Below are 944,602 nucleotides of genomic sequence, written 5' to 3'. Positions count from 1 at the left end.
AAACCCACTGGGGACGCTCCTAGTGACCTGACGGACGCACCCTAGAAGTTTCAGAGCCCTCGGGCTACGTTTTGTGGAGTTACGGCCAGTTTAATGAGAGGCTAAAATACAGGCCTCATTTCCTATGAAAACATGCCGCGCAAAATCGCGATTTTCCGAAAATCGGACCCCGAACCCGATTCTGAGAAAACCCACTGGGGACGCTCCTAGTGACCTGACGGACGCACCCTAGAAGTTTCAGAGCCCTCGGGCTACGTTTTGTGGAGTTACGGCCAGTTTAATGAGAGGCTAAATACAGGCCTCATTTCCTATGAAAACATGCCCGCGCAAAATCGCGATTTTCCGAAAATCGGACCCCGAACCCGATTCTGAGAAAACCCACTGGGGACGCTCCTAGTGACCTGACGGACGCACCCTAGAAGTTTCAGAGCCCTCGGGCTACGTTTTGTGGAGTTACGGCCAGTTTAATGAGAGGCTAAATACAGGCCTCATTTCCTATGAAAACATGCCCGCGGCAAAATCGCGATTTTCCGAAAATCGGACCCCGAACCCGATTCTGAGAAAACCCACTGGGACGCTCCTAGTGACCTGACGGACGCACCCTAGAAGTTTCAGAGCCCTCGGGCTACGTTTTGTGGAGTTACGGCCAGTTTAATGAGAGGCTAAATACAGGCCTCATTTCCTATGAAAACATGCCCGCGCAAAATCGCGATTTTCCGAAAATCGGACCCCGAACCCGATTCTGAGAAAACCCACTGGGGACGCTCCTAGTGACCTGACGGACGCACCCTAGAAGTTTCAGAGCCCTCGGGCTACGTTTTGTGGAGTTACGGCCAGTTTAATGAGAGGCTAAATACAGGCCTCATTTCCTATGAAAACATGCCCGCGCAAAATCGCGATTTTCCGAAAATCGGACCCCGAACCCGATTCTGAGAAAACCCACTGGGGACGCTCCTAGTGACCTGACGGACGCACCCTAGAAGTTTCAGAGCCCTCGGGCTACGTTTTGTGGAGTTACGGCCAGTTTAATGAGAGGCTAAATACAGGCCTCATTTCCTATGAAAACATGCCCGCGCAAAATCGCGATTTTCCGAAAATCGGACCCCGAACCCGATTCTGAGAAAACCCACTGGGGACGCTCCTAGTGACCTGACGGACGCACCCTAGAAGTTTCAGAGCCCTCGGGCTACGTTTTGTGGAGTTACGGCCAGTTTAATGAGAGGCTAAATACAGGCCTCATTTCCTATGAAAACATGCCCGCGCAAAATCGCGATTTTCCGAAAATCGGACCCCGAACCCGATTCTGAGAAAACCCACTGGGGACGCTCCTAGTGACCTGACGGACGCACCCTAGAAGTTTCAGAGCCCTCGGGCTACGTTTTGTGGAGTTACGGCCAGTTTAATGAGAGGCTAAATACAGGCCTCATTTCCTATGAAAACATGCCCGGCAAAATCGCGATTTTCCGAAAATCGGACCCCGAACCCGATTCTGAGAAAACCCACTGGGGACGCTCCTAGTGACCTGACGGACGCACCCTAGAAGTTTCAGAGCCCTCGGGCTACGTTTTGTGGAGTTACGGCCAGTTTAATGAGAGGCTAAATACAGGCCTCATTTCCTATGAAAACATGCCCGGGCAAAATCGCGATTTTCCGAAAATCGGACCCCGAACCCGATTCTGAGAAAACCCACTGGGGACGCTCCTAGTGACCTGACGGACGCACCCTAGAAGTTTCAGAGCCCTCGGGCTACGTTTTGTGGAGTTACGGCCAGTTTAATGAGAGGCTAAATACAGGCCTCATTTCCTATGAAAACATGCCCGCGCAAAATCGCGATTTTCCGAAAATCGGACCCCGAACCCGATTCTGAGAAAACCCACTGGGGACGCTCCTAGTGACCTGACGGGACGCACCCTAGAAGTTTCAGAGCCCTCGGGCTACGTTTTGTGGAGTTACGGCCAGTTTAATGAGAGGCTAAATACAGGCCTCATTTCCTATGAAAACATGCCCGCGCAAAATCGCGATTTTCCGAAAATCGGACCCCGAACCCGATTCTGAGAAAACCCACTGGGGACGCTCCTAGTGACCTGACGGACGCACCCTAGAAGTTTCAGAGCCCTCGGCTACGTTTTGTGGAGTTACGGCCAGTTTAATGAGAGGCTAAATACAGGCCTCATTTCCTATGAAAACATGCCCGCGCAAAATCGCGATTTTCCGAAAATCGGACCCCGAACCCGATTCTGAGAAAACCCACTGGGGACGCTCCTAGTGACCTGACGGACGCACCCTAGAAGTTTCAGAGCCCTCGGGCTACGTTTTGTGGAGTTACGGCCAGTTTAATGAGAGGCTAAATACAGGCCTCATTTCCTATGAAAACATGCCCGCGCAAAATCGCGATTTTCCGAAAATCGGACCCCGAACCCGATTCTGAGAAAACCCACTGGGGACGCTCCTAGTGACCTGACGGACGCACCCTAGAAGTTTCAGAGCCCTCGGGCTACGTTTTGTGGAGTTACGGCCAGTTTAATGAGAGGCTAAATACAGGCCTCATTTCCTATGAAAACATGCCTGCGCAAAATCGCGATTTTCCGAAAATCGGACCCCGAACCCGATTCTGAGAAAACCCACTGGGGACGCTCCTAGTGACCTGACGGACGCACCCTAGAAGTTTCAGAGCCCTCGGGCTACGTTTTGTGGAGTTACGGCCAGTTTAATGAGAGGCTAAATACAGGCCTCATTTCCTATGAAAACATGCCCGCGCAAAATCGCGATTTTCCGAAAATCGGACCCCGAACCCGATTCTGAGAAAACCCACTGGGGACGCTCCTAGTGACCTGACGGACGCACCCTAGAAGTTTCAGAGCCCTCGGGCTACGTTTTGTGGAGTTACGGCCAGTTTAATGAGAGGCTAAATACAGGCCTCATTTCCTATGAAAACATGCCCGCGCAAAATCGCGATTTTCCGAAAATCGGACCCCGAACCCGATTCTGAGAAAACCCACTGGGGACGCTCCTAGTGACCTGACGGACGCACCCTAGAAGTTTCAGAGCCCTCGGGCTACGTTTTGTGGAGTTACGGCCAGTTTAATGAGAGGCTAAATACAGGCCTCATTTCCTATGAAAACATGCCCGCGCAAAATCGCGATTTTCCGAAAATCGGACCCCGAACCCGATTCTGAGAAAACCCACTGGGGACGCTCCTAGTGACCTGACGGACGCACCCTAGAAGTTTCAGAGCCCTCGGGCTACGTTTTGTGGAGTTACGGCCAGTTTAATGAGAGGCTAAATACAGGCCTCATTTCCTATGAAAACATGCCCGCGCAAAATCGCGATTTTCCGAAAATCGGACCCCGAACCCGATTCTGAGAAAACCCACTGGGGACGCTCCTAGTGACCTGACGGACGCACCCTAGAAGTTTCAGAGCCCTCGGGCTACGTTTTGTGGAGTTACGGCCAGTTTAATGAGAGGCTAAATACAGGCCTCATTTCCTATGAAAACATGCCCGCGCAAAATCGCGATTTTCCGAAAATCGGACCCCGAACCCGATTCTGAGAAAACCCACTGGGGACGCTCCTAGTGACCTGACGGACGCACCCTAGAAGTTTCAGAGCCCTCGGGCTACGTTTTGTGGAGTTACGGCCAGTTTAATGAGAGGCTAAATACAGGCCTCATTTCCTATGAAAACATGCCCGCGCAAAATCGCGATTTTCCGAAAATCGGACCCCGAACCCGATTCTGAGAAAACCCACTGGGACGCTCCTAGTGACCTGAGGGACGCACCCTAGAAGTTTCAGAGCCCTCGGGCTACGTTTTGTGGAGTTACTGCCGTTTAATGAGAGGCTAAATACAGGCCTCATTTCCTATGAAAACATGCCCGCGCAAAATCGCGATTTTCCGAAAATCGGACCCCGAACCCGATTCTGAGAAAACCCACTGGGGACGCTCCTAGTGACCTGACGGACGCACCCTAGAAGTTTCAGAGCCCTCGGGCTACGTTTTGTGGAGTTACGGCCAGTTTAATGAGAGGCTAAATACAAGCCTCATTTCCTATGAAAACATGCCCGCGCAAAATCGCGATTTTCCGAAAATCGGACCCGAACCCGATTCTGAGAAAACCCACTGGGGACGCTCCTAGTGACCTGACGGACGCACCCTAGAAGTTTCAGAGCCCTCGGGCTACGTTTTGTGGAGTTACGGCCAGTTTAATGAGAGGCTAAATACAGGCCTCATTTCCTATGAAAACATGCCCGCGCAAAATCGCGATTTTCCGAAAATCGGACCCCGAACCCGATTCTGAGAAAACCCACTGGGGACGCTCCTAGTGACCTGACGGACGCACCCTAGAAGTTTCAGAGCCCTCGGGCTACGTTTTGTGGAGTTACGGCCAGTTTAATGAGAGGCTAAATACAGGCCTCATTTCCTATGAAAACATGCCCGCGCAAAATCGCGATTTTCCGAAAATCGGACCCCGAACCCGATTCTGAGAAAACCCACTGGGGACGCTCCTAGTGACCTGACGGACGCACCCTAGAAGTTTCAGAGCCCTCGGGCTACGTTTTGTGGAGTTACGGCCAGTTTAATGAGAGGCTAAATACAGGCCTCATTTCCTATGAAAACATGCCCGCGCAAAATCGCGATTTTCCGAAAATCGGACCCCGAACCCGATTCTGAGAAAACCCACTGGGGACGCTCCTAGTGACCTGACGGACGCACCCTAGAAGTTTCAGAGCCCTCGGGCTACGTTTTGTGGAGTTACGGCCAGTTTAATGAGAGGCTAAATACAGGCCTCATTTCCTATGAAAACATGCCCGCGCAAAATCGCGATTTTCGAAAATCGGACCCCGAACCCGATTCTGAGAAAACCCACTGGGGACGCTCCTAGTGACCTGACGGACGCACCCTAGAAGTTTCAGAGCCCTCGGGCTACGTTTTGTGGAGTTACAGGCCAGTTTAATGAGAGGCTAAATACAGGCCTCATTTCCTATGAAAACATGCCCGCGCAAAATCGCGATTTTCCGAAAATCGGACCCCGAACCCGATTCTGAGAAAACCCACTGGGGACGCTCCTAGTGACCTGACGGACGCACCCTAGAAGTTTCAGAGCCCTCGGGCTACGTTTTGTGGAGTTACGGCCAGTTTAATGAGAGGCTAAATACAGGCCTCATTTCCTATGAAAACATGCCCGCGCAAAATCGCGATTTTCCGAAAATCGGACCCCGAACCCGATTCTGAGAAAACCCACTGGGGACGCTCCTAGTGACCTGACGGACGCACCCTAGAAGTTTCAGAGCCCTCGGGCTACGTTTTGTGGAGTTACGGCCAGTTTAATGAGAGGCTAAATACAGGCCTCATTTCCTATGAAAACATGCCCGCGCAAAATCGCGATTTTCCGAAAATCGGACCCCGAACCCGATTCTGAGAAAACCCACTGGGGACGCTCCTAGTGACCTGACGGACGCACCCTAGAAGTTTCAGAGCCCTCGGGCTACGTTTTGTGGAGTTACGGCCAGTTTAATGAGAGGCTAAATACAGGCCTCATTTCCTATGAAAACATGCCCGCGCAAAATCGCGATTTTCCGAAAATCGGACCCCGAACCCGATTCTGAGAAAACCCACTGGGGACGCTCCTAGTGACCTGACGGACGCACCCTAGAAGTTTCAGAGCCCTCGGGCTACGTTTTGTGGAGTTACGGCCAGTTTAATGAGAGGCTAAATACAGGCCTCATTTCCTATGAAAACATGCCCGCGCAAAATCGCGATTTTCCGAAAATCGGACCCCGAACCCGATTCTGAGAAAACCCACTGGGGACGCTCCTAGTGACCTGACGGACGCACCCTAGAAGTTTCAGAGCCCTCGGGCTACGTTTTGTGGAGTTACGGCCAGTTTAATGAGAGGCTAAATACAGGCCTCATTTCCTATGAAAACATGCCCGCGCAAAATCGCGATTTTCCGAAAATCGGACCCCGAACCCGATTCTGAGAAAACCCACTGGGGACGCTCCTAGTGACCTGACGGACGCACCCTAGAAGTTTCAGAGCCCTCGGGCTACGTTTTGTGGAGTTACGGCCAGTTTAATGAGAGGCTAAATACAGGCCTCATTTCCTATGAAAACATGCCCGCGCAAAATCGCGATTTTCCGAAAATCGGACCCCGAACCCGATTCTGAGAAAACCCACTGGGGACGCTCCTAGTGACCTGACGGACGCACCCTAGAAGTTTCAGAGCCCTCGGGCTACGTTTTGTGGAGTTACGGCCAGTTTAATGAGAGGCTAAATACAGGCCTCATTTCCTATGAAAACATGCCCGCGCAAAATCGCGATTTTCCGAAAATCGGACCCCGAACCCGATTCTGAGAAAACCCACTGGGGACGCTCCTAGTGACCTGACGGACGCACCCTAGAAGTTTCAGAGCCCTCGGGCTACGTTTTGTGGAGTTACGGCCAGTTTAATGAGAGGCTAAATACAGGCCTCATTTCCTATGAAAACATGCCCGCGCAAAATCGCGATTTTCCGAAAATCGGACCCCGAACCCGATTCTGAGAAAACCCACTGGGGACGCTCCTAGTGACCTGACGGACGCACCCTAGAAGTTTCAGAGCCCTCGGGCTACGTTTTGTGGAGTTACGGCCAGTTTAATGAGAGGCTAAATACAGGCCTCATTTCCTATGAAAACATGCCCGCGCAAAATCGCGATTTTCCGAAAATCGGACCCCGAACCCGATTCTGAGAAAACCCACTGGGACGCTCCTAGTGACCTGACGGACGCACCCTAGAAGTTTCAGAGCCCTCGGGCTACGTTTTGTGGAGTTACGGCCAGTTTAATGAGAGGCTAAATACAGGCCTCATTTCCTATGAAAACATGCCCGCGCAAAATCGCGATTTTCCGAAAATCGGACCCCGAACCCGATTCTGAGAAAACCCACTGGGGACGCTCCTAGTGACCTGACGGACGCACCCTAGAAGTTTCAGAGCCCTCGGGCTACGTTTTGTGGAGTTACGGCCAGTTTAATGAGAGGCTAAATACAGGCCTCATTTCCTATGAAAACATGCCCGCGCAAAATCGCGATTTTCCGAAAATCGGACCCCGAACCCGATTCTGAGAAAACCCACTGGGGACGCTCCTAGTGACCTGACGGACGCACCCTAGAAGTTTCAGAGCCCTCGGGCTACGTTTTGTGGAGTTACGGCCAGTTTAATGAGAGGCTAAATACAGGCCTCATTTCCTATGAAAACATGCCCGCGCAAAATCGCGATTTTCCGAAAATCGGACCCCGAACCCGATTCTGAGAAAACCCACTGGGGACGCTCCTAGTGACCTGACGGACGCACCCTAGAAGTTTCAGAGCCCTCGGGCTACGTTTTGTGGAGTTACGGCCAGTTTAATGAGAGGCTAAATACAGGCCTCATTTCCTATGAAAACATGCCCGCGCAAAATCGCGATTTTCCGAAAATCGGACCCCGAACCCGATTCTGAGAAAACCCACTGGGGACGCTCCTAGTGACCTGACGGACGCACCCTAGAAGTTTCAGAGCCCTCGGGCTACGTTTTGTGGAGTTACGGCCAGTTTAATGAGAGGCTAAATACAGGCCTCATTTCCTATGAAAACATGCCCGCGCAAAATCGCGATTTTCCGAAAATCGGACCCCGAACCCGATTCTGAGAAAACCCACTGGGGACGCTCCTAGTGACCTGACGGACGCACCCTAGAAGTTTCAGAGCCCTCGGGCTACGTTTTGTGGAGTTACGGCCAGTTTAATGAGAGGCTAAATACAGGCCTCATTTCCTATGAAAACATGCCCGCGCAAAATCGCGATTTTCCGAAAATCGGACCCCGAACCCGATTCTGAGAAAACCCACTGGGGACGCTCCTAGTGACCTGACGGACGCACCCTAGAAGTTTCAGAGCCCTCGGGCTACGTTTTGTGGAGTTACGGCCAGTTTAATGAGAGGCTAAATACAGGCCTCATTTCCTATGAAAACATGCCCGCGCAAAATCGCGATTTCCGAAAATCGGACCCCGAAACCCGATTCTGAGAAAACCCACTGGGGACGCTCCTAGTGACCTGACGGACGCACCCTAGAAGTTTCAGAGCCCTCGGGCTACGTTTTGTGGAGTTACGGCCAGTTTAATGAGAGGCTAAATACAGGCCTCATTTCCTATGAAAACATGCCCGCGCAAAATCGCGATTTCCGAAAATCGGACCCGAACCCGATTCTGAGAAAACCCACTGGGGACGCTCCTAGTGACCTGACGGACGCACCCTAGAAGTTTCAGAGCCCTCGGGCTACGTTTTGTGGAGTTACGGCCAGTTTAATGAGAGGCTAAATACAGGCCTCATTTCCTATGAAAACATGCCCGCGCAAAATCGCGATTTTCCGAAAATCGGACCCCGAACCCGATTCTGAGAAAACCCACTGGGGACGCTCCTAGTGACCTGACGGACGCACCCTAGAAGTTTCAGAGCCCTCGGGCTACGTTTTGTGGAGTTACGGCCAGTTTAATGAGAGGCTAAATACAGGCCTCATTTCCTATGAAAACATGCCCGCGCAAAATCGCGATTTTCCGAAAATCGGACCCCGAACCCGATTCTGAGAAAACCCACTGGGGACGCTCCTAGTGACCTGACGGACGCACCCTAGAAGTTTCAGAGCCCTCGGGCTACGTTTTGTGGAGTTACGGCCAGTTTAATGAGAGGCTAAATACAGGCCTCATTTCCTATGAAAACATGCCCGCGCAAAATCGCGATTTTCCGAAAATCGGACCCCGAACCCGATTCTGAGAAAACCCACTGGGGACGCTCCTAGTGACCTGACGGACGCACCCTAGAAGTTTCAGAGCCCTCGGGCTACGTTTTGTGGAGTTACGGCCAGTTTAATGAGAGGCTAAATACAGGCCTCATTTCCTATGAAAACATGCCCGCGCAAAATCGCGATTTTCCGAAAATCGGACCCCGAACCCGATTCTGAGAAAACCCACTGGGGACGCTCCTAGTGACCTGACGGACGCACCCTAGAAGTTTCAGAGCCCTCGGGCTACGTTTTGTGGAGTTACGGCCAGTTTAATGAGAGGCTAAATACAGGCCTCATTTCCTATGAAAACATGCCCGGGCAAAATCGCGATTTTCCGAAAATCGGACCCCGAACCCGATTCTGAGAAAACCCACTGGGGACGCTCCTAGTGACCTGAGGGACGCACCCTAGAAGTTTCAGAGCCCTCGGGCTACGTTTTGTGGAGTTACGGCCAGTTTAATGAGAGGCTAAATACAGGCCTCATTTCCTATGAAAACATGCCCGCGCAAAATCGCGATTTTCCGAAAATCGGACCCCGAACCCGATTCTGAGAAAACCCACTGGGGACGCTCCTAGTGACCTGACGGACGCACCCTAGAAGTTTCAGAGCCCTCGGGCTACGTTTTGTGGAGTTACAGCCGGTTAAATGAGAGGCTAAATACAGGCCTCATTTCCTATGAAAACATGCCCGCGCAAAATCGCGATTTTCCGAAAATCGGACCCCGAACCCGATTCTGAGAAAACCCACTGGGGACGCTCCTAGTGACCTGACGGACGCACCCTAGAAGTTTCAGAGCCCTCGGGCTACGTTTTGTGGAGTTACGGCCAGTTTAATGAGAGGCTAAATACAGGCCTCATTTCCTATGAAAACATGCCCGCGCAAAATCGCGATTTTCCGAAAATCGGACCCCGAACCCGATTCTGAGAAAACCCACTGGGGACGCTCCTAGTGACCTGAGGACGCACCCTAGAAGTTTCAGAGCCCTCGGGCTACGTTTTGTGGAGTTACGGCCAGTTTAATGAGAGGCTAAATACAGGCCTCATTTCCTATGAAAACATGCCCGCGCAAAATCGCGATTTTCCGAAAATCGGACCCCGAACCCGATTCTGAGAAAACCCACTGGGGACGCTCCTAGTGACCTGACGGACGCACCCTAGAAGTTTCAGAGCCCTCGGGCTACGTTTTGTGGAGTTACGGCCAGTTTAATGAGAGGCTAAATACAGGCCTCATTTCCTATGAAAACATGCCCGGGCAAAATCGCGATTTTCCGAAAATCGGACCCCGAACCCGATTCTGAGAAAACCCACTGGGGACGCTCCTGGTGACCTGACGGACGCACCCTAGAAGTTTCAGAGCCCTCGGGCTACGTTTTGTGGAGTTACGGCCAGTTTAATGAGAGGCTAAATACAAGCCTCATTTCCTATGAAAACATGCCCGCGCAAAATCGCGATTTTCCGAAAATCGGACCCCGAACCCGATTCTGAGAAAACCCACTGGGGACGCTCCTAGTGACCTGACGGACGCACCCTAGAAGTTTCAGAGCCCTCGGGCTACGTTTTGTGGAGTTACGGCCAGTTTAATGAGAGGCTAAATACAGGCCTCATTTCCTATGAAAACATGCCCGCGCAAAATCGCGATTTTCCGAAAATCGGACCCCGAACCCGATTCTGAGAAAACCCACTGGGACGCTCCTAGTGACCTGACGGACGCACCCTAGAAGTTTCAGAGCCCTCGGGCTACGTTTTGTGGAGTTACGGCCAGTTTAATGAGAGGCTAAATACAGGCCTCATTTCCTATGAAAACATGCCCGCGCAAAATCGCGATTTTCCGAAAATCGGACCCCGAACCCGATTCTGAGAAAACCCACTGGGGACGCTCCTAGTGACCTGACGGACGCACCCTAGAAGTTTCAGAGCCCTCGGGCTACGTTTTGTGGAGTTACGGCCAGTTTAATGAGAGGCTAAATACAGGCCTCATTTCCTATGAAAACATGCCCGCGCAAAATCGCGATTTTCCGAAAATCGGACCCCGAACCCGATTCTGAGAAAACCCACTGGGGACGCTCCTAGTGACCTGACGGACGCACCCTAGAAGTTTCAGAGCCCTCGGGCTACGTTTTGTGGAGTTACGGCCAGTTTAATGAGAGGCTAAATACAGGCCTCATTTCCTATGAAAACATGCCCGCGCAAAATCGCGATTTTCTGAAAATCGGACCCCGAACCCGATTCTGAGAAAACCCACTGGGGACGCTCCTAGTGACCTGACGGACGCACCCTAGAAGTTTCAGAGCCCTCGGGCTACGTTTTGTGGAGTTACAGCCGGTTAAATGAGAGGCTAAATACAGGCCTCATTTCCTATGAAAACATGCCCGCGCAAAATCGCGATTTTCCGAAAATCGGACCCCGAACCCGATTCTGAGAAAACCCACTGGGGACGCTCCTAGTGACCTGACGGACGCACCCTAGAAGTTTCAGAGCCCTCGGGCTACGTTTTGTGGAGTTACGGCCAGTTTAATGAGAGGCTAAATACAGGCCTCATTTCCTATGAAAACATGCCCGCGCAAAATCGCGATTTTCCGAAAATCGGACCCCGAACCCGATTCTGAGAAAACCCACTGGGGACGCTCCTAGTGACCTGAGGGACGCACCCTAGAAGTTTCAGAGCCCTCGGGCTACGTTTTGTGGAGTTACGGCCAGTTTAATGAGAGGCTAAATACAAGCCTCATTTCCTATGAAAACATGCCCGCGCAAAATCGCGATTTTCCGAAAATCGGACCCCGAACCCGATTCTGAGAAAACCCACTGGGGACGCTACTAGTGACCTGACGGACGCACCCTAGAAGTTTCAGAGCCCTCGGGCTACGTTTTGTGGAGTTACGGCCAGTTTAATGAGAGGCTAAATACAGGCCTCATTTCCTATGAAAACATGCCCGCGCAAATCGCGATTTTCCGAAAATCGGACCCCGAACCCGATTCTGAGAAAACCCACTGGGGACGCTCCTAGTGACCTGACGGACGCACCCTAGAAGTTTCAGAGCCCTCGGGCTACGTTTTGTGGAGTTACGGCCAGTTTAATGAGAGGCTAAATACAGGCCTCATTTCCTATGAAAACATGCCCGCGCAAAATCGCGATTTTCCGAAAATCGGACCCCGAACCCGATTCTGAGAAAACCCACTGGGACGCTCCTAGTGACCTGACGGACGCACCCTAGAAGTTTCAGAGCCCTCGGGCTACGTTTTGTGGAGTTACGGCCAGTTTAATGAGAGGCTAAATACAGGCCTCATTTCCTATGAAAACATGCCCGCGCAAAATCGCGATTTTCCGAAAATCGGACCCCGAACCCGATTCTGAGAAAACCCACTGGGACGCTCCTAGTGACCTGACGGACGCACCCTAGAAGTTTCAGAGCCCTCGGGCTACGTTTTGTGGAGTTACGGCCAGTTTAATGAGAGGCTAAATACAGGCCTCATTTCCTATGAAAACATGCCCGCGCAAAATCGCGATTTTCCGAAAATCGGACCCCGAACCCGATTCTGAGAAAACCCACTGGGGACGCTCCTAGTGACCTGACGGACGCACCCTAGAAGTTTCAGAGCCCTCGGGCTACGTTTTGTGGAGTTACAGCCGGTTAAATGAGAGGCTAAATACAGGCCTCATTTCCTATGAAAACATGCCCGCGCAAAATCGCGATTTTCCGAAAATCGGACCCCGAACCCGATTCTGAGAAAACCCACTGGGGACGCTCCTAGTGACCTGACGGACGCACCCTAGAAGTTTCAGAGCCCTCGGGCTACGTTTTGTGGAGTTACGGCCAGTTTAATGAGAGGCTAAATACAGGCCTCATTTCCTATGAAAACATGCCCGCGCAAAATCGCGATTTTCCGAAAATCGGACCCCGAACCCGATTCTGAGAAAACCCACTGGGACGCTCCTAGTGACCTGACGGACGCACCCTAGAAGTTTCAGAGCCCTCGGGCTACGTTTTGTGGAGTTACAGCCGGTTAAATGAGAGGCTAAATACAGGCCTCATTTCCTATGAAAACATGCCCGCGCAAAATCGCGATTTTCCGAAAATCGGACCCCGAACCCGATTCTGAGAAAACCCACTGGGGACGCTCCTAGTGACCTGAGGGACGCACCCTAGAAGTTTCAGAGCCCTCGGGCTACGTTTTGTGGAGTTACGGCCAGTTTAATGAGAGGCTAAATACAGGCCTCATTTCCTATGAAAACATGCCCGCGCAAAATCGCGATTTTCCGAAAATCGGACCCCGAACCCGATTCTGAGAAAACCCACTGGGGACGCTCCTTGTGACCTGACGGACGCACCCTAGAAGTTTCAGAGCCCTCGGGCTACGTTTTGTGGAGTTACGGCCAGTTTAATGAGAGGCTAAATACAGGCCTCATTTCCTATGAAAACATGCCCGCGCAAAATCGCGATTTTCCGAAAATCGGACCCCGAACCCGATTCTGAGAAAACCCACTGGGGACGCTCCTAGTGACCTGAGGGACGCACCCTAGAAGTTTCAGAGCCCTCGGGCTACGTTTTGTGGAGTTACGGCCAGTTTAATGAGAGGCTAAATACAAGCCTCATTTCCTATGAAAACATGCCCGCGCAAAATCGCGATTTTCCGAAAATCGGACCCCGAACCCGATTCTGAGAAAACCCACTGGGGACGCTCCTAGTGACCTGACGGACGCACCCTAGAAGTTTCAGAGCCCTCGGGCTACGTTTTGTGGAGTTACGGCCAGTTTAATGAGAGGCTAAATACAGGCCTCATTTCCTATGAAAACATGCCCGCGCAAAATCGCGATTTTCCGAAAATCGGACCCCGAACCCGATTCTGAGAAAACCCACTGGGGACGCTCCTAGTGACCTGACGGACGCACACTAGAAGTTTCAGAGCCCTCGGGCTACGTTTTGTGGAGTTACGGCCAGTTTAATGAGAGGCTAAATACAGGCCTCATTTCCTTTGAAGACATGCCCGCGCAAAATCGCAATTTTCCGAAAATCGGACCCCGAACCCGATTCTGAGAAAACCCACTGGGGACGCTCCTAGTGACCTGACGGACGCATCCTAGACGTTTCAGAGCCCTCGGGCTACGTTTTGTGGAGTTACGGCCAGTTTAATGAGAGGCTAAATACAGGCCTCATTTCCTATGAAAACATGCCCGCGCAAAATCGCGATTTTCCGAAAATCGGACCCCGAACCCGATTCTGAGAAAACCCACTGGGGACGCTCCTAGTGACCTGACGGACGCACCCTAGAAGTTTCAGAGCCCTCGGGCTACGTTTTGTGGAGTTACGGCCAGTTTAATGAGAGGCTAAATACAGGCCTCATTTCCTATGAAAACATGCCCGCGCAAAATCGCGATTTTCCGAAAATCGGACCCCGAACCCGATTCTGAGAAAACCCACTGGGGACGCTCCTAGTGACCTGACGGACGCACCCTAGAAGTTTCAGAGCCCTCGGGCTACGTTTTGTGGAGTTACGGCCAGTTTAATGAGAGGCTAAATACAGGCCTCATTTCCTATGAAAACATGCCCGCGCAAAATCGCGATTTTCCGAAAATCGGACCCCGAACCCGATTCTGAGAAAACCCACTGGGGACGCTCCTAGTGACCTGACGGACGCACCCTAGAAGTTTCAGAGCCCTCGGGCTACGTTTTGTGGAGTTACGGCCAGTTTAATGAGAGGCTAAATACAGGCCTCATTTCCTATGAAAACATGCCCGCGCAAAATCGCGATTTTCCGAAAATCGGACCCCGAACCCGATTCTGAGAAAACCCACTGGGGACGCTCCTAGTGACCTGACGGACGCACCCTAGAAGTTTCAGAGCCCTCGGGCTACGTTTTGTGGAGTTAGGGCCAGTTTAATGAGAGGCTAAATACAGGCCTCATCTCCTATGAAAACATGCCCGGGCAAAATCGCGATTTTCCGAAAATCGGACCCGAACCCGATTCTGAGAAAACCCACTGGGGACGCTCCTAGTGACCTGAGGGACGCACCCTAGAAGTTTCAGAGCCCTCGGGCTACGTTTTGTGGAGTTACGGCCAGTTTAATGAGAGGCTAAATACAGGCCTCATTTCCTATGAAAACATGCCCGCGCAAAATCGCGATTTTCCGAAAATCGGACCCCGAACCCGATTCTGAGAAAACCCACTGGGGACGCTCCTAGTGACCTGACGGACGCACCCTAGAAGTTTCAGAGCCCTCGGGCTACGTTTTGTGGAGTTACAGCCGTTAAATGAGAGGCTAAATACAAGCCTCATTTCCTATGAAAACATGCCCGCGCAAAATCGCGATTTTCCGAAAATCGGACCCCGAACCCGATTCTGAGAGAAAACCCACTGGGGACGCTCCTAGTGACCTGACGGACGCACCCTAGAAGTTTCAGAGCCCTCGGGCTACGTTTTGTGGAGTTACGGCCAGTTTAATGAGAGGCTAAATACAGGCCTCATTTCCTATGAAAACATGCCCGCGCAAAATCGCGATTTTCCGAAAATCGGACCCCGAACCCGATTCTGAGAAAACCCACTGGGGACGCTCCTAGTGACCTGACGGACGCACCCTAGAAGTTTCAGAGCCCTCGGGCTACGTTTTGTGGAGTTACGGCCAGTTTAATGAGAGGCTAAATACAGGCCTCATTTCCTATGAAAACATGCCCGCGCAAAATCGCGATTTTCCGAAAATCGGACCCCGAACCCGATTCTGAGAAAACCCACTGGGGACGCTCCTAGTGACCTGACGGACGCACCCTAGAAGTTTCAGAGCCCTCGGGCTACGTTTTGTGGAGTTACGGCCAGTTTAATGAGAGGCTAAATACAGGCCTCATTTCCTATGAAAACATGCCCGCGCAAAATCGCGATTTTTCCGAAAATCGGACCCCGAACCCGATTCTGAGAAAACCCACTGGGGACGCTCCTAGTGACCTGACGGACGCACCCTAGAAGTTTCAGAGCCCTCGGGCTACGTTTTGTGGAGTTACGGCCAGTTTAATGAGAGGCTAAATACAGGCCTCATTTCCTATGAAAACATGCCCGCGCAAAATCGCGATTTTCCGAAAATCGGACCCCGAACCCGATTCTGAGAAAACCCACTGGGGACGCTCCTAGTGACCTGAGGGACGCACCCGAGAAGTTTCAGAGCCCTCGGGCTACGTTTTGTGGAGTTACGGCCAGTTTAATGAGAGGCTAAATACAGGCCTCATTTCCTATGAAAACATGCCCGCGCAAAATCGCGATTTTCCGAAAATCGGACCCCGAACCCGATTCTGAGAAAACCCACTGGGGACGCTCCTAGTGACCTGACGGACGCACCCTAGAAGTTTCAGAGCCCTCGGGCTACGTTTTGTGGAGTTACGGCCAGTTTAATGAGAGGCTAAATACAGGCCTCATTTCCTATGAAAACATGCCCGCGCAAAATCGTGATTTTCCGAAAATCGGACCCCGAACCCGATTCTGAGAAAACCCACTGGGGACGCTCCTAGTGACCTGACGGACGCACCCTAGAAGTTTCAGAGCCCTCGGGCTACGTTTTGTGGAGTTACGGCCAGTTTAATGAGAGGCTAAATACAGGCCTCATTTCCTATGAAAACATGCCTGGGCAAAATCGCGATTTTCCGAAAATCGGACCCCGAACCCGATTCTGAGAAAACCCACTGGGGACGCTCCTAGTGACCTGAGGGACGCACCCTAGAAGTTTCAGAGCCCTCGGGCTACGTTTTGTGGAGTTACGGCCAGTTTAATGAGTGGCTAAATACAGGCCTCATTTCCTATGAAAACATGCCCGCGCAAAATCGCGATTTTCCGAAAATAGGACCCCGAACCCGACTCTGAGAAAACCCACTGGGGACGCTCCTAGTGACCTGACGGACGCACCCTAGAAGTTTCAGAGCCCTCGGGCTACGTTTCCTATGAAAACATGCCCGAGCAAAATCGCTGAATTCCCGAAAATCGGACTCCGAACCCGATTCTGAGAAAACCCACTGGGGACACTCCTTATGACCTGACGGACGCACCCTAGAAGTTTCAGAGCCCTCGGGCTACGTTTTGTGGAGTTACGGCCAGTTTAATGAGAGGCTAAATACAGGCCTCATTTCCTATGAAAACATGCCCGCGCAAAATCGCAATTTTCCGAAAATTGGACCCCGAACGCGGTTCTGAGAAAACCCACTGGGGACGCTCCTAGTGACCTGACGGACGCACCCTAGAAGTTTCAGAGCCCTCGGGCTACGTTTTGTGGAGTTACGGCCAGTGTAATGAGAGGCTAAATACAGGCCAAATTTTCTATGAAAAAATGCCCGTGCCAAATCACGATTTTCTGAAAAATCGGACCCCGAACCCGGTTCTGAGAAAACCCACTGGGGACGCTCCTAGTGACCTGACAGACTCACCCTAGAAGTTTCAGAGCCCTCGGGCTACATTTTGTGGAGATACGGCCAGTTTAATGAGAGGCTAAATACAGGCCTGATTTCCTGAGATAGAAAGCCCGCACAAAACGCTGAATTCCCGAAAATTGGACCCCGAACCCTGTTCTGAGAAAGCCCACTGGGGACGCTCCTAGTGACCTGACGGACGCACCCTAGAAGTTTCAGAGCCCTCGGGCTACGTTTTGTGGAGTTACGGCCAGTTTAATGAGAGGCTAAATACAGGCCTTATTTCCTATGAAAACATGCCCGCGCAAAATTGCGATTTTCTGAAAATTGGACCCCGAACCCGGTTCTGACAAAACCCACTGGGGACGCTCCTAGGGACCTGACGGACACACCCTAGAAGTTTCAGAGCCCTTGGGGGCGACGTTTGGTGGAGTTACGGCCAGTTGAATGAGAGGCGAAATACAGGCCTGATTTCCTGAGATAGACAGCCCGCACAAAACGCTGAATTCCCGAAAATTGGACCCCGAACCCGGTTCTGAGAAAACCCACTGGGGATGCTCCTAGGGACCTGACAGACTCACCCTAGAAGTTTCAGAGCCCTCGGGCTACGTTTGGTGGAGTTATGGCCAGTTGAATGAGAGGCGAAATACAGGCCTGATTTCCTGAGATAGACAGCGCACACAAAACGCATAACTTCCAAAAATTGGACCCCGAACCCGGTTCTGAGAAAACCCACTGGGGACGCTCCTAAGGACCTGACGGACGCACCCTAGAAGTTTCAGAGCCCTCGGGCTACGTTTGGTGGAGTTATGGCCAGTTGAGTGAGATGCGAAATACAGGCCTGATTTCCTGAGATAAACAGCCCGTACAAAACGCTGAATTTCTGAAAATTGGACCCCGAACCCGGTTCTGAGAAAAACCACTGGAGACGCTCCTAGGGACCTGACGGACGCACCCTAGAAGTTTCAGAGCCCTCGGGCTACGTTTGGTGGAGTTACGGCCAGTTGAATGAGAGGCAAAATACAGGCCTGATTTCCTGAGATAGACAGCCCGCACAAAACGCTGAATTCCCGAAAATTGGACCCCGAACCCTGTTCTGAGAAAGCCCACTGGGGACGCTCCTAGGGACCTGACGGAGGCACCCTAGAAGTTTCAGCGCCCTCGGGCTACGTTTTATGGAGTAACGGCCAGTTTAATGAGAGGCGAAATACAGGCCTGATTTCCTGAGATAGACAGTCCGCACAAAATCGCTGAATTCCCGAAAATTGGACCCCGAACCCGGTTCTGAGAAAACCCACTGGGGACGCTCCTAGGGACCTGACGGACGCACCCTAGAAGTTTCAGAGCCCTCGAGCTACGTTTGGTAGAGTTACGGCCAGTTGAGTGAGAGGCGAAATACAGGCCTGATTTCCTGAGATAGACAGTCCGCACAAAACGCTGAATTCCCAAAAATTGGACCCCAAACCCGGTTCTGAGAAAACCTACTGGGGATGCTCCTAGGGACCTGACAGACGCACCCTAGAAGTTTCAGAGCCCTAGGGCTACGTTCGGTGGAGTGACGGCCAGTTAAATGAGAGGCTTCATTGAGCCTAATTTCCTGAGATAAACTGCCCGCACAAAATGCTGAATTCCCGAAAATTTGACCCCAAACCCGGTTCTGAGAAAAACCTACTAGGGACGCTCCTAGGGACCTGACTGACACACCCTAGAAGTTTCAAAACCCTCAGGCTAAGTTTTGTGGAGTTACAGCCTGTTGAATGAGAGGCTTAATACAGGCCTAATTTCCTGAGATAAACTGCCCGCACAAAACGCTGAATTTCCGAAAATTGGACCCCGAACCTGGTTCTGAGAAAACCCACTGGTGACGCTTCTAGAGACCTGACAGACACACCCTAGAAGTTTCAGAGCCCTAGGGCTATGTTTTGTGGAGTTACGGCCAGTTTAATTAGAGGCTTAATACAGGCCTAATTTCCTGAGATAGACAGCCCGCACAAAACGCTGAATTTCCGAAAATTGGAAAGGCTAAATACAGGCCTAATATCCTTGGTAAAACAGCTTGCACAAAAGTCCGATTTTTACAAAAATTGGACCTGAAACCCGGTTCTGACGAAACCCACTGGGGAAACTCCTCGGGACCTCACTGATGCACCCTAGAAGTTTCGGAGCCATGGGGCTCATTTTGTGGAGTTACAGCCCATTTGATGATAGGCTTAAAGCAGGCCTAATGACCACCAAAAAAAAGTCCCAGAAAAATGCCTGCTCTTGAAAATTTGACCTTAAACTCAGTTCTAAAAAAACCCACTGGAGACGCTCCTAGAGACCTGACGGACGCACCCTAGAAGTTTGGTAACCCTGGGGCTTCATTTTATGGTGTTACGGCCCATTTGGTGAGAGGCTAAAAGCAGGCCAAATCAACAATGAAAAAAAGTCCCAGAAAACTGCCTTCTCTTGAAAATTGTACCGGAAACCCAGTTCTGAGAAAACCCAATGGAGACGCTCCTAGAGACCTCACGGATGCACCCTAGAAGTTTCCGAGTCCTGGGGCTACGTTTTGTGGATTTAAGGCCCATTTGATGAGAGGCTAAATACAGGCCTAATGACCCCCGAAAAAAAGCCCGCAAAAAAATGCCTTTTCTTGAGAATTGGACCCCGAACCCGGTTCTGAGAAAACCCACTGGGGGCACTTCTAGGGACCTTACGGACGCACCCTAGAAGTTTCGGAGCCCTTGGGCTATGTTTTGTGGAGTTATGGCCCATTCGGTGGAAGGCTTAAAGCAGGCCTAATTTCCCCCAAAAAACAGCTTGCAAAAAACTGCGTTTTTCCCAAAGTTGGACCCCTAACCTGGTTCTGAGAAAACCCACTGGGGGATGCTCCTTGGAACCTCATGGACCCACCCTAGAAGTTTTTGAGCCATCAGGCTACGTTTTGTGAAATTACGGCCCGTTTGGTGGAAGGCTAAAAACAGGCCTATTCAGCCCCTAAAAGTAGCCTTTAAAAAATTGAGTTATATAACGAAAGTTGGACCCGAACCCTGGTTTTGAGAAAACCCACTGGGGATGTTCCTTGGAACCGCTTGGATGCACCCTCGAAGTTATGGAGTCATCAGGCTATGTTTTGTGGTGTTGTGGGTCATTTGGTGGAAGGCAGGGGCGGAGCTAGAGGGGAAGCCGGGGAGCACTGGACCCCCTGGAATCTTATTGGACCCCCAGGTGACACCCCGGATGATTGATATGTCACAGCACCGCACATCTTGTTGTAAGGAGCTGTTTGCATCTTGTGACGCCTATGATTGCTTAGTCCCTCCTGTACAATGGTTGGCACTATGTACAACAAAGAGCTGTAATACATTTTACTAGGAGAAGAAGAATCACTTCAGAGAAAGAGGAAATTTTAAATGGAAACTAGATGCTTGAATGGCAAAATCAGATGGTTATCTGAAGTGTCTCGCAGTAAACTGAGCTAAGTAAGGATAAAAGGAGGAAGAAGATAATTATTGGCGTTGGACAGTGAAATCCATTTTCTCAAGTATTATGGTGCTTTCCTTACTTACCTAGTACTTTAAAGTCACTTTTGTGTTGACATAGAATAGAATAGAATAGAATAGAATAGAATAGAATAGAATAGAATAGAATAGAAAATACTTTATTCATCCCCGAGGGGAAATTCAGGAGTCACCGCAGCATTTCAGAAAACAAAAGTAAGAAAGAATATAGAAAGTGCAAAAGGATCCATAAGAAATTAGATGACGACATCCCATCCACCACTCGTCCACCACTCTCCAGCCCAGCCAGTCTGCACCTCCACAGGGTCCAGGACTGAGCCTCCCCAGCAGTCTGTTCAGTCTCTGTCTCCTGGATCCTGTCTGCTCACAGCAGGCGAAGCTCCTCCAATGTGGGGCCGGCGTCCGATGTCAGCTCTGTCAGCCACGTCCGTGAACAGCACGATGCCGCTGGGTTAGCACAGCTAGCTCGTCCATCCCACGGGGCGAGATCCCACGTTCCCAACAACGATGGATGGAAGGACAGGTCCACGTCGTCACCTCCCAGCTCACATCCGAGAACCAGCACGTCGTCCTCACCTCCTCCTCCTCAGCTCGAGGGAAATCATCAAGCCCTACACTAGTTAGCATTGACATGCTACAGGCTGCTAACAGCTAATTTCGCATGTAAACAATGCAGCCATGGTTACATGTAGGATCTCCAGTAAAATACAGGAGAAAAGTAGTAAAAAATACCGCCGAAGCCACAAAAAGTTTGGTGTCCGTGACCGACAATGAACCATACAAAGTGATGATCCACTCCAAATACAAAGATTACGAAAAAGAGACGAAAAAATTACAAGAAACGGACAAAGACGAGAGAGCTGCTGCAACAGGCAGCTACTTGGGTAGCGCCTGGACAGCGACATAGGAGATCATTTTGCTATAAGCTCCTGGTACCAAGTTAATTTTAACATTTTATATATTATGGTGTCTACAAATGACCAGCGTCAGCTTAAAATGGCTGCTTAACGTCTACATTTAATTCGAATTGTTGCATATATTTATGTATTTTATGAATGATGAAATAATCAAACAGCTGTTTCATGCTCTGTTGACTTAAATGACATGTAACGTGAAAAAGCTGGCTGTACAGTGTCAACTTGTTCAACAGTTTGGATATTAAACATAGTCTACAGTGGTCTGTTTCTATTCTTCCTCATAGTTCTAAAATAGAATGAATCAAATGAAAAGGCAAGGGGACAGGATACAATACTGCTTTGTAAAGAGAAGCAAATAAGGCAGTAAGACAGACAGGCAGGACTCTGCTTTGGCAGCAGCAGTTGTGGAAGCTCCCATCCTGGGACGAGTCAGGAGAGAGAATGTCAGGCAAAACCCGGCCCACCATGCCCAGGTCAGAGCACCAACAGGAGAAGTCTTATGCTCAGTTCATGATTTTAGGTTCAGTTTAGATATTTGGAATTGTATATTACTGATGGCGTGAGTTGTTTTTTAATAGGAGCCACAATTTTATTTTGTTTGTGTGGCAACTCGAGGGTGGATTTGAGATCAATTTTGCTTAATTTACAATTATCCCTTAATCTATAAACACGAGCAACGCCACCTAGGGAATTTCGCCCAATGAAATAGTTTTACCGACCCAAACAGTTAGGACACACAGGTTTGTTCTATTTCAATGAGGCATGAGACATGGTTCCAAATTCCACCACTTACTTTATTTGAGTCAGTATAGAAATAGACCGTTAAAAGTTTACCACACACACAGGGAGGGACAATCTTCTTCAGGTGCTGAGGCTCATCAATGGTGCAGTGGTTGTGGAACACAAAACAGGATTCCCAGGAAGAAAAGCACCCCAATCACTCGTGGCACACACACCAACACGCACTCGGTGAAACAACTCAAATCCGGGGATCACAGCACACCATAAGAGGGAACCACCACCAGGACACCAGGAACCACCACAATCTGCTCTCAGCAACTAAAAAGGTGAAAAAAAAGGGAATTAGTGGGTCACACACACCAAAAGGCAACCAAAATATCACTCGAACCAATAATAATTATACTAAGCAATAAGGGTGGCAGCCCCCCCAGATAACTAAAGCAAAGTAAACATACGCTGCCAAAATAACAGAATAACTCAATGATTAAACCCAAACCAATATTCAGTTAACCACTAAAGTTTCTTTCTTATCAAAACAAATGAATCAAACACAAAAACAATATTGAAGTACAGAGAGGAATGAAGGAATAAAGCAATGAGAAATGATGTAAGCTAACTCATAGAAACAAATTCAATCCAAAATATGTTTACCCATGAACTTAAATAAAAAAAAAACGAAATGTCACATTAAGGAACTAATTAGAAATGATATAAACCAAAAAGAAAAGAAAAAAGGAAAAGATGAATAAACTTCAAACCAAAATAACCCCACTAATCTCAGTCACTCATTAAGATTATCTACAATAAGCTGATAGACAGTCAGCTTTACGTTACTAAAATAGTTGCTCCAGTCCGCTGTACAGCTTCAACAGTTCAGTTTTTAATCTTTGAGGCTCATTGACAGCAACAGAGTCACAGGCCCGAGTGGGGTTAGCAGCAGGCCGCTAGCCGTAGCTTCGCCTGCACAGAGCACCTGAGAGTTTTATAGCCGCAGAAGGCCGAGGCGAAAAAGAAGCTGCCGATGCTGAGTCGGAATGGGTGCAGCAGACACTGAAGCCAGGGGAAAGCAGCAGCAAAGCGAGGCAAGGTAACACAGTCAAAGCAGCAAGGCTAGCAGAGACGAACAGGGCAAAGCAGCATCCACGCAGCAACAAGCTGCGATGTCCTTACATTAACTTTAGCGCCGCTGGAACTCCCCAGCAAAACACCCAGTTCACACAGCCCCGGGTACAAATAAAGAATTAACTTTAGTAATTCCGGAGGAGCAGTGGAGAAGCGGAGAAAGAGCACAGGCTTGTCATTAGCCATACATACCAGTCAGGCCCCGTGAGGGATCACCCACAAGGGAGAGAGAGAGACAGGAGACGAGCACGTCACAAAAGGCGCTGCTCGACGGCGACCTCGATAGCCGCAGACCGCAAAGGTGTCTAAAAACAAGCTCAACCAGGCAAATCAGTACGACAGAATAATGAATGAGCATTACTAGCAGCCACTGCTAACATACCTGGACCGGTAACAGCGAGAGGAAGGGAACGACGGGACCCGGAAGTGACGGGGACGGCCAGAACAAGAGGGAGGGGAAGCCGCCAACACTCCGTTTTATAGAGTGCCACCATGAGGTCATTGGCTGACATGGCAGCTCATAATGAAGTATGGATGATGCATCTTGTGGAGGTTTACAATTTTTTTCAAAATGTGATTTTGCGGTAAAAAATAAAATAAAAAATAAAAAATATTAAGCTGTCTAGTTTTCACCAGCAAGTACTGGTTTACTGGAAGATGATGTACAAACATAACTTCCACTACCACTTCGCTTTGGAACAACAGATACATTCTTCACAGAAATAAGTCTTTATATTACATGGACTGGATGGACAAAAATATTTGGTGTATTATGGACTTGATGGACTCAAATGGAAACATGCTTTCATATAATGACTTAAGCATGAAGTGGAACTTTTTCTGTCATCCAAAACTGTTTTTTTGTCTTGTTAATGCTATTCCAAAACCTTTCGTACTATGAGCTAAAGAGGTGATTATTCACTCCAACTCAATATGCAGATTACCAAGTTTCCTTATAGGTAATTTACTTTTTTTTGACAAAAAATGTAATAACAAGTTCATTAGACAAATAATAACTGATGAGCTTTATTCAAAACAGTACAGTAGAACCCAAGATCTTAAAGATTATGACTCGGTTAAGGTTAAAAAGTTAAGAACAGAATATGTAAAGTATCCCATACTTCCAAAATCCAAGGAAATTCATTTTATAGTTATCAACAGCATATATCCTTCAAGTGAATTTTTAAGACTAAGATTGAATTTTGACAGAAATGAATGTATCTTTTGTAAAAATGAAGTGGAAACCACGTCATATTTTTTATGAATGTAAATGTGTTCGAAACTTTTGGTCCCAGATCCAGCTATGGTTGGAGAAAAAGAATATACCAATTAAATTAGAATCACAAGTAGATATTTTATATGGAATGGTTTTGGAAAATGGATCAGACAACTTGCTGGTTAATGTAATCCTTATACTGGCGAAACATTACATACATAACTCTAAATTTTTCAAGTCCCCACCTGCATTTAAAGGTTTTGATAATGAGTTTAAAATGTATTATAAATCTACAAAACTTATGAAATCGACAAATGCAATAGAGCCTCTAAATCAAATACAAAATTATAATTTAATTGACCCTTGAACCTGAATTAAATAAATGTTTTTTTGTTTTTTTTTTCTTCCTCCTTAATTTATTTATTTCTTTATTGACTATACACTGTTCTGTATAATGTTTGTGTAATGTTACCTTTCCTACTCAACCGAATGTTCACAATGTGATTGGATATGATCTGTTATGTGCCTTACAGCTTGTAACTAAAAATATATCAATTTAAAAAAAAATGAAAAAAAAATGAAGCATGGATGAGACACATCATCCTGCCACAATCGTACTACTATTTTTTGTACAATGTTCCATCAAGGGAGGACACAGAGGCCTCTGCTCTTGATGAGGATGATTGTGAGCCAGGCCTACAGCTACTTTTCTTCAGCACTGTTTTTATTTTCTCCCAAGAAGACCCAGTGGTAGGTCTACTTACCTGAAACCTGCTAGGTAGCTGCAGTTATTGTCTAATAACCATCTGGATCTCTTAATTGTGTTTCCCTTACCAATTTTTTTGTATTCCAGATATTTTAAGATCCAAAGCAGAGGGTCCTGTTCAGCCATGTCTTAAAAAACTCCCCAGAACTCAGCATGGAACAAGTGAGAGGTCATTAAACAGCTCCTGGTATGGAGACAATTCTTGGCTCGAATACTCCATCCTTTAAAACTCTTCCTACTGTTTTGCCTGTAGACATTTTTCCCTGCTGAATGCACCAGACTCTGCCTTTGCATCAAAATCAGGCTTCTCCAATTGGAAAAAAGCATCATTGAAGGATGTGTGTGCATGTCCTATGTGAGTGAGTAACTGAGTGTGAGTAAGTAACTGTAACTATGTGAGTGAGTAACTGCAACTATGTGAGGGTGTAACTGAGCAAGATTGAGTAACTGGGAGGTACTGAGTAAGTACAGAAACTTTTCGCAGGTTTATGAGTGTGAGTAGCTATATGTGTGCATGTGCATTTTCATTTATGTAAAAGTTGTTGAAAAATTGTTGTGAAGTTATGCTGAACATTTTGTATGTTGTCAATAAAATACAAATTACATACACGGATTTCATCTCCTATGTGCTTTATCTAAACTTAAATATACTTCTATGTTGAACAACTATGCAAACATCCTCATCTTCTTCATCTTTGTCACCAACATCTTCATCTCCGTCTTCTTGGGATGGAGCGCAACAGCCTTTTTGCCAGGATGCATTTCTGACCTTATGATAGGGATTTTCTTCACTAATTTGGAAAAGAGGAACAAAAACAATTGATATTCGAGAAACAATTTATTGTCAGTCTGTGGACCCCCTGAAATGGCCATGGCCACCCTTTGGCCACCCCAAGAATGAAAGTGTAGCTCGGCCACTGCCAAACTGGTTTCTATTTCAACAGCAGAAGTTGCCACTTGGGATCCTATTATACAAGGCATGCATAAAGTGCCATTTTACACTGTCCTTTTTAATGTAAATCATATTTTCTTTTTCTTTAATGACATTATTAACAGATACACTGAAGAATACACTTTACTGTATTTTAATTGTACATAGATTTCAAAGGAAAATGTTAAAAATTATGCAGTAGGATGCTGACTGGTAATTAAATAATGGCAAAAGTGGATAAAATAAGTAAAAATACATTATATTTTTATCTGTTAGTTTGAGCAGTCTAAATGTGAATGTGTGTACATGTGTGTCAGTGAATGCGCATCATAAGCCAGGGGAAGTGTCCAGTGCGCTGCATGCCGAAGGTACTGATGAAGAAGTTGAGGCCGGTGGTGACGAAGACGATGGCAGTAGTCACATTGTTCAGGTAATCCAGACGATTCCGCAGGGTGGGGTTATTTAGATCCCGACGACCTAAGAGGCAAACACACACACACACACACACACACACACACACACACACACACACACACACACACACACACACACACACACACACACACACACACACACACACAGAAATACACAGTAGAAAAGGTTCACACATTTGTGGTATGAGGTAATTTTCATGTCAGTTCTTTGACTTGTAAAAAACACATCAAACATCACGGTCTCAACTCAAATTAATCCATTTATTCTGCTTTCATGTACACGTTAGATGGATGTCTTTTATTTGGACCCTAATTTTATGTCTGCTCTTGTTATCTCATATTAAACACATTTTTTTTACTTAAAACAAAAAAATTATAAAATTACAATTTAAAAGACAAAAAAGCGTTTGAAAAAACAATGAAACAGGTATAAATACAGACAAAGGAATGTGTCCACAATTTTGGTTTGGGCATGATATGAAAAGAAAGATTTGTTGTTACGTGGATTTTCAGAGGGTTAAAAGGAAATATTTTAGTTAAATTACATTTTCAAGGCCTGAATGGTAAAAGAAGATGTCATGTTTAGATAAAAAATAAAAATTGTACATGTGCGTCCTCTTTTTAAACTCAATATCAGTTTTAAATTGACGTCTTTCAGTGTGTGTATTATATAGTTTTCTGTGTTTCAGAAGTGAAGTCGAGCCAGAATCCAGCGGAAGAAGCCAGTCCTCTTGGAGCCGAAGAAGCTGACAAAGAAGTTGACCACTGTGGTGACGAAGATGACGCCTGTGGCCAGGTTGTTCAGGTAGTCGAGTCGTTTCTGATTGGACACCACGTTCAGGTCCCTGCGGGCTGCAACACACAGGCATACACACACGCAGACACATATACACACACAGACAGACACACAAACACACGGTTTCAAACATTTCAATCACACCCACACACAGGCACTCATTGACAGGTGATGCATGCATGCTCATACACTCATGAACTCACTGGTAACACAAAGAAACAAACAAAGAAACAAACTGTTGTTCATTCAGTCGCCCTCCAGCCTCCGTCTGGGCATTATGACTTTTTGACTGCACTTAGGATAAAGAAATTACCATTGAATTAGAAATAACAAATTCTGAACAACAGATAAAATCTCTTCATGCAGCAAAAAATTTTTACAACAGCCCCCGAGCAACAAGGAGCCACCATCTGCTGCAGTTTGACTTTAAAACTCTATTTTTTACATTACATTTCAAACCTATTTTGGTTTTCCTACTTACTCCCTTCAACAGTTTTGGTTGATGGAGCACAAGCAGGCAATGAGATTGTTAAAAGTGTGAAGAATTAAAATCAAAGAGCAATCTATTCAGAACTATTTAGAACTTCAATTTTCTTTATTTCAATGTTTTATTGACTCATTTATCAGAAATCTTCTTTTTGTTAATGAATAAAGCATTTTGGAATTGAAGTGCCTTTATAACAATGATCTTATCACTATTCTGACGCTTGAACCTATTGTCAACTTTTAAACCATTTGAATATACACATTTTATTGCTTTAGGTGTACATCAGTCTATTTTCTAAATTCTTTATTGACATTATTTCATTTTTTACATTTTTAAATGAATTCTTTTCAATCTCTGTAAAGCCCTTTGAACAGCATTTAATTTGTAGGAATGGTGTTTTATAAATAAAAGTTGGCTGAATGATTTAGAATGAAAAAGAGGAATAAATATGTTATAAATAAATAATTCAAATGAACTAAGCTTTGATTATTAGGCTTTAATGTGATTTGGTGTATTTGAATGTAGTGCAACAATAATTTACTAGAACATGAACTCACTTTGATATGTTTGTTGTCTTATATTTGTTATATAATATTAATAAATGTAATATTACTTGAATCTTTGTCTCTGTATCAATAATAACACTTATATTATATTATATTATATTATATTATATTATATTATATTATATTATATTATATTATATTATATTATATTATATTAAATAAAAATATAATATAGGCCTATGTATATATATTATGTTTGTTTTGTTTAGTATATTATGTTGTTTATTGTAATTAGTGTACTTTTTTAGTGCTCCTGCTTGAACACTGAGGACTGAAGACTCAATTTGAGCTATTGGACTGCGACTACAACACCAAGCTGCACAATTATCATGTAGGATTTGGCTGCCTCTGTTTGTATTTTTGATTTGCAGTTCTTGCAGCTTTTACCATTTATAGGGCTTTAAATAAACACAGTCATGTGTGTTAGTGTTGACTTTGTGAGTATAGATGTACCTTCAGTGTGAACCTTGCTCACTAAGTCTTTCATAGAATAAATCTCTGCAGCAACCAGCGAAGAAAGCAGCTGCGCTGTGTGCCGAACGCGGCTTTGATGAGATTGATGATGAAGGTGAGGAAGAAGAGGCCGGTGAGCAGATTGTTCAGGAAGTTTAACAAGCGCTGATAAGAGGGGAGGAGGGTCAGCTCACATCGAGCTGCACATGAACACACACACACACAAACACACACATACAAACACACACACACACACACACACACACACACACACACACACACACACACACACACACACACACACACACACACACACACACACACACAAGTCTAGTTGGTGCCTTATGCAGGTCCATTCATACTAAATAAAGTCATTTTGAGACATCAGAGAGCATGGGATCTGTAATGGATTAGTACTTTGAGTAAAACTTTAAAGTCACACTCTTCCGTGTGACATTGGTTTGTTTTTGTTCCTCTTCCAAATTAGTAAAGCAAATCCCTACGTCATAAGGTCAGAAATGCATCCTGGCAAAGAGGCCGGTGCGCTCCATCCCAAAGACGGAGATGAAGATGTTGGTGACAAAGATGAAGAAGATGAGGATGGTTGCGTAGTTGTTCAGGCTGTCCAGGCGCTTCTGATTGGCCTCTTCATTGAGGTCTCGCCGAGCTGCAACATGCACACACATACACACACACACACACACATACACACACACACACACACACACACACACACACACACACACACACATACCACAGACAACAACAAAACAAAAGTAACAAACTACAAGAATAGTTTTATTACATATTCCTGTATTTTTCTCAAGATCTATGAAATATCTGATTGCTTTCTCCAAAAATCGAAGTTGACAAAAGTGCAACTGAAATTAAGCCCATAGTACAACTACATTAGTGTATTAGTGTGTTAACTTGATCTGTTAGAATAAGGATGGATGTCTCACAGATCAATAATGCTGGGATGTGAATGGCTCACCAATGATGATGATAAGGACGCCGGCTACGATCTGGAGAACCAGAGAGAAGGAGATGAGTGTGAGGACAGCAGCGTAGTACCTGAGGAGGACGAAGAAAACGGTTCAGGAAACAATGAATGTGATAATTCAGGAGACATGAACACACACACACACACACACACACACACACACACACACATACACGTTTCATACCTGTATCCAGCCCCCTGTTCTATGACTGTCTTCATGTGTGTGATGTTTGCCAGAAACAGAGCGATGTCCAGCATGCCCTCAGCTGCTGTCTTCTTGGTGGCATAAAGGTTCATGTTCAGGTTTGAGGTTGAACCTCCCTGAAAGACAGAAAAACAGATTTAAAGTCCTGTCTCCAACACAGTTACACCAGTTGGTTTAACCTTATTTACATTTTTATTGCATTCACTAAACAGGAAAACTTTCTGTTGTTATTGATCAACAGTATTTATTCTTATATACATTTAAATGTATTTAAAGAGGGGGTATTCTGCTTTCTCATACTTTAAACATGGACTTAGAGCATCACTGCTGTGTGTTTATAATAAATGTGCAGATTTTCAAGTTGCTACATATTCATGTTGTAGAAATTTCTGAGTCTGTGAACTGATCTTTTCCAGAAGCGGCACAAGACTAGCTGAAATGATGACATCATCACATAAAGATTTCCACATTGGCGCATGACACGATGGAGGGATGAGCCGAAACACCAAGGTCTACAGATAGCTATGCCCACAACAAGCCTCCAGAAGGCTTGCCAATTAGAGTGAAGGGGGTTTGTGGAGCAGGAAGCCTTAAAGTGATACTCCAGGATGGAACAAGTAGGTTCCTATCACAAGGATGAGGGCAGAAATTACCCCTACAGCAGTGATTTTGTGCAGCAGAAGCCCAGGGCGCATCCACCAAACACCACCTTGCTGCTCGTCTGCCAGTTTCCTCTGCATTCAGACAGGGCCAATTTTTACTTGACCAAAAACAAATAAACGGACTCCCACCGAAAAAATCTGATATCGGTCAGTATTCACGCTTTATTAGTTTCACTTTCACACAAAAATACCGCTAAATAAGGCTCTAGTTCTCATCATGTCGTAAAACGGCGCTACCTCCACTGCAGCGCCACAGCTGGCTACGAGGCGCTCGCTGCTTAGTGTTAAGTCCGCATGCGGCGTGCCAGATATAAACAAACGCAGGTAGTCTGCCAGGACGAAGAGACACAATAAGAAATAGAGCCTTATTTAGCTGTGTTTTTGTGTGAATGTAACGCGCTGAAAATTCTCTAAATAAAGCGTGAATGCAGACCAATATCAGAGTTTTTCGGTGGGAGTCCGTTTATTTGTGTTTTTGGTCAAGTAAAATATGGCCTCGTCTGAGTGCAGAGGAAACCGGCTGACGAGCAGGGAGGGGGTGTTTGGTGCGAGCACCCTGGGCTTCTGCTGCACAAAAACACTGCTGTAGGGGTAATTTCAGCCCTAAACCTTGTGATAGGACCCAACTTGTTCCATCCCGGAGTATCACTTTAAAGAGACAGTAGCTACAACAATGCATTTTAAAAAGAGGCTGAAATAAGAGTTTTCCTAAACACTAGTGTGAGAATAATTGTTTTTCTTTTTTTTAATTTTATTCTAGCTGTAAATCATGTAAAGTGACTACGAGTGGTCTTGTCTTACAAGGAAGCCTAAATAATCACATTAGCCCCTCTTTAAAGCTTTTAAACTCCAAAACCTCAAAACTTAGAAAGGATTTTTTGTCTTATTCCTTGTCCAAAATATCTCATTAGAGTTAATGTAATCCAGGTGATAGGTCTGGTTTTCAGACATGACAAGCAAACTTTTAAAGAGTCTGAAAATCTACTTGAAAGGTCAATTTATTTGTTCATTTTCCATAAATCAGAATAAATGGATTGTGATGTGGTAGTGGAGGCCAATGTGAAATGTTTCATGAAGCTCAGAATTCCTGGCAGTTAAAGATCAATACCAAATACACTGATATAGTGTTGCCTCCCTGCACCAGCAACATCTGCCACCATACATGTGCAATGAATGTTTCTATGTCACAGAATGAAATCCCAACACGTGAGCCAATGATGAAAAGAAAACTTAATCACATGTGGTTCCTGACCACAGTAGTTTTCATGACTTGAAGTTGGGTGAAAAAGACCAGAAGAGGGCAGCAAAGATCAACATTTCCACTGCAGAACGCAGCAAAATCACGTGTTCATTGCTTTTTTCTGTTTTTATATTTCTACATCAAAATCCATGCCAACAGTCTGACTAAAGGGAGAGTTTTCATCCAAGTCAAGAACAAACAAATTTCATCTGACAGCTCAAAACATAAATCTAGCTTCAGTATTAGCTGAACATGACACACTAAACTGTGATTGTCTGTTTCATCAAACTAAATTGAGTCTCAGGAGCCATGCTGCTGTTTTCCATGAGGAATTAGGTGGTGCTCTAGCTTTGGCAGCTGGAAAACAGAGACTTTTGTCGTTTTGTGGCTCATTTATCATAACTGCAGCTGATTTCCCCATGGTTGGAAAGAGTCACACTTTGATGCATTTAATTAAGTCTGTCTACTTGTGTGTTGAGCCTGAATTATGACTCGTTCTTTGCAAAATCATGATAAAAAGGTTAAGATGAAAGGTTTAGAGGAAGGAAAAAATTATACTTTTGTTTGCGTGTGTGTGTGTGTGTGTGTGTGTGTGTGTGTGTGTGTGTGTGTGTGTGTGTGTGTGTGTGTGTGTGTGTGTGTATGTGTGCGTGTGCGTGCATGCACAACCTTTAACATCATTACATAAAGCCTTCATCTATGACTCATAGCACCTGTCAAAGCCTAACTTTCTCTTGATATAATTACTGTTCTTCTGCAGATTCACACACTGCATGACTTCATAATGAGCTATAGATCCAAGTATTCTCTCCACGAAAGGATCATTTTACTCAAGGCTGTTAGTTTGAATCTGTGCCGTCTGTTTTTCTTCAGGCTGCAAAGAAATAGAGATGTGTTTCAGGAAGACATAGATCACGTATATAAAGTCAGTCCAGTGCATATTATGTACACACTGTGCTGTATGACCTCAGCCTGCTGCAATGTGCTCTGCTGCTCCAAAACAAACAGAGCTCCAACAATGTGCATGTTACTGTAAGTTATCAACACTGCAGCATCTTAGCGGGCCAACACTGCTTTTATAAACATGTAACATTTCCTTTTTCCTTTCAGCTCACAGAAAGTTTTTTTTATTTTTATTTATTCATTTATTTAATGATTTTTTCATAATATGATCACAGTGTCTATCTAAAGTCATAATCTAACCATACTATTTTTGGTCTTCATAAGGTTCGGCTAAATAAGAGGTAGCCACCATGAGCAAGTGTAAGATAACACGCAAAGAGGTGGAAAGAGGATGGTTGTACTAACATTGCTAACGTTAACCCCAACCTGCAAATTAATTTGACCTTTATCAACCCACAAACTAATCCCTGTAATGTCGAACAAACTTTTTACATTTTTCTGAACATTTTCTTACTTACTTTTATTTTATTTAAATGGGAAATGAGTTGCTATACAGAACATTGCTTGTTTTAGGGGTTCCGCAGAAGCGGAAAAGGGGTATTTCTGAACCAGATAACTGTGAATGGGATTTTATATTCCCAGTTCTATCGAGTTTGGGTTGGCCACTGTGTTACCCTGTATATCTATTATGATACATAAAAATGACCGATGCATTATACCATTAGATGAGAAAAGTTTGCAAAATTAGAGAGAAATACTTTGTTTGCTCTTCATTATGTATTTACTTATCTAAAAACACAATGACAATACCACAAAAATGTTTAACATTAGTGCCAGAACTCTCTGCAAATAGAATTTGATTTGATTTATTAAATTATTAAATTAGCATGCTGACACATGCTCTGCTTTAAAACCACTTTGCACTATTATGCCTGACATTTGAGCATCTTAAAATATTTTGAAAATGAACCCTTAATAGTCAACTTTTTTAAAGCTGCTAAACATCGATAATAGAAGTAGTTTAGTAACTGAGGAGAATGAAAAACACAGAAGGGGAAGGAAACAGAACTTTGAGATGATGTCATCTCTTTTTGTAACAGTTTCATACTCAGACAGTGCTAACTTTTGCAAGTTTGTAACCAGCTAAAACCAACAGTGCCACAAAATTACAGGTCGGCTTGGTCTGTTTACATCCTTCTCTTCCTCTTCAGTCAGCGATTCAGCAGGTGCACTTTGTCTTCACTGACAGCATTCTTACGAACCTCTCATCATATCTGAAACAAGATGTTGATGATGACATTTTTTCACTGTTGTCTCTGGACTCTCAGGGTGGCCGCAAACCAAAAACCAAAACATGCTGGTACTCTGCGCAAGAGGACAAGTATGTTTTCAGTGGTATTTAAAGATAGAGTGCACCTCACAGTTTATCCAAATGTTTAATTCTAATTAAACATCACACTGTGGATAACATTGAGCTGCCGTGATGCTGTGATCCACATCAAAGCGCTACATGTGTGATATATATTTGTGCTGGAAATCTACAGGCCGCTCCGGTACAGCTCGATCCACACTGGGTTAATCTCCGAGAAAGTATGAAGCAATTCCTAGAAATCTAAGGCCGTCAGAACACTATGAACACATGTACCGCAGGTCTGTGTTTTTCTGAGTGTGTGTGTGTGTGAGAGAAAGATAGAGAGAACTGGCCAGAAAAAAAGGGGAGGAAGGAGAGAGAAAGGGAGGGAGGTGAGGAAGTTACAAAGAAAAAGCTGCCTCAGACGTCCAGAAAGCGGGAGAAAAGGTATGGACATAGAGTTCTCTGGCTTGTTTCCATCTTTCTCTTCACTGGGGACTCATGTGGCCACACTTTATCAACATTGGGCTTTGGCAGGCAGCCAAAACACACACATATACACAGTCAAACACACATACGCACAAAGCACAATCAAAACACTGGAAAGGCCTGTTCATGGTTTTATGAGCCATGTGTGTTCACTCTGTGTAATTTGACTTAAAATATACTGGCTATGCTCTTTACACACTTAATCTGCACTTAGCTTAATTTATAAAAATATTTGTATGGATGAATATTTGACCCTTTGTTGAACAGGACAGTTAGGTCAGTGTTGGAGCATTGTTTACATCATTAGACATTTAACCCTCAGAAGCTTGGAATTACAACCCCTGTATCATAAAAAGTGAATCTAAAAAATGTTAATAAAAACAGAATTTGAGCATTTCCAGGTCATCCAAAGTGTTCACTTACTTTAAAAGATTGCAACAGATAAATTACAAGTTAAAACGTAATGTAAATGTTTCATGAAAGGTATAAACTACCTTGTCATTTGCAACACATTTCACAACAACAGAAATTGCAAAGAGTTTGACTTTAATTTCATATATTACACTATATAGCTGTTTTTAGACCACAGGAACTTTCTCCCGGAACTATGTCAATTTCAACCCCAAAAACAAGGGTCTAAAATAGTTCTGGTCATAAACTTACTCCTGAAACTGGTCCTGTCTGGGGGGCAGTGTTTTCTAAAAGTCAACAAACTTATAGGGGCAGGGCCTGCAAGCTGAAGACTTCTGACTGGTTGAGCATGCACACTGTTTTTCTTTCCTCCGCTGTGATTGGCTTGGTTTAACAACTTCTTAACAATTGCCCTCTTTGAGCCTGATAGTGTGAATGTGTCTCTGTCAGCTCCCAGTGTTACAGTATAAAGAGTGACCCTGCAATCTTCTCCTTCTATGCGGAATGGCCTTCATTTTTGACTTACCACCCTCTACTGGTGTGAGTGTGTACTGCAACTACTTTTCTTTTTTTCTAAAACTGTCACTGGCCTGATTTACCCAATCATTCATTCATTTTATTAATTTGCCCCTTGAAGGGCAATTTGGTTTTCAGCAGATTCACACTTAGACACAAAAACATAGAAAACATGCATGATAATATGAGCAGTATATACATTGGTGCATAGTTAGTTCCATTACAGGAAAGTAGATTAACAGTGTGGACTAATCAAATCAAGCTGTGCTCCTGATCAAGGCGAGGGACGGGGAATGACAGACTACTGGTCAGCAAATAAACAGTAGCTGCATGGTAAAAGCACGGTTAACGTTAACAACAAGTGAAGAAGAAAAAGTAGTTTCAGGCAATCTTTTTATAGGAACTAAAAGTTTTGGACCCATTGGTGGAAAGACCACATTATCATATTGAAAAGATTTGGATAAGTCTCTGTAGAAAGAGTCAGTGCTGATAAATGAAACTGGTTGATATATGGTGATATATGGTTGGTCACACTGCTTTAAAATGGACACAACTCTAGAGTGGAAACCATCACAGGCTAAAAATCACATCCAAAAAATACTATGAGCACAGTTTATGGACCAATCCAATTTAGGTTAACATTTCACCAAGCAAAATAGAAAATATCCCAACTAATCCCAGCTCTTATGAACTTGTGTTTGTTTTTTTTAGTGGAGTAACTGGCTCAGTTTCCACATCTGGGGAATGAGAAAATGTTTCTTTTTTGTTTTCTCAGATCATCAGTCACATCGCTCTTACGTATTATTCATCTGTTGCCTTTTCTTTTAGAAGGTTAAAAACATAGCTACAACATTTGGTCTCTCACTTTCCAGGCATCTCGTCTCCAGCAGATTTAAGGGTTTGTTGCTGCAAACCGATACTTGGTAGCAGTCAATAAAAGTACCATAAAAGTTTATTTTCACGGCATGTTTCTGAGCCAAGGACAATGAAGTCTGCTTCATGTACAATAACAGACACATAAGTTATAGGAAACTGCTACTAAACACCTGCCAAGAACTTCAAGTTGCACATAGGTTTTATGATAAAGGAGGCCAGAAAGCTGGACTCTGTCTGAATATTGAGACCAGGATATACATCATGAGACTTTCAGCTGAATCTAGATCACTGCGTCAGGTAGACTTTCCATTATTGAAGTGTGTGAAGGAGACAACAACAGAACCATGCAGGAAAACCAGCGTCCCTCTGTGTTCAGGTCAATGAATGATTCGCATGTAGATCTGTGGCAGTAAAACACCTTTGTTTTAGAAACAGACTAAAGCAATACACAGATGACATGCTGTTATGAATATTAGTTTTTTGTAACAAAGATCATAAACATCATTTGTTTCAACTAGATTACTGATTTACTTCATTATTTCTGGGTTAAAAAAAATCATTTTAATCTTTGTTTTCAGCATTTAGAGAACAAATCTAACTTTTTTACAACTTTATTTGACAAAACATCAACAACAACAAAAAACGATTGGACATCGCTGATATTTAAAGCACGTCATCTTGTTAGAACGCCTTATGGGAATACAAGTGTTTGTTTAGGTTTCTTGTTGCAAATTTGGGAACTTTTTTTTTTTTTTAAGTAATGCAACCTAACCTTACTTAACCTTACCAAACGTGATGTAACCTACCCTAACTTAATTTAACATGATGTAACATAACATGACCTTATCTAATTTAGTGCAATTTATCCAACCTAACCTAACCCAACCCACCCTAACCTAACCTGACTTGTTGTAACATCACCTAACCAAATATGACTTAACCCAACATAGCCTACCCTAACCTAACTTAACATGATGTAAAATCACTAGCCATACCTAATCTATCTGAACTATCTTGACTTAACCTCACCAGTCGTTGCTTAACTTAAGCTAACCTAACTTACCCAAACCTGACTTAACTTAACGTGACTTAGCACCACCTGACTTTGCATAACTTAACAAAACCTAACCTGACCTAATTTAAAATAATGTAGCCTAACCTAATTTAATTTTAAAGGACTTAACTTTACCTAACCTTTCTTAACTTAACCTGAGTTCACTTAAAATAACCTTCCCTAACTTGGTGTATTATAACCTAATCTACACCAACATAACATGACTGCAGCTAACCTAACGTTGATTGATGTAACGTGACGTAACCTAGCCTAGCAAAATGTAATGTAATATAGCGTAACGTCACCAAGCATAACTTAACCTGACCTAACCTTGTGTAATAACAGGATGAAAAGTAAAGAGGAGAAGAGAAAGGCTGCTGAACGGAAGGCCCTGCAGAGAGCAGAGTAAAAACAGCTGAAGCTAGAAAGGGTTTGTTGTATAAGAGTGATGCAGGTGGAGTAGTAGTCAGGCAAAAGGCTCGGGCACATAACCTGTGCTCAGAAAGAAAGAGAGGCAGGAAAGGTCTGGGCCCTGGCCCCTGCTGTGTTGGAGGCAGAGCCTGCCAAGATCTCCTGACCTTGAACCTGAAGAGACCTGAACAGCAGGACAGGAAGAAGATGTATGCATCAAAAAGTGTGAGATAGTCCTGTCACAAATTTAAACATTTTGTTGTGAGGTTCAAGGATTACAGCCTTTGATAAACCTTCAGTTAAATGCAGGCCCAGTTGAGCTTTTGGCTAAAACGGTAATAACACACAGGACATATATAAACGTCATTCTTAATCATTGTTTCCAAATAAATGTAGTGAACAGCTGCGACCAACTAACCTCAGCACACTAAAGGAGCTCAAATAGCAGAAAAACTTTTTGCAGAAGTCTTCAAAACTTCAGCAAGACTTCATTCAGGGTTAAAAAATTCAGCAGTTAGTGGTCATAGTAAATTTAAACCATGGGATGAAGATTTCTTCAGGTTCTTACTGTGTCACAAATACCGTGAAAAAACAAAAGTTAAAACTGAAACTGTACAAGAAGAAGATGAATAGAATAGAATAGAATAGAATAGAATAGAATAGAATAGAATAGAATAGAATAGAATAGAAAATACTTTATTTATCCCCGAGGGGAAATTCAGGAGTCACCGCAGCATTTAAGAAAACAAAAGTAAGAAAGTGTATAGAAAGTGCAAAAAGGTCCATAAGAAATTAGATGACAACATCCTGTCCACCACTCGTCCACCACTCTCCAGCCCAGCCAGTCTCCACCTCCACAGGGTCCAGGACTGAGCCTCCCCAGCAGTCTGTTCAGTCTCTGTCTCCTGGATCCTGTCTGCCCACAGCAGGCGAAGCTCCTCCGATGTGGGGCCGGCGTCCGATGTCAGCTCCGTCAGCCACGTCCGTGAACAGCCCGATGCCGCTGGATTAGCACGGCTAGCTCGTCCATCCCCCGGGGCGAGATCCCTCATTCCAAACAACGATGGATGGAAGGACAGGTCCACGTCGTCACCTCCCAGCTCACATCCGAGAACCAGCACATCGTCCTCACCTCCTTCTCCTCAGCTCAAGGGAAATCATCAAGTCCTACACTAGTTAGCATTGACATGCTACAGGCTGCTAACAGCTAATTTCGCTTGTAAACAATGCAGCTATGGTTACATGTAGGATCTCCAGACAAACACAGGAGAAAAGTAGTAAAAAATATCGCCGAAGCCACAAAAAAATTTGTGTCCGTGACCGACAATGAACCATACAAAGTGATGATCCACTCCAAAAACAAAGATTACGAAAAAGAGACGAAAAAAATTACAAGAATCTGACGAAGACGAGAGAGCTGCTGCAACAGGCAGCTACTTGGGCAGCGCCTAGCAACGGAAAAAAAAAAAAAAAAAAAGAAGATAAAAATGAAAAACTTTTGACAAGGATCCGTAGGAAGACCCCAAAGCACGACTTTTAGGTTGTTCCAACATAAATTATTTATGTTTAAGAGAATTAAAACAAAGTGTCAAAACAAAATCACAGCCTGAATCCTGAAAACTAAAAACTACTAAACTAATTGAGCAAAGTGTCAACGAACAACAGGGAGAAACTGACTTTCATACAAGGTATGAAAGGGCCCATATTCAAGGTCGTGGGACACAGTTGGAAACATTGAGGGGTGGGGATCACAATCACCAAGGTGGGAAGTGAAGTGAAGAGAAACAAGTACACGTGATTATAAAATAAAAGCAGACATGACAAACAGGAAAGACAAGACTGAAGAAAAAAAATGCAAACTTAACTTGACTGACAAGACTTTTATCAGATAAATATGAAGAGGATTATTTGAGCACACAACATTCAGCTTAAAGCTCAAAAAATGTAGAAAAAAGACTGAAAGAAAAGTAATGGTTTAAAAGGAAAAGTCATGAAGTCACCAAAGTCTGTAAAGCACTTTTTTGGGTGTGTAGCATGTACGTACTTAATTTAAAAATCATGCAACTGATTACATAACTCTAAACGCTTTGTACATCTCAGATGTAGAGTTATCATCAGGACAAAGAAACCCCTTCTGTGCCCACTGTTTGGATGGGATCTACATATAAAACTCTTCCTAGAAAGTCAGAGCTCTTGTAAAGTCTGCATTCCTGCAATTCCCTGATCCACAACCATGCATGGGCAAAGGTCCAGGGTACAAAATGTACACATACCCACACACCAGCATAACACACAAAGAACACATACTATGTGTGTACCTGCACACGTACAGGTATGCACGTGTCTCCAATGTTTACAAAATACTGTTTGCAGAAAGCACACATAGAGCGCCAACTTAACATACACACTTTAACACACAAGCATGCAGCAAACCACATGGGAGGCCCCCCTGGAGCCCACAGGAAGTGCTCCTCCTCTGGACTCTGATAGGTTCACCCAACAGCCAATAGGAAAGGAAGCCTGACAAGGAGTGGGGCTGCTTTTCTCTGAATATCTTATTTTTAGTGACTGTCTGTCTGTCCATTGCTCTGGCCGTCCGTCTCACTGCTCGACTGGCTTCTTTTTCTGCATTTTTTCCATGGCTCTGTCTCTTTCTCTCTCTGTGCCTGAAGGCATCATCTTTCTCTTTGGCTTTTATATAACTGCCATTTGGGGCAAAGGAGTTGGAAGAAAGCAGAAAAGCAGATGAGGAGAAACAGATAGGGACACAAAGAAGAGGAGTCAGCATGACAGGGAAGAAAGGCAGTGACAAAGGTGGGGGTTGTGTTTCATCTCTCCGGCCTGCTGGCTGCAGAGGAGAGTCTGAGTTATTACCCTCTTAAAGATTTGAGCTCTGAAATTCTGCAAAGTTTGAGCCTCGGGCTGGCTTGGGAGAAAACTCCTCTCAAGAATCTTTGTTTCGGTCGCTAATACATTTTTCAAAATGTTTTTTTTTTGTCACACTGTGGCTCTTCCAAGGTAAAACACCATTTTGTCGTTGTGTGGACAGCAGAAATTAAAGTTTTACGAAACGCTGACACACCTGCACATGACGTTTGCTGTTTACATGTATTGCACAAGAAAATAGGGGCGTTGTAACAATAAGATGAGATAAAAGTGGAATAAATCACATGATAAAATGAGACTGAGGTATAAAAGTGAATAAGCAATGTTGGAAATTTGCCCTGTCTTGAAATTATCTAAAACTTTTCAAGACAATGTGTCCAGTCGCTCTAACATTTCATACCTGCTACATCAGACTCTGACAAAGTGGGAGATTCACCACCCAACCCCTATGCTTATGGACAAGCCTTTAGTATCAATCATTTCAGCTCAAAGTAAGGTTGCCACGAAAACTGCTCCTCCAGGTGGCTGGCTGCAGAATAGGTCAAAAAATCTGGCTCTCCAATCATTCCTGATGGGCTGTGGTTAAACTTTAAAAAATTAATACACCTCATAGAAATGTTTCTTGCGTCCAATTGTTGTGGTGATTTGAGTATATCATTTTCCTGCCTTGCATTCAAGTCCTCTTTTTTTTCTGAAAAGTTTCATTGTCATTAGTTGTAAGAGGTTAAAAACGAGGCTTTACGTTTTGTTTAACAGTGATAGGCAGATGCCGTTCTTGTGTATTTTTTCGGGGATTGTAAAATGTGTCAGGAGGCAGAGTCAAGAAGTGATTAGACTCTGGAAAGAAAAAAATATATAATTTTTGTCACCCGGCTCAACTACTACTTCAATGGCTGCCCCTGTGACGGGGTATTTTGGCTTCAAAACCGTACAATGGTAAATGGCGGGGCCACGCTGTCCACTCTACAGTCTGTGGTATCAACGTGAAAAATCAGGAGAAATTACAAAGTTCAATGGGAGAATGGGTTAAGAAACAGGAGACTCCCACAGAAATTGGGAGTGTTGCCTGGTGTGAATGTTGTACAGTTATAGACATATAAGTAGCCACTAAATCATTGGTTAAGAAGAAAAAGCAGAAGTGATTTCGAGTACATGCGGTGACTTCCACTACAGAGTCATGCTGTTTTTTTTTAATGCTGAGTCGTCTGAGCACAAAGATCTTAACTATCCAACGATGATTTTTTTGTACCAAAATTCTCTGAATCTTTTCATGATATTGTGTTTTGTAAATGGTTACATCCAAAGTCTTTGCATTTCTATCCCGAGGAGCATTATTCTGAAACTGCTCTGTACTCACTAGATGAATATCAAGATTTTTTTCCTCTCAGGCTTACCATGAAGGCATTTTTCTTTCATTTGTGCCATTAAATTTTCTATTTTCCCTTTAAATCTTAGTTTTCTAGTAGTTATTTTTCAAACCCCATCAGGAGCAACACATCTCATCCTGTGTTTGTGTTTTTCAGTTAACATGCTTTAGCTTCACATGTGCTGTGTGTGTGAGTGATAAGTGTGTGTTGGACATGTCAGTGAATGGACTCATTATATTTAATGGCAAACAAACAGTTAAAAAAAACTCAACCCGTGTTCACAACTAGACATGGTTGGTGTTTAGATATGCAGAAGGTGAACTTTGACATGGACGGAAACAGGGTCAAGGCTGTTATCACCACACAAACACATGCACACACACACATAAATACCCCTTCTGTTCTGCGCTTTTACAGCGCCTGACCTTTACCCTTTACCCTGTGGTGAGCTACTGACCTGTTCTGTTTGTGCTGTTATGTATAAATTCATAATCATTCTGCATGGTTCAAGTATGAGAATAAATGTGTTTCAATGTTTAATGTTTGTGAGTTAAACAAACCAAAATCTAGGATATTTGAAAAGTCACAAACAAACTTGCCCCCTCCTGTGTCCTTTATGTCACAACTGAATGAATCCACATGTTATTTTAAAACACCTCTTCCTCTTTTTTGATCCCTGCCTTCGTGCTGCTCATCCTCTCTTCCTCTCGTCTTTACTGTCACATAAAACATCCCTTTCTTCCTGACTCCATTGGCTTCATTGTACTTTTTGTGGACCTGTAAAAAAAAGTTTGAGGAGAGACACAAATCCAAAATATATACATCTGAACTGTCTCTAAACGAACATTTAATTGGTTAAAAAAATAGCTATTAAAATCATATCTACCAATAAAATGGGAACAAAAATAACGTTTTACTTCTTTACTATCTTTATTGTAACTTTAACGACCCTCCTGTTTTCTTTTCCCTTATTTCTCTATCTGCTGATGTTTTTTTCCTCTTTGTTGGGATCAAAGTGTCATCCTCCTTGTTATGGTATGGAGGGTGAGCTGTAACACAGCAGGACTGACGCCTCTGTAATTAGTCGGCAGGATGTTGAAGGAATCCAATTAGTGAGTGTGTGTGTGTGTGTGTGTGTGTGTGTGTGTGTGTGTGTGTGTGTGTGTTTGTGTGTGTGTGTGTGTGTGTGTGTGTGTGTGTGTGTGTGTGTGTGTGTGTGTGTGTGTGTGTGTGTGTGTGTGTGTGTGTGTGTGTGTGTTTTGTTAAAGCTACTTTAAGCTAAAGATTGAGGAGTTTTGTAAGATTTTTGAGTATAAGGTAAATACAGATGTCTTTGGACGGTATGAGTGCCACCAAAATAGCAGTGCTGGAGACAGGCGACTTTCTGACATGGGAAAACAACAAAAGGCCACATCGATAAGTGACAAAAATGAACATTAAAAAAAGCCCAAGATTCTTAATTTAGCTGATCTGTAGAAAATTAGACTACCTTTGTGCAAGTATCATTGTGTTTCTTAATCAATCTGTCTCTTCTGATACCGTCATTATCCTGAATTTTTCACCTCAAGGGTTTTTAACAAAGAAAAACAGGTAAAATTATTAGGTTTTTTCAAGGTTTTATATAAAATTTAAACCCTTATATTTGTTAATATTTTTACAATAGTGAGTGAAAACTGCAAGTGTCTCCAAATAAAATTTTTGCCATAAAAGTAAATATTGTAAAATCTGTGTTTATGATGTAACCTGTAATGAGGATTTTACTTGGTGTAACAGCACGTTTGGAGGGCTCAGCTGGCTGTTTGACTGATATGAGAGACTCTGTTACACCATGTGGTTATGGGCAGGAATGCAGAGAGTCAACTGATACCAGATCACTGCCACTCTGTCGCTCCTACACACTGGTGGCAGATGGCACACACACACACAGACATACTGACATGAACTGACACGCAGCCTTAGAGTGCACTCTCATGTGGCCAAATGTAGGAGTAACTTTGTTTCAGTGTGTCACACTCAGTGTGTGAGCCAGTATCTCAGCTCAAAGGTTGAGGGGTCAAAGGTCACCATTAATCTGCTTAACAAGGGCTAAAATGGGAGAGGTCATCTTTTGAGATCCACCGTGTAAAATTAAACTACTCCAAACTAATATGTTCAAATTTGCGTGAAGTTTCCCAAATCTAAACATCCGTCTGTTTTTGTTAGCTATAGTTGGAAATTAGATTTGGAAAATTTAGTGACATGTATGTCTTTGTTTTCAGTGAGTAGCTGCGCTAAACTTACCAGAATATACTGGAAGGTTGAAAAATGAAAACTACAGGAGAGAGGATGCTATTATGTGCACCAGAATTTGGATTGTTAGGTATTTATCTGACAAATCAAGAATCATACTCATCATGCATTGCAGGAGCTTCTTGTCCTTTTGGACCACCGTAGTGTCATTGCTAAAGGACAAGAGCGTGGCAGTGATTTGGCTTCGAATCTGACTTCTAGATTTCATGGAATATTTCAATTTCCTCACACTGTACCTTTAAGAAAAGATGCTGTTTTCTTGCATTTTAAACTTTTGGTTTGCATCCCAAACATGGAGGCAGTATAAGAATTAGCCAATCAGAGAAAGAGGAAGCTCCAAGTGTTTAGGGAGCTTTTTTAAAACAGTCCCTGAGGTGAACTGAAGAAGACACACACTGGAGTCTAATGCTACATCGTGCATCTGTCCATCTGATCATATTTCAAATGTTTGATGTTGTAATGACTGGATAAAATGATTACCAGCTCTATGAATGTAAAACCTACCATGTAATGTTGCGAAATGGCCCTTTAATGAAAAGTGGAAGAAAGTGTAAAATTGAAATTCAAGTTTATATACGATGCTCTGAAAAAGACAGCTGTGTTTAAACAATGGCCACAGGTGCAGGTCAGTAATTTAGTCTGTAGAGATCTGTGTGAGTGTGTGTGTGTAAAGCCCATAAACACCTGCTTCTCTCTGACGTCAGCCATCTTGGAAGTGTCAGTTGCATAAGAATTTGCATACTGTTGTAACACTTTAAAGAACGCCAAATACCATCGAAGGGATTCGTGCTATGTGTGTGTGTGTGTGTGTGTGTGTGTGTGTGTGTGTGTGTGTGTGTGTGTGTGTGTGTGTGTGTGTGTGTGTGTGTGTGTGTGTGCACCTGGTGGTTAGAAATCTAATTGACATGCCAATAGAGTGTGTGCAGCACTGGTGTGTTCGTTAACACTCTTCTCGATGTCATGGCAACGAGCAAACACTTATAAACAGGTATGTTCTGACTGATCGGGGGCCGAACTCGTATGAAGTGGTGACTTCAGTTAACTTTGCTGTTGACAGGTGGGAATGAAGAGAATGGACGGCGTTACCAGCTGCATCAGAGTGACTTTAAGTCTCTGACTCAGGTTTTAAAGATATTCATCTAATTATAGTAATGGTTATACAACCCTGCAGCTTCAGTTAATGTGTGTAAACGTGATGTTATCTGGACAAGACACAAAGATCCACCGATGATGCACAAAGCACAAAACAGCATTTGTATGGAGCTCTGTTCAACAATTATGACAGTTAACACGTTAACCTGAAATGCACATACCTGTACATTAACTTTGTGTCTGCATCACTGATCTGTCTGATCTTATATGATAATATTTGCATTGCAGAGCTGTGGACAGAAGCTTCACACACCATTAAACAAGGGTAAAATGGAATTGGAGTAGTTCTCGTCTGCAGCAAAAATAAAGTGATTTTTTTCACAATTTCACACATTTTTAATGATTTTTTTCACAGACTGTTGGTCCTATGTCAATCTTTACTTCGTAGAGACTCAGCCTCTCTAAGATGCTCTTTTTATACCCAGTCAGCTTGCTGATCTTTTGTCAGTCTACCCAATCAGCGGCAAAATGTTCCTCAAGATGTTTTCAATGAGAACAAATTACTCTTAATCCCTTTTATTGCCCTATCTAGACTTTTTCAAAAGGTGCCAAATTCAAAACAGGCAAATTTTCTGCATAAAATGGTAAAATATCTCAACATCTAATATACTGTACATCTTCTATTGTGAATAAGTGATGGGTTAATGAGTTTGCAGGTCATTGTGCTCTATTATTACTCTTTTTTTAAAGCTTTGTCCTGTTATTTATACAGATTTAGTCCTTCAAAATAAAGGTTTGGCTTATCAAAAATAAGCTTAAAATGAGTAAAAGAAAATGGGTGAAAAATGGTGGGTAAACTATTTTCTATCTTTAACCCTAAATTGCCAAATGTATCATATTTGATACATAGGTTTTAGAGACCTCTATCTTATCAACATTAGAATACCAGTTCTCAAAAAAATATATATATATTTATTTATTTATTTTGGGAGGGGGCAGGCTTTACAGAGTTAATCTGTTTAATACCTTTTGACTGATTTTATGCTTTCACCAATCTATATTGCTCTTAACGCCAATCCCCATCAAACTCCCCTGGCTCTATTTTGATTGGGGGTGCATGATATTTATTGGGCCTGCAGGTTAAAGTCAAATAAAGGTGACATTTTATTATAATTTATTAAACCAATAAAAACTGTTATCTCCAGATACGAGTAACAATGACATTACCTGTAAGTAGTTTTCCATTGTTTTTTCAAAAAACAAGTTGAGGAGCGCTGGAATGGCCCAGCTGTAGAGACAGAACTGGTCTTTGTTTTCTGTGTTAAAAAATGATTTCTGTCAAAATCAGTGAGTGGTGACTCGTCAAGAAAGTAATCCAAAAACTAGGGTCACAGTTATTAAAATTTGATCAACTTCATTGTATCTCAAATAAATAGCCTCAGTTTTCTTCTCATTCTTTCTAATTTAACATGAATTCCTTCAGCTTTGTTTGATTTCTGAACTTTTTTCTGAACACACAAACAAAGCCACAGTCAGACGCTCCCACACGCGCACACAAACTGAGTCATTTTCACAGTAATAACCGGAGGAAATACACTCGTACTTGGGCCCCTTTGGAATGATCTATGGAGCTGTAAAAATATACTACTCATTGTCAAGTGTTTGCTTGAAGTTTTATGACAGGGCAGGCATGTTTGAAAAGTGCACGATGTGATGTAAAAGAGGCTTTGTGAGGACAAAGACAGCAGCAGTAGGTGGGATTCCTCGACTTGTGTTGTGTTGCAGTGTTTAACCTGCTGTAAAAAGGAGCTATGGGTATGCAAGCTGTGTGAGCATTATTACCAATGAAGGAAATTGCTGAAAAAACACAGGAGTTATTTTGCAGTGATAAATGAGAGCTTGCCAGCAGCTCTCAGGGGGTCAGGAGTCACGGTGGAGCCTTCAGGGGTGCAGATGTTTGCTCTTGTGGGAACTGGTTGCTGACATTCCCTTTGAAGGAATGTCGTCTCAGACACCTCGCAGCCTGAGCGCTGAGCTCAGGGTAATTTTAAAGTAAAATACTCTGTGAAACAATGTTTACACTCTGAGACAGTTCACCTGGACCAAAAAATACCATAAATATTCTTGAAAACCCTGCAGCCTTACGGGGTAAAGGTTGAGTGATACTCACCTGCAGTCAACACCTCACTTACCTGACATCTGGGTTAAAAGTTGGAACAAGTTGACACTCCATGTCTAAGCTCTGTGTGTGGCTCTCACTGAGGTTTGACTTCTGAAATTTTGGAGCTTGAAAGTTTTTAAGAAGGGGTATTATGCTTTAAAGGCTTTTCTTTCCCTGTAGTGTGTTAAGAAAATCCCTATTTCTCTCACTGATGTTTTTAGAAAACCCTTATAGACACCTTGCTTCTCATTGGCCAGCCCTCTGGAGGCCTGTTGGGGTTGGAGCTATGGATAAACCTTGGTGTTTGAGGCCCGCTCCTTTGTTTGATAATCTGCACAATGAGTATGAATGTCCAGGATTTATATGCATTTTTAGAATATGGAAACCATTATACTCTCTCTTTAACCCTTGACTATGGATCTATCTGCACTAACACATTTGTGCAAGTGCACTTTGAATTACCGTTATTTCTGAACGGTTTGCACAATTGGAAAATATCCAATAGTTTTCTGAAAGCTAAGATGTTTCTCTTTGAGCCAATATGTAGTCATTGCTGGAATTTTACTCAGAAAAGCCCAGAGTGCAGAGCAGGTGAACAAAAGGAAAGCATAGAAAAACAGAGCTGAGTTTGTCCAAAAATGCCAAAAAGTAGATCCTCACGGGTTATATGGTTACAGCTCCACCCTGCCTTGTCCATTTCTTGTATTTTTTTTCTGTCTTTTTTTTCGTCATCTTTGCATTTGGGGTTGATCATTACTTTGTATGTCTCATTTGTTGGTCATGGACACCAAACTTTTTGTAGCTTCGGTGATATTTTTACTACTTTTTCTCCTGTGTTTGTCTGGAGATCCTACATGTAACCATGGCTGCATTGTTTACATGTGAACTCAGCTGTTTGCAGCCTGTAGCTTATCAATGTTAACTGGTGCAAGGCCTGATGTTTCCCCACAAGGTGAGGAGAAGGAGGTGAAGACGACGTGCTGGTTCTCAGGTGTGAGCTAAGAAGTGACAACATCAACCTGTTCTTCCATCCATCGTTAGTGGGAACGTAAGATCTATCTCCAATAAGATGGACAAGCTAACCGTTCTTACCCAGCAACAGAGGGAATACCAGAAGGCACAGTAGCATAGTGCTATTCACAGACATGGGTAACAGAGCTAACACCAGACACCAACGCCACATTGGAAGAGCTTCACCTGCTGTGAGCAGACAGGATCCAGGAGACAGAGACTGAACAGACTGCTGAAGAAGCTCAGTCCTGGACCCTGTGGAGGTGGAGGCTGGCTGAACTGGACAATGATGGACAAGCTGTCATCATCTATTTTCTTATGGACCTTTTTGCACTTTCTATACACTTTCTTACTTTTGTTTTCTTGATTGCTGCTGCAACCTCTGAATTTCCCCTCTGGGATAAATAAATTAATTTCTATTCTATTCTATTCTATTCTATTCTATTCTATTCTATTCTATAAAACCTCCACATGGTTCGCTTGTGGTTTTGAGACAGGCAGAAATTTTGAGGCTCAGGTGTTAAAGGATTAATATTGTGCATGAAATGGATTGAAAGATTTAATAAATTGCAAAATAATGGGTTGAGTTATACATTTTTTGAGTGTTATTTGAAATTTAAGACTTAATCCAGATTTCCAAAGAAAAACTAAGAAATCTCAAATCTATCTCCAGCTTGTGTTCACAATTTAAACAGTGTTTATGTCCAGATTGCAAATTGTAAACAAGTGTAACCTCCTGTCTAAATACATACGCTATTCATCAAAAACACGTGTGGGGCCAAAGCAGTCCATGAGGGTGAGGAGAAAGAGAAACAATGAGACAAAGAAAAACAGCAGGATGTAGAAGTTGAATGAAGCTGGTGAGCAGGAGACGAGCTTAATGTGAAGAGGAAGTTGTGCAGAAATCATCGACACCAAAAGGTGCTTGAATAACTTAACAATAACTGTCAATCTCATGATCTATTTTACAGTGTTGCTGTCTCCATCATCATAAAGCCAGATAGCATCAAACGCAACTTTCCACAGTGGAAATATCAAAAGTTAAACAGAAAAATAAATAACCTTCCCTGCTTATTTGACACAACAAAGCCACATTTCAGTCCAAACATTCATCAGAACAAAGAATAAAGACATGGACATATTTTGATCAGTGGTGGGAAAGTGTTATCCTTCCATTCTCTGCCACCACCCTTGTTTCATAGTATTTCCTTCTCAAGCTGGAATAATAAATGTGGCAGTTTTCGGAAAAGGCAACAAACAGCAGGTACTGAAATGCCCATGACTCATGCATTGTGAAGAAATCACTGTTTCTACTACAGCCGACACCTACAATAACCAATATTAACCCCTGGTGTTTCAATTATGCAACAGTTTTCATCCAAACTCCACTGTGTTTTTGCAATCAAGTGTGCAGCAAATGTGTGTGTGTGATCCAACATCAATAAAGCAACAAAACAGCAACAAACTGCCTTGAATTGCCTAATCCGACAGAATGAGTCACGTCAGCCTGAGAGTGGAATAACAACACTGGGATTACACAATGTGTGCAGATTGCATATGTGTTCTTGGTGTCATTACAAGTCAATGACCTCAGGAGTCAGTTTGCCACAACATGATCCTGACTGACCGTCAGATAAGCATAGGAGGTGCAGGATGTGTGTGTGTATATATTGTATACTCTGTGTATACAGTATCATGCATGTGGCAAACAGGCTTTCCATACATGTGTGACATCACAGGAAGTTCCTATCAGAGGCTTCCTGGCTCTAATGGCTCGGCCTTCATCACTGTCCACAGCACATGCTTCCTTCCTCTGTGTTTGTGTGCTGTGGACGGGCAGTCCCCACTTCCCGAGTTCCACGACGGCTGCTTTTCCTGCCAAAAGCTGTGTCCAAGAACTTCAGGCATTTAAAGGGACACGCAAACTTCTGATGGCACTCACATTCACAAAATACAGGATAGTAAAAACGTCACAAAAACTTTATTAAAGTAGCCCAAAACAAAGAGGTAAGTTTGGACTACTTTTTTAAGGTAGCGCAAAATGAAGAGGTATATTTGGGAAACCACATACAAGTAGCCGAAAACAAAGAGGTAAATTTGGGATGCCTTTAAAAATGGCCCAAAACAAAGAGGTAAATTTGGGCTACTTTTAAGGGTAGCCCCAAAAAGAGGAGGTAATTCTGGGCTACCTTAAAAAGTGACTTTTAAAGTAGCTAAACATGAATTCATATTTGTCTACTAGAGGTAACTTTGGGATACCTTTAAAAAATGAACCAAAATGAAGAGGTAAATTTGGGAAAACTGAAAAAAAAAGGAGCCCAAAATGAAGATGAAAATTTGGGATACCTTAAAAATTGGCCCAAAATGAAGAGGTAAATTTGAGCTGCTTTCAAAAATGTAGCTTAAGTAACAGTTGGTGTATGCCATATGTTGCCATATTGTATTTCATAAAAATATTTCTTGAACAAAGAAAACTAGTGCCAAAGGATCTGATCTCCAGTCACTACAGAACCAACATATGTCTTGTTAAGAGTCACGTCAGTACGACAATGTGCACATGAGTCTGACCAAAGGTGTCGCTGCAATCCACTTCAAACGAATAGTCCTTACAGCTACTGAAGTTTGCTGAAATCCGGAACACTGAATTAATTGTGTCACTTAAATTAATCATGTTTAAAATTATGTGTACATTTACATTTTCTGTCTAGTGCACAAACAAAACCGCACAGAACTACATTTGGACTGTGCACAAACTACCTGTATAAAGCTAAAGCTCTGTACATTCTTCAGAAACTCAAGAACTTTCACAGCTGACATCTCTAAACAAATGTACTTATTATAACGTGAAAATGTGCTTAATAAATATCCAGATTTTAAAACAAATTAGAGGACAAGAGCCTTTGCAATTTCATTATACTTTTTGCAATGACAACGTTTGATTCTATTCTATCTAGATTTAAGTTATGAAATGGGTCACCAAACAAAAAAAAGTACATAAAATGTTACTTTCACAGTTAATTAATTTGTCAAACTTCTGTGTAAAATCTAGTGGAAATTCACAGCAAAGAGCTTTATCAAGTCAGGCATATGTCAATTCCCACAAACTGTCACCTACACCTGTTCAACCAGTCAGACATGAGCAACCAAGCAGCAAGGTCAAAACCTCCCCGAGTCTCCCTGTGTGGACATAAACCTGAACCTTTGCATGACTTTGCTGTTCTCTATGTGTGTCTCACTAACAAAAAACAAGTTCATAAATGTTTGACAGAAAATAGTGAGGAGTAAAAAAAATAATGAATGTTTATGTCATGTTGTTTTGCAGATTTACATGTTGAGTGGACTTGTATGACAGAAGTAGGTCAAAGGTACGCATAGGAACATACCTGGAGGAGGTGAAATGTGACTGAGGGTGTGATCTCAGAGAGTGCTTTGAAACTCTGCAGAAGCGGATGCAAGACACAGAAACAAATATTTGCCCATGTTTTGTTGTGTACTTTTACATAACATGACCAAATGCTATGACGCAGCTTTGCACTTTGCTCAGTAAACATGCTATGAGCTCATCCTGTTAGCTCCCACAGCTGAAAGAAAGCTCATCTATAACCTTGTTTTAGAACCTTTTTCACAGCATGTGCCCACGTACAGGGCTGGTGATATACTATCGTAATAAAGCCCGTAATGATATTCTGTGACCACAGTGAAGAACTTCCTCCACTGATATTCTGACATGTATTAGCTCATGTTACCCCAGAGAAACCAGAGACAACAGTGGGGTTCCCTAGATACAATGTTTGTATTGCTGCAGCAATGTGGTAATAATCAACACAGATCTGAGACATCTCTGATCAAAGCTACTGCAACAACCACTCATGTAATTACAGATAACCACAAGACTGTGATGTACTACCACTGCTGGAAATGTAAGTGTTTAATCCTCATGATGGTAGTTTTCCACTGACACAGACCTCTGAAGAAAGTGCCACGAAAGCACAATCGTACCGAAGATGAACAACCACGCTTCAAATGAGGCACACATTCATATAAGTGAGGGTGGTGTATCAGTAGAATTAACCATGAAGCTAAAATAAAATATATGTAGGCTAATGATGATGATGTAAGATGTGTCCCAATTCATGAACTGCAGCCTTCAGAGGACCCAGCATTCTGTGTAGATCAACACCTGAAGCAACATGGAGGAGGACAGGAAATAAGGCAGTTGAACTACATTTAAACATCTGGTGACTAACAAAATAAATAATTAGAAAAAAAACACATCGACATCAGATAATATTCAACTTCACAATACCAACAAACTGACATTACGAGCGGATCCTGGCCAGGTGGTGGCGCTGCTGTCTGGCTAGTGTGGCTAACTACATAGCATCACTGGTGATTATTTTCAATATAATCTTAAGAATCAGGTTGCTTGTTTTTATAACATCTTTGTATCTTAAAAGTAAGTTTTGTCTTTTAAGAGCGTAATACCATTTTGTTTCAAAGAACTATGGGAGATGTTGGGCCACAAAGATGCTCCAGTTGTGTCTTCAGCAGCCTAGGAAGAGTAACAAACATTTTGAGGGGCCTTTGAGATACAGTGCTTAAAGAACACAAGTGTATGAATTTGCAAAAATACCCCTCCCCCACCCCTCAAAAAATGAAAAAAAAAAAAAAAATCCCCCAACCTTTTTTCTTATTGACATATTAAGGTGATGTGTTCAGAATTTTGAGGGGGGGGAAAAAATTTCCCATTGTGGAATGACGCTGTAACGCAACAAAATGCAGAAAAATTGAAGCGCTGTGAATACTTTCCAGATGCACTGTAGAAAAAAAAAAGTCTTTGATGTGCCGCATCCAGTCTTTCAATGCAGCGTGTGCAGGGGCAGATGTACACATCATGTTCTATTTATTTACATTCTTAGACTTGCTGCACATCAGCTTTACATTTCATCTATGATGTCGCCTCTTCCTCTGCTCTTGGAAGAGTTGCTGCATAACAACGTTTATCAGCTTCAGTGTGACGTAATCACAGAAAAGTAGATCAGAAACATCCAAACTGATGATTATACAGACAACACTTTCCCTTGTGTTCCAGATGACATGAACAAATCGAGAAAGAAATGTGTTAGCAGTGTGTACATCATAGGGTCAGTGCTGAAGTTATTAATCTGGCTTTGCTGACATCCCTTACCATTAGTGTTAGCACATCAATACAGTTGACAGTTGTAACTTAAGAATGTGATGCTAACATTTAGGCTGTTTTTAAAAGTTATTTTTGGGGCTTCTTTGTGTCTTTAACCAGGGAGGATAGGACAGTAGATAGAGCAGGAAACAGGGTAAGAGTGGGGTATGACATGTGGGAAATGGGCCCTGGTTGGATTCTAACCACTAACTCGAGGGCCAACATCATGGGACAAGACCTAGACCACTAGGCCATCTGTACATCTAAACATAAAGTTAAATGGAGCTTTGTAGGACCACAATAATGTTTTAGTTTGACAAGAACAAAGACTGACCCATTGTTACTGCTCAAGGGAAAGCAAAGAAATCAAGACATATCCTCAGGGCACCATGAATGTCTCTCCAGATTTCACAGCAATACTTCTCCCTCTGAACTTCTAACATCCATCGACAGGCGATACAAGAGGTTGAGGTCATGGGTTTACAAAAGTGGATAGGACTTGTCCTCTGGTCTTAACTTCGCAGAAGTTATTGCTGTTGATTTTCAAAGAGGTCAAAAGGGCAAAAGGATATTACTATATGAGCCCCGTCAACCAAACACACACACACATACACTCACTTTCACTCATGTATACAGGCTAAAGAAAGCTTAGTGAGGCTAAAGCTGAGTGGGAGCATATATTGAGGTCCTTAGAGACTCCTAAACATGATGTATATGTTTGCACAGAGCAGCCTTATGTATACAGACTTCTAAGAAAAACCGGCTGTCAGACATGTCACGTGTCCGGTCATGGGAAGGTTTTAACATACAACATTCTGCATGTTTTGAAGATAAAGATGGAGATGGCCGAGGCATATCATAGTTTGGTGGATACTGAAATGAAGATGTGATGGACTAGTTTGGAGAATCAAACGCCATTTCCCCCAGCGACATATCTACACTACACACTCTGCACTTACAGTTTAAACAAGTACTTTCATTTTCCTCATGTTGAGACACACAACAATTGTCAATGTCTTTCCTTACAGTGTACAAATGAAAACAGAGTGCCTTTGTTTTACTTTAAGTGTGATCTCATGGCACTGAAATCAATCAACAATAGTCCCATGAGCACTGCGGGCACTGGGGAACATCAGCGACAGAGACTGGATGATGTAAGACAGAGCCTCACCCACCTCCCCCTCTGTTTCTTTTCCTCCATCACTCCTCAGCTTTCTCATTCCCTTTAAACACATTACAAATCACCTATGACCTCATATAACTACGTTATTTTCTTGACTTTGATTAAATGTTATTGTTGTTTGTATTTAGCAACTGCAGTGACTATGATTTTGGCCACCAGGGTGCAGTGTAAGCAAGTTTCAGACCCAACACTTTCTTTTTGTCACTCTTGAGTTATTGTAGGTATTGTAGGTTTAGGCATCAAGATTTGAAGGTACAATGTAGTTAGTAAATATGAACCCAATATCTGAGCTTTAGACACCAGTTTTGGTCTAATGCTAACGGCTAACTCTGCTTTTTGTTGGTGTAATGTGAACGTTAGCAAACTCATAAAACAAACAACTCTGCTTTTTGTTGATGTAATGTGAACGTTAGCATACTCATAAAACAGCTGCAAGATTTCAGATCAGCAGACAAAAAGCAAATTAGTCATTTAAGAATGTTTTTTTTCAATAGTATTGATAGATTTTTTGAACCTGTGAATTAAATGGTTGTCTCTTAGGTGGCTAACTGCCCCTGCTAACATTATTTTTTGTAGTTTTTGATATAAACTGTCAGCTAACAAACCTTAGGGCAAGTCCAAATTGTTGTCATGTAGCAACGTTTACATGAATGAAGATCCAGCTTTGGATGTCCTCTAGCAGGTACCACTGTGTACACTATCTAATAATAGCTAATTCTGCTGTGTATTAATGCTTATTGATTGTTAAAAACTGGCATTGTTGCAGTTTCAGCAGCATGAGCTATGTGAGTTGACGACTTACATGTCTTATTTAAAATCCAGTTTTGGTCTCCAGGTCTGTAAAGAAACATCTGGCTGCTGCTAATAGCTAACTCTGCTAATTAAACGTGGAACTATTTAGCAGATTTTTTTTGAAGAGGTTTTTATGAAGGTAAGGGCTTCATCTGTTTTTTTTTTTTAAGCTCCAGTTTTGGTCCCCACCAGCTCCACAAGTAAATAGTTGGCTCTGTAAAAGATAAGTGCTCCTATACCTCCAATAGTACCGAAGCTAACTCTGCTTTTTGGTGACAGGCAGGTAGCTGTAAGAACATTATTTCTGACCTTCACACATGCTAGCAGCCGTACCGGCCACCTTTACTGTACACGTGTTGAATGGACAAGCTAACACAAACATGCCCCAACACCCACATCCAAGGCTGACAAGAAACATAAACGTCCTGGATCTTTCCTTCTCTTGCACACACACACACTCACTGCTTCACCCAATGACCTAACATTTGCACTGGAGAGAGGGAAAACACAGATATAGCGAGGCTTGTGTTTACCTTTAGATCACCCCTGAAACTGACGTATACACATAAAAATATGCACACTTTACACTGGCCAGAAGCCCGCTGCATGGCAACACATTTTATCAACAAATAAAAGAGGTCAGATTTAGTGCGTGTCTCCATTTGAAACCATTTCCATTTCTCCATCTTTATTATTCTACACTTTGTCTTAAAGGTACAGCTCACATTTCAGTCTTTTTATGAATCTTTTCCAGTATTTTATATCAATTGGATTGATACTTAATACCAACAGTAAATCTGCTACACTCACACCACACAGTCTCTGAGGCATCGTATACATTTATGACACTGTACATGTTTATGTCTGATTTAATGAGAGTACTTTTCCACAGATGTGTGGACACATGTGTGTGTCTGTGTCTCAATCTGTGCTTGGCTCTGATCCAGCACTCGTAGGAGTAAAACTGTAGCATGAGGCACCTCCACCCACAGCAGTTTAACATGTGCAGTTGATAAAAAATCACATTTTTTGATAATGAAATGAATCTTTGCGAATTCTTAGAAAACCATAACAGCAACATGTGTTTTCAATGAGGGGGGTGTGTTTAAGTCGACGAGAAGATGGACGTACAGTGGACTTGGAAATATAAGTGGTGTGTTTTTGTGATTTATGCAAATCTGTGTGTGTGTGTGTGTGTGTGTGTGTGTGTGTGTGTGTGTGTGTGTGTGTGTGTGTGTGTGTGTGTGTGTGTGTGTGTGTGTGTGTGTGTGTTCAAGCAGGGGGCCCAGTACTACAGATTAGGTTTCCTGTTCCTTTTTGGCAGATATAAATGGAGTAGGTGGACAAGGAACAAAAGTGTGACATAACACTTCAAAGCCACAGTAAGTGACTTCTTTCATGGTGTTTAAACAGCAAAAGTTTTTATTATTATTATTATTATTATTTTTATTTTTATTATTTTTCATTGATACATCATGACCTTGGACACAACAATTATCCCCCAGCTCAAGTAGAAATTAATGTGCAGATTTATTTGTCCATAATGAGTCTATTTGCGCTCTGTCTGCCGTGCAGAAGGCAGACAGACCACTCCGAGTGTGTGATAATCTAATTCTTTTTATCTGCAGGGATCCAATGTTACGTCTGGTATCATTCATCTGGGCTTTCTCCTCTCACACAGCCACTCTCTAAACATTTTTCTTTTTTCACTTCTCTGCCAGAAACACATGTATAGTGAATTGAACTCTTTTCCTGTGAAGCGTTTTTCTGATTCAAACCGAGTGGGTTGTCATTTCCTGCACAAAATGAAAAGAAAACAAAGATTTCTTAGACAGGGAAGGGGAAGAAAAGAGAGACAAGGAAAAGAGGATAAGGTTAGGAAGATGAAAGAGGGAAGGTGAAGAAGAAAGATGTCACAAGTTGAACGCTGGATGTGGATTTAAATAGAGAAAAAGTTAATGTGAGGACGAAAAGAAAAACATCTATCCACATTTTTCATCAATATTTCATAATAAAATTAGACTTACTATTAAAATAAGTTATACAACAAGCTTTTCTCCAGGGTTTTAAGATTCAGGGTATAAACTTAGCACAAAAGGTGAGGCAGATTGTGTTTGGTATATTATTTAGCTTAAAGATAACCTGTATCTGCACTGACAGAAAAGATTTGGCAAATTATTCATGGGCGCAACCTATGAAAGGCCCCAATATATTTACTTTAAAACACCACAATCTGAACATTGCCCCCTCCTGTTTCAGAAAGTGTTCAGAAAGTTAATAAAGATAATGTAATTCTGAAATGCAAAATAATTTAAATTATTTTCAATGATCATGAAGCTAGTTATTGCTAGGTGTAGCACTCTCTTCCTTGTCTTTTTCTTGTAATTCTCTCTTTGTCATCATCTTTGCATTTGGGGTGGACTATTACTTTGTATGGTTCATTTGTTGGTCATGGACACCAAACTAGTTTTGTCTTCAGTGATATGTTTTTACTTCTTTTGCTCCTGTGTTTGTCTGGAGATCCTACATGTAACCATGACCACATTCAGCTGTTAGAAGTCTGTAGCATATCAATGCTAACTGGTGCAAGGCCTGATGTTTCCCCACAAGGTGTGGAGAAGGAGGTGAGGACGATGTGCTGATTCTCAGGTGTGAGCTAAGAAGTGATGACATTGACCTGTCCTTCCATCCATCGTTATTGGGAACGTAAGCTCTATCTCCAATAAGATGAACAAGCTAGCTGTGCTAACCCAGCAACAGAGGGAATACCAGAAGGCACAGTAGCATCATGCTATTCACAGACAAGGCTAACAGAGCTAACACCAGACACCAACGCCACATTGGAAGAACTTCACCTGCTGTGAGCAGACAGGATCCAGGAGACAGAGACTGAACAGACTGCTGAAGAAGCTCAGTCCTGGACCCTGTGGAGGTGGAGGCTGGCTGAACTGGACAATGATGGACAAGCTGTCATCATCTATTTTCTTATGGACCTTTTTGCACTTTCTATACACTTTCTTACTTTTGTTTTCTTGATTGCTGCTGTGACTCCTCCTGAATTTCCACTTGGGAATAAATCAAGTATATTTTATCATATTCTGTTCTAGTCTTAATCTGCTCAAAAAATGTGTCCAATGAATGAATGAATGAATAATTACCATTTTACTAGAAACACATCCAAATCACTCATATTTGGCATGTTCACTATGTTCTGAGGCTAACATGTCTGTTTAGTAACTGATTGCAGAACACACTTGTTGACAGTGTCATATGTTTCTGATTCTGCATAAGACTGCCAGAGTCAAAGCAGAAGAAAACGATTTTCAAAGAAAGCCAGCAGGAATCCAAATATGTCACTGGGTGTGTTTTATTGAGTGCTTGGCCACTCTTATTGAAGATAAAATGATTCCTGGCTCAGTCATCATGTTTTGATGCTAAACTCTGAATATTTAAAGCTTAATTTCCAACTTTCAACCTTACATTATACTCTTATGTCCACTTTTTTGAGCTTTTTGGACCTCCAGGGCCATTACTGATTCAAGAAGGGGCAAGCTGGTGTAATTAGAGTTGTTATTGCTTTGTTAGACTACAAGACAGCAAGGACATCAAGTCCCAGAGGCACCACAACCTCAGATTACCAGCTGAAGCTGACTGTCAACACATCCATCCCCATAACAACAGAGGAAACGTACCAATAAACACTCAGGTAGTGAAAGACAATCTGAAAAAGACAGTCGGCTCAGCATGAAGGTATATGCACGGATTGTATGTCTGGTCATAAATACTACGCAGTAACACACTGAGTGTATGAAGTTTATGACACGCAAATAGCCCAGAACAAATCTGCCACAGTGTGAACATATAAATATAATATTACACATTCAGGACACAACATAACAGTCATTTAGACATCAGGGGCATCTGAGTCTCAGATGAAAGTTCTCGGAATCACACACTCACAAACACACACTCACACACACACTTTCTCGTACTTAACACCCACACTTAGAATGTGGCATTTACCATGTAGGGGCCAGGAAAGGGTTACTAACACACACACACAGGGACATGCACACACACATAATGTCAAAGAGGGACAGCAAAGTATTCTGGGAGGTGAGAGAAGTGGGAAGGAGATGAGAGGAACGGTAACCACTGAGGGACACAAAGCACCAAATGTGGAAACAAAAGAAAGGGGAATCCTGTCATCTCTGTGGAAACAGAAACGACAGAAGCTAACTTAGCATTGTTATGATACATGTCAGCATATTATCATTACTTTTTTTTTGTTGGTATGAGTGACATGTTAGACCAGCCCTGAGGTGACCCTGTCCTCCTGGTATCTACCAAAGTCACCCCGTGACCGGTTCAGGCTTGTTCACACACACCAAACAACTTTGCACATCCTTGAATAATAACTGTCATGCCTGTCAGGTCGCTGTGATTTCAATTTTCATATCATACCCCACGCCCTTTCACTGATACATGACCTCTGTGTTCCCATGATGTGAGATGATCATGGGGCTGCTAAGGTTAAGGTTCACTGATGTACATCAGGGGGCGCAAACAGAGCCACTGGTTCTGGATCAAGGTTCATGGAGTAAAAACATAATTATTTCCTCTGCTTTAAGTTAACAATATTTCAAATCTGTCTACAAAACAAGTATAAGAATTTCTTTTTGAGGCTGGGTGTCACTTTTATGCTGTTATTATCTGTTCTGAGGTACAGAAGATCATTCCTGCCTGCAGCAATCAGCCTCATGAACTAAGTCCAGAATTAATTTTTATTGTTATTATCCTTATTATTATTATTACTGAACACAATCTGAACTACTACAATCCTGAATTTTCTTTTGGGATAAATAAAGTATTATTGATTTCATTTTTTCATAATTAGGGTGATGGGATAATGGGAGCTCGGGGGAGAGTTAAAAAGACAAGCAGGTGAAAAGCCACAGAATCAAACCTGAACCCAAAGTATCGAGAGCTGGGGCCTCATCCTACTCATGCCAAATTCAGGATAAGATCAAAAACAGCTCAACTTAAACAAATATGCCACATCTGCTTGAAACTAGTCATAAACCTGACCTGTTCTGATTACAAATACAAAAGACACTGCAACAATAATGAACTTCTGTGCACAAAAACGTGTCACAGATCAGTTTTCTTTGTCTCTTAGTGTACCGCTCTATCACTGATAGTCCCCTCCTTTCCTCAGTGTCCACTGTCCATCTTTGAAATATGACGTCCATGCTTAGAAAGTCGGTGCGATTCCTCGGAGCCCTGTGACAGCGCTCCACGCCCTGCTGCCGTGCTCCAAACATAGAGGCTGACTTGGAGGTGTTAAGACTTCACACCATAGAAATAGATTCATCATGGCAGCTCCACACAGACGCTGCGTGAAAACATAAATCCAATCACAGCAATTTACACGCTCTCTTCTGGACTCCATGTGGAGCTCATATGACTCTAATAAGTCCAGATGTGGAGAGGATGACACATGAATTCAGAAACTAAGGCACAGTTTTGAAGATAAACCACAGGAAGTATAGGAATGAATTTAAAGACCAAACTTTAAGTTGAAAGAGACTTTGAAAACTCATCCTCATTTCCTGACTAAGTGCAAAATACTTCTTGACTTATACATTGTTTATTTAGGGTGAGTGGACCAGAGTCAGTGTTGGCCAGTTTGGCATCAAGGTGACTCACTGTGACTCTGAGAAAACCTCTGACAGGTTGAATAATAGACATAAAGGGGTCTGGAGGGATGGTTGTTTATCACATGACGTTGAGCTTTTGCTGGATTGTAGATAGCCTAACCCAAGCTAATTGGATATATTAAGCATAGACTGTATGGGTGTAGGTCTGAGACATCATCAGTTGTTTCAGATACCAAAGTTTAAAGCCCATTGTTATTGGTGTGTACCATACTGTAAATGCTGAAATCAAATTAGCTTTGTTCCATTTAGGATGAGGCAGAGAGGCAGGCTTTAAGCCTTCTTGGAGACAGTTACAGAGTGTCTGCCTATCAGTCAAGTCAATAATGCCTTTGTTTGGGGAAATTTCATAATTTAAAGTTTGAATGTTTTGGGAAAAATTCACCTGCGTACAAAGTGTGTCGATAAAAGAAAGGCCATTCAGAGCTTTAGCATTTTTTGAACCTGTAAAAATCTAATTTTTGGCTTTGTGTGTTTGTGGTTTCAGGTGTTTCCCATAGACAGTAAAAAGAAAAAATGGATGTCTGCTTGCTCGGCTGGGAGTGAGGTCTCCACAAAAACTGCTCCCCCTGGTGGCTGGCTGCAGTACAGGTAAAAAAAAATCTGTCTTTCCAGCCCATCCAGATGGGCTGTGGTCAAACTTTAAAAAAATAATACTCCTCCTAGAAATGTTTCTCACATCTGATTGTTGTGGTGATTTGACGATATTATTTGGCTGCCTTGTATTCAAGTCCTCTTTTTCTGAAAAGTTTAGTTTTCATTAGTTATAAGAGGTTAAGAACAAGGCTTTACGTAACGTTTAACATTGGTTCATAACTGCTGTTTTTTTTTTTTTTCGGGGATTGTACTATGTCAGGAGGTAGAGTCAAGAAGTGATTAGACTCTCGTAAGAAAAAAGAATAATTATTATTTTTGTCACCCAGCTCCACTCAGATTCTCCCAGAATCCCTCATTGTCTCTACTGTGCAGACTCTGGCTGCAAACTGCTACAATGGCTGCGCCTGTGATGGGGTAATTTTGGCTTCAAAACGGTACAATGGTAAATGGTGGAGCCACACTGTCCACTCTATATACAATCTATTGTGTTTCTGCAATCAGCCCCCAGTGGACATTGAAGGAACTGCAGTTTTTAGAACTTCCGTAGAGACTTCATAATTTTGGACCAGAGTTGCTGCTGATATCAACACTTTCTGTCTAATGCACCTTTTAAAAAGAAATGTGCTCTAAATGGGGCTAAAACACATCACTGACTCATGGCACAAACCTGTTTAAACGATGATGTGGAGGATGAAGATAGGTCGCTGACTGATAGCAATGTGTCAGTCGCGCATAATAAAACACTGCTGTGGTTTCAAATCAGCACTTTCATCAGTGCACTGAGGAGTCTCTGTGAGTCACAGTGTGAAGACACAACCCCTGCCCTCTGTTGTAGTTTCTACTTTTCTTTGAGTTTGTTTAAAAAATGGGTTTTGTGCAGTGGACTTGTGCTGTTTGTTGTTTTTATGTAATTGATTGTTCTTATTTTTAGACTCTTTATGTAAAGAGACCTTGAGTGTCATGAAAAGCGCCAAAAAATAAAATGTATTATTACTATTAATTTCAACATTATTATTGTTATTATCATTATTATTATTATTATTATTATTATTATTATTATTATTATTATTATTATTATTATTATTATTATTATTATTATTATAATTATTACTATTATTATTCTATAGACTTTAAGAAGACCTGATGCCTGTAAAATGTTACATGAGGTGCCTAAAAATAAATTGATGTCTGTTTCAGTTGTTCTATTCTGTATTTGTATAAAATAGATACTTTCATGCTTTTCTTAGTGTGTTTACATAAGTCTTTGTTTTAAATTTGTAACATTTACTTTTATTGGGTGGAAGCTTCAAAAAAGCTCTTCTGGCACTGTATCTAACTTTATTTATTCATCTGTTTATTTCTCTCTTGTATTATTTTCTGATTGTGCTAAAATTAAATACTAACATAAGTGAACTGGTTTAGCTAACAGGTTATTTTTCTCCAATATTTATCAAATTTTAACACTCAGTGAATCTGTGCTATGCAATTCTACCAAAGTGGGGTCATACAGGGTGTCTTTGGCACAGCAGATTTTAGCATGTACCCCATATACAGAGGCTTTCATCCTTTCCACAGTAGTTGCAACTCTTACCATGTGCTGCATGTCTTCCCCTTTTCTCTACACCCCACATTTCATGTCTCTCGAGACATATACACAGATAGACATATCCTGGTAAGTCTTAAGCACATATATTTGGATAAGTTACATGTAACAAGACGCTGTAAATCACTGATTAAGGATTAAGATTGCAAGGAAAACCACATCAAATATAGCAGGCATTCAAAACAGATGTATACATTACACCAAAGTGCTGCACCTGCTGCATCTCTGACTGTATATGCAGCAGCAATAAGCCATCCATCCATCCATCTGTTTATAGTGATAGCATCAGCCATACACAAACTAACATGAGCTGGTACATACAGGATATTCATCATGCTGAGAGAGCGATTTCTAGCACACACACACACACACACACACACACACACACACACACACACACACACACACACACACACACACACACACACACACACACACACACACACACACACACACACACACACACTTCCTCTGTCTCACCAATATCTCTCTTCCTTTCAGTTAGCATATGATGAAACCATTGGGGTTAAAGCGAATAGTTGCGGTGAGGACTTGGCATCTGTGAATGTAAACATTTGGACTTTGAGCCACATGATATAAGTAACTACTGCAGTAGCAGCTAGCAGCTGATGTTGGCCATGTGTTGCTGTACATTCTCAGCTTATCTGTGATTAAGGGAGCTACTGTGAGCTCTGCCTCTGCCAACAGCCAATAAAAACATGTATTTATGTGTGTTTAACATCCAGTGTACAGCAAATTCAGTTGCAATAAACAAAAGCACCATTCATAAAATCCCAAAAGAGAAGCTGGTATAAAAAGATTTTATATTTGGCATAAAAATGAAGAAGACACCACTGCAACTGTTTTTCTGCTGACAGCATCTCAAATGAAAGATTTATATTGGATTAAAATTGTGTGACTAATCAATAAGCACCACACTGTGCATAAAAGTGGATGAATGACCTCTTTCCTTCAAATGCAATGCCACAACAGAGGTGTCCTAAAGCTGCATTGTTTCTATGACAGTTTCTATAACTGAAGAAGTTTACAAGAAAATAAAACTTCTTCTTGCTTTATTATTAATCTCAGTTTATGTATTTCATGGTTTCAATCAATAGTTTGAAGTCTTCTTCAATGATAATACTTTGAAAAACTATGGTCACGATTAAATTGTTCAAGTTTCGTGTCCCTTTTATAATGATGGACATCTAAAATGACTTGCCACTTTACATCACATTAATTATAAAATGTGAGAAAAGTTGTTCCACTTAAGGGTTACAGATACGTCTGGCTGAAAAAAAAAATTCTTCCACACTTAAGTCACACGACAGATGAATACACACACACACACACACACATACTGATATAAATATAAATATATATATATATATATATATATATATATATATATATATATATATATATATATATATATATATATATATATATAGATATAGATATAGATATATAGATAGATAGATAGATAGATAGATAGATAGATAGATTGAGAGAGAGAGAGAGAGAGAGAGAGAGAGAGAGAGAGAGAGACAGAGAGAGAGACAGAGACAGAGACAGAGATTATCATTATTATTATTATTTTTTTTTTTATCTCTGTGATAAAGTGTTTTTTTCCACCACGTCAGACATCAAGGAGATGAAATATCTGGCCGATGAATGACGATGACAATGTGTATAATATATTGCGCCTCTGATTGGCTGAAAACTGGATATTAATACCTAGATATCTTGTAAGCTGCTGAGTTAGAAAAAATTAGGTCTGTGTAAGTCTGATTTTTTTGTTTGTTGTTATTTTTTTCCCTGTATGTTGTTTCCGGTCTTCCTGCAGCCAGCCTCAAGTGGATATTTGATGAACTGTGGCTTTTAGCACTTTCACATAGACTTCAATTTTTAAAACCGGATGTTGCCCAATGAGGATGACTCCAGGAATGCAGCACATACAGGAAAAATGATGCCTTCCTGTGGACCAGTCAGAGAGCTCAGGTTTCATGTGAAGGCCTCTGCATTGGAATAAGACTACATAGACCTACGTGTAGGATATGGTGTCAGTTTCATGCAGAAGTATTACCATCGTGCTTAAAATGGAACAACACCATCTTAACAACCAAAGCTTGATTTTGACTCACTGCTAGCTTTACATCTGTAAAACAGGTATGAATGTAAGGTTGGTTTTCTGTATCAAATGATGAGTCCGCTACTTTCAGAAGGCGAAATATGGCAGAGACGAGAGGCAGGGTACATTAATAAAAGGTTAGAAGCAATGCTAGCGCTACTTTCTCAAGTTACTAATACTTTCATAGCACAGGAACTCAGTTCGTCCTCCAGATCCTTTTTAAATCAGTCAATAGAAATCATAACTCTTCATTTATCGTTTTGCTAAACACTGTTGGTAAGTACAGCCACAGCCAGCTCACGAAGTACAACTGAACCAGAAAACGGAATATCTACAGTTTCTAACTGTTTATACTTCTGGCTCTGATAATAAGAAAAAAAAGTGTGATAGAGTTGACAAAATTGCCAAAATCAAAGCTTCAGAAAAAGTATGTTCAAAAGCCACAGGTCATATCATGCTTGCAGTGTCCACTCCTTAGATGCAGTATCATCTGTGTTTGCAACATTGTGTCCAATTGATCAAGTACTGGAACTAAATGTTAACGCATATGAGATTTAGTAAATAAAAAGCGAAACAGTCCTACAGAGAAAATCTCTGACCTTGTTAAAAAAGAATTTAAAAAGACATTCTTCTGTCTCTATATTAATCACTCACACAAACTCTCACATCTTTCCACACAGTCATGTGTCTTGAGTAATAGCACTTTGTCTGTGTGGCTATATTTATACGAGTAACTGATAGCCCTGCTGGTTTGATGGGCAGGAGCACTGCTGGCTTTGACACCGATACAGAAGAATCCTCCTTAGCAGACACCAGAGACTCTGTGTGTGTGTGTGTGTGTGTGTGTGTGTGTGTGTGTGTGTGTGTGTGTGTGTGTGTGTGTGTGTGTGTGTGTGTGTGTGTGTGTGTGTGTGTGTGTGTGTGTGTGTGTGGAAGAGGGTGTCTGTGGTACAGCTGACCACAGGTAGAAGGGAATGATCAAAAATATAAGATCAAAATAACATAAAACATACCCAAAAAAGCAGCTTTTTAACGATGAACATTCAGCGTCCCTCACCCTACCTTGACCCTGTTTCTTAGCATTGGTGAGGACCTGCTCTGTTGACCTGTCGCTGCATTAGCAGACTTTATTAGTCTTCGCACCAAGGCCCTAATTGATATTTGATGGATGTTGCGATCGTAACTTGGTCTCAGAATAGAGTACTGACTGAAAGACCCGGCCAAACAGAATCCCTCTGATCTTGCGTCCTCACGTAGGTCAGACATACCACAGCTCTGTGGCAAATTCAGGGCCACAGAAAGAGCAGAAAGAGTGATGAAAAAGGAAAGGGAGAGAAAGAAAACAGGACAGGCAAACACATTTTTTTCCTTGTTTGTTTCTCTCCATCTTAGTCTCGACATGCCTCTTTCAGTTTCCTGCTCTGTTTCATGCATTTTCTCCTTTTTTGTCAAGTTGCACTGACCTGCAAAGGGCCGCTGGCCGGCATGGTGGATCTCAGCGATGTCAGGTCGATGTCTCGGCCCTGATCCCCTCGCTCTGTCTTCCCGAGTCCCTGCATAATTCGGGCCGTAGCGAACAAGTAAGCACACACACACTAGCACACTTGAGTCTTGCCCCCGTGGTGGTGAAAATGCTAATGCAAGGATGGCAGTGGTGGTTATGAAAGGAAGTGACCCTGGACGCCAGGCACCAAGCACCAGGCAAGGCCAGGGAGGACAGCGTGGGGACAAACAAACAGCTTATTCACCCCCTCACACTCTGCATTTGCACTCTTTCAGCCTCTCTCTGTCTGTCCTCTTCATATAACCAATCTAGTTTGTAAGAAAACTGGAAAACTAAATGATGCCCCATGCTGAAATCTAGCAAATATTAGTCAAAGAGTAAAGTTAGTCTTTCTCCCCTGTCAATGACTGTTTGATTGACGAACCACTGGAAACCAAGACACACCAAGTTGTGTCTATTTGTGCTTGTTTGCTCGACAAAAACATTCTGTGGTGTTTCTGTGAAGTTAACTGAGGTCAGACGATTTCTTGTAAAAACTCTGAGGCTCCAGTGTTTGCAGTTTACAGCTCTGTGAACCGGAGGGGGGGACTCCAGGCTTCCTAACCAGGGCCTTAGGATACTAAGAGGACAGGAGGGAGTCTGAATGATGCCTGAAGTTTCAGAAAAGAACATCCAAATAGAATAGAATAGAATAGAATAGAAAATACTTTATTTATCCCTAAAGATAAATGTGAAAAAAAAAGTTCAAGAAATGGACAAAGGAGAGAGAACTGCTATAACAGGCAGCCACAATGGGGTGACGCCTAGCAAAAAAAACAAAACAAAAACCTAAAACCTAAAACCCTGCAGATTGCTAAAAGCTATAGCTAAATTATTTGCATGGCTACTTAGAGCTGTTTAACATCCATGAACGCAACAGTTTCTGTGTCAAATCTGCGAGTTATCTTCCATAAGCTAAGAGTCATTAGCATACATTAGCCCGCATAGGCTAAGGAGCCAATCAAAGCTTACATTAGTAGGTACATTAACTAACATCATGAGCAAGCAGCAACCTCTGGTCTAAGAATATGAGGCAATGCTAAAGTGCTAAAATCTGCTGTTTCTCGAGTGTCCGCTTGAGGCTGGCTCTGCAAGTACAGGCAGTGTCATACACATTAAGCCAAAAAAGCCATTTTTAAAGCAGAAATTAACCTATTTACAGCCTGGTTCCAAAAATGTCTCCTGTCTGAATCTCTAATTTCACTATCGGAACACACTATACGGGTTGGATTTTTTTTCTAACACCGCAGTTCAGAGGATATTAAGATCAAGGGCTCACCCAATCAGAGGCACAGCTCAGCTCACATGAATGACGGGTGCCCTATGGCTGTACTCGAAGCCCCTGCCATTTCCAATATGGCAGCAATAGCCAATCTGCTTCAAAAATCTGTTTCAGAAACAGATGGGGATATCGGGGAGACGAGGTCCACCAATCATACAGTCTATAACCATGATTTTGTATCAGCCTATTTTAGCTAACAGTAGTCCTCATAAGCTAATGGCTTAACAGTTGTAAAATGTTTTGAAGTCAAAGTAAGACAGTAGTAAACATGAAAATAGATATTAAATTTTCAGGGAATATAAATGTTTTCTGTGTCTTTCTGACTCTTTGTCTTACCACTGACTGACTTCATATTGCCAGTTATAGATGAGACTTCAAGTCCCACATGTAATGCTGTTTTGAATCTGGTGTAATCATACAAAAGCAGGGGCTCAACACTTTTGCAGACTGTGAAGTGTAAAAAAGCGCATCTTTCCAGGTGACCCTTTGTTCCCAACCTTAGGTTTTTTTCTAAAATTGAAGAACCTTAAGTGAAAATGTGGAGACAGGAATGTCTCCTGCTAACTTCAATGCTAACTTCAAGAAGAGAAAGACGGGGTAATGAGTTGACGGACAAACAGAGAGACAGACAGAAACTCTTCAGACCCTGAGTGAGCATGTCTGTGAGTGGAAAGTACAGTCACAAAAATAGGAAACCACAAACCTCTATTAAAATTACTAATTCAATTATGACTTTTTTTTTCTCCAGCAGGCTTTTTTTTCGCAGCACACACACTCAACAAACCACCAACAGTGTACGACAAGTTGAAAAATGTGCTTTCCAGCACGTCTCTTCTTCTCTCTTCTCTCTCAGATGCAGCATACACAGTGTCCTGAGGGGAAAGGTGGTTGTCAACTGTGATTAAACACTCTGCTGAAAGCTCATAATCCTCTAAAAAATGATCACCTCAATTGCAGGAATCTCATTAGTTTAAGTGTAGGTTCTGAACATAACATTATACATACTCATACAAACAGAAAACACGACTTGTCTCTTCTCAACATCTAATGCAGGTTAATCTACATTTCCATCAAGTTTCATCAGTTTTACTTTAGTTTTTCTAAGATAGGCAAAAATGCAAACCTGTCATGTGGATATGTGTGTTGTTTTCATAGTTGGGTACTTATTTAGTCAAGAGCTTAGAGGTCTAAGTTGACAGATTTCTCTCTGACAGTAAGTCTTCTGTTTTTTCTCCTCATGGTGTAAAAACAGAGAAATCTGCCCTTTCACTTCCTCTTTTTGCTCTGAATACATTTGCATGAACATGCTTCCAAGAACTCTCCAAACATCAGCTGACACAGCCAAAGACGTCCTTTTCCCTTTTTGTGGTTTTCAAGAATAACCATTCTGCTGTCTTTTAGGGATTTTGAGTCCGACCGTGTTTTTGCTCAGTGGCAAACTTGAGATGTGTGCAGACTGTTTGAGCAGTAAAATAAGCTAATCCCAAAATGAGAGGTTAAAAACAAACTTTCCTGCCCACAGATTTTTTTTTTTCAGTAATCATTCCCAGAATCCGAAGGTAACGTGAGATGACAAACCCCCCTCATTCTTTGGTTCCTAGAAGCACAGAGTCTTTGACAGATGCCAATTTGAGCTTTTCCTAGAAAGAAAAGCGGAGATAAAAGTTGTGAGTATACTTTCACTCCCTCTCCTGACTTGCAGAGCCTTAGCATGTGATGGTTTTGACAGTCTTGACTAATCCACCTCCAGAAAAGCTTTCTTTGTACGTGTCTGTAAACATGGCTCAGATGGACAGGCACTTTAAGGTGAAGGCTTTGGTTTTTAATGGGAGTTCATCAGGAGCATTCTTGGCTGTTTTGAACTTGTTTCTATTTGTGTTTGGATACGTGGAAGCCCAAGCTGGAGCTTTAAACACATACCTGTAATTTTCTGTAATCCTTGATGACATTTCTCTCTCTCTAAGTGAGGCCTTCAGGGGATTAGTGCAGCTCTGTCTCTTGATGTAACAGTTTGGATTGACTGTAAACAGAGTTGTGAGCGGGTATTGCGAAACACTGACGAAACCTGATACACAGGATTTTGGAGTGCACTTCTCCTTTCTTTAGAATGGGATAACTTTCTTTTGTTGGTTTAAGTTATTAATAGCGTGCTCTCAGAGGAAGCACGATAAATCGCCTGCGGTCATTTTGGTAAAGTTGAAGCATTTAATTTCCCACAAAGCTGCTGGGGAGAAATAAAGTGACATGATGTGGTTTTACATAATGAGCAGATTCTTCCAGGACATCAAAAACGTGTTCCTTGAATCCTCATGTGCTGTTCTGAATTTACTCACAAAACGACTCTAAGCATGGCCCTTCTTATGAGGTGATAATGAGGTGAAGATGTTTGTAGAACTGTGGTGGGAGAGTAGTGACATTTCAAAACACATTATTAACTTCCTGTATAAAAGGAATAAACACAACATCTTTTCTTGTAAACTTACATAGCTTTTTGATGAAGCAGTTAAAACCACAGTATACGCACATCTTTTTTTGTTTATCTTGCATGATTGAAGATCTATTGTTACTTTCCTTTACCACAAAGCATCTGCTTGCAGAATGGAGTGGCATTATGAAAAAAACTTACATAGACTTTCAAAAAACCTCAATGGTCCAATTATGATTCTGCTTTGAATTTTTCCAGAAACTTTTACATATTTGTTGGGCTCTAACAGAAGCACTATTTTTATATTGGTAAAATGAAGTGAAGTACATGAGATAAAAATTGTAGCATGTGGGGCTAACTTGCTTGTTAGCTTAAAGACAGCATTACTTTCTTGGTGGAAGCTAATGTGAATTTCAGTAACTAACTATTTAACTAACTAACTAACTAACTAACTAATTGATGAAGTAAACATATAAATAGGCTTGTGTTTCTATTGAACAGAACTGGAATGATGGTAAGCGTGATCGTCAAAGTTTTCAAAACTTGCAAAACCTGGACTCTGGTTTACTACTGTTTATCTTTATAGTTCTTACAAAAACGTGATGTTGCTATCATCCACTCCTCTGCTGTCACCAGGACTGCTGTAAAGGATCTAGTTTTAAAAATGTTTTTTTTTTTTTTTTTTTTTAGTCTCCTAAGTCAGCATGCTAAGGTTTCTACCAAATGTTTACCGATACAACGCTAATAGATTTACGTCACTTCATGGTCTGTGGTGTCAACAAGCAGAAACTTAATTCTTGAAATTCTTTTCCACAGACTGATTTGGCATGATTTCATTAGCGTGCACAGACTTTTTGAAGGGCATGAGGGGGGGTGAAAAATAAAAAGTTCTGTGTGTTTTCGAGAGCACTTAAGCAGTCATATTTGTCACCCAGGAGGGCAGTTTATCATGTTTCAGCCAGCCAAAAGGGCACTTTGGCGTGTGTTTTTCAACAATCTAGCCACGAGGGGGGCGCCTCCCCCCCCTGGCCCCCTCTGTGCACACCTCTGCATGATGTTTTTGGCTGAAGGGGTTTACACAAATTAGAATTACGCGTCCTACACACCTGAAAGATCAGTGAGAAAGTCAGGTAATAATGTTACTTTATTGCCTTGTATGCAATTCTGCACAGATGTTAACTTTCTGCTCAGAGCTGATGAGTTCAGTTATTTTCAGTTAGCACAATAATCTGACTATAAATGATGTGTTGAGAAGTTATGCTGGCATGACTTGGCAGCTATTTGGGGCTAATATGACCCAAAATTATCTATTTTAGTTTTTATGGGGGAAAAAAACTTTTCTTATCTTTTACATTCAGCAACTTTGGGGTTGAGGGGGCGGGGCTTAGCTAGCAGTCAAATTGGACCAGAGCTCTGAGACTTTTCTTCAATAATTTCCGAATGACTTAAGACTTGACTTGGTCTTTTTCCAGAGTTTTTTTTAATCAGCTGAGACAGCACATGACACGGCGTGATGATACTGACCATCAACATACACATAAACAATCCATCTATTGTTGTCAGTCTGTCTCTTTGTTGTGCTCTCAGTCTTTGTCTCTCTCATTCTGTCTCTCTAACACACACACACACACAAACTCACACACGGACACGCACAATGATAGGGCTTCATCTGTTGGGTACCAGGCTGTGCTGACCTCACGCTTTCTACCTCTGTCATACACACATGCTCATATAACACACACACTAACCAGATAGTGCCAGTCTCTCATTCTGGCAATGATGAAAGGAGCATTGTGTTCTATGTATTTTCATCATGGGGATACACACACACAAACACACAAACACACAAACACACACAAACACACAAACACACACAAACACACATGCTTATTCAACAGGTAACCTACTTTAAGGTAGTTTGATAATAGTGCACACACACACACACACACACACACACACACACACACACACACACACACACACACACACACACACACACACACACACTGGCAGATGTATAAACCCAAGTGGTGTGAAGACACCCACATTCACATGCAAACAGACACTGTGCAGGTCTGGGGCATCACGGGATACAGGTCTCTCTAACAGCACTGATCAAAGCGCTGGTTTGTACCTCTGATAGACGAGCAGGTGCACATGTGCTTTCATGTAGCTCATGTTGTGTGTGTGTGTGTGTGTGTGTGTGTGTATGTGTGTGTGTGTGTGTGTGTGTGTGTGTGTGTGTGTTGGGTTTTCAACATTTGTATTTGTAGATGTAAACACAGGATATCTAAAGACTACATTACAACATCACATTCTGCTGTTCGGTAAAAGTAGTAACCCCTCATATTCATATTCTCACATTCAAAAAAGAATGTGGGACTTTTTCTGAAACATATCCCTCGTTGCAATGGTAATTTTAGCAAACATATATATATATATATATATATATATATATATATATATATATATATATATATATATATATATATATATATATATATATATATATATATATATATTTATTATTTTTTTTTATTATTTTTTTTTATTTAACTCGCAACAACTGTACAGAAACAGAAAAAGTAGAGTCTTAATAGGGAGGCAAAACTGTGTGCCCTCACCTGTTATGCTAAAAATGGTGTCATATTACAGATCTATAACATTCAGAATAATCGATGTGCAATTTTCTGTTTCTGTTTGCAAGAAATACCCAGATGTAAACTCAGACTTTTTGTATAAGAGAGACAACTAGTCATACTCAACACCACCAAGAAGCAAAGAAAGTGTTGTTGCTATTCAAGCTACACAATAGTTGAGCTCACCAGGAAGCAAAAAGCAGCATATACATTATACTAATATGTAATGTAGGCGAACATGATATTTGGAATGCCGTTGAATTCTTCTTACAGCCTGTATACAGGCCCACTGGGTAGCCATTATAGCTCAAATCAAGTCTTATGATGCAACAGAGATTTACATGAAGTACTAACTGTTGAGCTGGTAGCAAGCAGCAACCTCTGGTCTAAGAATATAGAGCCCATACAGAAGCAAAATACAGCAGTTCTTTTACATACATACACAACAAGCCAAAAAAAAGTTGATTTTACAGAAAGAAAAAACAAACAAACAAGTCAGCCATGACCATATAAGGTCATGGCTGACTTAAATGACAGGTGAACACTGTAGAGGCTGAAGGCCCTGGCTTGTTACCTCATCCAAACTCAAACAAAGCTAGGTTGAGTTAAGCATTTCCAGGTACACTGTATTTTAAAACTCTGTATCAGGAACAGGAGGGTGATGTCACAGGTACTACACCCATATGTTTTCCAGTCTATGGTTAGCAGGCAGTAACTTTAACCCTTGTTGAAAAGCTCTTTACAAACAAGCTAAGAAAAAAATAGCATTTTCTCCACAAGTACAAATACAGCTGTTTTCTGGAAGCTGTGAGTGCTTACATGGAAACGGCAAAATGATAAGTTTTCATTATAGCAAAATCACTTACTTTTGTTTACCCCTGGTTTAAACTCAGATGTTTTTCAGTGCTGTGATACTCAGTGACATAAAAGAAGCAGCAGAGTGCTTATTTATGATTTTTACCCACGTTCCCACAGTACCTATGAAACTCTTTTACAAGATGAGGACTGTAAATGCACCAAGTTAATAAGAGTAGGGGTTGTCCAAAATGCTGTTCATAAAATATAAATGTTTCAGTTACTACAAGAAGGCTTTGAATAGAAGGAGCTCAAGCAGACTTAAGAAAAAAAATAATAATCAAAAATGCACATGCTTTTGTTTTACCTGAAATTGCATCAGCTTTAACATTAACAACAGAAAAACCTCCACTGAAATTGAGGACACCCATAAATTCTGGTACATCACATAGACTACCATTCATTTCTTGGACACCAACTTTGACCTCAACTAAACTCTAATTTTATCCACTGACTAAGAAAAACAGCTTTTTCTAAGTGGGGACACGGCTTTTGTCCCCAGTTGGAGAAGGCATCCCCAATTTTCTGGTCTTTAGTCTGAAATGGGTCCCCAAAGCGAGTTCCCACACTCTCACACAGACACAAACACACACAGAGGTTGAATGCTGTTGTTTTCTTTTGGTTTTAAAATTGTTACTTCCCACGAATACATCACTGACTTTCTTGGGAAACAGGAAATTTGATTTTGAAGTCAAAATGCAGATAATAAGGAAATGGTGAACTCTGATTTTTAACCATCATTCTTCAATAGTCATAAAATCAGACAGTGAAACTTTCTTACATTCTTACCTCTTGTTTTGTTTAACAGGATTTAGCTGCAAAGATCTCTGCTTAGCTGCTATTTTAGCATGAAAGGGACCTGAGAAAAACAGCTGCTGCTGCTAAGGAGTTTAGCCTATCTTGTTACACTAATAACTGCATTTCAAGGCCGTACAGTATAATGGTTTGAACAATGAGGCTTTGTATTGGAGCAAAATGTGGCTCGGAGTGTATGCACACTCTAAGCTCTGCACACACACACATGTGGGGAAAAGTCCAGGATCCTGCTGCATTTTTTACAGGACAGAAATCCCGGTAAACTCTGGGATTAGAAGCTTCAGCCTGAAAGTATTTGCAAACACTGTGGCATGATTTAGATAAAGCTTTTGTATTACCATTAACATAAACCATGTCACTTGGCTCCACCCACGAGGGATTTCCAAGAGGTTAAAACAAACAGGAACCGATAATGTGTGGTGAAAAGTGATTAAATTTAACTGATGTTAAATCAAATGTTGTTTTTCCTTTATTTTCTCACATTTCTCCTCTCTCCTTTCCTCCAATCTTTCTACAATTACAGTTTAGAACCAAACCACCGTGTCATATTTACTGTTCTCCAATCCCTGCAGGGAGAGATGCAGTGGGACCTCGTTTAAGTTAATTACCTCCAATTTGAGCTGCAACCAGAGGGAGTAAGAACATGTGTAGATACATTCTGTTTAGCCTGAGAAGAATAATGGGTTTCTAACAGCCTTGTGGGGAGACATATGGAACCACGGAGCAGAGGAGAAGGTGAAAAATGAAAGTTTAGAGTAAGATTAGGTGGAATCAGTCTTACCCCGTGGATAAACTGACAGAGAGGACTCTATAGTGACACTATCTGGAGGAAGGGGGTATTGCACAATGTTCTCAGGCTGGTTCTAATGCTGTACAAGGCTGCAATGGGTGAAACATGTTCTTAGATGATGAGTTAAGGTTCTTTTAGTTACTTTTAGGAGGATTTTTTCTCGCATAAAAATAATATGATTATATTATAAAATGTAACAACATACTCTTTGTGTTAGTGAGCAAAGTAGAGCAGAAAGATGGAATAAAGTGTATAAGGTCTGGATAAACAAAGCTTTGTTGCAATAGTCTGGTATTATGATGTAAGAGCAGAAGAGGGAGTAAAAAACTAGAGAAATAGAGAAACAGAGAGGTGTTTGCAGTGTCACGGAGAAGGGAAGTGACAGGTTCACTTTTGCAACATGAGATCTTTTAAAGCACATCCTCTAACACACACACACACACACACACACACACACACACACACACACACACACACACACACACACACACACACACACACACACACACACACACACACACACACACACACACACGATCGCCCGCATATGGGCAGCTCATATGCTGAGTTACTGGCATACCACTCATAATTCAGAACATGAAGCAAAGAGTAGGAAGTAGCATGACTTTTAAGAGAAAATTAGTCGTTTGAAAGCACAGGAGAGGTGAAACAATCAGGAACAAAAAAGTTGCATAGTTTTCCCTGTTACAAGAAAGTTTTTCTTCCTTTCCACAGCAGAAGGCAGTTTAAACAATCCTCTGGTTGATTTAAATTGTTAATTAACCATTTGTTGTTTTTGTTCCTAAAATGATGAAGATAATAATTCATTTCCTCCCACGACAGACACCCACAGACAGCAGCTGACTTTTTACTCATGGAAAAGTTATTGACTAAACTTAGCACAAAAGTAAAGAAATGTGTCTTTGGTTGATAATTTCTTTGATGTAATAAGGCTTCGAGCTAATAAATCTTATACTGTTGGAAAGTCTGTTTATTTCCATTTTATAAATGATGCCACTTAAGAAAGGAACATGTAGATTGAGCAGCAAAGCTAAGTTTTCAGGTTGCGCCCATGACATGTTTGCCAAATCTTCTCTGCCAATGCCAAACATCTCAACCTGCTGCTGCTGCTGCTGCTGCTGGCACCACAACTGCTTATGGTGCCTGACAGGCAGCATCTGTGAGCATGAGCCCTGCTGTAGATATCTGCTCCAAGAATCAGCCTGTCAAACACAAACTACCTCACTTTTTGTGCTAAGTTCATAACTCTTCCAACTCTTCAATACACATCTTGCTAAGGCATTTCGATGTTATCCGGCAAAGAATTCTTTACGTCTTACACATGACTGAATGTGATGAAAAGGGACATGACAGGCTGAGATCGATGACTGAAGCAGGAAGAAGGAAGAATAAAAGCCACAGAAGATAAATTGTACGCATGAAATTCCACAATCTGATTTCCAGCAAGATAACCAGTCTGAGCGCTCCTCCTTTGACACCTCAAAGAATTCTGTCTTTTCTTCAAGAAAAGCACCATTTTTTAACAGAGTGAGGGGTCTCAATTTGCATATTTGCACAGTTTCGGCAACTTGTTGTAACTTGCTCAGATGGACAGATTCCCACTGACGTTTTGTAAGCAGGGTCAGCATGGGTTGACTTAATTTGTCAGTTTAAACACACACACAGACACAAAAACACACACATCAACATGCACACTTAAACATACATTTCCAGAAACCATACAGTGCACGACATGTAGTGACATGTTTTTACATACACAGTCACAGAAGAATGGAGATAGCCTTTAGCAAAAGACTCGCCTATCTGACATTTATCAATCCACTTTTTTATGCAACATGGAAAGTCACTCACCCTGAACTGATTGGTGATTGCTGGAATTTGTCTTCCTGAAATGTAAGGAGAGGAAGAAACCCAGAGCTGATCCAAGCTGTGCTGTGGATCTTTAAATAACCTCAGCCTGTTAAAAGACAGTATTTATAAAGGAAACCATGTTTATTCACAGAAAGAAGGTCAACCATAAACAAATCTAAAAGAGCAAGTGCTCTCAAAATGTGTTATTTTTTCACTGAGGTATAAAGACAATGAAGTTTCAGCCAGTGGGGTCAGTGGGTCAGTATAGCCAAAGGGAGGAAAGCAGGGAGCAAATATGTAAACTAGAACTTTGGAGTATTCTCTCTGCTTTGATAAAACAGTGCTGTCTTCCTGATACTAAAACATTAACAATTGTGCTATTTAAGGAACTGACTGTATGAGGAGTTTGAATCAGAATAAGGGAGGATTACAGCTGATAATGTAAACGTAACTGCAGAGGAAGACTGGACATGACATCAGTATGACTTGTGCTCTAAAATATGTCAACATCATTCTTCAAAAAAAAAAAAAGAAAAGAAAAAAAGTGAATGCACAGTGGGTTTCAAAAACTTCTTAGGGGGAGGTTTCAGTGCCTCAAGGTTCATCTTACACAAGTTATTCCCAGACTTGGAGGCCAGACCCCCCGGGGGGGAGGGCTAGAATTATGACGAAGGGCACAGCAAGGCTTCATAAAACATAATGCACATTATCCTGCTCTGCTAGAAAAGCATGGTCAATTTGAGACTGACAGTTAAATGCCATGAAGAGTCAAAACTCGCAGAAGTCTTGAAATCATGACGAGTCATACTTTGCTTCACCTCGACCAACTGTTCACCCACATATAAAAAAATCTGTATCACTTGTTGCAATCACACGGTTAATTGCACCACCTGGGAAAGTACCTTGTTAGTTCAGTGCAATGTCACTCACTGGAGTTGCAATACATTATATTTTGCAACCTGTGTGTCTGATGGTGTGATTTAATCATGCAGATTCTGTGACGCCACAGTACATTTTTCCTCCAGTTACAATGATTCAAAGTGCCGAACCTTAAAACTCTTTGCCGACAGCAACAGGGTAATAACCTGTCAGTCAGGACAGCTTATAAAATACCCTGATGTTAGCAGCATATGTAAGTTTAATAACTTAAAAAATAACAAGTCATTAAATTATTTGTATTTTCTACCTGCATAAAGTGTGTGCTGGAAGAGAAAAGCAAAAACTGTTTTTGAGCTAAGCTGTCAATACCTTTAGTTATGCCGTAAATGTATTTATTTATCTATTCATTCGTTCATTTTTGTCTGTGGTTTCTGGTGTTTCTGCAGCCAGCCCCAAGTGGACAATAAAGGAACTGCTGTTTTTAGAACTTCTACACAGGCCTTGTGTTTTTAGACAGGGTGTTACCGTTTGATTTGTAAACGGAAAATAGATGTATGTTTATAAGTGGATTTGTTTGTAAAGGGAAATATCAGGGTTAAAAGGTATTTTCATTGACCTAAGGGAGCTTTGCAGGAAATGTTTAGCAACCAATGCTTTACATATGACACAAAGTTGTAAATTTGAATTAAGAAATTACATTTTAGAGCATTAGTTTGATTGTTACTCAACAGTTGCTTTTGTCTGGGTTAGCCAAAGAAGCATTTTTTTTAAATTGAGAAAGTGTTGCTCACTTTTTTTTATATTCCTTGGAAATGGAATCAACCATTGATGGAAGTGTGATGTCAAAAGACTGAAAAACAGGTTCTTCAGGTTTTGAAATTTTGATACCAACCAGTTTTCTCTTGCCCTGAGGATTGAGTAGGCTTAAGATTTGTATAAGGGTACAGCTAGAGGCTAATTATGTTAGCTTAGCAAAGTTAGCTGCAGAACCGTCCGGGTCTGACTCGGGGTCCAATACAAAAGGACGTATCCTACACTCTGCCATTTTATTAGTGCTATCAATGCCTTACGGTGAAGTTTTGGCCAACAGCAAACTCGCTCGGTCTGCTCCATTCAATGTGGCGATTTGTAAATACTGCCATGCTGCAAAAACCGCCCCCCTGGCTCTACCCCCTCCGCCCCTCTGATAGAACTGACCAATCAGAGCACAAAGGGCTGTGACATTGCAAGGTGACTGGAGGTCATTCTCGAAACGGAGCGTTTCAACGAGATCTTCAGAATGGCCTAAACTGAGGATATTGAGAACGCTATTGTGGGGAAATGAAGGAACTAAATAACTTGTTCTGAGGGCAGAAATGCTTTACAGGCATCCTAGTCTGGCATAGTGAAAAGGAGAAACAAGCATGATATGTCCCCTTTAATGATCTATTGATTAAAAACATTTAGTCGCCAAACTATGTTGTATTATTCACAGAGAGATAAAATGTTTCCTCTTTATCTTGAAAATTAATTATTTAGAAATGATTATCTTCCTTTCTTAGTATTACTTTGGATGAATAACTGTATGACATAACAAAGATAGATCCAGGAGGTTTCATAGACCGGCTGACATAGATGTGGATTGCTGATCATCAGTGCTCTTTGTTGGCTCACTGAGGTCTCACTTTTTGGTGTCACATTGATAGAAGTCCCCCTCAGGTGTTGTTTGGTCATATAGTTTCCCCTAAAAAAATTTCACAGAGCTAGCATTCCAGCTAGCATCCTGCTTACAGGTCACTCGCACTGAGCAGGTCAGAACACAGTCAAAGGGGTAGAATAAATCAATCGTTCTGACAGAGTAATTTTCAGGCTGGGGTGGTTTTACAGCTTCAAAAAGAGGCAAAGGTCTGTTTAGGTGTACGCAGTGAAGAATACAGGAAAAACTCTGGTTTTAAGGTGAAGTAAAACATCCATACTTGTATGTGTGCATGTTGCTGCCCACTGTTTTGGATAAAAAGAAAGAAAGTTGTTTCTTTATTGGTGGTCAATCTTTCGATGTAATATCAACCCTTTATCATTAGATTAAGGTGTTTTAACTTACATTTTAGACATTTTAATCTTTTTTTGTCTGCGTTTGTGCTTTAAGTACAACAAACTAAAGTATGTAAACCTCCTCTATCATTTCAAAGTATCAAAGAAGTTAAATTTAAGAAATTAAAAGCAGCTTCAAAGTAATGGAAATGTATGCCAAAAATGATACTTTTGGGTTAAAAAGAATAGGTACTATTATAATTTTTACAGGTTCTGTCCACAGGCACATTCTGCTGCTTACATTTTATCAGGTATGAACTTTGAATAGTTAAAGTTTTTTTTGTTTTGTTTTGTTTTTTAATACAAATGATGAAAAAAGTAAGAGGGCAGTTCATCTGACACCTTTTATGCCAACAACAAAACAACAAAATTAATTTTAAAAATGTACACAGCTTTGCAATAAATCACATTTGGAATATAATATTGAGTGGTCACGTGAAGATCCCAGTAGAAAAAAAACACCCTGACCTTCTGACTAGTGAGCGGACGCTGGATTATCTGACAGTGGCAGGTATAAACAGGCATACAGCAGCTCCTTATCATTCCAACACTGTTTGCCGATTACGCAGCAGCAATACTGATCCAATTATCCCACTATTAACTGCTGAAACTAAGATAACAGCTATATTTGATAAGATAAGGCAGTAACATTACAGGCTACATTAGCAAGGTTTACAATGCACTGGCATGTAGTGATTTTGTTTTGCATTTTCAAAGAGATTATTCAAATTAAATTGAATATTAACATTAATATTGTAAGGGACTACAAGAAAAAGATTAAGATTAGAGCTTAAATTGAATAAACATTCTGTTTGGTTTGGATTTTCAGTGTTTTAATGCAATGACAGACCTAAAAATGACTAATTCGTGAGATGTTCAGTACATGAAATCTGTAATCAGCAGCTCCATCTTTGGTGTGTGTTCATTCAAAGGGCCTTGTCGCTTCATAGTTTGGACCCCTGCTGCTGAATACAAACAGGAAGACCCACTGAGAAAAATGAACAATAGTGTTCGTGTGATGACCAGGGTTTGGAAATGGGCCTTTATTATGCTCTCGATCTGCAAAAGAGTGGGACTCTGGCGTAGGATTTAGAGTGTTAAGTATGCTTTAAAAAATAGTTGTACGGTTCTGTTTTTCCTGAGACTAAATATGCATTCAGTCTTGTCAAATGATCAGCAATCAGCATCTGGTTTTACAGAATATTTGCTTTGAAATTGCAGGTTTTCATTCTTATGTAAACTGCAACACACCCTGGATAAAAGATGCTTCAAGATAAGCCTTCAATTTCATATTTAGTTTAAATCCTATCACTGTGCACAAAAACATCTGGGACAGTGAGCAAGTGAAGTCCATGCACAACAAGAGGGATCCAACGGGTGCGCATGAGGTCAAAAACCATCTGTGACATTTCTAAACGATGTTGCGTTAAATATGACCGTGACATGAAATAAAAAGCATGCTTTACGACATGCGTTGGTTCACATTGCAGCTGTCGGCTGACTCTGGATGCCAGAGTTTACGTCTGCCTCTGTGTGGAAAGGTGAATGCTACAAATACGGGAACATCCGGTTAGACCTTTCACAATAAAACCATTTTGTATAAATAAAATACAGAGCTAGAGTGGATCCTTTTTTACTTTCACATGACTAAAGTGAAGGATTTTACTCGGATTATTTAGACCCACAGATAGTTTTTTGTTGGGTTTTTTTTTTTCTTTAAGTTTAATTTGAATGTAGCCTAATTGTATCTCTAATGCTATACAAAATATTTAAACTGCAAATTACAAAATATGTCCATTAAAACATTTCTAGCTTAAGGACAATGGGTTTAGGGTTTGGGGTTGGGGTTGTGTTGATGTGAAGTTTCATTTGCCACCCCAAAATTCTAAGCTAAGACTGATTGGCCAATTGTCTTGACAAAACCCTGACTCATATAAAAGCCAACAAGGCTGTGCTGTTTCATTTAACTTACTTTGTTGCACTTCATATTTTAATTTTGGGCATGCATTGACTTCCAAGCCTTGGTAATTAATTTTTGAAGTTTATATACTGCAATATTTTCAAACGTATAGAAATTATACAAAGGTATAAGTGTATGATAATAATTATGAAGATGCATATTTACTTTTATGTTTGACCCCAACAACTGCCTAAGCAACCCCCTCACATCTAAATGATACTGGGATGCTGCAGAATCCCAAATTCTCATTGGATTATGTTTTCAACAATAGCTCTCCTGACGAGATTGAACTCATTTCAGTGGGTTTAAATTTTGGGTGTTATGCAATAGTAAACAGTCACGCACGCCCAGACACAGCTCTCTATCATGGGTTTTGGGCTGGATAGGAACAATACTTTCTTTTATTTTGAAATGGTACCTGTTTCCACGTACCACCCGTGTTATCGGTTGTTGTCTTGACGCGGCATGTCTGTGTGAAAGCTGTACCGCCGCCTTGTCGAGTCATCGCCAGAGAAGAGCACGCAGCAGACAGAGCCGCCGTCCGGTGGCTCGAAGCGGGGAATAACTGTGGATTACTGTGAATTTAATGCGCCACACAAACCAAGGAGAGACAATTAGTGGATGCTGAAGCGGACTTGATATTGTCACGGATGTGTATACTGTATCTGTGACCGGGACTTGTACCGTTTAGTTGCTGTTGCAGACCCGGACACAGGCAACACTGAGACCGGAGAAGAAGTACCAGAGCCGCCGCGACACCAGCGAGCGAACTTGTCTTCTCTTCCCTGTGGGAGGTGTCTGTCTGTCGGCTTTGGCTCGCTGCATGTTCCGCTTCACGCTTCGCTCTTCGGACCCTTTTAACTGAAGCAAAGTTGTGTTTTTGTAAATAGCTTTTTTTTCTGTCGGATTTTACTTCAACCAACTGTGGCTTGAACGTGACGCACTATACTGACATTACTGCTGTGTCGGAGCAGACCCCCTCTGCAGAGGAGTTTAAGGCTTGTAAATCAAGTTTTTACATTCACATTTCTCCTGTGCCAACACAGCCCACACAGATGTAAGAGGTAACCATGCATTTCTCATTTTACTACAATGCGTTATACAAATCGTGACCGGTTGTTGCTTATGTCTTGTTTTGCCTGCAGGCAAAGTTAGCTGCATTGCTTGGTTTTTATATGAGTTCCTCAACAGGCAGCAGTGAACCCCTCTGCAACAGTTTTCCAAGAGGGTAACAATTGAGGGTATTTGGCGTTGTTTGCACACTTTGAAGCCCAGAACTTTGTCTTTACTTGTGCTTTAACATTTTTTCACATACAACTTTAGGTTGCCTCAATAATGAGCTTCTTACTCGGGAGTTTAACTGCTTTTTTGGTTAACTTTAACTGGGTGAACATCCCTTTCCCATGAAACTTAAACGAGCAATAATTTAATCGAACAAATTTGACTGATTTAATTGCCGGCATTGACTATCGGCTGTGTTATGGGGATATTGTTGACAGGGGGAAATGCAGCACATGCTAGAAACGTGTTATATTGTTTATATTGTGAAATGCTCAAAATTGGATGCCTTTTGTACAGATTTTAAGTCAGTTGCTATAGTTGTGGTTAATAAACCCTTATTCGACGCTACACACCTGTGATCGCGAGCTCACCGTCACGCGCCCATTACATTACATTGATTATAAATGCAAAGACAGGACAGGGGGTGTGGCGCACTTTAATTTGCACTTACAGTAGGCTGGTATATTGTCAGTATTCTTCGATAGGATTAATGTTTAAGTGTATTCCCCTATGACTTTTTTTTAATGCTGCTTCAATACACCCCTTACTGTGTTGAAATTGATTCTCAAATAAGTTATGTGGTTATTACAACGACAGAAAAAAGCACCACAAAACAAAACAAAAAAAGATAAGAAAAGCTTTCACAGTCACTTAAACTGACTGTAATACAGTGAACAATACAGCGCTCTGCCAAGGCTACTGAGATTGTAACTTTGAGATATGATTTGTGACTTGAATGAAACACACCCAGCACTCACTCAGGATATCTGCTTCATACTGAAATCATCAGTCCAGCCTCCTCCCCTGCTGTCTTCATCTGGCTCAATAAAACACCTACATGATCATATAAGGCCTGTATACACCTGGACTCTCACCTAAAACATCTGGTTGACTTCTCCTTCCTTAAGGCCAGGCGCTACTCAGTGAGCCCCAAATCCTCTCTATAATCCAGAGGATTATTTCAGGGTAACGTTTAAAACCAGTTTATCGTATGTAGCTCATAAAAGTAAGGAACAGCCTATGACATGGCACAGCGAGCACTTTTATATAATAAAAGTACAAAAAAGTTGTATTCCTTCCCTGAAGGCACATACCTCCTATGACCTCTCTGGTGCTGGCCTATCACCTACTTACTCTAATTGATGCAATAAACAGAAGCCCATAGGACTAAATGAGTGTCTGATTTTGGGTTTATGCATCTCTTGAACAAAACAGGGAAAGTTTGACTTGGAAAAATCATTTTTTGGCTTATTTTGCAGATTGTGTTGCTGCAGTGAGCAGGTCATCTGACAGTCCGTGTGGGTTGACATGTAATAGAAGTTGTGTGCAGTGTTCTGACTTATATGATCAAAGACGCCTACTGCATGTTTTATCATAGGTGGCAGATATTAAAAGAAACTCTAAAGATGACTCAGAAGAATTGAACCACAAGACAAGATTATATTCTAAATAGATCTCACAAGATAGTAAGAGTAGAAGTCAGAAAATATTCACACAGCAAACATGACAAAAATATACAACAGGGGGTACATAGATAACTGTTCATTTACCTGATGACCAAATTAAACACACCAAAACAGTCGGCTGCTTCTCTCTTCCACTTTAATGATATTAGAGTCAAAGTTATCTGAACAAGGAAAACTGCAAATTATGCATGTTTCCCACCACTAGGTTTTCTGTAATGAGTATGCAGAGTTAATTGCTCGTACAACATTCTCCCATTAAGTTAAAGTGCAGCATGTTTTTATCTGTATGTCCTTGGGGGGCTAGACCTCGAGGTCAGACAGGGGGTGGTGAGTTTGGACTAAATTTGGATCATAAAGCAATTATATATTCATTTTACTTCACACTCTTTTACTAAACAGCAATGTTTGGGAGTTAGGATGCAGATCTCTTTGCGTTTGCAGGCGTCTCAACTGTAGTCTGAAGATCACTGATAAGAATAAACCAAGAGTGCAGGAGGTTAAAAACGTCACGTTTTGGTGCATTATGCTTCACTTTTTTGCGCTGCTGACCTAGTTTTGCTGTTACCAACCACCATCTCAAAAAGAACATCCAAATGAAGCTTTGATCTCTGCTTAGTGGTTGGAGGGGCTGACAGATTTGTGAACTGCAACCAAAAATTACAACAGATGTTGGCTGGTGTTCATTTCCCACCCTGCCTGTGTCACACAAACAAATCATCACAGGTCAAACTGTGGTAGCATGTCGCAGAATATCTGGCAGCTTGTATGTTCTACCACCAGCCACTTTGGCAGGAAACCAAATATCATTTGGGGGTCCTGTGTATTGGTTGGGTTGGTTAAGTAAGAAGGAGAAAGTAGATGGTGACATTTGTGGTGTGTGGTAAAGGAAACATGGTTTCATCTTACAGATTTCTTTATTTTCTCTCCTCTCTTTAGTGAAAAGGGCCAAAGCAGATCCAGGCGGGCCAGGCGAGGCCTCCCCAGCCTCCCCAGCCTCCTGTCTGGCCTCACCAGACAGGTCAGTGACCTCCTCAGCAAGTCTCCAACCAGCATTTTTCTCCACAGGATCTCCAAGTGGAGCTGATTGGATACCAATCATAATTTGTGTCATCAGCCTTTGGGAGGCCGTACCGGTCTGTCGAATCTTCAATTCTTCCATGTCATGGTTGCTTCTCTCTGGATGTCGGCAGCAGGATGGATTCTGGTGTTAATTTGACGTTTATCAGCTCGCTGCAGTGCTTGCACCCCCCCTTCTTTGACTGCCTTTCGTCCAGCCCCTCCCCAGTCTTCAGGCGAAAGCCCCTTCCTCTCACTTGGGGCTTCCCTGAGCCCTGTACTGAAGGGCCTAGAATGAACTGTAGGTTGTTTTGAAACTGCTTACATTGCAAAGAGGAGGTTGAGTCAACAGATCCTTGCAAACGGTAAACAATGAAAATATCTCCAGTAGATAGATTCAATTGAGCTGTTTTCAAAAACTCACCGTTTGTCACTCCTGGAGTTTAATCAGAGTGCAGAGGGCTTTTCATTTGAGTTTCCTGCCGTAGGTGAATGCTCATTTATACAGGATTTTTCTCGTCTCTTGGTCGGAGCCTTAAGAAGGAATGTCTGAAAGCAGCAGCAGCAGCAAAGCGGTGAAATTTATTGCCCCGGCACCACCTTCTGCCTCTTCCTCTCCTTGTCCATCACCCCAGTCGGCCCACAAAAACGTGAACGGCGCTGCCAGTTCAGACTCCCACGTGGTGGAAAAGCTCAGTGGACAGCCTGTGGTCCAACGCCGGCGCCACACGATGGATAGAGACTCAAAAACAGCTGAGCACCGCTTCTTTCGCCGGAGTGTCATCTGTGACTCTAATGTCACAGCTTTGGACCTGCCTAGCAAAGCAGCGGTGATACTCACCTCACCTCCAGACTGCCAGGGGCCTCCTACCTTCTTCTCCTCTCAGCCCCCGGGCCGTGGACCTGAGGAAGGAGAAGTCAAAGATGAGCAGGTCCAAGCTTTGACCCTGCAGCCTGGTCTTGGAGGTGAAGAGGGGGACTTAAGAGGTGCTGAGGCAGATCTCGATGTGGGCAGTTCCACACTAGCTGTTCCCACCTGCAGCAGTGTTGAGCACGGTGCAGATGGGACAGTTACAGAGCCCAGCCCGTCAGCATTGGATGTTACAGACAAAACAGTTTGCAAACAACCTGAAGTCACATTGCATCCTGCAGATACACAACAGGTGGGAAAAGATGAAAAAGAGGCAGACTCAGGGAGCGTCAGCAGTCCAGTGGAGGAGAAAGACAAGGAGACAGAGGAGGAGAAGGAGCTGGCGAGAGCAAGGGCGGAGCAGAGAGAGGCCGAGAAACGGGTGCAAGAGGATATAGAGGAGGCTGAGACTAAAGCTGTGGGGACCTCACCGGATGGACGCTTCCTGAAATTTGACATCGAGATTGGAAGAGGATCCTTTAAAACGGTTTATAAAGGACTGGATACAGAGACCACAGTGGAGGTGGCGTGGTGTGAACTCCAGGTGAGTGCAGAACTGAAAATGTGTCACCTCTTCTGCAAGTGTGCTCTTCCTCTTCCTGTTTATTTGAGTCTTTAATTAAGTGTCATCCTGTGGTTGTGGTTGACTGAGGAGACGAAATTCAGTCCAGGTGCTGAGGTGAACTTTTCATTTATCCTTTAACCTCTTCTTACCTCAAGATAAAAATGATATTTCAGATTTTTGCTGCTTTTTGTCCAGAAAGGCTGTGGTCCTGAAAGCAGAGCATGTTTTACTCAGATGTCTCTGTTGCTTGTGTTTTGCTTCGGGGGATTTTTGTCTCTCAGGTTGTGTGTCTTGAGTTAAGGCTGCACTTCACTGTGAGTGCTTTGTTTCTCTGGCATCACTACAGCTGTCAAGCTGTTGTTTACCCCATGAAGGAGAGATTTTATCTCTAGGTCAGTCATTAAAATTGCACGATGAGCTGTCTCTCAGAGGAGGACACTGCTTGGAGGTATTTGGTCGGCTGGTTATTACCTTTGTTTGGCAAGCTGCTTGGAAAGTGTTGTGAGCCAAGCTAAGCTAACTGTTACTCTATACATGTAGCTGTTTTATGCTGGATCCTGTAGGAGCTTTACCCAGGTAATGAGACCATCCTGTTTAATTTGTGAAAATGCTGTAGCTTTAACTCTACTTAAATCACCATAAACTGTTATTTCATTTTTTTAAGAAACCTTCATTTTAATCTTATTCTTTTCTTTTACATTATTTTCCCCAAATTGGTTTTACACCTACCCTTAAAAAATTAGTTACTTATATTTCTTTAATTAAAAAATACAAAATTCACTTTTAGTTCCCACAATACAGATTCATGACCATTTAGTCATCTACGCCTGTGAGTAAAAGTAATCGAGCACAGATTCACAGAAATCCTCTTCATATCCCCGAAAACTTCAGTTTTAAACAAACTAGGGGTGTCCCAGTCCGATATCGATATCGGATATCGGTCCGATATCAGCAAAAAACAAATATCGGTATGGTATCGGAATGCATCTAAAATCTCTGATTTAAGCACTCCGATTTAAACAGTTTCCGTTACCCATTGGTTAATAATAAATGGGTCAGTTTTTCCTCATACCTACTGTTGCTGACTACTGTTCTTTGTTTGAATAATATCACTTAATCAAGCCTTTTCTAACATGACAGACATAATACAAAATAAGTAATAAAAGTATGCATGTTTAATGCTGATATTGTATCGGATCAATATCGGTATCGGCCAATACTCAATGCTACAGTATGGGTATTGTATCGGAAGTGAAAATGTAATATCGGGACATCCCTAAAGCAAACCTAATTATTCAGTTGCTGGCCTTCAGACATCATGGAAATGATGCTATTTCAGCTCGCTCTGCTCAAGTAAGGAGTGCAGTCACAGACACCACATGAGTTTTAACTGAAGTTTTATTGAATTATAAAACTGGATCACAAAGTCCTCATTCAATCTGAAATTTTTATTTTTCAATGAAAGGAACAAAGAGGGTTGAATTTTCAAGTAGGTTGGATGCGATTCCAGGGCAAATAAATTAAGTTTCACATCAGACTTCTCAAATTCAGTTTAAAAGTTCAAATTTAGTTTCTAGCAGCACAAATCTCAGCCCATACCACTGCAGCATTTGATGAATAACAGAGAAGAGCGTCTGCAAAGCCAGTGATGCTACGGACTGCTCCACATGTGGATCAAGTCTATAGTGAAGCACCACTGTAGACTAAAGCTGGTTACAGCATAGCAGAGAGAGAATTTGATAACTCACACAATGATGTGAGGAGATTTCTCCTACTTGATGAAAGCCTGAATATCGTGGTCATTCTTCTGTGTTCATGTCATGCTGTCAGATGAAGCTAAATGAGGCCATTAGCTTACCCTCTGATTATCTGGTGCATCTTAGTGTTGGAAAATAAAGTTTGGGATTTATTTTGGATGCAGGATAAAAAAAACGCAAACACAGGTGTTGTACATACACAGCATCAGATGGACAAAGAGACTGTGAGTCATAGACATATACTGTATGATAAATGGATGAAGCATCTGTGATGTCCATTTATGACAAGGACCATAATGGAAATGCTTAACTTAAACTAGTTTTGTTCCAGTTAGGATGAGGAAAAGAGATGGACTCAGTCTCAGACTCAGTGATGCCCTAATTTGAGCAAAACCCACAAGTTTGACATCTTTGAAAGGAACAAGTTCTGAAAAAATGTAACAGTGTGTGCCGATGGAGAGATAACCGACTCAGACTCTCAGACTCTAGTTGTTTTTCTAAACAGGCTGTTCACATGTTGAATTTGGTTTTATGGCTTGGTGTGTATGTGCTTTCTGGTGTTTCTGCTGCCAGCCTCAAGTGCTTGATGAACTTCCCCATCAGCTTCATTCGTTTGGACCAGAGGTTACTGTTTGGTCATAGCTAATATGGAGTTTGTTGTTTGAAGGATGTTTCAAAGCATCACAGTCTCACATAATGCAGGCCTAGTTTTGATCTTTACCTGAAGCAGCTCTTTGAGCCAACCACATATTTGCAGAATGCTGCTCCACGTGATTTAGATCCTTTACAAGATTTCTTTTACAATCTTCTTTGTTTCTTTGACTGATTAAAAGCTCTGACAAACTCAGGAAGTATGTAGCAAACCCTGAATTTCAATGCAGCTCAGGCTTTCGTTACTCTTGCTTTCTCATTGCTGCATTCTTGCACCGTCCCTTTTCTGAGTCTCTGATATCAACGAATGTCACCTCTGAATGTGTGTTAACGGATGTAGCGGCGAGTCAGATCACCACAAGGTTCATAGATGTGTGGAGAACAATAAAGAGGATGCTGAACAATCAACACATGAGTGAATGCATGTTTCAGTTTCCTGATGATGTGTCAGTTTGATGTTTTTAGGACGGCAAAGACATACCAAAGGTTAGACGAGTAAGCTCATGACTAAAAACTTCCTCTTCCAAATCCTCCTGACTGTCTGGCAAACTCAGGGTCCTTACTGTAACACAGACATACTCTTGCATCTCTCACCTACTTCTGATGCCATGGTGTTTCCTGTGTCTCGAGCTCAGTTGGAAACATGAGACACGATGGCATGGTTCGCCACAGGATGCTGTTGCTACATTACCTTGCACTTTTGCAACTTTTTGCAGCAAGTGTGTGCATCACAGAGACAGAGTGTAGACTGGAGAGGTGAGGCAGGCAGAGAGTGGAAAGAAAAACATATTTTTGCAGCTTGTGTTGTTGATAAGGAGGCACAGAGACACAGAGAGGTGTGTTTGGGAGTTAGAGATGGAGAACAACAGTCTCAGCTAGTCATATGACATTCAGGCCTCTGAGTGACTTAGCCAAAGGTTTAGCAGAGGGAGAAAACACAGACACAAAATCACGTGGATCAGCTTGATGAAAACAGTTATTTCTCTGAAATGACTTTTAATTCATGAATGTACCAAAGAAGTCAAACAAGGAGAGACTGTGTCATTAGATATTTCCTTTACAGATCCGCATGTGTTAAAATTCCTCACTTAACGTTGTTTTCCTGTGAGAGTTGGCACTGTTTTCCCTGTCATCTCCATCACAAGATGCTCCTCGAGGTTTCCTGAATCCCAGGAGCTAAAATCAGCTTCGCCTGATGCCCTGCGTCTTGGAAACGCTGGTTTGTTTATCGGAAAACAAACGCCGAAAGCCAGTCCTGAGCTTTCTCTCATTGTCACACGTGCTTCTTCTTTTCAGCCTCCGTCTCTCCTGGGACCTCCTGATTGGTTTGATATCTTATTCTTTAGGTTAGACCGAGGCAGCAGTTTGATGTTGTTGCGCGTCATCTCAAACACCCCGGATTACCGGATCCTTAAACATCATATAGTGTGTGTTATATAAGGAGATTGGAGGCCTGTGGTGACTAGACTTGGTGCATGCAGAGACAAGTACTTCTTTTCAGAGTCTGGCTATAATCTTGTGTGTGTATGTCAAACATGACCGAGCAACTGCTGACATGTGGCAGAATGGTGGGAGTAAAGTTACACACACACACTCGCACACATGCACACATGACAACCAATCACACTTACACACTGGGTGGGCATGGGAACTGGAGATCTGTGGGATCATCTGGAACTCCTCGGTTTGCCGTGCACATGTTCGTACGTTACTTTGTCCAGGAACTTTCATGAAGCATCCCTCCATCACTTTGACTCATATGCATATTTAACCCCAGCTGTTTAAATCCCGGTGTCTGCCTGTGTGTGTGTGTGAGGGTCTCAGGGATGGATATGAAGAGGTTGTGTCTTTAAATTCTTTGGCATGTGATCCAGAGAAAGGTCAGTGTGTGTTTCCAGGAATTAAAAGATGGATGAATGCAGAAGAAGAGATGGAGGGGATAGCTTGCTTAAGCCGTGGTGAGAAAATAGATTGATGAATAGACAAAGGAGGAGGAGGAAGGTTACTCAGGGGCTTATCTTAAGGTAGTCTGTTTGATTGAATGCTAGATGACAGATGAAGAAGAAGAGGCTGACGCAAATCTCCTGGAATGTCAGAATACATAGAAAAAGGTTCATTAGGTAGAAAAGTGTATATTTGGTAGGGTAAGAAGAATCTAAAATGTAATTCTTTGTTTTTAATCATTTTCACTTTGGTTTAAAATCTTTTAGGTTCATCTGATTAAAAAGCTGCTTCGTTAGCCTCACTTGGAGATTCATCCTCAGTCTGAAACAAAAAGCACTTTGAGGAGAGCACTCAGCTCTTAATAAAACAAAACAGCTACCTGTGATGATAAATCTCACATCCTTTATAGACAGCACACTTTGTGAACCTGAGACAAAAATAAAAAAGAGTCAATCTCAAGAAGTGTGAACCAAGTAGGTGAAAAGGAAAAAAGTGGGAAGAGAAAGAGAGGGAAATGAAGTCCCTCTAAGAGGGCAGGAATGGAGGGAGGAGAGACGTAGGTCAAAGTTCAGCCCCCCTGTGTCCTAAGCGATCACTAGGAGTCTGTTCAGTGTTTAGTTACCTCCAGAGGAGATGTTAGAGTGAGACGAAAAGAGCTGAAAGAGATTACAGTGAATAAACTGCAAAAACACAAATATTCAGATTTGGAGAAATGTTTTTAAAGAGAGGAAGGTGAGGACTGGGCCACAGGTCTGGAGTAGGAGTTTAGGAAAGCGGGATCTGATCGTGTATGTGTGTGTTGGGGGGCTCAACAGGAGAATAGAGAAATGGGGAGGAAGGGAGGGAGAAAAAAGTGGGGGAGAAAGACAAAGGAAATGAAAAGGGAATAGGAGGAGGAGGGAGGGAGCATAGAAACTGAGGACGCAAAAAAAGAGGGACCCCGCGTGTGTGTGTGTGTGTGTGTGTCTGTGAGTGTGTGTGTGTGCGCGCGTGTGTATGAGTGTGTGACCTTAGGCTCTTGGCTCCACTGGCAATCAAAGACCTTGAAATTTCTCCCTCACCAGAGGAGGATTAGCCCCCTCCTCACTCACACACACACACACACACACACACACACACACACACACACACACACACACACACACACACACACACACACACACACACACACAAACACACACACACACACACACACACACACACACACACACACACACACACACACACACACACACACTCTTTTTGGGACCAATCAGGGCTATGAGAGGGAAAATCGTCTCAGACATGTGCATGTATGACACAAACAGAGACCTCTTATAAGGGCGTTTTTGATAGTTTCATGTTGTCTTGTAACGACTCTCACGCATGTTAATTTTCAAGTTTCAGAGTCAGGTTTTGTCTCCTGACGTTGGAATAAACAAATTTAATTTATCAGGGCCTGTAGAAGTGGCTCACTGTGTCCAATTTTAGCATTGCGGCAATTTGTTTATAGCGATGACCCATTTTAACCTGCGACACGGCCTGAAATCTGTTCATGTGCTGGATAAAAGCCAGAGGGAGGGACAGCGAGGAGAGATCATTTTGAGGGGAGAGAGGCTGAAAGAAGATAGCGAGATGTTTGTGAAGTTTGTTTATCAGGTATTCAGAATGCCCCAAAACAATCTCACTGAACAACTTGTTCTCTGTTGCTCTTCAAATCTGTGCAGAGCAGAGATTTTACCTCCAAAACAGGCTCATGTTTTTATTAGATGTTGGCAGATTTACCTCATCAAAAATCAAAGTTGTGGTGCTCTGGCCTAAACCGACTTGCTCCTTCAAGTCTCGAGTGGTTGAAACAGTTAGAAATGGTGAAATATAACCTGTAGGACTTACAGCAGCATCCTGCTTTTTTTTTCTAAAAGATAAACGTCTCCAGGTTTCTGCGGCGCTGCAGAGCTGAGGTGAAACGTTTTGCCTCTCCAGAGGTTCAGATTTCCCTGACAAAACAACCCAAAGCAGCTGTGTCAAGCCTTCAGTCGGCAAAGGCCAGTCCTCACTGCTGATTGACTCTGATGTTGCTTTAAAGTAGTGACAGCCACCCCCACAAAACACACACACACACACATCCTGAAAAAAGGTATCTTTCCTTTTTAAAAGCAGCTAGGCTAATGTAAGATGTGTAATTGGGCTGATGTGTGTGTGTGTGTTCTGCAGCTAGCTGTGGGGATTGCTAACTTATTCAGAGGCGAGCTGCACATAACCTCAGCTGCTGAATAATAAAGCATCCTAAATCGGGTGTGTTTATTAAAACTTGCAGGATATTCCCTCTTTCTCTGTTTTAATCGGAGCACTTTAAGCTCTCAGCTGGAATCTGCCTCTCCTCGTCGGTTCATGCCTTGTAGGTGTGTGTGCAGATCAGCTTCTATCTTTCTGATAACATGTCTCATAAATCTGCTTCTGTTCTTTTTTACTCTGGTCGTAAAATGCGCGACGCTGCTCCCCAGCTTGGGATTGTAGCTGTCATTGTTGTCAAACAAGTTTGCTCCCTGCCATAAAGCTGCAGGTTTGAAGCGAATCCAAGAATATAAAGATGTGTAACTTGTTATGTAAAGAACCTTAAGCCCAGCCGGCTGGATTTATGAGCAATATAAAAATAAAGCGCTGCAGGGTTGAGGTCACACTGTGTTCAGCTCTGATGTCACATAATCAGGAGATGACAGGGGGATAGAGGAGGGCACAGTGGAAATCTCTTTTTTTCTCATTCACTTTAGTGCTTGTTCTTTTTACTGTAGCGCGCTCAGTTGACCTCTTGCTTTGTGCTCGTCCCGCTTCAGATCTCACTCACGCTCTGTCTCTTTCTCGCTGACTGTCATGTGTGTCAGTGACCAGCTGTGTGCAACAAAGGAAGGGAGACAGAGAGGCTGACACTTCCTCATATGCAAACCATCCTTCCGTGTAATGTGTGACTCTGACTTTCCCCTTATGTCGAGTCGTGAGGTCAGGCCACCCTGCTTTTAGAATTTCATCAGTATCCAGTGACCTGTCTCTCTTGACCTGTGTCACATGACCTGGGAGATGTTTCTCTAAGAATGTGAACTCTAAGAATATGTTTTCAAATCGCTTTGAGAGTTATTCGAATGGAGCTAAAAACTTGACATGCGCTGGTCGATCGGTGCCAATTTCCTTAATTTTGGGTGATCGGTGATCAGAGATCGGTGATTGGCCCATCCTTATTTATGAAAGGCCTTTGTTGCTTTTTGCTCTGAGATCTATAACTCGGGACACTTTATTGGTTGCTTAAGTTAAAACATAAAGTTTTTATTGTTTCACAGGTATTGTTCAATGATTTTCAATAAAATTAGATAGAAACATTGAAGGTATATGCTGTCAGTTATGAAAATTAGAAAATAAAAATTGGTATCGGCCCAAATCTGTATTGGCAGGTCAGGTTTTTTAAAGATCGGTGATAGGTGATTGACCAGAAAATTGTGATTGGTGCACCCCTACTAATACTGCATGTAGCCTAGACCTGCCACCAGTGAATGCGAGCATTTTATCACACACACATAAATCTCACTTGATAGCTGAGTGTACAGTACACCTCTGTGTGCGTGTGCAGAGTGAAAAATGACTGTCCTCTCTTCCTCCCATGTGGGGAAAACAAAACGAAATGTAAAGAAACTGAACTGCTGAAGTTTGATATAGAAGACTGAGATGAGGCTCAAACTGCTGACGGTTACATAACGTGTCAGTGTGTACTGTAAATTACCTTATTTTATGGTAATTACAGTGCAGTTTTATGACAAATAGGGTGTGTGTGTGTGTGTGTGTGCTGACTCAAGTAAAGGCGATATGTAGTGCAGGGATGTGTGAGTTAAGGGGTGAGTCTGGGACATTGAATGCATCACACAGATGTTAAAAACCTGCACAGTTACACATGAGGACAAAGCTAATGCCTCCACTTTTGCTCAGTCCCCGCTTTGTTGGTTCCTGCTTTTTTTTTCATCTTCTCTCCTCTGATCTGTTTCCTCTCTCTGTTTTAATCCTTCCCCCTGACATCAATCTATTTCTCCTTGATTTTCACACTCAGTCTTTCTGTTTCCTCCCAGATTTCTTCTGCTTTATTCTTTCCATCATTGATCTTTTTGTTGTTTCTACTACGCTTCTCTTTCCTCTGAGGTTTCACATTTCTGCGAGTGATTGAACAGACTATTTCAAGATCTCATAAAGTCCCCACACTGCCTGTAACCTTGGTTTAACCTTTAAAACACACGCACACACACCTCTGCAGCCAGACTTAATGCAAACTGTGTGCCTGATCAGGGAAAAAGGGGTTATTGTTTTTTTTCCAAGTTTTATGCATTTATTTTTGCCAGGAAACAGCAAAACAATACTGACATTGTGAAGACTAATCACTTCCTGGAAATTCCGATCCATGATTGGTCAGCAGCTGCAGCACACAGGCAGGAGACTGGGTCACGTGTTTTGAGCTCAATATGACAAATCTGGGATCAGATGGGCGGCTTTTTGTCCCCAGACAGACTGGAAATACAGTGGATTTAGAAAAACACGAGCTGAAACACCTTATTACACACAGAAATGTTACTATTTAACTCCAAACTGCTATCTTTCTTAGTTTAATTGATGGGAATTTCATGTTAATTATGTTTCTAACAGCAGCAGAACTTCGTACACCCAGTTTTTTGAGATGAGTTCAAAGACACACTCATTAAATTAAATCTCTGACTACTGCAAATTACACTTTTTTATTCACAAACATAAGACTCAATGACAGAGGGTGTTTGCTAGATGCATAATCACAAACAAAAGTGCAGCTCTTTATGATGCAAGTCATCACCACAACATCTGGGTGGCTGCTGACTGGCTCCTGGAGCTGCTGTAATGATGATGCATCAGCAGAGACGCAGAGAGCGACATTCAGATTCCATTTCCAAGCATCATACAACTTTGAGAAATAATGTCATCACTCCACATTACTGAGGATCCAGACGTATCTAATGTCTGGGTTTTTCAGTCTGTTGCCTCCGTTTCCGTTTCTCCGTTTTATGTCCCTGTCAGTTCATCCGTTTCTCCCTTTTTCTCTCAAACGCTTCGGTCCACTCAACAGATACAACATTTACGGCATGTCTGTCAATTCTGGGAGATGTTTCTTGTTTTTGTTCACATTTATGCTTGCTTCTTGTTTCTCCCTCGTCTAGTTTTGGGGTCTGACTGTGTACGGCCTTTAGCAGCAAACTTGTGATGCTAATCAAAAAGTGAATGACATTACCCTGACTCATGAGGACTGAGGGAAAAATGTTTGAACCAGTGCCTGCAGGGTTCAGAGAGTTTTCACTAGGCTGTAGCTGCCTCAGTGCCTCTGCATTAAAAAAGGTGTATAGGTGAGTGTGTGTGTATGAGTGTGTGTGTGTGTGGTCTGAAATAGATCTGGAGTCTGAACTGCAGGTCGTCTGAATCAGCGTAAAGTGACCTGAGCTGGACATCTAGTCAGCGTGCTTCACAATGCTGTGTGTGTGTGTTCACGTGTCTTTTCTTTCTGAGGGTGTTTAGTCTGTCCTTGCTTTTGTCTGACTCTGACCAGGCTGTTTTTCTGTGTGTTTATGTGTGAGTGTGTGTATGTGTTCTCAGTCCATCTACAGACTGTGTGTGCACGTGCGAGTGAGTTCCTGTTTCTTTCTTTGTGTCCACCTCTTATTCTTCTGTGTGTGAGTGTGTGTGTTGGAAGGGGGGGGGCAGCTCCCTGGTTTCATGGTATCCCACATTCCTGTGATAAGATGTCATCCTGGAATGAGGTGGGGCTCATCGGGATTTTACCCCCTGCTCATGATTAATGAGCGTGATTCAGAGAACAGTTTGTGTGTGAGTTGACCCTACACACCTCCCTTACTTTGATACTTTGCAAAACCTATGCAAACTAGCACAAGTTTAAGCACTGCCTAACCTACATTCGGCTCTGAGTTGACACATTCATTTGAGGCAGGATGAGGCTTCATCTGATTGAGCAAATTGTACGAATCCCTGACTCATGTTTGCAGGGCTTCATCTGAAAGGTCAAAAGTTCACCTGCTGAGTGGAACTGCATGGTCTGTGCACATTTATTCTTTCCCTCTAATAACCATCAGGATGGGTTTCGCCTGTGTTTTTTAACCATGCACATGAACATTTGGATGCAGGACACTCATTATGTTTTTTTTGTTAAGAAATATTTGATTAAATCAGTTTAAAACCAAACAATTGTCCTATTTTTCTGTGTGCTGAATCCCCCTGGAAGTAATGTGGACTTGAACTCTCATATCCCATCTGTCTGTCATCAAACTAACAAAACCTGTTTTCTGCATGCAGCTAAAAACACACCAGACGGTCTGGACAGCAGACTGATTGGATTTGTTCTCTCTTTTGTCTTTGATATGCTAAATTAGGAGTAAAAGTAAAAAAAAAATATATAAACATTTCACTCAGAGTTTTTTGTGTTCAACAGCTTCACTCGTGTCTGAAAATAGAACTGAAGAACAAAGTGTCATATTGATGCTCTCAGTCTGAGTACAGCTGTGAGTGTCTGTGTTTGTCCCTTTGTCTGTTTTCTCTCCCTGTCACTGGTCCCCCTCACATTTTCTCTCTGTTTTGGTCTGTGTGTCTGTTATACCCTCTCACCCTCTTGTTTTCCCTCCCCATCCACCATGACCTTAACAAAGCCTCTGGAGAGGAGAGGAGGAACTGACAGAGATGGAGGGAGAAAGAGCACAGAGGAAGAAGAGATGGGATTTTTCCCTCTCATTTTTTTCCTCCTTTCTGATCTATAAATAGCCGCAGACTGTCATCTGCTCAGCCATAACTGGAGCAGAATGAGTGGGGACTGTGTGTGGCTGTTTGTGTCAGAGTAGATGTGTGTCAGAGTCTGTTGTGTCTGAGCGTGAGGGGTGAGGGTCTGCTTTGTGCACGTTTCTTAAGATTTTACGGATTAAAGGTTGGAGACGTGAACACTGGGGGACATCGCTTACAATGAAGGATTACAAAGCTTAAATCTGCCTAATGAAATATTTAGTCTCAGCCTCCCTGAAATTATCATGCTTCCTAGGAGTTGTGATAGTGTTGTAAATCTTTTAGAGGCTATTAGTAAGATTTGGATGAAAGCGCTGGTTTTAAATTAATGGAATAATCCACTAAAACAACTCTTTCATTATGATAAATGAAACAGCTGTAATAACCAGTAGACAGTTATGTTCTTCCATGAGTATTCTGTTAATTCTCAATGCTTCAGTATTTTTTTTTTCACCCATGAAGTTGATGAAAAGAATGTAAGATGTCCAGAAGATGGGTGTTACAGTGTTCAGGTAGGCTTAGTTGGTACCAAGGTCTGAATAGTTGATACGAGGCAGGATGGATCCATGCTCTTATGTTGTTTCCTCCAAATTCTCAACTCAACAAATTCTGAGCCGACCATCTGAATGTGGAGCAGAAATCCAGACTCACCAGACCAGGCCACGTTTATCAGTCTTCTATTGTCCAGTTTTGGTGTTGCTGTGTGAATTGTAGCCTCAGTTTCCTGTTCTTATCTGACAGGAGGGTCACCCGGTGTAGTCTGCCCATCTGCCTCAAGATTGGATGTGTTGTTTGTTCAGATGTGGTTTTCTGCAGACCTGGATTGTCGCCAGGGATGGGCAATGATGTTCAAGTATTCTAAAACTTTTTACCACTAGAAAAGTTGAAAAGCCCATGCGACAATGGAATTGTATTTGACAAAACAAAAAAAGAGAAAGAAAACAAACCCCATGGGTTTTTTTTTTGGGGGGGGGGGGTACTACATCCAAAATACAACAGATACTGCTCCGTCACGGCACCACACCAGATCAAATAGAGGTCCATGCAAGTGAATGTGTCAACTTGCGCTGGATCCACTTCGTTGCAGCATAAAGCACTAGGGGTGTAACGGTACACAAAAATCACGGTTCGGTACATACCTTGGTTTTATGGTCACGGTTCGGTACATTTTCAGTACAGTATGGAACAACGCAAATCCATTTGCTTGTTTAGCATGTTTATTAAACCAAAAACGTGCCATTATACAGCGAGGGAGGAGGCTCTTCAAGCTCCTGTTGGTCGTTTGCAGCAGCCATGATGCACAATTCAGACACAAGCTCCTGTGGCTATGGAAGCTCTTTGATATTCATCTTCTGATTGGCTCACTGTGAGACGTCACGTCCACATGATATGCACATGATCGCAAAGCACGAATCACAGACCACTTTCCTCATGAATATTGAAACGCCTTCCCTGCTCAGCCAATCATAGACGAGTACTCACATGAATATTAAAGAGCCATGTGCAGCGGCTAACGTAAACTTACTGTACTCGTTCAAATACAGCACTGTACCGAACCGAACGGCCTTATGGAGCAGTTCGGCATGGATACATGTACCGTTACACCCATTTAAATTACCATTCTTTTTTTTGAGTGCTGGAGTTGTGAATTTAGCACGTCATTTTAACAAAAAGCAGATCAAGCATGACAGGACATTGTGCACAGAAAACCCTCTAAAACCATCCAGTGACCTTCAAAATAAAACAAACCATGTCCTGACCAGATCGCATTTAACTTGACTACAACAACGAACCAACTTAATGAGTGCAGTCCGGCCAGGGGTCAGCTCCTTAAAGAAAATAAACGCCAAGGAGGCACAGTGCAAACTCTGCAAAGTTATCGTAACATATCAAATAGCACTTTTGCTGGAAAGGCCCAGCCCCAGTTGTAATGAGTGGTAATGTGAGTTCCTGTCCTTTTTCTATCATCTCCAACCAGTCTGTCCACTCTCCTCTGACCTCTGGCATCAACGAGGCATTTTGCCCCAGAGAAATGCTGCTCACTGGGTATTTTCACTCTTTTGGATCATTCTCTGCGGTCTCTGTGGATTACAGCATGAGTAGTAATCTGAACGGTCACTGCCATAGTCAGTATGTGGAGGCAGTATCTGCATGACAGAGTGCTGAGTCAATGTAAGCATCAGCACACACACACACACAGTATCACTGAGTATCACACGCAGTGGGGTTGGTGAGGTAGAACTTCTCCACACCAGATTAGGAGTCAATCCCTCATAAGCCACAGTCTGAATGATGTAATCACCACAGAGCGAGGTCACATGGATGGTATGTAACGCTTTATGCTGTTTGGATCTGACGGGAAAGTCCCCTTTCTCCTCTTGATGGCGTGAGGATAAACAGCTGCATGATTTTCATCCCTCATCTGGCACAAATGGTTTTAACGTGTAACCAACCAGTGGATGTTGAAGGTGATGGATCAGACACTTTGAGAAGTTTTAAGCTTGAAGTAAGATGCTGATTCTGGATGCAGGAAGTGTTTGACCAGATTCCCCTGATAGTGGTATTTACTCCCCTGCAGAGATGTTGCATTTTATCAGAATGATTAGTTTCTGTGCCAAGATAAGACAGGATGAGGGAATATTGCCTGGTGTTATCTCATAGTGGAAAGGTCAGATCTTCGATCCTTGCAGCAGACGGTATGGCCTACAGAAGTTTCCTATTAAGGTAAATTCAGAGTCCTTCTAAACTGGCTCTGAATTTTTGGCAAATGTTGACTATTAGAGTTGAAAACGGAAAGCCAAACACTGACACTTCTTATGGCTGTGGAGTTTGAATAGATTGAGAGTGAGTGGGGGAAATTCAGGGTGGAATGTTTGAGCTCTTTAAAGCTCCTTTGAGGAGTTTTTGGCTGGTTGTGAAGCTGATCAAATTATTGTTAAGGCCATTTTATGACCTAAAAAAGAAGTGCAACTATTTATAAGAAGAGTGACGACTCATTGTATAGTAGTGTAGTTGTTAGAATGATTTACTCCTTGCTGCTGATCTGGCCTGATACACGCTCTGCGACAATAATCTCGATGTTTGATTTATTTTTAATAGAGCCAGGTGAAGGTTCTTATTTTGAATATTTTTTTTTAGATAAAAACTTATGCATAAGAAAGCCATTCAAAACGTATCACTTTATCTACATGGGGTGCCAAGTTTGATTTAGTATCAGAAATAAACACAAAATCCATCTAGAGGATCCATTTTGTTATTAGAGCTATATGTAAAGTAACCATCGGTCTGAGCCTGAACTTACTGTTTAACGTTGTCCAAAAACTGCAGTTCTTCTTGTGTCCACCTAAGGCTTGCTCAAAAGTACCAGATCACATACATACCTTTTTTAAGAAGGCTTAACTTTACCAAAAACAAACAAGTTTCAGCCTGTAATAAAAAAAAAAACACTGTAGTCTGAAGAGCTAATTCCTCTGACTGTTCACACTGAACAAGAAATTATTTTTTTGTAACTCAGCAGTTTACATGATAAAAGATTATAACTTTTGCATTGTGATAGTATAATATATAAGCTGAAAGCCCACCTCATTGTCACCTTTTTGCCTCTTGCTAGTTCAACCTTGCAAGTTTGGTTGAATCAGGATTTCTAATATGGCACCTGACATCAATCGACTTCAGAGCTCAGCTTCAGAAACTGATGGGTGACATCATGTAGGCTACGTCCATGTATTATACAGTAGTTGTCAGCCCTGCTAAATTTTCCCAAAGTATGACTGTGTGCGTGAATGGTTATCTGTCTCTGAGTCAGCCCTGTGATTGGCTGGCGACCAGTCCAGGGTGTACCCGGCCTCTCGCCCAATGACAGCTAGGATAGGCTCCAGCCACTCGAGACCCTGAACAGGATAAGCCGTTAAGAAAATGAATGGATGGATGGATGTCAGCCCTGCTAGCCTGTACCATAAAGTTGGTGAAGCACATTATTCAAATTTCATTTTCACAGGCTCAAAATGTGACTTATAATTTTTGCCTTAGCCATTTCCTGAAGCTTCCCTGAATCTTTAACTTTGGTTAATAGCTTTTGCTGTAACACTCATATTTAGCCCATAGACAGGTGAGTTTGTAAGCTGGGTCTGGTTCAACTGACATGAAACTTCTTCAGTATGTGCAACCAGCACCTGCATGTGGACATTAACCTGGTGCTAGCTCTGCTAATGTTAGCCACGCTCTGCAAAACCACTCAGTGTTTGGTTTTGTAATGTAAAGTGTGTTTTAAATTTCTGTTCAGACGTCTATGACATTTGTTGCTGCCAAACATTTTCGCATACAACAACTTTCTGTAGTTGTTTAACCAAATATTCCGCTAAAATGGTCTTCTAAGAACTCTTTAGTGCACACAAACTTTGCAGTGACATGTTCATACTCCAATATTATGTTGAAGTGAAGTGCTGTGTTACTTCAACCAGACCAGCCTCTTCACTATACATGAATATTCCAAAATGTAGATTTATGTTCTTGAAAGCTTGGAAATCTGCATCCAGGGGCACTAATTGTTGGACTTTTTTGTGCCAACGTATGACCAAATTTGGAACGTTGATGAATCAAAACACATAAAACGTAGTTTCAGTTCATCTGTATCCGAGGTCACTCTGTTCAGGATATGTTTTGTGAACGATTCAATGTTGTTGTGGCTCATTTGAACAGATTTTTTGATGACAAAAGCAGTGCACTACTTCAGTGAATCAGACTCACACAGTCAAGCTAAACAGCGTCCCACCTCTTTTTACTGCTCACACAAACATGTGAGTGTGTGTGTGGCCACACACACTCACAAATTATAGCAGAGCTGGGTTGACAGAGAGGTCAGCTCTGTCGTGTTTACTGTTGTCCTTCCTTTGTTTGCGCAAATGTGTGTGGGTTGTGTTGTGTTGTGGATTCATTGTGTTATGGGTGATAAACAGCTCACCTCTCTCACCCTGCTGTTGACTCTTGCTTAAGAGGGCGGCGCTGAGCATGGAAGACACAACTGGGAGGAATGGGAGAAATGGAGAAATTGCAGGAAGAAGAAGAAGGAAGGACACATGAGAGAGACTGACGGAAAATACACACCCTTTTTCCAATTTCTTACTGTTTGATCTTGAGTAGATGGAAGTGTGTGTGTGTGTGCGTTACTCTAGGTTTCATTTCAAAGCCTGCGTTCATTCTCACTCCATCAATATTTTATTGAAAAGGACTCCTGGTCTTTGTCTTGGACTAAGTGTGCATGTGTGTTTGCAGATTACTGCTAACGAAGCTATATTTAGCTGTAATGCATGAACACTTGCACATGCATGCATGGTTGTGTGTATGTATTTAAGTGAAGGCTGCAACAAATGCATGAACTAAATATCTGAATTTTGATTTAGTAATGCTTTTAAATGTGCAAAATGTTTGTGTGTCAGTTGAATCTGTTATTTTTATTCAAGTCATTCAAACAGGTAACCTTTATTAGGGTATACAGATTAGTGTCAGGAAAAGGTAATAAAGCAGCCTCCAGAAAATGAGACAAAAAAGAGCCACTGAAATGTGATAGGCTGTAGCAAATCGAAGAGAGAGAAGTCAGACTGTATCAAAACTTCAATAAAAAGGGTTCAGAGAGAGACAATAAAGGCTGCACACAGGAGAGAGATAAAGGCAGAGACAAAGACGGAGAGACAGCCAGACAATCCAGAGAGACAGAGATGTCTGATATAAAAACAAGCTGAACAGAGAGTGTGATAAATGCAGACAGACAGAAAGAGTGAGGGTGAGACTGGAGCAGACAGAGGCAGAGTAAAACAGGAGAACACAGACAGTTGGATCGAGGGTGAGACGGAAAGCTAATGGGGAGCTTTGGAAGGTAATGGACTGTGGATCCCCTGTGGTCTGATGGTCGTTCTATTCAAACCTGTGTACTTTAGGCATTGTCTGCTCCTTTGTATATTCAGTATCCAGATGCTGCCCAGCCCTGGGGCCTTTGCACAGAGCACAGAGCAGCTCACACAGACATCGAGTTCAGTTTAGTTTCTGTTGGGAGAGCAGCTACTTGAAACGTTGTGTTGAATTTGTATGTTTCTGCTAACAGGTTTAGTTCCAGGGCATGTGAAAGTAGCTTGGAAGTATTACTCTGCAAACCCACATCAGGATGTCATTGTGGCTTTATATCACATTAAATAAAGCCTCGCTGAGCTTCTCTGTGGATGTATGCGTGCATGCTGTTTGTGTGATAAGTGTGTGGGTGGCCATGCGTGCAAACATTTGTGCATAGCCATGTGGCTGTGTTTGTAGAAGAACAGGTTCGGGTGTTGATGTGTCTTTGAATGCTGACCAAGAGCAGCTTCTGTTTTTAAATATCCTGTCCTGAATCCTGGGGTCATTTGATCTGCCTGTGCTTTAATCAGCTATTAGTTATCTAAAACATTAAGTTAGTGAAGACACTAACAAATTTTTGCAAGGTGAGAAAATTGTGCATCATTGCAGCCTGTAAGGTGCAGATGGTTTAAAAACCACTGTTTGCAGCACATCTGCACACTGCGGTTGCTGCTTTGTGAACAGGATCTCTGCATTAAGCTATTTCTGAACATCAAGGAACGAAGATTTTGTGGTTATGCTACCCACAACCTGCTTCCTTCCTTTACTTTAACGCTGCTCTTTCCTGTGGTGGATTGATTGACACAGGGCTGTGGGACCTTAGTGGACCCTTTGCCAAATCCAGAGTCAGTAATTCAAATTTTAATTCCTGCTCTATTTTCAAACCTGCAACTGATCTGACAATAGATATTGTTTAAACCTGCTGCTCTTGCTAACAATTGTTGGCTTTGCCTGGTGTTGTTTAGTGACAGCAAATAGCCACGTATGTAAATCAACACTGCTGACAACTTGGTGTTTAAATAAGTTCATCTCTTGACAGCGTGATACTTGATGAATGAGTGCACCATAAAAACTGTGAAACCACCATCAAGTGTGGCTGATAAAAAATATGTCTGCTATGTTTGCTGAAGGTTTCTCTTCAATATTCATCACAAATGCCATCTAGTAGGTGTTTAAATTAGCTCATCTGTTTCCCTTCTTCTTGATGTTCAGTGGTAAAATGTTTTCCTCTTAAAAAACAGCATAAGACGATCACTCGCTGTTTTGTTTCACCGTCTTGTGTAACTACTTTGCAACAGAGAGCTGCTTTGTTTCAGGGGGTGGGTCCTGAGCCGAAAAGGCTAAGACCTGCTGGCATTTCTTGTAAGTATCTTCCAGCACATTTAAGGGGGGATTTCACTCTAAAGTCTTTAAAACACTTCCTTTTTGGTGAAACAGCATATCTGCTCTGCCTGCTGGTGGGGGAATGTCCTTAATTAGCCCAAACATTAGCTCGGTTTCAGCTCAGTAGCTTGAAGCGGGTAAATGAGGGGAGGATGAGAAGGAGGTTGAAGGGGGCAGGGGTAAAAAGGGGGCATCAGAGGAGACAGAGGAGAAGGAAGAGAGTTTCAAAAGTCATTTATGGCAAATCCATCAATCATGGTTTGGTAAAGTATTGAGCAACAGTTGTTTGTGTTTGTAATGCAGCCATCAGCTCATAAAGGGACTGGCCATCACCCAAGCCAAACAGTGTGACCATTAATCTCTCATCATTCACTGTGTCTTAACATGTCAGTAATCATACAACATTTTCATCTACCAATCCCAACTCTGGTCTTTGAGTTTTCATTCATCTTAAGATTCTTAGCTTTGTTTCTTTTCATCTAATCAGATTTCTTTTTGTTCCACAAATCTGTTTGTGGCCTCTTTCCCTTTTTTGTCTTGCTCATAAATCCAACACGTCTTTGTTAGAAGTTTCTTCTCAGACAGGTTCTGGCAGCAGGTTTATCTGCCTCGTTAACTGAATCTTTTATTTGATATGATTCAATAGTACACACTACCGTACACACACCTGTCTTTGTCAAGGAGGTTTGGCAGTCCATAAGCAGGTTGTTTGTCATTAAGGTTTCAACTAAAGGACTGATGCAGCTTTGGTGTATGAGTGTGTGGAAAAGTTGTTGTGGGTGTGTGTCACAGGTAAAGAGGTGTGCACGTATCTCGTGCCTTTGTGCTTGCTCATATCTCTTATAAACTGTTGAACTAGTTTGTTTATAGAATGACTGATAGTTGAATGTTGAGCATGCTCTGGATAATCAAGATTAAGAATATATTAGTAAATAGTCATAGCTTTACATGATATATAGTAAAAAAAAACAAAACACAAAGAATAATTTCTCTTACTGTTTTTTTTTTAGGAAACCGTAATTTTAGCCTCTGCCTGAAACACTTTGTTTAAGCTTCTGTCTCTTTAAGACTCCCTGCTCTTTTAACCCCTTTCCCTCTGATTGGTCAGCTCTCTCTGGAGGCCTGTTGGAGACAGAGCTATGGGCAGACCTTCTCCTCTCCAGCATCCTCATGAAATGACATCATCATTTCATCAAGTCCTGTCGAGACCTCATAAATACCTTGTGCTGTTGTTTTGAGCAGTTCAGGGACTGATTCAGGGACTTTTACAACCTATGACTATGTAGTGATTTCAAAATTAGCACACACTTCATATGGACATGCAGGATTTTGCTTTACATCCATGTTTAACATATGGCAAAGCATGATATCCCCTCTTTTAAGAAAAATCATGCCATCTAACCTCTTTGCTGAAAGACTGCGGGCTGTTATACGAACCCAACTCCCAAAAAGTTTGGACACTGATTAAAATGTTGATTTAAAAAAATCTCTTGTTTTGCAAAACTCTAAAGCTCTTGATTTAATTAAGATAATGCAACAACAATAAATCTAATCAAGTGTTTTAATTCGTGCTAGCTTGCCTTTGGCACTTATCCACAAACCATCAAGGATGCTGGCCTCTTAGCTGTGAGCTGATAACAAGCCAGGTGGTCCATTCAAAGTGGAAAACACACCATCCATTATGTCCCCAAACAATGTTATTTCATTCTGTTTTAAAATTATTTTCAAGCTTTTTTTGCCTTTACTTCTTAGGAAAGCTGAGGAGAGGCAGGAAGTGTGGGAAGTAGAGAGAGGGGGAAGACAGGCAGCAGATTGCTGTGGCTGCTGTGGCGAGGACTGTAGCCTCTTTACATGGGGCGTGCGCTTTAACAACTAGGTCAACGGTGTCCCAACAATATTCAATTTTGATTCGACAAACCGCAGTACAGTTTTCCACTTCCTCTGTGTTCATCTAAAATGAGCTCAGGCTTAGAAAAGTCACCTTTTAACCACCCAGAGAAAACCAAATAAGCAAGCCATTAACTTTAGGTTAAAAAAAGAAGAGATTTTATTTTCACTCTGGTGCGTTTTATTTGATCTGACAGGCTGATTCTTGACTCATGCAGTGACTGCTTCCCTTCCAAAATGACTTGTTATCTCATGTTTTGTGTTGGCCCTCTGCCTCCTCCTCCTGACTCAGCTCTGACTGAGATAGGTTCATACACCTGTCTGAGTGAGGAGAGACGTACAGTCTGTTCTGAAGGGGCTAACCTAACTTATTCCCTCACCTTATCCACCCTTTCTTTCCTCTTGTGCTTGTGGTTTGCCATTCTATTTATAGTCCAGACAGCTGCAGTTTGACCCTGCTATTCTCCAGTCTGGTGCACAATCATTCGTCCATCTCTTTTATGTTCTGTGTCCAACTTTCTCCATCATTCTGATTTGGCTTTTTTGCTTGTCTTTTTCCTCCATCTCTTCCTGGTGTCTGCTCTCTGTGTTATGCTAAATGCCTCTGATCTTCTCCTCCTCTGTGCTATCATTCTGCTCCCTCTCTCTTTCCGTCTATAAATAGCTGTCTCGTGGGCTAGAGGTGTTAGCAGCAGCCACAGCAGCTCATGATTCATATTTTAGTTCTTCCTTTTTATTTACCTTTGCTGGTCTCCTCACTAGACTTCCTCTCCTCCTCAGTTTTCTTCCTTTCCACTCTTCTCACATGAAAGCATCTGGATCATATTCAAATTACTTTCACCCCAATAAATTCTGTGCATGTGCGAGCGTGCTTTCTGAATCGAGGCCGTGAACAATCTCGGTCTCCATTCATCAGAAAGGTGTCCTCTCTACACTCCCACGTAACCTTCACCTGCTCTCACAACACGGACTGCCAAAGCACGGCATGAAGTGGCTGCAGGGAGGCTTGACTTGTGAATGTGAAGCATGGATCTCTGAGTTTTTCAAAGTTAGTTTTAGAGAAAGGAACAGAGAGACTTTTGTTGGCTGAGTAAAGTTTATTTCTTCTACCTCACTGACTGAAAACACACACACAGAGGTATATTGCAGAACAGTATGTCCAACTAAACCTTTTCGGAAGCTAAAGATTGCGCTCTCTCTTTGTGTCAGGTCCATTAGCATCAGTTGTAGCAACATTAAACCAGAGGAATCTGTACCATGTGGCTCAGGAGAACATGAATGTGTCTTGGAGTGGGCTGTGTGTCCTCCCAGTTTTGCATTTGTAACACTTTGTAGAAACTTGGCAGCATCAGCGTGATACTGAAGTGTGGAAGATAAGTGACAGACAATTGTACAAATTCTCCTAAGAGTGCAGAAGAGTTATGTAATGTTTGTTTCATGAATGGCCTGAACTTCCTGGGGGAAAATAGGCAGAGGAGCTTAGTGTTCGTGCTGGGCTGCATGTACAGGCTGCTTTAAGAGCGGTCACTGGTTTTTAAAAATAAATTTTAAATGTATAAACCAAAGAGCGTCTGCTGAACTCTGTTATGATAGTTAAAGGTGTCTGTGGAGTGTTCTTGTAAACAAGCTAAAGTTGTGTTTACACTGAGCCTTAGTCGCCAAAACATGTTAAGCTCCAACAAACGCTTTCTTTGGAATCAAATATTTAAAAAGAAATGCAAAGCAACTCATGATACCAGAGGTTTTAAGATGATGAGATTTTAAAGGTACAATAAGTGTTTGAGTTCTTACATTTAAAGTAGAGATATTCTGCTCGTGTCTTTAAAACATCAAAGGTCAAAGGTTTTTTTTTGTTGTCCACAGGGAAAATTGTTTGCAGCTAGAGACAGACAAATGCATAAACAAGACAAATAAAATCATCTAATAATCACATCACATCAAATACATGTAACACGAAACATGTATTCAGTGAATTTAATGTAACAATGCTGGACGTTCATACCAAACGTGCAGATTTTCAAACGGATTAGGGCTGGGATAATGTGCTATTCTCATGACTCTATTCTACAATGGTTTTTGGGGTGCTGACTCAATTCAAATTAAGATTCTTCAATATATACGATTTTTGTGATTTGAGTTTGTTTATTAACAGCAGACCATGTGAATAAGTTAAATTATATGCAGACTATATCAGTCATATTTTCCCATAAAATGCACATCACGTGAGTCAGAGAGAAACATTTCACCTGCTGGAGAAAAGTGGTAATTTTTTTCAAATCTAGTCAAAAAAAAACAAATAAAAAAGATGTTTTTTGACAAAGACTCTTGATTTTGATATTGTCAAACAAAAAATCCGATATGTTGATTGTCGATTATTTCTCCCACCCCTTGTAGAGATCTTTAAATCTGTTAGCAAGCTGTTGAGACATTTTGTTCATAAAACAATACGAGATCTTCACAAGACTTTCTGAAATATAAAGGTCATCCCATCAGATCTCCTAACTGGTCCAGGACAAAGTAGAGGGGCAGGCCTTAAACACCAAGGTCTGCCCATAGCTTTGCCAGCGACAGGTGTCCAGAAGGCTGGCCAATCAGAGAGAAGGAGCCCAGGGAGCCATATAACCACGTAGAGCTTCTTACGGGGGCACCAGAAAGACAGTATCAACCTTAAATAAAGAAAGTAACCTTTCTTTTAACAATAGCAACTAGTTCTGGCTTTTTAGGAATTGGTGAACTGAGTAGGTTTCCTTTCAGATCACTTTGTAGACCACGGGTCGCTTATTTATCCCATACTGTGCACACGACTCATTTCAGTTCAACTGTTGTTCAGTCTTACGTGTTTGCATTTCAGATTGCCTCTGCTGTTTAATAATCGCTCATAACAAAAGTTATAGACAAATACAGATGGCTTTAAGCGTGGCTGCTTGCACTGAAGGATGCCCACATGGTAAATGCAAATAGACATATGAATGCAGTTTAATCTGCATGCAAACATTTTAAAGCCTCATTCAACCACCAACATCCACTGACAGTTTGAATGATTGAGGCTTTGAAGGACAAGGTTCAGGGGGCAGATCTAGGGTTACTGAGGAAGTCCATTAGGAGAGACCTGCTGATAGATTAGAAAAGACAGAAAGAAGAAAGAGAAGAAAAGGAAAAAGAGAAAAACAGGGCGGAAAAGTCAGAAAACACATGAATCATATCTGATGTCCTGTGTGGACTCCACAGGACATAATCATTTCTGGTATGTGTGTGTATGTTAATGTGTGTGTGTGCATGCCAATCCGTCATTACTCTTCTTTATCTCTGTGCAGCCCTGTGAAGACCTGATGAGGTGAATGGTAGTTTGGTTTTCATTAAAAGAACATTAAAGCAGAGGTAAATTATGGAGACTTTCAAAAAGGAATGTGTCAAACTCCAAATATTTCACAGTGCTGAAGTTTTAAAGATGTATTATTATCTACAAAATATCTGTCTTCATAACTCATTAGATCTTTTAGGATAACTATGATAAGTAAAGTTTAATTTCTCTCTTTTTGATTCTAAATATTGCCAGCTTTTGCAGCAAACTCATCAGACTGAATACTTAATTTGGGATATTGAGTGTAACCATGACTGATTAGGTACTATTGAATGAAGCATGGCTAAAAATAAACACGTGGTTGATTTATTAGTTTTGAGGTTTTGTTCTGGCAGATATTTCTGGTTAATGCTGAATTTTTGGATCAAAGTATCCACGACTCTTTTCTTTCCATTGCCTTTTTTGTTACGTCCCTTTGTACGTTTGATTTATAATCTTCACTGTACGCTACACTTCACTTCCCTCATTTCATTGTTCCTTCTATTTCCTCTGTTTTGACAATACTATCACCACCATGGCAGCTATTGGCAGCTGTATTTGTTGTTTGTCACACTTGACATGATGTATCTATGCAGACGATCAAAAATATTCAAAAAATAAACAGTACATGCCTCTTGGTTTACGTTGAGACACGTGTCAGGTGTCTGATCACACCTGACGTCCCATGTCTGAGGAGAAGTTTTTATGACAGGCTTGTTTGTTGATAATAAACGTGGATAATGACAGCACTCGTTGATTTCCAGTAGTGCCTGTCAGTGAAGTATGCTGGTGCACAGTAGCAGCAATTTCACAGCACATCCGGACAAGATTTAAGACTGACAACACACCTTTTTACATTGTGTATCATCAATTTCTCACTCAACATATCACAGTTATGCCACACAAAGACACGTGACTCATGTTGTTTTCTGCATCAGGAAGTTAAGCTTGGCTCCTCTACCTCATGTTAAGGTGTTTGAGTCCCTCTTCAGTTGGAAAATTATTCCAAAAAAAGAGGATTAAAAATGATTGAAACACTCTCAAAGGTTGAGGATTTTCCACACTCTCAGCGAAAATATTCATTGTATAATCTCATCAGACAACATCTCACAAAATGAATGTTTTTTTCAGGTTTTTATCACAGAATTCATGTTTTAATTTGGACGGTTGAACACTGAGTTCATCCTCTCTGATGCTGCAGTACGTGTTGGCACAGCACTCAGTGTGGACAGGTGTGGAGTCTTTGAAGCTGAAGCTCTGATGAATCCTATCATAGCAAACACCAGCTCTCGTCTCTCTGAGGCTTTACACCTGAATGATTTTGTATCTCTGCCAGCCGCGGCATAAAATGTGTGCATTCAGAAGCAGTTTGAACATGCAGCCGCTTAGTCAGAGTGAAAGTAGAAGTCCTCACTCTCTGGAACTTTCTTACCTTCTTTCTTCCTCTCCAGGACTTCCTCCCTGTTTCTATGAGCTCTCATACACCCCCAGCAGGGTGATGTAACGTGTGTTTGTGTATGTGTCCACGTGCTTTTGTGTGTTTTGATTTCGGCCAGAAAGCCTTGTTGAGGCATTTCTGTTGACATTACCCACTCACGCCCCCCTCGGTCCCTCTCACTGGACAAGCTTTCCAGATTATTCCTCTGCTCTGTGTGTATGGATACCAGTTTCTGTTTGAATCATATGGCCCAGTTTGATGATTTATTTACATACATCTCATAGGGAAATGATCCATACTTTTGTTTTTTTTATAGTAATATTTAACACAAGCTACTTGCATCTTCAAAAGAAGTTATTGAAAACTGCACAGTAAAACAAAGCATTTTTGTAATGAATTTTAAATAGTCAGAATATATGAAGGTTTATATCTTGTACAATGTAATCATTTTGTCACAGTTGTCCTCAGTTTTTTGGGCAATTTCCATTTGAAGAGAACTTTGGAGATATTTTTATTTTTCTGTTTTGCCAATATTTAATGAAATTGTGAAAAAAAAAAAAAATAGAACATTTGTCCAGTCTTGTATTGTTTTGCTAATTGGTTGATAAAGGAACTTAAACTTATATTTATGTACATAGCAACTTTCAAACATTTAAACATATGCAGCCCAATGTCTTCCAGCAGAATGGCCAGATGATGAGTAACAGCAATCACTGAAAAAGTGATAAAATTTAATCATAGGATAAAACCAATGTAGTAAAATCTGATGACTATCATAAAATCAGTCAAATAAAAGAATTAAATAAAACAAATTTAATAAATTAGAAGGAATCATGGTCAAATGAAAAGACTCAAGACAGTATACTGGAAAAATCAAAATGACAGTTTTTGCCCTCAGCTCCCAACCACCAACAGTGTGTGCAACTCCAGTAATTGCTTTGCACGATTCACAGCACACAACTCACCATGTTAACAAAAGTTGCGTCCATAGCTAACATACTGTATACTGCTGGAAGGTTAGCTGAGCGTATAGTATTTGATACTTGAGTTTCAAAGACCTCTATCTCATCCACAGGATAGATAGTTTTCCTAAAAACAGTTTTATTTGACTTTGTGGATTATCATTCCACTACAGGCTGCTGGAGTTGTATTTTGACCCTTTTCAGAATGGTTGCTCTCATGAAATCATCCTCACACTGTTTTTCAGGAAAGTCATTGGTTATTTTTAAGAAGCCAATTTATCAAATATGGTGCAAAAAATATATAAGAAACATAATGATAGAGAATTTTTTGTGAGTTTTGTTGAGTCTTGGTTCTAAACAAAACAAAATAAAAATCTGGCTACTTTTTAAAGGGTAAGTGGATTTTTTGATCTAAGTTTAAGATACCCAAAGCCAAGTCCACACAATGTAGAAACCTTGGAGCTTACCTCAGTTGTCTTAATTGGGTGCCTTATTGAAAGCACTAACCCAAGCTAATTTCTGGCTAAACTGGAAATGTTAATGGCGCCTAGGTCGGAGCCTTTTGTGGACTTGCTAACAGCAGTGTGTCCAACTGTGAGTCAAACCAGCCTTTAAACTGCATGTAGCGGCTAAAGCTAAAGGTAGCCTGTTATTGCAGGATTGCTTGAACTTCTGCATTTGTAGGTAACATCAAACATCCTGAGGCAGAACATTCAGCAACCACTTGGGCCAATGACAACCTGGGAATATTGGGCATTTAATGACAAAGTGATGATTGATTTTGTAAAGAAACCGATTGGCTAAGTGAAAAAGTTAATACGATCTGGATGCAGCTGAACTGACATCAGTTTCATTCTTAGTACAGTTGTGTCTCTTAATAACAGCTTATAACAGCATAAACATGAGCTTTTGTTCAAGTAATTAAAAGGGGTAGGAACGGTTACACCCTCTCATACTGCTGAACATTCAATACAACCACAGTCTGTTGTGTGCCACTCAGAAACTCCCCATCAGCAGCTGCTTAAACTGTAGCTTAGATTTGGTATCTCTGCGTTTTCTCACTTCATCTATCAGAAATACAAAACCAGCTACAGTCACAGCCCTGCTCACTTTACAACGAGGCGTTTGCTGCTGTACCTTGAGGAATCTGACACATGAATAGAAAAGAAAATAATCTCTTGACTTGACCCTGATGGCACCGTCATTGAGTGGATATTTTAAGAAGTCATTGTCTTGCAGACTTAGAAGTTATGTTGTCATTGTTCCTAAGTTTTTATACCGCCCTCAGAGTGGGAAGTGTAAAGTAGGTTGTAAACTCAGTGAAAGTTTCTGGCATGGATGACATATGTGCACTCACCCTACGAGTTTCCTGGATTGCGTGTGTTCTGGAGATCTCTGCATTCATATGTGTCTGCTCTACTTGTGCGCCGTGACAGCGATAGGAGCCCAGCTATTGTACAGCTCTTTGTAAAGCTAATCGTAGCCAGATGTACTGTGTGATTAATTGCAGGCTTTCCTTTCAGAGGCGACAGAGCTGTACATTATTATAATTATCCAAAACCTCTCCCCATGACAGAGCCTGCCTCGCATTATTCTGAATCAGAGACAGATGAAAAAGTGAAATGCAAGTTTCTGGAGCTTTGGGTTGGGACAAAAACGGGTCAATGGTTCAACTTTCTGTTTAACTGCAGTTCTAATTTAAGAAGTGATATTTTGAGTATCTTCATGCAAAAGCATTTGTCTTATCATTGGATTGCTGAATGATTTTGCATTCAAACTTTTGAATGCTGTATCTCAGAAAAACAAAACAAAACAAAAAAAACGCTGTCTTTCTTAGTATATATATATATATATATATATATATTTATATATATATATATATTTTCCTGTGAAAGTAGCTTATGAATGCTCTATTTCATATCTACATCTTTTCAGTAATTTCTTGATAACATCAGTCACTAAGTAGCGTTTAACAGACTTGTGCCATCAGTACAGACTCATGAAATCAAACCTCTCCTGTCCCTCAAGTGTGACTTGATGCCAGATGATAAGTGGTCAGTTTTCTGCAGTGTTATGTGTTGTGTAGACACCAGCAAACTCTGCTTCTGACCCAGGAAATGTTTTCCATTGGGGGGGGGGGGGGTATAAAAAAATGTGTTAGGATATTTTCACGGCAGGATCAGGATCTGAATTTTATCAGGATGCCAGGCTATATTGACCTGTGAACAACATTTTTAGCCCCAAATATTTGTCATCAAGCTTTCTGAACTTTTTTTTTAACTTTCTTGAAGCATTCCATACCTTTAGTCTTGTGTCCTCTAATGTGTTTTTTGAACTCTCACATTTTCACATCGTAACAAAAATCATTCATTGAAGAGTTTTTTAGGTTCTGCATAATGTACAGAGCTTTAGTTTTATACAAGTATTCTATGCACTGTCCAAATGTAGTGTAGTAAGACGTTAGGAGATATACTTTGGTTTTGGAAAAAGTAAACAACTCCTAACATGATATATTTCAGCACAAAAACAAAAAGTTTTATCTTTCACCTGACATGTTCAGTAAGCGCAATTCAGCAACACTCTTTTTATACTTAAAGTAAACAGATTTTGTGACTTATTGAAGCTAGCCCCCTCAGCCCCATAAAAAGGAGCCCATTTCATACCTTCTTTCTGACCCTGACAGCCAAACTTCATGAAAAACCTTAATAAAGAAACCTTTCATCTCTTCCTTTGTGAGGAAGTTTTAGTCATGGCTGTTGCTCTTAATGGTTTAACTCTGCAAATCCGTTTGTGTTTGAATCCATTCTACACTCTCATTAGCAACCCCACAGTCATTAGTGCACTTAAACATACCCAGAACAGGACTCATTATGAAGTTATACAATCAGGCTTTTGTTTCAGTTGACGGCTCTTTATCTGAGCTGTCTTCCCTCCACCTCCTCCTTAAATCTGCTCCTCTTCTCCTCTACTTGTGCTCATTTGCCTTCTCCTGATCGGTCATTAACATCTGTCGCTCTGCTACATTTCCTCTCATCTTCCTCTCCTCTTCTGCTCTGCCTCCATCTGTCCCGCCTATTTATACTGTGGTAACATATTTCCCCTCATTTCTCACACTTTCATCCTGCTGCTTTTAAAACTCTCCTACCTCCTGCCACTTGCGCTCTTCCCTCCTCTCTTTCACCTAAAGGTTTGTGGAATATCTGTAAAGGATTTCTGCAGAGTTCCTAAAAATGAACTGTGATAAGTGTGTTTTCATCCAGCGTGTTAAATCCACTGCTCCAGTGTGTCTCCCTGACAAAGACAGCGTGTGTTTCCAGTTGATGTAAGTGTTGGGGTGACTCAGTCCTTGTGACATTGACATCTCTGTCTCTCAGCGAGGCATTGCTGAGACAGACAGGCACCTCTGCAGTAACCCTACACCATGTTAGTGTGTGTGTGTGTGTGTGTGTGTGTGAGTGTGTGCGCATGTGTCCGTGCATGATGTACTCAGTTATTGCATCACTGTGCCATATAATCTGACCTCCATTTATGCCTCCCTTGTCTTTTCTCCTTTGTTTCCATCTCAACGTGCTACAGACCTCTGGTCTTTCTCTTCCAAGAAAGTTGGACCAATCAAAATAAAGAACAATTCATGAAACTCAATTCATATTCCCAGAAATACTCTAATCTACATTGCTTCAAAATTTGAAGGATAATTTTTGTTGTGACTGTACTGATGCAGATTTGGTCCCCTCTGCTTCCAGTCTCTTCCACAGAAACTGGTTGATGACCTTGTTGGGTTTTACAGACATAAGTTTGTTGGCAATGATTTTCCTGATGTTTATCGGTTGGGTTCTTAGCATCTGCATAAAAGTTGTTGGCAGATTTGGAGATAAATGCAGGAAAAAATCTGCATAGTGATCTTTTTTTAGTGAAAGACTTGTTTTGGCTATTGTTGATTTCTGGGGTGCCAGCCAGGGTTGATCCTGCCAAAAGTCAGTTGTATGTGGTTTGTTCAACTCCTGGTGAAAAAATTGTCACCAAACTGTGAATCTTCCACCTTTAAGGGCTGAGGCGATATGCTATTCTTGCGATTAGATTCTCTTACGATATTTTGAGGTGCCAATTTGATTAAAACTGCAATTTTTACTTTGCTTTTTTAACATCAGACCATGTGAAAAAGTTAGATGATGATGACAATGTCTACAGACTATATCAGGAGTCATATTTTCCCATAAAATGCAGATCACGTGAGTCAGAGAGAAACATTTCACCCTCTGCTGGAGAAAAGTGGTAAGTTTTCCAATCCAGTTTATAAACAAAGACTGAAATGAAGAATTTGAATTTGAAAAAAAAAATGTTTTTTTTGACAAAGAATCCTAATTTTGACATGTCAAACAAAAAATCCTTCTTTTTTGTCTCCTACCATTCACTGACTTCTTTAAGTAAGATCCTACTGAGTTTTGGGGTTTTAAGCAGGAGGTGTCAGAAAAGTTTCCTATCAGACCTAAATGGATTGAACTTAATTTCATCACCAAAGTGATCTTAAGACCAGTTCACCTCTGTCCACACAACCTGCTCCTCGGCAAAGTCAAGCCGTTTTATTGTTTCTGCTAATGAGAGGATTTTCGGTCACTGCAGTCCAATTTCTGTCAAACCATGAGACACTGTCTGACTTGACAGATCCTTATACCCTGCTCTGTGCTGAACTGAAGAGCACGTCAAGCTACACTGTTGACCCCATTACCCAAAGATTCTCCACACCATCCTGCCCTCTCTTGCATTTGTCCTCCTCAGTTGACCAGCCTTCTTGGACTTGAATGAGTCTGCGATGTTGAAAGATGCTCTATTCAAAAAAATCACAGATTTGGAGCGACCATAAACTGTATATAGAGTGGACAGCGTGGCTCCGCCATTTATCATTGTACAGTTTTGAAGCCAAAATACCCCTGTCTCATGCCCAGCCATTGAAGCAGTTGTTCAGCCAGAGTCTGTGCAGTAGAGACTGTGAGGGATTCTGGGAGAATCTGAGTGGAGCTGGGTGACAAAAATAATAATTATTTATTTTCTTTCAAGAGTCTAATCACTTCTTGACTCTACCTCCCGACATATTTTACAATCCCCGAAAAAAATACACAAGAATGGCAGCTGTCAATCATAGTTGAATAAAAGCCTCATTTTTAACCTCTTATAACTTACAAAAATGAAACTCCTCAGAAAAAATAGAACCTGAATACAAGGCAGCTAAATTATATCTTCAAATCACCACAACAATCGGACGTGAGAAACATTTCTACGAGGTGTATTAATTTTTTAAAGTTTGACCACAGCCCATCTGGAATGGCTGGGAAGCCGGATTTTTTAACCTATACTGCAGCCAGCCACCAGGGGGAGCAGTTTTTTTGTGGAGACCTCACTTCTAGCCGAGCAAGGTGACGTCCATTTTTTTTTACAGTCTACGAGAGCAACCAACTTTTCCTGCTACGGCTGAAACTGTCTTTCATTTGGCCTTCATCTGAAAAAAACCTGCTGCTGGAGGGTTTCAGTCACTTGAGAACAGATCTATCTTGCAAAGTCAGTGAAAATTGAAGAGCTAGACTGCCAGTTAAGTAGGGTTTGTTAGGTTATCAGGAAATTAGCACTGGGTGTGAGAGATACCTGAAAGTCTTGTCTTATTTTGATCTGTCTTCTCTTTTGAATATCTCATGAAAGTTTTTTGAACTATGCTTCAGCTCTTGTAGTTTTGTTCAGAAAATTTCCAAGGACCAAGTAGTGACCTTGAATTTTTAAAATTTTGGTAGGTGTCTAATTTTTCATGGCTGTGAAAGAAAGTTTTTGTACGATATTTGCGTCTTTTTGTGTATTTGTGATAAATAGATTTGCCTCATTCCAGCAGAGAAAGACTTCAGAGGCTCGTTTCCTCTTCCCTCAAACTCACTTCCAGCCTCTCTTCCTCTCACCCCTCCTCTTTTCCTTCCACCCCTGAATCGTAGGATGTGTCCACAAATTGTCTGCATCTGTGAAAACTCCACATCATTTGCACTTCTTTGTGTTCTTGTACAGTGAGAAAGAAGAAAAAGATGTTGAAAACATGATTTTTGTGCAGTTCAGTGCTTGTAAATCAAATTTGGACACTGTTTACTAAAGACCAGATGTTAATGTATATTTTGAACTCATTTAGTTCATGTTTATCTGCTTCAAATCATCCGTGAGGGTCCGCGGAGAAAAAGTGAGAGAAAACTAGGCTAATGTCTTGTAACATTGTGCTCTTTGGCAGTAATGGATCCTCATCTGGAAGGAATTAACCCCAAAACCTGCTTGTAACAAACCCACAATCACTCTTCAGACAGACCCACAGCCAAACACACACAAGCACAACACACATAAAAAACACGTGTACATTTGGCTGCTGGACTGTCTTTGGAGCCCGTCCAGTCGTCTGCTGCACATTACTTCTATCGGTAGCCTGTATCAGTTTAACTTCTCTGGTTACTCCGTCAGAGCTGCAGCTTGAAGTCAGCTCCTCTCACTTGTCTCAACTAACCAGCTGCAGAGGAAAAATAGGGCAGTGTGAGGGGAGGGAAAGGGTAAAACACAGATTTGGAAAAGGAACTGGACTGAAGACTGAAAAAATGATATTTTCTTCTTATAATCTTTTTCCCTTGTTTCAGATTTAACCTCTTTTCCTTTTTGTCTCATTCCCTCTCATCTTTTCACATCCTGTCCTCCTCTCAGAATGAGCTAATCCCCTTTTTATGTTTACTATACAGATGAAACTTGTGTGTTTTGTCCAATTTGCATACATGTGTGTGTGTATCCCTCTTAATCCTTCAACAACCTCAGGGGGGCCTGTGTAGGAGTTAAAAAACCAGAGCAAAGCAAAAACCAGGAGCCAAAACACTGAAACGCAGTGCAGCACAGACATGAGTGCGTGTAATATTCTTAGTGTGTGTGTGTGTGTGCCAAAGCAACACTGTGTACCTGTAAACACACAGCTGGTTACTCTCACCAAAGTGGTTATCAGACAAAGTTTAAATGTGCAGTGCTTTAAGTATTCAACACAGAACTGTAATTTCTGACTTTATTCTTTGCTGTGTCCCTGACATGAAAATGTGGTATTGTGGCTCAGTGTTAAAGGGAGGATACACCCTTTTTTCCCACATAAGCCCTTTCACGTGTGTTTCTGTTGACGTCTATTCAAACAAAGGCACAGTGTACAGAAACCAAACAGTTTAAGTACAACAATGGAGCCTCAGAGCTGTCATTAAACTGTAACTACTAACTTAATCTGACAGGAGAATGTGACATCCTGGCTTCAGCCTCAAGTGGCCATTAGAGGAACTGCAGTTTTTGCACTTAAGTATTACCTTCATTTTAAGTTCCGGTGGTTTGGTGATTTTAGGGTCATGCTCCCTAACTCCAGTGTTTGAGTAAAGGTTAATGCTTGGTGCACAGGTGGTTGGATGATACCTCTTTTCTATCTCACCCTGTCAGGATTCTAATTTGCCAAAGTATGTGTTCCCTAAACTTTATCCTTCTTATGACCTGGTTACCAACCAAAGACATTAACAGCTTGACAAGACATATGTGGTTTAGAGATGTCTTAGAATTCAACTTTGCGAAAGATGTTCATTTATTGGTGATTTTTCAACAGTTATGCTCATTTTTAAATCCAACGCTAGCAGTAAGCAGCAAGCAGTGTTCTTCTAAGTCCTCCTGTAGCTGTAAATCTCTCTGAACCTGAACCTACCTTTTGGTTGACTGTTCATCCTCCTCTCATCAGAATATGATATTCTTTGTTACCTTATTCTGTCAGTCTTTTGAACTCAATGTGGAAATGTTTTCTTGCTGCTTCTGAGGAGAAAATTTGAATCCTGACAAGATTCAGGTGCTCCTCTGTGGATCAACAGATGAAGTAGGAAATGTGGCTTTTAGGTATAAGTGAAAATCTATATGTATGGTGGTTACTGTCCAAAATAGCTGACCCAACAATTAAGATCTCATTTTCTGCGCATTTTAATGAAAGAAGAAAAAAAACTTTATCAAAATCAATATTTTGATTTATATGTTTGTGGCCTTTGCCTGGGAAAAAAACAAGCCAGTACCCCGACAGTTTTAAAGTTGAACCAGCTCCGGACTAGTTCTAGCATCAGCCTGGAACTAGCACCAGGGCCCTTCAGCGGAAAAGGAGTAGATAATGCAAGACCAAGACTGTCAGATTAATCATCTCTTAGTCTATCTTGTAAAAAGTGTGTGTCCTTGGGATTTAAAGATCATTTAAGAACAGTGTAGAAATGAAGGAAAAGTTCCTCCTGTCATCTCTCCATCAGCGCTCTTTTATCTGTCCTTAATTACTTAATTCTGTCACTTTCTGGATGTTGATCAACAAATCTAGAGCGAATGAGCCACAACAACATCATTTCATCCCACAGACACAGAATGCTGCCATGTGATTGGATCCCAAAGGCTGTTGATGCTCTTTAAAGTGAAACATTAGAGGAGCTAAAGTTCATCCTGGGCGTTAACAGCGAAGGCCTACATTTAACGGAGTGTAAAGGGATAGTCCGCGCACATTATGTAATAGCTTTATCTGGAACAGCCCTCACCCTCTCTCCACACAGTCCTAACCCTCTGTTAGATCATCAGTTACTGTTACAGTGTCAGGACCCCTCTTTAAGACGTCATTTACACCCTGTGGAATCCAGAGCGACGTGCACACACACACACAGCAAACAGCAACAGGAATATGTAGGTATATAGTGTTTCTTGGTAGTAAAATCAGAGGCATCTGCCAGTATTTTGGCAGGGATTTGACATGATCCTTCCTTTTGCTGTTGCTTTTTGTGCTGTGTGACTGTGCACACTCCTTTTTTCTGCACATATAGAGTGGCTCCCTCTCATTTTTATGATTTGTTCATGCAGAGACATGTGCTCTAAATTAAGAAAGGAACTGTCTGCATGCAAATATTTAACACCCACCCTCTTGATGCACTTAAAAAGCCTTAAGTTCATATACTCTTGCACATAGACACTCTTCATTCACACTTGAGACACAAGCTGCATAAGCCCTGCATGGCCTCTTCTGCAGAGGGGGTCAAATCCTTAAAAGTTCAAAGACTTCTGTGTCCCTCCAGGCAGACAGGACTGCTGATATATTGCAGCCATTACTTCTGAATGTCTCATGTTTCAAATGAATCTTCAGTCAAGTTCAAAGAGCATTTTACCGCTCAATCAATCAATCAACACACAGAAATGAGCAAACAGAATGAAGGTGATGTAACTTGCTTTTCAAGACCTTAACTGTCATTTTTTTTTGTTTTGGCACACATTGTCATATTTTATCTGGCATACACACATAGAATAAGCACAAACACAGTTTTAAATACTTGAGTTGTTTTATTTTCCTCTAAAACAAGTGCCTCAAATCTAAACTGAGGCCTTTTATCCACTGAATCCTCAGCTCTTTGACATTACACCACTTCAACATCGTATCAAAGCTGATGTAAATCGTGAAAAAACATTTTAATGTGATCAGTGTCAACCTCTTGACCCGATACTTGGATCCTTGTTTTCTCCATGTGACTTTATTTGGATCTTTTCCCCCTGTTTGGGGAACAAAGGAGGCTTTTGTTTGTTGCTAATCATTTCAATCAAAACCACAATCAGTGAATGGAGCTTTATTAGAGACTTGGAAGCAGGTTCGCCTCAGCTGACTCAGGATTTGGGCTTCAGGTTGGGTGGTTATTAGCCTCAGAATAAAAGGTGATGATCTGTGAAAAAACATGCACTCAGTCCTCCAGTTCCTCTGTCTTTAAATGTTATGTTTCATCTTTTGCGGCAAGTTTTTTTCGTCCTGCAACTGTCTCTTAACTTTAAAAACTCTGGCATGTCATTGATTGTTCACCCTTGGCTCCAGATTTGGGGTAATTCTTTTCATAATGTGAGTCTTTGTGAATGGCTTGCTGTTCTGCAAAAGATTACAGTTTTAGGGAAAATTTAACACCAGAAGTTTGAGTCATTATCCTCAGATTTCCTCTAATTATCTGTGGATCAGAACGGCTGACTCAAGTAATGAGATGTGGGAGAGAAAAACATCCTGCTTGAATATTTAAAGAAATCTTATGACTGAAACCCAAGAGTTTTAAGAGAGCAGGGAGATGATATGTGTGTGTTGCACAGGCAGGCACAGAGCGATGAGACAGAGAGTGGCAGGCTGAGATGGCACCTATTGTTAACACACATGAGTATGCAGCATCTGTACACTCACACACACACATTGGGGTTGTTATTGAACTCATTCAGATGAATGAGTTTGTTTGTGGCGCCCTTTGAAGATCACAAGCGGAGAAAAATGATCATTAATCAAAGGCTGATACCAAATCATGATTCAAATCAATGACAATCAAAGGAAAAAATACTAAATTATTAAATTAGTATTATTAAGTTCTATAAATCCATGCCTACGCCCATGCTGATTTTGTACTGTAATTATTTGTCTTTGTGTAAATAGTAATATTTTTCTACTTTTTTATATTTCTTCAAATTTCTAATTTCATATTCTTATTCTTTTACTTTTCTGTTTTTTTATTGTTATTGCACTTTTTCAGTGAGCTGCTGTGGCAAAAAAATTCCCCTATGGGGTATCAATATGAGAATATTTTATTCTATTCTTTTCTACCTTAGCTAATCATGATAAAACCACAGTATGTTTATCTCTGCATTTTCCCGAGTAACAACACATGTAAACACACAATCCTGGTTACTGTAACATGTGGAGTCGTGAGTGACTGAAAACAAAAACCACCTCAACAGGAGGAATGAAGGAGAGAGGTGCGGAGGTAAAGGAATAAAAAGAAAAAGAAACAAAATGAAGGAAATTGGGATGAGGTGACATAAAACACACACACATAGGGATGGGTATTAATAAGATTTTACTGATATCAACGCCCTTATTGACTCTGCTTATCGATGCAATTCTTTATCGATACCCTTATCAATTCCTCCTAGGAATTTCCTCCGTACAAAAAATAGCTTTGCAGGTTTTCTGTGTCAACAGCATTAAATTGAGTTTATAAGTGAATAAATATATAACTAGCCACTGGATCTGGATATCTCTGGATGTAAATTTACAGAAATAAGAATAATCATGTGTCATGTGATGTTGATGCACTCTTTTGTAAATTATTATCGACTCAAGTAGGCCATCTAGTGCCTCAACGTGGTTCTAGCATGATTCTAAGTTGTTTGGAACCTTGCTGTTCGTTATGACGTCAGCCATGAGACTGCAAGTAACTTTTCTTTTATTTGCCTGTGAGTGTTTTAACATTTTGAGTTTTCAGTATTTTTTTACAAAGACTAACTGTGATATGTTTCTGTGATGAGAGTTAAAATCCTTTTCTGAAGTCAAAGTTATACAGATGTATCCTTACCACAAGCATATCAATGCAATTTCCCTTATACGTTAGCATCAAGCCAGTGCTATTTTGTTTTGGTTAATAAGGAGATTTATACCATGTTGAACGTATTGAATATGAATCTCCTGTGAGAATGATATTAATTTCTTTGGGAGTTCAGTTCTTCAGTAAAACCTCAAGCTGAAAACCCTGAATCAGAGTTTTCTTGGGAAATGTTATCTAACTGCTAAACTAAGATAGCTGCAGCTGTTGACCTAAGGTCTTGCAGCCCCTGCATAGTGGAAAGGATCGATAAAGGAATTGTTAAGCACAAAGGCTAATGATGTCGATGGATTGAAACATTTCTTATCGACTCAGCAGGAACCAGTTTTTCGATTCTCATCCCTACACACGTGCACACTCAGTGAAGCTGGTAGGGGGGAGGGTGTGAATAAGTGACCTTAAATTGCTCTCTTTTAAAAAATTTTGTTGCACATTTCTACCACATCACTTTAAATGATCAGATACGTCAATTTCTCTCTTCTCTCTGTAACTTATTCATCTTCTTTTAATCATTTTATTTCCAACAGATGCCTTCTCCCTCTTTCTCTCTCGCTAACCAGATCAAGCTGTGTTGGAGGTTTGGTATGGGGTTTGGTTTGTGAATCATGTGTGTAAATGTGTGTGTGTTTTGAGCCCTTGGATTTGTGTGTTTGCTGGGATTTGGGGTTCTTTGCAGGAGAGTGTTTCCAGACTGCAGGGGGTCTAAGGGATGAATTGGCCACAAACTTATGAAACACACCGGGCCCTTTTTCATGCACTCACACACACACAAACTCTCGAACACACACTTTAACCAGCCACATATGAGGCCCTATCCTGCTGCACTGGTCTTTAGGTCTTTTACAGCCTATAGGAACAAATCAGCTCTTTCAGTCAGCCGAGCCTAATGTAATAATGATTTACAGGTCCTGTTTTCTTCTCCCAGCTCACAGAGCATCATTCTTTAAAATTTGGGTCAGGGACTCAAAGGTTTATCAGTGAGAAATCGAAGTGGGTCAGCCCCACATTTTCAACAAACTGGGATGAAAAGTTTATGGGTCGTAGAGGTTTCCAAAAAGGGTTCTTACATATGGCATGAAAAAGGATGCAGAGAGTTATTTTGCTTGAGGGAATTAGGCAGATTTATCAGGTTATCTGAGGCTCGGAGGTAAAAAAGAATTTCTTAAAGTGTTTCTAGAAGTGTATTGTTATGTTGTTCTCCTAATGTGCACAGTCGATTTCAGGTTGCAGCTGCAGACCTTGGACGGTGTTGTAAAGCTTTCAGTTATAAAAGCTTTTCATAATCAGACTTTGAGATTTACTTTTCTTTTAACTGGTTTGTTTTATTTGATTTAGACTCAACATATGACTGACATTTGAGGCATTAAATTAATAATAAGTGTGACCGAGTTCTCAAATACCACTTGCTGGCCAACCATGAAAGGACTACAGAGAGATACAGTGTATGAGATAATTTTTTTAAGTGTGAAGTGTCCAGGGAATTACCCTTTTTTCTGACCAAAAGTACTTGTTGGACAATGCGTCTGTTGTTGTGATACGTGAGCTCTGTCAGTTTGTGTTGAGCTGTCTAAAAAACAGGCTGTTTGGTTTAAAAACTTGAAAATTATCCCTTTGAGGTACATTTGGAAAGGTTAAAAAATGCTAGATTAATTGCCAGTGAACTATGAGCAATCAAACAATTAATTTCGATTGAATATTTGATTTGATTGACAGCCATAGTTATTAGTGATACTGAATAGTAATTTATCTAGCGATGGTGACAATATTCAATCGTCTCGTCACCTGTGGATGAACTTCCCTGATCAGGACAGACCTGCAGCATTTGCTCAAAAGGACCTTTTTCACACTACATGTAATTTTGCCCACAGCCCAATTTTTTGTTTATTGTGTGGTATTTGTAGTACACCCAGAGACTCCCAAGAATATACCTTTAGAAAATCCAAAAGTCATCCAGGGCCTGTACTATGACCTGTTTTATGATCATTGCCATAGGTGTGAGCCAGGGTGCACACTTTACCCCAAAACTTACTCAAACACAAATAATAAATCATCAAATTGGGTCAAATTACCTTCACTGAAGTCTGGTGCATCTTTTGAAATCAAATGTAAAGCTAAGTATTACAATTGAAAGAAGTTATTGAATTTTAACTGGAAAAAAAAGTTTTTTTTTTCATGATTTTTTTCAACAAATTCAATTCTTTAGAGATGTGTCTGACCAACTTACAGTTGGTGTGCACCTGCAATACTTACAAATTATTTGGCCACATATATATTCTCAAAGTAGGAAAAAAATCATCAAATTCTGAGACCGGTAAAGTTGTTCAATTAACAGGTTGGGTTACTATGGTAGAATCAGGATACATATCTTGTATATCAGGGAACCTTTAAAGATTTGTTCAGAATTCATCCTTTAAGTATGATTTCTTTTAGAATTTGGATGCTAGATTAAAAAAAAAAACATTTCACATGAAGTGTTATTCATTTTAATATTGAACAGCCACAAAGGGCCTGTATATTATGCCTTTGTGATGAGATAATAATGAGCCATTGATAAAAGTAAAAACCGATGCATTTTAGGATTGTTGTAATCAGATTGTATATATCTACAATGACAGCAATACATAAACAGTACTTCTGTCAATTTCTGTTTCTAGTACTTCTAAATACATGTTATCTTTTTTATGGCCTTTGTGTCTTTTTGCATAGACATGGCTTGGACAATTTCAATTTGTAGACTGGAACTGTAGTAAGGGAAAGGGGATCTGAGAAATCCATAAGATGTATGATTGGCTGGTTTTGTGTTTTCTTATAACGCAGCACGATTGAAAGTGTGGAAACATGATGCTTACAACATCAGATCCATTTCGTCTGAGGTTATTGTTGTTTTTTCCTGATGAGGTCCATCTGAAGCTGACATCACTTTATTTCTGCTGAAGAAGGGAAATCTGTTGCATGTAGCTGTTTTTGTTTTTCATGTCAGTGGTTTTGAAACCTGGATTATTGTTGCTTATTCAGTTGTGTAATATGGGGTCAGCATCTGCTGTTCTGTTGCTTTATATTGCTAAACAATCAGCCCTGTTAATGAAATGTGAGATTTAAACAGTAGCTGAAAGTTAACTTCAGACTCTTTATTTCTTATTTTTCAAAGTGGAGAAGATCAAACCCAAGCATCCAACTTGTGTCTGCAGGTAACGTCAGGTAACATCAGGTCATTCTACTCTGAAACTTGGCGGCTAAATTTGTAAATGTCTTTAGATTATTTTATTTTCCCATCCACTGCCGCTTTTCTCTCCTCCTGTTGTGAAATACTTTCTCTTATATAAACAAATCTAATTCACTGTTATGTAATAAAAATCCTGAGGAACAGATAATGTTTGTCTCAGACAATCACATGCAGTCATTCCAGCTAAGTTTGTAGCTCCAGTTCACAAGTTTACAATCAAAAGAAACAACATGTTAAACCTTCAGGTACCATGTGAGAGAGTTTCTTGGTTTTCTGGCGCTGGCTGTGTTGTTTTCCGTTACACCCTCCATCCATCTGGTGCTGTTAGTGCCACTCACTTGCAGGGGGTGCAACAAACTAGAGAAGAAGACCAGAGCGGATGATCACTGAGCGTTCAGGCACAGCAGGGAGTCCAGACGAGACGAGTCGATCAGAGGGTATCAGCTTACAGCTTCTCTGCAGGAAGCTGCATAATGCTTTAACACTGCTGATTGGGTTTCTGCCTGCCTGTCTGGCTGCTGTGCTGTGTGCATGCACATACTGTGTGTGTGCGTGTATGGATGGTTGTACAGAAATAGGGCAGACATATTTAAAGGTGTCACTTGTACAGAGATGTATAGGTGGCTCGAGTCAGATAAATGAAAAGGAGATAGAGCTGAGCTCAGAGTCATGTCTAAGGGAAGCGTGTGCATGTGTGTGTGTGTGTGTGTGTCAGATAAGAGCCGTCAGATTTCAGTGTACAAACTCATCCTGCTTAGGTGTGTTTCTGGGTGTGTTTGTGTGTGAAAGAGAGAAATAGGCCTGGGAGTGTGAGGATATTTTTGAGCTGGACAAACTCAAGTCCCATGATGTTTTGAAGCTGAGAGGAGAAAAAGATGGAGGGAGTGATGGAAAGAAGGAAAGAAAGGAAGAAAAACAACCTCACACAACCAGAAGAATCATGCGTCACGGATCAAATAGGTCCTTAAATCTTCACCACAGATTTGTTATTCATGAAATTTCCTTCCAGATACACATTTAATGTCTCTAACAAAGCCTGGTCTGTATGAGCAAGATGTGCTCCCTTCCCATTTTGTACATAAGAATGAAGAAGGAAACATTAATAATGTATTAGGAAGCCCCTTTAGACCTGCTGTCTGCTTGCATCTTTGGAAACCCACACACACACACACTCACACACACACACACACACACACACACAGAAAGTGAGGTGGGCGGGGTAATCTTCTCGTGCCCTGAGGGAGGTGTCTAACAGGGAAACGGGTGGTCAGGGTCTCCTCTAAGTGCTGCTGGGAAATGAACTGTTTGCTTCCAGTCAGTCAGGTGACCTCCAGATAACGTCATGTGACCACAGTGTCATGTGATCATAATAAAAAAGGAGGCTGAGCACATGCGTGGACATTTTCTGTGTTGCTAATGGGCCATCATCAGTGGAGTGGTTTCTGCAGGATGAAGGGATAAGCTCTTACACACACACACACACACACACACACACACACACACACACACACACACACACAAACACACACACACACACACTCTTTCTCTCACACACACATTAATGCACTCAGAAACACACTGGGGCTTTTAGACTTTCTCTGCATGCATGTGTGTGTAGTCATATGATATAGATGAGGCCCGGGGTTATACAATATGACAATATGAGATCATCGTCATCCTAATCTCTGAAGCAGTTCACAAGGTTTCCTAATAGATTTATAACCTTTCAAAAGACTTACACACCGTGACCTGACATGGCAGAATCTTTGGGCTCTTAATGGGATAGGTCTGGATTAGTAAAGTAGAAATACCACCTAATGATTTACTCATCCTTCACTGTTAGAGCAGCATTAGAAAGTCCCACCATTTGCTGGGATTGTGGGATTTGGTGGCTCTGTATTTTTAAACACCATGAATCATTGATGCTGAGCTGGTGCTTTGTCTCAGACGCTCTACTCTAAAGCACTGGATGCTGTTTTTCCTCTTTTAATGTTTATTTCATCTTTAAACGAAGCACGTAAATAAAACAACCCAAGGCGGTGATTCACAAAGTTGATCTTTGGATGTAAAAGTTTGAAGAATATTACTTTATTTTTTTTTTTGTGAATGAAACATTTAAAAAAAAAAAAATTGGGAAAGATGCACATCATTGGCTCTAATTTTTGAGCACTGGTTGCCGTGGTGATAATCCTGGTAATATTCCTGAGTGTAGGAGTTTAACCTCCAACGTCTGATCTTACATCACCCTGTCAACCCAGTAGCTTTTTGTAATGCACCTTTATATTAAACCAGCATGTCTTGCTGCCTCTTACTGTCTTTCTCTGTTTTATCCCATTATTCCCCCATGACTTTCACACACACACTCTCAAACACACACAGTGTCTCTGTCAGTCCAGCTGTTCCCTCTGTGTGTGTCTGCAGACCAGACTGTAATTACATCCTCTAAAAGGGTCATCAAAACACTTAAAATGTGTGTCATGATTTGCTCTATAAATTCACCTCTATGAATCTGTCAAATTATTGTTTTCACTCCTCCTTTTCTATCTGCTGACATCTTCATGCACCTGCAGGTTATCCTGTGCAAACAGCGCTCTTTGTTGAAACAGTTTAATCCTTCAGAGCAGGGGTGGCCATTCCTTTTTCAAAGAGGGCCACCAAGAGCCTCTTACTGACATATTTATTAACCAACAAAGTAACATGTTTAAAGACGTCAGCTGTCAAAGTTGTTAAATTTCTGCAGGATGTACAGAGCTTTAGCCTTATACAAGTCGCCTATGCACAGTCCAAATTTAGTTTAGAGAGACGTTACGAGACTTTGAGGATTATTTTAGAACTTGTCGGAAAATGTAAATGTACACATAATTTCCAACCTGATTCATTTGTGAATGCTGTAATTGAAACACTGTAAGACGAAAGCTGGGGAGCATACAAAAATGGACCCCTGGCCTGACTTTAGACATGTCTTCTTTAGAGGAAGTGGAAGTTGCAACCATATATGGGATAAAAACCTTTGAGCATTGAGGTTTTGTCACTTGATTTTATTATTGCCAGGCAGCTCAGATTAAGTTATTTTTGGGTTAGTGATGTGCTGAATGTGTCAGCAGTGGTTAGACACAGAGCTGGTGAGGCAAACAGAAATGTTTCTGTTCAGACGATAAAGCCCATAAGCTCATATCTTACTCCTGTTTGCCTTTCTTACATTAGTATTAGCATTCAAATAACTGCTGACATGAAAACAAACACCGCTGACACATGGCTGACTGCATGACTCCTTTTACACACATGCACATGTAAAACTGCCCACACTACTTTACAAGATGTTGCCCGCCCACTCTGCCCTTTGCATGCCTGTTTATGAAAGTATCAGCAGTAGAGCTGGAATGCCAGTTAAACTTTATGCGGAGGACTTTTCTGAGACACTCGTCAGCCGCAGGATGGAAGAATGCTGATCGTAACTCTCACTGGGTGGCAGTGACCACAACTACTGTAAAAAGACTCAGTTAAAGCCTGGTGTCACTGTTACAGAGAGAAAACAACTTATCTGTTGAGGACATGTTGGATTCTTTTGTTTATCAGCGGGACGTCAGTGAAAGATTTTCTCAAATGGGATGAAGCCAATTTTATTTTCCCCTCTCTGCTCTCTTATTTGGATGATTAAAACTACCGAATATCTAAAGGAGGGGTATTCTTCTTGCCCATATTTTAAAATGGGTAGAAAGTAGCAATGCTGGAAGTCCATACTCGTGCAGATTTTCAAACCTCAACATGTTCATAAGTTTCAGAAATTCTTAAATCTGTAAATTGCTCAAAAAGGTCCGCTCTGAAAATAGCACCAGATCTTCACAAGACTTGTTGAAATGATGAGGTCATTACATAATGATCTTCTAACTGGTTCATGATCAGAATGGAGTGGGCCTTAAACATCAAGTTCTGCCCGTAGCTCTTCCCTTGACAGGCCTCCAAAGGACTGGCCAATCAGAGGGAAGGGGGTTTGTAGAGCAGGGGGCCTTAAAGAGACATCAGCTGAAAACTAAGCATTTCAGACAGAGGCTGAAAAGTTTTTTTCAGTAACACTTTATTTGAAGGAGTATGCATACGACTGACATGACACTGTCATGATCATGACATGACATCTGTCATTAAGCTGAAGGAGGTTTATGGTAATGTCTAAGGAGAACTTGACTTTGGGGATGTCTTTGTTATGACAACTTGACATTTACAAAGACAACCTAACCTACTACTGTCTTGTAAATATGAAGTTATCATAACAAAGAAATCCCCGAACAATGCTAACTTTCCTTAAAAATGGACATAATTGACGCGTAATTACAACATTCATGGACATGCATGAAGCCTCCTTCAAATTAATGACAGATGCCATGTCACGTTCATGACAGTGTCATGTCAGTCTTTTAAATAAAGTTTTACCATTTTTTCTTTAACAACAGTGTGAGAAAATAAGGATCTATAAACTGTAAATCATGTAATGCTGATTAAAGGGTACCAGTGGGACGGTGTAAAGCATTCAAACAGGTTCAGTGCCCTCTCTTTAATCACCCATGTTTAGTGTCACCAGAACTCTGACCTTAATGCTCTGCTCTCCTATCTGAACGTGCACAGATGGCACAGACAACAGTTTGTATCTTATAGCTAGTTGCTTTGTGGTATTATTTTGATCTAGGAAATGAGATAAAGTTGTTTTTCAGCTGTGTTTGGTTGAACTGGTGAATCACCACTTGACAGGAGCTGTGTGATAACAGCTCAGGCATGTGAACATTAACCTGCAAGGAGGGAAGCAGTGTTGCTAGCTTTGCTAATGGTTGCCACTAATAACTAAGTGATAAACAAAGGGTATCTTTGACACTTACTATAAAGTTTTTAACAGTAAGCCTCACACTTTGATATGAAAGACAAACAGTAAAACTCTGTGTAATATTCTCCAGTGCTGACAAATGGAGATCTCTTGCAAGGCATATTTATACTAGCAGAGAAACATAGCTGAACAAACAAGCTAGTGTCTAATTTTATTTTGACTCCTGAGTGAAGTCAAATCAGTTTATTTTTAAATCAGTTTGTCACAAGGTGAAGCTCAGAGAGATAAAGCATGCACTGTGCTGATAAAAAGGAACCACATCAAAATAGAGCCTCAGACTCGAATGGATGTTTGCGGGGTCTTTGAGCACAGATGAAAGGACAGTCTACAGTTTTATCCTCATCCTACTCCAGCGCTGTTTTATAATGTCACCTCGCATCACTTCATCAGAGTGACTTCTTTCATATTTCAGCTGCATTTGTATTTCAGTGGCATGATTCGAACTTGTCAGGAAATGGTTCTTGGAGTATTTCTTTGCTCCTCTGTCATCTCCTCTTCCTGTCTTGCTTTTGTTTCTCCTTTAATGAGCTTTCCTCTCCAGCCCCAAAAACATCTCCCACTTAATATGATTGCAATCACACTCACTGTTTAAGTGCTGTACTATTAAAAGAACATGCTTTGCTTCTGTTAAGGCTTTATCTCTGTGGACTGCAGAACAACTTCTTCTTAGATGATTAATTTTCTTCCTCTTCTGTCTTGGTTGCAGGATCGCAAGCTGTCCAAGTCAGAGCGTCAGCGCTTCAAAGAGGAAGCGGGGATGTTAAAAGGTCTCCAGCATCCTAACATTGTCCGCTTCTATGACTCCTGGGAGGGACCGTGCAAAGGAAAGAAATGTATTGTTCTGGTCACTGAGCTGATGACATCTGGCACTTTGAAAACGTAAGTAAAGGACAGATACGTGATTTTCAAAAATGTTGACACAGTGACGGGAGTGGAAAAAAACTATATTTAGCTGCCTTAAAGTTGTTGCATGTTTTTCCCCTTTTTTTGGCCAGTAGTTTCAGGTCAGCATGAATTTTGAAATTGATGTTTCAGCAGTCTGTCAGTGGAAAAGAAATTCAACAATTTGGGTGGGAATGGCTGGGTAACTTTTACCGTAAAATCTGGTGTGTAAGCCACCATTTAAAACCCATCATCTAAAAAGTGTGTTGTGTCTTATACGCTGGTTGCGACTTATAAACCAGTATTAAACAGCTTTGAGGTATTGAGTTGTGATGCGATATTTGGTGCAGTAATCTAGCTGAAACTTCTTCTTCTGGTGTTGTGCCGCCATGACAGTCAGTTTTGCAGCTACCCTCACAGTTATGCTACTCTGCCTAGCTAGTGCTGTACAAAGATGATTATTAATGTTGAGAACAAACACTGGTAAAACTAGAAAGAGCTTTACAGCTGGAAAAAATCGACTTTTTCAGAATCAGAAACAGAAATGTTTTATTGATTCCTGCAGGGAAATTACATTTCAGTTTCATCCTTTCCAAGAAACCTAAAGGAAATAACATTGAGAGGAAAGGATCTGGGAAACTATGAAGGCCCAGCATCCCTGTTTCAATAGATTTTCGATCTCACTGAACCATCTTTGAATTATTAATTCAACAGCTATTAAGTTGTGATGTGGAAAGTTAATTATTTGGCAAGGAAGCTATTTGGAGCACCTTATTTGTTTCACTAAAATTGGGCACTGTAAAGTCTCAGACATATGTCTCTGTTTGGATGATTTTTATTTTTTTTTAATGTGTAACAATCACAAATGCCACTTCAGCTTGTTTGTAGCCAGGTGGTAGCTCCCATATCGGACCAGAGTAGAAGTGCGATCCCTGGAAACAGAAGACCCTGTAAAGACTTCTGAATGAATGAACATTAAGATGAACAAAGCTTTGCTACCGAAGATGTTATCAGTTAATACATGTGAAAACACGTCAGAGTATTTTTACCCCGTCTGTGATGTCTGACACTTTTACAGAGCATAAACACGTGTACTTACTTGCAGTAGAGACTCTTAGGCACCTCTTTCCCCCTTTGCTGCTGAAGAGCACTGTGATTACACACCATGACTCACCTCCATTTGATTTTTTAAAATAAACACACAGTTACATAGCCCCCATTCATGTCAAGCCAATCTGCAGTTTTCCTTTATTTTCAGCTATTAAGATAACCACCCAGTGTTGTAAGCACCCATATCCCAGCTGGAGATCGGCGCTGAGTGCAGCTGCTTTTGGGTCAGCTTGTACAATGACTCATTGCATGTACAGTATGTGTGTTAGTGTTTGCTGCGTGCAGCATGTGACTGACTGACTGAGGACCTTCTTTTGTGGCTCTGATGTCTGTTCCATAATCTGGTGTTCAGGTGTCAAATACACAAGAAAAGTTTGTCAAGCCAAAGGTGTAACAGGCTGTACTGTACATGTGTGTGTTTCATAAGTAAATAACAGAGGCGTTTGTCAGCAGACCAAAGCGTCATTGTCCACGCTGTGACAGCATGACGGTCTTTACAGAATAGATGAGTGTCTGTGAATGTGATTGTGGGGCGACTGACACAATAAAAGGCTACAGTAGATGTGTGGCATGTGGCGGGCAGAGTGTCCCGTGCAGCATGTCCTGGGGACATCGGCCCACCTGCCAGCTGCTGCTTCTGCTGCAGATTCCTCTCATTCCTGACAGACAGACAGACAGAGGGGAGAGGGGCGAGGTGAGGTGATCAGGGAGCAGATGAATGACAAGACTGATGAATATGTTCATGGGGCTCTTGTGGAGATGGAGGAAGAATAAAAGAGAAAGCGGGGGTGTCAGTCACCGAAAGGGGCAGGCACACTCTGACAGATCATCAGACAAACCTATAACTAGATAATAAAGTCAAAAGAGGCCAAACAGAAGGGCTTAAATGCCCATGAACCACCTTTCATCAGAGAGATAGAGAACAAGTCCATCAGCACAACACTATTAAGTCCAGTAGCGCCCCCCACTGGACCAAACATGCTTTATGAATCTGTTTTGGAATGCAGAAATTGAGCAGGCGCTTTAATCCTGCGTCTCTTCTGGAGTTTTGGTTCATAATAAGCACAAAACATGCAATCTTTGTGTCCCTTTTCACTGTGGAAAGGAGGAATAATCAGGAGAGTAAGACAAAGCACTAGATGGCTGTAAGAAATGTGGCATGTGTGATTTATTTCTATTTAGATAGGACCTTGGACCAGATGTGTCACCCGAGTAAAGCCTGCAACAAAATGCCTCAGCAACATTTATGATAATGAAGGATGATACCTTCTTCTTGCACCTTGTTTTTTGTAATCAGAGTTTTTCTTAGCTAAAAATATGCACATAAAAAAAGAATAAGAGAAACAGCATTTTCTTTTGTTAAACCACCAAAACAAACCCTCCAAAAGTTGACTTTGTTAATTCTAAACAGTGTCTTCATGAACAAAGTTTCCTCCACACAGACCTGTTTTATTGTGCGTCTGATCCATGCATGGACATATATGAACAGGGTCAGCGCTCCAGGGATTTGGCTGTCCTCCAGATGTAGCCTGTAAAAGGAGAAGAGGCTGTTGTCCGCTGGAGAGGTGGAAAAATGAAAGGAGATGATGAGAGGGAGGACTGATAGTGGAGGAGGGAGACGGTGAGGATGGAAACACTGACCAGAGTGGTCTCAGGGTATGAGGGGCCCCTTATCTGTGTGTGTTAGCCAGACAAAGAGACACACAGACATGTGATTGTACTTTTCTTGTGTGTCTGTGTATAAATACTTGCCATTCATGCGTGAAAATGTACTGTATGTACTGTTCACATTCTGTGTATTCAGATATACCTACATGTGTACTTAGTCTGTGTTGAAAAGGGAGCACGGTTGAGCGGCTGCGTGTAGGAGAGGTGCTTTGTGCAGCGTCACCCCGACATGGCATGCCACAGGGTTTAACTTTTCTGTCAACGCTGTTCTGATTTCAGACACAGAGAGGGAGGAAGCAGAGGAGACAGGCGAGGGAGAGGAGGCAGGTGAGGTAAAGAGGAGGAAGATACAGAAGGAGGAAGAGGAGATGTGATTGCTGTTACTTGAGATGTGGAGTGTGAGGAACAGGGAGAGGATGTAGGTTAAACAGTTAGATTTTTTTTAGATATGCTGACTTATAAAGTCCTTCAGAGAGTTTTTACTGTAGGAACTTGTTCCAAATCCCGAAGAAAAACTTTTGGTTAAAGTGTGTAAATCCTCATGGATATTTCTGCCTGATGAATAATTCCTCATCACGCAGATCACACCACATCATCTCAGTTGAAATCAGTTGAGATTTTCTTCTGTTAGACCAAGAATTAAATAAATAAGGTGGTGGTTTCTCTTACACAGGACTTTGATTTGCTCACATTGACTTTTCTTCTTTGCAAACTATTGCAGCGACGGATCGATACCTTTGCGTGTCAGATAAAGCTCAACAACTTTTTAATATTATTTCAGTGATTTTATTCAGTAAATATTAGAGTTGGGAGAAAAAATCGGTGTTTTGAAGTATCCTGCTTTATCAGGATTTTTTGTTAATTTTTTTTATATTGTTTATTTATTTTTTATTTATTTATTTTTCAAATTTAAATCCTTCATTTTGGTCTTTGGTTAGGTTGGAAAAAAGTAGAGATGTCAGATCCCCTGAATAAATACTTTAACTAATTCCCATGTGATGCGCATTTTCTGAGGAAAATATGGCTCCTGATATAGTCTGTAGACATTATCATCATCATTCCACTTTTTCACATGGTCAGGTGTAATAAAAGCAAACTAAAAGTAAAAAAAACGTGAAATATTGGAGAATCGCAATTTAAATCCCAAAATCATGAAAGAATCGAATCGTAAGAAAAGCACACTGTCCCAGCCCTAGTAAATATGCTGAACATAACCCACTTTACCTCCCCTACTGTATTTGTCTTGTGTAATAATAGGAAGGACTAAAGCTCTGCTCCAGTGAAAATAGCAATTTGAGGACCTTAGTGTTCGGCAGTGTTTGTCTTTTGACAGGCTCTTCATTGTTTTTGTAACTACCTGTAGACCAAACATCTTTTTTGTTTCTTTCCTGAAAGCAATATTTAGCTTTTGTGCTGGCCACAGTTTTGTTTTTCAGCTTTTAAGAGAAAGTTGAACTTTGAGTCAGACTCGCTGCTTTAATTCATGAAGTCACACAGGTAAAGCTTAAGTTATATTTAAAAAAATATGATACCAGATTCGAAGCTACTTTTCTGAGCTTCCCACTAAGTGCAGACAGGTCTACAGTCCCTGCCCTGTTAGATCAGCTGTTCACACTCAGGATCTGTGCGTACGGTAAGTGGAGCTGCCACAATGCTGGAGCCTGACTCTCTGACGCTGCTCTGCACCAGGCGGCGGAGATAGCAGCATTCTTTGCAGGGTTTCAGGGCAGATTAGCCCGAGGCCTGTTTATCAGGAGCACCATGTTCATTTATGGTTTGACAAAATAAGAAAGTTTGCAAACACCATCTGAAAGTTTGGTGATGATGATGGAGCAGATGATCGCCTCTGAATCCTCCTCAACAGCAGCTGATTGAGAAATGCATTCTGAATATTCCAGGTTAAGTTTTGAATTGAAATTAGCTTGAAAGACATGATGGGAACTGATTCCAAAAATCAGGAAATGTTGTGCTGAGAATTTACACATTGATTTAAATGAACTTCTCAAGAATAATAAGAACAATTTGAAATGATTCTGATCTGTTTATTGATTTTGATTTAACCAATATTATTATCCAGCTCTCTTACCCATCTTCAGGCTGTACAGTTTTTTTTTTAATCTTCCATAACCACCTGGTCACCACCTGCTATCCATGCACTAACCATTTCATAACAAACTGTCCAACAGGTGATTAAAAGTGTGAGAACTGGTCACGGCACACTGGTATGCAGCTAGGTTCCACTCAGTGTCATGTTTCTGGGGTCGCTGAGTTTCTTCCAGCTTCCTCCTACATTCCAATGTGGTACAGACCAGGTGGACTGGAGACTCCACATCACCACAGGTGTGGGTCTGTAATGTGTGACCTGTCGAAAGGCTCTCACTGGTTTTCAAACTGTGTTTTGCTGGGAAATGGTCCAGACCCCGAACTCAGAAAATGAAGTGAATCAATTCATGAAAAACTCCAAAGAAAAATCATGCTAAGAAAAAGGTCTGTTGTCTGTTCTGTGTTGGTTTTTACGGCGCTCATTCTAATTTCTGGCAGTATTCATGATGCATCTATGAAAGGCGGTATTGTCTGACTGTAATCCGCTGACTTTGTTAGATTTCATTTGGATTTTATTAAAAGCATAGTCTTTGTCTGTTTGGCGCTTATCTTCCCATCGTCTGCCTTGTGTTGTTTTATCTTGGCAGAATTTATCCTATCTGCAATAATTGTTCAGTAGACAACTCTTAAGTCATCTTATCATCACATGAGTGCCCCTCAGTCTTTGTGAAGCTGTGTTTCTTAAGATCTACAAGATGCACAATGTGGAAGCTTTGCTTTTGTGCTTTTGTCGTCACTCCTGCAGAAGGAATCCAGAAATGGTTTTAAACAATAGAAACACTTAACCTGAATCTCTGGGTGTTGAAAAGCTCTCGTCAGGTTGAACCTTCAGCTCTCCTTACATTATTGTACATGTTATCCTGCTTGGACTGGCAGCTTGCTGTATGTGCATCTACCTTGTCTTGCAGCTACCTGAAGCGTTTCAAGGTGATGAAAATCAAGGTGCTGCGTTCATGGTGCAGACAGATCCTCAAAGGCCTCCACTTCCTCCACACCAGAGCTCCGCCCATCATTCACAGGGACCTGAAGTGTGACAACATTTTCATCACAGGGCCCACGGGCTCAGTGAAGATAGGGGACCTAGGTTTGGCCACACTGAAGAGAGCCTCGTTTGCAAAGAGTGTGATTGGTAAGAAGACTCATGACACAATTCAGTAACTCAGTGATGTTGTGTGTTTAGGCTGCATGTTGGAGCAGTGCTTGTTACAGAAATATGGTGGACTGTGCACTTATGGGTTCTCTCTGTGAACTCTGGCTTCCTACCACAGTCATTTCACAGGCTCTAAAGAAAATTAACAGGATGAACGTTTAAAAACATGATTTAGGTTTAAAAGTGAAGTAAAAAAAGTAGCTAGAGACTTTTTTAAAACAATTCATGAGATCAGCAAAAGATTTCAAACTGATAAAAACTAAAAGATCAAAATTCTAAAGAACCTAAACAGCACAATAACCAAAGAGTTAAAAAAAACTCAAATTCAGTTCAATTCAATTTAATTCAAAGAACTTTATTTATTCGTTGGGAACTTCATTGGTGCAGAGCATCAGTGCGTGTACAATACAACATGCATTCAGTCAACCCCCATACACACGAATACCCAACAATCGACCATCGAAAAGCATAATTAATGATTGGATGCTTAAAAAAGTACTGATAAAGGACAATTAATAAAAATCCAAACAACAAGGGGAACTAATCAATAAAAGAACTCTTACAAAAAAACTGAGGAAATTATCTGAAGGTACAAAATAACATCAGAGAACCTAAGCATCGATAGACCCTAAATAAAAAAGATTTTAAAGAACCTAGAAGAACAAAAGCAGTAGGAATGAAAAACCAAAAGAACATTACAGCAGACATTACTAGAACACAAAAACAAATCCTCAAAAACTCATAACCCCCCCCACACCCAAAAATAAAAAAAAACATGGAGGTTAATGAACCAAAATAGCAACCCCAAACAACTTAAGAAGCCAAATGTCAGAGGAACTGAAACAAAAAAGACCAATAAAGTTAAGAACTTAAACAACAAAGGAACCAAAATAATAATTAAAAAAAACTTAAAGTAAAGTAAGTAAATACAGGAACTTAAAAATGGAGAGAACACAGAAATAGATAGTACTCAAACTACAATGAAATCCAGTCACAAATACAATTCACACACACATTAAAAAAAACAGATAGAAACAAAACAATGGAAACACTAATGAGAAAAGAGCCCACACAACAAAGAGCAGTGGAACACAAACATTTAAAAAACCAGAACAAAAATGAAAGAACACAAATGATGAAGCAACCAAAACAACAAACCACCAAAACATGGTGAATCATAAACACTAGCTTAACAAAGCAAAATTAAATAGCACACAAATGCCCAGACAATTCTCATCTTATCAAGGTATTACAAAAACAAAGGAACCTGAACTAAAACCCAAACAGGAACAAAAAAGAAAAACATTAGAAATCAAAACAAAACCAAAAATCTCAACGAGTACAGAAACTTTGGATCTTCTGCCAAAACAATCACCTTTGGTCTGACGCCACCATATCCACGAGACAACATGAACCAGTATCTCCATCATTCACACGTATCCGCCTTCAGACCTCTGAAGGAGGAGACAGTAAAACAGCCGACATTATTTATGTGTTTGTCATCATAACAGCTTTGCACAAACATACAGGTCCATGCACGCTGTTTTACAGAAGCTAAGGCACAAACATTTTGAACGACTACACGCCTACTGTACATTAAATTTACTGCTCCTTAAATGTCTGGGAGTGAAAGCAAACCACAGGAATCTGTGCAGTGAAACGCATACTACCCAGTCGGCTAGTAAGCTAGGATTAAGCTGTCTAGAGATGTGATGGAGAGCATACACACCCTGTAAATGCAGAAATACACACTTAAGCTTTAGCCGCACTTCATATTTTAACTGAGCTGACACTCAGTCGTCTAGTTACAAAGCTGACCACAGATATTTTGGTATTCACACATTTTCTCACACTCAATTACATGAAAGTGCATTTTCTCATGCTCCGGGGGCCAGAACGAAATGCTTTGTTAATCTCACAGCTGCTTTGTAGTAATGAGGCGGACCTCAAATATTTGGAGCCTTTTAGATACTCACAAACAAACACACAGGCTTGAAAAGAAGTCATTAAAAAACAGCCAATGTGTCAGAGGACAACTCCAAAGAGAAACGCCTTCACAAGCTGAAATATATGGAGTTCTGTGGCTGAAATCACAAAATGTAATGGCTTGTTTTTGTGTCCTCTCTCTCCTATCAGGGACTCCTGAGTTTATGGCTCCAGAGATGTATGAGGAGAAGTACGATGAGTCTGTGGACGTCTACGCCTTTGGGATGTGCATGCTGGAGATGGCAACCTCGGAGTATCCTTACTCTGAGTGTCAGAACGCCGCCCAGATCTACAGGCGGGTCACCAGTGTAAGTATGACTTTCAAATCCAGAGTGAAAGTAAAATAGAGAGTGAACAAGTGAGACAGGATGTTTGTGAGTTGTACCTGGAGGAGTTTTTAGCTTCCAAATCTCCATCCTCATCCAAAAGCTTTCTCTTTCCCCTCCCTCTCACACTTGTTTACTGACTGCATTAATATGTTGGCATGAGCTGCAGGCGATCCAGTCATATGACTGTGTTTTTGAACTGGTTATTCCCTCCCATATGCTGTACTTCCTGACCAAGCTCCTCTTCTCTCTCCTCTTGAACACAAACGTTGTTTTTGGCTGAACCTTTTCTCCATTGCTAGAAAGCAAAATGTCATGTCAGGGCAAAATGATTCCTCAGACTTGTCATTGTGGTGCCTCAAACCCTGGAACTTCCAGAGTGAAATCAGGGAGATGTTTGGACGTGAAAAAAAAATATATATATGCTGCATTTCTTTTGTACTCCGGAGTTGAATTCAAGCTCCTGTTATATTCTTTTTATTTTACAATTCCTGACTAGTGTTTGTTGCAATAAAGCAGCTGTATATATAATAATTTTTGATGTTGATATACAGAAATATCACTGTTATGGCAAGTTTTTCCAACTTGGCAAGTGGAACACTGAACTCGGAGATGATGTCATTCCCACTAACTTCCCAGTTCCGAGGACAAATGGAACGCTGCACAAGTTTCTCTGCCTTGGAATTATGAAAAGAAAAATCTAATGACTCAACATTGGAAATGGGCCATTGCGCTACAAACTGTCTTATTTTTGACGGACAGAAAAACAAACCTTATTGGAGGTGTCTTAATCCACATCTGGTTTTTCTGACATATACAGCAATAAAGGCCCTGTAAGGACTTCATAAGTGATCTTAGAATAGTCTCATTTTTATATATTTGCCTTTCTGTAATCCAGGATTTCAGAGGAGATTTTCTGTACCAACATTGGTTATTTGTAAATGTTATTTCTCAGTATGCTTGGTTGGGTCGCATTTTCCCAGGAGAGGACAAATCCATTTCTAGCAAATAAAACGAAAGTCCCTGCTGACACCACACCACGACAAACGCAAAGCTTAGCAGTGCAAAGTAAGATCTGACCTTTTTCCCGTAAAAAGGTATTTGTTATATTTGTTTTGTCGTAATGGGAGAGTAATAAAGGACAAACTAAGCATGGGTTAAGCTATTTGCGCTAATGTCCATTCCAACCCACAGTCAGCAGTTATTCTGCAGTGGTCTGTTCAAACTTGAGAGTCTATCAATAAAATGAAGAGTGAGGATGGAGTTGGTAGATGAGCACTGATAGGACAGAATCACGAATCACTAACATAACATGCTACAGACATGACTCAGAGCACCGGGCTGTGACTAGCGCTAAAAGTAGCCAGCTACTCACTTACAAATAAACTGAGTTTACAAAGTGTGATTGCAATAACATTTGGAGCAATAGTCCAAAATTTTGTTAAATAAAGAAAAGTTGTGTTAGAAGATCTGCAAGAGTCTTGTCTTAACGTCAGTGGGTGATGGTGCTCATGGGAAATGATGTCTTCATCCTGGAAAAACACTACAGATTCTAGTTCACACGGCGCCTTTAAAGAAAACTTCTCCAGCACTGGAAACACTTTCAAGAAAGAAAAAAGAAAACAGACACCAAAACACAGACAGAGAAAGAGAGGGAGAGGATAACAGATGCAATCAGAGGCTGTTTTAAGTTGAGTGCTGCTGAGGTCATCACACACACACACACGCACGCACACACACGCGCAGCTACAGCCCTAAGAGGCAGATGAGAGCTTCCTCTCTTTTATCCCTCCTCAGACTGAGCTCAGCTTTTAAAGGCTGACAGTGATGCTCAATGGACTGAAGAATTTACTAGAAATCTCTTCTTCTGTCCCCGTCTATTCCCCTTACTATCCATCTCTTCTCTCTGCAACCGCCTCATGTTTTATTCAAATTCCAGCACAAGAAATGTAAAAATATCTGTTTTATTACTGTATGATTCCCCAAGTACATTCAATCTCATGAATAAAAAACTCATGTAGAAAATTGTTAGATACTCGTTTTTAATTTGCAGACTAGAATTAAAATGCTAAATTTCCCTTTCTTCGTTATGCTTTAGAGAAGTTTTTCCTGAGTTGTTTGGTTCCTCGTATTCACAGATAAGTGTAATTTTTTCTCACTGACAAACCAGCAAATTCAAATCGACATGATTTGGATGAAGATTTGTGCTCTGCCTCTGATCACCACTGTGAAGAGAGGATAAGTAGTCTTTCTGTCTGTCTGCTGTCATCTTTCCCAATCTCTTAATATCATTTAAAAAGCCTCATGTATAGAATTAATCCACACTCTCAATCCTTCTTTGCGTCTTTCACTCAGACAATACTGGACCCACATCCTCTGATACTTCCAGGAATATTTAATTACTGTTCTGTCCTCAGTCCTTGAGTTCACGTCTCTGTTTGTGTGTTTTTGAGTGGAACTTAATCGCATTAATCTTATATGCCGAAAACAAGCAGTCATTATGCCGCTATGCAGCAACTTCACTTGTCTCTGTTTGTTACTGTCACACACATCCACACGTACACACACAACCTTGTGACAACCCCAGGGTGCCCGAGTCACCTGCTCCTTTTTCATTTCACGGACTAATCCCCCCTCACGGCTTCTTCATTTGTCCCTCTGTGTCCTCACAAAGGCAGAAACCTCAGCTAACCCCTGATTTGTAAAAATACTTCAAATGAGAGGATTTATTATTTTACTGCTCCATGTTTCTGCTCTGTAATGACATGAACTTCTTCCTCTTTTGTGCCATTATTACCCTCTTACAGTCCTCACCTTTTTGTCTTGGACACATGAGGCTTTCCTCGGTTAAAGTCTGATTTAAAATCTGCAGTTGGATCAAAAAACTATTAGTATCAAAAAAAAAGGCTGATAACTATTGCATTAAACTACAGATATCATTAAAACTCTCATCTGTTGGTTGTTCTCAGAGGCTGCACAGACTTTTCAGGCCAGTAGAAGCTGTTAGAGATTAACATATGGCTGCTCTTATTCTACTTTGACATAACATACTGTTAACCTATAGTCTGTCTCCTTCTGGAACATTCCTAACCTCCAATCAGCCTTATTAAAACTGCAATCTCGAACTCTCTGTCTCTCCTTCTCCTTCATCCTCTGTTCCTCTGTCAGACCTAATACTATTACTTCCTTCATCAGTGCTAACTGTGTTTGGCCCTGGAATCTCTAGATGTGTGTGTGTGTGTGTGTGTGTGTGTGTGTGTGTGTGTGTGTGTGTGTGCGTGCACGCGCGCTTGTGCAGGTCTGAGTGTGTATTAGAGAGTGATGGGGGGCTGTTATGTAATTGTGAAGTCAGGGAGGCTGCAGGAGAGAAACCAGCCAAGAAAGTAAGGAAAGAAAAGAAAGACAGGAGGAAGAGAGGACAGAGCCGGAGGAAAGGAGCAGAAGGAGGAGGTTGTTTTCTGGAGCAAATAGCAAAGAAAACTTTTCTGTGTGTCGGTCGAGCAGTCAGTCAAATCTGAAAACTCCTCGAGTTATCTGGTGATGTCTGGGTAAGTGACTTTAACAAATCTTTGATGCTGGGTTCTATGTTAGTATGTGTTGTCTTTTAAGGAGATCAGTTTTGTTAAGTTGTCTCTTGATTTATTTTACCAGCTTTGCAGCAGCTGTTAGAAAAGTCTGACATCTTCCAAAGCATAAAGATTTCTATTGTTTCTGATATCAACGTTTAACAGTTTGACATGAAAATACACTGGGTTGTTTTCCTGCAAGTCTGGTACAATATAGCAAACGTGGGACTTTGTCTTTTATTCATTCATGATTCAGTTTTTGCTTCATTCAGACTCATCCAGGCTGTTCTGTGCCTCCACTAACAAAGTTTGAACCGCTCATTGAGATGCCTTCTGTCATGCTGTGCAGCTCAACTTCTGTTCACTTCTGAAAAACTGGGCTTAAAACTTTCCACAGACCTCTGGAAACTACTTGTTCTAAGTTACTCTAAAGTGCCAAAATGAATCTGTGACAGTGAATGTTTTATAAACATATTTGGCCCTCCAGCTGTCTTCAGTTGGTGATAAACTTCAGAACAGGTCCCTGCTGATGCGTTTAATGAGTTTTATTAATCAGATAAGTGTTTGATGTCTTATTGGCTACACAAGGCTCTAAATAGTGATTTATTCTAGACAGAGAATCTCAGTTTATGAAATTTAACCCTCGGCAGCAAATGATTGACCTTCACCCAACAATACTTAAAAAAAAAAAAACGGCTTTTGTTGTTGTTATTTCACTCCATATCACTTAATCCTGCTATAATTTTGTCTTGAGCACATACTTTTGTGTATTTAAAGATGTAAACAGGGAGTATGTAGACTGAAGCCACTTCAACAATCTCCTTTTGTGTTAGAGATGGGAACTGAATAAGGTACTTTTATAGGTACCAACCGAATTCTGCCAAAAGTACCGGATACCGTTTCACGTGAAAACATAGACTGTATAAAACATGGACGTGGCCACCGTTACGTCACTGGTCTGTTCCTTAAACCGTGAAATGAAGCCAATCCACAGACACAGACACATTTGCTATGACGCCGGCTGTGAGTTTTTCTTCAAACAGCTACAGGGTGCCCACAGGTCATGTGACCTGAGCTATGCCTCTGATTGGAAAATCAAACGATCCTAATGACTCCTAAACCACAGAGACAGAAAAAAAACACTCATCATACAGTGTATGCCGATTGTGAAATCAGCATTTTAGACCCAAGCTGTTTTTGAACCAGGTTGTATATTTGCTTTTTAATGCTGTAAAAGTCTGTTTTTATGTCTGGGTGTTTACGTGACTTCTGGTCTTTCTGCAGCCAGCCTCAAGCTGATTATGAACAGCAACTTTAAGCACTTCCACATAGGCTTCATTTTTACGAACCGGATGTTGCCCCTTGCGTAAAATCAAAAGTTACCATGTTCAGGTACCTAAATGCATCCTTGTGACTGAATGAGAATGGAAGAGTTGGTGATTTTCCATGCTGGTTAGTAAGGTTATATATTGAAGAATAAATACGTCAAATTGAAAAAAAAACCTTTTTTTTTGAAAGAAATTGATATTTTTACCACATAAACACAAAAAAAAGTACTGAAAATTGGTACTGTTGAGTACCGGAACCGATTGCCAGCTACCAGGGATCGGTACTTTATCATTTCAAATGTAAAAATGTAATTGACTTAAAAGAAAATTTCTGTCTTGTCTTTCTTCTTCTTGTATTCAGGGAGTGAAGCCTGGCAGTTTTGATAAGGTAGCCATTCCTGAGGTGAAGGAAATTATTGAAGGCTGCATCAGGACAAACAAGGATGAGAGGTAAGACTAAAACACGTGCACATTTAGATCCCACCTGTTAAGTTTGTGTCTTCATAGTCAGGTGATTAAACCTTATATGATATTACAAAAACAAACAGCACTAACTGTGTGAGTGACTTCTTCTAGTCCTGTTCTGGTTCACAGCCTCTTGGTCAGAAATAAGAAGTCCTCTGTTCTCTCTGTTCATGCTGTTAGAGAGCCAAAACATTCACTGTCCTCTCTCCTGCTGTAGAAATAAACCAAGGCTCTTGTTTTTTTCTCAATGTGCTTCTTTCTTTTTGGGCAAATTCCTCATCTCCTTGGTGAAGACAAGTTGTCTAATTCCTCAAGTCAGATCTGATTTGATCCAATCTAGAGACACGTGTAGTTCCCTTTAGCATTATTTTTTTATCTGTTTTATTATGAGAAAACAAGTGAAGTGCCCAAAACATGCCAGTGACGTCTGTGATTAATCTAAAAGTCAGCACCATGTTGACCCCTCACTTAAAATCCATGCCTGTCTTGTTATCCTATTATGTCCAGTCTCACAAGGCTGTTCTTGAACAAATTGGTATTAAATCTTTTGTGTCTATTTTTGTCTCTTGCTCTTGTAGGTATGCGATAAAAGTCCTGCTGAACCACGCGTTCTTCCAGGAGGACACGGGGGTCAGGGTTGAGCTGGCAGAGGAGGATGATGGGGAAATGATTGCCATCAAACTGTGGCTCAGGATAGAAGACGTCAAGAAGCTAAAAGGCAAAGAAAAACTGCATTTTTAACCTCACCTTTTAAATCTGCATGACTGTCCTCTTGCAGTGTAAACCACACAGCAAAAACTGAACTCCAAGCAAGTGTTGATATCTCTTTTACTAAGGATTGTCTTATTGGACTAATTATGAGCCACATTCACCTGACAAGTGTTTTATTTAATGATAGTAAAGACAAAAATGATGCCTAAATTGCTTAGTTTTCTTACCATGCTTGCAGGTTTTTAAGCATTTTAGGTGTATTACTTGTCTTTTAATATAAAAAAAGTACAATAAGTAATTTTCAATAAAAATAGACATAAACACTTGTTTGGATTTCAGTTTTTGCTGAGAATTTTACAAAAAGTTTGTCATCATTTGTAAATTTTATCTTTTTTACTGTGTAAATATCCAAGTCACCTGTTATAAAAATAAAGCATTTTGTGATATATGTTATACTTTCTCCGAAGATCATAACACTACAAAAAAAACAGATTTGCAGCTCTTTGATCAGCCACTTTTCACTGATTTGCAGGAAAATACAAAGACAACGAAGCCATCGAGTTCTCCTTTGACCTGAACAAGGACGTCCCTGAAGATGTGGCCCAGGAAATGGTACGTGCAGTTACAGAACATGTGTAGATTTTGGGGCATGTGATGGGAAAGTGTTGGGTTTTTTGGCAAGAGGAAGTGTGTTAAAGAGAATTTTGAGCTTTTTTAATCTATAAGACTTCTTCGTCACCACTCCAGGTTGAATCCGGTTATGTCGCAGAGGCTGACCACAAAACCATGGCCAAGGCGATCAAGGACCGTGCCTCTATGATCCGGAGGAAGAGGGAACAGAGGCAGCTGGTTCGAGAGGAGCAGGAGAAGAGGAGACTGGAGAGTGAACAACAACAGCTACAGCAGCAACACCAGGAGGCACTGAAATCAGCACACGTACAGGTTTGAGGAAAATTCTTACCAAGCAGCCAGAGTCCTCACAGTTTCTGTTTTCTGAAATTAGACAGTGTGGACCCATACACTGTGTAATCCTTAATTATCTTATATAAAAAAAAAGATTTAAGCTCCTGCCCTAGCTCATGTTTTGTTTGTTTGCAGGCTGAGACAGGAGAGGAGACTGAGGTGGAGCATCAGCAGCATCATTATCAGCAATCCGGCATCTCACACACATGTAAGAAAACATTGTTGAGAATGTAGTGTGCTGCACCATCATTAACAACCAGGACCTTGTTTATAAAAGTAAATGATCACCCTTGTGTCACTCAGGTAATGATGGCTCATTCATAAAATAAGGGATGGTCTCTAAAGGTCTCCATTATTTACAATCGTTAGAGGATAAAATCTCATTCCTGCACAACCTCCTCCTAATAAAAACACACATTACTGTACAGCTCTTACATAACACTTTCTGGGCAGACACCCATTAACATTATCTCGAGCCAGGAGGGTGATTCCAGGACCATATTGTCATTGTCTCAGTGCAAAGCAGCAGCAGCCATTGTTGAGTCAAACCGATCCTATTGTTCCCAAAAAGCTCTGCCCTGGAACTGTTAATTTTTCCTTCCTGTGATTGTGTGCCATCGAAGCTGCTCAGAAGTTGTCATGCTTTCATAAACAAAGTGTCCTCCCTGGTGGCTCCTGCACTGTCTAATGACTTATAAATAGTGCAAATCCCTGATTATATAAGATTATTCAAATGCCAAAGTATTTTTCGTAAACATTGATTTTACTCGAAGTCCAACCTTAGGGTGAAGTTTGATTCCTGGTCTTTTTTCCGTCTCTTAGCTGAAGGAGGTTTGGACAGCGGCCAGGGCTCCTCCGTTTTCTCTGCAGACTCCCCCCACCTGAATCAGCTGACCATGTCCTACAGCTGCCCCCCCTCCTCCCAGCCCCCTTCCCAGCCCCAAACCCCCTACCCTCCCACCCCTTCTGCAACCCCTCAGCAGCACCCAGGCTACGCCCAGGCACCGCAGCAAATGGTGAGTGATGATGTCATCCACATATCAAAATAAAAGAGGTTTTATTGCACGTGTGCGAGCACGGTCATGTTTAACACAGCTGTGAGCAGGGCTTTGCTCACAGGTGTGCTGAAAGTGGGCCCTCAGTGTGAAGTGAGCACTGCTTTGGAGTGACGTTTGCAGTGTTTCAGTGGGTTGGTATGAAACTTATTAGAGCAGAGCATGGTGTTGCGTTTTTGTGCGTTTTAGCAGGAGATGACTAAAGGTTTTTTTTTTTACGAACATTTAGGGGTAAAAACAACAAATCACTTAGTCAGTTAGAAACAATCTGTTTCAGTTGGCTAGCAAATCTGGTTATCATCAAACAACTTCCCCTTACAGTATGCAAGCTGAAAATCTTTTGTTTCTCATCCCCAATAAATTGGAATTCAGTCTATTGTGAGCCCGTCAGCTATCATGCAAACTACAGTTCTGTATTACCTTTTCTTCTTTCTCCATCCACATATTTAATTTATTGACATGTTTTTTTTGAATAAGTTTATTTGTAAGTTTTAATTTGGCTTCCACCCTCCTTGTTGGTTTTATTGTGTATATTTAGTAAATCCATTTTTTCTTTAATATACGTATTTAGAGACTTTAAAATGCATCAAAACCCAAACATTTTACTTTGCTCAACCTGAAACATAATAGTCAGGTAAGAATGCAAAACAGGTTCTAAAAAAATCAAATAGGAAATACCCTTCACATGTACTGTTTTGATTGTTGATCTTTCAGATACATTGTCTTTATTCAACTTATTTCCCCATACATGCCATTCTTTACACAAGGATGCACAATAAGCTCTGCCTTTCATTCTAATTCTGATTATAGGAGCACTCACAAAGCATAAGTACTTATAGGTATTTTTTGAATACCAATGTGTTTTATATCGTCATGCTTTGTTTCCTCTTCCCCATTTTGAACCCCAAGATGATTACGTTTTTATCAGCAGCTTTAGATCAGCAGATCTATGACAGTCAAGTCAAACTTTTCTTTTCTCATTTTTTCTACATCTGCAATCAAACTTCCAGTTCAGCAGAGTTTTCCTGACTATTTTGTTACTGAACTGGCTGGTCGTTAAGTTTGTCAGCTGATGTTCCTGATAATTCAATAATGGCTTTAGCTTAGTTTTAAGTGACTGTGACGTAACATAACATTTCCACATGTCCTCACTAAAGGTCATATAATTGAGCTCAGGGATGATGTTGTTGTATAGAAACCACTTTATGAATGAAGTTGTTGATATAAATGTTATTTTCATTCCTGGTTTGGTTTTATTTTTGCAGTTTTTGTTGTTTGTTATTTTGTGTTTCTATTTTCATCCTTCTCCATAAGTTTTGTTATTATTCTTAAGTTTTTCTGAACTTTTATTTCTGTATAATTTATTTTTCTGAGTTGTGCTGTTTGTTCTGTTATCCATTCTTAATTCATTGTTGGATGCTGTTATAAATACTGATTGATCTTCACAGAAACAATTTACTTGGTATTTCAACATCTTTTTAATGTTCAGTCGTGATTGTCAGCTTATGATTTGTTTGCTTTTTTTATTCAATCATTTATTGTTTGCTTTCCTTATCTATTCCACAACCTCTCTCACGTGTGTCCATGAGTTGTGTTTACATTTTGTTCTGTGTCCAGATTGTTTTTGTCTCTTTAATTTCTTTGTGTTTGTATTTCATGTCCCATCATCCTCCTCCTCGGCCCACAGCCTTCGTCACGCCGTCGTCGAAATCGTAGCATGTCTGTATGCGTCCCCCCCTCCTCCTACTCCTTCTCCCACACTCCCTCACCCATGGCTGTTCGTCCAAAGCCGCCCTCCACCCCTCCTCCAGACCTGTCCTTCTCCTCATCCTCCTACACCACCACCACCTCCTCCCCCTGCATGCCTCTCCCTGCTGAGAGGGACACATTCGCCGGGCGCCTCTCCAAAGCCCTGGAGACAGTCCTCCCCCTTCACTCTGCCTCCTCCGTACCCAGGGCCAGGCAGCGGAGAGCCAGCCTGCCCGCCCTGTTCTCCAGCCCCGTAGGTTCAAAAATCTTAATCTCAGAGACGTCACATTGGTGGGGAGAGTATGAAAGGAGGGAGGGAGAGAAAGATGAGCCACAATGGTGTCTGAAAGTTAAAAAAATTAATTATTTGTAGGAAAGTTTCCCCTTGTCATCTTGTTTTGAAAACTGTTAAAGTGATTATGCTGTCAATAAATCTGAGCTGCTGAATGAAACAGGGAGGACTGTTAATGAAACAGCTTGTATTACTCATGCTGATGCAGCAGGTTTTTCTTCATCGCAGCTTCTTACAAAGATTTAGAGCCAAGAAGAAAAGTGTAAACAACAACATGATTCAGAAAATCAGATTCACTTGTTGAAAGCTGAATTAGCAGTCTAAGTTTCATGGCTGTGCAGCGACATTTTTCCATAAAGAGCAATTCAATTTTCATAAAGAAAAGCGAGTTTCCAGTTAGTACAAAGTTTAAACAGCATGGGCCGGGTTAGTGCTGTAAATACCTATTAAATCTAATTTTATAATATTTAATTAATTTTAAAAAACTGCATAGAGTTTCAAATTTAAGTAGTTTTGTATGACTTAAGTCCTTGTCACACTTTGTTTAATTTCAGACACTGATGTGAGCTTTTCTTTCTTCTCTTCCACCTCATTTATCTCTCTTTTTCTCCGTCTGTGAGACCACCATGTGATTAACTGACTTGAGCTTTCATTCGCTCTGTGACACAAATGTTTAATATCATGTGCATCTGCCATCAGGAAATCTGCTCATTCGACAGCAAATATCAGCAAAGTGGTTTTATTTCATCGTTCTTAGTGCCCTTGATAGAGAGCTGAAAGAGAGGGCATGAAAAATAGGACAAAAAGCAGGAATTAAAGTTGGGCGTTATTCAAACACCATCCCTTATTGGTTTTTGAAGAGGTGGTTCTGAAGAGTCAAAAGGTTGTAGCTGCGCTGTCAGAAACGCTGACTCAGTTAACCTCTAATTACTCTGTAAACTGGCGAAGAGGTGAAGCTGAGGTGGACCTTAAACCGACCTGTGTGCACACTCAGCCGTACCTTCGTATGTAAATTTATGCATAAATTTGACCTTAATATAATAAAAACAGATGACTTTAGAATATTTGGCCACTTCATGTTTTTATTTTTGAAAGGACAGCTCGAAGGAGGCGGGACATTTGGGGACAGAGAAGGGGGATGACGTGCTTTACGAACTGAGATGAACCAGGGTACTTTCTGCAAATTAAAATGTGAATGATTAAGTCCAAGTATGATAGTTGTACCAGACTGTAAACATGTTTAATTCTAATGTAAAAAAAAATGTGTTTTAATATGTGCTTTAAAAGTATTTCTTTGACTTTTGAAGCTTTTGCTGCTTAGTTTAGTCTCTTACTCAAAGATCATTAGGGTTGCCTAAGTTTGATAGTTTTCTCTAAATTTGAGGACAGCATTGTGCTTAATTCTTCCTACCAAGTAAATCATCAGCTTCACATCATGAATCCCTCCTCTTTCACTCTAACAAACATTGTAAAAACATCCCACTCTACTTTAGTTTCTTTACTTGCAAACACAAACTGGAACAATGTCTTTTTCAGGATTTGTAACATTAGGAAACAAATGTCTTAAACATATTTCATCCAATGTACTATTTTTATTAAATCTTTTAATGATATAAAGTATGAAGTTGCATCTGCTTAGAAAATCAAACCCAGACCTGAAAGCCTCTCTTTGATTGAACAGATTTCCTGAGTGCAGTCATCAGGATATTACGGCGCCCTGAACCAGCGTTCAGCCTTTCTTCTCCTTGTGTTTACCCTCCCGTGTACCTTTGCTCTCCTGTCTCTCATTGTTGGCTTGTCTTTGTGCTGTGCCAGTCCGTCACTCCGTCTGTCTGCTTGTTAGTTTGGTATTTTTAGACTCCCCTCCTCACTGCAGCTCATCACTTCTTAACAAAGTTGGTTGTCTGATTTTGCTCCATGGTTTTGTTACGATGATATGTCTCTATGTTTTTATGTTATTGTCCTTACAGTTATACTCAGGAATGTACTATTTTCTCCATTTCATGTGGGGGCGTTGCTGTGTTTCTCTCTCTTCTTTTCTGAGTCTCATCCTTAAATTCATTGTATCTCATTGTCGCAGCAGCATTCAATGCCGCACCCTTACAGCGGTGGAGCAGCAGCAGCAGCAGGCAGCATCCCTCTGCCAAACCTCCCAGATCCCTCTACAATTTTCTTCCCTTCCATCCCTGAACGCCCCATTTCCTTCTCCCCTCCTCCCACTGGGCCTCCTAAGGGCTACAACACCCAGAGGCGCAAGAGCACGTCCATTCTAGAGGCACACACACGCCACTTCCAGCCTGCCTATACTCGCTATGGCAGCAGCTTGCATCCCTTCTCTGGGATGGAGGGAGTTGAAGCGCCCTCTCTTCTGATGGTGAACCCAAGTTTTGCAGCAGCTGCTCAAAGACTTGGTGTCGGGGAGCCGCTGCATCTCCCTGGACAATCTGACCCCAGTTTGTATGGCTACAAAGACATGAGGGCAGAGCATGAGGACGCAGTGAGGAGGTTAAGTCTGAATCAAGCTGCCTTGTTGGACCATTATGAAGCGATGGCGTACGGAGGGTACCCGATGACGGCACACCAGCTTTTCCATCAGCAGAGGCAAGCAGCTGCTGCAGCGGCTAGTTTGGGATATGAACCTGTTCCTCAGTCACAGCCAGCATTTTTGCACCCACACCTCATGCAGAGAATGAGTGCACACAGCCCTATTCCTCAACCTTTAACACCGATGAGTGCTCCTGCTGGTGGCGGTGCTCCTGCGTCTTCATCAGACGCATGTTACCCTCCACAACAACACGCTTCTTCATCCGCTTTCTCCATTTCTGCTCCGCCTGTAATGACAGACGCTCCACCCCAGAGTGGGAGTGTCTTTGAGTTCCATCTAGCTGCAGCTGCTGCCGCCGCTGCCGGTGACCCAAGCGTCCTCACGTCCAGACTGTACCGTCCCCGAAGGAGCTCCATGGACCTCCCCCTGGAGGACAACACTGGAACTGGATCCGGAGGTTCGGGCACATACAGCCGACTCCAACCTGTAACGGAGGAGCTGTACACGTACGTGAGTCCTGAACTCCCCCTCCCTCCAGGAAGTCTTCTCCTCCACCACATCAGCATAGCTGCAAAAGACAGGAGCCCTGAACCCTCCAGTGACTCTCTGGCCTCCTCTGATGCTGGGGAGTTCCAGTCCCCTCCTCCTCCTCCACCACTCCTCCCATCATTTGACTCCTCTGCTGCTCAATCCATCCCTCACTCCTCATCTGTCTCCCTCTATGACTCATCTGGAGGAGTTTACCCCATAGACCCCCAGGGACATCCCCCCTCCATGCAGGGCTTTCTCCCTCCCACTCTGTCCTCTGATCTCCCTCTGGGGGGAACGTCATCGACTCAGCTGGAGTCCCTCATGCAGAGCGCCTGGGCCCGGCATGGAGGAGTGGTACCGGCCCAGCCTGATATGACGTACCATGAGTCATTGCTGGCCATGCAGGCCGCTAACCCAACTCTGGTACTAAGTTAAACCTTAAATTCCCCCACTGACCTCTGGGTTGATTACTAGTTGAAACAATATCAGCTGCTTTTCTTGCAAAGATCCACGAACACCCGCTGAGTCTGTTTTAATATCTTTTGTGTTACACATCTGCCAATCTATTACAGTTAACTAGCATCAATAATACTTTGATAGAGATCATAGAAATGGTGGATTCTTATTTGAAAATCATCTGATTGGATTCATTTTAGTAACTCTTCCCAGAGGCTTTTAAATCCCTGTTTCTTTTCTTATTGTTTTATTTTGTTTACGTTGCCAACCCAGGAGCCCCCTGCTGAAGCTTCCTTGTTGTCATGTAGTCTTTGGTTGTGATTTTAATCCCTCCAGAGTGAGTCTCATGCTCCAGTCTTCAGAATGTCTCAGATTATTCATCCTCTGGCACTTCTCAAAAAGGAATCTGTCCTGAAAATACAATTTAAAAGTTTAACTCAAGTCCCAAGACGTGAAGATTTTTTTCCAGGCCCAGAACCCTTTGAATGAAACATTCAGAAGGCCATTTTTTGAGACACACTCTGGTGTTGAAGCTTTATCAGCAAACAGTCTGAGCCTCCTTCTTTCTGTGTTTACGTTGTGTATTTTTTTTTTCTTAAAGTATCAGTAAGTAGTATTTGTTTGTATGTTCATATATGAATGTATATGAGAAATGTGTGTTTGTGGGAGTATACTGTGAAGGTATACTTTCCTGATTACTCATACAAATCCAAAGTCCATTTAGTCTGAAGAATTTATCAAGTTCTTTAATCAAGCAGCACTCCACACATAAAAAAACTTTTTTTACACTAAAAAAATATGCAATGTGTCTGAAAACATCACTTATGGATGAAAAACTCAGACTCTGAGACTTTGTAGATTTGTATGGACAAACACCCAGAAACATACAACAAAACAAAGGGGGCTCAGACAATCCCAGCGAGGTAACCACGCAGGTAGACATTTTATTTGTTTATTGAGCCTCTCTGTTGTTTTCTGTTATAACTGCTAAAGATATTGACTCAAAGTCAGTTCTTTGTGATGATGTACAATGTTGTCATTTCCTGTCCAGACTGGAAATCAACTTCTTGCACAAGGTTCAAAGGTCACTGTCCAAAATCATTAAACCTTTAGAACACTGATACAATCAATGCCACTTTTACTTTCTTCATTTTTTACTTTGAACCGCTCACAATCACTGGTATCTTCACTTTTTTGTGTTTTTTTAAACCTGTAGATACCTGATTTTTTCTTTCACATTGAATTTTCTTTAAATTTCTATGCATTTTATTTATTTAAAACAAAGTGTTTTTAATTCTGTATGGTGCTGAAAAGAGAGCCTTTGATATAAGAAGGTAGGTATTAGTGTGTGTAGAGCAAAAACCCATCAAAGGGTTCACAGTAAGGGCAGTGTCAGTTTTCTGATAGTGCAGGTATTTCCAAACCCTTAAACCTTCATTTTTAGATAGGCTTCTAAGTAAATCTCAGAATTCAAAGGGAAAATATTTTACTTTACAAACATCTCTAATGATAAATTAGAGCATGTGCAAAGCTGCCAACAGGATCAGGAAGAGTTTGCCCCAATAATAAAGACTTCGTCACTACTTTATCTTGTTTCTACTGTTGAAGTGTGAGGACTTCAGGAGACGAACAGGAGAAGGATTTTTATCTCTTTGATATTTCATTGTAAGGGTCAGTTCCTCTAGCGTCTACTCTGTGCTTCATTGATGTTTTATCACTACCGATCACTTAGGACTTGCATGTGAAAAAACCCTGTACTTACACCCGGCCTAACCTCAGTATTGTGCCAGTGCTGTTATATGAGCTACACTACAAGCTGTGTGTATGCATATATCTGTGTGTGCGTGTGTGTTTTTTGTGTGCATGACTGTGAACACAAGATGAAAGACTCTTGATCAGTAGCACAGCAGACGTACCTTGTGTTTGCATCCATGTGCATTTTCCAACACGTGAGCTGTAAACATGTTCTGATTAGTTCTTGTTTTCTCCCTCTCTTGATTCCTCCTTCAACATCACATCTCTTTCTTCCTCTCTGCACACCTGTCTCTATGCACACCTGTCTCCCTGTCAATCTGTCTTCTAGCAGCAGGTTCAGGCTGCCACCTCTCAGCTCCCTCTGGGACCCCCTCTGGTTTCTGCTGCCACCCAGGCAGCTCCTCCTGGAGCCCCCCAACAGGTATGCCAACTAAAAAACAAGTACAACCACTTACACTCATTACTTTCCTTACATTTCATTAAGTCTATATCCCCTTGATACTTAAATATGCTATGAGGAGGATCTGTTTTAATTGCACCCCTTCGCCACCTTGTGGCCTGTAGTCTCTGCACACTGTCGTAAATTACTTTCGATGAGGTGTGTGTTTGTTTTGAGGTAAGGTATTTATCAGTACAGTTACGTAGCTCTACGGTATGAAACATGACATCAAGCAAATGTCGTAGCAGCCGGCTATATGTTGGCCCGTAGCTCTGACGTATCTGTAGGCTAAAGTGACAACAAGTAAACACTGTCAGTTTGTAAGTAGTTTAGTAGCCGTTTATATTTAGAGCAGCTGGTAGCCTGGTGCTCTAAGACATGTCTGTAACATGTAATGTTAGTAAATTCTGGAATAACTGCTGCATGTGGGTTGGAACGATCATTATCACAAACAGCTTAGCCCTTTTAGCTTTAGCTTGTGTCTTAGCCTTTAGCTCAGGCTGTATCACTCTCCCATTTAGCTCTCTCCTGTTCTTCTGTCCTTTTTCTGTCTGACAGTTAGGCTCCTGTGTCCACCATCACTACGAAATTAATAGCAGAAATCGATTTTAGCTGAGAAAAACACAGATCTCTCTTCTTTTTACTAAACTTCGTCAGCCGGCGTGGTGTTGTCATCAGAGACTTAGACGTGCTGAAGATCAATCCAGTCCTGGACGACCCGACCTAGAAGCTAAGAAGTAGCAATTTAAAATAACCTGTAATATTGGTGATGATAATCTCATTTTAAAGTGTGGATAACAATCCAGCATATAACTAGAAGGGAGAGTTTTTCAAGATCACTTTCAAACTCCTCACAGCATCTTCAAACTCTGTAAAGATAACACCAAAAATAACTCCATCTTTTTTGTTATACACAGAAATAATTCCTGTGTCGGCTTTTCCTCTTTGAAGTTGTTGCCTTTGCTTGAAGGTTGCCCCTCCCACAGAGTGGGCTCTGTGCCCACAGTAACACTACAGTATTTCTGTGTTTGCCCCCAGCACTATTATGAACTAATTGCTGTCTTGAACTGATTTGATTGAGCTTGAAATTGGTATTCGGAGATCAAATGTTTCTTGTCATAAAAAGAAGACATTTTCTCAGTTCCCTTATCTGAACCAGCCGTTCTCCCATAATTACACTCATCCTGTTTCAATAAGAGATGTATTCAACGCTTGAAACTGCATTCAGATTTTATGGATGATTTTTATGCTGAGTCATTTTGTAAGCATGCTAAGTCATGCTTTTGAACTTTCTGGAGGTTTGATAACCACTCGGGAAATTAACAATAAAGAAGATAATGTATTTATGGAATTTTATAAGGTAAATTTGATTTTCCCAGCTGGCATTTTCCTTATAATTCTAGTTCTCAGAAGAGGGATTTGAGTTGATCCAGGTTGTTAAAAGCAGACATGATGTTGAACTGTGTGTGCTAAAAACGTATCAACCCTTAAAAGGATCTCTGTGTGATCTTTGAAATACTTGTATTTATATATTCGGTAAAGTCACCATCTCCATCTCTTTCTCCTTCCAGGTCATTTCCAGTCAGAGCCCTGCTTCAGTGCAGAGCCCCACACACACATCTTTGCCCCAGGCGTCTGCACAGGTACAGAGAAGCAACAGAACAAAGTCTCATACATGTCACACAAAACTTTATAAATACCTATTTAATGCACACAACTGTCAGTGCTTCTCAAGTTTAATTTAAGCTCCCGCACACCTGGATTTAAATTCAGTAATTACACACATTTGAACTTTTGCACTCATCTCCATTGAAGCCATTTTAAACACACAAAAGCAGAATTATAATCATCTTTAAGAAAACCCCTCAGGGTTTCGTCAACCTTTACACAATCTGTCAGTCAGTGATGTTTTCCTTCTGCTCACCTGTAGATGATCTTCCTACACACATGAACGCACAATCACTGACACTCACTGACACTTACTGACATTTACACAAGAAGTCCTCAGTTAAACTGCAGCAATAATCCCCTCAGAGTATTTGAATTATTTAGCTTAATCCACTCCTGATGTCAAACTGTCAAATCTTTGTAAAGTATGAAGATCAAACGACTTGAATCTATAGTTCACAGTGTGGAGGGAAAACTTGAAACAAGTCTGATTACTTGTAAACCAAGCACTGCACATTTTCAGCTGCCTGATTTGATGTTTTTTGACTTTTCAATTCAGTTATCTGCTCAGCCATGTGACTGGCAGCCTGCTTTTAATCAGCATTATGGTAATTAATTAGATTTTTCCCTGAGTCAACAAGTCATGCCGATGAAAAACAACTTTTGACTGAATTGAAAAGGTTAAAGATGAAGTTTTGCTGAACTTGGAACTGTTTTTTATTACTCACTGTAAACTGAACCTCTTTGCCTGCTTAGCTTCACCTGTTTTCTTTTTCTCTCTTGTTTGCATGCTGCCTGTGTTCATCACCTGGTTTGGTTTCACGTGTGTCTCTTTACACTTTTGTATGTTCATTCATATATTTGTGTATAGTTTTGTGACCTCAGTCCATCTCCCAGCTTAGAGCATCTTTTCTTTCTGTACCAAGCTGCTCAGCTAGCTCTGGTCAAGGTAGCATTACTTTTAGCAGTGTGTGGGCGTGTGTGTCTGTCTGATTGTATTTCTCCTTATTTTTTACCCTGAATTCAATTTTATCTTAATCTGAAACATTAGTTTGACCACATATTGGAATATCTTTGGCATAGCATAACTTTAGGAAATGAAGTTCTGTGATATGAGATCTGAATCATTGATGAATATCAGTAACAGAAGAGGAACATGAAAGTTGTTTAGTGTCATTAACATCTTAGTAACAGAATAAAAATTAGGTTTTTGTTTAGGTTCTTTCCACCTGAGTATTTCTACACACTACAAACATTTTGTGAATGAATGTTTTTGTTACAAACGAAGCCGAGAGGCGTAAAACTGTCTTCAGTCCTTGTTTAATGATAATTGGATAAATAACATTTGAGTTTGATAAATGAAAGGAGCTTCAAGTGAATTTCGTTTCCACGCCTGTAACAAGCAGCTGACTGTGAATGTAAGAAATGATTGAAGGTTATTGAAACAGGATTCTGCAAATCTTTTAAAGGTCTTGTGTTTGTTTTTTTAATGTAACTTTTTAAGGCTTTAAGACAGCCAAAAATCAGAGTATTCTGTGTAAAAATGACAAAGTATACTTCAGGTGTTACCTCTTAAATGTCCTTGCTCCAAACCACTGTCGCCTTTCTGTCTGTACTTGGCCCCGTTTGTGGAGCTCTAATTTGTTTCTGGATGCATGATTTTACAGTTTTTACACAACCATCCTGTCATGGAGTTTGTGTTTTAATTTGTCGTCATTCATCCGACTGCTCAGTGTTTGGGTTTACTCGCTCAGGGAGTTGTTTGCTGAGGGTCTTGAAGTCGAGTAAACTTTAGTGTCTATTTATTAACATTTATTATGGGATGGATAATGATCAGGCTGGTTTCTCCTTTCCCACTCACGTTTATTCTTCATTTTGAAGTGAGGTTACTGAGGCAGTGCACATCACATCCAACCACCTGTCAGGTTTACCCAAGTCCTCATCCCACCTGAAACTCTGCCCCTCCACATGTCTCACCTTTTCTCACACTTTTTCTGCCTCACCCATCCTATTCTTCTTGGTTTTTCTTTCCTGCCCTGTCCTCCTCCTCCTCCTCTTCTCAGCCCAGTGTAACTCCGTCTGCCGCCTCCTTGGTGACCCTGCCCTCTCCGCCATCCCTCCCTGTTACCATGCCGTCAGTGGCTGTGGCCGCCCCTCCCTCTCCTCTTCCAGTCCCTGTTAGAGTGGTGCCTACTACCGTTGTTTCCCCTCCTCCTCCTCTTCCTCCTTCTCCTCCTGTGCCCACACCTGTGTCTCAGCCGTTGGCTACTGTGGTGCCAATCATCAGTGTAGTCACCGCCCCGCCTGATACCCCCATGGAAGCCCCTCCCCAGGTACTGGATGGTCAAACCAACCACGTGGATGCTGTGTCCAGTGGCTGAATGCTGCATGCTGTAGATTCAGCCGAGAGGTTCAGAATTGTTTGAGAAGTTTCAAGAGAAGTGAAGGAGAATCTGAAAGCATTCAGGGATTTCAAGTGAAATGAATCTTTGAAGCAGCTTTATGCTTTGATGAAAAGAGGTTCTGTGTGAATCAGAGAGTTTTTCATATTTAAAGACATCCAGGATTCAGAAGCACAGCTTGTGCACACACAGGAATAAAACAGTTGTGTTTCTGGAAAGAAAATGTTTTTTTCTACCCTTAAAAAGTATGGTGTAAAATTCCCATCACTTTGGTTAGAGTCTGGTTTGATTTTGTTGGTGATACAGAAACTTAACTTTTTAACATCATTCATTTTCTTCACCTGCTCAGAGCTACTCACAGAAGCTTTACCTTTGTTCCAGTTCATGATTTAATCAGGGAACTGAAGATCGAATGTGATCTTTTTGAATTCATTTATACCTAAGAGAGAATTTTCTGTTCACAGAAATAATGTTGCATAAGCTGTAATATCCTGCTGACCCTACAATTAGCTGTAACATTTACAGAACATTACTTCAGTATTAAACCTTGATGACTGAGGAGCTTTTAAGATCCTGCAACACTGACTGACCTTGAACTGTGTACCATAACAGTTTTGACATTGTTTTTGGATGTCATTGAGCCAGAGAAAGACTTAGGCTTAGGTTCTGTTTGTTGAAGTGTCGTGCATAGATAAAAATACATGCTTTATTTTAGATATAATGTGCTCACTATGAATAAAATCCATCCTCTATCTCCGACAATCTTCCATTGTTTCATGCACTAGTTTTCATTTGTGTCTGACCCAATTTGGATAATTTCCTCGAAAAATACTCCACTGACGCCTTGTTACTGAAAACACAAAGCTTCTCTTGCTCTTTAGTTATTTTAACTCCTACTTCTACTTCTTTCAGCTTTCCTGCTCTGTCATTTCAGTTTCCCTGCTGTTAAATTATGATAGCAATCACATCGATTGTCTGTGAATGTGTATTATTAACATGCCTGTGTGTGTTTCAGTCTGCCTCTCACTCTTCAGAGCTGTCTCAGTCCCAGCTACAGCCACCCCAAGTACTTTCATCAATCGAGAGGTAAAAAAATAAAAAAATAAAAAAAAAATATCAAAAGAAAAACTGCATTTACGGGATGATGCCACGTTACTTAAATTGTCTAGTTCCCGTTTTAAACTGATGAGATTGTCTCTCTGTATCTTCATCTGTTGTTAAGTTTGTCCTCTGTGTCTCCCTCCTCAGTGGCCACTCTGAGACTTCAGGTCTCAGCGACGGCAACGAGGGAGGGGGAGGTCGCCATGAAGGTCGCTCCACAAAACGGCACCAGAGACGCTCTGTGCGAAGTCGATCACGCCATGAGAAGATCTCAAAGGCCAAGCTCAATGTTCTCAATGTAATAAGTCATCCTCTAAATCTATGAAGTCGTAATTGAACTGTAAATCCTCCCACGTAGCGTTCAGCTGTTGGTATTTATTGGTTGTTACAGAGTTATGAGTTGCAGTAAAACTAATGAGAAACATCATATAGAGCTTGTCATCTGTTTGTTTTCTGGCGCCCTCTTCCTAATTGTGTTTTCTTCTCTGTCCTCCTCTTTGTCTTCTTCTGTTTGTGTAGATCTCAAACCGTGGAGACAGGGTGGCGGAGTGTCAGCTGGAGACGCACAACAGGAAGATGGTGACTTTCAGGTTCGACCTGGATGGAGACAACCCTGAGGAGATTGCACAGATTATGGTATACAAACTAATGTTGGGTTTATTTCCCCTGTAACTCCTTCTCTAGCTCCTTGCCATCATTCATGCATTCATTCAAAATCCATCACAATTATTAAAATTATCTTTTTTTTCTGACTTTGTGTTGACATGTAGGTCCAGAGTGAGTTTATCCTGGAAAGTGAGCGTGAATCGTTCATCGAGCAGGTCAGAGAGGTGATAGAAAACGCTGATGAGAAAGGTCTGGAGAGGGAGACAAACAGCAAGGTAACTTCAACCCTGACACTCTTTTATTTGTTTTTCTGCGTCTTTCTCATGTTGGCAGCTGGATAGTCCCTTATTTTGTTGTTTTGAGTGGGAGGTTTTTTAAATAGCTTCAGTTGTTAGGTTATACTTAATTGCTTTTATAAACTCTATGCTAATATGTGTCTCTTCAACCCACAGATGGGAGGTGATATGGAGCAGCAGATTCCTACTATTTCTGTCCCTATGCAAGGTAAATAAAGCAATGCAGAAAACAACAGAACCAAGCCAGACCTTTTCTCTCAGAGGAACACGTTTGATTTTGTGAAAATGACTGAGGGTCAGCAGCTATTACTCACATTTATTAATCCTGAAAGTAACATATGATTCCTCTATTTGTAATCTATATCTTTGACTGATTTCTGTAAAAATTAGCCACAAAGTGTGCTCCAAACATCCATCCTCTACAGCCAGAGTTCCAGTTTCTCTCGTCTAGGAGAAGGTTTACGTTCATCTGCAAGGCCAAATCAAATAGATACCTCAAATCATTCGTCTCAGTGGCCATCAGATTTTTAAACAGGTTGTAGGCGAGCCAGGTTAAAATCATGCGCCAGTGATACGCAGGGACTCTGTATTTATTTGTTTATTGTGCTGTACTTGTTCCTTCTTTAAATTCTTTTTTAATTGTGTTTGAGTTGTACAAATGCATGTTTTAACTCCTGTTGCAAATCAAATTGCCTCTGGGGGACATTAACTTGTACTATCATTATCAAAATTGTGCTATCATTACACATTGATGAAATCAAAAATCACCTTTCCCTCAGTAGACTGTTGATACCAGATGCTGTGCGAACATGAGAAAACTTCTTCTGAAGGAAAATGTTCCCCATTAGGGGGCAGTGTGAGGAAAATATATCAGGATTTCGTTAAGTCAGGATCAGGATCTGGATTTTATTGTTATTGTTTTGCCTATTTAGACTTTTTTGCCCTGTAAACAACATTTTTAGCCTCAAATATTTTTTATCCTGCATTATGGCCAGTTTGTCTGAACCATTTCATAACTTTAATCTAGTCTTGTGTCCTCTAATGTGTTTTTTTTTAACTCTAACATTTTCAGATTCTAACTAGAAAAACACTCAGAGAGCGCAGACCTTCACCAAGCATATTGTGATTGTCACCAACACTTTAGTCCTACTTTAACGTTATACTCCCTTTCAGCAGACTGTCTGCTACAATTTGGTGTTAGTTGCAGGTTTGTACGATATTTTTTTACCTGACAGTGTTGAAAATTATGATGACCCAGTACATATTTCATATTTTGGATCTTAGTATCCAGAATATTGGCAGGATCTGGATCGTACTTTTACATCCGTCAGAAACTATGGTGAACTTGTCTTGTATTGTTTTTCAAAGCAACCCGATCATTTATGGTGGAGTTATATACACATATGGTGCAAACAGCCCTATCTCACAATGATAACGAATCCTCAAAAAAAAATCCTGGATCCAGACGATGATCTGGATCACCTCCAGAATTTAATTACTTTTTCACTATCACTCCATTTTGAAGATTTCCTGAAAATTTCGTCAAGATCTGTTTGTTACTTTTTGAGTTATGTTGTTCACAGACAAACTCTCCCAAAAATAAAACCTGGAGGTTGTAAATATATTTGTTTAAAGATGTCAGCTGTAAGTTTTTGAGTTTCTGAAGAATGTATGGAGCTTTATAGAAATAGCCTCTACATGCACTGAACTATCTGTGCCATAAATAATACTCTGTAAGATGGGCGCTGATAGCTGTTAGCATGTTTTTTTATTTCTTTAAAATATCCATGCTGTGTGGTGTTTATCTCTGCACAGACATCCCTCCCAGTGCCACTGCACAGGTGGTCCATTCAGCCGGTCGCAGGTTCATCGTCAGCCCCGTACCTGAAGCCAGACTGAAGGAGCAAACGTTTCCTCCTTCTCCTTCTCCCTCTCCTGCTCCTGCTGCTGCTGCTCCTGCTGTTGAATCGGGTAAGGATGGAAATATCATTACAGTGATTGCCAGGCATAGGACAAACACAATTATTCCAAGGTTGTCGAAAAAATAGTGACTCCAAAGAGGCTAAAAGGAAGTGTACTCTGCCACACATACACACACACACACACACACAAACACACACACAAACACACACACACACACACACACACACACACACACACACACACACACACACAAATTATCAGATTAGACTGCCATGCTTTTAGTGGAAATTGCAGAAATGTTCTGTCTGAATGCAATAACACTCTGGCATTTATTTAATTTGATACCATCAGATCCTCTGGAATATGAAAGCTGTGTGGGGTCTTGATTTAGATAATGTGCAATTAAGATACAGCCTCACTGAGTAGATCAGAAAGCTTTTGTATTACACAGAGTTCAAATATTATAGCTTAATTTCATGCGCAAGTTAATGCAGTAGTTCAGCAGTCCTTCATTATTTCCAGAATAATGCAGAAAAAGACTCAGTGGTGTAATTATATTCATTGGATTAACATACCTTTGTGCTTCAAATCCAGCAGACTGCTTTAACAAAGGTAGCCAAAATCTTAAGTAGTGAACAATCCCCCTGTCACCTCAGTCTAACCTTGATACATGATGTAACTACTGAGGTAGTGAAGTAACCATCACAAGACAAGACAAAAAAAAGTTTTTAAAGGATCATTGTAGCCATGTAGTGGTCTGCAGTTGTTGAGTATCAGTGTAGATGCAGCAGAACGAAAGACAACGCTTTCTTCTTAAAAATCCACAATTTTCATTTAGAAATCTTTATTTTAAGCCTGAAAAAAGACCTGACGCTCCCCTGGATGTGAGGTAAATGAGATTAAAACTGTGTCTCTGTCTTTATTTCCTCCAGTTCCTCCAGCTTCAGCTCCACCTCACTCCCAGCCTCCAGTTCAGAGTTTGCAGCTGTCCCAGTCTGCCGGGCCCATTAGCCTTCAACAAGCCTTCTCTGAGCTCAGACAGAACCAGACCCAGTTTGAATCTGGACCCAGCACAGCCCCCGCTTCAATCCACTCCACCCATCCTCCTCTGCATCCTCCTGCGGCAGCTCCCATACCCCTGCAACCCAGCTCTGTCACCTCTCCTGTAGATGCTACTGCTGGATTTGTCTCCTCTAATTTATGCCAAACACAGGAGCAGGTCTCTGAATCCTCCTCTGTGCCCACTGTCTGTCTCAGTCCTCCTTGCTCCTCCTCCCCTCCTCCTTCCGTGGTAAATCAGTCCGTCCTTCAGTCCCAGATACTTTCACAGATGGGGATCCAGGCTGTATCTCAACCCCAGGGAGTGGTGCAGGTTCAGGCACAAACTCCCCAGCCTCCACCTCAGACGGGTCCTGTTGTCACTTCAGGACCTTCCACTTTGCCACCATCCAACATCCAGCCCCTTCCTCCGTCCCAGCCTGCTCCCCTTGTATCCTCCCCTCCCTCCACTTATATACCCAGTGAAGTCTCCTCTGATCACCCGTCAGGCTCCCCTGTCACCTCTTCCACCCCCTCACTTTCAACCACCGTCATCCCCACAACCGCCATCCCTGGTCCACAGCTCACTCCCTCTGCCACAGTGTCCTCTCCCCCTCCTTCCAACTCTTCCTCCTCTGCTGCGGGGCTCCAGCCGGTCACCACCAACGTCCCTTCAGTTCAACCAACGTTGGTGCACTCACAGCCACAGACTGCTGCACAACCCGGGCAGACTCACACACACTGTGGGGAATGTGATGCAAGGTGAGCGTGGTTCACGTCTCACTTTTTGTTTTTGTTTTTGTTTTTTTTCATTTTTGTGCGACGGATTTTCTAGAGTTCAAAGTAATTCATTAAGCATTTTACTTGTCAGAGTTGTTAAAAGTTTACAAATGTTTTATCCAAAAAGAAGTGCAGATCCTCATGGACAAAGACTTTGATTTCAACCTGATGCACGTGTGCAGAGCTCACTACACCTTGCATCATATTTAAAGATTACTAAATATGTAATAATACACTCGACTCTTGATTCGATACAATTTCTGATACCGGGTTGATGATGCGATTTTCTCACAGTTTTTTAACAGAATGAGCTTGCAGACAAAATATAACTGAAATGATTCTTTAGATTATTTCTGCAACTGCAAAACACAAACCATGCTGTGAATGCAAAATTTAAACACACACACTCACATATTGTTAAATATATAAGAACTACAAAATATATTTTCTCTTATTTTTAAGAAAATAAAGAGAACTCCCTTTTTAATTATCTGTGGTAAAAAAGTGCCAGTGAAATTATATTTTATCTTGAATTACAAAAAATAAATGAATGACATTTTTTTTAACAAAACTCGTGTCAAAATAACTAAATTAATTATACCAATAAACAGAATCTCTTCAAATAAACAATCTCAATTTTCAAGGAAAAGCAGCTCTCTGCTGTTTAGACAGGGAATCACAATTTATTCTTTTATCTGAGTACAATTGAATTGTCACACATTTGTATTGATTTTTAACTGGGATGGGATGCATCTTGACATCCCTAGAGATTACTGGTTCAATATTTTTCTGTTTAGACCTTGTACCATATTTAAAAGATAATTAGTAAAAAGATTGTTGGGATAATTTAGATATTTGGGTTTAATGTAGGGCTAAATTTCACCATCCATTGGTGTCTTCCTCAGGTGTGAATCATCCGCTGAGTCTCAGGGCAAACCTGATGACATCCAAGTCCTCGAGAAGAAGCTGCGCTCCCTCTTCATGGACCTTGGCGGTGGAGTGCCATCTGCAGACATCTTAGCCTCTGACCCTGCCTCTGGAGGTCATGCAGCAGGTACCTCCTCCCCAATAGGACCCCCGTCTACCTCCAGCACATCTGTCACCACACCTGGCTCCAGCCTGCCAGCCATCCCTCCTCAGCCCCCCTCCAGCTTAGTGCTCGGATCACCTGCTGCGACCCAGGGACCTGGAACTCCGGTCTCCACTCCTGCACAGATCGGTTTGTAGATTCATATTTTTGTCATCAACACACATTTCTATCAGCTAATATCTAATTATGCTGTTTGACTTTTTGATTTCAGCTTCTTCAGTCGTCCCTGCGTCATCTTTCAGCCAGACCACTCCATCCAAACCTCCTCTGACCAGGGTGCCGGTGAGTCCTCCAGAAGCTTTAGTTTGGAAACTTGTCATTTTATGTAGTTGTTGGTCTGGTAAACTAGCATACAAATGTTTATTTTTAAATGAAGCTGCTAGAAATTTTGGACCTCTTAGGCCCCAGATTATTTGACCCTTAGTGTTCTCAGTTGTCTCCTCACTTTCTTACATTTCATCTGGCATGAACATATCTTCTAACATTCCCCACAATGACCACCATTCTCACACCTCCCTGTTCAAATCTCCTCTGTCTCATTTTCCCCTCTCTCTCTTCTTATCACCTTCTTTTCTCTGGGATTAGGCCAGTTCTCCTACTTCAGAACTCCTGCCATCTTTCCCTGGATCCTGTCTGATACAGGTGTTTGTTTTTTCCTTGCTCCGGTTTATTCCCAGTTCATTGCTTCATTTAAACAGTGCCTTTGATGCTTTAGGATTACAGCTTTATGTTCTGTCTGTTGTGTATAAACTGTGCTTCTTGTTATTAAGAGAGTCGTGTCAAACCTAAGACGGTGACTAACACGGATTAAACTTGCACCTAGTGAAACTTCCTTTATGGTCTCGCCCAGATCCACCCCCTGTCACTTATATTCAGTCTAACTTATTTAGTCAGTTAGAGCTAAACCCAATCCCAGGATCAGATCAGTGCATCTCTACTTGAGAATAATGCCGAGGTCTTGGTGGCTACTGGGGCTCAGTGTTGCTCAAGCATGACCACTATATCAAAGAATATTTTCCTGTTAAGATTTATGTATTTTTACCAAACTCTTTATGTGAGAAAATCAAAAACTTTAATGAATAAATAAATAAATAGCTAAATATCTGTAAGAAAAAAAATCATGTTAGAGCCCTGGTAGCCACACTTGTGTGCTTTTAGCAAGTCTGTGCTTGTGTGTGTGTGCGCTGTGCTCATGAGTCTCCTGTCTTCTTGGTGTTTGTACCTGAAACTATATTTTTCTCCACACAGTCCCAGCAGCCTCTGGAGGACCTGGATGCTCAGTTAAGGCGAGCACTGAGCCCAGAGACAGTTCCTGTTAGCACACACACACAGGTAAACACACAAACACACACACAGCCTGATGTCTTACACACTGTTTTAATGCAAGGACACTGATCTATAGCTGATGTTCTTCTCTCTTTGTGCAAACCTCAGGCATCTCATGGTGGCGTAGCTTCAGTGGGGCCACCAAGTATGAACATTTATACATCTTTTCATAAATGTGTGTGTGTGAGTGTTTTATCCGTCTGACATTTATTTATATGATTTTTCAGTTCCTTTCTCTCTGGAGGAAGAAGCTGTGTTCTCCCCTGCTCCTCCTTCAGGTGGAGTTAAACTGGGAAGATTTCAGGTCAGATTTTACAAAACTACCCGCAAATTTCTGTTTTTTTTTTTTAGGCTAAGTGTGACTATTCTTATCTCTAAGCATTATTTTTTAAAACCGTCCCTCCTCCTCTTCTCTTAGGTCTCACTGGCTGCTGAGGAGCCCTCCGTCAAACGACCGGCCTGCACTGAATCCTCCTCCACCACCTCGTCCTCCTCATCGTCCTCGTCTTCATCCTCTTCCAGTCTGTCAAGCCCAGAGAACACCCTGCACAAAGACTCCTTGACTCCTCTGAGAGCAGGAGGAGGACAAGGAGGGGATGTTGTTGATGGGCTTCCCCAAAGGAGTCTGGGAGGGTCCCACCAGCCCTCTCCTGTCAACTCCCCGTGCCCTTCTCCAAAACCGCCCACCACCATCGGACGCTTCCAGGTATTTTTTTTCTCCCTTTTTTGTTTTTGTTTTGGTTTGTATGTCACTTTTATGACACATCAAATATTTCTCCTCTGATCTTAGGTTACCACCAGCACAGAGGCCCGTGTTGGTAGATTCTCAGTCAGTCGAGCCCAGGAGCAGGGCCCTGAGTCCAGTCAGACGCCTCCACCTGCTGCGAAAGCTGCAAACGGACCGAGTGATCCTGGTCAGCTTTTAAGTCCCGACTCCACTCACAAAGCCTCCCTGCCAAGTCTCAACAACAACTCCTTCAATAATTCCTACATGAGCAGCGACAATGACTCCGAATTCGAGGACGAAGACTTCAAACGGGAAGTCGGACGTCTTAGAGAAAAGTAAGTTATTACTTCCTTCTGTCTTCTTTTTCTTTTCTCACATGCTTGAGAAGAGGGTCGCCAACCAGTTTTCTTAGCTTTCTTCTTTCTCTTTCCCTGAAAAGAGATGCTTCTTAGAAAATTGGACACTCCTATTATTAGCTCTTTTTCTGTCAGTATTTGATTTTTTATGTTTCTTTTCCTTTTATCCACCAACAGGCACATGCGTGAGATCCAGGCACTTCACTCCCGCCAGAAGGAGGAAATAGAGAGTCTCTTTACAAAGCTGGGAAAGGTAACTCAACTTCCCGGTACCCACACAGGCTTTATAAACTGTAATACAGTTCAGAGTAAACATTGTCTTTCTTTGGTCTCGGTGCAGGTTCCTCCTGCTGCAGTCCTCCCTCCAGTTATCGCTCTGACTGGCAGGAGGAGACGACCTACCAAAAGCAAATCGTCCAAATCGTCCCGAACCAGTTCCACGCACGGCAGTAAGAGTCCCTTACAGCCAGGTATATGATTCAAACATCAGTGAAAAAAGAGTTAGTTTGACCCAAGTCTGAAGGAACAGTCATTCTTACTTGCAATAAAATTTGGCACCGCTTTTGTCTTCTAAAAAATGAGCTGCATCCTTTGTACTGGAACAAACAGTTACTAATATAAAATTGAGTGAGTGGCACAAAGCATTCTGGGTACACATTGGGGAAAACCAATGTAATACTATCATTTTTAATGTAGTTTTTCCTTATTACTGTGGTGTATTATTGTCCATGTCTTTTATGGCAGTTTCTACTGATTACTAGCCATGGTTGGTTTAATTCATCAAGGGCCTTAGATTTTGCTTTCCTAGATTTCTGCCTTTTCTTAAGAACGTGGGTGGGCTAAAACTCAAGTCTAGATCAGACGTTTCCAAACTTTTCAGATCCTGGCCCTGAAAATAGCGTTGCTGTAGACCATTGACCCCCCCTGCCTCGAGAATACAGTACTGGCCCAATCCAAAAACGGACAAAAAACACCCATAAGGTTCTTAATTGAGCTGATTAGTAGACTATCAATCAACAGATGTGCAAATAAAGCTGTGTTCCCCTGATTACAGATTTTGCAGCAACAAAGAAATGTGGAAAACATATCAAACATTTTTTGTTAGTATGGTTTATATTTTCAAACAAACACTTTAAAACCCGATGTGATCAGATCAGACCAAAGAGTCAGTAAAGCTAAAAGAAAAAAGGTGTTATTATGATGCAAGTTGAGCCCTGTAACTTTAAACCATAACTGTAAAATAATTTTCTCACTTATGGACACAAACCTGAACCCTAACATCACATCATCTCTGTGTTTATGCATTTGTGTTTATGCACATCTCTGTGTGTGCGTTTATGGCTTGGTTTCACGTGCATGTCGGTGTGTGCTGGAGCAGGCTCAGGGCTTCAACATTTCTGACCTCGCCTTCCCTGTTTGTCTCTTTCTGTGTGCTTTCTGCGTGTGTGTGCATCGGTGTGTCTGTAACGTCTGGGGTGTCCGTTATTTGTGTGTATCCGTGTTTTTGTGTCTCGGCCTGTGTGGTGTGCCCTTCCTGCCCTGTCCCCTCCTGCCTATGCCTTGTGCTATCTCCAGGCAGCACTTTATCCGCCCAGAGCGTCCCCACCATGTTCCCCGGCCAGCTGGCTCTGTTAACCCCGGGAGGATTAGCCGATTCAGGCGGCAGCACAATGCTCCAGCCTCTCAAACCCTCTCCCTCCAGCAACAACCTGTGCTCCGCCTACACCAGTGAGGGGGCGCTGTCTGTTCCCAGCCTGTGTGCTCCCACCCCAGGTAGGCATGTGACTGTGGGTCTCAGACTGCAGCAGGCCCCCCTTCAGCACCAGAAACACTTTGAATGCAGACAAACAAAAGCATGATGTCTGTTTGTCCCTCACAAAAAACACTTCTCACAACTTTTTCTATCTTTTTCCGTAACTCTCTGCACAAAGCAGCGTGATGACTAACTGTTACATTCTTCCTTTCCTGTACCTGTTCTGCCTTCCTCTTGTCTTGTCTGACTCTATTTCTGTCTTCTATGTCTCTGTTTCTTTCCTCTCCTCCTCCCTCTCTTCAGGCTGTGTAAAGTTCAGCTGGGGTTCGGAGCGTTTGGCCTTCAAGCCTGGCGGCAGGAGGACGCGCTTTCTGAGTACGCCCTGCTTGGCTCTTTGTGTGTAACGCTTTATTCCTTGGCTCTTCTCTTTTCACTCCTCATCCTTACTTTCTTTTGTTAACCCTTTTAAACTCTTTTATCTGTCAAGTCATGGTCGTCCTGTCCTCTACTGCGTTTCTTTTTGTGTGTAGAAGACCCTCTGATTCTGATTTTATGAATCTGGTGTCTTCAAACAGGGTCTTGTTTAAGGAATCATTAAAACACATTAATCCTGCTCAGACTGCTAAATTACTTTAATGATATGACTTTAAGATCTTTCCTAACCAGTAGTTTAGTCCAAACTTAATTTCTATGGCTATGGTCTTCAACTTTACAGACATCTTTATTATCAGAGAAATCAATTTTTTAAGGTATAGAAATAAGCAGAGATAATATTTAACTGCAGGACACAAAAATTTGACTTTCAGTTTTGAAATCACTCATATTCTCAGTTCTTTATCTTTGTGTTTAATCAGTCTATCCATCCATCCATCATTTGAATTAGCCCTACTTGGCGAATACCACATTAAATCTATAGTATGTCCATAATTCATTCTGTAATAACACGTTCACTATCAACCCCTCTGCTCTTGTGGAAGATGGATAACAGCATGGCCAAAAATATAAAACAGCAGCGTCATGAAGATGATAGAAAGAACACTTAACCTGTCCAAAGCTGCACTTTGAAAAGCTGTTAGCAGTAATTCCTCAGCCATTTGTCTCAACCTCTTCATGCACCATGTGGAGAGAAGTGACGGAAATCACCTGCTGTTTTTCTGTGACTTGAAATGTGTCTTTGGCGAGCAGTTAACTTACTTTATCTACAAGTAGATCGAATAAAACAGAGTAGTGAGTAGGTTTGGGTTTATAAAACTCTCAGTTATCATAGCTTTAATTTCTTATCCCCCATTCATTTGTTTATGAGGAACATTTTTACCTTTATCTTCTTTCTCTTTTGGACAAATGGTGCTCTTAGGAAACGTTATCTTTTTCCTCAAAAAGCTCTACGATTCCAGCTGAAGGTGTCACTACAACCAAAGCCCAACAGAGTCCTCACAGTGCCTTTAAATGCCCATAGATTTTCAGGATGCTGCATTTTTACTAGGGATGCACCTATATGAAAATATTTGCCGTTACCAATATCTGATATTAATATTGCCGGCCGATAATCAATGTTTAGCAATGTCAATATTGGTAAAAAAATAACAAAACAACCTGAGATGATGTGTCGAGGTAGTTCAGAGAGAAAGAGTGGGGAGAAAGTGAGAAAAGACGACCATGGAGAGGATCAAAGTATGTAGCGCAAGGGATGGGTACCTTTCACGTGGTACCTAGCAATCGGTACCGGTACTCAACGGTACCAGTTTATGATACTTTTTTGTGTTTATGTGGCAAAAAATACCAGTTTGTTTAATAATAAAACATAAAAAACGTTCAACTTAGCATATTTATTCTTCAATATATAACCTTGCAATGCTGTGTTCATGTCCAGTATGTAAAATCACCTACTCTTCCACTCCTTCAAAGTCACAAGAATGCATTAAGGTACCTTAACATGGAACCTTTAGGTTTTGCTGAATTTGGTACCCAGTACTTTTGTCAGAATTTGGTCGGTACCTTTAAAAGTACCTAATTCGGTACCCATCCCTATGTAGCGCCCAAGATGAATGTGATCAAAAAAGTATGTTTTTTCTATTTTTTTGATCAAAAACAGGAAGAGAGACATAAAAGAAAAGAGTCCACTGTTCTTAGGTAGTTTTGGTGTTTACATAATCATAGAAAACAATATTATTTGGGTCTTGAAAGATCGTTCAAGATGCTCTGAAAATGGCCGGCAGCTAATGAGTAAATATCAGCCCACTTTTACACATCGACCAATACTGATATTGATACTGATATTGATACCGATATATATATCGTGCATCCCTTAATATTTACCTCGTAAATATCCTGCTGGTTTTCCTGCTAACAGTCAATGACAGTCAAATAGCCCACGAGAACTAACACTGGGAGCAGGTAACTGCATTACAGGTGTTTCAACTTCAAAAACAGCCTCTCATACAGCAGATGATGCATTTTGTTTATATGAGTTTTCATGTCTAACTATTGTTTGAGTGAAATAACTGAGGGAGACGAGTGGAGACCTGATGACTTGAGATTCTTCCAGACATTTTTTTGTTTGTTTGATTTTTAAACCCACTAATTAATTTCACATGATTATCTGCATTTGAATCATTTGTTGGAGCACAGTTCTCTTCAGAAACTGTGCGTCCTGTTTTCTTTCTCCTCATATCTTTGATTTGTCTTTTCTTCAGATCACAGTATAACCATAACATGTAGTGTTGGTTAATGTCTGGTGCCTGATGATGTGATGTTTATGAAGCCTCTGAACCCTCTGCAGCTCGAAGCCTTTCTCTCCCTTCCTCCCCTCACCTCGTTTTCTCCTCACCTCCTCGTCTCTCTCTCACCTGTTTCCCCCAAACACTGCACAGCCAGGAGGGGAGAGAGACAGACCTGGGTCTCTTCGGTCAGAGGAGAAGTTTCTGACGTTTCCTTTTTTAAAGACTCTTTAACCTACAAGTTTGTTTCAATAAGCCACTGACCAAAGCACAGACTTGTGTTATAAATTAAAGATTTAGAAAATGTTTTCCAAACTGTAGTTGAATCCTTATCTGGACCCAGTTCTGGTGTGGCCCTGCGAGCTGTGGAGAGGACTCAGATTCAGGGGTTGGTTACCTAAAAGCATCTTAAAGTCACAGTACGCAGGAAAGACTGAAGCAGTCTGAAAGGAATCTGTTGAGTCTAAAACGAGTATTTTTCTCTTGCTTTAAGTTTGTCCTTCAGAATACTACATACGTTTGTTTTAATTATTAATATAATGTTGGAATTTTAATCTCTGTTTGGATGTTTTTGGGCGGCTCAACCCCAAAGTCTTCTTATTGTCTTCCTTAACTTGGAGTAGTGGTGCTCAGATGCCTTGTTTTGGTTGTCAGTTGTTTGTGGGCGGGGTTTAACTCTGACTCTCTCCCAATCCTCCAATCGTTGTCTTCCGGCCGCACAGGGAAGATGGTGAAAAAAGTCTGCCCCTGCAACCAGCTCTGTAGTAATTATCGCTCTTTTTGGTCCTTCCTCCCTCCTTCCCTTCATCCATCCTCCTCCCTCCATCCTAGCATTCGCTCTCCTTTCGCTTCCTTCTGCTCCTTGTTGAAAATCTTACCTTGATGTTTTATGTTTACATATTGATCCTCTGTCAGATTTCAGTTCAGTTCAGCTATTTCAGCTTACATAAACAGAGCAGTTTTTGGTATTTTTAAAATCATGTTATTCTTAATAATCAAAATAAAGTTAAAAAGACTGTACTTAAGGAATGAAATAACTGAACTGGGCTGTCATCACTGAGAGCATGCATCTTTAAAAACCACCCCCCTTCCTCACACACACATAGACACACTAACACAACTGAACCACCACAAACCACTCTGCCTTCTCCCGTTTTTATTTCATGTCATCTCATGACTCCATTTCCCAGAATCCCTTGCTGTTGCAGTCAGTCATGACTCAGCTCTCCTCATTCCTGCATTGTTATTTTCCTCCATTTTACTTGGCATGACACGACACTTTTATCAGCCTGACTGAGTGATTGTAGTCTACCACCTTCTCCTGCTGTCTTCTTTGTCATATGTGATGTGAAAAGATGTTTGCTGATGTTAGCTGATGTTAGATTGGATTTAGGGAAGGGAGACAAACACTGTATAGTTCATGATATTCAGATTTCAGTAACAGATTTCAGTAATGCTGGTATGTTATCTGTAAAATCTTCTATGCATATGAAAGCTGAGTCTTAGTCTGAGGAGCCAGGTTTGACTGAAATGAAACTTTTTATTTTGATTTTTCCAATACTGATGAAACCAGCAGAGCATGTTGCACAGATTTATGAAATATTATCTTCATCCTGCAGGGAAGAATAGATGTTGACACAACGAAAAGGCACAACAGCTGCAGAAAAACATCAAGATGACTGTAAATTGAGAAAAATTAACAACTAGAGAAATCACATCACAAAGAAGCAAACAAACAGAGACTGTAGAATAAAGACCACAAATGAAGAGAGAAAAACAAGCAATGAAAATACACCTTGGTATTGCAAAGGCTTCAGTTTGAGCAAGTACAACACTTAAAGCAAGTCAGTTTGGAGTGTCTGCCTCAAGCTGTGATCTATGGGATTTGCAGAAAGAAAATTGGAGCTTCAGTGCCATCTACTGGTCAAAAAACGCTTGCGTTGTAGAACAGCTGTAATTCACATCCTCCTTTTGGCCATCATCTCCTTTTTTAAATCTCAACACACTGTCCTCTGATCACATCAACATGCTAACCTACCTCTAAACTCTGCCCTGACCAGCTGCTGTTATCATGTCCTTTCTGTGGTTCAGAAAGGAAACATTACATTTCATTAATTCAGAAATCAACCCATCATTTACTTTTTATTACAGTCATATCTTAAATTCTTGCTGTTTCTCTTCTCTCTGCCTTCACAGGGACGAACAGCACCAATGCAGTGAGTGGTTCAGGCACGCTGGGTCAGAGTCAGGGTGGTTCCCAGTGCCTGCCCGCCAACATATCAGTCCCTCACCAGAGGAAAGGAACCTTTACTGATGACCTCCATAAACTGGTGGACAACTGGGCCAGAGACGCCATGAACCTCTCACAGGTTTGCTGCAGTTTGTTGTTTCCTGAAATCTTTGGATTCAGGCTCCTGTTTGTCGTAACGTACATGTAAGTGATTTCTCCTGCTTTTCAGGGGAAGAGGAGTGCCAAACAGCTGCAGCAGGCCCAAGCACAAGGACACAGCTATGAGGTTAGTGTAAAAATACACGCATCACCACATGGCCAGGTTAATCCATCAGGGCAAAAACTGCCTGTACATTCCTGGTCCCTCATAAACGCCCACCAAGCACAAATAAAGAGTCAGGCTTGAGGCTGTAATATAGACAGAGTACATATTCTTTTGTATTTGTCAAATAGTTTATAGTGATGTTAGGCATTAAAATCTATTTATAAATTTATCAGAAAATCTTTTGTTTATTCAGATTTTGGTATACAAATTCAAAATTAGTCAGAATTGTACAGTTTTTTTTTCATTATTTTAGGCTACATTTAGATCCCCAAAACAAAGACCAGAATCCAATCTACTAGCCTCTTGTTAAGGTCAGGATGGTGTTCTTTATGAATAAACAAAGGCCAGATTTAATTATTGGTCATGAAATGAGCTGTAAGCATTTCCACGCTCTGCTGTTCAGACCCGCACCTGTGCTCTCACCACACTGGCTTTTAATACTTTCCAAATATGAGCTAAATGCTGGTTGAAAGGCCTTACCATGTTTTTATAAGATGTGATATAATCCTCCCTGTTTTTATCAGTGTGGGGAAAAAATGTTGTGTAGCCTTAGACTGATTTATGTCATATGTCATTATTTACTGTCATATTAAAGCCCGGTACCTTTGGCTGTAATCATAAATTAAGGACTTGGTCTTTGATTAGGATCTACAGTATAAACATAGATTAAGAAGAAACAGAGAGGAACGCTGATGAAATATGTGTGTTTTTCATGAACTGAAGCGCTGGTCGAGTAATCATGAATGATGGTTTCTCTTTGTGTGAAATCTCCGGTCCAGGTCATCCAGTCTGCTAGTCTAGGAAGGAAGTACTCTGCCCCCAGCCAGCTGTGCCCCAGCAGCATCGGAGGCTCAGCTCACCTTCCCACAAACCCCACCACTGCTACCTCTATGGCTGCCCGCAAGGGCTCCCTGTGCCACCCGCCTGCCTCCTCCACTGCCCCTCAACCCCAGCCTCCCCAGTTCATCCACTACACCCCCACTGCCGCCTACAGCGCACAATGGTCCGGTCCTGCTCACGGTCTCACGGCCCCTGCACAGCCCGGACCCCTGCTGGTCAGCACTTCCCAGCCCCTTGGCCCCTACCCTGCTGTCCCTGTGGGAGGGCAGGGCCAGATCCCCGGGCAGGGTCCACTCCAGGCTTTCCATCTCGCCAACGCTCTGCAGAAGTCCGTCAGCAACCCAGGAGGACCCAACCTGAGGACCACGTAGGGCTGGAGGAGAGGGCTGGTTTGAACACAGCCCGACGGGACTGAAGTGGAACAGGAAGTGCTGCGCTTGATCTGCTGGAGAGGACGGAGGAGCTGGAGGAGAGGAGGACAGGAAACAGGAATGAAAGAAGAGAAATCAGGAACGAGCTCTGTTTCCATCCATGTGTGAGAAGCTTTCGTAAAGTAGTCACATGACCTCCCTTCTTACTGTCAGCTTGTGTGTCCGCCAAACGTTCAAAGCAAAGAGACTCATGGGTGCAATGTAAACTGGCCAAAGAGGTATTGACAGGGTGAAGGATTAGTGTTGCTAACTGTTGCGTTTTGGCACTTATCGCTCAGTCACACGTGTTTCCATTTGAGCTGCAAATCTTGCTCATAAGAAGTCTTTATGAGGCAGGTCAAAGAGTATCCTATTTGAGATGTTGCTTAGGAGCTGTTACATCATTTTGAGGTGGAGGAATGTGATGGTCAGCTTCCTAGAAACCAAATATAGTCTGAGTGTCCACACAGCAACTCTTAATAGCCTCACACGCTAGAGTTGAGTAAAATATTTGGATCTTCTTTGGTAAAATTCTCAATCCTGAAAGCAGAAAGACACATGCAGCAAAGAGAGGAGTGTGGATGGTTATCATATGAGGGATTTCTGTTTTGAGATTTAAAGTTCAAACAAATGGAGAGAAACAGAGAGAAGGAAAAAAAAGAGCAGAGTGTTTGTCAAGCATCTCATCTGTTTTGATGCGATTTGTGCGAACGCCTCTCCGCCATCACGACTCCACCTCTCCCTCCCTCCATCTCTCTCTCTTCGCCTCTCTGTTGCCATTCACAGCAATAACGGCAGCAACCTTTTAGAAAAACATGAGTGGACTCGGTGTGAAACAGTGGCCTTGTTATCAGATTAATATCGAGTCCCTGTACAGTTTGTGTCTCAGTTTATTTTTTTAGGATGTCGGCTATTATGATTCCATTTTGTTGTTCTGTTTCGTTCTGGGTTGTGTTTGGCTTGCTGCACGCACACACACACACACACACACACACACACACACACACACACACACACACACACAAACACACAAACACACATACATGTAAATACACGCACATTGAGGCGTAGCAGCAGTTTCATAGATGCACACATTAATGCCTCAGTTCTCATTATCATTAGTTTGCTCCAACATTTGAGTTGAAATGATGGCGATGTACATTAATGTCATAATTATTGTTGTGAATGATTATTATTGTATTTAAAAAAAGAAACAAAAACAAGAGCTTGTTCTGTCAATGGACCTGTTATATGAGCACATCGGTGTGCGATGTGGAAACACTGTGATTACTGTTCTTTATTCTTAGCCAATGTTGTCGGACGACATTAGTTTTAGGGTGAAATGTCGCAAATTAAACAAAAAGCAAAGGGGAGGAGGCTGAGGGGTGATTTCACTTTCAATTCACAGCAAAATCAAAACCAGCTGAAAATTCAGTTTAAAAAAAACTCATCACAGTAATCGTCCTTCGATCCAGTTCAGAGGACTTTATCCCAACAAAATGCCTTATATCAACTAATCATCTACTGCTTCAGTTTATTCAAATTTGACCGGATTGAAAGTGAAGACTGACCTCAAGGATGCCCCTGGTGGACAGCAGGATAGTCGATATTTAGTAATGCTAGCTATTTTTTTCTTAAAACAGTACTTATATATCAGACACTTTAAATAGCCCTCCTCTTCCCTTTCTCCCCTCGTTCTGTTAGATGAATGTGAATGTACAAACCAATGGTGTCCATTTTAATGTACTTGAAAACTGTTTCTTTTTTTTTTTTTTGTCGTTTTTTGGTCCCCGACACCACCTAGAGCCTCTGGTGAAAACTGGAGGTGCTCACTAGTGCCTTGCATCTTTGTTTTTGCCGGTTTCATGGGGGGGGTGGAGGAGTCAGGGTTACAGTAAGCACACTTGGCAGCATGTGTGGAGTGTTTTGGAGGTGTCCGTTTGAAGTCAGCACTGGTTGCTTTGGTTGCAGTAGATGAGGAGAGATGCAGTAATGTGTGTTCTTCAGCTGGTTCGTGGTTAGTTCTCTGTAAATTCAGCTAACATTGATTGTAAATGAGTCATGTTGGATTGAAGAAATCACTCATGTTAACTTTCTGCTGCCATGAAGCCAGGCAGATTGACCGCTGAAGAGGCCTGACGACGACATCACCGCGAGGAAGAGATTGAGGGAACATGAGAGTGAATCAGTGCCATTTTTTGTTTTCAGGGTTTTTAATGTAGATGTTGGAAGAGGGAAAGAGGTGAATATATTCTATTTTTTTTCAGGAGGGAGTTGTTGAAGATTGTATTTGAAGCTTGGACCACTCTGTACTTTAGAGGCCCACACAGGAGGAGCAGAGGACGAGTCAGGAAAGTGATCAGAAACACTCAAATTTTCACATTCGATGTTTCCTACATCGATATCACCAAACTGTGCAAGATGTGAGAGCAGATACACACTTTTTCTATTATTTCCCCCAAGAAATACCAAACAAAGAACTTCTGTGATGGTTATTTCACAACAAAGCAGCCAAAAAATGAACTTAAAGCCCCTGAAAATGTTGCTTTGCTAACTTGTGCATTGAAATAAGCAGCAATTGGGCAAAAATCAAACAAATAAAGACATTAAATAATTGGATTAACTTTGTTTCTAGAGGTTTGTCATTGTCATGTCTGACAGCTAAATGGTGCACCAGATTAATCCAGATCTGTATCTAAAAGCTGCTTCATTCTGATTGGTGCTTATGCTTCCCAAACCCTGCCAGATTTTTACAGTGTGTTTATTATTCCTTCGCAGTCTGACACTGATTGAGAAAGTATCAGAAGTTTTGGAGCTGAATTACTTTTGGAGCTATTCTGTGTCACCCTTTATCACCCTACTTTTTATCCCACAGTTGTCTTACATTTTATCAACAACGAAGCATTTAAAGGGCCAGCAGAGCCACTCCGACTCCTGAGTGTGACCTCACCTGAGACCTGCAGCTTTAGGGCAATCAGGGTGTCTTTAAAAAGGTATGAAACCTCTCCACAGCGCCACCTTTTGGGTTTTATTCACAGAATGAATTTGAGGGGGTATTGAGATCAGGGCATCACAGTGTGAGGCGTGGTGTTGGTGGTGGTTAAGATGATGGAACTGATATGGACGTGTCCATCCAAGGCCTTTAACGCCCTGCCCGTGTAAATGATATAAACCTGGTACACACTCTGACATTCACTTTTCTATTTTGTGTTGTTTTGTTGGGAATAGGTTTGTGCAAAGAAAAAAATCGCTTTTCCCTCTTTTCTTTCCTTTTCTCATGAATGATGCAAGATTTTACTACTAGTTCAGTTTGGTTAAAGCTGTGAATACCCATGTGAGCCACTTTGCTTTAGTTCTGGTTAAATTAAGCACTCTGTTTACTATGATCTGCCGAAGAAGTCAAACCTTTAATGCCACCAACTCAGTGCCATTTAACCTCAGTGGAGTGGAAACATCAGACGTGAAGAAGGAAAGACTTTAGTGGGTTTTATTTCTTATTTCTCACTGGAGCTGCTTCAGTTGCCGTTTATCAACCTGGTTTGTTCACCTTGCATCTGCTCAAACCTCAAATGATTTCCACAGTTTAAGTTTGATGTCATTTTGCAGTGTTAAGTTATACATATAGACAGAAAAAATAAAGCAATGCAATTTTATTTAAAGTTAGAGTTTGCTTTGGGTTCTGCACCTGCTGGAAGACTCTTATTTCTGAAGCTCTATCAGTCGTTGCAGTTGTGGTGAAGTTGCTATGGAGTTGTGATGTAGGGCTCTTACTGTGAAAGGGCTGGGAGTAATCCAGTTAGGGCACTCTTATTGTGAAGTATTCTGAAGTCTAAGTGAGTATGATTCTTTTTCTTTCTCTGATAAACACATGCAGCGTAGCAATAGTTCTTTTTAACTCACACACACATGACATTCAGTGTCTGTTTTTACAGTTTCTGCCTGCTCGAACACGTTCACATTTTCTGCTTTTTACTGTAAAGTGCCCACATGTACAATATGCCTTTCAGATCAACACACACAAACACACACACAGATTTATTCAGTGCACATCTCTGCTTGCTCCTTCAGACTGTTACTGAAAACATGTTGATTATGTTTCTGCTCTCACTGATGTTTTAATTTTTTATTGCTCACATGTTTTATCAGCAGTTTTAATGTCCCTAGCAGCACCTAACTTAATTCAATGGTTTCATATTTTTCTGTAATGTGTTTGACATTGTACAAAGTGGATGAATTAAAAAAAACACACATGGGTGAATGAATAACAAATCAAAAAAACTACATGTAGGGAGTCATTGGCAGCCTTTTAAGGTATGTTTTGCACTAAGTATAGAGTGTTCAAGCTTCATATTAAAAAAAAAAACCTTTGCGCTTTGCGCTACAATACAATGAAATTTGTTACTTTATTTGTAAAAACTTAATAAACAAAAGTTGTTTAAATGAACTTCAGTGAGATGACTTTCAATCAGTATGAGTGTCATTTTTTAACTGGCTCGTGTTTTTTCATCTTAGTGTGTTTGGATTTTCTAACAGGTCGCTGGCTGGTGGATGAGAACGGCTTTAACAAAAGACAGATGGACAGACAGGTACACAAGCATAACGTACCAGCAGTTTAACCTACAAGAGCACAGAACATAAAGTTTCATGTTTTTGTTTTAAATGCTCAGCCACGTTAACCATTTTATTTTGTTTACCTATGAAGAACACAGAAGTTTAGGCTCAGTTTTTAAGGAAAAAGAAGGAAAGATAAGCTTGGGAAATTTGTAACTATTTAAGTAGTTTTCTGAAAACTCAGTTCACTTGATGTCAGTGGTGATCAGAGTCAGGTGGTGCCTTTAATGATCTTGTGGGCATCATGCACAATGCATGAAGGGAGTGCGGCCTCAGCAGCCCCTGCAGTCAGCAAAGTGCTGATATGTGGTCAAGGAAAAGCATAGATAGTTATGTGAACTTGCATTAAATCTGGTTGTTTTTACCAAAATTGTTCTACAAAATACTTCCTGTAACTATGGTTAAGTTCCTCATTTCAAATTCCTTTTAACTCCCATGAATTCTTGTGGAAAGTGTCCAAATTTGGAAATCCCCAGAATTTTGCAACCTTGCTTTGTGTACAGCTGGTTATTATTCTTGTAAGTTTATTTGGCTTCCATGAAATGTTTATTTCAGGTGTTTAAGAAATTAGAGTGTTTTTAAAATCACTGATGCTGGGTTATAAAATTTTTAAAGATTTAAAAGAAGTATACCAACTCTTTTAATGTTAGTATTTGAAGTGCTTAAAGTAAGAATGAGATATGGTTCAGCTAGACAGACCGGATCCCCTAACTGATTCAGAACATGTTTGAGGGGCACCAAACACCAAGGTCTGCCCATAGCTCTGCCGAATAGGCCCCCAGAGAGGGAGGGATATGAAGCCTAAAAATATGTATGCCCCATTTTCTTCAACATGCTCACTTCCAAAGTTAGAGGAAAATGTGCCTCTCCAGTCTCCACTTCTGCTTTGCGTGGTCACATTACTGGTGAGATTTTATGAATTCAAATAATTGACGTAAATTTTAAGCTTAATAATCATACTCGGTGCCTTTTAAAGTAAATCAGATAATACCTCTGAGCATAAAGTATGTAAATACTGTAAATATTACTTCCAAATCCTTTAGAATGAATTAAGCATGTAAATTATTGTTTCAATAACCCCAGGCATTATGATTTGCTTTCTACACACATACAAGTTAAACTAAACTCCACAGATGGCCAATCAGTAGTACATTTTCTGTCCACATGGGGGCAGCACTGATCTGTGTTTTCTGTACATCAAGCAGGATTTATTATATTTATTCAACCCCTTCCTGCTATCCAGACCATGTCAAACAGTTTCTTGATTTGAGGCCAATCAGGAAACAGCTCGTTGTGAGGTGTGATCCTGGGCTTCCTGTCTGTCACTATGGAAACGTTGAAAACAACCAGGTCGGCCCAGAGAAAAAGAGGTCTGAGGAAGGAAGGGAGGAAGGAAAATGAGACTCACTGGTACATTACAACAATTAATTTCCATCGTGTAGTTTTCCTGCTGTGGTATGAAGGCTGCACTGCCAAAAGCTGCACATTTCTGGATTGATTGATATCAGATTAAACTGGGAATGATTAGGACTATTTTGATATTTTTAAATGTTTAATCATTTTTGTGTTATGATAACACTTTTTAAAATCAATATATGACAAATAACATACCTTATGATTTCATTTTTTACAGTATGGTTTATGATCCTCAGGGCAGGTTTTACAAGGGGAACAAACACTGTTACTTTTACATGGGGTGTAGCCAGGTCACATTTGGTGGGCCTGCTCTGTTCTCAGATTCAGAGGGTAAAGATAAAACAGGGCAAGGATTACTGTATATGTAATAACCATACAGTCAAACCAAACCCAAACTCAAAGGTCTCAGACACAACTCATGCTATTTTGCTAATTTTTTAAACTATTTTTACATTTTGATTTCAGAATACATTTCCTGTTTTGCTTCGAAACGCAACGGGAACCAAACTCTACTCCATGCTCCAGCTTTTGGAGCTTCTCATTACTGCAGCATGAGGACAAATGTGACCTCAGAGGTAAATGATGCCGAAACCAAGCACTGCATGAGCCACTGGCTGAGTAAAAATTATGATTAAGGCTTTAGTAAGAAAAAGTGGAGGATCCAACTCTTACCTGATTTAGACACAACAGCCTCTTTAGTTGGTACGCCTGTTCAACTGCTGGTTAACGAAAGTATCAAATCAGCCAATCACATGGCATGGATTCATTACATTTAGACATGATGAAGACAGCCTGCTGAGGTTCAAACTAAGCATCAAAATGAAGAAGAAAGGCCAAATAAGTAGATTCCATAGCATGGTTGTTGTTCTGAGTATTTCAGACACTGCTGATCTGTTGGGTTGGTTTCACACTTAACCATCTCCAGGGTTTACAATGGTGAATGGTCCCAAAAAGAGAAAATATCCAGTGAGCAGCAGTTCTGTGGGACAAGAGGGTGAGGGGAGAATGAACAGACTGGTTGGAGCTGATAAAAAGGCAACAGTAACTCGATTAACTACTCATTACAACTGCAGAAGACTATCTCTGAACACACAACACGTCCAACCTTGAGGCAGATGGGCTACAGCAGCAGAAGACCACACCAGGTGACCCTCCTGTCAGCTAAGAACAGGAAACTGAGGCTACAATTCACACAGCAACACCAAAACTGGATGACAGAAGATTGATTATGAGTTCTGACAACAGAGGGGGGTCCAACCCAGGATGAGCATGGTGTATTTATTAAAGTGGCTGGTGAATGTACTTACATCATGCAAATAATGAGTGAACTTGTGGAAAGCATGTTGCCCTCTTTGAGTCTCTCTGATCACTCAAAGCACTTTTAAACTGCAGGTCACATCCAGCCATTCACATCAGGGTTAGCTGATTTCATTCATTAACTTTCACTCACCACTAAAACATGGAATGACACTCAGCATTTCTGCAGATCCAGCCACAAAAACCTCCTCAGTTCAAAGAAGACCAGATGTGCGTGAATGTGGGAACAGAAAATGGAAAGTTCAACTATATCTAAAAAGAATAAGAAAGGAAATAAAGGCTAAAGAATAGTACACAAGCCAGGTTAGAAAAATCTATGTCGTGTGAACGGTGTTCTCATATTTGTTCACTTGTCGTGACCAATTAGTGGTCTTACATGACAATGGCCTTTTCTCTATGGCAGCACGAAATGAAAGGACACTCAGAGGGAGACGGAGTGAGAGTGAGAGGAGGCTGAGGGGGGTCTTGAGATGTCACATGTGTGGGAGATGGTACAAATGTACAGATTGCAGAATGAAAGAACAGCCAGTTCTTTAGACCAGTTTATGTTAATGATACAAGAATTCTGTCTGAGCAGAAAGCCTCTTCCTCTGGCCGAACAGAGCATTGAGAGTAAAGTCAGAAATTTACAAATTAAATGCTTGTAAAAAAATGCTTCTGGGCAATAGATCTAGTACCACTGTATCATTGGTTTACTTCCCTTTGAGGACATACCTTTGAAGAATGAGTAGCTGAACAGAGTATGTGAGTTGTGCCCATAAAAAAGAGCAAAATCTTCTCTGCCAATACCATACAGTACAGTACAATACAGTTTACTCTAACATTGACTCTCATTTGGTGGATTGGTTAATTGAAGTCAGAAGAATCATACAAATTGGCAACTGAAAAACTAGCTTTATAAGAAGAACCACATGACATTATTATTATTATTATTATTATTATTTTGATTTGGCCTCTTGCAACAAAGTCTGATTGATTGATTGATTGATTGATAAAGTGATTGAGCGATTGATTGATCAAAGTGGCACTGATAAAAAAAAAAAAAAACATCAAATACTGAAACAACAAAGAGGCATTTTTTGAATTATCTTCTACATTGTGACCTATCTGAACCACAGGAACCGCAGGTCGGCCTGACGATCTGAACTCTGTTACTTTTACATGGGGTGTAACCAGGTCACATTTGATGGGCCTGCTCTGTTGTCATAACAGGAAGTGGTGACCTTTCTGCTTTAACCTGAGATCAGTGTTGTCAGATTTTCTCACAAAAATCAGATGAGGCAGCAATTACAAAAAAAAAAAAAAACTTTTGAAAAATACCTTTTGTTTTAAAAGAAACAATAAATAGTGTTTATAATGTGCTTATAATATGTTGATATATCACAGATTGATTCCACTCATAGTATGTGTACAAAATCTAGTCTAGTAATAAATGGTGAGTAACATTTCAACGTCTCACCTGTTAGCTTCGTTGTTAGCCAAACAGAAATAGCAGAATTGATATTATCATAACAAAGCAGCCTCCAGCACATTGGTATCATGTGTCTAATCTGATTCTCATTACAGTGGCCGACTCGACCACTAACTTTTAAAATATAAACAAAGATAACTTCCTATTATGTAACCTGTTCAGCTAAGCAAGTGTTTCCATATGGGTCTTATGAAGGACTGTGTGTGTGTGTTTACTAAACACAGATCGCTGATCTCTGTTGATCCCTGCAAAAACACCTTTAGGGCCGAGGTTTAAGTATTTGGTGATGACAAAGAGCTAGTATTCAGCTTGAGCTAAATCAGTGTGCGTGCCTGTGATTTAAATCAAATTGCCTTATATGTATCTGAAATAACACTTTTTAATTCATTTAATGAACTTAATCATAACCTGCTTTGTCCCCTTGTTTTCTAGATACACTTCTGATTTGAACATTGTTTGCTCTCCAGGTGCTTTTTCAAGGTTAACATTTTTTCAAGTTAACCTTGACCAGCAGTTGGACTGTGACCAGGATACAGCTGAAGTGGAACACCTGTGCTGACTTGTGCTGATGGTAAATACAGGTGAGTACAGACTGACTGAGGCCCAATCCATATGTTTATGGTGATTTAAACACAGTGCTTTTTCTCCCTGACCTTTGGCTGTAAATCCATAAGGTCAGTGAAAACAGTGGTTTACAGAAACACAGTCCAATGTGGGGAGATTTCTAAAAAAATGTTTCATAGTTGTCCTGTAGACAGCTGAATTGAAAGTTTTTTGGAAACAGGCACAAACATCATTGATTGCTGTTGTTTGCATCCTTCGTTTACAGTCATTTTTTCTGTAACTTACTGAAGGTCTCTACTCACAGTGGGTTAAGATGAAGTCGGACTCCTTATCATGTCTTGATGTTGGTTCTCTGTTAATAATATAACATTATCAGCTCTTGGCCTGTTAAGGTTTATTTTGAACAGTGTCTTGAGATATCGTTTGATGTGATTGGGTGCTCTTTAGGTAAAGATTAATCAACTGATTTCAGAAAACTTCACTGTTCTTAAACATTGCCCTGCAGTGCAAAGATTGCTAAACACGAAACACTCAATAGTTTTTAATTTTAAACACTGCTTGCCCAGGAAGATGCTCAGCACACATGCACAAAATGTTCTAAATTTATGATGATATGTCTATGAGGTAACTTTAAATGCTTATAACTCATGCAATCTGATGAGTGTCCAGCAAGGTAAAGGCAGTCATTGATTACGTAGGGTAGGGTAGGGAAAAAGGGGTTGTCAAGCTATAAATAACGTCTTAATACAAGAAAAAAAATCTTACTCCACTGGCAAATATGTTTTACTTCTTTCAAGCAATTAAGACTTCATTTTTGTCTTTAAATGACTTGTAATAAGACATATTTCTGGACTTTTCAGGAGAATGTGGCTTATATCAAGTCTGAAGAATACATTTTTACTGAAAATAAGGCATAAGCATTTGATTAGAGTTCTTTCTTTTTTTTATTTTTTTTTTGCAGTGACGAACATAAAATATAACGTACCTTAGTCAAGGCAGTATGAGATTGTGGTGAATCTGAGTTACTAAAATGCAAATTAATCAAACCTTCATTAACATCAAGTGATTGAAAAAAATGTAAACTGAACTTTTATGGCAGATGTATCTGTGAAAGTCAGTACTCACTTTTTGATGGCTGCAAAAACCGTGAAGGAAAATCTGGTTTATTGATAAAACAGTTTGAGATTCAGCAAATCTGTTTTTCTTATTTTGAATATTTGGTGAAAATTAGATTGATTGTTGCAGATTACCTTAATTTTGGAGGATCGGTGTTGCTTTTTGCTCTGAGACCTAAAACTCAGGACACTTAATTGGTTGTTGAAGTTAAAACATAAAGATTTGATTTTTTCACGGGTATTGTTCAATGATTGTCAATAAGACAAGACTGGAACATTTAAGGTGTATGCTGTTGGTTATACGAAATAGAAAATAAAAATCGGTATCGGCCCAAATCAGTATCGGCAGGTCAGGCTTTTTAAAGATCGGTGATTGGTGATCGGCCAGAAAAATTGTGATCAGTGCACCCCTGGTTGAAATGTGAAACATTTGATTTCTGTTTCTGCTGAGACAAGGCTAGTTCATCTATAAACCAACATTCATACAAAAAAGCAATCCAAAGGTTTTTACCGTTAAAAACAAACTTTATAGCATTTAAAGAAATCTTTATTCTGTTTTGATATAAAACAGATAACTGAAACTCATGATCTGATTGTTTTTAGTGTTTGACATTTGTAGGAAAATCCCATCCTTCCCTCATGCTGCAGTGTCAGTGTTGTAACCTTGTCATATTTGCTGTAATCATGTAGCTGTGTAAGCAGAGGCTGCAGGTTTGTGTTAAGTGATGTGGGCTCCTGAGTCATTACTGGTTCCTGCTGGTGTTTCCTTTGACTGGACGGTGTCGTCTGTTTTACACAAATCTGTCTGCAGAGTGTTTGTGGCTACTTTATCAAGACCTCCTGATGTGTTTGAAGTATCTTTCCCGTCCACTTGCGGTCACGATAGGGTGTCTTCTTTCCTGTGTGCGTGTTTGTTTGCATCAGCATGAAGAGTTTGTGTGTATGTGTGTGTTTAAATAGACTGGAGGAGATGGAGTGTAGCTGAACACAAACAAACACTGTGTATCTCTACACACTACTTCTGTCCGCTCGACAGGTCAGGGTGTTCCTCTCTTCAGCTGACACTTTGTCCCCTGCTTGTTCCTACTGTTAGAAAATGTTTGCATGATGTCTTGAAAGTGAATCTGATGTGATTGGCAGTGAGTTCATGAGTGTCTTAAACTGAATTGTCATGGCAATCGTAACCAGGAAGGGGAAGCCCCCATGGTGTGAAACCTCAGTTTTAAGAGTGTGAATGTGTGAAGAGGAAATGAGCAGAAAAACAGGGAGAATTCAAGCTACCTTTCCTTATATGAGCTGAAACATGGGGAACCACTTGACATCTTGTACACTTGTTAACATTTAAAACCAACATCTTACTATACAAAGCTATTATAGGATATAAACAGCCTTGCATGCTTCGAAAGTGTGTTTTGGGGTGTGTAAGGCTGTAAAAAAAAAACGACCTCAAGGTGAGCTCGAAATGAGCAAATTGCAAACCATAAACCTTATCAGACTGAGGTTGTAAAGAGAAACAGGAAAGTGGTGCTGCTGCTGTGCAAAACCTGAGCACCCAAGAAGAAACTAAAAGTCTTTTGCTGCCAAATATACGTAAAGATAAATGTCACAGTCGCAACAAAATAACACGACGAGTTTTCTGTTACAGGAGGAATACAGGTTGATCCTGTATTTCCTGGAGACAAGATCCACACTTGGATACACACAAAAACACCTGAGTTGTGACAAGTTCTCTTCAAGTCACACAGTGAGAGAATGTCCCTAAACAAACATCCCAGAGGAAAAGTCACATTACTCATTGACTGCAGGTTTTTTAGTGATCACATGTGGTAGCTACACACACACACATCTACAACAGAGGCTACAAACTGATTGATAAGTGACTTTTTGTGTCAGAGTGCATGATTTCTCTGTTTGCATATCATTGGGGGTTAGTGAACTCTGAAGGAGCTGTATTTTTCCAGGTGTTCTTGTATGTGTGTGTTTATGTATGTGTGGTTTGTGTGTTCCTGTGTTTGGTTTATGACCCTGAGAATTTTTCAGATACGATCTAGCCTTGACCACCAGACTTTGCTATTATAAACCTGCTCCTTATGACAGAGGGCGGGGCCGAGTGTGAGCTGCACCGTCAGTCACAGTTGCATGCATGTGCAGTGTGTGCAGACAAGAGAGCAGTTTGTCTGGAGTGTGTGGTTCTGCAGTGATCTGTACATCACATTCAGCATGTGCAGTAAATGTTAGCTGGCTCTGCAGTGAACACCCACAAACACACACACACATGCACAGAAGCTGCTGAGTCGCTGGCTGTAAAAGCTCTCAGTTTATTGCCCAGTGTTGTGAGTGGGCTGCTGTTGCATTGGTTTGCTAATGATTTTTTTTTTAATCATGAATTAAACATACGGGAGTCCAATCTGCTGACGACGAAGACACCAAATGTTTTCAAGCTGCTGACAAAGACACAGATGATTGCAACAAAAAGTCGCTCTCAAGCAACAGGCAGTATTTCTTTTTCCTCTTCCCTTCTCTGTCTTACTTTCTCACAACATCTGAGAGGTTGTTGTTCCTTCGTGTGCCCTTCTGACTTTCTCTCTGAGATCCCTCAATTTCCTCTGCAGGTTAATCAGCAGGTTTTGGCTTCCAGTGAAATTGTTTTGAGAACTACTAGAGGATTTGTAACGTGATGAAAGGCTAAATACACGCTGTACCTCTTCAGGACACACTGTAATCTGTTTTCAGGAAGAAACAGGGACTTTTTTTTACAGTCACATTATACCTTGACATATTCACTGTTTTAGCTGATGACTTTTCCTAATATCATTAAACTGTAGAATAAACTATACCCACCCACCCTCTTTGACCCCCTTTGCCCAGAATCCCCTTAATTCTTGGTGTCATGGATTCAACAAGGTTGAATATTGTCTCAACAGCATCACACAGTTGCTGCAGATTTGTCATCTTCACATCCATGATGAGAATCTCCCGTTCCACCACATCCCAAAGGTGCTCTGTTGGATTGAGATCTGGGGACTGTGGAGGCTGTTGGGGTCCAGTGACCTCATCGTCATGTTCAAGAAACCAGTTTGAGATGATTTGATCTTTGTGACATGGAGGTGGCAAAGTGTGCAGAGAAAATATTCTCTATTTTGGCTCAGAGAGCCGGAACATTCTCTGTGAATCCTAGAGATGGTTGTATGTGAAAATCCCAGCTGATCAGTTTGTCAAATATACTCAGACCAGCAACCATGCCATGTTCAGAGTCCCTTTAATCATGTTTCTTTTCCATTCTGAGTCTCAGTTTGAACTTCAGAAGTTTGTCTTTGTTGTGTTCTCATAATTAAATGTACTGAGTCCCTGCCTTGTGATTGGCTGGTGAACAAGTGTAATAACAATAAAGTGGCTGGTGTGTGTAGCCCAGGGGTTTGGAAACTCTACTATGCCAAAGCCCCCCCAAACTGCATTTGCTACTGGAAACATACATTTCAAAATATGTGAAGAAATGTCAACTTTAAGAATATATTTTCAAACTTTTTACTCACTTTTCAATAATTATCACATTTGTTTAGAACAGGAAATTATTAACAAACAAAAGCCAGACTCACACAACCGGCTTGTTGCAAAAGGGAGAAGGCATTTCAGGGCTCTGTATGCCAAGGTAGGATGCTACTTTCTTTCATGTAGCCAGTAGCTGAAGAAGTCAGGGAAAGAGCCCTACAAGTTTAGTTCAGTTTTTTAAGATAGCTTTATAACAGGCGCAAACTGCCAGGTCATGACATCATCATGCCAAGGTTGCAGTTGTCTCACAATATGTGGTTAGGTTAAATTGGATACTTGAAAATCTGATGATTATGGCACTTTGAGTGTTGTATGTTCAGGAAAATTGTTATAAAAAATGAAAAAAAAAAAAAAAAATTAGATCTTTCCCCTTACCTCCAATTTTTCTGAGCCATGGTCCCTATTTTGAAAATCACTGGTGTAACCTTTTGTAATTCAGGATCCAAACCCACTCATTTATGTCTCATATAGCTTTGCCACCACACATACAAATTTTCTGCCCTGAGGTGGATGAAAACTATACTTAGTCCTGAAGTCACTGTAATTTGTTTTATCCCAAGCTTTGGTATTTAATGTACACAATAAACAACATCATATGCTTAGTTGCAGGCTAACAACTGTAATTGCCATTTAGAATAAAGGAAGCAAACATAAAAGAACTAGACTAAAATATGACCTCTCATTTCTTTCCTTTGTGTTACCCAACAAAAGACACACACACATAGGCTACTCAGCCACAACACTTTCCTAGCTGCATATGTCACCCACCGACCCTTACACACACACACACACACACACACACACACACACACACACACACACACACACACACACACACACACACACACACACACACACACACACACACACACAAACCACACGCAGCTTCGTGCGCACACCCCCACACACACCGTCATCTGTCAGACTCCCTCTCTACGTCCCTCTCTCACTTCCTCCTCTCTGTCTGTGACGCTCGCGGAGGTTCTAGAAAGCAGCTTTGACAGCTCGCGGCAGCTCACGCGGGCCGGGGGTCAGGTCCACGGATTGGATCATCTCAGGAGAACGTGCGCAGCTCCTCGCGCGTTGAGTCAGTTTTCCCTGCTTCGTGTAGAGCAGACGACCTGCCGGCGTTTGACGGAGATACTGGAGTTATTTCGGGATTTATTTAATCACCAAGAACGCTGGCTGTGATAGAGAGCGAGGAAGAAACTGAAAAAGTGAGTATTTTTTAAATTAAAGTGGTTGAATTCGGTCAAAACATGGGGAAAGTCCGTCTTTTCGACAGTATTACACTGCGAGCAGTAGAGTTTTAGATTATTAAATACGTTGAATGAAAAAAGAAAACTTGTTTTATCCCAAACTAGCACTTAACAAGAGTAACTCAATGTTTAATACGGTTTTAGTGAAGTCTGTATTTAAAATAAGTGTTATAAATGATTTAATTTTTTAAAAGGCTTTTCTGGACATTGCATACATGTAAAGTTAAATATTACACCCTGGGTGCCCACCCGTTACAAGGGCTCCTCTAGAGGAGTGGTATGGCCCCCCTTGACACCTGTATGGCCACCCCAGGTGCCCTGTCATAAAATCTAAGTTGATGTCAAGATGAGACAATTGAAGTCAGCTGTGTTTCTTTGCAAGTTCATTTCTTAGCATTTCAGTCATGGTCAACTTTTACTTTTGCATTTAAGTTGCATTCCTTAAATAACCAATCCTAAGTTATTTTTTGTTGCCATATGTTTGGGTTTTTTTTGCTTTGAAATTTAAAAATTATACACACAGGTATCACATCTTTGGAGGACTTACACATTACTATCAGATGTGATCAGTGGCCACAGTAAGGCTAATAAATGCTCTGTCTCTGTGCGGCCATTCATCCTTCATACTGCCTCTGCGTTATACTCCACAGTGGCCACCCCAGTAGAAAAAGTCCTCTGTCTGGTAGACATGTGGCAGACTTGAGACTGTTTTCAGAGTTGTATAGCCCTTAAAAACCGACACCAATGATTTATAAAGCAGCTGGTTTGCTTTTGTGCCAGTGGCTGGTAGAGGCAGAGCAGAAAAACCTGCTGCAAACACTTGTCTGGTGCAGGGTGGTAATTCCCCTGTTGCTCTGCCAGTCGTATGTGTGTGTGTGCTGTGTGTGTTGTGAGTTCCAGTTGAAGGAGATTATGGGTGTTAATTTTCAACTGTGGAGTCTCTGATATCCACTTACAATGTAAACTGTCTGCTGCTGAGAAAATGGCAGGGGGAGGAGGAGGAGGAGGCTTAAAACTCAGAGAAGTCATGATTTTCAAATGAGTGGGAGCTCAATGGTTTCATTTGTTTTGATCGCTCATGAATATCTGTCCAGAGGCTTAGTGAGACACTCTCAAGTTCTCATAACCACAAGTCGTGAAACTTCAGTCTAAAAGCTTTCAAACTAAAACAAAATGTGGCAAAAAAATGAGTTGTTCAATAGCTTTAATATCACTGACTTTGTCCCCATGCTGTTTCTTTTCTGATGCAGTGCCTTCCTGGATGAGAATTACAGAACCAGTGTCTTTCTGCAAGTTGAACAAAGAAAAAACAGTTTCTATTTTTGATATTCCTTTCCAGTCTCAAAAAATATGGACAGTTGCATATTTCATGTAATATTGTTAAACTAAAATGTAGGGATTGGATTTTGATTATTTTGGCCTACTCTTGTGTTCCCACAGCAGGGGGTCACTGGTCTCTGGCACTGCTATTTTGGAGTTTGCAGGTTTGGGAACCCCTAGTCTAGATAACAGATATTGCTTTTTTTTTTTGCTTTTTTTTTTTTAACTTGGATTACAAAGTTGAACACATGGCATGAATAGCATCCCTGTGTCCAGAGAAGCACCTTCCACCAACGTCACAGTGGGCTTTGTGCAGGGTTATTGAAGCAAAAGCTAAAACCTCCTGAGATCTGAGCTTTTTTTAAAACAGCATTTTTAATTTTCTCTACCTATTTGGGATCAGTCTGACCAAATAAGTTTAAAATCTGAACCTTGTCTTTGAACAAGAAGTGCTTCTCCTAAAAAAGATGATAACCTCATGGGGACATTCATTTTAGGTTACCATGGAACACATTAGACTGCTATTCCACAGCTCAATGTTTTTTGATCTATGTACACAGAAATAGCGGACTAGTCACTGAACAAAGTAGTTGTAGACATTAAATCTTTATTCAAATGCAATTCTTGGTGCTTAAAGTGATACTCCGGGATGGAACAAGTTGGGTCCTATCACAGGGTTTAGGGCAGAAATTACCCCTACAGCAGTGTTTTTGTGCAGCAGAAGCTCAGAGCGCTCGCACCAAACACCCCCTCCCTGCTCCTCAGCAGGTTTCCTCTGCACTCAGATGGGGCCATATTTTACTTGACCAAAAACACAAATAAATGGACTCCCACCGAAAAAATCTGATATCGGTCTGCATTCACGCTTTATTTAGAGAATTTTCAGCGCGTTACTTTCACACAAAAACACAGCTAAATAAGGCTCTAGTTCTCATTGTGTCGTAAAACGGTGCTACCTCTGCTGCAGAGCCGCAGCTGGCGCTTGCCGCTTAGTGTATCAGTCAGCACGCGTGGCGTGCCAGATATAAACAAACGCAGGTAGTCTGCCAGGACAAATTATGCAATAACAATGTAAAGATGAGTGATTATGAGAGCGAGGACGACCTGCCGTTCACTTTGAATAAAGCGTGAATGCAGACCGATATCAGATTTTTCAGTGGGAGTCCGTTTATTTGTGTTTTTGGTCAAGTAAAAAATGGCCCCGTCTGAGTGCAGAGGAAACCGGCAGAGGAGCAGGGAGGGGGTGTTTGGTGTGTGCGCTCTGGGCTTCTGCTGCACAAAAACACTGCTGTAGGGGTAATTTCTGCCCTAAACCTTGTGATAGGACCCAACTTGTTCCATCCCGGAGTATCACTTTAAGTTACTGGAACATAGACTGTAAAATAAATGGATGTAGTCTCCCTGATGTCACCCGTCTGTTTTGAAAGGGAATTTTTGAAGCAGATTGGCTATCGCAGCCATATTGGAAGTGGCTTTGTAGACAGCTATAGGGTTTTTTAAACCAGGCTGTAAATATGTTGATTTCTACTGTGAAAATATCTTTTTTTGGCTTGGTGTGTATTTGACTTGCGGTACTTCCGGAGCCAGCCTTGAGCAGACACTGGAGAAACAGCAGATTTCAGCACTTCTGTTTTGTCTTGTACTCTCAGACTGGAGGTTGCCGCTTGGAGTGGAACTAAAAACATTGACTAACACGTGGAAAAGAAGACTTTATCACCCGAGCTGTGAAAGAAACCCTGAAAATGTTCATAAAACATTAGCTGATTGGTTGGAGATTTAACTGAACAAAGTGACATGAAATTTCCAGGAAGTAAAGCTTGAGTCCATTTAGAGTCAGAGCTTGCCAAACAAACACACAGTTAACACCTCGAGACTGCTGTAGATCTGTACATGACCAAAACTTCACCAAAACAGTCACATTGCAAATCAAAATTCAAAATAACCAACCTTTCTTCACCCACGCTTTGTAGACAAACGCTCAAAACCCTCTCTATAGAAATACCATTCAGTGACACGGGGTTCTGCAGAATTTATAGACGTCATTACGGGGCTGTGGAGCAAAGAAAACAAACACCAGACATGTTGTTTTATTTATAAACAGTGAAAAAGGCCGTGAGGATCTCCTGCGTTACCCTCTTTGTCCCTCTTCGACAAACCTCCTCGATATGTATGCGTGGTACTCTCCCTCTGTGGGTGAGACAGTGGGTGAGGGGGCATTTGAGTTCAGGCCATATCAAATGTCTGTCTCCACTTTACTTTAATTAGATTATAATACTGCCTTGTTAGTTAGACGGGGAATAGAGACACCTGTCTGTCTGTTTGCTGTCTGTCTGTTAGTGTAAGTGAGGCTCCTGTTAATGCCTGACTCAGTGCAGTGCATCTTTTCACATTTGCTCCATATCTTTAAAGTATTTCTTTTTTTTTTTGCGTATCAAGTGTCTTTAATTGAACACAAAGTGAATGCATTAACAGCTGGTCTTTGAGTTCAGTGATATTAAGAGTTTGTCAATGAGAAGCAGTCCTGACACCCAAGCATTTGCAGAATGAAATGTCTACTTGTCTCTATATAAAAACCACCACATGAAAGTGTTTTGTGAATTTTCAGCCTCTTTCACATCATGTTTTCGTCAGAGCAAAATGAAACCACGTCTGTAAAAACAGAGCTTCCTTTATGTTGTTTTGAGCGTAACCACGTCAATGTCCCTGGGTGGGTTCTACAGACATGTAGGGTAAATTTCTCTCTGCCACAATGTCTTTTTGAGTCAACACGGGGAGGCCACTGAGGAGAGGCACATTCAGAAATCACTTTTAATGAGTAACACAACAAAGCTCTTCTTACACAAATCACTTTGTATTTTGTAGCCCGCTCATTTTGAGACATACTTTTGAGTAAGTTTGGGTTAGATATGGAAGTGTATAACAACTTTGAAAAGCCAGTTTTATTGTCTTACATAGCCTTAAAATAATACACCTGCTTTACATGTTGGTAGCAAGGTTTAGGTAGACTTTCTGAGAGTCTGTTTTCCTCATAATACATCCATCTCAGCCTGTAGTGCTCAAACTGAATATAGTCGTTGAGTTTAGATTAATGATTAATGTCCTCAAAGAGGCATTCAAACATAAAAAGCTCACCTGACGAAGATCACAATAATCACAGCAGCTGCTATCAATCCTGAAACACGACCACATCGACCGCCACAACAAATATTTACAGGGAACCACAGCAGCTTTTGTCAGCGTACTGATGGCAGGATAGATGTCATTTATTAAAAAGCTAAAACCACTTTAAGATAAATAAGATGAAATAATACTCCCTGACTTCTTAAAGCTGATTCATCTTATTTAACTGGTTGTGTTACAAATAAAAAAAAACTCAACCTCTGTAGATGTGTCATTAGTTGTTTAGGGAATAGTGCAAGGGTAAGCAACATTTTTCATGACTCCCGCCACTTTAAAATATATCCATTCCCAAAGTGCCAATACTTCTTTCATAAAATCATTGACAGTCGATAAGAAAGTCTCCTTGAATAGTTTTCCATGCTTAGCTACACAGCGAGAAATGCTATAACCTCCTCCTGTTGCCTGGTTTTTAACAATACAGAAAGATTTGAATGTGTTGCTCTGTTTCACATACTTTTCTGACACTGTTTTCACGTTTGGTCTGAAAAGACTGCCTATTTAATGTCCTACGTACCACACTTTCACAGCAAAGGGTGCATATCGCTCCATCTTTGGCCATCTTTGGCATTAGATCCATACTCCCTTGTCCAGCCATGTTCCAAAGGATGACTGGAGCTTGGTTTGTTTGCCTTAATAACACTGCGAAAAAGACACATCTGCGCACTTGTAACATCATGATTTGAATTTATTATTTAACGTTATTTGTTAAATTGTTATGAAAGAACATTAATAATGTGCTCAATTTCTTCTTAAGTGTTACATAGAATACAACACAAAAGTTTTTTTTCTACTTTATTTTATTTTGTCCTCTTCCTCACTGTGGTTATTCTTTGAGTGCCAACATAAATAGCCTCACGTGCCAGCTATGGCACCCGTGCCCTAGGTTGCCTACCCCTGGCATAGTGAGTCCATTATGAAAAATCATGTATGCTTCACACTACAGTTAGTGCATATGGAATATTCAAGAAAGCCCCGCTACTTTTGGGATGTTGAGTTTAGTAAATATGAAACACACTAAATCCTTTCTCAGCGTACTAAATACGACTCTATGTTTAAAGTAAATGTAATGAAGGTAAAGTGCAGAATTAACTAACTCCAACACATATTGGTATCAGAAAGTAGTCAAAGGCTTTTTTCAGCGAAGTCCCTGTTTTGATTAAAATAGGGGTTTTATTCTTTCCCATATTTTAAACATGGATAAAAAATTCCAACACTGGATGTGATGATTCAAACTTCAACATAATTATATATTGTAGAAATCCCTCGAACTGCCTGAAAACTGCTCAGAACAGCCAAGGTCGTCACAAGATCTCAAAGAGACTTGGATCTCCTAATTGTTTCATGACACATTGGAGGAACAGGCCTCAAGCACCAAGGTCTGCCCATAGTTCTGGCCATGAGAGGACTCCAGAGAGCTGGCCAATCAGAGGGAGTGGGTTTGTAGAGTGGGGAACCTTAAAGAGACAGACAAAGAGTTTTCCAAAACAGCCGTGTGAGAAAAAAACAACAGTTTTTTTTAGCTAAAAAATCATGTTACGCTGACGCTGACACTTAAACAAAGCACAATACCCTGTCTTCATGCGTTCCAGTCAGACACAACATTGCAGGGGTGAGCCAGAGTGCACCTGATTCTGAGTTATTATTCATTTTATTATTTACACCTGTGCTCTTCCTGCTGTGACATGTTAAACTTCCAGGAAACGTGGGTTGGGTCTAAACCAGAAAATCAGCTCAGCCTATTAACTGAGTAACATCAGGTCACCACTTTGATCCAAGTCTCTGTTTTTTATTTTTTTTTGCCTGTTTTCCCCTTCAGATGCTCACACATTTGAGATGGATACTGAGTGGTCGCTAGGTCGCAGCCGTCTGCCCAGGCAAGCATGGAACGAGAGGGTTCGTTCAGGAGGTAAAAACTTACACACACTCACACACACACACATGCACACACACACACACAGTTCAGAGTGCTGAGTCTCTACAGCTCCAACACTTTTCTCTTCCCCCTCATTTTCTCACTTTGTCCCTGCTCTCTGGGACACACAAGAAGGTAAATGAAAGTGGGAGCACACACACATCCCTCACTGACCTCATTCATTCTTTCATCCATGCAAACATCCCCCTTATCCTCCTTTGTTTGGTAATTAGACACCAGCTTTTTCCCTCCAAACTCTTCCTGTTGTTTCAGAGCCAGGAACAATAAGTGTCTTTCTTCTTGTCACGGGACTGTACAAACGTGCCCCTGTTTCCATCATCCAGGGTGTTGCTTCTGCTCTTTTTGATTTAGTTTCTGGTCCTTCACGGCGAGAGCTTGGAAACTCATCATCCCACTTTGACCCATGAACTGTGAACTCAGTGTGTGTGTGTGTGAGTTTATTTGTATGTGTGTCTCAGTGTCTCCTGTGTGCTTGCGCCCAGGGCTCCTGTTTCTCACACTGACCTATTTTTATATGGAGCTGAACTAAGATCCAGGTTGACAGACGGACCTTAAAAACACACACACACATCTTTCCCCTTTTGATATTTTTCTCTTTACCTCTGACTGTCCATCCTTAACCTTTTTCTTTCCCATTTCCCAATCATCTTCCTGACTTCTTCTTTCCCTTTTTTAAATGTTTGTCTAAATCCATTTCCATTACCAAAGATCAGCCCATGCAAACATTACTCATAGCATGAATCACTGCGAACAAATCAATGTGAAATGATAAACAAATTAGGTCAAAAGATATAAAGACCAAGAATGAAATAGCAATCTCCCAACAGCTCAAAAACAACTTATATCTGTCTTTGGCTTGAAACTAACAAAAAGAGAAGAAGAGGAAGTGAAATGTGTGTCACCTTTAAATTCTTCCCCTCCCTCTTGGCAGCCCTTGAACCTTCTTTTGTTCGCCTAGTACAAAAGCTCACTGGGTCACATGACCACCGGTTGGCACAGACTGGCAAAGAGAAGGAAAGAGAAAAGAGGGAAGTGAAGAATTGGAGCAGTTAAGGTAGAAGAAGAAGATGAAGTGATGGAAAAAAGGAGAAAAGAGCAGAGAAGCTTTATTTAAAGGGCATGTGAAAGTTTGAGGTGGAGACTTTTTTTTTCCTCCAGATCTTCATCCTGTCTTTCATTTTGCACACACACGCACAGATAGGCTTACAGTAACGGCTGTATATTGTAGTTGGGTAACTTGTTCCTAAACTGTACCAGACATTTTTATAGTAATACTTCTTTCTTTCTTGCTTTCTATTCTTCAATTTTGTCAATAAAATAAAAGTTGTCCTTTGTTCTGTAGTTTTTAGGTGCCTCGTTGAAGAAAAGAACTCAAACCTGTATCCATTTTTAGGATGAGAGCAACTTTCAAACAATAAAACAAGTTGCAAGCTACTTCTAGTCCCCATAATTATTTATTATTTTACCTATTACATGCTTAGCACCTTGTTACAGGCTTTACCGTTGATATGATATTTGACACTGTGGCTGTTGACCAGGGGGCTGTAGTTTGTCTGATTCCTCTTTTCTTTTCTTTTTTTTTTTTTGATGGACCAGGTTTCACTCATGCTCTATCTCCAAACGGTGCACTGGCTTTGCTAAAGATAGTTTTGTCCACATTCAGTTCAAAAACAATAGCTTTAAACTCCATGCACTAGCTACTGGTCATCAGGACAGGGGATGGCATCATAAACACAAATGTGATTGGCTGATTTTTTGTGGGGTAGGGGAGGAGGTTGAATGGATATAGAGTTGCAGTAAGTAGATTTTTTTAGTTCTTGTATTCTCAACCTTATTCTTTTATTTTATTTCCGTTTCTTTGGTGAGTTACTTACTGAGTCCCTGTGAGCTATTGCTGTTGAGGACACCTGCAGTACATAATGTCAAAATGTCCTCACTTTCCTCTTCTCTTAAGCTGTATGTTCTCATTTTTATTATTGAAATCAGGTGACTGGCAGCACCTTTGGGTACCAGAAGCTCAAAACAAGAGTCAACAGCAACAGTAGAATAAGTTATTTTGCATTGGCAGAGAAGATTTGGCAAATTTTTAATGGGCGCAACCCACTCAGCTCTGCTCCTAAATAGATAATATACCGAATCTAAATTTCATTCTGTGTTAAGTTTCTAAGAGCTCACAATGAAGACACGGGCACTTAAAAACATTATGATTGAATTGACAGTACATTTCAGTTGTATTGGTTTAAAAGTGGCTCATCTTTGATGTTCAGCCTTTAACGGCTCCATCTAAATATACTTTTGATCTTTCTTTTCTTCATCTCATCTGTCTGCCTCCATACGCCCATTCTCTGCCCTTTGTCACGTTTCTGAACTTTTTATCTCCATTCCTCTCTTCATCCACCCTCTATCCTTCTTTTTGTGTGTATGGAGCATTTATACCATCCTCTCTGTGTTCTCCTCTTTCTTTACTGTTGAGTTCATATTTTACTTGTTTCATTTTTCCTCCTCTCTTGTTCTCTAACCTTTAAGACGTTTCCCTTGAGGTAAACTGGCTTTTTCTCTTCTGCCCCTCCCTGTGCAGTGCAGCACATCAGCTTGTGTAAACATTAACAGATGGCTAATAAAACTTATCACCCATCAATAAACACTCAGTTCATTTGAACTGAAATCTCTGCAGCTTGTTCCTGGTATGGTGAGCTGGGTTTGACCTTCTGTAGGTGTGCAGTAGGTTTGAATGTGTGCATACTTATGTTATTTCTGTCTTTCTGCTGTTTTGGATTTCGAGGAGCCTCCACAGCAAGCTGAGGTTAGGAGGCGGCTCATCCTCCAGCCTCACTGACCTCTCGCAGGCGAAAAACCAAGGAGGTGGAGGAGGAGCTGGGGAAAAGGGAGGACTATCAGAGGAGAGCAGCAGGGACAAAGGGACCCAGCAGAGGAGGGCTGGAGCTAACGCCACCTGGAACAGGTCAGAGTGGAGGAGACTCAAACACGAGTCTGAAGCCTCGAGCTCCTTTTCTTTGGGGGTACATGTTTTGAATAAACATCCTGAGCAGAAGGCTCTGTTGGTGGTATTATTTGGTGATGAACACACATGCATGCACATCATCTCTTTTTGCCTTTTCCCCTCAGGCTCCATCACTGTCTCTTTCTTATTGCTGTCCTTCTCCTCTTTTCATCTCTTTCTGCATCACAGATCCCTTTCTTCTCCGCTCCTCTCTCCTGTTTCTCTAGATATTTTTACACAAGACACGCAGTGAGTGGAAAGTAAGGGCGGACATGGCAGCGAGTTAGTGCCCTTTCATGTCTTCCCCTGCCTTGTTTGCTTTTCTTTTACACTGTTTCAACTCTAGATTTCAGGACAATTTGTGTATAGTTTATGTTTTTGAGCATCTTGAAATCAAAAGACTCGACATCAGGTTGCCACAAATGCTCAAGCTGACAAATCTGGACATTCAAAAGAAAGAGGTGATCTGACATCTATCAGCCCAGCTTTTCCTGGATGGATGCTTCAGTCTGAGTCCGCTTTCTTAGCTTTGTCTCATGGGGAAAAGAGACACACCAATATTTTTTGTTTCCATTAAAAGCTTATGTTTGTGTTTGTTCCCAGCATCCAGAATGCAGTGATTTCAGTTTTCCAGAGGAAGGATCTCGGGGAAAATGAGCTCTACACTCTGAATGAAGGTGTCAGGTGAGCTGTCTCATTGTGTTTGTTTGTTTGTTTGTTTCTCTGTCCTTCTCGCAGACTTCTTTCCATACCAAACATTGTGCTTGTTGCAGTTTGTATACCGGGCTTAGACTTAATTAGGGTGTTTCTGCTGTAATTTCCCTCCTTCCCACATACAACGGCAGCTTTGGCTTCCTTAAATAAGCTTTTACCGACGCATTAATTCATGGCCTGTAACATTTCTTGACTGTTTGCTGAATTAGAAACAGCTTAAAGCTGTTAAAAAGGGGGAATGACAGGCTGGGGTTACTGAGGGGTCACAGTTGTTCGTGTTATTAAAGTGAAGCTGAGACAGCACTGTTAAACTGACCCCAGGCGTGTACTGTAAATATTAGACTGCACACACATGAATAAACCACACATGTATACACACCGTAAACAGTTTACACATACACTGATGCACATTACACGAATTTTCCCAGAGGATGTCAGTCTAATGTGGCCAGGATTGGTGTTTCCTGTATGTAGGGATGTAAAAATTTAATTAGGTGGAAAAAAGTTTTTTTTTTTTTAATCCCAGCAGTGTTTTCTATCCAGCAAAGATTTAAAGTTTCATGTCCTCTTATACTAACCTGAACCCTGGCTAACTGTTTGTTTTATTATTTAAATGCCCTGATGAAATACTTTAGTCTTATTTTCATTTTGATTAAAATCTTCTCTCATTTTCTGAGTCTGCTGCTGTTTAAACACTGCCCAGAACTCATTAGTTTGAGTTTATACGAGAGAGAGAGAGAGAGAGAGAGAGAGAGAGAGAGAGAGAGAGAGAGTGTGTGTGTGTGTGTGTGTGTGTGTGTGTGTGTGTGTGTGTGTGTGTGTGTGCTCACATACAGTCTGAATGCTCTCATATGTAAACATCCTCTTATTTGCAGGCAGCTGCTGAAGACAGAGTTGGGCTCCTTCTTCACTGAGTACCTTCAGAACCAGCTGCTCACTAAGGGCATGGTCATCCTGAGAGACAAGATCCGCTTTTATGAAGGTACACATATGGACACACTGCATGCACACACTCTGCATCACACATACTTTTTTTTGTTTGACTTTTAAATTAATGTTATTTATTTATTTATTTGTCACATTTCTTTTTCTAAAGTTTAAAAACCAATTTGACGTGCAGAAAAGAACCCACAAACGTACAAACCAAGCATAAATTAATTTTCAGTATTACCAGAAAAAGTTATACCCGAAAGCAGGGATCTCAAACTTGTGCCATGGAGGGCCAAGAAGCTGCAGGTTTTCTTTCCAACCAGAAACTCCACCAGCTGATTTAACTGATTACCTCACCTTCAAGCAGAGAGCAGGGACTAATCAGTGGCACAAGTTTGAGATCCCTGCCCTAAAGTAAAGTCCAGTAGCTTAATTGCCCTAATTCAATCACACAGCCCCAGATGCCTCAACCAGAACCAATAGCTTTAGAGAAATCCAAGTGAATAGGAGGCACAGTATGTTTGTTTTTGTTTTGTTTTTTAAGTTTGATTTCACAGAAAAAATGAGGTTCATGAGAAAGACATGAGTCAGTAAAATAGCATAAGAAATAACAGACTCTACTCACAACAGATGATCAATTGCTAGATGCTAGCTAGAATGTTTTTAGTCCTGCAGATTTTTGTTTAAAAAAAAAGTTATAACTGTATAAAATGAACACTGGATCAAAAATCTAAATCAATAAAGAGTCACTTTTTAGGCTCAAGTGGCTTTGGAAACGCATACAAGTTATATGTTGATCAAAAGGTAAAATCATCTGGAAAGAGCCTCAATAGCTGTGTTGTGCACCCCTTGTGGCCTAATTGTTGAAAAACAAGCGCTTAAGTGCTCGCCTTACTGGCAAAACACACTAAACTTCACCTGGGCTGGAAAAAAACGTGCTACACAAAGTGGGTATCTCTGTGTGTTCTTTACAGTCCAACATTAAATCAGTTTAGTTCTTGTGGATGCTGATCCCAACTACAAACTAACTTAGGATGTCTGTCTTTTTAGTGTGTTTTATGGCTTTATATGTTACATTTGTGTAACATATAAACGTGTCTAAAGTACCTTTGAGAACTTAGTTCCCTCTTCAGTAGCGAGAATGCTTTGTATGTGCTTTGTATGTGCCTTTCTTTCTTTGCACCCCTACACTTCAAAATATCTGTTAATGCAGCTGGTCAAGCAAAAATGATTTTTTATTCACTGCAAATAATTTTTCCTTTTTTATCTCTTATTGAGACACTGTTTAGTAAGCATCTTCTTAGAGTATGATAAATGTGATGTAAAGCTCTGAAGACATTTGATTCAGTGCACTAAAAAGGCGTTTGTAAGGAGTGTCTTCAAACTCAGTGACAATGTAAAGGGTAACAAATGTCTCAAGTCTGGGATCAGGAAAACCAATAATTGTCTAAAGTTTGAGATTTTAAGTTAATGTTTGAACGATGTAAACCTCTGAAGCCTGACTTACTCTTTTCAAAGTCAGTCAGAGGAAGCTATAAAGTGAGAAGAACACTCAGACATCTTAATGTTCTGTCAGTTGTGGTTTATATGTGACCTTTATTTAAGGCACCTTTGAAGTTAATAAGCGCAATCAGACGTTTGCACTAATGCGCACTCACACAGATTGATTGTGTTAGATTGTCAGTATTGTCGTCACTAAAACCAGACAGGAAGTGATACTTTGCACCTGTTCAAAGTGAGAAATTCAACTTGAGGAAAACCACTGCAGATGCATTTCGCTCTTGCAGAACTTGTTTTTTTTTTAATATGCAGATTCAAGATAAAAGATAAGATCTGAGCTCTATTTTTCTGGCAGTTGTAGCTCAAAACGTGGTCCGGTCGGCCTCAAACACCAGCAGCAGTAAAGACAATACTGATAGGATACAAGATTTAATGTTTGTCACTTGCTCTATTTTTTTCTGATTACTGTTTCTTGCTGACTTTGATCTTTTGAGACCCTGAAGATCTCACCTGATGTGTTTCTCTGCTCTCCGTTAAAGGTCAGAAACTGCTGGACTCACTTGCTGACACTTGGGATTTCTTCTTCTGTGATGTCTTGTCCATGCTGCAAGCCATTTTCTATCCTGTTCAGGTACACACACACACCAAGCAATACACACACACACAGGCCTGTTGGCTCATCAGAAAAGAGTGTGTTAACACGTCTGTAAACGTGCTGACAGGGGAAGGAGCCGTCAGTTCGTCAGCTGGCTTTGCTCCACTTCAGAAACATCATCACCCTCAACCTGAAACTGGACGAAGCTCTGTCCCGACCCAGAGCCAGAGTTCCTCCTTCAATCATTCAGATGCTGCTAATACTACAGGTAGGTATTAACACACAAGGCCTTTATTTGACTTTTTTTCCCCTCATCATCTCCTTTGACGCACAGACACTCTCTCAAACACACATCTTGCACAGACAAACAGCCATGACTGATGTGGGGTTGAGAGCAGAGGCTAAACGACAGCAGATGGGAGAGGAGAGGAGCAGAGGGTACAGGGAACTGTTTTTTTTTCTTGCAGAGATCTCACAGGAAGTAATCTCAGTGTGAACAGAGAGCACAGTAATCTTCCCATGACCACTCTGTGCCCCCTGTGTCCTGTCTATGTCTGAATATCTGTGTTAACGTTTGTGTGAAAAATATGTGTTTACACTGACTTTTTAGGGCTCTGTGCCCTTTAGAAAGCAGAAAATAAGAACACACTTATTGTGTATAACCTAGTATACAGCTCATAAAATTACGTTATCAATTTAATTGATTTAGTTTACTTTAATTAATTTAGAGAAGAAAAAAAATTACAGGTGACAAAATAAAAACTAGGACAGAAAATGTGACATTTTTTAGAGTTTTGATCTTTGAAGACTTCATGTAGAGCAACATGAACAGCCAGTCAGACAGAAAGACACCACACCAGATGGAAATGACTTTTGGAAATAAGGTTTATGAACTTACATTTAGTTTGTTCTTTAAACCTACACTAAGCTCTGCCCTGAAACAGAATGTTATTCAATGCGGTAGCTCCTTTATGTTATCACATAAAATAGTTGTAGTTGATCTTCATTTCATTAATGTTGTCATAAAATGTGTGTATATATATTTACAATATAAAGATAAAAAACTCAAATGAATGAAAAGGAGCAGAAAGAAGAACAGTCTTGTTATATCTGCACCTTCTCTCACAAAACTTTAACTAAACACATGATTGACAAAACAAAAATACTCCCGGACAGCATGTCTTTTGACCTTCCATTAAGTCTTGTCTGGAGCAAGATGAAAAAAACAATCACAAACATAAAAAAAAACTAAATTTCCACCAAACCAAAGGGAAAAAAAACAACAACAGAAAAGTAAAAAGAACACAAGTTCAGATTTTCTCTATTTCCCTATATTTGTCTAATATGCTGGTTTTGATGAGTTTTTTGAGGAAACCGAAAGATTTTGCTTCTTTGTAGTTCGATGTAGTTCTGACTCTTGTTTTTTTTTTAAATATTTCAAATCCTTTCAGGTGTAACTTTTTCATTTGACAAAATGGCACTAAATGTTGGGTGGTAAATCATAAGTGAAATGTCAGCATAATGTTCAGTTTACGTACAGTAGTCACACTTCCTCCTCCTCAGCCTCTCATTCCTGCTGCCATCTGGGCTCTGTGTTTTCCCAGGACACAGCTCTTGGCCCTTTGGCCTGAAGTTGGCTGGGTTTGAGGTTTACATCTTTACTTGTTACACTTCTTCCCTTTCACCTCTTTTACATGAAAGCTGCAATAAGAGACAAGACAAAGCGTTTGTTAACCTTATTGTGTTCAACAAAGTATTAGCTTTAAACCCTGTGATAGGCTGACCAGTATCAGTGTGTAGCTTACCTTGTACCCACTGACAGCTGGTAGACTCCAGCCCCCCATGAACCCAAAAGGAAAAAGCTTAAGATAAAACATTGCAAAAAACTGAAATCTCATCAAGTGTTTTTGTCTTATTTCAAGTAAAAATGTTCTTGTTATTCAGCTTATCAGTCCAGAAAAATGTCTTGTTTCAAGTTTTTAGAGACAAAATGAGGTCTGGATTGCTTGTAATGGGTAAAAAAAATCTGCCATTGGAATAAGAAAAAATGGTTGAAAAATGGTTGAAACTAGAATAATGTCTTAACTGAAGTAACGTTTCTTTTTTTTTCCATTGGTAGAATCTTTTAAACTTGTTGCAAGCAATTCAGACCCCTTTTTTTTCTTTAAATAACTTGGAAAAAAGACATTTTTCTGGACTGGTCAGGTGAATGTGGCTCATATTAAGTCTAGAAAGACATATCCTACTGAAAATAAGACGAATACCCTTAATAAGTTTTCAGTTTTTTTGCAGTGTAGAGGGAGGGCTGGATTTAAAAGTAAAATGTAAAACCAGATTGTTTTTTGTGAAGAAATTTCAGTGAACACAATAAGCTGGTGAACTCTGAGTCCCTGAAGAAGGGCTCTTACTGGTACAACAGTGTGGAAATATGTCTCCAAAATGCTGGTATCAGATAATATTGCTCCTGTGTATTAGAACAATCTTCTCCACCGTGCGATGAGCCTCACTCTTCCTTCATCAGCCTGTTTTATTAGAAAGCCAGAAATCTGTTGCATTTCTGCAGAGTCAGGTGTTCATTGCTCAGATGTAACTGGGATGAATGCAAGATGATTAAATCTGCTCTCATCTGTGTCTGGATTTTGTTCTGTAACTCTGGGCATCAATGTGGTAACTCAATGGCCTGCAAATGCTGCTACCAGACACTTATTGAGGCAGAGCGAGCCAGACAGAGCAAGGTACGGCGAGTTAAATATGACAAAGTAAAAGAAAACAAAATACTTTTCCATTTAAACCAAACAGTTTCAGAGGAGTGCCTTTTTTACAGCCCATTAACAGGGAGCAACGAACAAACAGGGTATGAAGTTTTAAAGAGATCACATCTCCTTCTTCTGTTTTTGCTACTTCTCGTTTCATCTGTTAGTAATTTCCCTCCCCTTCTGTGACGCCAGTTCAGTCAGGTCTGGTCTCTTAAGTGGTTTGTTTCCAGGCTGTGGTTTTGATGCATGGCTTCAATGATTCACAGAACTGAATTTCATTGATCTCTCTTTGTTATGAGGCCTATATGTATCACAGGCAGTGGGGAAATGTGCGTAGTAAGTGTGTCAGAGCTGTGAAATCAACTGAAACAGATTCCAGCTTTAAAAAGCACTTACAGGCTTATGTCGTGTCCTTACAGCATCTCAAGGCAAACAGATATGGCTCGCTAACAGAAAGGTCTTGTTTCCCCCTCTTTTGAAGCTCATTTCTTTATGACACATGACATAATTGATTTTGAGGGTAATTTTTTCCCCCCAGACCTTCACACCCTCATCGAGTGTATGGGGCTTTAACACCCCAAGGTTGTCTGGAGACGGTGCTGAAACAAGAAAACAAGTCTGCTGTAACCTGAGTGATGTGTGCCCCCCAAAACAACAGGCAAACACACCCCAAAACATCTTTTCCATCACAACCCCTTCCTCTAACCAAAATACAGACAGAGTCCATAGCAGAACAGACCCTGGAGTTGATTTGAGGCAAACACTCACAGTTATAAAGACTTCACTGTCTCTTTGTGTTAGTCTTCTCCATAGGCTGTGTATAAAATGAACAGTGTGGCTACGCCTTTTACCATTGTACAGTTTTGAAGCCAAAATACCCCCATTTGATGGGCCACCATCATGCAGCCAGAGTCTGCCTGGTAGAGAATGTGAGTGGGGCCTTTACTGTTTTATTATTTTGCTAACGTAGTTCATCACTGGTTTAGTCAGGGAGCCGAACCTGAAATAGCAACTGTATCTGGGTCCAGGTTGAGAGCCTATCAAGTATTAATATTTAACCTCTTAACATGTATTCTGGCCAGGTTGTCAACCCAGATACTAAAAATTTTGTCCTTTTATTCACTGTGTTCTAAAAAGTGGTAAAATCAGATTTTTTTTTCCCCTGAGTGCTTCCTCATTATTCAAAACTTCCACCAAAAATCTTACATTTTAAACATTTTATTTTATTAATGTGCAAACATGATGTTTAAGATAAGTAATTAATAAATACCAAGGAGTATGACACCAAGGGGGTGCTGTTGGGCCAGATTTGCCATGAGGAAGCACTCCATTGACGACAATCACAGCAGGTTTCAACTGCACAAACAAAAGTGAATTGTGTTAAGTAAATTTCATGTAACAGATCAACTTTGTCCATGATTACAAACAAAAACATTTACATCAAGATTTAACCACCAAAGTTTGTAAGAGAAAGGAACATTTTCCCAACTAGCTAAACTAGCTTAGCTAGTAGCTAGGTCGCAAGGCTACTGTACTGTATAATTGATAGCCTACTTTCAAGTTGTGCGTTTTTTGACTAGAAAAACATCAAGGTACGACAAAAACATGTTTTTAAAATTGAACAAAAAAAATAAACCATCACATCATCAAATTAATATCCAGTAGTCCTGCCATTAGCAGCAGTGGAGCGCTAATCCTAATTAGTCACATGCTAAAATAAACTCACTATACACTCAGTGTTTTCTTGTCTGCTGCCTGGCTTCACTCTTCACCCGAGGTACATGAAACTAAAAGTGAGAGATAAGAGAATGTTGAGGTATCAATTTGATAACTAAGTGAAAAACTTGAGCTATCAGCTTTATTCTTCCTATACACAACCCAAACTTTGAACAAACTGGAGTCCCTCTGAGGTCCAGTTAAGCTCCACAATTCTCTTCGGGTGACACTCATTGCACAGTAAAACCAGGGAGGATCATTAGTTTTGTTTGGCACAGTGATGTGAATTTTTGTTTACCACATGGTTCTGTTTTGAGAAAGTAATTTTAACCTTTTTTTTAATTTCCATTAGGCTTGTTAAACTGATCTCTAGTTTTCCATGCAAAACTCTGCTCTTGGAATCTGGAAGTGGAAAATGTGTTTGGATGAGTTTTTTAAACATTGTGCAGTATTAGAGGGAAGTCTCTCCCATTTGAAGGTTTAATGTTTTGATTAAATCACAGAAAACAACTCAACTCTTTTTTTCTTTGTTTCTCTTTGTGTTTTTATCATTGGAGATGATTTTGTTGTTGTTTTTTGTGCCCTTAAAGTTGGCTGACATATATTCATCCTCTGTGTGTGTGTGTGTGTGTGTGTGTGTGTGTGTGTGTGTGTGTGTGTGTGTGTGTGTGTGTGTGTGTGTGTGTGTGTGTGTGTGTGTGTGTGTGTGTTGCAGGGAGTCCATGAATCTAAAGGTGTAACAGACGACTACCTGCGACTGGAGTCTCTCATTCAGAAGGTGGTCTCTCCCTACCTCGGCACTGATGGTTTATATTCCAGAGATGGATCTTCCAACTTGCACTGCTCCTCCTGTGTTTTAGGTGAGTGTGTGTGTATTTGTGTGTGTGTTAGTGAAAATGTGTAAGCCCTGATCTCATGTTTCATGTGTTCCTGTGCACTTTTACCCTCTGCTGCCCTTTCCTCCCTCTTAGAGAAGCGTTTGCAGCGCTCCTGGCCTTCCAAACCAAGCAACTCAGCCGCTAAGAACCCAGTGGTACGTTCCAAGAGCTACAATGTTCCCATGCTGACCCCCGTGGTGGAGTACGATGTGGACTCCTCTGTGGGAGGCGGCACAGGTATTAGACGACACTCCGTCTCTGAGATGACTTCCTGCTTGGAGGAAACCAGCTCTGCAGCTGAACCCACAAACACTGCCAACAACAACACCGGCAACACCAGCACATCCAACCAAGCCAATCACTCCCCATCTTTTACTGCTTCTGCTGCACTTTCAGGTACAGAAACAGGAAATAAGACAAATTAAAAAGTTCATATTTATTTTCAATATAATGAGTAAAGAATTATGGAGGATTTACCCTGAAGTGATCAATGCTTCAGACACTTTTTGCACTTTTCTCTGTTGTTGAATTTTCTCATTCACACTGAATTCTCACTGCACTGACACTTCCTGAACAGTTTTTCATTTAAAGCTAAACTTACCAAGGCAATGTGCAGAAAAGAAGCTGTCCCTGCCCGTTAAGTCTAATTCACCATCCCTTTTGCCTCCTCTTAATCCAAGTCCTAAATTACTGTCTTGACTTGGAGGCAGGCCTTTCGTTTAAGTGCTTGTAGTTTTTGTAACATTTTTATGTAGCACATTAACTTTTGTTGGTACTTTGTACTCACTTAAAATTTTGCCACTTTGTTTTCAGCAGTAAATACTGGACTGTAACATCTTTGTGATGCATTTATACAAGAATTTAAAAAGTCAAACTGCAGCACAAGTTAGAGCCCTCGTTTCGACACAGCTCTTAAAAGTTTGGACACACTTCTTCTCATGCCCTATTCACACAAGGCCTCTGGTAATTGTAGAATTACCCCCTTACGTCAGTTTTTAAGGTGGCGCATTCTCTTGGGATTAACAAAACCTGTAAACAACTTGGTGTTTTTCATGTTTCTGACTTAAAACGCTGCACAGACCCACCATCCTTTGGCAGCAGCACCTCACTCTGCAGTCACCTGTAAATTCTGATAAAAGAAAACACTATCAATAAACTCAACTCAACTGAGACAAAGTGCTTTACATAAAAGGTGGTGCAGGAATAAATAAGTAAAGAAAACAAATAAATCAAAGAAACAAAGTTGCAGGTACTAAAATAATTGTTTCATGTTTCTTAAAACAATTCAAAACATTGAAACAATTAATAAAAAAAAAAAAAAAACCATAAAACACTAAATCATGAGCAGCGTCTCAAGCTGGGTTAAAAGCCAAAACATAAAAATGATTTTAAGACTTTTTTTTAAAAGTGTGTCTTTTTGTCTCAATCGCTCTTCTCCTCTGTTCAGACACTGTGACCTCCAGCCAGGACCCCCCACCCAGAGACTCTGACAGTCCAGCAGGTCCCCTCACTGTCCCATCCCAGAACCATTCCCCCTGCACCCTCCCTGAGCCGTCCCCAGCTGAGGACACTCACTGCACAGGCTCTCTGGTATCAGGCTCCTCTGCCTCCTCCAGAGTGCTGGCTCATGACACCAGCTCTGGTCCCAGTCCGGCCTCCAGCCCTGAGATCATGATGGACCACATCCTGGAGTCTTTGGACTCTGAGCCAGAGCACGACGGTATCTTCCTGGACTTCACACGGCGGTGCTCTGTAGGGTCAACGCACAGTCGAGACAGCAACAGGCAGAGTGTGGCCTAACACACACACACAAACACTCCTGCTGTTTTTTAGACTCATATCATCAGGGAATCTTTCAAACTCCAACATTTTTCTGTAAGATGTGAGAAATGTCGAACCTCTTCATGACCGCTAAAAAAATCAACTTGGATATTTTTACCTGTTTTATTCACGATAGATAGAAACATCAGCACTGACCTCTCTGGGAATCTACAATCACACAACTAACCTTCAAACTAGACAAAGACTCCTCATGGGTTAAATCTTAGCAATATATTTTTATGAACGGAAACTCTTCCACTAAGCCAGTGATGACGACACCCCGGGAGCTGTTGCACTTCCTGGAGAATAAAAATGTTTCAGTGACGTCAAGTTTCTCCCTCAGACGGATGCTAATGATCATGTTTAACAGTCAAACTTAGCTTTTAACATTTTACTGTACAACAAACAAACTCTGACCAGTGATACTTTGATATTGTTGGTCCAACTTTAACCTGTGTTGTTTTTGATGATTAAATATTCATTTGCACTTAGTCTGATGTATACTTTATGATGATGACATCAGTCTCTGTAGCTTGTTTGGGAAGTTGTTGAATCAACTGGGGCACTTTAATTTCCTGGTGAATCTAAATATTCTCTGCAGGACTCGTCTGCTTTATCTCAGAGTCAGAGATTCAGACTGAGATATTACAAGATCTAAAGAGTTAATTTGATTTCAGCCTGTCCTAAAGTTTGTAGACGTCCCTGTAACACTGAAGTCAGAGTGGTACCAAACAGCCAACTTTTTGGCTCTAGAATTAAAGCTGGTGTGGATATTTTGGTTAAGTACAGATTTGTCAGGCTAAAAGTTCCTTTGACTGATGTAATGTTAAACACTGTGTTATGAAAACCAAGACTTTTGCTCAAACTGAGCCCTGCAGGCAGTGTAAGGGCTACATCCAGACTTTTTCAGACACTGCCATCTTGTGTTGGTTCACTCAAAGTGAAAGGATCAGTGAAACATCTCTGGAGTAAAGATAAAGAAGGAGCTGTTGGGAGAGCTGATTGCTATGTGAGCATGCAGGTATGAACTTATTTATTTTCTGTTGTTTCTTGCTTTTTTTTCCTGTTTCCTATTAAAAAATCACAACTGGAACTACAGACAGATCAGGATCTTGTGTGTAGAAGGACAGTTAGATTAAGTTAAAATAGATAGCCAAGGATAATGAAGTTGATTAAATATATGTTAAACACACTATGAGCCCAACAGGGTGAGACAAGTCCCCGACATGAATTGTGCCCTGATTTTAATTTTTAACATCCAATAACTTCTATTTATTCACTCAACCCAGCTGGTGTCAAGTTCTGTCTCTTTGAAAGCACCACTAGAGGGCACCACAGTTTGCCAGCAGTTTTTACTGCTACTACTACTCCTGTTTATTATACAGTCCATGGTTTGGAAAAGTGATTAGAACTCAAAACTTTGACCCTATGACTTGGTGTTACCCTGAGGCACAGAATCACTAATTTTGTTATTACACTGTCTCTTTAAACACATTTAGTATTTTTTTTTAAATATATAAAACCATGTGATACTTCCGTAGCCAAAAAGTAAGGGGGTTCAGTGGGTGACATATGTCATCATGGCTGGGTTAGGGATCCTTTTCTGGACACAAAACTGCACAGGACTCAGCCCCATGAATTGGTACACTGAATACTGAGTTTAACCTGGTTAAAATAAAAAAAAATCTTTGCAATGAAAAATATATACATGTAGATGAATAAGTAGTGTAGTATTTTCTTTTTTTTTTTTTTGACAAATTTTGTTTTTGTAACTAAAACATTTTTTGTTCATTACCCAAGGACATCATGTCATGCTAAACCAGTGGTACTCAACTGTGTGGAAGAGACAAAGATAACCCATGATTAATGCTTCTCCAGTTCAGAGCAGTGGTTCCCAAACGCTGATCAAGGGGTCGTAAAATACTTTCCAAAAACAATTACATATTTCATCCATTATTTTTTTTAAAAAAATCCACATTTATGGGCGCTAAATTTTATGAAAATATTTTCCATGTTTCTTTGTTAAAGATCTCTGAGGTGAATAAACCAGGATAAAGAACTGTCAGAGGAGGCAGATTCATTGAAACAGAAATGTGTCCACATAGCCAGTCTAGCTTTAGCTAAATTAAGTATCTTAGGCTTTTTTGGTTGTAATTGTCTGTTTTTGTATTGGCCTTGGAGTGTAGTCTCATCATAGGGGTCTAAAAGTTTTGGAGACCTTTGGTATAGAGATGTTCTTCCCATCATCATAAAGTCTGCCATGAATATAAATAAAAGCAGATGTGGTTTATGTTGAATTAAAGAGGAAAGTTCAGAGGAGACAGTTAAAAGATAGAAATTTAAATCACCAGCTAAACAAATACTTGTTGAATGTTGTTGGGCAGTTTAATGATGGGTACAGTCAAAAATGTGCATTTTCTATAATAACACATCAGACAGTTTGGTACAATCTGGTATTTTTCTGCGTTGAGTTATTCATCGCGGTCAAACACAACAAACAAACACCTGAAATGTGATGTAATATTTAACGGCTAAGTCATAGAGATCAGGTGTGAACCACAGTTGGCACCGTTTGGCTTTGTAGCTATGACTATATAAAGTAAACACTTTGCTGATAGATGAACGTACATTCAAAGACAGAATAAGATGACTGAAACAGCTGGAGTAGAATTATATGGATTTCATATAAGCCTAAGGACAAATGTGTCGTCAAAAAAGTGATAAGCAAAGGAGTAAAATGTGTCTGTTGTATTTTCAGACTGTCAAACCAAAGCAGGAGGAAATGTACGGGAGTATTTACATGGCGTGAAGCTGAATCCAGCTCAGCTTCAGCTGTGCTTTAAAGTACAGGGGGATTGAGTTTGGGTTGGTACATTCAGCAAATAAAAACTTTTGTTACATTAGCTAGCACCAATCTCTAAAAACCAACGCTCTATGTAACTTTCAGATTATTGTCTTTCTCTTTTCTTTTACAGTTCACGATAGGAGACTGCTTCACTTTTTGGGGTCTCCGGTTTGTCTTTACACTGTGTTCACTCCTCACTCTTACACACAAACTCCATGAATATCCACGTCTTTACAACAAATGAAGGTTTGTAAAGAAGTGTGAGGACCACAAAGACTTGTTCGCACAACACCACAGGAACATGTAGCTGCAAATAAATCAGTAAATGTAATAAATTTGCGCTTTTTCCTTCTTCAGGCTACAATAGTACATACTTCTTTAACTCACTGGGTTTAATCCTCAGGTCACACATTCAGAGTACTTTGACTTAAAACATGGATGGTACACTCATTGTGTAGCTCATCACGGAGTCACAGCTCCTGGAGGGAGTATTGCTCGAGGATAAACTTTCAGCATGAGGAACATTCGTGTTTCTTCTTCCTGTGGGGATGAGCTGCAAACATTCATGCAATTTCAAACATAAACCACTGAGTCCATGTACACACACGAAAATGTTCTGCATTTTGTCACACACACACACACACACTCAGCATCAGTCAAAGACGTCTCCAGTCTTTGAGGATATAAGGCGAGACTCCCCGTGGTGCAGAGTGAAGAAGGATTCAGGCTTCAGTCCCTTCACCTCCAGGGCCTCTCTGAGACGGACCGGCGGCTCCAGGTAGTACTGACCGGAGAGAGCAGAGAACATGTGAAAACCTGTACTTGGTTTATTTTGGCTCAGCAGCATGTTTGAGAATGTGTAGCACTGTGTTAGCTTGTCTATAGCGTTCTCAGTGTGGCAGTGAGCCAGACGCTGCGCTGAAATGTGTGAGCTGCTAAAATAGTCACACAGCTTAGCAAACAATGACACCATTGTTATTCTGTGTTACCAGAACATCATAGAGTCACAGTCTTTACACCTCTGGAGCTCTCTGACCTTTGGACTCTCTTTGATAGCACTCACACTTAACAAATCATTGACGTAACAGTGAAAGAGCATGTTACAATACACATAAAGAGCTCAACTAATTTCCCAGTGCCATATATAGGAGTGTTTTTTAAATCTTGTAAAAACAGTTTTATGATTCAAGAAGTCAAATGTGTCTTATCCTAAGAGCATCTATATTTTCTCACCTCGTAAGCGAGAGCAAACGTCCCCCAGTGAATGGCCACTGACTGTTTGGCTTGAAGGTCTTGGTGAATCTGAACCGCCTCCTCTGGATCAACATGCTGCCCCTGCATCATATCCCTGAAAAACAAAACATGCATAGATTAAGTCTCCACAAAAATGGCTGCTCTCTGTTGATGTGAAGCTGAAAGTGTTTGAATTTTCAGAGGAATGAGAGGAGAAGTGCAATATACTGCAGCAGAACAAAGTCTGTTATCACCAAATCTGATTCTAGTTTGAGGATATGATTAAAAGTGTTTTTATGTTGCACTCCATTTTCCTTTTGCTATTTTTTGTCTAAACAGTCTTGTAAAACGAGACTGACTGTTAAGAATAGTGCTGTCAGACAATTAAAAAAATTAATTAAAATGATTTTTATAAAGTAGTTATTAATTTAATTAATCACATTTTAATCTCATATCTGCTGAAGGTCCCCAAATAAAGAATCCTTACTCTAAGACATTACAAAATTATAGTGCAGGACTAATCAAATGAATAAACGAAGAAGAGAAGATTTGGAAATCCACAAATTTTCAACTTCAAATGTCAGTGTTCGCTGCCATTGATGTCTATGACGTCAATTCGATTCCAACTGTTTTTTCTGCTTCTATATAAGTAAATTGTGTTTTTCAGCAGGGGGAGGCGGGGTCTGGCAGGTGAGAGCGGTGTGCTCTTTGGATGAGAGCTCAGCATGGATATGAGGAGAAGATGTGAGATTACAGAGACATAGCGAGACGCTGCAGAGAGAAAGAGCAGCGTGATTGTGAGAAAAGACGACAGAGATCATGGAGAGGATCAAAGGATGGAGCAACCGAGACTAGCACGAAATCAAAAAGGACTTTTTGTCTGTTTTTTGGATTAAAAACAGGAAGAGAGACTTGAAAGAAGAGAGACCACTCTTCTTAGGTAGTTTTGGTGTTTACATCATCATAGAAAACAATATTATTTGGATTTGAAAGATTGTTCAAGATACTCTGAAAATAGCTGGCCAGCCTATGAGTTAATCTTGCGTAAATTTTATAACGTGTTAATTTGTGGTGTAATTAATTAATCTTATTAAAGCATTAAAGTGACAGCTGTAGTTAAAAATGATTAATAGGATGTTTCAGAGTACAAAGTGGACACTTTCAGTGAGTGTGTTACTAACCTGGGCTGGTAGGCTCCAATTGGGATTGCTGCCAGGTCAAACGGTCCAAAGCGTCGTCCGATCTCCTGGAAGGATGAGCAGTAGCCGGTATCCCCAGCAAAGAAGAAGCGATGGTTGGGACCCAGGATAGACCAGCTGCCCCACAAAGACTGAGGAGGAGACGGGTTTGAGATGAAGAGCTGTTGTGTAGTGGTTTGGTGATGACTTTAAGTCAAAGTGAACTTATGTGCAATAAAAAGATTTTTAACAATATTAACCAACGACTGAATCATTAGTTACCTTGTTATCATCGATTGCTGTGCGTTTGCTCCAGTGCTGAGAGGGCGTACAGACAAATGTGACATCATCATGACCCGGGACACAGTTCTCCTCCCACCAGTCCAGCTCCATCACGTTCTCACAGCCTAGCTTTACCAGCCAGTCCATCAAACCCAGGGGCACGAACCTGCAGACACACACACAGCAGCGCTGGATGCATCAACGACGTCTATAAATCTTTGAAATCATTCATGTTGACAGAAAATCCACCACACGTACCAGCGTAGCTCCCCTCCAAAGCGCTCGTTCAGGCTGGAAACTGATCCAACATCCAGATGGTCGTAATGAGAGTGACTGATCACCACAGCGTCAATCCTCGGCAGCTGTTTGCAGAGAGGTTTCAGTTTCAAAGCAGCCAAAATGAACCAGTACTCAGAGGGGGGACATGTAGAAAACCAGAACTCACCTGTTCTACAGTACAAGGGGGCCCTCTGAACCTCTTGGGCCCCATGAACTGAAACGGTGAGGCCCTCTGGCTGAAAATGGGGTCAGTCAGAATGTTGAGCCCGTCCATTTCAACCAGAACTGTGGCGTGACCCAGCCAGGTGACCCTCAGACCTGGACCAGACTCTGAGAGATCAGGGTTCTGGACGAAGTACGGTTCCATTACAGGAAGCTCGTTGTCCAGAGCCTGTGTGGGTGGAACGGGTGAGGTAAAAAGAAGAAGAGGAGGGAGGAAAAGAAGGCAGAGAATAACCACATACTGATTATTCATTTGATTCATCTTATCATAATCCTCTCTGTCCTAACACAAATAGACTCTGCAGATCTGTCACAAGCTGCTCCTCCACCCTGATCTCTGGTTCTGTGTCTGCTGATCCCTTCCTATAGGTGTTATATAACAAGACCACACAGTCTGTCCAACAAAGGGTTAAAGTTTATATGGCTGTGTGAAAGCTGCTTTTAAATCATGAAAAGCTTCTACTGAACTCAGCGAGGTTTCTACCAGCAGCTCTAAGTTCTGTCTGTGAGTCAGCTACTGTCAATGTTTCTACCAGGAGAGGTGGAAAAAAATGGAGGTCAGCTGTAGCACTCAGTGCCATATGATAAATAATATTAATTTTACTTTATCATCACTCACTTCTTTACTAGTTGGCACATTGCTGTGATTTTTGTCCCACAACAGGAACCTGAGCAGGGTGACGTATGAAGGGAACTTCCATGTTGGCCAGGGGTTTGTCCAGCGACCATGTTTATCTCGACAAGACTTTGTCACTTCCTCCTAAAATCAAAAAATTACAACATTTTGTCTTTTTGTTCATACTTAATTAATAAAAAGGGACAAACATGAAGAAAGTAAAGCGCTAAAGAGGTTAGAAAAAGGAGAAAGAGGACGTTTCAGTAGCTTATTTTACCTCTAGTCGGTAGTCGAGACGAAAGCTTTTGCGTGAGGAGCGAGTGGAGCTGCTCTTCCTCGATGTCTGAATATCCACCTCTCCACCTTCAGCACCTCTCAGCACCTCACCATCCTGAGGGAACACACAGAGAAACACAGAGCCTGAACTGAGAGGTAATGAGGATGAGTTACCACAGGACAAAAAAAATCAACAGGACATCATTTTTTAACGTACTGTGAAAAGCTGAAAGTAAAATAAAGACTTTTTGTGGCACAAGCTATAGCTTTTGGGTCCACAATTTTTAACTTAACTGCTTCAACAAAGTCTCATAAGTTTTTAAATATAAATTATGTAGAAATGAGAATGTTTGGAATTATCTGACAGTAGGATTTAGGACTAAAAACACTCCTATATTCATCCAACTCACTCCTCCACAGTCCCAGCAGATAACCAGGCGTGTCATGCTGGCAGCAGCTAATGACAAAGGTTTGTTCATGAAGCTTTGAGCAGGGATGGGACACTTGTGACAAAGATGTGCTGATCATGCTTCTTTCCAGAGCAACAGAGCAACAGTGCTCTTTTTTAATTGGCCACAAAATACACAAAACAACTTTTTTCATTCATGTGGATACGAACAGGTTAACTGTGTTCCAACTTTTAGAGAGCATTTTTGGGACATTCTCAGTGACGACCTGACTGCTCTCTTCATGTGCTGATGTGTACGAGTCTAATTGATGAGAAAAGAAAAAGTTTCCTGTAAATAGCTCTCTCATTTTTAGAAACCATTACAAATCAATCCTCAGCAAACAAACAGATGTGTAATGTGTTACATGGACACAGCTCTCAGTGACATCACTTCATCTTCTGATCCATGAAACACTCTCTGTTTTTATATCTTTATTTTGGAAACTTCACGGTGGTGCATTTGAATAAATCTTATCACATCTGACATGTTCTCCTCTCACAGTTAACAGAGTACACAGATGTTTTCATAGCATTGATAATAACTCATTCCTTTGAGATTAGCAGTACTCACTACTTTGCATGCATGTTCACCTGAACGGCTCACTGCAACATGTGACCTTTGGTTCCACTTGGTTTCTTCCTGCTATGACTAATCAAAATATCTGCAACTACAAAAGTCACTTTTCAGACAAGACTGGGACAGAATATCACTCCTGACGTGAGATTTTTCATTTTTTCTTTTGTTATTAAAACATGTTTCTGTTGGAGGAGTCTAAATCAACATGTAATGAATTATGGGATAAGTGGACTCCTCACCTCCACCAGGCCTTTGCTCTCCTCCAGCGCTGCTCTGTCTGCTGCTGACGGCTTCTCCATGAGCTCACCGCCACACCTACACAAAGAGACACAGACACACAAACACACACTTAGGACTCTGACATGGTACGTCTAGTTTAAATGTGCGCCAGGAGCCATGTGCGAAGACTTCTCACTAACTGTAACTCTCCTAAAATGACACCAGCTGCCCGTTAGAGCCGTGGTTTGCATGAGACAAATGGCATTCAAATGACGCTATCAAGAGGCACCAAACACGCCTCAGTGTCTCGTAATCATTTTATCTCTTAACATCTTGTTTACAAGTATGATTATGACACAAGTTACCTAACTGTGGATAAAACGGCCGGTTTTACTCTTGCGAAATATTGGTTGTGAATCATATGAAAACAAAAGGAGCTACCACAGTTTAAATGGTTCACTTATAATATGAAGTTGTTACAAACAAACTCACACCAGGGTATATGCTGAAATCCTGAGGTTGATTTCAATACCTTTTTGAGACTTTTCAAAAAACTTTTAAAAAGTTTTAAGACTTTATCACAACTTTCAGTTGTTGTTGGCATCCACTTTTTAACAGTTGTAGTTTACATTTTTACAGAAATGATGTAAGCTAAGGAGGAATAAAGCTTGAAAGAACAAATGAAACTAAAAGCAGGTTTATGGACACTCCCACAACAAGAAACAGCAGTTATTCAAGGCCAACTTGCTGGAGAAAATGAGAAATTATTTAATCATTTTTAAAATTTAGGACATGTGCCGGAGATAGTGTGATTTTCTTTAATGTTGTATTTAATTTCCCTTTATGAAACTAGAAATGATGTTATTTATAGCTGGTGTTTATACCGCTCACAATCCTTATTGTTGTATTTTATTGTAACTAGAGTCTTTATGTATTTTTTTTTATTTTGTTCTTTTTTATTTTTGTATTTTTCTACTGACTCCATCGATTTCTGCTGTTAACATAACAATTTTCCAGTTTGGGATCAATAAAGTAACTCTATTCTTTTCTATTCTATTCTATTTTAGAACTTTTTCGACTGAATGTTTAACGTCCCAATCAGGGGACAGTTGCAAGGAGGAAAATAAATATTCATGGATATTTTTTGGGTCAAAGCTTGAATACCTATGAAACTCAATACCTCATAAAACCACAATTAAGACGTTCAAATACTTTTTAAGGCCCTTAATTTTCCCAATATTGATTTATCAACTTTTAATACTTTTTAAGACCCCGCGGACACCCTGCACACAGTCCCATGTCAATCGGCAAAAACGCTTTTCAACAACCTCAAACATGGTTTCTGTGTATTACTAAACTTTGATTTGGGTACAAATAAGTGTTGATATAACATTATAGTATATATAATTTTTTTTGTTTAAGTGCAAATAAATAATACCAACATTTAGCACAAAAATCAACACTGGCACCTGCAAGCCTAATCACAGCCCTCCTCCATCCTGCTATTATCTCTGGCTGTCTCAGTGCAGTCCACACCCTCACTAACTCCACTTCACTCATGAATGAGCCCTTCATGCACTTATCTATTTAACATACTGGTAGGATGTGGATCCATCCAGGCATTAGGTAAAAGATGGATCATCTTACTTGTCAGAATAAATTTAAGGCTATCAAAAGGTGCGTACATGGATGCAATTGTGCAGCTGAAGTCCCATAATGCACTTGCCCTCTCTGGGGAACTCCATACATTAAAGCTATGGCGTGCTGATGATGCACTTAGCCTCATGAATGGACTTAAACTGCACACTACAACACAGACACTGGGACAACAATGGAGCTCTGTGGACGCAGTCAAACAAAGATCTATGTAGCCAGCCAGCGTGCCTGATGTGGACATATAAACAACAAACGCAGCCTGACGTCAGGAGTTTCTTTCATGCTGTGCATTAAAAGTACAGGTTGTGTCTAAATGAAAAACACAGAATCTAAACAACCTGTGGAGGAAGACTGACGTGCATAGTTACATTTATCCAACCAAGAGTGCAAAAAAGAAAAGAAAGCATCATGACAACTGTGAATATTGAATAATCCAGCCTCTGTGATACAAACAGAAAGAACTCGTGATATCATCTGCTGACAGCCCAAACTATTTCCTGTTTAAAAAGGTGTGAACAGGTATTGACACAGACAGGAAACACTGTACAACAATATTGATAGAGCAGCAACAGCCTCAGACCAAACCCATGCAAGATTTTAACACAGTTTACTGAAAACTAGCTCAGGGACATGTGTACAACAGAGATTACACTGTCACAGTGATAGCATGCAATGGATTAAAATCCTCCGGTTTCTTTAAGGCCACCATACACTCACTGTCGAGTACCACACACGTCGTCACGCCACACGAATACACAATTTGTCACTATTTTGGTCAACTTACCTTACAACTTGAAAGCTACAGAATACCCCCACTTGTTATCTCAGCAAGGCGACATGTTTGTTGCAGAACGTTAGCCGTACACTGAGTTTTAATGCGAGCTGTGTATCATTATTAACAGCTATCCTGGATCATTAACAACCGAATTTTAAAGACAGCAAATGTGTCTTTTCTTTAAACATTAGCTAGTGCAAAGTGGAAGACAGCAGTTAAAATGCGCTAGGAAGATGTCTGTCAAAGGTATGACGCGGAGTTTTAAATGCAGCAGCACGGTGAGGATCATTTGGTCGGCACCACCAGCTCTGACGTCGGTGAAAATCCATCTAATCACATGACCTCTCGAGAAAGTCTCGACATGACTGCAGGCTAAACTTGCAGCTACTGAAAACTATGGAGAAACGTCTTTCACACACAATATACATTAAAAAAAGAAGAAGAAAAAAAAAAAAGATCGAAACTAAATTAAATTTAAAAAAATATTTTCAAAAATGGTGTCGTATTTCATATTTTGCAACTTGGTCTAAAAGCTCAAGTCTTAAATTTAATAGGCATTTACGCAAAATAAAAACAATAAAAAAACAAATATAACAATAATAAAAATAATAACAATAATAATAATAATAATAATAATAATAATAATAATAATAATAATAATAATAATAAAATGAAGAAGAAGAAAAAAAACGTAGTCTATATTAAGCATTCAAAATCTTTCGAAAAAATGTAGTCACTTAAACTAACAAGTATCCCTTTCTTTATCAGTATTACATACATTACTATCAGAAATTTGGTTCTTTGTGTGGGTCCAAGAACAAGTGCTACAGTGTATTTGACTATAGGAGCAGAAGTTTGACTTGATTCAGTGAGGTAAATGAAGGCAGCTTAAAAAACACACTTGAAAAATTCAATACATGAGTCAGGATGGATGTTGAACCTGCTCTTAAACATGTTTTTCATTCAATGACATAAAACGTTTCCGTCATCTTGAATATCAAAGCTAACTTTCACTTTTGTAACACGTAGCTCACACATTTCATAAGCACTTGTGTAAAGTCTTAGAAGAGGATCTGATTGAACTATTTTGAAAAAAACGCACTTACCCTGAATGCCTCGTCCTGATTAAGGGCACCTGGAGAACTTTAAGTCCGTGCAGACAAACTTCATTCAGTCTCCCAGCGTGTTGATTAAACCTAGAACTACACGGAGACAACAAATGGACAGAACTACACAACACCCTCTCCATACTTGTTCTTTGTACCGAAACATAACTGTCAGGGTGTTTCAGAAAGAAAAAAATACTTAAGTTACGAACAAGTCGAAAGAAGTAGCTTAGCGTCCATGGTGGTCAGGACGGATTAGTTTTTTTTATTGCGGCAGCGACAGTAGTTAGAACTTCCTGTACGATGCTTTCAGGGCCTTACGGAAATCTGAATATCACAGCTTATATGCAATTTAGCACTTTCATTTTCGGGTAAAAATATGAAAATAGAATTACATAGATAAATAAAAGAGTTGTCTGTAACTTGAAATGTTTCAACCCTGTCATATCGTTATAATATTTAGGATACTAAACAGAATATTTGCAGCTTCTTTCTTTCATGTTCTCCTGGGCAAACTTTAACTGGGGACAGTATTTCTCTGCCTTCACCTAAAGTTGACTGTTGGTGTAGAAAGGTTGACCCTGACATGATATGAACTGGAAAAACTAAATTTTTGGTGCTATGAATGTACAACTCTTCTACTGACATTGAAGTGAGCTGAGTATGGTGTATGAAATTATTGTAAACAATCTCTACAGTTTCTATCAAAATCTGACAAGAACACCTCCATGAAACAAAATGTAGACAATGATTTTCAATTATTTCTTTATGTAAAAAAAAAAAAAAAACATACAATCACAGAAAAAAAACAACATACTAAAAAAAACAACAACAAGAAATGAGCTTTCATACACAAAACTGTTACCAGAAACATTATTTCTGTGGTCGTGTTTGCTGTATACAAAGAACAAGGCATTGTGTTAGCAGTACTGATTACACCAAGGCCTCATTTTTGTAATTATGATCAGGAGCAACAAAACTAAGATTGTGCTCTGCTGGGCAATCCTGTCATATGGTGTTTTTGTCTGTTCTTCAGTGCTCCTTGTGGTCTCCATCCTCCTCCAGTTTCCTGATCTCTGCCTTGAGGTGGTTGATGTTTTCTCTGCTGGCCTTAAGTTTGTCTTTCAGCTCTGTGATCTCCTGGCTGGTTCTCTTCTTTGCTGCTTCCATTTTCTCCTTGGTCCTCTGCTCCTGCTCACTGACTGCAAACACACCAATAAGATGACAACAGCTCAGTATCGGGCGTGACTCTTGATACCTACGCGTGTAAGACTTTGATCATGAAGGTGTGTACATACACTCTGTCTCGTGCTTGTACGCGCCGAGTGTGAGTTGTCTTGATGTGGTCAGTAGCTGCTGCATCATGGCTGTAGGATCCTGGAAGATCTGAAAACGACAAAGACAAGGTCAGGTGAATCTCTCTTAACCACACACAGCTCTTGATTCAAACCCAAAGCTCACATTTAATCTAACAACTTCACGAGCCAATACTTTTAGTATTTTATCACAACAGTAGCTACATAAATATCAGTGCTTCAAAAAAATCTTATAGCAGAGAAAAACTGAACATGTCTCCATTAAGTAACTGTGGTTCTGATGTAGAGTATGAAAGCAGACAAACCATTTCATCATAGAATTCAGACACAACGGTCTTCTTAGGCATGGCACTGGAGTCTGACTGGAACAGCTTCAACAGGTGGTACAGAGTCACCTAAGACACACACAAGCCCCTTTAACAGACGTGTATTGTACATATAAACTGGTTTGACAAGTAGACGCTGACGATGAAGATAGACACATTATTTGTTACATTAACGTGTTTGCAACTGGTTGCTCTTACAGGTCTCTCATTAGGGTCAATGAAGAAGATCTTGATGATGATCTCAAACTCGCCCCACCCTGTTTCTGTAATCTCATAGGGAGGCTTGGTCACCACTAAAAGAAAGAAAACATTTTTTTTGAAACACAACAGGTTTTATTCTTTAAAGACATGCTAAGAAGGATTCTTATTGTTTCTTTACCTCTCAGTGGGTTACCGTAGCTCTCATGCAGCTTGAACTGGATTTTCTTCACATATGCGGACATATCCTGAAGGAAGAATCAATATTTTCAGAAACAAAAACATATTGTGAACACATGAGCTTTTTGCCAAGTTATTCCAAATGATATCAACTTCTCAGCTTTTCCATTCAAACCAACCAGCTCTCTCCCAGACTCTACTTTGAAACTTGGTCTGTCCTCCAAATTCTGCAACCTTTGGCTCTGTTTAAGAACTGGTAGGAAGAAGAACTGGGGACAAATTTTTCTGAAAGGCCTGGGAAGAGTATTTAGAAAAAAATACATTCTTCACCTATTTGTTTAAGACATCTTGTAATGCAGTAAAAGGTTTAGCATCGCCTGTACTGGTCCAAAGTCAGGTCATATGGGGCAATATTTGCTTTTGATTGGGCTCAGAGTTGGCAGTAGAGATCAGCAGGTATGAAGGTTTTTCCTGTAGATGTAGGATGCAGTGGACCTGTAACTTTTTTTTTTCTCTAGCTAGGAAGTTGGAAATTCATGGACAGAATTTATGAAAGACAGTAAAGGAAATGTTTGAGACAGTCAGGTCGAGTCAGAGGATCTGGATGAGGAGAAATATTTAGAAGTTGGGGCCAAAATAAAAGAAAGCATCTCTCTTCATGCTAAGTCCTTCCTTTTCTCCTCTCAGGTGGCAGAACGCAGCCTAGTCGAGGGTTATGTTTTGGTTTAGATTGTCTCCTTTTCCTAGCTCTGCCTTTTCCCTTACAACCGACTCTTCCTCTTTTCGCTGGTTTGGAGGCTGCCAAAGGCAGTGTAACGTGTGTGTGTTATCACTACACCCCAGTGAAATCCGGGTTACTATTCGAAGCAGATACGTCATCACTGATGTTTCTGTTTGCTTTTGCAGATTTGTTAAAAACCAATAAAAACACAGTGACTGACGTAAGTTAATTAAAATGTCTGACCTCATTTCTGTAAGGCTTCACATAAACGGACCACTGATGTGTGTGTCCATCCTCTTCTCTCTTTTTCCCAAAGTAGCGAGCGACGTTACCGAACACTATGGGCTTCACAATGGTTACTCCCTGCAGGAGGAATAAATCACACACATAATCACATTAGTGGAAATGGTAAGTTGTCACATTTAGAACAAAACGAAACTGTCACGGCAACCACGCAAATACTACCAAAATGTGTACGTTCATGTAAGCCCAGGGTGCAGAAGCGTAATGTTTTGTTACCTTTACTCTCCCCCCGGAATCTGGACCGAATTCAGTCATCTTTTTGAACATAGTCCGGTGGGAAAAGACAGAAAATATCCCGGTAGAACAACCTAGGAAACTCTACTTGTTCCACAGCATGTGCAAATATTTAATATACCTGCCATTGGATCATTTAAAGCTCTTTATATATATCCAGCTAAATCATTTGAAACCAGCGGAAGTGTTCCGGTGGTAACTGTCCGACGGAGTACTAGATGTTGGGATGAACGTTCCGGCTCTGGCACTTATCGTTGGTCATTGCTTTGAACGTGACATTTAGTTTTATTTCTTTGTTCTGTTGTTTGAAATTTCAAAATGATTTTTACTACACGCACATAAAAAAAAAAATCAATCTTATTTCATTCTTCCCCTTATTCAAATGTTCTATCTGTAACTGAGTGGGGTTTTTTTTAACCCAAAACTTTAGTTTCAATGTACAAAGCGTACCCTAGGTTTTGACATTTTATTCGAAATATGAGGATATCTCCCAATGGAGCCTTTCAAATAAATCAATAAGTAGTAAAGATAAACGACACAACAACAGATAAGCTGACTGAATATTAAATAAATAGATCTAAGTATGGGAATAGACTGGTTATGACTATATGGGGGATTATGTTAGGTAACTATATTTAAAGTGATAGTTTTTCATATTGTATAGTTAGAAATCACTTGGGAAAATAAACATATTTGGGGAGATATTCCCATTATCAATTAAATATACAAAGGCAAACAATTATGTCTTCTGTAGAGTTCATTTTACAAGTTTTTTTTTCTTTCTAATATTACACAAAAAGCTATGACTAATATTCAAAATCACCTGGAACTGTTTGAAGTTTTGTGTTGAACCATGAATAGACATCAATTCATAATGTCTCCAATGCTTCACATAAAAAAATAAATAAAACAATCCTGTAGTGGTTTGCTAACATGATATTTATTGCATGGTTTCTCATCCTCTAAATTATTAATTTCTTGTTATTCATAACATCCAAAAAAAATCAAAGCCAAAATCCCAAATTAAATTCAAAATACTTTATTCCTGTAGATCAAAGAGTGCTTTTGAGTTTTCATTTTTGATATAAAATGTAAAAAAATATAAAAAATTAACAGTACATGAAAGCAGTAGGCATTACTGAATACAAGCCAAAATCAGATGTACTTATAAATTATTTATTTAATAACTTGAGTGACTTTACTTTTACTTCAGCTTGATTTACACCTGAGGTGTGCACATGATTTTACGGTTCATGTACATAAACATTGCATCAAACATGTTAATACAGGATTGCAAGCTTTCAACATCAAATTATTGCCATTCATTTTGAGTGTAGCAGTAGAAAATTGTCTGATTTTCATCTTTCAAAATAGTACGATTTCAAATCACGTCATTAAAATACATTAAATACTTTCTAACTGCTTTTGTAATGTTACCAGTGGGTGTTGATCAGACTTCCTCTGGACTGTGCTGCTTCTTTGTCGCACTGAAGATCCGAAACACTTACCTTCAGAGTGCTGTGGAGAAAAGTCTGCCTGGGACAGCTACAACTTTGACCCCTGATAATATCTAACTGAAGCCCTACACATGATGCTAGCCCTGAAATGTGATCAGAGGTCTTAGAGATCAGTGATTTGGCTCTAAAATCAATTTGCATTTTGCAAAGAGTTTATCTGTATTCCTTACAAAAAAAACACTGATCAAGACACAATACTTCAAGGGATGTTCATGCGTTGGACTTAAGTGATGGATTTAGAAAACAGGACAAGACAAAACAAAACAGAAAATAAACCTTTAGAGTCACAAGAACTTCCAATCATCAAAAATAAATCAAAAATGGGTCATCAGATTGTAAACAAAAGCATATTGTGAATGACAGAGGATGTTTGAGTTTTCTTCAGCCTTTACCAGAGTATTCTTTTTAACATTTCTATAAAAGGTGTTAGTCTAAATCTTTTACGAATCTCCAGTCTTTGCAGGACTTCAAGCAATGCCCCTATCACAACCCTTGAGATACCTTCTTAATGTTTAAGAAATAAGTCATTACTATCTCAAAAGTCTCCAAAGACATGGTTAAAAACACATAAATCAGTGCTTACAGGCTGAACTGATGACCTCAACTGTTACAAAATACAAATTTGTATCAAAACTTGGACTTTCCCTGTTTAACACATGCAAGACATGAACATGACTGATGGACAGGTGAAAAAATGTATTGCATATGTACAGAGGATTTAGTGTTGTGCTCCAGACTGGGTGTGTAAATTGAATTTTCAGACATGGTGTTTAAACTCTTTGGTGTTACAAAAATATACAAAAACATGTAACGACTGAAAAAAGGAAACATTTGAGCCTTCAGCTTTTCAACAGATGAGATGAGAGTCTTACCAACAGCCTGAACAGTTAATACATCTGTGGCTGTGATGATTTCATCTCAGAATGAAACATTATACATTAAAACAAAGACATCACAGTTTGAATAGAATAAGTATCTGCTAATGGCGTTCTTTAGTGCAATAACGCACCACCATCAGACGATCTATCTGGATGTTTTGGCCCAATACACTTGAAATTAAAAGTTAAAAGTGCAGCATGAACATGAACACCTTCAGTAAAAGTAAACTGACAAATGATACAATCATATCTTCTGTTCCTACCCTGACAATATCCTATTTTCTGACATAAAATAAAAAATTATTTGTCTCTAAAACGAAACCATTTGCTAAAACAGCTCAAATATAACGTCAATGTAAGCTAACAAGGAAAGCAGTGTGCAGTCAAAAGTAAAAATTTCATACAAATGATGCAAATGTAAAGAGGCCAACAAATGCTTCAAATACATCAGTAAACATTTTTTATTACAACACCATCTAGTTTTTAATCAAAAGCATTGAAACATTTACAAACATACTAACCATGAAAAGAATAAATGAAAATGAGAGGGAGGGGTGGAGAGAAAACATCAAACATGTACCCTATAAAAACTGAGCTTTAACTGAATGTACACAGCACAGGAAGCAGAGGAGGAAATAAAATATGATGTAATGTTTGTGTCTTCTAGTTAGGGATCGTGTGGGCTGTTTTGTTGTACTTTGCAAAAAAAGCATCTCACAAGTAGTCATCTTCATGTCAAATAAAACATCATAAAAATAAAAGAGCTGTTTGGAAAGTTTCTTTTCTTTCATCTTTAGTTACCATGAGTATAGAGGTTTGGAAAACATAGCCTTACACAGGTCAGGGTCTCCCATCCACAGGCAGACAGGATTAACAGACAGAGAAGGATGGGTGGAGACGGAGAGGAGAGATGAAGGGGTGGAGGAAGAGGAGGTGGTGGTAATCCTGTTCGGTCATGCAGGGTGGGGAGGTGGTGGTGCACTGAAATCCTCCCTCCTTGTCCTTCCATCCATCCGTGATCCTTGTGAGCTGAAAGGTTTCAAAACGGGAGTGGAGTTTGGTTTCGAGGCAGCGCAACAGTGAACACTTTCCCCCCTCACTATCAGACCTCTACACTATACAGACAGTGCGCACCAGGGCTGGGTTCAATCCACCGTCACGTTGAGCCAGAGTTCACAGACTGCAAATCTTAGTTTGGAATGGATCTTTTTGTTAGAGGAATAATGAGAAAAAAACTTTCACAGAATGATGCTTTTGTTAATGCTCACTTGGCAGTGCATATCCCCCAACCCTGGCGTGAACACAGAGAAACATGCAACCTTGAACAGCAAATATCAAAAAGGCAAGTTTGATATCTATATGTACCAATACACATCAAAAAATAGAAGAATTCTCAGTTGACTTTTTAACTGAATGCAATTTATCACTTTTGCCGATACATGGAGTTTAAATAGGTTACATGCATGTTTATAATCAACTCGTAAATAGATGTTTTCACAATACATGTAGCTCTTGACAAAAGTTACAATCAAGTAGGAAAAACTGATTTTAAAAGTTAGAACTGCTAAGTTGACCATTTAGATACTTCAGTTTAACTGAGCTTAAATTAAAATTCAGGGAAAATTGATAAAAACAGGTGAAACAATGTAAGGCCAAACAATGGTCTATGTTTTTTTTTTAATGGTAGCTTTACAAAAGGGGGGTTAACATGCACTGCTCTTTGGCAATACAGGATTAGCTTTGGTATCTGTAGCACTACCTTATTTGATAAATCTAAAATTTCTGTTAAAAAGAAGCTTCCCATGAAGCTCTGTTAACAGGAACCAAAAGAGTAAGTCATAATGAAACAAAAGCCTGACTGTCAGTGAGCAGGAGATTCACAATTATCAAAAATCTACCAGTAAGAGTGAAATATATATTTTTTGTATTACCTAAAAATATATTTTCATTTTTAAGTCTTGCCTTGTTTAGTCAAGACTGTTTTTTTCTTATTCATATTCATTGCATCAGCAAAAACTACAAATTGGACTTTTTTATTCATCACCCAGAAACTAGAGTGTTTTGTTCAGAGGTATGAAGAACAGACCTGATACCACAAATCAAAAACTGTCAACTGTGACATAGAGGAAGTGATTAATCAGTTGAGATATTTCAGGAAATAAGGAAACACAAGAGTAAAAGACACAGAAAAGACAAAAAGGGCTGTGGATCAAAACACAAAACTATGAACTATGAAGTATATATGGGAAAAATGATATTTTCACAGCATTATATTTCCTTGTATCACTTTTCAAATTATTATTTGAACTCTTTTATGGTTTTCTGACATGACGCCATGGAAATGGATGGACTAATTTGTCAAGACTACCACCAAGGACACAGACAAGTCTACAAAGAATGGAAAACTGGAACCTCGATGACAATAATCAGCGGTAAAATAGATTCTTTAACCCTGTCAACAGTTACTATCTTTAAATCAAGTCTCAACAGATCTGTAACATATCTTTAAAACTTTTTTTTTTTTGCAATTCTGTTGAACCTGTTGCAATGACAAATAAAGTTCTATTCTATTCAATTCTATTATATTCTTATGTTGTAGAGTAATTATAAATGGTCAAACTTACTAAGCCTTGATCACATCAGATTTGGCTTTGATAAAGTTCATACTGGGCTGGTTTCTACTTGTTACCAGTCTGACTCACAGCTAGATTAAAGCTAGTACACAAGGTCAAATTGATTACATTTGAATTCATATTAAAATTTGATCTGTTTGGCTGTAGAATAATACTTTAACCAGTAACTGGCTGTTAGTATACACTGCTTTGACAACATCAATATTTGCACAACACAGTGATCCAACTCATTGACCACCACAAAAATATTTGGGGTTATAACAGTCAGGACAAGTTTTGTAGTGATCAAATAACACCTTTACATACACGACAAACACCTCTTTTTACAAATTGAAGAATTAATTGTTCTGTAACTTTTTTTCCATCAAAGTCATGCCACGGCTGTAATGTGTGATACAGTGTCAGCTAAAAGGGCATGAATGGGAAATTGTGTTCAGAGTCAAACCGGGGTCAAGCAGTTCATCTTCTCTAACCCACAGACTGTAACGTTACCTAACTAAGAACTCTACAAACTGCCTACCATAAGTTACTTACCATTCTATGTTTAAACGTTCCCCCTGGATTTTATAAAAAAAAATGAAAATGCAGGCAATTGAAATGTAAATGCAACTTCACACCATCTGTTAAACTACACAGCTGTCTTGTTGACTCATGACATTACATCTGGATGCAGCTCAGCTGAATTACTTAAATGCTTGTCTTTTATTTGCCTCTATCACACTCCCGTTTCAAATCCTACAAACCAGTTAATTTAACTTTGCTTGACCCTGGTTTGACATGAGAAAATGTCATGACTGTTTGAAAAGAAGAGATCTGTGATCCAACAAACAGACTGAGAAGCAGCACAAAATGTCATCTCAACCTCGTGCAAATACCTGCTGACACAAGCAGCCCAACTGCCGACAATAAAAGCATTTGGCTTCATTCAAGTACTTCCTGATAACGATGCTGTATGCTATCAGACTGTGTGAAAAACCTCAGTCATTTCATCCAAAGTGTTCAACACATTGTTGGGGAATCTACAAAAAACTGTATTTCTTGGATCGCTTATGTCACTGAATGTCAAACTTTGTGCCCACCGAGGATCTCTTCTCTTGTTTTCAGTGCAAATTGGTTTTGAAGCCAATGCAGAAACTGCAGTTGTATTGTTAAGTTTCTAACTCAAATAAAACCATAAAATTATTCACTTGAGCAGTTACCGCTTGGAATAATTAAAAATAACATCTGTAAATGAAAAAAAAAGTGTTTACATTTCTTTTCACAAATTAATAAGAAGTTATGTTTGACAAAGAGGTTCCCAGCAGACACAAAGTAGAATATCAAAATAAAATAAACAGGATCTCATTACTTCAGCTCTGGCTGTATTCGTTACACTACAAAAGACTGACAGAGATACGATTATGTGCATTGTTTTGCTATGGCCTGCATCAGAATTCAGCAACTCCAAATATAACATCACCCCACTTAATATTTCTCAGTGTAAGGGCACTAGACATGTTGAAATAATCTGATGTAGAGAATATACATTCCTACTCTGAAAAACAACTTTACTGTTTTAAACAAAATTCTTTCAAAATTTGAGGAAATACTATTTGGGGTGATGAGCAATTGTAAAGAGAAGCTGTTCGGCCCTTGTAGCCACCTAGACCCCTCTCTGCCTGGACCAGATAGCAAGAAACATGACAGATCCTGAAGCATTTTCACAGTAAATTACATCAGGACCACATGCAACATCGGTCAAACAACATATTTCAAGTGAATTTCCAAATCTTAACAGATAACCATGTTGCTCAACATGCAGATGCACGAGAATAAATGTTTTTTCTGAGCCCTACCAAGAGTATCCATAAAAACACCAGTAAAGTATATGCCTTAACACACGGGTACTAATGCAAGGTCAATATTACTTATTTACACGAAAGGATTTAACACTTTCAGATATGTTTGTCTACAGCTCATCAGTAAAATGACAGCCAAACAGCCAGCAAAACACATTTTCTTCTGGGCAAACACTGAAACACTTTCATTCTCTCTTGCAAACCTGGGATTATTCATCAATTTAAGTATCAACACTGCAACCTCAACTGAAAGTGTTTTTATGTACACTGAAGAGACACTAATACGTATTACAAAGGAAATTTCTTCTCTGCATCAGTCAGGATCAGATACAAAACAGCACAAAATTAACAATTGAAATCAAGATTGCTTAAAATTTTGATTCTGTTTATGCGTTAATAACAAGTTTCTCAGTGATAAAACCGTGTTTCCTTTTTTTTTTTTTAAAGTTCAAATGAACCAGGCAATAATTTTTAATGATGGCCTGGTGACATGAAACCTGAGAACAAAGATTTTCTTTTTTGAAATTTCCCATCAAATTATTGCATGCGTCACATTTAATTCGATTCTGCTGATAACACATTTGTATGAAATCATTACATATTAATTCTTACACTTAACATATTGGGTGAACAATGAATTATAGATCATTTAAAGGGGCTGTGAGGACTATCTGGAAAAGCTAGTGTTTTTCCAGGATAAAAACTCTGTTTCCCATGGGCACTTGCACCCTCTGACATGAGGACGTGCGGTGCTGATGTTTGAAATTTGTAAACTCAGTTCGTACAGTAGTTTACTAGCCGTCTATATTTAGCGCTACTTGGAGCTTGGTGCTTGATGTGTCGGTACTTGTGATGTTAGTGAATCCTCGTTATGTCCTACCTGCATGTGGGTTGGAATGAACACTATCAGAAAACAGTTTAACCCATGTTTTTGCTCTGGCTTTATTACTATCATGTTTTGTATTTTTTCTGCTTGGACCTCATTTTGTTGTCAGATAGTCCAGCTCCAGTGTCCGCCATGACTACAAAATCAATCAAAGAAATCATTTTCTGCGGGGAAAAGCACAGATCTCTCTTCTCATTGCCAAACTTTTCCAGTTGGCGTGGGATCGTCACAGGGACTTCTACATGCCATGAATCAATCCTGTCCTGATCACTCAGGAAGCAGAGAAAATGCATTAAGAAATAACCCCTTTTGCAGCTGATAATCTCATTTTTTCAAGATCACTTAGAAAGTTCTCATAGCCCCTTTAAATCGAGTGCCAAGACCTCCTTTGGAAATTTGTCTGCAAGTCATTAAGTGTACTTATTGCATCAACATTGTTAAATCACATCTCTGTTTTCACAACACATGTAATTTTTCACTGGACCTCAACATCTTAAATTGAGGTACAAAAGTTTCAAAACATTCAATTTGACAATAGAGAAATGTCAGGTGATAAATCTGACATGTAAACATGGCACCATCACATCTGTAAAGTTATGTTTTGAAATCAACAGACTTTATCTGATTGATAAATGTTCACCTCTATTATCATAATATAATGCAATTATTCCTCTCTGAACTATCAAACCAATACGTTCATGTTTACATCACAAATTTGAATGGAAAAGTTACAAAAACTGCAGCGATCTATAATGAATTTGTAAAACAGTGAGGTTGTTATTTTTCCCCCAATATTAAACTTGAATCCAAACCAGCAGGAGAAAGAGGTATGTGCTAAACCGTGTTATACATGTTTGAGACACACAAACTCTGCTGAAACATTACAATGAAGGAGTTTACACTCACATGTTAGGAAATAGAAGTATATACTGAACTTTGATAATCAAGCCAGAGGAAAGATCAACTTAAATTCAGGTCTAACAGCCAACTCTGCTGGTAAAAAAAAGTTTTTCCAATTTTTTTTTTTATTTCCACTTTTTATGGATGATAAACATTTGTGTTACTCTCAAAGAGTTTCTACCAATAAGCAGATATGAAACACATCCCCAGGTTGCTTAAAGTTGACTTTTTGCAATTAAAAAAAAAGATATCAAGTTTATTTGGTAAAATGGAAAAAAAAAGTGGAAGACAACTTTTGTAGTTTACCAGCCTCAGAGGCATGCAGACCAAGTAACTGAGCTTAAAAATGCAGTTTGAGTCAGACACACACAGGATTGATACAACTCTTGATAACCCCTACTTAAAGAGCAGCCAAGTCAATACATTTCATTTGTATTACACCATGACTCAAGGAACAAGTACACATCCAAACAAACTTGATAAAAAATTATATCTTATACTTACCTTAAGCTTACCTGTCCACAAAGGTTGAGTTATAAAAAATCTGTCTGTTGCTTTCCTCATCTCTCCGTGTTCTCTTTTCTTATATTCTTAAAGGGCACTTAAGTCATACTTAAGCTCACAAAAAAACACCCTGTGAAGATTTTCACAGCAAGCTATGTGGGCAGATAAATTTTAGATAACAACTAGATCTAAACTTTGATCTAATGAAGAAGAGAGGAGCTGAGCAAAAGAAACAGACTTTTCTAAACTCCGCCTGGGCCCTTTTTCTACTGCAAAGTGGTTTGAGTTATTTAAGACCAACAAGCTTAGTCGAAGTCCTGAAAAATAGAAGAAAACTTGTAACAGTGAGATACGTTAGGAAAAGTCTCACCCACCTTGTTTCCTCTCTAGCGATGCCGGTACTCCCTCTCCCTCTCCCGCTCACGGTCTCTGTCCCGATCCCTCTCACGATGGCGGTCCCGCTCCCGGCTGCGCTCTCTGTAATAGTCCTCGTGGCGGTCACGACTGCGGGACTTGTGGCGTCGGCTCTTTTCTCTGGAGCGGCTGTGGTCTCGTTCCCTGGAACGTTCTCGCCTGGCAGAAACACAGAGAGGAATCATGGACTGTGCACTAGATTTTTGTGTGTGACTCAAGAGTATTTTAGAAACATGTACATGTATACCTGAAATAGCAGATACTATAACAGAAAAAAAATAAATCAGTGATATTTCGAACCCACTCAAACAAAGCTTTACATTGCATCGGAATTGAAATCTTACCTGGAGGCAGAGCCATAACTTTTTGATTCGATGCCATGAAGACAGTCTTGCAGGGAACTGATGAGAACTTTACAGCGGTCGTCTGCCGACACTTTGGACTGTTTAATTAGACTGATGGCCGTCACCAAGGTCTCTATAGCACTGCCATAGTCAGCTGGAAAGAACACAGAGTAGTGTTAATCATAAATTGACATGGTGTATTTTTATGTGAGCTCATTTGTCTGGCGTGAATCACAAATGATTGTGTGTTACCTGCACTAGCATCAGACACTGCTCTGGAGATGGCGCTGGAGGAAATGGCTCTATTTCTGTTCATGATCTCCTCAAACTCTGCTTCACTCAGAGGAGTCCGTGACGCCTCCATATCTCTACACACACAAAAGGACAGAGGCAGAAATAGAGTTTAAGATTTAATGCAGACAGTGATTTTGCAGGATCAAAAAAAAAACTAGAAATAAGAAGAGTTGATGAGTTTAAAAAACAAAACATCTTACTGATACTACACTCAGTTAAAGTGCCTGTTTGCTCTTACCGGCCTCCTGGACCGTAGTCCCCTCTCTCATACGGTGGCGGGCGCCCGTACGGGTCATTTGGCCCTGGGGGGCCCCCTCTATCGTTGGGTGGCATGCTGTTGTTGCCGGGTGGAGGGAAGAACGCAGGGTTGACATGGGGTGCTGGTGGTGGTCCTCCAGGAGGGGGACCTGGCATGTGTGGAGGAGGCGCCAAAGCCATGGGGGGGCCAATTGGGCCTGGGGGACGAGGAGGAAAGGGTCCAGGGGGTGGTGGGCCTTGTTGGGGTGGTGGGGGACCAGGAGGGGGGCCGTAACCTGGGGGTGGTGGGCCTGGGGGCATGGGTCCCAAAGGAGGTTGACCGAATTGACCTGGAAAGAGAACAGGAGGAGGCGGTCTGTCGCCACGATTTGGGGGACCAGGTAGGGGAGGGGGGAGGCCCTGGCCAGGAGGTGGAGGGCCTGGAGGGCCTGGGGGACCTGGAGGACCAGGAGGGGGACGTGGGGGACCCTGCATCCCACCTGAAAAGAGCACAAGACACAAAAAAAGCTCATCAGGCAAAGAAATGTTCCTCCTGCTGGTGGGTAGAAGATTATAAGGGCTTACTTATAGATCTGTGTATGAAAACAAACCACAACCGTTAATTAAAATAATCTACTTTGTTTAAAACACAAAACAAAATCTAAAAACAAAGCTCTAATTTTGATCTCCTGCAGCAGTCTTTTTCTTTTCCCCGTCTAATGCAGATGCAGCATGTATTTAGGCAGTTCAGAGGAGGACAATGACACACACAGACACAGAAGAGTAAGCCATAGCTACAGAGAACAAAAACATCAACATAAAATAATACAGCATATTAAATCATGAGGCAACATAAAAAAGATGGGATTCAGACAGTAAAAACTGTTTTACGCTGGCTTTTTTCAAGCTGGCGCCTTATATTTGAAAGTGGATTCTTATCGCTAAATTCATACTTGAGTGGGTGTAGTGACATGAGCTGCCAAGAGCCTGAATTAGCTTGATGCACTCAGATACCTAATGAGAGACGCTTGTTAGTAGGCATTGGTTTTTGATTTGAATCCCCACTGATGCTGCATAAAAGAACCTTACAGAGACGTATTACAGGAAGTGATTCATGGCACTGAGCCGTTTCACATTCTTAAATCTAAATAAAGCTTTTTGTATGCAGTGTAGATTTGAGACACAAATAAAGTCACTTGTTAAACAATCTGGAGGGATGCTTTTGCGTAACTTCATGCTAACTTTGAGTGAGGCAGACAGCATGTTATGGATCTAACTTCACAGGGGTTTAGAGAGTTTAAAGTCCAGCTGTTTCTTGGGCAGTCAACCAGACAGAGTCAATGGTAAAACTACTTTTGGTAAACAGCTGAGAGTAAATATAAAAAGGCGATCAATCAAATCAATCGAGGTTTTTCACCTCTGCCACGCCAGCTCCCGTTCCTGCCCCCTGGCGGGAAGGGATTGAAATTGATATCCATCAGAGGGCCATCTTGGTGTCTAATCAGATCTGGTCTCATCCCCGAGCCTAATGGGGAAGAAAGCAAACCAATCATAAGTGTTCCCTTATAAACTCTCATCTATTAGTTAAAGGCCTTTCCCATCCCTGTACTCTGGGGGCACCAGCCACTAAGCGAAAGAGAAGAAGGTGGGATGGGGGGGTAAAAAAAGACGCAAAATGGAGAAAAAGACAAAAAGCTGGCAACTCCATTCTCTACTGCATGTAAAAGGCGGCCAATCCAAGATTTGCAAGGAGTTTAAGGCTGGCAGCTTGCCAACTAAAGCTTTGAGCAAACTGCTTTCCAAGCAACACGGTTTCCGTGAGTAGAAAATCACAGAGGATTATTTGTTGGAATGAAGGAAAAGGGGGTTGAGGAAAGTACAAACCAGAAGGAGAGGAAACATGCAAAGGAGAGAGTTAATGAGTGAAAGATCCCTGGCAGAAATCAACCATTCAATAGACCAGCCTAAGTTCCATGCTGGTGAGCAAAGTTGCAAAGCCTGATTTCCCAAAAAAGAGCTTTAAACCGTTTTCATGTTAAGTTTTCACATCTCAAATTAAAAGGCATCTTTAGTTCCAGGTCTGAAACAGGTATCCACCAATCCATTAACCTCGACTGGTGAGCCCACAACACATTCACCAACCAGTAGATATCAGCTGGTAAAGTTGGTTCAGATTTTCTTTGATATGAAGTGACCAATCCAAAACTACTATCTAGAGTCTATCTCATCCCCTGGATTTCTCCCTTATGGTACAGTGTGTTACATCAAATTGAACCATTCTGCCACAAATAGCTGATGCCAAACTAACCAGGGAAATGTGGTGGTGGCCCCCCAGGACCAACAGGTCCAGGAAAGCGGTCTCCTCCAGGACCGGGTGGTCCAGGGAACCGGCCTCTGCCTCGACCCATAGGAAAACCCCCACGAGGGCCAGCGCCAGGGGGGCCAGCTTTACCTTCCCCAGACATTTGGCCTGACTGAGTACCTGAAACGTCACAAGAGAATACTGACTCAGGTTGATTTTATGTGTGTGAGAGAGTGTGTTGTGTGCCAACTGAAGCCTCAGAAGACCTTGACACCTATACTCAAGTGTACATGTGGTTAAACCACTGCTACTTCTTGACAACCAAAGTTAAGTTTTTAAATAGTTGTGCCTATATCATGTGTGCACATGTTTGACTCACTTTTGCGTGACTGCATCTCAAACTGGCTGAGGGACTGTTTGTTGCATGGTGTGACGATAGGATTTTGCCCGTGGAGCTCACGCTTTGAGAGCAGTTCCATTAACTTCCTGGATGATGCCTCTGAGCCCACACACACCAAAGCAAACCTGGAAGAACAGCAGCGATAAGACAATAACAATCAGGCAAAAATATTAAACCTTCGAGGATATTTTGTTTTTAAATGGAAAATCCCTTAAATTTAGAAGGCATGGAGTAAGTACATATGCTGACCAGTGCTAGTCAGGAAATTTACACATTTATAGCTCTAATCTTAAAGGGGACATATCATGCTTGTTTCTCCTTTTCACTATGCCAGACTAGGATGCCTGTAAAGCATTTCTGCCCTCAGTACAAGTCATTTGGTTCCTTCATTGCCCCACAAGAGTGTTCTCAATATCATCATTTTATGCCATTCTGAAGATCTCGTTGAAACGCTCTGTTTCGAGAATGACCTCCAATAACCTCCCAACGTCACAGCCCTTTGTGCTCTGATTGGTCAGTTCTATCAGAGGGGCGGAGGGGGTAGAGCCAGGGGGCGTTTTTTTCAGCATGGCAGTATTTACAAAATCGCCATATTGGATGGGGCAGACTGAGCGAGTTTGCTGTTTGCCAAAACTTCACCGTAAGGCATTGATAGCACTAATAAAATGGCAGAGTGTAGGATACGGCCTTTTGTATTGGACCCCGTTCAGACCCGGACGGTTCTGACGCTAAGGAGGAAGACAATCCACCTGGACACAGATCATCTCAGGACGCTTCAGTGTGGTGAGTCAAACTGTAACATGTATAGTTTATACGTTTATAGTCAGCTCTTTGTGGGTGTGTCCCTCGGTGGCAGTTGTGTGACTAACTGACTTCACAGAGGAGGAGCTGCTTCATCAGATTACTCCAATAAAAAGAAAGGATCCTCGTGTCATCACGACATTTGAAATCTCGCGGCCAACTGGCAATGACATATTTTCAGAGGCATCAAATCTCATTCTAGGATATCAGAAAAAATACAATATCTAATTTTTTGAAAATTTAGGGGGTGAAAGGTGTTGTTTTCAACTTTATTATTTTATATGCAAGTATTAAATCAGGCATCAGCATGATATGTCCCCTTTAAGTAATATGTTTTCTCTTTGCCCAAATGTCTTGTCAGAAACCGAACAATCTTTGACCAAAAAAAACGTCTACAAAAATCAAGTCATGAAGAATTAATTATCAAAAGCACTGCAGATTAGTGAAAGTTCAAAGCCAAATATGCACAAAATGTCAACAAAAACTAAATGTTCCTATTAAAAGCTGTTATTTGGTCAGTTTATGCAGCATGTGATTAACAAAAGGACTCACCCTTTTGACTGTCCATTGGCTCTGTTTTCAAAGAACTTGATCTCCAGCACATCTGAGATCCCTATAGATCGTATGGCTTCTGTCAGGTCTTCGTCTGTTGTCCACTGCATCAAAGATATCAATTTAAAGTGCATTGAGACAGTGTGTAGCGGCACACAAAAACAGAAAGGTACATCTGCTGTTCAAACAGATACTCCCCCCCTCAAGTTATAAAGCCAATTCAGACTTATCTACCCACCCATGTGAGATTTCCTATGTACAGGGCAATCCTTTTGCCAGTGTAGGTGTACACCACATTTGGGGGGGCACTTTTCCCTCCATCTGAGCCACCTGGTGCAGGCAGTGTGTCCAGGTAGTCACGGTCTTCTGGAGCATCGCCGTTGTTGGCTGATGGTGATATTACATCATCATACAAGTCGATTTGTTCATGAACTGGATAGTCCGCTTCCTGTAAAGCACAACAACAAAAATTTGGTCCAACACGTCTTGACAAGTTCACACACGCACACAAAACACCACCAACTGTTACAATAAACTCAGTCAGTGTGTGAGGTTTATTGGTTTCTTGTTCATTTTGATCAGTTTACTGTTGAAAGAGACACGGGTCCTGTAGTCAACTATAAAGTATAGCTGAAATAGTTGTTACATCTGATGTAAGTGTTAGTGCTGCCAGTCAGTGCATGTGATAATGTTATAGGCATCTAACAGAGTATGACTTAGGTATGTGCAGTCCATGTTATCTGAGTACATGAATAAAATGTTGATGCTCTTGTCCAATTGATGTTATCAACCCTTGAGCATGGATGCATATTGATGTCAAGGTTGCATAACCCAGTCATAATCAGATCCAAGAGCAGGTTCAATGGACAAATATGGATCATTATCTAATATCTGATATTGCAGCAAGAAATGTTTTTAACATTATCTTTGTAAGCTGGTTGTTCCCTTTGGGACAAACGAGCATGGACCATCAAGACCTAGAGGGGACTTATCCCTAAACTGCCCTGACTCTATAAGAATCAACACCTAAAGTACGCAATGGCCTAGAAACACACAAATTGGAGCCATTCTCTCAAATGCCATGGAAAAGAACGTTACCTGTTATGTAAAACTTAATATACTTGTATACATCTGAGGGTTATAGCAAAGTAGGCGTGTGTGTGTGTAGAAACAACCTGTGCCTGACGCATGAATGCTCCGTATGCTAACAGCTATGAGCTAACAATGACCACTAGTACAACTAATAACTAATGCGTTTCTGTTGCGCAGACGTTTCATACACGGCGTGAACAACTTCATAGCAATAATTAAACACTATGTCCGCCACCAGTCCATTCGCTAGACTCAAATAACGTAACGAAACCACAGAAACGTTAAAAGGTGCAACTCGTTTACCGTAACTATTTCAGAAAGCAGCTAGCGCTTGCTAGCTTACTGAACGACGTTTGTTTTGCTCGGTAACCCGCCACAAGTAGCGTGGTTGAGGCCCGAAGCTGTAAATGTAAAACAAAACAACAAATACAGTTGTCTGTGGCTTACGAAAGAGACGGGTCTCAATTTGCAAATTACTTCATCATTTCTGCATGCAACACTTGTTCTTTTAAGCGTCGACGACACCACATAAGCGATAGTTTGAGGCGTTGATTGTAGCAGAGGTTGCAGGTTTGCAAGCATGCTGAAAGGAGGCCTATGTAGCGACGAGGCTTAGAATTTCAACAGAGTACGCAACCTCTTCTTCTGTGTTATGAACAAAGAAATTATGAACAAAATGCTTAACGTACCACCCGTCGAAATAAGAATGAAGCACTTAATTACCTGGCTAAATTCCTCCTCTACGTCGGCGTAAATATCGATGTGATCCACACCGTCCGCCATTTTCCACTGACCCGTCTCTGCTCCGCCTGGCGGTGGGACAATGAAAACCGCTGTGCCCCTACTGGTCAAATTCTGTTATTACAACACCTGCTGCAGACGATATTGACATCCTAATAAAACAACAAACCACACTAAAACACAAGGATTCCTTGAAAAGGGGGGCTAACATGTCACCGTAACACAGAAATATGAAAAGTATAATTGCTGATGCTGCAACTGACTCAGTCTTAAAATATTCATTGCCGCACCATTGTATGGTGGCCCTGAAGTGCAAAACACACTCATTAAGGAAACATGTCAAAAGCAAAAACAAAAGAGAGATGCAAAAGAGGAAAGCAACGACAGGAAATTGGTAACAGAAAATACAACACAGAAAAATACGTACGTAGGGCTTTGACATCTGAGGCAAAAAGTGGAGTGGATTGGAGTGCGGAGTAGAGGCCATGCCATTCTGCCCCTGGTTACATATTATTGCATGGTTTGTGAAATGAATCACCTTTTTTTTTTAAATTAAAGCAAAATAAAGAAATGCAAGAGTGCATCTTGATTTTTTGCCAGCATTACATTTTTAAACAAGAGTTGGAACACGTTTTCACAGTTCTCCCAGTGAACATAAAAGCTTTATTATTGATAAAACTGCCACTAGATTCAATACTGTATTGGCAAAATTAAGGTTAATATGTTCATTAGTCATCAGAAGTTGATGTTGAAAAATAAATAGTTGTATATTTGTTAAATGAATATAATCAAGGCAAATTGGCCAAACTATACCTCCAAGCTATCAAACTATGAGAAGAACTTGTTGAAACTTTGTCCTCTAAAGCATTCTTTTACTTTTAATTGTGTAAGGAAATAGCAAAAACATTATTTTAATGTGTGATTGATATGTGTTGGATATTTGATGTACATATCATTGATGCTTTTTGCTTAAAACAGACTTGTTTTGAGGAGTGATTATGGGGTGGTGGTCCCAGAACTAACTTAGAGTGTCTGTTCACAGCTGAGTCTAATTTTGATTGTTCACATGTCCAATAACTTATTGATCACATTGTTTAAAAATCATCTTGAATAAAGCTGAGAGAGACAGAGGATCGACCAAGCACTGGTTTGCTGTTTCCTTTTTTTCTCTCCCTTTGATTAAAAATTTGGGCTTGGCCTAACTTAGAAATTTGCACTGTTTTATTTGGGCTCGACTCCAACTTAAAGATTTTTATTATCATGTTGGAAGTGGCAACCCACACTGACACACCAGTAAACACACAGTGACGAAAAATACATACAAAAGGTGGGTAATTTAATTTACATTGTACAAATCATGGCTTCAGTCAACCAACATACATGTCAAAAATCCAAAAAACACTGATTACTGTGTGGCAGGGAATCAAAACAAAAGTGAAACAGCTGATTGAAAGTACTTTTCAAATATCAGTGAGGCTGAAAACACATGATGGATGGATGGATGGATGCAGTGACAACTTGAGAGTCCATCACACAAACAGGCAACATTTCAGGCAATTCTAGGTTTAAAGACAAGCTTCTTATGATAACTCAGAAATAATATGGAGTGCTTTCATTTTATTTTCTGAACAAAACACAAGAAACACTTTTTTTTTTCTCCAAGTAGTAGCAATAACATGGCCATGCTACCGAAGTTAAGGATCATTCGACCAAAAACCTGCAGAAATGCTTTAACAAATATTCTGATTTGAGTTGTAGTTCAGCATCATGTGATATTAGCATTCAAACCGTGTTGGTAACTGAAAGTGGAGTTCATCATCGTGATATCCATGCTGCTTGTAGGTTACTGTTTCTACAGTCCAGTCAAAGAGACAAACATGAGTAAACACAGAATACAAACACAGAGAAAGACACAGTTGATAAAGACAGAAAGGCAGACATTTTTGAAAAGATATGTCACAGAAACAAACAGTTTGAGGATTTTATCCACGCAAATAGCCCCAAAAAATCCTTAGATAACTTCTCCTTCTGATATTTTACCTCTTATGTGTTTTATAGCTCCATTGTGATCACTTTCTTGGCACTGAGCCATCGCCTCGAGATGAAGCTATTGCAAAATTAATTTGAGACATCACTTTAACAATAATATGACACAACACTGTAGCCCTTCTTTCATTTTTCTCATTCAGTGTTTGAAAAAGCAGGAAAAACAGTCTGCAGATGAATCATTCAGGATATGCAGCGTGCATGCTTGGAGCTGCATATATAATATGCATGTGTGCCTGCGATGTTCAGTTCAGTTCAGTGAGACTTGGGGAAACATGTTTTCCCTTCCTAGATTTTGTCGCATCTTGTGACTCACAATTCCCTTTTTTTTTTCGATGTACGTCATAGCACCACCTGCATCTCTACAGTCCCATTTCATTTTGAGATGCAAAGTGGTGTAAGAGCACGTAACTCAAGGAAAAGTATCCATGGCAACAACAGCCCCATTGACTTTGCGGTTCAGATGTAATAATTTCCAAGAGTTAACCAATCAATGCTCAAAAGCTCCAATAAAAGTCTGTCATTGGAGACTTGGTTTGTAGTCGTCATGAGTTAAAATGTGCAGGGTTAGATGAGTTCATGAAAAATAAAAGATCCACTTGAGGTGTCCACAGTCCAACACATCTTTTGATTCTCTTCTTTAACATGAGAACAGGCGAAATAGCTTTGAGTCTTTCATCAGGATATAAATTTGGAGAAGGAGAGACAGGTGAGGAAGAGTGAGGCAGAGAGGGATATAGCTGAAGCTCCTCCGCAGTCATTGGCGTTTTCCTGCAGGGGTAAGAAAAGAGTGATTTCCCATAGGGTTTCAGGCGTTCTGACATCAATTCAATGTGAAAAGTATTACAGCAGAAAGAAGCCTTGACTCATAAAAAGCAGTGCGTCTCTCCTTATTTTGACTCTATTATTTGGTGCAAAGAATTTGGTTTGTGTGGTAGGAAAGAGAGACAGGATCAGGCTTCTGAAAAAATAACTGCATTAGTCAAACACCTGATTTGCACTGGCTTCATTTTTATCCATCAGGAGAATCAACAAAAGGCTGACCTGCTCGTGGTAGGCATGGCAGGATTCAGGGCGTCTTCTAATCTTCTGGGACCTCATCCTGTCACATTTCACTGAGGCGTTATGTACAGCGAGGTCAAGGAGCAACAACAGGATCAACACAGTTTTCACTTCAAGTGTCTTTGAAATATTACTACAAAGGATTAGCAGTGAGTATCACACTGTTGATCGACAGCCTTTGTATTTTTTGCTATCATCTATTTTTTTTTCTAATTAGTAACTGATACAAAATAAAATACAGTGAAGTACACTTTACCTTTGGCTGCTGCTACACTATCCATGCATTCAATGAAAACTCTGGATAAGAAACCAAGGAGCTGCCAGCACTGTAACATCATTAAGAAATACAATTTAATGACCCTTGACAGTTTTCTTTTTTTATGCAGATATGTGTTTGATGTTTAAACTAATTCATGGTCAGGCCCCACCACCACTTTAACAATGTGTTTTACTCTAGACCAGGGCATCAGCAAAAGGAGACTGCTCAGTTAAACTTAGAAAAACTGCATTTGGACAGTCTGCATTTTCAGTCAGAGCAGCAGAAAAATGGAACTCAGTTCCTACCCAAATCAGAGACTGTACAAGCCTCAGTGTATTTAACCCTCTCACGGCAGACGTTGCAGATTTGCAACAGCTAATTGCTAGTTACCTAATTACTCCACATCTAGTACCACTGCAGAACTTAGTTGTGCATAAGCAACAAACAGTTTCCCACTGTCCCGCCAATTGGCAGAGCTGTGTCCCTTTAAACATGGCTGCCTCCTTGGTTTCACCAAAACAGATTTTCAAGGCATCAATTTCATGTAGATTTCACTACCAATCTCCCTTAATTTGAAACCAAAACTGCATTAGATGAATCCTAAATATTTATATACAGTACTTGCCAATTAGTAGATTTTATCTCCTCTGAGTTTTTCCCTGGGGGTAGCTTTGTTACAATGTTGCAACATCCCAGAATGCATTGCATGTGAAGTTCTCTCAAAACAGGTCAAGAGTTGTATATAACTACCTCATATGATGTTTTCCCTCAAATATCTGATTTTTTTCCATCACTAAAACTTAATTTGAGCCTGAAAGGGTTAAATTTAAACTGAAATTGTGACTCAAGGAAAAACAATCATGTGATCACTGATTTAATCCTCTGTATCAACTGCATCAAACTAGAGACAGTGAATTATGGTTTAAAATGTGTGATGGACTGTTGCTGAGTATATTTTGTTTAAATGATTGAATGTTTGTTTTACATCTGCCTGCCCAGGGACCACAGATGAAAACTAGCTCTGTAGCTAACTCTGGCTTGACAGCTTTCTTGTTTTGCACTGTCCCTGTCAAATAAACTAATTAAATAAAGTATATCCCACAAGTAAAAACACTGATTTTAAAAACTAGCACATTAAAAAGCTATGCAACCCCAGTAGCTTGTGTAAATCTAATACACGACTCCCCCTTGCACAAAAGAGCTCTAAATATGATTTAATGGGGTGAACGAGGTCGTGAGGAGATGAGACAATTACAGTGTCCTTGCTGCTGCATCAGCACAAAAGCACGCAACTTTTCAGCGACTCTGTACACACAGCGGCATAAAGGGAATTCATTTTGGAGAGTGCAGCCATGCAAGTGAGTTATGCACTGTAATATAAACTCTACTGCCAAATCCTAACTCCTGCCCAGACAGCACAAACATCTGCAGTGGGAAACCAAACAAAGCTACAGATGCCTGATCTTACATGTGTATGTTCAGGGGGGGATGATTTCTGGCAACGAAGAAGGAAACTGCAGGAACAACAAAGTGCCAAAGGATATATTTGACTTCTCTGGGCTCCAGAGTGATGGGTGAGTATTGTCTGCTGCAGTCACAGTCTGCCTGCACCACCAACATCAACAGGTTGGTCTCTGGTACTTGTTGCACAACAAACATCCTGAAACACACGTACACACACAGAATTGTAAATAAGCACACAAAAAAGGAAAACCTCCCACATGTTATGATACATTTACTATTTTGGGTGCTGAGCCAGTTTGATACAAGTTGGATGTACATCAACTAAAAAAAGGATAATGTTTAAAAAAAGAATGTAAAAGCAAGAAATCATAATTTTGAAAGATATTTGATGGACAGAAATATTAATTAGCAGTTTAAATTTGGAGTAAACACTCAATAAAGAACTTTGAACTGCTGGTTCTGTAAGAAATGTTTGTGCTGATACTCCTCTTTTGGCCTCTAGGGGGCACACAAACTCAACCAATGATCCCAAACTGACTGAAATAACACCAAAACCACCAAACCACAGATTTTCTCTCAATTTTGTTTCAAACTCAAACACACTGCGGCGATTCCTCTCCTTCTTTTTTTCCATCTCTCTAAGTTTTTACCATATTCTCTTTTAATACTTTCTCAGTTTTCTGCTTCTCTCAGTCTCAACATGCTCCCTTGTCTTTTTACATAACCTTCTGTGCCCTGATCTAATTCTGTTCCTTCCTACTTATTCCCCACTTCCTGATACTCTATAAAAACACACAGCTCTGAGAATGACGAGCAGAGCAGAGCTGTAGAAAATGGATTTCTGAAAGGACAATTTAATGTGACTGGTGGAGGGCTGAGAGAACGCCGCACTGTGCGCAGCGAGTGTGCTCACTTTTGGCAGCGTCCACACTTGATAATGCTGTTGGTCTCTTTGACTGACGGCTCGTAGACGAAGCTGGGGTACTCGGTGTCGCACGGCTGCAGGATGTCCCCTCTTTTCTTATGAGCTGAGGCTAATAGAGAAAAAGAAACAGGTCATTTATGAGGTTGGGGACATGAATGAGTGTTTAAGTGCAGCATGTGGCTGGTTAATGGCAGGAGAATACTGGCTTTTTATTAAATTCTTCTGGATATTTTTTCTAAAACTAAAAGAAATGCTTTTTCTTTCTGTGCACCCCTGATAAAACTGAATGTGCATAGATGAAATTATTTGTTAACAAGCAGAAAAAAGAGCAGTGATAACTAGTCTACGTTCTCCTGGTTTAGTACTCACACGCGCTGTAAGCTGGCTTGGCTGGGTGGAGGATGGTGATGATGATATGAAGTGGGTGGAGGAGATGATGATTGACAGGCAGAGTAATAAGGTGAATGAAAGTGTGATCGATGCAGAGATGGAGGCAGATGCGAGGCAAGGGGATCAGAGGACACAATGCTGTTATACTATAATGACCTGTGGTCAGGTCAGTGATACACACACATCACAGTAAACACAGCTACTGTAACATGTTTGTTGGGACTGGGAGCAGGCAGTGATGAAGGGGATGCAGTTTGAATGACTGAGTTAAAAGCTGGTGGTGATTCCTATCAGTTTAGATCCCCTGGAAATGTACTGGAAGGTAAGTATTACAGTTATCTAGATCTGCCTCAGAGGATTTACTGGATCAACATTTCGAAGCACATACTGTATAAAAGGACATTTCAGATTAAACTGACTGTGTTCGATCTGAACCATTTACACTTACCTTCAGCGAAATGCTCAGTGTGCCAGTAGCCACAGATATTAAACTCCAGAAGAAACCTTAAAGAAAGGAGTGGACAAAGGGAGAGGGAGTAAATTAGGTGGCTATCATTACAGGCCGTAGCAGATTGCAGGCAGATTGCACCCAGCTTTGAAAAACTGGGCCAGGACCCAAAGTTGTGTCATGGGAATATTAAAAATGGGTCCTTAAGTTATTCAGCAGTAATTGGTGGCTGTGGTATCTGATTTTTCCTGAGGATAGAAAAAAAATTCTTATTTGCCTAGTGGATGTAGCACATCACACCCTGCAGCAAAACAAATCTTAAACAGGTACAAATAAAGTAACCTACCAACCAACCTACACCCATATCGTAAAGGTTCCTATATAATCAAAGAAACTGCTGTGAACCTTAAGAAATGGTCAAAAACTTGCAGAAACAAAGCAGAGACCACTCTAAAATCTGTGGTAAATATCAAGCTGTTGTTGGCAGCTCATTAGCTTCAACAAAAAAAAAGACTGGAAAAGGGGAAATTGTGAGTCTGGATCAATTTAAACAGAAAAAAACAACCAGACTATTTATCTGAACTGAAGGCGTGCAAACACAAATTTCATGCCCTGCTTTTTTTAATCTTAAGAACAAGTGTTAAGACAGAAAAGGTGGCTGTTTTTCTGGGGCAGGATAGCTTCCAGGTTGCTATGGGCATGCCCAAGGACAGACCAAGTTCACAAACAACGCTCACAGGCAAAAGATTGTTCCATAAGAATTAAATGGGAGTTGTCTGAGGTGAGCAAAATAATTCAGACAGAAGCAGAAAATCACCAAAACAAACATGGTGGGTTCTCCAGAAGAAGTGGCCCAAGTATACTTCACATATGATCCAGAGTCTTAACTGTCGGGGAGAAGGCAGCTGTTGAAGTGTTGTAGCAGCAGCTACAATGTGTTCTTAAGAGGTAAGTTAAAATTACTTTTTTGCACACCTCTAACTGCATCACCTCAGGAGCAAATAGCTTTAAAGAAGCTTTGTATTCTTTTGGTGGGCTACAGAAACAATTCATAAGCTTTATTTCCTCACTCTCAGGGTTGCAAGGCTGGTAGATGATGACTATATTTAATGTAGGTTGGCAAGGAAATTTAACTCCTGACAAGATAGAAAATATTTGGTAACACTTTACTTTAGAGGTCCACAAATTTCATCACACTTAGGTAATAATCAGACAAAGCTTTTTCTCATTTCTTGATTTGGTGAAAACTAGCACATAACTTCTGGTCAGATTCTGTTTTGCAGTACGCCTGTACTCACAGTGTCTATCACAATCAGGTAAGGCCAGTTTACAACCCCACTCTTGGTGAATATCACATCTGAATCCTTCAGTTGTATCATGTAAAACATTACAGGCCTAATCATAAAGGTTTATCATTTCGCATGTGATCTCAATTATGGATATCAAAAAACTGGGTACTAAAGAACTTGGTGAAATTAAATGACAAATAGCTAACTATCAACTGCTTACTGGGAAACTGAATTATTCTCTTAACATTTCAAAGGTAATTGTTAGAGGAAGAAATGAACCTAACTTCTGTTTTCAAGAGCTAAGCTGCTATTTATCACCTGCTTCTCTGGAAATATCAGAAACACTGGGATACTTCTAAAAACATTTTGTGGTGGGTTGTGATTTAGTTTTAAATAAATTATTTGCTAATCGTCACCTTCTTACCTTGCAATTTGGAGTAAATTTCAAATAAACTGGAAAAAACAGTAACCTACCAATTGTGACTTGCAATAAATTTGGAAGTTATGTGCTAATTTTAAAGAAATTAGATCAAACTTTGTCTAATTATTACCTAAGTGTGATGAAATTTGCAGACCTCTAAAGTAAAATGTTACTAAATATTTCCAAAAATATCAATCGATTCCCCTAAATCATTATGTGGGGTCAGCCCAGAAAACTGTTTTTAAACAAACCAAAGAACAAACAACAAAAATACTTTTTTTAACTTAAAAGTAATAAGCTCAATATTGCCCCAAGCAACACTTACAGCAGGAAGTTGGAAAGGAACCACTTGAGAGCTGAAGCCAAACCATAGAAGGGCTGAAAACAAAGATATATAGATTATAGATACTTCAGAATGGTCTAATTATTGTTGTGTAACTGTGTGTGAGTAAACTGCACTGCACATACACTGAGGAGCGGACGGGCACTGCTCACAGAGTGATGGGTCATCTTACACATGGCCTGGTAATCGAACAAGGACACCCTGAGGGAACACACAGATACATGCTGTTGCTAAAGACAATATTGTATGGACTTAACTTCACTTTTGACCTCTTGTTATAGTTGCAGAGCTGAAATGATCCATCAATAACCTGGAAGAGTAAAGAACAACAAGAGAAAAGTGTTTCTCTGTTTTTTATTGCTGCACATATTCTTGATACACTTGGAAGCACAGAAACAAATAAATATGGATGCATCGCATGTATAGTGCCAGAACATGCACACATACACACACACACACACACACACACACACACACACACTCACTCACAGCGCCTGAAGTTAATGCATGCTCAAAACCCCGTTATGTAATATCCTGTGACAAATGAAGCATGACGAAATCTTTTAGCTGTTTAAAAATAGCACATCACTCATGAGATTTTCAAACATAAAAGACGGGCAAAAGTAAGAAGGAGGGGAAAAAATGCAAAGAAGCTCAAATGGAGGAAGAAAGAGGAAAACAGGGGAACCAGAACCACAGACACAAAGATGGTTGAACAGAGAACCCTCAGCACGTAGAGGGTATAAAACAGAAGAAACCGTACACATCACGTAGCAACAACACAAAGCTCCTCATCTCTGAAATGACTGTAAAGCACAGCCTTTAGGCGATGTGTTGGGTTTGCATACAGATGAAGGGCTTATGTGTGACAGAACAAAAAGCACACATAACGTTAACAAGCCAACCAGCTGGTTTAAACAACTTCTGTTTGTAGTACACCATTAGGAAAGTGGTAAATAAATGCAGCTGTCAGGATTCAAATCCATGTATTAGGAGAATTAGATGACACGATGCACGAGTAGACGTTACCTTTTGAACATCCCCATTCTGATTAGAGTCGTCATCACTGATCCGTCAATCTCGCCAAAGAACCTTCCAGCCTATCGGGCAAGAGAGAGGGCAAAGTAACTCTTGTGAAATGATGTGTAAGACTGAGCCACCATGAAACTGAGACACAACAGATATCCACGTCACTCTTCACTGGCGTTCTTCCTTTGCACTCTCAACTCAGTTTGAACTGTGTGATCAATTATTCATCCAGCTGTGCATGTTGTATGTTGTTTCAGAAGCAATGTTAGTCATCACGTGGGATTTTGTTGCCATGTCTCCTTTGTGCATCAATATCGTAATCCTAACTTTGATATTTTTGAGCACAAGCTTAAAGAGGGGGTATCCTGCTTGTCTTTATTTTAAACATGGACATAACAAAAAGTCTGGATGTCTGTTCTGAACACATGCAGATTTTCAGACAGTTACATATTCATACGTTGTAGATATCCTTGAATCTCTGAGTAAGCTGCTCAAATCAACAAGTTCAAAAACTAGCACAAGCTCTTCACAAGATCTTCATGAGACTAGCGGGGCAGGCCTCAAACACCAGGGTCTGTCCATATGCTGCATTACATTTGTACTCGGCACTGGGAAGTCAGGAGTGGGAATGACATCTTCCTGAGTTCAGCATTCCAGTTGCCAAGTCGGAAAACTTGCCAAAACAGCAGTATTTCTGTATATAAACATTGAATTACACTATATATACAGCTGATTTATTCTGAAAAACACTTGTCAGAAATTCTAAAATAAAAAGAATTTAACAGGAGCTTAATTACTGGGGGGGTTCCCAGCTGAGCGTTCCCACTCGGAACTCGGAAATTCCGACTTCTGAGTACAAATGGAATGCAACATTAGCTCTGCCCCCAACAGGCCTCCAGAGGGCTAGCCAATCAGAGGGCAGGGGGTTTGTGGAATGGGGAGCTTTAAAGAGACAGCAGCTTAAAATAAGCATTTCAGAGACTGAAAAAGGGGATTTCTAAAACACCAGTGAGAGAAATATAGGGAAATTTTTTTTTAGCTTTTAATTATGTAAAGCTACTGGGGGGATAACAGAGAGACAATAAAAACCTTAAAAAAATACCACCCCCTCTTTAAGCATGTTTGAACTAGAGTCAGATGAGTGTATTGAAACTTTCTAGTCTGGTTATAAAACAAAAATGAAACAAATAGTGAAGTCTATATATGACAGGGAAAGACTGATGGCATTGTATTGATTCAATATGCCTGTTATCCCAATAGAATTAATAGAATGGATTAATAAAATGCTGTGGAAACCTTTGCATTAGAAAATTATTTAGAACAAAATCAGCAAAGAAATTATTATAAAAATAAATCATAAAAGCATCCTGTCAAATATTTTTCAGCTTAAACATGCAACAGAATTTATTTTCATTGCGTCTTGCTATAGAACTTAAAAAAGACATTAGAAGAAAAAAAATATAAGATTTCTGAGCAAATTGCTGCATCCCTGATGTTTTGTTGTTGCACAATTGTGGCTGGGGTGTTGCTGTCTTTATATAGTGCTGTGCTCATTGTGATTCATGAGACACAGCCAATTTTACTGCCTAAACCTCAAGCTGATGGTTACTGAGGGAAAAGGATGTAATCTGAAAATGTCACTGCAAATGGGTAAAGAAAAGAAGCATTTTAAGATAAATTTAAAGTTTGAATTGGGCATGGCAGCAAGCAAAACAACTAATTAAGTGTAGGTTGAAGAAGAAAAAAAACAAAATAGTGTTGCTTCGACAGTGTGTTCACTCCTTTAGGAGGTAGTGAAGTATATAGATGTTTTATAAATAACAAACGAGTGATAAATATTGATCACCTGTATTTTATTTTGTTTCCTTCAGTGTTATGAATATTGACGTGAGAGGTGCAAGGGCTCTCAGATAATCAAGAGAAAAGCTAGAGGGTGAAACGATGCAAATTTTTCAGTGCCTGTGCCTGTTGCAGTGTGTGTGTTTGTGTGTGTGTGCGTGCACTCACATCATTGCGCTGTTTAGAAATTAGGACAAAGCCATTATTGTCAATCACGTAGCACTCGAGATCCTGAGATTAGGGAGCGAGATAGAAACAGAGGAAGTAATTATGCGTGTTAGGAAGAATTTGTGTCAAACACCACAGAGAAAATTACACTTAGAACAAACTTTAATTGGACTTTAAATCAAAGTTACATGAGTTAGTTCTTACGTCTCCGACTGCGTTTATCAGTAACAGATCATTCTTTGTCAAACTTTGGCAGCTTAAAGACTGAATAAAGTAAAGCTTGGGAATTTGAATGCAGGACGTATCAGATGATGGAGAGAATACTTACATAGCTGTCACAGCGCAGAGGACAAGCCCATTCTACATCAGAGCACTGAGGGAGGAACAGGAAAGCAAAGTGTGTGTGATGACAAAGTGACAGCAGAGGACTTGTCGCCGAGTAAATACAGGTCAAAGTGGTTGGACGTGCGTTCAGAAACTGGTATGTTGGTGTGTACTAGGAAGTGACAGGAACATATGTGCTGCTAGTAGAGGTGTGATGCTCAAACATGTGTCAGTGTTAACAAGTGCTTTTGTACGTGTGAGTGTGGAAAAAAAAACTTGTCCGTCTCAGTGAGAAGGTGTTAATTTTCGTGTGATATGTCTCATCTACCTGTGATTAGCTCCTAAGAGTCTTGTTTGCAAGCTTGTGCATTTGTCATTTCTGCATGTCAGGGATTGTGTGCATGTGTGTTTGTGTGTGTGTGATTTGTTTTAAGTAGGGTGTGAAGTTGATTTCACGGCGCTCGGCATGTGGTGAAGATGAGAGATTTCACTCAGGGCAAAAAGGAAGAGTGTTGGAGAAATTATTCATACTTACATCTGTGTCGTTTGGCTGAGAAGACGTGAAACGAAGAACAAAGAGGGATAAAAGGAGGGAATAAAGAAGAGAAGGAACATTACTTCAGTTAATGATGTGTAGGTCAGCCCATTCAATAGACTGTCTCACTCCATTGCTGATAGATTGCAGTTGACAAGTCATAAATCTTCTAGGTTTAAGCTACTCTCATGTGTCACAGTAATGGAGGAAAGATTACAAATATTTAGTTTTAGAGAACAGAGAACAGATTTTTCACCATGCTTAAAGGACGGCAATTAAGGAAGGACAGAAAAACCTATTCTGACTCCTAATTGCAACCTCCCAAGAGTCTGGAGGCAGACTGAGATAGAAAATTAAAGAGAGCATAGAGGAGGAAAGACGTAAACAAAACATCAAACCACAAATTTGATAACACACAAAAAAAAAAAAAACTTATCCCAAAGTTTCTGTCATGAGGTTTTCCTGTAACACTTGCACTGTTTTACACTAAAATCAATGTTTTTGTGTTTTGTTGAACTGAACAACTCATCTTGCAGCTTACATTACAAAAAAAAACAAAAAAAAAAAACAGTGAGTTGACTCTGAAACATTCGGAGAAGTTCTGGGTAGGTATCAAGGTTTGCTGAGAGTTAATGAGAGTTAACAAAAAACTGTTTGCAGCAGCAGGAGTTAGCAGTACCCGTAGCTGATGAAGCCAACATTCATCAACATTTAAAGGAATATTACAAATTAATTAAGCATGATTTCACAGGTGATAAACTTGTATGGTCTTGCAGAGGTGAAGCTTTTTGGGCAAGGAGAACAATTCACTTAATGTTAATCATTCCTTTACCTCCAGTCTCTTTTATTTAAGGGCATTTAGATAACAATATTGTGCAGATTTTTCCAGCCAATAATCAAAGTCTTGTGAGCGAATTTAAGTATTCATGGTTTTGTTTTTTTCTGACTGAGGACATTCATTCAAATCTGTGGGAGTTGAACTTCAAGCTACTTCATTTTGTGTGAATTTGCCCAACACTAGCTGACTATGGACACTGGATGACACACTTTCAACACTTCTTATTTTACAAAAGTGAAGCCAACAATAACCCCCCCTGAATATCCCAAGATTTCAGTTTTGGGTAGGCCAAACCAATTTTTGCTGGGCTTTAAATGAAAAAAGTTAGTTGATCACTGTTTAAATAAATAAATAATACAGATATACTACTGTTACTATGAGTGGTTTTAAAGCATATTATATTTTACATCTGACTGCATTTTTATGACATTTCATTGAATCCATACAGCTTACAGGTACGGGCCAAACAGAGCAGCTCCACCGTAAACCATGGTGGCATTGTTGCTGTCACTATATGTAGCTTTAGAGAGACAAGAAGAAGAAACAACAGTGGTGTCAATCTGAAGAAAACCTTGAGCCTCTGCTTTTGTATTTTATGCAAGAGGTACATTGGCAATACCTCCTCCACAGTCTCCATGTTTGTGTTTGAGTTTGTTGTCGTCATAAACTTTTGACTCTGGGCATGGAAGTATGTGAGCAGTGATGGACGTATACCTTTTCTTACATAATGGGACTGCAAATGGGCCTTAAAGCAGACAACTTTGTTTTTATAAAGTTTAATGACTCTGCCTCAGTGTGTGTTTCGTCTCATGCCATTTCTTCTCCAACAGCTTATCCAATGTTTTGGCTTCACTTTTGGTTGGCGGCCATGTCGCCCATCTTATTATGGAGTCTCTAGCAACAACCTGATTTCTTCATACCTTTACCAAATCCTTCTTTTTAACTCTCTCCCTCCACCTCTGTTTACATGTTTCATTCATATATTTCTTGCCTTTTTAGGGCTATTTTTTCAGGCCTTTCATGTCTCCAATCAGCATCAGGACAGTGGATGGAGCAGGGAACATGGTGAGATGAGGCGAGACATGGGAGAAAAAGGCAGCAGGTTGGAATCAGATCCAGTCCATGGGGCACTGGACCAAACAGTTAGGCCATACCGGCGCCCCGTCGAGTCATTTTTTGTCTTTGTCACTGTTGTTGTTGTCCTTGCTGTACTTGCTGTGATCATTTGTCATCATCTCCCTGCGTTACCCTGTCACATTTTATTCATCATTTCCTGACAGCACTGTCTTTGCACAGTAAAAAACTATTTGAATCATCAAATAACTTGAAGTACTCATCATTTTTCCAGCAGGCATGCAAGAATACAGCAAATAAAGGAACAGCCAAACGATTTTTTTTGTTAATTAACAGTACAAAATATGTAGCAAGGTGTGGGGCAATTCTTCCATACACAAGATCATCAGGAATGTATTTATTGTCTTATTTCCTCATCAGTGGAAAACTCATGGGTCATCATACCAACAGCTCCTCTAATGATGAAGGCCCCATCCTCTGTCTACTGTGTGCAGACTGGTGTCTGTGGACGATGTGTCTTTGAAATCATGGCCGGGCTATCTAGAGCGTGTCCAAGTGTGAATGAGATGATCTATCATCCTTTTCGATCCTATTACAGCAAAGTGTCAGTCTTTCTCTCTGCTTCCAACAGCTGTCGACTGAAATAAACTGCAATTCAGAGAGTGGACTGACAGGAAGGATGATCTTTTCTCCCCTGCTGTTAAAATATAGCAGGGTATGATGTGGAAGAGGAACCTGTCGGAAACCAGTTGGAAACTATGCTATCTGTTTATGGGAAATCTAACAAAGTCTAAAAATCTGCAGTAAAACATATTTCACAATCTTTATCAGACTTGTTAAACAGCGTGTGATAAATCTTTTATTAATGCTAAAATGTGCATGTTGAGATGAGAGGTGTTCATCTGTCAAGAAGATTAAGTGGAAAACTGGTAATTATATAATTAAAGGGGTGTTTCTGTATTGGTCCAAACCAAGCATGTCCAAATTCATCCCCCCCACCCCCACAAGCTTTCATCCTTCAGTATATTAATTATGGCACAAAAATAAATCATGTTCTAATTTTATGTGAACATTTACGTTTTCTGTTAATTACACAAGTATATCCTGTAACATCTTACTAAACTACATTTAAACTGTGCACAGGCTTGCTTGTATAAAGCCAAAGCTCAGTACAGTCTGTAGAAATTCAACCACTCTTACAGCTGACGTCTTCAAATGAATGTATTTATCATGATGTGAAAATGTGAGAGTTCAAATAACAGAATAGAAGACACAAGACTAGATTAAAGTTATGAATTGGTGAATAAAAACAGTTCAAATTGCAGGATAAGAAACATTTGGGGCTAAAAATGTGGTTTGCAGGTCAAAATAGTCTGATTATGAAAAACAATGCCTATAAAATCCAGATCTTGATCCTGCTTTTAAAAAAAATCCTGACATTCCTGTCCCACATCGCCCCCTGGTGAAGAACATTTTCCTTGCGAAGAAGCAGAGTTTGCTGGTGTTTACACAGCATGTAACACTGCAGAAAACTGACCTCCTGTCATGTGGTATCAAGAGACGATTGAGGGACAGGTGAGATTTGATTTTATAAGACTGAAAGAGAAAATAGAGTGTTGACATACTTTCATGGTTAATAAATGTGTCGGTAAGAGCTATTGGCCCTCGGTTATTTTCATAAAGTTAAATGAGGCCCTCTTCGAAAAAGTTTCCACACCCCTGGTCTAAAGAGTGTCCAAAGGGGTTAAGGTACACTGCATGGCCAAAAAAAGTCACCACCAAAAAAAGATGTCACACACACTATATTTTGATGGACCGCCTTTAGCTCACATTCACTGTGGCATTGTTTCATCAAGCTTCTGCAATGTCACAAGATTTATTTCCATCCAATGTTGCATTAATTTTTCACCAAGATCTTCTTTGATGATGGTAGAATCTGACCGCAGAGCAAAGCCTTCTCCAGCACATCCCAAAGATTCTCAGTGGGGTTAAGGTCTGGACTCTGTGGAGGCCAATCCATGTGTGAAAATGATGTCTCATGCTCCCTGATCCACTCCTTCACAATCTGAGCCCAATGAATCCTGGTGTTTTCATCTTGGAATATGGCCGTGTCATCAGGGAAGAAAAACTCCATTGATGGAATAACCTGGTCATTCAGTATCTTCAGGTAGTCAGCTGACCTCATTCTTTGAGCACAGACTGTTGCTGAACCTAGACCTGACCAACTGCAGCAACCCCAGATCATAGCACTGCCCTCACAGGCTTGGACAGTAGGCGCTAAGCATGATGGGTGATCACTTCATCTGCCTCTCTTCTTACCCTGATGGTCCATCACTCTGGAACAGGGTCAATCTGGACTCATCAGACCACATGACCTTCTTCCATTGCTCTAGAGTCCAATCTTTAAGCTCCCTAGCAATTCGAAGCCTTTTTTTTCCAGCTAGCCTCACTGATTGCTGACTGACAGCGGTCAGACTCTACCATCATCAATGGTTTTTGGTGGTGACTTTTGTTTTGGCTAGGCAGTGTATTATCATGTACATAGCGAATTTTCCTTATTTCCTGCTTATCCAACTGCCTGCTGAAAGCTTTCTTCAAGAGCAGTAGGAAAAAGTGGGGTAAAGAATAAATTCTCACATATGAACCTCACCTTGAAACTTGGGAAAAGTCTCAGCTTAGTGTGTGTGAAAATACAGTGTGAGCTTTTTTAATGACGGCAGCAAGTAACAGGCGGTTTATCCAGATCCTGTGTTGGCAGTGTCTCCTCGCTTCAGGAGGAGTCAAGGTGATGTGGCAGCCTTAATTATCACTCTCACTTCCTGAAACTCCACCCTGCAGGTTCTCACCCTGACTGATGATCCCACTGTCGCACAAACTCCAAGTACGCAGTGAATCTCAATATTATAACCAGACTTTTATTTATTTGCAATGCAATAAATGCCTGATATCATTACGCTCCATTACTGGAGATTAGAAAACTACAGTTATCTTGTTTGCAAAATGCCAAATGTAATTATTTCTGTGTTTGTGACTGCAGAAATAGCTTCGGATTACAGGGAAAGACAGAACAGCTGAGTGTTGTCAGTGAGATGAAGAGCATGTCAAAATCTGAATGGCAAAAAATCTATCATCTCCTAATTCTCATTACTATCACCTCACAGCTTCTTCATGCATCTGCCCTCGCTGTCAAATAAATAACTGCACTGAAGGAGTGTGAGAGGCATATGGCTCCTTCCACCGCAGGCTGCACACTGTTTGTTTTAACAGCACATGATTGTATGAAGCTGCAGATTTAAAGGCAGTAACGAGACGCGTCGGTAAAGTGTTTCTTTCCTTCATTCTTTCATATTTAAACACCCTGGAAGGAGACGCAGGCACACGCACTCACACACCGAGACAGTAGAAGAAGCAGAGCACGCTGTACAGTGATGTCAGAACATTTTCCTGATAACATCCTGACTGATTCCTATTAGTTGGCAGCTTCTGCTTTTTTCCTCCCCTCACTTATTCATAATTCATCTTCTAATAACATCTTATTTCAGGGCACTCGTCCTTATACCGTAGCTGTAAGGTCTGGGCTTTCCCTTTGCTTATATAACTCCTCCCTAGGGTCCAAGGGTCTCTGAGCAGAGTTTCTTAAAATAAAATTTCCCCTGCAATGAAGTTTGTCCAGTGTTGTAATTAAAAAATCAGAAGCTTTTATAAATGTATACATGATTACATTTTGATAAAAAGATTACAAAAAATAAATCAAAACTATTTTCTGATTAAATATAAATAAAGGATTTGACTTGGCTCTCCTGTACAACATTCTGTGTATTTTATTCAATATGACAACCTCATTTTATGAAGATGTTTCATCAAAACTTAAAAAAAATGGACCACTGAGAGGATTTCTTGCACACACATGAACACATCTTCACACACGTGATTGCACGGGCACACAAACACTATAAAATAAAGATGTCTGACAGTGAGTACATGACAGGAGGATAAGATGATTATGTAAGATATCTTGGGGGGGAAGAGGGAGGTATGACGAGAGGAGATGAGGGGAAAAGGAAAGAGTGCAGGAGATGAGAAGGGGTGGAAGATTGTACTGAGAGGGAGTTGATGGAGGGGACAGGAGGGAAGAAGCCGAGACTTAAGGAAGGAGAGGAGAGGAGAGGAGAGGGTCAGAAGTGTACATGGTAACAGGATTTAGCTCCTTTAATCTAGTGAGGAAGGAGATTGCAGTGAAGGATGCTAATGAGGTCTTAGTTGATGAACATGTGTGAACAGATGCATAAAACAGGCACAGTATACTCTTCTTTACACTTTCATAAACATAAACAACACACACACATGCTCACTTCAGAGCTGCTGATCCTTTCTGTGCTACCTATCCATCATTTAATGACTCGCCTGCAGCCCTAATGCTCTTTTAACTGCTGACATTTATAGACTTGGGAGTGGAGGGGAAGACCAAACACCCGCTATAGCAACAGCGTTACGCTAAATTAGTCAGGGTTTTTTTTTTCGTACTAAATATTGTCTTGAAAATGTAAACAAAACCTTTAGGATACTACTTTCACTCACAGGAAGACGCACAGCTTGAGCAGAAGCTGAAAACAACTCAAGTTCTGATGTTGAATTGTTTAAATTGATAGTCCAGGCAGGACAATCACTTCTTTAATGGTGTGTGTAGTTCAGCTTAGAATCCAACTTAGTGTAATTGCTGTAATTACAAACTACTAGAGTGAAAAAAGAAGCTGTAATAACCATTGACTTCTTGTCATAGAGAAATAAAAGGTGTCAGAACGGACAAGTGGTTAAAAGCCTGAAGCAGCCAGCGTATCATATAACGAAAGCTACTGACCTACAACCTGTTCTTTGTTTAGTTTGGATATCACTTGCAGTTGTAATGTTAAATTTTAATATCCCATCAGACAGAAAACCAATTATAGGATGGTGTTATTCTTTGGTAAATGAGGAACATCTTTATTGTGTTGTTTGTATTCTGAAAGCATTGTTCAATATTTGCCATAAACATAAATTTTGCAACATTTCTCATTAGTGCCAACACAGGGCTATAATAAATTTCTTTTATAGAGGACATTAAAAAATACAAACTAATTAGTATAAACCCCAATGTGAAAAATTAAAGCAATAATGCAATAATGACTGGGTTTAATTCCCAGACAGTGCTCAGCAGAGCCTGACATTTATCATTTCTCTGTATCATTTTAGCTCCGCTTGGAGAGCAGGAAGCTGTAAACAGCTGGTAACTGAGCTGGAGGCCAGCCCCAGGTTATATTCAAGACAGAGTTTTTCTTCCTCTATCAGTGTGAGGCGGCTGTGGATAAGAAGCAGAGTGGGTTGTTTCTTAATTGGAAGGTTGGGGGTTTGATGCCAAGTTGTGCTGACCACATGCTGAAGTGTCCTTAGGCAAGACACTTGACCTTGAAGTGTCCCTGGTGTCTGTGTCATAGCTCACTTTTGTGATGTGAGACTGCTCTGATTGGGCTAAAGGCTACAGGAATCACTTTATAAACATGGTCCTTTTACATTTTTACAACTCATCAATGCCACATTTTCAGTATAAGCTCAAAGAAGAATAGGAAGGGTTGATTTATCTTGTTGGAAAACAATTACAGTGGAGGACTCTTGATCCTTTATGTACTCACTTGTGCAGCGATGGCCCAGAACTTGGACTCAAGAACATCTAAAGTCATCTGGACACCGATGGCTGCAGAGACAGACAGAAGGAGAAACCAGGAAGGGATGTGATTAATCAAAGTGTAGTGAAAGTAATAATGCAAAAAAAGATAAAAAGAGGATGAATAGAGAGAAAAGAGGACAAGGTCGAGGAGGGAGGAACTTCAGATTGAGGATATTTCAGATTACTGGTTGACAGGTGGAGTATAAATACTGCAGGCTGAAGCTCTGACTTTCAAAGGACGTCTCTCCAATGCAAACACAATGAGCACATACTGAAAGTGTCATGGCAACACTGGTGGAGGAGAGGGAAACAATGTGCACCAGGCGTATCTGCACAGCACGATTTCCTCAATACAATCATCTCTTTCTTATTACACTCCCTGCCTTTGTTGCAGTCTCTTAGTTTTAATGGTGTCAAGATGAACAGAATTGCTTCTGATGCCGACATGCATATATAAAGAATCTGGTTTAATACTCTATTATTTTGCTAACTTTCATCTTTATTTATGACATTTTAAATGTTCTGAAAGTTCAGAGTAATACCATTTTGCTAAATTTTGGTTTTTGAAAAGTCCCTAACCTCATTCACATTTAAACTCCTGCACAGTTGTCTGGAAAATGAACAAACTTGAAAATTATATTTCCTCAAAGTTGTAATTCTGACCACGTGTAGCTGAGATAATTTTTTTTATACAAGCCTAGAACAGTCGGACAAAAGAAGTAAGACTCATTCTTGTTTCAATATTTTGTGGAAATTATGCTGAAATGTGAGTTGCATGCCGTATCTAAGTCTAAATTCACAATGACTGATCCAAGCCTGTTCCTATGGTTGTGTGATAGTTGATGTTCCTGGAGGAGCTAGTAGGTTAGGATTTACAGATACAGAGCTTAACAAACGCACAACTTAGGTCACTGAAACACAGGAGTTCCACAACTCTTTAAAAGTCAGAGATTCCTTAAAATGTAATCCTATTGTTGCAGAGCTCAGAGCAAAAAACCTGTGTGACAAATTTTATTAAATGTATGTTTCACACTTGCGTCAATGTGGTGGGCTACTAACTTGTTTATTAGTAACATATTAAGAGTAAATCATGCTGTTGTTTATCATGATATCGCATAGACTGTATACGAAGTGGACAGCGTGGCTCCACCATTTACCATTGTACGGTTTGGAAGCCAAAATATCCCCATCACATTGGTAGCAGTTTGCAGCCAGAGTCTGCGCAGTAAAGACTGTGAGGGATTCTGGGAGAATCTGAGTGGAGCCGGGGGACAAAAATAACAATTATTTTTTTCTTTGGAGAGTCTAATAACCTCTTGACTCTACCTTCCAACATATTTTACATTCCTTGAAAAAAATACACAAGAACGTCAGCTGTCAATCATCGATAAATTTAACGTAAAACCTCAGTTTTAACCTTTTATAACTAATGAAAACAAAACTTTTCAGAAAAAAGAGGACTTAGATACAAGATAGCCAAATGATATCTTCAAATCACCACAACAATTGGACGTAAGAAACATTCCTACAAGGTGTATGAATTTTATAAAGTTTGACCACAGCCCATCTGGAATGACTGGGGAGTCTGATTTTTTGACCTATACTGCAGCCAGCCACCAGAGGGAGCAGCTTTCGTGATGACCTCACTTCGAGCTGAGCAAGATGACGTCCATTTTTTTTAAAGTCTATGTGATATCGTGGCACCAGGGTGAATATGTATGTATCATGCTTCCATATCTTTTAATTCGCAGCTCTGCACATCGTGTGAATAACACTGACTATAATTGCAGCATACTCAAAAGATGTGTAATACACATTCGTACAACATATTTCTATGAAGTTTCACATGACAGACTGATTGCATGTTCTCACCACTCACTGACTTTGTAAAACCCTCAGCAAGATTTCTTTTCTAAATGGTAGACTATGCACTAACTGTATACCTGTGGATGTAGCTTTAATTTAAGTGACAGCAGCACATAATTGTTTAAGGGTTTAAAAATGTAATCTAGGGCTTTTATTAACTTTAATTTAGTTAAGTCATAAAGTGTCATGAATTTACAGCTGCATTTAAAATACTCAAGTTTGGATTTAAATCTGTTTGATTGCCTGTGAAGTAAGTCTCAAAGGAAAACCACAGTTTGACAGTAATGGCACTGGAATTTATAACACTCTTACAGTTCATGTCATTGGTCTTTCAGCCAAAGTGGTGCTTTCTTTAAAAGTAATGGTTACAGAAGCACTAGTGAACCATAAACGGAGAGGGAGAAATTAACTTCAGCAGTTGAGAAGAAGAAACACTGATGAGCCGATTAACATCCCTGACTGAGACTTTAACGCTCCCTAAACTCTCAGGCTGGAGGAGTGAAAGAGGACCCTCAGATCAGCTCTGCCTTCACAACTCAACTTAAATCCCTGAACAGTGCCCGGCCTTCGGAGGCTCAGAACCGCCGTGTGAACCGACTATTCTTAGACAGAGTGTGTCTGCGGAGGCATATGTGTGCGTCCGACCTCTGCCTGCATCGTAGCACTGTCAGCCTCAAAACATTAAGCCAAGAATTAGCCTTCGTTTGTACATGTATCACATAAACACACACAGACACACACACAGACAGACGGGGGCAGAGTGATTGCTTGTGTCAGCTTATGGCTGAACGTCCATCAGCATTTTAGTTAGCACGGTAATGCAGAAAGGGGGCTATAATTGCATAAGTTCTCCGTACACACCCACACTTACACAACAAACACACACAACTGCGAGGGAAGATATGACACTTCATATTAGCATCAAAGACTCAGCGTTTTTTCTCCCAGCATGGTTTGTGCAGCCTCCCAGGGAAAGCCTCCATGCCGCTCACAATACACAAAAGACGTCTAAACACACATGCCTGCACACACTCCGACCTCTCCCAACACAAGCTTGAATAAACACTCACAAACATCATCATGTTCTGTGATAAATACCCAGAGCGGGATAATTATTTTAATGGAGTCAGGTGAAAAAAGAGGCTTTTGTTATGAAAGAGATTAGTTTCTAGGTTGATCTTTTTAGGCCTGGTTACAGGGGGTAGAGGAAAAGGAGGACAAAAAAAGTAGAAAGAAGAGCCTGGAGATGGAATCATTAAATTTTTTAGTTCATGCCAGTTTTTCTAAATGTTTTACTCTACAGGCTATGATCCTTCAAGAACTTTTACCTCCTGATTCTGAGAGAGAAAATGTTTCCAGCAGTCAAAGTTTATACAACTCCCATTTAAATACATGACTGGATGTTGACCTTGTGGTGACCTAGAGGTCGTAGTTACACTTATACTAAGTACAGCAGCAACTCCAACATTGGGACAATGTGTAAAAGGATTTTGGTAATTGAAATCCTTCATCCAAGGACAACATGATTGTGTTTTGTGAAAGACAAACAACAACAAACAAACCAAAAAAAAAAACGAACAAAACAAAACAAAACAAAAAAACAATCCTTCAAAAATGTTACCACAAGACAAACAAAGCACAAAAAAAGTTGTGTGAAGACAAAAGAAAAAACCTGGTTGGCACAAAGAGGAAATCAATGTGAAGAGGTACAACCCTCTGAAAGAGACGACCTGAGAAAGAAGTTCAACTGTTTCAGAATCAGGTAAAAATTCCCAAAACATTGGAGATTTATCCCTATCTAGAGATGGGCAATGCTATTTGAATATTCGAAAAGTCATTAACCTTTAAAACAACTAATGGTTCATACAGCAATGGTTTTGTCTTAAGACAGCTGCAGTTGAATCTAACTGTAGACACTGCTCAAATGACTACTGAACTGAACGCATATGCACACTGATCTGGTGGAAAACCAAAACAAATATCCCCAATTGGCAAACTTACCCCGGGAACGCTTGTGTGTCCTGCATTTGTGTCCACAGAGAGGATATTGTTCAAGGCAGGACTCATTCTAAACAGATTACACACCCGTCTTCATCCATAAAAACAGACTTTTACAGCATTAAAAAGCATTTTTACTGCCTGGTTCAAAAAACAGCATGGGTCTGAAACATTGATTTCACTATCACACACTGTACAGTGAGTGAATTTTTTTCTAACTCTGTAGTTTAGAAAAATTTAAGGATCGTTTGATTGTCCAATCAGAGACACAACTCGGGTCATGTGACAGACATCCGCCCTGTAGCCGTTAGAAAGGAAACTCACAAGAGATGTCATAGTGAATGTGGCTGCGTCCACAGGTTGGCTTCATTTCAATTGTCAGGAACAGACGGGTGACGTCGCGGCACTTTGAATTGCCTTGTGTATGAATTGTGCTCTACAAATAAACTTGCCTTGCCTTGCCTTGCCTTGCCTTGCCTTGCCTTGCCTTGCGGAGGCTACGTCCATGTTTTAAACAGTCTATAGCTTCAACCAGCACCTGTCGAACTTCATTACTGAAACGTCTCAAGGAAGATGGCTTGAATTTTTTGTTTTATGAGAAGTAAAGCTTGAATGTTGTAAGCTTTTCTGTATCTTAAGAGACAAGCTCATGTTCCATTTAAAGTGAACTAAAACATCCTGATTCCCAGGTGTTCGACATTTAAACCGCTCATTAGACTGTTGTGGATTTCAGTTAAAGAATTTTGCTCAATTCTAAAGAAATTAAGACAAAGGTTGAACAGCATTGTGCTTTCTCTAAATGATGGGTGTGTGTGGGTGTGTCCAATAGTTACCAGAATATACTGAATCATGCTTTTGCTTGAAATATCCATCCCTATCCTCTGCCGTACATTAGGTCAATAAAAAGTTTGGAGAAACTGGGGAAATCTCTGGATGGCTGTGATCTTTAGGCCTTTGAGAAGAACTACACCAAAACTGACATTACTCTGTAGTGGAATCCACTGCATGGGCTTAGAATTACTCCCCAAACTACTGTTTGTAGCCGGTGTGACAAACGCAGTATGCTGCTGCAACATAAACATGGTCAAGAATGGCAGATTTGCGCTTGGCAGAAGGTCAGAAGGCAAAAGCTCCTTGATCTTGATTTTCAGTATGAATAAAGACCATCAAAGCCGGGTCTCACAATCCTCTTAACTTTTTGGGTTTTAAGGAGGAGGTGTCATAAAAGTTAGCACTGTGATGTAAAAACTAAAGAAAATGTGACATATTAAAAATAAATGAAATTTGACACTCTTTTTGGGAATCAGCATGTTTTACAGACATGCTACTGATTTAAAAACAGTAAACATTTCAACCTTGTATATGCATTGTTCATGTAGCAGTTACAGAAATCTGTATATTGCAGTTGGATTAAAAATGTAACACTGTGCTCCCTTGATCTTAGAATGAACAGCAGCATCTTGTAACGTTTGTTTATGGGTTTTTTTTCCCCCCAAATGAATGAAAAATCATATCCAAGATGACAAAATTATTCCCTTTCTTTGCTAAATTTATGCTGGACATTTTGGAGGTGATCTGAGGTTTACTGAGGAGCTCCAACACCCTCTCCCACACTCCTGCTCTCCTCAGCAGAACTAGTAACCTTGAAGTCATCTCCCTCTGCCATAATCTGAGATAAGTGTTAAAAAGGCCATTATGGAGGCCAGCAGTAATCTGCCTCCTTTCCCTCTCCGAGTTGGAGGCCAGATCTAATTAAAACCATCGCACTGATCCGTACGTGTGTGCGTGTGTGCTCTGTAATAGATGCCTTTCCCCCCATAATCTGTCTGCAAAACTAGCCAGCATTTCTCAGTTTGTGCAGAGAGTGCTATCAAGTGTGTACACAAGAATATGCATGACCCCACAGCACGCAGTGGAGAGTGAGAGCGTGCTTTTTCATGAGTAAGTTTGTGTACGTGTGTGCGTGCGTGTGTATCTTGAGCACACACAGTCTGGGCTGCAATTAGTGTGAGCTGCCAATCACAGTGGAGTGCGCTTTCAACAGGAAATGAATTAATGAGGAAATAAATAAAAAATTTAAGCAACCAAGAGCTGAAGTTAATTGGCTATTACACTAAAGAGATAGAGGGATGAGAGACGCTGCGGTGCAAACTGTGAACGGAGGGAAGAGAGGATGTGTTAGGAAGAAAAAAGACTGGAACAAGACAGTAAACAGACAGAAGGACAAATGAAAAATAAGAAAGGGCGGAGAGGGCTGAAAAAATCTGAAACATGAACATGAACTGACAGACACAGAGTCGAGAGGAGGCAAAGACTTAATTATACGTTTACATAAAGAGTTTAAATACTGCTCCTTTGACACGGCATAATTATAGCTCACTGAATTAAAGTTAATGCAATTTTACACATGATCTCTGCGCCTGCAGAAGTTCTCTATTGTTGTCAGAAATAATAATATTCTATTTAATAAAATGTTGATTTATAAACATTTAGATGTTGGTGTTTGGATTAAATACATACAGCATTAAACAGGATGAGGCCCTGTGTGATTTTTGCAGATTAAAACAGGAAACTTGCGACACTATGAGAAACTGGTAAACTTCTGTTAACATCATTTTAAAGAATTTTTTTTTAAGGAATGTGACCTCAAGCTTAGAAAGTGTTTTCTTTTCCTCGTAATTTTTTAAAGAGGGGGTATGATGGTGTTGGTGGTGTTGTTGTACATTTAAATGATTTACAGCTCAAGTAAAATTACTGTTTTTTTTCCCACACTGGTGGGTTTTTTTTTTATCTTTAAGTATTTCAGCATCTGTCTGAAACAACTTCATTTTAAGTACTGTCTCTTTAAAGCTCCCTGCTACACAATCCTGCTTTCTTCTAATTGGCCAGCCCTCTGGATACATATCAGGGGCAGAGGCATGGGCAGACCTTGGTGTTGGGAGTTTTACAATTTATGAACATTTACATGCTTGAGAATCTGTATACATTTAGTATGAACATCGATGTTTAAACTATGAGAAAGCAGAGTGACCCCTCTTTAAAATTGATGGATGATTTAAAGCTACTCTAAGGGGTTTAACGCAAATTACATAATTTTCCATTTGTCTGAGGTCGTTGTTGCAGGATAGATGTTAGACAATATGAAAAGCAAAAAACATGTAAAGCTACTACAGGTGTATCAGAGAGACAGTTAAAAGCCTAAATAAAAAACACAGTACCCCTCTTTAAGCTGCACCACTGTTGTTTGAAGTACCTGGTTTGCATATTTTAAAAATGTTTACTTGGTTGTGTGCTGGAATACAACTTTTCTGGTACATGTGACCAAATCTAATTTTGACTATCATTTCCACATGAATGTTTTTGTAGTTTTAGCCAAACCACCCATTGGCTTTAAAGCAGAATACCTGGCCTTCATGTATCCACTGCTTTAAACAACCACTGTCCTTCCTCACTTTGTGTTCTGTGGTTTGAAGGAATGTAGCACAGTGAACATAATAAATGCAGCTATTTCACTGAATATTTTAGGAACAAGTGCTGCATAGTGTTCCAGCCAAAGCTTACTATAATTGAACAGGGAGACAGAAAGAGAGAAGGAGAGGTGAACAGCTCGCTGGCCTTTTGCTAAATGGAGCGACGAGAGTGTCAAGTGTCTGACAGACTGTGAAGAAAGAGAGAAGGAGAGCTGGAAGAGAAGAAGAGTAGATCTATCTATCTATCTATCTATCTATCTATCTATCTATCTATCTATCTTTTATCTATCTATCTATCTATCTATCTATCTATCTATCTATCTATCTATCTATCTATCTATCTATCTATCTATCTATCTATCTATCTTTTATCTATCTATCTATCTATCTATCTATCTATCTATCTATCTATCTATCTATCTATCTATCTATCTATCTATCTATCTATCTACTGAGTGCAAGTTTTCACATTTTTTACATCATTTAACGTGTTGGTTCTTTGTATATTTGTGTATGCCTGTGTGTGTAAGTGTGGGGGAGACAGTGTGAGGGTCCATGTCTGAGTATTTTCCAAGGTAGCACAGGAGGTCATCCTGTGTTAAATGACCAGAGAGCAGAGCTGGTGTTGATGGTTCCTTTAGCAAGACCCTGAAGTCAAGTCTAAATATATAGCTAACACACACACACACACACACACACACACACACACACACACACACACACACACACACACACACACACACACACACACACACACACACACACACACACACACACACACACAACTCACACGGAGTCAATAAATTAAAGTGACACAATGGCCAAGTCTCTGGGCACAGCAAAATAAGGCCACTGTTGGGGAGGTCATTTCATTCTGCACTGTTTCTCTTTCACACACACACACTCTCACACACACACACACACACTGGACCTTTAATGGAAAAAGTGTAGCCAGCTGAAGAAAAAACACACGCACACACTCACAAAGGTCAGCATCAGGGCGAACGCTGCCTGTAATCAAAGGACGGATTAATTGATATAATGGAGTCAGCTGGCAGAGGTGGAGAGAGGATGATGGAGGGATGCAGGAGGACATTAAAGAAGAAGAGACAAAGATAAGACAAAAGGCTCATGGGGATAAGAGAGAGGATTAATTGATTTTTAATAATGTTATAACTTGGAAACCCTTTTCATTTCAGCCAAGTGTGGCTATTAATAATAAAGATAGCAAGATCAAAGTGTGTGTGAGCACGCACCAGACTGCTTCTCTTTCTTTTTTTAAAAAAATCTCTTTTACATCTGTGTGTTTATTTGTGGTTTTTGTGTGTCTGAGTTTAGAAACAACATAAAAATGTGAAGTGGGAGGTGAGGAGAATAAAAGTTAGAGAAGATGTTTGTTTTTTTTTTCAAATGTGTGAAAACAAGCTCCAAAAATAAAATCACACCAATTTTCCAGTATTACAACTTCAGTGTTGTTTTTTGGGGGTCTGGGCATTATTTTGTCGAACAGAGAGAATATTTGATACAATGCAATATGATGGGAAATGATTTGATCAATATCATATGATACAATGTGATATCATAACATACCCGCAAGATTCTTTCTTGTTAATTTTTGAGATAAGACTCGTAAATTATGACTTTGTTGTCTTGTAATTTTTTTTTTTCTTTAACGTGGCCCTACTCCTCCATCGTACAAAGTGTACGATACGCCTGTAACAGACCAAATATGTCTGCAGTGCAACTCCTGTGCTGCATCTTGACTGCGTTAACTCTCACCCCCTGCGTGCTCACTCCGGCAAGCTGCACCGACAGACAGCTGAAGTCACAGGCCGAGGCGTTCCCACGTTCCCTCTCCATTGATAAGTCTCTCTTCATTCATGTTGGGCTGTAAAACCTCAAACCTGTTGACTCCTCGTCTGGCTCTGCTCATTATGTCTGTTTATTATCGTGGTCAAGCTAAATCTTTACTCCATAAAAGCCTCCCATGGACTGGTGTTGAAAATTAGCACTGTGCTATAAACACTTACAGCAGTGCATCTGGGACCTGTGTATATTTGAATATCACAGCATCAATGTTACTGTGTGTCCATGTCAAATAAACAAAGAATTAAAAAATTAATAAATACAAAATAACTTTGACACGTCTGTTTTATTTTGAAAATCACTGAGTGTTTTTAGGTAGTTTCTGGTCACGACTTCCTGTCCCGCTCAATCTTCCCTATACTGAGTTTTTGCATCACAGCTTCATGTCCATCAAAATGGACACACTGCAACAGAATGGATCCAGTGTAAGTTGACACATTGATTTGAGTGAAACCTATTTGATTCATTTGCTGTAATGGAAAGGAGATGCACTGTGGATACATCTGGTGTATTTTAGCTGTTGTGCTCCAAAACAATACAAAACAAACTGATACCACATAAAGCTATATTTAATTATACAGTACAACATGAAAGCGTTTCTAATGAGGAACAATCTAGTAAGCTATAGTTTGATGATATATAATACAAAACCAGAGGATATGTAGGGATGGGTGCCTTTTACATTTGAAACGATATGGTACCGAAGCCCGGTACTTGGCAAACGGTACCGGTACTTAACAGTACCAATTTTTTAAACTTTTTTGTGTCTTTGCAGTTTAAACAATATCAATTCCTTCAATATATAACCTTGTGATGCTGTGTTCATGTCCAGCTTGGAAAATCACCAACTCTTCCACTCCCAAACAGTCACAAGGATGCATTTTTGACAGAATTCGGTCGATACCAATACAAGTACCTAATTCGGTACCCATCCCTAAGAATATGACATATTTAGCATGACACAGTACAATTTGATCATACATGATTCTATATAATTAGATTCAATGTTTGTAAACTGTGTGACTGCAAATTATATGATACGAAATACATCCTAGGGTGAAGTGCTGCATCTGCCTCCAGAGTAGTTTTACTGAATAGGAAAATAAGAGCATAAAAATCATGTTTACGTTGTGCTCATCCTACACTACCACCTGAAGGAAGGTTTTATGAACTCTAAAGCATCAGAGTGACATGAATGACATGAAGGCATCACTGTAGTGAAGCCAAAGAGTCCTGGTTGCTTGGTAATGATGAAGCTTTGACAGCCAAATGTTAAGTTCTTACTTTCCTGGTTTTATTCTTATCATCATGTTAGCTTGTTTTTCTCTAATGTTAGAGCTGGAGCTGCGCCTGTCAGCAGAATTAAATAACTTTGCTGATGTCTCATCGCTTTATCTCAGTACACTGCGAGGCTAACACTGTCAGTTGTGCAAAAGTGAGTGTTGTTGTTATCACAATGTCACAGTGACTCAGTCTGAACTCGGACATTTACTCTGAATAGGAGAGGTAGGCATTATGTAACAGAGGACCTGTGCTACAGTGAGCTTTTGTCAGTGCAAACATTCAAACCTTGTCCTTGAATCACAATATCTTTGCATTGATCACTGCATCTTCCTGAGCTGTTTTTATTTTTCTGCTAACGTCAGACCAAGAGAAAACATTTTATCAGATGTTTTTTTACATTGAGTGTTTTTGGAGTGGATTTTTATTTGTTTCTCTGTGCAAACATTTGAATCTCTCTGCTTTGAAGTGTTCACTATTAACAAGAGCAGCAACTCACCAAAGCTGAATTTTGTGCAGCACTTGACATCCTTTAAGTGTTTGCTTTTTGTCTTGGAAACAACTGTGAAAGACAAGATTACTGTTTATCTGCACAAATGTCAAAGCCTTATCATGTTCTCCTCTTTGTGCTCTCTGTCTTTTATGCCGCTGCACTCACAAACACTCTAATACTGACAAAGACAGAATCATACCAACACAAACACGCACGCAGATTACGGCTTTTCAAACTTAGAAATGTCACCGGTGTTCTCTTTCTCTTGGTCTCCCTCACAAACACATAATTACAGTTTTTATCGACAAATGTCAAACACACAACAGTAAGACACACTATAAAGGGAGGCAGTTTATCTTCTATTCTTTTTCTCAGTTATTTCTACACATACCTCTTTCTTTTTTCTTTAATGTCTGACATCTTTCAAAGATGAGATGTAGATATCAGGTATTAGATTCAGTAACATGATGACCTTAAAGCTAAACTCTGTGAGGATAAAAGAAAAGTGTGTGCTGTTAGTGTTGTTACCCTTTTTTCCAGGAACAACACAGCTGACATATTACTGAATTTGCAGCATTGTGACTGAAGCGTTTGGGACTGGCTATTTAGGAGACCTAATGAGACGAAAGTATTTGTCAAATGAATAAAATTTCCTTTCAAGTCTAACCCCGACAGTGCTCGGAGCCAAACTGGTAAACAAACCTTTTACTCTTTAACGCTTTAATTAACTGCACAGGTCCAGGAGGGAAAATGTGTTCAGAGTGGCAAATAAAACATTGATCCCTGTGGAGGAGACTCACAGTAATGTAAGCAATTACATGAGCACTTCTTTTCTTGAATCTTCAGTCTGGTCTGACGAGCCAGAGTCCTGCATTTTCCTGATGCTTTCAATTTTTTAATGCTCTGTTATTTCATCGGAATGCTGCACAGAAACATCATTTAATTCAAAGAATTCAGAGAAGCTGAGATCAGGTGCACATGTGAACTCTTTTCAGGTTTTCTGGAGACATAGAAATGACTGTACGCCTCTTCATGGGAGCATTTGATCCCTTTTGTTTTTCATCATGAAGCCAGACTTCCCTGAACATGCATTTCCCCATCTTCTCCACCCACTCTCTTCTGATCAGGTTTGTGAATGTGCACGAGGAAAAACAATCATGCAACACCTACTAAAAAACTTAGAGAAAGTGTAATCTAAAATGTGAGACCACCCTCGTGTTGAAATACATTTTTAAGACATCTTAAACCCCCCCCCCCTCAAAACAAATATTTTATCTAAGACTTTAAGACTCTTGATGAGACATGGGAACTCTGCTTTTTTAAATTCATGATAATAAGTCACATCTTTTGATTTTCAAGGTAGCAAAATTTGCTAAATAAAATGGTTTAAAAAGGGAGTTTTAAGCTTGTCAGAGGTTCAAACAATGCTGGATGTTCATACAGCGTAGAAATCCCCAAATCTGCCTGTAAACTGCTTAAAAACAGTCCATTCACGAAATAGTACCAGATCTTCATGAGACTTGCTGAAATGATGATGTAATCACATAAGGATCTCTCCTTACTGATACATGACACATTAAAGGCAGGGCCTCAAACATCAAGGTATGCCCATAGACCTGCTGGCCAATCAGAGGGAAGGGGGTTTGTTGAGTGGAGAGCCTAAAAGAGACAACAGCTAAAACAAAGCCTTTCAGACAGAGGCTAAAACAAGGGTTTACTAAAACAACAGTGTGAGAATAATAGGATATTTTTGAAATTTAAATCATATTAGGTTAATAGGGGGGGACCAGGTGAAAAGTACAAAGCCTTGTAAAAAGCCCAGAACCCCCTCTTTAATAAACTCTTGAAATAGACCAGATGCATCTCCACTCCATCAAGTCAGTGAGTTAACCCACTAGATCCGTTCTGCTGTGGTCTGGCTGAGTCCCTGCTCCGGCAGGTTGCAGCAGATAAACAAACAATCCTGTTTTTGCCAAAACTTTGATGCCTAAACTTAGAGTAGGGCAGTTGAGCAAGACAGGGAGTCATGCAAGGAATCTACTTAAAAAGAGCGGGTGACTTTCAAAATAAAGTGTATCAAAACAAGATTGTATTCTCCTTGACTATAACAACAAACCTTCATGATGCACGCAGCACTTCCCAAGTGGGAAGTGTGGGAACTCCTCGGTCTTGCAACTCCAGCTGTTTGTGGGATGCCGGACTGAACACACAGCCAGTGTGATTTGAATTATGCAGCCAACACACACTGGAGAGGAGCCGGACCAGAGACGCATCTGGTGTATTAGGACTGACACAATTTTTAAAAAAAAGTATCTCTGGAAATATGAGGGAAATTATTTAGAGAAATTATAAATATGTGACTCAAGTTCTTAGAACACTTTTCATTTTGGCCCACAGGGCTCTTAAAGTTTGATCAAAAAAAGAAGAAGTTTAAGTCATTAATCCCTCTTTTCAAGGCAACAGGTTTTCTACATTTTATTACAGACAAAAAATGATTAAAGTTTAATTTTTTTTTTTTATTTAGAGTGTGAAACTACCAAATTTGGTATTTCAAACAAACAAAAAAGCTTTTTATTGTTGTGATGGCCAGGGCCACACAGGGGTAACAGCTCCACTCAATTTATTCCTCAGTTAGTTAACCACATTTTTTCTCTGCAATAAACCACTAACACATAAGGTTGCTTTAACATTAGTTTATTTTAGAATTTAGCCTTACATTGTTTAAATTTAGCCCGCACATTTTTACAATGCAAGATAAGACTCATTTCTGTTGCACTAACCATCATATCTTTGTTTTGAGTTACCTGGCTGCTGGGGAAGGGCACTCCCTGGAGTGAGCAGAAGGTGGGGCAAAGGGCAGCCAATGCTTTTATACTGGAGGCCGTCAGATTGGAAGAATCCAACTGTTCCGATGTCAAGGGGGGATTTAGGGTTTCTTAGTTTAGTTTTGTATTAGGTTGCACATAGTCTTGTTTTGTTTTCCCCTTGTGTTTGAATTGGTTTGGCCAAACCACTATATAAGTTGTCCTATTGTTTCATTGTGTTAGGTCTGTTTGTTATGTTCACATCTTAAGTTCAGTATCATACTAAGTTGACCTCTTTTATAGGCCAAATTATTATCAGCATAATTTTAACAGTTCCTTTTCTTTTTGGGTGAAATAAAAAAGAACCCACTTTTTCAAACAAAGAAACTCCTTTGTTGTGTCCTTATTGCTTGGTCCCAGACTATTGTTCTCTAAAATGCACAGAATTGAACTATTCAACTGCAAATACAGGCTGTAAAAAAAGTGCTTTGTTTTCATACTAAAGAACAAGTTTGAGCACACCTCCTCTGGTAATTTTAGCCGTTTAGAAAATAAGAGAGAGGTTTTTCTAGAGTTGTGAGTCACTCTGCATGAGGACATCCTTTATCTGAGTAATATCTCCCATCCTACAAACATTTACAGGACCCTGAAAAGAATCAAATTCACTCCAGAGCTGAGTCACCTTTAGATTCAGAATACCAGAACTACTGTTTATATTTCCATAAAGGCAGCAGTCAGTGTTGTGCTCAACAAAGCCTGAGCAGGTCCAATGTTCAATAAAGTGATGTTGCCAGGCAACAAACACTAAAGCAGCCAGAAAAAAAGAGTTATGGTGAATTCTGGTCCAGTCCTCTGAGAGGAAACCCAAGTTGATTATAATGATCGGTTTGACAAGAAGTCCTTGAAACTCGCACACACTCCAACAATCAGACACGCAAGAGACGGAAATGATGCAAACACACACGCTTAAGTAAGGACATCTATTATTGGGCACGACTATTACAACTTTAATCAATTAAACCTGACCTTTGACCCCATCATTATGAAGTTGTAACAGTTTGTGTGACCCTATTGCACACACACATACACACACCTTTTTGCTGAAGCGCTCTAACCTCAGAGGAGTCGCCCTGGGCTGCACTGACATCACGTTACCAAAGCAACAGGCAGAGGGCTGGGATTGGATGAAAGGATGATGACTCAACCTCCTTCCTCCTCCACTCTTTCCCTTTCTCTCTTTAGAAGTGTCTCTCACTTTCTCATGCGCAACTTTTTGGAGCGTCAAGGATGCAGAGAAAGGCACACACACTCACACACAGGGGCAGAAAGAGTCACGTGATCAATTTTCATTTGAAGAATGAAAAAAGAAGCATGTGTCAAATTGTGTGCACATGACTGGCACTTATACAAATATTAAGAAGTAAAGTGAGGCTGCAGAAGAAAGGTGCCGTGTCATCCAGAGATAAGCGCAGACACTCAGAAATCCCATTCACACATCTAAAGGAAACTTCTCCTTTGAATCCACTGACACAGCGATAGATGGACAGCAGCCTCCATCACCCCCACTAGCTCCTAAAAGGTGACAGAACAGAAGTGACAGAGTGTTAAATGAGTAGCCTGTCTCTTTAAAATGTTGTTGACATTGGGTATAAGTGTGTGTGGACCTTCTAAGGCAGCCGAGCCTACCTTAAGTTAACCTAGTTTCACAGCAGAGTCGAGGAGGCCCGTCAGAGGCACGCTCACTAAATGATTCATCGTGGAGAGACAGGGAGAAACATGTTCCTGTGTGTAGGGGAAGAAGGAGTGAACGCTAAAAGCTCCCCTTCTTCTCCTGTTCTGGTTGTTTACACGACACTTTGTGATGGTAAAAAAAGGGCTATTTCACCACACATCAAAAAGGAATTAAAGAGGCAACATTTTGAGGCACTAATTTGGCGTGAAATTCAATTGCCTACTCAATCTTTTATAATGTAAAAGGAGCTCAACTAAACACTGGGCGTGTGCTTTGTGTGCATGATCAACCCTCTTCCATTACCTCGTTTAATGGCAGATGGAAGTGTTTGAATTTAAAGGGATAGTTCGACACATTTTTGCATCATGCCTGTTCTAAAAACTTCTGTCTTTTTGCAGGTTGCCAAATAAAAGCTGAGGTTATGAATCGTACTTTAACATACATTTTACACCTTTTATTTAAAACAGGATGACTTCTAACAAAGTCAGTGCATAGGCTAGTTGTATAAAGCTAAAGCTCTGTACAGCTGGCTTATTTAAATGAATATTAGAGGACACAGGACTAGATTAGAGTTATAAGATGGAGCAGAAAACTAGCTCAAAATGCAGGATACGAAATGTTTGGGGCTAAAAATGTTGTTTGCAGGTCAAAATACTCTGAATATGAAAAATAACCCTGATCAAATTTAGATCCTGATCCTGCCATAAAAAATCCTGAAATATTTTCCCTGTATCGCCCCCTAATGGAGAACATTTTCCTTGGTCAGACGCCAAGTTTGCTGATGTTTCCACAGCATGTAACACTGCAGAAAACTGGCAACTGATCATCTGATATCAAGAGACGATTGAGGGTTGATTTTTAATAATTGCCCAACTATGTTTGACCACACTTCATGACTGATTTCTACAGAAATCACTTTATGAAGTAGTTGCTAAAGTTGTACATAAGTTAATTTCATGGTTAATAAACATGTCAGTAAAAGCCCCTGGCCCTTGGTCATTTGCACAAATCTAACTGTGGCCCTCCTTGTAAAAAGTTTGGACACCCCCCTGTTTATCCCCTTTAAAGAAAGTTTTGGCCCCTTGAGAGAAGCAGAAATATCAAACAGCAACATTTTATATCTGCTCAAAGCTTCAAAGCTGATATATATTGGTTGTTTCGATCTCCACCTGCCATGAGACCTCTACAAAGGCGGATCCTTTTAAAGCTGTCCTCAGTGTACACTGTATTCCTCAATCTGCCAGAAGCTCCTCTGAGGAAATTTTACACTGTGCAGTATGTCTTATTTATTTGCTGAGCTGTACGTAGTTTTTACCTCAACAAAGGAGGTTATTTTTGGGGGAGAGTTTGTCTGTGAACAACATAACTCAAAAAGTAACAAACGGATCTTGATAAAATTGTCAGGAAATGTTTAAAATGAGATAAGGAAGAAGTGATTAAATTTTGGAGGTGATCTGGATCAGTGTCTGGATCTAGGACTTTTTTAAAGGATTCTTTATAATTGTGAGATAGGGACGTTTTCACCATATGTGTATATAACTCCACGATAAATGGTTGGATTGCTTTGTAAAACCATACAAGACAAGGTCCCCATAATTTCTGACTGATGTAAAAATATGATCCAGATCCTGGTGATATTCTGGATACTAAGATCTGGAATATGAAATATGTACTGGGTCATCATAATTTTCAACACTGTCAGGAAACAAATTATTGTACAAACCTGCAACTAACACCAAATTGTAGCAGACAGTCTGCTACAAATAAAAAAAATAGCAATAAAAAAACAAAAAATAGTCCAAAATTGTTCACTGCACTCCAAAAGTAACTCAATAACTCCACTGAATGCATATGCAGCCTGATTCAGTTGAGTCTGTTCTTTCTTTTTTCCATTTATCTGCTCTCTGTTTTTGGACTAAACTTGTCTGACTCTGGAAAAGCAGTTGGAGGAGATTTGTGGGCTGTTTTGCCGAAGTGGAATACCATACTTTTAACTTTAATTCCCAAAGCTGTTGCTGCAAGTGACTGTCTTGGCTTTGTTTACTCTCGTGCCCAGCTTGTAGCACTGACTCTAGGTCAGCTCATCGGCCAAACTGCTGGAGATTCCTGCAGAAATCTGCATATCTAAGACGCACTGGGATGCAGAGGTGGCAAAAACTTAAAGAGAAGGAGAGCTGCTGCAAGATGACGGAGACAAAAAGAAGTAAGATGCGTCTCTTCTCTCTGGCTGAGGTCAACGTGTCGTAGCCCAAATAAGACGGATGAGCCAACAGAGCTAGCCAGGAGTCTGGCAGGGTTTAGGGGATGCAGGGGATGTCTTTGAGAAATGGCTGCATCAGAATATCCCTGACTACACTGTCACCCCTTCTTGGAGATAACTTATTCAAACTTTTCTGCAATTCTGTGTTTAATACAGAAAATATTGTTTAGTCTTATCAAAACACTGAATTGTACAATTCTGTGAAGCCTGAGATTTTGTTAAGAATTTCTTCTTTTGTTGTATAATCCAAAACAACTATTTCTGCATTTTGTTCGAGGCCAGACAAACACTCCATGACTCAGGTTTTGACTCTAACTCAATGTTTTTATTGATCCTCTCATCTCATCCTCACAAAAGGAGGAGAGTGCATCTCTATTTGTTTTTTTTTCTGCAGTGAAAAAACATTTCTGTCTTTAGCTTCTGTTTCCTCTTCACTTCCCCCTCTCCTCTGTTCCCTCTCTCTGAAATGACAGATGGTGCTCCCTGACCTCTCCTCTATTTATTTCCCATCTTTCCATCCCTCCTCTCACTTCTTTTGCTCTCTTTTCTGTCTCTGTCCTTCGTTTTTTTCCATTTTAATCCACAAACTTTTGTTGTTCTCTGGTTCCTTCCTTCTTTCCTCCACACTTCCACTTTCTCTTGTTGTTTTCCTCTCCTTGCTTTCGTCTCCCGCCGGCCACTCTCCCCCTTTCTCTCCCTCTTCCTCTCCTCTAGGAAATCCCTCTCTACCATCTGTCTGGCTGTGATGAATTCCAAGCCTTTCAGAACAAATCAACTTGGCCAAATTAATGAGACTCTCTGAGGGGATAAACTTTGTGTGTGTGTTTGTCGGAGTGTTGGTGTGTGAGAGGGAGAGTGTGCACCTAAAATACTTCATAATCCGTGGACTTTACCACTTCATTTATCCTGCAGTGATGGATCGAGTATGAGAGGGGAAATACTACAGATGAAGCTGGCTGATCACTGAGTTTCTAAAAGAGCTGCAGGTCAGGACCCCAGACGGGACTGCTTTAGGTCATCCCCACCTGTTTGACTCTGTTTTTGTTTTGGTGAAGCTCTCAGGGCTTTCTGCATAAAGTCAAAACCACCACCAAGTGTTTTTGGGGTAAGTGATTCTGATTACCAAATGAATGATTTATCTGGAGCTAAAAGAACAGACCAAACCTTTGACTTTTTTTTTTACTTGCTCAGTAAGAGACGATCAAGTGATCAAGTGTTTATGCAATTAGATAAATTAGAATTCCAACAAGGTCAGAAAGAACAAGAGGTACAAAGGTTTTTAAGTTTGAAGTGTATTTTTGGGAGATTTCATGCAGCTGTTAAGAAGATAAACAGTGTTCAGAGCAGGAAACATGTAGAGAAAGAGGGGAAAGACTTGCAGTCAAGGGCCAAAGGCTGGAATCAATCCAAACTGGATGGAGTCTGAACCAAGAGCTAGAGGGGTTCTGTCTCAACCTGTATGGACTCTAAAGGCAAAATTACATCAGATCTATCTCAGCTCTGCAGGTCAGAACCCTCTGGTTCAGATCTGAAACATCTCCGTTTTTGGTGGATGCCAAAACACACATCAATTTAAAGAGAGCGGATTGAACAGGACAGGAAGTATGGCACTGAAACCATCAGGAGTCAACAGGTTGGAGAATTTATAGCCCAACAAGAAGCTTTTCTGTGGCTTGAGATTCTGTTTGATGTACTTTGGTGCTATATAATCAAATGTGGAAAAAACTCATAAATTTAAAGTCGCTCATCTTTTCCCCAGTTTTGTCAGACAAGCCTGAGATGAAAGCTAACAATTTACCACAGCAATCAGTGGTGAATTGTGCATAACTCTGATTAGCACCTTGTTTGATGTGGCTTGTGTGATCAAGTTATCCCCTGTGATACATCTGTTGAGAATTAAAAATTAATGACCTGTGTGATGAGGTTTTCACCAATCAGATTTAAGCATCTCACACAGCTGGGGAATAATTAAAAATAAACAGATTTCATATCAAGGAAAATACTGCTTAGTTTTAGTTTGTGATACCTGCATCTGTTATTATTATTTTAGTAATTGAAAAAAAAAAGTTTTGTTCCATAAGTTTTTTTTTGTTTTTTGTTTTTTTAATCAATATGCCTTAAGACTCTTTAGAATCACTATTCTATTCTATTCTATTCTATTCTATTCTATTCTATTCTATTCTATTCTATTCAGTTATACACGTTATGACGTCTATGATTAACAGTTTGTATCATGTCTGTATAAGCTGTAGGGATGGGCACTGAATTAGGTACTTTTATAGGTACCGACTAAAATCCATCTATAGTACCCAGTACTGATTCACATAAAATCAAACTGTACCATATTCCAATACCTAAACACATCCTTGTGACTGTGAAAGAGTAGGTGATTTTCCATGCTGGACATGAACACAGCATTGCCAGTTTATATTTTGAGAAAGGAATATGTTTAATTGGAAAACTTTGAGATTTTTTCATTTAAAAAATACTATTTATTACCATACTAACACTTAAAAGTATCAAAAACTGGTACCATTGAGTACCAATACCAACTGGTACTGGGCATTGGTACCGTGTCATTTCAAATGTGGAAGGTACCCATCCCTAATAAGCTCTCAAAAGTAAAAAAATATATATATAACTGTGATGACTGTTTTAGTTAAAGGATTTAAAATGAAGAGTTTCAAATAACAAGAATTTTTGTATAACCACTTCAAATACATTCAACACGATATTCTGCTTTAAATGGTTTCTTGCTCTGAAGCAAAGCAGCAAATTAAGAAAAAAAAAATAAAGTGGTTAATGTAAAGTAACAAAAGGGAACAAGCAATGGAAAAACAATCTGATATCTAATTAAAAACCGTCTGGAAAAATGTGCTTCAAGGCAAAAACTAAAACATGATTCATCCCTTAAGAAGCAATCCTCATTGACCACATTGACCAGGGAGCCATAAAAGTGTCCGGTCAATATGAGGCCGATTTACAGATGATAGAAAACTCTGATATATGACGACAGAGACACCATTGACTGCTGAGATGGCACCAGGACATATACAGTCTCTCCCTGGGTGTGGGAGCGTGTGTGAGTTAAGATGGATAGTGCCTTGGAGTCCCTCGCCTCGTGAAGGAACTGGTGGTTGTAGCGCTAAACGTGCCTGGCCAGACCTGGCGTTAATACAAAGACTAGAGCCAATTCATCTTCACTGACACGCGCCCAATAGCACAGTAAATTACAGAGCGAGGGAGAGGGCGGGGTGCGGAGGGATGGAGAGAGAAAGAAAGAGATAGAGATGAGGGAAGAGAGGAAGAGGAGAAATGAAGGAGGGAGTTGTTGCAGAAAAACGCGGTGCATCTTTAAAGTTCCCCTGGCAAATTTTAATGAAGGCAACAGAACGGGTTTAAATTCATACATCATCAATATTAGAGACAATGCACAGCGGGATGAGCAGGGATTTAATCGTGCCTCTTAGGTAATAAATAAAGCAATACTCCTGCAGCAGCTAGGGAATAAATAAATCTGATGTGTTAGGCTATAATAGCCAAGAAAAAACAGGGTTAAAATATACACTTTCTAGCTTCAAACCACTGCCAGAAATCATTTTTCATAACACGTATTTCTTGCATCATTGATGGAACAAAAACTGACCATAAAAGTGGCCCTGGCAGGAGGTGCTGGCACCAACAATAGATCCACAAGCCAGGAGGCCTCTTTGCCAGACACATAAACAGGCCAGAGAAGTGGACACATGCCTTAGAGCAGCAAATAAATCAAGCGCGCCTCAGGTTCTTATCTGGTGTTAAAAAGCGGCTTCCTTTCAATCAGTGAGCAAAGTCTCAGAGGAGAGGCCTGAGGTGAGAGTGAAGCAGTCACGGTCTAAACACTGCTGTTCGAAGAATTTAAATAATCCTCATTAAACTGTTAAGTTTACAGTCAATTTTAACATTTAAGACTGTAAGCACTTTATCATTTGGTTTCAGTGATGCTATACCATACCATACCAACTTTATTCATAAAGCACTTTTTAAAAACAACCACAGCTGTAAACAAAGGTCTGTACAGGTAAATAAAAATAAATTGATAAAAACAGATAAGAAAAAGAGACATACAAGAAAACATACTAAAAACAATTTAAGGCAAATAAAAGAAAATAAAAGGGAATAAGATCAGGCAAAGAAACTAAGTCTCACTGAGGTTAAATGCCAAAGATAAAAAAGGGTTTTAAGACACTTTTTAAAAGTGCACGTCCTCTGACATTTCTGATTTATAATTGCAAGAAATTTTCAGTCCCTCCCTCCATGATCGCTGGTTTTTATCTGCACTGAATGCAAAGAAGTAGACTGCACTGCTGATGCAAAGCAGAACAAGCCATGTCAAGATTGTGACTTTGTAATTTCAGTTTAATATCAAAGACAGCGGTCCTTTAAAGGAGATCCATGATTAACAGGAGATGCAGAAAACCTTTCACAGCCTCTTCATCCATCATGAGTTTCTGTTAGATTCCAGCTTCATCATTTCATCTGCCGTACAATGCAAGGCCACAGAGTGTCAGAGTCACAGATGAATGACTCTACAGATGACCCTGTATAGAAGCTGGAGTTGTTTCAGTACACTTAGCCTGCATACAGCCTTAACTGTACAACAGGTCCATGGCAAGAACTCCTGTAAGAACTGCACTGATTTGATTCCACCATCTGTTTTCACAAACTGTATTAGTTTCTTATTTTTTAGCAGATTTAATCTAAATCATGTGGAAATTTTAGCTGTACTGCTAAGAAAAGAAGTACAGGTCAAAAGGTGTTTAGCCAAATTCATCACAGCAGGGTTATTATTACCATGGAACATGAACTGGCACAAACAACAAGGCCAAAATGCCTTTCAAACACCAAGACATGAATAAATAACTTCACAAAATGACCATGATGGATAAAAATCGACAAAAATACAAACTAACTCTGGTAAAAAAAAAAAAAAAATCTTGTGCCAATCCATGTGTGTTATTTGTATGGTAAGATTTAAATCTGATCCACACACTCCATTTACAAATCTGTTTGTGCAGGTTATCAACTATGTTCACAGAGTTGAAGACCATGAGCTTGGATTTGATCTATAGTCTGTTTAATATATGGACATCGTATCTATGACATCATCCATTTGTTTCTGGTTCAGAGTTTTGAGGCCTGATGACAAAATGCTGAACTCGACCTAGCTTTGATCACGTTGAGGCTGCTAGGAGGACAACATACAAGCAACAGGTTATAGTGTCTTTCTTTTGACTTCTACGCTTTTATCAATGTTGAGTAATGTGCACAAGCATAAAGGGTTGTTTTTGTCAATTTTGTTCTACAATTTCATGCTGTTACCTTCTGACGTTGCTATCTGCTAAAATTTTGCTACAGTTAATGACTTTATGTGCTGTTGGTAGCTGCAGTGTTACTAACAATTACATCCATGATTAATAACTGTTTCTCAACCTCTTACTGCCTAAATTAATAAACAATTATAAAAATATATTGTTTTCAAGTGTTTTTGCATTCTAACAGATGTTAAATCAAGTGAAGATTGTAAATTTGATTTAAGTACACACAATAGTAATAACTAAGTTATATTCTATACATAGACATGAGGAGTTTATCCCCTGGTCAATATATTGTGACAAAGTGGATGTGATACAATCTTTGGTTTGTGTAGAATATGAATCAATGGGTAATAATGAAATACAAAGGTCATTTCAGCTGCATCAAGACCTGACAGGATATGTTGCAAATTTGCAGCAACAGGCATCAAGGGGTTAACTGGGGCCAAAGGTAAAGAGCTTCTATGTGGTGTTTTAGTTTGTAAGTAAGGTGACTCTCAAATTAAAGAATATTGAAAAAATGTTGGTTAAAATAAAAACCCAGTAGAATCAACTTAGTAATAAACTTACTCTGGAAATCAAAAGACATAATAATTAAATAAAATATATAATTAAATAAAACATTTAAAATGCCCATTACTTCAGTGAGATATTACTTTTCTTTGACATATTTTATTTTATTTATTCTTTTTTGTAGCACACTGCCATTGAAGGGTTTGAACAAAGACTAATACCAAAATAGAGAACTATATATCATCTCAATTTTGGTACCATGCACTCAGAACAGGAAAAAGGAGAAAAAAAAAAGCAGATTTATTGGAGACTATGAGGATGAAGCACAAAATACATTTTTCCTCGTGGATTTGTAAAAGGCATTGAGCGTCACAGATGCTGAAACAATAACCTTTGTTTACCAGGCGGTCTTTTAAAAAGAGCCTCTGACATTTATCAGCCTGAGATAAATGAGACACTAAAAAATAAAACCAAACAAATCAAAGATTTATTTACAATGGTACCACTAAGCACAATAAAGGTAACTTGATTTAAAAGGTAAATCACTGAGTCACCTCATGCAGGATCTTTCTTAAAGCTTTTTTAATGTGTTGGACTCATTCTATATTGAGTCTGGCATCTGACTCTCAGCAGCTGAAAGGCTCCATTACAGCGGCTCAGCCTGGTCACTGACCCCTGCCTCACCGAGAGAAAGGGGCTCCACTAATTAGAGGACTAATGACCCCTTTGGGATAACACACTCCAGCGAATACACACACACACAAACACACACACACACACTCTTTTACCGATGTATAACTGCTGCTCTTACCACGACAAGATGTCCTTGGACAATGACTGAGAGCTGAACAGAACCTTTACCTCCTGCACCTTCACTGCTGTTCCAGCCATTCAAGCTCATCATCTCTCATAATGACGGCTTCGAGTGTGTCCTATATAGCCAGCGCTGGCAGCAGCAGCAGCAGTGACTGGCAGATGAAACACATTTCTGTTTTCAGGGAAGTACATTTGAGACCAGTGAAGCCAGAACAGCACCCACGGTTGGACAGGAAGCCAGAGTGCTCATGTTCAAATTGTGCATGTGTTGGACGGTTTCCACTCCTGTTTTTTAATTGACCTGTGCAGAAGCAGGGAGCTGGAGACAGACATTGTGAAAGATTGGGGCCTACATTTAGTTCCTATTGAGGGCTGACATGGACGGATGACACAGCCTGGAGTAATTGTTACAGTGGTCATGGCTGGTATCTGATTTGTAAGTACATGAGACTTCCTGTCTCATACATTCACAGAATATTTTTGTCCTTGTTTATTACAACATGCCCGTGACCCTAGGTAGCAGGTTGATTGTAAGGACTATAACATGTCTCAGGGTTTTGTGCTTTGCTTCTTTTTATATGGGATTCTAACTGCTTCTTTACTAATGTAAAGATGTGATGTAATGTGTTACAGAATACCATGAGTTTATCCATTAAAACACTCAAGCTACAACTCTATTTACCTGGTAATATAATCACACATATAGAAATGGAGTAGTAGTGTTCTTCTTGAAAAACAAAGTTTCAAAAATCTCTTAAAAGGTCTAAATTTGATCAGCTCAGATCAGCTTGGCACAGTCTGTCAAAACAGCCTTGTCCAGACTTATGGTGATACTTTAAAAAACATTTTTTTCTCCACATTTTGGCTTCTGATCAAGTACAAATTAAGTTTTTGGTCACTAAAAACAGAAGTCTCAGAAAACACTGTCTGAGGGGAAGATTTTTTCAACACGTGTTAGTATTTGTGCAGCTGAAACAAAGATCTTTGGGAACCCTGACATTATCTTGTATGTGATAGTCTGATTTATGTCTGCTCTGTACCGTTATGTTTTGTTTTTTTTAATTGCATTTTTAAGAGGACAACTCATTATTCTTGGAGAAAATTTTGCACGCTCCCTCAGGATAAATATGTATGCACTAAGGATGGTTTGTGATTTTCTAAACAACAAGTAATAAAAAGTTTAATAAAAAAAAAAAAAGAAATGTGATTACAAATGTTATATTATTAGAAAAAAAATTGAGTACCTGGTTGTTATAAGGTCATCGCACCAGACTGTGACCGTCAGTGGTATGCACAGGGTGGGCGGTGCCAGCTTGTATTGTTAATGTTGAAAACAAAAGCAGGAAACTCAACAGGTCATCACACCCTGAAAAGTTCCTCTGGTCTAAAAGTTCACATCATAATGAGTATACCTTAATTTATAGCTCCAGGACTGCTCTATTCCTGTCAAAAGGAGGAAGCAAAAGCTTTCCCCTCACTACTTTTTTGTGTGATATGGTGACCTGAGCTGAAGTGCACTAACTGTCAAATAAGCAAATGCCTTCATGTGGCTGGGTAACAGAGTTTTTCTGTGCTTTGTGCTTAGCTTCTCCTGTACACTTTATCCAAGTAAGGGACAGTAAAGCACTCGAGAAGACAAAAAAAGCAAAGAAAAGTGTTTAAACAAACCGTTGTTGAGTTTTCACATTATTGACAGTATTTTGTGATTGGAGGGAAGTTATAAAAGAGCAGAACAGCCAGTTATAGACAGTATAACAAGTAAGTTCAGTCAGTGTTGCTTTATCAGAGTTAGTTCCCTAGTTCGGTTCTTCATTGATTAAGTGTATTAGAGCTCATGTGCCTCCTTTTCTCTTCACTCCTCTTTGTTGGCCGACAGACTGACACATCTGGAGGAACCAGACCAACTGCAGCTTCAAGCGTGGCTATACGGGGACAGCTATATTAGAGAGAATATCTAGGGAGTTTCTCTTGAACAAATGTCTAAAATGAGACCAGTATTCACAATCAGTGTTGTTAGGTAGCAAGTGGAAATGTCTGCAACCAAAAGAGACTTAAAAAATTCAACAGTATGTGTACCTCCAGTTCTGCTTCAATTTTGACATGAAGCGTATGTGATGAAAAGTTAACTTTGTGTTCGTTTTAATTCATTTCTCAAGATCAACGATTTCAGTTTGTGAAGATGAAGCTTTGGTCACGCAAAAAATTACCTGCAAGCTTTGTCCAGGGATTTAGAATCCAAGTCATTTGTCAACAGAATCAGCTTTATTTGCCCAGTATGTGTGCACACGCAAGGAATTCAATTCTGGTGAACTTAACTTACTAAACAGACCTTAATCACAAATTATTAGGGTGATATAAGCCAACACAAGACATTTAACATCTGTAGACAAGATGCAGAAGAGCATGTTGCTTAAGAGGACTATATATTATGATAAGAATAAATAGAGTTATTACCTCTGCCAAGGAGGTTATGAGTTAGGGAGAGTTTGTCTGTCTGTTTGTTTGTCTGTGAACAACATAACTCAAAAACTAACAAATGGATCTTTATGAAATTTTCAGGAAATGTTCAAAGTAGGATAAGGAAGAAGTGATTAAACTTTGGAGGTGATCCAGATCACGGTCTGGCTCCTGGATTTTTTTAAAGGATTCTTTATCATTGTGAGACATGGCCGTTGTCTTCACATGTGTATATAACTTCACCATAAGTGGTCGGATTACTTTGCAAAACATTACAAGACAAGGTCACCATCATTTCTGACAGATGTAATAGTACCATCCAGATCCTGGCAATATTCTGGGTACTAAGATCTGGAAAAAATAGACAGTCTGCTGAAAGGGAGTATAACATTAAAGTAGGACTAAAGTGTTGGTGACAATCACAATATGCTTGGTGGAGGTCTGTGTTCTCTGAGTGCTTTTCTAGTTTGAAATCATAATTGTAAAGAATATTATTCCAAATAGACACTTACAGTCCCAGGGAGTGGATTAAGTGAGGGATGAAGTTGGAAAGCATTAAGAAACTCTGTTCATGAACTCCAAAGCAGTCTGCTGTCTTGGCTGGTTGAAACATGGAAAACTGCCCTCTGTGGAGGCAAAGTATGAGTGCCCTCTCAGGTGGCAAGATAACACATGGCTGTGAAAATGTCTACCAACACAGTCCACTGCTGTGTCATGGGGTGGGTTGTAGACCAATCGCCAAATAGATTCCAGTGACTATCAAAGAGTATGTTAGCTTGAAATGCCTGGCGCGCATACAATGTTCGTCACACTGATAATACATTGATTGTTGCCCCTACTGGTCAGACATTTTTATAAGTGCTTTTTGACCTGTTCATGTGGTATGTGTACAGAAAATATATATAAACAACTCTGGTATCAAGGATTTTTTTTTAATACAGAGCGATAATAATCAATCATAAATGTGTATACACACGTGGATATAGCCTTCGCGGCACACCTGCTGGCCCAGGAAATTTTCATGCTCTAAAGTTCAATTGGCAAAAAAAGAGAAGTGAAACTGATGTACCAGTATCATCACAAAAAGGAAACGTTCTTTAGTTATTGTTGATGCTATGAGTTTCTTTAACACAAATGATCTTTGGCTGACAAAGGCAGCATCTGGGACGGGAGCATTTACTGCAGAACGAATGACTTTCAAATGAGTGTTTCAGTATGATGATCTACCAGTTATTCTAACCTTCTAAAGAGGCAGTAATATGAAGGAGAGAAAACAACTGAGAGGATATGAACATTGACATTGGAGATAAGTAAATGTGTGTATCTTGCCAATCTGTGTCTTAACTGGGAATCACTCACACAGGTGCAGCCAAATTTTCCACATTAGCGCACTCTTATATGAGGTGCTAAGCTGCACTCTGGAGCCAAGTGATTCACATGCTCATTAACAGCACAATGTGAGCTGTGTGTGTGTTTGTGTGTGTGTGTGTGTGTGTGTGTGTAGCCATGATTCAGTCCATGTAAGACTGCAGCCAAGTAATTATAATCTGTGTGCAAATAAACACACATCACTTTCTACCCCACATTTGCTCCACCATCCTCCCTCTTCCCGTTGAAATTAAATTCTCTATTTTTGTTCCATAATCGCTTCATCGAGGAAGAAATGCTTCATCAGTCTTTAATTTCTTTAGGAAATATGGTAATAGAGTTAAAGGAGGATTTTTCAACCCATATGTTGGGAGAAGCCAAATTGATAAAATCGATAGAAAAGTAAAAGCATCAACAACGTTTTGCTGTGCCATTGCTATATTAGTTTCTCTTCAGTTTTTTTGTCTTCTTACTTTTTGTTGGATTATTTAACGGTTGGCAGCTAGCTGAAGGTGCATTACTGCCACCTACTTGACTGGAGTGTAGGTTACCTGGGCTGCTGGGCTGTATGCGTCACATGTAAACAGACCAGTGTGTTGGAAGCGAAGCCGAGCCGGCAGGTGAGGGAAACAAGAAAAAACGCAAATAACAGCAGAGCCGGAGAAGCCGTTGGCCCAAAACATGCCAGAGTTTTGGAGAATTTCACGCTTAGTAAAGCACACGGCGTGTTAATTGCAACATTTGCAAAAATGGCCTCTCATGGCACAGCAGTACAACTGCAGTGATCCAGCACTCAAGACCATAGACAGTTTATAGAGTGGACAGTGTGGCTCCGCCATTCATCATTGTACGGATTTGAAGCCAAAATTCCCCCGTCACAAGGGCCGCCATAAGTAGCAGTTGTGCAGCCAGAGTCTGGGCAGTAGAGACAATAAGGGATTCTGGGAGTCTGAGTGGAGCCAGGTGACAAAAAAAAAAAAAATAAATATATATATATATATATATATATATATATATATATATATATATATATATATATATATTTTTTTTTTTTTTCCGAGAGTCTAATCACTTCTTGACTCAACCCCCTGAAATATTTCACAATCCTCGAAAAAACACAAGAACAGCAGCTGTCGGTCACTGTTAAATGTGACATAAAACCTTGTTTTTGACTTCTTATAACTAATAAAAATGAAACTTTTCAGAAAAAAAGAGGACCTGAATACAAGGCAGCCAAATGATATCTTCAAACCACCACAATAATTGGACACAAGAAACATTTCTACAAGGTGTCTTAATTTTTTAAAGTTTGACCACAGCCCATCTGGAATGACTGGGGAGACAGATTTTTTGACCTATACTGCAGCCAGCCACCAGAGGGAGCAGTTTTTGTGGGGACCTCACTTCAAGATGACGTCCATTTTTTTCAGTATATACTTACAACGCAAACGTGTTGGGCTCATCGATGATGAGCCGGGAGCTCAACAGCGAGGCGAGTAGCTACAAAATCCAACATACACTCCTTTGTATGTTGTAAAATGCATGGTACGTCTTTTAAGACTTGTTTTGTCTTATTAAATCGTCACCCCGTCAGAAAACTGTGAGAAGTTCATCGAACTAACGTTAGCATTAGCGTTAGCTGAGAGGAGGGGGTGAACTGTTTGACCTGCAGGTGAAAATGTATTGGTTTGCCTTTTGTCCCATTAAGTATTCATTTTGATGAAATAACAATATATGTTCTATTATTTTTCCCAAACTGTTGATTCTTTAAGTGACAATACATTCATGTCGTTTTTTACATTTATAAATATAGCATCTGATCAGCTTAAACTATGTTCATATATGTTGTTTTTTGTATATATATATTTCAGCAAACAATAGTCATCAACAATTATGCATTTCATCCTTTTTTACTCAATTCATTGATTAATCATAAATATAATGGTCAGAGTAATCGATTACTAAAATAATCGTTAGTTGCAGCCCTAATTTAAACACAGTCATATGCATTTACATACTCTCACAGACACACTTACACCAGCACATGCAACGCCAGCCGTTACGAGAGCTGCCAGAGGGAATGGGATGAAATGAAAGCCGAGCAAGGGAGCGAGACGTGAGGAGGAAAAAAAAAAGAAAAAGAAAGGAGGGAGGAGAAAAGCCCATGTGGCAGAGGGAGATTCTCATCTCTACTGAAATCAGCTGATCCCTCCCTCCCTGACTGTCTCCCTCCATCCTTCCCTGTCCTCTGCCTCCCTCTTTCTCTCCCTCCCTCCTACCTTTCTCTTTTTTCAACCAACCTCTTCTCCATGCCTCTTGCCAACTCTCCTCCTCTCTCCTCTACTCCTACTCCTCCTCTTTCCCTCTCTCCATCTCAGCTTTCACTCTTTTGTATCAGCGCTCGCTGTGTATTCCACCTCCCTCATCCTCTCCCTGTCACAGTGGGAGAGCTGCAGGCAGACAGAGGCTGCACACACTAATGTTACTATATTTGACACACACATACACACATTCTCCTGCCACATGCACGACTGCACACACATACTCAGAGGAGGGAGGGGGGAGGAGGGAGCGCACACACACACACTCACACATGCTCTCTCACACACACACCAGAAAGACAGCCCTCAAGTGAACATGTGTGGATAAACACACACTCCGACGCGTGCTGAGTGCAGGAATCACAAACATAGCGACACACACACATACACACACACAGAAGGGCTAACGCGTGACGCCAGCAACCGTTGTCTCTCTCCTTCCCTCACACACACTCTGTCTCTCGCGCCTCTCAGACACACACACACACATCAGTCGCTGGAGCCAGTGGAACAGGACGGCGCTGGACGTGTCATTCAAAGAGGGAATAGATCGGAAGAAAAGGATTAACTATCTCCATCCCTCTGCCTCCACGGACCTCATCCCCTCTTCCCTCCTCGTGTCTCTCTAAGCTTCTCTTCACCTCATTTTTCCCCCACAATCCTCTAATTTTTCCTGACACAATCCATCCTTCTGCACTATTCATCGCTGGGTTGAAGGGGAAGCTGGGGGGATTGTCGATACAAGAAAGGAGGATTATTCTTACATTTGGATCTTGAATGTATGGATTTCTTTTACTGAAGTCGCAACAAATTTTTCTTCCTTGATTCCCCTTATTTTTTATTTTATTTTTTCTGACATTTTTGTGGAGATGGCTGCTGTTAGAAATCTATAAACCTGCTGCTGCCTGACATACCCAGTCAAAGGTGAGTCTGTTCATGTGTGAGTGCCTCTCTCTTCTTCTTCTTCTTCTTCTTCTTCTTTTTTTTTTTTTTTTACTCCGTTTCACTGTTTCTCCTCTTATTTCACAACTGGAATTAAAGACGCACTGTGTCACACAAAGTACTGCAGACAGACACTGACCTGCCTGTTGTCCAACAAATTTAATCGGCATTTTTCACCAGGGGGAAAGTGCACGCTGCGAGGAGGTGGATGCTCAAAATGTCATCCTTTAACCTTTTTCTTGTGTACACGCACGTTCAGTGGGGTATTTGGGTTGTGTTTTTTTTTAGGGGGAAGCTTGATGAGGGGAGAGTTAGAGGCTCAGTGGTGTGCTGATGAAGCTCTGTGAGTGTAAGTGCAGAAATGTATGACGGGGATAATACCAGAGGTTTCTTGGAATTTAAGTTTTTATGTCTGAGGACAAAAAGGGGCTAAGATGAAGACAGACATGGTGAGACGAAACAGACTTAAAAAGACGTTATGACCCAGTGTGAGGCATTGCTGTTTTATTTCCTGATTCTTAAGCACTTCAACCTTTTAGTCTTTAAAAAAAACAAAACCTTTATCATCATGAAGCTTAGCTAACATAAATCTAACATTAAACAAACTATATTTTATTTCCTGGCCTTGCTAATGCTAATAAACCAGACGCACCTCCCACAGACACATCAAAATTGGATGAAGTATTCAAACATGGCAGCCCCGTCTATTCCAAAAAAAGCTGCTCACCCAGCAACAACAAAAAAGTTTTGCTTCCTGCTTCACAACCATGTCATGTTCAAAGTATTGGCAATATTGAGCTGTAAGTCTGCATGAACATATTGTGGGATTAAGCAGATTTACATCTTAATCCAAAAATATGTTTCATGTACTTTTGCTTTTTGACTGACGCACATATGTGGAAAAGTATCTTTGAACCATGAGGTGTCACGACCCACCAATCAGGTTTCATGGGAACTTATTTTAGCACGGTTCACTTCTTTATCGTGTCATTTATATCTTATCACTTTCACTTTATGGGCTTCACAGCTTCATAAAAAGGTCAGAGAGTAAAATATTTTACAGAATAAAGAAAACAGTAATTTAATCTCAACTGAATCACCGTTTTACCCATTTTTACTGGCCTGTTTATCTCTTACTGGCTTTCACTGTATCTTATGTAATATATCTATCTGATTACTTGATGCCCTGTTGATTCACAGTACGTGTCTCACCACGTAGCGTCTACCTCCTGTAAAACATTTTGTAGACTCTAATCTAGCTTTAAAAAAGTGTATTATCAGAGTGATTAACTGAGAGAAGCTGCACTGTGATTATATGGTAATGCAGTGAGCGTGAGGCTCTCCATCTTAATGTCTTCAAGGCTCCTGTGCCGCCCTGCATTAGGAAGCAATTAATGGGAATCGTCTGAATGTCCTCTCAGTGATGCAGGAGCATTGGAACAAACTAGGGGAGGATGATTATTCATGGTGAGGGCTGTATTTTACTACTAACTACTGCTGCTAACTCATTGAATGGTTGGACAAGCTTCGAAAAGTGTCCTGTAAGTCCACTCCGTCTGATTGGGTGATCACGGGAAAATTTATCGACTTTCAAAGAGTTAAGAAATAAAAGATTCTTCGATTTTGTCAATGGTAATAAAAGTGTGTTAAAAGTGTTGAAGCTTTCACGCTTGTCATGTGACCTCGATGTAATGCATGAACGTGTATTTTTGAACAACAATGTGTGAAACTGGACACATGCACAAAAACAATGTGCGCCTGCTCACGTACACGCATGTGTAAGGCGATATCTGTGCATATTTTTACACCACGTGCTTCTATTTGTCAAGTCATCACCATGTGCCCACGTGTGTGTGTGTGAATGTGTGAGTGTGTGTGTGTGTGTGTGTGTGTTGTTACATATCAGAGAGTTGTGTTGTTCCCAATCCCTCCCCTCGCCAAAGTAAGAAAGCCATTAAAAATTGATCCAGGGTAGCTTGGCTGCTTCTCTCTGCCTTTGTTAGCAACCTGCACTGTGACACACACACACACACACACACACATGCAGAGACATGCAGGAACTACAGCAGGCAGCTGTGCCGTCGTATTTCTTTCGAGCAACTTTTCCAAAATCAATCAGACCCTCACAATCAAACTAACACCAGCTGCTAAATGCTAATGTGTGTGTCAGCGCATGTTCCCGTGTGTTAAATCAGGGAGTGAAGGTTAGAGATGAAGGTGAATGATTGAGCTGTGTGTTTACAGCTGTGTTGTCACTCACACAGGATCCACACACACACAGACACATACACACACACACAGACACACACCTGCTTTCACACATGGGTAGATGTCCTTTTGTTGGCAGGTGGATTTCAATTTGGTGGCAAATTGGACAGAACTGCAGCCAGATTGATTAAAAACTATTAGTCAAAGCGAGCAGGCGTGTCACAAGAATGATGAAACACTCTGGAAACCGGGCTCAAGTGAGCAAATCAGGTTGGAGAGGACAGAAGTTTGAACACACTCACACACGCACACACACTCATGTCATTAATGTGGATGTTTCAAATATAAAAGAAGCGTAATTGATTGTTATTCAGGTCGTAGACTGTTGTAGCGCCAAAACAACTCTGTTTTCACATTTTCCAGGTGTTTAGCATTTCTTATGTGCCTTAGGTTATCTTGTTTACGCTTAGATGAGACGTGACAGGAGTGTTTGAACTCCAGAAGGCAAATTTGTCGAGCTGCTGCAGATTACTGAGTCATAAAATTAACATAAACCTACTGAATCATGTGTACAGTCTTATTTTCACTCTGGGACTCAGAGCCAGGATCACAGCAGGTATTTGCTTGCACCCGGATATGGATTTGCAGTATCAGAGAATAAACATTTGCAAAGCTTGAATCTGAAGTAAAAACATTGCTTAGCTTTGCTTCAGTATCAAAACATTCAGACAAGCAGCCTAAGTTGACCAAGCATGGTTGGAGGTCCCTGTTTGTTATCTTAGCCCCGAGGTGTGTGCTTAAATTTTTTGAGCTAATGCACGTCGGTGCTCTGCGAGAAGCCTCTGCATCACCACGAGGAGAATAAATCCGGCTTAAGTGTGGACAGGAAACAGTTAGAGGAATAAACAGGGGGAGAGAAATAGGACAGAGAGAGGAGAGGAGAGATGAGGAGGTAGGAGGTGTTACGTGACTCCTCCTAAACATTCAGGGAGCAAAGTATTTACACGTGTGTGGGCCTGGGAGCATGTGTGGACTTTGGCGGCCACCATGTCCAGGTCAAATATGTAGAGAAAATGTTTCTGAGAATAGCCTGACGGACTGGATACCAGCAGGGAGCTGGTTTAACGTGATGGGAGCTGATGAAACAGAAACATGTGGCTGCAGGTTTACATCATCCAGAAGAGAGCTCAACTGGAAGCACACGAAATGACACTTTGCAACAAAGCCGCCATCTTTCTTTATTGATATTTATAACTGTTATAATGGGGATGCACTGATCCAATCCTGGTATCGGGCATCAGTGCTGATCCAGCCCCTCAAAGCTGGATCAGGTACTGGTGGGAAAGGATCGGTCCAAACTTAACACTGAGGCTGAACTATGATTTAGTCTACAAGGTATAAAATTTTACAATCAAACAGTTATTTCTGTAAATTCTGAAGATTTTTAACCAAACTGCTGTTAAACATTTAAATTAGGGATGTTCGATACCACTTTTTATGCAGACCGATACCAGTACGAGTACTACCTCTTGATTGCTCACCAATACAGAGTACTGATACTACAAGTACTTTTGATACATAAAATTTGAATTAACAGGGACAGATTATTTTGATCAAAGACAGCACAGTCACTCTGACATTGAGTCCAAATAAAACAAAAACAACTCTCTGAGTTTATAATTTTTTTGATAAATATTTAAAAAGACTTGGACTTTAAAACACTCATGTTGGTTTACAAAGCTCTGAATGGACTAGGACCAATATATATCAATGATCTTTTGATCCCATATGAACCATCAAGACCACTCAGGCCACCTGGATCAGGTCTGCTATTTGTCCCCAGAGTCAGAACCAAACATGGAGAGGCAGTATTCAGCTTCTATGCTCCAAATATCTGGAACAAACTGCCAGAAAATACCAGGTCTGCTGAAACTCTGAGCTCATTTAAATCAAATATCCTCTCTTTAAAGGGATAGTTCAGTTTTTTTGAAGTGGGGTTGTATGAGCTCTATGTGACCACTAAGGACATTAGATACAGTAGAAAGTTGTCTCCTCTCCCTCAGTAAGACACAAATTGTAATCGATGGTGACGAGGAAATAGACACTAACAGGGAAAGACGGTACCAAATTCAAAGGCTATTTTCTCTGCTTACAAGAACTAAAATCAAAAAGTAATACCACAATTTAAGAGTACGCTACATAAAATATTTTTTAAGTGCATTAAGTCTTCGGAAATATAAACATTTATCCGGACCTAACTAACTGGTCATGTGTCCCCCCCTCCTCCTTTCATCTGTAGGGAATGTAAACAAGCTATGCTTCAGGCACCAGTTGTAGCCTCGTGTAAGTTTGATCAAGTATCGTAATTCTTTTGTTTGTACTCTAAGGATTGTGAGGCAGCGTAGGAAATTCAAAATGAGTGACATGACAGCAACGAAGAAGTTCCATTCACTTTGGAACCAAAAGGATACCTGCATGAACCGGAGCACACAGAAGACGAGCTGCTACAGATGGAGACTAAAAGGAATACAGAGGAGACATCTGCGGACACTAGTGCTGCGCGGAAGGACACATGACCAGTTAGTTAGGTCCGGATAAATTTTTATATTTCCGAAGACTTAATGCACTTAAAAAATATTTTATGTAGCGTACTCTTAAACTGTGGTATTACTTTTTGATTTTAGTTCTTGTAGGCAGAGAAAATAGCCTTTGAATTTGGTACCGTCTGTCCCTGTTAGCGTCTATTTCCTCGTCACCATCGATTACAGTCTGTGTCTTACTGAGGGAGAGGAGACAACTTTCTACTGTATCTAATGTCCTTAGTGGTCACATAGAGCTCATACAACCCCACTTCAAAAAAAACTGAACTATCCCTTTAACTCTGCACAGCCACTCTTATCTTAAAATCTGTTTTAGAATCTATTTTAACTTTTTTTTCATTTTAATCTTATTGTTTTACTGTATCTTACTAATTGTAATCTGTTTTTTAACTGAATTTTAATTGTTTTCTTTTAATTTGTTCTGTCTGTTAAGCACTTTGAATTGCCTTGCTGAAATGTGCTATATAAATAAACTTGCCTTGCCTTGCCAAAAAAATACTATTAAAAGTGCACAACAAAACTAGCAACTGTCAGAGTTTAAGTATTTTTTAAGTAAACTAAAGTGCAAAATAAAGCAGTTAAACTGTTAACTCTCCCTGGAGGAGGACTTACTTGACGCAAGATTTTCTTGCCTAGAGTATTTGCTGCTGGTATTAGCAGCAGATACTCTAGGCAAGCCTTCACGAGTACCGATACCTTGAAAAAAGGCTGGTATCGGCCCAATATAGATACCGGTATCGGTACTTGCTCATCTCTAATTTAAATAAATATCAACTTCCTCAAAACTTTACCAGTCTTATCCCACAGAAGGGTATGCAGGTTTGATTTAACACTGGTATTGGGACAGGATCAATATCAGTCAGATATCCAAAGCCCAGGTATCTGTATCAGTATCAGGATCAGAGAAGTTGGATCGGTGCATCCCTAGTTAAAACCCCTCTCGGTTTAAAGAAAGTGAAAACCAAGCAGTGAACACCGAGAGCAGCAGACGTGTACGTGCATTTGGTGCAAAAGTGTCATCAGACTGTTTAACGTCGAGGAAATATTCTGAACAAGTGAATGATATTCTGTTTGTGAAATAACACGCTTGTAACAGCTTCTCCGCCAAACGGTTGTCCTCCCCAAAATAATTCAAAATAAACACAAACACAAAGCCATGAATCATCTGACAAATGGCCAGTGTGCAACACCAAGGCAACACTTACAATCCCAGCGCTGAAGCAGGAATTAAACATTGATTTCACACAGCCTGAAATATTTAATTTAGAGAACAAGTACGCCAGGGTGAAAATAGCATTCATCTCAATGAGTGAAGAATGCTCTGGATGGCGTCTGACGGTGTGTACGTGGAATAATAAGCAGTGTGGAGGCACAGAAAGTCATAAATGGCACCACACGGGCGTGAGAAATTCACTTTTCAGCTCTCAGAAGAGGAAGGAGGAGAAACATACAGCTCAGATAGAAATCTTCCCTAATTCCTTAAGTTCTTCCCATTTCTCATCTTCGCTGCTGAATTTTTCAAAGTGAACCTCATTCGCTCATTTAAGGAAGAACAAGTGAAGTTTCCCAGCAGAGTCGGCCTAATGTGACTTTAATCACATGCAGGAAAATCCATCTGCTGAGTCTCCTCGCTACACGCCTGCGTCCCCTTGTCAAGGAGCGAATGAGAGACCACGAGAGAGACAGTGACAGAACAAGAGAGATGGCACGGATTGAGAGGGGCAGTTATTATAGAGGAATGAAGGTCATAAAGAAAGGGAAGATAGTGAGGAGAGGAAGAAGACGCCTGATATGCAGAGGGAATATTAAGAAGAAGAAGGGAGAGGCGAGCTGATGGATTAGACGAGTGTTTTATGTTTTGTTTAGTGTCTGGCAGGTACTAATCGCAATCATGATAACACAAATAGCACCACTGGGGCGCAGGAACACAATCTCACACTCTGCACACACCAGCATCAAAGCAGCGAGGTGGTTGTGGAGGAGAATTTTAATGTCCTGTTTGTTGCACTTCTTCCCCTCCCTTTCTAGTTTTCAACGCTTCGGCTGCATTTTCTTTATATTCTTTTATCATTTCTTTTTTTTAACTTCTCATTTCCTCGATATCACGCTCTCTTTTATTTCCATCTTGCCCCATTCTTCTTCCCTCTTCGTCTTCTTCTCCAGCTCCCACTTCCTGCTACATTAACAGATGTAAACAAACATGGGTATCATACCCACTATGTTTCTCCACAAAACACTTTCCATACCTGACATGCTTGTTTGAGGTAGAGCAGGTATAGCTATATAAAATCACTGCAGTTATCCAGAGTGCTGCTTAAACACACAAATGCACATTCACCTCCATTCAAATTCATAGCGAAATGAGCCCACTTCTGCGTTTTCCCCACAAACAACCAACCATCGAACAACAGCCTAATCTGATTAGTACCATATTTCACACACCACTGATTGCATTTTGATGATACTTTGCGAAAACACGCATGTCACAGCGGCACTCCAGCGTTTTCAAAATGACTCTGATTTGCTCATGGGGGTGCGAGTCAACAGCGTGAGCCAGTCATGTGGTGTGGCAGTATGAACGAGCGTTCTCCCGTGGTAATTTCCCACTTGTAAAAACACATTTTCAATCTAATGACTCAGCAGTGTAAAGAACACTCATCTTTTTTTCAGTCCATGTGGGATATGTTTCATTTCACTGCTGTGATTGGAGTGGGTCGTCCTTATCTCAACTTTGTTGTCAAGAGAAAATTGGTTTTGTGGTCATCGGCCCCGCATAATGTTCTGATATTAATCCAACAACACATCTGCAAACAGTGGGGATTACTTTGGTTATTCTGTACAATGGTGGCAAGGCTTTCCACATTCTACAACACATCAGTAACTTATGATAGAGAGAAGAGGTTTTCCACGGATCAGCTGTCTTTTTAAACCTGTAGTCCAACATCACAACTCTGCCCTTAACTACTGACAACCTTTTGTTGTTTTTTAAACAGATCTGCCAAAGTGGTGCACTCAAATACCCTCAAGGATTTTTGAGCAGATGTAATTCAAAGGCCCACTTTAATAGTCTCACTTTTAAATATTTGCCTGATTAAAATCCATGACTTAAAATGAGAGTATCGGCACTCAAATCAGTTATTTATAAATGCTGTTTCTTACTGTTTATGGTCGCGTCAACACAAATCCAAAATGTAGAAATGGAGACTCTGTCCTGTTCCTCGCAGAAGACTACAGGGCTGTTTACACAGCAATGGTTTTAGGATGGAACGCTTCAACATTTCAGACTACGCGTTTATACGGAAACAGCGTTTTAGCCGACCTAAAACGCAAACTTGTGAAAACAGCGTCCAGAGTGGACTTTTTCTGAAAGGCTTCCAACACCATTACTGTGTAAACTCGCAACAATGCTGGCATTTCAGTGGAAATGCTGATGTCGTACAGATTTGCGCAAGTGCATACAACAGTATTGTTGTTACGATTGTCGCGGACTACTGTGTTGCTCTTTGCGCTTGTGCTGCCCAATCTGCTGACTAGTGATGGTGTGATGAAGCCTCATGAGGCATTAAACCACTTGAAGCAAATGGTTCAAGAAAGGGTTCATCTCTTGAAGCTTCATTTGCACATGAAACCCCCTGCTGTTCAGGTGTATAATCACAGGCAGTTATATCGACCACATAGTGTATGATTCATTGAACTTTTTTGTCTGTTTATGCTCTTGGGAACGACTGTCAAATATTAAAAAAAAAAAAAAAATTGTAATGAAGCAAGCCTCGATACACGCTTTGCGGAAACGCCCCCTCTGTTACTCGGTACATGCTTCGAAGCCCCGGCACAGCTCATAAAAACACTACTGCTGACTGTCTTTCAACAAAATGTGCATCTGTTGCTCCACTTCTGCTCTTATCATTCATCAGTACACCAGATGATCAGTTCAACTCTATTTTGGTGGAGATCTACCAAAAGCTGCTTCTGGACAAGACAGTTATAGCGCCATCTACAGGCCTGGCATGCTTACTACAGCGTTTTCAGTCCCTCAGCGTTTCTGTTTGAATGCAGATTTTTCCACCACGCTTTCAGATTATATGTTGTCATGTAAAAGGGGTCGACATCAGTCTCCAATCATCCTCCTCTTACTGCCTCACTGTAGTGTAGTTTGATGATATCATCCACAGAAATGGACAGGTGACTGTCACTGTTATTCTTCACGTTTTAACCCTCTTTCCACTTAAACCCTGGTATTTGTTTCCTCTATTCATCTCTGTATTCCCCTCTTCCTGCCCTCTTCCACATGTCTCTTTCTATGTTTCGCCCTTCTCTTCCTCCTCTCTTCCTGTCTCATGCTTTCTGTGTCAGTCTCTGTGCCAGACAGGAGCAGCGGGGGGTCCGTCTGCGGGAAAGCCAAAATGACTTGTAGAAACTGCCAAAAACAGGGGCGTCCATACTTTATGCTTATCATAGCGTGGAATTTTCCTTTGGCACATGCGTGCTCACACACACACACACAGATGGGCATGCAAAGGCGTGAACCAATACGTATGCAATTACAGGGAGTGCAACCTTTTCATGTGCCTGAGAAGGTCTCTGCACGAGCACCCTGCTGCTCTTGCCTCCATTGCTGCAGGCGCAAACATATGTGTGTGCATGTGTGTTTCTGCATACAAGTTAGTTCTTGTGACGTAAAGTGGAGAAAAAACGCTTTTTTATTTAATTTTTTTAAATAATTATTTTTGTATCTACGATCTATTAATCCACCCGTGTGTGTTGATTTCTGTTTATAATCATGCACTCATTCTCTTCTTTTATGTTTCTTTTTCTTCCAGGTGTTTCGGTGTAGCATTCTGCAGTCGCCGCCCTAGTGGAGGCTGCAGGCATGGCGGCTTGACGCCCCCATAGCCCCCTCCAACAGAGGAAGGCTGCAGCAGAGCTCTGTGTCATGCCCCCTCACACCCACCCCCCAGGGGGCATCGGCCTGCCCCTGCCTGGCTCTACCACCCACCACCACCTGACCAGACCTGGTGAGTCGACAGAAATGAAGCACGAGATTAAAAGAAAGGAGAAGAAAATGTTTCTCTGTTCTTACTCAACCTCTGCTTTATTTTATAAGCGTCTATTGTGCTCACAACTACACATGAAAGGAGGAGCTCTGTCTGTTATGACAGCTGCTAATGTTAATGTGCCCACACACACACTGCACACACACACACACGCTAACAAAGGATAAGGGCACTGAGCATGCTGGGCTACGTGCCAGTTCCCCTTTCTGAAATGCCACATTACTGTATGTATTAATACAGCCAGCGGTCTGTGGACACAAAAGCATGCAGAGGGAATGATGGGAAAAGACCTGCAGGTTATTTGTCTGCCTCTCTGTTTTTTTTTTCCATCCAATTTGCCTTATCTCCTTTCCTCTTCCCCTCTCCTATTTTCTTCTCTCATTCCCCACTTCATTTTTCTCACCTGTCCTCCTTCCTCTGTCTTTTTTTTTTTTTTTTTGCTTAAGACCTCTCTTCTTTTGCTACACTGTGGGGAATCAAAACAAAAGTCCATCAGAAGTCAAGTAGCATAGCAACAGATTGAACGTCCGTGTGCATCCTCATGTATGTTGTGGATGGATTGTGCTCTTGACAAGATTCCAGACACTTCTTCGGCTAATAGGCAAACATGAAAGCCCGCCTCTGTCCTCCCCCCCGCCCTCCCTCATTTGCAGCACGTCGAACATGACATAGCGTCTGCACACGAAGACATGCTGCGATTTCTACAGGAAATAAATGGCTTAATAAAGAATGAGATCATAAAACAGGGATCTTTGTTTTCTGCCTGGAGAGGTATTATTGCTCCAGAGATGTCTGGCGAAAAACGCCCCCACATAGTGCTGTAACACCGGGGACACTAAATAACAAGGCAGCACTATCTGTCAGAACCTCCACACATGCTCACACCACCTCCAAGTCTTCAAAGGTGTACCTTTTTTTTCCTGAAATCATCTGTTTTTTCTGTTATTGCATTAATTTAAGGTGAATTTACTTCATTTTCTGTCTACGTTTTTGACTCATACCATAAATATTACATTAAAAGTATCACCCAAGCCTTTTAGGAGTAGATATATCAAATAATCCCCCTGTCAGCTATCAGAAATATTCCTCTTCAATTACAGTCTTTACCACGCAATTACATTCTTGGCAGAAACCAAACCCACTGTTGCCAAAGCAGCAGTCCCTCTCCGAGTTTGACTCAGTATTTTTTCACAACAGGTGTTCCGTCTTCCATGTTTCCTCACTGTCTTTTTGCATTCTCCCCTCACTGAGCAAATGCTTTCTGGTCCCTCTCATCCCGCTCCACACTGTCTCACACACACACACACACACTCACACGAACGCACGCCAAAGCTGTGAGTGATGCATGTCAAAAGACTAGAAAGAGGTTGAGACGTCCCATCGAATCAGAGCTGTTGAATATGTCAGGCGACGGCGCTGAGGATGACAGAGTTCAAACCGTCAAGGGTGTGCTTCTCTTCTAATGCTGATGAAGTTCGTTTAGAAATGGGGTTTGACAGACAGAGAGGACATAAAAGATGTGTTCCGATCCAATTTTCTGGTGATGTTGCGTGTGCAAACTGAAATCAAAGGTGCGCTTTGAACAGAAGAGCTGAAGCGAAATCTGACAGATCAATGAGAGAAACAGCGAAGACTTCAGTGTCAGCTTCAGTTGGATCCACATTGAGCTAATAGTGCAAATGTGATGAAATGTTTTAAACTGGAGGAGGAAGAAAGTGAAAAGAAATGTCTGAAATGTGAAGAATTTGAAGTTTTTTTTTCTTTCATCTGCTTGATATCAACCAAGATCCTCGAGGTGATGTTGACACGGTTTATAACAGCAAGAAAGTCGATCCATTTCACAAGCAGCAAACAAACCACATCAGCTAACTTTTGGACCACTCATCCAGCACTGTGTCCTAAGAGAATGCCACCAATGCAATCAAACGTGGATATACTCACATCCCACATCAAATTAAACAGGAGAAACTCAGCTACAAACACCATCAAGTCATACTTCAAACAAACTTTCTGTTTAATACTTGAGTTATTTCTCTGAGCCAGTGACATAAAAAACAATACTGACACCTCTGAACAAATTTCAAATTTCTCTTGTGTTCCGTTTTTTTCTGACACCAGAATAATTTAAATAGACCTTGTAGATGCAGACATACACTCTTTTTAATTTGGGAATGTCATTTTTCTAGCAGAGACCCAAAAAAGACGCCAGGGCTTAAAGGGTTAACTACAAAGTAGTTGCGGAATTGTTACCTCTGCCAAGGAGGTTGTGTTTTTGGGAGAGTTTGTTTCTCTGTGAACAACATAACTCAAAAAGTAACAAATGGATCTTGATGAAATTTTCAGGAAATGTTCAAAATGGGATAAGGAAGAAGTGATTAAATTTTGGAGGTGATCTGGATCACCGTCTGGATACAGGATTTTTTTTAAACGAATTTATTTAGCGTTGTGAGATAGGGCCGTTCTTACCATATGTGTATATGACTCCAGGATAAATGGTCAGAATGCTTTGCAAAACAATACAAGACAAGGTCACCATAAATTCTGACAGATGTAAAAGTACGATCCAGATCCTGGCAATATTCTGGATACTAAGATCCAGAATATGAAATATGTACTGGGTCATTATAATTTCCAACACCGTCAGGTAACAATTTATCATACAAACCTGCAACTAACACCAAATTGTAGCAGACAGTCTGCTGGAAGGGAGTATAACATTAAAGTAGGACTAAAGACACCTTCTTGTTTCACAACAAAAACCTAAATTCAGTTGTAGACTGTTAAGGTACTAAGAGTGTTCAGTAAAAAATCATTTGAATTTTTGTTGTCTTGCTTAAAAAAGCTTTTAAAATGGATCATATTCTGTGATTAAAAGAATCTGTCATGACCACAGAGTGTATGATAAATGAGCACATGTATGTGACTTCACCCATCAGTTCCTCAAACATAGTTTTGTAGCCTATTGTCGTTGGGAGCCATACTGGAAATGTATTTTCTTTCAGTTTACCCAACATAAAATGTATCCTTTGAATTCTTTCATAATCCAGAGGAGCTGTGTGTATCTGAGGAATGTGTGCTCTATGTCTGTATTATCTAATTCTCCAATTTGGTAACATTATGAGCACCAATCACTATGCAGTGCGGTGAAGCTCCCTGACAACAATCAGCAGGTTGGGACTTCAAGTGTCAGTACTCGCTGACCCGTGAATGAGGAGAGTTAGCAGTGTAGAGTCTGTGACAGAGGGTGGAGCAGTGTGACACACAGCAGACAGGATGATGCACGACTTCAGACTAACTGCAAACAAACATCATTCTTCACCTTCTCTGCACGTCTGCAGAGGTGTGAGAGGTCTGCATGACAATTTTTTAAAGAGAAGAATTGATGTGAATGATGGTTAAAAACTAACTTCATTTCTGATTTTCATAAACTTTGGTGGTTTTGATACTTATGAATATGGTAAGGGCCAATTATTTATACAATATGAGTGCACTGCATTTTGTTCAATAGTTTTTTTTTCCACATAAACTCTATTAGTCATAAAAGTAAAAAGAGGCAGGTGGAAAAAGAAACTTGTTTAAAAATCTTCACCAAAAGTCAGACTCATTTTTTTTTCACCATTCAAAGTCTCCTTTTAATGTTTGAATATACTCCTTTCAAGAAATAAATCATTGACTATATGGACAGTAAACTTATTAACGCACTTGAAGCTAACAGCATTCAATTCAGTCTTAAATATACATGAAATTCATCAAGACTCTTTGTAAGAATTTCTAGAAGTTCATTTGACATTGGTCTCATTTGATTTCCCCCATCATTTTGTAATTAATGAATTATAACAAATCCCTAAAACCTGAGTTATTTAAGTAGCATCCGTTAACTAGTTTAACTTGCAGGGTTTGTGATTATAATAAAAAGTGAAAAAAATAATTCCAAAACTAAAAAGGACAGAAATTACAGGGTTAAAGATGACAACAAAAGTTTAGAAAGTGCTAACTTTGGATGAGTGAGTTATCATGTGAAAAAGACAGAAAGAGTTAGCCAGGGGAAGTGAAAAAGACAGGAACAGTTGGAAGTGGAAAGAGGGAAGAGGAGGAGGAGGAGATCAAAGAGTTTCACTGAAAGAGAGAAGCTGCGGAAGAAAAGAAAAGGATGAAGGAGGAGAGGGGAAAGAGGAGAACAGAGAGGTCCGTGAGTGACACACACAGGGACCATATGGTGCCTCCAGGCCTTGGTGATCCCAGCAGACTGTGACACACACACATACACACATACAAGCACATACACACAACACATAACACACAAACAAACACACACTGCAGCTTATCTGATCATGCTGTGTGTGTTTATGCACTCTGTTGCAGTCTCAGAATAAGCCGGCAGATTAAGTGACCACATAGCTTCTAATCAAAAGAGTGACAGGGACTGAGACAGAGCGAGGGGATGAAGAACCAGAGGATTTGGGTCTAAACGGAAGAATAACACACTGACCGAGGCTTAAACCTGTGGTTTGGACTAGAGCCAGAATACACTCACTTTGGCCTCTTTGACGTATGCACTCCTGGAATTTACTAGAAATTTCCAGAAGCTCTGAGCCTGAACACCTATCATTTATAGCATGAGGTTTTTATGAATCTGAGGAGAAGAACATACTGTGGAAGCCATAATGCAAAGTCACTTGAGATGTACAGTCCTACAAATTTCTTACATTGAGTCACCTGTTTTGAACCGAAATTTTATTCTGAGATGTACAGGAAAAGTCCAAGATCACGTAATAAAATTGTTGAATTAAAATGCTTTCTGGTGACCAGATTTCTTTTTCTATTTTTTCCCTTAGTGTTTTAATGTTTTGCTAACTTTGCTACATAGGAAACTTGAAAAACTTGGCACATTTCAACACCAAATGTACTACTCAGTAAAAAATCCCTAACTAAATTTGCTACAATTAATGTCAAAGCAACTTTTTAGCAAGCTTTGAGGTAGGCTACTTGCAGTCAATGTTGAGCTTACTCTAAACAAACAATAAGAAACAAAACAAAAACCAATTTAGGTAAAGATGAGTCAATCTATCAGTCTAACAGACCCATAGAACAAATAATTGATTCCTAATAATTAATTAATTGTTGTTTTATTCTATTGGAAGGCTCAAAGTGAGGTCACCACAAAAACTGCTCCCCCTGGTGGCTGGCTGCAGTATAGGTCAAAAAATCCAACTGTCCAGTCATCCCAGATGGGCTGTGGTCAAAATTTAGAAAATAAATACATCTCATAGAAATGTTTCCCACGTCCCATTGTTGTGATGAATTGAAGATACAATTTGGCTGCCTTGTATACAAGTCCTCTTTTTTTGGAAGAGTTTCGTTTGCGTTAGTTATACGAGGTTAAAAACTAGGTTTTACGTCGTGTTTAATGATGATTGACAGCTGCCATTCTTGTGTATTTTTTTTCCGGGTACTGTAAAATATGTCCGGAGGTAGAGTCAAGAAGTGATTAGACTCTTGAAAGAAAAAAAAAGATTATTTTCATCCACTCAGATTCTCCCAGAATCCCTCACAGTCTCTACTGCGCAGACTCTGGCTGCACAACTACTACCAATGGCAGCGTCTGTGCTATGGGGTATTTTGGGTTCAAAACCGTACAATGGTAAATGACGAAGCTGTCCACTATACATACAGTCTATAACTGGAAGCTGTAACAGATTTTAGGTATCTCTATGTTCAGAAATCTAGCAAACCTTTAGAACAGAAGCTTGACATTGCCGTAGCATTCAGCTGTAAACTTTTAGCATGACTTCAAGTTACAGAGTGGTTACACTGTTTGTATTTCCTCTAGCCTTTGGTAAAGATTACTTGGTTCATGACTTAAACAATGTTTTTTTTTAATATAATGCATTCCCTTTTTGAAAAGCCGGTTGGTTTAACTGGTTAAGACCACCACTAGCTGTAAATCTGATCCAAACAAACCAATCCATCTCACTTTGTTGGGAGCAGGTGGCCCTCCCTGACATTGCGGTGATCGTTTGGCTTGGCATGAAGCCCCGGCAAGGTGACACAGTGTTTGTATAGCATTAGAGTTTGGAGTGGAGCCTGATCCCTTCGCCCTGTGTTATATGAGACTGTGAGTTCAATAGAAACTAGGACGACAGGTTGTTGGCAGACTACGCAAAGCATCTGGCAAACTGAACGCTGTAATCAATCACTATTTTAATGTCTTTGATGGTTAATTGAAAAAGTTAGGCAAAGAGTTGGTGCTTAAACAGATATATTTTCAAACTGGAGAAGGATGATTTTCTCACCATGGTACCAAAGCCTTATCGCGCTGATCTTTCCAGGAACACAGGAATATAATCCTCTGTTATGGCAACATGGATCTGACCCTTGACCTCTTTGGTGATGGCTTGTTATGTTTGCCATCTAGGAATTAATATCTGCTCTTGATACAACCTTGAACCCCAAGCTTCACCACCGCCCAAAGCATGCAGAAACCACATCCCTGAGAGAAAAGTACCCAATATTTATTTTAAAGAGGTTTAGTTTGGTGCAGGTGTAACTGTAGTCTGCCAAATACAGAGCTCTGTCCCACTTTCAAAGGACACTGGCAGAGATAAATCTGGATAATCCTCTGCACCACAAACAGCACCACTCCACTTCAGCACTTGCTGGAGATACTGATACAGTATTACACTCAAATAGACCCTGAATAGATCCAGATTGAACCTGTAGTGGTATGATGATCACAGCAAGGACTATTCCACTGGAATACAAGGACTTTATTTGCTCAGTAATGACAGAAAATAGCTGATAATGGTCTTGGATAATAAAGCCATTGGGGATGTGCTTGATTTTTCTTTGTTAACACTCCACAAGTCTTTGAAAAGGGCATCCAATTAGCAAGATAAGAGATCTACAAGCACATCTAACATCAGGTTTAGAGATATCACCTCACTATGTATCTTTAAAAATGATGTTTTCAATGCACTAAAGAGGAAAATAACCAAGACCACAGCCCTGTGACTCAGATCAATAAAATCTTTCCCTCCTTCCCCTTTCCAGAACAAGTGGGCCCATTATACGACCTGTCACACACCCAAGACACAATCTTATCTATTCTAGTCACACAAATAAGGATGTCATCAACGCCAAGTGTCCTTCATTTTCTCTCCAAATTCTGAAAGCCTTGGATGAAGGCCCAGCTGATTGGTCAGAGGAAGAACTGACACATCCATCAAATATACGGTGTCATGTTGCTTAACTGGTTTCATTTCACTCTTAACTCATCATTTGTCTCACTCAAATTATTCCCCCCTTGTTCCTGCTTCTTTATCTCCCCCACTCTGTCTAATCCGTCACTCCGGCTAATTAATAGCAGCTATCGTATAAAGAGATGTCGCTGTGTGTCATACCTACCCATAGGCGATGCTTTTATGTGTGTGTCCCGACAAATTGATGCAGATAGCATCAATTAGAGAGGCAGATCAGCCCACATGTTACCCACACACACACCTACAAGTTTACACGATGAGTCCGTCCAGGCAAAGCAGGATTCATCATGGGGGAAATGAAAAGGGGGAGACAGAGACAGAAAGAGGGAGAGGAAGGGAGACAAATGGAGAGGAAGACAAGAGTGACGAAAATAGGGGAGAGAGAGTCTGAAAAAAGTGATTTTCTACAAAAACTACTCCTCTCCTCATCAAACCGTCAGCAGGAGCAGAGCTTAAACCCCTCACACTCTGTCCCTACTTATCCACACATACTGCTGTGCGTGTGAGTGTGTGTGTGTGATGGGATTATTCATGCTCGAGCCTAGTAGCCGGGCAGCAAGGAATATGTATGTGTGTGTGTGTGTGAGAGAGAAAAAGAGATAATGTGGGTTAAATGATGGGATTTGATGTATAGCACAAACTTCTCTCCCTGTGTGCCTCCTACAGTCTCCTGAACACCGTCTACAGCACATGGTTGCTACGGTAACGCAGCATTACCACGTCACTGGAGGACTAGCTTGGTGGTACAGACGGGACCTTGATGTTAAATATGTGTGTTTTGTATCCTTTTAAGGCTCTTAACACTGAGCTCTGGAGAACGCATGCATAACGTGAGGTATAGTGAGTATAAGGACACACACACAGGCAGTCAAGGGCAAATGCTAACACACACACACACACACACACGCAGGTTGGCTGGCTATTTTCCATCTGCTGACTACATCAGGTCTCAGGTTACAGAGATCAGACGTCTAACAACCTCAGACAAATTAGCAAACACTGTTGCTTGAAGAACAGGTGATAAATCATAAACCTCAGCCCCCCATCGACACTTGACTCAAAATATAACATCTCCATTATTTCTTTTATCTTCCATTACCCTGATCTCTTCAAAATTTAATGGCGTTAAACCAAGATGAACCCTTGTAACCAGAATTGAGCTCTAATCACTTTACGTAAGATAAACAATCATGTATGATGACCTGGATATTGTGAATACAGTAAATACAGTCTTTCCTAGACTTTCTGTTTTTTTTTTTGTTTTCTGTGGTTTCAGAAGCTTAAAATTCAAAATTTGTTTTTTTTCCTCTCTCTTTTTTTTAAAGGTAACAGTCCATGCTTGAACTTTTTTTTCGCACTGCAAAAAAACTAAAACCTTATATAGTGTTTTTGTCTTATTTTCAGTAGAAACTGTCTTTTTAGACTTCATGTTACTTAAAGACAAAAATGAGGTCTGAATTGCTTGTAACAAGAAAAAAAATCTGCCAATGGATCAAGAGAAAAGTTACGTTTGTTAAGACATTATTCTAGTTCTAGGTAAACTTTCAAGTAAATTTTTCTTGTTCCGTTGGCAGATTTTTTTTTTTACTTGTTACTAGGGTTGGGTACCAAATTAGGTACTTTTATGGGTACCAACTGAATTCTGTCAAAAGTACCGAGTACTGGTTCACGTAAAATCAAAAGGTACCATGTTTAGGTGCCTTGTGACTGTGAGGGAGTGGAAGAGTAGGTGTTTTTCTATGCCGGACATGAACACAGCATTGCAAGGTTATATGTCGAAGAATAAACATTTTAAATTAAAAATAAAAAACCTTTTATTGTTAAATTATCTTAATTATTTTTTACCACATTAACACCAAAAGTACCAAAAATGGTAGCATTGAGTACCAGTACCGATTGGGTACTGGTGCCCAGGTACCAGGTACCAGGCATCGGGACTGTATTGTTTCAAATGTGAAAGGTAACCATCCTTACTTTTAACAAGCAATTCAGACCTCATTTTTGTCTTTACACAACTTGAAACAAGACAATTTTCTGGACCGATACGCTAAATGTGGCTCATATTGGGTATAACAAGACAATTTTTTCCCAAAATAAGACAAAAAAAACTTGATAAGGTTTCAGTTTTCTGCAGTGCTGGCTCTACATCAAACACAAGCTCAATGTGAAGACAGTCACCAAAAACAGAAAAAAACACAAGTCTAAAACCTTGATATTAAAGATACGATAAGAAGAAAACACCATCTACTGTTAATTAGAAAATATACAGATCCAAGAGGATCTGTGATTCATTTTGTGATGTCTTTAATATATGCACACAAATTAGTGAAATCTAAATGTACGATGCATCCGGTAAATAAACTAGAATCTGTCAAGACTGCTGATCAAGGCTGCAACTTATTCGATCTCAAAACTAGTCAAGACATAAGAATTCAGGGTGCAGATATGGCCTGGTTGATCACATTGCACCCTTTGAGGTTAGCCCCTGAGTGGGTGGCCCAGGTCTGAATCCAGCCTGTAGTCTCTTTGCCACGTCACTTCCCTCCCCTCTCCTGCCTGCTTGATCCACTGTCGTATCTCCTGACTGAAGGCATAAAAAAGCCCCTCAAAAAGAAAATGGTCACTCAAGACATATAAGTCCATGATATACAAAGACTATACTGTGTATTTTGCTTAACTTGGACAGACATTTCAAGCAGAAACACTAGTAAACAGTCTTTATTACTAAGATATAGTGTTTTTTTTTTTTTAACTAAGTTTTGATCTCAGCTGGTTGTCAGTGAAGAAGTTCGACATACTCTTTGACAACCGCAGAAATATCTGCAATTTTCACCATTTCCAAATCTCAAAGTGCCTCACCTGTTTGATCGACAACTGACACTTATGCTTCGTTTGTTATCATACAGCTTTTAATATGCTACAGCCACTGTTTAGTGTGTGTGCTGCATTACGATGAGATAACAATGGTATGATCTTTGGATATTTGAATATTTGAAAATCAGGATCCAGCCCTATTAAACAAACACAAAAATATGAGTAAAGGCATAAAATGAACTCATTTGTCAAACAAAAGCAGGTAAATGTGGCAAACTTATCTGTAATATTTGAGCAAACGACGATGTGGAACACTTTGAAGTCAGGAGACGGCGTCATGTGAGTTTTTCACAGACAGCTGGTGACTGCGGTAATGAGATAGCACTGAGTCTGTCTATGACATGGAAAACAGCTTGGCCTCTGGTAACATGCAGCTATGCTCGGTAACATTAGTGTCAGCCGTGATGACATCATAGCCGGGTCCAGTTTCACGCTTGGGCCGAAGGATCTAAACGTACACTTTACAGCTGAGGCCCCCTGTGTTTCTGAGTAGTGTCGTCTTGGAGATGTGTCAAACATCACCGTACTAACAGGACAAAACCAGTTTTATTTCCCTGTTAAGAATGGTTAAAAATAAGGACAACATATTAACATGGGTTTAAAAATAGATCCATGTCTGTGGGAGTTTGTGGGTGTAATACGATGACACTATAATCCTAAATTTTCATGCAGATTAAGGACTCAATATGCAGAAAGTTCTGCAAGCACACGCTGACAGTTAATTACTGTTGAATCAACCCATGTGTAATTGCATTTCTTACAGCTTCACACACACATGCATGAACCTTTGATGTGAGTGTGTGTCAGTCAACATGCTAGCAGGGATTTTAGACGTGCAGAAAAAAGATTACAGAAAGATATCAAAGACTGTAGGTTGAAAAATGCTACCTAAGGGAAATCTTCACCATTTATTGATATTTAAGTAATTTTTCTTTATTTAAGATGAAGACAAAATGACACTGTAGACTGCACTTCTGACAACCGGAGGGGTTCTTTAGGGGTCTGATGGTTTACATCCCTGTAAGAGCTGCCTCAGTCGTCTTGCTTCAATCAAACAGGAACATCTTGTTGCATTTTAATGCCGTGTCTTAGTTTGTTTCCTGCCTCTGAGAGCATTGCCAGCCTACATTTGCCAAAAATGTCAGCACTTTTACGCCGTGTGTTTGGGGATTCTTATAAAAGATTCAGTCCGGAGTCTGTTTGGACTGAATTAAACTGCACAGAACCACTTAAACTTATTTGGGCTGAACCTCACTCCCTTTCTTCCTCTTGACTGTGTGGCTGTGAGCCTTTTTTTCTCCTTCTGGTTTGGCTGTGTGGAGCGCTCCAGTGAGAGGGAGAGGGATAGAGAAAGAAAGAAGGAGTGAGAGAGGATTTGGAGCAGCTAAAATAAGCCAAAACAACAACCACCTCCTCCACGAGAGCAGCTAAAACCACTCATAAATGTTGGAAGATAGAATGCAGCACCGAGAGGAGGGAAGGAGGGAGGGAGGGGGGAGTGAGGGGGAGTTTTAGCGTACAGTAGGAGAAGGGCTGCGGTGAGGAGCAGAGGAAAGACAGATTGAAGGAAGAAAGGGAATATATTTTTGAAAATAAAACCCCTATTGCATGCTGAAAGAGATGAACTATGCACAAAGCCGACCACAGTTTGAAATTTGACATGATGTGAAGGAGAAGCGGAAAATATACAACATTTCTCACTCCATTTTCACTCCTTCTGGGTTGTATAACAGTGCTTATACCTCTGAGCTACGTTGTCCGTTCAAATCGCTTGCACTGCTGCACCTTTTCAATCCTGTAAGGGAGAAATTCACCGCCACAGTGCAACCAAATCCTTCCTGATTCCTTCTGAGCTGCTCCAGAGAAAGATTCAACTTCTGAAGAATTAAACCTCAAAAGTAAGATGACACAAAATGCTTCAGGATACTTCCGGATCTCTTTTCTTACATTTCATCAGGGAGTTCATTTTTCCTGGAGATTAGGATTATACCATAGGATGGAAAAGAGAGGGTAGCTTATACTTCCTCATGTTTTTCTACCACGGCCTCTTTTTGAACCTTTTTGGTCCAGAATTTGAGATGAAGCCGTGTCCTGTTTGGGGGGAGGTCATGCTCTGTCTGGCAGGTAAAAAGTGTCTGGAAAAGGTGCTATTTCTGGGCCCCTTGTCAGTGCTTCATTTCAGAGCTTTACAGTGTAGTTTTCAGGGTTTTTAACAACCTGAAACATAATTCACTCTATTTTCAACATGGCTCTCTTTGCTTTCATTGAAAAGGACAGCTGCACAGATAGGACATGTGTGGAGAGGGGATGACATTCACTAATGGTCACAGATCAGGAGTCAAGCCAGAAAATAGTGCATGGAGGACTCTGTCTCTGTATATTTGACGCTTACTCCACCAACTGAGCAAAAAAAGCAGCCCCTGAACACCATTTCTCATGAAAAAGTCTCAGTTTCAAGGATAAGTGAAATAAATCTTCAAATCTCTGGATATTAATAATTCAGTCAGAAGTTTTGCACTGTACCCTTGGGTGCTGAAATGCATTAAAAAGGAGCCTTTGATTTCAGTAGAAATTGCCTAACTTTAAGCATTCCAATGAAAATAAAATATTTTCAAACCAAACCTCAAAAGAATTCATATTCAGTGACAACTTAAGTTACATAAGAAATATGTGGGAACTGTGGAAAACAACCTCATGTCTAGAGTTAGACAAGATGATTGAGATACTACATGACAATGTATGGAGCCATTGTTAGCGTAGCATAGTTTAGCTTAGCATAAATGCCTAAAATTGAAAAAGGCTAAATGTAGTGAATTTATTTTCTGCCAATACAAAAAAATTAATAAATTAAAGGTGTCTACTTCAATTTTAAACTCAAGAACTTGGTCTGGGCTCACTGTGAGAAAACAACAGGCTAGCTAACTCTCACTGTAACCAGTTTGATAAACTAGGTTAGCCTCACTAGTTTTTCCTTCTTGAAAAACTTTGGTGATTTTGATATTAAACCGTGAAAAAAATGGTTTAAGGAAAAGTTGATTTGGCTAGCTTTCTACAATGTTAGTTGTTAGCTTTGGCTTTTTAGCTTTAGCTAACTGACATGGATGCAGTAACAAGGGCAAAGTTTCACTAAATTTCGGCTGAATGAATTGAATGAGTCTGTGATTGTGGTTGACTGAAATAGCATGAAAAATGCACAATTTTTAAAAAATAATTCTGAAAATTTGTGTTTGGTAGATTATTTGTTTGTTGTACCAATGCTTAGCATTAACTCGTACAGCACTCTGAGGCCTGTTTATTTAATTTTAAAATGATGCTACATTTGTCAGAAACATACATTTAAGCTGAGGAAGTTGGTTGCACCAGTAGAAAATTTGCTAAATTTTTCTGTCAATGCCGAACAACTTATTCTGCCCTTTATTGTTGTTTTTAAAATACAAACAGGTATAAGATTTATTGCAAAGGATCATTTTCATCGAGCAAACACAAACTGTCTTACATTTTGTGCTAAGTTTATTTCTTGAATTTATTGAGGAAGACACACACACAGGTGTGTGTTGCTTCAGTTTATCTCCTCTTATCATCTGTACTTGATCTCACCCTCTCATGGTACATTGGGACATCTGAATAGAACAGAGACGTGGTTAATATTATTTGTAACACCTGTTTCTTTTCTAGTACGACAACTAGGCTAAGTGTGTTAAATCATTCAGTTCCTCTTTTCATTCTAAATGCATTACTCATCATTTATCATTAATTAGGCATAAATCCACTGTCTAGCCACTGCTGAATCTGTAATTTCCTACAGTCTCTCCCCACTTAAAGTACATTTATGACTGCTTTAAAGGGAATAAAACATGATTTCAAAAGAGCTTCATATCAGATCAGCAGTGAGATACAGACACCCTGAGGAAAGCGAAGTTACTTCAGGAGGAATGATATGACTTTCATTATGCCATCACCGATATATCTTCTGATATTCATCACTTCTGTCACCTTTTTAAACATACTGCAATAAAGACTGGGCTGTAAAGGGCTATTTCACAGAATTTCATCACATTTAGTGCCAGACGGCCAATATGTGTGGAGAAAGGGAATTAATTCTTGACTGGGAGTGAGCGGAGTGTGCTGGAAAATGAGAAGGAAAGCAAATTCAGAGGATAACAGATGGACCATCAGAAGGAGAAAATACAACAACAGTGAGCTGGTGAGACATGGTGTGACAAAAGGCAATGGCACGCTGAGAAATAGATGCTAATAATATGCAGATGATTCAAGTGATGAAATCTGCTGGTGCAGCACACAGCCTTGACAGGAAGCTAGAAAGTGCTGTGTCTGTGTCTGGAGTTTAGACTGAGTAGTTTTGTTAATATCACGCTTTGTTGCTGCTTAACAAACACGCACGCGCAAGCATATGCCCACACACACATACTTACACCGAGAGATAAAGCATAAGTCCTGCTGATAAGCTATTGCATGGAAACAAAGTCAGCCACTGTAACAAGACACTGAGGGAATACAGAGCACCGCTGAGAGACTCGGAGTGAAAGAGAATGAGCAAGATAAAGAGAAACAAGTGGGAGAGCGATGGAGAGAATTACAGAGTGGAGAGAGGTACGGACAACGACTGGCAGAAAGAGAAACGAACAAATATGAAGAGGAATGAATGAAAAGACCTCAGCTGATCCAAATGAAGGAGCAAAAAAGGAGCCATGGATGAAAAATGTTTTCAAGAAACAGTGAAAAACAGTCAACTTGAAACAGAATGAAGAAAACAAAAACAGAAATAATGAGAGAAGATGATGACATGACTCCACAGTCTGCAGGAAAACAATGAGCTGGAAATGAAAGAAAACAGAGGGGATTTCCCTCATGAGTGTCTCTCAGCTACTGTGAGCTGCACACAAAGAAAAACAAAGAGAAAACAAATCCACAAACAATGTGAAAACACACGAGTGCGGCTTTGTTTTGAAAGAGTTGTGGTTCTCTGGGCCCGGCTGAAAACACACACAAATGAACGTTAAATAGGGAAAGTATGGTTTTGTTTTGCTTCTGTGGTGATCTAGTGATCTGTCAGGCAGAGCCCTTGGTTTCTCATGGTTTAAACAAGCATGCAGAAAAGTGGTGAGAATGGAAATTTCCTGTGTGATTCCAGTATTTCAGAAGCATATCGAAACCGCCAACTGCTGCTGTTTCCTCCTTGCCAAGTTTTATCCTATCGGTCTCTCACACTGCGAAGGTAAATCACCAGAAAATCTTAATGCTCTCGTCTCTGTCTTCTCTTTTAGTCTTCCTCTGCATCCTCTGCCTCCTGGCGTTGCTGCCGCCCTCAGCCTCCTCCTGCCCTCCACCCTGTCTCTGCTACTCAGACGGCCTGGTGGACTGCGGGGGCCGGGGTCTCTCTTCCCTGCCGCCACTTCACCTCCTGCCCTCGGGTAGCCGCTCCCTTTTGCTGGCCAACAACAAGCTGGCCTCCCTGGGAGCCTCTGCCTTGGCTAACCTCTCCTCTCTGGAGGTCTGCAGCTCATTGTTTCATTGTTTAAGTTTGTAAAGCAGTTTGAACCTGTTGTACATGCAGTTACAGAGTGATGAATTCCCACAAGAAGAATAAGTAAGAGTGTTTGCTGAGAAAGAAGAAGCTGCAGATAACCTCTGCTCTTGGAATAAAAAGTCAGAAAAGTTGGCAACTTGCGCATTAGCATTATGTGTGAAAGCAAAACCAAGTTGGTATTCAAAATATAAGCCCTGAGAAATCTTTCTGCAACCACCTTTCTGTATGTTATTTAGCATTAGACTCTCACTCTTAAATTTACAGACAGATGCTGGATTTCCAGTATTATCTAAAGTTACAGTTGTTGATGCTACTTGTTGTATGTATGCTTAAACAGGAACAAAGGTGACCTCTTTCCGACAGTTCACGACTCTGTTTACCTGTGTAGAATTGAGCCCTTATTCCAGCATATAGCTCACACTTAATAGGGCTGTCAGATTAAAGTATAAAATGTGCATTAAAAGCTTTGTAGCAGTTAATCCATTTTTAAGACTCCTCCAGACTTTATGCATGAAACCTCTCAGCAAGACTTCTTTGATTTAACTTTCCGTTTTTAGATCATTTTTTAATAAGAGCCTCGGCTAACTGTCTAAAATGCAAATGGGGGAAATGTTTGTGTGTGTGTGTGTGTGTGTGTGTGTGTGTGTGTGTGTGTGTGTGTGTGTGTGTGTGTGTGTGTGTGTGTGTGTGTGTATTCTAGGAACTGGACCTTTCTAATAACTACCTGGATAATTTACCAGCTGGATTATTCAGAGACATGTCCAACCTGACAAGACTGACTCTGCACAACAACTCCCTGACAGTCATGGACAGAGAGCTCTTCCAGGTAGGCTCCGTGGATTAAACCACATCGTATTTCAAACAGCTGGCAGTTTTACAGGATGGAATGTAGCATTACTCCTGCTACAGGCACTGTGCAAAATCTACTACAGTAAATCATAATACACTTTTATTTTTCTCAAAACGTGCTTTTGTTTGGACACATTTCTCCCACCACATCAAATCTGGTCAGTGGTCCAATATGCTTCAAATTAGTACGGTGCATTTATACCTCTTGTTACGTAAGCAACTAATGTGCAACATGAACGGACTGCTATCAAAAGAAAGCATGCAAGAGGCTAAAGCTGTGATTCAAACTTTGAACAGACTTTCAAAATAAAGCTTGAAAAGGTGCATGATTTATGACTCTTAAATAAGGTCTTAAATTAAATCTGCTTTGTCAGGTTTAGAGATATAGATGTAGTTTCTGTAGTTTCTTTTTCCTGCCGATATCAATTTTTATTTTTTATTTATTTATTTATTTCTGTAATTTCTTAATTGTAATATTATTATCAAAAATATTATTATTTTAAAATTATGATCATTATTATTATTATCATTTTAACTGACAGCATATGCCTTCAGTGTTCCAATCTTATTTTACTGAAAATCATTGAACAATACCTGTGAAACAATAAAATCTTTATGTTTTAGCTTAAATAACCAATTATGTATCCTGAGTTTAAGGTCTCAGAGCAAAAAGCAACAATGGCTGGCTGTCACACAGCCATTGTTGCTGGTATAAAAGATTAGTTTCATATGTAAGGATGGGCCAGTCACTGATCACCGATCCCCCAACATTAAGGAAATTGGCACCCTCTATATAAAGCCGCTGAAGTGCTACAAACTGCAGTTGTTCAAGATTCTGTTTGAGTCTGGCTGCAGAAACACAGGAAACCACAACACTCCTATTAAAAAGCAGGTTTTTAAAGTGGAAACCAACATGCTAACAGCCTGGTTAAAAAAAAACCCAAAACAAAACAAAACAAAAAATCATTTGGGTCTGAATAGTTTGCTTCTCTATTCCCACCCACTGAATGAGAGGTGCACCTTTGTATAGCTAATGTTTTCCAATTAAGGTAAAGGCTGTTTAGACAGGTGGGCACCTTGTTGTGTTTTTTTTGTGTGTGTCCTGCAAAAAGGCTAAAAGGCCTCTTTATGATATCTCAGCTTGAGCAAAGTTTGGTTTAGTACAGCATTTTGTATATGGCCCCAGTCAATGGTTTAAAATGCCATGGCAGAAACAAAAGATGGACATCATGTAGACAACATCTGTTTATAATAATACTAATTTAGCAAAATTGCCTTAATATCATGAAAACTATTGAGTTACATATCAACGCCTTAGCTGTACAGTGTGTGCAGAGAAGTTCTCCGTCTGTCTCTTGGAGCCAGCCTGGAGCAGACAGTTGAGAAACTGTACTTTTTAGCGCTGCCCGGTCATTTTCCACTTCATCTCTCAAGGCCGGAGGTTGCAGCTTGGTTAAGATGAGTATTCCTGCAAGTGTACTCTCAGTCTCCCATAAAAAAAAGTCTTTTGCTTGCTCCACATATTCATCACTTCCAAGAACACCCAAGCCCATCAGACATTCTGGCTCTCTGGCATCAAATAAAACAAAAACTACTGAGTGCAGCGAGAAGACATGACATGGAGAGAACTTGAAGCATATTTTGACGCAACGGGGGTGCACACACAGCTGCAACATTTGATTTGTGTGCGGGTAAACCAGTAAAATATTCCTTCTGCTAATCCAATCAGACAAATGTTATTTGACTGAAGGAAGACGCTGAGACCACATTTGATTCTCTGATCCTGGGTGATCCTCTTCCCTGCTTCTGTTTAGGATTGAAGCCAACCTGAGTAGATATACATGGCTGGGCTCCCGTCCAAGTGATAAATTAGTCATAAACCATTTGCTCAACACTTTTATCCACTTTTATCTGAACTGCAGCAGTCAGCAGGATAAGCTTCTGTCATGACATCGCTTGGGACCCTAAATTAAACAAGATTAGCCCATCAAGTGGTGCTTGCAGGAGAAATGTAAAAGAAGCCAATAAAACTGTAATATGAGTTTTGGGAGAGGGGGTAGAGCCCAGTCATTTACAGAGTAAGTAAAGATGCTTTAAAAGACGTTTGATTGTTTCTACAGGGTTTGGGGGGTCTCCAGAGTCTGGATTTGTCTCTAAATGGTCTTTCATCTGTACCTCTGGGGGTGCTGGATGAGCTGCAAAGCCTCAGGTAAATTTGAAGACTCACGCTATACACTGTAAGAACGGAGTGAATGAGGACACTGGGGTACCATCAGATTAACATCAAGAATACTACTACCATTCTGTAAAAGGAGGACAGAGTGCACTAGACAAATAACTTTTTTTTTTTAAAACATTAGCAACTATTTTTGCTGTTTTTAAATCACCATTTGCTCCAAGTTTTCCTTTTATGAACATAGTTTTATTAAATCAAACCTCAGGTTTTAAAAACACAGAAATCCAGTGTGATATTATAAAGCTACGAGCCTGGTAGAGGTAAAGTGGCTGCTCTTGTAAACCATTGAAATCAGTTGGAGTCAAAAGAATAAATGTATTGCACTCTTAATATTTCATAGGTGGCTGTCTCTAGCGGGTAACAGGCTTCACGGTTTGGAGAGGGCAGCGTTTGAGCCGCTCGCCAACCTGCAACACCTGGAACTGGGACACAACCCTTGGGAGTGCGACTGCAACCTTCGTGATTTCAAACACTGGATGGAGTGGCTGCTGTACAGAGGTAGGTGTTTAAATTATGTCATCAGCGCTTGAAACGGTGCGTTCACTTTGAATCAGAGGCCAAAGAGTCACGAAAGCCGGAGAAGCCAGAGAAGGAGAACGTAGGAGTACATCTTTATCAGTGTATCCCTGAGCTTGTAGTAGCCAATTAGAGCTGCATCAGCATGTGAATGCACATTACCACACTCATTGTGTGTACTATGTGTGACATCCACGTGTCTCTGCAGGCTGTTAATACATCAGATAACCACAGCTGCTCTCCACTCTCTTCATGTGTGAAAATCTACATTCACCTCAGCGCCCCAGGCCTCAGCTGCCTTGTTAATGATGCATCCCTTCTCTTTTCTGCATCGCTCTCCTGTTTGCTTCATTGTGCTCCCTTCTGCTTTGCTGGGCTCTAACTCTCCGGCTCGGTTCAGACAAGAGGATGACACTCAGGCGGACGTGATGATTTAATAATCATCAGAGCAGCAGAGAAAATTACACAGAGATGTCTCGAGGTTGAACATGAGAACATGGTGGGAGCTGTAAATAAGGGAGATGCACGATATGTGTTTAAGGAAGTAAAACAAAGCACCAAACAAGTGTGAAATGCTTGGTGACAGCAGCCTGGGCTGACTTCTGTCTTCTGCAAAGCACTTGAAGCACCCACAGCTGGGATATTTAGAGATATTTGAAGAGGGAGCTCTGTTTGCAGAGTGGGTTCTTTAGTCACACGCTGAGATAAAAGCATCCAGGGGCAACAGACCAGTTCCTCCAATCTGTCGCCGTATGATCCTTTTCTTAGTCCGTGCTTCACGTATTCAAGGGTGCAGATCAATGTCTCTGTGAAAGTCGACCTCGAGATGACTACGGTGTGATGGTAACAAAGTAGATCCTTCACCCCGCTGCCGCCTGTGGGAATTAGTGACTCAGATATTTTCCCTCTTCCACACATACACCGAAGCTGTGCTGAAGCTAGGCATGTCATCTCATGAATTATAGAAGAGCTTAGTTGAGGCTATCTCCAACTTAGTGTGGAGGGTACAGCAAACTCTGTGTGTGTGTTAAGTGATGTATGACTCATCCTGGTGTTGGTACAACCAACCCCCTCTCCGTCTTTTCCTCTATCAGTTAATTGAAAGCGCTTTACAGGCATAAGGCATTTCGTAATGACCTCTCACTGTCCTCCTGTGTCTGCATCTCTTCCTTTCTCCGTCAGGGGGGAAGGTGGACGCGGTGGAGTGCACGCTGCCCAAGGATCTGCGTGGGCGAGACATCCGTGGTGTTCCAGTGGAAATGTTCAACTACTGCCTCCAACTTGAAGATGAGAACGGCGCAGGAGGTGGTGACGGTACCCGTCCCGGACAAGGGGGCGTCCCCCCCTGCAGCAGAAACGCTCTCAGCCCGAGTGGGGCATCGCCAATTTCTGACAGCAACACTGCTGATGACTCCTCTTCAAACACAGGTGGTGGAGGAGGAGGAGGAGGCGGCGAGGCCCCGTCTGAATGTGTACGAGCTCGTTATCGGCCGGTGAGCGTTCGCCGCGCCATTGGCACGGTGGTGATTGCCGGTGTGGTGTGTGGAATTGTTTGCATCATGATGGTGGCAGCGGCGGCTTACGGCTGCATCTACGCCTCGCTGATGGCAAAGTACCAGAGAGAGCTGAAGAAGAGGCAGCCGCTCATGGGAGATGGAGAGGCTGATGGAGAGGACAGGGAGGAGAAACAGATCTCCTCTGTGGCTTAGAGGAGTAGTGGGACGCTGGAGGGTTGGCACACTGAGGGGTGAAGGTTGGAAGGGGCGAAATTTAAAAGGGCTCAAAGAGGAGAGAGATGGAATGGCTTGTTTTATGCACATGGACGGTTATTGTATCTCTCCCTCTGACTCTCAAAGTGACACCCACATTTTTGTCTTCCCCTCTTCCCCTTTCTATTTTTACCCTCTACACACACACACACACAAACACACACACACACACACACACACACAAACACACACCTTATCTGCTCACTGATTTTCCTTCAGGCTCACACAGCAGTGTTTGTTAGCAATCATCCCTCCAACTCGCCTACCAGCCACCTACTGCTGCTCTTGGCTGCTGCTGGACTTAATGTCATATCGACGTAGAAGAAATAACATTTGGTCCTCTCCTTAGTGTGATAACAAATATAATTTAGCTGTTATTGGACTCGTGTAGATCAGTCAATCATACTCTAAACAATAGATGGAAATTTCAGGGATTAGCATCGTGCAACATCCACAAAGATGAGAAGAGTTGTTGTTTGTGTAGTTCCCACTTCTGGTTTTATTTGCATCTTTTCACCTTCAACCACTCTAAAGCCAGTATTTCCTCCAAAAATCAAGGACCCAAGCCCTGATACCTTCACCCTCACCTGGCCTAATGCCTCTCTATTGTTCCCTTTGGACTGCAAGAAAACTACAAGTTCCAGACAGCGTGGGACAAACACAAAGTGATGTCATTTAAACAGTCAGAATGCTTGACATAAAAACAGTTTAAGACTTGTTAGGGACATGAATTATGGAGTTGAACCCGTTTGGATTGACATAAAGTCTCTGTTTGGATGTGTGGACCTTTTAAATACCAGAGGTCACAGTCAATAGTCGGCTGTTCCCAGTTATCTCAAACTGATCTGCTCCTCTTTGGACCTCCTCCAGAGCAGTAACATCCTCCTGACAGACTGGAGCCGTGTCTGAGATTCAACCATGGATATTACCAACTGTTGAAAAGGGGACAAACCATTTAAACTGGGAATAAAATCTGATGTCTGTCACTTTCCCTCTAAGCAAGGCTCTTGCTTACTTGATGCTTGTTAAACGTTTTCCATCAGTAATCTGGACGGATCAAAAGCCTCTTATCGCAGCGAAAAAGCAGACTCATTTTCTGGTATTACTCTGCTTCTCAGCTGGCTCAGAGAATTATTCACAACGATTTTAATTAAATGTTGCAATTTTGAAAAGGACCACAGACTCTGCTCTCTTTGTTCAGACTGAATTCACCCCTCAAAGGTGAATGTTTGCTACTTTGGCATGGAAGCACTATCTCAGAGAACCCTATCTCCTAGCAAGGACTACAAAACAAACATCTAAGGACTACAAACTCCAGACTCCTGCACTTTATTTCCCTTATCAGATCCCCTCTGGCCCCCCTGCTCTCTTCTTCTCCCCCCCTCTTTCTTTCTAAAATGGACAATTCGCCCAGAGGGATGATAAGAAACAAGGGATTAAAAAGAAAGACGCTGCTATTCCCCCTCCCGTCCTCCTCATCCCTTTATCTCTCCATCCATCTTTCCGTCTAGTGCTATTTATGGAACGTTTTTCACGCTTCCTTAAAGACTTACACCTCCTTTAGTTCTTTCCATCTGTCCCTTCTCCCATGATGATGTTTTTCCTGAACGGTCAGCAATATGCAATGGAAGCGGTGTCACCACAACATATGAATCGTGTCACTGCCAAAGAGTCTTTCTGTTATGAACCAAACTCATCACTTAAAGGAGAGGAATCTGTTTGTTTGGCACTCACTCTCACTCATCAAAGAGGATGTTTGCTTTTCTTACTTCTTCCATAAATACCCTTATTTATGCCTTGAAATGTGTATGTACACTTTACCAATTCACATATTTGTCCTCAGTGTTGAACAGTCTGAAAATACCAGGCTTTCATTGCATATTGCTCCCCTTTCCTCTGGAATCTGAATTGGCTGGAGATAAACTTATATAACTAGTGTGTTATCTTATACCCGGGTATGACGCAGATAATAATTAATATATTAGTCTCTAATATGGTGTGTTGGCCCAGAGATCCCAAAAATGTTTTTGAAGTATAACTGTTTTCATGATGTATGTCTTTTCTTGTGTTATGACTGTTTTTGTTTTAAAGATTTAAAATCTCTGTAATGTTTGTTTCTTTGTCGTGTTCATTATTTTGTGTTGAGTAGTTGGTAAAGTTTCTCTAAGAGGCGTAGACAGAGGTTAGCCATTGAGATTAAAAAACAAACAGCACAGCAGTCCCAAATGTGAAATCTATCAGGGTGAGAATATTTGGTGAGAGGTAAATGAGCATCTTAAAGTCTGTGAAGGGATTCCTTCATCATTTCATCTTGATGTACCTAAAGATATTTCTTATTATGCAACTTATTTGAATTAACATTCTTTTGAGAAACACTTTTCAACTGTTGAGATACAAGACAAGATATTTTCATCTCCAACATTTGAAATCTAAAATTATGCAATTGGTTATTATTCAAACAAGAAGAAGTGTTAGGGTAACATTGTGATTAAAGATGCACCAATCCGACTTTTTAGTTCAGATACTGATACCAAAACCTTGACTTTGAAAGTGGACCAAACCAAAATACCAATATGGATCCAATCTGAAACCAGTATTAATTTCAAAATCTCTAATCCTTAACATGAGGATGATCCTGAGAATGGTTTGACAATTTCCACTGTTATTTTATCTAGCTTTGTAAGTCTGTATGAAGCCAATACCTGGTACTGGGATCAGATTGGTGCATTCTAAATTGTAGTCCTGGTTGATTTAGAAAAAATGTCAAGGCTGAGTTTTGAGACCCCCATCATAAAAAAGATTCAAAGATTTATCTATTATTTTACCTCCAATGGCAAAAGACTAAATATTTAGAACATGAAGATACACCATTGAGCACGAACTATGGCTTCAACTTTGAAGTTTGGTTTAAGATCAGTTCTGAAGGCCAAAAAATCAAGTTCAACACTTCAAAATGCAATCCCAACAGTAACGCTACTAGAAAAGCACTCAGAGAGCACAGACCTCTTCCAAGCATATTGTGATTGTCACCAACACTTTAGTCCGACTTTAATGTTATATTCCCTTTCAGCAGACTGTCTGCTACAATTTGGTGTTAGTTGCAGGTTTGTACAATAATTTGTTTCCTGACAGTGTTGAAAATTATGATGACCCAGTACATATTTCATATTCCAGATCTTAGTATCCAGAATATTCCCAGGATCTGGATCGTACTTTCACATCTGTCAGAAATTATGGTGACCTTGTCTTGTAATGTTTTGCAAAGCACTCTGACCATTTATCATGGAGTTATATACGCATATGGTGCAAACAGCCCTATCTCACAATGATAAAGAATCCTTTAAAAAAAATCCCGGATCCAGAGAGTGATCCGGATCACCTCCAAAATTTAATCACTTCTTCCTTATCCCATTTTGAACATTTCCTGAAAATTTCATTAAGATCTGTTGTTTACTTTTTGAGTTATGTTGTTCACAGACAAACAAACTCTCCCAAAAAAAATAGCCTCCTCAGCGGAGGTAACAATCTCTTTTCCCTGATATGAGGATGAGACAAAGAATGATGCTTTGGAAACTTTAGTCTTTTCCATTTGATTTGAATAAATGAACTCAGTGGATTGATAAATTGCCACTGATATCCAATCTCAGCACTACACCCATTCATTTTGTGGCCTTTTTTAGGATTAATCTATGTTTATCACCAGAGAAGCTGCATTTCAGTAACAATGGAGACTGAACAATCGGAGCGGAAAGATATCCCAGTTAAAACAAAACAGAATTTTAATGTTAAAGTTTGTTTGGTAATCTAGTCTGGGTGCTGAAAAGAAAAATGGATCTCATCAGAAAGCTGTCATAATATCCAAAATACAGAAAACCCATTTCTGTTTCTAAAGTATTGAATAAGTTGTTAATTTTGGGGCTGGAAGAGAATCGGAAATAATTTTTTCCTGATGGGATTTATTCAAAGTTGTTGCACAGTAGTAGTTTAGGGTCCTTGAAAGAGTACTTAAACTATTTTAAGTTTTTTTTTTTTTATCACATTAAATTTGTTGATGATCATAAGGTAACCAAGCTGTGCAGCTTTGTCTATGACTGTAGAGTGACTCCATATGACTCCACTATATAAGATGCAACATAAAAATGGCTTTTAGTGTGTGTTTCAGTGTATGTTGAGCTGGGACCAGGCGCCCAGTGAAGAAATGTCTCAGCATAGACATTTAATTTACTCCTCTAGATAAAAAAATGTCAGTTTTGAACCAGTTTTGAGCGTCTTTCCAGTGTCGGCCATAGTTCACCCTACGCTCTCTGGGATATCAAAGTGGTCTTTGAGCAATTTGATCTTTCGGTCAGTGCTGCAAATTAACTGCACACTCACTAAAGCGACAGTATAACCTCACATATGTGGACAATTTTAAAGGTCTAGAAAGTCCAAACTGTTCTGAAATAAATTGAATTAATAGCTGACATCTTCAGGGCCCATGGGTGATACTGTGAAGTGGTGTGAAAAAGGAAAGTGTAAACACAGCCATGAACTTCACAGGGACACTGTCCCAGTCGCTGTAAGAAAGACCCAATGGCTAAACTCTGTCTACGACTCCAGAAGCTCTGTTCCCTCATCCCCCTGGTCTGCAGGTCTTGTGTTGTTGGTAGCTAAGTATCTTAGCTAGCTAAAACCTGTTCCTATAGCCTGTGTGTGTAAAGACTAATTATAAGAAGAAACTCTAGTTTGTTACGTAAAACTGCAGCAGCCATGATGACTGAAAGCCTCAAAGAGTAGACTGCCCAGAAATCTATGGTGTGTTGTGTTATCGGATTTGATGATTGTGACATTGACGATGATGATGATATGGTTATGATGATGTTGATGATGAAGCATTTCCTGGTCAATATGCATTGATTTGAATAAAAAACATATCACACTTCAGTTAAATTTGCCTCCTGACCTTTGACTGGTTTGGGAAACTCCACTTGGATTACAGTTAAGGGATGTTATGTTGCTTTTGTGTGGTTGAGGTTGACTCAAAACAGAGCAAAACAGAGCAAAGCAAACAGTTTACCAGTTTCTTTCTGGGTTAAAGAGAAAACCAGAAATAGGATTTTGTGAGACACAGGTAGAGGTGAAATGAAACCAGGGTCAAATGAGAGCATAAATCAGTCATGATAACAGCTCTTCTGATACCTTATCTCATTCTCTTTGTCCTCTGTCCTCCATCTCCTCTCACCTTTCTCTATTTTTCATCTTCTCCCCCTTATCTCGTCTCCATTTATCTCATTGTCGCCTCTGCTGCTGTCATTTTTTTACCCTTTTCACCTTCTTTTCTCTCCTCTCTGCCCTCTTTATCCTCTGCGTCTTTTTTCACTTGTCTTGCTCCTTATCTCGCCTCCTTTTCTCTCCACCCTCCTCTACGTTACGCACTTGCTCTATCATTTATTTCCCCTGCACTCTGTGTGTTTTATTTACCTTCTTATCTCTCTTTCTGCTCCTCTGTCAATTGCTGTGTATTAAGTATATTTACATACAGCCTGTCACTCCTGCCACGGGGATATACTAATCCATTGCTGAGCCCCAAGAGCAGTATAAACACAGTTTTTCTGTCGTCACTGTTGACTGACTCTGGATCAGCCTATGATATAACAAATCCTTGGCCTTCATCACAGGAGGAGAAATTAAATCTGCTACTAAATCAGCATGAAAGCTGAGAATAAACACTGAGCACGGGCAGACAAACACTGACACACTGTGGCGATACGTGGAACTACGCCTTTAGCTTTATGGGTATGCAATATTAAATATGGTTTGCATTTAAAATGAAGTCATTGAGTTTTACCTCTGCTATGAAGTGGATCATTAAATAACAGCTTTTTCATCCTCGCAAACTGAATGTTTGATAACTTAAAACATAAAACTTCTTTTTTTATTTCCTTCTTTTAATTCAGGGCACAACCCTCGACCTCCATTTACACAGATGCAGCAAGAATGAGATGTAAGGAGGATAAAAAGAAATAAGAGAGAGAATGGCTTGCCTAGGAAAGCAGAGCAGGAAAGAGATGGAGGGGGAAAAAAAGCACTGAGAGAGGAGTGAGACAGGTCTGACAGCCAGGCAGAGCCAGGCTGAGAGAAGAGAGATGTATGTGAGAGTTTAACAGGGTACGAAGGAGTGTCAAAGAGTGGAACACGATGTAGTGTGGGTGTGTGTGTGTGTGTGTGTGGGTGTGTGTCCTTATGAGAGTGTGTTAAAGAAAGTCAGACAAGGAGGAAGTCTATAAAATATTAATATCACCTTTTGCTCTGTGTTCTTGTGAATGCAAAAAGCAGGTAGCTCTTGCACTTCATACCCTGAAAGGCAGCAGTGAGACAAACTGTGCTGACCTTTGACCTTCAAAATTTTACATGGCAGTATACCTTAACGACACAAAAAACAGTCTACTTTTGCTTTTCTTTTCCAGAGATAGTCTCCATATTAATTACAAATCTACTATTTTTACTTTCATTTTCTTGATGTCATTTTCATGCATAGACTGTAGTCTCAGTGATGTCACACATTTGTGTCTGATACAGAGTTTTGAAGGCAATCGGCGGTGGCAACACAATCAAAAAGCTTGATATAACCACAGCCTCTTTGCAGACAGCTACAGGATGGGCTTCTCAGTCAAGTCAGTTACGCTCTTACTGGAAAAAACTAGGGATGGGCAAGTACTGATACCAGCCTTTTTTTTTTTAGGTAGCAGTGCTTGTGAACGCTGCCGATACTAGCAAGCACTACTCAAGGCAAGAAAATCTTACATCAAGCAAGTTCTCCTTGCCAGTAGTTGCCACTACCAATCATCTGCTGTGTCAGTTATAAAATCCTGCTCCTCACCTTCAAAGCCCTCCATAACGTCGCCCCACCGTAGCTCAGTGATCTCCTCCTCTTCAACAAAACCAAGCGGCACTCTCAGATCTTCATCCTCCCTCAGCTTCAACATTCCCCTAAGCCTGCTTGCCCACCATGGGATCCAGGGCCTTCAGTCGCTCTGCTCCCTGTCTCTGGAACCCCCTCCAACCAGACATCCGAGATACTGACTTTGACTGTTTTCAAATCCTGCCTTAAAACCCATCTATTCCGCCTGGCCTTCTCAACCTGACTGTTCCCCATCCATCTTATCTTTTAAATCATTTTTCTTTTTAAACTTTTATCCATTCTCTTGTTTTAACTCCTGTTGAAATGCTTTTAAACTATGTTTTGTACGGCATCCTTGGGTGTCTTTAAAGGCGCCTTGAAATAAAATGTATTATTATTATTATCATTATTACTTTCAGGGTTTGAAACCACGGTGTCAGGTCACTTTAACTTCTGCTGTACTAATCAGCTTTTTTAAACTGGTGTATTGTGGTTTCTGGTTTTCTGAACACTCATTGAAAAGTAGTTTTTAACACTTTGGCACAAGCTTTTGGCATGGTCACAAAAGATAGTGTTGGAAATGCTAACTCCAGCTAACTTCCACTTAAGCTGCAAACCAGCAAAGTGGAGATGAGCTAGGTTACTTACTGGAAAACATCAACAACAAACCCACCTGTCAGTCAAATCAGCCACACTTCTAATTATGTCTAATTATGCTTAACTCTTGAAGCACAAACAAACTTCAGCATGAAAATCAGCTTGATGAGATTATTATTGTTAAAGGTGTCCCAACCAGCCGACATGACACAATAAACAGCCTTGATACCTATACCCAACCATTTTCTTTCTTGTCTCATGAGCGAGGTGTGATTAACTCTGAAAGCTCAGACAATGACTTCAAACGTATTATTGCTCCTAGTGCCACTTTAAAAACTAAAATATTGACTGAGATTGGCAGTACTTTCTTCTGCTGGTCCCCAACCCAGAGCAGATAGCAACATGCTTTGTTTACATTTGGGCAAATGTCTCAGAAAGAGAAATTTGGTACATTTTAGACTTAAATGTGGTCTTTGTAAATATGTTTGATTCTGCTGTAAAATATAAATTTAATACAAGCTCCATTAGGGGTGCCCCTTGCTTTTGGGGGCTACCTCTACTGGACACTTCAGGAACTGCACTTTTGAGCATTTCTGCATTTTCCCCTCTTTCCAGTTTTATAGGCTGTTGCTTTCACGCTGCTTTGAAGTCACTTGTTATTTATCACTCCTTCTGTCTCTATAAGTTCCTTTAACAGAGTTTAAAAAACTGCTCTGGTACCTACAGTACCACATCTCAGACCTCTAGATTTAAAACACTTCTGTGTTTCCACACACGTAAAGAGAAACAGAGAAAGTGCTGAACTGTAGATAAAAAGACAGCAGCAGCCTTAGAAGGCAGACAGATTAAGAGGTTCACAGAAACACATCTATCCTGAACTCTTCTTCCTCCTGCTGCTGTTTCCTATTTCCAAATATAACAAGACTTTCACACCTGGGAGTATTTTCTACGAAAGCTGTGAAACACAGATAAGAGCGTGTGTTTGTGTGCCAGTGTGTACGGAGTGTTTTTCAGTCTGTCCTTCAGCGTAATGAGATACGAAGTGCAGAAAGATAAACAGTCAGAAATACACATAAAAACGCAAACAGACTCAGATGCTCTCAGGATGCAGCCTCAAAGAGCCTCGACTCAGTCAGATAATCGTGACTGGTGAGTGTGTCTGTCACAGATGGGCTCACACATCAGAATTCAGTGACACAAAACCAGAATTGATACACACTCATGTGGATGCTATCAGATACAGCTGCATAAACTTATGAATGCTTCAGAAATATATTTTAAAAATGAAACAATTCCCAACCACATTCTCCACAGCAGAAGCCATAAAAAAACTGATCACAATACAAGTTGTGTGATTCCTGAACATCTCTGCATCCATTACTTCAAGAGAGGAGTCATATTTTTCCATATTTTAAAATCATGGTAAGTAACAATGCTGAAATAAACATTTACAAATTTTCAAACCTATACTTATCCATATGTTGTGGAAATCTCTGAGTATGTCCGTGAATCACTCAAAACAAGAATTTCATGAGATAAGCTGAAATGATGATATCATCACATCAACAATTGTCTAATACACGACCTGTTGGAGAGGCAGGCCTCAAACAGTGAGGTCTGCCCATAGCTCTAACCCTGAAAGGCCTCTAGAGGGAAAGGGGGTTGTGAAGTGGGGAGCCTTAAAGAGACAGTAGCTATAGTAAAGTGTTTCAGACAGAGGCTGAAATAAACACCAATGTGAGAAAAATAGTTTTGTTTTGTTTTTTTCATGTAAAGCTATTATTGTTACTAGAGAGACAGCATAAGGCCTTAAAAAAGCACAATACCCCTTCTATATTGGCCTCTTTAATGAAGACAGGAGAGGAGGCATTTATTTAATAGTCCACAAATTCAACTGCAAACAAACATCAAAACTTTCAAGACTTAGAGACTTTTCTGGCTTTGAAACAATAATATCTCTGTGTTTATCAAAAAGCAATAAAACTTGTTTAAAAATGAATTTTAAGATGCATTTTTGTACCAAAGCTGCAAGAGTACAGAAGAGAGAGCAGTATCGATTTACCCCCATGAAGGAAAAGTAAAACGGGGAAAGTGCTGACAAAGCAGAGAAAAGAGCTGATATGAGGTTTTTCTCTGATTTACTCACAATTTTTCAAATATTGGTGTATCTTTATTGATGACTTCAGTTACAGCACGATGTGCAGGTTACAAAATAACTATTCCAACTGTTTTAGATGCCAAGAAGTAGAGGTGTCCCAGTCTGATATTGATATCAGGTATCGGTCCGATATCAGCAAAAAAACAAGTATCGGTATCGTATCGGAATGCATCTAAAATCTGCAATATAAGCAGTTTCTGTTACCCATTGGTTAATAATAAACGGGTCAGTTTTTGCTCATACCTACTGTTGCTGATTACTGTTCTTTGTTTGAATAATATCACGTAATCAAGTCTTTTCTAACATGACAGACATACTACAAAATAAGTAATAAAAGTATGCATGTTTAATGCTGATATTGTATCAGATTAATATCGGTATCGGCCAATACTCAATGCTGCAGTATCGGTATCGTATCGGAAGTGAAAATGAAATATCGGGACATCCCAACCAAGAAGTTCATTATTTTTTGCTGCAGTGGAATTGAAAATAGGTGCCAATGTTGTCTGATTTTCACTGATACAGCACTGAATGTCAAAACTTAAGTAACAGCTCCAGAGCCAATTAGGTTTGTCCTGGTGCAATTAAAATATTTGGTAACATTTTGCTTTAGAGGTCTGCAAATGTAATCACACTTAGTTAATGATTAGACAAAGTTTTTACTTATTGTTTTGAAATTACCCCTGAAATTTCATGATAATTTGGTGAAAATTAGCACATAACTTCTGGTCAGATTCTGTTTTGCAGTGCGCCTGTATCACAATTTGGTAAGGCCAATTTACAACCCCACTCTTGATGAATGTCACATCTGAGACCTTCAGTTGTATCATGTAAAACATTATAGGCCTAATCATAAAGGTATATCATTCATCATGTGATCTGAATTATGCATATCAACAAACTGGGTACAAAAAAATAGTTAACTATCAACTGCTAATTGGGAAATTGAATTATTCACTTAACATTTCAAAGGTAATGATCAGAGGAAACGATGAACCTAACTTCTCTATTCAAGAACTAAGCAGCTATTTATCACCTGCTTCTCTTGAAATAGCAGAAATGTTGGGATACTTCTAAAAACAATTTGTGCTGGGTTGGGATTTAATTTCAGATAAATTGTTTGCTAATCGTCACCTTCTTACCTTGAAATTTGGAGTAACTTTCAAAGAAACTGGGAAAACACTAACCTACCAATTGTGACTTGCGACATAAATTTGGACATTATTTTAAAGAAGTTATGTGCTAATTTCAAAGAAATAAGAAAAAAACTTTGTCTAATTATTACCTAAGTGTGATGAAATTTGCAGACCTCTAAAGTTTCAAACACTCTGTTCCATTGCAACAACAAAACAACCAAAATCACAAGTCTGTGTTTGTCTTGGAGAGAAATTCCTTTGCACATGATTAAAACTCAGCACTTCAGTCCAAAACTGCTGATTGGAAGGCCTCATTGCCAGCAATCAGTCACTTTTAATGCCACCAACAAATCAACCACAGTTAAACTTTGTGAAACAGCGAGAAGAGATGGATAGAGAAGAGAAAGGGGAAATAAAGAGATAAGAAGAAAAACTTGTCATCCTACCTCCAGCAATGGCCATTTTCTTTCCAACCGTAACTGTCACGGACGTTGTAGAAACCACAATCCTCCCAGCTGGTGGAGCAACACACATAAAATTAGCAAGAATGAAAAGTTCTTTATTGACTCATGCATGCATGCATGTATCAAACACGCTAATAGTTCTTCCAGACATGCAGACTGGAAGAACTGATGAGGAAAAATGTCCCTGAGAGTATTTTTTTCTTATTTGTGATACTGTGAAAACTCAGAGCTGAGATAGTAACAGCTGATACGCCAAGTTGTGTTCAAAAACATGTGGGCGACTTGGACTAATTTTTGGTACAGTCATGCATCTGTCTGTCTGTTCCCAGCCTTCATGCCAGCTGATGCCAACTGTCACCAAGCCACAGAATCCAGTCAGATTAGCAGTTTCCGCGTTATGTAACACAGAGTATGAAAGCTGAGCGGCTAATGCGCTCATAACTGAGGGACTCTGTGCGTGTATGTTTCAGTTATCTACTCCTCTGAGGCAAAATCCACCTGGGCCTTCCTAACAAGCATGCATCAGAAGTTTTTAGTAACTTTTAGCAGTTTAATGTGGTTAAATAAGGTTATAACAGAATGGCGGAGGTGATACAGACAACAAAGTCAGCGTAACAAGATTAACTTCTTAAAAGACTTCATCAAAGACAGACGAGATGCTGACTCAGAGCACTCCAAATGAACTGGTGACCTTCCTGACTCCCTAAAAGATGAGAGGAGGTTCCCATAATTTGATTGCATGCTCATGCAGAGAGAAAAAGAGAGGGATAGAAGAGGAGGAAGGAGACAGGAGGATACAGAGACGGAGCGGGGCTAAAAGTGGAGAAAACAGACGGTTCACAGAAGGGTGAAGTAACAGAAAAGGCAGACGCCAGCACTCGTCATGCTTTGTGAAAAAGGATGAAGAAGACAAGGATGGGGGTGTACGGAGAGAAGAGGAGGCATGCCAAGTAGAAGTAAACATTTTCCTCTACCCTCCTCCTCATCATCATTCGCTTCCCTTCGTTTTCTCCCCACTGTCTCATCTGCCTGGAGCTCCACCTCCTCTGCACTGAGGGCGGCGCTATAGTCGGCCTCATAGTCCCTGAATATGTCTGAACACAACAAACTAAATCTAACATCAGCCTCAAACATGTGAGACACTTTTTGTGCATTTGACATAAATTTTCTTTAGCTCAGGAGCGTTGTTTCAACACTGTCGGAAATAGAGCAGCACTCGAAGACTTTTGTTTCCCTGTGCACACTTCATGCTGTGTCAAACTACTTTTAATTCATACCTTAAAGTAATTACAGGCACGCACATCCAGTTTCCTGTCAGGGCGGATGTTATTATCAGCCTCATACATAATAAATATCATTTATTCCACTGGATACGAAATGAAGTCTGTGCTTTGAAGTAGGGATTTAATAAAAATTCCCGTTACTCATTCAGCCTGAAGTGCTCTCTCCAAATATCTTTTCTAAGACAACTAAACATCTTTTTTTTTTCATGAGCTGAATGTGAACATTTAATCCAGAGGCAGAGAAGGGCTGAGCTGGTGTTTATACAGACTACATTTAAAGATGGAGTTAGTATGATGTGATGCGACGGTGAAAATGTTAGCTGTTAACTCGTTCACGATGGAGCTGATGTATATTCTCCACAACAGTAAAATGAACTGTAACGAAGAGAAAGATCGAGACTTGTTAGACAACATTTATCAGCTTTTTGTATAAAATCATGCCTCAGACTCTCTGAAAAACATGAAAACACAAAGACTCTGCCTGTTAGCTCTTGCAGACAGTAGAAGGTTTTTGGCTCAGGCTGCTGATCGTGGCCTTGGAGGTTCTGGTGTGTATGTGTGTGGGTGTGTGATCAGTGTGGGTATGTCCTCTACCTCTTGTGTCCTGTCTGGGCAAGTAGTATAAAAACTTCCCAGCTGGGTATTCAGCTGCTCTGCGATACCACAACGGGAAATGGTCCAGGGTGAACATATTCTCCTTGTCTGTGGAGGTCAGGAAAGACCTGGGGAGAGACAAAAATAAACCTGAACTCAAAACCTACTATCAAACCTACTATCTTAAATCTGAACCGTGAAAAGCATCGAGGGATGAATGGAAAGAAGATCATGATAAGGAGAAGGGACCAGCAAGGCTTTGATGGCAAAGAGTTAAAGTGAAAGTATTTATTAAAAAGTGTTTCTAAGTCTGCAGATCTTCTTAACAGCTCTGTGTTTGCAGAGTTAGAAATTTTAAAATTCGCATCTTATATTTAACAGTTTCACATTTGGATCTATTTGACTCACTGCTGTTTCTCTCTTTCAACCACTAGAGGGCAAACTCTCACTTTTTGAACTGTCAGTCTATATTCAGACCCTTAATAGCCCTTAAATAAAACCTTTTAGCACCATTTAAACCTCAGGTTGTAACCTTTTGACTTACACAATGAAAATATAGCAGAAAAAACCTGAAGATGTATGGAAATGAAGGTATTCTTTGTACTCACTTTCCAGTTCTCTTCTCAATACCAGCGTATCTCTGGAATCTCATCAGTCCTGAACGGGTCCCCAAAAACGCTGTTTCTATCCCGTCATCCATACTGAGGGGAAAGGAAAGAGATTGTGACAGGTAAGTATCTAAAGATGTAAGATGTCTTAATCAAAATGTGGACGATCATGTAGGTTAGTGCTTACCCAGATGCATTGAGCATGAGAGCGGTCCAGTAAGCTTCCATAGGAGCCGTGACCACAGCATCAAATAGTGTTTGTTGTAATAACTGTGCATCACCTGTGAAGAGCAATCAAAGGAACAAAAAATGAGAAATAACTATAACTTCTTTCCCTACTTTCTGTCACTTGAAATCACAGTTTAGGTGCAGATGATCTATTTAACTTTAACTTTTAAATAAAGACTGAATTGAAAAAATCTAATATATAGCTAATCAATATCCAAATCTCTTAATTATCCAAAAACATCCAAATAACACTCTAAAAATCTTAAAATTTTGGCAGCAGTGTTGTGTATGCTATCACATTGAATCTATTTGACAAAAAAAAAATGAACAGGTGAAATGTGTTTCTTCTGAATATATTGTCCTCTTACAGTCCAGATCTGGTTCTTTGCCAGTGAGGTATTTCACCACAGCCTGGAGCTGGGTCAGCTTACGATGGTCTGGGTCGATGTCTATTTCACAGTAGGTCCTGCAAACACACACGTGTTGATTCATTATGTATTCATGTCATGACATCTAAGGTATTTTAATGATACAACACAGGCCTGGTATAATGAAATTACTTAGATGTGCTTAAAATAGACCCAATGTGAGAAGGGGGTTTCTTGTGTCAAGGTCCATCTTTTACATGACTTATCAAAATGTAATTCCCCACCACCATATACTCTGCACTACTTACAGCTGATGGTCTTAGAGGCTGTCTTTAAGGTCATAATTATGCTATCTTGTTTGTCACACTGTTTATATACCCTGTTAACCTGAATAAAGCTGAGAGTTTGAGGACTGAACCAAGCACTCGTTTGCTGTCTCCTTTCTTTTTCCCTTTGATCAAAGATTTGGGCTTGGCCCAACTGAGAAGCTTCTGTTTTACTTTTTGACTTGAGCAAGGCCCAACCTAGAGATCTCTACTGTTTAAAATCAATCAATCAATCAATCAATCATGTTTATTTATATAGCACATTTAAAAACAACTAAGGTTGACCAAAGTGCTGCACAGTCTTAGAACACAATCGAATAAAAGCAAGTGTTTAAGAAAATAAAAGATGTGTAAAAGAGAATAAAAATAAATAAAGAAATACAAAAAATAGACAATAAATAACAGAAGAGGACCCCATGATACATAGAAAAAGTAAAAATATGGATGTCTTGCTCAACTAGCATTAAAAGCCAATGCAAAGAGGTTTTCAGCAAGGACTGAAAGCTCTCAAGAGTCTGAGCTGACCTAATATTTAGAGGCAGATTGTTCCAGAGAGTAGGGGCAGCCACCGCAAAAGCTCTGTCCCGTCTTGTTTTAAGCCTCACTCTTGGTACCTCGAGAAGGACCTGGTGCGTCAACCTGAGTGCTCTGACTGGAGCATGCAGGTTCAGATACTCACTTAGGTATGAGGGTGCCAACCCATTAGGACTTTTAAAAAACAATAATACAATTTTATACTGGATTCTAAAGCTGACAGGAAGCCAGTAAAGGGAGACCAGAACAGGTCACATCGTCTCCCCTCAGTCAGCAGGCGTGCAGCCGCATTTTGAACCTGCTGGAGGCACCTGAGGGATGACTGGTCAACACCCACGTACAAAGAGTTACAGTAGTCCAGCCTAGATGTTATGAGCATATGCGCAACTCTTTCATGGAGCCTGGATGCAACCTAGGAATTTCTATTATAGCATGGCAGCCCCAAAGTGTCTTTGTTTCAGTAGTGGTAGAGAACTCACCACTCGCTGGCGATGGTCAGATCTGGAGTCAGTAAGTCATGGAGGCCTACAGAGAGAAAGAAAACACTGTTACAGAGAAAGTGCGAAAGGAAAACACAATTACAGAGAAGAAGAGGCTGAAGGGAACACCTACCCTCCTCTACAGAGACATTCCCAGAGAAGATATACTGTCCGTATCCTCGAGTCAGTACTATACCCAGGCTGTAAAACAAGGAGAGCACAAAGCCACTTTAATGCTTGTCATATGCAGGTTTGTGCTTCGAGACAATGGTGGAAATGATGTTTTGAAACCTGGCACTGCCAGCTATCCCTACAGGAGAGGAAACAAACAAGACAAACCTGAAAGGTGTCTCGTTGATGGTCGTGTAGAAGTAATCGTTCTTTAAGAACATCACCCTCCTCTGTGGTGACAGAGCAAGAAATACACGGTTTGTAAAGATGACAGTGAAAGCACAAAGAAAGAGACATCTTAAGATAAGACAATACAAAGCGGCTTGTACTCATGTTACCTCAGAGGAAATAAATACTGGATAAAACAAAGAATGACATCAAACCCACAGGAGGAAGGAAAAGGGAAGCTAATCTGATCTTATTTATAAAACAGCTCCTTCTGCTGCCTTGGCACACTTGTGAAAACAAAGCACTTACCCCTTTATCCACACTCGTCCTCACATCCAAAGACATGGTTCCAGTCTCTCCTTTTACCATGGCTGTCCTCAGCTGGAACAGAGACATTACACACTCAGCATTTCACTTTCCTGTATTCAAAACCAAAACTAATATGAAAGAAGAAAAACAAAGGAACATTAAAGCCATAAAAATGTGCATTTCTGTGTGTGTTACACTCACTTTCTCCTCGGTGTCCTCCCATTCTACCTCTGACAAGTCAACGCTGTTATAGTTGGGTTTTGGTTTTAGCTTCTTGCCCTCCTTGTACTGTCACACACATACAGACACAACAATAAACAGTGAGTTACTTTCCTGAGTTGCAATTAATGTGACATACAACATCACAATTTAATAATCTCAGTCTGTACCAGAGGCCTCAGGTCAGGATGAGACAAGATGTAGCCGTTGTTGGTGAGGAGGTAGGCATAACCATGGACGCCCAGCTGAAAAAAATGAGGACACATTAAAGTATGTACTTAAGTAAGTTCCTAATCCATGTTTGTAGTACGGTGTACGCACAAAGTTTGGGTTACCTTATATCTTGGAGCTAATCTCATCAGTTCTTTCAAGGCCACGTCAGTTCCTACCACTCCCAGCAGAATACCATGAGACAGCTACAGGAAACACAAAAACAGGTTCAGGTGAGCTTTAGTGAGGATAATGATATTAACAGAGATTACAATAAATACTTACAGTCTCTTTTTTCTTGCTGAACACAGGCATGGCCACCGAGGTCATCAAGAGAAGACTCTGGGCCTGGGTGGTGAACAGCTGTGGTGCACAGAGACACAGAATGAGCTCAGGTACAAGCTATGTTTGTTAAGAAGGTAAATGTGACTAGCTTAAATAAAAAAATGTTTGAATCCGAATGTAGTGTGATGAGGGAGGGGTGGAATACTATTCCTGTGCATTTCTAAAAATGGAGAGAACAAAGGAGATGGACAGAGTGATCAACCTTAAAATTAGAAGTGATAAACCTGTCTACACTGAAGAAAAATGATTAGCCTAGCCAAAAAAGGTAAGTGCTAATATAAGGATTTTAATAAGACACAACGTTATTTAAGTTAAAACAACAAACGAATCAATGAAAAGATCCGGAAAAATAAGGAAACCAGAGGAGAGCAGTTATAATCCAATGTTGTATTAATACTATAAATTAGTGCAATTGGTGATTCAACAGGTTTTTACTTTTTGCTGATTTCTTTTTGCCTGGGGGTCGTTTTCTTGCTTGTATAGTTAATCTATTAGTATATCTATTTTGACTGGCTGTTGTCTTCAGGTTGTTCTTTTCATTTTCATGTTTGAAATAAACTATTTCAATCCATCAGTTTTAGAGAAGCAAGATGTTGTTCCCAACTACAGAGTTTGAAAGCTAGTGTTTTGAAAATGAAACTGAACTTGTTAATTTAAAAACAAAAATCATTTTAACTTTGGATAATAACAGTATTTTAAGAGGCAGGCTCTTGTAAAAATGACTGTCAAGTCTAATTCAGGAGTGCTAAGGCGCTAAACCTATCTGCACCTTACACTGACTATGCTAGCATAAAAGTAATGTTAGCAGAAAACTATGAAGATTTATCTAAAACTTTAGCACAAATTGAAAAATGAGTTAAGCAAAGACTGATACTAGTTTAATAACTAACAGGTGAGGCAACATTTTAACCTTCGGTTTAAGGGAAACTACAATGACTAGGCAAGGTTAGCTAAAGAGAGGATATGCTAATCTAGCATGTATTAGCTAGCAAAACAGTTAACACTCTAGGTGTTATTACCTCTTCTGTGTTCGGGAACTGAAGATGAAGATGAAAGGAGGGAAAGACAGTAACATATATGAAATGAAAATGTAAAAATATGACGTGTATGACGCAGATGAAAAAGCACACTGATGAGAAAGAAACAAGAGAGAAAAATGGGGGAGAAAGTGTCTTATCTAGGTTAACATTAGGGCTTTAGGGTGAGGGGGTGGCCTAGCTGATGCCAGAAAACATAATGTCTGTTAGAGGATGAAGTAATTTGTTTAATATTAATAATTTAAAGCTGTAGAAGTAAAATCTGAAACATTTTCTTAATTTTCAAGCGCTTGTGTGAATATTCCCTTACGGAGGAAAAATATATGTACCAATTTATTTTTTGAAATGTATTGTAATATATTATTGATTTATTATACTATACATGGAATAATATATTGAGGGCACATATACAATATATTATATATTCATTAAATATATTGCAAAATATTGCAAAATATACAAATGATTGCCGCTTTCCATATATTGCAATATACTGGAAAATATAAATACTAAATCTCATATATGGGAATATATTACCTAATATATGACATGGTATTTTCCAATATGCTTCAATATATTTTTCTTTCGTAAGGGTCTAGCACTAACTAAATCAGCACTTGTGAGTGGCTGAATGAAGAACACCTGTAATGAATCAGAGATTTTAAAGTTTATATTGATGCATGATGGTGTATAATGATGTATGTATTATGGTGTATGTACGTGTTGGTATGTTTCCCATCAGGCAGACAACTATTAAGTAATGCAGACTGACCACACTGTCCATATAAGCCTCAGTCCAGATGATGTCATGGTCGTGGTTGATGACCATTGGTCGACTGAGAACATGAAGATACTCCATAACATTTTCCTGGACATCAGCCAGTGTAGAGACATGTGTGTAGTAACCTGGGGAGCAAAAACACATACATGTACTCCCATACCATTTATCATAATGAGTGCACTTAGATAGAGAAACCAGAGCGTCTAAATTAAAGACAGAACATTTTCTCCATATTATTTTTATCTTTCTGCTCATGGCTTTTGGGTATTACATTTAAAGATGCAAAATAATTCAACTGACTTCAAAAACCTTGCATTCCCCCAGAACACTTTTCTGTTTAAAGTGGAAAAACAGCTTGAATCTCTCATCAAAGCCAAGCTGCTTTTGATGTTCTTTGGAGCCCTGCTCAGTTAAAGGTTTTATGGCATTTCTACAAGTGGGAGATGATGACGTCAATGGGATACCTGCAGAGCAACTGGTCAGTGACAGCACGCCATTGAAGCACTGCCAGGTAAATCTACCTGAATTATGCAATTCCCAAAAGTGCTAAAATGAATATTACCATTAAAAATATTCATCAACTTAACCTTGAAGTGTATAAATAAGATTTTTGCTTAAGTGAAACAACAAGCTGTCTGTTTTGACAGATATTTTGTTTTTGGCAGAAGCGACTGCCAGTGTACTCAACAGAAGGGAGTGCACCTGTTACCCATTACACCCACAGACACACACAGCCAAGCAGATTTGATTTTTTTTGGCATGAGCTGTGTTTACAGTAGATCTGTTATAATAATCAGGTATTTAGTCAGAGGAATTAGATACGCTCAGAGCTGTATAATGTGATTATTATGGGCCTGTACTGCTGTGTGACCCTGTGTAATTCACAAGAGGGCAGCATCTGATACCCAGCTAAAAACAGCATCATCTGAAAACACTGCTGAAGGCAACTTTTCTTACTTTGCACAAGAAAATCAACATTCCAAAACAAAAACTGGAGTTGGCAAAAGATTCTTTGACCTTTAGGCTAATGAAATGATTCATCCTAATGTGTCTTATTCAATTACCCTTGTTGTTGCAAGCAATCCATTTCACATGTTCTGCAAATGTCATCTCTCGTCCAATCAGATAGGTGAACACTCGAACCTAAAGAGACAAAGGTGTAACTTTAATTCCAAGTCTGGTTTGTTATTCCAAACAAAAACACTTACTATGATTTGTGTTTTAATTGTACTGGTGCTTGTAGCTGACCATGTTTTTGTTTATTTGTGTAATAATGTACCCGCCGCTCCGGCCAGTTGAACTCTTCAAAAACATCCTTGTAGTCCTCCATGGCCCCGTCTGTGATCAGCATGATGGCCTGGTTACAAAGGCTGCCTTGCCCCAGTGCTGCAGCCTATAAATGAGCATGAAGGGTCCAGTTTAATTAATGTTACTGTTTCATTATTGAGTTTGGTGGATGTTTAAAGGGAGCACAAACCTCATTTAGGATCCTGAAAGATTCCTTCATTGCATTTTTCACTTTGCCCTCTCCTTTGACATGAAGCTCTTCAACCAGTAGCTTGAAGTGCTAAAAGAAGAGACACATTCACCAAAAAAACATCAATCAGACTTGGTATCTTAGAAGGAAATCTTGGTATACACAGGTGAATACGCTGTGGATCCCCACACGAAAAGAGGAAGCCAGAGAACATGACGGAGTGTAACAGCGTAGAGGAAGGATTATCTCCGGCTCCCTGGCACACTGACCAAAATCAGCAAAGTCACAACAACACAGGGAGGTAATCAGGATTAATCAACACACTGCGCACAGACGCCCGCACACACTCACACACTCATGATGAATGGCCACATGGCCGTGGGATTCACCACTCTGTTGACGAGCGTTACACCTGGCCCTGCATGGAGATTTTCACAGAATCAGATTGACCCTTCAAAATAAAAGCAGCGCAAATGACTGTTTTGTGTATTGCTTTCACATTAACCTGCAATTCAAATAGATTATGATTTAAAAAAAAACTAATTTAGAGCAATTTTCCTTGATATGTCTGAAGCTGGTGTGTGAAAAGGTGCAAAACAAAACTTTAATTAAAATCTCATTTAAACCAACTGAGAAATCTCAGCATCTCTGTTGTATCACCACACACAAAAAAATTCCTAATATATAAGAATAAATATACTAAAGACGCAAGAAAGTTGTATAATTTTGGCAAATATTTGATAGGACGGATTACAAAAATTATTTTTCAATGTTGCTTTTTCCTTTTCCTTGCTTGAAACAGGACGCAAACCACTAAAACACTCTGTGAATGTAGGACCTCTTGTATAACATCAGCCAAATAGAGGAATGTCATCCTGTACATGATTTTTCCCAACATGATTTTTCACATAAGTGTGTCAGCCAACATCTGTAAACCTATTCCGTAACAACCTTCTCCTCTAGGCAAGCGACCAATCAGATTCCTCGCTGACAGGTCATGTGACGTGCTTAAAATTGTCAGCGGCCAGTGACCTCACCTGATCTCTCATGATGTGGAGGGTAGTGAAAGTAGGGCATGCATCCAACACATAATGCACACACACAGACACACACACACTGAAAACAGAGCAGATTGGTGTATAAAAAAAACAACAGGGTGAAGAGGGGGAAAACAAAAGGAGGAGTTAAAAAAGATATGTTAATGTAGTTTTAAGTAAGCTTAACACAGAGAATCAGGTTGTAAAGGATAAAAGATGCCAAAAAAAAATGTTGTTTTGTTTTTTGTTAGTATAAAAAAAGTGGGAATGGTTCAAATGGGACAAAAGTGAAGTTGAAGATTTAACTTTACTTTTGTTACTTAAATGAAACAAAATCAAAAATCTCTGAGATGAAATGTGGTGTTAATAAGTTAAGGTGAAATGAATGAGGTTCTGCTTCCTTTGAGTGTGTGTGTATTTTTATTAGTGTATTACCTCCCGGTTGTCCAGATCAGCTTGCACGAGAGTCCCCTTGAAGCAAGGCTCCACGTAGCGAACGTAGTCGCTATACTGAAGAGTGAAAACAAATATATGATGAACAACAACATTCAGTTTGATGGAGGAGTGTAACTGATGATAATTAAGAGCTACTGAGCTTTAAACTAACATCAAATTAATCACTTACTCTATCCCTAAATAAGACCCTCAAGTGCTTTAATAATATTAAACTTATCTAACCTCTCTGACATTAGCTTCTGCTTGACACAGGGTCAAGACCTGGTTACACTGTCCCAGAAAGAAAGTGAGTTAAGATGTTTCCTTTTGGTTCATCCTGGGATAAAAGTATTGTTTTGCTGCCTGGTCGCTCAATTGAAAAGAGTGCAGCTTTAAATTCTGTGTAAAAACAGATTAAAGCCAGGGGATTTGCAGCGGGCGTATGATTACACACAGAGTAATACCAGGATAAACCAAGCTTATTACACCGATTTGTAGTTGTATGGCTGGGTGCAGCCAAAATCCTGAAAAACCTGTACGCAAAATGATTTCTGAAGCCTCGATGTCACTGTGGGATCTGATTATTTGGCGTGAGGATGTGTGTGTTTTTACATCTTACACTTCACCTGTGTGTCTGCTTATTAATTATAAAGTCATGAGCAGGTGCACCATGTCCACAAGTGTGTTTGTGGAAGTCATGCGTTCACTTACTGCTATTATGTTAACGAAGTCATTTTCCCCCAGTGTATCCAGTATTGTGTTGATTGTGTGTTTTGCTATGGTCAGTCGGAGCCCTTTCATACTGCCGCTGACATCCACCACGATTACAATGTCTTTCGGGGACGTGGCAGCCTGGATGTACCTGAAAAGACACAGCAGTAAACACAGTGTGAAGCCAGCCATAACAAGGCAGCCTGGATAATGTTATTTACAAGTACGGTAGCACACAGACCGACCTCACAAAAATCAAGCCTTATCCTTTTAACTGTCTCTCAGTTCCCCTTGTTATCATCCCCTGACGTCCCAAGCTCATTAGCATCAATGAGATTTCCCAACAGCAGCTGCGACCGGCAACTTTCCAACTCTACACGGTCTTGTTCTTGGATTTGTGCTTTTGAGGACACAGTGTCTGAGAGCCAGACAGACTGAAGAGGTGATCCAGCTCTAACTCTAATAGCCGGACCTGCTACATGAGAGACCTGACATGTCAGGGTAATACAAGCACAGGTGTGAATGAAGAGATTAAAGGAGGATGCTTTGTCATCGGGTTCCTGGCAACACAATCCTCTTCCTAGTACTACAGAGTTCACTAGGTCACTTAAACTGAACAGGGACACTTTTAGCTTTAAAATGTTTGGACTTAAACTTGAATAACAAAGAGTGTTAAATCTGCTGCCAAAGGTAAGGTCACTAAAACCAGAATGACTGACAGAGGGCTTATACTTTGCTGTAAACATGTGGGCTTTTGGAGGGCTCAGGTGAACCACCTATTACATATATCGGTGATAATAGAGAGGCGTCTTCCACTCTGAGGGTTGGTGATCATACTAGCTAAATAGCTGAGGAAAGATTCTTGTACTTTACTCTGCTGCACTTGTTTAAAATTTACACCTGGAGTACAAGTGGACTTTGGCAGGAGAGCAGATGGCCTTGTGGTCTAGGTCATACCCCATGAGGTTTGCCCTCTAGCGCAGGGGGCCTGGGTTCTACTTTGCTAAAACTGAAATCTTATCAAGTGTTTTTGTCTTATTTTCAGTAGAAAATTCCTTTTTAGACTCAATATGAGCCAAATTCACATGACCAATCCAGAAAAATGTTTTGTTTAAAGTTATTTAAGGACAAAAATGAGGTCTGAATTGCTCGTAACCAGTAAAAAAAAATCTGCCAATGGAACAGGAGAAAAGCTACTTGTATTAAGACATTGTTCTAGTCTCAAGGAAATTTTCAAGCATTTTTTTCTTGTTGCATTGGCTGATTTTTTTTTACTGGTTACAAGCAATTCAAACCTCATTTTTGTACTCTGATAACTTGAAACAAGACATTTTTCCGGATTGATAAGTTGAAAGTGGCTCATATCGAGTATAATTAGACAATTTTTACTTAAAAAAAGACAAAAACACTTGATAAGATTTCAGTTTTTTTGCAGTGTAATACAGCCTGTGGCTTGTTTCCTGCATGTCATTCCCCACTCTCACCCTGCTTCTTCTCTATCCACTGTCCTCTCCTTTCCTCTCTGATTAGAGGCACAAAAAGTCCAAAAAATAGCAAGCAGCAGATCCTCATTAACTGAAAATACCTGCAGCAGAGCTGTAATTAACCAGAACTCCATCTTTAACCTGAAGGATTTTTTACATATCCAACATGTTCAACTGCTCTTGCTTGCCATTACTGTTAATCTTTTTTGTGACCATAATGCATGAGTCGTGGTGTCTCTTAATCCCAGCAGTAATTATTGCTGAACAAGCAGGTACATGAACACATGTGCTCCCCCTTTTTAAACCGAATAGATAAAAATGAAAAACAGATTTATGAAAAATCTCAACAAAATATTGATTTTCAACATCTTGTAAATCAGGAGCTTTCAAGTCCTAGGCTGGAGTAAACTGGTCTAATTAGCAGAAATAAAATCAAAATGCTTGAGTAGACTTACAGTTGACCTAAGATATATAGCCTGTTGTGACTTTTAGATGACCAATCACAATATTTTTTAGACCACTAGGTCAAGCTGAAATAAAAAAAAATTAACAACAACAACAACAACAAAAAATGGTGTAAACAAAATTGCAAGAACTCAACCAAACATCACTATGTAACTTAAAGAGGGGGTATTCTGCTGTTGTGGAAATTCCAGAATCTGTCAGTAAATTAAAACAATCGTCTCTAAAAATAGCACGAGACCTGGGGACTCAAAATTAAGTCATCACATATTGATGTCCTAACTGGTTTATGTCAGGTTGTAGTGGCAGGCCTCAAACATTAAGGTCTGCCAATTGCTCTGCCCTTGACAGGCCTCCAGAAGGCTGGCCAATCAGATGGAAGGGGGTTTGTGGAGTCGGGAGACTTAAAGAGACAGCAGCTTAAAAGCAGGGTTTCAGACAGAGGCTGAAATAAGGGTTTTTCTAAAAAAAAATAATAATAAATTAAAAAAAACAGCATGCCAAATTGGGATTTTTTTGAGCTGTTAACCATACAAAGCTACCAAACAGTAAAGGCTAAAAAAAGTAGTGTACCCCTTCTTTGAATCAGAATTCAGTCTCCAAGGAAGTTAACAATAACTGCTTCAAATAGAAATGCACCCAAGTGTTTCTTTCACCCTGTAACTGATGATTAAATGCCTACCAAGAAAAGTAGACTTGTGCTTTTTTGATATTTAAAAAGACTTAAGCAGGACAGCATGACAATGAGCAAAAAGACAGTACCCAGATATGAAGTCACTAAAAGTATTGCATTTTGACACCTTCAGCTACTGCTGCAGCTGCTGAGTTCATGAGTTACGGGGATAAAGAAACTAATTAATCTCCAAGTCCTTACCCCGTCTGTTAAAAAGTTGCTCTCAGAGGCAAAAACAATTCGGTTTGGAAAGCTAGACAGAAAGACATCTAAAACTGACCGCCTCTGCAGCTGAATCAACCTGCTTAATCGTCCAAACAGCTCCTGATTGGAGCTGGCCTGTGCTGACACACTGAAAAAACACAGCCAAGGACACTCATTGAGTGTGTAAGTGCCCCCAATGACTGCTTGCTTGGAGTGTCAGGGCTCATAACTGAGGTCTGAGTTGTCATGGTTCCTTGCACCATTCAACAGCAGTGAAAGAACAGAAAGCTCTTTAACTTAGAAACAATTAGAAAGCTTTAAAATATTTCTAAAGTATGAAGAAGTGGAGGTGATGCGTAGTGAAATACAGCCTCACCAGTTTCTGTTTCTGCAGTCAAAGGTGACCACGCCATTTTCATCTGGAATCCACTGGATCCCTGGAGAGGGAAACAGAGAGTGAGCAAAGCTGGCACACTGGGCTGTCTGGTTAGATGGATAAACGAACAAATGGATTTATGGATGAATGGTGACAGCTTGTCAAATGAGGACATGATGGATGGAGTCGCAGATGAGGAAAACAAGCTGTGTCACAAATCCTCTGCTAATTACTCCTCTCACCCACACCCACACAGGAGAGAAACCACCCGCTGACATATTGTAGCAAAGACTGAGTCATCACGTTTGACAGACAGCTTCCTGCATCATCAGTTTCTCGTTTGTCTTGTGTGGAGTGTTTATCCACGGTTCATGTATGCATGTTGCCTAACACTCTGAGACTCATGAACGTACCAGGGTACAGTCTGAAGAAGCCGGTTGCACTGCCGAAGTACTGCCAGGTGAGAGTTGGATCTTTCTGGAAGTTATCCACGAACACATCATTCAGAGCTTCGGTCATGTAGGCTCCGTTTAGAATATCTGGATCTACAGGAGGAGAGAGAAAAAGAATGAAACTGATAATTTACAGGCTCCTGGATGTATGTACAGCGTGTTGAAAGCAGAATTACCTCTGTTGTAGACATTCGTGGGGACTTGTATGTTACTCATTTCTGTGCTGACCCGCAATTTGTTGAAGTGTTCGTTTTCCACTAAAGCGAAATCACCTCCCAGAGGCAGTGGGTTCCCGTCCTCATCCACGGTGTTTATTAGCAGGGAGTTATAGTACTCAAACTACAGGGAACAAAAATGGATAATAAGCTAATGCAGAACATTATTTGACAATGAGATATCAAGAAAAGAGGTGACTAAATACAGTCATAGCTGCAGGAGGGTGAGTTGAGTTGTCATACATCCCTGCAGATTGCTGCTTACCTCTAATGTTTCGTTGTACTCATGGTAAAGGTCAGCATCCTCTGCTGATTCAGCTAACCTCTGTAGGAAAAATAAAGCAGGTTAAAATCAGGCGGCAGCTTCAGCGCTGAAAAGTGAAGCCAAAATGGAAACATAACAAAATTCGGTTCCTTAAGGTTCCACTTGAGCTAAGGAAACCTGACTGGAGTCTTAATTTATATGCAGACATTTAGCAGAATAAAACAAGTTTAGAGCCTGCTGCTGAAAGGTTAAGCCTCAACACCCCATTTCTTTATCTTGACAGCTGTATTGGGTTAAAATTTCAAAACCCCTTGACTAAGATTACATAATGGCTATGGGTTTAGCATTATTTGTTGCTTAAGACCCCTTACAGCCTATGTCGTAATGCATTTGGCAACAGAAGCAGCATTTAGCTCCATTTATTTGGACAAGTTAGCATTGATTTAACTCTGAACTAAAATTTTAAGCAGCATAAAAATGTCTGGTTGGGTATCAAAATCAAAACACAACCTCCAACCTTAAATTTTATAGATTTATGACAGAATCACGACTGTTTCACGACTGAGTAACTAGTGTTTTGGTGAAAAGAGTAACCATGCTAACCCACAACCTTCAGTCAAATCTGTCGGCAAATGTCATGGCCACAACAAGTTGCGAAACATGAAAAGAATCCTCAAGAATACATCCTTATCTGTTTTTATTATACTGTAAAAGTCAACACATTACATACATCTTTAAGACAAACTAAAGGCATTTTCAGGGGCACACTCAACTGACAGTCATTCATTAGCAGGAACACTTGGGTCTAAGACACAGAGACATCTGTCAGGGTGAGCTATTGAATGTGATTCCTGAGTCTGAACCTTATTTCCATCAGGTTTAACTGTAAACAAGTTATGTTGAGACAGTCAGTTTAGGGCCGAGGTCGTGACCAAATAAGATGATCAGGCCTGTATAAAAAACATACGGTCTGTGGACAAGAAACAATCTAATGCTATGATTAGATCTGAAACACTTTTAGATTTGATTTTGTTTCCATAAGATGACATTGGATCTGTGTTTTCCTTAACTAAGCGGTCTTTAGGTTTTACCTTCACAGATTTCATCTTCCTCCCAAGCATCTCTTCCATCTCCTCTGCAAACTTTTTCACCAGCTCCTCTCCGTCCACCTCTTCTATTTTTATTACACCTTCCACTTCCTTGTATTTCTGCAAAACAGAAACAGTTAGTTCTAACAGGTACTGCTCACATGAGCCCTCTGATTGGTTTATAAACAAAGAGAGCAAGGATTGTTTTTTTTTATCATTAAAACTAGCTTCAAACAGCCGGCAAGCTACAGCTAATTATTCACACATGTTTGCTTTTGGTCAGAGATATTTAGTACACTGAGTAAGGTGACAGGGGGGAATATAACCCCTGGTCCTTTCACTGCTTTGTTTGGTGTGTGCCCTTCTCCACTCTCTATTTCCTCAGACACGGCAGATTTGGTTGCTTTTACAACTTTATTGGCCAGAAGGTTAATACTGGTAAAATGGAAATCATCATCCCCACCTACCTACTCAGCCTGGGTTAAGGAGGTCCTTTATTTTCTAAAATTAGAGAAGATTAGGCTAACTCTAAAAGGCAAAGATGTCTGTTTTGAGAGAATGTGGAATCCCTTCATGTCATATGTTAAAAGTACAGTCTGCCAGATTACTGTGAGTTGAATGTCCACATGAGTGTTTTTTATTTTTTTTATTTATTTAATTGTTCTTTTTTTAATTTATTTATTTATTATAATTTTTTAAAAAATTTCTAATGTAATGGTTTTTGCTACTATGAGTATGGTTGAAATTGTCTTTTTTTGTCTGTGTTCTTTTATTACTGTCTTTGTTTAACATGTTTTACTTTTGCTTTGAAAATCTACCACACACTATTTACAGATTATACGCTTTGGTAACGGGTGCCAGCCTGGGGGAGGGGGGAGTTTCAGGGTTCTTTTCCTTTTTTTTTTTTGTTTTCCTTCTGTTGTTGTTGTTTATGTTTAAATTTCAATCTGTGACTTCATATGTTTACTGTGAAGAAAACCAATAAAACAGATTGTTAAAAAAAAAAAAAAAAAACTAGCTTCAAACAATATACAGGTGGAAAAGCGCACATATATAACAGTAGACAGGATATGTCAGTGTAATGCAACAACACAGAGTCAGATATACACATACACATGCACACACATTTTTACAGTGTGGAGTCCAGATGGGGGCCAAGCCCTGACTTCATCCCTGCCTCTGACCCCCTCTTTAATCTGCAATATATGAGAGTGATGCTAGAAGATAGCACTCTACTGCCCACCACACCTCCTGAACGACAGCTGTACACGTTGAGACGATTGTGTTGAGCTTAAAGAATGAAATTACAATTATTCGCAGCAAAAGAAAATTAAAATGTTGGGACTTCCATAACTTGTGCTTCCAATTCAAAATAAGGAGCACAAACAATGATACGACTACATTTATTGCTTCAGAGAATCTATAACCAGGCGCGGTATCATCACTTCCTGCATACCTATTCAAACACCATGCTAATAAACATGTAATTAAAGAGAACCTATATGCTGTTGTAAATTGTAAACTAAATTGTTCATTTCCTGCATAGATGAGACAGCCTGTTTCCCCTTCCCCTGTGTAATGCTTTTAAATCTCCATTACATGGGGAAGGGGAGCCTCTGAAGCACAGATAAGATGAACTAACATAGATATAGAATGAGAAAAGCAGCTTTTTTTAAAGCCTGCTGTAAACGACCATTAAGTACACCTCCAACCTTTTATCATCCTCTGCGAGCACTCAATACCCCACTCAGTGTGCTGGGGCAAGAAGCAGAGTCACTAAACGTTCCACAGATAATGAGAAAGCCATCGATTAAAAAGGAGGTGTGTGATTAATGGCGTCTTGCTGTGATTAAACTACTGTACTCTGTACTTTTTACACATCAGTGACTAAATAAAAGATTAGGTGAGCAACTAGCTGCAATATACCTGCACTCCTGATACTGTTATTAAACCTTACTGCTGTGACAGGAAGTCCTGCTTTAATAAAATCATTCTGCAGCTTCTGTTTCAGGGGCTTCTTATGAAGTCTTTTTTTTTACATGCTGTGTTGAACTTAATCTGGAAAATTGTCTCTTGCAGCTAAACATTGATGCTATTTGAGGTTAATCCAGACTAAAAAAGCTAACAGGCAAAAACATAAAAAACAAATGTGCTCCATTTTTCCTTGTCTTCCCTTTGTAATCTCTGTGAGTTTGCTTTCTGTAGCCCTGATTCGTGGAGAAAATCAGAAATTTTGAGCTGGAACAAAATGAAGATAAATAGAGATAAATAAATGCTGGAGAGGGAGACGGACAGAAGGTGTGTGTATTTGTCAACACACAGCTTGTGTGTTTGTGTGTGTGTGTGGCAGATGGTGAAAGGGCCTTCTAGGTATTACAAAGAGTGGCATGCAGAGAAAGACTACATATCCATATCCTAATTACAAAAAGACACACCAACTCTCACACACACTCAGTCACACATGCACAAAAGTAAAACACGTTTTTAAGTCTCACAAACATGAGCTCATTTCAGTTAAATCATTTCTGCACAGTTATGGTTCAAAAAATTCTTTAAAAATAGAAAAAAAAAACTGAGCTGTGAGAGTGTATGTGTGTCAGTTCGTGTACTTGTGAATAAGTGTGTCAACGCTCTGGTCTCTAGGCCATGTGCAGATGTTGTTCAGTGACTGTTCGCTTGTCTGTTACATTTCCATTGGTGGGAGGAGCTAAGAGGGTGAAGACATGCAGACTCAGCTGGTCTTAACATAGTGATGATGCCATGTGTCCTATATCTCTTTTACTGTAGAGGACATGCATATACTCAGGTCTTACATTTCACTTTCCTGCCTTCTTCTCTGTTCAGACAGATGCTAATGTACTGAGACTAAATACCACACGGTATGATTTAAAAAAAAAAAAAAAAAAAAAAGTAAAAATGAGATTCCTTGAAAACATTTCAGGTTTTTGTTGACACATAATCATGTCTGCACCGTGCACATGTGTGATCTCTTACCTTCTGTAGCAGCTTGGAACCAGAGTATCTGGCGGACAGGGCCGATAACTCTTTGCCGAATGTTGCAGCCCACTGCTGCACCCTGAGCACAGAGAAAATATGATTACTAATCAAAGATTTATCAATAGGTATCACATGATTCAGTGTTGAAAGGTGAGGTAAGCTCAGGTGCAGAGGTATTTGTGTAAAATCAAGCCAATACAAGAGCCAAGTGTGTCAAAAAGACTTTCAAAACATGAATTATTGGTGAAGGAGAAATTCAGTTACAAGCCATTAAAACAACAAATATGGCTTAGTAGGTGAGACTTTTGTATTTGATATTCATGTTAAACTGAATATATCAACATATTATTCCCAAGTTTATCACAGACAAAAGGCTTTGAAGTCACTTGTCAATAACTTTTAATTATCCTATTCATCCTAAACAAAACAAAAGAACATATAAATAATAACAGATACAATAACAACACAATCCATACTAGCAAACCCAAATTGTTAGCTTACACACCAGCTCTTTAAAAGAACCAGAAATAGTTATTAAGCTGTTATTTGAAAATGATTTCATTTCATGGGAGTAGCAATACTGAAAGCATGTTTCCCCATTCACTTTCAAACTTTGGTGTTTTCAAGTAATCCATTTATTTGAGATCTGGATAAAAGGCTAGAAGTGTTGGGAGTAAAGACAAGTATAACAAACTCTGACTATCAAACAAATCTTGCCATTTACAGACTTGTAGGGATAGTAAAGCTATATCACTCAGGTAAAGATGTTTGATACCATTTTGTCTATTTGTCGGATAAAGGTATTTATACATACAAGAAAACCTCCAACAGTGCTATTCAATTACTGGCTCGAAAGCAGTTGCCAAGTGATCAGGATTCAGGTCTAATGTGAAAAGAAAAATCTTTTGCTACCACTGACAAATTCTTGCAAAAATTCCAACATTATTACAAATATTGACTGCAACACCCATTGTAATACAGCAACTAACCCACAATGCATTGTGTCATTGAGGAGGTGCGTTAGAAAAGTTAACATGAGCAGTCCTACGCAGGTGAAAATAGCATGTCTCTTTCTACCCTTAAACAAATAAGTCCAAAAACCAAACTAATGTGTTTGCTCAACAATGAGTGTGTTGCAGAGCTGAAGATTAAAACAGTCAAAGACACCACACCGAAAAACCCTAGAATTTACAAAATATGGACGTGGTCTCTCTGACGTCACCCATCTGTTTCTGATATAGAAAATTAAGCACATCGGCTATAGCGGCCATATTGTTAGTGGCAAGGGCTTTGCTTGCACCTATAGGGCGCCTGTCAGTCACGTGACCTGAGCTGCGCCTCTGATTGAGCGAGATTCCAATCTTAATATCCTCAGAACAGCCGAGTTACAAAAAAAATTCACCCCTGCACAGTGTGTGTTGATAGTAAAGTTAGCAATTCATACAGGAGACATGTTTTGAACCAGGCTGTAAATAGGTTAATTTCTGCTTTGAAAACAGCTTTTTTGGCTTGGTGTGTATGTGACTTCTGGTCCTTCCGGAGCTAGCCTATAGCAGACACTCGAGAAACAGCAGATTTTAGCACTTCCGCATTGTCTCATACTCTTAGACTGGAGGTTGCCACTTGTGAAAAACACAGTACGTATCAAGCAAGAGCTGTACTACAATGAAGCAGACTTGCATAGTTCAGTTTGCTGCAAAAAATGTGTGATCCAGCTCATGTCCTCTGTCTGAAAATCCGGCCTTATAGAATTTTTAATTAAATAGCCCTGACCTTTAATAATGCACGTGCTGGTACATCTACTGATACTAATCCTCAAGTGATGGAGAAGCAGATACTAATGCCACTACCAATGCTGTTATCTACACTGAATATGTTGATACCGGAAAAAAAAGTCAATCCTAAAAGTCAAGCCAAGTCAAGGTTTAAGTTTTTGCGTTGACCCTACACCGTAGTGGCTGACACAGCTGTGAGCTGTTCACACACCCGCTTCAAAGTGCCTGCGTCGCTCTGCAATACTCCTCTGAAATGCAGAAGGGCAATTTCAACCGTATCATCCTCAGATTGTCTGTTTCTGGTTCTTTTTTCATTTTCTGCTAGACATTTTACAGCGATTTTGAGCATATGGTGTGATATTGAAGAAACATGTTGTTGATTATCATGAAGCAGCTATTAGAAGAAGGATAGAGAGGAAACATAGGAAAAGATTAAATATATGACCCCTGTGTAACAGAAGTTTAGCCAATCTACAGTGATTCCAGACCTGCTGTAAATACAGGAAGCATGAGTCCATTAGGCAAACCAATCACAGAGCTTGCGGCTGTTTTGACGTGAAGTTACATTGTTGCTGTTCCTTCCTGAAAATAATGGGTAACAGGGGGAGTACTCAGAGTCATTCACCTCAGCTCAAGTTTGTTTTATTCCTGGAGCCAGAGTTGGATCTGGATCCACTCCAAACTGTAATTCTACCCATCCAGTTTCATGAAAATCCAGCAAACAGTATTCCTGTAATCCCACAGGCCAGCACCAAAACATCACCTCTTTGGCAAAGGTAAAAAAGTCAATCCCACTAGAGGTGACCATGAAAGAACCCAGCCAATCATGTTAAGAGGTTACTCTGCATTCACCAATAAAAAGATTAAAACGGATTACCGTTCAGGTGGCTGTAAAAGCTGACTATCTGCCAGCACGAGGGGTTACTCTGCGCTCAATAAACATGCTTTAACACCACAAATCCACCATGTGAATGCAGCAGAGGTGAGTCTAGAGAGGTTAGAGGAAAGACAGGAAGCGACAGATGGCTCAACCAATGGGGAGTCAGACAGCTCACTGCTAGTTCACAGGCAGGGATGTCATGGCTGCCCTAAAGAAGAGGTGTTGACAGACAAACATGGACGTGATTCACATAATGAAGATAAGAAAAGAATCTGTAGAAATGTCTTTGCAAACTCCCTGCAGGGCGGCTAAGCTGTCGCTGGGGCTAAACCACCACTGTGTCGTGCCAAGAAAGGTCAGATTAAGGCAGAGGCTCAGGAAGGCCAAACCTAGGTCAAATGTAGAACAAATACATCACAGTGAGTAACTCTCTTTGATACTGTGAGAGGGCAAAAGGCAGCACTTATCCACTGGGGAACCTTACAATGATACAACAAGAGGGCAGAGCTCTACAGTGTCATCCAGTTGAGTATAAAAGACTAAGTTTTAGCCTCATGTTTGGCATTCAGGCTGGAGTCATCTTTTCTGCAACCAGAGGTGACCATATTTAACCAGAGGAACTGTTACATCCATCACATGATAGACTGTTAGTGTCTTTAGCCCTTTTCATTAACACAATCCTGACATGTTTTTACTTTTTACATAGACTCAGAGTGTATGGTGTGGACCAAAAGACTATGTTTTTTTACTCTATTAGACTGTATTAGAGAGAGTGCTCAGATACTATGAGCAGTTTGTTCTTCAGCAAGCTCAGAGGATTGTGACTGACCCATCACACATCCTACACTTGGAGTATGAGCTTTTGCCCTCTGGCAGGCGTTACAGAGTCCCCCACTGTAAACTAAACAGATTTAAAAACTCATTTGTTCTTATTTCCATGAAGCTTTTAAATAGAGCTTTTTAAGGCTGCAGGGATTGTGAAATATTTACATGGTTTTCTTTCTTTAATAGCTGGGTATTTGGATTATGTATATAATGTGCAATTTCTGTAATGCGCAATGTGTGCCTGTGTGTGCAATACTGGTGATGTGCAATTTTGTGTTGTTTTTTAATCAGATTCCAGAGACTAGTAAGCAGCAGGCGAGTCCAAAACAAATTTCCATAAGAGGACAATAGAGTATATCGTATCGTATCATATGGTATTGTATGGTACTGTGTGGTATTGTATGTACAATTTCAAGCCTCAGGATCTTTGCTTTCACACATGGACCTCACAGCAGGAAATTATATGTGTGAGACATGCTCTATAACTGCAGTTGGTAGTGCATACAGGAGGAATGTCCTTCATAACATGAACACAAATGGTTGCTAGGCGCCACCCTGTTGGCTATGGCTGCCTTTTGCAGCAGCTCTCTCTTCTTTCTCTTCTTTTGTAATTTTTTTGTCTGTTTGTTTGGACACCAAACTTTTTGTGGCTTCAGTGATATTTTTACTACATTTTCTCCAGTGTTTGTCTGGAGATCCTACATGTAACGATAGCTGCATTGTTTACATATGAACTCAGCTGTTAGCAACCTTTAGCATGTCAGTGCTAACTGATGTAAGGCCTGATGTCTTCCCACAAGGTGAGAAAAAGGAGGTGAGGACAACATGCTGGCTCTCAGGTGTGAGCTAAGAAGTGACAAGATGGACCTGTCCTTCCATTCATCACTATTGGGAACATAAGATCTATCTCCAATAAGTTAGACAAGCTAGCCATGCTAACCCAGCAACAGAGGGAATACCAGAGGGCAGAGTAGCATCATGCTATTCACAGACATGGCTAACAGAGCTAACATCATCAGACACCAACGCCTCATTGGAAGAACTTCACCTGCTGTGAGCAGACAGGATCCAGGAGACAGAGACTGAACAGACTGCTGAAGAAGCTCAGTCCTGGACCCTGTGGAGGTGGAGGCTGGCTGAACTAGAGAATGATGGACAAGCTGTCATCATCTATTTTCTTATGGACCTTTTTGCACTTTCTATACACTTTCTTACTTTTGTTTTCTTGATTGCTGCTGTGACTTCAATTTCATTGTACTTGTTACCATGACAATCAAGTTCTATTCTATCCTATTCTATTCTATTCTATTCTATTCTATTCTATTCTATTCTATTCTATAACAGTTGTGTGTTAACATCTATATTAAAAACACAGTAGGAGAAAACATAATAGTGAAAACTGAAGGAAACAGTAAAGAGTATAAAGCATAGAAACAATGACTGTCCCAAACTACAACCTCCTGATCTCACATTACTTACAAAAATCTGTCTGGAAAAATTTAGACCAAGTCAGAGAAAACAGACCCAAATGTTTGCAAAACACAGTGGGACCTATTTGGATAGTTTTGGGAAACATTTAGTGATGAAGTCCATTTGTTACAGGGGTATCTGTTGGGAACATGACTGCACATCAAAACTTAATAATCTTTTTTTTTTTTTTTTTTCAAAGTTTGTTTCTTCTGCCTTTATTGACAGATAACAGGACAATGGTTAATGTAGGGAAGATGCTGCAGTTTGGATTCAAACCCAGGCTGACTGAAGGGCTCACCTCATAGGACGAAGAACCTAACTGCTATGCCATATTGGTCATACTGGTGTCCCAAGTTATAGCTTTTTTAGACAAAAAAATTTTGCCCCTGGACTCATAAGAAGAGTAAAAATTTAGTTTAGGACCACAGACTGAAATATTTTGTTACTAAGGTTACTGTTTCAGTAAGAAGTTCATACTTTTCTCACCCGGTTTCACACAACTGGCGTATTTCAGGATAAAGGGGACAAGAAAAGCCTCTGCATTGGCTTCACTTTTGAAATCAGGAGGCTATGAGTTTATTTGTATCCAGTCCATTTGTGATCACTTTGACACATTAAAGCTCCAGTGAGGATTTTTCTTATTTCTTAATTTCAGTTTCCAAACTAGTTGAAAACTCCACACAGGGATTTTAAGAAAGTTGTAAGTCTGTCAAATGAGCAATAAACAAAATGTCTCAGTTTCTTGAAATATTTCCCAAGGCATTGCAGGTTTGAGCGCCCTGGCCTTGTGTGTCCGGCCAAATCTTTCCCAGGCAGACTGAGGCATTTCGGGCTTGGTGACATGTGTTGACTAGCTGACCTCTGCTATCCCCAGAGCTTTAATCTCCCTCAGTCACACCAGCAGGCCAAGTGACAGCACAAAATCTCCCTCAAAATATAATCTAAGACAGCTTCAGTGATGTTGCTTTTGTGGATTTGTGTTGACGATATTATTACAGCATGTGTGACGCACACTTCGAAGGCATTTGAGTCAATGAGAGCATACCAACAAAATGCTGTGGATCTCTGTGTCCGAGTTGTTCTTACACACACACACACACACACACACTCACACACACACACACACACACACACACACACACACACACACACACACACACACACACACACACACACACACACACACACACACACACACACACCGTTAATAGGCTATTTTGGACTGACAGCACAATATTGATCTGTTGGTGTTTTTCAGTCAGCATGCGGTTGGAAAACTGTTCAGAGAAAAGAGCTTCGTGTGGTTTCTGGAGAGCAAACAAACGCAGCGTTTAAATCCCAGAAGAAATGTCCAGCTGAGAGAAATGTACCTCACATAAACCACGGTGGTGGTGGGAAAATAATACACAGGGCTTCGTGAGCTGTTTTAAATGCCTTGTTAGAACCTTTTTTTCTGTATGTGGAAAATGTAATTAATTTCTGTTAAGTAGAGTTTTTCCAACCCTAATCAGCTCTTTTTTTACAGTTTTACTTTAATCAGTTATTTCAGCTTTTAATGGAACCTAAAAACTGACTTAATGACACTGTGGTGTTAAAGACTTGAACAGCCAATAGAGTGAAAGAAAACTTAATGATGGTGAAATTGTGCTGTGTAGTGACAAACCAGAACCCAGTATTTACCACAGCTGTATAATAATCAACCAAGAGATTTGATCCATTACTTCACAACTCCTACAGTTAACTTTGGAACACTGTTAGCATATACACCTGTTAAACTGCTTATGACACTATCATGTCATAATGGTGCAGGGACAGAGACAAATAAGGATTTGTATCAAGCTTTAAACTCGTTAAGACTAAGGATGGGAATCAAAAACCGGTTCCTGTTGAGAATCAATAAGAAATCTTTCAATCCATTGATATTGTTAGCCTTTGTGCTTAACGATTTCCTTATCAATTCTATACATTGTGACGGAGCTGCTGGGTCTTATGTCGACTAGTCTGCTGCACCTATTTTAGCTTAGCAGTTAGATAACGTTTCCCAAGAAAACTCTGATTCAGGATTTTCAGCTTGAAGTTTTACTGAAGAACTGAACTCACAACGAAATCTTCATTACTCTCTCTCAGGAGATTCATATTCAGTACATTCAAAATGGTATAAGTCACCTTATTTACCAAAACAAAAAAATAGCGCAAGCTTGATGCTAACATACATGGGAAACTGCATTGATATGCTAGCAGTTAGCATACATCAGTATAACTTCAGCTTCAGAATAGAATTCCAACTTTTATCACAGAAACATATCACATCAACTCTTTGTAAAAAAAATACTGAGAATTTCAAATGTCAAAAGCTAACAGGCAATTGAAAGGCTCATGGCTGAGGTCATAACTAAGGAAAGCTTCCAAACAACTTAAACCATTGCTATAACCACTTTGAGACACTAGATGGCCTACTTGAATTATTAATATATTACAACACAGTACATCAATATCACATTGTGTGCAATTTTTACCTGTTTCTGCATAGTTATGCCCAGAAATATCCAGACTAAGGGACCAATTACATTTTATTCACTTACAGTATAAACTCAATTAAATTTTGTTGACACAGAAAACCTGTAATGCTGCTTTTTGCACCAATAAAATTCACAACAGAAATTGATATGAGAATTGATGAAAAATCAGATCGATAAGCGGAATCATTAAGGGCATCGGTATTGACAAAATCTTATCAATTCCCATCTCAAGTTAAGACAACATGTTAGATGATTGTTTCAATGTTAAGTTTGAATTTCTGTTGGTGTCATAGTATTTTATGACATTTCCATTTTTTTTTAGCCAATTACAGAATCAGTCCCATTAAATTGTCAAATGATGTAACCACAAAGCATTACAAGTGTTATATAATTCACCTTCCTAGAAGTTATGCAAGTGTACTGATGAATTAAGTTATTTGTTATGAAATATAATCTCAAAGTGCATTTGAAATATTTCATTTCTAAACTCCTCATAACAGGGTTTTGTTGCACCGGGCACGTCAGTATGCTGCATATATCAGTGTTTTCTCTTTATCTTTAGGTTATTAGATTTAAAATCATTTTGAATTTTATTTTTACAGTGAAGTACACTGCCTAAATGCTAGCTTTTATGTGCAATATCAGTTTTTTATGAGAAATATTGGTTACTCCAATTGATATTTAGTTCAGTTACACGTTCCAGCAAAATCACTGAGGATTGTTTCTAGCACCTTGTCGAATCTATGCCATGAAAAATTGAAGCAGTTCTGAAGGCAAAGGGAGTCCAACCCAGCACTAGCAAGGTGTACCTAATATAATGGCCAGTGCATGTAGATCTGGATGTCAAAAAAGGATAGAAACTCTGTCGGCTTAATGTGGGACAATGTAAAAATGATTTGATGGAAGATATTAAAAAGGGTATGAGATGTTTTAGGGATTAAACTGACAAAGGGACAAATAGAGCACCAAAAAGACAGAAATAAAAAAAGAGGTTGTCAGGCACAGGAAAACATAAAGAGAACATTGTGTTTTCGTGCTGAAAAGGACTCAATTGTTCAAAATGTTCACTGGATTAATGCTGATTCATTGTTGGCACATTTTTTTAAACTCAGCACCAGGGGTTCTTTTCTGGAGTAAAATTAATAGTTACTTGAGTCATGTAATTTGGTGACAAGGATCATCCAGAAAAGCTGTCTGAGTTTGCCAATAAAAAAAAAAAACAGTCTAGTGCTTGGTAGGGTGGGGTAAGGTGAGAAAAAGCAGCGCAAACAACAAGGCTCTGTGTTAAAATCTTCTCAGCTCACACAGATCATCAGATAAATGGAGAAAAGATCCCCCAAATATCTAAAAAAATATGTATAAACACAAGATCCCAAATGGCAGTGTCAGTATGGAGCTGCTCTAGCTTCAGATTGAGGAATCAGGAGTGCCAGCACCAAATTTCAAAGCAATCTGTTGCTTACATGTTCCAATGTTCCCCTCAAAACAAGAGGAATCAGCAAAGTCAATAAACATCACGATCTGGGGATCACTAATGCCTGTGTCATATTTCTTCAGCAATCCAAAACACACATGAAATAAGCTATAACAATAAGGTTTTCCATAAATGTAGCTTTTTTTAGTTTTAAGGATTTATTTATAACTATGGTTTTTTTTTGTAACTGTATTTGTGTAGAGATAAAACAGCCAAAAGTATACGTCATCTTAAGTTTCTCTGGCTGTGGCCTTGGGGAAGCTGTAGGATAGTTTGGCAGTGAGCTATAAACCACAGGTGACCATATGGTCAATATGTATCTGTGTTGAGTAATCAGCTAAAATAGAAAGAACACTATTGACTCATCCATCCGACACGTGGCCGCACAGATAAAGTAGACATGCCAGGGTATCCATTGGGAAATCACCTAAAAGAACTGTTGATGTAATGCATGTAATGTTTGCTGTCATTAAAGCTGTATTTACAGCTTGATTATAGAACACTGAACCTTACTGCAGTGAGCACGCTACTACAGCACAAAACTGAATAATAATCATAACCCTGAGAACCAAGTCCAAGAAAAGCTTTGAAATGAGAACAGGAAAGTGTACAGTTTTATTGAATGGTACATGTTGAATTAGTTTTGTATCAAGATGTGTTGGGTTATTTCAAATCACATTGAACTGTAATTAAAATGTATAAAAAGTAGAATCATATTAGATAATGTGACATTGTGCTTGGTATAAAATATCATCATATTTTGCTGTATTGTGTCCAATCATATCATCTCATATTGTTTAAGGTACGTAAATTGTATATTATGTCATATCACATCATGTAGTAGAACATTGTATCACATGGAACCCCACAAATCCATTAGCATTGTGTTGTATAGAACTTTATAGCATCTAATAGAGTTAGATAACGTAGAATCTTATTGTATCATTTCGGATAGTATTGAATTTTTTTTAAATCATAACCCGCTGTATCATACCATATTGTATCATACCATATTGTATCATATCCTATTGTAACGAAACATAACGTGACGTAACGAGACATAACTTAATGTAACGTAACTTAATGTGACATAATGTAACATAATGTAACATATTGTAACGTAATGTCATGTAAAGTAACATAACATAACATAATATAACGTAATGTTACGTAACGTTACGTAATGTAACATAACGTAATGTAACATAACGTAACGTAATGTAACGTAACGTAACATAACGTAACGTAACGTAACGTAACGTAACGTAAAGTAACGTAACGTAACGTAAAGTAACGTAACGTAAAGTAACGTAACGTAAAGTAACGTAACGTAAAGTAACATAACATAACATAACATATCATATTGTATCATGAGGTATTGTATCATACCGTATCATATTGTATCATTTTCTATCCCATGTTACTGATTCATTTTGTATTGAATTTCATGGTATCTTCTCTCATCCTAACATACTTTTTTGCATAATATCATTCAGCAATGCAATGTATCCTTCAGCATCCTATAGCACTGGATAGCATCATATCACATAGCATGGTATCTTATTGTATTGCATGGTAGTGTATTGTATTGTATCGTAATGCATCACGCCCTAAAACATTGTAACAACACATTTTATCTCAAATCATGGTGTTGTTTAATAGTGTATCACATGGCATTATAAAGCATCAAACTGAATCATATACTTACGAATTGCATGGTATTGCATCATTAAGCATCTGACTGCATCTCAGTGTATCATATTGAAACTTATCATTGTGAATATTATCATAACATTCATTCATTCATTCATTCATTTCCTGTGCTGCTTATCCTGTTCAGGGTTGCAGGTAGCTGGAGCCTGTATTGTATAATAAAGTGTCATAGGGTGGGGTACAGCGAAATGTTTAAATATTGTGTCTATGAACATCATGCCACTACGAACCATAAAAAAAAGAAACTAAAAGGTCATCACACCTAAAAATGTGTTATATTGGTAGTATAGTGGTGTATTTTGCTGTACCAAGTTGTAGCTTATTGTACCATATTGCATTTTATTAAAAGAGGATGATTGTACCAGGTTCATGTAAGCAGTTTATTTTTTAAGGTCAAATTTTATTGTAAACTACAGTTGGGTGTATGTTAGGCCCAACAGTGGATTAGGTTTTCTAGAATGGAAAGTTTCATTTTAGTCTCGGAACGGGTCAGTCTTTTGAAGTTAATAACTTTTGAACAGATGCTGTGAAAACCTGTGATATCTAACTTTAAAGTCAAGTTATAGCAGTGACAGTACATGGGTTTAAAATGTGGATTACAACTAAAGAAATACATTTCTTCTTGTGTAAATTTTGTGTAAGTTCTCTACTCTCACTCATTGTGGATCTGTCTCTTATGATGAATGACTGTGTGTTGCAGTCAGTGTCAGGGTCCTCTGTTGTGACTGTACTCACAATTCTGGTGAGATCTTCATCTGGCCCTCGACCATCAGGCACATGGAGTTGAAGAGGATAATCCACATCAGCATCATCAGCCTCCCCCTGCTCGGCCCACTTCTGTCTGATTTACTGGCATTCCCGGCGTTTCCCCGGCTCCAGCAGTTCATCCCTGCAGCTGCTGCAATCTGCATCAGCCCAGCAATTGTGGCATGCTGGCCCGGGAGAGAAAAGATGAAATTAGGACAGGGCAAAGTGAGATTACAAGTACTCAGGTTACAGCGCCAACACAGAAAGAGGGGTGTGTAAAAGGTATAATGACGTCGAGGGTGACTGCTATGTCATTGAGAGGAAACCCCGGATAACAGCTTTATTATAATCTGTGAAGTTTCATATCCACAACAACCTGAAAGGATTCCACTCGGCTTGCATAAGTTGATAGGATTTTACACAACTTTAGAAACTGTTAGAAAATATGTGTTCCTAAGGTCACAGAAAAGTTAAAGATGTCAAAGTCACAACAAATAAGAGCGCATCACTTTGAAAAGTTAAAGAAGTCTGTGAGGGTCAGTGTTCCCCACTGTTGGGGAGGTTTTCCAACCAGAATCAAAGGCCAGTGGGTGTTTTACGTTGTAACAAATATGATGTCCATTACACTGGCGCCCATGTATGAGTTTCTTCTATAAGAAATGTGTTTCTGGTAGATGCAAGATGAATATTCTTTCTCTCTTAGCTCCATATTTGGTCTCCACCGACATTTTTGGAAAATAGTAGGGTTTTCAGCCCTTCACACCGCACAGTGTGGCTTCAAAGCTTTATCATTGAAAAAAAACCTGACTGCTACACATAAAAAATGCTATACATGTAGTGAGTTTAAACAGGAAAGTAAAATTGCAGTCTTTAGGCCTTAGTACACCAACAGCAATGCAAATAAACAGCACAAAGTTGCAAAAAAATTTGGAGGCAAATTTTGACATCCCTGTCTACATCGGCACATCAGGAGCAAACTCCTCCAAAGGTTGTCTTTACAATTGTTGTCCTTGTAGTTTTTATGTACTTTGTCGTAAAGAACCCCATGCTGGGACATGAACACAATCAAGCAGTCCATTTTGTTGAACGTTTTGGAATGTGACATGTCAACAACAAGCACTTTAATTGGTCGGATGTGTACTTGTTGGGAACTAAACTTTGGAAAAATCAACCACCGTCTGAATAAATAGAAGCCGCAATTTTGCTCAACGAAAGAATGTTGCTGGTGTAAAAGCTTGCATTGAAAAAGAGAAGGTTTGAAAAAAAAATTGCGCAAAAAATATGTGCCTGGTGTGCAAAGGGCTTTTGAAACCAAAATGATAAGCTAAAAGTAGCTAAAAGGAGCTAAAATGCTCCATAGAGCTGAGCAGGACTGTCATATTATGATCTCAAAAAGTATGAGCGAATTGCGTTTAATTTAAAGGTCCTCTGAGGAACTATTCATTTATGTTGATTTTGGTGCCCCCTGGGGAAAAGTGGTGGTATTAGTCTGTGTATACATAAATAATTGTCTCTTGACAAAAAAAAAAAAAAAAAGTCATCCTCTGTCCTTTAACCATTAAATATATCACTAGTTACATCTTTGCAATGGTGCGTATAAAAAAGCGTGATGACCTGGTCCGTCATCTTCCTATTTTAATATCAGTGTGTTTCAGAACTGACTAAAAGACTCCTTACAGAAGCTTTAAGGTTCTCAATCAAGTTCACTCAAACTCCATGCATTGTGCTGTGTCGTGCTATAAGCACATTTTCAGTTCAGTAGCAATATTTGCACAACCTCCAAACTTTTTCTCAACTTGTTGCCTGGATGAGGTAATCTAACAGATGAGTGAAGCTCCACACTGCAGATTGGCAAAGATGGCTAAGGTAGAGTTTCAGTCTTGAGACTTTCTACAGATTTAAAGAGATGAAACGTTAACCTTGCTGTTTTAAGAATATAAGGATCCTTTGTGACATGTCCAGACTCTGTCACAGTGAGAGTCCAGCTTCAGAATAAAAAGAATGAAGTAGGGTCGGGTGCAGAACCCAGAACTTCAACAAGTGTGTTTCTTAAATTGTGATCAGATTTGGAACTCAATCTGGCTCTCTCATGGAGAAAAAAAATCCTGAGCTGCTTTTCCTGGAATTTGGAAACAATCCCATGTTGTCTAGGAATAAAGGATGTTTATATCGAACAAAAACAAGCTGGAGCCAAAAGTGTGTTAAAGAAGAATAATGTTTGCCAAACATTAACACACACAGAGTAAAAGTGAAGATTACTCACTGTGTCATGTTGTCAGAACTTTAAAACCATTCCTTTTGAGAAATGTGGAAAGAAAAAGTGAGAAAACAACAAAAGGTGTCTGATTGATGATTTGATGTCAGCTCTGCTGCTTGTCCCGGCAGGTAATAAAGCTCTTGTCTCTGGTGTCAAAGGTCACTTTTTCAGACCAGGAGACACAGTGGAGTCCAGCCATATTCCCACACCTCTTAATCCTGTTATTTCTCCTCCCATCACTCCCTTCTCTCCTCCATCCTGTCTTTTTTTACTTCCACATGATTCCAGGGAGAAATGGGACAGAGTTAGTCCTGGTTAACTTCTTTTTTCCTTCACAGAAGTGTTATCCTCGATATCAGACGAACAAGTAATCCAAAGCAAGGACAAGAGCAGGTGAGACTTCCCAGTTGTCTTTTCTTTTTTTTTCCCAGAATGATTCCTCTCTGCTGACCTCACATCCTGGTGGATCCAAACCAAAATCACGACTACGCTACCGGCTGCAGAATAAGAAGGATGGAGTGATGGATGAAGAGCTAGCGGGACATCCTCTCTATCTCTCTCTCTTTGGCCGGCGCATCTCTTCCTGCTCGCCAGCACCAGTTTACACCATAATCCTGGCAGGATTAAACCCCTCCTCCCTTCATCCTTCCATCTCTGTTCACTCTCTCTCACTACTACACACACATTAACACAAACACATCTCCATTGCCCTTATTTTTCTCTCATGCTCTTTGACCTACTGGCTTTCATGTCCTGTTTTTTCCCCATTTCCTTTTCTGAATTTCTCCCTTTTAGGCTGTCTTTATCTAGTTTATCATCTTCATCTCTCTATTTCTTTAAGTCGAAGCTTTCACTAATTCTTCATCTGTGTTATGCTTACTTAGAAACAAATGAAAGAAACATGGCAGCAGAACAATCAACTCATGTTATCTTTATAGGAAAAAGAAGGGGAAAATTAAGACAAAGCAAAGGGGAAAAAACAAACAGAAGAGAAATTTAGAAAAATGGAGGGTGTTACGCAGAAAAAGTGGACAGAGGTCCTTTAAGGTTGAATGAAACTGTACCAGTGGGAGGAACATGAGTTTTGGAGGAGGGTGAAGTTGACTGACATATGGTTATAATGTTAACACACTGAGACACCTAGTGGCCTCACAGGCATGCACATGTACACACACACACACACACACACACACACACACACACACACACACACACACACACACACACACACACACACACACACACACACACACACACACACACACAAACATATCTAATGTAAGTTGATGAAACTGTTTTGCAATGCCATGAAGAATTATTGATCCTCCTTTAAAAAAAAAATAATGCCATGTTCCGCTGGCATTGTCAACCCATTCATCCATTATGTGTTCCTCTTTTACCATTTTTAGCCGCCCAGCTGTTGTTAGGCAAGAGGTCAAATGGCAAAAATGCAGAGACAAACAACTGTTTATGCACACACTCACACCTACAGGTAATAGATAGTGAAGAAGCCACCTGATTGGCATGTTTTGGGGCTGTGGGAAAGAAGCCAGAGTGCTCAGAGAAATCACACACACAAACAACACATTCCACATTCACAGGAGAACATGTGAACTCTACCAAAAAAAAAGCAAAAAGGCTCTTGTCCAGCCAGAGTTTTGAGCCACATTCTTGTGTAGCAACAGTGTTAAGCATGTGTCATGCAGGACTCATTAATTAACCCCCCCCCCCCCCCCCCCCCCCCCCCCCCAAAAAAAAAAAAAAAAAAAAAAAAAAAAAAAAGATCTTTAAAGACGCCTTGAGGACTTTATGTTTGGGTTTAAGTAGAGTGACACCTTTGGATGGAATTAGCAGTGTTTTTTCCAGGACAAAGACTGTTTCCTGTGAGCACTATCCCCCAGTGTTGTTAGGACGTGACTCTTACCATGGTGAAGGGATAGGTACTGAACAGGTATTGACAAAATTCAGTCAAAAGTACCAGGTATCGATTCACATAAAACCAAAAGGTACCATGTTTGGGAACCTAAACTCATCCTTGTGACTGTGAGGGAGTGGAAGAGGAGGCAATTTTCCATGCTGGACATGAACACAGCATTACAAGGTTATATATTGAAGAATAAGTATGTTACATTTATTTTTTAAAATATTTTATTATTAAACAAATTGATACTTTTTACCACATAAACACAAAATATACCAAAAATTAGTACCGTTGAGTACCGATTGCCAGGTACCGGGCATCAATACCGTATTGTTTCAAATGTGAAAGGTACCCATCCCTACCAGGGTGTGCATTTGTTTTGGGAAAAAATGAATGGAGGCCACATCTGTTTTAAAACACTAAGCTTCCTTGTTCAAGAAAACTTTTTTCAGGATGTTAAGTGACAAGGTAATATGTATATTTAACTGTATACAGATAGTGGTATTGTTTAAAATGTGACAACAATCAAACTTTGTAAACACAGTTTGTAATTTAGTGCCCAGAAGGTGACTTTCTGTTAAGTGTAACTCAGAGCTCGGTAACAAAAAAATTCAATGAATTGTTTTCTTCTTGAAAAAGGACAGATCTAGCTTCTCTCTCGGTCAGCTAAATTCTCACTGCTCAACTATTACGGCCGGGATAGTTTCATCAAAGAGAATTTCAGTCTACCATCACTAAACTGATTTGTGCTCTCCTGGGAAAATGTCAGCCCAGAAATAGCATTTAGTAATAACCAATCTGGGCCCTGATGGTAATAATATTAAATTGTGGGTTATGAAGAGGGAAATATATAAAAGTGAGACTATTGCAACTTCACTGAGAAAGACCTCACTTGGACGTTAAAAGACATACTAAGGATTTTAGTACTTTTTCTTCACTTCTTGTTTAGTTACATTGAATAAATTCACAATACCAGACCCCCTCATTTCTTTCTCTTTTTTTCTAATAAAGGCAAAACTGTTTTCTTTTTGACCCACTTTGGATGTAATTTGGAGAAAAAAGACACTCCTTTTAACAATTTTAAAGCTCCTTCTGAAATATCTCTGTGATCTTTAGTCTACAGCTCAGTGCAAAATCCAAAAGTCAAAATGATATCTTCACTACATGAGACATGACGCTTAAGTGACGTGTGGTGCTTTAAAGGGTCTGTCTGCTGCCATTAAGCTGCATTAATCTAAATACCCAGGATACTCAATGATATACAGACATCCCTCACACACACACGCGCTCACGTTCACTGGATGCAAACACTGAAGTCTGAGGTAAATACATGCTTACACACTCATACTAACACACACATATGCACACATAGTAAAACTTCTGCCTAAGCTGTAACAGAAACTAAAGTGCTGTAAAATCAATCATAATGCAAAAATCTAATAAGTGAGATTAGTAACAAAAACAGGTCAGAGGCGAAGCAACAAACATGCAAACAATAGCAAATGGACATGGGTGTCCATATTTCATATATGTATATCTACGCACACACAACAGCAGTGTTTAACAGCTGTCAGACTCCTCCTCCCCCACTGACCTAGATTAATGATGATAGGGATGAACTCCTATTCTTTCCTCTACACTAACAACTACCAGAAAAAAAGATGGCTGCAACTCCAAATCCAAATGTTCCTTTTTAAGACAATAAGTCATGCCATCTGTAACTGAAACAAAGACAGGATCATGAAAGTAAAAGCCAATATCCGTCCTGTATTTAATTATGTCTGGTGAGTCACAAAGAGATGTCAGCTGGACAGAAACAAATAGAGAAGTTTGAGGGATGATAGTCTTTGGTCTCCTTATAAAACACTGTTAACAGATCAGTAGGATTGGGGGTTTCAGGCACCCTGCAGGTATTAATCTAAATACTTAAATGGTGCTGTGAGAGTGAGCTGTGACAAAAGGATACAGGGAGTATAAACCCCTGGATCTCTTTTCTTATGCATGTTGGGATAAGTTGTTGCATTAAAAATATATGATTCTTTTTTTAAAGATTCAGTTTAAAATAAGAACAAGAATGTCCAATTTTCTTACAAAACTTTCTTATTTCTCTTTTTTCAGATCACATTTTAGTCTCGCATCTACAAAGATCTGAAAATAACATTACATTTAAATGTGTCACTTACCTGTGTTTCTGTGCAGCGTAAGTTTGGTTCCGTCTCGCTTATCAAAGAGCAGTAAACTGTAAAATAAGATATAAAGGATGTTTCTTCAGTACAATTTGACTGCAGCTCATCTCACAACCTGCAGGATCATAAATAAAAGTAGTTTAAATGTGCAAAACATGCTGACACAAATTGTCTTTACTCTACAAATCACAGCAGTTACAGCAGGCGTTACTCTCCATCTGAGCGCTAAAATAAAGGTCCAGACCCACTGTAAAAACTGAGGAACCTACTGCTGTGTGCATGAACACACACACTCACACACACTCACACACTCACAGCAGAAGTCATTGATTAGTCTAAGCCGAGGCTAATAGTCAGCTTTTACTTTTTAGCACCATCAGCTAAACCAGTGGTCTGGAACCTTCTGGTCTCAGAGGACGGGTGTTGGTGTTAATGCGCACACATTAACCTATGAAAAAAAAAAAGAAAAAAAAAAATTAATCTCATTGACTTTTTTTTCATATCTCTCTTTGTTTTATATTTTAAATTTTTGATATTAAAACCCGATGGTGGCATTTACCTCAGCTCATCTCTTTTTTTATTTAATCTTTTATTGGAAAGTTTTTTGGGGCAGTAAATGCATCATGGAGAAAGGATAAGAGCAGATAGGGTCTTATAGATTGTTTTAGTTTATCTTTTATTTTTTTAAACCAACATTCAAGTGTTTTTCAAGTGAAGTCTAATGACTGGATGATTGAGATGTCCCAATGTTAAACTTCTAAAAAGTTGCGACAAAGTTTTCTTCTGAAAAGAAGAAAAGCAAGTTTGAACCTTGATTTTTCATTTTAATTTATTTATTTATATTATTATTATTATTATTATGAATATTATAATTAATTATTATTATTGTGAATATTATTATTATTATTGTGATTATTATCATTATTATTGTTATTGTGATTATTATTATTATTTGTATTTATTTATCTATGGGGGGGGGGGGGGGGGGGGGGGTTATCGGATAGTAAAATTAAGAAACACAAAGTGTTAATCTGATAAGTGTTATCAACCTTTTATTATTCTGTTAGTCCTCACTGATTTCAGTGGCGTTTGGCTCTGCAAGTGTAACTTAATTGAATGAGCTTTTAAAAGCCATAGTTACTTACCAGTAATACTCAAAGGCTGTTGGTAAACATGTATAAACAGACTAAAGAGATTAAAAATTAACACAGGATAAAAATGTTTGTTACCTCTTAAATCTATTGGAATGAGATCCCATGTGTAGTCCTTTTTTTTTATTAGATGTTTTGAGGTCACGCCTAATCTCTGGTTTTTGTCCTGAAAGGATTCATTACGTTTCTGTGCACAGGGAAACAGTGATTGACAGGTCGTTATCACGGCTGTCCAGGGAGTCTACAGTCAGAATAAGAGACCAGCTGAGGACTTCATCCGTGGGACCATTTAGTATGCATCAGTCAATGAGGCTGTCAATGAAACAGGAAGCTATTCTGTGTCATTTGGTAACTGTTCATTTACTCTGAGGCACTGGAATGAAGTGTTCTTCAGGGGGTTGTAGTATCTCTGGGTTACTTACATAGGCAGGAACTTTCTCAAGAGACTAGGAACCTTTTGAGGCCCTAGGTGCATGTCAATGGCAGGAACCAGGGTCAAAATTTTGTTCCAGGGTTTTTGATCTACCCTTTGAAACGTCTGTCATCAGGGGGATAGTACTTTCCAAAGGTCCAGGGACTCAGCTTGCTATGCTTAGGGTTTTCAATTTGCAATTCCAAAGCTTACTGTCTCCTACAATCAGTCTTTTGCTTTGCTTTAAGTCTCAGGACCTATGGAGGACATCCAGCAGGATTTGGAAACATAAACCCACAGTGATCATGTGTACATCCAGATATCCATCAGCAATAAAGCTCAATTAGCACAAATCACCTCCATGTCACAATGCTAACTTTGTCTTCTCTTTACTGCTGCTCACTGACTGTAAGTGAGCTGGGATTACTTCAGCTGAATTCATTTCTCTTGGGAAGAAGTTCTGTAACTGCAACTTGAACTGTATCAGGTCAAAAAGCAACTACCCATGCTGTAAATTAATCGGTCTTCATTAGCAACACCAAGTATTTCATTACAGTATGCTTATGTCTCCAGTTTCCAGCTTGATTCTATCATATTTCATTCTTCTCATGTTCAAGTGTGTGTATGCCTGTGTGTATTTTACCTGCTAAAAGGAAATTTCTCCCAACAATGGTGGTAAAAGCGTTGAACTGTTGGTAGTTTTCATCACTGACGCTGAAAGCAAGTAAAAGCAAAGTAAACAGTGTTTGCTCTTTCTCCTTGAATTAATTTTTATCCAAGATATAATGAGTCAGAGAGATTAAAGATAAAGTGTACAGACTAACACATAGGGTAGCAATTACACAGTATGCACTCATTCATTTAGGTGGTTATCTAAAATAATATAAAATAAAAAAACACATATATTCATGTTCATATATAGTCAACAGTCACTGTTGCTGCTGATCCAGTGATGATGTGTTGCTGTTCATCAGAAAGCTGAAATGACAAGGATATTAAGCAAAGGTAGACAATGATTCAAATATAAATGATCATCACTGGCTCATGGACTTTTCATATACTTTTTTTTTTGTGCTTCCAACACTTTTATTAGCTCAGCTCAAGCCTAACAGGGATGCACTTGATAGCTCTCAGGCATGTTTTGTGGTTCAAGGATGTGAACCTGGATCAAATGTGAAACTCCAGATGTCATTCTTGACTTCAGAGACAGGAACTGGAAAAAAAAAAAAGACAGTTATTAAAAAATTAGGACAGTAGTGCTCAACTAGTCTGGCTTCAACTTCTCAATTTTTTTTTAAAAAGAGAAGATGTTTTTTGTCCGAAATAGCAAGTAAACTTTGTATTACATAACATTACCTCCCCAGGCAAAGGCCCAAAGCCAACTGGAAACAGTCTATGACCCACTTTTGGGTTGCGACCCACCAGTTGAGAATCACTGTTTTAGGAAGCATTACACAATGTTGTACATGCAATCCAAAAACCATGAATAGGTACACTGTGGCCTTCTATAATTTGTTCACTTGGCGTGGCCAGTGCACCCATATCACGTGCAGCCTGAGTTTGCATCCAGCTAGAGGTCCACACGTTATTGCCCCCGCTCTCCCCCCTAGTTTCCAGTTGTCCTATCCTCCCCAGATATAAGGTTGTAAAAGCCCCAAAATATCTTTTTTTCTAAAACAAAGACAAGTTTGTTACACAAAGTTATTATTTCCATATGCATTAAAATCTGTAGTCAAGATAAGAACCCAAACAAAAAGCAACAGTCAGCACAGGCTTCTGTAACAGGTATTTAGTAGCTCTGCTGTATTGGTTCATACTGTGTTCTCAGTTAAGTGGGACAAACACTGCTAGTGACTTAATATTGGAAAAGCTTGTGTTGCATTAAGTCTATAGAGACACTAAGACACGGTCACTAAATACTGCTGGGTGTTTGAAAAGCAGTTGATTAATCAGTGTAGACATTATGTTACATTATTGATTTTGTGACATTGAAGAAACGAGTCTTGCCTACCTGTGGTCTGGATCAATGTAAAATAATAAAGACGTTGATACGGCTCAGTATGCAGATCAATAAAAACAACAAACTGGCAGAGAGAAAACAGCAGATGAGGTTTGAAAACATTTAATAACCAATTAAAATATATTCCAGTTTATTTCAGAGAAAACATCTGTGACAAATAAAGAAAAGTGTAAATATGCTTCTTTTAAAATTCCAATGTCTTTATAGTATTTTATCTGCGATGTTTGAAAATGTGGTTAAATCAAAATCAGTATAACTGTAGATATTCTAACAGATATTTTTGCTGAACATAACATGCTGGTTATTTGTACCATGAGAACAATACGCTTTGCTTCTTAAGTATAAAAATAGGAAAAAAATTATACTCTCGATAGAATGTAGCACTCAGGTTGAGCTGAGAACTCATCAAACTTTGAATCCTTTGTACAAATTCCTTTTTGTTGCTGCTGTTGTCTGTATTTGTGTATTTTTTGCAAGATATTATGAAGTCTGAGTTTAGCAAAGAAGCTAAACAAAAGCTAAAACCAATGACTGACTCAATGTAACATTTCTTTCATGTCTGACTTCACTTGAAATGGGTGACGACCTCCCACAACACATGGTGCAGGAGTATTTTTTACACATCTTCTTCTAAAGTATTGGTTTGAGCAGGCCCATAAACTCCAAAGAAGTAATATAAGTTATACATTAATAGAGCTTTTGATGGTTATATTAGCTTAAATTTTAAGTGGTCATTTCTTTATCAAGACTTCAAATTAATACACCAGCTGTTGTCGAGACAATCATAAAATTTCAAGTTATAGCTCTGGCAGAGAGAAAGCTTTTGTGCGTGATAACAAAAGAGCAAACAGCCATTCTGACTGGTTCATCTCTCCTTTTCCATCTGTTTGTGTAACTGTCTAAAAAAAAAGTCCACCTCAGAATGAGCTCTCTGTGAGGTAGTGCAGAGGAACTATTTCCTGTACTTCTCCTTTCCTTCATGTTTGACGGATACTGTGTCATTCTAAAGTCTTTCTGGGTTGATAATAAACTTGAGAGGATGAAAAATTAAACTAGGAGAAGAAAGGTTGAGGTGTCTGTTTGATAAAACTTTAAAAAGAATCTGGGTGGCGACTTAACTTCCAGAAGAAATGTCTTCAGAGAGAAAAATTGTAATTTAAAAGAATTTCAAATCCATGAATCAAATTCTACTTACATCAAAACTTACTTAATTTTCCAAATATACAGAAAAAACATGTTTAACATGTTTGACACTCTAATTTCTGAGTTAAGTCTGAGTGTTTTTTCTCAGTGCTGGTTGTTAGCCCAGGAAGACCAGGAGGTTGAGTAGAATAAAATCACTGGTTCAGACTTCAAGGGGCAAAAAAATTAAATAAATTATTGCTACACTTGGTGAAAAGAAAGCTGCAGACTACTGAAGTCCAACACCTCGGAAGTGCAAGGCTGCTGCATATTTGTCTTCACTGAGAGTGAACCTGTTACAGGCTACATTTCCTTTAACAACAGGTGAGGTCAGGACAGTACGGTTCTGCCACATTTGTGCCGATAATCTGTGCTTCAAAGAGCTTTGTTGTGGTTTTTTTTTAACATAAACTAATTCTGTTGCATCCAGAGAGTTGATATGAAGTTGAGAGAGGTGATAGTGCAGAGGAGACACATGGAGTATGTGTGATAGTCAGAGCAGGACCCAGGCCAAGTGTAAGGAGAAGCCTGCTTTAAACACGGTGTAGGTTTAGACCAAGCAGAGAGGGTGGAGAGTCATCAGAACTTGGTGCTGGAGTCGTTAACACAGCGGCTGATGTAGGTTTCGTAGATGGTGTCCAGGAATGAGCTGTCAGTCTGAAACACACAAGCAAACATTAGTGCCCTGCATGAATGCATGTTTGTTTGCCCTTATGACCTGGCTGTTTCACAAAACACTGGATTCTGTTTGGTCAAAAAAAGAGAAATGAGTCTGGTATATACTTAATATTACTTATGATTTACTTAAAGAACATGAAATCTGGTATTCAATGTTAATGGCTGACCAGTGACAAGGAAAGAGAAAGACAGGGGGTAAAACACAAGCAGGAGCGGAGAAGGAGGTTCAACAGAGCAGGGAGTAAGTAAAACAAAAAACTTAAATGAAACTGTGACAGGATTGTACTGTTGCAATGAAAGCGCTAAAACTATTGATTCATTTTTTAATGGAACAAATAAATAAGTAAAAATTTAAAAGCGTAACATAATGAGAGAAATAACACATAGTGAGCAGGTGGTTATGCAAATTATAATCCTAACAGGGTGAGCAAGACTCCAATGCAAAACCAAAAGCAACGTGTCCAGTGTCACGCCATTTGAGTCGTTTCCTCTTACTTGGATCAGGTGCAGAAGAGAAGCTTGAAGCTGGCTTTTGGACAGAACTCTGGAATCCCTGGAAGCTTCTGCTGACACCCCGCTGCTTGGCTTTGCCTGAGTGAACACGCTGGGAGACAGGAGCAGGACGGGGGCCACAGTGGCTGGTATCCTCTGAGGGAAGGTGACCTGTAAAAAAAAAAAGAAAAGAAAAAAAAAGGCAGTTATTGGAGGTTGTCTATATATTCTTCAATAAAGTTTTACTCAAACTTGAGGCAAAAATAACAATAAGTCAAAAAGAGCTTCTCACTGAGTTTAAATTGCACTCCTGAAACTGGGATGAAGCATTTTGACCGGCAGTGGCTGCACTTGGATTTACAATCGGGGCCACTATCGAGCCAGGGCCTTGACTCTGAGTGGGAGCCAGAAACCGAGGGGCCAGTCCAGGACCGAGCCGAGGAGCATTATGGGAGACCAAGTTTTGCTCTTGCTGGACCAGTTGGAGCTTTTGGAGGAGTTCATGGGGCGACACTACGCCGGGCATCTGGGCAAACAGAGCTAGCAGGAGAACAGAGATTGAACAATTAGAAAAAAATCCAAAAACAATAGCACAACTATTAAACAGTTACAATACATTTAATACACAACCTACAAGGGTTGTCAAGATTTTAAAAAATACCAGTTTTTCTTCACAAGAACCAAAACACTGAGTACATAACCCTTTTAATCAAGCTGTCCTTTACAGATGTTTCAGTTTGTGACGCCCAAAATTAGCTGGTCCAGAAACCAGTGACCCCCATGCTATAGAAATACACTACGCCAATTCAAAAACAGACAAAAACAAACAAAAAAGGCCTAAAATACTTAATTTAGCTGATCTGTGGAGTATCAGACCACCTGGATGCACAGATTGCTTTCTTTCCTAAACTAATGTGTTGGTACGGCAGCTTTCAAACCAAAGTCTTACCTTGAGGAGGTTGGAGGACTTGGTCATTGGTCACCTGAGTTGGCAGCAAACCTGGGTAAGCAACAAAACAGAGCTGTAACTTGTTTTTTTAAAATGTGGTTAATGCTTAAAGATTTAATCTTTTAATAATCTGTAAATATATGAGAGTGCGCATAGAAAAATGCCCCACCTGCTCCCTGGCTGCCATGCTGCACCTCTGCTAGAGGTTTATTCAAGCTAACAAAATGCTGCCTGCTTTGTTGCTCCTGGAGATGAGACCACGCCACAGGCTGTGAAGACAGATGAGGGTTTTGTTGCTGTAGAGGTGGAGGGTGGGAGCAACGTGGCTGTGGAGCAGCAGTCGTAAAGGAGGCGAAGGAGGGTGGGGGAGCGGGCTGAGTTTGGAAAAGTCTCTTGATAGGGTCAGGATGGAGCTGCTGCTGAGGAAGATGATGATGATGGTGGATCAGATGGTGATGGTGATGCCCAAGAGGCAACCCGTTGTCAAAGAGCCTGTTTTCAGGGGACTCGGGCACGGTTTGGAGCGCCACTCCGACTCCCCTGGGTCCCTGGATGAGCTTCTGAATGGCCGGGCAATGCTGGTGCTGATCCTGCTGCTGCTGCACAGCAACAATGCCACTGTCACCTCCGACTGTTTGTCCTGTAATCAGAGCCCCGACGCCTCGATCTGGGCCTTCAGGTGTGATCACAGTCCCTTCGTTGGAGGTGATAACTCTCCCAGAGTTCAGCGCCCCCTCATAGCTGAGAGCGCGGGCTACAGGTGGGTGAGTGGCTTTGGAGGGTGAACCTGTCCCGGCTCCAGGGGCAGCAAACGGAGAGACCGGGTGAGGTTTTTTGTGGGGCTGGTTGTGCTGCTGTTTGGTGCCAAAAAGAGTGGCAAGAGAGAGAGGCTTGGGTTCAGCGCCCTCGGTGTCCTAGAAAGAGAACAGAAACGGTAAAACTTAAAAAAGTAGAGGGAACGTCTAAATCTGATGCAGATTGTTCTGAAGAACTTTTAAATAAACGAGGTGGTCTTATTTGTAGTTTGTTTGTAACGGCAGCTGTTGTTCTACCTGAGTGTTGGGTTTGACAGGGATCGGTTTGATGAGGTTGGGGTTTCCACAAAGCATACTGCTGCCACTGATCTCCTTTGGCTCTGATGTGGACTGCCCCTGAGAAAAAGAAAAAATGATTGAAATATAAATGAAATAACACAAAATAAGCAGCAACCATCAGAGGAAGTGACATGAGTGATGACTTTTTTAGTTGATCGCAGAAAGGGAGCTGATACGCTTCGGATGAAAACCTGACCCAGAATCAGAATCTTAGGCATAAACATGACGTGTATCTAAGAGGTTAGATATTTAAAATGTTGGCAGATCTTTTGCTCAGCATCAATTCTTGTTGCTAGGCGCTGCCCCGATGTGTGTGCCTGTTGCAGCAGCTCTCTCTTTTTTGTCCGTTTCTTGTTATATTTTCGTCTCTTTTTCGTCATCTTTGCATTTGGAGTGGGTTATTGCTTTGTCTGGTTGTATGTTTACATGTGAAATCAGCTGTTAGCAGCCTGTAGCATGTCAAAGCTAACCGGTGCAAGGCCTGATGTTTTCCCACAAGGTGAGGAGAAGGAGGTGAGGATGACGTGCTGATTCTTGGTGTGAGCTAAGAAGTGACGACATCGACCTGTCCTTCCATCCATTGTTATGAGGAACGTAAGATCTATCTCCAATAAGATGGACAAGCTAGCTGTGCGAACTTAGCGACAGAGGGAATGCCAGAGGGCAGAGTAGCATCATGCTATTCACATAGTTAATGGAGCTAACACTGGACATGAATGCCACATTGCAGGAACTTCACCTGCTGTGAGCAGACAGGATCCAGGAGACAGAGACTGAACAGACTGCTGAAGAAGCTCAGTCCTGGACCCTGTGGAGGTGGAGGCTGGCTGAACTGGACAATGATGGACAAGCTGTCATCAACTATTTTCTTATGGACATTTTTGCACTTTCTATACACTTTACTTTTGTTTTCTTGATTGCTGCTGTTACTCCTCCTAAATTTCCCCTCGTGGATAAATGAAGTATTTTCTATTCTATTCTATTCTATTCTATTCTGTTTTGTTGTATTTTATTCTATCAGGAATGTGAATCATCAAATAAAGTCTGGAACACAAAAATAAACTCAGAGTGATCCATGTGTAACTTTTCCCACCTATTTCCTACCTTGTCAAATTCTGTCCTTGCTTTTGTCAACATCTTGATGATGTCCACTCCCTTCCCTTCACTCCCTCCTCCTCCTCCTCCGGCTTCTCCTCGCCCTCCTCCTGGGGACAGCCATCCACCCTGAGACTGAGCCAGGGCCTGCTCCTGCTGGGTCAGACTGCACAAAAACACACAAATGAGTCCATGTGGGGATAAAGAGAGGACCTAAAAGTGAACAGTAAAGTAGCAAACTTTCTACCACAACTTCCCCTCAACCCAAAATGCTTAAATGTGATTGAGTCAGAGTAAAAGGACATTAAAATTTACGATGCTTTTAAACTCTGACCGCTTGTTTGCTTCCATTCATGAACATGTTTATGTCTCTGCTGTGTGGAGACTGAAATTTGTAGCAAACCAAATCTTATTTTAGCTTTGTTTGTTTTGTAGATTTACTAATAGCGCTTACATCTTCATCTTCTGGGCAACACGCTCACAGTCCTCCTTATCGTAAAACCAAATCCCATGAATAACCACTGCGAGGAGAGGAAGAGAGAAAACAAAGGTCAGTAAAGGGAAAAAACAGTCATCTTTTATCCATATTTCCTCAAAGTGATCCTTGTGTTCAGTTATCCCCAAGTCTATGGTTTAAAAAAATAGCCTCAAAACGAATAAACCTGCCTGTTTAATTTTATGACGTACCAGCCAGGAGGATCAGATGAAACAATAGAATGAGTTTCTTACAATCATATTGATGCACAGACAGGCTGTCGTTCTGGTATGACATCAGTGCAGTCCCACTGGACCAGTAAACCGTTTATTATTAGACCTACTGGATTTAAACTGAGTCATTTCCCAATGGGTGCAGAAGCTACCGGAGCCATTACAAGTCCCAGGAGTCTCTTTAGTTACATAAACATGTTCAACAAAGGAGGGGAAAGTTAACAGTCACACTTATTTGTAACCGAACAGAAAGTAGGTTGCATTTAATGACACAATCAATCACATTTCTCTTTCCAAACTGGTCCCTAAAAGCAGAATGCAACCAGTAAATATGTTGAACAATTATAAATCATAGTCACGAGAGAGAAACTCCCCCAGGGACAGGTTTCAGGAATCAGAACGTATAACAGTCCCTCTTGTATTTTCACCTTCGTACGTCGGTACGTTTGGTTTATGACAGGGGTGGGCAAACTTTTTGATTCATTGGCCACAATGGGTTCTAACAATTGACAAAGGGGCCGGACCAGGAGCAGATGGATGGAGTGCTTTGGTAACTATCAGGGTATCATTCGTTCATTCCATATCTGTTTTAGAATCCAAAATCGGGAAATGGATAACGACTTGTTATTCAATTTTTTGTTTTCAAATCAAAAATCAGAAAACAAGTAACGGTCTAATTTTCGCTGTTTGATTTTGTTTTGAAATTAAAATTAGAATAGGAGAGAATGGAATTATAATGGGATTTTTAATCCGCGTATGGTTTGTTCTTTCGTTTTTCTGTTTCAAAACAAAATAAAACAAAAAAACAGACTTGTTCTTTTGTTTTTCTGTTTCAAAACAAAATAAAATAAAACAAAAAACAGACTTGTTTTTTTGTTTTTCTGTTTTAAAACCATAACAGAATTACAGAAAAACATGTTTTTCCTGTCCTGGTTTTAAAAATGAAAAACAAAAAATAATTAAAGATTGTGTCAAAATTGTTTGTGTGATATTTTGATATTAATTGTGAACTCTCTTTATAGAAAACATCAGAATTGCAGGGAAAATAAAACATTAGTTTATTCATTTTCAAGTTTGTGTGGGCCGTAGTTTGCCCATGCCTGGTTTATGATGTTCAGCAACACTGACAATGAAACAACATTTCCTCTTACTAAGGCAGTGCAGTGGTGAGCATAGCATGCAGCAGAAGGGAGTCAAAGGATTTCCAGATACAACAAGGACCGTAGCCCCTGTATAAGGGGCTCACTCCTCAGTTGCTAGGCCAAACCAGCGCCTCAGAAAATACAACTTAAAGAGGGGGTACTCTGCTTTTTCCTATTTAAAAAAATGAATGTAAAGTAAAAATGCTGGATGTTCATACAAAACGTGCAGATTATCAAACAGCTATCAATTCATATGCTGTAGAAGTCCCTGAATCTGTCTGTAAACCAATCAAAATGGTCTGTTAGAGAAAGATCTTCATGAAATCTCCGCAAGACTTGCTGAAATGAGGTTATCATATAAGGATCTCCTGACTGGTTTTTGATGCGTAGCATGGCCTCAAACACAAAGCTCTGCCCCAACAGGCCTCCAGAAGGCTGGCCAATCAGAAAGAAGGGGGCTTGTGAAGCGAAGAGCCTTAAAGTGACAGCATTTAAAACAAAGAATTTTAGACTGAAACTGAGTACAGGGTTTTCTAAAACACCAGTGTAGAAAAGAAAAGATTTTTATGAGCTGTAAATCATGTAAAGCTGAAACAGGGTCACAAGAAGGACAAAATAAAGACACAAAAAAGGAAAATACCCCCTCTTTCAACATCAAAATGTTTAACAATTAATTTATAATCAACAGCTGCTACTTTAAATAAAGTATCTTTTCTTCAGGAATTTATTATCCATATCTGTTTGTTATTCTCTTTTACAAATATTTCTGGACCTGAACCAGGACCAGTATACATGATGACATAACACATCTATACCTTGTACAAACTCAAAATGATTGAAAAGGTTAGAAAAGCTCTAATCTGAGTGAGCACTCCTTACCCACATTCACTGACTGGGAACTATTCTGGCAAGCACATGTACAAAAAAAGACTGTGAGGTTTGATACCAAGTCTTTATCAAGACAGCGTGACATCAACTCACACCTCAACACAGTGTGTCTAAAGTGGATATCTGAGAGAGATAACACTGATCCAAAAAGGAAAAGAGGTGAAGTGTTTAAGATAAGAAAAAAAGATAACAGGAAAGTGAAGGAGAAGAAATGTGAAGAGAAATAATAGGGGGGTCTACTTTAAGACAAACACGCATTTCCCACAAAGACAGACATGCAGAAAAATACACAAAACACAGTGCTGGCTTCAAAAAGGGCTGGACTAGTCACTGAGGTCAGTATAGATGAGGGCAACAGGCAGAAAGGGAGAGGCGCACTCACAAACACACACACACTGAGTTCAGTTGAGCCTGGGAAAATATCAGCCCCAGTACCAAATAAGTAACTGCAGTGGGAGCCTGTCTGGTGGGGCCAGAGCCACTTAGTGTTCACTGGGGATGAGACAGTTTGACAGAAATGGAGAGAGGCACGCGGTCAAAGCCAGAGAGCTGGAAAATCAAGAGGAAAAATAAGGGAGACAGGTAGAAAATGAGAGGAAGTGAGGTGTGTGAGGGAGAGGGATTATCGCTGTGTCCATCAAGGGGAAGAGATCTGGTGGGGAGAGCTGTTAAGCTGTCAAGACAACAGAAGCTGAGATGAGTCAATGGAAGAAAGACGGCAAAACAAAAAAAATGTTGAGTCAAAGAGAAAGTGATGGGTTCTCACACGTTTCATGCTGCTGTCGCCCTCCAAAAGCACAAAGCTGAGTGATATAAACCCTTCAGAGAGGAGAGACGCAGAGTGGGTGGGGGGAGTACTACGACCAGTGACACTGATAAAAGCAGGCACAAGTTTAAGCTATCAGGGTGAATGTTGGAGGGAGTGGGGTTCCAGTCAGCAGTCAGGACAGAGGATCTCTCTTCAGTCAGTTAAATACTGGCTAAAGGAACGAGGCTGTGACGCTGGGTCAAAGTTTCATGGGCAGATACCTTCAGGAGGAGGAGGAGGAAGAGTGTAAATCAAACCTGAGAGTTACAGTTTGAATGAGTTATTGGACAAGTTCGTTGTAACCTTGTTAATGAAGGTTACGAGTCACCGAGGACTGGAGCTCCTTCCAAAGCAAGCGCAGGACCACGTGGGATCATCTGCTGTCGACCTGCAGTCACTCTGACAGGACTACAGCTGGACTTGGATTCATATTTAATTTCAGAGGATAATTACTTCCTTCTTTTTTCCCCCCATAGTTTGGGAAGCATTAGCTTAATTCCTCTCTACTCTGCTGGGACTTCACTCCTGAAAAAGGCAAAATAAGACGGCTTTGTTCTCATAAGGCGACATTGCATTTTTCAGAGGGTTTAAAAGTAATTTAAAGACACAGTAAGTGTTTTGGCTGCGACCCAAACTGCACTACAGGGACTATTTAGAGGACAGTATATCGAGGATATTTCCAAGCAGAAGCTGGACCATAGATGGATTAGGTGTGCTGATCAGCTCTTACAGTAACACACATGCATGCTTGGGATAACTGTTGTCAGAGGATAAATATCACTTCTTTTGTTTGTAGGAATGGAATTCATGGCATCAAAGGAGGAGTAGGAACTCAGATTTACAGTTACAGAAACTTTCATCTAAGACAACATCGTAGCTATTGTCCAACAATTAAGTCTCCCCCTCAGGGTTGATCGCAGGTACGTTTCAACAGCGCTCTTCCTGCTAAAGCTCATTTCCAAAGAGGCTTTGCTACATCTGCTGCAACAGCACAAGAAAAATCTTCAAAGAAGAATCATCACACCACCTCAGGCTCTACTTTAATACATCTTTTTGCCAGATAAGGGATTTATGTGGCAGCAGTTCAGCGTCCAATTGGAGCAGTTTGGAGCCCTACAGAGATCTTAGAAAAGTCACCACTTGACTTTCAGACCTGCGGAGCCATGCTGAGAGGCCTGTTTCAGAGGAAACCCAAACATGAGAGACTGGAGGAGGAACCAGAGGTCAGATTTAAAGGATCACTGGTGTCTGAGAGAGACCTGGGATATACATACGTACAACCAGGAGGTAAGAGTGTATCTGATGTGCACAACACTTCCTAGGCAGAGAAGTCTACTAGTCTTTGGCTGATCCAGAATACTGTGCTGGGCTTGTGGGCTACAGTGCAATTCACCAATTCACATCAGCAAGAGCTGTAATAAAATATGAGCAGCGTAAGTAGTGTTTTTATTACAGATACATCAATTCTATCCTCCATTGAGAGTACGAAAAAATAACATAAATCCCATTTTCCAAAATGGCATTGTTCTATTTTTAATGGTTTCATGGTCTGAGGTATAGTTTTTATTAGACAGATTTCTGGTTTACAATAGGACTGTATAAAACTATCTAAAATCACAGATAGACTATCCATAAATAAGCCATAGAAGCTGTTGTTTGGCATTCATGACAAAGCATTTTTATTAAATCAGCTGATAAAATAATAAAAAGGTCAATAGTAAAACCTTCACACTGAGATCACAGTTTGATCTCAGTGGCACTAAAAGTCAGACATATGCAGGCTTAGGGAAGTTTTCCTCTCCTTGGGAATTTACATCATTATACCATTACAGCCTGTAATTCAAGCACTGATTTTTCCTTTAACATTTAAAAAACAAAAGAAAAAATCTGATATATCATTAAACTGAATGTATGTATTAGAGAAACAGTAGAATAAAACAATATGAAGTTAATATGAAGCAAGCATGGCTGTTGTAATGACCTTGTTTGGTATCTTTTTATAAACTTGTTTCCACAAGCAAAAATCTCAAATTAAGCTCAAACATAGGGATTACTCACTTTCTGTTATTAAATCAGTGGGATGGAGGCCCAAAAGATAAACATGGATGAACACCCTTGAAAAAATGAAGAAAACCACTGCATTCATATCATATACTTTTCCCCCAGTTCTATTATTTACAATTTTATGTTGGAGTGAAATTAGTATGTTTATGGAATTAACTATGATATTTCACACAATTTCAAATACACAAATATATGACACATGCAAATTCCCTCAATAAGGTGTCTCATTTACGGAAAATAACTAATGATTAATGAAAAGGTGCGGTATTTTCCTGATGCAAGTACTGGTATCAGTAACGGGTATTATGATACTGGCCTTATTTCAAGGTATCGGTACTAGGGAAGGCTGCCAATACCAGCAGCCGATACTCAAGGCAAAAAAAAAAAAAAAAATCATACGTCGAGTAAGTCCTCCTCACCAGTAGTTAGCGCTACATCCCTGCTTCAGGTCCTGTTTACAATATGAATGATCCAGGGAGAGTTAACAGTTTAACTGTTTTATTTTGCACTTCAGTTTGTTTTTTTTAAAAAATCACTAAAACTCTGACAGTCGTTAGTTTTACTTTGCACTTTTGTTAATTTATTGAAAACAAATCAGAGAGAGTTGTTTGTGTTTTATTTTGGACTTAATATCAGAGTGACTATGCTGTCTATTTTCAAAATAATCTGTCACTGATAATTGAAATTTTATACATCAAAAGTATTACTAGTATCGGTACTAGGTATCGGTGAGTATTCAAGAGGGAGTAATCGTACTGAAAAAAAATGGTATCAAACATCCTGAGTTTTAATTAACAAAGAGTGGAATAACCCTGATCTATACCACACTCTATGTGAAAATGAAAGCAGCTTACTTTTGTCTGATGACACATCAGGTACCTCAGGAAGGCGGTTGAGGTGTTCTATACTGAAATAAAATTTCTTCCATTGATGTAAAAACGCTGCTTTTTAGAATTTTTTAAATTTTCAAGAGCTATTCATCAGCTATTACGACAGGTGAATGACTAAGTTTTTGCTAACAGGCTGAGAATTCACTGGTAATGAACCTTAATAGCTTAATTTTTTGTTAAATTATTCAGCCACTGAAATCAGCACCAGTTCGAGTATCCTGTAAAGACCTTGTACAGACCAACTACAGCCAAACAACACACCGTCAAAGGCACAGTTAGTGGACTTCTTATGCAGAAAAGGGGGCAGCTACTGTTTGGAACTACAGCTGCTTAAAGGAAGGAATGTAAGAACCTTAGTTACTATCATCTTTGCACAGCGTAAGCAATCAGGACTCACTCCGACCACATTTCTCCTCCCTGAATCTTGCCCTCTTCTGTCGTATATCTCCAAAGCTTATTTTTAGCCCTGGGTGCCACTTTGTGCCAACTACCATTCCAGGAAGTAACGGCAGCGCTGAGAGCTAAATGTTTGTGTAATGATAAGATTCCACGACCCCTGCTCGCAAGGGTCGCGACACAGTGGGACTGGCAGCATTACACACAGCCTGGAGCCTACGTGTTCATGCAGATCAAAAGCTAGTCAGAAAAACAGCAACAACATGTTTTTTGTCTGAGATGTGTTCCTGTACTGAAGAAGTTTTGTGGAAAAGATACTTCTACATTAAAAAAATATTACCAAGTAAATGCTTGGTTTGGTTTTGTCATGCTGTACTTAGTAGACTTCCACAGATTCCACATGACTCCTGGATAAATAATGTACTTTGATGCATCAATGCCAGTAAATTACAGCAGCTGGTGATACAATCAGTATGAGTGTAACCTTCTGTATTTCTCCTTTTTGGGTGCCTCGTAAGCTGTCTTACATCAGTATACGCATCTGGAAGCAGTGACCATCAGGTTTGCTATGCAACCAATGCACATATTTCTTTTTTATCAGAGGGAACATTATTAAGATGAAGGGTAATTACTGACTGTACATGCAGTGAAATGTCTCTCCTTCTCAGAGAGGTGAATGTTAGCCTTCTGCTTGCAGTATATCTATTATTACTGACCATATCCAGAGGCTTCTTCTATCCCACAGAATCTTTAAAGTGTTTTCAGTGCAGTTAATCCTGGTGTAAAACATTTTAAGAGCTCACTTCTTGGTGTTTAATAGCAGCTAACTGTCAGTAAGAGCAGTGATGTCTAACAGTAAAGAGATCAAGGCAGGCATAAGGAATCTAAACCCAGTATTACCTTGACTCTAGCCCGATGGAGGCTGTGAGACCATGACACAGAAGAGAGGGGGGGTGGGGGGTCTGTGTGTGTCAGCGATTCCTGAGTGAGTGTGTGTTTGTATTATCGGTGACTGATGTGGTGTATCTAATCTCTGCTTTGTGGTGCTGTCAGGCTCTTCTCCCACAGGGACACTCTGCAACGTGTGTTTGTCTGCGTCTGTGTGTGTGTTAGTGCGAGCCAGATGTAGGTCCCAGAGAGAGAAAGAGAGAGGCTGGTAGAAAAGAGTCACCTCTGTACCTCTGCTCCTTATATGGTGTCAAGCACACATGAACAGTCGGCTGCACACTTTGGTCACTCTGCCAAGTTGTTTATCTTTTATCTAACTTCCTTCCTGTGGATAAAGATAGACCACGCAGGTCCTGAGGTCTCCGAATTTGAAGAGACATGCATCTCATTTGGAGTCTGAGCTGAAGCATAAACAACTTTCTTTACATGTACAGTAGCTTAGTGGCATGTGTGCAACGAAAGGGCTTCTCTTTTCATTCTTTTGTCACAGTTTGCTTCTTAATCACAGAGAAAGTTTGACATTTTCAAACAGCACTTTCTGGTGAAATGGTTCTCTCTGTGTCTTTTTCAGATTTGTTTTTGCGCCTCTCTGTATTAAAATGAATGTAACACATTGTTCCCCGTCTTTAAAACACACAGAGGTTTTCTTTATACTTTTAAGTGTTTGCAACTATTCCTGGTACTTTCAATAGATGTGCAAAAAATGTAAGCTACAAATGCCTCAAGGCATGGCTTGATATTAAGCAAAGTGAGAGAGCCCAAAGCAGGTCTTAAGTAAACAACTGCTTGAAAATACGTCAGGTATCAATTACTACAAAGAGTGTCTGTGTGAATGTGTCCTTACATCGAGCATTGCGGTAGAGCAAAAAAGGGTGCTGGAGTTGGAAGTCAAGGTCTTTGGTGATCGGCTCTGTCAAGTTCTCCATACTGAGTCTGTTCATGATGGTGAAACCATGCTTGGGAGACGCCAGTCTGAAATGTATATCATAGAAACAAGTCAGTCACATCACGATGTAAGAGACACTTTAATTAAGTTATGTCCACGTTTATTAATTACAGTATACACTCAACACTAAAACATGCTCAAGAAATATAACGGCAATACAGCTCACAGATTTAAGCTTGTTTCAACTTTGCACATTAAAGTTCTTAAAGACAGTTTTATAAAGAATGGTTTTTAAAAACTTGGCATGGAAAACCAAGGTACCAGAGATCATAAACGTTGTTACCTTGTGTAGATAAAAAGGGTGCCCTCCACCTCGGTCTTCTCCTACAAACACACACACACATATAAGAACAAGGTGATACACCCTGTTACCTAAATTTAGGGATTCATAGATGTCGCCGTGCTTGTGTGATATGAGTCAGACTCATCACTTAAACAAGAAAAACATAAACAATAAAGAAAACACTTGCTAAAACAATCATACACACACTTCATACTTTTTTTTACCTTTACATTATGGTTTGGGTCCATTTTGACCCAAGAAATACCCCACAGGAAGTGTCTATACCACATTATAAACTACAGATCTAAATGTCTTAAGAATGTTTCAAAAGCCTGGGTCACTTTAATAAATATGTGACTGATCCTTAAACAATGTTTTGGAGCGCAGAGTTCATTTAGAGAATAAAACATCTCAAACATAAAAAAACATTAAGCCGCAATGATTTAAACATGTTCTATTTAACTTGATAACAGCATGAACTTCTGTAACTGTCAGAATAAATAATGTTTAACTAATGAACCCATGAAACACTGTCCTGTAATTCAACATTTAGAACACAAACATTAGAAATGCTTATTAGACACTATTATGAACTGTTTGCATTTAAGCCAATTGCAGGAAAGTTTACTGTAGTCAGTTTTCTCCTTCATTGCCTTCCTGCTCTGACACATTCTCCTCTAGATCATGATCACCCTCTTTATCTCTGAAGATCAGGGGTTTGCTGTGCACCAAGTCTTCCTGCCATGATTTCAGTCACTTCAGGACGCAGTTCAGGACTCTTTATAATGTAATGAATCCCCAGCACCACCCTACCAAACCCAAATTGATTCTAATTTTTTATTTTATAGACTATATTTGGCACATTTAAGATGCAGATCTTGTGTCTGTATCAAGACACCCTCTGGATGATTTCTGTTCACTTTGTGCACCATGAATGATTAATCTCATGTTGTTGTACTATTTCACTATTTCAAGATAGCCCCATGCCTCTCCAAATGCCAGCAGGTGTCTGTCTCTGCAGAGACCTGGAAAAATGTGGGGGAACAGAGACGGTGACAGTGTCGAGCCCCATTCAACTTTGTCATCACTGTTCCATTAAAAATCCACACAAACATGGCCCGTACAGTTTCATACTTTAAGATACCCTTAAGTCAACCATAGTCCTTAAATTGAAACACAGTGGTAGAACTTAAATCAATCCCATCAGACAGGGAACAAATTTGGCCCGAACAGTGTGTACGGAGAAAAGAGTAGCGGGGATTGCAGGTGCAATAACTTGATTTGTGTGAAATCTGTGCCCGTCACAAAGCGCGCCTACAAAAACGCAGCTAAGCTACATTAGCATATCAAAGTTCAGACTTACCCACTCATTTTCCCGGTTGTTGTAAGTATACAGGGCAACTTGACTCGCCACATCCACGATGGTATTAATATATGGGTCTTGTCTTTTCAAGGCTGCAAGACTTATCTCCAGTCCTTTAGCGGTGAGGCAACCGCTGCTCCCTGCAGAAGTCTCTGTCATTGTTCCCTATGGAGAAGTTAGCTCGCTTCCTAGCTTCAGCGGCTAACAAGACAAAGACGGGCGAGAGAGAAAAACAAAAGTGACAGCTGAAGAAAATTAATATAACAGTTTCTCCGCGGAACCTTGTTCGGTAGATTAGGATTTATAAATCTGAAAAACAAATGAGTTATCAAGTTCTATCTGGCACGAGTGAGTTTGTTGGCGGCCATGTTTAACCGGAGAGATTGTAAACAACCAGACATGAGTAGTTGCTCTGCCGACTAGGAGATGTCAGGCTTATCAATCGATTCGGAAATTGTGATTAGGATGTTGAAATAGAAGTGGCCGTAGTACTATTATTTGGTCACATTCAGAACAGACATGTCAACAAGCCAACAGTCATACTAAGTGGTGACAGAAGCTTTAAAGGCAGAGGCAAAATACAAACTTTAAGATAGGGTCTGTAGGATTTCCTTACAAAACAAAATGTCAACCTTAACAGAAATGGTTTCTACAGGTCTCTGTACATGTGCAGTGTCTGTACCTGCTTCAATTTCCTCCTCAGCCTGTATGTTGATGATTTGGTTGTATGGGGACATTTCTTAGGGGAGAGTAGCGTAATTACATTAGCCAATCACAGCGCGCCAATAACGGAAGTAACTTGGCGGTTGATTTTCGCGAGTGTAAGCTAATCACAACAGCTACAGCAGTGGGCATAGCACGGGGAATAAAGACACAGCCAAAGTGAAAAAACACGGCAAACAGATAAAGCTTTTTTTCCTTTACGAAGGTAAAGCTTGACTGGACTTTTAGAAACTTTCTGGCACTTGGAGAGCAACACTGGACCAAGAGCAACGCAAGTTAGTCTTCTGGTAACCAGGTATGTGTCAAATACATGTGTCTAGCTTGTGCCAACTTGTCAAATGTGGTACAGGGCTCTCGAGTGTCTCTCACGTGAATAATCAACTCAACAGGTGATGTTTTTTTAAGTATCTATTTTTTATTTTATTTTATTATTACTTTTTTATGCTGCAGGTGGCCGATAAGCTAGCGAGTGTGTTCAGTAGCCACAGTCCGATGCAGTGGGAGTGCGCTGCCGCTGGCTCTGATCCAGGAGGAGGAGCCCAGTTCGAATGCTGTGTTTATGACAAGTAACAAGTAAGGAAAAATCTTGCAGACCCTACCTAAAAACCTAGCCTCTACATTTTTTAACAAAATATTTGAATTAAGCCACCAGCTTTCAAAGTGTAAACAAGGCAAATCATCAGATGAAATATCTTTGCATTTGCTAGCTAGCTTCAAAAACAGCTTTGCAAAAATTTATAATAAATAAATTAATAAATATAAGAAAATCAAACTCTCCAAAGGTTTATATGAGAATCATTCCAAAGTTTAACCCAAGGACTGTATTTAACCACAAAAAAATAAAACAAACAAACAAACAAACAGAAATTCATACCTTTTAGTGCAGTATAAAAACCTCTCCAATCACATTAAATCTTCTGATTAGAGAACTTTTTTGGTGTGGAAGCAAAATTAAATTTGCTTTGAACATTATTTGCCTTATTTTCAAACGGGATAATTCTTGAGTTGCATAATAGTAGAATTAATAAATAGTAGATCAGTATGAGCATAATAGTCTTATTAATAATATGTGTAGCTCGTTTTTGCAGAACCACTGTTGACTTAATGTCTGTTTTGTCCGTTTTGTGCACAGAGATAGTTTTTAGGTCTTTCGTGCCCATCCATTTTTTAGGGACGTATAAAAGTCTGTATACCTGGATTATGTGTTTAGTGATACATTTAGACAGATTGGCAAATTTCTTCATCTTTGAGATTGAAAAGCTACTCTGTGTAGTTGTGTGTTATTTTTCCCTTTTATTTCATAGGGGGTATGAAGACAAGGTGGATTACTTAAGTAAATGCTGAGACAGTCCCAATTTAATAAATCTATTTCCACCCAAATCCACTAGGGGGCATTAAAGGGACAGTTAAAACACAACCATTCAGTCTGTTATGGGCTGAAATTGATGAGTAAGGCACAAGACTATTTAGAAATATACCTTGAAATTTTGAAATACATACGGAAAAAAACATCACAACACACTTACCTGTTTATCTGTGGGGCCAATACCCATAAAAAAAGACTTATTGCCTTCTATGCACAGTTCAATAAATATTTGGGACTTATTTCTACAGAAAACCTTTTGTTTTACTCATTTAATGAGCATGTTTTATCTGTAACTATTTTATTATTTGCGAATTAAAAGAGGGTTGTTTTGTAGAAATTACCTAGACCAAATTATATTGCTCAATTTGAATGCTTAAATCTTGGCTAATGTATATTATAGTCTACCACTTAACAATTTTTCCACTCTTGTCCTTGTAGAATAGTTTTGCTAATGCCAAAGCTAATTTAGATGCAGTATTTTATCTCCAGTGTTCAAGAATCAGCTCTAGGGTTTCAAATAGTGAGTTATCCATCCTGAAATTAATACTCAAGGACAGAACAGAAACTGATACAGGACTTCGTGTTCCTGAAATCAATATCATCTGTATTCAAAAATCACATAATAACAGTTGCATAATTTACAGTCAGTGTCCTTATTCAGCTGCATGTTGTCTACCGTTGCAAGGGCACTTGAAGGAGCATCATATATGCATCCATTCTTTCTATAATGACCCAAGGATTCTTTACAAAATATGCACTCCCGCTATCCTCTGGAGAAATCTGTAATAGTTGTTTCAGAGCTCATACTGCCACAGACATGTTCAACAGCTGGTGGTAATCCATCAGCAGTCATAGAGAGCAGGAGTGTCCTTGAGAAACACAATGGCCATCTAACTTCTCAAGCAGCACTGGATGAAAACATCTGCTCTCAGCTCTTAGAGCAACTTCTCTTTGACGTGAAGCTCTTCCATGTCCCCTGTGACACTTTTTCCTCGATATTTACATAAAAGTATCCTCTTTGTAGTTGAAGTATGAGTTTGTTCCTCTTAGCAAGTGTGTCTATTTCTTTGTCAGGGTGGCGGTTCATACGAGGTGTGTATGTCTTTGTTTTTACATCAGGGTGGCATCTATCAATTTGTCAGAGGGTGTGTGTTTGTCAATGATGAGGATAATGAGTATCCATCAGTGGATCAATACTGTCTATAGGCATTCAGTCAAGATAGAGTGTTTGCTTCTGATTGGTGGGGATAGGCCAGGAGGGGCTGATGATTGGCTTGCAGGCAGCAAGGATAATGACCAGTAGGCCTTTTTAAACAAAAGAAGAATAGACATTGTTACAATGAATAAAAAGTGTAATCAATATTGTCAAAGAATGGTTAACTTAACACATGCAAGAATTTATACAACGGATATACTGTTTGGTAACAGATAATAGCAAGAGGCATTTTAATTGCACTGAAAATAGAAAATTTAAGGAAGAAATTACAGTTTTACAAATTATGAATCACTTTATTTTTTCTCCAACTGAAATCATGATTGTGTGCAAAGTATATTTTCAGATATCAAGTTATAAGATTTTGTGTTCTAGTCATCCATAAAGAATAGAAATGAGCCTAGAGATAAAATGCATAATCAATGGCTGACAAATGGCTGTCTGGAGTGTTCAATAGATGTCTGTCATAGCATCAGGTTAAGACATTATGCTCAGTATTCAACACTTACCTGAAAGACTGTCAGTGCAGTCTTCATTAACACTAGGAAAATGCAACCAAAAATCTTTTGTCACCTTTCTTTATACTTGATAATATTTTTATTATTGAGGAGCTGCCTCCCTTTCTTCTGTTTGGTTCTTTTCAACACCTATATGAAAACCATCTAAAGTGACTGCTACCTAGGGATGGGTACCTTTCACATTTGAAACAGTACAGTACCGATACCCGGTACAGGGCAATCGTTACTGGTACTCAACAATTCCGATTCTCTGTACTTTTTTTTATGCGGTAAAATTTTTCTTTATTTTTAAATAATTAAGTATATATCTTTTTCGATTTAACATATTTATTCTTCAATATGTAACCTTGCAGTGCTGTGTTCATGTTCAGCATGGAAAATCACCTACTCTTCCACTCCCTCACAGTCACAAGGATGCATTTAGGTACCTAAACATGGTAGCTTTTGATTGTATGTGAATCGGTACCGTATTGAATGTACCGAATTAGGTATTTTTATGGGTACTTTTGACAGAATTTCTGTCGGTACCTATAAAAATACCTAATTCGGTACCCATCCCTACTGCTAGCTCTAGTCATCTTATTTAGAGACTTTTCACAGATTTTCAGCCAAGTACATGTGGTGAACTGTCCTTAACAAGCAACCTTCATACAGTTTATTTTATGAGACAGTGGGATACATGGAGTGCAAGAAACATACGTTGTGCAACTTAGTGTTATAAAATACAAACGTAATGCACAAGGCCACAACATAAAAAAATAAACACAAAAAATACAAAAAAATAAGTTGTTGCTTTTACACCTACAGACTCTGTATGTTATAGTACAGAACAATAGAAAAATACATGCTGCTGTAAGATAGAGTACAATCCAATTCAGTATATTCAATACAATACGGTACAACAACACAAGATCATAGATACAATGCAGTATGTTATGATATGATACAAAAAAGTATAATACAGTATCATGAGCAGGAAAGGAAAGGAAGGAGAGATGAGGAATGAAAAGGAGAAAAGAAAGGGAAGGAGAGAAGAGGCAAGGGAACTGGATGAAAAGGACAGGGAAGGAAAACAAAAACAAAAGGAAAAGGAAGGACAGTTACAGAAAGACAAAACATGAAAAGGGATACAAAGGGAAAGAAAAAATATAAATGGAGAGGAAAGACAAGACTATAAGAAAAGGAAGCAGATGAAAAACACAGAATGAAGAGAAAAGAAGAGGAGAGGACAGAAAAGACAAGTTGAGGAAAAGTACAAAAGGAAGGTAGGGAAAAAAGGAAAGAAAATAAAAATAAATAAAAAACCAAAACAAAATAGAAAGGAAGGGAAAGGAAATGAAATAATATTACTTGTTTGTTCCAGAGGTTTTTTACTTTGGTGGCTACTGTTACATTAAATTCACCATTGCACCACACTTCATCCCTGCAATCAAACGCAACAGTTGGAAAGTTTTGCCCTTGTAATGTTTGATATGGAAGCGCTCCGTTGAGTAAGCTTTAAATGAAGTGCATGAATCTGTCAGAATTAGGATGTAAGAGGAAGCAGCAGTGAACCAATAAAGATCCTGAACCTGAGTTTTACTTTGAAGGCCGTGGCTAAAGCTGCTCCCTCTGTTCGGAGGGGATTCCCATTGGACTGACCATCAGATTGTTGTGTTCCCACATGGGATACATATGAGAGTGTTTTTGTCTGCAGAGATTCCCAGAGACCGACTGAGCTTCAGAGTCACACACACTCACGCTCACACACATACAAAGGGGTCGGGAACTGCAAATATAGAAGACTCATAAATAGAATTGATATTCCATGTGCAGGCTGGATTACAGAGAACATGTGTGTATGAGAGTGTGTGTGTGTTTGTGCATCCCCTGGGCACAAGTGTCTGTTCCCACGACCTGCCCTCCATCCGTTCTTCCTTCTTTCAATCCTTCCTTCCGTCCGTCTGTCCCTCCACTCACGGGCCAGTGTAATCAAACAGAGGCTGCTTTGGCAGGAAAGTAAACGGGAGAGTCGGAACGCTGCGATGCTGCTCCATGTCCATCTGTGTCACTATCTGAACGACTCCTTCAGCTCTGAGTCATCTGCTGTGGTTAATAGTTGCCAGGCTCTCACATATGAGTTTAATTAGAGCAATTATAAGACACTTGTGCTCATTTTTTAAAACCTTTTCTGACTTAAGAATCATCAGGCTTCTTCCATTGCAGAGAAGAAGAGATACAAAAAATACCCTGAACCAAAGCAAAATAAAACATAGGTAAAGTATCCAGTGTACCACAGCTTTTTCTCAATCAGGAAGTTTGGGTTTGATCCTAGTCATATGCCGAAGTATCCTTGAGCAAGATACGGAAATCCAAATAGCTTCTGCTGTAAAGTGCAGTTCATACCCAGCCACTAGGGGGCTCCAAACCAGTGTACTCATTAGTGTTGGACCCAAGCCTGGGTAAATAGAATAGAATAGAATAGAAAATATTTTATTTATCCCCGAGGCGAAATTCAGGAGTCACAGCAGCATTTAAGAAAACAAAAGTAAGAAAGTGTATAGAAAGTGCAAAAAGGTCCATAAGAAAATAGTTGATGACAGCTTGTCCATCATTCTCCAGTTCAGCCAGCCTCCACCTCCACAGGGTCCAGGACTGAGCTTCTTCAGCAGTCTGTTCAGTCTCTGTCTCCTGGATCCTGTCTGCTCACAGCAGGCGAAGCTCCTCCGATGTCAGCTCCGTCAGCCACGTCAGTGAACATCATGATGCCACTCTGTCCTCCGGCAGCCCCTCTGCCGCTGGGCTAGCACGGCTAGCTCGTCCATCTTATTGGAGATAGATCCCACGTTCCCAATAACAATGGATGGAAGGACAGGTCCACGTCGTCACCTCCCAGCGCACACCCGAGAACCAGCACGTCGTCCTCACCTCCTCCTCCTCACCTTGAGGGAAACCATCAAGCCTTACACTAGTTAGCATTGACATGCTACAGGCTGCTAACAGCTAATTTCACATGTAAACAATGAAGCCATGGTTACATGTAGGATCTCCAGACAAACACAGGAGAAAAGTAGTAAAAATATCGCTGAAGCCACAAAAAGTTTGGTGTCCATGACCAACAATGAGCCATACAAAGTGATGATCCACTCCAAATACAAAGATTACGAAAGAGAGACGAAAAAAATTACAAGAAACGGACAAAGAAGAGAGAGCTGAGAGCGTTGTGACAGGAAGTGCATCCAATTTAAAGACACAAATTGCAAACAAGTGATTTGCTGTGGCAACTGTGTAAAGGGAAAAGTCTGATTATGTAAATGTGTTGCAGCATTATGTTTTTGAAATAGGTATGACTGTTAAATTGCATGCAAACCAAATTTCTATCCTTGCAAATTCAAATTGAACTATAAAAACTTTGTCACCATGGAGCAGGTCAAGGGTCATAGTGCAGGGGTTTAAAGGAGAAAAAAAGTACCTTTGGCAAAACATTGCAGTACAAAATAAAAGGTTAGCAAGGACATAAGTAAATAAATCATCAAAGCAGTTAAAAAAAAACCCAAACTAATGAGACTGAATTAAAAATTGGAGTAAGTTTTAGAGTCAGTACAACTAGAAAACAGCACAGAAGCTCAGATAAACCGTGAAATGCCCGTTGGAAGCGAGAGGACTTTATCCCTCTTTAAAGGATTCAGTGGTCTGTGGTGCTCTCACATGGCCATGGGGAGGCTACTTTGCAGCAGAGTTGGGTATAGAGGCAATGGAAGTTTCTTGTGGTGGTCTGTGAGGGGGAACAGATCTTTGCACTGCAATGATGTGTCATCAGGGAGATTTCAGACTCAATCCAGAGTGAAACTAGAAGCCACCGAAGTGATTACAGGATGGGTGTGATGTTTTCATGTTTATACATTCTCTTCAGCTGAACTGTTTTGGGAGTCTTGCATCTTCTGGGATCTGTTGAAAAAGATCCTGATGAGAAGTTTGTTACAGTAATTTAGCCTGGAGGAGACAAAGGCATGGGACAGTTTTTCAGGGTCATGGAGAGTGAGTGAGGGCTGCAGTTTAGCAATGTAGCTTAGGTGGCAGAAAGTTCTTCAGATGTCATGCAATTTCAAAGTTATTTCTTGTTTATAGTTTTGTAGCATAGAAATAAACTGAATCATACAGTACTGTAGCAAACAGGGACACAGCAGCACCTATAGCCCCACAAACAGAGGCTGTAGCTCTTGGTTCATTTGTGCAGGCCTTTGCTGAATGATATACTCCTTATACACTTTCTCCTCCCAGTTTTCCACTCTGTCCTCTGTCCCACACGCTCAGTAAAGGTACAAGAATTAACCCCCCCCTCACCCCCAACCCCCTTCATAAATAAAAAACAGATAAATAAAAAAATGTCCAGCCTGTTGGGCTTATGGCCTCTTATGGACATACTGTCAGAGGATATGCTCTGTTTCTGTTGTCTTGAGCTGTTCCAGTGAAGACTGACGTGCCTAAGATAGCTTCATTCTCAATGCTGCTACAAACCCAAATAAGTTTTGTAGAAGAAGTTTAATAATCCAATGTTTCACCCAAAAAGAAATTAAAAAATAATAATAAAAATAAGAAATAAAAAGTTCAGAGGCATGTCAGTTTTGTCTTTCCAGGATAAAGACTCAATTTCCCATGAGGACTGTTGTCCCTGTCATAAACACCTCACTCTTTTCTATAGAAGTGTGTTTGTTTTGGAGAGCAGATCTTTTTAACACTACTTTTTTGGTTTAAGAGAATTTTTTTTCAGGACACAAAGTATTTCTTAGTAGCAAATTTGTTTGACAACAACCATACTCTCTAAACTCAGTTTGTAGTTTAGTTCAGTGCCCAGAAGTTGAGCAGACTTTCTGTTTAGTGATACTCACTAAACAGAGTGGTGCTCTAAGAAGTGTTCATAGTGGGGTAACACTTTCTCCAGAAAAAAAAAAAGGATGGATCTCTAAAGAAGATCTTGTCCACTAGTTGTAGATAGATTTATGCTTGACTCAACCACAGTTATGGAAAATAGCATTCAGAAATAACCAGTTTTGCTGCTTATAATCTCGTTTTAAATTGTGGATTATGGGGGATGGGGTCTGGCAAAGAGTAGTTCCAAAAGCACCTCCTTTATTTTGCATTCTTCATTCAGGATGGAAATAAAGTGATGGCTAAAAAACACCAGAAACATCTCTGGTCAAGCTCTGCTCTGTCACTCTACCCGATCAAATAGGTTTCCATTCAAATCAATGTGTCAACTTAAACGAGATCCGCTCCATTGCTGTCCAGCTGCCTGCCTGCACCAGCAGATCGAAGTTTTGGATGGAAACCACCTGAAAACACCCAGTGACCAACATAATAAGCACAGCCAGACCAGGGGTCAACAGGTTGGAGGTTGGATCGCTCAGGCAAGAACGAGGAGATGCTCATTGATGGATTGGGAAGTGCGAAGACTCCTCATTCTCTCAACTCCAACCGTCTGGTGTCCTGCGCTTTGCAGGAGCAGAAAACACAACCAGTGTGAGATGCCAAGTCAACATGCAATGAAGCAGAGCCGGAGTGGAGATCTGGTGTATTTGCAGTAGGTCGATCAGAAGTCAATTTCATCAACTGCAATCTGATCTTTGGGCTTGAGGAAGTCATCCTGATGGACAACACAACAGTTAGGCATGTTCTCGATCAGCTGGTTGGTGAGGGTGGTTTTCCCTCCATTGTTTCTCTTTGCCAATCCAAGGTTCACAGAGGGTTCATATAAGGCAGCATGCATGTTGAAAAAAAAAAGAAAAAGTTCCTACAAACTTCTAAAATTACCCTTACTCAAAAATACATCGTGCATAAGCATCAGAGAGTCCTTTTCATTCATTGACCAGCGCCAGTCTTCTTCACATACACTGTATATTAACATAACATTTGCATCACAAAACACTACATATTGTTCACAATAAGACAATCCATCCGTCAGATGACACAAACAGAATCATTAATGAGCCGTCTCTCTGTCTTTACTATGTCTGCACTGACACATGGAGACAAAAGCTTTCTTCTATTACAGGCTGGTGGGAGGTGATTTGGTGCTACGGCTCTGATCAAATGAATGCAGGCTCGGTTGAGTCATCGGATTCACCTCCTGATTATAGCCTGCAGTCAGATTGACATGAGGCCTGCACATTGTGAAGTTCTTATTCTGTGTCAAATACAATTAAATGGGACGGCCGCTGCTATAATAAGAGCGGGAAAAAAAGCTGCTCAGTGCCTTCAATGCGTCCTGATGGATTCTGGTGCCCAATTATCCTGTTTCCAGACATTTCTATACCCTTTCCAAACACGTTTGACATCTTAAATAGGACAGATTTATGTTTGCGAGTTTTTGCTTGAAAAGACAGGAAATGCTTTTCAAAATAAGGTCAGAATCCTGCTGCAGACTGAGTCTGCAACACAAAAAAAACATCCTTTCTATCTTTAACATCAAGCTGACTGTGGAGAGCTTTCAAGAAAACAGCTCAATTTAAGAGGAGACATGTTCTGCGTGCAGAAAGATCTTTCCATGAAGTGCAGTGCCAGGCAGAGTCAGTGTCACAAATCTGGGTCTGGAGATATTTAGATAAGAGCTGATAAGATTGATGCACCGACTGCAGCATTACAAATAAAACTGTCCAATTTCTGCAGAAAAAAAGGACTGTGATCCAGAAAAAATGGTCAGGGGCAGCTGTGGCCCAGGGGTAGAGTGGGTTGCCTCTCAATTGGGGGGTTCAGGGTTTGATTCAAAGTCCCTGTATCCACATGCCAGAGATGGGGACCTAAGTTTGCGAGAAACTCAAGTCCCACTTAAGTCGCACACACGGAGAATTTAGACTTGACTTGGACTCATGATCAAAAGACTTTAGACTCAATTGACTCGTGTTTTGGGACTCGTGACCAATCATGTTTTCTTTTTCGGCATATTAAGATTTAAGAAACTCTGGTGAGCTTAATGGGACTCCTTCCTTTTTTAATGGTAACCATGGTAACCACTTCATGCATCGGGTGTGTGCCTCGCATCACGTGGGATCACTTGTACATGGGTTACGACAATTTCGACTGGCAGCAGATCTGCAGCTGCTGCTCATAGACCAGACTGTATAAAACATGGACGTAGCCTCCGCGACGTCACCTGTCTGTGTCTGAAACCGTGAAATGAAGCCAATCCGCGGACGCAAGCACATTTAATTTGACGCCAGCTGTGAGTTTCATTTCGAGGAGCTACAGGGCGCCTGACAGTCACGTGACCTCAGCTGTGTCTCTGATTGGACAATCAAACAATCCTAATAACTTCTAAACCGCAGAGTTAGAAAAAAAACATTCGTCGATTGTGAAATCAGCGTTATAGACCCAAGCCTTTTTTTGAACCAGGCTTTAAACATGTTTCTTAATGCTCTTAAAGTCAGTTTTTATGGCTGAGTGTGTACGTGAGACCCGTCTTTCTGCAGCCAGGCTCAAGCTGATTCTCAATGAACTGCAACTTTTAGCACTTTCTCATAGGCTTTATTTTTACTAACCGGATGTTGCCTCTTGCTGCTGCTGCTGTATCATTTGTCATTAAATTTGGCTATAAAAACTTCAAACAGGCAAGCACCAACAAATGGAGTGTTGACTGCAATGAATCCGGATCAAAGATGCTGGATCCACCACATCAAATTTAATCAGGCACCTGAAATGCTGCATGCTAACAGGTAGGAGTGATAATAAAACAGTTGATGCTTTGAAAGCTTTTTGTAGATATAGCTTTGCATTACAGGAGGATTTTGACTTATGTTGTTTTTATTTACGACACCAGTAAATATATGTACGTAAGAAAATAGAGAGGCTTTTGAACTTACGCCGCTCTGTTTATAAGCTTCTACAAAGTGTACTAGTTTTTGACGTGTATGAATACACAGCTACACAGCTACACAGCTACAGGGTCATCAGCATGATTAACTTTGTTCCAAGACGCGTCATTGTGTAGATCAGGGGTCACCAACCTTTTTGAGACCGAGGGCTACCTCACAGGAAGTGAGGGGCGTGAAGGGCTACTTGTCTGATAGAAACATTCTCAACAAATTGCACAGATCACTTTTTAATAACATTAATCATAGTAGAAGTGGTAAAACTATGTGAAGAGACTACTCACAGGTCAATGGTAATTATTTTACAATTATAATTAATGATTTACTGAATAATGATGGTGGGAAGGAGCTCCATTGTGACCAGTGTTGTTTTTTGGAAATTGCCTTGCAGGCACAGTAAGTGGTTCTTGCGGGCAGCCAGGTGCCCACGAGCACCACGTTGGTGACCCCGGTGTAGATTGACTGTGTTTGTGCTCCGTAATTTTCTCGGTATCCTCACCTTTTTCTCATCATGGACACTAAAAAGAAAGCAGGATCTGTTTTCCTGTGAACTTGAAGTATGATACGTGTATTTGGATAGTTATTTAGAGATTTAGGGGGTATTTTGGGTAAAAATCCGACTTGCGGGGGGTTTCGGGTTTGTGTCATAGGAACGAAACTTGTTTGTAACTCGATAGCAGCAGATGAAAAAAATGTAGTAAGACTTAATTTTTAGGGACTTGAGACTTGACTTAAAGGATAAGTTCGGTTTACACAGCTTTTACATTGTTTATAGAATGAAGTAGATCACAATACTCACCCAGAAGGCTTTCCTGATCCAAGCAGTGCTTTGGGAGATATTTAGATCCAAAATCGTGCAGCGGACGTCCGTTTAATGGGATCCATCAGGGCATAGACAGCGCCGCTCCTGAAACTGCATTAATCATCCAAAAAACTTGTGTTTTTCACCAATATTCCATCATGGTCCGCTCCAGGTTAGTCCTCTGCTGCAGTCTGTGTCACTCCAGACAGCGCTGTGTGGCTGTAATGACCTCTGAACTGACGAAGACTTTGTTAACGTTTGCCCCTCAAAGAAAGGAGGAAGTGGAGTCAGCTCTCCAGAGAGTACTGCGCATGCGTGGAGGGGCAATCTTAAACAAAAGTCTTTGTCAGTTCAGAGGTCAGTACAGCCACACAGCGCTGTCTGGAGTGACACAGACTGCAGCAGAGGACTAACCCGGAGCGGACCATGATGGAATATTGGTGAAAAACGTGTTTTGGGACGATTAATGTAGTTTTAGGAGCGGCGCTGTCTATGCCCCCATGGATCCCATTATACGGACGTCCTCTGCACGATTTTGGATCTAAATATCTCCCAAAGCACTGCTTGGATCAGGAAAGCCTTCTGGGTGAGTATTTTGTTCTACTTCGTTCTATAAACAATGTAAAAGCTGTATAAACCGAACTTATCCTTTAAAGTCGAGAACTAAGATTTGAGACTTAACCAAGTCTCACCCCACTTGAGACTTGACTTGGACTTGTGACCAAAGACTTGAGAACATTTCTGCCACCTACCAAAGTGTCATTGGGCACTAAGTAGTCATAGGCGCTTTTATAAACATATGATCCATCTATCATTACCTTTCTGTCTGAGAGCAACTAATTAGCCATCCTGAATGTGTTATTCTCCCCAGTTTATGTTCAGTCTTGATCACAAGTTTAGGTCAGCATTCCCGCAGAATCCAAATCTCCAAGAATCGAATTCCTTGTGATGTCTCCCGGCCCAAAGAAAGCCCTGAAAAGATCAGAGCTTGAGTCATAAAAGAGCTGAAAAACCAGATCTTGAGTGTGTGTGTAAACACAGGCACAATGAAAAGAGGGGCTGAAAGAGTCCAGATGTGAAGGAAAGATTTAAAGTAGGTATAAAATACGTCCAATTTTTAAAATGAGACTTCTCAAGGCTTTTCTGATCTGCTTAGGATCATTTTCCCACTTCGACTTTTTATCACTCAGTGTTTCCATTTTCCTTTCATCCTTTTTTTGTCAACGTTACATTTATGTTTGGTTTGCACCTTTCTTCTTTTATGTCCCTTTGCAGACCATCGCTTTTCTTTTTTTATGATGCTGGAAGTTCCTTTACCTCCCACACACACACACTTCATCATCATCTTTGTCTTCATCACCCCCATCATCATCATCATCATCTGGAGACCAGCCGCCTGTTGCCTATACAGTCTCACTCCCTTCAGTCTTTTTCTACGGCACACACACACACACTCTCTGCTTCCCTCTCGTACGCACACACATACACACACATCTGGAAACAGTCAAAGCGTCTACATGCAGGAGGAGGGAGGGGGGCTACCTCTCTCGCTCCCTCTCTCGGTATCACTGCAGAGCTGAGCTGCAGGGGCAGCAGAGGCAGAGAGAAGAGAGAGCTCCAACTCCCGATCAGTGAGACACAGGCAGACAGACAGAGAGACAGGCTCGCTACAGACAGACAGGCTCACAGACTGACTGACAGACCGCCGGACCACCATGGACTGGATCAGGACAGAGAACCCGGTCTCCGGATGAGACAGGACGGCCTGGCTTCTGTGTTTTTTGTTCGGGGGGACTCTGCTTTAGATACGTGGAATAACCGACTACCTATTGGGAGATTTAACCCCGTGCTACCCGTGATGGAATATTTACTCTCTTCTCATCTCCTAATTTTTCTCCCCTTCTCTTCCTCCTCCTCCTCCTCCTCTTCTTCATCCACCACCACCACCTCCTCTTCTTCTTCATCCTCTCACATTTTGACACGCTGCTGAAGATGCGCACGAATGCGTCTTTTGCGCACTTCCATTGCGACCGCCACTGACAGCGCCCCGTGCTTTATAACCCTTTGAAACATATTTTTTTGATAGAGAAAAGGGGAGGAAGACAGAAAGAGAGTGAGAGAGCGAGGTGTGAATTGAATTGAACGCGGTGCTGGTCTCATGTTTCTCGCCTAGGGCCCGGATGTACCGAGAGATGCACCGGTGCGTTTTCCCAACCGGTTCCGCCGAAAGCTCTCTCTTTTTTCTCGCCTTCACCTCCATCATGGGGATTAGGTAATATTCACTCCATCCGAAGACACCCTCCCCGTAAATAAGAATAACGGAATACCCTAAAAACTGTCCGTGCCAGACAGTTCTTTCTTCTTTTCTCCCCCTTTTTTGATTTCTTTAATTTTGGGGGGCTTTTTTACCTCCTCGTGTTAGTTTCCCTCCTCCTTTTCTCTCTATCTCTTTCTTCCATTCACCCATAGGGATAACGCCGGACTACATTTATGGTAAATGAAAGCAAAAACATGTACATCCCGGAGGACACCCTTGAGAATCATCAAGGTATGTGGTTTTTGTTTTCAAACAGCAAACATGTTGTAAGTGTGCATGAGGAGAGGGGGGAAAGGAGGGAGGGAGGGAGTAAGAGAGGTATGATGATCTGGAAATGGGGATGGGATGGGGAAAGAGGAGGAGGAAGGAAGGAGGGAGGGAGGGGAAAGGGGTGTTAGCTCCTCTCCTGGTTTTCAACAGATGGACAGAATGCACCTCGACTTTCCCCCTCTGTGCTTTTTGATGCTCTTGAGCAGTTTGTGCAGCAGGTCAACTTGTGCCAGAATAACGCAACAAATGCTGAAGGGGAGACATGCACGATGAGGCCTTTTATCCGCTCGGTTAGGTCCACATTTGTGGTTTTGACAGGCCTGTGTATCGTAGAACTGTGGCATAATGGGTGGGCAGTGGTTGGATAGAGCCAACGGGCACTTGTAGGCGGGGATCTTTATTGTTTTAGACGGAAAATGACAGCAAACGCGTGTTTCTGTAAGTGATTTGGCAGATCTTGTCCTTCCCCTAGGCTTTCTGGGAATAACCTGCACACATATGAGCTGTTTTTTATTCTATCACACAGAAACACATTGTGGTCGTTAAGGAGCAGGAGATTGAGCAGCAAACACGGATACGCGCGCTCGATCAGCATCGATCTCCCCATCCTCTATAATCAATAGCCGTATTCGTCACGTTTTAATCCAAGTTTTCATGTCCGCGAGGGGCTCCTTAATAGCAGCGCGCGCGAGAGGGAATCTTACAGGGATGACAGGTGGCAGTAGGAGGGCCTGCAGGACTTATTTTCCTGCTGAGAATTGTGTTGATGATGTGCTATTTTAAGGTGGAAGTCAGCGGTTCATTGTGTTTTTTTTTCTGCACAATATACAACCAAACTTTCAAATGAAGACTTGTTCACGGGTTTGAAACGCAGAAAGTGAGCAGAAACCCGAGGCTGTGCTGTGTTCCACGGTGAGGAAAGGGTCTGTTTGCATTGCGCAGTATTACGCGTCGCTCCTTCCACCCACGTTGCAGAGAGCAAAGCCCAGCGATGCGTTCATCGCTTCATGCACGGCCCGGACATTGTAATACAACCCGAGGTTTATTTATCAAGTCACTCTTATCATTCACACGAGCCTTATCATCAGCACCGTCGCCGTCATCGCCTTCGTTTTCCACTTCTTCCATCACAACCACAAGCACACCTCTCCGCCTTGGCGACAGGTTCCATAGCAACAGGGGATGAGGAGAGGGGTGGCTGTGGATGTATGTGTGTTTAAATGTGTGTGTGTGGATGTAATTTGTGCGTGGATTTGTGTCGCAGCGAGGCACGTTCCCCAAACAGTTTGCTCACAGGAGCAACTAATCGTAGGTTGGATGTTACCTGCAGAGGCTGCATCATAGTTTGATGATGGCAGCACAGACAGAATGGCATCATCATGAAGGGCAGGTGTGTGCGCGCGAGAGAATCACACAAACCTTGATCACACACACATCTGCCTATTCTTTTCTTTCCTATAAAGACTCTTAGTTATAGTTTCCCACAGATGTAAGCTTTATTATTAATGGTGTCATAACCAGTATAATTAGAAATCAAGAGAAATTCTGTACAACCATTAAAGAAACAAGTTTATGGCTCATGAGTAGTTCTTTAACTTGCTGATTTAAAGTTAAATGTCACATTAAGAAGCGCTCAAAATGATCAGTGCCACCCCAGAGTTGTATTACTGTCTTCTTTTTGGTCATCACTGCCAAAGACTACAAAAAAGTCCCAAAACTGAACTCAAATGGAAGATGTTAGAATGTAAGTTCAAAGCACAGAGGTTTAAAGCAGCAGGATGTTAAAAGTGTAATTGAGTGATCCACCAGGCTTCCTCCAATCAGATCATTTAAAAAAAAAAATGTTATGACCATTTTTCAAACTGATGAAAAAGCTGTCTAAACATCTTTTTAGCCCCCTGCTGATTGCTGTGATCAAAGCTCCGTCCTACTTCTGCTGCATTTTGAAGCCTACTTGGGAGGTGGTTTCAGCACCGTGGACAGTTCATTCTTCATTGGTGTATTGACAGCTTGATGACAGCTGCTGAGGAGTCACAGAGACACAGTTACAAAGGTGCTGCTTTTATCACCGAGTTGTTGCCGTGTGTTACAGCTTGTGTCTGAAGTTCAACACAATCTTGAATCAGAGCCTGACAGGGAGGAAGAAGTTAAACCATGTGCTCTAAGGGAAGGCAGGATTTTTTAAACCTTATATATTAAATTTACCTGTACTCTTTTTCCTTTTTCAATGAGGTAGTAAATTGGCTATTAGGGAGTTGGAGTTTAATATAGGCAGCACATAATGAAGTTCCTGAAACTGACAGATAAAGGCACTCTGGTGGTGTGGTGCAGTTAGAAGAGGCTGTGTCTTCACCAAAACTTTCAGCAGTTTGAATTTAACAGTTCGAATAAAGTTCATAAGGATGAACAAGGGCAGCATTGGCCTCCGTTAAACACTGATTAGATATGGTATGCACTTATTGAATTAGCTACCATAACATTTTGTGTAAAAGACACACTTCTCTCTGTTATCCAAAAAGACAGCTTACCCCCTGATTAGCTCAAAGAAAAGGGTGGTAAAGCATGGAGTTATTAATACAGTGTGGAGTGCTGCTTTGATTGAAAAGGACTCTTATGAGTAAGGCTACAAGTGGCTGGTAACAGGAGGTGGCACGAGGGGTAGTGAATGAGTCATGGGAAGTGTTTCCATTCATACATCACAACTTTTTAACTGTACAGTAGGTCGGGCTGAACTGTGGTTAGCTACACAGCTGCATAGAAACTGCACATTGCTCCATGTGATGGAAGTCATTACAAAGGACAGTTTGAACCTTTTTTTCTTCGTTTGGGAGCCCTCTAATAATAATACTGATGCAGTTTTTATCCCAAAATTTACAGCATTTGCATTGATGCAAGTTTATTTGTTGTTGGTTCTTGAAATTGTGTCCTTAGATATATAGTACACCATCTTTTTGAGCATTGAAAGTTTAAAATTTGGCATTGAACTGTGCTTTTTTTGTTTAACACAGGAATGGAACATTTTAATGGAACTTGAACAATCAAATCACAGAAAAACAATATTGTAGATATCATCAGGGGAGACAGAAAGGGCAAATTAGTGTTTTTCACGCATGTGTGGACCACCCCAGTCAATTATTTCTTCTTCAATAAAGCTGGCCCTGACTTCTCTGTTCTCTGTCCACAGAGGCAGAATTCTGAAATTGTTAAAAGATTCAAAAACTACAAAATCACTGAGAGAGTGCAGTCCTCCACCAAGCATATTGTGATCATCACCAACTCTTTAGTCCTACTTTAATGTTATACTCCCTTCATCAGACTGTCTGCTACAATTTGGTGTTAGTTGCAGGTTTGTACAATAATTTGTTTCCTGACAGTGTTGAAAATTATGATGACCTAGTACATATTTCATATTCCAGATCTTAGTATCCAGAATCTTGCCAGGATCTGGGTCATACTTTAACATCTGTCAGAAATTATGGTGACCTTGTCTTGTATTGTTTTGCAAAGCAATCCGACCATTTATCATGGAGTTCTATACACAAATGGTGAAAACGGCCTTATCTCACAATTATAACAAAACCCTTTAAAAAAATCCTGGATCTAGTCAGTGATCTGGATCGCCTCCAAAATTTCATCACTTCTTCCTTATCCTATTTTAAACATTTCCTGAAAATTTCACGAGGATCCGTTAGTTACTTTTTGAGTTATGTGGTTCACAGACAATCGGACAAACTCCCCAAAACATAACCTCCTTGGTGGAGGTAATAAAAGCAGACATATGTTTTTATCGTAAGACTTTGTGTCACAATTCCTGCTCTGTAGTTGCATCCAATCTGGAAATCAGAAAGAATTAACCTAACAACAAACACAACCTCATACTGTTCATCCACATTGAAAGTGAGTACACACACTTGTTGCATTTAATGTCATTGTACATGAGAGCAAGTAAATGTTTTGCTTCACACACATGTAACTACACTCACACTCAGACTCATTAAAGCAGCGGTTTTCAGCAGAGTAATCAGAGAGTTAATTTTCCCTGTGGGCTTTGTGCCATCGGCAGGATACCTACGCTAAGGTTATTAATTGGTTTCTGATGGTAACACGAGGGTGCCGGCCAGGCCACCTGCCAATTCACTTCACTCAGTAATTTCACTCAATATGATCGCTGATTTCATCATCTCCAGAAAACACTTTGAACCAACAGGATCCGCTGTGTTTCTCATGTAAAGCAAAGTCTGCAGAGCACAAGAGAAGAGCGGTTCACATGAGTAACTTTTTAACAGAATATGAAAACCGTCTGGACGTTGAGGAAGCTTAAGTTTGTCAGAAATAAACTGATTTCATATGGTCACCAGAAACAGGCACAAAAACTGACTCCTACAAAAAAAGGAAACTACCGAAGCATTTCTTTCTAATGTGTATAAATTAGAATCCACAGGAGCAGAGAGGGTAGCTAAGCAAGCTGCACCATCCATTAGTATGCCTGACGTGGTTGGGAATCAGGGCAGTTAAGTCCAAATCCATAAGTCTATCCAGCTGTTGCTCGATATCAGGTGTTAAGGTGAAAAAGATAGGAAGTGAGAAGTGGGACACTTTTTTTTCAGGCTATGGAAGCAGCTTTGAAGGTTTCAAAATCCTGTTGCATAGCTCTTTTTATGTTGCATTCACGAGCTAATTTCCATCTATATGCTTTCTGACTAGACTCTTGTGAAAGGTTATACATATGAAATTTTCTTTCAAGCGTGTTAGAACGATAGAGTTTACTCAGAGACATTCATAATAACATATTATCAGTGTCCTTTCTGGAAGGTCGTTGAAGTGGAAGTACAAATCATCTGACCTCAATGACAGTTTCAAAATTGACATTTGGTGCCATGATTACAATCGCTGATAGTCTCTCTTTTATAACCAACAATAAAAACTCAGCTGCAATCAAATGTGACCCATTTTGATTTTACAATACCCTCCTTTGTCTCAATAATCTAACCACAAAAGAACATGTACGAGTGTGCACACAAGTAGTTCCACTTTTCATTGTCTTTAACTGTAAACAGCAAAGGCTTTGACATGCACCGTCTTCTTCAAGTGATCCTTCCAGTCCATGGTTTACGGAGAGAGTTACTTCCTTTAATAATTCAACGCTGAGGCAAAAAAGCTTGAGTAATAGGACAAAATTGTTGCATGTGAGTTTTAACCTTTGTACTCTTTCTCAACTTAACTGTGTCTCATACTCATTCAACCGCAGTCTGCTGCTGCTGCCGCCTGCTGAGCTGCTTCAGCAAACCAGTTGGGGTTTAGTGGTTGTTAATTCAGGAGTTGTTTTTAAGTGAGGTTACTCTGTGTTGCTTTGAAGACGCAAACACGCAAAGCTTGATTTCTTGTTTTTAAAAGATAAAAGTTGCTCATTTTGTAAGGGTCAACTTTAAATGTCTGGATTCCCATTATATAAAGGTCAATGACATGACTGTAAGTGAAAAAAGTTGAACTATCAACTGACATCTTTCAGCAACTTCTATCCGGTTGCTTAGTTTTCTCTTTTTGTTTCGTCTCACTGCTCCAGTTTGTATCTTTATGCAACAGCAAAGGAAACAGAAGCAGTATAAACCAACTGTACGTGCCCTGACCAGCACCAAACAGCAGGCAGACAAGCTGTGTCCCACTTCATGAGCTGCAGCCTCTGAAGGACCCAGGACTTTGTAACATGTGCAGACTAAACTGAACAGAGACAGAAGATTTCCAGTGGAGATCACCAGCTGCTCTCACTCTTACTTAACTTAACATCATCACCACTCTTGTTTACCAGTATGGCAGCTTGAGAGTCGGATTTCTTGAATTGCCCTGCAGAGAATTATGGGATATATTAAGCCATATAGATGCACCCAGTACGTACTCTGGGGAGGAGTAGGACCATAGACTGTATAAAACATGGACATAGTCTCCCTGACGTCACCTGTCTGTTTCTGAAACGGAAAATGAAGCACATCGGCTATAGCGGCCATATTGGTAGTGGCAAGGGCTTTGCATACAGCCATAGGGCGCCTGTCAGTCACGTGACCCTTAGTTGTACCTCTGATTGGGCGAACTCGCGATCCCAATATCCTCTGAGTGACCAGGTTAGAAAAAAAATTCACCCCACCCATACAGTGTGGGTCTATAGTGAAATTAGTGATTCAGACAGGAGACGTTTTTTGAAACCAGGCTGTAAATTGGTTAATTTCTGCTTTAAAAACGGCTGTTTTTGGCTCGTTGTGCTTGTGATATAGACTGTATAAAACATAGAGGTAGTCTTGCCGACGTCACCCGCCTGTTTCTGAAACGGAAAATGAAACACATTGGCTTTAGCGGCTATAGCGGCTATAGCGGCCATATTGGTAGTGGCAAGGGCTATGGCCTACAGCCATAGGGTGCCTGTCGGTCACATGACCCTCAGCTGTGCCTCTTATTGGGGGAGCTCGGGATCTTAATATCCTCGGCCGAGTTAGAAAAAAATTCACCCCCCGTACAGTGTGTATCGATAGTAAAATTAGGGATTCAGACAGGAGACGTTTTTTATGTGACTTCCAGTACTGCCAGAGCAGGCCTCAAGCGGACACTTGAGAAACAGCAGATTTTAGCACTTCAAGTAGGAGTAGGACACGTTTGTCAGCCACATTTGGAGGAGTCTTTCACACAGCTTCAAAGTCAGGGGCTAGCTTGATAAACTGCAGAAGACAGACTTTTACCCCAGAAGATGGTGGAGACCAAAACTGAGCAAAAAAAGTCGATTTCATTCAGCACGCTACCCAAACTTATCGTGCATCAAGCACTTTGAGGATGAGGGCTGTAGCTTCTGTGCTTTGCTTAACAACTGATCTGAACCAGCGCCCAGTGTAGCCATTAGCTCCTGCATGAATGCACTAAGCTTTTAACAAATGAAAAACCCACGCTTGGAAACATTAGACACTTAGAGGAGCTTCATATACTTAGGTTACAAAGAGGAAGACACAACAATCAGCACAACAATCAATTTCAACCTACTGCATAGTGATTCTCATTTCCCCAATTATGCCTGTTTTCAGTGCATGTCTGAACCTTAGAGGGTTTTCAGTGTACCACATTAAAACGTTAGAGAACAGACGTGCTTCTGCATGACTCATGAAAATGTTTGATTTCCAGCAGGATGTGTAAAAATCAACTGTTTGCCACATCAGCTCAGGTGGTGGTGATAAAAAAGTCAGGCATTATTACACCATGACTAGGGGGTCGATAATACTTAGTATCCAGAGTCTGCCTTTATGTATCTGTGATTTTGTATCTATGTGTGTAGGATCATCATACAGTCGCTCCTGTATGTGTGTTTAAGGACCTTTAAGTGCAGCCAGGTTGCAGCAGCTGCACTTCAGGAAGCATTAAAGAAGTTCAAATCAGGCCTTAGAGACTATCATGGCTTTAACTTAAGGAAGAGACCCAACAACAGCTGGTCTTTACCATCTGAGAAGTGAATGAGACACATAGGGGAGAGGGTAAAAAAGGGGAGGGGCCGACTGGAAAAGAGAGGATTGCATGTAAGAGGAGGGATGGAGAGAGCAGTGAAAACAGCAGTGTGGAAACAGAAAAGAGGACCAGAAATGAGCGCATTCAAGGCAGCCAAAGGAGAGACAAGAGGGACCTGTAAGAGACAGGAATAAAGGAATGAAATGAGTGTGAAACAGAGGCAGAGGGAGGGCCAGAGGGAGTGAGGGAGGACAGGAGGAGGAAGAGGAGGAGGGAGGATTATCCGTGACTGTGTCTTGCTTAAGCCTCTGGCTGCGTATTGGAAATCTATCCAGAGGCTGTCCTCTGCTCTTAGTGCTATCAGGGCCTCGGTCTTCATTTCTGGGGGGACAATACGCCATCACCGGCAGTCCCAAGTGTGTGTGTTTGTGTGTGTGTGTGAGAGAAACTGGCCGCTTGCCCATATGCATTGTGCCCGCTTGGCTGCCTCCGTCTGTGTGTGTGTCCTATCCTCACTCACTTCGGACATGTACTTATGTGTCCTCCCACCCCACACACACACACACACACACACACACACACACACACACACACACACACACACACACACACACACACACACACACACACACACACACACACACACACACACACCCTCCTCGTCTATTGATCTGGCTGAAGCCACTGGTGGAAATAATGACTCCAGACCTGTAGCATTTATTTAATACCTTTTCTGTTACTTTATTTCTCATCTTACTTTTTCATTCACACATTTTCTGTCACCTTGGGTATATTTCAAGTAACCCTCAAATTACGTATAGCTTTTTTTTTTTTTTTGAAAAGACTGTTCAAGTACAATTTCAGTCGTGGTTTTGCGCCCCAAAAAATCACATCAAAGTCTTTGAAGTGTCCCTTCACTGTCCTATAGATGGCTTTGATCCAGAGGCAGGAGGTTTAGAGGTGAGAAAAATATCAATACCGTTTTGAAGATTGCTTTCAGTTTGTACCATAAGCCTGCTTCATTGAGTTTAACAGGAAAAGAGAGTGTGGGTATTTTAGCCCGGGTTTCACCTAACCCTCTGTCCCTACACTTAGAGAAATTGAATTTAAATTCATTTAATCGTTTTGTTTTTGACACAATGCATGCCATTAAAATGGTTGCTGAAATCAAACCCCATGTCAGATACTAAAAATAAAACAAGTCACCTTCCTGTGTCATACTCATGAATCCAAGACAGAAACATCAGTCAGGGCCACGTTTATGTTTTTGTTTTGTTTTTTTACACCTGTATGAATGCCAGATTTTTTGGGTGATATATTTTGGACTATTTTTTTCTTGCACTTATATTGTTTGTGAGACGGTTACAAGACATTCATAAAGGATGTACAATACTGAAAATTGAGTAAGAATTAAGAAACGATGCTTTATCCTGAATCTGTTGAGAGTAATGAGATATACTGAACCAACAACAACAACAGGAAATGACAAAAAAGGGCAAAAAAAAAACATTAACCAAACAAATGAGTCACTGGTTATTATGGGGCTGGTTATAGCTCAATGAAAGGCCTATGAGGGGGCTTTATTGGATGTGGTCAGCAATTTATCCAAGAGGGGCTTCTGTATTTCTAAATAAGTACTTTCTGTATTAACCTTTTTTTTTTCAGTCTCTCTGAGTGTGAAATAGTTTCCACTTCTTTGAGTCAATGTACATTGAACGTACAATGAACATGTCTTAGAACATTTTGGGGATAATTTATTTTTAATGTCTCAAATTTTTATTTTTACTTGGGCTGTTAAATGAGTAACTTTAAGAATATGATTAATAACTTAATTTCAGAAGTTTGTTTTGGAGAAACCATGTCTGAAGCTGCAGGTTTAAAAAAAAATAGTTATATAAGCAACTCCTTTTAAGGATTTTGAAACTAAGCAAATATAGTCAAATTTAGCAAAAAGGTGGAGTTCACTTCTTCAGAGTTCTATCTTCCACAGTTTTGACACAATTTGTACACTACAAAGTATTATGCTAACAGCTTTTGTGTTGCGTTGCCTCTTGACGCTGCGCCTTCATGCTTAGCTCGTGACAGCTCAAACTTAAACTAAGATGTAGTGAGATGACATTGTAATTTATTTTTCTCACAAAGTTTGTGGTGCCTTTGATTTCTCAACTGAACTGACTGGGAGTCTTAAAAGTGACATGCACCAAATAAAGAAAATGCAGTGCAGCAGCCTTACCATGGTGTGCTGAAAGGGACAAAAGAGACCAGGATGAAAATAAGCACAGACTCTAATCCTCTTGCAGTTAACATTAACAGCTAGCTCAAATTGAACTTTGTTTTATTAGACATTACTTATTCCAGGGTTTCTTTCATTTTTATTCTGTAACCCATCCCTTCAGATTAAATCCAATCACTAGCCTAGAGCCTGTAAAATGTTTCATGAGCTAAACATGTTCCACATCAGCCTCAGCGCTCAAACCTGTGACCTTCTGTACGTGGTTTAAGGCTAATCAGTGTTAGCTATACCTATAAAATGGAGCTTCTGGCGTCTAAGTGCAGAAAAAAGACGAGTGTCCCCGAGTTACAGAAGAAGCTGAAGGATGAAGAGAGACACAAGTGGAAAGTGGTCTTTATTATTCATGCCCAGCCATCCATGTCCTTCCCTCTGTTTCCTTCTTGTCTGTCCTCTCATCCCTGATCTCACAGCGTCTGTACCCATCTTTCCCTGAAGATAATCTGCTTTTCCTTCTCTCCTTTTTCTTCTTTCACTCTCCATCAATCAACCAGCATACAGTGCTAGTTCATATTCAGGTTTATCGTTCAGCAAGACCACATTTTCCTCTCCTCTATAAATTAATCAGCCCATCCGCCTGCATTTACTGTAACATTCAGAGTAGATCTAACCACAGAGAGGCATGATACAAAACACCATTTACTGTCCCAACGGGGGATTCAGACTGTAAGCTCAACAAAAAGCTCTGCACAACACAAATTGGACTGCCCACAACTTTAGCTTGCGTGGTGTTCTATATGCAGAAAAGTTAAAATTATAAACTGCGAGCCTACACTGTGTGCAGGAGTGTTTTAATCCTGAAAATGTGTGGGCAACGGGGATGTGTGTTATAATGGCAAAAGTAAGTAAATCTAGGTTTATAGTCTTATATAAATCCTCTGCGTTTGAGTTTATTTTTAAGTGCTAAACCTTGTGAGCTTGATACTGTAGAAATGTAACCATGGTTTCTCTGTGTTCAAGTTTGATGCGTCTTTGTTACCAAACTAGGTCAGGGTCACATTTCGATTACATGCATGTTCTGCATGACCGTGTGTGTGAGAGGTGCTAGTTTTGCTTTGGGGTCTTGTGATTGGGGTATAATTTGGATAATTGCTGCTTTTGTGTGTCTGAGTGCTCTCGGCGCAATGCATACTATTCAAAATGGAAATAAAAGGGAAGAAAAGGTGCAGAAAATTAAAGAAGAAAACTTTGTCAACATTGAAAATGATTTGCATACTAACTGAATGAGCATCTGAATGATTATAATAAATATTATCATTGAATAACAGACAGAAACAGAAAGATTGTCTCACACTTGTAGTTTTTGCCTCTTGAGCGATGGATGTGTATGTTGTGGCTGCACAAAAAGTTCAGTATCTGAGCACTTTTCTTACATCAGTTATGTAACAGTGAATCTTAACAAGCTGCGTCTGAATAATTACACAGGGAGGACAGAAGGGATAAACATGCAACAAAGAGGATGGAGATATTTTAAACTCCAGTCCCCTGTCCGCCTGAGACACATCTTTTTAGTTTCGTTGACACACGTCAGTTTGATAAATGTTGCCACTCAGGCGTTTCCTCCCAACACACACCACAGAGGACACATCTTTCAATCATTTTCACCCAAAGACGTGAGATAAAACTGGTGTTCTTGAGTATTAAAATGGGTCTAATAGTCTCCAAGCCTGTGTTGAAATTCATACCCGGTTGTCTTCTGTCAAATTGAACATCTTGTTTGTGTTGTTCGTGATTTTAACTTTGACACATTTTACTTGTGTTTGGCATTGACTGTGCAGGGGTGTGTCCAAAGGGCAGACCAGAGGTGGCATGAGCCCCTTAATTGGCCACCTTAGGTTATATCCCTAAACTCCAAAAGTTTGATCTTTTATTTAGTTTTTCAAAGGCAGAATGTGTTAAAATCAGATATTTGGGCCATGTTGCTACAGGCTAACTGTAGCTTTCTTTGTGTTAGAATGTAATTTGGACTCTTCTGACTTTTTGGGTTGTAAGTAGGAGATTCAGAAAAGTTACCTCTAATGGGAAACGGGAAGTGATTTTTTTTTTTAATTAATTTATCCTTTCATTTGACTTGAAACATACATACAATGTGGCACAGGAACCGTCTTGTAGTTTTTAAAATGGCATCTGTGTGCGTTCACATGGCCTCGTAAATCAAATCGCCCCTATATGTCACTTGTGTCACCCTGGCCAAAAAGTCAGGACTTCTTTTTGTTGCTGTAATTTGTTGCCCAGACTACTTATGGATTTAAAAAAAAGTCATTCAGAGTTAACAAAGGAAAAAATTAGGGGTCGTCATTGGTCAACCAATGATGGTGTTTTAGGGCAAATATTAATCAAATCATCAATTTAAATTTGACTGGAAATTTTATTTTTGGAACTGATACCTGTTTACAGTAAAGATAAAAACCTTTCTCAAAATTGATTCCTGTCATATTAAACTCAAGCTACTTTGGTAGCATTTATCAGTTGCTAAACTACCATAGATTAAGTACTGCAGCTGCACAGAGCTGACATGTGCCATCACTGCCATTTACTATGGATGAATATTCATGATAAGGGTCAGTTTTTATCTCTAAAGGCTCTTAATTTTTACACTTCATGTTTGTTTGAACAACTTGTCCAAGTCCTCAGATCTTAACTGAAGTAAAGTAGCAGTAGTCATTGGTGAAACCAAGGTAAGACAGGGTTGTAAGTGAAAACAGCCCACTCTTTCTTTCATTTATTTCATTAGTGATTGGAAAAATGAAATGCAGATACAGGTACCACGATAACTACTGAATTTCTGTCCCATCCTAAAACACACCAGTATGAAATTCAATAGTTGCTTTAGGATGAGAAAGTTGACCTGATAGTAAAAAGTAAACTGATTATGGGGCAAAGCTTGCATTGCAGTGGTTGCTGGTTTCTGGCCATGGATCTTTGCTGCAGGAATTCCCCCACTTTCTACGCCCCACAGCAAAAAAGCACCCCAAAATCATTTAGAAAAGTGAACTGTTCCAGTATGGGCAGAAACTTGGTATTCATTCCCAATCGGGTCCAATTTGTAAACAGCTTTTCCATTCTTGTACCCAATGACAGCTTTAACCACTGCCTGCTAGGTCATGCCCAGCTTTGACCCATGTTCCACTTCACTGCACATGTTCAGACAGCGTGTCAATAGTTCACACTCGCTTGTGACAGGAAGTGTTAAAGTAATGGATGTTCAAGAGACCACCAAGCTCTTTGTTCTGGCTGGGTTTGTGCACCACTGATGAAACTGTTGGCTTTCACTGGTGGCGGTAATCCCAGACAAGCGCACACATGTAAATACGGTTAGCAAACACAGATCCTTTAGAAGCAACACAAATCATACCTGATTATTTAATTTTATTGAGGCTAAATAAAGAGAAGAGAGAAGTGTTTATGTTGCTGTTGGTGACCCATCTCTTTAAGTGGAAATGAGGTCTTACAGCCACACTTCGCATTTCCCGGTTTAGCAGCTAATTAAAAGAGAAAATGGAAGGAATCCTGTAGCTTTAAAAATGTCTTGTTTCAGATTTTAGCATCATAAATGAGTCTGTTTTGAACTCTGTGTATGTTGTAGCCCATTTCTGCAAAAAGCTGCAACATGGCAAACACGTCGTTTAGTGGCGTGGTGTATGTGAAGTGGTTAAGTTTCCCTGTGTGAAAAAACGCCACGACGATGGCCCTGAAGACACCAGGGTTTCCTTGTCAACCAATGAGACGACGCCTGTTCCTCAGTTTGACGTCTTTTTACTCCACTGAGTCACAGGAAGTGATGTTTGGAACCAAAGGCATGTAAAGTCATGTGTTTCCATCAGATCTCAGTAGCAGCACTTCTGTGAGTCGGGCCTCTGGTGGGCTTGTCATGGATGGATGGATAGCTGCACTACATAGAAGGAGGTCTGTCACCACAGGCTTATACACACTCACACACACTTACACACACCCTCTGTTGTGAGCGTCAACCTGCAGGGCAATAGCACCTGGGCAAGATGGATTAACCCAAGAGTAGAGTGATGCAGGTTGGTGTGTGTGTGTGTGTGTGTGTGTGTGTGTGTGTGTGTGTGTGTGTGTGTTTCTGTGCCTCTGGTTGTAAGTGGATGTGCGTTAGTTTGTGCACTTCTTCATCTGACTGTATGTGTGGGGCTGATGGCTGTCAAAACACCTCTTAAAGCTCATTATCAGGGGTACAAATGTGTGTTATTGCTGCCTGAGGCAGAAAGCATCTTGTGATAACTCTTTGTCACAGAAAATGTTAAAGTAACCCTTAAAGTATTTATTTTTCATTACATTTATGAAGCAAATGTGTTATTCTTTCTTATCAAGTTCCCAGGGGTATGTCCAGAGAGGGGCTAAGGTGGCACAGGCCCTCTTAAATTTGAAAGGTCCCCTTTCCAAATCCCATATTATGATAGTATTTTTGTCTTGTTGGAGGCAGGGCTTGTTTCTAAAAACTGAATGTATTACAGTTTTTTAAGTAATGAGATAATTATTGTGTTACTTGAACTCCTCTACCTGCGTAACTTGAAGACAGAGAAAGAACTCAAATGACCCTTTTCACATGTGCTTTTGTGACTTTCTGACCTCACTCACAGGATGTGTTTATGACTTTGGCCCAAGTTCATGGGAGAAGGCAAAAACCTCATAGCAGTCAGTGAAGTGTATTTCTTGAGGTTTTGAGGTATGTGAATGGATTTTAAGTTATTGCACAAAAGGATGGGAATGTGACGAAGTGAAAATTGTGACCTGGCCGGTAACAAATCGGTGTGCACAAAATGGACAGAAATCCTGGAGAAGCTGTCTGACTAAGACCTAGTTTTGTCCGACTTTGAGTCTCTGGGTGCGTCTCAATGCGTTGACTTCGTGCTTCCTCCGTACTTTCCCAGTCGCCATTTTGAAGACTGTCCCGAAGCGATAATTGCGCTCAGAGGAGAGAGGATGGAGGAGACTGATCGGAGGAGTGATGATCGAGGAGACACGAGAGCCTGCTTTGCGGAAGTCTTTTCACTGACAGACACGCCCCCATATGGAATATCACTCTCTGATTGGATGCTGCAGTAGCTCAGACTTCACATGAAACTTCACAAACACAACGGAGTTTAGTGAGAGAAAAGACGAGCTGAAGACGGGCACAGAGGATCGTTCAGGAACTGATCATAAATCTGGTAATAAAGTGTTTGTTGTGAGTTTAAAGCACAAAACACTGAACGCAACCATCATGAAATCAATATAACAGAGGAATAATACAGAAAACTGACTGATCAATAATATCTTCCTGAGACACAATAAGGTGGGCTATATTAATAAGCTTCAGAGGTCACGATCAGATGAGCTCTAGATAAAGGCTAAATAGTTCATAAATAATCACACAATTACGCATTTTACCGGAAAAGTGATCCATATGAGCTTCTAAACAGCACACAGAATAAACAGAGAGCAGGTTTTCTTCATGGTAACGTGTGTTTAACAGGTTAAAGGAACAGACAAATCTCTGTTACTGTTTCTGTTTGATCAGAGTTATTACAGCGAACATGCCCAGACACAAACAGCTGTTAGAGCTGACTGACAGATGATCCAGAGGTGATCAGCTGATGCTGTCATCAATGAAACACGTCGCTTCATGTGACGCTCCGAAGGACAGGATGTCCCATTGCTCTAAAAACAAATCTCCTCCATCCTCTCTCCTCTCTTCATTTCCTCGCGTCTCTCCCATGCATCTCTGGTGTGAGGGACTAAGACGCAAGTGAACGACACAAGTGGAGGAAGGAAGGATGGAACTTTGGAGCTTTGAGACACACCCTCTGTCTTTCACTGCAGCCTCTTCTTTTCCATCAACAGAACATCAGCATGGGTCCACCTGTTGCTGAGCAAAGTCACATGACAGAGTTGAGATGAGGTACTCACTGATAAGCAGGGCTGTGTCAGGACTTTGTTTTGTCTAGGGGGTAAAATAAGGAACTGACCTTTACAGGGATGGAATGAAGTGTTCGAATAAATCGCATCATAGTTTAATGTAACATTATTCCTATGACAAGAAAAATATCGAATAAGAATGATGTTATGAGTTCTTTTCTCTCAATGACATACACGGCTTAAAAAGATTATTAGACCACCTGCCATAAAAATGAGGGAACTTGGCAATCAAAAAAATAACCGTTTTTTTTTTTTCTGTTTTTTTGTGTAACAGTACATTTGAGAATTAATAGAAAAAAAAAAACTTATATTCTGGGATTGAATGTATCATTTTGATCAAATAGCTTGCACATCTTGGTGGATTAACCATTGCACAAACATTAAAACATATTTCAACTAGTAAGCTAAAATACTGAGTATTTCAACATATAGAAACCTGAGTCTATTATCAGTCATGAATTATTAATTTCAGGCAGCTATGGCAAAAACCTGGTAATCTTATAAATTTGTCTATCACTTTATTTTCACGCCCTTCGAGGCCTGGCCAATTATTAAAACAAACAAACAAACAAAAACAAAAAACCCATAGATATGTACCAAAAATGGATAACTCATCAAAGATAAACTGAAATCTAAAAGTTTTTGGACTGATTTTTACAACTTCATTGTTTCCTTCCTGTGAAGCCATGGAATTGTAGGTGAAAGTAGTTTCAATGGTGAGTAACTTTGTAGAGTAATGCAATACTTGTCTAGTAACTACAAACTAGTAATGTGCAAAATTTTACTGTTTTTAAGTCACGACCCTTACTCTATTTATTTGTTCTGAAGGGAAGGAATATAGAATGTTTAAGTTGCTGCTCAGTTGTGTAATTTTAACGGTGAAAATATATAAGCACAGGTGTCCACATCTGTAGGATGTATTTGTGTAGCTATTCAAACAAGGTATGATAAATAGAGACAGAACTGGTGAGAAAAATCTGCTTTTCAGACTCCTGCATGAGTCAGCGTCCCAGTAGAGCCATCCCAGTCAAAAAAGTCTGTACGCCTTCCTGCCAGTTTTAGGAGCACTGGCAGTGTTAGGCAAAGACTGTGTTGATGAAAAACAATAAGACACACATACAAATGACAAGGATTATTTTAATGTTCCTCTACAAACACAATTTAACTAATTTAATGAGTGTATGTCGCAGCAAAGCTCATCTTGGTGTGTTAAAATAGGTGTACTTTCCCTTTAAGGCCCCTGTAGCCGCTGGGTAATACTTCCCCACAGCTGAACACTTCAAGAACTGCCACAGTGAGATGTGATCGGTCATACTTGATAAATAGGCTTTGGTTGCTATGTTTTCTAGTATCCATGGCAAACAGCATCAGCTGAGCAGGTAGCCATGAAAACACAGTTCGATGATCTATGCAACTATTCTACATGAAAGTGTCTGACCTTTTCCTCTGTTTAGTTTTGGTCTGTTGCTGGATTCGGTGCCGTCCTGACCGGTCCATCATCTGCGTTTCTGTTGCACTCTGTTCTTTTCATCAGTCGTTACCATAGCGACCAGGGCTGGACTCAGGAGGATGAAACTAAGGTTAGGAGGCGGGTCTTCAAAATAAATCTGGATACGTTCCTGTCTCCCTCCTGTTCTCACTACAACAGCTCTTTTTTTTCTCTCTTTCTTGTTTTTCTGCTTTTGGAAGCTGTGTTTTCTGTTTCCTTTTCCTCCTCCCGTCTTTTTTCACCACCCCTCTTTTCTTGTTAAGACAAGGGGAAGGTGTTTCAGTCTGTAATGACCCGTCTATATAGGCCATGAGAGCGTCCTTGACTGTCTATGAGTGTAAAAGAGGCTGGTGTATGTGTGTGTATGTGTGTGTGTGTGTGTGTGTGTGTGTGTGTGTGTGTGTGTGCATGCATGTCCCCTGCCATCCCATCTATCTAGGCCAGTCGTGATGTGTGTGCTCCACAGACCACTTCCCTACAGACCAACTATATGTGTGTGTGCGTGTGTGTGCGTGTGTGTGCGTGTGTGTGCGGGATAGAAAGAGTTAGTCCGTATGTCTGTACGGAGCAGTCCACTTCCCAAAAGACCAGACTCACTTTCACACTCTGGAATCATAATGGCTAAAACAGGCTCGTTACAGGACTCCTGCTAAAGCACACGTGTGTGTGTGTGTGTGTGTGTGTGTGTGTGTGTGTGTGTGTGTGTGTGTGTGTATTTTTCCATTCCTATGCAGCCTAAAACCAGCTCTAGAAGAAGAGGAGGGTTTAAATTGCTGCTTTAACTATTACAGAGTGCCTCGTGTGTGTGTCTGTGAGCCTGATCAGTCCATCACTTTGGTCCAAACTAAAATATCTCAAAGCTCTCTTTTGAAACGCCAAGAAATTTGGTACAGCTTGTCTCTGGGGAGAATATGTCCCCAGGGTGTTATGATTCCCAGCTTGATATCCTCCTAAGACACATAAAAAAGATCTTTCAGAGGATTTTATGCTCTCAGCAATGTTTTTCCCCAAGTCACATGCTTAGTTTATGATTCTTTGGGCCAGCATGTTGAAATCTCACACCTACAGCTACTGGCCTGATGTTTTTCCCCTTCAAACCAAAGCCTTAAGTTTTATTGACTTCTGAAAATGATACCTCAAAAGTTGCTCTGCTTGCTTTTGTCATGAAAGTGCATTTTGGCAATGTGAATGACAGATAGTTTTAGCCGTGTTTGCATGGTCCTCTGTGCAGTTTTAGAAACAGAAGGCTATGCAAACATGCAGGGTAGTGTTGAGGGAGATCAACTGATTTTTACATCCTCTGAACTTCATTCTTGTCAGTGACTGAAAACAGAAATAACAGGCAGGTTATGGCCGAGTTTTCTTGCATGTACATTGTTATCCACATTGAAGTGTCTTCTCCTCATCGCAAAATGCATCAGATGATGCAGCAAAAAAAACAACAACAAAAAAAAAGATTAACATCCCACTTTGGTTTTTGACAAATGGTAATCTGCAAATGTGAAGGAGCAGATTCAGGGTACCCAGAACCTTACACTCTGCCAAATCTATCTTCAAGCAACCCTGTTAACCTCAGGAAAAAAGGAATCTGGAAAGCCACAAAAATTTTCAACATCCGAATTTTACCTAATTAGCATTGAACTATTTTTATTAGCGCTAATAAAAAAATGTTATTAAAAATGTTATAGCATGAACAAACTGAACTAGCGATAGTTTAGCCAGACGTTTAAGATTTAGTCTTCTAATGAAAATACCTGCTAGTTTTAGTCACATTTGAGTCTTTTTTGACTTTTATAATTTTAGTTTTGGTCAATAAAATTTTTCATCTTGGCTTTTAATCAAAATATCCCCCCTTTAAGTTTATTCATATAGCAGCTCAGAGATTGGTGTTAAGGTTGTGCCAAGTTTCCAAATCTGCACGATTTCACTCATTCACTTTTTTCTGCTGTAATATCTTAGATGTATGATTTTCCTTGACTCTCCTCCCAGTGTAAAGCTGCGCTGCTATCTCTGTTGATCTTAAAGGAAAGGTCATTTCATACAGATCAAAGTAGAGTCACAGAAAAGTGTTCCTCACCGTACATCAAATACAAAGACAAAACTGTTTCTATCACTGTGGCTCTTTTTTAATCTCTAGCTTCAAATGAAAGTGCTATAGATGCTGAATACAAGGACTGATCTGCACCTTTTCAATCATCTTTAGAAGTCAGTCTTACTAAATATGTTCAACAGGGATAAAATACTTGTATCTGGACTGTTAAGACTCACAGTGGGGAAAATATCATGGATTTTGAATCTTTGAAGGTTTACCACAAACGTTTTAGCTTGTCATCATCCCGTCCTTGTGGAAAAATGGGTCACTGACAAACATTTAGTGTCATAATTTTCAAGATTAACCCTGAGCTAAACCAAAATGAATAATCATGTGGTCATTGTCATCATAGCAGTGTCATCATTTTCATGTGTTAGCATGCCAATGCTAACATTTAACTGACAACTTAACACTGTTAAGTAAACATGCTAGCATAGCTATGCCTTTGTGTTTTTCTGTGCTTAAAAATAAGACCTGCCTGGTCGTACTGAGCTTTTGTGGCATGTACAGAAGGTCTTTGCTCATTTCTTATTCATGTATTTCATGTCACTCACACTAAACCAAGTCTCTCAGCCTCTCAGCCTTATTCAAACACAGACTCATGATGGTTTCATGCCAACCCTTCTCACTGCAAAAAATTGATCCAGCACATGTGTGTGTATGTGTTTGTGTGTGTGTGTGCGTGGTTTATACCAAAGTCACCCTACATGGAAATGAGAGTGACCACACACTCCTTTCTGAGAGACTGAAGGGAGAAGGTGGGCGTGGTGGTAGTTTGGATCTAACTGTGGCTATCCCTCACTCTCCCTCTGCCCTTTTCTTCTTCTTCTTTTCTTTTTTTTCTCCTCTCTCCACTCTCTTGACTCCTCACCGCATCTGTGATTTGTATTCTAGATCGATCCGTCGGAGGAAAAGAGAGGGAGAGACTGAGAGAGAGATTCAAGGGGAGGATGAGACGATGGGTTTTGGGGGGATTGGCTTGGCGCCTGTAGTCAGTGATGTCATCAGAACAGGAGGCGCGACAACGTCTGTTGTCATGTCAACCAAAGGGATCCAACACGCTCATAAAGGGAGCGATAAGGAGATAAAACAAGAGGATGAAGGGATGGAAAAATGAGAGCGCTGTGTTAATGTTAGCATATTAAACACACACCTCGGCCCATTTACTGTGGCTTTTTCACACCTTTGAACAGCACTTCCTTCAGTGTTTCCAGCAACAGGGCGCTAAATGTCATGGTTGGTCTTCTGGGTGCATGCTTCTGGGTTGCAGTGTGATAAAGTTGATGATTAACGACATTACCTCAACGTGGCAGACGGGTAACCATGGCAGTACCAGATTAAACAAACACCATGTTCCAAGAAGCGAAGAGAGAAAAATTAAAGGGGCAGAAAAGGAGAAGGGAGGGCGAAAAAGATGCTTTCACTGTGCTCGGTGTAATCTGCTGATAGCTTGTTGTCTGAGGGCAGAATACAGACTTATAAGGGTCACCTCAGGGACACATAATGAATTGCTACCAAGGAAAGAATGACATTGTTGCTTTTATATTTGTCGCTGCATCTGTTTGATGGCTGCGAACATACAAAGTGATTCTTTCCCTTTCCCTTTCCCACATTTTCTCCTGATTCCTTCTCCTTTCTTTGTCCCTCATTTTGCTTTTTTGCTTTTCCTCTCTCTGTTTTCTTCAAAAAAGGCTTCAGACTCTCCCGTTTCTGTCTCCCCCAGTCTTTGCTAATGAAGCGAAGCTATGCTTGGGGCCATTTTCCCCTCTATCAATATTCTATGTCAATTACCGGGGTTGGGTTATTAACACTGACACAGGGAATCATGTCTCACTTCTCAGCCCTCTTGTTACCCTGTGGGCACTGACACATGTATATTTATGTAGAATGAGAGGAAAAAAGTCATGGAAGTGTCGTTTTGAAACACTATTGAAAATAAAAAATTGCAAAAAGGACATTTGTTAAAGCTGGTGTCCACTAGCTGTCATCTTTACTGGCTACTTGTTGAGAAAAGAGTCAAGTTTAAACCATTTCCTGTTTTGTTTTTTTTAATCAGATTTCCAGTTTACTGAGTCTCGCCTACGTTTAGCCTGCTAGCAAAGCTGCTAAGATGTAGCCTAGCGTATTGGTGTCCAAGGCTTCTTATACAATCATGTGACTCAAATCCTTCTGTCAGTTGTTGTCAGTCATTGGGAACACGTTAAAGTACTGCTGTTGACACTTAACTTCTGAAAATAGTTTCAATAGCATCAATGCTAATGTTTTCCCCAAACAGCGCTCACTATTTATCATAATTTTGTCTCCATGCTGACAAAAGCCCAGTGTAGCAGTGGTATAATAATGTTAATTTCCCCACATTTAGCGTATGCTAATGCTAATTATGCCAGTGCTAACAGCTCAGCGTGACAGCAGGTTGCTGAGTGTTAATAATGCAGGCAGTTTTGTCACAGCACAGTAGGACTGATTGTAGCACAGATGTTGAGAAATGTGAGATCCTTTAAGATTTTCCAAGTGAGCCAACCTGAAAGAGGGGAAATGAATTATCATATCAAACTATTTTCTTTGCTGAAACTGTGTGGCAGACTTTTCTTTGAGACACCCCTTTGAAACGAGGCCATAGATTTTAAAGAACTAGCCACAGGAGAATTAAGCCATGTATTTGAAAGTTGACAATGTAGGTATCAATTTAGCATCATTTTGAATTTTATCTCTGCTTAAGTTAAGCATTACATCTCTTATGTGTTAACTATTGTCACCACAGCTATGTTTGTTGTGCTTTCTTCTTCAGTGTTTGTGCTTTCTGATTGGTCATTGTTTTGTTGCACATGGTGATCCACAGGGTGTGTGCTCAGCTGTCTTTGATATACCTCACACAAAGGCAATGTTGATCGTAAATAATGAACTGTTTACAATTTGAAGTTAGTGATCTTTAAGTTTGGGGGAGGTAGATGTACTCTTAACATACCGCTCACCCAAAGGAAATCTGGCAAGACAATTTTCAACACCATAAAATATGTAGACTTTAATGAGGGAATCAAGCCTAAAGCATATCTTGTAGTCTTACAACGTACCTGTGGTGCACGTTACCTCGTTTACATACTCGATCTTATACAATATGTTAGATGCATGACACAATAAATACTTGGTATAAAACTGTAAAAGATTTCATCTTATGATAATGAGTGTCTTTTCTCTTCCATATAATAAATCTTCTTTTATTTAACCATCAAGCCTTCAAACATGCCTGAGCGGTACATATACCAAATCTTCTAAATCAACAGCACATCACAAACAAAAAGCTTTAACATCTAATTATAATGCCAGAGTGTAATTAACCCTTTATGACCTATTGCAACAAGCCTTCCAGAGCATATCTTTACATATTTATACGCTACAGTGTCTTTTTTTGCATAAAACTTTTGCTATACATCAGTTTAAAGCTTATATCCCAAAGTAAAAAAAAAAATCTATAGACTTATGTCCAGACCAACTTTGTAAATTTGAAAAAAGTGCAAAAAAAAAAAAAAAAAAACATATGTTTTTCTTTAAAAAAAGCAATGGCCATTCCCCTCAAAAATGTAAAAGTTAAAAATGCAATGACTTGGATTTAATGTAGTAAGCGATGTGAACTAGCGTGGTCTGGACATTTTACAGCCTATGGTTCTTGATTGTAATGTTTTTGTTGTTGATGCTTTATACTGAATTTCTGCAACACATTAGTGGAAAGAAATCACACTCTAAGAAATTTTGAAAAAGCAACATGAAAGTTTGACCCCCAAAAAAACTGATCCATCTGTCTTATCTGGTTTCATATCTACCGACAAATAAAACTTAAAATCTAAATCATCTAAAGTAATCTAAATTCAAACAGATGGCAGTTTTTGTCAGTCTGGATACTTTCTTTTTCATTTATAAATTATTTTTCCCTTTTTATGCCTTTATCCAGGGAGGACAAGACAATGGATATAGTAGAAAATATAGAGTGGGGAGTGACATGTGGGAAAGAGGCCACAGATTGGATTCAAACCCAGGCCACCCAGGGCTGGCCTCATGGGGTGCGCGACCTAACCGCTAGGCCATGTCGGTGCACCAATCTAGATCCTTTTTATGGAACAGTCATGTTATCAGAGTGCCCTCCTCATGCCTCTGGTCAAAAAAACATTCAGATATTCATGACCTATGGAGAACAGCACCCAAAGCTTTGACCCAAGTAATAAACACTGCCTGAAATGACTTAAATAGCTCTGGATTTAGACTCCAGTTGGCGAAATTTGATATATTGGAATTCCAGCATTCAACCATGATATAATTGTGTGGAAATAGCCTTTTCTCTAAACCATAAATCTACTCTCGGGATGGAAATACTCTACTATCACTTAAATATAGACTACATTTCCCAGCTTGGTTGTCATTTTTGCTTTCTCGGACGAATATAGCTCAAAGCCAGAGCTGCAGAGGAAGTATATATAGTTGTTATGTTGAGATTTTCCTACAGTGGCTGTTGTGACAAGCCAGCGCAGGATTTTATTGTTTGGCAGTTCAGACAGGCAACATCAGCCAGTCCCACAGTCGGAGCCAGCTGCTTGTTGACTGCCCGATCTGATAGGCCTGACTGATAGAGGGCTTCCAGCAATCACACAAACACAGGCAAATGCAACCGGGCACACATGAACACACAAAAAAATACAGTCTGATAATCATTCCTCTCAGTCAAGGTAACTAATGTCAAGATTTCAATTGTCTTCTTTCTCTTTCTCTCATGAAAATATGCGCAAATACCAGAGAGGGGAAAACATCTGCTGCATCTGGCCAATCATGGCTTTGATCTGAGGTCACATCACAGCCACTCTGCAGAAACCTGACAGTCATCATGTGTTGTTTGTTCCACGAAATCAAGCTCAGGAGGAAAATGGAGCAAGATTTTTTTTTTATTCTTTGCAGAACAAAGCCAGAGCACACAGCACATTAGGAAACACACTTTACACATGTTTGACCTCCTGTGTATCTGTTTCATTCTTCTTTTTGAGCCTTCATTGAGATGCTGTTTGTTTATGAACATACTGTGTGTGTGTATATGTGTGTGTGTGCACGCATGCGCAACTGTACCTCAAAGTCAGGCATCTGGTGGCCATCAGAGTTAATCACCCAGGCTTCCTACGACTGCCCGTGACACACAAGCTCAGGCAAACACACACAAAGCATTTATTGGAACATGACAGCGCGTTAGACGACGCTGGAAAGAAACATGTAGATCTTTGTAATGGTGGGATGAAGAAAAAAAAAGGAGGGCAGGGAGAGGCCACAGGGGGGGAAAGGGAAAGAATGACGGATGAGAGCAGGGAGAAAATTAAGGTGGAAAAAGGGGATAGGAAGGTGGCAGGATGTGTGAAACAGGCAATCACACATTTAGGCATTCAAGAATAGAAGGACTCGATAATGGCACAGTTTAAATAGATGAGATCAGGAGGTGTGAAATGCCCGGACAGCGATGGCAGTGTTCGTTTAATGCGCTGGAGGCAGGAAAATGAGTCAGAGGAGAAACACATGAAAACACAAAGTCGACATTCCTCTTCTGTTGATGAAGAACGTCCAATTCAGCAAAAAAAAATGGTCAGCCAATCTTGTTATTTTCCCCTTTTTGTTTGTTGTTTGACTGAACATCAAACCCAGGGATAAAAATATCTTAATCCAGGTGTTCTCCTGGCGTCCCTTTTCTTCTTATCTCATGAGCCCTCCTGGTTGTCTGCTTTGGAGTGAAACTTTCCATTATTGATCGCTGAGGCTGTAATATAACTTGGTCCACGCTGCGAGCAGGGCTGAGCTGTGCAGCAGAGGAGTTGTTAGCTGCAGTAAAGCCCTGCTGTATTCTATCTTAACTGTTTACTGTCAAACAGACAAGGTCAAGACACCTGGTGTACTCTAAGTGTGTCTGCCCCCTTTTTAGGACTGTGTGTGTTTCTATTTACGACATTCTCCTTTCAATCCTTTCTGGACTTCATCCTTCTAACTGTCACTCTGTTTTTTCCTCTAATGTGGAAGTTTACAGATGGGAAAAGAGATTGAAAGGGCTATAGTTCAAAAATAACTTGTTTTTTATTTTATTGAACAAAAATATAGCAGAAAAGAAAGCTATGTTACACCAAATTTGATCATTCTTATTTTTTTTTAACAACATAAGCTTTTGAAGTCCAATTGGTGCTAGAACAATTAATTAACCACCAAAACCAATGAAATGTCATTGAGCTGTTTGGTGTTTGTGGCTCACATGAATTGGGATGGGTACCTTTCACATTTAAAACAATATGGTATCAATGCTCGGTACAAGACAATAGGTATCGGTACTCAAGGGTACCAATTTACTGTACTTTTTTTATGTTCATGTGGATAAAAATTATTGATTTGTTTAATTATAAGATCTCAAAGTTTTTTAATTTAACACATCTGTTCTTCAATATATAAACTTTCAATGCTGTAACCATGTCCTTCATGGAAAATCGTCCAGTCCTCCCCTCCCTCTCAGCCAAAAGGATGCATTTGGGTACCAAAACATGGTACCTTTCCATTTTATGTGAATTGGTACCTGGTACTTTTGACAGAATATGGTCGGTATCTATAGAAGTACCTAATTCGGTACACATCCCCATGTGTGAAGTTGTTTTTCTGAGACACATTGTTTCCACCTAACAGGTTCATAATTTGGAGGCAGGGATGGGTAACGATAAGCAGTTCCTGTTACGAAGCGATTAGAAATAGTTCAGTCAACCCACATCATTAGCCTTTATTCTTGACGATTTCTTTGTTAATTCTTTACATCACTCAGGAATAGACGTCATGTGACGTGCCACACATCAATCACGCTTGTCAGTAAGCAGCAGAATTTCCAAAACAATGGTGGAGAGATGAAAGCAATTAAACTTGTATTACTTTTTTTTACGTATTTATTTACTTATAAACTGAATGGATAGGGATAGGTACTGAATGACGTACTTTTATAGGTACCGACCAAATTCTCTCTGTAGTACCGATTCACTTGAAATCAAACAGTACAATGAAAGGCTCCTAACCCATCCTTGTGACTGTGAGAAAATGGAAGAGTAGGCAACTTTCCATGCTGGACATGAACACAATATTGCAAGTTTATGTATTGAAGAATGTTGTGTTAGATTAAAAAAAGGAAAAAACTTTGAGATTTTATTTTAAACAAATTAATATTTATTACCACATAAACACACAAAAGTACCAAAACTTGGTACCCTTAAGTACCGATACTGATTGCCAGGTACCGGGTATTGGTACCTTATCATTTCAAATGTGAAAGCATTATTAATTGATTCATAATGGCAGTTGTGTAAGCATGTGGCATTGGTATCAGTAAAGTCTTGTTAATCCCTACCTCTATTTGGAAGACACACATTATATTAGCAATGTAAGGTATGATTCCCTTGCGCCTTATTCCAGGATACAAATGACATTTTCTTGACCCATCTAAAAGAGTTATATCTCATAATGTGAATGGAGGCCTTAGAGAAAGTTATCTAAACACTTACTTACAAAGCTGCAGGGTTAAAGTTTGCATAATACATGCTTTGTTTGAATCACTTGTAATCATATGAACAGAGACTGAGAGCCTGTTGTATTCCTCTTAAGAGTGTGTAAATAACCCAAATTAAAGTGGACACAGGCCCTAACTGCTTCCTTTAAGCAGATGTTCAGCCCTTTGAAAGATTTGTGAGATTTTATTTGCGTGTGTATGCGTTGCGTTGTTGCATGTGATGCCTCTTCTTAAGGCTTCACTTCAATCAGAAAGGCAGACCCCGTCAGCTGTGTTGGCACCACCAAAGAGACCGTATGGTAACAGCAACATGAGCAGAAAACTGGTCCCACCACTCTCTGCTGCTTCCTGATACACAAACACAAACAAAGGCACACAAAGTAACACACAGCTTCCCTCAGCCGTACAGCTGCCTCCTGGGATCAGCGCGAGCAGCTGTGCGAGCAGTGCAGTCGTAGTAAATCAGAATTTCCCCCTAATTGACCTGCCTGCTTGAATAAGTGTAAAAATGAAAAAAGGAAAGTTTGGGGGAAGAAAGGAAAGAATTCACTTCCGTTTAATTTATTTAAATGTATTCTCCTGGTGATTTATGGTGCACTTCTAATTTAACCTCGATCTTTGAGAAATAGATTTAGGTTGAATTTATTCCAGTTCAGCTCAAGCACAGACGCTTTAATTTGATATATCATCAGTTCTTGGTCATAGCTTATTAAAAAAAATGAATAAAATTACTTCCTGTTTCTATTTACCTTCATTTTCATGGATTAATTACTCTTTTTTAGTATCTGTTGAATAATCCTTTTTTCATCCTTTCGATAATCGTACCACAGACCACAGTCAGACTTACATGATTCTCCTCCCTGGGTGTGCTCACATGCTTCACTTTCATTGGTTGGAAGGAGAAACACCATAGCAACAGCCAGCTGATGGATTAAAACAGTAATTGGGAGGAGAAAGTCACTGATTACACACACTCTCAAGCACACATATACACACTGAAGCACACAGGCAAGAGTTGACCGTGACACACAAGTTTAATTAAATGAAACCGAGGTCAGCTTACTCTCTCTTACTGTGCCACGAAGTCAGTGTTTACTGTATGTTTTACCACACAACTGCACAAACACACTCCGTCACAGTGTCACTGGCTCTGCCACAGTGTGGGAATCAAAGATGGCCGCCTCTTCCTTACAGCCTCCCCATGCCCCTCCATCAACTGTGTTAATCAGCATCGTGTGGAGCCACTCCACTCTCATTACAGCTTGATTAATCCATTAATTATGAGAAAACTGTCTTCGATTGTTGCAGAACAATAGAAGTGTGTGCATGTGTGTGTGTGGATGAGTTTGTGTGCATGTGTGTATTTTCTTATCATGTTAATGTATTAAAGTGTGCACACGGTTTTTTTTTGTTTGGTTGTGTGACACTGTGTTGTTACATTACACAACAAGGATGGCAGGGTTGTCCGCTACACACATTACACTTTTCTCATGTGTGTGAGGCGTGTGTTTGTGGTGTGTGTGCGTGTGCTCTGAATACATTATTAAGTAAGAGTGGATGTAATTTGCGGTGGGCTAATAGAAAGTGGTCATGCAGGCAGACCTAGCCGTGCATTACAAATCACTACAGCTGGCCTGCTCTTACCTCAAGGTGACATTCAGCGCTGCGTAGCCCACCTGAAGAGGTGAACTTAAGCCGCTGGATTTCAGCGTCCATTGTCTTTTCAATTCCATAGAGCTCAGACAGATTCTTGACATTTGCAGGTCCTAAAACTAGAGCTGCGGTTAATTTTCATTTTGTTTTCGACTGATGAATTGGTTGATTTGTCACAGTTATTTTGTGCCTGTATCTTCGGACTCCATTTTACCTCAGTCAACCTGTATGATTCAACCCATGGTGACGCATGCTGACATCGTTTCGTTTTCCTTTTAATGTGAAAAAACTGAACAGATGACTCAGCAAGTTGCATATTATATAATATGACTGAAGATAGTGTTGTACTAACAAGAACCAATTATAATGCTGCAACAGATAGGAAGTTTGTTAATTACCGCAAGGTGTCTAAAACGCATAGTGGTCAACTGCTGAATATAATAAAATCTATGAGGTATTAACCTAATTTAATTCACCTTAGTTAAAGTGTGTTTACAGTATTTCCAGAGATATTTTTTGCATATAACTTTGATCAGTAAGTATTTATAAATTAGGCAGTTTGATAATTTTTCTACTGCATCTGTGACCAACATCTGTTGAAAGTGCAACCTAGTTTTTATTGCATTTATCCAGATTAGGATATCCCCTCTGACTGGTCAGCTCAGTGTTATGTCCTCACTTTTTAACAGTTATGTGTGTTTTGACACTAGTTTGTGACTCGAATTCTGAAAAACTGTCTAAAACAACAATGGAAAGAAGACGCGAGTGTAATTTTATTTCGCCAAATCACGTTGTCAGGTGCTAAACAGAGAGATATTTCCTGATTCGTAGTCCTGATTTATTAATTTAGCATTTTTTTTCCATAAAAGTATGGAATAACACAGCACCTTGTAGAATAGATAGATAGATAGATAGATAGATAGATAGATAGATAGATAGATAGATAGATAGATAGATAGATAGATAGATTGATAAAATACTTCATTCATCCCCAAAGGGAAATTCATGTAGTTTGGGCTCATCTTCCATGGATTAAAGAATTATAAACTCTGATGGCTGCAGGGGGGAACGATCTTCTGTATCTCTGTCTTTCTCTGGTCAAGGATGATGTGAAGTGGGTGATCAGTGTGACGAATGATGGCCTCCACTTTCTTCTGTGTATACCTTTCCACCACAGCCACCAGTGAGTCCAAACTGGATCCAACCTCAGAATTAGCTCTCTTCACCAGTTTTTCCAGTCGCCTCTTGTCCTTCTGCTTTAAACTATTTCCCCAGCAGACTGCACCATAAAACCTAGAATAGAATAGAATAGAATAGAATAGAATAGAATAGAATAGAATAGAATAGAATATTCTTTATTGATTCCCTATGGGGGGGTTGCCACAGCAGCTCACAGACAAAGTGCAATAAATGCAATAACAATAATGCTGTGAACTGAAGTTACAGATGAGCATTTACTGCCTGGTATTTGATTTCACCATATGACGAAGAAAAAAAAAAAAAAAAAAGATAAAATGAAGTGTCGACTTTTAAAATTCTGCGTTAATGAATTTTACAGTCAAAATAATAGATTTACTTCAAACCAGGGACAAAACAGTCCAGCCTAGTAAACTTTGACCTTTGAACTTTGAGCTTGATGTAAAAAGAAGGAAGCCACCATAGGAATATGGTTGATTACATGATGCAAAGAAAAGATTTGGTGTCTTTACCTGGCTTCCTTATTGTTGACAACTTTATATGGGTCAGAGTTTTATATTTCAAACACTTCATGATAGTAAGGCAGCGATTTATTTATGCATAAAGGCAACCTCTGGCTGTGACAAGTGAAGCCCATGAGGAAGTATCGATAACTGCAGTTCTTCAAGATTGCACAGGAGGACGGCTGCATGGCTTACTTGTCTGACAGACAAAAAAACAGAAACAAATGGTTGACTTAACGTAAACACCAACCATCTATTATAGACTCAATGGTATGGCCTGACTCTTATCTGTTTGCTGGAGTCAGCATTTCCAATATGGTGACCTCCATTCTTAGGGCTTCATAACACATCATCGAAAACCAATGAGTAACATCACTGAGAACATGCTCATGTTTTATACAGTGGGTTTAATATTTTAATGCTTTCATGCCCCCTTAAGAGTTTTCAGTCATCAGTAGACGTCTGTTGGGATTAGAAACATGAAAAACATCCTTTGTTTCATTATCACACCCCCAGAGTAATCAATCTTCTCATGTTCTTCAGCATAGCAAAGCAGTCTTAGATCTTTCATGTTCTCCAGGTCTTGTGAAGGCTTCCTGAGGTCTCCCCAGGCTACATTGCCTATGAAGCATCTTAAAGATGTTCTGAGTCTGACCCCAGTGTCTCCCCTAGTTGAGCTTGGCCTGAAGAACTCCACAGAGCAGTGTTCAGGAAGCATTAAATATAGATGTAAAAGAGTAGATATTCTACCACAGCCAACACAAGGAACTTTTTACCACATGGTTCACCATGTTAACGTTGTTATCCTTGTTCTTGATCATTCTTGACCTGATGATATTCAGCCTTCTGTTTGTGGCAACAACTCTAAGGTTTTATTGAATAATCACCCAGCACAGAAGCCTTGACTTGATTTGACTTGATTTGACTTGATTCGACACGAAGCTGAGGGTATTGTCTTGACATAATTTGCAATGAATATTTGATTGTGTCTTGTCATCCTTGCTTGGAAATATCAGCTGACGAGCTTTAAAATGCAGCAAATGGAAACAGAACTTCTGATAAATTCACACAGAAGACAAAGATTTTGTGCTTTCCTCTTCTTTCCTCCTCGTCCTTCTCCTCTACCATCCAGTTTTTCCACACTTCCCTCCCTTTCCCTCTCCCCTTCTCGTCCAATCTTTCCCTCTCTCTTGCGGTGGATTATTTTTGGGCTGCCTGGTTAATTTCAGTAGGAAGTCAAGCTCAGTGCCAGGGAAAGTGGAACGCATATAAAGAAGCCAAAAGACAAACAGAGACATCAAAAAGCCTCTCGTCCTTTTTTTCAGCCGCTCAGCTAGACACCGCATTGAAGCCTCATTTCTGATGTCTCTGTGTGCATCTGTGTTTCAAAGTTTTCGCCTGTCGCAAAATAATGTCATCAAATTTTCATCTCCTCTTCTCTTTTTAGCCTCACCTTTGAAATGGTTCCTTTGTAGCAATCAAGCCCTTATGGCTTACATAAAAGCCTGCATCATGGGAACATGGACTATGCTGAAGGGGGAAATGGAGCCACCATGGTCTCACCCATTGATTTATGAATCCCTCTTTTGATGGCTGCTTTTGAAACCGCCTGCTACACTAGTCGTATGTTCTAATTTGGCAAAAAAAAGAGTGAAATCGGCAGTATACCAAAAATACCCAGATGTTTGACTTATTCTGGAAAATTTCTCAGTATGCAATGTACATATCTCCCTGAGGTACTGTTTTTCAAAATGCACGCTGTGATGCAATTCTTAGTTTTTAGGTGCATTACCACCAACTACTGTGAGTCACCTGAGTTACCAGTACTACTACGATACCACAGTGCTGACTTTTAAAACTGTTTAGAGTCAATACAAGCCACTTGTTCAATATTTTTCAAACCATGAGTTGATGCTGCTAATACAGTTTTGCTACCAGTCATACTACATTCAAAAGGAGTATGTAGTTTGTGCAACATTTGTACGTTGGGCGAGTCGGCAGTTTCAAAAGCACACAATGGCTACATTCACATGCATTCAATATCCAGGTAAGAGTCAATATCCTAGTTTCTGAAACATTCAGAATAACCCGTCTACATGCATGAGCGAACAAAGCTATTGCTGTTTACATAGTTTTTCAATCAAAATAATGACATATGGACAACACCTCAATGCACAGAGAAGATCATCACACAATGTGTGTCATTTCCGCTTCTTCTTACTGTATCCATAACAACAGCAACACCAACTGCAGCAGCAGCACGGTGGACTTCCTGTACTCAAAAGACCATGATTCCTTGCAAACAGAACATGAGCATAACAAAAATTAATGTTCCTTTTGATGGAGATATCCAGTTAGACATATACATGACCTAATATTAGGGTTAGAAAAGGAATAACCTAGGAATGAATCTGTTTTTTTTTTTTAACCAGAATATGAACATATTCCGGTTTTTTAAAAGGGTTATTGGTGTTTACATTGGCCTTGCGCCTTGCGGGTTATTACTAATATTCCGAATATGAAAAGGATAATGACTGCATGTAAACGTAACTAGTTGGGTTTTCAGAGCCATCAGTATGACATACAAGCTTTCCCTGTGAAGCTATGGTCAGAGCGAGGTTCAATGTCGGGGCAGCAGATCTGACATAATATTTATATTTATTATAAACTGGAAATGGAAAGTGGATCGTATCTCCTCAGCACTTTCTATAATCTTTTGATCACTTTAAGAAGTTCCCCATTGCATGTCACGTTCTTGCAATCACACTATGTCTATACATCCAGAGGCTGCTATGTGAAGCGCCTATCAGTGGTAATTTATCACATTTACACCACTGGCACAACTGCCAGGGCAAAGTTGGGGATAAGGGTGATCCCAAAGGACTCTTGTTAAGAGGTCAGCATGACGTGGGCTCAAACCATTCACTTGAGTGACTCCACCACCAAGCTGCAGCCTGTTCAACCTGAGTACAATCAAAGTACCTTTGTGGCCAACCAGGCAGGTTGTCATTTAAACTGTGGGAACTACTGACCAGAGGCAAAACATGTTTTTCTAAATTAGATAACCATATGTGAAAATTAATGTCAAGCTGTATTTCAGAAAACTAGAACCTATTTGAGACCACAGAGTGATAGGGAAGTTGCTTATTGGGGAATGAAATAGCCCTGAAGAGGGTCATTTCTTCACCAGTGTCCATTTATCTTGGCTTCTTTTTGCAGGCAGTAGTCTCTCGCTGCTGGACACTAAAATAATGTAGCCTTTGAGCAAGTGTGAAGGCACAAATTATAACTGGACTAACAGTATTATTAGTCTCAATATTTGGGAATGAATAGAGTTTCTTTGTAGCTTTAGGGTTTGCAGAATACACTTTGAGAACCTCCATTCTACATTTTTCAAAAGTGCATTTGACTCTAAATTGGCACATATTTTACTAATTTAACCTCAAGAAAATTACCCAGCTAATGAATTCACTGTGTTGGGTCATATTCTCATCAGCTAACAAACAACAAGACCGCAACCAGTGCACTCTCCCCCTGTTGGCCATTAAAAGAAAGCAGCCTTAAAGCACTCCCACATTAACGTCCCTTTGCATTTGAATGATGCGCTTCTAGCGGTAGCAGCAAAGTTTGGCAGCTCTCTGTTATTACTCTGCTTTTTTAGCTATATTTTTATCTTTAATTGTTTCTTTTGCTAATTTTTGCTCAATACTGGACTTTTTTGACAACAACTCATGGATATGTCTGCTGGAAGGAGAGTTTATTCAAGAGAGGAGCTTCTTGCATTACGATGGAGCAAATCTGGAGGACATCACCCTATTCCTGCTGAGATAAAGAAGCCTTTCCGAGGATGTCGTGCTGGTGCAAAGTTAAAGGCCAGGAGATGGAGATACAAGCCCTTTCTTCCTTCAGTCATCATGGGGAATGTCAACTCTCTGCCCAACAAAAAGGATGAACTAGAGATACTGGTGAAGACACAAAATGTATACCGTGAGTGCAGCCTCATGTGCTTTACTGAGACCTGGTTGAATCAAAACATCTCTGATTCCTGTGTGGATATCCCTGGCTTCACGCTGATACGTCTGGACAGAGACACCAAAGCTAGTGGCAAGTCAAAAGGTGGAGGACTGGTTTTATACATCAATCAGAGATGGTGTAATCCTGATCATACTACAGTCAAGGTGAAGATGTGTTCTCCGGACATTGAACTGTTGGCAGTTGGGATGAGGCCATATTACCTTCCCAGAGAATTCAGTCATATAATAACAATCCTCGTGTACATTCCACCCAAAGCAACTGCTGAAGTTCCATGTGATGTTATCCAAGAAACTGTTGCCAGGCTACAGACTCAACATCCTGAGGCTCTCATAATAATATCTGGAGACTTTAACCATGTTAGCCTCTCCTCTCATCTCACTGGATTTAAACAGTTTGTTAATTGCCCAACCAGAGTGAACAGAACACTTGATCTTCTATATGCCAACGTCAAAGATGCATACAGTGCCACTGCATTACCACCACTGGGCAGGTCGGATCACAATCTGGTTTCACTTCAGTCTTGTTACAGACCCTGCGTATTGAGGCAGCATGCAACTACTGTAACAGTTAGAAAATGGACACCTGAGGCCAGTGAGGCTCTGAGAGACTGCTTTGAGTGCACAGACTGGAATGTATTGTTAGAAACAGATGAAAATAGTATAGATATTGATAAACAGGTTGACTGTTTTACTGAATACATCAACTTCTGTAAAGACAATATCATACCATCAAAGACTGTACTCCGTTTCCCCAATAACAAACCCTGGATCACAAGTGACATCAAGGATATCCTCAATCAGAAAAAGGAAGCCTTTAGAGATGGCGACAAAGAACGGCTCAAACTGGTGCAAAAAGTGCTGAAGAGGAGATTAAGGGAGGCTAAGGTGAAATATAAAAAGAAAATTGAGAGACAACTACAAAATAATAACATGCGGGAGGTGTGGAGAGGAATCAACAACATCTCTGGATATAACACAAAGACAAGGCAGCCAATTGTGGGTGATGTTGAACGTGCTAATGAATTCAACCAGTTCTTCAACAAGTTTGACACAGCGACCACTTCCTCTTCTACTGCTGCTCCTTCTACACATCTGTGTCTCTCCACCACTCCTGCTACATCCCCTCTTACACCTGTGCCTCTTCAACCGTCACCGTCTGTCACAGCTTTAGGAGTGAGGTTAGAGTTAGGAAGACTGTGCTCAGGGAAGGCTGCTGGTCCAGATGGTGTGTGTCCAAGACTGCTTAAGGACTGTGCTGCCCAATTGTGTGAACCCCTTCAGAGGATCTTCAACCTGAGTCTACAGTTGGGTCAGGTCCCGGCTCTGTGGAAAACATCTTGTATTGTGCCGGTACCAAAACTCAAATGCCCAGCTGAACTCAACGACTACAGACCAGTTGCCCTCACCTCACATGTTATGAAAACCTTTGAGAGGCTGCTTTTACGTCTGTTGAGACTTGAGGTCAAAGACACACTAGAACCTCTGCAGTTTGCATATAGAAATCATATTGGAGTGGATGATGCAGTTACATACATGCTCCACCGTGCCCTGTGCTATCTAGAAGAACCTGGCACCTATGTAAGAATTATGTTCTTTGATTTTTCAAGTGCATTTAACACCATCCAGCCCATGATATTGAGAGATAAGCTCAAAGACATAGGAGTGAACCCATCCTTTGTCTCCTGGATCACAGACTATCTCACAGAGAGGCCACAGTTTGTCAGGTTGGGAAACTGCGTCTCTGGGACGGTCATGAGCAGCACGGGGGCTCCACAAGGAACTGTTCTGGCTCCATTCCTATTCACACTTTATACTGCAGACTTCAAATACAACTCTGAGTCCTGCCACATCCAAAAATACTCCGATGACACTGCTATTGTGGCGTGTATCCAAAATGGACAGGAATCTGAATACAGGGATCTGATAAAAGCTTTCTGTGACTGGAGTCATAGAAATTGTCTCCTACTGAACACCTCAAAAACAAAGGAAATGATTGTGGATTTCCGAAAGTCTGGGCTCTGCCATCAGCCAGTTAACATCCATGGGGTGGACGTGGAGGTGGTGCCAACCTACAAATATCTTGGTGTACATCTGGACAACAAGTTGGACTGGTCCCTTAATACAGATGCACTCTTTAAGAAGGGGCAGAGCCGTCTCTTTTTCTTAAGGAAGCTCAGATCAATTGATGTCTGTGGAAAGCTGCTGCAGATGTTTTATCAGTCCGTGGTAGCCAGTGCTTTGTTTTATGGTGCAGTCTGCTGGGGAAATAGTTTAAAGCAGAAGGACAAGAGGCGACTGGAAAAACTGGTGAAGAGAGCTAGCTCTGTGGTTGGATCCACTTTGGACTCACTGGAGGCTGTGGTGGAAAGGTATACACAGAAGAAAGTGGAGGCCATCATCCGTCACTCTGATCACCCACTCCACAACATCATAGTCCAGAGGATCAGCAGCAGGGGACGCCTTACCTCTGTGCGCTGCAGGACCGAGAGGTTCCGAAGATCATTCCTCCCTGCAGCCATCAGAGTGTACAATTCTCTGCTTGGAAGAGTGCCCAAACAACTTGAATTTCCCTCCGGGGATTAATAAAGTATGACTTATCTTATCTTATCTTATCTTTCCAGACCAGAGGCTACAACTATTTCTATTATGCAGCCTACCCGTGAAACCTCATCAACAGAGGTGCTACAAGGTAGCCTGATTTGTCCATCTAATAAAACCCAACAGCTTCCACCCCAGCGCCAGTCCACGAGCCGGTGTACAACATGCTAACGTGTCCTTGAGCAAAGACGCAGACAGTGCGCTTAATCACTGTAATTTACTTTGGACAGGAGCCTCAATTAAACACCTCAGATGAACTCCTACTGTTTTATCACCCCCACAAATCCAACCTTTTTCTCCTTTTTCTGTTTTTGTGGTGTAAAAAGTTGATGGAGCTTTTTTTGAGTGAATAAGTGTGAGAGTGTGTGAGAGGGAACAGCAGATTACAGCGTGTTACGGTAGAGGAGGATGATGGTGTTTATTGAATTAATAACAGCTAATGGAATGATGGAGGCTGTGTGTGTTTGAGGATTATGAGCATCATTTGTGTGTGTTTAGCACGCCTACATGTGTGCTTACTACATCCAGTATGTACATTATGTGTGTGAATATCTTTCCTGCAGCTTAATGCGAGCTCTGCTTACAGCTGCAGCTCAGCGTGAGTAAGATTTACGCTGTGTGCTGTGCTGACCTAGCTTTTTACAGACTATGTGAGTCTATGTGTGTGAGTGTGTGTGTGAGTGACAGCCACAGGTTACACTTCAGATTGTCTCTGTATGTAGGCGGCACATGATCGGTTTAGGGTACAATACGCTGCAGGACACACACACACTCACACACATGCAGGTGTTAATATCTTCCTGGGCAGGTCTGACTCACACAGTCTACTCTCCCTTTCGCTTCAACTTGGTGACTCACAGAGAGGTAGATTGCCCTCAGGTGTCATGGCGTAAGATGAATAATTCACCCCGAGGACCCCTTACTCTCCTCCCTCTTCTTTCACTCCTCTCTCTGCCCTTTGTCTCAACTCTTCTTCCTCACCTGGACTTACTGGCCCTTCTTCTTCTTCCTCCTCCCTTAATTAGTCTGTGTGTGTGAGGGAAGTGGCAGCATATGTTGCACTGAATCACACAGAGAGGCAGAGGGAGCTTAAAGGAAGGGACATCAGGCAGTATGGGAAATAATGAGAGAGCATAACGACAAGAGTAGAGAAAAGTGTGTGAGGATGTGCAGGTGGAAGCATTAAGATAAAAGTTTAATCTTTCCTTTGGACTTTAATATGGTCAACCTCCAGAACAGAGCCCTTTAGAAGAACAGTTAAAAAAAAAGAACACACACCGTTGAATTTCTCTTACTTCATTGCCAGCAAACGGAGCAGAAGTACATAATATTAACAAGCCAGTTGTGTTTGGATCGATGTCAAGGGATATTTTAACAGTCACACCTCAGCAGCTGAACAGCTGGACTCATTTGGAATTCTAAGATCACAAGTTTTTGGAAAAAACAAACACCTCAGGGTCAGTGCTTGGAAGAGGATTGGCACATTATACCACCTTCATTCATTTTAATGAGATTTTTAGATCTAAACATTGAATATTATAGTAAAAAGGAAACCGGGGTGAGAAGTGGACAATGGATCAAATTTGCAGAAACTTAACTCCATACGTGATGTCAAAATATGTTTCATTGGTAGCTTAACTCTTTGGGGTGAGTATTGGCAAAAAACCTCCTGATACGATACACATCACATTATATCACAATATTGTGAAAAGTCTAATATTGCACAAAACTATGACTATGATTATTATTCTAGCAGTCTACTACACTGTAATATTATAGGGATGTCCCAATATTACATTTTCACTTCCGATACGATACCAATACTGCTGCATTGACTATTGGCCAATACTGATATTAATCCGATACAATATCAGCATTAAACATGCATACTTTTATTACTTATTTTGTAGTATCTCTGTCTTGTTAGAAAAGGCTTGATTAAGTGATATTATTCAAACAAAGAACAGTAGTCAGCAACAGTAGGTATGAGGAAAAACGGACCCATTTATTATTAACCAATGGGTAACAGAAACTGCTTATATCAGAGATTTTAGATTCATTCCGATACGATACCAATACTTGTTTTTGTTTTTTTTGATGATATCGGACCGATATCTGATATCAATATTGGACTGGGACACCTCTAAAAAATCAAACTTCAAATTATTTCAAACTAACTGACCCAAGACTAGAGAGAAAACATTGATGTTGACAGCATCAAAATTCACATCATCAAGTTTAGGAATAAATATTTTGAATATGCTTTGAGATTATATTTATCATACACTTTATGGGCAACATATAGTGGAGTAGCTCTACAGCGCCATCTACCACAATGGAGGTGCAGAAGACGTATTTTCTGCCAACTCACCCAGAATAGGAATTTTTATTATCAGACATTATTCACTATATTTCTCAGAAGCTTGGTGGTAGCATTTATGTAGCTTAGCTATTTTGCTCTTAATCAACTTTGGTAAATTAAACCAGATGTTCAGCTAACACCGTTGCAAGGCTAAAAAGCTAATAAGGTTAAGTTGACAAAAGTGAATTACATTACATGTTGGTTGATCAGTACATGGGTAAAAATTAATTATCTTCGATGCAGCATGTTAGCTTCTTGCTAACTGTAGCTTAACTCACTACACTATACTGTAGTAGCAGTGATTTGCTTTGACAGGTGACTAGCATACAAATGAAGGCAAGAAAAAAAAAAGTATTCCAAATTAGCGCTGACTTTGACTTCCAACTAGTCCGACATAAACATTAATTAGCTCTTTAAGCTTCTGTAGCTATTTTGCTTTAGCCTAGCTTGCCAACTAGTTCAGGGTTGACGAGAGCTAACTTTCATGTACTTTGCTACTATAGCTAGACCCTTGCTGGAGCTTGGCTTTGAAGTAGCATACAACTTTACCTATGTTTCTGTAACTTAGCTTAGCCTGCTTAGCTAGCAAAAGTAATCTGCAAGACAGGTGTGTATCCCAAAAAATATTTCAAATAATCACTGATGTTGACTTCAAACTAGTTCAGTATTTCAGACAGTTAACTATTATGTTGTATGCTGCTTTAGCTGTGTTGCTGTAGCTAGTTTGTCATATAAGTCTAGCTAGCTTCTTAGCTGTTGAACTGAATGCAGAGTAACTGCAGCATCTTATAAGTAGCTTACCCAACACTGGTCTTAAAATGTGTAATTGTAAATGTTTAGGTTGATTTTTATGCTGGAAACAACATCGAGGTAATGCACACCTATGAACACAAATCCCGTCTTGCTACGTTTCAAAACCCTGTGTGGTGTTTTGGTGCCTGTTGAGCCTTTGGCAGCATCAAACAGAGGGCAACGTTTGTTCAGGAGAATGGTCAAGTAAAATGGAGGCAATGTCAAGGAGATGAAATGTGGTCGAGCTCAAAGAGAGGATTGGATGAGGATTGGATGAGGATCAGTGGCAGGGTTTAAGATACGGTAGCATGTTGTACAGAGAGATTGGGTCATATTTTGTGGCTTTATGGTTTCTTTTTCTCCCCGGGAGGTTTTAGAAACAACAAAACAAGAGAGAGGAGTGAAAAGGGCATCTCAGCTGAAAAGACATACAACCCTACTCTGTCACTAATTATCCAACATACTGTGATTATATGTCTCAGATGTCTATTTGAATACCTCAAAATTTATCTAAGCCATGTGATTTTACTCTCACTTGATGTGGAAATATATTCCTGTAGCTGTGATTCAATGTTAAAACAAAAGAACTGGGAAACACTGGCGAGCAACTGAAATCACAACAGGCTGGTTGGTGAGCTAGTTTTTCAGAACAGAAGATTAAAAAAATCAACTTAAATGATTTAAAAAGTACTTTACCTTAAAGTCTTGCATTAAACATCCAAATTAAATATATCGCTAATAATACATTTAAAGACACTGCTGGCACATGTTAATTTTCCCACTGCCTCATTGCCCTTTTTGTATCACTGAGGCACTTTTGCACATCTGGATTTGTCACAGTGATTTTTAGCAGTCTGTTATCACTTCCCTGCTTCCTTCGTGTAAGTCATGTGGATATGAGCATGAGATTAAAGTATCTTGAAAGGGCATGATGCTTAACGATAATATGACTTCTTTATTCCCATCAACACTCCATGCGTTGATAATACACCCTCAAGTATAGTTTCCTCTCTTTTCTCTGCGGCTTTGCTTGTCTTTTTGGGACGATCTGCTGTGCCTGCGTTCCAATTTCACGTCCCTAATGCATCAATAAAATGTCAAATATGAAAGGAAGGAGATAAAAATATCTGCCTGGACGACTTATGATGCTATTTCAGTCACTTTTCATTTCACCTCAGCTTTGAAGCTGCTTGAAAAGCGGCTTCTATCATTTTCTTGTCCTTATTCACTCAAGGATCATCTTGAAGTGAAAGCTTTTCCCCTATCAGACTGTGGATACCTGAAGATGTGTACTTTACTGAAAATATACAGCAGATGGGAACACGACCAAACAACATCAGAAGAAGAAAAAGAAAAGGAGAAAAAGATGTAGAGTCACAGAGAAGAGAGATTTACTGTCAGGATTCTTCCTTCCAGCGCCTCAATTTTTCCTCATTCTGTCAGGAAGTTCAACAAGTTCACTTCCTGTTTGGCGAGGTCACATCATCCCTGCTGTCACATGATTTGATAATTAGGCAGGCACCTTCCTCCTTTACTACCTCCTCACTCACACACACGCACACTCTCTTCTTCTCTCTTTCCACCCTTTTTCCGCCTGTGTCCAAAAATACCTTTAAAACCAATTAGTGGAATTAATTTCACTTATAGCAAGTTAATTATTTTGTGATGGATTGAAAAGAGGAGGAGATGAGGAAGAGAAGGAAGAGAGGAGGACAATGAAAAGAGCAGAGGAACCTGAGAGGAGTCCTAAGGGGAGAGCTAAACATAGTCACACTTTTCAGTCTTTCTGTCTGTCGCTGTTCCGCTTCTTCTCAGCGTGATCTGTCCATTTGTCTCTCTTTGATCCGTCCTCTTCCAAAACTCACTCTTTATTTGCTGCAACAGTCCTTTTATATGTTAATAACGACTTAGCTAGAAGTGGTTTTGCCTTTTTGTGTTGCAGTAATATGAACGTTTAGGTCCACCTGTCCTCATGAACCACTTGTGCTGTCTGTTCTACATTTTGCATTCACATGAAACAGATGCTACAACAGTGTGAAAACACTTTTATTAGCTTTTGATACCATTGCCAATTTTATAAAGAGACATGCTTACTGTGTATCCTGGCCATTTTAACTCACTCTTTTTAGCATGGCTACTAAGCCATCCTTGGTAATAACAGTATGTAATGACTAACCTGGTCACTGTTATTTATTTTGCTGCATTTCCCTGCATCTGGGGCAAGTGGCAACCTCCAGCCTTGAGACGTAAAGTCAATGCTTAAGTAGTACAAAACAGCAGTTTTTTGGGAGTCTACTTGAGGCTTGCTGCAGAAAGACCAGAACTAAATACACACCTAGTCAAAAAAAACTATTTGTATAGCATCAGTAAAAATCTTTACAGCCTGGTTCAAAGAACATTTTGGGTCTGAATCATAGACTGTTTATAGAGTGGACAGCGTGGCTCCGCCATTTACCATTGTACAGTTTTGAAGCCAAAATACCCCCGTCACAGGCGCCGCCATTGGTGGCAGTTGTGCAGCCAGAGTCTGCGCAGTAGAGACTGTGAGGAATTCTGGGAGAATCTGAGTGGAGCCGAGTGACAAAAAATTTTTTTTTTTTTTTTCTTTCAAGAGTCTGATCACTTCTTGACTCCTCCCCCCAACATATTTTACAATCCCCGAAAAAATACACAAGAACAGCAGCTTTCAATCATCATTAAACGTGACATAAACCCTGTTTTTAACCTCGTATAACTAATGAAAAGGAAACTTTTTAGAAAAAAGAGGACTTGAATAGAAGTTAGCCAAATGATCTTCATATCACCACAACAATCGGACGCGAGAAACATTTCTATCAAGTGTATTAATTTTTTAAAGTTTGACCACAGCCCATATGGAATGACTGGAGAGACTGTTTTTTTTTTTTTTTTTTTTTTTAACCTTTACTGAAGCCTGTCACCAGGGGGAGCGTTTTTTTCCCGACTTCACTTCAAGCCGAGCAAGATGTTGTTCATTTGTTTTTTACAGTCTATGGTCCGAATAGCTAGTGTCTCTAATGGTGCAGACGTTGAATTTTTCAAAACTTACTTTTGAAGTTATCAAACCAACCACTTTTGACCATATATGGGCATGGCTGACTTGACTGACGGACAGGCACCCTCTTGCTGAGTGCAAAGAAACTAAAGTCCCACCTCTTCACCTCATCCAAACTGGAACAAAGCTAGGTTGAGTTCAGCCTTTCCAATATGGCTACCATTGACGGTTGCCTTCAGAATCCTGTAATTGAAACAAGCATGTGCTGGGCATGTCCATATATTAAACACTCTATGATCACAGCAAGGGCCTTCCCTTTTCCACCTCACTTTTCCAAGTCTTGTCTCTCTTCTCCACATGCTAACAATGCCATTCGTATGACAGTTGAGGTGTAACAAGTAGATGCAGCAATTGGCGGATCACAATAAACCAACCTTCATCTCATATGATGATGACTGCTTACAGCAGGCCAACAGGCCCACAGGCCACCGGGAAATGTCCTGATGCTCCCCATGTACAACCCACGCCCGGTGCCAGATGTCACAAGATAAAGTTGAAGAAGGTTTTGTTCAATCATGCTTTTTATTTACTTTGACAAATTGGAATGCCTATTATGAAGACTTTTGATGGTTTGAGGGGGGGAAAGGAAAGGGAAATAGAAAATGCAAACCAAGTCTACAAAACTGAAGCTGAAGAGCTCAATTAGCAAGATTGTACACATTTTGTGACTTTATGGAGAAATAAACACCATTCATCAATATAATGAGGTCAAGCTCCATACTTGTTAGGATGTTTGGGGTTCAGGATGAACTATGATGGCCATGTAAAAAAGCATAGGATTCTCAACATTTAAACACTTATTAAACAATCTAGTCACTCCATATTTTTGGGGGATTGGCTGTTTTAATGCAAAACCTGCTTCCGCAAAGAAGAAAAATACACCAATGTATAAAGTAAGGAATAATAGGCATAGAAGTACACCATACAACAACTTTTATTTAGTATGAAGAATCAGGGTCGCTGGTTGACCTGCCGTTTTAAGAGTGCACCCCATGTACGGAGACCATATTCACCTAGCGTTGTTCAGGTAAACACACAAACAAATATGAAAACTGTCATGTGATTGATTTTCTAACGTGATTGTTGGTAATATTGACTAAACTTGTGATTAATAAAAAATTATCACACATTTTTAGTCTCTTCCAAATGCACTTTAAGGAGACAGTTCCCAAGTCCTTCACAACCATCAATGTGGAAAAATATGTGCACAAAGATGTGTACCACATGAAAATGTTTGTCTTTCATTATTGCAACAATCAAACAATAGAAGTGTCAGGATGAAAAAAAAACGACTCAGGCGCAGAGAAACCAGGACAAAAATGGAATCCAAGCAAAAGTTCTTTACTTAACAACTCAAGAAAAATCCAAACAAGGTCTGTTCCAAAATTCTAAACAAGGTAAATTCCAAACAAGAAGTACAACAGTCTTCAAAGTACAACAATCTTTAGAGTACAGCAAGGCCCCAAAAAGACAAACAAAAACTCTTAGGCTGAGCAGCGTGACCGAATGAACCAACGTAGACAATCTAACAGAAAGCTGGAGAACAGACGTGGCATCTATACACAGGTGAGGCTGATACTCTATCAGTCACAGGTGTCAAAGGGCGGGAAAAGAACAAAGACAGGAAGTAAAATTAGACATCACACAAAGCAACAGGATTTACAAAATAAAACAAGAATTGAACACAAAATCACTAATGATGAAGAGAACATTACAAGAAGATTCTCCAGAATAGCCTCAATGATAATGCATGGATCAAAAATGTGGGGAAAGTAAGTTAGAAAAATTCAAGCCCAAGATGTAAAGGTTGATTCAAAATCCTCTGTTTCTTTAAGCAGCTACAAAACAATGGACATTGTGCATCACGATAACTGAAACACCGTCATTTCAATTTTCTTTCATAGATCATCGTTGGGATCTTTCAAATTTAAACAAAGAACTTAAAACAGTATAACAGTCCAACCTTACACTGGGAAAATGAAGCCCTCTCTGGGTAGTTTGCTTTGGCTCTCTGCTTCCACTGTGTGCATGGCATGGTGTACATGTGAAGAACTGGCATCTGGCAGGGCTTTGAAGACAAAAACGCTGAAACCTGATTTCCGGCTCTGGCATCTGATCAGTCTTGAAATCATAAAAGACATGGTGATATTTTACAATAAAATCAAAACTTTAAGGAAACAAATAAATAAATAAATGCCAGTCATAATTTAAGATAATTCCACTGAGACTGTTAATAGAAGTAATGGATGTGATAGATTTACAACTCATTAGTGTTTGTGTGTCTAAGTGTGTGTGTGTGTGTGTTCGGACGCCTCTTATTGCACCCTGGGTCACAGTCAATACATCAGTATTGATTTGAGGAAAAGATGCAGAAGATTAAAGGTCAGAGGACACAGTGTGTTGTGCTTTGGTGGTGTCCTTTTGTTGTTACATAATGACACACACACACACACACACACGCAACCCTTTGATTTTCCTCCTTCGTCCCTTTTCTGAACCTCAAAAGCCCTCGGACTGATTCACAAACTTTTTAAGGCAGTAAGCTCTTCGATCGACTCACTGATGCGCAGTGACAAGACTAGTAGAAGGATGACCTCTGTGTGTGTGCCGCCTTCACTGCTTTACAACGCTGTCACGATGATGCTGAGCAAGCTTCTGTCCTCATCTTAAACACAGCGGGTGTACTAAAGTATTTGCTCCAGACAGAGGAGATAAATGTTGAACACACAGAGGTCAAACCATCAATCTCATCGTGTTTTCTGTGATCAGAGGGGAAAAGTGTTTTGAATGGAAAAACTATAGAGCACATTCACACTGCCTACATTTTCCTATGATATCATGCTCAAAGACTTCACACTCAGGCTGAAAGTGAATAAAGTCGGTGAAGCTGATGAATTGATGTCATTTTAGAAACAGGAAGGACGATAAAGTGATGAAAACCTGGAGGAAATTGGGCTGATGCTTCAACATTAGCTTTATATTTTGATAACCATGAGCTTATCTCAGAAAACAGTTGACATTCAGTTGCATCATTATGCACCATCTCCTATCCTATACTATGATACTGCATGGCATTGTATATTGTTTTGTATCATATTGCATCGCATCATATCTAGGGATGGGTACCTTTCACATTTGAAATGATACGTTACCAGTTACTGGTACCTGCCAATTGGTATTGGTACTCAATGGTACCAATTATAGGTACTTTTGTGTGTTTATGTGGTAAAAAATATAAACTTGTTTAACAGTGAAATGTAAATTCTTTTTAGTATAACATATTTCTTCTTCAATGCATAACCTTGTAATGCTGTGTTCATGTCCAGCATGAAAAATCACCTTCTCTTCCACTCCCTCACAGTCATAAGGATGCATCTAGTTACCTAAACATGGTACCTTTTGATTTTATGTGAATTGGTACCCGGTACCTAGTTCGATACCCATCCTTAATCATATTGTACCATAAAGTACTGTACTATTATATCAGCTTGCATGAAATTGCATTGTATTGGGTCACACTGGATTGTCTTGCGTGGCTCAGTATGGTATGGTATTGTAATTCTATCTGTAGTACTGGGTACCAATTCACAAAAAATCAAAAGGTACTGTGTTTAGGTACCTGAATGCATCCTTGTGTCTGTGATGGAGAGGGAGAGTAGGTGATTTTCCATGCTTGACATGAACACAGCATTGCAAGTTTATATACTGACGAATAAATATGTTAGATTGAGAAAATATTATACTTTATTTTCAAACAAATTGATAGTTTTTTTACCACATAAACACAAGAAAGTACCAAAAATTGGTACCGTTGGGCACCAGTGCTGATTGCCAGGTACCAGGCATTGGTACCATATCGTTTCAAATGTGAAAGGTACCCATCCCAAGGTATCACACAGTATCATATCTTTCAGACCTTCAGTTGTTTAGTTGCTTCTCTCATTTGACATCAGTATTTCACATCCCCTGTGTACAGCTTACATCATAGAACACAACAACTTCCCACCCAGAGTCATGGCTGTGTGTGAATATGGTGAATTATGCTCTATATAGCCCTTATACAGAGATTTGTCTGGGACCATTAGATATACTGTGAGGTTTATATTTTCTCCTTTATGTGCTTTTCTGTTCAAGTGAATCATTGCTCTCAGTTTGGTTTTATTCAGTTCCATTGGGCGGATTTTATCACTTCAAGTAGCTTCTCCTCTCCTCTTCTCTTTTCACCGTGAGTATCCACAGAAGTCTGTGTTTCCCCCTGATTTACCTCCTCTCCCCCCTCCCACCGCAGTCAGTCTGGGAAAACTTCCAGTTCAAAATGCCACATGGCTTCCCAGTATTCCGGCTTTTTCTAACTGGAAGTGTCGAATTCCAGTGGAAACGCTGCATGGTTTTACCATTACTGCTTTAGTTAAAGGATTGCCTCTGGCAAATTCTTTAGCCTGTGTGTGTGTGCGTGTGTTTTATCAATTTCCCCATTAGTTAAACAGGACAAACTCATAGACAGAGAGAAGAATAAACTTTAAACACACACATACTAAGGAAAGAAAGTGTGTGTGTAATGACTGAGCTGATGGTGCTTCAGTCTAAATGTTTACACTGGGACTCTTTTGGTTATGAAAGGAGGAATGCAGGAGAGAAAGAAGTGAGCTTGTGGCCGGCGATCTAAAAGCTTAATGACTCACAAGTACTGGCAGTCGGAGGTACAATTGTTCTGTGCTTGTGTGTGGCGGTGTGTGTGTGTGTGTTACAGTCAAGGCCTGCAGATGAGCGGTAAATGAGAAAAGAATCTCTATGTTCGCTGAAACTTTTGAACTCCTGACCACTCAGCCCCACGCAAACACATGCTAGCATGTTGTGGTTTTGTTCTCTTGTCCCACAAACTCATGTTATTGTGCAGACACAGTGACACACTCACACACACACACACACACACACACACTTCGTCAGGCAGGGGGTATTTTGCCTTGGCCTCAAACTCTGTGCGTGTTGAAAGAGCTCCAAAGAGACAGCTTTCATACCAGGATGATCTGCTCACCTCGTATCTGAACAGTTCGATTGCTCAAGCCTGCTTTCGACAAGCGCTGGCCCTCTGAGCACATTTTATGTACAAACCATGTGACGAACTCGTTTTATGGTAGTGTGTTCACTTTTTTTATGTCCAAAAGATGAGTTATGTCTACCTTCCCTTTTGATGTGTGTTTCATTTTTGATTCTGTAGTGTATTTGGCTTTTTATGTAGCAGTTTACCATCTGTATTTTAACCAGGAGGGGTTGTTGCTGTAGACTTCTGTAGGTTGTTGATCCTATTTTTGGTGATTCTCTGCAGCACTGATTTCTTGTGCTGATCACATTTTATGTAAACAGCAAAGAATCAGCAGTTTTCTGTCATTTGTTGGTGGCTGCCTTGTGTTCACATCCCTCATCCTCAAACTGGAGACTGGCAGCATAAATTCTGGGAAAACAGTTCAATTATTTCTGAAAGGACTTTTAAGAGAAGAGATGAGATGAAATGAATCAATTTTCCTTTTTCCAGGGCAGAACAGGCTGAAAACCAGATTCATTTCTTCACAGATTTGATTTTAACTGTGCAGAAAGCAGGCAGTTAGCTTAGATCAACATAAATGGAGAAAAAATTGTTATTTTTTTTAATTTATTTGTTTATTTTTTAACATACTAATGACAAATAAACCCAAATTCATCAAATGGGCACATTTTAACTTTTAAAAAAGGTTTGCTAGCTTTAGCCCATTTTGCTTAGCAAAACTCAGCAGGCTGGTTGATCAGAAAAATAGTTTGGATTTATTTGGTATTCTTTTTCTTATCATATTTTAATTCATTATTTGTGTTTTAAACAAGTGAAGCTTTTTGTTGCTATTTTTCTGAGCTTTTTGTAACATAAGATGACATTATTTTTTTATCATTTATGTTATCTGTACCAGGGCTGTCTCAACAGCATCACAGGCCCAGGGGCAAGTCAGTACATTGGGGCCCCTTGCATGTTTAATTTTGTCAACAACAAATAAAAACTTTTATGGTCAATCTGCAAGGCCCCCTAAACTGCTTATTGTTAAATTTTTTTTTTTTTTTTTTTTTTTTTTGGACCCCAGTTAACACCCCCCCCCCCCCCCCCCCCCCCCCGTGCCCATGGGTTAAGATGACGCTGATCTTCACAAATTTTGTAGGACCAAATTCTCTAAAACACAGGTCCAAATGAGATTGAGTAACATCAACTGAATCCAAACTGATTTTCTGACCAATCGGCCTGCTGACAATAAGATGGGCTCTGGAAAGCAAATGTGTTGCGAGGAGTTGTTAGCTTACTTAAGCGTCTTTACTGAACAAGTATGAGTAAAATAAAGTTAAAAGTTAAAAATGAGCCCGTTTACTACCCACCTCCCTATAAAGTGACTGAACATGTTGAAAATAGCATCTTCTCCCTTTGTTTGGATCACTTGTGTATTTTAGCATGTGCTAGCTTGTTTGTGCATGTGTCATCTTTGGTCCAGGAAACACATGTGTTGTGCTGGAGGCCAGTGTCCTACCGTGCGAAATGAAAACAAAATAAAAACAGCACACACATGACCACTTTGATTAAACAGTGGGAGGGTCTGGTTTGGTTTTACCGATTTAAGTGTGGTAAAAAAATCGAATTTTTTTTTAAAAAAAGAAGGGGGGAGACAGTGTGACATGAAAGGAGAAAAAAAAAGATAGAGTCAGAGAAAGTGAGAAAGAGTGAAAGTTAGATGTGCGACGAAGGAGAGATGATGCCACTGGAGTGCTTGAGGATGACTCATCCATAAGCTGGTGATGCTCCAAGAACACACACATACACATGAAATCAGGAATCCTTACACACATGTACACTCACACATACACACGTACAGCACACACAAATATTTAGTCATATGCTCGAACACAAACACACATCCATACACACCAGTACACCAGTCATCCATTAGTCTGATCCTGATTCACGGAGACGTCCGTGTTGCTTCAGCAGCTTGCTCCTAATGAGCCAAAATGGCCGCTGCCGCGCCGCCGTTTCCAGGCCAGAGCGGGAAACGGCCCCAGGGACATAGAAACTGGGCGAGGAGGAAGGATCAGAGGGGGCTGGATTTAAATGGAGCTCATTAGCTCGTGGTAGCCATGAGAGGTCCCTGCTCACTGAGGAGGAACACACACACATATACACAGACACACACACTCGGGCATGTGGCAAACACAGACAGATTGTCTTATGTCCATACAGTATGCACACACACACACACACACAGACAAGTTACAGAGGTAAACTGAAAAGTGGGATCAGGGCTGAAGGGTTTGGTTGGCGAGGTGACTCTTACAGATGGCAGTCTTGTATGTGCATTTGTGTGTCGATGTGTTTGGGTGCATGTGGGTGTGTGTGTGTGTGTGTGTGAGTATGTGTGATTATTGCCAGTCGGTACCCCCTTCCCTGCCTTCCCTGCTTGTCCACCCACTCAACATATGTCCTCTTTTCCTCTCCTGTCTCCCTTTCTCTCCCGTCCTTATCCTAATCCGCCCAATCATCGTATTTTTCGTCATGTCATTCCTTCTGTGACTAAAAACGTGTGTGGTATGCATGTTTGTGCTCCACTTCGCCGCTTTCTGATGTATTTATATCCATAAACACACACGTACATACACACACACACACACACACACGCCTCTTCCACTCTGCAGCCAAACTCCTCTTCAAAGGGGTGTTTGATTTCTTCTTCTGTTGCCCAGGCCCCCACTCGTCCCAGTAGGGTGGGGATATAAAGAGCAGGGGAGGGGCTGAGCCATAAAGCCAGCACCCGCTAAGCCTCAGAAAGGATAAATCTGCCAAAAAAAATGCACAAAAAGACTATCAGACTCTTTGTATTTATCAGTCAAACATTTTGCTTATCTTTGTTTGGGGAATTTCATTTGAGATTTGTTGTGTGTCTGCCCTGCTCTGTCAGGATCTGTGGAAATACAGATTGATGACTGATTTATTGCAGTTAATGGGGAGAAAACAGATTGAATTTCAAGTGCTTATACTGCATTTGTTATATTTTTATCATCTGATTAATCTTTTATTTTTACATTTATTTATTTATTTATTTTTGACCAGATATGATTGACGATAGTGGAGTGAAGAGTCCACTCATTTGTAATTTTCCAGTTACATTTATGTTAAACTTATGAATGGTAATACATCAATCTTCAGTGTTGTTCCATGCTCTAAAGATTGTATCATATCATATCACATCATATCGTGTTGCACCTTATCATACAGAATTGTGTCTTGCATGGTGTCGTCATAACGCACCATGTTAGACTGTACAATGACATACTATATTGTGTCATACTGTGTTTTTTCATACCTTACTTTGCTGTATTTTATTTTTATTTGACCTGTATTTTACCAGGTATAATCCCATTGAGATGCAAGATCTCTTTTACAAGGGAGTCCTGGCCAAGACAGCAGCACAAAAAAGTTTTACACAGATGGCAAAGACAGAGACAATAGACAACAATAAATCAACAATCCATTAAGCTCATAAATTAGCAGCGTTAAGCAGTAAAACAAGTGCACAAGCTAATCAGATGACCCTTGAGCCTAGTTTTAAAATAGTCCAAGCTGACATGATCGTCCAGTTTCAGATGGACTTTTAGCTCAGACCAAGATGAGGAAGCAAAAACACTAAAAGAAACCTTTTCATCATGAGATTTTAAAGTGCTGTCTTGTACTCTGTATTGTGTCAGAGGGTAGCCGCATTGTGTTGTATAGTTATTGCATTAAGTCATACCCACTGAATCACAATGTCCAGTAAGTACCTGTTTCACATCATGCCTTATTCTATCAAGACATGTTGCATGATATTATTCTATTTTGTACATTTTTTAAATTATATATCGTATCATTATTCATATCCTATAGCATGTGTAGCATCATTTCCAATAATTTCACATCATTCAGTCTCATGTTGTATCACATCATATCTTATGATATGAATGGTCATATCATATCTTTCAGCATCTGTATAGTGAAGTATTGACTTGTATTGTATCAAACAGGTTTGGCCATTAATCATAGGTGTTAATGGACTCGTTTGCTGTGAATTCGAGAAACGTATTCTCTTGAGAGTACTTAGTCTTGTGAGCTAATCTATATGTCAGCACTAATGTGAAGAAGATCACTGACCTACCAAATACTCAATTCCTAATGAGCGCTTTTGTGTAATCTTTGTCAAAATATTTATTACAAGTCTTCACACTGATGTGACAGGTCCAGATGTATCGTCAGTCTAACTTGAGACATTTTGAGGCAAAGGTGAGGACCTAAATGATTATTTTGCATAAAACTGTCAGTCAGTTCAGTAACTCTATCACATCTTGTTAAAAGCAAACTATCAGGATCATTTTGTTTGCTTCATTGGCAGTCATTTTTATTTATTTCAATCAGTTTGGTTGGCATGTGATGTGATGAGCCAGTTTTGGATTGAAACCAGCATCAAAGTTGTTGAGACTTTGTCCTTACGGCTGCTGCTATTTGAGTGTGTTGTGTGGTGTGTGTTGAGCTTTATGAATCTCAGAGTGACTGGATTTAGATGCCTAGGGTACTTAAAGTCTGTCTCTTTTTCTTATTGTTAAAACAAAGGTTTGTCAAGGAGCACAGTCTTGTACAGATGCATGATGAACTGTAGTGTGTAGCCTTTAGCATCATTACTAAACCCTAAGATAAAGGTGATAATATAATACCAAGACCACACAGGCAGGGGTTTGGGGTTAAGGGGCAAAGAAAGCTCAAACAGCCTTTGCTTAAGAGATTCAGGGAAAAAACAAAATCACATTATTGTTCTATTTCTAATCACTGAGGTCTATAATGTCCAAAGATTACCATACAGATTCTGTGGTATTAAACAAATGCTTAACAATAGGGAAACAGACACTACTCTGAGTGTTTGTCATGCACAACAGAGCAACTGTAAGAGACACAAGGACTGTGACAAAGCATTCGTACTGAATGACCTTGGATGGGAATGTTCTTGTCCTCATAATGATAATAAACTTTCCTAATATAGCTCTCCTCCAAACAAACATAAAAGGATACTAACAATAAAACACCCATAAAAACTCATGAATACTGCAGGTTTAAAACAAGCCAATGGCAATATCAATGAAACCAGTCATGAGACATAAAAAGCCAAAGAGGAGAGCGTCTGGGAGCAGAGGCTGGGAAGTGATTTAGCAGAGACAGCCAGCTGTGTGTGTGTATGGCTGAAAGAAATTAGTCTTAACAGGGAAACAAGAAACTAATCAGGTAATCTAATTATTAATAATGTCTTTGTAATATTAGGGGGATGCTTCACAGTTCTGCTGACACATGAAACAATCAGGAAAATGGCAGCGTAATATTCTTATAGCTCTAAAGGCTGAATGAATAGCATCAAGGTGCATTATGGGAAGTGTAGTATCCAGGTTTTAAGAGAACTTAAAGAGCGAGTATTATGGCTTTATACCATCTATTTTTTCCCATTTCAAGCAGTCGGGAAGCCTCTTTCACTGTTGCCGTGCAGTGCAGTGGAGTTGTGGTTCTTTTTTCAAAAACAAAAGAAACTGTCATTTTTTTTAAGAGATTCACCAACTTGTGATGTCACAAGTTGGTAAATCTAAGCAAATCTTACGTTGATCTTGCTGAATTCCATACATACAACATATTGTTACCAAACAATTTTAAGTCTTTACCCACATTTAGTATTGTCTTGTATTGTATAAGGTGTCATCCATAATATTTGTTTCATAATGAAGAAAGGAAGATATCACGGCTCTAAAAAGATGCTAGCTGGTGGTGGCTGCTACATATTGACGCCTGTTTTCAAATTTTGAGTAGAAAGTTGTCTCAAATGGACCAACTTATTAACTTTCTGTTTGATTTTTAGCAATAGCACGACCAGAGTGACTTATTTTCTGTACTTGGCAATAACACATCAATTATAGTATTTGTTGAACTTTAAATACCGCGAATAGAGTGAGGTTGTAAAGATACTGTCAACATGTGAGCTACCAGTTGCTCTTAAAAATAACCTGCTACAGAATTTTCCCTAATCTAATAATTTAATGTCACTGACCGTCTGTTACAGGACTTAAATTAAAAAGGTGCTTAGTTCCTACCTCTGCTCCCATGGTCCCACATCTCCAAATGGGGGGGTGTGCAGGGTGGGTAGGGCCTGAGTCATAAACCTAACGCTCCCTCTGAGACCGTGGCGATGCCAGACTGTCGAGGCTAAACTATGAGAGCACATTCATTAGCGTTTTATTGCTTTGTAGTCTCGTCAATTAATCACAGCCACACACATAGACTCACTTCTTTTTTTACCTTACTGTTCCAAACACAAAAACACTCAGAGGAGACATGTAGTGTGTGTGTGACGCTTTCATTTTGAAACACACAAAGACATTATCATGCATGTGCTTCATTTGATGGCTCCCCGGTGTGTTGTATGTCTGACCACAACTTCTCTCCAGGTCCATATCTGTGTTCCTGTGAGATCACTTACACACACACACACACACACACACACACACACACACACACAGAAGTATAATGTATCTGAACCTCCTATGAAGACACTTATTGACTCAACAATAAAATGGCGTCACCTCGACTCACCTCTTCCTGTGTTGATGAAGGTTTTATTGAAGGAATCTTAATGGCAGTTAATTGTAGTTTCATTTAGACTTTTAGGCTCGTGTGTTTTTGTGGCCGACCTGCCGATAATGAGTGTGATGAGGGATTTTACGGTTTGTGTCTCATAATGACTTTAACAGCGTCACAAACGTATCGCCACTTTACAGCACTTATGATTCACAATACAATAATGCATCCTTATCTTTTCCTTTGATGAATTTCATTACGCAGGCTGCTCATCTATGGCACCAATTATTTCCTTTTCTTCTTCCATACTGTCCATTATTCATGACCGCAACTCTAAATCCAGTCCTTTTCTTTTCTTCCAAAATACTGTATCCGTTGAAGGAGTTAGCCTTATTTTGCCTTTTCTTTTGTGAATGTGACCTCACTAACCATGTGAACCATAAATATTGTCCGATTGACCTGAAAACAGTGTTTACCGTATTAGAAACATAGGCTCACACTAACTCCTGAAGACTCTGAAAACCATAAGAGAAACCACTACAAACCTCCCAGTTAAACCAGCCAAACCTATAATCAAAAGAAAAGAAAAGAAAAATAAATAAATAACACAAAAGATTCCTTTCAATGAATCTGCTTTGAAATGAAAGCCAATATTGGAAAAAGCTTGGCGTACAAGTGGTGGTTACCAGGGCTTGACATTAACACCGGCCAACCGGCCGAATGCTGGTGCATTTCGGCAGTGGCTGGTAACACCACCGCTCCCACTGGCCACTTTGGCGTATGAATTTTATCTCAAACATGGAGCAGAGAGACAAGCAAAAAGATGACTCTGATGATGAAAGCTCTGAGGAAATTTAATTTACCTCTCCTTCATTGTCATTCTCATGAAAAAAGAAATGATTTTCTGATTACAATCGTTAATAAATATTTAAGCAGACAGTGTCTCTTGCTGAGTTTTTATCAGTTCAGTTAATCCCCTTTACCATTTTATTATTAGCAATAACAAACTACTATTTTAATTACTATGTCTTAATAGACTGCATATTTTCATATGAAAGGAGCACAATGTTACACACAACTTTATCAGAGCTGAATACCTGGTTAAGGACCTGTGGATTTTTACATTGATGTATAGTGCGTCCCAAATCGCATACTTCCATACTCAAATACTCAAAATTCTGAGTATACTGCGTCAAAATGAAAAACAGTATGCATAGTATGTGAGAAATGAGTATGCAAAAGTACCAGGATGATGTACTCAAATCGTACAGGATTTTGAGTATGCAGCTGTGGACACTTAACACACTCATTTCATCCTCTGGCAGCAATGTATAAATGTAACTTATTGATGTTGTTTTTTACACGTGTTGTTTCCACCAAGCACCATCAGCTGTTGACGTTGTGTATGTGGTGTAACTTGTTTTTGTTTGTTTTGTTCTGCGAATGATAGGCTATGCCAGTGTTTCTCAAATCTGGTCCCGGGGACCCCCTGCCCTGCATGTTTTAGATGTTACTCGACTCCAACACACCTGATTCAAATGATCAGCTCGTCATCAAGCTCTGCTCGAGCCTGATAACGAGCCATTCATTTGAATCAGGTGTGCTGGAGTGAGGTAACATCTAAAACGTGCAGGGCAGGGGGTCCCCAGGACCAGGATTGAGAAACACTGGGCTATGCTAATGCTAGTTGAGCTAACAGCTATCTCAAATGCCAAAGCTCATTGGGCTAACAGTTACCGGGGCCCTAGCATTACCCGGTGAACCAGGTAAATATAATAACAAGCGGGTTAGACCCTGCACAGTGAATACATGACCAGAAGCACCACTGAGACATTTAATTTGTGGATGTATTTTAACTGCCACAGCGCCCCGGTAGCTCTCTTGGTAGCTTCAGTCAGCTGCACCGACCCCCATTAATAAACTCTACACCGCTGATCATGTTATTAGCTGTGTTTAATATACTACTGAAAAGGCTTTGAAAATTCGCTGGCAAATAGTGGCGGTGTTTGGCGGAAACGCGCTGGAAGCCGGTCACAATTAGACGTAGAAGAAGAAGAGGGCGACATCATGTCATCATTCCCTGTAGGTACGGCGCTCGGCAGTATGCGATTTGGGACAGCACTACACCCTCAAAATTTACGCACTAAGCCAGTGAGTATATAGTGTGCTTAGTACACTCAGTTTGAAAATTTTGAGTACACAGTATGGAAGTATGCGATTTGGGACACACTAGTAGTCTTGTTTTGAGTGTGCATAGGGGTCATTTACATTTAAAGAGGTTGTAAATCTTTTCTAAGTAAACTTTAGCATGTCATTATCGGCTTTAATCATATTGAACATAATTATCCAACAACAAATTGTGGCCAGTGAAAATACTGAGTGGCTAGTAACTCAGGGGATACCACTAGCCACAGTGGCTGGTGAGCAAGTTAGCCCTGGTGGTGACCAAATAGGAGCAAAAAGGAAACAAGATCAAATTGCTGTAAGTAAAATGTTGATGTTATATCACCAAAGAAACACAGCTTCCACACGTCCCAGTAAAACCAACACTTTCACAAAGACATATCACAACTTCATGGAGAAAAACGGCTGAAGATCAGATTTATCTTCAAAATCAAATACTGCATCCATTGGTGGCATCACGTGACACCAAGTTACAGCCAAGCAGAAACCTCCTGTCTAAGAAAATGAGAAGTGCTAAAATCCGCTGTTCCTCTGGAAGTACCTGAAATCACATGCATACCAAGACAAAAAAGCTATTTTCACTGCAGAAATTAACATATTTACAGCCTGGTTCAAAAAACATCTCCTGTCTGAATCGCTCATTTCACCACCGGCACACACCGTCGGGGGATGCATTTTTTTTAGCAGTTCAGAGAATATTAAGATCACAAGCTCGCCCAATCAGAGGCACAGCTCCGGTCACGTGACCAACAAGCGTCACTATAGCTGTACACAAAGCTCTTGCCACTCCCAATATGGCAGCTATAGCCGATGTGCTTCATTTTACATTCCAGGAAACAGACGGGTGACATTGGGGAGACTTTGTCCATGTTTTATACAATCTGTGGTTACAGCACAACACAACATTGTCTTTTTTTTCTTTTGCAGCTCATTGATTTTTGTGTAGTGATAGAGTTGCCCCCTTCAAGTTGACAGACATTGTGAACAAGCACAGTATAGACAATTATTGAGTTGTGTTGCATTTTGTCCTATCCATGTTTAAATCCTTAACTCCTCGTTACATCCAAGCTGTGTCCAAAAAACAAACCAAAAAAAAAAGCGAGCACAGGACACAAAAAGTGAATTTATTGTTAGGCAACCCCTTTGTTTCAACAAACTACCACAGAAACCATACTGACATTTGCCTTCTTGTGTTATTTATACATTGTTCGGACAGACAAAAACTCTTGGGTCTCTTAACTTCCAGTTCTTCTCCCAGAGACAAAGGAGAAAATGGATGAGAAAGTAAATAATCCACCTCGATAACGCCTTAGATTCCTAAAAGTGTGCCTCTCTCTTTCTATCTCCACAGCTTGATTAAAATTTTAAAACAATCCATTTTAAATGATTTGAAAACTACTTTTTTTCACTTGTGTTACGTAATGAAGGGAAGGTTTGGCTCTGCTAGCTCATTTGTACCATCCGTGTCAGCGGTTTCTAGAGTAAAGGCTCATTTTAAGTGTAACATGATGAGTGATGATGTGTTCTTTCAGATACAGATTTTCTTTACAAGCAGATGAAATAATAACTTACATAATACACAAGGTTTAATGGATATAAGGGGAAAGAAATCTAAAATTTGTGCTGGATTCTTTGCACTGAATGGACAGATGCGTCCAGATGGATCATGGAAGCTGCACGACGTCTGCAGCAGCTCCAAACATGCTGTTAAGTGAATGAGACATAACAGAGAGGGGACTATACTTTAACGTATATTTAGTCACTCTGTGTATTCAGGCAGAAACAGCTGTGTTCGTACAGATGTATATGGTGCTCACATCAATATATCATGAGGTCGTCGTATTGAACATTATCTCCCTTGAGCAGAACGAAGAATAAAACCCTGTGAACTTGTGTGTTATGAGAAGAGCTGATATAAAACTTCATGCATAACAAACAGCAAATTGCATGGTGTTTTGGCTAGAATAGCCCAGGAGCTAATGGCTAATCATGTGGCTCAGCATGCGCAGAGGCATGAAACATGCACGGAGAATGCACAACAAGGGATGGAGTCATTTTTGATTTTCTGCATGTTCACCTCAGAGTTTTGGGTTAATTGATAAACAGCCCCAGAGCAGTGGCGCGTTAAAGGGCAGCAGAAAAACACTGTGAAGTGCACTGATCAGATGAGCGGCTGATTTTATGGTGGCGCCTTTTATTTAGTGTGCTTTGCTCTGCTGTCCTGATTTTCAAGAAGAACATACAGAGAAAAAGATCTTTAGCAGCTTTATTATGGGGTCAGTTAAGTAATTTATTAGTGTTTTCTTTAGTGGGGCAGATTGTCTCAGACTGTTTAGCTTTTTTTATTTCATATCATTTATTTGCAGGGCTTGACATGAACATCCGCCAACCCGCCGAATGCGGGTGGATTCTGGCTGTGGCGGGTCACTCTGCCACTGTGGTGGGTTGAATTTTTTAATCGTAGTTTTCTTAAGGGGCATCTGAAATACTAAACCAATTGCAATATAAGACTATGGCACTACAACTCCCATGGGCACACAGTGTTTGCTCATTGGTACATATGTGAAGTCTTCTTCTGACGTAACTGCTGTCAGGAACAATAATAAAACCTCCTAATATACAAACACTTATCAAGTTATATGTAAAAGGTTCACTCTGGAAATACTGTAAACAAACCAAATCATTCTAAATAAATAAGACTTATAGGCCAGTGTGACTCATACATGTTGTTTTCCCCTTGTGTCGCTTTTTTTTTTTTTTTTATTGATACAACTTTAAAAAATGTATAACTATACTACAAAGTGACTTAGTACAGAAAGTATGGTACTTACATTATTACTGAAAAATAATAGTTTATTACTGAAAAATTACTGTTGCAGATAAATAATTAAGGAGACATTGTCTCTTACTAGTTTTTCAGTTTAGTTTCTATCTTTTCAACTAAACTTCAAGCATAACAACTTTAATGTAATGCAATAATAAACTCCTCCTTTTATGACTTTGTCTTAATAGCCTGCATATTTTCATTTTGAAGGGGCACAAACGTTTTAAAACTAAATACCTGATAATGACCTGTGGTGTTTAACATTTATGTAGTCTTGATTTAAGTGTAAACAGAGGTCATTTACATTTAAAAAGGTTTTAAATCTAGTTCAAGCAAACTTTACCATGTCATCATCCACTTTAATCATTTTAAACATAATTATCCAACAACAAAATTGTGGCTAGTGAAAATAGAAAAGAAAAGAATAGAATAGAATAGAATAGAATAGAATAGAATAGAATAGAATAGAATAGAATAAAATTTTGAAGACACAGCAGCAATCAGGAAAACAAAAGTAAAGTGTGTAGAAAGTGTAAAAAAGGTCCACAGGAAAATAGATGATGACAGCTTGTCCATCATTGTCCAGTTCAGCCAGCCTCCACCTCCACAGGGTCCAGGACTGAGCTTCTGCAGCAGTCTATTCAGTCTGGACCCTGTCTGATGTTAGCTCAGTTAGCCATGTCTGTGAATACCATGATTATTCCCTCTGTTGCTGAGTTAGCACAGCTAGCTCATCCATCTTATTGAAGATAGATCTTATGTTCCTAATAACAATGGATGGAAGGACAGGTCGATGGCGTCACTTTTTAGCTTACACCTGAGAACCAGCATGTCATTCTCACCTCCTTCTCTTCACCTTGTTAGAAACATCAGGCCTTGCACCAGTTAGCATTGACATGCTACAGGCTGCTAACAGCTGAGTTCACATGTAAACAATGCAGCCATGGTTACATGTAGGATCTCCAGACAAACACAGGAGAAAAGTAGTAAAAAAAAATCGCTGAAGCCACAAAAACTTTGGTGTCTATGACCAACAAATGAGCCATACAAAGTAATGATGCACTCCAAATACAAAGATTACGAAAGGGATGAAAAAAAGAAAAAAGAAACTGACAAAGAAGAGAGAGCTGCTGCAAAAGGCAGCCATAGCCAACAGGGCGGCGCCTAGCTAAAATGCTGAGTGGCTAGTAACTCTGGGAAACCACTAGCCTCAGTGGCTGGTGAGCAAAAAAGTTAATGTCAAGCCCTGGACACATTTTTGATCTCCGTTGCTCAAATCAAGCAAAATATATTGAAAAAAATATATATAAAATATTGATATTTATCATTTCAACAACCTCATCAAACTACATTGTATATTACATAATATATACAGACAGGGTTTGAGTGCTCTGGCATTTTTTTTTTTTTTTTTTTTAGGAATTTTCTCTCAGAATAAAAATGAAAACCTTTATTTCCTGCAGCGTGCTTTTAAAATACAAGCACTTTTTTGTCTATAACTCTAATTTCAATCCCCAGACTTTTCTTTTAATGTGCTTAATTTTTTCTTCTGTGCCACTCGTGATGCCTCCAGATTTGTGCAGCGCAGCAGCAGCAGCACTGTGATTTCGTTTACGGAGCACACAGGATGGTTTTAAGGACAAACATAAAATCAATCCGCCGCAGGGTTTACGCTCGCAAAAGCCAAATGTCTGTATTTGCATTTCAAAACAGCTTTATATTGCAAGGTTATGAAGAGCATTAGGGCTCTGTGGAGAATCAGTTATTAATGGTGTTGTGTTAAACAAGTGGCTGTATTTTTAAAGACTTAAGGGTGCTCCAGCGAGGTGCGTTTAAGTTCAAGGGCTTTAAGTCTAGACTCTGGAGCCTGTGACCTCTTGAGCCTCCAAACCCTCAAATTAAATTTACTCCCCCTTCTTTTTTTTACTGTAAATTCTTAAAAATAACAGAAACAAAAACAGATTCATTTCGAACAGAATTTGTCTGCCACTGTTCACAAAAATCACAAAATAATTATATTTGACTTGTTTTGGCGTTGCTCTGAAAAAGCTCCCAAGGGAAGCTGCTGAAATGAAAAAAAAAAATCTGCAGTTTTATCTTTCAAACACACACTGACGTCTGAACTTTATTTTCCTTGAATAAAATAAAACCTCTCTTTGAAAAACCCTCATGAACGCTTCAGTTTTTCCCATCTGTCAACATTTAATCCGGCCAAACACATCTCAGAAAACATGTAAAAAAAAAAAAAAAGAAAAGAAAAACACGAGGATCATTTGCTTCACCAAATGTGGATAGAAACTCAGACTACTCATTGAAATGTACTGTTAAAATAGCTGCTGTGTGTTATTTAAGTGTCAATAGAATTCAGCACAGAGCTAATATTACACCACGGATCAAAACATCAGCACCAGCAGCATCAGGGAGCTTTGCTTTTATGTGATGCTATAATTAAACTCAACAAAGGCTGACTTCAAACTTCACAAATTATATACTTATTGTCTTGGGACTGCTTCACTGTCAACACAGCGCTGTCTCTCTAGCTGCAAATTATCAAGCTGATAAAGGTTATTTAAAGATCTTAAGAGACTATTTACTTTGATTTTTCCCAGGCTTGGATTTATGCTCTCTTCTCATCAAGAGGATTGAAAGTTTACTACACATGAATACACCCACGCACCCCCAGTTACACCACAATCGCCCACTGCTGAATCCCAGTGGAGCAAATGAGGGGTGACACTCCTTGATCAATAGCATAAAGGATTATCTGTGTCTTTTTCCCGCTTAGTTTTCTGGTGCTATTTAGGTTTTTTTTTTAAACAGTTCGTCCTTTATGCTGCACTTGAACCCCCTCTTGACCCCGCAGCAGCTGTAACCGTCGGTTGAAACATGCTTTGCTCATTTTTACCACCTTTCTGCACAAAGGTCATGTTTGAGCCCCGCTGGCACGCTTGGCAAAGAGTGGAAACGAACCAACAGAGGGGAAAAAAATGTGAAAATGTGGTGTTTCCTTCAGATTTGATTCTTCAAACAAATACAAAGGAAACATTTTGTATATTCAAGCTGCTCAGCTGAGTTTTTTGTTTCTTATGTGGATGTGGCCTCAGCTTACAACTAAAAATGTAGTTTTAAGACAAATTAGGAAGAGCAGTATTCTGCCAAGCGCCTTTTCCATGAAAACCCATCCACACTGAAGGTTTATGTAATGTGAACTGGACTGTGTTCTTTTCAGTAGAAATGCCAGTGAAATTTCAGACACTGGAGAGTTTTCAGACTCAGTTTTCCATATTTTACAATGAAAGGGTGCTTTCTTTGAATGCTTTTCTGTTTTTTTTTGCATGAAGACTTGATGAAGTGAGCGATCTAACATGCAAGTACTGGCTTGGTGAACTGCCAACATGGGGCTTTTTGCAGCCTAAGCAGACATATCCATCAGTGTTTGGGTTCTTGCTGGTGATTTTCTCTGGCAGTACAGTGAAAACAAATACAACAGTTTGACTATCAAACCAATAGTGAAAATTTGAATGTGGCAATATTTTTGTCTAATGATAAACTGCTGATGTAAAAACTACTAAAGGGAAAAAGTCTTAGTTTTCATTGACCTTATGCTTTTATTTGAAGCCTACTCTGCATGTGCAGTGTGCAGTACATGATGCTTGAAGTTTTCACTGTTACTCTGCGTAACGGCTATTTGTTGGAACAAGTAGAGGTTGAAACAGAAAGTGGATCAGTTAACATGTTGATTTCTGTTTAAAACTATTTGTGTGTGTGTTTGGTTTTAAAATCATACAACATAGGGTTAAAAATACTATTTTAAATAAGTGTTATGAATATGTTTGAATGGGGATAAAAGTTCATGGAGACTCAAGGAAATACTGCTCATCTTTTGGTTGAGGGGTGTGACCCCAGGTCAGAGAGAAGGAGCATGTGTGATGATTCAAGTGAAGGACAGCTGAGCCACATTATGACAAGCGTGCTTAAAGTTATTTGAAAGGAGAGTGTAGCTTTAATATCAAAGAACGTTAGTTGGACATCCCAAGAGTGGATACTTATTCTGCACTCAGCTTGAGAGCAGCTAGAGACATTTCTGAGCAAAGTTGCCTTTGTAGCTGTTGTTACTAGCACAGTATAACATTGGGTATGCTATTATGATGTATCCTAACACACTTAAACACAATGCAAAGCTAGGTTATGTAACATGCATATACCGTAACATAATTTAATGTGCCGTAACTTAACTCAACAAAACAAAACATAATGTAATCTAACTTAATGTGACATAGCATAACTTTCCATGATAATGTAACATTGTATTACGCTCTTCCCTAATGTATCCTTACCCATCATTTCCATCAGAATACACACAATCATGTAAAATATGATGTCATATATCATAGGGATGCACTGGTCCAAGTTTTCAGGTCCCAATACTGATACCAATACCAGGGTTTGGGTATCGATAGATACTGATACTGATCCGCTACCAGTGTTAGATAATAACCTGCATGCCATACTGTGGGATAAGAGTGGTAATGTTTTTAGGTAAAGGAGAAAAAATGACTATGTATGAAATTAATGAGATTGATATTTAATTAAACTATAAGGTGCATCCCTACTATATCATGCTACTTAGCGTTACTGTCTTTAATGGCACAGCAGCAACCTCTGGTCTAAGACTGAGGGACAATGCTGAAGTGCTAAATTCTGCATTTTCTCGAGTGTCCACTTGAGGTTGGCTCTGGAAGTCACATACACGCCAAGCCAAAAAAAGCTGATTTGTGGCAGAAATAAACCTATTTACAGCCTGGTTTAAAAAACGTCTATCGCTAATTTCACTATCAGGACACACTGTACAGGGGGTTACGTTTTTTCCAACTCAGCAGTTCAGGGGATAATAAGATTGCGAGCTCACCCAATCAGAGGCACGGCTCAGCTCATGTGACTGATGGGCGCCCTATAGCTGTACTTGAAACCCCTGTCACTTCCAATTTGGCCGTGATAGCTGATATGCTTCAAAAATCGGTTTCGGAAACAGACTGGTGGAGACTACGTCTATCAATTATACAGTCTATGGCTACAGTACCAAATTATGCGTGACGTAGTAAGGCATTTTACAATAATGTATCATGGTATTATATCATACCAGGTGTATTACATGGGTTTGTATGGTATCCTGTGGTTTCGTAGTTAGTGTATGCTACTATAAATAATCATATTTTACATTGTCTCATAATTTCCTCATGGTACTCTAATCATCTCTTATGGCTTTGTGCGGTGTTACATGGTATTATACAGTATGATATCCTTAAGTATTCTTCCCTGGTAAATATACACATACTAATACCAGTCTGAATCAAAGCATCAATTATGTGCAAAAAGCAGGCTGTTATCATAAATTGTATTATAGGTGTGTAATGCAGAGATTAGATTTATTCACTCTGGTAAATCATTGAGATGGAGTCAAGACGGCTTTAAATGCAACATGTGTGCTCCTTTAACGATTAAAGACACTGTCTTACGACACCTGGCGTACATATCAGGAGGCTCACACGTCTTTCATAAGTATTCTGGACACAGTGTGACTCTGGACTGTACAGGTGCTCATGTGCAGCCTGGCTGGTTTTGCATGGTAATAACCTTGTCAAGGTTAGGAGTTCCATTCAGAGGGACTACACATACAGAATATGTATGAAATGACTTCACCTGGAGGCGCTTTATGAAAGTGCTTTGTGAATGGCAAAGGTTATACGTTATGGTACAGAGGCGGATAAAAGGAAGGCTAGGGATTGAAAGGGAGGAATGGGAAAGAAGGAGCGCATCACAAAACAGGAGTCAACATTGGACACACATCAGGAAGTTTTATCTTAGTTTTTATAACGAAAAGGAAAACTTGAGCTTGAGTGTTAACTTGTGACTGTTTATTTCACTGTATTAAGGTGTTAGCTTGAGCGCTAATGCATACACTTCTAAGACGGACAACCTGCCAGAGGCCTGAACACAAGATGTAAGGAAAGATGCACAGAGAGACAGGTAGAGAGACGGTTTGTATCTGGGTTACTCTGGCCTCACATCTCTCCACTGCAGATGAATATTAATAAGGAGTTATTAATATCTGCTGCCTGCACTGTGTGTGAATATGTGTGTATGCAAGGTCGGCACGGAGGCGCAGTGTGAACAAGCCGTCCTCCTCCTCCCATCGCTTCCCCCTCTTCTTCTCCTCCTCTTCCACCACGTAACCCATATCTCTATCACTTTCCTCCTACTCCTTTAGTTCTTCTCTTCACTTTCTGTTTCTTCCTTTATTCTTCAGTGTTGTGTTCATTCTTCTGTGTATCACAGCTCCTTATGTTTCTGAAGCTTGCTGTGGTTTAGTCACAAACCAAGACAGTGACTTCAGTCACAGAGATTTTTTTCCATTTTTTAACCCGAAATGAAACATTTTCTAAGAAATAACACTTTAAGGAAAATCTGTGTTGTAGCAGCAGCTAGTTACACATTCCATCCTAAAGGCAAACATTTCTTTCATTATCCGTGTGATTTGATCTTTACAGCTTTAACTGCTGGCTGTTTGCTATACAACTTCCAAGAATTGAATGTGGTCTAAGGTCAAAACAGAGCAAAATAAAGATCACTCCCTTCTTTGCCCTGCAGATAAGAAGTGTGATCCAACCAGTCCCAAACTTTGGATACAGTCGTTAATCCTCAGTCTAATTAAACAGTAGGGTATGAACATCATGGCCGAACAACATGTGGTCTTTTACTGGGAATCTTTCCTGGAATCCCATTTCAAATCATATCAAGTGTGTGTGAGTGTGTCGCCACTGTCATGAAAGTTTCCAAGAAGTTGGGACACAAACTTAAGGCCTATTGATTTGGCTCAGACCATTCCTGCCTTTTGGAGGTGGATTTATTTGACTTGTTATTTTAACCAGCATTGGGCAAATTACTTAAAAAAAAAAAGTAATACTTTATGATTACTCATAACTTTCCTAAAAAACCTTATCATATCACTTACTAAATTACTCCTTCATAAATGTTACAAGTTACAAAGAAAAGTCACTTTTGCATTATTTTTTGGAAAAGCCTTCAAATTCATGCAAGATTTTGAATTTTTAAGCAGGTTTTGCTTCTTCATGTGTAAGTTTCTGCCTTTTACATCATGGACGTTGAAGTAGTGCCTGTCCTTCATCCTGAAAACGCTGATCTTAACTTGATAGACCGCCCCAGATTCACCATTGTTGCATCTGGTTGTCTTGTGTGGCTGTTTGTGGTGCACTGAGGTTTGTCAGAACAACACTTACCAACTTGAACTCTGGCACAGATTGGCTTGCCTTGACATTGTCATCTACCTTTAGCTAATCATCATTACCTATGTGTCTGTCAGCCCTTTCCCATCGCTAAAGGAAGACAATCAGACAAAAAAAAAACATTTTACAGTCCCTGTCTTATGCCTGAATGAGCGACCCAGGTTAGATATCAGCATATAGTAACGCCCCACATTTCACTGTTGGTGACAGCACTGGCGTTGCAATGTTTGAAATCGTAATTAATTGGATTGCCGGTCACTAGAAAACAATAACCGCATTATGGATGGGTACCGAATCTGGTACTTTTATATATACCAACAAATTCCGTCCATAGTACCAACTACCAATTCATTTAAAATTGAAAGGTACTATGTTTAGGTATCTAAACGCATCCTTGTGACTGTGAAAGAGTGGAAGAGTTGGTGATTTTCCAGGCTGGACTAGAACACAGCAATGCAAGGTTCAATATTAAAGAATGAATATGTTAAATTGAGAAACTTTGAGATTTTATGATTAAACAAATTGATATCTTTACCACATTTCAACGTACTGTTGTGTACCAGTACCGATTGCCAGGTACCGGGCATCAGTACCTCAACAATTTAGGCCTGAACTGCACGTATATGGATATTTCTTTGATTGGATATCTTTGTCCTTGTTTAAAAAATAATCGCCGTCCACACCACAGAAATATCTCTGTCCATACGAAGAGGCCAAACTGAAAACGATCGCCTCTAAAGCCTGCAATGCCATGCCTGGCTGATAAGTGGCAGGTTAGCAAAATGTGAAAACCATAGAAGAAGAACGTTTTGAGCATGCGCAGTCAAACACAGGATATTAACCATTGCTACAGTGCGTTGTTGCTAGGTGCTTGACATCATCGCGTCAACGTCAGCTCTGTTTAACACCGCTACAAGGATCCACTCAACCGGATATTTTTTTATTTCTTCACTTTTTATCCGTTTTTAAAAATCTCCGTTTATGTGGGTGAAATCACCGTGTTTGTGTGGTTGAGAGGCCCAATCGGACAGAAAAATGTGCGTTTAGGAATATATCCATGCATGTGGCCTTAAATGTGAAAGGTTCCCAACCCTAACCTCACAGAGCAGATGGAGCTGCCTGACTCAGTTTCTGAAATCCTGCAGATCCACCTTGCCAGATTCCATTGACCAATGGATTCACTCGGCTAAATTCTTATCGGCCCAATCAGGGAAGCAGCAGAAGTGACCAGCAGAAGTGACGTCAGCTGACTTTCGTACTTGTCAGCGTTCCTTTGATTCTTAAGTTAACTTTACAAAAATCGGCAGCAGACGTCTAACGCCATTATCACAGCTGTTTCCCGTGCTCCTGTAGTTGTTCGTCTATTGTTTCTCAGCAGCGGTGCACGCTGCTGAGCTAAGCCATACCGTGGCTTGATTGGTCTGTGGTGAGTGTGTCAATCAAAACGGTCGTCCAATCACCAGCTGCTGAAAACAAATCAGAAGAGCTGCTACCCAGATGGACTAGTGAAAAATTTCCGTTGTGGATATATAAAACTGTTCGTCTTGTGTGTCTGGTTAACCCATCCCTAAACCACATTAGTAACGTCATTATCTTTAACCCTGTTTTTCCCAGCACTGATTAAAACAGCTTGAGCTAATGCAGCCTAATTTTTTGGCTTGAAGTTAGCCCTGAGGGTTCAATAAAGTCTGTCATAGTTGCAGATATTGTTCCCTGAGTAGGGATTAATGGCTATCAAGTACATTTTAGTCCCTCATGTTATGCCACTTTAAAGTGATTACATATTTTTTGTAATATATATATATATATATATATATATATATATATATATATATATATATATATATATATATATATATATATATATATATATATATATATATATATATATATATGGCTTCTCTTTAATTTATTGTGATCAATAAGCGTCTTTTTTATTTTCCTGTCGTGCTGTAAAGCAGTGTTTCCAACCCGTTCCCCCAGGACTGCAGAGCAACAACCAATCAGAGCTTCAGATTTACATTTCACAGCTCAAGGACCAAGCTGCGCTGTGCTTTAATAAACCAGAGAGTCCAGATGACAGTGAGAAATGTGCTTCTGAACACAGAGCACGGATGCATAATTTAAACACATGTATTCCCTTGGTGTGTTACTGTCATATCTATCTCATGTGTGGGGGAGTGTGTGTGCACATACAGTTTTTTTCATCTCACCTCCACTTTACGTAGTATGTTAAGGTTTTAATGAATAAATCCATAGAAGATTGGCTCATTGTTGGCTGTGGTCTCTGGTATGAAAAGAGTGACAAAGAGGCTCAAATACCTGTTGTTATGTTGTTGTAAAGATGACCTCATTCAAAGGAAAATGTGCCCTGCTATCATTCTTTTTGTCGACAGGGGAAAGTGGAACAAACAGTCTCACTTGAGACATGCTCACTGCCCTGTAGTATTCAGACAAATGAGGAGCACTTTATTTTCAGAGTACAGTAAACTAGCTGAAATTTCCCCTGACAATAGCACATCCTTTTGTCCATTACGTAGTGAATATTCTGCAGGAGGAGGATAAACCTGCACTTTGTTTGTCATGTTTCTCCAGTGAGTCCTATCACGAGCATGTGATGCGCCGAGCTCTTTTCTCTCTTAAACTGCACGCATGGCCTCCTCGTGCTGGGAGTGTGTCCCTGTGTGTGTGTGTTTGCACTTCTGTGTCAGAGCGCACTGTAATCGTCCATTGGGGAGGGTCATGGATCAAAGGGGAGCAGGTGTGTGTGTGTGTGTGTGTCTTGTGTTGCGAGCAGCAAGTGTATAAATGTATGTGTGTGTGTGTGTGTGTGTGTGTGTGTGTGTGTGTGTGTGTGTGTGTGTGTGTGTGTGTTGACTTGTATGTGTTCGCACAAAGGGGAGCAGGTGTATCAGTGTGGTGTGATCACTCGACCAGATAATGGGCACATATGGACAGAGAGAGACAAATAAGAGGCTCACACACACACACACACACACACACACACACACACAATCACACACAAGCACAGTAGGTATACAGCTTACAAAACACATGCATATGAACACAAACACTCAAAAACATATGGAGTGTTTGTGGATTTTCATGTGTGTGTGTTTGAGAGAGTGAGTGACACATAAATTGGTTAAAAATAATATTTTGCTTGTAACCCATACTTACAATGACAGTGATAATTAGACTAAAGCATGATGGGATGTCATGAAAGCTTAAAAATAATTACAATAAAAAAAAAACATGGAAGCAATGACAATCACAAGTGGTGGCCGACAAGCGCTGAATGTTTGCGCTGATACAGACACCATGGCTCAAAGCTCCTCCCATCATGACATGTGAAGCCGTAATACTGCCTCAGTGGACGCTGAAATATTGCAATGGTGGAGCCATGGGACTGACACTTCACTGACCAAACACACATTTAACATCTGATCAAATTTCAGAGACAGTGGTATGCACAGGAGGGGGCATCTTGGAGGAGGAAAGTGCCTTTTTGAGCCAAAACATATACTAAAGTGCCCTATTGGGAGCCAAACAGCACGCAGAGAGCCAAAATGTGTGCTAAAGTGCACCGATAGGAGCAAAAACATGTGCCCAAAGGCCCCCTGGAGCCAAACATGCGTGAAAGTTCCCTCTTTAGCCAAGACATACGCTAAAGTGCCCTCTTTGGATCTAAAATGCAAATAAACTGCCTCCTTTAGTCCCAATGCCCACCAAAGTGCCCTCTCCGGAGCCAGTTGTACGCTACAGTGCCCCATTGAGTCAAATTCTTTCTAGAGTGCCTTCTTCAGGGCCAATGTGAGCTAAAGTGCCCTGGAAAACGTGGAATATGTGCCTTTTTTTGTCTTTCTTGTCTTCAAAAAGTCTGTGCATGCCACTGGTCTAAGACCCTTAAACTTGGTACAGTCTCCTGCATAACAGACTTATAAAAAGTGTAGTGACTTTAATGTTAGCTTTTGATACCTTCTCTGCTCTGCAGATCTTGAAAAGAGCCCTGCAAGAGGTCAGACTGATCAAAAGAACTATCTATGCTTTATGAATCAAAATACACAAACTAGGAACCTAATGTCTCAGGAAATTAGCGTGTTATGACTGCAAATAATTTATTAGAAGTTTTGACTTTGACGCATAACATGAATGAGATAGTTGGTAACCCATACTGCAGCAAGTCAGCAGGGGGAGCTCGTAAATCGATGGCTTTGCAGTGGCAGTGAACACTTGTGGCAAATATTTCAGTGTCCAGTCTTTGTAGTAAGGGGAAAAAAAATTGTAGTTTCCTTAAAGATTGCAGTCTGTTGGGAGAAAAGACAGGCCATAACTTGCTTTGTAAATTTTTTTCATTTTCATTCCTTGCACGAAACTTTACTAAAACAAAGTTCCACTTATCGCCCCCTGCAGGTATGGGGTATCAATATTATTTTTTTAACTCAAAAAGGGACATGCTGTGTATTTCTTTTCCATCAGGTTACAACATGACCTGAGAAATTTCTCACCAGAGAAATTTCTCAGATCATGTTGTACTTTTGAATACCCATCTGAACTTAATCGTTTAATGTAATTTAAGTATTTGTATTATCCTGGAAGCGATAAAAAAATTGAAATGTAAAAATGATGCCATGTTAAAATGGTGAAAAAGGAAATACAGGACATTGGCTTTAGTGATCGTAGTCCCTCCTTGGTCTATTACCATGTGACGCAGGCACTCTGTTAAGATTTCAATCATTGTAGCTGATTTAATTATGCAAGATGCATGTATTTAAATTTTTTTCCACATTTCTTTCATTTCTTTTCAGATTGTATAAAATTTTGAATTTGCATTGTCAATGTCAGTTTGATTTATGTAGCACATTTTATAGGACAAGCCAGACAAAGTGCTTTACATAAGAAAAATATAATAGAGTAAAAAGCTACAAGTAAGACGACATTAAAAGAGAAACATACAATAACAGCAGTAAAAGAGAAACAAGTAAAAACAAGTGACTAACTAATTGTTTCTAAATCTAAAGCTATGGCAAAAACAATCGTTCCAGGGGAATTTATTTTGTGCCATTGCGGCACATGTACCCTTTTTGGCCACTGTAAAGATGAGCTACCCTCTATTATCCCATTTCATTTCCATAGTTTCATCCCAAACCAGAGTCTGAGAGCGCTGGTTGAAAACAGAGATAGAGCCGCAGTCTCTGGCATGACACCGACGACGAACAACCCACTTGAGAGGGTAGAGAGAGGGCATGAAAGAGAATACTTGTCATCTCTTTGAAAATGACAGAGAGGGAAATGATGGGAAAAAAAGGGTGAGAAGCAGCGAGGCAGGAGAGCCGGAGAAAAATGGGGAGATGAGGAGGGGTTAGATTGATGGAGGAAAGGAGGAAGGGTGCGCAGCTGAAAATGAACTTGTACGCTGCTGGAGAACCAATGGAGGGAGTGACAGCTTTATAGATTAGAGAGGGGAGAAAAGGGGGGGATGGAGAGAAGGAGAGGTTAGGGGAGGAGAGATAGTGATTGTTAACAAGTATGGAGGGATGAGGAGGAGGAGGAAGAGATGGGTGAATGATTTGGCAATAAGCAAGAGGAGGAAGAGGAGATAGAGGAGCAAGGGGGTCATCTTTCAAAATAGAACGACAATTTTGTTGGTATGGCAGATTATAGGTGTTGTGCGTGTGTGTGTGTAAGTGTGTGTGTTTCATTCTGGAAAATAACATTGGTTTGGCTCAGTTAGGCGGCTAACATTCACACACATTTCTCTATATTTGAGATTTAAATCAGACTTTCTGCGAGGTGAGGGTGTGTGAGCACGACTGCATGTGTGCGTCCCCCATTAATTAGTGTCTGATCAGGTGTCACCATCACTTAATTGACTGATAATCACATCATCACCGTCCGCCCAAAGAGATCCCTGTTGGGACGAGGCAAGGCGATAAAGAAGCAGATGGAGGGGATTGTGAGGGAAGTGAGTCGGACGAAGTGAGACGAGGAAGGGCACACAGAGGAGATGATGTGAGACGCTGATTTAGGGTCGGATAATCTGATTGGTCGGCTTCTTTGTCCGTTATCTCGTTGAGCCAATTGAATGAGCAGAGCAGCTGAGGTTTAGGAAGTTAGACGACTTTCTTTTTAGAGTCTGGTGTGGCAGTTTTTGTTGCTGTGATTTCTCCTCAAAGTAGATTGGTATTGCCAAATTATAATCATTTGTTGCTTTGTGTGTGTGTGTGTGTGTGTGTGTGTTTGTGTGTGTGTGTGATGACATTTCATGGCAGGGTGCTCTGAAATGCAGCGATAGCATCTCTCTTCAGTCTTTATCATTAAGTAGAACAGCTCCACCGACTATCACAGCTCATTACGGTCTGCAGCTCAGCTCACACTGGAGTTGGGCTCAGTTAGGTTCACTTCGAGTTCAGTCAGAGTGAAAGCTGAAAGTCTTTACAGTTTAAAGACTGACGTATGAAGATGCACACAATGTTTTTCTCCGTCTCTGCTGCATTTTAGCATATTTTAGTCTGCTTGGCGTCTGTATCATCAGCATGTGTGGTTTCATCTGGACAAAGCTTGTGCACAATATCATGGAAAATCTCGTTTGACAAACACAATATGTGATTTTCAGACACCACACACAGCCACTTTGGTGTTTTTACTGTTTGGGCTGATTAGACCTCTGCTTGAGTCGATAGTTACAGATGCAACAAAATTAGAATATGTCACCTAGGCACTTTATCTAATTGTACACCTTCACTGTCAGAAGAAGAAGAAGCCTAATCAGCCTTTGCCAAGAAATTCACATTCAGTGGATGCACCCTGAAATCAAATCTGGGCCTACTGAAGTGAGAAAGTACATGTGTCAGTAATACAGTTAATCAGAGCTGCTTTCATGTCAGAGCCCTGCTATTTCACATTCTTCTGTTTGATCTCCTCAGACACCTTAATCTCTTCTTACAGATGGGACTTAAAAATGTCTGATCTGTACTTAGAGGGCTTGATTTATCGGCATAAGAAGTTTCCATTTGTAACATGTTTGTACTTCAAGTAGCTTTAAACATTCATAAATCAGCAGGCTTCAGCGTATTGCATGAAAAATGGTTTGTGCAGAGGACAATAAGCAAGCAACACGCAATTCATCTTTGCAGCACGCTAGCTCCCATTGGTGTTAATCTGATGATGGTTTATTTATCTCTATAAACAGATATCTGCTTGATAGTGCAGGTAGTTTTCTGCTAATTCAATTTTACTCGGAGCACATTCTTTTTGACACTTCAATGAAAGCAAATCAGCTTATTTTTCAAACACCATTAATAATAGAATAATAGAATATGCACATCCGGCCGTTGGGGATGGAAATGGACTGTTTGTACTGTTTGTTTAGCATTACCCATGAGCCCCTGTAGGGCATCAAATTTAATGGAGGTAGACCCCACCATGACAGACACTGATGGCAGGTTATTGTACCTGGTAGGCTGTTCTAAAGGTGGTGGGCGTCGTGCTCATGCGTTACCGTTTTAGGCGAATAATGCAAAAAAAAAACAAAAAAAAAAAAAACAGATTTTCAGGGATCCAATTAACCCTTTGGAAAAGTGACTATGTCAAAATACAAAACAAATTTAGATTTAGTCACAAGATTTTTCATTGTTATCATGAATTTGTAGAATACACATACGCAACTTAAATTAGTTGGATGGGGTTTTCTAGAAAGTTCTGTACCTGCCTTATTTTCATGGCGCATTATTTACCTAACATTTTTTTGGGCAGTTGCTCACGGCTAATGCTATAGCAAATGCCATAGCAGTGCATTAAAACTATTGGTTCTGTTTGTGTTCTGACTGGATGTGCATACTTGCCTTGATCAATCTCAAATTGCAAAACATTCAGCAAGTAAGTAATTTATTTTGCACCTTGCACCTTGTATTGAACTATCAGCAAGCATCATTACAACATCTGTGAACGCTTGTTAGCTCAGAAGAGGGGATCTTCCTTCCATTATGGAAAGAATTCTTGGTTAGGGTAGCTATAACAGCAGGACAGTTTGCAGATGCAGTTCTATCAGAAACATTGAATTGCGTGAGCATGTAGAATGGTATACTTAATGTATTTGAATATATCCCTACACTACCTTTTAACAAAACTGCAGGTATGGACATCTTGGCTAGTTTGTAAGTAAGTTTGAAGTTGTCCAATGGGGATTTGGATTGTGAACTAGAGGGTTTCTGGTCCTAGTTGGGACCAAGTTTGGAATTGGGGTGGCAGCCTGAGAGGTTTGAATTCCTTAGCTTACTCGATCAATGAATGTCACCTCAGGGAATAATGTCCCAAATACACCAAATGTGTCTCCGGTCCAGGTCTGCTCTGTCTCAGCACCGTATCAGATAGGTTTTCCACTACAACTCACACTGGATCCGCTCTGTTGCAGTTTGGCTGCTTCCCTGCTCCGGCAGGTAACAGCATATACACAACAGTCCCATTTTTACTGGATGGTGACCTGTCAATTCACTATAGGACAGACCAGGTGGGACAGGAAGTGGTGGACAGAAACAACCTCGAAACAGCTGGTGACTTTCAAAATAAAACATACCATGTCAAAATCACATCATATTTAGCTTGACTATAACAATAAATGGACCTAATGGGCACAGGTAGGCCAGGCCTCAACAGGTTTGAGGTTTTACAGCCCGAACATGAACCAGGAGAGGCCCATCAGTGGAGTGGGAAGTGCAGGAACTCCTTGGTCTGGGAACTCCAGCTGCTGGTGTGAGTTGAGGCGGTCAACATGCAATAGAGCAAAACCAGATCTAAGACAGATCAGGTGTATTAGGGCCATCATCGGGCACACGGAAAAAATAATCACACACTTAAATGATAACTTTATTCATAATGCACATTTAGAAAAACAAAGGATTTACCGACTGCAGTACAGTATCTGCCTTTGACTGGCTGAAGTACTGTGGAAACCTTTGACTGTACTAACACCATTGCCTGCTTTGACAGTAATACTATTAGAGAGAATTAGTGTGAAATATTTTCTGCAGTAAAGTCACATGTTGGATGGATAAATAATTGGATTAAGTCCTGTCAGTCATGGTTAAGCATCCTAGTCCTTCACCCGATTTTCTCATCTTCACTTTCTTTCAGCTCTTCCTCCTTCTTCCCCCCTCTTCCTCCTCCTCTTCTGCTTGTTTTCTTGTTGTCTCTCCTCCTACAGTAAATTCTCCTCCCCCTTCTGCATCCTCCTCCCTTTTTCTCCTCCTTCCCCTTCATCCTTGCCTTCTCCTCCCTTTCCCCTTCAGTGAGACTCATATTTCCCTGGGCTGCAGTTTTTTCCCCCTGCAGAATAAAGAGCTGCTAATGGAATTATATTCACTCACGTCAGCACACAGTCTATCATACAAACACACACACGCAGGGTTGTGAATATGCATGAGGCAGGACGGATAGACAGAAAGACACGCGGTCAGAAAGAAAGATTATCAAGCAGAGTATTATTAAAGTTTTACTCCTCTCTAATCCTCCAACTCTCACTCAGGCAGCACACACACTCACACCGCACACACTCTCAGTGGGGTACACCCTGTGAGAGGGGCAGGCAGTGTGAGATAAACTGATCACGAAGCAGTACAATATGCTGAAAGTGATTATGTGTGTATGTGTGTGTTTGTGGGAGATAGTGAGGGAAAGACAGAGATGATGATGTGCAGCAGTAGTCCGGAAGCAGATATTAACTCACACTGGAGTCAGTGATGGAAAGAAAAAGGGATGTTTTTCCAGCATCATCTGGAAAAGATTCAGAAGCCGTGTGTGTGTGCGTGTGCGTGTGTGTGAATGTTTATTTTGGTGAGATCGAGTGATAAGAAAGAAGTTTTCTGTGTCCTCTGGGATTCAAAATCACAAGAATCCTCTAATTACTCTGAGAGAAAACGGGGAAAATATAGTTCCATCCAAGTAATGAGACGCTCCAAATTGAAACCACAGTGGTATTTCCCATAAGGCTTTGAGGCACCAAGTGATTTCACCACTGATGAGTGTGAAGTACACCTCTTCCTTCAGCATTAGTTCTGCATTTGAAGCACACTGCCTCCACATTGTGTTGCTCTGCTCATGCATGTCATTCAAGATGAACTTGAAGGTTCTGAGGTTTAATTTTAGCGTTGTGGAAAAATAATGAAGTTCATTTTAATGGCACCCATGAAAAAAAAGTTTCATTAAATGAAAAAAAAAACTGTAAAATTAAACCAGGCAACCTGCAAAACAAGCCAAAACATAAAACACTGAAATGAAGACTTTGTTATCATCATTTAGAAGTAGCTATTTGACATAAAATAAACTGAATATATGGACACAATTAATTTGAAAATGACCAGTAGGAAAAGACTACGGGTAACCCCAGTTATTCTGTTTGAATAAATTCAGCAGCTTAATGCAAACAGATGAGTACAATATTCAGTATTACCACGTTTTAGCTTCACTTTTGACACAGTGAAGGGAGTTAGCATGATTGACCCAGCTGCTTATGATTTCTGTCAGAATGTATATGTGTGGTTTCTTATGTAGAATATTTTTCTTATTTATATCCTCACATGGACACATACAAAACATATTCATACATTCATACTACAACTAGTGGTTGGAATCAATTAAAGAAATCGTATTAGTTTGAGGTTTTGTAACTAATTAGTTGAAATTACATTAAGTTTTATTTTACATTTTGGCGCATTATAATATTCAACACACGTATATATGGATTTGACTCAATATAAAAAAAAAAAAGGCATACATGAGCTTTAAATACAAAATCAAGTCTGTTTTCAATTAAATTGCAGTGCAGTTCTATAAGCCAAAAGGTTAAAATCTTTAACTCTTTAAAGCCCGACCCATCAAAAAATAGCCAGGAAACTCTTATTTGGACCTGAGATTTTTATTAACCAAAACAAAATCCACCAATAAGTTTTGCTGTATCATGATTTATGATGTATTTTTGGCATTTTTCTCAATGCAGAAAATACTTTTTTTTTAAAAAGAGTCACAATTTAGATGTTGTTCTTACCACAACTTTAGCTGTTTGTGATGGAATGATGATCTATGAGAGGGGTAGAATACATTTAAAAAATATAAATTTTTGAATAGTTTTAAAAACTATTTATGATATTAATGAGATGGATCTTTTTAAAACTTATGTATCAAATATGATACGTTTGGTAAAATAGGGTTCATGGCTTTCTGTAAACTTGAGTGCGGGTTAGCGACAATTCATACGCTGTTATCTGGACTAGCTCTGGCTGTACAGTCTGTGGCTGCTACACGTAGGAAGCTATCATTCCTCTGGTAATATTCAAACTCCAATTCTCTTATTCACACTTACATTCAAAACATTTTCCACTTAAATTTTCCAACCAGCAGGTCAAGCACCACTGTCTCCTCCAATCTGGTTTCTACCAGGGAGGTTTCAAATTGGGGACATTGAGTATTGCTAAGACTGGTCTACAAAGAAACGTTTGTTTTCTGGAGTAAAAAAATAAAATGAGTTAATTTTCAACTCCACATTTTTCTCTGTAATTAATTTATCATTGTTAAAATCTTTAGGTCCTAGCCCATATGTGTGTTGAATTATGTTAGACTACTTAAAATTGTACAGTATGTCACTTATTACAAAATTGAAAGGTTTTATTGGTTACGCGATTAAGGTGACATACAACAGCTGGTCTTGTCACAGATCTGTTGGTCATAAAGTTAGCCTCATAGCATAATTGCCATATTATACACATTGAAGTTATAATTTTGCAAGCCTCATAGAATTAGAAAAGTTAAAGAATTTTAAGTATGGATAAGTAAACAAATATAATATAGACAGTATAAACATAATAATAGAAATAGATAGAATATAAAAAAAGAAAAGAAAAAAAAACATGAAAGACTGAGTATTTCCTCCCTTTTTGAAATCTTTGAAGTATATTTGTGGCAGTTGTAATGGTTCTGATGAAAGAGGAGGAGTTAGAGGTGAAGCAGTTGCTGTATGAATAACACACACATACTGTGAACGATTCACTGTTGTAGACACTCCACATGTGAAGAGGGATTCTCCTGTGCGATGAAGCTACAACTCCCAGATTTAATGTTCCCTCCCACCATCATTCACTGAGTTCATACTAAGAAATGAAAAGCTCTGAATGGGATTTCAGCTGGCATGATAAACCCTCTGTAATCACACTAAGCATGCAGGATAAGTCTATCACCCTCCTGCACTACTCGATTTACTTTTTCCACCTCTTTTTGTCTCCTTATCTCTGTTATAACAGCTCAGATTGGATTAACTTTGCAGGGGTTCTTAAAGATTTGTAAGTCTTTCTCCCAAAGTAGCTTTGCATTTAGGGGATTTGGGAATTTGACAGTTTGAATGATATTTAAGAGTGATGGAGCTCAGTTGTTAGATAATGATTTATTCACTTCAATTTAACAGTTATTTTGGATTACTTTGGTTATTATTTAAAGAATAAGTTTTGCTCTAACAATCTGAGGTGATTCCAGTTTGTGAGATTAGCTCTGTGTTCAGACAGCGACAGCGTTCACGTTTTGTTCACCCTGAAAGGAGTCTGTGGGGTGAGGGTGTTTGTGTAAACCTTGCTCTGATGTCAGAGCGAAGGGTGGGCTAAGAGGATATTCTAGCTGTCTTTAATCTGGCTAAGCATACTGCACAGTATGGATAATCCTCCCGCTCTAACAGTACTTTCACTCATTCATCCTTATTCCTATTTGTCGGGGTGATACAACTACAGTATGTAATCTCACTGAGATTATTGTAATTCTGTCTCTCATTTCACTTCAACGTTCCTCTCCTCTTTTATTCATACATTTGTTTGCAGTTTGAAATAGAACTTGAGAACATACATTGAACCTCTTACTCCTAGGGTTTCAGATTTTTGTGACTTTAAAAATAAGGTGGCTGTAGGAAGTTGTTGTAATGACTCATTGGAGCAGGAGAATGATCATTACAGCAGCCAGTAGTTGTTGCTCTGTCGAGTGGTGCTGTGTATGGATGTTGACACATAGGGACAGGACTGCTTAACCTACACAATATGTTTTGGAGCTAAACAGCACACAGTTAGCTCTGTCGGACTATCTTGACAGATGGAAGTCTATTAGTCATCGTTCTATTCTACAGGGAGTCATTTCAGTGTCTGAGAAATGTACAGAGCTTACTAACCGATGTGTCAACACTGTAAACCCTTCTGAAACCTACAAAATAAACTAACAAGCTGTAGAATATTCAGACTCTGTATCGACGTCAGTTTGATGCTTTGAATTATTAATTTAAGAGTCTGCCGACGGTTGTGTACAGTGTTGATTAATTCCATCTTTGTCTTCCTCCCTCAGGCTCCGACTACTCTCCTCCTCCGCCCCTTCCCCGCCCTCCTCCCCCCGGACTGACCAACGAGCATGGTGGCACTGTGAGCCACAGTGACCACGGTGGAGGAGGGGGCGGGGTCAACCATGGGGTGGGCGTGGTGGGCCTGGCACCGGAGCACATCGCTACGCCGGGGGCGGCCTTGAGCTGGCAGGCCGCCATCGATGCTGCACGGCAAGCGAAGATGATGGGCAACGCCGCGTCTAGCGGTGGAGGGGCAGGGCTTGGGTCGGGAGGGGGCGGGCCCATCTCCACGGCCAGCTCCACGCAAAGAAAGAGACAACACTATAGCTCCAAGCCCAAGAAACCGACGACGACGACAGCGACGAGGCCGCCACGAGCCCTGCTGTGTCTTACACTCAAGAACCCAATCCGCAGGGCTTGCATCAGCATCGTAGAGTGGAAGTATCCTTTAACCAGGCAGATCAGAAAATCTGTACTGATGTTTTTTTTTGTTTGTTTTTATTGCATTTATGGGCTGCCGTATAATGTTTAAAAAACAAGTTTATTTTGCCACAAAACTTCAAAATCAACACGTTAGCCAGTCATTCACAAGCCTCACTCATTAACTGTCAAACCATTTGCATTGCAGCCCTATCCTCCTCCATTTGTAAGGCCACATCCTGAAAGCTAGCGAAAAAAAAAAGAAACATGGCAAAAAGAAAAAAAAAAGAGGGCGATTCATTGTCTCTTTTCCCTATTCTGATCTTTTCCTTTCTTAAATAATCTCTCCTCTCTCATGTCTCTCTTGGTGTTATTCTCTGCTCTCCAATCACGTGTACTAATCCTTTTCCCCTCCGTCTGTCTGTCGTCTGTCTCGCGCTTTCTATTTTTTCTTCCCCTTCTTTCATCTGACACTCTTTTCTCACAGGAAGATAAAACAAATAGAGTCATTTTCATCCTCCTTCACACCTCATCTCAGCGTATGTCTATCCCAAAGCCTCCTCAGTGCATTCATGCTCCCTCCCTCAGGTCTGTCCCTGCCTCTGTTCCTCCTTTGCTCCTTCCACCTTCTAACCCCAAGTCTCTCACCATTTATTGTATTTCTTTCATTCCCTCTGCCCATCCAAATCCCTTTATTCCTGCTACTCCTCCACCCATCCTCCCTTTTTACCCTTCCTCTCCTGTGGAGATTTTTTCCCTATTTTTTAAGCTGCTGAACATAATGACTCGGTTTTCCCTCAGGCTGGGATGGAGGGAGACAGAAATGGTCAGCGTCACAGTGGAAGTGATATTTTATATGAGAGGGTCCACATGAACGTGAACTCAGCGGGAGCGCAGTCACTCTTCGTCCTCAGAGGTAGTGGAGGAGAGAAAGAGGAGGGGTTGGGGAAACGGGAAGGGCAGGACATGGATGTCGACAGGGGAGGAGGGGCGGGGGTGATGGAGCAGAGTAGCTGAGGAGAGAGGAAGGGAACCAGGGGAGGACAAGGAAGGTAAACAAGAGAAATGACAGAGCAGGGGGAGGGTAAATAATGAGTGAGGGGAGGAGGAGAAATGATAGGGGGATTACGAGAGAGGAGAGGAGAGGAGCAAAGTCAGAGGCTGCTGGTGATGAAGGAGAAGATGAGTTGGTATTACTGCTGTGTTTATGAGGGAGGCTTCATAACAACGTATAATCAATCAGATGTGATAACACTGTTTGACAAAAGAACAATACATCACACATACGTCCTTCCAACATGCACGCTGTAGGAGTCAAAGCTGGTTTGCAGCCTTGAGATCAAAATATTAAAGGGGGCTGTGAGGAGTTTGAAAGTGATCTTGAAAAAGTCTCCCTTCTAGATAAATGCCTGATCATAATCCACACTTTAAATTGAGATTATCATCACCAATATTGCTGGTCACAGGTTATTTTAAGTTGCTACTTCTTGGCTTTAAGATCAGGTCGACCTGGACCGGATTGATTTACAGCATGTCTAGGTCACTATGACAACACCACGCCAGCTGATGAGGTTTAGTAGAAAGAGATAAAACATATAGATCTGTGTTTTTCTCTGCTAAAAACAATTTCTGTGATTAATTTTGTAGTGATGGTGGACACAGGAGCCTAACTATCAGACAGAAAAAGGACAGAAGAGCAGAAGAAAGATAAACAGGAGAGTGATACAGCCAGAGCTAAAGGCTAATTAGCCTCTAGCTCTGGCTGTATCACTCTATAACACAGGGGCTAAGCTGTTTGTGATAATGTTCATTCTAACCCACAGTCAGCAGTTATTCTGCAGTGGTCTGTTCAAACTTGAGAGTCTATCAATAAAATGAAGAGTGAGGTTATGTTAGCTCTGCTTGGTAGATGACTGACAGGACATAGCTAACCAGCTAGCTAACGTTACACATTACAGACATGTCTTAGAGCACCGGGCTGCCAGCTGTGCTAAAAATGAACAGCTACTTAACTACTCACAAACTGACAGTGTTTACTTGTTGTCACATTAGTCTACAGATACATCGTAGCACCGGGCTGCCGATAGCACTACATATAGCCAGCTACTACACTGTTTGCCTGATGTCACGTTACCTGTGTGCGTTGTATCCAGTAAAAAGTTGTCTTGAACATAGAAAATTTGTTTCAATCTGATCTCCATTTAATTCCAAAACAAACACACCCCTCACTGAAAGTAATTTATGACAGTGTACGGAGGCTCTGGGCCAAAAGGTGGCAAGGGAGTGCAATCAAAACAGATCCTCCTCACAGCATCTTTAAGCAGCTGATAACACCATATTTCCTTTCCTACATTTTCAAAGCAATAAACTTCTAAAAACTATGAAATTTAAAATACAAATAGATCTTCATCTAAAGATTTTCTTCTCATCTCGCCTTCTTTGTATCCTTCTTTGTTTAGAGTGTTTGTGCTAAGTCGTGAAGTAAGCCTTAGATTAATCCCGTCCGGGTGTGATGTAAGAAAAAAAAATTGCACGCATAAACCTCAGGGTCACTGGAATAATCTTACCCAGTGACTGATGAGTGTTCAGATCATTACCCACAATTCCCTGCATCACTCACTGAAACAGCTCTGAGGCAGGGAAGTAAGTAAGTAAGGATGGAAGGGAGCGACAGAGGAAGAGGTAAAGGAGGAAAGATGAGAGACACAAAGGGGGCTCAAAGGGGGTGTAAGGCTGAAAGAGAGGAAGAGGTAAACAGGAAGCGCCTCTCCACAGCAAAGTAGAAAAAATGGAGGAAGAAGCACAACATCAAAATAACAGTAAATTTCGTCCTTCACTGCTTCACTGTCTGCTGTTAGTTTGGGATGTCCTTTATAACTGCGGTGTGTGTGAATGCAGCGTGTGTTTGAACACTTTTCTGTGGGTGACTTTGAGCTCTGTTTGTGTGTACGAGATGCATTCCTGTATTGTTGTTATTCTACAGGCTTTGTATCTGTGTGTGTGTGTGTGTGTGTGCACGTGTTCTGCGAGTACCTCGGTCTCCGGAGATAGCAGATCCAAAATCTTCCTCTCCTCCTCATCTGTTACCATGACAACAGCTGCTGCTCTCAACAGGTCGATGGGGCCTGTCTGAGCTCACACTCACACACACACACGTAGGTAGACACTTGTCATAGTTACACTAGGATGATGATGATGAGGGACCAGAGCACGCACATGCTGAAACACAGCACTCAGTCACGCTGTGTAATTATAGCATTTGAGTATTACCTGCACGCTGCAGGGTCAGCCTGACAGACAGGCAGAGCGGGGGCAGGTGTACATCTAACTACTATGTTGTCCTCATGAAATGGCGCTAAGTGGCAGTTAAGAAAAATTGTTATTGAGTGCATTTACACACAGACACTCCCTGTTTCCTGACTGACAGCTCGTGTTGTGCATCCAGTCCCATTATTTGTAGACGGATAAGCGTCCCCAGCCTGACACACAACAGTGGCTTTCCCAGATAACATCCCTGGTTCCTTATTTGGTAACGTCAAGATAAGAGATATTCTGTGACACTTGTGGTGTTAATGTGAGGAAACAGCTGAATGTGAATGTTTCAGAGAGTAACAGCTTCCCTGTGTATGTAGATGCAATCCTACTGTGACACTTTATTGTAAGCATATCCAGTTAGCTCGTTAAAATGCTGATTGTGTGTGTTTAACTCCTAAATACCTCAGACAGTAGCACCCTGGTGAATACAGCACCATGGCTGCTGGGAAACAGCTGAGCTAACTGGATGCTGATTTCAAACTACGTTTATCTGTTTCTGTTTTTTAAACGCTGTCAGAGTCAGTTTTGCTAATCAGTGTACAGTTTTAATATACGATTCGAAGCTTCCCCTCTGAATCAGACCAGCAAAATTTTCTCCAAGTGCTATTTTTCTCTCAGTAGCTCGGTCGACTATAGATTTATTATCATGTTGATAGAAGCAGACCTCAAGGGTTTCTTAAATTATGGGTCAGGAACCCAGAATGAGTCACAGGCCTGTTTTTCTGCGAATCCCACATGTCTGGAGTGTTTTCTAACGAGCCCCCACTACAAGGGTTAGTGATTATTTTGATGCATTTTGGTCCCTCACTGAACGAGCTGCCTGATCTTGTGGCTGATGATGTTCAAGGGTCAGGCTTTAATCCAAACATATACTGAGTATCAGGCCTGCAATATGTTTTTTTCTCCTCCCTCTTCCCTCTTTTTTCCCCTCCCCATCGAGCTGCTCCTAACACTGTAGTTAAGCTGCTAAAACTGATTGCTGTGTTTTTCTGGAGGGGCCACACACGGCTAGATTGGTGGTGTGATTAAAGGTGATGACAGATTGTCAGAGTTGAATTCACATGCTCTGATTTGAACTGAAACTTGCTTTTTACTTGTCAGGAGAGGTTTATCATGCTTCTGGAAATTGAAGCTTATCTGAAACCATAAAGGGACAAGTTTGAAAAAGGCAAATTTTCAACCAGCAGCACTGACAGAAAGTAGATTTACTCAAGTTCAGACATGTCATCTAAGTCTTTTAGAAAGAAATTTGTACATGTTTACTGATGGATAAAATGATGATGAATGTTTGAGCTTTGGGCTTGAATCAACAAATCCAATTAAGGTGTAATTTTTAACCACAGAAACCTTTTGTCTATCAGAACCAGGGTCTAGATTAGGTTTAGCGGTAAAAAAAACATTAGTTGGTTAGTTCTTTTGTAACAGGCATTTGTTTTCTGGTGAATTTGTTTGAACATACTTTCTAGGGACAGGCTCTAATTTTCAAAGCTGGAAACTTTCCATTCAAATTTTTGGAAATTAACAGGAAAAAGGCTCATCTCTAGTACGTTCTTTGGTACATTCATCAATTTGTTGTTTTGTTATTTGGTTAGTCACAGTCGTTGGTTGTTTTATTTTTCTTCTTTGGTTTGGTTTGGTGGTTGTTGGGTTGGTTAGTTTTGTTTGATTGTTTTTTTGTTTTTAACATGATAATTCTGGTTTACCAAACACAAAATACATAACGTATTAGAAAAAAATGAATCGTGATTATCGCCAACTTACATCACACATCACTCATCAATTACAGCCATCAATGTCAGGTGAATTATTAGCATTAAAGTTATATGATTTTATCCATCCCAGAGAAAAAAATCATCTGTGTTGACCAGTAGGTCAAATCTCTGTCACTATCCTGTCTGTTACTCTTGTGTCCGGGATACATACACACACACATGCACACAGATGTGAACAGTAGTTCCCAAAGACAGGGTCAGAACCCCCTTAGTGGTTGTGAAGAATTGATAAGATGTTTGCAAAATGCTTTCCAAGATCAAAAACTGCTTTTAATTACATATTTCATTGATAAATGTAAAAATATAAACAAAAATAGAGGTTACATTTTAAATCAGCCATGCTGCAAAAGTTTAATCTGTTTCCACATTTCTTCTTTGAAGAACCCAGAGAAGACTAAGCCAGGACAACAACAGTAACAGTGGCTGCAGATCAATTTAGGAAACACAGTAACTTAGTGGTCTAATTTGTTTTACTGATCAGCTAATTTGAGTATTTCAGGTCCTTTTTGTTTGTTTAGGAAGTTTAGGAACCCCTAAAATTTTAAATTCAGATCCACTTTGTATTCAGTAGTGTTTATATCTTCATCAGCAGCAATCCTCTTCCCCGGGCCTCTCAGATCATTAAACTTTGCGACTTTATAAAACATTCTGTGAATGGAGACAGTTTGTGCTGTGAGAGGGAGACAGAAACAAGGAGACGGTCAGGGTATGAAGGTTTAGGAGTGTGTCTGCACATTTGTGTGTGGTCCATAAATGTGTGTGTGTGGGAGGGAAGCAGAGGGGAGGAGAGATGATTGGATACAGTTTATGAATTAATACTTAAACGTTTAAAGAATAGAGAGCAAATAAAAAGTTAGTTTAAGCCATCTATGTGTCCATTTATATCACAATGTTTCTGACATTATTGAAAAATTGATTGATTGAAATTATTTATTTATTTATTTGATTTAGAATTATTTTTTGAAGGGGATGTGAGGACTTTGAAAGTGATCTTGATGCAGCCCGAGTTAAAGGTTATAAGGCCTAAACTGTAATAATGTTTATTCCAGCCCACAGTCAGCAGTTATTCTGCAGTGGTCTGTTCAAACTTCAGAGTCAATCAGTAAAATGAAGGGTGAGGTTACTTTAGTTCTAGTTGGTAGATGACTTGCAGGACATAACCAGGATTCACTAACTTTACACATTACAGACAGTTCTTAGAGCACTGGGCTGTCAGCTGTGGTAAATATAAACAGCTTCTAACAAACTGACAGTGTTTACTTATTGCCACGTTAGCCTACAGATACGTCAGAGCACCAGGCTGCCGATAGCACTACATATTGCCGGCTACGATAACATTTGCTTGGTGTCATGTTTCAAACAGTAGCACTACTTAACTGTACTGCTAAATACCTTACGTCAGCACGTTGTATCAGGTAAAAAGTTGTCTTGAACAAAGAAAATTTGTTTGATCTGATCTCCATTTAATTCCAAAACAAACACACGCCTCACTGAAAGCAATTTACAACAGTGTGTGGAGACCCCGAGCCACAAGGTGGCAAGGGAGTGCAATTAAAACAGATCCTCTTCACAGCATCTTTAATTAGTTGGTTGGTCAGTTGGTTTATAGGTTGGCCTGCAAGTTATTTACCTTTGACTTGAAATGCAAGCTTAGCTACAGGTAGTTCTGAATGTTTTTAGATATGGATATCAATTGTATGGGCGTATATTGTGGTCATAAGATTTAGCCCCTCTCTTACTCTTAAATACCTTCACTCAGTGAAGCTTGAACTCTTTTTTTTATTGCTTGGCATGCTGCATCTGAATTATCATCACTGTTAGTCTTCTAGATTTATAGCATAAAGCATCAGAACATGTTTGTTTATGTCCACAGGGTTTGGAGTCTAGATTAATTTGACTTGCCAAGACTAAAGGAAGTAGGGAAAGGAAAGAGGGATGGGGTGAAATAAGAGAGCAGAGCGAGGTGGAGGAAGGTGACAGCAGTGGCAGTTAGTAATTGTGTGGATGAAAACCAGACCTCCTTTTATCTCTCCTTCACATTCTCTCCCTCTCACTTTTTTCTCTCACCCTCTCCCTCTCGTCCTCTCTGAGGCCAAGAATAATGAGGTCACTCCCCTCTCAAGGACCATTCCATATAAAAACCCTCTGCCTCTTTCGTCTCTCTCCTCTCATTCCATCCCGCTCCCACTCTCTCCCCTGTCCACATCCTGTCTTCCACGCGACAGGCCGGCTCCTCTCTGCACCCATATTAGGAAATGCACTGTCTCCTGCACTCACAAAGAGTCTCCTAAGTGACCCAATATGTCTTATTGTTAATGAAAAGGCCGACTCAACAGCTTTGATCCCTCTCATTGTGTAAACCGCTGGAGCACTTTGCAGTGTGTGTGTGTGTGTGTATGTGTGTATCTGCACCTCTGCTTATGTAAGAATGTATTAGCTTGTTTAAAAATATCTCATTGTTGAACTAACCTGACCGATATGAAGAATTAGCTTTGGGAAAGGTCAGAAAATTTAGTTTGCGTGGTGAATTTATCATCATACGCCAAACACGTAACAGAAGACTTATTTTAAAAATGTCTGAAATAGACTGTAGGGTTATGAGGGTCAGTCAAAAATGAATCCTGATCTCAAGACTTTGTTACAAAGATCCAAGAGTGGCACAGCCTGAGTACGGTTCTCCCCAGTCCACAGTTAAACATTAGTTAAAGGGGCTGTGAGGAGTTTGAAAGTGATCTTGAAAAAGTCTCCCATCTAGATATATACCCAATCATAATCCACACTTTAAAATGAGATTATCAGCACCAATATTGCTGGTTACGGACTAGATTGATCTACAGCACGTCTAGGTCTCTATGACAACACCATGTTAGCTGACGAAGTTTAGTGGTGGGAAGAGATAAACACAGAGAACTGTGTTTTTCCCTACAACAAAACGATTTCTAGGACTAATTTTGTAGTGGTGGTGGATACTGGAGCCTAACTGTCGGACATAAAAAGGACAGAAGAGCAAAAGAAAAAGCTAACCAGGAGAGTGATACAGCCCGAGCTCAAGGCTAATTAGCCTTTAGCTCGGGCTGTATCACTCTATAAAACAGGGGCTAAACTGTGGGTGACTAAACTTGAGAGTCTATCAACAAAATGAAGAATGAGGTTATGTTAGCTCTGATTGGTAGATGACTGGCAGGACATAGCTAACCAGGATTGACTAACATTACACATTGCAGACATGTCTAAGAGCACTAGACTGCCAGCTGTGCTAAAAATGAACAGCCACTAAACTACTTACAAACTGACAGTGTTTACTTATTGTCACGTTAGCCTACAGATACGTCGGAGCACCGGCCTGCCGATAGCACTACATATAGCCAGATGCTACAACGTTTGCTTGATGTCATGTTTCAATCCAAAGCTCTACGTAACTGTACTGCTAAATACCCTACCTGTATCCAGTAAAAAGTTGTCTTGATCAAAGAAAATTGGTTTTGATCCAATCTTCATTTAACGACAGTGTGTGGAGACTCCAGGCCAGCAGGTGGCGAGGGAGTGCAATTCAAACAGATTCTCCTCATTAACCTGACACGCCAGCTGAACAGTTTCATACATCTGCTGAGGAAATATTTCACTAGTCCATCTGGATAGCAGCTCTTCAGATTTGTTTTCAGAGGCAGAACCTTCAAAAAAATCAGCAGCTGGTGATTGGACGACCAATCTGATTGACACAATCACCACAGACCAATCTACATCAAGCCATGGTATGACGTAGCTTATCTGCACCGCTGTTGAGAAACAACAGACGAACAACTACAGGAACAGGAGAAACAGCTGTGATAATGGCGTTAGACGACTGCTGCCGTTTTTGTTAAGTTATCTTAAGAATCAAAGGACAGCTAACAAGTACAAAAGTCTGCTGACGACATGTCTACTCAGCACTTCCACTGCTCCCGCCTCTCTTCCCTGATTGGGCCGGTCAGAATTTAGCCGAGTGAAATCATTGGTCAATGGAGCCTAGCAAGATGGATCTGCAGGACTTCAGAAACTGAATCAGGCAGGTCCATCGGCTCTGCAAGGTTACGTCTTCATAGCATCTTTAGAAGAAGCTCTTGTCATGATGTGTCTGTCTTTTTTGTATTTGTACCAGTTTGTAATTTCCTTAACCTTCCTCTCAGACCATTTGAGATCATCATCCTGATGACCATCTTTGCCAACTGTGTGGCCTTAGCCGTCTACATCCCCTTCCCCGAGGATGACTCAAACGCCACCAACTCCAACCTGGTAAGTCCAATCCTCTAACAGCCTCACAGTTAAACTCTCTCTTTCGCTCTCTGTCTGAAGTTTGCTGGTATCTGCTTCCCACACTGCTCATTTCTTAAACCTGTTTTCTGTGGTTTGTATGGTCTCCAAAGATTCTTTTCCAGATGGTTCACCTCAGATCACACATTAGGGGTGAGGTTGATTTATGAAACATGGAGACAGCAGATTTTTGTTGTTGATTAGTGCTGCAGAGCGGCATGTCATTTGCACGTTTCCAGCTGATGCTGTCTGACACTGTGACTGGCATTAGAGTGAGTGGAAAGAGTAAAAGGCAAAATCGAAAAGTGAACTCATGGGATAGGGATAAAAGTGCAAAGATATACTCTTGAGTCACAGCAAATAAAGATATATCAGTTGATTTGATCAAGTGAAGTATTATTTTCCTACAAGCAAAAGAGAAAATTGTTCTTTGATTGGGTAATTCTAAGCTCTTATGTCAGAACATCCGCCCCTAAGCGATAAATACAGTGTAATTAGATTTTTCTCAAAGTAAAACAGAAATATCGTACAAAACAAAGACATCTGTTGCTTCTAAGCTCCGTTGTTTGGACTGCTACTTGCCAAACTTTTATCTAATTACCTAAACCTGGCTGCTCACCAGGTTGTAAGAGAGTGTGTGTAGCTCACTGAGTTGCTTTGTGCTCATGAAAATAAATATATGTTTCTATTTGCTCGCTTACCCTTGCAGGGTTAAAGGGTTCTTCAGCCAATCACTTTCCAGCGCACACACTCTCACACCGTGTATCTATATGACTTTTTTGTGCACCTTTGTGTGCATGTGTGTGTCAGCTTGCAGTTGTATACCAGTGTATTAGTGTGAAGAGGACATTAATCCCTCGAAGGCCGTCAACATCTGTCACTCTGGCGCTCTTTCATTCTTTGCTTCTTTCTAGTAATGCTTTTTCCACTTTCACTTCCTCCGGAGAGCTTATTCTGGACTGGTGTGGCCTTTGTTTGTATTTTTTAATCATGTCTGTTTGGAATATTACTCCAGCCTTGATATACACTGATGAGTAGAGATCTAACATTTGTACTTAGTGTGTCTCTACCCTCTAATTTACCTTGTAATGATACAGATTCGGAGCAGGTAGATGAGTCATTGATAGAGTAAATATCACCAAAGGAAGACAGCTGTTTTTATCTTTTCAGTCCTCTCTTCATCTCTGTAGTCCACTCACATATTAAACAGTGATGATGCTCCCTGTAATTGCAGAGCTGTTGAGGATTCTTAAAATCAGTCGCTTTGCCAGGATTTTGAATTGAAATGTCCGGCCAAAGAATCATGTCAGAAATGTTTGATAATAAAAGTAAAGAGCTGTTCATTGAAAACTTAGAGGCAGATATGGTTAAAAGAAGGGACAGGCGTTCCATGTGAAAGTAAGACACTACTAACTTTTTAATGATTCATCAGACAGCCCCTCTCCTACAGGCGTAAGGAAACAGGGTTTCATTTAATTACTGTGCAAAGTTGTTCAAGGCTAGTTAGATACGAAATATGAATAAATACACATACACCTACATTTATACTTTATCCAAGTTTTATAGAACAAAGTTTGTTGTTAGCCAATTTTTTAAATAATTATTTTGTTGAAGTTCCTCCTAGCTAGTGAAGTTATTGGAAGAAACACATTTTTAAGATGAGAAAAACTCAATATCATTTTTTAAAGCAACTTTTAAATACAGAGATGAAGCCCAAAGTGCTCAACAAAAGAACCGAGAAACATCTAGAAAAGCTCTCAGAGAGCGCAGACCTCCAACAAGAATATTGTGATTGTCACCAACACTTTAGTCCGACTTTAATGTTATACTCCCTTTCAGCAGACTGTCTGCTACAATTTGGTGTTAGTTGCAGGTTTGTACGATAATTTGTTTCCTGACGGTGTTGAAAATTATGATGACCCAGTACATATTTCATATTCTGGATTTTAGAATCCAGAATATTGCCAGGATCTGGATCGTACTTTTACATCTGTCAGAAATTATGGTGACCTTGTCTTGTATTGTTTTGCAAAGCAATCCGACCATTTATGGTGGAGTTATATACACATATGGTGAAAACAGCCCTATCTCACAAAAAGTCCTGGTTCCAGACTGTGATCTGGATCACCTCCAGAATTTTAAAATTAAAAATTTCATCCAGATCCATTTGTTAATTTTTGATTTATGTTGTTCACAGACGAACAGACAAACCCTTTCAAAAACTCCTTGGCAGAGGTAATTAATAGCAGCAATAGGTGAAAAGAGCTATTCAAAATACTTGAAAGTCAAAGATCTGATGAACATAATAAAGTAAATAAAGAATACATCAAGATTATTAGGATTACCATAAAGTAAATTAAACTAAATGAATTGAAATAACAAAAAAAAAAAATTCCTCTTGAATTTTTCGATTCTTCAAATATTTGAAAATCTGGAGTCATCCCTCCAGAAAAACCCTCTCCAAAGATCCTTACATGCTGTTTTTGTGCATGCATTGCTCTGCATGATACTCAGAAGGTGGCTTTCCTAGACAAGTGGTCTTGATAAAGACTGTATATGACATCCTACCTAAAATATAGTCAGTTAGTTTAGCAGAGACTGTTACCTTCTGAGATTTTATGTAATGACATACTTTCTAAATCATGCAGCGTACTCTTTTCTGTTCCTGAGTCAGAACCCCAAATGACTCCTGTTGCTGTTCAGCGGTGTGTGGGTGACTGAGATAAGCTAACACTTATGGTTCCTTACGATAGCATCCTCTGCCATCAGTGTATGAATGTGATGTGAATGGGTGATTGTGACTCAATGAGTGGTCTGAAAGACCAGCAGAGCACTGTGTGAGTACTAAAAGTCCATATAAATGAGTTTTCAGTGATCAGGTCATGTGCTTTAATTGATATATTATATTTTGTATAATCAGACAGTTGTCATGATGCTTCTTGAAAGCTTGGAGTTCCAAAAAATGTTTTTTTTTTTTTTGTTTTTTTTTTTAAATTAAGACACTGTTTAAAAAACAGTCATACTCTTCTGTTATATAAGTCTATACATAAGTATATATATATAATCCTGACACTGGAGACAGTTATGTCTGTTTCATATGGCATGCAAACATGCTCAGACATACATGTAAGGTTTCCCCTTCTTAATGAATCTATTTCTGACCTCAACCCTCACACCAACCAGTAAAAAAAACATGTACACACACCCCCACACACACACTCGTCAGCACCACCACAGCTGAAGCCAATTAGCTGTATCACCTCCTGACGGTCAGGAAGCGGCGTGCAGATGGACCATGGGCTTAAATACATGTTTGAACTGCGTGGCTGTGTACATGTGTTTGACGAAAAGAAGATTCTGGAAAACCACTTGGTTAACTTGAATGTGAAAACTGGCTTAAGTCCTGAGGTAATGTTTTGAAAATGAGGAGGCACTAAAAAACTGTTTTCTAACCAGAAAGTAAGTCCTCAAGGTTCAAATAGAGCCTGGTTGTGTGCGCTGTTGGATGAAACTTTGCAGGGGCACAATTTTATTTAAAAAAAGTAAAGTTTGTGATAGTTTTTGGATTTTTTGAGTTCCTTATTAAAGCTTGTCCCAGCATGAAACTCTGCTTAAATCTTAATACTTCACAAAATGTCCTCTAAGCTTTTATTACTGTGTTAGATTCCTGGATTTATACAAATGTTTTTCAAAATGAAAAACACATTAAACATCTGTGATCCACAAACTTTTAGTCAGCATGAAGATGTGTTTAAAAGAATGCTATCTACTAACATTTTCGGACATGTATACTTTCTTTGACGCTAATTAAGGCTCTGTTAGGACTTTATCAGTGATCTTGAAACAGTCTCACTTTAATTTAGTTGCTTGAATGAGATGAGATAATCAGCACCAGAATCAGTTACTCCTAAATGCTGTTTCTCAGTATCTTCTGTTGGGTCAAACACATTTCCGTTTACAGCACGAAGACCAAAAGTCCCAGATGTCAGAAGCGAGATCAGCTCTCTTTTCATTTGTTTCCAGAACAAGAGTCATGCCTCTTCGACAGCAGGTGAGAGTGCTCATGGGAAACTGAGTCTTTATGCTGAAAAAACACCAAAGATTCCAGAAAGGTGTCACAGCGCTTTAAAGTCTGGCCAATGACCTTGTTCAGGTCTTTAAAAAACAATCAAAGCAGTATGCCCAGGATCCATTTCACCTCAAATTAGCTGTTTTTCCAGAGACTCTATTATTTTAATTATTACAATGATGGCTTACCCTAGCAGACTATTACTTCATCTAGTGCCTTTAAGGAGTATTTTGCTTAAGTAAACTCTCACAGACCACCTTAATGCCTCTTAATGCACATTCAGTGGAAGTAACACTGTGACCTTATTGTCTGAGCAGCAGGAAACCTGCCTGTTTCTGGTCGTCGTCCTCTGAAAGTTATGCTTACAGTGTCACCTTTGCATGCCTGTGCTACAAGCGATGAGTTAACACTCTCATTAAGTTTTATGTGAGTCGGAGCCACAGGAGGGTTTTTAAACATCCCCATGTCAAACCTCTTTTAATTCAGCTCACCCTGTTTAATTTCATATTTGTGTCCTCGTCCACTGTTGATTTCATAATGCTTTGTCACTTCCTGGCTCTGTTTGCTCAGACACTCACTTTTTCCAGTTTTATCAATTGAAAGTTTCTCAAACAAAAGTCCTGCTGTCATAGAAGCTCAAAAGCAGCTGTATCATGCTCTGTGTATCCACCCTGACCCTGTGTGTTATACTGAGTTTTAGAATCAATATGGCTCCCTCATGCTAGCTTTGCACAGGCCTTCTTATGTAATACCAGAGATCTGTTGTATTGCTTCCAGTACAAGATTTCTATTTCGGTCCGCATCCCATAATGTGCTGCTCTGTCTCCTTGACGACATGCCCAATAATAGCAGCGGGAGAGGTTGTCATGGATATGGTAACCGTAGTGATGCTCCTCATCTGTCCTTGGCTACAGAGGAAAAGACGAGTAGGAACCAAAGAGTGCAAAAGTCAGTTTGCTCAGGGAGGAGATTTTTCTTTTCTTTTCTTTTCCTTGCAGCTCAGTTTGTTTTGTTCAGGTTTGTGGATGTGAAACTGGAGTGAAAAACTTCCCTGAATTCTTTTTTCTAAATTCGACGTGTCTCCCTTCCCTTAGCCTCTAATTTCTCCTGCTCACCTCCTCTCTTCGCTGTCCCTCCTTTCCTCTGTTTAATCAGATCGATATGGATACTCTCAGACAGACAGAATGAGGATGTCATAACCTGGCAATTAGTTCATCAATACACCTGGTTAGACACTGGTTGATGGAGCGGCAGAATCCCCTCCCCCACAATGCACACATCTGTATGCAAGACACCTTTTTGACACTAATCCATAAATAATAACAGTGATTGATGTGATCCTGGAGACAGAGTTTGACTTTTTGTCAGTTCACGTTCAGTTATTTCATCTGGATTTTTATTCAGGCGTATTTGTATAACCTTCCTGAGTGCACGGTTACCTTTACCTGTATTCATTGCTTCTCATTTGTGTGCTGAGGTGTGTGGCTGTCTTAGCGGTGGGTGACAGGGCGTTAAGAGTTAGATGAATTAGCTGCTGGCTCTGCAGTAGGCATGTGAAACAAGCACTTTTAGGTCAATGAATCACCTTTCAGAGGTTAATGGACCCTATCACGACAGACTTAACCATACGCTCTCTCCTTTCTGTGTCTCTGTTTTAGTCTTTTCAGACATGTTTATAGTTTTTATTTTCACAATGAGCGGCCATGTCAGTAAGATTGCCCTCTTTCTGTAGCAGAAGTAATACCCAATGCAAAGTCCATGAGAGCAGGGATGGCGTCTTATGGTTTCTTCTAACTGTTCAGAAACCAAACCTTTTCTTCATAGGAGCAGAAGTAACCGCAAATGAAGGATGGATATAGGCTACGGTCATATTTTATAAGCTCTTCAATAATTGATAATGTTTCCACCCATAATCCATTACAGCCCCTGAATTTTGCCTTTCAGTCTCTCCTTATTAAAAGTGCTGCATGTGATCTTTTAAATTAAAGCAGATATGCATTCATGCATTAGTCTCCTTTTTTTTTCCAGTCCGAATTAGCCGATGTCAGTGATTTTCTAGAGATCTCAGCTTAATGTAAGATGATCATATCATTTTTCAGTCTTATAATAAAGGCACAAAACCAACAGAAATAAAGTTGACATAAAAAGTAGGGAAATGTGTGTTTGGTAGATTATTTTTTATTAATATTATTTGATTTAATTTAATTTATTTTATTTTCATTTAATTTGCTGTATTTTATTATTTTTTATGTATCTATTTTTTTTTTTGTAAGAATGCTTTTTGGAAATAAATTTAATTTATAAATAGTGCCACATTCCTGAGATGAGCAGCAGAATAAAGTTGACATAAAAAGTAGAGAAATGTGTGTTTGGTAGATTATTTTTATTAGTATTATATAATTTAATTTAAATCAATTTAATTTAATTTAGTTTAGTTTAGTTTAATTTAATTTAATTTAATTTATATTTAATTTAATTGTTTGTTTGTTTTTTTAAAGAGTTTATTTTTTTGGACATGAATTTTATTTATAAATTTTCAAATAGCGCCACATTGGTGGAATGAGCATCAGAGCTGGGTTCGGGTCTGGTAACCCATGAAAAGTTTTGCCAGATCTTCTCTGTCAATGCCAAAAAGCTTGTTCAACAGCTCATTGGTGTTGTTTGATGGATTTGTTGATTGAAGTCTGAAGAAAAAAAGAAATGCTGACAATTTAACAACCTGTTCCTCAAGCGAACAAAGATGAACGAAAGGTAAAACTGAAAAAAAAAAAAATAGCTTTCTTATCCTAAAACAATGAGAAAACCAAGTTACTATCTTGGGCAAAAAACCCTGTATTTAACTTTTTGGGGGGGCACAGGATATATGTTATGTTTAAGTTATTTTTGCAATGTGCATTTCTTGGCTTTCAGAACTAATTTTCTATAATGTCAGTTTTAATCTCACAAATGGGACCTCAGAGTCAGATGGTTGGACCACTCCTCGCTGCTGAAACCTTGTGTAAAAGAAATCTGTGCATTCAAATCTGTAATCACTAACAACAGCTTTGGGGTTTTATGATTTCTTCGAAACTACAACACATTAACTTCCAAGGTGTTGTGTCGGTGGATGAAGATGTGTTATCTCATCTGTGTTTCTGTTTAGTTTCTGACCCCAGAAGTCGTCTTTTAGTTTCTGTTTTGATCCACTGACTCTTAAAACTGACGAAACATCTCGAGTTTATTTAAAGGTTCCGTTTCTCTTCTTCTGCTCCAAACACTGTCTGTTCTCTGTTCTGGAGTCTGTGCGTCTTCAACTCGCTCTCCTGCTCTCCCCATCATTTTTTTGCTGTTAAGGATCAAGTAAACATGCTGTTCCTTTGGGTGCTACTCTGCTGGTTGCTAGGTGTCTATTTATAGATGGAGAGGAACGCTCAGCATCTATCTGTATGTTCACTTATCTAAACAATGTTGGTCTGTGTTTTCTTGTGGTGATGGCAGAGGGTAAGAGTGTGTGTGTTTGTGTGTGTATGTGTGTGTGTGTGTGTCTCTGAATAGTCACAGTGGAATACAGCCACTCATGGTGCCCCACAGTAAGGAGTCATGTGTGTATGTTTCAGAAGTTTTTAATAGTTACACGGGTATTTCATGCATCATTCAGTGCATTCACAGATGAGTGTTTGTGTCAGTGCAGCAGACAAATCTATATGATCAACTTCTGTACTCAGTCTCACTTAAAGAGGGCCTCTGCATCTCCCTCACAAGATCTCTGCTGTACAACACGTTCAGACCAAGCTGCAGTCTGGGGAGCCATTATTTGGAAATTATAAATGCTGTTCTGAATTTAAGCTCCCAGAGGAACCCAGCAATACCCCAGATACAAATTCTGTTAGAGACTGGGTGCTTTCCAACTCCTAAGTTACTACTTCAGAGTGCTGTTTGCTTTCTGCTCCATTGGCTTCATATTTTGGAGCTGTTTTCTACCATTTCCTCTCTGCTGCAGGCAGCCATTTAAATAAAACAGCTAGGAAAAAGAATACCAACTGTATCCAAAGTTATCTTTTTTGAAAAAAGTCCTTTCTTCTTTCTCTGTCTCAATCTTTGCATTTTTAATGAAGTCTGAAAGTTTGAAACGTCTCAAAGTTTGAGCAGGATGAGAGCGCCTGCTGGGCTGGATGTTTTCATGTTACGCCTTTATTTGGTGAAATGTAGGAAGTGTTCTGATTCATGAGCTAATGGCCATAAACCAACATGGAAGAGATAATGGATTGTGGTCAGTTTATCGGAAACATTAAGCCTCTGATGAATCACTTCAAGACAGACTTCTTGTTTTTGTTGCCCACTTTAATGGTTCATCTCCATCTTTGGACAAACTTTAATGTGATTGCAGTTGATAGAACTAAATGTAACACTCCCTCCTCACTGTTGTTGTTGAATAATTGCTTTGAAATAATTAAAAAAAAAAAAAAAACAGAACAGGCGAGAAAACTGTCGTCTCGGTCACCCCCCTTCTTCCTCTCCCTCTTCCTTTCCTTTGCTCTTCTCCACCTCTAATAAAAGTGGAAGATAAAGACTGTAAATGATGGCAGCTGTGGTGACCACATTCATTACAACACCATTTCCTCTTTCCTCTCCACTCCTCTTTTTCTTTAATTTAATGGTCTCATTTTGGTGATAAAGATTGGGAGATTTCCACACAAACCTCTCGACCTCTTCTTCTCTCCCTTTCTTCTTCCTCTGTCTTATTCTTCCATGTCTGCCTTTTTCATCCTAACTAGTTCTCACAAAAAACAGCACCATAGTATATTTAGTTTTTCTGTGTTCTGCGAGGACACAGCGCCACGCATTAATCCTGTGATTCCTGTGCAGGTCCCTGGAAATGATCCCATCCTGCTCAGTCTGTTTACTCTAAAGCTGCATACTTTCTAGGCTGTGTTTGTATATATATATATATGTGTTCATGTGTGTGTGAGTGGGTGGAAACTAAAAGAGATCTGTGGAAATACATGTGAATCTATGTGAAGTTTCTTTAGAATTCCAAATGGTAGTCTGGCAAACGATTAGGTGTGCTAAATCAGGTCAGCCGAATGACACTAGAGTAAAGTTGCTGCTACTGAGGCAAGTACTGATACTAGAATAGAATAGAATAGAATAGAATAGAATAGAAAATACTTATTTATCCCTGAGGGGAAATTCAGCAGTCACAGCAACAATCAAGAAAACAAAAGTAAGAAAGTGTATAGAAAGTGCAAAAAGGTCCATAAGAAAATAGATGATGACAGCTTGGCCATCATTCTCTAGTTCAGCCAGTCTCCACCTCCACAGGGTCCAGGACTGAGCTTCTTCAGCAGTCTGTTCAGTCTCTGTCTCCTGGATCCTGTCTGCTCACAGCAGGTGAAGCTCTTCCAATGTGGCGTTGGTGTCTGGTGTTAGCTCTTTTAGGCATGTCTGTGAATAGCATGATGCTACTCTGCCTTCGGGTATTCCCTCTCTTCCTGGGTTAGCACAGCTAGCTTGTCCATCTTATTGGAGATAGATCTTACGTTCCCAATAACGATGGATGGAAGGACAGGTCCATGTCATCACTTCTTAGCTCACACCTGAGAACCAGCACGTTGTCCTCACCTTGTGGGGAAACATCAGGCCTTGCACCAGTTAGCATTGACATGCTTCAGGCTGCTAACAGCTGATTTCACAATGGAGCCATGGTTACATGTTGGATATCCAGACAAACACAGGAGCAAAAACAGTAAAAATATCACTGAAGACAAAACCAGTTTGGTCTTCATGACCAACAAATGAACCATACAAAGTAATAACTGAATCCAAATGCAAAAAGTTACAAAAAAGAAAAGAAAAAATTACAAGAAACAGACAAAGTAGAGAGAGCTGTAGCCACTTGACATGACATAAATACATAACTGTCTGTGGCTGGAAGTATGGTTAGAATGAATATTGTTGAGAAGGGAAGTAAAAATTTGTCGACATAGTCAAGAATTACTTACTGGTTAAAAAGGAATGTCAGTCCTTGCACTGTTGCTGTCATGGCTGTAAAAAGTAGATGTGAAACAGCAACTATTGCTTAATACAGGTATGTTCAAAGTCAGGGCTGGGGGTCAATGGTGACCCGCAGTCTTTTTTCATATTGCCCTGAGAGCCCATCGAAATACATATAATTATTTCAAATTAATCATGTTCTATATTTTACATTTTCTGTTGAGTGAACGAATGGAACTGAAGTATATATAGTAACATTTCACTTAACTACGTTAGGATTTTGCATAGGCTAATAGTATTAAGGTAAACTACCATTAATTTGCAAAACAGAGCAGAAACACAAGAGCTCTTAAAGTTTATCATCATGATGTTAAAATAAGCTCATAAACACAGAGTTCAAAGACCCAGCGAGGATGCAAGAATTGATACAAATGATGCAGAAAAGGCAAAATGTGGTGCATACAAAATGTTCAGATGCAGGGTAAAGACCTCAGATGCCAAATTGTTGTTTGCAGATCAGAACAGTCTTAAAAAACATCATTGAAGCAATGGAGTGTTCATGACAAAGTAACTTTTATGGTTTATAAAAGTGTGATTATGAGCTTCTGGCCTTTGGTCATTTTTGAAAAATCAAATAAAGCCCACTTCAAAAAATGTTAGGACACCCCCTGTCCTGGAGCATTTTATTTAAGATGGCAAAAAATCAAAAGAGACGCTTGAAAGATTGGCAACCTGGGGCCTTCTTTTCACAGGAGCATGTCCTGTGTGAACAGATTTTTAAATGCACAGTAACACTCAGAGATCCAATTAGAGTTGATCAGTGGGAGTTAATACATTTTAAGTCCTTTACCTGAAAACACTTTATCTTTTTCTTACTCAGGGTTCTTGCAGATATTTAAAAGGTCTAAGAAGACAGTGATTTCATGAATCTAAAAACACGGCTTTAGAGGGCCTTAAAATGTCTAACTAATCTTAAGTCTTAAAAAAAATGTCAACATGTGTTTAGTATAAGTTTTATTATAAATGTTCCAAATCTTAAAATAAAAGCTAACTTTTGCTTTTTTTTTTAAAGTAATTTACTGAGGGACTTTTATGGTACCACTCAATCATGGTAGCGGAACCAACCAACATTGACGTGGTTGCCGCTAGGACTCTATTAATTGTCCCTAACCCTATGTAGTTGACATGGTATTTTTTCTATTTGTTTTTATTGTGAAGTTGGTCTTGAATTTAATTTCAAATGGCATCAAAACTTCTTAAAGTTTTGAATTTAACTTCCCTGAAACCATAGGAGCCCTGTTACTCCCTGCCAAACACAAAACAGTGAAGTAACTTGAATTGCATTATGCAACGAAGCTAAATTAAATTTTTTCAAAGTTGAATAATCAATACTTGATAGCTAAACTTAGCACAAAAAAGTAAGGAATCTTGTGTTTGGAAGACTATTTCTTTGTTGTGATAACGCTTCTTGCCTATACCAATGGAAATCCAATTTTTTTTTTTTTTGTCCCTCATTTGTCAGCGTGCATTTGTTGGACGAGCCGCAGAGCTGACTATGTTGGAAAAATTGCCAAATCTTCTCTACTGATGCTGAAAATCTCATTCTGCTGTTGCTGTTGACTCTTGTTTGGATTTTTTGTATCTAGCTCCAGATGTGCCAGAAGTGAAGACAAGAGACACAGAAGTAGTGAAGGAGAGGAAGGAGAAAAAGAGATGGAGCAGGATATTTATACGGAGCTAAAAGTGTCCACCTCTGCCTCACATCGACCCACATTACAGCTCCCACAGAGCACACAGAGAGGAAGAGAGACTAATGTCTCTGTCCATCACAGGAACTCAGCCATCTCTGTGCAAACTTAGCACAGGAGACGGTGTCAGTCCTCATATCCTCGTTTAAGTTCAAAACACTCGTACAGCAGTCCAGTGTTATGATAAATACCGTTGACATAAGCTAAGTGGCTCTCTTTCATGCTAGACACTGGGCAGGGCCTAAAAACAAACCTCAGGAGGCAACAGAGAGAGCAGAGCCAAGTTAACACTTGTGTAGTGTTGGCTGGGCATATGGCAGCACACAGATGACATCATTTAGAAAGTGATAAGATTAACTGGCCTGTGAATCAGCATACGGTCAAATAACGCACAGTATGGTGTTCGCTGGAGTTGTTTGTGCTTTGGTTTCAGTTCCCAGTGATGTGTTTAGGGATTATGTTTAGGAGTTAATGTAGAGGAAGCACTTAGCAGTAACAAGGCTGGGTTTACCACAAAGGAAAGAGGAGTATTGTTGAATTAGACTGGCATGAAGAATGGCCGCTCTTTATTCGACAATTTCTGGGAGTTGAAATCTTCTCGGTCATAAAGGCAGTCAGCAGATTCAGCAGCACAAGCACAACACAATAGTCCACCATTGTTATTGTTGTCCGGTTTGTGCATGACATTTAAGTTGCCACAATGAAAGTACAACGTGCAAAGCAGAGAATGACGTCAGCGTTTCCACTGAGAACTCAGCCGTTTCTGTGGCAAAGAGAGGGAAAAACACAACAATAAATTTGTGTTTCTTCCTAAAACTGTTGTTGTGTAAAGCAGTGGTCCCCAACCCCCCGCTTGCAGACTGGTTTCGGTCTGTGGGTCAATTGGTGCCGGGCCGATGTTTTATTTTGAAAATGACTAGAATCTCTCCGTCATACCTGTCTATATCTCATTCTTGACACCAAATCTAGTAGCTAGTAAAATGGACAAAAAACAAACATCTTTGGAAAGTTTCTGTAGGCAGGGTAAAAGAGCCAGTGAGGAGACAGAAGGAGAGCCGGTCCATGAAAATATTGTCTGACATCAAACCGGTCCGTGGTGCAAAAAAGGTTGGGGACCACTGTTGTAAAGGACCCCGAAAGCAGAAAAGCAAAAATAAACACAGCAATTTGATGGATGCTGATTTCAAATAATGTACCATGATATATATTTAAACATACCTTAGTGCTTCTCATCAGCATTGAATGTTCATTTCAAACCATCCATCCATTCATGTTCCTCTGCCCATCCAAGATCGGGGAGCTCAGGCATCCCTTTGACTGGCAACATTGCCTCGTCCAACTGGCTTGTCCCGAGGCTAAAAGGGATACATAATACCTCCACCTCTGGGTCTGCCCTGTGGTCTCATCCCTCTTGGACTTGCCCGAAACACCTCTAGAGGGAGGTATCCAGGAGGTATTCTTACCAAATGCCTGAACCACCTCAATGACTCAAGCGCCTGACCCTCTCTGTGAGAGAAAATTCATCTCTCATTCATAATCTCATTCTTCAGGTCAGAACCCAGAGGTCATGAACAAAGGTAAAGGTTGGAATGTAGACCACCTGGTAAATAGAGCTTTGCCTTTTGGTTCAGCTCCCTCTACCTGTCGATCTCACGATAAAAAACAATGTTATAAAACAGGGGCGTCCCAACTTTTATCAAAGAAGGCCACATTTGATTTTGTGACAGATTTGATAACCATTAAAGTTACTTATGAATTCTATACTTCAGAACTTTTTTTCAGTGTTTTCTAGAAAGAAAATCAGGCACCAGGTGGTGTCAAACATACTTGGGCCATCATAACAGACTTGTGAATTCAAACCCCACCTGAGGAAAATGTTCTCCATCAGGGGGCGATATGAGGAAAATATGTCAGGGTTATTTTATCGCAGGATCAGGCTCTGGATTTTATCACTCTTTACATTCATTTAAAGATAGCTGTAAGAGTTGTTGAGTTTCTGCAGAATGTTCAGAGCTTTAGTTTTATACAAGAAGCCTATGCACAGTTCAAATGTGAGAGACGTTATTTGATATACTTCAGTTTTGATTTTGCAACTAACAGAAAATTGTACAAATAATTAAGAAAAAGGTACATTTCAGAGCCCTAATGAATACACTATAAGACGAAAGCTTACTTTGTTGGATTTTTTTCCTTGATGCCAGACCAGGACACCTGGACCAGACATTTGTTGGCGCCCTGTTTGCAGATACAGCATGGAAAGTGGTTAGTTCTCAGCATCAGTAACCTTGTACTGAGAAATCAGAGTGCAGTATGCAGGATCATCTCATCCCTGGCATGCCCAGTATTAGCCTCACACCCTCACACACAGCAAATGGCTTACACAGCAAACATTAGAGCCATGGCAACAAAGGTAATTGAAGTGCACGGTAGATCTCTTGGCAAATTAGAGAGGCAAACAGGTGTAATGTGTGCTCTGTGTGTGCATGCGTCTTCATCTTTCCAGACTAATATTTGACCAGCGATAAAAGCCTGCTGTGACATCACCAGAGGAGTAAAGCAAACTGCACACCGACTACTTTCGGCTAAAAGCCCCTATCACTCAATGCTGTATGCAAAATCTGTCTGCTTATTTGTTGAGTGCTAGGAACTGAAAACTGCTCAGGTGCAAAAATTGACATTTAGAGGCACCAGGAAGTAGCAGAACTGTCAACAGCAGTCAGACAGCATTATTTAATTCTTGTATAATAATCAGCTGTAGTTTCTTAAACAAACCAGTGCTCATGGAGTTGCATTTTTTATGAATGGGGTTAAAAGATCTTAATTTAAATCCTATCTATTTCCTTGATCCCAGAGTAAAAGGGTGATATTGGTTTTATATGCGCTGACGCTGTGCTGCTGTATGTACTTGTCCTGTTAGGAAGAGCTAGCAGTCATGTTGGTGTGGTATTCACTGACATTTAGCCATCTGGTCTGGGATCTGGTAGCCTCACTTTCTCCTTCCATCTCTTTCTCTCTATTCTTTCTCCTCACAACCACAACCAGGCACACAAAGGTCCTCTTCCTCGCTGGCAACGTGTGATTCATCCTCAAAGTACAACACAAGGACACATCCTTTCTCTCTGTCTAAAGTAATGAGATGAAATCAGGTTCGAGCTTCAGTCTCTTATTTATCAGAACACATAATAACCGGCCACTCAGAGGATGCAGCTTGAAAGAAGCTCAAGCTGGACTGTTTTCAGATAAAGATTGTAAATAAATAAAAGGACCGGAACTCAGTATCATAAACTTACTCATATTTTCCAGCATTCATCATTAAGGCTTACCTGATTGATAGTCGGCAGCTCCAGTGTTTGTTTTATTTCGTGGGATGAGTCATATTGAAGTCACATCAAAAGATGAGATTCAGTCAGCTTTCTTCTGGGTCTCTATCGTTCATCACTGAGAGGCGGGTGGGAGGTAGATTGGTCATGATCAATAGAGCGGCCTTGTTAATTCTTTAAAGTGCTGTTTCCACTCATATCTGTTCGCTGAAAACTATCTCTGAACTAGTGGGCAGGAAAAAGAACGTGTCATCTGTGGCTGACAGCAGAGTTGAAGATAAATTGTGATTTTTTTTTTATTCCTTTCTCTACATAATAAATAAACATCACATGAATCTCAGCCAGTCTCAACAGCATGCAGCAACCACGTTTTAGGAATATGGTAAACTAGTGATTACTCTAGCAATTAGATGATTCTTTGCCCTATTTTTCAGTGATTGAATTGTTACCATTACTGTTCAACCAATGCAAATTTCCCTGCAGAAATAATAGACTGTATAAAACATGGACGTAGTCTTCCCAAAGTCTCCCGTCTGTTTCTGAAACGGTAGATGAAGCACATCAGCTATCATATTGGTAGTGGCAAGGGCTTTGCATACAGCTATAGGGTGCCTTTAGGTCATGTGACCCTAAGCTTTGTCTCTGATTGGGCAAGCTTGAAATCTTAATATTCTATATAGATTAATGACTCAGACAGTAGATGTTTTTTGAACCAGGATGTAAATAGGTTAATTTCTACTTTGAAAACAGCTTTTTTTTGGCTTGGTGTGTATGTGACTTCCGGTTCTTCCGGAGCCAGCAGAATCAGAAGTGTTTCTCTGGGATAAGACTCCGTTTCCCATGAGCAGTATCACCCACTTTTTTAAGGATGTGACTCTTGCCAAGGCATGTATTTGTTTCTCTGTTCAAGATACATTTTTCATATTATTATTATTATTATTATTATTATTATTATTATTATTTTATCATTATTTATTTCTATTATAATTTTTTATTTACATTTGTATTTTTATTTTTTTATTTTTTTCATTTTTATTATTTTTAATGTGTTTATTTGTAGTTATGTAGCGTTATTGTTTGACATTAATCAAACTTTGTAAACTCAGTTTGTAGTTTAGTGTCCAGAAGGTGACCAGACCATTTGTGAAATGTTACTCCCAGCCTGGTGCTCTGAGATGTGTCCGCAAAGCTACTAAATTCTGGTGATGTCCTACCAGTGCTCATCTACCAACTCCAGCCTCACCAAGCAGAGCTAACATAACCTCACTCTTCATTTTATTGATAGACTCTCAAGTTTGAACAGACCACTGCAGAATAACTGCTGACTGTGGGTTGGAATGAACATTATTATTAGCCTGTGCGCTATCACTAACCTGTTTAGCTTTCTCTTGCCATTATTTCCTTTTGCCAGTCCAGCTCCAGTGTTCACCATTACAACAAAATTAATCCAAGAAATCCCTTGTTTAATAATTTTGGCTCTGATAATTTCATTTTAAATTGTGGACTATGAAAAAGTAAATATATGATAATGAGACTATTTCAAGATCAATTGTAAAACTTTCACAGCGCTTTTCACTTCACTAGACCAGCTGTGGCAAATGTTAATAATCTGTGTGCACACATACCTTGGCCACCTCTACCCAGAGCCCCCCCACTCTAAAACTCTGCACACGCCCCTGCATAGATTATGAGAATAAGATGAAGGATAGCCAAACTTCTACTTCTATCCCAGAAAGCTGATTCCTCTCCAGTAAGAGACAACTTGGGACAGCAAGAGCTGTGTGTACTCTATGGTTACAGGAATGTGCATCCACCTTGTTGAACACACAGGCTAACAAAGTCTGGATCATTGACTCCACCTTTTATGTCTCATGTTTGTCTTTTCTTCCTCCCTTGTCATAATTTCTTTCCCATCCTGCTTTATAGGACAACCATCAGGTGTGTGTGTATATGTGCGCGTGTATGACAGTAGCCTCCCTCTGCTGTACCCCCTGCACCCTCCCGCTCTTGGGAGGTGACCCAGTTTCCCATGATCCAATGCGGCTGCCTCTGCCGCGTTGTTGCCGTAGCAATATTGCGCAAGCCCTTTAATGCCGACTGTGACTGCGCCATGAATAATGGATAGAGAGAGTGACAGCGTATTAGAGGGACCGAAGGAGGAGTGGAGGAAGGGAGGAGGGATGGAGAGGACACAAAAAAAGGAGGTGAAGAGTTTCTTGGAGAAGGGAAAACAGAGGGATGAAGAGTTGTCAAACTGAGGAGTGGAGAAGATGGGAAGTATGAGTAACAGTTCTTAAGAAAAATAAAAGAGGAATATTTGAAAGAAGAAAGTTAGAGTTGCTTTCTGAAGAGTGAATCTCTGGTGGTCAACTCATGCAGCACTGTGTGATAACACTGTGTTTAGTGCAGTTTCCTAATAACCCCTGCTGTCCACAAACTCTTTTAGCGGATCCCTCAGGTTTTCTGAATTATACGGACTCTCTTGTTGAATAGCTCAAGCTAACGCTAACTGTTAACTTAAGGTACTGAAATAAACCTTTGTCAGTGCTCTCTAGTGGACATATAATGCATCATTTAATTTAGCACAAAGCTTCTTTGGGTATCATGCACAACATTTTTGTTAAATCTATACAGAAGGATAGTTAATCAAAAATGTGTTAATGACGATTTTTGTTTTGTTTAGTCGGAAATTAAAAGGAATTTTGCCTTACATTGGAGTGTAAGAGATGTTTTTATTTTCTATTTTTCAAACTCTCATTTTATTTATTTATTTATTTATCTATCTTTAACTTCTTTTCCTCTCCATGCATCTTATAAAAGTAGATAAAGCTCTCCCAGGATCCTCTGCTTCTTCAATTAATTCTTGTGTCATCACGTATGTATGGGAAACTTAGGCTGTATGTGAAACAACCTACTAAACCTGCAGAGCTTTGGGATTTAGTCTAGAGTACTTTGAAATAGAGCTGCACAATTTGGGGAAAAGGTGCGATTTGCGATTAGGTGGACAATATTGCGATTGCGATTGTGCTTGCGATTTAATAAAAAAAGTTGTGTCATGATGAGTCTACAGGCTTGCTTGGTTATCATGGAGAAAAATCTGAATTGCATGTGCTGACATTGCGATTACGATTGCGATTGCGATATCCTCTTTTGCGATTACGTAATTGCATGTGCTGACATTGCGATTGCGATTGCGATTGCGATTGCGATTGCGATTGCGATTGCGATTGCGATTGCAATTGCGATAATCGTGCAGCCCTACTTTGAAAGTAACAGCAAGATCTATAGCATGCCAAACATACTGGAATTGGGTGTAGTAGACAAGTCTCTCTTGCGTATCGTTTCCCATAATGCTCACCATAAACTTTCTTAAAAGATAGATGAAGCAAGCTCAATGATTTTCTGCTAATAAAATAGAATTTTATTTACGTGAGCAGTAGGGCTGGGGTGATATGCGATGCTATCACTATTTTCGTGATTCGATTCTGTTAGGATTTCTGGGGTGCTGATCGGATTTAAATTGCAATTCTTGGATATTTACGGTTTTTGCAACTTTTAGTTTAACACTAGACCATGTGAAAAAGTCAATTGATGATGATAATGTCCACAGACTATATCAGGAACCATATTTTCCAATAAAACGCACATCACGAGTCAGAGAGAAACATTTCGCCCTCTGCTGGAGAAAAGTGGAAACTCTTTTCCACTCCTGTTTAAAAACAAAAACTGAAATATTTTAGTTTTTCTACAAAGAATCACAATTTTGATGTCGTTAAACAAAAAATCTAGCTGTATCGTATTTTGATTTTTTTTTCTCTTACCCCTAATTAAAAGGTCTGGATCTGATCATGATTTTATAAATGGTCCTGATCTAATATTTGTTATGATTTGGGGCTATGTGAATTAAGATTAATTGATTGATTCCACGACTATAGACACAGTGGACAACACACTTTAATTTTGCAGACTGCGAGATGAACAATGCTTATATGGTGGAGTTATGGGACCTACATCAGACCCTCTCTGTGAACCAAAGTAATGTTTCATTTATACAATAAAAATCAAAGATCCCTCAGTTTGATAGTAAAACAGTTTTTTTTGTGTTTATTCAAAGCTGACACTTTTGCCTACAAAGTTCATTGACTCTTTTGTTTGGGTTTGTTACGTTTTCTGTCATCATTTCTCCTCTAATCTTCAATCTGGTACGAAATCCTGCAACATCCAGTAGAGCTACAATCAGTTGTTATTTTCCTAAAAATAAACAATGAAAACTCAACTTAAAAATATTTTTTATAGTAAGAAACCATGTTTGTGATATTTTAAATGTACATGTGTTTGAATTTTCTAGTTTACCCCATGTTTTATTATTTAACATGAGGCAGGGTTAATGTACATACTGCAGTTAGTCAGTAGGGGGAGCTTTCCAAAGTCTGTAATGATTAAAAAATGAAATGCTTTCATTATAAATTATTGAACACACCTTTTACCTTGTGTTTCACAACGCTCTGTTTAGCAGTGGCTTATGGGTAATGTGGTTTGGCGTGTTTAAAACTGAAGGCTGGATGTGTGGGTTAAAGTGGTCTCTGTAGTGTCAGAGAGCCAGAGACCTTACAAGGCCATACAGGCTCCCCTACACATTCTGTGTGTGAGTATAATATGTGAGAGCCAGGGGAAGTGTATTTGTGTGTGTTAGTGTGTATGTGTGTGTGTGTGTTCGCACTGCTTTTGTGTAGTTTGTTGTTAATCCCTGTTACTGCTGACTGCAGCACACACCTGTTGAATAGCACTTTGGCTGCGGAGCACAAACACACACATCCAGGCTTTTTGTGGAGCAGACACACACACACACACACACTCACACACACACACAAACACACACACACACACACACTGGGGCATGTTGAGGTGGCCGCCCATTACCTTTCTGCCAGGGCTGTCAATTCTTAAGCTGGCAGTGAGTTTGAACAGCAGCAGGCTCGCAGGAACTCTAACACACACAGCAAATGCCCCCCTTTCTTTCTTCTTAAAGGCTTTTTTCTGCTCTTAAAGTCTTTCCCTTCAAAGCAGGAAGTTAACACAGGCGTGCAAACCTTTGTTCAATAAAGGAAATACAAGAAAAAAAAAAGTATGGCGTGTAGGAAACCAGCTTTGCTTGCTTAATGAGTGCTGTGGGGGCTGAAAACATGTCTCACTCCTCTGTTCTCCTGTAGTAAAGGTTCCACTGTGGTAATTGCACATGCAGAATCCCAAAGAGCCAGCTGTGAGGCTGTAATGACTTCACACCGAGGCCTCTATAAAGAAACGGGGATAAAGTGTCACTGAGATACAGGTTTATTATGGAGTTAATGTGGGTCTGGAGTCAGGAGTGCAGTTTGGAGCCACACTGATGTAGTTAACAGATTTCTTTGAGTTTGGGCCTGAGCCAATAACAAATGTTGCTGAATGATATCTTGTCCTACAATTATTTACGATAAATGAAACTATTGAAAATATTATTTTGGGACCAAAATAACCATTAATATAAAAATGATTTACATAATAATGCAGCACACCTTTTTAAATACAGTTAAATGTTATTTCTCATGAGTATTTTTATTAATGTAATTGGAATATCATTAAAATTCAAATTACCTGATAAAAAAAAAGTCAATTCAAGTCAAAGTTTATTTGTAGAGCATGTTTAAAAAGAGCCTGGGTTGACCAAAGTGCTGTACAGTGGTACATAATAATCTGTCATACACTTTACATTAAAAACCCAGTATTAATGATAAATGAGTCATGAAAATAGAAACAGTTAAAAAAAAAGAGTCAAACACTGACAATGCATAAAAACAGAAATAAAATAAGAATAAAACAATAAAAAAAGAGTAAAAGAGAGGATAGGGAATAGATATAAGGGGAAAAAGTTACAAAGATAAAAGAGATAAAAGCCAAGATTACTCGTTGAGCTGGGACTGATCGGCAAAGAATAAAGATGGGTTTTTAAAGTGCTCAGTTGACTGTGCAGCTCTAACATGGATAGGTAGGCTGTTCCACAGCTTTGGTGCCACTGTGAAGGCTCTGTCCCCACAAGTGGAGAGCCTCGGCCAGTAGGAGGCACTGCCAGGAGAACTAAGCGCCCTGGTAGTCATACGAGGCTTTAACAGGTCAGATAAATAAGGCGGAGCCAGACCATTCAAGCACTTAAAAACAATCAATAAAACTTTAAAATGAACTCTAAAATAAATGGGCAGCCAGTGCAAAGAAGCAAAAGTGTAATGTGGTCAAACTGTTTTTTGACAGTCAGAAGGCGAGCAGCTGTATTTTGGACGACCTGCAGAGGGTGTAAAGCTGACTGGCTAGGACCTACAAATAAAGCGTTGCAATAGTCCAGGCGAGACGTAACAAAGCAGTGAATAGCCCTCTCAAGATCTTTTTTGGGCCAGTAATTATAACTAAACAAACAAAATTAAAATGGGCTCTCAGTTAAAAATTGCACTTAAGTAAAAAAAAAAAAACCTGTACTAAATGGCAGCATTTCTTTTGCCCTCTTGAGATCTGGCTTGTTTGGGGCCAAGAGACGAGGAACACAAACACATGTGCATATGTCGATATATCAAGGCTGGCAAAATCATTGAGTTCATTTCATTTATTGTACGATTAATTGATTTATTGACTTTCACAATAGGCCTATTTGAGTCATCAAAACTGTCTTTCGTTTGAGGAAAACAAGCCAATTCAGAGAAAGTGAAAGCATTTATGATTCATTTAATTATTTTAAGATCTGATCTCTCAACTAGACGATTTCCTTAATTTTGGGGGATAAGTAATTGGTGATCAGCGATCGGTGATCAGCGATCGGCCCATCTTTACATATGAAACTGATCTTATATACCTCTGGGAAGGTCTGACAGCCAGCCATTGTTGCTTTTTGCTCTGAGACCTAAAACTCAGGACGCTTTATTGGTTGTTAAAGTTAAAATATAAAGATTTTATTGTTTTGCAGTTATTGTTCAATGATTTTCAATAAAATAAGACTGGAACATTGAAGGTATATGCTGTCAGTTATAAAGAATAAAAAATAGAAGTCGGTATGGGCAGGTCAGGCTTTTGAAAGATCAGTGATCAGCCAGAAAACTGTGCTCATTGCACCCCTACTCTCAACCTCTTGATCTTATTCGCCTTGTATCTGCACATACACTTCTCTTCCTGTTACCACTTCCAACAGACGTGCTGTCATTTCTGTTTTATAGATTCCTTTACTGAACCGGAGTTCAAAAAGAAGAAGCTGCACATGTGCTACACACACACACATACACATGCTACACACCCCGTATCCTCACACACTCACACATTTACAGCACATGGAGCAGGAGGTAAGCAGCATATGTCTCCACGTGTTAGCTATTAGCCTTTACTTCTAGTCTCACCACGGACGCTTAACAAGGACTTTGATGTGCGTGTGGGAGCTAAAGAGAGAGGAGCTGACACACAGAGACTGAGACAGGCTGAATATAAGCAGCGCTGAGAGAGCTTTATTAACTTACGCCAGAAGACTAATTGCAAACCAAGCAGATTAAGCTTTCAATTAAGTTTTAACCAAATGCTAAACTCAATCAAAGTTGTATCAAAACTTTGGTATTACAGAAGATTTGTGGATGAGTCTGTAAGGACTATAACACGACAAATTTTCTTTTAAATCTTTATCGATTATATCCGCATCAAGGAGGGTGTGTGTCTCACACACAGTACAGGGATGTATGAGGATCTCATAAAAATAAGTTGAGCAAACATCCACAGCATCCATGTTTCCTCTGTAGTCCTTTCTAACAAGCCTGATCTTTGAAGCCGCGTGTGTTTCTCAGAGTTCAGTGTTGCTTCTTGGTGAAACTCTCACTTCTCTCTGACTTCACTGTGGTTATAAAAGGATACAGATTGTTTCACAGCTATAATGACTTGACAGAGAGATTCCAGCCAAACTTTTAAGTTGCCTGGCAACTCAAGCAACACCATCGTCGCAACATGGCGTTTCTGTTTTTAATCCTGCTAGTAACTTTCTGTCCTTTTTCTCTTCTTTCTCTGCAGATGACTTTTACTTTGTCTCTAACTGCAGTCAGGTGTTAAAACTATCCTCAGATTCTTCCTCTTTTCTCCCTCTGATAAAATCTCCCATCTATGGTCCTTCTCTCTCAATTTGTGAGAGCGTGTTAGCTAAAGTGTGGGGATATGATAATAAAACACTTAAGAATAAGGAGAAATATACAAACAATAATGGGGGAATGGTATAAGAGAGATAAAAAGAGCAGATAGAGAAGTGACGTGATGTGAGACTGAGCTACGATGGCAGAAAACTGTGCTGTGCAGTGTGTACCGAACACTGGTTATCACTTTGGTCGTGACTATAGTGAGTCACCGCTGCCTTTAGTGACCTTTGTTCTTTCCTGCTTTTCTCTCTTATCATTCAGACACCAAAGAAACCAATGACCTCGAAGCCATGCAAAGCAAACTCGTTAACTCTGTCTTAAATCGTAACCCTCCTCCTTCTTCTGTCTATTTTCTGAATTAGCCTTTTAAAGTCATAAGCTCCATTCACATCATTGCTTACAAAGAGTTTCTTACCAATATGTTTGAAAATGTTCATGATTCCTTTAAAAACTCTGCCCAGAGTTAAAGGCTCTCTGAGGTAGAGATCTTTGGTCGAATTCAGAAGTATTTTTCTGGGATGGAGACTTTGTTTCTCATGAGCACCATCACTCACTGCTGTGAAGATGTGATTATTTCAAGATCACTCATAAAGCAATCCTGGCTTGAATAGATCACATTTACGACAAGTCTTTTCATGAAAGTCAATTATAGCATCAAGTTAGGGTGACCGGATGCTTACTTTGGGACAAAGGAGTGTGTGTGTTTGTGTGTGGAACAATGTAGGACACATTGGGTAAAAATACTGATGAATCGATGCATCTAAGGCTGTGTCCGAAATGGCATACTAACGTACTACATACTACATGGTCGTTGTGTATATACTGTATACTACATACTATAAGTATGATAAGAGTGCCAACTGTTTACACTGTAGTATACAACTCAGTTTCCCATGATGCATTTCAAAACCTCCGACGACAAAAATTGGAAGCACACATAAGTCTATGGAAGCACACCAGGCTATCAAATATCTCTGTTGATTCGCCACATTTGAAAGTTTTAAGAACATTTTAGGCGAGAAAGTCATCACGTAGAATACGAAAATGTGGTCATTTGGGCCATAAAATGCACGGATACAAATTTAATTTCAACATTTCGGACATTCTGTTAACAGCGCCAATATGCTATGCTTGAAGAAACTTCCGGTCGGCTCCAAAACAAGAGCCCAATTTACAAAAGCGTTAAAGAACTTAAAGGAGATAATAAAAGATGCTTTTATTTTGAAAACGGAAGTTTGCTAATGGCTGATTTTTAGCTAACACCGGTCTCAAGACGAATTCATCACTCTTCAAAAAATTAAAAAATATTTACTGCTCGCAGACACCGAAGACGATCCGTCCGTTGCCTCAGGCACTTTATTTGTATGTACTTACGTTTAGGTTTCCCTGTAGAGCTAAGTCCATTTTAGTTGCTTCTCTGGGCTCGCAATGCATTATGGGGCGTGTCAGTGCGACTAGTATGCCCACCTCCCATACTTACAATTTTTACCGCGCACACAATCTTTTCATACTATTCAATGTGAACGCACTACATACTATTTTTGACGTCACACTTAGTATGAGTAGGACGTTAGTATGCCATTTCGGACACAGCCTAAATATTTCCTCGCCCAAATCGATTCAGGAAATCCTCTGAATGGATTCATCTCCTGGCAAGTGAGGGGGACTGTGTGTGTTGTTTGCATTGTATGGACGAGGGCCACCAGAGACCAAACAACAAAAATTGCAGCCAAAGCAGCAGCAGCATAAAGCCAGATCCTTCGGCTCAAAAGTCTGACGTTTGGGTGGTTTTATTGCTCCAAAACATGAGGTAACATACCACTTTTGTTTACATGGGGCAGGAAAATCAATAATCAAAGCATTTAAATCAGTATTGAATTGAATCGTAAGTTTCTTGGCAATACCCAGCCCTAGACACGTTACCACTAAGCCGAAACATAGTCTAGATTTTTTAAAAACATCCATTTATCTCTAGAAACGTAACCATTTCTGTTTGTGTAGAGACAAATCTTATAAATATAAATAACATCATATTGATTTGGTTGCGCATAGTATTGAAATTTGTGCCTTCATTTAATTTATTTATTTTCTTTTGCATTTTTTGTCTTTAATGGAATTTTTAAATTTTAAAAGAGAATTTGCATTTGAATTTTACATTTAAAAAAATCTACCTATAGAAATGGGAAAAAGAGACATATTTTCACAGAGCTTGTGCAATTTTGTGATTGTGTACATTTGAAGTACCAGTTATATTGTGTTCAGTGTATTTTCTCAACCCTTTAAGGTCAACCAATCTGTTCACAAAAAAAAAGAAAAAGAAAAAAAAGGCACATTTGACGACATTTTTACTTTCTGGTTGAGAAATTTCATGAGAGTTTCACATCATGGCGTGTGTCAGTGGAGTTCCCCAAAACACTGAACATGTTCCTTTTCTCTGAGGTATTTCCATGTTTTTCCACCAAAATCTGCATTTTGGTGCCTGAGGCTTTTGCACTTTTTTTTGTCCGTGGGCGGAGGTGAGGAGGATGCAGGCGACAGGTTAATGAACTCCTGACCCCATGTGTATGTTGATTGACTGACAGGGGACACAGGCGATGGTAATAGCCTTATGTCAGCTATTGGTTGAAATTCATGTTTTGAAAAAGGTGACTGCCCTGGACATTGGAGATCTCATCTTGACATCTTCTCGGTTTGTGTAAAAAAGTGGAAAAAATGATCAAAAATGCTGTGCTGTCCTTCTCAAAGTGGCACAGTAGTGTGGCTCTGCAGAAGGTCTGTTGCACAGTATTGGTATTACAGCCATCTTTTTAGAAAAATGAAATCCTGTGATTAAACTTAGAATACAGTTGTCAAGTGTTGCTATCTGGGTGTAATAGTGACTTTAACCATTAGTTGCAACTCACAATAAAACAGAGGGTAGATGCAGAAACAGCAGCAGAAGAAGAAGAAGGAAACAGAGGAAAATAGCTCAAAAGCTAACCTTTGCAGCAGTGTTTGGCTCACACTGCAATGCAAATCACCATTGAGAGATAAAAAAAAAAGAATTTCTCCAACAAAATGAAAAAAAAGAGCTTATGCAGCCCAGTTTTACAGGAAATAGAGAACCACAGCTACAAAAGACCAAACTGATCAGATCAGGTTTAATCATGACACAGTGAATGAGTCTTCGTTGGTTTGAACAAACTGGCACTTCAGGCTAGAGAAAGTCATCGGCTGGAACGGGAAAAGTGTAACGGTAGTTTAAATCTAACAGTCATGCCATGCAGCCTCGGTTTGGTTAAACACAGCTATAGAACTGATAATCACTGGAGAAGCTATGAGAGGAAATATTTTTCCTACTAATTGTATTGCCAAGAGGTAACAGGCTACGATGCACATGAAAGCACCCCCTGCTCTTCCTTCCCCCTCCTCTCTTGGTTCCTTATCTCTTTTCTGCTTCTCCTCCAGCCTCTTCCCGTGTCTTCTCCCTGATCTAATTAAAAATGCCATCTTCAGTTCACTGGTAAGCCCCCCCTCCCTTCCCTTCCTTTCCCCGGTGCTCTGCTGCAGTGTAAACACGCTGTGTCACATTAAAAGTCTGAATCCGCTGTGTCATGATTTGGAAGCTTAGCAGCTGATCCGCCATGTTTGACAATTTGACTGTGCTATGATAGATTGGACTCTGGCAGGGATTTCAGAGATACATTATGTTTAGGCATCCCGATGGCCTTCCACCACCATGGAAATGTGTGAGCTGCTTTCTGTCAGGCTGAAGGCCACAGCTTTGGATTTGATCCCCAGTTGAAATATCGATTTTATATTTGCCTCTCTAAAATGGAGGAGGCTGTGGAAAAGAGCGAAACAGACCTTTAGTTTCATCCAGTCCACTTTAACTCCACATTTGGTTAATTTCTTAACTTCTCACTCCTCCTCAGTCACTTCTCTGTCTTACCTCAGCCTCTGCTGCCTCACATCATCACTCACCACCAAACATGTGCTTTGAAAAGTGTCAAAAGCAAAAGTTCACAGTGATGATGCCACATTAACCCACACACGCTGAGACACACACACACTAACTCCTTCACCGCCCTGATGGGTTGATCTGCAGATATCTATCAGCTCCTAACCAAAGCCGACAGATTGACAGTGTGGAGCAGGGCTCTGATTGGTCCTGAGCTGTGATGTAACCTCGTCTGTGTGTTCAACCAGTGTTAAACTCTAATCTAATTCTAATCTTCAGCAACTTCAGAGTCAGATTTAATTATGAACTCTTACACTTAGACTCAGAAAGATTGACGCCCACCCACACACACTCAAACAGATGCAGGAACATGCAGGTTGACGCTTTACAGGGATGTCACGCTTAGAGATTCTGGTGGTGGATTGTAGGGAGGGAAATAATGACGGTTCTACAATTATCCTGATTATTGTGATTCATTCATTTCAGACTTTTCATTGGTCGTCCACCAAACATATTATTCGTATTCTGCAGCAGTTTGTCACTAACTTTTCTTTACGAGTGGGGAATAATTTCATGTTTTGATTCTTTTATTTTCAATATGTAACATATTCCTTTAGAATACTTGTCCATGGTAGAGCTTTTTGATAAGTAAGTATTAAATCAGTAGTTAAAGGAATGGAATTACCCTCCATTAGTGCTGCTGAGAAATAGTGTACAATAAATGTGGATATAGATATAATTTCTTAAACAAAAACATTAGGTCTGAATGACTCTGAGGTTTAGCACTCTTTTAAATAAGATATAGGCTGAAGTTCCTGATACAGACTGATTGTGTGTTCAGAGTTTGGCTTGTTACATTAAAACTTTTGGACACGTCCTCTTTTATGGAGAATACATAAACACCTGGAAATGTTTATTTCAACCTTTTTTCTTCTTGGTGCTTATTCTGCTGCACTGGACTGGTTTTGAAAAAAACATGACCACCATCACATCGACATACTGGCGGCTGCCACTACGGTTAAAAATGTAAACACTGTTTTTTGTGAGAAAATCAAAACAAAACAGTGGAGTGGGCCAGGGGCAGCACAGAAATGTGCCCCTTTTACCTGGGATAAACCCTGCACAGGTGTCACTTTGTTTTCAAGTTGAGACAAACGTAACACACTAGAGGAAAAAATCCAAATACAAAATGTCAGGATCTTTTTGTTTAAAAATATCAAAATTGGGATTTTTTTTTCTCGAAAATCTTACTTTTTAAAAAAAAAATTCAAATTCTCATTTCACTCTTTGTTTATAAAGTGGATTGTAAAAAAGTTACCACTTTTCTCCAGCAGAGGACAAAATGTTTCTCTCTTACTCACATGATGTGCGTTTTCAATCAATCAATCAATCAATCAGTCGTCATTTGTATTGCGCGAAAACATGACAAACGTTATCTCAGGACACTTAACAAAAACATTAACAAGTCTAGACCCATTAATATTAATAAAATCCTGTTAACAGAAATTCAACATCAAGACAAGATAAGGAGTCTTATCTTAATCCACCATGAGTACAAGACTTTGCAGTATTTAGCAATTTATGGGAAAATGTGGCTCCTGATCTAGTCTGTAGACATTATCATCATATTTGACTTTTTCACTCGTCTGATGTTAAACAAGCAAACTAAAAACTGCAAAATCATAAATATCCAAGAATCGTAATTTGAATCGAATCGGCTCCCCAAAAATCATAATAGAATCAAATCGCAAGACCAGCTTATCGTCCCAGCCCTATAACGTACAGACTACTTTTTGACAGTGACAATAGGAAAACCTGGTGAAGCAGCTTCTTCATGATTAGGCCAACTGTGACGTATTTAAGCACAGTTCATAGTGAAACTGATCAAGCTGACATCTGGGGTCTCCCATTTTTGTGGGCTTTCAAATTTACTCAAAGCAGCGATACAACTCTCTAAGTCCCAATATCAACACTGTTACCTGGGCGTTCCTATTGGCTGATACTGATACTGACCAATCTGATAACATTCCTTATTTCTTAACATTAGGATGAGACTGAGAAATAATTTTTTGCAACTTCAGACTTTTCTAACTTTGTAAACTAAAATGAAATAACATACATTTCAACTATGTATATTCAAACTAAACAGATTTTAAGTTGAACTGTAAATCTTTGGCTGTGAAAAAGTGAGGAATTCAACTTGTTCATCTTGTAAACTTCAGTCAGAGCTGTTGGCGAAACAAGCATGAAATACCTCCAAACTGCTGAGCAGCTGCAGTTGTTTTTGCTCTGCCCAGCAAAAATGCACTGACCCACTGCACATGGTTGTTGTAAACACAGAAGAGCATAGAGCTGAGTTGAATAGATCTGCCCTACGGATTGGCCCTTTTGTTACAATATCTGATCTAACTTTTTGAGTGTGTTTTGACTGACATCCAGAGTCAGAGCAATAAGAAAAAAGATTATAGGCTTTGCTTTGTGATTAAATAAAATGTCATTACCAAACCTTTTGGATATGTGAGAAAAATATTCTAATAACCATTAGGTTATTAAAAAAAATGTATAAATCTATGTCGGATCATACTATTCTGACTTTTGTCCATCTCTTTAATTTTCATTTCTTCTCTATCGCTCTCACTATCTGACCCTCACTCTCTTCCTCTTCTCTTCTTTCTCTCTTTCTCTCTCTGTTGCTACCTGGCAACAAGCTGGTTGCCGTGGTGATGGAGCCTAGCCTCACATTTTCAGAGATGGAAGAGTGTATGTGACAACTGGTACGCACAGAGAGCAGGCAACAAACACATGCTCGTACTCATGCATGGATACACACGCAGAGAGCGACTTTTCTCAAACGCACACACACACACTTTCAGGTGGAAAATAACACCTGTAAATATGAAGTCTGCTGAAACAGATGAATCATTCATTACATAGAGGAGTTAATTCACTGGCAAATGAGGTATTTATCTTAGACCTGATACTGAGGAAAAGTATCAGGACGTGTCTCAAATTTATGGATTACATGTCGTCAAAGTTTGATCATAATAAAACTGTTATGCTCCCTGATGTGCCACTTTTTTTTTTCTTTTAGCTACCTCTGAATTCTGCTCCCAAGGTGTGTGTCTCTATCCTCTGTTTTTCAGATTGTGTCCCAGCCTTGCCCTTTTCATTTCACTGGCGCCCGGTTTGTTTATCGAATGAAATGCCTGAGCGGTGTTCTGCAAATTTTAGAAATTGTTAGTCAGTGTATAAAAGAACCATGAGAACTGATCCCCCACCGTGACTTTCACACTCAAGTTTTAGGTTGTAGTCACAAGGGAGACAGATGGGCTGTGAAGAAGCTGGGTTTGGTTACAGTGTGTTCGAGAGAGAGAGATGTTTATCAAGCACTCAGCAGCTACATGCAGGCCCTCTTAAAGTGTGCTGCTGCAGCTCGGCTCTGTTTACCATGTTTGGAGAAAGAAGGTGAACAAGTGACAGGAAGACTTGGGGAGAGAAAGAGACAGAGAAGGAGGCAGGGAGAGTCTCCAGTGTGAGGATGACATTTTAATGATTTAAAACGGAGGGAGGAGTGCAGAAGAGGAGGGATCCGTTTTTCTCTGTAAATGAAAAACATCAAGACAGAAATACAACAGCTTTATGTGGACGTGTTTTTGACTCAGGTTTTGTTATTGGGCTGGTGCAGCTAATGCACTCAATTATTGTTCTATTGTCAGTACCATTGACTGTTGAGTGGACAGCATGGCTTCACCATTTACTGTTATACAGTTTTGTAGCCAAAATACCCCGTCACAGGCGCCCGCCAATGGCGGCGCCTGTGCAGCAAGAGTCTGAGCAGTAGAGGCTCAGTGGAGCTGGCTGACAAAAATAATAATTATTTTTTTCTTTTGAGAGTCTAATCTCTTCTTGGATCTCCCTCCAGACATATTTTGCATCCTCGATATACACAAGAAGTTTTATTTTTAACCTTTTATAACTAATGAAAACAAAACTTTTCAGAAAAAAAGAGGGCCAGAATACATGGCAGTCCAATAAAATCTTCCTCTGGAGTGACTGGGGAGATGGGTTTTTTGACCTTTACTGCAGCCAGCCACTAGGGGGAGCAGTTCTAGTGGTGACGTCACTTCAAGCCAAGCAAGATGATGTCCTTTGTTTTGTTTTTTTTTACAGTGTAAGGTCAGTACAGTGTGATGAAAATGACCCCAGACTGTCAGTATTGGGAGATTACAAAAACAGTTTTTATTTTTAATATAAATGGGCCCCAGATGATTAAACACATCTGCTATGCTCTGATGTTTTAAGATTACCTTGGATAGTAGGTCATTTGGATGACCTAATGCAAGAAACTACACGATTGTACAGCTTTAAAAGTGTCGCATAAGATAAGCATTTTTTTCTAAGTAATCTAAGATTAATCTGTTTTATTGATCATGAAAAACGTATATTTGCATTCTAAAGCACTTTTAGGCCCCAACAAAGTTTCATCCGAAAACGCTAAAACTCAGTGAAAACTCAGTGAAAAAAATCAGACTTTACACGGAAACACCGATGGACTGAAAACGCAGTAGTCAGCATGTCAGGCCTGTAGGTGGCACTATAGCCGTGTTGTCCAGAAGCCACTTTTGGGAGATCTCCACCAAAGTTGAGTTGAGCCAATCATCTGGTGTTTTGGTGAATACTAAGAGCAGAAGTGAAGTAACAGATGCACATTTTGTTGAAAGACAGTCAGCAGATTGAGCAGCACAAGCACAACATGATAGTTCCCGACGATCGTAACAACGGTACTGTTGTCCTGTTGTATGCGCTCGTGTGAAGCAGAGCGTGATGTCAGCGTTTCTACAGAAAACACGGCTTACTGTTTACACAGCAATGGTGTCAGCAGCGTTTCAGAAAAGTTCCACTCCGGAGGGGGTTTTCAAAAGTTTGCGTTTTTGGTCGTCTAAAACGCCTTTTCCGTGTAAACGTGAGGCCGAAACGCAACGAGACTTCTGCGTTTCACCCTGAAACCGTTAACGTGTCAATGGCCCCATGAAGAGTGTGAGGACTGTCTGACTGATAAGTTGTGTTTTCTGGGATAAAGCCTCCGTTTGCCATGAGCACCTTTGAAAGCAAATGAATGGAAAGTGGATCTTCTTTTACTTTTCTTTGTTCAAGACAACTTTTTACAGGATGCAAAGAGTTGTGTTTATTTGTAGCTGTGTAGCACTTTTTCAGTTAGCTTCCTTCTGCTCCAGTGTCCACCATTACTCCAAAGTAAATTGAAGAAATCCTTTCTTTGAGAAACAAGGGCAGATCTGGTTCTCCCCGCTGAAGGTTGCCAGCTCATGTAGTGTTGTCATTGGGACTTTCAGTCTAAGTGCCATAAATGGATTTGTGTTCTTCCAGGAATGTCTGAACAAACCAGGGACACTGAGAAACGGCATTTAGAAATTTTGGTGCCAATAATCTGATTTTAAATTGTGGACTGTAAACTGGCAAATTGATTTAAATGAGACTATTTCAATATCACTTACTCACAGGGCCTTTAAGCATGTGTCAGGTGTTTCCACAAGTGCTGGCTGTGTTGGGCCAAACACTCGACTACTCGCATTACAGCCGGCTGCCAAACTCACACTTAGCTGCCACCAACCTTTCCTGTACATTTACATGCTCATATTGTCTTATATTAATATGAGAATGAAAAAGAGACCTCAGTGCTCAGTGGAAATGGAAGTTTAGTGTGAGATATTTCCCATAGTGGTAAATGGGTGAAAGATGTGTAACTGATAAATGTTGCTCAAAAAAAAAAAAATCTGATATTGCACAAGAAAGTTACTATGAATACGATTGAAGCAGTCTACTACACTTTAAAAATGATTTTAAATAAACTGACCCAAAAATAGATAAACATTGATGTCTATGCAATACTGGCTTGTTCAGTAAAACAAACCCCATGCTAACAAGTTTAGAAATTTAATATTTTATACTTTGAGATTATATTTTATAACAAATAACATATTTCATCAGTACACTTTTACAACTTCTAGGACGGTGATTTTTTTCTTAAAATTCTTGTCATGATAGGTGATAATTTAATGGGGTCAATGCTTAAATTGGCTAAAAATGGTAGAAATGTCATTTAAAATACTATGACACCAACAGAAATGCAAACGTCACATTCAAACAAACATATAACATATTGTTTTAACAAGATTTAAACATATTTTTGATACCAACCCTTATTTGTTACTGCGGCGTCTGGGCAGTTAGCATTAAATGTTTTTCCTCAATGCCACATACAGACATGAGTGTAACAGTGTTTTACCTTCAAGTTTTGCAAATTATCGCTAGGGATGGGTACCTTTCACATTTGAAACGATATGGTACCAATACCCGGTACCTGTCAATCGGTATCGGTACTCAACAGTACCAATTTTCTGGGTTATTGTGGAAATAAATATCAATTTATTCAAGAATATAATATACGTTTTTTTGTTTTTTTTTTAAACATTTTTGTTCTTCAATATATAACCTTGCAATGCTGTGTTCATGTCCAGCATAGAAAACCGCCTACTCTTCCACTCCTTCGCAGACACAAGGATACATTTAGGTACCTAAATATGGTACCTTTTGATTTTGTGTGAATCAGTACCTGGTTCTTTTGACAGAATTTGGTTTGTACCTATAAAAGTACCTAACTCAGTACCCATCCCTATTATCAGCCAAGGCCAAAATAACAGGAGAAATATCGTACAATCATGTTTCTCTTCTTTATAGTTCTTACAGAGTACTATCATGATATTTGTTCCATTGCAGCACAGTATAAAGAAATGAAATGAACAACTTGGCTGTCTGATTAGCATATTATGGCAGATCAATGATGCTCCCGTAACACCAGGAGGATTATTTAAGCTCAGACTGCCATAATTTCCCTAGAGTAAGATCCTTAGGCCTCCCTCTTTACTTTAATATCCATAACCCTCACCTTTGGACTGCTGGATTAGAGTTATGGTTGCACATGTTGAATTTCAGAATAATACTTATAATACAAATAATAAGTGTTTTATTAGTATTGTATTATAAAAGAAAAGGAATAGGGAAAGGAATCGTCTATTTTTTCAGAACGCTTATAAAATTCATTTTAAGATTGTATAATTTCTTAAAAATACTGATGTTAAGCTCTGGTATGATACCTCACAACACACTTACTTTCTTCCAGGGTAAGAGCAGTGTAAAAGCATTTAGCTAACAGCTTGTTGGTTTTCGCTGTCTGAGACCATGGCTTTTAGCGTTTAGAAAGATAAATGTTGCCAGCAGTAGGTCATAATAGCTGTTGTTAATTATTGTTGATTTTGTGATGGCAGGCCAAAATAAAACTTGGCTGTTGTTTTGTTTAAGTGCTCTCAGCAGCCGTCTGTCTGTGCTCAGCCAAGGACTGTTTATGGGCTGAAAGAAGCACTACTCGGCTTCACTGCTGTGCTGAGCGCACTTTTGTTGCTTTTCTGAGTGTTTTTGTAGTCCAAACAACTCCAGCAGAGTGATACATCGTCTCTTTAAGTTGTTGTGGCTTTTGGAGATTTATGATGTCTTTAAGGAGATAGTTTTAGCGCTGGTTGTAGATGATGCAGATCTACTACTGCTGTATCAGTTTGATGGAGATCAGGTGAGGTTTGTGTGTCAGTCTGGCTTTGACTCGTCAAGTGGCCTCGTCTTCCACTGCTGGCTCCTTCACTGGTCCTCGTCTCACAGAGGGGCTAATTGGAGAGGAATTACCTCAACAAGTCCTAATGACATGCTAGCTACAGACACAGAGGGCTCTCTCCTCCAACAGTAATGAGTCAAACTCTCAACACCTCTCAGTGGCTTGCTCTCATTTACCTGCTTCTTACTCTGAGGAAAAGGTTTGTTAATCACTGCGGAGCCTGACGGCAGATGTCTGCAGTTCATGAAGGAGATTCAGAGAAGGAAAGTAGAAGATGTTGGTCTGAAGAAGGTTGTATAAATTACATATATTTATTCATTGGAAGCTACAGGAACAGTAAAATAAATAACCAGTAGATCGATAGTGTGTACAGTAAATATCTATGTAAAAGTATACCACACACACCTACGCTCTCTCTCAGAGCCCACATTTTACTTTCTCAGCAGGTCACTGACCTTGGCAGAGAGGCTGCTTTGATCGGCCATCTCCCCGTGGTCTGTGTGTTGTACGTGTGTGTAACGTGTGTGTGTTTGGCCTGTTCGGCGTTGGCCATGTTGTTGCCCCAGCCTGGTGTTAAAGTCCATCTGTCTAGGCAACGAGCCAAACAGCCTTCTCTGCCTGCTCTCTGGTGATTTCATCACAATGCTTGTTGAATGTGTCTGATAGAAATGATACAGCCCTCTGGTGGAAATCCGCTCCTTAATTGAAATGCTCACTTCGCCATGCAGGAAAGATCCTCGCCGAGTGAAAATCTGTGATGGAAAAATCTGACCAAGGTGAGACACATAAAGCATTTTTTTTTTCATTCATGAAAATTTTCAAGCAAAATGTGTCGATGCTTTGCTTTACATCCCTCCCTGTTTCCACTGAGCTGCAGCGCTGCAACAGTTTGTGGTTAAGTGCCTTGCTTAAGGGCCTCTTAAGTGCTGTAGAGCAAATGGAGAGCCTTTACTCATTCATTTCCAGCACAGTTAAGGATTTCTACATTCAAATTTATTTTAATGGGACCTCTTCTCCAAACTCAAGCTGGCCAAAACATCTGAAACTGACAAAGAAACCAAACATATGAGCTTAATTTAGAATCACAACACAGATTTAATGAGCTTCTGTGTGCTCCAACCAAGTTTCATTTTCAGCACTCAGTCCATACAAAATCAATGCCATTGGTATCTGTGTGATAAGGGTTTTTAGTGGAAATTGTTTGATTTTTGGAACACCAAATAGGAGGGATGAATCATCATATTCAAATAAGTGTTGAATAATCACATGGAAAAACATCCGTTAGTTCTTGTCTCACTTGAGAAAGCATCAGTGGCAGAGATCACTAAAACAGGTTTGGCACTTTAAGGTTCAGAGCCGGAGAAAAACATCTGCAGCATCAAAGAGTTCTGGGTCAGATTTTACAAAAAAATAAACAAAAAATGAGGCAAATGATGCTGGATAAAAATAGTCACTGAATGGATTTCTAGATCTGTGTCTGTAGGCGAGGGATGAGGAACATTTGGCAAATAGTAAGCCATGACCAGAGGTCTGCAACCTGCGGCTCTTTGCCTCCTTTGCTGTGGCTCCCTTTGAAAATATTATTGAAGAAAGAATTTTTACTTTCCTTACAGAGGATATTCATGATTAACAACACTAACACTATACAAAAATCATAATTTAATATTTTCTTGAATTAAGATGCATCACATCTTGCAATAAAGCCAGCCCCTACTTCACCTCCAACTCAACATCAGCTTCCTTGCACTGTTGACTAACCTCAAGTTTTAACCCCTGGTCATTTAACTGTATCAACAAAAAGATAGTTCTGGAAGGAAATAGAGATTTTAATTCTGTATGGATGGATTCATTTAACTGCCAACTTACCAGCTTAATATACATGCATGACATGTAGCAAGAAATTAGCAAACAACAAAAAATGATAAGCTGAGCTACACTATATACGCTTTAAAATTTAATTATTCTTTTTGTAATTCTACAATTGTAAAAATTCAAATAACTTATTGTTTAGATAACTATTGAATATGTTTTTTTTTTTTTTTTTTTTACTATGTATAGTATTATACTACACTGTTTTTTCTGTATTGTGAAGGTAAAGTAGATTTTTTTTAATCCAGGTGAGATGAGACAACAGGACCCCTTTCATAGTTAAGGTTGCAGACCCCTGGGCATGACTATCAACTCGTCTCTTCTTTTTTTTTTTTTTTTTTTTTTTTTTTTTTTTAATCTGGTCCCTATGGGAAATAGTGCATTCAAATTTCTTACTGTGTCAGATACTTATGAGCACAAACATTTAATGTATATAACCGTGCTTATCCATAAAATGTGCATTTGAAAAAAAAAAAAAAAAAAGTTGTCTCTACTGAGTTAAAACTTCAGAATAGAGGAACACATAGACTTCAAATTTCATACCATGATGTTTATTATGAATGCAGGAAGTGCTTCAAATGCCCTTGGTCTCATCTATAAAGAGTTTTGTTATGTGAGCTTTATTTCACAAACCCATCACAGTAGCAAAAAAGTGCTCTGAGGCATGGTGAGTGTGTGAAACGTTAGGTTAACAACCAAAATCTTACATGCAAAAAGACTGATCAATCTTTCTTTTCTGATTTAAAATCTCCTCCCAATCAAAACTGTATGTATAAATCAAGGGCTAGTGCTACACTGGGCTGTACAGGGCTAAAATACTCCTCCCAGGACTTTTAGTTACAACTTTGACAGGAACATTTTCAAGGGTATAATACAGCGTTTATTTTGAGCACCCAGACTCGTCTAGGGCACTTTTTAAGATGTCGAGATGCTGCCAATGGTAGGACACAACTCTTTTCCATTATTTTCACATTTTCTAAATAAGATTTTCCTGAAATACAAATATTAAGAAGAACACAGAGCAACTTAAAACAGACCAAACAAAGGGGAGAAGAAGTTAAACAAGGCAACTTTTGCAACTATTGATGCATTTGCTAGCAACAAAAAGGCCCTTTAATTGACACAGGATGTGTTTTATTACATTACTAGACACCAAAGTACATTTTGAATACAGGAACTGGTGCAGTATGAGCATTTGCTTGCAGAGAGGTGCTGTTTCAGATGCCTCTGTTTTGCCTTTGATATTGCAAAAACAGATTTTGTGATACATTTTTTCTACAGACTTATCGTGATCTTTCAAACTCAAAGAAAGGTGAGCGTGTAACTGGGATAAGCTTCTGGATTCCCTATTTTCTGATGATTCTGATTGGAAAGAAAGCCTTTTGTATAGGATGAGACTTTTGTGTAGAATTTTTGACTGGAAAGAAAAGCAAATCACTTATTGACCACTTAAGTAGTTAGCTGTAGTTATCTGTCTAGGAACTGAGATTATCAAGGTGTTGATTGATAGTCCAAACATTATTACAAACATTTCCTGATCAAAAATGTGTTGTTGTTTTTTTCATGGTGTTTACCGGTGCCTGGTTGTGTCACAATTTTCCTGCCAGATGGTGGATGTAGTGTGTCTTGAAGCTGTTTGCTAACTAAATTACTTGGCAGTAGAAGAATGATGGTGACTGCATCAAAAAGCAAAAGAAGAAGAAAAGATCAGCAACAGTTTGTGGAAATACAGGTGTAGCTGTGTGAGATTAAAAAAAAAAAAAAAACAGAGAAATTTGTTGAGACTGAGCATCTGTGCCTGCAACATGCATTAGCAACGCTATTGCTACACAAACAGACTTTAACATGTGTTTGTCCATGCAGTGTTCACTATTAGAGTTTACATCTGTAGCCTGGAGGTCAGGGTAGTCAATTTAATTAATTCCAGACTGTGATGCAGTATTGCAGCTTAAAATGCCCCTCCTTTGTGTACACTCATGCCCTATACCCCCCTCCTAAAATCTGGACACGCCCCTGCTAGGGATGGGTACCTTTCACATTTGAAACGATACAGTGCTGATGCACGGTATCTGCCAATCGGTACCGGTACTTAACGGTACCAATTTCTGTACTTTTTTGTGTTCATATGGTAAAAATTATCACTTTTTAATTTTTTTTTTCATTTTAACATATTTATTCTTCAATATATAACCTTGTAATAATGTGTTCATGCCCAGCATAGAAATTCACCTTCTCTTCCAGTCCCTCACAGTCACAAGGATGCATTTAGGTACCTAAACATGGTACCTTTTTGATTTTACATGAATTGGTACCTGGTACTTTTGGCAGAATTTGGTCGGTACCTATAGAAGTACCTAATTCGGTACCCATCCTTAGCCCCTGCACAGCGGCAAACAGAGGATAAGGTGTAAACTGTTGTTGACAGACTGTTTGTTCATCAAAACCTGCAGGAAATAATTCTCTGTTGATTTTAATATAATTCAGCATACTTGACTATATTATTCCTCCGTTTTTATGTGGAAATAACAAGCATATGCTAACTGGTAGAAACTGTAAACAATATGTGACGCATAAAGCGGTTGTAGCAGATAAACTATTTGTTTTTCCACCAAAATACTTCCCCCCATTCTTTGTTCATCTTGTTCACAGAGAAGACAGACGTGCATTATGCCGATCATCACATAGCATCCACACACAGTACACTTACACTGATGCAGCAGTCAGATAGAGGCTCTTTGAAGCCTTCACATATAGCAGGGAGGCTTTGAAGTTTGTGTGTTTGCTTACTTGATTGTATCTGTGTTCCTCTGTGCTGAGCCTGCTGTTTGTGCACTGACCTGTGTGAATAGTCACTGTGTGTGGGACCAGTTGTTCTTTCAGCTCCTGCTACCCACTGTCACTACCCTTAACTTCTCTCTGTTTTTCCCTCAGGGCATAAAAAAACTAGTCCAGCAGACAAGACTGTACCTCCTGCCTTGTTATATAAATGTTGGTGTGCAGCTTCCTCTCTGACGGAACAGCTTTTCTTTCTCATGTTTTTCATACATGCACAACTTCTGTCATCCTGCTGCAGATCACGCGCTTGTTTCTAAAAGATTAGCAGTTGCTTTTGAGATTGATTAAAGGTCGAATTCTTTAAAAGTAGGTGTATGTTTCCAATTAATATTTCTTTGTCTGAGAGTTTTCACTATGCAGATTGTCCTTCGGTCAACTTACTTCAACAGTATTTCCAGGAACTCTCTGCTCAGCCTTGTAAACCTCTTTTTAATGTGACTTACAGCTATGCAGAAGATGAATATCAGAAAATATTACCACCACATTTTTATGTGAAGTAATTTTTCCTCCACTAAGAGTGGAACCTTATCCCCTGGCACCGGGATAAATGGACCCTCTTGAAGCTGTTGGTTGGCTTTCTCACACACACACACACACACATACCCCACACACACACACATCATTACAGAGAGCACGAAGGGAAAGGGATGGAGCTGGTGAGTGAAGTCAAGAATGGGGACAGATGCTGGGACAGGAGAGGGAGGAACAAAAGGAAGAGAGATGAAGTGAAAGAGGAAGCGAGGTGTGTAGACTTTTGTATGAGGCTGACCTAGATAGAAGAAGAGGATTTGACACACTCCGTCTCTGGAGGGACGCCGTCACAGTTGCAGTGGACTGTGTGTGTGTGTGTGTGTGTGTGTGTGTGTTTATATATGTTTACAGCATAAGATTTGAAGACATTTTATGGTTTAAAAATGTTTGAGAGGTCTTTGAAGAGTGGTGAGATGATGGGGAGGAAGGAACAGAGACTGAGACATGGTCAAAGAGCCAAACAGAAGGATATCCACTTAACTAGTGACATCAAAGGAATGTGATCGAAACATCCTAGGCTTTACTTTGTGTCAGCATTTGTAACAATTTGCATCAAATTTTTACTCCGTATTCTTCAAAATTTTGATTCCGTGAGTGTGTCTGCGCTCCAACCTGAGATGTAAGACTGTGAGTGAGGGTGCATTTGTTGGTTAGGGCTGCCTGTTGCAGCAGCTCTGTCTTCTTTGTCCGTTTCTTATAATTTCTTCATCTCTTTTTTGTCATCTTTGTATTTGGAGTGGGTCATTACTTTGTAAGGCTCATCTTCAAATTTTTACTATTTTTGCGCCTGCGTTTGTCTGAAGATCCTACATGTAACCATGCCTGCATTGTTTACATGTGAACTCAGCTGCTAGCAGCCTGTAGCATGTCAATGCTAACCGGTGCAAGGCCTGATGTTTCCCACAAAGTGAGGAGAAGGAGGTGAGGATGACATGCTTGTTCTCAGGTGTGAGCTAAGAAGTGACGACATGGACCTGTCCTTCCATCCATCATTATTGGGAACGTAAGATCTATCTCCAATAAGATGGACAAGCTAGCTGTGCTAACCCAGTACCAGAAGGAATTTCCATACACATTCTTACTTTTGTTTTCTTGATTGCTGCTGTGACTCCTCCTGAATTCTCAGGGATAAATAAAGTATTTTCTATCCTATTTCTATTCTATTCTAATATTGCACTTGGATGGTGGAGGATCATAACAGCCAATCAGCTTTCAGCACTCTGGTAATTCCACATTTTTGGGGTCAAACCTGCAAAAGAACAGGGGAGTGGAAACTGTTGCTAAACAAAGCATTTTTGCATACCTGTCATGATTCCAGTAGCAGAGTATCAGTCTCAGCTTTCTTTACCGTTTGATGCTTCTCTTACATCATATTTCCGTGTGTGTGTGCGTGTGTGTGTGTCTGTGAGCTACTGTATGTCCTGCATGAATACACAGAGCTTTGTGCATTATTCATAAGGAAGTGAGTGCTGCAGAACTTATGTATTAAAAGTCATGCCTCAAAAACGAATGCATCATGTGTGAAGATATCCACAGATTTCTAAGACTGTACTCTTAGAGACAAATCAACTTTGGTGAAGCCTTCTTCCAGCTGTAAGGGGGAAGGAAAACTATATTTAGAGGCTCTGCTTTAGTGGATCAAGCCTCAGGGACTGCTCGCTGACCACAGCTGAGTGTTGCTCTCAACAAGTTACACCTGTCTTCTGTCTGGGCTTTATCTGTCAAGTAATGAAAGACGGATTGTCCTCTGCTTTTCTTCCCTTTCACTTCCTTCTCCTCTTTCCTCATGTTCTTCGGCTGACTACAGGCTCTAAATTTTTTATACACCGTGTCTTTGGTAAGAGGAGCTGAGAGAAAAAAAAGGATTGGGGTTAGAAAGCAGTTATACACACCTTATCTACAGCGTTTGTTACTTTCTTTTAATATTTTTATTTATAAACAGATGGACTCCATTAATTTAAAGATACTATAAGGAGGATCTGTTTTACTTGGGCTCTCTCTTCACCTTCTGGCCTGGAGTCTCCACACACTGTTGTAAATTACTTTTAGTGAGGGGTGTGTTCGTTTTGGAATTAAATGGAGATTGGATCAAAACAAATTTTCTTTTTTCAAGACAACTTTTTACTGAATACAACGCACTGGGGTAAGGTATTTAAAAGTGCAGTTACGTAGCGCTACGGTTTGAAACGTGACATCAAGCAAACGTAGTCGTAGCTGGCTATATGTAGTGCTATAGGCAGCCCCGTGCTCCGCTGTATCTGTTAGCTAACGTGACAACAAGTAAACACTGTCAGTTTTTAAGTAGTTTAGTAGTTGTTTATATTCAGCTCAGCTGACAGCCAGGTGCTCTAAGACATGTCAGTAATGTGTAATGTTTGTAAATCCTGGTTAGCTATGTCCTGCCAGTCATCTTCCAAGCAGAGCTAACGTAACCTCACTCTTCATTTTATTGATAGACTTTCAACTTTGAACAGACCACTGCAGAATAACTGCTGACTGTGGGTTGGAATGAACATTAGCACAAACAGGTTAGCCCCTGTGTTATAGAGTGCTACAGCCCAAGCTAAAAGGCTAATTAGCCTTTAGCTTGGGCTGTATCACTCTCCTGTTTATCTTTCTTCTGCTCTTCTGTCCTTTTTCTGTTCAACAGTTAGGCTCCTGTGTCCACCATCACTACAAAATTAGTCACAGAAATCGTTTTTGGCAGAGAAAGACACAGATCTCTGTGTTTTATCTATTCTCTCTACTAAACTTTGTCAGCTAGCATAGTGTCATCATAGAGACCAAGACATGCTATAAATCAATCAGCCCTGGAAGCTGAGAAGCAGCGCTGATAATCTCAATTTAAAGTGTGGATTATGATCAGGCATATATCTAGAAGGGAGACTTTTCAACATCACTTTCAAACTCCTCACAGCCCCTTTAAGAATAGGAATGGAAATAAACAGTTTTTGCTTATGTATGTTCTTTATCCTCATTTTTCTCTTTCTACAAATTTGTGCTCTCACTGCTGTACTTCCTATATTTCCCATCCTATTCCCTCTCCTGAATAATTAACCAATCACGAGTCTGAAAGCGTCTGAACAGGAGGTTCAGCCTGGTCAGATGTGGCCCTCAGCACCTGCATACCCCCCCCAAAGGAGACTCTGGGTACTCTGGGTACACTGGGTACAGGGGCTACAAACATCTCTTGCTTTTCGTGTTTATGTGCGAGTGTGTGTGAATGTACGTGTATCCGTGGGACAGGGTGACGCATCATGCGGCAGCAGTCTGAATATTTTAGCAGGAAACATTAGTGACGCTTTTCCCTCTCTCTTTCATCATTCTCTCCCGTCTTGCTGTCCTTTCTCAACATTTTTCTCTTCCTCTTTTCTCTTTTTCCCCCACACTGTCATGAGACCAGCAGTAGCTATCCTCACTCAGAGTACCGATGCATGGTTTTGTGGTAGCTTGAGCTGGTCAGGGCACAACTGGAACCACAGGAATCAGTTTCTGCACAACCTTAAATAGTTTCTCCCCTGAGCTGGGATTTTTCTGCTGTTGTTCCTTCTGGGTCATAAAATCTGCAGAAAACAATTCATCCATCACGTGCATCTTTAGTATAATCCTTTCCAGTATGCGTGTGAGCTTCTTCTTAAAGCAGCATAATCCCTGTAGAATACACTCTACACATTGTGAAGTGTTTGCATTTTTACTGAGTTTTGCAGAATAACAGCCTGCAGCATCCGTGTGTCAGAGCCTCTTGTAGACCGGATAAATCAAGTTTCATTTGGACTGGGAGAGCAAGGAGATAAAGAAAGGTTTGAATGCTGTATTGTGGAGATGTGTCTCACTTTCCTTTTCATATTCACCACTTGAGGAGAAGAATACAGCCCAGGCTTTTGAGCATGCTTTAAACAACAAGCACACTCACGCTACAGTTACACTGGAGTTAAATTCTTCCTTGCTGACCATATTTCAAACCAGGAACATGTACACCCTGATAAACACACAATACACATCAAATTGGCTTTTCAACAATAGGAGAGAATACATTTACACAGAATATAGCACAATGGCCTATATAACAAACAACAACAATCAAAACAGGAGAGAGAGCTGCTGGAGTCCTTTGGATTGTCACAAGCAATGTTGGGAACAACAGCATCAAAATTAACACCATTTCTTTTCCTAGTCATGAATAATGTGAATAATTACAGTTTCAAACGTAATAAAGTCGTTACTGTTACGGACGGGGAAATGAGGCGCGTTACTATTTATCCGACCTGGCTCGCTCAGCCAAGCACCAGAGAGGAGCTGCGAATAAAATGAAGGGAAAAGCATCAGACACAAGTAATGATGAAAACAATCATGTTGACAGGTCTAAAACAAAGAGCTGATGCTAAAGTAAACTTTTCAGGAGCAATTATCACACAGCTACCTGTGTGTGTCTGTGTAACCTCAGTCAGAGAGGATCTCATGCAGCGTCTTTGGATCAAACCAACTACAAGAGGAGGGATGGATGTTTTTTGAAGTTTGAATGTAAGACACAAGTAGCTGACTTGTTTTGACTTGAAAAAATATTAGAGATGACAGGAGCAGACTTAAAAATAAGAGGGTAATCAGGGGAAATTACAAGTCAGGAGTGGAGCAGGAGACAGCGTTAAAATGGGGGAGAATTCCCCCTAAATCAGGATTGTTGGCAGGTCTATCTAACCTGGTTCACTCAACCAAACACAGGGCAGAAGCTGCAAGTTTTATATACCCGAGCCCAGAGCGATCTGTGTGGTTAAAACTGGCGTTTTCAAGATGGAAGTAAACAGACACTTCTCCAGCATCATAGAAAAAGGCAAGAACATAAATGTAAACATTGCGTCCCAGACCAAAATCTGCTCAAAAAGTGACTTCTTTTGCAAAATTAAAGGTTTTTCAAAAAAGTAGCGCAATAATTACTTTCCCTGGTAACTAATTACATTTATGAAGAAGTAATTCTCTTAAAAATTCTATTTCTTTTTTGGGAGAGTTACTATAACTAATTTGTTTTCTTAAGTAATTTACAAAACGTTGGTCACAGTCCACACAATTCATGAGGAGAACATTTAAAAGTTGTATCATAATTTAAAAGTTGAGATTTAAAAAAAAAAATAAAGCAGGGAACAGGAACATCATTTATACACTGTATCTTTGTGTCTTTTTATCAAAAACATTTCCTTTTTCAGCATTTCACTTTATCTGTCATCTGTCTTTGATTCAATGCATTGCCTTGTTGGAAATGAATCACAAAAAAATAATAATTGATTGTTCAAAAAGAATGGGTTTTTTGTGGCAAAGGAATAAGCTGAAATTTTTCAAAAATGGAGCGAAAACAAGCGTTTTATCTGGACCTGACACAATTTTAACCTTGAAAGGCTCTTCAGTTAAATAAAAGTCAAACAACACAAAAGAAAGGCAAAAACTGAAGGATAAAGACATCAAACTAAGAGCAGAGTGTGACTTTGAAATTATTTCTTGGAAGTGTAGAGTTACAGAGGACAAACACATCAGTATTCCAATCACAGATCTTTGTTTAGTAAATGTATTTAGTTAATGTCTTTCCCTCTTTCATATGTTTCCATTATTGTAATCTTAGAATACATACAGATTATCCACACTTTGTAAACACACACACATAATACCTCAGCTTCACAAAATGTATAAACTTGTTGCCTTGGAAACACTGAAGTAGGCTTCCTGCCAGCTAGTTAACACAATGGAATTACAAACACGTGTGTGTCAGTCCATGTGTGTGTGTGCTGCACACAGCCGTGGAGTTATGATTCCGCTCTCTCCACGTGCTGCGTTGCCTCTCTCGTTGTCTCGCTGCCAGGATACTGATAGCTTCAAGATGTAAAACAGAGAGACAGAAAAGAAAAAAGGAGAACACAGTGAAGTGTGGGGGGAAAAAAATGACTTAGAACGGACAAAATGTGAAATAAAACGCGGCAGAGGCTCCTTGCTACTGCTTGCTTCACTGAAACCGAGCCTGGGAAATGCTCAGGAGAGTCACAAATCAACCAGTACTGGTTTTAAAACCCAAGTCAACCTTCTCCAAGGAGACTTTTAAAATGAGCTGGAATGAGCTCAATGCTATTACATGACTTTTCACAAGCTCTGAGCTCATGTGGTTTGTGTTTGTGCACAGAAAACACACCATGTGATGAAGCATTACACCATTTACATGAGAGGTAGCCAAACTATGGAAACACTCACAATGAAGAGGTTGCATCCAGCTGTTACTTTATCAGACACTTAAATTCCAGAAATGCATTCATCCCATATGTTTTCATATCTAATGACAACATCCTTTGCGTTTTACATCATCTTCTTGACTGCGGAGTAAATGCAAAGGCTTAGTTAGGTTTTATGGTTACACTGAGCAGCACAATCTAAAATCTAGTTGATCTAAACCCTTACATACTGTTACCTTCACAGTCTGGTTCCCTGTGATAGTGTTGAGGCCCCCCTTAAACGCTATGTGTATTTTTTATGGCCTGCGCAGTTTCAAGATACTCTAAATCTAAAATCTATTTTTGCATACCAGGTCAAATTTGACCTGAAACAGTATGTAAGGGTTTAAGGCATTGATGGTTAAATGCAGCAGTGTTGAGTTCCTACGGACTTGAGCAATGTAGATGTGAAAATACATTTAATCCTGACTTGTGTAGAACAACTATTGTATGCTATACTATGGTTTCTTTGCTTTGAGGAAAATTACATTAATTCTGCAGTTGACCTTTGGTCCATCAGAGTCTAATTAAGTAAGGGATGTCCAAAGTGAGGGTCAATATTGAGCAAGGTCTATTTCCACAAGGCCCCAGCTGTTATTGAACAATTAAGGCACTGAAAGCATGTTTGAAATTATGTGAATATTCAAATTTCAAGTTAATGTCACAAACCAAACCAAAGTATATCTGGTAACTTCTCACTAAACTACATTTGGACGATACGTAGGCTACTTTTATGAAGCTAAAGCTCTTTACATTCTGCAGACACTTAAAACTCTCAAAGCTGACGTGGTTAATAAATATGTTGACGAGGAGTGGGAGGAAAAAATCAAAAATCTTTATATTGAGATTTTTTGTTTGACACTATCAAAATTGGGGTACCTTTTTCACATGGTGTGGTGTTAAGAAAGTAAACTAAAAATCTCAAAAACTGTAAATATCGAAGAATCACAATTTAGGTCAAATTAGCATCCCAAAAATCGTAATAGAATAAAATCGGGAGATTAGCATATCGTTCCAGCCGTAGTGTTTACCATGATGTGAAAATGTGAGAGTTCAAAAGACATAATAGAGGACACAAGAGGAGATTGAAGTTAAGGATAGGGGCGGAAAGGGGAAAAAATGGTGCATGGAAATTGTTCAAAAAGCAGGATATTAAATGTTATGGACTAAAAATGTTGTTTGAAGGTTAAAATAGTCTGAACTTGAAAAAAAAAATCCTGACACTGCCATAAAAAGGAAAAACAAACAAACAAAAAACTGACGTATTTTCTCCCTTAATGGAGAACATTTTATTTCGATACCAATTAGTAACTAGTTTATATAGAAATCACTAAAAGAAACATTGACATGTAGTCGTGTTATTTTCATGGCTAATAAAAGTCAGGTGTTGTCCGCTTTGAGGAAAGTTTGGAAAATCTTGCCGTAAGCCATGTGGTATATATCATATCCTATTCAGTGTACCCAGTTCCAGCACAGCTCACAGGTGTAGCTGTTTACTAAACTGCTTTGCTAAATTTATGGAGTGCTTTTCTCTGAAGCTCAGCTCCTGCTTCAATGTGCCAAAATCCACCAGAAATATAAAAAATATATATTCAGAAAAAGTGGCAAGATCATGCAGCTAATCCTGCTAAGCCTTGAACAACGGCCCAGAATGCACTGTGTGTCCCTGCCCACAGGGGGAGCGGGACAGAGACAGGGAGAAGGTTGGGAGTGTGTGTGTGTGTGTTTGTCCCATAGGTCTTGGTACCCATTGTTAGCCCAGGCCGCTGTTGTGAAATACACCCCAGACCCACAGCTCGTGTGTGTGTGTGTGTGTGTGTGTGTGTGTGTGTGTGTGTGTGTGTGTGTGTGTGTGTGTGTGTGTGTGTGTGTGTGTGTGTGTGTGTGTGTGTGTGTGTGTGTGTGTGTGTTGATGTGTACTTGAATCTGTGTGTTTGATTTTATTCTCCTCATGAATTTGTATGTATGCTGTGTGTGCATGTGTGTGTGTGTGCGTGCGCGTGTGTGTGTGTGTGTCTGCTTCTGTGAGTCATTTTGGCAGGAGACACAAAATGAGTCTTCAAATACACCAATCCCAAATCACTCACATGTTTACAACAGGGAGCTGAAGACTTAATGATCCTAAGCGTGTGTGTGTGTGTGCTTGTGTGTTTGTGTGTGTGTGTTTCATAAATGACTCATCAATGCAGTTGCTAACAGCGAAGGCTTTGAGAAAAGTAGCACACAAAGGAGGATGCGTGTGTATGTGTGTGTTTGTTTGGGCAGTTATGTGATTAGTAGGGAGGTGTTGTACCTTGTTTAGTTGTGTCAGTGTTAAAGCATTCACACTGTGTGTGTGTTTTTTACACAACACTACACTTGCGTCTGGTTTATAACATAATCACAGAGATTTAAAGCTCTGGGAAATTGAAGATGGCTTTTATTCTGATCTTTTTTGACACTTCAGAGTCTTATCAGTTGATCTTCTAGTATTCATGGGAGTAAAAAGTAGAAAATAAGCCCAAGTTTGAGCTCCGTTTCAGTTGCTGCTTTTAGATACGGTGCAAATTATGTCAGGAAATGGATTTCTCTTGCTGTCCAAACAGGTTTTGTGCTCAGCAATGATAATGACTTTTTCAAAAGCATGTAGCCAGAATGTGAAAGGAGCCCGGATTGGATGCCCAGACCAGCAGAGTAAACCCAGGCTGTGAAACTGAATGAGTAACACTCTTGTAGCTCTGTGAATGGCCAAGTGGCCCTTGAGCAAGGCACTTAACTTCTGCAGCTTCATTTGAGCTGATCCAAGGCCAGCTCCAGAGCTCTGTGATTACAGCGGGCAGCGCCTGAAGGGCGAGTGTGTGGCGGGACGATTCTGCTGAGCTCACGGTCTGCCCAGTTACAAGGTTTTTATGCCCTGTGTGATGACAGCTGTGGCCTGGGGGGTTATGTTTTCAGGATGTCCATGCAGCCATTCATCTGTCTATCACAGCCCTGTGATAGCCTGGGGGGAGGGATTTATTACACGAGGCATGACCGTCCCCTCGGACTCAAGCTTGAACGGGTGGATTTAAGTGGTCAGGGGGCAAAGGTCAAGGCTGCTGTGACACCATTCTCCTCCTGCTCTTTTGACATTGGTATTTCAGGAACGGCTTCAAATTTGACACAAATGCCAACTTAGACTGGAGATCAAGTGATACGAACTTGGCTTTTAAAAGTCAGCATCGTCTTAAAGTGAAGATTCATTTAACCTAAATGTAAACAATTACATTATTGGTGTGTTGGAGTTTTGAAAATAGTTTTAGACCCCCTTTCAGTAAATGTAATATCACAGGGACATCAGAGGGGACGTTTGTGGCACACATTTGAATTCCACCTGATGAGGAAAGATGTTACATTCAAAAGATCATTGGAGAAAAATTAGAGCTGGGACAATATGCTGTTACGGTTTTGGGGGTACTGATTCAATTTAAGTTGGGATCCTTCAATATTTGTGATTTTTATTTTGCTTTTTGAACACCTGACCATGTGAAAAAGTTAAATGATGATAATTTCTACAGACTATATCAGGAGCCATATTTTCTCATAAAATGCACATCACTTAAGTCAGGGATAAACATTTCACCCTCTGCTGGAGAAAAGTGGTCACTTTTTTACAATCCAGTTTACACAAATACTAAATTATCTAAAGCACAAGGTAGTTTAATTTCTTTTGGTGTATTTTTGGCTCGTAGGAGAATTTTGTTGAATTGGAAGGATGTACGCCCACCTGTATATGGGCTTTGGGTCAGAGATGTTATGTATTACATTCAATTAGAAACGATAAGACACACACTAAAAGGTTCTATCCAAAAATTTTATGATATTTGGAAACCTTTTCTTACCTATTTTGAAGGTGTAGAGGCAAAAGACATTGCGGTATAAATGTTTATATTATTATTATTATTATTATTATTATTATTATTATTATTATTATTATTATTATTATTATTATTATTTTGTCTGGCTGGCTGGGGTCGAGGGTGGGTTTTGGGTTTGAACAAAAAAAAATATGTTCAATGATTGTTTTTTCACATTGTGATGGTCCTTTTTTTCTTAATAAACAGACCTTGATTTAAAAAAAAAAACGAATACTAAATTTAAAAAAATTGAATTTGGAAAAAAAAACTTTGACGAGGAATCCTGATTTTGATATTGCCAAACAAACAAAAAATATATATATATGGTGAAATGATTTTTTTCTTCCACCGTTAACAAAATACTGATTGTTAAATCTGATGAATTGGGCCTTCCTACACCCAAACACCTCCTTCTCTTCAGTATTCCCCTTCTATGTCACTCTCCTCTTACAGTTTTTCTCTTTTGAGAAATGGATTGACAGCTAAGCTACAGGAGAGACTGGGAATGTGTGTTTGGGCACCTGCCTGTGTTTTCTGTATCTGTGTGTGTTCTGTGTGTGTGCTAATGTTGGGGGATTACATGCAGCCTTATAAATCCATTTGCTGAATGCTTATTAACCCCGCTGCCCTTTCCTGTGCTTTTAGTTTATCAGCTTAGTACCATGAAATATCTGTTCGCTCCACGGTTGCTTCTCCTTCAGCTACACACACACAGACCAGAGATGGTCACAAGATAACAGAGCACTCCTTGAGGTTGATTTTTTTCTTGGAATTGAGGCAGGGAAAAATGTATTTTTGAGCTGAAAAGGTCTGCTCTGTTATTGCATTGAAGGCCAAAGACCAGACCTGCGAGTGCAAGGCTGCCGTCTCAAAGAGTTTTGCGAGCACCCACTCCTCTCCACCACCCCCCACTCCCTGAACAACTCTTCTCCCGCTCTATCCATAGAAGCTCATACCTGCTAACCGCCGCTGCTCTCTCCTCCTTCACACAGTCAGCCATCTTGGATCTGGGCAGCAGGCAGAGCCTGTGCCTCTTGGGTCAGTTTCCTGTCAGCTGCAGGGAGATTTATGAATCTGAGGCTCCACGGTGGCTCCGGTAGGGTCTCTGGGGGTCTGGAGTGGGGACAGGCTTCATCACACGCCAAGCAAGCAGAACTAATGGGCATGCTCTGGAGGGAAGAGGGCAGGGAGGAGGGAGAGGTGTGCGTTATGTAGGTTGATATGTTTGGGAGACGGCTTGACAGACGTATAGAGACATCAGAAGATGATGGAGATGTTAGAAACTGGAAATACATACAACTACAAAAATCTTAAACATGGAATACAAAACAACAGACAGAAGAAAAAAAGACGACAGATGGAAATAATATTTGTGGGAAAGAGAGGAGTGGAGCATTAAGAAAGAGACTGGAATGATAGGTATTGAATATCCTCTTCTGAACAGGATAAAATGAAGCAGTTCTGGATTGTTTATGCCAGATGCTGATGCAGACATTTTAAGGGAGGTATAGATTTCCTGTGTTTGATGCCTCTTTTTTCCTCCCTTGTTCTGTCATTGACTTGTCCCCACTTGAGGATAGACACAGAAAAAATGTGAACCTGTGTACAGATTTTTCCGTTGAGAGAGTAAGGGTGCAGAAATAATAATATTAGACCCTAGAGAAATAGAACATCCACAATCTGCAAATTCTGAGAAATTCTTGTATTGCAGATCTATGCTTAAACTGGGAAGTATGTTGATGTTATGGATCCTCAGAGGTAGGTTATAAAGGGTGTACTTGCTCATAAGCCAAGCAGTGGAGCTGATCTGACTCAGGTGCAGTGCAAAGATGGTAAATGTAGAGACAGGGTTGAACAAATTCAAGTTTCAAATGTTTTAGATCAGATTGTGTTTAAAACACTTACCTGTATCACCAATTATTGAAGTAACAAGAGAGGAAATTCAAGAACATAATGTTGATCCTGCATGGGTACCATACTGTATGGTTATGTGTCAGTTTAAGTTTTGTCTTTATATCTATTTACAGATTTACACATCCACGTGTAAATCATTAAATTACTAAAATGATGCCTAAAATCTCATTATGAAGCAAACTCCTTTAAACTCATTGTTAAAAATTAAATGAAAAAAGTGATGGTATTTTTGCATTCAGATGTCCGTAAAAGAAGGTTTGTGCAGCCTTTTTGAAGAGTATCTGTATTGTACGGTGTCCAGAAAGGGACAGTTTGTCATCTCCCGGGCTGGGGCGTGCACGTCTGCCTGGTCGACCTCGTGACTTCACCCTCTGGCCAACCATTAAGATGTTTTCGCCCCACAGCTGTGCTCCCCATGGGGAGACTTGTAGGTTGCCATGGTGATTAACACAGACTGGTTAAGGGCTAAATACTTTTATATTCACAAACTAGTTATAATGTATAGAAGAAAAAATGCATGAAAAAAGTCAAACAGACACCTTATGAACTGACAAAGCATACCACAGACTCAAAGCTTCACAGCTTTAAAAGAAGCTTTAAGCTCAGGGTAATGGTAGCTGCATGCCAACACTGTGACAGCAGCATCAGGACAGAATGATCAGTGTGGAGGTTAAATACTGTTGGGAGACTCTGACTTATTAACTACCATTATGTTAAAGGACCATCTTCATCCATTAGTCACACTCAGCTCTGCAGCCCTGACACAGGACTATAAATCTAATGTTGCTATAAATAATGCATGTAAACCTCTAAGTGCAGATAAAAACTTGGCTTATTGTTTGTAACATCAGATAATTGGAGCATGTAAACATAGCTCCATCTGCTACGCTACATGAAGGTGCAACTGCACAACTCCAGGTTTTACTCGAGGCTGAATGCTTGCAGTTCATTTTCAGTATTGAATGAATAAATTGAAGTAGTTTTGAGTAACTGGCCAATGGGAATTTAATCTGATAAGTCCAGCTGTGGTTTATCAACACAGAGACAAACTCAGGATCACTTATTATCCAAGATCCAACAATCCAGTTACATAGAACATCTGTTCTTTGTGTCCAAACAAATCTGGATTCTTTAGTTTAAAAGAAATTGATGCTCTGCTTCCATGATGAATTTCAAGACCAAGCAGCAACCTCAGGTCTAAGGTTATAAGACAATGCTGAAGTGCTAAAATCTGCTGTCCACCTGAGGCTGGCACCAGAAGTACAAGAAGTCACAAACACACCAAGCCAAAAAAAACCCAGAAATTAACCTATTTACAGCCTGGTTCAAAAATGTCCCCTGTCTGAATCGCTGATTTCACTATCAACACACACTGTACGGAGGTAAATTATTTATAACTCAGCAGTTTAGAGAATATTAAGATTCCAAGCTTGCCCAATCAGAGGCACAACTCAGCTCATGTGACTGACTATAGCTGTATTTGAAGCCCTTGCCACTACCAATATGTCCGCGATAGCCAATTTGCTTGCCAAATTGCAGATGCAGACCAAGTTTAGATTTGTTTTAACCAAGAGTTGTTTAAACCTAAAACCTGAAGAGATAAACATTGAGGAATTGCACAAGGGGCAGCCCAAGAGACCAAGATATCAAGCTAACTTTTAACCAAAACCTACAAACAGAATCTGAAGAACAAGGAGAGCCAGTGGGAAATGTGAAAAACTGACTTACAGCACCATACATACAACAATCTGACATAGACAGAGACACATCCAGAGCAAAGAGTAACAGACACTGGTGTGACGGAGACCACAGGTGAAACTTATAAGGTTCAAACAGAAAAGGAAGGAAACACAAGGGCTGGAGTAAAAATACTAAAGCAGGCACAAAGGCGGAAACACAAGCAAAAACACAAAGGGCAAGGATCACTAAGGATAAGATATGAAAACTAATGACAAGGAAACACAATATTTAAATTCACAAGACAGACTAAACAACACAAGATGATAGAAAAAAATCCCACACTTCCAGCCTGCATACAAACATGTTGTAGCAAATGTATGTATGAGAAGTAGGCTTTCAAGTCATGACATCACCCATCTGTTTCTATTGCAGACTTTTTAACCCTATCATCAGCTGCTGTGCCTCTTAATGGGAAAACTTCATTCATTCATCCATTTTCTATACCACTTATCCTGTTCAGGGTCGCGGGTGGCTGGAGCCTGCACAAGAGGCGGGGCACACCCTGGACTGGTCGCCAGCCAATCACAGGACTGACACATAGACAGACAGACAACCATTCACGCTCACACTTACACCTACAGACAAGTTAGAGTGTTCAATTAACCTGATGAGCATGTTTTTGGACTGTGGGAGGAAGCCAGAGTACCCAGAGAGAACCCATGCATGCACGGGGAAAACATGCAAACTCCACACAGAAAGGCCCACTGGCCAAGGTGGGAATTGAACTGGTGACCTTCTTGCTGTGAGACTGCAGCACTAACAGTTGCATACTGTGCAGCCCATAGGAAAACTTGTGATCTTGATATTTTCTTAACAGCTGAGTTATGAACAGGTTGTGTATGTAGTTTCTGGTAATTCTGGAGCCAGCCTCAAGTGGACACTCGATGAACTGCGTTTTTCTTCTTTTTTTTTTTTGCATCTTTGCAAAGTCGTCATTTCTCGCAGCTTTGTTTGGTTTCTGGTCTAACTCTCTCTACAACCCAAACTATTCTCTTCTTCTTCTTCTCTTACTTTTTAAAAGTCACACTAGTTAACTGTGCAGTCGCTGACAAACTGATGCCAATTTATCTGAGAGAAGCTGTGCAAATGTACGGTCCATATTTTAGGGCTGTATCTGTTAAGCCCAGTGTTCACATGCTGTCTGTGAAAGCATGAAGAATGGGTGAAAAAATGTTGTATTATGCGCCAGGACAACTTTTGAGACTAAATACACATGTATTTACATTCCCCAGAATTTTGGCTATAATTGCCCAAATGTGGTGAAGTAATTGCCCCAGAATTCATGTTTGACTCATTTCATAAAATTCATAAGAAAAGCTAAACAAGGCCTAACCTGATGATACACTTGTGAGAGTTGCTTCATCTGGGAAAAAACTTCCTCACTAGGAGCCATCCTCAGTCTCGCAGGCTGCAGAAGAAACAAAGTGTAATAATGACAGAGGAATGGACTGGTCAACGTGCCAGACTCAGCGGGGGGTTACATCACAACACTGGGTGGAAGGCTAATGAGAGGCCAACACACACCCGCACGAACACAAAGAGAAACGCACACACTCGCACAAGGGATCCAGAGTTGAGCCAATCTAAATGATTCAATCAAAAATGTTGGCGCACAGAAAACAGCTTTTAACAAGTCACTGGTGCAGACATGCAACACGTAAACACACATTCACACACCAATCAACACAGACATGGATCTGTAAGGCATCACACACAGAAAAAGTTAGCAGGAAGTTGAGATCCAGGCCTCAAGCACAAATAAGGAACTTAAGAACATACAACATACTGCCTTAAGAAGAAAAAGGGACAAAAAGAGGCAGAAAGATGGAGATTCAAAGAGATGGAGAGGAAAGAGCAGAGCATGTCCTTGTATCCAGACTCTCCGTGTGATATACTGCTGTCTGGCTGAACAGTGTGTCCCCGTCTGTGTGCTTGTGTGACAGTCCAATATCCATTATCATTCATGGCTCATCACGCACACACTTACAGGTTTCCACACACAAACACACACATACAGTAGGCATATGTTGTGTGGTAAGAGGCAGCAAGGGTAAAGGAGACAGAGAAGGAGCTTATGAGAAAGTAGAGTAATTTTATTACCCCTCTTTCCCTCCATCTCTTCATCTCTCCCTGGTTTCCCTCCATGTGTCTTCATCCCTCCCTGAGCGGCAGTTCCTCCTCTCATTCAGATTCATGGGCTCTTTGAAGCATCATGTACAGCATTAAAGTTAACTGCAGCAGACATGTTCTCTACATGTAAGGCTGTGTTAGTGTATTATTGCTCATGAGCTGATGGAGGGTGTACAGATGTGAGCGCAGATGTTTGATAACTTTATTTCTGTGAGGACAGGATGGATTTGTATTCAAGGCTGCATAATTAGAGAGCTTTTGTTGCTTAACTGTAGCATTCAAGAGGCTAACTGTTGATTTAATCTCTTTTTTTATCTTCCCTCCTCTTGTCCTGTACTTTCCCAGATTTCAACACTGCTTTGTTCTGTCTTTCTCCACTGACTGTAATGAACTCAAATCAAGGAAAGTGTTCCAGGAATTGATCCCAAGGCCAGGCTGATTTTATCACTTCAGACATATGTAATCGAGTTAAAGAAACTAGCAACAATATTTTCCACACTGGGGTGGTGTTCACTGAAAGGTATTACATAAGGAGCTTGATATTCACTTTGTTTAACAAGGTTACAAAATGATATAAAAGAAAGATCATTATCGATGCTGGATTCATTTCTTTTGAGCTTTGTTTCTTTTTGTTTGTTCTTTATTCCTCTGTTTGTCCTGTTTTGTGTGGACTTAGAGAATACAAATACAGCACAAAAAGTGAGGCAAATTGTTTTCGGTAGATTATTTCTTTGTTGTAACAATACTTCTTGGAAATTAGTCTTATACCGCTGGAAAACTTGTTTATTCCACCTTTGAATGGAGATACATTCTGCTATTGACTCTTGTTTGGTGGACTGGATCATTGGACAGAACACCCAAGCTGATCTTACAGGTGTTCAATTGGGCCAAGGTCAGGACTGCTGACAGGCCGTACCATCCTCTCCACTCCCAAACTTTTAGAGCTAGTTTCAGAGAAACCATGATCTGTGGGGGCTAGTGTTGTCATCTGGAGGACAGATCTCAGCCCTTGACTGTGGAGATGTTTGATGCCACTGGTTGCAGAATCTCATCTAGATATCTCTCTGCAGTGGGGTTACCTCCAATGCTAACCAAGGTTATAATAGTTCACTAAAACGTAACTAAAAAGGAAAACTAAAATTTAAAATACATTGCAGTTAACTCAAACTAATAAAAACTAAAAAAGAAAACAAAAAGGATAAGTGAACTCAAACTGTATCTTGTGTTCACAAAACTAACTGAAACTAACCAGAATTAAAGACAAAATGTCCTTAGTTATAGTTTTTGACAATATTAATCGCCTTTAGGATTTAAATTAATCCTACACATTTTCCCAACCAATTTTATGACAGTTTTCGGCAGTTGTCAGCACTGTACGGCACCATCACAGCGACGTACTGGGACGTGCTTGTTTACTGCACTGACTGGCTGTGCTCTGTGCTGCGACAGAACGTAGTGGAGCAATGAATCAGAGCATCTGTTATAGTTTAATTTCATGTGAGTCTGACTTTATTGTTACAGAGTCCAAGTTTCTAATTATTAAAGCTCCTATTATATTGTTTTATATAATTTATGTTTTATTACTTCTATTTAATTCATGTTAACATTATTTTATATAGTTTATGTTTATATTTTTATATTAAGTTTATATTATTTTCTTGTGTTTAAGGCAGCAGCCAACAGTTCAGTATCAGCATTGACTGAGCAGTGAGCACTATGTTGGACTGGAAAATAAACAGTATGACAAAATATTTACTCTGACCTTTTTGAATCCTGCTCCTGGTTGATAAGGTATGAAAAAACTAAAACTAAACTAAAACTAAGCCTTGTTGCAAAAATTAAAACTAACTAAAAACTAGAATGCCTGCTCTAAAACTAATTAAAACTGAACTGTAATGGTACAAAAAAATGTCAAAACTAACTAAAACTAAACCATAATGACAAATCCAAAACTATCAGAACCTTGATGCTGACACCGTCACACTTCGGATAATACAGCAACTTGGTTTAGCTGAATGCTAGTGTGAAGTTGCAGTCAAACGTAGCATGCAAATTCTGCAGAGACCACCTGACCACTGTGGCAGGGTTATGCTCACATATGTGGCCTATCCGGCACCTGTTTGTCAGCAGTGGAGCTACCAGAAGCTTTGATCACGATTTAGTAGCAACAGCAGAATAAACTGTTTGGCATTGACAGAGAAAATTTGGCAAAGTTTTTCTTGGGTGCAACCCACTCAGCTCCTCTGAAAAGGTGTAGCATGGCACGTATTAAAAAATTTCCCTTATGAGAAGTGATATACTGATGAAATAAGTTATTTTTTACAAAATACAATTGCAAAGTACATATTCCATTTCTACACTTGATAGTATAGGTTTTGTTGTACAGAGCAAGTCAGTATGCCATACACATCGTGTTCCTCTTTTCTTGGATCAATTGGTTTAAACCATTTGAATTTCTCTTTTACAGTGTAGTATTCATTGTATCTTTTCTTTTTCTGTGCCCAATATCAGATTTTTATGAGAAACATTGATTATACCGATTGACATTTATCAGTTTTACCAACAGACCACTTCTTTCACCCGGTTAAAAACAAACACTGGAGTTCTTGAATGAGCCCTTGAATCAAATGTTTAAGCCTTACCATGAAAACTTCCCATCCAATCACACCAACAGTAACTACAACTGTGACGACCATGTTAACCTTTATACTGTGAAAACAGAAAACAACACCTCATTAATCACCTCATCTTGAATTTAGATTTTGGTATTTTCTAATTCAAGGCACTCAAAGTCACGGTCTCAGCTTTACAAACAACACTTGTTTGGTCCAATTTGAAAGCAGTTATTGTTTTAGAGATTCCCCATGAGTTTACCCTCCCACCGGGTAGAGAGGCAGTTTGAGTGTGTAGATTTACAAGTCAGATCAGAGTTACCGCAAAGGGACTCTTTGGGTAAGTTTGGCTTCAAGTGATGAATGTGGTTTTAAATGGGAAACAATGCAACACAAGATTCACACAATGCATATCAAAAAATAATGATCTTAATATTAAAGTTTATTCATATAACACTTTAAAAAGAGGGTTACAGATTGCTTTACAAAGTAAAATTGTGAGGAGGAAAAGATTAAAACTAGGGCTGCAGCTATCGAATATTTTAGTATTCGAGTATTCTACTGAAAATCCCATCGATTAATCGAGTAATCAGATAAAATACATTTTTGTAAAATACATTTTAGTTAAAGAGCAGTTATTTTTCAAATGAAAATTTGTCTCTTTAAGAAATAGAATTTTCTGATACAGCATGTCAATAAGAGCACTTGCTTTGGAAGCTACAAAATTTGTAAACACACTTTGACACATTTTTTGTGCCTTGTACATCTCATCAAATGTTGCGGACCCAAATGGCACCCGTTTCGTAGAATGACCCATTAGTCTCCAAACTTCAGAAAAGAAGCTTGATTTGTTGCTAGTTGCTATTTTGTATAAGAGGTAGCTTGAGGGGTCTGAAAACTCTCTTAATATGGCCTCAGCTCTATTTGAAATACCACTCTTTGATCTTTTTTAAAATTAGGCAGAGAAAATTTCCTCGAGTATTTTTTGTAATCGAGTACCTCGAATCATTCGAGGAATCGTTTCAGCTCTAATTAAAACCAAACAACTTCAGAAGAGAATTAAAAAATAAAATAGCCAAAAAATAAAAAAATAAAGAAATGACACATCCAAGGAAGTTCTGGTCCAAAAAATTAAAACAAGTGAAGCTAAAAGTCTGAAACAACTAAAATTCAAAGATGCATGTAAGAAACATAATTGTGTGGTAATATACCAGAAAAGTATAGGAAAAGGTTGAAGTTGTAACATTTATTTGCACAAAACACAGCAGGTCTACAGACACATGCTCACACACACACTTGCATGCTGAAACATGCTTACACACTCTCTCACAAACACACACAAACACACTCATAGTCTGGGCTGAATCAGTAAAAGCAAAGACCAGCAAAACATTTTTCAAAAAGGACCCCAGTCAGCACCAAACTCCACTTTCGACCACTACACGGTCAAAAAAAATCACATCAGAGCTGCATCACACCGATCGCTGCAGGATGACAAAGTACAGAACCTTTCAGCTGCTTCCACTGTTTCAGCAAAACTTTGTCCAGAGGTCAATAGCAGGGCTGTGAGGCTGCAAATGGTCTTCATGAACTATTTTTAAGAGCCTGAATCCTGGTCATGTCTGTCCCACCTTTTCTGCTTCTCTGTCATTATAACTGCTGCAATTTTATGTTTCCTTCCCTGTTTGTCACCTTTCCTCTTTCCTCTCTTTCTCTACTTTTTTCACCCACATCGATGTCGCCCGTTAATGACAGCTTAGGCACATATATGTACTCCTGCTGCCACACACACTAAGGTTCCCCCCAATTATGATTGTGAGGCAGCTGAATGTGGGAGTTGTGTTTCTGTGTGGAATGAGATAGCGAGCTGGGTCTGAGATGTGCGGCTCGGTCTGTGTCTGTGTGTCTTTCATGTGGCTAATGATGACCATGTCTGTTCTGTATGTAACAGGGCTACAGGCCACATCCATTATGTTCCCTGCCGAGCTGAAAAGGAGCATGTAGGTGATGCGTGTGCGCTGACGTTTCTCTTTGATCTTAGAAGTATACAGCACACATCGAGCCAGCACAATCAGGACATACTGTCCCTTTTTTGTTTCTCAAGTTACTGGAAAACTCACTTTTTTCACCTCAGATGTGGAAATATAAATGGAAGGAAAATTGAATTAATCCCAGATAAAATGAAGCAGCGTGTAATAAATTCTGCAGGGGACAACAATAAACTCTTGTAAGGGGGGACAGACCAGAGCCCTGCTGAGTTTTACAGTGTCACTGAGATGTGGGGTATACACGATACACAAGGCAGAGACAGATGATATCAGAAGCTATGTTTAGTATGAAATCATAACAGGAAGATGTCGAGATGGTGGAGGAATAAATCAGCATAAGCAGTCACAGCAGAGTGTGTGTGTGAGTGTTTGTGTGTGTGTGTAAGAGGGAAGGAGAGTGGTTTTATATAAAGTGAGTCAGCTGATACTGATCAGCTGATGATGTCTGCAACTTCAGTGCTCTGCTTGAACTAATGTGACGCTCTGCAGGTTCACTCAGCTCCCTGTTGCTGCCTGGTTTTGCTCAATCCCTTCCCCACGTCTTCATGATCACATCTCAAAAATCTAAACTCTCCAGCTTCCTGTCATCATCTGCTGTGGCCTTGTCTGTCTGTGACAGTTTCCCCCTTGATTTGGGAACAAAATGAACCATCACTGGATAGATTATGTGAAAAATGCACGCTGTTGAAGCCTTATGAACAGAGGTATTATGTAGTGATGCACCAATACTGACCGTGGTAACGGGTATTGGTGTATCAATGCCCCTCAAAGCTGAATCAGTATCGGATCCGAGCCATGGTGCCCATCTAGGCAACCAGCTCTTTGCCTTTTTTTCTGCCGCTCTTGGCTAGTTGATTTATTGAACAGGGCAGGGGCAGAGCCAGGATTTCAATTATGGGTGGACCAAACCAATAATGGGTGGGCCTAAGATTAAAAAAGTGCGTAAACATCTGTTACTATATAGTTATATTACTTTTACTGTGTATTTCTTAAATCTGTTTGGCTGCTTATTGATCCTCACATTTCAGTGCATCAGACGGCAATGGGTCTCAATGGTATTTGCCGAAGAGTAGCGCTCTAATGCACCATTGAGCTGCTTCCAAAATTATTCTCTAGTCCTACCAGTATAACATGAGGCTGGATAAGTCATAACTTTTTACCAACAGGCTAAAAGACTGCCAAACTTGGCTTATTTTTTTAATTACGGGCATTAAAGAAAAAAAATAGCTTAAGGTAGAAAATATATATATATTTATATATATAAAATATTCCTCTTTAAAACTGATTCATTTAAAAGAGAAAAAAAAAGTGTTTTTTTTTTTTTTTTTTAAAGAAAAGTCTGAGGCAGGCCTGCCAGAAAGTGGGTGGGCCTGGGACTGTTGAGCCCACCCATGGCGCCGCCCCTGCTACAGGGAAAAAAAGTTTACAGTTCAGCAGAACTTTTGTACATTTTGAAGTTTTGCCAGTGAGCATTAATAAATTTTAAAGTTTAAATAAATATTAACTTCAATAATTCCATTTATTTATTTTTTGCGTTTTATCTAAAGCATTACCATTCTTGTCCCACAGTAGGGCATGAAGGTTATTATTTAACGCTGGTATTGGATCAGTATCAATATCCGTCGATACCCACAGCCTAAGTATCGGTATCTGTATCGGAACCAGAAAAGTTGGATTGGTGCATTCCTAGTATTAAGTTGTGTAGAGGTGAGTGTATAAACAGAAACCTTTTGATCTTTCCAATGTTTGATGAAAACTTGGATTTTTGAATCAACAGAACCAGAATTTGATATGTGGTAATATCTGATATATGTAAAAATCAACACACAATGGATGATTGATTAATTATTGGATTGTTTCTGATATCAAAACAAACAGGTATAGGTGCATCTAAAAAGTCACAGCTACTTAAATCCACATACAATAATCCAAATGATTCTCACTAACTAGAAACAAAGAGCAGGGTAAGTTCTGCAGCCAACAAAGTTAGTGAGGAAAAGGAAAGCAGTGGAGGCTGAGTCTCACAGTCTGAGGGGGGAGAAGATCACAGGAAGGAGAGAAACAGAATACAGGTTGAAAGGAGACAAGGTGAGGACAGATCCGCTGAGCTTTCAACATAGAACCAAGAAAGAGACAAATGAATCCATTCTCATCTGTCCTGATTAATAACCCTGTTAGCCTTTTTAATAGTCCTCCTCAGCTCTTTCCCTCTATCTCTCCTCTCCTGCTCCTTCTCCTCTTCTTTCTGACCCGTCAGCTAAAACAGGCTTTAGTCAAAGTGAATAAGTTCACCACCGACAAAAGATGAGCTGCTAACCTTTCCTCCACTCCTTGTCTTAACAACTTAATTTATTAATTTATTTTCATAATCTGTTTCTTGAAACTAAGTTTGTCGTTTCATGTCTTGTGGATCTCTGTTTCAGCAGTGCTACTATGGCAACAGCAGGGGAGTGGGTGTTCAAAGCTCATTCTGTTCGGGTGTCATGGTGGCATTGCCATGGCTTCACCAGCCTTTTATCCTTCATGATATTTAATCAATAATGATTCTGGAGGTCAGGAGGTAACATACTGAGGCTTGACTTAAAATCTAGATTCAACATCACAAGTCCATATGGCCCATAGTTTTTTCACTCCAGAAAAAAAAAACAGTCTGATTGCTAAAATGCTTAATTCTGTCTCTCAGAGAGCTCCAGTTGCCATAGTTTCATGCTTTGCACACTATTTATACATCCATAAACTACTTCAGGAAAACTTTTATACAGCGCACCTGCAATTTGCTACAGGAAGTATAATCCTGGTACGTGATGTCATTCTAGACTGACTTCTAACATTCACACAAAAACTGATTCTTGTAATGCCAAATTATGTGTATTGTGTAATATTTATCAGTCGTGACGTGCTCCAACAGGTGGGGGGGGGGCAAGGGCCTACTTATCACCACATGATTTTGACGTCCTATGGCATAATTTTGTCCTTTTATGTTGATAATTTCATACTTATCTTATAGGAACACTTGTTCTCAAGTAAGTTTGATCCTCTACCTTGTATTGCTGTCTAATTATTTCATAGTTTCTTTTCCTTTGGCTTATGATATTTCACTGTACTTCATGATTTTGGCCTTATATTCCATATTTTTACCATAAATCTTATAATTTTCATCCTTAATTTCTAAGTTTTTAAATGTTATCTATTTAGTTCTTGACTTTTTATCACATAACACTGACCTTCTATGTCATAGATTTGTTGTTTTATTCTGACAATTTTAAAGGTAGGGTCTGCAGGAATTTTCTATACTTGTCGCAAACAGAACGTTCAAACTGGGCTACTTCTCCATAGATCAGTGCCAGCTGCAGCGCACACCCACTGCACCTGACCAGACTTGGCGTGTTAGCACAGGCTAATCATGGGTATTTAGCTCATACCTGGTTAGCAGAAAGCTAACTGTTGTTGCTCTTTGTCTTGTGCTGCTCTCCACCCTGGGTTAGGCAAAAGCTTTATCTGTTTGGTGTCTTTCTTTCTCTGTTACATCCACTATCATAGCTGCTCTGATTAGCTTCCACTCGTGATCATAAATGTCACTTGCGCACTGAGTGCTCTGCGACTGGCTGATGTAATCACGCTGACTCTCTGCCCAAAAACGTCCTGACCCCCAACACAGTCGAGACAGATGTTTGTCTAACATGAGTCTGGTTCTGTCCGAGGTTTCTGCCTGTTAAAGGGAAGTTTTTCCTTGCCATTGTAACTTGCTTAATGCTGCAAAGTCCTGTACTCATGGTGGATTAAGATAAGATAAGACTCCTTATCTTGTCTTGATGTTGGGTTCCTGCTAATAAAATTTTATTAACATTTACGGGTTTAGACCTGTAAATGTTTTTGTCAAGTGTCTTGAAATAACATTTGTTATGATTTGGCGCTATACAAATAAAGATTGATTGATTGATTGATTGATTGATTGATTGATTGATTGATTGATTGATTGATTGATCGATTGAAACAACCAAAATATCAACATACAAGCTGAAGAGGGGGTTGAGGCAGATACAGACACTGACACACATGTATGGAAGTACATTGGAGATGATTGAGCAGGTTTATGCGAAAGAAGATGTAGAAGTTGAAATTTTATTTTTAAAGGAAAATTCAGTAGACTCTACCTTTAACTTCTTAAAAAATATTTTCTCAAAATAGATGTATGCCATGCTTTATTTACTTTAAGGAGTTAAACGTTCCTATACACACACACACACACACACACACACACACACACACACACACACACACACTCGAGCGCGCCCATGTTTTCCCATTGTATCTCTATTTCTTCATTTTCACAGTGTTGTGCTCTGGTCTCGCTCCAGCGGACATTAACCAGGGGAGGAATGATGGAGCAATTCTCAACGCACGCGCACACACGCACAGTCATTCACAGACGGGGCTTTTCCAGCACTCCGCGGGGAGATAGAGTGGTGTGTTTGGTTCTGATAGGAGCAATACAACCAATTCAGCAGAGAGACGGAGAGAGAAGAGGCTTAGCTTTTTTACATTAGTCTTGTTGGAGAAACTTGTTCTGAACACAGTTTTGAACATTAAAAAAAGCGAGGAACAGCAGAACATGGAAGTAATTCTGTTTCACAAGCTCTGAATCAATATTTCTCTGTGATTATGATGCACATCAGTGTTTTCTGTATCTTGTGATTAATCCATAGTAGAGATGTTATTTGGTACAGCCCGTGGTGTCAAACAGAGAAATATTTAAACGACAAACTTGTGTAAAATCCAGTGATACCTTCAAAGACTGTCGTCCAAATGTGTTGAAACTGAGTGTATTAGAGCTTCAGAGTGTGAGTGTGCTTCTGTTTAAACGTTTTATCTCTCTTTGTAGACTTTTCCTCTGTATCCCTCAGCTTCATTAAATTATACTCTCCACACTCTCATGGCTTTTGGCCCACCATGCGTCATATCTGAGGAGACCTTATGTCAACATTTTGGGCACACACACACTCACACACTGTTTGATCTCAGTAGGTAGAGGGCTCGGAGGCACAGTCCGGTCCCCTGATACACACACACGATTTGGAAGAGTGTGTGTATGCGTGTGTATTCTGTTGCTGCTGTCCTTGGGACTAAAGGTTAAACTTGTTTTTATTTGGGTGTGTGTTTCCGAGTATCAGTGTTTACTAGTAAATTCAATATTTTCTGTGTTTATTAGTCACAGAGGATGTTTTCATGTTTGTAAGGATATTTCAATGTTTTCCTCCATCTGTTCACTGAAAAATCATCGAGCACCATGTGTATGAACTACACTTAAAAATCCAAACAAAACATTCAAAATGTGAAAAAAACACAGTTTTCACCTTTACTTTGATTTGTTTTGACTGACATCACTGCTTGTCTTTTTATCTGTCCGTCCCTGTTATTCTAACCCTTTAACTACTTCTACATCTACATGTCAGGCAGTCCAGATAACTGATGATCACATGGGAGGAGGCGATGGGAGAAAAAAAAACGTGAACAAAAAAGGAGAAAGAAGATGAAGAAGAAAGCAAGGAAAGATGTGGACATGGACACAAAAGGGGATGTAGGATAGTGAGAGGAGTGAATGAAAGAATGTGCTAACAAGCACAGCTGCACCCATCTGACTGAGATTACAGGAAAGAGTGTGATGAAAAATGAAAAATAGGAAGAATGATGGGATGAGTGTGCTCGGTTTTGACAAAAGCTGAACAGAAGAACAGTGGGAATAAAATTAACAAGGATGTGAGACAGAGGAAAGCTGCACATTTGGGACGTTGAAACCTACAAATTTAAAACCATATTTTTTATTAAGTCCTTTATGAAGAGTGGATACTGCTGTTGGTCAATCTAAGGCTGTTTTTTCTATATTTTATTAACACTATGGCACTGTCACTCTGCACAAATATCAGCTTTACACTGCAAAAAAAACCTGAAATCCAATCAAGTGTTTTCATCTTATTTTAACTAAAAATTTTCTAGTTATACTAGATATGAGGCACATTCAACTGACCAGCCCAGAAAAATGTCTTGTTTTATGGTATTTAAAGACAAAAATGTGGTCTGAATGGCTTGTAATAAGTTAAAAAAAAATCTGCCAATGGAACAAGAGAAATCGGCTCTAAAATTAGCTTCAAACAAGAATAATGTCTTTATTCAAGTAAATTTTCTCTTGTTCCATTGGCAGATTTTTTTGTACCTCTTAAAAGCAATTCAGTCCTCATTTTAGTCTTTAAATAACTAACAACAAGACATTTTTCTGGACTGCTTGGGTGAATGTGGCTCATATTAACCCTAAAAAGACATTTTCTAATGAAAATAAGACAAAAACACTTGATAAGATTTCAATTTTTTGTAGTGTAGTTTCATTTAACACGTCCTGGAATCAGGATTTGATTTGACAAAGCACAAAAAGTAAGAAAATCAGTGATTGGTAGATTATTTATTTACTGTAACAGTGCTTCTTGACAACAAATCCTGCTGGAGAGCCTGTTTATTTCACTCTTAAATCGTGTCATATGAGTAGGGACACGTGGTTGTGGGATGAGCTGCAGAGCTGAGTTTTGGGGGTTGCGTTAATGAAATATTTGCAGAATCTTCTCCCAAAATGCCAAACATCTTATTCTGCCTTCTGACTCTGGTTTGATGTTGTTTGGTGGATTCGATAACTTAAGTCTGAAAACAAATTGGTACCTTAAAACTTCATTCATTTAACAGACAAGAGCCTCGTTAGCTTGTGGAAGAACCACACACAGCACCAGAGTTGCCACAGTTACCTTGAAAAGTGATCTGATTACTCTTTTTAAAAGTAACTTGATTTTCCAGTTAAAATTCTGAAGGAGTAGGTCTTAAGCAAACTGCCAGCACCAAGTGTACAACAAACCTTAATTTTATCATCTTTAGCCGACACAAACTCATAGTGTAGAGATAGACCGATACAGATTTTTTAGAGCCGATACCAATTATTTGTAGTCAAGTAGACCAATAACCGATATTTGAAGCCGATATTAATTTGCAGTCACAGTGCAAACATTGGTATCAAAATTTTGAACAATACAAACTCCAACACCTAACTTCATTCAAATACCTTTAAGCATGAGTTTGTTAAACACCTTCCAGGCTCAGCAGCATGTTTCATAAAGTTAAATGAAAACTTAAGAAAATGAATTTCTTAAGTTTTCTACAGTAAATTAAGTTTTCCAAAATTTCAATGTAATTGCAATATCTGTAATAACTGCACTGCTGATTGGCTCTTTCCCAAGCCATGGCTCTGCTTGTAGCCAATCAGATGTTACTCAGATGGGACAGTGCTGGGGACTGAGTAGTGACTGAAGTCAGCGGAGCAGCTGCATCAGAGCCACAACAACGCAGTTTTAAATTTGTTCATTGTTAAAAAAAAAAAAGGCCAATATGCCTAATAAATATCGGCCCCAATAATTTGCCTGGCCGATACTCGGTCCATCCCTAAAACAATGACTGTAATAGTGTTTACGTTTGTGTCACTTGCTGCTTGGTATGTATTTCACGTGAGTTGTTCTTGTTGTTGTTGCTCAACGTGACTTGTTATATACCTGGCATTACACCCTGGGACACAAGAACAAGGCAAATTTATCTTTCTACTAAGTATGAGAAGAAAGTTCCCACACTTTGGCCAAGAAGGAAGAACTTTATTGCGATGTTTTGGTCATAGACCTTTTTCAAGCAAATGTTTTTGCTCCCAAAAGAGGCCATCTTAAATAGGACTGCCAAAAAACAGCAAATATATTGCAATTAAGTTCTTCTTTCTAGAAGTTGGCCAGCACACAGGAACTTTCTTCTGATACTTTGGACTTCATTGTCTTTATCCAACGCTCCTGCCTGAGGAGTGGATGTGCAAAGATCTCTGCTGTTCCTGGTCTTTTTTACAAAGGAATTGATAAAAATAGAAATGCACAGTGACATGGATAAGTAACTTTAGTCAATTACTAGATTGGAGATAGGAGCATGTTCGATTACTCGTTACTGGAAAAACTGTTCACATTAGAGAAACGCTTTAAAGCATCCCATTCTTCAACCAGAATTTGAAGCAAGTCAACTAGCGCGGTTGTATTAGTCAATCTGTGTTGGCACGAACAGCATGCCGAAGGGGATCCCACAGGGTCCAATGGGATTGAGGTCAAGACTGCTGGCAAGACCAATTACATCCTCTCTGCCAACAAATGCTGCAACCTGATTGGTGGAGCACCATTTCGGAGTTGCCTTATGAGCCCTGAGATCAGTCAAATGTGGCAATGTGGAGCAGACGCCTTCTGACCCTTGACCTATACCAATTAGAAGCATTTGGGGGAACCAGAAGCTTTAATCTAGAGTCCCTGGCAACAACAGAATGAGCTGATTCCATTTAAAAGAGGCATTAACGGCTGTCTAAACACAGATTTTCCTACCTTTTGTGCTAAATTAAAAAGACAATTCAGGCTTATTTCTGACCTCTGCTGCAGCTTTCTACATCCCTTTCTTTCAGACGGTCAAATATGGTTAATTTCATCCAGCGTCATGCAAAAACAGCACTTATTCAGACGAATAGTCTCATTCCCTTGGCTGACTCAACCACTGCCAACCATATGATGAAACATAAACACTTCTTACAATGAGCTGGAATGGGAATACGTTCACACACTGCTGATTAACTCTGTTACTTTTGATCTACTATCTTAATATTCCTCTGTGGTTCCTTGTCATTTTTCTACCACCTTTCAATCCTTCCGCCTGCTCCTTACAAGTCAGCGCCATCAGCCCAAGAGGCACATTAGATCCCTGACACACACAAACACACACCATGAGTCATGCGGTGCCTTAAAGAGTATAGTGATCCGTCTTGTCCTGTCAGTTAAGGAGCAGCTGCTCTGATCTCGATGCTCTGCAGTGATCTGTGTGCCATCTCGCTTCATCTTCATTTGTATCTCTCACTCATGTGTTCACACCTGCATGTGTACATGTCTTCTCATGTGAAAAAGAGATGTGTGTATGGGCTTGTGCTCAGTGTGTGTGGGCGTGCATGTCTCGTCCTGTATGGTGAGAGAAGAAGTCGTGATAAGTCAGCTCACCTATGAGCATTTCAAGGAGAAGAAGAAGTGTGTGTGAGCTGTGATGGAGAGACGACTGAAAGCAGAAGAAAGAGAAAACATCTCTCTACTCTTTCACCTTGGCTTTTTCACTCCCCTTCTCTGTTCTCCTTAGACATTATCTTCCTTTTCTCCTCCTGCTTTCTTTCCCTCCTCCTCTCTCAAGGGTACCAGTTACCTTCCCCTCAGAGACCAGCCAGCACACACTCATTAATGCACACACTGGCTTGCACACACACACACACTGACTGTCTGTGTGACATGATTTATGCTCCTGTGTTTTATTATTTTTAGACCAATTACTCTCTTTCTTTCTCTCTTGTTCTTTCATGTCTATATCCTTCTTATACTCTCCTTCAGGTCCCTCTGCTCTCTCTATAGAGTCTCCTGTTATGAGCTCCTCAGTCTGTGTTTACGGACACTTTTAATGTTTATTCCATCTTCAGTATGAATGTCCTTCTCCTGTCCAAACACACCCAGGTCAGGTTGACTCTGGATGAACAACTGGCTTGTTCTGCATGTCTGAGAGATACTCTGGTGGTTGCCTAACAATAAGGATAGGCGAGTACCAATATTGGGTATCATGTACTGGGCCGATACCAGCCTTATTCTAAGGTATTGCAGCTAGATCAGGGTTCCCGAAGATCCTTTAAAATTCCCCAAAGGCATTGAATTCATTAATCTAAAAACAAGGCTTTAGATGGCCTTAAAATGTCTTAAATTAATCTTTAACAGTCTTAAAAAAATGTCATGGGCTGTCACTTTAATTAGATCAAGTAATTACACTGCAAAATCTTAAAGGATCTTTCTAGACCAAATTATATTGTTTTCTATGATTATGTAAACACCAAAACTACCCAAGAAGAGTGGACTCTCTTTTATGTCTCTGTTCCTGTTTTTGATCCATAAAAACAAACAATACATCCTTTTTTTTGTTTGTGTTCGTGTCTGGCGCTCCATCCTTTGATCCTCTCCATGATCTCTGTTGTCTTTTCTCACGATGGTGCCACTCAACAACCGCGACACATCCTCAGTTGGAGCGTGAGCTGCCTGAACTTTTCTGACTTGCAGCATCTTGCTGCATCTTGTTTCTGTCATCTCACATCTTCTCCTCATATCCATGCTGATCTCTCATCCAAAGAGCCCACTGCTCTCACCCACAGTAGATTACCAGCATGATTTTGATTGACAAGCTCTGCCAGACCCCGCCTCCTCCCGCTGAAAAGCATAATTTACTTCTATAGGCACAGTGAAGAGTTGCAATCGAACTGACGTCATGGACAGCAAACAGGAACATTCTGATATTTGCCAGTTGAAAAAATGTGGATTTACGAATCTTCTCTTCTTCGTGTATTTATTTGATTAGTCATGCACTACAATTTTGTAATGTCCTAGAATTCAAATTCTTTGTTGAGGGACCTTAAGCAGATATTATATTCAAAAGCAATTAATTTAATCAATTAATTACAAATCCTGTAATTAATTAAATTAATTTATTTTAATTGCCTGACAGCACTAAAAATATCTACATGTTTTCGTATGAGTGTAAAAAGTCCCAATGCTCAAAATCAATGTTTTTTTGTTTTTTTTTATGTAAAGTAATTTACCGAGTGACTCTTGTGGTCACATCATGCAATAACGATAGAAGAACCAATAAACACTGATGTTGTTGCAGCTGGGACTTTATTAAGTGTCCCTAACCCTATGAAGTTGATGTGGTGTTTTTATTTGTGTTTATAATGAAGCTGTTCTTCAATTTAATTTCAAATGGCATTAAAAAGTCTGAAAAAGTCTTGAGTTTAACCTGCCCTAAGCTGTAGTAAGTCCTCCTTGCCAGTAGTTGGCGCTACATTGGTGCATATGGCACCACTGCAAATGTGCGTCAGGTCCTGTTCCGACAGCATGAAGGAACCAGGGACTGATAACAATTTAACTTTTTTTATGTTTTTTTTTTTTTTTACACTTTAGTTTTATAATTAGTTTTTTTATGTTTAGTTTTAGTTTTTTTGTGTTTCGTTTTTTTTTTAAATACTAAAACTCTGACAGTTGTTTGTCTTTTTTGCACTATATTCAAAACAAATATAACTTAAAAAGAGTTGCTGGTGTTTCATTTTGGACTTGATGGCAGAGTAACTGTGCAGTCAATTCAAAATGATCAAAGTTAATTGAAGTTTCATGTATCAGTAGTATTAGTGTTGTTGGTATTTGGTTTCGGTGAGTATTGAAGAGGGAGTACTCGTGGTCAGACAAAAGTGGTATCAAACATCCCTACTAACAATAGTATCTCCCAGTCCTTCTCCCAGTGCATTCTGGGATCAGCTTCAGACCCTGTAACCTATAAAAGCAGAAGCAGATCCAGACGGTGGATAAATGAATTATTAATCTGAAAAATAAAAGCTTGACAGCAGCTCAGTTACTGTCTGTTTGCTGAGAAGCGTCTGAGCAGGGATGATGTTTGTTTGCAGGGAGGCTGAACCTGGAGGTGGACAGATTACAGGCTCCTGTGCGTGAAAGTGAAAGAAATTGACAGAGGAAGAAACAAATAGTATGTGACATTCTCTGTGTGAGATAAAGAGAAATTGAGATAGCACGAGACGCGTGTCTGTGAGTGTGGAGAGTTAGCACAGCTAGCATGTGACAGTCTGTCAGGAGGAGTCGTTGATCTGTATTGTCAGGTCTGTATGAAGCTGTAAGTTTCTGTGTTTAACAGGGAGCTGTCGGCCTTCTTTTCTTTCTTTTTCAGGTCCTAACACACAAATCAAACACCCAGCACGGTGTCACTGAAAGTTACATCTTTCTCTTGAAGTTCCCCCCTGAAAAAAAAAAAAAGACTCCAGCTGAAATGTTTTCTTCAACAGCTTAAAGACAGATGTATGTCACCTGCTTGTGTTTAAAAATACACTACAGGAGAGCATGCAAAGTAAATTTGTGAAACTCTCAAATGGAATTAGATGCATCAGGATCAGGAGCTAATAAACATGACGTCATTTGGAGCCAAACTGATTTGTGTGTCGCAATTTTCAGTGTCACACACACAAATACTGCCCACATTAACCTTTTGTATCGCAACTTTTTCTGTCTTCTTTCTTCTTCTTCTTGCAGCTTACATCGCCTGTTGCCTGGAAACAAGAGTTTCTCTTTCAGTGAACTTTTATATTCAGAAGACTGGAGGAAACTTTAGAGGAAGAGAAATATGATTCAATAAGGCCCAAACCACCTTAAGGGAAAATTGTAAAAAATCAGTCATGATCTACTATAATTGAGTAAAAAAAGCTGTTTAACAATAAGTGAAAAATCGTACTGCAGGAAAACACAGGCAGCTTTTCAGTAGCAGCAAACGTCCGTCATGTCAGAGTGTTAGAATCAAGAGTGCACACATAAGCTGTGGACGTGTCCACCCATCTTTGTTTCAAGTGTCAAAGGTCACAGATGATGATCATATAATCTGTGTGTTTCTCTGTCTCACACACACACACACACATGGCTCCACACGCTGGAGTAATCCTTAATCAAACATAATCTCTGTGGAGAGGCGCTGAGATTGGATCTTAGTTCTCTTAATGAGATTCATGTGATGACTCATGTGGTGTTGGTATGTTCTTGAGAACATGAAGGAAAGGGTGCATGAAAGGGTGAAAGATGTTTGGGAGGAAAAGAACAAAACAAAACAAAAAAGAGGTTCATGTCAGTTAAAGTTTGTTTTTGAACTTTGGTTATTTTACCCATTTATTTTTACATCCAGGTGTTGTTCATTTTGGAGTCATGTGACAGAGCCTAAAACGAATTCATTGAAAATAGAGTCTAAATGCATCACAAGAGCTTAACAAATCTGAAGTTTTAAATGTTGGATGCATTTGTATTTTACACTTTTTTCATGTTCAAATTTTATAACAGTATATCCTCACTTTCCACTAAATTAGCATCACAGAATCTAAAAATACAGTTCCACTGTTTAAGTCGAACCACCTTTTCTGCCATCTGTTGTCTTTTTATTGCTAGTATACTGCTGAAAACATGGGAACAGACTGTTGGAGGACTCTCCTCAAAGAAACCCATAATGTCAGACATTTGCCACTAGAACACAGACAAGTTGGTGCTGAGAGGATTAGCCAACTGGTGTTGGTTGTAGGCACTCCTTTGGCTGGAATTGATTGTGTTTTTTCTGGGTCTCTGTTTTCCATGCCATAGGAATTTACGCTAACCGAGACATGACTTTGTTTTAAAAGCGAATAGAGAGCAGATCATCTTTTCAACGTCTTTCTTTGTTTAAGATAACTTTTTGCAGGATGCAAAGCAACAATGCTTTTATTTGTAGCTAAAATAGTAAGAAATCTTCTTCTTCAGAAAAAAGGATAGATGGATAGTGCCATCAAAGGGACTTCAGTCATTGTGCTGTAAATGGATTTGTGTCCTAAAGGGAAAATTAAGCTAAACCACTGATACTGAGACATAACATTTAGAAATATCTATTTCTTGCGCCAATAATCTTATTTTAACAATGCTTTGCAAACAGGCAAATTTATGAAAGCAAGACTTTTTTAAGATCTTTCATAAAGTCTTTATGGGGCCTTGAAGTTAAAGTTAGCAAATTAGCTAGCACTAGCGCGCTGCAGTCACTGAGCAGCAAGCCAGTGACAAAGATAAATTATCAATCAATCAATCTTTATTTCTATAGTGCCAAATCAAAACAAACGTTATCTCAATACACTCTCCAAAAACATTAAGAGGTCTAGACCTGTAAATGATATCATTCATTCATTCATTTTCTGAACTGCTTATCCTGTTCAGGGTCACTGGTGGCTGGAGACTATCCCAGCTGTCATTGGGCAAGAGGCGGGGTACACCCTGGACCGGTCTCCAGTCAATCTCAGGGCTGACACAGAGACAGACAACCATTCACTCACACATTCACACCTACGGACAATTTGGAGTGTTCAGTTAACCTGATGAGCATGTTTTTGGACTGTGGGGAGAAACAGGAGGACCCAGAGAGAACACACCCATGCACAGGGAGAACATGCAAACTCCACACAGAAAGGCCCACCGGCCAAGCTGGGAATCAAACTGGTGACCATCTTGCTGTGAGGCTGCAGCGCTAACCATTGCGCCACCGTGCAGCCCCCGTTAATGTTAAGAAAATTTTATTAACAGAACCCCAACATCAAGACAAGATAAGGAGTCTTATGTCACCATGAGTGCAGAGCTTTGCAGTGTTTAGCAAGTTACCATGGCAAGGAAAAAACGTTTCTTTAACGGGCAGAAACCTTGGACAGACCCAGACTTACGATGATAAGATACAGTTTTCGTGAGCTCGTATTTAAAGACCACTGATCTGTGCTCATCATGGACACAGTTTAACCTGTAATATGACATTTATTTAGCAGACTCTGTTTGGTGCTGAAACAGGCTGAAACATTGTTTTTCTATCATGGAAAATAGTTTAAAGCTTCACAGAGCCTTTTTTACAGTAAGGATATTATTCCACTATAGCCGAACCCCTTCAATTGAATTAGGAGTTGGTCACAGCTGAGTATCCTCAGGGAGAGCTACGCCCACCTCGGGCTGCTTTAAGTGTGTAAAGACTTTCTTTTTTTCTTTTCACCAGTTGATTTGACCCCATGACATCCCACCTAATGAAATTGAGATTATCCTGCGACTAGAACAACTGCACACTGAGAGAATGAAGTGAGCCGCACCGATAAGGTGGAAAGGGAAAGAAATGAAAGGTAGAGAAAAAAACAAGCAATTTATCAGCTGTCTGGCAACTAATCCCAACCCGAGCCCCAATCTCACATATTGCTCTAAACCTCAAGCTCAGTAAGACCCCTCTGCTCCTGCAACAGTTTAGTTTTCTTTATTGGACTCTTGTTCTTTTATCAGGTAAAATGGTGAAACAAAGTAAGGCTCTGCCATCTGTACCTTTGACTTTCTTAATGTTTTATTTACGCTCTGAGACTGTTTCTCTATGCAGTGAGAGCAGTGAGAGCAGTGCAGAGACAGGAAGACTTCTCCCCTGCTCACTGAGCCCAGAGCGACTGACACAGATGATTGACAATATATCAGGCTTTACAACTGATGTGCCATCAAAGTTTAACACACCTTTAAGGACCTCTCTTCAACAGAACTTCAATAGTAGGTGTTAAGAAAAGAGTGTCGCTCCATTCATTCTGCACACACCTGTAGAAATGAAAGAACTGTCTTTAACCTCCAGGCTCTCTCCTCCGCGCCTCTCCTCCTCTCTTGAGTGGCTTTAAAATCTGACTGCTTGATGTCCTTGCGGAGTAGGAGATGGACGGTTTGTTGTGGGTAAATTTTCTCATTTTATGGCAGTTAGAAAATTGTTTTAAGTGCTGAGACGTTGACCTACGAGCCGTGGTTTTCATCACTGTTGTGGATTTAACATCAGAAGTTAATATGCCATTATTAATCTCCTGCTCTTCTTTTGAGCACTGTCAGTCTTGATTACACATCTTTATTCCTCTCCCAGCTGTGGCAATTACAACAGTGTAGAGAAAGCAGACCAATTTTGGTTCAGTGACCCAAAACTTTACCTCAGATTTCAGGCTCTGGTGACTAATCTATTAAACTCTGATTGAAGGAAAATGAAATATAAACCCTAATTATTATGTGTTGTGTTATTAACCCTTTAAAAACAACTGAAAATATCACATCAGACTCAAAGAAGCTGTCGTTTCATTGGCTCTCCATTCAAGCGGAGGCCTCTGCACCATAACAGATGAGCATTACTAAGTAGCTTTATTAATCAGCTGGTAGCAGGAATGTGATATGAATCACTGGAACAGGCAGACTCACAGCTTCACATGTATCTAAGAGTTCATACTGCTACAAAAACACACACAAAGAGACACACACACACACATTGATGCACCTACAGACACGATGGGAAGTCTGGATGCTGAGAGAAGAGCAGTAATTAGGCCTATGTGCTGTGGATGTTCTCGATACAGTACTGATTGGTGTCATCACTTTGTGCATGTGTGTGTCTGTGTGTACGTGTGTGTGCATGTGTGTGTGTGAGAGAGAGAGAAAGAGAGGGAGTAAGTCTGCTGCTGGTGCTGATGCTGCTGCAGCACAGTTTCCATAGTAACGTTGGAGCCCATCTTGGTCTCTATGGTAACTTATGGTTGGCACCCACAGAGGAAAAAAAAACAGATAGAGAGAAAGTTGAGGTGGGTGAAGAAAAGAGGTGAAGAGAGGAGGTGAAGACATGATCGTGAGGGATGAGAGGAAGAGACAAAAAGAAGGATAAGATAACTTTCCTAAATGTCAAAAGAGGAGTTTTCTATTCAACTTTGTGATCTGCTCAGGCATCAGAACTCAAACTTTTGTTGAGGAAGGCTTCAAACTGTGTTTGCTTGTACTAAGATAAGGTTAGGGCATCACTAAAGCAAATTAAAACTTTTTTCTAAGTTTGATTTGATGTGTTTGAATGAGAGATGCAAATTTTACATTTTTCCAGAATCAATCTTTGGAAATGTGAATAAACAACTCTTGATTGTTGTGGAAATTTTCCTGTTTGTGGTGAAGAATGAAATAGAGACTTCTGCCGGCCAGCAAGGTTTTATTTTCTTTGCAAAGAAAAGGTCAGAATGAAGAAAGACCTCAAACATAGGTAGAGTAAAACATTTATACTTAAGAAAACGCTCCCTAAGTTACTCCCCGCGCCCCTTTGTCTGCTGCAGGAATACACATTGAGACAGAGCCTTGAAGCTGGACAGAAGGCGTGAGAGGTCTAGACATAAGACAGAAGGGTCTGGAAGCTTATTGAGGAACCAGGAGATGGGGCGTCTCAAGGAAGTAAGAGATGGGGTGTCTCGAGCAGTGAAAACAAAGACAATGAAATGACAACTACATGATCGCTCATTGACAAAACCTCTGACAAAAACAGCAATTTTTTGCGCTATTAATCACGTTTTCACAAAAGCAAAATAATCCATTAAAACTGATGGCTACAGATCATACGATGGCATGTTTACAAACTTAAACACTTGATAAGATCATAAAAAAATAATCTGTGCGGGCGTATTTTTATACACTCAATGTGGATTTGCTGCGACTAGAGATATAAACAGAAAAGCATGACTCACAGCGTCCAGTCCCCTGCTTTCTTGTTCTTATTGAGAAAAATAAGCATGTCCATGTGGTTCGGTGTCAGCCGGGGCAGGGCAGAATCGTGTCGTAATCAGTCCAGCTGCAGAAAAAAGACTCAGACGGCGCTGATGTCACTGGTTTGCAGACATTGGATACTAGCATTAAAGCAACATCAGTGCCATCCGTCCCTTTTGTATGCCTCATGTCTAAAGCCGGGGAAATGTCTTGTGTAAGTTCTAAAAAACAGCTTCCTCGTAGCTGAATGAAACATAAGATATGTTGTTTGTTCCTGATGAGAGAAAATGCAAAACCAAAATGTATGTTTGAGACAGTTCATAAGCATCAATTAATCAAAACTCAATTAACTGTTAACAACACTAATTAATATTGTTGTTTGTATGAGGTTATGTTTGTGCCACCAGAAACTGAATTTGAATTAAAATATTAAATTTGAAAAGCATGATGAGTAATGGAATTTAGTGTTTTGAAATTGAATTTATTTTTTTAAATGAATTTGAAATTGTATTTTACCTAAGAAAATTAAACTCTTTTTATACTTAAAATTCAAAAACACAGAATTCAATTTCAATTCACAAAGGGCGGAATCAGCTTTACAATTCAACTTCAATTCAGAGCGACACGACCATAATGTGCCAATCAGGGAGCCTAATCGAGCTCAGATTCACAGACACCCTCTACACGTCTGCGGACTCTCCTGTGGTGATGTGTTCCATTAACCTGGGAAGAAGGAACTGGGAGTAATGTCTGCTCCAAGTTGGAAAAAAAAACGTGCCGACATACCAGGGCCGTTGTTAGCACGCCCTGCGTTTTAGTTCACAAATACCACACGAGGGATGTAACTAACACTGTGGGAGCATTTCTACAAATTAAGTTTAACAACACTATGTATACAGCTGATTTAGAGTGTTACAAACATTTGTACACTGATTATTACAGGAGCTTGATAACTGTTAAGAATGGGGGGCAGCCATCTTCGATTTTCAACTCTGGGGTGGTGAGGATCCTTGTGATTTTATTTGACTTTAGCACTTTGAATTGCTTAATGTACTAATTGTGCTCTACAAAAAAATTGCCTTGCCTTAAGATTCTGTTTCCTATAACCCCTGCCTAACTGTGCATTATCAGTAGCCGCGGTTACATGAGGAGTTTTTCGTCTTTCCTAATGGAATCTTTCCAAATGACTTTTCAGAAAACAATAGTATACATGGAAAGGAATATTCCAATCTCTGGTCTACATGCGCAGCTATAATCAAACAGAATAGTCAATGGGGCATGCGCAGAAAAACGTAAACATCACAAGATTTATCAAAGCTGGAGGACGACAGTTTGTTTATCACGGTGTTGCAAAAGTCCGTATTGCGAGTTTGTCGTCTGTCCAGTCTTGAAATTATGTTCAGTTGTTCAAAGTTTGAATCAAAAACAAACTTTCCACAGCAGTCTAGTGCTGACAGCTTGCCGCCATTTTTAAAGCTGAGGAACGTCTCTAGTTGTGTCTTACGTCATATCTGAGCATGTGCTGAAAGAACGCACCCTCACAACTTTCCATTTGAGTGGATACATGAAACCTCAATCGGTTTGGGGAAAGGAATATTCCACCCCTATGAAACCGATTAAATGTCCTTTCAGAATGAGGTGTATACAAACGTTAAATTCTTTCCGTTTGAGCAAATAAACCGAATGCAAGCGGAATATTTGGGTCCATGTAAATGTGGCTACTGACACAGTACTGACATTAATAAGTCATGGCTCAGAAATATTGTGTTATTCCTTAATCACTGGAATTTTTTGATTTTGTTTAAAACCTTGGCTCTATCACAGCTTAGTGACAGAAGAAATTCCCAGGATCCAGTTTCTACCTATGTGTTTGTTGATATATTTTTACATAAAATCTGTATCGTACTTCATTTATCCATCCCTCTCTTTCAGAAAGTTCCACCTTCATCCTGCTAAGAGAATCTCCACTAACACTGTGCTGTACTCCACATTCCTTGTACTTGTCCCGCTGTGGTTGCTGCCTCTAAATAAATCATTACCGGATGTTGGAAGTGGAGCACCTTACAGCCGTACAGAAATGTTTCCTGTCTGAGAGGGAAAAAGTCAGGACTTCAGATTAGCAGCACTGCTAAAGTTGGGTTTCTGGGATGAATCTCACACACTGAATGGACTATAGTGTGTCTTTCTTTCAAAACATCCTCACAGGTTATCCTGTCTTTGAGCACTCACACTCACACACACAGTGACGCACATGCAGAAGGTCACAGGGAATGGAAACATTGTCCACTGAATGGTAGGATGTCGATACCATAATCTGATTGGTGCAGTTGATGGATAGGCGGTTTGGATGACCTATAGCAGCTAACTGAATTATTGCCCCCACATACTCACCTTTCTGTCCATCTGTCAGCCTTCCTCTGTCTCTGTGTGTCTCTGTGTCTGTCTCTCCGTCATCCATCCACCTCTCGTCCCTCATCTTTTCTGTCTCATTTCTCTCCAGTCACTAACAAGATTAGTTGTGCCCCTTATGGATTTTGCCCTTTATGGGGTCTGTGTGAACGGAAGAAAAGAAGGCAGAAGAGTGTGTCTGTGTGTGTGTTTGTGTGTGTCAGGCTGAGCTGTTCCTACCAGATGTTTTTCTCTGTTTTATTCATCTGAGCGCCGCACTGTCTGCCTGTCACCGGCAGATACACAGCCTAGTGATGGAGAGCTTTTGTGAATTAAGGGGAGGGTATTTGTATGAGTCTGAGCGCGTGTGCGTGTGTGTGTGTGCATGTGTGTGTGTGTTAAATTAATTACTCCAGCGTAGACTTGGTTGGAGGGTCTGCAGATCCAATGATGATTATAAATTTAAAAAAATCTCCAGGGCTCTTAGCGGATGCTCACACAGAGAAGTGAGACAGGTGTTTAATGTGAAAATCTTGGTCTGGAGCTGGATACTTCTGTGCTATTAAAGCCCGCTGCATGGACTGGAATTAAAAATGAGGGGAGGTTAGAAAGACAGAGACAAGAAACAAAACAAATTAAGGACAGCTTTCTGAGCAGGTGCAGAATCCCAGACCTTAGAAAATCTACTTTCCTTTCAAGTCATCTGTCCATCAAAATGTGCAAATCCTCCAAATTCTCATTCACATCATCCCCTCCACTTTCAAGCTTCCTGAGCATGTCTGAGTGTGGGAAATAACACCTCCAAATCTCAGTGTGTGTGATAATCACATCATTAAGGACATTATCTCAAAGCATGATTCTTTTATCGACACCTCAGAGTTTTCTGTGGTTTGAATATAAAGCCATAAAAATCCAGTTAAAACCAACACAAACCCTTAAACTCAGCAGTTATAAATGAAACAGTGAAACCACAGCTGTCATGTCAATAGTGGAGACATGTGTGGCTGATTCTCATGGCCCAGTGTGTGTTTGTACATGTGTGGCCTTACTGGACATGTTTGTTTAGCTGGACCCACTTTGAAGTCACATCTGCTCTGAGAGATCCAACTTCAGTGCAGAGAAGAAATCCATACATATTCAGCATCTTGCTACCAAATATTCTATAATCAGTGCTGTGAAGGCTTTTAGAGTGATCTTGAAATGGTCTCACTTTTATGGATTTCGATGTTCATAACCCAGGATTTATGGTCAGGTTGGACCCTCCCAGGAGAACACAAATCTGTCTGCGGCAAATCGACCAAAAGTCAGTTTGATGCCACTGTACTGGTCGCAAAGTTTAGCAGTGAGAAAGAGAGATCTGTAATTTTCTCTGCTTCTTCTTGGATTCTTGGATTTATCATAGTAATGGTGGACACTGGAGCAGACTGGAAAAAAATGGACATCAGAGCAGAAAAAAGCTAAAAAGGAGAGTGATAGAGCATGGGCTAAAACATGGGTCAAGCTGTTTGTGTTAATGCTCATCCCAACCCACAGTCAGCAGTTATTCTGCAGTGGTCTGTTCAAACTTGAGAGTCTATCAATAAAATGAAGAGTGAAGTTACGTTAGCTCTGATTGGTGAGGTTGGAGTTGGTAGATGAGCACTGGTAGGACAGTAACACGTTGCCGACACGTCTCTGAGCATCAGGATGTGAGTAACATTGAACAGATAGTCTGCTCACCTTCTGGACACTAAACTAAAAACTGAGTTTACAAAGTTTGCTTGTTGTCACGTTTTAAACGATAGCGCTACGTAACTATGCATGACTAAGTTACCTTGTTGCTTTGCATCCTGGGGAAAGTTTTCTTGAAGAAAAGTAGTTTTAAAAGAAAACCCTGCTCTGTTGATTTGCTTTTGATATAAATGAGACTTTGTTGCTGGGTCAAATCCCACTACAGACCAGGTTTGAATTTGTGTTTGGCTTGATGGAACAGATCTGAAGTATATCTTCTTCTTTTTCTATGTGGCAATAATATTTAATTAAAATATTAATGCTGGCTAGTTTTCTCTTCGTCACACGTTTTTTTTGAATGAATCCAGTGTGAGAGAACAGCTAATATTCCCCTTTCAAAGTGTTTTGATCACTAAAAAAGATCTCCACCAAGCATATTGTGAATGTCACCAACACTTTAGTCCTACTTTAATGTTATACTCCCTTTCAGCAGACTGTCTGCTACTATTTGGTTTTGATGCAGTTTTGTACAATAATTTGTTTCTTGACAGTGTTGAAAATTATGATGACCCAGTACATATTTCATATTCTGGTTCTTAGTATCCAGAATATTCCCAGGATCTGGGTCGTACTTTTACATCTGTCAGAAATTATGGTGACCTTGTCTTGTATTGTTTTGCAAAACAATCCGACCACTTATTGTAGAGTTTCATACACATACGGTGAAAACAGCCTATCTCACAATGATAAAGAATCCTTCAAAAAAATCCTGGATCTAGACGGTGAACCGGATCACCTGCAAAATTTAATCACTTCTTCATTATCCCATTTTGAACATTTCCTGAAAATTTCATCAAGATCCATTTGTTACTTTTTGAGTTATGTTGTTCACAAACAAACAGACAAACTCTCCCAAAAACATAACCTCCTTGGTGGAGGAAATAATAAGGCTGTCTGAAATAGCATCACATTTTTAAAGGGACTAATTTCCTTACCCTCTTCGTTGGACACACAGAAGCAGTTTCCTTCCAGACTCAGGTTCAGCTGACCGTTCCCTTAGGGACGGGACTTGGAGCATAAGGAGACCTGGTTGGCCTTGTGTCCCAAACCTCTGGCCCTGTGTCTGTGTGTGTGTACGATCATGAGAAACAGCGGAAAGGAGAAGTTAAGATTAAGATAAATGAAAAGATTGAGCTAAACTTATCTTCATATTTGATAAAAATTGTGTATGAAAGCAGAAAATATTTATAACGTTAAAAACTTCCTGGCTAATTGATATTTAAGCGCATTAGTCTTAAACTACCTCTTTAATGGCCTTTCATTTAAAACCTTACTAATGTGAGGGCTGATTACGTGAATGATGGACAGTTATGAAGCCAATGATGATCGCGAAAACCCTCTCTGTGTGGCTCAAGGCCATTCCAGGACATTTCCCAGGACCCTTCTCTCAGGGGTCATTTCTATGACAACACTATCTGTGGACTTGTGCAGTAAAGCAGTCGCTTGTGTGAGTTTTATGTGTGTGTGTGTGTATGTGTACGAACACACACACGGATGCATTCCCTTCTCGAGACATTAGCCTCCCAGGACAGGAAGAGAGTCACTTTTATAAAATAACCAAATACTTTGATTGTGTACACGATTACAAGCTGGACAAATACATGTTCACGTATAAATAATCAAACACACACACTCACACACTCTTTAGACAAACAGTTAGAGAACGGCTTGTTCTGGTTGATACAATCAGTGTGGTGGAGGAGGAAAAAGGCCTTCACTGTCGGTACTCACAAGTCCTTATGGGGGTAGAAAGAAAATATCTTAACTTCACCACCAAAGGCATTTTTTTTTCCTTTCCAAACTTTTCCAGTATAATCAACGCTGCCTTTTTGTGTCTCTACAGGAGCGTGTGGAGTACCTGTTCCTCATCATCTTCACAGTGGAGGCTTTCCTGAAGGTAATAGCATACGGCCTGCTCTTCCACCCCAACGCCTACCTGAGGAACGGCTGGAATCTGCTTGACTTCATCATCGTAGTCGTAGGGTGAGTGGACGGAAACATTCAGAAATGATGAAAGCTGTGAAGGAAAGTGACAAAGATAGCTCTGCACCGTCTCCCTCTCAGCTTTTTAAAGCATTGAGTAACACATTTTAAAACCTCAGAACATCACTGGCAAACTACACATCGTACCTTTGTACAATTACTGTCAACAAACGCAACTACTGCCAAGACAATTAGCAGCCTGAGTTTAATGCCAGAGGAACTCAAAGTGCCAGGCTCTGTCACATTTCCCATGGACACTTTTAATTCCCACGGGTGCAACGAGGAAGCTGCTGCCTTCCTCTGGTATTTGCTTAAAATAGTACTCTCACGCTTTGATGATGAAAGATGTTGCCTTTTCATCTCTGTAGTCTTCTGGCTCACAAAGTAAATTATAATCAAGAGACTTAAAGAGGTGTGAGATATAAGAGATATGCTTTTTTTTACCTACAGCAGTGGCGATTGCTTTAAAGGGATAGTTCAGTTTTTTTGAAGTGGGGTTGTATGAGCTCTATGTGACCACTAAGGACATTAGATACAGTAGAAAGTTGTCTGCTCTCCCTCAGTAAGACACAAACTTTAATCGATGGTGACAAGGAAATAGGCACTAACAGGGAGAGACGCACCAAATTCAAAGGCTATTTTCTCTGACTACAAGAACTAAAATCAAAAAGTAATACCACAATATAAGAGTGCGCTACATAAAATATTTTTTAAGTGCATTAAGTCTTCGGAAATATAAACATTTATCTGGACCTAACTAACTGGTCATGTGTCCTTCCGCGCAGCGCTAGTGCGCTCCGTCCCCCCTCCTCCTTTCAGCGGTAGGGAATGTAAACAAGCTATGCTTCAGGCGCTGGTTTTAGCCTTGTGTAAGTCTGATCAAGTATCGTAATTCTTTTGTTTGTACTCTAAGGATTGTGAGGCAGCGTAGGAAATTCAAAATGAGTGACTATGACAGCGACGATGAAGTTTCATTCACTTTGGAACCAAAAGGATACCTGTATGAACCAGAGTACACAGAAGAAGAGCTGCTACAGATGGCAACTGAAAGGAATACAGAGGAGACATCCACGGACCTCCTTCTCATTCATCCCTCAGCGTCTCAGCGCTTTAACACAGTCGGACGCTGAGCGTCTTCTGACTTCAGCGGGGAAGCGTAGAGTGGGTTGTTCCACTGTGGAAACTGGACGGTCATTGGATAAACGCTGGGCTTTGTCCCGCCCATCGGACGCTCAGCGTCTCTGAGGGTCTATGAGGCAGTGGGCTGGCCTGGACGCTGGGCTTCTGCATGATGATTGGACGATCTGTCTCAGGCTGAATCCCTTTTTGATTGACAGTGAAATTAACCAGTCAGTGATCTTGAAGTAAAACCCTCCACTGGAGCATCTACTCAGTTGTTCTGGACTGATCTGGAGGCTTTATCGATCCCCAGCAAGTTTACCTTTCTTAAAAACGACGAATGTTGAGAGAACACTGGTAAAATCCCTGGAAAAAACACCTGGTTGGTACGACAGGGTTACAGATCATTTTCTTGAAAAGGAATGCAGGGTAGAATTTACATTTAAATAAATAAACAAATTTACGATGGAGGGCAGAAAAAATTAGCACCCCTTCCTTGACTGACCAGCAGCTGCCACTGACCTACAGGTATCATAAGTAGCATTGTTGACACAAATATATCCCAACTTTTAAGAGAAGTTTTGCATCCAAACAATCCTCCTTCACAGTGGATCAGTTAAGCTGCAGCAGACAGGCCTGCAGCGGATTGGTGAAGGCTAAACTGATTAGCTTGTTAGATGCTGATAGCAAAGCTCTGCTCTGTTTTTCTTTATCTGCAACTCAGCAACATCGCCCATCTGCTAAACCCTCTGTGCCCCTGGCCTTTGTGCAAGTGTGTTCATATGTGTGTGTATGTCAGGAGTGTGTGTGTGCCAGCTGTGCTTAGTGTACACTTTTATAGGAGGGTAGTGTTACTGTAGCTAGTGGACCTGACAGTTACATTAATGCCATAAAGATGGTCTAATCGACCATGTATGGTTGTGTGTTTGTGTGTGTTTGTGTGTGTTTGCTGTGTGGAGAAAGAGACAGCAAGAAGGAGGCCCTCAGCCTGAAGGAAGGCTCTGTAAACACACACACACACACACACACACACGCCCTCTCTCATTGCCAGTGAAGTGTTCATTCACATTAGCCTTCACAAACTGAAAGTGGTTGGCTTCACCCCAAAGATACACACACTCACTTACACACACATACACCATCGGCTGGCATCAGGGTACCAGTGCCCCTGGCATAAACACAACCTTTACCACTCTTATGCAGTTATCTACCCTCTCTGTCTGCCTTCCTCTCCGTCTTTCTCAGTTTCTATTTGTATTGAGGCATCTGTTGTGGTGCAGCATAGTTTAATTGTGCATGAAACAGTTCCTGTGCTCTCAAGGAAATTGTTTTTTTTAATCCTGCAACACTGCGTCAAGGAGGTCAAAGGTCTCAAACTCCAGCTTTGGTAAAGGCAGAGTTCAGTTTCTTGCTCAAGGACGCTTCAGGGAGACTGCTGCTTGCAGTTTTTGGAGAGTTGACCCTGATGGCTTCTTCAGTCTTTCACAAGATCTTAAGATTGTCTATTCATAGATGGCAGAGAAACATTAAAATATGATGGGAAGGTGTGATCAAAAGGTGACTCAAAACAAAGATGTATATAGGCGTTTGTCAGCGTGGACCCATCTTCTTTATTCCTGTGCAAATCACGTTCTTCTGAGAAATACAGCATAGTTGTTTTGTTGAAAGATAAAGATACTCTCTGATTAGAATCAAGAGGGCGATCTAAATCCACCAACACAATCCTGTCCCAACACCCCAAAGCAGTTTCACTTGCATGGGGCCCCACTTTTGGCACAGGATTATTGAAAATGCCCACAAAATACTTAACCCCTGCAAGTCAGGAATATACCAGCAACTCTATGAGGTCTCTGTACGCCTTGTCCAGAAGCAGCTTTTGGTAGCTCTCCACTGAAGTAGAGTTGAGCCGATCATCTTGTGTATTGGAGAATACTAAGAGCAGAAGTGGAGCAACATTTTGTTGAAAGACAGTCAGCAGATTGAGCAACACAAGCACAACATGGTAGTCCACAACGATCGTAACAACAGTGCTGTTGGACTGTTGTATGCGCTTGCACGAAGCGGAGCGTGGCGTCCGTTTCCAATGAAAACGCCGGCTTACTGTTTACACAGCAACAGTGTTGGCAGTGTTTAAGAAAAATCCCGCTCTGGAGGCCGTTTCAGAAGTTTTACTTTCAAGGTCGGCTGAAACATTGTGTCCATGTAAGTGGCAGGGGTGTAACGCAACAATACTTTTGCGTTTTACCCTGAAACCGTTGTCGTGCAAATGGCCCCTGAGGCTACAGTTTTCTAACCTTGCAGAGCAGACGGACCTGCCTGATTCAGTTTCTGAACTCCAATGACCAACGATTTCACTCGGCTAAATTCTGACCGGCCCAATCAGGGAAGAGAGGCGGGAGCTGTGGGAGCAGACGTGACGCCAGCAGACTTTCGTACTTGTCAGCGTTCCTTTGATTCTTAAGTCAAATTTATAAAAACAGAAGCTGTCGTCTAACGCCTTTTTCACAGCTGTTTCTCGTGATTCAGTAGTTGTTCATCTATTGTTTCTTAGAAGCATCGGCTCACATAAGCTACGTCATACCGTGGCATGATGTGGATTGGTCCGTGGTGAGTGCGTTAATCAGAACGGTCGTTCAATCACCAGCTGCAAATCGGAAATCGGAAGAGCTGCTACCCAGATGGACTTGTGAAATAATTCTGTGGTGGATATATGAAACTGTACGTCTGGCGTGTCAGGTTAAGAGTTTTCATTGCCACTAAAAAACATGGCAATAGAAGCCTGGGGAAATGTTGCCTGGTCTAATGAGTCTGGATTTCTGCTGACATATCCCAATGGTATAGGCTCTGAATTTTGAATAAACGACATGAAAACACGGATCCATCCTGCCTCATACCAACGGTTCAGGCTGCTGCTGGTGTATTAAGGTAGGGTTTTTTTTTCCCCATCCATCCCAGTGTACCTGTCTCCTAATGGACACTTCCTCCAGAAAAATACTCCATGTCATCAAGCTCAAATCAACTTGAAAGTGTTTCTTGAACACGACAATGGGTTCACTGGCCTCCACAGTCAACAGACAGATCCAATAGAGCACCTTTGGGATGTGGTGGAATTGGAGATTCTCATCCCCCTTAGTACCAACTGAGCATGGTTTAAAGTCCACAGCCTACCTGAGTATTGTTGCTGACCATGTCCATCCCTTTATGAGCACAGTGTACCCATCTTCTGATGGCTACTTCCAGCAGGATAACGCTCCATGTCATAAAGCTGGAATCATCTCAGACTGGTTTCTTCAACATGACAATGAGTTCCCTGTACTCAAATGTCCTCCACAGTCCCCAGATCTCAATCCAATAGAGCACCTTTGGGATGTGGTGGAACGGGAGATTCTCATCATGGATGTTCAGCCAACAAATCTGCAGCAACTGTGTGATGCTATCATGTCAATATGAACCAAACTCTCTGAGGAATGTTTCCAGTACCTTGTTGAATCAGCTCTGAAGGAAAAAGGGATCCAACCTGGTTGTAGCAATGTAGGCTGAGTAAAGTGCCTGGTGAACAACAGTGAGGCGACTCCTAAAGTCTAATCTGGGACTCCACTGTGTGTGCCATCCAGTGTTTGAACCACGATCCAACCTGAAACTTTGCTCAGCAGTCGTATTGAGCTTTCATTTGCGTACATTAAAGCTAATACACTCCCATCATCGATCCAGTGTTGGTGTGAGCTAACACCAACTATACCATGTTTGCACATGTGCAACGAGGTCAGTCTTTGATTAGCCCTGCTCGCCTAAGCGTTAACTCTGCCCTTGCTGTGGGGGCAGCAGATCAAAACATTTTGCACATGAAAAGATTCACAAAAATCAAAAATTTGAATAAACACACAGTCTCCCTCTGTTTCACCCAGGACACACACACACACACACACACACACACACACACACACACACACACACACACACACACACATCCAGGAAATGCTCAGCTGCAGAGACACAGCACTAAGTCTGTGTGTGTGTGTGTGTGTGTGTGTGTGTGTGTGTGTGTGTGTGTGTGTGTGTGTGTGTGTGTGTGTGTGTGTGTGTGTGTGTGTGTGTGTGTGTGTGTGTGTGTGTGTGTTGATGAGTAGTGACAGTTTGCTCCCTCTGAAACATTCACCATATGGGTAAAAGAGCTCGTACCTGGTGGCGAGCAGCCTTTTTAGGCATATCTACACACACACACACACACACACACACGCACACGCTCATACATGAAGATTTCACACAGATGTTGCTGCCTGTGATCTTGATGTTGCTTGTCTCTTAGTCGATAAGTGAAGGTCTGATGAGCGAACAGGCTCTGTGTGGGTGTGAGTGTGTGTGTGTGTGTGTGTGCCCTGTATGTATTCTATGGATTCTTTGAAGTCTCTTCTCCCTGTTGCTCCTTCGTCACCTCCTTTCTGCTTTTTATTCCGCTCCCTCATTAAACCCACTGGAGGTTGCATAAAAATCTCGAGGTTATCAATAATGAAGAAAATCAGCAGCAGGCCTATTATGAATGTGTAATAATCCAAATATTTAATTCAGTGTTTGTCATCTGCAGTTACATGCCTCCACCACTTAAAACCCCTTTGATTCAGCTGAAGCTCAGTTATCTTTATGAATGCACATAGCCTCTTCTATCTTTAGCTAAGGATGTACACAGTCTGTTATGTAGTGCTAAATTCAAACGCCTTAATTATCATTTAACACCCCACCATGGAGAAACACGCCTGTGCTGATGGTGCAAAACTGCAGATCCTCGACATGCTTTTAATATTCCGTTTCAAAGGCGTGCTTCACACAGTAAGAGGGAGAGAGGGAGTGAATCAAATTGAGAGGGAGGCAGTGAGAAATGGAGAGGCTGAGAGAGAGGCCGATATGTTTTGAGAGGTCTTTTTCAAGTGGCCATTTCATCTGTGCTAATTGATAATTCCCCATGACTAACGCGCCGCTGACTGGCCTTTGAGCCGCGCTCGCTGGAAAATGGTATTGTATGGTGATTTCTAAAGGATCTCAGAGACACAGAGAGAGGAGAGGGACAGTGATAAGCTCAGCAGGACGTAGGTAAATACAAGCTTGTGAGCCACTCGTATCTAAAAAGATGTCTGTGGATAATGGGATGAAAGCTGGCAGACAGCAACGATACTAAAACATGTTTGGCCCTTTGATTGAATTCTGTATTTGGGTTAATTTCTGCTTATTTGTCAATGAGTTGTACAGTAAATATTCTCACCTGAACTTCACAGCCTAATGTAAGTGTTATACATGTCATTACTGAAGTATTGACATTAGACTTCTATTCCTTGAAGACTCTACATGATCTTTGAACAGAGATAAGTCCATATTCTTGACAAAGATGACGGAGATACTTTTTGCCATTTTCTGTCCATCTTTAAGTGGAGGGCAGATGTGAAGGGAGGCAGAGGACTCAAGAGGTTCATAAAAAAAATAATAATAAATAAAAAACATGAGGACCAAGGCACCAAAAGATAATACCAAATCGTAAGTAGTTTAAAGTCAATGATTTTAATTAAAAGAAAGAAATAAAATAGTTAAGAGGTGTCTATATATAGGGATTATCAGTCTATGTCAGCATAAAAATGCGCATACATCTTGACCCCAGAAGCAGCATTTTGCTGCATTCATTCAGATGAGTTAGCGTTTTTAAGCACAAAGTTCAAGCTGTTCTCAGCATAAAAATGTATGCTTGTTCCATGGTCAGTTTTTAGGAACGATACTATACAACAGAGGCAACGTTTATCAAGTTTTGACCGTCACAGAGTTAATAGCGACCACGCTAACTGGTTACTCTCAGTCGACAGTATCAGTGATTAACAAGCGGCAACCTCTGGTCTAAGAATCAGAGACAATGCAAAAGTGCTAAAATCTGCTGTTTCTCAAGTGTCCACTTGAGGCTGGCTCTGAAAGTACCAGAAGTCACATACACATCAAGCCAAAAAAAGCTGTTTTCACAGCAGAAATTAACCTATTCACAGCCTGGTTTAAAAGCGTCTCCTGTCTGAGTCGCTAATTTTACTATCAGCACCCACTGTACGGGGGGTGAATTTTTTTCTAACTCGGCAGTTCAGAGGAAATTAAGATTGCAAGCTCGCCCAATCTGAGGCACAACTCAGGGTCACGTGACCAACAGGCGCCATATAGCTTTACGAGAAGCCCTTGCCACTACCAATATGGCCGCTATAGCCGATGTGCTTCATTTTCCCTTTCAGAAACAGACGGGTGACGACTACGTCCATATTTGGTACAGTCTATGGTAATTAACAACCGAGAGTCACCAGTTAACAGGGTCACACTTTACACTGGAACACCGGCGGCGTCTGCAGGTGAATAATTAAATGTGCTGTCTTTAGCTGATTTGGAGCAGTTCTCTGGATGTGGTTTTCTGTTGTTTTTTTTTAATTATGAACCAGGTCTCAAACTCAGCAGTCTGTGTGCTATTATTTGGTCTGGGAGGGTTTCTGATTTATTGACACACGTTAACATCCTGGTCTGTCACAGTCTGGTAAGTGTCCACAGATAATGCAGTCATGAGCATCTAGTGACAGTTCTGTGTTCAAAATGCTCTCTGGGTACACGCCAGATTTCTCCTCTAAAAACGTCTGTCCACCTAATATCTGTCCACTTGCTGATCTCTTCTGTCCACTCGCTGAAATTTCACAAACCTTGGAGCCGTTTAACATCCGTAAAAGTGCTTATATTTAGTTTAAAAATGTGTTTTTTGGTGGTTAACTCCTCCACGTCAGTTGACAAACAGTTATACTCCACAGTGCTTCTGCACCCAAGTTGTGCACGCATTGGTCGTTGTTAAATGAATAATCCCGCTATACAATTGATGTTTTTTTAGTTCTATGTCTCTATTAATGATTTAAATATATGTATATATAAAGTCCATATTCTTCGGCAGAAGTATTTATAAACTTGAGTGCTGATACTCAATGATAAAATGATAAATCCTGTTAGCAAAAATGTAATTACCAAGATCATTAATTTGGACTTTCTATTTTGCAGTCACAGGATCCAGATGTTGAACAGCTTGAAGGCGTGGAGAAAAAATGTCAGCCTGCATGATTTATTACAAAGAGTAGAGGAAGGAAAAAAAATATTCAAAGACCTAGAAATCATCATCCAAACCTTTTTGCTGGAAACATATACATATATTATTCTACACAGCAGCACAGATTGGCTGTAAACTGAAGTATGGCACATAATATTCAAATGATAAAACAGCCCCAGGCTAGAGTTCTACAAATGCATGAAGCCAAGCAGTATTTATCATGTGGTGTGTGAGAATTTCAGCTGTTGGTTCATCAACAACCTTAAGATGCCTTTAAATAATTTACTAGATGCCAAAGCTGGGCTCAGACTGCAGCTGTTTAATCCTAATCCTCACCAATTTTTAAATTGGATTTCATCAAACAGGCAAAATTGGAAAACAGCAGTGCATCGTTCAGTGCAGGATATTTTTAGTACTGCTGTCTCTGCCAGAAGGAAAATAATGCATTGCAACAAGGATGGCCTTACCATTGTTGAGGACAGCCTGGGGTGACTCGGTCAAAGTAGGCGGTTGTAATTTGAGAGGAATCTCAGATAGGATGTAAACGCTCAATAAATCAATCAACAGCAGTGTTAGCATTAGCCTTAAAGCTAAGATGTTTACCAGGATTTTTTCTTCTTTTTTTCGTTGCTTGCCGCTGCCCAAGTAGCTGCCTATTGCAGTAGCTCTCTCTTCTTTGTCCGTTTCTTGTAATTTTTTTCGTCTCTTTTTCGTAATATTTGTTATTGGAGTGGATCATTACTTTGTATGGCTCATTTGTTGGTCATGGACACCAAACTTTTTGTGACTTCAGCGATATTTTGACTACTTTTCTCCTGTGTTTGTCTGGAGATCCTACATGTGACCATGGCTGCATTGTTTACAAGCGAAATTAGCTGTTAGCAGCCTTTAGCATGTCAATGTTAACTAGTTTGAGGCTTGATGATTTCCCTCGAGGTGAGGACGACGTGCTGGTTCTCAGGTGTGAGCTAGGAGGTGACGGCGTGGACCTGTCCTTCCATCCATCGTTGTTGGGAACGTAAGATCTATCTCCGGTGGGCTGGACGAGCTGGCTGTGCTAGCCCAGTGGCAGAGGGGCTGCCGGAGGACAAGGTGGCATTGTGCTGTTCACAGACGTGGCTGACGGAGCTGACATCGGACGCCGGCGCCACATCGGAGGAGCTTTGCCTGCTGTGAGCAGACAGGATCCAGGAGACAGAGACTGAACAGACTGCTGAAGAGGCTCAGTCCTGGACCCTGTGGAGGTGGAGACTGGCTGGGCTGGAGAGAGGTGGACGGGATGTCGTCATCTATTTTCTTGTGGACATTTTTGCACTTTCTATACACCTTCTTACTTTTGTTTTCTTAAATGCTGCTGTGACTCCTGAATTTCCCCTCGGGGATAAATAAAGTAATTTCTATTCTTTTGTATTCTATCATGGGCCACTGGCTGCATTTCATTGCAGATTTCTACTATCACACACGTTTTAAACCAAATTTCAAACATGCATTGAAGAGGAAATGGGCCAGAGTCCACTTTTATTCTATAATCACGTCTAATCAATTGTTTCTGGTGACATCACCTCCTGCCTTTATATTGTCCTTCCTTTGGTACTGTGAACCCTGACCCTTAATGTTTCCACCTGCACCTCATTACCTCTAATACTGAAGTCTGTCTCTCTTTGTCTTGTGTCAGTTGTGTGAGCTTTAGCTATGTTTTTTATGTCCTGTTTTCAGCATTTTTTTATCTATTTTTTTTAACTCTAGTAGTAACTGTGAATTTTTGTTGCTTCTCATTCAGTTTTTTGTTTCCAGCTTTGCTGCTATTTTTAGGTTAACCCTTCTCAAGTTACTTCAATGTGGCTGTTATTTTTTGTTTATCATTGTTCATCACCTGATCAAACATTTAAGACCACGGCCTTTAGAAGCCAAAACTAGCCAACTGATTCTTTATACAATGTCATTTTCTGTCAGGTATTTACTCTGTCGTGACCTCCAGAGGCAAAAATACTTTGTCTCTTTGAACGTTGTCAGATTGTTGAGCTGCCTAAGCAAGGCCTCTCACAACCGTTGTAGGTTGGACGCAGTTAGACAGTTATTTTGAATTTCTTCAAAGATCCTGAGAGTTATGGTATGAAAAATTCAAGTGGTAGATCCCCCCAAATAATTTCACCAGCACTGAGCCGGAGGATCCATCAAGGCCTGAGACGACCCTCTTCCAAAAACTTAGGCTGTTACTGGGGCTGACTGCAGCCCAATAATTGTCAGACGGCATCTGCGAGAGAAGCGCTTTAGGAACAACTTGGAGCAACGCTGCCACTGGAAACACACATATCAAGCATGCCCAAACAAATTTTTACAGTGATCAACAAGAACGGTGGAGCGCCTCATTACTGAGTTCTTCTTTGAAACTTTTATATTTTACTAGAGAGGGTTTTCAAGGCTTTTTTGTGAGTTAGTTTGTTTTTCTTTTTTACTTTTTTTCTCTTTTTTTGAGCTGTGGTCTTGAACTTTTCCCTGATTCAGTTTGATTGTTGTTTGCAATTATTTTTATTTTTTTATTTTTTTATTCATTTTTGAGCCATTTCTTCTTTTGGGATTTGAAGTTCTACAAAGAACCTGTTTAAGATCCAACGGTGGAAAATTTAAATTCTTGCAGTTTCCAGCTGGTCTTAAACTTTTAATCTGCTGTGTATAGCAATGATAGTGGTATTCAATGTGCTCATATTCAATCTGACTATGCTACAGGCTCTCTACTTTATAAAGACATCGTCTTCAGCACACAAACAGTGTTCTGTTGTGCTGACTGTCAAATCCTTAAAGGCGAGTGTCTCACATTTCCTTATCTGTGAAAGACAGAAGGAACAGATGAAACACTTTCTATTGTTAGGCTCGAGAGTGAAACAGATGTGCTGTTTTATTTTCTCCCAGAAACAAATTTGAGTCTGACACAGAGCAGGTGTCATCATCATTGTTTTACATTTCAAAGCTGGGGTCCAAATGTCACTGAGTGCACACATTGATGGAGATGATGGAGCTTAGAAAGGCTCGTGTGTCTGACGATAGCTGATGAAATCTTTCTTTCCACCTTGCAGGTTATTCAGTGCGATCTTGGAGCAGGCCACCAAAGGGGACGGAGCCACTCCTATCGGAGGGAAGGCAGCAGGCTTCGATGTCAAAGCTCTGAGGGCTTTCAGAGTACTCAGACCCCTCAGACTGGTTTCTGGAGTACCCAGTAAGTACCTGCAGCTGAGGACGAGAACAGAGGATGAGATAGAGACAGAAAAGAAAAGAAAGACAGAGGAAATGATGCCCTGAGGATCAGGTGTGAATGGTGATTGGGTGAGGTAGAGGGAAAATGAACCACAGATTGAAGCTGATATTGCTGCCACGCATGCACACACACTTTAGACACACACACACATACACACATGCTGACAGATAGAGTCCTGTTGTCCTGTTGTCAGACACTCAGACGGTGAAGCTGTAGATGAGTTGTCTGTCAGCCCGTCTGTAAGTGACTACAGAAATCAATAATCCAACAGGCCAGGAGACAGGAAGGGATCAGATCATTTGGATGAACACTGTGTGAGTGTGTGCACCTGTGTGTGTGTGAGCAGACAGAAACACAGGATGCTGACACTTAACACAAGTCTTCCTCAGTTGCTGATGAAGCCTACTTTGTTTTTGAGCTTGTATGAAGTGTTATTAACAGCAACACAATAATTGAAGCTTAAATTAATAATACACTGCATCCATCACTTGTGTAAGATGAAATGTGTTTCTTGCTTACTTCGGTAAATTAGAAAATTGTTTTTGGCCATTATAATCAGTGACAAACCCACATTTAGGCCAGAATGATGAAAATAGCTGACAAAATTACCGCCCATTCTTCAGCCTCGTACAGAAGATGAAGCTCTTCATGGTTTTCGTGAGGTATTAGAGTACTGTATTTTAAGCTTTTGTCCATCAAAGCTTCCTGTAAATCAGCTGGAACTATCAATCCCTCAAGAGCACGTACTTCCCAGAAACCATCATGTCATAGATATCAGCTAAACTCTTTTCTGAGAACTTTATAAAAAGTTCTCTGTAAGGCGATAATAACTTCCAGAGAGAATGTTGAAACTGTTAAGACTCGTGACTTAGCTTGAATTCTGATGATTCAGACTTCAGTCTCATACTGCAAACAGTTTGGAGTGCAACAACGCGCCTCAAAATAAACTATAATCACGTTAACGAGGTCTCAACCCCAACTTGGACCTCAGTAAGGGAGACTCAACTCGGACTTGATTCAGATCCCTCTCCGGTGACTCAGACTGGGCTCAGGCTCAAGGTTTGGTGACTCATCTACAACAGTGAAAGTGCGTAAATGATGATTAACAGCAAGTTTCCAACCCAGTGATGCACTTCAGATGCTTTGATGTATCTGAATGATTTCAGTAACATCAGACTGTTTCCACACTTTATCCTTAACCCAGCCCAGAGGTGTCCACACTCTTTTCAGAGGGCCACAGTTGGCTTTGTGAAAATAACCAAGGGCCAGCAGCTCTTACAGACATATTTATCAACCATGTAGCAACTTCAGGGAACAAACAGGAGGCTGGGGTTGGGCCAAGTATTGTGTCCAACCGTAGACTGTATATAGTAAGGACAGTGTGGCTCCATGGTTTACCATTGTACAGTTTTGAAGCCAAAATTCCCCCGTCACAGGTGCAGCCATTGACAAAAATGATATTTTTTTTATTTCTCTCAAGAGTCTAATCTCTTCTTGGCTCAACCCCCAGACATATTTTATTATCCCCGAAAAAAAATACCCCACAAGAATGGCAGCAGTTAGTGATCCTTAAATGTGACGTAGAACCTCAATTTTAACCTCTTATGACTAATGAAAACCAAAGCAAATCAACACAACAATTGGACATGAGAAACATTTCAATGAGGTGTATTAATTTTTTAAAGTTTGACCACAGCCTATCTGGAATGACTGGAAGGACTGATTTTTTTGACCTATACTGCAGCCAGCCACCAGGGGGAGCAGTTTTTGTGGTAACCTCAGTTTGAGCCAAGCAAGATGGTGTCCATTTTTCTTACAATCTATGTGGCCACATTGAATTGAAAAAAAACATGAAAAGATTTTTAACAGATTTACAGACGATCAATAATGGAAATCTAATGAAAACAGCCAGTCAAACCTCACCTGTCCCTCAGGTGTCTCTTGATACCAGATGATCAGTAGTCAGTTTTCTGCAGTGTTACATGCCGCGTAAACATCAGCTCTGCTTCTGACCAAGGAAAATGTTCTCCATCAGGGGGCGATATTGGGAAAATATGTCAGGATTTTTTATGGCAGGATCAGGATCTGGATCTTATTATGATTTTTTAAGGCTATAACATCTTTTCTGCACCAATTTCATAATTTTTATCTAGTCGTGTTCTATGATGTGTTTTTTTAACTCTCACTTTTTGACATCATGATAAATGAATTTAAAGACATCAGCTGAGAGTTGTTGATTTTCTGCAGAATGTACAGTGCTTTAGCTTTATACAAGTAGCCTATAAACAGTCCAAATGTAGTTTAGAAAGACGTTACTAGATGCTTTGGTTTTGTTTGTGACCTTGATAGAAAATGTAAATGTCTGCATCATTTAGAGCAGGACTTCAGTGCCATAATTGATACATTGTAAGATGAAAGGGCTGTACTTTAAATCAGGACCTCGGGCCTCTGTGTGATTGTGTGATTGTGTGTTTGTGTGCTCCAGGTTTACAGGTGGTGCTGAACTCCATAATTAAAGCCATGGTTCCTCTGCTCCACATTGCTCTGCTGGTTCTCTTCGTCATCATCATCTACGCCATCATCGGCCTGGAGCTCTTCATGGGCAAGATGCACAAGACCTGTGTTCACAAGCATATAGGTAAACACACACACACATTTACAGAGACAGTGACAGCTATAGGCTAAAATGTTGGTTATTGTTCACTGGTGCACAAATGCAGATCCAGACATGCATGATGAACACGTATACTCAGTTTTTACTTCAGTGCTCCAATAGATCCAGGAGCATGTTTTGAGCTGTGTGTGAGAGCATGCCTCACAGAGCATATATTCACACACTGCTGGATCCTCTACCTACACTCTGAGCTTTTCTAATGAATATAAAAGCATTAACTTCACTCTAACCTTATTTTTCTTCAGAGTCTGAAGGATATTTGCATAAATGTTTGACGACAGTGAAGCTTCACACATCAGCCTGTAAAGTGAGGAGAAATACAGTACCTTAAACAGTTGAAAAGATTAATTATTTAAACCACCGTTAATGTTTCTGAGTATGAATGATTCCAGCAATAATGGAAACAGCAGCCTCCATAAATGACTGGAACATTTTTTTTGTGAAGGCTCTAAGGTATAAATGGACTTGAGTGTTGTTATGGTGATGTTATAGCTCCCGTGAGAGGAATTAGCTAGCAGAGGATAAGTGCTGTTGGGATAGTCTCTGTTATCCTGTGCATCACTCTCCACAGCCTGTTTTTTTTTTTTTTTAATTAGTAAAACATCTTTTAACATTGATTTTTTTCATGAATACTGTGTTTTTAGTTATTCACTGGTATTTAATCTTCTTTCAAGACATTTTTCCGTTTTGCATTTAAGATGTGTTGGCTCTTATTGATTTCAGTTCCGAGTAGAAATAAAAATCCACATGAACAACACAACATACTGATAGCAGTCTGCTACTCTTTAAGTCAATGAGAAGTGAGGCTTGTTTCTGTAGAAATCTAACTGATAAAGCCTTAATCAACTGAAAAAGTTTTACATTTGAATAAAGAAAAGTTCTTATCCTCCTTCATTGTTATATGACTCAATCACAGGGGTGGCCAACCTGTATGCGGCTCTTCGATCCATTCATAAAAATATATATACAGTTAAGAGTATTGGTGTGCCGATCAATCTAAAATATACTGATGTTAATGTTGGGATCAGTGTTGATCAATGAATGGGTGTACAGATTGATACTTAAGTTTCAGTTTCTCTTCTTTAGTACGAATTAAACACACAAACACAGTAAATCTCGCTTTGAAAGTTGGAAATGTATTGATTTTAATTTTATGTCATTTTGTTTATGTGTGACAGGAAGTGCGTTTGTAAGACTGCATTACGTGGCTCTCTGTAGTACCACGGTCATTTTTGTGGCTCTTGGTCCCTGACTGGTTGGCCACCCCTGCTAAAACAGATATGGTGCCGCAAACTGTTTCCATTTGCAATTCTTTATTTTTTTTATTTTTTTCATTAGTTGTAAGGCAGTTTTGAGGTTTAAAGTATCAAACATAAAAAGGTAGTACAAAAAATACATAGATAAAATAAAGAAGAATGGTAAAAAAGGATGCTACAATGCTGGCAGTGGTTGAAGTCATAAAATGTACAGAACCAAATTAGAAAAGTCCTAAAAATGAGACAAATCAAACACGACAAGCTCAGAGTAAGAACCAAAATGTGAGACTCAGAACAGGTGTCAAAATTCACTGAGATTTATTTGAAAAAAGAAAACAAAGCCCAACTCAAAATCACAGAAAAGGCTGGTATAAGAAACTGCAAAAAACGTAGCAAACTGTTGGATCTTCTCTAGACAAGAAACTTGGTAAAGCACGTGACAAGACTTAACACAACGAACTGTCACAGAGACAAGGCAGACACAGCCACTAAATAGACACAAGGTGAGGGACACAGCTGGGAACAATCACAAAATAAACAATCAAGACAACATCAAGACAGGAAGTAAAATCAAAACACAAACAGACAGAACTACAAAACACCAGACGCAAGACAGACATCAACAAATCAAACTCGACAACTAACATAGCATGACAAAACATATGCATCAGTGTTACAAAGTCAGCCATGTATTTCAAGTGGGTCCTCCATATATCTATGAAAGTATTTTGTTTGTTAGCAGTTTCAAATTCTTAAGCCAGTGGATTTCTCAGACCTCTGACCTTCTTTCTTACCAAAGTAATAAAGACTGAGAGTTGTAATTATAAGAAAACGTTTTTTCAATCTCGAAAACTGTCTTCTTCTTTAACATTACTCCACATCTCTGAAGACATGCTCAGGGAAGTCAGGAAAGAGTCTGTAATCATTATTTTACAAAATGGATGGAACAAGAACCTGTCATGAATAGTGAAAAGACGATGAACTTGTGACAAAACATCCACAGCATCTAGCAGGAATACACAGACAAAAAATCAAAATCATTGGCTGGTGCTAGGATGAAGAGCTTCTATATCAAACCAAAGACAAAAGCTAAAGCTGATACGTGTCCTCATATGTGTCCAATCTTTTTTAATGAAACCTAAAAACTTCCAGACTGGTGCAGATACTTTTTTGGGGGTTGGGTCGTGTGCCTAATTTTCCTCTTTTAATTAATCCTATGCACAGTGTCCCTGGTGCTAAAAGGGGTTAGTTCAACTGAAGAACCAGCTTATTTTTTCCATGCGCAAGGGCCACGAAAGAGCGACATCATTACATCACTGAATACGTCTCTTCCTGTCTCAAAAGCATCAGGAAATACACGAATAATTTCCACAAACAGACCTAACACGTGTCAAATGTGATCTATTATTTGAAATCTACTGAGGAGAGACTTAACAGCCTTTTTTAACCTGAAAGATATGTTTGGGTCAGAAGAAAGAATCAGAACCAGCTTGTTCTTACTGCTTCTCTTTGTTTCAGGCTCCATTTCAGAGGAGAAGCCGGCGCCGTGTGCGCCTGACGGAGCTTACGGTCGACACTGTAACCACAACGAAACAGAATGCAAAATGGGCTGGGAGGGCCCGAACGACGGCATCACCAACTTCGATAACTTCGCCTTCGCCATGCTCACGGTGTTCCAGTGTATAACCATGGAGGGCTGGACCGACGTGCTGTACTGGGTGAGCCGGACACCACAACTGTGTGTGTGTGTGTGTTAGTGTGTAAGTTGAATGAGTGTTTGAATGTATGTTTAACTTCTATCTGTAACATCAGTGCCACATGAGTGCTTTTTAAAGAAAGTCTATGAGGCAGTTTTACACACACACAGGTGTACACACTGTGATTATGTTTGAGAGCGGCAGGGTGTGTGTATGTGTGAGCTCATATCTGAGGCCAAATCGATGCAGACAATACACTGTATAATTGAAGGCGCCGATTCATTTTGAACGTGCATTGAATCCTGATGCTGGATTCAAGTGTCAGGGGAGCACAAACACACACACACACACACACACACACACACACACACACACACACACACACACACACACACACACACACACACACACACACACACACACTGAGCCTCAGAGAAACAGTTCGAAACTTCCCCTCCCTCAGCTGTTAGCCATAAGCACGCCTCAGCCCCAGCCAGTTAAATAGATCAATAGATCAGTCTGTGATGTTAATCATCGGTTGGAAGGTTCAATCAAACTCTCATACCTCCGATCCTGAGAGAGGACTGAGAAGCATGATGTGACTTATAGATGATAATTCTGCTGATTTCTAGGTAACATGTTGCCAAGCATTTAAAGTAACAAATCTAATCACTGTTTCTACACTTGAAGCTCTCGAGTCATCACTTTTCAACATGATTTTTGCATTAACTGTGATATAATTAGGGTTGCATTATTCAGGGAATTTTCAATGTTAAAAACTTTTATCTGGACTTTTCAGAAATTATTGAGAGTTAACAGGAATTTACAGGAATTTATATCAACTGCATTTATCAGGTCATATAAAAGTATTAATATTGAACATTTTGGGGGAGGGGTTAAGCAGACATGCATGCAAACATGTCTAATGCAATATTCTAAATGGCATTATAAATGACTTTTCAGGGATTTTTTTTTTAAATTTCCCCTAACTGAATCTAACTGGGATGAATATAGGCTTAAATATTTGTCATAAGTCAACAGATATGCAAATATGCCCGATACAACTTTTATAAACAACACTTATCAGTTTTTTTTATAATTTCTATTTAAAGAGCAACAAAAACCATGAATGTTGAAAAATGAAAGATTCAGATATTTACAACAGTCAAGACATATTCCTTATGTCCTCTCAGCACTCCAAAATAAGTCCCATTTGAAACATAGTGGTTGATGATGATGATGATGATAATGATGATAATGATGTTCCAATGTGCATTCAAGTTGATAATAATACAGAAAAAAAGAAAACAAACTTCAAAGCCAAAATTGTACAAGTTTGTACAATAAAATAAAATAAAATAAAAATAAAGAAAAAAATACAGAAAAATATAAATACAAATATATAATGTAAAAATAATTAAAATAATGAAATCTTATTAAAAATAATAATAATTTAAATTGATTGCAAAAAACCCCCCAAAATTTCCAATATTCCCAAGCAAAAACTACCATTTATGTTATAAATATATTTGAATATTATCAGAAAACTTTCCTGAATTTTACCAGAAATTTTCCACTGCTTAACTACTCTAGATACAATAATGCAAAATAAAATAAAGTAGTGCTTCTTGTGATTTCAGAAAGAGATAAAAGTACAGTACATAGAATTCTGTGTGTGTGTGTGTGTGTGTGTGTGTGTGTGTGTGTGTGTGTGTGTGTGTGTGTGTGTGTGTGTGTGTGTGTGTGTGTGTGTTTGTGTGAGAGAGACAGAAATGTTTGCTTACAAGCTCTCCACCCCTCCTGCAACTTTCCTGTCTGCAGCACCAAACCAAAACTCGCTCCTTTCTGCAGTAACTCATGTGCATGTTTATCTAACTGTCCTTATAATTAATGGGAACTTAATTCAAATCACCATTTAGAAAACCACAGGCCTCATATTTTCTGATTATAAATTAATGGTATTGAAGATCCACTGCTGCCGTAGCAAATGAACCCTCCATCTTTTTCTCTCCTCCTCCATTTTCCTCCCTTTTTAGTACCTTTGATGTCCAGGGGTGTCCAAGTTAAAGCGACAGCTCATTAATTAAAAGAACTAGTCTTAAAATCTGCGGTAAATCTTTCTCAAAGAGGGTTTCTTTTTTAGCTCAGGGATTAGATTTATATACCGGTTAATCTTGTGACACTTCTGGACTCTTAACCACTCAAACAACACTTAGCTCATGTTCCTGCTGTTGAAAATCCTGATTTTTTTGCATCAATTCTGTAAATTCCTCTGAACAGAACATGATTTGTTTATAGAATGAGATCAGGCTCCAGTAGAGATCTCTTCGGGGATAGTGTAGCCGTATTTACATACTGTTTGAATAAGAGCTTACATTTGTTAATGAGTAAAGTGTCATTTAGCGTGATTTTAATTGTAGCACTTCAATCACCTGCTCTCCACCAGGCAGACAAAAGGCTTTACACACACACAGTCCCTCCGTCTGCCTCTCCTGCTTTGCTCTGTTCTGTTTAACATGCACTGCTCTCTTCTTCTTTCCTTTCCTTCACTTTGTAACACAGTGTTTTTGTCCTTCACCTCTCTTTCCCCCTCTGATTCAATTCTTTACTCCGTGTCAATTTTCCTCAACCCTTCCTTCTACCTTCTCTTATCTTCCCCTCTCCCTGTTAATCCCCCTCCTCTTCCTCCTCTTCCTCTCCTCTTCCTCTTCTGTCTCTCAGATGCAGGATGCTATGGGTTATGAGCTGCCGTGGGTCTATTTTGTCTCTCTCGTCATCTTCGGCTCCTTTTTCGTTCTCAATCTCGTTCTGGGTGTGTTGAGCGGGTAAGAGGTTGTCATGCGTGTATAGTTGTGTGTGTGTGTGTGTGTGTGTGTGTGGTGTTTGTGATGTGACTGTACAGTGTGTGATGTTTTCTTGTAATAGACGGTGCTACAGCAAGACTCCCTGGACTTTATCTCCATAGAGTGATGTGTTGACCAATTGAAGGGTTGAATTGTCTCCAAAAAGAGCCACATTGACAAAAACGGCTCAAATAAGCATCTGGGGACAGATGGTCAGAGTTTAAGAAGTTTTGCAAAGTAAATAATTCAACGAACGTAAGAGAAGGGCTGAAAAGCACTCTCCAGTGAGTGCTCCAACTGTAAAAGTACAGCTACAGCAGATGTCTTGAAAGTTCATCGTCCTCTCCGCAGTCGAGGAACGACAAGCTGACAATCACTGAACTGAGCAAAATCTCCTCTCTCCGCTTTCTGTTCCACTCAATCAATCCTTTGTCACAAGCCTGAGAGAAACACACACACACTCACACACACACACACACACACTCACACACACACACAGAGTCAGAAATACAGTCTGGGTTGTGCACACAGGAGAAGCAGCGACACGGCCTCAGACTTGCTCTGATGTTCATGCCAGTTGACCTCAAGGGACCACATCCTGTCACAACATGCACACAAACACAGAAACAGACACACACCAACCTCCCAGACTCGCTGTCCTCGATTGTCCACCGCCGCTCCAAACAGAAACCTGAGCACATGAACATTAAGACGTGAGTTGTCTTTTGTCCTGTAGGTATAAACACATGTATCTGCTTTAGAGGCACATGACGTTTGCATGTGTGTGTTCTGGTTTCATGAATGTAGCCTGAGCAGGCCGGTTGGGTGCTGTTTTACCCTGTCTGCCAAGTCACGGTGCTTTAGCACAAGCACCACCCGGCCTGTAGGGACACACTGGGGTATTAATAATTCACCCCTCAGGTCAGACGTGGAGGTTGAACACTAAAAAAAAACTGGCTCTACGGGGAAAACACATTGATGAAAAGAGGTTCTTTTAGGACACGGTGGAGTCTTAGGCTGAATATACATGAATCAAACCACAACTAACTCAAAAAAGAGGGCCTGAAACAGAGAAACCACTGTTACTTCACAACCTTTCAGAAGATGTAACATCAGTGACACCCTCAATTACATCGATTTAATTAAACTGACTTACTCGCTACATTTAATCCATGGGAGTCTTGCTGCGCTGTCTCCACTTTGCTGCAGAATTTGACCAAGTTTTAAAATTGTTGTTGAATTAATAAACCAATTTTTTTTCACAGGGAAAAACAAATGTTAAGCATCTTCACAGAATGCTAGGAGAGGAGCTGTTTTTTTTCTACATGGGTCATCTATCTCCCATTTTCATGGGTTTGCATGTTCATTTAATCATCCTCACAGGGATCCTCCAGGTGCAAATGGTTCCACCTGTTGGGAATCTTCACTAAAGATCCATTTCTTCCCCGTCTCTTGCTTTCCTCCTTGTGTTCTTTCCTCTCATGTGATGTCTTGTTATCCTTCCTTTCCTTACTTCTCTACGTCCCTCTTGTACCATTTGTCCATTCTGTCGCCCCTCCTTCATCTTGTCCGTCCTGCTCCTCTGTGCCTCCGTGTGTCCACCCAGGTGAATGATGCTGTAGGGAACAGGTGGCCCTGGGTCTATTTTGTCACCTTGATCATCATCGGATCCTTCTTTGTGCTTAACTTGGTTCTGGGGGTATTGAGCGGGTAAGGGAGAGGTCAAAGGTCACCTTAGACTAACTCACCTTTCTCTCCTTCATGCTGTCAGAAGCTTTTCTTTTTGCTTGCTTTCCTGATCTAGCCAGCCATGTTCAGGAATGTGTGCGGTCACATTCAAATGTATTTGTCGATGATTCAGTCTTCTGAGGTTAAATGGAAGAAAGGCATGTAGAGCTGCAGAGCTACCGAAGAGTGAAATGAGAGGCATGTGCACTTATTGCACTGAAGCTGACTGTAGAGAAACTTTGTGAACCAGTATCTGGTTTTAACAGCCAAATCACACCAGAGCAGTCTCTGCTCCAGATCTGACAGGCCTCAGCTGAAGTTAATGTAAACTCACACTGGCTCCAACTTTTTAATTTCTGTTGCTGTTTAGCCTTGTCTCAGTTACCCAGTGCAGAGCTAAAACCACACGATAATATCCAGTTCACTTTCAAAATAATAGAAATTGTGTTGAAAACTACAGAAGAGGATTAGGGCCACTAAAAAAAAACGATACGCCCAATTTTTTTATTACTTTTTTTTTCAAAGAAGTAGTTGGAATCCCCCGGTTAAAGTCAGAATCCTGGAATTTAAGAAACTGACTTTGATCCTAGATTTCTATTTTTATTTTTTATTTTTTTAATTCTGGGGTTAAAATCGGAATTCTAAGATTTAAGTAAAAATTTTGAATTCTGAGAAAAAGTCGGAATTCTGACTTTAATCTAAGAATTCTGACACAAAGGCAATTTTTTAAACTATTTTTTCAAAGATAAAGTCAAAATCTTGAAATTAAAGTCAGAATTCTTTTTTTTTTCCCTCAGAATTTAGAGAGAAAAGTCAGAATTCTGGGATTAAAGTAAGAATTCTGACTTTAATCAAAGAAAAAAGGCAGAATTCAGACTTATCTTAGAATTCCAACCTTTTTTTTCAGATTTCTGAGATTAAAGCTGGAATTCTCAGATTAGAGTCAGAACTCTGAATTCTAAAAAAAAAAAATCAGAATTCTGAGATTACATTACAATATTAAGAAAAAAGTCAGAATTCTAACTTTATGCTCAGAGTTCTGTTTTTTTTATTTTTTTAACAGAAAAATAGTTTTAAAAAAGTTTTTTTTTTTTTTTGGCCCTAATCCTCTCCCATAGACACCAGATTTACAGTAACAACAAGCAATCACTATGAGCATAGCCAGGCCAGAAGTCGGTTTGAGGTCTTAATGCCCAACATGACTGAAAGAAGCTCGAGTCAGCTGGGGAACTCCTTGGTTTAATGACTCAAGCTGTTGGGAGGTATCACTGATGTGGGTTAGGGTTAGGGTTAGGACTGAGGGTTAGGGTTAGGACTGAAAATGTAACTGCTGTGAGTTGATGACAGAAGCACCAAGTCATAATGGAATGGACACAGGTCTGGTGTGAGTCAACACTTCAGCCCAACAGACCAGAATGCTCAGCCTTTCAGATCTTCAGGTTATACTCTCTCCTCATGGTGATATCTAAAAGTATGTCCAAAACTTACCAGTGTTTCTCCTGTAAAACAGCACAATTACCTCCGTAAATGCAGCTCTCAGCACTGCCGGGATGATCCTCACTGTAAACAAAGCAAATAAAGCTTGTTGTATCAGTGCAGGCTCCCAGCAGACAGAATCATTAAAGGAAATGAGAGCCCTGTTTAGAAAGAACAGTAACGATCGCGACACATGAGAGTGATTGAGAGCCTCCTCGAGAAAAGTGAACAAGACTTTCCTCTCATGCTCCATGTGGAACAGGTTAAGAGGTGTGAAGTGTTTCACCCCTGACTGACTGACCACAGTCCCGCTCTTAATACCCACAGTGATGTGACAGCAGCGGCATTATGGGAAAAAGAAAAGGAGTCTATCTGGTTCAAACAGCTTTGGGGGGGTTTGACTGTCTGACACTTTGTCTGACTTCTGACTAATGATGCTGTCAACACACTTCACAGCCTGACCTTTTACCAACTGCTTCCTCCGTGCAGTGTGTGTGAGACTTAGATTGGCGTTGTAAGTAATGGCTGATCAGATGGCTGAGGGCGATGGACGTAGTGACAGAAGCATCAGGTCTGACTGTTTGGATTTGGTGTAGCATGGAGGAGAAAATGCGAAAGGAAGAAACAGATGAGAGGGCGAGGAAGGGAAACGACAGACTGCGGTCACACTGTTAAAACACACGTGTTTCATGCACATGTTGCCACACACAAGACAAATCAATAGGATCGGGTCTCTCAATGATCTGACAAGCAAGACAATAGCTGTTTGTCCTAATGCTCAATGATTGGTCCTTTGTGTGTGTCACTGTGAGTGTGTGTCTGTAGTTGTAATCATTCCTTATGCTTACACACACTTGCTATTCTTTTCCAGCTCATAGACTCACTGTAATAATAATCAATAAGGGAAAAATGGAAACCTTTACAGTTTCATCATGAAACCTTGTCTTGCCCTTCAGGAAAAAATGAAACTAATCATAACACTCATAAAGGATCAATACCACTAATATTCAGATTAGCATCTAGATCAAGCTGCTCCCTGAGCGTGTAAGAAAACCCACGTTTAACAACTTTTTAAGGTCAATTTGTACAGTTAATTTTATTACATGGTTAATAATTAAACAGGAGCTATATGGAAGATCCTCAAACTTAAATCGTTTATTACTTTAACCCTAATTAAATATATTAACCTACAGTGAGAACACATCATTTCTTTTAACTGCAGATGTGCCTAAAGCCTTCTGCTCCTTTCAGCTCTCACACAAACAAACTGATTATTCCCACCTGCGACTCCAACCTGACTTTGACCTTCTTCAAGTGCAGCGTTTAATCAAATCTACCTTAATACTTTCTTTCATCCTGACATCTTGAAGTTATTTCACCAGATTTCATCATCATATTTCAATATTACACTCTCTGCAAACATTCAGTTCTGTTAAATTAATTTTGTTTTTGTCCTTCGTTCAGCTCAACCTCAAAACCCCAGGTCTTTGGAAAAAGTTGCAATCAGACTGTATTGTTAAAACTGTTATACTATCAATACTGCCATTAAAGTGGCCATGTGTTGATCTTATTTCATTTTTTAATATTCACTCTGCAAGGCTCTATAGTTTCTTTGGATAATTTACCAATCCTTGGTATGTGAGGAAGTCGTCAGTTCAGCCTTTTGCTGACGTAGGTTTCTTTGACTCCCACTTCTGAGGAAGACCTCTGTCTTTTAAATGGCAAACTCCCAGGAACCTTGGGAATGTGAGCCATCTTTATTCTCCGTTCTATGTACCTGGAAACCCTTAACATATGACAATATTAGGAGTCTTATGACGTCATGATGTCATAAAATGTCTGAGGTGGCAAAGACAGTCCCATAGCAGGAATATAAAGTATCAAAGAAAAATAAACCCACCTTTAAACATAACTCTTTAAAACATAACATCATAACACCAGCATTTCCATTTTACAAGTCTCTTTAAATTACCGTAACTCCTGTACAATTTGGGCTAACAAGAAAATCTTCCTGAAAGAAGGAAAGATAAGCTTTACAGGATTATTTAGTGTATCATGGTACTGCATTGGAACTCTCGTGCAAACACATTTCAATCAAAGGCAATAAATGATGCAAGCTGTTCTCATTACCATAACTCTTCAAATATTTGGGCAAGCGAAAAAATTCAAACAGCTCCTAGAAGAAGAGAAAACTAACTTTCCAGGCATGATCGTAGTCCAGGTATCCTGTATGATACTTGAATGACTTAATCTATATTTATCATCATCTGTAGCAGTTTTGTCAGAAATCTGATAAATTAATGCCTCTACATCTGCATTGACAACAATGAGAAAGCAGACAAGAGGTGAGGATCTGAGTGATGCAGGGTGACCGTGGTGTGGCGCAGCTTCTCCTCTGTTTTGACAGAAGCTAGCTGAGGTGGCACAGCTGGTGATGGGTGCCCTCTCTGCTTCTCCCTCTGGGCTTGTACCGGCACACCGCAGCTGGGAAAAGACCCAGAACACACTTTAGGGAGCAGGGCTCAGGCTTTAGGGCTGTTCCACTGGGACAGCTTCAGTTTTATGAAACAAATGTGAGAGTACACTGTTGCACACCTTGGGACTGAATGCTACCCAAAGCAAACAGATAAAATGTAATCGCTGCTCCTCTCTGGCTCAGTCAGGCAGGGTGTTACACTTCACATCCCCACCGCGCAGGCACCAGGTTTAATAGCAGTGTAACCATGTTTACCAACACAGACACAGGACTGAGTTGAACTGTATCTCCGCGTTGGCTGCTTTTTAATGAAATGGATTGTTTGTGATGTGAATCCAGCTCCAGTGTTTCTGTTTGGATGTTCTGTCATTCATATTTGCATACTAACACCTTTTTTCTTGGCAGATTTCTCCTTTCCTGATTTGTTTTTTTTTTCTCTTCAGCAGGTTTTCCTCCTTGCTGTTTTGAAGAAGTGTTCTGAATAACTGCACAAGTTAATTTCAGTCAAGATTTTCAGATTTCTTTCCCCTTCTTTCCCCTCATCTTTCTACCCCCATCTCTCTATCTTCTTCTCCTCTTCTCAGAGAGTTTTCCAAGGAGAGAGAAAAAGCAAAAGCACGAGGTGACTTCCAGAAACTCAGAGAAAAACAGCAGCTGGAGGAAGACCTCAAGGTAAGCTGTTCTGTCTCTGTGCATGGTTAATAGAGGCTCCGTCTGAGAGATGTAACAGTCTTCACCTGTCACTAAAACTCACTGTAACTGTCAGGCTTCCTCAGTTCCCCATCTGGCTCTAAAACATCGAACAGTTTCTTTATTTAGCCGATTAATTAAAGCAAGGCCAAGATATCTTCTAGGTGCTCATTCATGAAGTTTTCTCTCTTTCTTTCTGTTGACAAAACTCAGAACGACACAGGGTTTGGTATTTCTCCTGGGTAGTGGCAGCATGCTGAGGTTTGATCAGAGTCCAGCAAAGTTCCCCTGAAAGCTGCCACCTGTCACTCTGTGGAGCTAGCACCCGTGTCACCAAGCTCTCCCACTCTGTCAGCAGTCACCACCTGAGCTTACAACCGGGGTTTAACGTGGAGCCTGGTGACAATCACATCATTCATTCTGGTGTACTGCTCTAGGTCCACTCCTCTCTGATTCACAGTCTCTACTTCTTCAACAAGGCCCAGAATACTTCTCTGCCACAGGCTGACAGCAGAAACCTCCTCTGCTAGAAAGTCTAGTGACTTAAATGCCCACTTCCTCGACGGACATCGTCCCTCTGGGACTCAGGAATATACACTCACTGGCCCCTTTATTAGGTACACCTTGCTAGTACCAGGTTGGACCCCCTTTTGCCTTCAGGTCTGCCTTAATCCTTTGTGGCATAGATTCAACAAGGTCCTGGAAACATTCCTCAGAGAGTTTGGTCCATATTGACATGACAGCATCACACAGTTGCTGCAGATTTGTTGGCTGAACATCCATGATGAGAATCTCCCGTTCCACCACATCCCAAAGGTGCTCTATTGGATTGAGATCTGGGGACTGTGGAGGACATTTGAGTACAGGGAACTCATTGTCATGTTGAAGAAAGCAGTCTGAGATGATTCCAGCTTTATGACATGGAGCGTTATCCTGCTGGAAGTAGCCATCAGAAGATGGGTACACTGTGCTCATAAAAGGATGGACATGGTCAGCAACAATACTCAGGTAGGCTGTGGACTTTAAACCATGCTCAGTCGGTACTAAGGGGCCCAAAGTGAGCCAAGAAAATATCCCCCACACCATTACACCAGCAGCAGCAGCCTGAACCGTTGATACAAGGCAGGATGGATCCATGCTTTCATGTTGTTGACACCAAATTCTGACCCTACCATCTGAATGTGGAGCAGAAATCCAGACTCATCAGACCAGGCAACGTTTTTCCAATCTTCTATTGTCCAGTTTTGGTGTTGCTGTGTGAATTGTAGCCTCAGTTTCCTGTTCTTAGCTGACAGGAGGGTCACCCGGTGTGGTCTTCTGCTGCTGTAGACCATCTGCCTCAAGGTTGGACGTGTTGTGCGTTCAGAGATGCTCTTCTGCAGACCTCGGTTGTAACCAGTGGTTATTTGAGTTACTGTTGCCTTTCTATCAGCTCCACCCAGTCTGTCCATTCTCCTCTGACCTCTGGCATCAACAAGGCATTTTGGCCCACAGAACTGCTGCTCACTGGATATTTTCTCTTTTTGAGACCGTTCTCTGTAAACCCTAGAGATGGTTGTGGGTTAAAATTCCAGTAGAACAGCAGTTTCTGAAATACTCAGACCAGCCAGTCTGGCATCAACAACAATGCCACGTTTAAAGTCCCTTAAATCACCTTTCTTCCCCATTCTGATGCTCGGTTTGAACTGCTGCAGATCGTCTAGGCCATGTCTACATGCCTAAATGCATTGAGTTGCTGCCATGTGATTGGCTGATTAGAAATTTGGACAGGTGAGCCTAATTAAGTGACTGGTGAGTGTACATAGGTACGGCTAGCAGTTTAAAGTGCTGTCTGCTAGCATGGTCAGACATTACCCGAGTGGTTGGAAACTGGTTGGAAACTAGCTCCAAATCCAAAACCAAATGCCAAGCACCAAATACCACAAAATCACTACACAGTCTGACCAGAATTTCATCAGTCATATTAAAGTCTTAAATCCAGATATGGGAGTTACTAAATGCATATATCTGTATGATTACAGGGCTACTTAGACTGGATCACTCAGGCTGAGGACATTGACCCCGAGAATGAAGAGGAGGGCATGGACGATGACAAACCTCGAAACCGTAAGTACAAAAATGTGTGACCTTAAAACACAGACTGATGGGTTGTTTTGTAGTTTGATGACAATCTCTTGTATCTAGATTTTTTTTGTGCACAGTAGCATCTCCTATTCCCAGCCAGACTCTGTGTAAGAACAGTTGTAGTAAGAGTGTCAGGGTCTTCTACTTTTCCTTGTTGGTCTTTTTGAGGGGCATTTTTGAATTTGATCAGAGGGGAGACACAAAGTGACAGCAGAGGAGAGGGCAAAACATCCAGAAATTAAAGCCTGTGTATTTAGGTTTAAGTCTCAGAGTAAGGGGTCCTGATGTGCCTGGTGTGACTGCAGCTCAACGGTGTGCATGTGGAGTGCTCATGTTTGTGTGAAATCCAGCGTCAGTAGAAAAGTCGTGTCGCCATCATGGCCTGTGCCTCAAAGTCACTGACTACGACTGACTGACAGATTGACTGACTGACTGGCAGACAGAAACAATGTGTGTATCAGCCCCCTGCTTCGCCCGAGATCTCTCCTGAGAGTGGAAACCTGTTCGGATACTGGTTGAATGTGTCAGACTGCAGCTAATAGCCTCTAGGTACACACAATCACTCACAGAGCGCTAACACACACATTGGTGGTGTAAACCCTAAGGAATGTGTGCGCACTTGAGCTCTGACAGAAATTAACACACACAAATTAGCACCCTGTCTCCTGCCAAAACACCTCCAGAGAGAAAGGCAGCCACACAAAAAACAAGCCTGGACTCAGCTACTCTTTCTGGGGAGGTGGAGTAGAGCGCTGGCCTCCTTTGACTTCTTTGGAGGTTTGATCTCAGAGCGGATGAACAGAACTGAAGAAAGGCGTGGTGAGAAAGAGGGAGACAGGGATTTGATGAAAACTTTTCCACTTCTATTTCTGTGCTTGAGCTGTTCAGTATGTGCCGTCTGGACTGTGAAATATTTTGTAAAGGCTCGGAGCTCGGCTTTCTCACATTGAAAATGAATGAATGAATGAATGAATGATGCAGACTAAATATGCCGAGGCAGGAGCATGCATTCTGCATACAGCCTGCTCATCCTCTACAAAGCACTTTGGCTCGTTCAAAGGAACACTAATGACTGCCAAGGGAAGAAGATAGAGACAGAGGGAGAACAGGGTTATCTAATCTTTTAGCGAATCTCAGGAAATTCACACGGTCAAATGAGCAATAACCCAATTTACATGAAAAGAAGGCACAACACCCCTGTGCCTAATCTGTAACCTTCACTTGATTTTACCTGTTAGCATTTTGCTCCCCTGGGCCAATCAGTGTGGCAAAACACATCAGCTCGTCCTGAGATATTGGCATATAAACAAAAAAACAAATACAGTAGGTGGCCCTGGATTGAGCCAGTTTGGTAAAATGTCACATCAGGATGTTAAGATTGTTCCTTCTTGTATTTATTACACATTTTTTGTCACCAATGTCAAACCAAGGGGCAACATCCAGAGAAATTAAGCCTATGTGGAAGTGCTAAAAGTTGCTGTTCATTAAAATATCCGCTTGAGGCTGGCTGCAGAAAGACTAGAAGTTACGTACACACCCAGCCATAAAAACAGACTTTATGGCATTGAAAAGCAAATTTGCAGCCTGGTTCAAAAAAACAATTTCGGTCTGAAACGCTGTGTTCACTATTGACACACACTGCACAGTGAGTGCAGTGTGTGTCACAGTGTCACTATAAACCATGACTACATACATATCAATCACACTGCAGCATTACCAGCAATTTCACATCATTCAGATGCTCATAAAATGAGAAAAAGTAAAGAAAGCAAACATCAGCATTAAGCATAAAAGTTTCAGATAACAGATAAGAAGTCAACCGACAGAACAAGAGCTAACATGCTAATCGTTAGCGCTAATCGCTAACCGCTAGCGCTAGCATGCTAATCGCTAGCGCTAGTCGCTAACCGGCAGCACTTATTGCTAACCGCCAGCACTAACTGCTAATCGCTGGCGCGCTAACCACTAATGATCAGTTTAAACGTGCCAGACCCTTCTAAACAGTGTAGGTTACACACACAATACACATACACTGCAAAAACTGAAATCTCATCAAGTGTTTTTGTCTAATTTTCAGTAGAAAATTCCTTTTTAGACTCAATATGAGCCAAATTCACATGACCAATCCAGAAGAATGTCTTGTTTAGTTATTTAAAGTTATTTAAGGACAAAAATGAGGTCTGAATTGCTCGTAACCAGTAAAAAAATCTGCCAATGCAATGGAGCGCCCCACACACTACGGGATTTCTAGTCACGATATTAAACATGTTTATTAAGATCTTTTTTTCTGGGGCTTTCCGAGCTGCTCCAACCAGACAAAATCCCTCTAAACCTTAACACACCCGACACCACAGGAAAATCACACTTGGTGTCATTTGCAGACATCAGACAATCGGGCCTTTGCTGGCTTTGACCGTAAGGAGAAGATTGGGACAAAAATTAGCCCCAGTATCCTGTAGTGTGAATCCACCTTAAAATGCTTTCGTTCATGTAAAGAAAAGACTGATCAGTGCTTGTCTGCTCTGAACAGAAGCCTGTTTTTCACTCCAATAAAACAAATCATCCACAGGAATAACCCGTGAAATATTCAAGCAGTTGGTAACTGTTATGTACTAGATGTAGCTCATTGCTTTTACATCATGTGATAACCCGGGCCATTAGATGTAAATGATCCGTTAAAATGATTTATCCATATGGTTAAAAGTTAAAATCGAGACATCAATCATCCTTGTTTGCCAAGACAGAGAATGAAGTCACTTACACTCTCACTGCTCTGCCTCCTCCTCTCCTCTTCTCGCTGGATGAATGGACGGATGGATGGATGGATGGATGGATGGATGGATGGATGGATGGATGGATGGATGGATGGATGGATGGATGGATGGATGAATCCTCCACTGGGAAGATGAATGAGGGCAGTTTGTCCCTGCTGCCCAGGACTCTTTACATAGACTGGTTCACACACATACAAATGTCCTGGGAAGGAATAGAAACTTGCAGAGATAAAAGGAGTGCAGACAGATATGAAAGAAGAACATATGTGTCTGTAAGCGTGTCTGAATTTCTGTGGGATTCAAGTCATACTATTGACCACACACTCATAGAGATACCACACACACCTACTGCGTGTGTATCAATCATCCCATGTTTACATGAAGAGCTACAGGGACATAATATTGATGTATGATGTGAACAGTGTGTTCACATGAAGATGGATATTTACAGTGTGTGTGTGAGTGTGTGGAGTTGTTTCAGTGACAGAGAATAGTAGGTGCCATTTACTGTATTGATTCTGACTGTTTTTAGCATCAGCCTGAATGAGCGAGCATTTGTCAACAGCCTCTGAAACACACATGCACGTGTTCATGCACACACTCTGAAATGTGGCAATACACCTTGAGTTTATTCTTTATTTATTAATTAGCCCACAAATCCTCTGCTCATTAGTGTTTTTTTCAGTGACAGAGGCATTCTGTGTGTGTGTTCTGCGTGCGTGCTCTCACCCTCTGCTATCTTGTTGGAGCATGCTGTTGTCTTGTTTTGGCATCCTGCCACCCCTGTGTGTGGTTAAGCCCTCCTGGATGAAGCGACCGGTGAACTGGTTTAGTCATCAGGACGACTCTCGGTGGGGACAGCGTAGGGAAAGCATCAGTGTGGCTCTGTGTCAGGTGTGTGTGATACATGTGTTCCTGCAGTATGTATATTTGGTCGTAAACAGGTTTTTACATTAAACATTCATATTGTGATCGCTTTCGTGTGAGTTAAGGCGGTAAACCTCCATGAATAATACATGAGATCTGAATGGTTTGTGATTGAGATGCTTTCATGAGAGTATGTAGGAGGGTTTATGCTCTGTATCCAGGGAGCCGCATCAGGTAATGGAGGGTGAGCTAGAGCAGTGATTTTAAACCAGTGGGTTAAAGGCCCAAAAGTGGGTTGTGGGCTCTTGCATGGGCAAACACAAACGTGGAGAACAAATTTTGAATTTTTTATTTTGAAGGAGATTTTTTTATGCAGCACAACAGAGTGCCCTCTATTCACTCTCCAGAAGAAGACCCTTAAAGTTTGTTTTAATCAACCTCCAGTCTGAATTTATAAGACAATGCTGAGGTGCTAAAATCTGCGGTTTTTTGAGTGTCTGCTTGAGGCTGGCTGCAGAAATACCAGAAACTACGTACACATAGAGGTGAGGAAATATCGAATATACTCCATATATCACGAGCTGTTGCACATGAGATGTGTGAAATGACGATATCGTGACCATCGAGTACAAATTGTCATGTAAATGTTTTTAGACGTCGGTATGTAACTCTCTTCTGCTGGTGCTTCTGTCACAGCAAGCAGCTCACTCCCCTACCCATCCATCCAGAAAATTCTCCTGGACATGCGTGTTTTTTTGTATCAGGAAGGAAAGGAAAAAAAGTTGCTCACACATCTTGGCAGTCAGTCAAAGGGTTGAATTTCACATTTATATAGTGATTTAGAGGAGAAATCAGGAAATTGAATTGTATATCATGAATTGGGATATAGCTTAGAAATATTGTGATATTGGTTTTAGGCCATATGGTGCAGCCGTACGTACACACCAAGCCAAAATACAGACCTTTATAGCATTAAGAAAAGATATGCTTTAAAAACAGCTCTTAAATACTTTGGTTTAGAAGATATAAAAGATAGATTGTGAATTCATCCAATCAGATGCACAGCTCGGCCCATGTGACTGACAGGTGCTCTTTAGCTGTTAAAGCCTGCTTCTTTTCCGGTATGGCCGCTCTGGATGGTTTGCTTCAAAATTTCAGTTTCAGAAACAGACAGGTGACGTCACGTTTGACTCTTCTCCGCCGAGTCTGGCAGCGCTTTCCCACCAGGAATTGTTCATCACATGGTTATCACGGTGATCTCTGTGTGATAAAACATGTAAATGTCAGTATGTTTAATTCTTTGGACACGAGGAGCTCCTGTGCATCTGCCTGCCTCCGTAGGGAAGTTAAACATTTTTAGAGGTGCGAGGCTGCTTAAATGATGTCATTCGTCCACACAAAGCCGCGTCACATCACTGGATCTGATAGCTTTCAATTCATTTCAATGTGTTAATTCACATCTGCCCAGCTCCATCGCGTCTCTTACCAAACCCTCCTGGTTCAATACACAAAACTTCTATTTCTGCCAGATGCAGGAGCAACAGTTTATCAATTTGCATGGAGCAAACTGAGTAAAACATGGAGTTGTCCAGTGATTTCCTTAATTTGGGGGGGTCGGTGATCGGTCCATCCTTACATATGAAACTGATCTTGTATACCTTTGGGAAGGTCTGACAGCCAGACATTGTTGCTTTTTGCTCTGAGACCTTAAACTTTACACTTGACACTTAAATGGTTTTTTAAGTTAAAACATAAAGATATTATTGTTTTACATGTATTGTTCAATGATTTTCAATTAAATAAGATTGAAATATTAAAGATATATGTTGTCAGTTAGAAAAATAAAAAATAAAAATCGATATCGGCAGGTCAGGTTTTTTTTGAGATCGGTGATTGGCCAGAAAATTGTGATTGGTGTACCCCCAGTTGACTTTCAAAATGAAATAGACTGTGTAGACACCAGGTTGTATTTAATACTTTGATACAAACCAACATTATGAGAGTAGCCAAGCCGGGGTCCAACAGGTTTGAGGTTTTACAGCCCAACGTGAATTAGCAAAATCATTATTGGGTTGGTAAGCCCAGTAACTCCTCAGTCTTGTGTCTCTAGCTGTACGGCAGCCTTCTTTTGTGCTGGACTGAACATGAAACCAGTGTGAGTTTTTAGAGAGCATGCAGTCAACATGTAGTGGAGGTGGGTTTCCAGGTTAAAAACAGTCGTATTCTTCACTTAGCTACACCTCTTTGCTGGTTTCTAGGTTGTTGGAAGGTTAGTTGAAGCCTCAGCTGCTACCTTTGTGCTTCATGATGCCAATAGTTGGCACCACTGAGCCTTAAACTGTACTTTATACAGTCTTTAGTCTATGAGTTGATGGCATAAAAGTCTTCAGTCAGTGTTGAGACTTATTTTCACAGCTATAACCAGCCTATTGTCCGTTTTATGGTGCTAATCACAGAGATGTCTTTTTGTTGGGTGTTGTAAACGCTGCATCCCTGCTTTTTATATTCTGCAATAAATCAGGTATTTTATGGGTTAGCAGATAAGAATCAGCTTTTCTTTGTTTGTTTCCTGTATCTGCTTGCTTTCTGTCATGGTGAATAAGGATGTTTTTCACAATCTTCACACAAGCTAATACAGCTTGAGAGTTATATGATTTCCTCCTGTATGGCAGTCTTTGTGTGTAAGTGTTTGGCCGTGTTTTTTGAATGAACACAGAGAACATCAGTCGTTGTGTCTGAGAGGAAAGAGAATAAGATGGAAACATGCATTGTGGTGTGCATTGCTCTGTGAAAACAACACAGCATCCTGCCTCTGAATGCTGATATCTTCTACCCTCTTGAATATGAATCTGTCCAGAGAATATTTTCTTTCATCCCTCCTCTCTGTCTGCTCTGTAATGAGCCTTTATCACACGAAGAGATAGAAAAGTCCTGTAAGGGTTTTAAAGCTAGGACATACATGTGTTTATTTGTGTGTAAAATTTCAGATTGTGTGCATTCCCACATCTCTGCAGCTGACTGTCAGTGCCCATGTGTATGTATCCTCTTGGTGTGTGTGTATGTGTGTGTTTGTCTTGCTGAGCCATGCTCTCTATCCCCAGGTAAGAGCCAACGTTTTCAGTCCCTGCGTGGAGCCGTGAAGAAAAATGCGGCTTTCCTTCGTAAGGCGTGTGCGTCTGTCTGCATGGTCCAACAGTAGTTAAAGATTTACTGGAAACACTTTTCTAGACATGCAAGTGGACTGCCCCTTCTCCCCTCCTCTCTGTTATCCTCCTCTCCTCTCTTTTTCTCTCTTTTCTTTTCCTCTCCCCCTGCATTGAAGTGAGCATCTTTTTCTCCCCCCTCTGGAGCTTCAAAGCAAAAGGGGGGTAAGTGGCTGCCTCTCAAGACAGTACAACAGTTTATTTTCACTGTCTTCCTAAAGCCTTTTGCACAACCTCCTCTGAATAATCATCTAAGGGCTATGTTTATTCATTTTCCTCTCACAGTGGAGACCTGGAAGTTTGCCACCAGAACTACCCCTGCTGCTGGCAACGTTACCTGTCTCCACTGCATTAAAACCTTTTTTGCTTCTCCATAACCCTCAACTTTTTAATTGAACAATCAAAATCAAGAGACTCATCAGTACAGGAGGAGGAAGTTCATTTTCTGTGTTGTTTTGAGATGCAGCCACTTCCGTCCCTCTCCCCTCATAGGTTTTGTAGGAAAGGAAAAGGTTTGCATCTGCCTGATTGAGACATAAAAACAAGAGGACGATGGTACATGAGGATTGAAAATATTTGAAATATTTGTGATGCCACAGTCCTCTCCTTGTTTTAGATTCCTTTCCCTGAAATCCCCCTCCAAGCACTGATGCTGCTAGCCATGCTAGCTCTGGTAGCAAAATGTAGAAAATGAGCCTTTAAAACTGAATTTCAGCCTTTTTAGCGTTTTCACCGGGCACTGCCATAATGAGTTTGTAACTCACATGTTGAAAAGTGTATTTAATCACTTTAAAATAAATGGGGAAAGTGCCTTGTGAGAAAAAAAAAGGCTAAAATTCAAAATGATGCGATATTTGAATAATTGAAGAATGCATGAAAACTTGTTTTTCAACTTTACAGCAGGATTTGAGCTGTGACTTCACACTGGTTTTGGTCAGTTTGGGATATTTTTTTTAAATGAGATATCTGAAAATATCTTTTTAAGATGTTGTCAATACCTGAGTTAAAATCCACTTCTGTATCCTCAGACTGAATGAATCTCTCCTTTCTGTTGAAATGTGTGACTCTCCTTTTTTCCTCGTTCCCTCCATCCATCTCCCTCCCTCCCATGCTCCCTGTTCCTTGTCCTTCTTTACCTCTTCCTGTCTCTCTGTGTCTCTCTGTGTCTCTCTGAGTCTGAGGTCTTTGGGGTTTACTCTAACAATAGGTATTGAACTAGTTCAGAGTTCCATTGAGGAGGAGGCACAAGGTTGGTTTTTATATTTGAAAGGCTTAAGCCTCAGGAGAGACCGCAGGGCCCGAGTGCTTTTAACTAAGTAGCGTAGCAGCAGGTGGCACGTGTCGAGGTGAGGGAACACAAAGCGCGTTCACAGCCGGGCCTTTAATGTTCAGAGAGAGGGCAGCCTGATCTCTGCAGCACACAATTCATCCATCATCAACCATGTGGCAAAGAACACTGTTCACTCACTGCTGCTTGCTTTGATGTTTTGTGTTAGCTAAGTGCTTACAAGGCAGCTCATGATCAAAAACAACACAGCATAAAAACAGCTTTTTTCAACCTTTGAATGCTGCAAATCTTAGTTACTAATTTATATTAAATCCATCGCTGAAAGGCTTTGCAAATCTGCTCCGGGAGCCAAACTGTCCCACAAAAAGAAATTTGAATGCCTTAGTGCTTTTCAACACAAAACCCTTTTTTTCTCCTAGTTTTCATGTTTACATGTGGGACCTGGAATGAAGAATGGCTTGATGACTGCAGCTCCTTGAGCTTAGAATGAGTGGCTGCATGCTTAAAGACACTTTGCATGGCTTGATTTCTTGTGTTTGCACTGCATCATTTGCTCATGTTTATGCAAAGGTCACATCACTCAAAATGAGCTTAATGTTAACAGGAAGTGGTTACATTCCCCATCAACAAATATGCATCAAACACTGTTAAAAAAAATCCTTGCAGGCATGCACAGGGAAGTGTACAGACTCTCTGATCATGAGATACATTTTCTGTCTTGACATTTTATACCTACCATTTTATAATTTAAAAAATGAGGTAAAGTATAAATGCGCTGTTACTTGAATCACCTTTCACATTAAAAAGCTAAACTTTATTTTTGCTGGTCTTTAAAAGGAAATTTCTCAGAGATTAAACTAAAAAAGGAATCATCCTGCATTGAGATGATGACAGACTGAAGTAAATCGTTCCTTTTTGGATTTCAATAATCGATGAGGGCTCAATCTGCATTCAATTCAGTGTGACAATGTGCTGAAACAGCACTTTGTATGATCAAACGCAACCTCGAACAACAATCATCTGTAATGGGACTCCCAGCGTAGCGCTTGTGAAATTGTCTCTACATAGCACAGACATTAGTGATGCTGGGGACAGTGAGGCTCTGTGAGCCTCTGACATAAACCAGCAGAGCATGGCCAGCCAGGAATGTTAGCTTCACTGTTAATTCAAAGACGTTTACCTTTTGTTCAATAGGATATTAATTTTGGTAATTGTTGAAAATACTTTTTTTAAGATTGCTTATGAATTTCTGGAGAAGGCACAAAACAGTGACTTGAATAAAAGCAGTTAACACTACTTAACACTTCACAGTGAAAAATGATAACTTTGTTTATTAAAAAAAATAATGAAAAATTTAAAAAAAAAAATGGTGGACTGAACAACAAAAATGATTCTAATTCAAACTTTTTTAATCATAGTTAATCACATATTAATATTGGACATAAGAAACAGCATTTTTCAGTCCAAAAGGATTTTGGTAGATGACTAAATCAAGGAATAGACTTATACATAAGCTTAAACAACAAAACCATGATTATTTTCAATCTGATATACTTTCTTAATGTAAAGTACAGTTTAAGGAGCATCACTGCGTTTGAGCAGGCAGTGTTTGTGAAGTTTGACTCATTCGTTCAAGTTTTTAAGATCGTACTTTGGTCTCACTTGCTGTTACCATATACAACCTGTAGCTACATGTTGACCGTTGAGGTGATATCTGAGGCTGGAATTACTTCAGTGGTATGCTAACTCTTTGTTGCATAATTTGCCCAGAACAATGCGCCTAGCCAGACTTTCATCAGATTCTTTTTAACATAAATTTTCCATCCACTTGGCAGGTATCAACTGTCTCCTCTACATTGTTTGTCGTCAGCCTTGTGTTACAACGGTGTTTTCCACTCTGGGGGGCATCACCTTGTTAAAATTAATTAATCCTAACTTAAGTTGTGTTAAAGTCTCTGCCCTAAAGAAAATTGACGAGACGTTTTTTTTCATTGCACCTTATCTGGGAAGTGAAATAAAAAGATTATCATTTACATTTTGAGTAATATCCAGTTTGGAAAATTGAGAAAGTTATATCACTATCAGAAACTCAGAATTTGAATCAAACAGTCATGTTGAGGGTATTCGTAGGGATGGGTACCTTTCACATTTGAAATGATATGGTACCAATGCCCAATACCTGGCTAACGGTACTAGTACTCAAGGGTACCATTTTTCGATACTTTTTTGTGTTTATGTGGTAATGAATGTCAATTTGTTTAATAATAAAATATATATTTTTCAATTTATCATATATATACCTTGAAAAGCTGTGTTCATGTCCAGCATGAAAATCACCTTTTCCTTCACTCCCTCACAGTCACGAAGATGCATTTAGGTACCTAAACATGGTACCTTTTGATTTTACATGAAGTGGTACCTGGTACTTTTGACTGAATTTGGTCGGTAGCTGTAAAATTACCTAATTTGGTACCCATCCTTACATCTCTATCTAAATGCAATGAGAGTCACCAGTTGCCTCTAGAACACAACCCAAAGTCTGTCTCATGTCAGACTCATCCTAAGTCTGAAGTCTGAAGTATTAGAGTTTGTAAAAAGTTATGCATATACCTCCTGAAAAACAAATCTTATCATTTTTCTTTGACTCTAACTTTGACTATCTTCAGCTGTTGAATGCTAAGATAACTTTTGCAGGAGTGCTTTAACTCATTTGAGCACCAGATGTATCATTTCATCACAAGCAGGATTAGGATTCATCAGCAGTGTGCAGCTCTTACACACAGAGAGCTACAATAAGTGTTGGAGGTGACAGTGAGGGTAGTGCAGCTCGTTCCCGCAGGCAGCCAAAGACTGACAGAAGCAATAAAAAGCAATGTATCACTTCATGTCTGTCTCTCAACCAACCATCCCACATTCTTCCCTTCTCTCCCTCCACTCTCGTTCTCCTTCCATCCATCCATCCATCCCTCCCTCCTGTGATGTTTCCATCAATCCCGCGCCTCAACCCATCTCCCCGATTGTTTCAGTTTATTTTTGTAACACTTTTCCATCATTTACTGCCAAGTCCTATTACTCCTGTCCTTTCTTAGCAGCAGTCTCCATCTTCCTGGCGTTCATCCTCCCAGTGTTACACATCATTACGTTTGTCTTTGAGTAAGACAAAGAGACACATTTGGAGTCCCCTTGTGGCTTTACATACAAAGATAGATTGGACTGGGTGATCTTTCTCCTGTTCATATATCTGTGCAGCTCATTATTTGCATTAACATAAACGCCACCAAGCTCTCACAGTTTGATTCTAAGCTCTGTTATCCCTCTAAACATTTGCAGAAAGACCAAATTCTACATTTATTTTCTCTTCAACCACAAAAGGGGGTTTTGTAGAGATTTAATGAACCCGCAGCTCAGCAATCCCTCAGCTTAGAAATCATGGATCCTGAAATCCTTCCTAAAAGCCTCTGCAGAGGTTTTGTCTCTGATCACCTACCGTGTAAATATTGTTAATATGAAAACTTAGTGTTCATAAGCTTAGGCAAACAGTGCAAATATATACAATTTAAAAGAGATTACATAATGTGTTTGAGTCTGAATTAAGAGTAGCTCCTCGGTGCTCTATAAAGAGGAGAGGAGGCAGTGTAGCTTTCAAACGTGCACAATTTATATCAAGCAGTGCAGTAAAAGTCATTGAACACTGCTGCTATTCAGGATATTAAAGCAGTTTTTCTCTCCTATTATTTCAACTTCCTCCTTTGTTTCTTTTCCCTCCCTCCCTGTGTTTCTTTTCTCCTCTTGTTTCTCAGTGAGCATGCCGGCCAGTGAGAACGAATCTGTCAACACAGACAACGCCCCCGGCGGAGACGGGGAGGGGGAGACCTGCTGTACCCGGCTAGCGTAAGTACCTCACTGTTCCCTCCTCTCTCCTCCATCCCTCAGCTCTCTCAATAACCTTCAGTCAATCCTGAGGATGAACTCGGCGTTAGCTGTGGAGAAAGTGGCTCTGCCTCCTCCTATCCTAAAGTGACCTCACAGAGCCGGACCCCTGTGCCGTCACGCTCGCTGAGGTCATGCAGGAAGAGATGTTAAAGGAGAGAAGTGTAACACTGAGCTGTTTTCATATTTAACTGTTTGTATTTGAAGGAGTTGTTCTGAAATAAGCAGAGGTTTAAGGGATCCTGTTTCCATTTTCATAACTGGTGTGTGACTTTTTAATGAGACAGGGGTAGGGAGCTGGGAAATTATCCTGACAGTGTGTGTTTTTGTAATATCACACGACTTAGCTGTGACACTGAAGTCAAAACTTGTTTTGAAAGAAGGATATTGCACCCTGTTTTAGAAGAACCAGAGGAAAGAACAGTTTAGAAATTACTTTTTGGTAAGAGAAATTAAAAGTATGTGTTTAAGAGAAACAAAACTTAGTTAAACAGTTTGTAAACAGTTTTTCTACTTCAAATGTTGGAGTTTTTTTTACTGTAAGTATGACAGAGGCTTGAAATTTTATATGACAGAACAAGATTTTTGCTATATGACATTAAGATACTGATTTTTCTCTCTGATATTACTTGATAAAAACTTACCCAGCAGTTTAAGAATAGGGGAGAGTGGGATAATATGGGACAGTTTTTACTTGTGCTCCTCAAGCTTGAAGTATATCGTCAGAATTACACTTGAAACAAGTTTCTGTTTTGGGACGTCTCCTGTAGATCGCAGTTACAAAAAGGATTTCAGGACAAAGGCCTGTGAAAACATGACCTCCAAAAGAAAATTAGTAACTGTTGCTCAACTTGCCCCAGGTAAGGGTGAAGTTGATCCAAGTCAGTGCATAGACTGTCATTGAGCTCTTTCTAGATTAAACCTGATCAGACTTTCAGAAATTACCTACCTCTGAAAAAGAAATTTAATCATAAAGGTTCAAATAGTTGCACTTGTTTTTTTAGAGAAAGCCTAAATAACATAAAACCGAACAAAAAAACACTGAAAAAAATTATATTTTAAAACTTGCCTTTGGTTTATCACAAAATTCCTAATTATGAAACAAAGACAAGACTTGAAAGATCCATGAAGTTAAAAAGTTAAATTTCATAGCTACAGAGACCTGAATAGATAGTTACTGAAAAATCAATAGAAATACACTGTTGTGTAATACTCAGCTTAATATTTATAGTTATCATTTAGTTACAAAGTTATTAAGATAGTCAGGTGTTGTACTTCTTTCTTTAGCCACTTATCTGATGGATTTTTCACCCCTGACATCAGCTGCTGCTCTCTGCATCTCCTCCTTTCTTTTGTAGTTCTTTGGTCTGACAGCTTTTCTAAAAAAGAGCTCAATGACTCAGTTTATGCAATGACTTGGATCAACTTCGCCCTTACCTGGGACAAGTTGAGCAACAGTTACTCTAATTTTCTTTTGGAGGTCATGTTTTCACGGCCCTATGTCCTGAAACATTTCAAATGAAACCAGGTGTCTACCAAATAATCTGCAGTTCATCAAGTGTCCACTTGGAGCTGGCTCCAGAAGTACCAGCAACCACAAAAACACACACACACACACAGAGTTTTCTCAGCAGAAATAAGCACATTTACTGCCTGGTACAAAAAATAAATAAATTTTGCCAAAAAAGCTAATTTCTACGGAAGAGGATTAGGGCCATGGAAAAAAAAGTTACATTTTTCCATTTTTCTGTGAAAAAAGTCAGAATTTTGGGATTAAGTCAGAATTCTGACTTCTTACCCCAGAAAAAAATAGGATACAAAAATTGGGGATTTCTTTTTTTTTTTTTGTAGTGGCCCAATCCTCTCTGTAAATTTCTCTTACAGTTAACATAGCTTACCTCTTTGACAGACAGGCAGTTTTTAGATGTTTGTGAGGAGACTTTAAGCCCGCCCCATTTCCAACATGGCCCCGCCCACAATTTGTGTCAAAACTGTTTCAGAAACAGATGTTGATGTCACAGAAAATGTTTTAATTCGTTTAACAGTCTATGGTTGAATCTCTGGCTCAGTTTAGCCCCCAGTATTTAGCTCACTTTGCCCTATAGACGCCTTTTCGGAACAAAAAAAAGGCCTAAGCTATTCAAGTCTTTGGCCTGTTACCAACATGTATGATACACGTTTCTAGACTTGTGCTATGACTTGTTTTATTCTTTAGATAAATACCAGCCACTTGTCCCATGTGCTCTTCTGGTACAAATGATGAGTGCTCCTGAATTCATTGTCACATCACAAAACGTGGACTCAGGTGCTTAGGAACAGGGAGTGGGTCAATTTAACCACTGGCTCATCTTACCCGACTCGTTCTTATGTGCTGTCCTGAAGATGTAAAACGAGTAACTTTAAAGACAAAGATATGGAGGAGACCAGAAACTTTATTTTACAACAGAAGAATTAAACCTCTTCCTTTAGTCATCCAGTTTGTTTCTGTATCTTCTCTGTTTCTCCTCTCTCTTCATTCCATGAGTTTTCAGCTGAAGTGCTCTCCTCCTCTCCTGTGGGAGCTCATGAACAGCTGACCCACACACTCCTCCATCCCCCTCCCCCCCTCTTTTCATTTTTACACATTATTCAAACAAGTGCGCTGCTTTCTTTTTCTTAGAAACAAGGTCACACTGGAGCCGTGACCCTCAGCGGGTCCACATCAGCAAAACACAAGCAAACACAGTGACACACATCACACAGTGAATAAAGCAGAATAAAACAGAGAGAAGAGAGTTTAGAGGTGAGCTCAAACTGAATACGTGTGCAGAGGAACGGTGAAGCCAGCCGGCACATGTGGATGATACACTGTTGTTTATGTGTCCTCACTCTGTCCATCTGTTGCACTGTCATTGTTATGTTGTTTACGTCGACTTGTCCCATGTCAGACTGAAACAAGAGAGAGCAAAGTTTTACAGTGACATTAGCCCACATCCACAGCAATACACCAAGAGCTACAGAGTCTGTTTTCATCAGAATAAATTATCTCCCACTTAAAGATGTGCCTTAAGCTTTTGCTTTAAAATGGGTTTGCACAAAGTCAGGCCTGGGTCCATTTTCATATGGCCCCCAGCTTTCATTGTTACTGTGCATTTATCATGGCGCTGAGCTTTAAATGATGTAAAACTACGTTACACAAAAAATTGGTGCAGAAAAAAATGTTTGGAATACAGGAAATGTTGTTTGTGGGTCAAAATTGTCTAAAAAAACACCATGAAAAATAATCCTGATAAAATACAGGGCCTATATGCATGACAAGCCATTAGCAGGGAAAACAGACCGTTTGTACTAACGACGAAAAAAAATGGATTAGTGGTATGCATGAGCCAGGTTAACGGGCAAAAGAGCGTTTGATTTAATGGAGGTATACACCACCGTTACAGGCGCTAACAGCAGGATTACAGCACGTGTTCGGTTGTTTAACGGCAGACATTGCGCAATACGTTACAGTTTGAGACAAAATATACAAAGACAGTGGACAACCCTTTAGAAAGGTGACAATGTACAGCATACAGCAACTTTAGATTTAGGAGGCATGACATGTTTCAGTTGACAGATGAGATAAAAGTGACAAGTGAAGTCTCAAATCGGCGAGGCTTGCTGCCTTCAAGATGTGTGTGGGGAAATTTTGGAGTTCATAAACTACTTTAAAAGTTGTTCATCGAGGTACTGGGGCATTGCTGCGGTGCTTGTTTTCGTAAAGCCGCTTTCATGTTACTGATTTTATTATTGAGTTTTCTACCGTGTGCTCAGAAACACCACACACATTTACTCTGTTCAAGATCACCAAACTTTCTCTTTCTCTTTGTTTAACTGATTGACTAACTGATAACAGCTGTTGGTTTATTCTTGTCATAAAATCTCAATTTCTTCCTCTAAAAACTGTTTTTCCTGATCTTCTCTCAGGCACACTGTTACTGTTATAAGTTTGATGGGGTTTTCCCAGAGGTTCCCCGAATAATGACATAATCTGTACCTGTGTCACTTTCATGGTTTAATTAGTTAACAGAACTATTATCTACAGTCCCAAACGTGCCGTTTCATAACAGAACGTTAGGACTAATGGTCCCATTTGTTTAATGGCTTGTCATGCATACGGGCCCAGATCCTGATCCTGCCATGATAAAATCCTGACATATTTTGCTCACATCGCCCCCTAATGGAGAACATTTTCCTTGGTGTGAAGCAGAGTTTGCTGATGTTCAGCAGCATGTAACACTGCAAAAAACTGAGCACTGATCATCTGGTATCAAGATAAAACTGAGGGACAGGTGAAGTTTGATCTCATACATCTGTGATGAAGAGCCCTCCATGAAAAAGTTTGGACACATCTGCTTCAAAATAACAACTAAAATCTTCTTATAACTTCTAGAAATATCCAAAAGTCTCAGTGAGATGCTTGATGTAATGAACAGTGAATGAATCAGTTCTCTCAGCTCTAATTAAAAGTTAAATTTCAGCTACAAAATGTGCCAAAAGGATTGTTGGCTCAAGGCTGGCTTGCTGTGCTTTTTAGGAGCCTTTTTTTTTTTGGCAAGTGAAGTCGACTCAAGTGCTCGCATGAATCATGTGGCACATGATACAACATTTTTGTTTATATTTTCCAGAAACAGAATGAAATGAGTTTATTTACAGCAAAACTGCAGCAAATCAAGTGAAAAATAAAAGCTCCTTCTCCGACTTTTATGCAGATAAAACTTGAGGCTCTCAGTCTGTTCCTCAGCGCACTGCTTTTGAGACGAACCTCGGGGTAGGAGTTACTTTGGCGCCCGCTGATTTAATAATCAAGACGGACACATGGAGGGAAGGGACGCGTGTACTGTCAGACTCCATATCCAGCCAGTCAGTCATTTTATTCTCTCATTCAGTCAGTCAGTGAGTCATTTCACTGCTGCTGTCAGTCAGTCAAAAGGTCGGTTAGTTTATTTGCTTTTACTCACAAATCAGAACATATTGCTCACAAAAAAAGCTGTTCATTGCACTTTAGTATTCTACTGCTACTTTTTATATGAGTTTTTTTTCTACAGAGAAATAAAAGGAGATTTGAATGCACTTAAAGGAGCTGGAAAGCCTTGGATCATTTAATCATAGTCATCATCACATTCACTGATCTGAACATTTGTTTTGTTTTCTGCTTTAACCTCGGTTAGTCAGCAAAGAAAGGGTGAAATACTTCATCCTGTAAGCTTTCCTGATGTAAAACCTCACATCAAATGTAAAAAACTTCAGGTCATGGTCAATCATTTTGTCTGACAGTATCACAGATATAATTTGACGTGTTGTCAAATTTGTTTTCTGGAAGTTGGATTTTTTCCTTCATCTTTCTTTCTACTGTCTTCTTTTTTCTTCTCATGTTTCTCTTCCTCCTCTTCATTTCACATACTCTCTTGTCTTCAGTATTCTGTCTGGTTTTTTTTGTGCTGTTACAGTGGTGAACAATCAACAGACAGTGCTTACATTAACAAATTGTGTTTGTTCACACCAGAGCTGATTGGAGGAAATCCAAACTGACAGTCGTTGTTTTTCTTTTGACTGCCTACCACTGTATTCATGTTTGCAGGGGTGATTTGTTAAAGAAATACTTCGCTGAAGCTCTCGTTGACCTCGGGTTTCCAAAACTAGCAACAGCTTACTCAGTGATATTAGTTATTCCATCTCAAATGAAGGATAAAAGAGACGTTAAAGTCTCCTTTATCTGGCTCAAATCACCCTGTTCATGTTGTGTACCTGTCTTTATGTGTGTTATGTGTGTATGTATAATCCATTCTGTTTTTGTGTTCCAGAAATAGGATCTCCAAATCCAAGTTCAGGTTAGTACATGTTGTTTTCCATAGTCCTTTATTCCACCTGCTCTAATGTCTCAACTGTTGTGGTTTTGTGTGTGTGTGTGTGTTTGTCTGGGTGTGATTGTGTACAGGTGTGTTAAAAAACAAGGGGACGGACTTTATTACAACAAATCAAATCAACCAGCCCCGTTCTTTTGAAAAATCGATCGTCTTGAAGTTTTCATATTTTCTCTGTTGTGTGAGATGGATGAGGAAATTGAGTCCCTTTTATTCTGGATCTACCACTAGCAGCTAGTTAGCTTAGCAAAAAGACAAGAACAAGGTCATAGCAAGCCTCAATCACCTGCATGTGTAAAACTACTGTTGCTTTTTAGCTAACAGCTCTATATCAATCAGATTTCAAACCTTTACTTTTTTGTGTTGCTACTTTAAAAAAGGAAACAGTGCTTTGAAATTGTGAATTATACCTTTAAAAACTTTAATAGTTCTCAAAGTTAATTTTCTGGCTTACATAGTTTTACATTCAGTTAAGTAAATACTGGTATAGAGTACGGTTACTGTTAAATATCCAGAAAATCATTTTTAAATCCTTCACCAGTACGAGCCGCAGACATCTATAATGACCTGTATTCTGCTTTATGGGTATGCATGTCAGCTTTGTCTTGTGATGTGAGTTGTGTGTCTCATCTAACATCCAGTGGGTGCATCATGGCTCATAGTACACAAACTCAACCAGAAGACTGGAAAATAGGGCTGCACGATAGGACCTAAAATCAATGTCTTGATATTTTTAAGCTATGTCACACACAGGATATATACAACTCAATTCACTGAACTCTTCCCTAAACCACTATATCGAATTTAAATTCAACCCATTAATGCACAAAAATGACACCAGTACAACAATTCAAGCAGACTCTTCAGTTGAACTTTTAAAATTTGCATTTGCAGTTCACAAACCTGCGATATGGTCATTTTATACATCTTACATGCAACAACCTGCGATATATCAAGTATTTTCATTTATCTCTACCTCTACTGGACAACATGAGTTTGAGGTAGCCAGGGAGGGACAGTGCCTCCCATGTGTATAGATCAGTTTAAGAAGATTCAAAAGTCACAGAGTTACACACGCAAAAACACAAAACAAACATTTTCTCAACAAAGGTCTCCTGTCCTCCAAATGACTCGATAGCCAGAACCCCATTGACATTATTTGGTAACAATTTACTTTAGAGGTCCGCAAATTTCATCCCACTTAGGTAATAAATAGACAAAGTTTTTTCTTAGTTCTTTGAAATTATCCTTGAAATGTCATGATGATTTGGTGAAAATTAGCACATACATTATGGCCAGATTCTGTTTTGCAGTGAACCTGTACTCACAGTGTCTATCACAATCAGGTACGGCCAATTTACAACCCCACTCTTGGTGAATACCACTTCTGAAGCCTTCAGATGTATCATGTAAAACATTATAGGCCTAATCAAAAAGGTTTATCATTTTACATGTGATCTCAATTATGGGTATCAAAAAACTGGGTACTAAAGAACTTGGTAAAATTAAATAACAAACAGCTAACTATCAACTGCAAACTGAATTATTCTCTGAATATTTCAAAGGTAATTATCAGAGGAAACAATGAACCTAACTTCTGTTTTCAAGACCTAAGCAGCTATTTATCACCTGCTTCTCTGGAAAAAGCAGAAACGTTGGAATACTTCTGAAAACGTTTTGTAGTGGGTTGTGTTTTATTTCAAATGGTCACCTTCTTACCTTGCAATTTGGAGTAAATTTCAAAGAAACTGGAAAAAACGGTAACCTACCAATCGTGACTTGCAACAATAAATTTTCCTCCAAACATCGGCCATCGTAGCGACACAGATCATGTCAGTATTGGGTCAGTCCGTTGTAGACCATATGTGGATGTCAAAGCAATGTGCAGGATAGGTACAAATTTTGACATCTAAATCTGACTTTTTTTGGAGGTTGTAATGACGTTCAGCATTGTGACATCGTTTGCAGACCTAATCTAGACATCAATGAGAAATTCAAAATGGATCTAAACATTTTTTAGACGTTAATCTAATCTCTTTATGACGTCCGAAAAAGACATAATAAAAACTTTCATTCTGCACCTTCAGGAGACCTGATTTAGACATTGAAAATTATGTTAAATATACGTCATTTCAGCGTCACATCGGGCAGTGGGTTGGACATTATTTTAAAGTAGTTATGTGCTAATTTAAAAGAAATAAGATAAAACTTTGTCTAATTATTACCCAAGTATGATGAAATTTGCAGACCTCTTAAATAAAGTGTTGCCCATTATTGGAACACAGCATGAAAATGCTGATTTTCACTTTTTGGTCAAAGATCTTATATTGAGAGGAGCTCTCACACGCTCATGAACTTGTAGCTCCCGTGAGAAGACTTAAAAGAAATCACCAGCAACTGGGTTGATTTTATGCTGGAACCATAAAAAGAAGCCCCCAAAGCTGACATCAACCCAAAAATGACTCACAGGAGCTTTAAATGTATAATTTAAGGTGATTGCACTAAAGGCTGGCTGGATAATGGTTACAGCACCTCCCCTTAAAATCTCAGCCAGGCATATGAAACATACCCTAAACATAAATGTGTAATTTCAGCACGTGTCTCCTCTTTGTTTAAAACAAACACAATAGTTTCACCTTCTTTAGTTTCTCCTTTCTGGCGACTATTTTTAAAGACTTTAATTAAACCTCAGACGTCTAATCATTTTCTCATAAAGTCAGGTAAAAACAGACATGCAGTGACTGGGACGTGAAACCAGCAATTACCACAAACAATAACATTTTATAATCAACAGTAGAGGGCAGAAAAAGTTCAGGAGACTCTGTGTTCAGCACAAAACAGAGGAGCTGTTAGAGTTGTTGAATTAGAAATGAACCTCTTATTCTTTCAAAGCATAATTTATCCTGAATTGTGGAACAAAACAAATGACTCTGAGAATTTTTGTTTTCTCAAATGAAACATATCTCATTCGACAACAAAGCTCTTCATACTGTCTTCTTCTGGGTGTGAATCGTCTTTGAGGATGACTAACTGCTTCACAGCTCTGCTCTCAAACAACAGGCGAACAGGCTGAGGGATGATGTCATTATTGCTCTGTTGATGGACTAAATCAGTCTTTCTCTATCTCCTCTCTTTTTTGTTGTTTTCTTTCCTCTTCTCTTGGTTCTGTTGATCATCTTTTGTTTAACTCATTCCTTCTTTTTCTGATCCTCCCGCCGCACCTTCTCCTCTCTGACTCTTCCTTTACCTTTCAAATGTTTATACATTCTCTTTTCTTCACCTCTTCTCTCTGTCTCTGCCTTTCCCTCTTTAGTCGATACTCTAGGAGGTGGAACCGGCTGTGTCGGAGGAAATGCCGAGCAGCGGTCAAATCGCAGGTTTTCTATTGGCTGGTCATCTTCCTGGTTTTCCTCAACACGCTGACCATTGCCTCTGAACATCACCAGCAGCCTCAGTGGTTAACAGATGTACAAGGTTAGAAAACACACTGACACTTTTCTGAATGTAGGAGCTGATTTATAAACCTTAGTAACTAGAGGTGTGGCAAATATCAATATTTCAATATATCGCAATACTTTGACCTGTGATAAAATATTGATATTTCAACTCTTAATATTGATATTTTTTTTAAAAAAAGAAAATCATAATTTATGTGAGTTGCAAATAAAATACGTCTTCTGCACCTCCACTGCAGTAGATGGCGCTAGTCCACTGTACATTGCCCATTATGGGCAATATTAATTAAACATACAGTGGAAATTTGAAATTTTGTTGTACTTGTTGCAATGACAAATAAAGCTCTATTCTATTTTATTCTATTCTACACTGTATGATAAATATAATACTAAAGCATATTCAAAATATTTTATTCCCAAACTTGATGATGTGGGTTTTGATCACCTACATCAATGTTTTCTCTCTATTCTTGGGTCAGTTAGTTTCAAATCATCTTAAGTTAAAGTTTTTTACAGTGTAGTAGACTGATAAAATAACAGTTATAGTCATGTTCTGTGCAATATTAGAGTTTCATATGGGTAACATTGGTTACACAACGTGACATTTATCAGTGTCACCAGCTGACCACGTCTTTCACCCAATAATGTTTTTGTAACATTCGTTTAATGTCACAGTAGTTTAAGTGACAAACTTCAAACACTTTCTGTTTTCAAGTTAAGTGTTTGTATAAAACACTGCATCTGACTTTCTTTATTTCAAACAAAGAAATAGAAAAGCTGTTTTCAATCAAACAGTTAACAGTGTAGAATATTAACATCAGTAGAATGATATTATCGTATTGTCACCCAAGTATTGTGATGCGTATCATATTTGGCCAAAACACAATCCTCCTCTTCTCCTCCTTTTAGACATAGCTAACAAGGTGTTGCTTGCACTCTTCACCGGTGAGATGCTGTTGAAGATGTACAGTCTGGGTCTCCAGGTTGGTGGTTCTCTTCAAAGCGTCTTTTTTTAAATTATTGAGGATTCAACTTTTATAAACTGTGAAGAAAGTCAACTCCACAGTACCTAGACTCCACCTTTCTCTTTCTCCACAGGCGTACTTTGTGTCTCTCTTCAATCGCTTCGACAGCTTTGTGGTTTGTGGAGGAATTCTTGAGACCATTCTGGTTGAAACGAAGATCATGTCTCCTCTCGGCATCTCTGTGTTGCGTTGTGTACGCTTGTTACGAATCTTCAAAATAACCAGGTAAGAACATCTCCACTTTTCTATTTCTGACGGTTTATTGAACAGAGTTTAGCTGACATAGACGGCGTATCGATTTCTCCTTCCTGAAGCAATGAAAACAGAATGAATACGTGTTTGAAAGTCAGCAGCTGCATTTCTGGGAAGAGGAAGATAATCCCCACTATAATGTTACCAAATGTCCTCAGGATGCATAAAGGAGATGGGCAGGCTTGGTTTCAGAGTCAAAAAGAGTCCTGAGATGAAATTATGATTTTCTGTTTTCACACATTAACTGGAAATCTCTCCTCCAGATACTGGAACTCCCTCTCAAACTTGGTGGCCTCCCTCCTCAACTCTGTCCGCTCCATCGCTTCCCTGTTGCTCCTGTTGTTCCTCTTCATCATCATCTTCTCCCTGCTGGGCATGCAGCTGTTTGGGGGTAAATTCAACTTCGATGAGACCAGACGCAGCACCTTTGACAACTTTCCCCAGTCTCTTCTCACCGTGTTTCAGGTAACGATGCTCCTCCTGCTTTTATGCTGCGTTCCATTTGTGCTGGAACGAGGTTGGGAGTGGGAATGGGGTCATGTGCAAGTTAAGCATTCCAGTTGAGAGGTCGGAAAAACTTGCCATAACAGCAGTATGTCTGTATATAAACATTGAATAATACTATGTTTACGGCTGATTTATCGCGACAAACACTAGTCTAAAATTCTAAAATATGGGGTTCCAGCCGGGCATTCCCAGAGTGCAAATGGAACGCACCAATAAGCTCTTCCTTCTTACATGTCGAGCTTCATTGTCAAAAATCTTCTTTGTTTTCAAATTCAAATTCTTCATTTCAGTCTCTGGCTATAAACTGGGTTGTAAAAAAAGTTACCACTTTTCTCCAGCAGAGGGCGAAATGTTTTTCTCTGACTCACATGATGTGCATTTAATGAGAAAATATGGCTCCTGATAAAGTCTGTAGACATCATCATCATCATCATTTAACTTTTTCACATGGTCTGGTGTTAAGAAACAAAACTAAATCGCAAAAATCGTAAATATTGAAGAATCGCAATTAAGATCGAATGAATAAACTTCTCCATCTGTATCGTGTCTTCACAGATCCTGACAGGAGAGGACTGGAACTCTGTGATGTATGATGGTATCATGGCGTACGGTGGTCCATCCTTCCCTGGGATGCTCGTCTGCATCTACTTCATCATCCTCTTCATCTGCGGAAACTGTATCCTGCTACACATGAAGTAGCTCCGTCGTAGCTTAGTGACAGGGGTTGATGAATGAAGAAGAGGGCTGGAACAAAGATTGACAGCTAAACTTGTTTTCTGATTCTATTAAATCTGATTGCATCAAAAGGATAACAATGTGGCTGATTGTGATGTGAATGAAATCAGATCTCTTCCCTGGTTGGAATGCATAACGCGAGGAAAGCATGTGTTATCTATTTTTTCTGCTCTGCATGAGCTGCTGAGACTTCAGTTCACTTTTCTCTCTGGGATTGCATGCAGCTGACCTCAGTGTAGACTTAAAGTGTCAGAAAACTCCTTGACTCCACCTCCCTGAACAGATATCCTCCTGAATGTCTTCTTGGCCATCGCTGTGGACAACCTTGCAGATGCTGAGAGCCTGACGTCGGCGCAGAAAGAAGAAGAGGAGGAGAAGGAGAGGCGGAAACTGGCCAGGTAAAGCAGATAGATGAGATAAGAAAAACCAAAAAGAGCTGAAGAGTTTAACTAATCTCAACAAGATGAGGAGAAAAACTTTCGCTTGCAGCAACCACGATTGTCAGTGGTAGCCAGAGGCATGTGAGGATGCTGATATTGTGGAATCAAAGCATAAAAATGCTCAACAATTAAGTTTTTCAGCTTCAAAACCAGTTTTAACAGCTAGTTCCAGCATCTCATCGCCTACAAAAGATTATGTGAGATATTTGTGCAGCTTAGGAAGAACGAGTTCCCTGATTAAATGTTCCTTTCGTTGTAACTGTCTGTATTTATTAAAGAAATTGCGTAATTAAAAAAAAAAAAAACATGCCAACCATCCTTCTGATTCACGCGTCTCTGATTGAAATTAACTCCACCAAGCGTTTATTTCATTAACATTTCGTCCTTGTGCTGATAATAGCTGTGATTTGACACACATGTGCAGGTTACCACGGCAGAAACTCTGCTTGAGATACAACGGTTTGAAGATTTAATGATTTCAATTCTTTGATTTAGATTGTCCAGTCCAGAGAAACGCCATGACAACGAGAAGCCGCCGCTGGAGGAGGAGAAGAAGGAGAAGATCGAGCTGAAGTCCATCACGTCTGATGGAGAGACCAACATGGCCACGAAGGTAAGCAGACACAGATGTTTGAGAAAGAATGAACCACCACAGACTCCAAAGAGTGAGTGATTCAGGGCGGTTTGGAAATTAAATTGATAATGAAGATGATGTTCTTCTTCTGCAGATCAATATGGATGACTACTGTGGAGATGAGAGTGAGGAGAAGAATCCATATCCTGCCAATGATTACATAGGTAATCTGTGTTTTTTTTGTCTGGGATATTTATTGGAACAATGAAATATGAACTTTTTCTTTTTGGCACCAGTAAGAGTAGAATTTACTCCCTGAGAAAATCAGTAAACCTCACAAAGAAGATTTTATCCTGTGCACCCATTTGTAAAACTTTTGACAGTTTTCCAATGTTTCTTTCTACCCATCCAATACACTATGTGGACAGCTACACATGGAGATATTCTACCTTGATATTTAATTAATATTAACTCAGACCAAACACTAGTTTTGGTGTATTTTTGCACTCTATCAAGAGCTCTTTCAGGGATTTAAAGCTATGGTCTACGATCTGAAACCCAACAGAGCAAGAAGCCAGCCGGCAGAAGATGTAACAAACACGACAGTCATCCTCCTTGTAACACACAGTGGTAGCTTTTTCAATTGGACCGGCGCGATCAAAACCATAAATTAGCCAGCGAAGCAGGTCTGGCGTTGCCACTTCCGGCTGATCAGAGCAGAGCCGACTGTGGGCGAGGCTTTACTTTTCTCAGTGTGTCTTCACCAGCTCAGTTTACAATGCTTAAGTTGTGTGGCTAACTTATGCTAGAATCTATTGACAGAGCTGACCTGTTCTGACCAGCAGCGTTCAACAGAAACTCAGCCATCTCGGCGTCAGTCTTCAGTCCCAAATCCCTCTGCAGCTTTTTCCACTGGTCGTACATTTCTCCAAAATTCAACCTCTGTTGGCACCTGTTGCTCATAATTCTTCCTTGCTTCAGCCTTTTCCTTGAAACTTTTTCATTTTTCTTCCCTTCCCTGTGGAGGGTAACAGTAACAGCTTCCTGGTTTCGGTCTTCTCCGGCTCCATGACGCTTCGGTAGCTGAGCAGCTAGCTGACCTGAGAGGGGTAGTGGGGAAGGACGAGGTGGGACCATGGGCATGGGAGACAGGGGATTGGATGGACTCTTGTACAAACCCAAAAATGAGGGAACGACAGTTCGGATTGGTCACTTATAATGCCGTTTTGCAGCTGAAGTACTGAATGGATTTTTTCATTCTTTTTGCTTTTTATATCATGTAAATTAGACCACCAGACCATAACGACCTTGACAGTGTTAATAATTACCAAGCTTCCAAATCGTAGACCATAGCTTTAACTTGCCTGTAGAAATTGTGTTAGTTGTTGAACTTATTACGGTCATACTGGCCATCCGCACCGTGCCGTGCTCAAGCACGATTGCCCCCCCAAAAAAACCCAGCACCATATATCTGCAAATTTTGAAAATTCTCCTTGATCCTCGTCACCTTTTTTCTTTTCCTCTCTACTTCTCTACCATTGCTTCTTTCCTCACTGTTTTTTCTCTCTACCATCAGGAGATGAGGATGAGGATGAACCGGAGATGCCAGTGGGCCCGAGGCCACGGCCTCTCTCAGACATTCAGCTGAAGGAGAAGGCCATTCCTATGCCTGAGGCCCGTGCTTTCTTCATCTTCAGCCACGACAACCAGTAAGAGATTCCTGCCCTCTGCTGTCTCTGTCAATCCCCCTCTTCTTCACTCTCTTCTCCTTTCTGTGGTTTTTGGTTTTCTTTCTTTGAGTGTGAACTTTGTTTTCCAGATTCAGGGTCCTGTGCCATAAGATAGTCAACCACAACATCTTCACCAACCTCATCCTCTTCTTCATCCTGCTCAGCAGCATCAGTCTGGCAGCTGAGGACCCGGTTAAGAATGATTCCTTCAGAAACCAGGTTACACACACACACATTCACACACACACACACACACACACACACACACACACACACACACACACACACACACACACACACACACACACACACACACACACACACACACACACATTCACACACAAATGCATTCAAGTGTAAATATTGTTCTTACACATTCAGACCTAGATATACGTACACAGAGTCACAGACAGAGGCAAGCGCTGCAGCCATCATTAGCTGCCCACACGCGCTCATTCTGGGCTAAATGGATTACAGCTGACAGCAACATATAGAGGAAGCAAAGCTTGTTGAGACTGGCCTGTTACACTTAATGAGATTCTTCCAGAGTACTGCAAGTGTGATTAACTTCATGTTAAGAAGATATTAAACGCCTGTTAGGTTTTATTCGTCTATTTAAGTCTTATTTTTAGCAAGGCTGGCAACACATAGTGGTTGTACTTTTACCGAAAGCGAATAAACAAATGTTTTCATCAGAATTTAACCCAACAAAGAGTTTTTATGACTTTTTCTGTGTTTAAAAGCCATAATGTGAAAATGTATGTGCACAGAAAAGAAGTAGATTGTGTTTTCCTCCTGATCCAGCTCTATGACTCTCAAACATGTAGTGTTTTTATGTGTTCAATAGATGTCTTTACAGCAGTTGTATCCACTATAAAACAGAATATTGTTCATACTTTACTGTTGTTTTCTTTTTCGAGGTGTAATTTGTATCAGCAGTCTTGTTTAAAGATGGTACAGTGTTTTGAGCTTTCTGCTTTTCTGTATTGTTTCTTCCCTCAGTGAGTGGGACAACTCCCCTGGGAGCTAATAAAGATCTGCTTTATTGTGTTTTCCTGCTCTATGGTATAGGCTGCTGTATATTAGTCCACCTCAATTAACCTTGTTCTGAAACCTTAATGAAATAATGCATCCTGCTTTTCAGCCTCTGTTTTCAGATCTGGATTAATGATCCTCAGACCTGATCCTCATTAGTTCTTCAGTAGAGTAGAGTCTTCCAGGATTATCCTGCAGTTTCTCATGAGTTTGATACAAACCCTTTGAAGAATGGGATCCTCGTAGAGAAAGCGGCTCAGCTTGCTCTCTAAAACATGTGCAACACTGATTCTTTGGAAAATAACTGACCCAACAGGGGACATACTTAGATCAAATGCATGAACAATAGCATCCTAACATTAACAGAGATACATGGTGCTCTTTGTTGTGTTCCAGATCTTGGGCTATGCTGACCACGTCTTCACTGGACTATTCACCATAGAGATCATCCTTAAGGTAGTATCTGATGATTAAGATGTAGATATGTTGGTGTTAAAGTGCTGTTAGTATGAATTTATGTGATTTTGTGAAAACATTGAAGGGCCAGCAGCAAGCACCAAAAAAATTTGATTATAAAAGTAAGATATGAATGCTCTAATTGATAATTATTTCTAAAAAAAATCAGTCGCTTTGTGTCAAGCATACTCAGTGGTCAGTTTTCTGCAGTGTTACATGCTGCGTAATCATCAGCAAACTCTGCTTGTGACCAAGGACAATGTTCTCCGTTAGGGGGCGATAGGGGGAAAATATGGTAGGATTTTTCTATGGCAGGATCAGGATCTGAATTTTATCTGGATTGTTTTTCCTCATGTTTTTGAGACTATTTTGACATCCGACAACATTTTTAAACCCAAATTAACTTATCTGCACCAGTTTTATAACTTTGGTCCAGTCTTGTGTCCTCTAATGTGTTTTTTGAACTCAAACATTTTCGCATCTTGATGAATCCATTGATTTAAAGACGTCAGCTGTAAGAGTTGTTGAGTTTCTGCAGCATGTACAGAGCTTTAGCTTCATACAAGTAGCCAAAGCACAGTCTAGATGTAGTTTAGTGTGACGTTAATAGATATGTTCACAGAAAATGTGAACGGTGCACATGATGTAGAACATGATTCTTTTTTATCTCCCAATTTCTACACTGTAAGATAAAAGTTGATATGAGATTCAGGGGCCTGACTGAGTAAACTCTCCGGTAACACTTTCCTTGAGAGGTCTGCAAATTTCATCACACTTAGGTAATAATTAGACTTTTTGGATTCTTTTTTTTTTTTTTTTAAATTAGCACATAACTTCTTTAAAATAATGTCCAAATTTATTGTCACAAGTCACAATTGGTAGGTTACTGTTTTTTTCCAGTTTCTTTGAAATTTACTCCAAATTGAAGGTAAGAAGGTGACGATTAGCAAATAATTTATTTGAAATTAAATCACAGTTTGTTTCTTCTGATAATTATCTTTGAAATGTTAAATGAATAATTCAATTTCCCAATAAGCAGTTGATAGTTAGCTATTTGTTATTTAATTTCAACCAGTTCTGTAGTACCCAGTCAGTTGATACGCATAATTGCAAAATGATAAACCTTCATGATTAAGCCTATAATTTTTACATGATACAACTGAAGGCTTCAGATGTGATATTCACCAAGAGTGGGGTTGTAAATTGGCCTTACCTGATTGTGATAGACACTGTGAGTACAGGCGCACTGCAAAACAGAATCTGGTCAGAAGTTATGTGCTTATTTTCACCAAATTCTCATGAAATTTCAGGGGTAATTTCAAAGAAATAAGAAAAAAGTCTGTCTAATTATTACTTAAATGTGATAAAATTTGCAGACCTCTAAAGTAAAGTGTTACCAACTCTTCCTTAAAAAAAAGACAAAGAAAGCAATTTTTATAGTAACATACTCCCCATGTGCATCACTAGGGTGTTAAAGGTAATCATATTTGTGCCCTCTTAGATTTCTGATTTATTTCTTCTTTGTTTGACCCCAAATTTTGACCTCAGATGACAGCCTATGGAGCCTTCCTCCATAAAGGTTCATTCTGTAGAAACTATTTCAATATTCTGGACCTGGTGGTGGTCAGCGTGTCTCTCATCTCCTCTGGAATACAGTGAGTAAAATTCACGCTTTCTGTTGCATGTTTTTCTGCTACTCTCCTTCTTTCTCTAATCTTCATCATACATTGGATATGAATTGTATTCACTGGTTTGAACACTTTGACAATGAGCCCCAGTGAATCCTGCAGTATTGTTAAACACACACTGGTAGTGTTAGATTTAAAAACTCCAGACTATCAGCTATACAATAATGAGCGTGTGTGATCCTTGTCCAATCTAAGCGCACACAAATCAGCCTCTTAAGTGGCTAAATGAGGACAATGTTTTCATTTGTAAATTGCCTCATGCTTCACTCTTGTCTCTATCCTCTAACAACTTTACACTTCATTACTCCTAATCTCTTGCTCTCTCTCTGATGTTTATTAAAAATGTTCTCTGATTCTCACAGCAAATAACTCCTTGAATGCTGCAATATTTCTGATGTTTAATATGCTATGCTACGCTCTCTGTCTCTAATGCTTAATAGTCTAGACTTCTCGAAGTAAGTCCACATTAGTCCACATTAATAACCCCCCTAACAGACCTTCACCTTCAATGTGTAAAAATGTCACTCTTTTGGTTTGGTATTTCTATGATCTTGGAGAGTTAAGTTAAAGCCTCATTAAAGCAAGAAAAGAGAAGCTAAGACTGTAATCTGATTTTATCAGCTGGGGTTTATAGAGTGTTTAGAGGGATTACACGGTATTGATAACAAATTGAGAATTCGGTTATGAGTGTGATGTGTGCTATTGGATTTGCCACATGTCAAAAGGCCTCCTGCAGGCATCCTTTACGGAAAGAATATTATTTCATGATTATTGGGTCCTCTAATTCTTTTGCAACCAATTTATGAAGATGTCAGTCGTAGATTTGGGGGCGGGTCAAACTCAGTTTGTATATTTTTCGACAAACTAAACTCTCCCAGGCTATAGAAATGACACCTGAATGCTAAAACTCAGTGCTTTTTGCCTGTTAAAAGTAGTTTGTGTGGGAATTTTCTGGAATATATCATGGTCAAATTAATTGTAGTAGTAGTATAACATGTAGTATAGAGTAGTGTAGTGTATTGTAGTAGAACATTTAGTATTTTAGATGTTCTTTTCATTAATACTGGGTACTTTTGTGCAATTGTGTCTTGTGGGGATACTTTGTCCTGTTGGTAGTTTTTAACTGGTTATGAAACAGAGGATATTTAACAGTGATACCTTGTTATGATATACAAAAGCAAACCACACCATCAAAAAATCAAGTTTTAAAGGTCCCATATTCTGCTCCTTTTCTGCAGTTTAATATGGATCATTGATGTCTTCATGAAATGGTAGTAACATGTTTTGGTCCAAAAAGCCAATAAATCAAGCACAGCAGCATTGTTTCCAGGCTCTCATAGCCCCTCTGTTCAGAACGCTCTGATTTAGTGGGCGTGGTCTTCATATGTGAATGAGCCACCGCTGATACCGCCCCGCTCTTCAGCGTCACTGAGAGCGGCGCCATGAGCTCCGAGTGCACAATGTTTAGAAAACAGCGAAGCTCGTTTACCGTAACATAACAGGCTAAAACAACATGCTAACTGCAGCTAAAGTTAGCATCGTGAAGCTAACACAGAGACAGGGCGGACACTGAGGAAAAGCTCCTACATCTACTCCACAGCACACAGCATTTAAAATACTCACATTTCCAGGGTCCGAGGTTTGTTGGCGGATGGTTGGTAATGCGCCTGGATTCAGGACCAGTCTATTCGCTAGCCCTCTGTTGGACTGTCCAAAGTTGGAAAAGCAGTCGGCCATGAAGTGACTAGCACACACATGCACAGTTTTACTGAGTGTAGCTGGAACATTTCCTTGATAAATGAACTCTAGCCACTTAGGCTTGTTTTCTTCCGAGATGGGAAGCTTGTGCATGGAACTATGTGGCTGTTTACTGCCAAAAACCGAGCAGTGATGGCTCTTCAACTTTGGCTTTCTCCACCCCGCTGCTGGAGAGATTTCTTTCCAGCAGCGGGGAGGGAGGGGAGGGGAGAGGGCGGGAGGGGGTTGGGGGTACCAATTAGGTCAGACTTGCTCCTGATTAGTCAAAAAAGGGAATCGCTGATGTCGGCAAATCCCCAAAATCCAAACAGCTCGTTTTAGGTCAGGATTTTACATTCACAAGCACTACTAAATACAGGTTTTGTCTTTGAATATCACATTTTGTGGGCTGGGAGGAAAGCCAAAGAACCACAAATTTCACTAAAAGACTCAATAAAGTGATTTATGGTATTTTTGATATGGGACCTCAAACCAAATAGGTGTCAGAATAGGTCCATTTACAGCAGGTTAAAATTCTTTCCTATAAAGTTTCTTCACATTCCTGAAAATGGTGTGATGTCATCAGTTTTGGGTGTTTCTGCGTCATGAAGAAACTAGCTAGACAAAGGCAGGATGTGCATGGTGTTAAAGACCAGACATAGCTATGTATTACCTTTGTACTTCTAGATAAATTCGTAGATTGAAGACATCACTGCAGCTAATTTGACTGTTCTATGTTTCTGATAAAATCCCACACCACCTAAACTACCTTTAACCTCCCCAAAACTTTACCTTCCTGTGTAAACAATTTGCACAAAACGTTCCCCCGCACATTCTTAGAAACCAACACAAAGTAATGTCACTTCCTTGAAATCACCCCTTTAATCATCTAAAAGTCACTCCCTTTGAAGGATACACTGACATTTTGAATATGCTTTCTTCCCTCTAACTTTGTCACACAGCAGAAAAAAAGTTTTTGTTCTTCAGTCAGACGAATAACTAACTGGTTGGTTTTTTAGCTGAAATTCAAAATCAGAGAGATTCAAACTGGATATTTTGCTGTTCCAGTTCCTGTTTAAATCTAAGTAGCAGTTGGGAAGCTGGGTCGGTTACAGACCATTGTTGAAGATTCTTCCCAGCACTTTTTTTCCCATTTACAAAATTCAAAATGTCAAGGTATTCATTAGATTGTTTTGGTTAGTATGTAAAACCTTTCTGTTGATCCACCTCCTTTAAAAGGTCACGCTGTTTGACCTTTGGCTTGAACTGACACTCTCTTACAGCACAGTACCTCTGTTTGCCTGTAGATGTCTGTCTGTGTGTTCCTGTGGATATATCTGTGCTGTACTTGTGTGTGTGTTTGTACATGACACATATGTGTTTGTGTGTGTGAGTGTGGTGCTGTGATTCCATTTCATTTTTGTATTAGTTTAAGTTTATTAAGAGATATTTCTCAACGAAATCATTTATTTTTATTATTATTATTGTTTTAATGAGATTTGATTTAGATAAACAAGAAAAGCTAGTTCATTATCTGTTACAGAGATTTTCAAAACATGGCAAGCCTACTTCTCTTTTCGTCTTCGCTTGTGTCTCAAGGATTTTGTTGTTTTCTTTTTCAGTCTCGATCTTTTTTTGACTCATGCTTCAGTCCTGTAAACATTCTTTTTAACACAGACCCTGGGATGTGTGTTTTTCCTACCTAGCTTTGCAGTTTTTGTGTTTGATGAAATATCCCTGTCAGCACTGTAATCCCATGTGTGTTTCAGGTCCAGTGCAATTAATGTGGTGAAGATCCTGAGGGTTCTGAGAGTGCTCAGACCGCTGAGAGCCATCAACAGAGCTAAAGGACTGAAGGTGAGAGCGCTCACACCTGTATAAAAACACACAGGACACACACTTTTACTCAATTCAACACATGATGAGCTCACTATCATTTCTGCTGTGTCTTTCCAGCATGTAGTGCAGTGTGTGTTTGTGGCCATTAGAACCATCGGCAACATCGTCATCGTCACCACGCTGCTGCAGTTCATGTTCGCCTGTATTGGAGTACAACTCTTCAAGGTGAGAACAGAAGAAGACAGTGAGGAGGCTTTCCCTGGACCTGTGTGCAAGCCTCGTGAATGTCATCCCCAATTGTGTCTCTAATGTTTTTTCTTTCTTTCTTTCATTTATGAGCTGTTGATGTTTTTTTTTCCATCAGGGCAAATTCTTCGCCTGCTCTGACAGTTCTAAACAAACTCAGGCACAATGCAGGTAAGAGATCCCTCCTGCCTGCTGGAGAGCTTATTGTCCCTCTCTGTTGTCCGTAAAATTACTGGAAAACTGCGTGTGTGTCTGTGTGTGTATATCTGTGTGTCTGTGTTTTTAATGTGTGTGTGTGTGCTTGTTTTTACAGGGGTTTCTACATTATGTATAAAGACGGTGATGTGGGGAAGCCTCAGAGAGCCCAGAGGGTGTGGGAGAACAGCGAATTTAACTTTGACGACGTCCTGCAAGGCATGATGGCCCTGTTTGCTGTGTCTACCTTTGAGGGCTGGCCAGGGTGTGTATCACCATGAAAATACAACACATGAATGTAGATCTGCTGATCGTCACCCTATTAAAATAAAAACCTACGTCATTTTTTGACGAAAATGAGTTCTTGGCTTAAATCATCTCTTAATGATGCTGGCCATTTCTGGTAAAATTGCTAAAAGGATCATGCTCTTTATGGCCTATAGGACAATGGCTTAAGTCAAGAGGGTTACTTGGGCCATTTTATCTCTAGCCAAAGTCAAAATTTTGGATTATTTAGGATTAAATGTGTGACTTGGGCAATTTAACAAGCTTTCCTGATGGTGGCTGTTTCAAGAAGAAACAGAAACTTCAGTGCAGAAGAAGTTGTAAACATGATTCTTGAATCAATTTCTCCTACTGAGTGATTAGGTTCACTATCATAAGAGCTGGGGTATAATGTTGTTTAGCAATTAAGTCTAAATTTCACAAGTTATAGTTAACTACAAATTTAGCTACTTCTAGCTAGCTACTTTGTCATTGCTGGCCCACTTATTTCTGCAACCAAACATAAATGAACAAAAGGCAATAACACCCCTCAAAGTTTTAAAATTAAAGATTTTTTTTTGCTTTTTGGTCGGAGATGTATGAGTATGACTGACCTGACATTTGTTAAATTTAGGTTGGAGTTATTTACGTTTTGGGTTTGCTTTATGAAATTAAAGGACAGGTCAAAACTGGATGTTGAAAATGGGTTGAGTTCATAAAATAATACAGTAAAGAAGACCTGGAGAAGTGAGGAAAGGACTGCCTCCTGACCACTTTGTTTACCTGACATTTGTTTAATTTAACTCACAGTAAATTCAGTTTTGAGTTTGCTCTATGTAATGAAAAGGCAGTTTAAGCCCAATTTGAAGTTACCTAAGTCAGGGGTTCCCAAACTTTAATATGCCCCAGTCCCCCAAACAGTATTTGCCTCTGGCCGGGGACCCCCATTGGAAACCAACAGACTACGCTTCAAAATAAGAAAAGAAATGTCACTTTTCAGAATGTACTTTTGAACTTTTATTCACTTTTTAATAATTAATACATTTGTCAAGAATAAGAAATTATAAACAGACGCCAACAAAATCCAGACTCGCACAAGTAGGTTGTTGCAAAAAGGAGAAAGCATTTCAGGGCCCTGTCAGCCAATGTGGGATACTCCTTTTTTAACATGTAGTCATTAGTAAGACAGGGGAAGAGCCTCAAGAAGGCATCTCACTTTCTAAGGTCAAATGACGGATTTAACTTGCTCTTAAAATTACCAGTTGTCACTGTTCTGCGATAGATTTGCTCTATTTAGTCATGATACAGCTTCTTAATTCAACAGGTGTAATTTCAATTCTTTTCTAAAAGAGAAAATAAAACTGTAAAACGTCTATAACTTTTTTTGATAGATTGTGGTTTGAGCCTGTTATCAATTAATTATGTAATTATTAACAGGCTCAAACCACCAGGTCGACATGGATCATGACACTGTCATGTCATTGCTGCTGTTACACGAGGTGTGGTTACAATCAGAAACTTAAGAATCCAACAATTATTGCACTTTACATGTTACATGTTCAGGACAAATTAAAAAAAAAAAAAAACACCAGTTTTTGTTTTTTCCCTTTCCTCCAATTTTCAGTGGCCCCCACTTTGAAAACCACTAGCCTAAGTCACACTAGAATATTAGAAAATTGGCCTAAGTCACTTCATTATTTAGTGTTACATGATTGACACACAATGTTCTCTGCATGTCAACAGTCATTCACTGTGAGAGCCTTTTTGACTGAAACGATTCATATATATCATATGCTTTTTATTTGGTAAAGGTTTTTTTTTCCCAAAAACTAAAAAAAAATGACTTGGGCCATTGTTTTGATAGGGTGATGATTGCAAGTCCTGGTTGTTGTTTCTGCTCTTTCCAGCTTTTTAATGGAGTTTCTGTAAAGTGAGTCGTCTCCTCTCCCCTTAGATTACTGTACAAGGCCATAGACTCACACGCAGAGGACGTTGGACCGATCTACAACTACCGTGTTGTCATTTCCATCTTCTTCATCATCTACATCATCATCATCGCCTTCTTCATGATGAACATCTTCGTCGGTTTCGTGATCGTCACATTCCAGGAGCAAGGAGAGCAGGAGTATAAGAACTGTGAGCTGGACAAGAACCAGGTGATGTTCCTGTCTGTTTTACATCCTTTGTGGGAGTAGAGGTGCAGTTTTACGCTGAGTTTTCCGGTCACAGTAATACGCTATAAGTGACTGCCTTTCTGTCTGTCAGGAGACAGAGAGGGAGGGGACAGAGGGGCGATCCTAGAGGCTGAACATGAGTTTAAGGGAGCTGAACTATTTCAGTAGTGCAGCCAGGAGGGAGCTGCAGCACTTCAGACAGACTGAGAGACTAAAGCTTGCAGAAGGAGCTCGTCCAAGTCCCTGCAGCTGTGTTTTCTGTGGTGATGGGGAAACACTGAGAAAATGGAGGAATAGCCTGTTGGAAAGTGTCTTTTTTTTTCCTAGACAGCCAAGAGGCAATTCCTCAACTTTCCTTCACAATGGCCTGAGAAAAGACACACACAGTAGCTGAGTTTGCACGCAGAATTTTTTTCATTCTGATTGAAAATCTCAGGTGAACTGTCAACATGTGTAGTGATCTATTCCTATCTGGTGTTTACATGTGCTGCAATATTTAATTGAAATAGCTGTATTACGGACATGTGATACGCCAGGATCTGTTTAAACATCACGTGGCTTATCAAAGATGGAGGTAGTTCATCTGTAATGCAAAGTAGTAGCGATTGTTTTTACACTTTTATTAAAGCAACAGCTTGTTTCTAAAGCCGAGAAGCCGTACAGAAGAGGGCCCTTTTTGTTGGTGCTGTGCTGTGCTGTGCCCATGCCTCCTCCGAAGACCAGAAAGCTGTGGCTGAAGGTCTGCAGCAAAGACTAGTGGGAAAAAGTTGTACTTCTTGAGTTTACCAACTTTGAATGGACACAAAACTTTTAGAAGACGCGCTCTTCATTCACAAAGTTGTTTGGACTGGCAGTAGTCACCGTCAGAGCAACAATTCCATGTATTATGCACACCGCTGTTGCTATATACAGACTTGGTAGCTGTGCAGAATACCGACTCATCTCCAACCTGTTCAGCATTCACACAAGCACAATGAAAAAGTTCACATACATGTTTTTAAGAGGCATGTTAACAACCAATCAAGAGCTCACCCAGATGCCCAATGAAGAGGAAGCCTCAGAAATTTCCAGGCGATTTGAGGCAGCACATTTTATCCCTCAATCATAGGATCGATTGATGTTTACGTCAAGACCGAGCATGCGCAGACAGAACCCAGTCTGACAACTTTCTGATTCACTGTTTAGGGTCAGGGTTTACCTTTAATCGGTTTAGGAAAAGGAATATACTTCCCCTGTGCAATCGGAATTTAACCTGTTTATTACGATTGAGGTTATGCTGTCCTCGCAGCATGTGTCGTGAGTGCAACTAGACAGCTACCTAACAGGGATCCACACTTTTCAAAAAGACACAGGGCTTGCTTTTCCTAGACTTTACTTCAGGTTGAATCCACCACAGTAAAACTGTAACATAACAGAATAAAACCAAATCAGTACAAAACATTAACCAAGGTAAAGTAACATTCTTGTTAAAAAAAAAAAATGAAATGAACTTGTGTTCCCACATGCTTCAACTTACAGACAAAGGGTCTCCAAGGCTGAAGTGTCACAGACACACGACCCAGAGCAGAAATACGCGTGGGATAGCTCAGCACACGTAGAAAGGAGCAAAAAGAAAACACAAGCTAACGAGCTAACAAGCTAACGAACTAACGAATACGTCATAGATCGTCTATAAACAGAGTGTGTTAAGAGTACTCACTACGGCGCAACTTTAGAAACCAAAACATAAATAAAGACAGAGGAGTCACTCTGGCACTTATTTCCAAACTGAACTGAAACTGCATTTGAAGTCAGCACAGAGGTGTTTATATGTAGCATTTTTATCCAGTTTGGGCTTCTAATCTGAAACCGATAATCGGAATATCAGGATCATGTAAACCTGGCAAGTGATTCAGAGAGACATCCCCACATAAAAGCTAAAGTGAATTATCTTCTGTGTGTATCACAGCGTCAGTGTGTGGAGTACGCCCTGAAAGCACGACCACTGCGCCGCTACATCCCCAAAAACCCCTACCAGTACAAGGTGTGGTATGTGGTCAACTCCACCTACTTTGAGTACCTGATGTTCACCCTCATCCTGCTCAACACAATCTGTCTGGCCATGCAGGTGAGTCACACACACACTCACACACACACACACACACACACAGATCATTCAGATGGAGAAGGCTTTCATCACACTTTTCTGTACGAACATGAATGAATGAGCTGTTTGTGTGTCTTTGCAGCATCATGGGCAGACTAAAAGTTTCAACGATGCCATGAACATACTCAACATGCTCTTCACCGGACTCTTCACTGTGGAGATGATCCTTAAACTGATTGCCTTCAAACCCAGGGTAGGTCCACTTCTGCAGCTGCACACTAGAACAACATTATAGTGAAGTACAGTAGAGTAGATCTGTCATTACATCTCTCACAGTCACAGCATGAGAACAGGACTACAGATTTAAATAATCAATGAGTAGAGCCTTACGTGACACTCAGACTCTCGATGGAGTTCATCGTTGCCAATAACTGTTGCTGGAGTATTTATTCCTAATCCCTGTTTGATTTCCTCCTGGTGATTATTATGACATCATGGCGTTAGAGCTTGATTAGTGGATGGCTTCATGTGGTTTTTAATCTCACTGCTCTTCTCTTACCCTGCTGCTGTTGCTATGTAGCTGCGCGGCTTTATTGGTCCAATCACAGGACTTCCTGGTGCATTAGCTATTTAAACAGTAACAGATGGAAATTATTCCCCCTGTTGCAGCAGGGTAAGTGGAAAATCCTTTAACAGAATCAATAACTAAAGCATAGGATGATTTTATAGTTTAAGGCTTATTTGATTTGTTGCACTGCACGGGCTGAGAAAATGAAATGAAATGAAATGAAATAAAATGTGTTTTTCTAGTTATAAAAGATTTCCTGTAGATGAAGTCAAACTGAGGAGCGCAGGCACATGAAGCCTTTTACTCTACAGCTCTCTGAGTGGATTCTTTAGGCATAAAGGTGAAACTGAAGCACCTGTAAAGCCTTTATAAAGCTTTTTCTTGGCGGTGCCACGATTCCACATGAAGCTCATTGAACTAAGTTCTCAAGGATGAAATAAAAAGACAACAATACCTCTTTTTAGTGAGCAAAAAAACACATTCAGACCTCTTTTTTACATTTGATGCATGAAGTTGATGGATGGATCTTAGAATTCATGAAGGTTATCAACAGAGTTACCGACAGAACATCTCACCAGAGTTTTCCTATCACTGATCTAAACTTTCATGTTCTGAGAAAAGTTATGATGCTTGAGATTGACAGCAGCGAGTTAACTTGTAATGACTTCTAAAATTAATGAGGTACTGGATCATTTAGCATGAGTAACATTCTGCATGATCTGCAAGATTTTCAGGCACAGGCAGCCCCCAGTTGGATTTCACCTTCTTAACCGTGCAGGATGATTTTTTAAGGCTTGGGAGCTGCCTTCATGCTGCTCTGCGTTATAAATGTAACGTCACGTAATGTCGAGGTAAAATGCCAGATTGGTAAAATTAGTTTTGCAGCTTATTTATGTTTGAAATTAAATATGTCAAAGTTTCTGGGTGCGCCGTAAAATATGTTGAAATGCTGAGTCTTACTTATTTTTTGGCACTTTTCACAGCCTTCAAATTTTCACTGATTTTCGCCATTCAGTGTTTTCTTTTTTCTTTTTTTTTTACCAATACAGCATGTTCAGGAGAAGTGTCTCTTGTATGTTTCACATTATTAATCTTTATACTTTTTTAAATATTCAACTTTTTTTTGACATTTTTTCCCATTGCAATGAATGGAGATTTTCTGTCACCGTGGAAACCACAAAGATAGGGGGTTTTATCTGCCTTTACTTACTTTTCTCTTATCTGCCTTATCTGCTAACAGCCTCAGCATTAGGGATGGGTACCTTTCACATTCGAAACAATACAGTACCGATACCTGGTACCTGGCAATTGATATCGGTACTCAACGGTACCAATTTTGAGTACATTTTTGTGTTTATGTGGTAAAAAATATCAATTTGTTTAATAGTATTTTTTTTTTCTAAATTAACATATTTATTTGTCAATATGTAATCTCGCAATGCAGTGTTCATGTCCAGCATGGAAAATCGCCTACTCTTCCACTCCCTCACAGCCACAAGGATGCGTTTAGGTACCTTAACATGGTACCTTTTGATTTAACATGAATCGGTACCCGATACTTATGACAGAATTTGGTCGGTACCTATAAAAGTACCTGATTCAGCACCCATCCCTACTCAGCATTAGGAATGCACTGATCTTATTCTGGTATCTGTTATTGGACCCGATTCAGCCCCTTAAAGCTGGATCAGGTTTCGGGGAAAAAGGATTGGTCCAAACTTGACACCAAGGCCAAACTATGATTTAGTCAACAAGGTAAAAAATTTACAATTAAACATTTAATTCTGTAAATTCTGAAGCATTTCAACATTTCAGAATATGCTGCAAAGAAACGCCACTTCTCTGGTTCATACTGATCTTTTTTTTCAACAAATGAGTGAACATATAAGAAGTGCACCATGAAGACATGTTCCCAAGCCTTATTGAACATCACGAAAAAATACATGTTTACTTGTGTTACTGCTTTGATTTTAACAAACTTTTCCTCCAAACAGCCACCACACAGAGGAGCAGCGCTAACATTTTCACTCCTCAGGTGTTTCAGTTACTGGACCATCTCCAGGACGCCGTTTCTCTCAAACTGAAGTATTGTGTTTCAGTGCATTTACACTCTCAACAGGTTTTACAGTTTCGTCATTGCCTCCTGAGGGGTTTTATTTTCATGCTTCAAACTGCGATGACTGTGCTTCAGTGTTTAAGCACATTATAGAACTTACAGTTAACTAATGTACGCCTTCTTCATTAAAAAATGTAATCAGTCCACTCAAAGCTCTTTAGATACTAATCAGCTGCTCTGATTAACTAATTCACAACTGTAATATTACATTAATATTCCTACCCTTGAAAGGAAGCCTAATTAAAATGAAAATACAGCCCATAGAAAGCCTTTTTGTAATTTGCATATCGCCAACAGCTGCAGGTGAAATTTGGCAGAAAGAGTTTTTGCTTTTGATGATGATAAATCAGCTGCTGCTGACAGATGATGAAGCTTAAAATAGGTCAGTAAGATAAATCTCCCAGCATCCCTCTCTACCTGCCAATTTATCAGTTTGATGCAAACAGTTGAGACGGATTTATTTGCATCTGTAACTTTTAGAAATCTCTTTTTTGGACATTTGTGGCGTCATGTCTCGTGACGCAGGCTGTGATCAGATGTCAGATTATCACTAGAGACGGGACCATGATAGTCTCTGAGCATATGAGTGATTCTATAATTAGGGGTGCATTTCATGTCCATGGGATATAGTCATCAATTTAACTAGGTATTAATTTCAAGCAATGACCAATTTTACAGAGGATCATTTGGGTGATATTTTGCTTTTCATTTAATACAGAAAGTGAACAGGTTTTACAATTTATTTAGCTAAAATTGCAAATCATGGTTTGGAATTTGCAGTTTTTGTGCTGTCCAATTTCTCAAACGTCAAGTTTGTTCTTCAAAATTAACACTTTAAGACATATTTATGTTCATTATTTTCAGTATTATTTGTTTGAAATATTCATTAAAATATGACAAAGGTGTTTTAAAAACTATTTTGATAATTTATATGGATAAAATAATTCATTTTTTGTGAGTCCAAGAAATCAGCGTCAACTGTGTTACCCTCTGAAAAAAAACCTGTAAATCAGCAATGGTTTGCTCCAGAGTCACATGACTTCAATCAATTAAAGTTACATCCTTTTTGGTAGGAACCATGAAGAAAGTGTTTCATATTTTAACTCTTCCTCATTTACATTTCATCAAAATGATCGTCTGTACATGGAGCGTTTTAATTGTCCGTCAGCTGTAGCTGCGTTCCCATTTCACTTTTTTACAAAATCAAAGCGATATTTCTAGAGTTTCGATAAAGAACAATTTCGCCCTCCAGTTGTTTCCATTACGACCAGAAATGCGCACAACTTAAGTAAAGTAAAACATAATGTCTGTGCGGATGCTGCACTCATGATGATGCCGATTCTTGAACATTAGTGTTTTCATTCACTGCTCAAACTGTCGGCCGTGATCACGCTAACTCAAAAAAGGCAAGAACAAAACACTGACTGAAGATCATCATCTCCAGCTCACATACTCTCACTCACACACGCACACACACCTCTGCCCCTCCCTCCTGCTGCTCTCTGACCCGTCACAGCCGTCCTGCCAGAGTCCATTTGTGTGGCAGTGGACACGTACAAGGAGGTGAGGGAGGTGCGTTGTCATGACAATGTGACATTTTTGCGAAAAAGATGTTTCCATTGCACTTTTGCGAGAAACTTCAATATCCAAACTTCTGGAATAACCACCTCATGAGACATGAGAGTGTAAAAACTTTTTACCGAAATTTGAGTTTTTGGAAGACAATTTTTTAATTGCGATTTTTACGTTTTGCGCAATTCTAGCTATAATGGAAACACAGCTACCAACATTTTCAGGCGTTCTTACTATAGATGTTATAAAGACCGAACTGTGAAGAAAATGTGAAGAAAATGTGCAGAAATATGCGCTGACTGAGGTCAACTGTTGTCATGTTCAAGGTCTGCAGTTAGTACAAAGGACAAAAAATGGAGAAAATGTCAACTGTGTTAGCATCACAATATCTAATGTTGTAGAAACAGGTTTGTCCCGTCGACCGTCTTACATGTGATTTTTGTGCAATAATTCTTTTATTTTTTGTTTAATCTGTGATATAAATGATGAGGGACATTTCTAGAAATTTTGAAGTACTCTAAATTAAGTATAATATGGATTTATGTTGAAAAAAGAGTCACAACTTTTGTCCATAACACAGCTGACAAAATTATGTATAATATAATAATAATTATGTAATATTTTTGTAACTTAAATATTTAAGAATTTATTAGAGCTTAAGTTTGCAAACTAATAAATTTAGTATATTCCAGGTGTATCATTTGCAATAAACTAGTGAATGAAACAAAAAAAGCACATCGTTTTTTTTTGTACCCCTATTTATGGAATCACTCGTATAGTGTTCAATAATCTGAGTAGTACAGAAGCGGGATGATTCCCATCCATATAATGTGTTTTTATTTCACCAGCCACAACGATTCTGTTTTAGCCCCGAGCCTGTGGATGTTTTTCATAAATACCCACTTTGTACCCCTGCTGCTGATGAAATGCCAACAATAAGTTAAGTAAACAAAGTGATCTTTCAGCATAATCACTGCCACAGTTTTGCTCGATCGCCTGGAGATGCTGGAGTAACTGCTATCTAACACGCCATCCCAAACGGAGCAGGAAATCCAGCTGCACTTGATGAAGTGATAGTGCAGAGGAAACACATTGATTAGCTTCATTAGCATTAGAATTCAGATTCCTTCATGTTGTGGGTCATTAGTGGATTTTTTGCTCTTTCCTCTGTGTTCTGTGCGACCTCATACCACCTTAATAGGGCTGCAAAGTAGCAGCAGATGTTGTTTTCCTTCTAACCTACCTTTCTTACCCTCCTCCTCCTCCTCCTCCTCCTCCTCTTGCTCACCTCATCCTGTGTAGGGGTACTTTAGTGATCCCTGGAATGTGTTTGATTTCCTCATCGTAATTGGCAGCATAATAGACGTCATTCTCAGTGAGATCAACGTAAGTACGATGCCCACTCTCCTCTTCCTCGCTCCTTCTTTCCTCTCTGTCTCGTGTCCTCTTGCCTCTCCTCAGTATTTCCTTTCCTGTGTGGCCTCTCTGTGTTGTGCTGTCTTTTTCTCTGTATCTCTCTTCCTTCTTCCTCTTCCTTTTCTATCTTCCTCTCCTCCATCCTTGGCTCCAAGATGGCCGCTGCTACTCAGGGGAAGGCGACCACAAAGGGTACCTGAACACGAACGCTCCTCTTGGAGGGCCCTCAGGCAGGGTTTTAGCTTTGAATGCAAAGGGTTTCTTTCTTGCGTTGTCGTTCCTTGTTTCTCACGGTTCCTAAAATGTCAGATTCTTGATTTTTTTTCTTCTTTTTTTTTTTTCTCGACTGTGACATGTCCTCAGGTCTTCCCTCCACTAACTGAACTAACTCACTGACCAATCATTAAAAGACTTACACATCTTTTCATTTGTTAACTGCAGAGACAGAAGGGGGGTTTTCAGTTGTGATTTTGTTGCAGTTTCTTATTTACTGTTCTTGTTGTTCTTTCTTCTCATGTTCAAGCATGACCGATCGCCGCTGCTCTTCCTCTGCTGTCCATCTCTTTCAGACTGCCCCTCCTTTTCTTTTTTTGCTGTTTAAATTCTGTTTACTCTGTCCTTCCTTCCTTCCAACTAAAAACTCCAATGTTCATGTATATAATTATCTTATTTTTCTCCTCTCTCTTTTCATTTCCATTCTTTCCATTTTTTTGATGTTCTTATTTTCTGTCCTTTTCTTCTGTTGTTTTTTTCTGTTCTTTCCACCCCTATGCAGCATTATTTTGTTGATGCATGGAACACATTTGATGCCTTGATAGTTGTGGGTAGCATTGTTGACATAGCGATCACTGAGGTTAACGTAAGTAGTCCAACTCCCTCCCTCCCTTCCTACCTGCCTGCTCTGCCATTCCCCCACACACTAACAGACCGAGAGCCGATACCCATCTCACATGCCTTCAGATGATTAGAAAACTTTAACCGCGCCACAGTCTAACTTTAGAGGTGGAGACTGTAGCCAGATGTAGCACAAGCAGAGCACATGCTGGAAATATTTATCCTCGTATTTACTTATTTAATTTGAAAATAATATACTTGATATAAGAAGCTATCTTTATCAGTATTTCATGATAATATTTAGCCTTACAATGTAATATTCTAAGAACAGAAGATGCTATTTTTACTTGTTTAATGATCCTTTTTGAGGCTGCAATTATAACTTTTTTTATGTTCAGATTAAGTTTCTGGTTAAGTATTCTAACATTTGAAGGCTTTCTGGATAGGTATTCATGCCTTGGTCTGCTGAGCATCAATAGCACCAAAAACTATTGCATTTGCCAATAGAACCTGTTGCATTGTCTCAGCACTTGGTTTGGTTTCACATTGAATTCATTTTGTCATTGCCAAAGGGGGGTAGAGTTTATACCCCGTGCATGATGGATGCTGTATAGCATGACAGATATGAAGATGGTATATCCAGGCCTGGCACTGTGTTTAAAATGGTTTAAACCAATAAAAAAAAAAAAAAACATCATCCCAGAAAAAAAAAATGTTCTGGAGGAAGAAAAAGTAGCAGATACATTGTCATTTTGGCACAATGCTGTTTTGACTGTCGGGTTATTTAACACACTCAATTCATAAATCACTGAGGAAACTTCCCATTCAAATGGGAAAAATACTAGTTACTGTCGCGTTGTCCCACAATAGCAATGTGCAGACATGAGGAACAATTTGATCCATAAATGGATTTACTCAGGCCCCGTGAAATTTATGTAGATGTATGTATGAATTCATTTATTATCGACATGGAGGGCCCTATGGTCAACAGTGGGGCTGAATAAGAATGAAAATCCCAAACACAAGTCAAATGTTGAGTGTCTATTGTATTTACACTTCAGGGATAATTGGTGTTTTATTCATGTGATATTCAAAGTGCTCTTTGGCAGGAGAACAGCAGAAGGAGCGTCCAAACTGCTGCGAGTGTCTGGACAGGACTCAACACCATTTAGCCCTAAAAGAGGATAAGTTTTGCTCTGCATGCTGATCTGCCAGGAGAGAAAGTTGTGTGTTATGTTCAGACTCGTAAAAGATGAATGTCGCATGAAAAAAAAGGAGAAAAAATCATTTGGTTACGCTTGATGCTCCAGCTTTACCGTTAACACCGTCACGTCTGTGGTCGTAAACATCAGGTGATAAAGTCACAGACTGTGGATGAAGTTAGAAAGTAGATGCTGCTTAAATGACTTAAATATTGAACAGCTGTTGTCAATTCTCTGCAGAGAAACTAAAATACAGCCAACCTCTCAGGAAGTCTTCTTATGAATGCTGTCCTTAATCATTTATCGCAAGTCATTAGTTTTTAATTTAATAACTTCATCAGTATTTTGCAGTTTCATGCTAAAATGTAGATTTATTAAAAAAAATAATAATAAAATAAGCTTTATCCCTCACTTTTCAAGAGAAAATTAGTTAAATTTTATTCTATTCACATTTCTTTTTTAAAATTTGAAACTGCCAAGTTGAAGTAAGTATGGAAGCCCAAAGTGGACATTTCATGAACTCACTTCCGTCTGATAATGAGCAATTTCTGGATGCCAAGTTGAGATCTTTACCTGTTGTTTTCCTGTTGTCTTAGTGTAACTTAACTGGTTTTTGCATTAGACTAGATACATTTATCTAAATGTCTGAGGATAAAAATTGAGCAATTTTTAGGAGAACAGCACAATAGGCTGCTCACTGTGACAAGCCAGTCTGTGACCAATCATGTTGCCACTGTACACATAAATGAGCCAAGTCCAGCCTTTTTTCCTTCTGTATGTTTACTCTGATTTTCACAATTCTATAATTTATCAGGCTGTAAGTAGCGCAAAATATAGCCTGGTACACAAAACCACAGAACAAACTGAGTTTGTAAAATTTGCTTGTGGTCACATTCAAACGGCGGTGCCATTTTTATTTTTTTTCTATCTATTGTTTATTTGATGTGGACATAAAAATTACACTGGACAAACCAGGTGCAATGTTTTAAGTGATTTAGCCCAGGTGCTAATTTACAACACTTGTCCATGGGAGCCTTTTATAAAATGATAAAGTTAATAGATGAAGAAAGGAAAGAAAAGTACAATGTACAATAAAATATGACAGTTAAAAGAAGCAGTTTTTCAAATTAAATACATACATAAACTTTAATGCCAAGACTACATAATCAGTCGTCAACCAATTGAAATTATTCATGCAAACACTGTTGTTTTGATATGAGCCATTTTTTAAGTCCTTTGTTATGTTACGACAGATAAATGAATTATTATCACTTTGCATCTTGGGAAAAGTTGTCTTAAATTAAAAAAAAAGTGATTTCAAGAAAGAAGATCTGCTCTTTATTGATTTGGATCCAAAGAATCATATCTTGACAACAGTGGGTGATAGTACTCATGGGAAATGAAGTCTTTAACCCAGATAAACACGACAGATTGTTGATAGTCCTCAGAGTGTCCTTAAACCATGATCTTAACTCATCATCATAGGAAAAAAAAAGTGAATCAAATGTCTGGATGTGTGTCCAGTTAAGGGTTTTCATATATACAGAAAAAATTGTGCAGATTTTATCACATTTTTAGAGCCCAGCTAACTGCTGTGCTCTTCTATTGTCTTTGCTAAGCTATCTGACTGCTGCGTACAATTAAACTAAAGCATCCACAAAATACAAAGTAATTAAAACCTTCTTTTCACATAATGGGTAATGACTTAGCTCACTAAGAGTACACCATATTCTCATCTCTTCCCTATTACTTAATACTGTTTTTGTTCGATCAATTTTAAACACATTTGAATCCCAAAGCAGGCAGCATCACAGGAAAGCTTTTCTTACAGCCTCTGTACCCTCAACCTGCAGGTTTGAGGACATGAAGCAAAGAAAAATATGCACATGGGCACACCGGTGTGTTCCCTGATGCTGGAATGCGGTGTGTTTCACCTCAGACAGCACTGGTCAGGCATACAAATAAGGTTAGTGTGTCCCAAGGGGCATGTGAGCTTGGCAGTTGTTTTCCTGCTTTAAGAAAGGGAATCCATTTGTTTCCACGAGAGGTAAACACCACCGGAAAATTTCTAAACTGTACTTAAGTATTTCTAATTCTGGTTCACCTCTTTAGTGAAAGCAAGAATTTTATGTCCCAAGAATCATCAAAACGTGAAAGTCTGCGTATACAGGACACAGAGATTTAATAAAGGCCAGCAGAAGAAAAAAAAATCAATATGAGGTTTAACATTTCTGATGGAGAGTGACGTCCTGTAATTCATCAAGCTGTGATTGATTAGACATCATAATCTGAAGTTTCACTGGGCCAGAGATATGCATCTTTGTCATCTATACAGCTCACTAATGTTGCACTTTACACTTTGGTTTGGTTTGCTTCTGATTGGTTTGATTTTTGGGTTTGATTGGTTTGCAGTTCTTTGTGATTGTTTTCCTCCCCCACCCCAACCTAAAGGCATGCCCCAAGTCTTTCTTCTTCTTCCCCTTTCGTGTTTTTTATAATGATTTGGGTGATACGATGCCCAAGCTACCTTTTCTATTTTTCCTTTTTTTTGTTGTTGTTTTTTAGAAACCCTACGCACTTCAATCCTGTGAAAACTCTGGACTGTTCTTGAACTCGGCCTTGTCACTTTAGACCTTTTTAGATCCGAGCCTTCTACTGCATTTCATCAGACATCAAAGCACAAGTGAATGTTTTTTAACTTACCGGGCAATGCAATTACAAACTGGCAGCAGTTTGCCGACAGCTCCTTCACTTTCATTGCATTCCTGAGTACACAGTGAAGTGCAGTAACAGGCCAGCTTTTAAAATGTTATCACTTTGCCTTTAGTAAATATTAAACGGCTGAAATATCTCAGTTGAGTGCACCCACTCCGCCTCTCTGTTGGATGCTTGTTGTCTTAGATTAGCAACACTTTTTTTGTGGTCTTGGACTCAGAATACTTTCTTAATCCTGAGTCTCTAAATCTCCTCAGCAACCCGCGGGTGCTCCGTCAGTGTTTTGTGGTTTCTTTTCACGTTTTTTGGTCTGAATAGAAGTAGTGTGAAGAGATTTGGTAGTGGTTTGCTCTGGGCGATGTCTTGCAGGCGATGCCAGTATGAACTGCATCTTTTTCTCCTTATCTCTAGTCGGAATGCCTCCTCCTCCTCCTCCTCCTCCTCTCCTCTTCTCCAACTCTCTCCTCCTCTTTCTGAGCTTTTGTTTCACTTTACTCTTCTTTTATGGATGTTTATCTCTCTTTCTTTCTCTATCTTTCTTCTGATTGGTTTGCGGTGCTGCTTGCTCTCCTGAAATGCAAGCAGGGTCACATGGGTCTCTCATGTTTTTCATATACTCTCGTAGATCATCAATTTATGTGCAATATTTTTCAATAATTCAGAAATATTTGATTATTTAATGTGTGCTCATTGGAACACACTTATTATTTCAGTCAAACAATTTAACAATTGGGGGATGAGATCTCATGCTTTTAAAGAAACCCATGTTACCATCTGAAGTGACTGATTGTGTTATTTGCTTGAAAACTTGACGTGCAATGTGAGAAAATGATGAGCCCATGATCAAATGAGCTACAAAAAAAAAGTCACTCACACCTGCACTGTAGCTCCACCTGAATGTGTGTATTTATTACAAGCAGAGTGTGTTCCTCTTACTCTTGTGTCAAACAGTGACACCCTACAAGACGACTGTAGTCACTGGAGAAATAAAATGAGGAGGGATGATTCTTTGGTTGACCCCAATACAAATACACACACACTTTCCAAATTAGATTAACCCATCTTTTCTCCTTCCCTTCTTTCCTACTCATCCTAGTCTCCTTTGTACTCATCATTCTGCCCTTCCTTCCTCTCTTCTCTACATCCAAACACCTCAGCTCCTCTTATAAGACACGCACACTGACACAGATGCTCGAATATAAAGTGATGGCTGAAATTATTAGGACACTTGACACATTCATAAGGTTTCAGTTGTTTTTATTGAATAAATGTTTGTTTCATGATCATCGATGGCTGAAACGCAAAACCTCCTATCTGCAAAAATCACTTTTTTGAGAAAACAAAAAAAATGCTGTTTTCTTAAGAAAACTTTGTAGATAGGAGGTTTTGTGTTTCAGCCATCGTCATACTTAATTTTCAGATCTGTCAGGTGTTTTAATATTTTGGCCACCACTGTAAACAGAAACACTCTCACTGACATACTGAAGGACAGTTTTTCTTAAATTAGTGGGATAAGTTGCAGAGACTTAATGAAGCAGAAATGTCTGTCACTCTGTCTGCATCATGACTGTGTCATCATTAAGTTGTGTGTAAGGCTCTGTTAAAATCCCCTTTAATGCATCCTTGTTCCCTTCCTTCCTTTCTTTTATAGCTTAACTTCCTTGTTTTTCTTACTTCCACTCCATTTTTCTTTCTTTCTCTCTCCTAAAATGTCCCTTCCTTTCTTCTCTATGTTTCCTCTTTCTAAATTTTCTCTTTCACGCTTTTTTTACCTTCCTTCTTAGTGCATCTTTCTTGCTCAGGCTCTTGTTTATTGTATAACGCAGAGGGGAATAATGATGCATTATTTTGCAGCATGGGATTTTAACAGAGTCTTTACACTGCAAAAAACTGAAATCGTATCAAGTGTTTTTTGCCTTATTTCAAGTAAAAATTGTCTTGTTATACCTGATATGAGCCACATTCAACTGGTCAGTCCAGAAAAATGACTTCTTTCAAGTTATTTAAAGACAAAAATGTGGTCTGACTTGCTTTTAACAAGACAAAAAAACTACCAATGAAAGAAGAAAAATTTGCTTGAAACTAGAATAATGTCTTAGGCCCCGTTAACACAAGGCCAAAAACGGTCAAATCTGTTAGCATTTCGTTGCGTTTTGGCCTTGCGTTTAGATGAGACCGCATTGCGTTTCATCTGAGAATGGAAACTTTTGAAAACACTCTCCAAAGTGGAGAGTTTTCAAAACGCTCCTCCATCCAGCCTCGTATAAACACAGAGCAGAGCGTTTCAGGGTGAAACACTGACGTGCACCCCGCATGTGCACTCGCAGTTTCAGGTGAAGGCAGCCACAACTTCCAGTTAAGCTATTCTGGTCCAGTTAGTGGCGGTAATTTGCCTCAAGGTTGGATTGCCAAGGAAAGAACAACCACAATAAAGATGGCTGATTACCCGGTAGCATATATATGCACACATATATCCACATCACCAACTACTGGCCTGGCATGGCCACTACATTGTTGTGACTTGTCCTCTTGGAGTCGTATGAACGCGGATCGTTTTCACGCCGTCCTCATGTAAACGCGGATGGCTTTTAACAAACACAAAGGAAGAATCTTTGCGGGAGTCTCCGTGTAAAAGTTGCCTCAATACAAGAAACTTTTTTCTTATGTCATAGGCAGATTTTTTTATTGCTTGTTGCAAGAAATTCAAGCATATTAAGGGGCCGATTACACAACAACAGTTTTAGGGTGAAACCCAAGAGTTTTGTTGCGTTTCAGCCTCGCGTTTACATGGAAACAGCGTTTCAGCCGACCTGAAAGCAAACTTCTGAAAAATTAGAAAAGTAGAAAAAGTAGAGTTGTTATGATCGTCACGAACTACAGTGTTGTGCTGCTCAATCTGCTGAATCTGCTGACTGTTTTTATTCAAAATGTGCATCTGCTGCTCCACTTTTTAACTTAGTATTCCCCAACACACCAGATGATCGGCTCAACTCTACTTCAGTGGAGATCTCCCAAAAGCAGCTTCTGGACAAGACAGTTATAGCGCCAACTACAGGCCTGGCAGGCTTACTACAGCGTTTTCAGTCGTTTCCGTGTTAACACAGATTTTTCAAATGAAAAGTTGAAATAGATTCGTTTTCAAATTAAATGTTGTGTAAACAGGGCCTAAGTCTAAAAAGATTTTTTCTACTAAAAAGAAGACAAAAACACTTGATAAGGTTTCATTTTTTGCAGTGTACCATAGCAGAGTGAACAGCCTCAGACATTGAGGCTACTTGTCGATCTATCATTGACAACAGAGAAAAATGTTGCGATGCCTCGGACGCTTGGTGGGCGTTTGTATCAATGTTCTATGAATTATTCAACTTTGCAAAAGCATCTTTGGAAGAGCATCTGACCGAGATGATCTTTGCCTCCTGGCTTCTTGTGATAATCTGGTTCATCTTTGACCTGAAAGCAAAAACCATGCGATTCTCAGGTCAAAGAAAGATTTTGAAATGCAAACGTGGCATCAACCTTCAATGCCCAGATGCATTTGGTAAACGTAGTCCCTGTTGAATGAAATCTTCAACTTCTTTTACTGTCGCCACAGCTGGCAGAAAGCAGAGCAGATAGCTTCAGAAGCGCCCATCCATCCCCGACTCACACACAAGCCTCATATGACACATGCAGGGTTGCACAAAGACACGCTCACAGTCAGCTCTTTTCTCCTCTGAGGCTGCCTCAGACCGTTATTCATTATTCTGGCCCCCAAGGCGCAGGATGGCAATTTCCCAATATCTTACAGTTACACGTCCCAATCTTCTCGTAGCATGATAAGCGGTGATTCAGCCTGATGTGGCCCTCACACAGGATGCAGCCGGGCCCCTTACAGAATCCCCCTCTCGCCCCTGATGAAATTATGTTTTCACCTTCCCACCATGTGAGGGGTGATCTGAGGCTGAACCCGCTCCATCTCGGTGGTCTGGGCTGACGTGAAACTCTCACTTCTCTCACATTAACACACACACACACACACACACACACACACACACACACACACACACACACACACACACACACACACACACACACCAAGGCGCTGCTCTGGTGCTGATCTTTGTTGCCTTTCCTTAAAGCCAGCTGACTCCTCCTCGTCCTCGTCCTCCTCCTCTTCGTCCTCCTCCTCCTCCTCTTCCTCCTCTCACCCCCCTGCGGTAAGGCCAATGGTACGCTCCGACGGTAACCTCGCCCGCCTCCTTACCTCCTCCAACATCCCTCCATCCCTCCATCCTTCCATCCCTCCTTCTGCTACGCCAGCCATGGTATGATCCGAAACTTTTGGCTTGTTGTTAGTCCTGACCTCTCTCCTCTGTCGCTCCTGTCGGCTGTGATTTCTGCAGCATGTCCACCAGAGCTCCGCTCCTCCTTCAGCTTCTGTTCGTACTTTTACATGTTTATATAAATGTGTGTGTATGAGGAAGCAGATATTGTGCAAACGTAATGTAACTGGAGTCTTGTGACTTTCCTTGAGTGGCTATTGTTGTTGCAAAAAAAAAAAAAAAAAAAAAAAAGGCACCCGCTGTCCCCGACTCCCCCATGGCTCCCCCATGGCTTGCAGCTCCGCCTTCTCCTGTGGGTGTGGTCCCTTTGATGCTTCGTCATCAGCTCAAGCCATCATGGTCACGCCATCACGCTGTCTCTCTTTCTCTCACTGCTCTCCACTGGCCTGCCTCCTCTCTATCTACCTGTCTCTCCTCCTGTCTCTCTGCCTACCTGTCTGTTATCTGTCCGTGAATCAGTCTGTTTGTTTAGTCTGGTTGTTTTTATGTATCTGAATAATTCAAACTATTCTTCATACTCAGACACACTCTCCCTCCTAATCTGTTACACTTAGTGTCACTGTACCTTTCTAGCTCACTGCCCCAATGTCTCAGTGGTGAAATGGTCCCCACTGTGGTTCAGCCGTGCTATTACATGCAGTGCAGAAAATATGAGCCCTCAGAAAGATGTGTCATTTTCAGCATATTCATATGGATTCTGGGATAACTCATGTCTCAGGTTGGTTAACAACACCACCAGAAAACGTCTCATCCATCCTGAGAGTCTATCCCTGAGAGGAATAACTGTTCAAAGCACCCTGAGCTCGTTGTTTTACGATCAGCAGTGCTGAATTAAAAAACGACATCTGTTATCCCAAACTGCATAAAGATGTGTGGAGAATGGCAGCATCTTTTAAAGGGACACACTATGATTTCTCTGTGGGATTAGCGTAAAGAATGGATGGCCTCTTGAAAAAACACAAATGGCATGAAGTAGCTGTGGAGGTCAGATAAGCAGAGCTTCTGTTTTTAGGGTCACGTTTGATGATTACAGTGAAAGGAAATGCAGTGAGGCTGCATTTTTAGAGGGTAAAGATTATTGTAAAGGCGTGTAATTAGCTGTTTTGGTGCATTTTCTTGTCATTCTGGTTAAAGGTCCCATATTATGCTCCTTTTCTGCCAATAAATCAGCCAATAAATCAAGCACAGCAGCATTGTTTCCAGGCTCTCATAGCCCCTCTGTTCAGAACGCTCTGATTTAGTGGGCGTGACCTTCATATGTAAATGAGCCACCACTGATACCGCCCGCTCTTCAGCGTCACTGAGAGCGGCGCCACGAGCTCTGAGCGCACAATGTTTAGAAAACAGCAAAGCTCGTTTACTGTAACATTACAGGCTAAAACAACAGGCTAACTGCAGCTAAAGTTAGCATCCTGAAGCTAACACAGAGACAGGGGGAACACTGAGGAAAAGCTCTTACATCTGCTCCACAGCACATAGGATTTAAAATACTCACATTTCCAGGGTCCGAGGTTTGGAGCGGATGGTTGGTAATGCGCCTGGATTCAGGACCAGTCTATTCTCTAGCCCTCTGTTGTACTGTCCAAAGTTGGAAAATCAGTTGGCCTTGAAGAGACTAGCACACACATGCACAGTTTTACTGAGTGTAGCTGGAACATTTCCTTGATAAATGAACTATAGCCACTCAGTCTTGTCTTCTTCAGAGATGGGAAGCTTGTGCATGGAACTATGTGGCTGTTTACTGCCAAAAACTGAGCAGTGATGGCTCTTCAACTTTGGCATTCTCATCCTCACTGCTGGAGAGATTTCTCTCCCGCAGTGGGGAGGAGAATGGGCTCGGAGAGAGTGAAGGGGTATCTGGTCCAGTGGACCAATCTGGTCAGACTTGCTCCTGATTGGTCAAAAAAGGGAATCGCTGATGTCGGCAAATCCCCAAATCCAAACAGCTCGTTTTAGGTCAGAATTTTACGTATACAAGCACTACTAATTACAGGTTTTATCATTAAATATCACATTTTGTGGGCTGGGATGAAAGCCAAAGACCATAAAATTTCACTAAAAGACTTAAAGGGATTTTTGCATAATATGGGACCTTTAATATCTTGTGTCTTTAGCCTTAGATTCTTCATATGTTATTTGTGGTAAGCTTTAAATGGGCTCCTAGATCCTGTCCTCAGTGCACGACTCTTACAAAAATCCTGATGTTTGCCTCTCTTTTTGTCTTTTTGTTCCCGAGAATGAGCAGCGGCAGCATAAATAAATAAATCTGTAATAGAATAGCACTCAGCGAGGTGGCTGAATATTTCATCATCCAGTTATTTCCTGTGGACAAGTACTGGGACAATAGACAGAAGGCTGCAGTGCCTCTCAAGCTCCCGCTTTAATGCTTTTACTGGGTACATTTTAACTAGCGTCACATTCTCCAAACGGCTTGGAGTTGTGTTTTTCCTCAGTTCGAGAATGACATGTTCACTGGAAGAGACTTTACAAATGAAGTTATATAACAGACTGACTCAGGTTTTAGGGGAGTGGAGTAAACACAGGGCAGTGGCTGTTTGGGCAGATTTACCTTCATCCGCCTGGACTTGGTGTCACGGTGGCCACTTCCTCCTGTGTGTGCATGCTTTATTGAAAGAGCCTCAGCCCACAGGCGAGGATTTGAGCTGGAATCTGTTGTGAATTGTTATCAGTGATTAATGAAAGAGCTTACCTCTGTCAATAGAATTCTCTCTGGCCTGGCCTCAGCTATTAAAATTTAAGTCCATACTGGTGCAGGATATCCAAAATCTTTCAGCTTAGTTGGATGATTTACCTCAGGGGCTCCCAAAGTATTTTAAGTCTTGTGTGACAAATGTCTTTGCAAGTCTGGATTTACCTGTTTATAGGTTTTGGCAGCAGCACCCAAGTGTTTTTCTCCCCCATTTAAGTGAAGTAGAGGTGCTGGGATTAAGGAACCATTAATATCAGTGGCAGGAAGAGAAATTGAGCTTTTTTAAGTGAGGAGACTTTCAGGGTGGTTTAACGCAGGGTCTCTTTGACGAGCGCAGATACTCAGTGGATGCTTTGTGACTCTTCTTGTGATTTTTCCATGAAGCCAGGTGAAATAAGCATGATTGCCCGATTCTCTCCCAGATCTCTTGTGTCAGTTGATTTTGATGGGATTTTGTTGGACGCAGATTTCCATTTATTAACTCAGTATGTATGTGTGTGTGTGTTTGGTGTGTGTGCGTGGTTCATATTTACATCCACATGTATTTGTGGGTGGGAATATGCTTTTGAATGTTACACGTACGTCCACATTCCTCCATATGTCTGTGTTTGGGTTGTTTGTGTGTTGTCGTCATCTTACCTGTGTGTTTGTGTACGTGCGTGTGTCCCATCTGCATGTGTCCTCATGCGTCCTGTGTTTTTTTCTGATAAAAAAAACACCAAACCCCACCAAAAGGGACTGCAGAACTCTGAAGAGAACGCCAGGATCTCCATCACCTTCTTCCGGCTGTTCCGCGTGATGAGGCTGGTGAAGCTGCTGTCTCGCGGGGAAGGGATTCGGACCCTGCTGTGGACCTTCATCAAATCCTTCCAAGTGAGGGGAGAACCGGACACAACATGCTAGAGCAGGGGGGCTGGGTTCACACAGGTTTTTAGTTTGGAGTTTTAACACTTATGTGACCCTGATTGAAGCTTTTAGTTGAGGCTTTGTCTCTTTAATTTTACATTTCATCAAAAAGAATCGATTCGTTTAAGAGTTAACGACTCCTAATGAGTGATTCAGACTTTCTCATCTTGTAACTTCAAATCTGAGTCACATGGGGCCATGTGTAAACCCAGCCTGTCAGCGGCTCACAAGCCACCTTTCCTTTCCTCGCCTCCTCCCTCCTCCTCTTCTTCACCTCCTATTTTCTCTGAGAAGGGTGGGACAGTTTACGCAGCGAACGAGGAAAGAAAGAGGGATGGTGCGAGGTAACGGAGAGGAGGTTTAGGAGTCTTTTATTTTTTGCAGAAGGTAGATGTTGAAGGATTAAGGAAGCTGAGAAAACAGGAACTAAGGAATATTAACCACCAATCTCTCCTCTCTTCTCTCCTACTCTTCTGCCTCCTCTCTTTTTTCCTTTAAACACCTTCCTACTAATCTCTGAGACTTGCCACGCTCTGTAGGCAGGTTAAGAAGCAGAAAAGTTTAACTCAGCGCCACACCAAAAAGTTGAATCATTTGATAGAGACGTAGAGAGAAAATGAAGACAATCTGTTCTCTCTTGTGCTGACTGAGACGGGCCATTTCATGTCAGAGAAAGAAGTCAACAAATCTCTAAAATAAATTATTATAAGTGCCACTGGAGCACATAAAGACTAATTTTCTAAACTTCTCCCTTTCGTTTATTTATCATGATTTGGCCGGCTGCTGCAGGCACAGAGATAGTTGGCCAGGAGCTCACCTCTAAACCCTTTCCCAGGTGTGTTTTTAAACAAAACATACCTGCTCTGGCCCCTTTTGGCCAAACACATCAGTGCCGAATGGTCTCCTGGCTCAACTTAAAGAGCAGTTTGCATTTCGCTGAGGTTTTGCACTCCACTAAGTCAGATGATTTGTCCTTGATTGTTTTTGGTGTTGTGCCACACAGGGCTGCAGATCAGTTCACTTTCAATTCATTAAGTACCGATCATTCTCTTATAAAGCACTTGCTCATTTAAAAAGCCAAAAGGTACACATGTTAGATTAACCCAATCCTTTTTACAATGCTTTCCTAATTGTGTGGGCTAATTGGAGATGTGAGGTTTGAGTGAAAGTGAATGAACTCCAGCCTTGGTGCAGAGTAGTTAATCGTCTCCAGCTCTGTACTGATGTGTGTCTCTCCTCTTCAGGCTCTGCCCTACGTAGCTCTGCTTATAGTGATGCTATTCTTCATATACGCTGTCATCGGCATGCAGGTAAGCTGTTGTATTGTCACCTTGTTTCCCTCCCTGTTGTGTTTTCGTCCCTCTCACCTTTTCCTCCAGCTGGCTCCGTCCTGTGTCTGTCCTCTCGGAGTCCTGTCACGTCGCAGTCTCTCCTCCACTTTTCCTCCTCCTCTTCGAGCTGTTCCCTGTCTTTGTCTCTGCTCTCTGTCTGTCCGTCCTTCCTGCTGTTTCCTGATTGATGAGAGGAACATCTTTTTGCTCTGATTTTCTGGGGACTCTCGTGTTTTTTTTTGTAAAAGAATGAATTGCCTTCTTCTGTCAATGCTGATGACGTATCCTGTGTGCTGTGACTACTTCCCTCCCCTCATACAGATGTTTGGTAAAATAGCGCTGCGGGACAACTCGCAGATCAACAGGAACAATAATTTCCAGACATTCCCTCAGGCCGTGCTGCTGCTCTTCAGGTGAGGAAAAATCACTCCTCATTACCTCCCACATCTTCACCTTCCTCATTATTTCCTTCTTTGACCCCATTCTCATGAGTTCAGTCAACATTTCCTCTCCCTTCCTCCTGTCCTGAACCCTTTAACATCATAAAAACATCAATATGTTTTTGATTCCTCTTACTCATAATACATTACCGTTTCAAATGACATTTCATAACAGCAGTTGCTTAATTAAATGCCATGATATCTCTAAATGTCAAGCTGTGAAATTCAGCCCACTTAGCCACTTCACACTGAGAAAGATCCAATGTTTGAAAATGTTTTGTCACATTGATCTTAGAGACCAAGTAGCTGCCACCTTGCCAAGAGTTAAAGAGGTGTATCACCGTCACTTTCTACTCACAATATCAAATCTCAGCACTACTAATGCAACGTTTTCCACTTATATCTAGTAGAGAACTTGAAAAAATATTTTGTTTTATAAAAAATAGTTACCAAGTGGTTCCTGTCACATGACATCATCTGCTTCCTGCTCCTTCCAGTGGAAGACATGGGGGATGCAAATCATCCTGGAAAGAGCCAATTTTCATCACTTTCTTATGATTTTACCCCAAAACATATTCAAATTATTTAATCATTCAAGTCTCTGGAGTAACCCTCCACCAAAAAATTGTATCTGGGATTAATATTTTTTTGTTCATGGGCTTATTTCTGTGAGTGGCAACAAAAGTTGCCAGTGGGCACATAGCTAGTCGCTAACTAAAGGAAAACACTGCCGGTACTATTAGGTGCAATTTTCTTGACACACAAGTACAACCACACCTACCATCTGCACACTCACCAACTTTAAAAAGATAAATACTAGATTCAGATTCAGAATATTTATTGTACCCTTGGGCAAATTTGGTTTACAGTGAGTAAGTGTTGTCGTATCGTGACCCACACAAGACAGGACAAAGTGACATGGTGCTAAGACTAAAGGAGACAGAAAGGGCAGCTGTGAGATAAAAAGCAAGATAAGCTAAAACCAGTAGTTAAGATATATAAAGATAAGTTAAAAACAGACAGGATGATAAAAAAAAAAAAGATAAGATACAATACGATACGATACAATAAGATACGATACAATAAGATACGATACGATACGATACGATGCGATGCGATACAATACGACACGACACGACACGATACGATACGATACGACACGACACGACACGACACGACACGACACGACACGACACGACACGACACGGCACGACACGACACGACACGACACGACACGACACGACACGACACGACACGACACGACACGACACGACACGACACGACACGATACGATACGATACGATACTGGAAATTTGTTTTGGACCTGCCTGCTGCTCACAAGTCTCTGGAATCTGGATAAACTAACAACACAAAATTGTAAAGTCAATAAAAATTGTGCCATTCATAAATCAAGATGAGAGAAACAGCGCAAATGATAAAAACAAAAACAAAATTAGTTGTGTTGCAGTTTCTTGGATGGCCACTGGTACAAAGCTGTTTTTGTAACAACTGGTTTTAGAAGCAGGTACCATGAACCTCCAACCTGATGGGAGCAGCTGAAACTCAGCATTAAGAGGGTGGGAGTCACCTCTCACAATAGAGTAAGCTCTCCTCTGTAACTGCTTGGTGTACAGGGATTCTGGGTGGAGCTGAGACTCACCAATCAGCTCCCTCAACTATTTCACAATTTGGTTTAAACAATTTTTTTTTTAAGGACACATTTCCAAACCATGAAACAAGACAGAAAGATAAAAGTGATTCAATAAAAGCACGATAAATTAAGGTCAACATGGTCCTGTCAATGTTAAAAGTGGACAGTTTTTTCAAGCAGAACGGTGCTGGCGTCCTTTTCTGTACACAGCTTTGCAGTTTGCCTCAAAGATCGGTTTGTTGTCGATTATAGTTTCCAAGGGGCAAACAAGGCCTTCAGAGAGTTTTGGAAAAAGTATTATGACTTTTTTATTATTTTGTTGCAACTTTATCAGTATTATAATGATTATTATTTCTCTAAAATTATTAGGTGACCTAGTGACCAGCAGTGTGACAATCAGCAACAGCTGTTGCCAGTCATAAAAATCCTATTTTCCTCAAACCACAGTAAAAAATGGAAAAATGAATACATAAAATGATTCAGAGAGACTCAGCTGATAAAATTATATGCCTCACAGCTAAAAAGCATCTCTTTTTTTGCAGTCATTTTTTCCTAACTTCACCTTCCACAGATTATGTCATCATCAGCTATTGGCTCCCACTCGTAAAGACGTCATAGTTGGATACTTCAAAACTGCTGCGTAACTTAAATCCTGCACTGTCAAAAGTCAAGAGCTGAGCCCACCAAAAATGGAAAGTTGGCAACACAGAGAGTTAAAAAGTGAAATAGTGCTGAAGTTTACACAGAGGAAGACGGTCAAAGAAGGTTGTGAACTGAGAATCTAATCTCTGTAAATCCAGTGAGTCAGGGTGAATGTATTTGCTGTGTGTTTTGCTCTTTTTGGAGCTCACACTCTAACACGTGTGTGTGTGTATGTGTGTGATTATATCTGTGTGTGTGTGTGGGTGTGTGTTGGCCTCTTTCTGTCTTTGTATCTCTGTGCTTGTGATTCGCTACACATGTGTATGCCTGTATGCATACATGAACACATCCACGTATGTGTTTGTGAATACATGAATGCACATGTGACTCCATGCTGGACACCTGCGCACATGTATACGTGTCGTGTGTTTCTTTGATGTATATGCATATGTTTTGCATGCATCTTTGTCCAACTGTGGGTGCATATATGTGTGTGCATATCCGTGTGGCTGTGTGCATGCATGTGTCTGTCTATCAGATGTGCGACAGGAGAGGCGTGGCAGGAGATCATGCTGGCGTGCTCGCCCAATCGACCCTGTGAGAAAGGATCCACCAATGAGAGCAACACCGCCAACGAGGACTGTGGCAGCCAGTTTGCCATCATTTACTTTGTGAGCTTCTACATGCTCTGTGCCTTTCTGGTAAGTTCCATGACAGAATTAGCTAACTCAAGCTAACTAAATATAACACAGCACACACAGTACGCAAAGTTGTGTTATGCTAATTATTTCTATAGTGTAATATGCATTTTGGCAACAGATCTCATACTGTTGGAAAATCTGTTATGGCACCATTTAAAAGTTTAAGGGGCTGTGAGGAGTTTGAAAGTGATCTTGAAAAAGTCTCTCTTCTAGATATATGCCTGATCATTATCACACTTTAAAATGAGATTATCAATGCAATATTGCTGGTTACAGGTTATTTTAAAATGCGACTTCTTAGCCTCTAGTTTGGGTTGACCAGGACCAGATTGATTCACAGCACGTCTAGGTCTCTATGACAACATAACGCCGGCTGACGAAGTTTAGTGTAGTAAAGAGATATCTGTGTTTTTCTCTGCTGAAAACGATTTCTGTGATTAATTTTGTAGTGATGGTGGACACAGGAACCTACTGTCAGACAGAAAAAGGACAGAAGAAAAGAAGAAAACTAAACAGGAGAGTGATACAGTCCGTGCTAAAGGCTAATTAGCCTGTAGCTCGGGCTGTATCACTCTATAACACAGAGGCTAAGCTGTTATGGCCCTTTTCCACTAGCACGCCTTGGCCCTACTCTACTCGACCTGACTCTACTCTACTTGTTCAGTGATGGTCTTCCACTAGCCTGGTTCTTTAACCACGCGGGGTCGGGCTGCCATAAAACAGCTGGGTGACACCGCATCCACATCATTTCAAGGGCGACCCAACAGTCGCAAACAATGGAGGACTTGGAGGCAGTATACTTGCTGCTCAGTCTGTGGCTTTTTGTCACAAACCGAATGCAAGAGGAGAACTCAACGGGACACCATTCTTGCAGTTGTTGTTTAAAAGTGGCGGGTGGCTTTTGTCCTCTTATGTCCCATCTTTCTTTGGGCATCGCGCTCATGACTTAACGATGACAACATTGTCTGACCAATCAGTAGCCAACAGTCGTCTGGTAACGTCATCTTTTAGTACTGACTCAGTTTACTTGGAACCTGAGCAGAGTAGGTACTAAAACTAGCTTGTTTTAGGAGGTACCATGCCAGTGGAAACAAATCGAGTAGGACCAAGGCGTGCTAGTGGAAAAGGACCAGTAGTGCTAATGTCCATTCCAACCCACAGTCAGCAGTTATTCTGCAGTGGTCTGTTCAAACTTGAGAGTCTATCAATAAAATGAAGAGTGAGGTTACGTTAGCTCTGCTTGGTAGATGACTGGCACGACATGACCAGGATTCACTAACGTTACACTTTACAGACACATCTTTGCAGACGTGCACAGGGCTGCCAGTTGCACTAAACATAAATGGCTACTAAACTACTTGCAAACTGACAATGTGACTTGTTGTCACATTAGCCTACAGATATGTCGGAGCACTGGGCTGATGTCACTACATATAGCCAACTACTAGAACGTTTGCTTGATGTAGGGCTATGTAACTGTACTGATTAATACCTTACTTTAGCGTGGTGTATCCAGTAAAAAGTTGTTTTAGATAAAGAAAATTTGTCTTGATCCGATCTCCATTTACTTCCAAAAACAAATACACGCCTCGCTATAAGTAATTTATGACAGTTTGCGGAGACTCCAGGCCACAAGGTGGCGAGGGAGTGCAGTTAAAACAGATCCTCCTCAGAGCATCTTTAAATCAGGTCACTTCAGAGCAGTATATTTTGTCAGCGCACCATCTGACTGTTCCCTGATCCTTCACAGATCATCAACCTGTTTGTGGCTGTCATCATGGACAACTTTGACTACCTGACGCGCGATTGGTCGATCCTGGGGCCGCATCATCTGGATGAATTCAAGAGGATCTGGGCTGAATATGACCCTGAGGCTAAGTAAGTTTAAACAATTCATCTTAAAATTTGAAAAGGGTTTGAAGAGAGTTACTCTAATCTGACCCTGTGCTGTTTGCAGAGGGAGAATAAAGCATCTGGATGTGGTGACTCTGCTGAGGAGAATACAGCCCCCCCTTGGCTTTGGAAAGCTGTGCCCACACAGGGTGGCCTGCAAGGTGAGCACACACATACACGGTCACACGCATTTTAAAAAAGGCTGCAGAGCTATAGAAAATACACAACATAAAAAACGATGTCGCAGATTCTTCTTATTCTATTTTTAGACAGAATTAATGCATCTGTGAGGGGCACTGTGCTTACACCTTCCACAATGACTCAAATGGCTCGTTGACAGCATCTCTACATGCAGGGAAAATATTTTAGATATTAAGACGTTACATTTATCAAAAGGAAAATAAGTAGTGACCAGTGTCGAACTGCTGCCTGACTCATTTTCAACAAACTGTCAGCTGCCAGCTTTTATCAGCAGCTGACAGTTTGAACATTCACCTCTGCATGATTTCATTTTTAATGTCTCACTGTCCAATGAAATCTGTCCCACGCAGCGCCTGGTGTCGATGAATATGCCTCTCAACAGCGATGGAACGGTGATGTTCAATGCCACGCTGTTTGCCCTGGTCAGGACTGCACTCAGGATCAAGACAGAAGGTGAGAGAAGGTCACACAGTCACAGGATGATCAGACGTGCACATTCAAACAAAGGGTCATGAACCTGTTAGCAGCTGTGGAAAATGAAATTACTCTGCAGTTCATGTATTCTGGTCATGCCTTTGTGCAGGTAATCTGGAGCAGGCCAACGAGGAACTGAGGGCGATAGTGAAGAAGATCTGGAAGAGAACAAGCATGAAGCTCTTGGATCAAGTGGTGCCCCCTGCTGGTGGTATGTTTTACTACAACAATGTTTTTTTCATAAAATGGAGCACATCAATATCAAATTAAAAAGAAAGACACACTGCCCTGTATTTATATGATCAACACCTCACCAGACAGAGTCAGAGACAGAGTCTGCTTGAAGCTGTTGTCCTGTGAGCATCTATCACACAAGCTGTTGACTCTCAGAAACTTATCTTATGATTCTGGTTTGGATTTGGCTCTGCCAGACCACTTCCCGTCAGAGTCTCCAGTCCCAGTTTCTGAGTCTCTGGATGCTAAAGGAAACTGTTCATCAACACCTTGACTTTCTTTGCAGCTTCTTTGTAGGAAAGACCTGTTTCTTGACATGTTTTGATGCTGTTTCTCTTTCATTATGAATCACCTTTTCCTGCTCATTTTAGAGCATTACACAACTTTCTGCAGAACAATACTGTTCAGTTATGCTCATTATTGTCTGATACCACGGTGTGTTCCAGCTCTACTTTATACACACAGAGATGGTTGGAAAGATTTGTGAAAACTTTGGACACCTGTAGGAACTGGTAGCACCAACTTTGAAGGATTGATCATTCTTGAATACTGCAGAACAACTTTAAGTTGTTCAAGGGCCTTTTTATATGATTACACTGGGGAACACAGTTTTTGTTGAGTTGGGTCTAACAGCTCCTTTTGACTAATTTTTGGAATCCAAAACTGATTTCAGTTTTTCTCTATCAGGTCAAGTTTTTGAGCTACAGGATTCTGTTTTCTTAGGAAATTGGGAAAATTCTTGACTTAACATACCTACTAATCTTTTTTTTTTTTTTTTTTTTACTTTTTTAAATAGAGTTTTGCATTATTTTTGAAAACAGGGCACAGAAAAACAAAAACATAGGTCTGTAAAATAGAACCAACAAGGTCAATAAACTGTGTTTGCATTAATTACATAATAAGTGGAGAGATGCCTGAGGCGGGAATCATCAGGTGGAACCAGAACAGAATCCACTGTTGAAGCAACAGACATACTGATTCACGAGTCACCCGCTGACATACTTTGCACTCACTTGGGGGAGCTAATATACTTAAAGGACAAAGGTCTTCAACTTTTATTGCACATACATTCACACACATATATATCATAAATATATGTACATACACACACAGGCACACATATATATTAACATATATATACATATACACACACCCAAATCTATGTAATCACCACAAGATTGTATTTTCTTGAGAATTTTTAGATATGTGCTTGTTTTATAAAAGTCTTCAAATAGTGACATCCAATGAAATATGGAAGAAACAGGCATGACTGCAATGTTTATTTAACACTGTTGTGTTTTTACAAAAGGATATAGCTACTGGAGGAGCTACAGGAGCAGACATGATCTGGAACAAAGGAAATATATTCCTATGTAAATTAAACATTAAGGTGGAATAGTTACAAGCTTTGAAAACTAAAACAACATAGAATTTACAACGGTACGCCCATGGTTACAAGGTTAAGAGCAAAGCCAACACAAATCCTCTTAATTCTTACTATGCTAGCTTTCTGTTAGCAGATATTGGTAGTACTGGCCTACTGGGAGCTGCACACACCTCTCATGGCACTGTCTCACATAGCTGTAGATGAGTCCAATCGTAATCAGCTGGCAAGTCTTACTACAGCCAATCAGTGGAAGTTTGCTTATCTGGAGGGTAAGCTGTGGAGAACAAAATTAACATGCGAGGAAAAAAACTGACTGCAATTTTGGAATCAGCGTGCCAATTTGAGTTTTAATCAGTATAAAAATCTATCTCAACAGATTATTTTTCAAGTTGTTCCCCAGTGTTATGAGATGCTCATTATTTTTCAGTTTTACCTTTTCTCTTAACCTCTGGCATCTTACGACATACTCTTTTATCATTCACTGGACTTGAACTGCATGAATCTCGCTAAAAACTGGAAAAATTTAGGGTCTCCTTAGACCTTTGACTAGTAGTATATAAAATGAATTGAGGATCACACATTGTGACACTTTTATTTTTTTGCAGATGATGAGGTAACAGTTGGAAAGTTCTACGCCACCTTCCTGATCCAGGAATATTTCCGCAAGTTTAAGAAGAGGAAAGAACAAGGGCTGGTGGCCAAGGTGCCCCCGAAAACAGCCCTCTCTCTGCAGGTAAACAAAGACACAGATGGTTTACAGCCTTCAGTGTGTTTTTAAATGTTTGCTGATCTGTCAGGATAAAGGGATGAAGTAAGAAATGTGAATCAGAGATGTAGTGCATGTATATTGTGTGAGTGCAGGCTCCACAAATTAACACACTGGTCAGTGTGTTCGTCCATGCTCAGCAGAGCACTACAGGGTGTTTTCTGTGTGTGTAGGCGGGCCTGCGGACATTGCATGACATAGGTCCAGAGATTAGGAGGGCCATCTCCGGAGACCTGACCGTGGAGGAGGAGATGGACAAAGGCCTGAAGGAGCCTGTATCGGCTGCATCCGAGGACGATATCTTCAGGGTAAAGGTCGGATACACACACTTTTACACACTCCCCAGAGAGAGAAAGAGATGATCAACGCCCAGCTTGATGCCACATTATTGCTTCATGGACATACACGGACATGCTTGCATGTGCTCAGTTTCGGCTAAACATTGCAACATAGCTTGGCTACAAAGTACTGAACAAACACAGTCAGATTTTAAATGATGTGTATTTACTCAGTGCAACTGCATAGTGGAAAAAATGAACAATACAGTTTTAAAAAGCACAGTGAATGTGAGCTTATGTCAAAAATTCGACTTAAAAACAGGTTCAAGACTTTGTTCAGGGGTGAGTTTTGCATGTTATCAGCCTCCATTGTCATATCATTGCTAGACCACCTAGGGCAGGGGCGCCATAGCTAGCACATAAGGGTATATATGTTGGCAGGCAGAGAATAATTACAATTAGGCAGAGGACAAAATAAATAAAATAAAATAAAATAAACAAAAAAACATTTTGTATTCTATTTAACACTTAGCACACTATAAATGTTCTTGTGTAAAAATTTAACAAATAATGTTGAATGATAAATTTATATTATAACATTACAAGTGCCCGAATGTGAATTGCAAGTTAGTCACCACAAATCTCCTGGGGTCCAGTCTGCTAGCTTGCAATAGCACCCATTTAGCAGCGTCATCATGGCAACCAAGTGTGGTATATCGGACATCAAGTGTGCAGCGTCTTTTTGAGATACAATGATATGATGATACAAATAAATTAGAGTCAGTAAAAACAGCGTCAGCAAAGTCTGCTAAACAGAGTAACACATTTAAAACATCCTATGCTGGCTTGTAGATGGCCTAGCAGTTGTGCTAGGTTGTGCCCCATGAGGTTTGCCCTTGAGTTCGGTACTGGCTTGCGGCGTGTTTCTTAATTCTTTTGCTAGATTTTTTTTTTTTAAATCCTATTCCGTTAAAAACCAGGCAAACAAAGGAAGTTAGACCATTTCTTGCAGCACAGTGAAGCATGAAAACCATTCGCTGACAGGGAATACCCAAAGGAGGTTTTCCTATCAACTGCCGACGTTTTATTTTTAAGGACTGCCGAATAAAGATACAATTATGTCCAGAGTCAAAGAGATGCTCCTTTCAGCAAGAACTGAGGAAAGGTACGTTGATGAAATGATAAAAGTCACAGCAGCAAATATCTGCTCACAAAGATGCTCCTGAATTCAGAGCGGCGGTCGATAAAGCGTAGCCTGCTACTGTGATGGAAAACAGATGAGGGGAGAACTGTGCTGTGAGCATGTGTAAATACTGTAAAAATACTGTAAAAACAGAAACTAACAAATGGTTTAATGAGAGAAGTAAGTACAGCCACTGTGGGCTTAAGTGTAATTTAAAGTGGCACGAGTCATAGAAAAGGTTGCTTTCGTCTGGTATCTTCAGTCAATTTTGATTGAAATGCAAAACAGTTAAAGAACTTTTTCTGTATAAAAAAGTAAAATCAAACCAATTTTCAGAGCCAGTCATTAAAATCTTTATTATGGTCACTGTTTATTGAACATCTGGTGATTGTAGTAAGGCCAAAACTGTAGAGCCTGTTTCATTCAGTCTCATAAATGTTCTGCTCTCATATTAAATTTCATTTGTTTAAAAAAAAGCGCAGATTTGGGGATATAGCTCTGCTTGGCTCTTAAAATAAGGCCTTCGCTGTGCATTTCCATCCTGGCTGAGTAAGGCTTTGTGCAGTGAGTGTGATGGTCGTAACTATGAGTAAAACTTGAACCAGCTCTTTTTACGCCTGTCAAACTTTTCCCCAGTTCCTTTAATCGCTCCTCCTCGTCTCTACTTCTTTAACAGTTCTCTTTCCATCCCACAGCGGACAGGTGGCTTGTTCAGCAACCATGTCAACTACTACAACCAAACCGATGGCCGGGCCTCATTCCCACAGTCCTTCACTACCCAGCGCCCCTTGCACATCAGCCAGAAAGGCTCCCCTTGCGAAGGGGAGAGCCCATCCCACGAGAAGCTCATGGACTCCACCACTTTCACCCCTTCCTCTTACTCATCATCGGGCTCTAACGCCAACATAAATAACGCCAACAACACTGGCATGGCCGGAGTGGCCACGCAGGGAGTCAGTCGATTCCCCAGCCCGTCCATTAGCACTGTGGACGGACACACAGGCCAGCCACTCACCCCCATCCTGCTGCCAAGATCTGCATGGTGCTTTCCTCCAAAGAGGTGAGTGTGGGCCAGCCGCAGGTCGCTTCAGCGTCTTCTCAACTGTCTGTCTCTTTCATTTTCATTAGTACAGACTCAAACATTTCTTCTTCCTCCTTCACTTTCCTTCTCCTCTCCTGTCTCTCCTTCTCTTTTGTATCTGATGCCAAGCAGGACGTGTTTTTATGACACCCTCATGCGGTATGTTGCCAGGGGACAGAGAGTGAGACAGAGTGTGTGTGTGTGTGTGTGTGTGTGTGTGTGTGTGTGTGATGTGTTACTCCCCAAGACCAGAGGTTTAAGGATGTTATATAAATTGCTTTCAGGGTGCTACAGTAAGGCTTGTTGCTATGCACATAATGCTTTAGTTGCTAAAGCAAAAGCCTGGTTGCTGGCAAATCAAAAATCTGCTCCTAAAGCCAAAGATGGACAGTTTGGTGCGTCATGGCCAAACCTTTCCTATCAAAGGCTCTGAATGCTTCTGTTCCCTGCTGTTTTTATTGTATTTTATGGCAGATCTGGGTTAGACACAACCACTGCTGTGTAGAAGCTGTGATATATGGGACCATCTGACAGCTCTTTCTCAACTTTACTGTTAAAAGGTCACAGTTGGTTCACATTTTGGCACTCTTAGAGGCAGAGGTCTGGTGTTTGTCTGTTGCTCACTCAGCTGTCAGAATCTCTGTCCAACAATGAAATCAGGAGCCATATATCTGTTGGTGGCAAGGGTGTCATCAAGTAGTGACGTTAAATTGTCAAAAAGTTAAACCTCAACTCTTTCTCAACAGAAAAGTGATAAATAAGCTGAAGGCTCAGATTGATGTTCATATGATGGGTCCAAACTGTAGCGACGCCACTTGCTGTTGATCTGCCAACTGGTTATAAACAAAGCACATCCATCGGATGACAGTTCATAGTGCTGTGCACTTTGTGATGTTTCTTACTTAGAAAATGGAGACAAACTTTTTTAGTTAGCCTAATAGCAGAAATTCCAGGGTCATATTTCAAGTTTTCACAAAGATGAAAAAAAACACCCTTTTTGTTTTTTTATTTTTTGTGATCATTATAATAATTTATAATATTGTAAAATATAAAAGATACATATTATTATTATTATTATTATTATTATTATTATTATTATTATTATTATTATTATTATTATTATTATTATTAAAAACAATAATTATTTATTTATTTATTTATTTTGTTTATTTGTTTTTTTTTGTCAAATGTCAGATTATAAAATTATATATATATATATATATATATATATATATATATATATATATATATATATATATATATATATATATATATATATATATATATATATATATATATATGTAGTAAATGAAATAAAATAAAATAAACAATAGAAAAACCTATTGTATTCTATTGAACACTTTGCACACTATAAATGTTCTTGTGTAAAAACTTAACATGTATCATTGAATGATAAATTTAAGTTGTAACATTACAAGTGCTCGAATGTGAATTGCAAGTTAGTCACAACAAATCTCTTGGGAGTCCAGTCTGCTAGCTTGCAATCACACGCATTTAGCTGCGTTATCATGGCAACCAAGTGTGGTATGTATTTACCCTGTATGCTGGTTGTGCTAGCTCTGCTTGTGTTAGCCCCAGTCAGCTACCCACTTTGACGTTTAGCAGACTCCATGATACTGTATTTTTCTGAGTGTCTCAGGCTAGACAGCTGACCAGAATTTCTGTTTTAATCAATTAAGAAATGAATCACTTTGCAACCTCCCTGTCATGACGTAGGCTGTGGTTATTCAGAGTTCTTAGAGGATGAACAGGAGCACTGTAGTTTTCCACAGTGGGGTGTCTAGACTTTACAGGGGGGGGACTGACTTGTACGTGCAGTGGGGGCATGAAGTATGGGCACATGCAGCCCCTGGCTTTCAGACTTTGTCTTGCAGGACTGTTTCCTTCTTACATTGCTAATGAAATGAATTCATCCCATACTGCTAGCTTAGCCATGTGTAGGCTCTACTGAAGAGATAAGATAAGAGGTCAGGGGTGGGTTTTTTTTTCATTCTGCTCTAACCCAGAATTTGCTGTGGAGTCTTTATACAGCTATGAACTAAAGAGGCATCTTGACATTTCTCGATATAATTTTTTTCTCAACCAGCTTTTTTTTTTTAGAAATAAAAACTCATTAGCTGTATTTTGGAGGGATGGTCACAGGAAATAGTAGAGCAATATGACTACATGTCATGAATCTCATATGTGATTTTAAACACGTTATCAGGTCTTAACTGATGAGATGGTGAAGAAGAAAAAAAAACAATCTTTAAATGTCAAGATGTCTTTTAAAGCTTAAGTCTGGAGTATGAAACAGATGATGAACGATAGGTGAAAAGACAGCTTTGGAATTCAAAGGCTACTTAATACAGATTAAATACAGACTTTAATCAGCATTTAGAAAAAAATCTAAGAGAGAGTTTTTCTCTTTTCATGTGCTGGTAAGATAATGTTGTCTAGGTTAATGCAGGCATTGAATTTACATCATTCTGAAAAAAGAGAGCTATTGAAACAGTACATATTTTTTGTCTGAATAGATTTGTAAGTATTATCAAACAACATCAGCTGTTACAGACAATAATGACTCTCCAAGTCTTTGTTTGTCAAGGATGTCTACACATCACTTGTGCGATCGTTCCTCATACTCCAGATGTTCGCCTTTGATGCTTTTTAACGTTTTGCTTTGACAAATTAGTTCCTACCTGCTTCTCCTCCTCCTCTTTCTTCTCCTACACGCCATAGCTCAGCCTTAGTAGGCTCGTAAGTCTCTCCTCCGGAGCTCCTCCCTGAGTTTTTTTGCTAATCAGCTGCTTCTTCCGTGTGTGTGTATGCATGTGTGTTTATGTTTACATCTGTCCTTCTATTTGTCTACCTGTTTTCTGTGTGTGGTCTGTGTTTATGTTCATTTTTCTCTGTCTGTCTGTTTGGCTGGTTTGTGTGCTTGTTTTGTACGTTTGTAGCTCTGACTCAAGTGACAGCCGTCTGCCAATCATCCAAAGAGGTGAAGGGTCGACAGAGGAGACGTATGACGAGACCTACGCTGACGACAGGGAGTACCACGAGGACGACCACTCACTCTCCTCTGACATGTACAGCTGAAGCAGACATACACACCAAACAACAAGTTTCCTCTGAGGCGGTGTGTCCTTTTGTTGACCCCTCTCATGTGTCTGTGTGCTCTTTTTAGGCTGGTGTTTAATGATGAAACATGCAAGCAGTTAACTCCCATGGAGGGAGGAGGAGAGGCAGAGGACAGGAGAGGAGGAGGAGGATGGCAGTCTCCTAGAAGAGTCTTCCTCTGCCCCACTTCTTTGGGTGAGAAAACACAAGTACAAAGTGAAAAATCACCCATCAGTTTGGAATCTTTTCTTGGCTCATTTTTACGTCATGTGTCTTTCAGGGCGGAGGTCATCCTTCCATCTAGAGTGTCTCAGGAGACAGTCACGGCCAGACGTCTCCCAAAAGACAGCTGTGCCTCTACACTTAGTACATCATCAGGTAGAAGACTTTAGAGTGGTTCTATAATTAGGGGTACATTTCATGTCCATGGGATATACTAAATAATCAGTTCAAGCTGCGACCAATTTTACAGTATGTCATTTGGGTAATATTTCACATTTATTTATATACAGAAAGTGAACAGGTTCCATCATTTACTTAGCTAAAAATTAGGGCTGTCATATTAACGCGTTAATTAGATTAATTAATTACACCGCAAATTAACGCTTTATAAAAAATAACGCAGATTAATCTGGATCCAAAACCTGCGGAGCGTTCAAAGACACACTTATTTTCAAATGTCTGGCATTTACAAACCGTTTGTCCTACTTGGAAAAAGTGGTGTTCTCGTCAGATTTTCAAATTTCCGACGGCCCCTGAATGTATCACACGTGACGTCAGCAACATGCTTAAGACCGGGAAGGAAGCGAGTTTGGGTCTACATCTAGTTTATTCACACGTCCTTTCTGAAAATCTGCAGAAAATCAACTGTTTGCTCTAGCTCAATTCTGTAAAAGACTGATAATTCTACACTCTTTACTGCATTAAACAAGCCCTGAGTGATCTATGTATGTTCTATATCTAAATCTTAAGAATTTTTTGAAAAGTTCCTTCCATCTACCTGCTGTCATGTTTCAGCTTTGGGCTGCTCTGCACCAATCAGCAACAGTTTGTGTGTTCAGAGCATGTTAAACTGAGAATACTTCACTTTTCTTTGATCCAAGACTTGAATTAAGTGTCTTGTACATAGTTCCTCACAGTTTTTACCCTTTAGCCCTGGTTCTCCTGACCTCATAGAAGTATAGAAGTTCATATTGCAGTGAAAATTGAGTCCACATCGAGTAAAAATGTGACAGAAGCAAAAAACGTCCTAAAAATCAAATCAGCTTATCTTAGGTGCAGGACTGTGTAGATTTTGTAGAGATAGAACCATAAAACTTTTTTTCATGTGTTCCTTATGCCTTAGGGTACCTTAAAATGTGTTGTATATGGTCCCACCTAATTTTTTAAATGTTTTTTTAGTGTCTTTTAATGTAATTTTAATGTCCTGGAATTCAAATTCTTTATTTTGGGACCTTAAGCAGATATGAGATGAAAATGCGATTAATTAGATTAATTAATTACAAATCCTGTAATTAATTAGATTAATTTTTTTAATCGCCTGACAGCACTACTAAAAATGCAAATTATGTGTCAGACTATGCAGTTTTTGTGCTGTCCTATTTCTCAAATGTCAAGTTTGCTCTTCTAAATTAACACCGGAATACATGTTTGTGAATATAATTTTCTGTATTATTTGTTTAAAATAATCATTAAAACATGAAAAGGTGTTTTAAAACGATTTTAATAATTTATATGGATAAAATGATTCACTTTGTGTGTGTTCTAGAAATCTCCGTCATAACCGTGTTACCCATTGAAAAAAAACCTATAAACCAGCAATGGTTTGCTCCAAAGTCACATGACTTAAATTAATTAAAGTCACATCCATTTTGGTGGAAACCTTGAAAAAAGTATGACATGTTTCAGCTCCTCCTCATCAATAATTCATCAGACTGGTTGTCTGTACATGGGGCGCTTTAATTGTTTCCTACTGTGCAATTTGACGTTGAAATTACTTATTTTTAACATAATTTTTGATGTCCAAATCGGGTCTCCTGAAGGTGCAGAATTAAAGCTTTTATTACATCTTCTTCAGAAGTCAGATTAACGTCTAAAAAAGGTCTACTAATGACGTCTGAATGTTTGGAACCATTTTGAACGTCTAGATTTGGTCTGCAAATGACATCGTAAAGCTGAAAGTCATCACAACATCCAAAAATGGTCAGATTTAGACGTCCCATTTTGCACTTTGCTCTTAAGTCTAGATATGGTCTTCCACAGACTGACCCAATAGTGACGTGATCTGCATGTCTCTCTGACGTTCAATGTTTTGGAGGGTTGTCAACTGTGTTATCAACATTTTCTGGCGTTCTTACTATAGATGTTTAAAAAAAAAATCTGAAGAAAATTAGCAGAAATATGAGGTGATGGAGGTCAGGTGGAGTCATGGTCAAGGTCTGCAGTTAGAACAAGAGCCAAAAAACCGTGTTACCCATCACAAAATTTAATGTTGTAGAGACAGGTTTGTCCTGCCAACCGTGTTACATATGTTGTCAATGTGTTACATATGTTTTATGTGCCGTAATTATTTTAGATTTTGGTTAAACTGTGATAAAAAATGATGAGGGGCATCTCTAGGGAGCGAAGTCTGACATAGAAAAGTTGAATAACTCTAAATTCAGCATAATATGGATTTGTGTTGAGAAAATAGTCACAACTTTTGTCCATAACAAGGCTGACAAAAATAATGCTCCAATTTTTTTTAATACCTAAATATTAAAGAATTCACTAGAGCTTAAGCTTTAGTACATTTCAGGTGTGTCATTTGCAATCAAATAGAATATGAAACAAACAAAGCACATCCGTTTTTTACTTTTTGTATACCTGAAATGTTCCCTAATTATAGAATCCCTCTTAAAGAAATTTATCATCTTCATTGGAAGCCAAGGATTCAGTCAGTCAAGATGAACTCCCACCTTGTTCTGCATACATTTCACCGCCTCCCTGCTCCTCTCTGACTCTCTCCTTCTGCTCTCTCCTCCTCCAGGCTCTGGCAGTCGCAGGGCTGAGTCCTCTACTAAGAAGGAGTCACTCACCTACCCTCTTCAGTCGGCTGTGCTCCACGCCTCCAGCCAGTCCCACAGGTATTCTCAATCTGCATCCTATGCACACATGTACTGTAAAGAAAGTTTCTTGATAAACATCCGTGCAAAGTACGGTTGAAGTTTGATTTGATGAAACATGAGCCCACTGAATCCAGAAAGAATGATCCGCTCTTTCACTGTTTCCTCCTCCTGTCGTTGTTTCTCCAGCCCAGGGCGGGGATGCCTCCTACCAGCGGGTGCCCTCTCTGAGGCTAGAGGGCTCTAACTCGCATGAAAAGCTCAATACCAGCTTGCCCTCTGTGAATTGTGGGCCCTGGTAAGACCAAACACCTCTAAAAGAGAACAGTTCCTGTGCCTTCACCGTGGTACTTCTCATACTTTGAAAACAGTTTTCTAAATGTAAACCAACTTTTATTCCCAAAGGTATAGTGACAGTAATGGAAACAGCCGGGGGCCGAGCCCCGCCCCCGGTGTGTCAGCGCCCCATCAACGACCTCCTCGACCGGTGTCGCTCACAGTGCCCTCACTGCTGGGAAAAGACTCCAGCTCACTGTGTCACGGCAGTGCAGGCAGTCTGGTGGAGGCGGTGAGTGTGTGTGTGTGTGTGTGTGTGTGTGTGTGTGTGTGTGTGTGTGTGTGTGTGTGAGTGTGTGTGTGTGTGTGTGTGTGTGTGTGTGTGTGTGTGCGTGTGTATGCGCATGTGTGTTGGGGATGGAACGGTTCAAAAAATCCACGGTTCCATTTCTGTTTGGTGCACTGCAAAAACCTGATCATCAAGATCATCATCAAGTGTTTTTGTCTTGTTTTAAGTAAAAATTGTCTTGTTATACTTGATATGAGCCACATTCAACTTATCTGTCTAGAAAAATCTCTTGTTTCAAGTTATTTAAAGACAAAATTGAGGTCTTAATTAGGGCCGTGTGTCCCACTTGGAAAAAGAGGAGTTCTCGTCAGATTTTCAAATTTCCGATGGTCCTTGAATGTATCACAAGGGAAAATAAAGGAGGGAGGGAAGCGAGAGTGATTTGTGACTGCCTTCCACATCGCGTTTATTCGCACGTCCTTTTTGAAAATCTGCAGAGAATCAACCGTTTGCTCTAGCTCAATTCTGTAAAAAACAGATAATGTCACACTCTTTACTGCATTAAACAAGCTCTGAATGATCTATATATATCCTGTATTTAAATCTTAAGAATTCTTTGAAAATTTGCTTCCATCTACCTGCTGTCATGTTTCAGCTTTGGGCTGCTCTGCACCAATCAGCAACAGTTTGTGTGTTCAGAGCATGTTAAACTGAAACTACTTCACTTTTCTTTGATCCAAGACTTAAATTAAGTGTTTTGTACATAGTTCCTCACAGTTTTTAGCCTTCAGCCCTGGTTCTCCTGACCTCATAGAAGTATAGAAGTTCATATTGCAGTGAAAATCGAGTCAACATTGAGTAACAGCAAAAAGCCGTCCTAAAAATCAAATCAGCTTATCTTAGGTGCAGGAATGTGTAGATTTTGTAAAGATAGAACCATAAAACTTTTTTCATGTGTTTATTACGCATCAGGGTACCTAAAAATGTGTTGTATATATTCCCACCTTATTTTTAAATGTTTTTTTAGTGTCTTTTAATGTAATTTTAATGTCCTGGAATTAAAATTCTTTATTTTGGGACCTTAAGCAGATATGAGATGAAAATGCGATTAATTTGATTAATTAATTACAAATCCTTAAATTAATTAGATTATTTTTTTTAATCGCCTCACAGCACTAGTCTTAATTGCTTGTAACAAGTAAAAAAAAATCTGCCAATGAAACAAGAAATTTGCTTGAGATTAGAATGTCTTAATACAAGTAATTTTTCTCTTTTTCCATTGGCAGATTTTTTATTTTGTTACAAGCAATCCAGACCTTATTTTTGTCTTTCAATTAACTAAAACGAGACTTTTTTTGGACTGGTCAGGTGAATGTGGTGCATATTGAGTCTGAAAGACATTATCCACTGAAATTCAGATAGATTACTTGACACGATTTCAGTATTTTGCAGTGTGTACATCATTCTTGTTTTTACAAGAATGATGAACAACCCAGATTACAATATACTCTGATAATCCATTATTAACAGATAATTTTTTATCAATTATGTCATGTATAGTCATGAAAAACCTGAAAGGATGAGGCTTTAGCTGAATAAAACATTTCTAGTTTGAACATGCCAGTTCCTCAATAAGGAAAGTCACTATTGGTTGTCTCAGAAGCTGCTAAATGACGCTGCTGTATAATTTGCAGAATAATCCATCTACATGTTTTTGTCATGGACTCTGTAAGAGAGAGAAATAACATGGGAAAGACAGAAAGCAGATAAAACACAACCTCATAAATATGTTTCCAACTACAAATTAACTTTCTTCTGTCCATCCATGCTTTTTTATGGAGCAAAACATGCTCTAACATCAGATTCTCTGGGTTGTAAAACGAAGTAAAAAGACAAACATAAACTGAACGAAGCACACACGCCCTGAAGGGAAGCTGAACAGTCCATCCTTTGTGTGTGTGTCTGTGGAAAAAAAACTGGGACTTTAGACCCCAAAGTTGTATTTAAAAAAGACTATCTGATGTTTGGAGGTCAGGCTTTATCATTTATTCTTCTCTGACCTGTGACAGAAGGTCTCAGGTGGATGCTGGGCATTTTGTATTTAAATTAAGCAGTTCATGATCATATCTGTGGCTCAGGAAATTGTCATTGGCACTACCTAATAAACCAAACAAGAGTCCAGGAAGTTAATCTGTGGATTAGATCAAGCATAAAAGAATCCTTATTTTAGGGTGTAATCACTCCATCTCTTCTACTCTTTAAAGTTTTATCCTCTCATACTTCCTCTCCCTCCCGTTTCCCTCTCAAGGTGTTGATATCAGAAGGTTTGGGTCATTTCGCCCAGGACCCATCTTTCATCGAGGCAACCAAAGCCGAGTTGGCAGACGCCTGCGACATGACCATTGAGGAAATGGAGCACGCTGCCAACAACATCCTCAACGGCAACACCGCCACAACTGCTGCATCCAGCACCTCCTCCACCTCCCAGCACAGCCCCAACGGCACCCTCCTCCCCTTCCCCACGGCAGCAGCAGCAGCGGCAGCGGCAGCTACGCACAGGGACCGAGCTGCCAGTGAGGGTGGAGGAGAGGCAGCAGGCAGCAGGGGCTCCGTTCACGAGCCGTCCTCGGTGGAGGAGCGGCAGGAACTACTCGCAGGGACGAGGGGACAAGAGGAGGAGGAGGAGGAGGAGGAGGAGACGGGAGGGACAGAGGAGGGCCACCACAGAGGCTCAGTTGTGATTGAGGGAACACGGCAGAGGAACAGCGGGCTGTTGGAGGACGAGGATATGGAGTGTGTGACGAGTTTGTAGGAGTCTTTGTTGGGTTCTAACGGCCAACTGGCCCCTCTGACATCATCAGAGACTGACGACTGTCAGTGCTGGGTAACAGCGCCACAGCTGGCTCTGTCTGTCCCCACCACACACACTCACACACTCACTGTCTGCCTCTTTGCCAGACGTTACTGCTCTGGACAATGGCGGCCAGTGACGCAACCTTCAACACCTGGTTCTGACTCTGTTTGTTTATATGAGTTTGTACGTGTACGAATGTTTGTAGTAAAGTAAACCACTCTATACTCGATCTGAGTGAATGTCTGTGTGTGTGTGTGTGTGTGTGTGTGTGTGTGTGTGGTCTATGATTTTCACTATTTGTACGTTTGTGTGAGTACGTGTGTTCTCCACACGTGTCTGAGTGTGTCTCTAAAGTGCCTCACAGTTTTATCATGTCCTCAAAGTGTGAAGAGCAGGAAACTACAGTAGGAATGAAGAGAAGGAAGGAAGGAAGGGAGGAAGGAAACAACAGAAGCAGGAAGTCCTTTTCAGCGTCTTCTGCTCGTAACATAGTGTGTTTATGTTTTCATTTCCTCTCCCGACTTTGTTGTTGTGTTATTGTTGTTTGTCTGGCCGCCATGAAGCCAGGTAGGGGACAGCAGACCAGCCTGTGGAGGGGGGGGGTCAGGTATGGATTCAAATCTGACCACACCCATGTGAGGTCAAAGGTCAACACCTCCTTCTTGATTCACTTATGATGAAGCGCTGTATTGAGTCAACAGGGGTGGAGAACACCCTGTTTGAAATCTCATTTCCCTTCCTCTTCCAAAGCTAAGGAACCGTGGAGCACAGCCCTGCCAGTCTGAGGGGAGAGCTGACGATGCCATCCCCAGCTGAGGGGGGAGGATCTGAGGGATGGACCAAGGGGGCTACAGGCAGAGAGAGACACTCTCCAACAAGAGGCTAGCCAGCTCTTCTGCAAGATGCCGGCAAGAGACAAACACCTCGTCCACCTCCTCGATCCGGCTGCACCGACTCTGCTGCTTCTCCTCGTCTGACCGCACCCACCTCCTGTCCCCGAACAGGGCGGAGCATTCGGTGTCAAAGCAGAGACAGCGAGCCCCCTTTTTCTGCCGCATACCTCGACGTTCCTCCTTCCTCCCTCCTCCTCCTCCTTGGTTGATCCACCATCCGTCTCCCTCCATCGCTGGGTTTTTTGCTTTTAGCACTCGGGAGGTGAATGTCCAACGGGGCACCAGAGACGGAGGGTGGAGGAGAAAAACGGGGAGTGTCTGATTGAATAGAAAACAGACTCTGGGCATGGATCTACAGAGGACCTGTCCGTCAGTCCACCTCACTTCCTTCTCCGAGACCCTCCTCTCCCTCCCAGCGTGGATTTCCACTTGGATTTGCTGCCACACACTCTCTACAGACCACGCCCACTATGTATTTAACAATTCAATATTGTGCAAAACTGGCTAGCCATGACTATTTTGTTTTATATTCATGATGTTATTGAATTAATTTATCCTTGATTTGTTTGCACAATCGGGGTGCTGGTCTTATAAATGTATTTTTGCTCGGTTTATTTTAGGAGAATTTTAAGAGGTTTTAAGTATCGAAGCAGGGCGTAGTGTTTGCGTGCGAGTGTGTATCTATTTTTTGTGTGTGCGGGTGCATGTCTGCGTTTTAGTACAGAATGTATGTGCGTATGAATGTTTGAGATAGCGTGTATCTAAAAGAGGGGTCTTTCTCTCTATCAGTATGCACCTTTTACAGATTGTATCTATTTATTTATTTATTTTTCCCAGAAGAGAAAAAAATGTGTGTGAGGATGTGTGTTTGTATGCGTGCCTGTGTTCGAGTGGTTACTTATGTATTCTAAAAAGCTGATTTTAAGCCTAGACAGTAAATTAAGGTAGCATTACAAGTATGGTATTGTGTGTGTATGAGTGTGCACACGGGTGTGTGTGTGTTTATGTGTGATAATGGGCCTCCTTAACACAGGGTTACCATGGACAGGCATGCTTCCAAAGCTTTGTGATTTCTTGAGCACGGTTTTTACTTTTTAGCCAAGCTGCAGAGTCAGAAGCCACTCTCTCTTTGAATATAGTCATCACATCACATTTCTTTATTTTTCTCTTTAGAAGTACTTCAGCGTACGGTCTCTGGCTCAGTCAGAGCGCTGGTTAGGTTTACAATCTGATGAGTTTTGGTGTTGCAGCTTGGCACAAAGGTAACAAGCCTTTTGGCGAATGCTGCTTTTTCTTCTTTATCGTGGATGGTTTGCTCTGAATAGTAGAAGAAATTAAATTCGCACTGCCACAATGACGCCTCACGACTGAAACTGGGAACCACACCCAGGGTGTTTGGGCGAAACACACATCACAATCACATGATTTTTATCATTTCGTCATAGTTTTAACTCCAAATGAACTATTAGGGCTGGTGTACAGATGCTGCAAGACTTCTGATCGACATCTCTCTGTCTGAGGTCTGCTCATGTCACAAAACATTCAGAGTTATTTTCACAGTTCACCACAAGCGTGACGTTTATTTATCGACGAGTTGTGAAATTTGTCTGGCAAACATGAATGGATAAAAAGTGCTCAGACGAAGGATGACCCCGGGTGTTTTGATTTATTTCTTCTGGTGTGGATTAAAGGTAGCATGATCTCTTTTCTCAGTATGGCACAGGTTTGGACCTCAGGCCAAAAAAGAAAACACAGGGCACAGACCTCTCTTTGGTGTATTTCCTCCTCCAGTAACACATTCCTCAAGCTAGAATCACATCACAACTGAAATATTCAGATTAAGCTATCTTAAAAAGATTAAACGGGAAATGTTTGGCCGTGAAAACTTGGAGTTTTGATGTTGTTGCCAACACAATGCCAAGTAAATGAGACACAGGAGGAGCACTGACTGTTTCTGATCTGAACAGTGCTCATATGTTGACGCATCTCAGTAGATTCAGTCAAAACAGCAAAAAACTTTCATAAAACACTCAATTTAATTAGTCAGTCTTTGTTTTTAGCTTCAAAAAGTCCAAACTTTTGCAAAAGCCCTTTCTAATAAAAATCCAGAACAACTCCCACCCAGACACTCACATACGCCAACTTTCAGCCATTCCTTTTTACTTTGATAACAAACCGTACATAAACAGCTGCTGAGCTCTCTCCTACATGTAAAGCAGAGCAAGTTTGTGACAGGAAAGGGTATGCATGAACACACTGCCATACACTGCATCCTGTGCCAGTTACAGACTTCTGACATTATTATGCAAACTTAATGTGAATGTTGAACGTGTTTTAAGTGGCAGTGCTGTCGTTGTTTTGGTCGTGATACTGCAAACTCCGGAGAAGTCTGTGTCGTCAAAGGAAAACCCTCACTAACAGAAAGCCTGTTGTGTATTTTTTTCTTTTCTTATCATGGATCTTTTGGCTTCACGAAACCCTCAGCATCTCTGTCTTGTAGTTATTCCAGAAGCACCTCATGATGACAGTTCCTTTGGTACCATAAGCTAACAGGCTACCTTGCAGCTAGCAGCTCAGTTTTAGTATAAGCTGATTTCTTTTGTCGGACTTTAAGTCTGCTTGTGAAGACGACAGATTAAGATACTGATGAGGATATTAATGTGTGTCTGAGGAAGCACACAAGCTCTCTGTTTTTGCCTTCACGCTTTGTTCTATCAGTCCGGAGAAAAGTTGATTCAACCCTGAATTTGAAGAGAGGAAATAAATACTACTCCAGGTTATCTAAACTTAATGACTACTAGGTTGCAATTAATTAAGAGTAATCCTAATCTAAGTAGCAATCAGTAGTTTGTGTTCCTAAGCTGCTATAGAGACAACCAAGACCCAAATGCTGCACTAAATTCAGTCTGAATCCTTTCTTTGAGGCCCCTTCAGATTTACTCACAAACTAAAGACAAGAAAACTCATATCAGTGACGTTTCCCGCATATCAGAAGTGCCAAACCAGGCTCTGTTGTCTCTGAAGTGTCAACAGGTCAGAGAGATTTACAGGTCTATGGTGCCCCCGTGTGGACTGGAGCCGTATTGCAGTTTTGAAGTGTTGTGTTGCAGTATGTGGTACGAGTGGGTGTAATCCTGCATCCCACAAGATATGCAAAAACAATGCAATAACTATGACTGTATACAAGGTTCCTGAAGTAAATATACTTGTGAAAGTGAGAAAAAATCACTACCATGACGATGTATTTTTTTTCTGTTTGTGACACTTTTAAGTGGACTCAGCGGTTTCCGTGCCAGAGAAACCTAACATACTTGAAATCAGGTACATTTCAGTGCAGTATAGATGTATTTATTTATCGTTATCGTGCCATGGGGTTTGGATCAGCATCTGCAGTCGAAGGCATATGGAGACAGGGACAAACAGTACAGCTGATGTTTTAGCTCATGATTTATTAAGGTTAAACTCCTGCTCCTCCCTGACTCCATATGCTTTCAACTGCATCCCTTTCCCCTATGTTTAAAATGGATTGAGCTTTTTGTGCATGAGGTTCACGTGTTGCTGTTGAGCGTGCCAGGTGTTGCAGTTGTTTTGTTCTTATCAGGCGAAGTATCATATCACAGTATATCAGAGTAGCTATTTCTATTCATTGTACATAAAGCTGAAGTCAGTTTTCTCCTTTAGAGGAACATCTGACAGCAGTAGTGGGATATTTGGAAGGTGGTTTTGCATATCTTGTGTCTTATGGGTTTGTTTTCTGATTCTAAGAAGGACATGTTGACATGATTGGGAGAAGACGAGAGAGAAAGAAGTGTTTCTTTACCCCCTCAGTTGAAACAGGCGTCACTACTTCTTTGCTTACATGTTGCCTTTGTGTTGTCTCTGTCTGTCTCTGCTTTCTTTGATGTGGAAATGATGGATCAGTGGTATTAAACCTTACAGAATAGGAATTTTCCATTACCCCAAATAATGTCGTAGTGAAATCACGATTAAAAACGATACAAAAACACAGAAAGAAGCTGGAACTGAAGCTGTGTCCCAGTTCGTTTCACACTCTTTGAATGCTGTGTTCATACTAAAGTGATAAAATAAGGTAAGAGAAGAAAAACTGAATGATTCAACTCCTGATCCTCATAACTATCAAACATTCACAGGTTACTTTTCAGCTTTTCAGTGTTACATCACTCTTATCATGAGGTATTCACAGATTTAAAGCTGTAAGAAGTATTTTAGCATATGCTAAGATATGTTTTACTCTCATATTCATTCTCTAGCATGAGCCAGATTCAGAATTTCCCATACACTACATTTCCCATAATTCAACATTTGAACTCCAGCTCATTTCACACACTTTTTTTCATTCTTTTGGTAAAAGTAGCTTAGATATCATAAAACTTTTTCTCAGGCTTGGCTAATCTCCTCCAGAACCAAAGACGACATTATGCAAAAATATTTACACACTTAGTACAACACCTGGTGGGGAGTTAACTGACCCCATACTTGTGTTAAAGGTCAAAGGGAAATCTAAATCAATGTTTGGGATTACATTAAAGGCATTTTCTGAGTACAAGTCATGGGTGACATGGAGCTGGGACACGGTATCAGTTTATTTTTATCCAGCGGAAGTCTTCTCGGGCCATGTCCACACGTAGCCGGGTATTTGGGAAACTGGATATGTTTTATATATGTTTACGCCTGTTGTTCACACGAAACCGCAGCTCTACGTCACTAAAACGATGTTTTCTTGAAACTGCCGCCGGAGTGAGAATTTTGGAAAAACTCCGGTTTCATGGTTTCGCGTGGACGTCGGTGAACGGAGTTTTCGGTTCTCAAACGTCACAGCTGAACGACAGGGGCTCATTGTGATTGGTTCGTAATGCCTCGTGCCGCACTCAACGGCGGATTTGCCCGCTGCGTGTGGACGAAAGTAATATTAAAAAACAAACGAGGAGGGGATACTCGTTTTTGAAGACACCTACGTGTGGACATGGCTTCAGTCTTTCTGTACCTGTAGAGTCTATTAATCAGGCTTGATTAGCAGCAGCTGTTCCCACTGAAGCTCCATCTGCAGCTCGTCAAGTAAGCCCCGCCCCCTCTTTCATACAGTCCAATCAAGCTATGTCCTGAAGCGGAAGCTACAGTCTGGTTTGTGATTGACAGGTGACAATCTAGTAGATGGTGGAAAGCAGTTGGTGTGTCCTCTTGGAGTGTAGAGAGTTTATTTCATCAAGTTTGAATCTCTGAGGTCTGACGTGGTGAAGGATATATCAAAGTCGTGTTTTCTGTGCATGGGTTTCTCTCTACGATATGAAGTATTGGTCCTATGTGAATGATAATATCTTTTGTCTCACCACTAGCCAATGATTGTATATTTTTATATACCATATATTATACCATTCTATTGCAAGATATATATGAATATGTAATATTTAATCATCAGAATGTTAAAGTAAGAAAAGGAGAGCTCACCTAACTTGGGAATGTAGTTATGGTTATGACGTGTTAAATAGACCTACTGACTGAGGCTCGGTATGATTTTAATGATAGAGTCCAACTTTATTGACTGTTTTTGAGCAAAAGGAGTCAGGTGAGGCATATTTACTGATGAGGAAGCATTTCTGAGCTGTATGACACAGCTCTGTCATAAAATGCTACGATGGGTCACAGACTATTAAATCACAGAAAGGCTTTGTGTTGTTTTTAATGTGTCTCTGTGAAAAGCAGCCACATTTCACAATTTGACGTCTCCTTTTCAGCAGCAGAGAGATCCTGAATCTAAAATGTCTTTGCTTCTGTTTTCCTGTCCTGGTGTACTGCTCTGAAACCTACCAGCAACCTGTCAGCCCAGGTCAAAGTCTGGACATCCTCCTACTGTAGCACTGAGACCCTGTCTCTCTTTACTAGTCCTGCATCAGCGTTACACACACCTACTCACACACTCTTCTGATGCATTATTTAAGCTTTCAAAGACATCTTAACCAAAAATGAATTCACCCACCAAGGACTAGATCTCTATCTCTTTCTCTCTCTATGCTTTGAGCCGTTTCAATCATGTAGCTTGAATATTTTCTTCCAAGAAAAACATCTGTGCAGAAAAAAAAATCTCCTCTTTAACGACAGGAACGTGACAAAGTTCAGCAGCAGAACAATTTAATCTTGTTCGTATATGTGTGTGCAGCTGTAAAAAAAGATTTCAGAGAAAATTTGATCCCAGATTTAAATTTGATTGACGACAAATTATATTTAGCGTGAGAGCTGCTTTACATGTGCATGAGTTGATTTAAAGAGAAGATGTCATCCAACATGCTTTAACTAGAAAAGTATTTTACACATTTGATTGAGGCTAAACACAGAAATGTGTCTGTAAGCGAAACAGGAGCACCGTTATTTCCTCCGTGTGGATCTCTGATGTTGCAACACATGTAGGTTGTATTTTCTTGTACACAGAAAAGCTTGTTACTCCTGACATATTATGTAAGAGTACTATTTTGAATACAGATTTTATTTCCCTTTTTCGTAGAATTAGATATTCATCTACTTCTGGGAGACTTAAAATCCCATTTCTGCAGAAACCAGAGAGGGCGCTCTCTTTGTTCCGTTGTACAGATGTTATTTTGACCTCTATGCTCATGGATGTTCACGAGCGGAAGCAGAAAGCAAAGATGGAATATATTATTATTATTATTACTAAATACAAGTTTATATTGCATCTATCTTCTATTTTAGATATCAAATATAACAAATGAATATATAAATAAGCCAAATAAAGATATAAATGATATTTGGATGCTGGATTTTACAGAGGCTCAAAAGAAATTTTGTTTTTTTACATTTAACTTGACACTTGCTGGCATTTTCTGCTATTGTTTCATTCCCATCAGCTGAATGTTGTCACAAGGTTTACAAACCACTACTGATGACCTATGGAAACAGGAAAAGTGTGTTCTGGTGTTATAACAACTCTTTAAGCCTTTGTTTTTTAAAATTAATTACAATGATTACAATTTTAGAGGTGAATATCTCACCGTGTGACAAAGTTTAAATCCACTTTGGAAAAACAGAAGCTGCATGTTTGCATCTTTATTGAATTCCCCTGCGATGTTGGTGGGAGAAGCTCTGATCTTCCCCTGTTTATTGTTCACAGGGTTTCTGAACCCTAAAAGAACCAAATAAATGATAGTTGCTTGCCCTATAGTAGATAGATTTAGAAATGTAGGATAGTTTTCATCTGATGTGTAGCAGCACTCTGTTAAAGATGACTGTGCTGAACGGACCTTGAAAGCCTCACGTATTTCCTCTTTTGCTATTTTCATACACTGAGTTTTTAGAAAGCAGTTCCCAGTTTGCACTTCTATGAAGATCAGAAGCCCACAGAGTTAGTTCCACTCCAACCCCCGTCTGTGGATTGAGTGGAGGAGCTTCTGAACCAGAACAGCTCCCAGCTCTGGATTTGTGGCAGCGGTGGCGGCGGCTTTACGATGCAGACTTCCTGCCACAAGATCCGTGAATGTCTCCGCCTCGCTGTACCTGCTACTCCTCTGTAATGTCACTAATAAGAGCTACTTTAAAATGAATGATTCAACCCTTGAATGTCGGACGCAGTGATGTTCATACTGGTGCACTTACATATTTTTAAAAAAGCTACATTAAGGATTTTAAGAAGTTGGTTTTAGACTCGTTTATTTTTGGGGATGTTTGAAATTTTAGCCTTCTAGCTTAGCTTCAACCGCCACTGCATCGAAGATCTCATTTGAGATCTCTCCAAACTTCATTTTAGAGCAGATTTGTTGCAACATTTTCCCACAGAAACACATCTTGTATGCCTGTGTGTGGATAAATGCAGCTTTATTGAAGAGTTGGACCATATGCGCGTGAATCCTACTGCCTCTTTAACATCAGGCGTTAGCTCTTTATTTCCAGGCCTTTAGCCGCAGCTCCACTCACCGCAGCCTGTTTCTGTTCCTGATTCACGTGTCTGTGGTCAATATCGTCCTCTGATTTCATAGTTCACGACTCGTGCAAAGTGTTAAAGGGCCTTTGACAGGATGGAGCTGTTTGTTTGTTTGTGTTCTTCTTTCTGTCGAAGAAAAGTCTGTTTGTTTCTTTCATTCAGAGGAGGGCGTTCACACAGAGACCAATTTGTTGTAATATTAGTAGTGACACTACTGTTAAATGTAGTATTTAATAACAGCACTATTTATGGTCAAAAAAATGAACTAGAGTGTGTTATTGTACTTGCGGTAGCTTTGGAGGCAGGTGGCCATTTTGTAACTTGAGTTTTTTTAACATAAGCCACTCCCCCTCCGCTGCGAGGGATGTCATCGGTTCTGAGGTTGCTAAGTGATGCAGGCCCAACATCATTTAGTTCCCCCAGGAACCATTTGTCTCCTCGGTGACGACTGCATGGTCTCACAGTTGACACACCTTTTATTTCTTCTTCTTCTTCTTCTTTCTCTTCTTCTTCTTCTTTTTCTTCTTCTCTTTCGGTTTTCTAAAGGAGAGTTCTTCATTTTGTTTTCATTCATTTCATTTTAGAGTTTAGAAAGGGAAAGTATACAAATCAAATAAATCAGAATATTAATTCAATCACTTTTTCTACTCCTATTTTCAATAAAAAGTGAAAGGAAAAACCAAACAAAAAGTTGATTTGTAAATAAGTAATGTACAGTTTGTATCTGTAACTTGTCAGTCTGTCATTGGTGACAGAGTCTGTCTTGCTTATAACGCACGCTACCAGTAAATAAAAAAAGGAAAAAGTATATTTAGACTGTATGGTCCCTTGAAAGCAAGTTTTAAATTAATATCTGATGTATATTCCTGTAACATTGCATTTTTATCTGAGGAATGATGTTATTAAAAAATTGCAAATAAATTGCATTTCCTACAGCTGTGTTTTTCCCTCTTTCCCTTTGCTTTCAGGATCTCCTCTCTTTCTGTGCTCTTAATCTCAGTCTGTGAAATGTTTAGTTGCTGTAATGACGTGTTTTTAGGAAAAAGCTGTCCCATACCTAGAGGCTACATCCAGTGGTCACAGGTTGACGATCAACCCTTAAACATTAACTTCCTGTTTGTTCCTGAAGGTCTGTCAATGTTTGTCAGAGCATGTGTCCACATTGCTGGCAGCACCCAAGACCTCAGTGTCAGCGCTTCTTCTCTGCGTTAACTGTAGCAACAGGTCAGGGAAGCTGTCCCGCAGCACCTCTGCTGCACTCTGTAGTGACTGTGAGGTGGATTTTAAGTATCTCTTATGCCTCAATACAAATTCATTCGAAAAAATCATCCTGGCTTTACCAACAGCTGTAAAAGTGGAGATTAGACCCTTAAAGAGGGGGCATTGTGCTCATTTTGAGCTTTTATACAGTCCTTCTGGAACCCCTCTAGTAGCCTATCATGATTTACAGCAAAATAATAATAATAATAATAATAATAATAATAATAATAATAATAATAATAATAATGAAAACCTCTCTTTTTTTCACAGTGGTGTTTAGAAATCCCTTGTCTCAGCCTGTCTGAAATGCTGCGTTTTACCTACTGTCTCTTTAAGGCTCCCCACTCCACATACCCCCTTCCCTCTGATTGGCCTGTCAGGAGTAAGAGCCATGATCAGACCTTAGTGTTTGAGGTCCAGCCCTACAAGGAGTCATGAACCTGTTTGAAGTAGGGAGGAATGCTGATACTGATCCTGGTTGTGTATCGGTGCCCCTCAAAGCTGGATTGGTATCAGTGGGAAGGGGCCAATCCATGGTGCCGATCCAGGAAACCAGCTTTCCCCCTTTTCTTTTTTTCCTGCGCACTTGGATATTTGATTTGAAATGTTACTTCTGATGCACTTTCTTTGTTTTTTGCTGCATTACCAGTCTACAGGGTATAAAAGTTCAAGACTGAATAGAGTTTCTGTACATTCTGAAGCTTTGTTTTGCTCTTAAATTTTATATTTCACAGTTTGAATATATATTAATTTCAGTTATTCCATGTACTTATTTTTGCCTTTTGCCCAAAACACAACCAGTCTTATCCCACAGTAAAGCATGTAGGTTATTATTTAACACTGGTATCTGTTTGGTATTGGTATGTGAAAAGTCTCATGGTATTTCTAGAACAGTCCATTTTGAGCAGTTTACAGACGGATCCAAGGATTTCTACAACATGTGAATATGTAGCAGTTTGAAACTTTACACATGGAACTCCAACATTGTTACTCTACAACTATGATTAAAACATGGGAAAGCAGAAAACCCCCTCTTTAAACTAAAAAGGAGGGGTTTTCGACAAAGTTGACATGTGTCCTGCCCCTTAACTCATTGCTGCCACTGACGTCTTTAGAGGTCAAATTGATTGCAACCGTTTACTGTGTCTATAGAAGTACACTGCAAAAACTGAAATCTTATAAAGTGTTTTTGTCTTGTTTTTAATAGAAATTTCCTTTTAAGACTCAATATGAGCCAAATTCACCTGATCAATCCAGAAAAATGTCTTGTTTAAAGTTATTTAAAGACAAATATGAGGTCTGAATTGCCCGTAACCAGTATAAAAAAAATCTACCAATGGAACAAGAGAAAAGTTACTTGTATTAAGACATTGTTCTAGTCTCAAGGAAATTTTCAAGCAATTTTTTCTTGTTCCATTGGCAGATTTTTTTACTGGTTACAAGCGATTCAAACCTAATTTTTGTACTCTGATAACTTGAAACAAGACATTTTTCTGGATTGATAAGTTGAAAGTGGCTCATATCGAGTATAATAAGACGATTTTTACTTAAAAAAAGACAAAAACATTTGATAAGATTTCAGTTTTTTGCAGTGTATATAATGTTTTTCCATAGAGGGGGTGAGAGCGGTGTGCTCTTTGGATGAGAGCTCAGCATGGATATGAGGAGAAGATGTGAGATGACAGGCATGGCGAGACGTTGCAAGTCAGAAAAGTTCAGGCAGCTCATGCTCCAACTGAGGGTGTGTCGGGGTAGTTTAGAGAGAAAGAGCAGCTTCATTGTGAGAAAAGACGACGAAGATCACGGAGAGGAAGTAAAAAAAAAAAAGTACATTTGGTCTGTTTTTTTTAATTAAAAACAGGGAGAGAAAAATTAATGAAGGGGGTCCAGTTTTCTTCGGTAGTTTTGGTGTTTATTTAGTCATAGAAAACAATATTATTTGGGTCTTGAAAAATCATTTAAGATGCACTGAAAATGACTGGCAGCCAATGAGTTGATGGTATTGGAATTAGCTAGTGTGACGTGACATGAGGGGTGGCAGTGTTACAAACTCTGTACAATTTTCAGGAAAGAGCTCTTAAAAAATAGGACAAAAAAAAACCACTGTTAGTGTAAACAGGCCCTTATTCTTTCCCTTAAGCCTCCAATTCAGTTCCCACAACCACAGTGGGAACCGATTCTCAAACTGATGTATTTTTCTCGCATCCCCTCATATTTTATCACCTTCTTGCTGAATACCACATTTTAAATCATCCGAGACATCAAGTCTGACGATTTTTCTTTATTTTAAAACATTTCTGAAAGGAACTTGAACAGCAGTATAATAATTTTTCTAACAACACTGAAAGTCTGTCATCACACATCAAGTTTGTGAGTTGCCATGTGTCTTTTCAGATTCCCCTGCTGTGAGAACTCCCTCTCACAGTGGGGACACTTAAACGGTTTGACCCCGTTATGACTGAGCATGTGTCTCTTCAGACAGTTCAGGGTGAGGAAGCGTTTGGGGCACTCAGAGCACAGGTACGGACGCTCCCCTGTGTGAGAGCGGTTGTGAACCATCAGGTGACTCTTGGTGGAGAAGCCTTTCCCGCAGTGCGTGCAGGTGTACGGCAGCTCACCTGTGTGTGAGCGAGTGTGCAGCAGGAGCTCCCCGGATGAAAAGAACGACCTCCCGCATGTCGTGCACAAGTGAGTCTTCTCCCCTTTGTGCACCTGCATGTGTCTCTTGTAACCTGCTTTGCTGAGGCTTTTCCCACAGATGCCACACAGGTTCGACGGTCCTTCGTGCAGGCGTTCGTGCTGCTTCAGCGAGTAGTTGCACAGGAATCCCTTGTTGCACTGGCTGCAGCTGAATATCCTACCTCTCTTGTGGAGTCTCTGGTGCTGGTAGTAACCTGACGAGCTGGTGAATCCTCTCTCACACTGGCTGCAAAAGTGCTTCAAACTGTGGAGTTTTAAGTGAGTCCTGAGTTGATTTGGAAGTTCAAAAATCTTGTTGCATTTTGGACATTTTGTTTCTTCCTCTGTAAAGTTTTTGTTCACGACTCTCCTGCTCAGAAATCTTCTATCCTCCGCTTCCGGCTCCTTCAATCCACTTTGTCCCTTGTTCTCCAAGTTGTCCCTCTTACTCTTCCTCTCCCGCTTTTTTTCAACACCATCTTTCTGTTTCTTTTTTTTCTCTGAGTCACCTCCTTCCTTCTTCTTTCCAGTGTCTTTAGTTTTCTGCTGAGCCCTTGCTCTGTCTTTCACAGAGAGTCTTTTCAGAACAGGAGCTGTTTTGTGGTGTTCGTTCTGGATGTGCTCCTTCACCTTCCTCTTTGTGCGGTGAGTGAATGAACACTGGGAGCAGATGAATAAACGCGCTGGACGACCTGAAAACAGAATTAACACAAGCAGGTTAACAAAATATGAGAAGTCATTATGGAGTTATTCTTCAGCTGCCATTGTCGCACCTGATCCTCTTTTTGGCGACCACTCATCTGCAACAATATCTTGATTGGAGTCTTCCTCTAAATCCTTAAGTGCCAGCGCCTGCTCTCCATCACTATAATCGTCATCCTCATTGTAAGGCTGGATTAACCTCTCCACTGTGGTCTGCACAGGAAGAGCCAGAGTGGACAGGAGGTTATCTTCCTCGATGCTGGAGGGAGCTGTGGTAGAGGAAGATTTAGAGATTTAACACAAAACAGATTTAATATACACTGCCTGGCTAAAAAAAACAAAGTCGCCACCAAAAAAAAAGTCACACACTCTGATATTTCATTGGACCCCCTTTAGCTTTGATTACGGCCACAATCCAGTTTGACCGCTGTCTGTCAGCAATCTGTGAGGCTAACTGGAAAAAAAGCTTCAATTTGCTAGGGAGCATAAAAATTGGACTCTGGGGCAATGGAAGAAGGTCATGTGGTCTGATGAGTCCAGATTGATCCTGTTCTAGAGTGATGTACCATCAGGGTAAGAAGAGAGGCAGATGAAGTGATCACCCATCATGCCTAGTGCCTACTGTCCAAGCCTGTGGGGGCAGTCTATGATCTGGGGTTGCTGCAGTTGGTCAGGTCTAGGTTCAGCAACAGTCTGTGCTCAAAGAATGAGGTCAGCTGACTACCTGAAGATACTGAATGACCAGGTTAGTCCATCAGTGGATGTTTTCTTCCCTGATGGCACGGTCATATTCCAAGATGACAATGCCAGGATTCATCAGGCTCAAACTGTGAAAGAGTGGTTCAGGGAGCATGAGACATCATTTTCACACATGGATTGACCTCCACAGAGTCCAGACCTTAACCCCATTGAGAATCTTTCGGATGTGCTGGAGAAGGCTTTGCTCAGCGGTCAGACTCTACCATCATCAATGAAGATCTTGGTGAAAAATTAATGCAACATTGGATGGAAATGAATCTATGGACATTGCAGAAGCTTATCAAAACAATGCCACAGAGAATGCGTGCCGTAATCAAAGCTAAAGGCAGTCCAACAAAATATTAGTGTGTGACCTTTTTTTTTCGGAGGCGACATTTTTTTTTTTTTGGCCAGGCAGTGTATGCTGGGAAAGAAAGATGTAAGCAGAGAACAGAACTACTTCCTTCAGTGTCTTCTGTTACACCCACCAGAGCTGAGAGTTCCCCTCTGTCTGTGATGACGCAGCAGAGTCTTCACACCAAACGGTTCAGACAGATGCTTCCCAAACTCCTCTGCCGCATACTCTGTGTCAGTAAGCCATGCTGCCGTCTGTGACAAACAGAAGAACAGTCACTAAATCACAAAGACAAAACTATGAAATAAACTGCCCAAAAAATGATCAATCTTTAGAAGACAAACTGTGAAGCCGCATGACCATCGTTAAACCATTTAAACAACGGATAACTTGTGATAAGATTTGTACCTGCTGAAGGTCGGGTATGGGCAGCAGCTGCTCAAGTCTGGACAAGAATTCAGACACCAGCTGCTGCAGTCTTTGGTCATAGTTGAAGCCATAGTTAGTTGGAAAAACCTCCTGCAGAAAGAGTTGAGACCCATTATCCCTCAAAATCAAATCAAAAGTATCTCTCAACTCCCCATATCCATACCCCGCATGATGTAACAGACTTACTCTGAAGAAATAATCCTTTTCATATGGGACGTTCAAAAGGTTCTGCACCAGGTTGGCAAAGTTTGTGTAAGAAATCTTGAGGATATCATCATTTTCCTGTCAGAGTGTGAGCAACATTGAACACACTATGAGTCAGAATATAAAGCACAAGCATTTGAGGACGAATCTAGCAAATGTCGTAAATGTTGAGTTTTCTTGTACAACCCACCATCTCACCAGTGGAGCTCAGCTCAGAGCCACAGGCGTGGATTTTATCCAGGTGGCTCTGGATTGCCTGCAGGTTGGCAATGCCGTCACCACGACACAGCTCCAGGACCAGCTGCAGGAGGACGAAAGAGGCAGGAAACTCAACAGAGCATGACAAGATTCTACACAGTCACAGACTTCAAGGTGAGTTTTCTGTAGACTTGCAAAGCTATCCTACAATAAAACTAGCAAGTTCTTAGTGCTATGGTGCAGACTCTTCAATGCCAAATCATGAACTTTTTATGACTCCACATTAGGCCTGTCACAATAATCAATAAATCAATCAACCGAACGATAAATAAAAATGTCCTCAGTAAGTTTGTCAGCCTCGATAAACTGACACGTGCATGCATGTTTGTTTTCCTCCTCTCTTTCGACCAAAGAGGCTGAATGAGAAGATGGCTCACTACGTCCTAACATCGGGGTGCATAGGTTCTATAGCGGATTTAGGGGATTTATAGCCGAGTGAGCATCTGTGAAAAATGCGATCTTTGGGGTGAAGATGGGGCTGCTCGCTCGTACACACGGAGAGAGCTGAAGCGAGCGTCCTGAGGAGTAAGGAGGAAACACACGCTAATATGAGTGATGACACGAAAGATACGGTTCCTAAGCCGCCTGCCACAGTCCCACTGTGGGAATGTTTTGTTTTTTATCAGAATGAACAAAGTGTGAGCTCATGAACACCAACGAGCTGATACGTCGCATTTGTTTGAAAATAGTGGCGACAAAGAAGAAGAAGGGGAGGTGCAGCAGAGCCTTGTTCTTTGACAATCCGCTCTAACTGAGGCTTTTGGTCGGCAAAGTAAATAGAAATAAAAGCGCCAAATGGTGGGCGCTCAAAGACAGATACATTGCCAAAGAAATGCAGCCCTTCAATCGGTTGAAAGCCAGAAATGTTCAAAATGTTTGACAGACAGTACGGATTGACTGGGAAAAAGTACATGTTACAAACAATTCAAGAACTGTATAAACTCCCTTTTATTTAGGTTATAGTTTCTATTGTTGTTGTTGTTTTTTTTGGAGTTTTGTTTTTTCTTTAGAGACAGGGTCTTTGTTTTATTGTTTTTGATTAGTATTAATTATTTTCATTGACATGCATTTTTTCTAAAAGAGAGTCCATTTCATTTTCATTGTATTTTTTTTCTCTTTCTTGTTTGTTAAATTTATTATATATTTTGTTTAATTTATTTTATTTAAAAGATCCTGACCTTTTAATTACAGTTAAATACTCTTAAGAAATTAAAGTTTCTTGCTTTTGATATGGTGTACTCACTTTATTATCCCATTGGACTACAGCTTAGATCAAAATAAGGGCCAATATTCTTATATAGATATATCAAATCAAGTTTGTACAAAACACCTACATGCAAAACGAAGTCACTAAACATTTTGGGCGTTTTAGACACTTTATTGTAACCATTTATTTCACTGTACTGCACTCACTACTTGCAGGAAATTTCGTATTTCTCAAACCAACATTTAATGCCCCGATAGTGTGTCAAAATTAAATTTGTATCATCTCAAACACTCACAGGCTGCATGCCTTAGACAGGTCATTGATTAGACTTTGGAGAGGAGATTGAATGTGGTAAAAAATTGAAGAAGTGTAATAGTTACAACTAACAAAACACCCTGAGATTCTCCGTTACTGAAATACATTATTCACCTCAATTATATAAGTAATAAGGAACAAATTGTCCTCACCCGTGCTCTCAGGCCCAGGATGAGCTGAGCTCTCTGACTGGGGCTCAGCAGCTCTGGGACCATCTCTGTGGCTAAAGTGATGAAGTCCACCAGCTTATCATACTGCATCACATTAAGATGCTGGATTATTTGCCACATAAACGCAGATATTAGTCTCACTGGGGGGACGAGGAGGTTCAAAGAGGCTGGAGGGAGAGAGGAGCCTGCAAGGAACAAGAATAGAAATGTTTTTAAAGGAGAATTTGTAGATTGAAAGAAATGTTTACATGCTATGGGACTACAGATGCTTATTAAGCTAACATTGGCTGTATAACTACAAAACTGACTTTACTGTTGGATAAACTCGCGGGCTGTGTTCACTAACAGATAGCTGCGTATATATAACTTCTCGTACCTTGGTTTTTCCACGCCATTTCATGCTCCAAAAGACAACCGAGTTATGAATTAAAAACTACTTCATGTGAAGAGCAGACCAGGGCAATAAACGTATTACTTCCGGGTGATACCGGATGTTTAGCAAAATTATTCGATTGATTTCGAAATAAAAGCGTCCGTTTTGTGTTTTTGTCCTTCATGCATTGCTTATTTCAGACATCATCAGTAATCGCACACACTAATGTTTTCGATTCAATTTTATGCAGATACGGCATTCACAGCGTGGCTCTAAAACAGTGTTATTCTTACTGATTCTTACTTCCTGTCCCTGTCGTGCCCACAGACTGTATTCTTTAGATCTTATTTTTTGTAGGACTAACAACAAAAAAGTAAAATGTAATTTAAAATGAATTAATTAATTAATGAACGAATGAATGAATACATAAAATTGTGTATATATATATCTATATATATGTATATATATGTATATATATATATATGTATATATATATATATATATATATATATATATATATATATATATATATATATATGTTTATATATATATATATATATATATATATATATATATATATATATATATATATATATATATATATATATATATATATATATATATATATATATATATATATATATATATATATATATATATATATGAAATAATGATAATAATAATAATAATAATAATAATTAAAAAAAATCTTAGTCCCGTTTTAACTATTTGAACTCTCACTCTGCAGTTTCCCCCCAGATTAGGATACAACATTGCTGTGTTTGAAAAACTAAATTTGAATTAGATGGAGTTTGGTGTGCCGTTCTGCATTTCCGGTCGATTTTAGGAGAAAAAAAATGCGTTTTTTTCTGTTTTTTTTTTTTTGTTTGTTTGTTTTTTTGTTTTTTTTGTTTTGATTATTTTTTTTATTTTCTATACTGACATGTTTTATTCATGGGCAGACCTATGGGAGATTTTTTTTCTACATCTTAAGTGATAGGCTATTGCAGAAAAAATTCATCCTGTTTTTTTCTGCGTGTAGCCTTTGTGTCGATAAGCGAAGTCGGAAAATGAACCAGATATCTTTATATTTCTGTTAGTTAAGGGAATATAACCAGTTTTATTATGCAGTCTGTTTTTCTGGTTTACTTGTTGTCACACCTACAGGAGACCCTGCGGCCACAGGTAGTATGATCAGCGGTGGACGTAAGACGCACACATACACACATATACAGAGCAGTATACACGCCCAGTCTCGGCTGTCCACACAGCGCTGGTTTCAGCTTCTATTCACTGTTGTTGTGTGTGTCGACACACGCATTAGACAAAACATGAACAGCATGCTGTTGAGTCTAGCTCTGACATCTTAAAGTCTTAAAAGTCAAACTTGGATAACACGCTCGGAAATTGACGCTATGGGTCGAAGACGCAGAGGCACACCTGGAGCTGACGAGGACTACTCATTTGTTAGTCCAATCGTCAAATACCTCCTGTTCCTGTTTAATTTTATATTTTGGGTGAGTGTTTCTCAAACTGTTCAACTTAATTCAGAGTCCTTTTTTATATATCTACTCTTAATACCAAACAACACATCTGTCAATAACAAAGAAAGAGATTTAGGAAAGTTGAGAGCCCTCATCTCTGTTCGACTCAGATGATCATTAACTTCAGTGTTTTAGAGAAAGTGAAATATTTTCCAGGGGAGAGAAGAGGGGAAGTTTATAAACAGAGCTGACACACACATATACACACACATTTACACACACACACACTAACATCAGGTGTTTGCTGCTCTGATATAACACGAGTTTCTCTTTCTTTTGCAAACCAGGAATGTTTGATCAGATTTAGAGCTCAGAACTGGTTTTCCTCTATTCAAGAACAACACTTGAAGTCCTCACATCAGTTTACAAAAGTAATGTTATTACTTATGTAATGACACACTCAGTTAAAATAAACTGTACATAGTTGTAATATTTTATTATATGGAGTTGTTGTTTTTTTTCCACAATAAAATGATGAATTAGCAGAGCTTTAGATTTCCTTGGTGTATTATTCAGTTAGAACTCAGCCTACCAAAGTTCACATCATTGCCTTTCAGTGTCAGGGTCTCAGAGACCGAAACATAAGCAGATTTGTCCCCCTCAGCATTTTCAAGCAGATCTGTTGTTGCAGATTAGACTTGCTGGGATTTGGTGCAGCATGAGGAGACTTTGTTGCTTCTGGCTGAGAAACTATATCAGAAACAGAGAACTTAAAACAAAAGCAGTATGATTGTGTTTGAGCTGCTGACATGACTTCTGGCCGTGTTGGAACAGGATAAGACTGCGTAAACTTGAAGCTCCTCTATGTGGAATGTGTTGTTACCATTTCTGTTGCCTCTGGCTATGACAGGCCGTCTGTAGGACACACCAACAAATTACTGCAAAGTGCATGCTTCCTTTCTCGTCTGGGATGCTTATCTTTTGGAGTTACACAGAAACAAAATTGCAAAAGAAGAGCAGCATGTTTGCTCAGGTGTTATCTGGTGTTTTCACTGTGAAACAAAACCTTTTACAAAAGGAGGCAGACAATTCCAGCTTTGCCCTCCCGCCCCTGAGAAGGTGCATGAAATGGATCCATTAGATTCAGGGTGGGAAAAGAGTTTCAGAGTGCTCCCTTTTATTCTACCTGCACTGAGAGTGGAGCGCTGAGTGAAAGGGTCTTTATTTCTTTTAAAGGGGAAGGCACAGGTCGCTGCCAGGTTGATTAAGTCAAATGGAGGGAAAGTGGATCCTAATGGAAATGCCCAGCTCCTCGTCTTTAACATTGACTCTACTTTGATAATTTAGCTTCAGAATAAGGAATAATAATGTGATTCTAGCTTTAACTGTCTACTCAGCCTTGACATGACTCATATTTAGCTGATTTCTGAGCATGGGCCACTCCCAGGACAAGTTTGAACACAGAAAGTCTCTTTTATCATTGTGGTTTGGGGTTTCTCCATTATTACAGCTCATTTATTATAATTTAGAAGATGTTGTGTCACCTTTTCTTGGTATGCTCTCCACAGATAATCGCCCTAGTGATGGTGTCCATAGGGGTGTACGCCCGCGTGATGAAACATGCAGGTAGAGAGCCGTCACAGGCCTTTTTATGCTTTCACACTCCAAAGTGATAAGGTTTGAAGTACACTTTGACCCTCTTCTCTCCTCCCCCTCAGAGGCGGCTCTAGCGTGTCTCGCAGTGGACCCCGCTATGATGCTGATGGTGGTGGGAATCCTCATGTTCATCATCACCTTCTGTGGCTGTGTGGGCTCTCTGCGAGAAAACATCTGCCTCCTGCAGACAGTAAGTCAGGAGATATTTGACACCAGGAGTGTCCTGATGATAATGATAGCAGTAAAACTTTAGTTTAACTTCAGTCATTGTGAAGTTACTGCTTATATTCTCTGAGTTGTGGAGATAACAGCAACACAACTCAGGATATGAGACTCATCCTTCACTCATAGTTAACCAGACAGACTCATAGTTAGTCAAGTGTTGTAATCAATGTATCTCTCTTTCTTCCTACAGTTCTGTGTTTCTCTGACTGTGCTCTTCATGCTCCAGCTGGTTGCAGGGATCTTGGGCTTTGTCTTCTCTGATCGGGTAAAAATACAAAAGACATATTTAAGAGTCAAGAGTTTATTTTCAAGGGTACAGTAAAGCAACGTGTTTCCTTGTACGATAAAAGTCTTTCTTTGCTGTCCACAATGAATGCCAACAATAAAATATCAAAACTATCCAAAGAAAAAGGGAAAAAAAAGAGAAATAATTATAACAATATTTAAAGTCATAAAAAGGTCAAATAAATAAATAAATAAAATAAAATGAAATAAAAATAAATAAGGCAATTGAAGGAAGTGCAAATAGAATTTTAAACTGTACAAAAATGAATGCAATATGTGCAAACTAGCATGAGGTAGTCTCTGGTTGTGGGTGGAGTCTGTGGGGATGGAGGCAGCTCTCCCAAGGACTCTATGGTGACAGATGATCTGCGAAGGGGGAGTGATTCTAAAACTAGGGGTGCATTTCATGTCCATGGTGTAAACTTATTAATTCGACTTAGTATTTATTTCAAAAAATGACTAATTTTACAGAGTCATTTGGGTAATATAAATAACTTTAATTTAACACAGAAAGTGAACAGGTTTCATAATTTATTAAGCTTATAATGCTAATCATGTTTTGGAATTTGCTGTTTTTGTGCTGTCTGATTTCTCAAAATTAATACTAGAATACATGTTTATGAATATTATTTTTAGTATTATTCGTTTAAAATAATCACTAAAACATGAAAAGGGGTGTTTTGGAAAATATTTTAATAATCAATATGGATAAAATAATTCAGTTGGTGTGTGTCTAAGAAATCTGCCTCAACCGTGAAAAATTATAAATCAGCAATGATTTGCTCCAAAGTCGCATGACTTAGATCAGCTGAAGTCCCATCCTTTTTGGTGGGAACCATGAAGAAAGTATTGCATATTTTAACTCCTCCTCATCAATATTTCATCAAAATGATTGTCTGTACATGGGGCGCATTAATTGTTCATTAACTGTGTTACCAACATTTTCTGGCGTTCTTACTATAAATGAAAAAAAAAACTGAAGAAAACATGCAGAAATATGAGTTAATGGAGGTCAAGTGGTGCCGTGTTGAAGGTCTGCAGTTAGCTCAAGAGCCAGAAAAGGAGAAAATGTCAACTGTGTAACCATCATAAAATGTAATGTTGTAGAGACAGGTTTTTCCTGTCAACCGTGTAACATGTGACTTTTGTGCCTTAATTTTAAACATTTTGTCTAAACTGTGATATAAATGATGAGGGACATTTCTAGGGAGTGTAGTCTGACATAGAAATGTTGAATAACTCTAAATTCAGTAAACTATGGATTTACGGTGAAAAAATTGTCACAACTTTTGTCCATAATACAGTTGACAAAGTTATGTTCCAAATTTTTTATTGTTATTTAAATTTTTAAAAATTCATTACAGCTTAAGCTTGCCAAGTAATGAATTAAGTGGATTCCAGGTGTATCATTTGCAATCAAATAGAATATGAAAGAAAAAAGCACATTTTCTTTTTTCACTTTTTGTATACCTGAAATGTTTCCCTAATTATAGAATCACTCTGGTAGTGAAGTCTCAGTGATCCTGTCAGCGGTCTGTACCACTGTCTGCAGGCGTCTGGTCCATAGCAGTAATGCCGTTGTACCACACAGTGATGCACCTGGTCAAGATGCTGAAGATCTTTACTAAACTCCCTCAGCCTCCTCAGGACACATAGCTGCTGTTGTGCCCAAAGTTTTTATCAGATGAATATGTTAGTCCTTTTTCTGATTATGCAGATTGATGAAACACTGCCCTCTCCTGGACTCTGCTTGTAACTACAGTGAATTTTGAACAAACTTCCAAGCAGCAACAACTAATGTCTCATTAAATAATAAATCTTTCTTGTAGGATTTACTTACTCATTGAATCTTTTTTTAAATCCATAATGTGGGCATTTTCCTCTTTATGCTAAAAACTTTGGGGTCAGGAACAGTTTTTACATTTAGGAGAAACACTGATCCTGGATGCTCTAACAACATTTAAAGACGTTTTCGCTCAATGATCATACTCTATAACTAATTTGCTTTCACTCATGAAAAACTAAACAAATAAATATTTTGTTTTGAAATCTGAAAAGAAATATCTTGAACTCTGCGTATTTCTGCTTTGTACATATTCTGTAATGCTCCTTTGTATCTTCTTCTGCTAAGGCTCGGGATCAGGTGACGCGTATGATCAATAATTCTATCGTCAACTACAGAAATGACCTTGATCTCCAAAACCTGATCGACTTTGGCCAGAAAGAGGTAAAAGACTTTGCTCTGAATGTCTTTTCACATCCCAAATAGTTTGACACTGACACATTTTAGTTCCATGAAGGCATAAATTTGTTGTTTTCCTCTAAATGTGTCTGTGTGTTCAGTTTGGCTGCTGTGGCGCTCTGTCGTACTTGGACTGGTCTCAGAACATGTACTTCAAATGTGAAGAAAGCAACCCCAGCAGAGAGCGCTGCTCTGTCCCCTTCTCCTGCTGCCTCATAACTAAAGAGAAGGTCTCCTTCTTCATGGTCTCTGCTTTTGTTTTTGTTCTGATTCATTCGTCTGTTCGTGTTTTAACCGTTTGTTTCCTCGACCAGGTGGTTATAAACACGATGTGTGGTCAGGGCATGCAGGAGCTAGAATTTGTCCAGGCTGCAGATCACATCTACACCAACGGCTGCATAGACAAACTGGTGAACTGGATCCACAGTAACATGTTTTTACTGGGAGGCATAGCACTCGGGCTGGCTATACCACAGGTCAGTCAGAGTCTGCACCGTACACATCGACACCCACTCGCCTTCACACACTGTAACTTCTCTGTTTGTGTGTTTTATTTCCTGTAGCTCGTCGGCATCCTCTTGTCTCAGATTTTAATCAACCAGATCAAAGACCAGATCGAGCTCCAGAACTACCAGGTCAAGCACCGCAACGACCCCTGGAGCTGACCAAAGCTGGATGACAGCAGGATTTGGTAGAAAGTGTGGATTGTGAGGTTAACTTCTGTCATGTATTCTCCAACAGGGAATTCAGCATCATTAGTTTTTGGACTTTTTGGACACAAGATTCAGCAAAGGGACAAACCTATGATGTTCTTTCAAATCCTAGGCCTGTAAGAAGCCTGCATTGGGAATCAGAGTCAAAGCAACAAATGGAGAAAAACACACTCTGTCTCCCCCTATTGGACAGACACAAGCTTGAGTTTACCAAACACTGTTGGTATCATGTCATCAAATCCTTCTTTTTATAATGAATATCATTTCCAGCAGGAGGAAATTCAGTGTCAAAGGGTTAATTTTGTTTGTTGCAGACATTTTTCTGAGTGAAAAGGTTTTATAGTTTTTGAACTTTTTATTTTATTTTATTTTTTTTAGACTTTTACATTGAAACAATTCAGGCAGAATGTCTCATGCATGCTCCACAATGCTACTTCAGCATCTTTGAGTTCTCTCTGTGTACTTTTGTTTACTTTTATGTACTTTTACATTTCGGTCAACGGTTTCAAATACAACACCAATTCACAAAAAGTTGAGATAGTGTGTTAAATATTAATTAAAACACATTTTGCTGGTTTTAAAATTTGAAAACCCTACATATAATTAAATTGAATGCAAAGATATTGTATCAAAAATTGAAACTGGAAAAAATAGCTACTACTTTATGAAATATAAATGCAGCTTTTCTAATTCTAACCTTGGCAGCACTTTCCAAAGCTGCAGGGCCAAGGACAAATTGCAATATGCTAAGTGACATGACCTGGTATTATCAGGAAACTTCAGACGGGATGATTTGCTCTAAATAAGAGGGTCACCAGTAAAAAAAATTCTGTAGAAAATTTTTGAAATCTGGAAAAATCAAAATCGAAAGGTGACAGAGCCAAAGTTAAACCTGAACATGAACTTCAGGCTCACAGGCAAAAATGGATGAAAACATGATTTGACTCTGTAGTGCAGTGGTTCCCAACCTTTTCGAACTCAGGGTCCACTTTTAAGTCTCAAAGATTTTCGCCGCCCACCTCTGATCCAATAAATATGGAGGCCACGTTTCAGAGAACTTTTTTTTTTTTAGTGCAGAATGAACAAAAAGGACAAATACTGAATACTGAAAGACAGTCCTGATGTAAATAGCAGATAAGAGTTCCTATCTCTCATTTGCTTGTCACATACCTAAAACTTAAAGGAAAAACAAAATAAAATAATGAAACTAATATTTGAACATTTCTATAAAACTACACCCCCCCCCCCCCCCCCCCCCCAAAAAAAAAATATATATATATATATATATATATATATATATATATATATATATATATATATATATATATATATATATATATATATATATATATATATATATATATTATAAAAAATACAAATAAAAAATGAATTAATTAAATAAATAATAAAATAAAATAAAAATGATTTTGAGGCCCACTTGGAATACCTCTGTGGCCCACTAGGGGGTTGCAGTCCACAGGTTGGGAATCACTGCTGTAGTGGAAATCGCAGCATATGATCAGAACGATATAAAATCCATTGTCTTTGGTTACAGCATTTACAAATGTAAACTGTACTATGCAACAAGGACTCTATTCATAAACGTAATTAGATTCAGTCGTGTCAGAAACTTTTCTTGAGCTAAGCTGGTAGAAAAGTCAGTATCATGTCACAATTTTCCTTTTTTTTTTTTTTTTTTTTTTTTTATGAAATCCTGGATTTTGTTGCTTTCCCTTTTCCAAAAGGGACGGGGCACACAGCGTGTTATCAGTGCACAGTTCATAAGTCAGAGCAGCACCTGTGATGGTGTGGGTAACTAATATCCACAAAGCTGCAAACAACACATTCAGGTTTTGTAGCAACATTAGCTGCCAATGAAACACTTCCTCATTTAGACCCATTTTAGACAAACACCATACATAAACTGATACAAAGCAAATACATAAATGCCCCAAAATGTTTGGTGCGTACTGTCCTGTACGAAGCAGGAAGGAAACATTTTACCACACAAACTCCAAACAGTGGTTTATAATTATTTACAGAGTGCTTTAAAAAGAATAATAAACAATTTAAAATAGCATATATTTTATTATAATGTTGTCTTCACACTATTCTTCATTACTGAAAGTTTAAATAGTTTGCAGAATTCTGTTCAAATTCACTTTTTTACTCAGTATCCCAGATTTTGGTGTTGCCTTCTTTCACAAACCAAACTGTTATCCATCAGCACAATAAACATTTCTTTTTTAAAACTTTGTATGAAACCATTTCATGTTTGAATTAGATGTTGAGATTAAATCTGAGCAAAAGGTTTGACTCTACATAATGACACTGGCCACACTGAGCTGATGATAATTTTTAACCAATCGACAAAAGGAGCGGGGAATTCCCGCTTCACCACAGAAGAAAACAGTTGTGTGAGGGCCTGAGGTTCTGCTCTGTCTTTTTCTTATTGTGGTCAAGTTTGTGACCAGTGAGTAAGCAGACAGTGGTTGAGTTTCACTTACTGAGGAAAAACAAGGCTCAGAGAAGGTTTGGCTGTAGTGTGTCTGCATTTGTTAAGCATCTCTGATTGTAAACTTACATATCAATGATTTGGTAAAATCCTCAAGGCTCTTTCAAGTTGGCATGTGGTCTGAAACATCTCTATTCTTCAACAGTATATGTATCTGTGAAGCAGTATAAACCAACACAGCCTCTCATCTCCTCCCAGTTTCTCCTCCCGGCAAATGAAATCCTGAGTTATGAGACATTCCCGCCTGTAACCTGATGCCTGTAATCTTTGGGAGCAGAAACAGTCCTGCATGTTGAGCAGCCTTTGACGCAGGTCCACAATCTAAACATGACATTTGTGTGTTAGTTTAAAGCTGCAGTAACACAAACCTAACTGGGATTTTCCCCTTAGCACATCACAAATCTGCGGGGTCACCATGAGATGACACAAAGGAGTGACAACGTTTCAATAATTTCTGAGCTCTGACGTGGCGAATTATTGTAAATACAATGAAAATGTGACAGTTGTGGCAGCAGCAGCTTCTGGCTGTGTATGTTTGGTGTGTGTGGCTTAGTGAGAGTGATTGTGTGTATGTGTGTGTTGGCCCATGCTCCCCGCTCTGTGTGTGGTCCCTGGTTTCTGCCTCTGACTCACTAAGGCAGCCATGTTGCTGTAGTTTTCAAGGAGGCCTAGCCTGGTGCACACACACACACACACACACACACACACACACACACACACACACACACATATTAACACACACAGAGGAGGAGCAGAGTTAACCCAGATTTACTCTCGGAGCAGCAGGGAGAAACAAAGCATCTGCAGCCATGCAAATACCACAAGTGCACTGTCTAATTAATGCGATAACAACAGCAGCAAGGAGGAGATTTCACCAGTTACAAGTTTGGTTAAACGGTAAGCCTGGAAATTCAGAATAAACTTCACTGGATCAACAGAAAACAGCTCTGTTTTTGTTTCCTGCATTTTATTTTTGGCTGTGTTGGGATCCCTGCACCCCTCTCAACCACCAGAGGAAGTCTGGTCCATTATGGATGTCCCAGAGGAACTGATTACAGATAGGAGGTATTAGCTGTCCCCTCCCTCCACAAACACACACACACACACTTGGGCACAGCACTGACCATGCAACAAACATATCGGAATCAAAATGAGCTTCATAACAAATGATCATATACGTTAAAAAATAATGTTGCTTTTCTTCCAGGGGCGTGTCCAGAAGATTGATCGCTGCTGGCACAGCCACCTTTGAAATCTCTTCGGCCACCCCTTACCAGTGACACCTTTTTTCCACGAAAAAAAACTTTTATTTCATTTTATTTTATTATTTTTTTACAGTCTGTGCTTGTGTTCATAACAGAGAGACTTAAACTCACTTTGCAGCCAGCAGACACTCAGGAAGGCTGCGAATATTTTAGCCTCTTCAACGACTTCTGCTTGTTGCCTTCACAGCGCCGGTTTGTTTTACCTGCTTGTAAAACAAATTGTTACTCAAAGTCGTTCATCCCCTCTGCAATCAGATAACTGAACACTCCTTAATGATTTTTTTTATCTTGATGCTGCATATCTTTTATTGATCTTTTATCTAATTTATTTATTGAAACTTTGTATTCAGTCTGACGACTTTAAATTGTGCCCAGTGTCATAATCTCCTTTAGTCTCATTTATGTTCTTAACTTTCAACTCCTTGTGTAGTTATTGTTGCTGCTGTATGTTAACTCGTCTTTGTTTGTGTTTGTGTTTCTGTGGTGTAAGAGCTGCTCCACACAAACTGCCCCATGTGGGATTAATAAAGTTGCCTGAATCTGAATCACGAGGCCCATATCGGTGATGCCAAATTCGACCAATATTAGTTTGAGGTTGGATAGGGAAAAAAAAGGCCAAACTACACCGCCTGGCCAAAAACAAAGTCGCCACCAGAAAAAAAAAATCACACATTCAAATATTTTGTTGGACTGCTTTTAGCTTTGTTTACAGCATGCATTCTCTGTGGCATTGCTTCGATAAGCTTCTGCAATGTCACAATAATTATTTCCATCCAGTGTTGCATTAGTTTTTCACCAAGATCTTCCATGATGATGGTAGAGTCTGACCGCTGTCAGTCAGCAATCAGTGAGGCTAACGGAGAAAAAAGGCTTCAATTTGCTAGGGAGCATAAAGACTGAAGGTCATGTGGTCTGTGAGTCCAGATTGACCCTGTTCCAGAGTGATGGGCCATCAGGGTAAGAAGAGAGGCAGATGAAGTGATCACCCATCATGCCTAGTGCCTACTGTCCAAGCCTGTGGGGGCAGTGCTATGATCTGGGGTTGCTGCAGTTGGTCAGGTCTAGGTTTATCAACAGTCTGTGCTCAAAGAATGAGGTCAGCTGACTACATGAAGACACTGAATGACCAGGTTATTCCATCAATGGGTTTTTATTCCCTGATGGTACGGCCATATTCCAAGATGACAATGCCAGGATTCATCGGGTTCAAATTGTAAAGAGTGGTTCAGCAAGAGACATCATTTTCACACATGGATTGGCCCCCACAGAGTCCAGACCTTAACCCCATTGAGGATCTTTGGGATGTGCTGGAGAAGGCTTTGCTCAGTGGTCAGACTCTACCATCATCGATGAACATCTTGGTGAAAAATTACTGCAACACTGGATGGAAATAAATCTGGTGACATTGCAGAAGCTTATCAAAACAATGTCACAGCGAATGTGTGCTGTAATCAAAGACAATCCAACAAAATATTAAAGCGTTACCTTTTCTTTTGGTAGCAACTTTATTTTGGCCACACACTGCAAGGTTAACAACTTTGAAAAATAAATAATTAAAAACCAGTAACTTCAAATATAAATCTGCTTCTTTGACTTGGTGCACAAATGGTGTTTAATGAGCACAGATTTGTAACAACAACCCAAATATGTAATAAGTTATTACATTGTAAGCGAAGAGTTAGAACGTTTTGAGCTCAGTATCCTGTTACAGTTAGTTAGTAACAACATTTCAGGGTTTTTTTTAAGACGTTTCCGGTTGTTGTTACCTATCTGGCCCAAACAAGCCTCAAGCAGAGACTTGTTTTTGGCACTTCCACATTGGCTTGATTTTTTTTTTTTATTATTTATTTGTTTTTAATTTAATTTTATTAATTTTTTGACCAGATGGGCACTTTAAAGATGCACTTCATGCCACCCCTAAAGCCTAAGAGAGGCCTGTCTGGTCACAAAAAAGTTTGGACATGGAGTTATCTTTGGGGCAATAGCCACATTGTACACAGTAGATAATAAATAATGAATAATTAATAATACTAATCTATATTTCTATAAATCTGTTGTGTTGTAACAATTGCCTCTCCATATTGTTATAATAATGCTTCACTAGGTTGAAAGATCATGAAAGATCAACTACAATGTACAACCTATCTGACCCAGCAGCGCTCACAGGCTCTGAGGAACACCTGAGATCTTAAAGAGGGTATGAAAAAAAATTAAAACATACCCTGAAGCTGCAGATTGTGACATGTTGAAGAAGCTCTTGCAGGTTTGTGTGATTCCAGATCCATGATGATCTCATACAGTGTCATCAGATTTTGGTCTGTGTTGTTTTGGGGGGTCCTTGGGATGAGAAACCTTTTTTTGGATACCATAAGGCACATTCTTCCACTTGCAGAGAGGGGGGATGGGAGGGGAGGTTTTGAAGCTCTGGCTCTCCCCCACCATGTGCATACCAGAGAGTAAAAAACAACCAGACACTGAGCTGCAACCTCTAACACAACACAGCCTCACAAACATCTCATCAGACACCCCAGCTGGATTAGAAACATCTTTAGATAGGTGTAGGATAAGTTTTTCTTCTTACTATTCGGATAGAGCAAAAAAAGAGAAAAAAAGAAAAAGGGGGGTCTGCGGAGAAAAAGGGGTGGTGCGTTTGAGAGAGAGAGATCCTATTACAGAGATCCAGACTTTTTCATGGCAAGTTTTTTTGGAAGTGGGGGGAGGGAGAGCTCACAACTCTCTCGGCCTGATTTCCTTTTCAAACTTAGAGGAAACACTTCAAAACAAACTTAAAGTCTAGGATGTGAAGTTGATGGTGTGTTATCTTCAAGGGGTGGGAACTTTTTGGAGCTGTTTGGATTTTGGATGATGAAAGAATACTGGGAACTCCAACAAGGGACGGACGAGAAGTGCAGGATAAATAAGTTTAGGAGGAGAAAACTTTGAAGAAGTTTTCTATCATCATGCTGCGTTTGGAAACCTGCATCAAATTAAATGAAGAAGTGTTAATCTTCGAGTATTCTGGGAAGGAAAAGTAAAAACCTTCGAGTTCAAGTAATCTCATCTTCGCTCCGTTAAATCTCTCTCCCAAGATGTCTTCCCAGACTCCGAGGAACCCCATTGTTGGATTTTACGGGATGCTTTGCGTCTGGGCTGCCTGGGTCTCAGTCTGCGGAGCCGTTTTATCCCCAAATGGGACAATATTTGAGGATAAGTGTAGAAAAACTACAACTTGTGAGGCTCTTAAATATAACACATGTCTTGGGTCGCCTTTACCTTACACACATACATCTCTGATCCTGGCGGAGGACTCCAGCACCCAAGAAGAGGCTTTTGAGAAGCTGACCATGTGGTCCGGTAAGTTTTTAATCATACAAATTAACTTAATGTACAAGAAAAACCACACTGGCTGCCCTTAAATTAATTAGTGATGGGTAGACTTAAGCTTCATTAAGGTTTAACAGTGTAGTAAAGGAGATTTAATGCCGAAATTCACCGAAACTTTAACGCAAATGAGTTGTTTAGTTCTCATTTTTCGATTCATGCTAAGTAATTGACTACCGTAAATAACCTAATAGGGTTGTGTCTTGGTAGTAAGATTTCAAAAATATAAATTTGTTGAAATATTTGACTGTTTGAAATAATAACGAAAAAAATAATAATTTTGCAGGTAATCGGGTATTAAATTTAGTGTAGGGTTTGCAAAGATACCACGTCAACTTAATTTTTTGGACGCAGCAAAAATTCAAGTAGCAATTAGCTATCAATTTTTTGGCTAACATTTTACAGTTTTGCACATGGTAACAGAAAGCGTTTGTTGACTGTTTTAAGGCGTTAATAACCTGAATTGTAATGCCAATAGGCTGGTATTTTCAGGAGGTAGACAGAGGAAGAAGCCCCCAGCCAGAAATGAAAGGTTAAGAGCCATTAAAGGCAACAAAAGGAATCACTCCAAGGTGGTAAAGAGCTGACAATGGGATCTGTCTCACTCATAAAGGGACTTTAGATGTGCTGTAAGAGGACTTTCACATTTATATGAGGTGACTAACACTAATGATCTATCAGACAGAGGTCATTGCTTTACAGGTGTCAGCACTCCCAGGTGACTTACATTAAATGCCATGTAGTGGTGTAAAGACTCCAGATGGTTCATTTTCTCACACACACACACACACACACACACACACACACACACACACACACACACACACACACACACACACACACACACTCTATGATCAATATGTTATCCAGTGTAGTAATATGCATTAAACTGGAGCTCAGTTTATAAAAAGAAGACTTAAAATTAGGGATGGGTATCGAATTACGTACTTCTATAGGTACTGACTGAGTTCCATTAAAAGTACCGAGTACTGATTCATGTACAATCAAAAGGTACCATGTTTAGGTACCAAAATGCATCCTTGTGAATGTGAGGGAGTTGAAGAGTAGGTAATTTTCCATGCTAGACATGAACACAGCATTCCAGGTTATATACTGAGGAATAAATATGTTAAATTAAAAACAATTTATGTTTTACTATTAAAAAATTGATATTTTTTACCACATAAACACAAAAAAGTACCTAAAATTGATACCGATTGTCAGGTACTGGGCATCAGTACTGTATCATTTCAAATGTGAAAGGTACCCATCCCTACTTAAAATTGATTTTTACTTCACATTATATTCAATACCTAACATCAGGGATACAAAAGAACAGCAGCAGGGTGTCCGCGGGGTCTTAAAAAGAATTAAAAGTTGATAAATCAATTTTGGGAAAATTAAGGGCCTTCAAAAGTATTAAAAATTCTTAATTGTGGTTTTATGAGGTATTAAGTTTCATAGGTATTCAAGCTTTGACCCCAAAAATATCCATGAATATTTAATTTCCTCCTTGCAACTGTCCCCTGATTGGGACGTTAAACATTCAGTCAATAAAGTTATAAAATAGAATAGAATAGAAAAGAATAGAGTTATTTTATTAATCCCAAACTGGAAAATTTTTGTGATAACAGCAGAAATCGATGGAGTCAGTAGAAAAATACAAAAATAAAAAAGAATAAAATAAAAAAAAAAAACATAAAGACATTAGTTACAATAAAATACAACAATAACGATTGTGCGGTATAAACACCAGCTATAAATTAACGTCATTTCTAGTTTCATAAAGAGAAGTTAAATACAAATCACACCATCTCCGGCACATGTCTTAAATTTTAAAAATGATTAAATAATTTCTCATTTTCTTCAGCAAGTTTACCTTGAATAACTGCTGTTTCTTGTTGTGGGAGTGTCGATAAACCTGCTTTTAGTTTCATTTGTTCTTTCAAGCTTTATTCCTCCTTAGCTTACATCATTTCTGTAAAAATGTAAACTACAACTGTTAAAAAGTGGATGCCAACAACAACTGAAAGTTGTGATAAAGTCTTAAAACTTTTTAAAAAGTTTTTGAAAAAGTCTTAAAGAGGTATTGAAATTAACCTCAGGGTTTTAGCATATACTCTGAGCAGGAATCCGCAGAGCTGCTGATTTTATGTTAAAAACGTAGAATACACTATGTTTGATTGGTCTCGGTCTCAAATCTTTGCATTTTTTCTTCTGTATGTGGTACAGTTTTTTTAAATGTCTCAAAACCTCCTTATACTTTTCATACCAATTATTACGCAGAGCAGTCAAGTTATTTGCTAGATGTGATGAAATACTAAAAGTATTTTTTTTCAACCAACATTTAAAAGATGAAATAGTAAGCATAGCTATCGCTTAGCTAATGGAAAACAGGAGGACAATGTGTTGTTTATATGACCCAAATAAGCAAGAGTTCGCTGCTTTAGTTGATTATTTTTGGATATAGGGATTGAGCAAAAATCAGCTGATTTACAACAAATCTATCTGTTGGAACATGTAAATGATAATCATGACAGTAAGTATTCACAAGACTCCTCCATTATCGTCATAACTTCTCTTTGGATCTTTATGCTCATCTGTACCAACTCCATACTCTATGCCTGTTATTTTCTTATCCCAGGTTTGCGTAACGCCCCTCGCTGTTGGTCAGTCATCCAGCCTTTACTCTGCGCTGTCTACATGCCCAAGTGTGAGAACGGCCGTGTGGAGCTGCCCGGCCAGAGTCTGTGTTTGGCTACACGTCGGCCTTGCAGCATCGTGGACCAGGAGAGAGGCTGGCCCAACTTTCTCACATGTGACCACTTCCCCGTGGGCTGCTCGGTACGACCCAGTGTTATGTAATAACCACAGATTTTACTCTATGATGTCCAGAGCAACTTGTGTTAAACCTCATCTGTTCTGTGTGCAGAATGAAGTACAGAAGTTAAAGTTCAACACATCAGGGCAGTGTGAAGCACCTCTGGTGAAAACTGACATTCAGTCCAGCTGGTACAAAGACGTGGAGGGCTGCGGCATCCAGTGTGACAACCCTCTGTTCACCAAGGAGGAGCACGACGACATGCACGCATATATTGCTTACTTTGGCACCATCACTCTCCTCTGCACCTTCTTCACACTGGTGAGACATTAAACATCAGCTAGAATTCTGCCTTACTACACTACAACAAGTAGTTAAAATCAAAAGACCTGACTCTAAAAATATCTTTCTTTCAGGCTACATTTCTTGCAGACTGGAAGAACTCCAACCGGTACCCAGCTGTCATCCTCTTCTACATCAACGCCTGTTTCTTTGTGGGCAGTATCGGCTGGCTGGCTCAGTTCCTGGATGGAGCACGTGAAGAGATCGTTTGCAAGAGTGACAACACCATGCGACTAGGGGAGCCCTCGTGAGTGAATGTTTAACAGTTGTCAGGTTACTTTGTGCAAGAAAATCAACAAACTTTCCAAATCTGATGTTATCAGTGTTCACACCAGACGACATGTCTTTTGAATTAGTAATTTTCTCTTGTGTGTTTTTGTATTTCTATGTGAAACTAATAAATAAAACTTGTTGTTTTGTGCCTTGGCAGGTCTTCAGAGACTCTCTCCTGCGTCACCATCTTCATCATCGTGTACTACTCCCTGATGTCAGGTGTGATCTGGTTTGTCATGCTGACCTACGCCTGGCACACGTCCTTTAAAGCCCTTGGCACCACCCAGCAGCCGCTGTCTGGCAGGACCTCCTACTTTCACATGGTCACCTGGTCCGTCCCTTTCATCCTCACTGTGGCCATCCTGGCTATCGCTGAGGTAGGATACTGCAAACTGCAGGAACATGATTTCTTGATCCTACATCATCTATCCTTTATATTATATTTTCTGATTTTATGTTGTTGTGCTTTTCAGGTGGATGGAGACTCTGTGAGTGGGATCTGTTTTGTGGGCTACAAAAACTACAGATATCGTGCAGGGTTCGTGCTGGCTCCCATTGGAGTGGTGCTTGTTGTTGGAGGTTACTTCCTCATTAGAGGTGAGGAACTTAAAAACCAAAGGAACACATTAAACCTCATTAGTAAAAGAGTAGACATCAATCCTTTATCTTCTGTTTATCAGTAAGAACTTCAGACCTCTTTGAAATGAGATTATTCTATGTTACAGCTCAACTGATTCACTGTCTGTCTGTTTTTAGGGGTTATGACTTTGTTTTCCATAAAGAGTAACCACCCAGGACTACTGAGTGAGAAGGCAGCAAGCAAAATCAACGAGACCATGCTGAGACTGGGTATGTTCTGTCCTTTCTGACAACACACTGAGGAAATATGAGAATAATCAAAGCTGCAAGCAGCGATAAGCGGGCCCTCGCCTCCTTACACCTCTCAGGGCTTGTGCATCTGCCTCAGTATAAAGCCATGCATGTAGATGAGGCCTACTCATCTACATCTACCCAAGCATACTTTAAACAAAGAGTACATTGCAGTACTGCTTTTGACCACTAGGTGTGGCATTTAAATTGATATAATTATCATTTTCAGCAATGTGGGTGAGAGATCAAACAGAATGTTTGAAAATGTTTATTGGAGTAAGTATAACTTTTGTCCAATAGGTGGTGCTATTCGTATTACCCAAGTGCACGTGTATATAGCCCTGTTTCCACCAAGCGGTTCAGCTCGGTTCGTCTCAGCACAGCACGCATTTTACAGCGTTTCCACTGACTAATCCCGGGACAGACCCTCAAATAACCGGGACAAGCCGTGCCACTTTTAGAAACCCTTCCATAGGGGTGCCAAATTAAACAGATCTGATCTCAAAAGGTGGAGCTACAGCGGACCATTGATTGGTCCAAAGAATTATTACTTACCGCAAGACAGCGGCTTCTCTGAAACAAAGGCTGATTGCACTTTTTATCAAAAAGCCAAATACCAAACACAAAGAAGGTGAAATGCTCGTTGCTTTTTTGTTTACTGTGTCGCAGTTTCTTCTTCGTTGGATTTACCAGCAGGGAACACTGTGTTGCGCTGCTATGGCGTCACACTATTATGTGACTGATCCGACTGTCGGCATCCAGCTTACCCGCTGCCTTCCATGAGGAGGCACAGTTGGCTGTGGCCAACAGGACTAAGCTTAACCGAGCCAACCCGTACCAAACCATACTGATCTAAACCAGACTGCTTGGTGGAAACGGGACTTATGAGTCATGTGTGAACATGTGTGTCAAATTTGGAACAGACGAGGCAAAGAAGGAGTTAGATGCTACCATGTATTTCTAGAGGGTGTCGCTTTTGCATTAGCAGAGAAAATAGTGAGCACGTATTAGAGCAAAAGCACTGGAGTCATAACTTTTTCGCCATTGCTGGGTTACAAGAGGGCCTTAGCCGCACCTGTGGTCAGGCTCAGGCCCTAAGATTCACACTGATTGTCACAGACATGCTGAGCTCCATTGCTCATTCTACAAATGCATGTTCCTTACAAATTTGGCAACATCAAAAATGGACATTAACAGACATTCTACAGTAAAATGTTTCTTGACAAGAAGCATGTATACGACAAAGAAATGATCAACTGACATATGTTTCTTCACCTTTTTGTGTTAAGATGGGTATGAAAGGTGAAACACTTGCCCTGTTCTCATTTCCTTTCCCGTTTCCCTCTGTCAGGTATATTCGGCTTCCTCGCTTTTGGCTTTGTCTTCATCACCTTCGGCTGCCACTTCTACGACTTCTTCAACCAGGCTGAGTGGGAAAGGAGCTTCAGAGAATATGTGCTGTACGTTTTCTTTAAATTTCACTCTTAGTCCACAGATATCTTGCTGTTTTGTTTGTTTTTATACATCTCACACTCCACTGTTTGTTTCCACATAGCATGGTCACTTATGGTTTACACCTGCCTGCACCAGAATTACTTAATAGCGAAACTAACCATACAGAAATCCACAAATTGATGCTGCTGAGGCTCCAAACCACTGCTCAACTGCTCAGTGAAAGCAACCCTATTTCCCCACAGTGTTGACACAGGCTGGGCTGGAACTGATTCAGCCTCAAAAATGTAAACCCCGCTCTGCTGCCCTGACGTGTAAAAGACTTTTCTATTTAGCAGATCCAGAGATTCAGTGTACCTCGGTCATATGAGCAGGAGATGAGGGAGGAACATGGTGGCTGATGAGCTTTGCGGTATTTGTCAACAGGTGTGAAGCCAACGTGACTATTGCCTCCCAGACCAACAAGCCGATCCCAGATTGTACGATAAAGAACAGGCCCAGCCTGATGGTGGAGAAAATCAACCTGTTCTCGATGTTTGGGACAGGCATCGCTATGAGTACCTGGGTCTGGACCAAAGCCACCATCCTTATCTGGAAACGGACCTGGTGCAGGTAAGAATGGATCAACAGAGCCTTGAATATAAAATACATGGCACTTCTTATTTCCTTAGCATGTTTCCCTGGTAAACATCCGTAACAACGTAAAATCTTGCTGTTAAATCCTTAACGTGGATTTCACGTTTAGGATTGATTTTTCCTCCCAACTTAGAAAAACAAGCAGTCAAATCTGCTTCTTTGGACTCAACTGTTGAGTTTCAATGTAAAACAGTCATGTTTTTCGTATCAGGATCATTGGTCGCAGTGACAATGAACCCAAGAGGATCAAGAAGAGCAAGATGATAGCGAAAGCCTTTGCGATGAGGAAGGAGCTTCACAAAGACCCAGAGAAGGAACTCTCCTTTAGCATGCACACAGTGTCCCATGATGGACCAGTGGGTGAGTATTTCCAATCATCTATTCTATACAAATTGTGAATTGATTAATTAAGAAAAATTAAGGTTGTTTTGAGCTTAAGTTGCATGGATGTTTTCTGTATCGTCTCTGTGTTGTGATTTTTGTATACTTCCACCTTGTGGTGTAGGACTGTAACTGCAACACTCTATTTAATTTGTGTTGAGAAGTTCCCACCTCAGGTTTTGAAGGTCAATAAACACTTTTTTTTATCATTAAAAAAACTACTTAAGAAGCAGATTTCATCAGATATTTTGCTGCACACTGCCCACATTTCACTCCTTTTATTTTGTGGCAGGCATGGATGAAATGTAAGTACTCCGATACTTTGGTTTCATGGATCTAACCTGTGGTCAGGTTAAGGATCAGACAGTAACTGTCTTTAAGCTTTGTTGAATTATAAAAAATGATGTCAAACATGGCACCATTTGAGCTTATGTAATGATTCACTCCTTCCTTTGAAGGCCTTCACATCGTGTTAGTTTCTCTTTTAAATTCATCTTATGAGTTTTTCTGTTTGCTTTTCTGTGGCACTGACTGTGAGGCTGCTGTGCCTGTTTTTGTTGGAGAATCTCTGAGGTTTTATATTTATACTTATTTGCATATATTTATACCTAAAGCTGTCCTGAGTTGACCTTTATCTGAACATTTTCTTTTTCATAGCTGGGATTAATTTTGAAATAAACGAACCGTCCAATGACATGTCATCAGCCTGGGCGCAGCATGTGACGAAGATGGTGGCCAGGCGAGGGGCCATCCTACCTCAGGACATCTCTGTAACTCCAACCGGTACACCAGGTGAGTGGGAGGATGTGACTAACCCAGGCATGGGCAAACTACGGCCCGGGGGCCACATGCGGCCCGTTAAACGTTTTAATCCGGCCCGCCGAACTTGAAAAAATGAAATAAATAAACCTTGTTAATGTTTTATTTTCCCTGCAATTCTGATGTTTTCCCACTAGATGGCGCACTGTAGATACATTGGCTTTGTTGAGGTGAAGCGTAGGCCTATTACTCCACGTTTGCACTTTATCCTCTGACCCATCAGCCCTTCTGTAAATATGAACAGACCTAAGAAAAGGAAAGTGGACAAAACAAAACTCATTGAAACACATGGAAGTGTGCATATGCGCGCGGATAAGATGGAGTGGATCGTCAGCGATCTGTTACTTATAAAAAAAAAAAAAGCTCAGGAACATGTCTATATGAACCTTCAATGTGAGTTATTTGTCAAATTTTTATATAGAGACGTTCACATTTAATATCAAAATATCACACAAACAGTTTTGACACAATCTTTTATTTTTTGTGTTTTCATTTGTAAAACCAGGACAGAAAAAATGTGTTTTTCTGTTTTTCTGTAATTCGGTTTTTGGTTTTAAAACAGAAAAACAAAAAAACAAGTCAGTTTTTTCGTTTTTTTTTATTTTGTTTTGAAACAGAATGACGAAAGAAGGAACCATACACGGATTAAAAATCCCATTATAATTCCATTCTCTCATATTCTAATTTTAATTTCAAAACAAAATCAAAACAGCGAAAAAATAGACCGTTTTTTTTTCTGATTTTTGATTTGAAAATGAAAAATTGAATAACAAGTCGTTATACGTTTTCAGATTTTGGATTCTAAAATGGATATGGAATGAACGGATGATACCCTGATAGTTACCAAAGCACTCCATCCATCTGCTCCTGGTCTGGCCCCTTTGTCAAATGTTAGAACCCATTGTGGCCCACGAATTAAAAAGTTTGCCCACCCCTGGACTAACCCCTCCTCCTCCTCCTCCTTCTTTATTCCTCTAAGCACTCTTGTTCAACATCTTATATGTTTTTGTTTTCTTTCAGTGCCCCCTCCAGAGGAAAGGAACCGCCTGTGGATGGTAGAAGCTGAGATTTCACCTGAGATGATAAAGAGGAAAAAGAAGAAGAAGAAGAGAAGGAAGGAAGTGCGTCCAGCAGAAGAGATGGTAGACCACCAGGTTTATCCGCAGCGTGAGTTTGGTTGCAGCTCCGTGCCTCGCCTCCCCAAACTGCCAAACCATCCGAGTCTGATGGCTAACCTGCGGGAACAGCAGAAGCTGGAGCAGGAAGTTCTTCCAGGATCTTTCCCAGAGATCCAGCCCTCCAGTGAAGAGAGAATTCCCTGCCAACAGTACCAGAGAAGCTGGAACGACTACGGTCGCACCCGGCTCTCTAACCCTTTAACCTACGATGATCCACCAGAGGATCTGGGTCTGGGCCCACGCTGCCAACCCTCAGCCTTCTCCTGGCAGAACAGTGGCTCCTCCAGCTATGCCAGGGAGATGAATCATACTGAAGGGCTGTCAGAGAGGATGGCACATGTAGCTCGGGTACCTGCGAGTTGGAGGACCGGCTATGGACCTGTACACTCACGCACCAACTTAATGGAGGCGGAGCTTATGGATGCTGACTCTGACTTTTAGGTGCTGATGTTTTGCTTTGTGGTACACAGACAGTAAGCTACAAGAAGTGCTGGAAACTTTTCAAACTCTTACTTGAGTGCACCAAATCCCAAACGCCCTGTGGCAGAGATGGATCTAAGCTGTTTTTTTTTTTTTAAATCTCTTTTATAGACAGAAAAAATCAAAAGGGACAACGTTTAAAAAAATATGTTGCGAATAAGTTAAGGAAAACTATTTTTATACTTTATTTGTGTCCAATGAAATTTCAAAGGCAACTCCAAGATGGCAAGAATAATGAGGCAGCTAAACTTTAAATGGCTTGAAACAAAGGATCTGTATTCTGAATCCCCTCCATGCATTCATCAGTCAAAGTGTCAAAGATGAACTGGAAAGTTTATCTGCAAAAGTTGGTTAGCAGATAAGATAGCCTCTTGTGTAACATTTTAATGATAAAAAGATCCTATTTCACTCTTTTTCCTAACATTTTATCCTTTATTTTTTACACTTAACCTGGGGTACTTAGCATTTTTCCCTTCTTCCTAAGATTTCATAAAATTGAGTTTTTGTTTATGGCCTAGCATGATGACAACACACCAAATCCTGAAACTTAAGGGAGGTTTTACGGATGGAGGGAGTAACCAGAACAACACATTCTTGGCAAAGTACCCCAGTTGATGTTTGGGTATGATTTTTGTCTTGGTTTCTATTTGCAATAACATATCGCTGCCTGTTTCTTTTAAGGTACAGACATTTGACAACCTTAACCCATTTACATCTGACATGCTGTTTTTATGTGTTTTGAATTAAACATTATAACAACAGAAGATCCACATAGAAGGACTTAAAGACAAAGCTAAAACCAGGTCAGGTGGACATCTGGTAGGAGACCAGATGCATCTGCTGGAACCACGTTTTCTGGCTCTCTAGCAGGGAAGTTTTGGCATACAGCTATAAACACAAAAAACAGACAAAAGTAAAAACAAATGTGTCTCAGAGCCTCTCGTCAATAACTTCAGAACTTAAACTAATCCTTTTGTGAAGTGCCATTCTTTCTTTCCTTAATAATGTTTTATATGAACATAAACGTGACATGATTTTGTTAGCGTTCTTATAGACAGGCTGAAAGGAACTGTTTGACGTCTCTGCTTATTCTATTTGCTGTAAAGGATCAAAAAGCTTCATTATTGTAAACCAGCAGCAATTAAACTATCTTAAGGCTCAAGTTACCCTTAAGTCGTCCATCATACAAAAGTTGTGGCTTCAAACATGATGTATTTGTTTCCCCTCTGTTGCCTGGTGCAATGAAACAACTCTTTGCTCGTCTTGAGAGGCAAACTTAAAAGAATGAAATCTTCTGTCCTTAGTGTCTCCTTTTTATGTGTACGTCCAAACAAAGTTTCTTACTGTACAATTATTTTTTTAAAGTGTTATTTTTTCAGCAGTATTTCCTCTTTTGTCTATCTGATGTAAAAATTCACTCCTAACCTCCATATGACCTCGTCCCTTTAAAATGAAAAAGTATTTTAGACTGCAGTGAAATAGGAACCACAGTTTGACTCCATGTTTCGTTTTTCTGTTTCTTTTTGTGTGTGTACTGTATATATGTTGTTCATAGATTCCCCTCTAGGGGTATTATTTGTACAGATTTTTATATCAATCACTCCATTTCTCTGCTGATAAAGATATGTATTGTTTATGAAAAGGGAAGAGTCAACAGTTGTCATTGTTTTTGTGCTGTAACCAAAATTTGACGTAGTGTTATTTTACTCTCACTTTAGGTAAGCGATGCTTTGGTAGGCTGAATGAATTTGTGCTCAGTCATATGGTTTGTTTGCACAGCTCTTTGAAGTTAACAGTATGATAGTTAATATCCACCCATATAGTTTATTTGGGGTAAAAAATAGAAAAAGAAAAAAACATGTGCAACAGAAGTTATTTGTTACTCTTATGCCTTAAGACTGATAAATTCTTTCTTTTTAAGCTGTTTAAAGACAAAGTCCATCAGCCCTTGTTCTTTTTTTGTCAAGTCCTGCAACTGTGTTTAAAAAAGTTTACTGTTACATTGACTGTGCAGCTGTACTTGTGTGTTTTATATGTCAATAAAAGTAATAACCTTACACATTTTCTTTATATAGCTGCCAATTTGTTTGCCTGGTTTCAGCTTTGTGTTTTACAGTTTCATCTCAGAGCACTTTTTCTCATTGATGCTTATTTCACAGTTATAAAAATGAAAGGACTTTGATTATAGATTGTGTGATGGCAACTTGATGAGCTTATAGATGTATTTACAGCCTGTGTATCATGTATTTCCTTTCCACTACATTTTATTACCAAATATAAAACATGTATATTTTGCTTACAGCATATGGTAAAATGGGCATTTATGAATTATAAGGGAGGAGGAACAAGTCAATGAATTAGAATATTGTTTTAAACTTTATCTTTTTCAGTTATACAGACCAAAAAGTGAAACCCCTAATGGTTATAAAGACTTGTTACACATGACGTGAAATACAGCAAGAATTTATGAAAATATAAGTAAGTAAGTAAGGAGTAAGTAAGTAAGTTGGAGAAAACCCACTGGGGACGTTCCTAGGCACCTCATGGATGCACCCAAGAAGTTTTGGAGCCCTCGAGGTAAAAATGCTTTTTTTTTTGCAGGACAAAATTGGCCTGTTTCTAGCCTTTCACCAAATGGGCTGTTACTCCACAAAACATATCCCAAGGGCTCCGAAACTTCTAGGGTGCATCCGTGAGTTCCCTAGGAGCGACCCAAATGGGTTTCCCCAAAACCGGGTTTTGGGTCCAACTTTTTGGAAAAAAGCAGTTTTTTTTGTGGGCTATTTTTCAGGGGCCCCGAAACCTGGTTTTGAGAAAACCCATTTGGTTCCTGTTTTTGCTTTTTTTGTCCAACTTTTTTCGTCTAACTGTAACAACCTACCCCACTACCCCAGTAGTGGGGTAGGTTGTAACAATGGACCACCATGTATTCAACCTCATTCAACCTGACTAAAACAAACAAAAACGTTTTCTTTCACTTTATGGGTCATTCTTTAAATGCGGTGCCTTTTGCGTCCCGAGCCTAAATCCAGCTGTATTTTCTGAAAATAATAGCTTAAAATAAAAAATAAAAAATTTATTTTAGTGAAATTTCACTAATTATCTGTTAAAAGCACAAGGATATAACTCAAAAAAATCAAACAGTTTTTGAAAAATACCATTTAAAAAAATTAAAAATGTGCTATTTTGCCATGTCCCCATTGCCCTTTCCACTGTTTCGTTCAAGAAAATTATGTTGTTGTTGTTGTTGTTGTTGTTGTTGTTTTTCCAAAATATTTCCGGATATTTTTATTCAGCTATAAGGGGTTCTTTATATATTTGATAATTTCATCAGCAAAAAATTATATTTTTGTCTAAAATTGCAGTTTAATATTTGTCCCTGGATTTAGTGTCCATCGTGTTATCCTAAGTAACTGTACCTCTAAGAAGGCTCCACCCACATCAGCATGATGCAGTCTTTTGATGTGATGTCATTCCAGAGGAGGGAAATTTAACAGTGGTAAGTTTCTTTTGTTTTTGTTTCTTTTCTTTTGTTAATTTTATTATAGTTACTCTTTTATGATAAAGATCTAATGTGGTCAATCATAATATGTCCACAGTGTTATCCCAGTTTTATGAAGAAAATTATCAAATATAACAATTTAAAAAAGGTTCCTGGATAAAAATGTTAATTTCTTGTCAGCTATCAAAAATCCTGTTAGCTTAAATGCTAATGAAGCTAGGCTAAAAGCTATTTTGTTGTAAAATGTCCACCGTGTTATCCTTATGGATAACACGGTGGACACAACACAGTGGACACATTCACTGTGACATATATTTTCAAAACTTTAAAAAATATTATAAATTTAGCAGATTGAGATTGACCTTTATGCTTTTCATAAAGCTAAGTCATGTTTTTAAGAAGAAACATCAATATATATATATATATATATATATATATATATATATATATATATATATATATATATATATATATATATATATATATATATATTTTTTTTTTTTTTTTCTTTTTTTTTTTTCTTTACCATTTCTATGAACCCAAAGGCACCGCATTTAAAGAATGACCCTTATGTGGTTGTATTTTCGGATCTGTATAGATGTTGGATGTTAAACTTTAAAAAAAAAACGTATATAAATAAATGAAGAAACTAAAATTAGTAACATAAAAACTGCCGTTTAAAATATATTACGCCTCTGTCAGCTCGACTTCATGAAGTCGTCCACCCTACAACTCCCCCTCCACCCATCCCTGTCTATTAGTATGACGTCAGAGCAGGCTGCTGCTTGATAGCCGACTGAGTGGCTCTCTGAGGGACTGGAACATCAATGCTCGGGTGACTGAAGAACACCACTGGTGGATTAATAAGAAAAATGTCGAACCACAAGTCGAACTCACTGGCGCCAGGCGATGCGGACAATCTGCGGACGAGATCTGCGGCAGATTCAGGTGAGAGGAAACTACGAACTATGGACAAATTTGCTCCCGTTGTCTTCATTTTATCTACCCCAACAGTTAGTTATTTCAGAATGAGGTTTATTAGAAATCGATCTTAATGTAGAAGGGCTCGTATTTGAAAACAACATTTTGTTAAGGCTTTTCAATTGAGCAGAGGTGCGTTAATCAGCTCCACCTGTGTTGCTTTCCATCCGCCGGATCAGAGTGTGCACATTCACTATATCTGTGTGATAAGAGTCCTTACATACTGAAATATGAAAATAAATGGACATCATATTAGAGTTTCTGCCAGATTTTTAGTTTTTAAAGTTTTAAGTTTGCTTCAAGAAACTTCCAGAAGTGGATATAACAACTATCTGTTCATGAAAAAAGTGAGTTCTGAATACTCAGAGATTCTTCCAAACCACCTTTAGATCTTTCTAAGCCTACTAAAACATTGTTGGGTTGTGATTTCTCAATTTTAATGGACATGGAAAAAATGGCATTGTGATATGCTGCATATATGGAAGCAAACTGACATTCAGCTTAAACCACGTTTTCATTTTTAATTTCAAAGCATATCTCAGACCGCTAAGTTGTCTTATCTCCATGTGTTGCAATGCATTAATAATGTGATTGGTTGTGGTACACATCAGTGTGCAGAGGCAGGGGGAGAAGTGACACCCTGCATGACTCTCAGGAGGTTTTTGTTAGTCACACTCGTCATGTCTACTTGTTGTAGCAGAAGGGCGTTGATTCCGGACAGTGGTCAGTCTCCACACAGTGCAGATGTGATGTGACCTATTTGTGTTGAAGCACATTTTTTACCAGCCTTTTTTGGGAGGAGATTTAAACAGCCAATATCAAAGTTCAATCTGCTTTATTCGTCTTCAGATAACTGTGCAGATCATGAGCAGAATCACCGCTTCTCAAGGCAACAGTCCCAGACTGACTGGCTCGGCATCACTCCCCATCATCCAGAGCTCGGCACAACAGAGACGCCCTCACATGACGCTTCAGCCCACCACTTCTGCCACTACACACCCAAATGTTTCCTCACTGTCCATAGAGGTGAATGAAGCACTCCATAAAAAGAGTTATTGGAGTTTTTTTATGTTTGCACATTTAGTCTTTCATTTTCTCCTCATATGTTGATGTGCACAGGTGGACACGCTGCCTCAGCCCGGTCAACTCCATCCCGAGGAGCAAGGTCTACTCCATCACGTTATGGGGAAGAAGGCTGGCATGAGGCCACCTCAAAGACAACGATCAGAGCAGAGAATGAGGTGGAGGCTCACAGAGAGGCCAACAACTACAAGGTATGACACGAAACACTCTGGCTCAGTTTAGTAATCTCTTCAGGCTGAAAGGAGCTCTGCTGTCAGGTGCTTTAGACAGAAGGATTATTTTTCTTTTACTCCATTACTGTCTCTAAATAATGCTTCAAACATAAAGTATGTTTACTAAAATAACATTTTTTCAAAGTAAAAAATATTTTTGTAAGCTTTTAATCTGACATTGCATCTGTAAGATTTTAAACTCTTCTTTCTTCAGTTTGGCTTCAGGAAGTGGAAGGGGAATGTAACAGAAAAACCAATTGAGGACCAATCAGAGATCGTCAAAGAGCTCCACTCTGATCTAAGCATCGTGAAACCACAAGAAGGTACTCTTCCTCTTTCTTCATTGGACTTAAATTCTGTTTTAAGTGAACCCTGATACTAGAGATGCACCGATCCAACTTTTCTGGTTTTGTTACAGATACCGATTCCGGGGTTTGGGTATCGACCAATACCGATACTGATACAAGTGTTAAATAATAACCTGCATGTCCTACTGTAGGGGTTAAGACTGGTTATGCTTTCAGCAAAAGACATGAACGGAATTGCTGAGGTTGATATCTATTTGAACTAGAAGTGCTTAAATGTTTAACAGCAGTTTGGTTAAAACAAGGTTTTAGAACTTACAGAAATGAAAATTCAATTGTAAATACCAATTGATTACCAATTGGTACCAATTGATACCCACCCAGCTTTAAGGGGCTGTATTGGGGCTGATACCCGATACCAAGATCGGATTGCTGCATCCCTACCAGATACTATGGTAACAAGTATGTGACCTTAAAGTGAAAGCTGTAACCTATTACTTAAATTTCTCCTCTTCTTTAGGCTCAGTCGTCACCTTTGGTAACATAGTTTATGTATTCATATTTGGGTGGTGGATGTCTCTAATCTACCTCCTCATCAGTCCTGTGATGTTTCTAACCATCCTTGGAGCACCTTATGGTAGGTGTGCTGTAAAACAAATGCATATTTCTAAATAATGAGTTTTTCCTGGAATGTGTAACGTAATTTATTTTCTCCTGTTATTTTCTCAGGCAAACTGTGTTTACGGATAGCTTTGTACCTCATTTGGCCTTTTGGAAAGTCTGTAGAAAAGGTAACATAATGTTCTGTTTGTGGTCTTCCAAAGCTAGTGTATCCTGCTAATGTGATATTGAAGCTTCTGTACTAAATTTAGTTGTTGAAACAAGAAATAGCCACAAAATGTTTTTAAATCTGACTAAATCTTTTTTTTTCTAAATACATTGGTCATCATCTTCTTTTTTATTCAGCCTGGTGATGTGGTCCGGAGATCCATAATCAAACCCCCAAAGTGTGAGGTCATTCCTGAAGAGAGGGACGGTGAGGACACTAAAGATGCAGCACCTCTTTTGGTTTCTTCTCCAATCCCTGTTGAGCTCCCCGTCCCAGAACCACCTGCTAGAAAAACTTCAAAACACTGGGTAGGGAAGGCAAAAAGAATGACTTTTGATATCTGTTTCTAATTGTAAATAATTTGCTCCATGCTCTTCTGTAGTGTCATGTCAGTACTTACGTCTGGTTGCTGCTGGGTTACCCCATAGTGGTTGTGTTCCACTGTCTGGCCTGTGTGCTCTCCTGGCTGCTGGTTTTTACTATACCTGTCGCCAAGATGAACGCTCGCGTTCTATCCACCGTTCTGCTTGCTTCACCAAAGGACATCCAGATTCACAAGGTGGAAAAGGTACCGGATATTTCCTAAAATCTTGGCGTTTCTTAAAGATCAACCATCATAGCATAGAATGAGTGTTATATTGACCTTCATTGCAGATGTACCACCAACTAGGCCACCAACCCTTACTTGCGTATTCATTAGCTGTGGGGAGAAAAAGGAATGCTGTTCTTGTTTAGTGATCTCTGTAAAAAATTCTGTCACTAAAGCCGCGTTTCCACCAAGCAGACCGGTTCGGTTCGTCCCGGTACAGCGCACATTTGGTGGCGTTTCCACTGACTTATCCCGGGACAGATCCCCAAAAACAGCCAGCCTACTTTTTTGGGACCCTTCTGTATGGGTGCCAGACTGAACCAATCTGTTCCAACATTACAGGCTTATGAAATCTGACCTCGAATGTCTCTCAATTGTCATTGGATACCAGATTATAAGTAGTAATTTTTTGCAGCGTAACATGCTGGGGAAATGTCACCAAACTCTGCTTCTTTAAAAGGAAAATATTACTCCACTAGAGGGCAATGTGAGGTTAAACATGTCAGTTTTTTTTCTGGCAGGATCAGGATCTGAATTTTGAGCAGAGTATTTTGACCTGCAAACATTTTAAGCCCCAGACTGCATTCTGAACCATTTTTCTGCAGTTTCATTAATTTAGCCTAGTCTTGTGTCCTCTGTTTTTTTGAACTCTCACATTTTCAATTTAGAAGTCAAAATTGCCAAAATCAAAATAAACGTGAAAATAATAGCAAAAATAGATAAATATACATGAATGAATATATAAATAAATGAATAAATGGATAAATGCAAAATTAGATTAAAAATTGAAAATAAAAATGAATGTGGAAATAAATACAAAAATAAGAGTATCAATAGAATGGAGATCAATATTTAAAAACACTTTTTTTTTCTTTCAGATTTTTGAATGCTGTATTTTTTCTATGGCAGGATCAGAATCTGAATTTTGAGCAGAGTATCTTGACCTGCAAACATTTTTAGCCCCTCATACTTCTTATGCTGCATTCAGAACCATTTTTTACTACTTTCACCTAGTCTTGTGTTCCCTGTTTCTTAAACTCTCACATGTTCACTACTGATGACAAAAACTGCCAAAATTAAAAATAAAAGTGAAAGTAAAAGTTGAAATAAAAACAAAAAATAAAAACTATATACAAATAAATACCAAAAAAATTATAAGCACAAAAATAAAAATGTATGTGGAAATAAATGTGAAAAAATTTATAAAAATAGAATTAGATATCAATAAAGCACTCTGCTAATAAATAAAATGATATATATATATATATATATATATGTAAAATTATATTTATGCTGCAGACAATGTCAGCATTTAATACAGAAGGAAAGGTTCAGCTGTTTGCGTACTGGCTGATCGACAAGTGAGTGCAGAAATGGACTAGATGTGCTGGCCAACAGCCACAGTAAGAAGCAATATACAGTGAGAAAAGTTCTTTTTTTTTTTGGCAGTTTTGGTTCTCTATATTTCACATCATGATAAAAACATTTACTTCAAGATGCCAGCTGTAAGAGTTCTTGAGTTTCTGCACACTGTTCAGAGCTTTGCAGTCTAAATTTTGGTTTGTGAGGCATTTCAAGCTATTCTTTGTTTTTGTTTTTGTTGGTGCACTTGACAAAATTTAGAACTTTATTCATAAATTCGATGCTGTAACTCATAGGAGCACTTGGATGGGTACGTCTGTTTAACAATGAGCCAAAACTACGAGAAATGGATCAGAAACTTCACAGAAACAGATTTTAAACTCATTGTTTTTGTCTTTTGCAGGCACATGGATATGAGACCAAAGTCACTTTATGCTGTTATCATGCATTCAACGTGTATTACTACAAATACACTGTCCAAGGAATCAACATCTTCGCTCTTAGTATCCTTTTTGGTCTCTTGTGTTGGGCATGACAAAGGGAAATGTGTTTTAAGTAGAAGTCTTGAGCTACCGTCATCTGGACCCACCATTACTTCTTTGATGCCAGCCACTACAAACTTCTGAAATCTGCGCGTTACTGCCATCTATTGTCTCCCAAACAAAAATGCAGCCAGGAATTTTTCTTACCCATTGCTCACAACAAAAGGCTCCATAGCTTTTTTGGGGGCTCTTGTCCCACAAGCTGAGACCACAAACCTAAGGCAAAGTAACAGTATTTTTAGACCCACAACTCACACAATATTTTGTGCTAAAGTTGTGTTAGCAAGACAAATAATTTGACCTGAAAAAGAGGTACAAGCCAGGATCTGGGTGATCCATTTGTTCTCCTTAAGTCCCTGCTCCTTCCAGATCTCCTCCCCTTAGTTATTGTCACTTTGATCATCGGCTACACTGATCACGACCACAATTATTTCAGTGCAGAGACCAAGTTTGCCACAGCTATCAGCTCCATCATTCCTCTATCTTACTACATTGGCATGGGCATAGCCAGGTAAGTTTTTTTTTGGTGAAAATGTTGTGAAATCTCAATTTATTGGTATTTATTGATTGGTAATTGTGTGTATTTCCACAGCATTTCTGCACAGAGCAACTTTGCAGTGGGAGCCGTGGTGAACGCCACATTTGGCTCCATCACAGAGATGACGTTCTACATCACAGCCTTGCTCCAGGGTGTCCGAGCAGGCACTAAATGTTATGAAGAAATCGTGAAAGCAGCTCTCACTGGGACTTTGCTGGGATGCATCCTGTTCATACCAGTGAGTGCCTTTTGAAGGGTGTTCATTAGGATTACATGTTTCACCTGCTCTAAAGGATGGGGCTCCGTCACATTCAGTTGGTGCTGAGCTGCTTGTTCCTACCTCACCCTGACTGCCTGGTCTGTCTTCTCCCCAGGGAATCTGTATGATCATTGGGGGCATCAAACACAGGGAGCAGAGATTTAACAGCCGCTCAGCAGGCGTGAGCTCAGCTCTGCTGTTCATATCCATAGGAGGTATGTGCATTTAACTGGTTACATGAGAATTATGCTGTTAAAAAGAGTAGAAGTTTTTTCACTTGACTGTCATGTTTCCATATTGTCTCTAGGTGTGTTTGCTCCCACACTCTTCTCAAAGGTATTTGGTAATCTGGTGTGTGACAGCTGCTCCAACGTTCCAGGGAATGGCAGCACACCGTTTGTCTGCAAGGACTGTCACTATGACACGGTGGGCTGAGTCAACCTGTTACCATTTCATGATTATTGAAGTTCAGCAATCTTAATTCAAGGCTTCAGATTACACCTGACCTCAAAAAATGAGGAGTTTGAATCATGTTTGCTATGGTTAATGACCTTCACGTTGACACATTGGTAAATTTGAATCCCCTGCCATAGAGAGATCTTTCCTATGGTCTCTGGTGAAAACTCAAAGATGTGGCTCTTTTTGGAAGCGCTACACTGCTCATCTGCAATAAACCTGTAGTGTTGTTGTAGTCAATGGGGACCAACACCACAGGTTGGACCAAGTGGCAACCTCTGGTCTAAGAAAATGAGGCAATGCTGAAGTGCTAAAATCTGCTGTTTCTCGAGTGTCCGCTTGAGGCTGGCTCCGGAAGTACAGGGAGTCACATACACACCAAACCAAAGAAAGCAGTTTTCATAGCAGAAATTAACCCATTTACAGCCTGAATCGCTAATTTCACTATCGGCACATACTGTACGGGGGGGATTTTTTTCTGATTCTGCAGTTCAGAAGGTATTAAGACTGCAAGCTTGTCCAATCAGAGTCACAAGCGTAGGTCACGTGACCTAGGGGCGCCCTAAAGCCTATACCCAAAGACCTTGCCACTTCCAATATGGCCGCTATTGCAGATGTGCTTCACTTTCTTCTCAGGAACAGATGGGTGATGTCAGGGAGACAATGTCCAGTAATTATACAGTCTATGGATTAGACATAGATGTTTAGAGGTAGGGTCTGCAGGGATTTTTGTTACTTGTTAGTAAACACAACATTCAAATTGGGCTTCTCCTCCTTGGATCAGTGCCAGCGGCAGCGCACACCCACTGCCTCTGACTGTGACTACATGAACAAACTCACTAGCCCAGAAACCACCTGTAGCATCACATTTCTACATGGGAGAGACTCGAGAGCCGTGCACCTGACCTGGCATGTTAGCACAAGCTAATCACGGGTATTTGACACATACCAACTTGTGCTGCTATCCAAAAGCCTGAAAGCAAGTGAAAGTCGAGCCAAGCTTCACCTTCAAAAACTTTATCCCACTGGGCACTTAGTGATTGGCTGATGTAATCACACTTACTCTCTGTCAAGGAATGTCCTGAAACAACCAAAACATCAACATACAGGCAGAGGTGGGGGTTAAGGCAGATACAGATGCTGACATTTAATTGTTTCAGGAGTCAACCCAACCTTTAAGTATATAACCAGAGTGAAAAAAAAAATTCCACTTTTTGCTTGATTTATTACCTCAGGACACATGTTCTGGAAGATTTTGTGGTCTTATTTTATAGTATCACGTCATGGGGCGCAGGCAAAACTTGTCATTATGGCCTGCCAGCTAGGATAGTGGTGTAAAGTGTTGTCTTGATATTGTCACCTCTACATCCAAAAACAGGACTGTGAAAGCCAGGTACTCTACTTCAGAGTGGGATAAGTTAGAAAAAAAAACATTTTTATTGTTTCTTTGTCATTTTGATCTTCAATTTTCTGTTCAACAGAGTCAAACCGATCCACATTTGGTTCTGTCCCAAATTGAGTAAGTCCGGGTGCTCCACAGATTCTAGCAAGTTTTTAAAGTTCTCTTAATTTGTTGTATTGAATGAATGAATGAATGCTTCCCAGACCCCTGGTGTACACAATTTCTGTGCTCTTGCCTGCCGCGTACCTGATCGGCCTCATCTTTACCCTGAAGACCCACTCCCACATCTATGACATCCATATCAGCGACGGCCAAGGGGGCCACGGACACGGTCAGTACGCACAAGAGGGCACCAGCACTCATCACCCCACTGGTGAGGTCACCTCTGGTCGTACCCTGGCAGCACACAACTCGTGTATTAATGCCAGCATTGTTACCACAAGCCAGGGGGTTGCAACAGGTGTGTGTGGTGTGTGGTGTGCACGTAGTAGTATTAACCACTGTGATGAAAGCCTGTCTGCTTCATTAACTTGGTTTTTGCATGTAAGGACAGCTTTCCCCTTTGCAGTGCATGCCATGCTCTTCAGCATGTGAGGGTGGAGGACACAAATATGGGAGACTTTTTGGATTCATGTGAAACAGGAAACTGAGAGGAAACACTGCCACTTCAGAGGTAAGTTGTATATTTCACACTTCCACTCGCCAACGGTGTCTTATCATCCATAGGTCACCATGTGGTCCACTGGTCTCGGTGGAGGGCTCTTGCTGTGCTGATTGTTGCCACGTTGTTGATGGCCGCCTGCGCTGACCTCAGCACAGAGAACATTGAGCCCATGCTGACACATTCAACCATCTCTCAGGTACTCAGAAAGCTATATTTTACAGAAAGGAGGTGAAAAGGTTTGTGAGATTTCAATTTTCAACGCCAAGATATTTAAAATTCATTACCTGATGAAAATTAAAAAACACATCAGAGCTTCTTTGTTTTTATTTACATTTTTTTTTTTTACGGTACAGTATTTTATTGGCGTCACAGTGTTGGCCATGGTCCCAGAACTCCCTGAGATTGTCAACGGCATCCAGTTTGCACTACAGAACAACATCAGCTTGAGGTCTGAATGTGTTAAGCATAACATTCTTTACAACACCTGTTATCATTTGTTTATCTACAAAAGCCATAGATTTTATCAAAAAGAGATATAAAGATTCTTCTATGGTTTGCAGCATCTTATGTTAAAAGTCTACGTATTTGATCTGCATCAGCCTTTGTTGTTTAAGTCCAAGATTAGAACAAGTTATTGTATAGAATGAGCTTTTGTATGGAAGAGTTACATAAGCATTTATATAACTTATTGTTTCTGCAGCCTTGAGGTGGGGAGTTGCATCGCTGTGCAAGTCTGCATGATCCAAATCCCCCTGCTCATTCTCTTCAATGCATTCTATGTAAGTCCTCAGCCTTTGTCATCAACACCCATCTTGTTCAAACAATCACTTCAAATATGAATTACTATTTTACCTTGTCCTCCCAGGATGTTGGATTCCTGCTCGTGTTCAGTGACGTCCATCTGTGGGCGAGCATCTTCAGTGTCATCCTGGTGAACTACATCTTCATGGATGGAAAATGCGACTACTTTCAGGGTCAGTCTTCAAGACACAAAATTATTCAGTTATCCAGTTTGAAAATTGAGTTGATATAACGTATGATGTTGTTCACAGGCACAGTTCTCGTGGTGGTCTACCTCATCCTTCTGGCTCTTTACTTCTTCGCACCTTCTCCTCGCTCTTGCTGATCTGCCGGCCAAGAAACTTCCTGAAGCTGTAAAATAAAATGTTCTTTTGGTTTGAGTTAAACTTAAGATGAAAAAATATAACGAACTCTCTGTTATACCTGGTCTGATATTTCTCCGCTTTGGACTGTTCACATGTGACTTTTTGTCTCCTGTAATATCTGATTTGTATTGGATATAATAAATGCACCAATTTATACTGTGATGACTGATGTTTTTATGTTGACTGTAAAAAAGTACTCTGGTTATAAGTAATGTGATTAATTTGAAAAAAAGGGCTCTTATGGCATCAACACATACGAATGTTATAACTCAAAAGCAGTGAAGCCCTCCGCCTAAAGTCCTGAATTTACACTCACTGGAAATGTTGAGTGCGTTATGAAAAAGAAAAAGTCAGCAAAGAGGACTCTGAGCTGTTGAGTGGCAGAATTCTCAATTCAAAACTCCAGAAAGTGGTCTCTGTAAATCCGAAACATTAAATGTGAAGAAGAGCTGATGCCCAGCCGTTACTTTGTTGATTGTCTTATCTTTGCATCATTTAACCTGAATATAAGTTGAAGAAGATTCACACTCTAAGTACACTCACTGGCCATTTATCAGGTACACCTTGCTAGTACCGTGTTGGACCCACTTTTGCCTTCAGAACTGCCTTAATCGTCTGTGGCATAGATTCAACAAGGTACTGGAAAAATTCCTCAGAGAGTTTGGTCCATATTGACATGACAGCATCACACAGTTGCCGCAGATTTGTCGGCTGAACATCCATGATGAGAATCATCCATTCAACCACATCCCAAACAAGCTCTATTGGATTGAGATCAGGGGAGGCCTTTTGAGATCAGGGAACTCATTGTCATATTCAAAAAACCTGTTTTAGTGATTCCAGATTAATGGCATGGCTCCTTATCCTGCTGGAAGTAGCCATCAAAAGTGGCTAGAACAAAAGGGGGCCAACCCTAATGTTTCCGAGCCAAATTTTGACTTTCCAGTTTTGGCTGAAATTTCATGAAATATGTGTCCCTCTTCGAAGCCCATGCCATCCCAGGTGACAACAACGCATCCTGAATCAGGTCTGAGGGCTAAAACCTCTGTTTTGGGTTTTCCCAAAGTGAGCTCAGAACGTAAGGTCCAGACCTGAAATTTGGAGCCAAATTTTGACTTTCCAGTTTTGGCTGAAATTCCATGAAATATGTGGTCTATTATTTACTCACACAGCAGAGCAGTCTCTTTCCACCTGAGCGGGGTCAAAGGTCAAGTTCACTGATGATGTTTCTTTACAATGATCTCTAATGCAAATGACTGGCTGAGCACTGCATCACTTGTACTTAAGTACTTTGACTGTTTACTGCAATACAATGAAAAAAGACTGTGGCTTTTGACTGCGTCTTTCTGTTTAATTCGACCAATTCTGTTTCATGCAACCTTACACCCTCACTTTTTCACGTGTGCAAACAGATTACTCTGCACCGTGTACCACCTGTCTGCAGGTTGTCTGACTCAATCTATTTAACTTATTCAAGAATCTTTTTTTATTACGTCTATTAAAGACTTTGTGGTTACATTTCCAAAAGAAAACAAAAACTGAGCTGAACTAACTTTATAACAAGAAATAAAGAAATGTTGTTCCTTTTATTTTCACAAATATATCCTCTGCTGATTCAGCTGCTTCACTCAGAAAGGGTAAAAAAAAATCTGGGGAAATGCTTCAGACCTTTCTCCAGGAAGAGGAGGGGAGACAGGATGGGAGGGATCATGTGTCATTCTCTAAAAATGAAACTTCACAACTAAAAGCAAACTCTCTTTCTCTTCTTTCAACTGACAGAGTGTCTGACGGAGAATTCTTGGAAGGTAAAGATGAACTGCGCACCTTGGTTCATTTTCTTAATCTTAAACAGACATACACTGACATTTTCTGGAGCTTTGGGCTGCAAGAGAGACTTGTTTGGTGAAAAAATATAGTCACAATATTGACTTCTGCAACTGTTCTTACTGAATTGACAAAGGTTGATGATTATTTGCTTTTTTTTAATTTGAAACACAAATAACATGTTTAAGTTTAAATGTTGTTGAAGAAATAAGCTTATTTGCTCATTGCTTTGCAAAACAACTAGTAAAAGTAAGTAGAACCATTATTCTTTTTATAGTGTGAGTGACTCATCGGAGTAACTAAAAAAACAGGCTCCACCCAGAAACTGGCTTTGGAAAGTTACAAAAGCATTACTAAAGACACAAAAACATTATGTTTCTAGCATTCCTGTTCTGTGACAGTCCTAGGTATTTTTAAACCAAACCTCCTCTCAACACAGAAAAACCTGGCTGTGTTTAAACTTTGGGACTGCATATTTTTCAAAGAAGAAGAAGACGAGGACTGGTTCCAATCAGTAAGTACCTAAATCTGTGGTATGAAAATCGTTAAGTTCTGTGCCATCATGTGGCAAAGTGTTATATAAACTAATCAACTACAGATGGTAATCAAGCCTTCACTGAAGCTTTTTCCAGTTCTGCTTTGGTTGTAAAGATGTTTATGTTGTTGTCGAACTTATATCATGAAGTTGAAACAGTAAAGTTAGGTTTTTTAGTTGTTTTTATTGTTTTTGTTTTGCATATGGCTTCTGAAAGATGTCCGTAGGCAAGGTTTATGATAAGGTAGGAAGGCGACAGCAAAGCCAGGAATCACTTTTTCCATCATCTCAGGAAACATGAGTAGTGGTGCCTGGTGCTATTATTAACTGAATGGAGATCATAATGGCCCATATGCTCATGTTCAAAGTCTGCATTTTGTGCTGCTAGCTCTGTGGCTAACTCAGGATGGTAACTACAAGAAGCTGCACTCAGCAGAGCCAAAGAAAGTTACCAGGTTTGCCTCTAAGCATTACCTTTGATTCTTCTCCAATCCCTGCAGTGCCTCTTTCTTCCCTGGTGTCTGAGTCCATATGCACTCATTGTTCACAGCCAGGAAACAGACACTTGAACATTTCTACCTGTTGGTAAACTACACCTTATTCAGATAACGCATCATGCCCTTGATCTTGGGTTAAGTTTTCTGACAATCTTCAGATCCTGGGGTTCTAACTTTTAACACCTTAGAGCCTGACCCCAAATGGCCAACAGGGATCTGTAGTTCAACAGAGCTTTACTGAGCTCCAGTTGATTCAGACAAAATTTGTCTTAGTTAGACAATATTTATTAATTAAAGGACTGTGCGGACTTTATGTTTGCCATTAATTGACAACTTAAACTGGTCAGTAGTTTTTTCCATGACAAAAGTCTCCGTTTCCCATGAGCATTATCACTCTGTGTTGTAAAGATGTGACTCTTCCCAAGGCATGCATTTGTTTTGGAAGCAAATGAACAGACAGCAGATTTTTTCTTTGTTGGTGACAACTTTTTGCAGGATGCAAAGCGACAAGGTTAATTATTTATTTACCATTACATATAGCTTTTGTTTGAAATGCAACAACAAGCAAACTTTGTACACTTGATTTTTACCGTAGTTTCATGTACCAGACAAAACTTACCTCCACCAAGGAGGTTATGTTTTTGGGAGAGTTTGTCTCTATGTCTGTAAACAACATAACTCAAAAACTAAGGAACGTTAACTAAGGATGTTATTTTCCGGAAATGTTTAAAATGGGATAGAAGAAGATGGGATGGAAGAAGTGATTAAATTTTGGAGGTCATCTGGATCACTGTCTGGATCCAGGATTTTTTTTAAAGAATTCTTCATCATCGTGAGATAGGGCTGTTTTCACCATACGTGTATATAACTCCACAATAAATGGTCGCATTGCTTTGCAAAACAACACAAGATAAGGTCACCATAATTTCTGACAATCCAGATCCTGACAATATTCTGGATACTAAGATCCAGAATATGAAATATGTACTGGGTCATCATAATTTTCAACACTGTCAGGAAACAAAGTATCGTACAAACCTACAACTAACACCAAATAGTAGCAGACAGTCTGCTGAAAGGGAGTATAACATTAAAGTAGGACAGAGGTCTGTGCTCTCTGAGTGCTTTTCTAGTTAGCACTACAAAGCAGCCCGGTGCTCCGAGAGTTGTCTGTAGCGTGTAACCTTAGTGAATCCTGGTTATGTCCTACCAGTGCTCTTCTACCAACTCCAACCTCACCAAGCAGAGCTAACGTAACCTACTCTTTTCTTTTTGTCCATCGAACTTCAGTGTGTACCATTACTACAAAATAAATTAAGAAATCTTTTGAGCGGAGAAAAACACAAACTAAAAGGCTAAACACAAGCATCACAAACAATGGCTGATCCATTAATTTGATTCTTTGAAGTTAATAGGGATACTCATCTTTTTCAAAGAGAGAGTACATAATCAAAATGTATGTTTCCTTCCTGACTTACACATCAAATTCTCTCCCTCATCCAGACATGGCCTCACCCAGGTTCCTCACACCTGAGGAGAACTACCTGTGTTCAATCTGTCTCCATGAGTTCACGGAGCCCGTCTCTACTCCATGTGGACATAACTACTGCAAAGCTTGTATCACAGAATACTGGGACACCCTGGACCTGGCTCGGTGTCCTCTCTGCAAGAAACAGTTCCATACCCGACCACAGCTTCAGGTCAACACAGAGTTCAGAGATATGGTGGGGCGTTTCAACAACATGAGGTGGAGGAGTGGAGAGAACATTCCTGCCAAACCAGGAGAGGTTCCCTGCGACATCTGTACCACGCCAAAAATCAAGGCCCAGAAGACATGCCTGCTGTGTTTGTCCTCGTACTGCCACATGCATCTTGAGCTTCATCGAGAAGTCACGTCCAGTAAGAGGCACCAGCTGATTGACCCTGTGTCAAACCTGGAGGCAAGAGTGTGTAAGAAGCATGACAAGGTGTTTGAGTTCTTCTGCCATGTGGACCAGACGTGTGTTTGCTTTATGTGTTTGAAAGACGACCATGCGACGCACAAAGCTGCCTATTTACAACAAGAAATCACAAAGAGGAAGGCCCAACTGGCTGATGTCGCAGCAGAGATGAAAACAACAGAAAATGCTAAATCCAGGAGCATCAGAGAAATCAAATACTCAGTTGAACAGAGCAAGAAACAGGTAGAAGAAGAGCTAGAAGAAATTGCCGAGATTTTCACTGACCTGATTCTCTCCCTGCAAAAGTGTCAGACTGAGCTGACTGAGTTGATCAAAGGGAAGCAGGAAGCCGCAGAGAAAGGGGCCAAAGCCCACCTGACAAAGCTGGAGCAGGAAGTCGCTGAGTTGAGGAAAAGAAGATCTGAAATGAAGCAGCTTTTACAAACAGACGATGACCTCCAAATCCTGCTTGCATATCCCTCTCTTGACTCGTCTGCACATGAGAACCAAATCGACCCTCTGTCCCATTTCAATCCTCCATTACTGCCTGAACTCTCCGACATCCCTCCACAGACTTGCGTAGGGATGGTGAGAAAATGTGCGGCTCAGATAGAGAAGACATTCAGTAATGAGATGGGGATGCTAATTCATGAGGTCAGGTTATCTGATGGATTTGAGGCGGTGAGCCCTGATGAGTCTGAAAAACCACTAACGGATGAGTTTATTGAAGAAGTGTGGAATCCGCCACAAGACGAGCTGATGATGATCCAGCAGTGCCATGCCGTGGATGTGACTTTGGATGCCTACACAGCCAATTTAAGACTTTCTGTGTCAGGGGATGGGAAGCAACTGAGGGGGCAAAATCATCAGTCAATTCTATCTTTTTCAAATGGGAAAAGATTTTTTTATAATCCTTTAGTTCTTGGGAAGGAGGGCTTCTCCTCGGGAAGGTTCTACTTTCAGGTTCGGGTCAGCGGTTGTAACAACTGGCTTTTGGGAGTAGCCCAAGACTCTGTTCATGGGGAGGGGATTTACACTCACAGTCCTGAGGATGGGTACTGGACATATGCAGCATCAACACCCTGACCCAACACAGAGCGATGTGTTGGGAATGTTTACGCCAATCCCCTCAAAAACACAGTTGGTGTGTTTGTTGATTATGAACAGGGAGAGGTCTCCTTCTATGACGTTGACACCAGGACTCTGTTCTACTCCTACACAGGATGTAACTTCCTTTCAATACACCCACTCAAAGTGTTTCTCCACTCTGTGGCTGGTTTAAGCAGCAGTTCAAAGCTCTTTCCCACATTCGGTATCTGGGGAGGAGATCCCAATGACGTACTTGAAATCACTCCTGTGGCCTGTTGAACTGAGAAGATGAGAAACCTGAACTTTTGTGTTTGTCAACTAAGAACCAATCAAATTTCTGACTGTCTGGAAACATACAGTGACAACAGTTTAACTAGCACTTTGGAGACAAATATCCCCTTATGATCAAGTACTCAAGTTAGCCAAGTACATTTGCACATACAAGGTATTTGACTTGGTGTGTTGGTGCAACAATTAACAGGAAAATAATGTGAGCAGAAAATAATACAGAATCACTAGCTGTTCACTCTATGGAATAGAATATTAAAAAAAAGTAAAGATATAAAATTAAAAATACAAATGTACAGAAATATATTTAAAAAAATTAATAATAATAATAATAATAATAATAATAATAATAATAATAATAATAATAATAACATTATATTATTATTATTATTATTATTATTATTATTATTATTATTATTATTATTATTATTATTATTATTATAACAAAAACAGAGGGTACAAGGTGTAACGTGGAGCTGGATACTTTTAAGAGTTTTTCATATCTCAGTGGGAATATTGTTGAATTTTTCAATAAATAGATTTAGTGATCTGAGTTGTGCGAACTCCAGTCTTAAAATCTTAAGTCTATGTGGAGGTGCAAAAACTGCAGTTCATGTAGCATCCACTTGAGGCTTGCTGCAGAAACACTGAATATGCATACACTCCAATTCCAAAAAGCCGATCTTTACAGCAAAATAAACATAGTTACAACCTGGTTACAACAGCTTAGGTCTAAATAGCTCAAATCTCTATTGGCACATCATTTAAAGGGGGTTAAATTGTCTGTAATTTGTCTTTGAAGCTGAACAGTGTGTGATTGTGTTGACACAAAAGCAGCATGCCATGTCTACAGATAGAGCTTTTGCAATACAACAAATGTGATCAATCTAATTGCAGAGAAAAAAAAAAATTCTGTTAAAAGCTGTTAAAGTAAAGTTATCACTGTTGATGCATAAAGCAGCCGGCTTGGATTTTGGTGTGGTTTTGGAGAAAATTATAATTTAGCTTAGCTCTGGTTCTTATTGTTACAACGTATATATTTTTGGAATACCTACCAACTTTTTAGGGCAGGCAGAGGTCAAATAAAACCAATATTCTGTCATTTGTACTTTATACTTGTTATATTAAACACCCATTAAAAAAACAGCAAGATTTCACTGATAGATGCTGATAACATCAGTTATTTGACAGTTGGTTATGACACATATTTAAATCTGGAGGAAAGGTTGCTCAGTTAATCTGTATTTACATATTTAGTGCAGTGCTCATATTTAAGCAGGAGGTGGCAGCATTGTTTAATCATTATTCATTGCTGTGTACTCATGTGGGTTTTTCTCTGTTTAAATGTTAAAAAAAGAAAAGAATATGTTTTATATTTGACTGTCTGCTAAAAACAATAAATATTTTTAGATTTCTTTCAAAGACAAAATTGTCAAGATTTCCACAGTCACAGTCACACTTTAACTGATTCATGTATCATTAACAGCATTTTACTGTAATATATCCAGTAAGTTATTGCGAAGAGCAAATGAGTGTGGGGAAAAAAATACATTAATACAGTAATAATACAGTAAATACTTTTACAGTTACAGCTGCTTCCAGTAATTTACTGTAAAATACAGCAACCTTTTTTCACAGTGTAGCCCAAACACAGCTTTTTTTTAATTATGGTGATACAAATGCCTCTAATCCCTCTTGTAAGTGACCTTTGTGAATTTTAGTATACAAGTTTCATGTCCCATGATGTTTTGATTTTTCACTTGCAATTTTCTTTTAATTCAAGCTTTTCTTGAAAGAAATCCATCTGCTGTGATTCCCTAAAGTATATCTTACATTGTGAATTAAAATAGCACGTTATCAGTGTAACTCAAAGCCGTTATCCTTCACAGCTTAATAAAAAGGTTTCCTTGTAATCAGTTCTTCTGAAACTCTTTCTTGCCGTTTCCTTCCTTTAATTACAACAATGATATTATGTTGCTGATGAGACATATAAGATTTTTTTTTCTTTTTGACCTAATGAAAAACAAAAAAAGACAGACTGACAAAAAATTTCACTGTCCAGGTCAGCAGAGATGTTTTGGAGAAGCGCGCTGGTTCACTGTGGACCCTGGAGTGTTTCTCTCTGGGGGAACTTTAGCCAGCACACTATTTATACCTCAGCTGTCTGACTGCATGGCGCCCAGGGAACTGTGACACTGTGTGTGTGTGTGTGTGTGTGTGTGTGTGTGTGTGTGTGTGTGTGTGTGTGTGTGTGTGTGTGTGTGTGTGTGTGAAATTGGTCATGTCTATTAGAGAGTTCTTTAGGATGATGTGTAATTGTGTGACAGAGGCAGACAGAGGGACAGACCTGGGAGGCCTGAGTGACCTGTTATGAAATCTACCATATATTCAGTCACATATACTGTATGTAGGTCACTTACTCAACAGGCACACACTGACTCAGGTGTCAATAAGCCATATGTCCAACGCATTGATGCGGCAACAATCTGCAGGTATTGTTCTACGGGAAAGATGAAAGTGATTAATTGAGATTGATTTGAATCTAAAACATTTGGATAAAATTGTGTTTGAAATGACTCGGGGTCTTTCTTTTTTTTTTTATCATTTAGGGGTTTTTATTAGTAAGTTATGATCACTACAGCTTCTACTGCCACACTCTGCTGAAAACTGTCATATCATCATGCCATGAGGGTAGGAATCAAAGATCCGGTTATCTTAAACTCTTTGCTTGCAGTGTTTTGCTATTTGTCTTGTTAGTCAAAACACACTGTTTCTTCAGGTGTAACACAAATCAAGGTTTTGATTTACTTAATTGATGATATCTTGCTGTGAGTTTAGGATATTAGAATGAAAATTAAATCCCAAAAAAAATATCTGAGCTTAAATTTTGAAAAACTGCATAACTTCTGTTTGACTGAAGACCAGCCTGTTAGAGTTTGAAACACTCATAAATTGCCTGGTCTTTATTTTTTGTCTCTTCCTCCTCTTTTTTCTTTTTTCCACTAAGCTCTACATATAACCTGTTTACAACTCACCAGTGGCAAATGTGAATTTTTTCCAGACTTATTCAGGATTCAGTGGTTTTGAAATATACAAACAAAACAGGAAATCTATTTTTTAACAAACGTAAAAGTCAAAGTAGCTACAGTTCGAACAGTAGAAATTAGTCGAAATTAGTAAAAGAAACTTTAAATATGTTGTTTATTCCTGGCTGTGTGAACACATCGTGACAACCTTACATAAATCTGTGCTCCAGGGCACCCAAATCAACAAAGCTGGGTTTGGCCCTGCCCTTCACACTGCACAATAAAACACATCTGCACAATGATTGAACTACAGGAAGGACTGGGAACAGGATCTATAGATCATAATCTCTGAAGACGTCTGGATAAAATGCATCTCTGGTATGCCAACTCCCCGTGTTCGTATGAGACACATGTTAATTCAATTGCCCCTGATGCAGTAACCTAGTTTTATTACGTCACATGGTCTGGTCTTGCTCCTCCACAGTTAACTTCTGGTCCTTGTTCTGTGTGACACATCTCTTGGCCCAACCCACTCTCTAACATCTTTGGAGTGATACCTAAGAAAAACCTATTATTAAACCTACTATGCTACAAATGCATAGAAGATATTGCAGGTATTGTCACATACACCCATCTTTTTTTCAGAAGATGGGTGAATGAGTTGCAGTCTCTTCTCCAACCATTACTCTTGGATGCTGGCCAAAAAATGCTCACTAAATTGGCCTGTTGCTGCTGGGGGTGATTGTGCAGTCAATCCTTTGCTTTAGTTCTAGAATCTTTTCGTGGTTCCCTTTTGAGTTTACACTGGCCTATCTTTGTGTCTTACTTTATATCAATTTTATGTTTATTTATTTATTCATTAACCTATTTGTCAGGCCTCTTCTTGAATTATCTCCATTGCTTGTGGTTTACAGTGTGCTCTTGGTTTTAAAGTGGAAAATGAGGGATAATAGGAAGGTATGATGTTGATTACTGTCTGTTCAGTATGTTGTTATTAATGTGTGTTCGTGTAGACTATGTGTGATACACCCCCCCAGTAAAGCAAACAAACATAATAAGAGTGGAAATGTGTGAAATACTTTGAAAATAAAACCGTTTGAAATGGATTTTATGTCTTGTTGGGAATTATGCCTAAATGTAAACGCACTTCTCACCTTTTCACGGAGGCTTTAAAAGTTTGGGATTATCATGCACGCGACCAAACTGGCAGAGAGGAGGGGGGTGAGGAGGGGATTGGTACGTCTCGGGGGCGCGCGCCACCGTCGTGACGTCACGGGAGCTACCAGTGGTGAAGCAGGCAGAGACGGGAAGGAGGGAAAGATAGACGGAGGCAGGGAGACAGACACAAGACGGGGAGACAGTCAGTCCCCGAAAAAAAAGAGCCTTTCACCTCGACTGACCGTCTGCTACGATACGAAAACGTCACCTCGTGGTCTGATAAAAAGCTGAGGGGATATTTTCCTGGCCTTTCTTGCACGGAGCGTATTTCACAACCGAAGGAAACAACGTAAACACAGCCGCAGTGAGTACTGGAAGTTAGCTGGCAGTGTGAGTGTGCACACATATGTTTTATTACACAGGCCTTAATGTCTTTGTGTAAGTGTGTGTATTTGTAGAAATGTTCTCGGTCAAATATACATGTGTACCATGTATGTTCTCAATGTAGCTACGTTAACAAAAACATTATTAAAATTTCATGCCCGCTTTGAGGTGCAGCACGTACAGGTCAGCTGTGAGGCATGAGCATAGGAGCCAGGCAGCCCTTATAGCACATTTTGCATTGTTTTCCGAGCCTGTTTACCAAAGCTGTGTCTTATTTGGTTCAATAAAGCAGTTGTAGCTTAACAGCCAGAGGCTTTCCGTGGAATATCTGGCTAATAACGCTGTGTCGCTTCTCTGTACCGCCAAATGCGATTATCAATCTGTTCACTGTGTGGCAGCCGGCAGAAGATGTGCTGCTGACAGCTTTATAAAGCCACATCATTGCCTTTTTCTTTCTCTAATATTCTCTCACAGCGACCTTTTTAACTTAATAGATGATTTCCCTCCTGTGGTATCTGTAATCCCCCCTCAGGGACTTTTAAGTGCTCCTGTGGTTGTCGATATTAAGTTGCCACAGTGTTCCCATTGGGACTTTTAGTGGTGTTTCATTATTTTAAATAGTCTCCCCTTCCTCTTCCAAAGTTCAGATCTGTGCACTTCACTACACTGATGCTCACAGTGCTGCCATAGCACTGGATTGTCAAATGCCATGCCCTGTCAGCTGACAGATCAGATGCAAATTCACTCTGAGAGGACCAGATGAGGAAACTTACTGAAGAATGGGAAACAAAAACATATACTGGAACTGTCATAATAAACAGAACCCTTGAAGATAATGATGCTAATGAAAGTGTTGATATGAAATCAGTTGTGTGTGTTTTGCAGTGTCTTGGGGAGGGGACGCCAAGATTTCCTCCATGTTCCGCCCACAGCCCTATTTCTTTGCACCGCCCCTCCTCCGGGAAGAGCGAGTCAGGGAACTGAGCTGCTTCCTTCCACTCAGACTGTTGTAAACATGAGACATTTTTAAAGGTCCAGACTCTACAGGCTTTGACATATCAAAGCTGGTTTTTATCATATGACCACAATCTTTGATGCCTTTGTTTTGTATTTGTTCCAGAGGCCAAACTTTTGTCTATCAGTCTCATGTATTTAGTACAAAAAGTGAAATTAAAAAACAACACTTGTTAAGGGGGCAAAGTGGGGCCCACCTTGTGTTTGTCCCAGGGCAGGACAGATAACAAGTCACACTCGTGTTTTGAGATAACTTAAAGTCACTGATGCGAACCTTTGTCAGGACAGTGGGAGAAAGTCAGAGTATCTGGAGGGAGAAAGTGAGAACATGCAAACTCAACATTTAAAAAATGTGAACTAGAAACTTTGTAGCTACTGCACCACCCTGCAGCCATGAACACCATTCAGCTCAGAGTATTATATAAAAAAAGGTCTGGTAGTGTGCATGTCAGGATACACAGAAGAACAAAATAATCTCAACTAGTCACGAAAAAGTGATGTCTCTGGTTTTGTTGCTTTAAGGTAAGAAACTGAAGTTTAGAAGCCTGCTGTGGAAAGATGGAGCTGCATTTATCGAGACACCTTCAGGGTTAACTCTGTAATTTCAGACTACAAAGGTGGTACCAAACCTGCTCGGAGCAGGAGGTATCGGATATGAGAGCTCTTTGTGTTCTTTTCCTACATCATCGTTCAACAGACGAGATGGAGCCAGAAACTCTCTGTACTGATATAAGATATGAAAGTTAGTCTACTTACTTACTTAAACTGGGTGGTGATTACTATTTCTTAATGCTTCAAAAGCTACAACTAAAAGAAAATGTTGATATAGAGAGATAACACAGATGTACATCCAGTTAGATCTGCTTGTACATGATGAAGCAGTGATGTCATAAGTCTTTACTTATCCACTCTCACAGTCAGCTGTCTGTCATGCTTTTGGCAGCTGCACACCATACTCCTTTACACTGGACTATAGTTCAGACCAGGGGCGTTGCAGGGTCAGACACTTAAGGAGGGCTGAGCCCAGAGAGAGTGTGATACAGAGTTTCTTGTTCCTACGATGGACTAACCTGACACGCCAGACGAACAGTTTCATATATCTGCCACGGAAATATTTCACTAGTCCATCTGGGTAGCAGCTATTCCGATTTGTTTTCAGAGGCGGGACTTTAAAAAAAATCAGCAGCTGGTGATTGGACGACTGTTCTGATTAACACACTCACCACGGACTAATCCACATCAAGCCACGGTATGACGTAGCTTATGTGAGCCGATGCTTCTAAGAAACAATAGATGAACAACTACTGAATCACGAGAAACAGCTGTGAAAAAGGCGTTAGACGACAGCTTCCGTTTTTATAAATTTAACTTAAGAATCAAAGGAACGCTGACAAGTACGAAAGTCTGCTGACATCACGTCTGCTCCCACAGCTCCCGCCTCTCTTCCCTGATTGGACCGGTCAGAATTTAGCCGAGTGAAATCGTTGGTCATTGGAGCCTGACAAGATGGACCTGCAGGAGTTCAGAAACTGAATCAAGCAGGTCCATCTGCTCTGCAAGGTTAACAATGGACCACTTGTTCACTGAACACTGAGCCAGAGGACTCTTCTTTCCTGTATGGCCTAAGTAGAGGAATATATTTAACTGAGTTTCTTATTAATGTATTACTAGGGATCAAGAAGATTTTATTGATACCACATTTTAAGGATGCACGATATTGGATTTTTTTGCCGATATCTGATACCAATACCGATATTTTTTTCTGTGCATGTAATTGCAGACATTATCAACTCTCTTCTGTATTGCAAGTAGTGTATTGTATTATGGTGCATACACGTATCACATTTGTTTTGTAATATTAATTACTTGTGCAAAATCGGAAAAATAAATGCTCAAACCTGTATTTTTATTTATAACCATTGCTTTAAAAAGAAAAAAAAATCCCAAAAAAGAAAAATCGTACTCTAAAGTTGGATGAAGCTCTTCCTGTAAAAGTAATAACAATACGCACAACCAGGGCAAATTTGGCCAATTTCATCATTGACGGTCAGTAAATATGACCTCTGTTCACAGAGAACATGTGAGAAGTGTAACTGTATGGCAGTTAAACCCAAATTGAAAAAAATGGTTTACTTTGGTAAATGGTAACTGTGCCTAAATTGGTCAGATACATGTACCCTATAGCCTGCTGCTTAAGTTTAACTTAAAACAGGAACCAAATATGTGACTTCTCAGTCTAAACTGTGCAAACAACATCACAAAAAGTGCAAAAAAAAAAACAAGAAACACATGCATCTTCAGCCCATTATTTTAATTGGTTTATTATATTGGTGGAATTCAGTGTGTTGGCCAATATCCCATATTTTACTTTCAAGCGAATATCAAAAGATACCGATATCGTACTGATAATATCATGCATCCAGAATACCAATGCCATTATTATAATGCCATGATCCCGCTTCCCTTAACAACTCCTGTGAATATCTGTGTACAAAAAGAAGACTTATCCTCTATGTCAAAACATTTAATTTAGTTTATAAGTAAATAAAAAAAGGCATGACACTCTTGGTATTTAACGTTGTGTGTCAGATGTTTAAACGTGTTGGAGGTTTTACCATCTTTGCATAATATTACAGTGATGCACAAATGCGACTTTGCAATGTCAGCATCCTTTTTGGTAAAGTGAAGCCAAGCTTCGCCATTGTCTTGAAAATTCTGCTGCTGACTGACAAGTGTAATTGAGATGTGGCATGTCACGAGATTTCAACAGAAGTTTCGGCTTCACGTTAAGAATAAAAGCGAATGATGTCAGTGGATCTAACCGTTTCTAGTAGGGTTATACAATATATCGGTATTGGCCGATGTGTAAATGTGGGACGATATTTACTCATTAGCTGTCGGCCATTTTCAGAGCAACTTGAACGGTCTTTCAAGACCCAAATAATATTGTTTTCTCTGATTTTGTAAACACCAAAACTACCTAAGAAGAGTGGACTCTTTTCTTTTATGTCTCTCTTCATGCTTTTGATCCAAAAAACAGACAAAATTTATTTTTTCGATCACGTTTATCTCAAGCGCTGCATCCTTTGATCCTCTCCATGGTCGTCTTTTCTAACGATCACGTCGCTCTCTCTCTGAACTACCTCGACACATCATCTCAGAATGTTTTTGTTTGTTTGTTTGTTTTTTTCCAATATTGGTATTAGAAAATATCGGTCATTGGCCATAATAGCAGTATTGATATCAGATATCAGTATCGGCCAAAATTTTCATATTGGTGCATCCCTAATTTCCAGTCAGATCTTAAGAGGAACTGTATATCAATGCCCATCCATATTTACTACAATTTAATTTGCATAGACTAAAGATATTAGCTGGATTTAAAAAATGGTTGTTCATGTCCCTCTATAATTATTTTCTGGGGTATTTTTTTTGCTTCTGCATCCCTAAAAAGGGTCCCAAGAGCCAATGGTTCAAACTCATATTTGTCTTATTCATAGATGTTGCAAGAAACGCCCTTCAATCATGAACTGTTTACCCAAACCAAGTGCAGATTTGTCAGCTTGATCATCAGCACTGTGTGACAGATTCAGCCTTATCTGCTTTGTTTTGGTTTGTAAAGCCAGATAACCAAAATCATATCATCATACAAGCCTCAGGTAGAATGTTGCTTTATGCAGGATCACTCTCCAGGCTGGATAACCTCTGAAAAGTTATGCATCAACATCTCTGAGAAGTTGTTCTTAAATAGGGGAATTATTTAGAAAGTGAAGGTGTCAGAATCTCTGCATTACATCTGAACGAGCACATTCCTTTTTACAAGCCAAGCCTGTAGGAGTTCCTCTCTTACTTCTCCCCCATTAAACAGAATTAGTTGAGCCTCTTTTTGTCCTTTGTGCTAATTGTCAAATCTCATCAACACATTTCTTATATTCACAAAGTGGGCAGCAGCAGCAGGAGCAGGGTGATTAAATAAGTGTGCGGCATGTGTTTTCATTTGCACAACATCAGTGTTCTTTCTTTGCATCTGAGGGTTTGTGAGCATGAGTCATAACGTGTATGGGTGGTTTGTTTGCCCAGCCTGCATCTCGGATTAATTTCCTGTGGCTCACAATAGACTGGAGCTGATGCTATCTTTCCCTTATCAGCGTTATGCTTTCCAGTGTCTGAACCATACTCCATGTCTTACCCCTGGTAGGACTGAAGTTACAGGATGCATGGTTACTCCACGATGCTAAAATCTTTATCTTTCACAGACACTTATGAGCCCCATGTGTAAATAGGCTGTTCACTTAATTAAAAATGACTCACATTTTAACTGTTCTGCTTTTCTCCATGCAAGATTCATAGACTGTTCTTTGAGGACTAAAAAAATAAATAAATCTTAATGTAAATCCTGAAGAAATCATTTGTGTTGCAGTTTAGCTAATATGTGTAAAACTGTCATTTTGATCTATCATCATTATCACGTCCTGACGTGGAGATGATATCTTCAGTATGTACGTGGCATGGAGCCAAACCAATACATCACTCAGACAACAGCGTTTCATGAGCTATGGATTGCTCATGAACACACGGTGAAAGAGAACAATCAATCATTTTTCAGCAGTAGACCATCTTACTTCCACGAGACTCTTCAGGTTCTCTGTAGTTGGTTCAAAGAAGATCTTAAGCCGGGTATCCACCAAGCAGACTGGTTCGGTTCGTCTCGGTACGGCGCGCTTTTTGCAGCGTTTCCACTGACTCATCCCGGGACAGATCCCTAAAAACCGAGACGAGCCAACCTAGTTTTTTGGGACCCTTTCGTATGGGTGCCAGACTAAACCGATCCGCTCTCGGAAGGTGGAGCAACGCACTGCAGACGGTTGATTGGTCAAAAGAATCGTCACTTACCCCGACAGCGGCTGCATTTCTCCCGGCAGCACACAGACTTCTCTGAAACAAAGCTTGATTGCACTTTGTAACAGAGAGTTACATGCCAATCACAGAGAGGATGAAATGCTGCACGTCTTCCATCCACGCTCTTTGTTTACTGTGTCGCGTTTTTCTTCTTTGTTGGATTTAATAGCGGGGTAAGCTGCTACAGCGTCACGCTATTGTTTAACAGCTGCGGCTTCCGGCATCCGGCTTACACGTCGCCCACCACGAGAGGGCACAGTTTGCTGTGGAAATGCATACGGGATCAGACTTAACTGTACCAAACCGTCCCGGACTGCTTGGTGAAAACGCAGCTTTAGATGAATGTAGCAAACACAGTGTTTGTACCAAAAAATGTTTGATCTGCCTCGGCTTTGTCACGGCACTGAGTCTGATTTTAGTTCAAGTCAATGTGTTAACTCACACTGGCTCTGCTTCTTTGGGTTCCATTGGCGTCTCAGCCAAGTAGATCAGATACTCAAAAATTCTCTTTTTGCCAGATGCATGAGTTAACGATACATCAGTATGCACAGAGCAGACTGAGCATGACGGGAAGTCGAGCACTCAAACTACAGTAAAACATTTGGTTTACTTTCAAAACAAAACAGTCTGTCAGCGACTCTGACCGTCTCCGCTACCAGGTCTTACCAGCACACTGTTTCCGCGGTGCTGGGGATCACCAATCAGACGCTGCGCCTCGGCCGCAGGGCATTTAAAGGCGAGGAGAGGCGCTCATTGAATTGGTGAAGACAGCGCTCAGCTGTGTTAAACCCACTCACGGCTTTTCTCCTCCCTCTCTGCCATTTGCGCGGAGGGAGGCGTGGACGCGCAGCTCTGCACTCCTCTGCGCCTTGACTGCGCCTCTCTTGGCACTGCAGGAAACTTGCAAAGTGCGCCAGTCACGCCCTGTCTGCGCGGCAAGGGCCGGCGCAGGGCAGGTAGGCCTGCGCTTGCGCCTGGTCTACAAAATTAGAGTCCCTTGTGTCTAATTTTCAAATGAGCAATGGTATTTGATTTGTCCCTCTCCCTCAAATGTCACTGGACCATGTCTTTGACCATCAGCGTTAAAAGGACTGTGAGGAGTTTGAAAGTGATCTTGAAAAAGTCTCCGTTGTATAAATGCCTGATCGTAACCCACACTTTAAAATTAGATTATCAGTGGCAATGTAGGTTATTTAAAAATGGTTCTTCATAGCTACTTTTTAGCTTCCCAACTGGGTCAAGCAAGACTTGATTCATGTGCGGCAGGTCTCTATGACAACACCACGTCAGATGACGAGGTTTACTAGAGAGAAGAGAGATCCTTCTTTTTCTCTGCTGAAAATGATTTCTATGACTAATTTTGTAGTGATGGTGGACACTGGAGCCTAACTGTCCAACAGAAAAAGTTACGTTAGCTCTGATTGGTAGATGACTGGCAGGACATAACCAGGATTCACCAACACATTACTGACACATATTAGCGCACCGGGCTTTCAGCACTACGCATGGACAACTACTGAAGTACTGTATGGACTGACACTTTGCTTGTTGACATGTCAGCCTATGGATATGTCGTAGCACTACATATAGCCGGCTGCTGACGTACGGTACAAACTTACGTTTTCTTGTTGTCACGCTTCGAACAACAGCGCTACATAACTGTACTGATAAATACCTTACCTCGCTACGTTGTTTCTAGTAAAAAGTTGTCCTAAACAAAGAAAACAAACACATGCCTGGTTAAAAGTCATATTTTTACACACATATCTCACATATCTCCACCCTGCTGACATTTTTCTGTCACGTTGGACCCTGAGAACAAACCAGAGTATTTCTAACAGGTGACTTTATCTGCTCAATGAAAACCCTCTCTTTGAATCAGCAGTTAGATATATGATCTTTTGAGTGTCAAATGAATGCAAAACATGTCACATCGGCTCATACTGATGAACTTAAAGACAGTCTTATAAGATAAAAGCTAATATTGATCATTTCCCATAAGCTTTGAATGTTAAAGATTGTATATTAAATCTCCACCCACATAAGGTCCTGAAAGAGGACGGCTCTCCCCTTCAGCTGGCCTGTCGAGTTAACTTTCAGCAGGGTTGGTGAACCCAGACTGCATCAGTAGGTCCTCTCCAGCCTCATCATATCACAACAAGCCTGACAGTAACAGAGAGCAAAGGAGGATAATAATATTCAACATGATGTGATTTTTATGAGTCCCGATCCCCAGGCCAGAGACAAACTTGTCTAAATCGGCTCCCTCACTGAAACACCAGCTGGCTAAGTATAGGTTGAGCTGTGTGTGTTGTGTTGCATTTTGCACTGTGACAGATGCATATGTGTGTGGTTGTAGCATAAATAGAACATGCTGAACACCTTCAGGAATGCCGCTGGAGAAAGAGTGAGGAAGTGAAAGCATCAACGAGAGAAGACAGTCAGAGAGAGAAGAGGGGCTTAGAGGCAGAAGGAGGATGATGATGTTAACCTAAAACCACAACAACTGTTATTTCTGTCTCTGACTAGGGATAACATCCGTGTAAGAAAGGGGTTTTCTGTTGGTGACGTGGGCAGAGAGAATCAGCTGACTGAAAACCCTCATTGTTAATTTTTAGTACTGAATATCTACCGAGTCCCAATCTGATACTTTGGTTTGCTGAAATCCAATTTTATAAAGAGGCAAGAAATTGGAGCTAAGGACTTTTGTTTTAACAGTAATAGGTAGGTAAACTGAAATATGTCTTGAGCTTATGAATTCCTTATAACTTAGATGTGAAAAGTTGTAAGGCTTTATGCCGTAAAAATGTTTTTACCTAGGTGCTCCTGAGAACACTATCTTCTATCAAAGAAATCTCCCTCTGCTGCCTTCATGATGTAACGATGTTGAATAATGGAAGGCAAAGCCAGAAGGCGCCCTCTGCTGATTATAAAAGGGAATCAAAATTCATTTTTCATCTCACCAACTTCATTCATGCCTATGGATACCAGTTTTCAACTTTTCTGTATGGTTCCCCTGTTACTACAAATAATTTGACCCTGCAGAATTTAAAAACGCCATCATTTTTCCACAGCACTGCTGGGAAAATAAACCTAAAGTCTGTCCTGGACTGTGCAGAGTACAGTACGCAGCACACAGCCACACAGACATTCTTGGTATCCTGGTGTGATATTCTTGGACTTTATGAGACCTAAGACAACAGCGTGTTTGTGTGTGAGGAGGCAGTGTGTGGAGGAAAGATGAGACAAGCAGAATTTTATGCTTTTAGTCACAGTACAGGGAGGTAGAGGATGAAACACAGGGCGTTATGAGTGTGTGTGAGTGTACTGGGGTTTCCTGTAGAGTGTTTTGTGGACATAAAGGAGATGAGGTTATTTTAGTTCTCAGGTTCACTCCTGGGGCTGTTCCAGGAAGTATTGTGGTTCTAGAGAGGCTCTTTGAGGTTGGGTTTTTACAGCACAGCAGAAAAGGCTGCTAGGATAACAATGCTATCATAGGTGTTCTGATCTGACGAGGTTATAATGATAAAAACCAGATTGGAGGGATGTTGATGGATTTTTTCTCTGTTTGTCATAAAGGATCTGTACGATGGAAAATCTTGTGGTACAGGTTTTTTTTTAAACTCATACAGAGTTAATGTTTTATTATTCAATGATACATTGAATTCTTTACGTCTTTACTGTTTTATGTGTGTTGTGCTAACCGTAGGGATAGGTGCATACTGATTCCTGCCTGAGTTAACATGAGAGTGCAGTAAAGAGTCAAAGAGCTGAAGATGGATTGAAGCATGACTTGCAGGATTTTAAATACAACATACAGTGGGTCAAAAAAGTATTTAGTCAGACACTCACTTTTTTTTCATGTTTTGCAAGAAGGTCTATGAAGCCAGATATCTTGCTTGTTTGTGGGTGACCAAATACTTATTCTCCACCATAATCAACAAATAAATTCTTTAAAAATAATACAATGTGATATTCATGTTTTTTTTTTTAATTTTGTCTCTCATAGATGAAGTGAACCTCTGATTAAAATTACAAACCTCTCTCATCTTTCCAAGTAGGAAAATTTGCAAAATCAGTGGCTGACTAAATACTTTTTTGCCCTACTGTAAAATTGATCCCGGCCTTGTAGCACTAGTTTTGCCCACAAACCGACATACTGAACACCAGATACTGGCATGAGACATGGTGAACGGAGCTAACGCCTGAAATGAACGCCACATTAGAAGGATTTCACCTTCTGTAGGCGGACAGGACAAAGGAGAGTGAGACTGAACAGACTGGTGAAGAAGGCCAGCTCTGTTCTGGGCTGAAGTCTGGGCCCTGTGGAGGTTGACAGGGGAATGATGGCCAAGCTGTCGTCTGTGATGGACAACATATCTTAGCCCTTTCAGAAGACATTTTACCTTAATGTCAGTGTGTGCACATTTCATACATATTTAATGGTTCTTTACGTATTTATTGTGGTTAAATTGTCCTGTCTGTATTTTTTTTTCTTATCTTAAACTGTGCACATTACAACTTATTTTTTGAAAACACATTATCATAGATATTGTTTCCCAATACTTCAGTGAATTTAAGGATGTATTCAGACCAGAAAAGTCCTTTGGTCCACTTGTTTGGTCCGGACCAAAAGCAGACTTTCTTTTTTTGTTTGGTGCGGTTTGTATTCAAATTGTACTTTTTGCAATTGGACTATATTCTGTCAACACATCCACGTGTGTGACGATCAGTGCTCTCATTGGACAGCACTGACAAAGGGCAGCACACAGAATACAGACCCGGAAATTGAGGTAAACATGTGTGTTTGTGCTCTTATTAGAGCTGCAAAATCATTTTCAGTTTCAAGAGCAGCTCCTTCAAAAAAGGCTTAAAGGATAAGTTTGGTTTATACAGCTTTTACATTGTTTATAAAATGAAGTAGAACAAAATACTCACCCAGAAGGTTTTCCTGATCCAAGCAGTGCTTTGGGAGATATTTAGATCCAAAATCGTGCAGCGGACGTCCGTATAATGGGATCCATCAGGGCATAGACAGCGCCGCTCCTAAAACTGCATTAATCGTCCAAAAACTCATTCGTTTCACCAATATTCCATCATGGTCCGCTCCGGGTTAGTCCTCTACTGCAGTCTGTGTCCAGACAGCGCTGTGTGGCTGTAATGACCTCTAAACTGACGAAGACTTTGTTTACGTTTGCCCCTCAAAGAAAGGAGAAAGTGGAGTCAGCTCTCCAGGGAGTATTGCGCATGCGCAGAGGTTTTTTTTTTTTACCATACTGCAGGTAAAATTTAGATATCAACCTCAATAATTCCATTTCTCATTTTTTGCCTTTTATCTAAAACATCACCAGTCTAATCCAACAGTAGAGCATGTCAGTTATTATTTAACACGGGTAGGTGGGTCCCTAGTTACCTCCATCTCTGATCAGATAGTTAAATTGTTCTGTTCACTCCACGTGGTTGTGTGTGCTTACATTTAGAGGGCCTTTTTTGCCTTCAATAAATGCACGTGGGCGTATAATTTGTGAACTAAACGCTGCCTCCAAGGCTTGGTTGCTCAGTTTTAGTGGGTGCAGAAGCCATTTATTTCCTCTGTGAATTAATCCCTCTGTGCAGCTTTCTGACACTTGTGGGCAAGAGGGCGGCTTGGCCCATTAACAGATGGTCATGAACATGCATATGCTGACATCTCATGGTGCCATGTGTGTTTGATGATGTGTTTGATCCCAGTGGTGTTGATATTTCAGTAATTACAAGTTCTTCTCTCTAGAGTCATGGTGGTAATTCTGCTGAAAGAGAAATCAGATCAACAGTTGGCCTAAAGCCGTTTTATGTGAAATAAGTAGTAATGAGATTTTGCAACATATGAATAATCGTTTATTGAAAACCATACAACCACCATTAGCGGTTATATCACAATCAGCAATTATTTGAGTCCACGTTCTGTTGCTCCTCTGCTGTTTGACGGCAGATTCCTCAAAGCAAGCAGGGAGGAGGGATTTTTCTTCTTGGACAGCCCTCCTAACCTTTCAGGAGGAGCAAACTTGGGTCATTGCTTAGAAATCGGCAGTGTGTGCTCAGTAAACGCTTAAATTAAAGCTGAGGGAGCGGCTGGAGACTGAAAATGCTTTGCATTATGGGCAGAATGAGGGCATGAGCATATACATTATCTACAGGTCAGCAGGTCCAGAGGGGAGGAGGAGGAGGAGGAGGAAATCCCTGAGCACTCACTCACACTTCATGCTGTCCCTGCAGTCTCATCATATTGGCCTCAAATGAAGCATGAAGATGTGTGTGTTGTTGACCCGATCCCTTGTGGCCAATGAGCTAATGTCTGTGTGGGTTCATCTCCAAATATTCACTTAAAGGGGACATATCATGCTGATCCCTGATTGAATACTTACATATAATATAACAAATTTGAAAACAAGACCTTACACCCCCTGAATTTTCAAAAAATGACATATTGTATTTTTTTCTGATATCCTAGAACGAGATTTGATGCCTCTGAAAATAGGTCATTGCCATTTGGCCGCGAGATTTCGACTGTTGTGACGAAACGAGGATCCTCTCTTTTTATTGGAGTAATCTGATAAAGCAGCTCCTCCTCTGTGATGTCAGTTAGTCACACGACCGCCACCGAGGGATACACCCACCAAGAGCTGAGTGTCCCCCCTCAGATGCTGGATGCAGAGACTCTGCTCTGCTGAGCAGCTCGGCTTTACATGGTGAATTAGCAGTTAAAACACTGTAGTTTTAGCAGACGTAATACTTGTGAGACTGTGATATTTGCATGCTTGTTCTGACATGCACTGTGAACCTGGACCACAGTAATGCGGCGGTAATAACATAGTGAGGAACTGACGGTAGAGGCGATCTTTAGACTACACTTTCAGCATGATGGATAAAACAGACAGAGAAAAGTGAAGGAGCAGGATGGAGCCCTGTTATAGAAATAGTTTATTGGTGAAGTCTGCCTATATTTCCACGTATAAACTATACATGTTACAGTACCGGTTTGACTCACCACACTGAAGCGTCCTGAGATGATCTGTGTCCAGGTGGATTTTCTTCCTCTTGAGCTGCAGAACCGTCCGGGTCTGACTCGGGGTCCAATACAAAAGGACGTATCCTACACTCTGCCATTTTATCAGTGCTATCAATGCCTTACGGTGAAGTTTTGGCCAACAGCAAACTCGCTCGGTCTGCTCCATTCAATGTGGCGATTTTGTAAATACCGCCATGCTGCAAAAACCGCCCCCTGGCTCTACCCCCTCCGCCCCTCTGATAGAACTGACCAATCAGAGCACAAAGGGCTGTGACGTTGCGAGGTCACTGGAGGTCATTCTTTGAAACGGAGCGTTTCAACGAGATCTTCAGAATGGACTAAAATGAGGATATTGAGAACGCTATTGTGGGGCAATGAAGGAACTAAATGACTTGTACTGAGGGCAGAAATGCTTTACAGGCATCCTAGTCTGGCATAGTGAAAAGGAGAAACAAGCATGATATGTCCCCTTTAAGTTTTTAGGTGTGATTGTGTTTAGTTTTATTGATTTTGTAGATTTTACTTTCTGTGCTTACGTAAGTGCAGATACTGTATGAAAGTGTGTGTGTGGGTTTGTGTGTGTGTGAGACCTAGAGGCAGGGTCCTGGCCTGTTTTGGTCCAGGTGTGTGTTTTTGGCCTGAGGGGAAACAGAGCAGATGGTCCCTTTTTGGGACTGAGTGTGTGTGACTGTGGCTGGATGGATCTCAGTCACATCTCCCGGGCTAAAGATCTGTGCTGTGCAGAGCAACACTTTCTGTGGGGTTGGTTCAGACATGAGTCGACACAAAAGCAGGGTCGAGGGCACAGTTAATCACACTAAAAATGAAACCCTTACATTTGTAGTTAGAAATGCGCAAGAAGCTGCATGTTAAAGGACACACACCATTTATTTCAGACAAAACATCCACTTTTCTTTTACTTTCTTAAAGTTACACAAACACTGATAATGTAGCTTGCTGAGGTACAGATTGGAAAAAAATCCTAGATATCTATCATTTCAGACAAAGTCAGGTGAGCATTTCAAGGTCAAAACACAAAATTTGATAACTCAAAAGATGTTCTTTTACCCAGTGATTCGTCACTAAAAAGTCAAAAACAAAAAACAAGCACAGAAGTGTTCATTCATGCATCCATTGATTGTTAATGGAGCACAGTTTAGTTCACTGTAGGTCACTTCAGTAAGGGGAGAGTGAGGATCAGATGTTCAGTGTGTGCTGTGTGGGTCATGTATCCACTGAAGTAAGAATTACATCACTGTCTCCAAGGATACGCATATAACTGTAAAACGACTGTTGACCAACCGGCCATTGGTTTACTGTCACTGTTAACGTGCTGGTTTTTATGGAATACAGGTCTTAGAGTTAACACTTCAGACAGCATTTGAGGCTGCTCTTTAATTCAATAAACACAAATGTATAAATAAGACTCTCCAGAAAGTTCATAGCTCATTATTCAGTGAGCTCTTTCCAGATCAGGCGCCAGATTTTTCAAGTTATCAACAATCCATTTCTGCATATTTGGGGTGGGAGAAAAAATCATTATACAATATATCAGGATTTTTTTTTGTTTGGCAATATCAAAATTGAGAGTCTTTGTCAACGCGTTAATTAGATTAATTAATTACACCTCAAATTAACGTGTTATAAAAATTAACACAGATTAATCTGGATCCCAAACCAGGGGGGCGTTCAAAGACGCACTTATTTTCAAATGTCTGGCATTTACAAACAGTTTGTCCTACTTGGAAAAAGTGGTGTTCTCGTCAGATTTTCAAATTTCCGACGGTCCCTGAATGTATCACACATGACGTCAGCAACATACTTGAAACCGGGGGGAAGCGAGAGTGATTTTTTGGGGGACTGCTGTCCACATCTCGTTTATTCACACGTCCTTTTTGAAAATCTGCACAAAATCAACCGTTTGCTCTAGCTCAATTCTTTAAAAAACAGATAATTCTACACTCTTTACTGCATTAAACAAGCCCTGAATGATCGATGTTTACCCTGTATTTAAATCCAAAGAATTCTTTGAAAATTTCCTTCCATCTTCCTGGTGTCATGTTTCAGCTTGGGGCTGCTCTGCAAAAATGAGCAACAGTTTGTGTGTTCAGAGCATGTAAAACTGAAAATACTTCACTTTTCTTTGATCCAAGACTTGAATTATGTGTTTTGTACATAGTTCCTCACAGTTTTTAGCCTTTAGCCCTGGTTCTCCTGACCTCATAGAAGTATAGAAGTTCATATTGCAGTGAAAATTGAGTCCACATCAAGTAAAAATGTGACAGAAGCAAAAACCGTCCTAAAAATCAAATCAGCTTATCTTAGGTGCAGGACTGTGTAGATTTTGTAGAGATAGAACCATAAAACTTTTTTCATGTGTTCCTTATGCCTCGGGGTACCTAAAAATGTGTTGTATATATTCCCACCTTATTTTAAAACGTTTTTTGATGTCTTTTAATGTAATTTTAATGTCCTGGAATTCAAATTCTTTATTTTGGGACCTTAAGCAGTTTTGAGATGAAAATGTGATTAATTAGATTAATTAATTACAAATCCTGTAATTAATTAATCTAATTAATCGCAGATAAATTAGATTAATTTTTTTAATCGCCTGACAGCACTAGAAAAAAGTTACTACTTTTCTCCAGCAGAGGGTGAAATATCGAAGAATGGCAGTTTAAATTAAATCAGCACCCCAAAAATCATAATAGAAAATAGAATTGAATCGCAAGAATAGCATATCCTCCCAGCCCTACTGTATATAAGAGCACAGGTCATAGCCTTTCAACCTCTTTCTCAGGGTTACTCAGCAAACGTAGGTTTTTGGGCTGGCTGCTGCACTTTGAATCCTCAGTCCTGTTGAACTAAATTAGAGATAGATCCTTAAAACTATAATCTCAGGCAGAGAATGTTTATCTTATACATGATGATAAGGTAAACTATCCTGTACTCAGTGAGGTGAAGCCAATCTGTTGCTCAAAGTAGGTGAATCAAACAGTTACCTGGTAAAAATCCACTGGGCTCCTTTGTTCTTTAAGTGCAGTTTATCTTTATTAAACTGATCACCCAATCCTTGTCTGTTTCTCTCTTTCTTTAAAGGTGATCCCATCATCCCCGGCTGTGTGGGATAATCTGGTTGCCTTTATCTGGAGGGATGCCCCATTGATTTGCGCTTCTAACAAAGCCCAGCGATTACAGTGAGAGAGGCTGTGATCAGAGCCGTGTCAACATTTCATGAGGATATTTTAAGTTGAAGAGGAGTACAGTAGAGGACTGACGGGGCTTTGATTTTTCAGGTGTTACAAGAGGATACAAAATTTTTTTTGGAAGCTGTTTTTGAGCATGTGCTTGTGATTGTTTGTTGGAGCCGAACCGTCTTTTGACTTCAAGTAAACATAGCATAAGATTTCATCATGTACAGCAGCTCCCGCTCCGTCTCAAAGCTGGACACTGTTGGATCAAATGGAAACGGGTCAATGTCAGGGAGCCCCGGCCGCTCCCCACGCCTCCCCCGCTCCCCACGCCTTGGCCACCGCAGGAACAGCAGCAGCAGCTCCACTGGAGGACTCACCGGCTCTGGTAAAACCCTCTCCATGGAGAATATTCAGTCTCTCAATGCTGCCTACGCCACAGGGGGCCCGATGTACTTCACCGACACAGCTGATGACCCCATTGGCGTTGGGAGCCTGGGCAGCGGGTTGAATCCCTCGCTGCCTAAAAACACCATGACCCTGGGCCGGGCTGGGGCCAGGGTTCCCTACGGGGTCAGAGCAGCTGTCATGGGGAGCAGTCCTAACATTAACAGTGGAGGAGGAGGAGGAGCACTCATGCCCAGTGATGCCATAGCGTTTGGTGGGGACATGCCAAACCAGCCCCCACAAGCAGCTACTGTGCCTCACTCCATGAGACAGGTGAGGATTTGCAGATTTTCTTCTTATATGAATTTGAAATTGTTTTTCTTTGTGTACCTGTGCGTTTATTTGTTAGGTGTCTTTTTGCCCACAGACCTGAAATAAGTTTTCTCTTTTGCTAATCTCAACCTGAGACCGAAGGTGTGCTCCCCTCAGATCTACAACCAGCTGACAGCTCCAGTTTATCCTGATGCTGATTAGAGAGCATGATTATTTCACAGGTGTTTCATGGGCAGATGCTGCAGGTTTTGAAGGAGCTTGAAATTGGCACATTGACAGCGTGAACATCCCCCAGAGCATGAATACGATTATTCTTTCCACCGTCATAATAAGCTGAGTCCAGTGTTGACTCTGAGAACTTGGCAGTAAACGCAACTTAAGAAGTGTTCTGTAATGAGACTAACTAAAGACACACCTTTGATTCTTCATCTTGATGAGAGGTGTCTTGATAACCCATGAAAAATTATACTTCTACTACTACTACTACTACGAATGATAGTTATATTTTTTGTGTAAATAATAGCCCAGATTAATTATTTCATTTGCTGCATTTAATGAACAACGAAACATGCTTTATGTTTTATCTCTTGAGGTAAGCTGAGCAAAAAAAATAACCAACATTGAATGTCCTGTGAAATGGTCTTGAAATAGTCTCACTTTTATACATTCATCTGTTCATAATCCACAATTTAAAGGATAAGTTCGGTTTATACAGCTTTTACATTGTTTATAGAATGAAGTAGAACAAAATACTCACCCAGAAGGTTTTCCTGATCCAAGCTGTGCTTTGGGAGATATTTAGATCCAAAATGGTGCAGCGGATGTCCGTATAATGGGATCCATCGGGGTATAGACAGCGCCGCTCCTAAAAATGCATTAATCGTCCAAAAACTTGTGTTTTTCACCAATATTCCATCATGGTCCACTCCTGCTTAGTCCTCTGCGGCAGTGTCACTGTGTCACTCCAGACAGCGCTGTGTGGCTTAACAACCTCTGAACTGATGAAGACTTTGTTTACGTTTGCACCCCTGCGCAATTCGCAGTACTCTCTGGAGAGCTGACTCCACTTCCTCCTTTCTTTGAGGGGCAAACGTAAACAAAGTCTTCGTCAGTTCAGAGGTCATTACAGCCACACAGCGCTAATGCAGTTTTAGGAGCGGTGCTGTCTATGCCCCGATGGATCCCATCATACGGACGTCCGCTGCACGATTTTGGATCTAAATATCTCCCGAAGCACTGCTTGGATCAGGAAAACCTTCTTGGTGAGTATTTTGTTTTATTTCATTCTATAAACAATGTAAAAGCTGTATAAACCAAACTTATCCTTTAAAATGAGACTATTTGTGACAAATTGGTTACTTAACACTCTACTCAACTTCTATGCACCAAATAACACTTTAAACTGAATTTACAGTTTGCTTGTCACTTTTTAAACAATAGCACTACATGAGTACATAAATTACTGTGCCACTTTGCAAAACTTTTTCTTGAACAAAGAAAAGTAATGTTAAAAAAATGATTAGATCATCATTTGCTCTTGAAACAAATACAAAATGTGGAAAGAGTCATGTCTTTACAACACTGGGTGCTCATGGGAAAGTGAGTTTTTATCCCAGAAAAACTCCATATTATGGCCAGATGTGAACCTGCAATCAAGGCTGAACAGATCGTCTTTTAGAGGACAATTGTATAAGCCCTTTTGTCAAGAATTAAAGCAGCAGATTATCAGTTCCACTGTTATCTCTGATCGTTCAAAAAGCTCAAACCTAAATACAAGCTACTAAAACTTTGTTTTATTGTTTGGAGCTGATTTCTGTTTCGTGAGCTGGACTAAATCTCCCCCTTGAGAAGTTGCTTCCCTGAATCTTCCTTGACCAAAACCTGAGAAAGTCACTGCCCTGGGCAAAGAAATGACACATCCTGCCTCAAAACTGCAAGAAGATATTTTTATGCTTGATTTTTTTCCCCTATGCAAGGAGCTGAACAACTGTTTCCATTATATCTGCTAAAGCGGCTAAAGTCTTGTTCCAGATGTTTTTTTCCAACAGACAGAAATGAAAGATGTTTGATTAGTATCATTAAATAAATCTCTGTTCAAATAGGTCAGGTTCATTGAAATATTCCATTAAACGATAGATTTGTTCTGATTCTCTTCAAAAATGTAGGAAACACTACTGCCTTGTTATGTTATCATAGTGAGTGGTTTTAGAAAATCTGAACAACACTAAACCAACTGTTAAAGACGAGCTTCAGTTGGTTTCGTGGTCTGCCCTCCCACCTCCTCTGCAACATTAGTCAGAATCTGACCGCTCACCCCTCCAAGATTTACACCTTCTTCCATGTCTGCCTCCTTCACTTGTTTCTAATTATTTATGTAACACATAATTACATCTTTATCTCCCTCTAACTCCTCCAGACTTCCTGTGTAGTTTATCAGATAGCGTAAATTTGTAAAATCAAGACAAATGTGTGCATGATTGAAACATTAAAATTAAAGCAACCAGTGTTTTTAGTCCTTTTTTTTCAAACTCGATGTCTTGTAGTTGCATAAATTTGAGCCGCAGTGATTTGTAGGTGAAGTCCAGTAGTAACTGCAGCTGCAATAAAAAAGGTTTCCACAAAAAGTAAGGACATTTGTGGTTGGTAGATTATTTGTTGTAATGATGCTTCCTGGTAATACATCTTAGAAAGCCTGATTATTTCTCTTTTCAATGAAGCCATATTTGTAGGAAACATACATTTTTTTGGATGGGCGGCAGAGCTGAGGACGAGGGTTGTGCCCATGAAAAAAATTGCCAATTCATCTCTGCTGTCACCGAACAGCTTATTCTACTGTTGACTCTTGTGTATTGGTTTTAACCCATTATTCCCCGCTGGCAACAATTGTTGCCGAAGTGTATCACTGTCATTTTCTACTCACAATGAAAAATCTCAGAGTTACTACTGCAACTTATCCCACTTATGTGCTAGTAGACAACGTAAACAAAGATTTTGATTCATAGAACAATTTTAGTTTCCATGTAGGGATGGGTACCTTTCACATTTGAAACAATGCGGTACTGATGCCTGATACCTGGCAATCGGTCCCGGTACTCAACGGTACCAATTTTTGGTACTTTTTGTGTTTATGTGGTAAAAAATATTAATTTGTTTAATAATAAAATATTACATTTTTCAATTTAATATAATTATTCTACAATATATAACCTTGTAATGCTGTGTTCATGTCCAGTATGGAAAATCGCCAACTCTTCCACTCCCTCACAGTCACAAAGATGCATTTAGGTACCTAAATGTGGTACCTTTTGGTTTTACGTGAATCGGTACCCGGTACTTTTGACAGAATTCGGTCGGTACCTATAAAAGTACCTAATTCGGTACCCATCCCTGTTTCCAAGTGGTTCCTGTCACATTTCATCATCTGCTTCCTGTTCCTTCCGGTGGAAAACATGGTGGATGCAAATTGTTCTGAAAAGAGCCAATTTTCATAAATTTCTTCTGATTTTCCCCCCAAACATATTCAAATTATTTAATCATTCAAGTCTCAAGAGTAACCCTCCACCAAAAAATGTACCTGGGATAAATATTTTTTTGTTCATGGGCTTATTTCTGTGGGTGGCGACAAAAAAAAAAAAATTGGGGCATAAACGGTTTAATGTTTGAAGTCTAAAGGATGACTAAAGTCTTTTTGTGCTAATTTTATGTTGCACAGCCATAAGACTTTAACCAGAATTTGCATTTCTCTGGTGTCAAAGCTTTTACACTCACTGTTTATTTCTTTTACCAGGTGAGAGAAGGTGCAATGACAGACCTGCAGACACAGCTACGAGAGGTGCTCAGAGAGAATGAACTGCTACGCAGAGAAGTAAGAACACTGTGATCCAAACACTCTGCAGCTATCAAAATCTCATTTACTTGTGACATTTTCTGTCTCATTTCATATTCTTGTCTTTGATCACTTACCTGGTATTTTTTATATTTCTGTCAGCAAAAAGCATTACGAATACACAGTTATGATGTATAATGCTGGTTTCTTTTAGTTGGAGGCCAAAGAGTCCAAGTTGAGCTCCTCCATGAACTCCATCAAGACCTTTTGGAGTCCAGAGCTGAAGAAAGAGCGAGCTCTGAGGAAGGATGAAGCCACGAAGATCGCTGTGTGGAAGGAGCAGTACAGAGTGGTGCAGGAGGAGACACAGGTAGGAAGGAAATGTCACTGTGTGTGTGTTTCTGTGGGAGTTTTATACCTCTAGACGGCTTGTCTGCTGAATGTCAACAACGTCACAACAACTCCCCAACCAAATTTAGCCTCAGAAGTCTCAGAAAGTGCTGCTCCACTTTTCTTACATATTAAGACGTATGCTCATGCAAAAAGTGGGGCATTCCCTGATCATTTCTTGGCCTGCTCTGGTGGATTTGTCTCAGTGCAGTAAGACGGTCTTGAAGACGGGTAAACGGATGAAGCAGGCCGCCTGGTCGGGGACTCCCAGCTGTCTGTTGGTTCAGAAGCCATCTGGATGAGAAGCAGCGAGTCTGGCAGGAGGCCGGGATATTATACAAGAGATGACTTGCACACATGCAGGCTGGCAGTCATGCGCTTACTAACAGTGACTCATTTCACACGCTGTCATCTTGAAAGCGGAGCTGAAAGTGCTCGGTACATTGGTCATTACAGCTTTTATTATCTTTACATCTGTGTGAGTTTTTCACACCCAGGAGACGGCTCAGATTTGATTGCAGAGGATTCCAAGTTGTGCAATTACGTAACAGATTTAAATTCACTCTTTAAGAAAAATTCCTGTTTGGTTCGTGTGTGCGCGTGTGTGAACATGTGTTGCATGTGCATGCCTGTGTGTGTGTGTGCATCCATAAATCTCAGAATCTGTTCAAAGCGAAGCCGTGTGTGTCTGTGTGTGTGTGTGAGAACAAAGGAACAGATGATCAATCTATCACGCTGGAAGAATCCTCAGTTGCCTTCACACTTTGCTGTCTTCTGTTCCTATGTGTGTGTGTGCTGTTGCTGTGAGAATGAACACACACGTTGCGACATGTAAGAATATGTTCTGGTCTCTAATATTGGGAAATACAAGATGTACTCTCTCCTTGTCTGAAGCTCTTTCACTTTCATTCCCTTCTTTCCTCCTGACAAATCACACCCATTTAACCCAAGTCGCCCTCCTTATTTCCTGCTCTCATTATCCCGTCACTTTCCTTCCCTTATTCTCTTTTTTTCTCTTCCCTTTTTCTTCTTACTCCTTCTCTCCTTCTATTTCTATCACCGCTTCGTGAGTCAGCTCTCGCTTTCCTCCCTCCTGCCTTCACTCCTCCTCTCTCCCTTTTTCCATCATCTTTGTGTTAAAAATTGAATTAACCTACCTCCCAGTAATTTCTTGGGGATGTGTGTACAGAGACACACACTTCTACACACACATGCACGTTGTGTCACGCCCCTGCTGAGGAATGCACATCTCATCTCCACCCTCAGTCCTTCCTCCTCCCTTCTCCTTTCCTACTCTCTTTCTCACTTATTCATGCTCATCCCACTCCCTCCACCTCTTCTCTTTATCTCATGCTCTCCTTCTGTCTGTGCTCACTCTTCATTAATCCTTTTCTCCTCACATTAATTGTACAGTGTGTCAGCATAGATTTAAGCCAGAGTGATGGCCATCCTCAAACTCGAGCTAGTTTTTCTTTGGCACACGCCTTCGTAAACTGGATCCATGAGTGACAGGATAATTGAAACTTTGTCAGTCATTGGGTTACTGTATAAAACTGTTGTGGAGACAGCTAAGTGCAAGACAGATCTCCCTTAGTGGAAAATTAAAGAAGGGGTGTCATGCTTTTTATATTCTAAACATGCGTATAACGCAACAGTGCTACATGTTCATACTAAACATATGCAGATTTTCAAACAGCTACATATACTTTGCTGAAATCCCTGAATCTGCCTGTAAACTGATCTGTTCTTAAAAAGATAACACAAGTTCTTGCTGGAATGATGAGGTCATCAAGGATCTCTTAACTGGTTCATGACACCTTAAAGGGATGGGCCTCAAACACCAGGGTCTTCCCATAGATCCATCCCTGACAGGTCTCCAGAGGACTGGCCAATCAGAGGGAAGGGGGTTTGCGGAGTGGGATTCTTAAAGAGACAGCAGCTTAAAGGAATGAAAAAAGAAAGGTTTTCTTAGTCGTATATTTTTTTTTGTAGCTGTAAGTCATGTGAAGCTACTACAAGGGTGCCAGACAGACAGTATTGACCCCAAGCAGTCCGGTTTTGGATCAGTACAGTTTAGTACAGGTTAGACTAGTAAAGCATAATCCAGTTTGGGTTTCCACATTCAATCGTGCCCCCTCTTGGTAGGCAGCATAGGAGCCAGATGCCAATAGCCGTGTCAGTTATGTAACAGCATGAAGCTCTAGCAGCACGACACAGTGTGTCCTGCTAATGAATATTTTATTTTATTCATTAATTTAACCTTTATTTAACCAGGTTGGTCCCATCAAGATTCAAAACCTCTATTTCAAGGGAGACCTGGCCAAGACAGGCAGCAGCAAAACACAAAGTTACAGACAGGAAGCACAAAAAAGACAAAGAATAGTCAGTAAAAAACAAGATAATGGATTAAAATCACATCCCATGAAACAACTGTTCAAACAACTGAGCTAAAACACTGACATCTTAGAGATCACCAGCTCCTTAAAGTGATACTCCGGGATGGAACAAGTTGGGTCCTATCACAAGGTTTAGGGCAGGAAATTACCCCTATAGCAGTGTTTTTGTGCAGCAGAAGCCCAGGGCGCACGCACCAAACACCCCCTCCCTGCTCCTCTGCCGGTTTCCTCTGCACTCAGACGGGCCATATTTTACTTGACCAAAAACACAAATAAACAGACTCCCACTGAAAAACTCTGATATTGGTCTGCATTCCTGCTTTATTTAGAGAATTTTCAGCGCGTTACTTTCACACAAAAACACCGCTAAATAAGGCTCTAGTTCTCATCATGTCGTAAAACGGCGCTACCTCCGCTGCAGAGCCACAGCTGGCTACGAGGCGCTCGCCGCTTAGTGTATCAGTCCGCACGTGTGGCGTGCCAGATATAAACAAACGCAGGTAGTCTGCCAGGACGAAGAGACACGATGAGAACTAGAGCCTTATTTAGCGGTGTTTTTGTGTGAAAGTAACGCGCTGAAAATTCTCTAAATAAAGAGTGAATGCAGACCCATATCAGATTTTTTTGGTGGGAGTCCGTTAATTTGTGTTTTCGGTCAAGTAAAAATTGGCCCTGTCTGAGTACAGAGGAAACTGGCAGAGGAGCAGGGCGGGGGTGTTTGGTGCAAGCGCCCTGGGCTTCTGCTGCACAAAAACACTGCTGTAGGGGTAATTTCTGCCCTAAACCTTGTGATAGGACCCAACTTGTTCCATCCCGGAGTATCACTTTAAGCTTTAAGTCGTTCTGCAATAAATCCAATGGAGAAAATAAATGCAACATTAAACAAAGAGCAACGAGCAATTTGCCTTCTTTGCGACTGCCATGAGGCTTTTAGTTAGTGTGCAATCAAGCTTTGTCTTAGAGAAGACAGAGTGACACAAGGAAAAATATAGCTGCTGTGGCACAGTATGTGACAATTCTTTTGACCAATGAACAGACTGCAGTGTTGTAGCTCCACCCTCTGGGATCAGATAGGTTTGTCTGGCACCCGAATGGGAGGGTCCCAAAAAGTGGGACGGTACGGTTCAGTTATTAAGGGACCTGTCACGGGATCAGTGGAAACGCCGCAAATTGCTTGCTGTAGTGAAGCAAACCAAACTGAACCACTAGGTGGAAAAAAGGCTTATATATATATATATATATATATATATATATATATATATATATATATATATATATATATATATATATATATATATATATATTTAGGCTAAAAAAGTACAAAACCTCCTTTTTAAAAGTATCATACTGTTGTTTATACAACAGTGATTAATCATAATAATTTTGGCATTGTTGCTTATCTGTGCATCCATCAGTGAAAAAGCATGTTAGCAGTGGATAAGAGTCAGGAGTTCTGGCCTTATTACAGATTAACGACACTTTTCATTACCATGTTCTGGTTTCCACTGACTTTTTCAAAATGTGTTGTGTTTATTAGCTTGAGGTGCATGGTTTTCTCTGCTGGGCAGGTTGCCCGTGGGTTTGTAAGGTTTAAAACAGCCCCAACAGGTCTAATTAGAGTGAACCAAAGCAGTGTGTAAAGGAAGCGTTAGGATGCTTAAAAGGCTGAGGAGACCCTCATTGTCAGTTAATAGTTGTCTCCTCCTTTAAAACACAGAAACTAGACCCCAGTTTATCTAGAAAAATGTAGAACTGCAGCTCTCAGGTTGGACGGAGCAGCCATGCAAATTGGCTGCTTGTGTAGACTGTGAGACCACTGAATATAAATACTGCTCTGTGACAGATTCTGCATGTTCTTGTTAACAGCCTGGTGGGTGTGTAATGATTTCAAGTAAAAGATAGAAACAAGAGCCAAAGAGGAAAGAGGGTGCAGTGGCCTGATTCTGAATAAGAACAGGAATTTGAATTACCTCCAGAAAAGTGGAAATAAACATTTTTCATTCGTCCGTCAGATTTGATGGTTTCTCTTAAGAGTAAATTCCTCTCCTTTCTGCCACTTGCTTTCTCTTGTTTCACTACCCACATCCACTAATTTTCTCTTCCCACAACTATGTCACCACGCTCTCCATCACCTCCTCCCCGCTCTGTCTTTTTCTCTGCGTCAACATTTCACTCCCACTTTCAGACTCCCTCCTTCCTCTTCCCTCTCCTGGCTCTCCATCTGTGCCTGTGGAGCAGCTTCACCACAGATCTGGATTCAACAGAATGGACACACCCTCGGCTAACAAATCTGTTGATCTGAGCGGGGACGCCTGCTGTATTGTCCGGCCTAATTGCCACTTTTATTTGTCTCCTTTGTCATTTTTAGTCCACCATATTGCTGTGTTGTGTGTGTGAGAGTGTGTTCGCCCAATTTGTTCCACCTCTTTGATCACAGCAGGTAAGTATTGTGTTTCAAGGAGAAAGACAGAGGAGCATAAAAAAGGAAAAGATGAAGGAATGCTTGGAATGCCAAAAGAAAGCTTCACTACTGTCCGTTTCTTTCTTACTCCAAAACTCACACACAGTTTGTCTCTTTCTAGGCTTCAACATCAGCCAGTTTGCATTCACTAAAGAAATCCAGAAGGTTAACATTTATAGCTGGAGCCATGACAGCCTGGATTCCTAGTCTGCATGCTCTTTCCCCTGCAAACACATTTAAATAACTTATAAGACTCTGATGTGATCACTCTGTTGTTAAAATCAAAGCGAAATATGTCGGTAATCTGTAATTTCACATGCGTACCTTGCAAGGTTATAATAGTTTTGGATTTGTCATTATAGTTTAGTTTTAGTTAGTTTTGACATATTTTTTCCATCGCAGTTTAGTTTTAATTAGTTTTAGAGCGGGCATTCTAGTTTTTATTTAGTTTTAATTTTGTAACAAGGCTTAGTTTTAGTTTAGTTTTAGTTTTTTCATACCTTATCAACCAGGAGCAGGATTCAAAAAGGTCAGAGTAAATATTTTGTCATACTGTTTATTTTCCAGTCCAACATAGTGCTCACTGCTCAGTCAATGCTGATACTGAACTGTTGGCTGCTGCCTTAAACACAAGAAAATAATATAAACTTAATATAAAAAATATAAACATAAATTATATAAAATAATGTTAACATGAATTAAATAAAAATAATAAAAACATAAATGATATAAAACAATATAATATGAGCTTAAATATTTAGAAACTTGGACTCTGTAACAATAAAGTCAGACTCACATGAAATTAAACTATTACAGATGCTCTAATTCATTGCTCCACTATGTTTGGTCGCAGCACAGCGCACAGCCAGTCACTGCAGTAAACAAGCTCGTCCCAGTACGTCGCTATGACGGTGCCGTACGGCGCTGACAACTGCCTAAAACTGTCGTAAAATTGGTTGGGAAACTGTGTCGGATTAATTTAAATCCTAAAGGCTATTAATATTATCAAAAACGATAACTAAGGGAATTTTGTCTTTAATTTTAGTCAGTTTCAGTTAGTTTTGTGAACACAAGATACAGTTTTAGTTTACTTATCGTTTTTGTTTTCTTTTCTAGTTTTTATTACTTTGAGTTAACTGCAATGTATTTTAAATTTTAGTTTTCCTTTTTAATTTCGTTTTAATTAACTATTATAACCTTGGTACCGTGCACCCCAAGCTTTCTTTTCTACGTGGTTTGTCTCAGCTCTGAATCCCACCATCCGAACAATAACTACTCTGTTTCTGGAGCTGCTGGTTCAATCTATCATCCACTGTACTTGAGGCAGGCCATGTGACGTCAGCACCAGTGTGTGTGTGTGTTTTCTGTGTGTGAGGGAAAAGAGGGGGACTGTGCATGTGTTTAAAGAGTGGGGTGTGAGGTGACTACTTTTGGTCGTGTGTTTCAGGTGTGTTAGAGACTACACATGAGTGTGCAAACACATGCATTTGCAACATTATTGCGTGTGTGTGTCTGTGTGTGTGTGTGACTTCCTTTTTTAAAGTGTTGGTATCTGCAGTTTTTAGTAGAAGTTGTTGCCAGCTGTGTTTGTTTGTGTGTGTGTTTGTTTGTGACAGGGAGAGGAAGAGGACAGTACCAGGAGGGAATGTGTGTCCTTGCGTGTTGGCAGCCTTACGTGTGTGTCAGGACAATCGGGCCTTTTGTAAACACAAGTGTGCGTGTCACAAGCCTAAATACATATTTATAAACACGTATTTATCTTGACACGTATGCTCTTGTATTTGTGCACATGGGTACACAGATGCATGCATGTTTCTGTGCAGTCATTATACCCATTAATTCTATAACTATGCTACACCCATGGATTTTTCTATATGTAAAAATATCTGTGTTTGGGGGAGCTGAAAGGACTTGACAAGGCTGTGACGTCAGACGTTTTTGTTTGTGCGCAGAGGAAATGCAGCAGCCAGTAGTTGTTGTACTTTAGCTGCTGCACTGTTTTCATTTCTCTTGAATTATTTAACCTAATAGTCAAGGTGCTGGTTAGGAATAGAGGTGTGTGTGTTTCTCTGTGTGTACATGAATGTCTGTGGGGTTTTATGTGAAGATTTATGGAAAAATACTGATACTTTTCATTGAAAGCAGGATATGTCTGATACAACCCAAAGGTTCATACTCAGAAACGGTGTCAGAACAAGATAAGTGCTCGTTCAGCAGGTTGTCTAGGATTTTATTGTATACCTGTCCAACCTTCAGCAGAGGATGAAATGTACCAAAAACAAAAACAAAGTCTATAATTTCCTTTTAGGGTGATGGAACATGGTATAAGAGAGATTTTCAAATAAAATATGAATAGCTTTTTAATGCTTCTTAAGAACAGCTACAATGAGTCACCTCCACCTTCTGCATCAACAGATGACAGCTGCTTTTGCTTTAGGATCAAATGGTATAAAACCCAGTTAAATCTATTTTAATTACAAGCTTTAACACTTGGGAAAAATTCAAAAGGTGCAAATATTTAATAAGCAGAGCAGCAGATTAGGGCTGCAGTTATCAAATATTTTAGTATTCGAGTATTCTACTGAAAATCCCATCGATTAATCGAGTAATTGGATAAAATACATTGTTGTTGCACTTGCTTTGGTAGCTCCAAAATTTGTAAACACACTTTGACACATTTTTTGTGCCTTGTGCATCTCATCAGATGTTGCGGACCCAAATGGCACCCGTTTCGTAGAATAGCCCATTAGTCTCCAAACTCCAGAAAAGAAGCTAGTTTTGTTGCTAGTTGCTATTTTAGTATAAGAGGTGATGAGGGGTCTGAAAACTCTCTTAATATGGCCTCAGCTCTATCTGAAATACCACTCTTTGATCTTTTTTGAAATTAAACGATTCCTCGAGGTGGAGAAAATTACTTCAGCTTTACTTTATTTCAGCCCCTGTCTCAAAACGCTTCGTTTAGCTGCTGTCTCTTTAAGGCTCCCGGCTCCACAAACCCCCTTCCTTCTAATTGGCCAGCACTCTGGAGGCCTGGATGTCATTTCTGTCTCTACATTGTCATAAGTTCACAATTCTCTTCTGCTTTGGTATAGTGGGCACTGGGGATGTCCCAATACAGATTTTTTGACTTCTGATCCAATCTGATTTTTCATTATATGTTTTTCCGATACTGATCTGATACCAATACCTTTCTCTGGTTAATCCTGTACTCCGTTGGGTGATTCCGTTGGGATCATATTTGATGTATTAAAGTGAGCCCTGTTGGTACCTCCGTGAATAACACTCACTTTACAAATGCTACAAGATGCTGTTTTACTTCCATTGCTTTCCAAAGAGAAGCAGACATGTTTGCAACGTGGTTTGATTTACAGCAGCCATAAAACGTGACTGTGCTGAAAACATGTGAAAACTGGATTGGTCCTGATCCCGTAACGAAATCCGATGCTGTCCAAGCCTCAAAAAACAGCCATATCTGGCACCAAAACCGATCAGTGTATCTGATCGGGACATCCCTGGTGAGCAGATCTTCAAGAAACATTATAACCACCACAAGAAATGCTGAAAAAACTTCTTTAGGAGCTCCCAGGAACCAAGTAAGTCATATGAAGATCATATGCTATTTTTTTTAGAACAGACTGTTTTGAGTGGTTTAAAGACAGATTCTGGGATTTCTACAATGTATCGGTAAGTAGGGGTTTGAAAATCTGCACAGGTTTTGTTTGAACATCCAACATTGTTACTTCGTATCCATGATCAAACTATGATAAAGCAGAATACCCCTCTTTAAAGGAGCAGAACAAGCAATGCTACAGGGACCAGCTGGGTAAAGTGTTGTAGTCCATCAGATTTCCCTCTCTCTGAGTTTCTGTATCTGTGTGAGGGGATCTTAATCCAAACAGGCAGGTAGACACAGTCCCTGTTACACCTGGGTGCCTGCTTCCCTCCAGGTTGACGGTTGGATGACAGAGATAGAGAGATGAGACAGAGATGGAGAAATCCTCCCTCCTTCCTTCTCCTCCTTTATTCCTCTGGCTCTGTTTTTTTCCCTTTGCTCACAGTGTCAGAGTTACAGAGAGCAGACAAAGACTGGCACTTGACTATTTTCCACTCTATGAACATGGCAGCAAATCAGGTCTTCAGGTTAGTGTGCAGATCTGGAAATGGTTTGAGTCCAAAGCTGTCATAAACTTAGCCCCTCCTCTCCCTGAATAAAGGATAAACTTCGTTTTTAGTGAGTCAGTGCTGGAAACGCACTGCAGCCCATTTGATGTGCTGACCAAGTAGAGAACTGTAACCACCCTTCAGCACTTTGTGTTATTACACCTGGATTTGAACTGACCCACTGATGCATCTCTAATTTTTTCATTACTTAAACTTGGCACTGGGTTCATCCTCAGGGGTCCAGATTAGTCCAAGTCCAATAAAACAGGATGGTGCCAAGTGTTTCCTGCATGCGATTTTCATTTACTGTATAGAAACAAAATTGCAAGCTAGAGCTCTTGTGCCAGCTGGCTGCAAAAAAAAAAATGCTTCGCCCGGCAATCCCGGCATGGACGTGAGAGAAAAAGTGTGAGCGAGGGGGGAGGATGGATCCGCGAGATGGATTGGGATGTAAAGATGTGTAAAACATAGAGCGGTAAAAGGAGGAAATCAGGGAAGTGGACAAGAGTGATGGATCAAAGTAGGGCGCTGGGAAAAAAGAGCCAGGAGGAGGTGAGGAAAGATGGATGGACGGTAGGAATTGAGCTGAAACCAGCAGATGGGAATGCGAGGAATGAGAAGAGTGATGAGGGCTGATGTGACCAGGATGAGATTGATGAAACCATGAGGAGGGTGGATGGAGAGGAGGAAGAGTTCACCGATAGTCATATTTGGTTATAATCCTTATTCTCACATTGTTGCAAATGATCAAAATGGGATTTAATTTTGATGCAAATTTTGTGTCTTGCCGCTGTGTTAAAAAGTGTATCATGGATGTAAATTTCTGTGAAGGGAGCTTCAGGGAGGCAGAGAAAGGAAGGGAGAGGGATTTATGGAAAGAGTCAAAGAAAAGAGCTGCACACACACACACGCACACTTGCAGAGATTCTGCAAACATTTGGAGCATTCCTCAGGAGTCATACCTCTCAGCTGCAGATCTACAGCTCACTGCAATCTCTTCTTTTTTGTCTCAGTTTCCAGGTGAAATCTGTTAACGACACAGTTATTAGACACATGCAACTCATAAGTTAAACCAGACAATCCACTCGTGAGGTTTTGGAAAGGGTGTGTGGAGAGCAACACTGCTCTGATGGGATAATCTGCGAGACAGTCTCCAGGGGACATTTGGGTACGGGTGTTTTTTTTCCCCTCTGAGTTATGATAACATTGTGAAAGTATTTAGCGAAAAACCCTCCATGTATAGTCATTAAACATTATTACTAAGATGTTTTGCCTTAAGGGCTGCCTGGAGTTTAACTAGGCCTTTTAAACCACTGAGTACGCAGGGAGCAGAATAAATGAGCATGTTTGAAATGTTGGTGTTTGCACGTGGAAACTGAGTGCACTGTAAAGTGTGAAGGTTATAGTAAGGTTAAACCAGGTACACAGTGATGTCTTTTAGGTCTCTGTCTAGAAAAGCCTGGTTCATTTCACAGAATCCTAACCAACTTAAAAAAATTCAAGACACCATTTTATAAATTAGGGATTTTACAATACAGATTTTTAGACTTCTGATCCAATCCAATTTTTTATGATGCGTCCATTTATTTCAGTCTGCTTCGAAACAAGCTAAAAACTTCAGCTACAGAAAGCTTTCTTAGTTATTAACCCAAATATTAACCCTCCATTATTAACTAAAATGTAATTTGTTGCTCTGGAACATGTGCAGTGACAAATAAAACCCATCAATCAATCAATCATTTAAAGGGGGAGTTTTGTTATTTTCCAGATTTTAAACATGGATATAAAGCAACATTTCTGGATGTTCATACTTAGCGTGTTCAGATTTTTAAGCTGCTACATCTTCATTTGTTGAAGAAATCCCTGAGTCTGTCTGTAAACTGGTCGAAAAAGGTCTATTCTCGATCTTCATGAGACTTGCTGAAATGATGAGGTCATCACATAAGGTTCTCGTAACTGGTTCCTGACATGTTGGAGGGGCCTCAAACACTAAGGTCTGCCTGTAATATTCTCCTGACAGGCCTACAGAGGGCTGACCAATCAGAGGGAAGAGGGAGTTGTGGAGCTGGGAGCCTTATAGAGACAGCAGCTTGGCTGAAATAGAGGCTTTCTAAAACAGAAGTGTGAAAAAAATAGTTTTTAGGGGATTAAATCATGTAAATGTGCAGTGATATATGTGCAAGTCTTCGAGTTTTTTGTTTGTTGTTATAGTGCTTATATGCTGAGGTGTTTTTTACTTAATCTCAAACTATGCACTCCTCCTCCTTTGGGAACATAGCCCGAATAAGCCCCCCCACTAGTGACGACACGAGGTACCTTTCTTTTTATTGGAGTAATCTGATAAAGCAGCTCCTCCTCTGTGATGTCAGTTAGTCACACAACCGCCACCGAGGGATACACCCACCAAGAGCTGAGTATCCCCCCTCAGATGCTGGATGCAGGGACTCTGCTCTGCTGAGCAGCTCAGCTTTACATGGTGAATTAGCAGTTAAAATACTAGTTTTAGCAGACGTCGTAATACTTGTGAGACTGTGATATTTGCATGCTTGTTCTGACATGCACTGTGAACCTGGACCACAGTAATGCGGCGGTAATAACATAGTGAGGAACTGACGGTAGAGGCGATCTTTAGACTACACTTTCAGCATGATGGATTAAACAGACAGAGAAAAGTGAAGGAGCAGGATGGAGCCCTGTTATAGAAATAGTTTATTGGTGAAGTCTGCCTATATTTCCACGTATAAACTATACATGTTACAGTACCGGTTTGACTCACCACACTGAAGCGTCCTGAGATGATCTGTGTCCAGGTGGATTTTCTTCCTCCTGAGCTGCAGAACCGTCCGGGTCTGACTCGGGTCCAATACAAAAGGACGTATCTTACACTCTGCCATTTTATTAGTGCTATCAATGCCTTACGGTGAAGTCTTGGCAAACAGCAAACTCGCTCGGTCTGCTCCATTCAATGTGACGATTTTGTAGATACTGCCATGCTGCAAAAACCGCCCCCTGGCTCTACCCCCTCCGCCCCTCTGATAGAACTGACCAATCAGAGCACAAAGGGCTGTGACGTTGCGAGGTTACTGGAGGTCATTCTCCAAACGGAGCGTTTCAATGAGATCTTCAGAATGGCCTAAAATGAGGATATTGAGAACGCTAATGTGGGGCAATGAAGGAACTAAATGACTTGTACTGAGGGCAGAAATGCTTTACAGGCATCCTAGTCTGGCATAGTGAAAAGGAGAAACAAGCATGACATGTCCCCTTTAAAGACTATTCAAAAAGCACAAAACCCCCCCTTTAATGTCTACAGTAAGGGGGTCTTGGATCAAATTTCATAGATGCAAATATTCATTTACTTATAAAAAAAAGACTTCATGCAACTATTATTTCACTCCAAAGCTATATTTTCCCATTTTTTCTCCTGGCACTCTGTAATGATGCAGTGACACTGACCTGTGGTAGCTGTAACACGCTTTAAAGTTGTTTGGCAGGTAAAGGTAGCACAGTAACCAACCAAAGTCAAACTTTGTCATCATTCAAAGTGACCCTCTCCGCTCAAGCAATGATTTGTGTTGTGTAGATTTTTTTTTCCATCTCAGACAAAACCAAAAATAACGTTTTTGATCCAGTTTTTGTAGATTTATCAGACTTAATTGAATAACGACAGGACAGCAGCAAAACTCGTCTGAACGACTTCTCCTTTAAAGCTTTGCTGATTTACAACCAACAGAGGATGGGCTGGAGCTGGACTGGGTGTGTAAATGTCTTCCACTTAGAAAACATGATGCATGATGGTCCCGGGAATGACAGTGTGCATGCTCAGCGAGGTTTCAAAAGACCATTTCATCAAAAACATCTATGATAAATAATAAAACACTGTAAAAAAAAAAAAAGAAAAAAGACACACAATCATTTTCTGCCTCGCTGTGTCTTCCTCCGTCTGTTCCCTTCAGCAGGCACCACGTCAACCCTTGAGTCATTATGAGCGCTCATGTCAGCATACTGCTCCTGTCCTAGTTAATATACATTTCTACAGCACTTTCTCTTCCAACCTGTATCACAACAAGATGATCTCCTCTAAAAATAGTTTCCACATATTAAATATCTCTGATTTGAAATGTCTTGTGTTTTTTTTATTCACACATGAGTGCTCATCCGTGACAGATGGTCCTCAAACCTGGGTGTTTATTTAGCCCGGATGGAGGGAGAGGTGAGAAAGAGATGGATAGAGGCATAGGAAGGAGGGGTAAAGTGAGGTAAATACAGGAAAAGATTGCAGGGGGGTAAAGGGCAGATGGACAGATGAAGAGGAGAAGGAGGGAGGAGGATGGTGTACCAGAAAGCAAGAAGGAGATTTGTGGAGAGATTTAACAGAGGAGGAAGGAGGAGATTTCTGCTCTGGGGTGTCTTATAAAAGTTTAACTTTAATGCAGAGAAAGAGGGATGTAGAAATACGTCTGTTTTCCTGCTGCTTACAAAGACTGAGTGCTCATCTTACAGCAGAGAGAAAAGAGATTTGAAAGTGAAAGGAAAGAGTTTCTACAAGGCTATGATTTTCTCCCTCTCTCTGACTTCTTTCTGTTTTTCTTCCTGGTATGTGTGTGTGTGTATGTGTGTGTGTGTGTGTGTGTGTGGAGGCCTGTGGTAGCCATGTCTGCCCTTATAAGGAGTGGGTTTGGGAAGAGTTAGTGAGGAATGAACAGAATTACAGTACAGTCACTCCCCCTTCTCCTTCTTCTTATGCAGCTTTTCCTTCTCCCCTCGCTGAAATCTATCCATACACCACTCCGTTTATCTCTTTATCCATGTTTCAAACAGATTTCCCTTTACAGCAGCAGTGTTTCCCCTCCTTTAAACCCACTTCTGACCCTATTGTCGCTTCTCAAACTGACTGATTAAGGTCAACATTTCTCTCCCCTCTCTGCTATTTTTTATTCATTCTTCCCCTCGTTTAATCTCTCTCCTCTCCCCCATCTTCCTCCTTTCTATCCTGACACATCTGCCCCTATTTCCTCCCTTTTTTACCATTTGATCTCAGCCCTGTTAGGAAAACAGGGGAATCTCTTTTTTACTGTATTTCCTCATCTTTATTGTGTCTTTGGTCCTCAGAGAAATAATTGTCTTAATCTGTTTGTTGTCTGATGTCTGAGTAGGCGATGCTTTCTCATTTCAAACACACACATACACTTATTTACAACACAATCACTGCCACTTCCATCATACACAGCCAGATATGTGGGGTGTGTGTGTGTGTGTGTGTGTGTGTGTGTGTGTGTGTGTGTGTGTGTGTGTGTTCTGTCTCAGCGTGTGTCTGTTTGTTTGGCAGGGAGTGACTCACCCCAAGCACATTATAAGCGAGGGATGAGATGGAGGATGATAACCCAAAGATGGTTAATATTGAAGGACAGATGAACTGTGGCCTGAGGGATGGTGGATGACGAGCGTATCAAAAAATGCCACCGTATTTATTTTGAATTTTCATGTTTTTCTTCTAAACTAGGTCATTATGATAAGGTTTGCTCATTAGACAGACAGGATCTTTACCGTAACTCAGGCATGCTCTGTTGTTATGGCCTTTGGAAAGAGTATCTGATCCGTTATATTCTACTTCCAAAGACCTAGCATATTTTCATTAACCAAGCATGACTCTTGATACATGTACCTGGAGTTTTGAAGGCAGTGAAGGTGATGCTAACAGCTCCAAAGTTGTTGAGAGCAGCCATCAGGCTTCCCCAACAGGCAGCCCTCTCAGGCTAGCACCCTCGTACAGCAAGCTAACGATGCACTTGAGGGTGAGATGGAGGTAGGCAGCAGTGTTAACAACTCAACAATGACTGTGGACATGGGCAGTGAGGAAATATGCTCCTAGGTGACATATTTCGATCTCGAGTACTAAAGTCTGGGATTTTGAAATAGATTTTCATCTTGACCCAGTTTAATTTGTATTTTGTATTTTTGATCTCATGTTTGTCCCTAAAAACTGACTCTACAGAAACATATCTATTTGTCTTTCTTCACTGAGATTACAGTCACGCTACTGTTTAACTATCCTTAAAGGGGACATATCATTCTTGTTTCTCCTTTTCACTATGCCAGACTAGGATGCCTGTAAAGCATTTCTGTCCTCAGTACAAGTCATTTAGTTCCTTCATTGCCCCACAATAGCGTTCTCAATATCCTCATTTTAGGCCATTCTGAAGATCTCGTTGAAACGCTCCGTTTCCAGAATGACCTCCAGTAACCTCGCAACGTCACAGCCCTTTGTGCTCTGATTGGTCAGTTCTATCAGAGGGGCGGAGGGGTGTAGAGCCAGGGGGCGGTTTTTGCAGCATGGCAGTATTTACAAAATCGCCACATTGAATGGAGCAGACCGAGCGAGTTTGCTGTTTGTCAAAACTTCACCGTAAGGCATTGATAGCACTAATAAAATGGCAGAGTGTAGGATACGTCCTTTTGTATTAGACCCTGTGTCAGACCCGGACGGTTCTGCAGCTCAGGAGGAAGAAAATCCACCTGGACACAGATCATCTCAGGACGCTTCTCAGTGTGGTGAGTCAAACCGGTACTGTAACATGTATAATTTATACGTTTATACTCGGCTCTTGGTGGGTGTATCCCTCGGTGGCGGTTGTGTGAGTAACTAACATCACAGAGGAGGAGCTGCTTTATCAGATTACTCCAATAAAAAGAGAGGATCCTCGTGTCGTCATGAAGGTCGAAATCTCGCGGCCAAATATCAATGACCTCTTTTCAGAGGCATCAAATCTCGTTCTAGGATGTCAGAAAAAATACAACATCTCATTTTTTGAAAATTCAGGGGGTGTAAGGTCTTGTTTTCAAATTTATTACATTATATGTAAGTATTAAATCAGGCATCAGCATGATATGTCTCCTTTAGTATTTACAGTGAAACTAAGACCCCCCCCCCAGAAATAGATCAATGAGAATCAAAGAACTGGTGTTAATTCTGCCAAATAAGTCTTTGCTTCCATACACTGAGTTAAAAATTGAAATTAAAACAATGCGAGCCTTGGCCGTTAATCCCAAACTGCTTGTTGCTGAGTTGTAGCTGTAGTTGTAAAATTGATTTCATGTTAACTAATGGCTGTTAAGAGGAGCACAGAGTTTCAGTATTTTCAATATGGTACCCAATGATGATAGACTTCAAGACCACGTCACAGAGACTATGTCCACATGTTAAACAGTCTCTGACCTGAACACATGGTTGCTTCTTAAGGTGCTTTCTGGACAGTATGAACACAGAAAAGGAAGTCTCAGTTACTATTTACAACATCTTAATACTTAAAATTTTGGAGAATAAACATTGTAAGCTGTTAGCTGAGAGACAATGAATACTGATTGTGTGGGCATATAAGAAGATCAAAAATTCAAACCATTATCTTTACGCCACTTCTTCTGCACCTGCTCTCAACATTTTGGGAATTCCTCTTCAAACAGAGGCATTCTAGTGATCATATGGTTGTTTTCTGCCTCTGGAACAGATAAACTTGTAATCGAATGCAACCATCAGCGCTAATCAGACAAAAACGCAGATGGATGCTAATGAAGCCTCTTATTGACCGCTCATTAGGAAGCTCTATTTGCATGTATTGATTTAACAACCAGAACCGGCACTTGTGTCATTTGCAATTAAGATTTAGAGAAAAAGAGTACACAAAGATTTCAGTCTGTCACAGTCCTTTTTTTTTTATTTGTATTATTCTTGCAGAGTGTGAATGCATGGATGGTTGTATGTAGCACCTGTGTTGATATTTTAGATATATTGACTGCCAAGTCTTATTTACCTCTATTACGTTTGTCTATATGAAATATGCAAGTCGGGCTAGATCAGAAGAAATAGGAGTTGATGGTACTATTGACACGTTTGTATTTAGGACCCAGAAGCAAGTAGTTGGTGATAAACAATGACCAGTCTTTATTGGCAGAAACTTAAAGGCACAGTTCAGAGCAGGGTTTGAATCCGCACACTTAGGAATGAAGGGTGAGTGTCTCTTCAGTAGAGCCACACAGGTGACATTTGGGACAAAGGCTCAGACAGTCTTTGAATGCAGGGAGTTGCGGCTTGAGCGGGGATCGAACCCGCGACCATAGGATCTCTAGACGAGCGTTCTCCTGACTGAGCCACACAGGAGACGTACAGGCAAAGGCTCACGTAGTAGAAGGCCGGCGAGGGTTCAGTAACCAGGCAGACCAGCACGGAGAAGGATTCAGGCGATACTCAGAGTCGAAGACAGGCAGGGATCAGGTACCAGGTAGACCAACACGGATCAGGACAGGCAGAACTCGGCGTCCGAGACAGAAGCAGGATCGACAGCCGGGAACTCAGGCAGACAGGTGAGTGACAAACAGAAGCTTTAGTCGATACCTTGTAGTCAGGCCGAGGGTCAGGCGTAACAGGCAGAAACTGGGACGAAACTTGTAGGCAACAGGTAAGCAGTCCGAAGACAGGTCTGAAGTTCTCAGCGTGATTGCGAAGACAGTCTGACAATGACTGTGTGTGGAGCTGGGGTTTATATAGGTGGCCTGATGGCAGCGGATGAGGTGCAGGTGTGAGCAGGAGCACAGGTGATTGGAGTCAGGCTGATTAGGCTGGAGACAGAGGCTGAGGCTGAGACCGTGACAGAACCCCCCCCTCAAGGGACGGCTCCCGACGTCCAACATATCAACAGGGGCGGGGTGGGTGGGAAGAGTACCTCAGTACTCTTCCGAGGCGGAGTCCTCACGGACATCAGGTGGAATCCCCTCCTCCTCTTCATCCTCTTCGGAATCCTCTGGTGACGGAGGATCAACAGGGGTGACAAGAGAAGGTTGCTGTGATGGGCGTCCTTGCCTCCTCAGGGACGGCTGCTCCGGGTGGTCCTCGTGGAATTGCTTAATGAGGTCTTTATCAAAGATGTCCCGGGAAGGCACCCATGACCTCTCCTCAGGACCGTATCCCTCCCAATCCACGAGGTACTGCAGGCCTCTCCCTCGCCGACGGGAACGGAGCAAACGGCAGATGGTGAAGGCAGGACCCCCGTCGATAAACCGTGGAGGAGGAGGAGGAGGAACATCAGGAGACAGGGGACTCTCATGGACAGGTTTGATCCGAGAGACATGAAAGGTGGGATGAACCCTCATGGACCGGGGAAGCGTCAACCTCACCGCCGTCGGATTGATGATTCTCTGGATGGGGAAAGGACCCACAAACTTAGGTGCAAGCTTCCTGCTCTCAACTCTAACAGGTAGGTCTCTGGTAGATAACCAAACTTTCTGACCCACCTGATAGGTTGGAGCAGGAGTCCGACGGCGGTTGGCTGAAGAGGAGTAACGGTGGACGGCCTTCTGTAGTGCAGCCCTGGCTCGGGCCCAAGTCCGACGGCAGCGTCTGGCGAAGGCAAGGGCGGACGGGCAGGAGACGTCATTGTCCAGAGCCGGAAACAACGGGGGCTGGTAGCCGTACACACACTGGAATGGGGACAAGCCGGTGGAGGACGAGACCAAGGAGTTATGGGCGTATTCGACCCATAGGAGCTGCTGGGACCAGGTGGATGGGTTCTGGGACACTGTGCACCGAAGGGCCGTCTCCATCTCCTGGTTCATCCGTTCAGTTTGCCCGTTGGACTGAGGGTGGAAGCCAGAAGATAAGCTGGCAGTTGCTCCCAGGAGACGGCAGAATTCTCTCCAGAAAGCAGATGAGAACTGAGGCCCACGGTCTGACACCACGTCCACCGGAAGGCCATGGATGCGGAAGACGTGATGGAGGACCAGTTGTGCCGTTTCCTTGGCGGACGGGAGCTTCTGCAGGGGAATGAAGTGGACCATCTTGGAAAACCGGTCTACCACAGTGAGGATGGCCGTATGTCCATCGGAGGTAGGTAGACCGGTGACGAAGTCCAAGGATATGTGGGACCATGGACGATGTGGGATGGGCAGAGGTTGGAGGAGACCGGCAGGAGCCTGACGGGAGGACTTGTGTTGACTGCAGATCTGACAGGCTTTGACGAAGTCCCGAGTGTCCTCCTCCAGCGTGGGCCACCAGAACCTCTGAAGGAGAACTTCCTGTGTACGTCGTGATCCGGGGTGACAGGTCAGGTTGGATGAGTGGGCCCACTGCAGAACCTCCGACCGTAGAGCCTCAGGAACAAAAAGACAGCGAGGGGGACAGGAACTGGGACCAGCTTGACCTTGGGTTGCAGCTTTGACTCTCTCCTCGATATCCCAAGTGAGAATGGCGACGACACAAGGAGGAGCTAGGATGGGAGCATCCCTCTCTGGGCTGTCCTCATCTCGGAGGTATTGGCGGGAAAGGGCATCCGGTTTGGTGTTGCGGGAACCAGGACGGTAGGACAGAGTGAAATTAAACCTGGAGAAAAACAGGGACCACCGGGCTTGACGGGCGTTGAGTCTCTTAGCAGTCTTGATGTATTCCAAGTTCTTGTGGTCAGTCCACACAAGAAACGGCTCCTTAGTTCCCTCCAGCCAGTGCCTCCATTCCTCCAATGCAAGCTTTACCGCCAGAAGCTCGCGGTTGCCGATGTCATAATTCCTCTCAGCGGGGGTCAGTCGACGAGAGAAAAAGGCACATGGATGGAGCTTGTGGTCTGAAGGGGAACGCTGGGATAAGACACCTCCTACTCCAACATCAGAGGCGTCTACCTCCACCAAGAACTGGAGGTCTGGATCAGGCATCTGGAGAATAGGGGCAGTGGTGAACCTCTCTTTCAGGGTACGGAAGGCAGTGTCTGCATCAGGTGACCAGAGGTAAGTTCTCTTGCTGCTTGTTAGAGCGGTGAGAGGAGCAGCGACCGTGCTGTAGTTTCGGATAAACCTGCGGTAGAAGTTGGCAAAGCCCAGGAATCTTTGGAGCTGCTTGCGGGACTCAGGAACAGGCCAGGAGGTGACAGCAGAAACTTTGGATGGCTCCATTTGGATGTGGCCCTTAGACACGATGAAGCCCAGGAAGGAGACTGTGGGAGCGTGAAACTCACACTTCTCAGCCTTGACGAAGAGTGAGTTCTCTAAAAGTCTCTGGAGAACAGACTGGACATGATGCACGTGGTCACTGAGGTTCTTGGAGAAGATGAGGATGTCGTCGAGGTACACAAAGACGAACTGGTTCAACATGTCCCGGAGAACATCGTTGACGAGTGCTTGAAAGACGGCTGGGGCATTAGTCAGTCCGAATGGCATTACGAGGTACTCATAATGTCCGATGGGTGTATTGAACGCCGTCTTCCATTCGTCTCCCTCCCTGATGCGGACGAGGTGGTAGGCGTTGCGAAGATCCAGCTTTGTGAAGACCGTAGCTCCCTGTAGTAGCTCGAAGGCAGAAGAGATGAGAGGCAGGGGGTAGCGGTTCTTCACAGTGATGTCGTTCAGCCCTCGATAATCAATACAAGGCCTCAGGGAGCGATCCTTCTTCTCCACGAAGAAGAATCCTGCACCAGCAGGTGAGGAAGAAGGACGGATGATGCCCGCAGACAGGGAATTATTAATGTAGTCCTCCATGGCCTTCCGTTCTGGTGCAGAGAGGGAATACAATCTTCCCTTGGGGGGAGTGGTGCCCGGGAGAAGGTCAATGGCACAATCATAGGGTCGATGTGGTGGCAGAGATGTGGCGTTGGCCTTGCTAAACACAGCACTGAAATCGTGATACTCAGGGGGCACCCTTGAGAGTTCAGGCTGGACCTTGGGGCAGACAGGGGGGTGCAGAGACATGGCATCTTTCAGGCAGGTGAGATGACATGCAGTTCCCCAACCACGGATGGAGCCAGTGGACCAGTCTATGACAGGGTTATGTCGTCGAAGCCAGGGGTAGCCGAGGACCAGCGGCATGTCAGGATGCTCGAGGACGTGAAACTGGATAGTCTCTTTATGGTTGCCTGAGATGAGCATGGTAACAGGAGCTGTCTGATGAGTGATAAGTCCCATCAGATGGCCATCCAGAGCTTTGGCTGGAATTGGTTGATGGAGAGGAACCAGACTCAGTCCAAGTTGCTCTACGACTCTCTTGCTGATGAGACTGGAGTCTGAACCAGAGTCGATGAGGGTGGCCAGGGTCTGGGGTCCGTCAGGCAGGAGCAGGCGTGCAGAAGGGGAAGGACGAAGAACCTGAGGAGTCTGGAGGGAAGAGCTCACTCGTATCTCCTCTCTTACGAGTGAGCCCTGTCTTTTAACGGGCAGTCTTTTACAAAGTGTCCTTGCCCACCACAATACAAGCAGAGCTGCGAGGAGATCCGTCGTCCTCTTTCAGCAGGGGTAAGGGAGGTGCGACCCAGCTGCATAGGTTCGGGGTCCCCTGCCATCATAGAGGAAGACTGTCGGAGTAGATTCTTGGGTTGCGGACTGGAAGTGGGCAGATGAGTCGGTGTCTGACTCTTTGCTCCTCTTCTGGCCCTGATGCGGAGGTCAATCCGAGTGGCAAGGTCAATGATGCCGTCCAGGGATGAAGGGAGTTCATACGGGACCAGTCCATCTTTAATGTAGTCTGCCAATCCATGAACAAAGGCATCAATCTGGGCCTGAGAGTTCCACCCACTGCGGCTGGCTTGGGTGCGGAAGTCGATAGAGTAGTCTGCCACTGACCGTCGACCCTGTTGGTGCCTCAGGAGACCTGCCGCTACCCCGGCTCTGTCTGGATTCTGGCCAAACACCTTCCGAAGTTCAGTGGTGAAGGTGAGGAAACTGGAACAGGCAGGAGAGTGACGATCCCACTCAGCAGTTCCCCAAAGCCTTGCACGCCCCGTCAGATGATTGATGGTAAAGGCTACCTTGGCAGCTTCAGAGGAGAACGTGCGAGGCTGGAGAGCGAAGAGCAGGGTGCAGTTTGTAATGAAGGCAGTGCAGGTCTCCGGATCTCCATCATAACGTTCAGGAGATCCCACTTGTGGTTCAGGAGTGTCCGGCAGGGCAGGTGGTTGAGTGATCGGCGCAGGATCTGAAGCTGGTGGTGGAGCATGAAGTCGTGAAGCAAGCTCAGTAACTGTCCGGGTGAGGGTATCCACAGCACCCTGAAGGTGGCTGACAGAAGTGGTGATCAACCCTTCCTGATGAGCCAACACTTCTTCAACTCTTTCCAATCTGTCCATTGCCGAGGGTGTGCTACTCGCTGGGTCCATCTTCGGGTCAGACTGTACTGACACGTTTGTATTTAGGACCCAGAAGCAAGTAGTTGGTGATAAACAATGACCAGTCTTTATTGGCAGAAACTTAAAGGCACAGTTCAGAGCAGGGTTTGAATCCGCACACTTAGGAATGAAGGGTGAGTGTCTCTTCAGTAGAGCCACACAGGTGACATTTGGGACAAAGGCTCAGACAGTCTTTGAATGCAGGGAGTTGCGGCTTGAGCGGGGATCGAACCCGCGACCATAGGATCTCTAGACGAGCGTTCTCCTGACTGAGCCACACAGGAGACGTACAGGCAAAGGCTCACGTAGTAGAAGGCCGGCGAGGGTTCAGTAACCAGGCAGACCAGCACGGAGAAGGATTCAGGCGATACTCAGAGTCGAAGACAGGCAGGGATCAGGTACCAGGTAGACCAACACGGATCAGGACAGGCAGAACTCGGCGTCCGAGACAGAAGCAGGATCGACAGCCGGGAACTCAGGCAGACAGGTGAGTGACAAACAGAAGCTTTAGTCGATACCTTGTAGTCAGGCCGAGGGTCAGGCGTAACAGGCAGAAACTGGGACGAAACTTGTAGGCAACAGGTAAGCAGTCCGAAGACAGGTCTGAAGTTCTCAGCGTGATTGCGAAGACAGTCTGACAATGACTGTGTGTGGAGCTGGGGTTTATATAGGTGGCCTGATGGCAGCGGATGAGGTGCAGGTGTGAGCAGGAGCACAGGTGATTGGAGTCAGGCTGATTAGGCTGGAGACAGAGGCTGAGGCTGAGACCGTGACAACTATGTATTAACAAAGGAATGACATATAGTGAAACAGTACATAATATTTACACTGTAGTTCTATGAATGGCCATTTTATTTCAGACAAAAAATACTTCAATCTCAATTCATACAAAAATGCAAAAAAAACACAAAAGACAGACTGACTTTTGTCACAAAAATTCTTGGTAAACAGAACCAAAACCTACGTCTGGGTTGGCATTGAGTCAAGGGAAAGTAGTGATGACGAGGAATGAAGTTTATGGGGGAAGTGAGTGTTGCAGGGGCCGTAGTGAAGGTGAATGGGGTATGAGTTTGTCAGGCTACAAAGAGCCCCCTACCAGCCTGGCAGGAGGGGAGCAGCTCTCCACCGATCAGTCTTTTCCTTTGGTCCGACAGGCTCCTTTCAGCTCGCCTTCAATGGAATTACAACCCTGGCCTATAGAACAGGACCAGAGTTCCAATATTCTTAATGTACATTATTAAATTATATCTCTCTACTAAGTGTGCACATAAATTCACAAATGGCACCAGTGGCATTATTAATTCATATCTATGTATCTACATATTCTTACAATAAGAAACATAAATACATTTCACATTCATAACCAATTAAACAACATGGCTACACTATCAAGCATAGATAAGACATTGAATACATTCAATTCATGTTAAAGTGTACAAAAAAGACTTAATAATTTATCTTTGCAGGCATCAATGCACTAAAAGTATAAATACACCTTTTCATTAAGTCAACTTTAAATACACAAACAACATCAAATTACCATCATGATTGTTTTATGCAAACAATTAATCATTTTTGGTCTACCAAGGCACTTCATATGTAAGTTGTTTTAGAACAGCAGGCATAATATTCACACACGTGCAATATAACCAAGTCCTTTTGAAATGAATGGAGGTGGCTAGGCTAACGCTAGCATCACAAACCATTATGGTTGTCCATAAACACTAACGCGACTCATTTTCCTCAACAATCGGCCACGGTAGAGGGCTCTCATAAGTCATTGAGTACAAAGCACTTAGTGTCATTCTTGAGTTCAATGAGAATAAGAGAGAAATAAGTTTGGAAACGGACCTGCAGCTCTGTTTGGACATACTCTCCGTACCCTGCTTCCCGACTCTTTTCAACTGGCGCGCTAGACCAAATATTAGCACCCGGTTGGCCGCGCCAACCCATGTGACCGTGTGAGGTCACCACAGACCACGACATTGATTGGTCAACATGCCCATGTCATCCCGCGAGATCACAGGAAACACTGCAAGATTTCAAGATGAGAGATATATATTTAGAAGGCAAAGATATGGTTTTATTATCTGGGTTACATGTACATTTAAATGCTTATCAAGTGCATGAATTTGTTTGTTCTAAACATTATGCACCTTTCCAATCAGCCATGAAGTTTGAAACTGTTATAATTGCAAGGTTTAACTGTGACAGCTCAGCGTCATCATCCCAGACACCTTGTTGAATTCTCTTCAACATCATTTATTTTACCACAATTCATCATGACCCAGGTGTGTTTTTCTTTCTCGTAAAGTTATCATATGGATGAAAAAACAACATGCAAACTGTGAAAGAATTCTCAGGGGAAGAAGTTTGAAACTGGATTTTCTGCTTGTATTTGTCTTGAGCTCCTGGACATGTTTATGCCGTCACTCGTGTTATGAGTGAATACAGAAGCATGGTTCTTCAGGCACGTGTGTTTGCATTCCTCTGATTCAATTTGGGACCCACCTTCTCCCCCCTCCTGAACAGGAAGTGCATGATAGGGTCAAAGGTGAAGCAGCCAATGAAGATTCAGCAGAAACTGAGAAAGAGGAAATGTATGAGCTCTCTCCATCTCTATCTATTCCTCTGTATCTCTACTTTTTATTCTTCTGACACAGTAAGCGCTCAGTCAGTTCTCACAAACTTCCCTCGCTGCTCTTCTTATCTGCCTCTCTGTTTTTGTTTCCTCCTGCTTGCTTCCTTTTTAAAATTCACTCCCTCTTTTCCTTCCCTCCCTCTCGTGGTCTGGCATTTCTCTGCTCCACATTCCAGCTGTTTGTGTGTGTGTATGTGCGTGTACTGCAAGCTTTATTGACACAGTCCTGTGTGTATGTGTGTAAAACTGAGTGATGCTGAATTCTTTCATGTAACCCTCTGAAGTTGTGTGTGTATGAACCAGCATGTGAGCATATTCACCTTTCCCTCATGCAGAAGAACATGTTACAATTCTCTGAGCAATACTTAAGCGGGTTGTGCGTGTTTGAGTGTGTGTGTGTGTGACAGAAAGTGTGTGTACTGTACTTCCTGACGATTATAGGACATAATGATGGATGTTGGCATGCGTGTGCATTTTTCTAAAGCATAAATAACATGCAGAGCACACTTGACATGTTAGTGTAATGAGCATGGATTGCTTGTTGATGCATTTCTCTCTATTGCTGCTCTTTTCTGTTTACTATGATTTAACCATTATGGCAAATTCTTTTTCTTACTTATTAGCCATTTAATTTTTTTTTTTTTTTTTTCTCCAAACCAATTAGTTGTTGGTTGCGATACACCTTAAAGGGATAGTTCAGTGTTTTTGAAGTGGGGTTGTATGAGCTCTATGTGACCACTAAGGACATTAGATACAGTAGAAAGGTGTCTCCTCTCCCTCAGTAAGACACAAACTGTAATCGATGGTGACGAGGAAATAGACGCTAACAGGGACAGACGGTACCAAATTCAAAGGCTATTTTCTCTGCCTACAAGAACTAACATCAAAAAGTAATACCACAGTTTAAGAGTACGCTACATAAAATATTTTTTAAGTGCATTAAGTCTTCGGAAATATAAATATTTATCTGGACCTAACTAACTGGTCATGTATCCTTCCGCGCTCGTGCGCTCCGTCCCCCCTCCTCCTTTCAGCTGTTGGGAATGCAAACAAGCTATGCTTCGGGCGCCGGTTGTAGCCTCGTTTAAGTTTGATCAAGTATCGTAATTCTTTTGTTTGTACTCTAAGGATTGTGAGGCAGCGTAGGAAATTCAAAATGAGTGACTATGACAGCGACGATGAAGTTCCATTCACTTTGGAACCAAAAGGATACCTGTATGAACCTAGCTACACAGAAAAGGAGCTGCTACAGATGGAGACTGAAAGGAATACAGAGGAAACATCCACGGACACTGGACATCAAGATAGAGTCGAAAATACTCAGTGGTGTAAATCTCTGAGCTGTGACTCAATGCCCATGGAAAAACTAAACTAAGAGACCTTACATAAAACATATTATAGTTTGCATTAGCGACATTCATCGCAAAAACTGATATTATGGCAAGCATTTACGTCTTATTGTGAGTGAAAAAAAATGTCTTTTTAGACTTAGTATGAACCACATTCACCTGACAGGTTAAGAAAATAATGAAAAGAGAGAAAAATCTGGTGTTTGTGGACCAGTGTGGCCTGCAGACTTTGTGATCAAGGGTTTAAAAAAGGGCTGAATTTTGTCTGTTTTCAGAGTGATTTCCTAACTTGAGAGTAACAGTGATTTAAATATTTAGTCAAAGGACTAGGACATTAGTTACTGTGCTACTGATGTACTGATAAAAGTAAAGACAGAAGGAAAAAATGGACATAAATGTTCATAATCTTCTCACAATAACAAGGTTTTAGCTTTTTAGTCACTCTTTATTCTCTCTGTTCATGATATAATTAAGTGTCAGAAAGTAGTCTTTAAACAAAAATAATTTTAATCATTGAAAAAGTTACAAAACTTTTTGCACAACTAACACTTTAACTCTGCATTATGCATAGTGCCAAACATCAGAGATTTCAGTCAAATTCCTGCCTGATTTCTTCATACGGGCGGATCAGCGTTTGCATGTCTGAGAGAGGAATCACTGTTGGCATGGAGACAGAGGGATTAAACCACAAAGGGAATATTAAGGAGAGGAAGACGATGCTTCTTCTTCTTCTTCTTCTTCAGGAAAGTCCTATAAATGTCAGTCAGCCTTCATTATGTTTGTGTGAGGAGTTATTATCTGAGTCAGCCAACAAACCCACTCACCCACACAAGAATACACACGGTGCAAGAATAAGGGGAAAGAGGATCACATATGAAGACTTTTGATGTTGTTCTCTATGTTTGTATTAAGAAATTTTCACATAATGATATAGAATCTGTAAGTGTGGTTAGGGTGTTTGTATTATAGATTGAGAAATGTTTTGGTTTCCATCTGAGTTATAAAAAAGGGAGAAAGGGACAACAACATGGTCGAAACAAGCTGCATCATAATAAGATTTCAACAGTGATAAGTTTTCTGTACTTCCTGCATCACAAATGATGGATCTGACCTCCATTCAACAAACAAGCAATTGATGTATTAAGAGCCGCTGAAGTGGCTTCTCGTTGCAGCAGCTCCTTCTTCCCTATCCATTTTTTCTACCTTTTTCTTCTTATCAATTTTTGGTATTTTTTGCATTTGGTGTGCCTCTTATGGCTCATTTGTTGGCCATGGAGTGCCTTTTTTTAAAATTTTTGTTCCCGTGTTTGTCTGGGGATCCTACATGCGACCATGGTCATCTTGTTTACACACGTGATCAGCTCTAAGCAGCTTGTAGCATGTTAATGCTAACTGGTGCTGGGCCAGATGTTCCCCGCCAACTGTGAAGAAGGAGGCAAGGATGACGTGCTGGAACTGCGGTGCAAGCTAAGAAAAGATGATATCGACCTGTCCTTCCAGCCATCATTGTGGGCAATGTGAGATCTATCTCCAATCAGATGGACAAGCTAGCTGTGCTCGCCCAGCATCGAAGGAGAGGAGCATCGTGCTATTTCACAGACATGACTAATGCGGCTAACACCAGACACCAACACCACATTGGAACAGGACAAAGGAGGGAGAGACTGATCAAACTTGGGAAGAAGGCCAGCCCAGTCCTGGTCTGCCCTCTGAACCCCGTGGAGGTAGAGGTTGACAGGAGAATGATGGTGAAGCTGTTGTCTCTGATAGACAACATGTGCCACCCCTTTCAGAAAACTTTTTACCTATTGCATATTTTTTAGGTTACTCTTACTGTATTTGTATATATATTTTTTATTTTAGTCCTGTGATTGGCTGGCAACCAGTCTAGGGTGTACCCCGCCTCTAGCCCAATGACAGCTAGGATAGGCTCCAGCCAACCACGACCCTGAACAGGATAAGCAGTAAAGGAATGAAAATATTCTTATTGTGATGTTTTTCACTTCACACGTTCTTGTTTGCTGCTGCAACTCTGTAAGTTTCCCTGTTGTGGGACAAATAAAGGAGTAACTTAACTTATCTTCTCTCCTTCTCATCTGTCTGTTTTGGTCTACTTAAATCTTTGTCATTCTCATGTCAGTGTGTATTAAGTTACCAACTGCGACAGATTCACATCCTTTCCTTCGTCACCTTTCTTTGTTTCTCCCTTTTTTTTTCTTTTTCTACTTCCTGTTCCTAACCTGTGTTATTTCCATCCCTGTAAATGCTCTCTGACTCATGTAGCGGTGACCTCGCTGTTGTTCAGGTTACGTGTGACGCATTTTTAAGAACCCTGGGACATCATAGTGACAACACACACGCACACACACACACTCACACGCTCAAACTCTTCTTTTGTCTGAGTCAGGGGGAAGTCAGGTCATGTTGTCCTCAGCTGTGCTGGTTGTGGTACATACCTGCCGACACACTTTTAAAACACTCTCACGGGCTCAGGATGAAATACACCTACTGTATGCTGCCTTAGTCAGCCAGCCACTCACACCACAACATTGCTAATATTAGTCTACACCTATTTTGCGTGTTGACCGAAGTTCACACACCTCAGACAGGTTATGCAAAGCCTCTCTGGGCTTTACAGGTACCGATTTAAATCTTTATTTTACAACAGCTGTCTGTTTTTGTCATCAGGGGCCAAGATTTGTTGAAAGTGTCAGTTATTTTCTGGTCTTTATTTTAGCCCTCTACATGGGCCATGAGTTTGCAAAACTTAGCAACTGGTACAATGATGGCTAAAACAAATTTGCTAGTCAATGACTACATCAGACCTCTGAAGATGTTTTACAGTCCAGTTGTGAATGAAGCAGGCTCACAGAAACACTCTGATGTCTTTCATCTCTTTCTCTCTTCAGCATCTTCAGTGCTCCATCCAGGCTCTACAGGATGAACTCCGAATCCAGCGAGACCTCAACCAGCTCTTTCAGTCCGATTACTCAGAGTCTGGTATCTTCGGAAACCAGCCAATCGCCCCTCAGGATATGACAGAGGAGAACTTCCTGCGTCTGCACGGCGAGTATGAGCGGCAGATCAAGGAGCTCTTCCTCTTGAGGAAGACCCTGGAAGAGATGGAGCTGAGGATTGATACACAGAAACACACATTAACTGCCAGGTAATTTAAAATCATCATCTCTGGCAACTCCTACTGACTATTTTAATGTGCAGAGTTGCTGAAAGCTTGCTTTTTTTCCAACAGGGATGAATCTATAAAGAAGTTGCTGGAAATGCTGCAGAGTAAAGGCCTGTCAGCAAGGGCAACTGAGGAAGACCATGAAAGAACGAGGCGATTGGCCGATGCAGAAATGACCATCCACCAGCTGGAGGGTCTGCTGGAGCAGAAAGACAAGGAGATGCTTCAACTCAGAGAGGTGTGTGTGTGTGTATCCAGGCATTCCCATGTGTGTGTATGTGGTTACAGCCAGATGTGAGTGTGTGCAAATCAAACCGTGTCATATTCAGGCACGGAGCTTGGCTCCTGCTTTGCCTCATAACTCAGTTTTAATACAACACAGAAACTTAAAGTACACACACACAAATCCACAGGAGGGTACACTTTATCCTTCATGTCCACTCTCCTGCACAATTTGTCTCCTACCTTACATCTTTCTCAGCTGTTTGAACTCTTATTCATAGCATTCTATTTATCATACACCTCCCTCTAGTGGCGAAATGTTGTTAATAAATAAACATTTATTTTTGTATCAAAATGTTACAGTGCAAAATGCACCAATCACAGACTAATTTTTCAAATCAAACTGAAAAACCTTGGGAAAACTTGAAAATCATCTTAGTCATTGATTTATTTTCCAAAATGTCATAAATTTATTGAAAGTCAACAAAAATATCAGGGATATAAAAAAATTAACCCTGACAATGAGTCCTGAGCCCTAGCAGTGCAGCAAGCAGAAGATCAGTGCTGATGAGGAATTGATGTTTTTTTGTTTTTTTTTAAAATCTGTTCCAAAATATGTTTTCAGAATTTAAGGAGGTAGGATTTTGTTAGAGATTTTGAAGCACAAATCCACACGCAGTCATGTTTTAGATAATTATATTTGTATTGAACTTTGTGTTGACATGTTAAGATTCACCACAGATGTTACAGCTACACTAAAAAAAATAAATTTAAAAAACCCCAAATGATCTCAATTCAGCCTTTTATAATCAGCTCCAAATGCACCACAGGCCACAGCTGTTTGGGAGAAACACACACAGACACACAGACACACACACACTCACCAGAGCCAGTGATGCATTAGCTAATGTTTTACAGGCACATCACAGACAGACAGAGTTATGAAGCAGAATGAAACAAAATTAGGAAACAGGGAGCGATTAACCGTTACACAGCTGGATTAAGACGAGAGCATGTGGAGGGAAGATACAGTTCGAGGTAAAATGTAGATACAGTACATCTGTGATGTGTTTGCATGAACCCTTTTGGTCTGCTGACACTTTTTTTTTAAGATATTAATTCCTCTAATTAACAGAGCCACAACTTCCTGCAGCTAAAAAGCAAACACTGAGGATGATTTAGTAATGCCTCATGTGAGAATGGTCATGAAATGCTGCAGTGAGCAACTTGTGATAAGAGTGTGTTTTTTGTCATAATTAAGGCTAATTAATAATCAAGTGTGAAAGGCAATCGTTCACTCCAGTTACACAAAACCTAATAATAATGTAAAAGCCATCAGAGAAATATGAATTGCTATTTTCTTTTTGCAACGGAATGGTTAGTAAGTAAGCAACAGTAACATTGCGTCATTGAGTGTTAGATTGAGTGGAGGGTAAAGGGTGACCAGTCAGAAACCAACAGTGCCTTATGTACGACAGCCCAGTAAATTGGAAAGAGCGGAATAATATCTGAATAAAAGGACAAAGAGATTAACTAACATGGATTTAATTATACAAACATTTTGTGCTAGGTTCTGTAGTTTCTGTAGTAGAGTGTGGGTTAACCTTGCTAGCCGCTGTCTTTACCAGTTTGTGGCCTCCAAAGCTGGCTTCATGTAGCTGTTAGCTTCATTCTGCACCCTGACATACTACTGCATTAAATCTTAAAAATTGAGTCTTCTAAAGGATTATTGATAAAAACATTTGGGTGGGATCAGGATCGCTTTGACCTCAGATCAGTGGTATCCTGATCTTGATTAGAGGGAGACAGAAAGTCAGGAATGAGATGTGATCAATCTTTTAATGTCTGACAAATGAAATGATATTTTCACTCTCATATCGTCACTTTGGGCATGTTTTATGCTTTGCCTATAAATTTCTGAACTACTTTGTTGAGATACGGCAATAAAAGAAGCCCAGTCCAGGTAGCAACCCTTTGCTGCATGACTCCCTCCTCTCTGTGTTGCCACATTTCCTGTCTCTCTTAAGCTGTCCCATTACGGAAGGATAAAACGCCAAAAAGAAAAAAAACCCAAACAATTTTTGAAAATTGACAAAAAAAAAGGAGAGGGGGAAAAGTTGGTTAGATATGGGTTTCAAATCTGGATCATTTACCTCCAGATAAAATCTACCACAGTGTTACTGTGACCTACTAAGTTAAGAGAAATTAGCTCAGAGCTGGAACAGTGGTGCTGCTAACAGTGGTTAGCGCTGTTGTCTCACAGCGTGAAGGTCCCCTTGCCTTTCTGCTTTCTCCCTGTGAATGCATGGGTTCTCTCCAGTTTATTACCTTTCCCTTCACAGTCCATAGTTAATTGGTGACTCTAATATACTGCGAGTGTTTGAATGGTTGCTTGTTCTAAATGTTAGCCCTGTGATGGGCTGGCAACCATTCCTTGAGCTCAATGGCAGAATAGGCTCCCCATGAACCCCCATGACCCCAAAATGGAAAAAGCAGAGAATGGATGGTCATTTTTCTATTGAAGATTGTACAGGACCCCTTCTGTTTTTTAGTTTTAGCTCTAAAGGCTTTTGATCAAAGAGGACAGGAAAGTGGATAGAGCAGGAAACAGGGTGAGAGTAGGGAGTGACATGCAGAGAAGAGGCTGCCGGCTGGATCTGAACTTGGGCCACTTCCCCAAGGGCTAGCTTTATGGAGTGCCACCTAGAACTGCCAGACCATGCCTGCACCCTGTATGGCCTCTTCTCTAGAAACAAAAAATTAAATATAAATGAGTGTCTTTCAGACAGGTTAAACAATGAACAGACCACTCTTGTCTTCTCCTCAGTGTGTCTCAGCAGTAGTGGCATTCACTGGTGGTCACTCTTGATGAAACAGGTGTAGAAATTTCCTCGGTATTGGGTTTGTATTCTATAATAGACTTGACTCATCTGTTCCTCTGTCATAATTTAGTAAGGACTCATTGTGTCTTATCTCACTCAGTTGTGATGATGACATTTCAAACTTAGTATGGTCTTAATTCATTTCTGTACTTAATGCTGCATCACTACAAAGTTCCCCTTGGAATCCCAAAGAATGAATTAACAACAAAGAAATCACCTCTAAAAGAATACTTAAGTGTGTGTGTTTTTTATTTGGTATGTATGACTATTAGTGTCCACAGCATTCAAACCAACCCCTCAAGCCATGGCACCCGACTCCCCCTTCCTCCCCACATGTGTGTGTTTTTGTGCTCCTTCCCTCATTGCATTAGCCGTCTTTGTGAGAGTGTGTATCCTCCAAAGAAAAGCAGCGATGCGTTCACTGCCCTCTGCTTTCATTCCCTCCCTCTCTGCCCATCTCGTCTTACCCCTATTGTACCTTTACATATATAAATACACTCCTCCTTCTGTCTGTTCTGCTTTTTCTGGACCCTTCATTTGACCAGGGAGTTCTGAAGTGGCAACAACATCCAGATGGAGGAGAATTAGATGCAGATTTTTCAGAAACATTTTATTGTCTTATGAACTTTACCTCATTAAGCAGTTGGAGGAGAAATCTGTGTCTGTATTTTTGACAGTTTAGAGACGGAAGAAGACACATTTTTTTGTCTGGAGTCGGATTGTTAGCTTCACTTAAGATTTTTTTGATTATTTCTTTAATAATCAAACTAAAAAATTAATTTCAGGGTTGGAGATCTGACCTTTATATAGTTCAGAGTGTCTGTAGCATTTCCTTACAGTCTGAAGAATGTGGGATGGACGCATCGACCCAAGAAGGCTAAAAGCCAGCAGCTCCTCTGCAAGAGGGAAACACCTTATCCCTGCCTCCCCCTCCATCCCAATTTCCCCTTCTTTCCCCGTTTCTCCTTCCATCCCTGTCCCACCTCCTTTCCACGTGTCTCCCCCTTTCCAACCCTCACGTCTGTCCCCTTCTCCCTCCTTTCCAGCACCCTCCCCTCGTTCCCACCGCCATTCACACCGCCCTCCTGTCCCCCCTTCCCCCTGTCCTCCTCACCATCCTTCTTTCCTCATTGCCTCATCCGTCCATCCTTCCCTCCAGCACTCTCCGTCCTTCCCTGCTCCCGCTCCGCGGCCCACGCCTGTCATCCAACCCTCCCTCCATCCCTGTCCTCCTGTCGCTGTAGCCTCCTCTCCAGGCTCACGACCTTCTCCTCCTTCTCTCCACCCGTCTGTGTCTCTCTCTGTGCCTCCTGCTGACCATCGCGGTGTTTGTGTCCCTCAGGAGCTGCACAGGAGATATGAAGCAGCTCCAGAATCAACCAAGACAAAGGCCCTGCAGACAGTCATCGAAATGAAGGTAAGGTGTCAAAATCAGAAAAGATGTTTTTTATCTTATACTGACAGCCCTGGAAAATTTTGATTATAATACTTTTCAGCCTCGGCCTGTTTTGTTTTGGTTGCTCCTTTAGTGATATAGAGACGCTCAGCTTGTGTTACTTTTCGCACAGCTTTGAAAACTTCCAAGGCTAGCTGTTAGTGTTCAGTTGGCCCCCAGTTTAGCTATATTAGCATATATTTTTTAATGTTTCAGCTTGCCTTCTCAAAAGTCTTTATGTCATGTGTCCACATAGTTGTGGTTAACCTGCTTTCTTAAAGATGCTATGAGGAGGCTCTGTTTTAATTGCACTCCCACCTTGTGGCTCGGGGTCTCCGCATACTCTTGTAAATTACTTTTAGCGAGGCGTGTGTTTGTTTTGGAATTAAATGAAGAACAGATTGAAACATTTTTTTTTTGTTTAAGCCGACTTTTTACTGGATACAGCGTGCTGAGGTAAGGTATTTATCTGTACAGTTACGTAGCGCTGCGGTTTGAAACGTGACATCAAGCAAACGTCATAGCAGCCGGCTACATGTAGTGGCGTCGTCAGCCCGGTGTTCCGACGTATCTGTTGGCTAACGTGACGACAAGGAAACACTGTCGGTTTGTAAGTAGTTTAGTAGCTGTTTATATTTAGCCCGGTGCGCTAAGACATGTCTGTAACGTGTAACGTTAGTAAATCCTGGTTATGTCCTGCCAGTCATCTACCAATCAGAGCTAACGTAACCTCACTCTTCATTTTATTGATAGACTCTCAAGTTTTAACAGACCACTGCAGAATAACTGCTGACTGTGGGTTGGAATGAACATTAGCACAAACAGCTTAGCCCCAGTGTTATAGAGTGATACTCTGTGTGATACACCTGTGTTATAGAGTGATACTCTGTGTGATACACCTGTGTTATAGAGTGTCACTCTCCTGTTTATCTTCTGCTCTTCTGTCCTTTTTCTGTCTGACAGTTAGGCTCCAGTGTCCACCATCACCACAAAATTAATCACAGAAATCATTTTCAGCAGAGAAAAACACAGATCTCTCTTCTTACTACTAAACTTTGTCAGCAGTTTACCAGACTTGGTGTTGTCTTAGAGACCTAGACGTGCCTTAAATAAATCCGGTCCTGTTCAACCAGATCAGGAAGCAAAGAAGAAGCAATTTAAAATAACCTGTAACTTGTATTATTAGTGTTGATAATCTCATTTTAAGGTGTGGATTATGATCAGGCATATATCTAGAAGGGAGACTTTTTCAAGATCACTTTCAAACTCCTTAAAGCCCCTTTAAATTGTAAATATGAGCATAGGGGATTTACAACTTATCTATTAGACATTCAAAACCATAAACAAACTTACAACATACAGTGCTCCCTCTAGTGGAGATATGTCCTCTTAATTTTAAAGATGTATTCAGAATGTTTCCTTTCAGTCCAGTTTACTTTTGTTTTCACTTACTTTAGACATTGTTTCTACTCACAAAACATTTGATATATTCTTATTCCCAAAAGATGAAGCTGTAATTTTTACTTGCCTTGCATTCGTTGTGTTTCATTTTCTGCTGCACCTTTGTATTGTTGAGCTTGCTCGGCTCAGTGATCAGAAACCAATGAGAGACTTTTAATTTTTGATGAAATTTTCTGCTAAGGTCCACTGAATCTAAATGGACCTGGTCTTGCCTCTAAAAACTTAAGTGTGTTGATGTCCTTCCAGGACGCGAAGATCAGCTCAATGGAGCGCGGCATGAGAGAGCTGGAAGAGGAGGTGAAGATGCTTAAGTCCAATGGAGCTCTGAGCAGCGAGGAGAGGGAGGAGGAGCTCAAGCAGATGGAGGTCTATAGATCCCACTCCAAGTTTATGAAGAACAAGGTGACACACCGAGATACACACACTCCTTGTCTGCTTGTCAAATCATTTTTCTTTTGATTGTTCTGGAAGGTTGTATAACTTTGCTTGCTGTGACATAATTTTTTTTATCCTTGACGGATTTAGCTTTTGTGTCGACACAAAGATGGTTACTGTTTGACTCCTTCTCATTAAACAAAGAGTGCGATGTACGCTGTTAAAGCACTCACGAAACATGGCGTCTGGTTTGTTGTGGTCTTGGTGACGCCTTCCTCTCCTGTCAGGTTGAGCAGCTGAAGGAAGAGCTCTCTCAAAGCCAATCAGAGAAGGAGGAGCTAAAGCAACGAGCCACTGAGCTTCAGGAGGAGGTGTCTTCAGTAAGAGACACACCTCTGTGTCCGTTTGCGCTATCCTCTTTCTTTCTTTCTTGACCTCACGCTCTTTCTGTCTCACAGGTTGGCTGAGGGCTTCTGCATGAGTAGATTTACAGTAGAGTCTCAGAATAGACTTGTGTATGGTGACTGCATGAAAAAGCTATAACTCTCTACTGCCAGTCAAAAATATGTACAAGGTGAAACAGCAACATGGTTAATTTTGTTGTTTAAAGTCTGTTTGTCATTTTCACTTCAGACAGTCTTTCCTGAGACTCAAACCAGTCAGAAGTGGCTGAAGATCCCTGGAGTCATTACATTACTGTCTAGATCAGTATGCCTGAATGTGTTCACAATATAAAATACAGTACTTAAGGTTAGGAGTTCCAATTTTTTTAGCCTGTGACCCCCAAAAAAGTGGTGCCAGAGCTCCCTGCTGTGGAAATACAGGATCCAGAATCCAAAAACAGACAAAGTCCTGAACCATTGCTGTAGGATACAACAAGACAGGACGTACTAAGATACACAATACCATGGTGTGTTGTACTGTACCAAATTATACAGAATGTTTTGGTATGGTATGTGAAATAGCCTTACCACACCATATGATGTTGTGCCAAATTGTACAGTAGGGTTGTAAGCCTTAATTTGCAAAGCTATGATTCAGTACGATGGTAGTGCTTTAAGATGCGCTAAGCTAGGATTCGATAAAAATAGGATACAGTAAACATTACATTACAATACAGGGTGTCCGCGGGGTCTTAAAAAGTATTTAAAGTTGATAAATCAGTTGTGGGAAAATTAAGGCCCTTAAAAAGTATTGAAAAGTCTTAACCGTAATGTCATGAGGTATTCAATTTTCAAAAACTAACCTGACACGCCAGACAGACAGTTCCATATATCCACCATGGAAATAGTCCATCATGTTCGAAAACGTTTTCAGGGTCTGAACCTTCAAAAATAACCGCACCTGGTGTTTGGACGATCATTCTGCTCGTCACACTCATCACAGTGTGTGTTTGTTTTGGAACAAATTTTCTTTGTTCAAATCAACTTTTTACTGGATACAACGCAACGAGAGTAGGTATTTATCAATACAGTTACGGAGCGCTGTTGTTTAAAACGTGACAACAAGAAAAAGTTGTCATTTTGTGAGGCGTGGGCTATATGTAGCACTAGCAGCCCAACATATCCGTAGGCTAATGTGACGACTAACTCAGTTTGTACAGTAGTTTAGTAGCCATCCGTATGTAGCGCTGATAAGCAAATAACACAATCTCAAGCACATGTCCTAAATTTTGACGATGATTAGTTTTTTTTTCTTTAAGTTGGTCTTACATAACAGCTTTTACTTGTTGTGGTAATGGGAATGTCAATTAACCTACATTTAGTTTCATTTATTCTTTCAAGCTTTATTTCTTCTCAGGTTACATATTTTATGTTAAAATGCAAACTACAACTGTCAAAGATCGGTTGCTGACAACATCTTAAAGTCGCGAGAAGGTCTTAGGACTTTTTGAAAGGTTTTTTAAAAAGTCTTAAAAAGGTGTTGAATTTAACCTCAGTATTTCAGCATATACCCTGCAATACAAAACAATGATATATTATACAGTATGGTGTGGAATGATATTGTACTGCATGGTAAGATAAGCTACAATACTTTACTTGGAGATATGATACAATTAAATACAATACAGTAAGACACAATACTTAACTGTATAATGCAATATGTTATTGACAGAATTTCTTATGATTGTAAGCTATGTTAAGCTTTAATTCATTCAATATGATACGAACTGATATGGGACTCTTGGGCCAACAATCAGATAAACTTCCTTCTTCGAGGTATAGAAGGACCCAACTTTTGATAGAAATCCTTTTTTTTTTTTGTTAAACACACAGCTCCTAAGTTCCTTGTTTTCCACCCTACCGCTGGTGGGAGCATTGGGCCTTTCAAGCAGTCTGAACTGTACATTTACAGATTCTCACCTGTGCTGGGCGGCTGTGTGCACACGTCTAACCTGCTTCTCTTTTTTCATGCATGAGGTTTTTCTTCCAGTAGTGGCTTGGACTAGTTGGACTACTTTTCCTGTGTGGGTTTAGGTCCATCCTTTACACTTCTACTGTCTCCTTGTAGTGACTTCACCATGATGCCCATGTAACTTTACATATGTCACCCAGAGAGATAAAACCTGTCAGATGATATTTTTTTGACTTTATTGTTTATCTGTGTTGAAATAACTTAAATTATAAATCCATCCTGGCCATGCTGTTCAGTACAGATACATAGGTGGAACATGCTGAATATTTTAAAAGGTGTTGAACAGAACAGACTTTGTGTTTCCTGTTGTTTGCATTAGAAATGATATCCTCTTTGGAACATACTAACTTACTCGTTGTGCTTTCATCTCCCCCTCCTCTCTGCATGTTATGTGCCTGTCTCTCAGATGGATCAAGCAAAGCAGGAACTAAGTCGTAAGGACAGTGAGCTTTTGGCTTTCAGGACCAAACTGGACACTTTAGCTAATCAGTTTTCTGACAGTAAACAACACGTGGACGTACTGAAGGAGTCACTCACTGCCAAAGAACAGAGAGCTGCCATACTCCAGACTGAGGTACTGCTTTATTCTTTTTCTACTTCTGCTACCACTGTTAAAAACAGGATGAGTTTGTCTCATGTCTTTAAAAACATCTGTCTACACAGGTGGATGCTCTGCGTCTGCGTCTAGAGGAAAAGGAGTCGCTCCTCTCTAAGAAGAGTCAACAGATATCAGAGCTGACGGAGGAGAAAAGCACTCAAAGCGGGGAGATCACCGACCTTAAAGACATGCTTGACGTCAAGGAGCGCAAGGTCAATGTGCTGCAGAAGAAGGTAGGAGGACACCCACAGTTTTCAAAATGAGTTGGATGTGAATACATGGTTTAATGTTGAACTGAAATAAAGGTTCAGCTTATCAATATGATACCAATGAATGCTGGAATGTTAAAACTTTTTTTAAGGTTCTCAGTTATTTTATTGGCAGCTAATTTTAAGGTTTAGGATTTCTATGTTGACCTAAACCAGGAAATATTTTTTTTTATCTTAAAAGAGTCAAAAAAATATACCTGTGAAAAAAAAGACATGAACATCTTTTAAGTGTCTTGGTAGAAAGGATGGATGGAGAAATTCTAGATATTAGAATTTAAACTTGGAAAGAAAATAACGATTTTTTATTTATTTTTATTTTTTACAACAATGCTAATGTTTTCTTTTCTTTATTTCAAACTAGAATATTTGACTGGTGCTGAAATTATTTCCCATATTATTTTACATAACTCTCTTGGCAAAATTCAAAGATTTTGAGATAACTGTTTAAACCAGGGGTAGACAACCTTTTCCATGACTCCAGCTTCTTTAAAATACACTCATGCCCAAAGTGCCAATAATTACTTCTTTCGGCAGTGGATAGGAAAGTCTCCCTTCTGTATTCCCTGCCAGCGCATGGTTTTTCATGCTTCTCTATGCTATGCAAAAAGGTGTAACTTCCCTCTGTTAACTGTTTTTAACAGAAAGTTTTGAATGTGTTGCACTGTTTAGCATACTTTGCTAACACTGTTTTCATTTTTGGTCCCCAGCATTGCAGAATTGATGTCTTACATACCACACTTTCACAGCAAAGGGTGCTTATCGCTAGGGATGGGTACATTTCACATATGAAACGATACGGTACTAATGCCCAGTACCTGGCAATTGGTACCTGTACTCAACGGTACCAATTTTCAGTACTTTTTTGTAGCTATGTGGTAAAAAGTATCAATATCTTTAACAATATAATATATATATTTTCCAATTTAACAAATTAATTCTTCATTATATACCCTTGCAATGCTGTGTTCATGTCCATTGTGGAAAATCGACTATTTTTTCACTTCCTAGCAGTCACAAGGGTGTGTTTAGGTACCTAAACATGGTACCTTTTAAATTTTACGTGAATCGGTACCTGGTACTTATGACAGAATTCGGTTGGTACCTATAAAAGTACCTGATATGAAATTGCAAAAAAAAAAAGGGGAAAATGTGTAAAAAAATCCATAGGTAGCTTAAGAAAATAGTCTTTGGCAGCAAAATTGGAAATTAAATTTGATATTAAATTTGAAAAAACATGTAAAAATTACAAAAATGTTTCTGACAGTGGCCAAAAAACGATGAATGGGGGGCAAAATAGGCATAAAGCTGTAAAAATGGGGTTAAAAAGAAGACAGAAAAGTGATGTTTTATTTAAAATAAACATTGGGTCAAAATGGCCTCTCACCCAGGTAAATCATGTGGTGTTTTTATTTTGTTTTGTTTGTTTCAATTGTGGTTCGTTGTCGACTCGGTCTTAAATTTGATTTCAAACGGCTTAAAAAAGTCTTAGATAGTCTTAAATTTAACTTGGCTTAAGCTGTAGGAACCCTGGGCAAGAAAGACACCAGTTCGAAACCTGGTCTGGGTGGGAATTAGGTCTCCATGTGGAGTCTGGATGTTGACAGGTTGACTGGGGATTCTAAATTGCTGTTAGGTGTGAGTGAAAGTTTCTGTGTATGTGACCAGTCGTGTGTGCCTCAGTACACTCCAGGAAGACAGCTGGGATGGGCTTAAACCAATGTGACTCTGAACAGGATAAGTGGTAGAAAATGGATGGATAACTAGAATTGTGTTTTGTTACATTTTGGCCTCTAGATGGAGCTGTGAGACAGTGTTTGGATTAAGTGTTGAACTGTAAGTGTTGGGTGACAGACAGAGAAACAGAGTCTGAGAGTTATTGGTTTCATATTTGACTGTTTTAATGTGTCTGTGAGTGTCTATACGTTTACATGTGCAGGGAAGTTGTCAGTTCAGGAGATGAGCAGCAGGGATCCCTGTCAGAGCAGATTTTACACAAACACTGGATCTGAAAGGAATTGTCTTGACATTTGTCAAGAACAGAAAAATCTAATTTATGTAAAAATCCAGTCTGCAGTTGATTTCCTTCATAAAGAGTCTTCTGCACCTCTACCCACTAAACTCAACCTCTCCCCTCCTTCCTCCTCCTCCTCCTCCTCGTCCCTTCTGTTGTCACTTGCATAAAAGATGGCGAGCTCAAGCCGATAATTGATAGAGACAATCAAGCAGACAGACATAAAGCAGGACAGGGAGGGGGAGGAGAGAGACAGAGAGTGTTTGAAATCAGATGCATACTAATGAGTTCCTCCTGTTCAATAAATGATGACCTCTGCCGCCTTCAAATAGAATACAGTCCGGTGTCTGAGAGGGAGACGCTGCTGACTCCTCGTTTGTCTCATCTGCACTTTTGATTCCCTCATTTCTCCTCTTTTCTTCACTTGGAAAAACTAAAAATACCTTCTGTCTTTTCCTTCTTTCTTCTCCCTCTTCATGTTTTTAACCTGTCATCACATGTTAGCCGTGGAGAAAATTACCGTGAGTGCATAGAATTAATTGTGAAGCTATTCGTCTGATCTCCCATCATCCACCTCTCTTTGTTCTTTAATGTAATTTTCTGTAACATGCGCAGAAGATGACGACAAAAGAAGAGAAGCACCAGCTGGTTATTGTTTTGTTAACATATTCTAGCTCATTATCACGCACAATTTTGGGACTAAAATAGGACTGTGTGTGAGTGTGTGTGTGCACCAGTTGTCAGTTTCAGGAAGTGCAGACGGGATCAAAGAGCCTGCCTGCCTCTCAATGTCAAGTGTGTGTGTTGGTGTGTGTGTGTGTGTGAGGAGGAGGTGTCAGTCAAGCTGTCAGGTGAAAGCTTGATTAATGAGGCGATGTGAGTGTTTTACTGTACGAACACACACACTCAGTCTTTGCAGTGAAGTCAGAGGTTACATACCAATCCGACTTACTCTTTTTGCATGTGTGTGTGTCTGATTTGTTTTCTTTCTGACAAAGATGAGAAAATGAAAATTCTACCCCGCAATTTCGCACTTAGCTCCCCATTTCTTAATCTCCCCATCTCGTTGTTTTTAATCCCTAATTTGTTATTTCTGTGCAGCTGAACTTCATGTCCATCCATTTTTCAGTGAATACCACAGAGTTGACACAGCTTCTTATCTTTGTCTGTGATCTTGTTAAGCACACACACGTATGCAGCACATTTACACTCTCAAACATACTGTCACCATGGGTTCAGGGAAAGAGTGAGTGGTTCTGTATTTTTGCTGAATTTGTGTTTGAACAAAAAATAATCTGCCACCAAATCACTGTGAGAGAAATAAGGAGACGGGGGAGGTGAAGTGAGTGTGTGTTTGGAGTGAAGGTTAAAGGTGGCACAGCTCAAAGAGAGCCTGTATCTGACAGCACAGCACAGCACCTTTCGGAGCTTCTCTACAAAACACCAATTTCAGTCACATTTGCGTGAGAAATTTACTCTTTTATTGCATGTGTTGCTGAAGCTGTATTTGTGCTTTTTAACAGTTTGGTTCAGTTTTGGTTTTAGGTTGACTGTGTTTATACAGACCAGAATATTTATCTGTCTCTCGCGTCAGCTATGTGATAGGCTGGTGACCTGTCCAGAGCGACCTGGATATGAAAAAGTGGGAAAGATAATGGATGGGATCAGAATCTGACTAAGAAATACTATATTTTCAAGTACGCAACTTTGTTCAACATAATTTTCCTCACTTTCCCAATCTGCCACCTGACACACTCATTGACTCAATTCTGTCCTACCCCTCAGGTCAGAGGTTTATTTCAACTGTGATGAAATTAATTTCTTCAGCCTCACCGTCTTTAATGGTCAGGAATACCTGGGAAGAAGAGCTTGGTATTACCTTTTCCAGCGAGTGGTGGCTGAAAGCCCTGGAAAGGGTCAGCACTACTACCCCTTGCGCTAGTCTGACACTAATACAGTTCAAGGTTTTACACAGGACGCATCTGTCCAAAGTCAAATTAAGCAAATTATTCAACACTAGTGTTACATGTGATAGATGCTCTATTTCTCCTGCCAATCACTCACACATGTTTTTCTTCTGTCCTAAGCTAGATTTATTCTGGTCCACCTTCTATGAGTCTTATCAAAGGTCCTTAATCGACTGGTGGCTTAGCCCTCTAATCTCTGTTTTTGGTGTTCCTGACAATTTTGGTTGTATCTCCACCAGAGAGGGGATAGTCATAGCTTTTGCTTCTCTTGTGGCCCATAGGCGAATTTTACTTCATTGGAAGGACCGAAAACCAACATCTCCTTATTCTTGGCTGAGGGACCTCATGTCTTTTCTTTACTTGGAAAAAATTAAATACAGCAGTAGAGGTTGCTCTGACAATTTTAATACGATATGGTGTCCTATTTTGTCCTTTGTTGGCTCTCTTAGGTCTTAGGATGAATAATGTAGTGTTTGACAATCACATTGAGCAAATCTTATTTCTGTGCTCAGTTGTCTTGTACATTTTTTATTTTTCATTTTTATTTATTTATTTAATTTTATTATTTTTTCATTATTATTTATTTATTATTTTTTAATTTTTGTGTGATTTATTATAAGAATTATCAGTTATTTTCACTGTTATTTTACTTAGTATTCACAATGTTTTTATTTTATTCTTATTTTTTATTATTTTTGTTATTTTGATATCTTGGTGGGAGTGGAATTAACATGTTGGTTGTTCAGGGGGGACAAAAAAAAGGGTATTGTGTACATTATAATGGAAATGTGCTATGTTGATAACCCTAATAAAATAAATATTAATAATACAATTTTTATAACGCGTTAATTTGCGGTGTAGTTAATCAATCTAATTAACGCGTTAAAATGAAAAAAAAAAAGAAGAAAGAAGAGAGAAATACTTCTCTAAATGTAATTTGTTAGTAACTTGATGGGTTGTCTGGTTGCAGAGAGCACTACTGCATCAACAACAGCCAAAGTGCTAGCTGGAGTCTGTAGTTGCAGCATGAAAATCAGTGAAAAGCAGCCTATAGCTCTCTAAAAATGCACGTTTAAAGAGAGATAAAAACTCCCCAAGGGGAAAAACCTGAGACAAGTAGTAAAAACAGAGTGAAACAATGTAAAAAAGAAAGAACAAACTGGAGTCACAGTAACAGGCTGCTGGCACGTTTTCGCTCGTGTGCTGTGGTAAATAGTTACAAAGAAGAAGATCAAACAAATGAAAACAATAAAACAAGCAAAGGTGTTTTTATTTATTAAATATTCATGAATTCACTTTCAGTGGTTGGTCGCTAACACATTGGTGCTTTAATCTCTAGCCCACTCGTGAAAAACTGTTCAGAGTTCCACAAACTGTGTCTGCTTCTGCACAGTTTGTGTACTGCAGCTCACACAGTTAGTGGCTTAATTTCCTTCACTTAGCAAAGGTTTGTCCACTGAGGGACTGAGATAACCCTTGAGTTATAGGCCCACCCTGACTCTCAGTGTGAGGAGGAGTGAACTGTTTCTGCAGGTCTCTTCTCGTGTTCAATGTAAATGTTTGTCATGGCAGTGGATCAAAATGGCACGTTGCCATAGTTACGTGAAAGCTAATAAACCAAAGATCTTCAAGTTGGTTATAAATTAGATCAGTGTTTAACAAATGCTTTCAGCTGCATTATTTACTGTTACTTTCAGTTTTCTGTTAGTTTCTGTTAGTTTTGTATCTTGGAGTTTTTACTTAATGAGTTTGTTGAGAAATCACTAATTTCTCCTGTCTGCTGCAATTCAATGTTATCTGGTTATCAAGTTGTAAGATGCTGTCTGCTTTGTTTTCACTATTTTATGAGCTTATACACAACAAACACAACATTATTAATTTGTAAATAAGCAATGCTTCTTCGTCTGCTTCTCTTCCTCCTCCTCTGCAGATTGAGAACCTTCAAGATCAGCTGAGGGACAAAGAGAAACAGCTGAGTGGCCTGAAAGACAGAGTCAAATCTTTACAGACGGACACCTCAAATACAGACACGGCACTGGGAACACTGGAGGAGGCTCTTGCTGAGAAGGTATTCTCCCTCTCTCTTACACACACACACACACACACACAAAAAAAAAGCTGGTCAAGTTGAGGTCAGCCTCAGCGCCGGGTTACATTAATAAAACGTCTCTGAATAAAACCGCCGACCACCCAGGCCATGACCAAATGAGTCTGGATTGATGGAAATGAACCAGTAATCACATCGGCTGTTTCATTATTAAATCACACACAGCCTGTGTTCATAAAAGGTGAGGAACCAGCCAGCCAGCGTGCAGTCACATGACCCAGACGGATGGGAACTGAACCAAAAACAGAACAGGATTCAAACATGCAGGTGTTATAACATTAAAGCCGTTCCTGAGGCACCTGATCATGAGCATTGAACCCTTCACTGCTCATCTGATGATCTGTTTTTCTACATCGAGGACCTGACCCTGAGACTGGGAAACAAACCAGTGACACTTACACCGGCAGCTTTCGAGTGTTTGAAGGGAATTCATTTGAACCGTTAAGTGTGATTATGTTTCCTACTTATTCTCCTTTGCACTCACGCACGCCAACACACAGGAAATAAGGCTAATAATGGTCCTGTGACTAATGTTCATGGTGTCAGCTAGATGTGTGAAAACTGGCTAACGAAGGTGGACGATGACTGGAACTACACGTGACGACTTTCACTGTTTCTTCAAGTTTGTAACAAGAGCTTTGAGTAAAGTTTGTTTTCTTTTACCCCTTGCTTGTTCTCAACTTTATGTCTAAGTGTTTCACAATTCATTTATTCATTTGCGGACAAATGGATTTCGTTAAAGTTACTTGATGTAATAGCTCTAAACCAAGTCCAAACCCGGGATCAGTTTTTTAGTTTTTCAACAGAAGTATGAAGAGGTTTGAATGTCCTCATAGAGTTAGAAATCAGCTTTGAAACACAGCGCACAGGGCAGTCAGTTTACTCTCCTCTGGGCTTTTTCTCCTGCTCCCGTCTCTGTGAACCTTTCTACTTCTGCTTGAACTGGCCGTCGTGTTGTTCTATATTTGGAGCGTATCTACGGTGTTTTAGTAGATGTGAGGATTACTTCTCATGCCAGAACATATTATGGGTCTAAAATCACTTCTGGCTGTTAGATCCTGTCAAAGCTGCCATGTACATAAAGTTTAATGTGAGTGTTATTAGTTTAGAAACTTGATATTGAGTGACTGTGAATGAGTGCTGGAACTGTGACTACCTTTTTTCTCATCCTCGTCTTTTCTTTTTCCTTTACCCTTTCTGTCTTTTTTTCCTCCTTTCTTTAATCCACAGGAGCGAATCATCGAGCGGCTGAAAGAGCAGCGGGAGAGGGAGGACAGGGAAAAGGGGGAGGAGCTCGACACCAGCAAGAAGGAGCTGAAAGACTTGAGGGAGAAAGTGTCCCAGCTGCAGGCTGACCTGGCTGACCGAGAGGTAGAAGCACACGTGCAGACACACTCATCCGTGTCAGTGCTATAAGTCAGAGAAACACTCTTCCTCTCCTCTCACCACAACAGGAATGTGATTGATCTGTAACTGAGGAGCAGACCTTGTACTGAAGGACGACGGCATCAAAGCATCACATTTCCTTGACAACAACAAGCTTCTTAACCAATGAAAACAGAGACTGCAGATGAATTCTTAGCGTCATGTGATTCAGACAAACACAGCAGAGGCAGAGACAGGGAGATGGGATGACAGGGCAGTTTGAGATCCTGTATGAGAGTTGTGTTTTTCAAGACATCATCCCTCAGAAGGTATGATCAGGTTTTAGCACAGAGATTTCTTTATTTTTACTGAAAAAGGACAGCAAACTCAAGAAAGAAAATAACAGGAGATATAAAGCTACTAGCTTAAAGCTTCCCTAGCTACCAGCAGTTGATGGGTGCACCTCTACTTTTGCTGGAATTATCTTTACATTGATCACAGACCTACATTTGGGCCCTCGTGGGTTGTTATTAAAAAAAGAAAAAAGTTTCAGGCGTATTTTGCTTTCAAATATTTAAAGAGGGGGGTGTTGTGCTTTTTTTCTTAACATCATTAATCCTTATTTTTCTCACACTGTTGTTTTAGGAAGGCGCAAATCCCAGGGGGGCACAGGGGTCATGTTTTTTTTTAATAGTAGCGTTTTTTTTAATGGTGTAATACAAGTCATGCTACTTAAAACACACTGTTTGACAATGTAAACTATTTAAAGATTACACACACACACCCCCCCTCGCAATCCTCACAGTGGTTTGATCCAATCTCTTTCTACCGACACGGATGCTGCCACCGCACACACGCACACAAATACAAACATACAGACAGAGCGGAGGGTCTCAGTTAAGTAAGTAGCCTTCATTAAAAGACTTAACATGCTCACATCCTCATCCTCTCATTTATGACACAAACATTAAACTATTTAAGATGCCTCCAGTGAGATATTGTCTCGATTTATGAATTCATAGATGAAGCCATTATTTATTAAAGTCTTATGTTCTATTCTAGATCTATTGATTAAAAAATAGAATAGTTATGACTTTAACTTAGATGTTGAGCAGATCCAGTTTCTAATTACATTCTGACTGTTAATTTACACCCCTTGTTGTCCTCCAATTAAAATCAACCCTTTTTTTATTTATTTGGATATAAAATACTGAATATTGAGTTCATAGTGTTGTGGAGGTGTCCCTACCACATTCATGCCAAAACATCTTTCATGAACTAAGGGAAAATTTAATCTAGGCTGAATATCCATAGTTGGGACTAGTCACTGTTTAATATCGCAATATAAGACAACACAGCAAAAAATAAAGCATTTATTTTTATGTTCCCCCCAGGAATTAATCTCTGAAATTTTACTGTTTATTGTCCCCCCCAAGGATGAAAAGGGATTTTTGCCCCTGGGAAAACCCTTATTTCAATCTCTGTCTGAAACACTTCCCTTTAGCTGCTGTCTCTTTAAGACCCCCTACTCCACAAACCCCCATCCCTCTGATTGGTTAGCCCTCTGAAGGCCTGTCAGGATGAAGTTATGGTCAGACCTTGGTGTTTGAGGCCCCTCCAACTGGTCATGAACCAGTAAGGAGATCTTTATGTGATGACATCATCATTTAAGCGAGTCTTGTGAAGATCTCGCGCTGCTTTTAGATTATTTTAAACAGTTTACAGACAGATTCAGAAATTTCTACAACAGATGAGTATGTAGTGATTTTAAAATCTGTTTAATTATTTCTTTATGTTTAAAATAAGAGAAGGCCTCGTCCCCTTTCTTTAATTTTCTTTTTTGCACTGCAGACAGTATGAAGCCAGAGCAATCAGGGGGTCCCTGTAAAACCACTAATTTGCATTTTTTACTTCAGAGATTTTATTTGACCTAACGGGCAGAAATCTTTCTAAATGTTTGAGTTGCTGGTAAATTCTGGAGTAGATTAAAATTTACTTTCTCACCTGCTTCGCCTCAGGAGCTCAAAGTCTGCTCGCTTCAGTTTATATTTAGTGTCCTGACAAGAAGCACTATTGATCTCCTTTTTTAACTCTTGGCTGTATTTCCCCTTTATTTCATAAAAAGAAGAAAAACACTGTAAAATGAAAAGCACACATGTTGCTGCAGTAAAAAGTCCTGCATGTCTTTTCTGCCATGTAGTCCTCAGTGATTGCTGGGTCATAAAACCTGTTACAGTCCCTTTATAATTTGAGAGATACAGGGGAAAGCTTAGGGAGAAAACAGGCATTCCTTTCTGCATGGCTGAGCACAGATGTTGGGTTTGTCTGACAACAATAATATATGTACATCTCTATTTATAATCAGAGTAAGCAGCAAGGTTTTCTGACCGGGGCCCAGTCAAACATGAGGATCCGAAGTCTGGAGTTGGTATTGTCAGTCATGGGTGAAATTACACGTCTGAGTGTCTCTCCCTTTGGTTTCTCTGGACTGCCATAAGAGGAAAAAGACAAGAAAAGACGGGGGAGGCCTCATAGATGGAGAGATTGAGATGGAAGAGTGAGAGAAGAGACGAGTCATGGGAAACAGTTTAAAAGAAGAAGAAGGGGCAGAGTCAGCTTTAAAGGATAATTCAAGTTTACCCAAACTTTAATGTAATTTTATTAATTAGCACAACAAAAACAAGACATAAGAGCTCTTAGATAATTTCACAAACTCTGAACAAACATTTATCCCTTTCCAGAAACTGAACATGAAATTGTATATTTTTTATGCCTTTATCCAGAGAGGACAGGTCAGTGGAAAGAGCAGGAAACAGGCTGAGAGTGAGGCTTGAAGGCCTGTTAGGGTCTAATCTAAACCGCTCAGTCATACCTGTTCTCTGACATGGGATCTTCATCCAGGAGCCTGGATTTGAATTTGGGAAGTGTTCTGGTTTCTATCTGAGCAGTATTGACCAATCAAATGTTAGGAGATTTTTGTGTGTGGAGGAAGAACGGTTCATATGGAGAGTAAAAGCAGGTGGAGCACAGTCTGCTCAATGAGAAGTTTGGCGATACTTCTTTACCAAATTGATGTTGTTGCTGAATTTTTGAATTTATGACATTGCATCGATTTCGATGTCTCCTTACTATTATTTCTTTTAATTCTTATTGTATGGTCAACGACAAAGTTGTTCAGCTCCTACTTAACAAAACGCTCAGAGTCAAACGGGTGGAAGAAACAGCAGGATCAGAAACAGACTGTCGGACTTAGAGATAGACCAATATGTTTGTTTCAGGGCTGATACCAATACTGATAATCAGTAATAAAGGAGGCCGATAATCGATAATTGAGGCCGATATTCATTTGCTGTGAGTGAAAATATTGGCTTAAAAATGTGGGCTATATGAACTCCAACTTTTTTTTTAACGCCTTTTAGCATATGTTAATTAAACAGCTGCCAGGCTCAGCATCTGTCTTATTAAGTTAAATGAAAACTTAAGAAAAAAATAGCTCCCTTAAGTTCTCTAAAGTAAGTCAAGATTTAAAAAAAAATTGCTAGAGACAGAGTAGTGACTCCAGACAAAGGCATGGCTGTATTGGAGCCAAAATAACACAGTCTTAAATTTGATTTCTGATTGGCTGCCAGAGTTAAAATAAAGGCTTATGCTGATATGCCTCAAAATATTAAATATCGGCGCAGATAATTAGCCCGGCAGATAATCGGTCTATACCTTGTCGGACTATCACAGAGGCCACGCTTCATTCCAGGGTGTCCGCACAGCCTTGAAAAAGTCTTTAAAAGACTGAAATTCACCTATCTAAAATTTAGGCCTTAAAATGTCTTAAGTTCATTAAAAATTTCACATGCTTGTCTTAAATCCATTACTCAGAAGTCTTAAATTTGGAGGGCCAGGACTAGATAATGGAATAAATTGCATTAGTACTGCTCTGTGTTCAGGGCTGTTATTGTAGTAGTGAGCATCAGCGTGCACTACCTGTCATGTCCGCACTTTTACTTCCGGCTCTGGCATAAAATTCATTTTTATTTTTAATGTTGGAATAGCTGGATTTTTTCCTTTGGGGGACAATTCCACATACCTCCTGACTTTATTGACTTTTTTATACTTTTACTTGTTCTGAGTGTTATATAGAACACATGTTGCCTTTGTTACTGTATAGAGCATTACAATAAACTTGGCTGTAGATCAAATCTGTGAAAAAAGAGGCAAGCTCATATCTGCCATCCCAGATCTTTATCTTCAAAAAAGAAAACTGTGTCAGTTTTATTCCTAAAATAGAAAACACCTCTGTTGTTTTCTTTGTTCAGAAATACATTTTCAGTCTTTTTTTGCTTTAATCCCTGTGATTTAGATTATGTGCGTGCTAGCTTGCCGGTTTCGGAATATGGGCAAGTGCAAATTTATTGAGAGTTGGCTGGATGATGTCCATCTGGATTGCAATACAGCAGGATCCCCCAAACCATTGCCTGCATTTAAAGCATTTCTTAAATTTCCTTCAAGGTGGCATTAAAAAGTCTTATGAAGTCTAAATTTGACTTGCTGAAACCTGCAGATACCCTAAAGAAACAAGCATTTTGAGTTGTTTTTAGTGTTTAAAATAAGCTAGAGTGAAGTGCCTGTGCAACAGATTTGACGATTTAAATGTAGACTCATCTGAAACAGATACAATTAAAGAGAATGTAGATTAAAATGTTTGTAACTTTGTTCTCTCATTTGTCGTCTCTTTTATTTGTGAATCTTTCAGACTTCAGTGTTGGATCTGAAGGAGAAGGCGTCCTCTCTGGCCTCGTCCACTCTGAAGAAGGAGAACAGGCTGAAGAGTCTGGAGATCAGCATGGAGCAGAAGAGAGAGGAGTGCATCAAACTGGAGAACCAGCTCAAAAAGGTCAGCTAACCACTTCCAAAATGCTGATGAGTGTGACTAATCCAGCAAACCATTGTTTCAGTAAATCATCCAGTGTTTTGACTGCAGTTAGAGTCCAAAATGTGGAACAAATGATCATGTGAGTGAATTCATACAGACACACAAAGGAGAAAATTTCAAACTATAGAACAAATCGTCTTTGTCTCACCTCCCCTGAACTGTTTCTCAAGACAGATGGCTGCAAGTGTGTGAGTGTGAAGGTGTGTGAGTTTGCATATCACATATTCTCTCCCTCACAGCAGCCCATAAATCGATGTGTGTGTGTGACAGCTCGCTGACAGCCTTACAGCCATTTTCACAAAGCGGAGAAGACAGCAGCACCACCACTCCCTGAGTGTGTGTGTGTGCAAGTGTGTGTGTCTGCATGTACGTATGTCTGTGTTTGTGAGACAGGGAGAGTGAAAGTGTATAAAGGTGTCAGCGAATCTCTGGTGTTTCTCTCATCAGAGTTTATTTCTGAGTCTCTTTCTGTTACCAAGGATGGAAAAAAGACCGAAACCTGTCTGTGTGTCTGTGTGTGCGTGGATGGTTTGACATTATGCCTGTGACATTGTGTGATGTTTTTCTTCTTGTTTTATTTCTCTCCATCTTTCTTCCCTCCACGTAGATCTTCTTATAATATTGTGAGACACGCAAACATTTCCTCTCCACATAAAGACCTGTAAAAAAAACCTCCACGGCTCTTCCAAAACTAATAGAGTGATGTGTTGTGTGACCAAGACGTGCGCACTCTTACACACACAAAGTCGATCCATCCCAAGAGCAACATTTGCTTTTGGGAAACACACACAGCTGTTCTAACCTCGAAGATCATTATAACTTGTTTTCGTCTTTGATTTTTATTTGGTCTCGTCTTTTTCTTGTTTTTCCTCATCTCCTGTGCAGATTTGCAGGTCAGCAGAAAGAATACAGGCACTGCCGCTCTGTTTGTTTTCTTTTAACCATATTCGTTTTCTTATGTGCCTACTAATCTGGATATAAATCATGGTTATGTCTCTTAAGCTTTGCGCAAGTGGAAAGAAACTGAAGCCCAAAACACCAAAGGAGTTAAAGACTAATGAGGGGACATCAGTAAGAGTGGAAGTCAGCTTGTGGTGTATATGTTTATCTTATGTCTTCAAGTGAGCTAACACAGAGCTCACACAAGCCATGGACTGTCTTAAGACGTGACCCATTTGTTTCTGATACACAGTTTTGAAGCCTATCCTTGGTGAGGGCTGTAAAAAAGAAAATCTAAAATCAAAACTCAACTAAGCTTTGTTTGAGTTGGGATGAGGTAAAGAGGTGTGACTCTAGTCTCTTTGCAGACAGCTACAGGGTCAAGTTAAATCAGCCATGCAAAACTCAAAAGTTCAAAACCTTTAAAAAAATAAAGAGTTATAATTAACTGCAATCCCCTGATGAGTGTGTAGAGATGGAGAAATAAGATTAGAGCTGGAACGATTCCTCGAATGATTTGAGGTACTCGATTACAAAAAATTACTCGAGTAATTTTCTCCGCCTCGAGGAATCGTTTAATTTTAAAAAATATCAAAGAGTGGTATTTCAAATAGAGCTGAGGCCATATTAAGAGAGTTTTCAGACCCCTCAAGCTACCTCTTATACAAAATAGCAACTAGCAACAAATCTAGCTTCTTTTCTGGAGTTTGGAGACTAATGGGTCATTCTACGAAACGGGTGCCATTTGGGTCCGCAACATTTGATGAGATGTACAAGGCACAAAAAATGTGTCAAAGTGTGTTTACAAATTTTGGAGCTACCAAAGCAAGTGCTCTTACTGACGTGCTGTATCAGAAAACTCTATTTCTTAAAGAGAAAAAAAATTCATTTGAAAAATAACTGCTCTTTAACTAAACAAAAATGTATTTTATCCAATTGCTCGATTAATCGATGGGATTTTCAGTAAAATACTCGAATACTAAAATATTTGATAGCTGCAGCCTTAAATAAGATATCTGGGCCCAACTGTTTTTTGAACCAGGCTGGAAACACTTTTATGCTGTGAAAATCAGCTTTTTATTTTGTGTGTCTGAGGTTACTGGTGTTTCTGAAACCAGCCTCAAGTGGAGGCTCCAGGAACTGCAGTATTTAATACATACACTTGCTTCTTGGTAGGGATATTTTTCTTTTATTCGCCCAGTGGTAAAGTTAATGTTTGGATCTCTGAAAAGTGTATGTATTGTAGTGCTCTTCTGCTATTTTGAACCGATTAAATTAAAAATCTTTAATGCCCCCTGAGGGTAATTTATAGGGGTGTAACGGTACATGTATCCGTGCCCGGCTCCATAAGGCCGTTCGGTTTGGTACAGCGCTGTATTCAAACACCACAGGCTCAAAATATTTCACCCTTAAACTGTAATCTGAATATAATGTGGATCTGGAATAGATTTCCCATAAGCCCCAGCTTTACAGTGTGTTGAGTGGTACCAGGCAAAAGCTGAAAACTTAGTGCTGAACCCACAAGGTGAAACTTTCATAAACCTTTCACATTAGACGTAACGTGGTGCTGACCTGAGTGAACTGTTGATGTTGTTGATACTAGAGTAAAGTCTATCTGTTGTGTTCGAGTTAATGAACTACATCTTGAAATTTTTATTTTCTAGTCTGCATTACTATTTTTCATTGTGTAGATATGACAATTGGTGTTTCCCTGTTTAAGTTGAACATATTTTGACATATTTTTTCAGACCCTCTGTGATTTAGATTTGTCTAAAAATACAGCACAGAAGCTGCAGTATCCTTTCGTGAATCAGATCCCAAGATTTTTTAGAACGTGTAGATTAACTGACTAACACTGTTATGTCCATCCTAAAACTGAACAAGTGAACAAAATACAACTAGATAAGTATGATGGTAACTGAAGAATGATATTCAAAATTAGACAAATCAGTGAGATGAAAAGTGAAAAGCACTTGATTCTTCAAACAGCAGAGAGTGCCCTTTCTCGTTCACTTCTCTTGTTTGAGGTCTGTGACTTAAATTTCTGTTGCTCAGTTTAAGAGAAGTTTTGAAGCATGTGGAGAGAATGAAAATGAACTTTCTCTTTTACGTAAAGCTAATCCTTGGGTAGCAAAAACACAATTTAGCATACTTAAATGCACCATGATGTATTTTTTCAGACTAAATCTTGTGTTTGAAACTGGGGAAAGAGCATGGAGTGAATCCATCACATCCTGTTTGTATTCTGTTTATGTTATCACTGAGCCTGGATATTGCTCCACAGGATGACTCTTCATTTAATCACAACTGATGAGACCTCAAAGGTGTTTCTGTTACAAACATCAGCCACAGTCTGCCAGATGTGCTGGAGACAGAGTCTTTTAAAAAGCTCAGTTTTTATGTCATTAATCTTTTGTTTGGTCCTGAGAGGTTTTCCTGTGAACGTCCCTTCATCAGCCAAAGCCCAGTTAAAGAGTTATCACACTCTTAAACACTCCATAAAAGCACATTTCAATTTCATTAAATCTCTCCCACCTTTCCTTGTTGTTATTGGCGTCCCCTTCTTATTTTCACCATCATATAGTAGTTACCTAATTTTGAAAGCTAACCCTCTGTTTATTTATAATAATTAATTTCTCTTCCAGGCTCAGAGTGCAGCGGCAGATTCCCAGGCCAGCACTGAACTCTCCAACCGCATCTCCAGCCTGGAGCAGGAAGTGGCCCAGCACAAAGAGGATGCTGGGAGAGCGCAGTCTGAGGTGGAGCGGCTTTTGGAGATCCTGAGGGAGATGGAGAACGAAAAGAACGACAAGGAGAAAAAGATTCACGAGTTGGAGAGGTGAGAGGGAGATTAATCATTGTGGAGCAAAAGTGATTAAACTGACTCACGATGTAATAACTAAGTTTTTCTTTTCTTTTTCAACCTAAACCAATGAAAAATCAACAATGACTGTCCTAACGTGCTGTATTGAGTTATAAATTTTGTATTACGCTTATTTTCCATTCATTTTAAAGCTTCAAACTGTTGCAGTGTGTGGGAATCTCTCTGGAACTAACTCCTGAGCCGCCCCTTTTTCTCACCCTTCTTTCCCCCGTTTTTCTCCTCTCGCTTCGGCTTCATTTCTTCTGACATCACTCATCTTTTCCGTCTTCATTACCTCATTTTAACGTGTGTACCCTAAAATGTGGTTCTACATCTGCGTGAGTGCGTTTTGGTTCCTTTGTACGTGTGTGCGTGCACCCATCATCCCCAGAAACCCCTCATCCTCCCATCTATGGCGCTCTCAGCCGTCAAGAAACCAGGCCTCTCCCTCTGCTGCCTCTCAGCAGCCAGTGGGGGGGCTGGTGTGGGACTACCTGGGCACGTGAGTGGTTGGTGGCCCTGTAGGGCGGATGCACGACAAAACTCACTCTGCTTGTCTAAGGACGGGATATTAGAGCACTGAGAAAGAGACCAGCCTCATGTGGAAAAGTAATATGGAAATAAATGCTTCAATAACAAATTTGACAGAGCGTTTTACCCTAAGTGGCTCAGTTTTTCTCATTCGGAAGTGAACATCAACAGACCACAGAACCACAAGTTGAGTCAGAGGTTCTTCCATTGAGACCCAAATGTTGTCAGAGGACATCCGATAGATACAGTATGTAAGGCTGGATGTGTTTTCAGCCTCATCTGAGCAAAACAAGCTCATTACTGCCTGTTACTTTAAAAACAATGATTTGCTCCTATTTGGCATTTTTTGAATCAAACATGTCTTTGGATTTATATAAAACAAGTAACTCAAATTCATATTTCCTTTATGATGGTGAAATAATAAACTTTTCAAGAAAGATCTCACGTCTCCAAGCCTTTTCCACATGAGACTGAGCTGAGTATGTTCACTAATAATCACAATCAAAGAGTTGCAGCAACAGTTGCATGCTCACAAAGCCTCTCTCGTACATCTTTTGGAACTGTCCGCAGAATAAAAAGAAGAAAAAAAAATTCCCCTGAAGTTCAGTTTCAGGCGAGTTGTGTTGTTACACGTCTGTGCATCAGTAGAAGTTTCTGTCCTCTGTTACACCGCAGCACGACTGCTCCCTGAAGTTTGTAAAACCGGGGCACAGTATGGCACCAGAGTCTCTGCTGTGCAACTCTTTGAGCCTCTGCTCCTGTCAATGATGCAACTCTTTCATTTAGTGGCTCTGTTTTCACGCCTCACTTTTGTTTTACTTTCAGTAGAGGATGCCTGACTGGCAGAGTTTAACGCACTCTTTCTTTCACCAGGAGTCTGGACAACTCTCAGTATTTTTCTGTTGTTGGTATTCTGTGCTAATGGGAATGGTTTGTCTGTTTCTAACTACTTCTCTTCTACCTAACTTGTCTCTTATATACTATGGGGCTGTGTCCTGATTCAGAGGTTGGGTCCTTTGAAGGATTCAGTTTTCCTGGCTGTGCCAACCTCTCAGGCCAAACTGAAATGATCACTGTCACATAGCAACCTTTTAGGCTGTGGGACTTACCAACCGTCAGGGCAATACATTTCTGCTCCATTGCATTCTGGCTGCATTTCATCTTTAGGATCAGATACACAGACTTCTATTTTAACCAGGTGCAGAAGCGACAATGCACCAGTTTTCACAGAGCAGACTGAGCAGGACAGGGAGTCGAGCACTAAAACCACATCAACACATTTGGTTGACTTTCAAAATAAAATGAAATGTGTTGTCACCAGATTGTATTTTACTAACAACAATAAACCGGGCTGCAAGAAGGTCAGTGGGTCGATTCCCAGTTTGACTGGTGAACCTTTTTTGCATGTTCTCCCCGTGCATGGGTGGGTTCTCTCTGGGTCCTCCCGCTTCCTCCTACTGTTAAAAAATTAATTGATCACTCTAAATTGTCCGTAGGGGTGAGTGTGTGTGAATGGTTGTCTGTCTGTGTGTGTCAGCCCTGTGATTGACTGGTGACCAGTCCAGGGTGCACCCTGCCTCTCGCCCAATGACAGCTGGGATAGTCTCCAGCCACCCGCGACCCTGAACAGGATAAGCAGTTCAAAAAATGAATGAATGAACAACAAAAAGCAAGCATTACGTTGCGTTGAGAGCGAATGTATTCGCGCGTCAAGTGAAATCGCGGCGCGCTAGACGCTTGAGTTTTGACGCTGGTACAAATATGCAAAAAACGCTTACCGCTCGCCGCGGCTTCGTTGCACGAAAAGTCCGCCATCATCACTTCATCGTCGAACATGGCTCCGATCACCACCATCACTGCTCTGTACCTGCTGTCGAGAAGTCAGCTGTGGGCTAGGCGCCGACGTCGGTACTGGATGCATGCTACCCTACGGAGACGATGTGAGCTCGGTGAGTTCCACCGTCTCTTGCAGGAGCTGCATCTGGACGACAGCCAAATTCAGCGGTACTTGAGGCTGACTGTTGCCCAGTTTGAAGACTTGCTATCCAGGGTTGGTGCCAGGATCTCCCGCCTGGATACCAACTACAGGCGCTCCACCCCAGCTGCGGACCGCCTGTCCATCAGTGACGATCTCCACGCTGATCTGCTGTCCCGGCGCGTCAAGATGCTCGCTCGCTCGAAAAGTTCAATTATTTCAAGTTGAGCGGTGAGCAGCGAGCGTTTTTTTGCTGGAAACGCTCACCGCTCAACGCTTGACGCCGCTCTATGCTCGCCCTGACGCAGTGTCAATTTGCGGTTTTGAATTGACTTTGTAATATCAACGTGCGAAAAATTTGCAACGCTTTTGGTGGGTACACACTGTTAGAAGTGGATTCAACCCAAGGGTCAACAGCTTTGATGTTTTACTGCCCAAGATGAACAAGAAGAGGTTCATCTTTGGGGTTTGAAGGGCAGGGGCTCCTCAAGCCTCAGATTAGGAAGCACGCAGTCAAAATGCAACAGAGCAGAAATGAATCGAACAAGGATCTGGTTCGTCCTGAACTGACGTCTTTTTAGTTCCTGAAAAACTTTAAGATCATCTGAAGTTTCAAAGCACCATTGGATTTTTTTAAATCTCTTTTTTGTATTGGCAGCTGCTCATACAGTTAAAACCAACAACCCAGATTTGAAAGTTATCCACATGAGGGTCCAGCAGCTTGTTTGATTTGGCACACCCTAAATTCGGGCATGTGTAAAGCCTTCAAAATGCGTCACTGAGATGCAATCAGCCTGCCTCTGAAATGGGACACAGCTCATATCTACCTCATCAGTGAATCCTAACCTTACTCTGTTCTTCTGTCTTTATCTGAGGGTCTTTCTGTATGCATGCTGCCTGCATCTCTGTTTTATCCGTTTACCTGAGTATTTATTCCCCTCTGTTTGTTCCACCTGTTTGTTCTTTGTGCATATCCCTGTAAGGAGCCTCTGTGGGTTTCACTGAGTGAAGAAAGGTCAGGCGTCTTTAGCTCATCTGATGTTTCAGTGAGAACTGTTAAAGTAAACTTTGAGAGATCAGAGCCGTCTGCGCTTATGAAATCTGTTCCCACTGTCTGTCTGAATTCTTCATGAAGCCTTTGATTTCAACTCTATCGTATGCTTTCTGTCTACCATGTCTCCTTAATCTTTTCTCCTGTTGGACACAATCTCAATCCACTCCCACTCAAAACTCCCCCCCTACACACACACGCACACACACACACACGCTCCCACTTTCTGTCTGTGTTCCTTAGTTTGACTCTAAGACTAATGGTTGTTAATGATTTTGGGAAGAATCACGTCCTCCTCTCTGTCTCAGTCAGGGTATTCAACATAAACAAAATGTAAAAATTCCTCACCTGCTGACTTTAAACTCTCAGATTCTGACTGCGTTTGTGTGTCAGTGACTACCGTACTGATTAACAGCAGCACAAGCCTTGTGGATACATTACAATGTAACTCAACAACCATTTAAGATTGCACAAAGGTGCAAATGTGGCACTTTAACTCCTTTTGTCACATGTATTTGGATAATACTCCTCTCTCCAAGATTATTCCCACAAAAATAAAACAGCTCATGTTGAACATCTCAAACTCAGAGGCTAATCTGAGGAAACTGTAAAGCGATTAAATCCTGCCTTGCCAGTGTCAGCGTGACCACAGTATCCTGTAACAGTCAAATGAAGATGAAGTAGATTTTTATGAAGAAATGTAACTTTCCTCCACAATCATTACTGTAAGGAAAGCGGTTTGTGGAGGTTACATAACAGGGTGTTATGATGTACAATGCTTTTTATATTTTCACATTTTGTGGTCCCGTTGAGCGGATTGATGTATAATGGGGGGAATGTCCCTGGCTTAGTCTGGCATGTGGTTAAACATTGGCGAAGGTGAAATGGTCAGAAAAGAGCAGAAGTGACTCTCTGTTAAGCCCCTCCCCCTTAGTTACTGTTGCTACAGCTTTAAGCTGTACATCCATCAATGATAATACCCTTTAATGAACAAGTGCAGCTCTATCCAGAATACAAACGGCAATCAGATGGAAAAAGGGTTTATAATTTCCCCGCACAATGACTTTCATGATAACTGTTACAGTCTGAAGTGACAGCTGGTGCTCATGCTCATGCTAGCTTAATCACTAGAAAAGCTGTTTTTAGCCCCTGAAGTTTTGTAATAAAACTGTTTAACATTGGATCTGCCAAAATTCAAAATAAGAATATTTGTTTTTGTCAAAATAGGTTAAAGTAACTAAACGAAACATTAAAACTAAGTAAAACTTCAAAAAAAAAAAAAAAAAAGTTAGGCTCAGGATAACAATCATTGCCTATGGTTTGTATTCATACAGCCCCTAGCTTTTATGTTACAGTGTGTTACCTATGGAACTGAAAATGTTTGTGGGTAAAAATAGTCTTAACCTCTTAAGATCCAGCGTCCACATATGTGGACATTACATTTCTGCCTCTCATGATCATTTCTTTAAACTTTGACTGATTAGCCACATTAAGGGACACTGCCCACATCATCTTTTGGTGAAATCACAATAATACACCTGTTATAGTGAAAAAACAACATTTTCAAGTACAATAACGCTACCAACAAACAACGAATAGAGAACTCATAAGACAAATAATCAAACTGCCCGTACAAAGACCAAGTTTAGTTATACTTATTAGGTCTTATTTATCCCAAACAGCAAGGTGAATTAAAAATTGCACACCAGACAAACAAAAGCTTGGGTCTTAAGAGGTTAAAAACATCCTGAAAATCAATCCTGATAAAATCTTGATTCTGAGTTTGATCAAAAAAAAATCCTGACCCATTTTCCCATATGGCTCCCCAATGGGAAACACTGCAGAAAACAGACCACTTATCATCTGGAATCAAGAGACAAGTAAAAGACACGTGAGTCCCCATTTCATAAGTCTGTAATGAAGGCACAAGAAAAATAATTTGAGAAATCACTAAAAGAAATAGTTGTCAAATATACCATTCATATGTTACTTTGAGGGTAAATAAATATGTCAGTAGGAGCTGCTGGCCCTCAGACGTTTTCATAAAATCAGATGAGGCCCTCTAAAAAAAAAAAGTTTGGACACCCCAGCTTTAAGAGTAAATAGTTAAATAAATCAGTGGAGGATCATAGCAAGGCTAGCTGTTGGCGGCTTTTATTTGTGCAGACAAACATACCTTGGGTCTTTTATTCTTTCTTTGAACTGAAGTTAATAACAACCACCAAAGTATAGTGATATTTGGGGAGAATTATAGTCACACTGTGGAAACCATAGGGAAAAAGACCTGCATTGAAAAACATCCGTTATTTGTAAAAGTAGTTTGGAGAGCCATACATTTTCAAACCATGTTAGATTAATACAATATAACCAGCACGCAGCATCAGGAGCTGCAAGCACTGACCCTACAGCACAAAGTGTACTAATCCTGACTTTATCCCAGGGCTGCCTCACCCCTCTGTGAATTATCATACTTAGCCTGGAGCTAACAGGTACATCAGAGGAGGATACACTAGCCTGTGGCCATCTCTCAGCTAGACAACAAGGCTAACCTTGGGCTACAAGAGAGTGGGGTGAACGCTACTGATAAAAAGATTACACAGAGTCTGAACAAGGTGAAAAATCAACCGTCTCTGCAGCGTAAACGCAGCTGTAATGGTACCAGGTTATTTATTTCTGTAACTAGGATGGTAATTGGAGCAGACTGGGTGACTTCACACTGAGGGGAAATGGAGCTGAAAATTTGCCACGAGGGCCAAAATAAAGGATTTGGAAAGATGAGTGGAAAACAGGGAAAGAGGAAGAGGGAAAAGAAGGTGGAGGAGGGAAGAAAAACAACACGACACAAACCAAACAACGGATGGAGACAGAGGGAGAGGAAAGAAGAACAGATACCACGATAGGGAGAGAGAAACAGAACGAAGCTGACAGAAAAGGCCGTAGAGTGGAAGAAATGGAGAGAAAAATGAAAGCGGTTTACAGAGATGAAGAGTATAAACCTGAGTAATGGGAAATTAGAGAAGTTTATTGCGTGTTATATTGTTCTGTAATGGACAATTTGTCTCTGGCACGGCATCATTAGTGTGCGTTCCCAGGCAAAAACTCGCCCCAGAGTTTCGGGCTCTGCCAGTTCAACCAAACATACGAGGAGCGATCGTGTGGAAAACCTTTGAGGTCGACCAATTTAGGAAGCAAATTTTCTTCAGATTTCATATCTTGATGATTACCCGCTGTAGGCCCTTTGGTTGAGACTGCTTCATGATCCCGAGGAGCCGCGTGCTTCTCAAGTGTCCCCCAGCGGGGAGTGAGGGAAGTCGTCTGCAGTATCAGAAGCTATTGAAGCTGAAATAACTCATCATGAGCGAGCTCGCAGCTCATGCTTTGATTGGCTAAATGCTCGTTTTCTATGGTTTGTGTGTGCTGTTTTCTTTGTGTATGTTCCCATAGAGGCCATGTGAGGTGAGCCGGCCTCTTCTAACCCTCATACTGAGCCGAAACGCCTGCATTTTATCTGTCTGTGTGCCTGTTTGCCTGCTAATGCCTGTCTCCCTGCTTCTGTCTGTAGTTCACTGTCTGTCTGTCTGTTCTCTCTTTTCTTTCCTCTTTGAATTGTGATCAAGCTAACCTAGCACTCAACTCTTTCACCCTCTCCTTCTCTCTTCTTTCTTTTATCTTTACAATGCAACACTGCCTCCTGCTCTACCCAGTCTTGCCTCAAGGTTAGTACAGCATGCCTATTTTTCTTCGCCTCTCTTTCTCTCATCACGCTCTCCTTCATTGTCACACTTCTCGTCCTTGCATTGAGACGCTCTCTCATCTCCTCCACTCTGTCATAAACTCTGTTTTTAATCATTCCCGTCATGTCTTTCCGTCTTTCTTTGAAGGAGACACCTTGACTTTCACTCTGCTCTCATTCTGTGACACATCACTGCGTCTTTGAAGAGGAAGTGCTCCCGTGTCTCTCTTCCACCTGCCCTGCTACTCTTGTCACCATCTTAGGGCTAAGTTCACATTTCAAGCTTTCAAAGCGAACAAAAGCACATTTTCTAGCAGTATCACCATGAGGAATTTTTATGGCTGGGCAAATTTTAGATGAATTTATGGAAGTTCTACTTTTATTTTAGGGTTTATAAAATCTTTAATTTTTCCTGAATGGATATTTAGATCCCAAAATTACTAGAATTGGTACATCTGGACTACTTCAGAATCAGAAATACTTCATCTATCTCCTTAGGGGAAAATTCACTTGTCACAGGTGCCTACACAATTGAGTATATTAATAGAAAGTGCATATAAAATGTAAAATAAAATTTGAGGTGCTCTGTCTTCAGTAAGGTTATGAAAGTGCTGGGAATGTTACACGAAGGGCGTATGTAAACAGCTACCAGTATCACATGTAAGATCCCCCTGGGCAGGTAATACTGCTAACGTCCAGGAAGTTCATTGGTTTTCTGGTCAGCCTGGACCCCCTGCAAGCCATCGATGATAAAAGTGTGGTTGGAAATATCTTGATGCTGCAACTTCTCCCTAAGGGACACCATACTGCATCCCCCAAACACCAACTGACCCCTGGCTAGCCCTGTTAGCTCCTCCATCTTGTTAAGCAGAGCTCTCATGTTGCCCAAAATAAGTGAAGAGAGACATGTCTTATACTTCCTCCTCAAAAGCCTCCATAGTCTTGCACCAGCTGTCTTCCTTTATAGTATTTTGCCTCTGTTGTATCCAGACTTCTGTAAGTATCTCCAACAGTTTGGCTTCAGCGCTATCAGCTAAGCACAGTGGTAGACATAGCAACAACAACAACAAATGGAGTGCTAGTTAAAGTCTGTAACATTGAAATTATATAATAAGTGCTGTTAGACGATTAAAAAACTTAAGATAATTAATTATAGGATTTGTAATTAATTAATTCTATTAATTTCATTTTGTTCTCATTCTGCTTAAGGTCCCCAAATAAAGAATTTGAATTCAAAGACATTGCAAAATTAAAAGCATGACTAATCAAATGAATACACAAAGAAGAGAAGATTTGGAAATCCACATTTTTTCGCTGCCATTGAGGTCTATAGAGGCAGGGTCTGGCGGTGCTTGTCAATCAAAATCATGCTCATTAACTACTGTGGGTGAGAGCAGTGCGCTCTTTGGATGAGAGCTCAGCATGGATATGAGGAGAAGATGTGAGATGACAGAGGCAAAGTGAGATGCTGCAAGTAAGAAAAGTTCAGGCAGATCACACTCTTACTGTTCAAGTAGTTCAGAGAGAAAGAGCGATGCATTGTGTGAAAAAGTGATGAAGATCATGGAGAGGATCAAAGGATGGAGCGCCTGAGATAAAAGCAATCAAAAAAAGTACATTTTGTCTTTTTTTTTGGATCACAAACAGGAAGAGAGTCATAAAAGAAGAGAGTCCACTCTTCTTAGGTAGTTTTGGTGTTTACATAGTCAGAGAAAACAGTATCATTTGGGTCTTGAAAGATCATTCAAGATGCTCTGAAAATGCCTGACAGCCAATGAGTTAATCACGGTAATTTTCACAATGCATTAATTTGGGGTGTAATTAATTAATCTAATTAACGCTTTAAAGTGGCAGCCCTAAATATTTTACATTCATTTTGAGAAAGAGTTTTGACAGTTCATAGAAACCTAAATGATCTTTTTGTTAGCTTAGCCTAGCTTAGACTTGCAACAGCTCTCACAAAGCTGCCCCCCTCGTCCAGCTGTATTTAAAGTTATGAGATTCCAGCACACCAGCACTTCTGTATCGTCCTATCTTTTTTTAATGACCTGTTGTTGTCACCATGAGGTGGCCGGACAATTGTCTCAGACTCCAGCGAGGTGCGGCTTCAAGCTAAGGAAGCGTGCTGCTAAAATCCATCCTTAAAAGAGCAAGTTTTGGTTTCTATGCTCCCGCTTTTGGGAAGATTAAAGAATAAGTCTGCACATTTCAATAAAGAGCTTTAGGCAGGTAGTTCACAGGATTCTCACCTTTATAGAACAAGGATATCTGTTTTCCTCTTTTTAAGCTAAGCTAACCAGCTCCTGGCTGAAGCTTCATATTAAATAGAAAGGATTTATTTAGTTTTGTCAGTAAAGTGACTCTAATTTATATTTTGGCATTAAAAAGAATCATGCATAACCCAAGACTTTAAAAAGTCTTTCTTCTTCTCTTTCTTCAGTTAAAATATTCCCGTCTCTACCCAGGAGGTGCCTCTGTAATGAGAATTCAGCATGCAAAGCCTGAAATCGCTCTTTTGTAACAGACATATCACAGTCATATTAAAATTTCTCTGACCTACACATTGCGATCCACCACATAATAACCACTTATTCCTTCTGTTTCCTGCATAAATCTGGTGGTCTGAGTGTTTCGTACACTCTGCTCTGCTGTAAAAGGTCTCCCTGGTGCCAGCTTTCTTTTTGCTCTTTCTTTCTTTTTCAACCGGCAGAGCCACTGTTCCCCCCGCCGCCTTGTCAGTCTTTTCATCGCTGTTGTTCCGGTGTTTTTTGATTCAACTCTGGAGGGGGAGAAACTAAAGAAAAAGTTAGCGTTGCAATGGCATCTGGTAGACGACAGAAGAATTCTTTTTCTTCTTCTTCTGTCCCTTTTTTTTGTGCTCCTTTTTTCGCCTTGCTTTTTTTCTGGCTGTTTTGATCTGGAGCTAAGGAACTCCTCATCCACTGCCAAACGTCTGACATCAAGGTTTCTGTAGCATTAAAAGGAATTGCATTGTTTCTGCAGTGCGCCTGTGTGTGTGCGTTTGAGTGTGTATGTGTGTGTGATCCCTTTGAGGTCCCGTGTGACTCTGAGCAGTGAGGTGGTGCAGGGATTTGTCAGCTAATGGGTGACAACAAGCAGACACACAGACACACACACACGTGTACACACACAAAGGACTTTTGCAGCTAATAGGTGACAACGTTGCAGTGAGGATCAAATGCAGAATTAAATAAATTAACAGCATAAACACATACAAACCTTCCCCAGAAATAAATGAATTTTTAGGAAGAGCTAGCTTTTTAGAAACTATTTGTTTAGTTTTGTTTTGTTGTCTCATCCAAACTTGCACTTTTTTTGATTTCACAAACATAAAACACACTCATTAACTCATTTTTTTCCAGTTCTTTCCTGTCTCCTGACCTCATTAAAGCCAAAGTTGTAGAAAAGGATTAATTGGTGAGCCTCTGATTTCCCATAGATTGAGTCTGGGAATCTCATTGCGGTGGTTAAATCTCATAAAACACAGCTCTAATGCTGAATGCAGAGATAATTTCTGCTCTACATAAAAGAAAGTCTGCATGTTACAACTTCAACTTTATTACTGATTATTTTGTTTAAATTCATTAGTTAAACAAAATGTTATGGAACCACAAACAAACTTAGTGCTGCAAAAAACAAAATTCCATAGACACTTGAGCTGAGGAGATAAGTTGATTAACAGATTGATGTAGACATTACAAAACAGCTATTTTCATAATTATTCCATCATTAAGGTCATTTTTTAAGCAGAAAAAGAAAACACATGTAACAGTCGCAGACGCCAAGTTGTAATGATTTAATTTCTTTCAGATAATTTATGAAAAATGAGGTCAGGACCTGAGCAAGAAGCCTTCCAAACTGGAAAAAAATGAAAGCAGTGGTTGAATCTGAAATAAAACCAGTGAAATATGAATTTACTTTTAGTTTCATGCTTTTCTCTGCAGCCACATAATTCCCAAGGTGTTTACAACAGGTAGCATCAGTAGTAACAGGCAGGCTAATCTTCTTTAAACCAGCAAAACACACAATTAACACAATTAACTATCATTAAGGCTGATTGTTTTTCAATATGATGCTAAGCTAACGGTTTGACTTTATCTTACAGTAGGAGCTAAACTCTCTGATTCCTTCTCCCCAGATAGATTTGACGTGACGCGGCCAGTCTGTCTCTGGTGTTGTTCATGTTAGTGGAAATTAATCTGAATCAAGTGTCTTATGCAGATTATTAAGATGGGTAATGAAAGATGCTGGCAAACAGACTAGGGATGCACGATACTGGATTTTTGCTGATATCCGATATGCCGATATATCGAAACCCCTTTTGGCCGATAACGATACTGATAATCACAAGTTTGTTTGTTTTTTTCACTGTAAAGAAAGCTAAGTCTATCCTCTACTGGAATTTATATGTTACTCTAATTGTGACGGTCTTATTTGTTTAAGAAACACACATAAAACAAGACAAAAAACATTTTATTTTACCATTTTACCATGTTTTTTCAAACTCAAGACATTCAGTATTGAAATACAGAAAAATAATTTCTTTAGATCACGTGAACTTTAAATGTACAATGCATTTTTAAACATAACCAAGTTGCATTTGATTATTTTTTAGCTACTGTAACAACCTGGTGACAGACTCAGAGCTCTGCAGTGCAAATAAATGAAGTGCTACATTTTATTTAAGGAGCTTATTTTTCAGATGGAAAATAATAATAATCCTAACCGAATAGCTCCTTATTGGCTGTGCTTATCGGCAGAAATTTTCATATCTGCCGATACCGATAAACGTGTTTTTAAGCTTTTAACAGCCGATACCGATATTGTGCCGATCATATCATGCATCCCTAAAACAGACGTCTGTTGATATACGAATATGTTTATACTTTCCTCATTGGCCATACAACAAAACCATCAAAGCCTCAAACCTAAAACAGAGAAAAGAACCAGAAACCTCTGAAGGTTCAGGGGATCTTAACTGTATCCTGTCAGCTTTAAGTGAAAGTGCTTCTCAGCGCTGCTGCCTTTGGCCTCATCATTGTATTCTATATCCGCTCTGAGTTATTGATACTTTATAAAAGTCCTCGTCTTTGTGTTGTTGACTTAACTAAGTTACAATCGAGAGTTCAGATCAAAGATGAATTTGAGACTGAAGTACAGAGTGTCAGTGTTTCAGTCTGAGGCTCTGTTGTTCTCCATGTTCAACAAAGACGCAGCCAAGATCAACTCCAGCTCTCTGTCACATGCATACACTGTTACTGTTATCTAAACACTTTCCTTTTAGTTCGGTAGTTCTGACTTCTACATACATGCTGTAAAAGTGGTTTATTTTCATAGAAACCCAAGCTGTTAAAGAAAGAGTTCTGCTATAGTATCGTAGGATTTTTATGGCTATAGATTTTAGTGACCCGCTCCGTGAAAGTTTGCCCTCAAACCTCATTTCTTTCGCTTTTGACTTTCTCCACAAACTGCTTCCTCTCTCCTTATTCCCTTAAAAATCTTTTCTTTGTGCTGAAAGCTTCCCTGAACTAACAGAGGCCAAAGTAATGTGTTTTTGAATCTTTCGTTTCATGTCTTATGCCTTTATGGGCTCAGTAAACCAAACCAACATTTCCTGTATTTTCAAAAGAAAAACAGAATTCAAACTGTTTTAGAGGAAATCCTTGATGTTAATGTTGGGTGAACTATGTGCAGTAAACATACACAAGACCCCGGAGCATTTCTGATCAAATATTTATACAGGACTCCAAATGTAATATTAATATTACCTTAATGTGGCTCCCTGAATATCAGCTGCATGCTAATGAGGAAGCTTAGAACAGTTTTTATTGGAGAGATTGTGTGTTAGTGTGTGTGTGTGTGTTAAAATTTAAAGTACTGGCTGCAGTTTTTAATATTTTTTTTCATCTTTAAATTTTAATGAACTCTCTGTTTGTATAGTTTGTGTTTGTGTGTGTTATATTTAACTTATATATAACTTATATGAGTGTGTTTGAGGTCAGTGCGAACGGGCATTTTTGAAGTCTCTAAATCTCTCACAGTTCAAAGTGCTGTCAACGTGCATGTTTACTTTATGTTATGTTACGTGCTGATGCATTCGGATCTGTGTGTGCACTCTGAATATTAGTGTGTGGTCCAGCTCAGAGGCTCAGATAGAAAGCAGGTTGTGTTTGGAACAGTCCATGGCACCGAGCAAGAAGTGTGTCCCCTTCCTTTCATCACAGTTTTGGCTAATTTTCTGCCTTCCCTTCCCTCTGAAGTGTCAATGAGTGTATGGTTTTGTGCACGGATGTGGTTTCTCTGCTCTTTTACAAGTGGTGTTTACAGCGTTGTGGGTAAAGTGAACTCTCCTGTGATTCCTCCTCCTTCTGCGGTTTTTTCCTTCAGTTGTTGAAAGTGATTTCAGAGAGGTCATGAAGGAAGTATTTTGCATTTTAAAACTGCTTCAAATGGAACTTTGCCTACAGAGAGCAGAGCCATCAAGTTCAAGAAGAAACTACTGATCTCTAAAACAGGGAGTAAAATGTTAAAGTTTCTAAGTTGGGCTTGTCCACAGTCAGGCACATTCACATTCAGCTTTCATCTTACAACGTGTTAGTGTCTTACTAAACTACGTTAGGACTGTACACAGGCTACTTGTATTAAAGTAAAGCTCTCTACATCCTGCAGAAACTTAACAGCTCTTACAGCTAACATCTTTCAATGAATGTACACTCACCGGCCACTTTATCAGGTACACCTTGCTAGTACCAGGTTGGACCCCCTTTTGCCTTCAGAACTGCCCTAATTCTTGGTGTCATAGATTCAACAAGGTACTGGAAACATTCCTCAGAGAGTTTGGTTCATATTGACATGATAGCATCACACAGTTGCTGCAGATTTGTCGGCTGAACATCCATGATGAGAGTCTCCCGTTCCACCACATCCCAAAGGTGCTCTATTGGATTGAGATCTGGGGACTGTGGAGGACATTTGAGTACAGGGAACTCATTGTCATGTTGAAGAAACCAGTCTGAGATGATTCCAGCTTTATGACATGGAGCGTTATCCTGCTGGAAGTAGACTTCAGAAGATGGGTACACTGTGCTCATAAAGGGATGGACATGGTCAGTAACAATACTCAGGTAGGCTGTGGACTTTAAACCATGCTCAGTTGGTACTAAGGGGCCCAAAGTGAGCCAAGAAAATATCCCCCACACCATTACACCAGCAGCCTGAACCGCTGATACAAGGCAGGATGGATCCATGCTTTCATGTTGTTGACGCCAAATTCTGACCCTACCATCTGAATGTGGAGCAGAAATCCAGACTCATCAGACCAGGCAACGTTTTTCCAATCTTCTATCGTCCAGTTTTGGTGTTGCTGTGTGAATTGTAGCCTCAGTTTCCTGTTCTTAGCTGACAGGAGGGTCACCTGGTGTGGTCTTCTGCTGCTGTAGCCCATCTGCCTCAAGGTTGGACGTGTTGTGTGTTCAGAGATGCTCTTCTGCAGACCTCGGTTGTAACCAGTGGTTATTTGAGTTACTGTTGCCTTTCTATCCGCTCCAACCAGTCTGTCCATTCTCCTCTGACCTCTGGCATCAACAGGGCATTTTGGCCCACAGAACTGCTGCTCACTGGATGTTTTCTCTTTTTGGGACCATTCTCTGTAAACCCTAGAGATGGTTGTTGGTTAAAATCCCAGTAGATCAGCAGTTTCTGAAGTACTCAGACCAGCCCGTCTGGCATCAACAACAATGCCACATTCAAAGTCATTCTGATGCTCAGTTTGAACTGCAGTAGATTGTCTTGACCATGTCTACATGCCTAAATGCATTGAGTTGCTGCCATGTGATTGGCTGATTAGAAATTTGCATTAATGAGCAGTTGGACAGGTGTACTTAAAAAAGTCTGATTTTGAAAAACATTCAGATGAAATCCTGATCCTGCATCATATGTTACATATGATCAGGTGTGATGATGACACTCTTGGTTGGAAACATTACTGAAGAATAAAACACAATAGAGAATGGAGTTTGTATTGCTATGGAAGAGTTTCAGGGAGAGTAAAGTCAAAGGAGACTGAAGTGACAAAAGGGAAGTTGAAGGAATCAGGAGGAGGAAATGAGAGAAGAAGTGGTCCATGGTCTGATGAGAACATTTCATCCAGAGGAAAGACTAATGTTGCATCCGGAGACGGGGAGAGTGTGATGAGGCGAACCACATTTGTCCTCCTGAGTTTGTCAGAAGCAAACAAATGATAACTTTTCATGCTAATGATTATGAATTACTGTGCAGAAAAAGAGGCAGGTTTGATCTGAACAAATGCAAAGATTAATCAAGGCAAGAAGAAAGAGGGAGAGTGTTGAAACGATCAGGAAACCTTGTGATCTACAAGTCTTTTCCTGACACTCACATACGTTCAGTAAATGTAGCATGAAGGGGGAAACCTCGGAGAGCTCACCAGATGCTTCCTGGAAATCATCCAATAGGAACATTCCTGCATGTTTATGACCTGTTACACACTCACACAGGGTGGAGAGCACAAAATTAATCCCAAATATTTGAATAGTTTTATCCCACATCGAGTGCAAACAAAGGAAACAAAGAAAAATGCATCACACTGTGCACTTAATTTTGTAGTGATGCAAAATATAAATTCATTTGGATCCATAGAAAAATAACATGGTATAAACCACATGTGCACACACATCTTATTATTATTCTCTGAGCTTTGAGCAGCCAGGTGCTGCAGAGCGGTTTTGGCTCCGTTGACGCATTCAAGTTGTCTTCCAAGGTTCTAAATTTTTCTGGACGCCTTGGAATTGGGCCCCCTGGACCTTTCAACAAACACATTTAGGATTTTATTTTACCTTTCTCTGCCAATATCATTTCTCAAGTTTTCTGGTAGTGATACTGATGTGAAAAACACTTGATGGCTATTGCTTAAGGTTAGTTTAGCAGCTAGTTTATGGCTTAGGCGGACGGGAAAGAAGACAGGAGGAGGAGGGAGGTTATAAAATATTGAAACTCTAGAATAAGTATATGTAAACAAATTAACCGTATACTCGTGTGAATTCAGAAAGCACTCAGAGGAGTAGAGCTGTGGAAATAAAATAAGTGAAACAGCATGCAGGGAGATTGTGGGAATTTGAATAAAGGCTGTTATGAGCAGAAAAGACTAGTTTCTGGAGTTTTGAAGGTGAGATGTCCTGTTTTTGTCTGATACAGGATGTCCTTTGTTGGTTTTTGTGTGACATGATGTGCTAAATCTTGTTATGAAGTGACAAGTCCAGACCAACTGGTTCAGCACCCAGATTCTTCAACTACAGAGTGTGCTGTTGTAGTGAATCTAGATTGTGGTTTTGCATTGTTGTGATGAAAAATGTTAGGTAGGACTTGAAAAGGCATTGACTTTTGGGAGCAGATGTTTCTTCAGATACCCAAGACTAGAGCTGCACGATTTGGGGAAAAGGTGCGATTTGCGATTAGGTGGACAATATTGCGATTGCGATTGTGCTTGCGATTTAATAAAAAAAGTTGTGTCATGATGAGTCTACAGACTTGCTTGGTTATCATGGAGAAAAATCTGAATTGCATGTGCTGACATTGCGATTGCGATTGCGATATCCTCTTTTGCGATTACGTAATTGCATGTGCTGACATTGCGATTGCGATTGCGATTGCGATAATCGTGCAGCCCTACCCAAGACTCTTCAAACCATCATGGATGGAAGCTTTTGAACTGTGCGCTGAAAACCAGTGGGGTGGTCTGTCTCCTATTCAGAGTAGGAGGTGTAGCATCTGTGATTTCAGAAAGGAAAGTCAAATTGTGATTTGTCAAACTACAGGGCAGGTTTTTACTTCTTCTCAGTCCATCTTTAACAGGCTGGTGTCTACATCAGCCACTGTTTTTCTGTATCATGCTTATATAGGGTTTCCTTTTTAACTTGAATTTTGGGACGCAGGGCCGGAACTGATTTCCTCCACAAAGTCATGTCTGTTTTTAAAGGGGACATATCATGCTGATCCCTGATTTAATACTTACATATAATATGATAAATTTGAAAACAAGACCTTTCACCCCCTGAATTTTCAAAAAATGAGATATTGTATTTTTTTCTGATATCCTAGAACGAGATTTGATGCCTCTGAAAATAGATCATTGCCAGATGGCCGCGAGATTTCGACCTTCGTGACGACACGAGGATCCTCTCTTTTTATTGGAGTAATCTGATAAAGCAGCTCCTCCTCTGTGATGTCAGTTAGTCACACAACCGCCACCGAGGGACACACCCACCAAGAGCCGACTGACTGAGTGCTGGATGCAGAGACTCTGCTCTGCTGAGCAGCTCGGGTTTACATGGTGAATTAGCAGTTAAAACACAGCCCTGTTATAGAAATAGTTTATTGGTGAAGTCTGCCTTTATTTCCACGTATAAATTATACATGTTACAGTACCGGTTTGACTCACCACACAGAAGCGTCCTGAGATGATCTATGTCCAGGTGGATTTTCTTCCTCCTGAGCTGCAGAACCGTCCGGGTCTGACTCAGGGTCCAATACAAAAGGACGTATCCTACACTCTGCCATTTTATTAGTGCTATCAATGCCTTACAGTGAAGTTTTGGCAAACAGCAAACTCGCTCGGTCTGCCCCATCCAATATGGCGATTTTGTAAATACTGCCATGCTGCAAAAACCGCCCCCTGGCTCCACCCCCTCCGCCCCTCTAATAGAACTGACCAATCAGAGCACAAAGGGCTGTGACGTTGCGAGGTTACTGGAGGTCATTCTGGAAACGGAGCGTTTCAACGAGATCTTCAGAATGGCCTAAAATGAGGATATTGAGAACGCTATTGTGGGGCAATGAAGGAACTAAATGACTTGTATTGTGGGCAGAAATGCTTTACAGGCATCCTAGTCTGGCATAGTGAAAAGGAGAAACAAGTATGATATGTCCCCTTTAATTAGGGATGTCCTGGTACCTATTTTTTGACTTCCGATCTGATTTTTTTATATGTTTTGCTGGTACCAACCTTATTCAGATACCTTTCTCGGATAAATCCCGCACTCTGTTGGGTGGTTCCGATGTAAACGACGGATCATATTTGTTGAATTAAAGTGAGCCCTGTTGGTACCTCCTCAAGGAACACTCACTTTACAAACGTATACAGATGTTTTACTGCCATTGCTTTCCAAAGAGAAGTAGTCCCACACAGCGGGCATGTTTACAACTTGGTTTAATTTAAGGCAGCCGTAAGTGTGACAGTGCTGAAAACACGATAAAACCGGATTGGTCCAGATTGCATAATGAAATCTGATGCTATGCAATCATCCAGAAAAAGCCATATCAGGCGCCAATACCAGTCAGTGTATCAGATTGGGACATCCCTATTTTCAATGCAGTTGTTTTAATCCTGGTTATGTCCTACCAGTGCTCATCTACCAACTCCAACCTCACCAAGCAGAGCTAACGTAACCTCACTCTTCAGTTTATTGACAGACTCTCAGGTTCCTCTTCAGTTTCTTCTGCTCTTCTGTCTTTTTTTTTTTTTTGACAGTTCAGCTCTAGTGTCCACCATCACTACAACATTATTCCAAGACAATTTCATTCACACTTTTTCTGGCTTCTCCTAATGATGGATGTGTTTGCTGTTATTTAAGAGGGTCTCTTTATCTTAAAGGTCAGTCAAAGCCAGGACCTTTTTATGTCCAAAGAAACCACAGATCTGCCTACATACCTCACGGTGTCTTACACGCCCTACGCTTTTCCCACAAGTTGACGTCAGCTCTTTACCGGCAATCCACAGAATGGGAGTCCAGAACCAGGATTTGTCCAAGAGCGTGTGGAAGTTTGAGCTAACAGGAATGCTTACGCTTGCATAAACATTTCACAGACTTACTACACTAATGTTTAAGAAATGCAAACATACAGAAGACCCACAGACTCATGCACCATTACACTGAGTTAGTCAGGAGTTTTGTCTTTGTTAGACGTCAACGCTTGCACATTCATCCTTTCTGTTTGACTTATCTTTCATCAGTGTCATGATTCAGTAGGCTCTGTTAAACCTAAGCGGCATTAGCTCGGGTTTGTCCGTGTGTGAGAAAGGTATGACATGTCCTGATCAAGTCAAGCTGCTGTGATAGCTGATAGGTCTGTGACAGAGACACAATGGCTTCCAGACAGCTTGAACTGGGATTAAACCATCTCACAGCCCCGCTGCTCCCATGAGGACTCTCTCTTTCTCCCTGTCTCTGTCTCCCTCCTTCATTCCCAACATGATGATTTAGCCTCTGCTTCCCGACACTCAGTAATCCCTCCGTGAAAAGACCTTCATACCTCCCACCATGGAGAAATCTCAAATGTCATCTCGTCATTAATTCATCGCGTTTTATTGAATTCCTGTACCGATCTTTACGTTATGTCAGCCCTGAAGGATTACACTGCAGCATTGTATTACACAAAATTGTTAATCACATTTCACTGTCATCTTAATGGAAATAACAGACAGCATGTCCTGGAGATGTTTGGAGAGGGATGGTTGGACCAGGTGGTGTGAGTGTGTGGGTGGGTGTGTGTGTGATAAATTGCTTATGGCTTCTCCATTTCCCTGGTTCTCTGGTATCAAACAAGGAAAAAATATAGTTTATATGTTTCAAAAACTTCTTTTGACAAGTGTTTGAATTGAAAATTCAACTTAATTCAAACAACTTTATGATCTGTATAGAGGAAATATTAAAGGATCAGCCTACCTTACACACTAGGCGTCTAGACTTTTTTCAAAGAGGGCCACATTTGATTTTGTGCGGCTCTTACCGACTTATTTATTAACTGTGACAGTAGAATATGATTATCTATGTTAGAGATTTGAAAAAAAAACCCTGAACAAAATCACTTTTTCAACTTATGAAATCAAACCTCACCTGTCCCTTAACTGTCTCTTGATAACAGATGATCAGTGGTCAGTTTTCTGCAGTGTTATGTGCTAGGTAAACATCAGTAAACTCTGCTTCTCATCAAGGAAATGTTCTCCATTAGGGGGCGATATAGGGAAAAGGTCTGGATTATTTTTTGGCAGGATCAGGATCTGGATTTTTTCAACATTTTTAGCCCCAAATATTTCTTATCCTACATTTCTGACTATTTTTCCGCATTAAGTTTTATCCTTTCTGCACTGTTTCATAACTTTAGTCTTGTCTTGTGTTCTGTAATTTGTTTTTTGAACTCCCACATTTTCACATCCTGATAAATTAATTCATTTAAAGACGTCAGCTGTGAAAGTTGTTGAGTTTTTACAGAATGTACAGAGCTTTGTACAGTCAGACTGTAGTTTAGTGAGACCTTACTGGATAACTTTGGTTAAATATTTGCTGTGGGCAGAAAATCTAAATGTTCATATGATTAATTTCAGTGCTGCAATTATGACATTGTCAGATGAAAGCTAGAGACTGTTTGAAAAAGCAAATGTCATATTGGTGGTAATTTTAGAGATATGAAGATTACAAGTTCACCCAATCAGAGGCACAACTGTCCGTACTGGCTGACGGGCCAGTTAGCGAGGAGGATCAAAGCCAGCCTCTTGTATTTCTAATACAGCTCCCAAAGACCATATCTGATCCAGAAGTTCAAATCACTGGAACCTGTTTTAGCTTTTATGACTCCTGTGTTAACATGCAATTTTTCAGTGGTGGATTAACTTTAATGTATCTGTTTCTGTGCATGTGCAGGCAGATAAAGGACCAGTCCAAGAAGGTGGCCAACATGAAGCACAAGGAGCAGCTGGAGAAGAACAGGAACGCTCAACTGATGGAGGAGGCCAAGCAGAGGGAGGACAACATGAACGAGAGTTCCCAGCACTACAAGGTGAGAAAAGAAGGAAGGAAAGAAGGAAGAAAGGAAGGAAGAGTTCCCCTCCTCCTTCCTGTTCTACCTTGAGTTTATGTCTGCTATCACAACAATGCTTCATCAAAATGTGACAACTGTGACAGGAAGCAGCCTGAGGCAATGTCAGGTATCTGTAACACACACTCCCGCACACACACACATACAGCTCTCATTCAGGGAGGAAAAATTTAACTGAAGAAGATGATTGACAGGCAAAGCAGATGGAGGATGGAGAGAAGAGGAAATAACTGAGGAAATGTGTGAAAAAGAAGTGAGGAAGGGAGGAAATTAGAGACTTTAAGGATCCAAGTTCTGAACTCTGCGGGTTTTAAAAGCTTCCTGTGGTGTGGGAGCTTCTCTTAATTGTCTGCCGGGGTGTTGTGACCACAAGATGAACAATCATGAGTGGGATTATGTTCCTCACTTTGTGCTTTTCTTCATATTTCTTCATTTTTGTGGTTATCGCTCACTTTTATCTTTAGTTTAACCCTTTCTGACCCAAATTTCCAGACTTCATTTTTCCTTTGTTTCTCCTTTCTCTTCCAGTAATCGTTAACCTCAGCGGCCTGTCTGATTAAAGGCAGATGAAAACACTTTTCTATGTGTGTGTGTGCGTGTGTGTGTGTATTCTCCCTCCAGCTATGATTGATCTTTGGTTTACGGAGCTTAAGACTTGTCATTTCTGTGAATCTGTGCGGTTAGCAGATGAGCAGATGAGCTGTGTGAGTCACTCAGACTTATGAGACCGCAGCGGTTACAACCATAACTAGATTGTGTGTCAAATGTAAGCCATTCTGCGTAGTTAAACCATCACCGGAGCCTGCAGATGGAATGAGAGTAACCGTAAATTTGATTCAATACAATAAGCAGATTTAGTCCAATTAAAGCCGAGCTCAGTCTGCATAGTTAGACACACAGTAATGTTGGAGCGGAGGCAGGATGCAGATTCACTGCACATGTTTTAGAGATGTCCTGGAGGTTTCTTCAAGGCCAATGCAGTGTGTCATTCTTTCTCTCCCATACTGATTCCATCAGTTATTTATTTAGCTCAAATCAACCGAGAAACTCAGCTGCCTGGTGAGGGGAAATGTAACTCCCTTTGTGGTTCGCATTGTCATTTAACCCAGAAACAGCTTCTTGCATGGATCCACTCAAAGCCCTCAGTTTTATTTGAGTCATTTGAAGCTTAAACCAATGGAATGAGGGATGTCCACGCTTCCCTTCAGACATGCAGGAGGTGACGAGAAAAGATGCGTAACTGATGTGGTTATTCAAATATCCTGTCGTTGTCAGATCATACGTATGTTACATCTTTGAACCCGGAGAAACACTTGGCTAAACTAGGATATGTGGACTAAAAGACAAAAATTAACACATCCCAAGTATACAAGTTTGCAAAATTTATCTAGAGTTTTTTTTTTAAGTCTTTGGTGTAAATGTGTCAGAAAAATTGCCTAGACCTCAAGTTTCTAAATGCTCCAGATGGCTGTCTAGAGATGGTGTCACCTCCGGGGGCCTTCAACAAAGAATTGTGGAAAATAGAGCAAACATTTTCTGTTTGCATGGTTTTGTAAACAGCTCTACTTTTGTTTATGTGTTAACAAGAATGGATGAAATATATAAATGCAAACAGTTTTTTATTCACTTTGGGAACCACTGGTCCAAAGATCAGTGTCCACCACATCAGGCTGGGGCGCTGCAAAAACCAACCAATCAGGCATTGAAGTTGCCTCATTAGAGGTTGCAGGGTGGTGCAGTGCTTAAATAGTGTGATCCCCTGGCTGGACAGGTGCCTTTCTGTGAGAAGTTTGAATGTCTTCTCAGTGCATGCACCCAAAACAGTCCAAAAACTTGCTCATCAGTTGACTGGTCACTCAGGATTGCCTGTAGATGTAAAGGTGCATGAATAGTTCTGTCTCTACACGTGAGCTACAGCTGTGGAAAGCTTCAGCTGTCCATGACCTCTGAAGTGGAAAAGCAGTAGCTAGACATGCACCAATCAATCGGTCAGTGCCAATTTCCTTAATTTTTGGGAATTGGTGATGGGGCCATCCTTACATATGAAACTGATCTTATATACCTCTGGGAAGGTCAGACAGCCAGCTATTGTTGCTTTTTGCTCTAAGACCTAAAACTCAGAACACTTTATTGGTCGTTTAAGTTAAAACATAAAGATTTAATGTTTCACAGGTATTGTTCAATGATTTTCAATAAAATGAGATTGGAACATTAAAGGTACATGCTGTCAGTTATAAAAAATTAAAAATTTAAATTGGTACCGGCCCAAATTGGTATTGGCAGGTCATGCTTTTTAAATATTGGTGATCAGTGATTGGCCAGAGAATTGTGATCAGTGCACCCCTGGTTTAAGCACAAAAATGACTCCTCAATCAATAAAAAAAAGTTTAAAAGATCCACCAGTGGGGAAGAACAATTTTCTTATCCAACCCAATCCACCTTTATGTGTTAAGCACATTAAAAAACAACCATAGTCGAAACAAAGTGCTGTACACGATAACAAATAAAATACGAGATAAAAGAACAGACATAAAACATAAGTAAAATTAATTATCAAAGACAAGGAACAATTTAAAAGACATAAAACAAATTAAAATGAATAAAAAAATGCAGAAGAAGCAATCAGAATACAGTAAAATAAATGAAAATGAATGATAATAAATATACCGTCACCAGCTACTGTGCATCAAAGGCCAGGGAGAAAAGGTGGGTCTTAAGGAGGGATTTAAAAACAGGCAGAGACAAGGCCTGCTTAATATTTTGAGGCAGCCCGTTTGTCAGGTTTATTGAAATAAGAAAAAATGTCTTAAAACAAAAAACAAAACAAGTATGTTTTTTTTCTTACCTCATTGGCAGATTTTCTTCTCTTTTCAAGCAGTTCAGACATCATTTTTGTATTTTGATATCATGAAATGAGACATCTTAATGGAGTTGTCAGATGAATGTGTCTTGTATTGAGTCTTCTCAGACATTTTTCTGACAAAAAGACAAACATTTGATTAGATTTAACTTTTTGCATGCAAGTGGTTGTCTCTCCTCTCTTCCTTCTTCAGAGATCCTTAGAAATACTTTGAGTAATGACAAAGTATCAAGGGGAAAACATATTGTTAACATGTGAAAACCTGTTTTAACTCCTGTGTCTCTCTTGGTGTAGGACTCCCTCCGTCAGAAGGAGGAGCGCATCGAGGAGCTGGAGGAGGCACTGAGGGAAAGCGTTCAGATCACAGCAGAGAGGGAGGTGGTGCTCGCTCAGGAGGAGCAGGCGCGCACACACTCCGAAAAACAGGTACTGTCCCCCTCCAGAGTGTGTTTTTCTGCACGTTGAAGGAAAACCCTTTACCCCCTACCAGTAAACGTGTAACCTCCTCTCCTTAAATCAACCCCTATCAGTTATTTACACCAACATCCTCACTGCAGAGGATTTCCTTCAGTTTGAGTTTTTACGGAAACACAGAGTAATCTGTTTGCCAACACAGAAACTCTTTCTGACATCGCTAAACATCTCTGTGCCAACGTAGGCAAACGGCAGCAGCAACACACACCTCCCTGTGCCAACTGAGCTCATTCAGGTGTGGCTGTGTGTGTGTGCGTGTGTTTGTCCAGTCACTCCTCATTTGGAGGAGAGGTAAATACACTCCCGTTTAAAGAACAGCTTCTATTTTGTCCGGTCCAGCCTGCAAAACACAAACAGCTTCTTCTGAAATGTTACAGCTCCAATTTGTAATCTTTTTTATCTTTGAGGAGACGGGAGGAAAGCTCAGGAGGGAAGGGTTCAGTGGATTCAACCTCAGTCAGAGTGTGTGTGTGTGTGAGTGAGTGTGTGAGTGTTGTTCCCCTGGGTACCAGTGACTCAACCAGGGCACAGAGATGGGAAATGTTCTTCAGAGCCTCGATTGGTTTTGACAAGTGGGAAAAACCAGCGTGGGCTGTGAGGATGAAAAGTGCCTTGAGAAAACATGAAGCGGCTGTAGCTGTTGGCAAAACAGCTTGACTCCATTGTTATTGGTGAGTCTGAACGCCGGTCGTCCTCTCTGACCTTTTCTGGACAGTCACGTAAAGACACATGTGCAAAGACACGTTTAACCACATCTAGGGTTCATCTCATGAAACAAAAAAAGTCGGTATGAAGAAACACGTGTAAACAAGTGCTGAGCGCAAAAGAGAAGGACAAAAAGTAGCTCACATTGAATAGTTGAGATGAGAGGGTCTTTGGTCTTTACTGGTGAAATGATTGAAGCTCCTGTGAGAGGTTTTTCAGTAGCCATAAAACTGGCCAAGGTAGTCCCCCCTACTGTTTGTTAACAGTTTCTGCTGTAAACGCATTTTCGCAATAGAAATACCGCAGAGTACAATGGTCTATAAAGCTCAGCGAGGGGATTCATGACCTCAAAACCTCAATTTTTACATAAATAGCATCACTTTGACGGATGGTAAACAACTCCCAGGTTCATGTGAAATTAGTGAGTGGCTGGAAAACATCAGCAAGTTGACAGATACTCAGAGGACGAATGGATTTTTGGAGGTAGAGAAATCCAATTTGTACACCAGAGAGGGGTTTAAACACGCAAGTAACTCAGTCCTGATAAATATGATTTCTGTGAACATGTACAAAATGTCAAATCTTGAGATAAAAACTTGTGTCAGTGAACTAGAAACTCTCCCAAAGCAAAGACAAGTGTACAGACCACTGAGTATGAGACCTGGGTCATAACATATGAGCTGTAAAACTATGAGCAGACAGAGAACTGCACTAAATGTCATAATAATAAGAGTTTTGTATTCTAGTATTACTTATAAGAATAGCTAATACTTTGGTAATGTTCTGTAGTTTTACCGATTCAGATTCAGACAACTTTATCAATCCTACACGGGGTAATATGTGTGGAGTATCTTGTACAAGACAGATTCACAAACAGAAACGAAGACGAGGTGACATATAAGCAACAGTAAAAAAAAAAAAAACACAAGGAGTTAAAAGTTAAAACATGAGTAAGACTAAAGGAGATGATGACACTGGGTAAGGTTAAAAGCCTGTCAGACTAAATAAATACAACGTTTCAATAAATGAATAAGGTAAAAAGATTGATAAAAGATGAGCAGCGCCAAGATAAAACGATTGTTAAGGAGCATTCAGTAATCTGATTGAGGAGGGGATGAACGACTTAGAGTAACTTGCTTGTTTTCCAAGCAGGTAAAACATAGCGACACTATAAAGGCAACAAGCAGAATTCATTTAAAGGACATGAATAGAATAGAATAGAAATAGATTATTATATTATTATTCCTATTCCTATTCTATTCTATCTACCTGTTTTGAGTCCTTGCGTAGTATTTAGTCACAACTTTGACTCTTCACCAACTTTTTTATTAATCACTTAAAGCTATGGTCTACGATCTGAAACCCAGTTTGGCTGATGAGACACATTTGAAAAAAGCAGCCTCACTCACCCCTCCCCTGCATGTTCCAAGATCCCGCCCCCCAGCTCGTATCGCCCTTCTTCACCTCCTAACAACACGCCCCCTCCGAAAGAGCAAGAAGCCGGCCAGCAGAAAATGTAACAAACAAGACAGTCATCCTCCTTGTAACACACAGTGGTAGCTTTTTCAATTGGACCGGCGCGATCAAAACCATGAATTAGCCAGCGAAGCAGTTCTGGTGTGCCCACTGCCAGCTGATCAGAGCAGAGCCGACTGTGGGCGAGGCTTTACCTTTCTCTGTGTGTCTTCACCAGTTCTGTTTACAATGCTAAAGATGTGTGGCTAACTTATGCTAAAATCTATTGACAGAGCCTACCCGTTCTAACCAGCAGCGTTCAGTCATTAGCCAGTATAGGCACAGACTAACCAGAGTTATTCAGCTGACATCTCCCACTGTGGTAAACAAAGTCATCACCTGTTCAACAGAAACTCAGCTGTCTCAGCGTCAGTCTTCAGTCCCAAATCCCTCTGCAGCTTTTTCCACCGGTCATACATTTCTCCACCTGTATCGCTCATAATTCTTCCTTGCTTCAGCCTTTTCCTTGAAACTTTTTTGTTTTCTTCCCTTCCCTGTGGAGGGTAACAGTAACAGCTTCCTGGTTTCGGTCTTCTCTGGCTCCATGACGCTTCGGTAGCTGAGCAGCGAGCTGACGTGAGAGGGGTAGTGGGGAAGGACGAGGTAGGACCATGGGCATGACGGTGCAAAGCGAGGGAGACAGGGGATTGGATGGACTCAAGAACCAATCCGAACCACACATGCCATGCCATGCGCGGTTCGGATTGGTCAACTAAAATGCAGCTTTGCAGCGGATATACTGAATGGATTTTGTACGTTCTTTTTGGTCTTTATATTGAGTAGATTAGACCATAGAACCATAACAGCCCTATAAACGGTGTTATTAAGATGTACAAAGCGTAGACCATAGCTTTAATCTAAAAACAGGATTTAGAATATCAGCAGTCAGTATCACTCTATAACAGTCAATCCTGGTTAACCAAGGTTGGATACAAAAATCATCTTTACCTTCCAGCCACTAACGTCCTAGGTGTTTTAGTGTAAAGTGAGACCCTGTGGTTCTCAGCTGACAATTATGAAGTTTGGCTCAAGTCTCCAGTCAGCATGGACACTGATAGCTCTATAACAGCCGTGGTCCTGTTAGAACTCTGTAGCTTGAGTTCCCAGCAGACTATCGTGTCTGACAACTGACCACAGAGCAAGTAGACACTTTTTTTCTGGAGAGTTTAAGGAACACTAACTCACCTGAATAATTGGAGCTAAACATCACTTCAGTTGTCCATATGTGTGTTGTCTATAATGACGAAGGTTGTCTATGGTTTGTTGGTCTATTGCAGAATAACAAAGAAAAGCAGGTCAGAGAAGGTCTTGATTGGATGGGAATTAGTCTGTGTTGATTCCTCTTCAGAAAAGACGTCGTCAAAAAACAGAACATCATGTTTGTTTGGAAACAAAGCTCGAACCGTTTTAAACTAAAGGTTAAATAACAAAGAAATGATGGCAGACAAAGATTTGTGTCCTCCTACATGGCTCATGGTTTTACGTTTTGGGATTCCACAATAACAAATATTGAGATAATTGGAGAAAGAAAAAATAGCTCTCACATTTAATGTAGCAGCAGCACATGAACATTTCCAATATTCTACAGATAGCACCTTTAATCAGACAGAACTGAGGCCATCAAGGCCAGAACGAGTGCTGAAGAACATCAACATGTGACTTTTTGGAGAAGGAAGGAGAAGAAAAACGCCAGCGTGTGTCGAAGAAGCGAAGATGGCAGCCTCAGAGCTGTCTTCACCCAACATCAACAGCTCTAAGTCAGCCTTTTCAGCACACACACACACACACACACACACACACACACACACACACACACACACACACACACACACACACACGCGCGTGTTGCATGTGGTCGTCAGAGACAGGATAGTAATACACAGCACACACGCAAAAACACGGCAGGAAGAAGTGCTAACTGCTCTTTAAACAGCACGGCAGCACAGCCGTACATTCATGTGGAGCCAGATGGACACGACTCTGATTTTCTTACTGGAAACGTGTCTTAATATACACGAGAAAACTGTAAATAAATATTTTGTGTTCCAGTTTTAAAAGCACGTCACTGCAATTACTCTCACATAATGATTTATAAAATGACGACAGAGGTGGAGACAATTTTCCTCCTTAATGATGACGGCCTGTTCAAAGGCACACACTGCTTATTATAGAATTAAAGCACACACACACACACACACACACACACACACACACACACACACACACATACACACACATTTTAAAAATGTTTCCAAACCAGGAGCACTCATACACACACGCTCCCTTCGCCTGAATGTGCAGCTGTGAAATTCACGCAGCAGAATCCACCAGATGAAACTTTTTGTAACCTTTTCTGCAAGACATGAGTCACTACTGTATGTGTGAAGGAGTGTGTGTGTGTGTATGTGTGTGTGTGAGACAGAGAAATTAGTCAGCAGTATGACACACGCCATCTGTCTCCTCAGACACCGAGCTGAAGACAGACGTCCTCTCCTCCAACTTTCCGTTTTTTGTTAACCACCAAATTTGAGTCCTTGAACTCAACGCACCTTCTCTTGTCTCTGTCTTTCCTTTCAAAATAAAGTTCGAACACACACACACACACACACACACACACACACACACACACACACACACACACACACACAGAGGAAACTGAAGGGGTTGTTGTTCTCCTCCTCTCCTCTTCCTCCTCATCCAGCCGGGCCTTGTCACTCCTCACCCCTCCCTGCATCCCTCCATCCTTCAGTCTCTGTCTCTCTGATGTCAGCCAAAGGTCTCCCTCCATCTTCACTCCCCTCCATGTCCTCTTTTCTCTGCTCTGATGTCACCGTCATGTGTACCTCTCCTCTCTTCGCCGTTATCTCGTCTGAATTGCATTTTGAACGCTGCCTGCTCGTCTGCCTGCGCAGCATTTTGCGCTCTGTCTGCGCTGTCTTTTATCTCTTATCTCACTTTCATGTGCTCAGTGTTTCTTCCTCGTGCTTCCTCCTTCTCGCTGTGTGCTTAACAGTTTACCTCCTCACTTCAGCATTTTTACAACTTTTCTCTCTCTTCTCTCCTCGTTTCTTCTCCCCTCTTCTCCTCCTAACCACCTCTTTTTTGGTCCACCTTTTTTTCATCCCCTCTTTTCTCCACATCCCCTTCTTTTTCTCTCTGTTTTCTCTCCACCATCCCGTCCTCCTGTCTCTTTCTCTTTGCTCTTTTTGTATGCAGCTCTCTCACATTCCAATGCATGAGTTCACCACAGCCGGCTTTAGGTGGTCAAAGGTAACAATCAGCACCAACCTCACTCATCACTGGATAATATTTGTGTTGTTTTCATCCTGCTTCGTTGAATTCTTCACATTTTATCTGAGTGAACGGCATGATGGGAAACATAAAACACAGGTGTATTAAAGGCCCTGTGAGGACTTTATAGGTGATCTTGAGGTGGTTTCACTCTTATATATTTACCTGTTCATAATCTAAAATTTACAATGATATCATATCAGCAATAGAATATGCCAAAATTCACAAATGCAATATTTGTGTGTTTTTAGTTGTGATATTACTGTGAATTACATGCTGTTGTTCGTGTTACTGTATGAGCAGATTCTGCAACAGTGATCACATTACAAAAATCCCCTCAAACCTACGATTGGCTGTGATTGGCTGAAAAGGAGGGAGACATCCGATTGGCTACAGACTTTCCTTGATGAAAAAAATGCATCTGTGGATCTAAGCACGTCAGGGGGGTCTCAAGAATCCACACACAAATGCACACATTTGCAAATCTGTTATCACATTTGTGGATTGACTCACACATTTGTGAACCAGTTCATGCATTTGTGGATGCATTTACACACACACACAAATTTTGCATTTGTGAATTTTGATACTGGTTTTTCGCTGGAGTTGGTAGATGAGCTCTGGTTAGACATAACCAGGATTCACTTACGTTATACTTTATGTACACGTCTCAAATTAACACACTGTGAGTAAAGGCCTTTGCACACTGAGTCTGTTTTTTTGTCCAAAATTGGATCCAAAAAATAATGATCTCAGTGTGCAAAGGCTTTTACACTTAACAGATAGTCTGCTCACCTTCTGGGTGCTTAACAACAGCACAAACTGAGTTTAAAAAGTTTGATTGTTGTCATGTTTCAAACAACAGTGCTGTGTAACTACTAATGAATACATTACCTTGTCACTTTGCATCCTGGGAAAAGTTGTCTTAAACAACGAAAAGTAGTGTTAAAGAGAAGATCTGCTCTTTATTCATTTGCTTCCAAAAGAAACGCACGCCTCTGCAAGAGTCATATCTTGTGACAGTGGGTGATGGTGTTCATGGGAAAAACATGACCAATTCTGGCCACGAAAAGTCCTTACAGAGCCTTTATCAGTGTGTAACAAACCACAACTAAAAAAGCCTTCATATACATCATATTCATAAACCCATGTCAATGATATAGAAAGAGCCACTGAAGAGTCTCCCGTGTAGACAAATTTTCACACAGCATCTTCATTTCTTTTCCATTCTTTGTTCCTATCTTTATCACAACTCTTTTTAACTCCATGTTTCAGGTCAGATATTTAGACATAAAAAAGAAAATGGTGGAAATAAAAATCAGAGCATTTTACCCTTTGTGGATGCTTTGAGATTAAGACGAATCCTCTTTTAGCCGTTTTCCAGTACATCTTCTGCAATCCTTTATTAAATAAGGCCCTGAATGTTTGACTGACACCCTTTAATAAAACAAATTTAGACTTAAACATGCATGAGGGGAACATTATAGACATGTCCTCCTTTAGAGGAGTCTTTAAATTATTCTGTCCTTCCTTCTTATCAGGAGCAGCTTTCAGATTCAGCTCATCTTCAGGGCGTTTCGTTGTCTTAATTCTGCTGATCCCATCAGTTTTTGAGCAGAAATATATTTCCTCCTCTTCTATCCGGCGTTTTCCCCCCTTCTTTCTTTTCGCTCACACAGCTGGAAAAGAAAGATGCATCGAAGAAGAAAACGTGTGTGCTGCTGTTTTTTGTTCTGGTACATCTGTTCAGTAGTCGTATATGTAGTACATGTGTTTTTGCACGCATGTTGTGGGAGGCCAGATTGTCGTCAGGCTGTGGAAATACAGCCATGGAGACACCTGGACTCACACACGTTAAACTGACAAACTGATGTATAAGAAGAGGGAGAATAAAACAGAGGAGAGAAAGAGAAATAACAGAATAAGAGAAGAAAATCAGGAAGAAAAGTGACAATCGAGCTCTACACACACTCCAAACACACTCATGAATATAAAGGCTGGAACTGCAAAAGATGTGTTTGAATAAAAATGAATGATGAGCACAGAACAAGAAGGTTTAAATGTATATTGATGTGTGTGTGTGTGTCAGGTGGAGGACCTGCTGGTTGCCATGGAGAAGGTAAAACAGGAACTGGACGTGATGAAAGCCAAGCTATCATCAACTCAGCTCTCACTGGCCGAGAAGGAAGGTCACCTGACCGCCCTGCGAGCCGAGAGGCGGAAACACCTGGAGGAGGTCCTGGAGATGAAGTAAGAAAACACACACACATTTATATTTATGTTCACACGTAAACCTGCTGAACATAAACACTAAATGATGCAGACTCTGAGGAACTCTTATGTCATACGTCATTTTTCCACAGACACAACACTGACAGACTCTGACACAATGTCTGCCTGTGGATCTTAATAGTTCTGCTTTCTGTTGTCTGTGTTCGGGATAATAAATGCGCAGGTTGCTAAGTTCTGTCATCTTCTTCAACTTGCTCCCGTTTCACATCTTTTCTTCACACATCTAATTCGAGAGATCATCAACGCTCATCTGTATTGGAATTAGAGATTAGTATTATGGTGCGTACTCTTATCACATTTATAATGTAATATTAATTTCCTATGCAAAATAAGAAAAATACTCAAAAATAATTTTTATTGATGACAATTGCTTTCAAACAAAAAGTAAGTCAGCTTTTAATCAAGTAAGCAGCAGCCCATTATTTTAGCTGTTTATTATATTGGCAGATACCATTGTGTTGGCTGATGCCAGATAGTTGATTTTTAAGCCAATAGCTCATACTGACAACATGCAAGTAATATTGTGCATCCCTATTTCATTAGAGGTGTGAAAAAATATTGATGCGGCAATATATCGTGATACTTTGACCTGTGATAAAATGCCAACATTTCAACTCTTGATATCGATATTTTTGTTAAAATAAAAATTCATATTTTTGGCGAGTTGGAAGTACAATACATATTCCACACCCCCACTGTGGTAGATGGTGCCAAAAAGCTACTCCACTGTGTGTTGCCCATAAACTCTATAATAAATATAATCTCAAAGTATATTCAAAATATTTTATTCCTAAACTTGATGATGTGGGTTTTGATGCCATAAACATCAATGTTTTCTCTCTTTTCTTGGGTCAGTTACTTTAAACTGTTTTAAGTTTTTTACAAGTATCGTGATGCGCATTGAGGTTCTTGCCAGTGCTCACCCCTATATTTCATTGGTCTTAACTCAACTTTTAGAGCTTTTAGGAACAGCTGTGGCTCAGTAGTAAAGTTGGTCGTCTCTCAGTTGGAAGCTCAGAGGTTCAGTCCCACATGCTGAAGTATCCATGGGCAAGAAGCTGTCATCTGTGTGTGGATGGTATGTGAATACATGAATGGTCTAAAGCCTGGTTTCTACTGCTGATTGACCCTAGTGGCCATAGTGGCTGATACAGTTGTGAGCACAGCATACGTCCCCTGATGTGTCTGATTAGCTTTGCAGTACTCGTCTGAAACGCGCTAGGGCAGTGTCAGCTGCTGATTACTGACTTCTGAAGCTGATTCATGTTGCTATTCGTCATACAGCAACTAATACAAAGAAGGTTTGAGAGGAGCGCTCCTCGTCTGAGCTCCCGTAGATGATGTATCACAGATTACTGGATTAACTTGTCCAATTTAGAAAATGCAAAGCATGCCAAATTGCTAGTCTCACTAAGAGTTAAAGTGAAACAAAAACACACATAAGAGAAACAAATGAAACGCAGCAGGCAGCACAGTCATTTTTCAGCTCAAGTTTCTTGTTTTTATGGCCAAAAGGAACCAAAACTTAAAATTTAATCTTGATCAATTCTACATTGTCTGTTTCAGGAGCTTTGTAGATTGTTACGTGTAAAACAATGTTATCACCAATAACTGTGGTAGGACAGAAACATTAGTGGATCACAAAAGTTAGAGTTCAGCCTCAAAGGAGCACGATTTTAGGAGCTATACATGGTGAGATATTTCAGTAAATGAAGGAATGAGGCCTTGTGGTGGTTGAAAATGAAAGAGCAAATTCCAGTGGGATTAATCCTCTGGGAACCATGAAAACCTGTGCACAGTGTGATGGCAGTTACCCCGGTTTAGTTTTATTTCAGTTCAAACCAAAGTGATGAATTAACAAACTTATCTTATTAGTCTTTTTGCAAGCCATTTAGATAATTAGATATTAAACTACACGTAAACTTGAAGTCTAAACTTTCATCTCTGACTTGACGCAGCTGCCAACAGGATTAAGTTTTACACCCACTGTCGGTCATTCCAAACGTTCAAACACAACCACCACCTTCAACACTTCCCCTGAAATTAGCAACTCTTCTGATATCTCCAGTCGTCATCGTTCCCAGGAATGCAGCCACGGGTCACATTGACATGAACTTCACCTGACACCTCGGCTCAATCCCAAACCACCCCCTACACACTACCCCTTCACTACCGAGTGTCACTTCAAATGAAGTCACACTCCTGGCTGTGGAGGGCACTTCAATTGAAGGGGGAGGGTATAACCATTACCGGCAGGGATGGGAGGCCCTCTTCACTTCACCGGAACACGGAAAACCTCGTCGCCATGGAAACAGAAAGACGCTCCCCGTGAATGAATGTTACGTTGTGGCACAGATTGCGAGTCGCTATATCGCTGTCCAGGGTTGATAAGGTTGTATGTTTCCAAAATACGCTTAGATTGACACAGAGATAACAGTGAAACATGTGGATTTCATTGGGATAGGGCAGATACCTGCTCCCATGCCTACTGCGTGTGTGAAATGAGAATTATTGCCTGTTTGGAGCTGCACCGTCTGTCTCGTTTTCCTTCCTCTTTACAATCATACAATCGGAGGCCGTTTCAATGACAGGAGATATATTATACTCTTAATAATTTGAAGTGATCCCACATGTCTTTCAATGCTATCACCATCTGACATTTCCAGTTAAACAAATGAATTAATACTGCAAACTGCTCACATTTTAGGTGCCAGGGCTTAATGATCAAATCAAACGTCAGCATAGAGTAAGATTTGCTTGTTTCGTTTAATCTCTCTAAACCACGCTTCTTGTGAGTTTCTGTTAGTGTGATAGAGGTGTGGGGAACATATTTTACACATGTGGCACTTGTTTCCTCCTCTATTTCGCTGTTGCACTTCCTGTCAAAGTGAGCATCGATGCTGGCTCGCTGTTGAAGGGCTGAACAGTCCACTCCCCCTCCGCACTACGTGGTTTGGGATGGCCCTTAATGTGGCGGACCCTCCGCGAGAACGCGCAAAGGGAGGGTTAGTGTGTAGGGAGAGTGTGTAGGGGGCGGTTTGGGATTGGGCCCTCATCAGCGCTCTCCTTCCTCTTACTTCCTGTCTTTACCTCCCTCTTTCCTTTCGTCTTTTATCTCCCCTCCTTTTCTCTCTTCACTTTAAAGCCATAGAAGTAAGTGTTGTGCTAATGCAATAACCATGTCGTGCTGTCCGGCTCTTCATGTGATTGATTGCATTCACAGACACCCACACACACTCATGCTCGAGCTGTAACTCAGTGTAAACTCTGATGTTGTTTTAATGGATGGGTTTGCACTTTAAGTGGTGCTGAGGGTCCAGCAGGCGGATGATTCTCTGTGTTTTCTGCTGTTTTACATCCTCGCTGAGACCTTACAAACCAGCTCTAATTTAGTGGAACCACGCTTTGGGCTGAAATAGAAGCCAAGGATAATGTCCATATTAGCGTGTCCTGCGAGTTAAAACACGCTGCGGGACTATCTTTTACTGAGGCATCATGGGAAAATAAGGACATGCACTGTGATTTCGATTCCAACTTTGCCTCTCTACTTATTTGAGAGGGGGAACAGGAGAGAGTGTGAGGCTGTGCGTGTCCAGCAGCATGTCCATTCACAGGCCAGGTGAGCAAGTTATTGGCCGTTTTATCGCAGAAGTAACGACCTGTGAGATTATTACAGGCATCAGCGCTTCAGTATGCGTGGTCCTGTTTTCATAAGTGAATGCGGAGTGTGTGAGTGTGCACTTGTACAAGCATAAAGTGACTGATTTATTGACATCTGACTTGTCCAGTGCGTTTTTAAGATAATGTTGTGTATAAATAAAACAGACACTCAGTGATACACACACAGAACTTTCCATGTGCACACATTCAAACACACAAGATTCTAGTCACTACTTGGTACCATTTCTAACACAGTGTGTGTTAATACAGATTTCATAAACTTTACTATAATTAGAGACTCTATAAAACAATGGACGACACGACAGCTCACAAAGCAAAGCTCTAACATCTGGAGCTCTGGTTGCAGTGAACTCTGATTCCTCCCAGTTAACACATGAAGCATGGCTCTATAATTAGGAATAAAATGCACGTGAGATACATTATTTAAACAAATTTTTTTACCTGAGAAACTAAGTTTCTGTTTCTGACCTGAGAGACTTTTTATAGAGGGTAGTTCAGCTTCACTTTTGATTGACCAGAAGAGTGGATACATGGCAACCTGTGATGATGATTCCGCTATTCAATACTATATTTTCTGCAGATACACTACTGCACTTTACATGTCAAGTAGAACATATTTTATGTATTTTGCATTCAGTGTTTCATTGCAGATTAAAAACTTAAACATTTCTAATCAACCTTATGTTAAGTTTGACATTAAAGAGTGGGTACATTTTCTAGTCTTTATTCTGTCTCTGTGTTTCTGCTGTTGTAGCTTTACAGGATTTACAGCTAAAACAACAACAACAAAAAAAGCTTTTTTTTTCCCCTTGTTTCAGTCTCTGTCTGAAATGCTTTGTTTTAGCTACTGTGTCTTTAAAAGGCTCCCTGCTCCACAAACCCCCTTCCATCTGGTTGGCCAGCCCTGAGGAAGCTGGTTTGGGGCTAAGCTGAAAGCAGACCTTGATGTTTGAAGCAAGAGATCCCTATGTGATGACCATTTCAACAAACCTTGTGTAACTGTCTCTTCAGTTTGTACTCCTATTAATGACAAAGGAACAGATTAAATCTGTCCCAGGAGCTGGCCCACACAGTGACGCGCTTCGTGTCCTCAGATGCAGGGACAGCGGCTCTGACTGTCTCCGCTATCGGGTCTTTCCAGATACTGTTTCCACGGTGCTGGGGATCACTCAGACCAATCAGACGCTGCGCCTCGGCCGCAGGGCATTTAAAGGCGAGGAGAGGCGCTCATTTGATTGGTAAAAACAGTGCTTGTCTGTGTTAAACCCACTCACGGCTTTTCTCCTCCCTCTCTGCCATTTGCGCGGAGGGAGGCGTGGACGCGCAACTCTGCGCTCCTCTGCGCTCCTCTGCGCTCCTCTGCGCTCCTCTGCGCTCCTCTGCGCTCCTCTGCGCTCCTCTGCGCTCCTCTGCGCCTTGACTGCCCCTCTCTTGGCACTGCAGGAAATTTGCAAAGTGCGACGGTCACGCCCTGTCCGCGCGGCGAAGGCCGGCGCAGGGCAGGTGCGCCTGCGCTTGCACCTGGTCTACGAAATTAGAGCCCCTCATGTTATTTTTTTAGAACAGATTTCTACAACATATGAATTTGTAGCTGTAAATCTACATAGGTTAGAATACCCCCTCTTTAAAGTGGTGTATCCTAGGAGCTATGGGAAAAACCTTTGCAGAAGGCACTTTTTGTGCCTTGGAAGTAATTTCAGAAGGTATCTTCAGGAACTTTTTAGCACAGGTTTTATTGTTCTATGAAACTAATACATTCATGCAGCATTTTGCCGCAGTTAAAAGTAAAATGACACGTCTTTTATTGAAGAGTTGAAACCCTTTGAATTGTGACTTTAAAAAATCTGGCTTCTTTCTTCCTCCTCTGTGTTGAGATTCTCCATTAGTTACTGCCTTAATGTTTTCTGTTCAAGAAATTATTCTTTAATTCTAAGGACGGCAGCCACAGTTTGTAGTTTTTTGTTTTGTCTTACCAACTCTCCCATGTCACTATTATTCCCAGCCTTTTTCCTCTTTCATGCTAATGTTGCAGGATCAAACATAGCTTTCTCTCCTAAAGGAATGCTGAAAATCGACTATTGCCTGCCAACCTTTGAAGAAGTGTTGCATCTGTCTGTGATTATCTGACTGTTACTAGAATATTTCTCACAGATTTCCTAATTTGTGTATTTCTGTTTCTGCTCCCCCTCTGTGGAAAGTTTAGATGTTTCAGGTAGCAGCAGGTTGTCTCACTGTGAGTTATTCACGTTGTACCACTGCTCGTATTTTTCACAAGACGTTAAAGTTTGGTCAGCAAATACGTCATTTAATTCTGGCTTTCCCCCACATGTTAAACACAAGCTGTTTAAGGTGGCTGCGTCCTGCGTGTCCATATATCTTAGCATAATGCACATGAAAGTGTCTCTGCGCGCACAGGACGCTGTAACTCTTCAGGGTTTGATGTCTGATTTGTTGCCCAGTTTTACATCACTGTACGGTTTAATGTTTCTGTAAGACGTGATATATGAGACTGAATGTTGCAGAGGTTTCTGGGACGGATGGAATATATTAACACATTCACACACACACTAACTTCACACACACTCACTCTCATGCACACATACACCGAATACAGCTGGAATATGACAGTTTGTCTAGCATTCTCGCCTTCTCCTGTTTCCTCCCTTTCCTTCTCTCATTTTTCTCACACACACAGACACACACACGCACTCAACGCCTATCACTCTTCATGCCACAGTTTTCACCAGCTGCTTGTATATGTCTTCTTTACTCCAACACTATGCTAACCTTCACTCCCTTATGTACATAATTCATGCATGTGTGTGTCCAAGAATGCACAAAAAGAAATACTCTCATGTTCACACACCACATGCAACTTGAAAATACACTCAGACACACAGACAAGCACATATTCTACAATCTAAAGGCAATACACAAAGATAACTCCACACAGATCCACACATCTGTCCTGCAGTGCTCTGACATACGTCTTTCCACTGATAAATCATCTGCCGCGACCTTCACACACAGACATACACATCCGTGAAAACACATACGGACATATTTTCTTGCAATGTATATTAAATATGCACATGCTCCTTCTCTTCCCAGCTCCACATGGGCATATGTGTTGTCATGTGTTTGTACAGTTTAGTAGGCAGGTGTGTGTGCCTGTGTGTGGCAGTTTGAGGAATGTGCTGACAGTGTGTGTGTAGCAGCAGGGTTTAAGTCTGAAAACCCAATGTAGATAAATTTCTCTCTGCTGTTCTATTTTCTGGCTCATAACACACATCTTTTCTCTGGACTGTGCTCCACCGTAACATCTCCTTAGAAATCTTAAACATGCATATCTCTTTGTGTGTTTGGCAGTTTGTATACAGCAACAGTAAATGTAAGCCCAACAAATCAATCATTTTTGAAGTAAAGACTACCTTTTCAAAGCTTTCTGTTTTGAGTGTAGGTCAAGGTTATAGTCAAGCGAAAGCTTGTTTGAGGAGCTTTTAAAAGATTATGAAAGAGACTGAAATTTAAAGTACTGCCTCTCTATAACCTACAAAAGCAGACTATGCAACAAGGCTCACAATTTCTGTATTTTATTTGATATTTCTCTTATCTCTGCCACTGAGTTGATGTCAGACAAGACATTTTACAGAACCCTGAAAAAAGAAACAGTTCTCTTCTTGAGTTGTGTTTTATCTTCAAGAAACAAAAAACAAACTTGTTAGCAAAGAACTCTAAACCAATAAAAAAATTACATCCAAAAAAATATATTTTCTGCTTCATCTTCCTCTTCTTTGGGATTTTCCCTTTGTGGTTTGTGTTCCATCCATCCAGTGGCTTGTGACTAGGGATGGGTACCGAATTAGGTACTTTTATAGGTACCGACCGAATTCTGTCAAAAGTACCAGGTACCAAGTCACGTAGAATCAAAAGGTACCATGTTTAGGTACCTCAATGCATCCTTATGACTGTGAGGGAGTGGAAGAGTGGGCGATTTTCCATGCCGGACATAAACACAGCATTGCAAAGTTATATATTGAAGAATAAATATGTTAAGTTGAAAAAATATCAAGGAAATTGATATTTCCTATATAAAGTTGGTACCGATGAGTACCGGTACAGATTGCCAAGTACCGGATATCGGTACCGTATCGTTTCAAATGTGAAAGGTACCCATCCCTACTTGTGACCCCCTAGTACTTCATATGTGTGTGTCAGATCAACTGGTAACATCAAATGGAGTTCCACAGGGATCCATTGTAGTACCCTTACTATTTCCCATGGGCCAAATCATAAAAAGTATTTAAGTATTTTAAAATATCTACACGAATGACACTCAAATATGAATTTCATTGACATCAGAGATCATGAACCTATGAAAATATTTTTTCACTCACAGGCACTTTTATCATATTTTTATTGGGGTTTAAAACCAGTTACTTGCATTGTCTAGATAGCCATCTCTAATTATCCAGTAGAATGTTTAAAGCCCCTTCATTTAAGTTTCCCTTCACAAAATCCTGCCAAAATCACATATTTCCCAAGTGGCTCACACACAACAAAATAAAAAGTATTGAAAAAGTCATTTTGGTAATCTATTTAAAGTATAATCCAGGATTTACTGTAAGCTGCGCTGGTATAAAAGCTGCCGTAAAAAGATCTCAAGTGTCTTCTTGACGGACAGTTTTCATTTGGTACAGCTGAATGACTGATTGCGTCTTGGAGCGCCATAAACTGATAAACATATTAAACTGCTTCCCATTGAGTTTTTAATAGCACCTTTTTTGTGCATTAGATGGACATAGCCAACTAGATATACATTACAAAAATCAAATCAGAATTGAATTTTGTGAAGAAAAAGAAAAAAAAGAGAAAAAAAAGTATGAAGTTTAAAGTAATCATAGTCCTGGTTTGTTTTGGGGTCATTTTTCCATAGGGTTTAAGAAGTTAACAATCACATATTTTCAGTTTTGTGGTGCCGTGCATGAATAAGAACACCTGCCTCAAAAAGAAGCTTTCAGGTGGGGTTAAACTGGAGCAGTTTGTCCCTGCACTGTTTCACAAAGGTTATGTTGAAATGCTGAAAAAAAACTCAAGTCCCTGCTTAGTATAAGAGTTTAAAACTTGCACTGTTATAAAAACAAAATCAGGGTGTTGAAGTCTTTAGTGTTTCTTTGCACTTTGTTTCTTTACAACTCCCACCCTTTGCCATTAAAGATGTTCCTTAGCTTTTTCACCTAAGTGACGCAGTTCAAGGCAAAAGACCTCTTTAATATGGGGCATTTTTTAAAAACCTTTGCTCACTCAAATGATTTCAGCTCAAAGGACTTTACTGTAGCTTTTGAAAGACGCTGTAGCAAGAAAGAGTTGGACTTGTGATAAAGTTTTCCCTCAGATTTTTAGAACAAGCTCTGAATGAAGCTTGTCCTTGAATAGGGGACAAAACTCTTCACCAACAATCGTTTCTTTACTGATAAAAGGAAAGAAAATTAGTTCTAAACTTTATTCCTCAAAAGTTACACTGAAATAAGTTTCAGTAAAGTATAGTTCCCATTTCACTGCTCTAGGGCACAGTATAGACCTTTGAATTAGTGCGAAATGGAAGAAGACAAAAGCAGAGATAAGAGGAGATGAGAGGACACAAAACAAGGAAAGACAAGGAGAAGAAAAGTGGTCAGAGAGGTCAGGGAAACAGTTATAAATCTCTTTTTTTGGGAGAAACAGGGGAAAAGGAGGATAATAAAATGAAAGGACAGAGGGAGGAATAAAATTATGGCCGCAGGAGGAGGAGGAGGGAGAGCAAAGAGGAGAAAGACAGCTGTCCAACATCAACTAAGCCAGGCCAACAAAACTGCATGATATCCCGGACAAATTATATTTCCTCCATGTCTGTCTCCCTCTATCCTCACTTACATCCATCAATCTTTCAGACTTCATTTTTTCACTGAGTGAGTTACGCTTATTTCCATGCAATAACCCTCTTCCTGTTTGCACAAAATTATTGGTCATTATTTTAACTAGACCAGAAATGTGCATCTTTGGAACAATCCAATCAGAGTTTTATAACAAAAACAACAGGACACTTAATTTCACTTATTACGGAGTTTACTCTGGGGATTTTAATATTAATGATGCTTAAAATTACACTTGTTATAAAAGACATCACTAACACTGCAAAATAAAATCCCTTCTGCAGAGAATCAAGAGAGACAATTCACTTGGCAACATTTTTGGACAACGCAAATGGTCAGTGCTCCCAGAAACAGGCAACAAAGTGAGTTCAGGTTACTTTTGTTTGCTTAAGTGAGGAAATAAAACATGATATTCAAGCTGCTTTCTCAGTGTGTGGAGGCTGCCTCAGGCTGTGACAAATCAGGTGTTAAATTGTGATTCACTAAAAATTTTATGGGTAAAACTGCCGGCAACGCCAACATGTGTTCAGAGAAACTGGAACATCTTTAATTTGCCAGAAAGAATCCAAAAATGAAGTTTTTTGTGGATGATGCATTTAGAATTCGAGTCAGTTCACACACAAGCCCTGATTTAACCCACGTTTACATTTAGACGATAGAAAACCTTTGCAGAAACAGAGTTACCGCACTGTCTTCAGCCTCCTGCTGAGAGAAGTATGTCTCATGCCTCAAGGTGAACACTATAAATTCAATTTATTTCTCCTCTGCTGCTCTGCTCTTTGTTTTATCTCCTACACAGCCTCGAACCTCTCCTTTCCCTCATTCCTGACATCCTTCCTTCTCTTCATCCATTGCGTAAGACTTCCTCCCAAACTCCTAATTCCTTGCCTCCTTCCTGTCTTCCTCTTCCTTCCTGCTTCTCTCCATCTATCTCATATTCTGAGTCAGTCTGGAAACGTCATTATCCCCTGATTTCTGTCTTGCAGGCTGTATTTCTTAACCTGTTTGCCTGTCTGTCCCCTTGCTGCTACCTACACAAACTTACGTGGACTCATAAATGTCCTTCAGTCAGTTTATGTGATGCTGGATAAATATCTGACCATTAAATTGTTGACCCAATAGGGGTAATATTTCATTATCATTTCTTACTATGGCAAAACAATTTAACTGGATGAAAACAACAAATAAAAGCTGTTTTCATTGACTTATAAGAAGTCCAGAATCTGATCTCCCATTAAGAGCAGAGAATTAGAAACACAGCTGCAGCAGGATGTGGAATGGGGTTCAGGTATTTCAAATCATAGTTAAAGAGGGGATATCATGCTTTCACATATTTTATACATGTGCAGATTTTGAACATGCTACATATTTGTTGGTTGAAGAAATTCCTGAGTCTGTAAACTGCTTAAAATGCTTTGTTATAATTTCTGTCAATGTTTTTTTTTTTTTTTTTTTTTTCTTCTTTTTTTTTCTTTTTGTAATATCGTTAGTATATGTAGATGACTTGAAATAATTCTAGACATACTTCTTTATTTTTTTACTATCTGCAAAATTAATAAAAATATTTGGAAAAAAATAAAATGCTCTGTTATAAAAAAGATAGCACAATACAGTTACGAGACTTGCTAAAATGATGAAGTCAACGCATAAGGATCTCTTGCTTCATGACACATTGGAGGGGCGGGCCACAAACACCAAGGTCTGTGTATAGCTCTGCACCTGACAGGCGTCAGGAGGGCCGTCCAATAGGACGGGAGGGGGGTTTGTGGATCAGGGAGCCTTAAAGAGACAGCAGCTATTACAAAACATCTGAACATCTGGTTCAACATTAGTGGTATAATTTTTTCATCATACAAAAGGGCTTTAGACAACTCAGTGGCTGGATGAAGGACATAGAGTGAAAAGAAATAATTGCGTACTCAGGACTGCTCCAGTTTCTTATTATTTCGATTTTTCAGGTAGAATTGTTAAGTATAGAACATTGATTATTTAAAGATATTGATCAATATGTCTTTGCCTTTCTTACCTTTAAATTGTGCATAAATAACACATTTCAGAAAGCAGAATATATATAAATGTACCGGTACCAACTAAGAGGCCTCTTCATCCTTATCAAGAATCCCTCTGTCCCTCAGAATCAGAACCAGAATCAGAATGGCCTTTATTGTCATTATGCAGAATGTACAGATCTGAGAGATTCTCCTTTCAGTGCAATAGTTAGTTAAGTCAAAAAAATACACAAAAATAGTATAAGTAAAAAAAAAAACTAAGAAGTTGCAAGGAGCCTTCAAATGTACAAGATAGAGGATGGATATTTATGTTCTAGTGATAATATTTATGGAGGGTCAAATGACAAAAAGCTTCACTATAGAATTTGGAAAGATTTAAAAAACAAAAATTAGAAAGCCAAAAGAGCAAAGATTGGACAAAAGCTTGATTTCACAACCAGAAAGCCATAACCCACACTATGTCTGCGCATGTAGCACACACACGCATACATACCCACACCCACACACCAGCAATCAGGAACATAATAAGTACATGCTGACATTAAAAATTAGACACACACACACACACACACACACACACACACACACACACACACACACACACACACACTCAAACACAAACACACACACAGAGTCTCTTACAAAATGAGATGAGACAGCATGACTGCTTAGAAGCTTTGAGTCCCAAAGGAATGCTGGGAGACACACACACACATGCATACACACATACAGCATGCATAAAAATACATCCTCCCACACAGTTGCATGTACACATGCTTATGGTGAGCTGCCATAAGCTCAAGACAAGCGCTTTGATCCTGTCAGACAGCAATGAGATTAATCCGCAGTGTGCCGAGGCAAGTCTGTGTGTGTGTGTGTGTGTGTGTGTGTGAGTGTGTGTGTGTGTGTGTGTGTGTGTGTGTGAGACTGACATGTTGAGAGCTTAGTATGACAAAAAGGGCCACGTAGTTCTGACACTTAGTCTTACAAGCTCGAATCAGGGCGCCATACTCGCCAATTCTTTCTTTCTTTGCTCTTTTTTCCTTCTTGCACTCTCTGTACTCGCCTCTCTTTCCCTTTTCTTCAAACTTTTTCTTTCTTTCTCCATTCTTTTCCTTTTTTGTCCCTTTTGAGAGAAAAAAGAGTTTCAAACAGGAATATAAAAGTGACAAAGATTTTCTTAGGTTGGAAGTTGTATTAGAATAACAGAGTTTTCTAGAAGCTTCTGAAGTCTTAAAAAAGTAATCAGTCTGAATATACAGCAGAGGAGAAGAAATTTCATCTTGTGGCGCTGAATCTGTTTTGTTATAATTTTATTTCTAATCTGCACATGTAACGCTGAGCTCTTACGCCAATTAGGAACATTAAATTGAGCTGAATAAGAAGAGGGGAAAAAGTGGGATTTAAACGAGTACAAGAAGCCAAGAACTAGAGCAAAGTGTTCAAAAGATGGAATTAAACCAAACACATCAGAACAAAAAAGAGACAAGTGAAGAGAAAGAAAACAGATAAAGGAAAAAGAGGATGCTGCAAAACTTAAACCGGCCTGTTTTCTTCGCCTGATTACAGGTTGTGCGTGCCAGGCCATCAGACAGATCATTAAACAGCAATTAAAGAGGGAAAGGGTGCAATGAGGGGGAAAGACATATCAAAAAGGAGAAAACAAAACATGTTTTTCTTTCAAAAGCCCCCTGATTGTACGTTAGGAGAGCCAAAAGATTACATTTCTATTTCTATCTGGAAATAATAAAACTGTTGCAGACGGACAGACAAACAGAGAACAGGACAGTGTTACAGACTGGCTTCATTTGAATGTTCTTTAAGATCATAAAAAAGTACTGAACAAGAACATTACAGATGGAATGAGTAAAAAAGAATGTGACCGTGACAGCTCCAACATCGTCTGTATAATCACAGTTATAAATAATTGCACAGCTGAATGTAAGGATGTCATATCCATTTTAAAACGTAATCCTCCTTAATGGGAAAGTTGGCTCTTAGTGGAACATTGAAGACACTCCATACACGCACATGGGTCAAAAAAGTGAGTACATTACTGTGCATGTATAATGTTTCCCCACTGTAAAATAACAAAGTCCATGTTAAGATAAGAATGTAATTATAATTTTATTGTCAGTGTCTCTTTGATGCCAGAGATGTGAGAATTTAGTTTGCATAAGGATTAAATATTATCATTGTGGCAGTCTGCATATAAGATTTTTTTAATCATTCATTAATGTATGTATTTATCTATTTATTTATTTATTCAAAGGAACAGTGCAAATTGATAAAAATTTTAATGTAGTGTCAATTTGAATGTGCCAGTTAGCCTTTAGGCTGGTTTTCGTCCTGCAGTTCAAAACAACGTGTTAATGAAGAGAATCACGGTCGAATCTTCAAGCTGTAATGCAGCCACCAGCCACTAGTTGGTGTTGTAGCTCCGGTTAATGGCCTCTGTAACAATGCTCTAATGCTCTACTACCTGGATGTAAACAAGCACAGTAGAGATTAATATTATGTGGTGCTAGCTCTGCTGATGTTAGCTACACTTTGCAAACTAATCTGAAATGTGGACAGTTCATGGGAAAACGACTGAGTTGTTACAAATATAACATCAAGGTGGGACAAACAGCTGATAGATGATACAGACAAAAAATCAGCGTGCTTTTTGGTATCTACAAACTGTTAATGTAGCTATTCTAATCCAGTAGTTTGTAGACTGCCAATTTAAAGTCTTGAGTTTGTTTTTGTGATGTTAACATCTTTATCTTGAAACTAAAAGTCATCACATTTTTCCATTTGACATGCCTTTATCCTGGTTCAGAAGCCACCAGGTATGCTCTGACCAGGACCTAAGTTTACTGACCAAAGATCCTGCTGTTTTTGAGAAGACTTTAAGCACATAAGAAAAAGCATTCAGTAGCCTCAACAGTTAACTGAAAAGTATCATTTTATAGAGAACTTCAATGAAGGTGGATTTGTTTCAAAGGCAGGTTAAGAACAGCAGAACCACAGGGACAAGTCTCTGGCTACAGACAAGGGACAGAAGCATATTTCTCACACTCACATTGTCAAATAAAGTCATATAAAGATAAAGATCCTCTTCCAAGAGCACTGGGGAGTCACAGGTGTCCGTTACCGAGGCTGGTTAGTGTTACAGGAGTGAGTTTGTGCTGACAGATTGTAAGCAGATGTCTTGGTCTCTGTGGCACAGCGTGGAAATGAATTTACTGTTAAAAAAAACCCTGAGTGAAAACAAAGCTGCATCTTTAGTCACACTTCTCCTCCTGTGTGTATATGTGTGTGTGCTTTAGTGTGTGTGTGGTCTCATGGAAAGAGCAAACTCCCGTGGACCGTGGATAATGCATTTTTACACCTTTCTTATTAGTCACAGTGCGTGTGTGTGTGTGTGTGTGTGTGTGTAAAAGTGTATGGGAGAAGCAGAGAAAGAGAAAGGTGAAAGTTTTTTTTTTTTCAAAAGAAGAAAGGAAGCAGGAAAAAGGGGGAAATGTGTCAAGAAGCGATCCTCATTCTGTCATGCAATAGTCCCACCTGCCCTCTGCTCTCTGTCTTCGTCTCCTTCTCTCCTTTTCTCCTTCTCTCTGTCTCCCCCTTTTTTGTGTCCTCCCTCCTTTTCTCCCCCTTCATGTCTCTTTGATTTGTTTTCCCTCCAAATCCTCCAGTTATTTTATTCCCTTCCCTGTCAATGCTGTTCCTCTCTTTATGTGTGTGTGTATGTGTGTGTGTGTAAGCTTTCTCGCTGTCTTCCTTTAAGCCTCTCTGATGTACAACAGCTCCTTGAGGAGAGATTTTCTCTCCCTCACACACACACACACACACACACACACACACACACACACACACACACACACACACACACACACACACACTTTCTTATCCTTTGCACCAGCTTTAACCTATTTTCCCAACTCTCTCTCTTTCTCACTTTTTCTTATTCTCTCTGATGGTCTCTCGTCTCATATCCTATCTCTTTGCTAAATCATTCATATCCAGTGTCTCTGACCCACTTCCACTATAGTTTCACACAAACACAGCTTTTAAAAATCTCTCACCAAAATCCCTCTATTGTCAGTGTGAAATTCTGCATTGTTACCCAGCTGAGTTAAATAATTGATTCTGATTGGTCAGAACCCCAGAGAGAGCCTGATCACGTCTGTTGAAGTCGGTGCATTAAAAGGAGCTCATTTCACTTCTGCTTGTTGACACTGTGGCAAAAAAAGTCGCTGGCTGTTTTTTGGTACTTTCCGTGCACTTCCTGCCTTGCTAGATCTGCATTACAGTGAACTGACGCATCACAGCTCAGGTATCTGGCGAAAATAGGATTGTTGCGTTTCTGCTGCCAGCTGCCGGAGCAGGGACACAGCCAAACATCAACAAAGCAGATCCAGTGTAAGTTGACACTAGAGCTGAAACGATTCCTCAAATGATTCGAGGTACTCCATTACAAAAAATACTCGAGTAATTTTCTCCGCCTCGAGGAATAATTTTAAAAAAAAGATCAAAGAGTGGTATTTCAAATAGAGCTGAGGCCATATTAAGAGAGTTTTCAGACCCCTCAAGCTACCTCTTATACAAAATAGCAACTAGCAACAAATCTAGCTTCTTTTCTGGAGTTTGGAGACTAATGGGTCATTCTACGAAACGGGTGCCATTTGGGTCAGCAACATTTGATGAGATGTACAAGGCACAAAAAATGTGTCAAAGTGTGTTTACAAATTTTGGAGCTACCAAAACAAGTGCTCTTATCGACATGCTGTATCAGAAAATTCTATTTCTTAAAGAGAAAAAATGTCATTTGAAAAATAACTGCTCTTTAACTAAACAAAAATGTATTTTATCTGATTACTCGATTAATCGATGGGATTTTCAGTAGAATACTCAGATACTAAAATATTCAATAGCTGCAGCCCTAGTTGACACATTGGCCCTGTTTGCACCAGGCAGTTAAGTTTGGTTTATTTTGGCATGACGTGCATTTTACAGCGTTTCCACTGACTAATTCCAGGACAGATCCCCAAATAACCGAGAGAAGCTGTTCAACTTTTTTGGACCCTAGGGATGCCAGAGTAAACCAATCCGATCACGGAAGGTGGAGCAACAACGCAGCAGTTTGTTGATTGGTCGAAAGAATCGTCAGTTACTGCGAAAGCAGCTGTATTTCTCCTCGTGGCACACAGTCTTCTCTGAAACAAAACTTGATTGTGCTTTGTAACAAAAAGCCACATGGAAATCGCAAAGAAGACAAATTGCTGGATGTTTCCCATAGTTGTGCTTTGTTTACTGTCGCATTTTTCTTCTTCATTGGATTCATTGGCAGGGTACACTGTGTCGCGCTGCCATAGCGTCACGCTATTATTTAACTGATGCGGTGATCGGTATCTGACTGACGTGCCGCCTACCAAGAGGGGGCACAGTTGGCTGTGGAAACGCAAACAGGATCAGGCTTAACCTGACACCAACCTGTACCAAACCGTATTGATCAAAACCAGACTGTCTGGTGGAAACAGGGCTATTGACTTAAATGGAAACCTATCTGATCCGGTGTGATAACAGAGCAGAGCCAGAATGGAGATGTATTTGGTGTTTTCGGGCCACTAGAGCACCGCCACAGGCTGTGAGTGACACTAAACAGATAGTCTGCTCACCTTCTTGACACTAAACTATGCTTCAAGCTGAGTTTACTAAGTTTAATGTCACTTTTCAAACAACAGCACAACATAACTACAAATAAAGATATAACCTTGTCGCTTTGCATCCTGGGAAAAGTTGTTTTGAACAAAAAAAAGTATTGTTAAACAGAAGATCTGCTCAAACAAATGCATACTCAAGCGAGAGTCACGTCTTTAGGACATTGGGTGATGGTGCTCATGGGAAACAGAGTCTTTATCCTGGAAAACACTACTGATTCCAGCCACTGCAATCAATGCAAAAAATTAAAATTTGGATTAAATCATGACCTGAAGAATCATATTGTGAGATATCCCAACATCTCACAGTCACAATAAACAAGTGAACTTTAAACCAAATCTTTCAACACATTCTGCTGAACAAAAGCGTCCATAAAAGCCGTTCCCTATAATCAATTTTATCAGCACACCACAGTTTCTCTTGCTGCTATCCCTTTGATGTGTGCTTTTTAAAGTCACCCTGGAGCACAGTGCCAAAGTTCTCAACACGCAAAAAAAGCTGTGGTAGGTGTCGATCATTTTCTCTAATAACTCCCATAAAAAATAATGCAGTGAAACTTTGTTTTGTGAGTTTTGGGGGAGAGAAAGCAGAAGTGCATGGCTCTCCATAAAACAAAGCTTTATTGGCTGTTTCTGCTTTGATGCTGAACACATGGCAGGCCAGCACTAACAAATGTTTCATAAAAACGGCTCTGATGTGCATGTTTGTCGTCCTGTGTTTTCCTTTGCAGGGTTAGAAAGTGTGTCTGTGTGTAGAAGTTCAGCTTTGGGCAGAAGATTCTTCAAACAGTAGTGTTACATGTCAGATATGCATTATACATACATTAGATGTAAAGGTGTGTTTGTGTGTCAAACGGCATGTGAGACCGTATAAGAGAACCCGTCAGCTTCACTTTCTTCTACTGTCTTCTGCTTCTGACTTCTGACTTCTTCTTCAGTACTTTCAGCTGTTAGAAAAAGCAGCAGCTCATGCCTCAAAGTGTATGTGTGTGTGTGTGTGTGTGTGTGTGCATGAGAGAGGGGGAGAGGAAGAGACACAAAAGAAAAGGAGAGATGGAGTCAGAGCAGAGCAGATGAGAATAGGAGGCCCAGTGCTCACTGCATGTCTGCCCCAGGACAGGAGCTGTCAGCAGGGAGAGAAATACTGCACTGCAGGGCCCCACTCTGGAGACTCGGAGACTAAACTAGGAGCTGTGTGTGTGCGTTTGTGTGTTCGGTGTGTGAGAGAGAGAGTAAGAGAAGGCATAAAGACAAAGACGAGAGGATTAAGACCCAGGTTTGATTTTACATCTATGTGTAAAACTAGACATTATGCACAGGCTTGAATGCCAGAAACAGCCACATAATGCATTTGTGTGAGTGTGAGTGTGTGTCTGCGTGCCTTCAGGCAGTATGAGCTAGAACTCTAAGCCAGCTGTGCCCTCTTGTATCAGTCCCCCCCACTCTCCTCTGCTCTGTTCTCTCTTTTTAAAACATTTACTTTTAATCCACAGTCATTAAATCCTTCCAGAAAATATTTTTCCATCTCACCTCCAACAAACACATAGTTTAAAGAAGCTGGATATGATTTCAGGATCAAAAAAAAGAGAAGATATCCTGATTATTAGGCTCTAGACTAACAACCATAGACTGTATAGAACATGGACGTAGCCTCCACAACGTCGCCCTTCTGTTCCTGAAATGAAACCAATCGGTGGACGCAGCCACATTAGATATGATGCCGGCTGTGAGTTTCCTTTCAAACTGCTTCAGGGTGCCCGCCAGTCACGTGACCTGAGCTGGGCCTCTGATTGGACAATCAAACAATCCTAATAACTTCTAAACCACAGAGTTAGAGAACAATTCACTCACCGTACAGTGTGTGCGGATAGTGAAATCAGTGTTTTAGACCCTAGCTGTTTTTTGAACCAGGCTTTTTAATGCTGTAAAAGTGTGTTTATGGCTGGGTGTGTACACAACTTTCAGTCTTTCTGCAACCAGCCTCAAGCAGATTCTCGATGACCAGCAACTTTTAGCTATTATTGTGTAGCTATATATGTTCTTACTAAAAGGATGCAGATTTTCAAATTTCTGCATATTAATGTTGTTGAATTCCTTGAATCTGTCTGTACTGTAACCTGATTTAAATACTTGGTTCTGAAGAATGGGACAGGATCTTTGCAAGACTTTCCAAAATGAATGTCATCACAGAAGGGTAGGCCTTAAACACGAAGGTGTGCCTCCTGACAGGGCTCCAAAGGGCTAGCCAATAGGAGGGAAGGGGGTTTGTGGAGCCTTAAAGAGACAGCAGCTAAAACAAAGTGTTTCAGACAGACGCTGAACTAAGGGTTTAATAAGGGAAGAAAATTTGTGAAATAAATGTAAATAATGTAAGACTCCCACACGGTTACCAGAGGGACAGGGAATAAGAGTCTAAAAAAGCACAATACCCCCCTCTTTAAGTTCATATAAAACTTGAGACGAAGCTCTCATAAGTTCAGCAAATATGGTGATTTCTGAGACCGCTGCTGTCAGGAAACTAAGTGCCCTGATCTAAAATGTGCAAATTTTCATTAGTTTCTCAAAACCAGTCAACAAGGGAGGAGTAATGAGTTGGAGAAAGTGTTTTTGAAATGTCTGGATAATTTTAATAAGTCCCAACATGTCTTGTTGTTCTCATTAGTTCTGCATGTTAGAGAGAAACCTCCCCTCACAGAAACGAGGTCGAGCTTCACACGCACCACCTCCAGCAGGGGTTAAAGAGTGAGCGGTGGCGTCGCCCGAGCAGCCTGCTGTGTAACCAGAGCAGACAGAGTCACACCAAACAATGGAGAGCTGCTTTGTTCGGTCGGAAACAGAGAGCTGAGAGAGGGGGGATTATTTCTAAAATAGCTCTGTGTTTGTCTTAGGCAGGGGCTGGCCAGTGTCACACTGCACTGAATCCCACACACACACACACTCAGAGTCCTGGATACACACAGACAACTTGTGAACATGCACACGCACACATGAAAGATCATCCACCTACAGAAAAACATGCTGTCACGAACACAGACATACAACTGTTTCTTGGACACACACACGCACATACACACACGGTCGAGTGTGACAGCATGGAGGAGATAACACAGCACACATGGGAAGCTGCTTTAGTGTGTGTGCAGAAAAAATGTGTGTGATCTAAGACCAGGCATTAGTGTGTGTGATAAAATGAGGGGCCTTAAGTGGTTTGAGGAAGGAGGGAGCCCACGTGTGTGTCTGTGTTTGTGTGTGTGCCAGGGTTGGGGTCAGGTGCCTGGCGCGTTCGCCTGTATCTGCTTACTGTCTGCCTTGTCGCCACAGCGATGACATCATGGCACATGACTGCCAAACGACGGAAAGAATGCCTCTTGTCCTCCTCATAAAAGACGAAGAGCGATAGAGGAGAAGCACAGGCGAGTGATACTGATTGAGAGGGAACCCATGTGAGCAGGGAGATAATCTAAGCACATAGGGAAACTCAGGAACGTATGGATAAGCTGTCAAATATTCTCTGAATTACTCCTCACAACAATTTCTAACTCCTTAAAACATAAAAGTGATTCAGCTGGTTGTAGAGCGGCTTTGAGCTGTGATTCTCTGTAAACGGTGCTTATGCTCTCCAAACAGTTAATCAACAAAACAGCCAGTATCATGAGGAATTCAAGAGATGACACATCCCATCTTGAGACAAGAACAGACTCACCACAAGCCTCATTTGCAATGAGGTGGGGATTCAACTAAAATAGATTGTAGCTCCGAACAACACAAAGGTTTGTGCATCATTTGCTGCTGTCTGCTTTATCCCAAGATCAAAACATGCTCATAGAGTCCACAACTTTGAGCAGTTTGTGTCGGTCAATTTTTTCCATGTTGTTGCAAAAAGCTATACTGTCATCCTGATGAAGCTGACCCAGGAACCTCTTTGTGTTCATATGTTGTTGAAATCCCTAAATCTGCAGGTAACCTGCTCAAAAACAGTCTGTTATAAAAAAAAAAAAAAGATTTTAAAAAAGCATGGCTGTTTTCCAAAGCCCCTGCTACATACCACATGTGAATGTAGTATGCAGTTGTTGAAGCTGATGCAGTTGATGAAAAAAAGGTAATTACTGTTTTATATGGGCTTTAATGAATCTGTAGAAGTAAACACCCCTTTTACAACTAGAAGTGACAAGAGTCACTGGTGTTTCTTTCTCATCACTTTATTTCTATCTCATGGACCGTATAATGTTAGCGTTGTTGTATTGTAGTTTTAATGCCAACTCATTCTAGTAGCTAGCGGTAATTCACCTGCCACCCGCATTGACAAACAGCGTTAGCACCATGCATTTTGAGAAAGAGTATGCCAGGTAGACTGGTCTGTTGCATACTGAGAAATTTTCCTGGACATCCGGGGATTTTTGGCAAACTGCAGATTCTGCAAGCTTTCAAACATTGACTACTACAGACTGAATTTCAGCCAAAATAGTAGGCACTGCTAGTGTAGTAGGCCGTTTAGAGAACAGCCTATGATATGAGAAGATGCGGTCATCCCATGAGGATCTCCTGACAGGTAATGACACGTTAGAGGGGTGGGCCTCAAACACTAAGGTCTACTCATAGCTGCACTCTGAAAGGCTCCCAGGGGGCTGACCAATCAGAGGAAAGCAGGGTAGTGGAGCAGGGAGCCTCAAAGACACATAAGCTAAAACAAAGTATCCAATAGAGACTGAAAAAAGGGTTTTCTAAAACCTCAGTTTGAAAAAATAGGGAATTTTTATAGGTTTTGAATCATTTAGAGGTGTTATAAAGGAGTATAAGAGATAGGGATGAGTATTGACAGGATTTTATTAATTTGACCAATTCCTTTATCAGTTACACTTCTTAATCCGATTCCGTATCAATTCCCTTGTTAATTCTTCCCGTGAATTTTCTGTGTGCAAAAAGTAGGCTAAACAGGTTTTCTGTGTCAGTAACATTTTATTGGATTTATAAGTAAATGGATATGACATGGCACTCTTGGCATTGAAAAATGTTTCAGTATGTTAGTGTTGTTGCCATCTTATCATGATATAACAGCATTGCATAAATTTTAGTTTGCGTAGTTAGCGTCCTTTCTGGTAAAGTGAAGCCAAGCTTTCAATCACTTTGATTGCCATCGTTGTGGATATTGTGACGCTGACTGATAAGCAAGATTGGTGTGTGGCACGTCATGTGCTGCCAAAGAAAAGTCTGGCTACATCAGCGAAATGTAAAGAATCAACAAGGACGTTGTTAAGCATAAAGGCCAATGATGTCAGTGGATCAAACCATTGCAAATCACTTCTTAACAAGAACTGGTCATCGACACCGATTTATCATAAAAACTTAAAAAAAGCACAATACCACCTCTTTAAAATTTTGCCATTACCATAATTTTTCCCATCCCAAAGGACATATTTTTACATTCATTCATTTTCAATGAAAGACGTTTTCTAGTAAAGTATAAAGTTAGTATAAAAAAACTAATGAATTTGTTCGACAGGGTTTCCAGGGTCTCCTGAAATGTATTAAAGCAGCAACAGTTTCATAGTGTTCCACTTATTTTGAGGTAGAATAACTCCACATCACAAAATAATCTAGCAGGAATGTGACCTTGAACATTTTTGACTTGTCCCAGTTCTGCAGTTCTGCTCTGTGTTGGAACGTCTGCAACAGATTTGGTGAACTTTATTGCCGTGCAAACATGATTGTTTTGTATTACTTTCTTCTTTGAAACCTATCTGTGCCAACACACTGGTTTCATGAAGAGTAATTATTTATCTGAATACAGGCATGGGACGACTGGCTGAACAGTCAAAGAAAAGGTTGACAGCCAAACTTTACTGAAGTGCTGGATTACTACTACATTTAAGGCCAAAGAAGTTTCCAAATAAGGAAGTTTTTGTGACAAGCTTGTATTCTTAATTCACAGTTAACAGACCCTCTCTTATCTCACTGTTCCCCCCTTATTGCAGCAGAAAGGAAAGACTTGAAAGGAAAGTTACAGATCTAAGGCCGCAGATCCACTGGGAACTTTCCCCCCTCACTGCACTGGCTGCAGTTTTCTTTGTTTCTGTTGCAGGGACATTTTACCAGCAGAGCAAGAGAGCTTACAGTATTTTAAAAGTGCCTTTTGACGGCAGATTTATACAAAGATTAAAATTAGAAGATCCGCACTTTTAACAATCACATAGTAAGAGGAGCGGCCACATCCAGCACTTGTCATAAGCACGTTTTGCTTTAGAAGCAGAGTGTGTTTTAAGTGTGTGTGTGGTTGTGTGTGGGGTAAAGGGTGAGACACCACGAGGCCCAGAATGTGACGGGTGCATCTGGAATAAATATCATTTTATCACCAGGGTTTATATGTGCCATGTGCTGGCAGGTAACCCTCAGATATGGTATTAAAGTAAACGCACTGTTAGCTTTAACAAGACTAATGTTCCGTTAGCTGCCCTGTGTGTGTGTGTGTGTGTGTGTGTGTGTGTGTGTGTGTGTGTGTGTGTGTGTGTGTGTGTGTGTGTGTGTGTGTGTGTGTGTGTGTGTGTGTGTGTGTGTGTGTGTGTGTGTGTGTGTGTGTGTGTGTGGAGTTATAAAAAGAAAGACTGTGACAGAGTTCCAGGATCTCAAAATGTGAAAACGGAAAAATGCTGTAGAGATATAAGTAGCTTTAGATATTCAGTTTGTAATGGCCAAAAAACAGATAAAGGGTATTTAAGTTGTCTTGTCTAAGTGTCATTTATTTAAAGAGGGGTATTGTGTTTTTTGTTTTTTTTTCCTAAATTGCTTTGTTTTAGTCGCTGTCCCTTTAAGGCTCCCTGCTGCACAAACCCCCTTCTTTCTGATTGCCCAGCCCTCAGGATGCCTGTAGGGGGTGGGACTATGTGCAGAACTCTGTGTTTAAGCTCCCACCCCTCCCACCCCTCCAACTTGTCGTAAAATTCCTTGATTAATGACTTCATCAGTTCAAGTCTTGTTGAGATCACGCTCTATTTAGAGAAAAAGAGTGTTTTGATCAGTTCACAGACAGATTCAAGGATTTTTAAAACATATGACTGAGTAGCTTTTTGAAAATGTGCACACTTTAAGTCTTGACATCTAGCATCATAATTTTATAGCCTTGTTTAAAGTATTAGAAAGTCTAATACCCCCTCTTTAATTAAAAAATATGAACTTTCTCTCCACAACAAAGATGCATTTTATGAAAACCTTAAATGTCTCAGACCACTCTGAGAGTGACTAAACATATCCTGGGAATCAGTCCACCTACCCCTTTCTGAACCCCTTTGAGCTCCTGCTCCTGATTGCAGCAGCCCAGATGCATGATGGGACACTTGTAAACTGACAAGGCGGTTTGTGAGGTTACCCAAAGAATCTGTGGGTGTTCACACAGTCCAAACATGTAATCTGTCTTCATTTAGACACTCATCACTGCATTCCTCACTTCACCACTGTATCTCTGTGTGAACTGTATATGCATGCGTGTGTGTGCGTGTGTGTGTGTGTGTAAGTCTGTGTGCATTCATCTGTGTGTGTCAGAGAAAAAGACATACCTTCAAACATGCTTATGTCTCGTTACGTTGATGGTGTTCAGATTGCAGAGCAGAAAACAGTTTATCAGTGAAGTGAGATCCACTTTTTCCTCTTTCGTATGACGTTTGCATTCTTGCGTGTGCAAATTTGCATCTATGATTGCATGTGGCCACTTTTTAAGGACATGTGGGATTATGGAAAAACCGTCATGATTTAGATTTCCCAGAATTCAGAACCATGGGTGTCCTCAGAGGGGACCGCGCCAGGTCTGTGGCGGATGGGATGGATTGGATAGATGGGATGCGGCTTGTTGCTTCCTGGCCAGAATGCTATCTATCTGTCAGTCCGAACATCCAGACAGGGAGACAAGAGGGTGAGACAAACAAGCATAGAAGAGAGCCGTGACTGTGCGTATGTGATAATGCATGTCTAAGTTGGAGAAACTGTATTTAAGGAGGGTCAAAGATCCTACCTAGCTGAGGTTCCCACCATAAATAAAGAAAGATCTCACCGTTTTACGACCGGAGAGCTGCATATTTCTGCAAAAACACACAAAATTGACCTCCCTAAATCTCAAAGTGGTGCACCCACTAATAGGACTTCCTCAGCTTGTTGACATGTCGTGGATTTACTACGACATTAACATTCACACAAATTAGTACCTGGGCTGCAGATACTTTTGGTTTCTTTTGTTCAGTTTTCTGATTTCCCTTTTGGGATTTTTGCCCTTCGCCTCAGAATCAGGAAGACGACTGGAAATGTCTTTGCGGGGCTGAACGCGTAAAGTGACATTTTAAAATATTTTACAGGAACATCTCGTGTCTATTGACGGGAATGTTCCACTGCAGATGGTTTAAGCAGATTTCATGAAAAAACGTTGCTTTTGAATAGTTTAAATGTCATTTTTAACTGTTCTGTAGGTGAGTGCAGGGAGAAGTCTAGGAAAACTTGTAAAATACTCATCTCAAGAAGAGTTTTTGTAGTCATTCTGATCGATAAACCCCTGATTTATCCCTTTTACATCTAGCACAACATAAACTCTGCCTTAAAGTTACCTCGTCTTATATTTCATGACCTCATTGTGCTTTATTTTGAAACATGGTAAATAAAGTTGGTATTTCCTACTTTTTTTAACAAATTTCATGATTGTTCTTTTCAGGCAGGAGGCTCTGCTGGCAGCCATCAGTGAGAAGGATGCCAACATCGCGCTGCTGGAGCTCTCCTCATCCAAGAAGAAGAAAACTCAGGAGGAGGTGGCCGCTCTGAAGAGGGAGAAAGATGGTCTGGTTCATCAGCTCAAACAGCAGGTAGGAAAACTGAGGACACACACACCCACACACCTCCACATCTAAGGTAAGATGTGTGGTCAGGTATTGAAATGAGAGGAATGCAGAATGGAGTAAAAAAAAAAAAAAAGAAAGCACAGGTGAGGTGGCGTCAATGAGTGGAGTCAAGAAAAACAAGAGATGCAGAGAAACTGAGTCCAGATGTGACCGCAGTCCTACGACCACCGGGAGTAAATTTAGGATTAACCATCCCCTCCCTCACTCGCCACATGCAAACACACACAGAGTTCAACACTTTCATATAAATCTAAATTTATTTACATTTTTCCTCCACGGATACACACACACGCAAAAGCACAAGCTCACATGTTACCTTCGCAGCCCTCAGGAGCAAAAATCTGTATACACACAAACACACTTATCCCAATGTGTACACACACAGCCAGGCCAAAAACAAGGAAATAAACATGACCAAATGCCTCTGTGGTTCCACACAGAGGTCTATTCACACACACACACACACACACACTCAGAGACACACTCACACACAGTTAAGGTTCTCTTGGGTCCCATGAATTAACCAACTCCTCAGTGGAGGAGCCCACAGGGAGTTTGTTAGATTTTCTCTTCGCTGTTTTCTCCATTCATCCTCCTATTATCACGCCGTGTGCACTCATGTACGACAAGAGGATACGCTGATATTTAAACTCGCTATTAAGGCCGAGAGTTACACACAGATTTGCATAATTAGAGGCATAACTTTGACTTACAGGCAGGTGTTTTGCAGCTGCTTCTCAGGCCAAAGGCTCACTTCAGCTACAGGTTCACCACAAGAAAGAGGTTTAGTCAACATTCCCAACATAGAGACTGCCATCCTTGGGCTTCATAACTCCTCTTCAGAACCTATACATTATGTCACTAAGATCATGTCCATGTTTTGTACCGTCTGCGTGAGTTAAATGTGGGAAAGGTCACAGGATGGGAATAAAACTAAGGTCTGCTTGGAGGGTTGTAGCCTGTGTTCATAGAGCACATAGTTTAACTGCTGAGCTCATCCAGCTCCAGGATTTCAGACAACTGAGTGATCATTTGATATCCAGGTTGCACATACTTCAAAGTGACTGTAACAACACACATAAACACAGGACTCCTGCACCACTGACAACATGTTTTCCTGTCTCATATGAACCCTCTGGCAAACATGAAAAAGCTCGGGTCTGTGTAGGGACGGGTACCGAATTAAGTACTTTTATAGGTACCGACTGATTTCTGTTTTTATGTAAAATCAAGCAGTACCATGTGTAGATACCTAAACACATTTTTTTGTCTGTGAGGGAGTGGAAGAGTAGGCAATTTTCCATTCTGGACATGAACACAGCATTACAGGGTTATATATTGAGAAATAGATATGTTAATGTAAATTGGTACCGTTTAGTACCAGTGTTGCCACAGTTACTTTGAAAAAGTAATCTGATTACTAGTTACTGATTACTCCTTTAAAAAGTAACTTAGTTACTTTACTGACTACTTGATTTTAAAAGTAACTAAGGTAGATTACAAGTTACTTTATTAGTTACTTTCAGCAGCTGCCGGCAACACCTGCAGCTGCATAATTTGGCAAAAATTGTACAGTGCAATTAAAATGAATTATAATATGAGCCCACGTGTTTTGTTTTAAAGTAACATTCAGACATTGGTAGTTGCAAAACATGTTCTTTATAATTAAAAACAAAAATATTTATTTTACACATTTTGAATTTCAAAATACAACTAAAAATGCTTTAACAGTACCATTTTTGGTACTGTAAAAAAATTTTTTTCAATTATTTCTTTTTAAATTCTTTTTTTTTTTGGGTCTAGTCTTTCTAGTCTTTCGTTTTTCTTAAAGCTGTAGTCTATTGAACCTGTATTTGTAATACAACAAGCAAAAATAAATGTTGCTGGAGTGCGGACTCACATAATCCTCAGTACCCTGCTCGGGGCCCCCCAGTCTAAAAAGTCTGGGCACGCCCCTGCTTGCCACCGGGTGCCCCGTTGCCGCCTACCTTATGTTGCTCTGCTCCTCAGCGGGTGGATTTGTGCTAAACAGAGGGTTCAGCTCTTGGAATAGAGGGAGTTACGATGAAAGACGGGACCTTTCCCCTGGTAAAAATCAAACAACTTCTCAAGTGTTTATGGCCGCAGTTCGCGAGCCTCTCTCTGATTGATTCCTCCATGTTTGAGTCAATTATCTTAAGCAAACTGCCAGTGCAGAGTGAACAACGAACTGTAATATTATCATCTTTAGCTGACACAAACTCAAAACAGTGACTGTGTGTCCAGCTAGAAAACAAACATCTCTCCTCTCCCTCCTCTGTTTACCTTTGTGTTGCTGGCTGCTATTACTTGTGAGTATGTGATGAACACGTGACTCCCGTCAATCCCCGAGACACAAGAAAAAAGCATTTAGATTTTTTTACATGAAAAATGAAAAGAAAAGTAACGAACAGTGAGTTGAATAAGTAACTTTAATCTGATTACTGGTTTGGTAACAGTAGCGCGTTAGATTACTCGTTACTGAAAAAGGTGGTGAAATCAGAGTAACGCGTTACTTAGTAGCGCGTTACCGGCATCACTGTTTAGTACTGATACCTATTGCCAGGTACCATGCATCGGTACCACATCGCTTCAAATGTGAAAGGTACCCATCCTTAGGTCTATGAACAAAAATGTATTACTTGCAGTCAGCTGCTTGTGTTTGAGCCTGTTGGATGGTGTGTTGAACTATCCACTGCCCAACCATCCATTTATTTACAGACTGTGGGCCTAAACTACAATCCCCGTGACAGTAAAAGAATGATTAGGCTCAAATACAGCTCCAAAAGATATTCCTTCAGATTTCCAGTTTTTCTGATATTGCCAAAAATCCACTTTGTGGATGTAGTCGGCTCATGTGGATTCACAGGTTAAATTGAAAAGCTGTATGCGTGTGTTTCAGTGTTTGAATGTGTGTGTATGTAAGTGAAAGTCAGGAGGTGTTGTGGAGACGCTGTGTCACATGAAGTCACTATAACACTCCTCTCTCCTCCTTCCTCATCCCTCAGTCTCTCTTTCAGTCCTATTTGAAGTCATTTATGACACCTCAGGGTCTCCAAGGTGGTTACTGACGACAGAGACTTCACTGTCTGCTGCGTTGTGTGTGTGTGTGAGTGTGTGTGTGTGTGTGTGAGTGAATGTGTGTTAATGTGGGTGTAAGTGAGGGTGTGAGCGGTTTTGCTCCCCTCTTACTCTCACGCTCTTTCTCACTTTCTCTCCATGGTGTCGTCATTTCTCGGCCCCTCGTAGACAGATCAGTCGAGACGTCCTCAGCATTCCCGTGTGTGTGTTAACACCTTCAGAGTGAAACAAACACACTCTTTGACACTGATAACCTACCTGACACACCAGACAGAGACAGAAAATGAGATGAAGTAAGTGATTTGTTTTGCTGGGAACTTTTGGCAGATGAAACAAAAAGTCATTTTAAACTTTCAGAAAACACAAAGGAACTGGTAAAGTTCGCAAAAATATTGGTGCAGGAAAATATATGAAATTTGATTTTTGCCGTGCACTTTGTTCAAATAACCCGACAAAGATAATCAGAAAATACAAGAGTAAAAAGGTGAGTATCAAGGCTACGTGAAAACACACCTGTGCAAGTTGAGGAAATTAGTGTCCCTGGAAGTCTTTCCTGCCTGTTGCCCTTTGACCCCCAGCTGCAGCTTGGCCAGGAGGCTGTATATCAAGGTGACCTCGGCTCTCCTCACTCTTCTTTCCATCCTCTTCTTCTTTTCACTTTTACTCGTTTTTGTTTCCTTTCGAGAGAAGGATGAAAAGTGTGTGAAAGCAAAGAGAGGAGGGAGGTAGGGATTGTAATATTTTATGGTATGGAACAAAAAGGGGGAAGGTGAGGACTACACCACCATCTGCCCCTGTGAGAGACACATGTGGTTAACATTTACAGGTGGAGTATGTGTGGCCCTGGCCTCCACCTTTGTTCTCCATCTGTGTGGCTGAAACCTCTGTTTTTTATGGACATTTTTCATACTTTGGCTCTTCATATCAGTGGCTTTGGAAAGCGACTGAAGATTATGGTTTCGTATTTTCCAGTGTTTCTATTAGGTGTTATATTTTACCTAATCCATCACAGGCTTAAATAGTATTGCAGAAACACACACACAAAATTTTAGTGAAAAAAAAACCCTGCAGTTAATCAAATCCAAACAAAGGTGAAAGTCTGAAACCAAAACTGGCTTTTACTCAGAGAAAACACCTGTAGTAGGTTGTAACTGTTGTCAGCTGTTGTTTGGGAGCAATACCCTGTATTTATCTCTGGGAACGGGCAACTTCTGTCTATTTCCAGTGAAGCTAGCGGTTAGCATTAAACTGTTTCCAGCCCGAGACTTTTTTTTCCATGCACTGAATCATCCATGTGTTCAGATCAAAACCCAAGCCTCTCCAGATCAATCTGCTGAAAAAATGACATCATTCCTTGGTTTGTCCCATCCATAGAAGAGTCTCAGTTTCACCGTATACAGAAAGTTGCTCAGAAGCTTCACTTTGGCACAATCAGAACAGACAACAGTTTAGACAGGTATTTATTTCTTGGTGCAAAATTAGCAAACATTTAGGACAGGGTGAGAAGGACACTGATGTGATGTGAAGGGCTCTTTGTCTCACTCCGTGTAGATTCTGATTAACATAACCAGCTTTTGGTGTAGCCCTTTACAGAGAAAACATTGAAATACTTTGAAGTTAAAAAAATTCAGCCCTGGGGTGTTATTGGAGGACAGAACGAGAATTTGGTCCTGTTTACACAATGTTTTATCCAAAAACACTAGTGAAAAAAAAATCTGTGTTTACCCGGAAACGCTGAGGGACTGAAAATGCTGTTGTAAGACTACCAGGCCTGTAGTTGGCGCTATCACTGTCTTGTCCAGAAGCCGCTTTTGGTAGATTTCCACCAAAGCAGAGTTGGGCTGATCAGCTGGTGTGGTGATGAATGCTAAGAGCAAAAGTGGAGCAACAGATGCACATTTTGTTGGAAGACAGTCAACAGATTGAGCAGCACAAGAACAACACGGTAATCCGCGATGATCGTATGGATCAGCCTTTTGGCAACCCCAAAAACTTCAGGGAACTTTTCTAGATTTTTCATTTTGTCAAGTGTACAGAAATGACCAAATACAGTTCCTTGAGTGATAAAGGGTTAAGACATAGATAAGAAGATATGATGATTTAGAGATTATTGAATCGATTGGTTAATGATTCATTTACGTAGAGTCAAAAAAGAAAAATTAGTCCCTCTATTCCAAGCAGCCACTAATGTGGGGCTCACACCAGAGTTCAAATTCTGTCTTGGCTCCATTGCATTTTGGCTGTGCCCAAAGGCTGCATGTCCAGTCTCGTCATACACCTGGAGTTGCAAGACCAAGGAATTCCCATCCAACTGGCGTGCCTCTTTTCGTTTGCGAAGTCAAATATGATCTGGTGTCCACATTGTATAGATAGTTTTGAATGTCGACTAGATGGTTTAATTTGGTTTCAGTGCACCATTTCCAGTCCAGCTCCAACTGCTCCATGCAAATTGATGTGCTTTTGCTCTGGCATCCGGCAAAAAAAGAAAACTTGCTCATTTGATTTGGATGTGCAACAGGAACTTGTGTGACACATTGACCTTTATCAGAACCTCTAAAACCTAGATTGCCTCGACAGAGCTAAGATGGATGGACTTGTTTATGTCATGACCAACAACAGACAGAAACAAAATGTTTCGCCACAACAGTAACTGAGGCAGAATGCTAACGTACAGTACAATTTTTGTCACTGTGTCAACAGGCAGAGATGGAATGGGATGGTCTTCTTTCAGGAGATTGTTTTGTTTTTAGGATTTGTGATTAAGTTATTCACAAAGTCACTTTTACTGTTGAGTATTGCTGTCAACCAATCAGAACCAAGAATATAACACAGTCACGAAATATAAATTCATGATAAAAAAAAGAAGAAAGCCACAAATCACTATTTTTCCTTTTGTAAAGATTCAGTTAAAATAAATAAGAAAATAAGACAAAAAGCAACAGCATCAGGAAGAGTGTTTAAAATTTTGTTCATGCTTCTCGGATATTGCAATCATTTTAGTTTTTAGTTTTGTTCTAATTCAGAGTCTTTGGGGTTTTATTAATTCGTGTCTCTTTCTGCACTTAACCGTTTATCATTATTTAGTTATAATAATCATGACTTCTCTGTTACTGCCAAAAGAGAACTAATGTGGGTCAAAACTAATTAAATCCTCCGCAGAGACGCATCAGAATGAAAGAATTCCCCGCAGTGCTCCACTCAGACACTTTTCATTGTCATTTGTAATTTTCCACTTATCAACAGCTCTCTTCTTGATGGAGGAGGGTGAAGAATAAAAGCTAATCTAATTTTTAATCATGATGAAATAGTTTCTGTCCAGCGATGACTCAGCAACTTTTCTACTATTGATAATTGCAGAGATTACAACAAAGGTTCCTCTTTCACTACTGGAGGGAAAGATGAAACAATAATCCAATCTAATATTCCCCAGAGCCTTATCACCATGAAATGATTTCCCACAAAGCATGACTCAGCAGATTTTTCCCCTCACTTCACTCCATGTTCATTTGTTTCTCATTCTGTCTGCTGTCAGAGGGTTACAGCGGAGCTGCAGGAAGGATGGATGGGGGCGAGGAGAAGATGAGGGAGGAGGAAGGGACAATGGAGCAAGAGGGGAGGAGTGGAATAATGGAGTGATGATTAGATTAAGTGAGGAATAGAGAAAGTTGGCTCAGAAAGAAGTGGGCTGAGGTCAGCATTCCTGACAATTAGAGAAAAGGGGAAGATGTAAAAAAAAAAAAGTGATGAAAATGAGAGAGGAGGGTTGGGAGGGTGTTAATTTCTCACTTTCCTGCAGTTGTCTTTGTTCTCTTTTCCCCTCATTCTGTCTTTCTTCCCCTTCACCTTTTCCAACCCTTTGTTCCATTTTTGCTTTATTTGCAAGGTGAGTCCTAGTAGCTAGCAAAGATAAACAGTTGCATGCCTTTAGCAATGATATGCTCATGCTAATCAGTCAGAATAGCTTCAAGAGTAGCTTTGGTTACTCCAAACCAGCCTTTTGTGTCAGCAAAAAGCCTCGTTAAGTTAATCAAAGAGCGTTTGAAGTTGAGTAAAAGCTCCATAGGCTCGCTAACGCAAGCAACTATCACTTGGCAAAAGCTTGTTTGCTCAGTCACTCGAGCATCAGGAAATTTTGTGTGAAACACACCAAGTCCAGGTTAGAAAGCAGTAGCTGGTAACTTCAAGATTTCTTAGTTTTGTCGGTTTTTCTGGCAAAATGTGTGACTTGATTTGAAAGAGTTGATTTGTGTTTTTTAGTTTTACAGCAAAGAGATAGTTGAAATTAATTTGAAAAGGAAAAATAAGACAGAGCCAGAAGATGGTGGCTTGAGGGAAGATATTGAAAGGAGAACATATTTTAGAAATGAGAGAGACAGTCTGGGAGAAAATTAGTCACAGTTCTTCATATTGAGGGGATTAAAAACCAAGAGGGACAAAAAAAAATGAGAGGAGAAAATAAGATTCTGTGTTATTTTCAGAGAGTAAGAGCCTTAAAATCAATGTAGAAACTTTGAGGATTAATAACATGTCCTTTGGGAAAGCTGCGAAATGAAAAGAAAGAAAGAAAGGAGGGTGTCTGTGTTTGTAGATCAGGTGACCTCTCTGCCTCTTTTTCCTCTTAATTTGGCTATCAGTCATTTTTCTTTCATCTTCTCTCCACACCTGACTCATTCGTTTTCAAGATGCAGAACAAACAGGCTTTTTATTTTGTTCACGTTCAATTTTAAAATGAGTTTCAAACACACTGCTGAAGAAATAAAAAGTGAGGAATGGATCGAGCCCCACAGACAAATTAAGAGAAATAGTATACAGCTGATGAAGGATGAAAGATGCAGAGGACCATAAAGAAAAACAAACACATTGAAGACTGTGTCCCTACCCAGTTACTTGGAGGTCACTAGCCAGTGATAGTATTAGTATTGGATAAATGGGTCAGGTTGTGTCAGGAAGGGCATCTGATGTAAGACTGTGCGACAGGATTGGGAAATGAGTGACCCACTCAAAAAAAGGTTACCCCAAGGTTATCTCACATTAGTGACTACTTGTAGTGTTCTTATTCATACGCTTCAAAGCTGTTTCATATGAGGATAGACAAAGTAGGTTGTTAATCACCTTGCTTGACTTCCTCATAACACAATATGGCACTGAATATGAAATATGGTATCGAAATACCGACGTTTCGTACACAATGGTGTCTTCCAGCTTATTTTGACCAATCAGTTTGAACCTGAGTCTGACTCAGTGCAAGGAACTTGTCACAGGAGCTTTAGAGCATGGAGAGTGAAGGGAGTGGGTGTTGGATTTCAACCCTCACCTCCTAAGTATATTTAGACCCTGAGAGTGAAGGCAGCTTCAAATTTGGAGCTCATTTCAATTTCAGAACAGCCCGGCTAGCTCAGTCGGTAGAGCATGAGACTCTTAATCTCAGGGTCGTGGGTTCGAGCCCCACGTTGGGCGTGGGTTTTGTACTGTAGATGGTCTACTTGCCAGCTAAATCTTGTATGCTGGCATCGCTTAGTCAGAGATAAACCAGAATGAATGTGGAAGAATGGTGAATGCTGATTCCCCATAATGTCCACTATCATTGGAGCCAAAGAGATTCTGGTGATGTTATACAGAACACACTTTGAGACCTTAATGAAGACTGCAGTGGTTGTTGGTGCTACTCTTTAAAATGATTGTTGAAAGGAGCAGTCGCAGGAGTCATACATGATAGATTAAAACTCATACCTGCTTGTGCTTGTGCATGAAGTGAACCCCACGGAAGCCCACTTCTTCTAAGGGTGCCAAAGGAGAGACGTAAATCATCCTCAAGCACAGCACGCTGGACGAATGAACTGGGCTTCAGGGTTAAAATTTGCTTAAGGACTGTACACTTTGCCAGTGTAACTCAGTCCTGAGTGTAGTCCACCCCACCCCCTTTTCAGTCCAGCCTCAGCCTGGCTAGCTCAGTCGGTAGAGCATGAAACTCTTAATTTCAGGGTCGGGAGTTTGAGCCCCATGTTGGGTGTGGGTTTTATACAACAGACAGTTCGCTTCGTGGACAAGGTATTGTATGTTGTAATTGATTACTAAGAGAGAAACCAGATGGAGATCTGAAGAATGGTAAATGCCAAATCCACAAGCTCACAATAGCCATGTTTACATGGACCCAAATATTCCGCTTGTATTCGGTTTATTTGCTCAAACTGAAAGAATTTAACATTTGTATACACCTCATTCTGAAAGAAAAGTCCTAATCTGAATGGACATTTAATCAGTTTCACAGGGGTGGAATATTCCTTTCCCCAAACCGATTGAGGTTTCATGTATCCACTCAAATGGAAAGTTGTCAGGGTGTGTTCTTTCAGCGCATGCTCAGATATGACGTAAGACGCAACTAGAGATGTTCCTCAACTTTGAAAATGGCGGCGAGCCGTCAGCACTAGACTGCTGTGGAAAGTTTGTTTTTGATCCAAACTTTGAAAGAAATGAACATAATATCAAGACTGGACGGACGACAAAATCGCAATACGGAGTATTGCTATACCGTGATAAGCAAACTGTCGCCCTCCAGCTTTGATAAATTACGTGATGTTTATGTTTTTCTGTGCATGCCCCATTAACTATTCTGTTTGATTATAGCGGCGCATGTAGACCAGAGATTGGAGTATTCCTTTCCATGTATACTATTGTTTTCGGAAAAGTCATTTAGAAAGATTCCATTAAGACGAAAAACTCCTTATGTAACCATAGCTAATGTCCACTATCATTGGAGCCAATGAGATTCTGGTGATGTTGTACACAATGTACTTTAAATCCTTCATGAAGTCTCTAGAGTGTTTATTGGTCAAGTAGTAACTCGGACAAAGAATGGCAGACACAAGCTTAATTTTTAACCAACTCCCCAGTAAAACATGGAGAGGTAGTTCTTGAGTGTAGACCAATCCCCCAACCCCCCCAACCCTCTTGAGTGCTAATGCAGTGTCGAAATATGACTCCTTTTCAGTGTAGGCCGAGCCCGGCTAGCTCAGTCGGTAGAGCATGAGACTCTTAATCTCAGGGTCGTGGGTTCGAGCCCCACGTTGGGCGCTTTCCTTTAGCACTTTGAGAGATAAGTCCTGGAGCGTCCATGTACATTTAGTTGTACAAACAAACTCATCAGGCTGCTACAGTGTTGAGGTTTTCCTATAGACTGTTTCAAACATGGACGAAGCATCAGTGACGTCACCCATCTATTCCTGAAACTGTGAAATGAAGCCATATTTGCTATGACGCCGGCTGTGAGTTTTTCTTCGAGCAGCTACAGGGCGCCTGGCGGTCACGTGACCTAAGCTGGGCCTCTGATTGGAAAATCAAACGATCCTTATAACTTCTAAACCACAGAGATAGAAAAAGATTCACTCACCGTACAGTGTGTGCCAGTTGTGAAATCAGCATTTTAGACCCAAGCTGTTTTTTGAACCAGGCTGTAAATATGTTTTTTAATGCTGAAAAAGTCTGTTTTTATGGCTGGGTGTGTACGTAACTTCCAGTTTTTCTGCAGCCAGCCTCAAGCAGATTCTCAATGAACAGCAACTTTTAGCACTTCCGTACAGGCTACATTTTTACTAACCAGATGCTGCCCCATGGGTTTTCCTAATGATAGAGGAACTTTAAACAGTTACCAGACTAACTCTTGGATGTCGACAAATAAGAAACGCTTTCTTGGGTTGAAAAATAACTGACAGTCAATAATTTAATTGTTTACATTCCTTAAAAAGTTGTGGAGAGCAGAGGAAGAGATGCACAGACAAATAAACTCTTCAACTTTCAGTGTGTGTGTGTGTGCATGCATGAGTGTCTGTCTACAGGTGAAGTGGGGACCCTGTGTTCTGCGGTTTCCAGATGAACTGTTTACTTTCCATGTTTGTTTTAAATATATGGGTGTGTTTATTTTAAGGCTGTCTTGAGAAAACAAGGAAATGAATAATGTGAGTGCACGCCAGGGGACAGCGTCTTCAACTTGACTTATGTACACACACAAACACACACACACAGTTTCATAGGACCCCCGCACACACGCAGCAGAGCATAACTATCTCCTGCTCACACACAGACACTCAAAAAATGCCGTCTTTCATTTAGCTTTCAAACAAACACACGTGAAATTTGGCATCTGCATATTTCTTTCGGTTTCTGTCAAACACACACACACACACACACACACACACACACACACACACACACACACAAACACACACACACACACACACACACACACACACACACACACACACACACACACACACACAAACTCACACACCAAACTTCAGCCTGGCCGGCTTAAGCCCCTGTTCCTTGCAGGGCTCAGCGAGAGGCTAAGGGGATTTAGACTGTACAAGACTGACAGATTTAGACTGACTCCCACCCTTTGCCTCCCTCCCTCTCTGTCTCTCACACACACACACACACACACACACACACACACACACACACACACACACACACACACACTCCCTTGCTTTTTTGCAGTCCTACTGTAAAGCAATAAGTATAACATGTGAAAGAGACAGATTAGAAAGGGAGGCGAAGGACGAAGATGAAACCAGGAACAGATAAAAGAGGAGGAGAGGAGGGATAAGAAGACGGATGAGAGAAATAAAACAGTAGTTGAAAAAATGAGAGAGCAACAATCTGTGCGCTGTACATTGATGTGTGTGCGTGTGTTGAAGTTTGTGTGTGTGTGTCTGGTGTTACCTTTGTCTTTTATGGATCTCTGCCCAAGTGGCAAATTAGAAAGCCTGTTATTTCTCCTGCTGCAGTTAACAAGCTGCACAACAGGTGGCATGTCAGAGGTTGTATTTGTGTGTATACGTGTGTGTGTGTGGGTGTGTGTGTGTGTGTGTGTGTGTGCATGCCTGTGTGCAGGCTAACATTTGCAAAGTCTATGATGTCTTTATTGATCTCTTGAAAGACAAACAAACACATTTAAACTTCTGTTGTCGCTGCTCTGTGTTTTTGACTCCTTCTGACTTTCCCTCTTGTCTCACACACACACACACACACACACACACACACACACTCAGTCATGCTCAGCGTGTGTGTGAGTGAAAGGCAAAGCTCATGGCAGGCGTCCAGCACTCTCTTCTCCTCTTCCTCTCTGCAAATTAACTCCCGGAGGAATTTGAGGCTATGGTCACCCTCGTATCCGAGGCACGCACCCTCTCCTCGGTGGTGTCTGCTCGCACAGAGGTTTCATCTTTACTGCTGAGTCACATTACAAATCATTTTTGACCAGATTTGGTGGAATAAATCAAAGAGACTGCAGAATCAGACAAATGATTTTAGTTTAGGAGGGGAGATGGCAGTGGTGAAATACATTACCCTGTTTATATTGGGTTGTGACACCTTCCTGCTGATTCTATCATTGGGTTTTTATAAATATTGATCGTGCTTCCACTTCCAATTCATTTTAGTTTGTGCTCTCATTCCAACTTGTAAAACTTTTCTTTCTGTTACACAAACACCTCACTAAGACCTCGCCTCTCTACACACACAGCAGTTTCCCCACCATCTTCCACTATTTCTCTTTCCTTTTTGTCTATTTTACCTCCACTAAGATGGTTATGTTTTTGGGAGTTTGTCTGTTGAGTCGTCTGTGAACAGCATAACTCAAAAAGTAACAAACGGATCTTGATTACATTTTCAGGAAATGCTCAAAATGAGATAAGGAAGAAGTGACTAAATTTTGGAGGTGATCTGGATCACCATCTGGACCTAGGACGTTTTTAAAGGATTCTTTATCATTGTGAGATAGGGCCGTTTTCACCATATGTTTGTATAAGATCCACCATAAATGATTGGATTGCTTTGCAAAACAATACAAGACAAGGTCACCATAATTTCTGACAGATGTAAAAGTACGATCCAGATTCTGGTAATATTCTGGATACTAAGATCCTGAATATGAAACATGTACTGGGTCATCATAATTTTCAACACTGTCAGGTAACAAATTATCGACAAACCTGCAACTAACACCAAATTGTAGCAGACAGTCTGCTGAAAGGGAGTATAACATTAAAGTAGGACTAAAGTGTTGCGTCACATTCACATAATACTTGTCTGCTGAGCTAAAGCAGTCACATTAAGCCCTTCCCCCCTTTTTTAGAGGTGTTAATTGTAACAGTTAAGATTGACGATTATCACAATATGCAGACGACTCTTCGCTTAATGTGACTTGATCCAGGATTTTATCTCCTGGATTCTCCATCTGTATTGGGCAAATCAAATTCTTTTCCAGGATGTCAATTTAGTCAGAGTGAAGCGACAAGTACCCTTATCTTCAACAAGTCATTACAAAAGTAATGTAGATTCAGCAGTGGTCTCTTCTCAGCAAACCTTCAGTTGTAATAGGTGGTACACAGATGTGTGGGTTGAAAAAAATCGAATTATTTGTGTCTCTCTGTTTTCTTTCTCTAGACTCAAAACCGAATGAAGCTGATGGCAGACAACTATGATGACGACCACCTGAAGGTCTCCTCTCCAAACTCAGATCAGCCCAATAATCATAAGCCCTCCCCAGATCAGGTAAGGTCTTTACCCAGGGCGGTGCATCCTCACACGAGACAGACGCTAAACTCCAACTCAAAGATTTAAACTAATACAGTCACTCTTTGAAATACAATGAAATCCATCTTTCCCATTAAAATTAAGTCTTATTTTTTTTAGCTTATATCTCTCATGTTAGGATGTTACAATAAGGCTACTCTGAAGTCTAATTTCTATACCCGTTCGAATGTAAGAAGTTTAATTTACTGACTTCTCTGTTTTACTTTATTTTTCTTAAACTTGCTGCTTCGACAAACTAACTTCCTGCTTTCTCCAAACTCACGCTGCGATTGGATCGAACTAACCAATAGGACGATGAGGAGGGCATATGGGCCTAGCTAACCACATGCCTTCTTTCTCAGTCTCAGTCCGTCATTTTGTACAGAAGGGTGAGCGTCTCTTTTATCTGGATGTCAATCAAGCTTGGATGTGCCCATCGTTTGTCTTCCATCCTTCCTGTTGTCATTCCATTTCAGACTTCGTGATCTGATTGTTGTGACTCTGTCATTGCACGTCTTTTGTTGACTCTTTTTCAATCATGTGAACTCATTTCTTCATTCTTTCACTGCTCTTGAAACTCTCCATTTTCCATCAGAGGCTTTTTCTGAATAGGAATATTCAAATCCACTCTTGACTTCTGCGCTTCATCTTTTCAGCATCCCATCTTTTGATTTCAAGTCTTCTTCTTTTCCTGATGATCATTATTTCAAACCTTGAGTTTCTGAACTCCATTTTTCATTCTGCTTAATTGTGTTGTGTGGTATTTGAAATATCATGACCTCTTTTCTCTTTCCCTGTCTGGAATATAAATGCCCTTATTTTGCATTTTCACTCACACTGATCACAGCATTGAACGCATTGTGTCTTTGTCTGTATGGTTTATCTTCTCTAATGACATGGCTGAATCTACTCTATTTGTGGTCATTAGATAAATAATGACTTATTGCTTTGGGGTTTTACTCCATAAAAATTGATGAGTGGAAGGTTTCTGTGTGCATGTCTTTGTGGTGTTGTTTTATTTTTCTGTTCTACAATGGACACTTCCAGTATTTTTAAGCCCATGGATCAGTTGTTGCAGATAGAAAACAACCTTCACATGAAGTAAAAATCAAAGACTATTTTTTTCCATATACAGTGTACAGTAGGATGTTTTAATTGTTGACTCTTATATGCTGACCATTTAGTCTTTTCCCAATTTGGCTTTATGGGAATTTTTAGCCAGGCAAGATGATTTTACATCTGATTGAGGGCCCAATTTGTCATATTGGTGCTCAATTATTTGCCCAAATAATCCTCAAGTATGTGGAAACAAAACAACTATTCTACAGATTACGACCACATCAGACCCTCCTATTTCTAGTACTGTTAATGTTAAAGAAGCACACTGGGAAGCTCATGAGCTTCAAAAAACAAAACTTTTCCCAGAGTTGAGTGGTGTGTTAAAAAAGAAGAGCAGCTTTTGAAAATTTTTACTCAGGCCCCGTTTACACAACGTTTTATCTGAAAACGCTAAAATGCTGTGAAAAAAACTGCGTTTACACGTAAACACTGATGGACCGGAAACGCTGTAGTAAGCATGCCAGGCCTGTAGGTGGTGCTATAACTGTCTTGTCCAGAAGCTGCTTTTGAGAGAGTTGAGCCAGTCATTTGGTGTATTGGGGAATACTAAGTTAATAAGTTGAGCAAAAAATTCACGTTTTGTGGAAAGACAGTCAGCAGATTGAGCAGTACAAGCATGACCCAGTAGCTCACGACGATCGTAACAACGGTACTGTTGTCCTGTTGTATGCGTGCGCGTGAGGCAGAGTGTGATGTCAGTGTTTCCACTGAAAATGCAGGCTTGCTGTTTACACGGCAATGGTGTCGGAAGCGTTACAGAAAAATCCCACTCTGGAGGCCGTTTTCAAAAGTTTGTGTTTTAGGTTGGCTGAAACGCTGTTTCTGTGTAAACGCAACAAAACTTTTGCGTTTCACCCTAAAACCGTTGTCATGTAAACGGCCCCTCAGATTCTTTTCCTTGTGTTTTGTTTTTGTGTTTTTCCTGCAACTCACATCTGGGTGGCTGGCTGATGGCGTCAATTGTCAATCAAATAATTGCCACATTAAAATCACTCTGACTGTCCTTGTGTGTGCATTGTACCATGATTTTACAATTTGTTAAGCTCCAAAAGTTGTCTACTGTCTGACCAGTTTAAGTCTGGTTTATACGTCAGCATTAAATCGACAGCACACCCTACACCTGTAGCTCTACCTTGCCCCTGACACGCACCTCGTCCCAAGTGTAACACATCAAAACATGTTTTGTAGAATTAACACAGAAGTATAAACCAGGCTTCACTCCCATAATGTTGAGACCTTGGTGTTGGTGAATTGATCCACTGACACAGTGAAGGCAGCACCATGTGAGGCACACATGCTCTTTTAACACAGTTCAGTTCCTCCGTTGGGATTTCCCGTCGGGATGCCAGAGGCCTGAAGGTTCACTCAGGGATCTAAGTTTGACCCTGGTTATTAATTAGCGGTAACACTTCCCTGCTGAGAGAGGCAGGCCAGCCAGCACGCTCACTGCTGATACTCATTCTGTCTCCATGAGCAGCTACACACACACATGCAGAGTGGACACACGCCTCAGTGTGTCAGGCAGGTAATTCGCCACAGAGCATTGCATAAGAACACTGAGTGATTGTGTCTCTGTCAATAAGGGGGTCCTGAACGAAGGTTGGAGAATGAAATGCTTTGTAATAACTGAAGCAGAGATGCACGGGAGAGCACTCCGAACACACACAAGGCATTGTTAAGGACATTTCTACATTTTTTATTTTAATGGATTTCAGTGCTGCTGGATGGATCAGTGACCAAAGACAGGAGAGAGGTGTTAATGTGTGTTTCAGTGTCGTAGTTTAGTTTTCGCAGGGTTCCCTCGCATTTAAGAATGACTTTATGAATTATTGCTTAAAGCTTGTACTGCTCATATTGAAGCAAAAAATACCTGTACATATAAAACTCTGATGATTTGGGGGGGTATATTTGATTATTCTTAACTGGATAGGATATGAAAGTTACTTGGAAATTTAGAATTTGGAGACAAGCTCTTGGTACTAGAGATAGATGGGTTATCGGCCGGGCCGATTATCGGGGCCGATATTTGGTATTTTGAGGCATATCGGCATTAGCCTTTTTGTATATCCGACGGCCGATAAGAAACAAATTTAAAATTGTGTTGTTGCGGCTCTGATACAGCCGCTCCAATGTCTGCAGTCAATACTCAGTCCCCAGCACTGTCCCACCCACAGTACCATCTGATTGGTTACAAGCAGAGCCATGGCTTGGGAAACAGCCAATCAGCAGTGCAGTTATTAAAGTTATTGCAGTTACATAGAATTTTTTGAAAACTTTATTTACTGTAGAAAACTTTAGCTATTTATTTTTTTAAGTTTTCATTTAACTTTATAAAACATGTTGCTAAGCCTGGAGCTATTTAATAAACTCATGCTTAAAGGTATTTGAATGAAGTTAAGTGTTGGAATTTGTATTGTTCAAAATTTTGACACTGATATTTTCACTTTGACTGCAAATTGATATCGGCTTCAAATATCAGTTATCGGCCTCCTTGACTACAAATAATCGGTATTGGCCCAGAAAAATCCATATCGGTCTATCACTACTTGGTACGAGACTTGTTGAAATGGTGAGGTTGTCACATAAGGATCTTTGAACTGGTTTCATGACACGTTGGAAGGGCGAGTCTGCCTCCTCATGTTTCGCTTGAGTGTTGACCAATCAGATAATACAGGGTTACTGGAGTGGTGAGTCTTAAAGAGACAGCAGCATAGATTGAGTGTTCCAATCGGAAGCTGAAATAATGTTTATCTAAAAGACAAGTGTGAGGAAATAGGCAAACTTTTTAGCTTTGATACATGGAAAGCTTTAACAGGGGTATCAGAAGGACAGCACACAGCATATAAAAAGCACATAAACTCTCTTTAAAGGTCAAAAATGTTTAGCTTGGTTGTTTCGGTTATCACAATAGTGGGAATTGATTTTTTTTTCTCCTCATCTGTTTGGAGCTTCAGTGCGGAGCTTTTAGCATGCTTAGAATATTGCATCTCATGTGCAGTTTTGCTGATTTTGTTTAGTACATGTCTAAGTTGTGGTTTTTCAACCACAAATCTCCTCAGTCAAATTTAGTCGGGCTTTGTAATGAAAAATGGAAAATAAAAAGAATGTATTCCAGCAGTGTGCAGGTTATCACTTCTCCTGAAGCCGTCTCTAGCTTCAGTCATCAGAAATCATTAAATGCAGACATTTAATCTCAAGGATGGTGGTCTTGTTTCTTTTTGTAGGCAAAGAGAGGCCTCAGGATTCATTTCAGTCTATTTTGAGTTATTTAACAACCTGCTTTGACTAAAAACAATCACTCCCTTCAGTCAGATCAGTTTGCAGTAAAGTCAGAGTAGCGGCCATGATTTCTTCCTTTACATTAAAATCCTACATCTTCATTTAAGGCCATTCCTGTTCCGATGATTATTATGCTTATGTGCATGTTTGAGAGTCTCTGAGGGATCTGTAGAAAGAAAAAAATCCATGTTTTTCAGTATAATGTGACCACTGAAGAATGAGTGAGGCAAGCTGAATTTCTCTCATTGGATTTCTTTTATTGCACAGAAACGCTTTGGTTGGCAGGCGTCAGAGGTTAATAAAGAGGAAATAAACACACATACACAATGCTGTATAAAATAATGACTCTTCAGGGGGTTTTTCACAGTATAGTGTGTACAATGTGGGCTCATTAAACACATACACACTGCTTAAGTTATGTAAAATGATAAAAACACAGGCACGTATATACTGTGCACTTGAATAAAAACAGTCAATACAGAGACATCAAATGCTTTGAATAATCAGTATTTTCTGCATGTTTTTATAAGTGCTACAAAGACAGACTAATGTTTAAATACTTGTTTGTGTAAGTCATGTAATATTTCTTCAAAAGAAAAAACTTCACTGTGTTATTTCTCTTGAAATCCTCAGTTTATCGCCACCAATCTTTCCATTCAGTCAGCCTGTTTCTCATTTGTCTTGTGCTCGATCCCCCAAGCTCTGCTGCAGGTCTGGAAAGAGCGAGAGGTTTTTTTTTTTCTGACAGAAAAGTCCAGATTACACTGCGTATATGAACAGCTGCTGAACACATGTCGGTTATGTTTTTAAAGCGCGATCTTTATGAGATTTGTTCACATCTTGTCGTATAAATAAAACGCATAACAGACTTGGAGGTGTATCAAAACACACACACCACTGATGCTGTTGAAATGCAGAGTGCGTCGCTTCCCTGCAGCTTTGAACTCCATCATTTTCTCTTTCTTTATCCCTCTTTTCACCGGAGGGAAATGTCCAGTAATGTATTTTGTAATGGACTGTAAACTTCTGGCAGGTCCTTTCTGGAAAATGCTGTAACTGGTGCTATTTACAACTCCGATAACGACCATGTATGTTTGAGAGCGTGTGTGTGTTTATGTCTTTACGCACTCAAACATAGTGTATACACTGTGTTTGTGTGTGAAAATGAGCAGTTGTGAGCCAGGGTGGTGGTTTCACTGAGTGGAGAGGCTGTGGAAAAACACCTAAAATAACTCCCAGTTTGTGTGTGTGTGTGTGTGTGTGTGTGTGTGTGTGTGTGTGTGTGTGTGTGTGTGTGTGTGTGTGTGTGTGTGTGTGTGTGTGTGTGTGTGGTGTTTGTAGTAAATAAGGTGAAGACTCTGAATCACAAGTGACAGCTCCTTTGATTTACTGTCAGCTCCTATTGTTGCAGCGTTGCTGTTGGAGAGGAGCGTGCGATGAGATTTTTTTGTCCCACATAAAACACCCACATCTCAAGCTTTGATTTATTTGCCAGGATGCTCAAACACATGAAGTTATTGAATAATGAATGTTGCATAGAGGCAGAAAGGGTTTTTTTATATGTATATTGTGTTTTATTCATTATCAGTGTCCCCAAATCTGCCTGTCTGGAGTTTGTTTTTCACTGTTTTGACAGCACAGGCTGGATCAGATTTAGAAATGTGTCAAACCAGGTGTCTGGATGGGTAACGTCCTCCTGTTTGGGTTTTATTTTAATAAGTTCATTTAAATACAACACGCAGACAATGAGACAGAATAAAAATCGCTTGGTGCAAAATATTGTGGCATCCAAGCAGCAAAACACAACAAGGTGTAGCTGTATTCAAAAGAAGCGGTACGCCAAAAAGATCAAGAGTCCCTTAATGTGAACGTATTTTTCAACATTGCCAAACAGTTTGCAATCAGCTACTTATGGTTTGTATAACATGTTATCCAGCACATCAGTCTTCTTACATGCAGTTAATGTTCTCCGCAAACTCTTGTGTTATGTCAGCAACTGCAGACAAATCACAAATAAATCTTCATACTACACTAACATAAATTCTGTAACTTAATATTAAGTGCCTTTTTATTTCCAAGTCGTCCAACCCCACAGCCTGATCTAAATTGTACCATCCTCTAACCTATTGATGTGGTATAAGATTAAAGTGAAGTGGCGCAGTGTGAAAGCATAAAAGTTTACATTTATGGAAGATGGATGGTTGAATCAACTTTCTGATTTACCCACAAATCCAATTAATCTCAGACTAAACCAGTATATAGTTCTGTTTTGCTAGGTTATGTTAGACCACTTTATTTCATTCTACACTTTGTTATATAATCTACATTACGTCACACATGTTGTTTGGCTGCGTTATGTTATGTAGCATTGTTTAATTCTTCTTTAGTTTGAATTCTACTACATTACACTATACGAAGCTACATTACATTGTTGTTGTATATTAAGCTGTTTGATGTTATTTTTCACTAGACTTCACCATGATGTTAGAGGTGTGAAAAATATTGATACAGCAATATATACCCCGAGACTTTGACCTTTTATAAAATATCAAAATTTCAAGTGACAAACTTGACGCACTTGATGTTTCCAAGTTAAGTGTATGAAACACTGCATCTGGCTTTCATCATTTCAGACACAATCAAATAGAAAAGTTGTTTTAAATCAAATTGTTAACGGTGTAGAATATCGCAATACTTCACATTATTGTGATATCAAGATATTATTGTATTGTGATGGGTATCGTATCAATAGGTTCTTGCTAGTACTTACCTCTATGGTTAGTTTATGCTGTGTCATGTTATGTTGAGCTGTTTAAGCTTCATGAGCCTGTGACATTATATTACTATATATACATATATACATATATACATATATTATATGTATGTTGAGTTGCCTTATACCACATTTCTTTTAGTTAAATAATATGGTGTTACTTCATGTTACAAACCCATAACATTAAAAGCAATCACATTAGTTACACAACGTACATTAGCTAGACATGAGTGACCTACTTTATTTATCCTAAACCTAGAAACTGTAGTCTTTAAAAATAACCGGGCTGCTTTATATTAAGATTACTAAACTGCAGACATTTCACATTTACTGCTGAATGTCTCACAGTCCAAAAATTGGGCCTTCTTCTTCTTCTAAAATATTACTGACTTGAGCGCTTGGTCCTACATATTAGATCTCAAAGCTTGAAAAGAAAGTTAGTTTGTGTGACTCTGCTTTCTGTCTGAACTAAATCTCTGAATGTAAAGTCACAATTTAACAGGTGTTGTGGGGTTTTTTGCAGTTTCTGTATCTAAATGGTCAAAAAAGTCAGTTAAATAGTTGAATGAGCCTTGATGGAGCACAGTGAGAGGGACAAAATGATGTTAATGTGCTCATTGAATGGGTCCTACCATTGAAACATCTTAGTTTGTGTGTGTGTGTGTGTGTGTGTGTGTGTGTGTGTGTGTGTTTTTTTTGTGTATGTGTGTGTGTGTGTGTGTGTGTGTGTGTGTGTGTGCGTGCGTGCGTGCGTGTGTGTGTGTGTGTGTGCTGAGTGATGCTGAGCATAAAGCATGGGGTGAAGACAGACACCACTCTGATTGAATACACTTCACCCACACACACACTCTAACAGCCCTCTTAACATGCTTCCTCTGCACTTAAATCTCTCTTTTCCCAGAGGAGAACACTGTGTGTGTCTGTCTATCAGTGTGTGTTATCTGTCTGTGTGTGTATCTCTTGGGGGGTCTTGTCTTGTACCCCTGAAATGTGTTTTAAGCTCCTCATTCCCACGCTCACACGCACACAATCTGGGAATCAGATTTGTTCATTGCTCAGGTCTAATCATCTGAAAACTTCACAGTCTGGATCAATTCATGTTAGACTAACTGATCAGATTAACGGGGGTTGGAGTGATACGCTGCTGACAGTTGGCTTCGTTGAGTATGACAAGCATAAAATGGCAAAACTAAAGTTTTTAAGCTGTCAAGCTCACCGTGCAATGTGCCACATTTAACACAGGGTAACTGTTTTTAAGGAGCTCACTACATGTAAGTAAAAACAGGTGAACATGTCATTAGAGAGAATTATTTAAATGTCTAAAAATGCATCTAAGTATTTTCTAAGTATTTTGGCTTTTGACATTTGTTGCAGTCCTGGGGCTAAAAACAAGCTACTCACTGAAATATGCATTTTTATATCTTTTCATTCAATCCACCTCACCACTCACTATATTCCACTTTTACTCAAGTAATACCACCTTAAGGCATCATCAAGATGGCACAAAATATTGATTTCAAGATCATTCTCTTGATTTGGAACTGATTTTTTTCTGTAGTTGAAAAAAGTCCCATGATTCAACATTTGAGATCACGTCCATGGATTAATAATGGTCTTATCAGCCTGCTTACATGTTGGATTCAGAATCATTTTCCATCCATTAAAAGTCAAAACATTAATGTTTCTGCTTTGGCATCAACCTCATGACCTGATTGAGATCTTCTCCCCACCAAACTTTGTTTTTAAACTGCCATTAAACACAATTTTTTTTAATGTCGAGAATCTCCTCCATAATGTTTGTTGATTAAAAATGAAATAAACTGTGAAAAAAATTAACTCTTCATGAAACTTAGTTAAAGTAGTACAAAGATTTAAAGCAGGTAAATTGCGCTTTTATTTTAGGTTGTATACTGTCCCTCCGATGCCCCCTTATAAGCTTTTAGCGATTTAGAGCTCAAAGAGAAATCTCTATTTTTCTGTCTCCGGTGTTCAAGAAAACTTTTTTTAGCTGCTGTCTCTTTAAGGCTCCTTGCTCCACAAACCTCTCCCCTATGGCCTGCACCCTGGCTGCAGAGCTATGGGTAGACCTTGGTGTTTGAGGTCCACCCCTTTAACTTATCATGAGCTGGTAAGGGGACCCTTATGTGATATTGTCAACATTTCAGTGAGTCGCATGAAGACCATTTTAGAAAAAAAACATTCTGGAAAATTTACAGACAGATTAAGGGATTTTTTTACAGCACAAAAGTGGAGCTGTTTAAGACATTTAGTGTTGAAATTCACCATTGTTGGATGGTAAAGCAGAATACCTGCTTTAAAACGATTTTGCCACAGTGTCAACAGGTAGAGGTGCAATGAGATGGATGGACCTGAGGATGTATTTAATTGACCCTCTGGGATCAGGTTGTTCCTGGTGAAGCTTTGTTGAAAAGAAATAACACATGGTTGTTATGGGTACTGAAGTATTTAACACTATCACTGTATTGCAATAAGGTAGTGACTCACTTGTTTGGATGCTTTCAGACTTCATCTTTCTTCAGCTGTTGCTTTGTTACATGTTTCTATTTGTTTGTGCTCTGGTGCATGCATCATTTTTCCCTGGATCCATCAGTCATCATTGTTTTATTTTCTTATCAACAAAGTTAATCCGTCTTTTTTTCCTTTCCAGATTCTCTCTCCTCTCCTGGATCTCAATCAGAATCGCAGCAAACTGAAGCTGTACATCAGTCACCTGACCTCTCTGTGTCAGGAGCGAGACCCAATCATCCTGCAGGACTTTGCCCCGCCCCCTGCCTATCACCGCTCTGACTCCGCCTCCTGGCAAACGCAGCTGCACAGCATGACGCAGGAACAGGTGAGTGTGACGCGTAGAAATATAGGTGGAGAAAAGAAAGTGGCAACACTTGTCAGTTTTCAGTTCCAAGTCTGCGTGTTCGCTTCTCTCTTCATACATGAAGACGTCTGTCCGCTTGTGTTATTGTACCCCCTGTGTGTGTGTTTGTCTGCGGTGGTGTGGAGGTGTGTGAGCTGGAGTCGGGCACACACTGGTCCACTTGGCAGTTTTTTGGCGCTGCCTTTGACATTAATGAAAAAGATTTACTCCAACGGGTCACCTGACGACAAGCTCCTGGCTGCGAAACAAAATCTTTTTCAGACATTATACTTTACTGGGAGTAAACCCTGCTTGCAGCTTTTGGCAGCAGGATGAGGGTTAGTTCATATATGGAGCAAGAAGTGGAGAAAGAGTTTATTTATTTAAGTGTAGAGAGAGAGATGTCATCTGAAGGCGGGAGGAGAGCAAAGAAAAGGGAAATGAGGATAAAGAAAGAGAAGGTGAGGTTTAGAGAAAGATTAAGAAAGATTAGATAACGGCTCGCTTTGCTGCTGCTCCATCGTCATGGAAACCAGCCGTGTTTTCAGATGCTTTGTATAAACAGTGTTTCATTAAATTTGAATATTTTGTGGTAGTCTCTGGGCTCCTCACTGTCTTAAAGGCCATATTGGAAACATATCAGGCGCTATACGGTCACTACATGTGGTATACATTGAAAACTGTAACTCTAGACACACTCACACACTCACACACTCACAGGGCAATGAGACAGAGTGTGTGGTTAGGGTACAGCAGGACTAGTTTCCTACAGTCCTCATGAAAGCCCTATTGTAGGTCTTAATGCACGGAAATATCTCTGTTAAGCATGAGTGCTTTAGATAGCATGGCATGGTGTCACGTTGAATAAACTTTCGATACACTGAGTTAGTTTGGCATTAAATCACTGTGTACATTAAAAGCACAGAGATCAGTCATGCCAAATTCATACAGACAATTACTACATGCATTTTTAACTTTAAAAACATCTCCTGAGGCACCCAGTGTGTATTTTTAGAAAGATATTGAACTCTGAGTTATATTCTGACTTCATAATGTGCTACATTGGCTTTTATATCACAAAAAAATGCCCTTAGACAACCAACATGCCAACCACTCAGTGATTACTTTCTGCCTTTTTTGAGATTAACTCTTTTAAGCTGTTAAAAATCCTTAAAATTAAACTCTGCTTAGGGCTAAATCCAAACCAAAATTCAAGCTCTAAGACTGTTCTCACCAATATACTACAAATAACCTGTAGTTCACATTCGCCCTGAACATTTGATAACTTGTGACTTATAGGTAAAGTCCCGTTTCTGGATAGCTCATCTTATTTAATGTAAGCAGAGTCCAATAATACAGTTCTCCTACCCTGGGTCCTAAAACACATTCTGTGCTCTCCTGCATTAAAATTCACATACTTAATAGCTTAAGAGATTATAATCACAACAAAAACGTAAACAAAGATTGTTTCAAATGTGTCTTTGCAGTTGTTGGCTCATACTGATGTCGAAAAGCCTGCTGTGCGTTGCCACAAAACTTAAGGTATCATGACATAGACTAGGAAAACTGTCGTTTTTAGTTCTTACTTCCTGTTTAGATTTACTCATCGTGCCTCATGCTTAGGGTTTGGTGTTTCTGTGTTTGTGACATTTTCTTACATATTTAAGTGTATTTGGTGGTAGTTCTGTGAACCAGTTTGTGTCCATTTTTAGAGGAGGTGGATTTTGTTTTGTACATTTAGGTCTTAGTGAGCTAACATGAGTGTCTGAACAATCCCATGAGACAGAATATGAGATACCAATTTGATATTTAATTCATATAAAGTCATTACATTATATAGCATTACACCTTTTAGCAGAGCACAGTGCAGTCTCTAAAGATTCCATATGGAAATGTAGAATCGTCCATGGTGTACTTGATGTTATCTATAATATATAATAGGTATGAACACTCCAGCAGATTTTATTGTGTGCAGAGCCAACAGTCCCTCCAGAGAGCTGTGGTAACAGCCTGGCCCCCATGGGAGCAACCTGACAACCTACTTATAGTAACATGTGCAGTTAACAGTCATATCTAGACCAGATCGTATAATATTTGTCTATGGTTAGCGCTGTTGTATTACAACAAAAAGGTCCCTGGTTTGATTTCCTGGTATTTTTAATGTGAGGAGTTGCATGTTTGGGTTCTCTCCAGATACTGCAGCTTCTTCTCCCCCAGTTCATAATCATGCTCATCAGGCTAATAGGTCATTCTACACAGCCATTAACGATGAGAGTGTTAGCACTGTGATAGGCTGGGCGCCCCATCTGGGATGTACCCTAGAACCTGCACCCAAATGATAGCTGGGTAGGCTCCAGCCCCCTGAGACCATATGGAAAAGTGGTCAATTTAATGGATTGAATTTGTTTCTTTCTGAGGGTCTTATAAGTAAAGGTAGCTTCTGCGTAACTAAGTATGTACAGTGAAACTGAGACCCACTAGAATTGGATAGACTTGTGGTGTAAGCATCATTAAAAGGCATTAACTTTGCAGGCATATCTAAAAGGGTAAATTTTATTTTACTTTTAATCTAAACTCACAGCCACATCTTGAGTTGTTAAATGAGCTGTGAAGGTATCAGCTCACAGGAATGTAAAGTTTGACTGAAGGTTGTTTGTTGCTAACTGCTACCTGCACCAAAGAAATCCAGGAGTTAACGTGGGGAAATGTTTTTGCTGAAATCTGTACTAAGTCAATTTTGAAGTGCTCAAATGAGGAAAAGGCGAGCAGCTCTTGCAGTTGGAGCCATAAAAATGCTCCTTCAGTATTTATAAGTCATTGTGTGGAACAGCCCAGTCCTTTTTAAACGTGTTAAATTATTTTGAAGATCACAAGAAATACGACCAGAAAGAGCTCTTTAAGGGACTGCTTTGGTTAAAGTTGGTGGAGTAAAAAAAAAAACAGTTAATTACACTTTCACTCCACAATTACAAACTCACAAAGCATCAAGGACGCTTCTTTTATTGCAAGGTTTTGGTGAAAGCTATTCATTCCTTTCATTTTTGTGCTCTGCAGCACATTTTCTTCTATTTTTGACTTCACTTTCAGCATTCTCTGACATTTGTTCCTTCTTTTTGTGTAGACTGATCTTCACCCTCAGAGTTCCTTTGAATGTCTTTAAAAACACCGTCAACTTTTCTTTTATTACTTGCTTCATGTCAGTGTTGGAGTAAGGGCAAGGGAGTTTTAAATTCAAGGAGTTATTTTCACTTTTTCCTCTCTGTTTTTAGTGAGATGTTTCCCTTAACAACATCACGGTTTGAATCTTTGGCCTCTCCTTGCCTCCGCGTCCAAACCCACTGGTACCCGGGCTGTGCCACTTGGCGCCACAAGTCTGCGTTAGACCCCGACTCTGCCTACACACAATCGCCAGACACACACTGCCCGTCTTTCATTCAGGCCCGTGTTTCTCGTTTTCCTTCATCATGTGTCACCATCACCCTGGCTGACCCTCTTAATGCGCACACACACACACGCTCACACACAGACTCCCTCCAGACGGCCATGTTCCAGTGTGCCAGCCTCGCTCTTCTGTCTTGTGGTGAGTGTGTGTGTGTTTTACAAGCCTCTCCCTGGCTCTGTTAAAATGCTGGGCACTCTGTAAAGCCATTAGGATTGTACTAAAATAGCATGTAAAACACACATGGTCAGACACACAAACACACAGAGAGAAACCGAAGGATGTCACGCCCACACATGCATTAACATGAAGGTACAACAATCATGAAAGACGTCTGGAGTCAGCTTCTGTGACAGGATTTAACATTTTACCAATGCTGCTCTGCTAAACTGGAGCCAAAAAAGAAGTCTGGCCTGATGTTGAAGGAAAAGGGTGGTGGGTGAAAACAAGCCAGACTTCAGGATTTATCAACTGGGCAACTCCCAGTTCAGATAACTGGTCGCATTAAGCGCAGAAACCATCAAGGAGTCCCTTTATGGCTTTGCAAGACTAAATCCTGAAGTAAACCAGCCCTGCTTCTGTACACGAAAACTGTAGACTGCACATGAAATAAGAAAATGTGCAAATTAAAAATATCCCAAAAGAAACACACGTGATGCATTTGTAAAGATAACGATTGTTTGTAAATGATCTTTATCTGAGTCTAAATATGGCCTCATACTTTTGCTTCTAACTCCCAACTGAGGTAATTTTAAAGGTAGGGTCTGCAGGATTTTCCTTACTAATAAAAAACTTCAAGATCAACAAAAAAAGTGCAAAGACAACATCAAATGTTGAAAGGAAAATGTTGCTCATTTTGAATTAAAGGTGCCATAGGCAGGATTTAGCAAGTCAATGCTAACTTTTTTGTGTTTTCTTTGGATTAAATGTTAGAGTATCCATTGATAACCATTTATCTCCATCTGTCTCTGTTATGAGCTGACAAGGATTCTCGACCGCTCCAGGTATCTTTGACCAATGAGAAGAGCCCCTGAGGCTCTATCCTGATTGGTTGAGGGGCGGCGCTTTGTCCTTCATCGCAATTGGTTGTAAAGCTCTTCTTTCTTGTGAACTCGCATGAGGAAGTCCTGGCTTGCATATTTACCTGCCTTGTCGGACTTCCAACCCCCAAAACACAAAGGATTTAAACGAGGACAGCACGAAGAAGAAGAGGAAGAAGAAGAAGAGCAAAAAGAAGATAAATAAACTCGAACAATGGCGGACAGCGATCATCCAGCAGACAGCGGCAAGGTTCTTGTGGGAGGGGCTAAACTTGTGTAAAGGCATGATGTCAGAGAACACAGGACGGAAGGGGCTGTGCTGGTTTTCTAATCGTCATCTTACATGGGTGATATTGCCATCTTACCTGGGTAATCCTGCCCACAGTACCTTTAAATCCTAGCACCATGTTTACCACTGCGTTTCATCGCAACACTCATTTTACAAATGAGTTTGATTCTGAAGTTTTAAAGTTTAACATTTTTCCAATTACGCCTGGCATGGGATTTAGGCTACACAACAGTCTCTAGGCTCTTTTATTGTGTGACTTCATTGTTGACAAATTAGACTCTCTTGCAAATTCAGTACCTGGACCATTCTACTACTGAGCCATGCTGTTGTTATACCTGCAGAATGTGGTTCAGCATCTTCTTCTTGCTGGATTATGTAAAATCTCCCCAGAAAACTCTGTTGTTTGGATGGCAGAATATAATGCTCCAAAACCGGTATATGTCATTCAGTGTTGTAATTGTCCTCCCAGCTAAACTAGCCATTCAAAGGATGTGGCGTCCATGGTTTCCAAACAGACTACCACATTGATTTATATGACCAATTCTGCTTAGGCCATCTTACATGAGCTTAGCAGTTTGAATAAATATCTCTGCAGATATTTTCATGTTGACATATTCGTCAAAATGATGAATGCACAAAACTCTCCAACCGACTGGTGAAGGAATACTGTAATTGTATGAGCTTTTTTACTTAGGTTGTTTTTAGTTTATGTTTTTGGTTACGTACACAATCACAACAGGGGGCACTTTAGGTAAACTTCTCATCACGGTTGGAACGTGCAAACTAAGTAACTGTCTTCATATGTGTGTTTCCTGCAGATAATTAAATGGAAGAAATAAAGCTTCCCTAACTTTGGATTGGACATTGGTTTCTTTAAGAAGCATGTCAAAAACACTTTACTCCAGTGCGCAGACAGTGACTAAAGTCCAGCCAGAATAGTCGCTACAGTAATAATAGAACTTTCTGGTAGCCTTTACATGTTTGTGTCTGACCAGAACTGAAGCAGTTTGGGAGCTCTTTGAAAAGGTAAATTCTCAAACGATAGAGTTTCTGCAGATATTATTTTTTGGTCATTGGTTCCTGTATTTCTTCCCATGTCTCTTTTTAACCTCGGCCGAACTTCAAAAGTAACACCGACTCCAAATGTGAGGTTTTACTAAAAGACCTGGTTTCTGTGCCATACTCATAATAATAACCTCTATGGCTCAATGACGTCCCTAATGAGTACTGAAGAGAACTGGCATCATACAACACATACACACAGGAAGTCTCACCCCTGCTGGCCTTAAGTGTGAAATTATAATAATAGACATGTGCGTTTGTCTCTCTGTATATGTTTCATTATATAAAAGACAAGCCATAAAGGTTTGTTCTACACATTTTTGTGTGTACAGTTGTGTGTGTGTTTGGTTATCTAAAAAAAAGTATGAAGTGTTATTGGCCGAGCCGGACATTATATCGCTGCTCTTATGAATCCAGTATGAATTTTCAGCTCATGACCCTCTATCTGTTCAATCCAAAACGGCTCCTAGTGAGTGACTGCCATGGTTTGTGAGCCAACTCAAACTGGAGAACCCTCAGAGAAAACAGACTGCACATATTTACAACTCTTCAGGTCGCTTTAATGAAGGAAAATACGGCACAGTTTCAGTCTTCAGATGTCATTGTTTTTACTCGATGATCACCAAACACGGGGTTTCTCCTTGGCTCACCATTTAAACATTACTAAGGTGATAAAACGGGTTTCCAGGGCCTGTGTTCAGACATCTAAAGGGAGTAAAATTACTCTTTAGCAAACTTTCACTGGAGGAAAACAACAGCAATACTTGACGTTAAACTCTTTACTCTAGAAACACACAATTTAAGGTGATGAAGAAGAACAAAAGCAACTTATTTTAATCTTTTAAGGGTTGCACAGCAGACTTGAAAAATTCACTTCAATTCCTCTACTTGGAACAAATTTCTAAGCCTTAAACCAAGTTTTGCAGATGAATGCAATCAGTGTTATTTCAGCTCTGCAGTCTGATGCCCCGTTGCATACTGATGCCCTCTTTACTGACTGGCAAGCTGCAAAAAAATATTACCGCCTGGTTTTGTGTGTTTCTGTGCCTGTAAGTAGGTTTAAGGTCACTGATTGGGTGAAGTTTGATTGACAGAGGATACAAAAACAGGAAGGGGCGGAGCTGGAACAAAAACTGGACAGCAGATAGTGTGAAGGCTGACTCCAGTGATTCAGATGTCCGAGTCTAGTTTTGTGTGTCTTAAAACGGAAAACTTACCCAGTGATAATAAGAAGAGTGGCATTACTCTTATTTTGATAGTCCGTGTGAGGAGGTTTGCGTGAGAGGGAGGGATGATAAAACCCTGGAGAGGCCGTTGTTCTGTCTGTGTTTGATAAAAATGTGTCATGTAGTGATTATACTTTGTCCTGGGTATCTTTGGTAGACTTTAGTGGTCAAGAAAGAAATCATGTTGAAGTTAAATTGATTCAAAGAACAGCTCAAAGCCGCCTTCAATATGGCTCCCGCCAACAATTTACTTAAAATCTCAAAAGGGTGACGTCACAGATACTAACGCCTGAAATACACCAATTACATCTGCAGTGTGGCTCCGTTGCGCTGCGTCTTGACTGCGTTTGTCAACTTACAACGGCTGCGTGTTCAGTCCGACAAGCTGCATGACTGACAGACAGCTGGAGTCACAGACCAAGGAGTTTCCGCTCTTCCCACTCCATTGATAAGGGCTCTAAAACCTCAAACCTGTTGACTCCTGGTCTGGCTCTGCTCATTATGTCCGTTTATTGTCATAGTCAAGCTAAATACGAACTGATTTTGAAAGTCTATCTGGCAGACTGTCTGTTTTATTTTGAAAGTCACTGGGTGTTTTTAGGTAGTTTCTGGTCACGACTTCCTGACCTGCTTGATTTTCCCCACGCTGAATTTATGGCTCCACATCTGTCAAAGATAAGATTGCTGCTTATTACCTGCAACACAACGGATCTTGTGTAAGTTTACACCTTGACTTGAATGAAATCTAGTTGATCCGTGTGCCGTAACAGAACGGAGACGCACTGCAGACGCCGTAAGTCTATACATTAACAGTTTTTGATCAAAATTCAAGAAGGGGTTGGACGTAATCCTCGTCAACAGGAATGGCACAGGTCTGCACAGAGGAGGAACTTATCGTACCTGCTTTTTAAGTTGCAACTTCCTGATTGAGAGTCGCTGCTAGTGCTACAGCAGGATGTCAGCTCTTGTTGCGTTTACTTAGTGAAATGTCGTCAATGAGAGGAAATAAAAGCATTTCTAAATTGACTTAAATGTCAATACTAAGGGACAACTTCAGTCTCCAAGCACCAATGAGAAACCCCCGCTGAGATATTGAGTGCTTAGAGTTTTTAAAGAGAAGAGAATCAGAGTTGGCTGCAGCTTTTCATTATTACTCATCAAACCATACAAGAGACTTTTTTTATCAATAGATGCACTTCATTTAACTCTTTCTGTTTCCTCTGGATGCTTATTTCTGAGGGAGCTTGTCTGCTTTGAAAATCAACTTAACTTCAGAAGGGTAAACACAAAAAATTGAAAACTATTTTCGAAATGTAAGATATATACATCACTTTTATAAAACTCTGACAACAACAAGTTAAAGTAACAGAGGGCTCTGAGATGGTAAATATTTTATGATTCCTCATCTGTATTGGTAGGACTTTTTTTCTAGACACTTGACTTTGCTCAGACTTGCATCAGAGCCAATTCCCTCAAAAAGCATCTTTTTAGCTGGTTGATTGGAGGGGAGAGTGTTTTTTTCTGTGTGTCGATGAGGCTGTGGAGTGGAGGAGGTGGAGGAGGTGGAGGAGGTGGAGCTCGGGGCTTTGGAGGGGACGTGTAGCACAGATTCAGACCCATCTATTTGTGCTGCGCTGTGGTCTGGGGTCTCTCCAGGCTTTCATTAGGCAGCTCTGCTTCCTGCGTCAAGGATGATTGTTTTCTCTCTTAATACGACGCAGAGGTCCTGAATGGCCATTACACACACACACACACACACACACACACACACATTCACTCTCAAGCACAGACAAAGGAGAGAGATGCACCAACACACGTCAGACACTCAGTGCTCCTTCACAGCCACACACACACACACACACACACACACACACACACACACACACACACACACACACAATGAGCAGCCTTCACTGATCATTACAGACTCTCTGCTGGATTTTTATGCAGATTTATTGAAGCCAGGCTTAATGGCTTTAGCAGGCGACCTCTTTCCTTTTTTTACGTGCATTTGTCTTCTTTTCTGTCCTTCTTCCTAAATCTTTACCTCTGTCTTTGGTTATCACTCTCTCCTCCTTCTACGCTGTAATTCTGTCCTCTTTTTTCTCTCACTTCTTCTTCTATCCTCATAAATCTTTTCCCCTTTCACCTACCCTTTCTGTCACTCTTTATCAACCTGCCTCCTCTTTCTCTTCCTCTCACTTCATTCTGCCTTTCTGTGTCCTCGTCCTTCTTCCTGTCCTCTGTTGTCTGCAAGACAAGTTAGAAATGGTGGCAACAGGTGAAGGCTAGAAACCTGAATTTGCTTTACACTCTCACATTTCTCTCTCTGGGACTGAATAGTATTGTCAGTTCACAATGGCAGCCATTGTGGGAACCCAGTCTGATTTTCTTGCAGACTTTTAAACGAGTTCAGATTCCTTTTTCTGTCACGTGGTCATGCTGGAGGAACTAAATTTCTAAATGCCATACATTTTTTTGCCTCGTCTCACCTTGATATATTCAAAATCCAATATTTTGCACACTGTCAGAAATTATCAGTAGGGATGCATCGATCTAACTTTCCTGGTTCTGATACTGATACTGATACTGATACCTGGCTTTGGATATCAGTATTGGTGTCGGTATTGACCGATACCAATACCGATCTGATACCAGTGTTGAATAATAACCTGCATTTCTACTGTGGGATAAGACTGTTACAGTTTTAGCTAAAAGGCAAAAAAATAGTATATGGAGTTACTGAATTTATTATTTATTTAAACTATAAAATATTTAAATGTTAAACAGCATTTTGGTAAAAACAAAGCTTCAGAGTGTACAGAAATTAATATTCAATTGTTATATTTTTATCCAGTAGATTGGTAATTCAGCAAAAACAAAGAAAGTGCATCAGATGTAACATTTCAAATCAAATATCCAGAGTGCTGGTAAAAAGAAAAGAGGAATTGCTGGTTGCCTGGATCGGCACAATAGATCGGACCCTTCTCTCCAGTGGCGATTGCTCTAAGACTGCAAGGGAAGCTCAGCTTCCCCTAAAATATTCCCCAAAAAAGTGTATGTACTGCTGTGTGTACATTTTATTGGCAAAATGTGTGCCAGAATTCCTTCATCCTTTGTTCAGAATCAGCTACCTATCACAGGTAACTGGCTCCACCTCCTTCTCATTCATCACCGCAGCGTCTCAGCGCTTTAACACAGTCAGACACTGAGCGTCTTCTGACTTCAGCGGGGAAGCGTAGAGTGGGTTGTTCCGCTGTGGAAACTGGATGGTCATTGGATAAACGCTGGGCTTTGTCCCGCCCATCGGACGCTCAGCGTCTCTTGGGGTCTATGAGGCAGTGGGCTGGTCTGGACGCTGGGCTTCTGCATGATGATTGGATGATCTGTCTGAGGCCGAATTTCTTCTTGATTGACAGTGAAATGAGCCAGTCAGCGATCTTGAAGTAAAACCCTCCACTGGAGCATCTTCTCAGTTGTTCTGGACTGATCTGGAGGTTTTATCGATCCCCAGTGAGTTTACCTTTCTTAAAAACGACGACATTGAGAGAACACTGGTAAAATCCCTGGCAAAAACACCTGGTTGGTACGACAGGATCAGAGATCATTTTCTTGAAAGGAACAGAGGGGAGAATTTACGTTTAATTAAATAAAAAATGTATGATGTAGGCCTGAAAAAAATGAACTTCTCCCCCTTGACTGACCAGCAGCTGCCACTGGTTCCTTCCAATACTGAACCAGCTTTGAGGGGCACCGATCCACCAATACCCAATAACAGACTCAGTATCAGTGCATTCCTAATTATCAGGTTGTCCCTGTCGTTGCATTTAGAGAATTAACCAGTTTTAGCGCTGATCATCTCCTTCAAACCGTGGATAGTTTTACAGAAAAGTTAAGCTATTTCAAGATCACTTATAAAGTCCACAGAGGGCCTTAAATGTATATGAAAATGTCTCTTAAAGGGGGCCTATGAAGATCATTGCTCCTTTAGCATAAATTACATCAATTATTAATGTTTTATATAACTGCTATATTATGCAGACAGCAGTCTCTTAGCCGTCTGCCTTCAGTTTTTATTTTTCATTAATTTATAAAAGATGTTTAAATTATTTATAAGGTGATATCTTTATGGTTTTTATCCCATAATTTGAGCCATAAATAAGAAAAGCTTCAACATCATGAAGGAAAGAGTTTCAGCCATATGTAACCTGCCCTCTGTCTGTTTTTCACAACTGTTTACACTGACATAAACCACATTAGAGGAGAAAATGCTAAGCAAGGCCAGTTATCCAGAGTGCGTGACACAGAGGAAACTGGAGGTTAATTAACGTGAATATTTATTTCAGGGTTTGTGGGATGAAGTTATGAGAACAGAGAGGAAAGAAGAGAACATGGATGTAGCTAAGCCAAGCAGGTGTCCACAGCGGAGCAGAAACAGGATTAGTCTGAGGTAAATTAACAACACGCACATTCAAATGAGAGGGGCTTACATTAAAAAGTGACTGAACATGAACCAGGTTTTGGCGTGGACAGTGTGGCCGAGCGCAGTCTTTGTAGGCGTCTTGATTACAGGAAAGAATGCAGCTGGAAGGGCTCTGCTCGGACTGCAGCACACCTGCCTCAGCTCGAGGAATCACACGAACACGGACGCACTAACAACGCAGTCACATGCTCCTGAAACAATAAACCTTTACAGTCAGGAAGTTTTTTTCCTCCAACTTTGGTCAAACAGAAAGATGAGGTCGAAAACAACAAAGATGCTGTAAAAACATTGGCTTGGTCAAATTGCATCAATAGCAACTTCAAGTTTTATGCAAGTCATGTTAGCAAAATTTTGTTAGTCAAATTTTCTAAGACTCTTAGAGTGGTTGTCTTGACTTGCTATGATCTTCATATAAAAGTTCAGATAATTTTGCCAAACATTTTCAGAAATTCTGAGTAAATTTCTTCAAGTTCCTAAGAATCTGAATCAAGGACCCAAAGGTTATCAAACATTTTTTTCTTCATCAGATCCTAAAATACAAACAGTTTTCATGAATTTTGAAGGCTTCTGACATTCTCAAACATTCCTTAAAGTTTTAAACAACTTGAGAAAGATTTTCAAGAAAATCTCGCAAATATTTTGGGTTTTTCAGTTTTGAAAGTTCAGATTGTAAGGGAAGTTGATTAAAGGCCCATCATTCTAAATTTTCAAAATGAAAATGCTCTAATATTTTTAATTAAAGAGCAGATATTTGTATTTTTAGGCTTTTTACTGTCCCACTGGAGCACATGAAAAAGTCATTTTTTCCTCACACTGGCGTTTAAGAAAACTCTTATTTCAGCCTCTGTCTGAAACATTTTGTTTTAGCAGCTGTCTCTTTAAGGCTCCCACTCCATAAGCCCTCTTCCCTCTGATTGGCCAGCCCTCTGGAGACCTGACAGAGGCAGAGCTATGGGCAGACCTTTGTGTTTGAGGCCCCTGTCCTATGTGTCACTGACCAGTTGGATGATCTTTATGTAATGACTTCATCCTTTCAGCAAGTCTTGTGAAGATCTCATGGTGTATTTTCGAACAGATCATTTTTGAGCAATTTACTGACAGATTCAGGGATTTAGGAAAATATACATACATAATCTTTAAGTTTAGACATCCAGCACTGTTAATTTATATCCATGTTTGAATTTTGGGTAAACTTCATACCCCTTCTTTAAAAATTCGGCCCCTGTGGTTTAATTTGTTGCTCACGAGGATTTTTTCTTTGGTATTGAGGTTCAACTTAGGTTTTCTGTTGAGACACACCTGACCTCAACCTCCTTCAAAAGTGAAGGACAAAAAAACATATCTGTTGAAAACTGATCCCCTTCCGGACTTTCAGCCTCTTTATTTGAAGCGTCATACCTTCAGTTAATTTAATCTGAGATAAATAGGTTTTTAAATCCTTGTTGTTTGTTTTTAGATACAATGCAACGCATCATTGCCATCTGAATAAACCAAGCTTTAAAAATCACTTCTACCTCCTTGACACAGTGACTCAGCTTGAATTAAATTAGGAGAGTATTTCAGCCTGGTCTGCTGGGAGGTTACACCTACACACACTCAATGCTGCAGTCTGTTTCTGATGTTTATTTCTGCAGCCATTAGTGCTGTAAGTCCTGCTTTGTATAGTCACTCCTCAAGGAGCAGTTTAAGTTTTTTATACACTTTATAAACTCTGAAGATATTCCACAATGGTCACCACTCTCACATTTACTACTCCACCTCTATTTGTAGTTCAAAGTGCATTGGTAGTCACTAAAGTGAGCTTTTATAGAATTAAACTAATAGATTTAATTTCCTAGACTTTAATAAAAGACAGGATGGGGACTTGTAGTCCATTGTGGAGAGGCTCCCAGATTCCAGTCTGCCTTTAATCCTGCGTACCCTCTGAACCAACTGCTCCCAGAGGCTGGGCCTGTAAATATGAATATGTTTCTTCAGCCAATTTGGCTGATTAAATAACGAGTCAAAATGAAATTACCAAGTGATGTTGAACCGCTTCTCGAAGAAAGCAGCTTTTTTTGTCCACGAGGAGCAGTTTTTGGTACAAATCCTCAAGCTGTATTCCCTGTGCAGCTCGTTAGCTCTGCTGCCTGGGCTACAACACACACACACACACACTCACACTCACACTCGTTTTGTCACACTGCTCGGGCACTCGGGCACTTTTGGGCTTGGTGAAGTAGAGGCAGCCAACATATAAAGCAGTCTGCACAGAGTGTGAGCCTGCAAGAACTCAAACGGGTTTAATAGCGACAGACAAAGACAGAGGAGTCAGTAAAGGTCTGTAACACTTAATCCATTTGTGCGCTCTCTTAATGGTGTTTCTGTAACATCACGAATGAGTCTGGAGCCTTTTTAAACCTCCTGATTTTATCCTTTGTCCTCATATGCTGCCGTAGATTACTGACACACTCTGCCCCTCAGACCTCAACTTCCTGACCCTCAACTTCTTTCCCACAAGTCTGTCTGCTGGCTCACTTTACATTTAAGTTGGTTATGTAAGATTTTTAGAAACAGCTGACCTTCTGACCTCAGGTTCAATTCTTCCTTTTTTTTCCCCTTTTTTCTTTATACAAAGTTATTTAACTTTTTAAACATTGGCTTAACAGATACTGTAGGAAAATAGACAATTTCGTTTTGGAGAAGTCAAGAGAAGAGATTTTATTCATTTGTGTACAAAAAATCCCTAAAATTTCAATGGTTGATTATTTTTACATATTTTTATTGTTTTGCAGATTAAAACTGGACTTTTATGTGTTAAATGGAAATGTAAGTGAAAGGACTTTAAGTGTAAAACAGGAGAATGAAATAAAGTAATTGTAGATTGGGAATGTGTATAAATATCCTGCTGCTAAAGGCCACTTTAGCTTTAAAGCTACTGTTACCTCTTTTCCTCTGTGCCAGTTCCAAAGCTGGTGCCTAACCACAGCTGGTTCCAGAGAAGTTGATGGGCTAGAAAAAAAACTGCTTATATCAGGGGCTATGGGCCAAAACTACACCACCCCAAATTTGAATTTTTGAAGAAAAAAAAAAATTTAAAGTCTTTCCACTGACTACTTTTTTTGGCACCTTGCCAGGTTTTGGGCAGTTAGAAAAGGTCTTGTCAGGAGTGGGATTTGAACCCACGCCTCCATGTGGAGACCAGAAGTCCCTTTATCCCAGGAAGGAGTTAGTCCTTGAGTCTGGCGCCTTAGACCGCTCGGCCATCCTGACTGTCTGTGGTCAACACAGTATGGTGAATGTTGAGGAGAGAATCTTTGAACTCATGCAGTAACAAAAAGTGAGTTATCGAGTGCCTGCTGAAGAGTCAGGATGGCCGAGCTGTCTAAGGCGCCAGAATCAAGGACTGACTCCTTCCTGGGTTAAAGGGACTTCTGGTCTCCACATGGAGGCGTGGGTTCAAATCCCACTCCTGACACATACTTTAGATCTCTGCTGTGAATAAATTGGAAAACAACGATCAGTGTTTAGGGATGTCCCAATCAGATTACTTGATCAGCGATCAAGTTTGATCATGTGGTTACAGGAATCTGGAGTACCAAATACCGAAATCGGACATTACATCTTGATCAAGGAAGCCGGGAGCGCGATGTATCTGAGTAGAAGTATCGCATCGAGACTCACTATTGGCAGATACTCAAAATCAAATGACTCAAAAACCTGATCGGGACATCCGTATCATTTTTAAAAAAAAATTTAATAACTTGTTTGTTATGGTTAAAATAGAAAACTCAAAAGAGGAAAAAACACAGTTAGTGTGCAATTTCTTGTTAACACAGGGCCAGTGGTCCCTACTGTAACTCTTCAGTGAAGACCAAGGGATCAGATCTCATGATTTACTGTTAAGGTGAAGTCCAGTCTGAGTTCTCTGATTGGATCAGATGTCTGACTTCTGAATCTTTAACTGAACTCATGTTACATTGTGTGACGTGTGTCTGCAGCAGGAGGAGGACCTGCTGTATCAAGCTTTACACTAACCGGCCACTGTATTAGGTACACCTTGCTAGTACCAGGTTGGCCTTTTGCCTTGAGAACCACCTTAATCATTTGTGGCATAGATTGAACAAGGTATTGGAAACATTCCTCAGAGAGTTTTCTCCATATTGACATGATAGCATCACACAGTTGCTGCAGATTTGTCGTCTGAACATCCATGATGAGAATCTCCCGTTCCACCACATCCCAAAGGTGCTCTATTGGATTGAGATCTGGGGACTGTGGAGGACATTTGAGTACAGGGAACTCATTGTCATGTTGAAGAAAGCAGTCTGAGATGATTCCAGCTTTATGACATGGAGCGTTATCCTGCTGGAAGTAGCCATCAGAAGATGGGTACACTGTGCTCATAAAGGGATGGACATGGTCAGCAACAATACTGAGTTGCTGCCGTGTGATTGGCTGATTAGAAATTTGCGTTAACAAGCAGATGGACAGGTATATCTAATAAAGTGACCGGTGAGTGTGTATACTGCAGTTAAACAGTACATTCTCTCTCTGTTAATCTGTGCATCTTTCTCTGCTGAGTTATGGTTTCTTTAGAAAACATTAGCATTCCTCTGCCAAGAGATTCAATCCCTGCAATGTGTGTCATGGGGTCACACACACACACACACACACTCAAACTGATAACCTATGAGAGTGTGAGTGTGAATGTGTGTGTATATATATATATATGTTTGTGGCTGTCCTCCTTGAGAGCGTTTGTGTGTGTATGTGCATGTGTATATCCAGGTCCCTCGATAAGGCAGATAATGATCCATCACGATAATGGAGCTTTAATGGCTGCAGTAAAAATCATCTTCAACTAACCCCCCACCTCACACACACACACAAACACACATTTCTACCTATTCCCCTCATCTCCGCCTCCCACAATCCTCTCCTCTAACCTCTAAATCAAAACTAAAGCCTGTGAAACACACTTTGTGCTCACACACACCTGCCATTTCAAATACTCACACCACTGTATCCCACACAAAATCAACAACACACTCCATCACAACTACAGTGAAACAAACTTACCAGTGCCATGTTTGACCCATTTGTTTTTGGTTTTAAACACCTCTCAAGTGGCTGCTGCAGGTCAAGGCTGTGTGAGTCAGAGAGCAGAAGAGCAGACACACACACACACACACACACACACACATCCACTAAACCATTTATCTCTTCTCAGTCGTCTCATACTCTTATCTTTACTGCTGTGTTTTTCTGGGGGATTGCAGCTGAAATGCAAAGTCGTTAAGTTAAATTACCTCCAAACATAAACTGACATACAGGGAAATATCTCCATGTGTGTGTGTATCTTAGAAACATGACGATCAATCACACTCATACAGAGAAATGAGCCTCATGATCTTCTTAAGCTCCTCTGAGAACAGAAGCATCAATTCATGACACTTTGACGTTGAATTAAAAACAGGCCCAGCACATTTCTCTCTGTAAACCCAGGACTTTACCAAGAGTGTTCAGATTTCTGTTTCATAAAGCAAGAACATTCACTAACCTTTTTAAAGGCCTTACGTTACACGCATGAAGGCATTATATACAATCATGTCAATAAAACAACACTCATGTCTGAGATAAAGAAAATTTTCTATGCAAAAATTTGGTTGAAGAAAGTGAAGTTTGTGGATAGTAATTTTCTTGATATAATTCAAGATCTGAGACCGTTGAATGACAATATTTCATTGATCCCGTTGGTGGAACTAGTACTTAAAGATCATGTCAGGAGTGGGATTTGAACCCACGCCTCCATGTGGAGACCAGAAGTCCCTTTAACTTAGGAAGGAGTCAGTCCTTGAGTCTGGCGCCTTAGACCGCTCGGCCATCCTGACAGTCTGCAGTAAGCAAGTGAGGCAGCTAATACTGAAGAATCCTAACATGAATAATCTTAGCGTTTGACTGAAAAAGAAACTGTTAAAAAAACTTGTAAAATAATAACTTTCCTTGATCATCTACATGCAGAACTCCATTATCCAGTGTGTTGTATCTTAAGCCTCATTTACTCCAAGCGGTCAGGTATCGATCAGTACATTTAGGTACAGGTTACATCAGTAAAGCCTGTTTCTGTTTATGTTTCCATGGCTAATGATGTCCTTCTTGGTTTGTGGTGTAGCTACGCTAGCTAAGTAATAGTGTAATGGCATAGCAGCATGATACTGTGTACCCTGCTAATAAATCCAATGAAGAAGAAAAGCACAGCAAAGTAAACAAAGCACCGATGAAAGACATCCAGCAATTCATCTTCTTTGTTATTGTCATGTAGCTCTTTGTTATAAAATACAACCAAGTTGTGTTTGAGAGAAGGCTGAAATCCAACTCCTGACATGAAGTTTAACCATGACCAAAGCAACATAACAGGTTTGGAGGTCCTTAAAGTGTTCATAAATATTTGATACCAAAGCCCTCATGAAAGGTTGTTTCAAGCTGCTTTGAAGTTTTGTCCAACTATCATTTCTGTGAATGTATTGTCAGGAGTGGGATTTGAACCCACGCCTCCATGTGGAGACCAGAAGTCCCTTTAACCCAGGAAGGAGTCAGTCCTTGAGTCTGGCACCTTAGACCGCTCGGCCATCCTGACGTGTAACTTGTCCTTTCTTCTCCTCAAAGCCATGTGTGACGTGTGAAAAAGTCTATTCAAGAGCAGAAGCAGAACACAAACCACTCTAATGCAACCACAGATCCATAACCACAGTTCTATGACAATCTAGCTTAAAACAAGGGATAGACCAATTATCGGCCAGGCCGTTTATCGGGGCCGATATTTGGCATTTTGAGGCATATCGGCATCAGCCTTTTTTTTAATCCGATGGCTGATAAGAAACTAGTTTAAAACTGCATTGTTGCAGCTCTGATGCAGCTGCAGTCACTACTTAATCCCCAGCACTGTCCCACCCACAGTACCATCTGATTGGTTACAAGCAGAGCCATGGCTTGGGTAACAGCCAATCAGCAGTGCAGTTATTACAATTATTGCAGTTACATTGAAATTTTGGGAAACTTTCTTTAATGTAAAAAACTTAAGCTATTTATCTTTTTAAGTTTTATTTAACTTTACAAAACATGCTGCCAAGCCTGGGAGCTGTTTAATAAACTCATGCTTAAAAGCATTTGAATGAAGTTAAGTGTTGGAGTTTGTATTGTTCAAAATTTTGACACCAATATTTGCACTTTGACTGCAAATTAATATCTACTTCAAATATTGGTTATCATCCTCCTTGACTACAAATAATTGGTGACGGTATTGGCCTGGAAAAATCCATATTGGTCTATCTCTACTTTAAACTATATCCACGCGTAGCTTCATCAGAGCAAGTGCAGCTGTTAGTCTCTCATCCAAACTCCACTTTAGAGTCGCTATCAGAGCATAAATTTTGACAGTTCACTCACAGGAAGTCATGGCTGGAAGTCCTCTAACCAGAGCCTTTAGGAAATTACTGGTTACTCACCAATAAGAAAGACCTTTACGTAATATCTGGATTAAAAGCTTTATTTGAGTGATTTACTGAGCAGCTCTCTTTAATCATTAACAGTGTTATTCCTCTCTGCAGCGCTACACGTGAATACAGCCTCTGTAACGTGAAATCAAACAGCACTGAGGTCTGCTGGCTCTGAGATGAGAGCAGAGAGAAGAGGTTAAGACTTAACGAGGACATGTTTAGCCAATATCTGACCCAGACCTCAACACAGATACACACATACACACACACGCTGCTACATAAATGTGGGCTTGTGTTACACGAGTGTTTGAGCGCGGCTCTTATTGATACAGATGTATTGGTCATTAAGTCAGTTAGGTTTGACGGCTCAGCTCGGCTGCAGCCAAAGAAAATAACATCAGCGCGCTCTCACAGAAACCTCCCACTCTGTACAAGCAGAAAGAAGTTCACCGCGGTGTTTCCAGATGAGCGTGATATGCACTGGTGTGTGTGAGTGTGTGTGTGTGTTTTACAGAGAGAGTTACCTTAAACATGCTTCTTGATCTCAACCATGTGATTCATCTGCCTGTGCTTGTTTGCTTTACTCGAGTTTGGGTTTAAAATCTCTTAAATCTTTCTGATTTTTACCTTGTGTTTTATCTGAAGGGAATAAGATATTTAATGGAACGAGAGGAGTGGGTCTCTGCCTGAGGAAATTGGATTATTTACTTTTTTTAAATGAGTAGGCAATGAGAAAATTGATACCAATCTCTGAGTTTTTTGTTCTAAAACAAAACTAGAGGTTGATACTAGTGAGTTTAACTCACTTAGATCCAGGAACCATGTAGCTCCTAGCTTCTAGTAAACATTACCAGGAACTACTTGGTCTTGCAGCCTATTGTTTCTTTGTGTTTCCACTGAGGGAAAAACCAGATTGGATTATACTAATTATGACTGTTTAGAAGTTAAAAACCCTGTCAACCCCAGCTGTGTGTGATGTTATTGTGGGCTGGGGTGAAACAGAAATACTCCATCAATCAGAAATGATAAATCAGGCAAGTGATGTATGGAGGAAAAAAAAAAGAAATTGCATTAGACCACCACACCAGTAGAGGGCAGTAAGACAACAACAAAAGCCATTACAGCAAAAATGACTCTATAGAAAGCGAAGATAGGCTGTTAGCCTGTTAGCATTGAGGATATATTGACCCCCTGCTGATTTGAATGGGCTTTAATTCACTGCAGATGGATTTGTTGACACTTGGAAGAAGACGAGTGCGAGTAGCAAAGCTGTCACCGGTCAAAGCTGGATCAACAGCTTCGACAAGCGATGAGCCGCTCTTGTGAGGATGATTTTTTGAGAGTTAGTGAACGAAATTAATCAAAGCTGTGAAGGGGAGAAATAAACACTGGAGTTGCTCCACCAATCAAAATCATTCAGCTTGCAAGCCCCGCCCCCAAAGTTCCAGGACATAAAAAAGACAACTTCTTGCTTTAATTTGATTTTTCGTGTCAAAATATTTTGTTAAATGGCTCCCGTCTCTCTTCTTCTGTTTGTCTCTTCCAGTTGGAGGCAGAGTTAGCGCTGTGCGAGAGGGAAGGGGCGGAGCTCCAGGAGTACGCCAACCAGGTCCTGCAGCAGATCGCCGACAGATGCCCCGACATTTTGGAACAAGTCGTCAACGCTCTGGAGGACAGCTGCTGACACAAAGACAAACACACACACTGACGGACACATAAACAACGTTACATCACAACAACAACAGTCAACAACACAAAACCCTGAAGCATCACAGTGTGGGATGTGAGGATGAAGACTTTCGCTTTAACTTGCACTCATTTCATTTTCACACGAGGGAAAAAAAATCACATCATTACTGAAAAATAAGTGTTGTTTGATCCTTTTATGTTCTGAAGAAACTTTCTCAACCGTGGGAAATGTTCAGTGTCAGCTCAAAGTCCTCTGTTGGTTAAAAAAGAAAAAAGATAGAGTGGAGCCAGTCAGAAATCAAAGACTGATCCTCCTCACCACCAAACAGGAAGTCTGCTCTGCACTTTCCATGCGTGACACTTGGAACTGGCCTTCTTGTCCTCCCAGGAAATCAGCCGTCACTCATCGTCATGGTTTCACTTCTCTGGAGATGCGTCAAACTGTATAAAAAGGGTGAAAGTGACTCCATCGTTCTAGGTCGTCTTTAACGCCAGACTTACACGCTGTTACCACATTTTTATTTGATTGGTTCAGATATTAAAGTGTTTCGTTCTGCTGCCTTTGATTCTTTACATCATTTGCTGCTATCTTTTTCACTTATTTCTTTCCTTTTCTTGTTTTTTTTTGTCTGATATCTGACGAAACGTCCTCACTTCCAGTTTCCTTCATCAGTAATCATTACATGTAAATTGTACAGCTCTCACCAGAGGAACACGACACTTTCTCATCTGTTTTTTTCTTTACTGATAAAAGCCGCAAATCGCAATACTCCCTTTATTAGAAACACACCGGTGTAGATGTTTTGTGTTTGTTTTTGAGGAAAAAGGACTTGTTCAGTAAGACATCAGATCATCCCTCACTTCCCCTTTTGTGACAATCCTTTGAGAGTTAAGGTAGAGGAATCTGAACTCTCTGATTTTCCTGTATTGAAATGTCTCTTTTGGTTGTTTTTTTGAGGGAGAGTTTAAGAAAACTATTTTTTTTTTGCCTTTGTTCATATAAAGTGACTTGTCTTGTTTCATTGAACATTTGATCATGTATTGGTTTGTGACACAATATGTCAGTTTTTTTTTCCTGTGTGGTTGAAAAGTTGCCACAAATGTGTTCTGCAACAAAAAGGACTGTGGTTAGGAATGTACCCTGCACCTATCAGCATCTCTACAGAGTCTCTGGAGTCCAGAAAGGTCGTGAGTTTCATCTTGTGCGCGCAAGAAACTCATCTTATGGGCACAAGATGTTGCAGAAGAAATTCTCTTGGTTTTAACATAAAAAAAGGTGCACGCACAAGATGATTTACTTATGGGAACAATTGATTGTCTTGTTAAACATATTAACTTGTGTGCTGAAAAATGTCCTTTTGCACAAGCAGCAGGTAACATCTGCACACAAGATAAAAAAAAACTTCTTGGAACAAGTTATCGTCATGCTGATATGAACCACTGCACAGGGTGTTCAAAAAAATATTGGATGCACAAGATACTTAACTTTAAGGATATATATTATTGTCTTCTTAACACAAGATATTAAATTCAGTGCACAAAATATGATCTTGTGTGCAAAAGAAACTAATTTTTCCACACAATAAATATAATGTTTGCACAAGATGATAACTTCTATGCTCAAGATGAGTAACTTGTTCCTATAAGTAAGTTCATTATGAGCATAAGATAGTTTGTACCTATGAGAAGACGATCTTGTGCACCCAGTTTAACAATGGTGACCTTTTGGGACTTCGGGGGCTCTGTGCATCTCTGTGGGACGTAGAATGACACTGCAGCATGTTTCCCTCAGTGCAGACGGCCTCAGCATGAATTTAACGCTAACAGCACAGAGCATAGGAGGTTTGAATTGTTTCAGCTGTATTTGAACGTTCCTCTTAAGGTTTTTTTTGTTCGTTAATTTTATTTTCACATCAGACATTTCAGGCAAAAAGCCTCAAAACAGGGATTCTCACTGCAGACTGATTTCAGATTCTCTAACAGGCACTTTAGCTGTGTATTAAAAAAGCCACATGGTGTAAATGTGGAGTTTCAATCTAAAGCCTAACATTTTATTTGCTAATTTCACACACGTCACCAGTTTCAAGTTACTAAAAGCTTTAATGATCACAAAGAGCTCCTGAAGCATTTCATTTTAATCGGTTTGGATTGAAACTCCATCCAGAACAAGCTTGTGTTGATAATCCAGTGTTTTCTTGTGTCTGTTTTTTACTGATAACGTTTTGTCATTTTGGGAATTGAGATGACCAGGACTCAGCGTCACTTTGTTGTGGATTTGATTTGGGAATGAGAGAATGGAATAAAGTATGAATTTATCTTTTTGTTTTCTTGCAAAGGGGAAAGTTTATTATGTCATTTCAGGTAAGAGCTGCGGCTGTGGGTCCTGACCCCTGAAGATGGAGAGACTTGTTATTCATCATCAAAGGTCTCACTGTCCACACGACGGGTACGAGCATTTTCACCTCAGGATGATTCTCTTTCTATCATTTCTTATCAGATTTGACTTTTGGGGCTAAGGTTTTAAACTTCTCGCCCAGACAAATCCTTTCTCACAACTTACGAACACAATTATCTTTCTCTCACTCTCACGATTTTTTGGTGTTATTTTAAAAAGAGATTCAGACAACACTCTGCCTCCTATCCTTACACTTGCGGTGTATTTTATGTCCCACCCATCACAGGTTGACCGAACTGGGCTTAGTCACGGGTAAAGCAGTGCAGCGTTTATCTAAATAATAAATGTAAAAGTCATGATTATGTACATTTCTCTACATGTAATTTATGCCCAAATCAAGAGCCTGTGAAGAGTAACTAAATGAAAAATTTACACAAGCATGTCAAGAAAAGAAAAGAATGTTTGAGAATATTTGGATTCAAGTTTGACCCATGTTCCATCTGTTACAATGGAGGGGGCGGGGCTTCACCAAGGACCTGTCCTGCAACTGGAAGTATTGGCTTCACTTATGGTGGCTGTTGCATCGTTCATGTTTTTGTAAAACCTATTGTTTCATACAGTTTGCGCCCTGTTTAAAACCGAACTGAATGTCAAAATAACGATTTTAGGAGTTTGATCTGACCATTTTATTTTATCCGTGTTTGTTTATTATCCTCATAAATAATCAGTTTAAGTATTTAATTGGAAAAATGATCATCAAACTATGCTGAAAAACATATCATGTGCATTTTTGACACCATTAACTCACACAAATCAAACTTTTAAAGAGAGTTAACTTAAGACTTGCTTTCAAAAAGCATAAATAAATGAGTCACCAAGGTTGTTGAACAAACGTTGCACAAGAATGCAAAGTAAAAGGAGAGCTGGAGTTTTTCTGCAAAACAACACAGGCAGGGTAACTTAACAGGAGCCTCACACACACACACACACACACACTCCTCATGTTTACACGTCCGCAGCTCATTTTAATACTTTGGATCATTCAACTGTTAAATCCGGTTTAACAGACCCACCCAGCTCCTCTGATCTTGAACCCAAGCCCTGACCCGACCTCTGACCTCCTCTGTGAAGAATTCCTGAACAGAGTGAAAACATCATCAGGCCATTCAGGTCGCCCTGCTTCACTCACACAGTAAAACACGTCACACACACCGAGCCATGCTCCTCGACAGTCTGTAAATGTAACATATGTTCTGGTGTTTACATCACATATGGCAACGCTTTGTGTCGGTACCTGAGTTTGTGTTCTGCTTTCCCCATCTACTGTCCTAATAAAACCCAGTGGAGGGAGACAGAGAGGATGGACTGAGCGAGAACGGAGGCGGAGGAAGAGACACGCATGTATGACTCCCTGATTTATGTGATGGAGACAGAGCGAGGGAAGAGGACACTGATAGGAAAAATCTGAGGTAAAACCCACTGAGCACCAGACATTGTTTTATCTTCATGTCTGGACTCGAACTCACAAATATCAAACTTCGTCGTAGTTAACAAGCACAAAGAGAAAAAATGGAAACTTCAAAATACCCTCCAACAAATCTTTGACGTAAACACATGGAGTTCACAAAAACAGGTTGACAGTGCTTTTTTGGCTGGGGTGGTCAAACTGCTAAACTAAACTGACTTTACTCAGCGAAAAGGCCTTAAAGCAAAGAAGAGAGCGCCACACGCAAAGACTGATTCCTTCCTTGATTTAAACGGACTACAGGTCTCCAGATGGAGGGTTCAAATCCCACCCCTGACACAGATCAGGGGTGGGACATGACAAAACAAGCTAACCTCTTTGGAGGTTCCTGAAAAGTTCACACATTCCCTTGACCAAAACATTAGTAGAAACTTGTAAAAAGCCTCTGTAAGTTTTATTTTACACCTCTGTTTTATCATCTTTACATTTTCTTTTAAAGATGGAGATAAAACTTGTGTCAGGAGTGGGATTTGAACCCACGCCTCCATGTGGAGACCAGAAGTCCCTTTAACCCAGGAAGGAGTCAGTCCTTGAGTCTGGCGCCTTAGACCGCTCGGCCATCCTGACAGACACTGGTTCAGTGAATTTAAACAGATGTCTGCAAGAAAATGTGGCCAATAGTTCCAACTTTGATAAAAACCCCACATCAAACTTCATCCCCACTTGCTGCGTTGCTATTCGCACTGAAAAAAATGCATGAAAAAGTAAGTCTCAGCTGGTAACAAGCCTTTAAATGTCCTTGGCACAGGCTTAAAACCCCCATTTGATGACAGCCCAACTGGTGCGTTAAGACTGGGATTTGAACCCACACCTCAATGTTGAGACCACAAATCCCTTTAACTCAAGGAGTCAGTTTTTAAGTCAGGCCCTGTAGACCACTCAGCCATCCTGACCATGTATAGCTGCTACAGTTTGGTGAAGAAGTGAGAAGAACAAAAATCTATGAACTGACTTCAATGACATCAGTGTGATGTGACTAAAATAAATAATCTTTAATTAGCAAAGAATCAATAATTAGACCCTTTACTAAAAACGAATACTTTGAAACATGCACATTAAAAAGCAAAGAAAGCTATTAGCACTGTGTTAATCCAGCATCTCAGTCAACTTCAGACAAACTTTTCTTCATTTATCTGCAGGATTAAACAAAACCCTATTCCTCCCTTAGTTTCTTCTGCATGCTTAAATCCTGCAAAACTCATTCAGCTTATTTTGATCTTGGCATCACTTTTTGTCACTGGTTGAGAACATCCAAAAAAACCTCTCTAGGTTCATTTCCCATGTCCATTTTTTTTTACTCTGTTTAACATGTTCTGAAACATGCCTCTGCTGTCAACATGTAGTGCTCTACATGTTCTGTCACTGACAGACCTGCTGCACACTCATAACAATGAATATATTTACACACCAAAGAGGAAGTGT

The 944,602-nt window shown here is 40.3% G+C and overlaps 16 protein-coding genes and 7 non-coding genes across 64 annotated transcripts; 12 read left to right on the top strand and 11 right to left on the bottom strand.

Moving 5' to 3' along the window:
• Positions 1 to 26,261: 26,261 nt before the first annotated feature.
• LOC141810593 (ninjurin-2-like) lies at positions 26,262 to 67,948 on the bottom strand. 6 transcript variants are annotated; one of them, XM_074698286.1, is made up of 5 exons: positions 67,693 to 67,948; positions 30,288 to 30,424; positions 30,095 to 30,174; positions 29,604 to 29,767; positions 26,718 to 26,841 (listed from the first exon to the last, which is right to left on the bottom strand). In XM_074698286.1, exons 1-4 carry the CDS (start codon positions 67,786 to 67,788, stop codon positions 29,613 to 29,615), a joined length of 468 nt encoding a protein of 155 aa, XP_074554387.1. In that variant the 5' UTR covers positions 67,789 to 67,948; the 3' UTR covers positions 26,718 to 26,841; positions 29,604 to 29,612. The 6 variants fall into 6 exon arrangements, with proteins under 6 accessions (XP_074554385.1, XP_074554387.1, XP_074554384.1 ...); XM_074698285.1 differs by lacking the exon at positions 26,718 to 26,841 and adding an exon at positions 27,510 to 27,650; XM_074698282.1 differs by lacking the exons at positions 26,718 to 26,841; positions 29,604 to 29,767 and adding exons at positions 27,513 to 27,650; positions 29,101 to 29,300 and having other exon boundaries at positions 67,693 to 67,947.
• A 15,912-nt stretch (positions 67,949 to 83,860) lies between these two features.
• Positions 83,861 to 185,345, top strand: wnk1b (WNK lysine deficient protein kinase 1b). 14 transcript variants are annotated; one of them, XM_074698406.1, is made up of 39 exons: positions 83,861 to 84,424; positions 87,044 to 88,617; positions 134,940 to 135,112; positions 140,905 to 141,125; positions 143,283 to 143,440; positions 148,714 to 148,802; positions 149,396 to 149,535; positions 150,061 to 150,140; positions 150,276 to 150,470; positions 150,627 to 150,699; positions 151,314 to 151,507; positions 155,671 to 157,086; positions 159,203 to 159,295; positions 160,885 to 160,956; positions 161,853 to 161,930; positions 163,045 to 163,314; positions 164,399 to 164,469; positions 164,632 to 164,782; positions 165,004 to 165,120; positions 165,255 to 165,365; positions 165,543 to 165,594; positions 167,202 to 167,357; positions 168,242 to 169,109; positions 170,033 to 170,346; positions 170,429 to 170,499; positions 170,803 to 170,859; positions 171,466 to 171,549; positions 171,652 to 171,688; positions 171,771 to 171,847; positions 171,962 to 172,249; positions 172,334 to 172,605; positions 172,804 to 172,879; positions 172,967 to 173,096; positions 174,202 to 174,399; positions 174,683 to 174,775; positions 177,819 to 177,860; positions 179,293 to 179,465; positions 179,556 to 179,612; positions 180,431 to 185,345. In XM_074698406.1, the coding sequence occupies exons 2-39, from the start codon at positions 87,709 to 87,711 to the stop codon at positions 180,860 to 180,862; spliced, it is 8,088 nt and encodes a 2,695-aa protein (XP_074554507.1). In that variant the 5' UTR covers positions 83,861 to 84,424; positions 87,044 to 87,708; the 3' UTR covers positions 180,863 to 185,345. The 14 variants fall into 14 exon arrangements, with proteins under 14 accessions (XP_074554507.1, XP_074554508.1, XP_074554509.1 ...); XM_074698407.1 differs by having other exon boundaries at positions 155,668 to 157,086; positions 159,206 to 159,295; XM_074698408.1 differs by having other exon boundaries at positions 155,668 to 157,086; positions 174,683 to 174,754.
• Positions 185,346 to 195,896: 10,551 nt separating this feature from the next.
• LOC141810544 (proline-rich protein 5-like) lies at positions 195,897 to 219,775 on the top strand. Of its 3 annotated transcripts, none has more exons than XM_074698200.1 (10): positions 195,897 to 196,161; positions 202,520 to 202,609; positions 205,422 to 205,598; positions 206,241 to 206,321; positions 207,227 to 207,333; positions 209,321 to 209,412; positions 209,504 to 209,644; positions 214,564 to 214,708; positions 214,820 to 215,122; positions 216,174 to 219,775. In XM_074698200.1, exons 2-10 carry the CDS (start codon positions 202,584 to 202,586, stop codon positions 216,524 to 216,526), a joined length of 1,425 nt encoding a protein of 474 aa, XP_074554301.1. In that variant the 5' UTR covers positions 195,897 to 196,161; positions 202,520 to 202,583; the 3' UTR covers positions 216,527 to 219,775. The 3 variants fall into 3 exon arrangements, with proteins under 3 accessions (XP_074554301.1, XP_074554300.1, XP_074554299.1); XM_074698199.1 differs by having other exon boundaries at positions 205,419 to 205,598; XM_074698198.1 differs by having other exon boundaries at positions 202,520 to 202,610; positions 205,411 to 205,598.
• A 252-nt stretch (positions 219,776 to 220,027) lies between these two features.
• Positions 220,028 to 228,550, bottom strand: napepld (N-acyl phosphatidylethanolamine phospholipase D). Of its 3 annotated transcripts, XM_074698204.1 has the most exons (11): positions 228,472 to 228,550; positions 228,260 to 228,355; positions 224,743 to 224,818; positions 223,480 to 223,593; positions 223,206 to 223,346; positions 222,531 to 222,755; positions 222,344 to 222,447; positions 222,086 to 222,251; positions 221,807 to 221,955; positions 220,626 to 220,740; positions 220,028 to 220,176 (listed from the first exon to the last, which is right to left on the bottom strand). In XM_074698204.1, exons 3-11 carry the CDS (start codon positions 224,800 to 224,802, stop codon positions 220,045 to 220,047), a joined length of 1,206 nt encoding a protein of 401 aa, XP_074554305.1. In that variant the 5' UTR covers positions 224,803 to 224,818; positions 228,260 to 228,355; positions 228,472 to 228,550; the 3' UTR covers positions 220,028 to 220,044. The 3 variants fall into 3 exon arrangements, with proteins under 3 accessions (XP_074554305.1, XP_074554303.1, XP_074554304.1); XM_074698202.1 differs by having other exon boundaries at positions 228,260 to 228,518; XM_074698203.1 differs by lacking the exons at positions 228,260 to 228,355; positions 228,472 to 228,550 and adding an exon at positions 227,163 to 227,471.
• A 537-nt stretch (positions 228,551 to 229,087) lies between these two features.
• Positions 229,088 to 231,772, bottom strand: yeats4 (YEATS domain containing 4). The gene is made up of 7 exons (XM_074698341.1): positions 231,520 to 231,772; positions 231,244 to 231,363; positions 230,281 to 230,347; positions 230,100 to 230,194; positions 229,881 to 229,970; positions 229,558 to 229,645; positions 229,088 to 229,461 (listed from the first exon to the last, which is right to left on the bottom strand). The coding sequence occupies exons 1-7, from the start codon at positions 231,568 to 231,570 to the stop codon at positions 229,292 to 229,294; spliced, it is 681 nt and encodes a 226-aa protein (XP_074554442.1). The 5' UTR covers positions 231,571 to 231,772; the 3' UTR covers positions 229,088 to 229,291.
• A 788-nt stretch (positions 231,773 to 232,560) lies between these two features.
• On the bottom strand, positions 232,561 to 247,974 carry cpsf6 (cleavage and polyadenylation specific factor 6). Of its 2 annotated transcripts, XM_074697941.1 has the most exons (11): positions 247,853 to 247,974; positions 246,276 to 246,485; positions 246,038 to 246,141; positions 244,664 to 244,809; positions 244,291 to 244,464; positions 243,400 to 243,507; positions 241,984 to 242,482; positions 241,704 to 241,819; positions 241,452 to 241,605; positions 241,068 to 241,266; positions 232,561 to 234,961 (listed from the first exon to the last, which is right to left on the bottom strand). In XM_074697941.1, exons 1-10 carry the CDS (start codon positions 247,910 to 247,912, stop codon positions 241,080 to 241,082), a joined length of 1,758 nt encoding a protein of 585 aa, XP_074554042.1. In that variant the 5' UTR covers positions 247,913 to 247,974; the 3' UTR covers positions 232,561 to 234,961; positions 241,068 to 241,079. The 2 variants fall into 2 exon arrangements, with proteins under 2 accessions (XP_074554042.1, XP_074554043.1); XM_074697942.1 differs by lacking the exon at positions 243,400 to 243,507.
• A 1,946-nt stretch (positions 247,975 to 249,920) lies between these two features.
• cacna2d4a (calcium channel, voltage-dependent, alpha 2/delta subunit 4a) lies at positions 249,921 to 375,489 on the bottom strand. Of its 2 annotated transcripts, XM_074697697.1 has the most exons (39): positions 374,917 to 375,486; positions 372,642 to 372,838; positions 361,248 to 361,329; positions 358,257 to 358,373; positions 357,166 to 357,225; positions 356,862 to 357,024; positions 356,647 to 356,778; positions 356,234 to 356,294; positions 353,035 to 353,185; positions 352,324 to 352,398; positions 350,852 to 350,941; positions 350,654 to 350,767; positions 350,439 to 350,517; positions 349,366 to 349,499; positions 347,497 to 347,574; positions 347,337 to 347,417; positions 347,172 to 347,246; positions 346,984 to 347,070; positions 346,783 to 346,854; positions 346,474 to 346,535; positions 346,268 to 346,335; positions 346,135 to 346,180; positions 344,796 to 344,893; positions 344,387 to 344,480; positions 344,200 to 344,292; positions 343,592 to 343,719; positions 341,697 to 341,765; positions 267,991 to 268,052; positions 260,413 to 260,427; positions 259,882 to 259,926; positions 259,554 to 259,616; positions 257,547 to 257,617; positions 256,643 to 256,718; positions 256,500 to 256,552; positions 254,465 to 254,520; positions 253,615 to 253,735; positions 252,777 to 252,897; positions 250,961 to 251,038; positions 249,921 to 250,687 (listed from the first exon to the last, which is right to left on the bottom strand). In XM_074697697.1, the coding sequence occupies exons 2-39, from the start codon at positions 372,815 to 372,817 to the stop codon at positions 250,595 to 250,597; spliced, it is 3,339 nt and encodes a 1,112-aa protein (XP_074553798.1). In that variant the 5' UTR covers positions 372,818 to 372,838; positions 374,917 to 375,486; the 3' UTR covers positions 249,921 to 250,594. The 2 variants fall into 2 exon arrangements, with proteins under 2 accessions (XP_074553798.1, XP_074553799.1); XM_074697698.1 differs by lacking the exons at positions 249,921 to 250,687; positions 250,961 to 251,038; positions 252,777 to 252,897; ... (8 more) ...; positions 267,991 to 268,052; positions 341,697 to 341,765 and adding an exon at positions 341,876 to 342,808 and having other exon boundaries at positions 374,917 to 375,489.
• Positions 298,817 to 335,373, top strand: lrtm2a (leucine-rich repeats and transmembrane domains 2a). The gene is made up of 7 exons (XM_074697699.1): positions 298,817 to 299,548; positions 309,195 to 309,389; positions 324,847 to 325,073; positions 325,810 to 325,935; positions 328,079 to 328,167; positions 328,535 to 328,692; positions 329,893 to 335,373. The coding sequence occupies exons 2-7, from the start codon at positions 309,308 to 309,310 to the stop codon at positions 330,417 to 330,419; spliced, it is 1,209 nt and encodes a 402-aa protein (XP_074553800.1). The 5' UTR covers positions 298,817 to 299,548; positions 309,195 to 309,307; the 3' UTR covers positions 330,420 to 335,373.
• A 6,694-nt stretch (positions 375,490 to 382,183) lies between the features above and the next one.
• On the bottom strand, positions 382,184 to 398,943 carry dcp1b (decapping mRNA 1B). The gene is made up of 11 exons (XM_074697817.1): positions 398,527 to 398,943; positions 397,164 to 397,204; positions 396,779 to 396,906; positions 388,545 to 388,611; positions 388,100 to 388,256; positions 386,954 to 387,052; positions 386,071 to 386,815; positions 385,902 to 385,952; positions 385,245 to 385,492; positions 384,956 to 385,123; positions 382,184 to 384,439 (listed from the first exon to the last, which is right to left on the bottom strand). The coding sequence occupies exons 1-11, from the start codon at positions 398,683 to 398,685 to the stop codon at positions 384,362 to 384,364; spliced, it is 1,941 nt and encodes a 646-aa protein (XP_074553918.1). The 5' UTR covers positions 398,686 to 398,943; the 3' UTR covers positions 382,184 to 384,361.
• A 13,641-nt stretch (positions 398,944 to 412,584) lies between these two features.
• cacna1c (calcium channel, voltage-dependent, L type, alpha 1C subunit) lies at positions 412,585 to 704,651 on the top strand. 10 transcript variants are annotated; one of them, XM_074697811.1, is made up of 53 exons: positions 412,585 to 413,540; positions 493,931 to 494,366; positions 503,599 to 503,704; positions 587,677 to 587,816; positions 599,106 to 599,245; positions 601,770 to 601,922; positions 604,733 to 604,932; positions 607,633 to 607,736; positions 614,019 to 614,106; positions 616,146 to 616,230; positions 622,991 to 623,050; positions 628,181 to 628,271; positions 634,133 to 634,159; positions 637,506 to 637,666; positions 638,557 to 638,630; positions 638,746 to 638,897; positions 639,188 to 639,389; positions 639,987 to 640,107; positions 640,450 to 640,564; positions 641,102 to 641,219; positions 641,335 to 641,404; positions 642,757 to 642,889; positions 643,000 to 643,129; positions 644,342 to 644,401; positions 645,950 to 646,056; positions 649,596 to 649,683; positions 649,783 to 649,890; positions 650,030 to 650,082; positions 650,225 to 650,371; positions 652,325 to 652,526; positions 654,493 to 654,651; positions 654,773 to 654,883; positions 660,189 to 660,272; positions 669,172 to 669,249; positions 672,821 to 672,958; positions 674,236 to 674,301; positions 674,644 to 674,735; positions 677,594 to 677,756; positions 679,507 to 679,634; positions 679,714 to 679,810; positions 680,201 to 680,303; positions 680,434 to 680,535; positions 682,551 to 682,678; positions 682,885 to 683,025; positions 684,868 to 685,232; positions 685,386 to 685,412; positions 688,214 to 688,342; positions 688,441 to 688,568; positions 688,654 to 688,751; positions 691,402 to 691,498; positions 691,667 to 691,775; positions 691,883 to 692,045; positions 694,351 to 704,651. In XM_074697811.1, exons 1-53 carry the CDS (start codon positions 413,483 to 413,485, stop codon positions 694,852 to 694,854), a joined length of 6,939 nt encoding a protein of 2,312 aa, XP_074553912.1. In that variant the 5' UTR covers positions 412,585 to 413,482; the 3' UTR covers positions 694,855 to 704,651. The 10 variants fall into 10 exon arrangements, with proteins under 10 accessions (XP_074553912.1, XP_074553911.1, XP_074553907.1 ...); XM_074697810.1 differs by having other exon boundaries at positions 669,172 to 669,261; XM_074697806.1 differs by having other exon boundaries at positions 669,172 to 669,357; positions 682,885 to 683,019.
• Positions 704,652 to 706,897: 2,246 nt separating this feature from the next.
• LOC141810915 (uncharacterized) lies at positions 706,898 to 712,536 on the bottom strand. The gene is made up of 8 exons (XM_074698779.1): positions 712,431 to 712,536; positions 712,037 to 712,239; positions 710,295 to 710,405; positions 710,087 to 710,182; positions 709,880 to 709,990; positions 709,605 to 709,725; positions 708,450 to 708,647; positions 706,898 to 708,368 (listed from the first exon to the last, which is right to left on the bottom strand). The coding sequence occupies exons 1-8, from the start codon at positions 712,447 to 712,449 to the stop codon at positions 707,353 to 707,355; spliced, it is 1,875 nt and encodes a 624-aa protein (XP_074554880.1). The 5' UTR covers positions 712,450 to 712,536; the 3' UTR covers positions 706,898 to 707,352.
• Positions 712,537 to 713,628: 1,092 nt separating this feature from the next.
• Positions 713,629 to 719,664, top strand: tspan33a (tetraspanin 33a). The gene is made up of 8 exons (XM_074698780.1): positions 713,629 to 713,944; positions 715,480 to 715,537; positions 715,630 to 715,757; positions 715,983 to 716,057; positions 718,209 to 718,304; positions 718,421 to 718,549; positions 718,634 to 718,795; positions 718,883 to 719,664. The coding sequence occupies exons 1-8, from the start codon at positions 713,843 to 713,845 to the stop codon at positions 718,982 to 718,984; spliced, it is 852 nt and encodes a 283-aa protein (XP_074554881.1). The 5' UTR covers positions 713,629 to 713,842; the 3' UTR covers positions 718,985 to 719,664.
• Positions 719,665 to 725,500: 5,836 nt separating this feature from the next.
• On the top strand, positions 725,501 to 737,436 carry smo (smoothened, frizzled class receptor). The gene is made up of 12 exons (XM_074697684.1): positions 725,501 to 726,166; positions 728,838 to 729,037; positions 729,126 to 729,335; positions 729,431 to 729,603; positions 729,787 to 730,006; positions 730,103 to 730,226; positions 730,386 to 730,478; positions 731,851 to 731,959; positions 732,378 to 732,563; positions 732,799 to 732,947; positions 733,626 to 733,760; positions 734,808 to 737,436. Exons 1-12 carry the CDS (start codon positions 725,902 to 725,904, stop codon positions 735,404 to 735,406), a joined length of 2,463 nt encoding a protein of 820 aa, XP_074553785.1. The 5' UTR covers positions 725,501 to 725,901; the 3' UTR covers positions 735,407 to 737,436.
• A 2,287-nt stretch (positions 737,437 to 739,723) lies between these two features.
• On the top strand, positions 739,724 to 749,434 carry cax1 (cation/H+ exchanger protein 1). The gene is made up of 20 exons (XM_074698820.1): positions 739,724 to 739,895; positions 740,778 to 740,954; positions 741,048 to 741,202; positions 741,438 to 741,546; positions 742,049 to 742,165; positions 742,258 to 742,319; positions 742,495 to 742,665; positions 742,740 to 742,925; positions 744,712 to 744,811; positions 745,220 to 745,361; positions 745,443 to 745,626; positions 745,763 to 745,862; positions 745,955 to 746,073; positions 747,585 to 747,622; positions 747,709 to 747,836; positions 748,232 to 748,365; positions 748,523 to 748,617; positions 748,870 to 748,948; positions 749,035 to 749,143; positions 749,222 to 749,434. The coding sequence occupies exons 1-20, from the start codon at positions 739,820 to 739,822 to the stop codon at positions 749,293 to 749,295; spliced, it is 2,355 nt and encodes a 784-aa protein (XP_074554921.1). The 5' UTR covers positions 739,724 to 739,819; the 3' UTR covers positions 749,296 to 749,434.
• A 1,636-nt stretch (positions 749,435 to 751,070) lies between these two features.
• On the top strand, positions 751,071 to 755,792 carry LOC141810782 (E3 ubiquitin/ISG15 ligase TRIM25-like). The gene is made up of 3 exons (XM_074698591.1): positions 751,071 to 751,140; positions 751,599 to 751,673; positions 753,695 to 755,792. Exon 3 carries the CDS (start codon positions 753,697 to 753,699, stop codon positions 755,215 to 755,217), a length of 1,521 nt encoding a protein of 506 aa, XP_074554692.1. The 5' UTR covers positions 751,071 to 751,140; positions 751,599 to 751,673; positions 753,695 to 753,696; the 3' UTR covers positions 755,218 to 755,792.
• A 4,030-nt stretch (positions 755,793 to 759,822) lies between these two features.
• LOC141810375 (ELKS/Rab6-interacting/CAST family member 1-like) lies at positions 759,823 to 941,581 on the top strand. 9 transcript variants are annotated; one of them, XR_012600087.1, is made up of 24 exons: positions 759,823 to 760,056; positions 776,137 to 776,948; positions 780,736 to 780,813; positions 780,989 to 781,144; positions 810,215 to 810,471; positions 810,556 to 810,727; positions 814,936 to 815,010; positions 816,736 to 816,891; positions 817,152 to 817,244; positions 819,686 to 819,853; positions 819,943 to 820,110; positions 826,055 to 826,192; positions 827,462 to 827,602; positions 832,344 to 832,484; positions 836,108 to 836,301; positions 836,717 to 836,827; positions 843,587 to 843,598; positions 857,349 to 857,484; positions 860,678 to 860,809; positions 868,458 to 868,618; positions 894,657 to 894,804; positions 908,383 to 908,490; positions 908,823 to 908,900; positions 918,351 to 918,490. XR_012600087.1 is itself a non-coding variant. In XM_074697841.1 (24 exons), exons 2-24 carry the CDS (start codon positions 776,451 to 776,453, stop codon positions 939,253 to 939,255), a joined length of 3,567 nt encoding a protein of 1,188 aa, XP_074553942.1. In that variant the 5' UTR covers positions 759,823 to 760,056; positions 776,137 to 776,450; the 3' UTR covers positions 939,256 to 941,581. The 9 variants fall into 9 exon arrangements, 6 of the variants coding, with proteins under 6 accessions (XP_074553942.1, XP_074553943.1, XP_074553944.1 ...); XM_074697841.1 differs by lacking the exon at positions 908,823 to 908,900 and adding an exon at positions 939,118 to 941,581 and having other exon boundaries at positions 918,351 to 918,536; XM_074697842.1 differs by lacking the exons at positions 817,152 to 817,244; positions 908,823 to 908,900 and adding an exon at positions 939,118 to 941,581 and having other exon boundaries at positions 918,351 to 918,536.
• On the top strand, positions 903,324 to 903,396 carry trnak-cuu (transfer RNA lysine (anticodon CUU)). Its single transcript has one exon. It is a non-coding gene; the product is annotated as a tRNA-Lys (tRNA).
• On the top strand, positions 904,938 to 905,010 carry trnak-cuu (transfer RNA lysine (anticodon CUU)). The gene has a single exon. It is a non-coding gene; the product is annotated as a tRNA-Lys (tRNA).
• Positions 933,234 to 933,345, bottom strand: trnal-caa (transfer RNA leucine (anticodon CAA)). Its single transcript has 2 exons — positions 933,308 to 933,345; positions 933,234 to 933,279 (listed from the first exon to the last, which is right to left on the bottom strand). It is a non-coding gene; the product is annotated as a tRNA-Leu (tRNA).
• On the top strand, positions 933,439 to 933,550 carry trnal-caa (transfer RNA leucine (anticodon CAA)). Its single transcript has 2 exons — positions 933,439 to 933,476; positions 933,505 to 933,550. It is a non-coding gene; the product is annotated as a tRNA-Leu (tRNA).
• Positions 935,855 to 935,966, bottom strand: trnal-caa (transfer RNA leucine (anticodon CAA)). Its single transcript has 2 exons — positions 935,929 to 935,966; positions 935,855 to 935,900 (listed from the first exon to the last, which is right to left on the bottom strand). It is a non-coding gene; the product is annotated as a tRNA-Leu (tRNA).
• On the bottom strand, positions 936,601 to 936,712 carry trnal-caa (transfer RNA leucine (anticodon CAA)). Its single transcript has 2 exons — positions 936,675 to 936,712; positions 936,601 to 936,646 (listed from the first exon to the last, which is right to left on the bottom strand). It is a non-coding gene; the product is annotated as a tRNA-Leu (tRNA).
• A 2,054-nt stretch (positions 941,582 to 943,635) lies between the features above and the next one.
• Positions 943,636 to 943,747, bottom strand: trnal-caa (transfer RNA leucine (anticodon CAA)). The gene is made up of 2 exons: positions 943,710 to 943,747; positions 943,636 to 943,681 (listed from the first exon to the last, which is right to left on the bottom strand). It is a non-coding gene; the product is annotated as a tRNA-Leu (tRNA).
• Between the last annotated feature and the right edge of the window lie 855 nt (positions 943,748 to 944,602).

The sequence above is a fragment of the Halichoeres trimaculatus genome, unplaced genomic scaffold, assembly GCF_033239565.1.
Source record: "Halichoeres trimaculatus isolate MK-OKI-2021-1 unplaced genomic scaffold, fHalTri1.1 fHalTri1_scaffold_21, whole genome shotgun sequence".
In the NCBI taxonomy this organism is placed as follows: domain Eukaryota; kingdom Metazoa; phylum Chordata; class Actinopteri; order Labriformes; family Labridae; genus Halichoeres; species Halichoeres trimaculatus.
The sequence above is the reverse complement of the archived record's forward strand: the minus strand, read 5'-3'. Positions and strand labels throughout refer to the sequence as shown.

Excerpts from the sequence above, each read along its gene's own strand:
- LOC141810593 (XM_074698282.1), bottom strand. The coding sequence starts at position 67,788 with ATGCAGGGACTCGGGAAGACAGAGCGAGGGGATCAGGGCCGAGACATC. Across the intron at positions 30,425-67,692 it reads CGGCCAGCGGCCCTTTGCAG|GGAGGTTCAACCTCAAACCT; the intron begins GTCAGTGCAACT and ends TCTGTCTTTCAG. Across the intron at positions 29,301-30,094 it reads CGTCCTTATCATCATCATTG|CTCGATGTGAGCTGACCCTC; the intron begins GTGAGCCATTCA and ends GTTCATGTGCAG.
- wnk1b (XM_074698405.1), top strand. The coding sequence starts at position 87,709 with ATGTCTGAAAGCAGCAGCAGCAGCAAAGCGGTGAAATTTATTGCCCCG. Across the intron at positions 170,500-170,802 it reads CTCCTCTGACCAGGGTGCCG|GCCAGTTCTCCTACTTCAGA; the intron begins GTGAGTCCTCCA and ends CTCTGGGATTAG. Across the intron at positions 174,776-177,818 it reads TACGCCCTGCTTGGCTCTTT|GGAAGATGGTGAAAAAAGTC; the intron begins GTGTGTAACGCT and ends CCGGCCGCACAG.
- LOC141810544 (XM_074698198.1), top strand. The coding sequence starts at position 202,584 with ATGGAACGAGAGGGTTCGTTCAGGAGG. Across the intron at positions 205,599-206,240 it reads GCTAACGCCACCTGGAACAG|CATCCAGAATGCAGTGATTT; the intron begins GTCAGAGTGGAG and ends GTTTGTTCCCAG. Across the intron at positions 207,334-209,320 it reads CAAGATCCGCTTTTATGAAG|GTCAGAAACTGCTGGACTCA; the intron begins GTACACATATGG and ends TCTCCGTTAAAG.
- napepld (XM_074698202.1), bottom strand. The coding sequence starts at position 228,402 with ATGGAGAGGGTGTTGTGTAGTTCTGTCCATTTGTTGTCTCCGTGTAGT. Across the intron at positions 223,347-223,479 it reads GTCTCGACTACCGACTAGAG|GAGGAAGTGACAAAGTCTTG; the intron begins GTAAAATAAGCT and ends TTTTGATTTTAG. Across the intron at positions 220,177-220,625 it reads CGTTTGCTCTCGCTTACGAG|TACTACCTGGAGCCGCCGGT; the intron begins GTGAGAAAATAT and ends CTCTCCGGTCAG.
- yeats4 (XM_074698341.1), bottom strand. The coding sequence starts at position 231,570 with ATGTTCAAAAAGATGACTGAATTCGGTCCAGATTCCGGGGGGAGAGTA. Across the intron at positions 231,364-231,519 it reads ATTCCGGGGGGAGAGTAAAG|GGAGTAACCATTGTGAAGCC; the intron begins GTAACAAAACAT and ends TTCCTCCTGCAG. Across the intron at positions 229,646-229,880 it reads CTGAATTCTATGATGAAATG|ATCTTCCAGGATCCTACAGC; the intron begins GTTTGTCTGCTT and ends TGTCGTTTTCAG.
- cpsf6 (XM_074697941.1), bottom strand. The coding sequence starts at position 247,912 with ATGGCGGACGGTGTGGATCACATCGATATTTACGCCGACGTAGAGGAG. Across the intron at positions 244,810-246,037 it reads GCCAATGGACAGTCAAAAGG|GTTTGCTTTGGTGTGTGTGG; the intron begins GTGAGTCCTTTT and ends CTGTTCTTCCAG. Across the intron at positions 241,606-241,703 it reads AGTGTCTGATGCTAGTGCAG|CTGACTATGGCAGTGCTATA; the intron begins GTAACACACAAT and ends TGTTCTTTCCAG.
- lrtm2a (XM_074697699.1), top strand. The coding sequence starts at position 309,308 with ATGCCCCCTCACACCCACCCCCCAGGGGGCATCGGCCTGCCCCTGCCT. Across the intron at positions 325,936-328,078 it reads TGGACAGAGAGCTCTTCCAG|GGTTTGGGGGGTCTCCAGAG; the intron begins GTAGGCTCCGTG and ends TTGTTTCTACAG. Across the intron at positions 328,168-328,534 it reads GATGAGCTGCAAAGCCTCAG|GTGGCTGTCTCTAGCGGGTA; the intron begins GTAAATTTGAAG and ends AATATTTCATAG.
- cacna2d4a (XM_074697697.1), bottom strand. The coding sequence starts at position 372,817 with ATGCAGATTGCAGCAGCTGCAGGGATGAACTGCTGGAGCCGGGGAAAC. Across the intron at positions 346,181-346,267 it reads GAATGTCTCTGTAGAGGAGG|GCCTCCATGACTTACTGACT; the intron begins GTAGGTGTTCCC and ends TTCTCTCTGTAG. Across the intron at positions 344,481-344,795 it reads CAAAGAACCAGATCTGGACT|GTGATGCACAGTTATTACAA; the intron begins GTAAGAGGACAA and ends TGCTCTTCACAG.
- dcp1b (XM_074697817.1), bottom strand. The coding sequence starts at position 398,685 with ATGACAGAGACTTCTGCAGGGAGCAGCGGTTGCCTCACCGCTAAAGGA. Across the intron at positions 388,612-396,778 it reads GCTCTACCGCAATGCTCGAT|TGGTTATTCATGGGATTTGG; the intron begins GTAAGGACACAT and ends CTCTCCTCGCAG. Across the intron at positions 385,124-385,244 it reads AGGAGTGCAATTTAAACTCA|GTCACCTTCCCTCAGAGGAT; the intron begins GTGAGAAGCTCT and ends TTTTTTTTACAG.
- cacna1c (XM_074697806.1), top strand. The coding sequence starts at position 413,483 with ATGGTAAATGAAAGCAAAAACATGTACATCCCGGAGGACACCCTTGAG. Across the intron at positions 650,372-652,324 it reads ACCTTTGAGGGCTGGCCAGG|ATTACTGTACAAGGCCATAG; the intron begins GTGTGTATCACC and ends CTCTCCCCTTAG. Across the intron at positions 691,499-691,666 it reads GCCTCCAGCCAGTCCCACAG|CCCAGGGCGGGGATGCCTCC; the intron begins GTATTCTCAATC and ends TTGTTTCTCCAG.
- LOC141810915 (XM_074698779.1), bottom strand. Across the intron at positions 710,406-712,036 it reads TCCTGGGCCTGAGAGCACGG|CTGGTCCTGGAGCTGTGTCG; the intron begins GTGAGGACAATT and ends GTCCTCCTGCAG. Across the intron at positions 709,726-709,879 it reads CCATACCCGACCTTCAGCAG|ACGGCAGCATGGCTTACTGA; the intron begins GTACAAATCTTA and ends TGTTTGTCACAG.
- tspan33a (XM_074698780.1), top strand. The coding sequence starts at position 713,843 with ATGGGTCGAAGACGCAGAGGCACACCTGGAGCTGACGAGGACTACTCA. Across the intron at positions 715,758-715,982 it reads ACATCTGCCTCCTGCAGACA|TTCTGTGTTTCTCTGACTGT; the intron begins GTAAGTCAGGAG and ends TTCTTCCTACAG. Across the intron at positions 718,305-718,420 it reads TCGACTTTGGCCAGAAAGAG|TTTGGCTGCTGTGGCGCTCT; the intron begins GTAAAAGACTTT and ends CTGTGTGTTCAG.
- smo (XM_074697684.1), top strand. The coding sequence starts at position 725,902 with ATGTCTTCCCAGACTCCGAGGAACCCCATTGTTGGATTTTACGGGATG. Across the intron at positions 726,167-728,837 it reads GAAGCTGACCATGTGGTCCG|GTTTGCGTAACGCCCCTCGC; the intron begins GTAAGTTTTTAA and ends TTCTTATCCCAG. Across the intron at positions 732,564-732,798 it reads TGGAAACGGACCTGGTGCAG|GATCATTGGTCGCAGTGACA; the intron begins GTAAGAATGGAT and ends TTTTCGTATCAG.
- cax1 (XM_074698820.1), top strand. The coding sequence starts at position 739,820 with ATGTCGAACCACAAGTCGAACTCACTGGCGCCAGGCGATGCGGACAAT. Across the intron at positions 746,074-747,584 it reads AGGACTGTCACTATGACACG|AGTCAAACCGATCCACATTT; the intron begins GTGGGCTGAGTC and ends TCTGTTCAACAG. Across the intron at positions 747,837-748,231 it reads CCAAGGGGGCCACGGACACG|GTCACCATGTGGTCCACTGG; the intron begins GTCAGTACGCAC and ends TATCATCCATAG.
- LOC141810782 (XM_074698591.1), top strand. The coding sequence starts at position 753,697 with ATGGCCTCACCCAGGTTCCTCACACCTGAGGAGAACTACCTGTGTTCA.
- LOC141810375 (XM_074697841.1), top strand. The coding sequence starts at position 776,451 with ATGTACAGCAGCTCCCGCTCCGTCTCAAAGCTGGACACTGTTGGATCA. Across the intron at positions 857,485-860,677 it reads AGAGTTCCCAGCACTACAAG|GACTCCCTCCGTCAGAAGGA; the intron begins GTGAGAAAAGAA and ends CTCTTGGTGTAG. Across the intron at positions 868,619-894,656 it reads GAGGAGGTCCTGGAGATGAA|GCAGGAGGCTCTGCTGGCAG; the intron begins GTAAGAAAACAC and ends TGTTCTTTTCAG.